This window comes from Chiloscyllium plagiosum, unplaced genomic scaffold, assembly GCF_037043375.1.
Source record: "Chiloscyllium plagiosum isolate Xiang-an unplaced genomic scaffold, Cpla_swu_hap1 HiC_scaffold_3, whole genome shotgun sequence".
Lineage (NCBI taxonomy): Eukaryota > Metazoa > Chordata > Chondrichthyes > Orectolobiformes > Hemiscylliidae > Chiloscyllium > Chiloscyllium plagiosum.
The window spans coordinates 72111854-73230787 of NW_028270141.1; the positions used below are offsets into that span (position 1 = coordinate 72111854).

General features: G+C 40.0%; 7 protein-coding genes and 1 long non-coding RNA gene across 23 annotated transcripts; 5 read left to right on the top strand and 3 right to left on the bottom strand.

Moving 5' to 3' along the window:
- Positions 1 to 135297: 135297 nt before the first annotated feature.
- On the top strand, positions 135298 to 721476 carry ptprk (protein tyrosine phosphatase receptor type K). Of its 10 annotated transcripts, none has more exons than XM_043683662.2 (33): positions 135298 to 135473; positions 233156 to 233278; positions 284740 to 285011; positions 352349 to 352430; positions 355081 to 355196; positions 361974 to 362148; positions 417962 to 418255; positions 534570 to 534869; positions 556721 to 556830; positions 560347 to 560548; positions 562913 to 563012; positions 578801 to 579074; positions 584665 to 584701; positions 615282 to 615420; positions 635953 to 635982; positions 639994 to 640154; positions 646463 to 646498; positions 651263 to 651447; positions 654913 to 655000; positions 656257 to 656333; positions 656502 to 656519; positions 659309 to 659345; positions 666595 to 666692; positions 677191 to 677307; positions 678686 to 678840; positions 679679 to 679814; positions 682219 to 682368; positions 684749 to 684922; positions 686755 to 686886; positions 691515 to 691640; positions 708077 to 708240; positions 713243 to 713378; positions 720257 to 721476. In XM_043683662.2, exons 1-33 carry the CDS (start codon positions 135398 to 135400, stop codon positions 720308 to 720310), a joined length of 4374 nt encoding a protein of 1457 aa, XP_043539597.1. In that variant the 5' UTR covers positions 135298 to 135397; the 3' UTR covers positions 720311 to 721476. The 10 variants fall into 10 exon arrangements, with proteins under 10 accessions (XP_043539597.1, XP_087836568.1, XP_043539614.1 ...); XM_087980442.1 differs by having other exon boundaries at positions 615285 to 615420; XM_043683679.2 differs by lacking the exon at positions 656502 to 656519.
- Positions 721477 to 749031: 27555 nt separating this feature from the next.
- Positions 749032 to 797999, top strand: themis (thymocyte selection associated). The gene is made up of 7 exons (XM_043683711.2): positions 749032 to 749336; positions 774062 to 774220; positions 777531 to 777986; positions 781440 to 782488; positions 788511 to 788673; positions 792049 to 792195; positions 797380 to 797999. Exons 1-7 carry the CDS (start codon positions 749246 to 749248, stop codon positions 797388 to 797390), a joined length of 2076 nt encoding a protein of 691 aa, XP_043539646.2. The 5' UTR covers positions 749032 to 749245; the 3' UTR covers positions 797391 to 797999.
- Positions 798000 to 822753: 24754 nt separating this feature from the next.
- leg1.1 (liver-enriched gene 1, tandem duplicate 1) lies at positions 822754 to 854135 on the bottom strand. The gene is made up of 6 exons (XM_043675037.2): positions 853801 to 854135; positions 845124 to 845210; positions 836771 to 836955; positions 829225 to 829361; positions 826226 to 826464; positions 822754 to 822987 (listed from the first exon to the last, which is right to left on the bottom strand). Exons 1-6 carry the CDS (start codon positions 854126 to 854128, stop codon positions 822815 to 822817), a joined length of 1149 nt encoding a protein of 382 aa, XP_043530972.2. The 5' UTR covers positions 854129 to 854135; the 3' UTR covers positions 822754 to 822814.
- A 21191-nt stretch (positions 854136 to 875326) lies between these two features.
- On the top strand, positions 875327 to 927872 carry mtcl3 (MTCL family member 3). Its single transcript, XM_087980475.1, has 7 exons — positions 875327 to 875952; positions 880376 to 881152; positions 881519 to 881743; positions 881908 to 882066; positions 918142 to 918213; positions 925887 to 927101; positions 927619 to 927872. Exons 2-7 carry the CDS (start codon positions 880484 to 880486, stop codon positions 927727 to 927729), a joined length of 2451 nt encoding a protein of 816 aa, XP_087836601.1. The 5' UTR covers positions 875327 to 875952; positions 880376 to 880483; the 3' UTR covers positions 927730 to 927872.
- A 31245-nt stretch (positions 927873 to 959117) lies between these two features.
- Positions 959118 to 962695, bottom strand: LOC148150603 (uncharacterized). The gene is made up of 2 exons (XR_015753464.1): positions 962559 to 962695; positions 959118 to 959474 (listed from the first exon to the last, which is right to left on the bottom strand). It is a non-coding gene; the product is annotated as an uncharacterized LOC148150603 (long non-coding RNA).
- On the top strand, positions 959468 to 996068 carry LOC122544481 (uncharacterized protein KIAA0408-like). Of its 3 annotated transcripts, XM_087980468.1 has the most exons (9): positions 959468 to 959981; positions 961881 to 961953; positions 963100 to 963215; positions 971280 to 971447; positions 977608 to 977859; positions 983168 to 983512; positions 983610 to 983689; positions 988232 to 989651; positions 995219 to 996068. In XM_087980468.1, the coding sequence occupies exons 5-9, from the start codon at positions 977725 to 977727 to the stop codon at positions 995399 to 995401; spliced, it is 2163 nt and encodes a 720-aa protein (XP_087836594.1). In that variant the 5' UTR covers positions 959468 to 959981; positions 961881 to 961953; positions 963100 to 963215; positions 971280 to 971447; positions 977608 to 977724; the 3' UTR covers positions 995402 to 996068. The 3 variants fall into 3 exon arrangements, with proteins under 3 accessions (XP_087836594.1, XP_087836598.1, XP_043539654.2); XM_087980472.1 differs by lacking the exons at positions 959468 to 959981; positions 961881 to 961953 and having other exon boundaries at positions 962922 to 963215; XM_043683719.2 differs by lacking the exons at positions 959468 to 959981; positions 961881 to 961953; positions 963100 to 963215 and adding an exon at positions 964261 to 964567.
- A 42385-nt stretch (positions 996069 to 1038453) lies between these two features.
- echdc1 (enoyl CoA hydratase domain containing 1) lies at positions 1038454 to 1056250 on the top strand. Of its 2 annotated transcripts, none has more exons than XM_043683845.2 (6): positions 1038454 to 1038596; positions 1040180 to 1040414; positions 1041257 to 1041399; positions 1046176 to 1046228; positions 1049697 to 1049777; positions 1055399 to 1056250. In XM_043683845.2, the coding sequence occupies exons 2-6, from the start codon at positions 1040192 to 1040194 to the stop codon at positions 1055802 to 1055804; spliced, it is 906 nt and encodes a 301-aa protein (XP_043539780.1). In that variant the 5' UTR covers positions 1038454 to 1038596; positions 1040180 to 1040191; the 3' UTR covers positions 1055805 to 1056250. The 2 variants fall into 2 exon arrangements, with proteins under 2 accessions (XP_043539780.1, XP_043539771.1); XM_043683836.2 differs by lacking the exon at positions 1038454 to 1038596 and adding an exon at positions 1038604 to 1038978.
- Positions 1056251 to 1057164: 914 nt separating this feature from the next.
- Positions 1057165 to 1069736, bottom strand: rnf146 (ring finger protein 146). Of its 4 annotated transcripts, none has more exons than XM_043683821.2 (3): positions 1069713 to 1069736; positions 1064294 to 1064397; positions 1057165 to 1060943 (listed from the first exon to the last, which is right to left on the bottom strand). In XM_043683821.2, exon 3 carries the CDS (start codon positions 1060940 to 1060942, stop codon positions 1059860 to 1059862), a length of 1083 nt encoding a protein of 360 aa, XP_043539756.1. In that variant the 5' UTR covers position 1060943; positions 1064294 to 1064397; positions 1069713 to 1069736; the 3' UTR covers positions 1057165 to 1059859. The 4 variants fall into 4 exon arrangements, with proteins under 4 accessions (XP_043539756.1, XP_043539738.1, XP_043539748.1 ...); XM_043683803.2 differs by lacking the exon at positions 1069713 to 1069736 and adding an exon at positions 1069199 to 1069666; XM_043683813.2 differs by lacking the exon at positions 1069713 to 1069736 and adding an exon at positions 1069517 to 1069643 and having other exon boundaries at positions 1064290 to 1064397.
- Positions 1069737 to 1118934: the final 49198 nt, after the last annotated feature.

Consider the following 1118934-nt stretch of genomic DNA (forward strand, 5'->3'; position numbering starts at 1 on the left):
TATCCCTTTTGTTCACGTATTCTGCTGAGTAATCCATAAAGAGCACAATTGAACCAGATAGTTCTTTGCCTTTTTGGTTCGTCAGTTTTCTAATCACTACGTGGTAAAACACATTGCAGTTTGCAAAAGCTGTCGCTACAAATAAATCAAAACTGCCTTTGTCTTCCTTGCAGCTGATGTAAATGAGGTAAGATGTAAGTTACGAAAAGAAATTGGCACTGTAACTTGTCTTGATCATGCCATGCCTGCTGCTGGTCACTAGCGAGTCCTTGATAAACAGAGCTTCAATGCAGTAGCTACTTTGATTGCTACTGAGACAGTGATACTTATAGCTAAGTGTATCTCTATGTCTAATTCTAAAAGTGGCACATATTCCCAGCCTATTTTTTAAACTTGGTTGGAGACTGCTTTAGCACTGGTTCTGTGACAGCTCTAGATAACAGATCCAGGAACTTTACAGTCGATAATAGTAATAGGGATGTGTGCTGAGTTTTCGCCAATACCTACTACTATCCACTCCACCCTCTCCTCCCTGACCTATCACCTTCATCCCCTCCCCCACTCACCTATTGTACTCTATGCTACTTTCTCCCCACCCCCACCCTCCTCTAGCTTATCTCTCCACGCTTCAGGCTCTCTGCCTTTATTCCTGATGAAAGGCTTTTGCCCGAAACGTCGATTTCGCTGCTCCTTGGATGCTGCCTGAACTGCTGTGCTCTTCCAGCACCACTAATCCAGAATCTGGTTTCCAGCATCTGCAGTCATTGTTTTTACCTCTACAATCTGGAGTTGTCAACTTCTCTTGATTTCCTAATACTTCAGTATTATTGGTGCTGATTGTCCCATCTTGCTGATGTGGACAATTTAAATTAAAAACCTGTTTTAGAAATTGAGTTGATGCTGAGCATTCCTATTTTCAAGAGCTAACTCTTCAGAAAGAAATGTTTTAAAATATAACCAGTGTGCGGCTGCTGGATTTGGCAAATGGTCTTTGCACAGACATTTTACAATGAAAGCAGGGCAAAGGTGATAAAAAAGCAACTTCAACAGCTTTGGGAGTGAGACTGTAAAAGGATAAATCATTGCCACTAGATCACATTACTCACTGCTAACACATAAACAATTGCTGTCTCATGTAACAGAGTGATTTCTCCTCAAATGTTGATTTTGATACAATGTGAATAAATTGACTTATTGTCCCCAATTAAAATCTTCTTGATTAAGATCGTTTAGGTATTTGATTTATTATGTTGTGTTTAATTTAGCCATAGCATCTCATTGAAATGCCAATGTTATCTTGAAATCATAGTATGGTGAAATGATACAGCAAATAAAAGGTAAAGAAAACACATCATGCCTGTGGGATTCTAATTCTTTGGAAGAGCCATACGATTATGCCTCTGTTCTTTCTTCATACCGATAAATCTTCCTATTTCAACAATTTGCCAATTTCCTTGGAAAATGATTATTGAATCTTCCATCAGATCGTTTTTAGGCAGTACATTTCAAATCACAACAACTCACGGTGTGAAAATATGTTTCCCCATGTTACGTCTCATTTGTATGCTTGTATCTTTTCACTATTGTGCTTCTGCCACTGGATACAAGACTATGCACGTCAGTGGGGAGGCACAAAGTGGGAAATCCAGCTTGGTATAGAGAGAGCCCCTAATTCACACAAAGCTTTACCCCCCATCCCCCCCAATCGAATTCACTGAAAAATCAGTCCCCTCTCTCATCGACCTACCCTCCCACTGACTGCATTAGGGCATGTGGTATATTCTTGACGCCATTGGCTTCCTAACAAGATTAATTGCCCAGTAAGGATTTTTTTAAAAATGGCAGGGGAGCTGTCTATTTCCATGTCTAACCCGCCTAACCTATAATGAAAAACTGACAGGTTAAGTGCAGGTTTGTAACTTGATGTCATCATGCCGAATTTTACACATTCAGCTTTGCAAACACAAAATCCCAAGCTATATAATTATTTAAAAGTACAGAACAGAGGGAGGCCATTTGGCCCATTAAATCTGCACTTACTTTTCAAAATGTAGTCCCATTAGTCTCAATTTCTCAAACATTTCAAATATCGCTGGAATGTTTTGTCTGTGTCTAATACCCTTTTGAAAGCTACCACTGAAGCTACATTCACCATTCTATCAGCAAGTACATTCCAAATTCTGAAGTTCATTTGCCAATCAATCTGTGGTCTTCAATTCAAGCGCAGGAAACTGTTTCTCTTGATTTAGTCTATATAAGCATCTTAAGATTTTTAAAACAACTTCTTTCATGTTCACTTTTAGCCTTCTGTGCTGTAGGCAGAACTATTCCAGTTTTTCCAGTCTATCCATATAACTGTAATCCATTCTATTAAATCTCTCCTGTATCCTCTTGAAAGACTTCAAGTCCTTCCTAAATTTTGGCACCTAGAATATGACACAATGTTTCAGCTGAGGGCAAAGAAATACATATTCAACATAACTTACTGGTTTTGATATGCTATGGCTATTATTTGAGTGAGTAATATGAAGTATAATCTGACATATTCTCTCATAGGTATTATAGAGGCTTTATAATGGGGAACTTCAATCACTTACAATTAACCTGGAAATAGAATTAAGGGCAGAAGGGGCAAATGTTCTTAGATTGTGTTCAAAAGAATTTTTGACAACACTATGTATCCAGGAAAAAGTGAGGTCTGCAGATGCTGGAGACCAGAGTCGAGAATGTGTTGCTGGAAAAGCACAGCCGGTCAGGCAGCATCCAAGGTGCAGGAGAATCGACATTTTGGGCCAGAGTCCTTCATTCCTGAAACGTTGATTCTCTTGCTTCTCAAGCACTATGTATCCAGTTCAACCAGAAAGGAGGTACTGCTTGACCTTGTTCTTATAATAGCTAATGTATATCTATAATATAATCTTCTAATATTTTGAAATATCCCTTTAAATGTTTATCATTGCATCTCTATTCATTTATCCTGCAATCCAATTTCCCAGTTTGGTTTAGCAAGCTCTGCTTTCACGCCATCTTAATTGCTCTCATGAAAAGTTTAAAACTTTGGTCTTGGATCTAATCTTCTCTCCCTGAAACTGAATGTAAAATTCAATTGTATTATGATCGCTGCTACCTAGGGGTGCCTCCATTATGATGTCTTGTTGCAGCATGTCAGGTCCAGTCCAGCCTGCTCTTTGTTGGCCCGAGAATGTGCTTTGCTCAGAGACTACCCTGAAAGCATTCTATGAACTCTTCAACCAGACTACCATTGCCCACGTGTTTTTTAAATCTATATGTAAATTTTAAAAACCCATGATTATTATCAGACCTTTCTGACAAGCGCTCATTTGCCTTCCCTTATTTCCATCCTACAGTTAGGTGACTTTTTTACATCATTCCCACGAGTGATATCTTGTCATTTCTGTCCAAATTTCTTCAACATCCTTGTTTCTTGAATTTAGGTGCTCCCTCTCTATTGTCCTAATGTTATTATAATTAACAAAGGCATTTCTCCCTATTGTCCACGATTCCAACACTGGAATGGCATGTGCTAATCTATATCATCCTGCAACCATGATTCTGTAATGGCTATCAGATGAAGAAATTGTGGAAAGACCTATCACATTTCAGGCTAAAGCCTTTACATTGGATCTAGTAAGAAAAGTGGAAGAAGCGGTGTGGGATAGAAACAGCTTAAAGACCAGTTACATTCATCAGTTACAGATTTAATCGGGAGATGTAGACCAGTGAGAGCATTTCAAGTAAAAAATTCCACTAGGAAGTAATTGTGTCAGAACACCATGACTGAAGTTAAAAATCCCTGTTGGGTAATGGAAAAAAAAATTTAAATTAATGACATGAAAAGCAGAATGAGAAGGCTAGAGGTAAGAAAAAATAAATACTTATAATCTCAGATTATATGTCAGCTTCTTCAAAAGAAAGAAGCCTACTTTATCCCTTTTCTTCTGAAGAAAGCTCTGCCTTTTTTTAAATTAAATGCTAGCTATAAACAAAGGGACCCATGGGACACAGCTTTCCATTTTAATTGAAGCAGAGGGTGCTCATGGTGGAAATGGAGTGTATCAGATGGAACACAGTATGCATATTTTGCTTCCAGAGACAGGTAAGCAGTCACCCAAAATATATTGGTGACAGTGGCTCAAACAAGCTGATCCCAGTGTGGGATAATGAGAATGCATATGTTAAAAATATGACGCTGCATGTGATAATGTAAGTCTGACCTCAATTGTCACACGCTATCGAGACTCTCGGGGAAATCTGTGTTAAACATTTGCAGCTCAAAGAACATTGGATCCAAGTTGAGGAACTGGAGTCTGAGCTGCAGCAATTGCGCCACATCAGGGAGAGGGAGAGTTAGCTGGATACTTAGCTCCAGCAGGTGATCACACCCCTAGGTCATTCAGTTTGATCTATGATCAGGGATGAGAGGGTAGGACTGAAGGTGAGGCAGGTATAGGGACGCAGAGCATAGGATGAGATGAGCTTCATTCTTTACAATTATTCTACAGTTACACGACTCTTGTAAACTATATGCAAATGAGTGGGAACTGCAGGGAGGATGATTACAGGGGACCAAATGAGGAGAGCCATTAAGAATGTAATAGTGGTAGGTGACAGAATAATTAGGGAGGTAGATGCTGTTCTCTACAGTTGGGAGTGTGAGTCCTGCAGGCAGTATGGTCTTCCTAGTGCTAGGGTTAAGGACATCTCCTCAGGGCCAGGGAGGAACTTGGAATGAAGGGGAGGTTCCCAGGTGTTGTCATCCACTTTGGTACAAATGGATTTGATAGGACTAGAAAGAATGTTCGGCTGGAATATTTTGAAGTTAAGAATTGAAAAGCAATTCTTTAGATTACTACCTGACCCAAAAGCAAAATGGCAGAGGCCAAGTAAAGTCACGGAATTAACTGTATGGCTTAAAGATTGATGTGATTGGAATATGTTTCAGTTCATGAGACACTGACACAAGTACAGAGTTGGAAGGGAGGGGCTTCACTTGACCACACTGAAAGCAGTGACCTTATGAATCAAACAACTGAGGCTCTAGCGAGGGATTTAAACTAAATGGAGGGGAGGGAGAAGTGTTGGGGAGATGAGAAATATAAGTTTAGAAAGCTGAAGGATGAAGCAGCATTGCAGGCCAGCTATTTTGATAATGATATCCGGAATGGAATAGGAATGAGAATAGTTTACACACACAGCAGGAAATTGAGTCATAGAGGTGAACAGCATGGAAACAGACCCTTCGGTCCAACCAGTCCATGCCAACCAGATATCCCAACCCAATCTAGTCCCACCTGCCAGCACCCGGCCCATATCCCACCAAACCCCTCCTATTCATATACCCATCCAAATGCCCCTTAAGTATTGCATTTGTACCAGCCTCCACCACATCCTCTGACAGCTCATTCCATACATGTACCACCCTCTGTGTGAAAAAGTTGCCCCTTAGGTCTCTTTTACATCTTTCCCCTCTCACCCTAAACCAAGTCCTCTAGTTCTGGACTCCCCAACCCCAGGGAAAGAAAAGTTGTAAGGAGGAAAAAGTAATGGCACTTTGCATAAGTACACTTAGTATTCAGAATAGAAAAGTGAATTAACAGCACAAATACAGGATATGATATGTGTGATAATACAGCCGTTGCAGACACACAGCTACAAGAAGCAAAACTATACAAGACACGAGTCAGACCACATCTAGATTTTGTCCCTTAACTTAAAGAAAGATACATGGCATTGGAGGTGATCCAGAACAGCTTCACTTGGTTGATGCCTGGTATAAAATTATTTTCTTATGAGGACACATGGATTAGATTGAGCCTGGAAAATGAGAGACAACCTCACTGAAACAAAAATGATTCTTAGGCAGCTTGATAGGGTAAATGCTGTGAGATATTTTGCTTTGTTGGAGTCGAGGACCAGAGGACCTTATCTCAGAGTAAGGAGTCACCTAATTGGGACACAGAAAAGATGTTCTCAATGACTCAGGAGTCCTGAACCAGGAGTCACAACATAAGGATACATTGCCATTTAGGACTGAGATAAAGCAAAATTACTTCACTGACACAATGGTGAACTTGTGGAATTTCCAGCGCCTCACTGTTTGACTCTGATCTCCAGCATCTGCAGTCCTCAATTTCTCCTTGTGGAATTCTCTGGCATGCAAAGTGGTTGAGGCCAATATAATAAATGTTTTTAAGAAGGACTTAGACCTTCAGGCTAAAGGGATCAAACGGTATGGAGAGAAAGCAGGAAATGGGTACTGAGAAGAATGATCAACCTTGATCATATAGAATGGTAGATCAGGGTCAAAGGAACAAATGGCCACTTTTCCATGTAAAGTATACCAATTCACAGTGGCAGTACAAACTACACACAATCTATTCTAGGAGGTGTAAATAAGTGCATTTTTTCTATCTCTGACTCTTTATTTGAGTACATTAATCATTCATTGTAGCACTAGGTTTCCACTTTTGATTGTTCATCAAGCCTAATGCAAATTAATGAATAAAATAAAATTTCTCATGGAAGGGGAACTTTATTGTTTGACATTGTTTTGAGTCTTAACAGATAACAGATTAGAAGATGACATGTTTATCAAAGGTTATGTATATCTCCCAGAATATTTTTTTGATTGGCAGCAAACTGGCTATTCATAAACCAAAAAAAGGTGTGAAAATGATGAGTAGGAAAAGACCATCTGGTCTGTCAAGCCATGCCTGAAGTTACTTCCAGTAAATTCTGCTATCTATCCTCTTGTCCTGTAATAGAGTAGAACTGGTAGCACAGAAGGTAAGAATTCATTATTAGGCTTTTGAAAATAAGTTATAAACATGTTTATTTTGAAGATTTAAAAATCAAACAGCTAAAGGTGTGGTGTAGCAAACATTTCAAAGATACAACTCTGATCTTAGTGTGATTGGCGCAAAGGTATTCTATGTTAAAGAATCTTCAATGTTTGATGGAGAAGGATATCGAGGGACATAAAACAGCCAGAGGTGAATGAAATGGAAGTACAGAAGCAAAGCAGCATTGACATTATTGGCTGTGAGGTGCTTGCTTCCAATCATTCAAAATGGCAACAACCCTTGTCCGTCAAGCCGCCTCATGCTTTGAATCCAAAAGCCTTTATGATAGATCAGAGCGATGGCAGAGACAGAAAGAAAACCCTGCACTCCAGATCTGACTGCCTCATGGGATACCTGTCTCATGTGACCAAAGATTTGCAGGTTCAGAATCAATCTGTTCAGTCACGTGAAGACATGGAGCAGAAACTCCAATATTGTTTAGACATTATTCCCAAATTGATGGACTGCTGATGTAAATCAGTAATGACCTAATTCAATAAAGGGATGGGCTCTGAGGGCTGAATGGTTTGGGACTGTTTGAGTGTCCCTTTTTACTGTTCCAGACGCAGACTCCTCCATTATCCTATTCATTCACTTTATGCTCTCCCAGGAACATACTTGTATTTCTCATACAGACACAAGCTTAAATATCTGGGAGTTGTATTCATTCCTTGTAACATCATAACTTCCAACTCATCACGAGTTACACAATGACAGATGTGACTTAGTTCTGTATTAAAAATCTTGCCTCCAGGTCTGTCAAAGTGTCACATTTTCCATTTCTGAAAATATTACTCGTGCTAACTATATATGATAATCAGAAACAAGTCACTGCCCAACAAGTAGGAAGCTTCCTAGAAAGGGGTAGTGATAGAGTAGGTATAGAGAAAATGTATCGACTTGTGGTGTGTCCAAATTATGTATACACCATAAACACAAGGTGCTCACAAATGAATCCAAAATAAAATGATAATGTATGGAAAAGTGGAACCAGGTTTTCGAGATAAATGAGGAGCTGATCAGGATGGCACGGAGACAATATTCATTCAAAAAGGGGTGTAAATGATGTTAGTATTAAACTGGAGGTGATGAAATTGGCCTCACTGAGTGTGGCGACTGTTGTGCTGAAAGGTCAGGACAAGCAGACCCTATTATGATTCTGGGATGGAAGGCTAGGGGTCACAGCAAAAGACAGAAAATGGAACAGTCAGAATCTTGTCAAGTGTGATAGAGAGGAAGCCTTAGCCAAGAGAAAAGGTAATATATTTAAAACTGTTGCACAAAGAGGCACAATCAGAACAAATACAACAGAAAACTGAGGTAATCCTTACAAGAAAGAGGGTCAGAGGATGTTTATGCAAGGTGGCCAGTGGATTAATTAAGAATATTAGTTAGGAGCCTCAGTCCAAACATGAAAACATGAAGAATGAGGTGACAGAATGATAGAAAAGACAGAGGTGAATTATGTCAAAGTGAGGGAAGGGTGTAATTGATAGATGATTGCATTTCTTCTCCAGTCAAATTACATTTTGTGGCCACAAAGAAGCTGAGTTAATTAAATATAGATTTGTCTGATGTCTGTGCTTTGGACAATTGAACCAGTTTACATATGAAAACCATTTTACCCAAGTGCTCTGGTCGGTGAGGCGGACAAAGGGACACAGAATTTGATTAATGGTTCAATTTGATTTTATTAATGAAATATTTCTTATTAAAAACATTATGTGAGCATTTCTTAAATTCCCACAATATTTACCTTCCATTTAGCTCTATCGGTCTAGGGAAGGACATTACCCGCAATGATCCATGAGTTTGAGCTAGGCATTGGAAACTCCTTTTTCTTGGATGTAGGGCTGGCTCTCTTCCAAGAAGGTGGATCTTGCCTAGGGCAGGGTGGATCTTTTCTATCCCTATCCCTATCCCCCTTGCTCCCTCTCCCCCCCCCACTCTCTCTCTCTCTCTCCCTCTCCCACTCCCTCTCTGTCCAGGTGGTCAGAGCCCTGCTGCTGGGTCAAATCATTAATAGTCTAGGTCAAATCATTGTTGTGTGTCTTTGCTGAGGGACGTAGGGCCAGGGCCAGGTGGGGTGGGGGGAAGAGGGTGGGGGTGTTCTTATACCCCTCATTCCTGGAGCTTCTGGAATGTTCTACAGCTTTTGGCCAATGGGGTCATGAGCTGAGTTCAAAGCATCCAATGGGGGCCACGCCAATACCCTTCACTTGCTCTGCTAGATAGGTTAAAGTGTACGGGCTCACACAATACCTCTAAGTCAAGGTACCTGGAAATCTAATCTAGGTTTCTCCAACACGCTATCCTCAGGCTGGTTATAACTGGTTCCCCCAAACCTTTGTGACTTCTTTAATCTTGGTTTCCACTGTTCTCTATAGCTGCTGTTTAAATCACGTTGGCCAGTTCTCCGACAGTCTCGATTTCTCTGTTTAATTTTGACCTGTGGTCGCTTGACCACACTTGCAAGTAGAAAAGTGATGGCATCATGGCAGTCCCTTCTTTCCTGTTAAGAAAATGATAGAAAGGCATAGCTACTCCTCTAATCAATATACAATAAGAGATTGTGAACTGCACGATTAATGCTCTTGATACTGTATCTTCCAACTTATAATAAGTAATGCCTTAATAAATTTTGTACTATTTTAAAAAGAACTCTGTAAATGTAAGACTGTTGTGGGAGTAAATTCATAGCTGCATTTTTCCATAGCATTCTCCTTTAAGTTTGCACATGTTTCCTTTACACCAAAGAGAATGGTGCTGAAAATTATGCATTAATGAATCTTAACAACAATAAATCAAAATGTCATGTTTCAAATCAAATCTGCATGACTGTATTGTTATTCACATCACGTTGGGATTATTTTTGGCTGATTTCCAAAACCTTTGTTGTCAGCATTATTATGGAGGGATTTTTGTGAGCACTGCTCACTTATCTAGTTTAATATGTGTTTCTATTCATATTAAGATAATTTGTTTCTGTTGGAACAATACAATGATGAAAATCTGTACTCTTTCAATGTGAGATAAGAGTATCTATTTTGTTACAGTATAAACTATATTTAGTGCTGTTTTGCTTGGATTTGGGTAAAATGAGTATTATTTTAGCACTCTGTACAGTCAGTTACCATGCCCCACAACATGAATAGTCCTGCTGATGAGATTAGGGACAACTGGATCCCTATGGCACCAAGATTGAATTTATATTTGACAATCTGCTAATATCTCCAGAATCTAGTGTTATGCTTTATTTTTTCCTCAAAAATATCTATTCTGTTCAATAACTCCAGAATCTTGTGTCTATTCCTGCGATGGTCCATATTTAATTAATAATCAAAAATATCCCAGAGATTCTAGATTATTTTCTCCCATTTTTAACACTGTTCAGACAGCAGGAATGGGGAGTACGATGAGCCGAAAATGTCAGTTGAGTGCTGACAATTGAGTTTTTAATGTATTTCACCGCCTGATATCTTAATGGCAAAACACTTGGAGACAGTTATTGATTCCTATGTTTTTAACTAGTTTCACTCATGGGTGTCTTAGATGTAACACATACCATTCCACCAGCAGTCTTGCTCCCTGTCCCATAAAAGCAATGTAATTATCTTTCCCTCTCTATCCATTTTGAAACTGTTAGGGGAGTGCATGATGCATGCTCTGACCAATTCCCTCCTAAAAAAAATGACAAAGAGGTACGATGTATATAATAGAGCCTTTTTTTAATGTATTGAGGAGCTTCCTACCTGAAGCAAGGAGTCGCTAGGCTCAAAACTTAACTTGGCTTTCTCTCCACAGATACTGCCAGATTTGCTGAATTTATCCATCAATATCTGTTTTTGCTTCACTTCCTGTAAGTGACTGCAAACTGATTATCAGCATGAAAGTAGTAGTAAATCCAATAACTCCATTTTGAGTCTTTTAACAGGCCACACCTTTTGATTTTGGCAAGTTGAAGTTGATTGAAGTTTTCTGTTGAACCAAAAACAGTTGTCTGAATTTCAAAGACAACTGATAATCTCAGTTATGATTTGTGAACCAGCAGAGAAACCAAATGCTCTAATTGGTTACAACTGTCAAACATTGATGCTGCTAAAAACTATTGAGAAGGGCGAACATGGGTAATTTGAATTGTCAAATAAAATACACTTAGAGACATAGAGTCATAGAATCATACAGCACAGGAACAGACCGTTCAGTCCAACCAATTATTGCCAGCCATACACCTAAACTACACGAGTCCCATCCGCCTCTGCTTGGCCCATATCCTTCTAAACCTTTCTTATTCATGCACTTATCCAAATAACTCTTAAATGTTGTAACCTATACTCCATTGAAAAATGTCCCAGCCTGACAAGGCTCTATATCTCAAAGCTTCCATTCCCAGCAACATCTTGGTAAATCTTTTCTGAACCCTACCCAGCTTGATACTATCCTACCTATAACTGGGTAACCAGAACTGAGCATAGTACTCCAGAAGAGCCTCACTAATGTCCTGTATAACCTCAACATGATGTCCCAACTCCTACTCAAAGGCCTGAGCAATGAAGACATGTCTTCTTAAAATGTCTTCTTAACCACCCTGTCCACATGTGATGCAAACTTCAAAGAATTATGTACCTGAACCCTGTCTCTCTATTGTCCAAGCCTGTACCTGTCTCTCTGTTGTCCAACACTACTCAAACCCCTACTTTTAATTGTATTAGTCCTGCCCTTGTTAGTTTTACCAAAATGCAATGCCTTGCATTTATCAAAATTAAACTCCATCTGCTATTCCTCAGCCCATTGACGTAATTGATAAAGATCTCTTCATAATCTTAGATATCCTTCTTCACTGCCGACAGTACAACCAATTTAGGTTTCATCTGCAAATGTACTAACCATGCCTTCTATATTCTCATCTAAATCATTTATGTAAATGATGAACAAAAGCAAACCTAGCATCAATGCTTGTGGAACACTGATGGTAATGGCCCTCCATTCCGAGAAACAACACTCCATAACCACTCCATATCTCCTGCAGTTAAGTCAATTTTTTATCCAATTGGCAAACACACCTTGAATGCCATGTAATCCAATTTTACTAATTACTCTACCATGCAGAAGTTCGTCAAAGGCTTTACTAAAGTTCAAGTAAACAACATTTACAGCTCTGCCATCATCAATTAGTACTTCCAAAGTAACTGAAATACCAATGAGCGAGCAACTCATCTTTTACCAGTGGACTGGTTAAATATTTGTACTAATTGGTCTTGGATGTATCCTTATCTGGTATGCTTCTGTCATTTTCTCTTCCACATGCTCCTGTTTGAACTTTGCTTTAAGGATGTATTGGTGAATATGTTTTCTGCACTCTGTGACCACGGGATGAGAAACAAGTCTCTGTTGTCTGAAATTACTGAAAAGCAAAATTGAAGGAATGCAGAGATCTTATGACAGGTGCGGAGAGGGGTGGATGGTTGAATCAAAGCCATGTTACAAAGGAGAGGGGGGCAAGGCCATAGAGACATTTGAACATGAGGATAGGAATCTTTAATTTTATGCATTAATACACTGAGTCATAATGTTGGTCAAATGGGTAGATGAAACTTGCTGTAAGGGACAGAAAATAAGAGATACATTATTAGATTTTGAAGGGATATGGGGAGGAAGTGGGAGCATGAATTTGAGATGGAGGATAAGCCATGACCATATTGAATTGCAGAGCAGGTTCAAAAGACCAATCAACCTACTCCTGTAATGAGTTACTCTGCAAGCACAGATACAGAACTTGATTTGCTGACAGATTGAAATCGAACCAGTAGAGAACTGGAATAATCAAATCTATAGATGATGAAAGACGAGGTGGGCAAAAGTTGGAGTGAGGCAGGCCGTTATTTTTAGTCATGAGCATACGGTAAGTCTAATCTTTGAATCCCTCATGCCTTCATTCCTCATAATTTAACTATAAAGTTAGGATGAATTATTCATAATAACACCCCTAGTTATAAAAGTTGCTCAGCGCTAGAACAATGATACAAAGTAGAATGACCTGCAACTGAAGTCTGGAAGAAGGCAAGAGGAAGCTGGAATAATCCTGGAATCATGACAAATCAAGTAAGGAAGATACAATAGAACTTAGACATTTATTGTCACTGTTCTTTGTTTAGATTCTTGGGTAACCACAAAAAATGTTTGGCTTCAGTACATTCTCACTTGATTTGATATTGGACAGATTCATAAATTCATACATGAGGCATCTGGATGTCCAAACCTGTCGTGAAAATATTTCAGTTGTAGTAAAAATACTAAAAATATTTCAGCGATTGCTAGGAATATACAAAATTATAATTTCAAATTTCTGTGCGAAGTCTGAGAGTCTCAGTATCGTTCACAGATTTTGGAGAAGTCTTTTTAGTAGAGATTGTTTTATTTTCCCTCAGAGATTACTCCTCTCCAGAGTTGTCCAAGTAGAAGACTGCATTGGATAGCATCTGGTTTATTTTACAGTTTTGTATAACTTAGTCAACAGCAAGTATCTCATTGTCATTTCTTAAAGTTTATTTGAACCACATTTTTTTTTGTTTGAGATGACTACAAGTTGAAACATTCCCTCTCTCTTGTATTTGGTCCCATCTCTTGCTTTTCTTCATTTTTAATGGAGAGATTATGCTTTCCACCTTTAAAATTGTGGTCAACTTCCAACTCGTGATAACTAACTTGATCAAATAAACAGCGTTATGGGGTTCAGGTGGATGAGAGGGACTGAATTCCAATTTTAGGGACAATGATGGAAAGGAGATTCCTGAGTGAAGCATAGAGCATCGGCACTGACCACTACCCCAGACCCTGTAATACTCCTCACATCAGCTCCTGTGAAGCTGGGTGCAAAATTACCAATGCCATGCAGCTAATTTCTGTAAGCTGCACTCTTATTCATTCAGTTGTAATTATTAAACCTGGGTGCACTATCATGTTTCTCAACAACTGGACTGTTTAAAAATAGTGCAATTTAATTAATTTAATTTGCATTCTTTGATAAACTACTGCATAAGGTAAAAACTATCATACTAGCCAATAAAGATTTTGCTTCAGTGTTTGTAATAATTTTAAAATCATCCTTTTAAAGAAAATAGATTGCAAATATGCAAATCTTATTATCTGAAGGCAAAACATTTTGTCTATTTTGCATTTTACTTAGTTTTCAGCCTTTTGCACAGGCAGTACTGCAGTGCAGTAAATAAGGATCAGTGAATTTAAAGATTAAAAGAAAGGTCAGTAATTATGGAAAAGCAATTGCAAAAAGGCAAGAATGACATTTGGGTGGATCGGACCTCACCACCTTCGCTCAACAAACATTTCTGAGACATTGCTTCCCATTTTCAATTCAGTCTTGGACCAACTTGCCACGCCTTTAAAACTCTATTTTCCTTTAAAAATATAATTTCTGTTCAATATTTCTTTAAACGGGTACATTGGCTAGACATGTTCTGAAACAGAGTTACCAGCAAATTCATTGGACAGCAAACTGTGGGTTAGTAAACGTTTTTCTGAGACCTAAGAGCAGAAGTAGGCCATTGGATCCTTGGTGTCTGCTCTATCTTCCATCAAGTAAACTCCACTTTCCTGGCTTTTCCCCATAATCCTTGATTCTCTTCCTTAAAAATCTATCTCAGTCTCAAAAATACTTAAGAACAAACCAGGATAGCCCTCTACCAGAGAGAATTCCACAGATTTACTACCCTTTGAGAAAAAAGATTCTCCTCTTCTCGTGTTAAATGTGTCATCCCTTACTCTGATACTACACACTTTCCAACAATGGGAAACAACCTCTCTTCATCTATTCTGTCAAGTCCCTGAATGATCATACATGTTTCAATAAGATTCTCTCTCCTTTTAAATTCCAATAAATACAGGATCTGTCTAATTAACCTCTCTTCAGAAGAAAACCTTTCATGCCCAGTGATCAACCTTCTCCAAATTGCCTCCAATGGCAAAATATTTTTCCTCAGATAATGGGCCCAAAAGCTGTGCACAGTATTCTAGATGTGGTTTGACTTAATGTTTAAATATTTTTATATTCCATTCCCTTTGCAACAAAGGCTAGCATTCCATTTGTCTTCCCTATTTTCTGCTGAACATGAATGCTAGTTTTATGTGATTCATAAGAGGATTCCCAAATTCCTTGCCCCAGAACATTCTCCACCTAAATAATATTTAACTTATCTACTCCTGCCAAAGTACATTATTCCATCTATTCAGTTTTGGCCCATTCAGTTAGCTTGACTATATTCCTCCCAAGACTGGCATACAGTCATAGAGCTGTACAGCATGGAAACAGATACTATGGTCCAACTTGTCCACGATGACCTGATACCCTAAACTAATCTAGACCCATTAACCAGCTTTTGGCCCACATCCCTCCAAATTCTTCCTATTCATATACCCATCCAGATGACTTTTAAACATTGTAATTGTATCAGCCTCCACCATTTCCTCTGGCAGCTCATTTCATACACGCATCATCCTCTGCGTGAAAACGTTGCCCCTTAGCTCCCTTTTAATTCTTTCCTCTCTCACCCTACACATAGATTTGGACTCCAAAAGACCCTGGCTATTCAACCTATGTATACTCCTCATTGTTTTATAAACTTCTATAAGCTTACCCCTCAGCTTCCGATGCTCCAAGGAAAACAGCCCCAGCCTATGCAGGTTCTCTCTGTATAGCTCAACCTTTCACTTGGATTACATAAATGCATTCAATATTGTGTTCATTGCTTCCCCTTTGTCTATCCTGCTGATTACTTCTTCAAAGGGTTCTAATAAATTTGTCAGGCATGATTTCTCCTTTCATGAAGCCATGCTGACTCTGTTTATTGTGTGTTTCTGAATACTCTCTTTTTACATTCTTTATAATAGACTCTAACATTTTTCTAATAGCAGATGTTAATGTAGCCAGTTAATAGTTACCTATTTCTTTTTGTCTCCATCTCTTTTTGCATAGGGATGTTACATCGGCATTGTCCCATCCTCCGGCACTTTTCCAGAATCTAAGGATCCTTGGCAGATTACTGCCAATGCATCCAATATTTCGGTAGGTACTTCCTTTAATATCCTGGAATACATCCCATAAGATCCCGCTGACATATCAGTATTTAGCCTCCTTTTCATTTCCTAGTACTTTTTTTCTCTGTTCTATGTATTTATTTCCTCTCCTCTTTTTGTCCCTTGACTATTTAGTATTTTTGGAGTGTTTTTAGTGTCTTTTACCATGAAGACTGATGCAAAGTATTTTCTGGTAGCCCATTATTATTTCCCGGCCTCAATATCTAAGGGGCCTTGATTCACTTTTGTGCTTCTCTTCCTTTTTATAGTTAAGAGGAGCTTTTACATTCATCTTCACATTACTTGCAAGTTTACCCTCAAGTTTACCTTCTCTCTGTTTATTATGCTTTTGGTCATCTTTGGCTTTTAAACCTTCTGCAAACCTTTAGCTGACCATTAATCTTTACCACTTTGCATTTTTTTCTCTCAGTTTGATACTATTCTTAATTTCCTTCGTTAAACACGGTTGACCCATCTTCTTCCTAGAATCCTTCTTTCTCAGTGAGATACATCTTTGTTGTGAGTCATGAACTATGTTCTTAAATGTCTGCCCCTGTTCCTTAACTACCTTTGCTGCTACCTTGCCCAGTTCACTCCAGCTAGCTTTCCCCACAGTCTTATTTAGGTTTAGCACAATAGTTTCCAACCCAATTCTTCCCTCTCACACTGAATGCTGAGTTCTACCATGTTATGGACACTTTTTTTTTAAATCTAGGGGATCAATTTTCACTGAGATCATTTATTAAATGTTCTTAATTATGCATCATATTCAAAATAGCCTGGGTCTTTTCCTACAGGATTTACTCATTAATGCCATTTTTGAGCCTGTGGTCTACAAAAACAGGGAGTCTTGCCCCATACATGTGAGTCATTGATGGTAAAATAGAACGTATGCAGCAGACTGATATCAGGGCTTAAAGGATTAAATAGTGATGGCATGTTTCATAAGTGTTGTTTGCGTTTCCTTTTATGTAGAAAGATGGTAGGTGTGATGGTTAAGATGTGTAAATAAGTATTAATAAGGTAGATACATAGAGGTTGTATTTCTAATGGGGATTCCAAAACAAGGTAGTGTTTGAAGTAAAGCTAAGCTATTTTGGACTGAAATGCTGAAATATTTGTCCTGTTGAAGGCTTGTGAAAATTTGATCTTGCTCTGCCATTGCTCCAATCAATACTGAGCAAGTTGAAATTTTCAAGTCTATAATGATGTATTCTTGACAGCTAACATGCATTAAGAAAACTGGATCAAAGGTAGGTTCATTGAACTTGAATGGGTGAGGTGGATTTCAATCAAACAGAATGGTGGAATAGACATGAAAATCGAAATAGCCAACTTCCATCCTCATGGGAAGGAAGCAGCACAAACAGTATCACTAAACAGGTTATTGGATGATTTATCTAATTTCTGTGAGTGGAATTTTTCTGTGTAAAATATCTGCTATGTTTCCCATGTTTAAAACATGATTGTAATTCCTGATTACTTTATTGGTTGGTTGTGAAACACTTGGGATGTCATTAGGTGAAGGAAATGTTTTCAAATTTAGTGACTTTGACAGAACTGTAAGCACATCCGATATAAGTCACTGTAAGTCATAAATGTGCATGGCCCCAAACCCAAAGATATCTGATGTTCCAGGTATAGGAACAGGTACCAACACTTCATCATTTTCAATGTGATTGACACACTTGCTCTGCCTGGCATTTCACGTGTTTAAAATCCCAGAGTCCTGCCTGAAACATTGACTCTCCTACTCTTCTGATGCTGTTTACCTGCTGTATTTTATTCAGCTCCACATTTCACCATCTGCAGTCCTCAGTATCTCCAACACTTTTCTCGTACAAACATCAAAAAAATTTGGATTCCATGCAATACAATGGAAGTGTAAAGTGTTAAGAGAACAAACTGTCCTGTTTCTAACATACCAGTAGCAGTCACCAGTCAACTTCTTACATAGATTAAAGCAAAACACGGAAGATGCTGGAAAGTAATCCAGATGCAGTGTTATCAAGTTGAAACTCTATATTCACTGATATACCCCAAGGGACTGAGTTTTCACCTTTTTTTTGTACGTTTGCATGTCACAGCTGAAGGAAGAACACCTCACCTTCCACCTTGGGAACTTACTACCTTATGACAACAACACAGAATTCAACAGCTTCCGAATCTCCCTATCCCAGGTCCAGGCCCTCCCCCTCCACCCTCCATCCCACCCTTGACCTGACCTAATCTGTCCTTCTTCCTTCCCACCTATCGGTTCCAACTCTTACCTGCATCCACCTATCACCATCCCAACAACCTTTCCGCCAGCCTCACCTCCCTGACCCCTATTTATTTCTCAGTCCCCTTCTCTCTCCCCATATCTGATAAAGGGTCCTGCCCATAACGTCGCGCTCCTGCTTGCCCTGCTACGCTTCTTCCAGCTTCACATTTTATCAACTAGAAAAATATTGTTTGAGTGCACTTTCCTTTAAAATGTTAACACTGAATATTTAGCTGAGTGACCAGAATCTGAAGGAATAATATTAAACGGATAAATATGCGTTGGGTTACTCTTTGAATTCCTCAACTCTCCTTTTAATATTGCATAGGACTTTTTTTTGTTGATGTGTAAGAGGGCAGCTGGAGCTGCAACTTAACATCGTTTTTAAATGGTGGTCCATTGAACAATACAGCAGTCAGTCTAGCCTGAGACTTCAGTACTTTCTCTTCAAGACACAGAATCGCAGACACAGACGCAGTATATCTACACAGGCTCTTAAAAGAGCGTCATTACCTTCTGCCAAGCTCCTGCTTTTCCCCAGTCCATTGCACACTGTTTCTATCCAAATAATCATCCAACGCTCTCTTGAATACCTCACTTGGAACAGGACTTCAATCTTCTGACTCAGCAGACACAGATGAAGAACAAAGCTTACTTCATGGTGGTTTAACTAGCTGCACAAGTAAAGCTTCTGATGTTTTAAATCTGGAAAAATCAGCAGTTCAGCAGAATTGCATCACGCTCTCAATTGTCATCGATTAGTGGCAAAAGTGAAGAAATCACAGGTCCTCCCTGAGTTTGTAATCTTGACCAAAAGCAACAACTTGCATTTATTTAGCTGCTTTAACCTAGTGGAAGGTTTCATGGCATGTCACAGCAGTGTTATCGACAAAACAATTGCACCAGGACTGATACTAAAAAACGTGGTCAAAGACCTTTTTAAGCATTGCTATAAAGAAGCAATGATAGAGCTAGAGAGGCAGAGAGTTGGTGAGGGAATTGCAGATCTTCCTTCCTAGGAAACTACAGACATTGCTGAAACTAGTGGAATTGTGAATTTTGTAGGTGTGCAAAGAACCAGAATTTGATATGTATAGAGGTTTGGAGGGTAATAGGGCTGGCAGACTTTAGAGTTAGGGAGGAGAAAGGACTTACTGTTATTCAGCAAATAGGAAATATTTAAAATTTAGGCATTTACTTCCCGTTTGATTGAGGTGATCAATGAATGACAATTGAATTGAATTGAATTGGAATAGTAGGTATCAATGTTTTGAATCATAACATCATTTTTGAAGTTACACATTGGACGGCTGGCCAAGTGAATCTTCAAATAATTATGTCTGGAGCTCGCAAATGAATGGATGATACAGGTACACAATCCTTTATCCAAAATTCTAAAATCTGAAAAGCTCCAAAATCCAAAATTCTTTTCACGGAGTGTGGAGCGTCATTTTGGTGTGCAAACAGATGACCCAACTCCACACCCACTCAAACCATATTACTCAGATGTGACGTGACAGTATGGCCCAGCACTAGCAGGAGTCAATTCTGTCTCAGTGCTTGTACTATTCACACATGCGTCTGCTGTTAGGTAATTTTTTTATTTCACTGTGAAAATGTAATTTATTCTGAAATCCCAAAAATTCCAAATTCTGAAAAACAACTGGCCCCAAGGATTTCAGATAAAGGTTTGTGTGCCTGTAGTTTCTGCAGCAGATGTGCTGGGACAAGGGACAGAGACTAGTGATGTTTTGCATGTGGAATTATGTGCTTTTGATGATCAAGTAAACATAGAGCTGCAACTTCACCTCAGGATCACATTTGATGTCACATTTGCATGCACTGTGCTTTACTTGCAGGCAGTAGCAAGGAAGAGGTGTGAAGTTATTAGCTAGCAAAATGACTTTGACACAGGGTTGATGGTTTTGATCTTGCCTATATGTCATTTGGAAGATGTTTTTGCTCATTCAATGTAGACTTTTTGACAATTGGAGAAAGAAAACAATGGTGTTAATGTAGAGATAGGAATGATCATTAATGCGGTATACAGTGTTTTGTGATGTTGCTGAGATTTTAAGGGCTTCACAGTCACACTAGCTTCTCAATGTGCCCTCTGAAACACAGCCTTCCCGCTGCTCTAGAAAAGCTGGACAGTGCTGGTAATAGTAGCCAAAAAGCTGGGGTTTCATTCCATCGCACTCCACTTGTTTTGCCAGTCTTCCAAAGCTATCACTCCAGGGTCAGTAAAATTTAGCCTTGACTACAGTGTTATTTAAGTTCAGAGATAGCCCACCCCTGTACTGACTATTTCTTCAGTAATCACTTCAGTGGTACAGGAACCGTGATTGGAATCCGTGTCGTAGCCAGAAATGTGGAAACTGAACAAATTAATCAGACTTCTGAACTAGTCTATCTGGTGATATGATTGCAGAAGTCGAGAGTGTGGTGCTGGAAAAGCACAGCAGGTCAGGCAGCATCCGAGGAGCAGGAGAATCGACGTTTCAAGCATAAGCCCTTCATCCGGAATGCATTTGAATGCATAAGCATTCATTTGTTTATTTATTAACCTTTGTATGAATTTTGCTGGGTTGGTAAAAGCTACACTATACTCCTGACATTTTGTCTCTTCCATCAACTGCCTTTAGCCTGCTGCTTTATATTGGCACCAATTTCCAGACCATTAACTACAAATGGTTGGTTGGAATTGAATAAAATGTATAATATTGAAACTTCACAAGCTCAAAACGGGGAAAATTAATAATGTATAGTAGTATTCTATTTTGAGCACATTTATGTACATCCATTAATGTAAATGGCTAACAGTGAAATTGAAGCAAATTATTGGTTAATCAGTAAGAAATCGCAAGTATCACTTCCTGGTGTCAGTTTGTAATAGACACGGCAGGCTACCCAACTACATATGAAAAATATCATATTGACAGATCAATCTGTGAGACTGATGATCGGAGACATGTCAGGCTCTTTCGAAAGAAATTCTAAAGAAAGCTGCTGCTTCGAGTACATAGTTCTTCACCAATGCTATTGTGGCAGAAATGAAACAATGACTTCTGTCTACTAGAAGTGATCGTGAGAGATCACTGATGAATTAGACTGAAGCAATCATTGCATGTTGTGAAACATATCAATATTTGTTTTCCACCCTGATGCTTGAATCATTAGTTTCAAGGTCTATGGGAATTCAATTAGGCTTAAATAAGACTGTGTTCATGATACACAATGAACCAGCTCGGATTGCTCCTGATGCAGGGGCACACCACCTTCTCATCCACTTGATTGCGTTCTGCACCAGGCTGCAAATTTCTGTGAGGCCAGTGTGACTTTCAGCTAGCCTGTACTGCTTAGAGCTAATCTTTACCCCTTAAATGAGAGGTACATTTTGGCTGGACGTGGGTGCTGGAAGCAGTCAGGGAGATCTGTATGACTTGCATGAATACTGCCTGTGGTACAACAGGGCAGCCTACAGGTTTCATAATGTTCCCTGCCTGAGCAATTGGGGAGGGGAAGCCTGTTGGGGGAAGCAGACAGGGCGATAAAAGGTTCTCTGCAAACATGAGGGAACATAGCTTTCAGATTCAATGCCAGCAGCGTAGCCCTTCTTCACGGATGTTGGGCTGCAAGAAATTCAACAACCTCACACCATATTCTACTAACTGTACCATGAGGAGAAAATGAGGACTGCAGATACTGGAGATCAGAGTCGAAAGTGTTGTGCTGGAAAAGCACAGCAGGTCAGACAGCATCTGAAGAACAGGAGAATTGATGTTTCAGGCATAAGCCTTTCATCAGGAATGCAGCCCTCATTCCTGATGAAGGTCTTATGCCCAAAACATCGATTCTCCTACTCCTCGGATGCTGCCTGATCTGCTGTGCTTTTCCAGCCCCATCGTCTCAATTGTGCCACTTGCCCCATAGTGCTTCATACTACAATAAATAACTAACAGTAAATATCTGGAATTAGGAGTCTAATGATGACCATGAAATCATTGTCGATTGTTGGAAAATCTCATCTGGTTCACTAATGTCCTTTAGGGAAGGAAACTGCTGTCCTCACCTGGTTTGGATTACATGTGACTCCAGACTCACAACAATGTGGTTGACACTTAACTGCTCTCTGGGCAATTAGGGATGGGCAATAAATGCTGGCTTGGCCAGTGATGCCCACATCATTGAATAAATGAATAATGAATAAAAACAAAATACATACCATCACTTCACAAAAATCTCCACTCAAATCGCTCATACCTCACATTCATGGCCACATCTCCCCATCACAGCAACTATATTTAAAAGTGGTTGATCATGTCTTTAAACAGTGTCCTAAAAGAGGTTCTTTCAACTACTTAACACATGCTGAGCTATGCATGATTCTGAAACGATGTTGGTTGGAGTACAGAGTTTGAAAGTAGCCCTGTTAGAGTTAAATGAGCGTTCCACATTGACTGAATGGATGACTACTCAGCATAGCTGCCCAACTCTCACGTCAACATCTATTTCACAAAGTCCATGCGGCTAGTGCAACTTTTGAGTCAAAACTGTACTTGTACTGCCCAAAGTACATAAACTCCCAAATAATGTTTCAGCCTTTACATCTGAAGATCAGGACCCACATGGCTGTTGACTTTTGATCAATTGCTCCTTAGGAACTTGACAGCGTGCACTTTATAAGAACAGTAGGACCAACAAACAATCATGAATATTCATCCAATATACAAGGACACATCTGTGGTTTGACTCCCATTCAAGAGCAGGGATGAAGATAGCTAAAGATAGCAACATCTCCAGAAATTTATTTAACTTCCATTTGAATTAATTGATGGGGAGGAATCGGTCAGTCTGGGATGATGATGCTTTCTTTCCTTCAAATTGCAGTGATTCACCTTTGTCCTATCCATTCCTCTTGCATCAGGCTGCTATTGGATAAATCCTGGGTAATAGTATTAGGAGTATTTAGCTTGAAATTCAACTCACTTAACTGATCCAGCTCCTTCTCTCTTTCCATTAAAAATACATTTTCATTCATGCTGATGTAGGTGATAGATTACTACATGGACCAATAAAAAGACCAGAATTGAACTGTTCCATACTGTTACGAACACAGACATTTTATATCAGTAAGTTGCAATTATACTTCTTCAATTCTGTCATCCAATTTGAATGGTGTTAGAAACATACACCTCTTCTAATACCTAGCGCCTTATACAAACATATTATAATTCCCAATAATCTTCACATCCATGAACAACTGGCATGTAGATATGCCAGGTCACTTATTTACTCTTTGCTTTCTCAGATTGTTGCTAACTTAAGGGTTACACAGGGGCTCAGCTAAGACAATATATTTTTATGACTCTTTTAAACCATCTACAGACATGTGATCTTGATGGCTTCTCTTCTCTCCCTGGTAAAGAATGTTTGTTGCATTATGCTTTTGTGGGAAAATTGGCACTCATATTTTCACAAGCAATCTGAGGGTCATTTTGAAGAAATTGCTCCGATACCTTCCTTAGATTAGCATTACAGCTGGCAGTTTGTTAGCTGTCAATGTTCTGACATAAATCCAATAATGTCAACATGTAACAGCAATCAAGACTATAATTTGAGCATGAAGCTTTTGTTCAATATTCAGTATTTTAATTGAATTTCATGTTTAGTCCCACTGCTGGTAATTCTGAAAAACCGTTTAGCTGAAAAACCAAAAACATATGATTTAGCCACATTTTTATTTATAATGTTTAGTTTAGATATTAGATTAAACCACCCTTTTAAATCCCTAAAGTTTGCAACAATCTGAGAATGTAAAGAGTAAATAAATGCCAGTTGTTCATTGATGTGAAGATTATTGGGAATTACAATATGTTTATATAAGGTGACAGATATTAAAAGAGCTGAATATTTCTAACACCATTCAAACTGGACTACAGAATTGTAGAAGTTTATTTGCAAATTACTGATATGTGATCCCCACAGAGAGGGATGCACTTGAACTTGCAGTAGCTGCCTGAGAAGATCACACAATATTTTGAGTTTTAAGCCTTTTACTGTAACAAGTGTGAACCACCATTGTTGAAGCACTGAAATAAAAGCAGAAAGTGCAGGAGAAACTCATTAGCTCTGGCCGGAGCTGTGGAGAAAAGAACAGTGTTAATTTGAGTCCAACATGACTCTTCTGCTTTTAGATCAGATTTCCATCATCAGGAGCACTTCACTTTTATTGTCTAAGCATTCTTCAGTGGGCAACTTATACTTGAAATAACAGGCAAGAATTTTTCAACTAACTTCTAGCATGACAGTCAATCTCCCACTACAGTATATGTTACACATGTCTTAAGTGGACACTTCATTCCAAAATCAAACTTCCAATCTAAGCTTATTTTTAGTTCTGAATAGTTTGCTTCCTTTATCCTTTCCCTAGTTGAATAACTTCTAATCCCAGAACTGACTTTCACTGAGGATTACATTGAACACTGACTTGTATTTGTGAATTTCAGCACAGTTTGTAAACACTCTAACCTGATATTACAATCGCTAGCTAGGAACATTGTTTACAATTCATTGGCAGCATATAATATCGCTTTCTAAGCTACCATTTATTGTCCATCCCTCATTGCCCTGGAAAAAATAGTGGTGAGCTGTCTTATTGAATCACAGGGTTCCCTGGGAGGAAGTTGTGGGAATTTGACCCAGTGATAGTGAAGGAATGACAACATAGTTGCAAGTTAGGATTGTGTGCAACCAGGAGGGAAACCTGCAGGATAAAATGCTCCTATGCATCTACCGCCCCTTCTACATGGCAGATGTTTTGGTTTTGGAGCTGTTGAAGTAGTCTTGATGAGTTACTACAGTACATCTTATAGATGGTACATCCTGCTGCAACTATGCATCAGTAGTGAAGGGCTGAATGTTGAAGCTGGTTTATTGGCTGCTAATCAAGTGGGATGCTTTGTCCTGGATGATGTCAAGATTCTTGACTGTTTTGGATCTGCACAAATCCAGGTGGATGGAGAATATTCCATCATGCTCCTGATTTGGTGAACAGACAGGAGGTGAGTCACTCACCACAGAATTTCTGATTTCTGACCTGCTCCCATAGCCACAGTACTTACACTGCTGGTCTCATTCAATTTCTAGTCAATGGTAATCACCAGGATATTTATAGTGAGGAATGCAACAATAATAATGCCATTGAACTGATCTTCTTATGTCTTCAATGTCAACATGAATCACATGCATCATGTATTCAGCTAGAAATGCTAATTATCTTTCTTCTGGACCCCAAATTCCACTTTATCTTGGAATGAAATAAATCACTTAAAATGTAATCATTTATTAAGCCTAAAATTTCCAATACCTCCCTTGAGACTTGGAGACTGCCTACCCACAGTGAGCACAATTGTACTTTCTGCTTCTATCGGTGAGAAAGCCAAGTGCCTTCTTCTCAGTAAATCAACTTGTACCTCTTCTGGCCTTTAACCATCAAGCCAAGCAGGCTTGTCTTCAGAAATAACATAGGGCACATAATGCCTTCACTTCTCCAGTTTACCTTAAAGAGACAGTCCCAAAGCATACCACTTACAAATATGCAGTTTATAAAATTATTTATAACTTTGTTAAAGGTGACTATTCTGCAGTTACCTTTCAAAGCTAGAAATATTTATTCAAACTTGGCTAATAATTTGTCTTTGCATTATCGGGCAGAATGTTACTATTTTCTGTCAGTGGATTTGCAGCCAGGGGCCTTGCAAAATTCAAAAGTGGTCTTCCCTCCTGTCCCTGACCTGTTCATGATTTTATGTGGATTGTGAGTTATTGGCTGACCTACTAATTTTGCCTGAATTGAGGCCTTTACATGGTTAAGTCGTGGTTTAGTAACAGCAGATTTTTTTTGACAAACTCGTTGATTTTAAAAAACTTGATACATTAAAAATACTTCACTAAACTCTAATAAAAACAATAGATTGTGTTCTACAACCAATTAAAACTGCCAGTCAAACTGTCCATTTAACAGGCACCCCATATGATAAGGTTAGATGGCAAAATTGGTCATACAACACAAATCTTACGATTGTAACCCTCAGACTCTTTTCAAAGATAGAGAGAAACAGCAAAAAGTTGTCTATATAAAACAAAATATCTACAAACTGTATTTTAAAATTTAAAGCCCAGAGTGTTCAGCCACTTGATAGCCTTGGCAGTTCACTGAAAGGTTTGACAATTGCTGAACAATTTTATAGTTTGGTAGATCTATTAGACATATGCACTTTTTTATGTATATTTATGCATAATCTACAATATCACAAAGGAATCCTGAATTCCAATCCACCCCCAGCTCAAATATGACCTCTCAAACCCCAAAGACATATGGGCACCATATGCAAATGGTATTTTATGTCTCCAAATGATTACCTGGGCCATCCAACCGATCTATAAAGTTTAGACCTGCTTTTAGCAGATTTGTTCACTTCAGGCTGTTACGTGCTATTGTAATATCTCATTGGTATATCTTGCTGAAAATCAATCCCAGTATACCCAGAGCTAACATAAAAGGCAAAGATTTTGGAAAGTAAACAGAATTCCCAATTTTAGACCTAGGTTGACAGAAGGCACCAACCAGGTTTCTCTACTAAACAAGAAAGAATATTTATTACAAATAAATAGACTCTAGCTACAGGTAAACAAATATGGAACATTGGCATATAACTCCATTAGTTAAAATTCTAACCTCTTATAAAATCCCCCTACACAATGAGACAGACAGACAGACAGATAGATGAGGTAAAAAAAAAACAAATATGGGTGCTATGTGTAAAAAGAAAGACTGGAAAGGCAGGTCATTGACTCCTGATCGCAGGGTTTGCTGAGATGATTCTTGTGCTGATCAGAATGCTGTTTCACGTTCTTTCTTCTCAGCAAGCTTTCACTTGTTTATGAAATAACTCCACCTTGGACAGTATCCCATCATCGAGTTACCCTTTATTTACACGTGCATAATACTTGACACTGGTCTGACATCCTCAGAGCCAGCTCTGAGTGAATAGAACTCCTGACACTCCTGTTCATATCTGTCAGCCAGGGCTCCCTGATTGGACCAGGTTGGCAGCCCCAATCAGGGAACTCATATTCTATGAGGTCCACCTGGCTGACCTCGTTTCAATCATTACAATTTATAGGAGGCACAGGGTGACCAGTTAACACTTATGAAAGCCCCTGACCTGTCATTTAAAAATCGCAGCTTACAGCAACTACTGAATAAAAAAAATCTGCCTTTCTTTAGGCTAAAAGTTTTTGTTACTGTAGAGAACAGAAACAGTTCTTGAACCTGCAGAGATCTGATAGTCTGTACGTATCTTGTCCACAGCCCCAAGCTGCTCAGCTACCTGCAAACAAAGCAAGTAGTTATTGGTAGGCAGAAGGCCTTTGTCATTGATAACTAGTTAGTAGTCTAGAGACTTATCAACTATTTTCAGCTGAATCTCTATTTGTAGACAATCCTTGGCTCTCTTCTGTCTGCAAACCGTATATAGTTCGAAGACAATACTCACGGTGAGTGTCAGGTTACCAACTTCCCAAAAAAATGCAGTAATCTCTCAATAATAATTTGTTTTAAACTAGTTCTTTCCCCATTTCAAAATACAGAGAAAATAAAAAAGATATTGTCATTACACTACAGGGATGTTAAAATGTACTTCATTGGAAGCAGGTGATGATTTAAATAATCGGATGCCTCTATAAATTGCATATGTGCAGAACCTGAACTGACACTAATCTTAACTCTGTGAATATGAGAAGTGCAGTGTACATAGAAATTATTAATAAGAATTGGCTTTTCAGCATGTTAAGCCTTCTCCTTTATTCATTATGATCAAGGCTAATCCTCTATTCCTCTCTCTACCCATACTCCTTAATGCCTTCAAAATCTATAGAAAATCTATCTATTTTTAATATAATTTAGTGATCACACAGTCTTCTGTGATTGAGGATTCCATAAGTTCACCACCTTTTGAGTGGATAAGTTTCCATATCGCAATCCTAAATGCTCAATCCAATTTCCAGAGATTGTGCTCCCTGGTTCTAGACTCCCCACCAAGGGAAAACATCCTCCCTGCATTTAATCTGTCCAGTCCTGTTCAAATGCTATATGTTTCAATCAGACCCCCCTCACCCTTCTAGACTCTAATGAATACAGGCCCATTCAAACCAATCTCTCCTCATAGGTTAGGCCTGCCATCCCCAATGACACCATGCTGAATCTCTGCTGAATTCTGCCTATGGCTGCTATATCCATTCTGAGGTAGGGAGATAAAACTGCTTATAATACTCCAGGTATGGCCTCACCAAGGCCCTATGTAACTGCAGTGAAACACCTCTACTTCTGAACTCAGAGCCTCTTACAATGAAGGCCAATATGTCACTTGACTTTCTAATTGCTTGCTGCATCTGCCTATATACTTTTATTGAATGGTGTATCAAGACACATATTGTATGACAACATTTGCCAATATATCATCATTTAAGTAATACAGTCTTCCTGTTTTTCACACTAAAGTGTATGTCTTCGTATTTAATCATGTTGTGCTAAAGGTGTTTTGCATCGTCGTCGAAACTCACAATCCTGCCCGGTTTTGTATCATCAGCAAACCTGAAATGCTGCATTTGGTTGCCTCACTCATGTATTTATAAATATCATGTATGTTGGGGCCCAACCACTGATCTTTGCAGTGCCTCATACACATTTAATTCAGGTGGATTGGCCATCCAAACTTACCCCATTCTGTCTAGGATTAGCCATGGTAAATGTGGAGCTATACAGATAGGTTATGAGTGGGTCTAGGTGGGATGCTCTTCAAAGGGTTTGTGTAGACCTGTTGGGCCGAATGGCCTCTTTCTACACTGTCGGGAGTCTACAATTCTATGAATCCTGCCTGTCACTTGGCAGAAGACCAGTTTAATCCCATTTCCTGTTTCCTATCTGTAAACAAATTGCAATCCATGCCAATTATTCCCTGTCCTATATGCAATAACTTTGTCCATTAAGTTCTAATGAGGGACCTTCTTGAAAGCCATGAGAAAATCCATTGACACATATTCACCATTTCTCCCTTATCTGTTGTACTAATTACATTGTCAAAAAAAACTGAAGTAGATTTATTAAGGACGATTTCCATTTAATAAATCCATGCTGTCTCTGTCTTGTCCCATTAATGCTTTACAAAGGTTCTGTTCTCATGATTCTTATCATAGATTCAAGCATTTTTTCCATGACTGGTGTTAAGCTAGCTGTCCATAATTTCCTTTTTTTTCCCTTTTTTGCAAATTTTTAAATAGTGGGGTTATACTTGCCACCATCCAATCTGTAGAAACTACTGCAGTTCAGGAGCAGGAGTTCTAAGTTTGGCCACTTGCATAATTTTCACTGGACAGAAAGGCTCCCTGTTGTGGCAACGTCTGGGTTTTATTTTCTCTGAAAGCTGGGAAGGTCAATTTCCTTCCTAAGCTTCCCTTTTAAGTTACTTTTCCAATTACAATCTGCATTTTAAAAATAAAACAAGCTTTGAAACCACTGATTCATTTCATTTTATGACTCTAGAAACACAGAGGAATGTATCGATGACTAGACAGCTTCACTTTTAATCAAATTTGTAAATTTACCACTTTTAGAGAATGTGGTCCAATGTGACAAAAGGTCAATCAATTTTTCATGGTGCAATAGAACCTTCTACTTTTAATAAATGAAACCTTGTTATAATAAACAGAGAAAATAATGAGCTTGCAGAACAATTTTTAGAGTTAGAAGATGAAAAACCATTAAAGCTTTGTAACGTTTTTTAAAAGCACTAGATGCTCTCAATTTATGAGTAAAGGTATAAGCTGAATGTTGAATTCGACTAATTTCATTTTACAATTAATCTTGTAGCTCAGGCTCCCTTTAAGAATCATGTGCTCTTTTTGCAATGTGATTACAAAGCCCAAAAAATCTATATTTCAGCTCAACAGATGACAATATTCTTTTTGTTATATAACTACAGCAATTACATGAGAAATTAATCAGAATTCTAAATAAACAATTTAAATTAACCTTTGCATAAAGTTTTCACAATTGTAATATTTTTAACAAGTCTTTTTAAAATATGTAAATTAATAATTGTTGTAGCTTTTATAAAACTGCATACTAAAGAATTGCTTTTGTTTCACAGTAAATTTGTATTCAGAGTATCTATTTAGCAGACTAATTAGGCAGCTTACAGGTTACTTCATAAAAATTCTTACAGGTGCAGAACTATCACGAGATGTTACAGAACAAGATCATTCATAATTTCAGAATATGTTTGAGACACTGCACTTCAGTAGTTCTTGTGGTAGATTTTAGTCCATCTGTCAGTTCTTTATTTTTGCTGGATCTTTACAGTTTTTGCCACACTTCCAAAAATTGAATGGACTGTGTTTGACTTCAACAGTTTATGCAATATACAAACATAAGGTTGAACATTCAAGCCTCCCGCACAGTGGAACTAAGATGGTAAGGCCCACAACTCACAGTGAAAGATTTACTGTCCCGTCAATAGTAATGACAGTGCCTTTTTTCCCCAAGGATCTCAAGTTAGACAGTCTAAACCCACACACTTTTGACAATACTAATTACTATGACAATATTAAACAGAATTATGCTAACAGTAAAGAAACATTAGGTGAAGTGCTGGCTGAATTGACTCTTTGCCTCAGGGGAATTCAGTGGGAAGAGGAGAAATGGAAATGATTCAATAACCCAAATTATAGGCAGAAGAGATAAAACAGCAATAGGAGCAGCAAAGGCAGCATGCTGGAGTTGCACTAGGCCTCATCAAGACACCACATTGAAGGGGGAGCAATCCTACTTGGATATTCGACTTGAGGACTACCTACCATCAAATGATTGGGAACTTGGAAAATGCCACCACTGCTCAGAAAACCACTGAGTTATTGCCTGCATCATAGAATCCCTCAGTCTGGAAACAGACTATTCAGTCCATATCAATCATCTGTTGAGCATCCCATCCCTGTTACCCTGCATTCCCAAGACCAATCCATCTAGCCTGCAAATCTCTGGACACTTTGGGTAATTTAGCATGGCCAATCTAGCTAACCTGCACATCTTTGAACTGTGGGAGCCTATGATTTTAACCCAGGGTTCCTCTGCACTTTAAGATCAAGATTTTCACTATGATAGAGAGCATCTCTGCTATTGTGAAAATGTCAGAAGTTGAGAATCCCAAGTATTGTCCTCTAACCCAGGGATTTTCATTTTAGCAAGGGTTTGGATTGCTATACACTTAGAAGATAAACATTTCTGAACAGTCCAAGTCCATTTTTTAAAGAGATCTTTCTTTTAGTTAACCACATTCCATAAATCTCAGATCCCACTGCTTATTAGCTCCCTGCATATGCAATTAATTCTCACCCAATCAACCCTTAATATATGCAATATTTGTTCCATCAAGTCTTGAGACTCAGACTTTAATAGATGATAACATGTGGGCTTGGGGGAGGTTCATGGTTAACACCTGCACAGTTCCAAGAAATCAGAGTTCGAAGTCTCCATAATGCGTATATTAAATTAGGTTAGAGCAGGTCTGTTCTCCATGTATTTCTATTGAATAGTTAGGGTGCCCTGAGAAGTATGGTACCTCTTTGCATCTGGTATTAGAACACCAATGCAAAGGCTAACTTGCCCTTTGGAGTTGAGAAAACTAAGCATTCTTGTGTAAGTACTTGCTGAACTGATAAATACATTCTATAGATAAGTACAGAAACTTAGATTTTTATATTTGTTGATGGGATGTAGGCATCAGTGGCTAGCCTAGCATTTATTATCTGTCAATAATGGTCCTGGAGAAGATAGTGGCAAGTTTTGTTCCTGAACTGCTGCCATCCCCTGGGTGTAGGGATATCCATTGTGCTGTTGGGAAAGGAGTTCCAGGATTAGTGCTTGGTGAAGATGAAGGAATAGCAATGCAATGGACCTGACCAAAGCCCCTCAAAATAATCAGAAGGATTCCCACCCTCTGACATACTCTTATAGCCATAGTATTTAAAAGTCTGCTCCAATTAAGTTTCTGATCAATGGCAACCTCCAAGTTGTTAATAGTGGGTGATTCGGTATTGGTAATGCAGCTTCAGTACCACTGGTTAGATTTTCTCTTGTTTGACATAGTCATTGCATAGAATCCCAACAGTACAGAAGCAGGCTATTTGGCCTATTGAGTCCACACCAACCCTCTGAAGAGTATCCCAACTAGACTCCGCTCCTCTACTCTATCCCCATAACCCTGCATTAACCAGGGCTAACCCACATATCCATAGACACTATAGGTAATTTAGCACGGCCAATCCATCTAACATGCATAGCTTTGGACTGTGGGAAGAAACTCACGCTGACACGGGGAGAACATACAAACTCCCCACAGATAGTCACTCAGGGGTGGAATTGAACCCGGGTCACTGGCACTGCAAGGTAGCAGTGCTAACCACTGAGCCACTGTGCTGCCCAAGTGTCATTTCCTGACACTAGTGTGTTCAAATGTTACTTTCAGTTATTAGCTCAAACCTGGGTGTTGACCAGGTTGTGCTGCATCTGAACATGCACTGCTTCAGTATCTCAAGAACTGTGAATGGTATAACCATCAGCGAACATCCCCACTTCTGACTTCATGATGAACCAGCTAAACATGGTTGAGTCTCGGACACTACTCTAAGGAACCCCAGCAGTGATGTCCTGCAACTGAAATGACTGACCTCCAGCAATCACAATTATGTTCCTTTACGCAAGGTATGACTCTAACCAGTGCTGAATTTTTATTTGATTCCCTTTGACTCCAGTTTTGCAGGGATCCTTGATGCCACACTTCTTCAAATGCGGCCATGATGTTGAGAGCAGTTACTCTCACTCAACTTTGGAGTTCAGCTCTTTTATCCATGTTTAGACCAGGGTTAGGTATCTCTGGTGGAATATAACTAAGCATCAGTGAGCAGATTATTGCTGAATAAATGTTGCGGAGGAGCATTGTTCATGACCCCTTCCATCATTTTGCTGATGACTAGAATGATGATTGGGACTGCCAAAGCTGTCAAGGAACTGTCAAACAAATATGTGGAGTTAAAGCAAAAATACAACACTCGGTATTTCAGTGTTCCAGTTGACATACGCCTATTTTCAGATTTATGTTGTACGACTGATTTCATAGAAGTATGGAAGCAGGCCATTCAGCCCATCAAGTACACACCAAACTTCAGAAAACTTTCCATTCAGACCCATCCCCCCTACCCAATCCCTGTAACCCTGCATTTCCTATGGCTAACCCATCTACTTGCACATCCTTAAACAATTTGGGAATTTAGCATGGCCAATCCACTTAACCTCACATCTTTGGACTGTGGGAGGAAACTGTAGCATCCAGAGGAAGCCCACACAGAGACCGGGAGAATGTGCAAACTCCATATAGACAGCCACCTAAGGCTTGAATCGAACCTGGATTGCTAGTGAATTGGCAGTGCTAACCACTGCGCCACCGTGTCATCCAAGCTATAGCTTTTGATGACAAGCTCCTTATAGTAAGGCTTTCCAAACTATGGGTCCTGACCCACAATGGGATCAGAAGCTCAAAAGTAGCGAGCATAGCTGTGGAACATTGAATGTTATCAGCTGAATGGTCTCTTTAATTCATCAGAGCTTTGTTTTTAATGGTGAACTAGATTTCCAATCTTATCCTGAATAATCTAATGGAGAGATTGGTTGTTTTATCATTACAATTAAATACCTTGACACCTCCACAACTGCTGCTCACAAATGTCTTTGAGTTCCTCCCCGTATAACTCTCCTCAGCACAGTTTGGTCAACTACCATTATACCGCCACAACCTCCTGGCTCTTTCCCCACAACCTCACAGCTCCGCCTACCTTAGCACCAACCACTCTTATAGTTCTAGGATCTCAGCAACTTGAAGCACCAAAACAGGACTGCAATATGAAAACAGTTGGGAAGATCTAGCCTCCAGAAGTTCTAGATTTTGTTTTGGAAGAAATCAATCTGTCTGGATGTGTTTTCATGCATCTTGCCATCATATCCTGACATAACACTAGGAACCAGACCTTCTAGTTTCTGCACCACAAGACTCTATTGGAATAGAAATCTGTGCTTACATAGGGATTGAGCACTTCAGTGAAATGTTAGCTTTTATAAGGGATTAGTTGAAGAATTTTCAATGTATTGAATTTTTGTATCAATGAGTGCCTTTTTTTCAGTAGTGACATTTTTAATAGACAGAGTTTTCTATCAACATGTCTCCTGAGATAGACTCCTGATGGATACCAGATGGCATGGAGAGGCAAGTGCAAAGGGTAGATCGTGCAGAGAAATGCAATGACACTGAGATGACATGGAGTTATAAAATGACGCAGGAGTGATTGAGTGCATGGGTGGATGAAGGGTCATGGGGGCTGGGTTGATGTGCATAGAGCTTACAGGCTGGCATGAAGGATGGTTACAAGTGCATAGGTTGGTATGAAGGGTGCGATGACCATGAAGGGTCTGCGGTGTGTAGGTGGCATGGATGAATTGTGGAGAGGGATTGAGAGCAAGAACAATGCTTTATACTTTAAATCTTTATTCCAACTTTGAATACAGTGCTGGAGTCCTCAAACTATATTTCCACACAGTCTGCCTCAAGAACTACCATCCTCCCCACTCTTCCTGAGTGAACTTGCCTGGCTCCTCCAGCAGTTCACCACTCTTGTCCCACGGACCAAAGTGGAAAGTGTGGACATCCATCTTTTGAAATTGAGTTTGTGAAGCTGGAATTTCTCCTACCTCTGTACGCCTGACCAAGGATTGAAAATCTGGGATCATGTACTCCAAAAGTAAATTATGAGTAATGTCACACGACAGCAACATTTAAGCTAGGAGCTAGAAAATTACACATTTCAGTTGGAGTAAGTGTTACATTAAGTGAATCAATCATAAGAAACTTGGAACAGAGTGGGTGTTGAGGCATTAATTAACATTCATGGCTTAAACGAAATACTAATTATTTTGTGAGAAATGGAATTGAGATACTTTTTCTTAGATCACAGATGGCAGAGTGAGACCAGTTGTTTGCAATTCCTGCGCTACATAGGAACTTTGGGCACTTCTTGAAGAACTACACACGTAATAAACATCTCTGGACTCCTGAGCTTGAGCACTGGATTTTTAAGCTTGAGGGTTAACTGGAGTCAGTTATTATTTTTACCCCTAATGTAGGTGCATCTCCTCCTTAAAAAGAGCATTGGGGAGATGACAACTCCCTGGATCTCTCATTCAAAGAGATAGCCAGCTCCACAGCAGTGAGAGGTCAATATAATAAATCGGCGGCCATTAAGAAGAAGCAGGAAGTACTGGAATCTTCAGGGTATGCGCCATTTTCATTAGAGATGGCCGCAAGTGACAACACCAGTTCAGACCATGGGACAATAGGAAAAGGATTGTACTGGAGGAAACAGCAAAATGCTGAAATATGGTTATTTGGAGAGACTCCAACATTAGAGGGACAGACAGGCAATCTGACAACTATCATCAGGAATGTCATATATAATTTTCCTGATACCCAAGTCAATGATATTGTAGAAAGGGTGCAGAATATTCTGTTGGGAGAAGGGTCTGAATCACAAATTATGGTTCATAACAGTTTCAACAACTGTACATGCCTTCTGGTCCTGCAGTCTGATTTCAGGAGCTAGGACAAATTTATAAAGTAGGACTACCAATGTCATGGACAGGCAAGAGTGAAAATAGATAGATGGAGAGAATCAATGCGTGGCTTGTGGAATAATATCGGAGGGAGGATATTAGATTGCACTGGGATCACTTCTCTGACACCTATTCAAAAGAATTAAATGACACCTCAAAGGATAGGGTCAATTTTCTTTTATTTGTCAATGGGATGAGGATGTTGCTGGCCAGGCCAGCATTTATTGCTCTTTCCTAATTACCCAGAGGGTATTTTTTTAAGAGTCAACCACCTTGCTGTGGGTCTGGAGTCACATATAGGCCAGACCAGTTAAGAATGACAGTTTCCTTCCCTGAAGGACATTAGTCAACCAGATCAGTTTTTCCTACAATTGGCTACGATTTCAAGGTCATCATCAGATTTTGGATTTTTAGATTTAGATTTTATTGTCGCATGTACTCAATTACAGAAGTATAGGAGTACAAAGTGTATAATGTGGCCACACATTGCACCATCTTAGGTACCAAGGTACCCAAGTACAAAAAAAAGTACAAAGTAGTAAGAGAAATGAGAGTTAAAAAGTTAAGTATTACTTCATAGAATAGTAGAAAAATAAAGAAGTAGGTAATACAGTCAGTTCTGCTATAATGTAATTGTTCTATTCTGGTGCAATCCTGTGTCACAAGAAAATCGCATAATAGCAGCACCATTTAAACTAATGAAGCTGGAATTGCATTATCACTAATACACACTTTAAAAGTTTGCGCTATAGAAACAGTGTCCCCAATTCATCAATGGCATTATAGCAACATTACCTGGGTCTCTGGATTAATAGTCTAATGGTAATACCTCTAGACCATCATCTCTCCTGCACTGGTTTCACTGGGGAAAGTTTAAACTAAATTGGAAGGGGGTGGGCACCAGCATGTAAAAGTTGAAAAGGCAATTCAGGTACATTGTGAGATTGTTGGACAGTAATTGAAAAGGGAAAAGTTCCATATGAGATAAAAACAAATCAAGGAGAGCTTCAAAAATTCTGTCACATGCAGGTTGCTGAGCTACAAATAGCCATAAAGAAATATGGTGTTGTGGCAAATGTGGCTTAAAAATGGTGAAGATTGGGTGCTCAAAATGCAAAAGCATAATACTGTTAGATAAAACATAGCAATGTTGGAAAGAACAGATGTCCTGAGGGAACAAGGTTAATAGCCATTTGGTTAGATTTGAGAAGCAAAAACCCTATAATAGCGACACTGGGATCTGTGGATTTACAAATAATGGGAGAGAGAAATGGAGAAGCAAATCTGCAGAGAAATTTCAGGCATTTAATTATTATCCAAACATCAATTGCATTAGTGTTAAAGTAGGGGGCACAGAAGGTAATGGAATTTCTGAAATGCATTGATGAGAACCTCATTGGGTATGTTCTTAATTCAATTAGAAAAGAAGTATTGCTGGATCTGATGCTGGGAAGCGAGGTGAATCAAATGGAGCAAATGGTTGCGTGACAGCTCTTGAATGAGTGAGTTCATTGTATCACAAGTTGCTGAATTTGATGTGTCCCTGCCTATTGTGTTTCTGACAGGGTGGAACATGAAACAAATCAAGTGTCAAACTCACCGTATTCCTAACTACCCAAACGTTCACCCCCACAGAACTCCAGGATGCTGTAATTGGCAGTCAACTGGCTATCTTCAAAGGAGCAATTAAAGATCTATGAGACTTTGCTAACAAGCCTATTGACCTGAACAGTGTACGGTCTACATTAAATTACCGTTGGTCTTGGCAGGGCTGCAACTGTGGATCAGCATTTTTCCATGAGCTATATGAAAAAATATGGAAAGGAATGCAGCACAATGTTTGCTTTGTGTGTACTGGAGTCACCTCCAAAGGTGTGAAGCATGTTTTCTTGGCACGAGTTGAGTTATGGTCGACTTTCCTTCAGGGGACCTGGAGTGCTCAACCACCACCTACAACACAACATTAGTAATGCAGAAAAGCAAGGAACAGTTTAGCGAGAACTCAATTATTTAAAGAAAAGGGCTATTTTTAATTGATGAGAATGGACCTAGCCATAGTTAACTGAATTGAGCAACTGCAGAAAAAGATCGCAACAAACAGTGGATGATTTTTAAGGAGGAGATGCACCTATATTTGGGGTAAAAATAGTGGAACCAAAACTACGACTCTGGGTGATACAGCAGATAGAGAATATGATGAAATAAAAGTGTGCATATTGTTCAGGTCAGGAGAATAGGTTCAAATATATTAGTTTGAGAGGGGAAGTGGAGAGGAAAATAAGACTGGAAAAGGTGGAACATGAAAATCGACATAAAAAGGAATGATAAATCTTTGTATCAACACGTAAACAGAAAGCAGGCAGTCAGCCTTACAGCAAGTCCCATTACGGACAAAGAACCTGATATGTTTTTTTGAAGTATGGGCAAGGTTAGACCAAGTAATTACTTTTTTGCGTTGGTACGTACCAAGAAAGAGGAATCTGACAAAAGCTGGGAGAAACAGAGATGGTAGAAATATTTGATAAATGAAACTTGAGAGACAGGGTGTACTGGAAAGACTGGCTAAATATAGAGTTAATAAATCATTTGTTCAGGGTAACTTGGATCCCAGTTGCGAAAGGAAGTAGGGATAGAGATTGTGAAAAGGCTGATTATAATCTTCTGATCTTCCCTAGACAAAGAGAAGGTACCAGAGAATTAGAAAATAGCAAATGTGAAATTTTTTTTTCAAGACAGCGTGTAAAGATAATCCTGGCTACTACCGGTCAGTCCATTTAATGTCAGTACTGGGTAAGGCTTCAGCAACAATAATCAAGAATAAAATCAACAAATCCATAGAAACGAGTCGAAAGGTGTCGTACTAGAAAAGCACAGCAGATCAGGCAGTATCTGAGGAGCAGGAGAGTTAATGTTTCGGGCATAAGCCCTTCATCAGGCTTTTCCAGTGCCACACTTTTCAACTCTGATCTCCAGCAGCTGTAGTCCTCACTTTCTCCTAAACACATGAAGATGTTTGAGTTAATTAAAGTGAGGCCTGGTCAGGCCATCTTAACTAGATTATTGTGTGTAATTCTGTTACCACTATTTAGGAAGGATTAGAGGATCCTTGAGAGTACAAAAACGCGTTACCAGAATGGTTCTAGATTTCAGATTTTAAATATAAGAATTGGTTGGAATAGTTGAGGTTGTTCCCCTTAGAGCAAAGGAGATTGAGGGAAGATATGATGGAGGTGTACACGGGTATGACTAAAGATTGCATCTTTTAATCTTTCTTTATTTTTGTTACCTGATTAAAGGGTTATTAAGCAAAGACTGTAGAAGGAGTTAATGCACCTTTAAAAACTAGTAACTGGAACTCTGAATTATCTTTACACAGCTGCTTTGCAAGCAGTGGTGTGTGTGTGTGTGTGTGTGAGACAGAGAGAAATAAATTCACAATTAGTGCACCAATCATGCAGGACCTCCTGTGAACAATGTAAGGATCTAGAAAGGAGATTGGAGAATAGTATGGCTTGCAAAGCAAAAGGAACAGCTTATTAAATTGTGGTGTGAATAAACTGTTTCCCCGGTAACACCAATGTTCTGTTTATATGTGTGAAGAGGTATTAAGAGGGGTTTAGCATTTCAATTAGTCAAGTTACATGTTGACCATTCATAAAATTGTTTTGCCTGCAGTTTGTACTTATTTATTTGAAATAAATGGTAGTTCATGTCAAGATGTGGAGGTGCAGGTGTTGGACTGAGGTGGACAAAGTGAAAAATCACACAATGTCAGGTTATAGTCCAACAGGTTTATTGGGACGTACAAGTTTTCAGAGTTCTGCTCCTTCATCAGTTCTTGTCAAGTACAGGAACCTGGTAAGTGTTATCTATTATCCTGCATCAATCAGGCAGAAAATTTGAGGACACCTTTTGTGACAACCTCAGGAATGTTAGGGTTCTGATATCAGTGAACATTCCTAAGTAGGTTCTAATAACCAGTTTAGAGAAAGTGGACAAGGTATAAGTGTTCCTGTTAGCTGATAGTATAAGACTAAGTGAAACATATTTAAGAGATGTTGAGGAAGAATCTCAATAGTGATTGATTATGACCTAGAATTTTTGAAGTTCATGAAGCTGTGAAAGCATCAAAAAAGAACAATTTCACAAGGAAATTTGATGCACGCTTGAAATAAATAAACTTGCAGGGCTATGATGGTACAGCATGGAAGTGGAACTTAGTGGATTTCCCCAGAGGATAGCTAATATATATTTGATGAATGGATTGACCTCCTTTGTGCTATAAATGTCTAAAGGACTCTAATAAAGAAAACTTTATGATTAGCTGACCATGTTACAGAGTAAATTTTTCTCATGTTTAGTTACCAGTCATGACCATGCCATCTCAGAGTTACTTCCCAGAGAAGTCACTGCAGTTGCTGCTGTTAATTCATTACCTAATAGATGCAATCATTCAGTGGCAAATAAATAGACCTCAGACGCTGTTTTTTAAGGTTATTTATAAATAACAATTTTTTTTAAATAACAAAAGGAAACCAATTGATGCTCATCATTTTTTTAATATAATGCAATTGACATGCTCAGACATAGTACACGGCACAGGGACAGACATAGTACAGGGACAGAAAATTTCATGATCGCTGAAACCTGATAGTCACAAGGATGAGGTATGTAAGAAAATAAGTCATGATCGCTGCTATATTGTTTTTACTGCAAAAAAAAACACAAGGATGGATGAATTTAGCTGAGCTGAAATATGAATCTTAAAAAATAGCAAGAGTAGAATATTTGGTTGGACATCAGTAATGTTCAGTTCAGTTGGAATAATTTTGATCAAGGATAGTTATAATTTTGCATGACACTGTAATATTTTGCTATAAATTCTGTATCTTATGTCTTCCACAACCTCCTGAAGAAGAGCGGCACTCTGAAAGTAAGTGCTTCCAAATAAACCTGTCGGACTATAATCTGGTTTTGGGCGATTTTTACAATTTCGCAGTTAGACCTAAAAGGATAGGGCTGTCGTTTCTGAGAGAATTTAGTTGGCTCAAAATGATGATTGGCCGGGCAGGGTTGGAATAGTTTACAATGCACTAACAAATGATTTATTTTGTCAATACTAATGCTAATCTTGGCCTACAGAAACAATGACTGCCTGTACTTCTTCAAAATTCAAAATATATAGACCCAAGTCTGTCTATATCTTTGATGTGTGATTGTTCCTTAGCAACCTGCATCTTCTTTCTCAGGACATGTGTTCAAAAAAAAATGCAAAATTCAAGGAAACAGTGAAGATCATTTCCTTACAGGGATGCAATATAGTTAAGAAGTTAAAAATCACACAACACCAAGTTATAGTCCAACAGGTTTAAATGGAAGCACACTAGCTTTCGGAGCGACGCTCCTTCATCAGGTGAAATCTGGAACTGTTTAAGTCAGAAGAATTGTGGCTATAAAAGTTACAGGGTGGAGATTTGCTTGTTCTCTGATTGTCCTCCCATTAATGACTGACTGACTGAAAGGCAGGAGAATAAATTCTCAGTAATATGTATTAAGGAAACATTCCTCACAGCCGCCTGGAAGCTATTTGCCCATATTGGCATTTCAAAAGTCAAGCAAGATACAATCCCATGTGCCTGTGATGTTACAGATTTTGCATTTTGCTGAAGTGAACTAGCCAGTTATGTCTCTTTTTGTTTTGTTTTGATTTATCCCTTAACTGTGTTTTTTTGTCTGCCTTTCTGTGTGTGGGGAGGGAATAGAATCAAAGAAAATTGGTTTTAAGTCATAGACATGAATTAGATTACTTTATCATTTAACTTTTTTTTTGATAAAATTAGAGTGGACAGCATGGTGGCTCAGTGGTTAGCACTGCCCTCCATGGATTGTCACCTTGTCATTGTGGAGAAGCTTGTGTGGTCCTGAGATCTTGTGAGCGATGCCTTCTGGAGCTATGCTCCTGGGAGTGTCACCCATGGCGGTAAGCTCAAGGGTGAGGGCCTTGACAAAGAACAATCCAATGAAGAACTCAACGTGGAACAGGTGGACAAAGTTACCTCAAACTCAACAGCTGTGGATGAAGGCTGCAACAAATCCACCAGCTCCAATCATCGTCATCTCCATGTCAGTGGAATCAATTGGTTGATTTGTGAAGTATCGTGTGCTTCTTGGAGTCCAACATCGAGTACACATTAAACAAATACACGCACAGGCGTCTTTCCTCTGTGGGCTACTTCTTCAAGACTTTCGGCAATCGGGGACGGACAATGTGTGCAGGCAATATGATGGCTGGAAGCTCTGAGTTAAGAACTGGTACAAAAGCGGTGAATACTTGATTCAGTCGCTCAGCTTTTGGATAGAAGCAGGGAAGTTGTTCGGTAGCAGTATTCGTGTCTGAGCAGCCCTATTTAGGATCCACTCTGCTCACCCTGAACTGGGTGGGGCTAGAAAAGGTGCCCTAAAAATAGTCTGCTTCACCCCATCCTGTCTGGAAAGCCGTGTCCAGAGGGATCACTGTTTTACAGTCAAAAAACATCAAGAAGTGAAAGAATGAAATTTGGAACCTGGAATATACGAACTTTGATGGATCACCCAAACTCAGACCAGCCAGAGAGGAGAACTGTCTTTGTTGCCCAACAACTCCAAAAATTCAAATTTGACATCATTTCTCTGAGTGAGACCCGCAGAGCTGGAGAAGGGCAACTAAAGGAAGAGCAAGGTCAATGCACCTTTTTCTGGAAAGGGCTTGATCCTGAACAAACAAGGATCCATAGAGTAGGTTTTGAAATGCTGTGCTACAGGGTGGTTGGGTTGGTTCGTCCGGGTGGCCCAGAGGTGCTCTCTGAATCGCTCCGCAAGTAGGCGGCCTGTCTCCCCAATATAGAGGAGGCCACACCGGCTGCAGCGGATGCAGTAGATGATGTGGGTGGAGGTGCAGGTGAATCTGTGGTGGATATGGAAGTTTCCTTTGGGGCCTTGGAGAGAAGTGAGGGGGGAGGTGTGGGCGCAAGACAGGAGGTGCAACACTTGCGCCCACACCTCCCCCCTCACTTCTCTCCAAGGCCAGGAGGTGCAACACTTGCGCCCACACCTCCCCCCTCACTTCTCTCCAAGGCCAGGAGGTGCAACACTTGCCCCCACACCTCCCCCCTCACTTCTCTCCAAGGCCAGGAGGTGCAACACTTGCGCCCACACCTCCCCCCTCACTTCTCTCCAAGGCCCCAAAGGAAACTTCCATATCCGCCACAGATTCACCTGCACCTCCACCCACATCATCTACTGCATCCGCTGCAGCCGGTGTGGCCTCCTCTATATTGGGGAGACAGGCCGCCTACTTGCGGAGCGATTCAGAGAGCACCTCTGGGCCACCCGGACGAACCAACCCAACCACCCTGTAGCACAGCATTTCAACTCCCCCTCCCACTCCACCGAGGATATGCAGGTCATTGGACTCATCCACCGCCAAACCACAACAACGCGACGGTCGGAGGAGGAGCGTCTTATCTTCCGACTGGGAACTTTCCAACCACAGGGGATGAACTTGGACTTCACCAGTTTCTTCATCCCCCCTCCCCCCACCTTGTCTCAGCCGAATCCCTCCAGCCCGGCACCGCCTTCCTGACCTGCAGTCTTCTTCTTGACCTCTCCGCCTCCATCCTACTCCGACCTATCACCCTCACCTTGACCTCTTTCCACCTATCACATTTCCAACGCCCCTCCTCCAAGTCCCTCCTCCCTACCTTTTATCTTCTCCTGCTGAACACTCTCTGCTCATTCCTGAAGAAGGGCCTGTGCCCGAAACGTCGAATCTCCTGTTCCCTGGATGCTGCCTGACCTGCTGTGCTGTTCCAGCAATAAAGTTTCAACTTTGATCTCCAGCATCTGCAGACCTCACTTTCTCCTCTATGATAATGACAAACTACTCCAACAACTTATCGACAAAAAGAGAAAAGCTTTCATCACCTTACAAAATGGCCACCAACTAGCTACAAAAAGGAAATACTATCAGGAACGCAAGGTGCAGTCCAGAAGAGCACCCAAAACCTGAAAAATGGTGGAGGAAGAAAGCTCAGGAAATCCAACAACTAGCAAATGCCATTGACACTCGAGAGTTCTTCAGCATAACTAAAGCTATTTTTGGCCTAGCAACTCATGGTCAAGCACCTCTCAACCATCCTAAAGATCAATGCTGACATCAATTATAAAAGGAGGGAGCACTTTGAAGATCTTCTTAATTAAACCATCCCATTTGACAGGAATGTGATCAATAACATTCCAAAACAGTCCATTGATGACTCCCTAAGCAAAGTACCAACACTTGCAGAAGTCAAGGAAGCCATCAAAACCTTGAAAAACAACAAGGCCACTGAACTTAATGGAATACCAGCTGAAGTCTACAAAGTTGGAGTTAACATGCTTCATTACCAATTGCATCAACTTCTCATCAAGATCTGGATAACTGAAGGTGTACCAGCAGACTTTAGAGACCCAGCAATTATTAGCATCTACAAAAGGAAAGGCAATCAATCAAATGCGGAAACTATTGTTAAATTTCTCTTAACAACAGCTGGAAAGATCCTTACCCACGTCATGAACAACCGGCTCAAGCCTTTAGTCAAGAAGATCCTTCAAGAGACACAAGCCAGTTTAGATCATCACGTGGAGCAATCGACATGATCTTCATTATGCGAAAAAGTTCGTGAACAACTTCAACCTTTGCATATGGCATTCATTGAATTCACCAAAGCCTTTGACTCAGTATCAAGGGAACTCCTACAGAATGTCCGATCCAACTAAGAATGACCTGAAAAGTACATTTGAATTCTGAGACTCCTCCACGATGGCATGCTTGCTGCAGTTATGGTCAGCAACAGTAACTGCGAGACTTTTCAAGTCAGATCAGGAGTAAAACAGGGATTTGTGATTGCCCCAACTTTGTTCGCCATCTTCACTGTGACAATCATCTTCAGGATCAAGGATGACCTACCCCCAGGAATTGAAATTGTCTATAGAATAGATGGCAGACTTTTTAATCTTACCTGTCTTAAGTCCAAAAACAAGACATCTTTGAGTTCCCCCATTGAGTTCCAATACACAGATGACAACAGTGTTGCAGCTCTCTCAGAAAACCAACTACAACAGATTCTGACTGCCTTCAACCATGCATACACGAAACTTGGACTTATCATCAATTATCAGATCATCTTCAACCGTCATCAACTGAGACAAATCAGGGTGAACCATCAATTCAATTTGGCAAGACAACACTGGAAAACATGGACCACCTTCTGTATCAGCTCTCCTCTAATGTTAACCTTAATGACAAGATCCAACATTGTCTTAAATGTGCTGAAACAGCTTTTGAATGTCTCCAAACAAGAGTCTTTCATGATTGTGACATTCAGACAGGCACCAAAATGTTAGTGTACAAAGCAGTGATGATCCCAACGCTCTTGTATGCATCAGAAACTTGGACAACATACTGACGACATATGAAGGCACTGAAAAGTTTCATCAACGATGCCTTTGAACCAACATCCTGAATATCAGCTGGGAAGATAGAAGAACCTATGTCAGTGTACTGAATGAAGCAAAAACAGCAAGCATTGAAGCCTACGTCATCAAGAGCCAACTAAGATGGAGTGGTCATGATGAAAGATTAATGTCTGCCGAAACAAATCTTCTACTCCCTGGCTTAAAGAAGGCAAAAGTAAAAGAGGCAGATAACAGAAGAGATTCAACAATGTTTTAAAGGCCAACATGAAGAAATGTAACATCGACATCAACAATTGGGAAACCAAAGCCAAGGACAGGAAACTCTGGCAAACCCGTGAAGGAACAGCAACTTTCGAACCCAACAGTTGTGCAGAACTGGAAGAAAAGAGAAGAAAACGGAAAGCGAGGCAGCAATAACCAAAGTCCAGTCTGCCATCTGGAACTGCTTGTTCTGAATACGAAGAAATTTTCAAAGCCAAGATTGGACTCATAAGCCACCTGAGAGCCCATAAATAGATCAACAGAACGAGGACCATCATCCTTGACCTCGAGGGACAGTGCCAGGGACCTGGGTTCAATTCCATCTTTGAGCAACTGCCTGTGTTGAGTTTGCACATTTTCCCGTGACTGCGTGGGTTTTCTCTGGGTGCTCTGGTCTCCTCCCACAATCCAACGATGTGCAGGTTAGGTGAATTCATCATGCAAAATTGCCCATGGTGTTCAGGGATGTGTCGGTTAGATGCATAGGCAAGGGAAAATTGGAGTAATAAGGTGGGCGAATAGGTCTGGGTAGATTACTCTTCAAAGAGTCAGTGTGGACTTGTTGGGCCAAATGGCCTGTTTCAGTACTGTAGGGATCCTATGAAAGCTACAATACTATTAATAAACTGTTAATTTTTTTGTTTAAACTATAGAACTAGTGTCTGCTATCAGTTACTCACAAAGTCTAGTACTGGCTACTCAAAAAGTCTGGTTAGAAAGCATTGGAATTAATTTTGAGGGTTGTTGACTGTTAATTTTACTGTGTTACAAATAGAAGGATAGGGAAGCAGATTTGATTTGCCTGTCTGCCTTCATTCTCCATGTCATAACACTAAACACTCTCCAATTCAAGGAGATATTGCTTACAGATTTCCCGACTCTGTGATGGCCACCTTTTCTGCTGCTGTGTTCACATTCCTGCTGAACCATTGGCATGATACTCAGCCAGGCAGTGAGGAACTATTTTCTTGGCAATAAAAAAATTCTTAGAAGCATACAATGTATTGTTGGGTCAGATTCCAGCCATTTCCAGTTTTGAAGAGAAGATGGAAGTTCCTCCCTCTGGTAGATGAATCCTGACATGCTCAGAGAGAGATGAATAGCCTTTTGTAGACATTTTTAATCAACTTGTTCAGAAATATCATTATACACGTCTTCAGCAGGTGAGACTTGAACCTACTACACTGAAGAAGCCCTCATAATCATTTACATCCCTAATAGATCTTACATGGAATTGATCATGTTAATGCAAGACATGAAGGGGAAGAGCATCATCTCCTGTGAAAGAATTAATATTATTATTTCTCCCCAGGAAAAATGAAACATGTTTACTCATTTGTAATTATTTTATCCATAACAAGGTATAAATAAATATCTAGTACAACTACTTAATTAAATGCACCTATAAACAATTATTAATTTATAATTTGGAGTACAAGCAAAATAAAGTGCAAGCTTTGTTGTCACCTATTTTATCTTTCTTCTGTATTCAACCCTCAGAAGTAAAAACAATGGCATATTACTCAAAGCTTCATAAATTTACCTACCAACTCATTTGGAGAAAGTAACTCAAATATTTATGATCTGAACATACATTTCTGTCATTGATTAATTTCTAAAACACGTTAGTATTATAAAATGCACCATATCACCATTTCATCTTTCTCGAGTTAAAAAAAACCTATTGTTAGTTTAAAGTTTACGCTAAAAAGCTTCTAAAATAGATTCTGCAATTCATAGAATCTCATAATTTTTCGGAGACCATTTCACCCATTTCTGCTTGCTCTGCCTCTCTGAGCATTTTAACTTGGTGTTGACCTCTTGCTTTTCTCCATAATCCTGCAGAATGTTTCTGATTTCTGATATTGCCTTTGATTTTTGCATTATTTTGAAAACAAAGAAGCAAAATAGCAAGTTTGTCTTTTACCAGCTTAAATCTCCATGATTTTCACAATTAAAGCATGATGCATTTTCTCAACTATATACCTGCATAAGATCACAGTGAGGCCTTGCCTTTTATGGGCTAGATTTTTTTTAAAATGACCACGTACCCAAAGACTTGCGGCAGCCCCGTATGTATTTAATATGCTGAGGTGTATTAATTGCTTGGAGATGGGACCTTCATCTGAGCAAAGGACAAAAGTTTAGTGAGACCCCATCTGGAGTATTGTATGAGGTTTTGGCATCCCTACCTAAGAAAAGATATATGTGCCATGGAGGGAGAGCAGACTGATTTCTGGGATGGCAGGATTGTCATTTTAGAAGAAATTGCGTCAACTGAGCCTACATTCACTGGAGATTCAAGGAATAAGAGGGTATACCATTGAAATGATTACATTTCTAACTTGATTGGACAGATTGAATGCAGGAATGCTGTTTCCCATGCTGGGGTAGAGGTGGTGCGGTAAATTTGATTTGATTTATTATTGTCATATATACCAAAATATAGTGAAAAGTATTGTTCTGCATGCTAACCAGACAATCATACCTTACATAAGTATATTAGGGTAATAGAACAGAATGCAGAATATAATGTTCCAGCTACAGAGAAGGTGGAAAAGGTGAACAAGGGTCATGGTCTGGTGACACGGAGTAGACCATTTTGGACTGAGATAAGGAGAAAGTTTTTCTCTCACAGAATGGTGAACTTGAGGAACTCTCTCCCACATTCCTAGAAATTGCAGAGAAGCAGAAGTAGCTCCTAATTGGCAACTTAAGAGCCAATTGGAATCAAGCTGGGCAATTTGCCTTCGATCTTCACTGCCTATGGTAAAATTGTGGACAAGTGGAGGTCAAGCAGGATGGTGTTGGGGAAGCCTCCAAGGGCAATTTAAATCTGCCACCTGCCAATTTACTGGCAGAAACCATAAAATTATGTCAATTTCTCTGGTGACTACAACTGTAGAGCTCGAATATGAATGAATTATCGTGCTGTATAGACTTCAGATGGTTTAGATAAATTTATAAAATATAACATTCAGGTCCATAATAATCTGGAGAATTGAAAATAAAAATCTCAGCATCAGTTTAATAAAGGGAAACTTTTGGTAAAGCGTTTGATCATTATTTTTACTAGTGGTGTGATTTATTAATATTTCATGTCTTGAGTACAAATTCCTTATGGGTATATTAATAAAGGATAAATGGAAGAACACACTATAAGCTAACTTAATGAGTATGAGTCTTGAAGCTACATCTCTGGTTTGCCTCATTAAGTTTGAATTACAGTATTAACAACTATTTATAGATTAAAGCAAAATGACACAGGAAGGTTTGTTTTAAACTTTGATATAATTCATTGATTATTTCTGAAAAAAATCACAAACTTCAAATAGTCTGGAATTTTCCATTTGCATTATTAGAATATAAATATGCTAAGCCTCTGTAGAACATTTCATCCTATTTTTAAATAGAGGTATTAATCCATTTGAAAGAAATAGATTATTTGTCCCATTCATAACCAGGAATGCCACATGGATGTAGTAGCATGTTTGACATCCTTACATGAATGTCATGAGCAATATATTTCAGGCTAATTTCTTTTATACAGCGAGGAGTTGCAGCTAGCTTTGCCTTTGCAGGTACAATCCATAGCTTTTATTGTTTCCTGTCAACTGGCTGCACATAATAACTTCCGATAAATGGGTGCTATTAATTCTACTGCATGAATTTACACAGTATCTTCTTATAACAGACAATGTTGTCTGAATTTTTTTGGTTTTATTTTCAAGGTATTTTTGTCCTGGATTTGTCTTATGCTGTCCTGCACAGTGGATATGTTGGATTCTTTCTCATTTACTCTTATTTGCTGTTATACCAACAAAATTCACATTGCTTGCTTATGTGAGGAAAGTGAAGAAGGCCAACATGTCAGTGAGAATATCATGTGAAGCCATTGTCAATGTCTGCTGCAAGCAACTATTCCTTAAATTAGCAGGGAAAATTGTTAATTAGGAGGGAAAATTGCCCAATTAGTTGAACTAATTATGACCTGTATTTCATATCTGGTGGTAAGTGGAAATCTCATGCTCCACAACTTTCCACAAATGCAAATATCAGAGAGTTTGGTTTGCGAAAGCAGTTGTTATGTTGGTCCCATGTTGTTTTCATACAAAATCTTCAAATTATATTAAGGCTCAGTCTGTTTTGTTCTGTAGTCCATTTTATCGTGATGGTCATTGTGATTACTTATTAGATGACACAAGTGCGCAAATGGTTATAGAAAATATTGCATTTACAATGGATTTTGAAAACATTCTGGTTTCCATTGGCATTATTATTTTCAATTACAGTTCACAAGGTTTCCTGCTATATCTGGAGGGCAGCATGAGAAACAGGGATCATTTTATGTGCATGTTGCCTGGACTCAAAGAACAAAAGAACAAGGAAAATTACAGCACAGGAACAGGCCCTTCAGTCCTCCAAGTCTGCACCGATCCAGATCCTCTATCTAAATCTGTCGCCTATTTTCTAAGAATCTATATCCCTTTGCTCCCTACCCATTCATGTATCTGTCTGAATACATCTTAAATGATGCTATTGTGCCCACCTCTACCACCTCCGCTGGCAACGCGTCCCAAGCACCCACCACCCTCTACGTAAAGATCTTTCCACACATATCTCCCTTAAACTTTCTCCCCCCTCACACTGAACTCATGATCCCTAGTAACTGAGGCCCCACTCTGGGAAAAAACATCTTACCATCCACCCTGTCCATATCTCTCGTGATTTTGCAGACTTCAATCAGGTACCCCTTCAATCTTCGTCTTTCTAATGAAAATAATCCTAATCCACTCAACCTCTCTTCATAGCTCGCATGTTCCATACCAGGCAACATCCTGCTGAACCTCCTCTGCATCCGTCCAAAGCATCTACATCCTTTTGGTAATGTGGTGACCAGAACTGTACCCAGTATTTTAAATGTGTCCAAAACAAAGTCTTATACAACTGTAAAATGACCTGATAACTCATGTACTCAATACCCCATCCGATGAAGGAAAGCATACCGTATGCCTTCTTGACCACTGTATGGGTCAGGCGTGCAATGAAATATTCTTTATTTGTCTGGATGGGTGCAGATCCAACAACACTCAAGCAACTTAAAGCCATTCAGGACAAAGAAGCCTGTTTGATTATACATCCCATCCATCATCTTAAACATTCACTTCCTGTAGAATTAGTGCAGAATTGGTGCAGTGTGTAGTGTCTACAAGATGAACTGCAGCAACTAACCAAGCCTTTTTTAACTGAACCTTCCAAACCTACAACCTAAGCATTAAACATTTGTGAACACTCTACATTGAAGTTCCTCTCCAAACCCCAAGTCATCCTGGCTTGGAACTGCATTACTGCTCCTTGAATTGTTGGGGAATAAAAATCTGCAACTCCCCTCCTAACTGTTAGGGATGTGACTAAACCAGTTGAAACCAGTGCGGAAAATGTGTTGCTGGAAAAGCGCAGCAGGTCAGGCAGCATCCAAGGAACAGGAGAATCGACGTTTCGGGCATAAGCCCTTCCTCATTCCTGAAGAAGGGCTTATGCCCGAAACGTCGATTCTCCTGTTCCTTGGATGCTGCCTGACCTGCTGCGCTTTTCCAGCAACACATTTTCAGCTCTGATCTCCAGCATCTGCAGTCTTCACTTTCTCCCAGTTGAAACCAGTGGTTCATCATCACCTTCTCAAGGGTCAATTAGGAATGAACAACAAATTCTGGCAGAGTCACGTATATCCACACCAAATGAAAGAATAGAAGAATATATTTACTCTAATTGCAGAACAGCTATATTTGCATCATGATAAGAATCTAATTTGCATATAGTTCTGAGATAGGTTAGTCCTTTAACAGCTCAAGGGACTGTCAAAGGGTCTCGGTGCTGTTAGTTAAAGGGAATATTATTTCCGCCTTAGGTTCACTTACACACCTGCACCTTAAAGAATATATGCATTGCCCATTTATACACACTGATTCCAAACTTAATTATTTTTTCTCGTAAATTAAGCAAACTGTCCAAACGTCCCAAAATAATTTGATTTGTTTGGTCACCTCTTCTGAATACCATATTTTGTCAACTTCTCCAACTTACTTCTCCAAGAAAACTATCTTCTCTATGTCTTTACAAGAAATAATATTTATGGATACCATACAATAGGACTGTAATATTTTCAAATTGTAAGTAATACACAGCTCTCAAAGGGTGACTCTACTGTTGCTGAATAATAAATCCTCAATGTTGTCTCTGTGAATTGCAGTGAAATGCAAAGTCCATTAAATTGAAATGATTCTTTGATTTAACAGTTATGAATACAGATAAATCAGTCTTTGTTCTGTTACATTACTTGAGATGTGCACAGTGTAAGGAGCTAACTCTCATTATTCTATCACTTTCTCTGATTATGGTGAAATTGTTCTGCATAACTAGGATCCCTGGCGTTTCTTACAAGATATAATTTTAATCCTGCATGAAATTTCTTAAAAAATACGTCTGTACCACAATTAATTTGAAACAACAGCTTACATCGGTTACATAAGTGCATTGGTGTTTCACATTTGCTTTTGACTGTAGATCTTTGGACATTGTTCCTTTCGTGGGGCAGTTCTGTTCTGTGCTCTTAAATACCTCTCACTGATGTAGAATCCCTACAATGTGGAAACAGGTCTTCATCCCAACCTGACCTACCCCACTCGTAACCACTCCCCTACTATAACCCTGTAACCCTGCATTTACCATGGCCAAAGCACCTAACACACACATCTTTGGACTGTGAGAGGAAACTAGAGCATCCAAAACAAACCGAAGCAACCATGGGGAGAATGTGCAAACTCCACATACAAAGTCACCCAAAGATGAAACTGAAACCAGGTGGTATGAGACAGCAGTGCTAACCATGCCACTCTCAGTTCCTTAAACCACACCTGGCAGCATGTAGATCATTTTGCTACAATGTGCGTTTCATTAACCTGAATTTGCTGAAATACAATTGATGAATTGTGACGCTGTTTCCAAAGTGCGAACTTTTAAATGTGTGTTGGCTACAATGCAATTACATCGCCAACACCTTAAGCGCTGTTTCTAAAGCACAATTTTTGTATAATGTGGGGTTGTACAAGAACCCAACCATTTTGCTACAGAAAAACTACCTAGTTGACACCACGGCAAGGAGGTAAGAAATAGCCTTGCTCTTTTACGGTATTGTTGAATATATCTGTATATTGCATTCATGGAAATCTTTTATTTCTACATTAGTGACGATTAGACATTCTGTATAATGTTGGAAACTATTTGTGAGCTAGTTATAGATTAACGTTAAAGTAGGGATTTGTAATTACATAATTCACTTGCATATTGTTACAATGTATCTGTTTATCTTCATTGCTTGGGAGTTAATCTAGAAGAGCAGATCACCCAAGCATTGTCAAATCTGTCTGTTATCCATCCTTTAACAGAATGAAGATCAGTTGTCTTTGTCACAACACGCTGTTGATTTATTCTCCTAGCATATTTCCCAGCTGTTGACAATAAAAATAATGCCAATGTATATTATTTCAAAGCCTCAACACAGATGTTTATGAGCAGGAATATATACCAAAGCATGTTGTTATTTTACAGTGATGTTCCAAAGCATAATCCTATACTGTACAGATCATTACTTCATTAAAATGTTGGTGGTTTACAAACTTTAAAATATCTCCTGTGCTCCATATATTTTGTGAGTAGGTACCTCAAAGACCTAATGCGTGGTTTGCACACAGGTTCTTAGAAACAAACTTGCCGATACATTGTAGTCTCAAATATGGATTGTTAATTAATCTCTCAGAGCAACAAGACAAATTTGAAAATAGGATTAGAGAGTGTGAATAATAAAAGGAATAGAGAGGAGGAGAAGGAGGAGAAAGAGGCAAACCAATAAAGACAGTGACAGAAAGAAGTCAAATAGATAGAAGATGATTTGGAATAAGAGTCACGGAAGAGAAAGGAGATATTGAAATTAGTGGGATGATAAACAGAAGGGAGAAAGAGTAGAGAAGCGCAGTAGGATGATAGATAAAATTGACTCAGGAGAGAAAGGAAGGAGGAGTGAGGTGGGACAGAGAATAGAGAGGGTATGGGGATGATGAACAGACAGAGGAAGAAGGGCAGAAAAGGGGTAGAACAGAGAGAACAGGGCAAAGGAGAATGAGGAGGGAGGGAATTAGGAGAGGGGAGATAAGGCAAAAAAAGAAGGAAAAGTGAATGGAGAATAGAGGTCAAGTGAAGGAAGGAAGAGATTGGGTGTGAATGGAGCAACAAACAGGAAGGTAAGGGGAAAGAGGAGGAAAGGTGGAGGGATGAAAAAGGCGCAAGAGTAGTGCAGTAAGTGAGAGGAGCAATTGCATAAGTGGTTGGGTGTATCTGTACCTATTTAAGTGGAAAGGGAGAGGGATGCCAATGAATAGAGAAATGAATTGGCAGTCAGTAGGTGGGGAACAACAAGAAATGGAGAGGAAGGCATTTGTAAGGGAAACGAACAAACAGCAATAAACAAATACAATTCTGAGCTAGTGAAGGGTTTGACTGGCAACCAACAACTTATTGCTCTTTCAAGTAGGAATGCAAGATTCCCTCCCAGATGGGGGTTTCAGTCAGAGGGTCAGGAGTGGAGAAAGGGGTCTTATTTATAGCTTGTTTCAATCAGATGCTGGAAACTTCACTATCTCTTCTGGGTTTGAGTATCTAACAATTATTGACTACTTGTGCTCACTGTCTTCCAGCTTATGTTTACCAAGGACCTTTGGTGACACTATTCCCCCCCCACCCACCTCCCTCAGTTTGTATTTTTAAAGAGAATTTTTCTAAGAGGTCAAAACTTGCTCAATAGAGGGGGAGGGGCAATTAATAGATCTGGCTACATGCCAGGATGAGAAAGACGAGATCAAAGTTTGTTCAGCTGGGTTGAGGGTTATGGGAACGGAAACTAAATTGATGCTTCATGGTACAAAATATTTTTGTTGCATTAGTCCTGTGTAACCATATTCAATCTAATTTTTTGTTTTCAAGGCCCTGGTAGCTTTCCACATCAGAACCAGAAATTGCTTTTGTCTCTCATTTGTACCTACACTTTCTTGATTTCTTTTATTAGCAAGACATTTCTTTTGCATCTCATAATCAGTGACCTTTTTAATATTCATTCATTTGATGTACATGCAGCTGGGGAAGGTGGTAGTGAGTTGCATTCTTGAGTCACTGCAGTCTATGGATGTAGGAACACTCACAGTGCAGTTCGGAAAGGAGTTCCTGGATTCTGACACAACAACCATAATATAGTTCTAAGTTAGGATGGTGTGCGGTTTACAGGGGACCTTGCAGGTGATGGTATTTCTATGCATCAGCTACCCTTGTGTTTTCAGATGGTAGTGATTATGGGTTTGGAAGGAAGCTTAATGGGTTGTTGTATTCCACTTACCTCTGTGCATTACTGGTGGAAGGAATGAATATTAAAGATGGTAGATGATGAACCAATCAAGCAGGCTGCTTTGTCCTGGGAGGTATCAAGTTGCTTCAGTGAAGTTAGAACTGCAGTCATCCAGGCAAGTGTAACACCACATTCCTGTCTTGTGCCTTGCAGATGGTGGACAGGCTTTGGAATTCTAGTCTCTGACCTGCTTTTGTAGTTAGGGTATTTATATGACTGGTTCAGTTCAGTTTCTGATCACTGGTGACCCCCAGGATGTGGAAAATGGGGAATTTAGAATCGATAATGCATTTGAATATCAAGGGAAATGATTAGAAGGTTATTTGTTGGGGAGAGTCATTGAGTGGCTCTTGTGAGGCAATGAAGCACTTTGGGAGTCCTTTCTTTTGTCAGATTTTTCAGACACTTTGTGTCTAAGGACAGATATGACAACCCAAGGTCTTTATTGAGAAATCCGCAATTTTGATCCCATACAGACTCTCCCACTAAATCTCTCAATTGCACATTGCAGCTTAGCTCCTTGGTTTTGTCATAATTTCTCTAGGACGAGCCAGAAAAAAAAATATAAAAATTTGAGATCATTTTCAGAACCATAAAGAAAATAACTTAAATGTGTTATAAATAGAATTGCTCAGCATCTCGGCTTGGAAAATATAACAATTTAGCATGCTTCATTACTCAGTTCTTTGAGTATAGGAATTAGGAAGTCATGCTGAGGTTGTACAGGACATTAATGAGGCCTCTTCTGGAGTACTGTGTCCAGTTCTGGTCTCCCAGTTATAGGATGAATATTATTAGGCTAAGGTTCAGAAGAGATTTACCAAGATGTTGCCAGTATGGAAAGTTTGAGTTATGAAGATAAGCTGGATAGGCTGGGACTTTTTTTTAATGGAACAAGGTAGGTTGAGAGGTGAACTTAAAGAAGTTTATAAAATCATGAGGAGTAGGGTTAATGGTAGGTGTCTTTCCCTTCGTCTGGGAGATTTCAAAACGAGGGGACATAATTTTAAGTTGAGAGTAGAAAGTTTTAAAGGAAGACATGAGGGGCAAACTTTTTTACACAGAGTGTGGTTCACATATGGAATGAACTTCCTGAGGAAGTGGCGACTGCAGGTGCAGGTGCAGTTTAATAGACATTTAGATAAGTACATGAATAGGATATGCACCAGCAGCAAGCAGGTGGGATTAGTTTTGTTTGGGATTATATTCAGCATGAACTGGTTGGACCAAAGGGTTTGTTTTCATGCTGCGTGACACTATGACTCTTTCACTATTCACCTTTAACTTCACAAGGCAGGTATTAACTGTATTTTAGACAAAAAAAATGATTTTCTTCTACAAGTTCTTTTATTTCATTACTGTATTTGTGTCAATTCAAGAGTAATCCAACTATTACAGCACAAACAGTCTGAGATGTGTGTTCTTTTGCCAGCCTACTGTTATTTCAACTAAATCTGATTCCAGTAGATGGTCATCCCATAAATATGTCAGTTTGCTACATGCAAAAGAATGAGTGGTTTTACATAATTCTCCAAACTGCACCCCTAAAACATGAAATAAATTGTTTCAAAATAGCATAAACATCTAGCTTGAACAACTATCCACTCGCAATTCTAAAATAATTTACTTGAATACCAGCACGATTCCAACTTAACATCAGTGCGTGTATCGGTGCAGTTTCTTGCACTCGTCTTTACATTGCTGTGTAGATTCAAGACCTGACAGGCAGTGTATCTTCAGGAAGTTACAGGCCATCATTATGTGCACTATTGTGATATAAAGATGCCTTCAATCAGGCTTTCAATGCAATGGGATTAGTCATATGTGTTCAGTTAATAAGTTATGTGTATATCATGAGCAACAACATCAAGAGTTCAGCACCAAAACGCTGTAAAATCTGTGACATGAGAGTAATGTAACCTGCAAGTATTGTTTATAAACTTCAAGATATCTGTCTCAACAAGAACTTCTTTGTGGTACAGCAAACATGTTTTAACTGGTATCTAATGAACTAGAGCTGCCAATAAAGTGGAAAAAACACCTGAAATATCAGAAGTGTACTGTCCTGTATTATTGTAATCGTTGCATGTCCAAGTCATCATTTGAGGGTATGAGTGAAAAGGTTCTCTGCTGGTAAGTTTTATTAATGTGACTCACACTGTAAATAAATTATAACAGTTACGTATATACCCACCTGCATCATGTTTCTACTGTTTCGTGTGTTTTTACACTGATCATGGGGACCTCTTGATTCTCCATAAAATTTGATCAACCCATACTCTCCAGGTCTCATCGGTGCCAGTTAATAAAGAAATTGGTTTATGTGAAAACTGATAAGGTAACTCAAGAATCCATGTCATGATGGCAGCACTCAAAGCTAATAGTGACAGGTAGTTAGTGGTAACCAGTTAGCACCAAAAGATGGGAGCAACAATTGTAGAGTATTTATTTTTCTAGCAATCATTCCTCATCTTCCATTTGAGTTCAAAGCTGAAGTTACAACTAAAACCAAGACCCAAATGTTACTACGTGTACTGAAACAAGGTAACCCCAAAGGAGAAGAAACCTTTCTGAGTAACCTTCCTCTTTCTTTAAAAATGGGGGAGGCCATGTTTAATTTGATTTTTAAAAAGTGAGTTTTGTAAGTACTGAAGTACACCTCCAATCTACCATGCTTGACAGGAATCTTGACATGTCCAACCAATTCTTGTCCTTTCACTCTATTCCTTCTCCTTTCTCCTAGAACCTTAATAAGCATGCTCCCTTCTTCACCATTCATCTGCCTTCACACTCACGACATCATTCTAAATCAATGCAGGCATTTCCAGCATTATACCACCAACAAACTCAGTTCCCCTCCATGTGCTCCAAACTTTTTTCAATATTTGTCACAAAGCTGGTCCCTTTTTCCTCAAAGCTGCTCCTTTTCTCAAGGATGCTGTGTCCTTGATTTTTTTCAGAGGGGTCGTGAAACTCTCCCAGTTCCAATTAGATTGGTTTGGTATGGAGATTAAAGGGTATTGAGAGGCCTTTTGTGTATATATAAACAGATGAGACTTCAGGCCAAAGTGGTCAAGTGTTAGTAATGACCTGTATAATGGAAGGGGAGTGGTTTGCTCTCTAGCTGAGCAGTTCAGTCAGAATTAGTTGGAAGCTCAGCAGTGGACTGTGTGAACAAGCTCTCTCTCTCTTTCTGCCCCTGTAACTTCAACCTGTAAGCATCGGTTCCATTTTTTTAACTGTTTTTTAAGGGGGGGAGTTGCTTATTGCTTATTGGGACTGTTGCATGCATTTGGAACAGCACAATTAAGTCTAGTTTGGATAGACTGAGTTCTATTTGGGTTCTTTATTCTGTTCTTTGTGTTTCATTGTGTAATCTTGTGAATAAATGTTTGTCTGTTTTAAAACCTGGTAGTCAACCTCGCTAACTTACTCTGGGTAATTTTCACTGTACACTTACCGAAACAAATTGCAAAGTTATGGTCTGGGCTGCCTGCTTAAGAATGTTTTGAGTGGTCTGGTCTAGTCCATAACACCATTCTCTCTTCAATATTCTTCTACAGACCTCAATCACACTAAAACCTTTCCTTTTCCAAAGCTTCTTCCTGTTCAAATGAAGAATATGCAAATTTATATCCACTTACACTGCACTTATAAGTTATGTCCAGTCCACTCTGTATCACTTTCTGTACCTCTAAATAGTGAAATAATGATTTACATCCTCAAAGTTATTGTCTTGTCATTAATGCTCATGTTGTGGTCTCTGCAGTGGTGATATCAAAAGCGCATTGGTTGATCCAATGGCTCTACTTAATGCATAAGCATGACCCTAAGTTTCTGGTTGTTTGCTAATTTAAATCTTAGTCTCGCTCTGACACCCTGTCCTTGGACTTCTACATAGTCCAAATGCTAAAAGCATTTCATCTATCTAAGAGGCAATTTATAGACTTTGAACTTTACCAGTGAATTGAGCAATTTTCAATGTTAATTATTGCTTCCATTTTTTTTCAGACAGTATGCATCAATAATGGGAAGATGGCTGCTTTTGAGTTGTTTGGAGTGAATAAAGTGTGGGGCTGGATGTTGGGGGGAGAAACCCCAGTTGGTACATGGGTTGTGAGGTGGATTATTAACATGGGTGCTACCCACCTTTCCTCTATTAGTTCCCAGGCCACACCAAATCTGTTTTGTTGGATTTTTTTGTACTTCACAGATGATTCTCAGTCATTCTGCATCAATCATTTACACCTCATCTGGTCCACTTTTGCTCATGTTTGTCTCATTATCACCACCCATTGCCTTCCAGAATATTGCAGCAATGCCAAAATAGATGACAAACTAGCCACCGGCTCATGCACAGATGGGGCCATTGATGTCACTTCATTGAGACACAGCCTTATTCACCAAGTTGCATTTGTTGATACCACAGACAGTCAATGTGAAGCCAATCCCTTTCCAGTTGTTATTGTAGCAATTGAGATACAGGAGTCTCAGTAAAATCAGGGAGATATTTGTTCACACAAACCAACCTCCTAAGAATTTCTTTTGAAGTTCCAAATTTTGTAAAATGTTCATTACTTTCGGTGAGCTGACAGTCAGGCGTTTGACACAACTCATAGAATCCCTACAGTGTGGAAGCAGGCCATTCAGCCTATCGGCTTCACACTGAACCTCCGAAGAGCATCCCACTCTGACTCCTACCCTATAACCCTGCATTTCTCATGTAAAGGCTAGGTGGATTAGCCATGGGAAAAATGGGATGACATGGGTAGGATAGGGAGGTGAGTCATTCTTCAGAGGGTGGGTGTGGACTCAATGGCTGCTTCCAAACTGTAGGGAGTCTATTTCAGTAGCCTGCCCATCCCTAAACAGGATGGGCAATTTTGATGTGGCAATCCATCTCATGTGCACATCTTTGGACTGTGGGAGGATACTGGATCATCAGAAGGAATCCCATGCAAACATTGGGAGAATATGCAAACTCCACATGGACTGTCACCGATGGTAGAATCAAACCCAAGTCCCTGGTGCTGTGAGGCAGCAGTGCGAACCACTGAGCCACTGTGCCACCCCACATACATTGCAGTGTCATCATGTGGGCATTTTGTTCCACTGCCAAGCAGGGCTTGTACACACGCATTATCACCATTTAGTGCAGTTGTAGAATTTTAGCTTTGTTGCTTAGTAATTCCAGCTAATGAATTTCATTCTTCTCCTGTCTCACTTACCCCTCTGTTCACCTTTAATATCATTTTGTGCTGATGAAAGATAATTTCAGGTCAAATGTTAACTCTCTTTCTCCCTCTATAGATGCTGTCTGATCTGTTGAGTGTTTGTGGCATTTTCTGTTTAATTACAGATTTCCAGCATCCACAGTATTTTGCCATTGTTTGGTCTTTGCATTTTTGATGAGGACTAGCATGTAACCAAAACTATTAAACTTTATTGACCGTTGTAGAGGTTAGATCTCTTTTTTCAGCCATTTGCAAGCAATGCTCATAAAATCTACAGAGATGGCATTTTACCTTCAACACCAATATTGCTGTCTTCTATCTGCAACATCCTGAGAATCGTCACTGACCAGAAGCTGAACTGGACCCATGATCAATAAGAGGACGACAATTTGTGATTGGCGCAATGAGTGGCTCAGTAAAATTGTGCAAAACATAATGGATAATGGCACTTTATCACATTGGGTGTGTTCATTATTCTTTACATTCCGAGTAGTAGTAATTGGGGGAAAGTTAAATCCATTGTTGTGAGACTTGATCTGACTCAGGTAAATTGAAGATAGAGTTGCAGATAAGATCATGGGCTGCCTTTACAGGGGAGATAGTTTTGCTCCTGTTGAGGTAAGCTACTTTTTGGGAAAGGGAGGCCAACCACAGTAAGAGTCTGAAGTGAGACAACTTGAGAAATTTGAGTAAAGTTGATATTTAAATGCATATTCATAGTTTTAGAATAGACAACATGTAGCTAATAGCACCTTTTTTAAGCTTGATGGGATATATATCCAATACTATAGGAACTTAGCTGAGAATGGAAGTTTCTAAAACAACTAAACAAACTTCACCAAGCTGAATAAACACACTAGAGGTGATAAAGGAGTAAGCAGAAGGAGTATGTAGAGCCACTGTGATAAAAATGCATCATTGGATTAATAAGAACATGAAAGGGACATCCACCCACAGCCCTGGTTATTGATAAGAAAATGTGATGTTATTGCTAAAATAGTCAATGACAAATGAACTGTGAAATATTGTAATGAAATATGAGAGTTAAGACTATAAATCATCACACTGTTTTTGTTTCAGGGATGGAATATAGTGAGCTTTTTATCAAGTGTAGTTCCAGCATATGCTTGAATAAAAACTTTAATTAATGTACTGAAGCCTCAAAGTGATTCTTAACTTCCAACAACAATTCCCTGGATCCGGACTGAGGGAAGAGTGAGATGAAGCCGAAAGAGATCTGCACTAACTGTTTATAACAAGAGCCATTCAATCTAATGCCAAGCAGCCGTGGGCAATGCCAGCAGTGGGTCTTCACCTGGAATTCTGACCCTGGAGGCAGAAGTCCTGCCCAGTGAGAACTGCTGGCAATCACAGCCTACCAGTTCTTACACCCAGTGGTTCCATGGAGGAGGCTATGGCTGCTATAAACAGGATATGCAGAACTGTGGAGGTGTAAGGTTGCTGATTTTGTTTTGGTTGGAGGGCAGTTTGTGATTTATGGTTTTGGGGTCACAAAGACAGGAGGCCAGTCGTGTTCACGGGCAATGATACAGTTTAGCTCTCAGCAGACACCCACGCTTCCTTCAATCAGGCACAAAACTCCTTTAACTGAGGGACCCAAATCACATCTGACAGTCTACATGCTGAGCACACTGCATGCTTGACAGGCTGGCTTGCAACAGTGCAATCCCAATGCCAGTGGGCTGAGGCTCTTAATGGTACATTATTGGCATCTCAACAGCCTCACCTGGTGGTGACATGGGCTGTTTGGCCATGGACCCTCCAGTTCTAAAATGAATTCCATTGGAGGAAGGAAGAGAGTCGTGTTCAGGTATGACACCTTACTTAATTAAATGGCCTTCCCACCTCCAAGCTCATCAAATCCGGCAGCACAAGATTCCTCCCAAGATAGATAGCAGGTTGATCATACAAATGAGAATCAATCTGAATATAGAAAGCTCACTGCGAAAGTGAAAAAGAATCAAGCAAAAATGCAAAGTAGAGGTAAAATCTGGCAATGGTGTTAAAAAGGAATAAAAATGTATTCCATGGGCATGAAAGGAATACACGAGTTGGGGAGGTTAAGGATCTAAAAGGAGATTTACATGTTGTAGCAGAGGGAAAATCTAAGGTGCTAGATGAATATTTTGGATATGTCTTTACCGAGAAAAAATTGCCAAATTCAGTGAAAAATTCAGTTGAGACAATTCTGGGATTAAGAATTGGTGAAGAAGACGTATTACATAGTTTGGCTGCAGTTAAAGTTAATCAGTCACCAGGACCAGATGACACGGAGACGATACTGGGAGAAGCAAGGGTGGAAATTGTAATGGCACTGGTCATACTTTTCCAAAGCTCCTTAGATATAGGTGTGAACCAGAGACTGAGAGAATTGCAAATGTTCAAAAAAAAGGATGTAAGGATAAACCCAACTGTTAAAAGTCAGTTAGTTTAATCTCAATAGCGATAAATCTTTTCAAAATGATAACCACATTTAATTAATTCAATTTAGTTTTTATGCATGTTACTTCCAAAAGGCGTCCAACAAGACTCCACATAACAGTACAATAAGCAAATTGAAGCTTATAGAGTAAAAGAGACAGAGGAAATATTAATATGAAGTTGGCAGAATGACAGGTAAAAGAAGATAATGATAAATTGTTGTTTATTCAACTCAATCTCTAGTGGGTGTCTCCAGGGGTCTATATTAGGATATGGTTTTGCATCATGAATTTCAAAATTTGAAGATGACACAAAACTTGAAGTATTACAGGCTGTAAAGGGACAGTAATAGACTTTAAGAGATCACAGACAGTCTGATGAAATATGCAGAAATGTACCAGGTGATGTTTAATACAGAGAAGGTTGGGAGGTAATAAAGGGTACAATTCTAAAAGGGATGCAGGGGCAAAGTTACATTAGAACTGTTGTGGCCATCACTTTTCTTCTTTATTTTTCTCATTTTTGGTTTGAAACAGTGAGCCAAGATTGGGAGTTAAATGCTGGACTCTGATCAGCAGCATTTTTTTCAAAAGAACAAATGAATACTTTTTTATGGGAACTATTCTGAAGAGTTAATTGCAGGTTGATTATTATTCTAAGATTGCTGCAGACATCTCATCACTTGAGATTTTTGTGCTCAAAGATTGACAGCTGCTTGGTCTTCTTATGGCACAGTGGTAGTGTCCCTACTCTTAGATTGAATGGCCTGGGTTCAAGCTTCACCTGCTCTGGAGATAACATCTCTGAGCAGATTGATTAGAAAAATTGTTTAATATAAGAAGAACTTGAAAGTTAAAATAGTCAATTAAAGGTATGCCAGTGTCAACCAGTCAATAAAAAGAGAATGTTATATAAAAAAAACCATAGTTTGAACTGATTTGGACAGAAGGCAGTGTGGCGGTGATAGTTGCTGGACAGCGTTTTGGCTCCTCTCTAGTTGTTCATCTGTTATTGAATAATTGAAAGTTCGGAGAAAGAATCCCAGTCTGTAAGACATAAGTAAGTGTCTCCACTAGTCTGCTGAAGCTATTGTATTGACCTGTGATTTCGGAATTCAAACAAAATACACAGAGCTAGGTACCTGTGAACAACTTAATATCCAAGGATTGCATGACGGTTGAACAACCATCATTTGAAGTTACTTAAATGAACTGGCCTTTATTTTTATTTTCTTTTAATTTATTCCTTAACTCAAAGTTTGTGTGAAGATTTGTAGCTCGGGTGCTCGTTGTTGTGATTCTGTTCGCCGAGCTGGAAGTTTTTGTTGCAAACGTTTCGTCCCCTGGCTAGGCGACATCATCAGTGCTTGGGAGCCTCCTGCGAAGCGCTTCTTTGATGTTTCCTCCGGTGTTTATAGTGGTCTGTCCCTGCCGCTTCCGGTTGTCAGTTTCAGAGGCATGAGGCATGGCATTCATCCACAAATTCCATCAACAAACACATCGACCTGGACCCAATATACCAACCACTACAGCGGACAGCTGAAACTGACAACCGGAAGCGGCAGGGACAGACCACTATAAACACCAGAGGAAACATCAAAGAAGCACTTCGCAGGAGGCTCCCAAGCACTGATGATGTCGCCTAGCCAGGGGCCGAAACGTTTGCAAAAAAAACTTCCAGCTCGGCGAACAGAATTATTCCTTAACTGTATCTGTCTGCCTACATGTATGAATGAAGATTATGATCAAAGAAGAATAGGCTTAAATGGTAGACATTAATTAGATTACCCATATTGTTTAACTTTGCTAAATTTAGCATATTAAGCATAAACTGTAAGTTAATGTTTCAGCTATAAACTTGGTGTCTAATATCTGTTATTCATAAAGCCTGGTTATGAACAATTGGGCAATTTGAGTGTCATTGAATATTTTAATTTCACTATGTTGCAAGTCTGATTTGCAAGCTCATTGGGTTGAATGGTCGATTCTTCTTCCTAAGAAGAAGCTGGTAGGAGACAGAACTGAGCTTAGTGTATTCATAACAGTCCCCCAGCTATGTAGGTCACATTCATGTAATCTACAAATAGGTGCAGTAATGCAATAAACTTCAACTTTTTTACTCAACAAGACTTTTCTAATTAGACAAGAAAGCTGGCTAATGTCATCTGATCCATAGACTCCCCACAGTGTGGAAACAGGCTATTCTGCCCAACAAATCCACACCAACTCCCTGTAGATCATCCCACCCAGTCTCACACCCTTCTATCCGATTCCTGTAACCCTGCATTTCCCATGGCTAATCTTTCAACAGTGGGAGGAAACCTGAGCACCTGGAGGAAACCCACGCAGACACGGGAGAATGTGCAAACTCCACACAGACAGTTGCCCAAGGCTGGAATTGAAGCCAGTCCCTGCCACTGTGAGGCATCAGTGCTAACCACTGAGCCACCGTGCTGCCCCATGCAACATTGGGCTTGAAGGAACCTAATGACACAACACATATGTGGTTAGATCACTGAAGGTAAAAGGGTTGATTGAGAAAGTGGTTATGAAGGCTTACAAGATCCTGGGCTTTATAAATAAATTCATAAAGCACACAAAGCAATGAAGTTATAGCAGACCATTGTATTTGCTCAACTTCAACAGAAGTCTTGTGTTCATGTTTGAACACCACACTTTAAGAAGAATGTGGAGGCACTGATGAGGGTTCAGAAATGGTTTGAGAGTATCAATCCAGGAATGAGACTCTTCAGTTATGTGGATGGATTCAAGAAACTAAGTCCTCAAAAAAAGGTTGAGTGTAATATTCAAAATCAGGTGAGGTATGATCAGAATAGATAAGGAGAAATTGTTTCTTTTGAGGAAGAGCTGAGAACCATAGGACACTGATTTAATGTCATCCAATAAAGAGTCAAAGGTGACATAAGGATTTCTTTTCACACAGTGAGTGGTTAAGATCTGGACTGGAATGTAATGGAGTCAGATTCAATTGTCACTTTAAAAGGGGAATTGATAACTATTTGAACGGAAAAAAGATGCAGGTGTATCGGAAAGTGGTTGAGCAATGTATAGGTTGAGTTTTTGCTTTTACAGAGAGCTTGCATGGGTATGATGGACCACATGGCCTCCTCCTGTGCTGTAACCACTCTGTGATATTCATGAAATTATTCTGTAATTTTAGAAGCAACTTTGATTAAAGTTAGCAGGAAGGAGAGGTTCATTAGCTCTAACAATTAGCACTTTTCTTTGAAAATAAACTGATGGGTAATTTCTCCTTGAACTGTAGAAAATTGCCTCCCAAGACTCAAAAAAGCAATAAAAGGCCAGACTAATTCTAGTATTTCCATATGTTTCACATAAAGTCTCCTGATAGCTAAGAAAACATTTTTGTTTCAATCTAATATCATGGTTATTTATTCTGTTTAGATCTAAAATAATCTAATGCAAGTTTGTCATCTATGTCTTTACAATAACAAGGTCAGAAACAGACCACACAATCATACAGAATTAAGTTCTGCATGTATCTAGAAACAACTTTTGATAAATGATTTTCATTTTAATTTCTTTTCGTTTGATTCTGAGGATGGCATGCACACAATCAGCATCCAATGTATTTTTAGTAATAGGTCATGCTTCCCAATCAACTACAATTCTTTACGAAGCTCACTAAATTAAATGAGCTTTTTTTTTCAGATTTTTCTGAAGTGTTTAACTTCTACTTCATTTTGGAGTCCAAGGGAAAGTATAAAATACTGGTTGTAAAAGGAGAAAAGCTGATGGTGGATCTGAATCAACATCCTTGTTAATCATGTGCTCCATAAACAATGCATTAAGAAAGTGTACTGCTAAAAGCATCATTACGTTTGGGAAATATGCCAATATGAGGCCAGATTTTAAACTAAAGGGAAAAAGATATTATTCAAAGAGAACTAGGCCACTTCAGTGCTGCACAGAGGAACAAGAGAAGTAATGTAATATGGGTAAATACGAAGTTGTGCACATTTCAACAGGAAATACCAGGCATTAATGACAGGGTGTAGAAGAAAGGTGATTATTGAGCATTTGTTTAAATAATTGAGTCAATCTGACTCTGTGAACAACAAGGCTAAAACAAGCATTAAGATTAACCTTAAGGTTAATTTGATCATAATTTGATGTAGAATATTGGTAAGGCATTAAAACAATTTTTATCTTGATGCTATTGAGGTTTTTGCACTGTCAGTTACTGAAGTGGAAGTGTTGTTCAGCTACTGGAATATTAATGTAAATTGGATACATTTGCTGGGACTGCCATCAAATTTACTGCTGAAGCCATAGAATAATTTGTTGAATATCAAAACATCATAGAATGGTTACAGTACAGAAGAGACTTCAGCCTATTACATCCATGCCAGCAGTCTGTAAGAGCAATCCAGCCTATCCAGCCAATCCCACTCCTCTACCTTTGCCATGTGGTCCTGCACATATTTTCTCTTTAAAAAAAAATTCCTCTCCCTTTAAAAGCCACAATCGGAATCTAGCACCATCATACTATGAGTCTGAGCAAAACAAAATGGCACTTTGATGTATTAATACTTTGTGTAGAATGTAATTGATTTTTATTCATTCATGGGATGAGGGCTTCGCTGGCTGTGCCCACATTTATTGCCCATTTCTAACTGGCCAGAAGGCAGTTTAAGAGTCAACCATAGTGCTATGGGTCTCAAGTCACATATAGGCCTGATCATGTAAGGATAGCAGTTCCCTTCCCTAAAGGAAATCAGTGAGCCAGATGGGTTTTTCTTGACAATCGACAGTAAATTCATGGTTATCATTAAAGTTTTAATTCCAGATTGTTATTGAATTCAAATTCCAACATTTGCCATGGCAGGATTTGAACCCAGACCCCCATAACATTATCTGGGTTTCTGGACTGATACAAGACTATGTATAGACTATGACATGTCTAGCTTGATTTCTAATCTAGACTCTAGCTTGATTTCTGCCATGTTTACGCAATCTATAATTTTTTTAATAGATTTTTTATTAGAAATTTAACATTTTTACAAGTTTACAAAAATAAACAAAACTCTCAAGTACAAACATTGATATACAATTAAATCTTAAATATATAATAACCAAAATTTAACAAAAGAAAAATACCGAGAAAAAAAAACAAAACTCAACTAACTACTAATCTAACCTACAACTAACCAGAGTGTATATTTAAGTCTCTTACATTATTCAAATAAGAGAAAGAGAGAAAAAAAAACAGCGGATAACACAGAAATTGGATACTGAGATACATGCTCGGAATGTGTTAACATCAAATGTAACAAAACCCGTATTCGTGCGGGATTCCTCTCCCAAGGGGCCCCGGACAAGCCAAGTTCGTAATCTCAATTAAATAAAAGCCCTTGTTAGGATAGCCGAAATATCTGTATTCATATAATTCAAGAAAGGCTGCCATATTTTATAAAATAATTCAGTCTTTCGGAGCACCATATTTGTAGGGAAGTCAAGGGGAATACATTCCATAATTAATCTGTGCCAATTTAAAAGTCCAGGGGGCCCTCAATCACCCAGTTTACCAAAATGTTTTTCCTTGCACAAAAAGAGAGAATAGAAAATAGTCTCTTCCCATGCATGTCCAGGGAGGATAAGTTTGAAAAGCCCAAAAGGAGAGATACGGGGTCCACTTTAATTTCCGTTCCTAAAATTTCTGTCAGGGCACTTGCTACTTTAGTCCAGTATCTACGGATCTTATGACAGGTCCATAGACAATGTACAAGAGTGCCCACCTCTATTTTACATTTGGGACACATTGGGGATGCCCCTGCCTTAAATTTTGCCAATAGATCCGGTGCTATATGGGCCCTATGAAGTATCTTCAGCTGGATAGCCTGAGTTCTGTTACAGATGGTGATTCTTCTGGCGTTTTCCCAAATGTCATTCCACGTTTCTATAGAGATTTCTAGTCCCAATTCCTGATTCCATCTTTTAAACAGATTGTCCATATCTCCCAATACTTCATCATGTAGTAAATGATAAATAATACTGATGGAGGATACCCCCATTGGTCATAGTACTCTACATTCTCTATCTGATTTATAAAGACTATCTAATAACGTAGTCTTCTTCTGTATATAGTCTCGAATTTGGAAGTACCGATAGAGGTCGCCATTAGGTAATCCGAATTTCTGACGCAGCTGTTCAAAAGACATCAGGACCCCATCTTCAAATAGGTCCCCTAGACATGAGATACCCCTGGATCTCCAGAGTTTAAAAGTGGCATCTGTAAACCCTGGTTGGAATCCCCATGCTCCCACTATCGGTACATAGGGGGATGTTTTATGTGAGTTGCCCTCATTTTGCCGCATTATATTCCAAGCTTTAATTGTATTTAGTATTATAGGGTTTTTACAGTGATCCGTAATAAAAGGTTAATAAGTGGGCATTTTACTTGAGAAGCTTCGATGTCCAGCCAGATTGATTATGGATCAAACAGGACCCAATCAGCTATGTAACTTAATAAGGAACTTAACTGATATTTCCTAAAATCTGGGAAGTCCAATCCTCCCCTTGCCTGTGGAAGCTGTAGCTTCTTCAGCTTAATGAGGGGCCGTCTATGATTCCAGATAAAGGAACCTAACCAGCCATATAATTTACGTAGTGCCAGCCTCAGCAGCATCACCGGAAGCATTCTCATAGGACATAGGAGACAGGGCAGGACATTCATTTTAATTAGTGCTATTCTACCCAGCCAGGAAATTGGAAGGTCTCCCCATCGCTGGAGGTCCTGCCTAATCCTTTCCAGTAAATGCACAAGGTTAGCCTTGTATAACTGACCAAATACTGGGGTAATAAAAATACCTAAATATAAGAAACCCTCCAGGGACCAACGAAAGGGAAAATGGGATCCGTCCACTAAGTGGGGTGTCATAGCTAGGCCAACATTGGCATAGCCTCCAATTTTGAGAAATTAATTTTATAGCCTGAGAATGCGCTAAATGTATTAATAACTTGGATTAAGCGAGGTACAGACATCAGAGGATTACTGAGGAATAGAAGAACATCATCTGCATACAGGGTAATTTTATGTTTACCTGTACCAATCCTCGGGGCCGTTATATTAGGATCAGCCCGTATAGTTTCTGCTAGTGGTTCAATTATTAGCGTAAATAACAATGACGAGAGAGGACATCCCTAACGGCAGCCCCTACCCACACTGAAGCTATCCGAACCTAATCCATTGGTCACCACAACTGCTTTGGGATCACTATACAATGTTGAGACCCATTTGGTAAACACCTTTCCAAAGCCAAACCTCTCCAATGTGTAAAACAAATATGACCATTCAACCCTATCAAATGCCTTTTCCGTGTCTAATGAAACTACTACTCCTGGTATCTTTCCCTGATGGCAGGCTTGAATCATATTCAAAACCCTTCTAATATTACTGGATGATCTTCGGCCCTTAATAAACCCCGTCTGATCCTCCTTTATGATATGTGGCAGTACCCTTTCTAGTCTCAATGCTAACATTTTAGAAAGGATTTTAAAATCTACATTTAGTAAGGATATTGGTCTGTATGACGTACAATCTTCTGGGTCCTTTCCTTTTTTAAGGATAAGAGAGATATTTGCCTCTTTCAGTGAAGGCGGGAGACAGCCCTGACTATATGCATAGTTATACATGTCCATAAGTGGACCAGCCAATATTTCTGTAAATTCTTTATAGAATTCAGCTTGAAAACCATCTGGGCCCGGTGCCTTACCACTCTGAAGTTGCCTGATTGCGTCAAGTATTTCTTGGACTGTGAGGGGAGCATTTAAGACCGATACCTGTTCTGGAGTTAGGCCCGGAAAGGTCAAATTTTTAAAAAATGATTGCATCCTCCTAGTCCTGTCTTCACAATCCTGCGATTTATATAAATCAGAATAAAATTTTCTAAAGATTGCGTTAATCTTTTTATGATCATGAGTCAAAATACCCGTACTTTCCTTGATAGACGTGATAGTTTGAGGGGCCTTTTTTTTCTTTGCAAGAAATGCTAAGTATCTACCCGGTTTGTCGCCAAATTCATATAACCTTTGTTTTGCAAATAGTATTTCCCTCTTAGCCGTTTGGGTAAGCGTAGTGTTTAGAGCTGTCCTAAGGGCCGTAATCCTTTGCAATTTAATAATAGAAGGTCTATCAGCGTATGCAGTTTCAGCTGCTTTTAAGCGAGCTTCGAGCAGACGCTGTTGTTCTCCCTTTAATTTTTTCTGGGTCGCTGAGTAGGAGATGATCAAACCTCGCACGTAAGCTTTGATGGTCTCCCACATCATTGATGGGTTGCTAGCTGTACCTAAATTAATTTCTAAAAAAGTTTTAAATTCTTGAGAGAAGTACTTTACAAATTTACTGTCTTTCATTAGGAAGGGGTCCATACGCCAATGCCGAGGGGATGTCCCATTGTTCCTCGCCTTGGTTTCCATATATACAGCAGCGTGGTCGGAAATTGCTATACTACCTATTTTACAGGATGATATGGAATTTTAAAAAATCGAGGGGGCAAAAAACATATCAATTTTGGTATGGCATTTATGTGGATTGGAGTAAAAAGAAAATTCTCTGCCCTGTGGATGAAGACATCTCCATACATCTACTAATCCTAATTCTTTGTTCAGATCCACCAATTGTCTAGATCTGGGAGATACTCCTGCAGTACTCTTGGGAATCCTATCTATTTCCGGATCCATAATACAATTAAAATATGACGGGCACCAAAAGCCATCAATTTTGAGAAGGCTTCCGTTATATATTTAAAAGGGTGTGCCGGGGGGCAGTACAAATTTAAAATCCCATATTCCTCTCCATTTATAAGGGCTTTAATCAGAATATATCGTCCAGATTCTTCTTTTGTCTGATTTAGGATTTTGAAAGGGAAATTCTTGCGAACAAGAATAACAACTCCCCTACATTTTGAGCTAAAAGAAGAAAAAAAGGCCTGATCAAATCCACCCTGTCATAATTTCAAGTGTTCTTTATCCAACAGATGTGTCTTCTGTAGGAGAGCTATATCAACTCTTTCTTTCTTAAGATTTGATAATATTTTCTTCCTTTTGACTGGCGAATTACTCCCCTTGACATTCCAGGTGCACCACTTAACCGGCTGATCAACCATAATCATCCGGGCAAATCCGAGACCCCTCGGGAGGGGGAACCCTATCCAGAACATCCCGAGCGTAGAGCATATAAAATTTACAAAAATAAAGGCTCTCTAATACACTCACAACAGTATAATAAAAAACTATTTCTAAATAATAAAAAAAAAGTATTTAAATGGAGATTTTCCCCCTTGTTCCCAGGGGGTATCATTTCCTTTCCAAAGGTCCATCGTATCCTCTCCCAACCAATGCCCCACCCTTGACCCAGGCGCTCCTCAACAGGATGAGGAGAATTCAGATATAATACAAAGCTAGAGTTAACAGTGAGCACCCTACCCCCACACACCCTCCCCCCCACCCGAATGCTTCCTCTTTCGGACTAGAGCTAGGGAAAAGTCCTGGAATAACATGATCTTGGATCCTTTATAGATCATGGCTTGGGAATCTTTTCAAAGATTTCTAGAGGCTTCTAGGAGTTTCTGCCTCTCCCTATAGCTCTGCAGCCGGAACAGGACCGGGCGGGGACGCTGGTTCGAGCCGGGCCCGCGTATTGCAACCCGGTAGGCCCATTCTACCCTTACCTGGCCTGATCCAGCTTCCAGATTTAACAGCTGTGGAAACCACTGCTCGAGAAACGCTGTAAACTGGCCTTCCTCTTCCCGTTCGGGAAGGCCCAGCAAATAAATATTTTTTCGGCGACCTCGATTATCGAGGTCATCAATATGATTCTCTAAGGTCCGGACTCACTGTTCGAGAGTCCGGACCCGATCCACGGCCGATTGTGCTGTAGTTTCGAAGGTCGCGGCCTTTAGCTCCGCCCCTCCGACTCGGCGCTCGATTTCTTTAATGTCTCGGTCGTGCTTTTGCAGCGCGGCCGAGAGTGAGTCCCATTGACTTCGGGATTCTTCAATTAAAGCGTCGATCTTTGCATCCAGTTTGGAGATGATCTCCACGAGGCTCGCCACTGTAGGTAAGTCCCCCGGGACGGCTGCGGATGCCTCTGCTACAGCTGGAGAGGGTGGGGGAGGGGTTCCTGTTTGCTGAGAGCTGCGGGCTCCCTTCTCTTTAGTCATTTTTACTAAAGATTAGATTGTTTAAATTTAATACTAAGCAACTAATTAAATTAAACAGCTATTTTAAATGATTTGGTGAGTGTGGTGGGGGTGGGTGGCCCACTTTTCCCAAGTCTTGGGAGGAGCACTATAGACTCAGACTTGCTGGGTCGCCGCCATCTTGGATCCCCACGCAATCTATAATTTAATTGTGTCCTACTATTTTTATCTAATTTTATTAGCACTTCCTCTCACCTCTCACAATATCTTTAATCTCTTCCCTCACAGGTATTCTGTCTGGCCTCCATTCCCCTCATCATGAACCCTTCTCTACTGCCATTCCCCAGATCAATTCTCAATTACTGTAAAGGTCTCATAGCACCAGCATCACTACCATAGCATCTATGGTTTACCTTTTGAAGTTACCACATCTGTCACATCCTTCATAGTCACTGATGTTTTTAACCTTCTTTTTGTCCTATTCGTTTACCTACTAGGATACCAAGTATTTTTCTGTAACATCAACCTGCTTCACAACAGAATTGCAAATGAAACATTGGCCAAGAAACAATTTCCTTGTAGATGTCCATGTTAACATTCTGACTGTAACCAAGATGACACAGACAAATAGTGACTCCTCCCATCAGTGAGACCTTCTTGCCGGCTGCACTTCACACAGGCTACCCTCTGATGCTGAAAAATTTCATGTGATAAAATGGAACCCATCAGCAATGCTCACATTGGCTTCTCTCCCATTATCCTCCTTCATAGCTCTCCAGAAATTGCTGATCATTTAATACTGCTCCCAAAAAATCTGCCTGATATTGCACCAAGGTACTTACTTCCTTCAGCCTCTCCACCAAAGCAGCTGCTGATCTTCCATGGTTTTGATGTTCACTTCAGTTTCCCTTTCCTTTCTATATGTGCTATTCTTCTGTCCTTTCTCACCACTTTTATACTGATTTCTCTAATTCATGGTTAGTCTCCCAATGTGGCCACATTGAGAAATAGTACTGCCTCTGCATCAGAACTTGTTTTTTGTTTAAGGTACCACTCCAGAAACCTCCAGTTCTGAGAGAAGCTCAGCCCAGATTGCTTCATGCAATGGAATTAAATGCAGAACTAAAACAGAAACTGCTGGAAAAGATCAGAAGGTCTGGCAGCATCTGTGGAGAGAAATCAGAGTTAACACTTCTGATCCAGTGACCTCGCCTCAGAAGTTTCTAATTTATAACATCCACTGTTCTTTTGGAATTAAATACAAATGCGGCAGCCTTCAAAAGCAAGCACAGAGCAAATCCCAAACCATCAATCCATTCAAAACTCTATCATGTGTAGCACCCTGACATTTTGCAGCAGAACCTTCTGAGAACAGATTGACCTTAGCAGTCACCCCTCCAACCAAACCAGCCAGGTGATGGAAGTGGTGGCCATCTTCACCTGAATGAACAAAGAAGAAAGAGAAAGACTCAGAAACCCTTTTTGAAAAATTCAAGCCTTTGAGAAGAAAAGCAGAGACGTGACGTTTGAGTCTTCAAGTACAATTCAGCGTAGCAGCAAGATCCTGATAGCAAAGGAATCCAAGGGTCAAATGTGAGAAGAGCATAAAAATTGCAGAACTGGCAAGGTCAGAGCATGGACAATGTGCTGTGTAGCTCAATCAAGTTACTCCCTCATATTAGACAGCACCTCCATAAATTTGAATTAAAACAGAAACGGTTGGAAATAACAAGTGGAGAGAAAAAAGTTCACATTTCATATTATGAATCTTATTGCATAATGATGCAGTTGTATTAAATTCCAACCAATATGATGATGTCATACATTCTGTGGTTGGAAAAGTGACAATCCAACATGAGGTTGACAGATGTGTCCTACCTGGCTCCTGATTAGTCAATCTAATTATATTTAACTAGTCAATGTAGCTAATGACAAGACAAGGCAACAGCTCAGTGGTTTTATCACTGGGCTGTTAATCCAGAGAGGCAATTAAGGGGTTCTGGGGAACTGGGTTCAAAACTCGTGCCACGGCAGATGGTATTTGAATTCAATAAAAGTTTAGAGTTCGGAGTTTAAAGATGACCATGAATTCATTATTAATTTTTTGGAAGACCATCTGATTCCCCTTTAGGGAAGGAAATCCTTACATTGTCTGGCTTGTATGTGACTCAGACCTACAGCAATGTGGTTGATCCTTAACTGTCTCTGGACAATTAGGGATGCATCTCATCCCATGAATGAATAAAGAAAATAAATATTTATCATGGTAGTTGTTGTGTGAAGCTGACAAAGTTATAGATAGGAGAAAGTGAGAACTGCAGATGCTGGAGGTCAGAGTCGAGAGTGTGGTGCTGGAAAAGCACAGCAGGTCAGGCAACATCCAAGGAGCAGGACGTTTTGGGCATAAGCCCTTCCTCAGGAATGAGGCAGTTTCATCACCAATGCATACAGATATGGTTATGTAGCTCACATGTGGATGCACACAGTTAGAAAACATTGACGTAATCAAGCTCCTATGTTACAATATAGATAGATGCTGTGCTGTGACATTATTCACAGACAGCAATGAGAGGTTGACAATGAGGTTTTCACAAATAACAGAAAGTCAAAGGATCAGGGCTCTCAAGTTTAATTCATAATGGAATCAAAGATTAGAGTGAAAAGTCTGGAAAGTGGAGTTGAGAATACTCAGATCAGCCTTAATCTCATTAAATGGCAGAACAGACTTAATGATCTAAATGACCCACTCTTGCTCCTATATTTTATTATCTTAAAGTCCTGCTTGTGGTGATTCTTCCATCTCCTCGAACTTGATGCCACATCACTTCAGGTTTTCCTTCAGCATGCCTTTGTAGTTCTTGTGTGGCTGACGTTGGTTTCTTTTGCCAGACATCATTGCTCCATACCGTAACTGTCTTGGAATGTGATGGACCTCTACTGTCATCACATGCCTTACTCAGCAACGTTGGGTTTTCAGGACCTTTGCCTCAATATGAGGGTCTCAATCGAAGATTTTGAGTTTGGTGATCCGGCCTCGCCAGTTGATGTTGAGGGTAGAGCGAACAACATGCATATAAAGTTGTTCCAACAGCCTTATCTGTTTAGGCCATAACGAGTCCAAGTTTCACAACCATAAAGGAGAAGAGTTTTGACAACAACATTGATATCTGTAGACAGTTTAATGCTGTGGCAGTCTAATACTCTGGTGCAAAGCCTTCCTTGCACTGGCTTACTTTGCTCATCCTAGCTGATATCTGTTATCAAAACATCATCATTGAATTCAAGGCATTTAAAGCTATCAATGTCCTTCAACTTTGTGTCATCAATGGAAATGTATGGTTGAATAGTGCTGGAATTTGGCGGTTCGTGTTCCAAAGAGGAGTAACCAGATCTGAAATGCTAACTTATTTTCTTTCTCCACAGATGCTGCTACACCTGCTGAGTTTCTTCAGCACTTCCTGTTTTTATTTCAGATCTCCAGTATTCATGACTCTTTGTTTTATTTAACCAGTTGGCAGCATTCAAGGAGGCAGCAGTCGGGCAAAAGCTGCATACCAAAAGAAAACCTTCACCTCAGAGCTGGTAAGAGGTACAGGAAAAACAGCGTGGGTTAGGAAGAGATTAAGAACTGGTCATGCTGGGAGGTGTCCGAATCCTCAGAGAACAAGGATCTGTGCATTCTGAAGCAAGGTCACTGCACCTGAAATGTTAACTGATTTCTCTCCACAGATACTGCCAGACCTGATGAGATTTTTGAACAATTTATGTTTCCGTTAAGGCTCTGTGCAAATTATTCTGTGCGTAAACTTTTCCCTATGGGAAAAAGTGAAAAACTCCAAGCTATCAGTACAAATGGAGGATAAGAGCTAAAGAGGAGTCCGTGTTTTTCAAAACAAAAATTGCCAAGAAAAGTTGTGGAAACAGGTTCAATCGTGGCATTGAATAGGGCACTGCATGATTAATTGGATAGAAAGAGTGTGCAAGAGTATGAGGAAAATGCATGAAGTTGAAACTAGAGAAAGATGCTCGTTTAAAGAACTGGTGCAGGCACAATGGGCCAAATGGCCTCCTCCTGCGCCACAACAATTCTGTGATTCTGAGAAAATGTGCATCACCACCATTGTCAGCAGATTACATGAGGTACAGCTGCAAGGACAGAGCAAGCATCAGGCAATAAATTATATCAAGACCAGAGTGCTCGAAAAATGACAATATACATTTAAAGCAACAAAAGGACAATTTAAAAGGTTTTGAAGATAGAAGCTAATGGAAGATAGTTAAGAGAATTTCAAGATTCTGGTTAGACTAGGACATTCATGATTTAAACCACAAAGATTTATTAAAGCATTAGTCAAAAAAGTGTTGCAAAATTGATCAAGGGAGCATGTTTTAGACAATGAAGGGTGGGAAAATATTCATTCTGACTATGAAGGAGCTGGAACTATCCATCTTGGCAGCAGATGGTGAAAAAAACACCAAGAAGGTGGGAACAAACCATTTTGATCAGGAAAAAGGCAGAAAAAATCCCAATAAGCAGTACGTAGATACAATATTGGCATAAAGCAGAATTTAAACATTTATTGGAGGAACATCAGATTGCATCATTATAATAGAGTTCATAAAAGATGCAGACAAAGAAATTTTGCAACATTATATAAAGTTTAAAAATTTAAATCAAGAGAATTAAAAAACTTTGATCTAACACGTATACAGAAAATGCTGGTGAGCCTCAACAAAACTTGATAGCATTTATAAAGAGGGAAACAGATTAATTGTTCATAGTCCAATATGATTCCTCTTCAAACTAAAAGAGGTTGGAAAATAGTGCGTTATGCACCCATTCTATATCTCTCTTTCTCTTTTACCACAATTAGCAACAACAATGTCTTTTGCATTGGGCCTCCACACCATGCATTCCCCTTTTTGCTCCACATCTGCCTGGTGTAAGTGTAAAAACCATCGTTTTCCAAACTCTTTCAGTTCTGAAGTAGTAATACTGGACTCAAAATGTTTCTCTACCAATACAATCAGATCTTCTAAGTTTCTCCATCATTTTCTACCTTTGTTCACGTTCCCAGCATTTTGCTTTTATATAGCCTTCTTTAATGTAAGAGTAAAAACTTTGAAGCCAATTATATCATAGAATCCCTAAAGTGTGGGAGGAGGTAATTAAGCCCATCATGTCCACATCAACGACCTGAACAGCATCCCATCCAGTCCCACCCTGCACACCCTATCCCTCTAACCCTGCATTTCCCACCTAGTCTACACATCTGTGGACACTATGGGGCAATTTAGCATTTGGACTGTGGGAGGAAACCAGAACACCCAGAGGAACCCACGCAGACACAGGGAGAATGTGCAAACTTGAAACAGACAGTTGCTCGAGGCTGGAATTGAACCCAGTCCCTGGTGCTGTGAGGCAGCAGTGCTAACCACTGAGCCACCGTGCAGTTATCATTGCAGACTCATTAAAATTTTGAGGAAATTAAAAGAAATGAAATTGAGATGTTACAGATTTAAAACAGCTTGAAAGTGAGAAGAATACTTCACTATCTTAAAAAGAAACGGCACGAGAAATAATATTACAACAAGAATTAATGTCAGGGAAGGGCTAAACAGAACACAGGATTCGGTATCTTGAATCAAACAGTTCTTAAGATACAGCATTGCTTTAAAATTAAATTCTAAATCTCAAGCTGAACATGTGATAACAGAACTGTATTCAATAAGTCCGACAGCAGACCATAGAATCAGAACTTTACAGGACGGAAGGAGGCCTCAGCCAATCATGTCAATACCAGCTCCAGAAAGAGCTACTCAACTTGTCTCATTCTCCAGCCCTATCTCTGTAGCCCTCAAAGTTGATCACTTTCAAATATACATCTAACTCTCTTTTGAAATCTCCAATGGAATCTAACTCCACCATTCTCCAACAGCACATTCCAAATCCTAACAACTCTCAGTAAAAAAGTTTCTCCTCATTTCACTCCGAGCTCTCTTGCTGACAATCTTGGAATTTGATCCCCATAGATATTGACATACCAACTCATGGAAACACAAATCTTTCTTTGCACTGGCCAAATTGTTCATAGTTTTGAATACTTCAGTAAGGTCACCTCTTAATCTTCTCTGCTCCAAGGGCAATAAGCCCAATTTCTTTAATCTTTCCTTGTATTTAAAGTCCCTCAATTCTAGTACCATTCTAGTAAATCTTCTGTGTAGTTTCTCTGGCACTTTAACACCCTTCATGAAATAAAGTACCCAGATCTGAAAACAAAACTTCAAATGTAGTCTGACCAATGATTGGCAGAAGTGCAGCATTACTTGTTTGCTTTTGTACTCTTTGCCTCTTTTTATAAACACAAAGATTCCATAAGCCGTCTATATAACTGTTTCAGCTTGCATGCTCACCTTAAGAGAAATTGTACATTGAGCTTGTATTTATTGACTCTCTGTGTTTCTTCAATGAACATGCATTACCTGCCCATTTGACCAACTTGTCAATGTCTTTCTGAATTCAATGAAGATGATGTTATAAATTGCCAAAACATAAATCAAGGCATAGATATATTTCATAAAGTTTGAATAGCTTTTGATAATGACTTTAATCCAAGAAAAATCAAAATATTTGAACGGGCAAAATTTAACAGAAGAATTCAACATCCACAATTAATATAGTTGAGAACTTTACAGATTGGTGAAGAACTGTGAAAAACTCATATGAAGCTTTGAAATTAGAATTCAAAAGTGACAGAACTGTTTTCCTTTACATTTGCTCGTAGGATTTGGATATCACCAGCTAGACCAGCATTTACTGCCCATACCTAATTGCCTAAAGAGCAGTTAAGAACAAATCACATTGCTTTGGGTCTGGAGTTGCATGTAGGCCAAACCAGGAAAGGATGGCAAATTTCCGTTTCTAAAAGACATTATTGAACTTGATGAGCTTTTGCACCAATTAACTGCAGTCACATAGTTGCCATTAGAATAGATTGTATTCCAGTTTCTTTTTAATGAATTAAAATTTTACCATCTCCTGTGGTGAAAATTTTGAATTCATGTTCCTTGAAAATAGCCTGAGGTTCTGGATTACTCGTCCAGAGCTAAAATTATTGATGAGCTTGTGTCCAATTTATTACACTCCAAGGAAGATTTGGCTTTGGAGAAAACTATTCAAGTGATACTGGAAGCAGAAACCGGGAAGATTCTCAGACAAGTCCTGAGGGGAGTAGAATAACTTTACTATAGGAGACCAACAGAACACAACCACTTTATAAGATGCAACTGCTCTGCAGATCTAAGTCACAAGTTAACACAAAGAGTAATTGGTAGAAAATATCATTGGGCTTTCCAGATGCATGGCATGACCAAAAATAAGGAAGTATCCACTGAGCTTACCTAACCTGGCAAAGGAGATTTGTTTCTCACTGTCAACAGGAGTGAATTTTCAGATTTTACAAAGAGTTGGGGAAATGTGTCATCCTCTGCTTGTCACCGATGAAACAAATATTAGGAACAAAAATGAGCAGTGCACTCTTCAGCTCATTATTAATCTTTAACTGAAGTCGTTCAAACAGCAAAACAGTCTGTTGCGCAAATAGATACTGGAGATTGAAGTTGATTGTCAGATAATAAGCTGACAAAAGTTCAAAAACAATATTTTATCCTTTGCCTTTCAAAGAAAAGTGATCAGTACCAGAGATAGAAAAAAGGAATGCTTAATAAGTAGCAATCCTCCTGTACAGAGCTGAAGACGTGAAAGTAGCTTTTTTAGATTAGATTACTTACAGTGTGGAAACAGGCCCTTCGGCCCAACTAGTCCACACCCATTCCCTTACACCTAACACTATGGGCAATTTAGCATGGCCAATTCATCTAACCTGTACATTTTTGGACTGTGGGAGGAAACCGGAGCAAACCCAGGGTGAATGTACAAACTCCACACAGTCTGTCGCCTGAGGCAGGGATTGAACCCAGGTCTCTGGCGCTGTGAGGTAGCAGTGCTAACCACTGTGCCACCGTGCCATTTTTACTGGTAAGGCAGAAAGGAAATTAAGATATTCAACCTACTCATCAAGTTAAAGAGCTTGGATACTTTAACAGAGATGTATCAGCAGATTGAAAGTAAAAAATTTGCTCGAACTAAATGTAGATGAGCTGCATATGACCCTATGGAAATGAGATGGATGGCAATAGATTCAGGACATGGCCAATCATTAGGAATGTTCTTGTTTCAATCGAACAACTGTCTTCTATGATCAACATTTATGAGATTAACTCCCTGTCCCAGACCAACTAACTCAAGCTACAGATGATGCTAAGGGATCAATGTTCGGCAACAAGGAAGAGTTCACCTGAAAGTGAATTTAGGAGATTAAAGGCCCTCTCATTTAAGGTACCTGACCAACTACAGTATATGGTTTTGCAGAAGGGACAATCCTCAGACAAAATATCGTCTAGCAGAGAAAAGGTTCACAGTTATGATCAAGATCAATCTGAAGGTTAACTGTCCTCAAGCAAAAGGTCTAGCAATGTTCCAACTTCGAACAAGTTACTGAAATAGGAGTCATATTGTTGAAGCTTTTTTTTTGGCAGAATGCATTCAGGAAGAATTGTGAAACTCTTCAATCAGTCTGAATATGTGAAGCTAGAGATTTGGAGTAGGGAAGAAGGGGTAGAGATAAATACAAAAATAGTAACATAAGTTAATGTTAACTAAATGGGTTTAAGGCTATGGGGAAAAGGGCTTGGGGTGGAAATAGTTCCTAAGTTAATGGTGCTGAAAATTTAAACATTGAAATAGTAGAAAGCTCCTTCAGACCTGAAGATGTCATGAAATAGTTGGGCGGAGAAATGGCAGTCTAATATGGGGTCCTGATGCAGACATTGTGTCATTGCTGGCAGTAAAGCCTGAATGCCACGGATGCTGGAAAAATAAAACAGACACAGAGAATGACAGAAAAGCACAGCAGGCCTTACAGGATCTGTGGAGGAAGAACAGAGTTAATGCTGCAAGTTAGAAATGACTCTTCTTCAGAACCTGGAAGAGACATTACACGAGTCATACCAGACCTGTTGGTCACTTTGATCACTCCCTCAGAGCTTTTATTGAAGGTACAGGGGATGCTTACTCTTGCCTTCTGGTATAAAAGGCAGCATGGGTCAGGTCTGAGGCTCTGAGTCTCCTTCTTACAAAGTGTGGGCAGACACTGGCGTGCCTTCACAGTCAAGCTGTAATTTTTCATCTTCTAATCCTGCAGAGTTAACTTTATGTCAAGCCTCCTCCTAGATGATGAAGTACTGCGTCCATCAGGTACACAGCCTCAATTCAGACATGCAGCTTTATTGCTGCTATCCTTCTCGTTGAAGCGAGAGGTCATATTCTCACAGAGGGTAATATCACACCCAGCCAAGGTAGCATGCTCTCCATGTGATTCTGCATTGCTGTGTAGCTTGAGAGGACATTGCCTTGACCACTACTGTTGGATCACCTCCTTGGCTGACCATTGCCATTCACAGTGATATTAATTCTGACCTCATGCAAGATGACCCAAGAAATGTGATGCAGTTGCAAGGATGCAACCGCTAGCGAACTGTACCAATTCAACTGTCCTCTCTTCCTGCAATACTACCAGAGGAGAGCTCTCCAACTACACTTCATCTCATGTGTGAGGACTTGCAGTCCTAGTGACTACATTTCATTTCCAAATGGGGAAAGTGATGTTTTAAGTGAATGCACCTTTATAATTGCCTCTTGTTAACCTGAGAGATTATGAGATGACAATCAGACCACAATATACATTCACTCTATACGTCATGTGAACAGTTCTGAATCAAATGGGATGAAGTTTAAAAAAAATGTTTTTGTGAATATTTTAAAATACTAAAGCAGCCTATTTAGACGTGTTATAATACAACTCCATGGTCATCATATTCTGAGGTAAGACTTGACTATGATCTTCGGGAGATACACTCCCACTGTGACTAAGACCCTTCTAATCACATTGCCATTGATTGGCCAGACTTCTGCACTGCAGGCAAGAATAATACCACATGATGATACAATGCAAAAATGAATAAATAAGCTATGTTTAATTCATTTATTCATTTTTTGTATAACTGTGCAAGATAACTCATTGCTGGGCTCTGGCTGATGTGATACCAATTAAGTTTCTCGTCACACTTAACTCCAAAATGGACAAGCCAGGCCATTGATAAAATGGGATTATTGGGAGGTAATTCATGGCTGGGAGCAAAACTAATCTTCTCGTGCAGAGCTTTGTGAAGCTGTTCAGTGCAGTACTGGGTTTAGTATTTGTGGTAGACCTCATGTTAATATCTAAGAATAGTTTAGAAAGATAGTGGAAGGCAAGTTGAAGAACGAGAAAACTAAAGCAAGATATGACAAAGATGCTGAGACCCAAAATCAATAGAGAAATTTCTAGCAAGTCTTTGCATGTATGGCAGTATTTTTGGACAGAAAGAGTTAATGTGCTTAATGTTAGTGGCCTGATGTGGTTCTGGGAAGTTGAGTATAAAGTGAGGTCTGCAGACGCTGGAGATCAAAGCTGAAACTTTATTGCTGGAACAGCACTGCAGGTCAGGCAGCATCTAGGGAACAGAAGATTCGACGTTTCGGGCACGTGCCCTTCTTCAGGAATGGGAAGTTGAGTGCCAATTCTCTTGGCTAAGGCTCATTTTACTAATCCACTTTGTCACTGGCAAGGGCAGCTCTCCATCTTGTTCAGACGCTGCTATCTTAATGGAGGCATCCCTACCAACAGTCCTTTTCTCCTCCGATCCTTGATCCCCTGAATTTTGTTTTTGAACTCTAGGCAGTGCGGTGGCTCAGTGATTAGCAGTACTGCCTCACAGTGCCAGGGACATGTGTTCGATTTCACCCTTAGTTGACAGTGTGTTCTCCCTGTGTCTATGTGGGTTTCCTCCTACAATGGGAGAAAGTAAGGACTGCAGATGCTGGAGATCAGAGCTTAAAAATGTGTTGCTGGAAAAGCGCAGCAGGTCAGGTAGCATCTAAGGAACAGGAGAATCGACGTTTCAGGAAGAAGGGCTTATGCCCAAAACGTCGATTCTCCTGTTCCTTTGATGCTGCCTGACCTGCTGCGCTTTTCCAGCAACACATTTTTAAGCTCTTTCCTCCTACAGTTCAAAGATGTGCTGCTTAGGTGGATTGTCCAAGCTAATTTGCCCATAGTGGCCAGGCATGTTCAGGCTAGATGGATTAGACATGGGAAATGCAGGGTTACAGAGATGGGTTGAATCTGGGTGGGATGCTCTATGGAGGGTTGGTGTCGACTTGATGGGCTGAATGGCTCACTTCCACAGTTTAGGGATTTTATGATTTTAACTTACCTGTCGAAAGCTTGAGGTCTGTTACTTGCCTCAGCAGCAGATATCCTTCACAATGGTTTCAGATGTGTTTGGGCAAGGAGCATCAGGAACCTACTGGCTTCGTAACTGGACAGGGAATACATCGGGAGATAATAAGGAAGATGCCTATATTCAAATCATCAAGCTGGTTCTCCCTGGCAATTTTTTTTACCCCACATCCAATACTGAAACCAGCAATAAATTTCAGCTTGTTGACTTCTCCTCAAAACTAGAAGGTGACAAAAGTGACCAGCTTTTTGAAACAAACATAGTGCCAGAGACATAAGTGGTTGGAAAGATTGAAAGGGAAAGCAGTGGTCATCAATCTGAAATGTTGCCACTATTTCTCTTCCACAGATATTGAGTGATCAGCTGAGTATTTCTTGCTTTTAAATCAAAAGGGAATGGTCTGTGATAAATTAGAGATTGAGAGTGATTTATGTAACAAAAGTAACAAACCCACAAGTAATGATGGGTCATGTAATGGAGTAAAAGATGAGTCGAAGTGCAGCATAAACAATAACAATAGAACACTAGGGGTAGGAAATTGTAGCAAAGAGAGGGCTGCTGTTGCTATGGTTGATGAATCTGATGAATCAAAAAAGGTGGACCTCAGGGATGTGCATGACCCATTGATGATTCTAAACATGAGAACAAATTTGTACCTCCTTCATTCCCTGTAACTCTGACATTTCTGACTTCCACTGTCTGCCCTTGCTAATTGAGGGAAAATGACAGTGAAAATCATGTTGGATCTTTGTGCGCCATCAACTCCAATTGCAGTTCATTTCAGTTGAAAGGGCCATCAAGGTGGAACATTGATTCTGTTTCTCCCTCGACAGAAGTGTTAAGCATTTTGTATGCAAAATGAGATATGGACACAGAATGAGAACATCAAATTAGGACTAATGCACACATGGGGAATAAACAGCTAAACAGACTGTGTGGTTGGTACAACTATGAGGTTGGCTAATGTGGCGTCACTATTTAAGAAAGGTGGTAAGGAAAAGCCCGGGAACTATAAACCAGTGAGCCTGACATCGGTGGTGGGCAAGTTGTTGGAGGGAATCGTGAGGGACAGGATTTAGATGCATTTGAAAAGGCATGGATTGATTAGGGATAGTCAACATGGCTTTATGTGAGAAATCATGTCTCATGAACTCGACTGAATTTTTAAAGAAGTAACAAAGAGGATTAATGAGAGCAGAATGGTACATGTGATCTATATGGACTTCAGTAAGGTGTTCGACAAGTTTCTTCATGGGAGACTGTTTAGCAAGGTTAGATTTTATGGAATACAGAAAGAAATATCATTTTGGATATAGAACTGGCTCAAAGGTAGAAGACAGAGGGTGGTGGTGGAGGGTTGCTTTTCAGGCTGGAGGCTTATGACCACCAGTGTGCCACAAAGATTAGTGCTGGGTACACTGCCTTTTGGAATTTATATAAATGATTTGGATGTGAACGTAGGAGGTATAGTTAGTAAGTTTGCAGCTGACACCAAAATTGGAGGTGTAGTGGACAGCGAAGAAGGTTACCTGAGAGTATTAAGATCAGATGGGCCAATGGGCTGAGGAGTGGTGGATGGAATTTAATTTAGATAAATGTGAGGTGCTGTATTTTGGAAAAGCAAATCAGAGCAGGACATATTCACTTAATTTTTAGATTACAAATTAGATTACTTACAGTGTGGAAACATGCCCTTCGGCCCAACAAGTCAACAACAACCCTCCAAAGAGTAACCCACCCAGACCCATTCCCCTACATTTACCCCTTCACCTAATACTATGGGCAATTTAGCATGGCCAATTCACCTAACCTGCATTTTGTTTTGGACTGTGGGAGGAAACTGAAGCACCCGGAAGAAACCCACGCAGACAAGGGGAGAATGTGCAAATTCCACACAGACAGTTGCCTGAGGCAGGAATTGAACCCAGTTCTCTGGCACTGTGAGCCCAGTGGTAAGGTCCTAAGGAATGTTGCTGAATTAAGAGACCTTGGAATGCAGGTTCATAGCTCCTTGAAAGTATAGTCACAGGTAGATAGGATAGTAAAGAAGGCATTGGTATGCTTTCTGTTATTGGCCAGAGCATTGAGTTCAGGTGTTGGGAGGTCATGTTGCAGCTATACAGGACATTGGTTAGGCCACTTTTGGAATATTGCGTGCAATTCTGGTCTCCTTCTTATCGGAAAGATGTTGTGAAACTTGAAAGGGTTCAGAAAAGATTTACAAGGACATTGCCAGGTTTGTAAGATTTGACTTGTAGGGAGAGGCTGAATGGGCAAGGGCTATTTTCCCTGGACTGTCAGAGGCTGAGGAGTGACCTCGTAGAAGTTCATAAAATCATGAGGGGCATGGATAGGATAAATAGACAAGGACTTTTCCCTGGGGTGGGGGAGTCTGGTTTAGGGTGAGAGGGAAAAGATATAAAAGAGATCTAAGGGGCAACTTTTTCCCACTGAGGGTGTTGCGTGTATGGAAAGAGCTGCCAGAGAAAGTAGTGGAGGCTGGTATAATTACAGCATTTAAAGGCATCTGGATGGGTATATAAATAGGAAGGGTTTAGAGGGGTTTGGGCCAAGTGCTGGCAAATGGGACTAGATTAGGTTAGGAAATCTGGTTGGCATGGATGAGTTGGACCAAAGTTCTATTTCATTGCTGAACATCTCAATGACTCTGTGATTCTATGTTACAATTTCTGTATTACGTTATTAATTAGATTCCATGTTTGGAGCAGAAGTAATAAATGCATCAAGCAGTCTCCCATTTTCTGCTAATCTATCATAACTGCTACTGATGTACAAACAGAGACACCTCTCCAGTTGAGGACATTCAGGCCCATGTGCAAACTTTCGATCGTTGCAGAAAATATAGCCGCACTCATTTATAAAATTAACTAATTTTCATACATACAGGCAGTTCCCGGGTTGCAAATGAGTTCCATTCTGAAGTCCATTCACAAATCGATTTGTATGCAAATCTGAAAACAATGCAGACCAACATAACGGAGCCATCGGTAAGTACAGGACTATATATCAGATTGTATATCAAATCTCTAAAATTATCCCCCTGTGTGAGATTGCATTCGTAAGTCAGATATTCATAAATTGGGGACCCCCCTGTACTGCCCCAGTAATATGAAATGATGGATTTGATGTGAATTTCCTGTTTGACACAGTGCTTTCTCACAGTAGAAGTCTGGCACTCGGCACTATGGGCCAAATGTGGTGTACCGTTCTGTAATTTCAAGTAGCAGACCTATTTTCCAAAGCAAAATATAAAGAAACAAAAGCAATAGGGCAGGAGCACAACAGACCAACTTTGTGCATTTTCTATCCATCATGTTTCAAATGTCATATGTTCTTAAAAGAAAAGAACTTTCTAGAACATCACACTTGAGCTGGAATGTCTACAGCCTTTTAATTAACTTCCATATGAACCCATCCACTTATGACGAACAAGACTATGATTTGATAATCATTAGATACATCCTGATATTTTTCTTTTTTTTCATTCAACTCAAACAATGGTTCTGGAATCAAATTTTAGTTTTAATATCTAAAAATTATTTTTCAACATTGTCAAATTTCATATTCAGAAATTGCACCTTTGCAAATATTCAATGCTATTATGGTATATTGGAGTGTTTATCACAAAAGGACACTTTTTAAAATAGAAGTAGCACATTTTAAAGCATTGAACCTAAATTGATCACAATCTTCTTCATATTCACAGTTTACATGTTTTCTGTCAGAGTAATTTGATCAATACAATACATACTATGCACAGATGTATTTACATATTTTAATTTAAAATTATTGCACAGCTGTCATCTTGCTTTGAACATTATTGTTTTGCTTATTTCTCATTCAGGTGTCAGGTTTTCCATGTTCACATAATTTCCTGCAATTTTATTTTCTATGCTGTTTAAACAATTATCAGTCATTTTCAATTTGCATTACAAATGAAATATTTTTTGCAATAAAGCTGGGAAATGTTGATATGGAAATATTGCAAATTCTATGTGCAGTTTATTGTAATAGGCAAGAGAAGAAAAATCAAATGTAAATAAAATGCAGGCAGCTCTCTTCATGGCTAGGACAAAACATCAAAGCATTATTTGTGTGTAATGTCTTCAAAGGTAATGTAACCTTCAATACTTCACAGTGGCGTCACTGTAAGCCGACATCCACTTTCTTCTTCTTAGCCTTTGCGGTATTTCATTCGTACTCTGCAAGTCATTTTACTCACAATTTATTCTGTGTGTGTCAGATGGTTGACTTCAGAGCACTTGATGGACGCACTGCTACAGCCAAACCTTCATCCTTGTGATGGCATTTTATTTGACTTGATGATCGAAAGTCAATTTAAGCAATTCAAGTATAGTCAAACTAAACATTCTGATCATTTTTAAAATAAAATTTACAGTTGTTTGCAAAGTAATTTGTTCATAGATGTGTAATTTTCAAGTTAACACAGCTTTTATTAATGAGATGCAACAAGATGATAGGAAGAACTCTAGAAAATGAAATTAGACACGGCAAAAAGCCAGCACAAACATATTGAGCCAAAACATTTCCTTCTTCACTGTAAGGAACGAGCAGTTCACTTAAATTGAGTATAAATTAATTATTCTAATGATACATATAAAGTTCCTGCAAATCCAAGCTGAAAACACTTGCAAAAGGTGGCAATTGTTCAAATATTGTACTAAAGCATATTGTTGGGCATGAAGCAAAAAGAATTTTGTTTCATGTGGCTCACTAAAGGGTTATTGATAATAACCTTCATTTAGAGCAGTACATTAGATGTTAAGTATTTTCCCTCATATAGTTAAAGGGAAATATTTACTAAATATTTTGGTTACTTAGAAGTGATTCTCTTTTGATTTCTTCAAATGGTAAATAGTTTCTGGTGATTTTTTTTACCGTCCCAGAAACCTTGCACCTTAAAACAACTTAGCACCTTAAAATGAATGTTCTTCACTGTACCTACAGTAACCATGGTAACCCAAGGCAGCAGGCACTGAACTTATAACCCAACATTTATTTAACTGAGTGAATGAAAGAAAAACCTTACAAGCAGAGCATTTACTAAAGAAAAATACAAATCTGTGTCTCTTTTTCTTGTTACAAGGTCAGTTGCTAAGCTAGGTAACACTATACATTATGGCATTTTGTGAGATGGAAACTGTCACAGTTTCTTTCAGAATACCATTTGTACAACTCCAAAGTGAAAATCCAAGCAATAAGCATTTAACCAAATTGACAATACCAGATCTAGCTCTCTTGTTCATTCAAAATCAGATTCATGCATTATATAGCAAATCCAAACCAAGCAAAACATTTGGAATTGAATCACTTTTCACATCTGTTAATTTGAATGAGGATGTAGCTTTGAGTTGAAGTGGTAACAGTAGGATCGGTATAAAATAAGTCCTTTGTCTGGTGGGTGGCACGGTGGCACAGTGGTTAGCACTGCTGCCTCACAGCGCTAGAGAACCGCCTCAGGCGACTGACTGCGTGGAGTTTGCACGTTCTCCCCGTGTCTGTGTGGGTTTACTCCGGGTGCTCCGGTTTCCTCCCACAATCCAAAGATGTGCAGATTAGGTGAATTGGCCACGCTAAATTGCCCGTAGTGTTAGGTAAGGGGTAAATGTAGGGGTATGGGTGGGTTGCGCTTCGGCGGGTCGGTGTGGACTTGTTGGGCCGAAGGGCCTGTTTCCACACTGTAATGTAATATAATCTAGAAAGCTAAGCTGATAATACATCACCAGTCCTTTGTCTTGAATGAACTGTACTAACACAATATGGATACAACTGAAAAGATTAATGACTGTTTCATATTCTCCTTGCTGTAACAAATACGTAAGTTTGCATATTGTCACTTTCAAGCATCACGACAGAGCAAAATAGCTTTCACCAGAAAAAAATGACTTGGGCAATGCATTTTCCTGCAGATACACAATATGCTTTAATGTCAAAAGAATAAGTCATCTGTTGTGAAAATGGAATTTGCACTTTTGCCCCCCTATCCCTGCCTTAATTTTTGTTTTGTTCTTTTTTCACACTTCAAAGTGGCATCATTAAGCTGACAGTCAACTTTGACTCTCCAATCACATCATTGAGACCAATTGTGTTGTGTAATTGTTTGCTGGAGCCTCATTCTTCAGTTTTCCTTGCCTTACTGTCGAAAAGAGCTCTACTTTTGCTGCCAGTCCCAAAAGTTCCACAAAGATTTTAAAGAAGTGTCACAACCGAGAATCATGGTTTTTCTTAATGATTCTTTGTGTACTATCCTCCCCTCTGCACTTACTTCTTTCACCCGACATGAATTTATGTATTCAAGTTTGTGTGTGCTGAATTTGTGCATCTCATTTTTATGTCATTTAGAGAGTAACCATAATTTACTCTTACTAACAAATGTCAGCTTGGCTCAATGGAAAACCTTTCAGTCAGAAGTTTATGGATTTAATTCCCATTGCAGACTCGATTACATATTCTGTACTGTATCAAAGGAGTGCTGTACTGTTAAATTTAAAACCAAATGGTGTTCATGTAGACATTAAAAATTACACTGCGATACTTGAAGATGGACCGGCCACTGCTCTGTTCAATGCTTATTGATAAAAGATTGATGTGTAATTGACTTGCTCTTTGTGGGAAATTGCTGTTGACTTTGCATCTTAAAAAAGCATAATTCTCTCATTGCAATCCATTTGAGGTTTGAAGATTCAATGTGGCGCTAAATAAATGTAAGTTTCCTTTTTTAAATTGCCAGTACATTGCAGGCAAACAGATTTCTATCAGAACACATTAATATGCATACCATTTAAGTTTAGCAAAGTGCTTTGTAGTTTATCAGATTTAATATATTGCTTGTTAAGTTGCTTTAGCTACGCAGAACTAGAAAGTACTGAGACAAAATTACATTGGCCCTGAAAGGTTGCACAGGGCATGTGATGTGCAATTAACCCTTGGCCATTGTCGACAATGCAAGCAGCACCAACTTTGTGCTGCCTGCAAATTTGAGTGATCATTGCATCCAACCACAGAAGGCTTTCTGACTGACGAGTTCCACTCTAAGCTAACGGTGCAGTACTTAAAGGGATGGCTCATTAAAGAGGTGGATTTTAAACACCCATTCTGTCAGATCTGAAAGCATGGTCACATGCAATCAAGTGGTTATCTACTCACCACTCCTTGCTGCACCTGAATAGTCTGAAGTTTCATTGGATTGGGGGAGGCATTAGGAAGCCTGATGGTCTTTGTTCCTATGCATGCCCATTTCAGGGAACCGACCTGCCCCTTTCTGTACTTTCTCCATGAAACAGGAAGGCTCGTGCCAGCTAGGAAGCAAAGTAGCTTTAGCTGTGTAGGTTGGTGTCAGGCAGGACTTCCTTTGCAGATTCCCTAGTCCCACCAGAGGCACTGCCCCTTCCGCCCACCCCCTCCCCAGGACACTTTACCCCTTCCTCTGGCCGATTATACCATCCCAACACATCACCTTCATTGATAATCTTGGCCTCAGATTCTCAATGCAGTAAGACTGCCTGTAGTTCCAGCAGATGCCACTCCTCCTGGGTGGCACGGCATGGATTACAGAGCTTTAAGCTATGTGATTGGTTGGCAGTTCGATAAAATGAGACTTTCTCTTGAGACAGTGTTGAATTACTAGAGGGAAGTCATTAGAATTATGGCTTATGCTTCCCACTTCCTATCGCTGTCCACAACTCATATGTGAGATCACCATAATAATGGGGTGGCACGGTGGCTCAGTGGTTAGCACTACTGCCTCACAGTACCAGAGACCCAGGTTTGATTCCCACCTTGGGTGACTGTCTGTGTGGAGTTTGCACATTCTCCCTGTGTCTGCGTGGGTTTCCTCTGGGTGCTTTGTTTTCCTCCCACAATCCAAAAATGTGCAGCTTAGGTGAATTGGCCATGCTAAATTGCCCATAGTGTTAGGTACGTTAGTCAGGGGTAAATGGGTCTGGGTGGGTTGCTCTTCGGAGGGTCGGTGTGGACTTGTTGGGCCGAAGGGCCTGTTTCCACACTGTAGGGAATCTAATCTAATCTAATATCCTGTAAAACTCAACCTAATGAGCTTAGAATAGGTGAGGTAATTCATGATGGAAGAAAATCTTACTTAGGAATTAGACAGTGGGAGAGAGACTGAGCTCCAAGATTTTCAGACATAACACTGAGTGGAGGAGGTGGAAAGGAAGAGAGATGTTCTCTATTTGGGGGAGATGGGGGAAGGTCCTCCATTACATTGCCAAAAAGTAATGTAGGAGGCAAATGTAGGAGGACAAGCCAAAATGACTTGTGTAATGATTGTAATGAGGTCAGCCATGTGGACCTCTTAGAATATGACTTCCCTGCTTGGGGCTGTTAATCTGATCTAATCAGGGAGCGCTTGCTGACAGAATAAACAGGCGTGTCATGTTTCTCAATCTGAGAGCTGGCTCTGAGGGAGCTGGATCAGTGTCAAGGACTTTCCACATGTAAGTAAAGGGTGATTTTGTGACAGGATACCGACCTCAGGATGCATTGCTACAAGATATTCACTGTTTGCACAAAAGAAACCAAAGTCAGGGAATGGATCTTCAAACTCCGTATCCCAACATCTGCTCAGTAACCATAGGCCAATGCTTAAATCATCCTGCTCCCATCATTCCTTTCCCAAAATTCTCTGTCGATTATGCCTCATATCTAATATTCATATGCCCTCACACTCAGCATCGCTTCAAGCTTCACACACACAGCTTAACTTGCACACACTCCCAGCTATCCATCCATGATAACAACAATACATATGAGAGTGTGCTGCTGGAAAAGCACAGCAGGTCAGGCAGCATCCGAGGAGCAGGAGAACTGATGTTTCAGGCCAGAACCCTTCATCAGGATTCGCCAATTCTCCTAACCTGCTGTGCTTTTCCAGCAACATACTCTCGACTCTGATCTCCAGCATCTGCAGACCTCACTTTCTCCAACTACAAATCATACACCTGTTACATAGTACTCACTGAAACAGTTCCCTATTAATTGCAGACATGGTGGCACACAATAGGAGGCATCATGTTTTAAAAATTCATTATTAGAGTTAGAATTAGAATTCCTCCAGTGTGGAAACAGGCCCTTCGGCCCACACTGAACCTCTGAAGAGTAACTCACCCAGACCCATTCCCCTACCACTGAGCATTTACCTCTGATTAATGCACCTAACATACACATCCCTGAGCACTATGGGCAATTTTAGCATGGCTACTTCACCTAGCCTGCACGGTGGCACAGTGGTTAGCACTGCTGTCTCACAGCGCCAGAGACCTGGGTTCAATTCCCACCTCAGGTGACTGTCTGTGTGGATTTTGCACGTTCTCCCCGTGTCTGCGTGGGTTTCCTCTGGGGGGGCCGGTTTCCTCCCACAATCCAAAGATGTGCAGGTCAGGTGAATTGGCCATGCTAAATTGCCCGTAGTGTTAGGTAAGGGGTAAATGTAGGGGTATGGGTGGGTTGCGCTTCGGCAGGTCGGTGTGGACTTGTTGGGCCGAAAGGCCTGTTTCCACACTGTAATGTAATCTAATCTAATATGTAATCTTTGGATTGTGGAAGCACCCGGAGGAAACCCACACAGACACGGGAAGAATGTGCAAACTCCACACAGACAGTCGCCAAGGCAGGAATCGAACCCGTGTCCCAGGTGAGGTAGCAGTGCTAACCACTGACCCACCATGCCACCCCTTTTTCTGTAATCTCAAATAAAGAAAAATTAGGAAGCAAGCATTGCTAGAAAGACTTGTATTCATTGCCTATTCCCACTGCCATTGAAGTAAATGACTTATCAATAGACCATTCTAGAGGGCATTTATGAGGCAGGAACCAAACTTACTTATTCTCCAGATTTATTAGTTAATTGGATATAAATTCTGCTGTGGTGGGATGTCAATTCATCTCCTCAGAGCATTAGTCCAGGTCTGTAGATTTCTTGTCTAATGCCATTAGCACTGTGCATCCAATCCCATTCTCAAAACATGCTGTATTGTCAGGAGAACCTGCAAGTGCAATTATGTTTGGGAGAAAGAAGTTTATACAGAAGGCTTGAGGTTAGTAAAAAAAACCTTGCAGCACTTTGCTGCTTCACTCCTTATTGAAGTTTGCAACTAGGAGCCATTAGAAAAAGAATCAAACACATTTAACATCAAAGCAACGGCCAGAAGAAATTACTCAGCAGTTAATCTGCAAATAATTGCTGGTCCATTTGAATTGCAAGGCAGGGGTTGTGGGAGCGAGGTGGCAGAGAGATTCCATTCTGCTATTGAATGTGTCTTTGGTTGTGAATACATGAAAAAAGCGGGTGTTTAAAAATCTCATTATCAGCATAAAATCAGTGCTGCTCTATATGTGTTCAGCAAATATTCGATGCATAAATAATGCGGGCAAGAATTTATTTGCATCACTGGCTGCAGACAATATTTTGGATTAAGGGCGGTTATAGTGCCCCACAATTCAGACCAAACTCTCCCTCTGTAAGTTTCAAATCATAGTTGTTCTTTAGCCAGTAGATGGTAGTAGGAACATTAAAATTGGTGTGGTTTAGGAAAGGAAAGTTGATCGGACATACTGTGGCTAGTGGCGAGCCAATATCTGCTACTGGTATTGGGTTAGGGTGAAATAGTATTTGCATCATAATGATCCTACAGTTGAAAATCCTGTTGACACTTTCTGGCTGGGCCAACAGGTCAACAGTTCCAGAAGTATCACAACCAATTCAAAACCAAAGTCTTGGTAAGTGGACATTTGAAAGTGCACCTGTAAATGGCTTGTTGCCATTTTTTTGCAGAAGTGGCTACAGAAGAAAGTGGGTAAAAAGTTAAATATAGGTTGCAAGGAATTAAACTAAATGACCATAGATGACCTTGTCTGTTAATGAGATTATGGGAATAGAGAGAGAGGTCAGGAGAATTGGCAGAGTTGGCACATACAGATCTTTGAGTTGTTACTGAATTACAATTTTTCTTACAATTGATAAACAAGAAAAGAAACCTGCTGTGTTTCCATTTTGTACTTCAGAAATACATAAATTAATTCACTTCTTGGAATCACCTGGCTGAGATCAGAATCTACACTATCTTTTCAAAGTTTCTGTAGCTCTTCTGTCAAAAGTATGACACAACTAGGAAAACATCTGTAGCAATTCATTTTCTCAATGCTGGCACTATGGAAGAAAACCTGTTAAGATTTCAACAAACAACACCTTTTAGAACATATGTACCATGCAGATAGATAACCATGTATACCTGTCAATCAAGAATGACACTGTTGACCTCAAATAATCGTCGTATCTTTCATCTTTCAAAAATGGGTTAAATATTCTATGAGACAGAATCTTTAGTTTCTTTAACAGCTTATGTTTGAAACATAATGCGAAAGATAGTAAAGTGTATTGTGAATATGCAGTCTTTCTCTCTTTAACTGATCCTTCTTATTGCAAAAGAAACATGCTAGTAATGCTTTAAAACATAAAGCAAATACAAAGGTGTTCATTATGCAAGTGTTTGCTGTGCCCGTGGAAGATTTTTTTATTTGTACTAAAAATCTAAAAGGGCTCATGACTACAGTCAATTTAATTCCGTTTTTCATTTGAATTTAAACAGTAACGTTGCAATATCTTGCCTCTCGGATGGTTTTTTGTGCTTATTTTGACATTTTAAGACCCGTTAATCAAAATGTGAATGCTGACCAGTTTCATCTTATTAATTTATAAAACATAAATTCAGCAGCAATAATGACAAGAAACTTATAATTATGCTGCCTTCACATTTCTGAAGCAACTAAATTGCTTGATTAAATCTTTTAAGATTCATTGATTTAGCTATGGATGGAACGACAAATCAATTACAGATTGAAATAGCAGAGTTGGAGTACTTCTATCACATATACAACGAAAGGAATAGTAAAATAACACCATCTGAAATGGATATAGATTGCATAATTTTCAATTCACGCAGGTCATTCTGTTCACCATCAAAATTGATATACAAATAGTATCCTGGGGTTCTGCCGTCATATAATATTGAATAATCAAAAATAGATGGAAACCTTCAATGATGCTGACCTTATAATAACAAAGAGGCTGGAAAGTTCCAAAAAAATCAGTCAAGTTGTGAGTACCTTGTGGACCAGCTCATACCAAATAAATAGTCTGTTGAGCTATTTGGAAAGAAGACAAGTGGTGGAGGCTACGGCAACCAAATACTGGCATTTGGGGTAATGGTCATCAATCAGAGCTGGGGTTGAACTGGAGAGAAAGGTTGCCGTTGTCAGGAATTGGAGCATAGACAGGCCACTACCAGGGGATGGAGGGGAAAGAGGCTGCCATTAGGCAGGCTGGAAGAGAAATGCTGAAAATGGCAGGTGAAGGGCCCAATTTTCCTTTTGCAGCCAGTGAAAGGGCACATTCCTTACTCCAGTAGCTCATATGGAATGATGGATCAGGCATTCAATCTTGAATGTGGTAACTCCTGTCTCCTTTTCACTGCACAGCAACAGTTAATTACAAATTAGGCCCTCAAGTGCACAGTGAAAGCTTGATTATTATATGCTAATTTATGAGTTCTACCACTCCACAGTGACTCATTTGGATGTCCCAACATCCATTGATGAAAGAAAGGCATCAGGCATATTCTTAAGAAACATTTCACAAATTTAAATCTTGAAACCAACCCCATAGTGTCCTACCCTGTGCTCCAAACACCTTTCCTTAGTTGTAAGGTGTTTAATATTAAATCAATCAAGTTTATGAGAGGATCCCCCTGCAATTAGGAATAAGTTACAGAGTTTCCATTCAGATTCTGATTGCCATAACAATTCATTTATTTATTCATAGGCTGCTGACTGGCCAGCATTTATTGCCCATCCCAGTTGCCCTTAAGAAAGTGACAATGAGCTGTCCTCTTGAACTGTTGCAGTCCATTTGGTGTGAATACATCTATAATACCATTAGGGGCAGATTTTAACCTAGCAACACTGAAGGAATGGTGATATATTTTCAAGTCACTATGATGAGTGGCTTGGAAGGAAACTTGCAGCTGGTGGTGTTCCCATGTATCTGTTGCCCTTAACTTTCTAGATAGAAATGGTTGTGGGGTTGGAAAGTGCTGTTTAAGGAGCTCTGTTGAATTTCTGCAGTGCATCTTGTCAAGGGTACTCACTATTACTACTGTGCATCAGTGGTGGAGACAGTAAATGTTTGTGGATGTGTCGCCAATCAAGCAAGCTGTTTTGCTATGAATGGTGTCAAGTTTCTTGAATTTTGTTGCAAGACAATCTAATGTTTTGGTGCAATGTAGATATGAAGGACATAGATTATTCTGGTTATAAACCAAGAAGTCAAGACCATGTTTTCTTTGCAGACGCACATGCAGTAAAAGAAGCAATATCATGTCGGACGACTTGTCATGCTTAACAGGAAAGGGGGTTAAACTAGCTGCCCATCATAAAGTGCTGTATACTACAATGTGAACTGCTCCTGTCTTCTGATGGAGAATGTGAACAACTTGATTGCACTAGTCAGTCATATTGCTGTATGTCTGTCCAGCATTAATGGCAACTGGAATAGCTCACTTAATAAGAAAACATGCAGAAACCCATGGTTGATCAAATACAGTCAGGCAACAGGGAGAAATTTGGAGTCCTCATTCAAACCCACTGGGAGTAATTTTCAACTCCTGGCTGCCATTTCTCATCTGTTTCCAACAGAGATCTGCTTAAGTGCGTGGATCAGGATTTTGTGCTGATTGTAGAAGCCTGAGTGCACATTTCAGGTGGAAACAAGTGGAATTTGTGCCAGTGCATTCCATTTATTTGTATGATGTATTGAGCAGACTGGACTGTGTTAAGACTGCCTTCAGACTGCTAAGAACCAGGTTTATCAATCTTTTATTGGGGCAGAAAGAGTTCACAAGCAGACTGCACCTCCCTGCCAATATTCCCTTTCATCTTTTTTTGAGAGTGTGCCATGATTTGTTTTATGCATATTCTCTTTATTTTATTTTCCACAGCTGCACTTCACACATGCGGTGATTTAAATGGTCTGATTTGAGTATGGCCTGTGGGCACTTTAGGATTGTTATGGAGCTCCTCAGCTTAGTGCAACCATTGATCCCAACCCCAGACTGGATGTGCTTTCCAAATATTCACAAATTGTTCTCCCACATCTGCTGAGCTATAATAGGATGCCTGTAGCTACCTGCCAGCGTTTAAATGTGGCCCAAAGTTGGAAATAATTCAGACTTCCCAACAAAGGAATATAAAGAAAGACAGTAATTTGGTTTAATTGTGTGATTAGGTTTTTCAAAAGGCTATAAAGAGAGTCAGTGCTTCTTTGAGGGGCTCTAAATTAGTTAATTAGTTTAATTGTTTTCACAGAAGTGTATAAAGAAAGATTATTTCCGTCCAACCTGATCCGCAATCAGACAAAATTCCACTTTGGTGGATCCCAGACCTCGTTCAGGAGTCCCATCACCACAAGTTGAGCAAGCCCATGAAAATTCCCTCCGTGTCATTCCATTCGGTGCAGCGAGGTTTCCTGGCCAGGCTGCTTCCGTTGACCCTTGACCTCCTCACCCTCATCCGCTGTCTGGACACACCTTGATATTCCATATGTCCTGCAGTGGCTGAGATGCACGATAGAGGACTGTCTATAGGAGTCCTCCATTTTACCATCAGAGACTAGGCATGTAGTTGTTGCATGCAGCAATGTCATACAACGGGCACTGAAGTGGTTCATAGACTCCCAGGCTGCCTGCATTTTGTGGTCATATCAAGTTTGTGTTCTATGAAGGTCTTTAGGATACAGCCTCTATTTTGCTTTTTGAGCTTCTCAGGTTGCGCCTGCACTTCAGCTCCTGACCTGAGGTCAACCATGCAGAGGGATTTGATTGCCCTTCTGTCTCATGCTCCTGATCCTTTGGCAACCAGTGGGACACGGGCAGGTACAGCAGACAAACCCTCATAGGTCTGGCCAAGGCAGTCATTAACAAGCCAGGGAGTGGGCCCTGGGGTAATTTGTCAGACTCCCCTGCCTACCCCTCTTTAGTAGTTATGTCTGTTCCAGATGAAGAGGGGGCATGAGGAATCCATTGTACACTTGAGGCTTTCTGTGACTTCTTAACACCATGGGGACTGGAGTGCATTCCCTCCTCCCAAATTCAATTTTAATTATTGTTTCCTTTCATGCTTTGAAATTGCTTCTTTAAGTAACTATTCTCTGGTTAAATTGATGAATATGTTGCAATGGGTTAATGAAAAGAATATATCATGAGACTGAAGACTAAGACCTTGGCTAATGATGGGACTTATGCTGTCAAAGCATTGTAGGTTAGTGGTGGATTCCCATCTAAACAACTCCAGTTTGTACAGAATTTCACATTGGCCCCAGCTCCCAAAGCTGCACTTGTAACCTCAGCCTCACAATTTGAGCTATGTCATTGGACAAGTATCCCAGAAACCCAGGCTACTGCTGTTTGGACATGGATTCAAATCCCATTATAGAACGAAACAGAAATGTATTGTAACCTGCACTTTTATCTGAAAAATACAGTGAAAAGTTTTGTAAGTTTCCACACTAATTCTATTCATTTTAAAATAGTGATGGAAAAGGATAGACCAGATCTAAAAGTTGAAGTTCTAATTTAGAGAAAGGCCAATTTTGACGGTAATAGGCAAGAACTTTCGAAAGCTGATTGGAGGCAGATGTTCGCAGGTAAAGGGATGGCTGGAAAATGGGAAGCCTTCAGAAATGACATAACAAGAGCCCAGAGAAAGTATATTCCTGTCAGGGTGAAAGGGAAGGCTAGTAGGTATAGGGAGTACTGGATGACTAAAGAAATTGAGGGTTTGGTTAAGAAAAAGAAGGAAGCATATGTCAGGTATAGACAGGATAGATCGAGTGAATCCTTAGAAGAGTATAAAGAAAGTAGGAGTATACTTAAGAGGAAACTCAGGAGGGCAAAATGGGGACATGAGCTAGCTTTGGCAAATAGAATTAAGGAGAATCCAAAGGGTTTTTACAAATATATTAAGGACAAAAGGGTAACAAGGGAGAGAATAGGGCCCCTCAAAGATCAGCAAGGCGGCCTTTGGGTGGAGCCACAGAAAATGGGGGAGATACTAAATTAATATTTTGCATCAGTATTTACTGTGGAAAAGGATATGGAAGATATAGACTGTAGGGAAATAGATGGTGACATCTTGCAAAATGTCCAAGTTACAGAGGAGGACGTGCTGGATGTCTTGAAATGGTTAAAGGTGGATAAATCCCCAGGACCTGATCAGGTGTAACCGAGAACGCTGTGGGAAGCTAGAGAAGTGATTGCTGGGCCTCTTGCTGAGATATTTGTATCATTGATAGTCACAGGTGAGGTGCCAGAAGACTGGAGGTTGGCAATCGTGGTGCTACTGTTTAAGAAGAGCGGTAAAGACAAACCAGGGAACTATAGACTGGTGAGCCTGACCTCAGTGGTGGGCAAGTTGTTGGAGGGAATCCTGAGGGACAGGATGTACATGTGTTGGAAAGGCAAGGACTGATTCGGGATAATCAATATGGCTTTGTGCTTGGGAAATCATGTCTCACAAACTTGATTGAGTTTTTTGAAGAAGTAACAAAGAAGATTAATGAGGGCAGAGCAGTAGATGTGATTTATATGGACTTCAGTAAGGCGTTCGACAAGGTTCCCCATGGGAGACTGATTAGCAAAGTTAGATCTCATGGAATAAGGGAGAAATAGCCATTTGGATACAGAACTGGCTGTATCCATGCTGTACATCTCTATGACTCTATGACTATGGCACTGATATTATTGCAGATGGAGAAATTTAAATTAAATTTCTGTAGAAGACAGAGAGTGGTGGTGGAGAGTTGTTTTTCAGAATGGAGGCCTGTGACCAGTGGAGTGCCACAAGGATCGGTGCTGGGTCCTCTACTTTTTGTCATTTACATAAATGATTTGGATGGGAGCATAAGAGGCACGGTTAGTAAGTTTGCAGATGACACCAAAATTGGAAGTGTAGTGGACAGCGAAGAGGGTTACCTCAGATTATAACAGGATCTGGACCAGATGGGCCAAAGGGCTGAGAAGTGGCAGATGGAGTTTAATTCAGATAAATGCGAGGTGCTGCATTTTGGGAAAGCAAATCTTAGCAGGATTTATACACTTAATGGTAAGGTCCTAGGGAGTGTTGCTGAACAAAGAGACCTTGGAGTGCAGGTTCATAGCTCCTTGAAAGTGGAGTCGCAGGTAGATAGGATAGTGAAGAAGGTGTTTGGTATGCTTTCCTTTATTGGTCAGAGTATTGAGTACAGGAGTTGGGAAATCATGTTGCGGCTGTACAGGACATTGGTTAGGCCACTGTTGGAATACTGAGTGCAATTCTAGTCTCCTTCCTGTCGGAAAGATTCTGTGAAACTTGAAAGGGTTCAGAAAAGATTTACAACGCTGTTACCAAGGTTGGAGGATCTGATCTACAGGGAGAGGAATAACAGGCTGGAGCTGTTTTCCCTGGAGTGTCGGAGGCTGAGGGGTGACCTTATAGAGGTTTACAAAATTATGAGGTGCATGGATAGGATAAATAGACAAAGTCTTTTCCCTGGGGTCAGGGAGTCCAGAACTAGAGGGTATGGGTTTAGGGTGAGAGGGGAAAGATATAAAAGAGACCTATGGGGCAGCGTTTTCACACAGAGGGTGGTACATATATGGAATGAGCTGCCAGAGGATGTGGTAGAGGCTGGTACAATTGCAACATTTAAGAGGCATTTGAGTGGATATATGAATAGGAAGGGTTTGGAGGGATATGGTCTGGGTGCTGGCAAGTGGGACTAGATTGGGTTGGGATATCTGGTTGGCATGGGCGGGTTGGACCGAAGGGTCTGTTTCCATGCTGTACATCTCTATGACTCTATGACTATGGCACTGATATTATTGCAGATGGAGAAATTTAAATTAAATTTATAAAAATTCCAGAAATTTAACTTTCTCTCAACATTGGTGGCCATGAAATTATAATCAATTGTCATAAAAATCCAATTCCTGGGTGAGATTCCCTAATTTATTCCCCAGATGGGTTACCTCAAACCGTCAACCTCCTGGATGAGGAGGGATGAGCTGGCTCACCTGCTTTATTCACAATCCACTTGCTTAGTTGCAGCAAGGTTAATTCCCTTGCCACTATGCTTTTCCCAGATCAAATGAATTTCTGTTTAAAGGTTTCAATTTACCCAGACTTTCTTCAGCTAAAGGAAAAGTGAGTTGTTTTAGCCACTAAATGTGAAGTGAAGCAGTAATGTTACACAAATACACAAAAATTAGAAATGAGAATTGACTGAAAAGAGATAAAGTTGAAAGATATCCAGATCAGTTGATCATATAGAATAACATTGGAACATTGCATGTTGATAGTTGTGCAGTTGATTTCAAGATTTTCAGCTTTGCAGGCTAACTTTTTACCAAACATTTTTGTACCTGTTTACTTTCAATGATGGGTGGTTTGTTGACCTGTTTCCATTACTCAAAGTGAGAGTTCCTATATGTTTTCCTTTCAGCGTAGGGGTATTTAATGGTTGTCCTTAAGCAAAGCCTTCACAGCGCATTAGTTCATGCCAACACATCAATTTACACACACACCTGAACCTGGAGTTGCAGTCAGCTTTTAACCACAGTTTTGCATACTTTTGGAAAGGTAAGACATAATAATATCATTCGACTCAAGTCCACCATAAGAATATAACCTGCAATAAATGTTTTCCTGCTAAGATCATTAGATTCCCATGCTTCTCTTCTTTTTTGAAGGTTGGAGGACCTTCTCATGGATCTATTAATGGGTCTGGCCCTAGTGACCATTATCAGGTCCAGATAGCATGTCATGTGGAGGGCACAGGGTTATTGAGAGGACCCAATTGTCTGCCTCTCTTTTGTGGTTATGCCCATGCCAGGAAGATCATAGAAAGACACCACATACACTTGAGGCTATCGGAGCCAGTGGGCACTACTGGTGCTGGAGTTTTTCCCTTTGTCTAAGTACTTCATTTTAACCAATATAGAAGTTTCCTTTTAAAGTTGGATTTTGTTACAGCACCTCTTTAAGCAATAGTTTCTCAAATAATTAGTTGATTTAATGGTTTTATTTTCAATAAAAGATTGCCCACAATTATGGGCTCGTGTGACAGGCTGAAAGGTGGGCTTGGGCTGCTGGAATGGAGAGTCAGGGTCAATGAGCCAAATGTCAGCATTAGGTCTGTGCTGTGTCTATGTGAGCGTACAGCCAGTGCAGCCGAAGACATTCGGTGCCTTAAAAACATGGCGCTCAGCCTCAACTGCTTTTATGACAAGTTGCCTTAGTCGTGTGGAGGATACCCATCTAAACTGACCTGAATTCAGATGATATTTCACATTGATCCCAGATCCCAAGATCATCCTTCGCAACACCAGCGCCCAATTTGAGCCATCTCAGAGAAACTCCTTCTGTGTCATTCCGTCCTGCACAGACTGAGCTTCCTGCTTTGACTAATGCTGCAAAGTCTCCACATTCTCCACAAAGTCTGGAGGTAACCAGGCCCCATCCCCATGGGAGGTTGTCCCATGTAACATCTGCAATCTGACACAGAGGGTGGTGCATACAATGATCCTGGCCAACCATATCCTGAATAAGCTCATGGATTCCCAGGCCTCCTATAATGTCTGTGGCCACGTGTAATTTTTGTGGCCTTGAGGAATCTGTATTCCATATTTGTACAGGTTGTGTGAGTTTGCAGCCCCCTACCTTGTTATGTGAACGGGCTCCTCCTCGGGTTGAGACTGTACTTCAGTCTTACACTCCTAAACTTTAGGCACTGATTTCAGAAGGGGGTAGATTGGATGTGGGTCTAGCCAAAGGTGGCAGTGGAATGGGATGTGAGATCCACCTATCTGGCTCTCTTCTGTTATCACGTCCACGTCTCGGTGCCCCTGAAGAGCAGTATACAGTGCCTGGCGATGTGCTTGAGGCCTTGAGCAACCAATGGCCACTGCAGGAGTTGGAATACATCATCAGGCCCGGCGATGATACTTAGAATTGATAAGTTTCTACTGAAGTTTTTGCTTTAGTTACAGTGCCCCTTTAAGATATCATCAATTCATTAATTTACTTCATAATCATTTGTGTACACCTCAAAAATGTTTAAAGAGATTTGATTGCTCTTTTAAAGGGCTGTCAACTTGCTATTGTGTTAATTTGATTATGGTTTTCTCAAAAGACCATGTGTAATGCTGCAATCTATGAATAATCCCATTAACAAGAAATTTACTGAGCTTCACACTTCACTAACTGGTTTGAGATTGAAACAAAATAAGTTACAAGAACCCCCCCCACTGTCCTGCAGTCATATAGAACAGTAGCTGACAAGTGGAAACGCCTTCATGATACAAAAGGCAAGAAGATCTAAGGAAAAGTGCAAACAGAGCCAGTTCTGTGCCAATATCATGACTTACACAAGTGAATTTAAGTGAGATAAAGTGATCTAAGTAATGCACAAGCTCACTGATGAGGAAATTTTGTGGTTAGTCACCCTGCAACAAATGCATATCATTTTAAATTGGACACGAAAGAGTTTATACACAATTAACTAACAGTTCTTCACCCTCAATGTGAGAAGCACATGAAGGAAAGGTGCAGGCAGTTGGCACATAATAAGATTTCACAGATTAGAAGCTTATGGGGTAAGAGCAATCATAAAACATTTTAAGTAAATTGGGCATGTGCAAAAAGTGATCACATGTACCTAAGAGAGCACTGCATACCTAATAAACAACAATAAAATGTTTCCTCAGCACAGGCATTGTGCAAAACATATTTATTCTGAATACATAATTTCATCACTTTCCAGAATATATTGAATAGTAATATGTAAGTATCGCTGTAAGATATAAATTGGTGAACATTATAGCACATAATAGGCCTCATTGAAGGCACTGCACAATTAGAATAATGTGAACTTATTTCCTTGGCGGCTTTTCGAGGCTGATAGTGGTAGCTGTTGCTTACTGGCATCCTTTTTGTCCAACATATTTCTTGGACAAAATGAAGCAAGCAAGTTTAAGTTTTTCCAACATGACAGGCAAATATAAGAATCTCTCTCTTCTCCCTTCATTTTTGATTCTAATATCTGGACCATTTCTTTAAAATGCCCCAGTTTGCTATGAGATCAGTTTGGTTCTCCCAAAGATGTATCTTTGTCTCTGATCCTGCTCAATGCAGAAATTATGCAAATCAGTTACAAGCAAAGTTAGAACCTAATAGCCTATATATCCCAGGAGCTATTCTTTAACATTTTCCTCCTCTGGAAAACACCGTTCATGTTTAATTGCTTCACAAATAAAGAATCATCCGTATTTCATTGGAAACATTCATTAACATGTAGAAACTTGCAACAGCTATCACACACAATTTGCACACTGATGAAATGAAATCCTTTGCAATTGACGCACACATCTTGATTGTGACTGGAAACATGAATTACAATGTGTGCACAATCAATCACCTTTGGCACATTGGGAACCTGGCAACCCTGCAAGTTGCAGTTGTTTCTGCTACTGTTCCCTGCTGAATGTAATGAACCTTTCTGCAAAGGAGCTTCCTGAATGTAGCAGTTCTCTATATAATGATTCATCCATGATAAATTAATCACATAATATTTCAATGCTGTAGTCACCTTGACTTCAATTGACAGTAACAATGGAAAATGTGGTTGGATGAAGTGATACTACTCAGAACCTGCACAAATGGACACCTATGGTTACAGGTGTGAATATTTTTCTGCAGGTTGAGGTCAGTGCATTGGGACCATTCATTTCTCTCCTGGGAATAATTGCTTAATTCCATTGTGCCCCAATTTTACTTCTAATTTTTACAGATGTGTTGTCAATATTGTGTACTTGCAAAGTTTAAACATGAGAAATGCAAGGACACAAAGCTTACAATCTTAATTGCATCTACTTTTATTTAATAATTGGATGGCTTACTTTCAATTTAAAAAACATTGTTTATTTCAACTGATAAACATCTTCTATATAAGGAAACAATGTGGTTAGCAAATAGAAAAGACAGTAAAAATGGATTTGTATTTTGCAAGGCTCCATAAAATGTAACTTTGTAAGAATGACACTGAAAATGCATATAGTGCTGTACTGGTAGAAGCACCCAACAGGTGGTAAATGCAATTGTCATTAAATGCTGCTTGAATCAGAACTTTTTTTTGAAGTTGCTGTTTCTGTGGTCCTGGAAGGTCATCTCTGAAGCTCACTGAGAAGATCATGATGGGAACAACTGACGATCAGTCTTCACCAGCAAAATTTAAAGGGATCCAAACTTATTAATTTAACTATCTACATTCTCATATAAGTATCTTGGGTACTTTTGGGTCAGGTTTCTGATGACTGTACTCAGTATTTGTAAACAGAGATAGGAATTAGGAGGTACCTTAGTTCATATTTTGAAGTAATTTTTGAAGTTTTGTTATGAGCTAATATTCCAAGAAACTTCCTCTCCAATGTTTTCCATACCGTCTGAATGCAGACATCACTGAAAAATTCAACTGCTCAATTGATCGTCATTTATGTCCTGGGTAGGTTGAGGGGCCCTTTCAAATTCTGCCCAGAGCTAAGAGCCAGTCTCAGGTTCACTAAGTCAGTGTCACTGGCAGTATTACTTCATAACATACCTGTTTTTTCTAAAACCTCTGACTCACCACCAGCAATAGCAGGAGTGATCTGCTGTTTAAACAATACACTATAAAAGATTCTGAATCATGCTGATGCTTTGCTTCAGTGTGAAATAGCAAAGAAAAACTCAAGTGAATTATTTAAACCTAACAACACCGAAAATTAAAACATTAGTATTATTTGTTACTGGACAACACAAAGCAATTTAATGCAAATTTGAAATGTGAAACTGGAATGAATTAAAGAGCAATGATATCTGAAAATATATCTTAAATACTTGCAGCAGTAATTGGAACAAGCCGAATGGAAGCCTTTTTCTAGGTACAGAAATGCTGTAACCTTCTTTAAATCAAAAGACAAGGTCATTCCAGTCCTACAGCTCCTCTTTCATTATAGGGGGGTTTAACCTGAGCATCACCTCATGGTGAGGGGAGAAGTTGAATGGGAGAGACTTTCATGGTAAACGCAGCTGATGGAGGAATTAAACTCACTGTGAGCATTACTCTGTAGTGCAAACGAGCTGTCTAACCAACTAAGCTAACCACTCACATCTCCCTTATAAACATTGATATACATAATTTGAAGCAATAAATGACAATTATGCAAATTTTAATTTGGATAAAGTAACAAGCTTTGTCCTGATTTAATCACTGTTAACACATAATATCCCGTAACATCATTTTTCATGCATATATCCTCCAGTTAATAAAGAATGGTGATTTCATTTTAAGTTATAGATGAAAAAAAGACTAAACTAATAAACTAAATATAGGAAAATATCTAGAGTGAAATTTCCTGGCTTTATACACAACATCACTTGGGAATTGCAAATATTACAAAATCTGGGAGGTCATACCACATTTTAATTCATGGAGAATACTTTGGTGGGCTTCTTAATGAGCTCGCACTCTTTGACACACCCCATTTGTATTCCAGTTGATCCAGACCACCAGATGCAGACTGTAGAAACTTGAAAATTTCTGTCATGTTTGCACTTTGCTGCAATAAATACATTCTTGAATTTAGACAAAGTCTCTTCATCTTTCATAACAGTGTTTAATTCCAAAGGAGGGTTGCTCGGCTAATTTCCATTGTTTCACATAATGACTTAATAAAATACAAAACCATATTAGACATAAGCAGGATTAAATTTTTTGTTATATTTTTCATTTGCTAATTTAAACTTTGAATTAGATTTATGGTGCTATGATACTACAACCAGTTTATCTGGGTGTGTGGCATGGAATTTTATCTGAATTTGTCGGTATTTATAATATTATTAAGTACATATGTTGAACATTTGTTCTCCTAAAGTACTTGGACAGAAAATCCACAGGTTAACGTCTCAGCAAATACTTACATACACACCGTACACATATGCATATAAGCAGTCCCCCTGCTGCGAATGGGTTTTGTTGTGGAGTCCATTGCTTTATGTGCAAGTCGGAACACAATTCAAGGCCACGTAAACCAGCCATTCATAAGTACAGGGAATATTTGAATGTCAATCATTAAAATTACACCCCAGCATGGATTGCATTTGTCTCTATGAGAATTCGTAGGTTGGATTTTTATAAGTTGGAGACTCCTGTATTCATAACTCTCCCATGGCATAGCTCACTGTAGTTGTACATTCCTGTGGCTTAATAGCTGATAAACATCTATAATATTATTAGTTGGAATTTGGATTTTAACATAGAAGCAAATGGGTTTTTTTGTTTCAGTTCTGTGATGCTAAGTTTTTTTTAATTGAGGTCAGAAACTAAACAAACCATTTCTAAGAAAGTGGCTGACTTAAGTTAACTACTTAGCAAGATACCTGTAGGATTAATTGATGAAGTGTTTACAATGCTTGACTTTATGACATAGACAAGGTCCATTAGGCCCACTAGTTCAAAGGTATCAAGTGTCAAATCTGAATTACAGTAGCACCTGAGCAGAAGATCATTTTATTTAGCTTGTAGAATCTCTAGGTTATGACAGCATATAGAAGATTTCTGGCTATCAGAACTGAAAATTAATCCAGGCCCTTAGAAGTAGAAATAGGTTTCTATAATATTCGAAACAGAAAGAAGTCTCAAAGCTGTTTCAGCAGTCCAAGAAAAAGGGCTGGAAAGACTCGGCTGAGTATGAAATCTTAAAGTTAATGTAGTAGTAACTCGCTGGGACTCAGTGAACGTAAAAGTTATTGCTGGGAAAGGGGTGAATCTTTATTTTAGCTCTCTAATAAGAATTTTCTAAGTTGTCATATAAATGGTCTGGTACTATTGCTGCACTGAATCAACAGATACAAGTAACTGTAACTAATTATTAACTATTGAGACCAATCAGAGGCAAACTGCCAAATAAAAACAAAATACTGCAGATGTTGGAAATGCAAAATATAAACAGAAAGTGCTGGAAAAACCCAACAAGTCTAGCAGCATCTGTGAAAAGTAAAACAGAGTTAATGTGTAAAGTCCAATAGAATGGCCATAAACTGATACAAAAGCTGTAGCACTGTTGCAATTCCTAAGATCCTGGTGCATCAGGGACAAAATCATCTGGCTACCTCCATGTACAGGTTGGTGGCCACCACAGAAAGCCAACTTAGCAGTCTCAGAATCTGCTGGAAATGTGAATGAACCTGCACTTCATCATCCTCGTCACTGGGTCTCAATACCAATGGCAGGATGACAAGGGGATGAAGGATCTTTACCCCAATGACAAGGAGATAGGGTAGAGCCAGTAGGAACCATACACAAAAGACTTCTCACAGGAGATTCCAGCGGTGGTCATGTCTTCCAAGTCCAGCTTACCACTCTCAGGAGTTCAAGGCAAGGAGTTTGCACTTGCCTCTGGAAAGGACACATTCAGCATGTGTAGGCTGCCTGGACTGAAACACTGCTGACCAGATCACCAAGGTGAGTGGGCACCATTGTAGGGCAAGCTCCCTCAACCCCAGCTATGGGATGTGGGCGTACAGTGAAATGTAATGGTAGGGAAAAGAAAAAGATATTCTGAGGGCACATTGATGGCACGCATGACACATTAATGATATCAGTTGTCTGCATCTTCTTCAGTGCATAAACATTGCATTTGTATTACTGGGATCAGTAAGATTTGGTTGTTAGCCTGTGTGAAATGATCAGGGGGTCCTTAGGGAAAGGAGTTGGACTGTACACAGTTGACTAATGTCATAAGATCATAAGACATAGGAGTGAAAGTAAGGCCATTCGGCCCATCGAGTCCATTCCACCATTCAATCATGGCTGATGGGCATTTCAGCACGACTTACCCGCACTCTCCCCATATCCCTTAATTCCTTGTGAGATTAAGAATTTATCAAGTTCTGACTTGAAGACATTTAACGTCCCAGCCTCCACTGCGCTCTTTGGCAACAAATTCCACAGGCCCACCACTCTTGCAATGTTTATTCACTAAAGAAGATGCAGACTCCTACAATCATTAATGTGTCAATTCATCAATGTCCAAGGGGCACAAAGACTGCTAAGCTCACAGTATGTCTCACCTTCACTGTGCAGGGGTGTGTCTAGTGGTGTTGCCCTTTGAAGGGCCTCACTTTGCTTGAACTTAACCTGGCCACTGCCATTTTCTTTTCCATTGTGCACTTGTGATTTACAGGACCATGGAAAGCAACAGTGGTCACTCCTTGGCCTGTGAGTTCCAGGCTTTGACTCTGTGATAATGAACACTAAAACATAAAGATTGTCTTTCTGGTAGTCCTCCACACCAACCTCATAAGGTTTGCACCTTTCCAATTTGACACTCAACCCCTCTATCTAAGTCTCCATCTGTCCACTTCACAACTCCAGCTACCTCAAGCACATGAGGTAGACACGCTGGGTGTGATAGTACATGTCCTTCCCAGGAAACCAGAATGCAGCTCATATTGATGACCCTATCTCTCGCATGACTCCTTTCCCTTCCATGCAATATCATCTTCTTGCACCTTTCATATTGGCTGCTCCCCGTGAATATTGTTATCCTCTCTGCATCCCAGTAATCTGACTCCAAGCCAAACAATTAAGTTCCCTAGCCTCCCTCCTGCAGCACTGACCCCTTGATAATATTTCTTTCTCTAAAGGATAGCAGTATACAAATGAGTTTTTTACAACAATGGATGGAAGGTTCATTGTCATCATTGCTCAGCTTTCAATTCCAGATTTTGAGAAATAATTTTCAGTGTTATGACGTGCCAAGTGGTAGCCTAGACCTGTGGAGTACTAATCGAGTAACATTATGAAAATGATATTGTCACTATCTGATGGACATATTGTAAATCAAATCTGTTAGGGATGGGGTGGCTTCATATCGTGCACCTTTAGTGATGGCTAATACTCTACCAAGGCATATTGTGCAAAGGAGAAAGTGAGGTCTGCAGATGCTGAAGATCAGAGCTGGAAATGTGTTGCTGGAAAAGCGCAGCAGGTCAGGCAGCATCCAGGGAACAGGAGAATCGACGTTTCGGGCATAAGCCCTTCTCCTGTTCCCTGGATGCTGCCTGACCTGCAGCATATTTCCAGCATATTGTGCAAATGTGCAGCAGAGGGCAGGAGGTATTACATTGTTGTTATATCATGTTGCTATGAAACATTGTGGCAACTGATTGTCCAGCTGATCCATAATGGTCCACAGGTGACGTCACCATTTCCCCCTCTTGTCAGCTCGTGCCTTCTGGTAATCTTTAGAATCTCCATGTTATTCTTACCAGCAGTAAGATTGCAGATGACGCCTAAAATAGAAGTGTAGTGGACAGCCAAGAAGGTTTCCTCAGAGTTCAATAGGACCTTGATCAGATGAGCTGATGGGCCAAGGAGTGGCAGATGGAGTTTATTTTAGGTAAATGTGAGGTGCTGCTTTTTAGAGAAGCAAATCAGGGTAGGACTTATATACTCAATGGTAAGGGAGTGTGACCGAGCAAACAGGCCTTGGAGTGCAGGTTAATGGTTCCTTAAAAGTGAGTCGCAAGTAGTCAGAATAGTGAAGAAGGTGTTTGGTACACTTGCCTTTATTGGTCAGTGAGTTGGGAGGTAATGTTGCAGCTGTACAAAATGTTGGTGAGGTCACGTTTTGGAATACTGTGTTCAATTCTAGTCTCCAGGCTATGTTGTGAAATTTGAAAGAAAAGACTTACAAGCATGATGCCAGGGTTGGAGGGTTGAGTTAAAGGGAGAGGTTGAATAGGCTGGGGCTGTTTTCCCCGAAGCATCGATGGCTGAGGCGTGACCTTATAGAGGTTTATATAATTATGACGGATGTAGATAGGGTGAACAGCCAAGGTCTTTTCCCCAGGGTTGGGGAGTCCAAAAGGTAGAGGGCATAGGGTTAAGGTGAGATGGGAAAGGTATAAAAGGGACCTAAGGGGTAACTATTTCACGCAGAGGGTAGTGCATGTACGGAATGAGTTACCAGAAAAGCGGTAGAGGCTGGTACAATTACAAGATTTAAAAGGCATCTGGATGGGTATATGAATAGGAAAGGTTTCGAAGGATATGGGCCAAATGCTGGCAAATGGGACTAGATTAATTTCGGCTATCTGGTCAACATGGACGAGTTGGACCGAAGGATCAATTTCCGTGCTGTACATCTCTATGACTCTATAACTCTGTGACACTGGTTAAGCAAAGCTTTGGACACCGACTTGTGTAGAAAATCTGTCTGCCTTCCAACTGCAAACGTGCTCAAGTTAGCAGAGTCCTGTCCCTTGATAAATACCAACATTTTTGGGAGATCTCACATTTGAGAAGACACACCAGGCAGAGTTACTCACAGGCTAGTCATCCACCCTGACTTCTCTACTTCCTCATCAAGTAATTTTATGATAAGAATGGTATATTATGATCACAAAAGCACTTCCTATTTAGTTCGCACATACTGGGTAATTTATGCATGCTTGGCAAACAAGAATAAAAGAAAAAACCAAACATGTTTTTGTAATATGGTTGTTTATTTAGACATCTACCCAGTCACAATTGCAGAGGCATCATTTGACCAAGCTTTGGCTCTTCAGTTATTCGTTTCCCTGTGCCTGAGGCAATTGTTCAATATCCAAAATCTCACTCCATTTTTTTCTATTGAAATAAAATTCACAACAGTAATTTAATCCTGAACATCCCTTTTGAGCTAAATATCATTTATGATTCTGCACATCTTCCTAATTTCTAACAGAACTCCTGCTTTAGATACACAAAGTATTAGTTTGGTCACACCTGGAGGCTTTGAGCAGTGCAGCAGTACCATTTAAGAAGTATAAAGGGCAGAGCTTTAGAGGAGATTTGAGGATTTTTTTTCACTCAGAGGGTTATGGCTATCTTGAATTCACTGCCTGAAAGGGTGGTTGGAGTAGAAACCCTCAACAGATGTACGAGAACTTGAAATGCAATAGCATACAAAGTTGTGGGCAAAGTGCTGGAAAATAGAATTAGAATAAATCGATGTCTGATTGCCAGTACAGATGCGGTGGGCTAATGGGCCTCTTTCAGTGTTGTAAGAACTCGCTGATTAAACTTTCAAGATTCAATGCACTCTGGAATAGTTTGTATGGACTGGGGGACAGTGAATGTAATCCTACTATTTAAAAAAGAAAATGGACTTATAGACAGGTTAGCTGAACACTGGAAATAGTGATAAAACTAGAGCATATTATAAAAGCTTTAATAGCATAGCACTTGGAAAATAGTGACAGGATTGATCAGAGTCAGGATAGAGTTACGTGGGGGGCATGGTGGCTCAGTGGTTAACATTGTTGCCTCACAGCTCCAGGGACCTGGGTTTGATTCCACCCTCAGGTGTCTCTCTGACATTCTCCCCTTGTCTGCGTGGGTTTCCTCTGGGTGCTCCAGTTGCCTCAGTACAAAGATACACAGGTCAGGTGGGTTGGCCACGGTAAATGCAGGGTTGCGAGGATGGGTAAGGGGCTGAGTCCGGGTGCGATGCTCTTTGAAGGGTCAGTGGTGACATGTCAGGCCAAATGGCCTCTTTGCACACTGCACAGATTCTATGAGTCAGCATGGATTTACAAAAGGAAAATCATGCTTGACAAATCTATTGGAGTTATTCAAGGATGTAGTTGGTAGAGTTGATAATGTGGAACCAGTAAATGTAGTTTACTTGGATTTACAGGAGGCTTTCTAAAAGATCCCACATAAGAGATTGGCATGTAAATTTAAAGGGCATGGGATTGGGCTGATGTACTGACACAAACAGAGAACTGACTGGCAGTCACAAAACAAAGAATAGGGATAAAGGGGCCATTTTCTGAGTGGCAGCTAGAGACTAGAGGGATACGTCAAGGATCAGAGCTTGGACCAAAGCTATTCATAATATATTGATTATTTAGATGAGAGAATTAAATGAAGTAGCTCCAAGTTTGCAGATGATGCAAAACGAGGTGGCAGGGTAAACTTTGAGGAGGATAGAGAGATGCTTCAGTGTAATTTAGACAAGGTGAGTGAGTGTGCAAATGTATGGCAGATGAAGAATAATGCGGATAAATATTAGGTTGTTCACATTGGTAGAAAAAAACAAAAAAGCAGATTATTATCTTAATGAAAATAGATTGAGAAAGGGGGAGGTGTAATGAAGCCTGGGTGTCCTTGTATACCAGTCACTGAAAACGAAGAACAGGCAGCTGAGGTCTCCCGGAGAGCGAGATGATAGGAGGACTCATCAAAGACTGTTGAACTTTTAATGTATTCCTTTATTTTCCCTGTTTAAACAACAAAAGACTTTAATGTAAACTATTAGCTTATTTCATTATTGTTCTACTATTCTATGAAGTAATGTTTAACTTTTTAGCTGTTGTTTCTCTTACTACTTTGTACCTAAGTTTTTTTGTACCCAGGTACCTTGGTTCCTAAGATGGCACCAAGTGTGGCAACATTATACACATGTCAAGATACTCCTGTATTTCTGTACTTGAGTACACATGACAGTAAAATCTAAAAAACCTAAATCTAAAAAATGGGAAGCGTGCAGGTGTAGTAGGTGATCAAGAAGGCAAATGCTATGTTGCCCTTCATAGTGAAAGGATTTGAATACAGGAGCAGGAGTGTCTTGCTGCCATTGTACAGGGCATTGGTGAAACCACCCTGAAATATTATGTGCAGTTTGGTCTCCTCACATGGGGAGGGATGTTCTGGCTATGGAGGGAGTGCAGTGGAGGTTTATGAGACTGATTCCTGGTATGGCAGGACTGACACAAGCCAAGAAACTGGATCAGTTAGGATAATATTCATTAGAGACTAGAATGAGGGGGGAATCTCAGAATCCTATAAAATTCTAACAGGACGCTACAGGGTAAAGGCAGAAAGGATATTTCTGATGACCATGGAGTTGTGTTCTCAGGTGTCATAGTCTAACAATACAGAATAGGATGTTTAGGATTGCAATGCGGAGAAATTTCTTCACCCAGACAGTGGTGAACCTGTGGAATTCTCTGTGACACAAACCAGTTGAGGCCAATGGATTGAATGTTTTCAAGATAGGGGTGAAAGTCACAACAGCCTTTTGATTTGGATGACCAGCTTTGATCAACTTGAATGTCAAAATAGGCTTGAAAGGCTGAATTGCCGACTCCTGTTCTTAATCTCTCTATTTCTATGACATTTTCTTGGAGAAACTTACCAGATTGGCACTTGGCCTCCAACAAAGATTACCTTAACAGGTTTATATTTTCTGAATTTTAAAAGTTTAAGACCTAATCAGATCAAAGCTGATTTGATTCAATTTTTTAATAATATCTGGAATTAAAATTTAGTCCCAGTAATGGTCCCTATAAAACAATCGTCAATTGTCATAAAATCTGATCCAGTTCACTAACATCTTTCCAGGAAGAACATCTGCTATTTTTAGGCGGTTTGACTTGGATCTGACTCCAAACACACAACAATGACAGGGCTGCCAGAGCTACTCAATTGTACTAAATTGTTTTAAAGTCAAACAGCAATGAAACCAGAAGGATCACCCAGTACTAGCCAGTGGACCCTATAAATTTCTCCTAATTAATTTCTGAGAACTTGTGCCAAAATTGGGAGAGCTGTCTCATAGGCGAGTCAATACAGTCACATCCACAGTATCATACCTTCCAAACAATGTTCCTGAAACCATCACCAACCTCTCCAACCAGTCGGACAGACCTAACAAGGGTAGAGGCACAGTGGTATATAGAGAAAGGAGGAAGTCTAGTCCTATGCAGTTATGCGGCATGACGTCATGCTTTGGCAAAGGAAGCTTCTGTTGATTATCATGTACTGTCTGCATTTTCACTCCTCTCAATTTATGAATCAGTACTACTCCACATTCAGAGCTAATTAGAAGAAACATAGAGAGTGAAAAGGGCAGTGTATGTACTAAAGGTTGGGACGCCAGTGGCTCAAACGAACCACTAATGACAGAACTGGCCAAGTCCTAAAGTCCAAGTCTGAGTACAACTCTGAACAATGGTCAATTAACCACATTGAAGATGATACAACAGGCGATATCTCATGGATGTAGCATATGGGAACTCCTGGATGCCATCTGATCCAGTACAAACATGTCTTTAAAAAGTGTTTGCAGCTTTAGAAGGTTATTCAACTACTTGTATATTTTATTTCAGGAGGTGGTTACACCCCTTGGCACAGCATCTTTTGATTTGGATACTAGTCAGGAAAATATGGGTGTGACTGCAAATGAAGCAGGTAAGGACAAGAGTGCAGGAGCCTCAGTTTTTGCATTTATCCAGCAAGTTTGAAATTCTTTCAATTGGTTTCAATGAGATTGAGACCTGAAGGGTAAATTAGTTAACTGACCATTGCATTGTGGTACAGGAATGCATTCAAGAGCAAAGAGGAATGTAGCAATAATAGAAATAATATATTGTAAGAAATTCACACGGTCTACAGCAAAAAAGAGCAGGAGTCCAGCAGACTGTGTTGCCTAAAATAAAAAAAAACAGAAAATGCTGGAGAAAGCCCAGCCCAGGCAGCATCTGAGGAGAAAAGAACAGAATGAATGTTTCTTGCTGAGTAAGGTGAGGGCCCATGGTCTTTGAGGTGAATTACTGGCATGGATTAAGGAGTGGCTGTCTGACAGAAGGCAGAGAGTTGGGATAAAAGGTTCTTTTTTGGAAAGGCAGCTGGTAACGAGTGGTGTCCCACAGGGTTTAGTGTTGGGGCACAGCTGTTCACTTTATATATAAATGATCTGGATGAAGAACAGGGGGCATTCTGCCGAAGTTCACTGATGATACTAAGTTAGGTGGACAGGCAGGTAGTACTGAATAGGTGGGAGGCTACAGAAAGATTTAGACAATTTAGGAGAATGGTCCAAGAAATGGCTGATGAAATTCAATGTGAGCAAATGTGAGGTCTTGCACTTTGGAAAAAAGAACACAGGCATGGACTATTTTATAAATGGTGAGAAAATTCATAAAGCCAAAGTACAAAGGGATCTGGGAGCGCTAGTACAGGATTCTCTAAAGGTTGTCTTGCAGGTTGAGTCCGTGGTTAAGAAAGCAAATGTAATGTCATTTATTTCAAGAGGGTTGGAATGTAAAAGCAGTGAGGTGCTACTAAGACTTTATAAAGCTTTGGTTAGGCCCCATTTAGAATACTATGTCCAGTTTTGGGCTCCAAATCTCAGGAAGGACATGTCCAGTGGAGATTCACATGGATGAACCCTGGAATGGTAGGCCTAACATACGATCAATGGCTGAGGATCCTGGGATTGTATTCATTAGAGTTCAGAAGGTTGAGGGGAGACCTAATAGAAACTTACAAGATAATGCATGGCTTAGAAAGGGTGGATGCTGGGAAATTGTTTCCGTCAGGCGGGGATACTAGGACTTGTGGGCACAGCCTTAGAACTAGAGGGGGTCAATTTAGACCAGAAATGAGGAGACATTTCTTCAGCCAGAGAGTGTTGGGACTGTGGAATTCACTGCCACAGAGGCAATGGAGGCCGGGACGTTAAATGTCTTCAAGGCAGAGATTGATAAATTCTTAATCTCACAAGGAATTAAGGGATACAGGGAGAGTGCGGATAAGTGGCGCTGAAATGCCCATCAACCATGACTGAATGGCAGATTGAACACGATGGGCCAAATGGCCTTACTTCCACTCCTATTTCTTATGGTTTTGGTGAACATTAGATTAGATTACTTACAGTATGGAAACAGGCCCTTCGGCCCAACAAGTCCACACTGACCCGCCGAAGCGCAACCCACCCATACCCCTACCCCTACATTTACCCCTTCTTACCTAAGACTACGGGCAATTTAGCATGGCCAATTCACCTGACCTGCACATCTTTTGGACTGTGGGAGGAAACCGGAGCACCCGGAGGAAACCCACGCAGACACAGGGAGAACGTGCAAACTCCACAAAGTCAGTCGCCTGAGTCGGGAATTGAACCCGGGTCTCTGGCGCTGTGAGGCAGCAGTGCTAACCACTGTGCCATCGTGCCGCCCTGTGGTTCTGCACAGGCAATATGAAGTATTAGACATCAAATTAAGAAGCAAAGGCACTAATTTATGGATTATTACCAAGGTCATGAGCAAACCGGCAAGAGGTAAATAGGATTGGAGAAATTAATGCATGGCTTACAGAATGGTTTTATGGTCTAAGTCAATTAGATGAGTCTGAGATGCAGTTCTAAGAAGTTATCCAGTAAACATTCCCATAAAAAGAAGTAGACTCATGTTGAATTCAAAGCATTAGCTCTGTTTCGGTCTCCACAGATGCTCCCAGACCTGCTGAGTTTCTCCAGCACTTACTGTTTCATTTCCAATTTCCAACATTTGCAATATTTTCCTTTGCTTTTATTAGACAGTGTTACCTCCTGGTGACCAGGGTTTGGGATATCTAATCAGGAGAGTAACTTTTAGTGGTCCACGTAGGTGCCAAATACATAGGCAGGGCAGGGAAAGAGGTTCTGCACAGGCAATATGAAGTATTAGACTTCAAATTAAGAAGCAAAGGCACTAATTTATGGATTATTACCAAGGTCATGTACAAAACGGCAAGAGGCAAATAGGATTGGAGAAATTAATGCATGGCTTAGAGAATGGTAGGTAGAAGTGGGCACTGGTTTGTGTGGTAATAAAACCAATACTGGGGAAATCGGGACCTCTATCTCTGAGACAGTCTCCATTTGATCAGTGTTCCAGTGAAACAAAAACAGAAATTGCTAGAAATTCTCAGCAGCTCTCTCAAATTTTGATGAGCTACGTAACTACTAATCAATGGGACAGGGATCAAATTAGTGAAGAAATGGTAGGGACAAGGCAAAAGAGAATGTGATCAATGCCTATGAGAAATTGGCCACATGGTGTCTCAAGCCAGGTCCACAATTCAATAAGATCATGACCTTGAATTCCCATTTTCCCCTATTCCTGATAAGCTCTTACTTCCCTGTTTGACAAGAATCTAATTACCTCTGCCTTAAAAAGATTCAAGGACTCTGCTATCAACATCTTTTCAGGAACAGAATTCTGAAGACTAACAATCTTTTGGAGAAAAAAATGCCTTATCTCTGTTTTAAATTGGCCATCTTTAAATAGTTGACCCAAGTTCTTGATTCTTTTATAACCAATCCATTAGGATTTCTCGGGGTCTAATATATTTCAATCAAATGAATAGGAAATAATGTGACAAGAATCTCCTCCCCCATTGTACTCTATGCTACTCTCTCCCCATCCCCACCCTCCCCTAGCTTATCTCTTCACGCTTCAGGCTCACTGCCTTTATTTCTGATGAAGGGCTTTTGCCCGAAACGTCGATTTCAAAGCTCCTTGGATGCTGCCTGAACTGCTGTGCTCTTCCAGCACCACTAATCCAGAATCTGGTTTCCAGCATCTGCAGTCATTGTTTTTACCTACCTGATATACAGACACCTCAAACACTGTAGGATGGAGTATAAAGGAAGAAATAATGGAAGCTTGTCAGAAAGCATATCAATACACAGGGTGTGTATTTTATATATAATATACTTAACATAAGAACTACGAGATGGAGTGGTAGTTCAGTCTCAAGCCTACTCTGCCATTTAATATTACCATGGCTGATCTCATCTTGGCCTTATCTCCGCTTTCCTTCCTGTTCCCAAATCCCTTCCACTTGTTATCTGTCTCTTTCCTCCTTTAACTTTATTCTGTTTCCCTGCATCCACCAGTGAATTCCACAGATTTACAACTCTTTGAGAGAGGTAATTTGTCTTTTTAAAATCTGCCACCCCTTATCTCAAAACTAAGACCAGTTGGTCTTAATACAAGGGGAAACATCCATTCTCTGTCTACTTTGTCAGTCCACTTTCATAGAATCACTACAGAGTGGAATCAGGCCATTCAGCTAATCAAGTCCACACCAAGCCTCCAAACAGCATCCCAATTAGACCCACACCATCCCTATAACTGTGTATTTCCCATGGCTAATCCACCTAATCTATACATCCCTGCACACTATGGGCAATTCAGCAAGGCCAATCCACCAAAATTGCACATCTTTGGACTGCGGGAGGAAACTGGAGTACGTGGAAGAAACTCACACAGGACACAGAGAGAATGTGTAATTTCCACACAAACAGTTACCTGAGACTGGAATCAAACTTAGGACCCTGATGATGTAAGGCAACAGTGTTATCTACTGAACCACTGAGCCACCCCCATTTTAGCATCTGGAAAAGTCAAATGGGCAAGAGTAGCAACATAAAGAGTTCATACAACGTTGGCAGGATAATTTCTTAGAAATGCATGTCTGAAGCCAACCAAGGGGGCAAGCAAAACTAATCCTACGATAGCACCTTGAGATAGGATTAATTAATATCTTCATTATGAAGGTGTTTCCAGGTATCAGCAATCATACAATGATTGAATTATTTTTCTGTTTGAGGGAAAGAAGAGTTGATTCAAAATTTATATTTTAAACTTAAATAGGGCAATCATGAAGGCATGAAAGCAGAGCTGGCTAAAGTGAACCCGCAAATTAGAATTGCAGTGGCAGATATTTAAGAGGACATTTCAAAGTGTGCAGAATAGATACATTTCAAAGAGAAGGAAAAGTTCCAAAGGGATGACTCACCGTCTGTGGAAAACTGTAAAAGTGAAAGATAGTATCACACAAATAAAAAGCATATATTGTGCAAAGATGAGTGACAGATTAGAAGGTTGAACAGAATATAAAAACAGCAAAGAAACTAATAATTCAACAAGGTGAGGGAAATTCAATGGTGAAATTAGAATGCTTGCTACAAATATAAGGTCAAGCTTGGGCTACCAAGCTGGCTCAAGGGTTAGCACAGCTGCCTCACCGTGCAGGGGATTCGGGTTCAATTCCCGACTCAGGCGACTCTCTGTGTGGAGTTTGCATGTTCTCCCCATGTCTGCGTGGGTTTCCTCCCACAGTCCAACGATGTGCAGGTTAGGTGAATTGGCCATGCTAAATTGCCCGTAGTGTTAGGTAAAGGGATAAATGTAGGGGAATGGGTGGGTTGCGCTTCGGTGGGTCGGTGTGGACTTGTTGGGCCGAAGGGCCTGTTTCCACACTGTAAGTAATCTAATCTAATCTAATCAAATACAAGGATTTTGTTAAATATTTAAAAGGACAAGCGAGCAAAATGAGCAATGGTCATGTAGAACATGAGTCTTGGAAATTAGTAAGGACAAATAAGGCGATAGCAGAAGTGAATGGGTATTTTGCATCAGTCTTCACTGTAGGGGATATAAACAACATTTCAGAAATAGCTGTAATCTGGAGATGGAAGGGGAGGAGGAATTCAGGAAGATTATATTAAACTAGAATTAGAATTAGCTTTATTGTCACATGTTCTCAAGTGAGTAGTCATATGAGTATATGTGACAATAAAACTAATTCTGAACTAGGAAGTGGTGCTGAGCAGATTGTCAGAGCTGTAGGCTCCCAGTGCTCGGGTCCTGATGGACATCATCCTAGGGTCTTTACAGAAGATCATGTTAATCAGAGAGAGAAAGAAAGAGAGAGAGAGAGAGAGAGAAAGAGAGGTTTTGTGAACTGGAAGTCATGGTTCATCAACTTATTGGTTTTCTTTTAAGTTACATGTGGTGTGGATAAAGGGGAACTGGTGGATGTACCATCTATACATTTCAAATAGGCAATTAATAAGATGCCACATCAAAAGTTGTGGAAAACTAAATTTCTTGGCGTAGTGTTAATATATTGGCATGGATAGAAGATTAACTAACTAATAGGAAAGAGTGAGTGGACATAAATAAGATCAAATTCTGGTTAGTAAAATGCATCGAGTATTATCATAGGCATCAGTGCTAGGGTCTCAGCATATGAATGACTTGGATGCAGGAACTGAGGTGTGGTTAATTATTTTGCTGATGATACAAAGATAGGTGGGAAAGTATGTTGAGAAGAGGACATAAGGAAGCTATAAAGGAATATAAATTGATTAAGTAAGTGGACAGAGGTAGACAAATCAAGTATAATGTCAGAAACTGTGGAATTGTCCATTTTGACAAGAAGAATAAAAAAAGAAGCATATTATTTAAATGGTGAGAGATTGCAGAGGGCCTTGCATGTTCTAATGCATTAATTGCAAAACAAAAAGGTATGCAGATACAGAAAGAAGTTAAGGAAGTGCATATGTTGTTTTTGACTATAGTGGAGAGAATTCAGTACCAACATAGGGAGGTTATGCTTCAGTTTTAGAACATAGAACATAGAACATAGAAGAATACAGCGCAGTACAGGCCCTTTGGCCCTCGATGTTGCGCCGATCCAAGCCCACCTAACCTACACTAGCCCACTATCCTCCATATGCCTATCCAATGCACGTTTAAATGCCCATAATGAAGGAGAGTCCACCACTGCTACTGGCAGGGCATTCCATGAACTCACGACTCGCTGAGTAAAGAATCTACCCCTAACATCTGTCCTATACCTACCCCCCCTTAATTTAAAGCTATGCCCCCTTGTAATAGCTGACTCCATACGTGGAAAAAGATTCTCACTGTCGACCCTATCTAAACCCCTAATCATCTTGTACACCTCTATCAAGTCACCCCTAAACCTTCTTTTCTCCAATGAAAACAGCCCCAAGTGCCTCAGTCTTTCCTCATACGATCTTCCTACCATACCAGGCAACATCCTGGTAAACCTCCTCTGCACCCGTTCCAGTGCCTCCACTTCCTTCCTATAGTATGGGGACCAAAACTGCACACAATACTCCAGATGCGGCCGCACCAGAGTCTTATACAACTGCAACATTACCTCAGTACTCCGGAACTCAATTCCTCTACCAATAAAAGCCAGTACGCCATATGCCTTCTTCACCGCACTATTTACCTGGGTGGCAACTTTCAAAGATTTGTGTACATGGACACCAAGATCTTTCTGCTCATCCACACTACCAAGTATCCGACCGTTAGCCCAGTACCCCATCTTTTTATTACTCTTACCAAAATGAATCACCTCACACTTAGCTACATTGAACTCCATTTGCCACCTTTCTGCCCAGTTCTGCAGCTTATCAATATCCCGCTGTAACCTGCCACATCCTTCCTCACTGTCTACCACTCCTCCAACTTTCGTATCATCCGCAAACTTGCTCACCCAACCTTCTAACCCCTCCTCCAGGTCATTTATAAAAATGACAAACAGCAATGGTCCCAAAACAGATCCTTGCGGAACACCGCTAGTGACAGCACTCCAAGATGAACCTTTGCCATCAACTACTACCCTCTGTCTTCTTCCAGCCAGCCAACTCCTAATCCAAACCTCCAACTCACCCTCAATGCCATACCTCCGTATTTTTTGCAGTAGTCTACCATGGGGAACCTTATCAAACGCCTTACTAAAATCCATATACACCACATCTTTCCCCTCGTCCACCTCCTTAGTCACCTTCTCAAAGAATTCAATAAGGTTTGTGAGGCACGACCTGCCCTTCACAAAACCATGCTGACTATCCTTGATCACATTATTCCTATCCAGATGTTCATAAATCCTATCCCTTACAATTCTCTCTAAGATTTTACCCACAACAGAAGTGAGACTCACCGGCCTATAGTTACTAGGGTTATCCCTACTCCCCTTCTTAAACAAGGGAACCACATTTGCTAGCCTCCAATCTTCTGGCACTACTCCTGTAGACAACGAGGACATAAAAATTAAGGCCAATGGCTCTGCAATCTCCTCCCTTGCTTCCCAGAGAATCCTAGGATAAATGCCATCAGGCCCAGGGGACTTATCTATTTTCACCCTTTCCAGGATTTCCAACACCTCTTCTCTACATACCTCAAAGCCATCCATTCTACTTAATTGTGACTCGGTACTCACATCGACAACAATGTCCTGTTCCTGAGTGAATACTGACGAAAAGTATTCACTCAGGAACAGGAGGCATTGCTAAGACTACAGCTATAGCACTAACTACAGCGTTAAATAAAAACTGAAAGAACTGCGGATGCTGTAAATCAGAAACAAAAACAGAAATCACTGGAAAAGCTCAGTAGATCTGACAACATCTGTGGAGAGAAATCTGTAAGGAGTAAACAATAGGTGGGGATAGAGCCGAAAGAGAGAGAGATTAACACTTTGGACAGACGAAGGATTGGATAACGATCTGGCAAGGAGGGTGGATAGCTGTGAATGGCAACTATTAGTTGCTAAAAATGGGTTATGTGTAATAGTAGACTATGCGATAGTAAGGCCTGATGTGTGGGGTTTGGGGTAAGGGACAGTCTGCAAAACAGATCCCAAGCTTCCAGTTGCCTGCCACTTTAACACACCACCATGTACCTGTGGACACTGCAGCTTTCTCGACTCAATATTGAGTTCAATAGCTTTAGGGCTTGAGTTCTCCTATGTCCTTACGCCAACCACCCACGTATCAGGCCTTGTTATCACCTGGTCTGTTATCACAGACAACCCATTGTTAGCCACTAACAGTGCCCATTAACAGCTATCCACTCTCCTTGCCAGATTGTTATCCAGTCCTTTGTCGGTCCAACTGTTCTTCTCTCTCTTCTGGCTCTATCCCCACTTATTGTTTACTCCTTATCCCCTCTCCCCACCCTACCTATAAATCAGCATTTTCTCAGCTACCATAAGTTCTGAGAAAGGGTCACTTGACTCAAAACGTTAACTCTGATTTCTCTCCAAACATGCTGCCAGACCTGCTGAGCTTTTCCAGTAATTTCAATTACTGCAGTATTGTTCTCTTTATTCAAGAAGGTTGTAAAAATGTTGGAAACAGTTCAGGGAAGGTTTACTCAACAGATAACCGGAATGGCAGGTTGTCTTATGAGGAAACATTGGACAGGTGAGAGTTTATATCCATTGGAGTTTAGAAGCCTAAGAGGAATGTTGGTTGAAACATACAACATCCCAAGAAATTTTGATAGGGTGGAGATGGAAAAGAAAGCTCCTCTTGTAGGAGTTTAGAACTAGGGCCACTGTCTATAAATAAGAGGCTGCTCATTTAAGACAGCAATGAGGATTTTGTTTCTCAAAGACTGTTGTGAGTCTTTGGAAATTTTCTTCAAAAGACATTTTGGAAGCAGATTTTGAATATGTTTTTCTGAGAGGTAAATAAATTCTTGATAGGCATTGTGAAAGGCAGGGAATCAGAAAGATCTTATCGAGATTGCAGGTGCTAGTAAATGCCTAGCAGTGCCATATGGAAGAATCATAGAATCCCTACAATGTGGAAACAGGCCATTCAGTCCAACAAGTCCACAGTGACCCTCCAAAGACTAACCAATCTAGACCCATTCTCCTACCCTATTACTCTACATCTACTCCTGACTAATGCACCTAACCTACACATTCCTGAACACTATGGACAATTTAGCATGACCAATTTACCTAGCCTACACATCTTTGGATTGTGGGAGGAAACCAATACAGACACAGGGAGAACGTGCAAATTCTACGCAGTCACCCAAGGCTGGAATCAAACACAGGTCCCTAGTGCTGTGAGGCAGCTGTGCTAACCACTGAGCCACTGTGCCGCCCAAAGGAAGGACCGCACGTGTGACAGTCTTACTTTGTGTCTACCTCTACAAACAGTAAATTCAGTCTTTTTTGATTGGTTTCTGATGTATCCCTTTTTGAGAATGTGTGCCTTTTTCTTGGCATTGAGAAAAATATTCTCATCAATGACTATCAAGGAAACACAGGTAATTGATCCTACAAGTTGTATTATCTAAAAAGAAAATTAAGTTGAGGAAGGATGTTGAATGGTATTTTTACCCTACATCTGCAACAATGAAGACAGAAGGTAGGGGAGCAGGCAGGCTGTTTAAGTCATGAAGCCTATCCTCAGATACCTGCTTCTGGTCTTACCCTGGTGAGTTTGGGAGAATCTGAGTTAGCTGCTCTGGATCGGGTCTGCATTTATAATATTGAAATGAGGCACTTTTCGTCACATCTTGGGAACTGTTTGCATTTTGCTGCTGCAGACAAGGTTTTCCTGAGTTAGGAAAACTCAACAGCTAATAGAATTATGGAATCTCTACAGTGTGAAGGCAGGCCATTCGGGCCATCAAGTCCACACCGATCCTCTGAAGAGTATCCCACCCAGACCCAATTCCCCCTACCCTACACCTGTCACCCTGCATTTCCCATGGCTAATTCACCTAGCCTGCCTATCTCCAGACATTATGGGCAATTTAGCATGGCCAATCCACCTAACCTGCACATCGTTGGACTAGGAATAGGATGGGAGAACCACCAGATGCAGCATGTGAGAGTGATTTGAGCAATGTTTGTGAATTAGGAGGCGTGGGAATGCTTTCACTTGGTTCCGCGTAAGGAATATATCCTCTACCCAGCAATTTGTTTTCCTCTTGAATACTTCAATCCATACTACCACAGTACTCTCTTGTCCAGTGGGCTCTATTTAATACATGTGGCCATGGTTGAGGCCTGCCCACTCCCTTTCCCAACTGATCCTTGACAAAAACCTTTTGCTTCAGGGTGTCCCACAAATACAAACATAATTTGACAAAAGCAGCAAAAAACAATGCTCAATAAAATCTTTTAATGCTGTGGTTTAAGTTTTGGAAAGCACTATCTGAGAGTTTGGTGGAAGCACTTGCAATCAAAGCACTAAAGAAGGAATTCCACTGTTATCTCTATGGAAAGAAAGTAGAGGGTTATGCGTGAATGCAGGAGAATGGCACCAAGTGAATTGCTCATTTAGAGAACCAGTGCAGACACGCTGGCTCTTTCTGTAATAAAACAACTCTGTGATTCTGAGATCCTATCATTAAATTTGGCACAATATCTAAGTTGTGGGTTTTGTGCAGGTCACAAAAATGTGCTGGCCCCACCTCCTGATATACTTCAGAGTTATTGTCTCTCTTTCTTTCAAGCTGTCTGACAGCTGTCAGCTTTATGAATGTTTATGTCTCCTGATCTGTCAATCTACATTTGATAACCAGTTTGTTCTAAGTGTGGAGAAAGTGAGGGCTGCAGATGCTGGAGATCAGAGCTAAAAATGTGTTGCTGGAAAAGCGCAGCAGGTCAGGCAGCATCCAAGAAACAGGAGAATCAACATTTCGGGCATAAGCCCTTCTTCAGGAAGTGTGTTCTAAGTGTGGAAAGGTAACAATAATTAGAGGCTACTTGTTTCAAAATTAAACATTTTTCTTGAAATTTAACAAATGGACAATGAGAAAAGACACAGTAATTGAGTTCAATGCACTCTTTTATATTCAGTGGTCTTTTTCCCATCGTTTCTCTCACTTTCTCTAAGAATATCATACCATAAGATGTAAGAGCATAAATGCATAAGAGCATCATGTCTGCTCTGCCATTCAATGAGATCATGACTGATCTGATAATCCTCAACTCTACATTCCTGCCTTTTCCCCATAACCCCTGATTCCTTTACTGATTAAAATTCAGTCTATCCTTTTGAATATTCTTAATGATCCAGCATTGACAGCCTTCTGCAGTAAAGGATCCACAGGTTCATTACCCTTTGAGAGAAGAAATTTCTCATCTCTGTCTTAAATGGGCTACCACTTATTCTGGGATCACACCCTCTGGTCCTATATTCTCACACAAGGTGAAACAATCAACCCTGTTAAGTTCCCTAAAGATCTTATATGTTCCAATAAGGTCACATCTCATTCTTTTAAACTCCAAACTAGTCAATCTTTCCTCATAAAAAACTCTGTTTTTTCCCAGAGTCAACGTAATACAGTATACTTTCTCTGGATTGCTTCCAATGCCTGTATGTTTTTCCTTAGATAAGTAAATCCAGCCTATTTAGTCTTCTTGGTGTTCTCTAACGAGTGTCTTGTACAATTTTAGCAAGACATCTCTTTATTTAATCCTTCATTCCCTTTGAAACAATGACCAACACTTAAATAATATTCAACTCTTCTATTGTTCCTGCCAGCATGTAAAACAGGGTGACACAATGGCTCAGTGGATAGTAATGTTGTCTTACAGTGTTCAATTCCAGCCTTGGGTAACTGTCTATGTGGAGTCTACACATTTTTACTGTGTCTGTGTGGGTTTACTTTGGGTGCTCTGGTTTCCTTCTATAGTCCAAAGATGTGCAGGTCAGGTGAATTGGCCATGCTGAATTGCCCATAGTGTGAGTCAGAGGTCTGGGTGGATTACTCTTTGGAGGTTGGTGTGGACTTGTTGGGCTGAAGGTCCTATTTCCACACAAGAAGAAATCTAATCTATTAACCTCACTCTTTTCAGTGCTAAATTTTTCCACTCATTTAATCCATCTACATCCCTCTGTAGACTTTGTCATTCTCACCTCTTGCCTTCCCACTTACTTTTGTGTACATTCACATCTCTCATCCAAGTTAATACTACACATTGTAAATATTTGCAGTCCCAGCACTAAGCCCTGTGGCATTCCACTAGTTACAAGTTGCCATCCTGAAAATGTCTCCTTTATTCAAAATCTTTATCTTTTATTAGTTAGCCAGTCCTCTATCTTTGCTAAAATACTATGGCAAGCATCACTACCTCTTATCTTGCAAAGTAATCTAAAGTGCAGTATTATATTGCATGTATTTTGGAAATAATAAATAAACTACAGTACATGTACTGGTTCCCCTTTATCTATCCTGATTGTTACCTCCTACAAGGTTCTAATAAGTTTGTCAGGCCTTATTTCCCCTTAATTAAGCCACAATGAATCTACCTTATTACATTATACATGCTAAATGCTTTGCTATTACATCCTTTATAATATTTTATCAATGACAAATGCTAAGATAAATGGTCTATAGTTACCTGTATGTTGTCTCCTTCTCTATTAGTTTCCCTCACACTATTTATGCAGTGATAGTTATTGTATTTATTTCCTGACCTCATTTCTCCCGATTTAGTGTTTTAGAATGCTATTAGTCTCCTCAACCACGAAGATTGATACAAATTAAATATTCAATTCTCTGCTATATCCTGGTTCCCTTTTATTATTATTATGTCAGCATTATTCTCTGAGGAGCCTATGTTAACTTTGGCCTCTCTCTTCCTTTCTTATATATTAAAATCAACTCTTCCTGTCTGTTTATATAATGCAGGGTCGAGAGTGTGCAGCTGGAAAAGCACAGCAGGCCACGTAGCATCTGAGGAGCAGGAGCAGCATAAGCCCTTCATGATTTCTGATACTGCCTGACCTGCTGTGCTTTTCCAGTGGCACACTCGGCTCTGATCTCCACAATCTGCAGTCCTCACTTTCTCCCTGTTTATATAATGCGAGTTTACTGTCATTGTTGGTTTATCTTCTCTTTTAGTATTTTTTGGCCATATTTTGCTGGCTTTTAAACCTTCTCCAATCCTTTGATTTACCACTAATCTTTGCCACTTGATTCTTTTCTTTCAATTTTATATTGCCTTTAACTACCTTGGTTAACAATGATTGGTTTATCCCCTGCCTAGAATCCTTCTCCCTTACCAGGATATAGCAATGCTGTTTTTCATGAACTGCTTTCTTAAACACCTTCCATTGTTCATCAACTGTCTTTTCTGATATATACCCCTTTCTCAGTCGGCCTTCACCCCTATGTGATTGCCCTTATTTGGGGTGGCATGGTGGCTCAGTGGTCAACACTGCTGCCTCATGGTTCTAAGGACCTGGATTCAATTCCAGCCTCAGGCGGCTATATGTGTGAGTTTGCACATTCTTCCTGTGTCTGCATGGGTTTGTTCTGGGTGCTCTGGTTTCCTCGCACAATCCAAAGTTTAGGTGGATTGGCCATGGTAAATTGCCCATAGTATCCAGGGATGTGCAGGTTAGGTGAATTAGCAATAGGAAATATAAGGTTATAGGGAAAAGGTGGGGCTGTGTGGAAGGCTCTTCAGAGGGTTGGTATGGGCTGATGGCTGGATTCCACACTGTAGTGATTCTATGATTTAAATTTTGCAGTTGTTTTGGACCTAAGTTTCTCATTCTCAAACCAAATGCTTGATTCAGCTATGATATGGTCACTATTCCCGAGGGGATCTTTTACTGTGCGATCATTTATTAAATCTGCCTCATTACACAATATCAGATCCAAAATAGCCTGATCACTGGTTCTAGGAAACTCTCTTAAATACACTGCCTGAACTTTTCCCCATGGCTACCTCTGCCAATTTGATTTTCCCAATCTGTATGAATATTAAAGTCACCCATAATTAATGCATCGTGTTTTAAACATGCCCTCTTATTTCTTGATTTATTCTGTTCTAAGTGCTGCTACTGTTACGGGGTCTATAGGCTACACCCATTAGTGTCTTTTTCACTGATTATTTCTTACCTCCACCCACATGGATTCTACATTTTCCAAATCACGATCATTTCTTGCTATGGTACTTATAGAACCTCTTGTATACAAAGTTGCCCCACCACACCTTCCTTCCTGCCCTTTTGAAAGCTCACATATCCCTGAATATTTAGTTTCCAGCTATTATCTCCATGTAGCCATAATGGACCCATTAACTTCTATTTGGCAATTAATTCATTTATTTTGCTCGAAATACTGTGTGCATTAAGAGCCATGCATTTTGTCTTTCTGCCATTTTTCTCCCTTAGATCTTATTTGCTGCATTACAACAATATGCTTTCACATTCTGTCCCTTCCTGTCACATTCTGGATATCATTACAAAACAGCCGCACTGAAAGGTTACCATATTCCTTTGCATTGTGAGCCTATGATTTCCATCTCCTGAACATACCCTCCCTATTTCATTTAAAGCCCACTCAAAGACCTAGTTATTCAATGTGCGAGGGCAATAGTCCCAACATAATTCAAGTGAAGCCCACTCCACCAGAACAGCTTCCTACTACCTCAGTAGTGATTCCAGTGCCCCACAAACTGAAATGCATTTCACCCACACCAAACTTTGAGCCACACATTTAGCTCCTTGTCTTTATTTACGTGATGCTAGTTGGCCAGTGGCACAGGTCATAATCTTGAGATATTCCCTTACAAATTCTGCTTTTTAGTTTAACTCCTAACTATTCAAAATCTTTCAATGTCATTTTTACCAAAATGGACAAGTGGATCCCCGACAAATGCTCACAAGGAGCCCAATAGCCTGCAAATTATTTGCAATAATTTAGGAGATGTGGGCTTCACTGGCTAGCCAAATATTTAATGCCCATTCCTACCTGCCCTTGAGAAGGTGGTGATGAGCTGTCTTTTTGAACTGCTGCGAGGTGGCTCAGTGGCTAGCACTGCTGCCTCACAACACCAGGGACATGGGTTTGATTCTACCTTCGGGCAACTGTCTGTGTGGAGTTTGCACGTTCTTCCCATGTCTCCTTCCCTCTGTTTCCTCCATAGTTCAAAGATGTGCAGGTTAGGTAGATTGGCCAGGCTAAAGTGTCCAGGATGTGCAGGCCAGTGGATTAGGCATGGGAAATGCAGAGATAAGAGAGGAGGGGTGAAGTTGGGTGAAATGCTGTTCAGGGTTAGTGTGGACTTGATGGGCTGAATGGCTCACTTCCACGCTCATGGGATTCTATGCTGCAGTCTATTTGGTGTAGCTCCATATACAATGCAGTTAGGAAGAGTGTTTCATCAGTTTGACTGAGAGATAGTGAAGGAATGGTAATATATTTCCAAGTCAAAATTGTGAATCTCTTGGAGAGGAGCTTGTAAATGTTTCAGCTTTATCTTTTCCACTGATCTGCTGGGCCCCAATCACTGAGGATGGGGATGTTTGTGGACTCTCCTCCCGTCAGTGATTTGTTTATTTGTCCATCGTCATTCACAACTAATATATTGAGAAGTAACTGGAAAATCTCTAATTTTGGATGCATTTAGAAGTTAAAACTTATGAAAAATACAAAGTATGAATGAAGAATATAATTTTGTTTCAAAAGTGTCACAAGTGAGCGACAGATGAAATAGTTAGGAAAATGACAAACTATTCAGGTGAAGTACGAGTAGTCGATCATCGTAATGTTTTTATGTCTATAGGCTTGACACATTTAAACCAGTATGATTCAGCTGCAAGTACCGTCTGTCAAGGAGAGTTTCTTTGATTTCACTTTGTCACCTATTTTCCACTCCTGGCCAATATCATGTGTAAAATGGATGAGTATTTATGATCAAATTATTTGAACTGAAGTCTTAAAAAGTACCAGTTTACTCCATTGTACAAGGGACTAGTATATCTAGTCTAACCAATAACAAAATCGAGAGAGTTAAATGACATGGGCATGGGTGTGTGTGTACGCGTGCATCTATGTGTATCTCACTCCCCTCCCTGCAACATTTGACACACATCATTTGAATATGCTGCCATGCTCTGATAGCATTATTTTTGGGGAGGTTCATAGTTGAAAAAATTACTGCAAATCCAATTTTTCATTTGTTGCTAACGTAGGGAATGAATATGATATATTTTAGTAAGGTGAAAAATACCGGCAATAATTATTGCCTGCCATCTTGTAGTTTAAGCTGGCCTTTAGGAATTGTCCACTCATCTTCTCAAATATATCTCAATGAAAGAGTGGTTCTAAACCCTGCAAATAATAAAGAACAATAGCACTAATGAGTATTTACTTATACCCTCTTGAATTAAAGAAACTCAATATGGTTATGAAATACTGGTCGTTTGGATTTGATAATTTGCCAATAATTCTTCTGTAGAAGCTAAAAAAAAGGTACGGTATAACAAACTGCAAGTTCAACAGGAAATTCCAGCTGGTTCTGTTTATTAGCATGAAATAAAACATCATTCAAGTGCTGAAACTATTGTTTCCATTTTGAGTTTTATTTTCATTTCCGTGCACTATAATTCATGAGATTGCTAACTGGTATGTAAGAAATAGCACGTAAGTGATAATACATGTTCCATATGATTATAATTGCAGTACTGAGACATTTTTAGTCTAATGTTCAGATTTTGCCTTGTGTTCTATTTAACCGTGGCGAACTAAAATACTGTGCTGATGCAAGAATCATCACGTATAGTATTCACCCAAGGTTACATCAAGGCCAGAAATATATTTGAAGGCAACAATGAACCGCCTTGGTACAGTTACTTATAAATAATTATAATTTTTCCTAGTCTCTGGTGCAGTGCAGTGCCCACCATTAAAAAAATGCAGGCTGTAACTTGAATAGCTAGGTTCCATACAGAGCAAAAAAAACCCCTCAGCTTGGGCTTCTTCAAAGTGCTGATGGCCCCAAGTAAAGGTGACAGTTCCCCTGTGGGTCCTAATGATTACAAATCATCTGCTGCAACAGAACGCTTGCCCTACTCATTTGCTTTGTGTGCTTCTGCGCAGCACTTTCCATTACCTCTCTGCTCTATTGCTTCACACCAGTGAGAAACATTTCAAGTCAAAGTCCAGAGCAGCTTAAACCCCCTCCAGACACACAGCCATAGATATTTACAAAAAAACCCTGATATCTTAATGTGAAACAAAATGCTAAAAGGACAAACTGGGGAGGGCTAGTGTACTGGAGGCAAAGAGTGTTTGTGGGGTTTGACAATAAGTTTATTTCTTTCTGCACGTTAGTTTTTCAAATGAGAAAAGCAATGTAGAAGTGATTCCCCAAAATTGGATGTCAATCGAGATGCAGACAACCATTGCCTCGGCGTTACCTGAAGGTGCTGAAAAAAAAACTGATTCAAAAGTGGCAGTACAAATCAAAAGATCCGATTATCAAGCACACAGCAGGCATGACACTTGATGGCGGATGAAATCAGTTCTGAGTTTCATCCATCCTCTCTCCAGTTGCGGGTTTGGCAACGACTGAGTGCATAAAATTGTTTGAGACCAGTTTTAAAAATTCTAACACGTATTTCTTTCTAAGGGGAAAAGAGAATATAAGTAGATGGACAGTTGCATATCACTTTGAAATTTCCGATCAACAGTTTTATAATAATTTGCGAAGCCGACACATTTAATGGGGGAAGTGCACGATAAATAGTTGCGCTTCAATCAATCCAGCAAAAAAACCCACCTAATAAACATCACTCTGACCCCCGCAATACCTGAAATTGATTTTCTTTCACTTTTACTGTCAAACTAATTTACTAATGAGTTGACATCACCACTAATTCCCTACTTTAAACATATTCTGGGTGTAGTTCATATTTAGAAAATATATAGTTCATATATATAGAGTTCATTTATAGACGTTAACGTTGTCGCAAATGGGGCCAGAAAAGTTACCTGCAAGTCGTCACCAGTTACAATTTACCTGATGCCCTTTTCCCAGGCGCTAGTGTGAATATTGCATCAGTTTGGGATGCGTTCCAACTCCCCCCCCCCCCCCTTAATCACAGAAAGGACCTGCAGCACACGGTGCAGCCTCACGGTCAAAACTCTCAGTTATTTCACATTCCAGTTATGAAGGAAAAGCCGTCAGTGTCACGATGAGACGCTGTCCTTTGCACGAGTGCACTGTCGGTCTGGTACTTTCCTGCTGTGAGTGTGCAACATGGGCATTGAGGGAGAGAGAGAGAGACAGACAGACAGACAGACAGAAAGGGGATGATTTGGTGAGTGCGCGGCCAACCAGTAGAGGACGCTCTGGCCTCCCTCCTGCGCTGTGAGTGTGTGTCTGGGTGACGTCAGGGGCTGGCCGGGGGCTCCTCTCGCTGTTACAAAGTATTGAAGTGGAGGGGAATGTATCGGCCAGGCTGTGGGAGCGCTGAGCTGGAGTGAGGAGCCTGAGAGAGAGAGAGAAAAAAAAACACAACCACGAAAACAATCTGCAGAAGTCCGACTCGAACATTATGAATGCAGCGCCCTTAGTGCTTTTGCTGTTGTTGTATGAAACTTGTGGCAGTGCCGCTGTGGAATTCTCCTCGGGTGAGTCTCACCGTTCCAGGGAGTAGCAACTTCCCCCCCCCAGCCCCCAGCCCCGAGCCCCGATCCTCCTCCTCAAGGTGTGTGTGTCCTGGGCTCCTGTGTGCTAGAATTCTTTTTGTAACTGGACTCGGCAACAACAAACAAAAGCTATTGATTCAGCAGCTAATGAGAACAGTTTTCTTTTTATTTAGTTTCTGTTGTTGAGGGAAGGAAGAGGTTTGCTCAGCTGCTGGTAGTTTGTTGAAGGGGTGCCGGTGAGAGCCAGGGGAACGCGGCTTGTTGAATGTGAGCGGTTGGGGCAGTGTGCCGGCGGGGTCGGTGGCTGAGCTTCCAAGTTTGTTTTAAAATTCTCTTTCGTGTCAGGCAGAATGAAGGAACACTTTTTTTTTCCAGTTGTTTAATTGGTGATTTATTTCCATATTGTTCTGTTTGCTGTGGAAATGTGAGGAGTGGGGAGGCTGTTCAAGGTTAGCCACTTGCTGAGAGGTGAGGGGGGCCGTGGCTTTGACTCCGGGTCGAGCGGGCACGTTGTTACAAGCGGCCACTGACTCCTATTTCCTTTTTTAAAAAAATAATGTCGGTAGGTATTTATTTTCTTGACTCCACATCGCAGGATATATGCAGAGATAAATATCTTTCTTTCGCCTAATGTTCATCCCACTTTACAGACTAACATTTAGAGCCGAAGAGGACATAAAGCAACTGGTTACTTTCGAATCTCGTTGTAATTAATCCAACTGTAATTTAGCTGACCTCACTCCCTTGGTAAAATAAGTTTGCATTGAAAAGCGAGGGGGAAGGTGGCGTCTTTCAGGACAATAGGTATGCCCCAGTGGTATGTAATTTAAAATGGAGTACCTTAGTAATGAAAAAGTACAAGCAAGCAACTCATTGATTTCCTGGTAATTTTACACCCAGGGAAAGTTGCTGTCTTTCTGTTCAACAACAGTACAATGCTTTCATTGTAATTCTATAGTTTGTGTGAAAGGTACATCCTTTCCTCTTCGTTCACACACAATAAAATCTAAACTTATATTTCTTAAATGCGGCACCTAACAATTAGTAGCTTAGTGAAGGGAGGGTGGAGGAAGTACTGTAGATGGAAAGAGTGGGAGGTAAGACAAACTGTGTTTCAAGTATTCTTAAATATATTTTTGCAAGTCCAGAGTGATGCTTGAAATCACTCCTTCCTGCATCTGAGTGGGTTAATTAACATTACAGTATGTGTAATGTAATTTATTTTTTCCCTCAAAGCCTATTAGAGTGCCCAATAAAAAAACGACTCTTAACAATTACTGCAAAAGCAGTCTCAAACCTGTTTTGCTATGTGAAATTGAAGACTTTATTCATACCAATCCAGAGCTTGGCCAAATAACTGACAAACGTGTAATATATTGCAATTCTATACAATGAACATTCCGGTTTGTTCAATGATGTATTGTCATTTGGAATGTTGTCAGATCATAAACAGCTCAACAATTCTTGTGTATGATTTCAATTGCAGGTGGATTTAGGCCACCATGTTCTCAAAAAACACAGGGTATGAGGGAGAAGAGTTGAATGTTAAACACAATTTAAAAATGCATGCCACTTTTGAGTACAGTTTTGAAAGGAATAAAGACTGCTTGATGGGTGTCTAAATGATAAATAAATCTATTATCTCAAATACTCGGATTGATATTGGAGGTACAAAGTTTGATCACTGTCAAATAATTTAATGGTTATTGCACGTGAATCCTGTGCTGTGAAAGTCCAAAAAGTATTTTGTCTATTAGAGTTCAAGATTATTTGTTGAATGGTTTCACAGTGCAGCCAATGTGGCAAGATTCACAGGCAAGTTGCAACATTTTTGTTAAGTGAATGAAATATACAAATACGTTAATTGCATTATAAAAGATAAATACTAAGTAGAATTTTTTCCCTAGTAGTGTTACCCCCTCTCATTTGCTGCTGGAGGATGTCAGTTATTTTCCTGTATGTAATAGCATTTCATTGTATGCTTGAAAGAGGAGCAGCAGGCTATTTCACCCCTCCAGCCTGTTGATAAGATCGTGGCTGATCAGATTTTGACCTCAGCTCTTAATTTATTACGCTATAACATAAGATAAGATTCACTTGTCTTAGAGAAATACAGCATGGAAACAGTCACTTTGGTGTAAATCGTCCACGCCAAACAAATATCCTAAATGCTGCATTTGGCTCATGTCCCTCTTAACCCTTCCCATTCACATACCCATCTAGATGCCTTTTAAATGCTGTAATTGTACCAGCCTGCACCACTTGCTCTGACAGCTCATTCCATACACACACCACCCTCTGTGTGAAAAGTTTGCCCTTGGGTTCCTTTTAACTCTTTCCCTTATCACTTTAAATCTATGTCCTGTAATTTTGAACTACCCTACCCTGCCAAAAAGACCTTGTCCATTCACCCTATCCATGCCCCTAAAGTTTTTATAAACCTCTATAAGGTCATGCCTCAGCCTTCGATGCTCCAGCGAAAAAACCCCAGCCTTTTCAATCTCTTGCTACTGCTCAAACCCTCCAACACTGACAACATCCTTGTAAATCCTTTCTGAACCCTTTCAAGTTTAACAACATCTTTCCTATAGCAGTGAGACCAGAACTGCACACAGTATTCCAAAATTGGCCTAGCTAATGACCTGTACAGTTGCAACATGACCTCTCCACTCCTATACTCAAAACACTGACCAATAAAGTGTACCAAATGCCACCTTCACCACCCTATCAACTTACAACTCCACTTTCAAGGAACTACGAACCTGCACCTTTTTGATCGGCAACACTCACCAGGACCTTACCATTAAGTGTATAGTCCTACTAAGATTTGCTTTTCCAAAATGCAGTGTGCATTTATCTTAAATTAAACTCCATCTGCCACTCCTCGGCCCATTAACCCATCTGATCAGAGTCCAGTTGTATTCTGAGGTAAGCCTCTTCTGTCTGTTGCAGCATGAACTTTGTCATCTGTAAACTTGCTAACCATACCACTTGAATTCGCATCCAAATCATTTCCATAAATGACACAAAGCAGTGGACCCACACCAACCCTTGCAGCACACTATTGGTAACAGGCCTCCAGTCTGAAAAGCAACCCTCCACCACCATCCTCTCCCTCCTACTTTCAACCCAATTTTGTCGCCAAATGGCTAGCTAGCTCTGTATTCGATGTGAATGCCTTCCTGAAGTTCTGATATGGAGATGCCAGTGTTGGACTGGGGTGTACAACATTAAAAATCACACCATACCAGGTTATAATCCAACAGTTTTAATTTGAAGCACTAACTGGACAACCACCTGATGAACGAGCAGCGCTCTGAAAGCTAGTGCTTCCAGTTAAACCTGTTGGACTATAACCTGGTGTTGTGTGATTTTTAACTTCCTGAAGTCCATGCAGGTAATGCCCACTGCTTTGCCTTCATCAATCTTCATCAATCTTCATAATTTCTTCAAAAAACTCAATCAACATGTTGACTATTGAAGTTTAGAGGGAGAGGAGGAAAGGCATTGTGTGTTTTTGGTTATTAGAGAAATCAATAGTTAAGGAGACTTCCTTTTGGATGAGATGCATTTGTTTCAAATGATATGTTTTCCACCTGGTACCAGACTGAGGGACAGTGCAGAGCAGCTGAAGGAAAGATATTGGGAGGGTTGGATGGGTGGTGGATGTGGAGAGAGAGAGGTTCCAGTGATTGTGATCCATGTTGGAACTACCAATGAAAATATACAAGAGTTTCCATTTGGAGAATGTCAGCAGTTAAATTAAAGAACAGGATAGTGGCATTGTCTTTATTGATTAATAGGTAAGCCATGTGCAAATTTGCCCAAGAATGGTATCCGTGAACACTAAGAGGTGTGAAGAGCAAGGGGTATTTAAACCAACACTGAGACAGCGAGGAACTGTACTATTGAAACAGGTTCCACCTAAACGCTGTGATCAGGAATCTAGTAAAAATAAAAACAAGGCAGTTATGGGGTTTAATGCCAGTACATTGTTGGCAATAAGAGCAGGCTTCAGATGTAAAATATGACCTAAATATCCATTCCAAAGCAAAAGGAAAGACAGTAATAATTACAGATTGTACATAAAACACAGCAGGTGCAAGAAAACCTGCGGAAAAGAAATGTTTCACCAGGGCACTTGGCCTCTGGCCTTATTATAGCCTTGGCCTGAACATGGGCGATTCATTTACTGAGCTTGGAATGAATGCCATTTTCGTGCAGGTAGCAGTTGACCAATTGTGGCATCGGAAATGTTGAGAATCAGCTGGTAGGGAATCTTCAGTGGTTGGAGTTAGAGTAAGCAACCAAGTAAAATGATCATAATGGTTGGACATCACTATAGGCAGTCTCGGATAGTTATTTGTTTTGACATGTTGTGGCACACGTCTGGGGAAGATGAAACTTGAACATGAACCCTCTGAACCAGAAAGATAAGCACACGACCACTGTGCCACAAGTCTCTATCGCATGAGTTTTATAATATACTCAGCTCAACCATTTTCAATAGCTTCATCAATAGTCTTCCGTCATAAATGCACAAGCAAAGATGTTTGTTGATTATACAGTGTTCAGTCCCATTCATAACTTATTGCACATTCATATGCACCAAGCCCAGGACAATATGCAGCCTTGGGCAGATAAATGGTAAGCAGTATTTACACTACACCCAGGCAGTGACCATCTCCAATGATGGAGAATCTAATCATCTTTCCATGACATTACGTGATATTAGAAATGCTGAAGCCTCCACCATTGACGTTCTTGGAGAAGCTGGTAGAAACTAAACTTATCTGGAACCAGCCATATAAATACTGTGGTTACAAGAGTAGGTCAGGCTTGCAATTTTGTGATGAGTAGCTCACCACTTCACTCCTCAAGGAGTCTACAAGGAGTGTGATGGTATATCCTGTAATGGATAAGACAAAACTCTCTCAAAATATGATGATGGTCTAGACCCTAACTTTTTCTTATTTTAAAGGTAAGTGTAAGGCATTGCATTCCAGATGCAATTTGATAGTTTAAACTATCATCTTCAAAAGAAAAACACATTTCATTTTTCCACTACAGATAAAATAGTCAAAATAGAAATAAAAGAATTGGCGTAATTGTACCTCTACCACAATGCTGAACAAAATAGTATATATTAACTATTAATTAACAGTTCCAATATATTAACGTCCCATAAACACACCCTTAGCAAATGCAAATTTTGTAAAATAGGTTGTCTCACATGCAAACAATACAAAATACTCCTCTTAAAGCTATGGCATCATCGTAATACACTTCATTTGCCTGACTGAGTGCAATTCCAACAACACAAAGCTTGACTCCAGGCAGAAAAAAGCATATCACTTGATTGGCAAACTCCCACCCCCTTCACTGGTCAGTTCTCTGTGACTGAAGTACAGTGGCAGTAGTGCACCTCGTCCAAATGGCAGTGCAATAATTGGCTAATCCTGCATCAGCCCTTTCCAAACATGCAACTTCAACACCGCGAAGGCCAACAGCAGTAGATGTATGGGAACACTATAACCTGCAAGTTCTCCTCCAAGCCAGTTGGCATCCTGACTCACTCTTGCTATGCCTTCATGGCTAATGGAACTCTCTGCCAGCACTATGGATGTACTTCTGCCAGGTGAACTTGAGTGTGGTGCTGGAAATGCACAGCAGGTCAGGCAGCATCTGAGGAGCAGGAGAATCTACGTTTTGGGCATAAGCCCATCATCAGGAATGAGGCGAGTGGGCTGAGGAGTTGAGAGATAAATGCGAGGGTGGTGGGGCTGGGGGGAAGGTAGCTGAGAATATGATAGGTAGATGAAGGTAAGGGAGAAGAGGAGGTTGGAGCGGATAGGTGGGAAAGGTGATGGAGAGGTTAGGAGGGCGGTGCTGAGTTGGAGGCTTGACTGGGATAATGTGGGGGGGAGGAGAAATGAGCAAACTGTTAAAATCCACATTGATCCCATGTGGTTGCATGGTCCCAAGGCAGGATATGAGTCGTTCTTCCTCCAGGCGTTGGGTGGTAAGGGTTTGGCAATGGAGGAGGCCCAGGACCTGCATGTCCTTGGCACAGTACGATGGGGAGTGGAAGTTGGTTGGTGCGAGTGTCCCAGAGATGTTCTCTGAAATGAACCGCAAGTAAGCGTCCTGCCTTCCCAATGTAGAGGAGACCACATCGGGTGCGATGAATACAGTGGATGCCATTGTTGGAGGTACAGGTAAATTTCTGTCAGATGTGGAAGGATCCTCTGGAGCCTTGGACAGAGGTGAGGGGAACGGTGTGGCTGTGGGTTTTGCACTTTCTGCAGCGGCAGGGGAAGGTGTTGGGAGGAAGGTTTGGGCTGTTGGGGGCGTGGACCTGATGAGGGAGTCGTGGAGGGAATGGTCTCTTTGGAACTTTGATAGGGGTGGGGAGGGAAATATATCTCTGGTGTTTGGGTCTGTTTGTAGGTGGTGGAATTAGCGGAGGATGATGCAATGTATGTGCAGGTTGGTGGGATGGAAAGTGAGGACTGGGGTGTTCTGTCCTTGTTGCATTTGGAGGGGTGGTGTTCAAGGGCAGAGGTGTGGAAAGTGGAGGAGATGTGCTGGTGGGCATCATCAACCACATGGGAAGGGAAATTGCGATCTTGGAAGAAGGAGGCCATCTGGGATTTTCTAAGATGGAATTGGTCATCCTCTGAACAGATGTGGTAAAGGCGGAGGCATTGGGAATAAGTGATGGTGTATTTACAGGAGGTAGGGTGAGAGGAGGTATAGTCGAGGTAGTTGTGTGAATCGGTGGGCTTGTAGTAGATGTCCGTGGTTAGTTGGTCGCCAGAGACGGTGATGGAGAGGTCCAGGAAGGAGAGGGAGGTTTCTGAGATGGTTCAGGTAAAGTTGAGGTCAGGGTGAAAGATGTTGGTGAAGTTGATGAACTGTTCAATCTCCTTGTGGGAGCACAACGTCGTGCCGATACAGTCATCGATGTAGTGGAGGAACAGGTGGGGGGTGGTGCCGTTTAATTCCAGAAGATGTACTGTTCCATGTACCCGACAAAGAGGCAGGCATAGCTGGCACTCATGCGGGAGTCCATGGCTACCCCTTTGGTTTGGAGGAAGTGGGAGGATTGAAAGAAGTTGTTGAGGGTGACGACCAGTTCAGCAAGGCAGATGAGGGTGTTGGTGAAAGGGTGCTGGTTGGGACGTTGTGAGAGGCTTGGAGGCCTTTATAGGTGTGGATGGATGTGTACAGGGACTGGATGTCCATGGTGAAAAGGAGACTTTGGGGGCCAGGGAAATGAAAATCTTGGATGTGAAGGGAATGGGTAATGTCCCGAATGTAGCCAGACTGACTCCCACAGTTCAGAAAAACAACTCCTAACCACCTTCAGCCTTGTGCAGATGGGGAGCAAAGATCAGACTTTGCCTTTTATGCTTATGAGCGAATAAATATTCCATGGATTAACAGACATCATAACCAAATGATGGATTAGCACGTGTGGTCCAAATAATTCCAAATAAACTTTTAGTTCAAGGGATAACTTGATTTGTCTGCACAAATTCAGCTTGTAAGGTGTGCCATTGTGGCTAACACTGATACATGGCTGCATTGTCAACACTGGGAGCTAAATATTCCAAATTATAGGATGTACAGGAAGGATAGGGTAATGGTCGACGGAGAGAGTCACTTAAATGATTCAGGCTCAAAACATTTCAATGAGGGGGTACATTGGGGAAGGGAGCAGACAGAAAACATTATTGACTTTAAAATAGAGGTGGATGGGAATTGTACACCTGGTAGTAGTAGGGAAGTGGTAGACTGTATAAATGCAGCAGAGAGGCAGAGGTAGGTAAGGCAGAATGATATTAATGAGGAATGTTACAATTTCTTGAAAGATTGGAATAAGAGTAACTCATGTCAGAGGGAACTTATTGTATTTAGATCAGTTTTCTGCAACAATATTCGTTGTCACTACCACAGAGGCAGGCCAGATCGAGCTAACAACGCACAAACATTTCTCTGACATTGATCATAGCTTGATTGAGTTCATTGCAACTACTCAGATTTTAGACTTGGGTGATGCTGACTTTAACATGATGAGAAAGAGGAAACTGCAAATCTGTTAATGGTTAAAGTGATAAATCATCAGTGGGAGGTGTTCAAGAAAAAAAAAAGTGCTGCAGAACTAGTATATATCTCTGAGGGGCAAAAGTTCTACTTGCCATTTTTAACAGAAAAGGAGTGATTGAAGAGGTAAGGGACAGCGTAAGAAAAGACAAATGCAAATACTTGCACAGATTCTGGTCGCAGGAATAGATACAGAGAACAAGATTGGATGGCAAAACAGCTTGAAAGAGTTACAAAAGCGATCTGTGTTATGAAATTTGAGAGAGAGAGAAAGAGAGAGATATACGTTTTTTACAATTAGATTTAAGGGGTGGGCTCCTTGATGACTGACAGCAATGATAGAGTTATTGAAAGGAAATGCTGGACATATGAAATATTCATTGCATCAGTATTTGCTGTTGAGAAAGAGGATGACATAACCAACACTGTGACAAAAGTAACATTGAATCAAATGCTCAGCAAAATTAAAGGAAGCAAATGAATAAGAATGAAGAAAATATTGGGACTTTTAAAAAATCCCCCATTTTTAATATATACCAGGACCAGATGGTTTCCATCCAATGTTCTAAAGGTGGTAGATAAAAATATTGCAAATGTCCTAAGTATAATCTTAAAAACAATGTGGGATCTTTTCATTTTCTTTCAAAAATTACACTTGTCTTTCTAAGAAAGGTGACAGAGGGAAACTAGGGAATTATAGATCAGTTAGCTTAATATCTGTTGTTTGGAAATTACTAATCTATAATTCAACATAGTGAATTAATGCTGTGATGTTTCAGCTCATTGGGAATAGCAGCGTGATACTGACTGGGAATGTCTGATGTGCCTGACTGTTCACTAGTCACCTCTGCAAAAAAAAAAACCAAGGGATTTCTCTGGATTTTATATATATGAATATTCAGAATACATCTGAAAGCCATGTCATAGCTTCCAAGTTGAAGTTACACCTGTGTTTGTTCAATATGTTCTTCATATTCTTTTATAAAGTTAATTCACCTCAAATTTGGGCATTTGTGGGTCTCTAACTGACACCACCTCAGAAACTGCAATTTAAAGACAGTGTCTTAGAATGTTAAACCATTCTGTCCAAGATAATTTATTCTTTATAGTTTCTGTTTTTGTATGAAGAAAATATATTCAAGCCATAAATTCTAAACATGCAGTTCTACTTTGAAAATCAGTCTCATAGTGACTGAAAGTTCAAGCTGCAGATCATGAAATCGAAGGTCAATTATCGACATGGTTAGGAAATCGGCTGAATGGCAGGAGACAGAATAGGGACAATGGCAGGCAACCCAATTGGCGAAATATGGCTAGTGTTCTTAAAGGGTTAGTGTTGATGACAGAATTATTAACTGAATTCTTAATGACTTGGATACAAAATCATCTCATCCCAGTAGTTAGATACAATTAAAGTCAGTGTAGATAGAAGCATGAAACTGCAAGATATATTAATAGGATAAGTGGGGAAAAAGTGTAAAGATTGGATCAGCATACGATTATAATAATTTGAAACAGTGGAGTTCTGTGTATTGTACAAAGCTGATTAAGATATCAAGAACTGTTGAAGAATATAATTAAAAGTCAATGGAATGCTCACCTATATGTATTGAATAGCTGTTAGAAGTTATACTACTGCAAAATCCCTGCATATATGAAAGAGAGGTTAGAATAAACCTGGGGGCTCGCTGAGAAGTTTTGAGCTCTCTGTACCTCATGAAAGTTACGTTGCACTTGGAGGGAGGAAGTGCAGTATAGATTTTATGAGAACGACTTGACTTCTAAGTGTTATCTTACCTTATAATTTAACATCAGTGGGCTTCTTAAGCACAGATTGATCACCGTCAATCCCAATACTATTTTGACTGGTTGCAGAATTCCAAAGGAACTCAATGGCCATGTATTCTGTGAAATTTAGAAGGTTTGTTGATTTAATCAAGTTTTTTAAAAATAAGGAACTGAAGGTAGATAAAAACTATTTCCACTGGTTGGAAAATCTAGGACAAGATGACATTGTCTAAAAGTTGACACTGCATCAAGTTAGGAGGCATTTCATAAGCAAAAGGTGTTAGAAGTTTGGAACTCTTTTCTGCAAACTGCATTTGCTGCTTGAGCAATTGTATGTTTTATATCTGTGATTGATAGATTTCTGTTAACTAAAGCTCTCAAGGGTTATGGGGCAAAGCCACCTTTGGCACTAGGTCACAAATCAGCCATGATCTCATTGCCTGGCATAATAGCTTCCAGAAGCTAAATGGCATTCTAGTATTCATGGGAACATGGGAAATTGAAGCAGGAGTAGGCCATTTGATGAATTTTTACGTCTTGCCTAGAAGAACTATACTGATGCTACAAATAACTTCAGTTTCTCCAGGCTAGGGAATACAATTACTGTACTTGCATTGAGTTCAGTTGGGAATTCTGCAAACAGTCAAAAGAGTATTGGGATTGATGGTGATCAACCTGTGGTTAAGTACTATTTGCTTGGGTTACAATGGCCATTTAGATACAAAGTGCTTTGACGCTTTTTTTTTGATTCCATTCTAGCAAAAAGATAAAACTTAAAAATGGTTTAGAAGGATTATACTTCAAATTACCATAAACGGGCAAAACATTTTATTTTCTATCCTCTTATTGTAAAGTGAATTTCAGCAATGTATAATTACTGGTGAAAAGTACTGTGTTGTTGTTACGTAGTGAGAGAAGATTAATGCTAATGATTATGTGACATTTCACTCCTGCATGTCTATTACAAACCTTTTAGATACTTCGGGTATGAGTGGTAAAACTGTCGTGATTATTGTTGCAGATAATTTATGTAACATGGGTTTGCTACGGATGTTGAATTTAAAATGGAAAACATTTCCGGGAAGAATATATTTTCTTAATCCAAGTAAAGAGAAACAATGTAAGCAATGCACAACATCATTGGATGTATTCAAACACTTGCTCACTTTCATTGCTGTGGGTGGAATTTTGTTTTGCTTTTATGCCAAACACAGTAAAGGGTGCTATTGGGATATCTTCATTTCAGTCATCTCGGTTCAACATCAAGCACTTCAGATCAAATATTGTTCAGGTAGATGCTGATGCAGATTGCTAGTCAGCCTTGCCCTATGAAATGTACCCCTACTATACCCATGTTGTTTTGTTTTTCATTTATTGATAATGCCAGCAACTTGTAACTTCTCATGTCTGACTGAAATTGCTAAACAGTATTGAATTAAGAGCAGAAATTTGGTCTGTGTCCAAGTCCAGATTAGTACTGGCCCAGTCTGACTCACATGAGACCATTTCAGTTGAAGGGCATTTTTATTCCATATGCTTTGGCTTGGGTTGAACCATTGTTGTTTGGTGATGAGATTATGATGCAGCTGAGCCCCTTCCAACTGTACATTATTAGTTACAGCAGATACCTGCTAATTTATTTATAAGTGAATATGTTAAATGACTCAAGCATTCAGAATTGTATATTCCTGGAAGATTAAACTTTTTCAGTGGAATAGAACAGATTTGGAAAATTACCTGTAGGGTTATTATAACAACAAACTTGATGCCAAACAGCATGGATGCATAAGTCCAAACTAATTTACTGCATTCTTCTGTTTCACTTGAAAATAGTAAAGCTACTTTATGCAAACTGCGTGCAATATGGAAGATAAAATGTGCAAGACAATATTATAATTATATTTATTTATTAAAACTGGCATTGTGCACCTTTGCGTTTAGAAGTATAAATCCTGTCCACAATTTTGACAGGAATTTTACTGTGATTTCTCGAACATCTAATACTAAAGGTTTACAGAGGATGAAATATAATTAATGTTCAAGGTTGTTCAGACTTGGCTTCCTATTGCTGACTATGTCTCATTCACCATTGTTTTACATTAAACTGCATATATGTTTAATGTTATTGCACAGCCCCTCATTTCTGTGTGTTCTGTTGGCAAAACTGAAAAATGCCGAGTTGAACAGCTCACTGGCAGCTCTGAGATGTAGGTAGACATCCTTATTTGAGTTACTGGAAGTGCACAACAATAACATGAAGAAAAGTATGCCAAATAGCGTTGGTGCCAGGGTGTAGCCCTGTTTTACCCTGTTGCTAATCTTGAATGCATTCGATGTCACTCCAAAGTAACTCGTGAAACTGTGCTTGTTCTCGTGGAATGAAATGTAGACAGGAAGTCTATTATCCACTGCAGTTGAAAGAATCTATCTCTGCTGACAAGATCCAAGGTTTTGATGAGATCTTTGGAGACAATGGCATATATCAATGTTGAGGAATTGAGAACGGAGTAACTGAAACTTAACCAAGAATGCAAAGCTACATGTTTTCTTGATTAAAAATCACACACCAGGTTATAGTCCAACAGGTTTAATTGGAAGCACACTAGCTTTTGGAGCGACGCTCCTTCATCAGGTGATAGTCACCTGATGAAGGAGCATTGCTCTGAAAGCTAGTGTGCTTCCAATTAAACCTGTTGGACTATAACCTGGTGTTGTGATTTTTAACTTTGTACACCCCAGTCCAACACCGGTATCTCCAAATCATGTGTTCTTGATAGCTGTGTTTACGGTGGTAAAACATGGATAATTTATGCAAACCAAGAAAAGGAAGCTAAATAGTTCAACCTTCCATTGTCTCCAATATTGGCAATGTCATGCTAAGGCAGAGTGCCGAATATGTAAGTAAAGGGGTCTTACTGTGTTTGTCCATGTTGTTAGCAATGACTTTGTTGGCTGGGTCAGGTCAGCAAAATAAACAATGGCTGCATCTCAAAAGATGTACTGTATAGGTATTTTGTTGGTGCATGTGACCAGCAGATTACCTACATCTGCAATGCAGGGATGTCTGTAAGCAGAACTTGAGGTCAATTTGGCATTACAGTCATTGACTGGAGATAAAAAGCAGGATATGGAAAAGCAAAGATGGAAAAGAGAACCCAGTGGAAGGAACATGCAAGTCAATCTCTGGCCAATGTTGCATGTTCTCTCTGTTGTTCTTCCCCTACCTCTTTCTGCTTTACTCTTTCTCTGCTCACTTCAATCACTCTTGAGCTCCTCTCTACCGACCTCGCTTGCCATTTCCTGATTTTGATTTTAACATGCATATATGATTAGATTAGATTCCCTACAGTGTGGAAACAGACCCTTTGGCCCAACAAGTCCACACATACCCTCTGAAGAGCAACCCACCCAGACCCATTCCCCTGCATTCACCCCTGACTAATGCACCCAACACTATGGGCAATTTGGCCTGGCCAGTTCACCTAACCTGCATATCTTTGGACTGTGGGAGGAAACTGGAGCACCCGGAGGAAACCCACGCAGACGCGGGAAGAATGTGCAAACTCCACACAGACAGTTGCCCGAGTTTAAGAAAAAATATCCAGTCATCTCACATACACTTCCAGCAGAAGTATTTGCCCATTGATCAGGAGTAGAAAACATATGATTTCCTCTTGCTACTTGTGCCACTGTGGCTGCTGATAGCACCCTGTCCATTATCAGCACAATTGAAATTGATAATTGAGCACACATCAGGGATTTAAACTTGGAAACTTCCTGATCTGTATGATGTTAATTGCTTTAGATGTTGGGAAGATGGAAGTCTGATTTTTCTTTCTCTCTTTTTTGATATAAGCACTTGCTAAACATTGCATTAATGCTTTGTATTTCAGTCCCTCCCTCAAACCATGGAAGTTGTGTTTTCCTCATCAATGTTTGTTAAAGTGGCAAAAAGCCTGAGTAATCTGAGTTCAGGTAAATGCATTAAATGTGTAATTTCCCCAGATTGTCTGTGATGTGAAAATTATTAGATGCTGGATTATAGGCTTGGTTGTGAGATTCACAATGTATTTTATATATAGTTAGAAATTATATACTTGCTCTGTAGCTTTTTAAAGGAGTTTAACAGTCAATTGATTTGACTTAGTGTTATCTCTTTCTCTATTAGATTGAATGCAACTTTTTATAAAACAAATTACTGGGCTTCAGTTATTTTGAAGTCTTTTGATCAAATTCGTATTGTATCTGCTGCCTTGAAAATGTCTTCCTTCGGATTAGTTGTTGTCTTTTCCTTAACCTGGAAGTTATAAATTACATTTTATATTGCCTGTCTAGTGCAGAATGTACTGATCTAATAAACAGAATAGTGAATTTTATTACTGAGTAACATATACTTGGCTCATTCATTCAGTTTGGTTTTGAGAGATATTTATGTTTTTCTAAACCTTTTTTAATTTAGATTTCTTCAATGTTTTGTTCAGAGTTGATAAAGCCTTTGAACTCCTAACGTACTGTTTACTATTCTTCAATACTTCAGAATGATCTCATTTGGTTTGAATTGCCAGTATACTTTTCCAATGGAGGTAGGAACATAGGATAAATCATTTTGTGGTTACTTGAATAGTAGATATGTAGGAACAGGATGTGGTCATTCAGTTCATTGAACCTATCCTATCATTCAATAAGATACTGGTTGATCGAACACTTCAATGCATTTTACCCACTATATCCCTATAATCAGGTATGCCTTGGAAAATGGTGGGATGGTGGTGGGGGATGGGAGTGGGGGTAGAAAATGGTCAATTTCTACTTCAAATGTACTCCAAAGACTGAGTTTCTATAGTTGGCTGGGCTGAAGAGTTCCAAAGATTCCTAACCCTCTGATTTTTAAAAAAAATCTTGTCATCTCAGTCCTGCATGGCATCCTTATTTTTAAATTGTATCCCGCCCTTCCTCCCTACTTCTAGAATTCCTAACTAGGGATGCACCTTTATATATTTTTGTAGGTTTCATGCGATTACACCTCATTCTTAAACTCTAGAAAATACAGGCCCAGTTTTCCCAATTTATTTTCATAGGATAGTCTCACCATCCTAGGAACCAATTTGGTGCATGCTGTTGTAGTCTCTGACTGGCAATATTATCTACCCTGAGGTAAGGAGACCCAAACTATTCTTCATATTTCAGATACTGTCTAACCAAGCTGCTAGACAGTTGAAGCAAGACTTCACCTTACCTGTGCTCAAATGCACTTTCAACAGAAGCTAACATTCCATTAGCCTTCCTAATAGCTTACTGCACTTGCATAACAGCCTTCAGTGATTTTTTGATAAGTCCCTTTTCATATCTACACTTTCCAACCTCTTGCCATCTAAGAAATGCTCTGCGTAGCTGTTCTTCCTCCCAAAGTGGACAGCATCCCTCATCTTTGCACGTTATATTCCATCTCCCATGTTCTTGCTGAATCATTAAGTCTGTCCAAATATTCCAGTAAATGTTTTACAACTTCCTCTGCACACTTGTTCCTGTTTAACTTTGTATCATCTGCAAAATTGGAAATATTGTAGTTGGTCCCCAAGTCCAAGTTACTTAATATAAAATCTGAATAGCTGGGGCCTAACTACCAATCCTTGCAGTTCACAGTTAGCAAATCCAAGAATGACCCATGTATTTCTCATTGTTTTCATGCCTGTTAGCTAATCCTTAATCCATTCCAGTACATTACTACTTAACACGTGCGTTAGTGTTGCTAACCAACCTTCTGTAGGGGACCTGATCACAAGCCTTCTGAAAATCCAAATAAACTACATTGAGTCTGCTTAATCAATGTTGTTAGTATCCGCAAAAAGCTCTTGAGTTTTTAAGAGTATGATTTCCCATTTGCAAATCCATGCTGACTATGTCCAATCAGAATTTTTGTCCGAGTGTCATTTATTACATCCTTAATGATAGTGTTTAGTATTTTTTTTGTAAGGTTGACTACTCTGTAATTCCCTGTTTAATTTTTCCTTACTCCTTTCTTAAGTAGTATGGTTGGCATTTGTGAGCTTCCAGTATGCATCAATGATTCCAAAATCAGTTGCATTTTTGAAGAGGATTACCAATGCATTTGCTCTGTCTATAGTCAGTATTTTGTGATGTAGACTATTGGGTCCTGGGAACTTATCAACTTAAGCCCCGTCAATTTCTTCAGTACAAACTTGTTAATAATTCCAACTGGGGCGAGAGAGATGTTCAGGGCAGTCACTTGACTCTAATTCTGGGATATTTCTTATATTGTCGTCTTTAAAAACAGACCCGAAGCAATTGCTGAAGATCTCTGCCATTTCTCTAGTCCCCATTATAAATGTTCCAGACTTGACATTTGGTGCATCCACATTCGTCTTGGCCAAAAGTTTCCTCTTTATGTAGAAGCTTATACAGTTCGTTCCTCTGTTCCCACATACTTCAAATCTGCAAAAGAAGTACTCAAACCTTTTACTTAGGCATTCCGCCCTTGTCTGCTGCAGAGCGGAGATTGACACCAAAACACACAGAGAAGGTTGCCAATCTGATAAAGAAGTGTGACAAATGGTATAACCTACCCCTCAGCTCTCCCCCAGCCCCCCCCCCCCCCCCAATCTGTTATAAAGGAGTGGTAAAATGAAATTGAATCTGTTCACCCACTTTATAATTAACAAGTAACAACTTATTTATCTAACTCCAACAGTGAACAAATTAACTGAACTAACAAACTGAGCAATTCCTCTCTAGCCACCTATTCCCAAGTAAAACAAGATTCTAATAGTATGTTGTTCAAATAAATACAAATCCCACTTGTATAACAAAACAATAAAAATTTTAGAACTTATTCTCTATGAGCTTTGAGTGACTGTGTCTTCCGAAATGCTTGTCGCCCTCTCCACAGATCATCTTTCCAAAATGCCTCTATGTCAAATTCTTGTGACAGGGACTGTTCTCTCCGTGAATTCTGCAGTCTTGAATAGTAGGTAAATATGCTGTGGTACCTTTATGGAACAATGATGCTTTTTTCTGAGAGTTTGAAGTTGTTACCTCTTCAGTTGGTCTCCCCAATTTTCCAAAATGCCCTCATCTTTATAGCCTTGATCTATTAATTTCTTTACAATCCGATTGGTTCAACGTTGGCAAAACCACCAGATTTAAATTTGATAGGGTTTTAGTACCTAAGTTTTAGTATTTAAGTGTTAAGAATTAAATTGGCTAAATTTGAAATGACTTGTTGTATTGGTAAAAATGCTGTCTGGCTGTTTAATATATAATGTTTCGATTTGTGTGCTCTCTGTAGCTGTGCGTCAGACTGCTGTTCAGATATTCTTTTTTTTTCAAATTGCTTTGCTAAGTACAGAAAAAAAAATCTCTTTTAAAGCAACTATGCACTCTTCCACTATTGTGCACTTTTATACATCAACTTCATAACGTGTGTGACAGACAAAAGGCAGGGAACTGACTCAGAGTTTAATTAAACAAACCTTTTTTATTTAACTCTTTCAGCACCAGTACTCAATATGAACAGACATTTTATTGTGACATTTACATCTCATTTCATCTAACCTAACTTGAACTTCAACTCACTTCATTTAACTTTACCTTAGCTTTACTTAATCCACATTTAACTCTAACTATAACTTTATAAGTTTGGCTTTATTCAAGTCGTACCCTAATTTGAATGAAGTGGCCAGCTTTGTTCTCAGTGTAGATCTCACCATAGTTCTTTGTTGTTGCTGAAGCTCACTTCAGAGTATGTGCTTCTGAAATGTGGTTTGGAAGGATTCTCTGAAAATTTCTTTGTTCTGTTAATGTATCTGCTCTTTTCCAGAAAAATCTCTGACACTCAGCCAATGAATTAATCAAATCCTGAACATATTGTTCGATACCAGCTAATGGACCTTGGGCTTTTTTAAAAAACCAGCAAAATATTAAACAGTCACATTCCATGGTCCATGTAAGGTAGAGACACCATGACACCTGTCTTATTTAGTCAACACAGGCAGTTTCAAGTCACAGAGTGTCCTGGCTGTGGTTTTAACTGAGGTCAAAATTCCCAGCATGCTTGATTGTAGCTCTTAACCAGTCTGGTAACTATTTCTGTTGCTGACCACAAGTGTGACCACCTTCGCTACATGATATCCATATACAGAGGAACCTTGATTATCTGAACAAGATGGGCCGGCACTATTTCTTTCGGTAAATTGATAATTTGGTTAATCGATTCAATGCCTCTCCTCTGGGACTCAGAGTTTTCTGTGAAGTCTGCTCCCCAGGAGAGGAGACTGCAGCACACCACGTGCAAGTTCCCCCCCCCCGCCCCAACAACACCCCCCCGCCTATCCCCCCACCCCGTCGAACACCGCCCCCCCCACCTGCCTCCCAACCCCGTCCAACACCGCCCCCCTGCCTGCTCCCCAACACCGTCCAACACCGCCTGCCCCCCAACTCCATCCAACACTGCCCCTCCGCCTGCACCCCCAACCTCGTCCAACACCGCCCCTCCACCTGCCCCCCAACCCCGTCCAACACCACCCCTCCGCCTGCCCCCCCAACGCCAGGCAACAGGAAACAAGGCAGTGGTAAACTGAGGCTTTAGTTTACCATTGCCTTGTTTCCTCTTGTCCGTGCTGTCCCTAGCCCCTATATGTTGCATCTGTTTTGAGCTGAGCTTGCTATTAATTAAACTTCAAGTTCACATACATGTGTCTGTGTTGACCTTCTCAAACATCTTGGTTCCATCTTCAGAAAATTTAACGCTTTGTCTTTAACAAAACCATGATGACTTTTCTAAATTAATCCACATTTGTCTAAATCATATTTAAATTTATATATTCCCATATTATCAATTCCAATTGCTTCCTTGAGTATGATGAAACAATATGACTTAGACACTGGATATGTCCTTAGACCCTTTCTGAAACAAAGGTGCAATGTTACAATCTCCCCATTCTATTTTGCAGCCCAACCAGTATCTCAACTACCTTGTTTGTTTTTGTGACTCTCGGCATCTTCTTTGGTAAAGTCAAATGCTAAGTATGGAGTACAGCTTTAATCACTTCCCTACGTTCACTGTTTGAGTACAGGTCTTGTTTTCAATCCATTTGGCGTACCCATCCTCTGACAGCCTATGATCACGTCTTTCGAGGACCTCTGGCTGTAAATTGTGATTGAAGCAATTGTGTGTAGATCTGAATACTCTGGCACACCATCAAACAACTCTACTCCTGTAATTGAGTAATTAATGGCACAATTGAAGGTGCCTGGCCTGAATATTCTTTCCTGAGACACACTTGCATTAAAATCTTAATGCTGCAGAGTTTGGTCTTTGCTATCAATGATTTGTATCCTTTTGCATCAGGTGTAACCAGCGAGCAAAGTGTCATCCTTTTGGATCAATTTGGCATCAGAAGTTCTGTTGCTTCATGGTGACACAGTTTGGACACACAGAATCTTGGTTTGTCCTTTGACAAGAAGGCTGAAACAAGATGCTGCTGCTTCTGGTGCACTAAGTAAGATACAAGGAATGTGGTTGGTGATACGGTCTATCTTTTTACAGGATAGTTTGGAGGCAGATAGTCAGTAGGTAGGGGCTAATTTTCACTCAAAGTTAAGACTCAACAAAATCATCGCAATAATATCACTTGGAATACAGAACTGGTTCAGAGGTAGAAGGCAGAGGGTGGTGGTGGTGGAGGATTGCTTTTCACACTGGAGGCCTGTGACCAGTGGAGTGCCACAAGGATCAGTGCTAGGTCCATTGCTTTTTGTCATTTGTATAAACAATTTGAATGTGAACATAGGAGGTATTGTTAGTAAGTTTGCAGATGACATAAAAATTAGAGGTGTAGTGGACAGCAAAGAATGTGACTAAAGAGTACAATGGGATCTTGATCAGATGGGTCAATTGACTGAGGAATGGCAGAGGGTGAATGTGAAGTGCTGGAGTTTGGAAAGGCAAATCAGAGCAGGGCTTACACACTCAATGGCAAGGTCCTGGGGAATGTTGCTGAACAAAGAGACCTTGGAATGCAGGTTCCAGTGGAAGTGGAGTCACAAGTAGATAGAATAGTGAAGAAGGTGTTTGGTGTGCTTGCCTTTATTAATCAGTGCATTGAGTATTGGAGTTGGGAGGTCATGGTGTGGCTGTACAAAACATGGTTAGGCTACTGCTGGAATACCGTCTGTAATTCTGGTCTCCCTGATATAGGAAGAATGTTGTGAAACTTGAGAGGGTTCAGAAAAGATTTGCAAGGTTATTGCCAGGGTTGGAGGGTTTGAGCAATAGTGAGAATCTAAATAGGCTAGGGCTGTTTCCTCTGGAGCATCAGGGGCTGATTGGTGACCACATAGAGGAGAAGGGATAGGGTAAAAAGACTAGGTCTTTTCCTGGGACCTGGGAGTCTAAAACTAGAGCATAAAAGTTTAAGGTGGGAGGGGAAAGATTTAAAAGGGAACTAAGGGGCAACGTTTGCACGCAGAAGGTGGTGCGTGTATGGAATGAGCAGCCAGAGGAAGTAGTGGAGGCTGGTGCAATTACAACATTTAAAAGGCATATGGATGGTTATATGAATAGAAAAGGTTTATAGGGATGTAGGCCAAATTCTGGGAAATGGGACGAGATTAATTTAGGATATGTGATTGGCATGGTTGTGTTGGACCAAAGGGTCTGTTTTTAATGTTGTAAATCTCTGACCCTGTGACTTTGTTCAGTGAAGGAGAATGTGGAGAAGAGAAATGGTTTCTGTTTCTTTTGGCAGACTGAATGGCAAAGCAATTAGCGATGTTATTCTTACTGTGAATATTGGACAGGAATTTCAAAAAAAAGGAGAATGAATGAGTGAGTTACTGCTAAAGAATGTGGAGATGGGTGATTGCACATTAGAGAATGCTGAGAGGAAGAGGGGAATTATTGAAAGTTGAATGCATGCCAGGGTCAGAGATAAAGAGGAGGAAGACAAAACAACAGAGCCATAACTATTTTCAAGTGGAGGAGTGGGTTGTGACCCAAAAGGGGAAGGTGTATAGGATGGTACGGCTGAGTGATCAAGAGAGAAAAGAAACTGAGTAATGGGCCTGAATCCAGCAGAGCGATGTACTTTCAATGAACAATGAACAAATCAATCAACTTGTTGCAGTTGAATTATGACACTGACATCTATCCGAATGTGATGGATGAACCAAATATGCCAAGGATCAATTGAAACCTGGCAAAGAACACTTGATTGGCTGAGCAAGGTGATGAAAGCATTCCTCAAAATAATGGCAGAATTACAGTTCGTTGATATCTTTCTCACTAATGCTAAAGTAAAGTTCTCTCAGAACTATTCTGCTCCAGACCCCAATAGCCTCCTGTAGAAAAGGATTAGCTAGGGCTTATGCATCCTCAATATCCAAGCAGCATAAAATGAATGTCACCGAGAAGCATCAGAGTCTGATGCCATTGTGAGCAAAGAGAAAGACTCACCTTTGACTGAGATTATTTCTATTTTGCCTGGTATGAGAGGATGAAACTTAACATTAACAAAGGCCAAATTCTGCAGATTTGAGTTGTTACAAGAGTAACCCAGGATCCCCTGATCCACCTTCAGTTGTTCTGTCAACTGCTCAATCATAATATCAGGGGTGGAGTTGCTTGATGGCTCCAGAACGTTCAGACTTGTACACAACTCTCATAGAAAATACTTAAGAGCTACCCTTCCCTTAACCCCAAACTCCACCCCGGATTTCACCCAAAATATAATTCATTTCTCTGTCACTTGCTACACAAAACAGCTTCTCGTCCACAGTGAGTTCATCTTTCAGCTTTGCTCTCGTGATTACTCCTCATCTGTATTCAAGCCCTCCCGAAACCTTTCCCTCCTTGTAACCAGCATTCTTAGCCATCACCCCCCTGGATATCATTAATCTTGATAACCAGAAGAGCCATGATAATCACTGGCTTTTACTCCACAGCCAATGAGCTCCTGTGTCATTGACTTTGGAATTTGATTTTGTTTGTTCATGGGAGATATCTCAGGAACTATTTATTTGAGGTGACAATAGTGGAGTGTGGACCTTACTCAGGTGAATATTCAACCCAACATTTTGCATTTAATGTATCATGTGAATCTAAGTACTGAGAAAGGAGATGTTTTTCGCAGTGTCAGTGGTATAATATTTGAGATTGGCATTCCTTCCCAGCAGCCATCAAAAAGCCAAGTTATTTTAGGGGTGTGTCATCGTGGTGCACTTCAATCAGTGAGTTGATGCCACCTATCGATGTACTTTTCTGAAACGTCTTGGTCCATTGCAGTTGTCTTGTTTATTCAGAAGTGATTGTGCATACATAGTACACACAAAAGCAATACATGATACTGAATGTTTTTGCAGGTAACTTGTGTGCATTAGGTCACGGCCAGGTGAAATTTTTGAATTAGTCTGGCTTTTGTGTTAAGTGAATACTGTAAATTCTGAAAAAGTTTGAATCTTCAGGGAACGCTTATCTTTGCACTTGTACTTAGCAGGACTTATACACTTAATGGTAAGGTCCTAGGAAGTGTTGCTGAACAAAGAGACCTTGGAGTTCAGGTTCATAACTCCTTGAAAGTGGAGATGCAGGTAGATAGGATAGTGAAGGCGGTGTTTGGTATGCTTTCCTTTATTGGTCAGAGTATTGAGTACAGGAGTTGGGAGGTCATGTTGCGGCTGAACAGGACGCTGGTTAGGTCACTGTTGGGATATTGCGTGCAATTCTGGTTTCCTTCCTATCGGAAGGATGTTGTGAAACTTGAAAGGGTTCAGAAAAGATTTACAAGGATGTTGCCAGGGTTTGGAGGTTTTGAGCTGTAGGGAGAGGCTGAACAGGCTGGGGCTGTTTTTCCTTGAGCGTCGGAGGCTGAAAGGTGACCTTAGAGGTGTACAAACTTATGAGGGGCATAGATAGGGTAAATAGACAAAGTCTTTTCCCTGGAGTCGGGAGTCCAGAGCTAGAGGGCATAGGTTTAGGGTGAGAGGGGAAAGATATAAAAGAGACCTAAGGGGCAACGTTTTCACGCAGAGGATGGTATGTGTATGGAATGAGCTGCCAGAGGAAGTGGTGGAGGCTGGTACAGTTCCAACATTTAAGAGGCATTTGGATGAGTATATGAATAGGAAGGGTTTGGAGGGATATAGGCCGGGTGCTGGCAGGTGGGACTAGACTGGGTTGGGATATCTGGTCGGCATGGATGAGTTGGGCCGAAGGGTTTGTTTCCATGCTGTACATCTCTATGAATCTATGTTAAAGAAAGACTGCACATTTCATGTGTTAAATTGTGCTGAAGTAGTTCATAGAATCACAGTAACCCTACACTGTGGAAAGAGCCCATTTGGTCCATAGAGTCTGCAGTGACCCTCAGAACAGCATCTCATCCAGACCTACATCCACTTTATCCCTGTGATACTGCATTCAACCGTGACACATCCCTGGACGCTATGGGACAATTTAGCATCTTTGGACTGTGAGAGGGGCCCAGAGGAAACTCTCACAGACCCTGGGAGATCGTGCAAGCTCCGTGCAGACCATCACCCAAGGCTGGAATCAGTCCCAGGTCCCTGGCGCTGTGAGGCAGCAGTGTTAACTACTATGCCACCATGCCACCCTCCACATGATTTTGGCTTTGGATTTTATAGCCTGAAACTTGCAGGTGTTTAATTCTTATTTTAAAAAGTTCATTCATGGGGTGAGGGCATCACTGGCCAAGCCAGCATTTATTGCCAATTTGTAATTGCCCAAAGGACAGTTAGGAGTCAACCACATTGCTATGGATGAGGAGTCGTGTTTATGCCAGACCAGGTAAGGGTGGCAGATTCCTTCATTAAAGGACAATAGTGAACCATGTAATGACAGCAAAATTGACAGGACTCACTAACATTACTATGTAAAACTGGCAGGATATTCCAGTATCTGCACATGCACAGTTTCATTGTAAAATGTAGCAGTAACCTTTCTATGGGGTGTGCTGTCATTTTCTTTGCAGATGTAATCAACATGATGACTGAATTGATGTAAACATCAACATTTTTTTCTGCATTCTTTACACTGAAAAGGAATGAAAATGTTAAATCTTTTTTCAGTTGGACTTGACTGAGTGTTTAATACCAGAAACTCCATCTCCACTGGCAGGATTGCACCTCAAGTATTAAAGTCGTGTAAATGGCCTTCCTCTTTCAAAGCTAGTTGTTTTAGGTGTGTCACATTGACTGAATGGACACAACTATTGTGTGCCCAAGATAGTCTTGAACAAAGAGTTGACCAGTGTAACAGAGGGGGCCCATATAAATATTTCAAGGACTGTGGTTTGCGTGTGGATTGAAATTCCTGAAAAAGTGATAGGTATGGGTACAATTACAACGTTTAAAAGACATTTGGATACATATATCAATAGGAAAGGTTTGGAGAGATGTGAGCTAGAAGCAGACAGATGGGACTAGTTTATTTTGGGATTATATTTGGCATGGGCTAATTGGACCGTAGGTTCTGTTTCCATGCTGTCCAGTTCTGACTCTGACTCTTTCAGGTGGTCCCTCTCTAGATGCCACACCGACCATTGTCAGTGGGGAGCCTGGGCTATAAATTATGATGTCTGGGGCAGTGACGTTGGGAGTGCTGCAGATACCTTTGAGACTAAGCATGAAAGAGCAAAGAAAGAGGATAGATACAGTTGCCCCCACAGTGTTGACGCTTTCACTTGCTTTCGCTTTGAGAGATTCTGCCAGTTGCAATGGGCCTGCACGGCGACCAAGAACTAAGTGCAAACTTATTAAAATCTTTAGGTAAAAGTGAGGACTGCAGATGCTGGAGATTAGAGTTAAGAGTGTGGTGCTGGAAAAGCACAGCAGGTCAGGAAGAATCCATGGAGCAGGAAAATAGATGTTTTGGGCAAAATCCCTTCATCAGGAATGAGGCTGGGAGCCTTGGTAGTGGAGAAATCTTTTGTCTATGAAGAAGTGCCAAGAAAAAGAACACAAATAAATGTCAAAACAAGCTAAAATTCTTAGTGAATAGTCTTCTAACTCTGAAAAGCTTTTTTTTTTGGCAAGTGAGGGTATCATATTCATTGAAGAAAATAAGACCTCACTTGTCGTTTTGAAAAAAAATGTTTGTTCAGCTTTGTCTTAATCCAATGTAAAAATCCCAGCTTTTTATTTCCCCTCTTTTTACAATATGGTAAGAACCATATTTATTTATTCCCTGCATTGTTATCTTAGAATTCTTGAAGTTAATTGGCTTACTATTCTGTTTCCCTCATGCATTAGTGTTGAACACCACAAATTCCTTATACATTGTGCCAGGGTATAGGAAAACTATACCTGCGGGCATGTGGACAGCTTTTTCTAAGTCAACAATGAACACTTCCTCCAACTGTTGGGATACAAGATGGATACACGTAAATAATTTGCACACAAATGATAAACTATAAATTGTATATTTTATCCTGATTTTTGATGTGTTATGTGTGTGTGAAATAATACTTAAAGTTGAGTTCAATTAAAATGAATTAGTTTAGATTTCAAAGATTTATTATACAGGTTAAATTAGTTTAGTGAGAAGGACAACATGTAAGCTCTGCAGAAGGCTCTCTGTAAATACTTTGATTTTTTTTCATTGATGAAGGATCTTGATCAGATGAGCCAATGGACTGAGAAGTGGCAGATGGAGTTTAATTCAGATAAATGCGATTTGCTGCATTTTGGGAAAGCAAATCACAGCAGGACTTTTACGCTTAATGGTAAGGTCCTAGGGAGTGTTGCTGAACAAAGAGACCTTGGAGTGCAGGTTCATACTCCATGAAAGTGGAGTCGCAGGTAGATAGGATAGTGAAGAAGATGTTTAGTATGTTTTCCTTTATTGGTCAGAGTATTGAGTACAGGAGTTGGGAGGTCATGTTGCAGCTGTACAGGACGTTGGTTAGGCCACTGTTGGAATATTGCGTGCAATTCTGGTCTCCTTCCTATCGGAAGAATGTTGTGAAACTTGAAAGGGTTCAGAAAAGATTTACAAGGATGTTACCAGAATTGGAGGATTTGAGCTATAGGGAGAGGCTGACCAGGCTGGGGCTGTTTTCCCTGGAACATCGGAGGCTGAGGGGTGACCTTATAGAGGGTTACAAAATCATGAGGGGCATAGATAGGATAAGTAGACAAAGTCTTTTCCTTGAGGGCGGGGAGTCCAGAACTAGAGGGCATAGGTTTAGGGTGAGAGGGGAAAGATATAAGAGACCTAAGAGGCAACATTTTCACACAGAGGGTGGTATGTGTCCGGAATGAGCTGCCAGAGGAAGTGGTGGACGCTGGTACAATTGCAGCATTTAAAAGGATCTCTAAATAGGAAGGGTTTGGAGGGCTATGGGCCAGGTGCTGGCAGATGGGACTAGATTGGGTTGGGATATCTAGTCGGCATGGTTGAGTTGGGTCTGTTTTCGTGCTGTACATCTCTATGACACTATAACAAATGAATTTTAAAATTAAACAGTGTTTGCAGGGCATTCGCTATAGCTGGTTTTTATTTAGCAAAATGCAGTAATTCAGTTTTGTTTATACCTTTAAAGCAGTTGCGTCCCCACAGTGTGCTCAACTTTGTGTTGTCACTGAACATCAGGAATTATTTCCAAGATGGGAAACAAACTGATATGAATACATTTTGAAAGCTGAAGCTTTGCTTCAAGTAAAGCTACAGGCTGCTTTAGGTTTTCATTTCAATTTACAAAGATACAAATTGTAGCAATAAATGAACATTTAATTATTAGCTGCTGCTATGGATTTATAATTGCAGTAGAGGCCTCAGGCAGCAGCCTCAGGTGGATTAAAGACCCCATGGCACCATACGTAGCGCTGTTCAGAGGAGGAGAGTTGTTTTGATGTCCTGGAAAATGGTTTTTTCTTGACCAACATTCATAAAACATTATGTAGTTTTTTTTCTGTTGTTTATAGTGTCTAGTTGTATTTTAATAGAATGTAATTTTCTCTGACATTGTTTTCACATATTTAAACGAAGTTAGAAAATAGATAGCAGAGATGCTATTACAACTTCATAAAAATTAATTAGAAAAAGAAAATGCACCAGAGGAATGGCAGATGATTTGCGTTATTAGTTTATTTTAAGAAGGCAAATAGTCGAGAAAGCTATAGATCAGTTAGCTTAACATTATAAAAGGAAAAATTATTAAGCCTTCAATTGGGTCAAACAGGAGAATTCAAAAGTATGACAACAGCAGGGACTTCAAAAGGGAAGATCCTGCTTGACCAACCTTACTGGCTTCTTTGAAGAAATGCAAAAAAGAGCAGATGAGGTAATGCAATAGCTGCAATATCATTTGGGTTTTTAAATGGCTTTGGATGAGGTTTGATCTTGGTGTGGGGTAAAATGGATAACAAAACTGTCCGTTAAACAGAGAAATGCATTGGTTTAATATAGCTACTGGAGACTTGACCAGTTAAGAAAAGATGTTTCCGAGGGGTTGGTGCAGGGATTACTGCAGTGTGTAATTTATATTAATGATTTGCATTCATATGCAGTTTGAAAATTTGTGAATGACATTTTCTGGATATCTTTAAAGAAAAGTTTGTGACTAAGCACAGGAAGGCATAAATGACTATTTTAACATGGATAAGGAGCCATGTAATATTTGGAGAAAAGAGGAACAAAACGTATGTTGTGATTCAGATACACACACAGTTAAAACAGCAGCATTGATTTAAAGGCTTTTTTTTAAAAGAACATTTCTGCAGAGATAAAATTGACTGGTAGAGAAATTATGTAAAACTTGTACTGAATCTTGTTAGATCGCATGTTGAACTGTGAAAAGCATTGTTCTCTATAATATAACAGTGGTGAAGCCATTGAAGAAGGCACAAAAATGATTTGCAGTGATAAGACAAGAAGTGGGAGGTTTTATCAGAGAAGTCAGAATAGACTTAGAGCGCTTCTGTCAAATGATGTAAAGACTGATTGTGGGGTAACCTGATATAAATCTCGAAACTAATAATATGGCTGAAATGAATAGACATATGGGCTGCCTCCCTCTGAAGCGTGGTGCAATAATTGTCTTTTAATTCTTAATAATTGCTCTTAACAATTAGTGACAAATAGGGCCCTCTTGTGGTGCAGTGGTCATGTCCATACACCTGGACTGAGACCTGGCTTCAAGTCCCACCTGTGCTCCAGAGGTGTGCAATAACAACCCCAGGTTGATTGGAAAAATAGATCAGTGACATATAAGTCCAAGAAGGACTTCAGGAAGAAACCTATAGTACAGTACGGAATAGTTTGGACAGATCATATTGATAAGTATGAAGGAGAAGTAGAAATATACACTAAGGTCAGATGAGGAAGGGATGAAGCAGGTTCGTGGAGCCAAATGCTGGTATAAGTCAGTTCGATCAATCACTGCAGTGATTACAACTTTGGAAGTAAGTGTTTCATTGGCTGCAAGGAACTTTGGGAGCTCCTGAAGTTTTACGAAGCACTATGGTAGGTGAAAGTTCTTTGATGGTTGATTGGTTAAATCTAATATTAATGAGAAATTGTTTTTATTTAAATTGCTTTAATTTTCTAGAGAATTACATTGTTGTATAATTGAGGATTTTTTAAAAAAAAATCTCCACGAAAAGCAGACCCCTGTGGCTATTGAATTTGCAGATTCTAAGACTAATATTTGAGGCCTATTCATAGTTCACATTCAATTTGTGTAAGCAAGTAGATTTTGCACACAACAGTGCAGTCTTCACATGAATTGTACACCTATTGAGCTAAAGATATGTGTAATTTCTTTTATTGGTAGGCTTTTGCAGTTTAGATTTTGAATACCCAGCTTTCCCTTCTTGGATCTATCCTTGCTGAATGTTAGTTTCTCTCCAATGCTTCCAAACTTCTGTTATCTTAAAATGCGTTCCTACCTGTAAATTCAATTTTGTCAAATTCCGCAATGTCATGGAGCAACAAGCTTATGTTTCTTGACTTGTCACTTGAATTTGTTTTTGAAATGCACATAGCATTGAAATCACTCTGGTCAAGCTAACTAATTGCATCCTGTGGAACTGCAACTACATTTCATTCCCTCATCAATCATTTACTGCCTTTAATGCTGCTGACCATTCCATTTTCTGACTCTATTTGATACATTGCACTGCTCTTTTGTAATTCCATCCTTGTCCCCCTCAGTGCAAATCAACGCAATCTCTACTCTGCCGACGTTGTCACAATCACATACTTTGATTGTCCCTGGGTGCTCCGAGTTTTTGAGTTCTTTCCTATATTTTATTAATTTCGCTGACCATCAGTGGACATGAATCCATTTTGTTTGAGACCCTACAATGTTAGTATTGTTGTGATAGAGTGATGACTAACTTTGGAAAATGACTCTTTCTGTGATAGTAGCACTGGAACTTGGACAAATAGCAAATCGTGCATTTCCATTTTCTTCAATTGATGGGAAAATGCTGTTTCTTTGGGTCTTATATTTATGTTAAAAGTTATTCATTGAAAATGTTAAATATACACAGAATAAGACAACAGAAAGCAACCAGCAGTGTCCATAATGGAGAAATGTTTTTTAGATCGGTGTTCAAGAATTTAGAGATTCTCCCAAATTATATTTTGTAAACAGTTCCATAGAGTATAAAACTTCTTAGTATGAAGATCATATCTTTATACAGCAAATGTTTCTCCTGAAATTGAATTGTGGAAATGGCATTTTGAACATGACTTAAACTAAGAAGCCTCCAATTGGTGAGCTGTCATTCATTGGGAGTACTGGACATTAACCTTTTGAAGAAGCCGCAGTTAGTGTATGATATTCATTTGATGTGCTTTATGTAATATCCTATCATTGCTCATTATAATCCAGTAGCTATAATTACTATTTTCTCCTCTTGTATAAAACCAAGACTTATAAAACATGTCCACATTTCTAGACTTGTTATTGTTTTTTTTTCAAGTTAGACACCAACACAACTTGTTTTCCACCATAAATAAGAAACTATCTCTATACCAGGTTTTGTGTTACTTATTTAACTAGAAGCATTATTATTTTCCGAGGATTATCCTTAAACTTAAATTTTTACACCGATTGAAATGCAGAGCTGAAATGTTGACTGAATTTAATGTCTCCTGGAACTTTTCTCAAATTAACAAATATTTATTGAAGATGAACGTGCACAGACCTGAAATATTAGTTCCATTTCTCTCTCCACAGGACCTTATTTCTAGCTTGTTTGATTTCAAATTTCCAAAATCTGCAGCATTTCACTTCACTGTAGATTCCTTCACAGAAAATTAAAATGGAGAGTTTGGGGCCCTGCTACTGTAAATATGTATTTCTTTTGTGCGATACATTGAAGTTAAGAAATCTCATTTTCAAGTTGTTTTTCTTTTCAGTTGTTTAAACTTGTTCTTTATTTTTGACACTATATATTTTATGGGTTCAGGTTTTGGACACTGTCTAAACTTACCAACCCCACTTTAACTCATGGCATTGACTGCTTATCCCAGTGTTTTGGGAATTCAGTGTCAAAACTGGATGTCGTAGAACACGAAACTATCATGTGAGAAGTCCTTTCTCATTGAAACCACATTCACTATCGATGATTGAGAGAATTGTAAATTTGGCTTGCATGCTTTCCCCCTGGCAAATCTAAGTTCAGTAACAGGAATACATTTGGATAAAATTCTAAGATTATTGCCAATAGGTCTATTAAGATAAGATTAAGGCAACTTCAGGACAGTGAAACCAGCCAAGTCTTCCTCTGTAGTATCTGAAGCACCTCTGCCAATGAAACATTCCTTTAGTACAACAAGTCAGCATGTGGCACAAACTATCATCTTTCTGACTGAGGGGACAGTGATAGCACTGACCCTGCAGTTATGCACATGAGGACTGAAGGACACATCTGGAAGTTTGGTTGAGAAGAATTAACTCCTGAAATCTTGCTAACTTTAAGCTCTGACTAGAAATAGCATTGTAGGCAATTTTTTTTCTCCAAAAGTAGTTGTTTGAAATTGAGCACTGAGGCTCCTTGCCAGAAGCAGGGCAGTCAAAAGTTAACCATACTGTATTAAATCAGTAAATGTTAGCCCCGCCGCAAAATGAAAGAAATGTTCCATATATTGTGGCTGACAATTGGGTGAAGAAGTGAACATATCATTCTAATCGAAAAATTGCTTCATAACTGAGTAGTTTTCATTCTTCTCCCTTGGGATGTGAAATAGGTTTACAAAATTGTTTTGGTGTTAGACAACTCTTGTCTAAAATTTTGAAATCACATGACAATTTTACTTTGTAGTTCAGTGTAATATTGGTTATCAATCTGACTCAGATTGTTCCGTTTATTCACTCATCTAGTGGACCCCTAAGGTTATGCAGAGATCAAGGCAGCAATATGATTTTTGACAGGTAAACAGAACTGCTTTTCCTCTCCTCGCTCCTCTTCCCTCCCTCCCCCCACCCCCCCCCAGCAAAAAAAATCCTTAAGTGCTTTGTGAATCTTTTGTGTTGTATCGCTTTCATTACTTGGCAACTTCAGAAGGGTTTGTGCATGATGTTGCCACGGATACAGAATGCTACCTAAAAGTGGTCATGTTGATTAAAAGCCCTAGGTGTCCCTACTAGTATTTGCTGTTTTGAAGAAGGTCATCTTAATTTTTATCTATTTAGTATTAGAAGAGGGTGAAAGAACATTTGATTGAAAAATTCAAGTAACTGGAATATTGCAGTGGTAGGAATACTGTGCAGTCCAAGAATAATGATCTTAAAAATTGCTCATTATTATCTTATTGGGAATGTGCATGCATTTGGCAATTTCATATGTTGTGACAAAAATGAGGAAATTTGTATGGAGTATTCAAACACATTGTTTTCATGTATATTTATGACCAGGAACAAATGCAAATGTTCACTCAATTTCATGTTACAAATGTGTTATGTGTTGTATAAGACTAACCATGGATTTACAGCAAGCAGTCATTACTGAACTAACTTTATTTTCAATCCACAGCAGAAAGGGCAATGTAACAATGTTTAACTATTACAGTATATTGTGGCAACACCTTCAGATTTTGTTCCTTTCCTGGTTCAAAAATACTAGATATTCGGCATTCAGATAGTTTCAAATTAAAATAGATTTTTCTCCCAACTAGAAATTAGGCTGAAGGTTTGATTGGTGAATTGGGGAGGGTGGCGGTTATGCACAACTGTGTTCGGGAAAATTCCAGAAATGTTGCATTGATTCATTTAATCTCTGGTGTACAGCTTTTGTTTATGATTAGAGTGCACTCATGATGTGTGGAGAGGCAGTTGAAAAAGAAATTGAGCTGTGTTTGTCATATTGATTAGAATGATAAGCATCTGTGTTCAGGCGGAATCCATTTATTGCAAACATTCTCAATTACAATTTATCAATAAATATAGCCTGAAAATGTAGAACTCATTTCTGTAGTAGTATTCCTGTACTAGGAATATAATTAGGAATCAATGCATTTCTTTTGAAATTTTAATAAAAGGTGGTGTAAATAAAGCATGAGATTATGAAGTGTTCATGCTGCAAATTCAAAATAAGTATTTGAACTGCTTTTCAAAATATGTTGCTTCATGTCGCTACCCAGTGAGAACAGGTAGATGATTCATGGAGTGCATGCATTTAAAAAAAACTGATGGTACTCTTGTTGCAAGATGAGGAATCCCACTGGTCATTCTGAGTACCATTATGTAACCTCTGAATTCTCATGAGAACTAGACAACTGAAACAACCCAGAATTGATTCACAATTGGCTAAACAGCCTGAGACTAACTTTTCAATATAGCTTTCATCTGTTATGAATTGTAGAGAAGGGAAGAATTTTGGCTCTTGCCTCTTGTTTAACTTCTACCTCCAGCATGTCATGTAAATGCTGAATTAAGTTTGGAGTGAGCTCAATTTGGTAACATTCATTTTCCAAGCATTTGCTGCACAGCTAATGACCATTTGAATGAATACTGACTTGTGCACCTGTGAGTGAGTGGATGTCTTCAGCATGGAAACTTCAGGAGTTCTGCTTGCCTTATTTCAGTTATTTTTAGGGTTTTTGAAATGACTTATGGAATGTAGGCATTGTTGTTTGGACCAGCATTTATTGTCCATTCCTAGTTGCCCTTGAGAAGGTGGCAATGAGCTTCTGTCATGAACCACTTCAGTCCCTGGTTTAAACAATGGATCAAGCAGTTAAAGAGTCATATAAATGTACAACATAAAAACAGACCCTTCTGTTCCAATTCATTCACGCCAACCACATATCCTAAATTAATCTAGTCCCATTGGCCAACATGTGGCCCATATCCCTCTAAATCCTTCCTATTCAAATCCGAAACTGATGTTTTACCAGCTTCCATCACCACCTCTGGCAACTCATACCATACACTCACCATGTTCTGAATGAAAAGTTGCCCCATAAGTCTCTTTAAATCTTTCCCTTCTAACCTTAAACCACTGCCCTGTAGTTTTGGAACTCCCAACCCTGGGGAAAAGAACTTGGCTATTCATCTTATTCATGCCCCTCATGATTTTATAAACCTCTGTAAGATCACCCCTCTGCCTCCGCTCCAAGGAAAATAGCCCCAACCTATTCAGCCTCTCCCTATGTCTCAAATCCTCCAAACCTGGCAACATACTTGTAAATCTTTCCTGAACCCTTTAAGTTTCATCACACCCTTCTTATAGCTGGGAGTCCAGAATTGAATGCAGTATTCCAAAAGTGGCCTATCCAATATCCTGCACAGCCGCAATGTGACTTCCCAACCACTATACTCAATGCTCTGACCAATAAAGTCAAGTGCATCAAAAGCCACCTTCTTTCCCCTGTCTACCTGCGAATCCACTTTCAAGAGACTATGAACCTGTGCTCCAATGTCTCTTTATTCAGAAACACTCCCCAGGACCTTACCATTCAATGTATAAGTCTTGCTCTGATTTGCCTTTCCAAAATGAAGCGGCTTACATTTATCTAAATTAGACTCCATCTGCCATTGCTCAGCCCATTGGCCCATCTGATCAAAGTCCCGTTGTGCTTCTTCAATGTCCACTATGCCACAATTTTAGTGTTATCTGTAAACTTAGTAACTACAACTCTTATGTTCACATCCAAATCATGTATATAAATGATGAAAAACAGTGGACCCAGCACCTATCCTTGCAGCACAGGCCTCCAATCAGAAAAGCAACTCCTCCACCTTTTCAAATTTAAATTGCTGAAGTTACAACCTGGAGCAACTTTGAATCCACAAGTGCCAACTAGTAACTTGATCAATGCAGTCAGCAACTTCTGTCATCTTGGGGATTATTGAGTTTGCTAGAATTTACAAGTTTATGTCTCGAAGCCATTCGACTGAGGGCTTGTTTGATCAGAATGACAGCATCATTTGGTGCTCTTTGCCTATTAGTCAGAGCTTCTCTGACTGAACAGGTATTTACTAAGACTTGACTACGTTCTCTAAGCTTTGTCAGCATGAGAACCTTGTTGGTGTTTGCAGTCCCTATGACTTTCTTGCAACCCATTGCCTGCAGGTTTGGGACATGCACACGCATGGCTGTTACGTGCTACTTCTGGATTAGAGTGAGCTTATATGTCATGAATCGTTTGTTTATCCCATGGAGCTTTGCTGAGATGGTCAGCTGGATTGTTTTTATACTGAAATCAGCCCCATATCTTTGTTGTTGTTTCTCAGCTTTGCCCTTCCAGAAGAAGTTGTATATATCACCATGTATTTTGAGCTGACTTTCCCCTGCTTACTGTCTCTCACCTCAGCACAGTAATGTCAATGTCACCATGCAGGAATTCTCAGCTCTGATAATGTTGTGATACTCACTCTGTCATTGCTGGGGCTGTCCAAGAAGATCATATTTCCAGGTCCTTCATTTTGACAGGGTGCATGGTGCTTATGTAGGTCCTCTTAATAGGAGGTAATTGTTGCACACTGACAGCCACGTGGTTTCTGGTAGGGCAGTGTCCATCAGGGAGATGATAGAAGACCAGGATCTGCACTGGTTGACACAGGTTGCTCAGAACTACTCCCATTAGGAACCCAATGTATCTACTGCACAAGAAAGCTTCATGAAATGCGTAAACTGGGGCCAAGCACGGCTATGTCATTGTACCAAAGCGGACATATCTCCATGACCCCAGACCTCATCTCTGCAGGAGAGAAATGGGATAGGAAACTGTTCAAACGGCATCATTTCCAACCCACTGCCAAGACTGCTGTAACTTATGTTATTCGGCTGCAGTATGCAGACGACACCTGGATATGCATGTATTCAGAGACCACGCTCCAAACCTTGTTGGTATATTCTTGGAAGTGCAGGAGAGAATAGGATTTAACTGAAACTTCTAGAAGACAAAGGTCCTTGACGGACTTACTGCCATGGTATAACTTTGAGAGTCCTTCATATTAACTTCGTGCAAGAGAAAAAAAATTACTTGTAATTTTGATCATTGTTCCTTATTAGGTTGAAATCTTGTATGTCAATTAATACACAAAATAACAATATTAAGTTGGTTTGTGATTCATTCCATTTGTACTTTTGTTTAGTATAGCTGAATTTACGGCAATAGAGGGAAACAATTGAACCTATTAAAGATTCCTCTATAGGCACACAACATTGTCTAAAAGCAATGATACAATGTATTCTGATGGAATTTAGAATGCAGCAGCACTACATAAAGTTGATATATTTTATATGTACATTGGAGTGTGTTCGGAGTTTGGAGCAGAGGGGTCAAAATATCTATTCACAAACTTTATTTATGGACGAGAACTGATCCTGCAGTTTTACCTCCATAATTCGCTCCATTTTCTTTCTCTTCCTTTTGGTTGATCGTTTTCTGTTTCCGACCATGACAGGTTACTGTTTTGCAGTAAGATGAGTTCATAAAATTGTCAGATGTGGTTTTCCTTCGACTCTGTAAAGCCTAGCGACGTGGATACATTTATACAAGTGAAAAATATAAAAGGTGAAAATTTGATTGCTAACTTGAGTGTTCTGCCATAACTGCATTGATAAACATGGGGAATAGGAGAGAAGAGGAGGATGGAGTATAGCTATGATGACATGAAAATATTAAATTGTTGCTCCATGTTTTTGGCTTGTATTATTGCCACGAAACACAGAAGTCGATTTCCTTGTGTATCTCTTGAAAATGAAGAAGTGGTGAAACTGTCAGGTTAAATAAACAGTTTGTGCAACCTCTGAATAAGCCATTTAACCAAATAATTTAAAGGTGTAATTTTATCAATTTGTTGATTGTACTGTGCACAAATTTTAAATAATCAAATATGTCAAAAGCAATTGCCAAGGAAAATGTTTACAATGATGCAAGTAGGTTTCCCCAGGTGATCAAATGTTACCTTTGTTGGGCTCCTAATCAGCTGATCAATCACTATTAAAATAAAGATTTGGTTTCCTACCTTCAAATATATTTTGTGTAAAATGTTTTTCATTAATCAGAAACTAGTTGAATAGATTTGCTTCTATTTAAGCATTTAATTGGTTCAATGTTTCTGCCTGCCAGATTGGTAAAATGATGCAAGGATTCATGAAAATATAACTGAATACGGTTTTTAAAAAATACGTATAAGGCTAGTATTATAGGTTGTGTTCAAAGTACAATCTCATTTTAAAATGGCCAACTTCTGTATTTTTTCATATTTTTAAGACTCATTGCTTTTCTTCTTGTTGCTCATAAGCTATAGCATCTCATCCTAATGTGTGCAGCCACTGGTTAGGTTCCCTTTAACTTGGAGAAACTAATTTTGGTTCTGCTATAAATGAGTACTTTCCAGTTTATGCATTCATCTGGATAATATGGGCGCTCCATGAAACATTGTTGCAAAGTGTTGCTTATCCAGAGCTTTAGTGCATATCAAATAAGTCATCTGTATCCATTATTCACAGTGGAAAGGAAAAGAAAATAACTGCTGTGCTTGTAATATATTCGATTACATTCTGGATAAAACTGGATCTCCTGAAATATATGGAATATTTGTGAAAAGAATTTTCAAAGAACCTTTGTGTTAAAGGTTGAAGTTTTATTGTAATAGGTTTATTTTAAACTTTTTTTTACTGCAGACTGAGGAATTCATTTATTAACTAATATGTGGCAATTATTGCGGGCAAAGGAAAGCTTTCAAATGGGGACTGGTATCTAATTCAAATAAATTTACACTGCGAATGAATTTGCCTTTATGTTACATTTTTTTTTATTGTGCTCAGTATAATCGGGTGTATAGTGTATGTTGAGAGTTTGTTTTACTGTTGCCAGCAAGGTCAGTTTTGGTATTCTACCTCATGGTCCAAATAATTTGCTTATTCTGTTGAGGTATGTTATAGTGAGTGAACTCCATTTTTTTGTGCTCTGCCTGTTCCTGCCCCCTGGAACTTCTCTTCCTAGCCCCGTGACTTGTTTTTTTCCTTCTCCCCTTGTCCAGTCCCTTCCCACTTGCATACGCAATTTGTCTGACGCTTTCTGTCTATTTCAGAGTTTACAAATTGTGAACTCCAGCAGCTGCCTCTTCATGAACGTGCAGTCCCTTTACATGGCCATCCCCCATCAGGATGGTCTCGGGGATCTCTGCTTCTTCTTGGGGAAAGAGGCCTGAACTGCTCCTATTCACCACTAGCCTCCTCAGCCTGGCTGAGCTTGTTCTCACTTTGAACAACTTCTCATTCAATGTATGTCACTTTCGTCATATTGCAGGGGTGGCCATGTTTACCCACATGGGCTCCAGTTATGCCTGTTTCTTTGTGGGGTACGTGGAACATTCCATGTTCCAATCCCACACAAGTCTTTCCTTACAGCTCTTTATCTGATAAATAAATGACATCATCTGTGCTGCTTCCCTCTCTTGTTAGGAATTGAAAATAATTGTCAATTTTGCTTCTAATTTCCATCACGGTCCACTGTCCACTTGCAAATGGTCCATCTCTGACTCCTCCCTTCCTTTCCTTGACATCTCTGGGAATATCCTGGACACAAATATCCACTACAAACCCACTGACTCCCACAGTTAGCTTGATTATACATTCTGTAAGGCTTGCTGTAAGGAATTCATCACATTCTCCCAGTTTCTCTGTCTCTGTCATATCTGTTCCAATGATCTGTTCCTCAACCATAGTTGGTGACAGCTGTGTTGGACCCCTCTCCCACAGTTCAGCCCTCACCCCTTCAATGCCCTCCCACAACAGCGATGGGCCTCACTTTCCACCCCTCAGCATCCAGATCCAGAGGATCATAAGCCTCCATTTCTGCCATCTCCAGTGAGATGCCACCACCAGACACATTCCCCTGCCCTCCCTTGTTGTTAGGTTCCCTTCTTGAGATTCTTACATGCTTGATGCAACTGCAGTATGCCAACTTCTGTGCATAACCACAATTTATTTCAGCAAGTACAAGCTTTTGGAGGATCACTTGCACTCTTTGCAATGCTAGCAGAGTGTTATCAAGCGAGGATGTCTGAACAAGGGAACTATCCTTCCTTTATACCGGGTTTTACATCACAGTCAATCGTGCATGAAAGACATAATCCCCTGCCATTCCCCCATACTCGCATGACACCCAAAAATAATGTAAAATGATTAGATTATTTCCTTAAAACAGTGTGAGATTAGGTTCTACCTTAAACTGCTGCATTTACAGAGTATGTTTAGATTGCCACATCTTGCCTGGAAGACAGAAGAACACCCCACCCCCAAGGACATCCAATTTCTTAAATGTCAGCAGAACAATTAACTCTTTAGCATCTCATTGTCAGCCTTCCACGGGGGCCATTCAGTCTTCCTCCAATCACAACATATCCCTACGGCACCTTCTCCTGCAATAGCAGAAGGTATAACACCTGCCTTTTTACTTTCTCCCTCCCTCCCCCCTCATCACCCCAGGCTTTGGGCACACCTTATAATTGAAGCAGCGATTTACCTGCACTTCATCATTCTTGTCTACTGTATTTGCTGCTCGCAATGTGGTCTCCTCTACATTGGGGAAATGAAACATAGACTGGGTGACTGCTTGCAGAAAACCTTGTGTTCTGTCCATAAAAATGACCCCAAACTTCCAGTTGCCTGTCACTTCAACATAACATTGTGTTCCCTTGCCAGCATCTCTGTCTATCTATGGCTTGTTGCTGTGCTCTAGCGAAGCGCTGTCAAGCTGGAAGAGCAGCATCTCATTTCCGCCTCTGGATCATGTTTAATAAGGTATTTTACCCACCCTCACACCCCAGAATCTGTCATGACCTGAGCTGCTTTCAGCACAACCACCACATTTTCACCTACATATGTTCTCTTTGCAGCTTTCTTTTTAACTCCCTTATATACGATTCCCCATCCCTTTAACCCCTTGACTGTCATTCTTTCTCTGCCAGCTCGATATTCACCTATCTATTCGCTCTGTCCTCCCTTTTCTCTGCTTCTCACAAACCACTACTTCAGTATGTATGCAACCTTTTCCTAGCAGCTATCAGTTCTGAGGAGTCGTCACTGGATTTAAAGTGGTAACCCTAATTTCTCTCCCCAAGTGCAGTCAGACCTGTTGAGTTTCTCCAGCAACTTGTTTTTGTTTCAAATTTCCGGATTTGCAGTTCTTTGTTTTATTCCTTTTTGTGGTATTTAGAGTCATAGAGATGTACAGCATGGAAACAGACCCTTCAGTCCAACCCATCCATGCCGATCAGATATCCCAACCCAATCTAGTCCCACCTGCCAGTACCTGGCCCATATCTCTCCAAATCCTTGCTATGTATTTATTGGGGAATTAACTCTCATGCTTTTCAATAAAACTGTAACTATTGTGCAACATCAGCTTTCTAACCAGGTTTATTGATATTCTGGAAAAAATATGCACTTGTACATTAACGTTATAGCCCATTTGTACATGTTTGATGTGTTTGGTTCAGCATTTTAGATTGTTTGCTTGAAAGAGCAAATATTCAGGAAATAGTGCTTCCTTGTAATATCATTTTGGTATTCCAATACGCAAAGTTCCCACTCCAATCATTGCGCAACCATTTAGAAGCGCAGTCTGTTCTCAGTTATGCTGATAGATAGTGGGAACATTTCGGATGGATATAGTGTGAAACAAAAAGCTCTTATACATCAAACTTTAGACATTAAAATTTTACTGGCAGTACTGCATTTGCACCCTTTAGTGTAGGTATAATGGAGCAGGAGGCATTCAGCATTGCTAGTTCTATGTAGAATAGATAGAAATTGAAGTAAGCTGGCCTCTGCACACTGTTGTTGCAACGTGACTGACAAGAACATTCTGAAGGAAAATATAAGAGAACTAAAGATAGCCACCTGTGACACTTTGTGAATAAATCTTCATGAGCCTAAAAATGACCTGTGCAATCTCGAGCCTGTGTAACTGGAGCTAGCTTGGTTCATTAATTTAGAAGTTCAAAATCACTTAAATGCTCTGAGACAAAATCAATGTCAGTGTCAATTTAAGGTTTAAGATGCAATAAGAAGGATTTTGTAAAAAGTCTTTAACTGTACAAGGAACCAGACTGAAATCAACTTTGAGGTAAATGGCTTGGAGGAGAATTAATTTCCTTCGTTGTTTATGAATGGAGAAATTGGTTTCTGTTACAGTGATCTTGCGAAACCTATTATTTAAATGGATACTGCTGGATACATGTTTGAAGCAGAAGATTCCAATGAAAAGTCTTTTCAGAATACTATTTGCTTCATTTGCTATACTGAAATAGGAATAGGCTTTTTGGTTTATTGCATCATTCGGTAAGGTAGTGACTGACTTAGTGTGGTCTCAACTCTACTTTTCCTGTCTGCTTTGCATATGCCATGACTACCTTGTCTATCAAAAATCTATCCAACACAGCCTTGCAGAAATGCAGTCACCCAGCTTTGACTGCTTTCTGGAGTAGTGAATGTCATTTCCTAGTGATCCTCCATTGAGAAGATACAAAACCTCTCCTCCTGTCCATCTTGTCCTTGAAATGCATCCCCTAGTTCTAGTCTTTCTCTCAAAATGAAAAAGTAATCATAGTGTGGCTGAGTGGTCAAAGGCACTGGATTTATCTCCAATCTCTATCGACTGAGAGTTTGAATCCCACAACAGTTGCTTATGAAGGCACTGGGCAACTTCAAGTTTGCGATGTTTACTTTGGGGCGGCACAATGGTTCAATGATTAGCACTGCTGCCTCTCAGCGCCAGTGACCCAGATTTGATTCCAGCCTCTGGTGTCTGTGTGGCGTTTGCACATTCTCCCAGTGTCTTTGAGTTTCCTCCAGGTACTCTGGTTTCTTCCCACTGTCCAAAGATGTGCAGGTTTGGTGGATTGTCCATCGTGTTCAGGGATGTGTAAATTAGATGATTAACTGTGGAAATGCAGTGTTACATGGATAGGGTAGGGGCGGGTGAGTCTTTGGGATGGTCTTCGGAGAGTTGTTGTGGACTTGTTAGGCCGAATGGCCTGTTTCCATGCTATAGGGATTCTGTGATGTCCCAACGTCCATCCTGTCAAGTTCCCCTAGGATCTTTATTCAAAGATATACGATCATCTCTCATTCTTTTAAAATCCAATGTGTGTCGGCTCAAGTTTTTCTTCATGAAATAATCTTCTCTTTCCAGAGGTAAGTCAAGTGAATTTTCTTTGAACTGCTGCTAACACAGATCGTAATATTGTCTAATCAACCTGTTCAGAGATGTTAATACAGACCTCTGTAGAAGGTGGGACTTGATTCGAGCCTGATGGGAGACTGCTTAAAAAGAAATTGAAGAAATATGGATGCTGGAAATCAGAAACGAAAGCAGCAGTTGCTGGAAGACCTCAGCAGATCTTGCAGCATCTGTGGAGTGAAAGCAGAATGAAGACTTTAAGCAACTAAAGTCATTAGACTCAAAACATTAACTCTGTTTTTTCTCCTCCACAGTACCAGACCTGCTGATTTTCTCCAGTAATTTCTGTTTTTGTTGCAGAGATGCTGCCATTATACCACGATAATACTCAAAGTATCCTTTTTTTAAAAAGATTAAAACTGGACAGTTTTAATTTTCACTTGCATTTCTGAAAACAGCAACTTTGACATAAATTACTTTAAGTGAATCAGTGATTCGTATTGGAATCTGTTAGAAGTCAGAGTTAGGGTCCTTTGAATGTTTTACCCAGAAAAAAGATACTGAAAATGTTGAAATCCTGTACATATATGCATTTCAGGCTGAACAATCAAATACCTCACTAAATATAAAAAAAACACGATTAACTGCATTTTAAATTATTTTTGAGAATGCACTTTATTTTTAGGTTGACCAGGCTCCCCAACTGCTAGAAATTCATTGCAGAAAGCTGTATAGTTCCTACACTGACCAACTTCTGCCACTAAATTTTCAAAGGAGTGACCTAAAGTAAGAACAAAAGGTGTTAATGCTAGAAGGAAACCAGATTGAAGGGACTTCTGTCTGAAAGACAAGCCTGGGTGGGAGGAGAATTTAATACTGTGAAACTGGGTGACTTGAAGTCAAGACTTGCTGTATACTAAGTTCCAGATATATTCTTAATGATGCCCTATTCAATGGTATCTATCTATTTTGTTGCAATGCAAGACAACATTTGATTTCCTAATCACTTACTATACCCGAGTATTAATGTTTGTGTACCAGGACACCTAGATCCCACATACCACAGTTTCTGCCATCTCTCTCCAATTAACTAATGTATTGCTTTTTTAAATCTTCCTACCAAAGTGGAAGGTCCACCTCTTCCAACATTATACTTAAAATTTTTATCCACTTGCCTACTCTCTATACCCCTTTCTGGACTCTTGACAACTTACTTTCAACCTATCTTTGTGTCATCAGCAAATTTAGCAACTATGCGTTCAGGCAGTTAGTCTGTCGTTGATTGAGTTCAGTGTCAATTTCTGTGGTGCCATACCAGTTACAGCAAGAAGTGTTTTGACCATGTTCAAAAATGCTTGCAATTGGCTTACAATCCAAGTGGCAAATGTGTCCTTTAGCCTTGGGGTGATGAACTCTCTTTCTTCATTAAGTTCAGCTGAAGCTTGTGGTTCAGTTTCCACAATCAAGGGCAATGTGAAAGAATCATGGGATAGAGCAACAGGCCGAGCATGGGCAGTACTAGGCCACAAGCTCAATTCTTTTTTTTTTCCAAACTGCAAGGCTGAACTCTTCTACAGCTAACAATCTGACATATCTTTGAAACACAACTATGAGGTTCCAGGGATAAATGGACCACAAATTCATGGACCTTGGAGATGACACTTGGGGGATTCTATCAATAAGTTCAATAATTACACTCTGCAAATCCTGCTTCTGTGTCCCACCTTGCCATTGACCCCAATCTTTCCATATCGATGTTTCCTGAATTTAAATGTATTATTTTCAAACCATGACATTTTGTACTGCATTTTCCCGGAAGTGACAATCTCTCACAGGTTGCCAATCCACCCCCTTTTTTTTTGTTAAATGAATGGAGGTATTACAGCCTGGTAATTCCAGTTAGGGCTCCTTCAGAAATATGGAACCACATTTCCATTCTGACCGTTCGTTCATAGCACAGAGCTGTTCAGGGAAGACGAGCCATTCCCTACTTTGATAGTTGTATTCCAGAATTGAAAGGTTCAGAATCACAGACAGCCACTTTGACAGCTCCTATCTATTGCCAAGTACGTCAGTTAAGTGTGAAGTTGTGATGGTGGTAGAGTAGGGACTATAGTTCCAGCTTGATAGGGGGTAGTGTGCAATGGGGTCAAGGTGTGGAGGTAGTTAGGGCAGTGTGGATCAAATCCAACAGTGAGTGTGAGATTTGGATGCAGGGGGAAAGGCGTGTTGAGCCAGGGTCTAGGGGTGCAAATGATCAGGGAGAGATGAATGAATTAAGTATAGTATCACTTGAATAATCTGGACTTGATTTATTCCAGTGATATCCAGTGATCAATGTAAGCAATTTGGAATGCAAAACCAAAAACCATTAAGTTTGATCTATCCAAACAATGGCCTCATATTGCCACTTGTGATCTGTTGTGGTTCCGTTTGTATTGACATTTTACATTTCAAACCTTTCATTCTCATTTTCAAATTCATCACTGGGCTGGGAAGTGGCAGATGGAGTTTTACTTAGATAAATGCGAGATGCTGCATTTTGGGAAAGCAAATCTTAGCAGGACTTATGCACTTAATGGTAAGGTCCTAGGGAGTGTTGCTGAACAAAGAGACCTTGGAGTGCAGGTTCATAGCTCCTTTAAACTAATGTCACAGGTAGATAGGATAGTGAAGAAGGCGTTTGGTATGCTTTCCTTTATTGGTCAGAGTATTGAGTACAGGAGTTGGGTGGTCATGTTGCGGCTGTACAGGACATTGGTTAGGCCACTGTTGGAATATTGCGTGCAATTCTGGTCTCCTTTCTATCGGAAGGATGTTGTGAAACTTGAAAGGGCTCAGAAAAGATTTACAAGGATGTTGCCAGGGTTGGAGGTTTTGAGCTGTAGGGAGAGGTTGAACAGGCTGGGGCTGTATTCCCTGGAGTGTTAGAGGCTTCGGGGTGACCTTATAGGGGTTTACAAAATTATGAGGTGCATGATTAGGATAAATAGACAAAGTTTTTTCCCTGGGGTGGAGAGTCCAGAGCTAGAGGGCATAGGTTTAGGGTGAGAGGGGAAAGATATAAAAGAGACCTAAGGGGCAACGTTTACATGCAGAGGGTGGTATGTGTCGGGAATGAGCTGCCAGAGGAAGTGGAGGAGGCTGGTACAGTTGCAACATTTAAGAGGCATTTGGATGGGTATATGAATAGGAAGGGTTTGGAGGGATATGGGCCGGGTGCTGGCAGGTGGGACTAGATTGGGTTGGGATATCTGGTCGGCATGGACGGGTTGGACCGAAGGGTCTGTTTCCATGCTGTGCATCTCTATGATTTCATCTGTGACTTAGATCAACTTTAAATTCGTAATTGGCTGCAGCTTTTGGGGAATCTAGGGATGAGACTTTATGTACATCTCTTGCTACTCAAAAGTGCCAGTGTCTTAGACCAATTTGCTTTCTAATCTCCTACATTTCATCACTATTCTTTTTTAAAAAACACCTTGCAAACATGTTCATCATTTTTCTCACTTTTAGTGAGTTACTGTCCATTTCATGAATTAGTTTGTACTTTTTCGGATATTTCGGTGTAAGTTGTTGCAAATGAAAATAAATAGATGTGATTGAAATGATGTAGCAGGAGCTGAACAAGTGTCTGCTGAGATGGTTTTAGATTAGATTACTTAGTGTGGAACCAGGCCCTTCGGCCCAACACGTCCACACCGACCCTCCGAAGAGCAACCCACCCAATCCCATTCCCCTACATTTACTCCTTCACCTAACACTACGGGCAACTTAGCATGGCCAATTCACCTAACTTGGCACATTTTTGGACTGTGGGAGGAAACCGGAGCACCCGGAGGAAACCCACGCAGACACGGGGAAAATGTGCAAACACCACGCAAACAGTCACCTGAGGCGGGCATTGAACCTGGGTCTCTGGCGCTGTGAGGCAGCAGTGCTAACCACTGTGCAACTGTGCCGTGGTGTTCCATATCTTTCTGTCTAGCCTGGATTAGCTCAATTTTGGAAGGTTTGGAAAAGAGACCTGTCTTTAGCTTGAAACAGTCAAGTTTGAAACAGAAATAGAGTATTGAAAGTTTTAAATTAAAAGTGCAAGTAACAACTGATGAAATTGGTACATTTTAATGAAGTCTTAACATGTAATGTGTACAGGAAATGTATATTGAGATGCAGTTATGCTTGTAATGTTGTAAATGTTGTCTACTTGACCAGTATAATAATAGGACTGCTGTCCATTTTTATGATGGGAGTTGCATATGGGTGTTCGGGTGAGAGAAGCTTTTGTTTACTCATTAGCTACTTAAGCTGTGCACTTTGTCAGAACAAATCAATGGATTCAATTAGACTTTGTTGATGGTGATTATTGTTTAACTAATGGCACATTGATAGACTTGCTTTCCTAATTACAGAAATTGGCATATCGTAACTGCTTGTGGCCAGTCAATGAATGAATTAAGAATTATCGAATCGGGGGGGACAAAAAAATGTTTTTTTTTAAACTGCTTGAGCAACTACAAGTTATCAAATTACCACAAAAGCACTGCTGTCCTTGTTTTTTGGAGAAGGAATTAAAAGGCCCAACGTAGGATTTTGGAATCATAGGCATAGAAAATGCTTTGTCAGAACATGCTGACTTACAGTAATGGTATTAAATTGCAAATGTTGGCATCAATTTTTATCTTCCAGTGAGATTCTCTTTGGCCATAATAGCTCGACAAGCTGTTGGGGTAGTTAACTGAGCCAACGTTTGCAAGTAAGCTTTGCTGTTACAAAGGGTTCTTTGTGTTGTCAGTCAGAATTGGAACGCAATCAAAATAAATGATTCAACAACCCTACAGCAGACAAGAAAACAAAATTACTGTGCCACAGTAAGTATTGCTTTGTCCTTCCTATTCGATACAGTATGTGCGAAGCTAAATAAAGATAGAGGTGAATCTGTGATTTTTTAAAAAATTTTGTCTGATGTTGAGTATTTTCTAGGTCTGTCTGTGGGGATTGAAGTTGCACTTATGTGAATGACATGAATGTTCCAGTTGATTTGTGAGATGCTGCATCATGCTTCCAAATTCTGCGATATGGATAAATATTAGACAGTATTAGCTTTCATTTGACCCAAGCCAACCAAGAATGCTTCCAGAATGACAAGCATTGTGCTATTATTTCCTAGAGAATATTTTCTAATCTACCTGTTCAGTTAGATGTCAATACACCCCTCTGGTGCAGGTGGTTATTTGAACCCTGGAACACCTAATTCAGAGGTAGGGGCATGACTACTGCACCACTAAGAGCCTGAAAAAGCTGCATTCAAAACTTCATAATGGGTTTTGGCTGAAACGCATGCCATCCTTGATGAGATGGGGGCAGTGACAATGTTTTTGGATCAGTAATCCAGAGACCTAAGAGAGTGCTCTGGGATATGGGTTCAAATCCCACCATGACAACTGGTAGAACTTAAATTTACTTTAAAAATCTGGAATATAAAACGTTGCTGTCAGTTGTGGTGACGATGGAATCATAGAATCCCTTACAGTATGGAAGCAGGACACTTGGCCCATCAGTCCACATTGACCCTCTGAGGATCAGCCCAGTCGACCCACCCTACCCTATCCCTTGTACAGGACAAATTTAGCACGCCCAATCCATCTAACCTGCACATATTTGGACTGTGGGAGGAAACTGGAGTAACCAGAGGAAACCCATGCAAACTCCATAAAACACAGTTGCCTGAAGCTAGAATCAAACCCTGGTCCCTGGCACAGTGAGGCAGCTGTGCTAACCATGGAGCCAACATGCTGCCCATGAAACCATTGTTATAATAAAACAAAACTGTGGGTGTTGAAGGTCTGAAACTGAAACGAAAACAAAATTGCTGCAGAAAATTAGCAGGTCTGACAACAACTGTGGAAAGAGCCACAGAGATACTATTTTGAGTTCAGTGAAGAAGGGTCCCTGGATTCCATCATAACTCTGCTTTGACTCTTCAGATGCTGCCAGACCTGCTACGTTTCTCCAGCAATTTTGTTTGGGGCGCAGGAGGAGGAGGAATAGAAGACTGCAAGTGGGGTGTGGAAAGGTCTCGTGGTGAAAGGATGGTGTAACAGTGCTGTAGAGCATTTAAAATGGAGTTTGTTTGTTTGTTTGTTTGTTTGTTTGATGGGGTGTGAGGTGAAGAGAAGGAGGCTCCAAGTTGTAAATCTCTTGACAGGAATTTTTGGATAATTGGATTCTAAGACCCATTCCATTAACCGAAGTGATTAATTCCTTGCAAATGAATGAATCCAGGATAGGGTTATAAAGTAACAAAAACCTGTAGATGCTGAAGAACTGAAACTAAAACAGAAATTGCTGGAGAAACTCTACATGACTGGCAACAGCTGTGAGGAGAAAGTACAGTTAATGTTTCAAGTCCGGTACTCTTGGAGTTCTGGCTCAAAATGTTAACTGCCAGCAAATTGTTTTAGTTTCAGGCTCTAAGTTTTAGAGCTATTATATTGGGGAGGGGAGCATGTGGATCATACTATTACGTTAGTGTAAATCCTTAAACTACAATTTATGATTGACATATAGCAAAGTGAGTTGTAATTGCCTGTTTCAGCTTTGTATTTATGTGATAAAAACAACCCGGGTCTCTGGCGCTGTAAGGCAGCAGTGCTAACCACTGTGCCACCGTGGCTTGAGAGAGTAAGCAAAGAAAATTCCCTCTGTCAGTAAGAGGAGAAGATATTGTTACTATGTGACAGCATTGCCTATTAAATAAAAATGTGTGAATGAACGAGTAACCCGAGAGGAACCCCAGAGGAGAAATCATTTGACCACATCCAGTGGTTCAGCCTGTGTTCCAGACACCATCTATACCATCCTTGCTATGGCTTGTCTTGTATAGTCAGAAGAAAGTTGCCCTTGCAGTCCTCTGCGTTGATTCTGAATCTCATGGCCACATGTCAAACATTGGTGAGGAAAGCTCCTGCTGATGACTAATTCTATTCCTTCCCTTTGCAACAACAAAAGTGATGAAACACTTCTCTATGTTGAACACAAACTGAGAGAAACAATATTGGCACAGAATGTTTGGGAACTTGAATGCCCATCACCAAGAGTGGCTTGGTCACTACTGACCAAATAGCCACATACTAAAGGGTACATCTTTGCACTGGTTCTGCAGCAGATGGTGAGGGAACCAATAAGAGGGAAGAAGTACATCACCCCATTTGATTGTCTTCTCATCAATCTCCTTGGAGACGATGCATCCGTCCATGACAGCATTGGTACGAGTGATTGTTGTACAGTTCTTGAGAGGAAATTCTCCCTTTTTGTATTGAGGATATTCTCTTTCCCCAAGATTGTGCTTGTTTTATCAGGACAATGAGGACACTTGCACTTCTTTAGAAGTCTTCACTCCTGTGAACACCACGATATTCTACATTTTTATAGCTTTTTCCTATTTTGACCCAATTACTTTCTTGGTATTGCTATTTCAGTTGATTGTTGTGAAGTATCCATCTGTAATTTATGCCTGTCTCAACTCCAGACTTGACTCTGCCATTGCTTTCCAGGCTGGTCATCTAAACCACTCCCCATTGTAAATCTGAGCTTTTGTCTCATTCCCTTCATTCTAACTTGCATCAGATCCTACATCAAAACTTTGCACAGATTTTAGTTTCAGGTTCACCAACACCTCACTTTAAAACTCTCAATTTATATTTACATCTGTCCAAGCCTTGCTGCTTTCATTCATTAAAATCTCCTGCAGGCATATAAAATGTCTGAGCATTCTTCATGCCTTTTGTACATACTCCATCTGCTTTGCCACACTGTTGGGGACCTGCAAATGTTTGCCCTATCCTCTCAGAATCCTTGCATAAACCTTTCCCTCATGCAAGATGTCCCTCAAAACCAATTCTTTAGCAAGCCCATTCTTAATGTCACCCAGTTTGGTGTGAATTTTTGTTTGTTTTGTCATTTACTGGGATGGTTTATTCATTGAACTGCTAGCCTGAAATCTTGGTGATTGTCGGTTCAAATTCCTTTTCAGCAAGGGAATAACTTGAAGTAAAAAAATGGTATGAGAGGAATTTATGGTAACCCATTGTGTTGTGAAGAGATACAGTGCAAATTCACTGGATGATTAATCCACAGACTAAATCTGGGTGAGTGCAGATACCACCATACAGCTGGTGGAATTTTATATTTAATACGTCTGGAATTAAAAGAATAGTGGTCCTCGTGAAACCATTGCTAATTGTTATACAAAACCTGTATTGTTCACAATTTTATTTTGGGGTTGGTTAGCTCACTTGGCTGGGCAAAGAGAGAGGGGCTCTGATTCATGCCAGCTGCACATGGTTCAATCCAAGTTCTGGCTGAGGTAGTCTTTTTCAATCTCCGTGCAGCTTTTAAAAGAAATCATGTTAGTTTTTGCTGTGGTCAGAAAACTCAGAAATAGGAGAAGATGGAAGTGAAGTTGAAGGCAAAGCTCTGCCATGGTCATGAGAATGGTTCCAGGGATCAGAAACGTTGGTTGCAGTGATACACAAAGATTTACCTGGTGTCTTTGGAGAAAGAAGGCTCAGACGAGATCAAGTAAAAGTTTGCAGAACCATGAGACGTCTGTGTAGAGTAAATAAGGGGAAATTGTTCCCACTCAAAGGTTGAGAATGGGAGGGGACAGATTTAAAACTATGTGCAAAAGTAACAAGTATGATGTGAGAAAAACGCAAGTGATACAGGATTGGATTCAGTGCCTGGATGTAGGGGAGGCAGGTTCAACTGAGGTATTCCAGAGGACATTGTGCTATCTAAATAATCATCTCGTCTGCAGGGGTGCAGGGAAAAAAGGCAGAATTAGGCATTGGAGTGGCTTGGTGGTACAATGGTTAATATTGCTACCTTCCATTAATGTGGATCCGGGTTCAATTCCAGCCCTAAGCAGCTGTCTGTGTGAAGTTTGCACATTTTCCTCATGTTTGCGTGGGTTTCCTCCAGGTGCTCCGGTTTCCTCCCAGCCCAAAGCTGTGCACCTTAGGTGGCTTGGCCATGTCAAGTTGCCCGGTACTGTGCAGGCTAGGTGGATTAGTCATGGTATGTGTGGGGTTCCAAGGGTTGGGTGGGTTTGGGTGGGATGCTGTTCGGAGGATCATGCAGACTCATTGGGTCGAATGGCCCCTCGCTACACTGTAGGAATTTATGATTCTATAGTTCAGAATGCTCATTCAGTGAGCCAATGCAGGGACAATGGGCTGAAGGTCATCCTGCTGCACCCCATTATTTATGATTCCATGAGAGTTATATTGTGCAAGTTGTTAAATCTGCTTCTGACTTGAGTTCTCAAGTGTTTGTCACAGCAGTTTGATTGTCTTGGATCATACTCTGCAGCTATCTCTTCTTTTAAAAGTTCTTCTTAAAAGTTATTTGCATTTTACATTTAGTGGTCACCCTTCTTAATCTCCTTTGGTTATATCAATTTTTTTTATTCCTCTCTGAAATGCCTTGGGTTATATTTCCATGTTAAAGATAGTACAGGAATGTAAATCATTTCTTCTTGTCAGCATGGGAAGGGCAATGGGAAGGATTGTCTTCATACTGTTAGGCCATAGATTGCAATTTAAGCAGTGGGTATATTTCAATTGCAGAATCTTCATATTCATAAGAGAGCAGCAAATTAAAAAATCTCATGTGCAGAGCAAAATAAAACTCATCAAAACTATTCTAAATAGACAATCTGATTCTTTGTGTTTTGCAAAGAGCTTTCTTGTAACATGCTAAATTGAATAAATAGCTTCAAAGGAAAGTCACTAATTACTCATAGACAGCTGAGATCTTTCACTAAGGAATTCTATCATACATTTCTCAATTTTAGACATCCAACGAACAATGCTAAGAAGATGAAAATACAGAAGATCCAACTGTAGAACACCCAGCAAATGCAGTAACTTAGCTTTGGCCTTTGGTGTTGCTATTGTGCAGGAATTTAAATCTTTTTGTCTGTGGAGCTTATTTATTTCAGAGAATTACAAATTACATTAGGCATAAGGTGATTTGTACAAGAATCTAAAAGAATATATGATTGAAATTTCTCTTTGTTAAACATTGAAACTGATTTATCCAAATATTTGTTTTTGCTGATATTTGAGATTCTAAAATACAAGTGTAAATTAGTATAAGGTGTGGTGCAAGGCAAGAGAAATCTAAAATGAGGAGGAAAAATGTTTTCTTTTTTAAGTGTACGGCCTACCTCTATTGAGAAATTTGTTAGTAAGGTTTAAGTTCATTTTTTATGACTGAGCTTTAAAGAGATTTACAAGACTATGATATAATTTTGTTCCCTCAGTAAACATTATTATAATGGTTCAATTATGTGGATGATGAGTTATGCGAGGCAATTGTAACTTGATGGATGTAGAATAAGCTGCTACACAAGCAAATTGCAATGTATTGTTCAATTGCATAGTTAAGATATTGGACAATAGTTTCTCTTAAATAGAAAAACGAGTTTTACAATTGATTTTCTTTAGGAAAATTATTAGTCTACTGAAGTACAGCTTGTCATGAGCTGTGACAGCATATACACTACTTTCGAGAAAATTGGCCACCATTATTTCTAGGCACTCTAAATAGTCTTTTTTTCAGGGGATGTTGATGTCAGCATTTGTTGCCCATCCCTAATTACTCTGGAGAGATTCGTGGTGACAGCCTTGTAGAACTGCTGCAGTCAGTACAGTTTAGGAGTACCTACAGTGCTGTTGTGAAGGGACTCCAGACATTTTTAGCTTATCAGCAGAAAAGGAACTTGTAGTTTGAAGTCAGGATGGTGTGCGGCTTGGAGGGAAATTTGCGGGTGGTGCATCTGCTGCTCTTGTATTTCTAACTGTTAGAAGTCAGGCTTTGGAAAGTGTTGCCGAAGGAAATGCGATGAGTTGCTGCAGTGTATCTTGTAGATGGTGTACACTGGTGCCACTGTCAGTAATGCAGGGAGTGGTGGTAGGAGTGCCAGTCAAGTGGGCTACTTTGTTGTGGGTGCTGTTGAACTGCTTGAATACTTGAGCTGCATTCATCCAGAACATGCCATCCCTATTCTGACTTGTTCCTTGTAGTTAAATATGTTAGTAGCCCACTACAATCTTGTGCCATACCAAACTGATGCTTCTCTGTCTATCTAATTTACTGGAAAAGTAACTTTATTTTCTGCGTATTATGATTTTTTGCATTCTTCTAATATCTATTCCTTTTTTCAAAAAAAAAATCCCACCCTTGGGAGAAACTGCTTTTTTCCTCCTCTTTGCAACACAGATGTACTTTCACAGGTACTGGCTGTCCTCTGTACTGACCTCTGTTGTAAAATGCAGCCTATTGCAAGTGCAATTGGAGTCAGCATCGCGACCACGCTCGTTGCTTCCGAACTTGGCATCCTCACACTTTCCAAGTGGAAACATCTGTGTTTTTCCTCCTTTCATCGCTGACAGATCCAGAGACCAATTTCAGAACTCAATTTGATTCTTCATCAGAATCAATTGATTATGTACAGATCTAGACATTGAACCTACAGGTTTTGATTCAACTTCAATTTTAATTAGGAACAATTCACACATTACTAAGTAATGCTCAGAAGCGTTGCCAATTCCATGGTAATGGTTTGTAATGTCACAAACAAGTTCACCCTTTTTTTTTATATAAAGAGAAATTCCCATTGCCTTTTAAATGTTTCACTGTTTCCTTCCTGCAGCAGTTGGGAAGAGGAACGCTGGGTTTGAGTTCCTGATTTCTTCTCTGATGCCCTGGAGAAGTGACAGTCGGTAAATGGGTTGAGGAATAAGCAAATTGAGTTCTCTGGATTGCATTCTGAGGAGTTATCTCTGAGCTCAGTTGGCCAAGCCTTGAGGATTCTTAAGGCAATTTGAAAAGGTTGTTTTGGGTCCGGTTGCACACTTGTATGTTTTAATCTGTAAAGTGTTCCTTGCATATGACAAACTCTGATCAGTTGACTCTTTGATTATTTCATGTCAGACTGTGACCAAGTGAAAATTTGCCATAGCAACCTTATCGGGCCCTGTGTTGAATGCTGTAATTGACTTAGTTAACTTATCCTGGTTATCCTGTATTTGGGTTAGGAGCCAATTGCTAGTATATCACCAGCACCATATAAATTATGTGTACAGCATGTCAAAGTCATTGCAGATGACTTTCGAGTGAGCAAAAGAATAAAAACTGATCTACATTGGTGGAGTGTTTTTTAGTTAAAAGAATTATTGCAGAAAGCTCCACACAACAACAAGAGCAAAAGACACCTAGCCAAATATGGAAAGGAGTTAGAGTAGGGGAAGCAGATCTGTGTGGTGTTGAAATGAAAATTGTATTGATAGAAATGTTGAAAGGTTTGCAACTTTCTGCTTTAAGGGAGTGTCATAAAGGTTTTAAAATACTTAATAATTATGCATATAACACAACTTTCACTCGGCTGAAGGCTGACCACAAGGGGCATGTCTTCAGCTTATGCTGCCTGTAGGGAGCAGTACTCAACCCTGCTGCAGCCTCTGCTGAGAGAAACGTCCAGGCTATTTAATCTGAAAAAGACAAAATAATCTGTTTCTGTGGTGTTGATTGAGGGCTATTTAATGTGCTGTGCACTAAACCACCTGCTCCTCTTGGTAGTAGTACCATCGTTTTTTTACATTATTTGGGCAGGCATGTGGGATCTTGGCTACACCTCAACAGTGAAATGGTGCCTAGGATATAGAATTAGCCGAGAATTTTGTACTCGAGTCCTCAACCTTGTAACTCAAGTGCAAATGTGACCACAATTGAGCCAAGGTTGTCTAATATTGTGAGTAATCTTTTCTTATGTGGTCTCTATGTATTTAGAAAAAGCGTTTACTATAGTGAAAAATAATACTTCAAGCAAAGCTGAGGTTCCTAGAATAAATGGGCCAATGACAACATGGAAATAACTTGGACTATCTAATGGGCAGCAGAGAAGAATGATGAATACTTTTGTGGCACATGCATGATATGCCTTTATCCCAACATGTGACGTAATAGTATAAAGCTCAATTTTACTGTGCCTAACCTGTTTAGGGAAGGGAGCTGCAGTATAGCTCAATTGCTTAGTTTGTACCCTGACTCGTAAATGCCTGGGATTGTAACGTACTTGGGTAAATACCAAATGCAACAATGAAAATTCATTGATTTCAGTTCTCAGTGAGCTACATCTTGGCTTTGCGTTAAAGAAGCTAATAAAGATATCACAGTGTGATAGTGGCAGATCATCAGTAAATCCTGCTACGTCACATCATGGTGGCATGTAGAGTTATAGAGATGTATTGCACGAAAACATTTTCGATCTAACTTGTCCATGCCGATGAGAAATCCTAAATTTAATCTTGTTCCACCTGCCAGCACTTGACCAATATCCCTGTAAGCTCATCCTTTTCATATACCCATCCAGATGCCTTTTAAATATTGTAATTGAACCAGCCTGCACCACTTCCTCTGGCAACTCATTCTATACATATATCATTCTCTGCACGTTTAGATCCCTTTTAAATCTTTCCCCATCACCTTAAAGCCCTCTAGCAAGTTTTGAGAAAATTTGGTAGCTCAGGTTGAAGTTTGAGATGTAGGTTTGCTCGCTGAGGTGCAAGGTTCATTTCTAGACATTTCGTTACCTTACTAGGTAACATCTTCATTGGGCCTCCGGCGAAGCAATGCTGAACACCCACAAACTAAGCAGCATCAGAACAGACAAAGGAAGTACATGGTGAGGACAGTGCAGGAGAGAGAGAGAGAACCTGCACAGTTACTGCCTTTGCTGTTTTTGAATTCATGTGTCGCTGGACATTGGAGTGCATTTGGAAAAATTAACAAACAGTGAATTTTACAACTAATTTTGGAGAAACCGGTTTGGGCGAAGTTCACAACCCAGAATCAGATAAGTTAGTTGTTGTTTTAAGTCTGCCCAAGAGAAAGGCTGTATTAATGAGTACAGTGGGTTCTTTCTTGATTATATGTTTTTGGAGATAAGTCTCTTGATTAAACTTAAAATATAAGCCATAGCTATTAATTTAACCTGGTGCAGTGTTTTGTCGAGGAATAAGATGATGTTGTTTTCTGGGTCTGTAGATTGCGAAGGAGCACAAAAGGCCTTTGCAGTGATATGTAATTCTTGTCAAATGTGAGAGTTTAAGGGTTACTGTGGGTTATATCTGCTATAAATACTGTTGGATGCGAATCTTATCAGATCGAGTGGATCGGTGGAGAGACAGATAGAAGTGATGAGGAATTTGCAACAGTATGTGATGGATGGCAGTTATAGGAAGGGGGAGGGAACGTCTCAGATACAGTCACATAGATGGGTTAACTCCAGGAAGGGTAAGAGAGATAGACGCCTAGGGCAGGAGTCTTTTGTGGATATACCCATTTCAAACAAGTATTTGGAAAATGTAGGGGGTGATGGATTCTCAGGGGAATGTAGCACAAACAGCCAAGTTTCTGGTATTGAGACTGGCTCTAATGCAACGAGGGGTATGTCGGTTTCCAAGAGATCAATTGTGTTAGGGGATTCTGTAGTCCAAGGTACAGACAGACATTTCTGTGGCCAGCAGAGAAAAAGCAGAATGGTGTGTTGTTTCCCTGGTGCCAGGATCAAGGATGTCTAAGAGAGGGTACAGAATATTCTCACGGGGGAGAGGGGCCAGAAGGAGGTCATTGTCCACATTGGAACCAAAGATATAGGAAGGGAAAAGGTTGAGATTCTGAAGGGAGATGACAGAGTTAGGCAGAAATTTAAAAAGGAGGTCCTCAAGGGTAGTAATATCTGGATTACTCCCAGTGGTACGAGCTAGTGAGGGCAGGAATAGGAGGATAGAGCAGATGAATGCATGGCTGAGGAGCTGGTGTATGGGAGAAGGATTCACATTTGTGGATCATTGGAATCTCTTTTGGGGTAGAAGTGACCTGTACAAGGAGGACGGATTGCACCTATATTGGAAGGGGATTAATATACTGGCAGGGAAATTTGCTAGAACTGCTTGATAGGATTTAAACTAGTAAGGTGGCGCGGTGGGACCCAGGGAGGTAGAGGAAAGAGATCAATCTGAGACTGGTACAGTTGAGAACAGAAGTGAGTCAAACAGACAGGGCAGGCAGGGACAAGGTCGGACTAATAAATTAAACTGCATTTATTTCAATGCAGGGAAGGCAAATGAACTCGGGGCATGGTTAGGAACATCATGGGACTGGGATATCATAGCATTTACAGAAACATGGCTCAGGGATGGGCAGGACTGGCAGCTTAATGTTCCAGGATACAAATGTTACAGGAAGGATAGAAAGGGAGGCAAGAGAGGAGGGGTAGTGGCATTTTTGATAAGGGATAGAATTACAGCTGTGCTGAGGGAGAATATTCCCAGAAATACATCCAGGGAAGTTATTTGAGTGGAACTGAGAAATAAGAAAGGGATGATCACCTTATTGGGATTGTATTACAAACCCCCTAATGGTCAGAGGAAAATTGAGAAACAAACTTGTAAGCAGATCTCAGCTATCTGTAAGAATAATAGGGTAGTTATGGTAGGGCATTTTAACTTTCCAAACATCGACTGGGATTGCCATAATGTTAAAGGTTTAGATGGAGAGGAATTTCTTAAGTGTGTACAAGACAATTTTCTGATTCAGTATGTGGATGTACCTACCAGAGAAGGTGCAAAACTTGACCTACTCTTGGGAAATAAGGCAGGGCAGGTGACTGAGGTGTCAGTGGGGGAGTACTTTGGGGCCAGCGACCATAATTCTATTCGTTTTAAAATAGTAATGGAAAATGATAGACCAGATCTAAACGTTGAAGTTCTAAATTGGAGAAAAGCCAATTTTGACGGTATTAGGCAAGAACTTTCGAAAGCTGATTGGAGGCAGATGTTCGCAGGTAAAGTGGCGGCTGGAAAATGGGAAGCCTTCAGAAATGAGATAACAAGAATCCAGAGAAAGTATATTTTTGTCAGGATGAAAGGGAAGGCTGGTAGATATAGGGAATGTTCGATGACTAAAGAAATTGAGGGTTTGGTTAAGAAAAAGAGGGAAGCATATGTCAGGCATAGACAGGATAGATCGAGTGAATCCTTAGAGTATAAAGGAAGTAGGAGTATACTTAAGAGGGAAATCAGGAGGGCAAAAAGGGGACACAAAATAGCTTTGGTAAATAGAGTTAAGGAGAATCCAAAGGGTTTTTACAAATATATTAAGGACAAAAGGGTAACTTGGGAGAGAATAGGGCCCCTCAAAGATCAGCAAAACGGCCTTTATGTGGAGCCACAGAAAATGGGGGAGATACTAAGTTAATATTTTGCATCAGTATTTACTGCGGAAAAGGGGATATGGAAGATATAGACTGTAGGGAAATAGATGGTGACATCTTGCAAAATGTCCATATTACAAAGGAGGAAGTGCTGGATGTCTTGAAACTATTAAAGGTGGATTAATCCCCAGGACCTGATCAGGTATACCTGAGGACTCTGTGGGAAGCTAGAGAAGTGATTTCTGGGCCTCTTGCTGAGATATTTGTATCATCGATAGTCACAGGTGAGGTGCCGGAAGACTAGAGGTTGGCAAACGTGGTGCCACTGTTTAAGAAGGGCGGTAAAGACAGGTGAGCTATAGACCGGTGAGCCTGACCTTGGTGGTGGGCAAGTTGTTGGAGGGAATCCTGAGAGACAGGATGTGCATGTATTTGGAAAGGCAAGGATTGATTAGGGATAGTCAACATGGCTTTGTGCATGGGAAGTCATGTCTCACAAACTTGATTGAGTTTTTTGAAGAAGTAAAAAAAGATGATTGATGTGGGCAGAGCAGTAGATGTGATCTATATGGACTTCAGTAAGGCATTCGACAAGGTTCCCCATGGGAGACTGATTAGCAAAGTTAGATCTCATGGAATACAGGGAGAACTAGCCATTTGGATACAGAACTGGCTCAAAGTTAGAAGACAGAGGGTGGTGGTAGAGAGTTGTTTTTCAGACTGGAGGCCTGTGACCAGTGGAGTGCCACAAGGATCAGTGCTGGGTCCTCTACTTTTTGTCATTTACATAAATAATTTGGATGCCAGCATATGAGGTACGGTTAGTAAGTTTGCAGATGACACCAAAATTGGAGGTGTAGTAGACAGCGAAGAGGGTTACCTCAGATTACAACAGGACCTGGACCAGATGGGCCAATGGTCTGAGAAGTGGCAGATGGAGTTTAATTCAGATAAATGCGAGATGCTGCATTTTGGGAAAGCAAATCTTAGCAGGATTTATACATTTAATGTTAAGATCCTAGGGAGTGTTGCTGAACAAAGAGACCTTAGAGTACAAGTTCATAGCTCCTTGAAAGTGGAGTCGCAGGTAGATAGGATAGTGAAGAAGGCATTTGGTATGCTTTCCTTTATTGTTCAGAGTATTGAGTACAGGAGTTGGGAGGTCATGTTGCAGCTGTACAGGACATTGGCTAGGCCACTGTTGGAATATTGCGTGCAATTCTGGTCTCCTTTCTATCGGAAGGATGTTGTGAAACTTGAAAGGGTTCAGAAAAGATTTACAAGGATGTTGCCAGGGCTGGAGGTTTTGAGTTATAGGGAGAGGCTGAACAGGCTGGGGCTGTTTTCCCTGGTGTGTTGGAGGCTGAGGGGTGACCTTATAGTGGTTTACAAAATTGAGGTGCATGGATAGGATAAATAGACAGTCTTTTCCCTGGGGTCGGGGAGTCCAGAACTAGAGGGCATAGGTTTAGGGTGAGAGGGGAAAGATATAAAAGAGACCTAAGGGGCAACCTTTTCACGTAGAGGGTGGTACGTGTATGGAATGAGCTGCCAGAGGATGTGGTGGAGGCTGGTACAATTGCAACAATTAAGAGGCATTTGGATGGGTATATGAATAGGAAGGGTTTGGAGGGAAATGGGCTGGGTGCTGGCAGGTGGGACGAGATTGGGTTGGGATATCTGGTCGGCATGGACGGTTTGGACCAAAAGGTCTGTTTCCATGCTGTGCACCTCTATGACTCTATTATTTCAATGAGCCAACACACACTGCAGCACAGAGGGACAACTGCAGAGCAGAGGAAAATCACCTATACCGTGTACTCAAAAATAATGGATATGCAATGAATACAATCCGCCGATTTCTCAGCAAGAAACCCAAACAAGCAGACAAAACACGCCCAGAAACCCTAGCCACTCTTCCCTCCATCAGAGACATCTCTGAAATGACTGCCAGACTATTCAGACCCCTTGACATCATGGTAGTCCACAAACCCGCCAACACACTAAAACAGCCGCTCATGAACTTGAAAGACCCTATACAGACAATGAGCAAAACTAACGTCATTTACAAAATAACATGCAAGGACTGTAACAAACACTACATTGGACAAACAGGCAGAAAACTAGCCACCAGTATACATGAACACCAACTAGCCACAAATAAGACATGACCCCCTCTCACTAGTGTCCTCACATACGGATGAGGAGGGACACCACTTCACTTCAACTGGAACAACACATCCATCCTAGGACATGCCAAACAAAGACACGTGGGAGAATTCCTAGAAGCATGGTGTTCCAACCGGAACTCTATCAACAAACACATCGAGTTAGACCCCATCTACCACCCCCCTGAAAAAGGAACAGGAAGTGACTTCACAGGAAATAACATCACCACAGGAAATGACTTCACCAACCCAAAGAAACCCAAACATATAAATAGAAAGCAGGAATTTTCAGCATTGCTTCATCTGAGGCCCTCTGAAGATGTTACCTCGTAAGGTAATGAAACGTCTGGAAATGAACCTTGCAGTTCAGCGAGCAAACCTACATCCTATGTCCTCTAGTTTTGTATTCCCCTACCCATGGAAATGATGTTGGCTATTCACCCTATCCATGCCCTTCATGATTTTATAAACTTCAATAAGGTCACCCCTCATCCTCCAACGCTCCAGGAAAATTAGCCCCAGCCTTTCCCTTTAGCTCAAATCCTCCAATCTTGGCAATGTCCTTGTAAGTCTTTTCTGAACCCTTTCAAGTTTCTGAACATCGTTCAAATAGCAGGAGACCAGAATTTCTCTCAGAATTCCAAAAGTGGTGTCACAATGTCCTGTCAATGAACAGTTGTTTTTCTTTGGACAGAGGGAAGATATCTAGTGTGAATCTACAGTAAGTATGAGGTATACTGTTGGTAATGACTTAGACTTGAGTAGAATGGCCATAATCTCAAAATTTAGTGATGAAAAAGTAGGTTAAAGTCTTGTGAGCTAATAAGAAGGACAGTTATAGAATGTAAGCTCTGTGGACTGGCTTTGTTATGGGCAGATAGTTTTTAAATGCAGAAGTCTTGATAAGAAGTGAAATGAGGCAGTAGAAAAAGGCTAAAATTCTAAAATGGAGAAAGGTGCAGGATGCGCAAGGCATCTATCCACAGTGTGGATAATTGGGCAGATATGCCCTGTGGGACAAATCCAACCTTGCTGCCAACTGCTCTATTCGTGTACTCTTGATCATCAGCAAAGTGTTGGAAGGGGTCATTGGCTGGCCTATCAAATGGCCCTAAAGGGATAAGCTCACTATGCTCAGTTTGGGTTCCTACAAGCCGAGACAGCTCAGTCCTCATTACAGCCTTAGTTGAAGGAATATGTTGGAATAGCCTTCATTCTTGTTGTATAGATGCATAACAATATTTAGGACGTTCAACACCATCCAGGGTGAAATATCTGATTTGATTGGTACCCGTCCACCACCTTTAACATTCATTCCCTTAACTTCTGACACACTGCATCAGTAGTGTAGACTGCTACAAGATACACTGCAATAGCTCACCAAGTCTCCTTTTAACAATATCTTCCGAACCCACAGCCATTGAGAAGAGCAAGGGCACCACTTGCTCACCACTTGCAACTTCCCATCCAAGTCGCATACTGTCGTAACTTGGAAATATGTCACTGTTCTTTCACTCTTAATGGTTTAGGATCCAGCAACTTGCATCACAAGAACGGCAGTGATTCAAGAGATAGCTTGCCGCTACCTTTTCAAGGCTGTTCAGAATGGGCAGTAAATGCTTGTCCAAGCAGTAAAACCTATATCCAATGAATTGTTTTGTATAGTATGCCTGTGGGTGTTATGTGCACAGATTGTTGAAGGTGGCTGGGCAGGCTTATGGGTAACTGAACTTTATAAATAGAGGCATAAGAGTATACAAACTCGGAGCTTGTGATAAATAATTATAAAACATTGGTTTGGCCTCAACTGAAGCATTGTGTCCAATTCTGGGTTCCACACGCTGGTGAAAATGACCAGGTATTAGAGTGCAGAAAAGATATATGCCATTACTTTTAGTAATGAAGAACAAATTTATGAGGACAAATTGGAGAGCAGTTTAGAGGAGATTTACTAGAAACGTTTAATGAAAAATGAATGGGCTGGTCAGAGTCTATTGGGAGAAACTGTTCTTATCATAAAGGGTCCAGAGCGAAAGGGAATGAGTTTAAAATGATTCGCTAAAGTAGAAAATATGTAAGGAAAATGCGTAATTTATGTACAAATAGTTTTATTTGTATACATATAATTTTCGACAAATAATCTCTCCATTTCAATGCACTAATGAAATAGTTTATTGCTGTTTTCCATTTTTCATATTTTGTGCTATGAGCTGCATTCTATTGAGTCTGTCCTGTATCCTCTCTCGTGACATCTAATTCAATGTTAGTGTGGAGCCCAAAATTGCACACAGGACTCTGGCCATAGTTTAGAAAGGGTTTATTTTAATATTTGTATCATCGATAACCGCTGGTGAGGTGCTGGAAGACTGGAGGTTAGCTAACATGGTGCCACTGTTTATTAAAGGTGGTAAGGAAAACCAGGGAACTATAAACTGGTGAGCCTAACATCGGTGGTGGGCAGGTTATTGGAAGGAATCCTGAGGGACAGGATTTGCATGTATTTGGAAAGGCAAGGACTGATTAGGGATAGTCAACATGACTTTATGCATTGGAAATCGTGTCTCACTAATTTGGTTGAGTTTTTGAAGAAGTATTAAAGAGGATTGTTGAGGGCAGAGCGGTGGACGTGATCCAGTCAGGCATTCAACAAGATTCCTTGTGGTGCACAGATTAGCAAAGTTTGATCACATGGAAAGTAGAGAGATTTAGTCATTTGGATACAGAACTGGCTCGAAGCTAGAAGACCACGTGTAGTGGTGAGGGTTGCTTTACAGGCTGGAGGCTTGTGACCAGTGGTGTGCCTCAAGGATTGGCACTGGGTCTATTGCTTTTTATCATTTATATAAATGACTTGGATGTGGACATAGGACGTATGGTTAGTAAGTTTGCAGATGACACCACAATTGGAGGTGTAGTGGACAGTGAAGAAGATTACCTCCGATTACAACAGGATCTTGATCGGATGAGCCAATGGTCTGAGGAGTGGCACATGGCGTTTAATTTAGATAAATGTGAAGTGTTGCATTTTTGGAAAAGCAAATCGGAGCAGGACAGCGCACACTTAATGGTAAGGTCCTGGGGAGTGTTGCTGAGCAAAGAGACCTTGGAGTGCAGGTTTACAGTACTTTGAAAGTGGAGTCCCAGGTAGATAGAATAACGAAAGTAGTTGGTATGCTTGCCTTTATTGGTCAATGCATTGAGTATATGCTTGGGAGGTTATGTTGTGGACGTACAGGACATTGATTAGGCCATTTTACAACATTTAAAAGGCATCTGGATGGGTATATGAATAGGAAGGGTTCAGAGGCATATAGGCCAATTGCTGGCAAATGGGACGAGGTCAATTGAGGATATCTGGTTGGCATGGATCTGTTTCCATACTTTGCAGCTCTGACTCTAAAACCCAGTTGGTCATAGTTTCGTTATGAATTTGAACCTCAGATTTTCTGATGTTATGCATGCCATCTAATCTTCCAATTAAGGGGAGCAAATCCATTTCTGATATTAAATTCCATCTGCTGCTTTTCTTCTCATAGCATCATTTTACCGTTATCACTTCTGACAGCAGTGCACTGAAGATTGTGCTCGAGTCTCTGGAATGGGAATTGAGTCTTCACGCTCTTGACTCAAGCAAATGTACATCATCAAGCCAAAGCTTCACTTAAAATTGTTATAATGAAAAGAACACTGGTTTCTAATTATTTCAATTTGTTTTAGATTAATGATTAGGCAACATTAATCAAAGTGACACAATACATTCCTGTCAAGTTTTCAAAGAAATATTATTGCACTAGAGAGGGTTTAGGGTTGAGCAGCATATTCAAGTGTTTGGGATTTTATGTTTGGTGAGCTTTGTGATAACTGACACGAATTGATTTGGGTCCTTTTTGCAGCTCATCCCAACCTCTCAAATAACCTCATGATGCTTGTAAGTATCGCACATATATCTTGAGACACCACTTGTACCACTATGCTCTTTGTGGACAGCTACCTGCATTTTGATAATGACATTAACCATTTATCAATGCCATGGGAGTCAATTACAAATTAAAATACATGAAGCACGCAGGCTGCTTCTTGGAGCTGAGCATTTACTGATTTTAAGAACTCTGCTGATTTCAGGCGAATTCAATTATGAAAGCAGCTTTAAACAGCTGTTTGGATTGTTAGTAATTACAGGAGGCAGTTTGCAAGTGGTGACTTCAGGCAGCTTCGACAAGCTGATTGAAGCTGCCTGAAGTCTCCACTTTCTGACTGCCTCCTGTAGTTGTTAACAGTGGAAGTAGTTGATTGAAGCTGTCAAGTAAGTAGGAGTCAGTTCTCCAAACCCTTACGACCTGCAGCTTTATGCTTCACTTTCACGTCTGCCATGATTTCTTGTGTTAAGAATGGCAGTGTTTGGACTAATTACTGCTCTGGGGTTTGTTGCTGCACTCTTCTGTTCTGTCTACAGGTACCTCCATCACAAGCTTAAAAATGTGTTCTAGGTCTTGCATTCTCTGCAAAATGACAATGTAATCAACTGACTGAAGCTGATAACACAGTTACCAATTAAGGAAGGCCGTTGAAAAGTGGGGCCTTTAGGCAGCTTCATTCAGCTGTATCATAGCCGACTCCACAGACTGGGAAAACTGCATTAGCATGAAGAAACCAACTGTATGAGATGGGGTTTGTATCATCTTGGATGAAAGCTCATCTTCCCCATCCTGGTTAACAGCCAGTCAAGCCTGTATATTTTACTTTGGATTTTGGGAGTCAACTCCTGACATTTATTCTGTCATATTTAAGCTTTTCATAGCAGACCTGTTAACCTTGTGTCTATAAAACTGTGGCTGAATACTTAAAGCTAATCAAGTAGCTATATAATTTGCTCTGAGGACCTGAAATATTAACTTTGATTTCTTTGATGCTGCCAGGCCTGCTGAGGTATTCTAGCAATTTGTTCTTTTGAAATATAACAGGATTTGGGCTCATGGGTGCTGACCCTCCAGAATCCAAGCTAAAATAAAATAATACCAGTACTGAATTATTTTGCCCATGTTCAACACCCCTGCATATTTCAGTATCAAGTCCTGTAAAGTGCTGCAAAGGCAGAAAAATGTGATTAATCTCCTTTTGTTTCACTTTGAAATATAAGGAATACTTCAAAAAGGCAAGGTCTGCATCCTAAATGCTAAAGTTGAGCATTAAGGTCCCATTGATTTTTTTTTCAAAAAATGGCTAACATTCTGTATTAAACTATAAAAACAGGACAGATCCAACCCAACCAAAGAGCACTCCATCAGTCTATTCTCTCTCATTAACAGATTGATGGGAGGGTTAATTGACAGTGCTGTCAAGTAGCACTAAATTAGAAATAACTTACTTGTTGCTCAGTTTGGAGGCCAGTTAGCTCCTGACGACATTGCAGCCTTGGTCCAAGCATGGGCAGAAGAGTTGAACTAAAGGTGTGAGATGAGACTGACTGCTCTTCATGTGCATTTCTCTGTGTGGCATAAAGGAGTCCAAGCGAAATAGGAGTCATTCAAAATTGGAGGAAAAATCTCAGTTCCAAAGAACTCAAAACATTAACTCTGTTTTTCTCTCCACAGATGCTGCTGGACGTGCTGAGTTTCTCCAAGAATTTCTGTTTTTGTTTGTTATAAATATCCACATCTGCAGTTCTTTGTCTCATTTTAGGGGCAAAACACTGCAGTTTAGGGTTGTACCTAATGAAAACATTGTGATTATTGGAAGTCAATCATCTCAGTCTCAGTTCACCTCAGGTACTACCTTTCGGAGTTTCCTCGGTGACCTGTCCAACATGATAACATCAGAATTCGGGATGTTTGATGTTTGCACAACGTTCAGCATTATTGTGACTCTACAGCTTTTGTCTGTTAGCAAGACCGAAGCAACATCATACTTGGGTTGGTAAATGGGAAGTACAATTCGTGCCACAAATATGCCAGTTAGTGATCAAGTCTGACAAGAGAATTTTATTATCTTCCCTTAATATGCAATGGCATTAGCATCACTGAATCCCACAATATGCACATAGTGAGGTTATCCGACTGCCTTCGTTTTAGTCTTACTCCCTTTCTTCCAAACACTTTGTTCTACTGCTGCTACTTTTTCTAAATCCCAGGTACCTCCCAGAGGCCATGATGCATTTTCCCTATTTGCTGTCCCTGACAGCCAACATAACTGTTTCTCATAACCTGGATATTTGTTACACATTTCTTCCACTGGGCACCTGCCTGTTGTTTTACCCGGGGTCACACCCATGGTTCTATTTAAATCTTAACCTATTTATACAATCTCAATTCAGGGTTCCCTCAAAGAACATTTCTACCAGTTTTGGGGAAGACTACCTTCAGCAAGCAATGAGAGGGCAACCAAGGTGAAGCTTACCTTGTGGGCCCATTGGTCTCTTTAGGCTGGATTTGGCAGTCTCCTCTTTTCTAGTTTCAGTAGGAAGTCATGTGTTGGAGCCCTGCTCGCAGTGCCAAATTTGTCGAAGCATCCCTGAGAGCTTCAGTGGGAGGACTCCCTATTGGAGTCTACTCCACCTTCCCTGATTCTTTCCCTGAGATCATTCAATTGCCTAGAATAAAACTTTTGCAAGCAGTCCATTAAAGGTTTAGCACATTTATTTAAACACTTACTACAGTATCACAGTGAGAGTAACAATACACCAAGCCCGAGTCTAAGTAGAGGTTCTAAAACCTCAGCAGAGTACCAGTGCCAGCACTTACCAACCGTGTGCTCTCTCAGACTACTCCAAACAAAAATGGCACACTCAATCTTCAGTATTTGTACAGTTTTTGCCCACTAAACACGTCAATCAAACACCTGCTATGAACATGATGTCCTCCCCACATTCCTGCTGTGCTAGTGATGAACTTGTTAGTCTTTTGTTGATCGATCACATGACTAGAATAGCAATAACGAAACTGCCCTTGTACTGACTCAGGTGATGTCATTAAGTGTTGACATCCTCTAAAGTTTGGTCACATTCTCATCACCTCGTGTCCTTGTTTAAACCTGATTATTGACTGTGTCTTTTATGTCTTAAACCCATTCCTCATTGTTTTGCACCTCACATGCTTGGTCAGTAAACTCATTATTCAAGCCCCTATTGTCTTTCCTCGTAGGTACTTTAAGTTTGAATTGATCTGCCAAAGGCTTTTGTTCCTCCTTAATGACTAATTTTTAAGTTTTGTAGCTGCCTAAACTTGTTCTTGTGCAGAGCTGGACTTCCTGCTTTTCCCAGCAAAGCTTGAAACCTTTATTTAAGCTATCTTACTTTAATACTTTTTCCTTTTGCTTTATTTCTAACATTTCTTGGTTTCTTTAATTGTATGCTTTCCCTTCGTGCCCTTTCTCAAACTGGACCAGCCATATAAATACTGTGGCTATAAGAGTACATCAGAGGCTTGGAATTTTGTGACGAATAACTTGGGTCTGAATCTTCAAAGCCTGTCTGTCACTGCCAAGGCAGGCAGTACCATAGAATACTGTCTGCCCTTGAGAGGGTAGATCCAACACTCAAGAAACTTGACCCATCCAGGACAAAGCACACTGCTGATCTGTTCCTGTAATCACTGTATATGGTTGATCCAATTTGGATTCTGGTGAATGGTGACCCCCGAGGTGATGATGGTAAATGCAAGGAGTGTTGGATCCTCTCTTTCAGAGGTCATTGCAGGACAGTTGTATGGCAAGGATGTTATTTGCCACTTAGCAGCCCAAGGCTGAATGTTGTCCAGATCTTGCGGTGTTTGGACATGGATTGCTTCAGTATCTGAGGAGTCATGAGTGGTGCTGAACTTTTGTGCAAGTGTCAATGAATAAGATCACTTCTGACCTTATGATAGATGGAAAGTCATTGAAGCAGCTCAAGATGTTTAGGCCTACGACTTTATGCAGAGGAATTTCTGCAGTGATTTCTCGCAGCTTAGATGATTCACTTCCAACATCCACAGCCTCATTTTCCTTTGTGCTGGATATTATTCCAACCAGTGGAGAGTTTTCCTCTGCACTTAACTTTAGTTTTGTCAATGCTGCTTGATGTCATACTCAGCCAAAACGGGTCTTGATGTCAAGGGAGTCACCTTTACTTCTCTCCTTGTGTTCAGCTGTTTTTCCCACTTTTTAGACCAAGACTGTAATGAGATCAGGAGCTCAGTGAGTCTCTTTGAACCCACATTGATCACTAGTGAGCGGACTATTGTTCAGTGCCGCTTAAAATCACTTCCATCACTTCACTGATGATCCAGAGTAGATTGAGAACAGCAATTAGCTAGGTTGGTTTTGTCCTGCTTTTTGTGGGCAGGTTATATAGGCACTAGTCCACGTTGCCAGTTAATGTCACTTGTTGCAAAGAAAATTCAAACTTCTTAGTCAGAAGAGCAGCAATTTGTGGAGCGCAAGTCTTTGTGATTATTGCTGGAGTATTGTTTGGGGCTTGTAGTCTTTGCAGTATCCAATGCCTTTGGCTGTTCCTTGATATTGCGTGGAATAAATTGAATTGATTGACGATGGGCGTGAATGTTGGGAACCGTGGGAAGAGGCCAAGATGGATCATTCACTCTGCACATCTGGCAGAAAATCCTTGCAAATTGCTACGTTTGTTGCGATCAGCGAATGCAGAGCACCCTTGGACAACGCTTTGACTGTCTAAAGCAGTTCCCAAGTACTTATCAACGAAAGAGCTCTTCATTGAAGCTTGAATTTTCCCTAATAGCTGTGGGCAGAAATAACTATATTTAGCTCTGACTGCAGTGTTTATGTTGTAGTTCATAGCTCCTAGTACTTCTCTCTTCCAGCCTGAACATTCTACATATTACTATTTATAACAGTGCAGAAGTAGTTCATTGAAGGCGGCTTGAATGAGGAGGGACTACGTAGGATATGCTGTGCTCCAGCTTAGTCTCTGCCTCTCGCTCTGCCTCTCGCTCTGCCTCTCGCTCTGCCTCTCGCTCTGCCTCTCGCTCTGCCTCTCGCTCTGCCTCTCGCTCTGCCTCTCCCACTCCCTGGCCCACCGCCCCAGAAATCAATGATTGTATAAGCGCTGACATCCTTTCTGTTACAAGTCAAGTTTGGAACAACTTCCAAAGTTTCATCTCAAAACAGGAATAACAAAGCATTTAGCTCCAATAATACTAAACATGGCAGCAATATCCAAAACCAAAGCATTAGTTTTCATATGGAAGCTGAGGAAACCTGACTCTGTGTCACCGCCACCTGTCTCAATTCGTCCACTGTTGCGAACTTACCAGGCTGCTTTATAGAAGTGAATGAGCAGCAGTTCCCTACATTTAAATATTGGGATGACTGAAGCCATTGTTTTTGGATGCTGCTCCAAATTCCACTCTTCAGCTACAGATTCCATCGCTGTCCCGTGCAAATGTCTAAGACTATCACTACCCTATTCACAATCTTGGTGTCATACTCTACTTCAGCTTTGGTTGTGCGGACAGCAGTGACTTTTCGTCCACGTTCCATTAAGATTTATGCCTGTATACATGCCTAAACTAGGCATGACCCACTAATATTGTAGTGTCGTGATAGTGATAAGATATGGACTATCAATTTTCAAGTTCCGTAATCTCTCTTTGTGGACTAAATTGGATTTGTAAAGTAAGACTCATGGGCCTAAAAATGACTGCAGCAATCACCTGACAAAAGGTTGAAAGAAGTTCAGAAATCACATATAGAGTAAATGAAATTGTTGAACTGACATTACTATTTTATCTCAAGTTTTGGAAACCATTCAGCTGAGTCAGGTCTCAAAAAAAGTCACATTCTCTGCTCGAATTTACAGTTGCAATGTAAATTGCACAGACTGGACATAAAAGATTGTCTACCAATTATCCAGCGTGGAAAGGTAATGAAACCACTCTGGACTATATTTCAGTAGCTTCTTGGCAGGGAAGCAGAGAATGAGAAGATCAGGAAATCAATTGATAACAGCAAGGATTGGAAGTGTCTTCATCGCAAACAACCACCATCACCACCACCACCCCACCCCCTCGAAAGAATGAACAGATGAGGTTCAATTGCAAAATGACATCCGCATCCTCTCGTCAAACCACGTGTTACATAATCAATTAATTACTTTTGAAACATTGCCATTTTTATTATGTGGCCAAAAATGGGGATTGGTTCCACAAAAGTACAACAAGATAAACAGTTAATTTGTTCCCTTTTTAAAAAAAAACACAACTGCCAATGATGGAAATTAGAAACAGTAATTGCTTGAAAAACTCAACCAATCTGGCAACATCTGTGGAGTGAAAACAGAATTAATGTTGTGGGTCCAGTGAATCATCTTCAGAACTGATGCTAGCTAGGAAAAGGTTGCTATCTTTGCTAAAGAAGGAGAGAGGAGGAAGTGATAGCCTTGGATGGAGCCCAGAGAGAGAAACAATTGGGCAGAGAAAGGAATGAGTAAAAGTCAGCCTGGGAGAATGAATAGCTGCTAATCGACATCATTTATGGCTGATAATGGGTTGGTTGTGGTAGCAGTCCAACGTGATGACCAGGCCTGGTGTGTCTGAGTTAGGGGAAGGATATGGGAGAAGGTGCTCAGTCCCTAAAACGATTGAACTCGATACGGAGTGAGGAAGACTGTTGCGTCACCAAGTGAAATATTCCTTCAGTTATATTTACGGAATATGTTACTTACCCCACTAAGGGAGCTCACTGCACTTAGATTAGTGCCATATAATTGTGTGTCTCCATTTGTAGACTGAGGGCAATTTGGATTTGCTAGTTGGTGAAAAAGATCCCATGGCACTATTTTAAAAACAAAGGGAGTTACCCCTGGTGTCCTAGTCAATATTTATCCCCAACTGGCAAAGCAAAAATAACAAATTATCAGGTTCTTATCACTGCTGTTTCTTGCAACTTAGTGTGCAAATTGTGTGCTGCACTCCTTGTCTAGTGATAGTCAAAACTACTTAATTGAGTATAAAGTCCTTTGAGACATCCTGAGGTCATGAAAGGCACTATAGAAATCAAAGTCTGTATTTTGTATCATGAAGAAGTATCTCTATTAATGGAGCAGTCCTTCATGTTGCATTGAAGTATGGCCTGGATTATATGAAGAAGTCTATGGAATGGGACTGAAACCTAGATATTCCGGGCTCGGTCAAGAATACCAACTACTGGCAAACACAAGTAACTGGAAAAACTGATATATTTTTCGGATAGACTTATCCATCTGAGGTTTGTGTTAATTTTTAGGGATTTCTCTTAATGCTTGTGAAATTTGGCTTGCTGCTGGTACAGATGCAGTAAGGTAGAGCCATCGATTGGATTGCTACAACTCACTGTTCAGTTTGAAGTGGAAGCAGGATCCAAGGGTGCGTTCAGTTTTTGAAGTGATGTGATGCGACATAAAATGAGATCATAAAATTGGGCATGTAAGAGAAGGAGAAAGATCAATACATTTTATGTCAGGAGAGAAGCTGCTCTGTCAAGTGCAAACAAAGATGACAAGGTAGAGAGTACAATAGACTTTTAAATTTGTCCAAGCACTCAAGTAACACAATGCGCAAATGTAAGGAATAGATGCAGGAGTCAGCTTTAACTTCCTTTTGAGCCTTAAAATTTTCAATAAGATTGGAGTTGATCATCCACCTACGTTCCATTTATCTTCTGCATCTCCATACCCTTTGAGACTTTGGTGTACAAAAGTCTGTTGAACTGAGTCTTGACTTTACTTGATGGCTCTGTATCTCAATATGCTTAGCATTTATTACAAAGCAAACAGGTTGATAGCACATAAACCCCATCAAACATTGCTCCTGCCACCAACCCGGCTCCCCGCCCACCCCACCACCCCATCCATCACTTCCCCTGACACCACCCCCACCACTGCCCACACCCCAATCCTGTCCAACATCACCCAGTGGCCGCCATGAACCCTATCCAACACTGCTCCTGCCACCAACCCCGCTCCCCGCCCACACCTCCACCCCAACCAACACTGCTCCTACCACCAACCCCGCTCCCCATCCACCCCACCACCCCATCCAACACTGCTCCCCCCCCCACTCCCGTTCGCCCCTACCTCCCCAAACCCTGTCCAATACCACCTCCCCACACCCCGCTCGACCCCTGCCACCTCTCCGGAACAGCCAGACTGGACACCAACAATAAGGCGGCTGCTGCCTTTTGGGGGAGGGGTGGGTGAGTCACCAAATAGCGCGTGCACACAGCCCCACACACAACCTTTTACTGGAACTTTTTGACAGGTTCCACCTTTGCCCTGTACAGAACAATGTTACGGAGATTATCTGGGGAAGGAGGGTTTCGGGTGCACGCCTGTGTAGAACTCCAGGGGAAGTGTGTGGGGAGAGAGAGAGAGGGCAGGAGGTCAGTCATTTGAAGACGGTGCCTGGGCTCCCATTGATGTCCAGGACTCTTCTCGGCAGCATTTTGGTAAACTGAATTCACTTTTAATCTTTGTAAACAAAAGACGTGATCAGTGTTTGAAATACGTCTTTGATGTAATGTTTCCATCGGGACCTTCAGATCTCCTTCGGATAATTGATATTCGGATAATTGAGATTCCTCTGTATTTAAGGGGATATTTTGGAATAAAGTATATTCCCATTTTCAAAACAAGTTCTCATGGAAAGACCTGTCATCTATGATTAAGACTTGGGTAATTAGAAAACATGAATAGAAAACAAGACACTAAAAACATGAGTGGTGAGTCAAGTGATTGGACAGCATGAAAGGTATGGTTCAGAACTACTTCATCGGGAGGAAGAAATTAAAGCTTGAGAGGAAGCTAACTAGGAACAAGCCTTTTGTATTTGGAAAGGAGAAGTGAATGTTAAATGAATCTTGGTTCACTAGAGTGTCAGAATGGAGAGTTAATAGTAGGTAGTAAGGAAATGGCAGAGAAATGAATGAATGTTTGTTTGTTGTTTCTAAACATGACAAAATTATTTCAGTAATAGTTCTATGTAAAGAGGTGGCAGGGAGAGCGGAACTTAATGAAATTAGAATCAAGGCAAAAGTCATACTGAGCAAACTGATGGTGATCAGGGTCCAAATGGAATGCATCCTAGGGTTTTTAAGAGGTTGCATTGATAATGTTTCAAAATTTCCTAAATTCAGGAAAGATTGAACTGGAAAACAACAAATATAACTGCAGTACTTAAAGAGGGAGTGAAACCTATAGGTCAGTTATTCTGTGGTGGGGAACGTAGAGTTGTAGAGGCATACAGTACAGAAGTAGACCCTTAGGTCCACCTTGACCATGCTGACCAGATATCCTAAATTAATGTAGTTCCATTTGCCAGCACTTGGCCCATACCCCTCTAAACCCTTCCTATTCATATACCCATCCAGATGCCTTTTAAATGTTGTAAGCATACCATCTTCCACCACTTCCTCTGGCAGCTCATGCCATGTGAGCACCACCCTCTGCGAGCAAAAGTTGCACCGTAGGTCCCTTTTAAATCTTTTTCCTCAAACCTATGCCTTCTAGTTTTGGACTTTCCCAACCTGAGGAAAATACCTTGTCTATTTACTCTATTCACCCCCCTCGTGGTTTTATGAATCCCTCATAAGGTCACCTCTCCGCCTCTGGTGCTCCAGGGAAATAGCTCCAACTTATTCAGCCTCTCTCTATTGTTCAAACCCTCCAACCCTGGCAACATCCTTGTAAATCTTTTCTGAGCCCTCTCAAGTTTCGTAACATCCTTCTGATAAGAAAGAGACCAGAATTGCATACACTATTCCAAAAGTGGCCTCACCTATGTCTGTACAGTTGCAACATGATCTCCCAACTCCTACTCAATGCTCCTACCAATAAAGGCAAGCATAACAAATTATAGATTTGGACATTAAAGAGATTGTAGCTGCACAGTTAGAAAAACTCTTGGCAATCAGCAAGTGTGGTTTCAGAAAAAGGGCAATTGGGTTTAACCAATCATTTGGTATTTTAATTTTGAAAGAGTAGCAGGAACTGTGAATAAAGGGAAGCCTGTAGATATACTATACGTGTATTAGAGTCATAAAGATATACAGCATGGAAACAGACCCTTCAGTCCAACCTGTCCAAGCCGACCAGATATCCCAACCCAATCTAGTCGCACCTACCAGCACCCGGCCCATATCCCTCCAAACCCTTCCTATTCATATACCCATCCATATGCCTCTTAAATGTTGCAATTGTACCAGCCTCCATCACATCCTCTGGCAGCTCATTCCATGCACGTACCACCCTCTGCATGAAAACGTTGCCCCTTGGGTCTCTTTTATATCTTTCCCCTCTCACCCTAAACCTATGCCCTCTAGTTCTGGACTCCCCGACCCCAGGGAAAAGACTTTGTCTATTTATCCTATCCATGTCCCTCATAATTTTGTAAACCTTTATAAGGTCACCCCTCAGCCTCCGACACTCCAGGGAAAATAGCCCCAGCATGTTCAGCTTCTCCCTGTGGCTCAGATCCTCCAAACCTGGTAATATCCTTGTCAATCTTTTCTGAACCCTTTCAAGTTTCATAACACCTTTCTGATAGAAAGGAGACCAGAATTGCACGCAATATTCCAACAGTGGCCTAACCAATGTCCTGTACAGCCACAACATGACCTCCCAACTCCTGTACTCAATACCCTGACCAATAAAGGAAAGCATACCAAACGCCGCCTTCACTATCCTATCTACCTGCGACTCCACTTTCAAGGAGCTATGAACCTACACTCCAAGGTCTCTTTGTTCAGCAACACTCCCTCGGACCTTACCATTAAGTATATAAGTCCTACTAAGATTTGCTTTCCCAAAATGTAGCATCTCGCATTTATCTGAATTAAACTCCATCTGCCACTTCTCAGCCCATTGGCCCATCTGGTCCAGATCCTGTTGTAATCTGAGGTAATCCTCTTCGCTGTCCACTACACTTCCAATTTTGGTGTCATCTGCAAACTTACTAACCGTACCTCTTATGCTGGCATCCAAATTATTTATGTAAATGACAAAAAGTAGAGGACCCAGCACTGATCCTTGTGGCACTCCACTGATCACAGACCTCCAGTCTGAAAAACAACTCTCTACCACCACCCCCCTCTGTCTTCTAACTTTGAGCCAGTTCTGTATCCAAATGGCTAGTTCTCCCTGTATTCCATGAGATCTAACTTTGCTAATCAGTCTCCCATGGGGAACCTTGTCGAATGCCTTACTGAAGTCCATATAGATCACATCTACTACTCTGCCCTCATCAATCTTCTTTGTTACTTGTTCAAAAAACTCAATCAAGTTTGTGAGACATGATTTCCCACGCACAAAGCCATGTTGACTATCCCTAATCAGTTCTTGCCTTTCCAAATACAAGAAAGGCAAGAATCCTGTCCCTACGGATTCCCTCCAGCAACTTGCCCACCATTGAAGTCAGACTCATCGGTCTATAGTTCCCTGACTTACCTTTACCACCCTTTTTAAACAGTGGCACCACATTTCCCAACCTCCAGTCTTCCGGCACTTCACCTATGACTATCGATGATACAAATATCTCAGCAAAAGGTCCAGCAATCACTTCTCCACCTTCCCAGAAAGTATTTGATAAAATGTAACACCAAAAGTTATCGCAGAAAATAAAATCTTGTGGTGTTGGGGGCAACATATTAGTATCGACTTGAAGATTGGCTGCAGTAGGCAGAGAATCCGTAAATGGGGTTTTTACCTGACTAGCAGGATGTGATGAGTGGGGTCTTTGCAGCCTCAATGTTTTATAATTTGCTATCCTCAAACTCCTTGATGAAAAGGTACAGCAGGTAAATTTACAGATGACACCATGATGAGTAGGAATATATTTCATGAAGACATTAGCAATTTGCAAGTAGACATAACTTGAATGAGTAGGCAAAAAAATCTGGCAGAAGAACTTTAGGGTCAAAAAATATGAATTTGACTCTGTCGGGAAGAATAGGAGAAAGTATGACTTAAATGAAGGGTGACTGCGGAATTCCAAGTTGCAGTAGAATTTGGATATTGTTAGTATGCTGGTACAGAGTGTAATCAAGAAGGCGAATGGCATTCTGTACTTCATTCAGGGTGGCTGTTAACATGAAAGTAAGGAAGTTCCAATTCAGTGAAACATTGCTGAGATCACTCCTTGAAAACTATGTAGTTTTGGTCCCCTTATTTAAGGAAGGATATAAGTGTATTGCAGGTGATTTAGAGGAGATAAATTGCCACCAATAATGAGTGGGTTGTTTTATGAAGCTGCCTTGAACTGGCTGGACTTGTTTCCATTGAGATTAGAAGAGTGAGGAGGGACTTGATTGAAGTGTATTAGATCCTGAATTGACATGGCAGATGTGGAACACTGGTCTGTGTAGGAACTAGGGGGCACTCGTTTAAAATGAGTGATTTCCCTTTCAGGATGACAATGGAGTGAATTTTTTTTTGAGGTTTGTGAGACTTTGGAACTCTGCTTCACAAGGTGGTGGAATTGGGCTCATTGAATGTTTGAAAATAGCAGTGGATGGATTCTTGTTAGGCAGTGGAATTGAAGATTATCAGGTATAGTTGGGAATGTGGAGTTTGAAACAGGAATGGATAAGTCATGATCTTATTAAATGGTCGGAGGGATTGAATGGTGACACCTATTACACATCTTCATTATGATATTTCTTCACCAAAAGTGTGGTGAGCCTGTGGTTGCTGCCTAAACATTGAATTTATTCCAGAGGCGGCTAGATATAACTCTTTGGGGCGAATCGGGTCAAAGGTTATGGGGAGAAAGCAGGATTAGCCTATTGAGCTGGACGATCGGCCATGATCATGATAGAGTCATAGAGATGTACAGCACGGAAACAGACCTTTCGGTCCCACTCATCCATGCCGACTAGATATTCCAACCCAATCTCGCCCCAACTGCCAGCACCTGGCCCATATTCCTCCAAACCCTTCCTATTCATATACCCACTCAGATGGCCTTTTAAATTTGCAATTGTACCAGCCTCCACCACATTCTCTGGCAGCTCATTCCATATACGTACCACCCTCTGTGTGAAAAATTTACCCCTTTGGTCTTTTTGTTTTCTTTCTCCTCTCACCCTCAAGAACTATGTCCTCTAGTTCTGGACTCCCCCCACCCCAGGGAAAAGACTGTCTAATTACCCTATGATTTTATAAACCTCTATAAGGTCACCTCTCAGCCTCCGATGCTCCAGGGAAAACAGCCATAGTATATTCAACCTCTCCCTGTAGCTCAAATCCGCCAACCCTGGCAACATCCTTGTAATTCTTTCCTGAACCCTTCCAAGTTTCACAACATCTTTCCGATAGGAAGGAGACCAGAATTGCACCCGGTAGGCTCAAAGGGCCGTATGGCCGCCTCTTGCTCCTATCTTCTATGTTTCAAAGCGTTGACAGCCCTCTGCACAGAATTCCAAAGATTTGTAATGGGCTGAAAGAAGAAATAACTCCTGAACATCGTCCTAAAAGGCCACCCCTTATTCTGACAGGATAACCTTTAGTTCTAAATGCTGTATTTAAAAGGAAGTAATTTCTCAGCCTTCAACAAGGTATTGCTTCTTAAAAGTGCTGTCTGTGTCAGCTTGTTTACTATTTTTGAATGGCTTTGCCAATATTTCTTTTGTAGATCTTGCATCGGCATACACTTTCCTTGTATATTTCCCAGCCTGTAATTGAATAAGGAGGTGATGAGAAAGCATTGCTTGTTCCCACACTGGTTCCAAGTCTGCTCTTCTTCCATTGTCTTTGTTATTGAAATATTTCACGTCCAAATAAGCTAAACTTTAAGTGGCTAGATATTTCACATTTATCCATTGAATTTCCTTTTGCCACATACAAAGTTTTTTATTTTGATTACTTATCCAAAAGCTTACGCTGAATTTGGGTTGTGCAATTCAAATGCTTACAACGTATACAGTCTCAGTTTGCCTCAGTACCATTTCTGGGAGTTGCATTAGATATTATTCTTCAACCAGGAATTTGTTCACTGTATTCCAAGCTTGTTGAATAATCAAAATTTCAAAATGTTTCTGAGCAGAGAAACTTTAGTTTTTTTTCAGTTTACATTCTGCCCTTCATATTTGTTAATGTTTCACAAACTTGCATTTTGAACCTGACTCATTACTGTGTTTTGAAAGCTATGGATTCATTATACGTTGTCAAATAAAGTTGGGCTTAAAAGGCATCTGGATGGGTATTTGAATAGGAAGCGTTTAGAGGGATATGGGCCAAGTGCTGGCAAATGGGACTAGATTAATTTAGAATATCTGGTCGGCATGGAGGAGTTGGATCAAAGTATCTGTTTCCATGTTGTACATCTCTCTGACTGGATAGCCTCGCACAATGCTTTGTGTGCATAAGCATATTTAAAATACTATTGCTGAGCAGTGTACTTTAAAAATGAATGGGTAGTGAATTTAAACTAGAACATAAGAACTGCTAGATGAAGCAATATCCAGGCCGACCTAGTTTGCCTTATACCATCCTGATAGGTATTTGATCTAATTTTGGTGAGGGTTGACTAATCATGCTTTGAAGTTTTAAATTGTTTCCAGGTTGGTAGACTTAAAAATCAAACTCCTAAAATTGTGTGGAGGAACATTGTGCATTTCTGGCTTGTTGTAGTGGGATGAGGGATGTTTTTGGAATTTTGGATAACACCAAAATACATGGGATTCCATTCCTTGAGGATGCCTTTGTTTGATTAGTAGAATGAATAAAACTCTTCCCCCCCCCCCCCCCCCCTCCAAAAGCATGTGATTATTGAGGAAAATCTGGTGTCTTTCCTGAGTACTCAGAGTTTGGGTCAACATATTCTCATGAGGCCCAAGCAGAAATCACAGCCATTATGAGCAGATGATTTTGAGAAAGCTGGGAAAGTAATTAAATTGCAGACGGAAGCAATTCACTGTGACCTTGTTTTGTGAAGAAAACAAGTCTTTATTTCTTGCCCATCAATTTACTTCCCTGTTTTCTGCTGTTACTTTGAATAGGTATATCCATTACACAGACCTGAACTATTTAAACAATAGTAACTTGCCACAGTTGTACCTGGAAGTTAGGTCTATTATAATTTTGGGTTCATAGTTTAAATCAATCTGCAGTACTAATGCCTTTAAGCCCAGACAGGCAACAAGAAATAGGATTAGTGTAAAGCACTTCAAGCATTTTTTAATGTGGTCAAGACTGATTAAATAATTTGATTTAATAAATCAAATGGATGTTTTTGAAACTGTGCTGGATCCTGCAAGATAAAATCTGTCTGGATCCTGCTTTAGAACAAAAGATGACCTACTATACTACCATGCATATTTCTTCAGGTTGAATGCAAATCGCATTCAATTCTGTATCATTCCAGGAATTATTGCTCAAGGCTATTGGACCCTCCCATGTTGCTTAGCAATTGCATGCTTTGTTTGAACGGCCTGATCATATGAATCACTGTTTATGGAGCAGGCACTCAGGTGGTTTTTCCACATTGCCTGCCAGAAAAATTAAGTTGAACTAGATTTTCTGAGAGAAACTGTGATGGTGGGTGGGGGAGGGGGTGGGAGGGGGGGGGGGGGGGCGGTGGAGGGGGAGAGAGAGAGGGTACACTGGTACATTCTTATGGAAACATTTTGATTTTTTGCTGTCATTATATGGTTTATATTCTACTTGCAGCAGTTTTGAAACAACAACTTTATTGTTTGCCTGTTGGCTATTAAAGACAAATTTAGTTAAAGCTATGTGGTTTGTGCATAATCTATAATACAAATCAGTTGTATGCTTGTGTGAATTTTACTGCTGAATCCCTGTTTCTGTAACTGGCCAATCATTACTGTAACAACCTGTTGAGAATTGGCAAAGCTGAAACGTTTTAAACCTGTTCTTCAAAAAAAAAGCAGGTGACTTTTGTTCATGAGCTTTCATTTACAAGTAACAAAATAGTAGCGATCATAGAGTGGGTTAGTTCTCACTGTCTTGGACAGGTAATGTTAAAGTCTAAATAATCCTAATGGATCATGGGTCTACTCTTGCTAGAGAGAGATGATTGGAGGTGGTTTAAGCTGAGGGGAATTCACTTCTCAGATGAAGGGACAGGTTGAGAAAGAAAGTCCTTCATGGTAACCTCAGCTGGTATGGGAATAGAACCCAGAGTGTTAGCTTTATTGTATTTTCAAAACAACCATTCAGTCAGTTAATTGACTTTCCCAGCGCTATCTATGATAGAAGTCACAGCAAAGCCTGATTCCACGCACTTCCAGAAGAGCCCCTGTGTGGTGTTTAGGAATGGAATCCTTGGCTGAATTTATCATGTCACCTCCCTGGCACCAAATGTAGGATTGTTTAGATTAACAGCTTTCCAACAACTCCACATACTGAGATTAATCACAGATTCTGATTAGGAGGTGCCTTGCATAAGGCTTGTTACAAAGTTCAGGTGTTGGATAAAGGAAAGAATAAGACAGTGGTTTTTGATTGGCATGAGAAAGTGATATTGTCCAGAGGGTGATGCTGGTTTAAAACTTTTTCACCAAAGCTTTGCCAATGGTCACGGAGAAGCAGGTTGGCAAACTGAGGAGGAATGTAAAACAGTTTAGGAGGAGTATGTTCAAAGAAGAGGTGTATTGATGCCATGACATGCTCATTTTGGAATTGTGTATGGTGATGTATTTTGAAGTAAAAGTTAGGAGTAGAATTGTAAACTCAAGAAAAAGGGCATTTAATTCAGCTGCGCATCAAGATGTTGAAATATTGTACAACCTGACAGCGACTATGACAGTAGATAAAACCAAAGCAATACAAGGGCAGATACCAGAGGTGAAAATTTTAGAATTTAACCCTCCCAACACATAGTTGCATCAATGATGCCTAAATCTCTATTATTAGTTTCAATTGCAGTCAATACCACTAAGATGTGGAAGAGAACAGCAAAGGTGTTGTGCAAGTTGAACATCTTTTAGCTGTGTTGCCTCCATAAAATCATGGTTATCACATGGGGAGACAATTTGGATGAAGAAGAACTGCAGAAGACATTGTGATGGAGCGATGACTCTCACCCCCCAGAAACTGGTAGGACATGTTCTAACTCGTGGATGTGGTGCCAGAGTGGCAGTTGAATGGACAACATCCGATGGGATAAGAAGCCTTGACTGGCAAAACACCTGACAAAGTGCATTTCAGGAGGATCTTCAAGATGAAGATACCAACTGAGCTGGTGCAAAAAGTTGCAATGGAATGGGGCCCACTTAGAAGTATTGTTGCCTTTGTTGTGTACAGGCCCAAAGAAATTAAGTTGTTGTTAATGAGAGTTGAGGATACTGCCTGTGGTGGTGGTTGCTGTTATTGAAAAAACCTTGTCAAACTTTGAGCATGTGCAATATTGCTCAAATGGGATAGCTGCAAGTATGAGAGCCTAGAGCTATGAGAAAATAGAAAGATAGTTTCCGTTTAACAGCAGAAGTCTAAGAAGGCGTTAAAAATATTTGTAGTGCATGTAGAGTATGGGAAAACTCTATTTCAGCCTTCAGTGTTCCTAGCCAAAAGCTAACTGTGTTTTATTCTCTCTCAACCTTGCTTGCCACCCAACTCCCATCTCCCATCTCCACCTCCCCCACTCCCCCCAAAACAAAAGCACAAAGCACCTATTAGAAAATACACATTAACCGAGAAAATTTCTCATCTCTGGATGAAAGCAAGTCTTTAATCACCTTTCCAGAGAACCGAGCATCTTTCCCTTTGTGGGATGATCATAGTCCCCCCTTCTTGTCCTAGCCTGTGGAATGTAGGATACCTGCCCATGTTTTGCAGCCCTTCCCAACCAGATTCCTCCCTGTCCTCCAACCAAGGCAATGTGTAATTCTGATTGGCTGACTGAGACATCAGCAATTCCCCCTCTGCACCGTTACCATAACAGGCAGGAGCAGAGGTTGGCCATTCAGCATATTGAGTTTGCTATGCCATTCAATGAGGTCATGGCTCACCTGATAATCCTTAACGTCACTTTCCTGCCCCCCAACCCTCACCCCACACATCTCTTGATTCCCTTACTGATTAAAAATCTGGCTATCTCAGCCTTGAATGTACTAATGACCCAGCCTCCATGGCTCTCTGTGGTAACAAATTTGACAGGTTCACTACCCTTGAAAGTAATCTCTCCTCACCTCTGTCTTAAATGTGCAATTGCATAATTTGGGAGTATGTCCTCTGGTCTTAGATTCTTCTCACAAGGGTAAACTATCTTTCTGCATCTACCCTGTCAAGTCTGCTAAGAACCTTGTATGTTTCAATGAGGTTGTGATGATCTTCTATGTTTTAATGTGACCAGACCCAACCTACTCAACCTGTCTTCACAAAAAAGTACTTCCATTCAGCTTCTGCCGGTTCTCACTTTCTCCTTCCATTCCTGGTGTCAACCCAGTGAACCTTCTTTGGACTGCCTCCGATGCCAGTATACCTTCCTTAAGGGACACAAAGCTGTTCATGGTATTTCAGTTGTCTTAATGTGTGCCTTGTATAGTTTTAGCAAAACCTCCCTAATTTTATTCTCCTTTCCATATGTCTTTGCCATTTCCTGCTGAACGTGGATGCTGGTTTTTGAATCTTAGGTAAGGAGTCCCAAATATCTCTTGTTCCTATCGCTTACTGTAATCGATCTTCATTTCAATAATATTCAGCTCCTCTGCTCTTCCTGTCAAAGTGTGCAATTTTGCACATTGTATTCCATCTGCCAAATATTTGCCCACTCCCTCACCTGTGCTTTTTTTTTTCAGTCAGCAGACTGTGTCATTCTTGCCACTTGCCTTCCCACCATTTTTTTTGTTATCTGCAACTTGATTTTAGTACATTAACTTTCCTCAACCAAATCATTATGTGCTGGTACAATTGTTTGGCTAGGCAGAAAGAAAAATGTCCGATCATGCCTGGAGAGTAAATGCTTGTGCCTCCTGGTCAGATGAAACTCTGGGTTTCCAATACTTGCTGATAAAAAGTTTTTTAGGTATGTTCGTTGTCCACATTACCTAACTGTGCCTCACACATTCCAAGTAGCCTTTTGGAGAGCTAATGTATGTACAGTGGATGGAACGACTTTCTACATATTCCCTTAAGACTTTCTCCTACTTGTTTCTTTTATTGCTTTCAGAAACCGTGTGATGAAAATATCTAGGCACTTAACTATTATCTGGATGTGCAGGAATGGGTGCTCTTGGAGAATCAGGAATGTTGGGTGACAGTTAACAAAACCCAACATTGCTGTGTTTGCATTTCAGAAAACTGTCTACACATTACCATGTAGGAATTGAAACTTGGGGAGAACTGGTGCAGAGTAGAACTTTTTGAAACCTTAGGCTAGCAGGAAAATTAACTATACTGTAAATACATTTGTGATTCACATTTAAAATAGTGATAAAACGTTAATGTTTCTACATTTCACTGTGGTCAAAATCTGCTGGAAACATGTTTAACTTCAAGCACTTCATATTCACAAATGGAGATTATTTTTATTCCATCCTTCTGAGGAAATAATACGATTGAACATTGCATTTGTTATTTTGCATTGTCTGTGTGGTTTTATTCAGCTTCCAGTTTTTGGTAGAGGAGTGATTAAATACATCAAGAAAGTACTCCTCAGTACCCCACTTCCTTAATCCGCTATTAACTGATGTTTCGACTAACATGTGTTACATAACACATTCCCCAAATTTACCTAAGAGCATTCCTGCATTTAAAAGCCTCCAGAAAAATCATCTCCTTGGTTGTGCTTTCAATACAGTTACTTTTTTTCATTTACAAAATTGAATTGGGGATGAAAAATTGAGTGCCTTAAACAAAGGCATTGACAAGACTATGTATAAAGTGTTGGCTAAATTGGACTGGGAAAATAGATTAAAAATGTCAAGGTGTAGAAATGGTAGACATTTAAGGAGATACGTATTTGGTGAAAGATAAGAACTACTCCCATAGTGAGTGAGAAAGAAGGATGGCTAACTAAGGAAGTTAAAAATAGTATCAAGTGAATAGGAAGGGTTTGGAGGGATGTGGGCCGGGTACTGGCAAGGTGGGACTAGATTGGGTTGGGATATCTGGTCAGCATGGGCAGGTTGGACCGAAGGGTTGGTTTCCATGCTGTACATCTCTATGACTCTGACTAGAAATGAAAGAACTAATTTACAATGCTGCAAAGATGAATGATAGCTCAGAGGATTGAGAATGTGTAAGAAACCAGCAAAGAATAACATAAGAACCAAACTTGAAGTATGAATAGCCAGCAAGTAATATAAAAACAGACAGAAAAGTTTCTATTAAAAGGAAGAATGTTATTGAAGTGAGCATTGGCCCATTTGAGGGCAAACCTGGAGAATTAATTATGAGGACATAAAGAAATGTCAGAGTGTTTGAACCAATATTTTGTATTCCTAACAGAAGGTATAAAAATCATCCCGATAACAGTAGAAAATGGGTCAAAAATGAGAGAAAAACTTGGAACACCCACGAATGGAAATACACTGGCTAACGCCTGCTGCGGTGTCCTTATCGATCTCGAGGAACAGCACCTCCTCTTTTATTTAGGAATGTTACAGCTCCAGGACTCAGTAATTTCAGTCTGTAAACTCTCTTCCCAATTTTGATAATGTTGTTTTGCCATGGTCTTGAACTTGTTCTTCATACTTTTTGCTTTCAGACAGAGCTGTTCATTATTGGCCCGTTCACACTTTAGATCAATGTTGTGTTTTTCTACTGCAGCTGTTATCATTCCCTTTGCATTTTTATGCCTTTACTTGTCACAATAACTAATACCTCTGTGCATTCAGCTCTGCTTCTCTCAGACCTTCCCTGTTATTCTCTCACCATCTCCCCGCATTCAATGATATAGAAAGTTCCACCTACTTTCACTTCAAAAGAAGTGCCATATTTTGACTGAGTCGACCCTGATGCTGCACAAATACTGCCTGATCTGCTGAGTATGCAGCTCTTTGTTTTAATTGCTTTTTTGTACTGCTCGAGTGGGCCAGGGCAGAAACCTGAGACTGTGTTAGCTACCTTCCAACTCTGGAGTTTACTGGCATGATATCCTTGACTTTTGAAGTATATGCTCAAACATGATCCTCAATGATTTCCGAAGCTTTCTTTGTTTTCTTTTTCTGTTGCCAATTCTGTGGGTTTTTTTATTCATTTGCGCTATGGGTAATAGCTAACACGTTGTACATTGATCTGTTTTGTTTGGTATTGAAGCTAATAATAAATGTTTTGAGTACTCCGTCCTGTGTGTCAATTGAAAATTCAAGTTTTATATGTCTATCGTATTAAACAGCTGTTGAATACATACGAGTGACTTTAGCCTTTAAAACAATTGCAGCACTTGCAAGCATTAAACTTTGTCTCATGGAACAATTATATCATTGTCTGTGTTGGTGTAAAGTGGTTTTGAGGCCCAGTCGACACTGTGTGTCAACATTGCTATATAAAATGGCATGAATGAATTTGCAGAAATTGAATTGGGTAAGTGATGGAACTTGAGGTCACTGCACATGAGCTTAAGTTACAAACAGGTCATTAGGATGTCTGGAATTTTCTGAAATATGTTTTAGAACTATTTACTGTGAGTGAAATATTTACTATTTTCATGTTCTTCAACCTTAGTTTAAACATTGGATTTTGCTAAGTGGAACTTTATCTGTGTTAGAACAACCCAACAGAACATGGATTCACTCCAGTTTTCTAATGCTTGCAGTTTAACTGTACCCAAAGCATTTTGATTCTCATATGCAAGTTTTGCAAATTTTTGTTCAGGCTTGTGTTCATTTCAGCAGTACAATGAAGATGCTGACTTCTTGAAACCACATCATTATTTCACTTGTTTTGCTGAATCTAAGCAGAATGTATGAATCAAGTCTCAAAGTTTTTATAATACATATTACATGACTTTTTGGAACAGCATTTGCAGAAGCCCTCCATTCCGTTACTTTTGTTTCTGCTTGCTGTTCTTTTTTCCATTTAAAGGCGACCGGTGCACGGCTATGACGAATACCTTTTTAGCGGGTTAGATTTTATTTTATTTATTATTGTCACATGTACCAAGGTACAGTAAAAAGTATTGTTTTGCTTGCTAACCGGACAAACCATACCTTACATAAGTACATCAACATAGAACCAAACACAGAATATAGTGTTTAAATCAACAGAGAAGGTGCAGAGAAAGTTGAACTCTAATGTGAGAGATCCGTTCATAAGTTTGATAACAGTGGGGAAGAAGCTGTTCTTAATCTGTTGGTATGTGTTTTCAAATGTTTGTATCTTCTGACTGATGGAAGAGGGTGGATGAGAGTATAACTGGGGTAGGAAGGGTCTTTGGTTATGTTGGCTGCTTTCCCAATGCAGCGGGAAATGTAGATAGAGTCAATGGAAGCAAGGCTGGTTTTTGCGATTGACTAAACTATGTTCACAACTCTTGGCAATTTCTTGCGAATTTGGGCAGAGCAGTTGCAATACCGAGCTAGGTTGTGTCCGGATAGGCTGCCTTTTATGGTGCATCTACAAACATTGGTTTAGAGTCATTATGGACAGGCTGAATTTCCTTAGCCATCTGAGGAAGTAGAGACTTTGGTGTGCCTTCTTGACTGTAGCGTCGATGTGAATGGACCAGGATAAATTTTTAGTGATTTTTACTCCTAGGCGCTTGAAGCTCTCTACCATCTCCATCTCAATATCATTGGTACAGATAGGTGTGTCTTCCACTTCACTTCCTGAAGTCAGTGACCAGCTCCTTCATTTTGCTGACATTGAGGGAGAGATTGTTGTCTTTATACCAGGCCACTAAGCTGTCTATCTCCTTCCTATACTCTGTCTCATTGTTTGAGATTTGACCCACTACTGTGGTGTCAGCAGCAAATTTGTAAATGGTGTTAGAGCTGAATTTGGCCACATAAAGGGTGATGGGATGGGATTAACTGCTACTATGCTCCTGATGGGCAAGGCTCAGAGAAAGCAACACCAATTCAGAAAGTAATTTCTGGGATTTGTAATGCAGAACTAAATTTATCTGTTTTCTCAGTTTTCTTTGATGTTACAGACCTGAGGTGAGGGACATTAGAGAGTTAAAGGATTGTCAGCCAGGTTTGATTTTTTTTTTCATGCCGAGAGAGATTCTAGAAGCCTAATGTCTACAAACTTGGGTTTCTATTTATTCTGAAAATGTGTTGCTGGAAAAGCGCAGCAGATCAGGCAGCATCCAAATCCCTCGAACTCAGCACCACCTTCCTAACCTGCAATCTTCTTCCTGACCTCCCTGCCCCCACCCCCACCCCCACCCCCACTCCGGCCTATCACCCTCACCTTGACCTTCTTCCACCTATCGCATTTCCAACTCCCCTCCCCCAAGTCCCTCCTCCCTACCTTTTATCTTAGCCTGCTGGACACACTTTCCTCATTCCTGAAGAAAGGCTCATGCCCGAAACATCGGTTCTCCTGCTCCTTGGATGCTGCCTGACCTGCTGCGCTTTTCCAGCACCTGCAGTCCTCACTTTCTCCTTTCTATTTATTCTGTTCAATTTGATTTATTTACACTTGTAACAGAAATATAGACTTGCACAAAAATGATTTACTGGAATGCTGGATTTGTGAAATCCTTGTTGAAAACACCAATGTCAATCTCATGAGCTCTGCCACCTCGAGGTAAAAGGAAGGTAGCAGATGGGAAATCCATCACATTTAAGTCTGATATGGTCCTGACTTGGGTGCCTTGCTATTTTATCGTGTCACTGAGCATGTTTTCCAAATTTAGATTTCCTCCTATGATATCCTTGTATTTGTTTTTCTTGCTGTCTCCTCCATTTTATGTTTTGAGGCCCCATCAATAGTGTGTCAACATTTCTGTGTAAAATGGAAAGAGTGAATTTGCAGCAATTGAATCAGGTAAGGACCTAAGGGGCAACTTTTTCACGCAGAGGGTGGTGCATGTATGGAATGAGCTGCCAGAGGAAGTGATGGAGGCTGATACAATTACAATATTTAAAAGGCATCTGGATGGGTATATGAATAGGAAGGGTTTAGAGGAACATGGGCCAAGTGCTGGAAGATGAGACTAGATTAGATTAGGATATCTGATTGGCATGAACGAGTTGGACCGAAGGGTTTCTTTCTGTGCTGTACGTCTCTATGGCTCTAAATGGTGGAACTTGAGATCATTCCACTTGAGCATAAATAAAATTGCAACCAACCTGTATCAAGAACAGTGCAGATCATTCTAGCGCGCCAAATGTTAATCATTCAAACTGGTTTTGCTGGTGAATGATTGATTGGGTCTACATGTTTATCTAAAACATAAGTAGTTTAGGTGCACGGTTAAGAGAATGCTAATGTTTTATTTCTGAAAGTCATGATTTTTGGTTCTTGAAGCATCATGTTATTCTTGTTTGGTATAACACAACTGAATTGCCGCTCCACTTTATTGTTTAAGATTTTAAACACCTATCCTACTATTAGGTAATTTTTGTTATGATAAGGTTGTTCCTGTTCATGACGGGAAATAAGTGGAGTATCTGATTTGAACTTAACTGAACCACTAACCTACTAGAATCTAATCTCTTAGTGCATCTTTATACACAAAGGTATTTTATGAAAAGCTGATAAAATGTTTTGTTTCCAAAATGTAATACAGATAGCATTGGTATGTGTCTTGGGCTGTGGAGGATCAGTGTTGGTTTCAAATGATCTGTTAATTTTTAAGGCTTTTACAAGCTGTTCTATTTGGGGTTGATACTAAGATTAATAGTTCTACTTGTAGCTGTCTAATCTCCCTTTTTTCAGTTTCAACGTAGGATTTAATTTTTTAATAATAGGAGAAGCAAATGGTGACATTAATTTCCAGCCTCCATTATTGATAGAGAACTCTATTTCCCTGCTCCCACAGTACTATTTGACAAATATGAGTTATGTCTGACATCGTGGCTAACATTTATTGTAAAGTAGGTGGTCTACTCATTTATCATACTGCTGTTGTTGAACCTTGCTGTGCTGAAATTGGTTGCTGCATTTCTGGGATGAAAGCCAAAGCCCTGCTCACCAGTGCAGTACCCCCATCTGTCATCCCCTTGAGGAAACTATGCAAAATGTAAAGGTGGCAGACATGAGGATCTTGGTCAGCAAAAGAAAATTGTTGGTGGGACATTTGCTAGAAGCTCATCTCATGATCGTATTCAACTGCAGAATTTTGAACGGTCTAATTCAGCCTCTCACTTGTCAGGGAGACAGACAGCTCAGAATTGGGATCACATGAACATAGTCCCCAGTACTGAACAATAAAGAGGTATTGGAGATTGGTGTAGTTTACGTTAAAGGCTTCAGAGAGGAGTGGAGAGACTTGTGTACTACGGTCGTCATCAGAAAGAATACAATTTATAACCTCCTTTTGAGGCCATTTTAGTCTGCTGCCAGAAGTGAAACCTGACTGAAGAAGTTTAGATTTGTTGCTGTGAGTAATATGGGTATAAATTTCAGAATTTACATATTCAAGGACTTTGGAAATAGGAGGAAGATTGTTGATGGACTAAAAGTTTACATGATCATCGTTCTTCTGAGGGTGTAACAGTAGTGCTTCTGTAATGAAAAGATCATTTTTGTCTGCCATTTCCAGAGTGCTTCTGCCACCACCAAACCTATCTTTCTGTCTCTTTTTAACATTCTGAAGGGATATAAAGTCTCTTGCACTGGTCCACACCTCAATCATCCATTTCCGATAACCTATTTCTAGACCAGTGCAAGAGACTTTATATCTGCACTTTAGATTCGTGTATGTGGAAAACATGGAAATAGATTTGAGAGAGAGTACATTTGAGGACTTTGAAAGAGAAGGGAGATTGTTAATGCTGATCATTTGCTAGGTCGCAACCTTTCTGAGGGTGCAACCATGGTGTTTTGAAATGGAAACACAACCATTTACAATGTCAACAAATATTTGGAACCACGATCAGAGTTTGGCTGGTTAGTGACAAACTTTTCAAGTGAAAGGGGGACCTGTCTAATGATTGGATTGGAGAGGACATAAAGGAAGATGAGACTGCAATTAGAGAACAGATTGACAGCTTGAGTGTTGAGAAGGATGGAGTTAAAGAGGCTTTGTATCATTTCTTAGATGTGAAATAATGTAAGATATTTCATTTCTGTGGAGCAATGTTGATAGCTAGAACAGCAGCAGAGTTCTTGAGCAGTACCGTTTATTGGAAATATTTTGGGGGTACCAGTCTAATTGTGATTGATTTTTGGCACTAAATGTCATTTGTGGATAAATGACTGGAGTGTCATGTCCTGACAAGCTAGCCAAGGAGGTTTAACAATATATCAGTATATTTACAGACTTTGAGTTTTACCTAGTTGATTAAAGCAAAGCAATGCAATGCATTCCTTATGGACAAACTGTTTGGCATTTGCAAATGCCAATCTGAAGTATTCAAAGCAAAGTTGCTGAATTCAGTTTCTAACATACATTAATTTTAAATGTCTGTTTGCTTATGTCTGGAAAGAAATTTAACTATTGTCAAGGTTTTGAAAAAAAACATGGAGTTTCAAATCTTATCTTCCACATTCATAAAATGCTCCATTTAATTTATACACATACTTTTGAGCGTAACTACTCCAGTGCAATAATAGTGGCAGTGACTATGAAGGGAATTAATTTAGAATAAAAGAGCTCTGCTTGTCCATGTAATGACTTCGCACTCGTACTCTTCTGGGTCCTATAATTGCAAACAGAATCATAATGGCATAATGCACATTATTGCAGTTGTTACAATCTATGATGAAATACATGTTTTTTGACTTAAGTACACATTCTCTTGATAGTCTTTTCAACCTTGGAGGTTTTGGGTAGCCTTCAATCCTGCTTTGTTAATTCTTAGCATCAGTGTTTTGTTCCACTTCTTTTGTGATGCTTGTCTTCACTTTACTATATTGTATATAAGAGAAGTAGAACAAAGAATTCTGCATCTTTTATCGTTTCAACAATGAATAGTAAAATAGGAAACTGTGAAGTGTCTTTTCTGAAAAGACATTTAAGTTTGGGCTTGGAAGGGACAAGAAGAGGAACACCGTTTCAAGTAGGACTGACTTTAAAATTGAGAGAGAGAATTTGGAGTATGCTGTTTACTAATTTCAAGGACAATGGCCAGAGTCACTTTAACAGTTTCTAATTTGTTGGCCTGAACAACCTTTACTAAACATGGACTTCAATCCATGTGCACCTCCAAACTCAGAATGGACTGAGAACTTTCCATTTCCACTGTGAGCTGTCACATTACGCTGTTGTGATCTACTGCTGGTTGATCATCTTTACACATTGAACAGTTGCTTCTTTAACAGCATTCACTTTGCTTTTACCCATACTTGCCTTTAAAGGGATACAAGCCTCCCAGTCCTACTTTGGTCTTCTCTGTCACCTCTTTTTAAAGTTCAGCACCAACAATGGTACTTCTCAAGCTCTGAGTTGGAGAATTTATTTGATTTTGTTTCCATGTTCAAACTTGCCTCAGCATTGCATCATCCATCTCCAGCTCATCATTTTCCTTCCCTGACTTCTCAGCCTAACAGTTCTGCGAAATGAAGATGATCAGCTAACATTCGCTTTAACCAGTGGACACCTGCAGATAGCTTGACTTCACCATCTCTGTGTGTTTCCTGTAAAGATGCCATTCCACTATTCTGTTTCCTCCATCTCGCTATCTTCTGATTAATCTTCCTTGTTCATCAACTAAGGATTACCTTCTCCCTACTGCCCAGCTTCATTGGATGACAAGGCTCTCAATGGTGTCTTCCACATCGCTTGCTTCTGCTGTCAACTATCCTTGCCCTTTCAGAGCCATAATCAGCTTTCCCTATCTTCAAACTTCCAATATTGAACAAATGATTTTTCCACTATTTCCAACATGATGCCATCCACCAAATACATTTTCTCTCCTCCCTTTTAATATTCCAAAAAGACTATTCTCTCTGGTCCATTCTTCAGTCAATGCCAACATTCCCTTTCCTACAGTACTAAGACAAGTGCAAGAAATTCTACATCTACAATTGCATCGTTTTTCAACACTTGAACTTCATGCACTCCGAAGTGAAAGAGCAATAAAGTTGTCCTACTTTCTGTTTAGTGTACTAAATTTTGATCTGTACATTATGGACATCAAGCATTGGTTGACTGCTTTGTGGAACTTCTCTCTTTAGCATCATAAGCACATTCCTGACTCCCTGTCTTCTGTCATTTCAATTCTTCATCTTAGTCAGATGCCAACTGCTTCCATGTTCCACTGAAATGTAACGCAAGCTTGAGGACGCATGCCTCCTGTTTAACTGGACTCTTCATAGTCGAAAAGTGTGGTGCTGGAAAAGCACAGCAGCTCAGCCAGCATCTGAGGAGCAGGAGAGGGCAGGAGCCCTTTATCTTGAATCTGGATCTGCAGTCTTCACTTTCTCTTGGATTTTTCATAACCTTTTGGATTGAAGTATTCAACAATTTTAAATCATGACTTCTGCCCCTATTTAGTTTGTTTTCTTGTTTTGTTTAATGCTAGTTTCTTTCTTAATTCCTTATTCAGACAGCTGTTGACATAATGGCGATAAAACAGACTGATTGATAACTACCCTGAGGAGATGTGCATTAGAAAAGAAGGTGGTTTATTTCAGTGTCAAGCAAACACGTAATTGCATTTATCAGTAGAATTAATGTCTTAGTGAGTGTGACTACTATTGTTCCGAGGCAATATTATTAGACCCCAACCGAGAGATGTTAATTGAGGAGCAGTATAGCATGAAAATTAAAACCGATACCACAGGACACTGTAATTGCTCATTGATTAACTGGGCATTCAAAGTATTTGTGTACATCACAATACCAAAGGCAAATGCAGAGATTGCTGGGCAAACTCAGCAAATCTGGCAGCATTTGTGGAGAAATGAACAGAGTTAACATTTCAAATCCAGTATGATTGTTCTTAACTAGAGACCCATATGAAAATCTTAGTTGGGTAACCTATAGTCCCCAAGGAGACTGCTATCTTTTTAAAAATAGATATGAATTTTCCAGTGACCAGCCTACACTTGGATGAGATTTCACATTTTAAGACTTTTATTGTAATGAACAAACTAAAATCGGCATGACCAGACATCACTGAGTAAACAAATGATTCACTAAATTATTGAAAAGAGGTGTTCTGCATCAATTAAATAACCCATCCAAAAACACATGAGCTTTTAAACTTTACATCACACTCTCAGCAAACATAAAGTCTTTTTTACTGTGATTCCACAGTTGTGCCCACTTTCACATTAGGAAGAGTCTTCTAGTGTCCTTGTTTGAACAAAAATCCCTTCTCTCAATCTCTTTGGTTTTGTCACATTAGCTTCCAGCAGCCATGCAACCTCTGGCAACTCCTTGGCTTTAAAATTGCCACAGGTCCCTTCTCTCCTCTCAGTGCATCTATTCTCAAAAGCATTCTCGTGGGATTCACATGAAAACAGTTTCTCCCTCTCCTTGGCAAAGCAGCCACTGTTTTCAGTTGTCCTCTCAAGGTCTCTGACAGATTCAGAATCTGTGTCCAACAAGACCAGCTGTCTGTCAGTGTCCATGTCTGAAAACTGGCACTCAAGTTTCCTCAAATTTTTAATCTCTGTCCCCATGGCAACTGAATTACATAGGCTTCTCTCAGCCAAATTTCCCCACCTTCCATTCCAGAGCGTAGTTTTACCTCCAGTTTTTAGAAGGCAATTTAATGAGAACCGCTTCATAAAATTCTGATTTATAACAAATGGTATATTGATCCAGTACATCATTTGGTATACTGTTTTCATTATTAATCAATAATCATGATTATTCCATCAAGCAAATTGTAGATATGGGCCTTTTCTGTTGTGGTTATTTTTGTTAGTCCTGTATGTTGGTGCAAAAATGTTTTGAGATCATAATCAACCCTTTGGAATTAGTTTGCACATCTGGTTACAATTATTCTGTAACATTTGGTCTCTGTTTCAATTTAGTTTCTATACATACTAGACTAAAATTTTGCATTTCCTATTTTGGTTAAGGGAAAACTCTTAGTTTTCGGTTATCACTTAAATGTTTCAAAGTTCTCCTGTGGTACTATTGCAGCAGGGAGAAAGAATTGTGATTTATCCACATTATAATCACACCCCTGACGATTATATATGTACTTGAATTCTTAATCTGAACTTTAGCAATTTTTAAATTCACTCAGCCAGGATTTATTGCCCATCCCAAATTACCCTTGAGAAGGTAGTGCTGAGTTGACTTCTTGAACTGCTGCAGTCCATTTGCTGCAGGGAGAGAATACAGTTATGGAGGGAATTCCAAGATTTTGACCCAGTCACAGTGAAAGAACAGTGATAATTTTTTTAAGTCACATGGTGAGTAGTTTGAAGGGAAAATTTGGTATGGTGGTGTTCCCATGTATCTGCTGCCCTTATCCTTCTAGATGGAAGTAGTTGTGGATTTGCAAGGTATTGTCGAAGGATCTTTTGCAAATTTCTGCAATGCAGCTTATAGATGGCACACACTGCTGCTACTGAGCGTCAGTCATGGAGTGACTGAAAGTTGGTGGATGTGGTGTGAATCAGTGGGGCTGCTTTGACCTGGATGGTGTCAAGTTTTGAGTGTATAGTTGGAGCTGAACACATCCAGGTTTACCTTGCTCCGTGACTCAGATTTTGAAATTTATAGCATCACGTTACATTGAAAAGACTGCGACTGTTTCTCTTCAACAGGTGACTGAGATGTGAGAAGTCAACTTCTCCAGGATTGTGAAGGGATTATTTGGGGTATATGATTTAGATTACTTATGGTGTGGAAACAGGCCCTTCGGCCCAACAAGTCCACACCGACCCTCCGAAGAGCAATCCACCCAGGCCTATTCCCCTACATTTACCCCTTCACCTAACACTGCAGGCAATTTAGCATGGTCAATTCACCTAACCTGCACGTTTTTGGACTGTGGGAGGAAATCGGAGCACCCGGAGGAAACCCACGCAGACACTGGGAGAACGTGCAAACTCCGCACAGAGATATGGTGGGGAGATATTTTTCAGTTGTGGGGATTTCGGGAAATGAGACTATAAACATGGTATAGTCATTAATAAATTTAATAAGGATCTTGGAAGAAACCAAATGACTCTGGGGATTAGAAAGTAGCACTTAGTACCATATAGAAGTAGTTGAGGTGCAAAGGATTCATTTGCTTAAGGAGAAGTTTGGTAACTGAGGGAGAAAGGAAAAGAAGGTTATGTCTGTGTAGGATTTCTTTAAAGTGGAAAGAGTATTTTGGAGTGCAGTTACCAGCATTGACCAGATGGACCAAATTGCCTCTGTTGCAAATTCTGTGTATTGCATAGAATTGCACAAAACATAATTGAATTACACAGGATTCACAGCTCAGAAACAGACTGTTTGGTCTGATTCTTGACAAAAATCTTCGACCATTCAGGTTAATTCATCGTAACCTGTATGAAATTTGTCTAACCCTATTTTTTGTTGCAAATACATCAAGCCTCCCCTTAAAGGAGTCAGTGTTGCCTTTTGCAGTCTTGCCGTGTGTCAACTGGTATGATATAAATCTCAGAATAAATTCCTCTTAACAAATATATTATGTGAAGCATAAATCCATAGTATATACACAGAAAGCATTCATACCAGTTGAATTTTATTTTTTGTGTAACAGTGTCTTGTCTATCCATCAGAAATTAAAATTATATTTAAGAAATTAATCATAATCAGATCTGTTAAGCAAATCACGTGAAGACGTTGGGAATTTGAAATGAAAACAGGAAATTCTGGAAATCGATCAGATGACATCTGGGGTGGGGACTATGAAATTGATATGTTTAGGTGCATGCATTTCAAAATAGGGCTTAAATTACTGATGAGCAACACTTAAAAATGCTTTTATTAAAGGGGAGGGGAAACACGAGCATCTGCAGGTGTAGAATTAATCTGTGCAGTGCTTGGGGAGCAAACAGGAAATGGATAAATGGCTTGAGCAACATGAACCTGAGGCAATAGAAAACAACATTAGAGACAGGACAGTGAATAACTGAAGTGATGCGGAGAAAGCAGCAAGAATATTTGAAGACAGAAGTAAAGTGCTATCTCGTGAACTGAGAGAACATTGTAATCTGGGCATTCAGAGAGAATTTGCAAGTCTTTATTATGAAACTTCATTAGTTCTTCACAGTGATGAAGTGTTCATTTGTCTTTCAGAAATTAATAGGAAACTGAGTGCAGGGTGGAAAACAACTGATGCTTCCAGAGGCGTTATATTAGAGTGAGGGAATTGTTCTGAGTAGATGCTCTTGTATTCATTTAGGGCCATTCCTAACTGAAGAATGGGAATTAAAATGAAGATAGCTCAGAAGATATAGATCAGTCAAAGCTCAAGTTTAACAGTAAGCAATGAAAAGTTACAGATGTGGAACTTGAAGTGGTTGGGCAAATGCGATATTTAAAGGATGAAATAGCAAAGGACAAAGTTGAAGTGAGCTGGTGTGCCCAATCTTTTCAGAGCAATAATAAAGCCAATAGAATGTTCAATTGCATGACCAAAGATAGCGTCAAGCTGTGACAAATCTGGTCAGTGTATTTTTGCACTCTGCACCATTCAAATTGTTGCACAAGAACAGGCATCAAAGAACTCAAGGCAGAGAGTCAAACCTCAACTCTAGACGCTAAGGTTTGTATGTCAGTACTGGATAAAATTGGCCATCTCAAGTAACGATCGTTTTTAGGAGAGGATCTTCTATTTTATACTACGATAAAAGACATCTTATGTTGAAGCTTTTCATTTTGCAGTCATCAGGACTGTTCACAAAAATTCAAGAGGCAAGCCAATGTTTGTAATGCATGGGAGGAGTGTGCTAATTGGTTGGCAGGTGGATTAGGGTAGAGGCATTATCTAGGAGAATTAATGTTGATTGACAGTTAACAGCCAGGCTTTGTTTGATTATTTTTTGTAAAAAATAAAACTAGGCAGGTTTACTCTGCTTGGAGTACTGTCTTAAGAAATGAACTGGTGAATGGTTGTTATATGTTTTGATGAATTGAAACTGGTGTAGTGTGTATACATGTTCTTTCTGTCTGTAGAGACTTGTGTATTAATAGAGCCCACTTGTCAAGCAGTCTGCCTCTTCCACTCATACAGAATGAACGTTAATTTTTTTTCCCCTTGAATTTGTATCCTTGCAAAAATATCCTGATTAGTGCAAGATGAAAAGCTTTCATCAAGGTTTTTTTCTGCAGCTTTACTCAAATTCTGTACGACCAAACAGTTGTCTTCTATTTGGTAATTTTATGAATGGAAAAGCTGAGTAGTATTATTACTATAAAGTGACAGTGGGATCAGGGCACATGGTTTCTACCTGATTTCAAGGCAAAGAATGCTATTAGGATATACAGTATCACATAGAGTGACAACTAGTTGGATTTAACTGCAGAGAATGTTTATAGACATCATTGAAGGGAATTGTTGAATCTTGCTGTGTGAATGAATGAATTCTCTTATGAATGGAAAGGTTAATGGATGAGAAGCAGTTAGATGTATCAAGTCAAGTATCAAGATCAACCCATAAGACTTGTAGAAAACTTCTAAATGGAAAATGTAAGATGAACCAGACATTTCTTTGATCTATTACTCCTTTAGCAATTTATTTTATCTCTCGTTTTGGTCACAGGAGGCTGCACTTTCGATGATGGCCTAGAACCGTGTGGATATTGGCAAGATCAGGAAGATGACTTTGATTGGAGGCATGTCAGAACTGAAGATATGTTGCATTTGCAGCATAATGTGCCACAAGGTGAGAAAAGGGCAATTTGTTAACTATTTTGGGGCTTTGCTATTGATTTGTTAGACTCTGTTTCAATTTTATGTAACCGAGAACTCTCAAAAAAAAAAGGCCTGAATTTTCAATGTTAATGCCATGTTGGCAGATGATGACAAGATGCCTGAACCTGAATAAGTAGGTTTATTGCTGGGAATTTATATTTAATGAAAATCATTTGTCAGGTTTTAACCTGATATGACAGAAATTGGTTCAAAGAAATATTGTCGGGCATTAATGTGTTGAACAGCTTTTTGAGGAAGCATTTAAGCAGGCAATAAAGGAAGATTAGATACTGCCAATAGTTTTGGTTGTAGTTCTAAAGTCATACTAAATAACACCAATTTTCTTTGCAATATATTGTCAAGAGAAGATTGAAAAACAGGCTTCACTTTATGGAGCTATTGCCGAGTTTAAGTAACTCAGTTGATGGATTGCAAATCATTGGAAAACTATTGCTAAAATGACCTTGTCATCCTTTCTTTTGTGAACATCTGAATTGACTCTGTGTCGAGTGGGTAAAGAAACTAAATGGAATTTTAGTTTCAATTATGGGACATTTTACAATGAACATAATTAATCTTTCAGTAGTGAGAAGGTTATCTTGATTTAAATGAACTTATACAATTGCCAAAGTGATGTTTAGCACCTTGTGATGTGACCTACAACATTAATTTTTAAAAATTGATTCACCCAAAAGAAAGATTTAAATAGTTGAATTTCAGGGCACCCTGTGTAAATGTTAAGGTGATAGGAGAACCTTGAGGGCTGATACTTCATGACAGTAATCAGTGTCCTGATCATGGACTTTTCAAATGTGTTCACTTGCATGAACTTATTGACGGTAGTTAATCTAATTTAATTTTCATTTTAAACCATGATGACGTTCTCATACATTTTTGGGTGGGGGTGGTGGTGCGGAGGGAGAGATCGAAGTTTACACTGGGACTCATTGTCAGCATTTTTGCTTCTCGTCAAAATAATCAAAATGGAAGAGACCTAGAGTTGTAGGTACATAGCTCTTTGAAAGTGGAGCCGCATGTAGACATGGTGGTGAAGAAGGCGTTTGGCATGCTTGCCTTCATTGGTCCTTGCATTGCGTATAGGAGTTGAGGAGTCATGTTGTGGCTGTACTGGACATTGCTGAGGCCACTTTTGGAGTACTGCATTCAATTCTAGTCTGCCTACCATTGGAAAGATGTTGTTAAACTTGAAAGGGTTCATAAAAGATTTACAGGGATGCTACTGGGGTTGGAAGGTTTGAGCTAAAGGGCGAGGCTGAATGGGCTGGGGCTATTTCCCTGAAGCATCAGAGGCTGGGGAGTGATCTTATAGAGGTTTATAAAGTCATGAAGGGCATGGAATAGCCAAGGTCTTTTCCTCAAGGTAGGGCAGTCCAAGACAAGAGGGTATAGATTTAAGATGAGATGAGAGAGATTTAAAAGGTACCTGAAGGGCAACATTTTCATGCAGAGAGTGGTGTGTGTATGGAATGTGCTGGCAGGAGGAAGTGGTGGAGGCTGGTATAATCACAACATGTAAAAGGCATCTGGATGGGTATATGAATAGCAAAGATTTAGAGGGATATGGGCCAAATGCTGGTAAATGGGATTTGATCAATTTAGGATATCTGGTCGGCGTGAATGAGTTGAATCAAGGGGTCTATTTCTGTGCTGTATAACTTCAACTCTGACACTCCAAGAGTTGATTGCACACTGTGAGCTGTGACTTCATTGCAGTACTGAGAAAGGACTGGATAGTCAAAGCTGTTATTGAGCTGAGATGCCAAATTCTTGCGTACCCTCAGATGGGAGCAGTGTCAATCCCCTAATGATGTCATTAGCAATTGATAGACCATGAATGATGGAAAGTAAGGAGATTTGGATACATGCATCAAAACCACAGGTACAAAAATTAATTAAGAGGGTGATTGCAAAGATGGTCTTTTTGGTTAGGAAGCAAAAGTGGGGAAATGTTTTATTCTACATAACCTTGGTCCACAGTCTGTCTTGAGTGATCAGTTTGGGACACTAAACATAAATTGTCTGACTGCCACTTTGGTATCCAGTATGGGATGAGTACAAGTTTCCTTCAGTTAAGTACTGAAAAAGGTTAGAAGTGTTCAGTCCCTGTCACAGTTTATTTCTTGGCCAAGCCCACCATTCCTCTAATTTGATGCCATTCCTTTCCCTAGCAAGTTTTAGGGGCGGAATCAGGAGGTTTGTGTTTGACAGTAATATATGCTGCTGATGACATCTGCATGATTACTTTTTGATTAACTATACCTGACTAATGTGAATATTACTCTCTCTCGAGATGAGACAGGTCCTATTTATTACATACTGGAAATAGGAAACTACATTGACAAGTTAGGCGTAATCCTGAAGACTACCAGAAGCTGGAGATGACTTGTCTGTGTCAGTCAAGGCCTGAATAATTTTAAGAATGACAAATGGTTACGACTGAAAATATATTGCTGGAAAAGTGCAGCAGGTCAGGCAGCATCCAAGGAGCAGGAGAATCGACGTTTAGGGCATGAGCCCTTCTTCAGGAATGAGGAGAGAGTGCCAAGCAGGCTAAGATAAAAGGTAGGGAGGAGGGACTTGGGGGAGGTGTGTCCTGCTAGTCAAGGATCATTGCTGTGGTGTCAATAATTTACATGAGTTTGATCAAGGAACTGACATGAATGTAGCCACAGATCCAAGAACAGATAGGAAACCAAGTTATGAGGACACTGCAGAGTTTTCTACAAGCTGTAGATAGGTTACATGGATGGGCCAGAATGTGGAAAAATGCGCATTTGTCCATTTTGGTTGGGAGGAGAGAAAAACAGAATATTAATTTTGATGGAGAGTGTGCAGAATGTTGTAGTACAGAGGTATCTTTGTGTTTTTGATGAAATGACTGTGGCACTGCCAAGGCCAGCCTTGTTATCCATCTCTACGTGTCCTTGAACTTGATAGTTTGCTAGCACAATTCAGAGGGCAGTCAAGAATCTGCTGTCACAAGCAGGTCAGGTCTGATAAGGACAGCAGATTTCCTTCCCGACAGGAATAGCAATGTATTTCCAAGTCACTGTGGTATGGGTCTTGGAGGGGAGCTTCCAGGTGGTAGTATTCCTATTTATCTGCTGCCCTTGTCTTTTCTAAATGATAGTGGTCATGATTTTGGAAGGTGTGTCCAAAGTGTTTTGGTGAATTCTGCGGTTTAACTTGTAGGTGGTACACACCGCTGCTGCAGTGTGAGGGTTTGTGTTGGAAGGAGTGAACATCTGGGGATGTATTAATTTTCTAGTGGATTGCTTTGCTCTGGATGCTGTCAAGCTTTTTAAGTATTATCGGAGCTACTATCATCCAAGGAAAATGGGAAATATTCCATCACACTCCTTATTGTTTCCTTGTAGATGGCAAATAGGCTTTGGGAAGTCAGGACATGAGTTACTTGCCTCAGTATTCCTTGCCTCTGAACTACTCTTGTAGCTAGTGTATTTGTATGGCTAGTCCAGTTCAGCAACTGCTCAAAGGTAAGCCTCCAAGATGTTGATAGCAGGATTTTCAGAGATGGGAATGGGTGATGTTTAGAATTTTGCTTGTTGAGATAGTCGTTACTTTTACTTGGGTGGTGCAAGTGTTACTTGCCACTTTTCAGTTCTAATCTGGATACTGTCCAGATCCTGCTATGTTTGGGCATTGACAGTTTCAGTATCTTAAGAGTCAGGAATGATGTTGAGCATTATGCAGTAATCAATGAACACCCACACTTCGGAACTTATAATAGATGGAAGGTCATTGAAGCAGCTGACGATGGTCAAGCCAAGGACACTACCCTAAGGACTTCCAGCAGAGACGTCCTGGAGCTGAGATCACTGACTGTGAACAACCACAACTATTTTCCTGTGTGTTAGTTATGACTCCAACCAGTGGAGGAGTTTCCTTTTGATTTCCCTTATTCTAGTATTGCTCGGGCTCCTTGATGCCATGTTCTGTCTTGATGATAAGGGCTAGAACTCTCTACTCACCTCTGGAATTCAGCTCTGATGCAAAGCTGTAATGAAATCAGGAACTGAGTGGTCCTGGCGAAACCAAAACTGTGCTTTGCTGAGCTGGTGCTGCTTGATAGCACTATTTATGACACCTTCCATTACTTTACTGATGATCAAGCGTCGACTGATGGGACAATAATTGGCCAGTTTGGATTGGCCTGTGTTTTGTCTACAGCGCTTAACTGGGCAATTTTTCACATTATTGTGTAGACACCAGTGTTGTAGCTGTGCAGGAACAGCTTGGCTTGAGACACAGCCAAGTTTTAGAGCACAAGTCTTCAGTACTATTGCCAGAATGTTGTCAGGGCCCATAGCCTTTGCAGTATTCACTTCTTTCAGCCATTTCTTGATATCAAAAGGAGGGATTGAATTGGCTTAATTAATATCTGGACCTCTGGAGGTGGCAGGGATGGATCATTCACTTGGCATTTCTGGCTGAAGATTGCGATGACAGCTTTATCTTTAGCATTGATGTGCTGATCTCCACCATTATTGATGGGGATATTTGTGGAGATGCTCCACTGAGTTGTTTGACTGTTCACCACAATTAATGACTGGATGTGGCGGGACAGCAGATTTTCCTTGTGATTCATTCATTTTAGAAGTCTTTACCCAATCTATCACTTACTTTTTCTGCTATTTGGCACCCGAATACTCCAGCAGTGTCGCTCCAGCTTGATGCCTTGTTTTTAATTATGCCTGGTGGTACTGATCCTGGCATGCCCTCTTCAATGAACCATGATTGGCCCTCGGCTTGATGGTACTTCTGGAGTTGGTAATTTGCCAGACTATCAGTTTGCAGGTTGTGTTTGAGTGCCAATGGATCCCACTTAGCAAGGCTCTGGTGCCACCCACCCGGTTGCGGGGTACTCTCAATGTGAAGATAGATTTTGTCTTAACAAAGATTGCTCTGGTAGTCAGACTGTAATGAGCAGAAATATCTATTGGTTCCCTCTTATTGGTTCCATTACCACCTGCTGCAGACACAGTCTAACAGCTATGTTCTTTAAGACTCCATCAGGTACTGTTGAGCTACTCTTGGTGACCAACATTGAAGTCTGCCTCCCAGAGTATATTCTTTGCCTTTGCTGCACTCATTGCCTTTTCCTGGTGGTACTTAACAGTGAGGAGTCTTTATTCATCAGACAAGCATTGGAGGGTATGAGGTAATCAGCAAGGAGGTTTCCTTGCCCATGTTTAACCCGATGTGACGAGATTCATGGAGTCTGGACTTAATCTTGCAAGCTTCCAGGTTAACTGAATGTATCAGGCTTTTTAGGCAATTTAAGAACATTGTTAAGAATCCATCACATTGTCAGTCTGGAGTCCCATGTAGGTCAGTCCCAGGTGAGCACGGCAAGATTCTTTCCTGAAAGGCTATTTGTGAACCAAATGATTTTTAACAACAAACGCCAGTGGTTTCTTGATTAACATTTGACTTTCAGTTCCAGGTTTGGTACGTTATTTTATCCTACCTGCCATGATGGGATTCAAACCCAGGTGCCCAGAATAGTCCAGTACAATAACACTAAGTCATTGCCTCTGCCTTTTATGAAGGCAGGTTTTATGAGTAGGTTGAGCCCGTATTCGTTGAAGTTTGGAAAAATGAGAGATGATTGCTTTGCAACATGTAAGATTGAGAGTGTGTATGAAAAGATGTTCTACTTTGTGGGCACATATGTTCTACTTGGGGCACAGTTTCTGTATAAGGTAGAGAAACATAAGGTAGTGATCACTCTTCTTTTTCTCAGTTAATGTTGGGTATTTGCTGTCCGAGAGAGCAGTTGGAGGCTGGGTCTTCTACATCTGACAAACAATCTCACATATTCGAAGGGAGTGGAGGGAAGCAAAGGAGCAGAAAAATGCGGGTGAAGCCATACACAGATTAGCCATGATCTTATTGATTGACAGAACAGGCTTGAGAAGCCTAACTGCCTATTTCTTCTCATCCGACTGATCTCCCATTTCTCATTGAAATGTTCTCATTTAAAATTCTGCTTCCACAGCTCTTGTTACTGACCACCCTGTGCTCTCTTCTGTATAAACATTGCCTCATTTTTAACATTGTTCATCTTATTTTCAAATCCCTCCCAAAGCTTTACCCCACTATTTCTTGGTAACTTTCTGAACCTGACAACCCTCCACATATAATATTTGTGCTCTTCTAATTCTTACCTTTTGTGCAGTCCTGAATTTAATCATCCTGGCTTTGACTTTAGCTACTGTCCTTAATCTCCTCCAACCCTCTCCTTTTGACTAAACACAACCTGTGGTAATATCCTCTGGTGCTTTGTGTGTCAAATGAGTTCAACTTTTGCCTTGGTGTGTTTTAATATGTAAAAAGATGTTATATCGTTCTCGAGGATAGGACTCTTGTGGGGCAGTGGCAGTGTCCCCAACACTAGGCAAGAAGGTCTGGGTTCAAGTCCCACCTGCTCTGAAGGTGTCTCAAAAAAATGTCTGAATAGATTTGTTTAAAATAATTTTGTTTTTTGGTATCAGGCCATGGAGGCTGTGGATTGTGGGTTAAGTAGGTTTTAAAATTAAGGCTGATCATTAAGCTATGTATTCAGTTTGCATATGCTTCTCTGGAATAGGTTGAATAGTGATTTAATTTAGATATTTCCATTGGAGAGACTAAATAAGAGCCATAGAACAGAAGATTGAACAAATAATTAATGAAATAAAAGGGAAGGACCCACTACTGAAATTGAGTTAAGTTCTCTGTACAGCCAAGCGAATAGGATATATAATAAAATGAGAACTGGAGGCAATAACATGTTGCAAGGAACTGGTATCATAAGGATTACTAAGGCATTGCTTGTGAATTGTCAGGGCTGGAAGTGAAATATTGTGGAATATCGATATTGAGAAAAGCTAGAGAAGGGAAAAAGGTAAGGTGAACCAGTTGTATTCAGATAATGGCATAGACTGAAAGGTAACGTAACCACCAGTCAGACAAAAATTAAATTAATATGAATAGAAGCACAAGATAATAAAGGATCAAAGGTAGCAGTGAGGTGGGCTGGAGACTAAACTTAACAGAGATGGAGAAAACAGATGCAATAATTTAAGGTCGAGAGTTAAAAAGGGCATAAAATAGTTGAGGATTTTAAATTATGTTGAAATTAATTATCTTAATATTAATTCATAAAGGTGATAAAGGAATGGAGTTGCAAGAATATGTATATGATTCTTTACTCAGTGTGAAAGAGACCCGACAAGGAAGGATTCACTCTTGGAGATATTTTCTAATCAAACTGTTTAGAGGTATTATTACACACCTCTGGAGCAGGTGGGACTTGAACCCAGGCCTTTTGGCTCACAAATAGGGATATTACACTGCACCATGAGGTCCGTTCAGAAACCAGAGCAGAAGAGAGGGGTAAAAGCAGCAAATGTTTTGGCTGTGGTAACCATAATATAACAAAAGTGAAAATAATAACTGAGAAGGAAATAAGCATAACAAAAGGGTAATGGATTGAACAAAAGCTGGTTTTGACTAGCTGTGAATAAAACTTGGCAAAACAAAATGGATAGTGACATGGGCAAATGATAATAAAGACCAGAAAATGGGAAAACATTTGTAGTGACATTCAGTAAAGTGGTATTTTGTCAACAACCAAGAATAAACTAAATATTACCACTGAATAGATGAATAAAGACATGAGGGAAAATGACTGCATGGAAGAGGTTTTTGCAGAATATATAAACAGCAGGGGAGTCCAAGGCAGGAAAGAAGGCTGAGAGATTAGGAGTGAAGTTAAGAAGAATTAAAAGGTTAGAGAGGAACTAATGAAATATTTCAACTTGAAAGAAAAAATATTTTACAGATACATAAATTTGAAATAAAAGAGCTCAAAATGGAAATGAGACCATGAAGGATTGATAAAGTCACAGCAGTAATGGTATTAAGTAATTACTTTGTATTTATTGAGGAGAAAGGTAGCCTGAGAGTGATATTGGAATCTGTGTTCAGAAATGATATAAACACACTTATTTCAGATTTAGAGAAATTTTAAATAAATTGAATATTTTTATTGCTTTGTTCTGAAAAGGATTATGTTGCCATAAATTATCATGGTCAATATTTGCTGAATACTGTTAAGACATTATCCCATTAACTGTCATTGATTCTGTAGATATTGGTGCTCAGAGTATTTGTAGCATGTTTCTGGGTGACTATGAAATTGGTGAACTTTTAAATTATTTTCCAAACCACATCTCCAAGTTTTGAAGAGAGACCTTCAAGGTGAAAATGAAAATATGGTAAAAGCATACTGTTTCAAAATAGCTGCCAGAATAATTGAACACTCCATTGCAAAAGTGACTGACTGAAGATGAAAATTTGCTGTACACCACGGCATTTCCTCTTTCTGTACAATAGTGCAAGCTAAATCTGTTTATCAGCTTCGACCAGTTCTGGAATTCAGCCTATTTTTGTTGAAAATGCAGCATTTTCCCTTTTGTTATGGTGTTCAGATCAGGAGTAGTGTAGTTTAAATAAATTAATGACCACTGTTTTTGATAATTCCTGTCGCTCATAGAACCACAGCAAAGAGGAAATCAATTTTTATCAGATATGCAGACTTCAAGATTCATAACCTTGGAACCTGCAACTTTTTCTAAGTTAACGTATTCAACCTGAAAACAATGATAATTTCCTTTGCACCTTTGTTTATTTCTAAATCATTTTAAGTTTTGCACATTCAGGTGAAGGATGGAAAACAGACTTATGTTCAGATTTGGATAATATGGGTAAATGTGCAACAAATGCTCATGCTTCCCGATTTACATTCAAATCATCTGAGCTTCAGTGGACTGTTCAGTATCAAATTTGCTGCATGGCTTTACTTTTGACTGGAAGGAGTACTGTGTTTGATCAGTTTTGGTGCTGTTTTAGTGAACATAAAAATAAAGGTGAAGATGTGATTGGCAATATTTGGATGTTAGTTTTTGTGCTGAAAAATATAATTCATTACATTCCTGTTGGACATCTCCAAATATATTGCCTTTCTTTTAGAGATTGACAAATTTTGAGATCCCAGGTACTTGAAGAATGAAGCCATTTTATTCCATGGTTTTGAACAAGCGAATAAACTTTACTCTGCCAAATTTACTCTTGTAAAAAGAATTGTATATTGTAATGAATGTACAATTGTACAGAAATTATTGTACAATAATTGTACAGAATGAACCTGAGTGAAATGTGAGTAGAAGGCAAACTTGAGTTGAGCTTCTCTGAGCACATGAAATATTAAATGCAAGCTAGACAGATTCCACAAATTTCTGAGCCGTGCCCCCTCCACCTGACATGGTCACACAAACTCCGGTCATTAAGACGTCGCCTCTTTTAAGCAATTCCAATTCTTCTGAAGACCTAGCTTTGAAACTTCCTTAAAAGATGCTTAGTCACGGACTGCCTCAACTACTCTCCTGCTGTTTCAATCTCATCCTTCTCCAGACCTTTAGTCCCCTGGATTCTTGAGGCTGTACAGTTGCAGCCCATTTCCAAGTAGCCAGTGTCACTATGGCTACACAAACTTTGTTTCTTTGAACTCTAATATTTCTCAGCTGCACCAGGCAAATACTGCTTATTATTTTCCTTCAGCACACACTGAACTAGCTCTGGCTCAATGCTTCCTGCAAGCCTTAACCCTCTGGATATCTTTCTGGGCTTTTCTAAACCATGAACCCAATTCTTGTGGTCAGTAATCAAAGCACATTTACATGTTTGATATCTAGTGTTGGCAAGAGTGCTCATCTTGCAGCATCCAAGGAGTGAGGAGATGACCTGGGGGTTCCAGTGAGAGAGGGAGAGAGAGAGACTCACTGAAATCCTTGTAGAGAACGGAAGAGAGCTTCTCTAAGGTAGGCATCCTTGCAAGAGGATTCGTAGTAAGGTTAAAATCAACTAGGCAAAAATGAGGACTGTAGATGCTGGAGATCAGATTCTAGATTAGAATGGTGCTGGAATAGCACAGCAGGTCAGGCAGCATCTGAGGAGATGTTACCTGACCTGCTGTGCTATTCCAGCACCACTCTAATCTAGAATCTGATCTCCAGCATCTGCATTCCTCACTTTTTCCTAAGAGTGCTCGTCAGCCAATAATATATAAACATTGTGTGAGCAGTGCTGGGAATTGCTTATCCAGTTCAACAAGTGCAAAATACCTCTTCTGAGGTTTGTATTAAAAGTTTGCACTCCACATTTTATGAGTTGGGAAAGCTATGATGTAAGACAATTACCTATGCAATTTGAATGAGTGAAAATATTTAAGTTTTCAGTGAAGCTTCAAGTGGTATCAAGCTAAAAGAGAACTAATTGTTCCTTTCTACACTATAGGACAACACAGAATAGTCTCTTTATTGGGGCCTAATATTGGTGTGATTTCTTTATTTCTTGACTGGGTACCCAATTGGAACTCTGGAAAGAAATGATTTGGTTCTGCTAAGTCAATGCATCATCCTTTTGTGAATTCAAATAAGGATTTTACTTGCTGCTGAACGTTAATGGCTTAAGGTCCATTGGATTCTAATGCAGCTCAAATATTTCTTCTTGTCGTTGCACTAAAGCTTTTCATAATCCAAAAATTGCTTCCAAATAGTGGAGAACTCAAGCAGCCTGTCCACTGTGATGCCTTGTCATGCCTTCAGGGTTTTTGTAGTTGGATTGAAAACCATTTCTATCTTGACCTACATTTTTGCAGTGCCTGGCTTCTTCAGCTTTACTGAGTGCACATTTCTGTTCTGTTTAATTGAATCCATTCTTTACAAATAGAGTATAAACTTGGTGCTGTCCAAATTCAACACTTTCATTTAAGTAACTCTCAAATTAAAGTAACTGAAAACAACGATACATTAGTTTACATCAGCCTCTAATCATCAATTTTTACGTACAGGGACTTAAAGATCAACTGTCTTGTATAATTTTAGTTCCTGTTCTTTCCTCTGTTATTCGTAGGAAATCTATAATGTTTATAGATTCTATCTTACTCATCATTGAGCCAAATGATGTAAAGTACAGTCTCTGATTTATATCTTGTATTCTTATATTGATCATTGTAAAATACTTAATATTTTTGATTTCTTAAAACACATTGGTTAATCATTTAACAGTAGTCTTTAAATTGAGTTAGCATGCTTCCTGTTTCCTATCTGTTAAAATTTAATCCTGGCACCATGGGTTACTTAATTCAAATGAGAGTTTCATTCTTTGATCTGCCTATTGCAGTTCTATTGGAACTGTAGTTAAATCAAATAGCTATCCTTCAAATCTAACCATGGTCTTTAATGTATGGATACGTTGATTAATATGGCATTCCAGCGGGTTTCAGCAATTTTTAAGTCACACCAGTTCCCAATACCCTGGTGCTCACTGGCTTATATTGGTATTTAGTGCTGCACTGCCTTGATTTTACAATTCTATTCTATGTTTTCAATCTCTTATGTCACCTTGCTTCACCTCTCTTCCCAGTATCCTTCTGATAGTTGGGCCTTCAGTTATGAAGGATATGAATTCTGACATTCCCTCCATAAACTGCTCTTCCTTTCCACTCTTTTAAGATGCTCTTTAAAACCTATCTTTTTGACAAGTCATTATCTCTGTATGTGGCTTGGTGTCCAGTCTTGCTTCATGATGCTTCTGTGAGGCACTGTAGCATTTTGTAAGATATTAAAGGTGCTTTAAGTGCAAGTTGTTGGCCATGTTAGTTGTTTAAACTGGGTTTAGCTGGATTGCTGTGCTGCAGATTCTTATATATCCTTGGTCCATATGTAGGAATTTCAGAGGTGAGGTGACAGTGAGTTCCAATGATAACAAGACAGAGTTTCTCTGTGCCACCATGGATCCTCAGAAAAACAGAAATCTAATCTGATGGGGGCTAAGAACTGTTGGGGACAAAGGGTAATTTTCAATATAGAAAGAAAATAGATTTGTGAGGCCAATCATCTCAGCGCTTGAATTTCCTTGTAGTGGAGATTATGCATTGTTGCTCGGTGAAAATCTTGGATTCTTCTACTTAATTGTAATATACCTGGTCTGTATTACCAAAGAACATTAGAGTCAGCTTAGGTAAAGAAATCTTAATTTTATATTTGAGAAATGTGTTTATTGTGCTTTTATCTTGCCACAAGGCTGCAAGAGAAAGCAAGATCATGTGATGTTATACCACAGGAAATGATGCATTTTGCCTTATTAGCATACCATAGCCAAATTGACCTCTAAAACTAGCAACAACAATATGAGAGTGTAATCTTCATGTCAAATTGAGCGGAATGGTTACCATTAAAACCCACACTCCAGGAATAAACAAAGTAAATTCTTGTACTACTTCTCCATAATTTTCTTTTACTTCTAATCTTTGCATTCAAAATCAGATTTTGTTTAGGACAATCAAAGTATCTAAAATATGATCAGTTATTTAAGATTGTATATGTGATTGAATTCACACCTGTTTTATCTCTGACTGCCTTCTGCTAGAATTCTCGGATCATTTATTTTTAAATATGCAATTTGTAACATGATGTTGGAGCTTCACCTTAATTAGGACAAGTGACTGTTTTGTCCAATGCTTTTTATTGTAAAGCTTTGGAAGTAGGCTGTGTCCTCCATTCAGAATACCCTGAAAATAGATTTGACAAACATTACTATTTTACACTCTCTTCCCTACCTATTAACATTTTTCTTTAACACCAGAAGTTTTCAGTCAATAATGAAGTTGAATGCCAATTTTATGATTTGCTGATGTTGTCTCTCATGACTCCTTGATGTGTCAGTGCATGCTGCTGTATCATTTCTTCCCCTGAATCACTTAAAAGATGTTATGGGATAAAAAAAAAAGTGTTTTATTTTCCTCAGCTGAATTTCTAATGTTCAAAATAAAGGTTTAAACCATCAAAAACAAAACCATATTTCACCACAGCCTGTCTTAACTAGCCATTGAACTGCCTCTTGTGTCTTTTAAAGTCTCAGCCTCTCCCAAGAACCTGAGCTTGTATTTGATATTTCTGCTCTGAGCTTTGAATCAGAGCTGAATATAGAATGTGCAGTCTGAGCCTGTGTGATGCAACAGAAGCATGTAGTCAGCTGAGTTTTGCATAAATATGTAGCAGATTTTCAAAAGTATTTGAGGAGAACCTTGAGGACAAATTTCACAAAGTTTATTCAGGTACATGGTTTTTTAAAAAAAGCAGCAATTTGAGCATGAAAAATGACGAAAATTGCTGATGCTAGAAAATGCTGCCATATTTGTTTGATGTCCTCTAAATTTCAGCAAACCATCCCCAATGGAGTATATGCAACGTGCATCGTGTAGAGGCTCTGCTTCCTGCAAATCTTCCCCTCACATTGCTCCTGAAAACAAAAGATAAAAGCAGAAGACTGCAAAACAAGCATATAAAACTGTGACAATGCAAAAGATGTGAGGCAGAGAAATAGCAAGGAGGAGATAACTTGGTTTGTAGAGGGAACATATTTTCTGAATTACCTGTTACCATGCCAGGAAAGATCCATGAGGATATTATATTAAGAATCTTGAAATTCAAACGTCTTACTACCCATGACTGGCCTTCACAAACATGAGCACACAGAAAACTGTGCTGCTAGATGTAGCTTGTTCCATTCAGCCAGCATCCCTACACTTACTGACCAATATTGGCTCCCAGTCTGACAACTCGAGCTTTAAAATTCTAATCCCTGTTGTCATGCTGAGCTGCCTGTGCTATTTTTCTGACCTGCTCCAGCTTTACACCGTGCTGAGCTGCCTGTGCTCTTTCAATTTGGATATTTGCACGCTTCCATTCTCATTACTCTGCCATTAGTGGTCATGGCTTCAGTTGTCTTAATCATACTTTCCTGGAATTCCCTACTAAATCATTTGCTCACCTCTCTCTTTCCTTTTAGGCGGTCTTAAATTGATTTTTTAAGCAATATTTTTGGTCACCTGTCTTTGTATCTCAACATGTGAATTTGTGTTAAATTTCAATGTTCCTAAGGAGTGCCTTCATGTTTTTCTATTTTAAATGCACAATGCAAATTTAAGTTCTTGCATGCATTTCCTGTTTACAAATCTATCTCTCTGCAATTTCTAGTCGCATTTTTTAACCAACTTTTCCCATTGTACACTCCTTTTTATATATTATACACATAATTTTCCTTTATCATCTTTCACTATTGTGTTCATTGAACCAATATAAAAAACAAAAGCAAATGTCAGCAGGTCTGGTCGCTTTTGGGATGAAAGCAGGTAACATTTTGAGTTTGGTGACTCCTCTTCACACATGATAGCAGCCAGGAAAAGTGGTTCCCTGAACAAACAGTCACTATGCAGAGGAACAAAGGAGGGGAAGGAAAATGTCGCATTCTGCGAGAGGTGGTGGAAATGACTCCTTATAATCCTTTGAATCTGGAGGTTGGTGGGGAGGCAAATGAGGATCGGGGGGCACTATTGTTGTGTGAGGGTAGAAGTGAGAGATGGGTAGTGTGACATGAGCCCAAGATCACGGTTGAGGCCATCTTCATGGTTACGGATGTCATGCTATATGTGACTCCAACATACTGTTCTGTGAAATCTTCCTTACTGTCTTGTTTTGACACTACCACTGTGATAACTTGTTAGGATCGCTCTACCTTAATTAGTTTATACAGGTTTAGGTTCCTTATTAGGGGAGAAAGTGAGGACTGCAGATGCTGGAGATCAGAGCTGAAAATGTGTTGCTGGAAAAGCGCAGCAGGTCAGGCAGCATCCAAGGAACACGAGAATTGACGTTTCAGACATTTGGTTTGTCTCCAGCACCACCTTATTTTAATTTTTTTGTAATTACCTCACTGCCTCAATTAATCAGATTATAGGTCATCCCTTCACTTGTTATTCAGCTGTTGACACTTTACTCTCACCGTCTGACACTCGTGATCATCTGCAGACACCTATTATTTGGCTTGTCAACACTCCACTCACTTCATTTGTATGATCATTATAAACAGAAATCAAAAGTTTGTTTTTGGGTGCTCTCTTCACTTCACCTGACAAAGGGGCAGTACTCAGGGAGCCAGTGATTTCAAATAAATTTGTTGAACTATTACCTGGATCGTGTGACTTTTGACCTTGTCTATCCCAGCCCAACATTGGCACTTTCACATCTAGGACTCTATATCGAGCTCAATAACTTTAAAACCTGATTCAGTTCTTCCATTTTTTTAGCCCACACCCACATCCTGGTCCTGTCATGACATGCATTGCTGTCAGCACAGCCTACGCATTCACTGTTACTGTCAGTTCTCATGATCACTTACTCAGCTTCTCTTCTGTCTTGGCTTACTATCAATAATACCCTTGTTTATCTATCCATTTCCTGTCTTTTGCTGTTTCTTGCTGTCTCTCTGCGCTTTGTCTCCACTTGCCCACTTATCTCTCAGTAAGATCACTCCCGTGTCCAGGGTGCAGATATGTCTGCACGTCTCTATTGAGTACAATTTAATTAGTCATTCATCACTAAATCTGCTGATCTTTGCTCAGTTCTCTGAGGTGCTGGGCACTCGGTTTTGACTGTTTTTCAGCAGCTGGATTAAACAATTAGTTGAATTGAGAACTGCTATCACAAAGGTGGTTGATTTTATTTCATTGCTTAGTTTAACTGCGTAATTGTGATCACAAGTCTGATAAATATGCCATTTTATAGAATGACCTATGCATGCTGTTATCACCTATGCCAGTGCTGCACAAATGTTCCTTGCCAACAGGTGTTTTGTGAAGTATTAGTTGATGGAAATACATGCCTTTTAAACAATGCAGCATGAGTATAAAAAGAAAGGAGAGGAAAGAGCTTTTTGCAATCTGAAAGCATCCCAACGTTTTACAGTGGTTCAGTGGTTAGCACTGCTGCTTCACAACACCAGGGACCTGGATTTGATTCCATCCTCTGTTTGGATTTTGCATGTTCTTCCCGTATTTCCGTGGGTTTCCTCTGGGTGCTCTGGTTTCCTCTGACAGTTGAAAGGTGTGTAGGTTAGGCCATGCTAAATTGCCTATAGTGTCCACGGATGTGTTGGTTACGTGGATTAGCAATGGGAAATGCAGGCCAACAGCGATAGGATTGGGGATTGAGTCTGGATGGTATGCTCTTCAGAGAGTTTGTATGGACTTTTTAGGCTGAATGGACTGCTTCCACACCGTGGGAATTTTAAGATCAAAATTATCTTTTGGAGGGTACACAGTGTTGCATTGTCAAGGCATCATGGTATAGAGTTTGTGCATGATGGACCAGATCATTTGTTTTAGTGATGTTGATTGAGAGAGAAATATTGAATCTCTGCACATTCCAGTATCTCATTTCCTAGTGTACTCATCTATCATGGCAAACTCTGTTTGTATTGAAAACCAAGGTACAAATATCTCATTTTAGTAGGTGTGAATTGCTACTGTGCAGGCAGTCATTCCTTCGATGTTTTGCTGAAGCAGTGTTTGCTCATTAAATCATCAAATGTTTGGCTTTCTCAGAGTGTGATTTACAGATTTAATGGATAATTTTATTAAGATCAAAATCTTAATGAAATGAAATATGTTTTCAATTTTGTCTTCCTAATTGTGAAATAATATTGACTGAGCTAAGCATTTTAACAACGCAATTTCTTTTTTACCTTCACAAGGCATTTTAAGTGCAGTAAGTGTTCGTGTGGTGAAGTTTAAAATGTACGAATAGTTGGAATAAAATGGAAGATGCATTTTTTTAATAATCTCATCAGGATTGAAATGCAAGGAAATAAACTGTGGGAAAGGAACAATAATTTTATGAGAAGAGGTTGCTGAGAGGTTGGCATTGAAGTGCAGCAGGAACTATAAACTGTCCATGGTATTTAATAGATTAAATTCAAACTGGGCAAGTTCACTCTGGTTCTGGTCAGGCCAGATCGTTGCTGTGCTGCAGCAGGGATTGGCTGTCTTCATTAACCTTTGCTTATTCAAGGTGTCATGTGTGGACACATTCCTTGTGCCTACAAAGGACAGAGCCCATTGTGTGAATAAATGGGCTCAGGAATGAGTTCAGAAAAGTACCCAATCAATCATTCTGGAGGGAGAAGGCATCTCTAAAATTTGAGCATCATGTAAAGCATATAATCTCTCCAGCAGGACATTGCTACCAAGCCAAAACCATGTCTCAAATTATGATGTGATGAATTTCAGTATTAATGATGCCAGGTTTGGAGGCCATAAGTCCCAATGACTTGGAGTGATAGAGTTGTACAGTATGGAAACAACTCCGTTCAGTCCAACTTGTCCATTCTGACCAGATATCCGAAATTAATCCAGTCCCATTTGCCAGTATTTGGCCCATATCCCTCTCAACCCTTCCTATTCATGTACCCAGATGCTTTTTAAATGTTGTAATTGTACCAACCTCCACCAATTCCTGTGGCAGCTCATTCCATACATCATGTCAAAGAACACATTCCTTTGACTTTCTGCAGTGGAGATGTTGAGGATTATGAGGAGATGTCGTTTTTAAAAGCATGTATGGATTATGGTTTGATGGCTCCAGGAGCCAGGCCTCAGGGTTAACTCAGTTATACCATGTGCACAGTTTGAAATTGATGCAAGGATTTAATGCCGTGTTGTATCTGTGTCGTAGCCATTGCTGTTTTGAAGCTTGTGACCACAAGATTTATATTTGGGATTGCTACCCCCACTTTAGGAAGTCTCGAATTAAGGGCAGTAGGGATGGTAACAGTATCTTGGTGCAAGTTGTTGCTTAATCAAGATAAACAATGCATCCAATGCAATTTAGAATGGTGCAGACAGGAAGTGAAACAATGAAGTTCTTTCCCTCCAAATTGAATTAAATTTCAAGTCATCGTTTTAAAATTGTGTGCTTGTATTATGTTGTTCACTTTCCTCAGGTTTTTGCCTTTTCCCACAGGTTCAACTTTTCTGATTCTGGCATTCAACCTCTGCACTGATTTCTGAAATTTCCTCCCTTTGCTTTGATGCCACTTTTAAAACTCCTTCAAAATCCACCTCGCGCTCCAACTATCTGTTCAGGTGTGAAACGCCAGTTGTGCAAGGCCAGATGGGTTCTGAGGACTTTAGCCTCTGGGAGTGATTAGAATACAAATACGGATGTTTTCTTTTGGTTTAAAATTAATTTGCTTCCTTTTAGTTGCTCAGTGTTGGTAACTGATTAAACCTCTGGGACACCCGCACCAACCAACCCAACCGCCCCGTGGCTGAACACTTTAACTCCCCCTCCCACTCCACCAAGGACATGCAGGTCCTTGGCTGCCTCCATCACCAGACCATAGCAACACGATGCCTGGAGGAAGAGCGCCTCATCTTCCACCTAGGAACCCTCCAACCACAAGGGATGAATGCAGATTTCTCCAGCTTTCTCATTTCCCCTCCCCCCACCTTTTTTCAGTCCCAACCCTCAGACTCAGCACTGCCTTCTTGACCTGCAATCTTCTTCCCGACCTCTCCATCCCCACCCTCTCTCCGGCCTATCATCCTCACCTTAACCTCCTTCCACCTATCGTATTCCCAATGCCCCTCCCCCCCCAAGTCCCTCCTCCCTACCTTTTATCTTAGCCTGCTTGGCATACGCTCCTCATTCCTGAAGAAGGGCTTATGCCCGAAACGTCGTTTCTCCTGCTCCTGGGATGCTGCCTGACCTGCTGCGCTTTTCCAGCAACACATTTTTAAGCACTAATTAAACCTGTTTGGTAACTTGGCTGAGTTGAAGCCATTGTTAGGTTCTTTTCCCAAGGTTTCACACATGAGATGCAACTCGCATACACCAACGTCTGCAAACAGTTAAAGTTTGTTCAAGCTTGTACAAGCTAGGTGGCCCCCTTTGACCCTTCTTGCAGGCGTGTGAGGTGGAGTCAAAGTGAGGCCCTAAACAAAGAAAACACATCCCCTTTTTACACAGGTCAGTTGACCATGCTTACAGATACTCTGGCCACTCCACCATAGTCACATGCCACTCAAGACAACCCTGAGTCACTTCCTCACAGTCACATGTTACCCCAGGTACAATGGTGGGATGAGATCATCCTCAGGGATAATGTAAATGTAAATGCCCGAATCCTGGGGAAATGTTATGCAAATAATTTCCTAATTCAGTGATTTCCCCAAGAAAATGCAGGTGTGACATACCTAGCTTCAGAGGATGGCTAGAAAGCATTTCTGAATGGAAGCATTTGAATTATAGTTTAATTTGGTAATAATAGGAGAGAGATAGCAAATGACTGTCTAATCAGAGTGGGGGTCATTTGCGCTCTTGCCTGACTATCATCCCCACCCACTTCCAGAATGTTCAGCTTTGCAGTCTAACTCTTTAATATTTCATTAATGTCCAGAGAGATATTCCCATTTTAACATAATACCATAATATTTAAGTCATCAGGCTGACAGTATAAGTGTGCTAGATTTTTTTGCCTTTGTATTTGTCTCTTGACTGAATTAAGTTAATGTCCCAAATGAGAAATGAGAGGAGACTGCAATATGCTTGGAAAAGGCCAAAGCATCGTGAATGTTAGTTTTAGCAGGAATTCAGCATTATGAGGTATTTGCACTTGTATTTTATTTCCGTGAAGTAAGTGAAATTTATTCTTGAAGTTCAGAATAATAGGAAAAATTAAAATTTAGCAATAGACCATTTGGCCCTGAAGCCTGCTACACCAGTAAATAAGATCATGCTACTCTAACATGACCTTAACTCCACTTTTCTGCCTGTTCCTAATAATTCTTGATTCCCTTGTCAATCAAAAATTCTACCGAACACAACTATTGAATAAAGCTGTGACGCAACCCCTACTACTTCCTGGGGAGTATTTCCCAAGGTCATCAACCCTCTGAGAGAAGAAATGTTTCTGCATTATCTTTTTATCGATGAGGCAAAATTAGATATAAAATTAAGTGAAAGCCAGAAAAGGAAATAAGAGCTATAATTGCATGTTCATGGCGGTAGAATAAACTAACATATGTGAATGCACAAAACATTGAAAATAAAGTTAAAAAATTAATGTTTTACTTATAATGGAAGAATATAATTTTGGGGTGCTGCTTGGATTGTAGAAGGGCAGGAGATTTTAAATAATGGTTAGTACTTTATAGGCGGCACGGTGACACAGTGGTTAGCACTGCTGCCTCACAGCGCCAGAGACCCGGGTTCAATTCCCGCATTGGGCAATTGTGTGGAGTTTGCACATTCTCCCCATGTCAGCGTAGGTTTCCTCCGGTTTCCTCCCACAGCACCAAAGATGTGCAGGTTAGGTGAATTGGCCATGCTAAATTGCCTGTAGTGTTAGGTGAAGGGTCTGGGTCGGTTGCTCTTCAGAGGGTCGGTGTGGACTTGTTGGGCTGAAGGGCCTATTTCCACACTCTTAAAGTTGAACTGAGGGGACACTATCTATTACCTTTCTTTGTGACTAGCAGGCAGCAAAATGGATTGTAAAAAGCTTTGGGAGGTATAGACATGGGTTAGCTGAACTAGTAAATAGCTGGTAAATGTGAAATGGCATTCACCATTTTGAGAGAAGAAGCATAGTCAATAGACTGACAGATTGATGGTGGTATTATTTTAAAACTGTATCGCAATTTTAAAATGTAAGGATTCTCCAGGTTAAGAATCCATTTAGAAGTAGCCACAACATGGGGAATTCTGAATGCATACTATAGATTACTAAACGGTAGATATTGGGAGATACCTGCAGATATTTGAGAGAGATATGCAAAATGTAAGATAAAATTTGAGTGTTTTTAATTATCCCAATGAAGCAGGTGGCTGCATAGGACAATTTCTATTTTAACTGATTAGAAAAACAAAAGCTAGCAGATAAAGCACCTTTTTGGGTATTTAAAAAGTAGAGGAATAATGAACCGGAAGGTGGGGAGACCCTAGGATGAAGGAATCGTTCACATCCTAAAGTGTTCTTTGTGTTTTCAGTTCTGTAAATAGGCTCTCACTACCTTATTGTCCCTTGAATAAAGGTTTAACCCAGGGTGGAATGATACATGAGATCTGGACCAGATGTGTGTATTTGGCATGTGTATGTCTTCAGTCTCTGAAGGCAGACTGAATTAATATTAGATCAAGCACAGTTTGGCTATGTAAGGTGAAATGTGCAGTGGTGGGTTTAATCAAAGTCACCTAATGTAGGTACAACTTGGCTTCATACAACATACAAAGAGTAAATTTAGGGGACTATTCTACTTTTTGGTTACCTTTAATTCACATAAAAGGGCACGCCTGCATACCGACCTACAGGCTAGGGCAGAGCCTCATCTCTCTGCGGTATACTGGATTTTCAACTTCCTAACACTTTGTCTGACTGACATTGTGCTGTCTGTTTCTATTTAACAGCCAGTCTGCAATTCTTATTTTGCCAGAACTACACTTCAACCTATGTTGACAATGACCCTTTTGATTTCAAAAGGATAGGAACTGTTGTAATGTTACACCTGAGTACGTACAAGAAATGTTGTAGAAATACCTGTTCATGGAAGTTCAAAAGACATTTAATAAGAGGTATTGAAAGGCTTGCCAGTAAAATTTGAATGCAAGGTAATGCAGCTGCATTGAAAGAAAATTATCTGGCAGAAAAAAAGCAAGTAGATTATTGCTGCTTTATTTGTGGAAAGGCAGGATGTATTATGTACTAGTTAGGCTAAATCCACCTTTGTACTTGGTGCAAATAGGTCTTTGAATTTGGAGAGAAAAGAGACTGTTCTTCCTGATTCACCTATCTTCATGGCACCAGCAAACAACAAGGTAAATTATAAAAGGCTTTTGTACACATAAACATACATTAGTAGAATAGGGAAACAAGTAGCAGATGTAAGGTTGTATTGTGCGAGGTCATACATTTTGGGAGAAGATGCATTGTCAATCTATACTAAAGCATTTAGACAGCAGAAACCTATTTGTGCCCATGTACATTCCTTGAAAGTTTATGTACAAGTAGAGAATCCTATGGCCAAGTGTTATTGTCTTTGGTTTCTTAAGTCAACACTGAGTCTAAAGAATTGAGTGAATATACTCAGGGTAAGTTTATCATTTAAATTAAAGTATGTAGTAATGAATCAAAAAATTCTGCCCTAAAGAAGGGTCACTGGACCCACAGTTAACTTTTCTTTCTTTCTCCGCATGGATCATGTCAGGCCTGATGAATTTTCAAGTCATTTATATTTTTGTATCTAATAATTAATTTGCTTGGATTTTATGATTCTTCTCAAGTTAACTGTTTGAGAGTAAATGTTGTGAATAAAAATTACTAACCTTTCACCCAGAGGATATTTTAAATTTGGAACTTGCTACCTGTAAGCGTATTAGAGTTGGAAACATTTAAGAAGTCTTTGGATGTGCACTTGAAGTACCAAGGTCTACAAGGCGAAGGGTGATGTGCTGGAAAATGGGACAGAAATAGTTAAATACTTATGACTGGTATAACTTAAAGGGCTTTATTCTTTGCTGTAGATCCATATTACGTTATCTACGTACCACTTTTCTTGATTCATTTCACATTTGGTTGCCTGCAGTACAAAAGATCTTTTGTAAAGAGCAACGTTATAGGAACAAAGCTATTATGATGTGATCTTTGTGTGTGTGCTTTTTCAGAGTTTGGTGTGGAGACCAAAGCAGAAAATGCCTGTTGCATTGTTGATAAATGCACCCGGCAATCTTGTAATCGGTAAGCCATTGTAAGTCAGTTTAGAATAGCTGTCTACAAAATACTTGCTTTCACAAGTTGATCCAGATGTCAATTGAATGAAACTAAAATATTGATAGGAATATATTTGTAAAGATGTCGTAGTTTATCTTTGTATTAATGCTTGTTTGCTTCTTACCTTGTTATGTACTGTGCAGTTTAGGTTGTTCCTGTATCACATCCTTTGATGAAAAAGAACTGACACTAATTAGAATGTTTCTCGGCTGTGATTCTAGATGGTAGCTGTGGGAGTAACATGATTATGTTGTGCACCTAACCTAAGTCTGGCATTCTGTTTTTCTGACACTTATGGACAGGGTTTGGCTGATATAGCTACAAGGTCAAGTACGAGCCAATATTCCACCCTTTTTCAATTCCACCTTGCCCAATGTGTGCACGTGAGCACGTATGTTTAAGATTTTGGGATTCTTTTTAGTTGTAAGACTTGTGTCAATTAAATTGTAGACTGAGCTTGATAGAGCCAATCTAAAGTTTACTCGTCCAAATTGATAACAAGACTCATTCCAGATACAAGCTTATTTTTGAAAGGTCTACAGAATTTAAGTTTATTACAACAAGTGCAAAAGTGATGATAAAAACAGTGGGTTTTGTTTTGGTGTAACCACTCAGGATGTCAGTTGACAAAAGCTGCTTGACTGGGCACTGGTCACTTTTTCTGTTCTTTGGTCTTTCTTAATGTGTACTGAACATAGCCTTAACTGGGCCCAAAGGGCGGGCTGTAACCATCCACGTATTAATCCTTCTTGGTTGCTACTCTGTCTGCATGAACAGGGGCAGCCTTAACTCTAATTGGGTTATTAATACATGAACAGTTCATGGTCAATCTTGGATTGGTTAGGTACTGTCTGTTGAATTTGATTTGGTTTCTTTAAAAATAATAGTATCCGAATGGCATTGCTACCATTTGTCTTCTGATTAGTTCCCTTGGATGTCAGTTAATTATGGTACAATTCTCTTTTCATAGTTAGCTTTTTTTTTAAATGATTGCTGACTGACATAATAGAAAATTTTACAGTACCTTTGTTAGTTCAGGCGAGAAGGTGTTTGTTGTTGTGTCCTGGTGATAGATGTCCTGAACTCAAGGTCTTAGATTTACTTAGTTCACTGATCTGCTCATCCTTAACTCAACCTTCCTGCCTTTTCCAGACAACACTTGATTCACTTACAGATGAAAAATCTGTCGATCAGATTCACTACCCTCTGACAGAAGAAATTCCTTCTCATCTCTGTTTTAAACATCTGACCCCTTATTGTGAGGTTATGCCCTCTGGTCGAAGGGCTTATGCCCGAAACGTCGATTCTCCTGTTCCCTGGATGCTGCCTGACCTGCTGCGCTTTTCCAGCAACACATTTCCAGCTATGCCCTCTGGTCCTAGATTTGTATCTTTCAATAAAGTCAACTCTGATCTAAGTTTCAAGGACCAGTGTACAATGGCAATCAGAACATTCAGTTCATACCTAGTCTTGAATAATGCAAGTTAAAAAGTTCATAAAACTAATTGAACCCAGGTCTCTGGCGCTGTGAGGCAGTAGTGCTAACCACTGTGCCACCGTGCCTCCCAAATTAGGTGAATTGACTATGCTAAATTGCCCGTAGTGTAAGGGGCAGGGGAAAAATGTAGGGGAATGGGTCTGGGTGGGTCGTGTGTCGGTGTGGACTTGTTGGGCCGAAGGGCCTGTTCACACGCTGTAAGTAATCTAATCTAATCACACACCAATATTGGATTTAACACACTCTAACATAACTTTAGTAAAATGTGATCGCTTCACGCTCTAAAAATGAAAACAAGCTTAATGTAGGGTACAGGTGTTAATTTCTTCTCTTCCCCTCCAACTGCACACAATCCCTTGTAAAGCTTTATCTTGACATAGAATCACAGAAAATAGGTGCACTCGGTCCTTTTGAGTGTGCATGAACATTCAATATGATTGTGGCTGTTCGTGCAATCTCAGTATCCTATTCTCATTTCCTGTCCATACCCCTTAATCTCTTTCCTGCAAGGGCCATGTCCAGCTTACTCTTGAATATATCTAACTAACAGCTCTCTGTGGGAAAGAATTATGCAGGTTCACAATGCTGAGTGAAGAAATTCTTCATCTCAATCCTGAATGGTTTACCCCTTCTTAGATTGTGACGACTAGTTCTGTACTTCCCTAACATCGGGAACATTTTTCCCACCTCTAGCCTGTTCAGTCCCATCTGGATTCTATATGTTTCTCTGAGATACCCCTCATTCTTCTAAATTCCAGCGAGTACAAGCCCAGTTGATCCAGTCTGTCTCCAAATATCAGTTCATCCATCCAGGGAATCAATCTGGTGAATCTTTGCTGGACTCCCTCAGTAGCAAGAATGTCCTTCCTCAGACACACACAAACTGAAAAACTGCACATAATACACAAGGTGTGGCCTGATTAAGGCCCTGTAAAACTGTAGCAAGACATCCTTACTCCAATACTCAAATCCTCCCAATATGAAGGCATACCATTAGCTTTCCTGCTCCTGCACGCCTACCTTCAGTGACTGTTCCACCACAACACCCAGATCTTGTTGCACCTCACTTTTTCCTAAACTGTGGCCATTTAAATAATAATCTGCCTCCTTATTTTTGTGATCAAAGTAGATAACCTCTCATTTATCCACATTATATTTCATTTGCCCCCTCAGCCAGTCTGTCCAATTCACCCTGCAACCTCTTAGTATTCTCCTCACAGCACACAATGCTACCCAGCTGAGTCCCATTTGCAAATTTGGAGTTATTACATTCAATCCCTTTGTCCAAATCATTGATGTGGGCAGCAAGGTCGCAGCACTGAGCCCTGCTGCACCTCACTTGCCACTGTCTGCCACTCTGAAAAGGACCTGTTTATTCCAACACTCTGCTTCCTATCTGCCAACCAGTTCTCTATCCATGTCAACATTACCTCCAACACCATCAGCTTTAATTTTCATGACTAATTTCTTGTGTGGAACCTTGTAAAAAGCCTTTTGAACATCCAGATACACAACATGTACTGCTTCACCCTTATCCACTCTACTGGTCACATCCTCAAAAAATCCCAGAAGATTTGTCAAACAAGATTTCCCTTGAGTCAATCCATGCTGACTAGGACTGATTCTGTCCTACTTTTCAAACGCTCAGTTATTACATCCTTAATACTTGACTCCAGCATTTTCCTCACCATCGATGTCAGGTTAACCGGCCTATAATTCCTCATTTTCTCTCTCCCTCCTTTTTTTAAAGACTGGGATTACATTAGCTACCCTCCAGTCATCTGGAACTCTTCCAGAATTTACAGAATGCTAGAAAATGGTGACCAATGAATGCATCTGCTATTCCTAGGGCTGCTTAAGTGCTCTGAGATTCAGACCATCAAGCCCTGGGGACGTATTGGGCTTTATTCCCTGTTTCCTTAACCCCGTTTCCTGACTAATAAGGATTTCCTTCAGTTTCTCCTTCGTGCTTGACCCTCTGTTCCTAACATTTATAGAGTCATAGAGATGTGCAGCACAGAAACCGACCCCTCGGTCCAACTCGTCCATGCTAACCATATATCCCAATCCAATTTAGTCTCACCTACCAGCAACTGGTCCATATCCCTCCAAACCCTTCCTATTCATACACCCATCCAGATGCCTTTTAAATGTTGCAATTGTACCAGCCTCCACCACTTCCTATGACAGCTCATTCCACCCTCTTCAGTGAAAAAGTTGCCCCTTAGGTCTCTGTTATATCTTTCCCGTCTCACCCTAAACCTATGTCCTCTAGTTCTGGACTCCCCCACCCCAGGGAAAAGACCTTCTATTTATCCTATCCATACCCTTCATGATTTTATAAACCCTTATAAGGTCACCCCTCAGTCTCCGACGCTCCAGGGAAAACAGCCCCAGCCTGTTCAACCTCTTGCTATAGCTCAAATCCTCCAACCCGAGCAACATCCTTGTTAATCTCTTCTGAACCCTTTCATGTTTCACAACATCGTTCCGATAGGAAGGAGACCAGAATTGCAGGCAATATTCCATCAGTGGCCTAACCAATGTCCTGTACAGCTGCAACATAACCTCCCAACTCCTGTACTCAATACTCTGACCGATAAAGGAAAGCATACCAAATGCCGCCTTCACAACCTGCGACTCTAATTCAAGGAGCCATGAACCTGCACTCCAAGGTCTCTTTGTTCAGCAACACTCCCTAGGACTTTACCAAAATGCAGCACCTCACGTTTATTGAAATCCACCTGCCACTTCTCAGCCCATTGGCCCATCTGATCAACATAACATTGTTATCCGAGGTAACCTCCGCTGTCCATTACACCTCCAATTTTGGTGTCATCAGCAAACTTACTAACTATACCTCTTATGCTCACATCCAAATCATTTATATAAATGATGAAAAGTAGTGGACACAGCACTGATCCTTGAGGCACTCCACTGGTCACAGGCCTCCAGTCTGAAAAACAACACTTCACAATTGTATCCAAATGGCGAGTTCTCCATATATTCCATGAGATCTAATCTTGCTCACCAGTCTCCCATAGGGAACCTTGTCGAACGTCTTACTGAAGTCCATATAATTACATCTACTGCCCTGCCCTCATCAATCAAGTTTGTGAGACATGAGTTCCGACACACAAAGCCTTGTTGACTATCCCTGATCAGTCTTTCCCTTTCCAAATACATGTACATCCTATCCCTCAGGATTCCCTTCAACAACTTGCCCACCACCGACATCAGGCTCACTGGTCTGTGGATCCTTGACAGTGTCACCATGTTAGTCAAGCTCCAGTCTTCCAGCACCTCACCTGTGACTATCGCTGATACAAATATCTCACAAAGAGACCAACAAACACTTCCCTAGCTTCCCACAGAGTTCTAGGGTACACCTGATCAGGTACTGAGCAGTTATCCACTTTTATGCATTTCAAAACATCCAGCACCCCCTCCTCTGTAATATAGACATTTTTCAAGATGTCAGTATCCATTTCCCTACATTGTATAACTTCCATGTCCTTTTCCACAGTAAATACTGATGCAAAATACTCGTTTAGTATCTGCCCCATCTCCTGCGGCTCCACACAAAAGCCGCCTTGCTGATCTTTAAGGGGCCCTATTCTCTCCCTAGTTACCCTTTTGTCCTTAATGTATTTGTAAAAAGCCTTTGGATTCTCCTTAACTCTATTTGCCAAAGTTATCTCATGTCCCCTCTTTGCCCTCCTGATTTCCCTCTTAAGTATACTCCTACTTCCTTTATACTCTTCTAAGGATTCACCTGATCTATCCTGTCTGTACCTGACATATGCTTCCTTTTTCTGAACCAAACACTCCATTTCTTTAGTCATCCAGTATTCGCTATACCTACCAGCCTTCCCTTTCACCCTGACAGGAATGTACTGTCTCTCGATTCTTGTTGTCTCATTTTTGAAGGCTTCCCATTTTCCAGCCATCCCTTTACCTGCGAACACCTGTGCCCAATCAGCTTTTGAATGTACTTGGCAAATACCGTCAATATTGGCCTTCCTCCAATTTAGAACTTCAACTTTTAGATCTGGTCTATCCTTTTCTATCATTATTTTAAAACGAATAGAATTATGGTCGCTGGCCCCAAATTGCTCCCCCACTGACATCTCAGTCACCTGCCCTGCCTTATTTCCCAAGAGTAGGTCAAGTTTTGCACCTTCTCTAATAGGTACATCCACATACTGAATCAGAAAATTTTCTTGTACACACTTAAGAAATTCCTCTCCATCTAAATCTTTAACGCAATGGCAGTCCCAGTCGATGTTTGGAAAGTTAAAATCCCCTATCATAACCACCCAATTATTCTTGCAGAAAGCTGAGATCTCCTTATAAGTTTGTTTCTCAATTTCCCTCTGACTATTGGGGGGGTCTATAATACAATCCCAGCAAGGTGATCATCCCTTTCTTATTTCTCAGTTCGACCCAAATAACTTCCCTGGACGTATTTCCGGGAATATCCTCCCTCAGTCCAGCTGTAATGCTATCCCTTATCAAAAATGCCACTCCCCCCCTCCTCTCTTGCCTCCCTTTCTATCCTTCCTGTAACATTTGTATCCTGGAACATTAAGCTTCCAGTCCTGCCCATCCCTGAGCCATGTTTCTGTAGTTGCTATGATATCCCAGTCCCAGTTCCTAACCATGCCCTGAGTTCATCTGCCTTCCCTGTTAGGCCTCTTGCATTGAAATAAATGCAGTTTAATTTATCTGTCCTAACTTGTTCTCTGCTTTGTACCTGCCTGCCCTGACTGTTTGACTCACCTTTGTTCTCAACTGTATCAGTCTCTGATTGAAATCTTTCCTCACTATATCCCTGGGTCCCTGCCCACTCCACCACCACCTTAAATTCTCCCGAGCAGCTCTAGCAAATCTCCCTGCCAGTATTAGTCCCCGACCAATTTAGATGCAATACGTCCTTCTTGTACATGTCACTTCTACCCCAGCTTCCAATAATCCAAAAATGTGAATCCTTCTTCCGTACACCAGCTCCTCAGCCATGCGTTCATCTGCTCTATCTTCCTATTCCTGCCCTCACTAGCTCGTAGCACCAGGAGTAATGTAGATATGACTACAATTGAGGACCTCCTTTTTAAATTCCTGCCTAACTCTCTAATCTCCCTTCAGAATTTCAACCTTTTCCCTTCCTATGTCATTGCTTCCAATGTGTGCAATGACCTCCTGCTGGCCCCTCTCCCCCTTGAGAATATTTTGCACCCTTTCTGAGACATCCTTGATCCTGGCACGTTTCCTGCAAGTTCTTTGTGTCCTCCTTAGTGAAGACAAATCCAAAGTACTTGTTCAACTAATCTGCCATGTCTTCGTTGTCCATTATGAATTCTCCTGTTTCTAACTGCAAAGGACCTGACATTTGGCTTCACCAGTCTTTTTCTCTTCGCATATGTATAGAAGCTTTTGCAGTTAGTTTTTGTTTTCTGCAAACTTAGTTTCATATTCTATTTTCCCCGTCCAAACTGAACCTTTTGTCCTCTGAATTTTAAATTTCTCCCAGTCCTCAGGTTTGCTGCTCTTTCTGGCAAATTTATGTACCTCCTCTTTGGCTTTAACACTACCCCTGATTTTCCTTTTTAGTCATGGCGGAGCCACCTTCCCTGGTTCACTCATACACCAGAAAGGGTTGTACAATTATTGAACTCCATCCATGTGTTTTTGAAACGTCTGCCATTGCTTATCCACTGTCAACCCCTTAATTATCCTTGGCCAGCTTATCCTAGCCAGCACATGCCTCATACGATCTTAAAAGAAAGTTAGTTTTCTTTTATTTCAGGACCCTAGTTTCAGATTTGATTGTATCACTCTCCAGCTTAATGAAGAATTCTACCAAATCATGGTCACTCTTCCCCGAAGGTTCTTGCACCACAACATTACTAATGAATCCTCTTTCATTACACAGTACCCAGTCTAGGATGGCTTGCTCTTCAGTTGGTTCCTCGACATGTTGGTCAAAGAAACCATCCCCCATATGTTCCAGGAAATCCTCCTCGATTACAATTTCATTAGTCCCATCAGTATGTAGATTGAAATCACCCATAATAACTGCTGTACTCTTACTGCGTGCATCTTTAATTTCCTGTTTGATGCAATCCCCAACCTCTCGACCATTGTTTGGTTATTTGTACACAACTCCCACAAACGTCTGTTTCCCTTTGATGTTTTACAGCTCCACCCATACAGATTCCACATAGTCCAGGCTGATATCATCCGTTACTATTGTTTAATCTTCTCTTTAACCAGCACGCTACCCCACCTCCCTTTCCTTCATCTTTCCTGACAATTAAATAACCCTGGATGTTGAGTTCCCATCCTTGGCCTCCCTGGAGCGAGGTCTTCATGATCCCAATTATATTGTATCCATTAATAACTGTCTGTACAGTTAATTCATCCACCTAAAAACGAATGAGATACAGAGCCTCCACGTTCATTTTTTTTAAAAACCTTTATTGCACTTTAAGAATCATGGTGTAATGTGATCTTTTTTAATTTTTGTCTTCAGTTTCTCTGCCTTCCACTTTCACTTTTCCCCTTGTTACCACATGGCGGTAAGCCCTTCTGCTAATTAAACCAAACACACTCACCTCACCTCATAATCTGTTAAAGTATGAGTGACAGAGAACTACCCAAATTCCATTATTTAAAGAAAAAAAATTAATTCTTTAACTCCAAAAGTGAATATTAAACAACAAGTATTTACGACTTTAAGTCTCCTTTCTCTTAAAGGTTTGTTATCTGCCTCCCATTCTATGACAATCTACTGATGCAATGAAGCCCCTATTAAATTTACAATAAATGAATGTTTTCAAAATTAGGCAGCGGTTGTTGTCTCCGTTGTTAATCTTCCTGTGTTTGTACATCTCCCTGGCTTGTCTTCGGCTGCAAAGATGTTTCATCTGAGAAAGGTACCTTTGACAGTGTGTTTTTTCAGGCAGTCTGACTGACAATGGCAGGTGGTGCTCTTTTCTCCTTGATAACTGTCCAAAATGCCTGCTTTTTATACCCTAAACATCAGACTGTCGCACTGATTTGATGTTGTCAAAAATAGTAAAATTCAAATTCTAGTATCTTGGAACATAATTTAAACTGGTTAAATTCGAACTGCTGCGAAAACAACTGGTATCTCATGAGTAGTTTTTATTTTTCATTTCGACCATATACAACAGTAAAAACGAGACAGCGTTTGTCCAGGACCAAGGGTGCTACATGGACAGCACAAACGGTGCAATCATACATGGCCTAGAACATTACAAAGTAGTAGAGGCCGTTCGGCCCTCGATGTTGCGCCGACCTGTGCTGTGGAACTGATCTGAAGTCTATCTGTCCTCCACTGTTTCATTTTCATCCATATATCTATCCAATGATCATTTAAATGCCCTTGAAGTTGGCGAGTCTACTACAGTTGCAGGCAGTGCATTCTATGCCCCTACTACTGAGTAAAGAAACCACCTCTGATATCTGTCCTATATCTGTTTGCCCCCTCCATTTAAAGCTATGTCCCCTCATGCTAGCCATCACCATCCGAGGAAAAAGGCTCTTACTGTCCAACCTATTTAACCCTCTGACTATCTTTTTATGTCTCAATTAAGTCACCTCTCAATCTTCTTCTCTCTAATGAAAGCAGTCTCAAGTCCTTCAGCTTTCCCTCCATACCAGGCAACATCCTAGTAAATCACTTTTGAACTGTTTTCAAAGCTTCCACATCCTTTCTATAATGCAGTGACCAAGTGTGGCCGCACCAGATCTTTGTATAGTTGCAACATGACCTCCTAGCTCTGAAATGCAGTCCCTCTACCAATAAAAGCTAACATACCGTATGCCTTCTTAATAACCCTATCAACCTGGATGGCAACTTCCAGAGATCTGTGTATGTGAACACCAAGGTCGTTCTGCTCATCTACATTGCCAAGAACCTTAATGTTAGCCCAATACTCTCTATTCCTGTTCCTCCTTCCAAAGTGAATCGCCTCACATTTTTCCCACATTAAACACCACTTGCACCTCTCAGCTCAGCTTTGCAGCTTGTCTATGTCTCTCTGTAACCTGCAAAATCGTTCGGTGCTGTCCACAATCCATCAATCTTAGTGTCATCTGCAAATTTACTAATGCCCTCATCTAGGTCATTTATAAAAATAACAAACAGCAGTGGATGCAAAACAGTGGGCGGCACGGTGGCCCAGTGGTTAGCACTGCTACCTCACAGCGCCAGAGACTCGGGTTCAATTCCCGCCGCAGGCGACTGACTGTGTGGAGTTTGCACGTTCTCCCCGTGTCTGCGTGGGTTTCCTCCGGGTGCTCCGGTTTCCTCCCACAGTCCGAAGATGTGCAGGTCAGGTGAATTGGCCATGCTAAATTGCCCGTAGTGTTAGGTAAGGGGTAAACGTAGGGGTATGGGTGGGTTGCACTTCGGCGGGTCGGTGTGGACTTGTTGGGCCGAAGGGCCTGTTTCCACACTGTAATGTAATGTAATCTAATCTAATCTAGATCCTTGTGCATACAATGCATAAGAAGTGCAAAACGCAGGTAATGGTGTAGCAGAAGAATGATAAATAATAGACATTTTTCTAGCAGCAATTCAAAGTCATGCAAAGAATCTCAAATGGGAAAGAGTCCGATCATGCACTGTTAAGGAACCTGATGGCTTGGGTGAAGAAACTGTTGCACGGTCTTGCTGTGAGAGACTGAATACTCTGGTATCTTCTGCTAGATGGCAGGAAGGAGAAGAGTTTGAGTGAGGGGATTTGTACAGTCTTCCACAATGCTTTTTGGATGCAACAAGTGGTGTAAATGTCTGTAATGGTGGGAAGAAAGACCCCGATGATCTTCTCTGATCTCACTATCTGTTTAGGGTCTTATGATGCAAGATGGTGCAATTTCCAAACCAGGCAGCTCAGGATACTCTCTGTGCACCCTCTGTAGAATGTGGGTGGGTGGGGGGGCTGCGGTAGGTGGGAGGTGGGCTTTCCTCAGCCTGTGCAGAAAGTAGAGACACTGCTGGGCTTGCTTGGCCATGGAGCTGGTGTTGAGGGTCCAGGTGAGATTCTCCGCAAGGTGTATGTCAAGAAATGTGTTGCTCTTCACGATCTCCACTGGGGAGCTGTCGCTATCCAGCGGAGAGTGGTCGCTTTGTGCCCTCCTGAAGTCAACAACCATCTCTTTTGTCTTGTCCATGTTCAGAGACAGGTTGTTGGCTCTTCAACAGTTTGTTAGCGGCTACGTTACAGCCAAATGTTATATCTTTCAATTTTCCAGCACGCTGTGTGACATGACAGGTGCTTGTCAGCTTTCACTCACTCTTCAAGGTACAGTACACACCTTCAATTTCATAACACTCTTACTGTCTTTTGATTCTACCCCCACTTTACTTCCCTCCGTCTTCCTGCATTGGTTCCCATATTAGTTTAAATCCTCCCCAAAAGCATGAGCAAACACTCCACCTTGGCCATTAGTTCCAGTTCGGCCCAGGTGCAGTGTGTACTGGTCACTTCTCCCCCAGAACTGATTCCAACATCCCAGAAATTTGAATCCCTCCCTCTTGTACAGTCCTTCTAGCCATATACTCACCTTAACTATCCTGCTATTCCTACTCTGATCAGTACGTGGCAATGGTAGCAATCCGGAGATTCTTAACTTTTGAGGTCCTACTTTTTAGTTGAACTCCTACCTCCCTAAATTCAACTTGTTGGACTGCGTCCCATTTTTTACCTGTACCATTGGTACTTATATGCACTGACAGCTGGCTGTTCATCCTCCTCATTCAGAATGTCCTGCAGCCACTCTGAGATATCCTTGACCTTGGCAGCAAAGAGGCAACATATCATTCTGGACTCTCATTTGTGGCTGAAGAAATACCTATCGATTTCCCCTTGTAGTTGAATCCCCTATCACTAAAGCTCTATCACTCTTTTTCCTGTGTAGCAGAGCCAGCAACAGTGCCATGAGCCTGGCTGCTGCTGCCTTCCCTGGTGGGTCATCTCCCCCAACAGTTTCTAAAATGGTATACCTGTTTTGGAGGGAGATGACAGCATCTACCTTCCTATTCTTCCTCTGTCTGTCAGTCACCCATTTCCTATCTTCCTCATTAATTTTTATCTGCAGTGTGACCAACTTACTGAACATGTTATCCACGAATTCCTCAGTCTTGCGCATTCTCCGAAATGAATCCCGCTGCAGCTCCAGAGCTGCTAAGTGGTCAGACAGGAGCTGCAGCTGGACACATGAAGGAGCCAGGGCATCGGAATGATTCCTGAATTCCAAAATCGCGCAGGAGGAGCATCACTGCTTAAGTTAACAATAGTAGCAAAGGGAAGAGAAAATAAAAGAAAAAATACTCACGAGTCACCAGCCACACATTCACCTGCTGTCTGTGACTTCATGGTTAAACTTTCTTTTACTTCACCTTCACCCGACACCAGGTATTTGGTAAAGATTTAATAGTGTAAGCTTGCTCAGTCAACCTTGAAAGGCTGCAAATTCTCAGTCTGTGATGGGAAACAGTGTGGCGAGCTGTTCCTGGTGAAATCAAGTTGAGTCAGTTACATGGTGCAGAAATGCCTGCGTAGACTACAATTAACCAGAACAAGATTAATTTTTCACTTTCTTAGCCAAATCAAAATTGTTAAACTCGAACTTAATAAAGTAAAGTTAAATTATTAAACATTGACTTGCCTGAATGCACACTTGAATTTACATACTGGTTTAGTACTAAATTTGCAACAAATTGCTCTGTCCACTGCTCATTGTATAGACAAATTGAGCCACTTTTGCACAAATGCTTCCATAGCCTTAGATAAGATAAATAGTGTGATATTGCATTAGATGGCATAAGATAAGACAAGAACAAGGATCAGAGAACAAATTTCTTATTCTTATAACAGTTTGGTTAGATTTTTGGCAGAAGTATTTGGTGAGAATTAGTTTTAATTGCCAGATATTGTAAACTTTGAAAAATGATAAAAGCTGACTAATGTCTTCAGAAAAGCTGATTTAGCTCCTAAAATAAAGAAGATCTGGTTTTGTATATAAGCCTCACACACATGAAAAGTCTAAAGTGCTTCAATATGCATGTAGATATAGATCTTTAATTGAAACTAATCGTATATTCTCCACCCCTCTCAATCATACTAGAGGGGAAACAAAATAGATCAAAATTCAATGAGGGAACATAAAGTTGACATAAAATGCATAATCGAAGGAAATTTGTGAAATTCGTTTGCCATCTCTCCCAACCCCGATCCTCATCACTTGCCACTCCAGTAACTCTCAATATTTTGCACCATATTTGGTGAGATTATTTTACATTGCCTAAAAATCTAGATATCTGGGTACTTATTTCACTTAACAATGGTTCAGAAAAGATTTACAAGGATGTTGCCAGGGTTGGAGGATTTGAGCTATAGGGAGAGGCTGAACAGGCTGGGGCTATTTTCCCTGGAGCATTGGAGGCTAAGGGGTGACCTTATAGAGGTTTACAAAATTGAGGGGCATGGTTAGGGTAAATAGGCAAAGTCTTTTCCCTGGGGTGGGAGAATCCAGAATAGAGGACATAGGTTTAGGGTGAGAGGGGAAAGATATAAAAGAGACCTAAGGGGCAACTTTTTCACGCAGAGGGTGGTACATGCATGGAATGATCTGCCAGAGGAAATGGTGGAGGCTGGTACAATTGCAACATTTAAAAGGCATTTGGATGAGTATATGAATAAGAAGGGTTTGGAGGGATATGGGCCAGGTGCTGGCAGGTGGGACCACGTTGGGTTGGGATATCTGGTCGACTTGGACAAGTTGGACTGAAGGGTCTGTTTCCATGCTGTACATCTCTGACTCTATGACCATTCCTGAGATTATTCTTGTGAGCCTCCTCTGAACCCCTCCAAGGCCAGCATGTTCTTTCTTTGATACAGGGTCCAAAGCCTCTCCCAATATTCCAAATGCAGTATGATCACAGACTTATAGAGCCTCAGCAGTTCCTCTCTGCTGTTGTATTCCTTTTGAAATGAATGCTAACAGTGCACTTGGCTTTCGAACCGTGAGGTGAACTTGCATGTTAACCTTAAAACAATCCTGACCTAAGACTACTAAGTCCTTTGTGCTTTAGATTTCTGAAAGCTTTCCCCATTCTCCTATGTTCTTCTAACCAAAGTACATAACCTTATACTCTACCATATGGTATTCCATTTGCCAGTTCTTTGATCACTCTCCTCGCTTGTCCAAGTCCTCTTGTCGCCTCCTTGCATCCTCACACCACCCATCCATGTAACTAACTTAGTGTCATCTTCAAATGCACTCTGTTCGAGATCATTAATGTATTACGTGAATAGTTGTCCAAACACTGATACCACTAGTATCTGGCTGTCATCCTAAAAAGACCCCTTTATCTCTACTCTCTGCCTCTGTCAGTCAGTGGATCCTCTATCCGTGCCTCTACCTTGCTGCTAGTGCCACCTGTTACCTTACGAAGTAGCTTCTTATGCAGGACTTTGTCAAAGGCCTTCTGGAAATCTAAATACAAGTCTAAAACAAAGTCTTGCAATCTTTTTTTTCATATTATGAAAAGCTTACTCTCCTATTTCATGTTCTCTCCCCATATTAATTTTTTGATTCTTTGCTGGTTTTAAAGACATCCCAATCCTCTGGTTTTTCTCTAATCTTGAACATATTGCATGCTTTTTCACTTAGTTTTAGGCTTTTGGTTTTATGCATAGCGAGAGGATTTGAGTATAGCAGTTGGGATATTTTGCTGCAGTTATACAGGGCCTTGGTGAGGCCGCATCTCGAGTATTGTGTGCAGTTTTGGCCTGATCTGCGGAAGGACGTGCTTGCTATTGAGGGAGTCAAGCAAAGGTTCTTCAGACTGATTTCTGAGATGTGAGGACTGACATATGAAGAGAGACTAGATCAACTGGACTTGTAATCACTGGAATTTTAGAAGCATATAAAATTCTGATGGTACTGTACAGACTAGATATGGGAAGAATGTTCCCGATGTTGGGGAAGCCCAGAACTAGGGGTCACAGTCTAAGAATAAGGGATAAACCATTGAGCACTGAGATGAGGAACTTTCTCACTCAGCATTGTGAAGCTATGGAATTCTGTACTGCAGAAAACTGTTGGGGCCATTTTGTTAGATATGTTCAAGATGTAGTTAGATATGGCCCTTGCTGCTAAAGGGATCACGGAGTATGGAGAGAAAGCAGGAGCAGGAAACTGCATGGTCAACCATGATCATCTTGAATGGTGGTGCAGGTTCAAAGGGCCGAATGGTCTACTCCTGCATCCATTTTCTATGTTTCTATGCTATCATTGACTTTCCCTTGTCCATCATGGTTGCCTCACCCTCCCCTTAGTATCTCTTCTACCTTGGATGAATTTCTGCTATGCCTTCTGAATTATCCCCAGAAATTTGTGCCATTGCTGCTTCACTGTCTTCCCAGCTAGGCCTCCCTTCCAATCAACTCTGGCTAGCTCCTCCCTCATGTCTTTGCAGTTATCTTTATTCAATGGTAATGTCTAATTCCGGCTTCTGTCTTGAACTACAGGGTGAATTCATCATATTATAATCACTGCCCCCTTGGCATTCCTTCACCTTAAGCTCCCTAATCAAGTCTACCTCATTATGTATCACCACATCCACAATTAGTCACCAGGTAGAAAATTGAGTTACAATATACAGGTCATCCTTATGATGGCAGGCAGAGACTCATGGTGTACTTGAAGGGTCAGTATTTGGACCCTGAATATTTCTCAATAATCTGAATGGGGCTAAACGTAACTTTTGCAAATTCACTGTCGATACAAAAGGGGAAGATGTGTTGTGAAGATGTGAAAGATGTCAGGAACACTGGGACAAGCTTACTGAGTGGGTAAGAACATATTAGATGGAATATATTGTGTAAAAATGAGGTTATCCACTTTGGTCTTTTAATTTTGCCTGCCAGTGTGTTTCTCATGGGGGACTTTATCAGAAGCATCTGGAAAATCCAAGGGCACCAAGTCCACCATCAATTCTGTTCGTAACATTCTCGAAAAAACAACTCCCATGCTCATCAAACACAGTTTCCCATTTGCAATCCATGCTGACTCTGCTCAGTCAGATCATTATAAACCAAGAGTCTATTGATCACACTTTGGCACAACATTGAGAGAATTCTGGATTGCTGGAAGTTGTTTGCATTTGAATGATGTGTTAAACTGAATCTATATTCCTGCTGGAGTGAACACAAAATATTTCATGGCATTATTCAAAGGAGAGCAGAAAGTTCCAAGCAGCAGGTTTCCCTTCACAAAAATCGCCAAAACAATTCATATTACTTAATGTTTATGGGACCTTGAAGTACATATGATCTGATCCATTTCTTTCCCTTTATGTCATCAATAACGTGCCTTCAATATTGAATATATTTCAAAGATAATTTATTGTCTGTGAAATGTTTGAGAGATTCTCAAGATGAGGAAAATAGCATAGAATAGTAAATAAGTGAATTCAGGCTATGGTTCTCAGATTATTCCAATCAGATCGTAAAATTGGAATTGTCTCTACTCTTTCCATTATCGGACATTTTTCACCACCACTTTATGGTATTCTGGGTCCTGCAGAGCCTGATTCAATCTGCGTTATCACGGTTTGGCTTGAACCAGTATTGAAGACAGGCTGATTTGGCCAACTCTGTAAAAACCTCCCCATTATGACAAATGCAAAGGTTTTGTATGTAATGATTTGTTCGCACCCTAGTGGCCGTGCCTGCTTCTATTCTAGGCAAGAAGTGCTTTGCCACAGGTTGTAATTTTCAGTAAGTTCTCCTGGACCTGGAATTTTTCTGTCTGGAGGCACGAGGATGACAGGTGTGTGGGAACACCTCCAAGGTAGCTCTTAAAGTTTCATATTTTGGATTTCCGTACCTCAGCACTGGTGTAGAAGCTGCTTCACCATGTAGACTCTAGTGTCTGTTAAAGAAAACCTATCTCCATTTTTTTTCTGAAGACATGAAATATGAGTAATTACTACTGACCCCATGAACAACAGCTCAGTTCCAAGTATGATAAGAGAAAAATGAAACTGTTGATATGCTACATTGAGTACTTGCACATTTTGTTAAGCAGCAAGTCCAAATTTAGTTAGGTTAATTATTTCAAAATGATCCAGTTTTGGGATTTTCTACTTCTGAATTCAGTTCAGCTTTCTCCTTTAGTGCTGTACCTACAAAATTGTATGATGCCAAGTTTTGAGGAGGTACTGCATGTTGAGTGCAAGGAAGAGGAGCTCAGTTGTGTGGTGTACCTCTTATGCTTTCTAACAGCCATGAAGAACTGCTTGGTTTAGCTGGCATTGGTTAGAAAGTCCGGACATTCGGTTAATTGGGAAGGAAGTGTACTTTTGCTTTTCTGAATCTGTTTGCAATGCACCATTTCAGTTGCTCCGAGCCAGTGCAGGTGATTCAGTTTGGATAATTAACCATGAAAAACAAGAATAATGTCGACGGCTTGTTGGCCAGTAAGTGCTCAGCATGAGACAATCTATAAATAGCAAATGCAGAATGCTGGAGAAAACTCAGCAAGCCTGGCAGCATCTGTGGAAAGAACAAATTACATTTTGAATCTGGTATGATGCTTCTTCAGAAACTTTAACTGTTTCTTTCTGTACAGATGCTACCAGACCTGCTGAGTTTCTCCAGGATTCTGTGGTTATTTTAAATGTCCGAGCATCCACAACATTTTGCCTTTGTTTGTAGTGTATAAGTACACAAGTCAGGGAAGGACGACTAAAGCATTAAGTTGGATACTCTGGGTCGTTACTTGTTTAAGAAAGAGGTTTGCGTCTTTCAATTATAAGTGGTTACAGCATTTAAAGGATGCATTATCATGCATTGCGTCTACAAACTGTGGGTAAGAATTGCAATTAATTTTACACGACTGATTAAGTTCATAATTTACATATAACTCATCATGCAGCGATGAGACAGACATTGTGTTGCGACTGTAGAATGAGAGAGCTTCTGGAAGTGATCCAGGGTAAACGTAAATGCACCAAATAACTCCTTACTCTGAGATTAAGCCTTCTCGACTTCTTCTTTCCCACAAGGGAAACAATCTGTCCGCACCTTGGAGGAAGTGAGGACTGAAAGTCAGAGTCGATAAAATGTGGAGCTGGAAAAAGCACAGCAGGTCCGGCAACGTCAGAAGAGCAGGAGAGTTAATGTTTTAGGCAGGACCCTTCATCAGAATGCAGGAGAAAACTCAGCAGCCCTGGCAGCATCTTTGTCGAAAGGATGGCACTGAAAAAGCACAGCAGGTCAGGTAGCATCTGAGAATCAGCCCTATATCAGGAATGCCTGACCTGTGGTTTTCCAGTGCCACCCTTTTCGACTCTGACTCGCCCACATCTGCAGTGCTCTCTCTCCTTGCAGATCTGTGGAGAAAGTTACGATTTGAATCTGGTGTAATGCTTCTTCATAAACATTAACTGTTTCTTTCTGCACGGATGCTGCCAGACCTACTGAGTTTTTCCAACATTGTGTTTGTTGATTCTCCTGCTCTTCTGATGCTAATTGACTTGCTTTGCTTTTGCCATCTCCACACTTTATCGACTTAACCTCTCCAGATCCAGCCTGTCAAGTCCTTTCAGAATTTTGTATGTTTCAATAAGGTCACCCCTCATTCCTCTACACAGGCCCAACCTCTCCTCATGCTGACAGTACCTTTGTAGCCTAGTTAACTTTCTCTGGACTGTATCCAATGCCAGTATATTTTTCCTTTGATATGGGGCCCAGAACTGTTCATATTCCACCAGTGGTCTGACCAGTGACTTGTATAGTTTTAGCAAGACTTACCTCTTTTGTATCCCTTTTGAAATAAAGGCTAACACTTAATTAATCTTACTGATTACCTGCTGAAGGGCGGCACAGTGGCTCAGTGGTTAGCACTGCTGCCACACAGCACCAGGGTTCCAGGTTCAATTCCAGCCTTGGATGACTGTCTGTGTGGAGTTTGCACATTCTCTCTGTGTCTGCGTGGGTTTCCTCCGGGTGCTCCGGTTTCCTCCCACAGTCCAAAGGTGTGCCGGTCAGGTGAATTGGCCATGCTAAATTGCCCGTAGTGTTAGGTGCATTAATCAGAGAGTGGGTTTGGGTGGGTTACTTTTCGGAGGGTCGGTGTGGACTTGTTGGGCTGAAGGGCCTGTTTCCACACTGTAGGAAATCTTAAAAATAAACTAATATGCAAATTACTTTTTGGCTTATGTACAAGGATCCCCAAATCCCATTGAGCTGTGACTTTCTGCATTTAGATGATTTTCTCTATTTAAATGATATTCAGCTCCTTTATTCTTGCTGCCAAACCTTACATTTTCCACATTGTCTTTCATCTGCCCATTTTTTTGTCCACTCCCTTAACCTGTCTGTTTTTCTTTGTCGACACTATTTATCATCCTTTCAACTTATTTTTGGTTAATCCTTAAAATTGGCTGTTATACAAGCTAAGTCTCTCACCTTTTGCTAGTTACACACATGACCTCTTGATAGAGGATAAGCTTTGGGGATTCGGGAGATGATTTACTTGCTGCAAGATGCCTTGTTTCCGATGGGGTGATAGTTAGATTCCCGTTAGTTGGCGATCATTGCTTAGCACTTGAGGCATGAATGTTAGTTACCACTTGTCAGCTCAAACCTAGACTTGATAATCTAGATCTGGCTGCATTTAAACATGGGACTGCTTCAATTTCTGAGGAATCACAAATCCATATCAATTTCTGATGGGTGATGTACTTTGAAGTTGAGAACTTATCCAAGTGCGGAATTGCATCTACTGTTGTACGTTTTGCAAGCATGGACTGTTTGGGTGTGGTCAGTACCTTGTTTGTTCAGAGCAGTCAAAGGGATATGCTGTTGGATGAGATCCCCCAGACTTGTATCTATGTATCTGGCATTGTACAAGCATTGAAATTCATATAGTTGAAACTTTATTGCTGGAACAGCACAGCAGGTCAGGCAGCATCCAGGGAACAGGAGATTCGACGTTTCGGGCACAGGCCCTTCTTCAGGCCCTTCTTCGGCCTGTGCCCGAAACGTCGAATCTCCTGTTCCCTGGATGCTGCCTGACCTGCTGTGCTGTTCCAGCAATAAAGTTTCAACTTTGATCTCCAGCATCTGCAGACCTCACTTTCTCCTTGAAATTCATATACCATATTACTCATTTGTGTGATAGGGCAGAATGTTTTTTTGACTTGGTGGCAGCATCCTGCTCCTGCTGAATCCCACTTGTGTTTCTACTACAAAGTAGTATGCTTCAGTAAAATGTGTCCGCTTTCAGTGGCATTTGATGTTAATTTTCTTCAGTTTGTCACTGTCGCTGGTCTCTTGGAATTGGATTACTTCTGGGTGATTTCTTGTACTTTCTTCATTGGCGACAGCTTAAAATGATTTATCTATTGTTCCGTTTTTCTACTTTCCAATATAAATTCTCCTGTCTCTGTATGCAACGGTTGCTAATTTAGACTTTGATAATTTTGTCCTTATTGTATATCTGTCGAAGCTCTTACTGCCAGTTTTCATATTTTTTTGCTAGTTAACATTCGTATTTTCTGAACAGGTCAGACATCATTGTTGCAATCCCTGTAGATGACTTGCATGCACGCAACACCCCCATGTGCATCCGTGCACACCCTAACATGTACGCACGCCCCCACATGCTGCACAGACACCCCCATCTCATATCCCCACACTCTTTAAGAAGCTGCCCAAGAGCAGGAATCACATGTTGGGATGGGTCATTGAAATGATTATTCCCCATGTTTTTGTTTATTCTTTCAAAAATGTCTGGATATATGTGTTTTGTTTGCAGAGGACAGATTCGTACCCCCGGCCAATGCTCACCTGCTCTTTTCCTGAATTTATGGATGGAAATGATTGGACCTTTGGCAGGTGATTCATTCCAACTGTAAAAGTGGCTTGTGACAGACTTAACACAAATGAATAGCTTTACTTTATTCGGTTGTGTTCCTCAGAAGCACTCACATCAGAGCATGCTACCGATAATATACAAATGGTGGCTAAAGTCCATGTAATCAGACAAAGTTTGGATTGCTGCATTTCACACATTGAAGTGGATGTACAGGTTTCTATTAAACAAATGAGTTAAATGGACCCGCCATTATGAAACCCAGTAGAGTTTACTGAATATGATTAGCCCAGGATTTTTTCTGTGACCTTACTCCGTGTCTCTTTTCTGTGTGCTGCCTTTACGAACTTTGTTTGAGATTTTGATTTCATTTTAAAATGTTTACAATGTCATTCTAAGTATGGTTAAATTACACCATGACAGTTAGTGCCATCATTGGTCTGAGCCATTGCAGCCATTACCAACATTGAATGCATTTTGGTTGTCATCAGTCATGTGTGGTTTTTCCAAGGTTGTTTCTTTTAGTTGTACTAGCTGCTCATCTAATTTTAATCAGCTTCTGTGATTTATATTGGACTCCTTTTTAATAAATCTGGGTTTAAGATGTAAAGTCATCCTCCTTGGTGACTTTAATCATGATTGGCGTAGTGCTTAACACTTGAGCTCAAAATTTGTGTTATGCATGACAAGTTTAGCAATGTGACTTGCTCTCCCAATATTACCAGGCGCTCATATAAACTGGAGAGATTGAATTTTTGCTTTTCATTACTGCGTGGAATTGGTGTTTTTTTTCCATCATAAAAGTGATTAAATGTATCTGCAAAGGCATAATAAATTAGATCATGTACAATATTCTTAGGAATTTCTGTGCAAAATTGGATATTCACAATTTTATTTTTGAATCTATAGGGAAGTATAAATCCATAAATGACATACACACTTGATTTAATCAAATATGAAAGCATGCTCAACTGTTTTGAGTTTATTGCATTTGTTAGCATGTTTGTGTTCTAAAAAATACAACTAAATTATTTGAGAGTCAAACAGTGTAATTTTATGCTTCTAATATAATTTATAAACTTTAAATATATTGAGGAAAATAGAGTTGGAAGCCTGAAATGTTTTTTGGATATTAAATGTACTCAAACTATAAATTTTTTCATCGAAAAGTAATATCCATGGTCCCTTCCTGTTAGCTGACCTTTTCCTGCTGGTTTTGAATTTGGAAAATAAACCAATCCGAAATCTGAATAATTTTTCTTCCTGATCTTTGTGCATTTTGGTCATTCTTGGATGTGCTACTAATATTATCACTTTTTCAGGCAGATGCCTGTGCAGGTAGAAGGTGAGATCATAATGGATTGGAGTCCATGTAAGATATACGTTCATTTGAACCTGCTCTGACATTCAGTATGATCATAGCTGGTCTTTGGTTTCAACTTCACCTTACTGCACATGTTCTATATTCCTTCAGCAAGTGAAAGGCCAAACATCTCTCTTTCAGCCTTAAATATGCTCAGTATTGAACCATCCAGGACACCCTGAGGTAGATGATTCAACAGATTTACAATACTTTGAGTGAAGGAATGTTTCTTATTTCAGTTTGAACTGGCTATATGCTTATCCAGAGACTCTCCTCTTGTTAGTTTCCAGATCCTGAAATCCAGTTGCACAAATTATAGTATGATTAGTATGCAATTTACATATTGATCTCTGTTATGAGGTGGGCAATACTCCTCCTCTTTGAATCTGAAATTACTTTGAAGGTTAATGCTTTCAAGTGATTTGTTTTGTCTCTGCTCATTGCGTCTAACCGGTGATACAGCAGAGATTAGGGATTCTCCATGTGAAGAATGCCACCTAAATGGATAATTGGTAATTGAATAAGCAGTTGATATTGCAGGCATACAGCTTGAACAGCTCATGGTTGTCAGTGTAACTTTCAGTATTCTGACAGTTTGAGCCATCACCAATGCATAAACCATTGGCTAGCATCTTATTCCTGGTTAAGCATGCTGTGGGTAATTTAAAAGTATGTCACTGCATTGAATATACAATCTTGTATGTAATTTCCACTTAACATGCAGATCTTTCTATCCTGAGTAGTATCCATATTCCATGAATGCAATTTCAAATCTTCATTTGTAATGAGATAGCCATTGTCTGCTGCAGTTTACACTGTCTCCATGATGATTTTAGTTTTTTAAGTTACATGTGCCTAGGGAGAGCAGTGTGTTGTTCAAAATAATCTTCTTTCCAAACAATCTTTCTTGGAGGAATCCACTGCTCAGTTATGGACTGGCAGTGTTATGGACCAACCGTAAAAATTGATGATCTGAAAAATGTTGGAAAATAGGTTTGGGCAGTCAGTGATGGAGGGCTTTGAATTCATTCAGTGAGTGGTGTGAGGGTGAAACATTCATGAGACTAAAAGGAAAATATTGTAGATTCAGGAAATCTGAAACAAAAACAGATAATACTGGAGAAACTCAAAAGGGTTGGTAGCAATCTGTGCAGGTCATAAAGTTGGCATCTGAAGTCCAAAATGACTCTGGATCTGGACATTGAGTTCACCGATTTCAGAGTATAACTCTTCTGACTTCTATTTTAATTACAAATCCCTTCCCATCCATATCTTATTGGCTTTGCTGTCAGTAGAGCCCTAATTTTGTCCTTTTCACACACATAATTTCCACCTAATTTATATCTCAATACTTCCTTGTATAAAAACACCATTTTCCAGTCTCTTTCAGTTCTGTCGAGGAGTTGTATTGGACTCTAAACATTAATTTTATTTGTCTTCCTGCAGGCATTGCCAGACCTCTAGAGGTTCTCCAGCATTTTCTGTTTTATTTCCAACATGACTTTTTTTTCCCCAGAATTGAAGAGAGAGGTGACAAAGTGGAGATGAAGTTGGGGGAACAGCAAGTATAACAGAAGGGTAAAGTTGAAGTGTCATGGGGATCTGGACGACTGATGTCACTGATTTAAAAGACAAAAGGAGTGGTAATGGTTGTAGAGAAGAGAGAGAATTACAGAGTAGGTGTTAATCGTAGACATGAGTAATTAATGACAGAGTATAGATCGGATATAATGAAAGCAAAACAAAGAAAATCAGAGGCTGCCCTCGCCCTTTAACATTACTTTGCCTCTCCTTCTGGTCCATATGCTTAACCTCACATTTTCTTCCAGTGCAAAAGAATCATTTTTCCACTTTTCTTTTCAGTGTTGATTAATTGCCACATTGGAATGAAAACTTTCATACTTTCTGTCTCCAATCATGTGTGACTCGTGAGAAAAGTATCCACATTCAAGTCCGTGGAGCTAAGGTTATAAATTCTGCTAGTTTTCATGTTGTATTCCTGTTGAGGACAAAAATAGATATGTTATCAAATAAGTATTTATAATTTATTATTTTGTCTGTTTTTAGTGCTACTAGATATTTCAGCATGTTTTCATTTTTGCTTAAAGGCAATATTAGGTCCCTCATATCAAATGGAAACATATTTCAGCAATGTTAACTGGACTTGCTTTCAATGTTGAAAACCTAAAATAAAAACATATAATACTGGAAATGTCTTTGATCAGTAACAAGATTACTATTTTGGTTGTAATTTGGAGTTCAGATGCTAATCTGTGCATTTCCAGCAATTAGAAGCTGTTTTAGTTTTTACTTGGCATGCTATAGACCTAAGTCTTGAGCCTTACTGTGTAACTGATTAGCAGATAACCATACACAAAAATCTATTCAACCAATCTACACACTTCCATTTTATGAATCCTCCTTGAATGGTGGCACTGATTAATTAGCTTGCTGGCTACCACTGACAGTTACCAGTCCTAAAAGTACAATTGCTGAAGACGTTGGTTTACTTGTCCGCTTATAGCCAGCTTTGCTTCCAATTCGGTTTATTAAAGCTATTTTATGCCTTTGTTATGGACTACTAACCAAGGGAAAAAATGTGTCTAATTTTAACTTGACAGAGAATGGCTAATTGGTTAGCACTGCTGCCTCACAGTGCCAGGGACCCGGGTTCAATTCCAGCCTCTGGCGACTGTCTGTGTGGAGTGTGCATATTTTCCCCTTGTCTGCGTGGGTTTCCTCCAAGTGTTCTGGTTCCTCCCACAATCCAAAGATGTGCAGGTTAGGTACATTGCCTACACAGTTCAGGGATGTGTAGGTTAGATGCATTAGTCAGGGGTAAATGTAGGGGAATGGGTCTTCGGAGGGTCGGTGTGGACTTGTTGGGCAGAAGGACCTCCTTCCGCACTGTAGGGATTCTATGATTGTATGATTCTAACAGTATCAAGCCAGTCTAGTTGTGGAAATGGTAAACCCATATCTCTGAAATAGATGTTCACATGTGGCTGTTGATGTTCACTTGATTAGAGGTTGAAATGCTGAAAGATTAATGGCATTATAATTTTGATGCAAATGCTATCTGGCATTTGCCTGATGTTATAACTTGAGAACTATCAGATTGTAGAAAATAAATGCTAACTTTTTCAATACATAAGATTATGTTAAAAACCAACTTGGTCATGCTTAAAGTTTATTTACTGACTCCTTTACTTTAAAGTGCCTGATTAAGTAGTCTATCTTTGACTCATACTGTACAGTTATCACGTTGTGTTTAAATTGCTTGGCGGTATTCTAATCTTTTGTTTTCATTGATAAACATAACTGTTTAATTTAGAATATGTAGTGTAGCAAGATAGTGTTGAATTGTAAGCGGCAAATGTCCCAGTGCTGCTTACAGCATGCATTCCATTTTTACAGTAAGCTTTGTTTGTTTGCTCTGTATGAAATTGAATAATGACAATATTGTTTGAATGTTTTAATAATATGAACATAAGCTTCATCAAGCTCTCTTTGTGTCTTCGTTGTAAGTATCCTTTGGTATAAAGGATCTGCTGCAGTTTGAATGGTCTATTGATCAAAAAATATACTGTGGACTGTCTGCTCAATATATTTTGGAGGTATAAAACAAACCAAAATAGATGTTAAAATTATTCTTGTGGATGCAGGAGTGTTCTTCTGGATCCTGAAGAATAATTGGGAGTGATTATGGATCTGGGCTTGATGCTGCATCATTATGCCAGCTGGGTCAGTCTCTGGGCTACCTGATATTGTGCTGGCACAGAGAAGCGCAGTGCCTCTCTGGTGTGTGCACAGCCTAGCAGTGAGGTCCTGCTCACTGGGATGGGGTTTCCAATTGCAGATTAAGCTGACTTGTCTGTGGACTTTTCTGACAACCTTGGATGGCATTTTCCTCCTTTCCTAATTGACATCATATCAAAGTTGTATGACAAATGCATTAGTGTATTCAACTTGCTTTTCATGTGTTTGATTCCGCTGAGTTAGGTTGAAAGAATCTGAGTCTGGCTGTAACATACTCATTACCTATTTCACTTATGCTCATAGTTCAAATGTGCTTCCAACTTCTAAACCTATTTGTTTTCTGTCAGAAAAGCCACAGGGTTGTTTGTCTGCCAGGAATGGGAAATGCTACTCTGGTGTTGTAAACCTTTCTTAGGTGTAATTATTGGCCCAGAGCACTGAGAGTTTTGCTCTGCAATTAACTGGACTACTCTGCAATTAACTGGGCTATAGCTGAGTCAAGTGCTTCATTCTTCGGCTACAGGTCAAATTTTTACCCTAGATACCTAGTAGGAATTTGGCAAGCAAGTAATTAAAATGTCTTACTAATGTGCCCAACTTAATTTTCTGTGAGCCCTCAGGTGACTAATATTATTTGCTTTAACCAAGAGAATCTTTAAGCAGGAGACTCTTTTGAAAAGTGCCAACTAGTCCTTTAAAATATGCAATTGACATCACTGGGTTCTGAATGTAATTTAAACCTGAGATTTGTGAGGAAGCCATTAAGATCGCCTTGCTGGAATGATTCACAAGAACATGAGAAAGGAGTAGGAAAAGGTCATTTAGCCTCTTAAGTGTGCTCAATTATATGATAACAATATGGCTGATATGTTTGAGGCTTTATTCCACTTTACTATCTCTCCCTCTATCACCGTTCCAAACCACTTGTAGCAATCTCACGACCAGCAATTGATTAAATTCATTAATGACCCTGACTGCACTGCTCTCTAGCAGAAGAAAATTCCGCAGAGCAGCAACCTATTAAAGAAACAAGAGAATACAGCACAGGAACAGGCCCTTTGGCCTTTAATGCCTATGCCGACACATTTTGCCCTTCCATAATAAAACTACCTTCACTTTCAGGATCTATTGAGAGAAAAATATTCTCCTTGTCACATTTTAACTGACAATCTCATCATTCTAGAATATCCCACAAGTGAAAATATCCACTTGGCATCTAAAGAACGGGATCCCCTCAGTACCTTATAAATTGCAATAAGATCGCTTTCATTCTTTTAAATTCTAATTACAGTCTGCCTGACCTATTCAACCCTTTGTTCATGCGATAGCGACTTCATCTTGTAAATCTGAGGGCTAATATTTGAATATGTATATGATGGAAAGACTTTGAAGAGAGATGCTGTTTGTGTCACATCGAGAGTTGTAAATAGATCACAAGTCCTCTAGCAACCTCTCTCACGTTATGTAGAGCACAATCTCCATTGAGGCTACCACATAAATAACAAAAATCAGTCTGGTGAATCTTTTTGAACTAATGCAATAATTGCCTGGGATGTTCTGAGCCCACTTAGATTTGATGGTTTTTAATGATAATCCTCCCACCATCCCCCTCAATCCCAAACATTCCAAGCTCCAACTGAATTGTTGAAGACTATGTAATCCAGTTTCCTATTGTTGCTATCCTGAAGATCTAACTTCTACTGACCAATTCAAACTCAACACTGGAGATACTTTAATTTCCAGGCCTCATCTCTCGGTATATTAGCTTGACAATGTAGCAGGCTGTGCAGTTCGCCTTCTCTTTCCTTCACTCCACTTGCAAAGCTTCCACTTTCAATTCTTTGCATTGAACCTCTGCAGTTTCTCAGCCTCTCCCAGTCCCTCTTAAAATCTCAATAATTGGAATTACAGAATGACCTCGGTTATCCAAACATCAATTATCTGAATTTCAGATTATCCGAACAAGATCTCAAGATCCCGTAAATTGTTATGAACTCTGTATAACATCTATGAGATAGATGCTCACCCACAATCTCTCTCAAGACATCCACAAGGACAAAAACTCTTCCTTTTTTGAACACCCTGACACGCACGGGAAGTGAGAAGGAACAAACTGCAGTGTATTTAAGATTGCGCATTAACAACACCACCAAACAACACACAACAAAAACTGAGCTGCAACCTGAATTTCCAGTTCTTCGGGAATCTTAAGAATTGGGAATGATGTCCCGATCCGTAACACCACATGGACTTATGTTGGATCCACCCCCCCCCCGGCCAGGTTGCTTGTGCTGTCCACGCTCTTGCTTGCTCGCTCGCTCTCTCTCCTGGTCATTTTCACCAGGAGACTGGGGCCGGGGCTGAAATTCGCTCATTGCACCTGACAGCAGTTGCTTCACCCTCGCTAGCAGAACCCACTCACTTTGTCCTCTACGTCTGTGCACGCACACATGCGCACGCATAACTGCATCAATGAGTTAATTAACCTTTAGCTTGCTCTTGTCCCAATTCAAAATGTTGAGAGGGTGAAAGACATCAGACATGAGTCGTTGCTCAGGAGTTGGCATAGACACGGGATGCTCCTGTTCAGTATGGCTTCCTTTGTATACGATCAGATCGGTGATCAGTTATCTGAACAATCAGTTATCCGAACCAAATACTCCCCACCCATCTCATTTGGATAATTGAGGTTGGTCTGTATATCAGTTTGACACAATGAGGCTTCACTGCTGTTGAAAGGTATGGTCAATATTTGTGAATTGCTTCTGGGTAACAGTTAATCTCTGTTCAAGCATAAATAATGCTTTTATCACTTTGGCTGCACCCTCTGTTTTGGGAGGTGTGTAGCATTAGTTTTGAGACCTTCACGGCTGAAATTTGCTTGGACAGTGTCTCTGAAGGAAATGAATTCTAGTTTCCTATTGAGAGTATTCTACATTCTTGGGAGAACGAGTACTTAAGCATTCTCCGAAATCTTATAAAAGAACAGATTAATTTAACAATTAGCTACATATATTTGGCATATAAACTGAAGACTAGTTACGCTAACTAGTCCATCCGGTACATGCAATATTTTGAATATTTTGTGATGCTGTATCACATGTATAACAGTCTGCTTTTTTTTATGTTTTTTCAACAGGATCCTTCTTGATGGCTGAGTCTTCTCAACATATGCCAGGAGATAAAGCACGACTCTTGCTTCCATTAATGAAAGAAAATGACACTCACTGCATAGATTTCAGTTACTGGTTATACAGCAAAGATTACTTGAACCCAGGAACACTGAACATTTTTGTCCGAGTGAACATGGGAGCCTTAGCAAATCCTATTTGGAATGTGACGGGATCTCAGGGAGCCGAATGGCATCGGGCCGAGCTGGCAGTGAGCACCTTTTGGCCAAATGAGTATCAGGTAATGATGGTTGTCTTCACTGTAGAGTCAAGAATTTGAGCAGTTAGCAATGAAAGGATAAAAGGGCATCTACAGTATGAATAATGTTGAAATCACTAATGGAGAAGCTATTAACATGCAGTTTCTTGTGCATTTGTTTCGAAAATGTTCAATCAAAGCACAGTACAAATCAACAAATAATTGTCTAGTGAACCTAGTAGAAAGCACAGTGGAGGTCACTGTGATCGAACTGTACATTGCATTGTTAGATTGCTCCTTAGGTAGTGTGTCCAGTTTAATGACATAAACAAAAGGAAGACATTCCCGCTTTAGAGTTTGCAGACAAAGGAGCTGTCAGGATCTTCAGTCTTGGAGGACCCAATTAGGAGGAAAATTCCAGAGAATATTGAGTTTTTCAACCTCCTAGGAGGATGTGAAACATAGAAAATGAGAACAGAAATAGGCCGTTCAGCTTTTTGAGCCTGCTGCACTGTTCCATATGATCATGGCTGATCATCCAACTCCGTCTGTTCCTGCTTTCTCCCAAACCCTTTGGTCCCTTCTGCTCTAAGACTACATCTAATAACTTCTTGAAAGCATTCATTGTTTGGGCCTGAATCACATTGTGAGCATAGGCTCACCACTCTGGGTGAAGAAATTTCACCTCAGCTCAGTTCTAAGTGGCCTACTCCATATCTAAGGAGACTGTAATTCCTCATTCTGGACTCCCTGACCATTGGGAATATCCTTCCTGCATTTACGCTGTTCAGTCCATTTAGGATTTGATAGATCTGTATGGTTGCCCCCCCTCATTCTCCTAAACTCAAGTAAATGTCCTAACCAACCCAGTTTCTTGTCAGTCCAGCCATTGCAGGACTCAGTCTGGTAAATCTTTGTTACACCCCGTTCCATAGTTAGAACATCTATCCTCTGATCAGGAGATGAAAATATAGTACTCCAGATTTGGTCTCATCATAAAGGGGAAAAACCATTTGCTGCCTTTACCACCTGCTCTACCTGCATGTTTGCTTTCAGCGATTGGTATGCAAGGACTCCCCGGTGTTGTTGCACTTGCCCTTTCCCAATCTATTGCCATTCAGATAATACCTTGCCAACTTGTTTTTGTGACCAAAACGGAGAGCATCATTTTTATCCACATTATATTTCATCTGCCATGTATCTGCCCATTCACTCAACTTGTCCATAGCAGTAGTGACCTTATACTCATGCTATAAATGGGGGAAAAAAAAGCTAAACCTGGAAAAAGAAATTAATCTGAGTGGGATGTAAGCAACAAATTCTTCACACAGAGCAATCCGCACACAGAAGCATCTCCTGGCTGGAGTGAAAGTGCTGAAGTCTCATCCAGCTTTGATTGAATGTAATTCTCAGTTTTTACTAATAATGTCATGTGACAAGACTGGTAGAAGGCTTCTTTGGAGTTTAGGTTTTGGCGGTACTGTTTGCTTAATTTGCAGAATGCAGCAATATACAAATCAAAATAGTATATCGGGGGAATATGAAATTGTCCATTTTGGTAGGAAGAATTAAAAACATTAGCACATCCATCTAAATGATGAGAGAATGTAGAGCAACGACATGCGGAGGGATTTGGATGTCCTAATGCATGGATCACCGGAGGTTAGTATGCAGATAAAGCAATTAATTAGGGAAGCTAATGGGATATTATAATTTATTGTGAGTGGAACTGAATACAAAACTGGAGAGGGTAAGGCTTCAGTTATGCAGGGTACTGGTGAGTTCTGTGAAGAGTGTTGGTCACCTTTTTTAAGGAAAGATGTAAATTTATTGGAAGCAGTTCTGAGAAAGTGTAGCAAACTAATGCCAGGAATGAGCTGGTTGTGTTCATGAGAAAGGTTGGATAGGATAGTTGTTTACAAGATTGAAACATGGATGACTCTTGGGAACTTTCTGTCAGAGAATCCAGAGCTAACCCTTTAAAAAGGAGCAGTCACTGAACTAAAACAGATGAGGTAAAATTTATTCTGTCAGCAGATCATGAGACAGCGGTAGATAGATTCTTGTTGAACAAGAGTGTGAAATTTTAACCAGTGGAGGCAGGAATGTGATTTTGACACTCCAGTCAGATGACTCATGACCTTATTGAATGTTGTGCCCTGAAGAGGAGTGCTCCAGAATTAACCATGTCCCTGGCCAGGCTGTTGCAGTACAAATATGAAATTAGTATTTTCATGACAATGTGTAAAATTGCCTAGGTTTGTCTGTTCCACAAAAAGCAAGTCATACCTGGCTATTTACCGTCCTATAAGTCTACTCTAGATCCCGCAAACTGATGGAAGAGGTCATCAGCAGTGTTATCAGGCAACACTTTCACAGGAACAACCTGCTCTCTGATTCTTGGTTATACTTATGAAACGCCCACTCGGCTCTTAACTTCGTCGCAGCCGTGGTCCAAACATGGACAGGAGAGCTGTACTCCAAAGGGGAAATTCAGGAGTCTTACCTTGATGTCAAAGCAACTCTTGACTGAGTCTGGCATCACGAAGCCCTAGCAAAACTAGAGTGAACTGAGATTGACAGCTTTTTAAGTGGGACACAAAAAATAGTTGTTGTGAATCTGTCATCTTAGTCCATGGATATCACTGCAGGCTTTCCTCAGGTTAGTGTTCCAAGTCCAACCATCTTGAGCTTCTTAATTATTTACCATCGCTTCATCATAAAGCCGAAAGTTGGCAGGTTCACAATATTGTGATGATGGCACAATATTTAGCATTACTCGAATACTGTAGCAGTCCAAGACCATGTATGACAAAACTTGGACAACATCCAGGCTTGGACCAATAAGGGGCAAGTAATTTTAATGGCGCACACATGCTGGGAAATGCCCATCTCCAACAAGAGAAAATCTAACCATCATCTGTTTGACATTCAGTTGTGTCACTATTTCTGACTCCTCAATTATCAACATCTTTGGGGTTACCATAGAAATTGAACTAGACCATACTGTGGCTACAAGAACAGCTCAGCCTTTGAATTCTGCAGTGCGTACATTATCACGTGTCTTCCCAAGGCCTGCCTACCATCAAGGCATAAGTCAGGAGTGTGATGGAATATTCCCCATTTGCTGAGGGCACAGTTCCAACAACAATCAAGAAGTTTGACACCATCCAGAAACAAGGAGCCCACTTGATTGGCATGTTATCCATTTCTTTCAATATTCTTCCCTTTCAATTCACATACACAGCATCTATAAAATGCATTTCAGTAACTCATCAAGACCAGGTAGAGAGAATCTAGATAAATGTGAGGTGCTGCATTTTGGAAAGGCAAATCAGAGTGGGGCTTATACAGTTAATGGTAAGGTCCTGAGGACTTTTGCTGAACAAAGAGATCTTGCAGTGCAGGTGCATAGTTCGTTGAAAGTGGAGTCTCCGGTAGATCGGATAGTGAAGGAGGTGTTTGGTCTGCTTTCCTTTGTTGGGTAGAGCATAGAGTATAGGAGTTGGGAGGTCGTGTGGCTGTACGGGACATTGGTTAGGCCACTTTTGGAATATTATGTGCACTCTGGCCTCCCTCCTATCAGAAAGATGTTGTGGAACTTGAAAGGGTTCAGGGAAGATTTAATAAGGATGTTGCGAGGGTTGGACGGTTTGAGCAAAAGGGAGAGGCTGAATAGGCTGGGGCAGTTTTCCCTGGAGTGTTGGAGCCCGAGGAGTGACCTTATAGAAGTTTATAAAATAATGAGGGGCATAGATAGGATAAATAGACAAGGTCTTTTCCAGGATGGGTGTAGGTTTGAAGTGAGAAGGGAAAGATTTAAAAGGGATCTAAAGGGTAACCATTTTGTGCAAGCGTGGTGTGTGTATGTGGAATAAGCTGCCAGAGGAATTGGTGGAAGCTGGTACAGCTACAACATTTAAAAGGCTTCTGGATGGGTAAACGAATAGGAAAAGTTTATAGGGATATGGGCCAAGTGCTTGGAAATGGGATTAGATCAGTTTAGGATATCTGGTCGGCAGGGTGAGTTGGACCGAAGGGTCTACTTCCATGCTGTCATTCTCTATGACTCTATTACCTGGATGGTTAGATGCACCAGGTACATGGGCATATCACTAACTACAATTCCTTCTGCCTTATCGTTGTTCCTTCTCTGTCGTGAGGTTAAAATCCTGGAACATCCTTCTTAATAGCATTGTGTAGGTGTTCCAGAACTCCAAGGACTGCAACAGTTAAAGAAGGAAGCTATCTCATCATCTCCAGGGCAATTTAGTGTCGCAGTTAAATGCTGGCCCAACCAGTGACATCCACATCCCAGAAATTAATTTAAACATAACTGTTAATGGTACCTTCAAGGATAGTTACAGCTATATCTTGTGAATTATTTTGACAGACCATCCAGATTTTACTTGTAGCAGTGAGTCACAAACTCCTTCAACTTTGTGTTTCCCCAGAAGATGTTCTGTTTATCTTCTTCAGAAATCTGGTTGCTACTATTTATTTGATAGTTCCTCCAGCACAGCTATGCTCTATTGCAGCTTCTACCTGCAAGTAGTTGTCAAGCCAAAGTGATTAATCTCAGAATATCTTGACTATTGTTTACTGTCCAGCCACTCACTCACTACTTTTGACACTGTCACATTTGGTTGGCTAGGCTATGTTCCAGCATCTATTCACTGGCATAATCCCAGCTCTCTCTCTCTCACTCTGACCCAACAATGGCTGCTCCCTGTCTTCTGTCCGTGCCCCAGCTACACTGGGGAGCCTGCTCACCCAGAAGCTCCTCCGTATGGCCAAGCTTTCATACTGTGCAACAGCTCATACAGTTGCATCCTCACATTGCACACTGTGCAAGTGCAGTGCTGATTCATGCCCTTCCAAGCCTTTAACCAGGGCTCAGACTCAAACACAGACATTCCAATTTACAAATTAGATTCCCTCAATTGTATAAAATAACTGTATGTGAATGGTCCCCTCTCTGATATAAAGCTTAATTTTTATAATTGGAAGATTTGGATGACGCACTGTTTAGGATGTTCAGTAGTGGATGTCGATCTATCCATTTGATACCAATGAATTTTTCAAAGATGGTTGCTTTCGGCAGCTTGTCTTAAAGGTTAAATTTATGAATATTGAAAATGCCTTTTCTCAAGAAGAGGTAGATTCTACTATCTTATTAAAAATCAAAACCTGAAGGCAGAAGTGAAGTTGCGGACAGGAGTGATTTTTCTCCAGCACAAGTCATAAATGAAAAGGGATTTTCAGCAGCTGCCAAGATGGTGCTGGAGGGTAATCATGCCTCATTTCCATTGAGCTAGAGAATTAAAAGAATTCCCATCCTCTTGTCAATGAGATATGTGCACAATGTTAAGCATTTTCTATTCAAGTTTCCTTGCCATCAATCTGTGTGCATACATTATACTCTTTTGACTGTCTTTACAAACTACTTTGAAGTTTGTGTTGTAATCAGAAGGCTGCAAGTACCCCCAGTCAGCTTCTAAAATGAAAATAAATTGTATCCAGTTATATACCTTCAAGATGTTTGGGTAAGGAATGAGTTCACCAAATATTAAGACATCCTAAACAAAATAAAAACAACAGCAGATGTTCGAAATCTGAAACAAAAGCAGCAGCGATTTTCTCAGCAATTTGTGTTTTCAACTGAGACATCCTCTTGGGTGCCAGCAAAACACCTCAAGAAATCAAAAAGTGAGTCTTAATAAATCAGCTTTTGAGTAGTTTGGAATCAAAGGAGCCAGCTACATCACCAACAACAGAAATTGTTGGGAAAACTCAACAGGACCGGCAGCGTCTGTCGAGAGTTAACGTTTAGGGTCCAGTGAAGCACCTTCAAAGCTTGTTATTTGTCTAACCAGCTAAACTAGTTCTCTTTCCTATTCTCCACTGATAATCTGATTTCTTTACCAGGAAATTGGAAGGAGAATGTAATAAGCGACATTGTCATTTATTTGCAATATGAGACCTTGTATTTCAAAGACCTTTATTTGTTTCGTTACCCAAATCTCATGAATAACTAAGATTAAAGATATTGGCACCTTGCCCCTTGTTGCTTTTATCCCCAGTAACTGAGGAATGGTACAATTTAATCTGCCCAGAGAAAACAATAATATAAATTTATTTGACTGTCTTCTGCTAGCCTTTATCATTGATGTCTGTCAAATTAGTAAGTTTGATCTCCTTCATAATCCTCAAAAGTAACTTTTATCTCTTGTACTTGCACTTTTTAGTAAGCATTTCATGTTTGAAGAACTCTTTTGAATTATGATTACTGTTGCTTTCATTTACTACATGTCTGGAGTGTTGAGACAGTAGCTGAAATGAGTCTTTCTATTTGGGTGCATGGAGTTTCCTGCTTGTTACGTGTAGAGAGTTTCAACATTTCAGATTGCTGGGAAAAGATGGTCAATCAATAAAACTGCCTTGTACTAGCATCGATGTTGGTGAAATGCCATGAACATGCAAGACCTAAATTACTTCAGAGGGGTGGCACAGTGGCTCAGTCGTCAGCACTGCTGCCTCACAGGACCAGGGATCTGGATTTGATTCCAGACTTGCGTGACTGTCTGTGTGGAGTTTGCATGTTTTCCTGTGTCTGTGTGGGTTTCCTCCCACAATCCAAAGATGTGCAGGTTAGGTTGATTAGCCATGCTAAATTTGTCCATGGATGTGCAGGGTAGGTATGTTAGCCATTGTTAATGCAGAGTTATGGAATAGATTGGGGACTGGGTTTGGGTGGGATGCCCTCTGCAGACTCAATGGGCCAAATGGCGTCTTCCTGCGCTGTAGTGATTCTATGATTTTAAATGCAAGATAGACGCCCGATAGGAACATGCTAAACTTGTGTCTGATTTTAGTCATCGAAGACAATGGAACATAAAATTGGACATCACACGTGGATCAGACTAAAACCCGCTTTGTTCCTGCACAGTGTGTGTTAACAGAAAATGTTGTCTTCACTTTTTCATACTTGAACTTGGAGAATTTGAGCTATGTCTTTTTTATCACTAGTTGCACATGATCTTGCTGTGATTCTCCCCAGCCACATCCCTGCCAATTCCTATCCATATTGAGATAAATTATAGTTCTAAACAAACTCTTCAAGTGGATTAAAGGGTAGAGAAGACATTAAGAATCCTACTGCCGTTCTTTATTTTCTCTTTTTTTAAAAGTTGTTCACAGTATGTAGGTACCACTGACTAGGCTAGCATTTATTGTCAATCACCAATTGCCTTTGAGATGGTGTTGTTGAGGTACCACCTTGAACTGCTGCAGTCAGTGAGGTGGAGGGGAACTGGCAGAGTATGGTCCATCATTGAATGCGCAGAGGAGGGAAAGCAGAGATGAGGTCTCAGAATAATATGATTGAGCAATGAAGAATGCACAGAGGACAATGGTCACAGTGATAGATGTTGTAATTTATGACTGGTTAGATAAAGTCAGAAAAGATATTTCTTTTAGTTTAGAAATAGTGACTGATTTGGTTCACTTCTGGTTGGAGAGTAGGAATTCTACCAGTCAGGTAACCAGATCTTCAAATCTTAATGACAGATATTGTTGCTGGAAAATGGACAATTAGAGTACAGCAGATAATTGTATGGTTCTATATTCAGAACTAAGATGTGATTTTGGTCTAATTGCTAGTTACAGTTGAAGGCAGACTTTCGACTAAAATGTACAGAACATGGTGCTCCAGTTGTTACCTTGTGAGCTGTTGATTGAAACTTACATATACCTAATTTAAATGCAGCACTGGGGGGAGCAAAACAATGCCTATATTAATTGGAGGTTTGTGTTGCCTTAAGGTAAATTGGAGGAGGTGGGTGGAGAATGGAGCAGTAATTGTGTTCCTTGCAGTAAATTTAACATTACAAATGATTGCATTTTGAGTTGGTGAAAGAAGCAAAACGTTTTCAATATTTTAAAGTTCAGTTTAATACTAGGAGTGCATTCTTCAATTGCCTATATGAAATAGGGTGAATAGTCTCAAGGTTTTGTTGGTGCTGTAAATGTATTGTAAGGCCTAACCTATCAGCTCCTGTGCGACATTTAAACTTCTGCTTTGGTTCTTTTGGAGAGAGGGAAAACTGCAGACCTTGTAAGTCATGATTATCTGCAAAAGCCATTTTCTTGTCTCATCTGAGTTTAAGTTGAAACAACCTCACGATTTTGGAGTAAAGCTAAGAAATGTGTGGATGAGGTTAATGAAAACATTATAAACTTGTGCACACAGAGTGGAAAGCAACTCTCCACTTTGAACTGTGGCTCAGAAACAAAGCTTGCATTCACCTTTCTTGCCAAGATAGATTATATAGCCACCTATCTGACTGAAGTGAAATACTGTCCCCAGCAGAACTAAAATTGACTTATTGCCAGCTTTCGATATTAGTGCACAAACTTAACTTGTTAAGAAGGCTCAACAAATAGGTCTTAAATGGGAATACTATTGGCTACCCCCTCAAAAAAATATTAAAATATGTTTAACACACACAATCTTCTATATTCATGTTTGCTCCTTTCTCTCTGCTTTCATATATTTTCTCCTCCCGATTCTTTGTCCAATTTATTGCTCTCTCCGGTTTTCTTCACTCTGTCTTGTTCCCATCACTCTTACCATTGTGCTATGAAAAATAATTGCCTCAGCTCATTGTTTTACGGTTGTCCTTTGATCTCCTTGTTTTTGCCCCTCTGTCTTGTTGATCCCAAACTCTATCCCCTTTTTACTACTTCCCCAACCTTGGCCCAGTTATTCCACTGTTTTATAACCTGCTTGTACTAAATCTAGACTTAATCTTGATTGCTCAAATGATTACAGTGGGAGATTGACTATTGATGATGCCTATTTGTTTTAATTTTTGTGCCAAACTTTATATACCCATAAGTAATAGATGTTTTGAATCAGTTATTCAGTTTATATCCTTTCTATAATAGTTAACTTTAAGCTCTCCAAACTGTTTAAGGTAGCACAGATTGGGGTTAACAGTTAAAATTTTGTTGGAGGAATTCCAAAATTTTTATTCATGGGATGCTCGCATACAGTCTTTTTTTTAACCCCCAACCTCCCTGCTCACTTCATGTTTCCAGCCAGGCCCTTTCTTAACCTCTCGTTAGTCTGCATGCTTGTGCATTGCTTTCACTAATTCATTCTGGCCTCTGGCATCTGTCTTCATTGTCTTTTCCATTTTGACTGCCTCACCAAGCAAGTCTTCACTCTTCCAACCTCTGTTTTCTTCCTCACTTTTTTTCCTGCCAGATCTTTGGATTTTCTGGCCTTAACTACACTATTCTCCTCTTTGCTTTCTCAGCATTGATTTGTTAGTTTTTAGTTTTTAATTGTTGTTGCTGAGAAAATAATTTTTCTGGACCTTGTGTAGATGCAGGTGATTGTGGGGATTGGTATTCAGAAGTGGCTCCATACTAGAGGTGTGGGGTTTGACAGTACCGCATGAGGAAGCCCCCAGTTTTGGGTTTGTTATTGAATAATTCGTCGGATGGTTGCATGCAGGAGCATTCCCAATTTCTTGATACTCAGACAAGCTTCAGTAAGTCATTTGAATGGAAGCCTCATGTGGAGTGTCACAAAAGAGTACAAATCATAGAATTAGACTTGTTGGTGTTGAGTAAGGCCATTTGGCCCATTGTGCCTGAACCAGCTCTCTGAACATTTGATTTCGTGCCAAAATAGACTGCATGTTATTTCTATTCAAATAGTCATCCAATGCCTTACCGAATACTTCATTTGAACTGACCACTGTATTTCCAGGCAATGCAAACCAAACCTGGACCACTCAATGTGTGACATCTAGAACTATGCACAAAACTCCAGCTGAGATCTAACCAGTGTCCTATAGAAGTTCATCGCAACTTCCCTGCTGTAGTGTTCTGTGCCCCTGAATTCTATACTGTTGGAGATACTTGTAATTTACTTCATACTTGCTGTGATGTATCTCTGGAGCAGGTGGGACTTGAAATTGGGCCTTCTGAACCCACAAGAGTGCTAGCCTAGAATATGTATCCTTTATTAACAATTGCCTCCTGTAATGAATTATGAGCATGTATACCCTGGTCTCTCTTCACCACCACACCATTTTAGATGGGTATCTTTTATGCTATTCCTTCATGTTCTGTGTAACAAAATGCATTATCTCTCACTACTTTGCAGTGAGCTTCATCTGCTGCTTCTCGGCCTACTTCACCACCTTATCTTTTTAAAGTTTATACGTTGTCCTCTAGTTTACATTTCTTCCATATTTTGTGCCATCCTCAAGGACTGAAGTTGTCATCCTCACCAGGATCTAGATAATTTTTATATGTACAGGATAAACAAGGACCCCTGGGAAGCTTCAGAACAAGCCTTCAGCTAGCCCCAGCAATTTCCCCATTGAGTTTATTAAAGCATTAGGTAAGTTCCCTTATGGTAGGCTGGTCCAGAAGATTAAGTCACATAGTGAGTTGATCTGTTGGATACAAAATTGGCTTGACTATAGAAGACAGGATAACTGTGGAGACGCATTTTTCTGACCTGAGGTCTATGACACGTCGTGTTCTGTAAGAATCCGCACTGAACATGATGATTTGGATGAAAATGTAAGTGGTCTGATTAGTAAGTTTGCAGATGACGTTGGCAAAGAATGCAGACCAGCTGTAAATTTGGCCAGAGAAGTGTTAGATGGACTTTAATCTGGACAGGTGAGTTGGTGTATTCTTGTAAGTTAAATACGGGAGGAAAGTATACAGGAAATAGCAGGGCCCTGAGGAGCATTGATATACAGAGGGATCCTGGTGTACAAGTCCGTAACTCCCTGTGTGTAGCAATATAAATGGCCTTCATTGGTTGTGACCTTGAGTATGAATTTGGAAAGTCATGTTACAGCTGTGTAAAACTTTAGTTAGGCCACACATGGAGTTTTCTATGCGGTCCTGGTCGCAACACTATAGGAAGGATGTGGAGGCTTTGGAAACGGTGCAGAAGAGGTTTACTAGGATGCTACCTGCATTGGAGCATATTAGCTATAAGGAGAGGTTGGACAAAATGAATTGTTTTCACAAGAACATTGGAGGCTGATGGGTGATCTGATAGAAGCATATAAAATTGAGAGGCATGGATAGTGTGAATAGTCAGTTTTTTTTCTCAGGGTTGAAATGTCAAATACTAGGGGCATAGATTTAAGGTTAGAGGGAGAAAGTTTAAAGACGATATGTGATGAAGAATTTTTTTTGAACTGAGGGTGATAGGTGCCTGGAACACGCTGTCAGGGGAGGTGGTGGAAGAAGATACAATAACAATGTTTAAGAGGCATTTAGACAGATACATGAACAGACAGAAAAACAGACAGAAAATAGCGGGGTATGGTCCATGTGCAGGCAGATGGGGTTAGTTTAGACTGGTGTCATGGTTCGAGCTACAGTGGTAGGCTGAAGGGCCTGTTCCTGTTTTGTATTGTTCTATAGTCTGTTAACTCTCGCTTTTCTATCACCCAGCCAATTTGATGTAATTAATCATACAAGGAGCCAACCTTTGAGATAAATCAATAATATGTGTGAACAGTAGTTAAGCGCTACTTGATTGAATCTCCATGAATCGTTAAACCAGAGTTAACAGTGCAAGTCATGGAATCGAACCAAAGAAGAAAGTGGCCCTTGTGTCCCAATGCAATTTGACTTGCTCTCCACAGATTACCGCTCAAACTTGGGACTTTATATGGTTCAAGTTGACTAGGGCAGATCTAATGGTGAGGTATGTTTTAAATTAGGTTATTTTGCTTATGCATGGTATTTGATTTTACTTTGGTGTGCTAAAACAATTTGTATGCATTTGATTTAGCATGTGAGAGCAGGAATCCAAACAGCTTTTGCTGTTACCTCATTTTGAGGCTCAAGTTCTTAGACTGTTGGCAGAGCCCTAAATCCTACATCAGGTAATTTCCGCTTACTCAGCCCAAACCTTGAACTTTGCAGCATTAAGCTAAACCAGTAAATTTCTCATTGCCTTCAATTACTAAGCTTATGTGGGCTTCTTTGGAGTGTCTGGACCTTTCTTCCTTAAAAAAAAACTTGCAAGATTGCCAACACCAGAAATATCATAAACAACCTGATAATACCGTCTGAAGGGCTTTTACCATACTCTACATAGAAATGTAATTCATTGGTAAGCATTTAGCTCTTCCTCTCCGTTAAAACAAAAGACCTAACAAGCTATAAATTTGTCTTCATATATTGAAAACAAGTGTAGATTTGTGAAAGTAGTTGACAGCATGATCAATTGAGATTAATGCAGCAAACCTAATTTCCCCAGTGCTTTGTCTGAGAGCAGTATTCTGTAACCCTTTCCCTCATTGCAAATTTAATCTGGAATGGAGTTACTTCCCCTCAACAGTATTTCTGAATGGTTTGAGATGTGCCAGAAATTTAATAAAACTGGGAGTTCAATTGATAAATTAGAAACAAACCTATTGGAACGTTGCTGTGTATTTGATGAGCACTAACTGTGGCAGATTGTCTTTTGAAGTACTACGGAGGGGAAAGAAAGTGCTGTAAAAATCACCTCTAACAGTTGTCAAATTAAGCTTATATAAGGTCAAGAAATGTAAATCAGATATTTGCTTTTGATTTCTGAAATATTGAAGGGTAGTTGAAGTGGAAGTGTGTTCAGTTTAGTGCATTTTCTCCAGTAGCTCTGACTACAATATTCCTTTATTTCACTGTGATATTTGATGTTCAGTATGATGCTCCATAGAGCCTTACAATCTGTTATCCAGGTGCAGCTGGGTTAATGGCCTGGTTTGCCAATCCAGCTGAGGAAAAGTATTTGTTCGGGAATGTGTGTTTAATTTTTCAAAATACTGTGGTGAACATAATCTGGAATTAATATATAAATCAAAAGGCAAGTTCGAGTTCCTGTCTAACAGTATATAAAGAAAGGCTCATTAGGTGCTCCGGTTTCCACCACAATCCAAAGATGTGTAGGTTAGGTGAATTGGCCATGCTAAATTGCCCATAGTGTTCAGGGATGTGTAGGCGAGGTACATTACTCTACATTTACCCCTGACTAATTAGGGGTAATGGGTCTGGGTGGATTACTCTTTGGAGGGTCATTGTGGACTTGTTGGGCCGAATGGCCTGTTTCCTCACAGTAGGGCTTCTATGATTCTACTTGTGACCTTTATACTTTAGGATAATTGTTCATCTATTCACTCTTAATCATAACAAATAAACATTCCAGGCATGCTGTCCTCATTGCTAACGTGGATTAATTTTAAAAGATTTGTTTGCTTTAAAGCTTTCTGGAAATTGCTGGGAATCTTACAGTTGAGAAAGGAACAGAAATGTACAAAACATGGAAAACAGCTTCAAAATGGGAGGAAATGTAAAGGAATATGAATTGAAAGATCCAGCCAGTTAGGGTGGAGATTCACCGCTAAACTAGTCTAATCAATGCAGATATTTACTAACAGATCCTGCTGAACTACACTGTCAAAACAATTAAGCAGAAGTGACGAGATCTTATAGTTTTCAAGTTAGATCTCAGTTGCAATTATTTTTCATAGCACATGGATAAAAGTGAAAAAAGGCAAATCTAAACATTATTTCATAATAAAATAAAGAGGATAGAAAGGCAAAGCAGTAGAACAGTAAATGAAGAATTTTAAATTGATGTAACATTCTTTATCTATGATCAATGCTTGGAATGACCTCCCAGTTAATGTAAGAATAGCAAAATCTTGGAGATATTTGAAGAAATATTTAAATATACAAGGGTTAAGGGAAAACTACAGAAGACTTGTTATAAAGAAATTAATTAGAGATTAATATCATCTAAAGGTTGTTTGTGAAAAGAATATTACAATGTTTTCAAACTGTCTGAAATTGAATATTCAGAATTGTATTTTGTTCGGGGAATGTTAATTGTATGTTGATTGTGTTTAATTATAGGCAGATATTGGGTATTAACTGGTAATTCGGTTCTTCCCCTATTAACAAACACAGGCTGAAACATCTTGGGTTAAAATGTACGTGTTGTAATCTGTAATCGTGTGATTAATTCCTTATATAAAACTGTATGAAGATTGGCTGAAGTTATACGCTTCAACTGACTTTCTAGACGAGAACCAAAAATATTAAAATTGCGACATTGTTTGAAGATGACACCAAGAACCTTGAGAGGAAAAAATTGCACTGGATTCTTCCTGAAATTGTAGTTTGATTTCACTTGAAGTAATTCCTTCCTGAGGTTTGGTTGTTTTTCTTGGTAACTGGAGATAATAATTCTCAAGCTGTTGAGTAATTCTATACTTTGATATTAGCCGTCTTTGGTTGTGTGGTATATGTGAATGCAGAATTGGGGCTTCCTGTGTACTTTTGTTTAAAGTATGATCAGTTATCTATGAAGACTGGAGAAATGTCTGCTGTCTCCCTGCTTGGTCCAGTTAACTCTGCTGATATGAAACTGAACAATGATGGGAGGAAGATCTTGATTCAATTTTGGTGCTCGATTTGCCAGTTGTAATATCACACTTGAGTCATCTTCTGCAAACACTTTTTTTAAAGGATACTGTCTCTGGTCATTTGTTGGTATTTTCTGTAAAAATGAGAACTGTTGCATGAGTGGACCTCTTTGTACGTAGCTTGTTCTCAGTTGTTGGCCAGGCACCTGAAGAATGGTCATCTACAGGGCATTGGTATCTCAAGTGGAAAATAGAATGATTAGAGGATCCCTACAGCATGGAAACAGGTCATTCGTCCCATTGAGTCCACACTGATCCTCTGAAGAGCATCTGACCCAGACCCAGTCCCCCACCTCATTCCAGTAACCCTACAGTTCTCAAGGATAATCCATCTAGCCTGCACATCCCTGGATATTATGGGAAATTTAACATGGCCAATCCACCTAACCTGCACACCTTTGGGCTGTGGGAGGAAACCAGAGCAGACACTGGGCGAATGTGCAAACTCCAAACATTGACCTACAGCTGGAATTGAACCCAGGTCCCTGAGAGTCAGTAGTGCTAGCCACTGTGCTGCCCCTAGGCCCAAGGGCTAATGAAAAACATTTGCTGCCTTAGCACAAGCAGTCATTTTTTTCTGCATCCACTGGAGCCATTCTGTCTTCCATTTATGATGTTTACCCCATTTGTGATTAAATATTAAAAATCAATATCACTGTATGATCCTGTTGGGAGTGGAGTGTTAAGAGGTATGTGGGCAAAACTTTTTTTTGGTAGCATTTGCCAGTATCATGGCCAAGTGAGAAAGATGAAATGAAGTGTTTGTGGTGTTGTCCTTTCATGTTCATAATGGGGGTCTCTTATAAATTTTTTTTTTCTCTTTTTGAAAATAGGTGTATATTGTAAGCTTGGGTTTTTGGTTTTTGAATTGGTAACATGTGGATGTTCTGAATATCTGAAATTAATGTTCAGTGCTTAAGCATTTCTCCAGCTATGGTGATTCCTTTTAAAACAGACTTTGAGGCCTAGCTTTAGAATGAATGAGTTTTTGTGTACATTGGTAGAATTTCACAACTGAATAAAGATAAACAAGTTCCAGGTTAGAAGATCATGAGAAATTTGCTTTAGCTTCAGGGAAACATTCATAAGCATCTTTTGGAATATTGTGTTCAGTTCTGGTCACTCAGTTACGTTTTCAGCTGGAGAGAGTTCAGAAGAGATTTCCCAGGATGTTGCTGTGTGTGGAAGGTTTGAGTTATAAAGAAAGGCTGAGACTTTTTTTCACTGGAACTTAGGAGGTTGAGAGGCAAACTTGCAGAGGCTTATAAAATAATGAATGCAGATAGAGTTAATGGCAGTTTTGCCAAGGATAGGGATTGAAAAGGGGTCACTTTTTTTTTAGATGAGAGGAGAGGGATTTAAAAAAAGACGAGGGGCAAATATTTTACGCACGGTGGTTTGCATGTGAAATGAATTTCCTGAGGAAGTAGTGGATGTGGATCCAATTGCAATATTTAATAGACATTTGGTTAAGTACACGAATAGGAAAGGTTTGCAGGGATATGGGCCAAGGCTGGCAGGTGGGATTGGTTTAGTTTGGGATTATGTTCGGCATGGACTGGTTGGACCAAAGGGTCTGATTGCTTGCTGTATGATTCTATAAATAGCGAGATGGAGACTTGTTTCTTAAATTTACTTGAAGTTTGGGCAGTCCATGAAGCCCTTCTATGAAGATGGCTTTACTCATCAGGTTTCCTAGACTGGAAGGATATAGTTAAAATAGATTAGCTTCAAGTAAAGAGTTGCATTAATTCCAGACTAGAAATGTGATAGAACCGTGAAGAGGCTTCTTGAAGCCAAGTACATTTAGATTCAGGTGTGTGATGGCTCCAGGAAGAATCTGTTGGTGATCCCAGTCTATATGTGAAGTCATGAATGCTGTAAACCTTCTGAGATGTGAGTACTGTGGATTGTGTTTTTTTGGATGCTTTGCTGGATATGTTTCAGGTACTAGATGAGAACTAATGATTTTCTTTTCAATATATAAAGGAGTTTTTTCAGATTAAAGGGATTATACTTTTATGTTTACATTTAAAAATATTTTCATTTGTATTCTGAGTAGATAGTCAAGTTTATTCTATGTTAGCTTCATTTCTTGTGTTGGTAAATGTATGTTTTATTGTAAAAGCATAATCTGCAGCATTGTGTGCTTATGATTCAACAGGAGAACCACTTTATTACAAACAAAAGAAAAGCAAATAGGATCTGTCAAGCCAGGTTTCAGTCTGGGATCTGACTTGTCCAGTAATAAATAACATCAGCTGGAATCATAACAAGTTTAATTGAGCAAACTCTTTCAAATGGAAACCAAAACAGAGTTTAATACTGCTTTCAAAATTTGGAGATAGATCATGACACACATTCACACTTCGCAAAAGGAAAATAAATTGCAATTGCAAGTATTATTATAATGTTTTCAGGATTAGTTCATGTGAATTAGGGATTAAATCACTGTCCAGCTGAGGTTCTTTCAGTTGTCTGTTCTCTAATCACTTTCAAAGAAACACTGGTGCAGTTGAATTGCTGTTGAAGGTGTAGTATGTAAACTGGGATTTTGGTTCATTTTGCAGTCGAAACACAGTTTGTTTCCAGAAGCTGGACTTTTGTAAGATATTCAGATCAGAATCAGGCATTTAGGTATGTTTGGAACTGCTTGCTATGATTCCACCAGAAGCCACTGTGGTTTGAGACAGAAGGCTGTGGAATTATTGGCCTCAGCTTGGAACACAATGGACTTTGATGGTTTCCTTTGTTCAAAAATGGCTGAGGTGGACGCTTTATTGCCTAGCCCTTCATGTTGGCCTGCAGAGATGTTCATACAGAGAAGTAAGTGTTACATTCCAGAAAGCTGAAGTAAGCTTTTGTTGTCTGGTTACTACTGGTCGGAACTTTGCAGAATGGTGATTAACTGGTATCTTCGAATCAGTGGCATCCGTATTGGAAGTCCAGCAGTGTGTCCATATTTTAAGAAAATTTAAGCAAGGGAATATAGTTTAAAGTTGAGAATTTAGAATGTCTTTCTTTCTGCCCTCTGGGCGTTATGCAACTTTTTCATTAATGGTAGAATTTTGCAGCAGCCCATTGAATCAGTTCCTTGAAGGACCTGTTAATTCGCTTAAATTTTTATCAACTTGACCTTTCTGTCCCAAATTTATTTTGCAAACTTTGATCTAGCTCTGCTTTTGAAAAGAAATGTATAAAACATTTTGCTTGCATTGGTGCTTTTGCTGGGTTAGTTGGATATTGTTTGATATTGTAATCTTCTGTGTTAAGAGGAAAGTTAATACATTTTTCACCATACTCCCTTTTTTTCTTGTTAAATTCGTATCCTTCAACTTTCAATTCACTGACCAGTAGAAATAGTGTCTTTTATACACTTGTCAAAATCTGACTGTTGCATTTTCTGACACCCTGATTTATTTGGTTTTTTTTCCTTGTTGAACTTTCATGTAGGCTTTGCTTTGCTTTGCTTCTCCCTTTTTTATCTTGTTTATCCTTTCCCCTCCTCATACCAGGCAAAGTGCTTTTTCCTTCCAAGAAATTTTGACAATTGTCATGGCCAAATATACAAGTGGGTGTGAAGAAACAAAATGCCCCATGACTGGAAATAATAAAAACTATTCCGTTCCCATAAAAGAGAATTGAGCAGTGCACAGTAAAAATGTCATTGTTGCAGACACACAGAACAGCCATGGGTCGCAAATTTGCATCCCAATATTTTCATGCACAGATTTGAACAAGACTTCTTTACATAGGACCTCCAACCAACACTGTACACTAGGTATATTGATGACATTTTCTTCCTCTGGACCCATGGTGAGGAGTCACTGAAAAAACTACACACAGCGAGTTTCACCCCACCATCAAACACACGCATCTCCATCAAGGATGGGCACCTCAGCACCTCACTCTACCGCACACCCATGGATATTCTCACGATGCTATACTTCTCCAGCTTCCACCCAAAATGTATTAAAACAGCCATCCCCTACAGACAAGACCTCTGCATACACAGGATCTGTTCAGATGAGGAGGAGTGTGATGGGCACTTGGAAGTACTCAAGGGTGCCCTCATAAGAACGGGGTACGATGCTCAACTCATTGACTGCTAGTTCTGATGTGCCACAGGGAGAAACCGGAATGACCACCTCAGGAGACAGACAGGAGCTGCAACCAATAGGAAATCCTTCATTGTCCAGTGCTTCAATGGAGGCCAAAACCTACGCTATGATCTTCTCAGCCTGCAACACATTATCAATGAGGATGAGCACCTCACCAAGACGTTCCCCACGCTGCCACCTTTTGCCTTTAAACAACCACCAAACCTCAAACAGATCATTGTTTGCAGCAAACTGCCCAGCTTTCAGGACAACCCCATACACCCCTGTCACAGCGGACGCTGCAAGATGTGTCAGAGTGTCGACACGGATACCACCAGTATACGTGGGGACACCTCCCACCATGTACGTGGCAGGCACTCATGTGACTTGACCAATGTTGTCTATCTCATACGCTGCAGGCAAGGATACCTGAGGCATGGCACATTGGTGAGACCGAGCAGAGGCTATGACAATGGATAAATGGACACTGCACAACAATCACCAGCCAGGAGTGTTCCCTCCCAATTGGAGAACACTTCAGCAGTCCGGGACATTTGACCTCGGACCTTCAGGTGACCATCCTCCAAGGCAGACTTCGGGACAGATAACAACGAAAAGTGACCGAGCAGTGGCTAATAGCCAAGTTCGGTACCTATGAAGATGGTTTCAACCGAGACCTTGGGTTCATCTCACAATACAGGTGTCCCCACTGCACTAAACTTTCTCTCACTTTCTCCCTCTCCCCATTCTTTCCTCCCTCCCCCCCCCACCCCCCCCAGTCTCTCTCTCTTTCTCCCTCCCCCCACTCTCGTGCTCTCTCTCCTCTCACTCTTGCGCTCTATCTCTCCTCTCTCCTCACATTCTCTCTCCACACTCACTCATTCTGCAGACCTCTACACTCTCGCAAACCCTCTCTCGTACACAACCTCTCTCTCACACGCTCATACACACACACTCATGCCCACACACACTCATGCCCACACACACTCATGCCCACACACACCCTCTCTCAGACTTATACCCTTTTACCCTGTCACTCACAAACACACATACATACACTCTCACAGACGCTCATAGCTTCCCCTACATGCGTACACAAGTTTGTGGGGTGAATTTTACTTGCCAAAACTGCATGAATCCATGTAAGATTCTGTAAATCCTTTTTAGAAATAGAATCAGTGTGAACATTGGAACACAGACCATAAGACCATTAGACATAGGAACGGAAGTAAGGCCATTCGGCCCATTGAGTCCACTCCGCCATTCAATCATGGCTGTTGGGCATTTCAACTCCACTTACCCGCATTCTCCCCGTAGCCCTTAATTCGTTGTGACATCAAGAATTTATCAATCTCTGCCTTGAAGACATTTAGCGTCTCGGCCTCCACTTCACTCTGCGGCAATTAATTCCACAGGCCCACCACTCTCACAGGCAGACAGTCTCACACAGGGCACCTCACATCTTCCAAAACATTATCTGAGCTGACCTGGCACCTATTGTTAAAGTTCACTTGAGAATATAACTTTAAAAAAAGGTTCTGGGATTGATTTATGAAAGAACTGAAAACCAACATGGTCATTCTAAAAGATGAGATACTTAACAAACAATCCAGGTCTTTTTCAATATATCATTTCAGTTGCATCACACTTTACGTTTTTGCTATAAGGAATACGATCTTATACTCCACAACCATCTGATGAAGGAGCAGTGCCCAAAAGCTAGTGCATCCACATATAGTGTTGGACTATAACCTGGTGTTGTGTAATTTTTAATATTGTTGCAAGAAGCATTTGTAGATGGTTCGTTTGCATGGTAATCAATGAGTATTGCGTAAACCACCTGAGAATAAAACATGGTCCAATGTACAGAAAATGAAATGGAGCAGTCAGTGGATCAAGTTATATATCTGGGCACCTATTGTTGATTTTTCATTTGCTTTTGTTCCCCCTTGTGTGCTGAAATGTAAAATGAAATAAACTGAGTAATGCTGACAAGCCAATAACTGTTGGGTACTGTTGAGCTGGGTGCACTATAGATTTCTCAGTTGCATGAGAAAGTTTGAATTAGATTCTTGTATCATATTTGGTTCTGATGCATGTTATACAACTCCCAAGCTTGCTTCAAAAATTGTGGTGCTGGAAAAGCACAGCTGGTCAGGCAGCATCCGAGGAGCAGGAGTGTCGACGCTTCGAACATAAGCTCCTCTTCATAATTTAACAGGCAAACCGTTTTTTACCAGCATGATATGTTTTTGGCGTAGGTCGAAGTTAAGGCAAGTAGCTTTAATCCTCTTAAATGAAATCTTGATACATGCACACACGACAATGGAATGAAGCTTATGTTAATAAGATTGAATGAAAAGATGTGTGATGGTGTTTGTCAGCACCAGGGGTCTGTTTCCGTCCTGTGGATTCTAATATTGGAGCATTGTTCAGACATTAATGGCACTATTTTCTAATAAACTTGGTTTTGAACAGGCAGATGATGATCTTAGCCAATTTTGTTTGCATATCTAACCAATTTTATTTCAGTCTGCATGGGTTAGTGCAACTAAGTGGAAGGGAATATAACTTTTATATTCCAATTATAAATATTATACCATTTTTATTTAAATATGTGACCTATGTTCATATGAAGTAAATAATGTAGCAAATTTAACTAAAGTCCACAACAAAGTTGATACTTATTGGGGGAATTGGAGGACAATTTTTCCAAGTTTTTTTTAATCATTTATTGTTTAAACCATTGTCATCATAGCAACTGAGTATTCACACTTCATGGCATTAAGAGCCCTAGAGAATTGTAAACAAATACAAAGGAGTGTACTCAATGGCAGACAATATTTCAGAGTCATAGTCATACAGCACAGAAGCAGACCCTTGTATCCAACTCGTCCATGCCGAACAAGATCCCAAGCTAAACTAGTCCTACTTTCCTGTGTTTGTCCCAAATCCTTCTAAATCTTTCTTATTCATATACCTATCCTATGTCTTTTAAATGTTGTAACTGTACCCGCAATTACCACTTCCTCTGGCAGTTCATTACATGTACAAACCACTCTCTCTGTCACAACCACCTGATGAAGGAGCAGCACTCCAAAAGCTAGTGTTTCCAATTAAACCTCTTGGACTATAACCTGGTGTTGTGTGATTTGTAACTTTGTATCTCTGTGAAAAGGTTGCCTCTCAAGTTCTTTATAAATCTTTCTTCTCTCGCCCTAAAAATATGCTCCTGAGTTGTGAACTCCCCCACCCTAGGGAAAAGGTCTTTGCTATTCACCTTATCTATGCCTCTCATGATTTTAAAAGCCTCTATAAGGTCACCTCTCAACCTGCCACATTCCGGTGAAAAAGTCCCTGCCTCTGCTTTTCACTCAGATCCTCCAGTCCTGGCAACATCCTGGTAAATCTTTTCTGAACTGTTTCAATAACGTCCTTCCTATAACAGGGCAATCAGAACTATACACTACCTCAAAAGTGACCTCACCAATGTTCTGTGTCATCTCAACATGACGTCCCAACTCCTATATTCAATGGTCTGAGTAATGAAGGCGAGCATGTTAAAAGCAAAGCATTAACCACTCTGTCTACCTGTGATGCAACGTTCAAAGAACTATGTACCTAAACCTCTACTTCTTTTTGTTCGACAACACTACCCAGGGCTCTACCATTAACTGTACAAGTCTTACCATTTGTTTGTTTTACCAAAATGCAATACCTTATATTTATCCAAATTACACTCCATCCTCTAATCCCCAGTCCACTGACATAATTGCTCAAGATCCCTTTGTAATCATAGATAGCCACCTTCCCTGTGGACTGTAGACCAATTTTAGTGTCAGCTGAAAACTTAGTAACCATATTTCCGACATTCGCAACCAAATCATTTATGTAAATTACAAACAAAAGTGGACCCAGCACCGATCTGTGTAATACCGCTGGTCACAGGCCTCCAGTCCGAAAAACAACCCTTCTCTACCGTCCTTTATTATCCAACTGTCAATTTTGTATCCAAGTGGCAACCTCTCTCTGAATCCCATGTGATCTAACTTTACTAATACTGTTCAGCAGGTTTTTCTAAAGTCAATGTAGTCAACATCTACATGTCTGCCCTCCTAAATCTTTTTGGTTCTATCCTCAAACAAAATCAAGTTTGTGAGACACGAGTTCTCATACACAAAGCCATGCTGACTATCTCTAACCAGACCTTGCCTCTCCAAATCCATGTAAATCCTATCTCTCAGAATTATCTCCAACAACCTACCCCTCACTGATATCAAACTTGTGCGTCTGTAGTTCCCAGGCTTCTCCTTACACCCTTTCTTAAATAAAGGCACAACATTTGCCAACTTCCAGTCCTCTGGCACCTAACCTGATGCTTGTAGATGATACAAGTTTCTCTGCCAGGTGCCTCACAATTTCTTCCCTAACTTCCCACAACATCCTGGGAGGAACTTGATCATGTCCTAGAGGTTTTTTTTCAAGACCTCCACTCCCTCTTCTGTAATGTGGACTGTTTTCAAAACATCGGTATTAATTTCTGAGTTCCCTAACCTCCATTTCATTCTCCATGGTAAAAACTGATGTGAAATAATCTTTTACTTTCTCTCCCATTTCCTGCAGTTCCACACATAGACGACCTTGTTAATCATTGAAGAACCCTATGTCTCTCTAGTTCCTATGTCTCTCTAGTTCCTATGTTGCTCTTAATGTACTTGTCTAATCTCTTTGGATTATCCTTAACCTTATCTGCCAAAGCTACCTCATATCCCCTTTTTGTCCTCCTAATTTCGCTCTTAATGCCCTTGTACTTGTCAAGAGATTGATTAGATCCCAGTTGCTTATACCTAATATGTAACTTATTATTCTTGACCAGACCCTCCCAAATCTTTTTTCATCTGTTGTTCCCTTGCGCCTTACCTTTTCACTGTAACAGGAACATAAGGCTCCTCAAATCATTATCTCACTTCTGAAAGCCTTCCACTTGTCTGTTGTCCCTTTTCCTGCAAACAGTCTACTCAATCAACTTTTGAATATTTCTGTCTCGTACCAACAAAATTTGCATTACTCCAATTAAGAATTTTAACTTCTATACAAGATCAATCATTTTCCATAACTATATTAAAACTAGTAGAATTATGATCACTGTTCCCAGAGTGCTCCTCCATTAACACTTCACTCACTTATCCTGCCTTATGTCGCAAGAGAAAGTCAGGTTTGGCACCTTTTCTAGTAGGTGCATCTTCTTATTCGGATTGTAACTTTTCATAATATAACTTCAAGTTTGGTGAACTGACTGCAACATCAACCTGACAAGTATTTGATCCACAAATTTGCCTCTTAGTTAATTCTTCCAGTTTGAATTAAGCAAATTCTTGGCACACCTCTGTGTTTCTCTGTCAGGTTCTCTCTTGTTGTACAGCTGGAAACTGGCTCCTGGCACCAAGTGTGCAAGTAACACAATAAACCAGCAGTTATGTGACAATACTAAAGTAAATTTCTGATGTTTTCAACATCAGATCTCTTTTTACTTTGCATTTGATTTCTTTCCATTATGATCTTTAATTTTATGCAAACAAATGTGTGCTAAGTGGAATCTTAGTTTAATATTCTAAGCACGTGTAAAGATCTCGCATCAATGGACAGTGAGCCAAAATTATCTGTTGTAATGCCTAAGCAGGAGTGTTACCATGTTGATGCTACATCAAGTTGACACCAATGGGAACATCCAGATGGTTACAAAATGTTTATTTTCCTTTCATCTAAGATTTATTTTCATTAAGCTAGATACCTTGATGTTTCTGTGTACTAATGTACCTATAAGCCTGCATTAATAGTGTAAAATGTCTAAAAGCAGTTATAGGCTAATGGATGCCTTGAATATTTGACTTAGGAGAGACCTTTGGATTGAATTATAACCTGTTAGGTGTATTCTTACATAGTAATTTTCCAAAGTTCCTTCTATTCTTTTGTAATTTGCCAGCAAAATCCCCAGGACAGGAAAGTTTAATCATTATGATTATTATCCTTAACAGTTTTGAAAGAAGAAGAAATTAGCTCATTCCAAAAACACTTGCAATTTTAACAGAATAATAACTTCCATTCTATTCATGAAACATGAAGTTTGGCTGAATGGGTAGTGTTCTGCTCCCATAATCTCCGAAAGCTAGTGTGCTTCCAATTAAACCTGTTGGACTATAACCTGGTGTTGTGTGATTTTTAACTTTGTACACCCCAGTCCAACACCGGCATCTCCGAATCATGGCTCCCATAACAAGAAGGGAATGCTCTTGACTCAAGATGGCAGCTTGATTCCAGCAGTAGAAATTGAGCGCCTCAGTAGCGAGTGGAAAGACAATTGGAGAGTGAACTTCACTCTTATTCTTTTTCTTTAATGAGGGTGTCTGCCACATTTTGGTCTAAATTCGTAAAACGATTCGAGGAAATTAGCTTTCGAATTAACAACTTGGAGATGCAGTATTTCCTAGCTGAGATATGAACATGTGTTCTCTGTCTTATTAGTGCCAGCGAGCTCTTGGTTTCTTAGCCTATTAATTAAACTTGGTCTATTAGCCACCTTGATTATTTTCCAAGGAACATGGAGCAATAGCTATATTACACTCAGTGACAGTGTTAGCTCATTCATGTTGAAATATAACCATGCTTATCAGTCCATTTTCCAAAAATATAAGAGAAATGTACAAGATAGCACATGTGACATTGTACCATTGACTGCTCTTGTAACAAACAGGGTCACGGGAGACTAAAGCGCAATAAAAGTGCACTTCAAATTTTAGTGAATTTGAATTCTGCAAAGTTATTGGTGATGCTATGCCTTAAGAATATTGATAATGTTAGCTGTTTTAGCAAAATTAGGAGTTGTATTAAGCCACTTCCTGCAGTACAGAAGAGGCACTTTGGCCCTTTGTGTCTGCACTGACAAAACTATTCTAATTCTACACTAGTCCCACTATCCAGCACTTGCCCAGAGCTTTGAATGCTAACATTGAATCCCTACCATGTGGAAACAGGCCATTCAGTCCATCAAGTCCGCACCAACCCTCTAAAGAGCATCCCACCTCGACCCACCTCCATACTGGAGGAGGCGATGGCCTCATGGTATTATAACAGGACTGTTAATCCAGAGACCCAGGTAATGTTCTGGGGACCCGAGTTTGTATCTCACCATGGCAAAAGGTGGAATTTGAATTCAATAAATATCTGGATTTAAGAATCTAATGACTACTATAAATGCAATGCCAATTGTCGGAAAAACCCATCTGGTTCACTAACATCCTTCAGGGAAGGAAATCTTACAATGCAGGTTCATAGCTCCTTGAAAGTAGAGTCGTAGGTAGATAGGATAGCGAAGAAGGCCCAAAGTTTCGAGCATAAGCTCTTTGTCCGGAATTAAGCTAGTGGCGCAAAGGGGCTGAGAGATAAATGGGAGGGGAGTGGGGCTGGGGGGGAAGATGGTTGGGAATGCAATAGGTAGATGAAGGTGGGGATGAAGGTGATAGTTTGGAAGAAAGGTTGAAGCGGAGAGGTGGGAAGGCAGACAGACAGGTAGAACAGTTCAACAGGGCAGTACCAAGTTGTAAGGTTGGATCTGGGCTAAGGTGGGGGATGGGGAAATGAGGAAATTGGTGAAAACACGGACATCTATTATAAACTCACTGACTCCCATAGCTCCCTGGATTATACCTTCTCCCACCCTGCCTCCTGTAAAGACATTATCCCTTTTTCCCAATTCCGTTATACTTTAACTCCTCCTCTCACTCAGCCAAGGACATGCAAGTTCTGGGCCGCCTCCACTGCCAAACCCTAACCACCCGAAGCCTGGAGCAAGCACACCTCACCTTCCACCTTGGGGTCCTCCAACCACATGGGATCAATGTGGATTTCACCAATTTCCTCATTTCATCTCCCCCCACCTTATCCCAGATCCAACCTTACAACCCGACGCCGCCCACTTGAACTGACCTACCTGTCCATCTTCCTTCTCACCTATCCACTTCACTTCCTCTCTGATCTATCACCTTCACCCCACCATCATCTACCTATCACTTTCCCAGCTACCTTCATCCCAGCCCACTCCCCCCTCCCCCCCCCCCCCCCCCCCCCCCCCCCCCCTCCCTTCCCATTTATCTCTCAGCCCTCTTGCGCCACTAGCTTAATTCCGGACAAAGGGCTTATGCTCGAAACTTTGGGCCTTCTTCGCTATCCTATCTACCTTTGACTCTACTTTCAAGGAGCTATGAACTTGCATTGTAAGGTCTCTTTGTTCAGCGACATGCCCTAGGACCTTACCATTAAGTGTATAAGTCCTGCTATGATTTGCTTTTCCAAAATGCAGCACCTCACATTTATCTAAATTAAACTCCATCTGCCGCTCCTCATCCCACTGGCCCATCTGCTCAAGATCCTGTTGTACCCTGAGGTAACCTTTGCTGTCCACTACACCTCCAATTTTGGTGTCATCTGCAAACATGCTAACTATACCTCCTATGTTGCATGTAAATATAGCTAGTTTATGCAAAGCGCAAGTCAAATGAGATAAGTAATGGGTTATTTAGAGGAATTGGGGTGGCAAGGGCAATGTAAGAATGTCCTATAATTTTTTCAAAAATGCAAGGGTTGGTTGTATTTCATTCACAGGTAGGAGTAATCTGTTTAAAGCCTGAACATGTGAAATTATAGAGTGCAGACTATTTGGCCACTCGAGCCTACTCTGCCATTCAGTGTGATCATAGCTGATCTGTTTTTTTAAATTCCTCAATGCCTTCTATCCTGATAAACTTTGATTCCCTTGCCGAGCAAAAATGTAACTTGCTCTGCCTTAAATGAAATGTCTCAAGTGAAAGACTACACCTCCAAAAATGTAGCATTTCTGGACCTGAAAATTTTAGTAATGAGTTTTAAATCCAGGAAAGAGTTGTTCAAGCAAGAATACTGTCCTTGAGAAAGCTGCCATCTATGACTATAAAAAAAATAAAAACCAAACACACTATTTCATCATGAACCATGAGCAACACAGAGCAGGTAACATTGCAAAAGGTAGGTTTAGGACTAATGCCAGGAAGTACTGAGTGGCAAGTAAATTTTGTTCCATTAGCCTACTTTTACTTTCCTGAAAAGAATGGCTCATGTACGGCCATAAGGCTCTCCAGTTCCCAATTAGTTGCCTATTTTGTTTAAACATGAATATCATCCATCCCTTTTCAGTTCAATAGCTTTACTAACTGTGCAGGCCTGGCGATTACTTTAGCAAAGGCAGAATCCAGTTGGCAAATTACAGCAGCATTTTGTCTGATATGTCAGTGGCACTAACCCCCACTTTGTTTTCTGTTCTCCACTTCCTCTTGTTCTGTTCGGTTGATACTGGCCACTTGTCAGTACCTCCCCTGAGTGACCATTCCTGTTTATAACCTCCCATAATGAAGAAAGCTGGGTGTTCCGTTGCCTGAGGCAGCAGACTGAAATCTAACCTATCCTCAGTAATTGCAGAAATCCATTCTGGAATATTCGCATAGCTGCTTCTGCCAAACTTGAAAAAGAAATCCTCATTTATCAGTCCGTTTAGTTTGTAATGAAAATGTGCTTTATCCCCTTGCAATTTTTGCTTAAGTATTTGAATAGCATTTTAATATCGACTGCTCAGTTGGAAATTGGTATCTTTTCTCTGTTTAAATGATATTAGATAGGCCGATTAAAGAAGTATGCTGTATTTATGTGGAAACTTCAAACAGCACTGCCTTCTCAATTTGTATTAACATGTACAAAATGTTCTATCTAGCAAATGAAATAGCATTGCAGCTGAAACATTTTGGAGTGACATTAAAGTGCAGTAAATGGAGGTGAGTAAGATTGATTTGAAATTAATATATCTGAGCTGGCATGTGACTAATGTGTTCATTGGTATGTCTGCAATACTAAGTTAGAAAGCCATGCACCTTCAGAATTCGGATAACTTGAAATGGGAGGGACAATATAGTAACTCATTAGTAGAGGGAAGTGCTGTGGATATGATTGAGCTATCTATCATTTTACAAAATTCTGGAAAGATTGCTAGAAATAAATTGCATATAGCCCCAGCATTGTCATTGAATTTATTGTTCATGAATCATTTTGCTTTAAGTTTGAACTGTATTGCTTAACATCAAAACTGCTTAATATTATATGGAGTTACAGCTTTTAAAGAAATAATGTTGTGGTGGATTGCAGATGCTCTTTGAGTTTTGACTGAGTTTAGATGCCATAATGAAGAATAGCATTTTTTAAAGCTTCGTAAAGCTTGCAGATCTCCTGGAACGTTCATTCTTATGAGTTGGAGGTCATATAAGAAATGTTATGTCAAAGATCACCTAAGAAAGACCTGAATTCTGGGAGTCTTGGATTAGGAGGGAACAGAATTGGATCGTGCAGTATTTTAAAAGGAGAGGACCAGTCACAGTATATGAATTCTGAAAAGTTTTCTGGTACTATTGGATAGGGAAGCAGTGGGAGCACTGTGCAAAGCACAAGATGTGGATCATTGGAAAGGAACCTGGAAATTGGGAGGATTGATAAAGATGGCCTCAGAGTCTTGGAATGCGAATGCTTGCAAGATTCATGTTAATGGCTTAGGAGATGTAACTGTCTAATGTGCTCCGTGTTTGTGATTTTTTTTGTTCGAAAGAAACACTTTAACTGCATAGTTACTAAGTTAATTAAGTTGTGGGTATTGAGGTGAGGGGAAAGGAATCATCAAGTACGTTCAACCTTAGCCCAACCTAGGTATGATGTTGAAGGAATCATACCACTATTTGGACACCAAAAACAAAAATAAAACTTGTTGGAGAAACTCAGTAGATCGGGCAGCATTTGTGGCAATAAAGCATGTCCAGTGACCCTCCTTCGGAGCAATTAGAATGGGTAGCAGCTTACAGTGGGGAGCTCAGTAAACTGGACTTGTACTGCCAGTAAACAAATAGCTTCAGGGCGAATCAACCTGCAAGAAAACAGTCCTTCTCCATGTCTCTGAAATATATCCCTAAACATTTTTAGCTCTCTTCATAGAATCATTGAATCCCTACTGTGTAGAAGCAGGCCATTTGGCCCATTGGGGCAGAATGGTACTCAGTGGTTCGCACTGCTGCCTCACAGCACCAGGGACCCAGGTTCAATTCCTGCCTCAGGTGACTCTCTGAGTGGAGCTTGCACATTCTCCCCTTGTCTTTGCTCTGGGTGCTCCGGTTTCCTCCCCCCAATCCAAAGATGTGTAGGTTAGGTGAATTGGCCATGTTAAATTGTCCACAATTTACAGCAGTGTATAGGTTGGGTGCATAAGTTAAGGGTTAAATATAGGGGGGTGGGTTGCTCTTTGGAGGGTTCGTGTGAACTTGTTGGGCTGAAGAGCCTGTTTCCACACTGTAGGGATTCTATGACCCTACAATTCTACACTGACCCTCCAAACAGCATCCTACACAGACCCTCTCCCCTATCCTATCCCTGCAACCCTGCATTTCCCATGGATAATCCATGTAGCCTGCACATCCCTGGACACTGGGCAATTACCCATGGCCAATCCATCTATCCTGCACATCTTTGAATTGTGGGAGGAAACCTGAGCACCCGGAGGAAACCCACACTGATATGGGGAGAATGTGTGAATTCCACTCAAACAGTTGCCTGAGGCGGGAATTGAACCTGGGTCTCTGGCACTGAGAGTATGCAGCACTAACCACTGATTGCCCTTCTGGGCCAATCTTCAATAGTCTTGCTTTCTCCATTTGTGTCTGAATATTGCCATAAAGCAAACAAATTCTCAAGTGCTGTCAAAAACTTTAGTCCTGAAATTTCATCTGCAAGACTGAGTTTATGTTTCAGTCACCACCAGATGCAAGATGTTACTGTTGAGGGCACAAGTCCCAAAGTTGTGGAATGGTCACTGGATATGAGACCCACTCATTAAGGCAGCAATTATTGCCCATCAGTAATGATGAGCTGTCTTCCTGAATCACTGCAGATCTTGTGGTTGAGGGACATTGTGTATACTGGTAATTTCATTCTGATTTACTTATTAATGAAAGTTCTTCCTTGGCCAGCTCTGTGCAGCGTGGCATTAAAGTTGAGACTAAATTCTCTGACCAGACCATTAACCTTATCATAGGAAATCTGGGTCTGCTTTCAAAGCCACATAAATGCTCTGGAATGCTGCCATCAAAGACAACTGAAGCTTGTCATGAGATTTCAATGGTAGGACAAAGTCACAAATGACAAAGGTCTGAATGACACTGGGCTCATTAGCATGCAGTCTACATTCCAGAAACATCAACTTGAATATCTCCCTTGTGATGACTGCAGATTTCCCCAGCAGATCTCCTATGGATCCTCAATGATGAAATCATCAAGATGACAAATAAAATAATATTGGGACACACTTAAAAAGAGCTTATAAATGGCTGCATTCTAGGCTCACATCTCTTGAGAAAACATTGCTGAGTGACCAATGTGGGGGTGAGCACTGAAATTTGCTGAATGCTGTGTTTGCCACAGGTCAGGGAATGTAGCCTATGGTGATCTGATTCATTGGAGGGGTAGAGATGCTGGTGGAGAGGAGAGAGCCATGGAAGGAGATGGTGGGGTTTGGGCCCAACTCTTGGGCCCTCAGTGTAGCCCCAAGCCTTCCTCATCAACTCTCTGCCATCTCCCACCCCAAACCTCCTTAGCCCTTTTGTCTCCCCCATCATCCCCAGCTTCAAGGCGCTCCTCACTCCAGAGGCTTCTTTCTCCTTCCCTGTCCATTCTCCACTGCTGAATCCCATTGCAAAAGTGTGAATGTAGGAACAAATTCCTGCAGATGCTGGAATCTGTACAGAAAACAACAAATGCTGGAGATCACAGTGGGTCAGACAGCATCCATAAAGAGAGAGAGAGAGAGCAAGCTAACATTTTGAATCTAGATGACTCTTCAACAGAGCTGAAGTGTAGTGCAGAGGGGACAGCATTTATGTTATAACTTGGGACGGGTGGGGGTAGTTGGTGTAGGGTACTGTTGGAGAAAAGATGTTGATAGTTCAGATTAAGTGATCAGAATGAGAATGGCAGAACAAAGGTGTGTCTTCTGCCAGACTTGAAAGGACAGTAAGTGAAATGGGGAGAGGGGAGAACATGATAAGCTGAAAGAAAGGGGACAAATGGGAGTTGGTTCACTATTTGCAAGTATTGAACTGACTGTTAAGTCCAGAAGGTTGTAAAGTGCCTTGTCTGAAGATGAGATGTTCCTCCAGTTTGCACTGTGATTCATTGGAATGTTGCAGCTGCAGCATGCCGAAGACAGGCATGGGCATGCAAGCAGCACACTGGGTTAAAATGATCAGCTACAGGAAGGTCAGGGTCCTGCCTGACCCGCTCATACCAGAATACCAACTGCCACTTCCATGCCAGCCTTGCAATAGTTTTCATTCACAAAAGAACCTGTTGAGGACAATGCGGTCTCTTCGAGTTTTGGTACACTGTAGCAGTTTGTCTCAAACTGAAGCTAGAAAAGATGGTAAATGACTTGTAAGAATCAAACTTGTATATTTGCAGAGCCTGGTGCATGTTGACTTGCCTGAAAATAGTGTGCGACAGTTAATGGAGTTAAAATTTACAGCACGAGGTTATAGTCCAACAGGTCTATTTGGAAGCACGAGCTTTTGGAACATTGCTCCTTCACCCACAACCACCTGATGAAGGAGCAGCGCTTTGTAAGCTAGTGCTTCCAAATAAACCTGTTACTAAACTTGGAGATCCCCTCCCCATTTTCAAGCTGCTGACCACCCATTTTTCTGGCGAAAACTATGAGCAACAGTTGAAAATTGTCTCCGTGATATTTCATAAATTTTCTACAAGCAAAGAATAACTAAATGAAATGCTCAAAATTGCAATTGCTAAATTCAACTGAGTTTTCACAGAAAATACCTGAGAACAGTTGAACGGTCACAAGCATGTTGTTTTCTTTTCCAATTGTTAACAAAGGACTTGCAAGTAGAACGAGGTGGCTGAACAGCCCATAATGCTCTGCTAGCATGAAATTGAATGGGCGATTTATTTCAAAATCTTAACAACCACGTTTAGCACCATCTATGTTAGACAAATGGCATTAACATTTTGCAATTACCATAGGACCGTATCATAAAGTAGCTGTTCAAACAGTGCTAAGTTTATTAGAGTCATAGAGGTATACAGCACGGAAACAAACCCTTCCGTTCAACTTGTCCATACTAGCCAGATATCCTAAATTAATCGAGTCCCATTTTCCAGCATTTGGCCCATACACCTTTAAATCCTTCCTATTTATATACCCATCCAGATGCCTTTTAAATATTATAATTGTACCAGCCTCTACCACTTCCTCTGGCAGCTCATTCCATATACACATCATCCTCAGTGTGAAAAAGTTGGCCTTTCGGTCCCTTTTAAATCTTTGTCTTCTCACCCAAAACCTTTGACTGACTATTTTGAGCAGTTCACATGTGGTTTCAACCAGAGCTCGTTTTCAGAGCTGCTTCATTAAGCTGCTGCCATTTTGTTAATCCATTGTGTTGTTTTTCTAAACAATTTGAAAGGTTGCACCGATTTCAAACAAGCTCTGGTGCTTTGGCAGTTTCAGTTTCAACTAAATGTTCACATCTTGTTAAAATGTGATTGCCTAGGTGCAACTGCTTGCAATTCAAGTGTAACAATACCCAGCTTTCAGCAACATGTTTAGTTTCTAGTCCAAAGTGCTGTTTCTTATAAATATCAATTGAACTGCTCAGGGCATCATGTGAGCAATCCCTATATTGTCTTTCATTGTGGGTCATTGGAACTGTATGACTTTGAGCTCAAATCACGGAATTGTTCGGCCCATTGTATCTGCTTTGACTCTTTGAGCAAGTCTCGTTACCTAGTGCCAATCCCTGCTGTTTCCCCATAACCTTGCACAATCGTTCTTTCCATTGCTATAAAAGGTTTAAAACTGTAGCTCATATCAAGTATAAGTTTTTTTGACATGTGAAACATCTTGCCCCAAAACTGTCCTGTGCAGCCTTTCCTTCTGTATAAGGGACACTGTAAGTGTACATAGGAACAGAACGAGGCTATTCAGTTTCCTAAATCAGTTCCACCTTTGTTTTTACTGCTGGTTTCTTGACTGAAATGTCTGGCTGTAATGTTCAGACTAATCCCACCACGATAGTTTTCATAACCATCATAATAACCATCATACATAATTTATTCCTGCACCTTACGAGTTTCCCTTCATTGCCTGAAAACTTCAATCAAGGATCATTCCCTGTTAAAATTCCAGTGATTGAAGCACTGCTTTGTGTAATAAGACATAGGAGCTGAATTAAACTGGCCTATTGCGTCTCCTCCATCATTTGATCATGGCCCATGAGTTTTTGAATGCCTTTCTCCTGCCTTCTCTCTGTAACCCTTGATCCCTTTGCCAGTTTAGAAATTATTGTCTTAAATGCACTGAATGACTTGGTCTTCATAGCCCTCTATGGCAATGATTACAAGCCGTCTGGGTGAAACAGTTCCTCTTTATCTTAGTTTCATAGGGTTGTCCCTTCACTCTGAGGCTGCATCCTCAGATCCCAGTCTCTCCTATTGGGCATCTTCTCCACATTCCACTCAACCCAAGCCACTCAGTACTCTGTATGCTTCAATGACGTCACCCCTCAATCTTCCTAACTACACTGAGTACAGACCCAGAGACCCCAACCATTTCTCATATGGCAAGATTTTCATTCCTGGGATCATTCTTGTTAAACCTGTTTTAGACCTCGTCCAACCAAAGGGAATGGAGTTGTCACTCATTTGCATTCTGGGAGTGGACTTAACAGTAAGCATGGGCGTCAAGGGTATTGTGGAAGAACCTACTGTTAAGGAACCATTACCCCCAAAACATTACATGACTGTAGTGTTTCCATCCCTGCTTCCTCTAACCAAAATAAAAAGGAGGCGAAGCAACAATGTCCTCTGGTCCTTTGTCCAGATCATTACTGTATAATGTGAGTACTTGTGGTCCCAACATGCAGAACTCCACTAGTCATAGAAATGCCATTCTGAAAAAGATCCCTTAATCTCCATTTTCTGCCTTCTGCCAGTCAGTGAATCCTCTATCCATTGCCAGTACCTTGCCCCTAACATATTGGACTCATCTTATTTCGCAGCCTCGTGTACAGCACTTTGTCAGTGGCCTTCTGGAAATCCAAATCCATCTCGTCCACTGGTTCTCCTTTGTTTAACTTACCTTCTCAAAGATTTCTAATTGATTTGTCAGGCATGACCTCCCCTTGCTGAATCTGTGCTGACTCATCCCTATTTTACCATTGACTTCCAACTACTCCACAATCCCATCCTTAATGCACTCTTACCAATGACTCTTACCAATCTTACCAATGACTAAAGTTAGGCTAACCTGCCCATAGCTTCCTGTCACAAACAAAAACAGAAATTGCTGGAAAAATGCAGCAGGTCTGGCAGCATTTGTAGAGAGAAATCACATTTCAGGGCCAGTGACCCCTCTTCAGAACTAAATATGCCCTGTTTCTTTTCTTTATGGATTCTTACATTTGCGTACAATGAAATTCATTTTTATCATTTTTGTCAATTCATATAAATAGCTTCTTTAATTTTGTGTTTTCAACTGTACTGCTTCATTCTGTTATCTAATGTCTTTGGCAGATTTGGATATGTGGTTTACTGTCTGATCATTGAACAGGTGCTGAATAGTATGACTTTCAGGATGACACTCATCTAGCCAGTTTGAATATTTGCACATTTTTTTTAAAAGGTCTTCAGCTTGCTGCAGGATATAACTATAAGAGCTACTGAGGGTAGTTTCCTTGGCCCTAACGTGCTCACGTGCTAGATCAATTATCTTCTCTCCTTCTTTAAAGTCTGAAATAGGGATGCTAGCTAATGTCTGAACAATATTCAGCATTATTCATCGCTCTTCAGATAGTGAACAAGTCCACATCCAAATGCAGCAAGATCTGGAAAGCATTTTGCCTTGCGTGGGTGACAAGTAATATTAGCACCAGTTGATGACCACCTCCAATAAAGGAGTATCTCACCAATTATTCCTTGAGCTTGGTAGTATTACCATAACTGCATCTCCTGCTATCAACATTTGCAGAGTTACCATTGACCAGAAACTTAACTAACCGAGGCATACAAATGCTCTGACTCGAAGAACTAGTTACAGACTGGGAATTCACTATTCATTAACTCACCATTTGTCTCCTCAATGCCTGCCCACCAAGGCACAAGTCAGGAGAGTGTTAGAATATTTTGCATTTGCCCAACAACACTTGAAAAGCTTCCTGCCATCCATGACAATGTAGCCTGCTTGATTGGTGAATTCATTTGCACAGTGGCAGAAGTGTATGCTATCTGTAAGTTGTGCAGCAATGACTCACCAGGCCACTTTGACAGCACATTTTTATTTGGAACGACGGAGGAACCTCGATTTTTCCGAACGAGATGGGTGGCCACTATTTTTGTTTGGATAATTGCTTATTGGGTAATTGATTTACAGTAATGCCTCTCCTCTGGGGCTTGGAATTTTCTGAAGTATCCTTCTTGGTCGCTTTGCCTGCCTTGGTCCCCCTCTCTGCCTCAGGATTGGTTTCTGAACAGAGAGAGACTTGTGTGTAAGGGACCTGCAGCATTGTTGAAGCCCCCAACCCCCCCACCCCCCCAAACCTCTTAAATCTGTCGAATGGGACTGACCGAGCAAGTACTTGCTAAGTCTGCTCCCTGTTCAGGAGACTAGGCAGCAGCATACTGCGCATGAGCCCCCGACCACACCCGGCGCGCAATTCAAGGAGGCAGCTCCCCACCACCTTCTCCAGGGGTTTTTTCTTGGCTAGACTCACCAGCGATGCTCACATCCTTTGAATGAATTTAAAACAAAAACTAAATGCTGGGTACTGATGATTATATCATGTTTATGAACAGGGATTTCGCTAATCTGTAATGTTCTTTGCATTTAGTCCTGATCTGTTTGTATGATGTTCTGTTCTTTGTATTAGCTTTTCCTTTTCTTGGTAATTTAGCAGAGTTTTCATTGAGGAAAAAGCACTATTTTGAACCATGATGAGAACAGAGTGAAATTTTGTATATTCTAATGTGCGTAATAAGCTATAAATTGTGCCGATCCTATGTTCTTCAAATAATAAGGTTTATTGCAGTGAAGGAGATATATTGAACTGTTGATGCTAAACTAATATAAATGTTAGCCTGATTTGTTGTCTGGCTTCTGAAATTGAATATCAAATACAACATATAATATGATTTATGGTAACAATTGACTGGACTCCAGCTGCCTTCGATTTGGTGCTGCAGAATAAAATATGACTCATTATTCCATGACCAGGTCAGTACTTTGGTCATTTATCGAAGTTCTGTTTTCTATCGTGAGATTACAGTTGCATCTTATTTGCTGTCATGTGAAAAAAAAGTAACTTTAATATTCCTTTATTTCAGTCAAAGCAGTATTTTAATTGCGTTACCATGTTTTAAAATTCAGGTTATCATTCCATATGTTTCGCAGAGCTACTGATGTTTATTTGCTTGCATTACAGTATTGTTTACATTATTGTTTAAAACTGCAGTGGTGCATTTCAATATCTCTTTGTTAACAAAAATCGATTTGATTGTTGCTGAAAAGAGATGTGTTGCTGAAGCTTTCTGTCTTGCACTCACCAGGACATGTGCAAGAATGGCAATTTCAAATGGTCATAATATTACAGGAAAAGAGGGTTCTGATTGGCTTGTTTTCACTTGGAAAGGCCACACAGGATTGTACACAGATAGCTACTCTCCACCAATAATAGGAATGCTGTTGAACTTCACTTTCTTCGAATTTCTCGAAAACTTAAGACTTTCTCCACTATCAATCACAGTCAACTTGTCAACCAGTCAGGACCCTTTCTCCTGAGGTACAAATTCTTGTGAGCATTTGACAGTCTTTGGAAAAATGTCTGTCTTTTCAGCAAGTATTAGTGAGCCACAGCTATTAATTTAACCTGGGGCAGTGTTTTGTAGGGCAATAAGACAGTGTTATTTTCTGGGTCAGTAGATTGTGAAGGAGCAGAAATGGCCATTGCAGTGATATGTACTGCTTGTCAAATGTGGGAGTCTAAAGACAGTTTATGGGTTACTGTGGATTATATCTGCCATAAATGCCGTTGGATATGAATCTTATCAGATCGAGTGGATTGGTTGGAGAGACTGATAGAAGTGATATGGAATCTGCAACAGCAACAGTATGTGATGGAAATCAGTTATGGTGGGGGGGGGTGGGGGGGGAGTCTCAGATACAGTCACATAGATGGGTTAACTCCAGGAAGGGTAACAGAGTTAGGCACCGAGGGCAGGAGTCTTTTGTGGATATACCCATTTCAGACAGGTATGCTGTTTTGGAAAATGTAGGGGGTGGTGGATTCTCAGGGGAACAGCCAAGTTTTTGGTATTGAGACTGGCTCTAATGGAACGAGGGGTACGTCAGCTTCTAAGAGATCAATTGTGTTAGGGGATTCTGTAGTCAGAGGTACAGACAGATGTTTCTGTGGCCAGCAGAGAAAAAGCAGAATGGTGTGTTGTTTCCCTGGTGCCAGGATCAAGGATGTCTCAGAGGGTGCAGAATGTTCTCACGGGGGAGAAGGGCCAGCAAGAGGTCATTGTCCACATTGGAACCAACGATATAGGAAGGGAAAAGGTTGAGATCCTGAAGGGAGATTACAGAGAGTTAGGCAGGTATTTAAAAAGGAGGTTTACTCCCAGTGCTACGAGCTAGTGAGGGCAGGAATAGGAGGATAGAGCAGATGAATGCATGGCTGAGGAGCTGGTGTATGGGAGAAGGATTCACATTTGTGGATCATTGAATCTCTTTTGGGATAGAAGTGACCTGTACAAGAAGGACGGATTGCACCTAAATTGGAAGGGGATTAATATACTGGCAGGGAAATTTGCTAGAACTGCTTGGTAGGATTTAAACTAGTAGGGTGGTGGGGGGGACCCAGGGAGAGAGTGAGGAAAGAGATCAATCTGAGACTGGTCCAGTTGAGAACAGAAGTGAGTCAAACAGTCAGGGACAAGGTAGGACTAATAAATTAAACTGCATTTATTTCAATGCAAGGGGCCTAACAGGGAAGGCAGATGAACTCAGGGCATGGTTAGGAACATGGGACTGGGATATCATAGCAATTACAGAAACATGGCTCAGGGATGGGCAGGACTGGCAAGTAAATGTTCCAGGATACAAATGCTACAGGAAGGATAGAAAGGGAGGCAAGAGAGGAGGGGGAGTGGTGTTTTTGATAAGGGATAGCATTACAGCTGGACTGCGGGAGAATATTCCCGGAAATACATCCAGGGAAGTTATTTGGATGGAACTGAGAAATAAGAAAGGGATGATCACCTTATTGGGATTGTATCATAGACCCCCTAATAGAGGGAAATTGAGAAACAAACTTGTAAGCAGATTTCAGCTATCTGTAAGAATAATAGGGTGGTTATGGTAGGGCATTTTAACTTTCCAAACATCGACTGGGATTGCCATAATGTTAAAGGTTTAGATGGAGAGGAATATCTTAAGTGCGTACAAGACAATTTTCTGATTCAGTATGTGAATGTACCTACTAGAGAAGGTGAAAAACTTGACCTACTGTTGGGAAATAAGGCAGGGCAGGTGACTGAGGTGTCAGTGGGGGAGTACCATAATTCTATTCATTTTAAAATAGTGATGGAAAAGGATAGACCAGATCTAAAAGTTGAAGTTCTAAATTGGAGAAAGGCCAATTTTGACGGTATTAGGCAAGAACTTTCGAAAGCTGATTGGAGGCAAATGTTCACAGGTAAAGGGATGGCTGGAAAATGGGAAGCCTTCAGAAATGAGATAACAAGAATCCAGAGAAAGTATATTCCTGTCAGGGTGAAAGGGAAGGCTGATAGGTATAGGGAATGCTGGATGACCTAAAGAAATTGAGGGTTTGGTTAAGAAAAAGAAGGAAGCATATGTCAGGTATAAACAGGATAGATTGAGTGAATCCTTAGAAGAGTATAAAGGAAGTAGGAGTATAATTAAGAGGGAAATCAGGAGGGCAAAAAGGGGGAATGAGACAACTTTGGCAAATAGAGTTAAGGAGAATCCAAAGGGTTTTTACGAATATATTAAGGACAAAAGGGTAACTAGGGAGAGAATAGGGCCCCTTAAAGATCAGCAAGGCGGCCTTTGTGTGGAGCCACAGAAAATGGGGGAGGTACTAAATGAATATTTTGCATCAGTATTTACTGTGGAAAAGGATATGGAAGATATAGACTGTAGGGAAATAGATGGTTACATCTTGCAAAATGCCTATATTACAGAGGAGGAAGTGCTGGACGTCTTGAAACTGTTAAAGGTGGATTAATCCCCAGGACCTGATCAGGTGTACCCGAGGACTCTGTGGGAAGCTAGAGAAGTGATTTCTGGGCCTCTTGCTGAGATATTTGTATCATCGATAGTCACAGGTGAGGTGCCGGAAGACTGGAGGTTGGCAAACGTGGTGCCACTGTTTAAGGGCGGTAAAGACAAACCAGGAAACTATAGACCGGTGAGCCTGACCTCAGTGGTGGGCAAGTTGTTGAAGGGAATCCTGAGGGACAGGATGTGCATGTATTTGGAAAGGCAAGGATTGATTAGGGATAGTCAACATGGCTTTGTGCGTGGGAAGTCATGTCTCACAAACTTGATTGAGTTTTTTGAAGACGTAACAAAGAAGGTTGATGAGGGCAGAGCAGTAGATGTGATTTATATGGACTTCAGTAAGGCATTCGACAAGGTTCCCCATGGTAGAATGATTAGCAAGGTTAGATCTCATGGAATACGGGGAGAACTAGCCATTTGGATACAGAACTGGATCAAAGGTAGAAGACAGAGGGTGGTGGTGGAGGGTTGTTTTTCAGAATGGAGGCCTGTGACCAGTGGAGTGCCACAAGGATCGGTGCTGGGTCCTCTACCTTTTGTCATTTACATAAATGATTTGGATGCAAACATAAGAGGTACGGTTAGTAAGTTTGCAGATGACATCAAAATTGGAGGTGTAGTGGACAGCGAAGAGGGTTACCTCAGATTATAATAGGATCTGGACCAGATGGGCCAATGGGCTGAGAAGTGGCAGATGGAGTTTAATTCAGATAAATACGAGGTGCTGTATTTTGGGAAAGCAAATCTTAGCGGGACTTTTCCACTTAATGGTAAGGTCCGAGGGAGTGTTGCTGAACAAAGAGACCTTGGAATGCAGGTTCATAGCTCCTTGAAAGTGGAATCACAGGTAGATAGGATAGTGAAGAAGGCATTTGGTATCCTTTCCTTTATTGGTCAGAGTATTGAGTACAGGAGTTGGAAGGTCATGTTGCGGCTGTACAGGACATTGGTTAGGCCACTGTTGGAATATTGCGTGCAATTCAGGTCTCCTTCCTGTCGGAAAGATTCTGTGAAACTTTGAAGGGTTCAGAAAAGATTTACAAGGATGTTGCCAGGGTTGGAGGATTTGAGCTATAGGGAGAGTCTGAACAGGCTGGGGATGTTTTCCCTGGAGTATCGGAGGCTGAGGGGTGACCTTATAGAGGTTTACAAAATTATGAGGGGCATGGATAGGCTGAATGGACAAAGTCTTTTCCCTGGGGTGGGGGAGTCCACAACTAGAGGGCATAGGTTTAGGATGAGAGGGGAAAGATATAAAAGAGACCTAAGGGGCAACTTTTTCATGCAGAGGGTGGTATGTGTATGGAATGAGCTGTCAGAGGATGTAGTGGAGCCTGGTACAATTACAACATTTAAGAGGCATTTGGATGGGTATATGAATAGGAAGGGTTTGGAGAGATATGGGCTGGGTGCTGGCAGATGGGACTAGATTGGGTTGGGATATCTGGTCGGCATGGACGGGTTGGACCGAAGGGTCTGTTTCTGTGCTGTACATCTCTATGACTGTGTGACATTTATCTTTGTTCATATTTTTTCATATCTGGAGTCATTTAGCTTCTTTTGGTTCTCTTGGAAAAATCCTTGTAAAGTTGTATGTTCTGTCTTAAATACCACGCTTTTTAATGCAAATGTCCAATAAAATACCAAAAACTTGAACAAAGCAAAATACTGTGGATGCTAGAAATGTGAAATAACAATGAAAAGTAGTTTGGCAGTGTGTGAGATCAGGATTAGACAGCATGTTTTGTGGTCAATATCACTCCACCTAAATATAATCAAGAGCCATGTTCAACAGGGAACAGTTCCCCTATCTCTCTCCAAAGTTGCTACCATACCTGAGTTTTTGGAATATAATTTTTGTTATAACACTTCAAAATTCCTCACATTTCAGAGAAATGTAAAGTACTCCAGATGCTGGAAAGCTAAATTTAAAAAGTCGAAGTGCTAGAAAAAAAGAGTTTATGGTTCAAATCCAGTGCTTCTTCTTTGGAAGAGTTTAGTAGTTATCTCCTTAAAGTTGTTAAATGGCCCTGTATTTGTAGGTATTAAGAGTTCTAATGGATTATGCTATGGAATTTTAGGATGCTGAATTTTGTCCTACGATTGTTCTTCTCACAAGTTTTTAAATGCTGTCTTGTCAGCCGAAAGAATTGACTAATGCATTGTCTGAGCTGAGATGTCACTTTTTTAATAAAACCTAAAGTTATCTTTGACTTGTAAGAGTTCTGTGATTTTGGATGTCGGTTTGCTCGCTGAGCTGGAAGGTTTGTTTTCAGACATTTTGTCACCATACACGGTAATATCTTCAGTGAGCCTTCGGATGAAGCACTGGTGGTGTAGCCTGCTTTGTATTTTTAGAATAGAATAGAATAAATGGGCTACGCCACTAGTGTTTCATGCTCACTGAAGATGTTACCGAGTATAGTCAGAAAACATCTGCAAACGAACCTTCCAGCTCAGCAAACAAATCTCCATCCAGAACCTCAACATGAGCTCCAGATCTTCTCGTCGGCATGGATGAGTTGGACGGAAGGGTCTGTTTCTATGCTGTACATCTCTATGACCCTAGTTCTGTGATTTATATATTAATTGAAACTTGCATCCCCATTCTAAGTGATTAAAAACTTGACAGCGATCTCGGTTTGTTCAATGCATTGTATCAATTGTATGACACATTGATGTTTTACTATAAATTCTGTGTCCTATGATCCTGCTCTACAGCTACCTGACAAAGGAGCAGTGCTCCGAAAGCTTGTACTTCAATTAAATCTGTTGGATTATAACATGTTGTGTGATTTTAAACCTTGATTAAAGAGAAATTTCAGGCCAGTTGCCCATGCCATACTCTGCATTTTTTAAACTGATCAATGGGTGTAATGCTGTTCTTTGCCGCTTTGTATGTCAACTTGGAGAAAGTGAGGACTGCAGAAGCTGGAGATCAGAATCGAAAGTGCAGTGCTGGAAAAGCACAGCAGGTTAGGCAGCATCCAAGGAGCAGGAGAATCGGCGTTTCGGGCATAAGCCCTTCATCAGGGATCCTGATGAAGCCTTGTACGTCAAGTTATACATCAAGTAATAATGGCTGTTAAAAGATAAATTGTTACAAGAAGAACAGGTCAAACATTAGTGGTACAAAATTTATGTGCCATTTTGCTTCGTTGTTCCCAGAGTATCCTGTTCTAACCAATGCAGAAATAGGGACAAGTGGAAGCAAAATTAGACAGTGATTGCAGAGCATTGGCAAGCCAAGTCATCTCAAGGAAATCTAAAGCATTTTTTTGTAGTTTACTTTCTCTTTGAAAAAAAAGCTGTAGAAATAATTTGTCATTTACAAATGTGTGCAGATTTTATTTTTAGGAATGTTTGTGTGTCACTGAATGCATAATTCTTGAAATAACAACAGAATCCTTATTCCACTGGAGTTGGTTTTCACCTGCGAGTTGCAAATTTGAATGTAACTTGAACCTTTGTACAGTCAACACAGTATCCCTGTGTACATAATCAATGTGTGTAACACATTATCAGTAGATAATTAACTGTCACAACTTCTCAATTTTAATGAGCCCTTTTGTTTCACGATTGGATGTAAGACTGAGAAGACACATGCATTTTCAAATAAAGCTCAAGTTGCAAAGAGCACCATGTTGCCTCGTGGGAATTAATGGTTAGCAGTTTAGACAATTTAGTTACATTGGAGTGTAAATTATTGTTACATGACAGATAATCCATTTGCATTATTTGAATTTGTAGCTGGTTACTCTTGCCTTGCCTGATCTTGTAAGAATATCAAACTTGGTTGGCATGTGTGGCTGTGGACCACCTATCCTCATATGCCTTGTGATGCCCTAGTTGGGTCCACTCGTTTTAAGAATGGCTACCTCTGATTGTAAATGATATTTCTATCAAGGAATCTGTGCTGTCTGTGAATTGTTGCAGATTTCTTGCCATCAATGCAGTGAATTCAATGAAAATTCCTTCTGATGAGTACTACCGCTTTTAAGGTCCAGCAGAAATTTAAAGCTAGGCAAACAAGTTTTGCGAGAATGTGTGCTTATGGTTATTTTGCGAGAGGGTTCCTTCCTTGTGTCAGCTGGGGACACGATGGTCAGAGTTGAGCTTCATGTGCCGTGATGATCTGCAGATATCTCCATCGACATTTTACTGCTAATGGTTGCTCAGGCCGCAGTGTTCTAAATCTCCGTGATTTGGGAATATTGCAGGTTTTCATTGAAGGCGTAAACCAATCAACTGTGTGTAGATGTATTGAACAAATTACTTGAACAAGCAATTTCATTTTCTCCTTGGAGAGCTACCAACATTAGGACAGGACATAGTACATACAAGGCTGAGTGAATACATTTCACAAGTCTTGACTTCAGTTTAGATCATGTATTCAAGAGACTTTGACACCTATTCAGAATGAATTGAGTTAAAGTAAAAATCTTTTTGACTGGCTTGTTATAATAGTCAGATTGCAATTAGTAAGCCAAGTTCGAAAAGTCTCCATTGTTGGGTTTGCTCTATTTGTAATAATTTAAGAGTTGCTTTCAGCTATCTGTAGTACATTCATTACAATTTATTTGCTATTAAATGACATGATTATGGATTCATGAAATTTCCCACTGGGGGTGAACTTCTAGCTTGTTCCACCTGTTAGCCTGTACATGTCATTTCTTCTTGATTGAATCGAAGTAGATTTTTAAACTATTTTTAATGTATTACATGGGAAACCTTGCTTACCCAAATTAGTCAGTATGAATTAAACAAAACCCTGGGGAGGATTCAGATAAGTGAAAGATATGTCACTACTCGTGGTTGGCAGCTGATTTATAGATATTTATACTATGTAACTGGTAAGGGAAAAAAATTCTGCTGTTGTACTGCTGAGAATAGCATGCTTTCTGATTTTTACAGAAGTGATAAAATTTGAGTGTTTTCTAGTAGTCTTTTATCTTCTCAAAAGAATTCTTTACACTTTTCCAATTTGGTATTGTTTCAAGGTAAAGATTCAACGACCTGAAAAATTCTTTTAAAATCATCAAGCTCTTACGTTATTTCTGAAGAGAAAAGTTTTCAAATGTTTAGTATACTTTCGGCATGGTAAAGTATGCAGGATCTAGAGCAAAGATTATAAATTTGCGTTAATGACCGAATAATGCAATTAATTTTCGAAGGTGCTTAGACTAATAATAAGGCCATTTAGATTTAGGTGTGGCATTTGGTCCTTTGTTTGTTGCATGAGCCTTTACCCACAAAGGAAGCTCTTCGTAAAAAAAACTGAAAATGCTGATAGCTGTGCTTCAGAAGAAAGTTTATTTTGCCATTTTTCTGCATTTTCTTCAGCATACTTTTACTTCTGACTTTTATGCTACACAGTAGAGGAGCATGCAATGCATAATGTACAGTTGAGGGTTTGAGAAATGCAAGTCTAATGAGTTCATCAGGCAGGTAAACGCCTGCAGATAACTATCGTCAAATGTGCATCTGGATGTATCCAAGAAGCTGTGACCTTGTTTCAAGTTACACATCCCAGAGATTTGTGCTATCTGGTACGCAGTGATCGGCGCATATTATCTGATGGCCTTTTCCATTCAACTGAATGTTTCCAGATAATGAATATTTCACAATATTGCATCCCATCGTTCCGTCTGAGGGGAGAAAAACCTAACACCTGAAGCAGTATGTGGTTGACATGTATTAGGTAAATGACAGCCAGGCCGTTTATAAGGAGGAAACCTTTATTCCTTCTACTGTGGGAAGATTGACACTTTCATTGAGTCATAAAACTCCTTCAGTGCTAAACTGTGATAATGGTACTTGTGGAGATCTAGATGTTTCACAGTAGCTTCTCGAGCTGAATGAGAAGAAATTATTTTTAATGAATCCTCTATTGGGAATGTTACCACAGAAACAACATTTGCACATTAGTGTTTGAGAGTTTCTCAGTCAATATATTGCCTTCGTTGTTCAGCACAGTTCAGAGTCTGGGTTGTTTGAAAGAACATGAAAAAAAAAATGTGGCAACATTTTGGTGAAAAGTATTGTCTTTAATGTGTACTGTTGTCAACTCCACATCAGAGCAGCACATAAAAGAAATTTGCCATGCCTTTCAGGCAAAAGGAAAGTATAACCTTCCCTGCACTTTCTGAATCAGGACTTCCCACTCTTTTGCATAAAAGGCAATGGTGTTTCCCATCCATCTCTATCATCCCATTCTGATAAACCTTAATCTGCCATTCACTCTGTTGCCATTGTCAATTACTTGATGGGTTTGCTGCTTCCAGGCAGTGTGTTATAGGGTTTGTCAACTAACTTTCCCTCCTGTATGAGGACAGAGTGGGAATATTCGATGATGATTGCACAGTGTTTAGTTTTCTTCACAATTCGTGGAGAACGAAGCAGTCTGTAGTAGCTTGCTAGAAGAGTTAAACAATATTGCAGTGTGGACCGAATAGTGACAAGTAATATTTGTGCCATACAAATGCAAAACAATGACCGCCTCTAAAAGAAAAGAATCTAACCATCTCCCCATTGCAGTCATGACATTAATCAGTGGTGACGCTTTTGATAATGATAAAAATTTGACAAATCTAGCATATTAAAACTCCGGCTGCAAGTTCAGGTTGGAGTCTAGGAATTGTGTGATGAGTGACCCATCTCCTGACTCTGCGATCAATTTCTACCATCTACAAGATGACAAAACAGTTCAAGACAACTCTCTCAGCATTCAAAGTTTTATGGAAAAGCTGGCTTTTCATTGACTTGATCTGACCTGACCCAGTCAATCCTGGCACCACTCCATTTCTAACCCAACTTCAGAGGATCAGACATCAATGAGCCCCTTTAATTCACTGCCACTGAAAGTTGTGGAGGCCAGGTCATTGACTATATTTAAGTTAGAGATAAATAAGTTCTTGATTGTAAAGAGCATCAGGGGTTACAGAGCGAAAGTGGGAGAATAGGGTTGAGAAACTTATCGTTGTGATTGAATGGCGGAGAAAACTCGATGGGCTGAATGGTCTAATTTCTGCTCCTGTGTCTTATGGCCTTATGGTCTTTTCCAGCAATGCACAGCGAGGATTATTGTTGGTTAAATCTGTTCTAACTGTACTCTGAATTTCTGGACCAATAACACTGGTCTTGCCATTGTTAGTCTGAAGAAGTTGTGGTTATTCCAAGTTGAGATGTCAGACAAACAGTCTGATCACATGGGGTTGATGTAATGCTTGAGGAATGATTGATTGTTCAATTTGAGTCATCACTGATTTCGTTGGAGTTAATCCCCATATTTTCAAATATTATCCAGATTAAATGCAGATTGGCTGCATAAATACAATGCATATATACAATGTTATGTACAGAGCATCTCCAGATGTAATGGGGAGGAAGAAATACCATTGCTGTGGTAAAGTTGAGCAGTTAGGTCTGCCAAACAAATGAGATCATTCATTGTGGGAAGTCTTTTGAAATGGGTCGAATACAGCAGACAGCTCAAGAGGAACAAGAAAATAAAAATGCACATTGGCCGTGGTGTAATTTCTGACTTTGTTCAGGGCTGTTGGAGTGTCCTTAGCTCTTTAACTCAGTTTTTACAATATCTTAAATGGTCCATAAGTTACCAGATTTAGACTTCAATGTGAATATCTTTGGATTAATAGTCTGCTACTAAAAATGCTACACTCTAATACTTGGGTGCAAATGGAAGTTAACAGATAATACTTTCAGATCTGTTCAAATTTATTTTTAATTGCTTGCAATGCTGCATGTTTAAAGTGGAGAGAGATTATAAAATGAAGGATACTATTCTAAAGCATGTGCAGGAGCAGAGTGATCTGGGTGTACATGTGCTTAAGTCATTAAAGTTGGCGGAGCAGGTTTGAAAAAAATGCTACAGTATTTTAGGCTTTATTAGCTGGGGCAGGAAAGCAATGTAAAGGCTGTGCTGTCACTGCTTAGATCTCAGTTGGAATTTTAGGTGCAGTTCACAGGAAGGATATGAACATATTGGAGATGACAGAAGAGGTTTAAGGGACTGGTTCCAGGAAAGATTCACTTTAGTTAAGAAGATAGTCTGGAGCATTTGGAACAGTATTCTCTAGAGAGGGGAAGGTTGAGATGAGGTTTGATATAAGTTTTCAAAATAACGAGCAGTCTGGATATAGTATTTAGGGAGAAGCTGTTCTGATTATAAGGATGGAGAAGTTTTGAAATGTTTTGCACAAGAAGCAAATTGTGAGGTGAAAATAAACCTTTTCAAAAGCAAGTGGTTCTGAATTGGAAAGCACTGCCTGGAAGTGATGAAGAAGTGCAGCATTTTCAAATAAAGCATTCAAGAGGGCATTGGAAAATGATTTCTATTTAAGTAATGTGCAGTGCGCTGGGGAAGAGACCAGAATTGAACACTAACTCAAAATGCACAGCAAGTCAGTGCAGACAAGGTCAGTCGAATGGCCGCCTCCTGCACCATAACAATGCTGTGTAAATGTAAAGCAGGACAGTTTCTTGTTCTAAATTGTTTTTCAGCAGTCCGAACCTGGACCCTTGGGATAGCTTAATATTTCCTAGGTTAAGAGGCTGGCAAGTTTTTACTTGTTTCCCACTGATAGCAATCCTGCACGTTAGGCAAGGTCAGGGTCATTCTGGTTATGCTTTTGGAGCCTTGTTTGGATGCAACCTCTGTCTCCCCAGCCCACTGTTCCCTGTGTGAAGTGGCATAGTCTGGAGGAGAGGGCACCCAGTTTGGCCCCAGTCTGGGATCCATCAGGCAGCACAAATTGCCAATTGAAAGACAATTTTGTCTGACAGTACTCCAATGATATCCTTGTGAGCATTTTACTATCTAAAGACATAAAGTAAATGTGCGTTCGTTTCTGGAACTTTCTAATTGCCTGAATTTCTTATCTGAGCAGGGTGACAAAACTGTGAGGGGACTTTGGGAGTGCTTCACAGGAGCATTATGAGACAAAATTTGGCAGCCACGCAAATGAAATATTGGAATAGCCAATAAAAGCAATTGTGTTGAGAAGTAGATTTTAATCAATATCTTGCTGGCAATTAGATGTAGCCCATTGAACTTTCAACTGTAGGTATTTAAATGCATGGCCTCTAGTGATTGGCCATAGGGCATCCATTAATCTAGGGGAATGATAAAGTAAATAAGTAATCTTGCCTAATAACAAAGGGGTGATGGAGCATCTTACTTTTGAGTCACAGTATTGAATCCAACACTTGAAATGTTATCTAACATTTCAATTGGATACTGAAACATGTAGCTGAGATTTGGATCCATTTTTCAACTGAAAGCCAGTTCTGAAAATATAAATTCTTCTCATTGTGTACACATTTAGAAAATGCTAACAATTTTGTTTGTGGCTTCAAAGAAATGAGCCAAACAACTTTGCAGTTGTGTGAAAATGCTGAACTGGTTTGTATGTGGCAGGTTGATTGCAATCCAAACCCACTACATAATGGCTTAATCAACATAGAACATACAGTACAGGCCCACCGGCCCTCAATGTTGTGCCAGCCTTTTATCCTACTCTAAGATCAGACTAACCTACATACCCTTCATTGTACTCTTCCATGTGTGTGTCCAAGAGTTGCTTAAATGCCCCTAATGTGTCTGACTCTACTACCATCGCTGGCAGTGCATTCCATGCACCCACCACGCTCTTTGTAAAGAACCTACCTCTGACATCTCCCCAAAACCTTCCTCCAATTACTTTCAAATTATGTCTCCTCATGATTGACATTTCCACATGGGAAAAACTCTCTGGCTATCCACTCTATTTATGCCCCTCAACGTCTTGTACACCTCTGTCAAGTCAGTTCTCATCCTTATTCACTCCACTGAGAAGAGCCCTAAATCCCTCAGCATTTCTTCATAAGTCATGCCCTCCAGACCAGACAGCAAGCTGATAAATCTCCTCTGCAATCTCTCTAGAGCTTCCATGACTTTCCTATATTGAGGCAACCAGAACTGAACACAATATTCCAAGTGTGGTCTAACCAGGACTCGATAGAGCTGCAGCATGATCTCACGGCTCTTAACTTAATCCCCCTTACTAATGAAAGCAAACACACCATATGCTTTCTTAACAATCCTATCAACCTGGATGCAACTTTGAGGGATCTATGGGCATGGACCCCAAGATCCCTCTATTCCTCCTCCACACTGCCAAGAATCCTGCCTTTAACCCTGTATTCTGCATTCAAATTCGACCTTCCAAAGTGAATCACTTCACATTTTTCCAGTCTTAGGTCATTGGTGGGCAAAGTATTGGAGAGGATTCTAAGAGACAGGATTTATGACTACTTGGAAAACCATAGTTTGATTAGAGATAGTCAGCATGGTTTTGTGAGGGGCAGATCATGCCTTACAAACCTTACTGAATTCTTTGTGGATGTGACGAAACACATTGATGAAGATAGAGAAGTGGATGTGGTGTACACAATTAAGAAATACATTTGCCAATAACTTATTAGTTTTACTGAACAGATTATTGATATAAATTTGTGTAAGTATACTTTAGCTCATTCAATGATTTGCTGTTTCTAAATTTATTAAGAATAATTAAAAGTTTTACTGTTCGAGAAAGGGAGAGCCAGGTGCCTTAAGATCTAACTATAAGAATACCTGCAGTATCTTGTGTTTTGATGTATTTAATTGTAGTCCTTTTAAGTTTAGAGTCAAATTAAAGCTAGGGATTAGGAAAGTGGAAAAGTTTCACTGCGTTTAGAGAAAAACTTTGAAACAAGAAAATGGAACATCTCATATTTTACATTTCCAATACCGAATGCAGCAATAAAATCTTTTTTTTGAGATTTGCAGAAATCAGTTTTTAATTCTCTTCAATGACTAGTCTTCAAAAGTACTTAATTTTCAGTGATGTGTATTGGGACCATAAGAAATCGGAACAGGAGCAGGCTGTTCTGCCTCTTGAGGCTGATCTGCTGTTCCTCACATCCTGAGCATGTGAGCAGCACTGAACAAATGCAAATTAAATATTTTACTTAAACTCTCGTCCAAACAAATCTTCAAAAAGAATGAGTTAAAAATAGTGTCATTTTGGTCCTGAAAATGATATTATTTTAATCTAATTTTATATTATGGAACTTCCAGTCTGTGCTTTCCTATCTCCCTTTCTCTGTCAATAACAATGACATCATAAAAAGACAATTTCTAGCAGTAAGTATCCCTTGATGAAAAGATAAATTGCAGTCATTTTCTTTATATTAAATTATGAATAGTCTCCAATAGTTAGGTCTTACAGCATAGTTTTTTTCACATTCTCTCAGACACTATGCAGAAAACAGTAAAATAAAGTAGCTTTTAAAGGTTTACATAGTAGAACAAAGTAAAAGTTGAGACAGAAGCTTCTGTCTTCACCCACATCTAAGTTAGAGACTGGAATAATGTTCAATGACTCCAGGATTAGGAACTAATCTGTATATTTGGAACCTTCCACATCCATCAAAGGAGTCTTCCAAATGCATCAAAAATTTACTTGCACGTCCACACATGTCAGTTACTGTATCCGTTACTCCTGATGCGGTCTCCTCTACACTGGGGAGACAGGGCGCCTACTCACAGAGCGCTTCAGAGAACATCTCCGGGACACCCGCACCAACAAACCTCACCGCTCCGTGGTCAAACACTTCAACGCCCCTTCCCAGTCTGCTAAGGACATGCAGGTCCTGGGCCGCCTCCACCCGCCGCTCCCTTACCACCTGCTGCCTGGATGAAGAGCGCCTCATCTTCCGTCTGAGGATCCTCCAACCCCAATGCATCAATGTGGATTTCACCAGTTTCCTCATTCCCCTTCCCCCACTTTATCCCAATTCCAACGTTCCAACTCGGTACCGCCCTCATGACCTGTCCTACCACTCCATTTTCCTTTCCCCCCCCCCCCCAATCTGCTCCACCCTCCTCTCTGACCTATCACCATTACATTACCCCCACCTACATCTACCCATCGCACTCTCAGCTACCTCCCCACCCCCCCTCCCATTTATCTCACCACCTCCTTGGCTCACAGCCTCATTCCTGATGAAAGGTTTTTGCCTGAAATGTTGATTTGCCTGCTCCTCGGATGCTGCTGGACCTACTGTGCTTTTCCAGCCCCCCATTCACGACTGTAGTCTCAATCGTCTGCAATCCTGATTTTCAACTAATCTGCACATACCAAACAAGAGGCTAATGATTTTGAATGCTGACAATCAACTGTTAATCCCCCTCGTCCCAAATCTGACCTGTTACCTTCAGCGCTATTCCCATACCTCAGCTCCTTTTCCTCGCCATATTCTTCCATACTCCTCAGCTGTTTGATTTCCTTTTCCCTCCTGTTTCACTTCCACATTGTTATCTTGCAAGTGAGTTTTTACTTGTACTGAGTGACTGCAATGTGAGGTTAGGGCGCTATACCTAATTTTTTTTTTTACAACTACAGATAAAACATGCTTAAGATTCAGAGAAGATTTAAGATTTGGGCAGATTGGACATGATCTTGTTGAATGGTGGGGTTGGCTTGAGGGTCCATATGACCTACTCCTGCTCCTGTTTCTTATTGATTTCTGTTCTTAGGTCCATTCATACCACTGTAGGCTGTCATACCTTCAGCTGTTTTGGCTTCCACTTCTAATTTGTATCTTTCAAACAACTTGGCCATCATTGTCCTCAAAAAGTCATATTAAACTCAATGCTTTAATTCTTTTTCTCTCTGTGGCCAGAGCTGCTGGAATTTTCCAAGGCTTTTTGTATTGTATTGACATTACTGTATATTTCCTGATCTTGCTGGAAGAACAGACCCCGCAATTGTGTGGATTGATGAGGTAATGGCACTAGATGTGTTAACATTGACTCTGATTCTGATCCTCATGAAGTTTCATGACTTGGACAAGAAATCTTCCAGCTGATTCCTACTTATGACCCTTCCTTGGCATAAGAATTGTTGCTTTTCCATGTTGAATGCCAATTTTAACAAGTACTGAGAGTAGCAAAGGCACAATATATTCCAGGTAGGAAACTTCAATGAACACCACCAAGAGTGGCTAAGAAGCCCCAGGACTAATGGATCTGGTTGAACCCTTTGAAATTTACTACCCAATTGGGTTTTTTGCAGGTAATGAGAGAAGGAATACGAGAGAAAAACCTATTTGGTCTTGCCCTCACTAATCTGCATTTCACAACTGTCCAGTTATGGTAAGAATAACCACTGCATGTTCTTTGTGAAGACAACGTTCGTTTTCACACTTAACATACTGTCCATCCTGTGTAAGCATGCACTATATTTAAATGAGATAATTTAGAACATCTCTGACAGCTCCCAATATGCCACCTATGAAGTGCTGCGGGCCAACAGCAGCACTCAAATTATATTCCACCACAACCTCATTGCTTAACCACCTCCTCATGCTACCATTACCATCAATCCAATACCCAAACCCTGATTTGCTGAAGATATAGAAAAACGTGCTCAGAATAACATGAATGGTGTACTTAGAATGAACTGCCAAGTTTACAGGATTCTGAAGGGGGAGGGTGAGCAGCAGAAATCGTGGTACATTTTGGCACCAGTGATATCGTCAGGAAAGGGATTGAGCATATGAAAAGTGACTACAGACAGTAAGGTTGGAAGCTGAAGAGCAGGATGAGTAGAGTAGTCATCTCAGGTTTGCCATGAGACAGTGAGGTGAGGAGCAGTCAGCGAGTGCAGCTAAACACGTGGCTGTGAGGCTGGTGCAGGAGGGAGGGCTTCAGATACTTAGACCATTGGGATACCTTCTGGGGAAGGTGGGACCTGTACATGAACAAGGGTTGCACCTGAACTGGAGGGGCACAAATGTCAATAGACAATAGGTGCAGGAGTAGGCCATTCAGCCCTTCGAGCCTGCACCGCCATTCAATATAATCATGGCTGATCATTCCTAATCAGTATCCTGTTCCTGCCTTATCTCCATAACCCTTGATTCCACTATCTTTGAGAGCTCTATCCAACTCCTTAAATGAATCCAGAGAGTGGGCCTCCATTGCCCTCTGGGGCAGAGCATTCCACACAGCCACCACTCTCTGGGTGAAGTAGTTTCTCCTGAGCTCTGTCCTAAATGGTCTACCCCGTATTTTTAAGCTGTGTCCTCTGGTTCGGCACTCACCCATCAGTAGAAATATGTTTCCTACTGCCAGAGTGTCCAATCCTTTCATAATCTTATACGTCTCAATTAGATCCCCTCTCAATCTTTGAAACTCAAGGGTATACAAGCCCAGTCGCTTCAGTCTTTCAGTGTAAGGTAATCCTGCCATTCCAGGAATTGACGTCGTGAACCTACGCTGCACTCCCTCAATAGCCAGAATGTCTTTTCTCAAATTTGGAGACCAGAACTACACACAGTACTCCAGGTGTGGTCTCACCAGGGCCCTGTACAGCTGCAGAAGCACCTCTTTGCTTCTGTACTCAATTCCTCTTGTTATGAAGGCCAGCATGCTATTAGCCTTCTTCACTACCTGCTGTACCTGCATGCTTGCCTTCATTGACTGGTGTACAAGAACACCCAGATCTCTCTGTACTGCCCCTTTACATAAATTGATTCCATTGAGGTAGTAGTCTGCCTTCCTGTTCTTGCTACCAAAGTGGATAACCATACATTTATCCACATTAAACTGCATCTGCCATGCATCTGCCCACTCGCCTAACTTGTCCAGGTCACCCTGTAATCTCCTAACATCCTCATCACATTTCACCCTGCCACCCAGCTTTGTATCATCAGCAAATTTGCTAATGTTATTGCTGATCTTCGATATCATTAACATATATTGTAAAAAGCTGCGATCCCAGCACGGATCCCTGCGGTACCCCACTGGTCACTGCCTGCCATTCCGAAATGGAGCCGTTTATCACTACCCTTTGTTTCCTATTAGCCAACCAATTTTCAATCCAATCTAGTACTTTGCCCCCAATACTATGCGCCCTAATTTTACTCACTAACCTCCTGTGTGGGACTTTATCAAAAGCTTTCTGAAAGTCCAGGTACACTACATCTACTGGATTTCCCTCGTCCAACTTCATAGTTACATCCTCAAAAAATTCAAGAAGATTAGTCAAGCATGATTTCCCCTTCATAAATCCATGCTGACTCTGTCCTATTCTGTTACTACTATCCAGATGTGCAGTAATTTCATCCTTTATAATAGACTCCAGCATCTTTCCCACCACTGAGGTCAGACTAACTGGTCTATAATTTCCTGCTTTCTCTCGCCCACCTTTCTTAAAAAGTGGTATAACATTAGCCACCCTCCAATCCTCAGGAACCGACCCCGAATCTATTGAACTCTGGAAAATAATCACCAACGCATCCACGATTTCCCGAGCCACCTCCTTCAGTACCCTGGGATGCAGACCGTCAGGCCCCGGAGACTTATCAACTTTCAGACCTAACAGTCTCTCCAACACCAAATCTTGGCAAATATAAATTCCCTTAAGTTCAGGTCCTTCAGCCACTGTTACCTCAGGAAGATTGCTTGTGTCTTCCCCAGTGAACACAGATCTGAAGTACCCATTTAATTCCTCTGCCATTTCTTTGTTCCTAGTAATATATTCCCCTGTTTCTGTCTTCAAGGGCCCAATTTTTGTCCTAACCATTTTTTTGCCTTGCACATACCTAAAAAAGCTTTTACTATCCTCCTTAATATTCTTGGCCAGTTTACCTTCGTACCTCATTTTTCCTCTGCGTATTTCCTTCTTAGTAATCCTCTGTTGCTCTTTAAAAGCTTCCCAGTCCTCAGTTTTCCCACTTATCTTAGCTATGTTATACTTTTTCTCTTTTAATTTTATATGTTTCTTTACTTCCCTCGTCAGCCACGGCTGCCCATGCCTCCTCCTGGGATCTTTCTTCCTTTTAGGAATGAACTGATCCTGCAACTTCTGCTTTATACACAGAAATATCCGCCATTGTTCCTCCATGGTCATCCCTGCTAAGGTATTGCACCATTGAACTTTGGCCAGCTCCTCCCTCATAGCTCCATAGTTCCCTTTATTCAACAGAAGTACTGCATGGGAGATTTGTTCGTGTGGTTGGGGAGTGTTTAAACTAGTTTGACAAGGGTATGGGAAACAGTGGGGGGCAGTTGTAGATGAGGCAGTGACAGGACATAGTGAATCTATTGGCAAGGTTTTTCACATGATGAAACAAAGGGAACGGTTAAAAGTGTGTCTGCTTGAAGGCACGGAGTGTCAGAAATAAGAGTTATGAATGTAGAGCATGGATCACTACTTGGGACTATGATGTTTCACAGGGGCAGGAATGATTGCTAGATGTTCCAGGGTTTAGAACGTTTAAAAAGAACAGGGAAGGTGGAAAAAGTGGAAGGGATATAGCATTGCTAATCAGAGAATGCATCACAGCTATAGAAATGGAGGTTATTGAGGAAGGTTTGTCTACTGAGTCAGTATATGTGGAAGTTAGGAACAGCAAGAGAGCAGTCACCTCATTGGGGGTTTTCTACAGCCCCTCTCATAGCAGCAGGGAGATTGAAGAACTCATAGGCCGGCAGATTTTGCAAAAATATAGATGTAGCAGGCTTGTTGTTATGGGTGATTTCAACTTTCCCAATATTGGTTGGAACCTCCTTAGTGCAGATGGTTTGGACCAAACCGTTTTTGTTAGGTGTGTTCAGGAGGGTTTCCTTATTCAGTTTGTAGACAGGTTGACGAGGGGAGAGGCCATTTTGGATTTGGTGCTCGGCAATGAGCCAGGACAGGTGTCAGATCTCGTGGTGGGAGAATACTTTGGTGACAGTGACCACAAGTGCCTCACATTTACCATAGCCTTGGAGAGGGAAAGGAGCAGTTACCAAGGGAAGATATTTAATTGGGGAAAAGGAAATTATGACGCTATCAAACAGGAGTTGGGAAATACAGACTGGGAGCAATTGTTCCACAGAAATGGCACAGCAGACATGTGGAGATTGTTTAAGGAGCAGTTGCGAGTGATGCACAAATTTATTCCTGAGACAGCAAGAAGGGGTAAGATTAAGGAGCCTTGCATGACGAGAACAGAGGAGCTTCTCCTCAAAAGGAAGAAAGCAGCTTACGTAAGGTGGAGGAAGCAAGGATCTAGCACAGCTTTAGAGGATTACAGGCTTACTAGAAAGGAGCTCAGAAATGGACTGAGGAGAGCCAGGAAGGGGCACGAAAAAGGCTTGGCAGGAAGAACTGGGGACAACCCAAAGGCATTTTACTCGTATGTGAGGAATGACGCTATCAAACGGGAGTTGGGAAATATAGACTGGGAGCAATTGTTCCACAGAAATGGCACAGATCGGGGAAGGTAGAACATAGAACAATACAGCATAGAACAGGCCCTTCGGCCCACGATGTTGTGCCGAACATTTGTCTTAGCTTAAGCACCTATCCATGTACCTATCCAATTGCCGCTTAAAGGTCACCAATGATTCTGACTCTACCACTCCCACAGGCAGCGCATTCCATGCCCCCACCACTCTCTGGGTAAAGAACCTACTCCTGACATCCCCCCTATACCTTCCAGCCTTCACCTTAAATTTATGTCCCCTTGTAACACTCTGTTGTACCTGGGGAAAAAGTTTCTGACTGTCTACTCTATCTATTCCTCTGATCATCTTATAAACCTCTATCAAGTCACCCCTCATCCTTCGCCGTTCCAATAAGAAAAGGCCTAGCATTCTCAACCTATCCTCGTACGACCTATTCTCCATTCCAGGCAACATCCTGGTAAATCTCCTCTGCATCCTCTCCAAAGCATCCACATCTTTCCTAAAGTGAGGCGACCAGAACTGCACACAGTACTCCAAATGTGGTCTAACCAAGGTCCTGTACAGCTGCAACATCACCTCATGACTCTTGAATTCAATCCCTCTGCTAATGAACGCTAATACACCATAGACCTTCTTACAAGCTCTATCCACCTGAGTGGCAACTTTCAAAGAGCTATGAACATAGATCCCCAAGATCCCTCTGCTCCTCCACCTCACTAAGAATCCTACCGTTAACCCTGTATTCCGCATTCTTATTTGTCCTTCCAAAATGGACAACCTCACACTTGACAGGGTTGAACTCCATCTGCCACTCCTCTGCCCAGCTCTGCATCATATCTAAGTCCCTTTGCAGCCAACAACAGCCTTCCTCACTATCCACAACTCCACCAATCTTCGTATCATCTGCAAATTTACTGACCCACCCTTCGACTTCCTCTTCCAAGTCATTAATAAAAATTACAAACAGCAGAGGACCCAGAACTGATCCCTGCGGAACTCCACTTGTAACTGAGCTCCAGGCTGAATATTTACCATCTACCACCACTCTCTGACTTCGATCGATTAGCCAGTTTTCTATCCAACTGGCCAAATTTCCCTCTATCCCATGCCTCCTGACTTTCCGCATAAGCCTACCATGGGGAACCTTATCAAATGCCTTACTAAAATCCATGTACACTATATCCACTGCTGTACCCTCATCCACATGCTTGGTCACCTCCTCAAAGAATTCAATAAGACTTGTAAGGCAAGACCTACCCCTCACAAATCCATGCTGGCTGTCCCTAATCAAGCAGTGTCTTTCCACATAATCATAAATCCTACCTTTTGCATTACTTTGCCTACCACCGAAGTAAGACTAACTGGCCTGTAATTCCTGGGATTAAACTTGATCCCCCTGTTAATGAAAGCCAAAACACATGTGCTTTCTTAATGACCCTATCCACTTGGGTGGCAACTTTGAGGGATCTATGCACTTGAACACCCAAGTTCCTCCAAACTGCCAAGAATTCTGTCTTTAATCCTATACTCAGCATTCAAGTTCGACCTTCCAAAATGCATCACTTTGTATTTATCCAGGTTGAACTCCATCTGGCCTTTCTCAGCCCAGCTCTGCATCCTGTCCATGTGCTGCAGTCTGCAATAGCCCTCGATACTATCAACTGCACCTCCAATCTTTGTGTCATCTTAGACCGCCAAACTTAAATACCTGCTGGGAAGGACAGATGCTGGATATTTAATGGCAAGAAGCTCCCTATCTGAGTCTAAAAGGATTTCTGCTCTCTGCAAGGCACAAGTCAATGTGTGATGAAAAGTATTCTCTACTTAGTTGAATGAGTATAACTTCAACATTCAAGAAGCTCAACAACATACAAGCCAGAGTTTGAATATTCACTCCCTCCAGTCCATGTCTACCAAGATGTCTGCAGCACCTCAGCAATGTTTCATGGACAACACTTGTACAACCTGTACTACAGGGAAAGATGAAGCACCCGGTGCCACTATTCTGACATTAAAAATATATAGTACCTTCTTTGTCCTTGGGTCAATATCTCAGGTATTTTACTCCTTATTAGCACTGTGGTGTACCTGCAACACGCTGTCCAGAGCGGTTGTAGAAGACACTCAGTTCCATCTTCGAAGGGGCTATCGGAGACAATAAATTCTGGCCTTGCTGGTGTCACCGACATCCATGAAATAAATAGGTATGAAAATAAATAAAATCTTCTGTGATTTCATTTGCTTTAAGACTCTCTTTTGAAGCATACCTGTTTGACCAATATTTCTCTGCTTGGGTCTGGTCTCCTTTTTTGCTGTTGTATTTCTTATGTTAAAATGTTAATGCTTGTCTGTGTGATACTCTTTTTGTTAATTAAAATGAGTAAAGGGATTCATTGCTTTTTAAAGGCAGTCATCACTCCTTTCCCCATATTGTTATAATTCCATTTAATTCCATCATCCCTTTTAATTTCAGATACTACTTCGAACAACAAAGAACTGTGTTGTTTTGATCTGTAATAATTGCCTCTGGGTGTAGCTGGATTTGTGATGAAACTTGCAACTGAGCTGACTCAAGAAGTTTGAATACTAATGGCAAGTTGTTATTTGCCAGGACCAGCATCACTTTAAGTTTATTAAATATTGCTGCCATCATATATTATAAAATGGGCCAGTTCCTGATATCTTTAAAGAAAGAAAATCTTTATACGCCTCTGGTAATTGCAGGCTGTCTGATAAAGCACCACAAGTCTTTCAGAGGGACAGCTTGAGGATGAAACATGGGATGGGTCTCAGGATCGATCATTGGGAGATCTGGATGATTTTCCGGTGATGATTGAAAAAATAAGAATAGAACCCAGCTTATGGTGAAGAGTCATCGAGGATTTTGCTGTGGTCAACTGTGCTACAGAGGCTGCAGATGGGCTGTGTAGGGAAAGGGGGACAGATTTCTTAGGATAGGATGCCTTTATCTCATCATGAAATATGGTTCAGTAATTTCTTTTAGACAGCTACAAATGCAAATATAGCAATGCACAGTACCTTTACTCTGCAATCTTCACTAACCCCAGAAGTGGTGTTTATAGAGTTCTCACCAATTTTTTAGATAAATGGATCAAAAACATAAAGTTTGGAAGAAACTCAGCAGGTCTGCAGCATCTCGAGAGAGAGAAAAACAGAGTTAACGTTTCGAGTCCAGTGATCTTTCATCCAAAAGGATCTAAAACATTAATTCTGTTTTTCACTCAACCTGCTGAGTTTTTCCAACACTTTGTTTAATTTTAGATTTCCAACATCAGCAATTCTGTGTTTTTGTTACTTGGGATGCATGATTCATCACTTAACTTTGTTACCTCTACACAACTGGCAGTCAGAGTTATGTGAGCTGCTGAAGGATACTCAAACCAACTTTGCAACAGGAGCAGCACTTCCCTTGGAAGTGAAAGCTACAACAATAGACAGCTTTTGTGTTCCTGGATCTTTTCCAATCATCCCTTCCTCAAATTGCAAAGAACTTTCCCACTTAGGATGTCATTGATAAGCAAACAGGAAATGATCCTCTCGTGTTCAGGATGTATAAAATCATAGAAACATCATTATGCATATCCTAAGTGTCTAGAAAGCAGTTAGGGTACCTTGATTATACATTAGTCCGTGGTGCTAACGTCATTCAGATGTTTCCTATGAGATCCCAACATCAGTAACTCTCAGCCACCACTGCTAGTTGCAAGGGAGCTATGCTGTGTACCTTTGACTGCTAACATACATTACTTTGCATAAGTATAGAAAAATTTTACATCATTCTTCACAGTAGAAGCTACTAATAGTATTCTAAATTTAATAAATGATCAAGGAACAAAAGGAGGAGAGGAATTAAATACAACAATAAAAATAGAAAAAAGTGGGAGTAAACTAATGAGGCTAAAAACTGATAATCCCCTTAACCTGGTTGTAGGATATTAAAAGTAGTAGCTGAAGATAGTGGATGCACTATTAGTAATCTTCCAATAGTCCTTAAGCTTCTGGAGAAGTTGCAGAGAACTGGAAAGCTGTCAAACAGCCTTATTTAAAAAGGGAAGGAATGAAAAAACAGGTAACTATAGGCCAGTTAACTTAACCTCTGTTATTGGGAAGATGTTAGAGTCTACTACATAGCAGAACATTTGGAAATACTTGGTTTGATCAAGCAGAGTCATAATGGCTTCATGAAGGGAAAAATCATGCCTGACAAATTTACTAGAATTCTCAGGTGGTAACAAACAGAATATTAAAGGAGAGGCAGTGGATGTAATACATTTGGATTTTCAGTAAGCGTTTGATAAGGTCCCACACATTAGACTATTTAATAACGTAAGAGTCTATAGCATTGGAGATAGTATATTAGTATAGTTAGAAGATTAGCAAACTGATAGAAGACAGGTGGGATTTTCTTTACGGCAATCTTTAACTAGTGGCGTACTGCAGGGATCAGTGCTGGGGCCAGAGTTATTTACGATGTAGATTAATAACTTGGATGAGGAAAGTGAATGTACTCTTGTCAGTTGGGGGGGAAAGAGAGTGTTGAGGATGCCATAGTCAGCAGAGAGACAAAGACAGATGAAGCAAGTGGGCAAAAACTTGACGAATTGCTATAGTGTGTGAAAATGTGAGGTAAGAAAAATAGAGGAGCTAAATATTTAAGTGGAGAAAAGCTACAGAAAACTATAGTACAGAGGGATTTGTGAGCTTTCACTCATAAGTCACAAGATGCTGGCAACGAATTTCAACAAATAATAGGGAAGACCAATGAAATGTTGCCCTTTATCCCAAAGGGATTGGAGTATGAAACTCGGGAGGATTTGCTGAAACAATACAAAGCACTAGTTTGATCCTAGATTTGGAGGGACTGTCTTAGGAGCAGAGTTTGAGTAGCTTGGGCCTGTATTCTTTGGAGTTTCGCAGAAATAGGAGCAACTTTATTGAAACAAGATTCTCAAGGGACTTGACAGGGTATATGCAGAGAGGTTAGTCTCTGAACTGCCTCCAATGAACCAATATCTTTCCTTAAATAAAAGGACCAAAACTGCTCATAGTAGCCGAGATTGTCTCACCAGCACCTTGTACATTTGTAGCAAGACTTTCCTACTCTTATATTTCAACCCCTTTGAAATAAGATCCATATTCCATTTGCCTTCTTGATGACCAGCTGCACCTGTGTGCTACTATGTGTTTCATACACAAGTAACCCAAATTCCCTTTGTGTTCCAGCTTTTCTCCATTTATATAATCATCTTTACTTTTGTTCTCTCTTCTAAATTAACCACTTCATATTTTCCAACATTATATTACCTTTGCCATCTTTTATCCCACTCACTTAACCTATCACTATCTTTGTGTAAACTGTTTCTATTCCCTTTACAACTTGTCTTTCTACCTATTTTTGTATCAACTGCAAATTTGGCTGCAGTACATTCACCTCCTCCCCACGAACATATATTGTAGGCAGTTGCAGTGCTAGCCCTGATCCCTATGGAACCCCACTGGTTACAGGTTGCCAATCTGAAAAGGTATGCCCATTCCCACTTTTGTTTTTATGCCCATGAGCCAAATCTCCATTCATGTCAGTGTACTGCCTCAAATACGATCAACTCTTATGATTAACCTTGCTCCTCTTTTTGTTCTTTAATTGTCCATTGCAATCTCCTTTTGCCTTGCAGCATCAACCTTTTTTGTCATTAATGTCTCTTGCCTTACGCTTCATAAATGACCTTTACATTTTTCTTGACCATCTCCATCATTCCCCACATCTACTTAATTAAAACACCTTTCAGCGTCTCCACTTTTTTTCAGATCTAATGATTGGTCACCAACCTGAAAGGTTAATGCTGTTTCTTTGTCTGTAGATGCTGACATACATGCTGAATATTTCAGCATTTTCCATTTTTCTTTCAGACTTGTCAAATCTGAACCTTATTTTCACTTCACCACTTCTTTGTGGTTCTAACTCTTCAGATAAAAGAGTGCAGTGTTGCAGAAATGTCTAGCTTGTGCCATTGTGCACAATGAGTACTTTGAGTTTCTTATGACTTTTTTTCCCTTCAATGGCAGGTCACACCCCTTTGAGAGCTGCAGGCTCGTGTATTTTACAAGCCTCTGCATACCCAACCAAATGAGTTATAGGTGAGCTGTCTGACAGCGGTTTTATGTGGTGAGACTGAGAAGTTTGCAATTTATTGATAGACTGTTGTATTCTCTATAGTAGTAGTTACGGTATTTTACTATTGTTGGCATTGTTAGCATATTATGCCACCTACAGGTTACCTTGCCATTTAAAACCAAACCTTAAAAGTATGTTCTATGTGATGAAGACAATTCACAGATGAAGAGGCATGCAGTACAACAAATTTCGTCCATCTTGTATGTTAACTCACTTGGGGCATTGTTTCCATATTGAATAATTCTAATTTGTTTATATTTGTAAATGTTTTTCACATTGTATAGGTATCAAAGTATATTCAATTTAGTTTTCACAAATTTTCCACTTAATTTTCATAAATACCACTGTATTTGTTGTTTTCTTTTCTGACAAATGATAGCAGTTTATTTTGTGTTCATAATTGCCTTGCAGGATTGTTTGAACGTTGAGGTGACCTTTTCTCTTACCAGTTTGTCATTAAAGGACACTACGAATTCACTTTCAATTACTGGTTACTTTTGTGCCACAATTTTCTTTTAATAGTGTGAATTGATTTACAGTATTTCAACAGAGGAGACATGCATTGTAATAAGGTTTACAGTGAAAGAAGTACATAGTGTGCAAAACTAAATAGCATTTGTACTGATTAGCAAAGATGGCTCTAATTGTGCCTTGCAGTGAACTTTAATAAAACTGTCAATTTACTGACTTATTTTACTTATTGGATAAGCCAGTGTCAAAACTACATAGTTAAATTTGCCTAGTGTTTAATTGTTCTGTAAATAGTATAAATAAGTGTATAATTTTATTTCCTTTCATTTTGATTTCTTTGAAGGATTACATCAGGGCTCTCCAATTTATCTCAATGACGACATTGATATCTGTTTCCACTTTACAGAAACTTTATTGGTCGCTTGTTACCAGTTAATGACCCTTTTGGGATATTAGCTGATCTTAGCCATAGTCCCTGGGTCATACTCATTCAGAAGGTATTCAGTGTCCTAGAAATATGGTGATGGGGCATTGTTGGGACCTTTTCTTTTGTGTAGTAGTAGAAGGGAGGTTAAGTTTCAACCTGATTTTGTTTGGGGCATGGTTTTGGTCAAATTGCAATCAGACTGTCTGGCGTTTCCAGTATTCCATTTTGTCATTCAGCACTATTTTAGATTCTCATCTGTCCCATGGATGCTCCGTGTGTTTATAAGAGGAAGCGTTCTTGAAATGAGAATGTGTTGTTCTCATTAGTTGGCTACCCAAGCAAATAGAAATGGGCTGAGATGGTGATGTAGTAGTAATGTCACTTTATTAGTAAACTGCATGCCCAGTCTCATGCTTTGGGGGCATGGTTCAAATCTCACCACGGCAACTGGTGAAAATTACGTACAATTAATAAATCTAGCATGTGAAGCCGTATCTGTAATTTTGACCTTGACAACCATCATTGATTGTCATAAAAGCCCATCCATTTCACTGATGTCTTTTGGGGACATTCTCATCTGTCTGGCTTTTGTGTGACTCCAAATCCTCTTAACTCTCATCTGATGTGGACCTGCAAGCTAGTTGCTCACTGGCATCAGGAATGGACATCAAATGCTGGCTTTGTCAGTAACAGTCAACCATGAGCAAATTTTTTTTAAAAAGTTGGCTCTTGTGTAATGTAATAGTTTCCTACTTTGACTAGGCTTTTGGGAAAAGGCTAAAAATAACCATTATATTCATGGGTGGGGTCGGAGGGGTAGTATGCTTTAATGGAGGAATTGGATGATTGATAGCTGCAGGATGCTAAAATAAAATCAGACAACAAGTGGTTATATTTTCTATTCCCAATTACCTGTTGGTAATGCAAATCTGACCACTAACCTTTAATAGAAGCTATTTTACTGTTTTTCCGATTAAGAGAACTATCCTGCTTGCTTCTCACTTCAGAGCGAAAGAAGGTAGTCCAGTCATGAAACCCCGATTTTACATTCATCTAAATAACTGTACGTTTTAAAATTTTAAATTATTTTAATTTTGCCATTCATTGCCTTCAAATTTGTTGCATTTGTTCAAGGTCCATAATTACACATTGATGTAAAGAATGTTGAAATTTTTCATTTAGAGAGTTTCGATTGTACCTGGATCCACAATTTCATTGTGCTGTTTGTATGGTTCTGCAACCTGCTCAGAATATGTGAATACAGACAAATTTCTACTTCAAAGGATTGCAGTAATAGAAGTGTGTTATGGCCTGATTTGAAAGACCAGCTGATATAGATAGGCGTTTTCGCGAGTTGGGAAAGCAGACACCAAATACTTTACATTGAGCAGGAAGCAAAGTACAGTACAAGGGCATTGTGCTATCAGTATGTACTCGTGCGCTCCCTAACCCACAAGTTCAAAAGCAAAAAATTGAACATGTCATTTTATTTAAAATTTAATCTTATTAAATCTATTTTTTCAGTCTGTGGAGATCCAGCACTTCAGTTAGTTTTGTCAACCACATGAAACCAGTGATATCTTTATTCCCAGTGTACAGAATACTGAAATTGGCCTCTGAACTCATCAAGGTTATGGGTACTTCCAAAAGTACTACTGTCTGGAGAGATTCACAATGAGGAGTCTCTATAGGGCTAAGACATAAGCAAAAGAAATATTATGAAAATATTGCATTTCTTGCCTCCAGTGGTGAAACTGTTTCATTAAAAGCTAACAAACCATCATCCTTGCTTTTTACTTCTATTATGCAACAGAATAAGTCTTCTAGTAAATAGTAATATTTTCTGATTCTTTAACCTGAATGATATTTAATGATGATATTTTCTTTCCTTTTCTCCTGCTTGTCTAATGGAAAGTAAATTATGCTTAGCTACCATTGAAAAGATGTGATTTAATCTGAGTTTGGAAGACCTCAACCAGATGTTTGTCAGTTAAACACAGATTGGTCTTGCTTTTGTACTATAAATAATTTTGGGTAGCTTATCGTTACCAGAATTTGCTTGTGTTGACAGTATTTAATACGCAGGATGCCGACCATGCTGCATCATTGCTGATAGTGTTCTTGGAAAGAACGTGATATCAGAACACCTTCACTGAGAAAATACATTTTCTGTTAATTATAATGATTAATTGATTAATATTTGCAGTTATATGATTTGAGCAAGTATCCACTTTTTTTGAACTCTAGAAAGCAATCAAATTTCCTGATAAAATTCTCTTGGCATTATATTGAAATAAAGAACATTGAGAGTCTTATGTGGGAACATTACTGTTACCCAAGAGTCAGGCTAACAAAAGCAATATTTTTTGTTAGCTAGATGCTTTGCTTAAGAGTTAAAGTAACAGCAGGGTGTCTTTTACAAGTTACTCCTATTTTGTAAAACTTTTCCTTTAGCTGTGAGGTATGTCCACATTTTTGTGATGGGGGTAAAATTCAATTTGGAAGCTTAATGTGGGAATTAATGGAAAGGAGAATTGAACACAGATTAAATTATTAGCTATCCAAATTCGCTGGCAAGACAAATAAGACCGTAAGAAGTTGAAGCCAGAATAGGAGCAAAGGTTTTACCAAGGTCTCTGCAGCAGACTATCATATCGTGAGTTCTACGATAGTTGGGAATATTGGGTGAAGATGGAAGATGCTCTCATGTTTGAGTTGGTTTTCATTGCTCAGCTTTGGCTCCTGCATACATATCCACCACTGGATAAGGGTCATTGAATCGTTTGCGAGACCACTTTCAGGAAAGGAAGTCGGGAGGAGGATTTTTAAAAAAGATAACAAGTACTCGGAAAAGACTAGTAAGTTAACAGTTTTCAATATTATTGTTTGCAGGTGATTTTTGAAGCAGATGTATCTCTTGAGCAAGCTGGATATATTGCCATTGATGACATTCAGGTTTTGAGTTACCCATGTGGTAAGTGCTCATGAATTAAATTATGTTTCTTGTTTAAAGCACAGAAGTGTGAGGACTGAATTTTGATAGGTTTTTGCAAACTAGTGAAAAACTAGTTTGTATTTAAAATAAGCCTTTTGTAGGTTATATCAGTACTTAGTTGCCAAATAACCAATTTCAAACTTGATGTGAAATTGTTGTTGCTAGCCTCTCTATCCCACAATGATTTACATCCATGCGTAAATACCAAAGGGGAGCTAATTTTTTCTTCCCGAATTTGTTCACTGATTATCCCATAGTTTCAAGAGTAAACAGTGAATGAACTTTGCCAGCTTTTCTCTTTGCTTTTGAGTGAGGTACTCTTGCACAAAACTTTCTTGCAGTCTAAGTCAAGCCTTTGTTATTTATGTAGGTCAGACAGGAATGATGTCTGCTTTCAACTTCATTCCTTTGAAGAAGTGAACTTGTTCCATTGTAAGCCCTCTTGAGATTAATTTCTGGTTTATAAATTGCAAGATTAATAATTATTATGATTGATGTCAACAGCAACAATAATCAAAATACAAATATTAAAAATGTTTGCATTGAGTGCCTGTATAATTTAACTCTATTATTCTGTTATATATCAACCTAAATTTAGATAACTTATTTTCATAACTTAAGGCATCTGAGAACTTTCAACCGTATGAAGAGAAGGACATTTTGTGAAGCAGCTGAAGATGGTTGTACCTAGAACACAACTGCTGGGACTCAGATGATTAACTTCCAACTATGCCCAAATTTCTTTACGCTAGCTCTGACTCTCCAGTCAATTGGGAGTTTTACCCTGCTTCCACTTTGCGAGGATATAATGATGTCCCACTTTGTTACATGCCACCTTGCCCTCGTGCAACTTGAATGCAGCTCGTATGCTCATGTCTGCACCAAGGCTGTAATGACTAACAATGATGGAACCCAAGCTTTCTGTCAGTGAGCAGGTGTTGGCTCAACAAATGCTGCTTTATAAAGCTGTCAGTGAGTTCTTCCATCACTTTGCTGATGATTGAAGGAGACTGACAGGGCCAAAACCAGCTAAATTGGATTTGTCCTGTTTTTGTCAGGATCATATATCTGCCCTATTTGCAACATTGTCTTGTAGTAAGGTGTTGTCAATTTACTGGAAATGTTGGTTACAGGTTTAGCTCGAGCAAGTTTTTTTTAAAAAATGACTGCTGAGATACTAGCAGGACTATAACCTTAGCTGGAATAAATGCACTCTCCTATCTCTTAATCGCAGATGGAGTGGCCGAATTGACTTGAAGGTTGTGTAATGACCAAACTGGAAACAGTGCACTGATATAATCGTACCCTGATGTTCAACAAGCCATTGCAACAAACATTTAAAATTTCAATTGCACTGCCATAACAAGAGGGAGAAATATTAGGTTGAAATTGGGCAGTTTTTAAGGGGAACTTCGGACAAGGAAATTTCCCCAGCTATTCATTACTGATATTTTGAATAAGCCATAAAAAAGATGCACGTGGGAGTAGCTAAGGATAATTTCATTTTGGATTACAAAGGGTGGCTTAAATTGTCTCTCCCAAGTTCTTTGGTTTTTAGCACAGATGATTTTCTGTTTTCTGTAAAGCAATGGATATTGTTCACTTCTATAGCTGATCCACTGAATCCTTGTCTGTTCTTGTTAGAATTCTTGATTTTAAACTTTGTTGGGTTTCTTGTCTTTTCACTCACACAGGCAAAGAGAATGGGTAGGAGGATGAGAGAGATGTTTTCATGAGCTGGCTCTGGATGCCTCTGGCTACCTTGCACCTACAGATTTGCAACAAACTGCAGTTCTGCCAATCCAAGGACTGGCAGCAGGCAGTCATTTCTTAACTCAAAAGATTTTGGATGCCACTCTGTCTCAAAGTATCTCTCTCACGAATTTGAAAAACATTACTGTTTTGCACAGCTAAAAATATGCACCACTTGATGTTTCAAAGGGTCAAAACTCTACTGGTATTTCAACTACGCAGCAATCTGACTTGCATTTCATTTTCTGGTTCAACAAGAAAAATATATTACTGGCACCTATAACGTTGGAGACCTCAGGAAGACACTGCAACAGCCGTGGCACTTGCTGAAGATGAATATATTTAGGCCTTATTATTTGTACTGATGTGTTGGACTACCACTGAAGATGATGATAATAGGACCTCTTTCTCTGACGAATGCATTCATGGCCAACCATTAGTCATAACTGACAAATGTTTTATTCGGAAAACCTGCATGAACAAATTAGAAAGACTGTAATAAGCTTAAAAAAGTTAAACATTGTCAAACCAAGTATTTGCAATCTTTTCTGGTGGGAACAGGGGATGTTTATAGTAATGGATCTGGTACAGACTGATGAAGGCTGAAGTCACTTTATAAAAGGTTATCTGCAACTTTGGCATATGCACTCCGTGCCACAGTCCACATGTTGCAAGATTGGGTTTTTGTTCTTCCAGAAAAGAGTTGCATGTGATTGTGCTTGAGTTGGTTTGATGGAAAAATAAGGATAATGTTCAAGCAACTTAAAGAATACACATTAGATTTATCTTGCAGGATTGCTATTGATAATGTCATCCGTATGTTGATACAAATTCAAGTAAAACGTCACAAACTTGTCAAAATATTAATGTTTTACAGATAAATCACCTCACTTTCTGCGACTCGGAGATGTGGAAGTAAATGCAGGACAAAATGCTACATTTCAGTGCATTGCAACAGGCAGGGATACTGCGAATAACAAACTATGGCTTCAGGTGAGATCTGGCAATACAGTATTCCTGTCTCTCTCTAACTCATTGTGTCAAAAATGGAAAGAGTTGTCATGATTTCTGCATTATGCTCACTTTATCAATCAATAAATCAACTGTGGTTAGCACTGCTGCCTCGCAGCGCCAGGGACCCGGGTTCGATTCCACCCTCTGGCGACTGTCTGTGTGGATTTGCACATTGTCTCCTCCAGGTGCTCCGGTTTCCTCCCACAATCCAAAGATGTGCAGGTCAGGTGAATTGGTCATCCTGAATTGCCCACAGTATTCAGGGATATGTAAGTTAGGTACGTTAGTTAGAGGTATATATAGGATAATAAGGTAGGGGAGTGGGCCTGGGTGGGTTACTCTTTGGAGGGTCGGTGTGGACTTGTTAGGCCGAAAGATCCTATGATTCAGAACATGTTGTGATTATATTTTCACTTGGAAATTTTTTGTGGCTTAAGAGTTTCAATGTATTGTCTCCTGTTGCTGTTTCTTATTTGTATGCGAACACCAGCAGAATCTGCAATCTGGGATGTTGTTTAATAGACACAGCAAGTCACACTCGGAACATTACTCGAGAGAAACATTGTTTCACATTTTATAATGAGACTCAAATGACTGTTAGCTTCAGAAATCTAGGAGCAGAATCAATCATTGCTTTTGCAAATTACAACTGGGGGTGTGGTCATTGTCAAAGCTATCTAAAAAGCAATTGATAAAAACAATGGAACATATAATAGATGAAAATGTCACATCGATGTGCAACATGCAGACAACTGATGCACGATTCATATGAGTGATTTAAAATGTGGGAAGTGTTTTTTTTGTTTTATGTAAAGTAGTAGGGATTGCTGTGATCTTGATATTTGAGCATGTTTAGAAAACAGTCGAAAGTAAGAAAATTGGTACTAATTCAAAATACTGAGAGAGCCAGACGTGATGCAAACACGAAGAGCCGACAGGGCTCCTTGTACAACCTGTGATTCTGGATGCACATGTGAGGGAGAGGGTTCGAAGGATGTTTATCCAACTCTTGCCTGAAATAAGCAGGATGTCATGTGAGGATAGATTGAGCTTGTTTTCACTGGAGTTCCTGAGTGAGGATGACTCAGTTGAAGTGTGTAAGATACTGAATGGTCTTGACAAGGTGGATGTGGAAAGGATGTTCCCTCAGTCCAGAAAAAGGGGCAGTGTTTGAAAATTAAAGGTTGCTCTTGTATGACAGAGGTGAGCAATCTTTTCCAAGGGTCATATGAATTTAGAAATCTCTGCAACAAAAGCAGGGTTATTGAATATTTTTTAAGACAGGTGGACAGGTTTTTATTTGGAGGGAATCAAAGGTTATTGAGAATAGGTGGAAGTGAAAAATTTGGAAAGCAGACATACAGACATTACAAACATATGTTGAACAACAGAGCATACTGCTCCTATTCTGTGTGCTCATATCAAGAGTTCGACAGGATTGAGGGAAGAAATAAATCCCATGATTGCTTTCAAATGGCACTATTTTGACATGGCGCTTGATGGAGTACAATTGGTTTTATTTTTCCTGATCCCATTAGGTGAATTGGCCATGCTAAATTGCCCCATTGTGTTCAGGGATGTATGGGTGAAATACATTAGTCAGAATAGACATAGGATAATATGGTCAGGGAATGTGTCTGGGTGGGTTACTCTTCGGAGGGTCAGTATGAATTGTTGGGCTAAAGGGCCTACTTTCACACTGTGAGGATTCTATGATTCTCAGGAAAACAATATTCAACCCATAGGATCAGGAAAAATAAAACCAATTGTACTCCATCAAGCGCCATGTCAAATTAGTGCCATGGGATCAGGACCGTCAGTTGAGAAGAGAGGTTGAATATTGTTTTCCTGAGAATCATAGAATCCTCACAGTGTGAAAGTAGGCCCTTTAGCCCAACAATTCATACTGACCCTCCGAAGAGTAACCCACCCAGACACATTCCCTGACCATATTATCCTATGTCTATTCTGACTAATGCATTTCACCCATACATCCCTGAACACAATGGGGCAATTTAGCATGGCCAATTCACCTAACCTGCACATCTTTAGATTGTGGGAGGAAACTGGAGTACCCGGAGGAAACCCACGCAGACACGAGGAGAATGTGCAACTCCACACAGACAGTCGCCCGAGGCTGGAATCGAACCCGGGTCCTTGGTGCTGTGATGCAGCAGTGCTAACCAATGAACTACCTAGAGTGAAAGGCTTAGAGGTGATTTGATTGATATTAGATTAGATTAGATTAAATTACATTACAGTGTGGAAACAGGCCCTTCGGCCCAACAAGTCCACACCGACCCGCCGAAGCGTAACCCACCCATACCCCTACATTTACCCCTTACCTAACACTACGGGCAATTTAGCATGGCCAATTCACCTGACCTGCACATCTTTGGACTGTGGGAGGAAACCGGAGCACCCGGAGGAAACCCACGCAGACACGAGGAGAACATGCAAACTCCACACAGTCAGTCGCCTGAGGTGGGATTTGAACCTGGATCTCTGGCACTGTGAGGCAGCAGTGCTAACCACTGTGCCACCGTGCCACCCACAAAGGTCTCTAGATAGGCTAGAGCAGTAGAAACTGTTCACACTTGTGAAAAAAAATCAAGAACAAGAGATCGCAAGTAAAAGAAGCAAAGGCGACATGAGAAAAACCTTTGTCATCTACTTAAAGGTCTGGAAGGCCACTGCCTGAGTATGTGGTAGAGGCAGGTTCAATTGAAGCATTCAAAACGTATTTAGACTATTATTAACACTAGATAATATTCAGGGTTATGTACCAAGGTGGGAGAATGGCACCAATAAGTTGTTCATGCAGAGAACCAGTGCAGACACACGGGGCCAAATGATGGCCTCCTCTGCTGGAACAATTCTGAAATTATGTCTAATGAAAGCACTTGGTACGATGGTATTTATTAGATTACTGATTTGAAAACATGATAACCTATAAATTGTTCAGTGATAGAACTCTCAGGAAAAATGTTTGCACTTTACAGAAATGATTATGTCAGTAAATAGAAAAATTAAGCCAACTAACTTTTCATGCTTTTATTTTAATGTTGATAAATCTTGACTGTCTGAACTAATGTATATTAAATAATGTGCATTCACTCCCTACCCCACCAATGCTGAAAAGCGTGAGTGTGTACCATTGCAAGCTGCACTGCAGCAGCTCACCAACGCTCCTTTGGCACATTCCAAACATGTAATCTCCAGTACCTAGAGAACAAGAGCAGGGAATGCATGGAAACAACATAATCTGTGAACATCCCTCCAAGCCATAGACAATTCTGACTTGAAATTATATCACCATTCCTTCACTGTCTCTGGGAGCAGTCCTGGAAATCCTTCCCTGACAGAACTGTGGGTGTACCTACTCCCCAGGGACTGCAGCAGTTCAAGAAGGCAGCTTAGCACCATTTTTTTGAGATGTTTAGGGTCAATTAGGGCTGACCTACAAATGCTTATGGAACCAGTGACACCCACATCCCATGAGCAAATAATTTTTTAAAAAGTTTGAAAAGGTGCTTACTCATTCAAGGTTTGTGTAAAGCCGGTTGCCGTGGTTGTGGGTATTTTTGCTGAGCTGCGAAGTCGATTTGCAGACGTTTCGTCTCGTGTCTAGGTGACATCTTCAGTGCTTTGGAGCCTCTTGTGAAGTGCTGTCGTATTGTGTCTTCTGGGATTTATTTGGTTCCGTTCCTGCTCCTTCCGGTTGCTGGTTGTGGTTGTTCGTTGTAGTGGCCAGTATGTTGGGTCTAGGTCATTGTGCTCGATGATAGAGTCCGTGGATTAGTGCCATGCTTTAAGGAATTCTCTGGCTGTCCTTTGTTTGGCTTGTCCTATGATTGTTGTGTTGTCCCAAAAGAATTTGTGGTCCTTGTCATCTGTGTGTATGGCTACTCTGGACAGCCGGTTGTGGCATTTAATGGCTAGTTGGTGTTCATGGATTCGGATTCTTAGTTGTCTGCCTGTTGCCCTATAGAGTGTTTTGTGCAGCAAAAGCTGATTTTAATATGTCATTCTGTATTCTCAACTTCATAAATGGAGTCACTGAGCGCAAGAGCATGGAGGTTAGATTCAACTTACTTTGGATATTGGTTATACCACAACTGGGTGTATTGCATACAGTTTTGGGTGTCACACTTACAGGAGGGCTGTGAATGTATTGGATACAATACAAAAGCAGTTTGCAAGAATGGTTCCAGAGGTTAGACATGAGGAAAGATTGGAGAAGTGGGACTGTTGTCCTTGGGAAGAGGAAGCTAAGAGGAGATTTATATTTTTCCAAGATCATGATGGGATAAATAGTTTGGGAGAAATAGTTCCTGTTCTCAAATGGGTTGAAAACCAGAGGGGACATTCTTAAAGTGCTTTTCTAAAGAAACAAATCAGGTGAGAAAAAGATCTTCCTTTCACACAGCAACTAGTTATGGTATGGAGTGTCCTAACTGGTAGTGAGTGATGATGTCAAGGTGTCACTGTTGAGCTGGGATGGACAAAGTCAGAAGGCACACAAATACGAAATTATAGTCCAACAGGTTTACTTGAAATTGCAAGCTTTCAGAGCACAGCTCTGCTGTCAGGTCAGTTGACCGAAAGCTTGTGATTTTAAATAAACCTGTTGGACTATAATCTGGTGTCGTGTGATTTCTGACTTTGGAAGTGAGTAGAGGCAGGTTCAATTGAGATACTCAAAAGGGTATTAGATAATTGTATCTATTGAAATAAAGTGCAGAATTATCTGGAAAAGGCAGGACATTGGTACCGAGTTAAAATAGACAGTGAGCTGGTTCACACATAATGAGTCGAGTAGTAAATTTCTGTACTGTACCCAATTTCTCAGCATAGCAGCAGGTTCCTGATGTAACAAACTTGTATTAAGGCCTGTGATGATTTCTGATAGCTGTGCTTGAGATGCTACGCCAGGAGCAATGTTAACTTTATTGACTATTGAAAAGACTGTTGCAGATGCCTATGATGTTAAAGGTATGCCTTCTCTGGTGTATTTGATGGAATGTATTCTCGCACCACAATGTTGAGGAAATAGATTAAGATATGGTCTACAATAAGATCGGCTGTCAAAAAGTAAAATATAACTGGGAACCTAATGACTAACTTTAGGCAGTATTAAAAAAAACTGTTCTCATCTGTTTCTTAATATAAATGTCAATTCAATAATTGAATTGCAACTTGTGTGCAGTTACAGCAGCTCAAGGGTGAAAGGATTTGTCTTTTGAACCTGCCTAGTAGGGTGTAAGTATTGCCAGGAGCTGTGTATTACTATAGTGGCTGAACTGATTGTGAACTCTTGGCGAGGGATGGTATTAATTCATTGCTTGTGGTTGAATTAGCAGATGCTGTTTCAGATATCTTGATCTCCTTGTTCATTGTTTCGATTTTCAGAGTAAATTCTGACATACTAATATCCTCTGCAAATTGTGTCTTAATGGTAATGTTGCATTAAAACTTTCAGCCAATTGGTTGTGACACACTCTACAGTCTTTATCTGGCATTCACAATTCGGAATCAAAAACATTGAGGTGCCAGAGATACGGTTGGATTTATAAGAAAAACACAAACTCATTCGGTCAACAGCATCTGTGAAGACAGAAACTCTTAACCTTTTTAAGTCCAGTATGACTTTAGTTTATGGAAGAAGACTGTCAAAGTACTTTGCATATATTTGAAGATTGGATTTCTCATATTTTATGCAGTTGGACCCTATTTGGGCACTGTTGGGTAGATGACCAGTGTTATACTTTCAGAATAGCTTGGCTATTCAACCAGCTAACTCTGGTATACATCTTTTCTGTCATAAAACTAGGGGTGTTGTCAGGATCATCAACTTTGCAATGTCTTTTACTTTGTGTTTTGTTTTTGGAATGTGCTAAATTGGCTGAACACTGACATGTGACTTCAGACCAACAGACATTTAGCTGACTCTTAATTGCCCTCACTCAGTTCATCAGTAATTACGGATAAGCTTTTTAATGTTGTCCTTGCGAGCACTATTGACCTCCCATAGGTAGGGAATAAAGAAAATGGAAAATAAATCACTACAAACTGCCTAAAGTGGCACGGATCCCCTGGCAAACTCGAGAGAATACAAAAACATGAGAGCTTCACGATGTGGTGACATTTTCTGTGGAAAAACTAAAGTCCACTCATTGGAAGATGGCCTAATGGAAGCAGAAGTAATCCAACAGTCCTCTTAGAGAGGCACCTCACCTAAAATGGTGTGTTTTTAAAAAAAATTCCCCAAGCTGTCAATAACTGCATGTAATATCAATTTTAAATTTTTGGACAGATTTGGCATTTTGTATTATCTCTCATCATTCTACTTTGGCTGAAATGATTGTTCTGCAAAGTACTTAAAACCAAACTAACGCAATTTTATATTGGTCTAAATGTAGTCACTTGGACTGATTGTCAAAAGATTGGAACAAAATTTCATTTATGACCTGTATTCATTTTCTTTTAAAGTGGAAATGTCATGTAAACTTTGCAGTCATCGATACAATGATTGGATCATATTGTGAGCGGGAACCAAATGAAAAATAACTGGGTATTTTTGCACCAAATAAAAAAAAATTGGGGTGGGAAAGAAATAAAATATTATTTTCAGTTTCTTGCATGTGATGTTTATAAAATGTATTAAATAAACTTAGTAATGTGTCAACTGAATCTCCAATTATGTCCTAGGATATATTAAGATATAGTCACATTTTCACTTTTTGTACCTATCAGAGACGGAATGGGGAAGACATACCAGTAACCCAGACAAAGAATATTAATCACCGGCGGTTTGCAGCGTCTTTCAAATTGAAAGAAGTCCAACGGAATGATCAAGATTTGTACCGTTGTGTGACACAGTCTGAAAGAGGCTCTGGTGTATCGAATTTTGCCAAGCTTATTGTTCGAGGTATTGTAACTTCAACTTTAAATTATCCCATGTGATGCACATCTTTGCTTCCTTTGTGAATTATTTTCTTTTGAAAAGTGTCATGTCGCAGGTTTTGTGGGTGATGTTTCTCAATTTCAGAAACTTACCAGCCATGGTGGGTCTCGATGGCTTTGCCAGTTAAACATTGGGCAGCCAGTGGAACCCAAAGTCAAATATGTAGGACTGGCTGTCGAAAGTTGTTTTTTTTTTCAATTGGGAATTTCTCAATGTCCTTGAATGTTTGGTGTGCTGACAAGTCTTTCTTTGACTATTTGGGGAAGAAAATGATGGGTCTGGTAATATGCTGGACATGGATTGGGCACTTGCATCGAGTAAGATGAGGTGTATGTGGGCTGAACTGATGGAATCTAGGCCTGGAGAACATTTTCGATCTCAAAGACAAGTATGCTTATTCCCAGAAAAGTATCAATTCCTGTGGAACTCGATCATCCTTTTCTCTGACTGCAGTGATTAGGTCTCCATATTTTAAGGTGTAGAGAACTGAGCAGGTGAAGTTCCCTCCCATTTGTCTATCTGTATCCAACTTGGTCCAAACTGGAGGACATCTATGTCTGTATTTCCAGCACTTGCCATAGGCTTTTTGTTAGCTTCTCCTCTGACTCCCCTGACAGCCCTCACCTCTGACTTCCTACTCAGCCCATAGCACGAAGTCAGCTATTTCTTAACTTTGCTCAGCAAAACAAATTTTAAACAAAATAGGAAGAAGTACTGCAAACAGATGACATAAGAAATACGGGAAGACAAAACAGCATGTTTATCCCGCTCTGCCATTCAGTGAGACCATGTTGGTCGTGGACTTCCACTTCCCAATCCAAACCTCCCATTCATTGATGACCAAAAAATCATCCATCTTTATTCAATTGTAAAAATTACTGGAAATTCCTAAAAGGTGAACCATGCTGCTGAAGCTTTTCATCCTGCACTGATCAGAATAAATAGAAGGATACCTGTTTTTGAGCAGTTGTAACAATTTATATCTGAGTGCATTGAGGAAAACTTCACAACAGACCTTGGAGGAACCTGTGTGGGAGAGCTCACAGCACAGGAACAGACAAGTGCGCAGTTTTTAAGTGTAGCCTTGCTGTAAACCTACAATAGTGAGTAAAGTGGATTCTTTTTTGATTATATGTTTTATTGAGCTCTGTCTCTTGATCAAAGTTTTTAAAAAAATATATAAGCCATAACTATTAAGTTAGCCTGGAGCTGTGTTTTTTTTAACAGCAATAAGATGGTGCAATTTTCTGGGTCTGCAAATTGTGAAGGAGCAAAGATGGCCTTTGGTAGAATGTTATGCTGTTCTTGTTGGATGTAGGGGTCCAGGGAGCGTTGACATGTTGCTGAGGATTATGTCTGCAGGAAATGTCTTTGTCTGTGATTTCTGTTGAATGGATTGTTTGGAATGACAGTTAGAGTGAGTGAGAAATTTACAAGAGCTTAGGGGGTGGTGGGGGGCGCGGGAGCGGGGGGGCGGTGATGGAAGGGAGAAAAGCCGCAGATACAGTCAGGTAGGTGGGTTAATCCAGGGAAGGTAGGAGAGGTACACAGTTCAGGAGTCTTTTGTGGCAATCACCATTTCAAAGAGATATGCTGTTTTGGAAAACGTAGGGGGTAATGGACTCTCAGGGGAATGTAGCACAAACAGCCAAGTTTCTGGTATCTGAACAGGCTGTAATGCAATGAGGGCTATGTTGGGTTCCAAGTGATCAATTGTGATTGGGGGCTGTCTAATCAGAGGCACAAACAGACATTTCTGTGGCAAGCAGTGAAAAAGCAGAATGGTGTGTTGCCTCCCTGGTGCCAAGATCAAGGATGTCTCAGAGAGAGTGCAGAATGTTCTCAAAGGGGAGAGGGATCAGCAGGAGGTAATTGTACACATTGGAATCAACGAAATAGGAAGGGAAAAGGATGAGATTCTGAAGGGAGAATATAGAAAGTTAGGCAGGAATTTAAAAAGGAGGTCCTCAAGGTAGTAACATCTGGATTATTCCCGATGCTACAAGCTAGTGAGGGTAGGAATAGGAGGATAGAGCAGATGAATGCATGGCTGAGGATCTGGTGCCATGGGAGAAGGGTTCATGTTTTTGGATAATTGCAATTTCTTCTGGGGTGGAAGTGATCTGTACAAGGTTGGGGGAGGAATGGGAGTGCAGGCGTGGGCGGGGTAGGACCCAGGGACATAGTGAGGAAAGCGATTAATCTGAGACTCGTACAGTTGGGAAAAGGAGAGTCAAACTGTCAGTGCGGCAGGAACAAACAGAGGAAGATAGAACTGATAAATTAAACTACATTTACTTCATTACAAGAAGCCTAACAGGGATTGCAGGTGAACTCGGACATGGGACTGTGATATCATAGCAATTACAGAAACATGGCTCAGGGATGGGCAGGACTGGCAGCTTAATGTTCTAGGATGCAAATGCTACAGGAAGGATAGAAAGGAAGGCAAGGGAGGAGGGGGAGTGGCATTTTTGATAAGGGATAGCATTACTGCTGTACTTAGGGAGGATTTTCCTGGGAATACATCCAGCGATTTTATACAGGTGGAACTGAGAAATAAGGGATGATCACCTCATTGGGATTGTATTATAGATCAGCGGGAAATTGAGAAATAATTTGAGGAGATCTCCGCTATCTAAAAAATAATAGGGTGATTATGGTAGGGAATTTTAACTTTCCAAACATAAACTGGGACTGCCATAGGGTTAAGGGTTTAGATGGCGAGGAATTTGTTAAGTTTGTACAAGAAAATTTTCTGATTCAGTACATGGATGTACCTACTAGAGAAGGTGCAAAACCTGACCTACTCATGGGAAATAAGGCAGGGCAAGTGACTGAGGTGTCAGTGGGGGGAGCACTTTGGGGCCAGTGACCATAATGCTATTTGTTTTAAAATAGTGATGGAAAGGCTGGTAGGTGTAGGGAATGCTAGATGACTAAAGAAATTGAGAATTTGGTTAAGAAAAGAAGGAAGCATATGACAGGTATAGACAGGAGAGATCAGGGGAATCCTCAGAAGAGTAGAAAGGCAGTAGAAGTATACTTCAGAGGGAAATTAGAAGGGCAAAGAAGGGACATAGTTTTGGCAAATAAGGTGAAGGAGAATCAAGTGTTTTTACAAATACATTAAGGACAAAAGATCAATTAGGGAGACAATAGGGCCCCTCAAAGATCAGCAAGGCAACCTAAGTGTGGAGCTGCAGGAGGTGGGGGGGTTACTAAACAAATATTTTGCATCAGTAATTACTGTGGAGAAGGACGTAGAAGATACAAAATGTGTGAAAATAGATAGTGACATCTTGAAAATGTCCATATTACAGAGGAAGAGGTGCTGGATGTCTTGAAACACATAAAGGTGGGTAAATCCCCAGGACCTGATAAGGTGTACTCTCGAACTCTGTGGGACGCTGGGGGAGTGATTGCTGGGCCTCTTGCTGAGGTATTTGTATCATTGAGGTGCCGGAAGACTGGAGGTTGGCTAATGTGGTGCCACTATTTAAGAAGGATGTAAAGGAAAACCAGAGAACAATAGACTATCGGTGGTGGGCAGATTGTTGGAGGGAATCCTGAAGGATAGGATTTACATGTGTTTGGAAAAGCAAGGTCTGATTAAGGATAGTTAACATAACTTTGTGCATGGGAGATCATGTCTCACGAGCTTGAGTTTTTTGAAGAAGTAACAAAGGGTTGATGAGGGCAGAGCAAGGTGATGAAGGTGTTTGACAAGGTTTCTCATGGGGGACTGGTTAGAAAGGTTAGATCTCATGGAATACAGGGAGAACTAGCCATTTGGATGCAGAACTGGCTCGAAGGCAGAGGGTGATGGTGGAGGGTTGTTTTTCCATACTGGAGGTCTGTATGGAATGCCACAAGGATTGATGCTGGGTCCACCACTTTTTGTCATTTATATAAATGATTTGGATGTGAGCATAAGAGGTATAGTTAGTAAGTTTGCAGATGACACCAAAATTGGAGGTGTAATGGACAGTGAAGAAGGTTACCTCGGAGTAGAACGAGATCTTGATCAGATGGGCCAATGGGCTGAGGAGTGGCAGGTGGTGTTTAATTTAGATAAATGCAAGGTGTTGCATTTTGGGAATGCAAATCACAGCAGGACTTATGCACTTAATGGTAAGGTCCTAAGGAGTGTTGCTGAACAAAGAGACCTTGGAGTGCAGGTTCATAGCTCCTTGAAAGTGGAGTCGCATGTAGATAGGGTAGTGAAGAAGGCATTTGCTTTGCTTTCCTTTTTTGGTCAGAGAATTGACTGTAGGAGTTGGGGGGTCATGTTGCGGTTGTATAGGTCGTTAGTTAGGCCACTTATGGAATATTGCGTGCAATTCTGGTCTCCTTCCTATTGGAAGGAAGTTGTGATAATTGAAAGTGTTCCAAAAAAATTTACAAGGATGTTGCCAGAGTTGGAGGATTTGAGCTCTCGGGAGAGACTGATTAGGCTGGCGCTGTTTTCCCTGGAGTGGCTGAGATTGTGGGGTGATCTTATAGTGGTTTACAAAATTATGAGGGGCATGGATAGGATAAATAGACAGTCTTCTCCCTGGAGTGGGGGAGTCCAGAACTAGAGGGCATAGGCTTAGGGTGAGAGGGAAAATTATAAAAGAGATGTAAGGAGTAACTTTTTTGTGCAGAGGCTGGTGAGTGTATAGAATGAGCTGCCGGAGGAGGTGGTGGAGTGTGGTACAATTGTGGCATTTAAAAGGCATCTGTATGGGTATATGAATAGAAAGGGTTTAGAAGGATATTGGACTAGATTAGGTTGAGATATCTGGTTGGCATGGACAAGTTGGACCGCAGGATTCATTTTCTGGGCTGTACAACTCTATGACTCTTGGAGATAGTGTGCTGATTGGCTGAGTTTTTGCCATGGAAAAAACAGTGGGGAGATATAAGCCCTTCTGGCTAATTGAGAATTTATACGATTTGAACGTATTTCTTTTATTTGTAGAGAACAGATTCTTGTGTATGAATGTATGGTATTTCTAGCAAGTATAAGTTAACGACTTTGAACTCAAGTGATTTTCTTAAATTGTTCATTAATATGGCTATTTATGCACTCAGTTTTGCTATCCCGTCACTTAACATAGAAACATGCTCTTCAGTCCACATCATCCATGCTGACAAGGTTTCCCAAACTGAACTAGTCCTATTTGCCTGTGTTTGGCCCATATCTCTCTCAACTGTTCCTATTCATGTACCTGTCCAAATAGCTTTTAAATGTTGTAATTGTAACTGCCTGTACCACTTCCATTAGCAACTCATTCCACACACACAACACAGTTTGTGTGAAAACGTTATCCCTCGGGTCTCTCTTAAATCTTTCCCTTCTCACTTCAAACCTATGCCACCTAGTTTTGGACTCTCCCACCCTGGGGAAAAAAATCTTGGCGATTCACCTTAACTATTTTATAAATCTCTAAAAGATTCATTCATCTCCAACTCTCCAGGGAAATAGATCCAGCCTATCAAGCCTCCCCATATAACTCAAACTCTCCATCCCAGCAACAACTTTGTAATTTTTTTCCTGTACTCTTTCTAATTTAACAACATTCTTCCATATAATGGCGACCAGAACTGTATGCAATATTCTAAACCTGGCCTCATCAATGTCTTGTTCAGCTGAAATATAATGTTCAAATTCCTATACTTAATGCTCTGTTAATTAAGGTAAGCGTGCCAAACACTGCCTTCATCATCCTGCCTACCTGCAAAGCCACTTTCAGGGAGCTATGAACCTGCATCCCTCGGTCCCTTTGTTGAACAACTCTCCCCAGGGCCCTACCATTGACTAGCAATTGAGAAGATTTGTAGCTCAGGTTGATGATATGTATGTCAGTTAGCTCGCTGAACTGGAAAGTTTGTTTTCAGACATTTCCTCACCATACATGGTAACATCATCAGTGAAAGTTTCTGGTGAAGCGCTAGTGGTGTGTTGTCTTACCAAAATGAAAATCTTGTGTTTATCTAAACTCCATCTGCCACTTCTCATCCATTGTCCCATCTCGTACACTTAAAAACCACCTTTACTGTCCACTATACCACCAATATTGGTGTCATCCTCAAACGTACTCATATACTCATAACCATATGCTCATCCAAATCATTGATATAAATGATGAATAACATAGGGCCCAGAACCAATTCTTGCGGGACACCACTGGTTACAGGCCTCCAGTCCCAATAAAAACCTTCTACCATAACAATTGTTTCTCTTACTGTTAAACCAGTTTTATACCCCTTTGGCTGGCTCTCCCTGGATGCCATGTGATCTAATTTTACTAACCAGTCATGGGATTGCATCTAATCGTAGGCAGTACATTTGGATTTTGCAAGCAGGGGATTGATGACTGGTCTGTGTTCTGCCTGTTGTAATAAAAATGGAAGGACCAGAATATTTGGTTTACTTGGCTAATGGCTGGGATGTGTGACCTGTGAACCTGTTTTCTCACTGGCACTGAAATTAAATTGTGATATTGTGTGGTCTTTTTGCACTGACAGACCATGCTCTTTGTTTTCAAACTGAACCCTATCTGTTGTGTTCAGGTCAGTTTTTGAAGACTTGAAGAATTTTAATGAGCCAGTCAGTGGAGAAATAAGTGTGAAGTGAGTTGTTGGGGGGATTTGGTGGAGAGGGTTGGAGATTATACTGTGTGGACGGGATTGAAGTGGGTGGGATGGTAAGTTTAGCTTTGCTCGAAATATTGACATGCGCCAGAAATTAACTGGGGACAGCAGAAGAGTTGAGTGTTAGGTGACTGTTGCAAAGCCATAAATTCACTATTTTTGGGAGGGGTTTGGGCACTGCAAATCTGCCTGTCTGAGAATTCTGTGTTCTGGGCAATTACTTTGCATTTCTGTGGGTAAGAATTTCTAAAGGTTCCTGATGCACAGTAGTGGTGGACATCAGGATCCACTGCTGTTGGCACTGAATGATCCAGTCGATATTGTCAAGTTGTTTATGATATCTTTTTAAAATATTGTTTCTGATAGTTCCACTATGGGTTCTCTCCAGTGCTAATTTTTTTTTGTTCAGTTTGGATGTTGCTAATCATATACCTAATTAAATTTATTACTGCAGTGATGCAAGTTCAAAGATTTTGTAAGATGTAGAAATTGATATTACATGCAGAACTGCCTATCTGCATTGCATCAAACATCTGTGTTTATGCATGTGTTGTGTACCAATTATCAAATAAATTGGATTTATGCCAGCTGTTTTGAAGATGCCGAATATTCAGAAAAATAAATTAATCCTACAAAATAAACTTGTTTCTTTTGTTACAAGAAATGCTAACACAACTGTAGTCAGAAATTGTTTTATAATGCTTGCAAAATGACACATTCACTTAAAACATAGCTTTGGGTAATCCAAGATTGCATCCTAGACAACAAGCAATCATTGAGGTTGTCTTGTGAGCAACTATAGAAGCAATTTATTTGCAGTTTTATTATGTCTGTTTCCCATGTCAGTAACATCTACCTTGGGGCATGGGGAGGCAACTTGCTTTTTGTCTTGGGGAAACCTAGTGAAATTATACAGAGGACTACCCAGATTATATGATGCAATGAACTAATTTAAGTCTTTTAGACATAAAGTTGTTAATTCTGCAACAAATGTTGGAAAATGCTGCATAATCAAGTTTTTTTTTAATTGTGTCTTGGTTGGTTTCCAACTGCACAGCTATATTAGTGTTCCTTGCTGATCTCAATAACTGTAAAATAAATCCTGTTAGTGTAGTGAAAAATAGCCTATGGCTAAGAAACCCTGGTGTTGAGACTAAGTTGAAAATTAACTGCACTGACAGGTCCGATATCTCAGTGGTGCTATAAAAGTGACATTCTGCTATACAGAGACAGAAGATGATAATTTTAAAAGAAATTTGGTTCCACTGATATGGATTGCATTTAATAAGAGGTGGCATAGTGTTGCCCATTGTCAAAGATGACCGAAGGGTAGTCCTTTATTAGCGACTTTTCCTCCTAACAGACAGTGACAGGACATGCTTAAAGCAATTTTGCTTTTGTCTGTAACAAACAAAAAAAAATTGCAGTGACTCCCTGAATTCTGGAGCATTGATCTTGAATGCTTGCTGCTGGAGGAAATGAAGACGAGATCAGGCGCAGTATACTTAGCCATAAATTTTCTACTGAAAGCATATCATGTTGCGTTATGAAACCGTCTTGCTTTTGCTAAGTCTTGTTGCTATTAAAGTGTCTTTCAGGGCACACAACATTTTAGAAGTAATGTTTATGCTATCTTCCTTGCAGCTAGAGCAGTTGCATTCCACGATGCAATTGTACATCTTTAAATACAGATTGCCACCTTTTTGCAGTTGCTTACAGCAAAGCAAATTTTAATATCTTTACAAATGGGCACTAACGGCCAAAACGGAAGCCAGAAGCAGTTAAACCAAATAGATGGAGCATTTGTTGCCGGCGATATTCTGTTAAGGATCGTACGAGAGAAGGAGACTACTTGCTCATGTCAAGTTCACACTGGTTCTTTCAAAGAACACTCCAATTAATCCCACTCCTCTCTCTTTCTCCATATTTCTTTTTACTTTAAGTCTTTAATAATTTCCTAATGTTGGTTGCAAATACTATCCTATCAATCAAAATATATTCCAAATGCGAACCACTCCGGTTGTCTTAGTCCTTCCTCGTGTTAGCTCTGGTTTTTTAACCAGCACATGCCCTTGGTTATGTACCCTTCAGCCATTGGAACCCTTTGCACTTCATTTACTTTATCTAAACCATTTATGATTTTAAATACTTCTGTCAAATCTCCCCCTCTTAGTTTTATCTGCTCAAAGGAGTACAACTGCAGCTTTTCTATTCTATCCACATAACCATAGTCTCTTATAAATATCCCTCTTTAAAGCTTGGTCTTCCTAAAACATGTGTGCAGAATTGGCCACACTACTCCCCAATTTCCTGGGTTTTTTTGTAGTCTGAGCCCCCACTTATCAAGCCCAGGATTGTGTACACTTGAGTAACTGCATTATTAATATGGAATGGCCTGACATCTGTATTCTTAAACCCCATTTCAAATTCTACAATTTAACGTGTATTATCTCCCCATATTCTTTCTACTAAAATGTATCACCTGTCCCTTTGATGCTTTGAATTTCATCTGGCATGTGGTCACCCATTCCATCAGTCAATCTGTGTCTTGTTGATGTTTATTGCTCTCTTACCCTCTATTATTATGCTTTCAAATTTTGTGTACTCTGCAAGTTAGAGAATTGTGCTTGTACCCGCCATGTCCAAATTATCAAGATGCACCAGAAATAGAAGTGATTCCCCTCATGAACTCTTAAATGTTCTTTGGTATGCTTCCCAAAAAAGATGATCTCTTCCATAAGAGCAAGGAGCAGGATTAGGCAATTCAGCCCCTCTTGTCTACTCTGCCATTTAATATGGTCATGGCTAATCTCATCACTGTCTCAACTCCACTTTCATGCCCACTTTTCATAACCCTTTAACCCATTACTAATTAATAAATCTGTCTATCGCCTCCTTAAATTTACTCGATGTCCTAGCATCTACCACAATCTGGGGTGGTGGATTCCACAGACGCACAACCCTTTGAGAAAAGTAATTTCTCCTCATATCTGTTTTAGATCTGCTACTCCTTAACTGTTTCTTCTGTGTTTTGGATGTTATCACTCTATGGCACCATGCTCTTTTAAGTGTTTGAGGACAAGTTTTAAAAAAATGTAGAGAGCAAAATTATGGCACCCAAAGTCAATCCAAGGAGGTGGGAGGAAAGGAAAAGATGAAGCAAAACATGATACAATGCTATGAAGTAGAGTGTGTAACTTGCAGAAAAGAAAAGAGTCAATTAGAGCACTGAGGGAGGGAGAGAGCAAACCAGGAAAATAGTGCAGGAATGAATCACAGAAAAGCACAGAAAAGTGAGAAAGGAATTGGAAAAGTAGAAATAAAGGAAAGTTGAAGAGTTAAAGGAGAAGGCGAGAGACCAATTAAGGGATGACAAGGAAGTAAATAAGATAAATAGGATGGAACCAATTTTCGTACATATTCTAAGTTGAGGGAGCTTTGTTTACAAATATCCCATATGAGCTCCTGTAGTATAAAGCAAGGGCGGAAGAAAAAACAATTGGTGTGAGTGGTGCTAGAAACTGGAAGTGTTACAGTTCGTCAAATGACAAGTTTCCTTGATTAAATAAAATAGATGAGATTTGGGAACAGTTTGCTACAGTGGAAACACAACTTTAGAACTTCATGCAGACTGCAAGTAATGCCCTATTTTTCGTGTTTTGGACTAGACCCCCTCTAAAATATTTTTAACGTAACCTAAATATAACTTTCCTTATTTTAAAGGTAGATGTGAAATGCTGTGTTCCAGATGCGATGTGACTGGTCAACCTACTCGACATTAAGCAAAACACAATTTATTGAAGTGCTATAATTCACGTACAAACAAAAGGTAGAGGAATTCAGAGTAACAACAATTGGAAAATTTAACTTAATGATACAGTAACTGCTACTAATTGTTCCAATATAGTAACATCCCATAAACACACGCTTGACAAAAGGGCAAATTCAGACAGATTCTCACATGCAGTTCTCCAATCCAGAAGGAAAAAAAAACGAGAAAATTCAGAGAAAATAGCAGCCAAGAGACATTGACTGCAGCTCCCAATACTTTTGAGACCCCAAAACCTTCTGCTTAAAGCTAAACCTAAAAATGTTTTTAAAAGCTAGAAAGTCTGAGAGAGCTGGCCACCCCCAGGCTGCTTCCGTTGTTTCAACTTTTTTTAAAAGTTCCAAAGCCCCTCTAATTGTTTATTTGCTTACAGATAACTTGGCACCGTTGTATTACAACCCCTCTTCAAAAGAAAGGAACAAATAGCATCTTAAAGTGACAGCATCGTCACAGCAGCATGCTGAAATGTCAGGAGGCTGTATTTGTTTGAATAAAGGACCCTCTATGTCATTGGTCATTTAAAATTGCTGTGCACCTAATTTGATGAATGTATTGAACCTTGTCAAGCAAGACACTTGTAAAAGTGATCAATTTTTCATTCTGTTACAAAGGAACTCAACTGGGTAAGATCCAAGATGAAGACTGAATTATACACTAACTCGTACACCCCTGAACCTTTTTGATTTCATGGAATGTAACATTTTTTGGCTTTGAAAACAACTCTATTGCTAATTTTCATCAGCTGAGATTGAGCTGCAGTGATAGTTTCTGATCATCCATTATCTGATACAGGATGAAAGAAACACTTGGATCACATCCATTACAGGGTGGTGTCAGATTACAGTCCACCTAGACAATCACATAGACTGTCTGAGGTTAAACTGGAATGAAAGTTTCATTGTGAAAATATAGAAGGCATTAATCTCCAGTTGAAATTAAGTATTTAATTAAAACTGCATCAAACAGATATATTTGTTGGGTTAAACTGAAGAAGCAATTTGTCAGTGTAAGGTTGTGGCTTGTTAAGAACCAGTGTCCATCATGTGGATGAGCTTTAAAGAAGTTGCATTACATGGAAGTTTGTTTAGTGTCTAACCAACTATTAGACTCAGGATTGAGTGAATTTATAGCAATGTTTCTACAATCCATCTACTCCTTGATGAGACACTGGTGACAATTTATTGGTAAGAATGAAAACAGTATCTTCCATTTTAATTTAAGGATCCACAACCCCAAGGCATCTCCAAGTATTCCATAGCTAACTAATTGTTATAATGTACAGTAGTTTCCCTCCACCTCTGTAGCCGTGGGGGATACATTCCAAGGCCTACCACGGAAACCCCAAACTGGATTGTCATGAACTCATTGATTTAAATGGGAAATTTGCCTTCACAAGCAGCTCCCGATCTCTGGCCCTGGACCGTTCCCTGTAATATGTTCGGGCTGCGGTAAACCATGGGTAACTGAAACTGTGGTAAATGCACCCACTGGTATGGCAGTTGGCCTTTAGTCACTATTGTTAGATAAATAGGGATAACAATTGCTTTGTATGTAACGTGGCTGGCAATCAAGTGTACGATAAATGATCACGTGAAAAGTCAACATTGATAACAATGGCAAAACTATTTTTGTGTTTCAAATATTTTGCATCTCTGGAGTTCTGTTTAATGAGTAAGACAGCACCTCCAACTGAATTTTTCTCTGAGCTGCAATTAACTGGAGAATTAAATCATACCTCCCTCTCTTTAACAATAATAGAAATTGCTGGAAAAGCTCAGCAATTCTGTCAACATCTGTGGAGAGAAATCAGAATTGATGTTTCTGGTCGTGACTTTTCCTCAGAACTTTAGTTATATTCTTGCCGGTCATCAATCACCAGATATTTCAAAGGCTGTCATTGTTTTAAAAGATGTTCAAAGACCTCAATGTGTGAATTCTGCAAGAAAACTAAAAAAAAGTGGGAATATTTAGCTATTCAACATGAACTGAATAACCTGGATCATTAACTCTGTTATTCTCCATAGGTGCTGCCCGAGCTCATGAGTGTTCCCGGCCTTTTCTGCTTTCTTATAGAATTTCAGCCTTTTCTGTCTGTCTCTGAGGCTTCCAGCTTTCATATTCTTGACTGTTAATATAACGGGATTCATTGGCAATGGTCACTTTATAGATGAGCATAGGGAATGGCTGGATTTTATCATTTTGATTGTGTATATATTGTGATTTCCCATGGGTCCGATCAGTGAATTAGTGAGTATGCTAATTCTTTGACATATATTATCCATAGAGGAACTTGCAGAAAGCACTACCAGATTTTTAGTTGGATGCTGAGCCCGATTTTCTTCCCATCAATTTTAACAAAGCTTGTGAATTGAGGACAGCTGGTAAATCTGAAATGAAAATCCCATTATTGATGGCTTTGCTAAATTGTGAGAGGGGGATTCAAACTCCACTAAAGCAATTGTGGAATTTGAATTGAATGTAAGTCTACAATAAAAAGCTAGCCAAATGATGACCATGTAACCACACTCAATTATCTCTAAAACCCAGCTGTTTCCCTACCCTCTATTAGGGATGGAAATCTGCCATCCTCTCTCAGTCTGACCTACATGTGACTCCAGACAAATAGCAGTTTGATTGATTCCTGACTTTGGGGTGATGAGAGATGGTAAATAAATGTTGGTCCATTCAGCAACACCTACATGTCCCGAATGAATTTTTAAAAAATCTTGAAAAATTCAACATTAAATAAATATAAAATCAGTTTTTCTGGGACAGTGGAATTAGTCAGCAGCAATGATGAACTTTGTAATTCATTTAAAATCCATTTACATTTATTGAGCAAAATGTAACTTTTTTTGGTTTGTTTTTTCAGCAAATAAAAGAGCAATGTTTAACCAGTTTTAGTATGTTATACTAGATTTAATTGGGCTGAGGTGGGGGAGGGAGTGGAGGTTGGGGCAGCTTCATCAGTTCAGTAATGCCTAGGGGGGCTAATGGGAAAATAAGAACATAATTTAACAGACTGCCTGCTTTGGGGAAGAGACATACTGAAACGATGCATCACAGGATGCAAGCCTGTAATTAAAAATTGGACCAGAGTTATGTCTTACAGTATAATGGCTTAACTTATAGTGAAAATCATAGAGAACACCAAACTCATTTGTAATGCATTCTTGACTAATCATTGTCATTGGACACTTGTATTTTATGACCTTATTTAAAGTTCAGGGTGTCTCAAATTATTATTCCCTCAATTATAGTATAACTGACATGCAGCCATTATTGACACTGGACACACCAGCTAAAAACTGGTCTGATAACCATTATGGATTCGTGGCTTCAGGATGACAAAGATTGGTCCTGAATATGGGTATTCGTTTATAACATTCATGAAAATTAAGAAGCTATGTAGAAGTGGAAGAGTATCACTGTTCATCAAGAATGGTATTTGTGCAATAGTCAGAGATGACCTTAGTTGAGATGAGGATGTGGAATCAGTTTTGGATGGACAGGAAGAATAGTACAGTAAAGAAGTCACTCCATATCCAGCCCAGCCTTGTCTAAATGTTTCTTAAATGATGAAATTGTACTCGCTTCCACCATTACCTCAGGCACTCACCACCCTCTGTGTGAAAAAAATTGTCCTTCTGGACTGTTTTGTTTGTATCTCTCCCCTCTCACCTTAATTAAACCTGTGCTTTCTAGTTTTAGTTGGAATGGTCTATTGATTTCCTAATAACAAACACAATATGGGACAAAGTATACAAGTAGTAGTATTTGGTGCTTGTAAGAATGAGGCAGCAATGATCATAGATGTCTCTAATCTGTAAATAAACTGAAAAACTCAGCTTGACAGTAGTAGCCTGGATGAAGCATATATAGAAAGCTTTTGAGAGAGTTACTTAGAGAAACAAATATTGGAATCAGCCAGAGAGCAGTTTATATTTTAGTTAGTGTTGACTAATGTGGCAGGATGAATTAATGACTTGTGAGTTCTTAGTAAAGAAATTGAAGGTTATGGTGAGAGGGCTGGTAAATCGAGCTGAGATCACAAAAAAAAATCAGCCATGATCTTATTGAATGGCAGAATGGACTCGAAGGGCCAGATGGCTTGCTCCCATTTCTTATGTTTTTGTAGTTAAGGCACCCGAGGTGATCGAAGTTTACATCCAGACTGAACTGGAGAAGACTGGGACTAAGACAAGTCTTTTAAAACCAAAGAAGGGTGCCTATGTGAGCATGAAAACTGAGTTGGATGAAGTGAACTGGCATACTGAGCTAGGGGGAATTGATCATGAAGATGCAATGACAGAATGGCTAACCAACTTTAAGGGCATTTAAATGGTCATTGGGTAGGCATATGGACGAGAATGGAATAGTACAGTTTGGATGGGCTTCGGATTGGTTTCCCAAGTTGGCGCAACATGGAGGATCAAAGGTCCTGTACTGCGCTGTAATGTTCTATGTTCTTTCGAGGACTACAGCACGGAAACAGGCCCTTTGGCCCAACTTCGCCATTCTGCCCATTTTTCCCAATTTAAACTAGTCCCATTTGCCTGTGTTTGGTCCATGTCCCTCCATACCCAGCCCGTCCGTGTACCTGTCTAAATGTTTCATAAATGGTGAAATTGTATTCACTTCCACCAGTACCTCTGGCAGCTTGTTCTAGACACTCACCACCCTCTGTGTGAAATAAATGCCCTTCTGGACTGTACGCCTCTCACCTTAAAACCTGTACTCTCCAGTTTTAGACTCCCCTGGCATAGGGAAAAGCTGTCAGCTATCTACCTTATCTATGCCTCATGATTTTACATACCCCTATAGATTCACCCATCAGTCTTTGATATTCATGGGGAAAAAACTGCCAACGTATCCAACCTTTCCTTATAACCCAAACCTTCCAGTCTAAATAGCATCCTGGTAAATCTTTTCTTCACTCTTTCTAGTTTAATAATATCCTTGCTTTGTAGGGTGACCAGAACTGCATTCAGTACTCCAAATGTGGCCTTACCAATGTCTTGTACAGCTGCAGCAAGACGACCCAATTCCTACACTCAGTGCTCTGACCGATAAAAGCTAGCATGCTAAAAGCTGTCTTCACCACCCTGTCACTCCACTTTCAAGGAGCTATGAACCTGTACCCCTCGATCTTTGTTCTATAACACTCCCCCGGACCCTACCATTGACTGTGCAAGTCCTATTCTGGTTTGCCTTATCAAACTGCAACACCATGCATTTACCTAAATGAAACTCCACCTGCCGTTCCTCAGCTCAAGATCTCACTGAATTCATAGATAAATGTCTTCACTGTCCACTATGCTACCAATTTTGGTGTCATCCACAAACATACTAACTATACCTTCTAAATTCTTATCCAAATCATTTATATAAATGATGAATAACAGTGGACCCAACACTGATCCCTATGGCACATCACTGGTTGCAGGCCTCTAGTCTGAAAAACAACCCCTGTTTTCTACCCTCTGACTTCTACTGTCAATTAGCTAGCTTTATCTGGATCCCTTGAGATTTAAACTTACTCAGTAATCTACCATGCTGTATCTTGTCAAAGGCCTGTAAACTGTCTACCGTACTGTCTTCATCTATTTTCTTGGTCACCCTTTCCAAAAAAAAACTCAAAACAAATTCATGTGACATGATTTCCCATGCACAAAATCATGCTGACTATCTCAAATGAGTCCTTGCCTCTCCAAATGGCAGTAGATACCGTTGCCCAGAATCCCATCCAATGGCTTACCCATCACTGACATTAGGCTCGCTAGTCTGTAGTTCCCAAATAAATAATAGCAAAACAATAACCACCCTCTAATCTTCGGGCACTTTACCTGTGGCTGTTGATGATACAAATTTCTCTGCTAGGGGCCTTGCATTTTCCTCCCGAGCTTCCCACAAAGTCCTAGGATACACTTCACCTTTTCTGGGGGTTTATCCACCTTAATGCATTTTAAGAACTCCAGTACGGTCTTCTATAGTGTGGGGTGAAAGGAAAGAAAAGGAGTAAATGAAGTGACTGTTCATCCTTTCGAGAGTGAGAATAGGGAGTTAAGTTCCATTGGACTGACAAGTAGCAAATATAGCCTCTATTAACCAGCGTGGTTTCATCAAAAGGGGATTATGTTCAATGAATTTATTGGAGCTCTTTGAAGAAGTAATATGGTATCTGTATAAAGGGAAACCTATGGACTACTCTATTTCAATTTCCAAGATCCCTGTGGCACTCAACTAGTTACAGGTTGCCATGCTCAAATGCCCACGTTATCTCAACTCGCTCTCTCCTATTAGTTAGCCAACTGTCTAATTGTACTAATAAACTACCTCTAAAACCACAAACTCTCTTCTGAGTAGGCTAAGGTGTGATAGCTTGTCAAATCCTCCAAAAATCCAAATACGTTATAAACGTTGCTTCCCTTTTATCTATCCTGCTTGCTATTATCTCAAATAATACTCGTAAATTTGTCAGACATGCCTTCACCTTTAAGGAGCCATGCTGATACTACTTGATCATATTATGCTTTTCTAAATGCTCTGTTATCACATCCTTTATAATAGGCTCAAGACTTGAGCATTTTCTCAATGACAGCTGTTAAACTAACTGTCCACTACTTAGTTGTTCTTTCTCTCCTTCCCTTTTTTAAATAATAGTGTTACGTCAGCAGTCTTCCAATTCTCTGGGATTTTTTCAGAGTTAAGGACTCTGGCAGATTACTACCAATGCATGCACTATCTCTGTAGTGACTTCCTTCTGTATCTTAAGATGCATCCCATCAGGCCCAGGGGACTTCACAGCCTATTAATTTTCCTAGCATTTTTCTCGAGTGATTGTTGTACTGTATTGTTGTTTATTTCCTCTTGATTATTTAGTAATTTTGGAATGCTATCTTTATGTTCAACTGTGAAGGCTGATGCAATATATTTACTCAACAACTCTTGCCGTTTCCTGGTTCCCCGTTCTGATCTCTTCCCCCTCCCCCCCCCAGTTTGATATCTCCGGTTTGGCTTCTTATTTCCTATGTTTAAATATGTGAAGAAGCTCTGGACATCATCTTGATATTACTTGCCCATTTACCCTCAGAGTTAACTTCCCCCTTTTTAAAATTTTTTGGTCATCTTTTGGTGGTTTTGAAAATGTTCCCAAACCTCTGGCCTACCATCAATCTCTACTAGATCAATCATGCTAACCAGGTGAGCCCTGGTTGGATTACCCCCTTCCGAGATTCTTTCTTTAATCACTGAGATATATCTTTACTGAGAGCCATGCATTGTTTTCTTAACTATCTGCCATTATTCCTCAACTGTCTTTGCTGCTAAAGACCTTTCCCAGTCCACTCTAACCCATTCTGCCTGCATTTCTTTTCAAACTCACCCATATTGAAGCTTAGAACAGTAGTTTCTGATGCAATTTCCTTTTCCTCAAAGTGAGTGCTAAATTCTCCCGAGTTATGGTTGCTGTTTTCTCGGGGATCTTTTACTCTGACATATTTTATTAAAGTTACATCGGCATACGTCACCAGATCCAAAACAGTCTGAGGGCTGGTTTGATCCACAACAAATTGTTCTTGGAAATTGTCCTGAATGCACTCTATGAATTATTACTCAAAGCTACCTCAACCAATGCGACTGTCAATCATCATGCAGATCAGTCATCTTTGATCAATGTACTGCCTTTGTTAGATGCCGTCATTATATCTTGATTTATTCTCTGTCTCATTGTGTAGCTACTGTTAAGTGGCCTCCTCCAACCAATGTCGTCTTTCCCTTTGAATTTCTTACCTTGCCCATATGGATTCACTGTCTTCCGATCCAAGCTAATTTCTTGTTGTACTTATTCCAACCCATACGGACAATGTCACTACACCACCCTTTCCTTCCTGTCTATTGTTTTGAAAAATCCCAAATCTTAAATATTTAGTTCCCAGCTTTGACCTACTTGAAAGCACGTCTCAGTATTTGCTACAAGTTCATACCCATTAGCTTGTATTTGTGTCGTTAATGAATTTTGTTCTCAATACTATACACATTCAAGTAAAGAAACATATAAATAGAAAGCAGGAGACAACAGCTTCGCTCCACTTGGAGGTTGCCACTGATGATGTTACCTCGCCAGGTAATGAAACATCTGAATATCAAACCTACAGCTCAGCGAGCAAAGCTACACCCTAAACCTCAACCTGAGCTACAAACCTTGCAAAAACCTATGGGCGCAACATGCTACAACTTGCCCGAAGATGGGAAAGGAATGCTATCCGAGAGCGTTCCACCCGCGAACAACTGTACTTCCTGCATGAATGTTTGAGAAAACAGGTACTGCCAAAATGTCTCCAATACAAACCGCCGATAAAAACACCTAAAGCCAGAAGTTTAACAGAATGAAATGGCTGCAGAATGCTCTGAGAACTAATCAATGATGCCCACCACAGACTCCGAAAATACAACAGGGAAATTGCGTGCCAAGAACCGTTATTCAAACAAGCAACAAATCAAGAATGGACAGATGTGGTAGAACAAGCCATAAACACCAAACAACGACAAACACAGATAAAGAAAAATCGGGACCTGAAGAAAAACTTGACAAACTCACAAACAAAGACAAAACCGATAACACAGGGGCATGAAGAAAGAACTTATCAGACACAGAAAAAGCGGCACTAGTAAAAGGACTAAATTTCAATTACCAAGATGCTGACAAGAAGGATTTCCTAGTGGCATTGGAAACCACATTGAAGGACAACAAACTCTGGGAAGAAACACAACAAACGATCAGACAGACAGTTGCACCTACTCTGAGCCGAAAGAGGGAAGGAAACAAACTGAACACACAAGAAAAGAAAGCCCTAGAAAACCTCAAAAAAGACAAAAACATTGTTATATTACCTGCAGACAAAGGTCGGCTCATCATCATCCTGAACAGAAGGGACTACCTCGAGAAAGCCAATGCACTACTCGCAGACGCCAACACCTACCAACAGGTGGTGCTAGACCCAACCCCATAACGAGGAAACAAAATTGCATATCTCCTAAGGAAATTACACAGTTCCGGACAATTAAACAAGACGGAATTCTAAAAAATGCAACCAGACGGGCCCAACACCCCACGATTCTACGGACTATCAAAAATCCATAAACCAGGAGCCCCCCTCAGACCTATAGTCTCACTACCCGGAACACTAACCTACAGACTGGCCAAAGAACTACACGCAAGACTGAAATCCCTAGTAGAAGAATCACAGCACTTCACCCACTCCACCCAGGAATTCCTGAAAATCATCAAAAACACCAAAATAGAGGAAGACAAAACAATGATCTCATTCGATGTAACAGCACTGTTCACCTCCATCAACATCGACCTGGCAAAGGAAACACTTACCACACTTCTTTAGAAGAGAACATCACACACCTACCCCAACCACCATCAATCACATTAGCAACGAAAACATCATGAAGCTAGTGGACCTGTGCCTCACCACCCACTTCACCTTCAACAACATAATCTACAAACCAACGGTACACCCATGAGATCTCCACTATCAGGATTCATAGCAGAAGTGGTAATGCAAAGACTAGAACAAACAGCCCTACCAACCATCCAACCAAAAATCTGGGTCCGCTATGTAGATGACACCTTTGTCATCACAAAACGAAACAAGATAGAAGAGACATTTAACATCATCAACAACACCCCCTCAGGCATAAAGTTCACCAAGGAGGAAGAAACCGACAACAAACTTGCATTCCTGGACATCACAGTCAAAAGAGAGGGCAACTGAGAACTACAAACATGCGTATACAGAAAACCGACAAACACTGACCAAATACTTAACTACACCAGCAACCTTCCCAACACACAAACGAAGCTGTATCAGAACACTATTCCAACGAGCCACCACACACTGCAGCACAGACGAACTTCGGAAAACAGAGGAGAACCACCTATACATCGTATTCAAGAAGAATGGATACTCAACAAATACAATCCGCAGATTCCTCAAGAACAAACCATGACAAGCAGACCAAACAGCCAGAAACCCTAACCACCTTACCGTACATCGAAGAAGTTTCAGAAATGACAGCCAGACTACTAAGACCCCTTGGAATCCTAGTAGCACACAAACCCACCAACACTCTCAAACAAAAAACTAACAAATTTAAAAGACCCAGTACAACTCATGGACAAAACCAACGTCATCCACAAAATTCCATGCAAGGACTGCCACAAACACTATGTAGGACAAACAGGAAGAAAGTTATCCACCAGGATACATGAACACCAGCTAGCCACAAAAAGACATGACCCTCTCTCCCTCATAGCCCTACACATGGATGAAAAAAATCACCATTTTGACTGGGACAACACATCTATCCTGGGACAGGCTAAGCAAAGACATGCCAGAGAATTCCTAGAGGCCTGGCACTCCAACCGCAATGCCATAAACACAAACACAGATCTAGATACCATCTATCAACCCCTCAGAAGTCGAACAGGAAATGACATCACCAGGAACCCCATCCAGGACAAACATATAAATAGAAAGCAGGAGACAACAGCTTTGCTTCACTTGGAGGTCGCCACTGATTATGTTACCTAGCCAGATAATGAAACGTCTGGATATCAAACCTACAGCTCAGCGAGCAAACCTGCACCCTAAACCTCCTTTCTAGTTCAACCACTGTCATTGATGCAAAACTATTATATTGCTCCTCTCCCTCTCCAAGTTCTTCTCCAGCCCCAAGGGGGATGTCTTTAACCCTTGTACCGGGAGTGCAGCACAGCCTTTGGGACTCATGCTCATGGCTGCAGAGAATAACATCCGTCCCTCTAATTTGATTTTAACAAGTCGATTGTGATTATATTTGGAAATTTTATTCAAGAATTTACAAGGTGCAATTTCTGATGTGAATTCTATTCCTTGATGAGTGTAGTTAGATATCGCATCACTTCATTCAGACATGCACCCTTCGCTTTCAGAGATAAAGGTTTGATCAATTTATCAAATACAAAGTCCAGGGAAATCTGAGCTTCAGTACTGTTAGAATATAATGATCTGTTTGTTCTTGTTTCACGTTATCAAAGGATTGTGTTATTCCTTCATTGAATTTGCTTTCAAAAATAGAGGTTTTTTACCTAAAAAGTTTTGGCTAAAGGAAATTTGTTGAACAAAGTAATACAAATGCAAATTAATTTTGATTGTACATTGAATGAACAGCTGTTTTTTTTGAGATGATGAATTTGGCACATGTTATTTTATCTGACATTGCACTGACAAAGCATTGAACTAAATCATTGGCTTTTCTTGTCCCTAAACTACAGGAATAATTCAAGAAAAAAGGAAGGTTGAATTGTATTCTAATTACTACTCTAGTTTTGAAGCATTTATGAATAGATTATAATCATTTAACAATCTTCCTTTGTTCACCTGCTTTGAGTCTCTTAGTCTAAATCTGTTGGAAGTCTGCCAGTAATGGAATCTGTTCATCAATAATCTCAATGTTTGATTTGTGAACTGACTCCTTTCTGATATTTCAAGGCATTCCTTGTTTGTCCAATTTTTCCCCAGCAGCCTCATTTTTTTCTTTCTTCTAACATCATGGTTATGCTGATTTGTGCTTCTCTAAGTGCAGAAATCTTTTCATGTATTCTGAGGATCTGGGTTTGATGTGCACAGCAGGACAAACAACCACCTTGAATGTGTTGCTCCTTTGTGCTTAAGCATGTTCTCTCTATGCAAAAGCAAGTTTTAGATGTTTGATGGTCAGTTTTAACCTGCTGTTAGCAGTCTGGGTTCTGAGTTAGAAGGCTAGTGACCCAGTCATGCTAAGACTTGAGTATGAAATCATGGTTGATCGGCTAATATATTGCTGAAGGATGGTGCTACACTGTCTGAGATGACCCATAAAGCTAATGCTGGTCTCTCCTCTCGGGTAGATGTCAGAAGCCCCATGGTCAAGGAAGTCCTTTTGGTTTCCTAATCATTATCTCATCCTTCTGAAATTCCACTGAAAAGAACCATCATTGACATCTATGTGATTTTGATGTACACCAATTGACTGCTCAGTTTTCCTGTATTCTAGTGTTGGTAAAATACAAATATATGGAATTGGATTATGAATTGTGTTGTGTTTGAATGCTTTAGGTATTTTTAACTGACTTGTTCAGACATATAATGACACTCCTTTGGAGCAGGTGGGACTTGAACCAGGGGCAGGTACGTGACCATGACATCAGAAGAGCCTGTGAAAAGCAATATATATTTGCTGGCTCTTTAATTTCAGAAAAGACTTTGTTACCATTGTCAGAGACGATAGTCAAGTGTAGAAATCCATTTTCATTCTTCAATCATAGCCAAAAATAAAATGAGATTGAGAATCTTGTCCTACACAGAACTCCTGTAAGGCTGACGCACTGCATTATTGACAAGCTCCAGTCAGCTTACAAAAATCAACTCTGCATACCAACAGGAGTTCAGTGGTGGAATGGATTGGCTCCTAAAACTTAGTTTCTCTTCTTTTATCAACAATTTTTAGGAGGAGTAGGAGAGTGAGTTCTCAAGGATGACATTTCATTAAATCACAGTCATAAAGTTGTACAACATGAAAACAGACCCTTTGGTCCAACTCATCCATGTGGACCAGATATCCTAAATTAATTTAATCCATTTTATAGTATTTGGCCCATATCCCTCTAACCTTTTCTATTCATATACCCATTGAGCTACCTTTTAAATGCTGTAATTGTACCAGCCTCCATCACTTCACCTGGCAGCTCACTCCATGCACCCATCACCCTCTGCATGAGAAAGTTGCCCCTTAGGTCCCTTTTATATCTTTCCCCTCTCACCTTAAACCTCTGTCCTCTAGTTTTGGACTCCTCTACCATTGGGAAAAGACCCTGTCTGTTTATCCTGTCCATAACCCTCATGATTTTATAAACTTCTGTAAGGTCACCCCTCAGTCTCTGACACTCCAGAGAAAACCAGTCCCAGCCTGTTCAGCCTCGAGTTCAAATCCTGACAACACCTTTGTAAATCGTTCTGAACCATTTCAAGTTTCACAACATTCTTCCTATAGCAGGAGACCAGAATTGAATTCCGTATTCCAAAAGTGACCTGACTAATGTATAGCCACAACATGACCTCAGAACTCTTATACTCAATGCACTGACCAATAAAGGCAAGTATACCAAATGCCGCCTTCACTATCCTGTTTACCTGCGACTCCACTTTCAAGGAACTATGAACCTGCATTCCAAGGTCTGTTTGTTTAGCCACACTCCCCAGGTCCTTGCCATTAAGTTCATTCCTGAAGAAGGGCATGTGCCCGAAACGTCGAATCTTCTGTCCCCTAGATGCTGCCTGACCTGCTGTGCTGTTCCAGCAATAAAGTTTCAGCCTTGCCATTAAGTGTATAGATCCTGCTCTGACTTGCCTTTCCAAAATGCAACATCTCATATTAATCTAAATTAAATTTAATCTGCCATTCTTCAGCCCATTGGCCCATCTGATCAAAATCCTGTTGTACTCTGAGCTAACTTTCTTTGACGTCACTACACCAGCAATATCGATGTTATTGGAAAATGTACGAACCATACCTCCTATGTTTGCATCCATGTTTAAAGTAACACTATTCTTTTTGGTGTGAATGCAACACTGTGATAACCTTTCTGTTTAGGAAAGAAATGGGTTGTTTTTGTTTAGGTTTGTCATCGTTTCATTGTTCTTACATATGCAACTAAAATTTCAGATTTGAATCAATGAAATATGTATTCTGAGCCTTTGATCTTTCTGAAATTTCCTGAATTTTCCTAAAAATTCTGAACCTCCCTTTTCAATGCTGCTAGTTCCTGATGCTATCAAAATGATATTCAATTCTGAGATTGTATTGTAGCACTGGTGGAACATGGTATGCTTGTGGGTTTCAGAGAGAACCCCACCCCCAGAGCAGCAATATTACCAGTGAAATTGATCTATCATATCCTTGCTCCTATAAAACTTGCAATTTATAAAGTGTATCATAATGAAAATAAGCAAATGTATCAAATAAAGGCTGATAGTTTACAATTTGTGTGATGAAGAGCAAAGTAATGGAATTTGATGTCCAAACTTGCAGTAAAAATCCTTGAACACTATTTGATATTGGTTTTTCTTTACTCAACGCTCCATAAAGCAGTGGCACTGATGTTCTTTCCTCTTAATAGTCAATACAAAGGATGATCAGTTTGTTTTTAAAGATAATTTCTAACTGGCAGCTCTAGTCACATTCATTGAAGTTATGTGTATTTCTTTCAGCCAACCACTCGTTGATTTGTGCCTGGCATGTTATGCTTATCAATGTTGCTTTGATAATGTTTACTGATCTTTAACTCTATTGATGTGATTTTAATTTAGATGGTGATTTGGGCTGTTTGCTAAATTACACACTGGAACAGTAGCAAACCTATTCACATGTAAAGGCTAGGAGATTTTATCATTGTTGAAATATCTTAACAGAGCCTGGTACCCCATCATCAATTCTTTATTTATACATGAACTGAGCTTCATTATAGTACTGTCTCATACAGAGTCAGGCACCAGAATCTCTTTGTATCAGCCAGGGCTCCCTGATTGGGCTGTTAATCTGGTCCAATCCGGGAGCTCATATTCTATGACACCTAGCTGGCTGACCTTGTTACAATGACTACAATACTGTCTAAGCCTTTAAAACGCCTCGAGCACTGCAAAATATTTTCATATTTCTCCAGAATGTGTTTCATTTCTAAAACTTATCATTGATTATACAATTACAACAATTAAATGTTTTAAAATTCCTATTTACTGTTGAATCCAGTGCTTGACTTCGGGAAGTGATGGTTTAGTGGTATACCCATTCAAGGATCCTGGTAATGTTCTGGAGATTGGGGTTCAACCCATCAAGGGCACCAGCAGTTTGAATTCAGTAATAAAAGTCTGGAATTAAAAATCAAATGATGGCCAAGTTTATTGTCTGAAAATCCAATGTGTCTCCAGACTGTCAACAATATGATTTGACTCTTATTTGCCCTCTACAATGGTCTAAAAAGTGATTTAAGTTTTAACAATCACTAGAATGTCTCCAAAAAATGAAAAAAAATCCATCAAACCATCTGAACCAGGCACCGGTAAAGATTAAGGCAAACCAATCTGGTTTGCCTGACAAAGTCCTCCTTTCTAATGTCTGGGGGCTAGTGCCAAAATTGGGAGAACTGAGTCTCAAGTTCATCAGGCAAACAGCTAGATTCATACCTTACAGCCCATGTCCCAGATACCACTATCATCATCCCTGGATATGTCCTGTCTCACTGCACGACAGGCCAGAAATGAGAAGTCTGATGGAATGCTCCCCAGTTTCCTGGATGAATGCAGCTTCAGCAGCACTCAAGAAGGTTATGACTCTAAGACAAAGCAGATTGGCATAACGTCTTCAAATATCCACTCCCTGCACCACTGATGCTGCACAGGAGCAGTGTGTACCATTTGTAAGGTACATTGTAGAAATACCCATAAATGAATGAAATAACAAGTTCCATGATTACTAAGCCCTTGAGCAGGTATTCTGTTTGGGTTACTTGTGCTTTTTATTGAGAAACTAATGTTAAAATTGACCAAGAAGCTTAGCCTGGTGAAAAGTGACTAAAACAGGCCCCTTAGAAAGCATCTTCCAAAAATGCTCATTTTTATCTCTAAGAACAAGAGCTGCAGATCCATGAGAATACCAACCCCTGCAAGTCACCTTCCAAGCCACCCACCATCCTGACTTGGAAATATATCATTGTGCTTTAATGCTGCTGGGTCAAAAACCTGCACCTCCCTCTCCCATGGTGTTGTGGATCATAATGCATGGACTGCAGCGGCTTGAGAGCCATTGAAGGGCAGTTGGGATGGGCAGTATATGCTGGCCTAGCCAGCGACTACTCTGCCTCATAAATGTATAAAAGTACTCACATTCTATGATTAATAAGCCCTTGAGTAGGTATTCTGTTTGGGTTGTTTGTCCTTTTGGTTAAGGAACTAATGTTAAAATTGAATTTTAAATATTATTTATCACAAATGAGTCATAACCAAGAAACTTAGCCTGGCAACAAGTGACTGAAACAGACTCTTTGGATTGAATCTGCCATTAAAGTGCTATAATGGTATTCTCATTAGGAAGTCATGCTGAGAAACTATGAATGTGGGGCAATGAATTTTTTTTGGCGCTCTCATCGCACATTTCTGTGTTGTGAACTTGCTATTAATGTCTTTCACCCCTGAGATGCAGAATTAGTCCTTAATTTCCAGTTTTGCTTACTGCTTGAGGGATTTTGTTGCTATTATGGCAATCAAAATCTCTCTACAGATAAATTGCCTGCATAATTTCACGGGGGATATGAAGTTTCAGTGCCTGGTTTTAAATAATCTATAACAGTAAACCTTAGGGGGAAATCTTTAATGTAACAATCACACTTATAATTTATCGCATTGTATATGTAATTTATTTCTACTGATAAAGGAGTTGTGCTGCAGCATGATTTATTTGCAAGCAAATCTGCAAGTACAGTAATTTGCTTCACCTATCTTCTCAGAATTATTCTTTGGCAGTTTTATGCATCAATATCAAACCTCTAATGAAATTAAAATGTATTTTATTAGTTATCCCCTTTTGTTGTTAATCCTTCTAGAATCCCATGTGTGATCTCTCCTCCCTCTCTCACCCAGCTAAGGAGAAATGCTATGTGAGGCCAGGCACTTCCATAGGGATATTGCTACCCGTTTCTGTAGTCAGGTTGAATGTCAAAGCATGGAGTAGTTGAACTCAGTTTGCTGTAGATAATGTGTTATCTAAAAAGATTGACTGGATACAAGAGAGGGGAGAAATTGAAGAAGAGAATGTGTTGGTGCACTTTCTTTCAAGACATGACTGGTATTAACAAAAAATTTCTTACAGTGAGATGAAGTATACTTGATTGCTATTAGTAATTGCTCGAAGAGCATAAGATTTGACATGCTACCTGCAGTGAAGGATAGCTAAAAAGACCTGAGCTGATGGATTTGGATTGGTTAAAGCATACCAGTGATTGAAGTGAAATCATTTGAAATTCACAGTTGATGATAGAAAATACGAGATGTCAGAGAAGCCATCTATTAAAGGGAATTTGAATTGGAAACTGAATTCCCTCCTGCTACTTGGGCATTTTGATCACTTTGATTTATTAAACATTTATAACCACGTTCAGATGAAGTGGAATTAAAGTATTTAGTCTCTTGATGGTTATCGTACAGAAACCTGCATCTTATATGAACCCATGTAGCACCATGAATGCTGTAGTTTAAATTGGGTGTGTGATGACTAGGTTTACGCGCAAACCACACCAAGTGTCAATCTTAATAATTAGAGGATGAATCTTTTGGTAAGGAAATAAGTTGCCATGTTCGATGTACATTCTCTTAGTACTAAGATGTCCATTAATTTTAAGAAGAGGTTCCTTTCTACTAATTATTGGATACATTACATTTCAACAAAACCTTATATGAACAGTCTTATTTTAAATTGCAGGATTTAAACTGCAATGCATAAATGAAATACCTATGTGGCAGTGTTTTTGATTGTTCTATGTGCAGGCAGACTAAGCCGAATGTTTAAGTTTCTTTTCCAATTGATTGCGATTAGATCATCAACGTTAAAGTCGGTACAGCTTGACACTCTTTTGAAGTAGCATGATACTTAACAGAAAATCTCAAATGATGCAAAAGATGGATGAGACAGAGTTCAAGGAGCAGTAATGTGAGGGTCCAGACCATCATTTCAAGCTGTCTCAGCTGGATGATGGATGTGTTGGTGGCAAGAAGCAATAACACTAGATGATGAAAGATTCATCTTTAACCCTTCATCCTATTGCATTCTATCACCTGTGTGTGCTCTACTGGCATAATGATTCCTGATTAGTTCAGATCAGAATTGCTGTATTTAAGCAGCAAGACAAGGGACAGCGATGAGCAGAGCTCTGCTGCCACAGGCTGCTGTAGGCACCTGTTATGTGGGCAGGTAGCTCAGTACTTGTATATTTAATTACCTAATATATTTATTCAATATCTTGTAAGCTGTGCTAATAGAATACACACCTTGTTACTTTCTGAAGATGTCTGTGCAGGCTAGTAGGATTTTGATGCAGGAAGAAGCGCAGCACTATTCACAAAATTTGAAGGTGAAACACAAATATGCATATAACTCATTGACCTACAGACTTTTAAACAGTTTCTGTTGTATTGTAAACATAACTTAAAAGATATCACAATTTATTCATGCAACACATCAGAACGTTTCATATATCTCATTGTATTTGTATCAAAGCAATCCTGGGATGCTCACTTTTACAGATATGTGTATGCAGTTACTTTGAAGTTAATTTTGCCCATTCTGCATGTTTTCCTAAGGTAATGTCAGGGTGCAAATCCTAAGCAGGAAACTATCCTATATATACCAAAATGGTTTCCAGTTAGCAAATTGTTATATTTAAACTTCTAATCGTCCCTATTTTTCAAGCTTCCACTAATCCAACAAAATTTGTATCTGAACTCCCATGTATCTAACCTCTTCAGCATTGATTTGAATTGCTGTACCATTGATTAGCCATACATTTCCACTTTGAACTTATCCATCTCTCCAATTAAGACACTCCTTAAAAGATACCAGTTTTAACCAGCTTTTTATCATCAGCCAAATATTTGCTTAAGTGACTGTGTTAAATTTTGACAGATAATACTTTTTGTGAAGCAAATTTCGGTATTCATGATCAGTTTTGGTGAAAGGCAGAGGACAATAATGTAAAGATAAATTTAATCAATCTTGAGATATGTGGCATGAAGAAACTATATGTTTGAAAGCTGAATTGTTGCTTGCTCTGTTGGGACTTGTATCGATTCAGGTCTAAAATAAACATGGTGAAGGGCACTCTTTTTGTGGGTCGAAAATGTATGCCTAATTTGAAAGTATCCAGATCAACCTGTCATCAGTGTTTTGAAAACATTGTTTTGCTAAAATGGTTTCGCTTTTTTTCCTGAATATTAAACTGTATCTGAGGGTCATTCCTCAATTGCCATGAGCCCTCTCTGACCTTACAAAATGGTTCAGTCTTATGTTCCTCTGTAAAATGTTTGTTTGCAGGAGTTTGAGCGTAAGGCGAGCATGTTTCAGTGTGAACGCTGAACTGTTGCAGAATTCAAGATTGAGGAAGTGCTGGAAATCAAAACAATTAGCACTTCAAATCTATGACCTCCAGACGGATGTTGGAGAAGTTAGAAATGCATTAGGTTTTAAGGAACAACATGGCAGGTGGGTAAAGAACAGAAGGAAAGGTCTGCAGTAAAGTTTAAGATGAGAGAAAGGGAGACAAATGGCAAAAGATTGTGGAGCAGAGCTAAATTTAATGAGAATGGGACAAATAAAGAAAGGCCAGATGTATCATGAGGTGATGTAAATGGCTGCTGCCTGAAAGCAAAAGCAAAAGATCAAATTAATACCAGAAGCAAATCAAAGGAAAAATAACTAGGACATATCTTAAGGTTTGAAATGATTCAGTTCATCAAGCTGCAAAATGTCTCATCCACAATTGAAGTGCTGTTCCTTGAACAGTCTTTATTTCATTGAAATGCTTCAATAGGTGAGGGAGAGATGTCATGAGAACAAGGAACCAACCTATTTCAGTCAGGAGTGTAGAAGGTGTAACACCACAAGTTAACTTGATGAACCTACAGCATACACAGATTAGATAGCAGAAACAACATGCAATAGATGGAGCTTTATTGATCCCAGAACCAAGTTATTAGGCAAGTCCTTTGCAGTTTTGTCGCATCCAGTACTCAGTGGTGGTGGGCAACAACTGACTCGAGCAGGAGGCTCCATTTATATCTCCAGCCTCAATAAAGATGGCAGAAGTGAAGTGTTTATAGCCATCTTTGGCCAGAAATGCTAAACAGTCAATCAATCTTAGCCTCCTCCTGTGGCTCCAGCATCAGACTTTTCAGCCAATTCAACTCAAGTCATACGATATCAAAAAACATTGTGTACATGAGATACAGCGAAGGTAATGGCCCGAGCAATGTCCTATCTATTTTGCAGCCGAAAATATTTTTCTGTACAGTTACAAATGTGATCATCTTGGTAAAGTGAAAATTTTTCAATATGATCCACAAAAAAGCAAGATAAATCCAATTTCATCAGTCTACTCGCAATCATTAGCAAGGAAATGGAAGATGTGTTGTCAACGATGCTGTTAAGTGACACCTTATCAGCAATAATCTCAATTGATGCTAAGTTTGGATTCTGTAGAGACCACTTGACTCCTGACTTCATACAGCCTTGATGCAAATATGAACCCAAGAGCTCAATTACAGACATGAGCTAAGAAAAAGTGCCCTTGCCTTCAAAGCAACATTTGACAGAGTGGCATTAAGGGACACTAACAAAAGTGAGTGGGAATTGGGGAAATCTCTTCACTAGTTGAAGTCATACCTAGCCTAAAGGCTGTGAATATTGGACGCAAATCATTTCCTATAATATTGCTGTAGGGGTCTTTGTTTCGTGTCCTTGGTCCAAACATCTGTGATTGGTTCATCAATAACCTTTCCTCAACCTTAAAGTCCAAGCTGGGATAGGTCATGGGTAGAGGTCAGTCCTATTCATTGGTGCCTGAAAGCAGCAGCCAACATTTGGGTTTGGATTGAAAAGTGGTGAGTAATATTCACAATAGATAAATGTCAGCTACAAGCGATCTTCACTTGGATAGACCGTAACCAAGGTCAAATTGTCATTCATTGGCATAATCATTGCTGAAACACCCCAACCACCAACATCGTAGGGAATTACTGTGTACATCGAACTGGAACAACTGTGTAACTGCTGTGATGACAAGAACAGGAAAGGCACAGGAAATTACACACTGAGTAATTCATCTACTGACTTCCCAAAGCTCGTCTACCTTCTACAAGACACCAGTCAAATATATAAAGGAATACACACCACTTGCTTGGGCAACTCCCCAGTCAGGGTAAGTATCTTCCCAACATCTACTCTTTTTTAGGTTTCTAAGAATTCTTTATTACAGTTGTAAAGTAGAATTATGTTGGACACGCAATGTTTTCTGTGTCCACCTACTGAGCTTCTCCGCCACTTCTGATTTTTATTTTAGTTTGATGAACCACTTTGCACCAAAAGCTTATTTTCCAGTGACACATGATCATAATTATTTGAGCAAAAGTTAAGCCACCTGAAACATTCCATTTTAAACTGATTTTAAAATCCACTGTTTATTTTAGTGAGTTTATGATCACAGTCACCTGACATAGAGAGTTGACAATTGCAGCAATTTGCGATAGCTTGAATTTGTTGCGCAGCAGTTTTATTAGATTAGATTCCCTACAGTGTGGAAACAAGCCCTTCGGCCCAACAAGTCCACACCGACTCTCTGAAGAGTAATCCATCCAGACCCATTCCCTCATTTACCCCTGACTAATGCAGCTAACACTACGGGCAATTTAGCATCGCCAATTCATCTGACCTGCCCATCTTTGGACTGTAGGAGGAAACTGGAGCATCCGGAGGAAATCCACACAGACACGGAGAATGTGCAAACTCCACACAGACAGTCGCCCGAGGTGGGAATCAAACAACTGAAATGATTCAGAGAGCTCATGGCTGTGAGGCAACCATACTAATCCGTTTTGTATGTAATGGAGTAGAATTAGTCCACTCCCATGTGTCAGATGCTTTGCAATCTTTTGTGGTAGTTCTTTGTGGCAGCAACCTTTGTTCTTCTATCAAGTAGTTGTGGAGGACCTCCTTGTCTTCCTTCATGAAGATGGTGGCTTTTCTCCTCACTCTTGTACTCCTCTCTTCCTATCTGTCCCTATTGATATATGTTATTTTGGGGCTAACCATCTCTGGTATGTCAATTACCTATGAAAATCCTTGTGGCCAGTGACAGCTGCCTCATGATAGTGGATGACTGTTGTCCACTTATCCATCTTCACCTGAGGATTTGTTTGCCATTCTTTCTCCGAGCAAATATTACTTATTTTCAAAATTAGCAACCTGATAAATTATTGATACCACTTCCAATGGATATCATGGCCTTTTTTTTTATAATGCTTCTCTTTTGTTTATTAAATGCTATATAGTAGTTTTGAGAAGTTAATTACTGCTGTTATAGCTGTTAAATGCAATCTCATGCTATACAGTAAATACTAGGAAAATTCCATTTTCAAGCGAAGCTAATTTCCAACAGTGAGTACGTGAATAAACTGTTTGGCAGAAATGGTGTTTCCATATTCAACATTTTGGAAGAAAAGATCTTCATTAGATTTTCAAGCATTGCAGTTAAAATTAGTTGTTTTGTTTATCTTTATGTAATAGGATTGTTAACTTTCATGTATTGAAGTCATCTTTGAAAAATATCGAAATTAAAACATTTTGAAACATCCTTGAATTTGCAACTATTTTCTCACTAGAAGTCAATTAAACCTAGAGTTTTGCAGTCCTTCATTTTGTTTAACTGTTCCTTGAGATTTAATTGATATCTGATAAGATATGGCTGCAAATTGAAAGAGGATTGTAAATGTTTGACCTGCAAGCTTTCATGCAAGATTTAATGCGTGCTGGATGCTTTTAGACAAACCTCATAAGATGCAGCACTTTCTTATATGTCTCAATAAATAGAGGCTTTTCAAATGTGGATGCTATGACAAAACATTTAGCTAAAATTTCCATATGCAGACCATAGGGCAAATGAAGAGGTATTTAAGACTGTAAAAGCCAAAAGAGCTCTTTAAAAAGTGACATCTAGAAACAGAGATGTCAGAATTTCAGCCACTTGAACAGAAATGAAAGCCACAAAGATCTGTTGGAGAAGGCCTAGTGCAGGGCAGCAGAAAGAGGGGCTGAATTTAAGTGTCATTGGATAAGATCACAGAGCAGTTGTAGATGAGATGAAGGGAATGTGGCGTGACACTAGGCAGATGAGCATGAAACACAAAAACTCCAGATAAGTGAGCAGGACTAGTGACAAGCAGCAGTAGGCGCATAAAAATTGCATGGGTGATCTGAGGGGCATGGAGGATAGAAAGGGATAGAGATATCATGTGGGTATGTTGGGAGTGAGGGATGAGATGTATGGGGCCATTATACATTGTTGAAAGTTAAAATACAGTACTGATAAATTGAAGCAGGCTTTCTTACTGGCCTGCTTCCCCACACCTTCCAGCAAACGGCACTGCCAGCAAGAGCATGAATATAAAAGCAAAACCAACTTGTGAAGTCACACATGGGTCGGGGTACATTTTGCAAGCTGCTGAAGTGCCAAGGTCAGGGTTTCCTGTGAACAAAGGAAGATTCCGTTTCATGTCTCCAAGACCGAGTCTAATGTGCATGCTGTTAAATGCCCTGCATCAGCAAGTTATAGCCCATGACATTTACATGTTTATTTTCTGAGGAGGGACTGCTATCCTTTTCAATTTTTAAAAACTATAAGTTTATACTTTGACAGCATATATCACTGCATGATCAGAAGCAAAGCCAGTATTCTGGGCAATTATTTTGTGTGTGGCAGAATTTTCAACTAAGTTATTTTTTTCAGAACTGTGCTAGCTTTGAATCATGAAAGATAAGGTTCTGCAATGTAGGATCTGACACTTTATTCTGTATGCAGGGGTTTGCTTACACTTCCTATGTGAAAGTCATACCTTCCTTTCATTCCTTCACCCTAATGGGACTCGTGATGTCTTTAAGATTAAATGCTTTAGGCTGTGCAAAATGTATACAGTTTGGCTCTTGCTGTATGAACTGAGTTTATTCCTGTCATCTTGCATTTGTGTAGAGAAATAATTTCTCTGAGCTCAATTCTGACTTATTATCTTGGGACCATTTTGAAGAGATTTAAATTAATAATTAAAGCGCATGACTTTGAGAGATATAGCTGCACATATTTGGCTACGTGCATGTCTATTGTGTTAACTCATGAAAGATGGTTTTAATAGTGTTCCACAGTCATCAAGTGTTTGTACCAAATTGTTACATTATTATTTAGTTTCAGTGGAATTATTGTCAACATGTAGTGTATTTTACTATTCCCTGCAGGATTGAGAAGCAGAATTTGTCTCTTCCCAGGGTATCTCACTATTGCATTGAAATTTGCTAAGAGGACGTTTAAGATGAAATTATCTGGCTGTTGTATCCCAGAAGAGTTTTATTATTATTCACGGGGCTATTGAACATTACCTATTTTATGAGAGGATGATACTTGAAGAAATTAAACTTATTATTTAAAAGCATGTTTCATTGAACATTGCCAACATTGCACATGTTGGGTAGATTTTCAGAATTTCAATGACTTCTCTCAAATCAGCTTTGACTGTTGTGGATGCGCTAATGAGAGGACTAACCCTGAATGCACCTATTTGATGACTTTTGACTCAATGAGATGGTTTGATAAGTGACCTTTGCATAGCAGCCTGATTTTGCAACCTAGCATGTTTAAATATGTTCATATGTAATCTGACAGAATTAGTATGCCTTTATGGTGTATTATCTGTTCACTTTTATTTGACTATCCAGTTTCAAAATTTCTATCAAAGATGGCTTTGCAACTTATAAAATCCCACATGTCAATGGCTTGCCTTGGTCAGCTTGACTTTTTTCTGATTTATTCATGGGATGTAAATACAACTAGCGAGGCCAGTATTTAAGGCATATCCTTGGTTGCTGCCACAAGGATGGGGTGAGGTGCCTCCATGAACTTTTGCAGTTTTTGGAGTGTAGGGGCATCTACAGTGGTGTTTGGAAAGTAATTCCACAACTTCATTGCAACGGCAGTATAGGAACAGCAATATAGTTCCAAATCAAGATGTTGTATGGATTAGAAGGGAACTCATAGGTGTAGTATTCCAATGTGTATCCTTGTGTTGGCAATGGAGGTCATGGATTTGGAAGCTTTCAGAAGAGACTTGGTGAGTTACTGCAGTGCATCTTAAAAAGTGGACACACTTCTGTCACTCTGTGTTGCTGCTGAAGATGATGGATGGGGTTGGGCTGCTTTGCTCTGGATTGTGTGAAACCTCCTACGTTGTTGTAGCTACACTCATCCAGACAAGTGAGAAAATTCCATCACATTCCTGACTTGTGGTATTAGCTGGTGGGAAGGCAGGAGGTGACTTAATCATCACAGAATTCCTGGCCTCTCATCTGCCCTTGCAGCCACAGCATTTATATACTTAAATCCTGTCTCATTGGAAACATTACGAAGAACTGTCCAGAAGCAACTATTGGCGAGGTAGGCAGAAAGCTATTGTTTTTTCAGAAATAATCAGTTATCGATAATTTGGCTTGTCTGTCGCATTCTTGAAATGTTAGCACGTGTTTGCAAACTCTCATTGGAGTTTTTTTCCTTGTGACTGCATGCCCAGAGAAACTGACTTTGAGCTGCTTTCAACAAATGAAATATCTGTTTGTTCAGAAATGATGCTGACTCCTCAAGCTTTCAGAAATCTTCCCGTTAGAGACCCAGAAAAGATATACAGAGGAACCTTGATTATCTGGCATTTGATTATCCAAATTTCAGATTATCTGGACAAGATCGCAAGAACCCGATGCTTGGCTGAACTGTGTTATCCGGCATTCGATTGTCCGAATATTCGATTATCCGAAAAAAGTGCTCCCCGCCCGTGTCATTTGGAAAATTGAGCTTCCTCTGTATACCACTTATGGATTGATTCCTGCTTTCCATTTTCTGTTTTCATTGCATTATACATTTGATTGAGGTGATGAAAGAATGCATGGTGCTACTTGTCAATGCGATATTGAATCAAAAACATCAATTGAAATGTTAACCAAGATTCAATCCCCTATCATTTCAGAAAGAGTTTATATTGGAGGAAGTGTTGTACTGTAGGGTTCTTGCATTTATATTTCGATAAAATTAAATGAATTGTGGAAAAATCACTGCTGGTGTTAGCCTGAACATACAACCTGACAGTGTGTGCAATTCTCTCTACCCTCACCAACATTCCATTTTAAAACCAATCCAAAAATGTGATGAGGAGATCATCAAAATGTCCAGTGTATTACACTAAGCAAAATAAAACTCTGCTGATCTTAGTCAATGGGGCCTGTTTCCAGAAATTATTACTTTAATGTGAGCAACAGTATAGTGTTGAGAGAAGATTATGACAGAATTCAGGCTGGATTTGAATCCTAGAAATCAAAATTTGTTGAAGTCAGTAGAAAATATCAACTGAACATAATTAGTTCCAACTGGAATTGACAGGCCACAACTAGTTTTAGCTACAACTTGGCTAAGTGGCAATCATGGTTGGACATGAGGTAATATTCCCTGTTGTTCAGTTGATTGTAGCTGGAGCCATTTGAATTGAACTAGAACTTAGTGACTGTTATAACTAGATATTTGTGGAATAACTGGGCATATTTGATATATATTAATGATTTTGGCTGACAGAAGTGAATGTACTATTGCCAGACTTGCTGATGAAGCAGAAATAAGTGGGCAAGCAAGGATGACACAAGGAGTCTACAGAAGGATGTAGATAGCTTAAGTCAATGTTCAAAACTTGGCAGATGATGTATAATGTTGGAAAATAAGATTTTATCCAATTTAGCAGGAAGAATAGACAGGCTAATTATGTAATACAGAAAGGTACAGTGCAGAGTTTTAGGGGTGCTACTGCATAAGTCACAAATAGTCTGCTTCCACCTTCAAAGGGTAATAGAGAAAGCAAATATAATATAGGCTTTCATTTTAAAGGGAATGGAATAAAGGGAGAGCTTGCTAACACTACGTAAAACACTGGTCACACTACACTTGGAATATTGTGAATGGTTTTGGCTGTCTTATCTAAGATAGGAAATACTGGCATTGGAGGCAGCCCAGAGAATGTTCACTAGGCTGACATGGTATGGAGGGATTTGTTTATGAGGAGAGGGTGAGTAGGGGTTAGGCTTTTAAAATAGGAGTTAGAGAGGAGACTTTCTTGAAACATACGAGTATCTTAGGGTGGCTTGACAGCGTAGATGTGGTGAGTTTGTTTACTCTTGTGAGAGAGTCTAGGACCAGAGTCCTATTTAAGACTGAGATGAGGAATTTCTTCTCTTGGGGTAGTCAATCTGTGGAGCTCTTTTTCACAGAAGGTTGTCGAGGCTGAGTCGTTAAGTGTATTCAAGGCTGAAATAGGCATAATTTTAATTGGTAAAGGATTCGAGGGTTATGGGGATTAGGCAGGAAAGTCGAATTGAGGGTTATCAGATCAGTAAGATCTCATTGAATGATAGAGTAGACTCGATTGCACAAATGGCCTACTTCTGCCCCTCTGTGTTATGGTCTTTGGTCTCAATCAGTTGTTAACCTTGTTTGTTCTATCAAACAAAAAAAAACTCAGCAAAATAAAACACCCCAAGGTATTTGATAGGAGCATTGTTAAATAAAATGTCTCAAAATTATGCAAGGACGTATTGGAATGGATTACCAAAAGCTTGGCCACAATAATAAGTTTGAGGAAAATTATGTGGAGAGGGTTAGAAAGGGAATTGTGGAATTTATGGCCTCAGCAGCTGAAGACATTGCCACAAATAGGGGCACAGTTAAAATCAAGAATTCTGAAGATGCTGGAAGTAGATAAGCACAGATATCTGTCGTGGGGCTGGAGGCGATTATAGAGCTTGGCTGGTGAAATAACATAGAAGGATTTGAAAAACAGAATGAGAATATTAAAATCAAGACATTGGCTCCTGGTTCAGCAATGTCAATGAGCAAACACATGGATGGTGAGTGAATGGGAATTGGTGCAAGACAGGAACAGCAGAGCTTTGGACAACCTTCAGGTTTCAGAAGGTAGAATGTGGGACACTATGTTGGGAAAGTAGAGTCCAGAGGCAACAATGGCATGAAATGAGAGTTTTGGGAGCAGATCAATTGAGACGGGCACAGTATCAAACAATGCTATGTCTTAGGGATGACTTGAATATAGAAACAGAAGGTGACCATTCAGCCCATTTGAGCGTGCTCCACAACTAAATATAATCATGACTGATTTGACATATCCGTGCCGTTTACCCACATTCTCCCCATAACCCTTGATGCCACAGATCAAAAAATTATCAAGCTCTGCTGTAAGTATACTCAAAGATTGAGCTTCCACAGTCATCTTTGGTATTGAATTCCAACAATTCACTACCCTATGACTGAAAGCAAATTTTTATCATCTCAGTCCTCATTGGCATCCCCCTTTAATTTTAAATTGAGATCCCTGGTTTGAGATTCTCCCTATGTGGTTGGAAACTTGTCTTGGGGTCAAAAGTGACATCAGAATTGCAAACAGTCTGTCTTGGTTGATTGCCAGGGAGAGGATGAATTCGGAAAGTAGGGAATATAGTTTAGAGCAGTTTAAAACAATGTCTTCCTCAATTTAATTAGAAACTGTTTCTGTTCATCCATACTGGATATAGGGTAAGCAATCTGGTGATACAGCAGCAGTGGAAAAGTTGAGAGAGTTGCTGGTGTGTAGGTGTCTTCAGCATACATGCGAAAACAAAATCTTTATTTTTGAACTGTGTCCCGTTCATTGAAAAGCATCATGGACTTTGGCCAGTGACACATCCTTGAGAAATTCTGGTGGTAATGATACTGAAACAGGAAGAAAAACCATTGAGAGTGATTATTTGGCTATGATTTAATAGATAAGAATGGAGAGCAGTCCAACCAACTGGACAACAGTGGAGAGGTAATGGAGCACGATGGTGTGACTATGTCAGAAACTGCCATTAGATTGAGGTGGGTACGTTTGGCTTTGTCACAATCACTTGGAGAACATCAAGACTTTGCTAAGAGGAGTTTTGACAACGAGACACAAGAAGAAGGACTGGAGGGAGTCAAATATACAGTTGTTGACAAAATGAATATTTGAAGTTGGATGAAGCGTCAATAATTTATTAGACAGTTTCCCAATGTTTCCATTCATTTAATTATCAAATAGAGGAACACTGTGTGTGATGTCTTTTGAAATTTTCACACTATTCTTGATCAGCTCTATCATCGGGCGCAATAAAAAAAAATCACAAGTCTGTTAATGGGACTTATTTCATTAAGATTAATCCAGCTGAGTGATAATAAAAGCTCTATAAACTGGATGAATGCCCTGCTGAAAGAAAAAAATATCAATATCTAATTATTATTGTTTGTTTTTGAAGCACATCTTAAAATTACAGCAAGTCCCTACCATGAAATTGTTCCAGTGAGAACATATCTTACACTTCAGTTGACTTGAGGAAGTGATCCATTTCTTAAAATTCAGACTGACTTATTGAATTGTCTTGCATGAATGATTGACGAAAAATGGCCTGTAGCCTTTGGTGGTTAATGCTCTTGCCGACTAATGGACATGGATGATCTTTTGTAAATTGATCAAGGAAGTCTGAAGTCACACCTAATCATAAGCAATTTAATTATATTAAATGCTATGAAGGATTACTGTCTGGCATTCTGAGAGTTTAAACCCTGAATATCACTATGTAAAAGAGGCTTAGGATAACACAGAAGCTGTGACCATAAATAGCTAATTAAGGTATGCTGTGAAATGAGGGATTAAGACTTGTTATGCATGAGCTAGGTATCTGTGCAAATCAAAAAAATAGCTAGCTGAAAAGTTTAATGTGATGTATTGAAGTTGCACTTGTGTAAGTGAATATTTTGATTTACATTGGAATCTTCCCTTGAGCTACATGACAAAATTATAGTAAATAAATTAACCACTCAGAGTTGGAAGGCTGTACTCAAAGGCAGTGCAAGTCACAGATAAGGCTACAGCATCTCAGTTACAATTTATTGACCCATGTTCAAAAGGATCACTGAGTTTGAAATAATATGTCCAGTATTTTGTGGCATAAGCATTTTTCTCTTTTAGTTTATTTGATTAAATATTAACAGATTTAAATGAAAATGCTGTATTTTAGTCAGAAATTAATATTTAGCAGTTGATCCAGTGTACTGACACTATTTAGACGTCCAAATAAAAGCCAAATAGAATTTTCAAAATAATTCTTCTTGCTATTATCTGCAGTAAGCATATTTACTATATATGTAGGTTCTGACTGTTCCATTCAGCCACCCATAAATGAGAAAAGGCTTGGATGTATGGCAACGAGAAGGAAGTACATGACCAGACATGCATCAAGATAAATGGTCCATATTCAAATGTATCTATTTCAGTGGCCAGCATTCAACAGACTTATTTTTCTAATCCATTTCTTGATATAAAATCTTGTCTTGAATGTGTCTTAGTGTTTTAATCAAATTTTCTCCTTTTCTTTGAGAAGAATGACGCTTAGAATTTGTCCATATGAATTTCTTTGCTTTCTGTTCTGTAATCTGTCTTAAACCCATGCATGCTGTGGTAGGAAGCATAACTATCAGGTGTTTTGTGTCCTGATGGACCTGTGACACTATTTGAAAGACACTATAAGAGTTATCTGATTGAATTGGTCAACAATTGTTCCTCATTCAAAAGGACCAGAAAATCTTAATCTGAGCAGTTATTCATAGAGTTCCTTCACTATCACAGGGTCAGAATCATAATTCTCGAATCTTAACTGCATTTTGGGAGTACTTTCACCACTTGAACTCTCAGGATTGAAGAAAAAGGCTCACTACCACTATTTCAAAGGCAATTAGAGATGGTTAATCAATGCTTACCTCCCTCAGAGTAGAGTTTTAACAATACATAATTTATATGACTGAAAGCTCATTGTATAAATTAGCTGTGGATTCCTAGTGCACCGTAGTTTTACCATGAGTCTGAGAGTGAAGTTTTAAACCTTTTACATGACACATGAAACAACCACAATTTTTGCTGACACAGTATGTGTTTAGACTTTCACTTGCTGTAAAAGTCAACTGCCCTCCTACCCCGCCCCATTTTTCAGCTCATTAGTGCATGTTTCAGACAATACCTTCATTGGGTGTTGGCCTCAATCTTTTTTTGACTCAAAAATACAGGCTAAAGGTTATACTTGTTTAATAAGTCAGTGCACAGGATCGTGCTGTGTTGCCAAGACGATGTATGGGCATTTAGACTTGTCCATATACAACAATCCATGCATGGGGAATGGCAAGTAAGAGATGATGTAAAGCTAAAAAGTTTGTCATGTGCTCACTCATTACATTACTGCTGCAGCAAGGAAATTCACTGTGGAAGAACATCTGATGTAAGAATGGAAGGCGGAGGGATCAAGATCAAATGTGTCGTAAAGTCAGGAAACTGCTACTGGCCAGATCTTGTAAAATATGTTTCAGAATGGGTGCACAACAATCATCAGAATGGTTTCTTTTGTCACCGGAAGTGTATTGTGTATAGAAACATAAGTAACATATTGAGCTATGCTTCCAGCAAATATGAACTTGGTTGATTAGATTACCTACAGCGTGGCCCAACAAGTCCACACCGACCCTATATTTACCCCTGACTAATCCACCTGACACGACTGGCAATTTAGCATGGCCAATTCACCTAACCTACGACTGTGGGAGGAAAACGGAGCACCCGGAGGAAACCCACGCAGACACTGGAGAATGTGCAAACTCCACACAGTTAGTTGCCTGAGGCAGGAATTGAACCCGTGTCCCTGGCGTTGTGAGGCAGCAGTGCTAACCATTGAGCCACCATGCCACTTCTGTTCTGTAGTTGCTTAAACCCCTGCATGTCTGGTTGGAAGGGTTAATATCAGATATCTTGTGTCTTGATGGTCAACTGCTAACTTGTCTGAATTAAAATGTTAGTGGTTGCAGCAGAAGACCAAGATGACTAGCAGACTACAAAAATTCCTCTAAAAATGTTATCAGCAATTCTTTTTCATGCAGCAGCAAAAACATGAATATCAGTTGTGCCATGTGGGTACCATGAATGAAATGCCCATATATTTTGATGTGCTGAGTAGCTAAACTGTGGAGTGAAAAGGTTTAAAAAGAATTCCACTGAAAACAGGAGATTAAAAGATAAGATTTACAGTGTACTCGCCTGTATGGCCATTGGAACAAACAAACTATGTCGCAACATATAAGCGTGCTGATTATCCATGTTCTGTTGAGTTTTTGTCTCTGAAACAGGTTGAATGCATGAGATTGGAATGTCTTTGCAGATCAGTTGAATCAACATCTTGGTGGCCAATGAAAAGAATGCCGAAAAATGTGGTGCTGGAAAAGCGCAGCAGGTCAGGCAGCATCCAAGGAGCAGGAGAATCGATGTTTCGGGCATAAGCCCTCCTTCAGGCATGAGGAAGGTGTGCCAAGCAGGCTAAGATAAAAGGTAGGGATGAGGGACTTGGGGGGCATTGGGAATGCGATAGGTGGTAGGAGGTTAAGGTGAGGGTGATAGGCTGGAGAGGGGGTGGGGGCGGAGAGGTCTGGAAGAAAATTGCAGGTCAAGAAGGCGGTGCTGAGTCCGAGGGTTGGGACTGAGATAAGGTGGGGGGTGGGGGGGGGGGGGAGGAAATGAGGAAGCTGGAGAAATCTGCATTCATCCCTCGTGGTTGGAAGGTTCCTAGGCGGAAGATGAGGCGCTCTTCCTCCAGGTGTCGTGTTGCCGTGGTCTGGCAATGGAGGCGGCCAAGGACCTGCATGTCCTTGGCGGAGTGGGAGGGGGAGTTAAAGTGTTCAGCCACGGGACGGTTGTGTTGTTTGGTGCGGGTGTCCCAGAGGTGTTCTCTGAAACGTTCCGCAAGTAGGCGGCCTACCTCCCCAATGTAGAGGAGGCCACATCGGGTGCAGCGGATGCAGTAAATGATGTGTGTGGAGGTGCAGATGAATTTGTGGCGGATATGGACGGATCCCTTGGAGCCTTGGAGGGAAGTGAGGGGGGAGGTGTGGGCGCAAGTTTTGCATTTCTTGCGGTTGCAGGGGAAGGTGCCAGGAGTGGAGGCTGAAACGTTCCGGAAAGACCACACCCTCCGCGACTCCCTCGTCAGGTCCACACCCCCCTCCAACCCAACCTCCACTCCCGGCACCTTCCCCTGCAACCGCAAGAAATGCAAAACTTGCACCCAAAACTCCCCCCTCACTTCCCTCCAAGGCTCCAAGGGATCCTTCCATATCCGTCACAAATTCACCTGCACTTCCACACACATCATTTACTGCATCCGCTGCACCCGATGTGGCCTCCTATACAGTGGGGAGACAGGCCGCCTACTTGCGGAACGTTTCAGAGAACACCTCTGGGACACCCGCACCAAACAACCCAACCGCCCTGTGGCTAAATACTTTAACTCCCCCTCCCACTCCGCCAAGGACATGCAGGTCCTTGGCCTCCTCCATCGCCAGATCATGGCAACACGACACCTGGAGGAAGCGCGCCTCATCTTCCGCCTAGGAACCTTCCAACCACGAGGGATGAATGCAGATTTCTCCAGCTTCCTCATTTTCCCCCCCCCCCCACCTTATCTCAGTCCCAACCCTCTGACTCAGCACCGCCTTCTTGACCTGCAATCTTCTTCCCGACCTCTCCGCCCCCACCCTGTCTCCGGCCTATCACCCTCACCTTAACCTCCTTCCACCTATCGCATTCCCAACGCCCCTCCCCCAAGTCCCTCATCCCTACCTTTTATCTTAGCCTGCTTGGCACACCTTCCTCATGCCTGAAGAAGGGCTTATGCCCGAAATGTCGATTCTCCTGCTCCTTGGATGCTGCCTGATGTGCTGCGCTTTTCCAGCAACACATTTTTCAGCTCTGATCTCCAGCATCTGCAGTCCTTACTTTCTCCTATGAAAAGAAGATGTCTTATTCATACAGGGCATGCTTAGATCCATATAATTGATGAAATGAAATGTAACTCGTAAAGAATTGATGCTCAATTTCTAGTTCTCCTGGGCGATTCTAATGCCCATCATGCAATCTTTGGTTATGTGCCTCAACAAGGCACTTGAGGGTCATGTTTGTGCTGAATGACAGTTGACAAAGGTGAAAAAATGTGAATGCTGTCCATTTCTGGCACAGTTTCATCACCCAACCTGGCATGCTATTAATGCACACATTGTGATTAGATTGTTCAAAATATGTGGCATATTCAGTTCAACAGTTGGCGAAGAAGGTGTTTTTGGTTCTGCAGGGATAATTATAAAACTGAAAATACCAGATCTGATCCAGAGTGGGATCTTTATGATGATGCCATTGCCAAAGTGAGTGGGGATGAATTCAGTGACTGCTTTGTGATGGATGCTGAAGGCAACAAAATTGACTGTTTTTAAAACATTCTGACTGTCGTACAAACTATCCTTGCAGAATTAGTTCATGAAATAAAATGTAACAAATTTAATTTAAATTACTTGTGTAATTTTTTTCACGTTTTTAAAATAATGGTCACCCCCATCAACACTTTTTATGATCAAAATATAAATTGGACCCCATTTTGGAAGGATCTTTCAAAGCTTTAGAGTTTGATTTATACATTGCACCTTGTCCATTTCCAATTATTGCTGTTTACATTTAAAATGAAACTTAAATTGCTGTTTATGCCTAATATTGAGAGAAAAGCTTCTGAGAACTTAACCTGCATATCAGTTGACTCCCTCTGTGTCTAGGAAGTGATCCATTTCTTCGCATTGAGACTCGGTGGTACGTTGTATTTCATAGAATATTAATATTGCAGCAGAACAATTGTATGCTTGTTTTCTAGCTCATTTAAATTCAAGTGTTCTGCTAAAATCTGATGAAGCTGTTAATACTTATGAATTTCAAGAGAGACTTGAATGCTGATATCTATTCCTGGGTTTCTAAGGTGTCCACTAAATACTGTGGTAAATCCATTCATAATTACAGTTATGGATTACCAATGCTGTATTTGCATTTCTAAAAGCTTATGCAAAGTCATGAATGGCAGTCACTTTGCAGTAGAAATGTTGTTTCTCACTAACTGAGTGCAATTGATAAAACAGGCAATGTTTCATGCATTAATGTTGGAACTGTCAAATAAAGGTTATTTGAATGTTTTATGTAAATGTCTTTTGTCTTTGCTCATTGATTGAAATTACTTGGATTACATGCAGTACATGGTATTTGGCATTCCCTCCACAAATGATAATGTTTGTTTAAAAGGAATATTTGATTAAATCCTCAGCATGTTACAAAGCATTTGATTTACTCTGATTTGGGTTATTTCAATTAATTTCCTGTCTGGCCTCATGTCACCCATTAAATTTCAACTTTTCTAACACAGTGTAGCCATCGGCTGCCTTACCAGAAGTCATGTTCTGCATTTGTCATCAGCCCTACAGGTTCACCAACTATAAATGTACATGAAGATGATAATCGTAACAAAAAAAAATTGGAGAAAAAACGATGCTCAGAATAGGAATTGGCAAAATAAAACTGACAATAATATTGTTTGCCAATGATATACAAAAGCAATATTACACCTTGGAGAGTGTGTTCAACAGATTTGGGAAAAATAAGAGCAAAGTTACCATAGTCCCAGGGGACTGTCATTAGAGAGATGACCGGTTCAACCCAAGGGTCACCACACCTCAGGCAAGGGAAGAGGTTGAGAAGATGAAACCTTCATGGTGACCTCATTTGATGTGGAAATTGAACCTAGTGTGTGATTTGCGACACAGTGGCACCAACAGTATAGGTTCAATTCCTGCATCGACTGAGACTACCGCGAAGGTCCCACCTTCTCAACCTCGCCACTCACCTGAGGTGTGGGGATCCTTCAGTTAAATTCACCACCAGTCATCTCTTGCTAATGAGTGAACAACTCTGCGGCCCTGTGGATGAGTAAAGGGACCTTTTGAGATGAAGGAAAGTGGCATATACTAATTATGTACACAGTAAGAGAGCATGATGAGGAAGAATACAGAAAGACAAGCAGAGAAGTCAGTAAATTAATTTGAGTTCCAGTATTTGAGAATACAAATCGTTGAGAAAAGAATGGAAAGCCAGAACTTTAACATGACCATCAAGAGATGGTCAAGACAAAATTATTGCTAATGACTTGACAGGCAAATTAACTAATTACTTTCCTTTTATTGTTTACCAAGAACATAGACCAGGTGAGCATGACATTGGACTTGGAGATCAGAAATGATACAACTGTATTTAAATTAGAAAAATTGAGATGAAATAAACTAATCCCTCATGAGGATAAAATTTCTTGTCCCGAGGAGTGACATTCAAGAACTACCTATGAAACACATGTATGCGCGCACATACGCGTTTATTCAAAAAACTGTGTAGAGCTGGATTGGTGGATAGAAATATTGTGTCATAATTTTAAAAAGGATCTAAATAGATGGGAATTTATGCACCAGGTCAGATTCAGAAATGATTAAAAATGGATTCCCTAATAAAGTACAAATTGAGTAGAAAAGCCTTTATTGTCACATATGCTCGGAGTATAGTAAATGATTTATACGCCAAGAGAAAGAAAAATCTAGAAACCAAAATATAATAATGAATATTGAGAATGAATATTGAGAATGAAATGCAGTGCAAACACACTTTGCTTCATACCCTTGTTGAATTCTTTAAGGAGTTGGTGGAGTAGTTGATTGTAATTTGGCAGATTTAAAAAAAAATCTAGGTTTACAAAAGGTTTACAATTGGCAACTTGCAATAGATGAGCATGTTGAGTCAGGATATGAAGCAGAATTGATAGCTTGCTGACTGCAAACTCGGAAAAATAAGAGATGAGAGGAGCTAGACAGTGGTGAGAATGTTGAATTTGCTACAATTTGAGTCAATTAAAATTAGGTTTATTTTCATATGTACTCACATGAGTAGAGTCATTAAGATATACTGCACAGAACAGACCATTTGGTCTAACTCGCCCATGCTGACCAGATATCCTCTATAATTTTAGTCCCATTTGCTAGCATTTGACCGATATCCCTCTGAAGCCCTCTTATTCATATACCCATGCAGCTGCGTTTTAAATGTTGTAGTTGTACCAGCCTCCTCCTCTTCATCTGACAGCTCATTCCATCCATGCACTGCCCTCTATGTGAAAAGGTTGTTCCTTAGGTCCCTTTTTCCCCTCTCATCTTAACCCATGCCTTCTAGTTTTGGACTCTCTCACTCCAGGGGAAAGACCTTGCCTATTTACCCTATCCATGCTCCTCATGATTTTATAGACCTCTGAGGTCACCCATCAGCCTCCGTTAGCCCAAGTTTATTCAGCCTGTCCCTTGCTCAAGCTCTCCAACCTCAGCCACATCGTTCTAAACCTTTCCTGAACTCTTTCGAGTTTCACAATATCCTTCCTATAGGAGGGAGGCCAGAATTGCCCGCACTAATCCAAAAGTGGCCAAACTAATGTCCTGTACACGCGCAACATAACCTCCCAACTCCTGAAGAAGGGCTTATGCCCGAAACGTCGATTCTCCTTCTCCTTTGATGCTGCCTGACCTGCTGCGCTTTTCCAGCAACACATTTTTAATCTCCGATATTCAGTGCACTGATCAGTAAAGGCAAGAATACCAAATGCCGCCTTCACTACCTATCTACCTGCGACTCCACTTTCAAGACAGAGGGTGGTGGTGGAGGGGTTAGTTTTCAGACTGGAGGCCTGTGACCAGCAGTGTGCCACAAGAATCGCTATTGGATCCAATGCTTTTTGTCATTTATGCAAATGATTTGGATATGAAAATAGGAGGTATGGTTAGTAAGTTTTCAGATGACTAAAATTGGAGGTGTGATAGCGAAGAATGTTACCTCATAGTGCACTGTGATCTTAATCACATGGGCCAGTGGGCTATGGAGTGGAAGATGGAATTTAATTTAGATTAATATGAGGTGCAGCATTTTGGTATGGCAAATCAGGACAGGACTTATAAAGTAGATGGTAAGGTCTTGGGGAGTGTTGCTGAACAAAGAGACCTTGGAGTGCAGTGAATAGTTTACAAAGTCACCACTTATGATGCCTTGTTAGGTACAAAGCTACCTAGGTACAGGTGTTTACAAATAAATTAGAAAAGTAAGTAGATAAAAAATCCAGAATTACGTCTTTTGAAGCAGAGAAGACCGAGCAGATGAATCTGTGCTGGGTTTCACCTGAGCCTCCTGAGGTCAGAAGTCCAGCTGGCTTCACCTCAAGGCCAGGTCTATCATTGACTTCACTTGAGGCCAGGAATCTATGTAACCTGGACAAAAAAAATGATTTTCATTTTAATTTTCCACCCAACTGCACAGCAGTGATGATCTGGGTATGATTCATCTAAATTGAGGTTGACCAAGCTTACAAAGGAAAATGAAGTTAAGAGTCAAACTGATAGACTTAGATGGCATGAGACTAACCAACAGTAAAATGGGATTTGCTAGGTGGCTGTTTGTTGACCAAATGAGACATGTCAGGCCAAATGACCACCTTCCATATTCCATGTTCTGAGAGGAAGCTGGAGTGGGGTGTAAATAGGAGAATGGACCAGTTGAACCAACTTGCTGCTTTCGGAGTTTTTTTTTTAGATTACATTACAGTGTGGAAACAGGCCCTTGGGCCCAACAAGTCCACACCGACCCGCCGAAGCGCAACCCACCCATAGCCCTACATTTACTCCTTACCTAACACTACGGGCAATTTAACATGGCCAATTCACCTGACCTGCACATCTTTGGACCTGGAGGAAACCCACGCAGACACAGGGAGAACGTGCAAACTCCACACAGTCAGTTGCCTGAGGCGGCAATTGAACCTGGGTCTCCGGCGCTGTGAGGCAGCAGTGCGAACCACCGTGCCGCCCCGTTGTGGTTTCAGTGTTATTCTGTAGCTTTTGCTTCCTCTTACTCTGAGCTGTAAAATAAATAATGGAAGGAAAGATTTATGAGAGAGGAGATTTGGGAATTTAAAGGTAAAGGACAGGGAAAAAATTGCAGTTTGGGAATGAACAAAAGCTGCTGTTAGTTATCCTTTGTTTCCTATGATGTGGAGGTGCCGGTGTTGGACTGGGGGGACGAAGTTAACAATCTCCCAACACCAGGTTATATCCAACAGATTTATTTGGAAGCATAGCTTTTTGGAGCACTGCTCCTTCATCAGGTGGTTGTGGAACAGGATCATAATGCACAGAATTTATAGCAAAAGATTACAGTGTCATGCAGCTGAAATGATATGTCCTGTTCCACAGCGTGCTGGCAAAGGAGCAGCGCTCCAAAAGCTAGTCCTTTCAAAGAAACCTGTTGAACTATAACCTGGTGTTGTGTGAATTTTAACTTTAATTCCTATCACTGAGGCAAGTTTGATCCATTTGCCATGTTCCCCTGTATCTCATGGACTTTACGCTTTCTGACCAGTCCACTATTTGGGACCTTGTAAGATGCCTTATTAAAATCCATGTGGACACCGTCCACTATGCCACCCTACTAATTCTCCTTGTTAATTACTGAAAAGAAATTAAGTTATGAAGACATGGCCTTCCCTTAATAAAAAATAAATGAACATCCCTGATCAATCTGTGACTCTCAAAATGGCAGTTTAATATTGATTCAAGTAATTTGCCCATCACTAGTCCTATGATTATATTGCTGACGCACACTCTTTGTGAATAATGACAATGTTTGCAGACTGCTAAACTACTTGGTGAGTGAGTTAATAAAGATAATCTAAAACACAATAACACACATTTTCAAGGATAGACTCCCCTTATGGTAGAGTTTCAGTGATTGAGTAAAAGCAAAATACTGCTGATGCTTTCGCTTTTTAGTGAGCAGAAGAAAATGCTGGAGAAACTCAGCAGGTCTGGCACGTGTGGAGGAAGAAACCGAGTTCACCTTTCGAGTTCATGTTTCAAGTCCACGATGATGATTCTTTGGAGCTCTTCTACTCTGAACAAGCATCATATTGAACTCTGAAAATTAACTCTGGCTACAGGTGCTGTCAACCTGCTGAGTTTCTCCAGTATTTTCTTTGCTGGCTTAAGAGATTGTGAGTGGTCAGTGCAGTGTGGGCAATAACATGGAAGTCATCTGCAAACTATAGATCTCGTATGGCTGTGATGGGAAGTATAGACATTACGTGGAAGGAACTGAGAGAGATGAGGATTTGGACATAGACACCAGCACTTCAGAGAGAGAGAGAGACACACAGAGACACAAAGCGAGACACACACACACACACACACACACACACACACACAGGAGTTATGTGAATAAAATAGCATGAGAGGAGAGATAAGTATGGCATTGATATTACAGGCAATATCAGTTTATTTGTTGAGAAGCTGCTTTTAGTCAATACGTTTCAACGTCTGAGATTTTGGAGAAAAATAAATTTCCAAACTAGAGCAGGGAGAAAGATTGATGAAAGAGGGAGCTAATTTGTGAGTAAGGATGTTGAATTTCTACTTGCTGCTATGCTCCAGATTTTTGTTAATAGTACAAGAATAAAGTTCAAATAAATTCAGGGAACTCCAGTTACAGTAAATAAGATATAAAAATTTGTATTAATGATGTGGCAGGGCAGATCGGCCAAGTGAATGAGGTGCATCCTAAGATATTAAGGAAAGTGAGAGTGGAAGCGGCAGAAGTGCTGGCATTCTTTCAGCATTCCCTGGATTTGGGGATGGTTTCAGAGGACAAGAGAATTGCAAACATTGCAAAAAAGTAGGCTTAAAAGAAAAGGTTATAAAGATATGCTCAGTGATTACTGACCATAATTTTAACTTCGGTGATGGAAAATCATCCAGAAATAGTTAATTGGAATAGAATTGATTGTCACATAGCAAAATATGGGTTGATTCAGAAGACTCAGGAGGATCTTTGAAGGGACAGTTGCGTCCAACTTGCTGGAGTTTTTTTGAAGGAGTAAGGTTTTGTTGAGGGCAAGCTGTTACTGTTAGACTGAGATTTGTGAAGACAGTGATAAATCATGGAATATCAGGGACAAAAACAATATAGATACAAAATTAAGTAATATGAAATGGAGAGCAATAGCTAATGGGTGGTTCTGAGCTGGACAATTTTTTTTTAAGTGGAGATATTGGTATTGGTATCCTTGATTTTTCTGATAAACATAAATTATATGGAATTTGTTTTGCAGGGGATAGTTTCCAAGTTTGTGGTGGCATCAAATTTGGAGAAGTTGTAAGCTATGAGGAGGACGGTGTAGAACTTAAAACATACATTATCCTGTTGTTGAAATGGGCTGATAAAATTCAATGTTGAGAAGTGTGAGGCGATGCACTTTGGTGCAAAGATGATGGATGGACAGTATAAAATCCAAGGTAGTGAGATCCGGGTATACATGTACAGAAGGAATAAGTGGCAGGGAAGGTAGCGAGATATGTTAATAAAGCATACAATATTCTGGACTGCAAGATGAAGGAGGTTATGCTGAACCTCTATCAGACCCTGGTTAGACTTTGTCTAGTATTGAATATAGTTCTGGGCCCCTGCTGTACAGGAAAGATGTGCATGTATTGGAGAAAGTGGGATAAAAGTTTGAGAATGATTCCAGGGATAAGACATCTCAGATAACTGAAGAAAAATGGGAGAAGTTGAGACTGTTTATTTTTAAGAGGAGAAAGAGATTTGATAGAATTTTTAAACATCATGAAGCCTGTACAGAATTGATAGGGAGAAACGTCCCATTCATTAACAAGGATTTGAAAATCAAAGGGCACAGTTTTACAGTATTTTGGTAAATAAACATGCAAGGTGAAAAAGACAGTTTCATGCCGCAGGTGGTTTGGTTTGAAATGCATTACGTGAAAGTCTGGTGGAAGCAGATTCAGTTGGGGGAATCGAGGGAATTTGACGATTATTTAATTGGAACTGCATGCAGAGTTAATGCATAAGGATGGAATTTAGTACCAAGTTAAAATGCCCAAAGATTCGATGCAGATAAGATGAGCTGAACAGCCCCTTGCTGCAACATAGAAATTTTGTGATTCTTGAAGCTGTGATTAGAATGATATTTAACACTGGCACGAGAGGACAGTTGACCTTTTGAGGTGAATAACCATTATCAGGAACACTTTAAATAGTGCATGGGCTACCAGGCATGCCTGATTGACACTGGTCTGGATTTTGAAGGTGAACATTTCAGCTCTCTCAGTTGAGAGTTGTATTCATTTCATCTTGAAGCACTTGCTGATTGTAATGAATCTTCTTGGCCATCCACATCTTTGGAGCTCAGTCCACAGATTCACTTTGTCACATATATTTGGTCATATCAATGAATACAGTAGGAGTTAAGGGACAAATAAACATTGCCACATTGCTAATGGTCTGGAGTCACATGTAGGCCAGGCCAGGTAAGGATAACAGATTTCCTTTCTGAAAGGACACATGTGCATGAACTAGATGGGTATTATGATAGTTTGGTGGTTGCCATGAGGCTAGAATATTAAGTGCTGATTTTTTTAAAAAAAAATGAATTTCTTTATTTTTCACGGTGGAATTCAAACAAGTTCTCAGAATACAGTTAAAAATCACACAACACCAGGTTATAATCCAACAGGTTTAGTTGGAAGCACTAGCTTTTAAAAAACAATGTTCTGGGATTTACATATGAAAGAACTGAAACCACAACATGGTCATTCTAAAAGATGAGATACTTAACAAACAATCCAGGTCTTTTTCAATGTATAATTACACTGTTATATTTTGCTATAAATTCTGTGTCTTATGATCTTATACTCCATGACCACCTGATGAAGAAGCAGCGCTCTGAAAGCTAGTGCTTCCAAATAGACCTGGTGTTGTGATTTTTAACCTGTACACCCCAGTCCAACACTGGCACCACCAAATCACAGAATATAGGCCTTCTGTTTTGGATTACTGTTCCAGTTGCATTACCACTTCACCTCTGCCTCCCCTTTAATGAAGAAAGGTACTCTATATGTCATCTTAACTATCTTATCAGCCTGTACTGCTAACATCAGGGATCTGTTGACATTCACTTCAAGGTTTGTCAAATTTTCTGTATCTCGTTAATTGTGTATTCCTTTGTCGAGTTTGACCTCCCCAGATACATCACCTCACATTGAGCTCCAGTTGCTACTTATCAGTTTACCAGATGTCTTGTTGATATCTTTCTGCAATCTAGAGCTATTTTCCTCAAGATCAACCATGCAGCCATTTTATTGTGTCATCTGCAAACTTCTTGATAAGGGCCTTCGCATATGCAGGTCGTTCTGGTATAATGCGCATTTCATAAATGCAAATGAGTTATAATGCAATTAATAAATTGTGAACACTGTTTGTTAACGCAAACTGTCTGCTGAATGGATATAGTGATCTTCGACTGTGATTTCCCATGGCAGTTTTTCATAGTGCAATTTTCTATAGCATGATGTTGCAGAGGAATGCAACTGTCATGTTATACCAGAACACACTGTATATTGTATTCATTAATATATCCCACAGAAAGCATGGTCCTAATACCAAGAGCACAAAGGGGCGCCACTGAAAGCAACCTTCCAGTTGCAGTTGTTCACTGCCACTTGGCCAATGCTTTATCAAGCTTGCTATATTTCCCTGGACCCTTGATGTTTTCCAATCAAACAGATGTGTGGGACCTTGTCACAAGGCTTGTTAGCTTCCACATAACCATATCAACTGTCCTACCCTGTAAATTCACTTTGTTAATTCATCATTTAATCAAGTTCATTCTTCCCTTAACAAATTCATACTGACTATACTTGATAAATCTGTGACTTTCTAACTGATGGATTACCCCATATCTCCAAATTGGTTCCAATGATTTGCCTACTTCTGAGGGCAGACTGCCTACCCTATAGTTGGTTAGTCATATCTAATTCCCCTTTTAAAGGAATTTAACAATCCTCTAATCCTTCAATATTATGCATATTTCCAGTGAGAATTGAAAAATAATGGAGAGACTTTGTACTATTTATCACACAGCTTCTTTCAAGAGCTTGTGGTGTATTTCATGCTGTCCTTGTAATTTGTCCACTTTAAAGGATACTAATCTCATTAATTTTCTTCTCCTCCTTATGTTTAAGGTATCCAATATCTCCTGGCCCTTATTAGTTATGATCTGTGTCTTTCCCTCTTTGCTCTGTCAAACAATACATATTCATTAAGAACTATATCAACATCTTCAACATCTGTACATAAGGTGCCTTTTTGGTATTTTAGGAGCTCTACTGTTTCCTTTAGTTATCCTCTTGTCCTAACAAAGAGAAATTGCAAGTTTGCTTTGATTTTGTGTGCTAATATTCCCCTTGCCATCTGTTATCCAAATTTTTCTAATGATTTCACCCCTTCTATATTCCTCTTTATTTTTGTAGTGTGGATAACAGTTTGTAATAAGATTAAATATTTCTTGAGTTAATTCTTGTATAGTGAATTTAAAAGCTTTGTGGCATAATTAGCTAGAATAAAATACTCAGTGATGAGTCATCTGAAGTGGTTTGTGAATATGGCATTTGTCAGTATACTTTAATTAAAAATATCAAAATTGCAGACATTAATTCATAACTATTTGCTTCAAACTGATAATGATACATTACTTGGTGCTGTTTTAGGAATAATGCTACAAAATGTGTGTATCTGGTTTAGAAATTAATGCAAATTTATTTTGGCTTATTTACAGCTCTCTCCAAACAGATGCAATACATGACTGATATGTAATCTGGAATTAATATTCATAAATCTATTAAAGATTTTGGAAATAGGCTATTATAAGAAAATAAACTAATATCAGTGTTCAAAAAAGCTGTTCCCTTTGTCAAAGCTTTTGACATAACGTATTGTACCAACATGTGAATGAGTTTAACCATATCTGTTGGTATTTGTGGTTCAGCCTAGACCTTATAACTAAAAAAAAAGCTCTGTCACAATACTCCCTTTGATTTGCAATGATCAATCTATGGTGTTTGTGCAATTCAAGTGGATAAATTGCAAAACTAGTGACAAAGATTCAGAACATGTATGAGGTTGGACAACCATTGGATTTTTATTGATGCCAGGCGAGGTGGGTGCTGACAGGAATATTGTGAAGTGAAAACAAGCAGCTAAATTGTTCTGTTTGAACTTTGTGGCTTGTGTAACTTAGGTGGAATTCTGAGAAATTTAAATCTATATGGCTAAAGTGCGGCTATAAATAGTAAAGGTTGGCATCTGCATTGTGTTGAATCTTTGAAAGTTGTGATGAATTTGTATAATTAATACATTGACTTCGGTTGACTGTACCAAAAACACGTGTTTTTTTAAATATTGATTTTCAAGAACAATTGCTTGTTTGGCTGATGATAAATTGAAGTTGAATAGTAATGAATTTTGTTTCTTACCTTTATAGAACCACCTATGCCAATTGCACCACCTCAGTTACTTGGTGTTGGTCCGACATATTTGCTGATCCAACTCAATGCAAATTCAATTATTGGCGATGGTCCGATTATTCTGAAAGAAGTGGAGTATGGTATGACCAGTGGATCTTGGACAGAAATCCATGCTGTAAATGCAGCAACCTACAAGCTGTGGCATTTGGATCCAGATACGGAGTATGAAATCAGAGTTTTGCTGACCAGGCCGGGTGAAGGAGGAACAGGGTTACCCGGCCCCCCACTCATTACCAGAACAAAGTGTGCAGGTTAGTCCAATTCAGCTTCAAACCATAGTATTAAATGTGTAGTTTTGTTATTGCAAAATTGACAGCAGCATGAAATATAGGCTTCACAAATTTGAACGTGAGGTGAATGTGTGTATTGTTGACATTATATTTAGAATACATCTGCTGATAAGTTGATAATCCTGCATCAGTGTTAATGCCAGTGCAGAACTGTGATATAATTAGTAAAACTATCGAAGTCATGAATTTCTCAATAATAGAAGCATTAATGACTGGTAATAAATCAAAATATTGGAAAAGTTGAGTCAACAAACATTTATATCAATATCTTAAAGGTTTCTATGGAAAAAGTCAAGTACAAAATAATTTATACATTTAATGTCTTTAAATGATTAGATGATGTGTAATCCTAGCCATTTCCAGAAAGTAGAATTCTGTCCCCTCCGCATGGTATTGCTTTGCTAATATACTATCCATGAATTTACAACTTTTCGCATTTAATATCTCTCTCTCATCAAATTGGAGCACTGTGTTTTGTAGCATTTTACTTTTCTATGTAGATCTATTTTTCTGACTGGCAAATAAAACAAAGGGTTTTACAGGCAGACAAGAAGAGGCCAAAATCAGATCAACCATGATCTAGACTTATAATTGGGTTTCTTGTCACATGTATTCACCTGATTGCAGTGAAAAGTTTATAAAGTTGCCAGTAACTGTGACATCAAAGGAACAAAGGTACCTTGGAAGAGATTCCTATGAAAGAATCAGAAAAATCAAAAAATAAAAAGTCCAACATTACAGACCTTCATGCAATAGAATCCCGACAGTATGGAAGCAGGCCATTTGGCCCATCGAGTCCAAACCGACCACTGAAGAGCATTGTGCCCAGAGCTCCACTCCCATGCCCTATCTCCTGCATTTCCCATGGCTAACCCACCTAGCACTGTGGGCAATTTAGTATGGTCAAACTTTGGACTGGGGGAGGAATGTGGAGCACCGACACAGACAATTGCCCAAGGCTGGAATTCAACATGGGTCCTTGGTGTTGTGAAATAGCAGTGCTAACCACTGAGCCATCTTGCCATCTTAGGTACAAAAAGTATCTAGGTACAAAAGCTTAGGAATTATTTGGAAGAATAAAAGGTTCAGAATTACAGTCCTTCCAAGCAGAGGGGACAGAGCAGACAATCCTGCACTGGGACTTGCCTTGAGACTCCACCAGGCCTTGCTTCCAGTCCTTCATCTTGATGGCTTCACCATGAGGCTCTGGAGGCCGGGAGTCCACCTTGGCTTTGCCTGGAGGCCGGGAGTCCGCCCTGGCTTTGCCTGGAGGCCGGGGGTCCACCCTGGCTTTGCCTGGAGGCCCTCAAATGTCAGAGTAGGCTTAAGGGCCTGAATGACCTATTCCTCCCAATTCATATGTTTATATGCTCTCTGCTGATTTTGTGTTTACCCAGTGTTGTAGTGGTAAGGCCATAAGAATTTGGAATGGAAGAAAGCTATTTGGCCCCTTGGGCCCGCTCTGCTGTTCGATAGAATCGTGGCTGATCCGACATTCCACATGTCCACTTTCCTGCCTTTGAACTAAACTAAAGTTTAAAATGTTCACATTTTTTATTTGATTTGTTTTCCAATTTTCTCTCCTCAACAAGAGGTGATACCTTGGCCTGTGTCTCTTAATAATTTAAACACAACCTTAAGTGCTATGCTTGGGATTTATTTTTGAAATAACTACAAAAAATTGAGTTGTTCAATTCCAATAAAAAGCCAGTTGTAATCCAGGTAGAATTACTTTACATCTAGCATTCAATTATTCCTACTCCACATGGAGTATACTTGTAATTTTTTTTGGTAAAGCACCTTAATTGTAAACATTAGTTCTTGAACAAAATGCCAAATTGAGCATTTTTGTGTTTTACTGCTACTTTTGCTCTGAATTCCTGAACTTTTGTTCACCCACTCGTCGTCCAAACCATATTATTAACCAGAATTGTCAGGATTGGAGAATTGTTTTGCTACAATTCAGAGAGGGCGCATAACTTAAGAAATTTAATGCATATATGTTGTTATGATTGTGGTAAAATTTGGTTTGCCAATTCTTTGACTTCCATTATTGGACTTCAATCGCTGAGTCCTTCATTGACTATGAAATGATTTCGAAAAAGGAAAGTCAGTGACTTAAAAGGTTGTAGCAGTCAGCTATTTAGAGGTTGAGCTGAGTTTTAAAAAAATTAATAAGAAAGAGCCAGTCTGCGCTCAAATTAATGTAATTATCACAACACATTGAAACAGGAAATCTGTGTCTCCTGGTTGACTTTCATGTTCATGGATAGGTTTCACTTAATAAACTGTTCACAAGTTTATTCAGCTTGGAAACCCAATGAAGCCAGGCATGGAAATGCTCAGGGGTTCTGGGTATTTCTAGCAACTGATTTGGTAGATCAGAGAGAAAAAAAATGGATTTGTAACTGCCGAAACGGAAGATTCCCATTTTCTCTTGACCTCAAAAGACAATGGCCAGTGACAAAGCAAACTGAAGAAGCATCCGTTCAGTGACAACTCAAAACATCTATAATTTGTGCTACCTGTTGAGGTGCATCACCATCGTTCCCTCTAAACAGCATGGTTGCACTATCCATTGGAGAGTCTGTGCTTCATACGAGTGCAGATGCTTGACTCGTGGTTTAGGGACCTTAGGGGCTTGTCTCGCAAATGAAAGGATTAGACTGGGAAAAAGAAATTGTTCCTTTACAAGTTGTTTTAATATCAATACAAGATGTTTGTATCTGATACAAATGCTTTCTTGATCAGGACATGGTCACTGACAAAATAGAGTTAAAGGGATTGTCCTGGAAAGAATTAGTCATACAGTCACAGATGTACAGCATGGAACAAACCCTTTGGTCCAACTCATCCATGCCGATCAGATATCCCACCCAGCACTTGCTCATATCCCTCCAAACCCTTCCTGTTCCTATACCCATCCAGATGCCTTTTAAATGACGCAGTGGTATAAAAACGATACCGAGACACCTACAGAGGCTGAATTCTGTATGAATCGCAGAACAACAAATTGCAAAATGGATGACAAAATATCTAGAGGTGTAAATTGAGTGAACTGAAACAGATAAAATCAGAACAGCTATGATTCAAACTGGAATTCCAGCACAAAACAGAGAAAGAGATTCCCTAGAACAAAGACAAGGGGGAGAGAGAGGGAGGATGATATTAGAATGAGAGAAGGGGAAGGAATGAGAATGTGGGAGAGAGAGAAGCAAGAACAAGTATTGGGGGGGTGGGAGATGGAAAGAAGAGAGAGAAGTTTGGGAAGGAGAAAGAGAGTGTAAGTTGAGACAACTTCAGTGTGAAAGGAGAATTCCATTTGATGAGACAATCGCACCTGACTCTCAAACATAAGGGCTGAAATATTCACATTTATTCATTTAAAACTAACTCCAAGAAAGGCATTGACAACTTTTTCACTTTTATTTTGAAATGGTCGTTGACACAGCAATTGATGTGGTCAGCCCAACAGTGAATATTGCTGTTGCAGATCTAGCAGGAAGCTCTCAAAGTTTACTCCCTTTTGTCTGAGGAGAGTGCACCTGACCATGAGGCAGAAGAAAGGGCTACTTGAAGTATGAACTAGTCAAATTATGTCAAAAATTCAACATTCCTGGAATTTGAATGGCTTTAACAACTCCCAAGACGACTGGGGACAGGCACTCAAAAGTATGGCCATATGTCTTTGTGAAGTAACGCTCCTTGAGTTCAAAACTGAAATAATGTTATCTAATATTGACTGGAGTCGTGGAACAGTGGGTAACAGGCCCCAGTTGGCTTTTCTGGCTGATGGCCAAGATTTGGCACACAGACCCATAAACCCAATTAGCTTTACATCTAGAAAGTAAAACAGTATCAGGGAGTGATAAAGGTGAGGCAAATACCACCAGACAAGTTGTAGAAAAGAATATTCAAGTAGAGAAAATAGGGCTATCCATAATTGTCAAAGAAGGTATCTCAATGGAATACAGGTGGAAACTCCCCACAAGTGTTGCCACTGTGGGAACCCAAGGCACACAAAGCAGAATTGTTGGTTCTGGCATCCTCTCGAAACACAAGTTGTTGAATTCAAGGTGTTCAATATCTGCTCAGGTATAACTGTTGATTAGGATAGCTATCATGAGTTTATGTCCAAAGCAACAATGACTACTGGATTGTTTTATGCATCCAAGCAGAAAATCGAGCTTTCTCCAAGTCAGTGGATGCTTACAGAGCTTTCTGTCTGAGAAAGTGAAAAAATTTCCATCTTGAAGCAAGTTAAATTCCAACGCTCTGATAAAAGGGCTCATGAGAAACAGTATGACGATGCTACTGGTTAACTCAGAAAGCAGACATGTTATAGGCCTTGTAACAGTGGGTGTAGTTCCAAGCTTGCTAATGGCAGCAATAGGACATTTACTGGAAAGACATTGGCCTGAAACAGAAAACAGCTGTCTGGTTTAATTAGAAATGCTGGGGAAAACCAGCAGCCAGCAGCTGAAAGATCAAGAACTGAGAAAGTTGCAGAAGTCCTAAAACAGGTATTTAGAACATAAGTGGGTCCAGAAAGGTCGCTTCAATGAAATGAACAGGAAGCAGTTGAGAGGCTAAGACCCAAGAAAGTATTGAAGGGCTTTTGCCCGAAACGACGATTTTCCTGCTCCTTGGATGCTGCCTGACCATGGTGTGCTTTTCCAGCACCACTCTAATCCAGGCCCAAGAAAGCATCGAAAGCCCAGCAGGGGGCAGTAGAACCCATGAGGTTTGAAGTAACTCAAGATGGGTGACCAGAATTAAAAAGGTTAAAATCCAGCCTGCGGTTGTCAGGAAGGGTTAGGGCAGAACACATGGAGTTCAAAGGGCCAGATTTGTCCAGTAAATAAAACAAAACATAAATAAACCAAGAGAAGGTGACAAAAGATGACAGGGAAGACCCAGAGATACAGTTGATAGACACCATTATGGTCAGTTTACAGGGGAACCAGTGGATTTTTCAGGTCAGGTAAATGTGAAGATGAAGCCTCACTTAATGGAGGAGGCCCAGGAGGGTACAGCAGAAGCCTGAACGTCCATCTGAGGGCATTTGTGTTCAAAGAAAAGTGGGAGTGATCAGGGGAAGACCCACTCTGCCCCACAGCAGATGACACTGATGGGGACCACCAGGATACTAGTGAGCTAAAACCTGGGTAGACCACTGATCAAAGAAACAGAACAAGTTTTTAAACCTCAACCAATCTATTTGAATTGGTGTAAAATTCAGTGAGACCAAAGTGCAGGATGCAAGTTCAGAAACCTGATGAGAGGCAAGCAAGCAACTACCACCAAATAACCTCTGTGAAAGAAAATAAGTAAAAATGGCTGAATCTAGTATGTTGATTATGAAACTTGGGCTGTTGAAAATCAGACATGTGTTCCCAAAAAGGGGTTTTGAGCCCACGTTCGGATGAAGAGAGTGAATACGGAATGTGTGCGCTTGTTGTCTGTTTTTGTAACGTTACTTCGCACATCTCTTGTAGCAGAATGCTCCCTCCAAAGCAGACAGGAGAAATATTGTTCATGTACTTTTAGGGTGGGGAAGTATTATGATAGTGATAAAATATGAGCCATCAGTGATTCAACTGATCATTTGCTTTCAATACCTCGGGTTTTCACAGGTTGAAACGGTTTTAGAAAAGGATCACACCAAATAGCTGCAGTCCTCAGTTGGTAACCGGTTGTGCACCTCATGAAACCTCCCCTGGTAAACATGTCCCAGTCTGAGCTGAACTTAATCTCATTGTCAAAACACGTTAAAACTTGCTTATCTTCTGTTTGATTTGCACTTTAATGGATAACTTTTACATGCTGGGTGAGAAAAACAGTGTTTAAAAGGAATGGAGCTGACTCACTCACCCCCTCCCAACATGGTTGTAACAATTTATCTACTACTTCAAGGTGATCTCCCTCTGATTTTACACCAGCAATCTTGTTTTGAACTTTGCTATTGATTAGTTTATTCATTCCATTAATATTTCCTGCATTTTAAAGCACAATGCTGTTTTGTTTAAAACCGTGAGATTTTGAGAGTCGCTGAACTCTGTAGAGTTTTCTGTTCAGCAGAGTTTGAGTTTTATATCAGTTAACACTTCATGCTAGCCTATATAATACCCTTCTTGATAAGCAATTTGTTATGATTTTAAAATTCACATTCAGTGCCATGGTATTTCCCAGTAATGCAATCATATAACACCTAGTTTTGCACTCTCCCTTTTTGCATAATTTTGAAGTTTGAAGTCCCAAGTTGGTATAAATTTTTTACACAAATGATTAATTTCCTGAAAGATGACCTTGATTACAGGAATGCGAATAGTGAGGATGAGTAAGGGCTAGTCTGTTCACTGTACCTATCCCTTGGGTGCAGTAATTTTTCCAGCCTAGCACATTATTACATTTTCTACAGGTTCAAGGTCTGCTTCTTAACTGCCCTGCTTTGCAGGCTATTCCTGCCATTTATCAGTATTCAACTGAATAAATTATTTCTGATGCTATCTGATTTAAAGTAACTCCTCATTTTTATGCTTACGGTCTCTAATCCTGCTTCCTTCAGGCAATATATTTCTGGATTTCTCTTGTCTTTGGAAAGGTCCGGTCAATCCATACTGGATGTGCTATAGTTTTCATACACTAACGGCTGCCTGCTTACTCTAAGGAGAGCTAAACCATAAACAGCCTCAATGGTCTGTTTGATTCCATGTTGATCCTCAGTACTCTGTATGCAGTTAGTATTCTGTTAAGTATCAACATTTATTTATTCCAGGATCAGCCTTATTTTCTTCTACAGCTGCTAAGTTAACTATATTTTGTGGCTTTCTGACTTAACTTTTATGGCTTTTCTCTCAGTCCACCAACTTCTACCTTACCTAGATTGCAACTTGCTCAAGACTCCACCCAAATCCTCTTTCATGTCATACTTTCTTTATCCATTGTCCTACCTTTATTGGGTTCCTGTTTTTCAGTACCTGTGCTTTTTCAGTATCCTGTCACATTTCACTTGTCTCCCCATATGTTTGTCATATAGTAACCATACCAAGGTTACCATTAGCATTCAGACCAAGAAAAATAATCTCACTTATATCTTGTCTTCCATCACCCATTTACATTATCCAGTGAAAACAGAATAGTAAGGCTTGTATCCAGTTCAGATATGCCACTAGGCTTTGTTGAAACTCAGTGGATGATTTAAATAGAGAACTGCACTCTTAAATTTCTGAGTTTCTCTCTGAAAATCGGGAGAGTTATTTTTCCTGTAGAAAGGATTTTGGGTAATCCAAGATGGAGGGTAAAAAAAAAATTCTAGCTCTTAACAGGCTGCACCTTTTTTGAGGCATTTCAAATGTTGGAGGTGATTTCTTCGAATTCCAGAAGCAGCAATTATTGTGTTATATGCTGTTGCAATTGTTTTGGAACTTTGAAAAGAAATGTCAAAACAACAGCACTTTTAAAAGGGAGACCGAAAGACAAAGGCAGCAAGCACCTTGTCTGGAAGGGAGAGAGAGAAAGAAACCCACACTGCAAACTGACACTGCAGTGAATCTGACAAAGTGAAATTCACAACTGATCTTGGAGGAACCTGTTTGGGAGAGGTCACAGTACAAACAGATGAGTAAATAGTTTTAAGTACAGCATTGCTGTAAGTCTACAATAGTGAGTAGAGTAGGTTCTTTCGAACAGTTGAAGATCTAAATTGGAGGAAGGCTAATTTTGACAGTATTAGGCAAGAACTAAGCTGACTGGGGGCAGATGCTCACAGGTAAAGGGACAGCTGGAAAGTGGGAAGCTTTCAGAAATTAGATAGTGAGAATCCAGAGACAGTATATTCCTGTTGGGGTGAAAGGAAGGGCTGGTAGGTATAGGGAATGCTGGATAATGAGAAATTGAGAGTTTGGTTAAGAACAAGAAGGAAGCATATGTAAGGTATAGACAGGATAGATTGAGTGAACCCGTAGAAGAGTATTAAGGCAGTGGGAGTATACTTAAGAGGGAAATCAGGAGAACAAAAACGGGACATGAGGTAGCTTTGACACATAGAGTTAAGGAGAATCCAAAGGGATTTTACAAATACATTAAGAACAAAAGGGAAACTAGGGAGAGAATAGGGCCCCTCAGAGATCAACAAGGCAGTCTTTGTGTGGAGTCGCAGGAGATGGGGGAGATACTAAATGAGTATTTTGCATCAGTGTTTACTGTGGAGAAGGACATGGAAGATGGATGTACTTTCAGAGGGGTGGCAGTGAAGGCAGTGCAATGTTCCTCTTGCAACATGTTTGAGGGAGGGATGCCGTGGACGTCCCTGCTGATTACACTTGCAGGAAGTGCACCCATCTCCAGCTCCTCCAAGACCGTGTTAGGGAACTGGAGCTGGAGTTGGATGAACTTAGGATCATTCGGGAGGCAGAGGGGGTCATAGATCGGATCTTTAGGGAAGTAGTAACTCCAAAGATGGCAGATAGATGGGTGACAGTGAGGGGGATTGGGAGGAAGCAGCCAGTGCAGGGACCCCCTGCGGCCGTTCCCCTCAAGAACAAGTATACCGTTTTGGATACTTGTGTGGGGGACGACTTACCAGGGGCAAGTAACGGGGCTCAGGCCTCTGGTACGGAGCCTGTCCCCGTTACTCAGAAGGGAAGGGTGGAGAAGAGCAGAGCAATAGTAATTGGGGACTCGATAGTTCGGGGCACAGATAGGAGGTTTTGTGGGAACGAGAGAGACTCACGTTTGGTATGTTGCCTCCCAGGTGCAAGGGTACGTGATGTCTCTGATCGTGTTTTCCGGGTCCTTAAGGGGGAGGGGGAGCAGCCCGAAGTCGTGGTCCACATTGGCACCAATGACATCGGTAGGAGGAGCGCTGAGGATGTTAGGCAGGCTTTCAGGGAGCTAGGTTGGAAGCTCAGAGTTAGAACGAACAGAGTTGTTGTCTCTGGTTTGTTACCCGTGCCACGTGATAGAGAGTCGAGGAATAGGGAGAGAGAATAGTTAAATGCGTGGCTACAGGGATGGTGCAGGAGGGAGGGATTCCGGTATTTGGATAACTGGGGTTCTTTCTGGGGAAGGTGGGACCTCTATAAACAGGATGGTCTACACCTGAACCTGAGGGGCACCAGTATCCTTGGTGGGAGGTTTGCTAGTGCACTTGGGGGGGGTTTAAACTAACTCTGCAGGGGCATGGGAACCCAGACTGTAGCTTTAGGGTGCAGGACCTGGAATGTAGGGAGGTTAGGAACATGGCATCAATTTCAAAGGAGGGTACCTGTAAACAGGAAAGTGGTTTGAAGTGTGTATACTTCAATGCAAGAAGTATACGAAATAAGGTAGGTGAACTTGCAGCGTGGGTTGGTACCTGGGACTTCGATGTTGTGGCTATTACAGAGACATGGGTAGAACAGGGACAGGATTGGCTGTTGCAGGTTCCAGGGTTTAAATGTTTTAGTAGGGTCAGAGGTGGGGGTAAAAGAGGGGGAGGTGTGGCATTGCTTGTCAAAGATAGTATTACAGCTGTGGAAAGGACGATGGATGAAGACTCGCCATCTGAGGTAGTTTGGGCTGAGGTTAGGAATAGGAAAGGTGAGCTTACCCTGTTAGGAGTTTTTTACAGGCCTCCTAATAGTCCTAGAAACGTAGAAGAAAGGATTGCGAGGATGATTCAAGAGAAGAGTGAAAGTAATAGGGTGGTTGTTATGGGGGACTTTAACTTTCTTGATATTAATTGGGAAAGCTATAGCTCAAGTTCGTTAGATGGGTCAGTTTTTGTCCAATGTGTGCAGGAGGGTTTCCTGACACAATATGTAGATAGGCCAACAAGAGGTGAGGCCATAGTGGATTTGGTTCTGGGTAACGAACCAGGCCAGGTGTTAGAATTAGAGATAGGTGAGCACTTTGGGGACAGTGACCACAATTCGGTGACCTTTACTCTAGTGATGGAGAGGGATAAGTGTGCACTACAGGGCAAGAGTTATAGATGGGGGCAGGGAAATTATGATGCTGTGAGGCATGACTTAGGATGTGTGGCCTGGAAAAGTAAGCTTCAAGGCAAGGGTGTAATTGATATGTGGAGCTTGTTCAAGGAGCAACTATTGAATGTCCTTGATAAGTATGTGCCCATCAGGCAGGGAGGAAAGGGTCGTGTGAGGGAGCCGTGGTTTAATAAGGAATTGGAATCCCTTGTTAAATGGAAGAGGGCGGCCTATGTAAAGATGAGGCGTGAAGGTTCAATTGGGGCGATTGAGAGTTATAAGGTAGCCAGGAAGGACCTGAAGAGAGAGCTAAGAGCAGCAAGGAGGGGACATGAAAGGTCCTTAGTTGGTAGGATTAGGGAAAACCCTAAGGCTTTCTATAGGTATGTCAGGAATAAAAGAATGACTAGGGTAGGAATAGGTCCAGTCAAGGATAGTAGTGGGAAGTTGCGTGTGGAGGCTGAAGAGATTGGGGAGACACTGAATGAATACTTTTCGTCAGTATTCAATCAGGAACAGGACATTGTTGTCAATGTGAGTACTGAGTCACAATTAAGTAGAATGGATGGCTTTGAGGTATGTAGAGAAGAGGTGTTGGAAATTCTGGAAAGGATGAAAATAGATAAGTCCCCTGGGCCTGATGGCATTTATCCTAGGATTCTCTGGGAAGCAAGGGAAGAGATTGCAGAGCCATTGGCCTTGATTTTTATGTCCTCGTTGTCTACAGGAGTAGTGCCAGAAGATTGGAGGATAGCAAATGTGGTTCCCTTGTTCAAGAAGGGGAGTAGGGATAACCCTAGTAACTATAGGCCGGTGAGTCTCACTTCTGTTGTGGGCAAAATCTTAGAGAGAATTGTAAGGGATAGGATTTATGAACATCTGGATAGGAATAATGTGATCAAGGATAGTCAGCATGGTTTTGTGAAGGGCAGGTCGTGCTTCACAAACCTTATTGAATTCTTTGAGAAGGTGACTGAGGAGGTGGACGAGGGGAAAGCAGTAGATGTGGTGTATATGGATTTTAGTAAGGCGTTTGATAAAGTTCCCCATGGTAGACTACTGCAAAAAATACGGAGGTATGGCATTGAGGGTGAGTTGGAGGTTTGGATTAGGAGTTGGCTAGCTGGAAGAAGACAGAGGGTAGTAGTTGATGGCAAATGTTCATCTTGGAGTGCCGTCACTAGTGGTGTTCCGCAAGGATCTGTTTTGGGACCATTGCTGTTTGTCATTTTTATAAATGACCTGGAGGAGGGGTTAGAAGGTTGGGTGAGTAAGTTTGCGGATGATACAAAAGTCGGAGGAGTTGTAGACAGTGAGGAAGGATGTGGCAGGTTACAGCGGGATATAGATAAGCTGCAGAACTGGGCAGAAAGGTGGCAAATGGAGTTCAATGTAGCTAAGTGTGAGGTGATTCACTTTGGTAAGTGTAATAAAAAGATGGGGTACTGGGCTAACGGTCGGATACTTGGTAGTGTGGATGAGCAGAGGGATCTTGGTGTCCATGTACACAAATCTTTGAAAGTTGCCACCCAGGTAAATAGTGCGGTGAAGAAGGCATATGGCGTTCTGGCTTTTATTGGTAGAGGAATTGAGTTCCGGAGTACTGAGGTCATGTTGCAGTTGTATAGGACTCTGGTGCGGCCACATCTGGAGTATTGTGTGCAGTTTTGGTCGCCATACTATAGGAAGGATGTGGAGGCACTGGAACGGGTGCAGAGAAAGTTTACCAGGATGTTGCCTGGTATGGTAGGAAGATCGTATGAGGAAAGGCTGAGGCACTTGGGGTTGTTTTCATTAGAGAAAAGAAGGTTTAGGGGTGACTTGATAGAGGTGTATAAGATGATTAGGGGTTTAGATAGGGTCGACAGTGAGAATCTTTTTCCACGTATGGAGTCAGCTATTACAAGGGGGCATAGCTTTAAATTAAGGGGGGGTAGGTATAGGACAGATGTTAGGGGTAGGTTCTTTACTCAGCGAGTCGTGAGTTCATGGAATGCCCTGCCAGTAGCAGTGGTGGACTCTCCCTCATTATGGGCATTTAAGCGGGCATTGGATAGGCATATGGAGGATAGTGGGCTAGTGTAGGTTAGGTGGACTTGGATCGGCGCAACATCGAGGGCCGAAGGGCCTGTACTGCGTTGTATTCTTCTATGTTCTATGATACAGAATATAGGGAAATAGATAGTGACATCTTTGAAAATGTCCATATTACAGAGGAGGAAGTGCTGGCTATCTTGAAACTCATAAAGATGGATAAATCCCCAGGACCTGATCCGGTGTGCCCTAGAATTCTGTGGGAAGCTAGGGAAGTGATTGCTGGGCCCTTGCTGAGATATTTGTATCATCGATAGTCACAGGTTAGGTGCTAGAAGATTGGAGGTTGACTAACGTGATGCCATTATTTAAGAAAGGTGATAAGGACAAGACAAGGAACTATAGACTGGTGAGCCTGATGTCTGTGGTGGGCAAGTTGTTGGAAGGAATCCTGATGGACAGGATTTACACATATTTGGAAAGGCAAGGGATAGTTAACATGGCTTTGTGCGTGCGAAATCACATCTCACAAAGTATATTGAGTCATTTGAAAAAGTAACAAAGAGGATTGATGAGGGCAGAGCGGTGGGCGAGATGTGTTTGGACTTCAGTTAGGCGGTTAACAAGGTTCCCCATGGGTGACTGGTTAGCAAGGTTAGATCTCATAGAATGGAGGCAGAACTCACCTCCATTTGTGGATACAGAACTGACTTGAAGATAGAAGACAGAGAACTGTGATGGATGGTTGCTTTTCAGACTGGAGGCCTGTGACCAATGGGGTGCCATAAGGATTGGTGCTGGGCCACTTTTCGTCTTTGATATAAATGATTTGGATAGGAACATAGGAGGTATAGTTGGTAAGTTTACAGATGACACCAAAATTGGAGGTGTCGTGGACAGCAAAGAAGTTTACCTCCGATTACAACAGGATCTTGATCAGGTGGGCTAATGGGCTGAGGAGTGGCAGATGGAGTTTAGTTTAGATTAATGTGAGGTGCTGCATTTTGGGAAAACAAATCTTAGCAGGACTTATACGCTTAATGGTAAGATTTGAGGGAGTGTTGCTGAACAAAGAGGCCTTGGAATACAGATTCATAACCCCTTGAAAGTAGGGTTGCAGGTAGATAGGATAGTGAAGGCGGCATTTGGTATGCTTTCCTTTATTGGTCAGAGTATTGAGTACAGGAGTTGAGAGGTCATTTTGCGGCTGTACAGGACATTGGTTAGGCCACTGTTGGAATATTGCGTGCAGTTCTGGTCTCCTTCCTATCGGAAAGATGTTGTGAAACTTGAAATGGTTCAGAAAAGATTTACAAAGAGGATGCCAGAATTGGAGGATTTGAGTTATAGGGAGAATAGGCTGTGGGGCTGTTTTCCCTGGCGTTTTGGAGGCTGAGGGGTGACCTTGAGGTTTATAAAATCATGAGGGGCATGAATAGGATTAATGGCAAAGTCTTTTCCCTGGGGTGTGGGGGTCCAGAACTAGAGGGCATAGGTTTAGGGTGAGAGGGGAAAGATATAAAAGAGACCCAAGGGGCAACATTTTCACTCAGAGGGTGGTGCGTGTATGGAATGAGCTGCCAGAGGAAGTGGTGGAGGCTGGTACAATTGCAACATTTAAGAGGCATTTGGATGGGTATGTGAATAGGAAGGGTTTAGAAGGAAGTGGGCCAAGTGCTGGCAAATGGGACCAGATTAGGTTGGGATATCTGGTCGGCATGGGCGAGTTGGACCAAAGGGTCTGTTTCCGTGCTGTACATCTCTATGACTCTGACTCTATCTGTGTGTGAGGAAAGGACATCATAAAAGATGTTTGGTTTTATTGATGTTTGTAGGGGATAAGTAATGAGCAATATTTTCAAAATGTTATACATTTTCAAACATTGCAAGTTTTGATGCATCTTGAAGTTGCATGGATTGAGATTTGTTTTTTTTAAAATAGTTTTCAGTGTAATTAAGCAGAACCCACTAACTTGCACCATTGTCTATTCAGATTTAACATTACTATTATATGTGTATGTACATACAACAGATGCAGAAAACACAAGTGGAGATGGGATCAAAGAATATATTTAGAGCTGCTAAGTCAGTAAATGACAGGTGTAATGAAAAAACTGCAGTACCAGGCTTTATAGGTAGTGAGCCAGATCATTGCCTGCAGTCCCAACGCCAGCGCACTGAAATTATCATACATTCTAACTCTGCTCCCAGATTCAAATGTTTCAACAGGTCGACCAAAGTAGTGGCCTTTCTAAAGCTTCTGCTGACTGTAATTTCCATGGAATTTCCAGAGAGATTGAATAGTGGAATTAGAAATTTTTGTAAAGCTTTGAAATTCAACTCTCCAGGATAATCAGGTTAAATCAGCACATTATGTTTACTGGCAAGCAACTGTTCCTGACTTTGCAGACCTCACCTGATGGTGCATGCTTGAAAAGCCTGTATCTGTGCATTACTTTGACTCTTGCTATTCTGTGCCAAGCACTGTCAATAGCTCAAGGAATGTATCCTGGCGATGCTAGACCGGGCGTAATGCCAGCTGTGCTGCTCTTGTTCAGTGTCACATCAGTTAATGGACTTGGAATAGGAGGGAGAGCATGGCTGTAGCTCGAGCGCTGATCAAAAGTGGAAAATGGCAGATAATTTGCTCTTCACCCTTGCATTATTGAGTCTTACAAGCAAAGCTCCTGACTATTAGAAGCTGCTTTGCCATTCCCTGTCCAATCAGTTTAATAAAAGCAAAGCCGTGCAAGTGCTGGATATCTGAAATAAAACAGCAGAAGGTGATTTGGGTTCTCCGTAGGTATGGTAGCATTTGTGGAGGCAGAATTAACGTTTCAAATTTGTTCTTCAGAACTGAGTTCAGTGTGATATGTCATCAAAAGCTCATCATTCAACTGGATATCACACCAAGATTGCAAACTGTCTGGTTCAGACTTTTGCTGGGAAGATGTCTTTATGCTTCCCAGTACTTAATCTAGAATATGACTGTTGAAGGTGAGTTTGCAGGTTGGTGCTGGTTTGTAGATCTGGATGCAAAATTATATAATTGTGGAAAATGTATCAGTCAGCAATGTTGTGGAAACATGCTAAACCACAGAGCAAGACCCATCTACCTTATTTACCTTGTGAATAGATAGAGCTTGGGTAATTTTCTATTCATTCAAAGATGAGGGCATTGCTTTGTGGACTTGTAAAACTTTGTCCTTGATATTTAAAAATTGTTGACAAGGCCAGCATTTACTACCCATCCCAAATTTCCCTTTAGAGGGTTTTGGTGTGTGGTAACCTTGAACCCCACTTGTGATGTAGATGACATTCACAGTGATGTTGGGATGAGAGTTCCAAGATCTTCCTTTAGTATTCACAGGGTATCAGCAATGTAGATCTAAGTCAGAGTGGCATGTGACTTGGAGTGGAACCTGCATTTGGTGATGTTGCCATGCTCATTGCCCTTTCCCCTGCCATTTTCAGCGATAGAGGTTACTGGTTTGGAAGGTATTGTCAGAGGAGCCTTGGTGAATTGCTTGAATGATCTTGTATATGATAGACATCTTGACCATAATGCCAGTAGATGGAGGGAGAGAATATTGAAGGTACTGAATGGGGTAACAGTCTAGTGAGGGGGAATTTGAGCTTTTTGAGTGTTAAAGCTGTACCTCATCCAATGGGAAGCATTCCATCATCTTTGTGACTTGTGCTTTGTAGATGGTAGACAGACCTTAGAGAAAGTGAAGACTGCAGATGCTGGAGTTCAGAGTCAAGAGTGGGGTGCTGGAAAAGCACAGCAAGTAAGGCAGCATTCGAGGAGCAGGAGAATTGAAGTTTCAGGCAAGAGAAAAGATATGATTCCACCTCCGTTTGTTTATAGTCCTCCTCTAATGCAGTTTTCCCATGAGCCATTGGTTATATCTGAGCTTGGGCTAGTTTCTGCAGAGTTCCTGCTCTCCGACCTGTTCTTGGTGTCAGTGTTTAACTTTAAACGTCTTGATTTTTGGTGACCTCCAGTTAGTGGGAGGATCAATAACACTGATACCATTGAATCTCAAAGTGAAATAGTTAGGTCCTCTTTCTTTGGAGTTGGTCATTTCCTAACACTTGTTTGATCTGAATGCTCCTTGTCACTTATCAGCCCAAGCCTGAAAGTTTTTTGCTGCTTTTGGCACTGACTGCGTCATTATCAGAAAGGTGGCAAATTGCACTGAACACTGCATGACCATCTTTCAACATCCTCACTTCTGACACTACTGTGAAGACAAGTCATTGATGGAGCAATAGAAGATGGCTGGGCTGAGGTACTGCTATGAGAAACTTGTGCACCTGTTTCTCTGAAGAGGAGCAGAATGACAACAATCTGGGTCTGATATGGAAATCACTTCTGAGAAAGAAGTAACCATGCATGGTTATACTGTTAAACGTTGGAGCAGAACCTTTGATTTCCACCAAAGTTTGACATGGAACTTGCCTATTTAAACATTTTTTCATATTATTCTTTCATTTGCTGTGCCTTGAATATTCAGTGTGTTGGAGGTAATTAGCTGAATTTTGGCTTCATAACAAATATCTTGGATTGATTGCATTGCCTTAGCCTTCACAAAGTATACAGAAGTTGCAGGAATGTAAATTTAAAACCTCCGATTTCTGTCCACTAATATTGAGGAGGATATGAATTCGGATGAGATTTATGAACTTGAAAGCTCTAAAGTAAAATCTTTCTTGATGATCAAGGTTTGTGTAATGATTTGTAGCTTGGGTGCTGGTTGCCATAGTTGTGGGTATGTTTGCTGAGCTGGGAGGTTGATTTGCAGACACTTTGTCCCCTGTCTTGGTGACATCTTCAGTACTTTGGAGCCTCCTGTGAAGAGCTGCTGTATTGTGTTTTCTGGAATTTATTTAATTCTGTTTCTGCTGCTTCTGTTTGCTGGTTCCGGTTGTTCGTTGTAGTGGCTGGAATATTGGGTGCAGGTCAATGTGCTTGTTGATAGATTCCTCGGGTGAGGGCCACACTTCTAGGAATTCACTGGCTGTCCTCTGTTTGGCTTGTCTTATGATCGTTGTGTTGGCCCAGTCAAAATTGCGGTCCCTTTCATTTGTGTGTATGGCTACTCAGGACAGCTGGTCATGGCCTTTACTGCCGAGTTGGTGTTTGTGGATGCGGATTGCTAGTTGTCTGCCTGTTTCCCCTATATTGTGTTTCATGCAGTCTTTGCAAGGAATCTTGTAAATTACATGAGTAATTTATTGACATCTGTGTGAATTCCAAATAAAGTAAGGAACCATTTTAAAAAGAAAAGGCTCAATGACAACATATTGAGCCATCATTGGGATCCAAGTCTTTGTTTTTCCACCAGGGCATCCAGAATAGAAGAAACTTCAAGATGGAGTAATGGATTCAGTGTAAATAAAATGACATGCTAAATTTTTTGCATTTCCAGGCAAAGTTGACCAGATTTAATATACAATTTATTTCTAATATTTGAACTGACTCCACATATTTGTTGGAAACTGCATTTCTGTTACCAAGATGCACCGTTGTTCCAGTTGGAGTGAATTTTGGATTTTCCCCAATTCTCCTTGCTCTTAGAAGGAATAATCAGGATTAAATGTAAATTGCGTTTCTCATCAATCGTGTGTTTTACATTATGCATATTTTGTACATCATGCAATATGTGGTATACTGCTATAAGCAATATCCATTCAATCTTGGGATTATATTTTAATCGAAAGTTAGTTCCTTGTGATCTGATGCCCAAGTAACTTGACTTGTTTTTAATTAAAGTTGGTAAGAATGAATTCTAACTATCTGTCAACAATTTACTGATTTTATGTTGTTTTCATTAGTGCATTGTAATGTAGTAACGTGTATTCTGTGTTGCTCTGAAAGAATTATGTTTTTTTTAATTGTTGATTTTCAAGTGTTTGATGAATGCCAATAGTTTTGAGAAGACTGTCACATTTGTGATTTTCTGCTTCCATGGGAGGCCCAGATTGTATTGCAAACAAAGGTGTCTCCTGATAACTGTATATCATGTGTTTTACAGCCATTTAACAAGGTGCTGAGAGCACTGCCTCATAACCCTGCATCTTTGTCCAAAGAATCTGCTTGATGTTATTCTAAATGTATTTTGAGAGCTCGCCGAAAGTGGTAGCTGCTTTGACAATATGGGTAACAGGTTCTGCATCAAGAGACGGATTCTATGACCACAGACCCACGATATAAGAATTTGCTAATGATTTCCAGTGGTGTGTTAATATGATCAGGACTGGAGATGTAACTCCCTCTCCTTGGGACATAGTTTGTTTGACGCATACACTTGAGGATAAATTATAGGTCTGGGAGAAATCACACAACATCTGGTTATAGTCCAACAGATTTATTTGGAAGTATCCACCACCACCTGATGAAGGAGCAGCGCTCGAAAAGCTAGTGCTTCCACATAAACCTGTTGGACTATAACCTGGTGTTGTGAGACTTTTAACTTTTTACACCCCAGTCCAACACTGGCACCTCCAAATCTTTGTAGCTGTGTGATTGAGAAGTTCAGCATCCTCAGTAAAGGGGAGTTGTCTGTTCATTGCCGTTTATAGAGTTTGTCATTTGATCAAGAATCCAGGTAAACCTCTTATTTCTGGGCAAAACAATGGCCAGGAGTTTGGAGAGAAAAAAAAACTAATGAAGTGGAGGAGGACAGAGTCCAATTTCCTATATTGTTCACCCTCAAACATGCATCTCTGTGGCAATCCAATCGTTGTTTCTAAAAGAAAATGGAACAAAAAGTAATTGGAATAATCCATTTCATTTCCATGTTTCTGTGTGCCCCACTGGGAACACAGGTGTGATTATGAGAATTTGTTCATGAGCCTTGGATTACAGAATTCACCTGAATTCCACAAAGCACACCTTCCTTCGCTTAACCTTTTGCTTCTTGTCAGATTCTCTAAAATGATAATTGAAATTGGACATGTTTAAAAATGGTGTGTGAGTCATTACTGTTTGCTTCAGAAAGATGCAGAGAGTAGAGGAAAACCAGCAGATCAAAAATTGGCAGCAAAGTGATGAGAGGGTTGGTGGAAGAGTCATCTTAGACAGTTGCAATAAACAGAGATGAGATTAAAAGGAGGGTGCTGATTTGGTGTACTTACTTATATGGATTTTATGGGAAAAGTAACAGTTTGGAGAAAAGTTGTGATGTAATTAGTTTTGTTGTATTTTTCATTGTATTGTGATAATGGTTAGTCACAAAAATATAATTATAAAATGGAATTATGGTCGTCCTCTAATGGGAATTTTCCCTGGGCCATTGGTTCCATCTGTGTTTGTGCTGCTTTAATTTGCTTTTGTAGTTGTATTAATGTCCTAATATGTTCTTGATGAAATGGTAGTTATATGTGTTGAAGGTACTACTTTTTCTCCAGATCGGTCATTGTGGTTTGTCACTTTTTATATTGGCTTTTGAATCTATTATTTCTGTGACGTTGTTGTTTGTTTGGTGCACACAGTGAAGCAGCAAAGTTACTGCTATCTCCAATCAATTTGATTTAAGTTTCCAACATTGGCTGACTGCAATTGATAACCAATCAGCATCAGTAACCGTTCCAGTAAGATTAAATCTGCACTCCTGCTTGTTTCAAGTTTATGTAAAATATCACATAAAAATGATTCGCAGAACCATTGGTACTTTTACACTTAGTTCAGCATGGAAGATTTTGACCCATTTAAAAACATGTTCTGAATCCACTTATAGAAGTCATACAGCTCGAACTTCAAGCCATGATTATGTTTTCGGAACTTACTGAGAGAGTTGTTTTGAATACTTGCTGAAGTTAACGACTGCAAATGAAATATGAAGTACTTGAAATATCAGTCTTAACATTAAATATGTAAAAATAAGGTTGTGCATCTATGTTGAATTTCCTATTCAGTTTCTACTGACAATATATTAAATAATTTTAAAAATTACTACATATTTTTTCAACAAGTAAAACTCGACCCTTTAAACCAGGAGGTTGGCATTTATAACTGAGTCATTTTGAATAAGGTTGAAGTACTGCTGGGTCCACTGCATTTTATCGTTTCTATAAATGATTTGGATGTGAATATAGGAGGAATTGTTACTAAGTTTTCAGATGACACCAAAATTGGTGGTGTAGTGCACAGTGAAGATGATTACCTCAGTACAACAGGACCTTGATCAGATGGGCCAGAGTGCCACAAAGTGGCAGATTTAATTCAGACAAATGTGAAGTGTTGCATTTTTGTAAGGCAAATCAGGGCAGGACTTAGACACTTTGTGGTAGGGTCTTGGGAAGTGGAGGTTCATGTTTCCTTGAAAATGGAATCGCAGGTAGACTGGATAGTGAAGAAGGCATTTCGTCTGTTTACCTTTATTGGTCAGTGCATTGAGAGTAGGGGTTGGGAGGTCATGTTGCAGCTGGACAGGACATTGGCTAGGCCAGTTTAGGAATACTGTGTTCAGTTCTGGTCTCCCTGCTATATTGTTAAACTTGAAAGGGTTCGGAAAAGACTTACAAGGATGTTGCCGGGGTTGGAGGGTTTGAGCTATAGTGAGAGGCTGAATAGGCTGGGGCTGTTTTCCCTAGAGCATTGGAAGCTGAGGGGTGACCTTATAGAGGTTTATCAAGTCATGAGTGACATGGATAAAGTGAATGGCCAAGGTCTTTTCCCCAGGGTAGCGGAGACCAAAACTACCAGGCATAGGTTTAAGCTGAGAGGGAAAAAGCCCAAGGGCGACTTTTTCACACAGAGGGTGGCATATTTGAACTGAGTGGCCAGAGGGAAATGATGGAGGCTGGTACAATTACAACATTTTAAAGGCATCTGGATGGATGCATGAATAGGAAGAGTTTAGAGATATATGGACCAAATGTCATAAAAACATTTGCTTTACTTTAAGCTTTTGCTTCCTTGCTGATAGTTAGCAGTGTTAATACATTTTTTGTAGTTTTCATAATTTAAGATAATGTTACCTGTGCTCTACATTTCATGAGCAGCTCAAAAGGAAGGTGTGATTTTGTTTCCAAAATGTTAATACCTTGGTTCTGTATTTTTCTTTCACATTTCGCTATTTTTTTGGTGCGTGCACTCGTTCTTCTGCTGACAGGGAAGGTAAACTGACATGTTGCCAGGCTTTTGTCAGACATCTCTGGATTGAGCCACAAGAAAATTCCTGGAAGTATCGAGGGAATTATGTTGAATTTCTTCTCTCTCTGAATGGAGAATTGTCTTGACTGAGATTGGTACCACCTATTCATGGCATAGTCTTAGGAAATTGAAAAGGAAACTATTACCAAGTTAATAATTTTTTATTGGAAGCATTGTTAGTTTAAGTGGTGCTTTGGATAAATGTGGAGTTGATTAAGTGTGAAGCTGGAAAAAGCAGAGTGAGTCAGGCAGCATCAGAAGAGCAGGGGAGTCAACGTTTCAGGTCAGAACCTCTCATCACGATAAACGTAAACAAACCAAAAGCATGTAGCCAGACTCAGCATCTAAAGCTGACCTGGTGAAGAGGATTGTGTCAATCCATTCTCTATTGAATTATTTGATTTCATGAAGGAGAGAAAGATACAAAATCACCACTATTTGTATCTGAATAACAAATGAGATTATAAGTGTCAAGTGCAGACCAGAATGACCTTGCAGACTGTTGATTGCTGAATGCTCTTGTATTTTGTGGATTTATATTAACTGCCTTGCTTGGCTATGCCATCAGCAGCAACTGCTGTAAGGAAGCTTAAAGTCTTCTAGCAATAGATATGCTCTCACCTACCCAATACTGAGGTAATAATCTTTTTTTTTATTCACTTGCGGAATGTGGCTGTTCAGATGGACTTCAGATGCTGGAGATCAGAGTTGAGTGTGTGGTGCTGGAAGAGCACAGCAGGTCAGACAGCACCCGAGGGGCAGGAGAATGGGAATTTGGGAATAAGCTCTTCCTGATGAAGGGCTTATGCTGCCTGACCTGCTGTGCTTTTCCAACACCACACTCTCAACTCATGTAAATGATGGACAGACTTTGGAGAGTCAGGCAGTGGGTTACTTACCATAATATTGCTAGCCTCTGACCAGTGTTTATGTGGGAGTCCAGTTGAGTTTCCAGTCAATGGTAACCCCAAGAATGTTGATAGTGGGGGATTCAGTGATGGTATCACCATTGAATGTCAATAGGCAGTGGTTAGATTGTCTCCTATTGGAGATGATCATGTGCTAGCATTTATGTGGCGCAAATGTTACTTGCCACTTGTCAGCGCAAGCTGAGATATTTCCCAGATCCTGTTGCGTTTGAACGTGTATTGCTTCAGTTTCTGAGGAGTTGTGAATGTGCGAAGCATTGTGCAAGCATCAGGGAGCATCCCCACTTCCAAATTAACGTGGAGGGATCTACCTGATAAAGCAGTTGAAGGTGGTTGGATCTAGGCCACGACCCTAAGGATCTCCTGTGGAAATGTCATAGAACGGAGATAACTGAATGCCTACAACCACAAATACCAGGTATGACTCCAACCAGCAAACAGTTTGCCTCTGATTCCCATTGAGTCCACTTTTGCCAGGACTCCTTGATGCCACACTCCGATGACATCAAGAACTGTCAGACTCGCCTCACTTCTGGAGTTCAGCACTTTTGTCCGTGTTAGAACCAAGGCTATGTTGAGGTCAGGAGCTGAGTAGCCCTGGCGGAACCTAAACTGGGCATTGCTGAGCAGGGGTGCTGCTCGAGAGCACCTTTGATGACATCTTCCATGATCTGATGATTGAGAATAGCTTGATGGGGAAATAGTTAGCTATGTTAGATTTGTATTACTTTTTATGTACAGGACATACAAGGGCAATTTTCCATGTTGTTGGGTAGATGCCAGTGTTGTAACTGTACTGGAAGAGCTGGTGAGAGGAGTTATAAGTTCAGGTGCAGAAGTCTTCAGTATAATTACTACAGTGTTATCGGGGCCCAAAGTCTTTGCAGTACCCAGTGCCCCCAACCGTTTCTTATCATCACGTGGAGTGAATTGAATTGGCTGAAGACTTGTATCTGAGATGCTGGGGATCACTGGAGGAGGCCAAAGTAGATCATCCAATTGGCACTTCTGGCTGAAGATTGCTGTGAAAGCTTCAGTCTTGTCTTTTGCACTGATGTGCTCGGCTCTTCATCATTGAAGATAGGGACATTTGTAGAACAGCCTCCCCTAATGAATTGTTGAGTTATCCACCACCATTCACAACTGGATGTGGCAGGATTGCAGAGCTTAGATGTGATCCATTAGTTGTGGGATCGCTTAGCTCTGTCTATCACTTGCTGCTTATGCTATTTGGCATGCAAGTAGTCTTATTTGGTAGCTTCATCAGGTTGACACCGCATTTTCAGGTATGCCTGGTGCTGCTTCTGTCATGTCCTACTGCACTCTCCTTTGAACCCGGGTTGACCCCTTGGCTTGATGATAATGGGGATTAAGTGGGAAATCTGGTGGATCTTAAGGTTGCAGATTGGACTGGAGTATAATTCTGCTTCTGTCCATGGCCCACAGTGCCTCATGAATACCCAGCCTCGAGTTGCATTTAACGTGTTGATAATGCTATACAACATTATGGAGGGTATTCTCAACATGAAAGCTGGACTAGTCTCCAGAAGGACTGTGCTGTGGTCACCCTTACTGATACAGTCATGGACAGATGCATCTGCAGCCAGCAGATTGGAAAGGATGAGGTGTATGTGTTTTTTCCTCTTTTTGGTTCCCTCACCACCTACTACATACCCATTCTAGCAGCTGTGTCATTTGGGACCTGACCAGCATGAAAGGTAGTGTTGCTGGTGAGCCATTCTTGATGGTGGATATCAAGATCTCCATCCCAGAATACATTTTGCACCTTTGCCACCCTCAGTGCTTTTTCCAAGAGTTGCTCAACGTGGAGGAGTACTGATTCATCAGCTGTGGTATATGGAATCAGCAGGAGGTTTCCTTTCCCCTGTTTGACCTGAAGCCATGAGACTTTGTGGAGTCTGGAGTCACTGTTGAGGACTCTCAGAACAAAACCCTTTTGACTGTATCAAACTGTTCTGCCATCTCTGCTGGATCTGTTCGATCTGCAGGACAGGACATGTTGAGGGATGGTGGTGGTGGTGTCTGGGACATAGTCTGTAAGGTACGATTGCATGAGTATAACTATGTCAGACTGTTGCCTGATTAGTCTGTGAGATAACTCTCCCACTTTTGGTACTAGCCCATAGATGTTAATAAGGAGGATTTTACAAGGTCAACAGGGTTGTTTCTGCCACTGTCTTTTCCAGTGTCTAGGTTGAGACCAGATGGTTCATCTGGTTTCCTTTCTTTGTTCAGACTTGGTAGTAATTGACACAACTTGCTCAGCCATTTCAGAGAGCAGTTGAGAGTCATCCACTTGCTGTGGGTTTGCAGACTCACATTGACCAGGCTAGGCGAGGCTAGGCCAGGTCAAGTGTAGGTGGCAAATATCCTTCTCTTAAGGACAATAATGAGCCAGATGGCATTTCCTAACAACTGACAATGGTTTCATGGTCATCAGTAGAATCTTAATGGATATAAATACCAAATTCAATCCATTGACTAGAAAACATTTGATCCCATTCCCCAATTTAATGGAACACTGGCATTTGGAGTCACCATGTGATTCTGCTTGTCTTTTCATATAGATTGGGTAACATTGATTCTTTTAAATGTTGTGGGAAAACCAAGCATTCTGACTGAAGAACATATTTGCTACTGTAAGCTTTACCTTCCTTTTGAGATATCACAATAGAAATGATACTTATGAACTTCGTGTTAATGTGCATTCACTTTTGAAAACCGAATGTTTATATCATTTGTAGTTAAACTTAACGACTCGTCTCAATGCCAGTCTCAAATGCATGCTTATTTTAAATATAATTTCAAACTCAAGAATGTGCATTGAAGAAAACCACAGTTTGTTTCCTGGATTAAATTATTATTTTTCATTGAACTGCACTTAAATGGTCATTTTTTATGTTCTCCATTTCATCAGACGAAGCTCTCTTCTGTTTGACAGAAACCAAAATTGTTTTCAGTCTACTGGACTGAACTGAATATTTGGTCACGTGCAGAATCGAGGAACAGGAACCAGCATTAGCCCATTTTGCATAGTTGTGAACCAAAACAAAGCAACAGAATAGTAATTTGCAGTAGTCTTAGAAATATAAAAACTGAATGGGAACTACTTAACATTCTTGACAGTCTTGTAACTATAGCAAGTGGTAAAAAATAACTACCCAGTAGAGATGTTGGGAATCTGAAACAAAAAGAATGAACGTTAGCAACATCCAGTATGTCAGGCAACCACATAAAAGGACTTTAGGCATCAAATGATGTTCAGATGGAGCTGTGTCTAATAATATTCTGTTTCTTTACACAAGGTCCCTGACTTTGCTAAATGTTGCGACAGTTTCTATTTTTTAACCTACAAATAATGTTGGATTTTTTTTCTGAAAATATGTTTTGAAGACTACTTAATGCAAGGTTAGGTTTTAACAGTTGAATGGTGACGTAGGTATAACGAGCTATCCATTTCTCAGGAGGGGCAGAGGTACAATTCAGCATGCTCAGATGAAATTAGCTTGAGGTAGGAAATATCTTCAAGAGTTCAGTATAAAATCGATTTATTTTGATGTTATTGACGTATAATCTCCAGTAGAGTTAAAATAGAGCATTTATTTGATAGCCCAAATCTTTACTCACTGCATAGAGTTGAAATTATTTAAGATTTTTGTAAAATTTGGTTTACACTTAAATTCTGCATGGTTGTGTATTAAATTAATAAGTGCAAATTTAAATGTATTTTATAACTTTTCTGTAATGCGACCTTAAAATGACCTCCTGTAAATTTGCCTTGGGTTAAATTGAGTTATGAGACAATAATTATTCCTTCATTGTTGTCTTGCATTGAGGCTGAATACAAAATGACCTAAAGTTAAATACATTTTGACCTTGATTCGCCAAATTAATTCTCATGTTCTGTTTTATTCAGTGTTCATCTATGTCTCAAGTATTTTTGCACAGCTGCTGTTTGTGGTGACAAAGTTATTAGCTGTGTTGTTGCCTTGAGGCCATCCACATGAGCTAGTGAAAGCCATGGTTTTACCAGAGAAAATTAAAATCCCTGTTTCCTTCACCCCTGAGATGATGAAATCTGTAACAACCTGTAGTCAAGGATTGATATACTCTTGTCGGGTCTCTTTAGGTTTCACGCATTTTCTAATTTTCTAAAGTTTAAATTAAAGATAATAGTACTAACAAGGGGCAAATAGTGGTTGAGGGGTTTGAACTAAACAACTTTCAATCATCATTAAAACAAATGACTTTCTAGCAGTGAATGTCAGTGAACATTAGATTACTTTCTTTACCCCAGGCATTTTAAGCCTTCTCTAGTGGTAAAACTGATATTGTTCTTTTGCACATGTATTGCAGTGTAATTGGAGTCTGGTAATTTTGACTTCAGCTGATGGAAATAAATCATGCAAAAGCTACCAGAATTTGCATTGGTAATTCATAGAGAGTTAGTGGAAATATGTACTTTTCCCAAAGTGCCATCGAAATTCCTGAAGGTAGCTCAACAAAATTCTTTTTCTTAATTAAAGTTGATATGCTCGATATTTTGTGACAGATCTTCCTCCTAAAACCATGCTTTTCTAATCTACTGGTAACTATGACTTCCTCAGCTTAAATAGGTACAATAAATCTATGAAATACGATGCTGTGGTGAACATCATTTTATTTGATTACTTCAGAAAGGGCAGTGAGATGACCTTAAACTTCTGTGACCTGTATTTTGAGTTAACCTGTGAGATCATCAGAAATAAGAGGTAGGACATTTAGTGTATTCTGCCTGTCCCACCATTCAATAAGGTCGTGGTTGATCTGATTGTGAACTTCAACTCATTTTCTTGCCTGAGCCTTTTGATTCCTCTGTGGATTAAAGATTACCCCTTTCCACTTTGAATATGTTCAAGGACACAGCCTCTATTCCAAAGAGTAACAACTCCAAGAGAATAATAATTTGTCTTTGACTGTTTTATTGGCAACTTTTTTTTTAAGTTTTGCACCTCAGTTTTCACCAATGAGGGAAAACATCCTGTCACAAACTATCCTGTGCACTCCTATCAGAAACTTAATTGTTTGATTAAGATTCCCACTCGTTCTTCTAAATTCCAGCCAGTACAGACTTAGCCACACAAACATATCATGGCACAACCACGTCATCTCACCTCACTTCATCTTCAACTGAACTGCTTCCATGAAATTATGGACCAGAACAGTTCATGATGCTTTGTGCAGGTTGCTGTTAGATTTTCCTACTTTTTGATTCCGCTTCATTACAGTAAAGGTCAACATTTCATTTGCCTTTCTTAATTACTTACTCTATCCGCATACTCACTTTTTGTAATTCATCTACCAGAAGACCCACATCTCTGTTTAACAGAATTCTGCAACCCCTCATCATTTAAATTGTGTATTTCTTATCTTGTCTTCCTGCCAAAGTAGCTAATCTCACATTTCCTACATTATATTCCATCTGCCAAACTTTTGTCCACTAACTTAATCTATCTAATTTTCTTTTGCAGACTCTCTATATCCTTGTCACTGCTGGCTTCCTTATCGATCTTTGCAGAAACATACAGTTTGGCTATGATACATCAGTCCCTACTTCCACATTGAAGCATAAGTATAGAACGTAAACAATGAAGGCACCAATGACTGTTGTGCTCTAGTAGTTAGTTAACTAAACTGAAAATGAATCTATTTGACAGATCTTTGCTATTCATTTAAGCGATTTATGTCTCTTTGCAGCCGGCTTATGTCCTAACTTTCCTACCAAGCTTAGTGTCACCAGTAAATTTGGCATCTGTATTATTTGCCCCTTCACCGAAGTTGCTGATATAAGTTGTAAACAATTGAGGTCCCAGTAATGATCTCTGTGACATACTACTTGTTCCACCTTTTCGATGTGCAAAAAGACCCATTTATGCCTACTGTGTTTTGTAAACCTGCCAATCTTCTATCCATGTCAATATGCTACTCCTAAACCGAGCACGTTTATTTTGTGCAATAATTATTGTTGCAGCAATTATCACACATCTTCTGGAAATTGAAAACAGTACATCTGCTAGTTCCCATAACATTTTCGCAATTACAGATGTAAAGCTAACTGAACTATAGTTTCTTCTATCTGTTTCCCTGCTTCCTTGAATAAAAGGAGTTAGATTTGAGATCTTCCAAGATAATGAGATGTGGCATGACTGCAGAACTTAGATTTCATTTACAGAGTCATAGAGATGTACAACATGGAAAAACACCCTTTGGTCCAACCCGTCCATGCCGACCAGATATCCCAACCCAATCTAGTCCCACCTGCCAGCACCCGGCCCATATCCCTCCAAACTCTTCCTATTCATATACCCATCCAAATGCCTTTTAAATGTTGCAATTGTACCAGCCCTCCACCACTTCCTCTGGCAGCTCATTCCATGCACGTACCACCCTCTGCGTGAAATCATTGCCCCTGAGGTCTCTCTTATATCTTTCCCCTCTCACCCTAAACCTATGTCCTCTAGTTCTGGACTCCACGACCCCAGGGAAAAGACTTTGTCTATTTATCCTATTCATGCCCCTCATAATTTTGTCAACCTCTATAAGGTCACCCCTCAGCCTCCGACACTCCAGGTAAAACAGCCCCAACCTGTTCAGCCTCTCCCTATAGCTCAAATCCTCCAACTCTGGCAACATCCTTGTAAATTATTTCTGAACCCTTTCAAGTTTCACAACATCTTTCGGATAGGAAGAAGACCAGAAATGTACACAATATTCCAACAGTGGCCTAACCAATGTCCTGTGCAGCTGCAACATGACCTCCCAACTCATGTACTCCATATTCTGACCAATAAAGGAAAGCATACCAAATGCCGCCTTCACTATCCTATCTACCTGCAACTCTACTTTCAAGGAGCTATGAACCTGCACTCCAAGGTCTCTTTGTTCAGCAATACTCCTAGGACCTCACCATTAAGTGTATAAGTCCTGCTAAGATTTGCTTTCCCAAAATGCAGCACCTCGTATTAATCTAAATTAAACTCCATCTGCCACTTCTCAGACCATTGGCCCATCTGGTCCAGATCCTGTTGTAATCTGAGGTAATCTTCGCTGTCCACTACACCTCCAATTTTGGTGTCATCTGCAAACTTACTAATTATAACTCTTATGTTACCATCCAAATCATTTATATGAATGACAAAAAGTAGAGGACCCAGCACCGATCTTTGTGGCACTCCACTGATCACAGGCCTCCAATCTGAAAAGCAACACTCCACCACCACCACCATCTGTCTTCTACTTTTGAGCCAGTTCTGTATCCAAATGGCTAGTTCTCCCTGTATTCCATGAGATCTAACCTTGATAACCAGTTTCCTATGGGGAACTTTGTCGAACGCCGTACTGAAGTCCACATAAATCACATCTACCACTCTGCCCTCATCAATCCACTTTATTACTTCTTCAAAAAACTCAATCAAGTTTGTGAGACATGATTTCCCATGCACAAAGCCATGTTGACTATCCCTAATCAGTCCTTGCCTTTCCAAATACATGTACATCCTATCCCTCAGGATTCTCACGAATGACGTCAGGCTCACTGGTCTATAGTTCCCTGGCTTGTCCGTACCACCGTTCTTAAACAGTGGCACCACGTTAGCCAACCTCCAGTCTTCCAGCACCTCACCTGTGACTATCGATGATGCAAATATCTCAGCAAGAGGCTCAGCAATCACTTCCTTAGCTTCCCACAGAGTTCTAGGATACACCTGTTCAGGTCCTGGGGATTTATCCACTCTTATGCATTTCAAGACATCCAGCACTTCCTCCTCTGTAGCATGGGCATTTTACAAGATGTCACCATCTATTTCCCCACACTCCGTATCTTCCATATCCTCTTCCGCAGTAAATACTGACGCAAAATACTTGTTTCGTATCTCCCCCATTTTCTACAACTCCACACAAAGGCCGCCTTGCTGATCTTTCAGGGGCTCTATTTTCTCCCTACTTACCCTTTTGTCCTGACTGTATTTGTAAAAACCCTTTGGATTCTCCTTAATTATATTTGCTAAAGCTATCTCGTGTCCCCTTTTTACCCTCCTGATTTTTCCTCTTAAGTATACTCCTACTGCCTTTATACTCTTCTAAGGATCCACTCGATCTGTCCCGTCTGTACCTGACATGCTTCCTTCTTTTTCTTAACCAAACCCTCAATTTCTTTAGTCAAGCAGCATTCCCTATACTTACCAGCCTTCCCATTCACCCTAACAGGAATATACTTCTCTGGATTCTCGTTATCTCATTTCTGAAGGCTTCCCATTTTCCAGCCGTCCCTTTACCTGAGAACACCTGCGCCTAATCACCTTTCGAAAGATATTGCCTAATACCGTCAAAATTGGCCTTCCTCCAATTTCGAACTTCAACTTTTAGATCTGGTCTATCCTTTTCCATCACGATTTTAAAACGAATAGAATTATGGTCGCTGGCCCCAATGTGCTCCCCCATTGACACCTCAGCCACCTGCCCTGCCTTATTTCCCAAGAGTAGGTACGTCCACATACTGAATCAGAAAATTGTCTTGTACAGCCTTGACAAATTCCTCTCCATCTAAACCCTTAACACTATGGCAGTCCCAGTCGATATTTGGAAAGTTAAAATCCCCGACCATTACCACCCTATTATTCTTACACATAGCTGAGATCTCCTTACAAGTTTGTTTCTCAATTTCCCTCTATTAGGGGGTCTATAATACAATCCCAATAAGGTGATCATCCCTTTCTTATTTCTCAGTTCCACCCAAATAACTTCCCTGGATGTATTTCCGGGAATATCCTCCCTCAGTACAGCTGTAATGCTATCCCTATCAAAAACGCCACTCCCCCCTCCTCTCTTGCCTTCCTTTCTATCCTTCCTGCAGCATTTGTATGCTGGAACATTAAACTGCCAGTCCTGCCCATCCCTGAGCCATGTTTCTGTAATTTGTTGGTTGTGGAATCACATAATCTGTCACTTGTTGCTGCACAACAAACCCTGTGTTTTGTTTTCAGCATGTCAGTGCCTCATATTTAGTTATGCCTGCTGCTGCTCCTGGCGTGTCCACTGCAGTTTTTAATTGAGCCAGTGTTGATCCCCTCGATGGAGGGAAGTAATGGAAGGAAGGATATGCTGGGCCACAATGTTGCAGATTATGTTGGAGTATAGTTCTGCTGCTGCTACAGGACCTCGGAATTGCTCAGTTTTGGGTCGCGAGATCTATTGCGAATCTATCCCATTTAGCACAGTGATAGTGTCATACAACATGATGGTGAGCATACAAAATAGAAGCAGGCCATTTGGCCCCTCAAGCCTGTCCCATCATTTAACATGATCATGTCGATGTGCACCAGGCTTCAACTCTTTTTTTTGCCAGCTATTCATATCCCTCAACTGATATTTCAAAACAAAAACCTCGACCTTCTCTTTAAAATTAAAAATCACACAACATCAGGTTATAGTGCAACAGGTTTATTTGGAAGCACTAGCTTTCAGATACTGCTCTTTCATCAACTGTACCCATTGTACACCCCAGTCCATCACCATTACCTCCAAATCATTCTCTTTAAATCCTTTTATTTCATCTACCATCTACAACCCTGTGGTGTAAGAAATCCCAGGCGTGCCCAGTCATACAGTGGTACAAGTTTCTTTGCATCTCAGTTTTCAGTGAGTGTCCCCTTATTTCGTAACTATGTCCTTTAGTTTGAAATTTTGCCTCTGGTAGCAACATCTTGTCAACATCCACTGTACTAAACACACTCTGAATCTTTCAGCGAGATCACTTCTCATTCTTATTCACCTGAGTGAATAACGTCCTAATCTGTTTAGCTATTCGTAATAAGTCAATCCCCGTCATCCCTGGAATCAGTGCAGTGTATCTCTTGAACTGCCTCCTGGACCAGTACTTCCTTAAATACAGAGGCCAAAACTACACAGTACTCAAGGTGCACTCTTACCCAACATCTTGAACAATTTTGACACAACTTTATTACATGAAAACTCCACCGCCCACCCCCCCACCCCCTGCCATATCAATAGAGGAAAAGATCAATTTGCTCCCTTAATTACAACATGCTAACTTTTTGTGCATGAAACCCAGATCCCTTTATGCTACTTTTTTGGAGTTTCTCTTCAGTTAAATAATAGCCTGCCCTTTGATTCTTCCAACCCAAGTGTGTGACCTCACATTTTCCTACATCAAACTCATCTACTAAATTTTAGCCCACTCACTCAACATAATTAAATCCTGTTGCAGATTTCTTATGTGCTCATTGTAACATCACTGTCTGAAAGTTCCCCTCCAAGCTATTCACCAAACCTAACTTGGAAATATCACCGTTTCTTCATTGTTCCTCAGTCGAAATCCTGCTTTTCTGCTCTAACAGCTTTCTACCTACTACACATGGCCTGCAGCAACTCTGAAAAGCTGCTTGCCACTATCTTTTAAAGGACAACTAGAGATGGATAGTAAATGCTGTCCAATGAGCAGCATCCATGTCCAATGGGTAAATAAAAAAGGGTGCCCCTTCACTTTTTTTTGCCTGCAAATTTGAATACATGACACTCTACCCCCTCCTCCAGGTCATTGATGTGGATAGTAAATAATTGATGCACTGCTCATTCAGTGATTTTTACCCATAGTCTATTTTTCTCGCCCATCTTGGGTAAACCTTTCTTCATCTCTTTGTAATTTCCCTTATTTAGATAGAGGATTGAGATCTGAATTGCTCTCCCTATCATATTGTGGCTATTGAGGGAGTGCAGCGTAGGTTCACAAGGTCAATTCCAGTGTAAGGATTACCTTACACTGAAAGACTGAAGCTACTGGGCTTGTATACCCTTGAGTTTCGAAGATTGAGAGGGGATCTGATTGAGATGTATAAGGTTATGAAAGGATTGGACACACTGGCAGTAGAAAACATATTTCCACTGATGGGTGAGTGCCGAACCAGAGGACACAGCTTAAAAATACGGGGTAGACCATTTAGGACAGAACTCAGGAGAAACTTCTTCACCCAGAGAGTGGTGGCTGTGTGGAATGCTCTGCCCCAGAGGGCAGTGGAGGCCCACTCTCTGGATTCATTTAAGAAGGAGTTGGATGGAGCTCTCAAAGATAGTGGAATCAAGGGTTATGGAGATAAGGCAGGAACAGGATACTGATTAGGAATGATCAGCCATGATTATATTGAATGGCGGTGCAGGCTCGAAGGGCTGAATGGCCTACTCCTGCACCTATTGTCTATTGTCTATTGTCTTGTCCTTGCCACCCTGGGAGTTTGCTGAACTATGAGATATTAATACAAGCATTACAAGTTATTGGATCTCAAATAACGTGTTCTCTGATGGGTTTAGCAATGTACTGCTCTACAATCCCTGATACACGCTATAAATTGGTGCTTTATGTTATCCTTGCCCATCTGATTTGTTCAGTCAGTGTGCAGATTAAAGTCACCCATCACAATTATGGTGCCTTTCTCATGTCCTCTATTTTTCCTGCTTTGTACTTTGTCCTTCAGTGAGACACTTTTTGGGGGCCTAAAGATGGCTCTCACTTGTATCTTTTGCTATCCCTTGTTTCCACTTGAACTGACTCCACATCACGATTTATTGTACCAAAATCACTATTCATGACTGCACTGATATTATCACCTTCATTATCAAAGCCATTCCACCTCCTTTTCCTTTTTGATTGCATCCTCTTGTAATTAACTACCCTTGAATATTGAATTCTCAATCTTGATCGCATTGCAACCATATCTCTAACACCTGTCAAGTCATTTTCACTCCGTTCAGTTTATGCTATCATGTTACAAATGCTCTGTGAATTCAGAAAAACTGCCTTAAGATTTGACTTTATTTGTTCTTATTCTAATTTCTTCTCCTTTCTGTTACGTTTTGATTATTATTTCATTGTGAAAGATCCATTACCTTAGTGCCATGTAGATAACATACCATCCTGGATTCATGTTGCCATGGGCTGAAATACCTGTCTGACCCCTAACTATGAAATCCCCAATCATTGTTGCTTTTCCATTCTTCTTCCTTCTCTTGTCACCAGCAAACGTCAACTTCACATATTATAGAACCAATGCAGATCTCAATGCCGACAAAGCAACACTGAGGGATTTGTCTTGATTTTTACTTCCCACAAGCAGCTGATTTCTGCTTCAAAAAGAAACGTTTAACCAACCACTAATTTGCGAGCTGTAGCTTCTCTCAGAGCTCGTCAACCCCTGAATTAAAACTGCAATGCAACTTAACAATACATTAAATTAAGCTCTGTTTAGTTAATTGCTAAATTAAATGAATATGAAAGTTCAGATAACAATTAGGTCTCAGTATTCTCTGTCTTTTCAGTTTCCAGTGAATCCTGGAGCAAAGACCACAACCAGCTCAGTCATGATCTAATGGAATGGTACAGCAGGCTGGAAAGGCCACACTGCTTAATCCTCCTCCTCAGTTCTGTGTTCTGCGTTTTGCTTATTGTTGCCTGTACAGTATTACTGCCTCCAATTATACTCTCCTTTCTTGTTAACCTTCCAAATCACTGCTCACTCGAGCACACTGTAGAATTATCCATTTTAAAGCCCATTTTGCAGTTCCTGTTATACAATTTGCCAGTGCACTCGTTCCAGCACAGATTGTGAAGGCTGATGCAACGATACATCTCCATCTTTCACAGTACGTGTAGCAGTTCCACACGAATTGAAGCCTATTTCTCCCAAGCACACTTCTCTGAACCATGTGTACAATCTCTGATCTTATTTATCCTTTTCGAATTTATTTGTGATTTAGGTAGTAACTGGGAGACTATTATCTTTGTGGCTTTGCTTTTAATTTTATCCTGAGCTGTTTATACTTCCTCAGCAGAATTTTTGTTAGGTTTATCCATGGCATTGCTACCCATATGGATGATGACAAGTGAATCCTACCCCTCCCACTCTTAAGTTCCTAAGTTAATTGTGTATGCCCCTCCTAAGTATTCTGTACTGTACAATTGCTGCATTTTCTTTTTCAATGCGCCATAACAAATAGGAACGGGAGTGGGCTGTTCAGCATCTCGAGCCTGCTCCACCATTCAATAGGATCAAGACCGATCCAACCTTCCTTACATCTGCTTTCCTGCCTTTTTGATGTAACCCTTGATTCACCTACTGATCAAGATTCTATCCATCTCAGTCTTAAATATACACAAGGACTCTGCCCTCACAGGTCTTAGTGGCAAGGGGTTCAACTCTCAACTCAAGCCTTTTAACTCTCTGAGAAGCAATTCCTCCTTATCTCAATCTTAAATTGGTGCCCCTTTATTCGGAGACTATGCCCTCTGATCCTAGACTCTCCCATGAGGCGAAACATCCTCTCCACATGGCTCTTCTAAACTAAACGCCTTTTGCCTCTCTGCGGTCTGTATCACTATGGTCCCTCCCGATTTATATATCTGTCTGGATGCCTTTTAAATATTGCTATTATATCCAACACCACCACCTCCTCTGGCAGTGCATTCTGGGCACTTACCACCCACTGTGTAAAAATGTTTACCTTTCACCTCCTTTAAATTTATCCACCTTTTTACTTTAACCCCCTGTCCCCAAGTCAGTGACATTTCAATTCTGGGAATAAGACTGTGACTGTCCATACTGTGCATGCTTCTCTTTGTAAACTTCTAACAGGTTGCCCCCCTCATCCTTCCATGTTCAAGTTAAAAACAAACCAAGTTTAGCTAATCTCTCTTCATAGCTAATACCCTCCAAACCTCGTAAACCATTTCTGTACCCTCTGCAAAGCCTCCAAATCCTCCTTTAGTGTGGCGACCAGCATTGTACGCAATATTCCAAGTGGGGCCTAATTAAAGTTCAATAAAGCTGCAACATGACTTGCCAATTTTTATATTCTATGCCTTATTTGATGAAGGCAAACATTCTATATGCCTCCTTGACCACCCTATCCACTTGTACTGTCATTTTCAGAGAACTGTGGGACCTGTTCACCTCGATCCTTCTGTATATTGAATCTACTAAGGGTTCTGCAGTTTATTGTATATTTCCCTCCTGCTATATCCTTCCAAAATACATAATCTCACATTTGTCTGGATTAAACTCAGTCTGCCATTTCTCTGCCCAAGTCTGCAGCCTATCTATATCCGGCTGTATCCTCTGGCAATCATTCTCAGTAGCTGCAGTTTCCCTGATTTTTATGTGGTCTGCAAACTCATTTGTCAGACACCTGCATTGTCCTCCAAATCATTTATGTACATGATAAGCAACAGGGGTCCAGGATCAATGGTCGTAGATCTCCAGCCAGACCTCCTACCACTACTCTGTCTTCCATGACTCAGCCAGTTCTGTATTCAGCTTATCAGCTCACTGCGGATCCCATGTGCCTTCACCTTTTGTATCATCCTGCCATGTGGTTCAATCAGTTAGATTTTGTTTTATATTCATTCATAGGACTTGACTCCAGTGAGGGGAGTCCCAATCTATTTAGCCTTTGCTCACTAGACAATCCCTCCATACCAGGACCATCGCAGTGAAACTTGTCTGAACTGCCTTAAATGGAATAATATCCCTCCTTCTATAAGAGATCCAAAACAGCTCTCAGTGCTCCAGATGTGGTCTCACCAGCAGCTTGTGCATTGGCAGTAAGACTTCCCTCCTATTATATTCCAACCCCTCCCTTGAAATAGGGGCCAGCTTTTTATTAGCCTTCCTGATTACCTACTGCACTTGTGTGCTAGCTTTTTGTGTTTTGTGGAAAGGTACCCCCAAGTCCCTTTTCTGTTGCAGCTTTCTGCAGTTTTTCTCCATTTAAATAATACATTTCTTTTGTTCTCCTTCCAAAATTCAGGGCATCACCTTTTCCCAGATGTTACTCCATTTACCGACTTTTTGTCCACTTACTCAACCGATCGCTATCTCTCTATAAACTGCTTGTATCCCCTTCACAACAGGTCTTTCCCAATTTTTGTGTCATCTGTAAATGTGACTACATTCACTTCCTTCCTCCATGTCATTAATATATATTTTAAATAATGGTCACAGCACTGATCCCTGGGGAAATCCACTAGTTACAGGTTATCAAACTGAAAAGCCCCTTATCCCCATTCACTGTTTCCTACCTATTAGACAATTCTCTGTTAAAGAGAGTATATTACCTCCAACAACATGGGCTCTTATGACTTAACCTTCTGTGAGGTACCTTTGTCAAACACCATCTGCAAGTCCAAATGCAGCACATCTATTGGTGTCCCTCTATCAACTATGGAAAGATTTAATAAATTAATCAGATATGACTTTGCTTTCATTGTGCCATGCTATGCTTGCTGTACCTGATGAGATTATGATTTTCCAAATGTGCTGTTATTGCTTCCTTAGTAATTGAATCCAGCATTTTTCCAACAATAGATGTTAGATTAATTGGCCTATGTTTCCTCACCTTTTGTCTCCCTCTCCTTTTAGAATAGGGCATTGTGCTGGCAGTTTTTCAATCCTCTGGTACTTCTCCAGAATCTAAGGATTTTTGGAAAATTACAACAAATGCGTCCACTGTCTCTGTAGCTATCTCTTCTAGAATCAGCCACAATAATAGCCACAGACAGCACAATACTATGGTCATTGCTCATTTACCCTGCAGCATATTCTCTGTAATGTTCTGGTTGCAAGAACCTTGAGCATTTCAGAAATGTGCACGAACTCCACTGCCAACATCTCCATAACTGCTTCGATAGAACATTGAACATAACAGTGCAGTACAGGGCCTTCAGCTCTTGATGTTGCACCAACCTGCAGACCATTTAACCTAACTATTCCATTATCATCCATATGTTTATCCAATAACCATTTAATGTGCTTAAAGACATGCATTCCATGCCCTTACCACTCTGAGTAAAGAACCTACCTCTGACATCTGTCCGATATCTATCACCCCACAGTTTAAAACTGTCCCCTCGTGCTAGCCATCACCATCAGAGGAAAAAGGCTGTCACTGTCCACCCTATCTAATCCTCTGATCATCTTGTATGTCTCTATTAACCTCCTTCTCTGTAACAAAAACAACCTCAAGCCCCTCTGCCTTTCCTCGTCAGACCATCCCTTCATACTAGGCAACATCCTGATAAATCTCCTCTGCAACCTTTCCAACGCTTCCACATCCTTCCTGTAATGCGGTGACCAGAACTGTATGTAATACTTGAAATGTGGCCACACCAGAGTTTTGTACAGCTGCAACATGACCTCATGGCTCCGAAACTCAATCCTTTTACCAATAAAAGCTAATACATTGTACACCTTAACAACCTTATCAACCTGGGTGGCAACTTTCAGAGATCTATGTACATGGACATAGAGATCTCTCTGCTCATCTACGCTACCAAGAATCTTACAGTTAACCCAGTACTCTTTATTCCTGTTGCTCCTTCCAAAGTAAATCACCTCACACTTTTCCACATTAACCTCCATTTGCAACTTCTCAGTCTAGCTCTGCAGCTTATCTATGTCTCTCTGTAACCTGCAACATCCCTTGGCACTATCCACAGCTCCACCGACCTTAGTGTCCTCTGCAAATTTACTAACCCATCCTTCTATGCCCTCATCTAGGTCATTTATAAAAATTACAAACAACAGTGGCCCCAAAACAGATCCTTGCGGTACACCACTAGTAACTGAACTCCAGGATGAACATTTCCCTCTGTCTTCTTTCAGCTAGCCAATTACTGATCCAAACGCAAAATCACCCTTAATCCCGTGCCTTCATATTTTCTGCAATAGCCTACCATGGGGAACCTTATAAACACATTACTGAAATCCATTTTTGCCACATCAACTGCTTTACCCTCACCTACCTGTTTGGTCACCTTCTCAAAGAACTCAATAAGATTTGTGAGGCACAACCTACCCTTCACAAAACTTTGTGACTATGCCTAATCCTTTCTTGATTATTATAACTGCTATCTCTTACAACATTTTCCAACATTTTACCCACAACCAAAGTAAGGCTCACTGGTCTATAATTACCAGGGTTATCTCTACTCCCTTTTTTGGACAAGGGGACAACATTAGCTATCCTCCAGTCTTCTGACCCTATTCCTGTAGACAATGACGACATAAAGATCAAAGCTGAAGGTTCTGCAGTCTCTTGCCTTGCTTCCCAGAGAACCCTAGGATCAATCCTATCTGTTCCTAGGGATTATCTATTTTCGCACTTCACAGAATTGCGACCTCCTTATGAACCTCCATCCCCTCTACTCTAACAGCCTTTATCTCAGTATTCTCCTTGAAAACATTGTCTTTTTTCAGTTTGAATACTGATGAAAAATATTCATTTAGCGTCTCTCCTATCTCCTTGGACTCAACGCACAACTTCCCACTACTGTCCTTGACTGGCCTTACTCCTACTCTAGTCATTCTTTTATTCCTGAGATACCTATAGAAAGCTTTTGGTCTTTTCTTGATTCTACCTGCCAAAGACTTTTGTCCCCTCGTGGCTCCTCTTAACTCTCTCTTTTGGTCTTTCCTGGCTAACTTGTAACTCTCAAGTGACCAAACTAAGCCTTCACTTCTCATCTTTACATAAGCCGCCTTCTTTCTCTTGTCGAGAGATTCAACTTCTTTAGTAAACCACGCTTCCCTCACTCGACCACTTCCTCCCAATCTGACAGGTTCACACTTCTCAAGGACACTCAGTAGCTGTTCCTTGAACAGCTCCACATTTCAATTATGCCCGTCCCCTGCAATTGTGCCCATCCCATCCTATGCATCCTAAATCTTGCCTATTGCATCATAATTGCCTTTCCCTCAGCTATAACTCTTGCCCTGCGGTATGTACCTATCCCTTTCCATTGCTAAAGTAAATATAACCGAATGTGGTCACTATCACCAAAGTGCTCACCAACCTTCAAATCTAACACTTGGCCATGTTCATTACCCAGTACCAAATCTAATGTGGCCCCGCCCTTTGTTGGCCCAACTGCATACTGTGTCAGCAAATCCTCCTGCACACATTGGGCAAAAGCTGATCCATCTAAAGTGCTTGAACTACAGTGTTTCCGGTAAATAGTTAGAAAGTTGAAATCCCCATAACAACTACCCTGTTACTTTTGCTCCCATCCAGAATCATCATTGCAATTCTTTCCTCTACATCTCTGGAACTTTGCGGAGGCATATAGAAACCTCCCAACAGGGTGACCTCTCCTTTTCTGCTTCTAATGTCAACCTATTCTGCCTCAGTAGACGAGTCCTCATCAAATGACCTTTCTGCCACCGTAATACTGTCCTTGACTAACAATGCCACACTTGCCTTCTTTTACCACCTTCCCTGATCTGACTGAAACATCTAAACCCCGGAACCTGCAACAACCATTCCTGTCCCTGCTCTATCCAGGTCTCCAAAATGGCCACAACATTGAAGTGCCAGGTACCAATCCATGCTTCAAGTTTACCCACCTTATTCTGGATTCTCCTGGCGTTGAAATAGACATAGTTCAAACCATTTTCCTGCCTGCTGGTACACTCTTGCGATCTTGAAATCTTACTTATGACCGCATTACTCTCAACCTCCTGTACACGAACTACAATTCAGGTTCCCATCCACCTGCTGAATTATTTTAAACCCTCCCAAAGAGCATTACCAAACCTCCTCTACCATGATATTGGTACTCTTCTGGTTCAGGTGTAGACCATCCCATTTGTAGAAGTCCTACTTTCCCCAGAATGAGCCCCAATTATCCAGGTATCTGAATTCCTCCCTCCTGTGATCACTTCTTCCAGTTCCTGACTACTGGCCAAGTTTGAAGTACCTACCCTATGAGTTGTTACTGTTTTTGGGAGAGAAGTGTTAAGATTCTCCCTCCCTATTACATTGCAGGGTTGCAGTTTGGACTTGAGGTGATTCATTCTTGGGCCAAGTTTCTCATTTGCTGTCCATGTGGTTGCTATTAATCACTCTGGTATCCATTAGCTCCCACATGCTGCTTCTGCAACACATCATTAACCATGTCACCTTTGAAGAACTTTTTCTGCGTAATTAGAGTTTAAAGTTTAAAAATATCACTAAGTAACCTGAAGTAGTTTTATTTATTGTGTTATAAATTTAAACAGAAGCTGTATCATCCACCCCCCCAGTACCAGTTTTTGCTGTGGTCCCAGTATAGAGAACACAAACCGGTAATTGTGACCAATCAATCACCTGCTTACCCCATGTGTCCCTGTGGATCCTTGCTGTTGTGCTCAGTGCTCCCTCTTTCAGACCATGCCTTGGTCTGTAAAAGAACAGTACCATTTCCCTCAATGTTTGGAATGCTCTGCCAAAGCTGTTTTCTATTCAGGTGCTAGCAAAAATCTCCAGTATCTCACTCCTCCAGCTGGAATTCCATTGACACAAGTCCAGCCATGTTAACTTGGAAACTATTTTGCATTAGTCACTTAATTAATAGTATGGCTTCAACGCCAAGCCCCTTGTTTTCCACTGACCTAGGCAGACAGAAACTACATGTTACTCATAAAATCAAGTTAAAAGAGAAATGCAGCACTTGACTAAAGAGTGAGATTAGCTCTTGAAACACTTAGTTCCCTCATTCCTATGAGATCATCATGCTGCAAATCTGGATGATGATTGGGTTCTGTTGAGTTTTAAGATTAACGTTATAGAAATTTTCAAATGTGGAAGAGCCGTGAGTAAAAAGGCTCTGTGGGTACAATGGCTTTGTGTTTCTTTACGCTGGGACCACAGTAAAAACTGGTACTGGGGGTGGAAGATATAGCTACTGTTTAAATTTGTCTTGAAATCTGGAGATCTGAGGTCAGCTGAAAACTGTTGGCAAATTTAAAATCATTTATTTAAATGCATCTAGAAAAAAAAAGAAACCAGCATCAGTAATGATAACTGAAACAACTGGCTTCTTTTTTGTGTATTAGTGTCGTTAATTGTCTCTGTTGTCCTTCCTGGTTTTACCTTTGTGATTCAGATGCACAGCAATATGGCTGACCCTTAATTACTCTCTGAAAATGGTTCAATAGGTCTCTCATTTGTCTCAAGGAAGTTGCGGATAGGGAAGAGATGCTTGGCCTTTCCTGTGACATCCTACAAATGAACCAACCTACATGCTTTTAATCTTCACAAGAAAACAATGATGGAAGTGCTGTCAGACACTGCTCAACACTTTGTCAAATTTGCACCTTCATTAGTGGGATCCCTTCAGTCACTCATACATACTTTCATTCCTTTATAACTTAAGGGATGCTTTATGCACCTCCAGTTTATATTTCAAAGCCCATACAAGATGGTAATTTCACATGTTATGGGCTGTAACTGTGATTGTTCCTGAATTGACAGCTTTTTAAAGGCTTTGTCAGCTCTTTACTAGTCTCCAAGAATTGCATGTATACCAGCAGGTCTCATATCCCTCACTGTTTTTCCCTGGCAGACTGTGAGGCTAATTTCCTCCTTCTATGTGGCCCCAAATGGAGACATCTAAATTATAGGCATTGTCAAACTAAAGCAATTGCACTGACATTTTCTTTGACTGCAGTTTTAACTTCATGCAGAGAAATAGAAGCACCAACAAAACCCAAATTTTAATGCAACTGGAAGAAAAATACTGAACAAAGCCATGAAACCTGCAAGATTGAAAACTCCAGGTATAGTTTTAACAAGAAAGATAACTGAATAGTAATGAGATGTGAAATATGTGACGTTTCCTTCTGTGACTAAAATGCTTCCATTTTATTTGTTGTGGGATGACCAGTGTTCTTGGGTGAACAGGTGAACTGTCCAATATTTACCTGATGTTCCTCCAAGTGAGAATTAATTTTAACCCTTGACACAACCTCTACTTGTTTTCTCAGCACTGTTGTTGAAATAATTGGACTGTAATTGCCATTTATTGTCCTGTGTGCATTATGGTGGACTAAAATGGGAAAAGGACTGTTTCAAAAGAAAAAGATTTCTGCATATTTTAAACGCAAACAACCTGACACACATTGTAAATGCTGTTTACACAGTTGACACAGTAGTGGGAGTCTGGTCCAGCTGAGCTGAAGCCAGGGAGCTCTACACAAATGAAGAATTGGCTGTCAATAAAAAGCTATTTGGCCTGTGGATTGGTAACCAAGGCAAACAACTGTTTTGGGATCCCGGGTAGCTGGATAACTTGGAGTATGAAAAATTGGAAGAAGCCACTGGATCTCTGCAAAGGATATGAGCTGTCTCTTTTCTCTGGACTAAAAACAAAACTTAAGCCCAAAGAAGGTCAGGTTATTTTTTCTTTAGTTGCTGTAAGCTTTGGCTCTTCAGAGTTAGTGCGAGCCAGCTACCCTGCACCTTCTGAAAACAGGTGAAAGTATCTGGAGAAGCAGGATCAATGAGCAGCCTGCTCCGACAAGCCAAAAAGATCAGCTCAATGAACAGGGGCCAATGAACTGCCTTCCCAGTCTTTGCCTCCATTCTTCACAATCATGTAATTATTTCTTGGCAGTGTCTGTCTGTATGTGCGTGTAGGAGGGGTGGTTATTAGTGGTTTAGAGTTTTAACTGGTAGAGTTAAATATCAGCTGTTCAGAATTGTTTATCTCTGATTTGAATCTATTTATTTGTAATTGATGTTGATTTTTGTTTAGTACAAAAACCTGGTCCTTACTATCAACCTGGGTTTAAAGGACCGATAAGTTGGTGAATTCTCCATACCATATAAAACCTTTAAAATTTTGTGACAACTCTGGGAATAGCAGCACTTGATTTCCAGTATATTACCCCAGTAAGACATAGCACAGATTCTTTCTGCCAATGCATCCCTTTTCATTTACCCCTTGCAAATGTATATTCTGCACTTGACCCTTGTATTTAATCTCTCCCAGCCCAGTTTTATTTTAACCTCAATTTAGTTTCCTATTCAGGAAGCTGAAACTTTTGATGGCCCGTCTTTGCTTATTATTACATTTGGCTGACTTAGTACACACATTGTTACCTTTAAGGATCTGTGATGAATGTTGTCCTGGTCAGTCTCTGTTTCTTGTCCTATTAAGCTCGATCCTCTCTTTAGACACTGGCTCAGGCTCTGCCTCAAACTCTCTACTGCAATGTCTGTGCCCCTATTGGGTACTTGGCACAATGACTAGACTGCCATTGTGTTAAGTAGAGAGTACTTTTGTTCCAGGTTGACCAACCTCATTTGTTTTAATCTTTTCATTGAGGTTCAGTGGAGCGCTATATTGTAGCAGTCTCAATGTTCATGAGAATGCAAGAAAACAAGGTTTCTGCTGTAATGCAAAATGTAACAGCTGGCTGGGGGCTGCTGCCTGCTCCAAAGCTGCCTAAATGCTGTCAGATCCACACATCTGACCTGAGCATGTGGTTTGTGGACTCCCCTGCACTTATCGCCATGTTGAAGCTGCTGGACGCATCAACTGAGGTTAGCAGTAATCATTCATTCTCTGAAAGCATTAATTTGTACAAAGTTTGGCCAAGGTGAATACCGTCCAGCCTGGATACAGTTGTTTGTGGTGGCTCATGACATTTAGTTACATCTGACATCATCTTTGTCTGTCCCATTTTTGTATTTTTAAAATGTTGATATGTTTGACATATAATGCATGCAGCCAAACACAGCAACAAGAAAAGTTTGCTAAATGATACCTGAAAGAAATGTTTACTGTTTATTTCACAGGTACTTTGTTTATAATGATAACTGAAGTTTTCAATTCTGTCGCATCATAATAAGAGTGATGTTTTGATGAGGTAGTTAAAATCTTGTAGACCTGTAAATCAGTGAGCTTTAATTATGGCTGATGGTACTATCGTCTCACCATTGATCCTAACTAAATCCCCAACTACAATATCTCTGCATTTGAATTCAATTGCTGGAGATTTAGTAGCTTTTGCTTGCGCAAGAAAAGTTGACGTAATCCAGTTGTGACTTTCAAAACAGGGACTGTCTGTTCCTGGATAAATCTTGCAACTGATCGAATTAATGATAAGTTTGCCAATACAATGTATTTAGAGACAAGTTCCTGAATGCAACTTTGACCCCAGTCAGTGTTAATATCTCCAAGACATTTTGCTGAGCTGCTCCTGTTTTGAAATGGCTACCAAGCTGATTTGATTCTCCTTCTTAGACCTGCAGCAGAATCGGTATTGTCACTCCAATATTGTTTTGAAATTGAGATAGTCACTGTCAGTTAACAAGCAGACTTCCTAACTGTGGCCAAAAGTTTGTACCTGCCATGATGTGTGGACATGATGCAATGCCTGATGAGATGCTTAAATCAAAACCTTGCCTGCCTTTTCCAACTGATAGAAAACAAATTTTAGTTCTGTCAAAGTCCTCGATGATTTTCTATCAATGTACATCAGAAAAGTAATTGAAGATATTTCATGATCACATTTCCTGTTTCTCGATCTGTGCTGCATATAAGTGGTTGCTTCAAAAATTACAGAAAATGTGAGTACAATTAAAAACTTAAGTGTCTTGTGGCATCCTGAAGACAAATGGCATTGCATAAAGAGAAATCTATTCCAAACTACTGTCTTCTCCCTCTCCCTCCCTCTTCTCCCTCTGTCTGTCTGTCTGCCTCTTTCTCCCCCTCTCTCCCCCCCCCTCTCTCTTTCTCTTTTGTTCTGTCTCTCTCATCCTCTCATCTGCATAACCCCTTTGCCCTCAATTCCCCTGTCTCTCAACGAATTTCTTTTATCATCATCTAGGGTCTGACAGGGATGCATGAGACTTAGTGGAACTGGACTTGGTGATAGTTCTTTGTTCAGTTAGGGGTACTTGGATGAAAACTGTGGATATAGATTTAACATATAAATATGTGTTGAGTTTTGTGGTTTGAAAGTCTTGTAAAAATTTAGGCCTGGACTCTGCCTAACCAATATTTAACATCTGGTGCCTATTAATGGTAGCAAAGGATAGTTAGGTGTTTGTAAATCAAAAAATAATTTGTGGAAACTTCAGAGTAACGGTTGAATCAAAATCTAATGTTTTGGCTATAATGATGCACTTCTCCATCCCTCTTTTCTGAAAATGAGTCTCATGACCAGTGAAACCACGTGGACCAACTTTGCTTCTTTATCAAAGAATTTTAAGATACAGCCTTGACTGTTTTGCTAATTCAAAAGTAGGATAAGTAAAGTTTCATTTTTAAGAATTGGAGAATAATGACTTGGACATAAATGATGAAATTATTAGCCTCCATGGATAAAATTTGTCAAAAGATGATTTACCAGCTGTTATGACACCAGGGATAGCAAGCAAGACCAAATCAGCCTCAGTAACACTGGAGCCACAATTCCGTAAAATTAAAACATTCAGTGACCTGCAACATTCTCAATTGTTCTGAACCAGATTTTTACAAACAGGCCTTGGACACCAAGTTTATAATGTAAACAAAAATTAACAATTTATTAGATCTAGAAATTTACCAGAAAACAAAGGAACTACAAAGCAGCCTAATTCATATATTCAATCTAAGCTCGATCTTCTTTGATAACCAATCCCCATTCACACCAGATAGGCACAGTTATGAGATAAATTTAAAAAAAGAATCAGTTTGTCAATCTGATAACCATTTCAGTGATGCAGCCCAAGCTTGAAGGAAATCCGATGGATTGTATTACAGGCACATAGGCTTATATCTTGCTTGAATTCTGGAGATAATAGTTAATGCAAACAGCTCCCGCCAATCTCCGGAAACTTTTCTTATTTATTCTGGATGTGATTCTTTTCTCAAAACTTCAATGAGTTGGTAACTGGAGCAGGCAAAACCAACACCAATCAGCCCTGCAGTTTTCAAAGCTATACTGCCCCTGCCCAAAAAAAAACTCAGTTCACCCTTTGGTTTCTTTTTCTTTTCCAGAGTTCTCTGTGGTTGGCTGTGGCCAGCACTGGTCCTTCCTTGATTGACCAGTTCAACATCCAGCCAGCTACCAGGTGCTGAGCATTGTGGCATGTCTATGCTGGTTTATCTGTATGAATGAGTTGGACAGAAGGGTTTGTTACCGTGCTGTACATCTCTATGACTCTAGTGTTCTTCATTACCTGCATTGTATTTCCAGGCTGGTTTCCAACAATAAACATCAGCCTTTTGTTCCGTGCTTTTGTATTTTTTTAAAAAAAACCAAGCTGCTGTTTCAAGCCCAACTCTCATCTGCAACTCGATTCCACGCCAGAAAATTAATGATCGTCTCAACATACTTGATTCTGTCGTGTAGCAAGATTGTGACAAACTCAGGGAATGTGAGGTTAACTCCAAACAAGAGTACACCATAGAATGCAGTGGAATGTAAGCAAACCTGCAGAAATGCTAACTCGCGATTACTCAATTTGTGCCAGCTGTGCTGATGTGTTGACTTTAAACAGCTTTGTAATTTTTGTGGGATTGAAATTTACAGATAAACACACACTGCTCGGAAAATGTTGGAAGTGCTGGAAAGCACCTCGGAACAGGTTGCAGGTAGCAGATTGACATTAATTTTTTACAAAGAGAAACAAGGACAGAAATGCTTTTGGCAAGTTTGAGAAGAGAATTTGAGACTTGGAAAGAAGAATGAACTTGAAAATTGATCAGGGTGTGATTGATTAATGTTTGAGATGTAATTCAAAATTTTATTCTGTCATGAACTGTTCCAAATAGTATTTGAAACTAAACATGAATTGGAATATTTAGAATATGGAGATGGATATTTGGATTAAAAAGGGCATTGCATCAGTCGCAAAATTGATAAAACCAATGTTGAATATGTTGGTCACAAAGTCTTTCAATTGTGCAGTATTAGTGAGTTTTGAGAAGATTTGTAGCTCAGGTTGAAGTTTTAGATGTAGGTTTGCTCGCTGAGCTGGAAGATTCATTTCCAGACGTTTCGTTACCTTACTAGGTAACATCTTCAGTGTGCAGTATGAGACAGTGAATGTATATCTACAGTGTTGGGCACAGATTGGCTCAATGCTACTTAGACTCTAAATAATTAAAATTGGAACAAAGTCGAGGAATTGGAAAGTTCTTCCCATATCAGGTTTGAGGCAGATAACACGCTAAAATGTTTGAGAGATGCCATTCCTTGTAAAATGAGTGAAATTGATCATTTTATTAACAAAGACGTACTGTCCAGTGAAATAATATTGTTAAAGAGTAGCCAAATATTTTTTAAAAGCACCCCAAATGAGGCGATGTGAAAAAATGCCAATGTTATTGTGTTTGGAAAATGTGCAAATTTAAATTCACACAATTGGGTCAATATTGTGATTCTTAAATGAACCATAACCACTCCACTCAAGAAATTAGAATCATAGAATTCTAAATTAAAGTGGTGTTATTAGCTTTGGGGCAGAACATTAGCTGAAAGAAAGTTAATTGTGTTGCAATGGCAATTTTTCAATCTATCCAAATGGTTTTTGCCACTAATAGGATGCTGCTGTGGAACCAAAAAGATATTTTACCATTGACACAAATGATTAATTTGTGGTATAACAGTTTGAGTACTTGTGTGATGCCTGATTTGTGTGTTGTACATCCCAAAGACTGATGGATCATATCAAAAAATATTTCCCTTCAGATGTTCACACAATTAAGGTCTGCAACCATTCTGCATGTGTAAAACTCAACGTAGGATCTAACATAAGATACAATTCTGCAATTCAATACTATTTGCAGAATAATCCTGAATATACAAGGAATTTTGACCAGAGTCCGAGCGAATGGCATTACTTAGGGCTGTAGACAGGGCTTTAAACTAAATGAGGTGGTGGGGGGAGCAAGGGCTTGGTTATCGGGGAAATTAGAAAACCCGAATTAAAGGCGGAGGAAAGAGTGCAGAACTCAGGAGAGATTATTAAAATCTTCAGCACAGACACAAATAGGATAGAGTGTATGGAAAAGGTTAGCAATCAAACTTGAGGACACTGGATAAATAAACAACAATGAGAAGAGGGTCAGTTAATACAGGACTGAATATGTTATATCTGAATGCACACAGTATAAGAAATAGGGAAATGAACTTGTGGCGCAGATCAAAATTGGCAGCTATGACATGGTGGGCATCACAGAGATCTGGCCGCAAGGGGATCACTTTCCACCAGCATGCAGACCCTAGTTCCACTTAATAAATTTGTGACTCCTTCCCACCACTGTGCTCATGTTGGACGGAATCCTGAGGGTCAGGATGTACACGTATTTGAAAAGGTGAGGACCGATTAGGGATTGTCAGCATGGTTTTGTGCATAGGAAATCATGTCTCACAAACTTGATTGAGTTTTTTGAAGAAGTAACAGAGGACTGATTAGGGCAGAGCGGTGGACGTGATCTGTATGGATTTCAGTAAGGCTTTCGACAAGGTTTCCCATGGTAGACTGGTTAGCATGGTTAGATTTCATGGAATACAGGGACAACTAGCCATTTGGATACAGAACTTGCTCAAAGGTAGAAGACAGAGGGTGTTGGTGGAGGGTTGCATTTCAGACCGGGGGGGGCCTGTGAATAGTGGAGTGCCATAAGGATCGGTGCTGGGTGTACTACTTTTCATCATTTGTATAAATGATTTGGATGTGAACATAGGAGTGATAGTAAGTAAGTTTGCAGATGACACCAAAATTGGAAGTGTAGTGGACAGCAAAGAAGGTTACCTCAGAATACAATGGGATCTTGATCAGTTGGGTCAATGGGCTGAGGAGTGGCAGATGGAGTTTAATTTAGATAATTGTGAGGTGCTGCATTTTGGAAAAGGAAATCAAAGCAGGACTTACACACCTAATGGTAAGGTCCAAGTGACCTTGGAGTGCAAGTTCATAGCTCCTTGAAAGTGGAGTCGCAGATAGATAGGATAGTGAGGTTGTGTTTGGTATGCTTTCCTTTAATAGTCAGAGTAGGGCTGTGCAGGACGTTGGTTAGGCCACTGTTGGAATATTGTGTGCAATTCTGGTCTCTGAAGGATGTTGTGAAACTTGAAAGGATGTTGCCAGAGTTGGAGGATTTGCGCTATAGGGAGAGGCTGAATTGACTGGGGCTGTTTTCCCTGGAGCGTCGGAGGCAGAGGGGTGACCTTATAGAGGTTGGGATGGGCATGGATAGGATAAATAGACAAAGTCTTTTCACCAGGTGGAGGAGTTCAGAATTAGAGGGCATAGGTTTAGGGTGAGAGGGGAAAGATACAAAAGAGACCTATGGGGCAAACTTTTCATACAGAGGGTGGTGAGTGTATGGAATGAGCTGTCAGAGGAGGCGGTTATACAATTGCAACATTTAAAAGACATCTGGATAAGTATACAAATAGGAAGGGTTTAGAGCGAAACATGCCAAATGCTGGCAAATGGGACTAGGTTAGATTAGGATATCTGGTCGGTATGGATGAGTTGGACCAAAGTGTCTATTTTTGTGCTGTACATCTCTATGACTCTAAGTAATGAGTCGGTTAGACCAATGAGAGTCAATGGATGTATTTAACTGGACTTCAAGAAGGCCTTTGACAAGGTGCCACACAGGACTCTACTGAGTAAGATAAGGGCCCATGGTATCAGAGGCAAGGTGCTCGCATGGATAGAAGCTTGGCTGTCTGGCAGAAAGCTGAGAATGTGGTTAGAAGGGACCTTCTCAGGATGGTAGCCCATGTCAAATAGTGTTCCACAAGGCTCAGTTTTGGGAGACAGCTTTTCACTTTATGCATTAATGAACTAGGTGAAGGAACTGGGGGCACTCTGACTAAGTTTGCAGATGATACAAAGATAGGTAAAGGAACAGATGGCATGGAGGAGGCGGGGAGGATACGGAAGGATTTGGACAGTTTAGGAGAGTGAGCAAAGAAGTGGCAGATGGATTACAACGTGGCAAATTGTGAGCTCATGCACTTTGGCCGGAAGAATAGCACAAACTATTTTCTAAAAGGGGAGAAAATTCAGAAGTCTGAAGTGCAAAGAGGCTTGGAATTGTAGTCCAGGATTCTGTCAAGGTATACTTGCATGTTGAGTCTGTAGTTAGGAAATTAATTGCAATGATGGCATTTATTTTGAGAAGACTTGGATATAAAAGCAGGGGTGTACATCTGAAGCTGTATAAGGCTCTGATCAGACCACATTTGGAGAATTGTCTGCAGTTTTGGGTCCCATATCTCAGGAAAGATGTACTGGTCCTGAAGCATGTTCAGAGGAGGTTCACAAGAATGGTCCCAGGAATGAAAAGCTTAATATATGAAAAATGTTTGAGGATTCTGGGTTTATACTCGATGGAGTTTAGAAGGATGAGTGGGGATCTAATTGAAACATACAGAGTCGACATTGAGAAGATTTAGAACAAAGATAAGGAGAAATGTCTTCAGCCAGAGAGTGGTGAATCTATGGAATTCATTGCCACAGAAGGCTGTTGAGGTCAGGTCATTGAGTATATTTAAGACTGAGCTCGATAGGTTATTGAGTGTCAAGGAGATTATTGGTTACGGGGAGAATGGGGTTGAGAAACTGAAGAATCCTGAAGAAGGGCTCATGCCCGAAACGTCGATTCTCCTGCTCCTTGGATGCTGCCTGACCTGCTGCGCTTTTTGAGCAACACGTTTTCAGCTCTGATCTCCAGCATCTGCAGTCCTCACTTTCTCCTGAGAAACCTATCAGCCATGATTGAATGGCAGAACAGACTGAATGGACTGAAATGCCTAATTTCTGCTCCTATGTCTTATGATCTTGTCCTGCCAGCCAACTTTGGAAGGTATTTTTCTAATTAACCAGTTTAGAGATTGAATGGCAGAACAGACTGAATGGACTGAAATGCCTAATTTCTGCTCCTATGTCTTATGATCTTGTCCTGCCAGCCAACTTTGGAAGGTATTTTTCTAATTAACCAGTTTAGAGATGCTGTTACCATCTCTGGAACAGGTAACATTTGAATCCAGGTTTCCTGCCTCACAGATAAAGATATACAACTGTGCCACTGGACCCCTTCCCAATTTAGGTTGGTCAGTTGGACTCACAATATGATGCACCTGCGAACACTGGAAGTTCTGTATATTAATGCACAAGGCCTTGTTGAATTTCTGTACTTTGCAGATATAAAGAACACAAAAACCCTGCATTTGTTTGAACTGAATAAAATAGGTGACAGCCATTTGTTGGTTCATTTCTAAGAGGAACACTGTGACCGATCAGAGTCAACTTGCTTGATTTAAAATTTAAATCTTAGCTGTTTGTTGTCAATCAGCATTAATGGGTGTATCCTGAATAGTAAAACCTCTAACAATCACAGTTCATTCGTCAACCAATTAGCACACACTTTCGTGGCGTGTGAGTGTAGGTTTTTTTGCTTGAATTTATAGTTTCTTTTAATCAACATATTCAAAGATATTATGATACACTTCTAGAGCAGGTGGGACTTGAACCCAGGCCTTCTAAACCAGAGGTAGCAACATTATTGCTACACAATGTGAGATATCTCTCAAATTTGTATTCCTCTGAAATGTTCTGATCAGTGCAAGACAAATAGCTTTGACACTGTCTTTCTCAGCCATGTGAAAGGATAACTGCTAATAGGTGGGAATGAAAGAGTAACAGATCACAAAAAGATAGAAGGCAATGTAAAGGGCATAACAAGGTAAAAAGATATAATGCAGACTAAACATGTCATCAGAAGACTAAGCCAGTGTGATCACAAAATCTTAGTGGTTGCAAATTAACTAGGCAACAAGTTAATTCTTGTTAGTTTGCAGCTTTTATTACAAAGCTGGAAGTAATTTGAGGTGTAGACTGCTTTGTGTGAGAGGGAACAGCCAGCACTATTACATAGGCACAGAAAAGGCATCTCTTCATGGGTCTTAAAAGGCTTTTGAAGACACAAACCAAAAAGGATCTGAGTAGATTCACCTATGGCAAGAAAAAACATTTTTTGAAGCTTTGTTTTTGCATTGTTAGCAACAAATACTTGAAATACTGCAAAAGAAACATTGAATCCAGTAGGAGCAGACTGGATGTTAAAGATGCATAAGGTCTAAATGATGCCTCTAGAGCTTGGCACTTCTTTATAAGATCTGTAGTCTTCAAATTGGACTATCTCCAGTTGAAAGTAGACTTCATTATGTTTTATTGGCATTGTGGGGGCCAGCTAACAAGCATCATCATGATGCGTATGAATGTTTCTTTGGGGTACAAAGAGTATATTCTAAAAAGTCATAAATACGCCTAGATCAAAATTGGAGTATGTTTCTGGGATTTCCAAGTACATTGAATTGGATTTTGGGAAAAATGGCTTGAATCTGCCTTTGCCATCACTAACATTGTAATTTATCAAAATAAGGCCACATGGAATGATGCAGCAGCTTCCAAAACTCAAACAGAAGGATAATGAAGACTAATTGGACAGCTTAAATGCTTCAATACCCCAAAAAGGCTAAGTGCTAGTTTTGACGTCTTATAAATTTCAACCAAATCACCCCTTGCTTTTCTTAAGGCTAATGAAAACAAACCCAACCTGCCCAATCTTCCCATGAGACAACCTGCTCATTACACAGTTCTCAATCTCATAAACTTCCTCTGATTGTGCAGTTTTAAAACAGATTATGGAGAATGGAGAAATCTCCAGTTTGAAGTATGTGGATAGCAGCCGTCAGCTATCTGGTTGTTTCCTGAAGAAAGGAACAAACTGTAACAAACTATTATAAATTATTATGATTATGAAGGACATTTGAAACTGTAATGTGCACTTGAAGAAGCCGGAATATAATACTTTGACATTGTGCGCAATGTCTTTTACTATTTTGTTTTCTTATAATGTGTACTTTATAAAGTAAAAGGGATAAAGGACAATCATTTAGCATCTGGCAGCGATGCTTGGGTTCAAATGGTACTCAGTGGGAAGTGATGGCTGTATCTTAATTGAGGAATAATTAGATGAAACTGGATGTGTTATAAATATGTAAGTACCAAAGTGTTGAATTTTGTGATACATGATTGAACCAAACTCTGACTACGAGATGAGTAGATCTGGGCACTAGCGAAACCATGTTTTAACCTCTTGCCCTCACTAACCCATCATCTTTCACGTATACACATGCACTTGACCTAACTCAATCCAACCTGTCTCCTGATAGCTGACATTGACATGTAATGAAAGGTTCTAAAATAATTTAGTTACATTGTTCAAAAGACATTTCTTCTCTTAAAGATTATCATGGAAACAGCTGAGGTGCTTTATAAGGTGTCTTCAATTTATCTTTGTTCCCATCTGAAAACCTCAGAACCTGTATTTTTGAAGGGCTATTAGAAAGCAGCTGTGTAGCACAAGATAGCAAAGAAAAAGACTTGTAATTTGATGGTGTAGAGAGGGGGAAATCAATAAATTAGGAATCTATGTTTATTTTTGTTTGGTGTTATAAAAGTTGGGTTTGTTTGTCACAACATAATTGTTTTATTTCAGACTGAATTCGCTGCATTTTGAGGTACCAGCGGGCAAATGACGAAATATTTCTTTGGCAATCTAGTCAGCATTGGCTCAGCTTTGATGTGGAAAATCTTAACATATTGAGCTTTTTTTCATGCTGCTTGTTCTACTAATATTGCGTGATGCCCTTTAAGCCTTGAATTTATTAATTGAGCTTTAAACATAAAAACCTGTACATTTGGCATACTGGTTTACCTCTGAAAGGTGAAAATATTAAAATTTCCAGATGCCTGGAGAGTTGACCTTATTTCAGTTGTTGTGATGGTGCCATCGTTATTAATTGTTTTTTTGAGGATTTGTATTTTAAGGATCTGAAATTTATTTGTTTGAAAGACTGAAGGGGTACAAATGTGTTTTTTTTTCAAGATAATTTATAAGCCACCTGGGAATTTTTGAAAGCTGCTTCCTGGATGACAAGTCACAAGTTTTTAAGTGAGCTGCTTGAACTTGTTTAATGGATTTTAATTGAGACATGGCTGTCAGGGGTTGTAGCTACTTGATATTGTTCAGACATCAGTTGATGTCTAACGTGTTGAGGGAAGTAATCCAACTCATCCTCCCCCATCTTTCTGTGTTGGCCAAGTGTTCATAGCATTGTCGCTTTTTAATCCTTTAATGTCGGCTCTTAGAATCATAGAGATGGAAGCAGACCCTTCAGTCCAACTCGTCCACGCCGACCAGATATCCCAACCCAATCTAGTTTGACCTGCCAGCACCTGGTCCATATCCCTCCAAACCCTTCCGATTCACATACCCATTCAGATGCCTTTTAAATGTTGCAAGTGTACCAGCCTCCACCACTTCCTCTGGCAGCTCATTCCATACACGTACCACCCTCTGCGTGAAAAAGTTGCCCCTTAGGTCTCTTTTATATCTTTTCCCTCTCACCCTACACCTATGCCCTCTAGTTCTAGTGAAGCAGAATTTACCAAGCATTGGATTGTTCGTCACTAATAGGGAACGTGAGCTGTATTTAGACTGTCGTGAGATAGGTTATTTCTATCCTACTGATGATGCGTTGTTTCAATAGCAGTCTTGCTTAGTATGAGAGGAACCGCAGATTCAGACACTTGGTGTATGTGCACATCTGAGGAGCCAATAATGCGAAGCTACCATCTGTGGGATTATGACTGCAAGCCTCTAAGTCAGAATCGCACCTAAACGTAACAGTACCTAGCGCCGTGAATCAGTGTTTGGGCTGGGGTAACCGACTGTGGTCAGTGTGTAACGCTGCTCAAGAGCATGGGTATAGCCCCTCTGCTGTAAATGCGCAGCATGTTCATGGGGCATCTGGTGCAAAATCATTTGTAGATGATCTGATTCTGACTCAGGATTTTGTAAGCTGTAGAGCAGATACCTCGCTGCAATCTATTTTAGTAATTGCTTGAGCCAAAAAAAAACTAGGGAGGCATATGGCACAGTGGTTAGCACTGCTGCCTCAGCACCAGGGATCTGGGTTCACTTCCACCCTCAGGAGACTGTCTGTGTGATTTTTTGACATTCTCAATGTGTCCACATGGGTTTCCTCCGGATGCTGCAGTTCCCCCCCAATAGTCCAAAGAAGACAGGTTGGACCCAAGGGTCTGTTTCCATGCTGTACATCTCTATAACTCTATGTGCAGTTTAGCCAAAGGTAATGCAGGACTACAGGGATAGGATAGTGGGATGGCTCTTTGTGGGATGCTATCTGGAGGGTCAGTGAGTCTCAGTGGGCTGAATGGCCTGCTTACACATAGTCGTGATTCTATTATTCTATGAATTCTCAGGAGACATTTCACTTTAAGAACTGAAAACTGATGTAGCTACTTTCCTGAGAAGCTTCTCGAACACTTGTTCTTGATATCCCCTGAATAAACTGGCAGCATGATGGTTCAATGGTTAGCACTGCTGCATCACAGTGACAGGGACCCAGGTTCAATTCCACCCTTGGGCGACTGTCAGTATGGAGTTTGTACATTCTCCCATAGTCTAAAGACATACATAGTCTAAAAATGCAGAGTCTGGGAGGGCTGTTGTTCCGAGGATCAGTGTGGATGCGATGGGCGAAATGGCCTATTTCCACACTGTAAGGATTCTGTTCTATTAATTGCTTCTGAAATGATCCCAATGACAGTTCCACATGTCTAGTTACACACATCCATGTGAACCAGGAATGCAAATTGTTAGACATATGAAAAGTTTAATATGTAATCCTTTACTTTTTGTGAACTCACTTTGACGAAATTAGGTTTTTTATGGTTGATCTCTGCAGAGAAAATCTATTCATTTTCCTCAAACGTTGTATTTTTGCATGTTGGGTTATTTGGAAGGGTGTATTTATATTATCATATTCCAAATCTTTATTGCATCTTTATTGAATAAATCCTGTTTTATAATAAATCAATAGTTTATTACTTAAATGTGTTTGACAGATTTGCTTTCTGAAATTAGTGGATAAATATATAAAAGGCCATGTTGATAACTGGGTAAAACATTTTTAACACGTTGTTACTAGAAGAATAGTGGGGCTTCAGACAGACCATGCATTCCTCCAAGCTCAGTCTCAGCAACATATAGTGATCCTTGTTTTAGCCAGACCGCTTCACAGCAAATTTATTGAACAGTGTATTTCAAGCGAACACAATTTCTAGATGATGACTGAAGGAGTACTCCGGTATTGCTTCAAAGAGCATTATAGCATTCATTACTTTGTAAATCTTGCCAGACAGATTCCACATTTGACTCTTCCTTTCTCCAATGCATTTTAATGTTGCTGTATGGAAATCATATAAAAGATTTATAAGTTATTAGTCCCACAGTTTGCAGTATTGAAGTTTTACAACAATCCTTTCCCATTTGTTATCCCCTGCAGCATTTGTTCATAGCTTGTTTTCTTATTTCTTCTTGGGATTTGTCTTGTGATAAGGTGATACCATAAATTCACGCTTTTATCTATCGTGAAGACATTTTAAAGCTTTGTGGAAGCACATGCACAGGGTACAGCATGGTCAAGGTGTCATGCAAAATTTGTAGGAATATTGAGGTAAAATCTGCACTATATTAACTCGGCATACACCATTCTGCTTGCAGACTTGGTTATTGAATTCCATGAGATTAAGTTTTTGAAAGTCATGCAATTTTTATGCTTATGCAGTAATTAGTATATGTGGAGTTGATTGTTGATACTTGAATTGAATTTCTTGATCAAAAGATTGGCCTTCCACATTTTCAAACAAAAAAGTCAAAGCAAATTTTGGTCAATATAGTTGATGTGCACTTGAGTTGCATTTACTTGCCTTTGGTCAAGGCCCATATTTCTTAATTAGATTAGATTACAGTGTGGAAACAGGCCCTTGGGCCCAACAAGTCCACACTGACCTGCCGAAGCGAAACCCACCTATACCCCTACATTTACCCCTTACTTAACACTGCGGGCAATTTAGCATGGCCAATTCACCTGACCTGCACATCTTTGGACTGTGGGAGGAAACCGGAGTACCCGGAGGAAACCCACGCAGACACGGGGAGAACGTGCAAACTCCACACAGTCAGTCGCCTGAGGCGGGAATTGAACCCGGGTCTCCGGCGCTGTGAGGCAGCAGTGCTAACCACTGGGCCACCGTGCCACCCACATGTTCTCAGCTAACCCTATTTATCTATCAAGAACATTAGAAGATTCAATTGAACCAGCATTTGGAGACTCAATTCCAGATTTCCAACACCATCTAATGTTGAAGGTGTTGGTTGCATCCAGGTAAATTTGCATATTAAACTCAAGGGCAGTGCATCCTGACTAAGGTCTGGGGTGCAAACTGAATGAGTATTCGAGATGGTGTCTAATTAAATCTCTGTGCTATTTTTAACAAAAAGAAATAAGCTAGCAAAAGCTCGTAATCACCAGGTTATTCTTAGAGTACTGTATTGTGTGTAAAAAATAGGAGGATAGAGGAGATCAGTAAATTGCTGTCAAACTTTTCTGGTGCTCATACATTGCAAAGAACCTTGACCTGAAATTTTGCTGATTTGATTTATTTTTGAAGTGTGCTTTTTTTCCCCACATCTATTGTCTTCTCGTGCTGGGAAGCTATGTTCTTGCAGTTGAGCAGATTGTTGGCAAAACTGGTTATGGTTGACATATTGTAATCTTCTGTTGTCTTGGCTATAAACTCAGGTACCAAAATTTGATTGACCATATTTCACAACAGTGGTAAAAGAGAAGCATGTAGTTCAGGAGATAGGACTTGAGGTTTCTGGGGCGTTGAATCCTGTTCTTTAGGAAGATAAATCTGTACAAGTTGAGCATTTTACATCTCAACAGTGTCCACAACCAATACCTTTGAGGGGTGATGAGTTGTTCTTGCTATTTGAGATAATTTAAAAATCTTATCAGTTGGCAAATGGGATGTAATATGAGAGAACAAAAGCAATGTGTACAAAAAAGAAATTGGGAAACACATAACGTGCAAGAGTAAGAAATAAGAATGTATTGGATGAGATCAAAGTTAGAGGCAATGAGGTCTAAATTATATATCCAGTGCTTGCATAGGAAGATAGAGCATGTGATAACTTAGGTTGCAGAGCTATAAGTGCAATAACCAGTTGGAATCTGATGTAACAGAGACCTAACTCAGAACAGCAGCACTGGGTATCAAATTCTCCTGGATAGATGATGGTCAAGAAAGATTGGCAAAGAAAGAAAGGAAGATCAGTAGCAATATTGATTAAAGGAAAATGTGAAGCAAGCAATGGTTCTAAAAGTATTAGGGACAAAATCAATCTTATTGTGAAATAATAGAGGCACTACTCCCTTTCGAGGCTTATTCTAGAAACCACCAAATGAGAGTATCATAATAGTGGGAGAAAAATGAACTTTTTTTTAAAAAAAGCCGTCATCTGTTTTTAATACCTGGGAACATCATGGTGATAGAAAGCAAAGACACCCTGATTTTAAATGGCTGTAGGAACCAGCAAACCTCGTAGATTAACCATGTTTTGTAAAACCAACATGGAGTAAACAAAATTACCTGAACAGAAATTAACTTTTTAATCCAAAGACACTGAAGAAAGCTCCTATTTTGCTTTACATCTGGATAATAAGTTCCACATATTAATGGTGAAATATAACATCAACAATTATCAAGATTGGAAGGAAGGAACACACGTTTGAACTCACCAATCAGCGGTAATTCAGGGATTTGCCTTTCATAGGAAAGATGGATTTGTGACTGGAATCAGCTGGAGCAATCTCTCTCTTTCCTTTTCTGTCTCTCTCTCTCTCTCTCTCTCTCTCTCAATGGACAAAGCAGCTGGTGACGACAAACTGGAGAGAAACATCTGGACATCATGAACTTGGAGATTTGCAATATGTACTATTGCGGAGTGTACATCAACTTAGCAATAATAATCTCAAGTTAAAATCTTACATATCATGGAGATACTAGACACACTTCAAGCTGGATATTCCCCTCATCGCCCTTTTGAACTGGATGTTATTCCTTTTTGTTTCACACCTGAATGCATGTATGTTTGACATTGCAGCTTTTTTTTGTCAGAATTAACAAAGTAAAATTTGTTTGTTCTTTCATCTGAGGAAACCTTCTAATTGCCTTTTACTGCTGTTATAGTCATAGGGTAACTGTTTTTATTAGACAGAGGTATAGCTAAAAAGATGTAAGGAATTTGAAAAGAGGAGCCATTTCCAACCTGGTTGTAACAAGGAACAAATGTCCAAGAAAGTCAGACAGATACAAAATCTATAGATTAATTGTAATAGGGAGTATCAACTATTCTAATATAGACCGGAATGGCAATAACGTACAGGGAATAGTCAAAATCTTTTTCGAAGTATGTTCAGGAGCATCTTCTAGATCATAGCTGCAGTGATGGCACATTTGTCGCTTCATTTGGGAAACAAATTAACAATTTTTACTTTCATGTTTGTGTTGTGGGTATGCCAACCAAGCCACATTTCTTGCCTGTTCTTACTTGCTTTAGGTATTTATAGAGTCATGCAGCATGGACAACAGGCCCTTTGGTCTAACTTGTACATGCCGACCATGTTTCCCAAACTAAACTAGTCCCCTTTGCCTGCGTTTGGCATATATCCCTCTGAACCTTTCCTTTTTATGGACATGTCCAGATTTCTTTTAACCAATTCAGAGAGCATTAGCATTAACCTGTGGAACTGGAGTCCATATTGACTTATCTTGCCTGGAGATTGTACGTTGGTTCAGGCTGCGTTTTTAATGACGAATTTATTTAGTCATCTTTCATATGTTGATTGATGTATTGCCAGACTAATTGAATTCTTTTTCAATTTTAAGTCTTGTTCTCTGGGTTGCAGGAACAGTTAGACTGCTGTAACCTGATATTGTACTCAAAATCTTGTGGCCCTACACACTTTAGTTCAATATTTTATTTTATTTTATTTTATACTTTCTAACATCCATATTTATAACAGAGGGTGAATATGGAAACTTGTCATACAATGGTTCCACAGCATGGTGGCTCAGTAGTTAGCACTGCTGGCTCTCAGTGCTAGGGATTAGGGTTCGAATCCAGCCTCGAGCAATTGGCCAATTGGAGTTTGCACTTTGTCCCTGTTTTTGTGTGTTTCCTCTGAATGCTCCAGTTTCCTCCCACTGTTCAAAGATGTGCAGGTTAGATGGATTGGCCATGCTAAATTGTCCATAATGTCTAGGAATGAGCAGGCTAGGTGGATTAGCCATGGGAAATGCAGGGTTACAAGAGTAGGGTAGGGTGGAGGGGGAAGTGGTGGTTGTGCTGGTCAGTGGACTTGGGCAAAATGGCCTCCTTCTGCACTGTAGGGATTCTGTGATTTTTGCCAATGGTGATGCTGTAGTGCCTTCAATTTGGCCATTTCTATCTCCACGTCATATGTTGTTGATAAAATTCTATATTTGTACCCTCTGCAATTGGCACTTTTGTTTGTTTGTTTTGAATATTATTTGATTTAGGGTGTAGGTTTGCTCGCTGAGCTGTAGGTTTGATATCCAGACGTTTCATCATCAGTGGCAACCTCCAAGTGAAGCGAAGCTGTTGTCTCCTGCTTTCTATTTATAGGTTTGTCCTGGATGGAGTTCCTGCGGTTTGTGATGATGTCATTTCCTGTCCATCTTCTGAGGGGTTGATAGATGGTATCTAGATCTATGTGTTTGTTTATGGCGTTGTGGTTGGAGTGTCAGGCCTCTCGGAATTTTCTGGCATGTCTTTGCTTAGCCTGTCCCAGGTTAGATGTGTTGTCCCAGTCGAACTGGTGGTTTTTTTTCATCCGTGTGTAGGGCTACGAGGGAGAGAGGGTCGTGTCTTTTTGTGGCTAGCTGGTGTTCGTGTATCCTGGTGGCTAACTTTCTTCCTGTTTGTCCTGCGTAGTGTTTGTGGCAGTCCTTGCATGGAATTTTGTAGACGATGTTGGTTTTGTCCATGGGTTGTACTGGGTCTTTTAAGTTTGTTAGTTTTTTGTTTGAAAGTGTTGGTGGGTTTGTGTTCTCCTAGGATTCCAAGGGGTCTTAGTAGTCTGGCTGTCATTTCTGAAACTTCTTTGATGTATGGTAAGGTGGTTAGGGTTTCTGGCTGTGTTTGGTCTGCTTGTCGTGGCTTGTTCTTGAGGAATCTGCGCACTGTATTTTTTTGAGTATCAGTTCTTCTTGAATACGTTGTATAGGTGGTTCTCCTCTGTTTTCCAAAGTTCATCTGTGCTGCAGTGTGTAGTGGCTCATTGGAATAGTGTTCTGATACAGCTTCGTTTGTGTGTGTTGGAATGGTTGCTGGTGTAGTTAAGTATTTGATCAGTGTTTGTCGGTTTTCTGTATACGCAGGTTTGTAGTTCTCCGTTGCCCTTTCTTTCAACTGTGACGTCCAGGAATGCGAGTTTGTTGTCGGTTTCTTCCTCCTTCACTTTGTTTCTTATATGCTCCCTCTGAATTTAGCAATGAAAATAAATCTCACTCTTCTGATACTTTTAAGCTATATCTACTCCTATGAGAGAGAGTAAAAATACTTTGAGCAGTAGAGTGCTTTTCCTGATTGTAATTTGTTCTCGTGAAATTAATTTTGAAAGCAAGAACAGATGAAGTTAGAGGAAGAGCAGAATCTGAAGTTGTTGAGGAGCCTTGGATCTTTCACATTGTCTTTGAGTGGGATGGGTGTTGATAAAGGATTGAAGGTGACCTAAGTGAAACAAAATTGAGGAGACGAGCATAAGACAGAACTTGAATTGGTAGTTGGAACAGTGATAGAATGGAGTATTTTGGGAAGCCTTTACCATATGTTTTGATGTTACGCTATGTGTTGGAGTTCAAGACAGAGGAGTTGAGGTGAAGGTAAAGTCGAGAACTCTTCAGGCTTAACTTCAAAGTAATGCTATTTTTTATATATTAATGCTACACATGGTCATTGTGGCTGTATCAGGCTCTTGGTGTTATATTAGATTAGGATTATTCTGCCTTCTGTGTGTTCGTGTTTTATGTGTTCTCAATCTTTATAGTTCAGAACAGTCCAAGCTAGTGTCTAATAGTATGGTCTAAGTTCGCTAACACTGTGCAACTTAGACTAAGTGATATGCAGCTCTGTGACATCATTACAAGTTTGCTCCAGTCTCTTGGATCCTTTACACAACAGGAAGGGAAGAGGCAGGAGTAATTGGGAAGTGAATATGGAAGGGCAATGATAGGGCAAAATCTGTGGATATGCATGAATAACTGGAGACAGAAGTAAATTAATGGATCGATTAAGGGACACATTCTCCATATAAACGCTGAAAGATATAATTGCCAGCAATGTGTGAGCTACATACTTCAATGCCTCTCTGATAAAAGACAAAACTTTAAAAAAACAATAAATTGGGAGTGGGATATAATAAGAATTGAGATCTCAGAAGTTGGACGAAGGAGAAAAAGAAGTAGGACAGGCCAAAAAAGGCTCAACAGGATAATGTTAAAATAAACTGACTGTCAGGAAGCTGACTGGATCAGACCGACTGCCAGATTTTATTTTCCATGGAAGTGAATTAGCGTTACTTGATAAAGTTTGTAATGGATGCAGATTCAAGATATTCCAGTTGACCTCTACTGAAATTGAATTGTGCTCCCAAAGTGAAGTATGTTGGGACCATAAAACAAATTGTTGATATTTGCCATCTACTTGGTGTCCTCGGTGTCGAGTGGCAGTGGAGTAACAATGCTGCATGCAGGTTCTTGGACTGGGTCACATCTGTCCCATCCGCTTTCCTTCTTTGTTTTATTTTAACTTCTGCTCTTTTCTTTCGCTTTCTTTTCTTTTTTGTTTGTTTTTCCTTCTTGTTTTCTGTGGTGGGTTGGCCAACAAACCAACGAATCAATGTGGTTTATCCTGATGATCGGAGCCAGCAAGGTCATTCTCCTGGTGTCAGGGCCAGTGGCAGCAGCAGCAAAGCTCCTCCAGTGCTAGGGGTCAATGGCACCAGCAACAGCGGACTCTGCAAGATGGCAATGCCAGCAAGGTGACATTTGCAGCCAAAGCAGAATTTGTGGCCTGGTGGTGGTTGGTTGGGGGGGCGAATGTGGATTTAGCGGCAAGAGTGAAGTGGGCCCAGTGGTAAAGAGATGATGCCTAAAATGGGGTCATTCTTATATTGGTGGGTCCGCACAGGTGGCAGCGAGGCAGTTGAGGTTTCCCTTGAGGCTAGGTGCCAGCATGGACTGGATTGGAAAGACTTATATTCTGAAATGTTTTTACTTTATTTTTCTTATTTATTCCTATGATCCATAGTGCTGGACTATTTTGTTTTATTTTTCTAAATTTTTTTGTTTCCTAAGAATCTTCAGTATCTGTACCTAGATATTTTTGTACCTAGGATGGCGCTGTAATGCGGCAAATGTAAACTTTTTGCTGTACTCATTTGAGTACACGTGATAATAATGCTAATTCAATTCAATTAAGTCAGTGGTAGGTCATCTAACATGGTCTTTCCTTCAAGTGTAGAACCTTTCGCATTAGCTACTTTTCTGCAGGGTGGATCTTGAAGCTGCAACTAAGTTGTTGCATCCATAGACTTGGGTACTTCAAGGCAGTTCATTGTTATTACAGACATGGTACAAAGTTGAGGACAAACACAAAGTAGAAGCAGCCCTTCAAACAAATATTGCAAGAGTTAACATATCTACTTCAACACCCCTGCAACCCCTAGGCTCTCCAGATTCTCCTCAAAGTAGAAAAATAGAGGTCAGCATGGAATAGGTAACATATCATTGTGCAGGCAGAGAATAGCTCAATTGGCATATGTTTGAGGTGTATGACACTTAATTTCTCCTCCCCACCCTATAAGCTACCCATGCTTTCAAAGGTGCTGTTCATACAATACTGTTAACCATTCATTCGGAATTCTTCTCAAATTTTCAAATTATAACAGATTTTTACCAATGTGGTAACTATTCCATGTATTTACTAGCTATTTTCCAAATGGTGAAATGCTGCAGGTCTATGAAGTTCTAAACTTGATATATACGTTTAACAGAATGAAACTTGTTATAGGGGGTAAATTAATCGGTAATTATCACATTGGATAGAGGGAAAAATTAAATTGTTAAAGTTTGAGTCATCCTTTGATCTTTGCTTAAAGAAATGAAACTAATGTCAGCAAGATTTTGTTGCCAAGCATGTAAAGTATTTCTGACATCTTTATTAGCTAAGTGATGTGTTGAGCTTAAACGGTTTTCCATTATCTGTTCGAGATTATGTAAAAAAAATCTTCAAAATTATTTTCTGCACTTGCAACTGAATTTAGGAGGAACATTAAACCAGTTCTTCTGTCACCAGCATTATAGTTAAAGCCTTTTCTTTTAGCTGAAAGGTACTTGCTTCAATGAATACCCTTTATTAAATTTCTGATTCACTTTTTAAACTTGCTTAGGCACTGCATTGTTTTCCTCCCAGTGCACTGTGAAAAATGTGCGCAAACTGTTATTACTTATGTTATTTGATTCATTACACAAAATCCACCTGTGCTAGTTAGTAGGGTGTAAGCTGACTCATTTTTCCACTTTACTGCACCACTTATCAGCTTCTTCACGCGCTGCTTAATTTGAATTTCAAAACTGAAGCGGAATGCGTTCTGCCAGCTGCTGAAGTTCCATGCTATGTTCCTTCTGTGCTACAGTGTGATACCAGGAGCACTGTGATGAAGTTTCAGTGACGTTATTTACAGCTTCTGCTCACAGGTGGAATCTGATTCATTGAGATTGATTAGCATTACCACTGCAGTGGCACATCATTTTATGCATTTCTATGTACAAGCACATTATATCATGAAAAACATTTTTTTCATATTCCTCATGGTGTTCCCTTGTAGAAGAGACTTCTGTTCAAATCATGTTTTGTACGTTTTGCTGCATGAGAAGCAAACTATTAATAATCTCAATAATTATATTAGATGGACAGGTCATAGGTCGGTCTATCGTATATTTTTAAAAACTAAAGAGCGATTTTTAATCTAACCATACTCTTACTGACTGGAATAATTCCTATTTATTAATAGTTTAATCTGCATTTGCTCCATTGAAGGACATTTCATTGGCATTGTTCCATAAAGAATAAAACACTTGAATTTATTTTCCCTGCATATAAATGAGTTATCACTATTTTGCCAAATTTGCCCAAAGCTTGCCCAATCTCTCCAAATAGATTGCAAGTTTATGTGTAAATGGTGAATCTCCCATGATGGTGTTGCTAATGTATCGGAGGATGTGCTGTTTTATCATGTGGTAGTAAGGCATGTTATATATATATATGGCATAATTGATGGCAGTTTATAGTGACCAAGAAAGACAACTAATTGTTTTGCATGATATTTTTGGGATGTTTATTGGTGTTGCTAGGAACCAATTATCTCAAACTAGTTGTGTATGTTTTAATTGACATCATCAATCTCATTGTTGCAAGTAGTAAATCGGCATACTGCCTGAAAATAAACATTTTCTCAAACATTATCAAAAATCTGCTTTTATATTGCATGCTCTTTTAGATACACAAATAAATGATTGAACTGCACCAATAGCTAGCACCATAACTGTGTAAGGAATGCAAAATTATAAAAGCTCATTTGTTGCACCTTCAGCTAACATAAGAGTTCAGAATAGAAAGTATTGAGGCAAAGACCTTGCTTAGAAAATTTCTAACATGAAGTATTCTGACACAATACCAAACCTGTTGCTAAAGATTTTATTATCTTGACATGCCTGTTTTATGATACAATCCTGAGGTCACCTTTTTAGCCCAGTTGATTTCTTGTTTCTGCTGTTACTGGAGTGGGGAAAATCCATAGCACATGCATGCAAGTCTTAACCACTCCAATGCTTTTTAAGCTTAATTCTGGAGAAACCTATGCAATAGCCAACTGCGATTCCCTTTGCAAATGGGAAAAGATGAATTTTTAAAAATCTAAACATATTTTCTAACTGTTGAGATTCAGGTGTCCAGTAGCAGTAAAACTAACGTGGCAGTGAAATTAGACAGTGATAACCTTACCGTGTGTTGTACTAACGCAGACAGATTTTCACTATAACTGTAAGACTTTATGAATTCATTCACAGTCAACCTGGGAGCTTGAATATTTCAGCACTGTATATTCACCCAGGTATGTTATTTTCCCTTCTCTCTGGAATAATGCTTGCTGTTAGTTTTATGTTTCCCTATGTTGTCTCTGAACGATGGCCCATCTTTTCCACTGCATATGTAACTGTTTTTTAAAAAAATCGCCAATGCTCTGACACAACAGTGGTACTTGAAAAATTTCTGCTGTTTGTTACCTCTGATTGGAGCACTGACTTGATGTGATATTGCCCTTTGTTGACTTTATTGTGCAGTGAGGAACGCTGTAAGTTTAATGATCTTAAAAAGCAAGAATAGGGTTCTACTCCATTAGTTCACTTTAATGGCTATTAATTCACTTTTTAAATGGATAGAATATCTTTCATCTTTTCTTTTTAATAAAGAGTAGATTTCATAATTTTTCACAATCTGAAAATAGTAATTTGATGTGACAGTGCAAGGTGAATAGCTGCATACAAAATATTAGTCTCTCCCCTTGATTTCCCAATAATACAAAAATATAAGTACTGTCCTAAGAAAGATTCATCCTGAGCAGCTGCTTTTCAATACAGGATTTAGAAGGCTGCAAGGGGAGTCTGTGGCCTGAAGCATTACTCTACATATATAGTGGCATGTCATTTCCAGTTTCCCATTTGGCAAATTGTGAAGCTTGCCTGAGGCAGCAAAGGGGAAGACTAGAGAGAAAAATCCAAGGCTAGGCTTTTGTCAGCGAGAGGGAAGGATGGAAGTCTGAAGCTGGGACAAGCTAGCCAATTGTACACTGTCTTGTCGTCTCTACAAAAATCCCAGACTGAATTTGAGAAACTGCCTTTTCTTTGTGTTGCAAGCAAATTCTCAAGAAAAGGAATACTGGCAAAATATCTGTTTCTGCAGTAGGACCTATCAAAAATAAATGTTTTTTTTTCCTAGAAATATTTTCTGTAATTCAATGTACAATGCATGTATAAAAGAATAGGCTTATTTTGTAATGGTATAATTGCTAAATAAGTTTTGTTTTTGAAATAGTAAGTATCCATACGCTCCAATTCCTCCATAAATTTGAAAGTTGTGCATTTATTGTAATTATAGTAGGATTGTGTTGGTGTTTCCTGATATGTGGTGGAAAATTAGGGGATCTATGAACTTTAAGTAAACAACACAAAAATCTGATCTGTATTGTCCCTTCTCCACTTAGGTGAAAGAAACACAGCTCTCATATATAAATTAATGGAAAAAAAGATGCATGTTAAACACTACTAAAACTGGCAGAAAAGCTGTTTTGTACAACCCTTGAAAGACAAATTGATGTATCTCTAGTAGATGGGAATGAAAAATGACAGTTTGTAGGATGAAACCCCAAGTGAATTGCATAATGAAGTGTAAACAATACATATTCTGCTGAAAGAATAAGCTTATGAAACTTAAACCACTGTTGACATTTTCTGTTATGTAAACTTCAGCTGCTGTGAAGTAAATGGGCCAACTTTTGCTGTAGCGGGAGTTTTAATGATGTTTGCCATTAGTCAGATTTGCTTCAGCACTCTTCAGCTTAGTTTCCTTTTGCCTGTTAAGTCACAGAAGTTCAAGCAGGATAACTAACGTACTGGAGGATTGCAAAGTAAACTGTTAGAGGGCTAGGAATTGGTGTTAGTTACAGGGGTTGAAGCCAATGTCAAACCAGATAGAGAAAGAGAAATAAAAAGTCTAAAAGAATGATTGGATGATGAGTTTTTTAAAAAAAGACAGATAATTAAGCAATTGAAATTTGTTACTTTACATTATCCTCATGCAATTTGACAACCTGAAGGAATGAGGCTTCGTTCTGAAAGCTAATGTTTGCTGCCAGAAAGTTTGATATTCATTAACACTTACCAGCTCATGAAAGGAGTGTTTATGTATTACACATCTACAGAGAGTATCATTTTCATCTCCTAGGCAAATGCAGAAGTATCACAACATTCAATGCATATTGGTGTGGCAACCTTCAAAACCTCAAATGGTGCAGCAGCACACCTTGCATACCAGCAAGATGTTTTTAGCCTGTGTTAATTATGGTACATTCATGTTACGCAAAGATGCTTCAATAGGATGATTTTAAATTTGATATACTCTTTGTACCAGATACCATATTCTGTAATTACAGATCTGTTTAAGAAATATGCTCCTAATATTTGCAAAACACTTATTCATTTATGAGTAAGGCAAATCCCTGAGCAAGTATTCTGTCAGTCTTCTGTGTCTTTGGGAGCCAGAGTTTTGATCTCTAATTTGTTCTTGATTCTTTATTTAATCATCTGTGCAGATTTCAACTTGTTAGTGATTTTTTTTTACAAAGAAAAACCACATTAACACAAAATGTTTAACATCCAGCTGACACTCTATTAGTTCTGGTCTTTTATTGATTGAGATAGAAATATCAAATCATAAATTGGGTGAAGGAAATTAAATTGCCTTTTTTGTCAAGTAATTGTTCTAAAATTATAAAGTGGAAAAAAATCTACATGTTTTCAATGCTATCTTGCTTTCACTGTGACGGGTTGAAATTTGTGAAATTACTGTCCTATTGTTTGTTTCATCCTGTAGTGTTTCTACCGCCTGATCACCCTGACTAAAATTCCTTCTCATTACTATGGGAATTGTCCTTTGTTGAAATTACTTTTCTTACTGTCTCATTTCAGAATCTCTGTGCCCTGTATAATGATCCTACAACCTAGAATGTTTATCATAAAATTATAAAAACACATTGCCAGATTAAGTGACAGACAAAACCGATGAGTTTCAAAAAGGATAAGTCTAAGATCATCCAATTTGCAACTAAAGAAGTTTATTTTTAAAGAGGAAGTAAACTAGGAATATTGATATTCTGAACAGGTTTAGGGACTATGTAACCAAATCACTTAAATGTAGCTGTCCTCTTGAAGAAAATAAGCAAAATGGTGAAAATGGAATATCAGCTTTTATAACTAACAGATTCGAATATGCCGGGAAGGTGGTTTTACGTTAAGAGGTAATGAGGTATGTAAGAGCAATGTCATAGAAGTAATCTCTTTACATTTTCAAAGATCTCCTAAAGGAAGTTGATTAAAATCAAAACAGGTTGGGAGTCGAGTAGCTGCAGAAAGAATATAGGGGTAAAAGGTATTTATGCAGACTGGTAAAATGTAGGCAGTGGTATTCCACAAAGATCAATGTTGGGCTACTGATGTTTACCATACAAGTAACTGATTTTGAATTAAAAGGCAATTTCAAAATTTGTAGACAGCAGCAAACTGCGAGATTATGAAATGCAGAAGAGAACTGCACCAACATGCATAAACTTGCAAAATGCAATTTTCAAGTTAATTTCAATATAGGGAATTATAAGGTGCTAGAGGAATAAAGGCACCTGCAGAGAGCAGGCACATAAACACTTCAGATGACACAGTTTTGATCTCGATACTATAAAATAAATAGAGAAACATAGCAGGCATTGCAAACTGGTTTTCTTTGGGCAATGCCAGAGCTGAGAGGTCTTGAACATAATGATCAACACCCCAAGCTATGGAATCCCAAAAACCTGCCACATTCAGAACAAAGAAATTCCTCCTCATCTTGATCCAGATGGTTAATCCCTTTTGCTATGATTGAGATCCTAATTCTAGACACCCAGCCATGATTTTAAAAAAACTTTAGCAACTGCATTTTCAAAAAAATCTTCATGTAAATACACATGTACTAAGTAATTCTATAAGAGTTTTTATAAATCAAGAAACAACAACATTGGAAATTGACATTGTCTTCATTTCCTACTTATGCCAGACACTCTTTACATATGTTTGAAACGAAGAGAGGGTTTGATAACTGAACAGAACCTCACTATACTTTGAAAGAAAGAGTTTAAATAACTATCTTTCCTTGGCAGCAGCTGTCCCAAGCTTTCGTGCTTCTTTCAACATGTAGCCTTGGACCTTGGAATGTGTCAGTTTGCAACACTTGGTCAAGACTGACTCTTTGCACTGGAAGACCAACACATTTTGGGTAGATCAATGTGTCTTTCACTAAGTTGATGAGCTTCAAGGCGCAGTTGATATTTGTCTCTGTAAATGTCATGGGAAACAGATCATAGAGCACAGAGTCCTCCATCACAGAGCTGCTTTGGATGAACTTTGACAAAGATCAAAAGAATGTGCAATAAAACTAGTTCATTATCTACCACTCAAGTAAGAGAATTTCGTTCTGTTGAATCCTTTTGAATGAGGAACCAACAGGACACATTTTCGCAAAACAACTCAGGCAACCACTTTTAAATTTCTGCATTTTACTAACAACTGCACTTTGTGTGCAACTGCATCAGAAATAACATTAAATGCCATTGGCTTTATCATAACAGTAAAGCCTGGCAAGAAATGGCTGATGGTTTTTTTTTACAGGAATCTGTCAGATTCTCAGCCTAACATTGTGACAAAGACTGTGCATTGCAGTGAAAAACCCGCATCAGAGGCTGTCGTGTGGTTTTGGGTCAGTCAAAACCATTAAAAAGCCTCTGAAAACAAGAAAAAAGTTAGAAATAAGACCAGTGAGTGGCGAATGTCATTCAACTGAGTATGGGATAGATGAGCTGACAGCTGATGCAGGGAAATAACTGCTTGCACGACCTGATAATCTCATCATCCAACCCGGTTTGCAAGCCTCCATTCCTGAAATTCCTTTGCATGGATTAATTTATGATAATATGCCATAAATTTACAAATCTAAGTTAGTGATTTTAGTTTACATTCTATAAGATATATTCGCATTGTCTTTACAGTCTGATAGGTTAAGTTGTTTCTCACCAGATTCTAACGTATGTCAACATATTTTATAAAAGATCTGAAATTTCATACACTGCCGAGAAATAAAAGCCCAAAATCAAAAGAACATTTCAGGCAACCTATTTATCAATGTCACATCACTGTTGGAATTTATATTCTTCTGGCACACAAAAATCTTTTTGACTCCAGTACTCACTTAACAGTGACAACTTTTTAATGGCACTTCATTGTTTTTTTTATGAAAGGCAATATTATACTTTAAATTGTATCAGGAGTCAGATTTGATACATTTAGCACATTCAAGTGTTTAAATTATCTACTAGTGATGTACCTTATCCCCATAAACATCTTTGATTTTTCTGTCCCAGTTTGCTAGGTAGTGAATAGTTGGGATGCAAATCATGGTATGTTGCAGGATTTATTACAAGATTAGCAAGATAAAATATACAAGATGCAGGAAATGTATGGTAAGTGCACACGTACTTTGACTAGACACTGCATTCAACATGCATAAAAATACAGATTTTGCATGTTATGATAGTACAAGCACTGATGATTGTTACTGTTGTTCAGTTTTGAGGTTAATAAAATTAATTCAAATCTGGATACTTGTCGCCTTAGCTTTAATCATAGTATTTGATTTGGTCTGAGCGCAACTGTGAAGTCTAACATTCACCTGATACAGGGAAATCTCAAGGCTGATGTTTTTGTGATATTTATCGTGGTATCCATCTTTGTTCATAGATTCTTATTTATTTTACTGCAAATACTTAATGTGCACCTGAGATTTGTATGACACCAACAGTGAATGGATTCATACATATTGACAGACGAGAGAGAATGGAAGGCAGAACGTCGTTGGCACTTCTTCTGATTTATAATCTCAATCTTGAAGAGGAACCACTCGCTTACTCTATTCTACCAGTGCGACTGAGAGTTGAGAACACTGATAATTCTTGACCACAGGTTAAAGAAGCCCAAGAGGGTGAAAAGGAGGTGCAAGGCCTCCGGTGTTTTTACTGTAATGGAATGGGACACACAAAATTACAGTGGTGGCGGTTCAGGAAGGGCATTAGGAAAAGTAATTGCAAAACAGTAATTACAGACTTCATTTTGGTAGATTTTTCGGTAATTTGGTTTGAAAATGGTTGAAGGACTTCTGCACATGCCAGTTATCCAAGAAAAAAAACTAAATCGTCATGGAAGCACAGAAAAGAAAACTGCATAATAAAGACAATTTAATTGTTAGAAGGTATTTTATCTGGATTGGAGTTTTAGGTGGCGGTGGTGGAAAACAAATGTAGAGTATGACAGAAACTTGTGTACGTGCTATTTATGATGTCCACTGTGGTTTCCTTAAAATTGGAAAATTAGCTACAGATTATATGGTCACTTTAGTGAATAACTCCATTTGTTTGTGGCACTGCTTAGTCCACACTCAATTTGATTCCCTTTCTGAGCACATGATATTGTTGCATCTTAGCTTCACTTTGGGCCAGATTGTCTGAGGAGTGACAATCTCATGCAGGTTATTATTATATCCCATTTTTTTATGAAAGTTCAGAACTTTGCAGTTCTGATGGGAGGTACCAATCAGTATTCCTTTAGAAAAGCTGAGCCTACTTCCATTCTTTGCGTTCTCTTGTTATGCAGAATTGTCGGGGGAAAGCAAATCGCATTCCCTTTTCAAAGCAGACCACCATCATGTTCGGAAACTTAAAGATCCGAGTCACAGCCACTTTGACAGCCGCTGTCAAATAGTAAGTATGTAATGAAAGTGAGAGGTTAGAATGATGGGAAGGTAGAATGCAAGACAAATGGTTAATGTGGGTACAGGATAGGGTGCCAGGAGATCAGAGACAAAGTGGCATAGGGGCTCGGTACAGGATAGGTTGAGATTGGGGGTATTTTGGGCCTGTTGCAGAGTGAGGGAGATGCAAGTGGAGGCGAGTATGGGTAGTGGGCTGGGCTGGGCTGAGTTAGGTCTGAGAGAGGGTGTTGACTGGGTCATATTGGGTATAAAGACCAATGGGATTGTGAGCTATGGAAGGAGGTCAGCAGGTCCAGAGTAGGTAATGTATGGAGTTTTGCATTGGGGGAGGTGCAGGTCCTGGGTAGGGGGAAGGTTCCAGAATGGGCCAGTAGGAGTCAGGTCCAGAGCGGGGTAAGAGAAGATTGGTCCGGAACATGGTCCTGGTCCAGAATGGGTGTAAGGCAAGGTCATTGGTCTGGAAGCAGAATACAAGGTATTGTCTGGTCTTTGGTGAGCAGAGAGGGGGTTCAATCAGATCAGAGTTTTAGCTGTGTAAATGGTCACCTGAGCAGTTACTCAGAAGTGAGGCTTGATTTGATGGTTTAACATGCTCTTGCTATCTCTTTACTTCAGTAGAGCCTTGCCAATTCTCTTATTTAAATGCATACTTTCTGAGGGTTCTAGATGTAGAGGAATCTTCTAGTGGAATCTTCAGATTTCTGGGTAGTCCCTTTGGAGTTTGCTGGGATGGGAATTCCATAGGGTGCCCCCATGCACAACTCCCATTTTCACTGGAACAATAACTGTCTGACCATGGAAAGTTCAGACCCTTCTACTTTGGTATTCTACAGCCCTTGTCTCTAAATATGTACTTCAGTAACTTGGAATTTTGGTTGTGTTTTCCATTTTCATCTATTTGGCTGTCAGTGTCACTCTTGATGTAGACTCATCATTAGAATGGAGTATTAGGGGAGAACTTACTCAGGGGTCCAAGGTGTGTTTTGTTCTGATGATTTGAGCTCATCTTCTAACTACATCCACCTTTTCTTACTAAATCTCCATTTGCGCTTATTTTTCTTTGTCACATTCATATCATGCAATAGATTGCTGCTTAGTATTGAGCTGTATATAGGTGATTCAACAAAAGGACGTGATCTTGACTTTGAGAATTGATTCTCATTTCTCCAAACTAGCCTCCCATTTTCACACCAGAAACAGTCTTTTTTCTCTCTGTTTTCAGCCATAATAAAGGTTCAGTTGAAACACTGGGGATGTGATAGCCAAGTGGTATTATCGCTGGACTCTTAATCCAGAGACCCAGATAACATTCTGGAGACCCAGGTTGAATCCCACCATGGCGAATAATGGAATTTGAATATAATAATTCTTCTTGGAATTAAAAGTCTACTGATGACCAAAAAACCATTGTCGATTGTTGGAAAAGCTCATCCGGCTCACTAACATCCTTTAGGGAAGGAAACCACCTGGTCTGCCCTACGTGTGACTCCAGAACCACTGCAATGTGGTTGACTGTTAATTGCCCTCTGGGCAATTAGGGTTGTGGAATAAATGCACTTGTCCTGAATAAATACACTCATGTTTGCCAGATCCTTGCAAGCTTCTCCAATTTCAGTTAATAGTTAAGAAAATAATTGCATATTTAATTGATTTCATGTCTAACAGTTTGCAAGTACAAGGTTACTTTGTGATTTGCCTTTTTTAGGCACCTGACAAGAGTTTTGCTTGCAAAACAGCTTGTAAATCTGTGAAGAATGCATTATGTTGGCGCAGACCAACTACTGAATGGGACATTTTCCAAAAAGAAAACAGCTGTCACTATGTATTGCAGGACTGAACATCTTCCCAATATCCATATTGACTTGTATTTGCTTTGACTTAACTGCTGGATAATTGCTGAGGTTAGTTATTGCTACTAATTCATTGTCAGAGATTTTCTGCAAAAAGTGATACCTTCAGAGCTTGATACACCTTCAGTACTGACTTTGCTTCTTTGGTTTGACCAGTCATGTACTTATATATTTATGTTCATTCATGGCATGAGAGCATCTTTGGCTGCTCCAGTGTTTATTACCCATCCCTAATTACCCAGAGGGCATCAACCACATTGTAGTGGGTCTGGGGTCACACGTAGGCCGGACCAGATAATAATGGCAGTTTCCTTCACGAAAGGACATTAGTGAATCAGATGCATTCTTTTTTCTGACACACACTCTCTTAATTCCAGATTTTTATTGATTTCAAATTCTATCAGCTTCCGTGGTGGATTTCGAACCGAGATCCCCAGAATATTACCTGGGTCTCTGGATTAACAGTCCAGTGATTAATACCACTAGGCCATTGCCTACCCATCTGTTTGCTCTTTGGAATGAGACTACTTCAGATCAGCATGCAGAGTATTATTAAATATACCAGTCTTTTCAGTGGCCCATTGATGGTTACATAATGTAGGAATAAGACAAGGAATCGGCCATTCGACCACTCAGGTCTGCCATGCCTTCCAATAAGTTCAAGTAGGATCTGCACCAGACCTCAACTCCACTTTTTGTCAGCTCCTCATCACCCTCTCAACCCCATCCCGTTTTCCCCCTCCCAACAGATTCAAAAATCTGTCGTCCTTCTCTGTAAGTGCTAAGTTAATTACAAAACATAGATTAGTAGTGGGTACTTGAGGTTCTTAGGACAACTAGCTGACAGGTGAGAAGCAAATTCAAAGAAACGAACATCAAAACTGGTCTGAAGCTTTAGAAATAGCAGGCAAAGCGAGTGGATCAAATAATGCATGTGTAGGAAAACACTTTGCATTGCATTTAACTATGCTGTAAGGCTGTGCTATGGTACAGAGCTGGATCAATCCTAACGAGTCTAGTGCATGAGTACCATGTCTTGCAATGCTCAAAGTTTAGAAGTGACATGTTAGAGTTATGATCAAGAGGACAAGTTAAATCACTTCATATTGTGTCCAGGTATATCTGAATGCTTAGGCATCTGAATGATGATTTCTTCATCCAATTGGAGATGGTTATCAATCTCTCTATTTTCACACTTTCTCCACTTGGTCATCTCCCCTAATCGCTTGTTCATCTCCCCTAATCACTTGATCACTCTTCTGTATTAAATTGAGTACACTTATTGGGTCGCTGGAAGTTGATTTACTAGTGCAGTATACTTAGGGCTGCAAATGTTCTCAAGTTGTATGGCATGTAAGGTCTGATGGAAGTTTCTCTTTAATGATTTCATACCTTGGTTCTTTGTGCTCAAGAACACCATAGTTGATATTTATAAATACTTTTGCATCTTGCAATCCTCTCCCTGTACTTGGATGTTTATGGGCTTTACCATTTTCTTACTGTGAGCCTTTGTTTCAATTGCTACCTCAAGGACTGCCTTCTCACCATTCATAATGCATGGAACTTCTGCAATAGTCTAACTCCTACATACATACAACCTGAATTTACTTCCCTATCTCGTATCATTTGGGGTTTAAATAAATAAAACATATTATAAGAGCTACCTTCGCTCTTTTTAGTTTATAAGTACGTACAACACCTGTATTGCAGACAGATTTTGTTTTAATTAATTATCATACCAAAAGCTAAGTTTATTGTGCATCGAATATCATAAATTCTAATACAATGACAATGAGTGTTGCTGCAGGCAGTTGGTTGGTAAACACTCTTGCAATCCTGTCGGTAACCATTAATGTTTAAAGAAGAAATCCAAGTGCCTGGTAATTAAAAGTCAAAGCTGATCCATGAGATTTTGCATTTTTAAACAAAAGCAAAATTTTATTGTCTGACAAAAAAGACTGAAACAAAATGCTGTTAACACTCTAGCTTATAAAGTATTATGTTATCACTCAGTTATACTCTGCATTTCCCCGGAACTCTATTAACTCTCAAAACTTTGTAGGATCATTCGCTAAGACCAAATCAAAAGTTATCTAATTGGTCTCTGGACTTCACTCTGATTTCTCTTCTGTATTCCAGCTATTTTCCAAGACATAGGATCCCTTGGGGATTTTTTCATTTCCTTTTTGACTCAGCGGGCCTCCAGTTTCTTCACTGACCTTATGATTTTGAATTCTACAACTGAAGTATGGGCCTTGCTGTACTTCCTGTGCACTAGCTTTAGAACACCCTTGGTTTCCAGTAGCCTACAACTATGTTTTCAAACTGCCAAAAGTTATTTCGAGAGCTCTAATTGCCTTCTCATGGGAATTACTGTAAGTTTTGTTCTTTAGCTCTTCAAGTCTTTTTCCCCCTTTCTTAGACTGAATACCTGCTCTGAATTGTAGGCTACATCACTGACAATAGATTCACTCTACTTCACATGTAGCTCTGGGATTATCTGCCAGTTTCCAAGGAGCTGCAATCTATTTAAGATTCGAAGATGACGCAGTCTCTTAGCTGCTTTTGTGAACATTAACCAGTCTTACCTGTTTTTGATACTCTGAATTCACAGAAATACAATCAGAACAAAAACGTCTCACTTAAATCCTCCCATCTCCATATAATTCCTATGTAGAAATGCACCTTTTCATTCCAAATCTTTCCTGAATTCTGGGAAGCCGCAGAAATAATCTATATCTTGAATGGAATGATGCAGAGGAATATCTCCACCTGCTAGTTTTTGATTATATTTCTACGTGTTGACCTCTTAAATTAGCATGACCCAACCTTTCAAGTGTAATGAACTCTGAGCTTGTTTGAATTCCATTTACATCAGAGTTACTAAATTGGTGGCAATCTTGTTAAGTTTTTAAATCTTAAAGCTAAAATTATAGTCTAAAACATCTGGATTATGGGTGGGATGTTTGCTACAAAGCCTACATTTGTGTGCCTATATTTTGGCATATCTTGATTTTAAAATTCTTAATCTTGTTCTGAAAGTTTACCATGTACTTGCCTCTCTATGACTCTTAATTTCTTAAAACTATGAGAGATTTATGGATTCCTTCAACTGTGTCATTTTGAGCATCCCCAGTTTTTATTGCTCCACTGTTGTCACTCAACCTTCAAATGCATAGAATTTAAATTCTGAAATGTTGTTAAAATGCTCTGCAAATACAAATTGTCTGGTTGGGCTGCAATGCTCCCACCATGTTTACAGCTGCTTGCTGAAGCAATTCATTATCAAAGTTCATGAGAATAAATGAGTTTTGTATAAGAAGTGACCAAATATGCTTCTAAACAAAATAGAAAACATTGGTAATTGTTGTGGTTCTGTTCGCCGAGCTGGGAATTTGTGTTGCAGACGTTTCGTCCCCTGTCTAGGTGACATCCTCAGTGCTTGGGAGCCTCCTGTGAAGTGCTTCTGTGATCTTTCCTCCGGCATTTGTAGTGGTTTGAATCTGCCGCTTCCGGTTGTCCGTTCCAGCTGTCCGCTGCAGTGGCCAGTATATTGGGTCCAGGTCGATGTGCTTGTTGATTGAATCAGTGGATGAATGCCATGCCTCTAGGAATTCCCTGGCTGTTCTGTGTTTGGCTTGTCCTATAATAGTAGTGTTGTCCCAGTCAAACTCATATTGCTTGTCATCTGCATGTGTGGCTATTAGGAATAGCTGGTCGTGTCGTTTCGTGGCTGGTTGGTGTTCATGGGTGCGGATCGTTAGCTGTTTTCCTGTTTGTCCTATGTAATGTTTTGTGCAGTCCTTGCATGGGATTTTGTATACTACGAAATGTCTGCAACACAAATTCCCAGCTCGGCGAACAGAACCACAACAACGAGCACCTGAGCTACAAATCTTCGCACAAACCTGGAAAACACTCAGAATTAACATATCAGATTGTTTAGTTTTCCAACAAAATTGTAACTTATGTATTTTGCATTATTTCAAACCAAGTTAAAATGATAGAATTCTGCAAGTCAATAAGTGAGTGATTTAAGTACATAATGTTGAATTATCACGAGAAATTAAGGTTGTTTCTTTATAAGTAGGATTGTTTACCTTTGGATCGCTGTATTGGAAATAATGATAGAAGCAGATCCAGAGTACCTTTCAAAAGGAAAGTCCTATGTCGTGGTTTGAAAAAGGATGTAATACTGCGTGAGAGAATCTGATTCATATAATCTTCACAGGTGTGATAAGCCAAATGGTCACCACTTGCTGTAAAATTCCATAACTGTATATAACTTTGGATTTTTCTCTTTGAAGACAGCTTGGTTTGCTTTTACTCAGCGTTCATAGATCAGTGTTTGGAATCTGACTGAAGAAGATGAAAGGGAGCTAGTCGCCTAGTTGAATTAGTTATTAAAAGTTAACATGTGGATGCAAAATATAATCAAAAAGATTTTGGAATGTTGAAATTAATCAAAAGATGTGTAAATATAAATTTGGGAAGAGTGTTGCCGTGATTAGAGGGTTTGAACTATAGGGAGAGGCTGAATAGGCTGGGGCTATTTTCCCTGGAGCATCGGACACTGAGTGTTGATGTTAGAGAGGTTTATAAAATCATCAACGGCATGGATAAGGTGAACAGTCAAGCTCTTTTGTCCCAGGGTGGGGGGAGTCTAAAACTAGAGAGCATAGGTTTATGGTGAAAGGGGAAAGATTTAAAAGGTACCTGAGGGAGTCTTTTTCATGCAGAGAATAATGCACGTGTGGAATGAGCTGCCAGAGAATTGGTGGAGGCTGGTACAATTACAACTTTAAAAGGCATCAGGATGGGGCCATGAATAGGAGGGCCTTGGAGGGATATTGGCCAGATGCTGGCAAATGGGAGTAGATTAATTTAGGACATCTGGTCAGCATGGACGAGTTGGACTGAAAGATCTGTTTCTGTGCTGTACAGCTCTATGACTCGAGCTATTCAGATCTTATTTGGAATCTTGTTTGTTTTGAGATCTTAAGTTTGGAAGGATGTTTTTGGCTTGGGAAGATGACACCTGCATTGTATGATATTAGCTAAATATGAACCTTTCTCAATTTGTTATATTCACTGGAGTACAGAATACTTGAGATACAGAATGAAATTAAGAAAATATGACCTAAATGGCTACAGTTGAAAAAACAGATCTACAGTGGCATAATTGGTCTCAAACCCAAATTGTTGAAAGAATGCAACTTAAGCTAAAAATTTAAGAGTCAAAAAGTATGGTGCTGGGAAAGCACAGCTGGTCAGGCAGCATCTGAAGAGCAGGATAGTCCCATTTCGAGCATAAGCTCTTCATCAGGATTGAGGGGGTGGCCCAAGGGGGCTGCGAGACAAATGGAGTGGAAGGTTGAGGCTGGGGGGAATGTAGCTGGGAATGGTCGAAACGTCACCTCTCCTGCTCCTCGGATGCTGCCTGACCGGCTGTGTCTTTCCAGTACCATACTGTTCGAATCTGATTTCCAGCATCTGCAGTCCTGACTTTCTCTGAGAAATTTAAGAAGCAACATTAATTTATTGATTCTTTTAATTGTTCTTTTTACCCTACGACATTGGTATTGATATGCTGTAGGTTATGTTTTGACAGGAATATGTCAAAGTAAGCAAATTTGTAAACTCAGACTTTTTCGTAATTTATATTTTGGCCAATACTTTTCCAAGAATGAAGGTGACTGTGAAACTTTAGGTTACAACTGCAGCTGGTCTGTTCTGAACAGTCTATTCAGGCTAATAGGCATGAAAGGCCTGTAAGAACCAGCTCAGTTTCTGAGCAAGAGTTTGATTCATACTTTGGAGAGTGTGCCAGCTTGAAAACTTATGTGCATTTATATTGTGCCCTTGGTCATTTCTTCCAGCAACCATCAAAGAAAATATGTCCGGGAAAGAATTTCAAGTTCATGAGCGGAATAATATTGGACTTGAAAAAATAACTTTATTTTTACCTTTCCACAGATTCTGCCATACCTGCTGAGTTTCTCTAGCATTTTCTGTGTTAAGGATTGCAATAGTTTTGAATAGCTTTAAGACTACCCTTCAATTATCTGACTAGAAGGGAGAAAAGGAGGATTTGAGCTATAGGGAGAGGCTGAACAGGCTGGGGCTGTTTTCTCTGGAGCGTCGGAGGCTGAGGGGTGACCTTACAGAGGTTTACAAAATGATGAGGGGCATGGATAGAGTAAATAGCTAAAGTCTTTTCCCTGCGGTCGGGGAGTCCAGAACCAGAGGGCAAAGGTTTAGGGTGAGAGGGGAAAGATATACAAGAGACCTAAGGGCCAGCTTTTTCACACATGTATGGAATGAGCTGCCAGAGGAAGTGGTGGAGGCTGGTACAATTGCAACATTTAAGAGGCATTTGGATGGGTATATGAATAGGAAGGGTTTGGAGGGATATGGGCTGAGTGCTGGCAGGTGGGACTAGATTGGATTGGCATATCTGGTCATCATGGACATGTTGGACCGAAGGGTCTGTTTCCATGCTGTACATCTCTGACTCTATGACGAAGAACTAAATTCCAAAATATCTGATAGCCAGAGACTGAGTGTAGATACAGAAATAAGTGGCATGAAAGTTATCCATATTTTTTTTATTTCAAAATATACTTTATTCATAGAAATAAATCTTTTGTACTTGTACAATTTGTCATGTCGTTCATAGATATATACATTGCATGACTTAACATTACAAAGAACAGATTGAATTACTCGAATTTACAGTTATCCCATTTCCAGTTCCCTTTATAAACCATCCAGTGACTCATTATTTAGCTGTGGCTTCAGCAGAACCCACCTACTGAGTGGGTGCCCTGTTATACTATAGCAAATGAACCTTTTTTAACCCCCAGTTTATGGGGTTACCATTATCCATTTGACTGTCCTGTCTCTGGGGTAGCTGACTGCATCCCCATGGTGAGCACGAACTGCTGGACCCTCGCTGGGCTGAGGTAACTATCCAGGCTCTCACTATGGTCATTTACCTGCTCTGGAGTCATTGAGCCAAGGCAAGGGTCCGCACCGTCCAGTTCTGTGTCTGACAATGGGACTGTCAGAGGATCGCAGCTCTCAGTTGTCTGTATTTGTGGGGCAGTGGGTGGAGGGTGGACTTCGGGAGGTCCGTTGTTTCCTGGTTGGGAGGAAATGCCCTCCTCTTTATCTACGGCGCTCTGTCTCTTCTTCTGGTGGTGATGACATTCTGTGCGCCCGTCTTCCCCATCCGAAGAGCTGGCCGTCCCTCCCTCGTGCAGCTGTCTTTTCCCCCTTTGCTGAGAGGCTTTGGGGGCCTGGCCGGATTTTCTCTTCCTGTTTTTAACAGGTACCCACTCCTCTGTCTGCTCGATTACCTTCTCCTCCATTGCTTCCATCTGTCCAGCTAGAGCTAGGATCAGCTGCTGTGTCTCTCCGCTGGCTGCCACCTCCTCCACTCCAGCCTGTTCTTCTTTCTGGGTGCCACCAGACTCTGTTTCCCTGCTGTCTGGGTGCACATTACTGGTCTTTGGGGGTCCACGGCTCACATTGCCACCTCCAGCCATCTATGCATAAGTGGTGCCCCCCCCGTCTTGGGCAGGTCTTGTACATGTGGCCCGCCTCTCCGCACAGGTTGCAGCTCTTTGCTTCCTGACAGTCCTTAGTCAGGTGACCCTCCTGTTTGCAGTTCCTGCAGATGGTCACCTTGTAATCCGCCACCACGTGTCCCGACTTCCCGCAGGTTCGGCACACTTTCGGCTGCCCTGCATACATCAGGTAGCCTCTGCTCCCTCCAATTGCAAAGCTCGAGGGTGGGTGGAGAATGTTCCCATTGTCATTGACCCTCAGAGTTACCCTGACCTGCCGCTTACTGGTCCAGATCCCAAAGGGATCGATCGTATCGTTGGCTTCTCCCTCAACTTGGGCGTACCTTCCCAGGAAGGTCAGGACATCAGCCGCTGGAACATAGGGGTTGTACATATGGATTGTAACAACCTGATTCCTCTGCGCAGGAAGCACATACAATGGGATCGTCGACAAGATGGAGAACAGCGGCTCCCCTTCCTTCTCCTTGAAGACCTTCAGGAGCTGTTCGCACTGCTTCACACTTCTGAAAGTCACATCAAAGTAGCCTGCCCCAGGGAAATCCTGCAGGCAGTACACGTCCTTTTTATTTATTTCAAAAATATACTTTATTCATAAAATAATTTGATGGTCTGTACAGTTGGTCATGCCATATATATGTAAACATGTACATACAGAGATCAGAATTTATCATTTTTATACAGGTCTGTACATTTTTCAATCATATGCCCATATAATTAGCTGAGGCATCAGCAGAGCCCAACTGACTGCGTGGGCCTCCTGTTCTTCGTTAGGCAGGCAGACTTTACACAGTGGTCTTTACCCACCGCGCCTTGGCGGCAGCTGCCCCAAGCTTCAGCGCGTCCCCCAACACATAGTCCTGGACCGTGGAATGTGCCAGTCTGCAACACTCAGTCGGGGTCAACTCCTTCAGCTGGAAGATCAGCAGGTTTCGGACCGCCCAGAGAGCGTCCTTCACTGAGTTGATGATCCTCCAGGCACAGTTGATGTTCGTCTCGGTGTGCGTCCCGGGGAACAGACCGTAGAGCACGGAGTCCCGCGTCACGGTGCTGCTCGGGACGAACCTCGACAAACACCACTGCATTCCTCTCCAGACTTCCTCTGCATAGGCACATTCCAGAAGGAGGTGTGTGACAGTCTCGTCCCCCCCGCAGCCGCTTCGAGGGCAGCGTGCGGTGCGGCTGAGAGCCCGGGCGTGCATAAAGGATCTCACAGGCAGAGCCCTTCTCACCACCAGCCAAGCCATGTCTTGGTGCTTGTTGGAAAGTTCTGGCGATGAGGCATTCTGCCAAATGGCTTTGACAGTCTGCTCAGGGAACCGCTCGATAGGATCCGCCCTCTCCTTTTCCCGAAGGGTCTCAAGGACACTACGTGCTGACCACTTCCTGATGGACTTATGGTCAAAGGTGTTTTTCTTTATAAACTTCTCCACGAAGGACAGGTGATACAGAACGGTCCAACTACTCGGAGCGTTCCGCGGCAGCGAGGCCAGGCCCATCCTTCGCAACACCAGGGACAGGTAGAACCTCAGTACGTAGTGACACTTGGTGTTTGTGTACCGAGGATCCACACACAGCTTGATGCAGCCACACACAAAGGTGGCCATCAGGGTGAGGGTGGCATTGGGTGTATTTTTTCCTCTGTTGCCCTGATCTTTATACAGTGAGTCCCTTCGGACCCGGTCCATCTTTGACCTCCATATAAACTGGAAGATGGCCCGGGTGACTGCAGCGGCACAGGTTCTGGGAATAGGCCAGACCTGTGCCACGTATAATAGCAATGACAGTGCCTCACACCTGATTACCAGGTTTTTTCCCGCGATGGAGAGCGACCGTAGCTTCCATCTGCCCAGTTTCTGCCTCACTTTGCTGATACGCTCCTCCCAAGACTTGGGTCACGCCCCAGCCCCTCCGAACCAAATGCCCAGCACCTTCAGGTGGTCAGTCCTGATGGTGAAGGGGATCGAGGATTGGTCGGCCCAGTTCCCGAAGAGCATGGCCTCGCTCTTGCCTCGGTTTACCTTGGCCCCCGAGGCCCGTTCGAACTGGTCACAAATGCACATGAGTCTGCGCACAGACAGCGGATCCGAGCAGAAAACGGCGACGTCATCCATGTACAGGGTGGCTTAACCTGCAGGCCCCCGCTGCCAGGAATAGTCACCCCTCTCAGGCTCGCATCCTTCCTGATGGACTCGGCAAATGGCTCAATGCTGCACACAAACAAGGCAGGAGAGAGAGGGCAGCCCTGCCTGACTCCAGATCTGACTGGGAAGCTATCTGATTCCCACCCGTTGATTGAGACTGCACTGACAATGTTAGTGTAGAGCAGTCTGATGCAATTGCAGATTCCCTCCCCAAAGCCCATTTTGGAGAGAACATCTCTCATATACCTGTGTGATATCCTGTCAAAGGCTTTCTCCTGGTCCAGGCTGATCAGGGAGGTGTCAAACCCTCTGTCCTGCACGTAGGCGATCGTATCCTTGAGGAGCGCGAGACTCTCGGCGATCTTCCTGCCCGGCACAGCACAGGTTTGGTCAGGGTGAATCACCGACCCTAGAGCAGACCTGACCCGGTTGGCGATTACCTTTGACAGAATTTTGTAATCTGCATTCAACAGTGAGATTGGTCTCCAATTTTTGAGTGCCTCCCTCTCCCCCTTCCGCTTATAGATGAGGGTGATGATGCCTTTCCTCATGGATTCACTCATGGTACCTGCCCGAAGCATACTGACATACACCTCCAGCAGGTCCTGGCCAATCAAGTCCCACAGAGCGGAATAGAGCTCGACCGGTAAGCTGTCGCTTCCGGGAGTTTTATTCTTTTCGAAGGACTCGAGGGCCTTGGTCAGCTCGTCCAGAGATAGCGGCTGGTCCAGCCTCTCCCGTGTTCTGTCGTCTAAGATCTCCGTGATAGAGGACAGGAACGACTGGGAGGCCGCGCTGTCGGTCGGCTTCGCATCAGACAGACTGGCATAGAAGGATTTACTGATCCTCATGACGTCAGCCTGAGATGACGTTAGCGAGCCATCTTCTTCCTTCAGGCTGCTGAGCACAGAGCTCTCTTTGTGCACCTTCTGGAAGAAGAAACATGAGCACGTCTCGTCCTGCTCCACCGAGCGGACCCTGGACCGGAAGATTATCTTGGAGGCCTCCGAAGCAAAGAGCGAGGCTTGCTGGCCCTTCACCTCCTTGAGGTCCTCCGTGACATCCACCCCAATCGTCTGCAGCAGGAGCAGGTTCTGCATACTTTCCTGGAGCTGGGACAGTTTTCCCCACCTCTCTCTCGCCTCCTGAACACCTTTGAGGATGAAGAACCTCTTGATGTTCCCTTTTACTGTTTCCCACCAGTCCGCTGGGGACTCAAAGAGGGAATTCACGGTTCTCCAACCTGCGTAGTCCCTCTTGAGCTCCTCAATGTTTCCCGGAGTCAACAGCTTGGTGTTCAGCTTCCACGTTCCCTTACCAGCCCGCTGCTCGTACTGTAGGTGACAGTCAGCCAGCAGGAGGCAGTGGTCAGAGAAGAACACCGACTTGACGTCGGTGGATCTGACCGAGAGCGTTCGGGACACAAACAGGTAATCTATCCTTGAGCGGATAGACCCGTCTGCCCCTGACCAGGTGTATCTCCGCTGCGCTCCGTCTGCAGGGGTGCTGAAGACGTCGTGCAGCTTGGCATCTTTTACCGTGTCCATCAGGGCTCTGGACGTGGCGTCCAGTTTACTGTCCCCCCCCGCTGGATCATCCATCTGCATCAATGATACAGTTGAAGTCTCCGGCCAGAATGACCGGTCTGGACGTAGCCAGCAACAGTGGAAGCTGCTGCAGGACGGCCAACCGTTCACTCTTACCCACTGGGGCATACACATTAATCAGTCTCAGGGGAACATTCCTGTACATGATGTCGGCGACGAGGAGGCGCCCGCCCACCACCTCCTTAACCTCGGAGATGGTGAAGTTGCCTCCTCTCAACAGGATACCCAGGCTGGAGGCGCGGCTATCGTTGCCCCCCGACCAAACTGACGGCCCATGGGCCCATAGGCTCGACCATCTCCTGTAGCTGCTGAGGTGCGGTATCCCACACTCCTGCAGGAACAGGACGTCGGCTTTAACATTGGCCAGGAAGGCCATCGTAGAAACACATCGCGTAGCCTATTTGATGCTACGCACATTGATGCTGGCAACTCTTATCCCCATTTTAACAGTTTACAAGGTTAACAATGTCCATTTGCTGCTGGTCTTGCCCCTCTGGGGTAGCTGTGTGCATTCCCGTGGTGACGGCAAACTGCTGGACCATCCCAGGGCTGAGGTAGCTGTCCGGCTCCACGCTGGAGCCATTTCCCCACTCTGGTGTCTTCGGGTCGGGCCCAAGGTCCGCATGGTCCAGTTCTCCATCTGACAGCGGGGCTGTCACAGGACCGCTGCTCCCAGTTACCTGGAGCTGTGGGCCGGTGGGTACCTCTTGGTTCTCACCGGGTGGGGGGAGGGCTTTACCCGTCCCCTCAGAGGGATCGTCTTTTCCTGCTTGGGCGGTGCTGCCCTCCTTTTTCTCCACGGCGCTCTGTCTCTTCCTCTGGTGACGACCCTCCTTGCGCCCATCCTCACCGTCGGAAGAGCTGCATGTGTCCTCGTCGCGTAGGTGTCGCTTCCCCCCTCGCTGGGTGGCTTTGGGAGGTTTCCTCTTCCTGCTTTTTACAGTAATCCAATCCTCTGCTTCCTTTGGTCCCTTCTCTTCCATTTCCTCCATCTGTCCTGAAGGAGCTTGGATCAGCTGCTGCACCTCCCCGCTGTCTGCCGTCTGCTCCACTACAGCCCGCCCTTTCTTCTGGTTGCCTCCAGACACCGTTCCCGTGCTGTTTTGTGGTACCTTGCTGGTCTTGGGCGGCCCACGGCTCGTGCCGCCACCTCCGGCCATCTGTTCATAGGTGGCGGCCCCTCGTCTTGGGCAGGCCTTGTACATGTGGCCCGCCTCTCCGCACAGATTACAGTTCTTGGCCTCCTTACATTCCTTGGTCGGGTGGCCTTCCTGCTTGCAGTTTCGGCAGACGGTCACCTTGCAATCCGCCACCATGTGGCCTGACCTCCCGCAGGTTTGGCACACCTTTGGCTGCCCTGCGTATGTCAGGTAACCTCTGCTTCCTCCAATGGCAAAGCTGGAGGGTGGGTGGAGGATGTTCCCACTGGCATCGACCCTCAGGGTTACCCTGACCTGTCGTTTGCTGGTCCAGATCCCGAAAGGATCGATCACATCGGTACTCTCCCTCGACCTGGACGTATCTCCTCAAGAAGGTCAGGACATCTGCTGCTGGGACGTGAGGGTTGTACTTCTGGATTGTTACAACCCGACGACTCTGCGCAGGAAGCACACACAGCGGGACCGCCGACAAGATGGAGAACAGAGGTTCCCCTTCCTTCTCCTTGAAGACCTTCAGGAGCTGCTCGCATTTATTCACACTCCTGAAGGTCACATCGAAATAGCCTGCTGCAGGGAAATCCTGCAGGCAGTACACGTCCGCTGCTTCGAACCCGCAGCACTCCAGCAAAATCTTCTTCACAAACACCGTCCGATCGACCGGTGTGCGCTCCTCCACCTTCTTCACAGTCACCCTGACTGTGTTGCGAATGCCCTGGCCAGGGCTGCGAGCGGCTGCTGAGGCCATAGCTCAGAGGTTGGCTGGTACCTGAATTGGCGTTAGGCCGAAGCCAGCATAAAGATCCACCAAGAGCAGGTCAGCACAACCAAACGATCCTCCAACGTCCAATCACGATCCAGCGATGATCTCCACTTGCTCTGATGACTCGCAACTCGACCCCTGTCCCTGATAAGAACAGACACTTGATCTTAGCCAAAAGGCCGAGAAGCGAAGTTATCCATATACTGTATTTTGAATTCCATGTCTTAAACTGCATGGAGAACAAACTGCAGTAAATGATCAGAGGCAGTTATATCAAAGGCTCAACTTTTTAAATAATGGTGATGATAATTGTAGTGGATGCACAAACATAATTATCGCCAATGGTTCTTGCCTAAATGTAATGCTGTTGAACTGCACGATTAAACTTCAACTGCCAATATTTCATTTTCAGCAGGAAATTACAGGAGTAGTCAGAAAATAAAATGTGTGCAGATGGCTAGAGGTAGGGGTTCATTGGTTTGCTCAGCTGTAGAAAAACTGAAAGGGATCAAATTAAATCTCTAAATGGCTGCTTGTTTGTTCAAAATGCTAATTTTGTGTTCACTCCTCTTTCCAAATTTTTGGTTTTGTTTGTCCTTAAGAGAGTGCAAATGCTCTACAGATAAGTGACCAGTGTGCTTTGGAGGGTAAACATACACAGATGATTACGATAACAAATGGTAATCGAGAACTAACCACAACTTTTAACTGATCTCGTGGCCAACCAATAGTAGCAGTTCTGTCAGTTTGAATAGAACTGTCAACGTTGACTGATTTGAGTTCATAAAACATTTGACAGCCCTCGGTTTAAGATTTTCAGTTAGCTGTACATCTAAAGTACACACTCATCAAAAAGATAACTCTTATTTAAATCTGTATTTGTATTGTGGGTCCAAAGGGACTGTCAAGTGACAGCGTATTCTCTCTCCATTGTCTTTTTCTTAATTTATCCATTTTGTCTATAGTTTGCATTTTGTTTTTGCTATCTTGTGTCTGATCACCATCCCTGAAACCAATAAGGAAGGACTAAGTTGAAAGGCTTGAATTATAAATGGCAGCCTGGTTATGGTCAAGTAAAGCAACTTGCATAGGGATGCAGAGGTCATGATAAGGTCGTAAGTGAATGTTTTGCAACTGGCTTTATCAAAGAACAAAATTTTGAGCAGGTCAAGTTGAAAGAAGAACAAGTTCAAACACTTGATAGGTTTAAAGTTGATCAGAAGGAATATTGGGTAGGTTGTCTATATTTGATAAGGCAACCAGGACCAGATGAGATCTATCCAAGGATACTAAGAAAAATTAGAGTATAAATTGCAGATGCATAGGTCACAACTTTCCAGGTTTCCTTATATTTGGGATGCTGCCACACGTCTGAAGAATTACTTACGTTATAAAATTGAAGACATGTACTGTACCTTTAAAAGAGAGTGAACGCTGATCAGAACTGAGAGCTTAAAAGCACCTGTATGATATGACTAGATGGCAGTCTCAGTGTATACTGGAAAATTGAAAATATGTAGCATTTGGCTGTTTAATAGATATCTAAGTTGGTTGCTGTTTTGACAACAATTATAATTTGGCCAGTCAGTCCAAATTATGCCTCAGGATACTAAAACCTACTCAAGTTTGAATTTATTATTTTGCCAATATTGAGCCAATGAGATGATCCAACATTGGGGTTATAAAAATGCATGCATTTTGAAAATTGGACAGAGCAACAGCCATCAAGACTGGTCCAAGAAATTAGGAAGCACTGTCTATCAAAGGTACCTTTTCATATAAAATATATTCACAGTAAAAAGAAAGATGATGACCCAGGGAGATCCTCAGCCAGAAGAAGACAGCCACGTGTGGTTTTGAAATTAAGTTGATGTAATTTTAGTAAGTGTCTTATTGGGATTGCATATTGTTGAAGAGTTGGAGATAGATAATCAGTTAAGTGAAGGGGGGGGGTGGTTTAGAGTTGTGAACAGTTGTTTAATGTTCACTTTTTGAGCTAAAAAAAAATTGATGTTATTAAATAGTGGAATTTGGGAGTTCTCTTATCACACATATTTAACAGATTACAAGGCGAGGTGAGCTTTTCTGGGGCTTTGGTTTAATTACCAGAAGGGCTCACCGCCATGTCGGTGCAAACATGGCTGTAAAGAAAAGCCCAGCAAATACAGATCAGTCAGTTCCAACTCCATGATGGAGAAACATGTAGAAATGACAATTTGGAACAAAATGTCACTTTGGAAGATATGGGTAAATTAAGTCAACTGACACAGATTTATTGGAGGCAAATTACATTTAACTAATTGTTGGATTTCTTTCAAGAGGTCCTGGAAAAGGTTGATGACTGCAATGCAGTTGATGGTGTGTCGATGAATTTCCAGAAAGCATTTAACAAAGTGTTGTACACCAGATGTTTGGACAAAATTATAGCTCATTAAATAAAAGGGACAGAAGCAACATAGTTACAAACTTTTGAGAACGACTGAAAACAGAGGGTAGTGGTGCATGGATGTTCTTCAGGCTGGAGAAATATTTGTTGTGGTGATCTTCAGCAGATCAGATTTGAGACCTTGCTTTTCCTGAAATGTATTATGACTTTGGTATTGGGGCACAGAACACTATTAAAATTTGGTGGGCATGCAAACTTGAAAACAGAAACAACGGAGAACAGTAGTTTTGAATTTCAAAGGGCATTGTTCATGGCACAGGTGGGCAACTGACAGATGAAATTCAAATTGATAAGTGTGAAGTGATTAATGTTGCGAGGAAGTATGCAGAGATACCATGCAAAACAAAGGCTACAATTCCAAATCAGATAAAGGAGCAGAGAGACTTGGGCTCAGTGAAGTAAGCATTGGTTTTAGTTTTCAGGCATAATTATTTCAGCAACTAGGAAAGTTATAATTGTAAATACTTGTCTGAGAGCCTTTATAAACTTTGAATGCAAGTTGTTGACTGATTTCAAGATGAATGTTTTCAGATTATCTGTGTCTTTATATTCTGTGTCTGTGTATTATCCTGCCTTCACGTCGACGATACTTTGTATTATGTTGTGATACCATCACTGTGCTGAATGGGACAGAATTTGAATAGATGCAGCATCCATCGCTTGACATCCATGAGGCACTGTGCGCCATCTGCAACAGCGCAATTGCATTCAGTCACAATCTCATGGTCCAGTGTATCCTTCACTTTACCATAACCACTGAACCAAAGGATAAACCTTGGCTTAATGAAGAGTGCCAGAAGTGTTTGTCAAGAGCAGCACCAGCCTCATCCTTGTGAAGTTCCAAAACAGGATGACATGCACACCAAGAAACTGATAATAGGTGGAGCTAAGACCAGCACAACCAGAAGATCATGTCTGCAATCCTACTGCATCAGTTTTAGATTAGATTAGATTCTCTGCAGTATGGAAACAGTTCATTTGGCCTAAGAAGTCCACACCGACCCTCCAAAGAGTAACCACCCAGACCCATTCCCCTACCTTTATCTCTGACTAATGCACCTAACACTATGGGCAATTTAGCATAGCCAAATCACCTGACCTGGACATCTTTAGATTGTGGGAGGAAACTGGAGCACCCGGAGGAAACCCACGCAGACACGGGGAGAATGTGCAAATTTCACACAGACAAGTAGCCTGAGGTGGGAATTGAACCTGGGTCTCTGGTGCTGTGAAGCAGCAGTGCTAATTTGTGAATGGTGTTGGACAAATAAACAACTCACTAGAGGAGGAGGCTCCGCAAGCATTACCAACCTCAATGATGGCCCAGAATATCAGCAAAAAGATAAAGCTTTGAAGTATTTGGTTTCAACCGGAAGTACCAAGTGGATGGTCCATCTCTGGCTATTCTTGAGGTCCCCAGCACCACAGATGTCAGTCTTCAGCCAAATCAGTTCACCTCATGTGATATCAAGCAATGGCTAAAGTGCTGGATACTGCCAAGGCTGAGCCATGGCATCATTCTGGCAATAATACTGAAGATCTGTGTCCCAAAACTACCGTGCCTCTAGCCAAGCTGTTCCAGTTCAGTTGGAACATTGACATTGAATCTCAGAATAAAAACGCTGCTAGTTGAAGTAAAACCTCACTCAAAGAAAATGATTACAGTTACTGGAGGTTTATCACAACAACCCCTATTTGGAAATTTATTTAGATTGTTAATTATGGAATCTGGGTCTTCTTATTCAATTACTCTTCTGTATTCATTGTCACCAGTTGTTTTAATTAGTGATAAAATTGGGTTTTGTGACTAATCATGAGATATCAAAAGTGTGGGTCAGAGAATCACAGGGGTTTACAATGTTCAGTATCATGAGAGTTGGAGGCAGAGTGGTGATAGGTAACTTTGATGTAGTTTATCCTTAAGACAGTAGTCAATAATGTGATTTGTACCTTTTTATGCCTTCTTTAATCTGTGACTACTGTATTGAGAGATTTACTTAGAATAGCAATTCGCATTCACTTTTTTTCTGTCACAGCTGACTTTTTTATTTTAAGATGACACTTGACACATCAAATTACATTTTGAAATCTTATCATGGGTTTCATTCATCTCGTGATGCAAATTAAAAGAGGTCATACCACATAATCTCACTGCTGTTCCTTCTCCTTGCAGACCATATATCTCATTTTAATTTAAACTCTGATAAATGTATCAAGGATTTCAGGCTCTAAGCTTTTAAAATCAGGTAAATTTATTATAGAGGGATCCCTCTATCTAATCTGTGGAGGCATTGCTGGCCTTCACAGTTATTGATTCTATGTGACAGACACGCAAACTGTTAATCCAACATAGAACAAACACAATAAATAATACTGCTCAGCATTTAAAGACAGAATAGGTAATTCTATCGCACTCTGGGCTGCTGATTGGTATCTTGCCACAACACCAACCAACATCCAGCGCCTGACAGTTTAATGCGAAACATTAATATATCAGTGATAAAAGTATCAGCATCCAGTTAACTGAATTAATGAAATGCGCTGTTGCATCAAAGTATCATTTCATCAGTTATTTTTTTCTGCAAAGGTATTGTGAATTTTTGTTTAACTATCATTAAACCTCTGCAATTTCTTTTTGTAAAACATGCCAGTGCATCCTACATGTTTTATATATATTTGTAAGAGCTTGAAGTTAAAACCTGTCTTATCATGGATTGCAAGCTTCATATTTAAACGTATGCAATCGATCAAATTCTATGACCATATATTCTTCCTACTGACAATGATTTCTTCTTCCCTGCTGGCTTCTGCATTTGTAATTAGGATGAACTAAGGCTGAAGAGTGGACCTTAGGAGCAATGTTGAAATAGGTCACCGGAAACTTTGCTTACTGGTTAATGAAATAACATTACTGAAAAAAAAACTTTTTTTTAAGTCATGAGTATTTTTCTTGATATCAATTCTAAATGCAACATGTTCATGGACCACTGTCATACTAATCCCAGACACCACTACCGGATAGGTTCATTAGCAAATAAAGATTTGTTGCATTGAAGGTTCTGGAGTTATCTTATATTTTTCTCTTTTCAGAATAAGACACTAAAATGATACCATTAATTATTGAATAATTTTACTTACTTTGTGTGGGAATCAAAGGTTGCCCAAGTGTCATGTTAAATATCTATTTGCATTTGATTTTGGCTGTACGATTCACAGTCATAAACACAAGCAATTTGTTAACTTGCCTCTGCTCTCCCACCTATACTGCTGCGATCAGTTTACACTCAATTGTTTTGCTTAGATATGTTGTGCCTCTGTTTAGAGCTTTGCATAGCAATATTTGTAGCATTTTGAGACTTGTAACTAATTAAAATGCACATATAGTGTATGATTGTATGCTAGGTGTTTCATGATGTACACTAACTCATTGAGTTTTCAAAATCAGACCAGTTCCAAAAATAATTCTGTGAATACAGAATACTGAGTGATGATCAATCTTAAGCAGTAATCTTGTCAAGGCAATACTAAAGGAGCAGCAAATGCATACATGTTCTTGGGTCTGTCACTAAACAAATATTATTTATAATGCTAATTACTTTGTGTTTCATATGTACAATTATTGTTGTTATTATAATAATCCTAGAAAGATTTTATAGAAGGAAATGTATAGCAAGCATACAAAATTCAAAGTGAGAGCCATAAATAGAAATGATATGATATGCAACCACATTTGAGGAGCCTTCATTGGTGTGATTTAAATCAATATATGTAGCCACTTTTCATATGTTTTTATGATTATCAAAGGGTTTACTGTAATAGATTCCTTTACAAAATTGGGTGCATCTGGAATATTAAGTAATTTGGTAAAGATATTGTTATCAGAATAAAATACCTATGATAAAAAAGGACCCTGTGTGTTGACTAAATTGAAACCAGTCTGCCAATTGTTAAAAAACATAAGATTGCACTCTGTGGTCTGTTTGTTACTTTCTGCTAAATTCAGGTCCTGTCAGTTTCAAGGCAGATGGACTACAGTTAAATTACCACTGCACATTTAAACATACAAAATGAATCAGAAAAAAAATGTGTAATCAATTTCCTAACCAACTATAGTGAGTGCTGTACCATTAGGCAGGCTAGGAGAATTGTTTTTCAGTTAGTTTAACAATCTGAATGGACAATATATATGCACTAATGATAGAATTGAAAAGTAGTCTATTGCTATCCAAATCTGAAGGACAAAGTTCAGTTTTTCAGCTGTGTTATTTTGTTTGATGAAAGTTAATTAAGTTGCTCTAACATGTAGTTTTGGAACTGTAGAATAAGTCATTAAGATAATAGTCCGTAGTCCTATCCTTCTTAGTCAATAAACTCACTCATGTGAAAGAAATAGCCCACAGTTATCTCCATTTCATTATTGTCTTTTTACCTAATGTTCAGTAACACAACTTTGTATCAGCCAAGTTTTTTGTTTAATGTAGCCTGACTTATGCTTTGAATGAAATAAGAATGTTATTGCTTACTTTAATTATAATTAATGTTTTGGAAATAACAAAAAAGGATATATGACTCAAATGTGCATGAATTGGCCCTTGGTGCAGACTTGTCTATTCTGCAAACATGACTGCACTGTCCAGAATTGTGTGAATGCAGACTCTTTGCTTATTTGAACAGGCTTCTGGAATATTAAATGCCGAAAGCCAGGGGAGTTTGGCATTTGGCTGGAGAGTGGAAAACCTGGTGAGGCAGCAGGCCTTAAAAGCCAAATTAAAACAAAGATTGGCTGAAGCATAATTACATACAGTCATTAGATAAAATAGCAAAAATGAAAGCAAGATTACTTGTCATTAAATTACAAGTTGTGGTGACAGAGTTAACTCATTGATTATTGTGGAAGAGGCATTGGACAGAGTTGTTGCCTTTTTGATGCTGAGGGCTTGGAGTCTAACTGCAAGAGAAACAATAGGAAAGGTTGACTGGAGAGGAACTCCCAATTAAAAGATGCCTCATCCACATAGTGCAGATTGCAACTCTGGTGTCAGTAAGTGAAGATCTGATAGCACCCTGCAGTACAACCATCAAGAGCCAAGTTGAAAGGAGGCAGGCTGATATTTGTTACAGGTTTCAGGATCTCTCAGCTACTATTAAACAAGCTATCCTGTAAGGACTCAGAGAAATCATAAAACTCCAAGGAGCAGGTTTGAGAATGATAAGCATCTGATCTTCCTTTTTCTCTCCTATTCTCCCTTTAGTCTTATTGTTTTTGTCTATCATAGCAACAGGAAAAAATGAGGTATGTCAAGACTGGATGAGGATCATTTTGTTGCAATTAAACAAAGATCAGTATGAAATCAACTGGATGCCTTGATCACAGTGCAGGAGACAATACAGCATTAAACCATTGCACCTTGAAATTCAGTGACCTAGCCCCTACATCCACAGTCTCATTCTGTTCTTTTTATATCTCACCTGTAACCAGTTCTATTTATAGCAGCACAAATGAATTTCAAATTCATGTGCACCATCTGCATATAATTAAACATACTTATTACTGAGCAGCTATATTCATGATATTTCCATGGAACAAAAGACATTGCCCTTTAATTTGGGGAGGCAAGTAAAGAAAATGTTCCATAAGGCACTCAAGTTGATGAAAAATTGGCTGTTTTGAAAGTAAGGGATAGCGTATTTGTCAAATATTTGACTGAAATTCAATACAATGGGCATACAGCAGAGGTGCATCTATTGGATGTCATAGCATCATTATATATGAAAGGAGATTGTAAGCGTCATAAAGTCAATGTTTTGTTTTCTGTATAGAGCAATCTAACCAGTCCCATTTCCCTGATTTGTTCCTGTATCCCTGTAAGCTTACTTCCCTGTTGTTCCTATCCAGTTTCATGATTCATCACCGGCTTCCACCATCTTTAAATTTAGTTGTGCACTTGCAAGACCAAGGCATACAAGGCCATTGGCTACATATGGAATATGTGATTAGAATATCAGGTGAATTTTTTTTGACCAGCACACACTTAATAGGACAAAGGGCCTTTTTCTGTGCCTTTAAACCATTATGACTCTGTGACTCTATCCTCATAGGTTACAAATTCCAAGTCATTACTATTCAACATGTTAAAATGAAGTTGTCCCCTCATCATGTAAAGTTGTTTCCTTTAGTCCTTGATACATCAACTACTGCAAAGAGTTTTTGTTTTTGACTATCCTATACACACCTGTAATTGTCTTGTATTCTTCCATCAAATCTTCCCTTGATCTCCTTTGAGCTTCTCTAAACAAACCCTGTAGCTAAAATTCTCTCATCTTGGGAAACATTCTGGTGAATCTGCTCTGCACCCCCTCAAGAGCCCATACTTCTGACAATGCAGTGACTAGAACTGGGTGTAGTGCGTTGTGGCTTGAGCAGAATATTTTGAAGGTTCAGCAAAATGTCTCTAGTTTTGAACTCAATATCTCTATATATGAAGTTAACTATTCTCAATATGTGTCTTCCATCTTAAAAGATTGATGCCCCTGAAGCATCAAACTCCTTTGTCCTTGTACACTCTTCAAAACTGTACATTATCACTCTTATGGCTTCTTCTAAATTGCATAACTTCCCACTTCTTTATATTAAAGTGCATCAATCTCTTGAGTGCTGTTCTTCTAGCCTGTCAGTGCCCTGGTGTAGATTATTGGTATCACACCTACTACGCTCTCTATTTCCAAGTTTTGTATTTAGTGGCAGTTTTTGAACTTTTACTCTAAGATGTAAAATCATATTCATATATTTATATTTATAATAAAGCAGTGGTCATAACTCTGACTTTATGGACCACCACTGTGTACCCTCTTCCAGTCAAAGTGATATTAACTCTCCATTCTATAAACCCCAGTTTTATTAACCACCCTTTAGTGTGGTACTTTATCAAAGACATTATTAAAATACATATGGATGACATCCATTGTCTTTCCTTTATAAACGTTCTGTTACTTCATCAGAATTTTAGTTTGGTCAAGCATAATTGACATTTACACGTCTACATTGGCTCCCCCTAAATCACACTAATCTTTCCCAAAATGCCGTTGATTTTTTCCCCAATTATTCTTTTTCATATTTCATTCATGTTGAAGTTAACTGAAATCGAAAACAGAGATTACTGAAGAAACTCAGCAGGTCTGACATCATCTGCCGAGAGAAATCAAAGTTAGCATTTCAAGTTCAGTGACCCATCTTCGGATTGTCAGTGCTCAAGGAGCATCACTGGACTTGAAACACTAATTTCTGCCTACAGATGATGCCAGACCTGCAGAATTTCTCCAGAAATTTCTGTTTTTGTTCCAGATTTCCAGAATCCACAGTTGTTTCTTTTATTCTGATGGTAACTGCATTGGCCTGTTGTTACTGGGAATGTCCCCTTGTCTTTTCTCAAATGGGGGTGTCACATTTGCCATTCCCTCATGCTCCTACAATTCCTCTATATCTTGAGATTAAGTGATGATGACAAGCCTTGCAGTTGTTTCCACTCCCACTTGCTTTCACACCCTGAGATGCAAGCCAGTAGCACTAGGTGATTTATCCACTATGAGCAAATTCAACATTTCAGTACCTCCATTATTTGTACCATTCTGACTGATATTTTTTACCACTTCATCTTGCTCAGTCAGTACCATTATAGAGCACTATACATCAAGTATACTCACTAAGTATTCTAATCCTACCCTGACCCTCCCAGACTATATCACCTTCCATGTCCCTAACAGGCCGCAATGCACTTCTTGTCCTGTTTGCATAATATTTATGTATTGTACTGATTCTCTTTTGTTGACTGCTGTTTGAGTTGATTTGATTTATTGTCATGTGTACCTAAGTACAGTGAAAAACTTTGTTTGTGAGCAGTACAGGCAGGTCATAGTAAGCAAGGACAAACAGAGCATAGGGTGTTTGGACAGAGTGAGGCATACAGTTACACTGCACAGGAGGTGCACAAAGCAAGATCAATATTAACAAGATCAGGATTATTTGAAATTAAGCGAGTTCATTCATCAGTCTAACAACTGTAGAAAAAAAGCTGTCCTTGAACCTGTTAGGGCGTGTGTTCAAGCTTCTGTATCTTTTGCCTGATGGAATAGATTGTAGGAAAGCATTAGCAGGGTGGGAAGGGCCTTTGCTGTTGATGGCAGCATTTGCACAGCAATGAGAAGTGAAAGTGGAGTCCATGGATGGGAGATTGGCATCCTTGATGGTCTGGGCTGTGCACACCACCTTCTGTAGTTTCCTACAACCAATTGCTGGACCAGGGCATTAGGCACGTGGATAGTATGCTTTCTATGGTGCATCTGTGAAAGTTGGTGAGGGTCCTTACTGGGCATGCTGAATTTTCTAAGTCACCTGGTCTGCCTTCTTGACCATCGCATCTACATGGGAAGGTTCTCGGTTATCGTCACTCCTAGGAAGTTGACGCCCTCAACTTTCTCAACCTCAGCTCTGTTGATGTCGATGAGGGGTGTGTTCTCTTCCTTTCTTCCTGAATTTGATGATCAGTTTTGTTTTGTCGATGTTGGGAGAGAGTAATTATCATTGCACCACGACACCAAGCCCTCTATTTCCTTTCTGTACTTTGACTCATCTTTGTTTGATATCTGTCCTATTACAATGGTGTCGTTAGCAGACTTGTAGATGGCGTACATTCGCAATTTGGCTACACAGTCGTGGCTGTATGGGAAGTACAGTGAGGGGTTGAGAATGCATCCTAAAGGGGCTCCAGTGTTGAGGGTTATCTTGGGGGAGGTGTATATCTTTATTGATTGTGGTCTGTGGGTCTGGAAGCTGAGGATCCAGTTGCAAAGGGATAATGGTGTTGACTACAGCTCTGCCTTCAATGAGCAGGGGTCTGTCCTTGTATGTCTAGATGTCCCAGGGTTGAGTGCAGGGCTCGAGAAATGGTATTCACTGTGGACCTGTGACATGAGTAGGCAAATTGCAGGCGATTGAGGCAGGCTGGGAGGCTCGAGTTGATGTAGACCATGACCAGCATCTCGAAGCACTTCGTGATTACGGAGTTCAGAGCCACTAAGCGGTACTCATTAAGGCACATTGCATGTGTTTTCTTAGATGCTGGGATGATGCTGGTGGTCTTGAAGTAGTTGGGACCTTTGGTTTGTAGGAGGTAGAGGTTGATGATGTCAGTGAATACTTTAGCCAGCTGGTCTGTAGAGGATCTAAGTGCACGACAGGGGATTCTGCTTTCCTTTGGTTGACTCTCATTCGTGTATACTGTCTTTTCAGGTCACAGTTTGCTCTTCACTTCTCCTCTCAACTTATTAGATTTGTCAAGTTCTTTTACTGGAAGATTCACTTGACGTGCATTTCATATCCTCTTTTAATTTCTCCATCTATCTATCAATCAAAGAGCCCTGGCTTTGATTTCCTTACCTTTCAACTTTTTTGAAATATGCCTAACCTGTGCCTGTAACATCTCACCTTAAAGATCAGCTATTGTTCTGTTACAGTTTCTCCTTGTCAATCTTTGGTTCAATTTTAACCTGACTAGATTGCCTTTCATCAAAGTGAACTTAGCCTTGTTCCAATTTTAAAGTTCTGCTTTAAGATTGTTAGACATACGCTTTGTCCCAAAGGAAATGAATTACTTGTAATGGGGTTGAAGCAATGACCTTTGCATGATGCGTACTACGCTCTGTCTAACTGTGCTAATAGGCTATAATGTAAATGATCGTTTATTGTGGTATAATTACATTCTATTAAAATTGTGAGTGAGAAAACATCGTGGATTGACCTTTCTGTCTTGAAACAAATGCTGAATAGAAATAAATTTTGAATTGTTTTACAAAAAGAAATACATGTATAAAAATAATTGTTTGGGATTCTGGAGAGTGGATGCTCCAGTGCAATAGAATATTCATTTAGAATATGAAGATCTTGGATTTAATTTGTTTTGATATTTTGGTTGTGCATAAAAACTTTTTCTCATCAAACAAAAAGGAAATCTGCTAAGGAATGGCATAGAAGTTGGAATTTGAAGAAATATCAGATACAGAGGAATCTCGATTATCCAAACGACACGAGTGGGGAGTGTTTTGTATGGATAATCGAATGTTTAGATAACACTGTTTAGTCAAGTATCCGGACCTTGCTGTTTTGTTTGGAAAATCTGAAATTCGGATAGTCGACGTTTGGATAATCGAAGTTCCTCTGTACATTTATGTGATGTGGGCATCACTGGCTAAGCCATTTATTACTCGTCCCAAATTGCCATCATGAAGGTGGTATTGAGTTGCTGCCTTGAACTGCAACAGTCCATGTGCTGCAGATAGAATCACCACACTTCTAGGGAGGGAATTCCAGAAATTTGTCCTAGTAACATCTCAAGAATGCCAATACAATTGAAGTCAAGATGGTGAGTGGCCCATTTCTGAAGATTTGGAGAAGCTGCTTCCTTTCTCGAACTGCAGATAGGGCTTGCTTTTCTTTCTCTTCACTTTCAATCTTCATCTGTTTCCTCTTCCTCTATTTCTATTATCCTCTGTTTTTCTTCCAACTCAATGAAGTTCATCTCTAACTGTTTCTTAGCCAGTTCAAACTGACAGCTCACTTTCAGTGTATCTTTCTTCTATCTCTCAATGTTGAATGATTACTTGGAGTATCTCATGCTTACAAGAACCTGCTTTTACGTTTGCCTTCAATTTCCCTGCTAACTCTGTTTGGTTTGAGTCAAATATTTCAAATAATCCAGTTAAATAAAAGCAAGATACTGTGGATGCTGGAAATCTGAAGTGAAAACAGAAAGGGCTGTGGAAATTCATCAGCTCTGGGAGAGAGAAGAAGAATCATATCAGACTGGAAATGTTAACTGTTTCTGCTGTTAAGATGTAAAATCATATTCATATATTTACTGAGTTCTCCACTTCAGTTTCCATTTCAAATAATTCCCTGGTTTCTCTTACATGTCCTGAAAATGCTTTATAATATTTAAAACCATCATCAAATTCCATGCAATTATCTTGACCCTCAGTGCAGTCATTATATGTGCAGAACCACCACATTGCCATTACTTTAAAGAGAAAAATGTAGATCCCCATCAGATCCAATGAATGCAAATCCCACAAGATCTTTGATTGTTATAGTCCCAGCGGTTCTTATTTTTGGGCAAGTCATAGATTCCATAGAATGAAATCTGGCTCAATGGATCATGTTTTTGTTTTATTTCCCATGAGATGGTCTTTCACTGAAACACAAATGCAATATTTTAACAATATAACTAGTTCAATACACAAAAGGTAAGATAGTAAAATAGAATCAACCAGACTATATTAAAAAAATTGACACATCCCGCAGTAGTTACTACTGTCTCTGTGTCAGGGACCCAGGTTTGATTGTAGCCTTGGGCGATTGTGTGTGAAGTTTGCATGCTCCGCCATGTTTGCATGGGTTTATGCCGAGAGCTCTGGTTTCTTCCCACAGTCCAAAAAATGTTTATTCCTGGTTGAGTATGTTAGCCATGGTACAAATTTCAAGAGGAGTTACTGGGATAGGGTGGGGAGGCATGCGTTTAAGCAGCATGCAGTTCTGAGGGCTGCTACAGACTTGTTGGGCCAAATGGCCTCATTCTGCACTGTAGAGATTTTATGATGCTATGAATTAAAGAATTTTGAAATAAGCAGTAACAATAACATCCTACTTACCCCAACACCGTCACTTTACAGGAGCATAACACCAGGGTTCACCTCACTATCACATTCGGGATTGAACTTAACTGTTACTTTGAGAGTTTTTTCTGAGTTTGGTAGCCCCATGCTTTATTAGTCACACAACTGAGCTTAGGGTTTTGCAAATTGGAATATCCCTATGCTGGAGTCTAACCAAATTCTTTGGTTATGAAACTTGCAAAAATGAAGTCCTCATGCTGTTTCCGAGCAGATCTAATCTGTCTCCAGGAGAAAATGTTTCATAACATTTAATTTCCACCTAACCTCTGAAAAATGAAAGCTTTCCAAGCCAAGGATGCTTTCTCTAAGCAAGATGATAAAACTCTATTCATGCTTAACAGAAAGCAAGCAAATGTTCTGTATGTTTACTCTGTCAATTTCTAAAACTCTCTTAATGCAGTCAAGTCTTAAATATCACTCCAGGGTGTCTCTCTCTCTCCTACTGTTTTTTTAGAAAAGCCTCCAGAAATACTGTTAAGTTAATAATTAAATCCTTCATGTACACAGACCAAACCCACATGCCAAAAGTTGAAAATCCAAACTCTGAAATAAATGATATTAAATTATATATAAATCACACCCGCAAATGACAGCAGAATCATACTCAAAAATTTAAAATTAGGTGGATTTTGCTTCTCAGTCTGCTTGTTCCAAGTGTGAGAGACGTTTGTAGAAACATTCCTTGCATGTGACATGATACTGTGGAGTGGGACTGCAGTTCAATGGCAGTGCTAAAAAGTATCTTGTAAGTGATAGTGCAAAAATGTGATGGCTTGAGACAATGATGAAGTAACTGTAGTTCTGACAGAGTTGTAGGAATTATTCTTATTTGTTAGTTTTTAGGCTTGTTTGCTGAAACGTTACATTTTGATGGCATTGGCAGAAATCATTGAGTTAGCTTCCATGTGTCAACTGCTGTCATCCTATTCTGTCAATTTTTCTCCCCATCTGTTGAAGAACTATTGTTACATTTTACAACTGCCTCTTACAAGCAGACCGGAATAAGCCAAGGAAATCCCCATTGCAAAGTTGTCAAACTTGAAGCCAGGACTAAGTTGTCTGTGCTCTTGACCCTGTGAACTGTAATCTGCCACCTGAGCCTAACAGGAATTATAGAACCATAACCAGCTGTTGAAGCTTAAACTCTTACACCATATCACAGATCTGCTTTCTTCCAATTCTGTAATCGTGCCAACTTTGACCTTTAAACTTCATGCTCCCTACCCCTTTCCCCCACAATCCATTCACCCCAACCCATAATCTTTCTCATCTTATTCACCATGCTGAAATCACTTTGATATTCAGATTTTCTACCACCTTCCTAATTAGCCTTCCTACTGTAAACTTTCACTTGCTCTACTTCAACTCATTCAAATTGCTACTGTCCATGTCATTATGTGATACCTTAAATATCCTTTGGATATGTTTTTCATGCGACCTTCTTTACATGAAAAGGTAGAGATATGAGATTTGATTCAATCGTCCAGAATTCTCAATATAGAATTGCAAGGGGCAAATCTCAGGGAATAAATTATGTGCATTTGATTTTGTGTCCATGGTTACAATGCAATCCAAGTTTATTTATAATTAAAGTAGAATGCCAAAATATCGAGTCACAATGCAAGTAATACATATCACAACCATCAACCTTTCAAAAATGTACCCCGCTTGACTGGTTTAAAAACGAGTGAAATTTTTCAAGAGGAAATTCTCTGGGATGCCTATGATTATTGTTTTTATTATTTGTTCATCAGATGTGGGTGTTGCTGGTTGGGCCAACATTTATTGCCCGTCCCTAGTTGCCTTGGAGAAGGTGATGGGGTGCTACAACCTTGAACTGCTGTAGCCTGCTGTAGGTTCCCTCATAATGCCAGTCGGTGGCAAATTCCTGAATTTTGATCCAATAACACTCAAGGAATGGTGATATATTTCCAAGTCAGAATGGTGAGTGGCTTAGAGCGGAATTTGTTGGGTGGAATTCCCATGTATCCATTGCCCTGGTCCTATGATATAGAAGTAGTTGTGGGGTTTAGAAGCTGCTGTTGAAGGAGCTTGGGAGAATTGTGGCAGTGCATCATGTAGGATGGCATAATATATCTACTGAGCATTGGTGATGGAGGGAATGGATGTTTGTGCCAGTAAAGTGATCCACTTTGTACTGGATGGTGTCAAGCTTCTGGAGTGCTGTTGGAGCTGCACTCATCCAGGCAAATAGGGAAAATTCCATTCTACTCCTTTCTTGTGCTTTGTAGATGTGGGTCAGCTTTGGAGGATCAGGAGGTGGATTACTCACTGCAGCAGTCAAACGTCTGCCTAACTATTAACCACGGTATTTATTTGGTTAGTTCAGTTCAGTTTCTGGTCAACAATAACTCTTAAGAATGTTGATAGTGTGAAATTCAGTATGGTGAAACCATTAAATATCAATGAATGGTAAGATTCTCTCTCATTTTAGATGGTGATTATTTGGAAACAAATGTTTCCTGTCACTTTTCAGCTGAAGTCTGTTTATTATCTTGTTCTTGCTGCATGTAGACATGGGCTACTTCAGTCTCTGGGGAGTTGCAAGTGATGCTGAACGTTGTGTCATGACTTTGCGAACATCTCCACTTTGTCATTGACAAAGCAGCTGAAGATGGTCAGGTTTCAGACACTACATGAGGAGCTCCTGCAGGAATGTCTTGGAATTGAGATGATTTACCTCCAATAACCGCAACTATCTTAATTTGTTCTCTGTGTGACAGCAACCATCGGAGAGTTTTCCCCTTTGATTTCTGCAGGGCTTCGATCTCATCAGTTAGTTATGGAATCGATCTGCAGCAGATAGATTGATGAAAGTCAAGTGCAATATTCCCTCTTGTTGCTTAAGGGATATATAACCAATGGAAAATTTACTTGCCCGTTTTTGACCTGATGCCCTGAGAATTAATGTTGAGGGTGCCCAGGGCAAGTCTGTCCTGAGTATAATACTACTGTGCTGCCACCTCTGGCATTTCTGTCCTATTGGTGGGACCGGATAGTCTGAGAATATCGCGGAAACTGTACATAAGATACGTTTCCATGTGTATGACTATATTAGGCTGTTGCTTGACTAGTTTGAGATGACAACTCCTCTGCGAGTATTTAGATGCTCATAAGGTCAAATTTGTAAGACCAACAGGGCTGAGTTTTCTGTTGTCATTTCCAGTGGTCTGTCCAGTTTCATTTATTTTGTTTTGAGACCTTTAGCAGTTTGACCCAACTGAGTTCACTTTGCACTCACATGTATGTGAGGACTGCAGTTTTCATTTTCTAAAGGGCCTTAATGAACCTGATGGGATTTCACTTGGCTGACTTGTCCATCAATAATATCATTGCACCATGACTTTCCCCAGTCAGTTGATGTTTATGTAATTTTGTCTATCTCCTGAGATGTAGAGTGAAAGGTATAAGAACTAGGGGTAGCAGTAGGCAATTCAGCATCTCAGGCCTGCTCTGCTATTTAGTACAATCAAGGCTGATCTCAATCACTTTCCTGCTCCTCTTCTTAACTCTTCATCTCATGGCTAATTAAAAATATATGCCCTCTTTAAATTTATGGAATATCCCAGCATTTACTCTGGGATAGTGAATTCCACAGATTCAGAACCCTTTGAGAGAAGTAATTTCTACTCATTTCCTGTTTAAATTCTGCTATCCCTTATCCTAAAACTGTGAACTCAGTCTAGATAGCCTCTTAAGAAGAAATATCCGCTCTACATCTACTTTGTCAATCCTCTTTACATCTTATATACTTCAGTATAACTCAATTCTTCTTCTTCTGCTAAACTCAACTGAGTACAGGTATAGGTAAAAACAATGACTGCAGATGCTGGAAACCAGATTCTGGATCAGTGGTGCTGGAAGAGCACAGCAATTCAGGCAGCATCCGAGGACAGGCAAAATCGACATTTCGGGCAAAAGCCCTTCATCAGGAAACATCATTGTTTTTACATGAGTACAGGTATAAGCTGCTCAATCTCTCTTCATAAGACAAACCCTTCATGTCTAGAATCAATCTCTTGAACTTCCTCTGAACTGCTTCCAGTGCTTCTACTTTCCCACTCAAAGGAATCAAAACTGTATGTAATACTTCAGGTGCATTCTGAGTTATGCCTTTCACTTTTGCAACAACACTTTCCTACTTTATACTCTCTTTAGTAATAAATGCGAACACACCATTTACATTCCTTATTACTTGCCGTACCTGCAGTACTAGTTTTTTGCAACTCATACATGAGGACATCCAAATCCCTCTGTACTGAAGCACTGTGAAGTTCCTCTCCATTAAGATAATAAGTTGCCTTTCTATTCTTCTGACCAAATTTGTCCACATTAAGCTCCATCTGCTAAATTTTGGCTGATTCGCCAAACTTATCCATATTCATTTGTAAATTGCTTATTTCTTTATTTAAAACTATTTTCCTGCCTATTTTACTGTCATCTGCAAATTTGGCTATAATAATTCTGTTCCTGCATCTAGCTCATGAATATCGATGGCAAATAGTTGGGGCTGAGGACCAAACCCAGTGACACCCCATTAGTTGCCAACCTGAAAAAGGTCCATTTACCCAGCACACTGCTTTCTGTTGATTAGCCAGTCCTCTATCTGAAACAGTAAATTATCCTAACCTGGTGTGATCTTACCATGTGAATTAACTTTATGGTTTGCACTTTTTGAAAGGCCTCTGCAAGTCCTGGTATACGATTTCTGAAGTATCCCCATTATCCACTTTGCTTGTTATATCATTGAAGAGCTCTAGCAAATTAGTCAAACATGATTTACCTTTCATAAAATCAGGCTGACTCTGATGGATTATATTCTTACTTTCCAAATATTTGTTGTTAGAATTTCTTTAATAATGGATTTTAACTTTTTCTCATTGACCGAAATGAAGCTAACTCATCTATAGTTTTGACTTTTTCCTCCCACCCTTTTGAATAACGGCATTGTATTAGCATTTTCTAATCCACTGGAACCTTTGCTGCATTCAGGGAATTTTGGAATGTTGATATTGAATGGAAAATGAAAAATCCTGCAAGTTCTGACAGTAGGGTTCCTTTAATGAAGAAGTCTCTTTGAAGACACTAACTGAACAGGCTAGCTTTCAGTAAACATGAAGGATGGCTGTAATAGAAAGTATATCCACTAACACTTCTTAATATATTTACCTCCTGTTTCACAGTGGTTTTTATAACATTCCCTAGCATACCAATGTATACTCCAGCAGGACTCATTAGCTGTGTAAGGGGAAGAAATCAGATTGATAGCACCATCGATGTTAAATATTTTGAAACTGCTGACAGACGCCAAAGACTTAGCATGAGGCCACCACAGCTGTTGCGTATGACATGTTCAAAACTGCTAAATTACCCTATACATCATACTAGAAGAGAGTCAACAAAATCTGGATTGTGATCTATCATGCCAGCTCGCCATACTGGGTACTAATTACACTAATTGTACAACTTAACAGCCACTTAGAAAACTGACGCAAATTATTAATTATTGTTTATCATTTTCATTACACTGCTATTCTTCTCCATAAAGGCTTGAACGTATGTAGCATCACTTTGACATATTTGCATTAAAAAGTCATCCATTTTCCCCTGAATTACAGGCAGATGCAGATTTTTAGTTGACATCACAGTATTAGCTGACATCTGGTGATCACCATGCTAGCAGGATGCAACTGTGTTTACAAGCATCTAAAATCAGCTGGCATACATGGACTATTCCCAAACCTGCTGCTAATCTTCCGAATGATATGCATCTTCATTTCAGCAAAACAATGTCCTGCAGCCTGAGTTGAACTGAAACTTCATATTTTTCATGGGCTGTATTCTTATTAAATTTGCTTAAGGAGTGAAAGTAAACCAAGAAGTGTAGCCTATATACTTGTTAATTCTGGCAATCTCTCATGCAGAAAAATAACTGCATTGACCCACTTCAGCTTTTAAGAGACCATGTTGTTTTAAGTTTCTAATACTCGGAATAAAGACGTAGGGGGCTTTTGGCTTTTGACAGCCTCACAAGACTCGGTAACATGTAAAATAGTCACTCTGACTCATGACATAACAAAGTGGCACATATGCATTACTTGCTTACCAGCCCATGAGTTTGAGGTGGGGGTGAAGATGCTTGGCACGGCCGCACCTCCTAAATTTATGTATTGGCTATGCAGCAGACAAAGAAAGATAACCTTTCAGCTAAGTGAGACCTTCACAGCTATCAGCGAAGGTGCACCAAATGAAGCCATCCCATCTGAATGGATTTCTTGCTATGAGTCCATCATCTGTTGTAAATGGAAATATGTTAACACCATTACAAGCTGTCCAATGATTTTATAGCGGCAGAAGTGACAACAGAATGAAGAGCAAATTCTAATTCTTTCCAGAAATCAATTGTACACAATCAAATTAATTGGTAACCTGGTAGGCAATTCCACAGCCAGCAATGAATAGAGAAGCAGTTTTCAGCTCATAAGAGATGCTGTCGGGAAACCATTTGAAAAGCAGCAGGCACTAGGGGAGGATGCATGAATGATTTAGAATCTCTTGATGTTGAATTCCTAATTTCCAACTCCTGGTTCTGAGGAAAGCATTAAACTCGGATCATAATTCTCAGATTACAGTGGTTGAATGTTGATAGGAAAATCATTTGTAAAGCACATTTTCAACATTCTTAATTGGCAATTTGAAGCTACTTTAATATGAGAGCATGTTTACCATGACTAGATCAATGCATGACCTGTGCGCCACTTTTCAGCATACCAGCTAAATAGTGGAATCTCCACCTCCTAAGGTGCTTTACCAACACCATTCCAACACTTACCAGATAAGCACTGTCAGCCAGTTCCATGAATTTCAGACGGGAGTAATTGAAATTTGAGCAAAGATGTTTGCTCTCTGTTTAGTTTGTAGGGGGTGTGCAGTGCTTGCACTGTTGGTGCCTTCACAGTAGGCTGGCGTTACTGTGGAATTGAATGGAAGATGTCAAATAACGTCAGGATCATTTGGTTAATGAGACATACCCACATTATTAAACTGTTATTTTCAAAACTAATGTTGAGTTGATCTTTGAGAGTTCATTTTTAAAATAAAAATCATGAAATTTGAGCATCACAGACAAGGCAACTTTCATTGCCCAACCCAAATGCCTCTTTTGAAAGATGATGGTCTTGCAGTGACCCAGCTTTTTGAATTGTCCATGTAATCTGGTGACATATGCAATGCTTTAGGAAGGAAGTTCCAGTATTTTGACTGAGTGATAACGAAGGAGCAATGATTTAGCTTCATGACAAGTTGTGTAGTGTGGAGGGAAGCTTGCAGGTGATGTTCACATGCTTTTGTTTGCCTGCTTCTAGGTAGTAGTGCGAATGCGTTTTCAATCTGCAGTTAAGGAACAGTTTGTGAGTTATCATACAATCATAGAATCCCTGCAGTGTGGAAACAGGCCCTTTGGCTCAACTGACCCTCCAAAGAGTAACCCTCCAGACCCATTCCCTCCATTTAACCCCTGACTAATGCACCCAACCTACACATCCTTGAACACTGTAGACAATTCAGCATAGCCAATTCACCTAACCTGTGCATTTTTGGATTAGATTAGATTAGATTCCCTATAAACTGGCATTCATCCACAAACTCCATCAACAAACACATCGACCTGGACCCAATACACCGGCTACTACAGCGGACAGCTGAAACTGACACCCGGAAGCGGCAGGGACAGGCCACTATAAATGCCGGAGGAAACACCACAGAAGCGCTTCACAGGAGGCTCCCAAACACTGAGGATGTCACCTAGACAGGGACGAAACATTTGCAACAAAAATTTCCAGCTCGGCGAACAGAACCACAACAACATAGATTCCCTATAGTGTGGAAACAGGCCCTTCGGCCCAACCAGTCCACACCGACCTACTGAAGAGTAACCCACCCAGATACGATTCCCTCTAACTAATGCACCTTACACTATGGGCAATTTAGCATGGCCAATACACCTGACCTGCACATCTTTGGACTGTGGGAGGAAAATGGAGCACCCGGAGGAAACTCATGCAGACACGAGGAGAATGTGCAAACTCCAAACAGACAGTCACCTGAGGTTGGAATCGAACCTGGGACATTGGTGCTGTGAGGCAGCAGTGCTAACCACTGAGCCACTGTGCCGCCCCAATAAGTCTACATTGACCCTCCAAAGAGCAACCCACCCCCCTCTGACTAATGCACCTAACACTATGGGCAATTTAACATGGCCAATTCACCTGACCTGCTCATCTTTGGACTGTGGGAGGAAACTGGAGCACCTGGAGGAAACCCACGCAGACATGGGGAGAATGTGCAAACTCCACACAGACAGTTGCCCAAGGATGGAATTGAATCTAGGACCTTGGTGCTGTGAGGCAGCAGTGCTAACCACTAAGCCACTGTGATTGTGGGAGGAAACCCACACAGACATGGGGAGAACGTGCAAACTCCACACAAAAACAGTCACCCGAGGCTCGAATCGAACATGGATCCCTGGCGCTGTAAAGCAGAAAGTGCTAACCACTGTGCCACCCCCATCATGACTATAAGCTCTTAACATGGTCTTTACTGTCTGATGGCACCTTTCCGACCCTCTCTGCGATTCTGGATGGCAGGCAGTAGATGTGAATAGTTTTATTCCTAAGCTATCCATAGCCGCCTCGAATTATTTTGATGGAAAGTTTGACACTTGATCTGATTGTTTTTCTGTGGGTAGTCCATATCTAGTGAAAAATTTGACTAACTCTTGCATTTTGTAGATAGACACTGCTGCCACTGTATCAGTGGTGGAGAGAATGATTGTTTAAGGTGATGGGTGGGGTGCAAATCAAGAAGCAGGCTGCTTTATCCTGGATAGTGTGTTGCTGGAAAAGCACAGCAGGTCAGGCATCATCTGAGGAGCAGGAGAATTCATGTTTCATACAAAAGCTCTTCATCAGGATGAAGGGCTTTTACCCAAAATGTCAATTCTCCTGTTCCTCGGATGTTGCCTGACCTGCTGTGCTTTTCCAGCACCATTTTCTCAACTCTGATCTCCAGCATCTGTAGTCCTCACTTTCACTTATCCTAGATAGTGTTGAGCTTCTTGAGAGTTGTTGGAGTGCACTCATCTAGGCAAATAGAGATTATACCAGTATGTTACTGACTTGTGCCTTGTGCTTTGTGAAGTTAGCAGCTGAATTAATGGCCACACACTTGCCCTTCTGTTATATTCATTATATTTATTTGGATTGCCCAGCTAAGTTCCGGGTCAGTGGTAATCCCCAAAATGTTTGTGTGTTAAAGGCTTGCCTTCAATAATGGAAATGCCACTAAATGTCAGAGAAATCATTAGACTTTTGTGGATGATAGTCATTGCCTAGCACTTGTGTGATATACATGTTAATTGTCATTTTCAGTCCAAGACTGAATTGCATCAGCGTGTAAGCTCAGTATCTGAGCACAGCGCGATCCCTATATCTGTGGGTCCTGTTACCGCGGTTTCAGTTACATGCGGTTTACCGTGCCTGAACATATTACAGGGAACATTTCAGAACCAGGAGGCTGTCAGGAAGGGAAATTTCCCAATGAATGGTTTAGCTCCTATCTGCGGTTTTGTGCTTCCATGGTAGGACTTGGAACACATCCCCCCCGCGAGTCTGGAGGAGGGGGTTGGTGGGGTGGGGGGGACTACTGTAATTACAAACAGTACTGATATCATTGGTGGACATTCCTACTTCTGACATTGTGATGGAGCAAAATTCATTGATGAAGTAGCTGAAAATGATTAGGTCTGAGTCCTTACGAGTAACATGAGAAATTCCTGTTACAGTGTTCTAAATTGGCCTCCTGCAACTGCAACCAAATTCCTTTATGTTAAGTATGCCTCCAATATGATATTAAATTAACGTCAGTATAGAGAAAACTAAATTGGCACAAGGGGAAGCAGTTGCACTCAAGTAACACTGACTGGCCGATCGAGCAAACACAGTAAAGAGATTCATGAGCATTTCTTGTAGGAATTTTATCATTTCGACTCCCATTTTGTAACAATCTTTTTGTAAAGTAAGCATTATTTTTCAGTGGACCGAGCAAATTTAAGGAATTTCATCTTACTGTATTGTGATAACTTAAGATGACATGAACTTACAGCAAAGTAGATAGTCAATGCCTTGAGACTGCAACACCATTTAATAAGATCATGGCTGAATTGATATGCCTGAAATGTACTACCCTGTCTGTTTCTCCATTACCCTTTGATGACTTTTCGATCAAAAGTCTTTTCCAGATCAGCCTTGAAAATACTCAATGACCCAACTTTCACTATGGTATGAGGATGAACATTTTATAGACAAATGAAGCCCTGAGAGAAGATTTCTCATTAGTTAAGTCTTTATTGGGATCCCCATAATTTTTAAAGTTAAAAATCACACAACACCAGGTTATAGTCCAACAGGGTTATTTGGAAGCACACTAGCTTTTGGAGCACTGCTCCTTCATCAGGTGATTGTGGACAACCACCTGATGAAGGAGCAGTGCTCTGAAAGCTAGTGCTTCCAAATGAACCAGTTGTACTATAGCCTGATGTTGTGTAAGTTTTAACTTTGTACATTCCAGTCCAACACTGGGGTCTCCAAATCATAATTTTTAAACTGTGCCTTTTTTTCTACATTCCCCAGAAGAAGGGAAAGAAAACTTTCCCCACATATCTGCCTTAAATTTTTCCCTTGTTAAGTTAAACCTGTGCCCCCCAGTGTTTGACATTTCTATCCAAGCCTCTCGTAATTTTATACACTTCTATCATGTTGCCCTTGAGCCTGCAATGCACCAGTGAAAGCAATCCAAGTTTGTCCAACCTTTCCTTATAGTTAATACACTTCAATCCGTCAAAATCCTAATCAACATCTTCTGCACTCTTTCCAAAGCTTCCACATCCATCTGATAGTGCATACAGTACTCCAAATGAGGCCGAACTAAAGATTTATGCAGATGCAACTGACTTGCCAGCTTTTGTACTTAGTGTTCCAACTGATGAAGGCAAGCATGTTGTATGCCTTCTTTATCATCTTATTTGCTTCTATTGCCACTTTGAGGGAACTGTGACCTTGCACATCAAGATCCTTCTGTACATCAATGTTCCTTCGGGTCCTGTCAGTTACTGTATACTTCCTCAGGCATCTGACCTTTCAAAGAGCATCGGCTCACACTTGTCTAGATTAAACCCTATATATGACAAACAACAGAAGTCCCAGCACTGATCCTTGCAGAATACCAATGGTCAAAGACCTTCAGTCAGAAAAACACCCCTTTGTCTCCTATGACCAAACCAATTTTGAATCCAGTTTGCCAACTTAGTTTGGCTCTCAAGTGACTTAATCTTCTAGACCAGCCTACCATGAAGAAACTTGTTAAATGGTTCAGTAAAGTCCATGTAAACAACATCAACTGCTCTACCCTCATCAATTGTCTTTGTCATTTGCTCAAAAGCTCAATCAAGTTTGTGAGACAAGACCCCACTCCCCCTGTAAAAAAGCCATGCCGACCATTCCTAATAAGTCCATTCTTTTCCAAATGCAGTAAGCTCTGTGTCTTAGAATCTTCTCCAATAATTTCTCTACCACTGATGTAAGGCTCACTAGCATACATTTATCCTGAAACATCCCTATTGTCCTTCTTAGACTTAAGAACAATATTGGCTATTCTCTAGTTTTCTAGAACCTTGCCTGTGGTGAAAGAAGATAAAAAGATTTCTGTTAAGGCCCCAGCAATTTCCTCCTCAATTCCATCAGACCCTGGGAACCTATCTACCTTAGTGTTGCGTGTTTTGAAAAACATCACCTCTTCCTTAATATCCTTCCGACATGCCCTAAAATATGAATACTCCTCCCTAATCTTACAATCATCCATGTCCTTCTCCTTAATGAGCACTTTGCATGTATGCACTAAGGACTTCATCTGACCCCACACATAAATGTCCTCCTATGAAAATGAGTGAATCTGCCCTTCCCCTCGTTACCCTCTTGCACCTAATGTTTGCATAAAACACATTGGGATTCTCCTTAATCCTACCTGCCAACTCAAATAAATCTACTGCACATTTGCAGTGTGCACTCTTCTAATCTGCTGTGACTTTTTCAGGATCATGAGAATTTTGGAAGATTAGAATCAATATGACCACTGTTTGTGCAGCCTCTTCTTTCTCAGACCCTCGGATGCAGACCATTACATCTGGAAGCTTGTCCACTTAATTCCCATTATTTTTTTCTCCAGTGACAGTAATTATTCCAAGATCCTTCCTCCCTTTTGGTTCTTGGTTTTCTGTTGCTCTTGGGGTGCCTCATACATCTTCTTTTTTGAAGACAGATATAAAATTCTTGTTCAAAGTCGCAACCATCTTGGAGTTTCCATTATTAGTTCCCCAGATGCACTATTTAAAAGAACAATGTTTAGTTTAACATTCATTTCCTTTGTATGTACCTGTAGAAGCTTTTTTTCTGATTTAAAGTTCTTTCTAGTTTTCTCTCTCACTCCAATTTCTAACTCATCTACTTCATAATTCATGCAGTTTTTAAACATTCTGGAGTTCTGTTTGTGCAATTTTCACTTGTTTCTGTATTAATAGATTGGAGCAAGATGTGTGCATATCTGAATTGGGAGTTGGAGAAAATGTTCTTCACTCTTTGCCCCTAGAATGCTTTTTGTGACCCTGAGGTTTATTGCAATTGTTGTATGATAGCAGAAGATTGGAGGAAGAAGATAAATAAAAGTTTTAAGAATAAATGCTCAATGTAAGGTTATTTTATTGAACCATAATAAATAGAATAGTTCTGCCTAATTGTTCGTTGACCGTGTTATGTTACAATGAGGTTGCATTAATGCAAGTTTTCTAGTCTGATCTTTGAGTTCATCCTATCTCGCACCTGCAGTGTTTCAGATTTCAAATTCACTGAATTTTGTTAATGTGGTATTGAAGTGCAGTAACAGTCATTATTTGATCAGCAGTCCAATGCAGACTGACATTCTCAGGAAGCCCAAATGGACAAGGTACTCTTTGTGGGCTGCAAAGGCCAGGATGAAGAATTGTCTCTGTTACTTGCACATTTCCCCACAGTTAAATTAGTATCTGATATTTTCCTATTTTTGTTAAGGGCTTAAGTTGCTGAGATTCTTAAGATACTAGTTTCCTCATATCTAAAAGTACTTTACAATCATGCTTTTTTTTTAACAAGCTTCACACAGTATTTTTCATTATGTAAATGTTGAAGTGGTGAAAACAAAAATATCTAAAATGTTTTAACTTTTGTTTTTGTATTCTGAGCAGAACCCATGAGGTCACCAAAAAGCCTGAAAATTGCGGAGATATATGCTAGACATCTGACTGTTGAATTGGAGTCTCTGGGCTACAATGTCACGCGGTGTCACACATTCAATGTCACTGTGTGCTACCATTACTTTGGTCACAACAAAAGCCAAGCTGACTGCATGGAAATGGATCAAAAATCACCCCGACATATTATTGAACACCTGCCACCTTATACAAACATCAGTATCAAAATGATTCTGACGAATCCAGAAGGAAGAAAGGAGAGTGAAGAGGTTGTCATCCAGACAGATGAAGATGGTAATTATTACTTTTTCATTACCATAATTACTGTGAATTTTTTTAACTTTATGCAATTTTTCCATTTTATTCAATGAGTTTGAAAATGCATTAATTTTCTGGGGCAGTTTTTGCAGCCCTCTGAAGAGTGTGCCTTGCATGAAAAATGATAACATCTTTAGGTTAAATTTATGGAGATTTCACTAATTGTGGGCAAGTTCATTCAAATTAGTTAGATTGCTAAGGACACAAGTAAGGTTATTGGTGCAAATCACACTGGCTGCATTTAAAAATATATCTGTGCTGAAGTGTAGCCATATTTCATCTTTTAATAGAATTAAAGAAAATATATTTTGTGGCACTTCACAATTGCATATATTAAAAAAAATAGATTTTGAGCAATATGTAAACGGTGGGGGATGAGGTATTGGCCACAGGGGTATTGGAGTTGGTGATACTAAAGGTGATGCAAAGGTGTGGAAATATACTTCAACTTAAAAATCAAGTTTATATAGAAATGGGCAAAATTATGGAGGTAACATTGCAATAGGATACGTCCAGTGACTGAGAAAGCTTGGAGTTGATGGCCAGTGTACAGAAATAGTTCTGATTTTCCCAAACTTCTCCTGAAGAGAATTACAATTTTTCTTTCAAGATGAAATGTCAAACAATCAGACTGACAGCAGGTAAGCAGTGGTTGAGCACGTACTGCAGTAATCAGGCAGTTGAATGAAACAGGGCATGGACCATTATACTTAGTTACCCAACAGAGGAGGTACCTTGGAATGGAACTGAGGTATCAATTTTGGCAAAACAAACAAAGAAATGGAGGAGAAATTATCAGACACATACTTAATGTCATTTGTAATGTATGTTAGGGTTATTTCGTACTGTGGGTGGGAATGAAAATTTATTGCAAGGATTTGAATATGGAAATAAGGAAGAGATAGATACAGAACTAGGAAGGTGACCTCATGTTCAAGAACCTGGAAAACAAACCTGTAGAGAAGTGGTAGTAGTTTGCAAGGTCAGGTGGGTGCAGCATATTTTTTCATTGCACTAAAAATGATCTCGATAGGAGGAGAACAATATTTGAGGTGCACTCAATATTTGCATGAAATATCTTTACAGTTGTAGTTCAAGTTTCAATTAATGATGTAGTTTGTTTTAACGTAATTTCCAAGCGTGGGATATTCATTGGTAGAGAGCACTTAATAGCATTCCAAAAATACTAACTCCCTTAAGGGGTTGGGGGGTGGGAGGGGATGAGGTGGATAAACACAAGAGTATCACTAATGGGACTGAAGGCGGACGGATCCCTGGATCTGATGGCTAGCATCCGTGCATTTTAAAGGATGTGGGTGCAGAAGTAGTAATCTTCTAAGAATCCTTAGATGTTGGAACAGTCCCAAAGAGCTGGAAAGTTGCTAATTTAATATGCTCATTAAAAATGGAGGGAGAAAAATAAACCGGTAACTCTCGGCCAGTTAGCTTAACATCTGTTATTGGGAAAATGTAAATTCATTCAAAAGGATGTCATAACACAGCATTTGGAAATACATAATATAATCAAGCAGAGTCAGCATGGCTTCATGAAGGGGATGTAATCTCTGCCAAAATTATGAAAATACTTTGAGAAGGTAACAAGCAGGATAAATAAAGGGGAACCAGAGATGTAATAAATTTTGATTATCAAAATGTGTTCAATATGGTGCCACAGGTTAGGCTGATGAGGTCATATGTTATCATAGCTAGAGGATTGGCAACCTGGAACTGGTAGAGTGCCACAGGCATCAGTGCTGGATCTGCAATTATTTACATTACTTATTAATGACTCAGGTGAGGAAAGTGAATACAGTTGGAAAACTTACAGGTGATACAAAAGTAGTGTGAATTAAAGTGGTGAAGTTGACGTGAGGAGTCTATAGAACAATAGACAGGTCAAGCAGTGGGCAAAAACTTGGCAGATGGAATATAATATGGGAAAGTGTGAAGTTAGGCACTTTGAAAAGAAGAATAAAGGAGCTGAATGTTACTTAAATGGAGAAAAACTGCAGAAAGCTGTAGCACAGAGGGACTTGGAAGTCCTCATGCATGAATCACAAAAGCTAGGGCTTGTGTCTAGCAGGTAATGGGGGGACTATTTTTATGTAAGAATGTTAACCTTTTAGTTGAGTAAAGTATAAAAATGGAGAAGTCTTGGTAAAAGTACACAAGGCAGTAGCTGCAACCATGAACATTATTTGGTCCTTTATCTAAGGGAAGATATACTGGCAATAGAGACAATGTAGAGGAGGTTCCCTTGGCTGATCCAGGGGATAGAGGGATTTTCTTAGGAGAAAAGGTTGAGTCTGTTGAGTTTATACTCATTTGAGTTGAGATGAATGAGACACCACTTCTTGGAAAAAAACGTTTGAGGGGCTTAATAGGATATAAATTGCAAGGTAATTTACCCTAAGGGAAGCATAGTCTTAGAGTGAGGTGTTGACCATTTAATAAGAGGTGAGGAGGAAGTTTTTTCTCAAGATAGTAAATCTGGGGAGTTCTGTAATGCAGCAGACTGCTGAGGCTGTGCCATTAAGTATATTTAAGACTGAGATAGACAGATTACCAATCAATAAGGGAATCAAGGGTTATGGGGAAAAGTCAGGATTACCAGATCAGCCATGATCTAATTGTGTGGTCGAGGAGACTTAATGGGATAGGAGACCTACTTCTGATCCTATATTTCTTGGTCTGAGGGCAGCCAATCCAGTTTGGAGGTTCACCTTAGTAATCTGGGCTTTCATTATTTTAGAACCCTGGCCACATCCATTTTAAATGAATAAGGTGTACAATTTGGCATTTATTTTAGGCTCTCAAACTGTAACAGTCCACTGGCCAATGTCTGCACAAGCCCACTAATATCTGAGGTGTTGTTGGCTCTACAATGTTCCAGGAATAATTTTCACTTTCATCTTTGCTTGTATTGCAAGTTGACTGACTGAATTCTTCACCTACTGTTGTAATGTAAAACCTGTTACACTGTGAGACTCCATAATGCTTACCCTGTCTGCCTTATATTTGACCAGTGCAGAACTGTGGAACATTGGCATCAAGTTTTACACTATAATAACAGATTAATGACCCAAATTTTACAGTCCACAAATTGACAGTGCTTGTTCCTGACACCAAATTCTGCCTTCAAAGATCTATCTCTGTGACATCGACTTCACTTTATGCAATGCTAATTTCATTCTAGTCTGTTGTTGAAAATCTTTGGAATGATCATGCAGCTAATCATGTTCAACAATTCTAACTTTTAAAAAAAACAAGGTGTTGAAATCCTATTCTATTTTGAATCGATCATGTAATTAATTAATATGACAAAAAGTTTCTTCATTTTTGCATGGTTCCTTTATTTGTGTGGTTCCTCTATTCAAACAATGAATGGCTCAGGGAGTCATTTCTCATTCCCCTAAAGAGAATGCTGATTTCTCGGGTCTTGCTGAAAGATACTTAAATATCAGGAATTTGTTGCAATTATGTACCTCTTCTTAGGAATATGATTTCTCTTTACACGTTTGGAATAAATTGTACAAAATTTGAAGTGAGACGGTTGATATGTTGAATCAAAATGTGAACTGATTTCCAATTTAGGAGGTACAATGCAATCTAATTACTGCAAGAGGATAGAGTAGCTATCTGCAACAGTGTATATCTTACTGAATTGGGCAAATTCTACCTCAAACATCAATTATTGTAGGTTAGTATCTATGCACATGTAATAAAACTATATTCCACTATAACCAGTTAATCTAAAGAAGCTAGATGTGGCCCTGATCATTTTGCCAGACTCCACCATCAACAAAAATACAAATGCAGATTGAGAGATGAAATCTTAGTTCTATTGTTGCACGCCAAGTGTTAACCCCTCAAATCTTTCTCTCTCGCTTTTCATTTCATTTCTGTGGTGTAGGTCATCTGTATAAACTTCACTTTCAATGTATTTGTAAAACCTAATCAAAATAAAACAAATGTTCCAATATTATCCTGGTATAATTTTGGATTATTCAGGATTTGCTTGCCACATCTTGAGCTCCTGACATCCCAAACTTCGAGCTTTTCCAGAATGATTTAGTGTCTAATAATCTGATTATTGTCCACCCCACTACTAAAGTGAGTGGGTCTAAAAGAAGCCACATACAGCTATGGCAGCTGGTTAGTTCTTCTAATGACAGGTTTTCAATTTGATGGGCAGAGATTAAGTATCCGATCAGATCATTAAACCTTCACATTTCATTTGACTCTGAGCTAAACTTCAGAATCCCCATCTTCCCTATTATAAAGACTGCCAACTTTCACATTCATAACATCACCCATTTCCAATCTGCTTTACCCAATCCTCTGAAAATCACCGTTCCAGCCTTTGTCTCCCCCTATCCCTCCATAACTCTATATAATTCTCCAATCCTATACCTTCAAGGCCTCTGTGTTCCTTCACCTCTGGTTGTTTGCATATCTCAAAAGGCTTTTGCCCTACCATTTGCAGCCATACACAAAGCAGGTTATGCCACAAGGTCTGGAAATTCATCTCTTAGTATCTATGCATGTCCATCTCTCACTGCACTTTGTCCCCTTCTTAACCCACACTTTTTGACCCGGCTTTCAGCCTGCTTACAATCTATATCTTTGTTATTTAAACACAAGTTTTTCTTCAACATTGTCTTGTGCTAAATGATCATGTAGGACTGAAAAGTGAAATACCTGTTTATAATCTATAATGATATTTCCTGTTACAATTATTAGCAAACTTTACCCTCATGAATTAGCCTGCATTGACTCAATCAGTGTTTTCTGACTCTTAAATTTAGTCTTTGGCCCTAATTCAATACATGTAGAATTCGTTCAATTCAAATTTATATTTTTTTGTAGTTTTAGTGTTTCATTGAGAGTAATGGAGCACTGGTTAGTGAAACTTATGAACCTCTTTTTAAAAAAAATTGATTCAGGCACCTGAAATCAGTTCTTACTGCCTTGAGTCAGATATTTTTTCTATCAGTCACATCAGTTATACATTATGCCATCAGTGAATTAAAAACAAAATGCCCCATTTCTACTTTTTGATTATTTGTGTTTGGAAAAAGACCCTTGATTAGATTTAGTATATTCTTATTTGTTTTCCCTGCTGCATATTATGTTTTCATAAATTTCTTTTCAAGAAAGTTCTGAAGTAGCACAAGGTGCAACAGGCCTGAAGAACCCTGGGGGTTAAATAGCACAATTCAGTACTAGTAATAAACACTTCTGTGGTTTGACACAAAATTTCTTAGCTGTATTTAGCAGAATGGTTTGCCTGCCTATTTTAAGGGATTCAATATCTATGTTAAAATAGCAGACAAAAGAATTTTATGCAAATATACTAATGAGTTTGAGATTATAAATGGGCCCTGGGGCACCAGCAGTCAAACAAAACTTGCTTCATCCTCTGTTAACATTCATTCTCATGATGAAGCAAATCTAGTAGTTTGGACAAATCTAACAAAGACCTAGTATTTGTCATTCAGATATTTTTTTCAAAATCTGCAGCTGTTGCTTTGTGTTCTGTATCATTGGGAGGAATGTACTCTCTGAACTAATTATTCTATGTTGCGTACCAACCTGTGACAAGATGAGAACGCTATTTGACTCCTCAATGCTGCTCTGCCATTCAACAAGAATTGTTTCTGTTTCAAATTCCATCTTTCCATCTACCTCTGTTAACCTCTGATTCCTTTGCCTAAAAGGGATCTGTGCACCTCTGCCTTAATAAAAGAGTCAATGGACCGCCTTCTGATGCAGAGTGCGCCAAAGTTGTACAACTGTCAGAAAAATGTCTCCTCATCTGTATTGAAATAGCAACTATTGATTTTAAAACAGTGCCCCCTAGTTCTGGACTCACCAGTACCATCTTTTTCATGTACACAGTATCAAGACCATTACATGGTTGAAACTTTACTCTTCTGCACTCCAGTAAACAAACAAACTCAGCCTGTCCACTCTATTGTCATAAGGCAAGCTGCTCATTCTAGTTTCAATCTAATAAACCTCCTCCACCTTCAGTGCATTTACATCCTTTCTTAAATTAGAATCCAAATTTGCACAGTGTTGGAGATATGGTCTCGCCAATGCCCTGTGTAACTGTAGAATACCATTCTTTTATGTTCAATTCCACTCATAATAAAGGATAGCATCCCATTAGGGATCTTAATTACATACTGTGCATTCATTCCAATTTCTTGTGACTCATACATGGGAACAGCTAAAGCATGCTGTGCCTTTGAAATCTGCTGTCGTTCTTCATTTAAGTAATACTTTTTTTTGTTCTTCCTGCTGTAGTGAATAATCTCACAATTTCTCACATTTTACTTCATCTGCCAGATTTTTGCATATTCTCTCAACCTACCTATAGCCATCTGTAAAATCCTAATGTCATCTTCAACTATCTTTCTGTTTTCTGTGAACTTAGCTACTATTCCTTCACCCCCCTCATCTAAACCTTTGATGTAAATTGTAAAAAGGTCCAGCACACTGCTGCATGTCAGCACTCATTACATCTTGCCATTATTCTTTTATCAATATGAACTTCCGCAAAGAATGGATGGAAACTAGACAGGTTGAAAGTGTAAAATCCATAAATGGGCCCTAGATGGATTGTAGAATCAAAGTTTGCAGAGCAAAACGTTTTCCTTCTGATCATTCTATTTATTCTAAATGCATCTGACTGTTGGCTGAGAACAGGCTATTGAATTAATCTTACATTACATAGCAAAACCTTTATTAAATATATTAAATGTCTTAACCTTTGCACACATATCGAAGTGACTTTTGTTTTGTAAGCCTTAAATTTATAATTAAAACTACCCATATACAGTAGTTCTTTAATACTAGAATCAACTCTGCCAGCAGTATTACACATCGTAAGATGTTTCAGGGTCAGGCAATGAATTTCAGATGGGGAGACATTTGGAGTAGTTGTACTTGGACAATTTATTAAGCCACAATCGTTATACTCCACATTTACTTTGATCTTGATTTTCTGTTTGTTAGTGTCTACTCAGGAACACAAAACCTTCAGCAATTGGACATATTATCATTAACACTTTCCGAGATAACCATTTGCTGGAATTATCAACCTTCCTTAATCAACCGTACTTAATTATAGCTCCAATTCATTGACCTATACATTTCCAAACACAGTCATTGATCACAGTGTGTAATCTAATTTGAATATCTGTCCTTACTCACTATTTGCTATTCATGTTACATCTTCAATTATGGTTACTATTCAAGCTACAAAGGGCATATTTGCAGTTGGACAAAGCTGAATTCTAGTGGTGAGGTGAAAGTGATGGTCATTGACATCATGGTCACATTTGACCAATTGTAACATCTAGGGGCCCTAGCAAAACTGGAATCAATTGGAATCAGAAGGAAAACCTTCCAGTGGTTATAGTCATCCTTGGCATATAGGATTGGTGGCGATCAGCCATCTCAGCTACAGGACATCTCTGCAGGAGTTCTTCATGGTAGGGGTCTAAGAAAAACCATCTTCAGTTGCTTCAACAATCACCCTACCTCCATTGTAGGAGCAGAAGTGGAGGTGTTTGCTGATGATTACATAATGTTCAGCACCATTTGCGATTATTCGGATACTGAAGCGGTCATGTTCAAATGCAACAAGATATGGACTATATCCAGCTTGGGCTGAAAAGTGGCAAATAACATTGTGCCTGTCAGGCAATGACTACCTCTCGTAAGAGACAATCTATCCGCTGCCCCTTGTCATTCACTGATGTTACTACATCTGAAACCACCACTATAACATCCTGGGGATTGCTGTTCAGCAAAAACTAATTGGACTAGCTATAAATAAAATGGTTACAAGAGCAAGCCAGAGGTTAAGAATCCTACAGCAAGAAACTCTCATTCTGACTCTCCAAAGCCTGTCAACTATCTACAAGGCACAAGCCAGGATTGTATGGAATACTCCTTATTTGTCTGGATGAGTTCAAATCCAACAACACTCAAGAAGCTTGGTGCCATCCAGGACAAAGCAGCCCACTTGATTGGCACTACATCCAAGCATCAATTCCTTCCAACACAAATATTCATTAGCATCAGTGTGTGCTATCTACAAATGCACTACAGAAATTCACCAAAGATCCTGAGACAATACTTCCCAAACCCAAGACACTACTGTCCAGAAGGCCAAAAGCAGTAGGTACATGGGAACACCACCATGTGAAAGATCCCCGCCAAGCCACTCACCATGACTTGAAAATATATCACTCCTTCTTCCATCTCATTCAGTCAAAATCCTGGAATTCCCTTCCTATTTCATTATGGTCTACCTGGACCTGTAGCAGTTCAAGAAGGCCACCCAAGAGCTACCATCTAGAAAGACAAGGCAACCGATCCATGAGAACACCACCACCTGCAAGTTCCCTTCCAAGCCGCTCACCGTTTTGACTTTGAAATATTCCTATTCCGATTCAACTATTCCTTCCATGTTGTTAGGTTAAAATCCTGGAATTCCCTTCCCTTTGGCACTGTAGTCTGACTATAGCAAGTGGACTACAGGAGTTCACCACCATCTTCTCAAGGACAACTAGGGATTGACCAGTCAATGACGCCCACATTCCATGAGTGAATGAAATACTTTCAAACTAGATGATTAGAATTAATACTCCATCTAACCGGGGAAACATGAAAAATGCACATCAAGAGGGAATCATTGCACAAAGCTCAGAGGTTCACATTTCCTATATATTTTCATGTCTCTGATTTGTATGTTATGAATCTTTCATCTGTATTGCCAAGAAATGTTTGAAACTATACCAGCTCTTTTTGATTTCCAACTTGCCAGAGATTTTGAGCAGAGGATGGAATGTATAAATTAAAGTAGCAATTAAGTTGTGCTCTCTCAGCCTGGTACAATTATACTGCAATCCTTAAACACTTTGTCTACTTTTGGTCTTCATTTCAGTGCAATTGCTGGAAAAGTTGGTTTGTCACAGAAGTTAGTATTAAGTGCTGTTCCACCATCTACAAGGCTCAAGTCAGGAATGTCATTGAATACTTGTCTGAATGAGTGCAACACTAATAATGCTCAGGAAGCTTGACATCATCTGGGACAAAGCAGCCTACTTTATTAGCGCCACATTCACAAGCATTCATTCCATCCACCACTGACACTCAGTAGCAGCAGTACGTACTATTTACAAGATGCAATGCAGAAACTCCCCAAAGTCCTTCAGACAGCACCTTTCAAACCCATGACCACTTCCATCTAGAAGGACAAGGGCAGCAGATACATGGAAACACCATCACCTGCAAGTTCCCCTTCAACCAATCGACATCCTGACTTGGAAATATATCGCCATTCCTTCACTGTCACTGTGTGAACATCCTGGAGTTCCCTCCGTTATGGCAATGTGGGTCTACCAACAGTACATGGTCTATAATGGTTCAAGAAGGCATTCACTGCCAACTTCTCAAGGACAACTAGGTTTGGGCATTAAATGCTGGACAGTCCAAATCCCACAAGAGAATTAAAAATTTGTCTTTATTGAGTACAGCATCTGAAGTTTCCACATATGACAATTTCAGGTCTCCCTGACTTGATGCAGTAAAGAAAATTATTCACTGAGGAACAAATTTCATTTGACTTGGGTAGTCTTGTATGCACTCACTGCATTTTTAATTAATAACTGCAGCCAAAGTCAATTTTTTGATTTAAAGTAATTAATTCATTTTTTAAAAACAAAGTGTGATATAACTAATGCTGAAAGATATCTGACCAATATGGTTATATATTCCCAATTGGAAAAATTGACATTTTTAAGAAAGAAATGTTATTAACTTTTTATATAGTCTGTGTATTCATGAAACAACAGAAGAACAATGTATGCTGCAAATGATGAATACCCTTAATAAAGAAAGTCTTGCAGAAGCTAGACATCTCAAAGCACTTTCAGCCTATAATGAGCAAATAAAATAAGTGCACAATATTTGCTTTGTTTTATCCCTCTTCATGGCTGAGGGTGGGATGGGATTTAGATTCATTTGTGGTGCTTCCACAGCTATAACTATTGTGGATATATATTCAGGAGTGGAAGATGGGTTAAAAACTGAAGGGCTTTTTGCTGCTGATATATTTTTCATTCAGCTGCTGTTATGTTGCATGCAGTATTTAATTTCTGCTCAATTTCTAGTTGGTCAAATGTTGAATTGCATCGGTAACAGCGTCTTATTTGGGGGATGTGAACTTGTGCAGAAATGATACTTGCATTAAAACATTTCTCGTTCCTGTTGCTGAAGAGCACAGCAGTTGACACGTAAGATCTGTGCTTAGAAGTTTATGATTGCTGAGGATAAGGATGGACTGGTTAAACAGTATCATTTTGGATGTTCAGAAGGAAAGAATGATTTATTATTAAAAAATGGGTAGAGAAATAAAAGATATAACTACTTCTGTGGTTTTTTTTCTTAGCCGTCGTTGTTACAGGAAATCCTTGGGAGATTGAAATTAGGAGCAGAAGTAGGCTATTCAGCCCCTGGAGCCTGCTTCACCATTCGATATGATCGCGATTGATCATCCAACTCAGGAGCTTGTTCCTGCTGTCTTCCCATACCCTTTGATCCATAATAACGAGATCTAACTCCTCCTGGAAAGCATTCAATATTTTAGCCTAACTGCTTTCTATGGCAGAGACTTTCACAGGCTTACCATGCTCTAGGTAAAGAAATTATTCTTCTCTAACCTCAATGGACTGCACTCCTTCATAGCTGGAACATCCTTCCTCAAATAGTCAGACCAGAATTGCTGACAGTATTCCAGGTTTGGCCTCACTAAAGCCCTGTACATTCATAGCAAGAAATCCCTACTCAAATCCTCTCGTTACAAAAATCGAACAAATTTACTGCCTCCTGCACCTACATTGCTTATTTTCAGTAACTGGAGAACAAGGTCACCAAGTCTCATTGCAACTTCCCCTTTCCCAATCTATTGCCATTCAGATAATAATCTGCTTTCCTGTTTTTTGTTTTTCATATTTATCCACATTATACTTCATTGGCCACGTGTTTGCACACTCAGTCAACTTATCCAAATCACACTGAAGCACCTCTACAAGCTCCTCATGGTTTATTCTCCCACCCTGCTTTGTGCCACCTGAAAACTTGGAGTTATTGCATTTCGTTCCCTCATGTAAATCATTAATATATCTTGTGAATAGCTGGGGACCAAGCAGTGATCTCTGAAGTACCCCACTTGTCAATGGTTGCTACTCACATAATGACTATTTTACTCCTACTCTTTGTTTCCTTTCTGTGAACCAGTTCTGTATCTATTTCGGTAGACTGGGTGGATACAAAGGCATCCAGACAGTTATGTTTAGACATAATATACAATATTGTTCTGAAGGAGCTGATGCTCTTAGCATATTGGCATCACATTGTTAGAATGCCATGAATTTTTCCAGCAACTTAAAGCAATGTTGGTCATTAAATTTTAGTATGGCCAGTGTCTTCAAAAAAAACTCTTCATGAGCAGCAACTGCTTACAATTCTTTCAAACTGCAGCTGAAGCTGTGAGCAAATTGGCGCCAAAAACAGCAAAGCTGCAAATAGAATAAAAGCTGGAAATGCTCAGAATCTGAGAGGAATGAAGTTGATTGTTAGCTCAAAACTCTTTCAACAGAACAGGATGTTTACTTAAATGCCTGCCATTACCCAGCTATACATTCTTTGTTATAGAATTGTTAAGTTTCCTTTCATATAGCACCAATTATTTTCTGTACTATTACAAAATGTTGTAAGTTCAGAAACTCCAGTGTGCTTAGGTTTTCTGATATAAAGAAAATTTGGCATTTTTCCATCATTTCATGATTCTACTGCCTTCTGGAATGTTTCTGTCAGCTCAGCAAGGACATTAAATATTTTAAGTCTAAATTTGGAAGACTCTTAATTAACAAAAGAGTCAGAGATTTTTGGGGAGATGGGAAAGTTGTTGAGGCCAAAGTCAGATTAGCCATGATCCTTCTGAGTGATGGAACAGGCTCAAAGGGCTAAATGACATCATCCTGCTCCTAATTTGTATGAATATAGCATTTCCACATCAGGTCATTGATATGAGTTCTCAAAATTACTGCAGAGAAACTGGGAGATGAGCTCGTCTTACCCTCCCAAGCCAAGATGAGCTACAGCAGGAGCGGAAATCAGCTAGTAACATGACTTATGTCAAATAACAAATTGTTGGAAGCTCAGCAGGTCTGGCAGCATCTGTGGAGCAAATCGCAGTTAGCATTTTGGATCCAATTCTTCAGAACTGGTTATGTCTTTTGTTCAGCTCATATTGCTGGCTGCCTTCCATGGTAGACAAGCAGGAGGCTGGAAGAAAACAACCAGTCATGTAGCCTCAGGAGGTCAGCTGAGGAGTGGCAGATGGAATTTAATTTAGATAAATGTAAAGTATTGCATTTTGGAAAGGCAAATCAGGGCCTTACCTGTAAAGTACTGGGGTGTGTTGCTGAATAAAGAGACCTTGCAGTGCAGTTCAGAATTCCTTGAAAGTGGAGTTAAAGGTAGATATGATAATGAAGAAGGCGTTTGGTATGCTTTCCTTTATTTGTCAGAGCATTGAGTATAGGAGTTGGAAGGTCATGTTGCAGCTGTGTAGGTCATTGGTTAGACCACTTATGGAATATTGTGTGCAATTCTGATCTCCCTCCTATCGGAAGGATGGTGTGAGACTTGAAAGGATTTAGAAAAGATTTACAAAGATGTTGCTATCGTTGCAGGGTTTGAGGCTACAGAGGGAGGCTGGATAGGCTGGGGCTGTTTTCCCTAGAGTGTTGGAGGCTGAGAGGTTTAAAAATTCATGAGAGGCATGGATAGGATAAATAGACAAGGTCTTTTTCCCTGTGGTGGGGGAGTCTAGAACTAGAGGACATAGATTAGATTACTTAGTGTGGAAACAGGCCCTTCGGCCCAACAAGTCCGCACCGACCCTACATTCACCCCTTCACCTAACACTATGGGCAATTTAGCATGGCCAATTCACCTGACCTGCACATTTTTGGACTGTGGGAGGAAACCAGCCACCCGGAGGAAACCAACGCAGACACTGGGAGAATGTGCAAACTCCACACAGACAGTTGCCTGAGGTGGGAATTGAACCCAGGTCTCTGGCGCTGTGAGGCAACAGTGCTAGCCACCGTGCCGCCCTGTGAATTTAGGGTAAAAGGGGAAAGATATGAAAGGGACCAAAGGAGCAACCTTTTCATGCAGTGGATAGTGCGTGTATGGAATGAGCTGCCAGAGAAGTGGTGGAGGCTGGTACAATTGCAACATTTAAAAGGCATCTGGATGGGTATATGAATAGGAAAAGTTTAGAGGGATATGGGCCAAGTACTGGCAAATGGGCCTAGAGTAAGTTAGGATATCTGGTCGGCATAGATGGGACCAAAGTGTCTGTTTCCATGCTGTACATCTCTGTGACTCGAAGTCAACGTTTTGGGTATAACCCTTCTTCAGGAGTGAAGAATTATACTTGAAACGTTGACTTCTCCACCCCTAATGCTGCCTGGCTTGCTGTCTTCTTCCAGCCTTCTGCTTTCTACTTTGGATTCTGCCATCTGCAGTTTTTTTTAAAGCTCTACCTGCTTTTCATGAGCGAGCATGTATGAAAATAACAGTTGGGAATCATTGACAGGTTCACCCTCAGTTGTCAATCTCCAGAATCCCCAATACACTTCTGACAGAGTGAGAGGATTCCAGCTGGGAGCTGTCCATATTCTTTTCTCTCTCACTCCCTCCGTCCCTATGCTCTCTCCCCATGCCACGACTCAGGAACTGTACATTCCATTGTTGCCCAGTCTCGGAGCTTGAACTCAGCAAGGAAGTAAACGAGAACAAATTTTCTTTGCTGCTCAGACACTGCATGGATAGGTTTACCAGCTGACTAATCAAAGTTACCCTCCTATGTCTGGAATTGTTTCATTATCAGATGAAATAGCTACCTCATATTTTCCAATGATTTGCCGTGAAGATTGCACTTTGCATGTTTCGACCTGAAGAACAGATCATTATTTTTTAGATCTCTATTAACCTCCTTGTATGCAATGTTGCTTTCAATCCTACATTTTTTTGAGAGGCTGCATCTTCTGGTCCATTTCATTAAAACACATCTCAACATGCTACTTAATCGTGTGCTCGTGCCTCTACTCTTGTGCCAGAGTTCTAGCCCTCAATTGTAGTGTTCACTCTTAAATGCAGCAAAAACTGTTATCAAAAGTCAGCTCATTCATTTGGTGAATGATGCAATTAACTGATAGAGCTGTGTGCATGATAAAGGTGATTGAATATATTGACACCTCTCACCCTGTGACAGGAGTAGCAGGACTTGGTTGTGGATGAAAGGAATTATTCAAGATCGTACAGATCAATTGATTTCTAACTAGAAAACAGTGTCAATGTCCAGGTGCACGAGGAAAGTGGAAACAATCAAAATATAATGAGCCTATAATTATAATTTAATATGTACTGCAGAATAATTACACATTTTTGGTAACTATAGATTATCACTCAATAAACTTGAAGTGATTAGATTACAGTTAACGATCCTTCACCTTTTTCACTTTTTTCCTGCCTGCCATCTGTTGGCAATAAAATAAAATTACTAAAGCTATTTCTACTTGCATCTTAAGGTTCAATAAAATTATCGGAGTTATTGCAAGACCACATTTGTTACAAAACTATACAGAGTTTTAGTTTTTATCTGTTTAAGCTTTACCTTGTAGTCTTTCATTACATTTGGCCTAGTCTGTTAAACTCCTGTTCATATGTACATACATACACTCCTGCACAAAAGTGAAAAATAAATCAGTTGCATCAACTATGTCTGTAAATGCCTTTGCACCTTTTAAGTAGCCTTTAAATGTATTAATGTAACTAGGTCAAAAATGAAAATCTGCAAACAACTATTTTGGTGATTGCTTTGTTTAACTCTCTTCAATATACTGTCAGTCTGGTTTGTGTCCTACTGCGAGGAATAGAAACAACTATAGCAGAGCTTTTAATGAGTTTACGTTTCTGTAAAGCCTGATATATCCTCAAGACACCCAGATAATTCTTTTTCAATGATAACCATTACTACGTGAGCAAATGTGGCAGCCATGTTTGCATAGCCAGGTCCCACAGACATTAAATATGGCAAATAGCAATTAACATAATCGTCGATTGTTGTGTCTTGACTCTTCTGACAGTGATGATGGTTTAGTGAAAACAATGAAGTAAGCACAGATGTATTTTCCCTTCCCTGTGCTTCTCTTTTAGCTGGCAAATGGGAAGCTCATGTCTGTTCTCTGAACCTGCACACAAAACACACATTGCTTTGAGATTCAGTTAGTCTGCAAGAAAATGGAATTTTTTTAGCCATGAACCTGGGGAAGGCATTTGCAGTGTTGCAAAGACGTGAGATGCCCCTGTGAATTGCCTCTACTGTCATTTTCTTTTGCCTGATGTGATGATTTTTGTCTCTTCTTTGGCCTGTGGAACGGATTCTACTTTCCAACAGCAGCAGACAATTTAGGAGGAGGACCAAGTTGTCCTTTGAGTCTGTCATGCATCAATATCATTGTTGATTTTGTTGTGGTCTCAATTACACTTATCTGACTGCACCCATAACAATTGCTTCCCATCTCCATTAAAAATATAATTCAGCCTTGAATAAATTAAATGAATCACCCTTCCCTGTTTTCTGGGCAAGAGAATTCCAAACCCCCTTCCCAATTTTCTGGGCAAGAGAATTCCAAACTGTCAATCCTCTGAAGTATTTCTCCTCATTGCTGTCTGAAAAGTGAGATCTCTTGCCCTTAAATTGTCCCTTAGTTCTGGTTTCTCCTGCAAACATAAACCACCTCTCAGAAACCACCCCCAACCCCAACCCTGCTATGTCCCCTCTGCTGGCAGCATCTGTGAAGAGTTGACCTTTCGAAGAGAAGTCATATTGAGCTTATTATGTTCGCCTTCCTGGTCACTTGCCATTCTAGCAAGTAAACATTTTGGGATTCTTGCTGAAGGGCACTCAGATCCCTCTATACGACCGAGTTCTGCAATCTCTCTCCTCTTAAATAGTGTGTGTGTTTTTTTTATTATGCTTGCCACGTGGACCACATTGAACTCCCATTTTCCAAATTTTTGCCCACTCACTGAACCTATCTGTATCCCTTTTCAGACTCTCTACTCCATTCTTACAGCTTACTCTGTCAGCTATCTTTGTATTATCGAGAAATTTAACTATTATACTTTCAACCCCTACATCCAGGTTGTTAATATTGATTGGAAATGATTCAGTCCACTCCACTGATCTCAATGGGACTCCATTAGTTCAAGCTTGCTAGCCCAAAAAGACTGACTCATCAACTCCTAGCTTTGTATTAACTAACCACTTATTTATCCGAGTTAAAATAATTGAGTTCTTGCGTCATGATCATTGACATCCTATCAAGTGCCTTTTTGAAACCAAGAACACCGATTAGATGAGGAATGTTTTTCACTCAAAGGATAGTGAATAAATGAAATGCTTTGCTGCAGGAGATTTGGAGGCCAGGTTATTGAATATATTCAAGGAAGAGATTGATAGAATATTAAAGACATCCAGGCAAATAGAAAGAAAGCAAATGTTGGAATAAAGGATTGGTCATGATCATATTAAATAGTGGAGCATTTTCTAAGAGCTGAATAGCCTACTGCTGTGTCTCATTTCTACCACGTTTTTATGGTCCTCTTTGTTCATCTTGCTTCTTTATTCCTCACAAAAGATCTGATAGATTAATTCAGCAGAATTTTCCTTTCATGGTCACATTCATGAGTTTCTAAATGATGTTGCTTAAAAATGGATTCTAAAAGTTTTCTTTGTGATAGTTGGTACACTAACTCTAGTTTCCCATCTCCCTAGTTCCCCAGTCATCATGGAATCTTGCAGAATATAAAGAATCATGGAAGTCTATAATTGATGTTGTTGCTGACTTTACAGACACTTTACGATCTGAAGATGCATGCCATCTGGTCCTGGGGATTTGTCAGACTAGTAGTTTTCCCAGCACTCGCTTTCTTTAAAGTCTCATTCACACTGTGTGGCACAATGTCACCATGTTATACCTTACTGTCACCAATAAGGTATTCTCCATGTAAAAATGAGACTTCATTCCCACAATGACAATGTGGTGGTCACTCCTAATATTGTCACGGATGGGTGGATCTACAGTGTCCAGACTTTTCAAAATAAAATCAAGTATGTATTCTCCTCTTTTTACTTGCCTCACCATCTGCCACAGACCTAGTCTAGCAACTATGACATTTTCGGACTTGACTAGCTTGGTCAGTTGAGTCAGTCTTGATGATAAGCATTTAAGTCCCCAATGAGAGTACATTTGTACCCTCTTCCTCCATGTGGTGTTCAAGATAGGGTGGGGATAATGTGCTCACCAGCAGTAGGTTTCCTTGCCCGCATTTGACCTGATGTCAATGTTGAAGACTCTTTGAGTAATTCCATCCTAACTGTGCCAGCACCTCTGCTAGGTCTGGCTTGCCAGTGGGACAGGACATATCTAGGGATGGTGATGGTGTTGTCTGGGACATGGCTTGTAAGGTTTGATTCATGAGTATGACTGCATCAGGCTTAATGAATTTCTGAGGCACTTTTCCCAATTTTCTGACGAGCCCCCAGATGTTAATAAGGAGGACTTTGTCACGTCAACAGGGCTGAGCTTTTCATTGTCATTTCTAATGTCTAGATCAATTCCAGGTAACCTGTCTGGTTTCTTTCTTCTGAGACTGTTTAGCAAATTTTACTATCAGATAGCTTCCTATGTCTTCTCACGGAACAGCTAAGAGTCAACTGCATTGCTGGAATTGCATATAGGCCACCAGCTAAGGCTGACAGACTTTCTTTTCTGATTGACATTAGTGATTCCTGTGATCCTTTTATTAAGGCATAACATAATTTGAGCAGGCCCAGGTGAGTTTAAACTGGGGACATAGCACTTGAAAGAGATTTTCTTTTCTTTTCTAAAAGTTAAACAAAGACAAAGTCAAGGTCCAGCAAGGACAGCAGGAGAAGGTTAATTTGCTTTAGAGTTTGGAGAGGACCAAAAATATGCCATTTAACTTGATGTATATTAAGCAAATGTTCACAATTTTCTTCCAGTGCGCATGGATCTAGAAATGCCTAGGGGAAATTGCCCATCATCTGATTAATGTAATTCAGTAGGATTATGTATAAATATGGATGAAACCATTTTAATGTAGATTCTTTTTTTCTCTCAATGCAGTTAATGACTGGCTTGACGAGCTTGGAAATCTTCAGCTATTATTTATAGCATTAACCTTAAATCATTTGTTGCTTTCTTTTAATAAGTAAAGCCTGTGTATTTTACTTTAAATGATAGTTTGGAGCCAAATCTTGTTCCCTCAGAGAGGAGGATTCTGTGGGAGCAATTTGGTGTGGTGGTTCCCATGACATTCTAAGATATACTGAAGTGCCCTTTGCCTTCGTAGTTCTGATGGAAAATATTTTGGAAAAAAATAATAGAGTTATTATTGGAATAAAATAAACACCTGACTAATGAAATAATGATTTTATTAAATCAGTGAATAGTTGATGTTATTTTAGCCATAAATAGCAGCAGTCACTCATTCGTGGAAGAAGGGAACTGCAAAACTTCGATTGACACAATTGAGACATTATGTTTTTGCCTCTATGATTAATAAATGAAAAAGCAGTAAAGTTTACGTAAGACGCAGTCAACTCCACTCACCTTGTGTACCTCAAAATGGAGCTCCATTGCATCGAGTCTGTTCACATCCAAGATTTGTTTGTTTCTCTTACCTCTGAATACATTGTATTATTTGCATAGTTAGTACAAGGATCAGCATTGGATCTCATGGACCCATTCCTAATCTAAATAGCAACCTGTGCTTGGTACAGATTAATTAGAATGTGGGGAGGAAATGTCTGTTCTGGTTAAGCCGAAAGAAGAGAAATTAGATGAAGAGATATCATTTGCCAAAGAAGGATGGTACTTGGGCACAGTAAATAATCTATTAACATCATATTTTATACAATCAGTTTATCAGCATAGTTCCAGGAATAGGAAACAATTCATGCACCAGCTCTGATGAAACATTGGCAGGTCATTTGGTGGTTGAGCAGCTACTGTTCAGGATTATATTTCAACTCCAGTAATTTTGAAAAATGCTAATTTCAGAACTCGAACAGGCAAAGTAAGAATGTGCAGGCGTAGGCGAGGGAGTTGATTTGTTAGTAAGGGCAAGAATTTCTGCTTTGTAATAGTCTAATTCCCAGTTTATAGTTAATTTTTTTTTAAAAAAAGATGTTAAGTGAATTCCAGTAGGGAAAATTACTTAAAATTACAGGTTTTTTAAATTGGATATGGTCTTACAATCAGAATTTAGATATCTCTAATGTAATAATCTCCAGATTGTTCCCACTGTCCTGTGCAGATAAGTCCAGAACTAGTAAGGGAAGAAAAATAAATGTATGGCTGGAAAGATGGGTTAGGAGAAAGGGCTTTAGATTCTTGGAATACTGGGCTGCCCGTGGGGAAAATGGCTCCTGTACTGGTCAGACAGTTTGACTAGTCCAGAACTGAGCATCTTGCTGGAGGTCTTGCAAATGCTATTGCAGGGAGTTTAAAGCTAAAACAGGGGTGTAGGAACCAGGTGAGAATGTTTGAAAGTAACACAAGGATATACAAAATACTGCCAGAGGCAGAAAGCACTAGAATAGTAAATGTTGAGTTAATGGTCAGAGTCAGAGTAAGTGAGAAAGTAATGCAGTCTAAACAGAGTTTCTGCTGCATGTATGCAAATACATCAGGTATAGCCAATATGATTGGAGAGTTAGAGGCGCAGCTTTGTGGAATTATGATGCTGTAGCCTTTACAGAGAAAAGGCAGTTATGGGTGTTAAAATTCCTTTTACAAGATATTCAGACAAAATAGGAAAGGAAAACATAGGAGGAGAGGTGGCAGTTTTGGTTCAGAGCAGCATTGAGCTACTGAAGAACAGTGCATGTCCCAGAGTGTTCAAAATCAGAAACAATTTGAATAGAACCAAGGAACAAGGATACAATTACTTTGCTTGGTGTAGTATATGGACCGCCAACTACTGGGAATAATATAGAGCAATAAACTTGGAAAGGAATTACAGCGAGGTGTTAAAGGTAAAGGGGCCATTAGTCCGAAGAGGACTGTCTGGCTCTTGTTGCAACAATGTGCCTCAAGCAAGGGATGAGGTTGAGGAAAGGTGGAACCTTTATGATAACCTCAGCTGGCGTAGGAATTGAGTTCCATGTAGTTGGTATCGCTCTGCATCACTGAGGATGAAAAGTCATCAGAGGTACAGGGAGTGTGGATTTGTGGTTACCATGAGATCAGTCATAATGTTATTAAAAGGTGAAGTAGATTTAGATTTAAGGGAATGTATGACCTGCTTCTGTTCCTAATTCATACGTTTGCATATCCCTGATTCAGGGCCTGTCTTGATTTTAAAATTCTCAGCCATGTTTTCAAATCCCTGTTTGGCCTTGCTCTCTCTCTCACTCTCTGCAAATTCCTTCAATGCCACAACCTCAAGATATTTGTGCTTCTCTAATTCTGCCCTTCTCTTCACTCCTAGTTCGATTTATTTTTATCACTGACTAGGTCGGCATTTATTACCCATCACTAAATATGTAAGGGGCTGTTGAGCATCAGATGCATTGCTGTGGGTCTGGAGTCACATGTAGGACAGACCAGGTGAGAATGGTAGGTTTCCTTCTCTACAGGATGGGTATTTCCAACAATTGATAGTTGGCAACAGTTTCATGGATGCCATTAGACTCTAATTCAAGACTTTTTAAAGTTGAATTCAAAAGCCACCATCTGCCATGGAGAGGTTTGAACCTGGATCCCCAGAACATTGCCTATGTCTCTGGATTAATGGTCTAGTGATAATTCCACAAGGCCATCACTGTTCCTGCAAGCGTTGGTGGCCAAGCTTTCAGTTGTCTAGGCCCCACGCTCTGGAATTTCATTCCTTCTCCTCTCTGCCTGTATGCCTTGTTTTCTTCCTTTAAAGTCATTTGTTAAAACCTATCTCTTTGACTAAGCACTTAGTCATATAGCATATTATCTCCTTATGCAGCTCAGTGTCAGATTTCAATTTTTAAATCTCCCATTGAATACCTTAGGAATGATTCACTTTGTGAAAGGCAAAATAAATCCAGGTTGTTGCTCAGTAACTAGAATGATGTTGATGCAGACGATACTCTTGGGCGGTGTTGAATGTTTTGAGTTTTGTGTGGCTGGATGTTGCACTGATGACTTGTGACTTTTGCAACTAGCTATTCCTTGTGTCTTGTATCTAATCATGAAACATTGAAGGGCCAGAAAGTGAGCCATTCATCACTGAGTCACCAGTCTCTGTCCAGCTTTGTGTGCATACAGTCAGACCATAGTAAAATGACAGAAGGACCACGACTTTTTATAGTCAGTTGGAGATTTTGGATTGCCATTAGTATTTTAACATGTACAAAGGAAATGTTAATCTATTTGCCTCACAGGCAACTGCCAAATGTTGTGTAATTAAATAAACGTTAGCAAGTATATAATTTAATTTTGAACATAACAGGATATTTCAAATTCAATGGAGATTTTTAAAAATGGAATGACATGTTCTAGAGAAAGGAATACCATGCAAAATATTTTCTGTTTCATTGGTATTTTATGTTTGTTCATTACATAAAGGCAGATTAGAAAATGATATTTATGTTTCTTGAATTCTAGTACCTGGCCCTATACCGAGTGATTCATTAAAAGGAACACCATTTGAGGACAAAATCTTTCTGCAGTGGAAAGAGCCTGTGGAAGCAAATGGTGTCATCACACAATATGAGGTAATAGATTTGATTACTCAAGACTTTTGCACCCTTTGCTCACATTTACATTTTGTAATGTGCATATCCAAAACTGACCAAATCTCAGCTTCCAAACTTTGCAGACAAATTCCTTACATATTCTGTCCATACGCCTCAGAGTAGTTGTCCATCAGAGCAGCTGGAATCTACAGAAGGGTGGTTTGTGGTACCATACGTGTTTTGGAATACAAGTGTAATTAGAGAGCTGCAGCTCCATGACTTACTGCTAGCCTTAGGACCTTCTGGCTTATGATAGTGCGACAGCAGCCTAAAGCCTCAAGGCAATAAGATCATTGAGAGAAACTGGAATGGAGGATTTCACTTACCAACTGAGGCCCTTCTTGCCTTGCCACCTGACTTCTTTAGTACCACTGTGTTGAAGTCTAAGTGTAAGCTGCTTTGGGAAAATATCAAAAACTGTGACATTTATGTCTCAAAGAAAAAAGACTGGATCAGCAGTGTGTGGGAGACCTAATTCCACTGTCTTACATTCCTGGCTCTCCATGTTCTGCACCCATTGTATCTGGAATTCAAGTTCAGATGTGAGGCTATCAGATGTTACAGTATGGCATAATGTGAATCTATTGTAAATGGTTTATCTCCAGTGTGTCCACAGTACCTGAAATTGTCCTTCGATACTGCAGCTGTGACCATTTGGATATGAATTGATCATTATAATTTTCAGCAAATAATGAATCTGAATTGTTTTGATTAATTCTCCTGGATTTACTGGTTGTGCACGTTTTTTAAAAACATGATTTTTTTTGTAACAATAACCATTTCAGAATAAACATTAGTTTGGCTATGACTGTGCCAGGAGAGCTCAAAATAAATTGTTTAAATAGTAATGGAGATGTACAGCATGGACAAGACCTTTCAGTCCACTCATCCATGATGACCAGATATCTCAACATAAACTAGTCCCACTTGCCATACTTGGTCCATATCCCTCTAAACCCTTCCTATTCATATACCCATCCAGATGCCTTTTAAATGTTGTAATTGTACCAGCCTCCACCACTTCCTGTGGCAGCTCATTCCATACATGCACCACCCACTGCGTGAAAAAGTTGCCCCTTAGGTCCCTTTTATATCTTTCCTCTCTCTCCCTAAAGCTGTGCCCTCTAGTTCTGGACTCCCCCCACCCTATGGAAAAGACCTCGTCTATTTATCCTTTCCATACTCCTCATGATTTTACATACTCTATAAGGTCACCCCTCAGCCTCCGATGTTCCAGGGAATACGATCTCAGCCTATTCAACCTATCCCTGTAGCTCAAACCCTCCAACCCTGGCAACACCCTTGTAAATTTTTTCTGAACCCTTTCAAGTTTCACAACATCCTTCCTAAAGAAGGGAGACCTGAATTGCAAACAATATTACAAAAATAGCTTAGCCAATGTCCTGTGCAGCTGCAGCATGACCTCCCAACTCCTGTACTCAATATTCTGACCAATAAAGGAAAGCATACCAAATGCCGCCTTCACTATCCTATCTACCTGCACCTCCACTTTTAAGGAGCTATGAACCTGCACGCCAAGGTCACTTTGTTCAGCAACACTCCCCATGACCTTACCATAAAGTGTATTTGCTCCTGCCCTGATTTTCCTTTCCAAAATGCAGCACCTCACATTTCTCTAAATTAAACTCCATCTGCCAATCCTTGACGCATTGACCCATCTGATCAAGATCCCATTGTAGTCTGAGGTAACCTTCTTCACTGACCAATGCATCTCCAATTTTGATGTCATCTGCAAACTTACTAATTATCCCTACTATGTTCACATCCAAAACATTTATATAAATTATGAAATATTAGATGAAAGCAGGAAAACATTCAATTTGGAAAAAAAAATCTTTCCTTGATGGGATGTCACTGGCTAGGCCAACATTTATTGCCTTTTCCTAATTGCCTTGAGAAGATGTGATGAACTAACGCTAAAGACCAGCTTGTGCTGCAGGTGCTGTTACAGTACGTGCCTAGGAATTTGGTCTAGTAACTGTGAAAGATTGACTGTATAGTCCCATTTAAATTGCACAATTCCCAAGTTCTTGTTTGCTCAGTCACCCATTACTTAGAATACAGGAAATTTTATCATGCCATAAACAAAATGTTTACTTTATTTGTGCTATCATTTTTATTTTGTCTCTTTAAGTTTTGAGAATGATTCCACTTTCTGTGCCATTATAAAAGTTCTCTGCTAACATATCATATTATTTTCTCTGTCTCGGAGTTTTTGTTACAGTTCAATGCGTCATCTTAATTTGCCTGATTAACCACGCCCAGAATATTTCAAAATTAACGTTTTTGTGAAATATTGGTACTCTTGATCCCCAATGCAGCATTGTTTAGCTGCTTGTTTTATATAGAGAAACTGAATGGAATCTGTATCCTAATAAATTTGATATATAGCGAGGTATCCTATATGCAAAGGAGGAAAACAGCTTGTATTCTCAATGTGTGCCGGGGCAAGGCAGGCAATGATCAGCCCCAAAAATTTGCATTAACCATACAGTGCTGTTGATCTCCCACCTGGTCTAGCCCTCTTTGGGATAATTTTTGTCTTCAGTGATAGACAGAGTGGGTTACTCCTTGTTGCACCGTCTTTGTCAGTTTTATTCCAACCTTTTCAATGGAATCACAAGCATGTGAATGATCTCTCACCTCAGCAGTGAAGATCAAAGTTTAACCCCATAGGATTTTTAATCTGTTCACAATTAGAGGGTCTGTATTTTCTTTATTTCATTTTTCTCAAACTTGGTCTCTATGCTGCTTCCTCCAATGAAAGGGTGAGGGCAAGACTTAGAAGAAAATGTATACTTGAAAATGTGAGGGAGAATTAGTTCAAACAATTCATTTACAACATTTCTGAATGCTTCCACTTAAAGTCATATAACCTAAGATTTTTATAACAAGGCTATATTTCTATTCCAGATTTGTTCTTCCAAAATACAACAATTGGCATGCACTTTTTCTGTATTAAATTTCATCTGCCTTAGAATTCTAAGGCCTCCTAACATCTGGTACTATTCTGCTCATGGTTGCCTACTTTCCTCAGTTTTGTCTCTGATGAAAATGTCAAAATTATGCCCTTTGTGCCCATGTTTATGTGGTTATTATGTCTCAAAAGGAGCAGAAGTCCTATTACCAACTCCAGGAATTCTGAAAATCACTGCAATACTGCTTTCTTTGTGTCTAAATCAGGTTCCTTTCCATGTTGCTGCTGTCCTTTTAACCTTTACAAATTTTAATTTGCTAACGACTTTATTGTACCTCACTTTGTGTATATGGACTTTGAGAACTCAGTTCACAATGCCAATCATGTTAACAGCATGAATCCATTTTACTGCTTCAACAAATAACTTAACCTTTTCACAAATTAGATCAATTTAAAAATGTTAAAGATTGGTAAGAGCATATTGCAATTTCTTATTTTAGATTTAGCAGGGAGGAAAACTACCTGGTTTTATTTTTTGGTTTCTTCATGTTTGGCAGATCAGTTACAGCAGCATCAAGTCTTTTGACCCAGCTGTTCAAGTGGCTGGACCTGTTCGGACAGTGCCAAAAATGTGGAACAGTACACACCATGTTTTCTCACATTTGAATCCTGGAACTACCTACCAGTTCTTAATTAAAGCTAGTACAGTGAAGGGATTTGGTCCAGCTACTATTGTCAATATCACCACAAATATATCTGGTAAGGACACCATTTATTAATGAAAACTGAAACAAAAGTAACAGTGCTTGCTATAAGTTGATTTGAGTAGAACATTTTGCATATGATTAATTGTAGTGTCTAGAAATAAAGTCCAAGCTAAGCATGCGCACAATATTTACATTACATATTTAGGCTACTTTATCATCTTGAGAATGTTTTCAATCTAAAAAAATGTCATATCTGGAATAAAATTAGTTATATTAACTGCTGAAGAACTTAGTTTAAATCAACAATATTTTTGTAATTTGATACTTTCTATCATTACATTGTGTGATAAAATGATACCTGTAGAGATCAATAACTTTTAAAAACGTACTTGAATTTTGTGATTTACTAAAAAGATCATATATCACATTTTAAGGTTTTTACTGTAACAAGCTAAAAGCAACGTTGGCTAAATGCTATTTCAAGTGGCAACGTATTATTTGAACTACCGACAAAGTTCATACTTAACCTTTGAGATGACCATTATATTCCACCACTGTTATACTTTAATCTGTCCCTTAAACCAGAATTTCATCCATCAGGAACAAGTTTAAATATATGGTCAGCTTTAGATTGCATGTTCCATTTCGTTCTCCAGCCAGATAATTTTCACTTCCCAAAATGACTTTCTCCCTCAAGCCAATTTTTACGCCCTCCTCTAAATCCTTAAAACTTGTTCAGCTTCATCTGATATGAACCCCAACCAGCACAAATATTGTTGGTATTGTCGTTACTCTCTCTCTCTCCCTGTCCTCTTTGTAATATGAATCACTTGGGCCTTGTATCCAGTCATAAATACTGATTAACTGTCTTCCACACTGACCCCATAAAACTCCATTCTATTTTGAAATTAAGTGGATTGTTTAGTACTATCTTCATTGCAAGATCCAAGTTTAACAATCAGACAACGGCTTTTGCCCGAAACGTCGATTTTGTCTGTCCTCGGATGCTGCCTGAATTGCTGTGCTCTTCCAGCACCACTGATCCAGAACCCAGTCTTAATGTTGAGCAGGATTCAGCACAGGTCATGTGACCTTCTCCCTTCCTCCATCTTACCCTAAAGTAAAAAGGCAGCTCCAAAACACATTAATCGTGAAAAGTTTTGCATTTTTAACGCATCTCAAAGATTATTCAATTCATTCCTTAAAATAGGGCATTTTACTGTATCTATTGTTTTGCTTTTACGATTAAAATATATCACATCTAGATTTATCTTAAGCATTAGATTGCTGTTAATGCATTGTTTTGTCGAGTTATTTCACATTCCGAACATGCAAGATTAAAACTGCTACATTAGAATTTAAAATTATGTCACAAACAAAGTTTGTCATTTTCAAACAATTCGGAAACATTAGTGAAGACCAAATTAACTCATCTGTTTAAGTATGAGGTTGAGGCATGCTACATTTGTAAAAGGAAATTGCACAATGCCCTTTGTGAAGCTGATGTGTTGATCAAAAGAAACCAAAGTTCTTGATTGCACTGTCAACTGCCAAATTACAAATTTCAAACTATAAAAGCAATCCTTTTGAATAAAACATTGATACTTTCAATTAATTCAAGGTGGGTTACAGCCCTTCAAAGACACAATTACTGTGTGCTTATCTTTAAAAGATGCCTGGGGCAAAAGAAACATTTAACAGTTGTAAAATTATTTCCTATTCATCTGCTTCCATTTCTTTTATATAATTTGAAACAGGGTAGAACAGAAATGTTACTTTTCTGTGACTCATTTTATGAGCTGCATTCTGACATGTCAAAACAATTAGTATCTTTTGTTCATTAAATTTGATTACCTCTAAATGGTAAGACAAAGAATACTTTAAAAAGTAGGAAGATTTATGGATGGCAGTTTACATTGGATTCTTTGAAAATGCATCATTATGTGAACACTTAAATGAATTGTACACATTTTCTTACAATAATTTGAGATGAAACAATTTTTACCCTGTCTCTACAAAATCGATTAAATACCAACTTAATATTTTACTTTAATCTGTTGTAAAGTAAAATGATGTACCAATGGCATGTCATGATTCCGGAATGTGACAAGTTCCTGCTGTCTGTTGTGTTTGGGTTATGCACCGAATAAAGGCACATTTTCCCACTGGGAAGAGCACTGCAGATATTTTCTCAAGCAGCTTTTATGTTCCTACACAGCTGTTTAATGATAGACTGTAAGGGTGATTTTTTTTGCCTCCATTCCCTAGAGAAAATGAATGCTTGCAATATTAAAAACTAGATTTCATTTTTTTTTCATCTACAAGGACTTTGAATAGAACCGTTGAAATTTGCAATAGGGTTAGATTTGTTTTATTTGTCCTATATTTTTAATTTCTTTTGATTAAATCTTAACAGCTCCTATTTTACCTGACTATGAAGATGCAATTCTCAATGAAACAGCAACCACAATAACTGTCATGCTGAGACCTGCACAGGCTAAAGGTGCTCCAATCAGGTAAATTTATTAGCAGCAAACTGTTTCTTCTTAAGATTCCCAGGCTGCTGTCTGCTAATGTTCTTCATTTTCAAGTGATATTTTCAGTTGACATTGCTGTCAGGAGGTTTGTTTACTCTGTTTAACATAGTGCCCAAAATTAGCCTGTAGTTAATGAGACTATTATCTTCAGGGATCTTATAAATTGCGAGGCCTTTACTGTTTCACATAGAGTCATACATCACGATAATAGAGCCTTTGGTCCAATCCGTCCATGCCGACCATAATCCCAAGCTAAACTCTTCCCACCCGCCTGTGTTTGGCTCATAACTCTCAAAACTGTCTGCTGTACTTGAGTAACTTTTCTTTCAGAATACTGTTATTTTTATTCTTCTGATCATATTGAAGTAATAAATTTGCAGATGTTTCTTAAAATTAATTAAAATCTAACTTAGGTCTGCAAAAACTTGAATCAGCAATCATACAAATTATAGAGGTGCTAGAGAGACCAGAATATTAGTGAGGAAAGAATTTTGATGAATTAAATCCATGTGACCTCACCTCATGTAAGTACACTACTAAAATGTCATGTAGTATGTATTAAGTTTCCCCTGCGCTGTCATGATGTTTACTCTTATATTCTATGTAATGCTAATTTTTAGTGTAACAGCTTTTCATCAGACCAAAGAACTGATAAGAAATAATTTGTTGACTTCAGTTTCTTTCATGCAGCTATTAATATGGTCTGAATACTCCACTTTGTAGATGCAGTTCTTGATTTTTAACTGCCTGCTTATTAAATGTCATGTTGCCAGTGTTGATTCAACTGCAATTTTCTTTTAAAAAAAGCTTTATTATCTGTAGTGCAAAATTCATCTTGCAGTCAGAAACCATACTTTTTGATTTTGACTGACAATCATCTAAACCCTTATTCATAGTGACAGGACAGTTCTCCCCCACCGCACCATATTCTCCAGGGGTAATGTTAGTGTTTTTCCAGGATTGATTAGTAAACCTTCCAGAGGGTCATTTATATCTCATGGAAGTCACATTTAGGGGAAAGTGGCAGTCAAGTTGTTTATAAACTTAAGCCTTCACTACAGAATTATGCAGGTGAATTATCTTCTACTAAATTGATAGGAGGAGTGGACTTGTATGTTTTATGGACAGTTGCTCCTCTATCATGTCATTTGAGGGGAGTTTTATATTACCTGCCATTGGCTTAGAATGGGTTCAGTGTTTTTAGTCACTTGTTCCTTCAGTTTATTTGACTGAATATTTTGAAATTGTTTTGCTTTGAAAACATGGTCAGAGGCTCATGAAAAAGGGACTAGAAGAATGATTTAACTGTGTTTCCTTGCTGGAACAGGCAATAGACCATCTGCTTCAGTAATTTGCGATGGTTCATCATTTAGAACCATATAGCAGTGAGATGGTCTATTTTAGTGGACTGGACAGATTTCAGTCCATCTGTGCCCATGTTACGCTATGTCACTTATATTTTAGATCTGGATAGCTCCAAGCAAAGATAGATGCAATGTCAAGGTCATAAGATGTATATGTGTCTCAGTGCATTCTGTCTCCAGTTAGATGACAACTGTAGATAAGCAGTAATTATCCTGCACGATGTGCCAGTGAATCTTACGGAGGAATTTTTGAACAGAATTTTCATGTTCAACCTGCATGAGAAAAGGTATTAACAGTAGAAGTACAAAAAAATTGCCGTTGGTATATACTTGGAAGGAAATTAAAAATTAAATGTATGCAGAAGACCCAGACTAATGTCATAAATATTTGACTGTAATTGTGTTGTATATAAGATGGGACATTACTTGCACCCACTGGTGTGGTTTGGGAGGGGTGTGTAATTTAGGGAAGGTATCCAGCCTATTTCTACCAACTCTCTACCATAATAGATCCAAAAATGAAATCATAACTCAAAATTGAAATAAATAATTCAAGATTAAATAAGCTTGATTGTAAGTTTGGTTGACTCCAGTATTACACTGCCCACACCATAAAATGGTTGGCATAGGCAGCCTTTTGTTTTTAGTGCGTTTAAAATGACAGCATGGCAGGGGAGAGTGCCATCATTGAAGAGCGTTGTTTACTAATCGAGCACACACACTTCCTACCCATCCATAATATGAAACCCAGTTCCTCCCAAAGGTACCAAACTCCACCCGAAGCCCTTGCATCTGGAATCTATTGGTCTTCCTGCATGAGCCTGCCTTCAGTCAACACAATGGAGTTCTGTGCTGGCAGGACCGCTGGCGATGCCATTCAGTCCGATTGTCTGGCAGCTCCTGGGGAATAAGACCTCCTCTCAGTCAGGGATGAAAGCCCCACAAGGAGCACATTGAACCCACTTGTCGTGCTTTATGTCTGTGAGGTGGATTTCTCGTTCGCCAGTCAGAGTGGTGAACCATCTGTCCATTTGCCACCAGAAACATTTCCAGCCCACGGTTTAATTTTGTGCATTCATTTTCAAAATGATTAACCATTTCTCACTCAGAAAATGCAAAATAATTACCATATACACAGATGGTATTTTCCACAGATTATACACATTATTTTCCCCATTCAGCAATTAGCAGAAGTCTGAATTTCTTTTAAAACATCTCAGTCCCTGTAGGGGCTGTCACAGACTGAACCTAGTGGTTGAAATCAGTTTTCAACAAATGATTTCACTGTTTTGTTAAAACAAAACACATTGCACCGAAATAACATTTTTCTGGTCATTCTCTGTTTCTTGCTCACATGTTCATTGTTGGTGTAGAATCTTATATTAGCCCCATTATTATATCCAACTGGCTAAATTTCCTTTGTTCCCTTTACGTCCTAAAACAATGTCTTTTTATTATTCTCAGCTTTCCCATTGTTATCCCTTCTCCAATGATCTCCAAAAATAGCACCCTCCCTTGCTGCCATTTTAAACACACTGAGAAACAAAAGGAATGCCAATGCCAACCATTTTATGGTGTGGGCAGCATAATACTGGAGTCAGTTGAACTTTCCCGCTGCCCACCCTGGCTCGCATTCAACAAGAACATTCTTTGTGCCTACAACTGTAGCACATCAACCTTCTTTGACATCCGTCCGGAATTTGGCACCATGAACTGTTCTGGTTGTTGTCTGACATTGCCATGAGTTGTTGCAAATTTTCCTTAGCTTGGCATTAGGAGGACTTGTTACATTTAATGAGGTTTTAGGATTGTTATATTTTGCAACAGTCCCTTTCACATAAGGTAAGCATGAGAGTTATCATATGACTCAAAGTCTGTTTCATCACAAATCTGGAATGGTCAAGATCACCAGGAGGTCCAGGTCGTGTTACTGGGGCAATGATGTAAAGTGTTCATAGTAGGAACTAGCAGCAGCATCCTCTACCTTCCCAATAATCTCCCAAAGTTCCAGAAAATTGTTGAAAGTAAGGTAGTAAATGGTTATGCTGAAAGCTGTCCACTAAATTATTAGTTTTGAAGAGAGTTGAGGTCAAGAACACCTAATCTGCACTTTCAATTGGATGTGCTTTTGCATTGCATGGAGAAGAGTACAGAAGTAGCCATTTTTGCATTCAGGTTACAGGCTTCCCTACAAAGCAGGCAGTATCACTGGCAGATACCAGTTGATGTAGTTAGCAGTGAGATGAGGCTGCTGCTTGGTAAGCTACTGAGCCAGATGTGGGAGAGAGACAGTTTCCAGTGGAAGACTCCATTCTGCAGCCATCTAAGCAATCTGGGAGGTTCATCCAGGCATGGCCAGAGTAAGAAGAATCAGTGGAGTGGACTGTACTGCCTGTAGTAGATTTAGAAACTTTTTGAAAACTGAGGGGAGAACTTGGCAATAGCCAAACTCACCACTTTGTAAAATGGGGAATTGTGAACTAATTCGAAGCTGGAACCAACTAAGTTCTTTGCTGGAAGGACTGTAATTCTGTGCTAAGCAGAGGACAGGAATGTTGCTTTCTGTCGTTTCAAATACCAGTTGTCTTCCAAAAAAAAAGGTGCAATCGCTAGTCATTTATTATAGTAAAAAGGTTCAAAGTGTCATCCATTTCAGTAATTAACTGAAAGACTAAATCTCTTTTTAAACATCATCAGTCTGTACAGGGATTGTAACAGACTGAACCTAGCTCCATTCATCTGCCACTGCAAGTGCTGATTTAATAAGAACATGAGAACATAAGAAGTAGGAGCAGCGGTAGGCAGTTTGGTCCCTTGTGTCTGCTCTACAGTTGACAAAGTCATAGCTGGTCTGATGTAGCCTTCACAACACACTTGTCTGCCTGTTTACCCCCCCCCCCCCCCCCCCCCAGTCCAAACTCCCTTGTCAATCACAAGTATGTGCAACAGAAATTTGAATATGTTCAATGACTCAGACTCAATTCCTGAAATGAAAGAGATTTCTAAACACTAAATTTTCTCAAAGAGAAGTTTCCTCTCTCGCTCCATCAAAGTTGGGAAAACGTCTTTATTTGAAGTTGTGCCCCTAAATCTAGATTCTTCCAGGAGGGGAAACATCCTTTTAACATCTATCTGTTAAGCCCCTTTCTATGACTAATCTCCAATGAATATTCGTCCAACAAACGACCTTGCTGACCTTGAAAGACATTCACAGCAATTGGCCCAGTGATTCTTCTCTGAAGCAACCCCAAAGTAAGTATGTACCTCCAAATGCAAGATGATCAAAACTACATTCTCTTCAATGTTCTCAGTTTCATCACACCCATGGCCTCAAAGCTGCTGCAAGATTTCAGTACTTGTACGCACCCACCCATTTGCAATAAAGGGGCAATGCCCCAGTAAAGAAGCTCTTCATTACTTGATGTATCCACATCCTAAATTTTTGTGATTCCCCTGCAAGGGCACCCATATCCCTCTGTACCTCAGAATTCTAAATTATCTCTCCAAGTATCTAATACTCTGCTTTCCTATTCTTCAGACCAATGTGGACATATTTTCCTGCATTATACTCTGTTGTCCAAATTTCATCCACACACTTAACCTATCTGTATCCCTTTACATATTGTTATACCACATATTGTTATACCCTCCTCGTAACTTACTTTCCTATCTGTTGTCTTGTTAGCAAATTTTGTTTTCATACAATGCACTTCGTTTATAAAACTCTTTGAAATGGGTCATAAATAGTGGAAATGTCCAGGTCTGATCACTGTGACACTTCACTAATTAGTTTGCTGACCTGAAAATGGTCCATCTATCATCATCGAGAATGTGGTGCTGGAAAAGCTCAGCAAGTCAGGCAGCATTGAGGAGCAGGCAATTCAACATTTCAGTCAGAAGCCTTTCATCCGGAATGAGACTTCCATTTCCTGACTCACTGTTTCATTTTGTAACCCAATCCTGTAAGCATGCTAATATATCTCCCCCTACACAGTTTTGTAGTGAAGTAACCTTTAGGTGACATCTCATCAAGTTTGGAAATGCAAATACACTACATCTGCTAGTTCCCCTTTAATTTCTTTGTTTTTGTTACATTCCCAAATAAGTTGTAAATTAGTCAAACATTATTTTCCCTTCAAAAATCTCTGCCTGACTATATTAAGATTTTTCAAAATATCTTGCTGCAATCAATTTAGAAATGGATTCCTACAATTGTTCAAAGACACATTAGACAAACTAAACTACATTTTCCTGCTTTGTGTGTCAGGTTAGTTGGCTCAATGGTTGATTTGTGATGCAGAGTAAAGCCAAGAGCGTGGGAGTTCAATTCCCACATGGGCTGAAGTTACTATGAAGGACTCTGCTTTTCAGCCTCTCCCCTTGCCTGAGACATGGTGACCTTCAGGTTAAAGCACCACTGGTCATTTCTGTCTAGTGAGAGAGCGCTCTGTGGTCAAGTAAGACTATTGCAACTTTACCATTAAGTTTCTTTAACCTTCACAGTTTTTCTTTCTGTTTGAAACCACCCCTAACTTCCTTTGTTGGATAGTACACCTGCTTTTCAATTCAGCCCCGAGGTGTTCATGTTCCTTTTTTTTTTAAAAAAAGGCTGTTTCTTAGTCTTTCCTATATTGTTGTTACCCATCTGGACGATGACAACTGGATCCTTTCTGTTCCATGCCATGTTCTTCTCCATTCTAAAGGAGATGTCCTTAAACTTGGCCTGGGGCAGTTGTAGGATCTTTTTAGAAACACACTCTTTGCTGCAGAGAATGATGTTTGTCCCCTAACTATATTGTCTCTGACTACAAATACATTCTTTTTAACTACTCAACTTTAAATATCCTCTTGGACTATGGTGCTGTGATTGATATATTCATCCTCCCTTCAGTTTCTATTCTTGCCCACACAAGCTGCAAGAACTCCAACTCTGCTGCACAATTCTAAATGCTTCTCCAGTGCTACTTTCTAGAACCTTATATTTGCCTCATTCACAGCCATCCCCCTGACTACAAACTAATTTCATAGTAACCCGTATGTAAATATGTTTGCGAACAAATTCTCTACATAACTCGCTCATCCTTGATGCATTGCAGCAACGAAAGCTCAATCTTCAGTTCAAAGATGAGCAAGAGTTCCTCAAACTACAGCTGCTTACTGCTCATGTGGTTGCTGTGGGTCACAAACATTCTGCAGCTCTTATCTGCTACAGCTGCAAAGCATCACTTGACCTGCCTTCTTTATCATTTACTTTTGATTCAACGAATTGCAGTTGGAAATGTCACTCAATTATCTGTAGTTACATCAAGTAATTCACCACTTAAGTTATAAATTTAATTCAATACTTGTGTTGCCACAGTGCCAGTTTAAACTACTGCCCCACCTAGAAAGGAGATAAATATAACATTCACCGACATTCACCTAACAAATACCTCCAAGTTTCAGTTCCCACATTCTATCACTGATCTTTGACTCCCTCCCTTGACTCTCTCTTCCTATGTAAAAGCACCTCAGAAAAGCACTGAATTATTTCACTGACCAAATTCCCAACTTCTCATTGTCTCGAACTGCATTCAGTGATGGCCTGCTATCTTGTGCACTTAGTGAGAGCACCTGTGTTTATATGAATTGAAATTATAAAGAGAATCTGAATCGGATTATTGCAATCTCGGTTTCCAATATGTTGTCCCAGTCACTACCAAGCTGAATTTTATACTCCATAACTTCTTTATTTCCACCTACAGACATTTCCAATCTAACTAAAATCCATCTCCTTGACAAATCTGCTCCAGACATTCACTACAGCACGATGTCTTACCCATGCGCTTACCTCTTGGAGGAACAGAGGGATCTGGGTGTGAAAGTACATAGATCCCTCACAGTTGACACCCAAGTGGATAGGGTTGTTAAGAAAGCATATGGTGTTTTGGCTTTCATTAACAGGGGAATTGAGTTTAAGAGCTGAGAGGTTTTGCTACAGCTCTACAAGTCCCTGGTGAGACTACAATTGGAATATTGTGTCCAGTTTTGGTCGCCCTACTATAGGAAAGATACAGGGACTTTGAGGAGGGTGCAAAGAAGATTTACCAGGATGCTGCCTAGACTGGAGGGCTTGCCGTATGAAGAAAGGTTGAATAAGCTTGGACTTTTCTGTCTGCAGAGGAGGAAGAGAGGTGACCTGATCGAGGTATACAAGATAATGAGTGGAATAGATAGAGTTAATAGCCAGAGACCTTTCCCCAGGGCAGGATTGACTGGTACGAGGAGTCATAGTTTAAAGATATTAGGAGAAAGGTATAGAGGAGACATCAGAGGTAGGTTCTTTACACAGAAAGTTGTGAATGTATGGAATGCGTGCCCAGCTTTGGTGGTGGAAGTAGACTCATTAGGGACATTTAAGCGACTGCTGGACATGCACATGGATAGCAGTGAGTTGAGGGGTGCATAGGTTAAGTTATTATATTTACATTAGGATTAAACCTTGGCACAACATCGTGGGCCAAAGGGCCTGTTCTGTGCTGTACTTTTCCTCACCATACTGAATTAAAAATCCTCATCATTATTTGCAAACGATTGTATGGTTTCAAAATTTCCTGCTTCTGCTATGTTTTCCATATAATGTTCCAATCTGTATACCCACTTGTCTTCTGAATCCAGTTTTCTGTACAACTCACCCTTACTTTTGTTGCACCACAAGTGATTCAGTTTTCGATTAGCACAATGTTTACACTGCAATGCAGCCCTAAACCTCTCTGACTCACCGTAATTGTCCCTTTTTATGAGCACATAAAGACCATTTCTTCTATGAGAGTTTGATGTTCAGTCCTCCTTGATGAGAATACTTTATCATATCAAAGGCATTGTATGAGTGCAAGATGTTTAATCCCCTTTTGGTATTTATCTGGCGTGATGGCCATAGCTGAGGGATTGGCCAGTTTCCACCATGGTGCCACTGATGTTGGCTGACTGCAGGACCTAGCTAGACATATTTTTATATTGGATATGGCTTACTTTGTACAAGATCATCATTCCTTGCAAGACCTATGGGAAGGGGCATGGAATGGCACTGTTGACAGATCTTTAGAAGATAAGACACTGCGATCACTATTGCAGAGGATTTAGATGTAGGCAGATTATCATATACCAGGAGTTCTGGATTTCCTGGACAAACCACTAATCAGCTTGCCCTTGTGTCAATATATGATGATATTCAGTTCCAACTTCTGTGTCAAAGCTCCAACTCCTGCAACGCATTTGTTACTGATGCATAGACATTTGGCTGAGACTGTATTGACCTTGCTGAGAAGTTACAGTCTGCAAGCGAAACCTCAAGGTTCACAGCAGTTTTCGAGTCGCCCTCCACAGAACCTGAAGTACCTTCAACAGAGAACTGACACAGAATACGTTAAAGATGATTGTGGCAGTAAACAGTGCAATGTACCACAGAGGTGATGGGATAAAGGTAACACCTCCAGTTGAGTAATCCAAAACCCCAGACTTATGCTGTGGAATGTGAGTTCAAAACTCTCTGCAATAGCTGTTACAATTTAAATTCAATTATTAAATAGATCTGGATATGAAAGTTAATCTTGGTTACAGTTGTAAAACCCTACCTAAATCACACATGCCCTGTCAGGAAATAAATCTGCTTTCTTTGTCTGGTGTACACATGATTTGAGACCCATTGATAGATGTGATTGATTGCCACCTGCAATGGTACGGGGGGCTACTCAGTTCAAAGGCAATTAGGGATAAGTAACAGGTGCTTGCCAGTGGTGTTCACATCCCATGAAGCACTGAAGAAAATGTGTCTGGCATCACAACTGTAAAGCTGTACAAAAAGATGCTACATTGATGATGGGGAAGTTGGAAGGGATTGTGGGTAGTCTGCAGGCTGGGGAAGGCTGCCATGGCGGCAAAGCCCAATATAATGTTGTCGTAACTCACTCTGTCCATGGGAAAGAGCTATCATAGAATCCCTACAGTGCACAACCAGGCAATTCAACACATCGAGTCCACACCAACCCTTTGAAAAGAATCCCACCCTCCTACCATATCCCTGTAACTCTGCATTTTTCGTGGTTAATCCACCTAGCCAGCACATCTCTGGGCTGTTTAGCATGGCCAATCCAACTAACCTGCACATTTTTGGATTATGGGAGGAAACCAGAGCACCCGGAGGTAACCCACACAGACGCAGGGAGAATGTGCAAACTTCACAGACAGTCGCCCAAGGCTGGAATCGAACTTGGATCCCTAGAGCTGTGAAGCAGCCGTGCTAACCACTGAGTCACTGTGTTACCCTGGTATAGAAAAGCTCTGAGTGCATTAAATTATTACGGCATCAGACTGCAAACTTTGAGATGTCATTGATGATATATACTGCATTCTGGAGGAAGCTGATTACATTAAAACGAAAGGGTCAAACTGGTATGAACAGCCATAGCCAGTGCTGTCCTTGCGCTACTATGAGGTGCAGGTTTTGGCTGCCATCTTGGTGGTCATCTCCTTTGTGAAGCCTCTGAGGCATTGCTTATCAGTGAATAGTCAACCTAATGAGGGTGGCGGTGGGTAGGGGTGTGGGGGGGCTGCAAGGGGCAGTGGGGGTGGTGGTGGAGGTGGAGGGGTGGGTCACTGTCGCTATAGTTTCTTGCAAAGTTCTGTGTTCCTCCCACTTCTGCAAGCTGTTTCTGTCTTAATCCTCCTGCTTTTGCTCCTCTGCTTTGTTCTCCTGCTCAAAAGGAGGCCTTTATGAGAAGGTGATAAAACTGTTTAGCAGGCTGCAAAGGCAGTGAAGCACAAACGAAAGCCAACTCTTAGTTCAGTCAGAAGTTTTTTCAGACCGAAAGCAGGTTTAAAAAAATACTGCTTTCAAGCACCAGCCTCAAATGACAAGGCAATTAAGTTGTGTGTAATCAATGAGCCTTTTAAATAATGCTGCTGTAGGGTTTTCCTTGTCTATGTGAACCATGAATTGCTGGGCAGGTTAGTTACGTGGCTGATTGGGCACTGAGGAATCCAAGTGTGGCAAAACCTTATATCAATATTTTAATCATCAAGCTTCTGATGAATGCCTGCAGAATGACTGAATCCTAAATGATGGATAGCACACATGTAGGATGTACCAAGCTCACCCACCTGGTGCCTTCCCCTCCATCACCACTGCCACCAGCAGAATGTGTTGTTTTGAGCATAATAAATGCCCATTTAATGCTTGGAGAAAGGAGTGCACCCCATCAGATTTCCAGGTCCTTTTGAGGTAGCAATATCATTTAATTTTCACATTGTTATTTGTATTCTTGAACCATACTGAGGTCACTGTGCATTCTGGCAATGAAGAAAATAGAGTTGGAAAACCACTGACAGTGTAAGAAGAAAAATTGCACAGTATGCAGTGAACCCTTTAAAACTGACTGTCTGAGGTGATTCTCTGCTCAGTAGCAAAAGTAAATTGGAACCAGGATTGCTTCTTAGTAGGTGGCTCGAGGGCAGCATTGATCTTGAAGCCATTGCCTGCCTATCTATCCTCTTGTTCACAGGCAGTGATTGTTCCTGAGAGACTGGGAAACGAAGGGAGAAAATTATATGAAATGCAAAGGGTATAGTACTTACCTTCACAACAATGAAATATATTGATGAACCAGAATAATAAATATTTTGTTTGCTAAATTCTGTTTCAAACATTGAATTCTAATCTCAGAACTGATGTGAGCTTATGCTGCTGTCAATGTAGTAAAACTGAAAGCACTCTAGAAATCTTTCTTAATTTAAATCAGTTCAGATACCTTTAAAAATTTCAGTTCAGTAGTGGGAAGAATGTTTGAACAAAATGGATATCTTTAAAATTGGCTGAATTGTTGAAAATAAATGCATCAAATCAAAAGCTAAATTTAAACTATGTGCTGTTCATACTCAACGAGGTCAATAAACTCTTCAGATGATACAAAAGATGTCATAGATACTGAGGTAAAGCTCCTGTTATGAGGATCTTTTCTGCATAAGTGTAATTAAAATAATTTTTTTCTGATTTGAGCTCCGTTTATTTGGTGTCAAGCATAATTTTCACTTTTATTTGATAAATAAGCTTTTGAACTCGAGCAATTGAATATCAGTACTGAACAAACCATTTTTAATGTTTGTAAAAGCTTTGCTACTTGCTACAGTCTTAGATTGAAATGTCAGTAAGAAATTGATAAAGAATTAAGAAATTGTATCGGCACTCACTAAGTTAGCAAGAGGTGGGGTACATACGTGAATAGACAAATCAGTTGGTCTATATTTATGGATTAGAAGTAACTTAGAGGACCCACGTCAGTATGAACAACATTAATATTAGCGGCCACCCAAAATTGCTAATAATAGAGTTTGCAGAGGCTTCATGTAATTATTTCAAGTTGTCATGCCACGACATGCATAGCGATGCTAATGCGCAATGAATCTTAAATCTGCCATGAACTTCCAAACTGCTGACCTGGTAGATTGGTAGACTGGAGGACAAGAATATGGGGGAAAAAAAGGTGAATAAGCTGATGGAAAAAAGCACCAGAATTTTTAAAACATGAATTTAAAAACCTCTAGGAGATGCGGTGTTGCAAATAGGCACTACCATACATAATCGAGTACTGGTCGATCTCCCGTAAAGGTCGACCCCCTATTTTTTTGCCAAAAAATCTGGAATTTTCCTTGTATCTCATGCAAACATTGACCCTAGTTCTTCACAGATAACAGATTCGCATTTATGAGTCAATGTGCTGGCTGTCACACTCCGCTCCAGCTTTCCAATCCGCTGGCTGTAATGCTCCGCTCTGGGTCTTCAGAATTACCATAACTCATTTTGTTTTCTCTTTATTAATTTTGAAATCAGGCTTCTGCTACTGATACTGTATGAATTTTAATGCTCATGAATTTCAGCCACTCAAAAGTAGTATTCATTTAATAGTCAACCTCATAAATTTAACCTTAAAATGTAGTCAAAAAATTTGACTATTAGTTGAGTATGTACGGTAATTTATTTAATCACATGGATCAAGGAAATGAACTAGTGAGCAGGATAATGGCATACTTAGCGTTAGAATTACCTTAAGAGTTAAAAGGGATATCTGGCATGATATGTCATTGTGGCTCATGAATTAATGGCAATAAAAAATGGAAAGGCATACTCTCGTAAGGCTATTAATATTTTCTAGATTGTATATTGGTAGGCATAAATGCCACCAGTTTATATTTCATACACACTCAACATTATGGACACCTGGTCAATGTTGTCAGTATTTACTGACAATCACTGCGGTGGTCTCCTCTCCTCTTCGTGTCAAAGCAATTAGAGTTCAGCTGCTCATAGACAGATGAAGCTCCTCTTTCCTCAGTCTACTCCCATTCAGATGACAATGCTTCCCATCTCTCTGGACTGGAACCACTACTACTTACAAAGTAGTAAGGAGGGCTTAAGCGATATTCTAAGCATCATGTTTGTCGATAACATGAAAAAAAAACTTCCTGAATGAATGTAAAGGAAAAACTCAATGGACTTTCATTTTTTAAATCTTTTCCTTTAATGCTCAAAGCAAAAATCGGTGTAGGCAAGAATCAACAGGCAAATTGAATTCTGTAGAAATAGTAAATTATACCTTGAATAGCTGGCACAGCAGCAGTGTGTTTTGCAGATTTCCCAGGATGTTCACTCGTGATATCACAGCCTCAGATCTCAAATCCTGTCTTTTTGATGAAGAATTCTACTTCTTCCTCTTTCAGGATTTTAGCCAGATCCTGATCCTGATAGCAGTGCACAGCCAGCCTGACTTCCTTACCACAGTCTCCAACATGGCACACTTTTGGGTGAGCCCTGCTTACACGGTGTGGTTCAGCCAATTTTACAGTCAAGTTGCAGAGACAGCAGGAGTAACTGTGGATTTCCTATTCCCAGCTCCTGGATCCAGCCTCCATCCTCAGCCTGTCTACTCTGCACCACTCAGCCAACTAAGCCTGGAAGGCCCTCTGACTTGGAATGGTTTCAACCTGTTGCAATGTCCTGAGATATTTGCACTTTTGCATCCATTCCAGTTCGAGTTGGGTCAAAAAAAAAAGATTCTGATAACACAGTTAGTGCAACAGTTTGCAAGCGATAAAATATGTCACAGGTGTTGAAGTAAGTTATTGGTAATGAATGAGAAAATAATTGATGAATTGGAGTTGGAAGGGTTAAATAATGGATCAAAGAAGGGAAGATAGGAAAACCAATGGAAATAGAAAGGAGATGGAACTCCATGGAGTTAAAGGTAGCAGAAACTAAGAGTGACACAGAAAGATGTCTCAATGAATTGAGGAATGCCAAGTATATAAGCCGAAATTAAAAGTGTTGAAAAGTCAGCATGAGCAGAGGAGAAAACAAAATTGATGTTGAAGTTAGAAGGAGAATTTAAAATGTCCTTGAACTGAACTGGAGGAGTTTAAGGCACGAGTGGTAGACAAAATTAAGGTGGAGGGAGAGCACCACCAGTTTTACCTCTATGAACTGTGAGGGTTGAAGAAAGCAAAAATGTTTTCTGGAAAATGTCATGAGCTGGCTGGGCGACAATTTTGAGAACTCTTACTGTGAAGTGTGCAAGAGTTTGGAAGTGAGAACATAATTGTTGAAGCAACTTTGGGTGCTGATGGTCTGGTGGGTGTATTGAAAATCTCACTATTACTTGGAAATATAGAAGTGGTTAAAATGAACTGATATTTATAATATCTAATATAAATTAAATAAAATAAAATCTTGCTTGGCTACTTTTAGAAACATGCCATCAATTTTTGAATTTGTTTTTAATGTTTCCCTGCACTGCACAATACAAGTCGGAAAATTTGGACAAAGTATTAAAACCAATTACAACTGCATGTCTGTTTTTTTGAGACCTTTAGCCATTGTATGTATATAAGTATATATATGAGCACATGGAGAAATGTGTGTGTGGATGTATTTATATTTCTGTAATTACAATTTGTGAATAACAATTTGCATATCAAATGTGGGAGGTAACACCTAAGGGAAAAGATTGGAAATGTGCATTGAAATCTAACTGTCCAATTTTAATAAGACTCAGCCTGTTTTGACTAACACTTAAGGTGTTATAATTTGGCACATGCAAGGACTCTATAAACTGATTAGTTAAATTTCAAAATATAAAAATAATTTTGAATTGATCAAAGATCATCCACATTATTCCAGTCATTAAACTTCCTGCATAAAAAGCATATGTTCATGGGAATTTGCTGTCACCAATTGGCTGTTGTGTTGCCAACATGACAACAATGATTACACTACAAAAGTATTTTGGCTATACATCACTTTTGGATGTCAGTGGGCATGAAAATTGCTGCATAAATGCAAGTTTGTCTTTTCTTTCTTTATAATACGTCTTCGACCCAAACAAATGCCAATGCTACAGTCTGTTCAAAGTTTGGGAGAAGATTTGTAGCTCTGGTGCTCGTTGTTGTGGTTCTGTTCGCCGAGCTGGGATCTTGTGTTGCAGACGTTTCGTCCCCTGTCTAGGTGACATCCTCAATGCTTGGGAGCCTCCTGTGAAGCGCTTCTGTGATGTTTCCTCCGGCATTTATAGTGATTTGTACCTGCCGCTTCCGGTTGTCAGTTCCAGCTGTCCGCTGCAGTGGCCGGTATATTGGGTCCAGGTCGATGTGCTTATCGATTGAATCTGTGGATTAGTGCCATGCCTCTAGGAATTCCCTGGCTGTTCTCTGTTTGGCTTGTCCTATAATAGTAGTGTTGTCCCAGTCGAACTCATGTTGCTTGTCATGTAGTGTAGTATACAAAATCCCATGCAAGGACTGCACAAAATACTACATAGGACAAACAGGAAGACAACTAACGGCCCGCATCCATGAACACCAACTAGCCACAAAACGCCAGGACCAGCTATCCTTAGTACCACACACTCAGATGTTAAGTAACATGAGTTTGGTGAGTGATACGTGGTGAAAGCACCACGAGTGATATGTGGTGAAAGGTAAAAACAGTTGGATTTGGGTAAGGGCAGAATTGGATGTAACTATCTTCCTTCCCTGGGTTGAATTGTTTAAGTCCCATGCTTGTTGTTACTGTAGCTGAGTTGGTACCTTGGAGTGGAGACTAAAAGAGCCTTATGTGGTCATCATGATTGAATATTTTTACCTTTGTTTTTAATTGCGGAAATTCCTTTTGAAAATATGAAGATATTTCTCATGGATTTTCTTTTTAAATAAGTTAGGTATTCTACTTTCTTTTTGACCAAATCTTGCTTTACATCCAGAAAATTGTGGTTTTGATCTGTTGATGCAAGCTGTTAGATATTTATATCGTGTAACATGCACAATAATAGATAAACTGTACACATTATTGAGTTAAATGTTATGTTTGTTTTCTCAAAGTGCCTACCAGGTTGTTGTTGAAGAAGTGAATTCGCACAGATCAAAGAGGGAGGCCAGCACAGCAGAGTGCTTCCATATTCCTGTCATCTACCAATCTGCTGCGGCTCGAGGGTCACCATACTATTACGCGGCAGAACTTGCTCCAAGTGGAATTTCTGAACAAACTCCTTTTACAGTTGGTGACAATAAAACCTACAATGGGTTTTGGAATCCTCCTTTGACCCCCAGGAAAGGATATCACATACACTTCCAAGCTGTCAGCAGTGTTGAACAAGTAAGCATTCGTAACTAAACAATTTTGTCTGATCTGATTCTTTGCTGTATTTATGGGTTAATTTTGTCTACACACAATACCCTACAATTTATGACAAACATCTAAATGATGCTAAGTGTGAAAATCCTTGGACATGTTCTGAGTGTACTGAGATCTTGTGCGGACCAGCTGGCAGGGGCATTTGTAGACATCTTAAACCTTTCCATATTATGATCTGAAGTCCCCACCTGCTTTGAGAAAGCCACCGCCATCCCAGTGCCAAATAAAAATGATACACTCTGTCTCAATGACTATTACCCGGTGGCTCTCACCTCCATAATTCTGAAGTGCTTCAAGAAGTTAGTCATGGCTCACATCAGCACCAGCCTACCAGATTGACTTGATCCTCTGCGATTTGCCAACCCGTGCAACAGGTCCACAACAGACACTATATCCCTGGCCCTGCACTGATCCCTAAAAAATTGGGATAACAAGGATCCTACTTATTGACTACAGTTTCACCTTCAACAACATATTTCCAAACAAACTCATCTCTACACTCTGAGACCTGGGTTTTGGCTCCCCACTCTAGCTGGATCCTTGACTTAGAGTCATAGAGATGTAAAGCATGGAAACAGACCCTTTGGTCCAACCTGTCCATGCCGACCAGATATCCCAACCCAATCTCGTCCCACCTGCCAGCACATGGCCCATATCCCTCCAAACCCTTCCTACTCATATACCCATCCAAATGCCTCTTAAATGTTGCAATTGTACCAGCCTCCACCACGTCCTCTGGCAGCTCATTCCATACACGTACCACCCTCTGCGTGAAAAAGTTGCCCCTTAGGTCTCTTTTATATCTTTCCCCTCTCACCCTAAACCTATGTCCTGTAGTTCTGGACTCCCCAACCCCAGGGAAAAGACTTTGTCTATTTATCTTATCCATGCCCCTCATAATTTTGTAAACCTCTATAAGGTCACCCCTCAGCCTCTGACACTCCAGGGAAAGCAGCCCCAGCCTGTTCAGCCCCTCCCCGTAGCTCAGATCTCCAACCCTGGCAACACCCTTGTAAATCTTTTCTGAACACTTTCTAGTTTCACAACATCTTTCCGATAGGAAGGAGACCAGAATTGCAGCAATATTCCAGCAGTGACCTAACCAATGTCCTGTACAGCCACAACATGACCTCCCAACTCCTGTACTCAATACTCTGACCAATAAAGGAAAGCATACCAAACACCGCCTTCACTATCCTATCTACCTGCGACTCCACTTTCAAGGAGCTATGAACCTGCACTGACTTCCTGACCCACAGGCCGCAATTAGTAAGAATGGGCGACAACATCTCCTCGACCATAATCCTCAACACCGGTTCCCTGCAAGGCTACATACACAGTCCTCACAGCCGTGTGGCCAAATTCCACCCCAACTCCATTTACAGGTTTGCCGATGACACCATCATTGTAGGTTGGATCTCAAACAACAACAAAAGGAATACAGGAAGGAGATTGAGTGCTTAGCGGCATGATGTTAAAACAACAATCCCTCCCTCAATGTCAGCAAAATGATAGAGCTGGTCATAGACTCAAGGAAGCAGAGTGCCCCCCCTGTCTGTATCTGTGGTGCTGAGGTGGAAATGATCGAGAGTGTCAAGTTCATGGGAGTGATGATCACCAACAATCTATCCTTGTCCACGATGACACAATTGTCAAGAAAGAATAACAGCATCTCTACTTCCTCAGGAGGCCAAGGAAATTCGCCATGACCACAAAATCACTTCACAATTTTTTACCAACTCTTACCAAGCATTCTATCTTGGAGCCATCACAGCGTGATATGGCAACTGCTCTTTCCACAGCCACAAGAAATTACAGAGAGTCATGAACATAGCCCAGTCCATCATGCACACCTTCCATCCATTGACTCCATCTATACTTCCTGCAGCCTCAGGAAAGCAACCAACATAATTAAACACCCTCTTCTACCTTCTTCTGTCAGACAGAGAATATATAAGTTTGTATACGTGTATGAATAGATTCAAGAAGTTTCTTCCTTTTATCAAACTTTTGAATAGACCTCTCAAATGTTAAAGTTGATCTATTTCTCTGCATCTTTTCTGCAGCTATAACACTATTATGCATTCTGTTCAGATATTCTGATGCCTTTTGTATGGTATGATCTGCCTGTATAGCATGCAAGACAACACTTTGCACTGTATCATGGGACAGGTAGCAACAATAAATCAATCAATCCACATTTAAATACATAAATGCTGAAATATTTAGGCCATCTATCCTTTACTTGGTAATGTAGAACCAATAAAATTGTAATTACTTACAGATTATGTCATTGTTACATAATATTCATGATATATCTTCTATTTCAGAAATAATAAGCTCCTCTGAATGTTTATAAAATCAACTTTTTATTGGTTCAGAGACCAGACAGATTTTGGATTTGATGCAGTAGTATTGGGTCAATTTATTAAATGGCAAAAGTTATACTTAAAGACCATTTTATCATAATTCAGATGGTTTTTGTATCCCACTATCTTCGTACCTCAAAAAACAATGACTTCTTTTCTCTCCCTATGTCTTCTTGAAATTTGTGTGATGAACCTGTGTTCTCTCTGTTTTATCCTTGATGGTTAGGGCCTCTTACTATGACCTGATGTTGCTATCCTATTTTGATCTTGTTATCCCATCAGTCATTTCACAACTTGTCGTCACAACCAGAAGAGGATGTTCTTAACACGTAAATAGTTCATCATCAACATTTTAGTTCATATAACCACTTAACAGATTTAATGACTCCTACACTTATTTAATTCTAGCCCTAAAGTTCATTGATCTATAAATTTGAAAGCATATCCTTATTCACAACAGATACTATCACTCAGGCACCTGTCCTGTATTTCCTGTTTCCTCTTCATGTTATTAGCCATTAATTCCTGTTTCAGTGTCAGTGTGATTTAACCCAAGTCACGCGTGCAATGTTTCCTTATCTGTGTAGTGTTAACATTTTATCATCTGTAAGCCCATATAAAATACACACAAGAATTCATCCCATATATCATGTAAAAAAAATTCACATTTCATACAATTCTCATTATCCAAAGAGTTTTGAACAATAGAGTGGCATGAGATTTATTCTTGACTGTAAAACATTGTGTAAAAATATTTAAGAAATTGCTCATTGCTTAAAGTTTCTTTCCTCAATAAGTTTCATTTTAATTAAATGGGTTCTTTGATCCAGCTTTGAATATTTTGATGCAGAAAAAAACATTTTGGGACAGACATAGATGGATTGAATTCAACTGATAGATTTATGGCATTTTTACTTTACTTTTCCTTATCCCACAAGTGAATCAGCAATGAGGTGACCATTAATTGCAACATTTTTGGTGAATTTGAATCTTTCTTGTTTTGACTATCATTCTTATAAACAAACTGCAAACTACTTTTTAATAAAAAGGCAAGAGCCAAAGTGGTGAGTGATTCGGCTGTGGATGGGTAAACTGGTTCTATGAGGAACAGAAAAGACTCATTATGGCAGTAATTTGTTTTATTCATCACTGGGGTTAAGCAGGAATTTGCTTGGAAATGCTCCTGTTCTGTCACTACAATTTCATTGGGTATTAACAAAGATTGGGTAAATTGGGTTTCTGCCAGCAATACAAAAGCCTTTTGGCAGACTCCCAAGGAAGTACAACTGGCTAAAATTGATGCTTTGCTGTGCGAGTAAAACGTTTGGTATAGTTTTTCATATAATGCTCAATCTTCATTTCTGAAACACCACTGAGCTGTAATTATGTATTTAATTCCTAACCTCAAAACTCACCCTCACTTCCGGGGCACCAGGATAAAGTCAGGTATTGGTTTATTTTGTGCAATAAAGTAAAGGGCTTAATTTCTTTTTGTGCAGACAGAATGTCTGAATGCTAAAGGCCAGGTGGAGTATCTTGAAATGAGCATGATGGTGGATTTTTGCTTGCACGTTAAGCACAATGATTGTGCCTCAGCGGCATGGTGAATCATTTGTTTTCATTTGTTTCTATGATACGGGTTCCTCCTGACATTATTTGCCAGTAGCATTGGCTTTGTAAATCCTCATTTCTGGATTGGAGTGAATGTCATCTTTAGAGGAACTAACCTTGATTAAGCGAACTCTGGTTGGATATTTAGCCAGATTGTAATTGGTCTTTCATGGAATATTGGTGTGAGTTCCATCCCAGTTAAAGCTTAACATGTACTCTTGAAAAGTCTCCGGGACAGGTTACACATAGTTCCCACAAGTAGCTTCCAGTATCCTGCATGCTAGTTTATGACAAATCAGCTATGGCAATATCTAATTTTAAAAGGCTCTAGTTATTAAACTTAAATTCACAATATTTCAGTCACCTTAAATTTTTGTTTGTTTGTTTTACTGAGTTTTCAGCCAATATTGGGCTTTTTTTTTGGTAATTCCTTTGCTCCACCACTAGTACTGGTACCCTTTCTAAGTTGCTTGGAAGAACGTGAAGGAAACAATGGAAAAAATGCCAGAGAAAGCAGTCATCACAATAAATACTTTTTGTTCACCTAAGAATTCCTTTCCATCAAATTAATGGAGGGATGTGGCTGGACTTCAGTTTTAAAGACAATGATAAGCAGCCATCCCTCCTCCCAAAAAAATAGCTGGAACAAAAGATCTCATATGACAATGAATAAACATTGAATAGACAGTTGAATGACTGTCTGACAAATAAGGTGGATGTTTCCATAAATTATCCCAAAACAAGTTGTTCTTCCACTGACAATGTATTAAAGAAGGCGTGCAAGGGAGATAGAGGTTGGCACTGATCTTAGAGAATTCTCTTCACATTTCCCAGATTTATGCAAAACCAGTTGCAGCATTGTGCTTGCTCTGCAGGGATATCGACAGTATTACATCGGACTGAAACACTAAGTGATTGTAATTATGGCTTGAAAATCTACTGTACTTACCTGCTGCAGTACTGTTTAGTTGGTTAACGATATGAAGTAATACTGAGAAGCAATGTTCTTCCGCCTTACGTTTTGTACTTTCATGAGTGTGACCTCCAAGGCAGGCATTTATTATCTGCCTGTAATTGCCATTGAGGTGGTGGGGGTTTGCAGATGTATAATCATTTCAGCAGGTGTAAAATATGGATTGGGCACTGGTTTGCTCCATGGCTTTCCATCCCTTCAATTTTTCCTATCACTCATTCTTGCTTCACAGCCATTCGCTTCCTACTCCCTCAGCTTCAGTAGAGATATTCATAATTAGAAATTAATGTTGAGGTTTCCAAGAATTATTCAAGTTTTCATTCAGGCATTAGGATAGTCCCACTTAACTGATTCTAACCCATTAAATTTTAAATAGAGCAAGTCTGCCACTGGTGTATTCTCGATATCCACACAGATATGTACCTGAAATTATATAAATTTAGAATGACTTGGGAAAATTGGGTTTTACATACTTTGTAGTGAAGCAATAGTAAATCCTTGTGTTGTGACTGTTTTTTATTTCCTATTTTTTTCCTGGAATTTTCTTCTTTTTATAAATAATAAATATACTAAAGAATTGTTGTATTTGCATTTACAGGAGACAAAGATACAGTGTGTGAGGATTGCAACAAAAGGTAGGAACAGCGGATTTGTAAAAGGAAGTTTTTTAAAAAACTCCCCACCCTCCTTGAAATTGATAGATTTATAAGAATATATTTGACTACTTGTGCTAGTAGAACTTCCAGAAAATTATTGCAACTCATTTATACTCATCTTTTAATGGGAGTGTGTTTTGATTCTGTATAAACCTATAAGGGAGAGATTGTGTATTGGCAATCTGGATTTTAGCAGACATTAAGAGCCGATTATTTTCTGTTATTTGCACTATGGACCAGTTTATGTCACTGAACAGCTGGAGTATTAATGTTGAAAAGCAGATTGAAGGATTTATTGTAAAAGCTCCCATTCATATTTGACATTTATCTAGTGTATGCAATAAATGAAGGTAGATTTTGTTGGAGTCATTAATGACTAAAACTTAGATTTAGTGTGTATGTGATAGTTATCCCGAGAAAGGCTTTTAAATCTTAATGAGATTTAACTTTATATTTGCTGCTGCTTTCATGTACTTATTTATCAAAAGCCATGAAATTGCTTTCTGATGTAAGCTGGTTTTAATGTATAGCCAAATATTTACTTTTTTTAAAAAAAAGTCACTTTAACGAATTGAAACTAACATATTCTGAACATGCCAATACAAAATTAGGAAAATTTGCAATCTCAGCAACTTTATTCACTGCTTCTAATGGAAGAAAATAAATAATTAACGTTATGCAATTGAGTTATCGATGATATGGGTCTGGTCCCTCGAAGTCCTGATTTCCATTTTGTTTTAGTTTTGACCTTGAGAACAACTTGTCCCTTTGCATAATTTTACTATTTATTCTTCAATGCAAATCTCATAAAGTGTTAAAGAAAATTATGCACACCAATATAAATGCATCAGTGCCTATCACTCACCCTGGCAATCTGGGAACATTTGTTCTCCAAACTTCAAGTATTGCGATTACTGGACAAGTAGTTACAAATACCCATTATATTTTACTTTTGGCATTAACTGGGGTATTGTGGTCTTCCAAGCAGGTCATCTCTATTTGTAACTTGGGACATGGAATGACTTAAAATGACATCACTTAAACAAAAAGGTTAAATGTAAAGATGAAATTTTCCTTAAATTAATGTCTTGATTTCTTTTTACGATTGTAGACCATAATGAATTTATTTTGTGTAGACTGCTCTTGCCAGTGCAGGAATTATGTGTATCTCAGAAGTATTCATCAAATCATCGATATCTCGCTCAGAGTCTGTGGAAGTTTTAATTTCGAAGTTGTTGTTAAATATCAGGGGTTTTCAAATATTTTTGATTGGTTTTTCCCCTCCTTCCTGTATTAGTGATGCATCCCCCAATGTTGTTGGGTCAGTTATTAATCGCTAAAATACTTCAGTCAAAAAGGTAATCATCATTGAACAGAAATTGGATGACAGATTCATTAAAGTTTAAGGCAAAAGAGAGAAAGTCTTTTGCCTTAAAGACTTTCAGCCTCTGAAAATGTGTAATAACTTTGGAAGAAAAACATGTTATTCATTGAAATTCAAAAAAACCAAAATATTTTCACTTTGAGTCATAGAGATGTACAGCATGGAAACAGACCCTTCGGTCCAACCTGTCCATGCCGACCAGATATTCCAACCCAATCTAATCCCACCTGACAGCACCCGGCCCATATCCCTCCAAACCCTTCCTATGCATATACCCATCCAAATGCCTCTTAAATGTTGCAATTGTACCAGCCTCCACCACATCCTCTGGCAGCTCATTCCATACACGTACCACCCTCTGTGTGAAAAAGTTGCCCCTTAGGTCTCTTTTATATCTTTCCCCTCTCACCCTAAACCTATGCCCTCTAGTTCTGGACTCCCCAACCCCAGAGAAAAGACTTTGTCAATTTATCCTATCTATGCCCCTCATAATTTTGTAAACCTCTATAAGGTCACCCCTCAGCCTCCGACACTCTTGTTAGATGAAAAGCAGCAGTAATGATCCCACAGACAAAAGAAACCATGAACAATATAGAATAATTACTAGCAATTGAGATTCTGTTATTGGGTGCAATTGGGAAATAGATACCAAAATCTATTTGAAATACTGTTGTTTAGGTTCCACTTCAGGTTTATGCTAAAATTCATTTGCATAATCATAAAATAATGTCTGCATTTTTCAGTCAACCTCAAATAAGCAACATCTACCATTCACTGCATTGAGACTCACCTACAGACCCACTGTTGGCTTTGTGACTTGCAGTAATAAAAGCAGCAAATAGTATATCCAACTCTATAAGGAGATGGGTGACCTGGGTGAACAGGTAAAGCACTGTTGTTTTTCCAGACCTGAATAGATTTTACTGTGAAATACCAAGCCTGAACAGGGAAGTGGAAGTTAAAAAAGTTAATTGAATGTGAAGTGATGTATTGCAAGTGAAATAGGGAGGAAAGGAAAGGATGAAGACCCTACAGAAAGGAAAAGTAAAACAAATTTCAATTTCTAAAATCTCTAACAATATTTAAAATTTGATGGAATGACACTCCCCACTATTAGAGAGTTGGAGTTGGAGAGACACCAACTTCACATGAAAGAGTAAAGAAAAAAAACTTTTGTAAGTAAATTTTACACCATTTAAGAATTTACTTGCATTTAAATGGGCAAGTCTTAACATTTTGCAGTATCTTCAATGGGCATCTAGTGCATAAGTGTTCAAATTTTGTTGATTGCATATGTTTAAATATCATATCTCTCAAAGTGCGCATATGAGCAAGTTTCTAGAGGAGAAGGCAATCCAGGTAGAAACTTACACAGTTAAAGCATGAAACTTGGTTATGTGTAGATGGCAGAAGTTGCTATCTGATTAACTCCTATATGACGGTGAGTATCAGTAGCCTCACTTTTATTCCTACTGCAATGTCTAGGCCAAAAGCTCTTGAGAGCCAATGAAATCAGGTAGTGTAATAGAATGTCACTATTCTCGTTCCTTATTTATGTTTAAAAGGCAAGTGTTTCTTGATGTATTGAAGTATGGCATTAACATACAACTGAAAATGAGTTCCCAAAAAAAAACTAATTTTAACATGTATCTCATCCTCTCTTTTTGAGTCATCTGCTTTGAAACCATTGAAAGTGACTTACTGAGCTTTTATCCTGAACTCTGCTCTAAATTTAAAAGCACTAGTTATCATTATTAGTGGGAGGGACAGGAGGGAGGACAGCCCAGTTCTTTGGTGTACGCTTGTCAGTTACCAAATATTCAAATTATTTATGGTGTTAAATAAAATGTACCACCTCTAAGAAAATCAGAATTTAGACAGCTTTTCCACATTAGCACAATTAATGCAATCCAGCATTTCCAAACAAAGGATATAAAAAGTTTTGAGTGCAAGACTTAATTCACAATCTGAATCTTGGAACTGTGTAAAATTCTCAGAGTGAGAAGTAGTTGGGAGTCTAACAGACACTGATTTAAAACTTCTCAATAATTTGTTTTAATTTGACTGATTTCACCTGGATCGCACTGATTTAACTAACAGAAATGAGTGGAAACCGGACACCGAGATATTGATTTTGAATTGACAGGAAAGTATTATTATACTTCATGCTCCTTGATGCACTCTATTTAACATCAGTGAATCTTATTATGGATGATTTCTAATGTAAGCTTTAATTTAATTTGGAAATGTTGTAAATTGAAGTATTTTTGAGTCTAATTTTTTTTGAGAACGTGCAACATTCAAACTGTCAACAAACCACAGTTGTTTAACAAGTGCTTCATGACGCATGGATTAATGTTGCATTGATTCAAATCCATATAAGAACAACTTAATCTTTTTTTAAAAAAACATTTAAAAACAACTAAAATATTTGTAGTTCAAGAGTAGTTTGGTCATTTCATTTGTGATTTTTGAGTTCTGTATGTTTGTTGTATTATGTCAGTCTCAATTTATGTAGGACATGACTGGGTAAGTTGCTAAGTACTGAATTTGATTATTCATTGGTGACTCGTACTTTGACAATCACACTGTTTGGAATTGGAAGATTTTTTAAAATGCTTATTTAGAAAAGGTATTGTTAGTTTCTGCTTGTTCTCCTATTAAAATGTTAGGGTTAAACTTTTGGGTTTCTCCAAACACACTAAACTTATGCTATTAAATCTAAAATCATATTAAAATTAATGCATAGTATCCAAAAGTTAATTGGTAATTCTAGATAAGACTAAAGTCAATTTCAAATGAATTGCTTGAAATGCTGATGTTTAAAGATGGAAGTGGAAAATGTTTAAATTATTTTCATGTTGAGTATTAATATCAAAGCTGTGCATTAAGCATTACTGATTAAATTTCCCTGCCTAGTGCATATTATTCATTGCAAAATATTTTTCAGTTTGGGTAAAGAGGACTTGAATGTTGCACATGACAAAGCTTGAACCCTGAATGGGGTCAGTTTTCAGAGTCATCAGTCAATCCATACTCAATTTTGTATCCAAATCTGTGGGGGTGCACAGTTTTTAAACTCAGAAGATGGGAAGGTTGAGAGAGGACACAAATAAACTTTGTCTTCCTTCTGTGATTCTGTATCAATATGCAATTCTATTATGTCCATAATAATGCCTCTCCTATGAAGTTCATGACTCAGTTTGAGAGCCACTGCTATAAATTAACCTTGATCAATGTAATTAAGGCATCAGAAGAAGGGAACTTGTTCTCTTATGCATGCTATCTCCCTTTGCCTAGCTGCACTGTTAGTGACTCAGCTTACAGCTCCATATATAATCACCGCCCAAACTCCTGCTAGTAAAGATGTTGGCGAAGATCAACTAACAGGTCAGAGGTCAAAAGCTAAACATCCTCTTTCCACCTGAAATTCCCATATCTCCCCTTTTCATTTAGTGCATTCTTGTTTTCTTTCATCAAGCTACTTCTATACAATAGTATGCATGCATTAATTTATTTTGCCTTGGCTATGTGTAGATCACAGAATTCATCTTCCATTTTCATAGCCAAGTGAACTTAAGCTCTGCATGTGTTGTAGTTTTTCAGCAAAGATATGTCTATATGTACTTGAAGATATATTGGGCTTGACCTGTAACAATTTCCACTGCTTCGTTTGATGTCTCTTATCTAGTTAGCCTTTGTGTCTAAAGGTTTCAGTAATACTGTTGCATCCTGCAGACTGAGAACAAAGCAAATTTTACTTTTGCAAAACAAAAAAAATCTTGTTGTGCTTGTTGAATATATGTAGGGTACATATAAGGTAACGATGCATACTGCTCAGAATATCTTAGTGAGCAGTTTAAACTTTATAAGTTAAATTTCCAATGACTGCAACCTAACATTTAAACAATCATCCATTGCCAAGCCAGTCTTACATTGTTTCTTTAAACAAAAACACTTAACGTGTTTGAACTAATCGCCTTCAGATGTTCTCTTCTGCAATGGATACATTTTTAATGTATTTTTGACACATAAACTCAATCATCAAATTGGCTGAATTTCCAGGTAATTTTTGAACAAGTTTGTTCGAAATTTTGTGTTGGAATGTGTAACAGGCATATGCGACATGACACTTCATCACATTAAATGTCTAAACATTTGACAGAGATAAGTGCTTTTAAAATGCAGTGACTGTTGTAATCATAGTTGTAATTTAATCTGTTGGAATGAGCAGAATAGCATAACTGCTTTCAAAAGTGATAAAGCTTTTGATGTGTGTGCTTAAACCTTTCTAATTTGAGCTTTAGATTTTATAATAGGAATTATTTTCGGTGCATTTTTTAAAGAAACAATTTGTAACTATTCCAGAATGTTTTGGTGTATAGGACACTGAAATACTTGAAGTGGAATGATGATTATTAATATCATCATTATTTTTAATAAACTGGCAATGCAGAGTTAATGAAAATATAACACAGCACATTTGATTCATTTCCCTCTACTTGCAAATCATTTGCAATTTTCTTGGTTACAAATTTCAGGCTGTTGAAATCAATTGATGATCGTAGTTATGAGAGGATACTTTTCTCTCAGAACTTAAATTCATGCAGTAAGTAATATCATTTGTATCAGATACAGATCGGATTGTAGAGGAAGTATCGATGAATACGGTGATGTGATATGCTTAGCTGTCTTTGCAATCTGTGAATTAAATTTATGATTTCCCAATTTTTTCAATTAATCTTTTCGTAGTATTATTTCAGTTTAAGTATGCCTATCCAGTTACTAGTGGTGTGCCACAAGGATCTGTTTTGGGACCATTGCTGTTTGTCATTTTTATAAATGACTTGGGTGCAGGCATAAGTGGATGGGTTAGTAGGTTTGCAGATGATACTAAAACCGGTGGAATGGTGGACAGTGTGGAAGAATGTTGCAGGGAGACTTGGATAAACTGCAGAACTGGGCTGAAAGGTGGCAAATGGAGTTCAATGCAGTTAAATGTGAGGTGATTCACTTTGGGAAGAATAACAGGAAGGCAGAATACTGGGTCAATGGAAATATTCTTGGTAGTGTGGATGTGCAGAGGGATCTTGTTGTCCATGTACAGAGATCCCTGAAAGTTGCTATCCAGGTTGATAATGCTGTTAAGAAGGCATACAGTGTGTTAGGCTTTATTAGTGGAGGGACTGAGTTCTGGAACTGTGATGTCATACTGCAACTGTACAAAACACTAGTGCGGCCTCACTTGGAGTACTGTGTGCAATTCAGGTCATCCCATCCTAGGAAGGATTGGGAAAGGTGTAGAGGAGATTTACCAGGATGTTGCTTGGTCTGAAGCGAAGGTCTTAGGAGGAAAGGCTGAGGGACTTGGATCTGTTCTCATTGGAGAGAAGAAGGCTAAGAGGCCATTTAATAGAGACATGAAAGATGATCAGAGGATTAGATAGGATGGACAGTGAAAGTCTTTTTCCTAGGATGATGACATCTGCTTGTATGAGGGGGTATAACTCGAGATTGAGGGGTGATGGATTTAAGACCGATGTTAGAAGCCGGTTCATCACTCAGTGATAAGGACGTGGAATGTCCTGCTTGCCAATGTAGTTAACACAGCCACAGGGCATTTACACAGTTTTTGGATAAGAATATAGATGATGATGGGCTACAGGGTGATAGGCTTAGATTAGTTCACAGGTCGGCATAACATCGAGGGCCGAATGGCTTGTTCTGCGCTATATTGTTCTATATTCTATCTGATGCCAATTTAAATTAGACTTGATGACCCTTCCCTGAGTACTGGATTATGATCTGGCTTGACCCGTTACCAAATCTTTCACCTGGAAACCAGCTGTGATTCTGAAAGATAGAGAGATAAAAAGAAATTAACAGAAGTAGAGTCGAGCAGACCATGAGTGACAACTGGCAGATGCATGAAGTCAGGCAACTTGCAGAAATGAGCCCTCACTACTGAACAAAGGAAAAATGATGGAAGAAGAAGTTAATTAGGGAAAAATAAAATATTAAACTTTTCCTCAAAGTAAATTAACAGCACAGAAATTACAATGAAAAAATTGAAACAAAATTGAGAATCTAATGTAGTCCAGAATCGTCCAACTCTAAACAATATGGCCAGAAGTCATTAACTTCCACAGAAAGACTGTTGAATGTTAGAAAAAGAAAAGGCATTGAATAGAAAAAAAATGCAATAGCGGTAGCTGCAGATGGGGCTTTTACAAAAAAATGACAAAACACTTGAGACAACTCAAAGGTTCGAGGAAAGCCATAGAAAGAGAATTGAGATGTGAGCTTTGTCAAAGATGTGTGTTTCATAGAAGGCAGTGAGGTAGGAGGAAAACTCAGAATTCATTTTAGATCTGGACACACAGCTGCCAATGGTGGGGCAAAAGATATGGAAATGTGCAAAATGTGATGTAGTAAGAAGAGGAGACAGGATATTAAAGATAACAGTGGTAGTGAAGATTAGAATTGGGTACTCTCAAGGCAATGCAAGGATTCAAACATAAGGATGAGTTTATTGGAATTGAAGTGTTGGGAAATGAGGAGTTAGTGTAAGTCAGACTGGATGGTAAATTAGCAGTAGAGGCTTAATGCAATGAATTTAATGGAAAGTACAGAATGGAATACCTGCCAGGACAGCTTCAGAATAATTGAGTGATGAGGTGGAAAAAAGCTTCAGCAGTAGATAAGCGGAGGTAAAAAGACAATTTGAAAGGGATGACAGTGAGCAGGTAATAACGTCCCTTTGCTTTGCAGCAAGTGATCCTGGACCTAGAGTATCACTTGCTTGAAAGCAGTAATACATTGTGTAGCAGGAACTTCTGGCATTGTTTTAGAGATGCAAACAGTCAAAGCATTGAGAGGTATGCAGAAGATGTCTCTCGAGTGTATGTGTATTATTGAAGGCCTAATAATTTCAAAAGTCTCAAATTGTTTTCAACAAAATTTGCTGAAAGCAAAAGGAATAAATGATTGACTTTTGATAATTTAGAAATCGATTAATTTAATTTACAACATCAGGGAGATGATGTGAACCCCAAATATGTTGGGGTCATTCATAGTTTGTTAATTTATAATCACCCGAATTAAGCACAGAAAGAGATAACTGTGTCCATGACTTTCCCTCGTATTTATATGTCACTTTTTTCCATTATTTATTCACTTATTCGTTCCTTTGCAAATGATAGCAGAATTGTGAGGTCAAGAAAATCAGGAAAGACTTGAACAAACTGCTGTTCTTTTCTGTCAAGGAAGTTTGAAGTATAATGTAAAAGAGATCATTTATGTGGGTAAAGCAGTTTGATTGGATAATTATGGCTGTTTCATTTATGAGGTAGTCCAAAATTAGGGTTCATAAATACAAAATAGTAACTAATAAATCCAGTGAGGAATACAGAAATGTTTCTTTATTATGAAATAGTTGAAGTGAATAGTGTACATGCATATATGGGGAAACTTGATAAACTGACGAGATGGAAAGGAATAAGCACATATGCTGTTAGGGTTAGATTAGGGCACAGGGTGAGGTGGGGTGGTGGTGGTGGTGGTGGTGGCGGCGGGCAGGGTGCAACTGTAACATGGTGGTCTATCAGGACTTTGGGACTCAGGACACTAGGAAGTTTCATGTGCTCAGGTTGGAGGCAGGGCTGGTGTCTGGGGTCCTGGGGCTGAGGAACTGGAGGGGGGGGGGGGGGGGCTTGTGCTTGGGTCAAGGCTTTAAGAAGGGCTTAGCCCTCAATTAGGTGAAGTACTGATCACTCAGTAAGGGCCAGGATAAACCAGTTAGATAGTTCTGGTAAAGTGCTTCAAATTCTAACAATTATTAGCATGAAATATAGTGCTCCTATGTTCCCCATACACTTTCCTAGTAGTTATCCTGAATCTCTGCCATATTGACATGACTTGCTTACTGCTGAAAACCTGCAACAAATTACCCCCTTCAAAACTGCTCAATCCTCCAATCCATCTATCTTTTCATTCCGAATATTATTTAGTGTATCTTCTGTATCCTCTATGTACAGTTCTTAGATCTGCATACTGCAGCTAGTAAATGTCTCATGTAATTCAAAACCAGCTCCTTGTTTTTGCATTGAAGGGGTGGAAATTTCCAGGCCTATTTTAAGCTTTTAGGAGGACAGGATGCAGTTTCCAGACAGTGAGTTAAGGTTTTGCTGTTACATTCACAGAATCTTTCAGGCAGGTCGGCCTTCCCAAACTTTGTGATTGCGAACTTGATTTACATTCAGTAGTAGGTCATGAATAATCTCTGACACTTCAATTCACTCGAATTGCATTCATAGGCATAATGTTGTTAGCCAGTAAAGGGGACATCTACTGTCATAAACCCAGCAAACCTGGTGGGACAGAATTCTTCAACCAGTCTGTGATGGGTACAATGTCTTCAGTACTTGGCTCCTTCATAAACAAGCCTCTTCTCTGCGCAAGCACTTAGTGTTAGTGGTGAAGCTTCTCCATGCTGATCAGCTCTTCGGAAGTCTCAGTCATAGCAGCCTGCCTTGTAGTGTTAAAAACTTGCATTGTTAGGGGTCACGCCTGACCAGGTCAACAAGCCCACCCAAGTGAGGCAGCCAGCAACCTGATTGGGCAGGGAGGTGAGGCTTAACTCCGAGCAGGACTCAACTCCAAAGGTCAACTTTCAAAACTGTATCCTTGTCCATATAGGCTTTTAAAGAAGCGCTATCAGATGTATCTATTCTCCGAGTTATGATGAAAGGTCAGGGACCTGATGATACGTATGGTAGCTCCTTTCGTATTTTAAGTATGAATGCTGGCAGTTTGTACGAGGCAATGCAACTCTATAGCCAGTAGTGCTACATTAGTAGCTGTAATAAAGTAAATAAATACATCATTCTTTGTGCATGAACATGGGAGCAGGAGTAGGCCATTTACCCCACAGCTGATCTGTGGCCTGACACCATTTACCTGCCTGAATTCTAAACATCTACCACCATTTATATGTAGAAATGCTCCCTAATATCGCTTCTGAATGATCAATCCCTGATTTTTCAGATGATGCCCCTCGTTCCCTTTATCTGCCCTGTCTTTTCTTGTTAATATTTTTAAGACTTCATTCAGATTATCCCTTAACTATATTTTACTACATACGTTCTACCAGTTCCACACACTCACTAGGCCCTTGGATCTTAATAATTTCAGAGTGACTGTTTGTGTTTTCCTCTGTAAAGTAGTCAATTAATGCCCACTGATAACCAGGCCAGTGAGAAAAGTGACCGCTTTCCTAATTGGGAACCTGGGGAAGTCTGCCTGCTAGGGTAGAGGGTGGGGTGGGGGGATGTGTGCACTTGCCTAATTTGGAGTGCTGATGGGGGGCAGGAGGTGGGTGCTTAAAGCCACTGCTGGCCCTTGCTTGAGACCACCTAACCATACTTACTCAAAAATAACACTTAGTCATACAGGGTTGCAATTTGGCCCATCATATTCACACTGATCTGACCACAATGGGCCTACTTTTCACCTGTTTGTCCCTTGCTTGGGAGGCTTTCGCAATGCAGGTGAGCGTCTTAAAAACTGCTGAGATGTTTTGAGAGTACCTGACTCAACCACACATTCAGACTGACTTTGACTCCGACCATCCTCAGAATGAAAAGAATTTCTGCTCAACTCTTCTCTTAGCCTTCCACCTATTATCTTAAATCTATATCTAGTCCTTTTGTATCCATCCCATTTACGGTCCTTACAATTCTATCCAGCTCTGTCCACTCTCAACCTTTCCGCTGATGGGGTTCTTCATAGCCACACAGCCTGTGGCTCCATTGATGCTGTTCAGTTGCTTGTAGTTGCTGGCCTCTAACTGGTAGATCTGCAAGACGAGCTTCACTGGCAAAGCGGAGATGTCTGCTGGTCACTACTCCAGTGCTTGGTTGGTGCTTTGCCTGGTGGGAGCAATGTGGGGTGGGGTCACTTGGCATTGGAGAAGCCCACTCCTACACTTAGAACAAAGAAATGTTTCACATTTCTCGGGTATTGATGAACTTTCTGGGAAATCCTGAACCATTAACATAGAGGACAACCTGGACCACACTAACATGACTCAATTTTAAGGGGGATTGAATTGATTATTGGGAGAGAAGGGCCTGGAAATAATTTGTAACATGAGGGTCATGATACAGAGGTTGAGTGGCAGGCAAGACACAGAACCAAAGATGTTGGAGTTAGGTAAGAATGTACCAGATTTTGCAATTTGGAATAAAACAACAGTGCTTGCTGCTGATCTCTAAGAAAGGTCTCCTGTGAAGATCAAGCAGCTTTTGTGGCCTAAATCACCTCTATCCTAAGTTGGGTCAAGGGAGTTTCAAAACCAGTTGCTTTGAATCGGTCGTGCTGACAGCAAACCTGTGAATAAAACTGCTGAGTTTTCACATTTAGTTAAGATTTAACAGTCAAATAAATGATTCTTATCATTTTGTAAATCAATGTCACACTAAACATATTGTGAAAAATATGTTGTGTTCTACAAAGAAATTTGACATTCTACAATATTTAATTAGCTTTTCAAGGATAATAGGAGATTTTGACAGTAATTATGAAGTTAGCACACCATTAAAAACTTAGATCAACAGGTTTAACTCTTTCATGGCATTTTACAGAGAGGCTTCCTGTATTAAAATGGAACTTCTCAGATGAGATTGATTGCAGAACCGGGTACCTCAATGGTACACCCTTTAGGAAAGTGCAGAATAACTTATGACAACATTTGTATTTCCTTGAAATTCACAAAACAAAATAAAATTAAGAAGAAGATAAATGAATGTTGAAGATTATACACCACAAGGAGACTTGTGAGATGCTTAAAGGAATTACATTGGGAACTAGAAGCAATAATTGCAGTCAAAGAAATGTGACATCCTTGCTCATCAGGGAAAACACAAAACTATACTTTGGTCTGAGAACTGATAGTAAATCAATAAAAATCAAGTGGAGCGTGTCATTGTTTATTAAATAATAGGGGCTGTTTGCTTATGCTGCAACTGCAGAAAATGTAATTCCCAGAAATGCAATGTCAGTGCCTACAATGTCATAAACAGATATGCTCCAGGCATCTGACAACAACAAAGATGTTGTGATCACCCTATTCTCTGCACGTTGCCTGCAATACGTTGCTTCCTCTCAGTTCCCAATTTCCTTGTCACAATCATCTGCTTCCTGAGTTGTCCACCTCCTGCTACTGTTCCTTTCCTGACTCCCTCCCACTAGTAGATGGCAATGGGAAATCATAGATACTGATGAGGAGAGCGGAGGGAAACCTAAGCAAGTTAAGTCAGAGCAAACAGGAAGTGGTAGAATGGATGACAGCAAGCAATGGGGTAGCAGCTAGCAGGATGTGTTGGTGCAGATAACAGGGAGCAGCAAAGAGATTGGGCAGCAGGTACACAATATTGATGGCAGTACTGCTGGGTGAAGTGGAGTCTTGTTTCTGGTAGGTGGCAGGAGGTATAGTGTAAGTAGTATATTTCAGGATTTGCAAGGAAAGGTATTGCAAGTTTTATTAAAAGACTAATATCTAAGTTGATGTAAGGTGTGATACATATTGAGGGACCATTTACAGGCCACAAAGTAGAATAGGAAATCTTTGGAAAAATTGAATGGGGATATGTAATGATAGAGCAGGATAACACAACAGAGGAGGATTGTTAAATTCAGAAGTATTACTGTTTTGTGATTGTTTGTGGGTCTGTATACAGCAAAGTGAGATACAATCCCGTGCTTGGTTCTTTTTCGTGGATTGGATAAGTTCGTAAACAACCTGTCATGTTTTCTGGAATGACATTATGCTAAAACACACTTGCATTTTTCTGGGGATGGGGCCACCTTTCTAGTATTTAAAGCAAAATAAAAGATTTTGTGATCAGTAGCAAAGTGCCACCTTGCACGGCTGACCTCAAAGGAAACTACCCATATGTGCAAGAACTTGCTGTCAGTTTCACGGTTGTACTGACTGCACATACTGACAGTTTTATCATCATCACATTTGCCCTATAGCTAAACATGGGACAAGTTCAGGAGAAAATTGATGGAAAGATTTGTGGCATTCTACACAAATCTTGAAACCAAATAATTGCACATCATAGTGACCACAAATCTATGCCAATCACGGTCAAATCAGTCAAAAATGGCCTTGAGCGTGCAGTTCACAATGACATTGATCAACCACAGACCAAAACTACTCAGTTTGACTCCACATACAAGGAAAGTGAAGAAAATGAATTTATTTTCACTGAGTCTTGGGAAAACTTTAAGCCATAGGTGGGGGCAGGGTACTTAAAGATACTGTTCTTATGTATCATGTGAGATGAGACATTATTCTCAGTGTCTCAAGGGGAACAAAATGCCTGTTTTGAAAGGGAGGCTGTGATGAATATAGCTGGGGAGAGGTCAGTTCATGCCAGAGGGGAATCTATTGTCTGGGAACTATTTCTGATTTTTCGTTCCCATTGGATTGAGGTCATTTTTAACTAAAGGCAAAGGTTCAAAGATTATTTCTTTAAATGGTGAGATGTGATGCTGCAATTTAAATAATATTTTTAAAATCCACTGTAAAACTGCAGCTGTGGATTATATTGAAAAGATAACAGTAATTCGATATGAGACAATCAACAATGAAGTTGTTTTTATTCTTGCAAGAAAGCCGATTTAGATTTGAAGTTAATTACTTAGGTTTTGCAATTACTTCTGCATCTTCAAGCATATTCACAGCACAAAGGGTGCACTGTGCCTTAAATGTTGATGGTTCACACATCAAAAAATAAATTCTCTGTAATTAGTCTAAACAAATTAGAAATGTTTTAAAGTTCAGTTCTCAACTTCGAGATAATTTATAATTTACTATAGTTGCGTGATAGCCTTATCTTTGTAGGACTGGATAACTTACCTCACTATTTGTGTACCACATGACTTTTTTCACATTTAAAGACACTGATCTGAAAGTTGTCTGAGCATAAAATATTCAGCATGTGCTGTTGCAGAGTTTGGATGTGTTCTGTAATTGTGAAAACGAGCATATTTGTTGTGGTTTATGCTCATTTAAGATCTCACATACTTGTACGAAACAGATGACAGTTGTGCTGTTTGCCTGGGACACTCAATTAATTAACTTGGTAAAAACAAGGACTGCAGATGCTGGAAAGTAGAGTCTCGATTAGAGTGGTGCTGGAAAATCACAGCAGGTCAGGCAGCATCCGAGGAGCAGGAAAATCGACGTTTCGGGAAAAAGCCCTTCATCAGGAATAGAGGCAGGAATCCTGCAGGATGGAGAGATAAATGAGAGGGGGGTGGGATGGGGAGAAAGTAGCATGGAGTACAATAGGTGAATTGGGGTGGGGATGGAGGTGATAGGTCAGAGAAGAGGATGGGGGAAGGTAGCGAAGAGTAGAATGGGTGAATGGGGGTGGGGATGAAGGTGATAGGTCAGAGAGGAGGGTGGAGTGGATAGGTGGAAAGGAAGGTAAGCAGGTAGGACAAGTCATGGGGACAGTGCTGAGCTGGAAGGCTGGAGCTGGGGTGAGATGGGGGGGGAAGGGGAAATGAGGAAACTGATGAAATCCACATTGATGCCATGGGGTTGAAGTATTCCGAGGCGGAAGATGAGGCGTTCTTCCTCCAGATGTCAAGTGGTGAGGGAACAGCGGTGGAGGAGGCCCAGGACCTCCATGTCCTCAGCAGAGTGGGAGGGGGGGGGGAGAGTTGAAATGCTGGGCCACAGGGCGGTGGGGTTGATTGGTGCGGGTGTCCTGAAGATGTTCCCTAAAGCGTTCTGCTAGGAGGCGTCCAGTCTCCCCAATGTAGAGGAGACTGCATCGGGAGCAACGGATACAATAAATGATATTGGTGGATGTGCAGGTAAAACTTTGGACGTGGAAGGCTCCTTTGGGGCCTTGGATGGAGGTGAGGAAGGAGGTATGAGCGCAGGTTTTGCAATTTCTGTGGTGGCAGGGGAGGGTGCCAGGATGGGAGGGTGGGTTGTTGGGGGGGCGTGGACCTGACCAGGTAGTCACAGAGGGAATGGTCTTTGCAGAAAGCGGAAAGGGGTGGGGAGGGAAATATATCCCTGGTGGAGGGATTCGTTTGGAGGTGGCAGAAATGTCGGCGGATGATGTGGTTTATGCGAAGGTTGATAGGGTGGAAGGTGAGCACCAGGGGGGTTCTGTCCTTGTTAAGGTTGGAAGGGTGGGGTTTGAGGGCAGAGGGGCAGGATGTGAATGAGATGCGTTGGAGGGCATCTTTAACAAAGTGGGAAGGAAAATTGTGGTCTTTAAAGAAGGAAGCCATCTGGTGTGTTCTGTGTTGGAACTGGTCCTCCTGGGACCAGATGCGGCGGAGGTGAAGGAATTGGGAATATGGGATGGCATTTTTGCAGGAGGTAGGGTGGGAAGAGGTATAGTCCAGGTAGCTGTGGGAGTCGGTGGGTTTGTAAAAAAAAAAGTCAGTGTCAAGTCGGTCGTCATTAATGGAGATGGAGAGGTCCAGGAATGGGAGGGAGGTGTCAGAGATGGTCCAGGTAAATTTAAGGTCGGGGTGGAATGTGTTGGTGAAGTTGATGAATTGCTCAACCTCCTCGCGGGAGCACGAGGTGGCACCAATGCAGTCATTAATGTAGCGGAGGAAGAGGTGGGGAGTGGTGCCATGTAACTACGGGAGATAGACTGTTCTACGTAGCCAACAAAGAGACAGGCATGGCTGGGCCCCATACGAGCACCCATGGCTACCACTTGTCCATTGAATGCATACAGCAAAACAAGAACCCTGCACTTGTATCACCAGACTGAATTTCCAAACGTGGCAAGGAATTATTGAGGGGATGCGAATGGATATATAGGCATCAATCATGTATTTAGTATAATTTTAGACAATTGTCTTTGCACTTTGAGTAATGTTGGAGAGGTGGTAGAAGAATTCCCAGGCTGTTTTTTTACCCCATTGAAAATGCAAACTCACATAGGAGTCAGGATGAGAAGTTGGAACCTCAAGCCTGCTCTGCTATTTGATAAGATGATAGCTGGCCTGTCTGCTTTGAACTCCATATTCCCATCTCCAATGACCTTAGATTTCTTTTAGACAAATGAATCAATCTACCTGCGCCTTAAAAGTATTTAATGACTTGCCTCCACTGTCTTTTGAGGCAGAGTTCCAAAGTCGCACAGCCCTCTGAGAGAAATAAAATTCTCTTAATCACTGGCCTAAAACAATTACGCCTTAATTTTAAAACAATACCCCCTAGTTTTTGACTCGCCCACAAGAGGAAATATCCTTTCTGCATCCATCTTTTCAAGACCATCTAGGATCTTATACACATCAATCATGTCCTCCCTCACTGTTTTAAACTAGAGTGGAAACAATTTCAGGTTACAGTCTAGTAAATCTTCTCTGCATCGCCTTTGACAAATAAGGAGATCAAAGCTGCAGGCTCTTTTCGAGATGTGATCTCAACCGTGTCCTGTATACAGTAACTGAAAGTTAACATACATACTTCTAGGTTCAATTACTCTTGTAATAAAGGATAATCACTAGCTACATTATTATACTAATTCTTTGTGACTCGTGCAGTAGGACACCTAGATCCCTTTGCATTTTGGAACTCTGCAGTCATCTCCATTTAAGTACTCTGCTGTTTTTATTCTTCTTGTAGAAGTGTACAAATTTAAATTTTCCCACATAATACTCCATCTCCCAGATTTTTGCCCACACACTCGATCTATCAATACCTGCAACCCTTTATGCCCTCATCGCAACATGTCTTCCAATTATTTTTGTGCTATCAGCAAATTTAGCTATTGTGTCTTGGCTCCTACAACTAAGTCATTCATATATATTTTACAAAGTTAAAGCCTCAACAAATATCTCTGCAGGCACCACTCATCATATCCTCTGTTTTCTACTACCCAGACAATGTTCTATCCATGCTATAAATCTTGAGCTCTTACTTTGTGCAATATCCATTTATGTGGCACTTTGTCAAATGCCTTCTGGACATCTATATGTTCACCTTTAACCACAGGGCATATTACTCCTTCAAAGTGCTTCAATAAATTGGTAAAACTTGACTTTCCTTTCACTAAACCATGCTTGATGTTCCAATTTATCTTGAGCTTTCGCCTCCATAATGATCAACGCTTACCCCACAGCAGATGGCAAGCTAATTGGCCTATAGTTCTGTTTTCTGCCTCCATTCTTCTTGAATCAAGCAATGCCATTAGCTAGTTTCTGGCCTGATGCAACCTTTCCAGAGTACAGCACATTTTGGAAAATTAATACCAACATATCTGTTACCTAATTAGTCACCTCCCATTAGGCCCTTAGGTGAGGCCTATCAGGACCTGAAGCTTGTCATTCCATACCTCCTCTAGTTTTCTCATTCCCAAATGATTGTTTTTTTTTAAACAAGTTCCTCTCTTCCTTCTACCTGCTCTACAGCAGTGAAGGAATCTTGAGCAGTGAAGACAGAAACAAAATGGTTGTACATGTCATCTGCCATTTCTTTCTTATCTAGCGTCCTCTTTTTTTTTGATTGTCATAGACCCCTCTGTGATCAGAACCTAATTTTTGTTTCCATACAGCCATGTCTCTGACACAGTCAACAATCATTTTTATTTATTTCTGTGTGTTATCAGTTTATTTGCTTTGTGAATACTATGCACATTCAGATGCTGAGCCTTTAGTCTTGTCATCTTATTAGCCTAGTAACAACTAATCTTGACTGTTGCTGTATCTTTTAATTTCTTCTCTCTGGCGCTTGCTGCCAATCTCCGATCTTCATTTCCCATGCTAACGTTTTGCTCTCATGCCTTGATATGGACTTAATCTTGCTCCTGACCAGCCTTTTTTAGTTTTAGCCCTGTCTACTCACTTAGTCACACAATTTGCTAGAACACTAGCCAAGCAAACCTTCAGGTGCAAGCCACCCCAATTGTACAGCTCCCACTTTCCCTAATATTGATGCCAGTGTACTGTAAATCACAACCAATTTGATTCATTCCACATAAAAACAAGAATTGCTGAATGGGCTGGATATTGCAAAGGATAGGGATGTTGATAATATTCCATCTATAGTACTGAAGATATGTGTTTCAGGACTGGACATGCCCTTAGAAAAGCTCTTCCATTACAGTTACAACCCTGGCATCTGCCTAACTATGTGGAAGGCTGCTCAGCCATGTCTTGTACACACACAGCATGGCAAATCCAACCTGGCCAATTACTGCCTCATCAGTCTGCTCTCGGTCATTCAACCAAGTAATGGGAAAAAATCAAGTGGCACTTGTAGAGGAATAATCTGCTGAATTGGAACTCAGTTTGGGTTCTGTCAAGTCCACTGAGCTTCTGACCTCATTACAACCCTTGGACACCAGATTTGAACTCTGGAGGTGAGGTGAGGGTGACTACTCTTGACGCCAATGAAGCATTTGACCAAATGTGAGATCAAAGAATCCTGGCAAAATTGGAGTCAGTGGTAATTGGAGAAAACCTTTCAGCTGGATGGAATCGTATAGACAGAGCGGAATGTAGTTGTGATTGTGGAGGTTAATCATGTCAGTCCTGGAACATTATTGTGAGAGTATCTCAGAAGAGTGTACTAGTCATAAAACATCTTTAGCTGCCTCATTGGTGACCTTCCCTGCACCATAATGTCCGAAGCAGGAATGTTTGCTGACAATTGCCCCGTTATCACCAACCTATATGATTCCTTAGATACTGTATTTGAATGGACAACATTCAAGTTGCAGTGATAGTGGCAGATAATATTTGCATCAGCGAAATGCCAAACAGTGATGATCTCCAACACGACAGAAAACGACTATTGTCCCTTCACTTTCAGGGCCACTCCATTATTGATGTCCCCACTGTCAACATCCTAAGTATTATAAATTGACCAGCAATACAACCAGCCATATAAATAAATTGGTCACAAGAGCAGGTCAAAGGCTGGGAGCTCTCCAGTGAATGTCTCTCTCCTGACTCCTCAGTGCTTGTCCATCATACTGACATTGGAAGCAATCCAGAAAGGTTCATTGGGTGGATCCTCTGTATGAGGGAGTGTCTTTTGGGGAGAGCTCATGTAGCTTGGAGTTAACCTTGTAAACCTTGAAGTTTAGAAGAATGGGAGGTAACTTATGGAAACATGGAAGATTCTCAGGGGGTTTAACAAGGCAGATGCAGCAAAATATTTCCCTTGTGATAGTGTCTAGGACCAGAGGGCATAATTTCAGAACAAGGGATCACCCATTTCAGACTGATGATAAAGAAATTCTTTGAATGTGTGGAAATTTTTACTGAGGAAGGTATTAGAGACTGGATGATTAAGCATATCCAAGGCTGAGATATACAGGTTTTTAAATCAGTAAGGGAGTTGAGGGTTATGAGGAGAGGGTGGGAAAGTGCAGTTGAAGATTATCAGTTGAGCCATGATTCTATTGAAGAGAAGAACAGACTTGATAGGTTCAACGGCCTATTTCTACATCTTATGTTTTTTGGTATTACCTACAAAACACAAGTCGGGAATGTGATGGAGTAATCTCCATGCATCTGGATAGATCCGGTAGGTTTCTAGAAGCCCAACGCTATTCAGGGTTAAGTGTCATCTAGATTGACAAGCCCACCACTACCTTCAATGTACATTCTTGTCCCCACCGATGAGCAGCACCAACCACAGTCGATAAGCTGAATTGATTGGATAGCTGGTTAGTGATGCAGAGTGACACCAGTAGTGTGGGTCTAACTCTGTACCAGCAGAGGTCATTATGAGGTTGCCTTCTCCACCTCATGCCTTGCAGAAGGTGTGGTGACCCTCTGATTAATCTCACCACCACTCGTACCTCTCTCATGAGAGGTCCTCAGGGACTATGGCAGCTTTCGCTTTTGCCATCTAAAAAAAGTCATTAGCAGCAGCTCTCAAATCTCCTCCAACAGCACGATTAAGACTTGTAAAAAAATAAGGGCAACAGATACATGGTGTTATGGACCAAGCCAAAGCCCCTCAAAATATATTAGGAAGATAAACCTAGAACCTAACTTTTTCTTACTTTTAAAGGCAAGGGTAAGGTTTTGTGTTCTGGATGCAATTTGATTGGTCAAGTTAGTAGGCTTGAAGCAAAACACACTTTATTCTCACACTATAGTTAAAATGCAAAATGAGAATCTAAAAAAAATTAGCTTAAGTGTAACTCTATCAAAATACTTAACAAGATAACATATATATTAACTACCACTGATTAGCTGTTCCAAGATAGTAACATGCTATAAACACACCTTGGCAGAGGCAAATTCAATAAAATTGACTGTCTCACATGCAACGTTTGTCCAGTCTAGGAAAAAAGAACATGAAGAGAAAGCTCTGCGTGTCTGAGAGAGGGAACTTAAGTGGTTTGCACTAACAGGGAGCGATGTATAGCAGCTTCCAAACCCCAACAGCTACAGCAAGTTAAACTAAAATCCTGGTTCTGTGGGAGCTTGACCCCATCTCTTCATTCTGCTGTTGTTGCAATATTTTAAAAAAAAAACAAGGTCTCACAAGCTGTATCCTTATTGGCTTACAACAGACAGCTTAGTACCTCTCTCCTTCTATAAAAAAGGACAAAATGCACATCTGAAAGCCATAGTATCATCATGATGGGCACATCACATCATGACCTATCATCTCCAGACCACAACCAGCTCTGACTTCAAATTTAAATCCATTCCTCTACTGTCACTGCATCAAAATCCTGGGCTCCCTTTTGAACAGCATTGTGGGTGTACTTTACACCAGATAAGAACATAAGAACTAGGCCATCTGGCACTTCGGGCCTGCTCTGCCATTCAATAAGATCATGGCTGATTTCTTTGTGGCCTCAGCTCCACTTACCTGTCCCCTCACCATAACCAGTCTACTCAGTCTCTCCTCATAAGCTAACCCCCTCCAGAATCAACCTAGTGAACCTCCTCTGCATTCCTTCCAGTGAACTGCAGTAATTCAGAAAGATGGCTTGTTAGAACCTTCTTGAGGGACAAATAAGGATGAGCAATAGATGTTGACTTCACTATTTATATTTGTAATATAGTGTAAGAAAAAGATACAAACCAAAAAGAAATGAGAGGAGGGATAGTGCTGACAGAAGAGATTATTACAGTTCTGGAGTAGAGTTAAGAGACAACTAAGATACGGTACACAAGTACATTTTTTCCCAGGCCATCAACTAATGGGAAAGATAAATAGGAAAATTACAGTGAAGTGCAAAAACTATAGGTTAAATGGAAATTTCAAGTATCCTAATGTAGACTGGGATCATCATGGTGTATATAGCAGACAGGGTAAAAAGCTTCCAAAGTGATCAGGCGAATGTTTCTCACCCAGTGAGGAAGGAGGCATCAATTTCTGGAGAATGAGGTGGTTGCATAGCTCATTGGTTCATATTTTAGGAATGCTAATCAAAAGCATCATAAGGTTGCAGATATGTACAGAAAAGGATAAGGTGTAACCTTGAGTTTAAGTAAGTTGAATGAGGGTTAATTTCAATTGGTATCAAAGATGAACAGGCAAAACTATAATGGAAGTATGGATCCTCTTTAAAGAGGGAATAGTTTAGATATATCTGTGGCACATTTCCATGAGGGGAAAATGTAAGATTAGCAATGCTAGAACTCCCAAGAAAACAGAGTAAAATGGAGTAGAAAGAGTATATGTGTGACAGTAATGATAACATGATAGATTTTCACATTCAGCTTGAGAGTGAGTAATTTGGTCACAAATAACTGTGCTACATTTAAATAAGGGTAAATACAAAGGAATGAGGACTGAGTTGTCTAAAGTAGGCTGAGAAAAGGGTTTTGTAGAAAAGATGTTTGATGAGCAATGACACTAAGAAACTAGGTCATTACATTGCAAAGATATATCCCTGTGAGGAAGAAGGATTCTGGGAAGGGGATAAGCCAACCGAGGTTAACGAGGGAAGTTAAGGATAACTCAAATTGAAAGAAAAAGCATACGCCGTGCAATGTGGTTTACAAAGTAAGCCAAAGCATTTGCAAGATTTTAAAAATCAATAAAAGATGAACAAAAAATAACAAAATCAGAGAAAATAAACTTTGAGACTAAATTTGTAAGTGATATCGAGACAGAAAGAAAGACTCCTTGAAACTTTAGAAGAAAGAGGGAAAGAAGCTGAAGTGAACATAGGTTGCTTAACGAATGAGGCTGGGGAAATAAGAGTAGGGAACCAGAAAATAGCAGAATCGTTTAATAAATACTTTGTATCAGATTCATGGTGCAGGACATGAAGAGCATTCCAGCAATACTAAATCAAGAACAAAAGGTAGGGAGGAAATAAATATAATGAAGAAAGTACAAGAGAAACAATCAGACTAAAGATTGATAGGTCTTCTGGATTTGAGAGATTGCACCTTCGGATACGAGAGGAAATAGTGACAGAAATAGTGGGTGTAATCTTCTAAGAATCCTTAGATTTGGGAAAGTCCCAGAGGATTGGAAAACTGCCAGTGTAACCACTTTATTCAAAAAGGGATGAAGTTTAAAAAAGTGTAATATAAGCCAGTTAGCTCAACATTAGGAAAATGGCAGTGTATTTAGAAATACATAATCTAATTGAGCAGAGTTACGTGTGATAAATGAGAATTCTTTGAGGAGATAATGCACGTAATAAATTCAGTCAGTTCTATAACGCAGTAGTTCCATTCTTGTGCAATCCTGTGTTATAAGAAAATCGTGTAATAGCAGCACCATTTAAACTAATGGGGCTGGAATTGTATTGTAACCTATACACGCTTTAAAACTTTGTGCTTTAGAAATAGTATCCCCAATTTGTCAATTGCATTATCGTGAATTCACATTAATCAAACGTGCCTGATAGCAGAATGACCTAAAAATGGAAACCAGTAATATATTTGGTTTTCCCAAAGGCCTTTAATAAGGTACATGAAGCTACTAAATAAGATAAAAGCCCATGGTGTTGCGAGTTGAATGCTAGCATGGATTGAGGGTTGATTAACTAATAGAAATGAAAGAGTTGGGATAAAGAGAGCATTTTCAGGATGGCAACCTGGAGCTAGTGAAGTACCACAGGGATCAGTCCTGGGATCACAATTTACAATGCATATTAATAGCTGGAGAAGGGAAGTGAATGGACTATCATCAAATTCGGTAATGACACAAAAGTAGGTGCGAAGGCAATTAGTGAAGTTAACACAGTGTTAGAGACAGATTAAGTGAATGGGCAAAAACTTGCACATGCAATGTAATGTGGGAAAACACGAGGTAATGTATTTCAGCAGGAAGAATAGTGATGAATATTATTTAAATAGAAAAAGACTCCACATCACTGAGGCAGAGACGGATTTGGGGATTCTCAAACCGAGATAATGATGACACCAAATGGAATGTTTACCTTTATTCAACAGGGAACAGACTATAAAAATAAGGAAGCCTTGCTTTGACCACACCTAGAAAACTTGGACCAGTTTCCTTTCCTCTTTGCTTCAGTGATCTACAGATTTTCCCCATTTAAATAATATTCACCTGTTTTCTGTTTTAAGTGCATAACCTCATGTTTTTGATCTCCTAATCTAAGGAAAGATATTCTGGCATTGGAGGCAGTTCAGAGATATTTCACTGAGTTTATCTAGGGTATGGAGGAATCTTCTTGGCAGTGATTAAGTGGTTTGCCTGTAATCTTTGGAATCATTACAGTGAGAGGCAACTTCATTAGGTCCTTCAGAATTTTAACGGAATAGGTGTGGAGAGGTGGTTTCCCCACATGGGAGAGCCTATTCCTTCTCTGAGGGTAGTGATTTTGTGGAATTCTTTACCATAGAGAACTGTTGAGAAAGAGTTTTGACGAATATTCAAAGCTGATACAAACGTTTTTAATCAATACGGGGACAATAAGAGGAGAAAAGGTAAAGTGGAGTTGAGGGTTATCAAATCAGCCAGGATCATTTTGAAGGGCAGGGCAGATTCAATAAGCCACATGGCTCCTATGTCTTTTGTTCTGATGGTCTTATTTTCTCTTTTAATGCACAAGAAAGGAGTTGAAATAGGAGACTGACAAATATCCTGTTCCATCCTAAGCAGGGGTTACTGTGCCCTTGCTTCTTTGAATATTATCCCCGCAACTGATTAAACTTTCTAATGAATAAAACTGCTTGAAGCTGACACACTTGCCTTGTATAAAGAGAATATTTGATGATTTTGAAATGTAACTTGATTTTGCTTTGCAGAAGTCTTTAAGAATCCATTAAGATGAGAAAATGGTAACAAAAATTCAAAAATGACTTGGAAGGAGGTAAATGGTACATGGCGGTAGTTTTCAGACAGACCAACCTCACTGAAATCAAGGGGCAAAGATTTAACAGTCAAGACATTTGATATGAAAATCTCAAATTATTTTCTTTTTCAAACACGGTCACCAATTTTTAGAAGCACTTTGTATCTAGGTAACTATACAGGTTTAACAAAAAATGATCACTTTTCTCTGAACACAGCTCAATCAGTCCTCAGGCAGTGTTGATGCCGAGACACTTCATGGTAGATGTCTCTGCAGACTAAAGGAGAGCTCTTGGTGGATACAGAGCAAGAGCCAGCTGAACAGTGCATTGGGCAGAGCTGGGGGCAGCATTAGTGGAATATGAATGCTCATTTGATGAGTCTTGTCTGTGTAACACATGAAGCTGTCTCTCACCTGCAACTCCTGTATCTTGATCTCAAAAGATCTCTGTGGGGGTCCCAGTGTTTTAAGAATGGCTGCACTTGTGAATCAATCCTCTTGCCAACCTACTGTCAAGTTTCACTGTCGGAAACCTTATATTCTCCATTATTTTCCAAGGGTAAAAATATACCTGTCCTGTTATTACAATTACTAATTTCTGAGACATTTGCCTCCACATATTCTAGCAGCAGATAACTCCAGGAGGTATGATGAGGATTGACATTACACCAGGCCGTTTATTAGAAAAATTAGTGAGTTTTGCAAGTCCTGTTGTAAGTGGGGCAAAACTTTCTTTGCATATCACATCTCACAATAAATACACAAGAGTTGGCAGTAATGAGTTTGTCTCATAAAAACCTCGAAAAAACTTAAATGACATTTATCCAAACTTATGTAGGTTTATCCTAATATCCAGGAAAAATATAACCTGTACATGTTTACGAATGAACTCACGTTTAAAAATTGATTAGCATGATAATATATGACTCTCAGCAATAACATTGTAGTGTGTATGGTCAAGACTCAATTCCAATAAAAGCTGTCTGTTTAGTTATTTGGGAATGGCATCAGCCCATGACCAAATGTCACTATTATATCTTTGTGGTAAAAGTTCACAATTTTTAAGTTAATAAATAATATTTATTCCACAAAGCACTCATACTAGTGTCTGGCATTGTGATTGATTTGGATGCTCATATTAGAATACTCACATTAGAATCTTAACCAATCTGTAAATTTTGATGGATCATTGTTTTAAAAGGAAATCACTGGGTTTCATCAAATTTTTGACACAAAGTTCCCTTCCAGTATCTAGTATAATTGATATGGTTCTGGTTGCAAAATAGAATTTTGTGTGTGGCACTTGCTGTGAAAAGCCATTTACAGCTTCAGCAAGATAGTTAATACGTTTCTGTCAAGAGACAATGTTGTACTGCTGGGTAATATGCATTTGGGAACTAAATATCAACAGTGATCTATTTTAGTCAACTAAATTCATTTTTATTCATGATCAAACAAAAGAGGAATTTGTTCAGTTTCCTTCTGTTTGAATTGACAGAGAAAACTAGCAGATGAAATTTATTGGGTTTATCAAATTTCGGTCATTTTGATATTATAACCTGGCAGCAAATGCTTCTAAGGATCATGACAAAGCAAATTATCTCTTTTTCCCAGTAAGCAGAAACTTGTTTCTGTTTAGCACTGAAAAGACAAAGTAGGACAATTTTCCATTTAATTTATCAGCACCTCAGAATTTTCTTTCACATAGATTTAATAATGTTCCTCAAATTAAGTAATGATTTAGGGGATATCTTAAATATAAATTCTGATGCAGTGATGGACTATTATGACCACTATCTCTCTGAACTGGATTGTTTTGTCGAATTCAGAAGATTGTTGAGATAGAGTTCAGTAGGGTATTGTGCAGAACAGTAGGGTATTGTGCATTACTAGACATGTGCAGCGGTTAAAATTGGTCTTTGTTTTCATAATTCTGAACCAGATATAATAAAATTCTTACATTCAATATAAGATTTAACAACGAGGATAAGTTGCCATTTCTGTAATTCGGACTTAAAAGCTGAGAATGCTGGAACCACTTAGAAAATCAGATAATAACTGCGGAGAGAGAAGAACTAGGCTAATATTTCGGGCTGTTGACCTTTCATCAATTTTTATCGACTATTTAATTTTGATTTTTCAGCTGGTTGCAACATCATCGTCAAGTTTGGCTTTCATATAAGTTATGGTCAGTTCGCTAATGTTTTAAAAGTTAATATATTGAGAACCAAACACTAACCTGTTTTGTCAAATTGACACACTTGAAATGTAATTTTAGAAGTCTGTCTTAAAGTTACACATCTGTGATAATGGGTTACTCCACATAATTTACAGTACTCCTAGACATGGGTGAAGTGGAATAGCAATAATAAGTGGAGAGGCTTTGCTACCCCCTACAGGACTGATTATGACTAACTTGTTAATAGGATTTGCACTTCAAAGATTAATGAAGTCGTTTTTCCTTTGCATTTTGGATTTAACCATACAACTTTTGTAATTTAGTGAAATTATCTGATTGATAGAATAAACTTGCACAACACTTGCCACTGAACAAAGAGCATTTGTTTGCACAGCATAATGACCACACACATTCCTAGAACATGATTTGGAGATGCCGGTGTTGGACTGGGGTGGACAAAGTTAAAAATCACACAACACCAGGTTATAGTCCAACAGGTTTAATTGGAAGCACACTAGCTTTCGGAGTGACGCTCCTTCATCAGGTGACAATCACCTGATGAAGGAGCATCGTTCCGAAAGCTAGTGTGCTTCCAATTAAACCTGTTGGACTATAACCTGGTGTTGTGTGATTTTTAAATTCCTAGAACAAGTAGCAGTGTTATCAAAGAACATGCAAGCTCTTCCATTCATGGCTACACATCTCTGCAATGTATCCATAACCATGTCAACTATGTTGGGAATTTTAAAATAAAATGCACCTGAATTGCTGGTCACTTTTTTTAGAGAGTTTTCAATTTTCATATTTCCCTTTTTTTTTACCAGTTCCATTAAATTTGTATTTTAAATGGTACTTGTTTAACAAGAGTAAAATTAGAACAAAAGTAACTGTAAAACAAATGGAAGTTTTTTTTCCTTTTTTCAGTTATTGGGCAGACAAGTTATGAATAAACATGTACAGAGCAGGACCACCTACCTGCCCTAATCATATTTACTTCTAAAAACAAAAATAGACTTGCGTAGAGGATTGATGGTTCATCTCTTATGGAGTAGTATTAGAATTATAGACAAAATTTGTGTCTTTAGATGAGCAAAGAAACAAATTAATTTCAGAAACCAATATTGTTCTTATAAATTTAGCATACAGACCTTCAGTATGCCACTAAGTCTCTTGTTTCACAGTTGCTTTGCAGAGAGGAATTTATGATCGTTACACTTTGTAAAGTTTTTTGCATTTGTATTTGAGATTCTACATTTGAAAGTTCAACGCAGAATGGATTAGGCTTGAACTATGGAGAAAAACAGTATCTGCATTAAAATCAATCACTTTTTTTTTAAAGAATGGATTCAAGCATCTTTTTGCAAAGTTAGTAACAGCATTTGCAAGGTGAGAGAGGTTACGTTTCAGCAATATTTTGCCATTCACTCGTCACCCTTTGAAAGTGTAGACGTAATTGTTGTAATTGAATCTGTGCCTGTTTTAGTGGCCAAGAAAAATTTATTTATTGATTAAACGTGATTTTCAATTCGAGACTTTTTATGCACAGTGAAACATGTTGACTTCCTAACTCTCTCTACCTTTTGGGCTGAAGTTGGATGGCACCACAGAGGTGAGACTCAGCAAAGGATGCACTAGCTTGTTGACTAGTCTCATTCATGATTCCCAGTGATCTTGCATATTGGGCAAGAGATGTCATTGCAAAGAAGATCTTTCCAACAGAGACTGAGCTTGGAATTGAAAAGGAGATGGACTCCTAGTGGCATGCTGGGGAAACAATGGCACCTTTTCACTAACATCCCAGCACTGTCTTACTGGGAAGCGATAGGATTTTTCTTTACCATTTTAAAATTCAACAGAGAACAACTCCATTCTGGTATGCCCTTGAGGACTGCGTCCTTGCCTTAGCACAGTCCATCTGCCCTGGTGGGGCAACAAGCCAGTTGTCACAGTAGACCCTTTGATTGGACTCCTTACTTCACTGGCCCACCCATCATCCTTAATTTACAGAGGCAGGAGAAAGTGAGGACTGCAACTGCTGGAGATTCAGGGTCAAAAGAAAAGCACAGCACGTGAGGCAGCATCCAAGGAGCAGGAGAATCAACATTTCAGGCATAAGGAATGCTAGGGAAATAATGGCACCTTTTCACTAATATCCCAGCACAGACCTACTGGGAAGTGATAGGAATTTTTTAACCATTTTAAAATCCAACAAATAACAACTAAGTCGCATGATAGTCACTTTGACATCCCAACAATCTCTGCAAAAATCAGCCCTTTGTTTTACTGTGTACTATGCTGAAGTGTCTGAGTCATAGACTTAGATGCCATTCATTAAGTATCAACAAAGGTGATAAAGAGTGTAAAGAAAAATGCACGTTTGAATCAAATGCTGTTATTTTATAATGGTTCAGGTGGATCATCAATGTTATAAAATTGGTTTGAATGTGCTTAGGATTCTTTTTAATAAATGCTTCTAAAATCTGTGCTTGGTTTTGCTCAATACATCTTGGTACAAGATCAAGGTCACAGAGCAAATTAGGAAGGCTTTGCCCAAATTTCTACGGTAGAGTTAGTGTATTTAATTACTCGGTATTAGAGAAGCAAATTATACTAACAAAAGTAGAAAACATTGAAAGTGCACTTACTTGCTGAACATCTCACAGGCAGAAAAGTTAGCTACTTGGGTAGTCCATTTTATTTTGTGATAAGTGCTTAGTTTCCTTATTTCTGGTTGTGTAACAATTGATCAGTATTGAGCAAAATGAATGGGATGTTCATGGCAGTATAGATTATGACAAAAATAATTTGTGTACCATATTACTGAATAAGTTGTCCTGCAAATTCATCCTAAATATCTTACACTTCTGAGATCCAGCATCCAAACCAATCTTATGTAATTTTTTTTATGAGTGGTGATGTACCGTTTTAATATTTTAATTTTTTCTTGCTTATTAAGAATACATTTAATCTATCATTTACCTCTCCAGACTTCAATTAAAGTTTCTTTGCATGAATATCTTTCACTGCTTACAGTTTGAAATGATAATGCAGTGGCAGGGTTGCTTTAAATTTTATTTTTTTAAAAACTGATTAAAGTGTAATTTAGAATTTGCATATAGATTTTGCTGTGGAAATATTTTTTGACCAGTGCCTGAATCTGTAATATCACCAGCTTATGAAAACTTAATGTTGCTAAACAGTAGTACTTGAAATTGTTATTTATCTTTTTGGCTACCTTTTTTAAAAAAAAAATCTGATAAATGAGTATCTCAACTATTTTCATTGGTTTTTGAGACTTGAATAAGAATGATATCTCAGTATGTAAAACTGTACTGATATAATGCATAACTTCTCAAATTTAAATTGACCGAATTGTGTTACTTTCAAAATAGGTGTACTAAAAATTTTAATTCCATTTATGTTAATTGTATTAATATGTCTATTTTTAAATTCATCATCCTTGTTCTTTAATGTTAAAATTAATACAAACTTCCATAAGTTGAAAGTATAGTTTGCATCGCTGAAAATTTAGCATGGCAAAATCTAATAATCTCATAATGTGGGATGCAATATTTTATGAATTGTTACCTGCGTATTTTAAGTGTACTTTAGGAACATGACATTCAAGATTATTTTCCTGTCAGAAATGATTACATACTTTCATACAAAGACTTCTTCTGACTAATTCAGCAGCCACAACTGAAGAACCTGAGGTGGTCCCTGATCCTGTCAAGCAAACTGATCGGGTAGTGAAAATCGCTGGAATCAGTGCTGGAGTTCTGGCTTTCATCCTCCTCCTCCTGGTTGTGGTAATGATCGTCAAGAAAAGGTACTGTACTGTTTGTATTTCTAGAATGAATGCAACTACTAATTGACTTATTGCACAGAATCCATCATGCATTTCTAAAGCAGTTTTAGGTAGTTTGATTATAATTGCACTTTGTAACAGTGTTTGTCTCTTTTAACAAAATATCTAATTACTTTATATAGTAATACCATGATATTTCATATAACCAAGAAAAAACTAACAAGAATGCATACTGCTTGCACATTTTATTTAAGGAAAGAGTGACCAATGCTCATTTCAAAACTGCAAGAGGAAGTAGACTTGATCAGTTCTTAACATCTAAATTACGAGTGACATGAACCTGGTAAATTTTTTGATCCCAAGTTTTGTAATGAGTTTCACCTCGAACGTTTGTGCCTGTTTTCTAACCAGCCATGGTTTATCTAAAATGTAAAAAGCCCAATGATTACTCAAGTTTTCACGCACCGTAATTTTTTTGACATTATTACTGCTGATGAGAAACTCTGCCTAGAATTATGAAATTTTCTAACCTGAGACACTAACTGGATCTATAATAATCCCTCTGGTTGGTAAAACCGCCCAGCAGAAGGCCACAGTCAGAAGTTAGTACTGCAGCTTGTTGAAATTGAAACTTTCCTGTGAAATCTGAAAGGAAACATCAATGGACCTTCCTTAATTTATGATTGAGGTACCCAGCATTTTTGCCTTTGTAAGCTGCAGAAATGTCATGAGGAAAAGACTGATTTTTCTGAAAACTAAATGACTCGATGAAATATTTTGAGTTTAAGCAGAGAAGGAGAAATAATAGAGCTGCTGGTTTGACTTGACAAATGGGGATGTGACTGAATGACATGAATGTAGGAGGAAGCTTTATCAAGTGGACTAGAAAGGCAGCATGGTGGATATATTATGTAGTAGAAAAGGAGAAGAGTCAGAGGAAGGTGAAGGCCACTTAAAGACATAGTGAACTCTGAGGTGTGTTACATAGGCAAAGTCAAGTTGACAAAGTGGGTGGAATAGTGGCAGATGAATTTCAAAGTAGAGAACTATGCAGTGATTCATAATGGTAGATCAAACGTAGAGTAACACTACAAAAGTAAAACACATTCTGAAGCAGAGGAATTTGTGTGTATATATGCATAAGTCATTTGAGGGTGTTGGTGCAAATGAGATGCAGCAGTATATAAAGCATAAATAAAGTAATAAAGCTTTACTTAATAGCTTTTCATTAATAGAATGTAAGAGCAATGGGGTTATGCTGAAGTTGTAAACAACACCGGTTCAGTGTCAACTTCAGTGTCACCTCTAGGTCTGGGCACCTCACTTTACAATGAGTGTCAAGGCATCATTGGAGAAGGTGCAGTGAAGATGCACGAGGATGAATCAGGGATGAGAAACGTAAATTACATAGATTGAAGAATCTGAGATTGTTTTCTTTGGAGAAGAAAAGCTTGAGAAGAGATTTGACAGAGGTACGCAAAATCATTTGAGGAATCATTTATGGGGTCTGGAGCAATCAGGCCAAGGAAAGTTATTCTCACGAATGAAAGGATCAAGTACACAAGGGAACAGATTTAAGGTAATTGAAAAAGAAGCAATGAAGACAAAGGGAGAAATATTTTCTTGCAGCAGAATGTAAGAATCTGGAATAAAACATAGAGCATTGCAGCACAGTACAGGCCCTTTGGCCCTTGAAGTTGCACTGCCCTGTAAAACCAATCTGTAGTCCGTCTAACCTGTACTATTCCATTCTCACCCATATGCCTATCCAGTGACCGTTTAAATACCCTTAAAGTTGGCAAGTCTCCTACTGTTACAGGTAGTGCGTTCCACGCCCCTACTACTCTGAGTAAAGAAACTACCTCTGACATCTGTGCAACATCTATCACCCCTCAATTTGAAGCTATGTTCCCTCGTGCTATCCGCCACCATCTGAGGAAAAAGGCTCTCACTGTCCACCCAGTCTAACTCTCTGATTATTTTATATGTCTCAATTAAGTCACCTTTCAATCTTTTTCTCTCCAATGAAAACAGCCTCAAGTCCCTGAAACTTTTCTCAGAAGACCTTCTCTCCATTCCAGTCAACATCCTAGTAAATCTCCTCAGAACCCTTTCCAAACCTTCCACATCCTTCCTATAATGCAGTGACCAGAACTGCATGCAATACTCCAATTGTTATGTACAGAGTTATGTACAGCTGCAGCATGACCTCATGGTTCCGAAACTTAATCACCCTACTAATAAAAGCTAACACGCCATATGCTGCCTTAGCAGCCCTATCAACCTGGGTGGCAACTTTGAGGGATCTGTGTACATGGACACCAAGATCTCTCTACACATCTACACTACCAAAAATCCTACCATTATCCCAGTGCTCTGTATTCCTGTTACTCTTTCCAAAGTGAATCACATCACACTTTTCTACATTCAACTCCATTTGCGACCTCTCAGCCCGGCTCTGCAGCGTATCTATGTCCCTCTGTAACCTACAACATCCTTCGGCACTGTCCACAACTCCACCGAACTTAGTGTCATGCACAAATTTGCTAACCCATCCTTCTACACCTTCCTCCAGGTCATTTATAAAAATGACAAACGGCAGTGGACCCAAAACAGATCCTTGCGGTACACCACTAGTAACTGAACTCCAGGATGAACATTTCCCATCAACCACCACCTTGTCTTCTGTCAACTAGCCAATTTCTGATCCAAACCGCTAAATCAACCTCAATCCCATGCCAGTATATTTTGTGCTGCCTACCATGAGGAACCTTATCAAACACCTTACTGAAATCCATATACAGAGGAACTTCGATTATCGGAACGAGATAGGCAGACACTGTCTCGTTCAGATAATTGTTATTTGATTAATTGATTCAATGCCTTTCCTCTGGGGCTCAGAGTTTTCTGTTTAGTCTGCTCCCCGTTCAGGAGACTAAGCAGCAGCACACCATGCATGAGCCCCTGCCCCCGCCCCCCCTCCTGATCCCAAACTCGTCCAACCCTGTGTAACACCGCCAACACCGTCTCACCGTCAGCCCCCCCATCCGCCCCCGCCCGTCCGTGCTCCCCTCTCCAGGGCGGCCAGACTGGACACCAGCATCAAGACTGCGACTGCCTTTTGTGGGGGGAGGTTAGTTTACAAATAGCGAGCACCCGACACACACACAGCCACACGCGCGCGCGCACACAACTTTTTACTGCAACGTTTTGACAAGTTCCACCTTTGCCCTGTACAGAACAATGTTAGAGAGATTATCTGGGTAAAGGGGTTTAGGGTACACCCCTGTGTGGAACTCCAGGCAAAGTGTGTGGGGAGAGAGAGAGGGGGCAGGAGGTCAGTCATTTGGAAATGGTGCCTGGGCTCCCATCAGTCCAGAACTGTTGTCGGCAGCATTTCTGTAAGCCAAGTTCACTTTTAATCATTGTAAACAAAGACGCAATCAGTGTTGGAAACACGTCTTTGATATAATGTTTCTATCAGGACCTCAAGATCTCCCTTGGATAATCTGATATTCTGATAATTGATATTCGGATAATCGAGGTTCCTCTGTATACCACATCAATCGCTTTACCCTCATCCACCTGTTTGGTCACCTTCTCAAAGAACTCAATAAGGTTTGTGAGGTATGTCCTACTCTTGTCAAAATCCTGTTGACTATCCCTAATCAACTTACTCCTATCGAGGTGATTATAAATCCTATCTCTTATAACATTTTCCAACGCTTTACCCACAACCGAAGTAAGGCTCACTGGTCTATAATTACCAGGGTTGTCTCTCCGCCCCTTCTTGTACAAGGGGACAACATTTGCTATCCTCCAGTATTCTGGTACTGTTCCTGTAGACAATGGCTAGATAAAGCTCAAAGCCAAAGGCGAAGCAATCTCCTCCCTGGCTTTCCAGAGAATCCGAAGAAAAATTCCATCCGGTCCACGGGATTTATCTATTTTCACACTTTCCAGAATTTCTAACACCACCTCCTTGTGAACCTCAATCCTATCTAGGTGGTAAAAACAATGACTGCAGATGCTGGAAACCAGATTCCGGCATCACTAATCCTCAATCCTATCTAGTCTCGTAGCCTGTTTTTTCAGTATTCTCTTTGACAACATTGTCTTTGTCCAGTGTGAATACTGACGAAAAATATTCACTTAACACTTTCCCTATCTCCTCTGATTCCACACACAACTTCCCACTACTGTCCTTGAATGGCCCTAATCTTACTCTCGTCATTCTTTTATCCCTTATCTACCTATCGAAAGCTTTAGGGTTTTCCTTGATCTTATCCGCAAACAACTTCTCATGTCCCCTCCTTGCTCGTCTTAGCTCTCTCTTTAGGTCTTCCCTGGCTAACTTGTATCTCTCAATCGCCCTAAATGAGCCTTCACATCTCATCCTAACATAAGCCGCCGCCTTCCTCTTGACAAGTGATTCAACTTCTTTAGTAAACCACGGTTCCTGCGCTTGAAAACTTCCTCCCTGTCTGACAGGCACATACTTATTACATACACACAGTAGCAGTTCCTTGTATAAACTCCGCATTTCTATTGTGCTCATTTCCTGCAGTTTCCTTCCCCATCTTATGCATCCTAAATCTTGTCTAATCGCATCGTAATTGCCTTTCCCCTAGCTGTAGTTCTTGCCCTCCGGTGTATACCTATCCCTTTCCATCACTAAAGTAAACATAACTGAATTATGGTCACTCTCACCAAAGTGCGCACCTATCTCCAAACCTAACACTTGGCCGGGGTCATCACCCTAATGTGACCTCTCCCCTTGTTGGCTTGTCTACATGCTGTGTCAGAAAACCCTCCTGCACACAATGGACGAAAATGGACCCATCTAAAGTACTTGAACTATTGTATTTTCAGGCAATATTTGGAAAGTTAAAGTCCCGCATAACAACTACCCTGTCACTCTTGCTCCTACCCAGAATTATCTTTGCTATCCTTTCCTCTACATCTCTGGAACTATTCGAAGGCCAATAAAAAAACTCCCAACAGGGTGACCTCTCCTTTCCTGTTTCTAATCTCAGCCCATACAACCTCAGTTGACGAGTTCTCAAATGTCCTTTATGCAGCCATAATGTATCCTTGACTAACAATGCCACACCTCCCCCTGTTTTACCATCTTCTCTGTTCTTACTGAAACATCTAAATCCTGGAACTTGCAACAACCATTCCTGTCCCTGCTTTGCTCATGTCTCTGAAATGGCCACAACATTGAAGTCCTGAGGTAACGACCCATGCTGTAAGTTCACCTACTGTATTCCGGATGCTCCTGGCGTTGAAATATACACGTTTCACACCAACTTCTTGCTTGCTGGTGCCCTCTTGCAACCCTGAAACCTTATTTCGGAGCTCCCTACTCTCAACCTCCTCTATACTTGAGCTACAATTTAGATTCCCATCTTCCTGCTGAACTAGTTTTAAACCCATCCAAAGAGCATTAGCAAATTCCCCCCCAAAGATATTTGTGCCCCTCTGGCTCAGGTGAAGACTATCCTGTTTGTAGAGATCCCACCAACCCAGAAATACCCAAAATTATCGAAGAATCCAAAATTCCTCCTTCCTGCATCATCCCTGTAGCCACATGTTCAGCTCCTCTCCCTCTCTCTCTCTCTATTCCTCACCTTGCTGGCACCTGGCATGGGTAACAAACCAGAGATAACAACTATTTGCCCTAGCTCTTAGCTTCCACCCTAGTTCCCTGAATTTCTGCTTTAAGTTCCCATCCCTCTTCCTACCTATGTTATTGGTCCCTATGTGGAGCATGACTTGGGGTCGCTCCCCCTTCCCCGCAAGGATCCTGAAAACACAATCCAAGACATCACGAACCCTGGCACCTGGGAGGCAACACACCAACCGTGAGTTCTCTCTCATTCCCACATTCTCTCTGTCCCCCTAACTTTGGAGTCCCCAGTGATTAATGCTCTGCTCCTCTTCCCCCTTCCCTTCTGAGCAACAGGGACAGACTCTGTGCCAGAGACCTATGCTCCATTGCTTACACCTGGTAAGTCATCTCCTCCTCTCTCCCCCACCCCGCCCCCGCCAACAGTATCCAAAATGATATATACTTGTTGTTGAGGGGAACGGCCACAGGGGATCCCTGCACTGCCTGCCTTTTCTCTTTCCATCCCCTAACGGTAACCCATCTACCTTCTTTTACCTGAAGTGTGACTACCTCCCTGTAACATCTCTCAATAACCCCCTCCACCTCCCGAATGATCAAAGTTCATCCAGCTCCAGCTCCTGGAGTTGAGTACCTATGAGTGTGATGGAGATAGGTTCAGTTGAGGCATTTAAAAGGGTATTAGGTAACTGTCTGCAAAGGAATAATATGCAGAGTTAAAGGAAAAGTCCAGAAACCATAAGGAAATAGCTAATTTAAAGAACTGGAGTAGACATGTTGGGCTGAATTTGTTTTTTTCTGTGCTGTAGCAAATCTGTGAGAATGTTAGGTGAAATGGGAAATGGTCAGGATGCAAATGGAAAATGGTTGTGGAGAGCAGTTTGCAGAGTGGGGCGTGGTAACACAACAACGAGAGGGGCTAAAATGGATGTAGAAGCAATCATGAAGAGGTTACATTATTCAAAGAGGATGTTTTAAATCTTGTGACACACGTGGAAAGGGAAGAGTGTGAACGGTCATTCCTCTCCTTGCCAACAAAATTGAATGTTGAAAAGCATAGTATTTGTCCTTATGATCGTGTTTCCTGACAAACAGTGGGTTGTTTGGTGTCTAACATAAATTGCAAGAAGAGAGGCAAAATGCTGCTGAATTCAAGTGCAAAATAGGCTATGTAATATTGGGCAGTTAGATTCCAGAGAGGAGCAGGACCATGCAATGTTAAAATATCAGAGTTGAAAAATCTACAAACCTGCATTGCAACATCTGAACTATTGTAAACCATAGATGTGAAACGGACCCTGTCAGAGATCCTAGGAGCAGCAATCTGAATGTGTAACTAACAAGAAATGCCACACAGGAACATAGGAGCAGGTGTCAGTCATTTAGCCATTTAGGTCTGTTCTGCTATATATTAAGGTCAGGTCTGATCTGCAAGCTAACTGTATATATCTGTCTCTGCACTTTGTATGCCTTAATATCTTTGGTTGGCAAAAACATATCAATCTCCAATTGAAAGCAAATATGTTGCCTAGCATCAGATGCTAAACTGTAACCATACTTTCGGTGTTTACTTATTTCCCTGGTGAAAAGTTGGCTAAGTTTTTAGACTACTCCCCTAGTTCTCATCTTGCCAAAAAGGAGAAATAGCTCCTTCTGTCTGGTTTATCAGTTTACCTTAACATCTTGAAAGTAAATTGATCCTAATCTCTTAATTTTTAAGAGAACTTTCTACACAGACTGAACACAATCTAGCACCTTGCAAATGATCTGCAAAGAAGTTTAAAGGCCCCACACATTTAAATAAATAGGCTGTGCATAATAAAAATATTAAATAATTTTTGAATGCAACCCTAGTTTGTGTAGTCTCTCCCTTTAATTTAATTGCAGAATATGTATATTTCTGGTAAATATACACTAAGCTCTCTACAGTGCCATGACTTCTATCACCTTGTACATTAATCCTCTTGATGTAAAAGTAAGAATTTCATTAGCATTTGCTGGTATATTTTTTGCATCTGTTATGACCCGGTGAGGAGCAGTGATCAGCCCCTTTTAGTCAACTGCAACAAAAAATTTTTTTTCAGCAAGTGGTTATCATTTTCCAATTAACTTAGTTAACCAGATCAAAAATTAAGGAGAGCCCATTCCAAGGAATGTTTATTCAATGAAAGAGTTTTATTACATTTTGAATCCAAGAAATGTAAGAAATATGACATCAAATGCCCACATAAACAAAAGAAGATAATGTTTACCAATAAAGAGGGTTAGGAAAAAGATGTCTAGTACAGGTAGGGTAATAAAAGCAAATGTAGATCTTAAGAGTACCTTGAGTTTCAAGAAAAAAGAAATCTTGAGTCCAACTGCTTAGCTGTAGCCCTATTTCACCAGGAGTGGCCACTCTTGCAGATCACCTTGATTTCCCTATGAATGGCTCTCCAAGTTACTTTTTCACCAACACTGGTTTTTGAGCTTGAGAGAGGGACAAAGAGCAAAAAGCTGAAAATGTGTTGCTGGAAAAGCGCAGCAGGTCAGGCAGCATCCAAGGGGCAGGAGAATCAACGTTTCGGGCATAAGCCCTTCTTCAGGAAAGCCCTTCCTGAAGAAGGGCTTATGCCCGAAACGTTGATTCTCCTGCTCCTTGGATGGTGCCTGACCTGCTGCGCTTTTCCAGCAACACATTTTCAGCTCTGATCTCCAGCATCTGCAGTCCTCACTTTCTCCACAAAGAGCAAAAAGCCTTTTGACATCTTAATGTTAATTGTTAATGTTGCTTTTTCTGTCCTTGTTTTAAGCAAGCCACTGAATTTTGGTCAGTTTATATCTTTCAAGTCTAGATCATTGGTTTTTCAAACTGAACACTCAACAGGTAACCTTTCATCTCCATTATGTGCAAGTGTGAGTAAGATGAGAAACAAATTTCTTCACACATCATTGGGATTTCAGTGTCTCCTAATTAAGATGGTTGTTCTGTTGCAGCCAGTTTTGTGAGTTGCCTATCCTTGTTAGGTGATGACACCAGCTATTTTGGGTCAATGCTGTCCTTTATTAAAATTGTTTTTAGTCCATGAAATTCTTGGGTATTCAAATTAAATGATTAACAGGTAAGTACAGAGAAGCTATCTCCTGGAGTGTGGCAAGTCCGTGACAAGCAAACGAAGAATTAGAGCAATGGCAACAGGAACAAAGCCAAAAACATTTCTTCGCATAATGGGTAGTGGAAGTCTTGAATTCTCTTTTGAAAAGTTGTTGATAGATCTTTGTTGGGCAAGGTTTTTAGATTAGATTAGGTTACTTACAGTGTGGAAACAGTCCCTTCAGCCCAACAAGTCCACACCGCCCCGCCGAAGCGCAACCCACCCACACCTCTACATTTACCCCTTACCTAACACTACGGGCAATTTAGCATGGCCAATTCACCTGACCTGCACATCTTTGGACTGTGGGAGGAAACCGGAGCACCCGGAGGAAACCCACGCAGACACGGGGAGAACGTGCAAACTCCACACAGTCAGTCGCCTGAGGCGTGAATTGAACCTGGGTCTCTGGCGCTGTGAGGCAGCTAACCACTGTGCCACCGTGCCGCCCAGGGGTTTTAAGGATTCCTGACATTCTGAAGAGGAGTCCTGAGCAGACTCAAAACATAACTCTATTTCTTCTCCACAGCCCTGCTGAGTTTCTCCAGCATCCTCTGTGTTTGATCACTTGGCCTTTATCACTTTGAAGCAAGCTCTGGCTATGAATTAACCACAGTCCTGTGAAAGAACAGAATGGGACAGTGAAGGGATACAATGAGTCAGTGATTTCAATCAGATCACTTCCATATTTATTTTGTATGAATTGAAGGCTGGAGAGCAGAACATTTTACATTTCAAGAATCCAATGTCAGTTTTCATTCAAGAAGATGTAATGAAATTAGAATTAAGATAACGCTCCTTCAGTAATACACCCAAGTCTCAATTCCAGAAAAGCTGCTCCCACTATAGTTAAGTGGCATTTGCCCCATTTCTATTACGATCTATCATTGGATGCTTGTAAATAATATAGTATTTAGTAAAAGAAGCTAATTTTATGCTCAGGTACTAGGATAACTAGGAACAGATTGGAGCCAACCTAACTTGTGTACCATCAGTAGAAAAGATCAGGACACCTTCATGTTTTCACATTCTCAGGATGTCGTCCATATATACACAGAGTCAGTAAAAAGATTGTCATGCCACCTTGTCATAGGGTTTTATAAGATGCCTGCAATCAGGTCACGATATTCACATGGAGGTACAATGGTATTTGGAAACCGTACATACTGGTGTAATTTATCCTATGACCACCTATGATTTGTCACAGCCTCGCAATCTGTAAGCTGAAAGAGCTGATTGAATGGTTGGTTAAATTGATCTCACGTATAAACAAGCAATTTCTATTAATAATGAATAAATATGAACAAAGCAAAGGCAAATGTTTATGCTCTGAAGGCCAAACTTGTATGTGACTAGTTTCTCCTTTTGTGCAAATTCTTGGTCCCCGGAAGCCATGTTGTGTTGTTGAGTATTTTGAAATCAAGGTACAGTGTGGATGAATGATGTGTGAATAATCATTGGTCGTCTGTAATTGTAGTGTTTGTCATTGATGTAGGTCTTGTGGTGGAGCGGCATATAAAACTTTTCACTGTATTTTTCATGTAAAAGTACATGACAGTAAATTTCTATTCTATTCTGTTGTTATCAATAAGGTGATAGGCTTGTGAACAAAAGAATAAATGAACCTTCATTTGTGACAATATAATTTGCTGACTTTTTTTATTGGTAATTCAAACTGTCATTATCTAAAACATAACAATACAGAAATGGAGTGTACAATTTTTGTTTGGTTAGCCTCGTGTCTGTTACTTGCAGAAGGTTATTGTATAAACCAAGTTACAGAGAAATCCAAGTATGTAGGGTTTCTGTTTGCCTGATGTGCAACTTTACACTTTCCTCAAAACGAGTTCTGTCTTTCTCTTTTATCTGACGGAGTTTGAACATCAGGCTTTGCAACAGTAGTGGACTCACATCATTAAGGGCATTTAAATGGTCATTGAATAGCATATGTACGATATTGTCATGATTTGGAGATGCAGGTGTTGGACTGGGGTGTACAAAGTTAAAAATCACACAATACCAGGTTGTAGTCCAACAGGTTTAATTGGAAGCACACTAGCGTTTAGAGCGACGCTCCTTCACCTGACTACAATCTGGTGTTGTGTGATTTTTAGCATGATATTGTAATAGTGTAGGTTAGATGGGCTTTAGATTGGTTTCACAGGTCGGCACAACATCGAGGGCTGAAGGCTATAATGTTCAATGTTCTATCTACACTGCATACTATATTACCTGTCTTTGAGGCATTAACAAATTTGAATACGTGGGGCTTTCTGTCCATCATCTAAGTTGCTAAACACTGTAAATAGTTGAGGCCCAAACACAGACTTTTTCAAGCCACCGCTAGTTACATCTTTAGGACACCTGCCCATTATCCTTAAGCACTATCTCTTATCACTCAGCCAAATCCTAAACAGGTCAATAATTTGGTTTATAATCAATGAGCTTTAGTTTTACTTAACCACTTCTTATCACGATTTATGAAATGCCTTCTAAGAGTCCATATAAATAACACCCATAGGCATGTTGAAATAATTCAGTTTGAGTCACCATTTGTGACTCTCCTTTACAAATCCATTCAGGTGCTCTTTGATGAATTCAAAATATTCAAGGTATTCAGCCATCCAATTCTTAATTATAGACTCGAACAATTTCCTGACTGTAAATGTTAGGCTAATCGCTCTGTAAATTCTCTGGTGGTCTTCCCCACCTTCCTGAAATAGCAGAAGGATAGATATAATTTTCCAGTCGAAAATACAGGTTCCTGAATATAGAGAATTTTGGGGATTGTGGTCAGTACATCTACGATGTTTCTTCTCTTCCTTTAAATTCTTTAGACGGGACGCATCTGGTCCTGAGAATGTATCACTTGTTAGTTACTTTCTTAATTGCATTTTCTTCATTAAACTAATTTTGATTTGATTTGTCTCTGATTTCGTATTAGTGTTTTTGGGAAGTCTGGTATTTTGACCTCTTTCTCTGGACTTGCTAATACAAAGTGACTACTCAGCATGCTTGCCATTACCTTCCCTTCATTGAATTCTTAACGAATAGTGATATATTTGTGTATATTTTGATATGCTTTGCAAGTTTCTTTTCAGACTTCCGTTTTGTAGCTCACTCGATGTGTTTGCCATGCTTTATTGCTCTTTATCTCTGGATCAGTTTTTTTTTGCATCTTTATATAAATTTATTTTTTAGTCTCTTATCTCTTTAATCATCCAAAGAAAATGGAGCTCTTGCACCTCAGACAAGATTAGGTTTTGAACATCTCCCACTGATCTTAAATATTTTACTCATCATCAAATTCGTGCAGTGCTCTGTGCAGGTCTCTGTCTCTTATTGAATTCAGACTTAACTGAGTCTAGAATCGGAGCAACTGTTTTACATATCTTATCTTTAAAGAATATGTTAAACTTGACTATATTACAACCTCCCTTTGATAAATGTTCATGCACTGTTCGGTCACTAACTAAATCAGGCTCATTACTCATTACTAAATTTGATGTGACATGCCCTCTATTTGGTTGTAGGACATATTGCTGCAGTAAACTATTCTGAAACAACTTAAGAATGTCTCCTAAATAAAAACTGAAAGGATTGCAAATGCTGTAAATCAGACGCAAAAATAGAAATAGTAAGAAAAGCTCAGCAGGCCATGCAGCGACTGCAGAGAGAAATCAGAGTTAATATTTTGGGTTGAGTGGACCTTTGCTGATTTCATTCCACAGATGCTGCCAGACCTGCAGAGCTTTTCCAGCAATTTCTATTTTTGTCAAGAATCTTTCTCTCTGTCTCCGCTTGCCCCTGACTTTTACTGCCTGGTTTTCCAATTCCTGCATTTAGAGGAATGCCTACTTGCATCTGCCTCTGTTAGTGGGAATCGATACATCTCCCCACTAATGTCTGAAATCCCTTGTTGCTTTTTCTTAATTCAACCCATCATCTATCTATAACCGATTATTTGGCATTATATCCTGTTTGACCATTTGTGTGATTTTGTTCTTATTTACTAAGGCTAATTCTTCCCCTTCAGTCTTTCCTGTTAGTCTTTAATTTTGTGCGTAATTTCCAATTCGAGCCATTTTGTAGCCATCTCTCAGTGATGGTTGTGATATTGGTGTCTTCTAATTAAAATTTCACCTTCAATTCATTCAATTTGTTTCTACTACCCAATGTGTTTGTATAAGGAGAATCCATATGGTCTTGATATTGTAACTCTTCTGTCAGTTTCTATTATTTCACTCAGATGTTTCTGATTTCTCTCCTAGCTTTGCATGTTCTAATTTTCCCTCTTTCCTCCAAAGCTCAATTTCTATTACTCTCTCTCTTTTCATTTATTTTCAATCTGTTTTCTATGCTATCTTTTGAAACCCTTTGTCCCTAACTCAAAGTTTAAAGTGCCTGTCTACTCCCTATTTATCCCTTTTCATTCTTTGCCACAAGGAGTCTGATCCCAGCTTGGTTTAAGGGAAGTGTGTGTCTTATGAACATGGAGCGGGAGCAGGCCATTCAATAAGTTCACGATTAATTTGTTTATTACTAATTTTATAATAATTAATCTGTCACCTCTAGTCTAGAATTCCACCTATCCCTAATAGCTTTTCAATCCCTTGCCTAACTAGAATCTACCTACCTCTACCTTAAAATATTTAAGGCCTCTGCTTCTGTTTATACATTGCATCTTCTTTTCAGTAAAGCTACCTAATCTAAACCTTCATTTCATTGCTAACATTCAAATTACCCTGACGCCAGACTCACTGCAGTACAGGTTGCCTATCCCTCTTCATTTATTAGAAAACGTAAAGCTCTGGTTCAGAAATATATTGACCCAATAAATGTCATTGTGGCACGATTCTCTTCTCTCAGCTAGGTTCATATCATTATATATGTAATTGGCCGCACCAGCTCGATTCTGCGCTTGCATTTTTCTGAAGTGTTGCCAAAATCTTGTATAAATTTTTCAGATGCTGATCTCCCTCCTTATGGATCAGTGTGTCTCCAATTTGTACTCAATCACAGTGACCAAGTCAGAGAGAGAGAGATTCAATATGTACAGATAACATTTTGCGATTTATGCACCAGGACCCCGAAATTCTGCAGCCTTTCTTCTTTTCAATAATATGCACCACTTCTATTCTTCCTGAAAAAAATCCATACCTCTGATTTCCCCACATTACATTCCATCTGCCAAATTTTGCCCACTTAATCTTTCTGTATCCCTCTGCAGTTTCATTATCTCATTTTCACCATTTGATTTTCCATCTGTTTTTGTGCAATAGTGCATTCACTTCCTTCATCGAAGTCATTAATAAATTACTGTCACTCCAGCACTGTGACATTTCACCAGTTATAGCTTGCCATCTTAAAAATTTCCCTTTGATTAGCCATTCTCCATCCATGTTACCATACTGTCCTCAACACCTTGGGCTCTTAGTAAAGTATTCATCACATTGATTCTTCGCATGTTCAGTCTGGGTGTTACAACCTTCAACACTGGTATGTTATTTGTATTATTGTTGTAACTTGTACATCAGAGTCTCAATGTTTGTTTAAAACCATGGGATCTTGTGCTGATATTCTCTTAAACACTTAGATGTGACTTTTTGTCTACTTTAAAAATGAGTTCCACAAAAGATCATAGCATAAATTAGTGGTCTGGTCTAGGATCTTAACTCTGTGTATGTCGTGGGGGGGGGGGGGGGGGAGGAGGGGGAAGCAGAGCATCTGCTCTTTTGACTACATACAACTGTAAGACATTGCATGTGGAATGATACACACACTCGTGTGAGGTCTCGTTAAATTACACAAATTCCATAAGTTACCTCTAAGGTTTTTCTGCATCTTCGAGACAGATTCAAAACTACCACAACCACACAATTTAAAGTGAGTTATAAAAAGATTGCTTGTGAACAGTACGCTAATCTGTTGCAAAAGATAATCGTACAATCAATCACTGACAGATGGTCAGTCCTTGTTGGTAGTAAGATCTTCAGACACAAATTCAAATCATCTCCTTCCTGCAACCTCTCTCAAAGTTATGCTTAGAGAGTTATACAGATGATCACTAAAGTAAAAGAGTTATTTTCAAGATGATTAGCTAATACCTCTATTCATACTGCAGTAAACCATGTAGAGTTACGGAGTCATACAGCATAGAAACAGACCCTTCAGATCAACTAGTCCATTCTGAACATAATCCCAAATTAAACCAGTTCCACCTGCCTGTGCTTGATCTATCGCTTTCCAAACATTTCTTGTTAATATACTTATCTAAATATCTTTTCAACGTTGTAACTGTACCTGCTTGCACTACTTCCTCTGGAAGTTCGTTCCCCACACGAACCACTCTGTTTAAAAAGAAAGTCCCTTTTTTAAAAATCTTTCTCCTCTCACGTCTAGTCTTGAATTCCCTACACTAGGGAAAAGACGCCTGCCATTCACCTTATCTATACCCTTTATGATTTTATAGATCTCCATAAGGTCATCCTCAGCCTCTTATGCTTCAGTGAAAAAAGTCCCAACCTATCCAGCCTCTCCTTATAATGCAAACCTTTTTGAAATACTTTTTTTGAAATGCTATGTCTTTTCCTCTATAAGTTCTCCATCTCCTTTGGAGTGCTGAATTTTTTTTGTTAAAACCCACCATTAGCTGAATGAAAAATATTTCCCAGCTCTGCCCTAACAGGCCGAGGCACGATAACAGCTTCTGCAAAACTGTTTTTCCTAGCAGCATATGCCCCTTATTCAAGGTTTTTGCTTATCTGTGAAGAGGCAGCTTAGAACCTACAGCAACTTGTTTCATTTTTTTAAAAGCCTCTGGCCTCATAAGGTATGCTCTTTAGAACTTTGGACAACTTTCAAATTTCATCAGATATTAAATCTGTATAATCTGAAAGAGATGTAGGCGATTCTTCAGTTTTCATTTTCCTTTCATGGAACTTGGATAACCCTGAAGAAGGGTCATGCCCAAAACTTTGACTAACTTGCTCCTTGGAGGCTGCCTGACCTGCTGTGCTTTTTCCAGTGCCAAGCTTTATCAAAACTGGATTTTTTTTCTGTATGCGCTCTTCCCTTCAAAGGAGGAATTGGCTGCTAGAGATCCAAATGTTCTGCTTCAGACATTATCAGTTTGAGAGATAAGCCAACTCGCTTTTCCTATGAAAACCAGAGTTTTCATAGACTCATAATTGAAAAGTATTTTCTTTTTATTTCAATCATTTAAATCATCATTCAGTGCATTTTCAGAAAATAGTATAAAAGTATGGAACCTGTAAAGACTTGATTCTGTTTCACCTGCTACAAAAACAAATGAATGTAAGAATTAGGAGCCGCCCATTAGGTCATTCAGCTCATCAAGCCTGCTCCACCATTCCTGATCCATTAGTAAGATTGTGGCTGATCTATCTAATAATTAATTGGATTGACTATAATAGTTGCATGCCCTCCATCAGTGTTTCCCAGATTTTTTTCCCATTGTGATTCTGTTTTAAGAATTCGAAGTTGTTGCTACACATCTGAGCACCAAGAATCTGGGGTAGGAGGTTGAAAGACTTCTGAAAGCGGAGGGCAGGATTCAAAACATCTGTAAATGGTCAGGGGGATGAGGAACAGAACTGCACACAGGTCACTGATGCTTCTGAGCTCACTAACCCAAAGTTTCAGTTTGTAACACAGCTTAAAGTACTGGCCCCAACCTCAGGAAACCCCGCCTAACATGTTTTCTATCCCTTGCATTTAGTTAAATTTAAATTACCTGCTTACCTTCTATAACTGAGATCAAATTCTAGAGTGTGACTCGATCCCAAATACATTGACAAGATTATTTGGATCTATGAGTTTTTGCCAATCTTGAAAATGTAAATGGAGCCTTAATTTAACACACACATCTTGTGTTTCTTAGTCACCAGATTAAAACAGATTAAACTCTTTGCTGAACCTAACCTATACAGGGTACTTGGTGTCAATTTTGCATTATTTTTCTGCAATGCCTGGATGTGCATGCTATAGTACAGTGATGAAGATTGTAATAGAGTGGTAAATTAATAAACCATCTCTGTATGGCCTCCAATACATAGTCCTTCTTCCATAAATAAGGATGGCCAGCACTGTGGGCAGTACTCCAGACTTAGTCTGACTACTGTGCTGTATAATTGAAGCACAACTTTGATTTTAATCTTCAATTCCTTCCAATGAGTGATAGCACCGCTATTTTGCTAAGTACTTGATGTCCTGCATACTAACCTTTTGTGATTCATGCACGAGAGCACCCACGTCCCCCTGCATCCCAGAGCTCTTCAATTTCTCATCATTTCAATAAAATGCTTTTTTTCTTAGTGCCAAAATGGACAATTGCACATTGTTCTACGTTTTACTCTATTTGCCGTATCTTTTGCCCACTCACTTAACTTACCCTTATCATTTTGTAACTTCTTTGTATCCTTCTTAAGCAGGCTTGCTAATTTTTGATAAAGGAAAGTGAGAGAAACTTGTTTGCTGCCGTCTGTTTGAATCCTTGACATTCCACGAATTTTCTGATGTATCCCATTCATACCTGAAGATGTATCACCATTAATCCAGTTTTTCATAGTCCATGCAATCTTGTGTTTTTGTCTGCGTATGTGATTAGTCTCTGTCATTAGTTACATTCCAAAGAGAGAGGCTGACATGTTATATGTTGTCCTTATAGAAATTGGTTTAGATATGAAGTACAGACTGACATTATCAGTACATTTAACTATAGCACTTTATAATTCATAAAATCAGATTTTTGTTTCACAAGTATATCACATAAACAGTGGAATTTGATTAACAGGATGCTACTACAGAAAACACACTTTAATTGCTTCATTAATGTGCTTGAATGTTGTACTTGGGTAACAAAAGCCTTTGTGCTGTTGTTGCATGTGTTATGAACATAGTAAGTTGTTAATTCATGAAAATGGTTGGCACAAACCATCCTTATATGTTGGATATTAGGTTTGTCTTCCACTCTCTACTGCTATTAAAATGTTAGTTCTCGTTCTATTTTATGTGAAGTAGATAGTCCCAGTCCAGTATGAGCATTGTATCACCCCAATTTAAATTACATAATGTTGGTTGCTTTTTTTTTGATAATACCTGAACTCATTGATTGGGTTGCACATTCATCAGCCATTATTCTAATTGATTGATGGAGAGGCTTAGGAAAATGAATGAGCTACCACTGCTCAAATTTGTTCCAATGTATTTTCCTTTCTGTATTTTCTTTCATATTGGCTTGAAATTTGTGATGCTAGGGTTGGAAAACTAAGTAATTTCTGTCATAACTCTGTTGGGACTTGACAGCAAGTTGAGGAGTCTACATGAATGCAAAATAAGTGAATCCATGCTCCTTCAGTGCTGTCCTGTTAAGATTCCTCTAGTATGCAATCCCAAAGCAATCAGTGAATTGATAATACTTCACTTTGACTCTTTAAATCTTCCAAATGAAAACCCTCTCAATATTTTTGACATCTTGAATGAGATATAATTGGATTTTCAAAATGAATTAGGAGGAGTAGGCTATTTGTTTTCTTCAGCCTTCTTCATAAATGGAGTGCTAGCTTCATCATTACTGCTAAATCCTTTCAATGGCCCTGTAAATGTAATTTTATAATCGTCGACTTTTGACTTTCCATGTTATAACAAAAAAAATCCATTACTTGTTAATATCAAAATATTAGTTTCTATCTTAATCAAATCGCGGTTTATCTTGTTACCTAAAAATTGAAATAAAATGGTGTGCTACTTTGAACTTTTTGGTGGGAATTGGCTAATTGGTGACGTTGTTGTTGCATGACTGGAGATCGTTTGATTTGGTTCAAATTTAAACTGCTATAAGGAAAGGGGAACCGAATGCCACAGAGACTGTACTGGGAAACTTTCTTCAAGTCAGGGGCAAGTGTATTTGATTCACTCTTGATTGAAAAAATTGAGCCCATAAATATGGGAGCTTCCTGATAGCCTCCTTTTCTTGATCTGATTCTGTGATTTCAAAGTAAGATTGCTGTGTCACCAGAGTTATGTAATACAAATTGCATCATTAAAACACTTCAAGTTGGCATTTGATTTTCATCATTTAAAGACATTCACCTTATGCTGCTTACTATGTTAATTAATGCTTAATTAAGTAAATTTTACTTATCAATATTAATTTCATTGATTATTGAACTAAAATGTTTATGTTGAAAATCAGTTAGTTTTATAATCTTTTATCATAGAACCCTATAGTTTAGAGCATAGAAAGAAGCCATTTCACTCATTGTGGCAGTGGCATTGCTTGCTGAAATGTCTACTGAAATTCCATGTTCTTCCTTTATTTCTGCTCCTTGTGTAGTTGTCCATTCCAGACAACTACCTAAGTCTTCTGTAAATGACTCTTTTGACTCTGTTGTCATATAAAGTTTTTCACTCTACAATATCCTAGTTGTTTTAGAAAATATGAAAAGGTTTCTCCGTTTCCCCAATGACTTTGCTGCTTCTAGTTATATACTGAATTTCATCACCTGGTTATCCAACTAGCAATCAATGGCCACAATCATTTGCTACTTCCCCTCATAAGATATTCAAACCAATGAAAATCCAGTTAAAAAATATCCAACTTTTGAATGCAAAAGGCATTTATCTATTTATATCCTTCTTGTCACTAGACCATCTGCCTTTCTATGTGGCTGTACTGGCTTACATAAATATCTTTTATTTTAAGAAAAGCCAATATGTATGTTAAGTTGCATAAACAATAACTATTTTATACTCTATCCAACTTATGCAAGAAATTCCATTTGGAAAGTATGGCTGTCTGTCTTCTCACCATATGTATCAATCCAATGCATGTAGTTGATTTTTAAAAATCAATTTCTGTCAAACTCATTTTTAGAATATATGCATACAAATCCTGATGACCATATTGAACTTTCCCATAACAACTAGGGAATATACCAATGTGCTACAATTAGTTAAAGACTAACATAAATTAGTATTAGAAATTAGGGGGAGAAATAGCTAAGAATTTTGTCGTTCACTGTTCAAGAATTTGTTATATATTGGCAAAATCGACAGAAAGAAATGATAATTATTTTTGGTGGTATTTAAATGCATCAATACAGTTGCAAGGTTAATTAAGAAGTAAAAGATTGTTCATTTAGAAAATGTCAGCTGAGTCAAAATCGTTAGAACGTTGTTTTAGTCAGTGACTAATTTCAAGCTAATCAACTGATCATCAATATTGACCTTTTGTCTGACATGATCATCCATAGGACATTGCTATAATTGATGTGGCTTAAGTGGCTTTGTTATTTTTAATATCTAGAATGCCCATTATTTCATTGACACAAATATTTCTGTGCAAAACAGCTTACTTGAATCTTAAGTTATTCTGCTCAAATGTGCATTGTTTTTCTTATATGTGGATGTATTTTTAATTTTTCTCTTGTTGAGATGGATTCATAGCAAAGACAAATGAGTAATTCTGATGCATTATATGGTGCATGTAAGAAATGTGTAATCAATTTTTTATTCATTTACTTTAATGATTGATATCTGGAACATAATTATCCACTTTCATGCTGTACCCATTATTTCTATTTTATTTGCAAGCACTTAATTGCATGAAATGTAAGATTAATTTTTGCATGATTTGTTTGCAGTAAAATGCTAACCAAAGATGATCATTATCAAAAACAGCTAGCATTTGCTTTGTTGATTGTAACTGATTCCACACTTCTATTCACCAATAATTCTTTCTTCACTGTCTGATTTGCTTGCCAGGAGGAGCTACTATTCTTATTCTTATTACCTGTAAGTAGCCAATAGAAGCAAGTCTATTGTTATTTTAAACTTAATGGGGTATTTGGGTACAAATGGTAAGTTTTGACACAAATGATCCTGTTCTAAATCCAATTGGCTGTTAAGAAATATTATATACAGAAAAGAGGTCCTATTTTATTAAATATGTAGTTTAATTTAAAAGTGAAGACCCCAAAATATTTTTAGCAAGTTCAATAAGTATCAGTCGTTGACAAATAATTTGGATTTTTTAGAGTTGAAATTTAACTTGAAACATCAATTTTACGTTATTTCAGTCCAAAATGTCAAAATGATCCACTCATTGATCATTTAATTAGAATCAGTCTCATAACTGCTCTGTTTCAGCTGCAATCAACATTTAATGTCAATGTGTATAAAATGGCAGGGTCGCCACTTGTACCTCATTAAGAACTGTTAACTTTACTGAATGACATTTTTATGACAACAAACTCTAATAAATGCGATGACTTACTCTTGTCAGCGCACAGTGTAATGCTTAATTATACATGGTGCGCATAAATACTTTTAAAGTAATGGAAGCAATTTACAAGTCAATGACAGTGGGGAATTTCCTCATGAAATATGGTCATTCTGAGTGTTCAAACGTAGACTCAGTAGTGACCTTCCAACAGGCTAATGTTTAAAATAGAATGGGAAAAGAGAACTAAAGATTTATTGGGGAATTATAAAATTATGCTGTCCTCAACATCAAGAATTTTACAAGTTAGCAAAACACTGCACAAGCAAAATAAAGATTCAATAGGTTCCATCAAACAAATACTGCTCAAAAATCTTTATCAATAGCAGCCTTCCATCTCAGAGGCTGAGGGTTTGTATCCCAGTGGTGGCGTCTTTGCTGCTGAGGAAGAAACTAGGCTAAGAAGATGCATGATTTGTTGACCTCTGTTTCCTCTGGGCTCGATTAATGACCATCTGCCCTTTTTTATTTCTGCTCTGTTCTTTAGACATACTTCCAACTAGTCAGTTTCTAGAGATCAAGGCCATCAACAACTGTAGTTGTCTTTGTAGTGAAGGTAAGGTTGTCAAGTAGATTGTGACACCCATGGCCAATTCAGTATAGAGAATTCTTTAGATATATGGTCATCATACATTCAGAGAATGTGGTCAAGTGAGTGCAGACATCATAGCTGAGCAACAAGTATGTACTAATGGAACTGGCACATTCTGGTACCTCTAAGTTTGTGGTATTCTTCTGATAAGAGATGTCATGGATACATCTGAGACAGCAGGGAGAGAAATGATTTGTTCTGGAAGGAAGTATCAGCTACACAAAACTTGTGGTGATACCAAAGCTCAAGTAATATCTGCCCATTCTCATTTTTTTCCAGACGAGGTTGCTTGAGACAGAAGGTCTTAAGGTCACTCTTATATTGAAATCTCCCAGTAGGTAAAGATGTTCTGACTGAAGGTTTCAGCTGATGGCATCCAGATTCTCTATGAAGTGAACTTTGAGCTTCTATAACAGATTGAGCATGGGACATGAGGTTAACTGCTCCCGTTTGAGTTGAGATCCAAATTGGAGTGTACCATTATCGAAAGTAGAAATTTTGTAAAAGCCACGAGGAATCTGTTTTCCATTGTGGTCATGAGGATGCACAGCTCAAGACCAGTTGGTGGACAGGTTGTGTACTGACAGGGAGACTTAGGCACTTGGTTCTTCTTCAAACTGCTCCAAGCTGGGGACTGGACTAAGAATGAGAAGCAAAGTAGCACATCAAATCAGAAAACATGTGAACTCTCTTCACATATGTCACATTGACCTGATACAACCTTTTATTAATTATAAAACTTAAGGTTCTTCTCAGCAAAGCATGTTTGGTTTCACAATATCATCTGCATCATGATTTTCTTTCTCTATCCCCTCTGTAGTGCTTGCACCACTGCTTTGTGTATGTTCCTCAGCTTTTCCATTTAAGAGTTTTGTTTTGTTAAATAATAAAAACTGGCTGCTTTCATTCAATCTCAAATAGATACTAAATTGTTTTGTTTTGTCTGGGGAGAGGATGCATAGGAAGTACTTGGCTGGAAACAAAACAGTGCAATTGAAATATGCCACATGTTCTCTGGAGTCCTGCAGAGAGATTGTCAGTAGTTTGAACAGAGAATTGAATTACTGAAAATAAATTTTCATTTGAAATCTTGACATGCATATAGATATCATTGTATTGTCTTTTGGTTTTTGTGTCAAAGCTTATGAATTTGGCCTCTTACCCTTGACATCTGTTATTTTAGTGTATGCTAAGTGTGAAGTGCAAAAATCAATGAAAGATCTGAGGAACTGTTATTTATTTTAGTTTGAACAATGTACATTGATGTAATCTGAGTGTCTTATTGTGAATAATGCCCTCTACAACACTTTGTAAAGTTTCCATTATCCCACACATAATGTTTGATTGCTTGAATGATAGTTTACAAAAATAGCTGATCAGTTTGTAAAATGGTAAAGAAATGCATGAAGAAGTCATACTTTTAAGCTGATAGTTACAATTGTAAAATTATTCTGTTCAAGCCCTGTCATTATCCAAAATAATCTTGTGGATCCATACAAATGATACCAATTGTATGTTAGCTTAGCAGACTCATCATCTCCAAGGGAGTTAACTTGTTTATAGAATCACATTTATCATTCATTAATCAAATCACTCACTCCATTAATTAGATCACTGATGGGCACTGTCAAACAGCAACCAGCATCAACATAAAATTTCCTACTGCCCACAAATGAAATCACAACCAGCATTGGAAGCTGTCAAAATTACAGAAATTATATTCCACACATTTTTCATATTAAAGTAAAATCTGATAATTTGTTGAAAAAGAAACAGATTTCATTTGAAATAATTTCATGAAACTAAAATTTAGATATCTATTTATTGCATGGCAGAAATTTAAGATCTAATGGTGGTCTTTGGGCGGTCTTTGCTCAATTTAGCTCAAAATCAAAGATCTTTAAAACATAAACGAACTGGACAATAAGTGGCCACACCATTCCCAATTCTAATAACCAGATGTAACTGACTCCTGTCTTTCCATTTGTGCAAAGGACTTGTTGACCTAGATGCCTACCGAAGTTGAGATTGATACGTTTTTGTTTGTTGAAATTATGAAGGGATATATAATAAATGCGGAGTGTTGAGGTGCAGATCAACCATGATGTAATGAAACAGCAGTACTGCCTTGAGAGGCTAAATGGACTAATCATGCTGCTATGTAAATTAACCCTTTAGATATGCAATTTTGGAGTTGTGGTTTTGTATCATTTGCAAAAAGATTACGCTCACCAGTGCTAATGCTGTGAAATTTGTGAAAATTCACATGCTGTGAAATTTGGCAAAACAAGTTACTTTGTTGATAAGTAATTCACTGTGTAAAACAACTGAGCAGTAATTGAATTCTTTTATCATGCAATTGAAAAATAAATGCAGACTAGTATTTAAACAGTTCCTTCCATTGTTAGCTGTGGCTCAATGGGTAACATTTTGCTCTCTCGAGTCAGAAGGTTAAGGGTTCAAGCCCCAGTCCAGCATGTTAACTCAAAATATGTCTAAAACTCCAATGATATACTGAGAGAGCGTTGCACAATCAGAAGTGCTGTCTTTCACGAGATGTTAGAGAGCTCAGGTCCACCCTCAGGTAGAGTAAATGACCCTGTCACACTATTTTCTTAAAAAAGGGAAGTATCCTCTCGTCTTATGGCCAATGTGTATCCCTTAATCACAGAAACATATCAATTGAATATAATCATATTTCTGCAAAAGATATATGCAAGTCTTTTTCTTATGACCGCAGAACATCGAAAACACTTGGCAACTAATTAGATAGATAGTCATTGGACTTTGCTGTTTTTTTTTAAATGTAGTTTCCTCTATAAAAGTTTCTTTATCTCACAAAGTATATCAAGTCTTTGTGTTAAACCTAAATATTTACCATACTGAAACTGTGCATAAAAGCTGTTTAATTATTTGCTTTTGTGGATTGCAGTAAGCTTGCAAAGAAACGTAAGGACGCAGTAGGGAATGCTCGCCAAGAGATGACTCATATGGTGAATGCAATGGACAGGAGCTACGCTGATCAAAGCACACTTCATGCTGATGAGCCGCTGTCGATCAATTTTATGGACTCTCACAACTTCAGTCCTAGATGTAAGTATTATATGTTTCACTATTATTGTTGTAAAACACATCTTTGAAAAGTTAGATGGAGATCACCTCAGGGCATTTAAAACGATAAAAGGTATAGACATGTATTTTTTAAGAAGCACAAAAAACAACATTAATGTTCAGTTAGCAAAAGACTAGACGAGCACTCATGAATTCTCAAAAAATATAGTTACGTCGGCTGAAAAGTGAGGCCAATTACATTAGGTATCTTACCAATCTGGCAAATTCAGAAAATCGAGTGGAATCAAATCAAGGGGTCAGATTTCAGGCAACCTTCCCAGGTCATGATTCTGATGTGTAGACCAGGATTGCGTATTCCAGCACCGACCCAGCAATTGGCAGGATGGGAGTACTTTTACATGTGATTTACCACCATGTTACGGGATTAAAGGGTTTGAGTTCCGTGGAGAGGCTGGATAGGCTTGAACCTTTTTCACAGGGGCATTGGAGGCTGAGGGGTAACCTTATAGAGATTTATATGATCATGAGGAGCATGGGGAAAGTGAATGACAAAGGTCTTTTCCCTAGGATGAGGGAGTTCAAAACCAGGGGGCATTTTTTAAGGTGAGAGGAGAAAGATTTAAAAGGGACATATAGAGGGTGGTTTGTATGTGGGATGAACTGCCAGAGGAATTGGTAGATGCAGGTACAATTACAATATTTAAAAGGCATTTGGATAAGTACGTGAATAGGAAAGGCTTAGATGGATATGGGCCAAATGGAGACAAGGGGGATTAGTCTAGTTTGGGAAAAGTGGTTGGTGTGAACAAGTAGGATGAAAGGTTCTGTTTCCGTGCTGTATGACTGTAAGCACAGGTAAAATTAAGTTCCGATGTCTGATGCCCAATTGCTGCAACAACCAGAAAGTCAAAAGCCTGTTTGCCATGGACAGTGGGTGTCTAGGACCCCCAAATTCCCATTGAAGCTGACCAGTATATACTCCTTATGCTTCAAAGGTCCAACAACCTACCTTCCCTGAGCACATAACCCCAAGCCCCCCCTGCAGTCTACCAATTTCCAACTCAATTCACTGGTGAGCCAGTGGGAAGTGAGAACTCCAGCAAAGGAAATCCCATTACTTGTACTATGTGAAGTTAGCGACTTTCATTTCCTCGTTTGCTGACTTCTGTTGATGCCGTGAATGATGTCTAGTCTATTTTCGGAGTTACTAAATGCTACACAAATACGTTGTCCCTATTACTATGACATCTTATCTGACAGAGAGTGAAAAAATGTGATAAATTAGATTTACCTTTCTTCTTTTCTGGTTGGACATGAGAAAAAAATTTGTATTCATATGCCTAGGATATCCTGAAGGCCTAAAAAGCCAATGGATTTCACTTTAAAGAGCAGTGGAAGCTGATGCATCACCTAATTTGTACACAATAAGATCTTAAAAACAGCATTGAGGAGCTTTATTTGTACTTCAATGGATGTAGCTGAAACCATACCATCTTTTGCATCTAGTTGAAATGGCACATCTGAAAGACAGAAATTGTGGAGTGTGCCTCACTCATGTCAGGTGGTCCGTTTGGTTTTATTTATGCCTTTGAGGATTTTTAGTGGTTAGGTGCAACTGAGGGGCTTGCTAGGCCATTTCAGAGGGCAGTCAGGAATCAACGTTTCTGTGGGAGCCCAATCAGCTAATTGGGCCATTTGACCTATCTCGTCTGGATTGGCTGTCCAAATGAGCCCCATGAATTAATGCCTTCTCTTGCTTTTTTTTTCCCCCACATACCTTTGCACGTTGGATGATTTGATTTAAAAATAAAAACAGTTGACTCAAAAAAACTCTAATAAATTAGTTGGACAGTATTTTTTCCTGGAGCATCAGAGGCTGAGGGGTGACCTTATAAAAGTTTATAAAATCACTAGGGGCACAGATGGGTTGAATAACCAAGGTCTTTCCCCAGGGTAGTGGAGTCCAAAACTAGAGGCCATAGGTTTAAGGTGAGAGAAGAAAGATTTGAAAGGGACCTAATGGGCAACTTTTTCACGCACCAAGTGATGCGTGTATGGAATGAGCAGCCAGATGAAGTGGTGGAGGTTGGTACAATTACAATATTTAAAAGGCATCTCGATTGGCATATGGATCGAAAGGGTTTAGAGGGATATGGGCCAAATGCTGGCAAATGGGATTAGATTAATTTAGGATGTCTGGTCAGCATGGATGGGTTGGACTCAAGGGTCTGTTTCTGTGCTGTACAACTATATGACTCTATGACACGAGTTCCCTTTCATGAAGCCACGCTGACTCTGCTTGATTAGATTACGATTTTCCAAATGTTCTGCAATTACTTTCTTAATATTCACTTCAGTACTGGAAGGATGCTGTGCTTTCGGAATGCTATCCTGGTGATCAGATATAAAATTGCAGTAAAGTACCACAGGTAGATATTTAGAATCACATGCAGAATTCATCCAATGTATGAGATCGTGCTCTGTGCAAACTGGCAGTCACATTCAGTATCAAAGGGACAGACCCTTTGACCCAACAAGACTGCACTGACCTACAAAGCCTTTCTAAACTAAAAACCTTGTACTTCTATGCAATTCCTATCCCTGTATTCTCTGCCTATTCATGTGTCTATCAAGATGCCTCTTAAACATTTCTATTTTATCCACCTCCAGCACCACCTCTGGCATCTCATTCCAGGCACTTAACATCTCTGTGTAAAAAAAACACACATGACTCTCACATCTCCTTTAACACACAACCCTCCTGCCGCCACCCCCTCGCTTGCCTTTTACCTTGAGGCTATGTTCCACAGAAATTGAGATTTCTACCCTAGCGAAACACTCCGATTCTTTTTGTGCTTCTCATAGATTTGTTAACCTCTATCATGTCGCCCCTTTTCCTTCAAGGTTTAAGTGAAAGCAAACCAAGTTTGGCCAGTCTCTCCTCATAGCTAATATCGTACAAACCAGGCAAAAATCCTTAAAAAAACATTTCTGTAGCCTCTCAAAAGCCTCCGTACCCTACTGGTAGTATGGTGTACACAATATTCTAACTGTTGCCCTACTAAAGTTCTATACATCTGCAACATGACTTGTCAATTTTTGTACTGTCTGCCCTGACTAATGGAGACAAACATGCCATATGCCGCCTTGATGATCTTATCCATTGTGTTGCCACTTTCAGGAAACTGTGAAACTATATGCCTCAATCCTCTAAGTTGATGCTAGCCAGGGTTCTGCCATTTGATGTATTCTTCCCTCCTGCATTAGAGCTCTCAAAATACATCACCTTGCATTAGTCTGGATTAAATTCCATCTTCTATTTCACTGCTCAAATCTCAAACCTATTTGTATTTTCTGTCAATCCACTTCAATATCCACAGCTCCCCTAATCTTTGTGTTGTCTGCAAATGTACTAATCAGGGCATCTACAGTCTGCTCCAAATCAATTTATTACAAACAACGGGGGCCTCAGCACTGATCCCTTCAGAACACTCCTGGTCATAGACCTTCAGTCAGAACCTTTCCACTGCTGCTGTCTGTTTTCGATAACTAAGTTAGTTCTGAATTCATCTTACCAGCTCACCGTGGATCTCATGTGATTCAAATTTTGTATTAGCACGTTTTGTGTAATAAACGTTTCATTTTAGTTAAAAGTAAATTTGCAACTTTGTGTGAATGTACTCAGTATCTGACCACCACAGTAACCAAATTGCAAAAATAAAATACATGGACATTCACACTCTGGATTCTGCCTTGACCAGGATTATCATCAGCTGAATCATAATACAATCTCAGAAACTGTGTTGCATTTGACTCTGTGGTTAGAGCACAGGGACCTTCTCAAAGGCCTTGATTTTGCATTTCGAGTGTGAGGTGGTTGTGCAACTGGCAATAACTGGTTTGTCCTAAAGGTGCTAGAGTCAGGAACAAAATGTACTGGTGCACATAAAGGTTAAATGATGTTGCTCACCCTGTCAATTTAATTTCTTCATACTATTTCAAGCTAGGAGAGCAATAACCAACTCACGACAAGTTTTTAAAAAATCCACACACAAATGAAAGTTCTGCAGCCCAGCTGCTACTTGTACCCAAAGCCACATTTAAAGTCCCAGTTCCATGTCAAATTGTTAATCTTAGTAAACATAGAAGTTGAGAAGCTAAACTTTCTAAAGTGCCTTTGAATTAATGAGATGTGTGCTACTGATCCCTTCAAACTACAAAAATGGTGTGCTTATGTAAATGTTAGGTGAGAATAGAATCAAGTTTTGTTGAGATGTCACCTGGTGTTGAATAGTCTATCTGTCCACTGTGAAGGTACAAATAAGAAGAGTTGCTATTTGATTGAGATACAAAACTCCTGTTGGTGCCTTCACAATAGCCCATACCTTCAGAGAAAAGGACACCAAATTGAGTAATGGGGAAGAAAAATTCAAGTTAAAGTACTAAAAATTGCATTTTCTTATTCCATTGTCTTTTAAATCATCTTCTCTTACTCTTTGAAATTAATTTGAATATGTTACTCCTACATAGTTCTTTTCCCACCTCCCTGCCAACTTTCTGTTCAATAGTGGAAAAATAAGTGTACAAGTCATTGAAAGGAGAGAGGTTCTATAAATGCTCTTACCCCATAGTTAAATGCAACACAGTTTCTGAGACTGTGTTATGACTCAACTGATGATAATCCTGGTCAAGGTAGAATCCAGAGTGGTATTGTCCATGTATTTTATCTTTTGCAATTTGGTTACTGTGGTGGTCAGATACTGAGTATGTTCACACAAAGCTGCAAATATACTTTTAACAAAAGATGAAGCGTTTATTACACAAAAGAAACAAAAACAAAACTATATATTTATGTGAAAATTTAGAAAGATCTTTGAAGAAACAACAAACAGAATCAACACTTCTTTTTCCTCAGCAATATCCTTTGCAGATATTCAATCTTGGTGAAGTGTCACTCTTCACTCTTAAATATTTTCCTCAACTGCTGAGGTCACAAGCATTTCCTTTCTGCATATCCATCAGACCTGATTCTCTCAGTCTCTTCCCAAGTCACACGCAGGTTGATTCACTGAAATTCCACTGCCTTGGCCTACTTTGAGACTGCTGAACTGCACATCTGCCGGTAGAGGTCTTCTGAACTGAGTCTGCATCTGACCACTCCATCTGTGTTTTAAAAGCTCAACTTAGGAAACACTTCAGCTATCTCACCACCTAATGTATCTCGTCATTTTACTTGAGTCACATAATTTTGACCCACTGTTTAAAAAATGCTTTCTGATCATTAAAAGTAAAGTTATCTTCATAGAACTGAAATGAAAATCCATTTACCTCTATTTTAGAACCCAAGAGTCCAAATAATATATTATAAATCTCAATCACAATTATATTATATGTTCTTTCCATCATTAATAAAAATGTATAAAATGAGAATGAGTCTTCTATCATTCTTGTTTGCAATTAAAACTGCATTTAATGATTGAGGAATGCATTAGTCTGCCTTGTATTTTGAAAGGGATCTATTTGATTGACATTTGCTTGTTTTTACTAACAAGTTCCATTACTGATGTTTTGTCCCATGATTAGATGATATGGGTGGTTGCATTAAGTATCTAGCTTAATTATAGGAATATTGGACAATGACACTTGCTTGCTATATCTCACTATTCAGACACTATGGTTGTTTCTGTAATTACAGAAAAGTAAATTGTAATTAATGGTGCTTCATGTAGATGAGAATCTCGCAGCTTCATATTATCGAACGGAATATTTATTGTGGTTTAATCTGATCTCTTTAAATGATTACATGATATTACAAATCAATTACTCAACAAGACAACAATTAAAGATAACAATGTAATTAATTTATTAGCATCAATATTAAAACAAAAATGTGGAATCCTTGAAATTAAAGTGAGTTTTCTCACTTCTGTCACTTTCTTCAAGCAATTAAAACAAAACCTGAAACCGAAAGTTGGTTATGCTACTGCAGCCATAATAATTCTTTAGCAAATCTGTCTGGCAGTGCATACCTGTCTAGATCATCCAGGTAATTGACAATCTATCTGAATCCCATTAAAAGTCTGCATTTATTTTTGTGCTACTGCTTTTTAATAGAAACAGCATATTAGCAGTGAGCAATTCTTAATGTGATCAATGGATGCAAGCAGCTGAGAACCTGGTCTATTTTTATTAGCTAACATGAATATCTAAGATGATTGACCTGTGGGTTTTCATACTAAATTTCAGCAATTTGAAGTAATATAATGCTTATATCTTAAAAATATAACTGATGCAGATCTGTATGCTTCATGCGATATGTTTTCCTACAGTGCCTAATGATCCGCTTGTTCCGACTGCTGTGTTAGGTGAGGACTGAACCCTATATCCTCAACTGATGCATGACTTAGTTTGTTTTGCATGTTTAATAGCTATGTAAGCATGTGGCTGTATGAATGTTTAATGGAGTAGAGAAGGAGATCTGCTGTTTTTCAGTAGGAAATAATGGATTGATAATGGAGAAAGTAAAAGGAAAAAAAGTAACAGCAGACAAAAAGAAAGCAATACTTGTGCCAATTATAAATTTTGATCAGGCAGTAGATTTTAGAAGCACCTATGGGTACTTTAGGAATTCAACCAAAGTTATCTTTTTTCAAAGGCGTAAACTTGTTTTAAAATCAAGTTTCGACAAACTTTTAATTTCTTCTTGAACATTTTCTTCTCTGTGGACTTACAGCAAACCTCAGGGTGATCTTATCCCAATTTTTAAAATTTACTTTTAGTACCCTTTCCAAACAACTATAATGTCTCTGAGTACTATTTCCTGACTTTGTACAAGCTCGTATAGTGTAAATCCTGCTCTAAACATTTGCAAAGCTTTGTCTCAATCAGATTGTTTGCTCTAAAGATCTCCAGTGCCTTACTGGATATTTTCTGTCTTGCTCGAGTTGAAAGTACATATCTTGGTAGAATTGACACTTCATGTGTATTCACAATTAAGTTTTGATATACTGAAATAAACCTTAAGGTGAAGGATAACTCCCACTGAATATTAACAACCTCAGTTTAATGCATTCCAACTCTTTATCCACCATTCTTCCCTCTTTGTGCAATAACTGAGATCATCCAAGAAATTTCAGTTGACCAGAATCTTGCTTTAAGATGTGATGGGTTAGAAAGAATTCTAATTGAAATTGAGCCTGTTTTTATACAGTTTCTTGCTATCTGTCAAATTTTAGCTTGTGCATAAACTAAAGGAAGTTGCCTTTGCAAAGCCAACTCCTATTTCATTTTCAAGAAAATAAATGAGAACCATTAAAATGAAACAAAGAACCATGGATGCTGGAAATCTGAAACAAAAGCAGAAATTGCTGGAGACACTCATCAGCTCTGGCAGCATCTGTGAAGAGCAAACAAAGCTAAGATTTCAAATCCAATGACTCTTCATCAGAGTGAAGAGATTTTGATCACATTCCTGACTTATGCCTTTTACAGTCTACGAGGAGTCAAGAGTTGAATTACCCATTTGGGAATCCCCAGCTTCTTACCAGCTCTTGCCACCTCAGTATTCATGTGGCTGCTTTGGTTCAGTAGAAAGATATATTATGCTATATTCTATGACCCATATCAACCAGTGTGAAATAGTTTCAATCCAATGTTGCTGTAAATTGGTTGGCAAGAAGAATGAGAGGATGCTGTGATTTTGAGGTTCCCTCACAGATGAGCAAACTTTTTTTTTTCTCAGCCAATACTGAACAAACCAGTTCTGGAATTGATTTTACTGCCAGTGCCCCTGCCTTCGGCCAATTGGCCTCTGGCTTCAAATCCCCTTCTCACTCTGCTAAGGAAATGCAGGTCCTCCTCCACTTCCACTCCTTACATCTGACATCTGGAGGAAGAACACTTCAACTTCCGCCTCGGGACCCTCTGACCTCAAAGCATCAATGTGAATTTCACCAGTTTCCTCATTTCCCCTCCCCCCACCTTATCCCAGTTCCAACCTTCCAACTCGGCACCAGCCTCATAACCTGTGTTACCTGTCCATCTTCCTTCCCACCTACCTGCTCCACCCTCCTCTCCTATCACCTTTACCCCAACCTTCATCTACCCATTGCACTCTCAACCACATTCCCCCCGGCCCCACTCCCTCCCATTTATCTCACCACCCCCTTGGCGCACAGCCTCATTCCCGATGAAGGGCTTTTGCTCGAAACGTCAATTCTCCTGCTCCTCGAATGCTGCCTGACCTGCTGTGGTTTTCCAGCACCACACTCTCGACTCTTAGTCTCCAAAATCTGTAGTCCTGAATTTCATCCAATTAACCTCTGGCACTAATGACCCCAGCCTTTTGGGAGGCTGCCTGTTCGCATGCTGCCTGGCTTGCTGTGTTCTTCCAGCCTCCTGTCTGTCTACTTTGGATTCGAGCATCAACAGTTCCATCCTGCTAACAGTCAGCTTCAAGGGCCCTTATTTATTTAAGTACCTTCCTCGGCCTGAGACAGGCAGCCACTGCAGTTGCAATCATACCACTGGCCAAATTGCCCAGCAGCAAGATTCCACCAGGAAGCCATTCCAACTTAGTTTCATGGCATTTTATTTACTCGCTCAGAACAGCTCCACCTACAATTCCACCTGGAGACTGGGTGATCTGTCTGTCCATCAATAATATTCCACTGTATGAAATCATGAAGACTAGCTTTCAAAGCTCCCTTAAAGTAAATAAATTAAGAAAAGTAGGCAGTACATTTGCCACTAAATATCTGGACTCCCTAGACATGTAGAAATTTCTCTTTATTAACATGAGTAATCTGGTGAGCCCTTGCAGATCTGTAAACATGTTAATTTTACAAGTGCACAACTCCATTAATACTGAAAAATAAATATATTTAAGCACATGGATGTGATGTGCTTCTAAATCATTTTTACTGACCTATTTTTCCAGGTTAATGATGAGAATTGTGGAATCTTTTTCTCCTTGTAAGAGAAGTTAATTTCCTGATATTATTTTTCACTCCAAAAGTCTCAAATTCCAGAAGGAATCAGTTTACTTTTTCTGTAGCTGGACATTAATAATTTTAAGGTGTGCTCCAAAATAGATGATGATAATTTGATTGTGTAGCAATAATGGCAAAAAACATCAAAGCAACCTTGTGATTGATCATATTATAATGTGTGTGGTCTTGTTAGGCCTAATGGCTTCCTGCATTGATGTGCTTTTGACTGTATTACACTTATTCAGCCCTCTGTTGAATTGAACAGCAAAATAATTTGTGCAGTTAATCCTTACTTGAATAATGGTTTGAAAAATTATTATTTTTTCTGTCAAACTATCTTAAGATTTTATCTTAATGTTTTGCAAATGTTTTGCAGTTCCATTTAATGTGCATTGTTGTGTGAGGTGCACAAGCTGTGTCTATGTTGAGCATGGCAAAAATTGTAATTGGTTTTATTTGTGTGGCTCTGCTTTGACCTCCCTAGTGTTGTCATTTTGTGGTTGCATATTGCACATTTTCTGTTGGTGACACACAATGCAGAAAGTAAAATTAGGATTATATTTGAACAGTAAATGCAAAAGGAAATGGGATGCAACTGAATTCAGGGCAAGATCTTAATCATATTAGAAGATTTTTTTAAAAAACAAAAATGCTTGACTTGTCATAGTCTAAATTCCCCTCACTCTAACAGAGTAAAGCAGTTCTAATAATATAATGTGATTCTGGAGATAGTTTATTTTACTTGTAACTTGGCATTTGTCCTTTCAGAAACTAACTGCTGAACCAAACAAATCTCGATCAGGTTTGGAATAAATTTGGGGTTTTGGGACATGAAAATGTTTTAAACATGTCAAGCAACAAGTATGGTGCATGTTAGAATTACGTGTTAATTTCAATCTGTATATTTTGATGCATTTAAGCTTTTTCAAAATATATGTATTTAAATGTTAATCGTGTCTTTTCTCCTTGCTGCTCAATTCCACAAAGTACCCATTGCTGGTGAGTGTTTTGTTTTGCAGTTATAGTTTACGCAGGATATATACTGTGATATAGGCAAATGTATGTTTGTCAATGAGTTCTGTTTTCAAAGGTGGGATTGTCAACCCATGGATGGCATGTGCAAGCACAGTATCTGAAGAAAACTGTTTGGAATAATCATTTTGGTCGATATTCAGATAGACATATTAGGAAAGAGAATCTTGAATTCACAGCATTAGTTTGTTGGAAATGTTATATAATTTTTGTGTTTAATGATTACGTTGAACCACAATTTCTTTTAACAGAAATAGAAATGAATTGAATGAAACATGCCAATAGTGAAAATACACATTTTCATATTCAACCCTTGTTCATTTGCCAAGAGTACATGAATTCTAACTTCTAGTATGTTGAAAAATGTTAATATGTCAATATAATAGAACTCATTGTAAAGCCAATATAATAGAACTCATTGAGGCATTTTGTTCATCTGGGCATTGACCTCTTCCAGCCAAGAGTCTATGGTATCACCTGATTGCCTCCTCATGGTATCAACACCTATGCAAATATATGGTTCTGAGTAAGGTTGTTTGAGCTTGTTAGCTGTCACCAATCCGTTGTCTCGAGCCGATCTAATGACCAGTTGTAGAGGATGTATTACAGCAGAGTCTTCACAGAAGAGACACTGTTTTTAGTTAGCAAGATGGTTTATTACATGGTAGCAATACATAACAATGATATTTCTAGTCAGGTACAATTACTACGATTCTTGGGAGCTTTACAGAATACATCTGCTCCCGACAAAGGTGAGTGTAGAGTTTATCTCTGCCACAGACTATGTGTGACATTAGCAAATTGGGTGGAGCTGAATGTGACATGCAAGTTAATTCCTTCAGAACTTTACATTATAAAATAAGGTTAGGAAGTTGGGTTCTGGATTAATTGACTTACAACGTTACAACTGTCAAATTTTGCACATGAAGGAGTCAAGTGAATTAAGACTTAAAATGTTTCCATCTGAAACTAACTTGTATTTCAGAAAGGTGTTTTCCTTTGTGTCATACAACAAATGGGCATGTTTCAAATTGCACAATACATCTTGAGTATTGGATCTTGTATATAGAGAAGTTGTGTATTTAAAAATTATCCTTGTTTCCACAGATGAAAACCACACTGTCTCAGCGGAATCGAGCAGGTTATTAGATGTTCCCCGTTATCACTGTGAACCCACAGAGTCTCCATACCAAACTGGCCAGCTCCATCCAGCTATTCGTGTTGCAGACTTGCTACAGCATATTAACTTGATGAAAACATCAGAGGGCTATGGTTTCAAAGAGGAATATGAGGTAAGAGAATTAGAAAATAATCATAAATGTCTGCATTGTGAGATGATGTGCAACTTGAAACTGAGATTCTCTTATGAAACAGGCACTAGCAAGATCAGAACCCAGTATGTAACGATACCTAACTCCAAAATTACTATTTATTCACATTGAAAACTAAATTATCCAATTTTAATTTCACAATACTGAAACATCTGTTAATGATTTGGGGTTTGGCTTGATATCTTTTCAAGTTCCGTGGAGTTAATTAAACTTGTAAGTGATCTGAAGACCTTAATATTCTGGAAGTTGAACTACATTGCCTGTAACTTGCTTCTTCCGAACAAAAAAGCTGACATGCAACAATCGCTTGTTGTGGTCCATATAAGATATGTCTTTTCAGGTTTTAGTTTTCAGTTTTCCTGAAGGTGAACTAGATTCCCAGTGGTTTGGATCTTTGGGCAACTTTATTCCGATAGCTCAGACCTATGGATTTCATCAGATTCGACTAGTTTACTTTATTAACACCTACCTCCACGTACTGAGAAGCAAACATTAAAAATAGAGACATGAGTGTTCAGTCCTTCAAGTCTGGTCCGCATATCAGTCAAATCACAAGTAAGATCCTAGCCAAATTGGGATTTGTATCCTGAAGAAACATTTCTGTGATTCCTCACCCTCCCTCTGTGTCCATAAGCTGTGAATATTTAAGGAGATGGAGTGTAATTAGGAGGGGAGTATAAGCGGCTTAACAATATCAGATGCTCTGGTGGCGTGAGGTTGACCACCATCTTGTCAGGCTTTTACTGTTGCTCCTGACTGCAGATGAATACTGGAAATCAAGTCCTGCTATTTCCAGAATTGTCAAAAAATGAAATACTTTGTAAAATTCCCCAATTTACATGTCCTTTAGACCCAAATTAACGGACTGAAAGGGTTCAGAAAAGATTCGTCAGGATGTTGTCAGGGTTGGAGGGTTTGAGCTGTTGGGAGAGACTGCATAGGCTGTGGCTATTTTCTCTGGAGCATCGGGGGCTGAGGATTACCTTATAGAAGTTTACAAAATCATGAGGGGATATGGATAGGGTAAATAGACAAAGGTTTTTCTTTGGGATGGGGGAGTCCAAAACTAGTGGGTGTGGGTTTGAGGTTAGAGGGGAAAGATTTAAAAGAGACCTATGGGGAAACATTTTCGCACAGAGGGTGGTGAATGTATGGAATGAGCTGCCAGAGGAAGTGGTGGAGGCTGGTACAATTACAACATTTAAAAAGCATCTGGATGGGTATATGAATAGGAAGGATTTAGAGGAATATGGGCGAAATGCTGGCAAATGGGACTAGATTAATTTAGGATATCTGGTCAACATGGACAAGTTGGACCAAAAAGTCTGTTTCTGTGCTGTACGTCTCCAAAACTCTATGACTCCAAAGCATGATCCAATTCCATACTTTACAATAACTCTTTACTACAAGTAAATACAGATAAACAATTATGAACTGCTAATATGTGCTACTAGTGAAAGTTCTAATCTCCTTGCAAAAGCCCCTCTCTACACCCCTGCAGACTGACACAGACAGGGAAAACAAGTGGGTATTACAGGCAGAGCATAGACCACAAATTGGTCCCTGATCACAAGATTTGTTGAGATGATTCTTGTGCTGATCAGAATGCTGTTTTTTGGATCTTGCTTCTCCATATATGGATACTTGTTTGCAAGAGTCACAGAGTGACTGTTTCCAACCTGTGAAGGCTTTTTGATTAATTCATTAAAAGTAATAGCTGATAACAACTCAAAGGGGAGGTATTAACTCACTATATTCAGGCATGAGGCGATCTTTTACTACATAGCTCCCTCTCTTCCAGAGTTCCAATGGTCTCTGCAAATATATTCACACACCAAGCTGTTCAGCTACCTGAGAGTCTGTTACCCTGTTGGAAAACAGGAGGCCTTTGTCATCAATAATTGGTCACTAATCAACCGACCAATGAGCTACTTATTACCAGCCAAAGCTCCACAATCAAGCTACAGAAAACACTAGGCCATCCTGTCAGCCTGACCCATTATGGTAAATGTCTTCTTTGGTTCTTATTGGATATTGGACTGTCCTGTGAAGGGAGAAATTTGCCCCATTGGTTTCTCATATAAGCTTACAGTATATTGAGAGGCCTGGGTAGAGTGGACATGAAGAAAATGTTTCCACTAGTAGGAGAGACTAGGACCCGAGTGCACACTCTGAGGTTGGAGGTATGAACCTTTTGAACTGCAATGAGTTTCTTCCTCCAGAGGATGTTTAATCTGTGAAACTAATTGCTTCAGAAGGCTGTGAAGGCCAGGTCACTGGGTGTAATGTGAGACAGAGGTAAATAACTTCTTGATTTGTATGGGGATCAAGGGTTACGGGGAGAAGGCAGGAAAATTGGGCTGAGAATCATATCAACCATAATCAAATGGAAGATAGACGTGATGGGCCGAGTGGCCTGATTGCATTTTTATATCTTATTGTCTTATCCCTTCAGACAATGTGTTAGGTTTATGACTCATTCAACAACAAATTAGCAAACATATTGTGTAATTATGCTCTTTTGCACCAGGATGTTTAGGATTCATGAGAAGTGAAATGAAGTATGCTGAGAGTAGATTTAAATATAGCAATTGACATTTATTTTTTCCTAGAAAAGCAATGTATTCGTTAGCTATAACACCAGGCATCAGTATAAATTCTGCTCTATTGTTTTTCATGTTCTTTTTATGAATTTATTGCTTAATTGTTAGCTTTTTGTCATCTTAACAAGTCAAACTTCAAGGTTATGTTACTGAAAACAATGCAGATAGTTCTAACCATTAAGCCAGTAGTTGTGGTTTTGCTGGCAACGTTTCCTGTAGAAATTTGTTTGTGTGCATCTTCCTGTATGCATTTTATTGTGAGCTAGAAAAATAGAGATGAGGCCATACAGTGGGCCATTATATTTATGGCAGTTGAGTTCCACAGAAAAAAAATTGAACTATGACTTTTAAATAATTTATTTTCTTAAATTGTCTGGTAATATTTCATAAAATGTATGATCTTTAAATCTTGAGCATTTAGAGACATAAAAGCCTCCTTAGATTAAAGAAGGCTACTCAGCACATTGTATCTGTGCATCCAGAAAGAGAGTGATCCAGCCTAATGCTCCTTTCTACTACTTGATCCATAGCCCTGAAGGTTACAGAAGATAATCTGAACTTCCAGATATCTTTTTGAATTCAAAAAAGGGCACCCCATGTTATTTTCATTCAAAATATTTGTAGATGGGTGTAAATATAACAAATTGTCTCTGCTCATTATGTGTAAACTTTCAGATTATTCTCACTAGGTTAAAATAACGAAGCTATTACAGTGAATTTCAGTTGATAAGACATTAATAAGATGGACTTATTAAATTTTGATCAGTTGACTTTAATAAAAACAAAGATAATTGCTCAACAAAAAATGCCTGTTCTTTTGCAGAGTTTCTTTGAGGGGCAGTCTGCTTCCTGGGACATTGCCAAGAAGGACCAGAACAGAACTAAAAATCGTTATGGAAATATTATAGCTTGTGAGTTGTTCTATAAGCAGCTATGGCCAACATTTTGTTTTATTGCAGTCTTATTCGTGAAGTGTAACTTTTCATCTAAATTTCGTCAGGTTATTCTATAGAAGGGCAACATGTCTAACATTCAACAATCTTTTGAATGTTTCAAAGTCAAGCTTGTTTTTTTTCTAGCTATGTTCTATTTATTTTACTACCCTTATTTTATTATCAAGTGCCTTGATTTTTGCAACATCTTTTTATGAAGCATCTTATCAAGCAATGCATGAGAATCTGTGTCTATGATGTCCACCGTTCACTGTAACATGTGTTCGTCTCTTAAAAAATAATTGGTCAGTATAAATAGAGCTGTCCATTATAAAGCCATGCTAACTGCCTCTGGTTTTACCAGTAATTAATTGTTCATTAATTCTGTGTTATGGGTGCCAGAGATTAACTCACACTGTGAAAAGACTGAAAAATTTTGAGAAGAGTTTGTGATCTCACGCTCCCAGTTTAAAACTTTGTTCGTGATTGAGAGAGGAGCAGATCAGGGATTCTGATTTGGAGCCTTACCACTGTCCTGAGTTCCCTTTGAATCCTGGAGCATGATATCGTATTCTTTCTGTACTTAAACAAGGATATAAAATTTGCTGTGTGTCAGAGATTTAAAATTCTTCCCCCTTGCCAATTTCTTTGTGAAGTTGTTTGGGTGATAGTTGAATGTATGAATATCTGGCAGAAGTGACCAATGAGCCAAATGAGCAAAGTATTTTTACTGCATAATTTAATTATATGTTAGCATTAATACTGATATAAAATTGTAATTACTTTTTGAACTACTCTTTCTAGTTTTCACTAATAATCAATCAGAACTGTAGCATATAATAAGATTCTCCAAGGAGCAAAATTTTCAGTGAAATCTTCTCTAGTTCCTGATGTTCAGCAATTTGTAGCGCTCTTGTAGCATGTATAATATTGAAAATCCAGAGTTTCAAGGAGTCCTGTATTGTTGTATCCATGCAGGGAAGGAAAATTATTAGTTGAAACAATCCTTGCTATGAAATATAATTTTTTTTTTGTGAAGATACTGTTCAGTTTTTACATTTTGTCATGTTTCTGAAAATAAAATTAGAGCACCCAGCTGCATTTCGAAAATTTGATGTCCTCACCAAGATCACTTTCACATATTGTCAGTTTTTGAATAAATTAATTTATGATTTTGTATTGTGTATTAATAACTGAAATGACAATAAATTGTGTGTTTATTCTGTTTCCCATAGATGACCACTCCAGAGTCATTTTGCAGCCCCTGGAGGATGATTCAACATCAGATTACATTAATGCAAATTATATTGACGTAAGTTATATTTCCCAGCTCTACAATATCTTAACATTTGATTTTTTTTCCTGTGTTCTGTCTAAAGATTGCTGCTGGTGCAAATTTGCACCTTGTATATTAAATTTGTTGGCACTCACTGACACTGTTGTGCTTTTCTTTCACATCTGGCTTTGGTTTGGGCTGTAGATATGGCTGTACAGGGATGTAAGTATCACACTGAAAAAGCTAGATTGTCTTCATTTTAATACCAATTCATTTAATATATCAACATGTTACTAAAGTAAGCAGTACATAGCTGAGCAAACCCATTTGATTCTCTTCATAAAATACGTTCTGATTTTTAAAACATCTTCTGTAATTTCGAGTAGTAATAGCATTTATCCATGACATTATTGTCTGCTATTTTGAAGAAACCATCATGTAAAATACATAATAATCTTACTGATTTAAACCAATTTGGTCTATATTGTGAGTTAGCTTATGATGGGGAAAATCAGCTTTTGAAGTACATTACATGGAAATAAACAAAATAACTGTTCACTAGTGGCTGCACTTTAAGCAGCAGCTTTATTTGATTATTAAAATTCTAAGAGCTAAAGTTGAAAGTTGTTTCAACTGCAAGACACTAAAGAAACGCTGCCTAAAAGCATACACTGTGAAGAGAACAAACAGGTGAACTCCTGCATGTCAGTTAGTCATCATTATATATATTTTATGGTTATCTGATCTCTTTAGAACTTTGTTTAGTGCTCATGTTTGAGGTGAAATTACTAGCTGTATGTTTATAAAACTGTATAAGGTGGCTAAAATTTTAGGATCTGTGATATTTCAAAATTTACCAAATTTCTTAATTTGACAAATAGAACATATTAGAAACTGTTGTTTTCTTTCATGGTCATTGTGTAAATGTAAATTTGTGTATAATTGGCTTGAAATGCCCAGATTCTCAGTCTACCTCAAGTTCTCAAATATCTACACTTATTATTGCCCTGAAGACCAAACACACACACATCTAAGAAATAGGCTACTGAGTAAAGCATTCTGCCTCTTTTTTTAAAAAAAGAAACAGTACCGTGCCATCTTAAGGTCTAAGAATATAGAGGGATGTAAAAACAAAAACTACGTCAATACAAAATATTGCAATGTACTCCTGAACATTTCTTCATCTCCCTTGTACTTTAATGTACATATTAATTTTGAAATCATAATTGTTATCTGGACAACTGGTTAAAACAGAATTAATACTGTTAACTCATTTCAGTGCCACAGTTTTTCCACTGGCCACTGATCATAAATATGAATCTAATCTAAATTAACACTGCATTTTGTCACTTAAATAAACTTGCACCAAGATTTTTTAGTAACAATAGAATTCCAAATTTAAGTCCATTTATAAAAAAAAGAATGTAATCGAAGTGCAATTTTAATTGCATTCTCTAATACCTCCTCGCTGCTTGTAAAGAAAGACCTTTTGTTTCCTGTGAACATTATCTTGTCGACTTTCATTGCGGCTCCTTTTTGTTTCTGTATCCCATAATTTAATAATTACAAAAGCATTTTAATAGATTTCCATGAAACTTTCAAAGTTTTCCTACGTGGGTATGATTTATGCTTACACATACAACTTGTCAATGAAATACTTACTGTGTAGATTGTTTTCAGCACAGATGTTGTTAATAATTTGAGTCACCATGATATTCTCTGCAGTAATCTAAATAGAAACGAATTTGAAATATCAAAATAAGCAAGATATCATGACCACGTTAACTAGATGTTTCAACGTTATCCCTTCTAAAAATAAGAATGCCATTGTTCAAAAAAAATCTACAGCTGTTAATGCCCTAAAACAGATCCCACATTCAACTTACATTTAAATTTCATGTTTAGGCAATTTCAGAAAAGTATTTTTCTTAGTATATTCTTTTGCTCTTCTATTACTTCCATTCCCTGTATCAAACAAAAATTAACAGCTACAGTTCTGAGATTCATGACTGTGGCATAGATTTCAGCCAGAGATGACTGCTTTAAGATCCCTAACCAGAATACAATAGAGTTAAAATCAAACAAAATACTTAAAGAATGTAGACAAGAGCTTGTCTGCTCATAACTATTTGTGCTGAAGTCGGATATATTTGAAAAAATGTTTCCAGGATCCAAGAGAATTTTTAAAATGTGGTTAAGTCTCACCCTGCCAGCAACCGTTCAATGCTACGTCTGCCTGACTCTAAATTAATATTACAGCACTCCTTTTGCTGTAAAATCAAACTACTTCATGGCAATCCTGAAGGTGCACCTTTTTGAAGATTATTGTAGTTTTATTATTTGCAAACATCTCTTGTGCTTTGATTCATTTTATGTTAATTACAGTATTTTCTTCCTTTCTTCACTTGATTTATTTGTGCATTTTAATCACCTTTTTAATGAGGGGATTAAATTCTGATAAATCACATTATACATGATGACAAACATGCTGTTTCAATATAAACATACCATTGTTGTGTTTAATCAGTCATTTCTGTTGTGTATAATAAGCCATACATATATGTGTTACGAGAAAAATGTTCACAAGTACCATACTGTATAAGGTCACTGAACTGCTGTTAACCTGCGCTATTATAAGAAGTTGAGCAAAAAAAGATACAAGTGTCAACCTGACTATTATTTTGCAACACTATCATTGCAGTTCAGTTTTATCCTGCTTCAAATCCAAATAATTCTTTCAATACAAATCTGTTTGTGATCAATTACAGCAAATGTTTAAATTCTGATTCCTAAATTGGCTTCAGTCTTTATAACTTGCTGAAATTCACTTCAACACACTGACCTTTAACATTTTGGTGCTTTTAGGCATGGTAGTGAAGTTACTGTTAATTCATTAAATCATTGTCAATGACAGATTTTGATATTGTACATTTTTTTAAGTAGGACTCGTAGAGACCAGATCAATCCTCTTTCTTGCTGATGTAAATTTATGATACTTTTTTCCTTTGTAGGGGTATCACAGACCAAGTCATTATATAGCCACACAAGGTAAGAATCTTGCATGAAGTAATAGATTGTAACTTAAGTACAATTTAGAATTTAATGACGAAATAATGAGAACAGTCTTGTGATCTAATGTTGCAGCCCTAAGTTTGTTCTAGAAACTGTAGTTAATGCACGAATCCTGGAAATTATAAACTTCAAATTGTAAATGAGGGATAGAGGCCTGGATGAAATACAAACATGTGTAATGACAAACTCCAGTGCACTCATAATCCGTGGTAGTTTTATAGAAACTGCAGCCCGTTCACATTTGTAACAACATTTAGAAAGGAATATCTGGAAGGATGGGGAGGGGGAAGGTTCCAAGCAAAAGAAGGAAAGTAACAAGGGGTATCCAAAGTCTAAAACAAAAGGATGAAAATTCAGGGGAGTCAGGGAGAAAAGTGGTTCAGAGGCAAATTTTGGGATCAAATTTCAGGGAATAGCATCTGGGAAAGAGGAACATATAGGAGACAGAGGAGAGGATGATAATTTAATCAGAATTTTTAATTAGAATCCCTACAGTGTGGAAGCAGGCCATTCAGCCCAACAAGTCTACACCGACACTCTGAAGAGTAACTCACCCAGACCCTTTCCCGTACCTTATTACTCTACATTTTTCTCTAATCTATACGTCCCTAAACACTATGGGCAATTTAGCATGGCCATTTCACCTAAGCTGCACATCTTTGGACTGTGGGGGGAAACCAGAGCACCGGAGGAAACCCACACAGACACAAGGAGAACTTGCAAACTCCACGCAGACAGTCTCCCGAGACTGGAATCGAACCTGAGTCCCTGGCGAGGTGAGTAGCAGGGCTAACCACTGAGCCACCTTGCCAATCTTAGTAAGGTTGGAACACACCTAGAGTATTGTGTGCAGATTTGGTTTCCTCATTTGAGAAAACAAAATTGCACTGGAGGCAGCTCAGAGAAGATTCACAGGATTGGTTCGTGAGATGAAGAGTTTACCTTTTAATGAATGGTTTAGAATCCTCAAAAAGGTTTAGAATAATAATGAGTGATGTTATTGAAACATAAAGTTCTGACAAGACTAGGCAGGGTACATGCTGGCAGCGTGTATGCTGAAAGGATATTTCCCCAAGTGGAGAACCTGATCTAGAAGACAGTTTAAAAATAAACACTCTTCTATTTAAGACTGAAATGAGAAGGAATTTCTTCTCTGAAGATCATCAATCTTTGGAATTCTCTATCCCAGGAGCAATGGAAACTGATTCCTTGAATATATTTATGTCTGTATTCGACCCATTGTTGCACTATAAGAGTGTTTTAGGCTATATAGACTACGCAAGAAAGTGTTGGCAAGACTACAGTCAGGTCAGTTGTGATCTTATTGAATGTTGAGCAGGTTTGAGGGTCCAAGCTGCTCCATTCTTATGTGAAAACTCGTGGGAGCAATAACATCAAAGGGATTCAAACATTAGGCTGAAGAATTTCAAAAGAGAGACATTAAGTTTGGATGATTCTGTGAGGACAGGAATAAATGTGAAACACATTTGATTCAGGATAGAATGTGTGCATGAACTAAAGCTTACAGAGAATATATAATAGTAAGTTGACGAGGTGAGATTTTGAATTGTTGACTCTAGAAGTGACAAAGATGATCTGAAATTGGATATTAAAAGACAACCTTTTGGAAGTGGAAGTAAGTTATCTTTTTGATGAAGAGGATCTGTTATTGGTTGTTCATTTTAAGATTAATGGAATATCTGATGCAAAGTGGAAGGATGGCATATTCGGCATTATTCTGGGAACTAGGTGTGAATGGCCCTTAGTTTATCATCTATGGTATTATAAACAGTCATATATTAAGTACAGCAACTTTAAAATTTGAGGAATGTCAGAACCCAAGAGGCAGCCCATTCTGTATTGTAATGAATGTAATTTGCTCTGGCGCTGACATTTTCATCTTTTAACTGCATTGGAGGACTTGGCATTTTGGATGAGTTACTTTTATATTCATGCAATCAAAAGTAGTGATTGTTGCACATGCCCTGCTTTGCAAGTTTAAATAAAATTTGCTTCTCTAGATTCAGATAGTTTTGTCAAAACGAAATCTTACTTAACCAATGTATTAGAGATTTTTGAATTAATCATATGTGCTGTGGATAAAGGGAAGCCTGTGGACGTAATGTAGTTGACTTTCCAGAAGGCACTTGAGAAGGTTATTGCAGAAATAAACATTTGTGGTGTCAAGGGTAGGAGGTTAACATAGATTGCAAATTGACTGACCAGTGGAAAACACACTATATGTAAATGGATTTCTATCTTGATTGGCAGAATATGATGAGTGGACCCTTGCTTACGGCCTGAAATTCTTACAATTTACATCCATGATTTAGGGGAGTAAAGGCATGCTACCTAAAGTCTCAGACAATACCCTGAGATGTGAATAATATGTTATCAAAAATAAATGAGGTTGTCATGGATGAATAGAGAGAGGTTGAATGAGTGAGCAAAAGTTTAGCAGGAAGAAAAAGAGTATTGCTTAAATGGAGCATGAATGTCGAGTTCCATGGTTTGCGGAGGGATTTAGGTGTTCTACTGCATGAATCTCATTCTGTGAGTATGCAGGCCCAGCACGTAATCAAGAAGGCGAATGCAAAGCTATCTTTTATTGCAAAAGGACCTGAACATAAAAATAAGGATGTTCCACTTCAGTTTTACAGGACATTATTGAGACCGCATCTCAAATACTACGTGCAGTTTTGGTCACCTTATTAAAGGAAGGGTGTAAGTGTATTGGAGGAAGTTCAGAGGAAGCTTATCACATTAATAGCTGCAGTAAGTTCGCTATCTTATGAAGAAGGGTTACGAAGACAGGCTGGGCTGGTTTGCACTGAAGATTAGAAGAGTGAGGGGTGATTAATTGACATGTATAAGATTCTGAATATTCTTGACAAGGTGGTTGTGGAAAGGATGTTTCCGCTTGTGGGGCAGTCAAGAACAAGGGCAATGTTTTGAAATTTGGTGTCGCCCTCTGATGACAAAATTGACGAGAATTATTTTTCTCTGATGTTTGGGGACTCGGCCTCAGAATGCAATGAAGCCAGGTGTCGGAACATTTTTAAGACAGAGGTGGATGGATCTTCAGTCAGGAAATTAAAATATAGAATTCGAAACAAAATCATGTCAGCCATGAGCTTATTGGATGGTGATGCAGATTCCAGAGGTTGAATGGTCTACTTCTGCTCCTATTTCATATGTTCATGTCCAATAACAATTTTAATGTACTTTGTGCACATCGCAGCAGCAGAATTTCCAGGTTTAATATTCTTAGAATGTTCTGTTGATGTTCTCCACATTTCTGAGTGGTTTAACACAAACAATTGCTCTAACTGGTTTTATCAATGAAGACTACTTTCTGGCAAGTTTCCAAAGCAGGTTTTTAGATGAACTTGCAGTCACCTCCTCGAGTGTTTTTTTTTATGGAACAAAGATTGTTTCTAGTAGCTGATTGTAATGGATTTAAATTGACGAGACAAAGTGTGGTATTATCTCTGAAAGTGTGAAATATTGACCTGTCTAGTTTATGCTCATGTGAGCAATCTATTCATTAAGTGCACATTTTCTAATAAAACCAAAACCTATTTCTATCTAGTGTGCCAAAACCCATCTTTATATTTCATATCCTTCACATCTTTCCATTGTATATTCCCAGTGTAGAGAAGCTACTGAATATGATTTAATTTATGTTGTCTTCAAAAGATCCACATGAATTTTGTGTTGGTTTTTAAACTTGTCACTTTTGAAAAAAAATGCTACTGCATCCAAGCGAACCTTTCTTTTCTAATGCTTTCAATTATAAGTTTTTGATCTATGGTAACTCAGTGCATCACATCGAGTCAGCTAAAGTCAAGTCCAGCAGTTTGTCATCAAATTCGACAGGTTTATTAGTAATGCCAATCGAAAGACCATTTTGGGATTTCACTAGGTGATAATAATTGATAAAGCAACCTGAATGGAGCACTCGTAAAATTACTTCAATAATTCTTCAATCTGTTTTCAGTTTGAAATGCTGTCTCTGATAGTTTCCAACAAATGTTAGAAATGGACAGAAACATTAATAGAAATTCCATGTTTAAGTAGAATTTGGTTGAAACAAGTTTCATCATTAAAAATACTTCAAAGATTTATTAATAGATACAAGAGGTGGAATTTTCCCAGCCCCTGATTGACATGGACAGTGACCAATCATGGAAGATATAACAAGATCAGAAAAATGAGATTCTCAATATCATGGGGGGAAAAGTGTGATTTTCCACTCAGCACTTGAATGATGAGACAAGGTCCTTCACGTCCCTGTTAGCAAGGCTGGGTGTCAACTTGACTGTTGGCTATCTCTGAGAGGATTCTTCACACATTACAACTGTGAAGGAATATTCCTAGCTGTCAGTGGTCTGATGCAAAACTGAGGCAGAAATATCCTGCCAACAAGCCCCAGCAGTGGTGAATACTTCAGATGAGCACGAAATAGCACAAGAGCAACACCATGGTGACATTGTGCATACATAATGAGGTGAGCTGCATAGAATTGTGTGAGAGAACAGCTGCACTTTGTTTCTGAGTTCACACGTTTTGGAGGATTTGCATATTATTTTCGTTAGGAGGTCAAATTCAAAACTGTTCAGTCCCAGAATGTTGTCAGCAGGGTATGAATATGTTGTACTCGTGTATTTGTGAAGTTGTCATATAGTCACGTTGGGCTGAATTGAGTAGGGATCTGCACTGTGTGGGCTTTGGTGGGAAATCTGGGCACATTGCATGGGAAGTCCAACAAGGCCTTTTTCAAATTTGGAAGCAACTAACTGCATTTCTCAGACATTGAGATGACATTCTCATTACTATCTTCATGAACAAAGATGTGCAGCTTAGGTGGATTGGCCAAGCTAAGTGTCCAGGGATGTGCAGGTTAGGTGGGTTAGCCATGGGAAATGCAGGTTTACAGAGGGTGGAAAAGTGAGGTGCTTTTTTGAGGGTCGGTGTGGACTTGGGCCATTTGGCCCACTTCCACATTGTGGGGATTCTACCTACCAACACTGAATCTTACCTCATCAGTATGCAGCTTCCTAACCTACCATTCCACAACCAGGAAACTAGATATCAACAATTCCTGACATAAAAATCAGAGCTGGTCCCTAGCAACTCTAACAACACTTGCACCACCAGGCCACCATCTTGGAGACCGGGCAACAAATGCCTCACGGCATGGTGCAGGGCATCAGCCAGATGCATCCCTCATCCATGGCTATTAGCATCCAAATACTTGCCAGCCTCTCCGATCCATCATGGTATCTCCCTGATCCACTTAGATGATGTTTCTGCACCTTGGAACACTCCTCCAACATGCATGGCAATGCTGCTGTCAGGACATTTTGCTTGCAGCGATAGGCCTGTTTTCTCATTGACTTTGAGCTAGCTCGCTTTGACCTGCTCACAGGATGGTCAGGATCTTCTCCTTATCAGGCATGAAGCAGAAGATGGGGCAGCTTGTCTTGAAATTTTCTGGCCTATTGTGCATTGTTTCTCTTGAAATGACCAAAAGGGGTGTCGGGGGAAATTGAAGAAGGTGGAAGTGGTTGGCACAACTGTTCATGCTGGTGCAGATTGGAAAAAGTAACGTGTTGTTCTGAGTGAGTGAGTAGGCAGCACAGAGGGCATGTGCAGGATTGGTGATGTCGGTTATTGAAGTGTAGGAGCATGAGTGAGGAAAAATGTTACATGTTGTAGTAAGTGTGGTAAAGTATGCGCCTTGGTGAAAGGTGCTTGCAGTGGCTCTTTGGTAAAGTGGAGAAGGTAAATGACCTCCTTCTACACTGGGCATTCCTTGACAGAGCTGAGACCGCACTGACCTGGGTAGCAACCTCAGGTCTCTGTCCACAAAGCAGGTGCTAATTTCCCTGCCATGTCTCAGGCAAATGTTAGTCACCTTGCAGACCAGCTTCAATCTGACAGTGGTCATCTGGGTGCACAATAGCTTTTAAAATTGGAATTAGTACGAGGGAGGCAGGTCTATTCCGGGATATCCTGGTAGTGGCGAAATGTTCTGGGCTGATGAATGATAGAATCCGGCTAATATTAGAAGACAGCGAGGCAGAGTAGATAGTTAATGAGGCAAGTTTGAAATGATGTAATGAGAAGCTTTGCTGGGGCTTGCAAAGTTGAAACCCTCTGTAAAATACACCAAAATTGACATTTATCCAAAATAGAAGATTAAGCCCATTGTAGTTTCTCCTGAAGTGTAAAGATGCTTATGCAATATTTTTATAGTATCGCACCACATGGTTACAGAGTTTGGCCCTTACAAACATTGGTGGTGTCTTCAGAGAACGTTTCGAGATGAATAACATTGACGTGAAACTCTGATGATGGTAATGCTAGGTTGTTTTGACATAGGAAATTGATGATGATAAGATGTGTTGACATGGCGTTAAAATATATAAAGGGAAATGAATTTTGTAGTGTGTTGATACCAAATGCTAAATGTCAATTCTAAAGATTCTATATTCCATGGCAATAGACAGAGGAATAGTATTAAACAAGGATGAGGAGTGCTCATCACAGCAAATTAATAAGCTTCTGCAAGATAAAAGAAAGATTTCAAGTACCAGAGTGGAATGAATTGAGCGTGTGAAGACTAGCAAAATTTAAAAAATACATGAGGGTAGTTTGGAAAGGATATAGCAGATAGACTTGTAAGTCAGGAATGCTGATCACAGTTAGTTTTTAACATTATCCACCAATAATCATCACCACCCAAAAGCAATGCAAGGACCATTGAAACCATTAATTGCCTCTTTGATACAATTGAGTATTGAATTCTGTCAATTGTTCCATTCGGTTGGGTATTACATTACATTTATCATCTGGTTTCCCATCATGATGTGGGGATAACCTGCCTTTTCCCTTTCCAGGTAACCTCAGAGCTTTATTCTTGGCATTTTCTGTTTCAGTTGGTGATTTCCAAAATTTCATTTCCTTATGTTTCAACAATGGTGCTGATTTTCTGGATGCACCATCTTAAAATAAGGCTTCACCCGTTGTTTGCATTTCTGTGACTTTTTTAGTATATACTCCTGCTGGTGAAAGTCTGTATCAGAATTGTGCATTCAAAAAAATTTACTTGGATAACAGTGAAGTAGAACGTTAATGTTTTAGTAAAATGTGAATGAATGTCATGTATAATCAATCATTTTTGGCATTATTTAATCATTATGGTATCATAACCTCCTAGGACCAGTTCATGAAACTGTTTATGATTTCTGGAGAATGGTTTGGCAAGAGCAATCGGTTTGTATCGTCATGGTCACAAATCTGGTGGAAGTTGGAAGAGTAAGTCTGCTTTTAATAGTAAAACAAATGTTTTTGGTGTGAATTTTAAAGTATGAAGAAAAATCTAATTTTAAAAATTTGTTGATGGGATGACAGCATTACTGACCAGTCCAGTCTTTATTACCCATCCCTAGTTAATCTTTGAGTGGATGTCGAGCCATTTCTTTTACTGCTGCAGTCCATATAGTGTATGTACAACAACTGCTATTAGGGACGTCCAGGTCTTTGACCATGTCCATTAAGGAATGTGATATATTTCCAAATTCAGAATGGTTTTGGCTTGGAGAGGAACTTGCAGGTGGTGGTGTTCCTTTGTGTCTGTCTCTCTAGTTCTTAGATATTATTAGAAAGATGGCACATGCGAAGGCGCCCTTGCTATTTGCTGCAGTTTAACTTTTACATGTATTTAACACTCCTGCGTTTTGGAAGTAGAAGGGTCCTGATGAAAACTTTATTTTGCTACATGATGTTGAGCTTCTGAAGTATTATTGGAATTAGAGAAAAGGATGAAATTCTGTGGAGAGACTGTAGGGAGTTAGACAAATTTAAAAATTAGGTCCTCAAGAGTAGTAATATCTAGATTATTCCCAGTGCCACAAGCTAGTGAGAGTAGAAATAGGATAGAGCAGATGAATGTGTAGTTGAGGAGCTGGTACAGGAGAGAAGGATTCATATCTTTGGATCATTGGAATGTCTTCTGGGGTAGAAGTAACACGTATAAGAAGGGGGGATTGTACCTGAATTTGAAAGGGGCTAATATTCCAGTGGGGAGATTTGCTGCAGCTGCTTGGGAAGATTTAAACTACTAAGATGGGTGGGGGGAGAAAACCCAGTGAGATAGTGAGGATACAGATTAGTCTGAGTGTGTACAGTTGGGAAAAGGAGTAAGTCAAACAGACAGAGCAGGCAAAAACAAAGTAGAGAGTGAGGTGGGACTGATTATTAAACTGCATTTATTTCAATGCAGTCGCCCAATAGGGAAGGCAGATGAACTCGGGGCATGGTTAAGAACATGGGCCTGGAATTTCATGGCAATTACAGAGACATGGCTCAGGAATGGACAGGACTGGCAATTTAATGTTCCAGGGTATTGATGTTATAGGAAGGATTGAAAGGGGGGAAAAGAGAGGAGTGAGAGTGGCGTTTCTGATTAGGAATAACATTATAGCTGTATCTAGGGAGGATATTCTTGAAATATGTCCAAGGAAGTTACTTGGGTGAAGTTATTGGGATTGTGCTATAGACCCCCCACGAGTCAGCAGGAAATTAAGAAACAAATTTGTAACGAGATCTCAGTTATTTGTAAGAATAATAAGGTAGTAATGGTAGGGGGTTTAAACTTGCCAAACATACACTGGGACTATTATAGTGTTAAGGACTTGGATGGAGAGAAATTTGTTAAGTGTGTACAAGAAAATTTTCTGATTCAGTATGTAGATATACCTACTAGAGAAGGTGCAAAACTTGACCTACTCTTGGGAAATAAGGCAGGGCAAGTGACTGAGGTGTCGGTGGAAGAGCACTTTGGGGACAGTAACCGTAATTCTATTAGTTTTTAAATAGTGATAAAAAAGTATAGACTGGATCTAAAAATTGAAATTAAAATTTGGAGGAAGTCCAATTTTAACGGTATTAGGCAAGAACTTTCAAAAGTTGATTGAGGGCAGATGTTCGCAAGTAAAGAGACAGATGGAAAATGGGAAGCCTTCAGAAGGGAGATAACAAGAAACCAGAGACAGTATATTCCTGTTAGGGTGAAAGGAAAGTCTGGTAGGTATAGGGAATGCTGGATGACTAGGGAAATTGAGTTTTTGGTCAAGAAAAAGAAGGAAATATATGTCAGGTATCGACAGCAGAGATCAAGTGATTCCCTAGAAGCGTATAAAGGCAATAGGAGTATATGTGAGGGAAATCAGGAAGGTAGAATGGGGACATGAGAGAGCTTTGGCAAATTGAGTTAAGGAGAATCCAAAGGGATTATACAAATATGTTAAGGATAGGAGAGAAGCAAGGCCACCTATGTGTGGAACTGCAGGAGATGGGGAGATACTAAATGAGTATTTTGCATCAGTGTTTACTGTGGAGAAGGATATTGAAGGTAGACAGCATGGCAAAATAAATAACAACCTCTTGAAAAATGTCCATATTACAGAGGAGGTGGTTCTAGACATCTTAAAACATATAAAGGTGGATAAATCCCCAGGACCTGATCAGGTGTACCCTTGAACTCTGGGAAGCTCGGGAAGTGATTGCAAGGCCCTTTGCTGTGATATTTGTTTCATGGATAGTTGCAGGTGAGGTGCCAGAAGACAGGAGGCTCCCTAACATGATGCCACTATTTTAAAAAGGTGATAAGGAAGCATCAGGGAACTATAGACCAGTGAGCCTGGCGTCGGTGGTGGGCAAGTTGTTGGAGGGAATCCTGACGGCAGGATTTACATGTATTCGGAAAAGTAAGGACAGATTAGGGATATCAACTTGGCTTTGTGTGTAGGAAATCATGTCTCACTAACTTGATTGAGGTTTTGAAGAAGTAACAAAGAGGATTGATGAAGGCACAGCAGCGGATGTGATCAAAGTGGACTTCAGTAAGGCATTCAGCAAGATTCCCCATGTGAGATTGGTTAGCAAGGTTAGATCACACATAATACAGGGAGAACTAACCATTCGGAAGCTGAACTGGGACAAAGGTAGATCTTAGAAGGTGTGGTGGAGGGTTGCTTTTCAGACTGGAGGCCTGTGATCAGTTCAGTGCTATAAGGATCGGTGCTGGTCCACTGCTTTTCATCATGTATATGAATGATTTGGATGTGAATATAGGAGATATGGTTAGTAAGTTGGAGGTGTAGTGGACAGTGATGAAGGTTACCTCAGAGTACAACAGGATGTTAATCAGGTGGGCAAATGAGCCGAGGAGTGGCAGATGGAGTTTAATTCAGATAAATGTGATGTGCTGCATTTTGTAAAGGTAAATCAATGCAGGACTTATACACTTAATGAAGATCCTAAGGAGTGTTGCTGAACAAAGAGACCTTGGCGTGCAGGCTCATAGTTCCTTGAAAGTGAAGTCTCGGTTAGATAGGATAGTGAAGAAGGCGTTTAGTATGCTATCCTTTATTGGTCAGAGTATTGAGTACAGGAGTTGAGAGGTCATGTTGCGGCTTTACAGAATATTGGTTAGGCCATTTTTGGAATATTGCGTGCGATCCTGGTCTCCCTCCTTTAGGAAGAATGATGTGAAACTTGAAATGTTCAGAAAACATTTACAAGGGTGTTGGCAGGGTTGGAGGGTTTAAGCTATCGGGAAAGGTTGAATAGACTGGGGCTAATTTCCCTGGAGCATCGGAGGCTCAGGGTGACCTTTTAGAGATTTATAAAATCATAAGGGACACGGATAGGCTGAATAGACAAGGGCTTTTCTCTGGGGTGGGGAGTCCAAAACGATAGGGCATAGGTTTAAGGTGAGGGAGGAAAGATTTAAAAGGGACCAAAGGGGCAACTTTTTCAGGCAGAGGGTGGTGCTGCCAGAGGATGTGGTGGAGGCTGGTACAATTACAACAGTTAAAAGGCATCTGGATGGGTATATGAATAGGAAGGATCTAGAGGGATATGGACCAAATGCTGGCAAATGGGACTAGATTCATTTAGGATATCTGGTCCACATTAGACAAGTTGGTTCGAAGGGTCTGTTTCTGTGCTGTATATCTCTATGACTCTGTGAGTTGCATTAATCCAGACAATTTGAAAGTATTTCTGACTTGCACCTTGTAGATTGTAACCATGTTTAGGAAAAAGGAAAATGAGTTAATCGCTGCAAAATTTCCAGCTTGTGAACTACTCTTCCCGAAACGTCGATTCTCCTGTTCCCTAGATGCTGCCTGACCTGCTGCGCTTCTCCAGCAACACATTTCCATCTCTGATCTCCAGCATCTGCAGACCTCATTTTCTCTTCAACTACTCTTCTAGCCAATGTACCTCGGTGTTCTGTATTTAACTTCTCAGAGGTCGGGATCCCATCACCAAGTCACTCTTTATTTGCACACGGAGAGTCATTGACACTGATCCAGCTCCTTCAGAGTCAGCTTTCAGAGTGAACAAGATGTTTACACTCCTGTTTAGATCTGGCAGTCATGACTCCATGATTAGACCACATTAACAGCCCCAATGTGGGAGTCCTGGCTGACAGATCTAAGCAGGAGGTCCACTTGGCTGACCTCGTTTACGGTCACTACATCCCTCCCCCTCTGAATCCGAGGGCATAGGCCGGTTCTTTTTTGTATTGTAGTTCCTCCTTTGTAGCATTTTAGCATCAGGTCAGGTTTCTCCAATAGTGAACAACCACCTGATGAAGGAGCAGTGCTCCGAAAGCTAGTGCTTTCAATTAAATCTGTTGGACTATAATCTGGTGTTGTGTGATTTCTAACTCCAATGATAAGATATGTAACACACAGTAGCTCACTTCTTGTGCCCAGAGTGGGTCAGAAGAGATTCATTCCCTTCTTCATGGCAAAAAATATCATATCCATCTCAGATTCTGAGTTACCTTCAACGCTTGGTGGAAAGGGAGAACCCTTGGGTTCTGGAACGGGAGGAAAGGCTGTCGAGGAGCCTGGCACATTTTACTCCCACACCGTGAACATGTTTGCAGCTTTCATGTGGTCCACGTACTTGGTCAGGACCGTCAAACCTATCTGAACTTTACATGTCACTGGATCTGACCTTGTGTTGACCATGCTTCTTACTCATGTAAGGCAATTCCAGTGGTTCCTACACCAAACTTCGACACCTGACATAAACTCTCTCTCTCACTTAGCAGAGTCTTGTGTCTGACACTGATGTTCCTGATGCTGCCCTCCCCATAATAATGTGCTGTCCTCTACTGTGATCATGTCTCTCCTGCTCCAAAAAGGTTTCAGTTCTTGTTGTGGCAGCTCTTTGGTTTTCCCCCCCATCACCACCAGCTGTTTCAGTTTTGCCAGGACCAGATCTTTCGGCATCCAAAGTCTAATATTGTCACTGTGGTTCTGTTCGCCGAGCTGGAAGTTTTTGTTGCAAATGTTTCGTCCCCTGTCTAGGTGACATCCTCAGTGCTTGGGAGCCTCCTGTGAAGCACTTCTGTGGTGTTTCCTCCGGCATTTATAGTGGCCTGTCCCTGCCGCTTCCGGTTGTCAGTTTCAGCTGTCCGCTGTAGTGGCCGGTATATTGGGTCCAGGTCGATGTGTTTGTTGATGGAGTTTGTGGATGAGTGCCATGCTTCTAGGAATTCCCTGGCTGTTCTTTGTTTGGCTTGCCCTATTTTGGTAGTGTTGTCCCAGTCGAATTCATGTTGCTTGTCGTCTGCGTGTGGCTACTAGGGATAGCTGGTCATGTCGTGACGACACACGCAGACGACAAGCAACATGAAACACCACAGAAGCGCTTCACAGGAGGCTCCCAAGCACTGAGGATGTCACCTAGACAGGGGACGAAACGTTTGCAACAAAAACTTCCAGCTCGGCGAACAGAACCACAGCAACAAGCACCCGAGCTACAAATCTTCTCACAAACTTTGATCTAATATTGTCAGCTGTGACTGCAAGCGTGTCCAGAAGATTTATAGCTGTTACGGACTCTTCCAGTGGCAGTGCCACCGGTGATGTATCTGACAGTGGGAGGCGGCTCAATGCATGCATATTTGCTACTTGGCCACCTGAACAGTGTCGAGAATGTGGTGTTGGAAAAGCACAGTAGGTCAGGCAGCAGCTGAGGAGCAGGTGAGCAGGAGAATTCCCATCTGAACGGTATTCCAACTTATAATTATATACTCTTAGTATTAGAGCTTACCGCTGAATTTGGCCTGAAGCTATGGTGGCACTGCCTCATCCTCTTTAAGTAGGCCTAACAGGGCTTTGTGCTCCATTGTTATTACAAATTTACATCCCAAGAAAGGTGTTGGTGGAACGTTCTGACTCTAAATGTGACCACCAAGCCTTCCTTCTCTCTCTCTCTCTCTCTCTGGGCATATTTACGCTCTGCATCAGCTGCAGTTCTGGATGTATATACTATTGGGTGTTCCCCTCCATTGGGCCACCTATGAGCTAATACTACCCCAATGCTGTGTGGGGAGATATTGCTTATCAATGCCAGATCTTGCTTTGGATCATAACGTGTCAACACCTTAGAAGATGATAGCTTTGACTTCACTTTCCTGAAAGCTATGGATTGACAATGCAACCATTTCCCAGGCTGACCATTTAAGAGTTGATGCAAAGATGCCAGAATGGAGGCCAGGTTATGTTGGCACTTTCCATAATGATTTGCCAACCTAAGGAAAGACCTAAGCTCTGATACAGATGTGTGAGCCAGGGCACCTTTGATCACCCTCATTTTATCTTCCAGTGAGTGTGACCTCATCTTGTTGACTCTAGCCCAAGTAGATCACTTTGGGATCCTGGAACACAAAAACCTCTGCCTAGGAGATGCTCCTCATTAGTTTTCTCTGTTATGAGCACATCATCTAGACAAATGGTGACCCAGGGTAGACCTTGTAAAATGTTCTCCATTGTCTACTGAAACATTACACAAGCTGACGCTACTCCAAATGGCAGTTTCATATATTGGTACAAACCCTTATGGGTATTAATTGTATCATACTTCTGGGAATCCTCTTTTAGCCGAATTGCAAATACACATGACTTGTGTCCAGCTTCGTGAAAGACAGCCATCCTGCCAGTTTTGTGCATAAATCCTCTGTGAGAGAGTGGATATTTATCCAGCTGCAAAAAGTGGTTTGCTGTTTGTTTAAATCCCCACAAATGCAAATTGACCCGTCGGGCTTCACAATTGGTATAGTCAGTGCTGCCCATTCTGCAAACTGTCACTTTCCAGCCTTCTGATTCTGCCTCTACTTTTTCACATATGCAGATTCATTGAATTGCTTCCTGGTCAACAAGGTGGCATTGTCTTATTTCATAGTCCTTCCAGGAAAAACTTTCGAGTATTTGATTAAGACTTCACTCAGGCAGCCATTATCTAATCGAAAAATGTTGAGCCAATCGAATCAAATCTTTCTAAACTAATTTCACCCCATCAAGCTTGTGCCCAAGCCTTTTACTACAATAAGTGGTAACTGAACCTGTTGCTTATCGTAAGAGACCAGGACTGAAATTGTATCCTTAATCTCTGGGGTTTCCCTAGTATAGGTTCTCATCCTAGCCAAGGTCTTATGCAAACCTAAGGGTTGGAGTCAGAGTAAATTTTGGTAAAGACTGGTTCTGTATTGTGTGATATAGCCACGTCGGCTTCGACCTCCATTAGAACTGAGTGACCATCTGAGCAGATGTTTATTTTGAGTGTTGCTCAGCAATTTAACTGTTCCAAATTGGACTTCCGAGGGTGTGCACTCTCCTGGATCCTGGCCTAAGAGTTATCTTACTCAGTTTAGGTCTAATGGGACTCTTTTGCTGTCTCGAGTCACGTACCGGTAATGACTACATGGCTTGCCTGCTCAAATCCTGAAGAAAATTTTAATCATTTGGTAGAGGCTTGGCTTTGCTTTGTGTTTTGCTGTGGGCTGATCTGGAGTCCCTCTGTTCACGATAAGTCTTGAGTGAAGTTTTATTATTATCTTCACTAAACTGGTGTTCCACATGCTCAGTCAGACGGCTGGGGGTGTTCTCTTGCAACAGAATACCCTGCAATTCATATATGCTCCACTTGCTACATTTTCCATTGATAAAGCCTGTTGTAGTACCTGTTTAAAGTCCAGTTGGGCTTCAGCTAGTCAGCGCTTTCGCATTGTTACATCATGAATTCCAGATCCCAAACAGTCTCTCAGCATCTCATTAAGAGTTAGACCAAAGTCATATGCTTCTGCCAATTGTCATAACCTCGTCAAAAATCCCAAAATGGATTCCCCGGTTCTCGAATTGCCAAGTAAAACCACTAGTGTGTCAGAAATAAAGGAGGCTTGGAGTCGCAATATTCCTGAACTAAATCCATCAACTCTTAAAATGTTTTAGTATCTGGTGCCTCAGGGAAAGTTAGGCTCCTCATAACCAAACATACTGCAGGTCCACAAATTGTCAGGAAAATCACTTTTCATCTGCCCTAATATCATTTGCTCGGATAAAATAGTGCATTCTTTCCACATACTGGGCCCAGTCTTCAATGGCAGGATCAAACAAGACAAGCTTCCCAACTAATGGGACATGATGCCAGAAATGCCAACTAAAAGACTAATGTTGTGAGCAAATTTCTCTGGACCGTGCTTGTCTGTGGTTGCCACCGAAATAACTCCACAAAGGCCAGAATCCTATCACCAAGTCACCCTTTATTCACACATGGAGAGTCCTTGACAATAATTCATCATCCTCACAGCCAGCTCGCAGATGAACAGAACCTCTGACACTCCTGTTTCTGTCTGTCAGCTAGGAATACCTGGCTGAACCAGATTAACAGCCGCTCAGGGAACTCATATTCTATGAGGTCCACTTGGTTGACCTCTTTAGAATCACGACATTCTGATGAATGGTTTCTGGATTCAAAGTGTTAACTCTGTTTTTTCTCCACAGATGCTGAGTTTCTCCAATAATTTCTGGTTCTATTTCTGTTAAATGGGAGTATCTAGATAGTTGATCATCGGAGATTCAGTCATGGTAATGCAATTGAATGTCCAGGGAAAAGGTTAGATTCTGTCTTTTTGGAAAAGCTTATTAGATTAGATTAGATTACTTACAGTGTGGAAACAGGCCCTTCGGCCCAACAAGTCCACACCGACCCGCCGAAGCGAAACCCACCCATACCCCTACATTTACCCCCTACCTAACACTATGGGCAATTTAGCATGGCCAATTCACCTGACCTGCACATTGTTGGACTGTGGGAGGAAACCGGAGCACCCGGAGGAAACCCACACAGACACGGGGAGAACGTGCAAACTCCACACAGTCAGTCGCCTGAGGCGGGAATTGAACCCGGGTCTCTGGCGCTGTGAGGCAGCAGTGCTAACCACTGTGCCACCGTGCCGCCCATTAGCTAGTGATCTGTCGGAGAACAGGATTTCACTTTGGAAGGAGACATTGCAGGGATGACTACATTGTGTATGATTCATTACAATCTGTTGTGTGGTATATTTTGAACTAAACTAACAAAATGCTGTTAAGCACATTTTTAATATAAACTATTTTAGCATATATTCACACTGGATGTAGTCAGTAATCTTTATGAAATGATACTGGATTCATACTGACACACAGCTTGCAACTTGAGTTCAAGTGGAGTGAAATCTTCTGCAGGAAATGGTCTTGCAGCCTGGATTTGATATCCTATGAACTTGATATGTATTGCGTTATCAAACATAGAAATGGTCAGGATCCATTGGACTCTCTGGGGCTTTTATAAAGCTGTGATCTCAATTGGAATGGTTAGAAAGCAAGGATTTTCTTACACAACACCAGGTTATAGTCCAACAGGTTTAATTGGAAGCACACTAGCTTTCGGAGCACTGCTCCTTCATCAGGTGATAGTGGAGGGCTCAATCCTAACAGAATTTATAGCAAAGATTTACAGTGTGATGTAACTGAGATTATACATTGAAAAATTGATTGTCTGTTAAGACTTTCATCTGTTAGAATACAGTGATAGTTTCACTTCTTTCATGTGTAAATCACAAAACCTTTTTTTAAAAAAAGTTGCATTCTTGGGTTAGCTGTTAACAATGGTGATAGCTAGACAATATGTTGAAGGTGTTAGCCCCCTGTGTTCTCTGTCTATGCCATGATGTTTAGATTGATTCTAATTAAAAAGTGAGATAACGGGGTTTTACATAAATTCGTGCAGTTTTTGAGCTCAGATAACTCCGTTATCTCGCTTTTTAGATTAGAATCAGTCTAAACATCATGGCATAGACAGAGAACACAGGGGGCCAACACCTTCAACATATTGTCTAGCTAGCACCATTGTTAACAGCTAACCCGAGAATGCAACTTTTTTAAAAAAAGGATTTGTAATTTACACATGAAAGAAGTGAAACTATCACTGTATTCTAACAGATGAAAGGCTTAACAGACAATCAATTTTTCAATGTATAATTTCAGTTACATCACACTGTAAATGTTTGCTATAAATTCTGTGTGTTAGGATTGAGCCCTCCACTATCACCTGATGAAGGAGCAGTGCTCCGAAAGCTAATGTGCTTCCAATTAAACCTGGTGGACTACAACCTGGTGTTGTGTGATTTTTAACTTTGTACACCCCAGTCCAACACCGGCATCTCCAAATCATAAGGATTTTCTTGTCATCATTTAAGCATTTGAAATGTATAACTGTTGGGGGAGAAAATATGTAAATGTTTAAACGTAGATGGAACTTGCTCTGAGCAACTCTGTTTGCATTCCAGCTCAGCTTCTGCAAAGCAATGTGATCATACTATTTATACTTCAGCTACCATGCTAAAACTGGGGCTTGTAATATAAATTACTTTTTACTATTCTCAATCATTTTTATTTTGAAATTTAAGGTAAAGTGCTACAAATATTGGCCAGATGATTCTGAGGTTTATGCAGATTTTAAAGTTACATTCATGGAAGAGGAACCGTTGGCAGAATATGTAGTTCGAACATTTACATTAGAAAGGGTAAGCTGATTTTTTTAACTTTTTTGTGAATTCCCTCTTTAGTATTTATAGAATGTTTAATTTAATAATACGCAGTAAAGTGAAATTCTGATAAGTTGATACTTCAAATTATCTTTCACCTGAATTGCCTGAAACACTCAAATGAGAATTATCTGCAGTGAAGGGCCAGAAAAGAAAATTGATCAGCAAAGACCTGACAATGGTAAATAAAATCTTGCTAATACATGCCCCAGTGCCATATAGTACACCTGATTAGATTATATTAGATTCCCTACAGTGTGGAAACAGGCTTTTTGGCCCCACAAGTCCACACCGACCCTCCAAAGAGTAACCCACCCTAACCCATTTCCCTCTAACTAATGCACCTAACACTACGGGCAATTTAGCATGGCCAATTCACCTGACCGGCACATCTTTGGACTGTGGGAGGAACCCGGAGCACCCGGAGGAAACCCACACAGACACTGGGAGAATGTGCAAACTGCACACAGACAGTCACCCAAGGCTGGATTTAAACCTGGGTCCCTGGTGCTGTGAGGCAACTGAGCCACCGTGCCACCCCTGATCTGTAGCCTCAACACAACCAGCAGCAAATATGCATTAAAACCTTTTGGGCACCTATTGAATTGTGTATTTCACTAACAATTTAAGACTGCTAAATATGCAGTTTCCAAAAAACGAATAAGCTAAGCTAAAATCTATCGGATTTTAGAGTCTAGAATTGAAAATAATATAACTTTAAATGGTGATGATGTCCAGAAGAAGGAGAAGAAGAGAAATGCTAGACAAAATTTGGTACAATATTCAAATATTTAACATCCAGGTTTGGGACAAAAGAGAATTTGTTTTGCAAATCTTCAGTGGTAGAATTGTGTCAATTTATTTGTCATCAACTGACTCACTAAGGCTTGGATTATGGATAGGCAAGTGGGTGAAAGTTGAAACAATCCTAAGTAAGAAATGGTAGCTGTCTGTTGCGCTTTCAAGAGGCGCGGAAGAAAGTGTCTTTAAGTAATTGAAATCAATAAGATTTAAGCTCCTTTTCGAAGGAAGTACAGGTGATCTTGCAATTCATCTATTAAACTGAGAGTTGAATCTTGTAAGCGTTCATTGCATAGGATTTGAAAAAACATTAATTTGCTGATTGAAAGAGATATTGGACATGAAGAACAAGAATAGTGGAAGAGCATACGGGCAATATGAAACACTAAGCTAAAAGACTACAATAAATGTCTATAATAATTTGAAATGAATCTAAAGGATTATGAAAATAGGCCACAATATGTTTAGAAGATTATACACATATGTCGTGTGTTAATTTGGAAAGGAGTATATTCTGTTGCTCCTATTTTCATTTTTTCCTTTTGTCCCTTCCCAGAGAGGTTTCGATGAAATACGTGAGGTTAAACAGTTTCATTTTACTGGTTGGCCTGACCATGGTGTTCCTTATCACGCAACTGGTTTACTGGCATTTATCCGTCGTGTGAAAATTTCGAATCCCCCCGGAGCAGGACCAGTAGTTGTACATTGCAGGTTAGCAGTGCTTATTGTATAAATTGCTGTGATAGTGTTAAACCTCTTTGTGATGTCAACATTATTTTATCTATATCTGTAACTGACCGTGACATTAACATCACTAGATTTCAGGTATATCTGTATTCCAGGTAATTTCAGTGAAACCTTAACTGAGGAGTTTGTAGAAACAGATAGTTGGCCCAGCTAATGAGTATTCTTATGATCCATCTCAACATTACATTACATTCTCTCTGTATTATTGACTTCTTTACCTCTTCAGAAACAGTGCTAATTGCCTCCTAAAACTATTGCTTGAATGAATTTCTCGTGTAAGGTATTTACCATTTCTATTATACTTTGCATGGAAAAGTTTCCATGTGAATTCTCTTCTCATTCTTAATGTTCGGTATTGTTGAATATGTTCTACATTTATGCTCAATATTTGAACCCTTTAATATATGAAGCAATTCGACTGGGTCAACTTTATCAGTCCATTTTACTTGGAATTAGAGAGCAGTTTTTCTCAGTTTTGGGGATTATAATTTGCAATATATTGTTTTTAACTAAAGTATGTTTTTAATCTGTATTTATGTTGATGCGGACAAAGTTAAAAATCTCACAACACCAGGTTATGGTCCAACAGGTTTATTTGGAAGTACTAGCTTTCAGAGCGCTGCTTGTATTGTATGAGTTTTAACTTTGTCCACCCCAGTCCAACACTAGCACCTCCAATACATGTTAAAGTGATTTGTAAAGATCTGTGTATACTCTTAATAGTATGTTTTTGTCAAGTGAACGTTGTAACCAAAAATTAAGACTTGTTATGAAATTCTCATTCCTGTTTGTATATTTTCAGTGCTGGAGCTGGAAGAACTGGCTGCTATATAGTTATAGATATTATGTTAGACATGGCAGAGCGAGAAGGAGTTGTTGATATCTATAACTGTGTTAAAGCATTACGATCAAGGCGCATCAATATGGTTCAGACAGAGGTAAGATTCAAATCAATATAATCAAAGGTCACAAAACTTAATCTTGAGCATTTGTGGCAAAACAATATTCTAGTGTGGAAGTGCCATTATTTTGTCTCTGACACTAAGAGAATGTTATCAAAAATTTTCAGTGCCAAAGGAAACACTTTGGCTCACCATGGTCATGTCAGACAGGAAAAAGCTATCCAGCCTAATCTTTCTTTCTAGTTTTTGGTCTGTAACTGTGTAGTTACAACACTGGTTTTGAAAGATGTATACTTTGTATGTGACTTGCATTTCTGCTTTTATCCTTCTACCCTCCAGATAAAATTGATCCTCCAGCACCCTTATATTCTTTTTGCTGATTATTTTAATCCGACCCACCCCCATGCACAAGGATCACTGCCCTTTTTGCTAAGAGAAATGAGCCCTTCCTATTCACCATACTTAGACTCCTCAAAACTTTGTAAACCTCAGTTAAATCTCCCCTCAGCCGTCTCTGTTGCAAAGAAAATGATCCAACTCTATTCAATAATTCCTTGTGGTCAAAATTCACCATTTCTCATAGCACCCTTGTAAATATGCTCTGTACCATTCCCAGAAAGATCACATCTTGGTGTAGTTTAGTAATCGAGAAATGTACATAGTACTCGAGCTGTGGCATAAACCTGTTTTATTCAGTTCTAGCGGGATCTCTCTTTTGTTTAGTATCACTGGGGTTTATTCTGTCTTTGGCCACCGTGAAGACAAAGGCAAAACATGTGTTGGTTTCATCTGCTATTTGCTGTCAATTTCCCATTTGCTCCCTCGAGAGAGAGAGCCAAAACTGACTTTGCTTACTCCTTTTAAGCAATTGTAGAAACTCTTGCTGTCTGTTCTTGCATTTCTAGCTAACTTCCTCTCATAATCTTAATTTCTTCCTCATGATGGGCCTTTACTCATTGTTTCCGTTCTTTGAGTTCTGACCAATTGTCTGACCTGTCACTCTTTGCCCAGTTAAATACCTTTTCCTCAAGTTTGATGCTTTACCTAACTTTTTTAGTTAACTATAGAGCATGGGTCCTCCTTATGTTTTTTTTTTCTTTACTGCAGCTATATACTTATCCTGAAATATCCCTTCAATGTCTGCCACTGCATCTCATTTGATACATCCATTAGTTCATTATAACAATTAATTTTACTTAACTGTTAGACTGAAACAAATACTTCTTTTATCATATTAAAATTTCACATATATCCAGATCAGTGGAATATTAAGCACAAAGTTAAATAATTTTGATTTTTAAAAATAAACAATTTATTCTGCTTGTTATCAAAATTTGTTCTTTTCCTTTATCATTTCATGATCCAAATTTCATATTTTTTCTTTTGTTTAATTTAATCATTCCTGTTGTTTATTTCTCAGAAGAAAGGGAAGGTAACTTGGGACTGAATCTTACAGGCCACCCATCAGTTGGAGAACAGGCGGGGAGACATGTAACTCAGCAGCTTACCGACCTTCCATCACCTGCCCCTTCACCTCAAGAAATTTACAGGCAGCAAAGGATCCATTCCATGGATCACCTGCGCAGGACCCATTTCAGACCCTTCCTCTTGTGGGAAATTACTTACCCATTAAAGGCTTCATCTTACTGCCAGTCTGATTACAATGGGTCACATGAGAGACTAGCACCAAATGCATCATCTCTCAGCCTTAATTCTGCAGGCTGCTGGTTAGTGAAATGGTGACATACATCCTTCCCAGCCCACTTCACTCAACTGGGGGTTGCCCACCCATGACTTTGCCTGTCAAATCCTTTATCCTCTCGATCCTCGCTGTGGGCCTGTCAGTCTGTCCTAATACTTACATGAATGTCTGCTCAGCACCACCTTGACCTACCTGCACTGCCAATAACCATCACTCTTGCTGGCCCATGTTAGGCTCCAATAGGTTGGCTGTGGTGCAGTGAGCCCATTTTCAGAATTATTTTGCAATTGCAATTCTTCCACCTGGGCCTTTGGCATCCTATTTGGAAATAAATGCATTATCAATTACATGAAAATTTATTTTGTCACTCAAAGTCAAATTGTGAAAAATCATGGGTGTGAGCTCCAGTGTAATATAAAACAATGTTATTTACTTTAACCTTTATTTGCTGACTTTTCTGCTTTTCCTATGTACATGTGGAAAATGAGAATTGCACTGTAACCAACAACTTTAGTTGAGTCTTTACAAAATATAAATGATGGCTTCAGACTTTAAAACTTGTTTCTTCTTTAGTTGAATTGTAAAAATATAGATTATGTCAGAAGCTTGGTCTCTGAGGGCATGTGTTTTGTTTTAACTCCCCCCTCCAGTGAACTAGATCCTATTTCCTCATATCCAATTAACTTGTTAATAACTGCAACTTGAAAGATGGTACTAATTAGATGTATTATTTTTAAGGAACAATATATTTTCATTCACGATGCCATTCTAGAGGCTTGTCTCTGTGGGGACACCTCAATACCAACATGTGAGGTCAAACCAACGTATTATGAAATGACAAGAGTTGATTCACAGAGTAACTCCTCACAACTTAAAGATGAATTTCAAGTAAGTAAGCTTCAGCTATAAGTTGTCAAGTATTTCACATTCTAATTCAATTCAAACCCGCTCTATATTCACATTGTTAAGGAAGGATGGTTTTCTTCATTTAACTTATGGTGATAAGTTTGTGTCCGTCAAGTTTGTAGTTTGGGGAAAGCTCATATCAAGTGATGTAGCAATGTGTGTATTTGGCCTGACCAATTAGAATTCACTTATTAAAGATATGAAACTGTGCAACACCTTATATTATTGGTGTGCACATAGGTTTGTTTCATTTAATTACAGTACTTAAATTGCATCTATATAGATGTATCAGAATGGATGTTAGACCTAACCTTTTCACATTTTAAAACTACTTCTATCAATTGTTGGTTGCTACAGCCTTCATTCAAACTCATCTTCCACTTGCAAAAAAAACACAGTTATCTGGATGCTGGCTAGAGATTTTGTGTAATTGGGAGAAAGGGTGAGGTGGATGGGGGTGGAGGGAAGAAAGGAGATGAGGAGGAGGGAAGAGGAGCAGGGAGGAAGGGGGGACTGCTAAAGTTAACCAGACACAAAATTTGTTGTAGCCGGCAAGGTTACCAAAATGTACAGACTGTTGAAGGTGACAATCACATACTATATTGACCATTAAGCTGATTGTAGGAAACCATGTTGAGCAGGCCCTGGAACTTAAATCATACAATAGAATACTCATTGTACTGATTGGGTGCTCTGCTGCTCAGTCATTTGACCACAGCATTTCCATATTCCTCCATTATGCTTGACTATCAATGCAAGACCAGAATGGCGGTGCACACTTTGGCTCAGCGTTAAACTACTTCTACAACATATAATAGTGTGCAAGCAGCTGAATATATTTTGAAAACTTTGCATTAGCAACCAGCTATTCCCTGCACAGATTTTACCAGGACTGGGTAATCAAGGGCATGTCCTTTGCTCTGCTTCTTGAAGTCAATAACTAATTCCTTCATTTTGCTAACATTGAGCAAGGGAATGTTGTGTATACACCATCCAACTGTCTCTTTCTTGTCTAAAAACAGAAATTGTTGGAAAGTCTCAGGTCTGGCAGCATCAGTGGAGAGAAATCAAAGTTTAACATTTCAGGTCCAGTAACCCTTCTTCAAAACTGATGGTAGCTAGGAAAAGGATGGTCTTTATGAAGAAGAGTGAGAGAGTCAGCTACTAATTGTCTCCATTAGCAGCTTTACATTCCCCAAACAGATCTTGGACCACTCCTTTGTCGTTCAACTGTTTTTCTGTCTGTTTTGGCTCCATCCCCACCTACCAATCAACTTGTTATGGGGGTATCATCAGCAAATTTGTAATGGAGTTAGACCTGAATTTAGCTACATAGTCATGAGTATATAAGGAGTACAGTAAGGGGCTGAGTATGCAGCCTTGCAAGGCGCTGGTGTTGAGGATTATTATGGAGAAGGTATTGTTGCCTATCTTTACTGATGGTGGTCTGCGGGTCAGGAAGTCAAGGGTCCAGTTGCAGTGGGGGAAGCAGAGTCCAAGGTCTTAGAGTTTGGAGGTGAGTTTGGAATTATGTTATTGAAGCCAGAGCTAAATGCACGCAAAATGTACAGGATCCAGGAATGTACAGACGTCGGAATCTACAAATATACAAGCCGTTAACACGATTATGTCATGCTTGAAGTGACACTCCATGTGTTCAGTAAGCACAGTCATATTCCTATCTGATTATGCTTGGTGGATTAAGTAAGATTTGCTTCTTTTACTTCTCCTATTCTGGGGATGTCATGGTAGTTCTGTGGTTAGCACTGCTGTCTCAAAGCGCCAGAACCCGTGTTCAATTCCAATCTTGGATGACTGTCAGTGTGATATTTGCACATTCTTCCTGTGTCTGCATGGTTTTCCTCCGGGTGCTCCAGTTTCCTCCCATAGTCTGAGATGTGTCAGTTAGGTGGATTGGCCATGATAAATGCCTATAGTGGCCAGGGACGTGCAGGCTAGGTGAATTAGCTAGTGGAAATGCAGGGTTACAAGGATAGGTCAGGGGAGTGGGTCTGGGTGAGATATTTTGTGGAGGGTTGGTATGGATTTGATGGGCTGAATGGCCTGTTTCTACACTGTAGGGATTCTCTGGTTCTGTGATCAAGTTCGGTCTCATATAGTCTTCAGTAGCTGATCAGGTAGTGAAATGATGAAACTGAAACTTTAATATAACAGTTCAAATATCAACTAACCTGCTGACTCAATTGGTACTGCCTGTTCTCCAAAGCATGTCATAATACTTTGGTATTTACAGAGTATGCTCTTGATGAAGCCAACATCTTAATATATTACTCATTAATTGAAAAATATCAATTTTTGCAATGGCTATTAGTAAAATGTGTTTCCTTCTCTTACTACATAGACACTGAATTCTGTTTCTTCTCAACTGCAACCCGAAGACTGTAGCATAGCTCTTCTTCCCAGGAATCACGAGAAAAATCGATACATGGATGCACTGCCACCAGACAGATGCCTGCCTTTCTTAATTACCATAGATGGTGAAAGCAGCAACTACATCAATGCTGCCCTTATGGATGTATGTGTTTCATTTTAACACTAGATTTTTTTTCAAAAGCACTGCATATGTTTTTGGAGATTGTCAGTTTGATTCAATACTGCAATATATTCTTCACAGTAAAGGTTCAAGTTTGATTTCTCCTGTCCCCTCCAACCAAGGAGATTGCAATTCCAGCTGCACCTGGAGCCAATGGAAATAAGCCAATTGAAAATTGAAGAGCAACTTTTCATTAGCATGGTTTCTGGAGTTATGTTGTTAATTGTGATAACAAAAACACTGAAACTGGGTTCCTACTAAGAATTAGTATCAGAAGACTTATTCATAGAGCAACTGAATACATTACAAATGTATCACAGACTTCAGTATAGTCCAGGCTCAAGCTGGCTGACTAATGAACTTTTCCTGATGATTACCGTGTACAGCAGTAGCTAGTCAAGACAGAGCTGATGCTTTCATGCAAAAGTATCAGGCGACATGATGCCAAACTGATGTAATTGCTTGACTCTCTCAAAGGTACATGTTTGCTTGATGCAATGTCACACCAATGGAAAACTGCTTATGCGTATACTTGGCACACTAAAACATAGAGTGTTGCTGGAAAGACGCAGCAAGTCAGGCAGCATCCAAGGAACAGGAGAAGCGACGTTTCAGCATGAGCCCTTCCTCTGGAATGAGGAAAGTGTGTCCAGCAGGCTAAGATAAAAGGTAGGGAGGAGGGACTTGGGGGAGGGGCGTTGGAAATGCGCTAGGTGGAAGGAGGTCAAGGTGAGGGTAATAGGCCGGAGTGGGGTGGGGGCGGAGAGGTCAGGAAGAAGATTGCAGGTTAGGAAGGTGGTGCTGAGTTCGAGGGTTGGGACTGAGACAAGGTGGGGGGGACGGGAAATGAGGAAACTGGAGAAATCTGAGTTCATCCCTTGTGGTTGGAGGGTTCCTAGGCGGAAGATGAGGCGTTCTTCCTCCAACTGTCAGGTTGCTATGGTCTGGCGATGGAGGAGACCAAGGACCTGCATGTCCTTGGTGGAATGGGAGGGGGAGTTGAAGTGTTGAGCCACGGGGTGGTTGGGTTGGTTGATCCGGGTGTCCCAGAGGTGTTCTCTGAAACGTTCCGCAAGTAGATGGCCTGCCTCCCCAATATAGAGGAGGCCACATTGGGTGCAGCGGATGCAATAGATGATGTGTGGTGTCCCACTCCACCAAGGACATGCAGGTCCTTGGACTCCTCCATTGCCAGACCATAGCAACACGACGGTTGGAGGAAGAGCGCCTCATCTTCCGCCTGGGAACCCTCCAACCACAAGGGATGAACTCAGATTTCTCCAGTTTCCTCATTTCCCGTCCCCCCACCTTGTCTCTGTCAAATCCCTCGAACTCAGCACCGCCTTCCTAACCTGCAATCTTCTTCCTGACCTCTCCGCCCCCACCCCACTCCGGCCTATCACCCTCACCTTGACCTCCTTCCACCTATTGCATTTCCAATGCCCCTCCCCCAAGTCCCTCCTCCCTACCTTTTATCTTAGCCTGCTGGACAACTTTCCTCATTCCTGAAGAAGGACTTATGCCCGAAACGTCGATTCTCCTGTTCCTTGGATGCTGCCTGACCTGCTGCGCTTTTCCAGCAACACGTTTTCAGCTCTGATCTCCAGCATCTGCAGTCCTCACTTTCTCCACTAAAACATAGAGTGAAACATTTGAGTGATTTCCTTAACTGCCCTTAATTTCACATAGTTCAAAAATCGATTGAACCAACCCTCAAATTGTTGTTAACTAATTTTTGCTTGCTAGCTATAACTTTAACAAAATGCTGCTTTCTCTGTGTGTAATGTAAGTTTTTGTTTTTCATTTCCTTGCAGAGTTACAGACAGCCAGCTGCCTTCATCGTCACTCAGCATCCATTGCCAAACACAGTCAAAGACTTCTGGAGGCTAGTGTATGACTATGGCTGCACTTCCATAGTCATGCTCAATGAATTGGACCTTGTGCAGGTAGTTATAGTGACCTTAAAACTGTGGGAAAATGTTCCAAAGTTTGAACAATTTTAAAGTTTTTGCTTACTGAAACAATTCTCTTGTGTGATTTAGTCATCTTAGCCACATAAGTGGACAGACTGACTATTGCTGTTGATAAAATAATTTTTAAAATGCTCCAGTAATATTACTTTGTAGTATTGACTATTAGTGTAAAACTAGAGCTTTTAAGTTCTGTTCCCATTTCTAGTTTTTTTTTGTGTATTTGGTCAATCAACTTAAAAAGATTTCTTGTACACTTGGGGTGTTTTGCATTTTATTGATAGCCAGTCTGAGGAGGTTTTTTTGCCACATTTCAATAAGATTTTACTTGAATACACCATCAAAAATCATTCACTGATCCATTCACGGTGGCTCAGTGGTTAGCTGCCTCACAGCGCCAGGGACCAGGGTTCGATTCCAAAGTTGGGTGACTGTCTGTGTGGAGTTTGCACATTCTCCCCATGTCTGCGTGGGTTTCCTCCCACAATCCAAAGATGTGCAGGTTAGTTGAATTGACCGTGCTAAATTGCCCGTAGTGTACAGGGATGTGTGCGTTAGGTGCATTAGTCAGGGTTAAATTTAGGATAATAGGATACGAGAATGGGTCTGGGTGGGTTACTCTTCAGAGGATCAGTGTGGACTTGTTGGGCCAAATGGTTTGTTTCCACACTGTAGGGATTCTACGATTCAAATGTCGATTGAATATTCAAAATGTATTATGTATTAGCATGCTCATCATCAGAATTTTTTTTAACTTTGATTTTTGAGACAAACTTCTAAAACGCCACCATATTGCCCATTGTACTTTATTTGCATGTTTCAGAATAAGTGGATTCATGTGGTCCCTGCTCAGGATCAAATTATCTTCAAAGCATTTCCACAAATTTGCTAGCTTAGCATGAATTTGTTTGTATTTGGAGTATTTTTATTAATTTTGCTCTCTTTCCAACAGCCTATATTTGTTTTTCCAGCAGTGGTACTCACAATTATGTAGTGAACCTGATCATCCAGTTGATTCATTCTAAAAGTCTGACCAACTTGGCAAGCATTTGGATGAATCAGCCAGCATTGGGCTAAAGTATTCACAACTCAGGAGCAATGCACTTTCTAAGATGTCATATGTGAGATGTGAGGGAGTACGCAAGTGAGAAGATAGATGGTGAGGGATAGGAGAAGTGGGAGGAACATGGGGTGTGTGTGTGAGGGGTGGTAGGATTGGTTGGGGGAATAAAAAAGGAAGGGCAATCCAGTTTTGGATATGAGATCAGTGGGGAATAGGAGTATGAGGAGAGGGATGATGGGAGCGTATGAGAAGAGAGGGTAGGCAGGTTTGTGTGTAAGACGAAGGAGGGAAATGGACAGTGAAAGAGAGGAGGTGAGATCGGATGGGACAATACGTGATAGGAAGGAGAGTTGGAGGATGTGAAGGGAAGGGAGAATACAAGCTGGTGGGAGGACAGGTGGGTGTTTGTCGGGAGGGAGAATGGTGTTCTGTGTGGAAAAAAAAGGGAACAGGGGACTGTGACGAGAAAGAAAAATGTGGCGATGTAAGCTGGGAGGGAAGCACAGGAGGATTTAGAAGATGAGGGGAAGGAGGAACATCAATGAGTAGTTGTAACCAAGTTGACCCTGGCGAAGCAGCATTTATTGGTGACCGTTTATTGCCAAGAGAGTGGCCAGCGCTTGAACCACATCTGACATTTGACAATGATGAAAAGAATTTGGGAATGATAGGTTTTCCATGATCTAGTTATTGTGGGTATTGAGGTTCTGGGTGTAAGCCTGGTGAATTGGTTCAACATGCTCTCTGGTGAGTAATTGGGAAGGGCTGAATTTAGTTCTCTTATTACTACAGTTTGGCCTAGATGTTAGACCCATCCAGTGAACTGGTGACTGTTCCATTAAATTCATAGGTTCAACTTAGTAAAAATTGGAGAAATACATTGAGAGTCAGGTGGAGAGCCACTCTGCCTTGCTACTGTTCCATAATGTTCATTTGATTTAACCAGGTAAGCTTTGTAAAAATTACTTTACATGATGTGGACACCAGTGTCAAACCCAGTGTCTATTTCTCATCTCTAACTACCCTTGATAAGCTGCCTACTTGACCCTCTCCACTCCTTTAGCTGTATTACCCCACACTGCGATGGAGTGGAGTTTTCAAGGATGTTGGGAGCCCATTACTATGAAGGAATTGTAATGTCTTTCCAAGTCAGATGGTCAATAGCTTCGAGGGAAACTTGGAGATTTGTTTGTTCCCAGGTATCTACTGCCCTTAACTTTCTTGGTGATACAGACCTTTAAGGATTCGGCAAATGCTGAGGAAGCAGTGTTGGTGAGTTTTTGCAATGTACCTTGTAGATGGTGCACACACTACTGCAGTGATGTTGAAGGTGATGGTCGTGGTGCTAACTAAAGGAGGCTGCTTTGTCCTTGATGATGTCAAGCTGTTTGGGTGTTGTTGGAGTTGCACTGATTAAAGCAAGTCGGGAATATTTCATTACAGTCCTGATGACGGGCATTGGGGAGATAGGTGAGCTACTTGGTGCAGAATTCAAAGTCTCTGACTGATCTTTGCAATTTTGCACATTGCTAGCTGGATGCTAGTATTTGAACAGTTTGGTTGGTTGTGCAGCAGGTTCCCAATGACAGGTCTTAAGTACTGTTGCCAGATTGTTGTCAGGGCCTGTAATTATTTGCATTATCCAGTGCCTTCAGTCCTTTCCCACTATCATCTAGAAGGGAGTGGCAGAAAATTGGCATCAATGATACTGGGTTTCCTGAAGGAGGCCACTTGGCACTTCTAACTGAACATGGTTGCAAATGCTTCAACCTGCCTTTTGCACTAGTGTGCTGGGCTCCCCATTATTGAGGATGGCAATATTTGTGGAGCCTTTTTGTCTGGTTATTATTTAATTTCGTGCCACCAATCATGATTGTTTGCATTAATAATACAGAACTTTGGTCTGATCTGTTAATTGTGGGATGACCTAGTTCTGTATATCATGGGTTGCTTCCACTGTTTGGCATGCAAGTATTCCTGAGTTGCAGCTTCAGCAGGTTCATACCTTATGTTTAGGTATGCCTGGTGCTGTTCCTGACATGCTGTCCGTGATGAGTAATGGTAAAGGGAAGGATCTGCTGGGCAATAAGGTTAGTTTGTGGTTGAATACAGTCCAATTACTGCTGATAGCCCACATTGTCTCACGATACATAGTTTTCATTATAAAATTCTAACAGGATCGGAAAGGGTAAACACAGGAAAGATGTTCTCTGACTGGGGAGGCTCGAACCAGGGATCACAGCCTAACAATACAAGGGAGGCCATTTAAGACTGCGATGAAGAGAAATTTCTTCACTCAGAGTGGTGAACCCATGGAATTCTCTGCCACAGAAAGTTGTTCACGCCAGTATGTTCATTTATGTCAAAAAAATGTTGCTATTATTCTTAGGGCTAAAGGGATCAAAGGATACGGGGAGAAAGAGTGAAAAGAATACATATTTTGATGATCAGTCGTTATGACATTGAATGGTGGAACAGGCTTGAAGGGCCAAATGGCCTACTTCTATTCCTATTTTCTCTGTCTTGAGTTGGCGCGGCGCATCTGTTCAAAATCTATCTCATGTAACACAATGACAGTGCACTGTGACAGGATAGAATGACTCCTCAATGTGAAGTTGCACTTTCATCTCCACAAGGACTTGTGGCATGGTCACACTTACAGGCATGTCATTGGAGATAGATCAGTATCAGCTGGATTGGTGAAGCAGGTTTTTCCTTTTTAGTGATTGCCTCGGCATCTGCTACAGTCCGAATCCACATTCTTTCAGACCAGCGGAGTCAGTTTTAGTGCTACCAACGCAGTCGTGGTGATGGACATTGGTGTGCCCACCAAGCATGCAGCACCCAATTTCAGTGCATTTTCCATTGGTGTTCAACATGGGGGAATACTGCTGTCAGCTGAGATGAGACGTGCTGGCAGTAAGACAAGACGCACCTAGTGATTATGTGGTGTCTAATATAATGCCTGTATGATACAGTGGTGTGTTTGACTGTTAGCTTTATGCTTGACTGGTCTGGCACAGCTCTCTAATGTTAGAAAAGTGATCGTTGGTGACCTATTTATGGTGATGGTAGAGGACAGTGATTGTAATAACAATGTTGGTTAGGCTTTTTTGTGTGATGTTTACTGATATTTTTATGGCAGATGTGTTACCTGCTACTTAGTTGTCAATTCGTGGAGGCTGGCCCATTCCTAGTGGTGATTGGCTCATCGTGTGAGTTTTGAATGGCTTTTCTCTCAATAAATCCTCAACTGCACTTTTGTGCAGAATTGTTAGAGGAACCAACACTTTGTACAGATGCATGTGTTTTATAAAATGTAGAAAATAATTTGGTGTTTTATATGCTGAAACATTCAGTATAGCTACCTCATAATTGCAGTTTGACCTGAAATAACATTGGTGAATCCTTTCCCATGACATATAATTAAGCTGACAAGTAATTCAGCAGATCCAGGGTTCATAGCTATTTTAATCATTGTATGGATTTGTTGCTTTATGGCTCATGTAACCTGAAGTACAAATTTGTTTTTGTATATTAGGGATGCCCACAGTACTGGCCAGAAGAGGGGACACTTCGATACGGGCCAATTCAAGTCGAATGTATTTCTTGTTCAATGGACTGTGATTTAGTAAGTCGAATCTTCAGGATATGCAATCTTACCAGGGTAAGTGTAAATGGCACATATTTCTATCACAGGAACCATGGATAAGAAAGTACCTTTGTAATTTTTATTATACTCAAAAGTTTCCATTTGTTCAAGCTAATAATATTCTCATCTTCCTTTCCAATATTTCAAAACTTCAAAACAAAAGTGAGCAGCCTGTTTAACTGATACAATAATGATTTGGAAACGTTCGCTTGTACAATGAAAAGCCTCGCACATGATCTGGAAACTTATTTGAAGAAAAGAAGATGCAATGCAGGAGTATAATTTTTTAATTTATTCATTCATGAGGTGTGGACTTCATTAGTTGAGTCAGCATTTATTGTCCTCTCTAGCTACCCTTTAGGTGGTATTGAGCTACCCTCTTGAACCACTGTAGTCCATTTGCTGTAGGTACATCCATAATCCTGTTAAGGACAGAGTTCCAGGATTTTGACCCAGCGACCCCAAAGGAATGGTGGTATATTTCCAAGCCACAAGGTTAAGTGACTTTTAGGGGAATGTTTAAGTGATGGTTTGCCAATTGTCTGCTCCTTGTCCTCTGAGATAGTAGTGATCATGGAGCTTTGGTGAATTTCTGCAGTGCATTTTCTGGATTGTGCAAACAAATGTATGTGGATTTGGTACCAATCAAGCAGGCTGCTTTGTCCTGGATGGTGTCAAGCTTCTTAACTGATGTTGGAGTTTAACTCAACCAGGTAAGTCGGAAGTATTCCATCACACTCTTAAACTGTGCTTTGGTGTGGTCAGGCTTTGGAGAGTTCGGTAATGAGTTACTCATTACAGGATTAATCTAGCTTTTGACCAGTTGGTGTAGCTTCAGTATTTATATGGCATGTTAAATTCATTTTATGGTCAATGGTAACCCCTGGGCTGTTGATTGTGGAGGATCTAGGGATGGCAAGGTGAAGGGACAGTCATTAAATTTTCTCATGTTGGAACTTTCATTGTCTGACATTTGTGTGATGTGAATGTTACTTACCAGTTATTAGCCCGAATCTGAACATTGTCCAGGTCTTGTCATGTTTGTACATAGACTGCTTCAGTATCTGAGGATTGCAAATTTTGTTGAACATTGTGCAATCATCAGTGAGTATCCTCATTCCTAAAATAAAATAAATCCTCAATTTAAGGTGACATTTTGTACCATCTTTGTATTCATTTGGGTGGTAACAGTTATTGATAGAGTGACAACTTACAACTAATAATGCAATTTGGCCTCATTCAATTGAACACCCACTTTTTAAATGTGTTTGTCTATAAATCATCTGGCAATTTCCAAACATCATGATGATGCACTGCTGAATGATTTGGTGAGATTCTATTGTCTTGTTTTCACATGGTTGTTCCATTTCTTTTTGTTCCAAAATTATTTTACTTTGGCTCCTAGAGTAGCACTAGGGTAAAAGGAAGGTATAATCATTAAATAAGTTGTGCATTTAGAATAAGTTAGAATCACCCACCCAACTGTGTCACTTTATGAATTTAACCTGTAAATTATTTATAGAACAATTAACTTCTCACTGCAGGTAATTCTTCTGAAATATTGTCACACGGGTTTTTCAATCTACATTTTCTATCTACATATACACCACATCAATAACTTCAATAATTCACATGGAACAGATGTGAACATTTTACTTTACAGATCAATCACAATTTTTAATATAAACTGTAGCCACAATTCTAGGTCAATACGTATAATTTAATATTTTAAATGAGCTTGATTGTATAAGAGTATGCCAGTTATAATTTATGGAATAGTGCAGCATACAAAATATCAAATCTTTGCACTGGTAACATGCAGTTTTGCTTCTCCAGTATCCACTTAATATTAATTCATATCCATTGTGGGTGGCATAGTAGCTAGCACTGCTGCCTCACAGCGCCAAGGACTCCGATTCGATTCCAGCCTTGGGCAACCATCATACTGGAATTTGCAGAATTGTGCAGGTTAGGTGGATTATCCATGCTAAATGTGAGGTTATGGGGATAGCGGGATGCTGGGTCTTCAGAGGGTTGGTGCAGACTCTAAGGGCCAAATGGCCTCTTTCTGCACTGTAGGGTTTCTATGTCCAAGGTAACACTGTCCCTGATTCTGAAATTGCCCCATGTGGAAGAAGGGTATTTTAGAGGGTCAGTCACCCATTGTCAATCTTATTTATTTTCTGATACCTGTAGAGTAACCTTGGTAGAGTTGGTTATATAGTCTGTTCTTTTAGTTGGTCAGCACTAAATTTGGAGATATGTCAAATGTTCAAATCTTTTTTTTGTATTGTCTTGTAAAAAGATGTAGAAACATAAAAATGACTGTCATAACTGACTGTGTTTTCCAACACTTTTTCATTTCTATGTGAATTAGTTGGGCAAGCAGAAATTTATGGATGAGACACTGTTTTAAGTTTGAGAAGGTAGGAGACTGACACATAATGTTAGTTCGATTCTATCTCTCAACACTGCCAGGGAACAAATTACTTTTTCAATTGTACATCAGTTTTCTGCCATGAAAATGCCTGATTGTGTGGGCTATGTGATGAGCGAAACATGAATTTTGGCAGAGACATAAACTCCAGTGTCACAAAATATTTTACACATTTGAACTTTTTACAGTAATTCATATATGTTTTGGTTGCTTCTCAATGCCTTCCTTTCCATGTTTTATTCCCCATTTTCTTACCTGGAAGAGTTTCAACCTTGCAATACTATCCTGTGGAATTATTTAATGTCTGGGACTCCAGACATTCTCTGCCTCCTCTGCTGCATTCAAATCCCTTCGGAAACCTTTTCTGTTCAACATTCATTCACGGGTACGGTTTGTTTCTGCTGCCAGTTCTTCTCTGTCTGTCCATAACCCAGCACTTCAATTAGTTGTATTTTTTTTTAAATGATATGAATGTATAGGTGGCCATGACAAATTTGTATTTATAGTTCATCCCTCATTGTGCTGGACACACCTTGAGTTAATTGAAGATGAACAGTTTTCATGTACTCTTCCTCTGCGTGAAATTCAATTCGCACATTGAATTAATTAAAATATCTGTTCCTCAGTAAGTGTAATATTGCAGGTTAATCTCAAGAATTGAGCGAGATTAGGGGCAGTTATTTTAGGAGTAAGTGAGGACTGCAGATGCTGGAGATCAGAGTAGAGCGTGTGGTGCTGGAAAAGCACAGCAGGTCAGGCAGCATCCGAAGAGCCGGAGAATCGACGTTTCGGGCATAAGCCCTTCATCATTTTAGCCAGATGGATCAAATTTGCTTAACACAATCAAAAAAATTAATTTCTTCATATTTTGCTGAATGGATTCAATTTTATAATTCGTTTCTTAATGAATGAGATCCAGTTGATTTGTTTTATCATTTGTGATTCACTAATTTGAATGCAGAGAATTAATTCAATTATGTTACTAACTCTGATCAAACAAATACATTTTGCTTTACTGAAGTGCTCAGCAAATTGGTGCAATCCTATGTTGTTGAACCAGGGAAATCGTAGAACTAAAATGCATGCTTGGAACCTATTCTGTTTGGAATTTAGTCCTGGATTTAGATTGCAGTCTGATCAGTTTTTGTAAATGAATATATTCAAATTGAAGGCCACAACATCTTTATAGTCTATAGTACTCTAACATAAGGTATCTGCGAAAAAAATAACACACATATAAACAAAGCTGGCAATGCTGCTGAAAAGAGAGTGTCTTAAAGGCATTTTAGAAATCCTGTAATTTACTTTAATACATTCTTGTTGCTAATTAATTTTGTAAAGCTAAATTAAAATGTTTAATTGACACAATTGAGCTATAATTTGTTAATCAAATATAAAATACAATGGTAATTAACAATCTTCAGTTATTCTATAAATTTTATGACTCCTCTGTGGCGCTAATCTGTTTTACAAATTGCTCCATTGAAGATAAGGGGAAAGAAAGTGAACAAAAAAACTTGTATTGAAATTTTTTAAAAAGTGAGAAACATCCTATACAATTTTTTTCAATAAAAAAGGTACGACCATTGGTTTGATAAATTGGTATAGCAAGAGTAATTTTGAGGCTAAAACTGTTTTAGATCAGACTGGCAAGTCAAGGCAGCATGCTGAGCTGAAGAGTTGGACCTGAAATATTGTTTTTACTCTGAAGCGGAGGATGAAAAAGTTATTCTTGTATGAAACGTGACAGTATAAAAGGTAGCAGTCTCAATGGAATAGAGAGACAAGAAAAAGAAAATAAACCATTGATACATGAGAGCTATTGGGATGCATGATTTTTGACAGATACAATCACTCTTTATTGATTATGCAAGTCCTAAACCGCAAGTCAGCTTCCATAGAATTTTTCACAAGCAAAATCCAGATGCTGGAAGTCTGAAGTAAAACACAGAAAATACAACGAAAGCACAGTGCTATTTATATTTTGACAAGATAGATATAGCACACAGACCATTAAGTGAAGGCATTTTTCCAGATTACCAACACTTGAATTTCCACTTGAGGATGATAAATATTGATTGCAAGCCAGTTTTTAAAAAGAATGTGCGGAAGAAAAAAAATACAATGCAGTAATGTTGGATCAGAGAGGCTCCTTTTCAGATTGTTTTAAGTGAACTCGGTGCCCAAGTAATGACATCACAAAGAAGTGAAGATGATTTTAAAATGTACATAAAGATATGATCCAGGCAATAGCTTGTTGTTTTTTCCCCGGGCAGTGGTGGGGTCATTTAAGGCCGTTACTGATTATTTGATTGCAGTTTAAAGCCACATTATACAGTTGAATTACGTGTATTGTATGGTGTACTGTTTAGATATTCAAATGAGAGAAAGTGGTTTGGCTAATTGGGAAATTTCAGCAGCAAAAGAGGGTTTGTGTGAAACTTACAATAGGACAATTGCCATGGGACTACAGTTTCTGTAAGTTTTTACTCCACTTGAAGCAGCAAACTTTGGATGGAGAATAAATTTCAGAAGTCAGATATGACCATCCGATATCTCCTAATTGCAAGTGGCAGTTCAGTGTCTCCACATTGACTCTGCAGTGGTCACGTCTCCTGATAATATCACAGACACGTACAGACAGATATGTCCTAGATTTGGTAGTGATGCTGAGATCAAGCAGACTTTACCCCTTTTTCACAGCCTGACTCAGTCTGTGTGGATCGACTGGACTTGTACTACTTAGAATTCAGAAGAATGAGGGCGGACCTCATAGAGACATATCAAAATCCTGATTGGACTGCACAGGCTAGATGTGGGGAGAATGTTCCCGATGTTGGGGAAATCCAGAACTAGGGGTCACAGTCTAAGAATAAGAAGTAAGGACTGAGATGAGGAAGAGTTTCTTCACTCAGAGAATTGTGAACCTGTGGAATTTTCTACAACAGAAAGCTGTTGGGGTCAGTTCATTATATATATTCCAGAGGGAGCTGGACATGGCCATTGTGGCTAAAGGAGTATGGAGAGAAAGCGGGAATGGGACACTGCAATTATATGATCATCATACTGAATGGTGCTGCAGTCTTGAAGGGCCGAAGAGTGTACTCCTGCACTTATTTTCTCTGTTCTATCAGCTTTATTCTTCAGGATTCAGCCAGCTTGGTCAGTAATGGTGCAACCAAGCTACTCTTAGTGATGCATTTTGAAGTCCCCTATCCAGGTTACATTTGTATCCTTGCCACCCTTGGTATGTCCTCCAAGGGATGTTCAGCGTAAACAAGAACTGATTCATCAGAGAAAGTCAGTAGGCAGTAATCAGCATGAGGTTTGCTTGAAGGTTTGGTTAAGAAAAAGAGGTAGGCATATGTCAGGTAGAGACAGGATAGATCGAGCAAATCCTTAGAAGAGTATAAAGGCAGCAGGAGTATACTTAAGAGGGAAGTCATGAGAGCGAAAAAGGGGACATAAGGTAGATTTGGCAAATAGGGTAAGGATAATCCAAAGGGTTTTTATAAATACATAAGGAAAAAAGGGTAACTATAGAGAGGATAGGGCCCTTCAAAGATCAGCAAGGCAGCCTTTGTGTGGAGCCACAAGAGATGGGGAAGATACTAAATCAGTATTTTGCATCAGTGTTTACTGTGGAAAAAGACATGGAAGATATATAATGTAGGGAAATAGATGCTGACATCTTGAAAAATGTCCATATTACAGAGGAGGAAGTGCTGGATGTATTAAAATGCATAAAAGTGGAAAGATCCACAGGACCTGATCAGGTGTACCCTCGAACTCTGTGGGAAGCTAGGGAAGTGACTGTTGGGCCTCTTGCTGAGATATTTGTATCATTGATAGTCACAGGTGAGGTGTCGGAAGACAAACGTGGTGTCACTATTTAAGAAAGTTGGTAAGGACAAGCCAGGGAACTAAAGCCTGGTGAGCCTGAGGTTGTGGAGGGCAAGTTTTTGGAGGGAATCCTGAGGGACAGGATGTACATGTATTTGGAAAGGCAAGGACTGATTAGTGACAGTCAGCATGGCTTTGTGCATGGGAAATCATGTCTCACAAACTTGATTGAGTTTTTTGAAGAAGTAACTAAAGAGGATTGATGAGGGCAGGGCATTCGACGTGATCTTTATAGACTTTAGTAAGGTGTTCAACAAGGTTCTCCATGGGCAATTGGTTAGCAAGGTTAGATCTCATGGAATGCAGGGAGAACTAGCCATTTGGATTCAGAACTGGCTCAAAGGTAGAAGACAGAGAGAGAATTGTTGGAGAATTGTTTTTCAAACTGGAGGCCACAAGGGGTGCCACAAGGATCAGTGCTGGGTCCACTATTTTTCATCATTTTTATATAAATGATTTGGATGTGAGCATAGGATGTATAGTTAGTAAGTTTGGAGGTGTAGTGAACAGCAACAAAGGTTACCTCAGATTACAATGGATCTTGATCAGATGGGCCAGTGGGCTGAGAAGTGGCAGATGGAGTTTAATTTAGATAAATGTGAGGTTCTGCATTTTGGGAAAGCAAATCTTAGCAGGATTATACACTTAATGGTAAGGTGCTAGGGAGTGTTGCTGAATAAAGAGACCTTGGAGTGCAGGTTCATAGTTCCTTGAAAGTAGAGTTACAGGTAGATAGGATAATGAAGAAGGCGTTTAGTATGTTTTCCTTTGCTGGTCAGAGTATTGGAGTTGGGAGGTCATGCTGCGGCCTAAAGGACATTGGTTAGGCCACTCATGTAATATTGTGTGCAGTTCTGGTCTCCTTCCTATCGGAAGGATGTTGTGAAACATGAAAGGGTCCAGAAAAGAACTACAAGGATGTTGCCAGGTTTAGAGGATTTGAGCTATAGGGAGATGTTGAATAGGCTATGGCTGTTTTCCCTGGAGCGTTGGAGGCTGAGGGGTGACCTTATAGATGTTTATGAAATCATGAGGAGCATGGCTAAGATAAATAGGCAAGGACTTTTCCTTGGGGTGGGGAATCTAGAACTGGACGGCATAAGCTTAGGTTGAGCAGGCAAAGATATAAAAGAGACCTAAGGGGAACTTTTTCACGCAGAGGGTGGTGCGTGAATGGAATGAGTTGCTGGAGGAAGTGGTGGAGGCTAGTAGAATTGCAACATTTAAAAGGCATCTGGATGGGAAAATGAATAGAAAGAGTTTGGAGGGAAATGGGCCGGGTGCTGACAGGTGGGACTAGATTGGGTTGGGATATCTGGTCGGCATGGATGAGGTGGAACGAAGGGTCTGTTTCCATGCTGTACATCTCTGTGACTATAACTCTATGAACATGTTTGACCTGACATTTGATGCTATGAGACATCATGGAGCTCAAATTGAGGCGCATCTTCTTCCCAACTGTATGCTACATTGCTGCCACATGTGATCAGTCTGTCCTGCTAGTCGAACAGCATATATTTAGGGTCGGTGACAAAAGTGTCTGTGATGTTGTCAATGTTTACAAAAGGTATAATCCCATTCAATATGACACTGTCAGGCTGTTGCTTGGCTTCTCTGTGAGGCAGGTTCTTCCAATTTCAGCACAAACCCCCAGATGTTACATAGGAGGACTTTGCAGTTGTCTTTTGAAATGCCAATGTTGATGACAAATAGTCTATCCAGTTTCATGCCTCACTTTAAGCTTTGCAGCATTTCGAAATAACTGGATTGCTAAGTAATTTGAGAGCAGTTTACAGAGTCAACCATATTTCTGAGAGTTTGAAATGACCATGCAAACTAGACGAGGTAATTGATGTTTCTTTCCCTAATGGACATTTGCTAACATGATAATCTTTGAATTTTAGTTTTTTTTATTCAGTTCAAATGTCACCATCTGTTGTGATGGTATTCAAGCACATGTCCCCAGAGCATTAGCCTGGGCCTCTGGATTACTAATCCAGTGATTTTAGCATTATGCCACCAACTCCCCAAAAGGATTTACTGTTGCCCCTTTATGGGTTATACTTTTATAGTAAATATACTTTAATAACGTATTGGTGATTACAGTTTCATGCACAGTAAATCACATGGTGACTCCTGTTAACTGATTACACCAGATATTCAATTGTCCGCTATTGATATTTTGTATTTCGTGCAATCCAGTGAACAGTTATTCCACACAGCTCAATATTACTTTATAAACTCTGTGACCTAAACCATTACTTATGAGACACTTAAGCTGTATCCAGCAAGGGAATTGTTCACTGTGATTAGAAAATACACTATGAGTAGTTTCTTCCCCTGATTGAAATTAGGAATCCAAAGCCACTTTATAAATTGACGTGAAATTAATTTGGATAAATTACCATTGTCCGGCTCAAAGTGCCGAAAAGGCTAATTTCAAAGACATATATGGCTTGGAGCCTGGTATGTATGCTAAATAAATCCTTGACGTGTGTCAAGTTATCAATTTTCAGCTTTCCAAAAAAAAGCATCTATTTGAAATTGACTAAGTGACTTCATGATTGTTACATTAGAAGGAACATTAGCAGTTTTGCCTACTTCACCCCGAAAGTGAGAATCACTTACAAATGTAATGAAGTGATAAGTAATTTCAATTTGCTATTTGAGAAGTTATGTTTGTAAAATTATCAAATGTCAAGGAGCTTTCTTCATTCCATTTGATTGTATTTGATTTTTAATAAAGCAATATGTGTTAAACTAACTAGATTGGAAAACTAACGCACAATTTTTCTACTGTTTATGATTTAAACCTGCTGTTAGAAGTAGAAAGCAGGCGCATCTTTCTGAAGCTTGCTTCTTTAAATATATAATTTGGGATCTTATGATTTTTTTTTGGCCCCAAGTGCAATTTTATCTTAGATAAATGGCAGGAAGCGTAATAGCTCTCAAAAGAAAACAATGAGAGGGGTAGGACCAGAAGATGCACAAACAGGAAAGTTTCAACCTCCTGTGCTCTGGGCTTCATGACTAACTTGGCTTTGGTGCAGGCTGATGGCTTTCTGTCTCTCCCAGTTACTTCCTGTTACCATTTTGAATTGATATCTGACCCAGCATGTGCTGATTCAGCCTGAATGTTAAAATCATCTGAGCCCTAACACTGCTGTTAATGGCTATATTTGGCATTTGTCCAGCCCTGTACTCAGTTAAAATTTCCTCCAATGTAAGTAGTGAAGAAATGATACATTGAAAGATTTAATTATTGTGCATGTTATTGGGACCTGACCTATTCTTCTAAAACACTTAAAATTTTAGTCTTGCCAATGAGTAGTGCCCTGGAAGAAAGTTTTGGGAAAAGAAAATCATAGTAATATTTTTGCAACCCATGAATACTTCATTATGTTAAGTACAATGTTTAGACCAAAAAAATTTATTTTACAACTCTTAGTTTAGCTTGGATGAGAACAGGAATGTAAGTTTGCTCGCTGAGATGGAAGATTCGTTTTCAGACGTTTTGTCACCAAACTAGATGAAATCATCATAAGCATCCGGTGAAGCACAAGTGTTAGTGACCTGCTTTCTGCTTATGTGTTTAGGTTTCCTTTGTTTGGTGATGTTATTTCTGTTCTTTTTCTCAGAAGGTAGTAAATGGGGTCCAAGTCAATGTGTTTGTTGATAGAGTTCCGGTTGGAATGCCATGCTTCTAGGAATTCTCATGCGTGTCTCTTTTTGGCTTGTCCTAGGATGGATGTGTTGTCCCAAAGTGGATGAGAACATTTTGCTTACTTTCAAATAAGCAGACATTTTTTAAGGAAGACCCTTCTATTTGGCATAGCAAGGTCCATTTTTCCTAATCCCACATATTCTGGATTTGGCAATAAGAAGTGAAGTTCCTGTGACTTGGTGTAATATCCACCAGCTGAATGTTTATCTGATGCATAAATGCTTATGCATCCCTATATAAGAAACAAGATGTAAATATTGTAGTATTCAGAAATCCAGTAGATATTTTATTCCATCTACCCATCATGTGCAATCATTATATTCACAAGCACATAGTGTCTGAACTAACAATGAGCTGTTAGATTAGATCAGAGCAGAATGACAGAAGCAATGTAAGACAACAGACAGTGATGAAGGAAATGGGAGGAACGACTTCTGTGTTCATAGGCATGTTTTCTGAATTCCTCTAAGTATTTCTCAACCCAATTAACATTATTTGAAAGTTAGGAAAGAGCTTCTTATTTATAGAGTCATACAGCACAGTAACAAATCCTTCAGTCCAACTCTTCCATGCCAACCTGGTATCCTTAACTGAAGTAATCCCATTTGCCTTAGTATGGCCTATATCCCCCAACCCTTTCCTATTCATGTACCTGTCTATATTTTTTTAAAAAGTTGTTGTACCCACCTCCATCACTTCCTCGAACAGCTCGTTCCATACATGCACCAGCCTCTGTATGGAAAAAGTTATCCTTCAGATCCTTTTCAAATCTTTGCCCTCTCACCTTAAACCTATGCCCTCTAGTTTTGAACTACCCTACCCTAGGGAGTAAAAAAATCTTGGCTATTCATCTTATCTATACCCCCTCATGATTTCATAAACCTCTAAGGTCACCCCTCAGCCTCTGACGCTCCAGTTCTAGTCGCCACATTACCAAAACGATGTGGATGCTTTGAGAGGGTGCAGAGAAGGTTTATGAGGATGTTGCCTGGTATGGAAGGTGCTAGCTTTGAAGAGAGGTTGAGTAGGTTAGGTTTATTTTCATTAGAAAAAAGGAGATTGAGGGGGAACCTGATTGAGGTTTACGAAATCATGAAAGGTATAGATAGGGCGGATAGAGACTAGCTTTTTCCCAGGGTGAAGGATTCCATATTGAGAGGTCACGCTTTCAAGGTGAGAGGTGGAAAGTTTAAGGGGGATACATGTGGCAAGCACTTTACACAGAGGGTGGTGGGCATCTGGAATGAGTTGCCAGCAGAAGTGGTAGAGGCAGGCACGACAGATTCATTTAAGATGCGTCTGGACAGATGCATGAGTAGGTGGGGAGGAGAGGGATATATATGTTTAGGAATTGGGCAAAAGGTTTAGACAGTACATTTGGATCGGCTCAGGCTTGGAGGGCCGAAGGGCCTGTTCCTCGGCTGTAAATTTTCCTTGTTCTTTGTTCTTCTTTGAATAAAAATCCCAGCCTATCCAGTCTGTCCTTATAACTCAAACCTTCCAGTCCTGGCAACATGTAAAGTTTTTCTGTACATTTGCTAGTTTAGCAACATCCTTCCTACAGTAGGGTGACCAGAACTGTATGCATGATTCCAAAATGGTCTGTACAGCCCTAACATGATGTCCCAACTCCTGTGCTCCATGCTCAGACCAATGAAGGAAAGCATACCGAACACCTTTTTCATCACCTTGTGTAAATTATTCTAACACCGCTATACATCTTATTAGTGTCAGTAACACCTGACCTGGAACTTGCATACATCAGGTTAAGAAATACTTCAAAAGAAATTCAGAAAATGTGCTTATTAGTGAGCAGCAAAGACCGTTCTTCTCACTTCCTTCATCATTAACATAATGTCTTACATTGCTTCTGTCATTCTCTAGTGGGTGTCTAGATTTTTTTTAAGATAATACAATATAGTCTAGATTGAATTTATTAATATTTGGGAATATTGGTTTAATAAAATTGTGAATACATTGCATCTGCTACAACATTGGAAGAACGATCATAAAGTACCACATTGTTATCATGATAATATTGACAGCTACTGTCGCACAATCATAAAGTAAAATCATCAGCCAGCAATAGGAAAATCTAATCTGATCAAGTCAAAATGTTAGTATGGCACCCACGCTTTGCTGTTGCAGGCTTTGTGGTGATTGTATTCTCTTCTTTAGATTCTGCATCTATTATTCTATTAGCCCATTGTCATGTAAGATTATCAACAATCTAAAGATGGTGGTGCAGAATTAGTGTCACAAGATTAGTAATACCTCACGTCTAGGCTAACAATTTAAAGATAGGAGTTCACATCCCACCATAGCAGCTGATGGAATTTCAATTCAAATAATAAATCGGGCATTGAAAGCTTATCACAGCTAGGATGACTACCAAATTGTCCTTGATTGCCTTAACAACCTAGATGGCTCATCAAGCAAATTGGCTGTTCTTTCCTGGTTTGGTGACTCTGGACCAGTCTAATGTAGTTCACTCTTAATGGCCATCTGAAATGGCTCAGCAATCCAATCATTTAAGAACAATTATAGATGGATAACAAATGCGGACTTTTCCAGTGACGCACATCCAATTAAAATCATTTTTAAAAACCACAAAATGAATTTAAGTATTTTTCTTTCAATTCTTGATGGGTCTAGATATTGGTTTGATCCTAAATTCAACCACGAATGGAAAACACAAACCACCATGGTAAATCTAATGCATAAGGTGCCTAACAAAAATTGGCCCTCTGGCATCATGACACCAGAACAAGTAGGAGCAGAAGTGGGCCATTCGCCCCATCAAGTCTGCTCTACCCTTAAATGAGAATATGACTGATCTAATAACCCTCCACTCCATTTTCCCCATAGGCTTGATTCCCTTACTAAATAAAAATCTGTCATCCTTGAATATGCTTAACCACCCAGCCTCTACAGCCTTCCAGCAGGAAAAATCTCCACCAATTCACTGTCCTCTGGTCCTAGACTCTCCCACAAATGGCAGCAACCTCTCTACACTTACCCTATCAAGCCCATCACAGAATCTTGTATGTTTCAATAAAGTTGCTTGTAATTCTTCTAAACTGCACTGAGTTCAGGCCCAACCTACTGAACCTGTCTTTAGATGAAAATCTCTCCATATCCAAGATCATCTTTGTGAAACTTGTTTGGAATGTCTCCAACACCTGTATATCTTTCCTTAGATAAGGAGACCAAATCTGTTCTCGACCAATTTTAGGTGTGGTCCAACTATTGCTGCCAGAGCATACAGCAGGGTGTGGACAAGTTGAAGACTTGGGCAGAGAAATGGCAGATGCAGTTTAATGCAGGCAAATGCGAGGTGATGCATTTTGGAATATCTAAATCAGGAGGGAAGTATACAAATGGAAGTAAGACAGAACCCTTAGTAGCATCAATATACAAAGGGATCAAGGTGTACAAGTTCACACTTTCCTGAAAGTGGAAATACAAGTGGATAAGGTGGTCAAGAAGTCATTAAGCATGCTTGCCTTCATCGGTCAAGGCATACAGTATAAAAATTGGCAAGTCATGTTGCAGCTGTATAGAACTTTAGCTAGGCCACACTTGGAATGTTGTGTTGAGTTCTGTTGCCCCACTGCTAGAAGGATCTGGAAGTCTTGGACACAATACAGAAACTGTTTACCAGGATGCTGCCTTGTTTGGAGAGTCTTAGCTACAAAGAGAAATTGGGTATACTTGGTTTGTTTTCTTTAAAGATTGAACGATGAGAGGTGATCTGATAGAGGTTTTGCAAAATTATGAGAGGTATAGATAGAATAGATAGTCAGGTTCTTCTTCCCAGATTACGGTGGTACATAGTTGTACAATAAAAAAAGGTATAATAACATTAAAGAAGATATGAGAGGCAAGTTTTTTACACAGTGGGCGGGAAGTGCTTGGAATGTGCTGCCAGAGGAGGCGATGGAGGCAGATAAAATAGCAATGTTTACAAAGCATCTTGACAGATAAATGAATAGGCAGAGAATACAGGGCTACAGACCACATAGAGGCAAAAGGTTTTTAGTTTAGAATGGTATCATGTGTCAGTGCTGTCTTGGTGGGGCAAAGGACCTGCTCCTGCGCTTTACTGTTCATCGTTCTTTATTCTTTGGGTTCTATAGGTTTAGCAAAACTTCCCTGTTTTCATAATCCATTCTCTTTGAAATAATGCCAAACTTCCCGACTGCTCCCTAAACTTGGATGCTAGCTTTTGTGATTTAAGCACGAAGGCTCCCACATCCCACTGTGCTTAGCTTTCTGCAATCCTTCACTATTTAAATAATAAACTTCACTTATTTTTCTTACAAAAGCAAATACCCTCACATTTCTTCACATCATATGCCATCTGCTAAGTTTTTACCTCCTCGCTTAACTCGCATACATTCCTCTCCAGAATATTTTAAAAGCTCTTTCTGTCCATTTTCGCACTACATATACATTTACCCTCCATGGTTATTTTTCTCCCTTTTCTGTGGCAATCTTTAGTTGGGTTTTAAAACTTCCCATCCTCAGGCTTACCTCAGGCAATCTTTTCCACATTGTACGTGTTGTTTTCTCTTTCAATTTGTTGCTGGCATGCCAAGCATTGGGAAAGAGGCTGGCTCTGCACCGGTTAGGAAGAAGCAGACAGCCAGGTAAGATGCCAGCTGAGGTCCAGAAGAGAGTCAGGATTGGTTGGATGGCCAAGATGAAAGGAAGATGATTAAGAGGGGAGAAAGCAGGGGCTAAAAATGGATTGTGTTTAAATGTGCTAGGAAGAGCAACTTATTCAAGAACATGTTTAATGGAGGAAAAAAAAAACTTATTTTGCCTGCATTTTGCTGGTACCCTTTAGTAGACCTTTTATGGATAATAGGAAATGCTGGGGAAACTCAGCATGTCCGGTAATATTTGTGGAGAAAGAAACAGTTAATGTTTTGAGTTCAATATGACTGTTCTTTAGTACAGTCTGTTTATAGATCACTGATTGTGCTGCTGTTCTACTTTGAAAACAGATAACATAATCACACATGAAGGAACTTGTAAATGGAGTAAAGTAGCACATATGCACATGCAATGGGCCACCAACATACTGTGACTTTAACAACAGGTCAAAGACTCGGAACCATCTGCTAAGTACTTGACCTCCTGCTTCCCCAGGGTCTATCCACCGTCTACAAGATGCAAGTTAGGAGTGTGATGGAATACACCCCACTTACTTGGATTTGTGCAGCTCTAACAACATTCAAAAGCTGAAGCAGACATGTGCCTCCTACATCCCATCCGTCACCATAAACATTTGCTCCCTCCACTAATGATGCACTGTGCACTGCTATTTATCTGTGAAATACACAGCTGCAACTCACTCAGCTTTCTCAGACAGAATCTTCCAGAACCATAATCTCTCCTGCCAATACTGTGTTTTCAGCAGGAACATGGGAACTACAACTCTGCAAGCGCAACCCACTATGATAATGTCATATGGACTTGTGGAACATTCAGGTTAGGATCTCAAAGGAGTGAGATCTAATAACCAGGATCGCCACCTCAACTCTGTAATAATGTCTCACGTAACTTTATAAATTGTCTCTATATGCTCACATTCAATAGACAACTACGTGTTCAATTCAAGAGTCTTTTCTTGTTCAACCAGAAAGGGGCTTTCCTTTTCTACAACAGGCCAAGCAGATCCCGTAGATCCCTAAAGGTGATTGTGGCAGTAAATCTACTTTAGGATGACGAGCAGATGAGGTTAGGGTCTATCCATCTGTGCATACTATGAAAGGTATGGTTTATGTTCAGAGGCTTGTCATAATGATCCAGAGGCATAAGTTCAAAGCATAAATGATAGTTGGGAAGTTTATTCAAGTTCATTCTGGAATAAAAATCTGGAGTAAAGGGTAATGGTGAACTTGAAACTACCATATTATCTAATTTTTTTTGATTCACCAACACTCTTAAAATAAAATGATAAGCCCAAATAGCCAGTTGTGAATTCCAGCCCACGCAAGGTGGTTGATTTTAACCACCTTTAGACATGGCCAAGTAAGCCACTCGATTACACCAAACCACAAAGACAATGTGCAATCAGCACACGGACTGCAGACCAATCAAGAGATTGGTCGCAAGACAATTTCAAAATACTTGGAGTTGGATACTAAATGCGGGCCTTGCTATCAATTTCATTATTCAACTTTTTAAAAGAAACTTCTGTGAGACATTATTCCACTAACAAAAACTGCAACAAAAGAATGATTTATTGGAATGATATGTACAGGAATGTAGTTTGTTACTCTCACAAGCAAAACTAGACTTGTTGATAACAGCCGGTTATTAGTTTTTTATATTGAAGTCAGTATGTCAATGTCTGTTCTTTGTTTAATCCTTCAGCCACAAGAAGGTTATCTCATGGTGCAACAATTCCAGTACTTAGGATGGGCTGCTCACAGGGAAGTACCTGCCTCAAAGCGATCATTTCTGAAGTTAATTCTTCAAGTTGATAAGTGGCAAGAAGAATGTGATGAAGGAGAAGGGCGCACTATTATTCACTGTCTGTGAGTAATGTAATTAAGATACCCATGGATGTGGGTCCCTTATGTTTACAGTATATATAGCTGCTATTGACAATGCACTTGTTCACACTAATTCTTCCTGTTTGTATTTATAAGGTGCCTTTAACTCAATTTGAATGTCATGATACCTTACTTTCCTTCTAGATTAAGTGTGGGGGCCTGAGATAAGTTGTCAGCAGTGTACAGGCACAAAAGCACCTTATCAGTGTCTCTTCTGTGAAAGAGACATTTATTGAAAGAATGATTTTAACGCTTTATTCCCTCTTTAGACCAGGTGATATTTGGGTTTCTTTGTTTAAATGTTTATTCATATATGCATGGGATTTGTGCATAACAAAAGATAGCAGACAACTCAAGCCTTATTACTAAAGCAAAGGTATTATGCTATTTCTGCTGGTAGCAAGGTTCAAGTCAGCTAGTTCTGTCAATAATTATCAATCAAAATGTTTACCCACTCAAATCTCTACGTAAGAGTGTTCTCACAGTCCTAGTAGAGTCATAGAGTTGTACAGAACGGAAACCGACCCTTTAGTCCAACTCATTGTTGTCGACCAGATATCCTAAATTAATCTAGTCCTATTTGCCAGCATTTGGCCCGTATTCCTCTAAATCCTTCCTATTCACATACCCATCCAGATGCCTTTTAAATGTTGTAATTGTACCAGCTCCCACCATTTCCTCTGGCAGCTCCACATACAACACCCTGTATGTGGAAAAGGTTGCCCCTTGGGTACCTTTTAAATCCTTCCCCCCTCACCTTAAACCTATGCCCTCTGGTTTTGGACTCCTCTGTCCTGGGAAGAATTTGGCGATTCACCTTATTCATATCCTTCATGATTTTATAAGTCTCCAAAAGGTCACCCCTCAGCCTCCAACGCACCAGGGACTGTCATGCCTTACTAGATGCTGCTCCTTGTTGTTGGCAATAGTCCCTCGGTTTGAGGATAATGTCTATCTACTTAGCTTCATGAGTCAGTGCAGTGACTGAACAGATCCCCAGCTCAGTAGATACATGAGGCAGGATGTTAGTGCATGAGGTGGTGTGACGCAGAGTGCAGGAATTGCTTCCTTCTCTCTCCTCCTCTGTTATGGCTCTGCCTCAGCATTGTGACCTTGGGACTGAAAGCCTGAAGCAGTTTTGATGGACAAGTTGCTCTCATTGTGACATGACAAAAATTAACAACTCCCAAACCATTGTCCCCTTATAAAATGGCCATGTTTACATCATCTAGCAGCAGGTATGTACATATGATTTATTGGAACACCTGTACTCTCCCCTTTTATCTTGCACTTATTGAAAATAGCTTTAGCAAAGTTGGATTAGGAGTTATAATCGCTAGTATAGTGAAAAAGAAAAATAAGCCTTCAGATGTAAAATTTCATTGTAACTGTGGACAGAATCTTGCAGGGATCTGAGCAATGTGGCCAGATTTGTGACAGAATCAGATGAGAAATCCAGTGAGACCTGGCTTGACATCAGAAGCAACTGGTATTTTTTAAGCTTTTCACAAACGGCATGGTGAAATTCGACTCACCACTTGCCTTCAACAACCCACATCTCGGACATTGGGCAGGAAAATATTTAGGGCGTGATGCCCAGATACCAGCCACATGGATCTTTTGTCCAGGAACATCAGCATCTGGTGTCTGCCAACCTGTCATGGCCATCAAAGCACCTCACTGATCCACAGGCAGACAGCTTTGGAAGTGTAGACTTGCATTGTGGGGCACCACAGCAACTAGCTTTGAGAAAGCTACAGCAGGGGATGCTTTGACAGGGACAGCGCAGCGATTTGGCCAGGCTGCATCTCAAGGCTGTACATTTGCTCTCAGTCCATGAGTAATTAGCAGCTACCTAGATGTTTGTACCACCCATGCCATGCCAGTCCTGTTAACATGTTGGCACTTCAGCCAGAACCAAAGACTTTCATACTACCATTTTGAGGTGCTCCTTCGCGCAGGAACACAGGCAGGTTGCATATCTTAAGGGATCAGGCTGGGAGACTCTGTGCGTGTGGTGGTGGGGAGAATTTTGGGTGAACAGTACATCAATCTCACATCTACAGTGCGCACCAGCTGCCTGCGTGGCAAACACATATATGTATATCCAACCATGTCGGAAACACTGCTCAGGGCTAATCGCCAGTCTAAGTTGAGAGAAGGGGGTTCTGGCACTATAAGTTACAGGCACAGTGCACACACAGACCAGGGACTTTGTCACTGTCAAGGGATCTGTCCCAATGCATTTCAAGGGCTGTTCAGTGGTCAGTTGCATCTTGTCAATCAGTGAGCTGTCAAGACTGCAGTTATGGGTCTGCTCAGATATATCTAGGGGTTGTTCATTGAAGTCAATCAGACATTTGTGGCAAATACAGTCCTGGGTGTCAATCCGGTTGATCTTTTGGGAGGATTCAGGGATGGGGGGAACTGTAACGATCGATGCGAGACAAGGCAAGAGGGGAATCAATGTTGGGGTGAGGAAGTAGAGGCTTTAGAAGAAGTGTAGGAAAGGGCTTGACCAAGGTGGGATGGGGGTGTGGGGGGGGAGCAAGTTGGGAAGATACGCAGAACATTATTGGAGGGCATGGTTCGCTTTGGGAGAGGGGTGTGTTTCTTGACTCTGACCACTGTGCCCTTGACAGGGGCAGTGTGAAGGAGAAGTGGGTGTATCATCGAGGTGGAAAGACAGGTTTTGCGGAGGACAGTTTTAGGCAAATTTCAATGGGACATGTGAAAATGGGCTGTCAGGTTATTGAGGTAAAAGACTTTGGATGCTTTGGGGGAATGTGGTGGGGGTGTTACCTGCAATGCAAGGTGGGATCTGGGGGTTAAGTGTTCACCATGAGCTGCATTTCCAATGTGTAGACACAGGGTGCTGCTGCAAAATGGCTGGAACATTGCCCAGTGTGGCAGAGTAAGTGTTAACTTGATGGGCAAAAGTGCAGGACCAATTTTCTGGATGCCATGACTTGATAATAATCAATACATGAAGCAGCCATTTGGAAAGTGCAGTTCCATGTAATTTGCATAAAGTTTATTGCTCAGTTTCCTATGCCTGCAGAGTGCAGGTGTTTAGGGATCAGATGCTGGTCAAAGGTGATTTGTATCACACTGTTGGTGATTTCTTATTAAATTTGGGCATCACGATAATGAGGAAGTGAATAGAACTGATTGTACAAAGCACCAGTGCTGGCAGAAGGAGAACCAGTCCAACTTCCAAAGATTCCATGTGTGAGAGCCACATGACATTGATGTTTCTTCTTTTAGTTAAATGAATAGTAGTCTGTGCTCAATGCATTGCGAAATTGAGTGTTTGATATGGGTCTGGGTTAGGTAGGATTGGAGTGCTGTAAACACTCCCTCCTCAATGACTCACCCAGCACAGTTTCCTACACCACATTGCTGCACAGGATGACCCCGAATGTGGGTGGATGATGGGGTCATTTCCCTCATTACCAGGGTGCAGCGTGCCTCACTGTGTAGAGTAGGATCGTTGGGTCTCATCTGTCGGACATGCTATCGATAATTGTTCTGAGGTTTAAGAAATTCTTTTTCCTCCTTCTGTTCTCAATTTAAGTCAATTCCACAGAGGGTAGTGGGCCCTGCTGCTGTTGTGTTGGCCTCTGGCTGTCTGCCTGAGTTGGAGAAGCAGGAGGCCAGCACCGAGTGTGACAAGCACCCAGCTCAGAGAGGTCATGGCCACAGGGTCCTTCAGGATGTGTGCGGTGCTCAGGAGACCCAGAGTTTTCAGACCCCAACCCCTTATCTTGGGGATGAATGAGACACTGTGCTGATGTCAGCTGCATATACCCGGGGACACGGTGATGGAACTGTGCCAAATGCTGAATCGGAACCTGAGGGCTCTCCAAGTGGCTGTGAACTGTATCCTAAGCAGAACCTCCATGCAGCTGGCTCCTTCCAGGGAGCGACCGGTGACTTGTGTGGGATCTTTCACTCGTGCATCCCAAAAATACATCAGGACAGTGCCGTGTGCCATCTGTACCAGGTCACACAGGTTCATTTTGTTCCTCATTGGCAAGGTCACTGCTGCAGCCCAGGCACTGGTATTCAGGAGCATAACTGAGTTTACCAGTTGCAGAGTGCCATTGACTGCACATAGATGGCACTGAGAGGGCCGTATCACAAAGTTGCAGAATGCATCAACAGGAAGGGCTTCCACTCCATGAATGTTCTGGTGATATGTGATCACTATAACCACTTCTTGGAGATGTGTGCCCGCTATTCTTGCCGCTGCCATGATTCCTATATCCTAGAGCATTGTCATGTACATGGTGATTTTGAGGGTCCAAGCAGTTTACAAGGCTGGCTACTGGGGAGCAAGAGCTACCCACAATGACCAGGACTCATAACACCATTGCACAACATCTTGACTGATGCAAGGGGCAGATACAATGCTGCCCAGACCTCGACCAGGGGCGCAGTAGAACAGGGAATGGAGCTGCCGATGATGCAGTTCTGCTGCTTGGACTGGTCTGGGGATGGCATTAGGCAGAGTATGCCACAATATCTTGGCATGCAGTACCCTACACAATTGGAGCAGGCAACTAGGCGATGTACTTGATGCTGAAGAACTGGGAGAATGGGAGTTGTTTCTGGGAGAGGTGGATGCTAAGTTGGGGTGGAAGTTGGAAGTGATAGGTAGTTAATTATAAGAATTTGGCAAGATAGAGGAAAACAATCTGTTTACCCTCCAAAAACTTTCCATAATTCAGCCTTCACCAAAACAAATCTAAGATTCAGCTCAAAGTAAATTGTTAAAATAATTAAACATCCATCCATTAAATATTATTCAAATTTGATATATATTTGTTTTGTTTCACTAAGAGGTGTCATTCTTTAGAAACACTTTAAACATTTAAAGAACATATTTTTTGGGAAATCAAAAATGATGTATTCATGAAACAAGACAAAAGAAAAAATGATAATTTGATTTTTTAAAAATTTGACTTTCAACTGATTTCAGAAATGGAGGAGGTCGGAGTGGGATGTTCTGTGCGATTAATATCATATGTGAAATGATCAAAAGACAAAATGTGGTTGATGTTTTCCACGGAGTAAAGACACTTCGGAACAACAAACCAAATATGGTGGAAACCCTGGTGAGAAATTGTTTGAATAAGATAAAGTTTCCTTTATATTCTCCTCTCTGTTAACAAAATAGGTGAACTAAACATGCAAGGCAAATGTTAAGCTTTCATTCATTTGTAGTCACAATAAAGTGTAAATTTTAATGCTGTTGAAGTTGAACATAGGTATGCGGTCTTAATTTCCCTCAGTTCAGCCTGAAGAATGCTTTGTCAGTGTGTCAAAAGAAAAGATCCTATGTGTGCACTTAGGCAACGTAAATACCTATTTAAGGAACCTGACCTTTGCATTGTAATTGCAAGCTAAGGTAGACAGCAAAGTGGAATAATTGGTGATTTTTTTTTAAAATTTCATGCCATTTTGGTCATTTTAGTATCTTGCCATTTTGCACATTGTCATAAATCACAAGTGTTGTTTAAAGCAGAGTGGCAATTAAGTGCTGTTGAAGGGTGGCAAGGAAGTGCTGTTTCAAAGGTCAGTTCTTTGGTGCATTGTCCCAGTTGTTTTGTTAAATATTTTGACACTTAATTACCAACCTTCCCAAACAGAAGCACACACTTCCCATGCCCCATCCATGCCAAATCATTGTACCATTCATCTAGTGTGCACTCTGTATTGAACAAAACAATGAAATATGTTAAACCACCTAAAAGAAGGGACATTCCTAACTTTCTTGGAGAAAAAAAAACACGTGCAACAATCTAATAAAAGTTAATCAATTAAACCTTAAAGTACTGGTAATGAAAACTAGAGGTATTTGGAACCTCTTTATCTTGCATAAATAAACATTGAGCCAGTGACAAAATAAGGCATCAATCAAGGCAAAAAAGACATAAATCAAAAACATTCTCCCACCCATACACCTGTTCAACAAAGGGAAGCCTTTGTGGACATTTGGGCTCTAGGGTGAATCTGCATGAAAGTGCAATGAGTTCATGTGGAATGTATAAGGGGCCATTGAGAATGGCAACAGTCGTGCATTGTCATGGAGATTTTGAGGGCCCTTGGCATGGATGATGGGGGGGAGAGGGGAAGAGATTGTGAGTTGTCTTGAGAGTATGAGTAACACCTTTTGAAGTTGACTTTCAAAAGATTCCTCCGAACTAGAATATAGTTCACAACTCCAGGATTCTTGTGAAATTGGCCTGACTCCATGAAAATTACTGAGAGTTGGGAAATGCCAATCTTCTTAAAGGAGATGGCCAGATCAGGAATTTCTCCTCCATCAGTAAAAAGTGAAAGACACTGGGTATGGGGGCAGGAACTTTGTCCACCTTTTCTAAGGTTTGCAGGGTCTCTACGACTCTAAAATAATCAATTCTGTGGTCTCTGATTTTATGCGTTTCCCAGAATTCATGTCAAATAAAAATTTGACGATGAATGGTTTTGCAGACACTTCATCATATGCAGCTGCAAACCATGGTCAGTATTTAATGGAAGGAACCGCAATATTTCACATCTGGTTTGCAGCTTGAATAGAGCAGCAAATGAGGGTTCAGGATAAGTGATAGATAAGTCACCAATCTACAGTTTAAAAAGAGATGCAGAGAGATATAAATATGTTTCTCATTATGCTATTGAAAATGCTTATTGAAGTATACTGCAGTTTATTTAGTAATTATGGAAGAGTCACAATGCTGTATTATGAACACATGTAACACTTGTCCATGACCTGACAGCTAGCACATTCTGTTCAGTTCATAAATTAACTGTTCTTCAGTTTGGTTTTACATTGTGCATTGCAACCTCATGTGAGTTCAGTAAAATGAGAACAGCCCATTGCCGAGTTGCTATGGAATTAAAACCATTGTGGTATTTCTGCTGCTGTAGTGTATGTGGAGATAATCAGATAGCACAAATGTGTGCAATTAGCCCCAGAGGTTCTCCCCAACCACATCCTTTCCAGAAAGCTTCGCATCAACTAAAACAAAATGTTAGACGTTAGCTCAGCTATGTTAGAATTTTGGTTACCTTTATACTCTGATAACTACAACAAGAGTTCAGTGTTACTTACTACTTGTTAAACTGTTTTTAAGCCAGTGTGCAATAATGTTTAAAAAACATGTTTTGTTTCTAAATATTTTTTAAAGTATGACCTAATTGAAAGCTGTGTTTTGCCCATGCCTGACATACAATTTGATGGCACTTTTCACTTTCATTTTAAGTTGATTTTATGGATAGATTTTTCTTTTTATCTCCGGCTGTGTATGTTTTACAGGAAACATTCACAATTGATTGTTTTCATCTGTAATACAAAAAGGAAATTATGCCATGTGGAGAAAATAAAAAGTACAATAGCAGTATAGAGGTGAATTTGACTGGGTGACTGGAGACAGCGTGTACTTGGTCAACAGCGGTTTCTCAGACTGAAGCAAGGAATGCACCCGGGCATCTGTGTCAGGATCACCAGTTTTCATCATCTAGGTTAATGTCCGATACTTGGGTGCCTTGGGAGCAATTACAAAACCTGCTGGTGCCAAATTTGGAAGTTTTGTGAGGCTAATGGTTGAATTCGAGGGCACATAGACTGGTGAAATGGACCAATATTGGCAGATTAAATTAAATGCAGAGATGTGTCATCAAGTCTGAAATTTCATAGCACAGGAAGAGGCCGTCAGCCATCGTCTCCGTGTCAGTCAGCAAATATCCATTAATTGGAATCCCAATTTACAGGCGTTGACCCTTCTTAGCTATGGCATTTCAAGTGCTCATCTAAATAGACCTGAAATATCTCGAGGATACTTGTTTCTATCTCCCGTTTCAACAAGGAGCTCCAGATTCTCAACACTCTCTAGGTGAAAAGAATTTCCTCAAATCACCTCTAAACATCCTGTTCCTTCCTTTAAAATGCTACCCCCTTGTATTGACCCCTCTGCTAAGGAAAATGTGGTACTGCAGGTGCTGGAGATTAGAGTTAAGATTAGAGTAGTGCTGGAAAAGCACAGCAGGTCAGGCAGCATCTGAGGAGCAGGAAAGTTGACGTTTCGGGCAAAAGTCCTTCATCAGGAAAGGCAGTACCCACTTTCGCCTAGCTGATTTTAACCCTACTGTGAATCCTCTTCCAAAGATGCCTCCCTTGAAGTTCTCCTCCTCCCTCTACATGGATCTCAGTGAGTATCTCTCTCACTGCAACCTCCAGGTCATCACTTCTGCTATTCCTGATGAAAGGCTTTTGTCCAAAACGTCAATTTTCCTGCCCTTCTACTAAGGGGTAAAGTTTCTTCCTAGCTACCCTGTCCATTCCACCCTCAGCCTTCTCTGTTTCAAGGAAACCAGTCCCAGCCTATCTCATCTTTTCATAGTGGATTCACTCCAGCCCAGATGACAAACCGGTGAATCTCCTCTGCACCTTCTCTAGTACAGTCACGTCCCTCCTATAGTGTGGTGAACAAAACTGCAAACAGGCTTAATTAATATTAAGTACAGTTCCACCATAACCACCTTGCTCTTTTATTCAATAAGGGCAAGTATCCCTTTTGCTGCTTTAACCAACTTATCTGCTTGTCTTGCTGCCTTCAATGATCTATATGGACATGCACACCAAAGTCCGTTGGCACTCTGTGTTTCCTCAGTCCTCCCATTCAGTGTGTACTCTCTTGCCTTGTTAGTCCTCCCAAAGTTTATCACCTTATATTTTTCAGATTAAATTCCATTTGCCACTGTTCTACCTTTTTGATCAGACTTCTGTATCCTCCTGTAGTTTAAGGCTTTCCTCCTCACAATTTAGCACACTGCCAATTTGCATGTCATTTGTGAATTTACTCAGCGTACCTCCCATATCAAATTTAGATAATGTACAATGTAATGCAACTTGACGCAAAATTCCAATCACAAAAACACATTTAACCATCACCCTTGGCTTCCTACTATTAACACAATTTTAGATCCAATTTGCCAAATTGTTCGGGAACCCAGACTGTCATGCAAGACCTTGTGAAAAATCTTACTGAGTCTACAGATGTGGACCAGTGCAAAATTATACCTTTTTATAGGGAGGGGTATCATAAAATAAAGGGTGCAATACTAAAAGATGTGCAGGAGTTCATGTTGTGCAAATGGATCTGGGTTTGCAAAAGGGATACAGGGAAGTATTGTTTAACCTTTACAAAACATTGGCTTGGCCAAAGTTTGAGTGTTACCGAATTCTAGCTCTCACATTTTAAAAAGAATGTGAAGGTACCGGAAGGCGTACAGAAACGGGTGTAACTCAAGGGATGAGAAATTTCAATTACATGGATAAACATGGGGGAACCTGATTTAAAGTGATTGGCAAAAGAATGGGTGTGACATGAGGAAAAAGTATATTTTTTTAATGCCGTAAATGGTTAGGATCTGGAGTTCACTATCTGAGAGTGTGATGATTTGACAGATTTAGTTGTGGCTTGAGAGCTCTCTGATTCTTTCTTGAACAGAGGCCCAAACAGTCTCATCCATTACTATCTCCTTCTGCCTGTCTAAAATTGTTCTCTCGGTGAATAATTTCTCCTTTAACTTGTCTCACCTTCCTCACATAAAAGGTTTGCTGTGGTTGCCTGGGATAAGCCCTAGTTATGGCTGTCTTTTTAGTTTACGGAACTTTCCACTGTTTCCAATGCTACTCCGGTATCCTCCCATAACTCTGTCTGGTACAGTGTGACTGTGTTGGTGCAGCTTTCTGCTCTCAACCAGAACTGGAAATAATGTCAATTTTGCTCCCAATTTCTACCTTTCTCTCGCTTTCACCGATTCATCTCATTCTTCCTGTCCCTGACATCTCTGTCTCCATTTCCCCAGATAGGATGTCTACTCACAACCACTGACTCCCACAGCCATCTCAACCACATTTCCTCGCACCTTGCTTCCTGTAAGGACTCCATCCTATTCTCTCAGTTTCTCTCTCACTCTCCTCAACACATCAGTTCTGATGATGTAACGTTTTACAACATATCTTGCATTTTCCTCACCTGAGGATTCCCACCTGCTGTGGTAGACACCGCTCTCCCACACTTCTGCCCTCCTCTGTTTTTTGTCTAAATACATCATCCCTTCTCCATTAGCATTCTAAAGGAATGGTTACACCCATGTCACAATGGTCCACTTCTCTATCACCCTGAACAGCATATTCCTCTTCCACGGTATCTTCCTACAGCGTGTAGCACTTTCATCTTTTTCCCTCCACATGTCCAAGGTCTGAAACTGGTGAAGCAGTGATTTGCATGTACAACCCTCAATCTAGTTTGCTGAGTTAACTGTTCAAAATGTGGAGATCTCTCCATTGCAATGACCAAATACGGATTCAGTGACTGGTTTGTGGAACACCTCTGCTGCACGCCTGACTCCAACCTTCCAATCACCACTTCAATACGCCATCTTGCTGTCATGTTCCTGTTTCCACCATAGGACGGCTGCTGTCTTCCAGTGAGGCCCAGCCCAATTTAGGAAACAAAAACACCTAATTTTCTGTTTAGGCGCTTTGCAGTGTAAGTACTCAATACTGAATTCAGCAAATTTAGTCAATAAATTCTGCATTTCACTTTGCTTCTCCTGCCTTACAACATGCATGCACACTCTCTCCCCCACTGATACTTTTTCACATTCAGTAGATATGACCTATATTCTGTAATTATAACCAAATATTAGCACCTTCTCTGAACTTTTCATGCTTCTGTACAACCACTTCCACTTCCTTTGCCTTTTCTTCTGTGATGACTGTTATCTCTAACCTTCTCCTGATTATGCCTTCTGTTTCACTTGCTCCTTCCCATCTTTGACAGAATAAACTCCATAAATTTTTCAACTTGCTCTTCAGTTTGGAGGACTCATTATTAGACTGGAAATGCTGATACATTTTCTTTTTCCATCAGATACTGGCAGATTTATTGAGTTTCTCTAGCATTTTATTTGTTTATTCCAGATTTCCAGTATCTGCAGTATTTTGCTTTTGCCTCTCGTATTGATTTGGTTGGAATTAAAAAGAGTCCTGTCACCAGAATATTGTAATAAATGACCATTAGTTTTTGAAGAGGACTTTGTCCTTTTAAAACTCCACTTTTATCTGTCCACTTTCTTGCCTTTTTCTCCCTTCTTTACTATTCACTCAATCAGGAACATTACTGTTTTAGCTTTTCTTTTTTGCATTATTTCTTGATTTACTGTTTTCAACTTAAATCTGACCAATTTTGCTGTCACTTAGCACCTTCCCCATTTTGGAGAAGAGACCCAAGTCTGTAAAATCTGGCCCTGATTGGTTGAAAACCGCTTTCAATAACCAGTTATGAAATGGAGCATTGAAGTTCAATCCAATTGCACTATTGTAGTGACTGAAAAAGGTTCCTTTTTTTTGGATGGGAGGTGAGGTAAATAAAAATGCGCCCAAGATTAATGAGCACTTTGAAGTGGTTTCTGAGTGACTGACTCAACAATTAAAGATTATTGTGTGATCATATATTGCCTTAACATTGCTGCAGCTGAAGTGTATTGTATAGACATAGTTTGATTAAAAAATAAATTACAATATTTTAATCAACATGATTTCTTAGAGGATATGTTCAACAAATTGTTAAATATGTACTTTTCAGCTCATAGTTATAAAATTGCATGTTTATAATTCTGCTGAAATTAAATTTTTTTGCAATTTAGAACATCACCACTTATAGCTCTCATAAGTGTTGACAATGCTGTCTGCTTTATTCATTATGTGTGAAATAAACATACAGCTCAGACCAGCAAATGCGATTGAAGATTATCAAGCTCTTAGCAGTAAGGCAGCTACCTGTTGCTGGTTAGAAATTTTTAAACACAAATGTAACCGAAACAAGTGTACTTTCTATTGATTTTATTTATTATGTTTAAGTTTTAAAAATTGAGAAATCTGACTGTATACCTTTTTTCTCTTCCCTCCAACCTCTTCCAGGAACAATATCGATTCTGTTATGATGTTGCTTTGGAATATCTTGAATCTTCATAGTGACTGCAGTTACATCTTTGAAATATTGTGCATTTTTTTAAAAAAGTAAATTGTCACTGAACCTGTGCATGATGAGTATATATTAAAATGAGGGGATTGGTTTTCACTCTCTCTTAAATATTCTGCTTCTGTTTTAACACAACATGTATCCAAACTATTAACCAGAAAGCATTCAATGCCATCATAACAATGTGATCTGGCACAGATTTCATTGTTCAGTAAGATGTTAAAAATTTTTCAGTGTTAGTCAACAAACGTTTTGTATTTTTTAAAAATACTACCAATCTCTTGGGTTGCACGCACAGATTTGTACACATTGACGCTACAATCGGTTTAAAATTGAGTTTTTTGAAAGGTAGAAATGCGTGCAGCAATGTAAAACTGCTATTGCATTCTACCACAGTAAATGTGCAGATATTTGGACTGGCTTATTAAAGTTTAAAGTGTAACTTGCTGGATCACACCAGATGATTTGAAGTGTAACTTTTATTATAAGCCAAAGACGAGTGTAAATATGTCTATATGAAGAATGCACATTGTATTTATTGTTTGCTTGTAATTCTGTTGACAGCTGAACAATCATTTTTTTTTTCAGAATTGTTTTTTGGCCGGAGCTTTTACATTCAGATGTTTTTAAGTAGTTTACTTTTGTATGTAATGGTCAGTGTAGGTCACCGATTCTTTTTAAAAGTAAGGATTAGTAATGTTTACGTATGCAAATTAGTTAATTGCACCCATTGAATAATAGAACATTGATATATTTGGGAAGTATATAAATTGGGACCAAATACAGTTTTTTAATGCTACATGGGACATTCTAAAGTTTCCTTCAACAAATGTTAGTAAACTAGTCTAAATAAAGCTTTGTGATTTCTTGTATCTAGTTTAAATGATAACTTACCACTGCTGATAGCTGAAGCAGTACTAGCAATGATGTAATTTCAGAGATGACTATTTTAAGGTTACAATGTGTTCTGAGTTTGTCTAAGGGTAATCTGGCAGGGCAATCAACAAAAGAATAGTCTTTCAGTTTTGGAAGAATGGTATAGTAAATTAGTTACTGTGATGTATTTTCTGTGCCATTTAAATGTTTAAAATAAATCAAGCTGACTTTGGGTCAAGCAAAACAAGTGATTGAATAAAGACATCATGTGATCTGAAGTGTTGATGAATACTTATGAACGTTTTTTTTAGTTATCTTTATATGTTGCAGCATGTCCCACAACATAACTCCCTTCTTTATTAATAGACCAGGCTGGAAGTTTCCTTCTCTCTGTAATCAAGTGATGAGAAATGCATAAAAGCATCAGAGTGACTAAATTCTAATGCTTCTGTCCATTATAGTCAAAGGTTATGCCTTTTACACACTGCTGTTTTTCCCAACTTAGTGTGTAAACCTTCGCGTAGTTAACATTCCTTAAATTAGAATCCTCACAAAGCTTTGTCAATGTGGAAGAGTGTGTAAGTTATGAATTTTCTTGTGATGACCAATGCAGATTTTGTAGAAGTCACTGCAGATGAGAATTGGGAGAGATTCCTAATGAGCAGCTGAATTACTATTGCAACTTCCCTTCCAAGCCCCACACCATAGTGATTTAGAATTATACTGTATAATTGTTCTTCATGGTCACTCAGTCAAAGGTCTGGAACTGCCTTTCTGACAGCACTGAGAGTATGTTTGAAATGGATGAAATAAGAAGACAGCTCACCACCGCTTTTTCCAAAGGGAATTCGGGATGGGATGGCTAAATCAGGGATGCTCATATCCCGTTGAAAGAATAACAAACAACAAACCAGAGTCAAAGTCATCCAAACATTTGATGAACTAAAGGGCTTTCTTTGTCAGGGCAGAGTCTGTTTGAAAGCTGAGTTTGGTTAGAATATTTTACAAAATAGTCTCAGGAACCTTGAGGTACAGGTCAATGATTATTTATGGAGCCAGTGACGGGAAAATAAACCCCAAAAAAGATTTCAAGGTAGCACTGTAACTCAATGAAGGTTCATCAAATAATTATACATTGTAAGTCAAGTAGAAAGTAAATTATTCAAATTCTGAAGCTATCTATTTTAGACAAACACCTCGCTTTTCACAAATTTTAAAAGTGGTAGGGCACCTGTTACCTCTGATCCCACTATTCCTATTTTCCCAGGTGCAGTCTCCTCTCCAAAGCCTGTGCTTCATTACCATCCTTAACTAAATCCTTTAAAAAAAACATTGCTTTACCTTTCTTGGTGTGGGTCATCCTGTGAATCCATTTCCATGTAAGGTCTCAGGGCAGTGCTGCTTATACTCTGTTTGCCATGTCAGCATCCTGACTGAGCCTGCTTGTATGAGATTATTTTTCTTTTTAACCTGCCTACTTTCCTTATATACGAACAAATGAGAAATAATTTTAAATGATTTATGTGATTATTTCTTATGAGGTTTACTAAAATTCTGTACCTCATTCAAATCCCAGCTGGAAATTCATGTGGATTTATAGGTTAACTCCTGGCACACCTAAATTTCCCCCTAACAGCTGCACATAGCACTGATTCATGGCAGTATGCTCATTGATGTGCACTTCTTCCTGTTGCACTTACAAAACATGTAATTCCTGTTCATTGAGAGGTCAGGGAACCTAGGACTTTATTTACATCCAGTGCAGTTTAGGAATTAATGGGAGTCTGATAGTACCATAGGGTAGCAATCAATGATTGGTTGATCAGAGACGCTGAAGGTTAGAAGTATAGGAATAAGGCAGTGTTGCAGAGGTGAGAGTCCGGGAGAGAGAGGGAGAAAAACAAATCTGTGTCATCAGCACATGGAAATGATTTGTGCATAGTGTCAGAAGTCTTTAATAAACCTTTATGAAAGTATCTGCTGATGCCAATGGTACAACGATAAATTCCAAATGGGAAGCATGATATAAGGCTGATTTTTAAAACAAAAATATTGTATTTTGTTTAAGCTTTTTTCATATATTTTTCTTTCTTTTCACATTTTGTGTGTTTAATATTTTTTAAATGCTCTTTATTTTAATTCAGAGTTGTCTCTGCTACTATACTTGTTTCAGTGTGTGTCAGCAAGCACAGCCTTACTTAATTTCTGTTCTGTTTATTTAACATCCCTGCCAAATCTGTAATAAACTCAGTCCAAGATTACATATATCCTGTTCCATGTGGAAACTTGAAGAAACGTCGCCTATTTTGGACACCCACATATGTAAGAAAAGTCATCAGATGGATGTAACATTCTAAAGGGTTGCAAGAATAGAGAGACCTCAAGTGGGAGTGAGTATGTGCACAAATCATTTAAGGTGGGAGGTCTGGTTGACCAACTGATTAGAAGGAATTCTGGACTTTATAAATGGAGGCTTAGCTTGCAAACGCAAACATAAATAAACCTCTTTATTCACTTCAGTTGGAGGCTGAAGGACTGCTGGGTATCTTACTTTAGGAATGACATGAAAGATTTGCAGTATGTTGTAAAAATGGACCAGAAATTTTCTGGGGATGAGGGACGTGAGTTACATGGATCAATTTGAGCAGCTGGTAGTGTTCTCTTTAGAGAAAAGAAGGTTGACAGGAGATTTGACAGAAATGCTCAAAATCATGAGGAAGCTGTTCCCACTAGCAAATTGATGTAGAACCAACAGATATCTATTTAAATTGATTGGCAAAAGAATTAGCGACTACATGAGGAAAAAAATACTTTAATGCAGTGAGTAGTTTTATCAGGTACACACTGTTTGAGACATGCAGTTAGAACTTTCAAAAGAGGACTGCATTAGCATTTAAGGAATGCTAGGAAAATGCAGCAGAATGGGATTGGTTGAGCTAAACTTGTGTGGGGATGATGGACCAAATGGCCTCCTGTGATTGCTTACTTGAAGCCAAGTAGCTAGCAACAATGCAGACTTATGTATCAAACCAAAGGGAAAGGTCGGTGCATCTTAGTAATTTCATCCAGTAAAGATCCTGTGCCATTCATTTTTGCAGTGTTGCTGAAAGTACATCATACTGTAACTGGAAAAGTGGGGGGGGGGGGTGTCTAAGGACGCATTGAAAATAGTTGAGCATTGATACATTTCAATATAGCTATTGTGTGTTGCGCTTTGAAACAAGGGATATTGCATGCAACATTTGTCAAAGTTGATAGATTCACTTCTGTTAGTAGTAGATGTGACTGTCTGGTCTCTAATAAGCATTAAAAAAGCATTTCCTTTGCAATTGACATAACTGTGAGATCTCAGTTGGTTGTCACCTTCTTCCAATTGGGACAAGTAGGAGGATTCCAATTAGATAGACCAATAGTGCAACTGAGAGCTATCTGAAGGAAGAAAAAAACACCAGAACAATTGTTCCAATATGTCTGAAAATCTGAGTGGCAGTAGAAAAATAAATGAGGAGCTTTTGTGTAATGGTTGAAACATACCTACCTCAAGGTCTGATATTTCTTTTCAGTCTCTTCATTGTACCTAATTATCACCAGGATTATTGGATGCTGCTTTCACATGGCAGAAAATAACATGCACACTCTCCTATCTTATTCTACACACTGAGGACATGAATGGCATTAGGTTGTAGAGTGGGCAGGGATTTCTACCTTTTTATTTTTTCTCTAGTATCCAGTTGTATTTTGTAGCAAGAATCCAAGAATGGCCCATCTCAGTCTGTTTGGGAATGAGATTTAGGTGGTGTCAATTGGGAAAAAAAAAATCAGATGCAATGTGGTGAACATAGTCCTATGCCGCAGTTGTGTGACTTTATGGTGTCTGAACCAAGGTATGGTTTTGATTAATTACCCATTAATTATACAATCATCTTTTGCCCAGGATACATATTAAATTTAAAGATTTATTTTCTGGGGTCTGTTATTTAGATCTCAATTGTAAACCAAAACCTTTTGTGTTCAGTACTCACATTTCTCTTAGTCTTTAATTGGAAGAGTAAACAATGGTCTTTGTCCATGTTTCCCTCCCCCAGTGAGACAAGGATGTCTGCCCACAGTAATCATGTTTGCTTATTTTGCTATATATTAGAATACCTTTAGCCATTTTATCATGTTAAGAGCACTGGGCATCACGTATATTATTATCATTGGTAAATATAAATGATTCATTTAATATTGTATTTATACTCAATGGAAATCCTAGTTTCTGATCAGAGCTTTCTATAGAAGCTCGAAGAAAGAACGTTAGAAGCAGTCAGCCATGTGTATCAATTGCAACAAGCATTGCATTGAAACGAATAGTCTCATTAACGGCTTAGAGCTAGGGGAATGCGCTTTGAACACAATCAATTGTTGCAGCATGCTTATACTCCTCTGCTGAGCCAATGAAAATGGACATTATTCTTCTATGCCTGACTCATGAGTTTATGGTTTTGCACAGCAAGTTGTTATTTTCTGGAATGCACTGCATGAAAGAGTGGTGGAACTGTATTGCTGCAGGAGCTTCCAAATGGGAATTGAATATGTGAAAATATGTGTTTCAGGGCTGTGGAAAAATTCAGGAGAGTGGAAATAATTAGAAAGATCTCTCAAAACTATCACAGATACAACTAACTGAATGGCCGCCTTATGTGCTGTAATAGACATTTAATTCCTTGAACAGCTGCTCTGTGCTTTCAAAGTCTTTGCAAACTTTTAAAAATAAAGCTCGATGATTCAACCCACGTTGTGCCCAGTGTGGTGATGCCAAATATGGCTCACACGCAAAGTATCAATTACTAATAAAAAATAATTCTAATTAGCATCACAGGTGAAATCTGTGCTATACAAAACATAGTGACAGGAAATGCTGAGAATTTGGACAAAAAATGTAAGTTAATTAATTCATATGTGAAATCTTGAGCCTGCGAAAGTCTGTTTCAGTTCCTGGTATGTGTCCCTTGTGAGTGAAATGCCACCACAGGAGTGCAAATTTATAAAATAAATCCAGTATTCTACGGCTGCTTACTTTACAATGAATACAACTTTAATGTTTTAAATAATTTCATAATGTCGAAATTTGGTAATAGAATCTGATCGGAAAAGCACCACGATTTAATGTTGCTCAGCAGGATGTTGTCTTGGAAATGATTCCAAAGGTGACACAAGTATATTCAGCAAACTAAAGAATTTGCACTAAAATAATCGTAAAGCTTAAAAATATGCAAGGACTTAATGTGAAGGTTCTGAAAATTCTTTGAGGAAGTTTTCTACTATCTATCTTTTAAAATCCCTTGTGGCTGAGATTTCATTATGTTTGGTTTATTCAGCAAGTGGTCTTGATCGTGACCATCATGGTTTTTAAAAAGATAGGTCACAATGTAATGGTTTTGTTCATTTTTAACAGAAAATTTGCATCAGATTTATCAAATTGTCATACAAGTGTTTCATATTTTGGTGAGATTGACAAACACAGGATTTTGTAGCTCTCGTTTCTGACTTGTTAGAATATATAGACATTGAATCATAAAGGAGAGTCATAATAATTACAGACATATGACATTTATTTTCCTCTGGTTAAAACATGTGTGATAGAAAGTCCTTTAGAAATACTTATACCAGTTACATGAATATGGCGCTCATTCTGTAATTGGCTGAGAGTAATGAGGTGTATTATGATTAAATAATAAATCATTCAGAATTCCATTTAATAGAACATATTTAATGTCTGAGCATTAGAAACTATATAATGGAGTATTCCCTGTGGCTACATATTATAGCACTCTTGCTGTTTGTTACGCTTTATGGTATTCAATTGAGTCCTTAGAAGGAGTTTCTCATTATTATTTCCTTACTCAAAATTCTGTTCGATGTTTTTGATATTATTTACTTTCCATGCACTGAGATGCATCCAGATGAACATAGGCATTAAACTATATTAAGTTGTAATTTGCATTACAACAGTAATTTTCCCTCAGTCATTAAATGCACTTCCAGAATTGATGATGGAGACTTTAAAAGAGATGATTTGTTGCAATGTATTAATGCTAAAATAATAAAACTGTATTACGTACTGCCTATTGTAGTGCTGTATTTTTCATTAATTTTTGTACAAGTTTTTTTTGTCCAAGACATTTGTAAGACCACATCACCTCAAACTTCAAATATAGTCTTCTGGAGCCAAAGTGAGGCAGCAATGATTAACACAGACTACAGACAATAAGGAGCCAAGGAATTTATAGAGCAAAAGAGACAACACAGGAAACAGCATTCAACTCAAAATGAAAGTTGGGGCAATTATTTCAAATTGATTCCCGATTTCAAAATGATATTAGACTTGTATCTGCTATAAGAGAACATAGAATAGGACAGCACAGAACAGGCCCTTCAGCCCACAATGTTGTGCCAACCATTGATCCTCATGTATGCACCCTCAAAGTTCTGTGACCATATGCATGTCCAGTAGTCTCTTAAATGTCCCCAATGACTTTGCTTCCAGAACTGCTGCTGGCAACGCATTCCATGCTCTCACAACTCTGTGTAAAGAACCCACCTCTGACATCCCCTCTATACTTTCCTCCAACCAGCTTAAAACTATATTACCCCTTGTGTTTGTCATTTCTGTCCTGGGAAATAGTCTCTGGCTATCGACTCTAACTATGCCTCTCATTATCTTGTATACCTCAATTAGGTCCCCTCTCCTCCTCCTTTTCTCCAATGAAAAAAGTCTGAGGTCAGTCAACCTCTCTTCATAAGATAAGTCCTCCAGTTCAGGCAGCATCCTGGTAAACTTCCTCTGAACCCTCTCCAAAGCATCCACATCTTTCCTATAATAGGGCGACCAGAACTGGACGCAGTATTCCAAGTGCAGTCTAACCAAAGTTTTATAGAGGTGCAACAAGATCTCACGACTCTTAAACTCAATCCCCCTGTTAATGAAAGCCAAAACACCATGTGCTTTCTAAACAATCCTGTCCACTTGGGTGGCCATTTTAAGGGATCTATGTACCTGCACACCAAGATCCCTCTGTTCTTCCACACTGCCAAGAATCCTATCCTTAATCCTGTACTCAGCTTTCAAATTTGACTTTCCAAAATGCATCACCTCGCATTTATCCAGGTTGGACTCCATCTACCACCTCTCAGCCCATCTCTGCATCCTGTCAATGTCCCGCTGTAGCCTACAACAGCCCTCTATACTGTCAACGACACCTCTAACCTTTGTGTTGTCTGAAAACTTGCTAACCCATCCTTCAATCCCCTCATCCAAGTCATTAATAAAAATTACAAACAGTAGAGGCCCAAGGACAGAGCCTTGTGGAACACCACTCACCACAGACTTCCAGGCAGAATATTTTCCTTCTACGACCGCTCGCTGTCTTCTGTTGGCCAGCCAATTCTGTATCCAGACAGCTAAGTTCCCCTGTATCCCATTCCTCCTGACCTTCTGAATGAGCCTACCATGGGGAACCTTATCAAATGCCTTGCTGAAGTCCATATACACCACATCCACAGCTCGACCCTCATCAACTTTTCTAGTCACATCCTCAAAGAACTCGATAAGGTTTGTGAGGCATAACCTGCCCCTCACAAAGCCGTGTTGACTGCATTTAATCAAGCCATGCTCTTCCAGATGGTCATAAATCCCATCCCTCAGAATCCTTTTTAACACCTTGCAGACGACAGACATGAGACTTACTGGTCTGTAATTGCCGGGGATTTCCCTATTTCCTTTCTTGAAGAGAGGAATTACATTTGCCTCTCTCCAGTCCTCAGGTACGACTCCAGTAGAGAGCGAGGATGCAAAGATCTTCGCAAGTGGCGAAGCAATTGCATTTCTCGTTTCCCAAAGCAGCCGAGGACAAATCTGGTCCAGGCCTGGTGATTTGTCAATCTTAATGTTTGACTAAACTTTCAGCACATCAGCTTCCTCTATCTCTATCCATTCCAGCATGCACACCTGCTCTTCAAAGGTTTCATTCACTACAAAGTTTGTTTCTTTCGTGAAGACAGAAGCAAAAAACTCATTTAGGGTTTCCCCTACCTCCTCAGACTCCACACACAAATTCTCAATGCTATCCCTGATCGGCCCTACACTTTCTTTGACCATTCTCTTATTCCTCACATAAGTGTAAAATGCCTTTTGTGTTCTCCCTAATCCGTTCTGCCAAGCCTTTCTCGTGCCCCCTCCTGGCTCTCCTCAGACCATTTTTGAGCTCCTTCCTCGCTTGCCTGTAATCCTCTAGAGCTGAGCTTGACCCTAGCTTCCTCCATCTTACCTAAGCTACCTTTTTCCTTTTGACGAGAAGCTCCACCGCTCTCGTCATCCAAGGTTCCTTTATCTTACCACTTCTCAGAGGGACATATTTATTCATCACTTAGATAAGATGCACTTGGGGGAGGGTTTGGGGTGGTTGGGAGTGTTGTTGTTTTGGGGGTTAGACAAAAGAATGCAGCAGAGCTAATTGAATGATGGTCTCAGAAGACAAAAAAAAAAATCCGTGGCCATTGAACAATTGTCCTTAGAAATGAGGGTGGAATGGCAAGGGCAAAATTGATTAAACAGGTTATCGTGGATAAAAGCAGTTAGGGTTACATTTTCTAATCAATCCATTCAGACAGATTATTACACACTTTTGGAGTAGGTGGGACTTGAATCTGGGTCCCTGGCTCAGAGTTAGGGACGCTACCACTGCAGTATGAAATCCCTCGGCAGCTAAGGTTACCTTGATTTTCAAATGATAAACATCTGAAAGCAAATGCAACCATGTACTTTAATGATTTTGGTGGCTCACCTTTTATAATTATCAGGGTATTTTTAAACTGGAAAAAACTGACCAGTTGCAATGCTAACATTTATTTTGCTTATTTGTTTTTTTGTATTATACCTACTGAGAGAATCCACCACTCACTGATTTGTCCACTTTCAAGTAAATAAATACTGTGGAAAATTCATTTCAACGAATTGCTTATTTTTATATTACTAATAAGTGTGGTTTTAAGTGTAACCAGTCAGTTCTCCTATAATGCGGTAGTTTCATTCTTGTGCAATCCCGTGTTATAAGAAAATCACAGAATAGCAGCACCATTTAAACTAATGTGGCCAGAATTGCGTTCGAACTAATACATGCTTTAAAACTTGCACTTTAGAAACAGTGTCCATAATTCGTCAATCAATATGCAGTGAATTTGTGTTAATGAAATGTGCATTATAGCAGAACACAATAAAACCACAGAGTTTTTTGTTGTTGTTGGTTTCTTTGCAGTAAGGAGGAGTTTTATTTTGAAGTTCTTTAAAAAAAGAAAATAAAATCACAGATTGAAAGTTAGGATATGTTAGATATACACTAATTACAAGATTTTATAGATTTATTGCTGAAGATACTATTATGTTTAAAATTCCATACATAATGATTTTCAATATTCATTGGTAAAATGTTTTTCTTGCATCAAATAGTGCTTCATCTCAGTTTTTAAGCCTGCAGACTCATTATTCTGTGGGAGTCAGGATAATGGAATGTCTGGGTAGTGCACATACGATGGAGGTTCTGTTCAGTAGCTTTAATGAAACTTCAGAAGGTGCCTGAAAGTATAAGTGTTATAATTATTTGTGGGTGTAAAGGGAAGCAAAAATTCCCCTCTGGGCTTCCCTGCCCCCACTAACCTCAGGTATTCCTCTGAACTGCACTCATACAAGGCTATCGACAGCAGGAGGCCCATTCAGGATGTACAGCTCACTGGAGTTTGTTAAGGATGATAGAGTAACAAAGATGTACAGCATGGAAACAGATCCTTCAGTCCTGTCCCCACTTAAGTGATGGAGCAACCTGTCTCTGACAGCCAGATACCAAATTGCACCACAGCTACGTAAGGAAACTTATCTTGTACTGCTCTAACAATAATTATTTTCCATGTTCTAAAATATTTCTTTAAATTTTATTACAAGTTTTGCTTTTAGTTTAGCAATGCTCTTCATAAATAGGTCCAACATTTTAGTCTTTGCTCCACAAATTTTAAATCATGTTTATAGTTATAACCTTGTAATAAATCTTTTTATTACCTTTATTTAGGTTTATATTTTAAGAATTATTTCTGAACTTTATTGTAAAAATTTCCTCTGTTTCACTTCACTACATTCATTAAAATTTGCTTGCAAATGTATGTGTTTTTATCTTCGTCTCAATTTGTAAGGATAGAAAACAGTCATGTGTTTATCATGCCTATTACATTGTATATCTTGAATAAGTTGTTCAATTAATTGATTTATTGAATTCTGCATCTCACTATGTTGAAGAAATTGTACAATGTATTCGTTGTTTATCAAGTGTGTTCTTTTAACAGATGAATCATAAAGATTTTATTTAAGAGCAGTGTTGATACAGATAAATGTTATCATTTGTCTCCATTAATTTACAGAGTTGATTGTAAACTCTGAACTACTAACAAGGAGTTTTCACCAAAAGCGTTAAATGATAGGTAAAACGAATTCTGTTTTATTTCGACTAGGAGATGTATTTGCCTGACACAAAAAGCTCCTAATTTGTTGCGTGCCATAACACTGAACTGTAGCAGAAGGCATATAACTGGATTTACAGGCCTTAAAAATCAAAATGAATATGTAGTTTATGCATTGGTTTATAATAATTCAAGCTGTTTAGCAGGTTGCTCTCACTGTAAAACTAAATGGAATTTGAAAAAGAAAACAATTTTATATCAGAAATCAACATATGACTTTCTGCATTCGTTTCACTGAAGCATGATTTCTAATGCTGATAATTTTGACCACAAAACAATCATAAGAATGGAGAAGATGGGAAAAAGGGAGTTTGTTAAAGTTCAGCTGAATTATCTAGTTCATCATGTAGGCATTTTAAATTGTGAAGCTGGTCTGGCCATTTTCTTTTGCCTGAGGAAGCATTTTGTCTCTACTTGATGTATCACTAGTGATGGAGCTGAAATCAAGAACTTAATGATGTGTTTAAATGTAGTCACAAATTGCCATTCTGATAATTGCTGCACAGGCTGCATGGTATTATTTTGTGTTAAAATGAAAGGTTAAATTTCACTATTTATGTAATACAATGCAAAAGAAAATAATGTAACAAGTAAAAATTCCAGGTAAGGTAGATACCACACCATCAGTAGTATTATATGTAACTAACAGATGGTCTAGTGAGGTAGGGTAGAGGTTTGCTCATTGAAGCTATTGGAGGGAATTCTTAGGGATAGTTTTAACACACATTTGGAAAAGCAACCTAATTAGGGACAGTAAGCATGACTTTAAACAGGGCTCCTCATGCCTTACTATCGTGATTGAACTTTTCAAGGAGATGACAAAGGTAATCAATGAGTATAGAGCAGTGGATGTTGTCTACATGGATTCTAGTAAGGTTTTGACAAGATCCCTCATTGTAGGCCCATCCAGAAGATTAAGAAGCATGGAATCCATGGTGACTTGGCCACTTGGATTCAGAATGGACTTGCCCATAGAAGACAGACGATAGTGGCTAGAAGTATATGTTCCACAGGGATATGTACTTGGACCTCTGCTGTTTATGATTTATATCATACAACACTAGTTTATAGACAAACAGGTTTATTCGGAAGCACTAGCCTTTAGAGTGCTGCTTCTTCAGTTAGTTGTGAAGCAGGACCCAGCACCTGATGAAGGAGCAGCGCTTCAAAAGCTAGTGCTTCCAAATAAATCTGTTGGACTCCTGGTTTTATGTGACTTCTAACTTTGTCCACTCAGGTCCAACATCGGCTCCTCCACATTCTGATTTATATAAATGACTTGAATGAAAATATATATGTGGGTGGATTAGTTAGTTTGCAGACAAACACAAAGAATGGTGGAGTTGTGGATAGCATAGAAGGTTGTCAAAGGATACAGTGGGATATAGATCAGTTGCAGATATGGGCAGAGAAATAGCAGATGGAGTTTAATATGGGCAAGAATGAGGTGCTGCACTTTGCGAGATCAAATGTTAAGGAAATGTATAGATTTAATGGTAGGACCCTGAACAGCCTGAATGTACTGAGGAATCTTGGGGTTCAAGTGCATAGCTCCCTGAAACAGGCCACACAAGTAGCAAAGGTGGAAAAGAAAGCATGCTTGCCTTTATTGGTCGTGGATGGAAATGTGTTGCTGGAAAAGCGCAGCAGGTAAGGCAGCATCTAGGGAACAGGAGAATCGACGTTTCGGGCATTAGCCCTTCTTCAGGAATGAGGAAAGTTGGTCCAGCAGGCTAAGATAAAAGATAGGGAGGAGGGACTTGGGGGAGGGGTGTCGGAAATGTGATAGGTGGAAAGAGGTCAAGATGAGGGTGATAGGTCAGACTGGGGTGGGGGCGGAGAGGTCGGGAAGAAGATTGCAGGTTAGGAAGGCGGTGCTGAATTTGATGGATTTGACTAAGACAGGCTGGGGGGAGGGGAAATGAGGAAACTGGTGAAATACGAGTTCATCCCTTGTGGTTGGAGGGTTCCTAGCCGGAAGATGAGGCGTTCTTCCTCCAACCGTCGTTTCGCTGTGGTCTGACGATGGAGGAGTCCAAAGACTTGCATATCATTGGTGGAGTGGGAGGGGGAATTGAAATGTTGAGCTACAGGGTGGTTGGGTTGGTTGGTCCGGGTGTCCCAGAGGTGTTCTCTGAAACGCTCCGCAAGTAGGCGGCCTGTCTCCCCAATATAGAGGAGGCCACATCGGGTGCAAAGGATGCAATAGATGATATGTGTGGAGGTACAGGTGAATCTGTGGCGGATATGGAAGTTTCCTTTGGGGCCTTGGAGGGAGGTGAGGGGGGAGGTGTGAGCGCAAGTCTTGCACCTCCTGCGGTTGCAGGGGAAGGTGCCGGGAGTGGAGGTTGGGTTGGTAGGGGGTGTGGATCTGACGAGGGAGTCACGGAGGGAGTGGTCTTTACGGAATGCTGATAGGGGAGGGGAGGGAAATATATCCTTGGTGGTGGGGTCCGTTTGGAGGTGGCGGAAATGGCGGCGGATGATGCGCTGTACATGGAGGTTAGTGGGGTGGTAGGTGAGGACCAGTGGGGTTCTGTCCTGGTGGTGATTGGAGGGGCGGGAAGTGGAAGAGATGCGGTGGAGGGCATCGTCGACCACGTCGGGGGGGAAATTGCGGTCCTTGAAGAAGGAGGCCATCTGGGATGTGCGTTTTTGGAACTGGTCCTCCTGGGAGCAGATGCGGCGGAGTCGAAGGAATTGGGAGAATGGGATGGCGTTTTTACAGGGGGCAGGATGGGAGGAGGTGTAGTCCAGGTAGCTGTGGGAGTCGGTTGGTTTGTAGTAGATGTCCGTGTTGATTCGGTCGCCTGAGATAGAAATAGAAAGGTCGAGGAAGGGGAGGGAGGAATCTGAGACTGTCCAGGTGAATTTGAGGTCGGGGTGGAAGGTGTTGGTGAAGTGGATGAACTGTTCAACCTCCTCGTGGGAGCACGAGGCGGCGCCGATACAGTCATCGATGTAGCGGAGGAAAAGGTGGGGGGTGGGGCCAGTGTAGTTGCGGAAGATGGATTGTTCCACATATCCTACGAAGAGGCAGGCATAGCTGGGGCCCATGCGGGTGCCCATGGCTACTCCTTTCGTTTGGAGGAAGTGGGAGGATTGGAAAGAGAAGTTGTTCAGGGTGAGGACCAGTTCAGTCAGTCGAAGGAGAGTGTCTGTGGAAGGGTACTGGTCGGTACGGCGGGAAAGAAAGAAGCGGAGGGCTTTGAGTCCTTCGTGATGGGGGATGGAGGTGTACAGGGACTGGATGTCCATGGTGAAAATAAGGCGTTGGGGACCGGGGAAGCGAAAATCATGGAGCAGGTGGAGGGCATGGGTGGTGTCCCGAACGTAGGTGGGGAGTTCTTGGACTAAGGGGGACAGGGCGGTGTCAAGGTATGCGGAGATGAGTTCGGTGGGGCAGGAGCAGGCGGAGACAATGGGTCGGCCGGGGCAGTCAGGTTTGTGGATTTTGGGCAGGAGGTAGAAGCGGGAGGTGCGGGGTTGTGGGACTATGAGGTTGGAGGCGGTGGATGGGAGATCCCCTGAGGTGATGAGGTTATGGATGGTCTGGGAGATGATGGTTTGGTGGTGGGGGGTGGGGTCATGGTCAAGGGGGCAGTAGGAGGAGGTATCTGCGAGCTGGCGTTTGGCCTCAGCGGTGTAGAGGTTGGTGCGCCAAACTACTACCGCGCCTCCCTTGTCTGCTGGTTTGATAGTGAGGGTGGGGTTGCAACGGAGTGAGTGGAGGGCTGCGCGTTCCGAGGGTGAGAGGTTGGAGTGGGTGAGAGGGGTGGGGGAGTTCAGGTGGCGGTTAATATCGCGGCGGCAGTTGGCTATGCAGAGGTCGAGGGCAGGTAGGAGGCCAGCACGGGGTGTCCAGGTGGATGGGGTGTGTTGGAGGCGGGAGAAGGGGTCGTCAGAGGGTGGGCAGGAGTCTTGGTTTATTGGTTGTGGCATGAGTACAAGAGTCAAGGTATCATGTTGCAGCTTTATAAGACTTTGGTTAGGCCACACTTAAGAGTGTTGCATTCAGTTCTGTTTGCCACATTACAAGAAGGATGTGGAGGCTTTGGAGAGGGTGCAGAAAAGGTTTACCACGATGTGGCCTGGATTAGAGGGTAGGAGTTAAAAGGAGAGGCTAGAAAAACTCGGGTTGTTTTCTCTGGCGTGGCAGAGGTCAGGGAGGGGAGACTTGATAGAAGTCGATTAAGTTATGAGATGCAAAGATAGAGTTGACAGTCAGAATCTTTTCCCCAGAGTTGAACTGTTTAAAGCTAGGGAGCATGCATTTAAGGTGAGAGGGGGTAAGTTCAGAGATGTGAGGAGCAAGTTTTTACACTGAGTGTTGTAGGAGTGTGGAACATGCTGCTGGGATGGTGTTGAAGCCATTTACTGTAGGGGCATTTAAAAGATTTTTAGATAAGCACATGAAGATGCAAGGAATGGAGGGAGATGGACCAAAGGCAGGCAGAAGGCATTAGTTTAATTTGGCGACATGTTTGGGCACAACATCGTGGGCTAATGGCCATTCCTGTTCTGTGTTTTATATGTGCCTGTTATATGCATCGAAAGAAAGTCTAGGGAACAGAAACAGAACTGTGTGGCTAAGCGTAAAGCCATTTCATTTGAAAATAACTTTATGCTAGCCTGAGGCCATCAATCAGTAATAAACCTATGAATGTGCTTTTCACCTAAGCCATTGGTAAAACTCACTGAACAGAAAAGTGTAATGACAAAGGCTGTTTGTTGGGACATAATTAACCACAATTAAAGAAAACTAATAATAACATTTTTCTTCCTCCTTCATTATGCATGGGCGACACGGTGGATCAGTGGTTAGCACTGCTGCCTCACAGCTCCAGGGGCCCAGGTTCGATTCCGGCCTTTGGCAACTGTCTGGGTGGAGTTTGCACATTCTCCCCGTGACTGAGTGGGTTTCCTCCCACAGTCTAAAGATGTGCAAGTCAGGTGAATTGGCCATGTTAAATTGCCCATAGTGTTAGGTGCATTAGTCAGAGGGAAATGGGTCTAGGTGGGTTATTCTTCAGAGGGTCAGTATGGGCTTGTTGGGTCAAAGGGCCTGTTTACACAATGTAGGGGAATCTAATCTAAAAATTACACATTATTATTCAACTAAAAGTTGTGTTGGACAAACTCAGTCCCACAATGGAGAGCTGTGTGTTTTCTTCTCAGCTGCCTTGCTTCCAAAGTGTGATTTCATAATTATGGGAGGATATGGACACGAAACTCTCCCCAATCAAAATAGAAACTCCGTTTTGCTGTGGCATATATCCCTATATCATTAATGAGTGCAGCATTAATTTTGTTACACTTTCCTCAACTTGTAAATTTTGCATATCCTTTTCCTATGTTATGAGCACATTTGACCACAATGCGACCAGAGAAGGAAAGAAAACAAATCATCCAGAGGTTCTGCCTTCGCTGACTATCAAATGATGTCTACTGAAAGTGATGGACCTTTTTGGGTGACAGCCAAACAGTGGGCTCAGACAAAATATCGCCGAGGCAAGTGACTAGAGGAATTCAAGCCAAACACGACTCACTATATGCATATCAAATCAATGAACTGAAAATCATGAGTGACGTGCTAAATTTTCAATGCACACTTCTGATGTTTGAAGCTGTGTGCTGGGAACACTGAAGATGAAAAATAACCTCAGAGAATGTTGTGGAAATCATGACAGTGTCTCTGCTTGTAACATTTTTTGATTATGTGTCAACATTAAATGAGAATACTTCCCATCTTAGTCACTTGCCTTTAGCAAAAAGCTTTTGGGTCATTTGTGCAGTAGTACTGTTTCATGACACATATAAGGTCTCACTTTCAGAAAGGACACATGGATAAAGTTGATTCCCTTCAGGATACTTTCAATAACTCCATGGATCATATTGTCTGTCTTGCACTGAGTACCCTTATGAGTCAAAGGTTTAATAAACTAGTCTGAGAGTGCTCACATTGCAAAAGTACTGACTTTCTAATCTCTGGAAGTTTTCTAATCGCAGGGCCTTTTCAAAGGCCCCAAGGTTGGAAAAGGTAAACAGCATGTTAAATTGGGGCTTCAGTCAGGCTTTTTGTCAAAGGACAAGGCACACTGTCCTCCATAGAAGATGGGTAGTGTTTCCTCGAGAAAAGATCACCTTCCATAACTTCCCATTAATGCTGAAGTCATGGGTAATTAGACAGCAAATGTCCTTCACTTGTCTGATAACAATGCATTCTTCACTAATCCTTCTATAATTGATTATCTTAACAAATATGAAAATTCATAATGGAGAAAAAGCAGTAAATTAATATTAATTTAATCATTACAAATGGATCTTTTCTTACAAAGTGTCCTGCTTCTTCTTCTTCTTTTTTGCACCTTATAAACAATTAATGCAATTCTGTTTGTCAATCCAGCCGACCTGAAAACTGAGGGAGATTAACAGTTATTCATTGTTATTGCAGGGGATTTACAGGAAAAAAAAAGTCTTGCCATCAAGTATTAGGAAAACTTCAAATCCAATATTTTCAAACATTGATTAAATTAATCAAGTTATTATACAATAGGACTTTTCTGAAGAAGACATTTTGTTGAAGTTTCTTCCCTTTCACTAATCAGGACTAATTTGTAAGAAATACAATGTAAAGGGAAAGCAATATTTTATGCTGCATGAGAAGAGTGCTGATTGGTTGGTAAATGGACTCTGACTGGTGTTCTGAGAATTATGAGTTGAAAAGTGTGGTGCTGGAAAAGCAAAGCAAGTCAGGCAGCATCTGAGGAGTAGGAGAATCAACGTTTTGGGCATAAGCCCTTCAGGGATGTGGGGGCAGGCAGAAGGGGCTGAGAGATAAATAGAAAGGTGGGGCTTGGGGGAAGGTAGCTGGGAAGGCGATGGGTAGATACAGGTAGGGTGTGATAGTAATAAGTCAGAGGAGGGGGTGGAGCGGATAGATGAGAAGTAAGATGGACAGGTAGGACAATTCAAGAGGGCGGTGCCAAGTTGGAGGGTTAGATCTGGGATGAGGTAGGGGGAGGGGGGATGAGGAAATGAGTGAAATCAACGTTGATGCTGTGTGGTTGGAGGGTCTCAGGGTGGAAGATGAGGCATCAGGTGGTTGGATTTGGCAGTGGAGGAGGCCCAGGACTTGCATATCCTTGGTGAAGTGGGAAGGGAAGTTGAAGCGGTCGGCTACAGGCTGGTGGGGTTGTTTGGTGCATGTGTCCCAGAGATGTTCTCTGAAATGTTTCATGAGTTGGTGTCCTGTCTCCCTTATCAACTCTACCAATCAGAGTCTATATGCACTATCTCCCCATAAAGCATAAAATGTGCATAAGATAAAAACCTTTGACAAAATGTTCCTTTTTTGAGCAATCTTCAAGGTTTGTGTTACCAAACGAGATTTTATTTCATAGGTATCTGCCAGAGGAAGTGGTGGAGGCTAGTACAATTGCAACATTTAAAAGGCATCTGGATGAGTATATGAATAGGAAGGGTTTGGAGGGATATGGGTCGGGTGCTGGCAGGTGGGACTAGATTGGGTTGGGATGTCTGGTTGGCATGGACGGGTTGGACCGAAGGGTCTGTTTCCATGCTGTACATCTCTATGATTCTACGACTCTATAGAATAAGTATCTTTCCAGACAAGTGTACCCTTCTGAGGGACATTCCTAGCAATGTTGATATTTGTCAACAGATTTTAGTCCTGATTTTATACAGTTGTTAAACTGGGGTTGGGCTTGCAGCTTACAAGCCAGGCTGTGATCGATTTTGCATTTGGAATCCATCCTCTGACATTCTCGGCATTCCAAAAGGTTTACTTTTCAAATGAGAGCATTGTTGCCAGCTAATCTACACACCAAATGATCATTGAATAAATTATTTTGGGTGGCATAGTTAAGTAGCAAATGTTAACCTGGAAGATATTTGGTCCAATCAGTAGCAAAACAAAGGCTGGTATGTTCCTCACTTCTGCATGCAATTCATAGGTTGGTAGTGGCTGCCCACCTCAACAAAAATCGAAGTTGGGAACTACTGTACATTCCCTGATAATGCCATTTAAAGCATTATTGAGAACTATTGCCCATTTGTGGACTAAACAACTTAATAACGGTTGTTCAAATGTAACCATGGGAAAATCCAGTACAAGTAAAGCTGCTACAATACTCACAAAAGATAAAAGTAAAGATAGGCTTGGATGGACGTTGTGAAAGCTATATGTAATTACTAAATCCACAGAGAACCCCATTTCTCATAGAGGCTCAGTGGCTTTTCCCTTGCACAACTGTTTCACCAAAGTCAAGCAGGTCTTGGACTTGCAATGCGATTGAAAACAAAATAACACTAGAAATGCTTATTACAGTAGCAAGCATTTGGGGAGGAAGAAACAGTTGACATTTCAAGAAGGTGAACTTTAGTGAGAACTGAAAAATGTTTAGAAAATGGTAGGGGGGAACACAAAGAAAAGATTGCAATAGGATGGAAAGCAGAAGAGAGCAAATAGAAGAGATGCAAGGGAAATAAAGCAACAGAAATGGAACAAGAGGAAATTCTAAATGAAAGAATTATTGCCCACAGATTCTCAAGAGTTTGAAGATTATAAAGTGTCTTAATGGATAAGGTGCTGTAAGCCACATTGGAGCAATCGAGGAAAAGAGGGCAGTGAGGTCATGGTGACAGTGAAACTAGGAACTAAAATGACAGGCAACCAGAGGCTTTGCCTCACACTTGTGGATGAATAGAGATGATCCAAAATTGATTGACTCTGGTTTGACAAACATAGAGAATGCCAAATTGTGAGCAACAAATACTGCATGCTAAATTAAAAGATGTATAACCTAGTCCATTCTCTTGCTTGCATAGGAAGGTGTCGTGAAAAGATTTTGAGAGTGATTGAACAGTGAAGCAGAAGGTGAGGAGTGCATGGTCTCTTCTGCTTGAAGAGGAAGTAAGGAAAATATGTGTCTCGAACAAGAGGGAATCTAACCATTGACATTCTACAGGGTTACCACCACCAAAAGTAGCACTATTCACAACCAACTGTAACTGGAGCACCACTATCCACAGGTTCTCCTGTAAGGCGCACAAAATTCTGATCTTGAACTGTACCACTGTCACTGGGTCAAAATCGTGAAACTCCTCCAAAACAGAGTTCCACAGGGGTCAGTGTTGGGACCAAAACTATTCACCTTATACATTAACAATCTGGATGAATGAATGAGGGTATTCTTGCTAAGTTTGCAGATGACACAAAGATAGGAGGATCAGATAATGTTCAGGAAGTAGGGAGGCTGCAGAAGGACTTGGACAAATGAGGAGAGTGGGCACAGAAGTGGTTGATGGAATACAATGTGGGAAAGTGCAGAATATTTTCTAAATGGGAAAAGGCTTCAGAAATATGAAGCACAAAGAGACTTAGGAGTCTGAGTTCAAGATTCTCTTAAGGTTACCATGTAGGTTCGGTTAGAAGTTAGGAAGGCCAATGCAATGTTAGCATTCATTTCATGTGAGCTAGAGCACAAGATTAGGGGCATACGGCTGAGGCTGTGTAATCCTCTAGCAAGACCACATTTGAATTATTGAGAGTAGTTTTGGGTCCCAAATCTAACAAAGGACCTGAAGAGGTTCACAAGAATGATCCTGCAAATATATAGAAAGAGTGGTTGAAGACTCTGGGTATGTACTCATTGCACTTAAGAAGGATGACAGGTGATCTCATTGAAACATATAGAATACTGAAAGGTCTGGATAGAGTGGATGTGGACAAGATGTTTCCATGAGTAGGACAGACCAGGGACCAAGGGCACAGCCTCAGAGTGAAAGGATGATGTTTTAGAACTGAGATGAAGAGGAATTTCTTTAGCCAGAGGGTGGTAAATCTGTGGAACTCATTGCTGCAGAAGGCTGTGGAGGCCAAGACATTAAGTGTATTTAGGACAGTGATAGATAGGTTCTTGTTCGTAAAGAGATCAAAGATTACGGGAGGAGGCAGGAGATTGGGGGTAGTCATGATCAAATCACTGGGCACATTTGTTCACCTAATAGCCTTATTCTGTTCCTGAATCTGAGAAGATGGGGTGGAGGGACCCTTCTCACATGGTTCTAGATGGGAAATGGAATCATACCCTTGAACTCAGTTACCCTTCAAGTAACAGGAAACTATATCAATATCATCGGTGTGGCAAGAGGTACCATCAAATGTAATGATTGGAGTTCCTACAGCAATTGAGTGGTAGGCAGTGTTGTCAAGGTAGCTGTGCATGGCAGTAGCTATTAATCAACAGTCTGTTCACAGAAATGAAGGCAAATAAGTTGAAGACATCAGAGGACGGGCTGAGAGAAGAGCAGAAATTGGACAGCAAGCTGGGGAAAATTGCTGTTCAGGAATGAATAAGAAACAATCATCTAAGAGTTGTAAAAAAAAAGTGAGGAAGGAGACTCGGGTAGGATTGGAACAAGCAAAGTTTCACTTGCCACCTCCAAGATAGGAGCAGTTCAGACCCAAAAACAGAAATTGTTGGAAAAGCTTAGCAGGTCTGGCAGCATCTGTAGGGAGAAATCAGACTTAATGTTTCGAGTCACGTGATGGTAGCTAGGAAAATGTCAGTTAATTTGCAGAAGATAGGGTGGAGGGAGGAAGGAGTAAACAATAGGTGGGGATAGAGCCCAAAGAGAGAACAGTTGGACAAAGGAGTGGATAATGGATAACATTTTGTGCGGAAGATAGAGTGGGGGTAATGGGAAAGGCGTAAAGGATGGGTGGGAGGAGGGGGTAGAGAGTAAAACGACAGTTCAGACCCATTTGGGTTCCTGTAGCAACAGCTTTCATTTGTAGCATGTGAGTGCAATCAAAGAAGAAATTGCACAATGTGAGACAAAATTTAGTTTTGTAGAAGAGGGTAGAAGAAGCAGATAGCTCTCAAGCTGACCGGTTGGCGGATCCAGGTGTAAAAGATTGAATCAAGATTAGAGTGGTGCTGGAAAAGCCCAGCAGGTCAGGCAGCATCTGAGGAGCAGGAAAATCAACAAAAGCCCTTCGTCAGGAATGAGGCAGAGCGCCTCCGGGGTGGAGAGATAAGTGGGAGGGGAGTGCGTCTGGGGAGAAGGTAGCCAAGAGTACAATAGTGGATGGAGGTGGGGATGAATTTTATATGTCTGTGGGGAGGGTGGAGCGTTTAGGTGGGAAGGAAGATTGGCAGGTGGGAGGGGTCATGAGGATGGTGCTGAGCTCGCAGGTTGGAACTGGGATAAGGTGGGGGGAGGGGGAATGAGGAAACTGGTGAAGTCCACATTGATGCCGTGGGGTTGAAGTGTTCCGAGGCGGAAGATGAGGCGTTCTTCCTCCCAATGTCGGGTGGTGACGGAGTGGCGATGGAGGAGGCCCAGGACATGCATGTCCTCGGCAGAGTGGGAGGGAGAGTTGAAATGTTTGGCCACGGGGCGGTGGGTTGATTGATGCGGGTGTCCTGGCGATGTTCCCTAAAGCGGTCTGCAAGAAGGCGTCCAGTCTCCCCAGTGTAAAGGCGACACATCGGGAGCAATGGATACAATAAATGACATTGGTGGATGTGCAGGTGAAACTTTGGATCTGGAATCCTCCCACTTCCTCTAGATGAAAGGCGTAGCCATGGGCTGAAATGATGTGTGTAAGTAGGAGAAACTGTTGTGCATCTAGTGAATCAGGTAGAAATCAACTTTGTGAAGTTGCGAGTCGCTGAGTTTGGAAGTTATGGAAGAAAGATTTCGAGACAAGATGAGGTCAATCACAGTCTTATGGATATACAAAATAGGAACAGGAGAAGGATATCTCAATGGTTAGAACCTGCTCCTTTGCTTAGTAAGATCAAGGCTGATCTTAGTTACCTTTCCACACACTCTCCATATCACTGGGTAGTATCCAGAAACATATCAGTCTTTGAATTGAATATATTCAAAACCTGAGCATTTATGGATCTACAGAATATAGAAATCCAAAAGATGATAATATTTTGAATGAAGATCAATCTCTCATCTCAGTCCTAAATAACTGACTCCTTATTGAACCAGGGTGGCAAAGCTCTTTCCAATATCTACCCAGTCAAACCTCTTAGGTATTTTATGTTTCAATTGCACTGTCGCTCATCCTTCTAAATTGTAGGGAATATTGACCTCTTCTACCAATCTCTATGATTAGAACAGTTCTTCATCCCACAATTCAGTCTGTTGAACATTTTTAGTATTTTCTCTCAGGTAAGGAAGCAAAAACTGTACACAGTATACAGGTTTGGTCTCAGCCATGCCCTGCATAACTGCAATAAGACTAGCTAACTCATACTTCACTCCCTTTGCTGTGAATACTGACTTTTTATTTCCTTAATCGTTTGGTGAGTTATAAGTGCATAAATCTTTGTATATAAGGACTCGGGTTCCTTTAAGTATTCACATTTGCCAGTCTCTTATCATTTAAAGAAATTCAATTTTTCCGACCAAAATGGTTAATTTCACATTTCTTCAGATGGCACGTCATTTACCACTCCCAGTTTTGGCAATTCATTTAAATTGTCCATGTCATTTTGCAGCCTTTTGTGAGTTCTTCTCACAGGTTACATTCCGACTGAACACTTTAGTATCAGCAAACTTGGATACATGACACTCAGTTCCCCACCCAAGCAACTGACATGGATTGCAAATGAGTCAAGTGACTGATCCTTGTGCTCCCCCAATAGTTTCAGCTTGTCAACTGACAAGGGTGAACCCATTTGATCCTATTCTGCTTTCTCTTAACTAATTCTCAATACAGTACTACCTAAAATACTATCCTGGATCCAATAAACCCTGCTTTTGTGAGGTAACACATTGTCACCACCTGATTGAGCAATGAATATCAAATGTTCAGTATTCCCCCATACCCACCTTGCTAGTCACAGCCTCATACTTTCTTTGCAGATGAGCCAATCACTACTTATTTTCCATAGATCTTTGAGAAAGTGAGGACTGAAAATGTTGGAGATCAGAGTCGAAAAGTGTGATGCTGGAAAAGTACAGCCGGTCAGACAGCATCTGAGGAGTAGGAGAGTCAATGTTTTGGGCATAATTCATTCCTGATGAAGGGCTTATGCCCGAAACATCGACTCTCCTGCTCCTTGGATGCTGCCTGACCTGCTGTGCTTTTCCAACGCCATACTTTTTGACTTCCATAGATCTTTGTTGACTGCACCTAATCATTATTTTCTCAGTGCTTTATTATCTTAACTTTTAACATTTCTCCAATACTGATATCAAGTTAACATACCTGGACTTCCTGCCCATCTTTTCCTGAATACAGTGGCTGACTTCCAATCATAGAATCCTGGAGTCATATAGCACGGAAACAAATCCTTCGGTCCAACCAGTTCATGCTATGTTGCTAAACTAAACTGATCCCTCCTGCATGGATTTGACACATACCCCTCCAAATGTTTCCTGTTCATGAACTTACTTAAATGTCTCTTAAACATTGGAATTGTACTGCAAGTACCACTTCCTCTGCCAGTTCATTCACACATTAACCACTCTCTATGTAAAAACAAATTGCCTCTCATATCCTTTTTAAATCTTTCTCCTCTCACCTTAAAAATATGCCCCCCAGCTTTGAAACCCCTCCCCACCATCCTTGGGATAAGACTTTTGCTATTCACCTTATCTGTGCCCTGCTTAATTTTATAAACATTTATAAGATCACCCCTCAAACTCCTATACTCCTGCCTATCCAAACTATTTTTATAACTCAAACACTCCTTTCTCAGCAACATTGTGGTAAATCTTTTCTGAACCTTTTCTACTTTAACAGTTTCCTTCCTACCACAGAGTAACCAGAACTGCAGACGGTACTCTAGAAGAGGCCTCATCAACGTCCTGCACAACCTCAACATGACATCCCAACTCCTGCACTCAAAGGGTTGAGCAATGAAGGCAATTGTGCTAAATGCCTTAATAACTACACTGTCTACTTGTGACTGAAAATTCAAAGAATTATGTACCTGAAACCCTCGCTGTCTATAACACTACTCAGGGCCCTATTGTATAAGTGTTGTTCTTATTTGTTTTACCACAATGCAATCCATTTATCCAACCCATTGAGATAATCTAGAATCTTAGGAATTTTGCCAATTCAAAATCAGTGCATCCACTCTCAGTAGCCCCTTCTTTCCAAACTCTCAAGTGTAATATATTAGGTCAGGGGATTTGTTTGCAATTTGCCAAATTAACGTATGGACTCACAGACATTTAGAACATAGAATGAGGCCATTCTACCAGTCAGCAAAGATCTGACTACACTAATTCCATTTCTTGGCTAATAGTCCTGAAGGCTATGGAAGTGTAAATGGATGTCTAATTACTGATTAAATAATCCAAGAGTTTCTGACTCAACCATTCATTCAAGCACTGAGTTCCAGACTCCCACCGTTTTTTGAGTTCTCCCAATCTCTCCTCTTCACCTTTTAAATTTCACCTTACATCAGTGTCTCCCACTTTTTAATTTAAGTGCAATTTAAGATCAATTTTGAATGTAAGTGCAACCCTGGCTCTACCACCAAGAAAATGGAGAACAAACAGTTATTTCAGTGCTGAAAAAATCTGAAAAGAAGTAGATCTAATTTTTAATTTTGTCCTCTATTCACCAAGTCTCATTGTGACATCTGACTGCATAATATCTGCCAGTGCCTTAAAGTCTGGGTTGTACTTTGACAATGCTTGTCAGATACATTGCATCAAATGGGTATCTGTAAGGGGTGCGATACTTGAACTTGATTACCTTAATCTGAGGGAACACTATTTTACAGAAGTATGTGGACTCAATGTAAACCCTAACTTTAAAAGCACAAGATGATAGGTGTGGGCATTTTCCTTTGTACAAGTCACTAAAAATCACGATCCGTTGTCCTGACTTTCAGCTCAATATAATTTCTCATATTAGTTATCTCCATATCAACTCTACTGCTGTAAATCAAACACCTTAGAATTTGGTGGCCATTCCACTAATGCCTACTTGAAGGAATGGATTTGAGTCAAGCACATCAATTTGTTCAATAACATCTAATCTCTAAAATCACCTATTGAATTCCTCTGCTACTTTTGGGTTTTTTTTCTCTGTCACAACCAGTAAAAAAATTATTTGTCTTTGTACTAGGCCTCTGGACCATCTGACCCCTTGATCTTCCTCCGCCTTTGTCGTAAGGACTGAAAAATCATTTTCCAATACCTTTAGTTCCAAAGAAGAGTCATATCAGACTTGAAGAGTCAAATCTGTGTCTCTCTCCACAGATGCTGCAAAACCTGCTGAGTTTCTCTAGCATTTTCTGTTTGTTTTGGAAGTTATAAATTTTTGTTTCGATATTTTGATGGTCCAGATTTATCACTTACCATTATTGTTCATTTTGTACTTTTTGATGTCAGTCTGCCATTGGTTACACTGCAGGTAGGCCCATAAAATTGAAATGTTGATCTATTTAGAATTATTTAGTTTTAGAAGTATCTGTTCACTGTTTCAATCAACTGAATGCATTCTCTCATTCATTTGTATATAAAACAAACATATTCTGATTAACAGTGAGGAAAGAGGGTGAAGGGGTAAATAGTTTTCTTTCATGCCAGATGGTCTTTTTACAGGCCTCTAAATTTCCCAAATCCAGATTAAATTGGATTTTTATAAAATCTCTTTCTTAATCTGTTAGTCTCTGCAAAATCCCTACTATTTTGAGAGAGATTAGCAATTCGGTGAATTTAGATTCAGGGATGTACAACAATTTCTCTTTTCAACAAGCTAACATTGCAAGCTAATACTGTGTACCACTGGGAATGATCTTTACCCTTTCTAAAGTTAATGTAAGAGGTGGTCTACGGTGCAGATATGTATTTAATATCTAGTTTTTGCATTAGAGTATAACTTCTAATTTAGTGTTTCAAGTATTAAATGTAAACTAAATGAAAGTCCTGATATTTTGTAATAATATTGAAGTAAATGCAATTTAAACAAACTTGGAGTTCAACACTTAAAATAGGGCCACATTAATTTAGAGATTAACAGCTCGCAAGATAGAATCATAAAACAGAAGGTGGGCTCACTTAAGACATGCCACTTTCAGTTATTACAGTAAAGGATGAGTTATTCACATGGTTCCCTCAGAAAAATCTTGGAATTGAAAGGTAGATAACTTGCATTTTTAACCTGGGTGTGATGTATGTGCCATAATGCCATGAAATTCTTATTCTTTGAGTTTATCTCTGTGCATTCAATTTGGGTATAAGACTGGTTGAGAGAAACAGTTAACAGACTGTGTCAGCTACGGAAACCAAAGTCATATAAAGATTGGATAGTTGCTAAACCACTGCTTAATGGAAAGACACCTATAAAATCTTGTAACTTGGTGAATAGCCAGAACGCTTTAGAGAAACTGAAGTGAATTCAGGAAAGGGATGATGTGCATTTTGAATTGATCCAGGAAAAGTTAAGCTTTTCTGAGAGAAGGGAAAGTGGCAAAGTGGCAAGAGTAGTGCACGCCATAGAGAAAACGCACTTAAATATCAGTCTGCTGTTTTTTAAGACGTATGGTGGGTGCATAAATCACGCATTTCCCATAACTGAGCAGATGTTTTAGGAATGCCAGTTCACCACACGGTATTTGCATTTCTGGCTGAGGGTACGTCAACACACTTCTGCCAACCTGCACTATGCATATAGGGTACTTTGACCCGCAGACTCTGGCAGAAAGGAGACCGTCTGTGAGAGTTTTGATGGATGAAACGGTGTGGTTCTGCAATGTGTGGGATCCATGTTTGCACAAAAGTGAAACCCCACCTGCACCTCCACCTTCCTGCTAATTCAAGTTGTCAAACACCTCCTGAATTTCCGTTAACACATCTTAGTCACGGTTCTTACACTGAACTCTGCGCACCCAACACCTTGGTTCCAAGTGTTTTGACCCAGGTTGAGGATATGTCAGGACAGGTCGAACTCTTTCCCCGTTTCCCGATGACTTTTTAAATGAAGACTTCCATCATTCTGACATTTTTAAAACGAAGTATTTAACATCTGTTTGGAAATAGAAATCCTTAGAAATAACAAATAATATAAAAGCTAAACAAGTCTGAGAATGAATGCAAATGTCACGGCCACACTACCTCTTTAAGAGTGAGAGAAAAAACAACCTTTTGAGGAAGGTTGCAAACGTTGACAATGTGCGAGTTTGCCGATTGAGTTTCCGGGGTTGCCGCCCACCATTGTTCTGCATTTTGCACATTTCGGGTGTCGTGGTGATGAACTGACTCATTTGTTGAGATTTGGAAAACATTCTCTGATGCTAGAACATTTTGCGAAACCACTCTCAGAGTGTGAGTGGGAGTAGAATGGGACACTGACTTGTTGTGTCTCACCTTGCACCGGCGGGGAAGACTGCCCTGTCTTCCATTGGACAAGGCAGACTGACCAAGGAGCACCTTGAAAGATGGACTGCAGTCTTCGACGCTAATACTCTGCAGCTTCGTGAGGGAATTTTAACACAATGGCGCAAACTCTGGAGAGTTTCATCGACTCGCTTGATCCCACCACTCTTCCGAGGATAATACAGATCCAGTCTGGGATTTACTTTCAAGGTAAAGGTTGGATTTTACACGGTGCGATTTTCCAGTCAATTCGATTCTGTTGTCAACCTTTATTTTATAACCCCCATTTGCTTAATGCATAATTTCAGCCTTTAACTGAATAAAGCATTAGACTTTTCAGCGCAACAAACTTCAGGACACTGGAGTTTTGCGGTTTTCAGATATTTTGCAGCACCTTCAGTTATTTCAAACCACGTTTCATTTGAATCCTGTTAATATTGCTTTTTTTATTGCTCCATTTCGCTATCAAATGCAGTTAGCCAGGGAAACCCCCCTCAGTTTGACTAAAATGTTGCAGTACTCAACAATACGTAAAGACATTGGATGGTTTGTACTTTCTTTAAACTGTTTGACTTTTCGCATCGTTTAGGTGCATTGCTTAATTCAAATCCACGTTGTTTCAAACAAAAACAAACTTCCGTCTGAAAGGTGAACATAAAATAAGTACTAAAAATTCTGTGGAAGTTGACTCGAGTTTATTTGAGATTTAATTTGCTGAAGAATTGGGAATAGGGCTACCATTATGTTTTAACATTTATTATTTGAATAAAGTAAATCCAGTAATTTCAGTCAATATTTAGAAGATGGTGATTGTAACATTTTCGGAAACCACATTCACTGGGAGTTTGTATGTAAATACGGTCAGTACCGGTTTAAACAACGCCATTGTTGAGCGCGCAGATCGATTCCGGAAATCATTCTCATTAAAAACCAATTCATTTCACTAATATCACATTTCATTTCAGTTACTCGAAGCCCTGTCCTGAGAGATGTTTCTACATGAAGGATTGCCTCAATGTGTAACAAAATTAGTAGTTTATTTCGTACAATCACTGAAGTGTTACAGCTCAGAAAGGTCTCTTCAAACGAGTACAGTTACCCAGTGCAAATCTCCTGCTTTCCCCCATAGCCTTTCGCACTGTTTATATCCAATGTCCTCATGTATGTCTCAATTGAAACTGCCATTTACACGCAGTGCATTTCACAGCCTAATTACTGAGCACAAAAGTGTTTTTTACCTCTTACATCACCCTTGCTTCTTTTGCACATCACTTTAAATCCAAGCTTTAAATCAAATCTTCTTCTCGTTTCTTGAATAGTGACAACTTCTCTCTATCAGCTGTATCCAGACTGCTCATGATTTATGAAAATCTCCATCAAATGTCCTCTTAGTCTTCTTCTCTCCATGGAGAACTGTCCCACCTTTTTAACTGAAGTTCCTCATACCTGGAACCATTCTTATAAACCGCTTCTGCACTCTATCCAATGTATTTGCATCCTTCCGATAATGTGGCACTCACAACTGTATTCCAGCTGAGGTATGCTTTATTTACTGTGCACATATACAGCTCCCTATGCTCCTGCACCCTCTTTTGAATTGTACCCACTATTTTATGTTCTTGTAGAGTCATACAGCATGGAAACAGACCCTTTGGTCCAACCAGTCCATGCCAACCATGTTCCCGAACTAAACTAGTTCCACCTGCCTGCGCTTGGCCCATAATCCTCCAATGGTATCGTATACATGAACTTTGCCAAATCTCTTTTAAATATTATAACTGTACCTGCATCCACCACTTTCTCTGGTAGTTTATTCCACATAAGACCCATTCTCCTTTTTAAATTTTTCTCCTCTCACTTTAAAAATTTGCTCCTGAGTTTTGAACTGCCCTACCCAAAGGAGAAGACCTTTGTATTCACCTCATCTTTACCCCTCATGATTTTATAAACCTTAATAAAGGTCAACCCTCAACCTCTACACAGTGAAAAAATTCACAACGTTTCCAGCCTATTTTTATAATTCAAACCTTCCACTCCTGGCAACATTCTGGTAAATATTTGTGAATCCTCTCCAATTTAATAATACCATTCTTATACAGGTTAACCAGAACTGCACACAGTACTACAGAAGTGGCCTCACAAAAATCCTGCACATGACATCCCATCTCTCATACTCAAAGGTCTGAGCCATGAAAGCAAACATGCTAAATGCTTTCTTAACCACCTTGTCTACCTGTGACACAAATTTCACAGAATTATGTACTTGAACCCTTAGGTCTCTCTGCTTTACAACACTACCCAGTGTCCTACCATTAATTGTTAAAGTCCTGACCTTGTTTGTTTTACCAAAAAGCAATACCTCACATTTATCCAAATTAAACTCCATCTGCCATTTCTTAGCCCATTGACTAAATTGATCAAAATCTCTTTGTAATCTTAGATAATCTTACTCACTGTCCACTCTACCACCAATTTTGGTGTCATCTGTAACCTTTTTAACCATGTCTCCTATATTCTCATCCAAATCATTTACATTACTGACAAACGAAAGTAGACCTTGTACCGATCCCTGAGGAATACCTCTGGTCACAGGCATCCAGTCCGATAAACAACCCTTTACCCTCACCCTCTTACCATAAAGCCAATTTTGTGTATCCAGTTGGCAAGCTCACTGAATCCCATGTGATCTACCTTTACTGATCAGTCTAACTTGTGGAACTGTGACAAAGACTTGATTAAAGTCCAAGGAAACAATGTCTACCACTCTGCCCTCATCGGCTGTTTTGTTTACTTCATTAAAAAACTCAATCAAGTTGCAAGACACTATTTCCCTTGCACAAAACATGTTGAATATCCCTAACCAATCCTTGCTTGTCACAAACATGCTTTATATCCCTAATCAATCTTCTCCCAGTGCATATACTGTCAAATGTGTCTCAACTATGGTCAACCGCTCAGCAATCATTGCATTTCCAAAACTGCCGTTTTGCAATTGAAATAGAGTTCATTGATGGTGCCTGAATCCTTGCTGTTCAAGTTCTATGTGCTATCCTAGGATCTAATATTTCCATGGAGCATGTTCTCAGCCTCTTTAGGATTCTCCAAACTACCCTTACATTTTGTAATGGCTGAGCTCCAAGCTTCTGATCTAACCCTATTTTCTGACTTGCCAGTATTTTTTGCAACTCATTTTCCAGGTACAGCACCCAAAGTTCAAGTGCAGCCAGCTTCCATTATTTCAACACATGTTGAGATTTTTTCATGTTTTTCTGTGACCTTCCTCTATACAGCTCCCTAATGTTTCAAAATAATCTGTTCACCAGCTATCCAGTACAGTCGTATTGTGCATGCAACCTCCTGTCTGCTGTTTCTCAGCAAAGTGTCCTCTTGATTCTCTGCTTTTCATTTGAGTGTTAATCTGAGACAACTACAAGCTTAACATTACCAGACACAGAATATTTATACTGAAAATTGTCTAGTTAAGGAAACCATAATCCTCAAATAATGTGATTTTGTGAAGAGGATTTCATAATAAACTTAAAAGGTGATAGAGCAGAGAATGCGACTGATTAAATTGCTTTATAAAGCATGGATTTGATGGCCAATGGTTCCTGTACTATTTTGGCTGACTATACTTCAATAATTTCCTTCAGTTTCAGTAGTTCAATCTGCTATTTCAACAGACTTTGTCTTGTAAATTCTGTCCTGGTTTATTGTCTACGTTTACAATTATTATGTATGTTTAGAAAAAAATAATTTGGTCTTTATGTGATGATATTCCTCTAATTACCACTTACAGAATATAAGGTATTTACTTAAACAGATGTGAATTTTAAAAACAATCAACTATTAAGGAGCAATATTATATGGGCGCAGAATGAAAGACAGTTCTGAATTGTTTTGCTGTTGAAAATATTATAACATCAACTTCCTTTAAAAAGATTTGTTGCAGTGCAGAAGGAGACCATTTGGCTCATTGCATGTCTCTCTCAGCATTTAATTTTGTGCCACTCTCGTTGCTAATTTTCTGCAATTCTGAACACTGTTTCTACTTAAATAATCATGCAATGTCCTCTTAAATGTTTCAATTGAACCTTTGTCAGTCACAGTTCCAGGCAGTGCATTTCAGACTAACTACTCAGTTGTGGGGAAAGAAAACTTTTTCTGTCATTACACTTACTTCTTTTGAAGAACAAACTGTGGCCTCTGTTTTTTTGATCCATTTACAAGTTACTCCCTATGCACTGTTATCAGACCCCTCTGTCGTGACCTTCTCTCCAAGGAAAACAGCCCCAACATCGCCAACCTTGTCATAACAAAAGTTTCTCGTCCCTAGAACCATTTTGTAAACCTCTTCTGCACTCTGTCCAACATATTTACATCCATATCAATGTTAGTTTTCAGATTATTAGCAATGATATTTTATTGTTATGCAGTAAATATATGTTGGAAGGTAGTTTCCGTGCAAATGAATTGAAAGAGGTAAATTTTATAGTTTAATGTAGAGCAAACTTGCTCAAGAATTGTTGTTGCTTTTCCATTGGGCTCTATCTTTAAGTTTCCTCTTCCACAACATTTGAGTGAAAAACAGTAAATCAACAAGAAAATCAAGAAATAAATTTCCCTTCCCCACCCACATAACTATTTTATGTTTCTGCATTGAATTTTAAATACATTTCTTTATCTTATATATCGATAAAGTCCAATTCAATGATTTATTTCTTCATGCTTCATAGTGGAAAAATAAATGTTCAGTTGTGCTTGAAGTGATAGTTTTACTGAACTACGCTACATACTATATCACATTTGGAACTATTTTCAGAAGTTGTAAAGCGCAAATGTTATATGTAAATCTTATCTCAAGCATTTATGCACCTGAAACCTAAACTGTGAGCAAACTGCCATGTGGTGTGTGGCCAGAAGCTAGGCCATATGATAACTGAATCTTTGCAGTTGTTTGTCCCTTAATGCAAGCAGCTGATTCTACTGGGATTCAGAGGTGGATGTTGTGCTGTTCTTACCCCTGAGCTGGAAGACCTGGGTTCAATTTCTACCTGCCTCAGGCATGTTTCGATCGTTTATTTAAAATATTTACTGAAATCTGCTAATTCACCACCGCCTGAAGTTTGAATGAGGGACCTTCCAGGCATGCATAGCTCAAGTATGCATTGCATAAACATGCTGAGCATTGTTTACTCTTTTGCAAAACTTGCATTTGTGGAAAATATCATGTATTTATTAGATTGGACTTTGCGCACTTGTGCCCTCATCATGGAGTCTCAGGCACTCAGACTACATACCAGGAATTGGGGCACACAAATCAGCAGGTACCATAGAACTCTTTTTTTTTAAGTCTGCTCAAGACCCCCTGTGTGACAAACACTGAAGTCTCATGTTTGTGGTTCAAGATCATTTGACAACTGCCTTGAGAACTGAACATACTTCAATAAATGATCATGAGATAGTCATTTTGGAATTTCTTCTTTAAGTATAAAATAAAAGCAATTCCTATAAATTTTTATTGTTATGCCAGCAATGTCTACAATTTATTCATAAATTTACAAGTACTTTGTATGTTTGGCAAACCTGATACTGTTTTAGGATATTACCAGCACAGTCAGACTGATGTATATGAGTTTTCAGAAGGTTTTTGATCAAGTGTCATTCAGTGGTTTAGTAAATAAAATTAAAGCACACAAACTTAGAGGTAATACACTAGAATGTATTGACAATTGGTTAACAGGCAGAATGTAGGCCATAGGAATAAATGGGTCATTCTCAGGTGAGCAGGCTGTGACTAGTGGAGTACCACAAGGATAAGTGTTTGGATTTCAGCTTAGAATACATTTTGATGATTTTGGATGTGGGAGTGCTGATGTGCAGATGATGTATGATTTCATGGAGTTGTGAGGAGGATGGAAAGAAGCTTTAAGGGGGTTTTAATAGGCTGACTGTGTGGGAAAGAGCACATAGATGGAATGTAATATGGATAGATGTGAGGTTATCTGCTTGGGTGAGAGGAACAAAGGTGCAGCGTACTTCTTAAATGGTAAAAGATTGGAAAGCTCACCAGACTGATTCATGGGATAATCGGATAATCTATGAGGACAGATTGAGGACTCTTGTGCCTGGAGTTTAGAAGAAAGTGAGGTTATCTCACAGTATCTTAAAACATTCTTTAAAGAGATAGAGTAGATCTAGAGAACTGGGGAACACAGTCTTAGACTGAAAGAAAAATCACTTAGGACTGAAAGGAGGAGAAACTCTGAGAGCACTGAACTTTTGGAATTCTGTACCCCAGAGGATGTGGAAGCTCACTTAATAATAAGTTCAAGACAAAAAAGTTGATATGTTTCCAGTTGTTAATGAAAACAAGACATATTGCATTGTGGTAAATGATAAGCCATGAACTGTAATGGTGGAGAAAGTTCTGGGGGGAATGAATAACCTATTTCAGCTGTTATGTTCCTATGAATGTTTCTTTCTCTATACAATATAGCTTTTAGTTTCAAAATGTTCTGTTGTTAACTTCACTCATTACATCTACTCTCCCATAACAAGAAACTATCACTGCTCCAGCAGTTGACTTCTGCTTGTTATTTTTTTTCCATATTCAATCATTCTAACTTTTGCACCATTGAGACATACCGTTTCTTTGGTTAAACAGCAAACTCCCCCATGAGAGCTTTTGAACTGATACTAGAAAATGCATGGTTGCAACTTCAAGATCATAGCCTTTTCTGTACTTGATAATCTTCACTGAAAATTGACATTCTGTAATAAAACCGTACTGTAACTCTTGTGCTTATATGGTGCATTGCCCATTACCCAAATAGATTGGATCATAAAGTTCTTGATGCAGATGCTCTCAGAAAATTAATTTTGAGCTGGATGTAATCTGTGCTTGACACCCCTCCATGCTTTGCATTGGTTTGGCAGATTTTGTTGGGATTGCATTTAAAAGCCAATGGAACATGGTAGAAACATTTTCTCTTAAACTGTGTTCATTCTTTTGTGTACAATACTATAATATCAGTTAAAATCTGTAGTACGGTTCAGTTCTCAGGAACATAGAAGCAGGAATAAGCCATTCAGCTCACTGAGCCCGCTCTGGCATTTAATATGATCACTGTGGTTTGTCATTTAGAGCAATGATTTGGATGAGAATATAAAAAGCATGGTTAGTAAGTTTGCGGAAGGTATAGTGGACAGTCAAAAAGGTTACCTCAGAGTACAATGTGATCTTAATCAGCTGAGCCAAAAATTCTAACCTATTCAATAAAAAAACTGAACTAAGAAACAAAATGATTAACTGTAAATGGAAACAAAGTAAAATACTGATTTTAAAAATTGAAAAGCTTATACAGCCTTTGTCCACATCTCCAAAAATCTAGGTAACCAAAAAAAAAGTGTCTACGGGTCAGTTTGTGTCCGTACAGGCATTTTAAGGGAAAACAAAATCTTTGCTTTTAGTTCTATTCGGGTCCATTCAGGTTAAGCAAAGTTTTTCTTCAGAGTGCCCGTTGGTGGACTTAATCTATCCAAAAACCAAAAATATCCTTTAACCTGAAAAACAGTTGGCCCTGAGGTTTTTGGATAAAGGATACCCAACCTATATTTTTTAAAAAAAGTAAGACTCCAGGGTGGAATGATATGGAATATGAAGGAAAATACATCTTTCTAATGGAATAGATAATGAACAGTGTGGAGATTACAGTTTGTGATATGAGCAGAATAATGCTCAATTGACAGGTGAATGTCATATGAATACATTAGACACTTACCTGCTAATGTGCCAACTGATATTTCTCGCCTCCTATTTCAATAAATAACTGCAGAAAGGATTTATGTATTTTAAATCATTAGCAAGAAATCTGAGCAAGTTTGTCATAGTAAAGATAACCATCCTTTATCTGAAATTCTATTTAACCAATTTAAATTGGAGCCTTATTTAGAAAATGATTTTGCAAAGTTGATGAGACAGCTTTAAATGTTGTGTAAAAGTTGACAAAATATTTACATTGTAATTGGTATTTGTCACAACTTTTTACCTAATTTAGCCAAGTGAACAACTTCTTGCACAGAACTTGCCATATTCTAACAATCCTCTGGCTGGGAAACAAAGGAATAATATTCTGGTCCATTCATCCTGCGGACTGGACAGCTTCTTGGGTCCAAATATTAGGAAAAAAGTGCAGAGACCCCTTTCTGCTCTCACTTTGGTGATCAAGCTTAGCTCACACCCATGGTCTGACAGATTTACTGAAAAGAGACTGACAAGTCTTTCACCTCAATCTGCCATCTGATTATTGGCCAAAAACCCAGAGGAAGGTTATCCAGGGAACATGATATTAAATAATTTGCTCCCACAAACTGGAGGGTCTGAGGAATTCCTGATAACAACGTTGGACTAGTTTAAAAAGCATAAATTCCATGGTCAACGATGAAAAGCCTCCTAATTTTCCTCTGCGCTCACCAGCATGAGTCCTTGCTTATGAATTGACCTGGACTGGAGCTACTGTCCATGCCTTTTAAATAATTCAGACCATTTAAAAATTTCTGTGATTCTGAAGCTCATCAGGAGCAGTGTACTTTGAAACTGCTTCTATCTAACACTGGCTGAGGCTGCAATGGAACAAAATTGAACTTAAAAACTGATTACTTTTACATAAAAACAAATATATATTATTCATATGAATAGTACCAAATTACATACATCTTGCATTTTAAAGATAAGATGCCTGCTGCAACTATTGTTAAGTTGCATATGTTTGTAAAAACAATTCTTTAATGATAAGATATTTAAAACCCTGAGATTAGCTATGTAGAGGATTCCAAAAAATCATTTGCCATGACTGCTTTCAAGAAAGGAAAAGCCTTTTGACAAAAAAGCATTGCCATGCAGAGCTTCTACAACACCTTAGTAGAATACAATGGCTGTGGGCGTCTGCTGGGAGGAATGTTTGGAAAATTAGCTATGTAGTTTTGTGAAGTAATATGTTCATATATATCTTTAGTATTGCTTTAAAAAAAGCAACATGCAGTCAAAGTTCATCAAATTGCACTGATCAGGACAGGCACAAGAATGGCACATTTACAAGGAGGAATCATTTTACTACGTGAAGAAAAGATGCTGATTGGGCAGCAAGTCTTGACTCTGATCAAGGTCTTGCATAGAATACATCAAAAAATTACTGACTTTCATACCTTTACTTAATTTTTAAAAGAAGATCCAATTCCTTGGTATGTTTTTTTCCCTGAAAGTTACAGACCTTCATACACAGGGAGCTGTTTTTCCCTGAAAAAAACAGCTCCCTGTCTATGAAGGTCTGTAACTTTTTTTAGCAAACACAAGTGAGGCACATTGTGTGCCTTACTGATGGCCTTAAGTTGGTTGTTCATTTAATTCTTGGCACAATTGGAGTTGTTCAGCAAGTGTGATGAAAGCACAGTATCACACCCAACATTAGAAAATAATGTTACTATATTTTTCTTTTTACCAATCAGATATTTTTGTGAAGATTAATATTAGCATAGATTACTTTTACTTCTTTGTTTTAACATTTTTTGTGTCTTACTGCTGACAGTACCATTAAGGAACCCTGGCAAACTTAAAGTCAATGAGATTCGGGGGGGAAACCCAGCACTCTTTGGAATCTTGGCTAGCATACTTGTGGCTGTTGGAGGCCTATCATCACAGCCCAGGGTGTCATCACTGAAGTTCAAGTTAGTGTCCAGGGTCCAACTATCCACAACTGTTTTGTCTCCAAAAGCAAATAGAAGTATAAACACAGTGAAGGGGAAGTAGAAGATTTATAAGAAAATATCAGTGTTACCTGAAAGGAGTACTTCAGTTTTCTCCCAGGTGTTCTTCCTTTGTGTGACAGACAAAGGACAGGGAAATAATTCAGAATTTAGTTAAACAACCCCTTCTTTAAACTCTATAAGATTGGGGTCGTATTTGTTTGAAACCAAAATGAGCAAAGCAGCCAACTCTTGGTGTACATCTTGTGTCGTGTTTCTTTGTCTCTCTGAAGATAACTTCAAGGCACGTACTCCATAGATGACAGTCTTGAGTGCTCGTTTCTCAAAATCCTTTGTGCTGTTGACATTTATCTCAAAGTATACTCTCTTCTCCAGAAGCTTCTCTGGCACTCAGTCAATGAATTGACCAAACCCGACTGCAATGTTCAATCCTGCCAATGGAGTTTACTGGTGAACAGCTCCGCAATATTTATCCTGAGTTGCAAACAGCTATATACCATGCTCCATACAAGATAATAGTGGCCTAACAGACCACTATGACACCTACCTTACTTGGTCAACATACAAAACTACAGGTCGCAGCTGACAGGACAAGTCAAAAAATGTCCTGGCCCCAGTTTTAACCTGGGACAGAGCTTAAACTAGTTGGCCAAATTTTCTGGCATGCTGGATTGTAGCTCTTAACCAATCTTGTAGCCATTTTTGCTGCTAACCACCTGACACATCAGAAATGCATGGTTATGCATATTAGGAAAGAGTTGACTCTGTGCTCTTGAGAAAAAGGTGCTGAGGAGTGATCTTAAGAAACTTCAAATTATGAGGGGTTTTAATAGCATTGTACAGAGAAAATGGTTTCTCCTGTGGGGAGGTTCATAATCAGAGATCATCTATATACGATAATCACCATGAAATCCAATGAGAAATTCTTTATCCAAAGTATGGTGAAAATGTGGAACTTGGTACTACTGAAAAGCTTAAAGCTAATAATGTAGATGCACTTAAGGGGATTCTGGGCATTGTTTGAGGGAAATAGGAATTGATAGTTACAATAATAGAGTTAGATGGGAACAGCAATACCCAAGTGAAGCGTAGGCACTTGCATTGCTTGGTTGAGCCAATTAGACTGTGATGTATATTATACGCAAAAAGAACACTAAGAACATAAAAGTTCCACGGTCATGTTTTGGGCACAAGATGGTAATGTATGATTGCACAGTGCAATTCAAAATGATGTCCCTTTTCTTTGAAGGGACGGTACATTCCGCTGCAACAGATGATGAAGTGCCTCCAAAAGTATTTCTAAAAAGAACTCAAAACAACAAATGGAGCAGCAGACCAGAAACAGAGGCTCGCATGAGTTCTCTGACGCAGCACTCAGGCCTTAGTACAGAAAATGTAAAGGAGAGACATATTTCCATAGGGGTCAGGAAGGCCTTGATGTATACACTACAAAAGGGAACGGAGTAGATTGTCATCAAGGTCAGTGTGAGACATTTGGCATCAAGGCTGTGGACAGCAGTACTCTAAGAAGTTTGCTGACCTCACCTGACTGGCCAAATCAGTGACTGGAACTACAGCCTTATGTGTTAATCAATGTACTTCATTCTTAATAACTGTCTGCAGCAATCAGAGTGCATGTATAAAATTCTATATGCTCCCACATTTGCCAATGCTGACTCATACCCATATCTCTCATTTCCCACCTACTCTCAAAAACTGGTGTGTCACCCAAACATATTAGACAGGGTTTTTAGATGGTGAGGTATCAATTTGTTCATTGTGGTTTGTTGTCAGATCTTTTTTGTTAATGCCTCTGCAAATGAGTTTGGGACATTTTACACATTAAGGGTAGTAGATTAATGTTTTTAATTGTTGTTCTTCTGGTACATTTAAATTATAGGTGTGGTGTTGGGTTTAAGGCAAAACAATTACAGAAGCCTTGGGGAAAAAATACTCTGCAGCTTCACCTGCTTTGTCGTATTATTCCGTGTGATGTTCTCTGTTTTCAGTGGGGAAATCTAACGGGAATTTGGTTCCTGGAGTCCAACAACAAAATAATGGCAGCAAACAGCTCTCATGAAAGTTTGTCAAACTGTAATGTTAACTCTTTCTACAGAAGCAGCCTGACCTTCTGAATAATTCCAATACTTTTTGTTCTTATTTCAGATTTCCAGTGTACTACCTTGATTTTGTACTACTCTGTTGGGGATGGAATGACCAAATTAATCACTTGACACCTAGGTCCACTTCTATCATTAATGAGTTTATTATTTTACACTGGTGGGGAGAAAACCTCTATGCAATCCAGGGACTTCTCCAGTGAATAGAGGGAAACATACACTACTTATACATTTGCTATTAGCCCGCTTTTGACTGTTACAAACCAATCATGTTATTAATTTATTACTTACACATCCAATCAAGTTAATCATGTGAATACATGATCAGCGCATGACAGCTGTCTTCCAACCCATGATCTCATGATGTTTACCAGATCCTCTAATAACTTTCCTTGGCCTTCACAGTAAATCTTACTCAACCACATTCCATGCTTTAGCTCCCTTACAGATAACAGGGACTCTCTTCAATCTGTCTTAGGTTGAACTTCCACTGGAATACACTTATAATGGCTATATATTTAAAATGCCATTTTAATGTTTGATAAATGGCTACAATTTATGTTATTTCGCTATAGAATGAATGGCTATGCCATGCTGCATCACACAATATGTTACAATATAAGTAGCTCCACTATGGTTTTCTATACAAGCATCTGCATCTGTTTCTCTGTAATGGAGCCCATAGTATTTTATCTTTATCTAGTTATTTTGGATTTATTCCCTCAATGAAGGCATCTAATTACTCTGTCCTATAGCTTGACTTGGAACAGCAGACTGCTCAAGCTGCTGTTTCAGCTAAGATCTTCCCCAGCCATTTATATCAACTGAGAACCACTTTCAGCCATTTTGTGCTTTTTCAATCATGGGAAACCCTAATAATTGCAGTATTTATTACTTTTGCTAAAAGTTTAGTTTTGCTGCATGCTTAGTCTCTCCATTGAAAGACAAACGTTTTTGCTTTGATATTACATTTTTCATTCCCACTGGGCATAGAGAAGTACGTTACAGTCAATGACTTTGTTTTTTTGTAATTGTAGTCACTGTTTTAATCACACAGCAAACTTCCACAAACACCAATCTGATAATGACAAAACCTCTTCTTGAGATGTTGATTAATAGATATTAGTCAGGACACTGGATATAAGTTGGTTGCTTTTAGTCGTGCCATGGTATCTTTTACATTCACTCTAAGAGCCAGTTCCAGCCTTTGGTTAGTTGTTTAAACAAAACATAGCACCTGGAGCAGGGCAATATTCTTTTAGTACTGCACTAGGCTTTTTTTTTAAGTTATTCACAGGATGTGGACATCATTGGCCAGGTAAGTATTTATTGTCCATCCCTAATGGCCCAGAGGGCAGTTGAGAGTCAACCATATTGCTGTGAATCTGTAGTTACGTATAGACCAAACTGGGTAAGGATAGCAAATGTCCTTCCCTTAGGGACATTAGGAAACCAAATGTGGTTTTCCTGACAATTGGCAATTTTTCCATGGTCATCTTCAGACTCTTAAGTCCCAGATTTTTATTAAATTCAAATTCCGCCATCTGCCATGACAGGATTTGAATCTGAGTCCCCAGGACACTACCTGGGTCTCAGGGTTAATAGTCTAGTGATAATACCACTATGCCATCACGGCTCCTCAAAGCTGTTAGCCTTGACACTAAAAATGCTTTTTGCTTAAATCCAGACTAGGAATTCAACCCAGAACCTTGTGACTCAAGGAGTGCTACCAATTAAGGCTCAATCAACAAGGGATAGAATCCCACTGTGGCAAATGGTGAAATTTCAATAAATCTGATTGGTCCTAGCGAGCTGTTCAATTGTATCAGAATGCTACAAAGTCTAAGAAACCAGAAGGGCCACTTGGTGTCAACCTAGGCACCACAACAATACATCCCTGTTGACCCTGAAAAATCCCGCTTACCAACATTTGGAGTTTGTGCCACAATTGGGAGAGCTGTCACACCGACTAGTCAAGCAACTTTCTCATACTTTCTGTAACCTGTGCTTCAGCGATTAGCACTATCAAGCAGCACTTGCAAAATAATAAACTGCTCACTGGTAGCCAGTTTTGGTACTGTCAGGGCCATTAGCACCTGACCTCATTATAGCCTTGGTTCAAAAATGGTGAAAAGAGCCGAACTCCAGATGAGAATCACTGCCTTTGACATCAAGTATTTGAACAAGTGTGGCATTAAGGACCGTCAGTGAAACTCAGGGGAGATCCCTACCGGTTAGAGTCCTGTATGGCACAAAGGAAAATATTTGTGGTTTTTGGAAGTTAATCTTCATAGTTCCAGGACATCTCTGCAGGAGTTCCTCAGGACCAATCATCTTCAGCTGCTTCATCAATGACCTTCCCTCCATCATAAAGTCAAAGTGGGGATAATCACTGATGACTGCACAGTATTCAGCACCATTTATGACTCCTCAGATACTGAAGCTGTCCATGTCCATGTGCAGTGAGACCTAGACAGCATCCAGATTTAGGCTGGCAGGTGGCAGTTAACATCTGTACCACATAAGCGACAAGCAATGACCGTCTCCACAAGAGAGAATCGCTTGCAATTCAATGGCATTATGACTGCTGATTCCCTCATTGTCAACATGTGGAGAATTACCGTTGACCAGAAATGTTTGCCTTTTATGTAACCCCTATGTTTCTTGTATCGGATCAAAATAAGAAAAATGAATAAAGGCAAAATTGGAACAAGAACTAGCAATTTAAAAGATAGCAAAAGCAGATGGGGAAAGGCATATTCAGGGCTCATTGATTCTAATTGCTGAGCAATTTTTTTTTGTAGCAAGGGCTGCATGTAAGGGCGACAATTCAAGTAATTTAAAAACCACTGCAAAGAACTATTTTATCTTCATTTGGGGTTTGGTTCATGGAAGATGCTTTACAATTGTTAATTAAACTTTCAGATTCAATGTACAATATGAAGGCAATGTGATGGTGCTCCTGTGTGCTTTGCTAGCAGTTAATTGTATGTGAATCGATTCCTACAGCTTCTCACAATGATTTGCTGACCTTCCATGACTTGGCTGTTAACTTTAGCTGAACGGTACTTGCCTTACTTCTCAGTCAGAACTTTGTGGTTTTAGGTCATGTATAATCCAGCTGATGTATCATACCCATACTGAGGTGCCATCTTTCCATTGAGCTATTAAACCAAATCCTTGCCTGTCAGTTGTGAGACGTGAGGAATCCCATTGCATAAATCAAAGAACATTGTCACTGCTATATACCCTTTTACCAACACTCATTAAAACATTTTTTTTCAGTTGATTATTGTGTGGCTGTTTGTGAAATCTTACTACTTGCAAATTGCTTGCTGCCTTGCCCTGCTAGACAGTATTGACTACCTTTAAGATTGCTGCTGGTGTTCCTTCTGCCCCACTTTGAAATAAAACAACATCTCTGCAAATCTTCCAGAAGATATCACAACATCGCACTTCTGTCCTTATCTGAGTGTGCTAATCATCACCTGAGGGCAGATGTCAGCTCTGTTTCCTGTATGAATCCAACCTCCATCAATAAAGTGTTGCGTGCGTGCATTTTTTGTAGTAATAATGCTATGAACCTACTATCTCTTAACACTGTACTTTCCCCACATATATGTACAGACCTTTCTTTTATCTACAGCTTCCTTTGTGTTGTGGTCTCTTTGTGCTCTTCAAAAGTGCAATGGAATCTTGCTTCTGAGTAGCCTGATCGTGCCTTCCATGTGTCACCCTGCTGTAAGAGGGAAGGCCAGAGGCCAACAGTGTGCTGTCTCCAGAGGAACAGTTGAGATTTCTGGACAGACTTGTCCTCATTATTTTCTCCTCCTCATAACTTCCAACAGCTATGAGGAAGAAATCCCTTTTTGGCTAATTTTGCTGTTCATTTTCACTACCTTCCATGATCTCCTGTTGCAAGGTGCATATACAAAAAAAAAGTTGCTATGAATGGATGGGCATTACTTCTTTGGGGGTAAAGAAAGCACAATGGGGTTATAGTCGAATGTTGTTTCATAGGGTGACTTACTGACCACCTGGGAATTCAGTCACCAGTTCACCACTGTTGGTCAATTGGGGACATGGTCATCTCCCTTTGAAAGAGCTAAGCACCTCTGCAAAAAATCCGTGACCACCTTCTGAAGAGGGTTGAGGAGCCAAATACTGAAAATCTCCTCTTCACTTGGCTTCTTCTGGTTGACATGTGCACTAGTTTGTCCCCCAACAAATAGCGTTCATGAGGAGAATGTTGGCACTTAACTGTGTGTCATGTTTTGTTGGAAAGGTGAGCCTCTATTAGCATTTTAAAGTGGTGGAAGAAATTGATACGGTTAAATGTGTAAGTTTAGCCATTAAGGGTACTGTTTAACCATGATACAAGGTGGTGCTCGAGAATGTTTTTAACTAGCATGCACTATGAAGCATATTTGTCTTTAGAGTGCACAGCACAAAGTGGTATCCAGGGTTGACGAGGAAGAAAACCAAGGCCATCCATTTTCTCTTATTCCCTCATGGGATGTAGGCATCACTGCATTGTTGCTCACTTTTTAATTGCCCTTAAACTGAGAGAATTGCTAGACTGTTACAGAAGGCAGTTAAGTGTCATGTCACATTGCTATAACATGCTGTCACATGTTAGCCAAACTGAGTAAGATGACAGACTGCCTTCCCTGAAGGACATTAGCAAATCAGTTAGATTTTCTACAGTAATGGTCAATGGTTTCATGTTCACCCTTACTAATGGACCAGGCCAGACACACCTCAAAATATTTTAAGAAGGTAGCCCAGACCCTAAAGTTTTCTTATTTTAAAGGCAGATGTGAAATGGATATTTCAGGAGTGATGCAGCTGGTCAAATCACTCGACTTTAAGCAAACAAAATGTATTTAACCCTACAGTTGAACCATGAACAAAAGAAAACAGAATTTAGAATAACTTAAATATTTGAAAACCCAATTGACTCAATGTAGCAACCTAACTAAGGAGCTGTTCCAATTCCCGTAACACCCCTTGGCAAAATGTAAATTCAAACTCAGGTTCTTATAGGCAAGATTTCAGAAAGAAGGCCAGTCAGGAACCATCTGCTGAAGCTTGGAATCTTTCTCTGGACTGCAGCAGCTTCTCACTGTTACAATTAACCGAAACTTGAAAAAAAAACTGAACTGGGAGAACTACCATTGTAAACTAGGTTCTTGCCCAGACATTTTGGCACCTCTGCCTTTGCCATCTCCCTTGGGGGAAAACAATGACCTTTTTAAAGTGATAGCATCATCACACTAAGATGAGCTTTTACTTCCACATTTTGTTAATTGAATTTAAATTCCATTAGAGTCATAGAGTCACACAGCATGGAAACAGACCCTTCAGTCGAACCAGTCCATGCAGCCAGTAATCCCAAACTAAACTCGTCCCACCTGCCTGTGCTTGGCCCATGTCCCTCCAAACATTTCTTATTCGTGTACATATCTAAATGTCTTTTGAATGTTATAACTCTACCAGCATCCACTACTTCCTTTTGAAGTTCATTCCACACACGAAAACCTCTATAAAAAAGAAGTCCCTCGTGTATTATTTAAATCTTTTCTTCCTCTCACCTTAAAATTATGCCTTCTAATCTTGAAGTCCGTCCCCCAGGGAAAAAACACCTGCTATTCATCTTATCTATATCCCTCATGATTTTATAAACCTTTATAAGATCATGTCTCGACTTCCAGTGCTCCAGTGAAAAATGTTCCAACCTCTCCTTATAATCAGATGTCCGCAGCAGGACTATGAATGTATGTTCTCATGACATTTGTCATGTACTCTGGATTTCTAGTCCAGATGTTACAGTGACACCATCTGCTCCTCTAATTGCCTCCTTATCTGGGTGAGGTCCTTGAATATTACCTGTTTCTTGTCGGAGACACGAGTGAATTTCCTGGATGACCTATTGATGCCCACACCTGGTGTCTTCACTAGAATTCAGCCACCTCAACATGGGCATGGTAATTTGAACCACTGAAGTTCTGTTTTTTTTCTTTGCTTTTGAGCTAAACCTTGTTGCATGTTTGGTGTTTATGTTGTCATAATTATAAATATTTTGTGAGTCATGCAATTAACTTATCGGAAAGGTGAATTAGCCAAGCATTGTTCCTTTGCTCGTTATCCCTTTGCTGAAGTGTGGAGATTGATCTATGCTTATATTTGTTTCACGTGGGATTTATGCCAATTACTATTCCAGGGGTTATGCAAATGACCTGACTCAGGGAACTGTTATGTAAATACCTCCTTGAGCCACCAGCGAGTACAACAACTAACATTGGAGTGAAATTTGTGCAACATTCTGCCTTTTAATTTGGGGTCATTATCTTGTTCCATGCTTTTCTCTATAAAAGCAAAGACAATGCTGAGATTTAATCATTCAAGACTGAAAATAACCTAAAAGCAAAATATTGGGAAAATAGACTGAATATTTTAAAAACTTAAAGCAATAGGTATGCTGGGCTGTAAACGTTTGTTGAACAAAAGCAAAAAAAAAACAAATCTGAGGACGATTATTAAAATAAAAAATGTTGGTAAATGTAACTTGACATTTCATAGATAATTTATGAACTGGGCTGTAATCAATTGCATAAATTGGAGATTTTGTAAAACCACTGAAAAGAAATATATTTCTGACTTAGTAGAAAGTAAAACATTTACATAATCAGCAATGACACAATGAAGATTATCTGTGTTGCGTAGTCATGTTACGACCCTTTTTTTAGCTGTTTAAATTTGACGTTACTAAATTAATCTATCCTGTGAAAAGAAACCTGATTTTTTTTGGCTGATGTCTAAAATTGATAGCATTTTGATATAAAATTAAGATCAGATGTCTTGTAGAAAATAATTTCTACTTTTACATGTTTCTTTAAGTCAGATTGACAATAACTAGTATTCAAATTTCATATGTAAAATGTAAATAAAAATAAACTTAGCTGAGGAATTCAGTACACAAATAGTTAAAAATAAAAAGCACAAAACTGAAATGTAGAGAGGGATTACAGAATAGAAATTAGAACATCCTTTGTTTTTGAATGCTAGAAGTCTGTATCAGAAAATCAAAGGAACACTTGAGCTCAAATGAATTATTAACCAAGTAAGTGGTGTAATTGAAAATCTTTATAATGATAGATGGGCTGTGCTAGGAAAGAGTAAACACTAATGAGTAAATTAGACAAGAAATCCTTTTAGAACAACATTCATCGCTAAATATATAGGAATGAAAAAATGTATCAGCTCAAAAACATGTTTCAACATCAAATTCCTGTGTTAAGAACCAGTTTAACTATATGTTAACATTTTGATATTCATAATTACATACCTGTACTTCACATTGGTCAGAGTCAGTATTTCATGCACTAGGTAGACATTTAGTATTGTATTATTTTTATTCATTATACGGATCTAAGCTTTGCTGAGAAGGCTAGCATTTGTTGACCTTTCCTAGTGAGAATTATAGAAGCCATCAGCAAAACTGAAGCTCTTTGACTTGTCGTGGCTGTGCTGGATTTGAAAGAACTGTTCTATTTAATCCCAAACCCTTGCAATTTGCCACTCTTCCAGTCTTTTCAAAGTTTCAAAGATCCCCTCATTCTTTCAAGCAGTGTATTCCAAATGTCAGAAATCTTTTCTGTGAAGGAATATCTCCTTGTTTTCACTTTAGACTTAAAACAAAATGACAAAGTAATGATGCCTCTGGTTATCAGAAGAAGTTTCCTGTTTCTGGCACTTCCAAAGCTCATCATAATTTTGAAAACCACTTTTGAAAGGAGAGCAGTCCTTATACAGAGAAGTTTAAGGGGATACCAAGAAGCTATCCTTGATATGGTGCTGGACCAGTTTATTAGACTACTGTGATGCTTAAATGGTGAAAGTGCAGTAGATTAGATTCCCTACAGTGTGGAAACAGACCCTTCGGCCCAACCAGTCCACACCGACCCTCCGAAGAATAACCCACCCAGACCCATTTTCCTCTGACTAATGCACCTAACACTCTGGGCAATTTAGCATGGCCAATTCAACTGACCTGCACATCTTTGGACTGTGGGAGGAAACCGAAGCACCCAGAGGAAACCCACGCAGACACAGGGAGAATGTGCAAACTCCACATGGTCAGGCACCTGAGACTGGAATTGAACCCAAGATCCTGGTGCGGTAATCCAGTGCTAACCACTGAGCCACTGTGCTGTCCCCCTCCCCCAAGAGTTCTAGGATTTTCATACAGTGACGTGAGAGGAGGTCACAGTATATTCAAGGCATGGCAGTGTAAACCTTAGAAGGGGAAAATGGAAACAATGTTGTGCTCCTGCAACTGCTATCTCCACTTTGAACAATCATTTGGAAAAATAATAATAAAAGCTATTTTTTTCAGTGCATGTTTCTTCCAATTCATACATAGATTAAAATGCATAAAGAAATAAATGTCTTAGCAAAGTGAAGAGAAACTCAACAAGGACAAAAACATATAATTTGTAATGTGTGTAGCCACATAATTAATCTTGCTTGTGTCTGAATGTCTTCATTAACATTTTTACCTATTGACCCCAGCTCCATTTGTAATGTCTGGGGAATCAATTGATATTCTTTGCAGAAGCTATCACTGCAGCTACACCTGTATATACAATTCTCAAAGGCCTGAGTAAGTGCGCTGTGGAGAATTTAAATCATCAGTAAGCAAGCTGCACCATGATAAGTTATGACAAGAAAACCATATATTTGTAGTTACCTATAATTTGCAGGAGGAGGTTGAGTGAGACAAAAGTTTTGCATGAAGATTGAGAGCGCGGCAAATAAAATCAGACTTGTAACCTCATTTGAAAAGCTAGCAACAAGTATGAAGATAATGGGCTAAGGATATGCTTCATAGCTTTTTATTATTGTTGTGATCTGTAATGAGGAAGTTGCTTTGAGCTACATTTATGTTGCGTCCATAACTTGCAATCCATTTTATCCAAAGTTTCTGCTGCACTTCCAGCAAAGTTAATAGTGGCTCCTACAAGGTTACAATCTATCATCAAAATAATGATGAGGCTATGGCATTCATCATTGTTTATACACTAATATTAGAGCAGGCAAAAGATAGTGGTGGGCTTAAATACAGAAATCCTGAAGTTACTCCCTAATACATCTGCTAGTAGTTTTATGAAAATATCATCTTGCTGTCTGAATGGGGTAGCATTGAAGCATTTCCACAGCAGATCCAAGCTCAACTTGCCACAGAAGGTTCAATCTTGTTTGTTTCAATCTAAGTGCCTTTTTAACATTAAATGTGTTACTTGCAGCCAGTCAAATTTTCTGGCACTGAAATGTAGTGATTATAAAAGTATAGTTTAATTCTTTCTGGTTTTTAATTGTTAGTAGAGATGATAAAAGTATGATGTTTTCACTTAGTGCAACATTATCAACTCCCACTTTTAAACAAATTATAGTGCAAAATTTCAACATAATTGGACAAATGAGAATCAGACAAAGTGAATCAGGCTAAAGGTAAATAATGTTTGCAGCATTTCTACTGCAATTTATACCCCTTTACTTAGTCATTTAGAACATAGAACAATAAGCACAGCACAGGCCCTTCGGCCCACGATTTCTTTATGAGGTTATATATTCTTTTAAAGTCTATAAAATTTATACCCCTTTACTTAGTCATTTAGAACATAGAACATATGAGGTTATATATTCTTTTAAAGTCTATAAAATTTATACCCCTTTACTTAGTCATTTAGAACATAGAACAATAAGCACAGCACAGGCCCTTCGGCCCACGATTTCTTTATGAGGTTATATATTCTTTTAAAGTCTATAAAATATATGTTTGAAGTTTAACTAATTGCGTCGTGCCTTATTTCACTTTCTTGTTTAAGTAATTATGTGAAACTACAGAAAACTTTCTGGATTTCCTATTGATGACTTGTACACAAAAGTAAATTGCCTGTGGTACATGACTGCAGAAAATACCTTGTATAATTTATAAGCTTTTTAGTAAAGATCTTTGTACGAGCTAACAAATATTATTAAGTACATTGTGCAGTTGTCAACAGTTTCGCAGTATATCCTGTGTGCCTCATCAAAAGTAAGATAGTTTGCCTTGAATTATTACCACCAAGTAATAACTGTTGTAACAACAAATGTAAAATGGATGCAAAAATTCAAGAGTAGCTCAAATCACTTTTAATTATCCAATTCTTGTGGGAAGGAGTTTGTAAGTGTTTTTAACCAAAAATGTGAAAAAGATCAACTGTGCTTTATGTATTCTTTAGATGTTGCTTACATCTAATTGTGTACACCAAAATGATTTGTTATTGAAATGGCACTTTATTTGGTAAACTTACATATAGAGACATAGAGATGTACAGCTTGGAAACAGACCCTTCGGTGCAACTCATTCATGCCGACCAGATATCCTAAACCAATCTAGTCCCACGTGCCAGCATCTGGCCCATATCCCTCCAAACCCTTCCTATTCATATACCCATCCAGATGCCTTTTAAATTTGTAATTGTACTAGCCTCCACCACTTCCTCTGGCAGCTCACTCCAGACATATACCACCCTCTGCATGAAACAATTGTCCCTTAGGTCTCTTATACTCTCTCACCCTAAACCTATGCCCTCTAGTTCTGGGCTCCTCCACCCAAGGGTAGAGACTTTATCTATTTATCCTATCCATGCTCTTTGTGATTTTATAAACCTCTATAAGGTCACCCCTCAGCCTCTGAAGATCCATGGAAAACAGCCCTAGCTGATTCAACCTCTCCCTATAGCTCAGATCCTCCAACCCTGGCAACATACTTGTAAATCTTTTCTGAACCCTTTCAAGTTTCACAACATTTTTCCGATAGGAAGGAGACCAGAATTGCACACAATATTCCAACAGTCGTTTAACCAATGTCCAGGACCTCCCAACTCCTGTACTCAATACTCTGACCAGTAAAGGAAAGCATACTCCTTCACTACCTGCGACTCCACTTTCAAGGAACCATGAACCTGCACTCCAAGGTCTCTTTGTTTAGCAACACTCCCTAGAAACCTTACCATTAAGTGTATCATATTTACTTTCCCAAAATGCAGCACCCCACATTTATCTAAATTAAACACTTCTCAGCCCTTTGGCCCATCTGATCAAGATCCCGTTGTAATCTGAGGTAACCTTCTTCGCTGTGCACTGCACCTCCAATTTTGGTGTCATCTGCTAACTTACTAACTATAGCTCTAGTGTTGAGATGAAACAAACAGATCATTGAGAAGATTTAAGACTTAGCTGCTTTCTCTTCTGTTACCATACAACATACCAAGGAGACTTTCTACGAGGTACAGAAACACAACTGTAAAACCATTTGTAAGGTATTTGAGAGCAATGTAAGATCACTCCTAATCACCTTTCATTTTAGGCAAATGTTTAGTCTTGTTGAGCAATCTTTCCTCCATCATGGCATAACTATAATGATAATTATAGTGACCCCTAACATTCTTGAGGCTATGCTGGCTTTATAATCCTGATGTTGTTTACAAATCTGTTTCTTGCTTTCAGGTATGTAGGGCATTATTAATGATGTATGTTGAGAACGCTCACTATATAGTCAATAGGGCAAAGAATTTTCCTAAGTGACAAAATATTATAAATTAAGAGTTTTCATTGGAGTAATGGAGGTGAAACCCTGCAATTACTTAGCAATAAATTGATCTGTAGTGGGAGGAGTTTGAAGCCAGTCAAGATGGATGATTAAATGGACTTTTTATAATTACCATGCCACACAAGTAAAATTTCTCAAGATAACTTAAAAACAAGCAATTCTTTTTTAAAAGACAAAGAGAAGCTGAAAGGTACTGAAAAACCAAAATCTTTTCTTAAAATCACAACTGCTCCTTTATGAAGTTCAATATAAATTAAACGGCCCTTTGCGTTTAACTGTGTGCACAGAATGCACAACATAATTTAGTCATAAATGAATGGTAAACCGTTCTGTATCTTAGCTCAAATTCAGTTTGATATTTAAATGAAACTGGTGTTTTTTCGCTCCAGGGTTGCCTGGATGCAATGGAAGAAATAAGATGGATGCAATGGAAGAAATTCCAGTTTGAATCACCACCCCTTGCCTTTGCACATTCTGTGCATTTCATTACAGTCTGCCTTGGAACATTAAATAAAATTATTCTTGAAATATGGCCCAAATCTGACCCTGGATATATTTTTTAATAAAGGTACTTTTGGAGGGTCAGGACTGTTCAGGTGCGTGTGAGCTTAGTAGGGAGTGTCTAAGTAAGAATTTTCAGGGCGCGGTGTCGGGGTTCAGGGTGGTGGTTAGGTATCCATGTAGGATTGGGGGATATCATTGGAGAGTTAATTGGGTGTGGGATGGGAGGGATCAAATTAATCATTAGCCACATATGGACAAGTTTTAATTGTCTTACCTTTTGTGGGTTGCGATTACCTTTACTCAGTTGGAGCCTTATGAAATATACAACTCTAACATCCCTACGAGAATTTTTCTAGAAAGTTCCAGCCCCTTAGTAATACCTGAAAGTCAGCTGCATCAGGATTTCTGACCTTCCTAGTACAAGACCTGACTCAAAATGATTTTTACTAGAATTATTATGATACATTATGTTTAGAATATCAGTATTTCTGCACTTTATTTCTGGAGATAAAGTCATCTTTGCACAAATAAAAAAACTAAAATTAGGTTTTGGAGAAAATATAATTTATTCTGTCATAATATACATGAATCATATTTATTAGGGGTGTAAAACTGCAATGTAATGGGCTATTTGCAGTATAAAAGTTTAGACTGATATTATAAACTTTCAAATTGTTAGCCAGAGATATTATTTCCTCATCATTAATGTCAGCATTTTGTTGTATTCAAAAATGTTGATATGTATATGATGTCCATTTCCTACTTTTGTACTGATTCAGAATCTTTAAACAACAAATTCAATCCAATTTCTTCCATTTTCATGATTCTGTAAGCACATTTTAATGACTTAAAAGTTTTAAAAATAATTCTGGAAAATGTTTTTATAGGTTCTGTGTATGAAATGCATGGCCACGAATGTTGCCTGGCTACAGGAGAAGTAATTAAAGTCATTGGTTTCAAAATTGCAAAAATTAAAGTCGAAAATTGTGATGGTACTGAAAACAATGATTTCGCAAATAACGTGGAACTACCACTGGACTACCCAGGTATTTTTATATTTTGCTTGTATATTTTATGGTCACCACCATTAATTCTGTGGGTGGAATTTTCCCCTTCCTGGTGTGGTATGAGCAAAATTGAGAAAGTTGGGAATAACAAAAATCAGTATCTTAGCATTGAGAAACTTCTTGCGGTTTCCTCCTCAAGCCTTAAATGGAAGTGCATTATGTTATTACTTTCTGAGTGAAAAAGATTTTTCTCATATCATCTTTGCTTCTTTTGCACACCATTTCAAATGTATGCCTCCTTGTTCTTGTTCCTTTTACAAGCAGAAACCGCTTCATCCAACTACTCTGTCCAGCCTGCTCATAAATATGGAAATGTCATGCAGATCTGCTCTTGGTCTTTTGCTCTTCTGGAAGAACTGCCCCAATTTCATCAATCTGTCCTCATAAAGTGATGTTTCTCACACATGAAACCATTCCACTAAGTTGCTTCTGCACTCTCCAGTGGATTCATACCTTTTCTTTAATTTGGCACCCACAACTGTACTCTATACTCCAGATGAGTTCTAACAAGTGTCTTGTACAAGTTCAACATCACCTCCTTGCTCTTATACTCTATGCTGCTATTAGTGAAGCTAAGAACACTGTATGCCTTACTCACTGCTGTCTTCACCTGTCCTCTCACCTTCAATGATCTGTGCTAATAAACATCCGGATCCCTCTGCTGCTGCACCCCATTTAGAATTGTACCCACTATTCTAGTCTCTTTCTGTATTTTGACTACTTCTTTTTGATTTATTTCACTTATTTTATTTTTCACTTTTATTTACATTTCTCCGCATTGTACCTCATCTGCCACCTATCCACCATTTACGAACTTGCCAAATGTCCTTTTTTGGAGTTGACCCTGGTCAACTCCACTACAAATCTTCCTTCAGCCCAAAAACAAAGCATTGACCACTACTCTCGGTTTCCTATCTCACAGCCAAGTGTGTATCTATCTTGCTACTGTCCCTTTTTATACCATGACCTATAACAGTCATTGAGTCTTTTGCGTGGCAGTGTATCGCATGCCTTCTGGAAACCCATGTATATTGCATCAACAGCTTTACCCTCATTCATTACCTCTTCAAAAATATCCAGCAAGTTAGTTAAACACAATTTCTTCTTTAGATATCCATGCTACCTCTTCCTAACCAACCTACTCTTTTCTCATGTGATTACTAATTCTCTAACTAATAATTGTTTCTGGAAAATTCCCCATCAAAGTTAAACTAACTAGTCTGTGATTGCTGGAGTTATCCTTACAACCTTTCCTGAGCTAGGCTTTAATGTTCTCCAGTTTTCTGGTACCTTCTCTGAGTTCAGAGAAAACGGAAAGATAATGGTCACTGCCCTGGAATTTCTACCTTCACTTCCTTTCAAATCCTTGAATGCATCTTATCCAGTCCCTAGTGCCTTGTCAATATTAGATGCCAATATTCTATCCAAAGCTTCTTCCTTATTACTTTTGAACTCCTATAGCGAGAGACTTCCTTCATCTGACACCATGGTCTGGGTAGCATCCTCCTCTTTTATTTTTATATATAGACAGCTGTAAAGCATTCATTTAAAATGTCAGCTGTACCCCCTTTATTTGTAAATTCCCTTTTTGGTCTCTGATCATCCCTACTCCTCCTTCAGCCACTCTTTAATTGCCTATGTACCTATAGAAGACTTTGGAATTTCCCTTTGTGTTAGCTGCTTGTCCTTTCTCATAGTTACTCTTTGCTTTTCCTAAATGCTTTTTCATACCTCTATTCCCCCCAAAAATGATTGGCATTCTTGTGGAGTTCCAATTGTATTTTTTGCCTTTCACTTGTCAAAGGTACATCTTTCTAATGTTAATTTCTACCTTCTCTGTCATCTGGGAAGCGCTGGATTTCTTTGTCCTACCTTTTCCGTGACAGGGAATATACCTCAAATGTACCTGGATCATCTGCTCTTTGAAGGTGGCCCATCATTCTGTTCCTCTTTCTTATGCCAACCTCTTGTTTCAGTAAATCCTATTCTTCAGTCAGTTCTGTTTTTACCTCCTAAAGTCAGCTCTCTGCCAATTGATTTTTCTTACTCAGGAATGTTGCATGTTATTCTTCAACACCATTCCAAAACTTATGATACAATGTCACTGTTTCCTAAATGTTAACCCCTAAGAACTGGAGCAGACTAGGCACCAAAAATCCCAATTGACGCAAAATTTTGACATTCCACTCCATTGCCCATACACTAAATTGCACCTAGCCCTTTTCACTCATCACCCTTTGTATCCCGGCAAACGTCAACTCTGGGCTGGCAAGACTTCAATTTTAATGTTCTTATTTTCCCAATCCCTACATTAGCCTAAGCCCTCCTTCCTTGGTGACCTCTTTCAACTCTGCAACATTATGATATACCTGCAATGTTTCAATTAGGACCTCTGTTCCTTCCCAGGTTTAATCATTTAACCAATCACACCTCTTTCTGGTCTTAAGATGCTTCTAGTTAAGTATTAAGTCATTTTTCCTTTTGTCACTGGGTGTAAATTATTGTTTGTTAAAACCTCAAGGAAGCATTTTGGGATGTTTTACCACATGATATTTGCTGTATACATTAGAGCTGTAAGGTAAATATGTTGATAAATAATTTGATGTAATTTGCACATGTATATGAGCAAGTACATCACATTTTAGGCACAGAAATGTCAGTATTCAGTATGCTATTACATCCCTAATTGTTTCCAGGAAAAAGGAAGTGATAATGAAACATTTCTAAAATCATTTCTGCTCTAACTGTGAGAAAAATGTTAGCAAATATAGTTTGTTGAGTGAAGTGCAATTTGCACTGCAAAAACTTGAATTCAATTGCACTGATTTTGTGATGAGATGTATAGCATGCAGAATCGTAAAATTGCTATCAAAGGCTGCATTTGGACCGTTGTGCAAATATTTCGGCATGAAACAATATTTTAGTGTGACGTAATCGGTAATTTGGTTTACACAATGTCTTAAAAACGTTTTGGCAGTAATCTATAATTGGTGAACAACAAAAGCAATAAGTTCAAAATGGGCATGTTTAATATAGAAATAATTTATGCATAACATAAGTGGTTTAAATTTTGCTTCAGAATCTAATTGATACCCATGACATTGATCTGATCTGGGTCTACATGGAAATTCAAGCAAAGTTGCATCAATATGTGAAACCATCTGTATGTATTTGCTGCAACAACCAATGCATGTAAAGGAAATAAATTGATATAGCATTTAAGCTATACCATGTGTTTGGATATAGAAGTTAACATCTGACATTTAACTTTGAATGATTCTTGCATCAGGTTTCTTCAAGATTATTGCTGATCCAAGCCCCTACACTAGTGTTGGTGACATTACAAAGTCAGTACAAATTGGGCACAATCGTTTGGGCCAGCCTCACTTTTTCAGTGATGTGGATATTCAGGTGGGTGACATCTTAATAACAGAACACGAACACATAGTGCTAAACTCGCTGGCCGAAGTGGATGGAGAGCAGTATGTGAATTGTACTGTTAACAGAGGAGATAAAAATGAGACATTGAGGCTTCCACTGTCCTATGAAGGAACATTTTGCGAATGTGAAGATGACCAGTTTTATACACTGAAGGAGATTATAGAATGGAAGATGCCTAAACACCGAAGGAGAGTTGTGAAGCTTGCAAAAACATTGACTGCTTGGGATCCAAATCCTTATAATGAGTATCTTCAAAATGACCTGAGCCTGGTGCCTGTGTATGAAATACAGGCAGTGATGAAATGTAAGCAAAACATTGCATTTTTTGTCAATTGTATTCTACTTTTTAAGCTAAACAAATAGTTTGAGATTTTCTGCTTTTGCACCTGCCCACCCACAACTTGGGAACCAACTTAACGATAGATAGAATGTGTGGGTTAAGAATAAGAGAGTAAAATACTTGCCAATTTGTCAGCGGTTTATCACAGTCATTCTGTTACAAAATCATAAATTAACACTTGCTATAACAAAGGTCAGTTGTAAAGTAGAACAGAGTGTCAAAACAAAGTCTGCTCTATATAAAAGGAGCATACAAGTGTAGACATTCATAATTCGCAAAGTTAATAGAATCTATACGGTTTTCATTCTCAGTTTAAAAGAAAATAATTGCTAGTTAGGCGAGCATTAAAAATTTGTAAAATTTCAGAAGTGTTTTGCTGAGATGCTTGCCCCACATATAGATTTTGGATTATCTAACAATCACAACTTAATAAATTAAACAAATTTAAAGGGCATCATAGTTAAAATGGCACATAGCTCATTCTGGTCAGTTATACAAGTCTTGATTTATCCAAACCTGTTTTCAGACAAACATACAACCTATGCATGAGCTTGCTGGAGCTTACCTAACATTTGAATCTTCAGTAATTCCCAGGTACTGGTTCATTTGTGATTGGGTAACTGTTTTCTGTCCTTTGTACATTACCCACCAGGGGCAGAAGTTCAGGAATATGCTCACAGACATGCCCTAGCCTTTTAACTGATAGAAATATAGGAGCAATTTCTGAGGTTCCCATAGGCAAACCTACATCCTTGTGTTTGCTCAAAGATGCAGACATTGAGAGTTCAATAAATGCATATTTGATGTTTAGATCTGTGTAGTTATTTATGTAAAGATGAGTCAAAAGATATAAAATTAGTGTTGCAATGCTTCTCCCGCACCGCCCGTTTCTACCTCCTGCCCAAAATCCACAAACCTGACTGCCCCGGACGACCCATCGTCTCAGCCTGCTCCTGCCCAACCGAACTCATCTCGGCATACCTCGACACGGTCCTGTCCCCATTAGTCCAAGAACTCCCCACCTACGTTCGTGACACCACCCACGCCCTCCACCTCCTCCAGGATTTCCGCTTCCCCGGTCCCCAACGCCTCATCTTCACCATGGACATCCAGTCCCTGTACACCTCCATCCCCCATCACGAAGGACTCAAAGCACTCCGCTTCTTCCTTTCCCGCCGTACCACCCAGTACCCTTCCACCGACACCCTCCTTCGACTGACCGAACTGGTCCTCACCCTGAACAACTTTTCTTTCCAATCCTCCCACTTTCTCCAAACAAAAGGAGTAGCCATGGGCACCCGCATGGGCCCCAGCTATGCCTGCCTCTTCGTAGGGTATGTGGAACAATCCATCTTCCGCAACTACACTGGCCCCACCCCCCATCTTTTCCTTCGCTACATTGATGACTGTATCGGCGCTACCTCGTGCTCCCACGAGGAGGTTGAACAGTTCATCCACTACACTAACACCTTCCACCCCGACCTTAAATTCACCTGGACAGTCTCGGACTCCTCCCTCCCCTTCCTAGACCTTTCTGTTTCTATCTCAGGCGACCGAATCAACACGGACATCTACTACAAACCAACCGACTCCCACAGCTACCTGGACTACACCTCCTCCCATCCTGCCCCCTGTAAAAACGCCATCCCATTCTCCCAATTCCTTCGACTCCGCCGCATCTGCTCCCAGGAGGACCAGTTCAAAATACGTACAACACAGATGGCCTCCTTCTTCAAGGACCGCAATTTCCCCCCCGACGTGGTCGACGGTGCCCTCCACCGCATCTCCTCCACTTCCCGCTCCTCCGCCCTTGAGCCCCGCCCCTCTAACCGCCACCACGACAGAACCCCACTGGTACTCACCTACCACCCCACCAATCTCCATGTACAGCGCATCATCCGCTGTCACTTCCGCCACCTCCAAACAGACCCCAGCACCAAGGATATATTTCCCTCCCCTCCCCTATCAGCTTTCCGTAGAGACCACTCCCTCCGCGACTCCCTTGTCAGATCCACACCCCCCACCGACCCAACCTCCACTCCCGGCACCTTCCCTTGCAACCGCAGGAGGTGCAACACTTGCGCCCACACCTCCCCCCTCACTTCTCTCCAAGGCCCCAAAGGAAACTTCCATATCCGCCACAGATTCACCTGCACCTCCACCCACATCATCTACTGCATCCGCTGCAGCCGGTGTGGCCTCCTCTATATTGGGGAGACAGGCCGCCTACTTGCGGAGCGATTCAGAGAGCACCTCTGGGCCACCCGGACGAACCAACCCAACCACCCTGTAGCACAGCATTTCAACTCCCCCTCCCACTCCACCGAGGATATGCAGGTCATTGGACTCCTCCACCGGCAAACCACAACAACGCGACGGTCGGAGGAGGAGCGTCTTATCTTCCGACTGGGAACCCTCCAACCACAGGGGATGAACTTGGACTTTACCAGTTTCTTCATCCCCCCTCCCCCCACCTTGTCTCAGCCGAATCCCTCCAGCCCGGCACCGCCTTCCTGACCTGCAGTCTTCTTCTTGACCTCTCTGCCTCCATCCTACTCCGACCTATCCCCCTCACCTTGACCTCTTTCCACCTATCACATTTCCAACGCCCCTCCTCCAAGTCCCTCCTCCCTACCTTTTATCTTCTCCTGCTGAACACTCTCTGCTCATTCCTGAAGAAGGGCCTGTGCCCGAAACGTCGAATCTCCTGTTCCCTGGATGCTGCCTGACCTGCTGTGCTGTTCCAGCAATAAAGTTTCAACTTTGATCTCCAGCATCTGCAGAACTCACTTTCTCCTTCTTCCTTTAGAGACAATCGAAAAGCAGGAAATTTGCAAGAAGAAATTGTGTAGTTTCCACAGAGCAGCTATGTAGAATTTAATAAGTTGTTCTATATGTGACCATTTTGTTTTAAGATCATATATTTCTCACCAGTGTCAGGGCACAAATATTCCATTTTATTCACCATTTTATCTTATGATTCGCACCTTTGTCACTTGCCCCCATAAAAGATTTTCAGCAGTTGTAGAAACTATGTGTAGGAAGAAAGAAAAAATAAACATTTACTACAGAGAAGTATCAACATTTTGTAGTGGCAGTGCTCAAGTCCAATCCCTATGGTTCTGTTTTTACTCTGGTAGTTCTATTTTAAAGATGGTGAGGAGTGAGGTGTGTGGTTGGCATGGGGAGCATTCCTTTGGAAACCTTTGCATTATTGCATCTGCCAGCATGAACAGTTATTCATTTGGTTTCTTCTGCACGTTTCAGAGGAAGAACAGTAAGGAGGTGTTAGGAAGGGTGGAATTAAAATGTGACGTTTCGAAAGCATCTCTTGACTCCAAACTGTGACAAATAATTTTGTGTGTTTCAGTGAAGAAAAGCAACTGATTTTATTTTCTCTCTTAATTATTTCTTCAGTCCGAAAGGATATTGTATACATACCATCTAACCTTGATGTAGAGGTTATAGACGTGACAGAGCTTTATGACATTAACTCCTTTGTACAGCCTCTGACATTAATTGATGTTTTTAAAAGACCGGATGAAGACTTCCCCATATTGGCTGAAATAATTGAGTGCCCTGACCACCAGCACATTTACAATTCCCTGAGAGCAGAACGAATAATAGTTATTCACGAGAAGCACTTTGCCAAGAAAGCGATTGCATCGGAGAACAGAAGCGATTTAAATAAAAAGCACTTTTTAATTCCCAAAACCTACAAAGGACGATTCAAAAGAAGACCGAGAGAGTTCCCAACAGTGTATGATCTGAAGCTGGCAATAAACAACAATGACCACTTGCACGTCATTGCAACAAAGATGTTTGAATCCGAGTATGCAGAGTTTTCGTCTGTAGAGGTGGGTGACCAGTTTCTTGTTCATCAATGTCAGAGCACTGAAGTCAGCTGGGAAGGAGATAAACGGATAGTTGAAGCACTGGCTTGTGAAAAAATTGTGGGAAAAGACTATGAACAAGTCCTCCTTCCTACATATATGGAAGGAAGCTTTGTTGAAGTTATTCATGATAAAAAGCAGTACAATATTTCTGACATTTGTGAACATTTTAGCCTTCCCTTTAATGTTAAAGTATCCGTAAGAGATTTGTCAATCAATGACAATTTAGCAGCCTTGCCTTCATTACGAATTGAGGAAGAAATTACAGATCCATGCTTGCTCGTGAGCATGCTGGACAGTCCTTCAGAATGTTTCAAAATTCCAGTTCAGCGAGTCAACTTGTCCGTTCAAATGTTACAGAGGCCAGCAGTAAATGTTCCATGTTCTACTCCAAAAACCATTGTAGAGGAGATCAGCGAAGATGTGTACTACATGCTGCGGAGATATGAAAATTCCACATTGCATCCTCCTCCCCGTCCTCCAAAAAAACCTCAATCACCGATATCATCAACAAAAATATTGAGACTGTACCCACCTCAACCTCGAAAACGGACTCCCCATAAGTCTCCAAAGGTAAGGCAATACTTTATATCAAAGAGGGACAGCAATACTGAGGATTTAGAATTGTTTACACGAAGCAGTTACTTTTATTTAAAAGCAAAAGCAATGAAAATTCAAACCTTTAAAGTGACTAGAGTGGAGTACATCAGAAGGATATTAGAAGAAACAGCTTGGTTCAAAGTCTGTTAACTATTTAGTTGAGATGTACAGAGTAGGAAGATCCCAAGTACTAAATCAGATTATCCCGGGCAGAATGACAATGAGAGCATGACAATTAGCCTGAGAGTCTTGTTTCTCAGAAGAGAAGAAAAGTTCAATAATTATTCTGGGTTGCTACTCAGAAAAATGAATCTGGAAATGTATTTGGCCAGCTATGGAGCAAGGAGGGTTTTTACTGTCTCATCTCGCCCAGCTGTTAAGTAGTTTTATCTCATTGAAAGGTGTAAAATTCACAGAGGAGTTGACAGGATAGATATGAGAGGATAGTTCCCCAGACTTTAGAGTTTGGAAGTAGGGATCATAGTCTCTGGGTAAGGAGGAGGTAATTCAGGACTGATATGAAGATTTTTTTCAATCAGCATGGTGCAAATCTTTGGATTTCTCTACCCTAGGGATGTCTGGAAACTTGATTAAAGAGTATATTCAGATTGGGATTGATTGATTGATTTTTTTTGGACAATAAGGGAAGTGCAGGACACAAGGATAGAGCAGGAGAGTTCAGCCATCGTGTTATTGAATGGTGAACAGGCTAGGGGAACCATCTGGCCGATGGCTGCTAAGAGTTTCTGTGTTGTTGCAGAAGTTAATGCTTGAATAATTGTTCATAGAATAATACAGCACAGAACAGGCCCTTCGGCCCACGATGTTGTGCCGAACATTTGTCCTAGCTTAAGCACCAATCCATGTACCTATCCAATTGCCGCTTAAAGGTCGCCAATGATTCTGAGTCTGCCACTCCCACAGGCAGTGCATTCCATGTCCCCACCACACTCTGGGTAAAGAACCTACCCCTGACATCCCCTCCTATACCTTCCACTCTTCACCTTAAATTTATGTCCCCTTGTAACACTCTGTTGTACCTGGGGAAAAAGTTTCTGACTGTCTACTCTATCTATTCCTCTGATCATCTTATAAAGTCACCTCTATCAAGTCACCCCACATCCTTCGCCGTTCCAATGAGAAAAGGCCTAACACTCTCAACCTATCCTCGTACGACCTATTCTCCATTCCAGGCAACATCCTGGTAAATCTTCTCTGCACCCTCTCCAAAGCTTCCACATCTTTCCTAAAGTGAGGCGACCAGAACTGCACACAATACTCCAAATGTGGCCTAACCAAGGTCCTGTACAGCTGCAACATCACTTCACGACTCTTGAATTCAATCCCTTTGCTCATGAACGCTAATACACCATAGGCCTTCTTACAAGCTCTATCCACCTGAGTGGCAACTTTCAAAGATTTATGAACATAGACCCCAAGATCCCTCTGCTCCTCCACCTTACCAAGAACCCTACCGTTAACCTTGTATTCCGTATTCTTATTTGTCCTTCCAAAATGGACAACCTCACACTTGACAGGGTTGAACTCCATCTGTCACTCTTCAGCCCAGCTCTGCATCATATCTAAGTCCCTTTGCAGCCGACAACAGCCCTCCTCACTATCCACAACTCCACCAATCTTCGTATCGTCTGCAAATTTACTGACCCACCCTTCGACTCCCTCTCCCAAGTCATTAATAAAAATTACAAACAGCAGAGGACCCAGAACTGATCCCTGCGGAATTCCACTTGTAACTGGGCTCCAGGCTGAATATTTACCATCTACCACCACTCTCTGACTTCTACCGGTTAGCCAGTTTTCTATCCAACTGTCCAAATTTCCCTCCATCCCATGCCTCCTGACTTTCCGCATAAGCCTACCATAGGGAACCTTATCAAATGCCTTACTAAAATCCATGTACACTACATCCACTGCTCTACCCTCATCCACATGCTTGGTCACCTCCTCAAAGAATTCAATAAGACTTGTAAGGCAAGACCTACCGTTCACAAATCCGTGCTGGCTATCCCTAATCAAGCAGTGTCTTTCCAGATACTCATAAATCCTATCCCTCAGTACCCTTTCCATTACTTTGCCTACCACCGAAGTAAGACTAACTGGCCTGTAATTCCCGGGGTTATCCCTATTCCCTTTTTTGAACAGGGGCACAACATTCGCCACTCTCCAGTCCTCTGGTACCACCCCCGTTGACAGTGAAGACGAAAAGATCATTGGTTCTGCAATTTCCTCTCTTGCTTCCCACATAATCCTAGGATATATCCCGTTAGGCCCGGGGGACTTGTCTATCCTCAAGCTGTTCAAAATGTCCAACACATCTTCCTTCCTAACAAGTATCTCCTCTAGCTTACCAGTCTGTTTCACACTCTCCTCTTCAACAATACGGTCCGTCTCAACAATACGGTTCACTTTGGTAAAGTAGGGGAGGGTAACCAATGTTTGTGAAACAAACCCATGAATGTATTCAGTAGGGAAGGAGGACAATTTAGGTTTGTGGGGAGGGTAGTTGAAATCATAACTCAAACACAAGCCTGTCTTTGGAAAGCTTAGAAAACACGTATGTAATCAAAAGTGTCATACAGCAGATGTTTGGTTTTTTTCTTTAGTTCAAGAGGCTAGAAATAAAAATGTTTCAGTATGACAATGTTTTATATTGCAGTTACTGTATTTAAAAATATTTAAGATAATTCTAGAGATGTAGAGGAAAGATGATTATGGATAAGAGCGAGAGTAACAGGGTAATTGTTACGGGGGACTTTAACTTTCCAAATAGTGACTGGAAATGCTACAGTTATAGTACTTTCGATGGGTCAGTATTTGTCCAAGCTTGCAGGAGGGTTTCCTGACACAGTATGTAGACAAGCCAACAAGGGGCGAGGCCACATTGGATTTGGTACTGGGTAATGAACCCGGCCAGGTGTTAGATTTGGAGATGGGTGAACACTATGGGGATAGTGACCACAATTCGGATATGTTTACTTTAGCAATGGAAAGGAATAAGTATATACCGCAGGGCAAGAGTTATAGCTGGTGGAAAGGCAATTATTGATGCGATTAGGCAAGATTTAGGCTGCATAGGATAGGGAAGGAAACTGCAGGGGACGGGCACAATTGAAATGTGGAGCTTATTCAAGGAACAGCTACTGCGTATCCTTGATAAGTGTGTACCTGTCAGGCAGGGAGGAAGTGGTTGAGCGAGGGAGCCATGGTTGACTAAAGAAGTTGAATCTCTTGTCAAGAGGAAGAAGAAGGCTTATGTCCAAATGAGAGGTGAAAGTTCAGTTAGAGCGCTTGAGAGTTACAAGTTAGCCAGAAAGGACCGAAAGAGAGAGCTAAGAAGAGACAGGAGGGGACATGAGAAGTCGTTGGCAGTTAGGATCAAGGGAAACCCTAAAGCTTTCTATAGGTTTATCAGGAATAAATGAATGACTAGAGAATGATTAGGGCCAATCAAGGATAGTAGTGGGACGTTGTGTGTGGAGTCCAAGGAGATAAGGGAAGCACTAAATGACTATTTTTTGTCAGTATTCACACAGAAGAAAGATGATGTTGTCAAGGAGAATATTGAGATACAGGCTACTAGAGGTTCACAAGGAGGAGGTGTTAGCAATTCTGGAAAGGAATTTCACTTTGGAAACCCTGGTGTAAGGTGGCAGAAGCCAGCAGTGCTATATTATCTACAACACTACCAGGAGCAGTGCCCACTGCTAGTATTACAATTCAGCAGGTAACAAGGTGTTTGCAGAGGATGCATCAGGATCCAAAAGGGAGGTTTAATTGAGAGAAGTGAGTTCATTTTTATTCATTGGATGTGGGCATGCTGGCTGACCAGCATTTTTTGCCTGTCATTAATTGCCTCTGAGAAGGTGGTGGTGAGGGGGTAGGAAGGAGAAGTTTACCTCCAGGTTCCTCTATTCCTGCCTCTAATGGAACTGGGTGTTCCTACGACCCCATCCCAGAGTTCAATGGCCGCAGTTGGCCTCCAGGTGGGAAGGCATTATCAAGTTTTCCTACCTAGGACTAAGTCAGAGCACCGTCAGGCATTGGGGTCTCCAGTCACCTTACATCCTGGTCACTGCACTTCCACCCCATTCAGACTCATTTATAGAATCATTAAATCATACAGTATGGAAAATGCCAAGGTCCCATTGAGTCTGCATTGACAAAACACTAATGTAAATCCACACTAGTCTCACTTTCCAGCACTTGACCTTGAATGTCACAATGTTTCAAGTGGTCATCCAAGTACTTTTAAAGTTGGGAGCATTCCCCCCCTCAATTGCCTTCCCACCAGTGCATTCCAGATTCCCACCACCCTCTGGATGAAAACATTTTTCTGCAAATCCCTCTAAGCGTCCTGCCTTTCACCTGAAAGCATGGTCCCTTGTTATTGACCCTCATCAACTAACTAAATCTCAACTGAAAATAAGTATGCATTTTTGTTGAAATGTTTGATGAAAGTTGAGGAATCGTAGCACTTTTGAAGATTTTTGCATTTAACATTAGGCCCTATCAATCCTACGTTGGGTAAAACATAATCAAATATGTGGTAACAGTGCACCTACTACTCCCCAACAAACAGATTAAAGTATTGCTATCCGATGTAATGTAATTAATAATTTTATTTATAATTGTTTATCTGGCATTTTAATAATCAGATTATGCGTCATTTCCAAAAAAATCTAATAGAAACTTGGAGCTTGTTATAAATTGTGTAGCCTGTGATTTGTTTTAAGTCACTTCGCAAAATTCCAACTGTTAATGAAACCTCTTAGCCTGGCAATTTGTGCTGAAATATGGCAGTTTTATATTCTGTTCACATGCTCTTTGAGTAACTGGATTCATGACACAAATGTATTTCACACAACTGTCAGACAAAAAGAAAAATAATAAGACTATAATCTTTCAGTCCTGTCTGGGTTTAAATCTCTATCTCACACTGTCTAAAACCTTTAATCCAGCTTCCTAAAATGAGATTTTTTGACTCACCAAGGCGTGAATGAGATATGAAGATTCAGTGCACTTGTAAAGACAAAGTTAAGTAATAATACTTGCAAGCTTTACTCTACAAAACCAAAACGATTGCTTGTTAATGGATTAAAGAAAGGAGAGAATTACATTAGACATGAATGGAGTTTTACAAATGTGTTCATTCATGGGATGCAGCCTTTACTGGTTAGGTTACCATCCATTGGCCATCCGTAATTACTGTTGAGAAATAAGTGAGTTGCGCTCTTGAACTGCTACAGGTCTAGGGACATGTAGACATGCTAGGGTGGGAGTTCCAAGACTTTGTCCCTGCAGCAGTGAAAGAATGACAGTCTCGTTCCAAGTCACTAACTAGATGTGAGTTTGGGGGGGAACTTACAGGATATGATGTGTTTCCATGCATTTGCCTGCCCTTTTGCTTCTAGATGATAAGATTTGTGAGCTTATAGGTGCTGTTCAATGATCCTTGATGAATTGCTGTTTGATCTTTGTTGGATGTATGTAGAACCATCATTCAAAAATATCTTTTGAGGTAGTTTTTAAAGGAGAGAGAATGAAGGTAGAGGTTTTTTGAGTGTTCTCCAAGTGATTGGTTGAGACAGCATAGTTTGTTCCATTACTGATTAAGTGAAGGACAAGAATGCAGAGAATGCCCTACTTGGTTGGAGTACACAGGCTTGAGATATGAAGGTTCAGTATATTGCAAAGGTAGAGTAGGGAAACATCATGCGGGGATTTGTAAATGAGGGAAGCATTTTTAAGTTGATGCTTTAGGGAACAGGGAGCTTAGTAAAGTTTACTGAGAACAGTAGTAATGGAAAAATCAAGTTGCTGTTGGATGAAGGTAGAGGAACTCAAAAGGGTGCAACTGAAAGACATAATTTAACTAGGTTTCAAACCATTACTTATAGGTTACATGATTATTCAGTGTTAGAATATTCTGTGGTTTTTTTTGATACTACTTACCACTGTCTTTTTTTTAAATTAGAATTCACCAATGGAAATGCCAAGATGCAAACCAAGATCTCAGAAATACATCCCTGACATTGCTGCAAAACCAGAAAATATTCTTCATAGTGTAACAATTACAGACCACATGAAAGAAAGTTCAGACTACGTTTTACCAGTACCCAATGTGATGCTGCTGAAAGGTATGTAATACATGAATTGCAGCAGCACTTTCAAGAGTCAAAAGTCAGAATGCATTGGTATAATTTGTAGGGATGCACACTAGTAGATGAATTCACATTCAGTGTTTGGATTTGGTTTTAGGTTTCCTTACAAAGCAATTGATTTTCTTTCAAGACAGGGCCACAGTTTTAAATTTAAACCACATTTACTAAACTGCAGTTACCAGCTGTAGCCAGTTTGGGTTAGATGAATTTGAAGACAAATCAGAAGTTCCCAAATTCATTGTCAGAAAGAATAAACTCTGTGAACTACTGATTCTGTGAACAGTGAATTTCGCATTTATTTTGTCCATAAAGTGAAAATATGCCTTATAATGGTAAAGGAGATCACTCAAGTTCATCCAACATTTTGAGTTATAATAGTTAAGGTATTCAGTTGATTTTGTGAGAGAGACATTGATTTCTGATAAAAATTTTACAAAGCTATTTGTGTATCTTTGCATATGTACATACTGTGTGTAACAATGAGGACTCTCACAAAACATTATTTTTCAATTATTTAGTTAAAGTTTGAAGCTGCCGTGGTTCATATGATCAACATATTGAGATTGTTGCATTACGCATCCTATAATTGTGCAGTCCTTCTTTGTAGCAATATAATAATGTGTGCTGCAAGTCTGCTAAACATGATGTTAACACTTCTCTGTGTCATTATTACTTGTAATTGTTCCCTAGTATGACCCTGTCACAGTGGTTGTGTACTATGTTGTACTGTTTGTTCTCCAGAAGCAAGTGGTATGATGCTCATTAGCTGGGGCTTTCAATGCTAGTGATTGGCAAAACATACAATGGACCCCACAGTTCTGTTGGGAATCATGTCTAGGTGGGAAATGCTGAGATCAAATGAGATAAACTTGCCTGAATATTGGCCTTGGTTCAATGCTGATTCCAGAAGCAAGTAAACTTAGATTTTCTAAAAGCTGACTCCCTTACCCAGATAGAAAGCTAATAAATCAATGAAATACTGAATTATCAATTTTGACTCACCAAATCTAAATGAATGAAGCAGTATTGAAGCAGCTAGAAATATAAACAGAAATTTGAGGCAGGAATTTCTTCTGAAACCCCCTCAGTAAGTATGTGCGAAACGTGCATGCACTGTCAGTGACGTCTCTCCGTTCCATTCATATTTATTGGCTTATTTGGGCGTCACCATATTTTTACTGGCAGGACGTTTAACGAAGTGTGCATGTGCAGAACTTTCCACATGCTCAATGTGAACCTTTCACGGGTGTCAGGAGGCACAGTCTTTCTTGAACCATTTAGGTGGTCAGGTAGCATCAGTGGGGTATTGACATTTTGAGTTATAATGATAGGTCACGGATTGAAGCATTAACTCTTCTTGTCTCTCCAAATATGCTTCCTGGTCACTTAGGTATTTTCAGCATTTTCTGTCTTTATTTTAGATTTCCAGCATCCAGCAGATTTTGCCTTTGTAGAAGAAACCAAAGCCAGACTTTCAGTAACAGCAGTGTCAGGAGAAATGGTTGTAACTTTCAGCTCGTCTGCTACTGGAGTGTGGAGCAATTATCTATATCTCTGGCCAGTTGATGATGAGCTCTGTAATGTACATGGCTTGTATTTCTTCAACAAATTGACAAAAATACAGCATTGCATTGATTTTCAAAGTTTGTGATCCATTTTTATAAATTCACAAGTTAAAGGAATATACTGGATTTTGAGTGACTAACATCAAATAAATTTATAAGTTATCAATAAATTTAAATAAATCACAAAAATATGCAGTGGTTAGTAAAATAAGAAATCTCTTATCTCGGACCACTAAATAGGAACTGAGACCTAGTTGACAATAATTTGTAAAACAGTGTGTGCTCATCTGTTTTGCAAACTTACACTTAGACTCCAATTTTCCCTTCTGCAAAATTTTGAAGTTCCACTTTTTGTGTGCTTTGTGTTCTTCACTTTCCATTAGCTCCATAAATGAGCTGTCATTTGCTGGATTACTCAGTTTCCACAGACTGCTAGATTCTGCACTCTGACATCCTTCACTGTCCTGGTCTCCTCCCTGAACCTCATTGACAGCCTTGTACTATTCACCATTGTAGTTTCCAATCCAACAAAAGCCAAAAGGTTGGGGGAAAAGGGGAAGTGAAAAGAAGCGAAGGCATAGGATGAGAATAAATATGTAACAGGAGCTGAGAAAAGATATGAAATAGTTGAGATTTAGCAATTAATAGGGAAAGGAAGTGGAATGTTAGCCTTCATTTCAAAGTGGATGGAGTATAAAAGTAGGGAGTTTCGTTAAAACTACACAAGACATTAGTCAGATCACAGTTGGAATACTGTGAACGATTTTGTAAGGAAGGGGGCAGTCCAGAAAAAGTTCACTCAGCTGATACCAGGGTGGAGGGACTGTCTTATGAGGAAAGGTTGAGTAGGTTTGGCCTGTACTCATTGGAATGTAGAAAAATGTGAGGTGACCTTTTTGAAACGTACAAGATTCTTAGATGATTTGACAGGGTAGATGCATAGAAGTTGGTTCCCCTTGGAGCAGAGTCTAGGACCTGAGGGCGTTATTAGTGATCACACATTTAAGACAGAGATGAGGAGGAACTTCTTCTGTCAGAGGGTAGTGAAGCTATGTAATTCTTTATCACAGAGGGCTGTTGAGGCTGGGTCATTAAGTATATTCAAGGTTGAGGGAGATGGATTATTAATCAAAAAGGAAATCAATAGTAATTGGGAAAAGGTGGATAGGTGGAGTTGAGGATTATCAGATCAACCATGAGCCCATTGAATGATGGCGTGGCCTTAATAGACTGAAAAGCCTAGTTTCTGCTCCTGGTTTTATGGGCTTATACAAAGATAGGAATTAAAATAAGAACATGAATAAGCCATTCAACCAATTAGCCTCATAACCCATTCAGGCAAACTCTTACTAATCTCTATCTCAACTTGATTTAACTACCCATGATATCTATTTTTAGAAGAAAACATAAACTAAATAGTAAACAGATAAACAGAAGTGGAATGGCAGCAAAAGAAAAACAGAACTAGAGGCAAGGAAGAAAGAGGAGTGTGAGAGAGTGAGAGATAGTAACATTTCTTCTCTCTACAGACTTAGCAGAGTAGAGAGTTCAAATATATACTATTGGTGGTGGTTTAGGATGGAGTTAGGGAGTGAGGTGCTGCTGAAAAAAGTTTGAGAATCATTGCTATTGAATTGCATGGTGATGGCTGCATTAAAAGAAAATTGCTAGTCAACTCCATAATTATCAAATGGTAATATTTGTGAATTTCTCAATTACTAACATGTGATACGTGGCTTTATTGTAATTTGTTTCTGTAAACCATCCCTTTAAATCTTTTCTTTAGCCAAAAGCCTTCCTTTGGATATTGATAACTTGGATTTGTCTGACAAACATGACTATGAATATATTGATGACAGTAAAGTCGAAGACTTAAGGAAGCAATTAAATGAAAATGACCATCAAAACAGGAAAAACTGCAAGAAAAAAAGAGGTGAGGTTAACTTCTCAACTTCAAACTAAATTAATAGTTTGATCTTTGAAACAGAAATATCATTTGTGTTAGCTTGCAAATGAATTATGTTCAGTGGAAAGAAATATGTAAGCCAGAATTTGCTGTCCGTTTAATAGTGAAGCTAATGATGCTTACTATTACGTGTAAATAGTACAGCAGCATCAGGCAAGGGATTGTAAAGCATGAAAGTCCATAAGTTGCTGTCCAAGATTCATCACCACACATTTAGCTTCAAAAAATGATATTTTGCCCTGCATTGGAAAAAGAATTCTTGTCATTTCAAACATAGCTACCATTTTAATATCATGTTAAATGCTCATTATTGCCAGTCACACCCTTAAGCTCTAAAACTAGTGTGTTACAAGCATGCATCCAATTGCATCAATTTTCATTTTTCTTAGCAATGTTAAAATGTACACAGATTCTTGTTCTGTTTTTTTTTCAGAACCCAATGGCTCTGTTTTGCTCACCTTGACATTTTCAACTTGTACTTTCAACAAAATGCAGAGCATAATATTCTAAAACCCTAATGTACATAATCATGCTAACATTAGACCTGTTGAGGAACCCTAATAAAGAAAATTATGCCCAATGTCTTAGAATCACATCTATTAGATTAGAAGCTGAGTGGCAGATAGTTCTGTAAAGTTTAGAGGATTTTATTTATTTTAACATGTGGCGGATTGACCTGGATGGGCAGTTATTCAGGTTGAGCAATCATGTAACATCATGGGCTGCAGTTGTTGCAGTCAGTGGCTAAAAGCATCCCATCCTGTCTGCTGTCAGGGACTGAGATCATGCTGTGGCAAATTAGTAACAAACACATTAATGGACTCATTAAAGTCCACTTCAGCGTAGACATGTACCAGCTGGGTCTTTTTGTTATGAATGTTGCACAGCATGGGTTCAACCTTGTGCATCAGTGCAAGCATTTTATGAGAAGGGAATGTACAAGGTACTTAATAAGTAACTATAGTCACAATTTGGAAATCAGCCCAAAAATAGAAATGACAGAGGTGACTGTTTTGGATACTTGGTTTTGAAAAGGAGCCTTTACGATAATCCAAAGAGATTCTACAAGTACATTAGGAGCAAAAGAGCAACTAAAGAGAGAATAGGGTCCCTTGAAGGGATCAATGAGGGGCCTCTTAAAGAGGTCATAGACTCAACGAGTCATCCATATGTTGAACCACAGGAGATGGAAGAGATACTAAATAAATACTTCTCATCGTTTTTTTTACTGTGGAGAAAGGAATGGAGGCGAGAGAACTCAGGGTCATTAATATTGATGTTTTGAAGCAGTTCACATTACAGAAGAGGAAATGCTGGAGGCCTTAGAAAACATAGGGGCGGCACGGTGGCTCAGTGGTTGGCATTGCTGCCTCACAGCACCAGGGACCTGGGTTCGATTTCAGCCTCGGGCAACTGTGTGGAATTTGCACATTCTCCCCGTGTCTGTGTGGGATTCCTCCGGGTGCTCTGGTTTCCTCCCACAGTCCAAAGATGTACAAGTTAGGTGAATCGGCCATTCTAAATTGCCCAGAGTGTTCAGGGCTGTGTAGGTTAGGTGCATTAGTCAGAAGTAAATATAGGTTAGGGGGAATGGGTCTGAGTGGGTTACTCTTCAGAGGGTTGGTGTGGTCTTGTTAGTCTGTTTCCATATTGTAGGGATTCTGTGATAAGATGAATAAATCTCTGGGACCTGATCAAGTCTATCCCAGGGCATTGTGGAAAGTTAGGGAGGAAATTGTGGAATCCCTTGTAGAAATGTTTGTATCATCATTAACCCGAGGTGAGGTACCGGAGATATGAAGTTTGGCTAATGTTAGGCCTTTTAAGAAAGGCTGTAAGGAGAAGCTTGGGAACGGAAGATCCGTGAGCCTGACATCAGTGGTGGGTAAGTTGTTGGAGGGGATCCTGAAAGATAGGATTTATGCGCATTTGGAGAGACAAGGAATGATTAGAGATAATCAGCATGGCTTTATGTAAAGGAGATCATGTCTCACAAACCTTGATTGAGTTTTTTTGAGGAAGTAACCAAAAAGATTGATGAGAGCAGAGTGGTAGTCGTTGTTTACGTGGACTTTAGTAAAACCTTTGACAAAGTTCTGCATGGTAAACTAATCAGCAAACTTAGATCACATGGGATTCAGGGAGACCTTACCAATTGCATACAAAATTCACTTTATAGTAGGAAATAATGGATGATGGTAGAGCACTTTTTTGGACTGGAGGCCTCTGACTAGTGGTGTTCCACAGGAATTGATACTGGATCCCCTTTTGTTTGTCATTTATATAGACAATTTGAATGAAAATAAAGGAGACAAGGTTAGTAAGTTTGTGGGTGACACCAGAATTGATGGTATAGTGGACAGTGAGGAAGGTTATCTAAGATTACAGAGATCTTGATCAATTAGGTCAATGAACTAAGGAGTGGCAAATGGAGTTTAATTTGGATAAATGCGAGGTATTGTATTTTCATAAAACAAAAAAAGGCAGGACTTATACAATTAATAGTGGGGAACTGGGTCATGTAATAGAACCTCGGGTTCAGGTTTATAATTCTTTGAAATTTGTATGACGTAGACAGAGTGGTTAAGAAGGTGTTTAGCACGCTTGCCTTAATCGCTCAGATCTTTGAGTATAGGAGTTAGGATGTTCATGTTGAGGTTGTACAGAATGTTGGTGAGGACTCTTCTGGAGTACTATATGCATTTCTGCTACAGGAAGGACATTGTTAAATTGGAGAAGGGTTCAGAAAAGCTTTACCAGGATGTTGCCAGGAATGGAAGGTTTGAGTTATAGGGAGATTCTGGATGGGCTGGAACTTTTTTCACTGAAGCGTAGAAATTTATGGGGTGACCTTATCGATGTTTATAAAATCTTGAGAGGCATAGATATTATGAATAGCAAGTGTCTTTTCCCTAGGGTGGAAGTAGTTCAAAACTAGAGAGCATATTTTTGAGGTGAGAGGATAAAGTTTTAAAAAGGACATGAGGGGCAACTTCTTTTACACAGTGTGTTTAGTGTGTGTGCAATGAACTACCAGAGGAAGTGGTGGATGCAGGTACAGTTACAACAGTTAAAAGACATTTGGATAAGTATGTGAATCGGAAAATTTGGAGGAGAATGGGCCAAACACAGGTAAGTAGGACTAGTTTAGTTTGGGAACATGGTTGGCATGGGCTAGTCTGTTTCTATGCTGTAGTACTCCATATAATGACAGAGAATAAGCCAGTGAGGGGCTGCTGACACAGAGAATGATTAGGAAAGCTAAGGACCTAGATTTCTGCTATATTTAATAGCAGGAGCTTATTTTAAAAAGAGGTTTTTGACCCTCCTGGCAGCTGGACAAAGTTATGGACCAGTTACTGGGCAGAGAAATAACAGGAATCACAGATGGAGATTGTTGGTCCCCAGCAATCAGGAAAGGGAGAAAGCAGCAGATGAGGGCTTAGGGAAAGAGGAGATGTTAGCGTCACAGAGTCAGTTATTAGTACTTGAATAAGAATTAAGGCCAAAGGCTTCCTTATGATACTGGAGGAGCATTTCTGCCTCCTGCGGCCCTCCGTGTCCAGCAAAAGGTAGTTCCTTTCATGAGCAGGAATTGTTTCCCTTTCACTGGCAAGTGTCTGAAAGTTCGAGAAAACCTGGCTAGCAGCATTTAAGGTAAATTGCTCCCTGGGAACCTGTCTTAAATAAGCCTTTCCAAGACATGGTTCCTTGCATGGTTCAAAACACACAGTTGCAGTAATGATTTTGGGCACATATGCAGAATGATGTGTTGTATTCACTACCTTTTAGGGTTTCACCCTCCCATCCCCGTCCTCCTCCTGTCGTAGGAGACTGCAAGAAGGATGGAATGCAGGAGAAAGGTCATGAACAAACAGCTTTAAGCCAATGCAGAAAAATGGGGTTGCAAAGCAGTTTTATTTATTGGTATCATTATACAAAGGGAAGTTGTGTTGATAGAAAGAAATGAATTTGCTTCTCACTTGTTCTCTGTGATCTCGATTAGAAAACAGCTTAACAATTTATTCTAAGTCTTCTGAGTTCAGATCATTAGGGAATGCAGTTATTACATTCCTGGGTTCTGCTCTTGTGTGGCAATTACCGTAAAGGTGCAACACTCAGTCCGAAAAACAACCCTCCACCATCACCCTCTAGAATTAGATCAAAATGTTTTGTGCACTTCCACTTAAAGTAACAGGTAAGTAAATCACTGTTGATTATGTCAGGTTAAAATTGCTACAAGAATATTATCATTCGGCCCATTATGTCAGGAGACATCTTCACTCCAAAGACACAGCTTTCAGATGCAAAGATAATAACCTTGCCATTTTCTGATAGCTGCCTTTAAAACTACATCAACTACAGTGCAGCCTCTTGCTTGATATAATGCATACACTCTGGGTAACAGTGTCAAAATTGTTGCATTGTTGTAATTGGCTCCTAATTAGTTTGATTAAATTCTTACTGCAGTAGGGCTTCTGTCATCACCTTCATGTGCTCACCTCAACGAGGCGGTAGCACGTCAGGTAGCCAGATTATTTTGATTAATTTTCCCGGTTTCCCCCTACTGCACTATCATGAGCCCAACTGTCGACTTCCGATATCTCCTGGCCGATAAATTCTCTTGACAGAGAAGTCATTCAGGTTTGGTTCCAGATGAGGAACCTGCCTAGAAATCAAAGTCAAACACTACCTTCAAACAGCACATCATGGGGCAAATTGGATTACAGAATTTCCCAAACAAACCACTACAACCTTCAATCTCAAAATCCACACAAGTTTATGGTTGGTGCCATTGCATTAAAATGGCTGCTTTAAACTCTCTGACAGAAATTGGGTAGTGACAAACAGGGAAGTGTCGGATCTGCCCTACTGGTTGTTATACATTAAACAGCAGCTGCTGCCAACTTGTAAAGATATATGTTAGTAATGACCTTTCTAAAGAAAACTTCCCTACATAGCCATGAGAAATAGCAGTTCCTCAACCTTCCTTGGGTTTAAGCCCTGATAGTTCTCTCCACTGCTACAATGTTCGCTGCTACAATTCTTGCCTATGTCTTGCAGTCAGACCAAAAATGGGTTGAGGTAAATATCTATCACAACATGTACAATTTGTACTGATTTAATCTCCTATTTGTGTCTCAATTTTAGACAACCATTAAGAAGAATGAACATGAAAAATGTCTTCAAGAACACAATCAGGCATAATGTTTACATTATTTCTTCCCTCCAGAACACAAATTTGTAAAGTTTGATTAAATTTTTGTTAAACTTAGAACCACTGAATCTGCCTGGAACAAATATTTTAATTCACCAGTTTAACATCAGATAATGGTGCCCCCATCGATTGTGATTTGGAAATGAAGTGTTGCTCTACCTTACTTAGAGGAATAGATTTATTAAGATTTTTGCTGTGTATTTTTTTGATTCTCAGAATTTTTATACTTTTTACAATCCAGAAGCGTTGCAAGTAATTGAAATTCTATGATGCAATTTTTCCAAATAATATTGGTTGCAATGGTGTTTATATATCTCGGGATTAATTTATTCACTTCTACTTAGCAATGCTGTAGTATTTATTTTGCTTGTATAAACGTGACCTAAAAATAAGAACCAACATTGAGTTGTAACAGATTTTGTATTTCGTATTAAGTTTAAACATTATCAGTGTTTGCAGATGAATGAATAATGTTAGTAATAATTTTGTTAACATAATTAAATTTAAACCATTATTATAACTTTAAACCAGTTACAAACAAAAGGTTGTGTGTGTTCCATAATATAGCATCCTTGATGACTGTGGATTTTATCCATTGTTGTTGAGTCAATGGTGTTACCAAGGTAATTGATTGGTAAAGCGCATGTTATTTTCTTTAGTTTTTTCTGTCTGTCCTATTCCCAGGCGTTAACCCTATGCCATTCTCCTGCAGCTCTCTCCTCTGCTCCAGCATCTGCACATTGGTGCCTCAGCTGTCTCAACCTGACATCTCAGTCTAACACCAATCCTCCAAATGTTATCATAGAGTCATAGGGATGTACAGCATGGAAACAGACCCTTCGGTCCAACCTGTCCATGCCGACCAGATATCCCAACCCAATCTAGTCCCACCTGACAGCACCTGGCCCATATCCCTCCAAACCCTTCCTATTCATATACCCGTCCAAATGCCCCTTAAATGTTGCAATTGTACCAGCCTCCACCACATCCTCTGGCAGCTCATTCCATACACGTATCACCCTCTGCGTGAAAAAGTTGCCCGTTAGGTCTCTTTTATATCTTTCCCCTCTCACCCTAAACCTATGCCCTCTAGTTCTGGACTCCCCGACCCCAGGGAAAAAAAACTTTGTCAATTTATCCTATCCATGCCCCTCATAATTTTGTAAACCTCTATAAGGTCACCCCTCAGCCTCCGACGCTCCAGGGAAAGCAGCCCCAGCCTGTTCAGCCTCTCTCTATAGCTCAAATCCTCCAACCCTAGCAACATCCTTGTAAATCTTTTCTGAATCCTTTCAAGTTTCACAACAACTTTCTGATAGGAAGGAGACCAGAATTGCATGCAATATTCCAACAGTGGCCTAACCAATGTCCTGTACAGCTGCAACATGACCTCCCAACTCCTGTACTCAATACTCTGACCAATAAAGGAAAGCATACCAAACGCCTTCTTCACTATCCTACCTGTGACTCCACTTTCAAGGAGCTATGAACTTGCACTCTAAGGTCTCTTTGTTCAGCAACACTCCCGCGGACCTTACCATTAAGTGTATAAGTCCTGCTAAGATTTGCTTTCCCAAAATGCAGCACCTCGCATTTATCTGAATTAAACTCCATCTGCCATTTTCTCAACCCATTGGCCCATCTGGTTCAGATCCTGTTGTAATCTGAGGTAACCCTCTTCGCTGTCCACTACATCTCCAATTTTGGTGTCATCTGCAAACCGTGGGCGGCACGGTGTCACCGTGGGCGGCACGGTGGCACAGTGGTTAGCACTGCTGCCTCACAGCGCCAGAGACCCGGGTTCAATTCCCGACTCAGGCGACTGACTGTGTGGAGTTTGCACGTTCTCCCTGTGTCTGCGTGGGTTTCCTCCGGGTGCTCCGGTTTCCTCCCACAGTCCAAAGATGTGCAGGTTAGGTGAATTGGCCATGCTAAATTGCCCTTAGTGTTAGGTAATAAGGGGTAAATATAGGGGTATGGGTGGGTTGCGCTTCGGCGGGTCAGTGTGGACTTGTTGGGCCGAAGGGCCTGTTTCCACACTGTAAGTAATCTAATCTAATCTAATCTAAAATCTAATCTAATCTAATCCAATCTAATCTAATCTAATCTTACTAACTGTACCTTTTATGCTCGCATCCAAATCATTTATGTAAATGACAAAAAGTAGAGGGCTCAGCACCGATACTTGTGGCACTCCACTGGTCACAGGCCTCCAGTCTGAAAAACAACCTTCCACCACCACCCTCTGTCTTCTACTTTTGAGCCAGTTCTGTATGCTAGTTCTGTATGCCTGACCTGCTGCGCTTTTCCAGCAACACATTTTCAGCTCTGATCTCCAGCATCTGCAGACCTCACTTTCTCCTCCTGTATGCTAGTTCTCCCTGTATTCCATGAGATCTAACCTTGCTAATCAGTCTCCCATGGGGAACCTTGTCGAACGCCTTACTGAAGTCCATATAGATCACATCTACTGCTCTGCCCACATCAATCTTCTTTGTTACTTCTTCAAAAAACTCAATCAAGTTTGTGAGACATGATTTCCCACGCACAAAGCCATGTTGACTATCCCTAATCAGTCCTTGTCTTTCCAAATACATGTACATCCTGATCCTCAGGATTCCCTCCAACAACTTCACCACCACTGAGGTCAGACTCACCGGTCTATAGCTCACCTGTCTTTACCGCCCTTCTTAAACAGTGGCACCACGTTTGCCAACCTCCAGTCTTCCGGCACCTCACCTGTGACTATCGATGATACAAATATCTCAGCAAGAGAACCAACAATCACTTCTCTAGCTTCCCACAGAGTTCTCGGATACACCTGATCAGGTTCTGGGGATTTATCCACCTTTAACCGTTTCAAGACATCCAGCACTTATTCCTCTGTAATATGGACATTTTGAAAGATGTCACCATCTATTTCCGTACAATCTATATCTTCCATATCCTTTTCCACAGTAAATACTGATGCAAAATATCCATTTAGTATCTCCCCCATTTTCTGTGGCTCCACACAAAGGCCGCCTTGCTGATCTTTGAGGGGCCCTATTCTCTCCCTAGTTACCCTTTTGTCCTTAAAATATTTGTAAAAACCCTTTGGATTCTCCTTAACTCTATTTACCAAAGCTATTTTGTGTCCCCTTTTTGCCCTCCTGATTTCCCTCTTAAGTATACTCCTACTTCCTTTATACTCTTCTAAGGATTCACTCGATTTATCCTGTTTATACCTGACATATGCTTCCTTCTTTTTATTAACCAAACCCTCAATTTATTTAGGTTGAAACTTTATTGCTGGAACAGCACAGCAGGTCAGGCAGCATCCAGGGAACAGGAGATTCGACGTTTCGGGCACAGGCCCTTCTTCAGGAATGAGCAGAGAGTGTTCAGCAGGAGAAGATAAAAGGTAGGGAGGAGGGACTTGGAGGAGGGGAGTTGGAAATGTGATAGGTGGAAAGAGGTCAAGGTGAGGGTGATAGGTCGGAGTAGGGTGGAGGCGGAGAGGTCAAGAAGAAGACTGCAGGTCAGGAAGGCGGTGCCGGGCTGGAAGGATCCGGCTGAGACAAGGTGGGGGGAGGGGGGATGAAGAAACTGGTGAAGTCCAAGTTCATCCCCTGCGGTTGGAGGGTTCCCAGTTGGAAGATAAGACGCTCCTCCTCCGACCGTCGGGTTGTTGTGGTTTGGCGGTGGATGAGTCCAATGACCTGCATATCCTCGGTGGAGTGGGAGGGGGAGTTGAAATGCTGTGCCACAGGTTGGTTGGGTTGGTTCGTCCGGGTGGCCCAGAGGTGCTCCCTGAATCGCTCCGCAAGTAGGCGGCCTGTCTCCCCAATATAGAGGAGGCCACACCGGCTGCAGCGGATGCAGTAGATGATGTGGGTGGAGGTGCAGGTGAATCTGTGGCGGATATGGAAGTTTCCCTTGGGACCTTGGAGAGAAGTGAGGGGGGAGGTGTGGGCGCAAGTGTTGCACCTCCTGCGGTTGCAAGGGAAGGTGCCGGGAGTGGTGGTTGGGTCGGTGGGGGGTGTGGATCTGACAAGGGAGTCGCGGAGCGAGTGGTCTCTACGGAAAGCTGATAGGGGAGGGGAGGGAAATATATCCTTGGTGCTGGGGTCTGTTTGGAGGTGGCGGAAGTGACGGCGGATGATGCGCTGTACATGGAGATTGGTGGGGTGGTAGGTGAGGACCAGTGGGGTTCTGTCCTGGTGGCGGTTGGAGGGGCGGGGCTCAAGGGCGGAGGAGCGGGAAGTGGAGGAGATGCGGTGGAGGGCACCGTCGACCACGTCGGGGGGGAAAATTGCGGTCCTTGAAGAAGGAGGCCATCTGTGTTGTACGTATTTTGAACTGGTCCTCCTGGGAGCAGATGCGGCGGAGACGAAGGAATTGGGAGAATGGGATGGCGTTTTTACAGGGGGCAGGATGGGAGGAGGTGTAGTCCAGGTAGCTGTGGGAGTCGGTAGGTTTGTAGTAGATGTCCGTGTTGATTCGGTCGCCTGAGATAGAAACAGAAAGGTCTAGGAAGGGGAGGGAGGAGTCCGAGACTGTCCAGGTGAATTTGAGGTCGGGGTGGAAGGTGTTGGTGTAGTGGATGAACTGTTCAACCTCCTCGTGGGAGCACGAGGTAGCGCCGATACAGTCATCAATGTAGCGAAGAAAAAGATGGGGGGTGGGGCCAGTGTAGTTGCGGAAGATGGATTGTTCCACATACCCTACGAAGAGGCAGGCATAGCTGGGGCCCATGCGGGTGCCCATGGCTACTCCTTTTGTTTGGAGAAAGTGGGATGATGACTGTATCGGCGCTACCTCGTGCTCCCACGAGGAGGTTGAACAGTTCATCCACTACACCAACACCTTCCACCCCGACCTCAAATTCACCTGGACAGTCTCGGACTCCTCCCTCCCCTTCCTAGACCTTTCTGTTTCTATCTCAGGCGACCGAATCAACACGGACATCTACTACAAACCTACCGACTCCCACAGCTACCTGGACTACACCTCCTCCCATCCTGCCCCCTGTAAAAACGCCATCCCATTCTCCCAATTCCTTCGTCTCCGCCGCATCTGCTCCCAGGAGGACCAGTTCAAAATACGTACAACACAGATGGCCTCCTTCTTCAAGGACCGCAATTTCCCCCCCGACGTGGTCGACGGTGCCCTCCACCGCATCTCCTCCACTTCCCGCTCCTCCGCCCTTGAGCCCCGCCCCTCCAACCGCCACCAGGACAGAACCCCACTGGTCCTCACCTACCACCCCACCAATCTCCATGTACAGCGCATCATCCGCCGTCACTTCCGCCACCTCCAAACAGACCCCAGCACCAAGGATATATTTCCCTCCCCTCCCCTATCAGCTTTCCGTAGAGACCACTCCCTCCGCGACTCCCTTGTCAGATCCACACCCCCCACCGACCCAACCACCACTCCCGGCACCTTCCCTTGCAACCGCAGGAGGTGCAACACTTGCGCCCACACCTCCCCCCTCACTTCTCTCCAAGGCCCCAAGGGAAACTTCCATATCCGCCACAGATTCACCTGCACCTCCACCCACATCATCTACTGCATCCGCTGCAGCCGGTGTGGCCTCCTCTATATTGGGGAGACAGGCCGCCTACTTGCAGAGCGATTCAGGGAGCACCTCTGGGCCACCCGGACGAACCAACCCAACCAACCTGTGGCACAGCATTTCAACTCCCCCTCCCACTCCACCGAGGATATGCAGGTCATTGGACTCATCCACCGCCAAACCACAACAACCCGACGGTCGGAGGAGGAGCGTCTTATCTTCCGACTGGGAACCCTCCAACCGCAGGGGATGAACTTGGACTTCACCAGTTTCTTCATCCCCCCTCCCCCCACCTTGTCTCAGCCGGATCCTTCCAGCCCGGCACCGCCTTCCTGACCTGCAGTCTTCTTCTTGACCTCTCCGCCTCCACCCTACTCCGACCTATCACCCTCACCTTGACCTCTTTCCACCTATCACATTTCCAACTCCCCTCCTCCAAGTCCCTCCTCCCTACCTTTTATCTTCTCCTGCTGAACACTCTCTGCTCATTCCTGAAGAAGGGCCTGTGCCCGAAACGTCGAATCTCCTGTTCCCTGGATGCTGCCTGACCTGCTGTGCTGTTCCAGCAATAAAGTTTCAACTTTGATCTCCAGCATCTGCAGACCTCACTTTCTCCTCAATTTATTTAGTCATCCAGCATTCCCTATACGTACCGGCCTTCTCTTTCACCCTGACAGGAATATACTTTCTCTGGATTCTTTTTATCTCACTTCTGAAGGCTTCCCATTTTCCAGCCATCTCTTTACCTGCGAACATTTGCCTCCAATCAGCTTTCGAAAGTTCTTGCCTAATACCGTCAAAATTGGCCTTTCTCCAATTTAGAACTTCAACGTTTAGATCTGGTCTATCCTTTTCCATCACTATTTTAAAACGAATAGAATTATGGTCGCTAGTCCCAAAGTGCTCCCCCATTGACACCTCAGTCACCTGCCCTGCCTTATTTCCCAAGAGTAGGTCAAGTTTTGCACCTTCTCTAGTAGATACGTCCACATACTGAATCAGAAAATTGTCTTGTACACACTTAAGAACTTCCTTTCCATCTAAACCTTTAACACTATGGCAGTCCCAGTCGATGTTTGGAAAGTTAAAATCCCCTACCATAACTACCCTATTATTCTTACAGATAGCTGAGATCTCCTTACAAGTTTGTTTCTCAATTTCCCTCTGACTATTAGGGGGTCTATAATACAAGCTCTCCACTGCATCTCCTCCACTTCCCGCTCCTCCGCCCTTGAGCCCCACCCCTCCAATCGCCACCAGGAGAGAACCCCACTGGTCCTCACCTACCACCCAACTAACCTCCAGATACATCGTATCATCCTTCGTCATTTCCGCTACCTCCAAACAGACCCCACCACCAAGGATATATTTCCCTCCCCTCCCCTATCAGCGTTCCGGAAAGGCCACTCCCTCCGTGACTCCCTCGTCAGGTCCACTCCCGGCACCTTCCCCTGCAACCACAAGAAATGCAAAACTTGCGCCCACACCTCCCCCCTCACTTCCCTCCAAGGCCCCAAGGGATCATTCGATATCCGTCACAAATTCACCTGCACCTCCACACACATCATTAACTGCATCCGCTGCACCCGATATGGCCTCCTCTACATTGGGGAGACAGGCTGCCTACTTGCGGAATGTTTCAGAGAACACCTCTGGGACACCCGCACCAACCAACCCAACCACCCCATGACTGAACACTTTAACTCCCCCACCCACTCCGCCAATGGCCTCCTCCATTGCTAGACCATGGCAACATGACGCCTGGAGGAAGAGCGCCTCATCTTCTGCCCAGGAACCCTCCAACCACAAGGGATGAATGCAGATTTCTCCAGCTTCCTCATTTCCTCTCCCCCCACCTTATCTCAACCCTCAGACTCAGCACCGCCTTCTTGACATGCAATCTTCTTCCCGACCTCTCCGCTCCCAACCCCTCTCTGGCCTATCACCCTCACCTTAACCTCCTTCCACCTATCGCATTCCCAACGCCCCTCCTCCAAGTCCCTCCTCCTTACCTTTTATCTTAGCCTGCTTGGCACACCCTCCTCATTCCTGAAGAAGCGCTTATGCCCGAAACGTCAATTCTCCTGCTTCTTGGATGCTGCCTGACCTGCTGCGCTTTTCCAGCAACACATTTTTCAGGTCTATAATACAATCCCACTAAGGTGATCATCCCTTTCTTATTTCTCAGTTCCACCCAAATAACTTCCCTGGATGTATTTCCAGGAATATCCTCCCTCAGCACAGCTATAATGCTATCCCTTATCAAAAATGCCACTCCCCCTCCTCGCTTGCCTCTCTTCCTATCCTTCCTGTAGCATTTGTATCCTGGAACATTAAGCTGCCAGTCCTGCCCACCCCTGAGCCCTGTTTCTGTAATTGCTATGATATCCCAGGCCCATGTTCCTAACCATGCCCTGAGTTCATCTGCCTTCCCTGTTAGGCCCCTTGCATTGAAATAAATGCAGTTTAATTTATTAGTCCTACCTTATCCCTGCCTGCCCCGACTGTTTGACTCATTTCTGTTCTCAACTGTACCAGTCTCAGATTGATCTCTTTCCTCACTATCTCCCTGGGTCCCCCCCCCCCCCCCCCCCCCCCCACCTTACTAGTTTAAATCCTACCAAGCAGTTCTAGCAAATTTCCTTGCCAGTATATTAGTCCCCTTCCAATTTAGGTGCAATCCATCCTTCTTGTACAGGTCACTTCTACCCCAAAAGAGATTCCAATGATCCACAATTGTGAATCCTTCTCCCATACACCAGCTCCTCAGCCATGCATTCATCTGCTCTATCCTCCTATTCCTGCCCTCACTAGCTCATACCACTGGGAGTAATCCAGATAATATTTCCCTTGAGGACCTCCATTTTAAATTTCTGCCTAACTCTCTGTAATCTCCCTTCAGGATCTCAACCTTTTCCCTTCCTATATCGTTGGTTCCAATGTGGACAATGACCTCTTGCTGGCCCCTCTCCCCCGTGAGAACATTCTGTACCCTTAGACATTCTTGATCCTGGCACCAGGGAAACAACACACCATTCTGCTTTTTCTCTGCTGGCCACAGAAACGTCTGTCTGTACTTCTGACTACAGAATCCCCTAACACAATTGATCTCTTGGAAGCCGACCTACGCATCATTGCATTAGAGCCAGTCTCAATACCAGAAACTTAGCTGTTCGAGCTATGTTCCCTTGAGAATCCATCACACCCTATATTTTCGAAAACAGCATACCTGTTTGAAATGGGTATATCCACAAAAGACTCCTGCCCTAGGTGCCTACCTCACTTATCCTTCCTGGAGTTAACCCATCTATGTGACTGTACCTGAGACTTTCCCCCCTCCCTATAACTGCCATCCATCACATACATTTGCTGTTGCAAATTCCTCATCGCTTCTATCTGTCTCTCCAACCGATCCACTCAATCTGATAAGATTCGCAGGCCCTGACTAGTTGAGCTTCTTTGCCTCACAATCAAACTCACTGGATACCTTCCCTCAATCTTTAGCATAGCATGAAGACAGGACCGGATTCAGATAACTAAACCTGAAGAGAAATGTGAAACAGAAGCAGATTTCAAACGATAATATGGAGTGAGAGCCAAAGAAGAATGGAACAAAACTAAGTGAATTGAAAATATACAAAATATAGAAAGGAAGAGTTTGCATAGTCCATTTCACATCCTCAGTTCATTGCAAAATAATTCAGGACCAATGAAGTGCAATCATTTTGTGTTTTGCAGGCAACTGTATGCTCTAGTTTGCAGAAATACAGCACTGACATAAATTACCAGTTATTTCAGAGATAAAGGTGGCCATTGTTCTGGGAGAGCTCTGTGCTCATATTCAAGTGGTACCATGGTAACTTTTACAGAACTGAGTTTGATATCTAAACTGACAGATGATATCTTTATGCCAGGTTTTCCCACAACTCTGTGCTTACACACTATGGGAACACATTCTGAGACCCTTGCTAAGTATTATTGGTCTGATTCCCATGGAGTCTACTAACATCAAAGAATTCAATGTCCCAAATGACCCCAAATGAAAAACCCAATGAGCCTGAGTTTACTTTTTAAAACTTTTCTCCTCACAGTCTAACCCAAAATAAATGTAAATTAACCACGAATTAACAGGCAAAATGTGGTTGATACAAAGAATGAATTAACTGTTGAGCAGAAGATACCGATTTCGCTGATTTGCTTGATACGCCCCTCAGCCTACATGGCACTGTTTTCACCTACAAAGACCTTAAAAGCTGTGAATGTTCTCTGCTTACTGCACCTACACCTTTTCTTTGAAGATTTAGATGATCAGCAACACCCAACAAACAACTCAGGTTTCACAAGCATTGTGTTCACCAAAATGGCACATGCTATACAGTTCCTCAATTTTTGATGGTAATGTTATCTGCATTAACAGAAACAAATACAGCAACTGTGTTTCTCTATACCAGTTCCTGCATCCAGCCTCCATCTTCTCAGTCTGCATGTGCAATATTTCTTTTTCAGTTTTAATCTTTGTACAAACGTGATTCAGTTTCTCTTTTAGTTTGCTAATGTTTGCATTAAGAGACCACATCAACAAATACCACCTTTGAAACCATGGTCATTTATATCAACAACTTGCAAACTATGGATTTTAAACATATCAGGCAGCTTACCAGAAAATGCAGGATGCATGCCCATACGTTTTCATCTGTGAGGTGGCAACATTGCCTCTGAGGAAGAAATTGATTCAGATCTCAGTCTGAAACAGTCATATTGGACTTGAAAAGTTTATTTCTCCCCAGGTGCTGCTGGATCTGCTGAGTTTCTCAAGCATTTTCTATTCTTTTCAATATCCGCAGCAGGTTGCTTTTAGTTTCAGCAGTATACACTGCTGGTGTGGTAATATATTTCAATATTCTGTTTGATTTTGTAATTGCTGCTCTGCAATGACTGGGTATTGTCAATGCTGAGACTGTTATCATTCCAAGTTTCCTTTTCAAGCTCAACACATTCAGTGAGTATGTCCCCTATTTTCCCCTCAAATCACCTTTAAAGTTAGCTGTATTTAACATCATTTGATATGGATCTTTATTAAGGTAAAATAGTTGTAATCAAGGATTATTTGTCAAAGTAGATACTTTGCAACTGTCAACTCAACAACAATTTGCATTTATAAATCACTGTTTACAGGTTTATAAATCAAGTTGTAAAACATCCTATACATTTCACAGAAGCATTATCAAACACAATTTGACGCTCTGCTATGTACAGATTAGGACTGGCAAAAAGTTTTGTCAATGTGTCTTAAAGTAGGAGCAGGAGGTGAAGAATATGACGTGACTTTCTTGACTGACTTAAGAAATCCTGGGATGAAACCAAGTGAGTTGAAAGGTCAAAGAGTACTGAAGGGCTTGCTAGGATTTGTGAGGACAGAGTGGTAAAATGGGTACTTTGGAAGAAGTTATGATGACAGGAGAAGAGGAAGTAAAAGTGAATAGTTTTGGCTTTTGTTGTTTAGGAGTATGCTTTTAAAATTAATGCTATATGCGGTTAAAAAATTCTATTTTTCTGTCTTGTGCATTGACACATTGCAACTTCCAAATGGAACAAGTAAATTTTAAATTGTATCTTTTGCTAAATGTCATTAAGTGCACACAGTGAATCACATTCATTGACAGTGTGTCATTTTATAACCTGTTATCTGTTTATAAATTCTCATCTAATTTTCAGTAACAGCCTTTCAGTTTCTCTAGATGTCCTATGCAATATTTTCACTGCTGGATCCCAATTATCATTTTAACAGCCATTTCCTATGCTCATGCACTGTATGCAATTTTCTCACCACTTCAGGATAACTACAATTATGTACCTGACAGTTTTCAGAATTTTAAAGGAAGTTCCACTGAAACAATTTTAAGTGTTAGTTTAAATATAAACCAAACTGTAATCTTATGATTTGTAAAGAAGAAACCGAGATAATAGATTATTTAAATACCAACAAGCTAAACTTTGATATTTCTCAATAGACTAAGTAATAAGCTGTTTGTTAGCCTCTTTCAATTATTGATTTAAAAAAAAGTCACTATTGCTTTGAGAAGTTTATCATTATCTCACTGAGCAGGGAGAGACTTTTTAAAAGTGGCAGATTGGTAGTTAAGTGCAGCAAATTCAGTCAGATCTTCAAATGGCAAGTCTTTGAACAAGCTGAGAACTGCACAGAGGCAAGTGGTTAGGAATTTTTTTTATATGTGACAAGTCACTGAAATGGGTTTGATGGAGGGGAAAAAACTTTACCTGCACATTCACATCATCTGAAATAAAGTGGCTTAAATATTGGCCTCATCAAATATTTTCTTAGTCCACCTTTGAAGAGGTTAAAGAAGTATGTCCTAACATTAAAGATTAGCTACCGACAGTGTGACGAATTGCTCATGTACCCAACGTCACATAATAAGGCAATTATTATTGTGTGGAAAGAGGCTCTTTCACAATTGTGTCTGCACCAGCTCTCCAAATGAGTAACACATCTAATTCCATTCATCTATGTTCTCTCCATAAACCTGTACATTCTTCCTTTTCAGATAGCATGATCTGTTACCATACATTTTTTCCATTCATTCATATGGGTGCCATTGATAATTACAGTAGTTATTTTCCATGTCTTGAAAACATGAAGCATTTTCTCGAGCTTCTACAGTTCATGAGGTGAAATTGCTCGCACAATTCTACCAGGATTTTGACACACTTGTAATGAAGGAATAGCAATATGTATCCAAATTGGGACTGCGTTTGGTCGAAGACAGATTTGTAGGCGATAGTATTCCCATGCATGTGCTTCTTTTGTACTTCTAGCCAGTAGAAGTCACAGGTTTGGAAAGTATTATTAAAGGGATTAGTGGTGTTGCAGTGCATCTTGTAGATGGTTTACATTGCAATAGTGGAGGAGGGAGTGAATGTTTAAATTGGTGGATTGGATGCCAATGGTTTTGTCCTGAATGGTGTTGAATTTCTCAAGTGTTTTGTAAATGTCACAAAGGTATTGATGAGCAAGGAGGTAAATTAATCATAACGGATTACCCGTTCTGGCAACAGAATTGATTTGTTTGAGCTTCTGCTCAATAACTAAGTGGTTATTGTTGGGATTTACAATGGAAGTTCTGCTGTTGAATGTCATAAGAAGATGTTTAGATTGAAAATGACCATTGCTCGGCACTTGTTACTTGCAACTTAACAGCTGAAGTCTGGATGCTGCAATCAGGCATGGATTGCTTGATTACCTAAGGGGTTGCTATGGCAACTAAATACTGTGCACTCTTCAGTGAACATCCTCACTTGTGACCTAATAGTGCAGGGAAGGTTGATGAAATCATTGAAAATCATTAAGCCTAGGACATTACCCTGAGCAACCCCTGTGGTGCATCCAAGGTGATGGTCGGAAAATTGTACAGGACACAATCCACTAATTGAAAGTTGGTGGAATAGAACTCTCATCCATCTACAGGCTTATCTGCTGACTCAGTCCAACTAAGAGATGGAATCACTTAAATGGTCAGGGCAACTTCAAGACCTAATTTGATAGGGTGATGTGACCCACAATTGCTTCATCTATTAATTATGTTTCCCAGATAAAAGTTGGCTGGGGTAGTCACAGCTCCAAAATAAGTAATTGCAGCTGATCGCCATCAGAATTGACTACTTCAGTCTCACAATGATATGTGGTCTTCTGAAAGGAATTGGGTTGGTGGGCATTGACTATATGTGCCCACTGCTTCCTCTAAATAGCAAGTCCCATCATTTCTTTATTCTGAGTCAGAAGCACCATTAACAGATGCCTAGTGGCAGAAAAAATGGTAGCCTGCAGGAGAGGTGAAGAGTGACAAACTAAAATACTGTAATTTTACTACACAAAATCAAAATTGCAAACCTTCCATACCAATCTGATGCTGCTACAGAGACCTATAATTTTATTTAGTGCGCTATATGGAAATGAGAACTTCTTTGTGTTGTCATTTTTGCTTCTGTATTTCTGAGATGTGAATGTTTATTATAGATGTAGATGGTAAAATATTAGGCCACTTAATTATACAGAATTCTTATATCATCTGTTTCTAAAATAGTATAAGCAAATGCAGACTCTTAGGGGTCTAGACATTCAGTTTTTGTCCTTGAGCAAGTCGTAAACATGTAAGCACTGCAACACTTAATATTGCACATGGCTGAGGTCAGTGCTTAGAATGTCACAGAGGGCATCAAGTTCTACTGATGGATCTGTCAGACAGATTGTATTGTATTCTACCCTATCATTTATAAGAGACATATAATTTAGTACCCAATTATGTAACCATAAGAAAATGCAATGTAAAATGTAGCATTAGATTTAAAAGGGGAAAAAATGCCTTTTTAATATTTCTTCAAGGATAGAACTTGGAATTTGATCACAGGCCATAAGAGTGAATGTAGGCACCTCAAAATAGCCGAACATTTCCTCGTGTTACATGCCCATTTGCTGCAGTTAGTATGTGGTATTGGGGCCCGAAAAAAGGTGTGCAAGTGACAGAAAGATCCAACAGAATTAGGACAAAAATGGCATGAGTGTAGCACAGTTGGAGACTGGCTCTTGACTAAGTCAAATAAATATAAAACATGGACAATACTCCCATTTATTATAACAGACAATAGTATCCAACTTACTGAGAGGAATTATTTATAAACACCATTATTTCAGAGCAATTTTAGTTACAGATTGTTAGAGTTCTTGGCAGTTACTCCAGATCCAGAATTCTTGTGATTCTGGGCAGCCTCTGCATGTGAGTCAGAAGCTAATGGTCAAGTAGGAGTGTTCATAACATGGTCAAAAATGTTGATTATTTACCATCACTATCCTTAACTCAAGGTCACAGTATGCATGTTGTCACAGCAACGTACAATGCCTAAGTGTTCTGGAGCATGCACATACACTCCATATTTAATCTTGAACTTCTGTCCAAAAGCATAGAAAAATGACAACAAACTTTAGCAGCCTGAATACACAGTCCCAGAAACAGTTAGTATCTGAGTGGAAAATTTCTAATAAGAGGGAAAAAAACTCAGATAAACAAATTATGTATTTGAAATATGGAAACAAATGATTGAGAGCCCTAACCAGCTGAGTCAACCTTTAGTTGAGATTTGTGAGCTGCCTTGGCAAAATGAGATTGTTATTGCTTAATTATTTCAATGCTCATCGGACCAAGGGTTCTCACGGTTAGAATTCACAGGAGAGATGGATATTTTTAATTAACTTGTTCAGACACCTCTGGATCAAGTGGGACTTGAACCTGGTCCTTCTGGTTCAGCAGTAGGAAAGAATACCATTGCACCACAAGGGTGCCTAACACTGAAATAGAAAGGATTGTCCATTTACCGGCATCAGATGATGTTCTAGTACCATTTTAAACAGGCACATAAAGTGCAAAATGCATTCCCTCTGACTTTGAATGCTGTGATTGTAATGTGTGGTATGTCCATGTTAGTTGGAAACAGGTGGAAATTTTGTTTACCCACTGATTCCTTAGGTTGCTGTAACAGATCAGAATTGTATGCAACAGGTAGAATGACTTTCTCCTGCTCTGTAACCATTTAATGATTCGATGATTTTTTAAACAGGAATGAGCAGCATTAGCAAGAAACCATGTCTCCTTATATCACAGTGTTGTCCCTTTAAAAGGGAAGCAGCAACAATACTGAAATAACTCACCCAAGGCATCCTTTATCGAGAGCCAGCCCCTAGAGTGAAGAGAATCCCTGACACTCTTGTTTATATCGGTCAGCCAGGACTCCCTGATTGCCCAGGTTAACAGCCCCAATCAGGGATATCCTACTCAGTGAGATCCATCTTGCCAATCTCATTCCAATCACTATAAACACATTGCAAGCTGCTGGATAATAGCATCTTCTTCCTTTGATCGACAAGGTGTGACATTACAAAGAAAACATACAGGTTAGGGGGTTGGTCATGCTAAATTGCCCATAGTGTCCAGGGATGTGCCATGGGAAATGCAAGATTACAAGGATATAGTAAGGGGGTGGGGATTGTGTGTGTGTGTGTGTGGGATTGTCTTCGGAGGGTTGGTATCGACTCAGCTGGCTGAATTCCACACTGTAGAGATTCTATGATGCTGTGACAGTCTGTGGAGGCGAATGTTACAGTTGGTATTTAAACAAGAAATGGCAATACAACACACAATGATTATAACGACAATAATAACCAGCCAATGCAGCAAATAAGATGCCCAGTAGCCACCCTAGCCGCACCCCTCTCTAAACCCTTGACTATGCAGTTGGTCAGGATGCCCCCTAAGGAACACTCCTCCCCTGATATGGAGCCCCAGGCCTTTCTGCCCTCGAGATCCTCCACTACAGAGCTCAAGGCTTATTTTTATGATTCTGAACCCTCACCAACAGACAACCCACTGGGCTCTGGTTATGTTCCCCCATTTGTGGAACCTCCTGACCTGCTTTTCTGAGTTACTCATTTGATCTTATGATCAAAGAGGATGGATTGTGGAGGAGAATTTGGGCCCCCTAGAATTAACAACCATTTTGTCACATAAACTGGTTTTACAGGACCAAACTATAACTGCTGACATGCCTGCTCAGAGAAGTGCTGCCTTAGCTGTTTTCAAAAGATAACCTTGTGATGACTTGAGAATCAGTGTTTTCCCTGAATTCCAGTCTAGTTCTGCTTTCATAACGATGTATGCCTCATTGTGTCACTTACCTTCCTGATTTCTGATGCTTGTGTCGCTAGTCTTCCTGATTCTTGCAGGATCTGGTGCAAACACTGAGTGTTTGTTATCCCTCCAGCCCTGCTTGATAAGGAAACATCTGTGACCACAACCTGTGCTGACTGGTGACATCAACAACCCCATGACTTTGTGACTAACGATCAGTCCCTGCTTAAGATACTATATAAGCTGTAACATTCTCTCGCTGTGAGGCATGACATTTTCCCCATGGCCATGTAATAAAGTCTGTTAATGCTCAAGGTCTGACTACCGAGAATTTGTTCAATAGACTCAATGTCCCAATTTCATGGTGTACCGTGAAGAACTTGAGGCCAGGAGGGAGCTCAAGTTTCTGGCAAGGATGAGGGATCAGGGTGAGGTGGTGGTGCTGGGGTGGGTTTAGTAAGTGCAGGAAATCTTCAAGAACAATCCCTGCATATGTGAGGATCAGAACACAGAGCATGGCTCCACAAACCTGGCTGCAGGGATAAAAGTTAAGTATTTTTTAAATGATATCACTCATACATGTGGTCATGCTGAGTAGTGTCAGTGGCATGTCATTCTCAACAGTACAACTGGAAGTGTGCACTATGTCTGACCTTCTGTCCTTTCCCATTTTCTGCATGATTACAATTAAAATTATAGGTGAGATATTATTAAGCAAGGGAGGGATCAGAAGCGATTTACCAGGATGTTGCCAAGTATGGAAGGTTTGAATCATCAAGAAAGGCTGGGACTTTTTTCATTGGAACATAGGAGGTTGAGAGATTACATTATAGCTGTTTATAAACTAATGAGAGGCAAAGATAAGGTGAAAGGTAGGTGTCTTTTCCCTAGGTTGGGATATTTCAAGGCTAGGGCATATTTTTAAGGTAAGAGGAAAGAGGTTTAAAAAAGACGGGCAACTTTTTTTACACAGAGGTTTGCATGTGGGATGATCTTCCTAAGGAAGTGATGGATTTGGGCACAACTACAACATTTAAAAGACAATTTTAGCTAAGTATGTGAACAGGGAAGTCTTGGAGGAAAAAGAGCCAGGAGCAAGTAGGTGGGACCAATTTGGGATTATGTTCAGCATTGACTAGTTGGACCAAAGAATCTGTTTCTATGCTGTATGACTCTGGGAAGGGTTAGCAGTTTGCATGGGAAATAATTGCTGTTTCAAACACATGGATTTCTGTGGAGGGGAAGCTTTTCGCAGGAGAAAGCTGCCACTAGCTGACAATGCAGCAGCTATGAGTGGGCTATTAATGATCCTGCTGCTGTAGGAAGGTTGTGCATCACTGCTAGGACACTGCAGATGAAAAGATTTTTCCGCGCGGAGATTCCCAATCATATGTCAAGCATTTACATTGAGCTGTCCCATGGTTCAGAGATGTCTTTTACAGAACTTCCTAAAGGGAATCAGGGAAAGCTGCTCTTTGATTGTATCAGAAAGTTCTCCCAGCTGGCTATTGTGGCCTGGATAATGATCTCTGAGGACCATTAAGTACCACTAAGTACAAATATCGCACTTCCCAACAAGAATCTCTCCTGGGGTCATCAGTAATGTGTTGGTGTGAGTGCGTAGCTGCACCAGAAGAGTGTTTGCATGTGATTATCCTTATTCCCACATGCAATTGATGCCAAAGCATTTGGAAATTTGGTTTTATTGGGTGCTTGGATGTGATTTGTGACTAACCAGTCCACGTGTGTACTGGGTATGAAAACAGACAATATCACTTGATGCGTCACTAATTGTGCACTTTATCATGCGAGACAAGCAGACCAGACCAAACCCTTCAAAATATATTAAGAAGATAGCCTAGACCCCAACTTTTTCTTGTTTCTAAAGGCAAGTATAACACATTGTGTTCCATGTGTAATTCAATTTGTCAAACTACCAGGCTTGAAGCAAAACACCCTTTGTTCTTACACCTACAATAAAAATACAAACAAAAGAAATAAGAATTGGAACAACAGCTCTACTGGAAAACTTAACGGAATAGTAGATTATTTAACTAGTAAACAGCAACTGTTCCAATATAGTAACATTCCATAAACACATTTTTGGCAAAAGCAAATTCAGTAAAAATAAATTGTCTCACATGCAATTTTCCAGTCCCAGAGGAAAGAACATCAAGAGAAAACTCAGAGAGAGAACTCAAGTGTTTTGCTGTCGCAGGGAAAGATGTATAGCAGCTTCCAAACCTCAACAATTCCTGAAGGTTTAAGTAAAATCTTGTTTCTGTGGTAGCTTGACCTGACCCCTATCCATTGCAGGGTTACAATGGAGATCTTATGGTGGGATACTTTATTGGTTGAACCTTTATAGATCAGATTGTCCTGGCTTCCAATGAAGGTTCATTTGTATTCAATACCTCCTCCTCAAGCCCCAAAAATGATTGTCATCTGAGGAGTGTTGATGTTCCTTGTACTATGTGTCCATGCCACAGTCAAATTTATTCATGACATCCTCTCGACTGCTTATGACAAAGTTCTTTCAGACTAGCCAAAGCACAAGAAGCCCTTTTCTAAAAGGTTAATGTGCTCAACAATGGCTCTGGTGGATACATGTGCTCACCTGCAGCATTTGTCCGTCTCACTGGAGTCAGTGTAGGGGAGACAGCCCTCATCATTGTCACTGGCCTGCAGCTTTGGAAATCTCTGAGAGCTGGAGGTGAGCAAAGATGCATGTATTACAACAGCTCCCTTGGGGATGAGCGCATACCTGCAATATTCTAAGCCTGTAGTTGCATGCCAGTTCGATATCCAAGGAGTGAAAGCCTTTGTGAATCACAAAAACACTTGTTGTTTCTGAGAAGCTCTTAAGGGCCACAGGAATGCAGTTGATAACCTCTTTCACTCATGGAACCAAGCGCTAGCACTGAACGTGGCTGATACTGCTGCCAACTGTCTTCCTCAATGGAAACATGGATGATGCATGTGACGCAACAAAATAGAGCATTGGTCACCTCCGTTATATGCCAATGTATGACAGCCTGTGAGAAGTCACCTGCATACCACAGCTGTGGGTAAGAATTAAGCTACACAGTAATCTTACGAGATACCAGCATGGGGTTCTCCCAAATTCGTGAGGCAGCAGGTCTTAATGGACAATCTGACATTGCTCGGTTAATACTCCCAGGACCTAATCAGTCATCGATGGCATCAACTCTTTGACATCTCTGGAGATAGTTGGTTCTTGTCCTCAGGATGTGTTGACAGGACTATGTCCTTCTTAGAAAAGATCTATCCTGGATGACTGCATCCAGCTCTACCTCCTCTTCTAGTGATACCTGCTGTTGCCATTGCACTCTGTTGTTAATAGACAAGAGCTCTTCTTCCTCTCATCCTTTGCGGCTCACATTGATGCAGGAATATTGAGTGAATGAGACTGATAGTTGCAAAGTGTTAAAGAGGGTAGACATAGGGATGAGGGAATGCATGCCCATGGTTTTCTTCCATAGAAATAATGATCAGGGAGTCTGACGATTCTTTTCACACCCAGAACTGCACATCAAATGTCCTTCTGTTGTGTTATGAGAACTATGAATACCCAATGCTGGATTTCCTCACTGCTGGATCCAACTCCCCCCCCCCCCCCCCCCCCCCCCCATGATTGTTCCATCTACCACAAAGTGCCCTCAAAGGGAACCAAACAGCCCTTACATTGACAGCACCAGACTCACCAATTAGGTCTCTCATTCACCGTCTCTGCCTGGAAGTACTCACCCCACATACAACCACCACACCTGGGCCTTCCATCCTCCTGCCAGCACCTGAACACATTCCTCTGTCCTCCATCCCTTGTCTCGTTTGCCTACTCTGAACTAAATGCCAAACTTGTCACACATTCCATCCCCTCCACCCCCAAACGCCTCTTGTGCCACAGAGTTCAATATAGACAACTGCTCATCTCAGAAACAACAGCACAAATTTGAGTGGTGAACTGGGTTGCATGAGATACTGATGTGTCAATGCTATTAACTTCGAGGTAGAACCTAATTTAACAAAATAAAAATTAAAAGCCTAATTTATTACACTAATGAATATTCATGGTAGCAAATGTATTAGAACATTTAATCTATCATAGGAAGGTGTGAGGCTAAACCTGTGACACACACACTGTTGACATAATTCCTGTCTTTGGGAAATTCATTCAGCAGTTCCTGATAGTCAACACTTAGCTTGTATATTCTGACACTACATCTCACCTTCACATATCAATCATACAGGTCAACCACAGAACCCACCTGCCATAGCTCTGCATGCTTCCAGCTATTCAGTTATAGCAGGTCAATTATCAAAATACCCCATCACTGGCATTTTGCCTTTGTGCTTGCAGAAGGCAACTCACACGAGGTAGTGAGGCAGTTGGTAAAGTCTCTGTAGCCTTAACAGTCCTTGGGCTACTCTCTCAGAAAGAGAGAAAGACGATGATTTAACCTGAGAGGCACCATGCCTCAGGCGAGGGTAGAGGTTGAGAAGGAGAGTCCTTGATAGTCGATGCAGGAATTGAACTCATACTGTTGATATCATGCTGCATTGTAAGCCTGCCATCCAGCCAACTGAGTAACTGACCCCCAGTACTTGAGTAAGATGACACACAGAGGAACTACAATCCATATCCTGAGTGTTCCTCAGGTCACGGGTAACAATGCAATAAATTGAGTAAAGGAAAAACAATTTTACCGTACCTGTGTACAGAAGCAAATAACCCATAAACCTGTATGCCTCCTGTGTCTCACCCACAGCAGGCATTTTTGAAACTCCAGAAGTTTGCATCAACTAACTTAATACAGAGAGGAACAGCCTTGGTTTCTCGTTTGCAAATAAAAACCTTTGGATACTGTACAGGTCTTTCCCATCAAAATTTTTGTTTTACAACATCAACATTGCTTTGATTGCAAACAACTTTCTCCCATCAGGATTAATATTACTGTCATGACTCTGATGTACAATGATGCATAATTAAGGATAGTGAACATGTGATGACGAGCAGCAAGGTGGCTCAATGGTTAGCACTGCTGCCTCTCAGTGCCAGGGACAGAGTTCGATTCCATCCTCAGGGGACTGTCTCTGTGGGGTTTGCATGTTCTCCTGTGTCTGCGTGGATTTCCTCTGGGTTCTCTGATTTCCTCCCACAGTCCAGTTTCGGCGGATTGGCCTTGCTAAATTGTCCAATGTGTCCAGGGATATATAGGCTAGGTAGATGAGCCATGGGAAATGTGGGGTTCCAGGGATAAGGTAGGGGGCTGGCTGCATAGGGACATGACACGCAATGATGTGTATACGTCATACATTATGATAAAGTGTAACATGGACAATAACTGAAATGATACTAAAACAAGTGGAAATTTTATTTGTAGAAATAGGTCCTGAAAACAAAATAATATTAAGTCAAAACATCAGCGCAACAATGTAAAGTGGGGACCTCGTGCAGTGTGGTTAGTGTCCGCTACAAACCAAAGTGAAAGCAGGTTACAGCAGAGGTCAAGGCCAGATGCCCACAGCAATCCAAAAGTACACCTGCATAAATGTAACACTTCAAACAGAGAGTATGCACCAAAGAATACTGAACATGAAATGTAAATATGCGGTGTAAATATAATCTGTAATGGCAAGTGAGGTGCTTTTGCACTGTATTGAAGGAAAATAATCTGCATTGCACTTTATTGAATGTTAAATTTGAAAAGTTATGTAATGTATCTTTATAAATGTTATGAACAAAATACATTTTTCAAAAAAAAATTAATAGCTTTGATTTGTTTTCCCATGAAAAGACGCTGAGGGGCAGAGATGTCAATAAAATTATGATACAATGTGGGTGTTTCCACTTTTGAAGAAGCTCGAAGTATCAATGTAAATTATTTACTAATTAAACAAATAGGAATTTATGAAGAAATGTCTACCCAGCATGTTCTGAGAACAGGCAGTAGTTGGCATGAATGGTATAGGCACATTAATGGAGAAACTAGATAATCATTTGAGGGAGAAAGAAATAAAGTGTTAGGTTAATATAGCTAGTTGAGGAAAGCTTGAATAAACAATAAATGCAGATAGGGACTGCTGAGTCGAACCACTTGTTTCTGGAACCTTTATATCATTCCCATAGATTTTGAGAGTTTTGTACTGCAGCGCCCTCTACAGAGGAGCAGGGAACTGTGTGATCAAGATAAAGTGCATTTCCATTATGACAGCTTGTGACCAAATGTGTATTTGCACACTCAAGCCATGTCAATAAACAGGCAACTGCTGCTGGGCTACTCTGTTGCTGTTTGGGTTCTGGGTATAATAATGTGAGATTTACATTCGAGTGAATGAAAACAAACAGATTTTTGTGCATGTAACTATATCAGAGGATGATAAAGAAAGGATATCTTACATAGATCCTGCAGACCAAGGCTCCAACTTCATGTGATCTGACAACACGATGACATGGCTCCTTTGATACATGTTCACTATAGTCAGAGTAAAAGTATAATTTCCCATACTCTACACTGAAGACAGCTAGGAGGACGAAGAGAGTGTCTTGCTGCTGCTGTTACTTCCCTCAATATGCCCTGTTTATAACCACCCTGGGTTCTGCACAGGTGAACCTGAGAGTGAAGGTGGTTGATTTCCTGGTCACTTTCTCCTACACCTGGGTTCCCTATGGTAAGGATCTGCATTGAGGTTCCAAGCATTAATTAAAGGCTATAGTTGAATATTAAACATAATAAATGCAGTGGCTTTAGATAAAGCCAATTGTTGGAGATGACACATAGTATATCAAACAGATTGGTATGTGTGCTATATCATTAAAACAAGAACTGCAGCTCTAATATGTGGGAAATGTGCCCTCTGCAGTGTGTGCCAGACCAAATGCAGCCATTTCCTTAATAGATGGGCGAATGGGCTGAGGAGTGGCAGATGGAGTTTAATTTAGATAAATGTGAGGTGCTGCATTTTGGGAAAACAAATCTTGGAAGGACTTATACACTTAATGGTAACATGCTAAGGAGTTTTGCTGAACAGAGAGACCTTAGAGTGCAAGTTCATAGCTCTTGAAAGCGGAGTCACAGGTAGATAGGATAGTGAAGAAGGCATTTGGTTTGCTTTCCTGTGTTGTCAGATCATTGAGTATAGGAGTTGGGAAGTCATGTTGCAGCTGTACAGGAAGTTGGTTAGGCCACTTTTGGAATATTGTGTGCAATTCTGGTTTCCTTCCTATCAGAAGGACGTTGTGAAACTTGAAAGGATTCAGAAAAGATTTACAAGGAATGTTGCCAGGGTTGGAGGATCTGAGTTATAGGGAAGGCTGAATAGGCTGGCATTGTTTTCCCTGGAGCGTCGGAAGCTGAAGGGTGACCTTATAGAGGTTTATAAAATCCTGAGGGGCATGGATAGGGTAAATAGACAAAGTTTTTTCCCTGAGGTCGGGGAGTCCAGAACTAGAGGGCATAGGTTTAGGGTGAGAGGGCAAAGATATAAAAGGGACCTAAGGGGCAACCTTTTCACGCAGAGGGTGGTGCGTATATGGAATGAGCTGCCAGAGGAAGTGGTGGAGGCTGGCAACATTTAAAAGGCATCTGGATGGGTATATGAATAGGAAGGGTTTGGAGGGATATGGGCCAAGTGCTGGAAAATGGGACTAGATTAGGTTGGGATATCTGGTTGGCATGGACGCGTTGGACCGAAGGATCTGTTTCTGTGCTGTACATCTCTATGACTCTAAAACTGTTTAGAATACTACCTGAAGTGAACCCAATAGTTAAGGTTAGTGCAAATGAACATCTGAGATCTCTGAACCCAAATTTCTTGTACTAGCTTGTTGGCCAGAGGTTGCTCACACATAAAAACAGCGGCTTGTGAACTGAAGTTACCCAAGCCCCAGCCGCTGGTTCAACTCAGAGGAATGACATAAGGTGTAAATCCTTATTTGATGGAATACTGAGGTAATCCTCACATTGTCCTCAAAACAGAATTAGTGTTGTCTGTCTTAAAAAGGATTGGTTTCCATTGGCAGCAAAGGTCTGTTTCTTGTCCTCTGGATAAAAGAAGGGTTGGCCTGCAACTGCCCTTGCTGCAGAAAGTTGTTAATCTTCGAGACTTAAAGACATGCAAATCTCAAGGGCAGGGAAAAGACTGTCAAGTCTGTTTCACACTGATGCTGGTGATCATCATGAATAATTTCCTCTCTGCCCTGGTGGCCATGGATCTCCTGGGATAGGCAAACAAAACTGAAAAATCAAAGACTAAGAAAGGGAAAGAAAACCCGCAAAATGTCTCTGAAACACTGAGCCAGGTGATCAAAACCAGGCCATCTCATTTTATGAAGGCCATGTTTAACACCAAGCTCCTCATCCCATCCTTTTGTGATTATTGTTTATAGAAATGCAAATGAGGAAAAATAACAATCAAATCCTTTTTAACCCTTCCTGAGATGATTGCCCTTGACCCTAAATACCTGGTTCACTGTCACACAGTAGGAACCCTCCATACTCTAACCAGGTACCTATACCATTTCACTTGGGAGAAAGAGAATATCTAGTGCTCTCTTCCTATTCCTGTTAGACCCTTTTACACACCAAGCTGTCTTTCCTATTCTCCCACCTACCGCTTAATACCACAATGCCAACCTGCTGCCTGTTCATGGGATATTGCTGCCATGATAGCACAGCACAGCAGCACTAATTAACAATGTATTTACAAGGGATACAGATTTGACCACTAATTAACACTCCTCATTAGATGGTCTGTGAATAGAAATTCTACCCCAATTTCCTGCCCAAAAGTTGTTGATCCCTTTAAAGCAGCTTTATCATATACACTTTTTCCTTTCTTAAAGGGTGCAGCCAATACTGTTAAGCGTGGCATATGACACAACCCTATTGCAATTAAGGCAAAGTCACTGAGGTCTGGGTGTCATTTGAGTTCATTGAAGAATTAGCCTGAGAGGTTTCTCTTTAATTTTAGGTTTGAGTAAAAGTTTCTTGTCAATTAAATATTTTGAAATCCTGATTGCAAAAAAATTCTGTTATAACATATTTGCTCTTTATTGCAAGTTTCATCTCCACAAAGAATCAAACAAGCTTAAGCATCAGTTATAGAACAGTTATAATTCTTAATAAACTCCACAAGAATTTTACGTATTCCAGGTAAAATGAGGTCAGGGTTTGAAACAATATTTTCCAACAAATTTCGACCTTCCTCTCTCCCTCTTTCTGAGCACATTGCTCTCCTCCAGAACTTCAATAATCTGCCATCTGAATAGAAAGAACATGTTTAACTTTTAAAACTTAATTTTATATAAAGAAAGCAATGAAATGCAATCTTACTAAGACAAAAATAATAGTTTAATATAAATGTTAATTACATATCAAGCAGTACAATATCATCTAAAGATAGTCATTAGTTTTACCCAACAGAAAGAAATCTATATAGTGCCTCATTGAAATATTGCTCTAATTGTAGGACTTCATGAAACTCTTTCCTCTTTGTCACTTCTAAGCATTCTTTGCAAATTAATTTTCATCTCAGCCCTGAGTGTGACTGACTGAATTGCAGAAACACCCACAATTAAAATATGGATGATCCTGAAGAGTATGGATAGTTTGAATACTGAAAGAATATATCCACTTATAATAGACACTAATAAAAAGGGAATGCAGCTGATAAATTGGAGGTCTTCTTTTAAGATGGAGATGGGTTTTTTTTTCTCTGTCGGCCAGTTGTTTGTCTGTGGAATTCCCTTGCCAAGAGAACAGTGGAAACAGGATCATTTTGATATTTTTAATACTGAGTCAGATAGCTCCTTGACTGATAAATGATTCAAAGGTTACAGTGGTGTATAGGAAAGCAGCTACCAACTCTTAAAATGGTGGAGTAGGCTTCAGGGGCCAATTGGCCTACTCCTGCTCCTAATTCATATGATCATAATTTAGCCTGGCATTTGCTGAGAGACTATAAAGATACTGCTAGAAGAATTTTCAAAAATCACGTAGTTTCAGTAGTTGGTACTCTTCTGAATTTGGAACTAAAGGATCAAATGCATTGGTAAATATGTGTTGTCAACTATTTCAGAAAGAGATTGGGTGTTGATGGCTCCAGAAATAAAACCGACAAAACATTCTAACAAGTTATTATAATGTTGTGTAAAACTCAACTGTAAGGAGTCCTACTGTACTGTAAGTAATTTGTGTACATTGGAAGTTAATGTTTGAGGAGTAGATACATTTTCATTTTGCAGTTGATGCTAAATGGGTGAAAATTGGTCCTGTCATAAAACTGAATTTTTAATGTAAGCTGTCAGAATGCAAACGCTGTGGATCTCAAAGAACTAAGAATGAATACGTATCACAAATATGCAAAGTAAAAAATTGATCCATTCTCGGCACTGATGTTGATTCAGTTGAATGAAGGAACACAAAAATATCTCTACGAGTTTAATTGGAAGAATTGATTGTGTTCTTTAGTATGTTGTAATAAGTATAACATGAATTAAAATGTGTTTTGGATTCTTTGTTAACAACTGTCCTGAATTAATTCAAAGGTAATAGAGGATGGTATGTGTGAAGTAAAGCACAACATTAAACAGTGCTTCCTGTAATTAAAAGATTTGGGAGAAGAGGCTCCATGATGGGCAGTCAGCATCATTGTGAAGACCAGGCCCTGTGACAAAGCAGAAAGAGCAGAATTCGAGGCCATAAAACCAGCGGGAGTAAATGTGAGATAGTGAACTAGTCAGAGCAGCAGCTAATCCCAATAGGAAGCTGAACAGTACTTGTAAAAACTGATGGTAGTTACATCAATATAAAGTAGAAGGCTAATTGCTAGTTAATGAGTAAGTTGATTTTTCTCTCTCCTTTTGAAAACATTTTGGTGCTAGGCACTTTATAATATGCAAGTACACAGTGGCATCTGTATACAATTCTGGTCATCACACAATCAGAAGGATGCGACTGCACTCGAGAGGATGTAGAGGAGATTCACCAGGAGATTGTCTGGGCCAGAGCAATCTATAGGCTCGTGTTGTTTTCCTTAGAGTAGAGAAGGCTGAGAGGGGACCTGATTAAGGTGTACAAAATTATGACAGGTGTACTTAGAAACTTTTCCTGTTATTAAAGGGGTCAATAAGCAGGGACAGAATTTTAAGAGAATGGGCAAGGAGTTTAGAGGGGATTTGAGGTTTTTCACCCAGATAGTTGGTGGTTTCTGTAAGGATTATAGCGGCAAGAACATGCACAAAAATTTGAGAAGTGTTCAGATGAGCACTTGACACATCACAGCATGCAGGGCCACAGGTCCAGTGCTGGAAAATGGGACTACTTGATGATCAGAATGAACTTAGTGGGCCAAAGGAGCTCTTTCCATGCTATGTTTAGTTGATATGGATCAAATATGACAATGAATCAAACATAGTTATTCAGCATTTTGATAGTTTTTAAGATGTTGTGAACATAAGAAGAAAGGAACAATTGAGTACTGAAAAGCAGCAAGTTCATTTAGAAGCCAGCTTCATTTCTTTATTCCGATTCAAATGACCACTGAGGGGCACTACAACACTAGAAGAAGCCATTTGAAGTTTCAGCTGCATAACTTTCACAATGATTTTGAGGATCTAATTTGTCCAAGAAACAAATTGTTATTTATTCTTTATTATTTATTCAAATTATTATTTTTTGAAAATGTGATTGTAATGTTTTTCTCTATCAACATATAAAATAAACAAAATATCATTTTGGACTTTGTGTAAAGTCAATTATACAACGTTTCTTGAACAAAGACTGCAGATTGCAAACTTAAAACAGTGTCTGAACCTGGGAGAAGAGTTGATATTTCACAAATCACTAGATTGCCTGAAATGAAAATGGAGGAGAAAAGAACTGCCTTATTATTCTTTACCAGTGCTTTAAAGATGTAATCTCTTATGTTTCTTCTTAAAACTGTCATTTTCTAGAATGTAACTTCATTTTCATATAGATTTTTTAAAAAATGGTGGAATATTAAATCATTAGGACCATCCACGCTTGGCTGTATTCTGTCTGGTCAAGCAATAGTTACAAAAATGTTATAAAGAATTATTTAAAATTTTTCAATAAATGTATTAATAACGATGATTTTTCATTCTGCACAATGAAAAGACTAAGTCTATGTGTCACTAGTGAGTCCGATTTCTCAATACACCAAGCAACTTTCAGCAATTCATTCAGATCTTCAGATCAATTACATTGTTTTACGTTGTCTGCAGCAGGGATTTTCTGACTTTCAGTTCTAAATGCATATTAGGATTGGTGCTTCATTTACAGCTTTAAAAAATCATTGAACCATTTTAATCAGATTATCTACTGTTATTTCTCCTGAAACATATTCATGTATTTTAACAAAATTTGACGCAGCCTATACTAACTTACATCTGTTTGTACAAGATGTATTCACAAAAAAGTTCAGTAAAGGAAAATATATTTAATGTTGCTTTGAGCACAGCAAAACTGGATCACCCACCTGTCATTTTGTTTCCTTCATATAGGATGTCAAGTGCAACCAAGGCCCAGTTTTCCTTTTTACTCAGGTCAGGAATAGATGGTGCTTTATCGTGTGCCAATAGCATTCGCTGAGGAAGGTACACTTGGAAGACATTAGTTTGATTAAAGTTTGTGGGAAAATGAGCAGCAGCAATAAATTCTACTGCACTGCCCCAGCTGACACCAAATTGTGCTTCAGGAGCTGAAATGTATGTTAATCTATCAATGAAAATAAAGCAAGACAGGCAAAGTTAAATTCATTATGTTTACATCACAATTGCTCTCTGTTTCTTACAATGAAGTACTTTTTAGAAAATGTAAAGGATTAAATGGTGGAGCAAGATAGAAATATTGATCTTCAAAAATCTTTGTAAATTATCAAGGTGCAAGTTGAGGAAGAGTTCACAAGTACCATCAAAGGCTGGGGCTGTTGTACAAGGTGTGGTTCTGCAGTAACCGAGGATTTACACTTTCAGGCCTGATTAGGAAATAGGCAGAAATTTCAGAGATTTGAAAGGCTGGGGGGGTTACAGTAATACAGGCACGGTCTTAAGGAAGTTTAAAAATGAGAATTTTAAACAAACTCATGAAAAACTGAAGAAACTTAACAGGTCTGCCAGCATTCGTAGAGACACAAATAGTGTTTCGAGTCCAATGTGACTCTTCTTTAGAACTGAAAGGGGTCAGAAATAGAAATGTAAAATAGGTACAAATTAAGGTATGGGAGGGTGAAGATGAGTTAAGTCAGCTGAGAGCAAAGTAAATAAGATATAAACCAGAAATGTCTGAGAAGGGAAGCTTGTGGAGATAAAAATGGAGGAACTGTCAATGAGATCAGGCTGTGAAGCTGTGGAATTAAATACCTGGAGGCTAAAAAAAGTGCCTCCACAGAAAATGAGATGTCATTTCTCTTGCTAGTGTTGTGTTTCATTGAAACATTGCAGCAATCCTGGGACAGAAATGCTAGCTGGAGAATAAGGTGGTTTATTCAAATGGAAAGCAACTGGAAGGTTGGGAGCATTCCTACAGACAGGAAGAGAGGTGTTTTGCAAAGTGGTCACCCTGTTTGGTCTCACCAATGTAAATGAAAATGCATTATGAACAGTGAATACAATAGATTGAACAGAGATAAAACACTGCTTCACCTGGAAGGTGTGAGTGGGGTCTTAGACAATGAGGGGGAGAAGATGAATGAGCAAGTGTTTCTGCATTTGAATGGGAAGGTGCCGGGGGTGGGGGGGGGGAGGGATTGTGTGGAAGTGTTAGGAATGATATGGGAGAAGTGGGCCATAGTGTCACGGAATGAACAGCTACTGCAGAATGCTGAGAGTGGAGGGGATGAAAAGATGTGGTTGGTCATGGCATCCTGCTAGAGATGGTGGAAATTGCAGATAGCAGTCATAGAGTCATAGAGATGTACAGCATGGAAACAGACCCTTTGGTCCAACCCGTCCATGCCAACCAGATATCCCAACCCAATCTAGTCCCACCTGCCAGCACCCAGCCCATATCCCTCCAAACCTTCCTATTCATATACCCATCCAAATGCCTCTTAAATGTTGCAATTGTACCAGCCTCCACCACATCCTCTGGCAGCTCATTCCACAAACACACCACCCTCTGCGTGAAAAAATTGCCCCTGAGGTCTCTTGCCCCTCTCACCCTAAACCTATGCCCTCTAGTTCTGAATTCCCCGACCCCAGAGAAAGGTCTTTGTCAATTTATCCTATCCATGCCCCTCATTATTTTGTAAACCTCTATAAGGTCACCCCTCAGTCTCCAACGCTCCAGGGAAAACAGCCCCAGCCTGTTCAACCTCTCCCTGTAGCTCAGATCCTCCAACCCTGACAACATCCTTGTAAATCTTTTCTGAACCCTTTCAAGTTTCACAACATCTTTCTGATAGGAAGGAGACCTGAATTGCACGCAATATTCCAACAGTGGCCTAGCTAATGTCCTATACAGCCGCAACATGACCTCTCAACTCCTGTACTCAATACACTACAATAAAGGAAAGCATACCAAACGCCTTCTTCACTATCCTATCTACCTGCGACTCCACTTTCAAGGAACTATGAACCTGCACTCCAAGGTCTCTTTGTTCAGCAACACTCCCTAGAACCTGACCATTAAGTATATAAGTCCTGCTATGATTTGCTTTCCCAAAATGCAGCACCTCGCATTTATCTGAATTAAACTCCATTTGCCACTTCTCAGCCCATTGGCCCATCTGGTCCAGATCCTGTTGTAATCTGAGGTAACCCTCTTCGCTGTCCGCTACACCTCCAATTTTGGTGTCACCTGCAAACTTACTAACTGTGCCTCTTATGCTCGCATCCAAATCATTTATGTAAATGACAAAAAGTAGAGGGCCCAGCACCAATCCTTGTGGCACTCCACTGGTCACAGGCCTCCAGTCTGAAAAACAACCCTCCACCACCACCCTCTGTCTTCTACCTTTGAGCCAGTTCTGTATGCAAATGGCTAGTTCTCCCTGTATTCCTTGAGATCTAACCTTGCTAACCAGTCTCCCATGGGGAACCTTGTCGAATGCCTTACTGAAGTCCATATAGATCACGTCAGTCCTTTGAATGTGTGGCAGGTGAGGACAAGGAAAACTCCAAGGTGTTCTGGGAAGTATGGGAAGGAGTGAGGGCAAAAGTTATTGGAAATGGGTCAGACACAGTTGAGTGTTCTGTAAAACAACGGGATGGTGGAGTCTTCAGTTGAGGTCAAAGAAGAATTTTAATTTGAATGACAAATTTGGAGAATTTTAAAATAGGTTCCTGGTTAAGCAATGTGTCAATGTAGATCCGTGAGCACAGGGGTGTGGGTGAACAGAACTTGATATGAATTAGGAAATGAGGAGAAAAAAAGACAATTAATTTAATCTGTAAAAAAGCCATCTGGTTCATTGGCCAAAAACAGTAGAATCAGCAAAATAAACTGAAACAAATAATTAAAACATGCAAATTAAACCTTTCAGAAAATTTTGGAAGTGCAGCTTCAATTGAAGATACGTGTGCTATCCAGATATGACGCCAAACATTATCCTCCTCTGGGGAGATACTAGGTAACAGCCGGCTTTGGGAAATATCCCGTGTTTTTTTCAAAAGCTGTTGAAAAATGTGTTGTAAGTAAATGTCAAGTGTCAATCTACTTGAGCAATTTATTCTCACCCACCAATTCAACCCACCATTTCCTCTCATCATTACTCTTCTATTTTTCTCAATTTCTCTCTGCCCACATTCATGGTGATCTGGGCAGGTTAGGCAGCATCCAAGGAGCAGGAAACTGAAGAAAGGCTCATGCCCGAAACGTCGATTCTCCTGCTCCTTGGATGCTGCCTGACCTGCTGCGCTTTTCCAGCAACACATTTTCAGCTCTGATCTCCAGCATCTGCAGTCCTCACTTTCTCCTTCATGGTGATCTCCTCAACCTTACCATTTCACATGGCCTATTTTTCCAATTTTATTTCACATCTTGACATTTTCCCTGTACAACCTTAAGCCTTTCTTCCCTAAGAAGTGTATTCAAGAAACATAGACTTGGATCCTTATGGCAGATAATTGGCTTTACATTCCTCAGCATAGCTGGCTCTGCCGGGTTCTGCTGTCATCAGCCAAAACTGCTGACTATTCCAGGATCTAACAATGGCTTCCCTTTGCACAGCCTTCTCAAGTCCTTTCCCCAACTTCTCCATGAACAGGTTGAAGGATATTATAGACTTCTCCCAAACGATTGAGACCATTTGTTCAGCTACCTCTGCTGCTTCCCCTGCCCAGGACTTTTAAAAAATGTGTTCATGGTGGACAGTTGGCAATTGTTGCCCATCCCTAATTGCTCTGGAGAAGATGGTGGTAAGATGACTTCAAGAAGCATTGCAGTTGTTGAGGTATAGAGACACCATTGTGATGTTGGGAAGGGAATTCCAGGATTTTTGAACCAGTGACAGTGAAGAAATGGTGGTACATTTCCAAGCTGCCTTGGTATCTGGCTTGAAGGGAAACCTGCATTTGGTAGTGTTTTCATGTATCTGATGTCCTTGTCCTTTTATGTGGTAAATGTCATGAGGAAACATGGTAAGCTACTACAGTGCATCTTGTACTTGTGTCACTAGTCAAGGGAGTGAATACTGAAGGTAGTGATGGGGAGCCAATCAAGTATTGTTAATAAAAGAAAGTACCAGTGCAGTTGTGAGTAGTGAAATAGTTGCAATGAATTATTATGTAGAATCAATAGGGTGTAAATAAGGAATAGCAAGTGAAAGAAGTGACAGCTGGGAGTTGTCTATAGGTCCCCAAAGAGCTGCCTCTCTCCAGGAGAAAACATAAATCAGGAAATGTGGAAGTGTGAATGAAGGGTACTACAATTCTTCTCGATGATCGTAATCTGTAGTATGACTGGACTAATCAGATGGGCAAGGGTAATATGGAAGACAATTTTTTAGAGTGCATCAAGGATTCTTTATTAAAGCAGTGTTGTTGCAGAACCTGCCAAGGAACAAACTATTTCCGATCCCGTCATGTATAAATGATGTCAGGTTAATAAGGGCGGAATGGTGGCACAGTGGATGGCACTGCTGCCTCACAGCGCCAGCATCCCAGGTGTGGAGTTTGCACATTCTCCTCATGTCTGCGTGTGTTTACTCTGGGTACTCTGGTTTCTTCCCACAGTCCAAAGATGTGCAGGCCAGGTGAATTGGCCATGTTAAATTGCCCATAGTGTTAAGGAGATGGGTCTGGGTGGGTTGCTCTTCGGAGGGTCGGTGTGGGCTGGTTGAGCCGGAGGGCCTGTTTCCACACTGTGGGAAATTTAATCTAATCTAAAAACATTGTAGAATTTCAGCTTCAGTTTGATGGAGAGGAACAGTATCCTCAATTTAAATAAAGGCAATTCCAGAACTCTAAGAAAGGAACTTTCTTGAGTGAGATGGGAAATTAGACCATTAGATGCGTAGTGTCAGACATTTAAGCAGATAAACAGAGAGACTTGGGGTGCAGGTTCATAGATCCTTGAAAGTGGAGTCACAAATAGACAGGACAGTGAAGGCGGTGCTTTGGTCACAGCTTTGAGGATAGGAGTGGAATGTCATGTTGTGGGTGTACAAGACATTGAGGCCAGTTTTAGAATACTACTTATAATTCTACTCACTCTGCTATAGAAAGGGTACATAAACATGTACGAGGATATTGCCAGGACTGGAGGGTTTGAGTTATAAGGAGAGGTGGATATGCTGGGATGTTTTTCCCTGGAGTGTCAGAAGCTAAGGGGTGACCTTATTGAGGTTTATAAAATCCAGAAAGGCATAGATAAGGTGAATAGCCAAGGTCTTTTTCCAAGGATAGGAGAGTCCAAAACTAGAGGGGAAAGATTTAAAAGGGACCTGAGAGTAACTTGTTCACACACACACGCACGTGTGGAATGAGCTTCCAGAGGAAGTGGTAGAGGTGGGTACAATTACAATATTTTAAAGACATTTGGACAGGTACATGAAAGGTTTTGAGGGATACAATGGGACTAGTTCAGTTTAGGATATCTGATTGGCATGGACAAGTTGGACCAAAGGGTCTGTTTCCATGCTGTGTGTCTTGTAACATGCAGCAAAAAACAATTCCAATCAAAAAGAAGGACTCATTGAGAAGCATGAACCACCCCTGTTTAACAAGTCAAGGAGACTGTTCAATAAAAATCACAGACACACAAAGCAGTGAAAGTTGTTGGTAGGTCAGAGAATTGTGAATTTTTTAGGAACCATAGAGTCATAGAGATGTACAGCATGGAAACAGACCCTTCGGTCCAACCCGTCCATGCCGACCAGATATCTCAACTCAATCTAGTCCCACCTGCCAGCACTCGGCCCATATCCCTCCAAACCCTTCCCATTCATATACCCATCCAAATGCCTCTTAAATGTTGCAATTGTACCAGCCTCCATCACTTCCTCTGGCAGCTCATTCCATACATGCAGCACCCTCTGCATGAAAAAATTGCCCCTTACATCTTTTTTATATCTTTCCCTTCTGACCCTGAATCTATGCCCTCTAGTTCTGGCCTCTGCCCTCTCCAGGGAAAGGACCTTGTCTGTTTATCTCATCCATGCCCCTCATGATTTTTATAAACAGTATTTGACAAATTAATGGGACTGAAAGGAGACAAGTCACTCAGACGTGATGGCCTGCATCCAAGTGTGTTACAGATAGTGGCTGCAGAGATAGTTGAGGGATTGCTCAAAATATTCCAGAATTCACTGGATTCTGGAGGGTTTCAGCAGATTGGAAAACCATTAATGTGATGCCCCTGTTCACAAAGGGTGGGAAAAAGAAAGCTGCAAAAGAAAGTTGCCTACCAATTGAAAAATTAGCCTAACAAAGGAAAAATTCTAAAGTCCATTATTAAGGAAGAAATAGCAAGACATTTAGAAAATTTAATGTAATGAAACAGTGTGAATATGATTTATAAAAGGGTAATCATATTTGACAAATGTGCTAGCATCCTTTGAGGGCATAACAAGCAGAGCTGGTAAAGAGGAACCTAGAGATGTAGTTTATTTGGATTTCCAGAAGGCATTTGATAAAGTGCCCCATTAAAAACAATGCACAGATAAAAGCTTGTGGTATTGAGTTTAGTGCATTAGCATGGATTGAGAATGAATAAATACACAGCAGAGAGAGAAACAGGATTAATGGGTGTTTTTTCAGGTTAGAAATTTGTAACAAGTGGAGTGCAAAAAGGATCAGTCCTTGTTCCTCAATTATTTACAGTTCATATTTGTAACTTGAATGAGTAGGCAGAGTGTAATGTTTCCAAATTTGCTGTTATAAAAATTAGGTGGGAGGGCATGCTACAATGAGGGCAACAGTAATCAGCAAGGGGCTATAAATAGGTTCTCAGTGAGTTGGCAAAAATTTAGCAGATGGAGTTTAATGTAGGAAAATATGAGGTTGTTCACTTTGGTAGGAAGAATCAAAAGGCATACTATTATTTAATGGAGAGAACCCTCAAAGAAAGTGCAACAGAGATTGATATCAATGTTCTTGTGTTTGAAATACAAAAGGTTATCATGCAGTTGCTGCAAATAATTTGAAAGCAAATGGCATTTTGGCCTTTATTGCTAGAATGTTGAAGTTTAAAAATGGGGAAGTCTTGTTATGACCATATAGAGTCTTGACAAAGCTGCATCTGAAGTATGTGTACAGTTTTGGTCCCCATTTTTAAGAAATGATAGACCAGCATTGGAGGAATTTCAAAATTGATTCACGAGGCTGATTCTGGGATGAAGGGATTGACATGAAGAACGGCTAAACAAGTCAGGCATTCATTCATAGAACAAGCAAATTACTGCAGATGCTGGCAAATTACTAGCATAAATGCTGTCTTCTCCACACTTCACTTCAGCTCTGATGAAGAGTCACCTGGACCTGAAATGTTAACTTGCCTTCTGATGCTGTCTGACCTGCTGTGATCTCCAGCATTTATTGTTTTCAGTCATTCATTCATAGAGTTTAGGAGAACGATGGGTTATCTTATTGAAACATACATGATTTTCTGGGGGGTTAAAACATTAGGTGTTGAGAGCGTGTTTCCATAAGTCGGGAATCTCAAACTAAGGGACATAGTTACAGAATAAAGGGACACTCATTTAAAACTGAGATATGAAGAAAATTTCTTCATTCAGAGGGTAGTGAATGTTTGGAATTTTCTACGCCAGAGGGTTATGGAGGCTATTTCGCTGAAAGTATTTAAAAGGGAGGCAGATAGAATTGTGTAATATAAAGAAGTTGGGCCAAGAGAAACTGGCACAAAATAAGAGTTGAGGCCTGGAAAACATCAACCATGATCTTGCAGGGCATTTCAAAATGGATTCACGAGGCAGATTCTGGGATGAAAGGATTGACATGAAGAACGGCTGAACAAGGCAGGCATTCATTCATAGAAGGAGCAAATTACCGCAGATGCTGGCAAATTACTAACATAAATGCTGTCCCCTCCACGCTTCACTTCAGCTCTGCAGGGCAAGCTTAAGGGACTGAATGGCCATGCCTGCTCCTATTCTTACATTCTTAATTTGGTGTTCTGCTTTGCCCTGGTTGGTATTGAATTTCTTGACTGCTGTTGGAGCTGCATCTATCCAGGCAACTGGAGATTATTCCAACACACTTCTGACTTGTATCTTCTGGATTGTGGACAGGTATTGAAAAGACAGGAATTGAGTTATTTGCCACAAAAAATTCCCAGCCTGTAACCCGATCTTCCAGACACAGGATTATAGGGCTGGTACAGTCCAGCTTTTAATCAACAGTAATCTCTAGGATTTTGATAGTGATGGATACAGCCATAGTAATATCAGTTAGCTTCAAAGTGTAACATTTGGAATCAATTACCAAACTTGTCTGTTTTTTCCCTTGCCCTATACCTGAGCTCACCTCTTTCTCTATCTTCTTTGAGCTCACCTTATCTAAACAATCCACCTCCTGCTCCCATTGCCTGATTCCCATCTTATTTCCCTTTCTGGTCCCCGTGTTAACTAATATTTTAAGCAGTTCTTTTACATTAGGTTCTTACCATTCTCCTTTGAGTCTGTCACTGTCACTCCTCTCCCCAGAAAATCTTGTTCTTGTTACTTCTTACTCTTGTTCTCTGTGAGCTCACAAATCATTTCAACCTCCTCATCTCCAAAGTATTGAATGTCTTCTTGTTTTCTAAATCTGTGCCCATCTTTTCAGCAAATCCATATTTGAACGTTTTCAGTCGCGTTTCCATTGCAGCACAGAAAAAAAAACCCTTATCAAAGTCACATATACCATCCTATGTGACTGTGACTGAAAAACAATCCTTCTACAACCTGTCTCTGACCATTGGCACCCTTTTCCAATGTTTTTCTCTGTCATCCAGCTAGTTAGGATTGTTCTTTGGTTCCATTGCTACATATTCAGTAATAGTGAGATAATAATTTGCAAAGATCTCTTCTATTTCAGGACTGTTACTTTTGGAGTCCATTAAGTCCTGTTTTTCATCTGTGTGTGAGCTCCTCAACATCATCGTCCAAAAGCACCATATTAAATTTCCACATGTTTACCCTGATTTGCTTTGCCACCACTAGCATTACATGTTGAAGTTTCTTAACACATCCTACAATCGCATATTTCTATGTGATGCATCTTATATTTCTATAGGCACCTCGTCCAATATGACGAGGCAGGTGAAAGTGAGGACTGCAGATGCTGGAGATTAGAGTCGAGAGTGTGGTGCTAGAAAAGCACAGCAGGTCAAGCAGCATCCGAGGAGCAGGAAAATCGACATTTCGGGCAAAAGTCCTTAATCGGGAATGAGGGTGTAAACTGAAGAGATGGTGAGATAAATGGGAGGGGGGCGGGGCTGGAGGGAAGGTAGCTGAGAGTGCTAGATGGAGTTGGGGGTAATAGTGATAGGTTGTGCTCCCGCAAGGAGGCTGAACAGTTCATTAACTTCATCAACACATTCCACCCCGATCTTAAGGTCACCTGGACCATCTCATATACCTCCCTCCCCTTCCTAGATCTATCCATCTCAATCAATGGTGCCAACCCATCCTCCCCTCCCGACACCTTCCCCTGCCACCGTAGGAATTACACGTGGCACACCTCCCACCTCCCACCTCACTTCTGTCCATGGCCCCAAAGGAGGCTTCCACATCCATCAGATTTTACTTGCACTTCGACATGTCATTAATTGTATTCGTTGCTCCTGGTGCGGTCTCCTCCACATTGGGCAGACAGGATGCCTACTTGCACAGCGCTCAGAGAACATCTCTGGGATATCTGCACCAACCAACCCCATCGTCCCGTGGCCGAATACTTCAACCCCCCCTTCCACTCTGCCAAGGACAAGCAGGTCCTGGGCCTCCTCCACCACCAAACCATTAACACCCAATGCCTGGAGGAAGAACGCTTCATCTTCTGCCTCAGGACCCTCCCACTACATGGCATCAATGTGGATTTCACCAGTTTCCTCATTTCCCCTCCCCCCCACCTTATCCCAATTCCAACCTTCCAACTCGACACTGCCATTCTACCTGTCCCTCTTCCTTCCCACCCATCCGCTCCATTTGCCTCTCCGAGCTATCACCATTACCCTCATCTCCATCTACCTATCATACTCTCAGCCACCTTCCCCCAGCCCCACCCCCCTCCCATTTATCGCACCACTCCCTTGACTCACAGACTCATTCCCGATGAAGAACTTTTGCCTGAAATTTTGATTCTCCTGCTCCTCAGATGCTGCCTGACCTGCTGTGCTTTACCAGCACCACAATATGATGAGGCATACTATTTTGGTTTAGTACAGGCATGACTGCATCTCTTACTGTACTATACATGTTCACACCAATTTAATGCTTGAGAAACTAAGAAGATGTGAAACAATTAGTACACCATGATTTTTCTTCTTGGTTTCCATGCTGAATCAACCATTATCTGTCTCCATTTTTTTTAGATGCATGATAAATAAATGTGCAATATTCCAATAACTTGAAAGAGCAACATACCTGAAAAAAATGTGTCCACTTAGCCATTGTATCAGGAATGAGTACATGACAGTCTCTGGTGTTGTAACAAAAATCATCCACATGTTCTTCAGGAGGTGAGATTTCTATCTCAAAAGGCCATTCATCAAAGAAGCCTGCTTCAACTGCACCCAGAAATGGTATAGTGGCCAGATAGTAATTCATGCCTAAAACAGGAATGGATACAAAACTTGTGAGAAGGCCATAAGATCATCTTGTTCCTCAGATCTCCAGACATGTCAGTAGGCAGCATCTAAATCCTCTCAAACTCTCATGATTGGACATATATGAAAGTAATGGAATACTTGGCAATTTGTATATATCCCAGATTCCAGCAGACAGCAAAATTCAGTGAAACCTCCCAGTTTGAGTGTGGAGAAGTGAAGATATTCCTCTATAGAGATGATCAATTAATTACATATTAGTCAGATGACCTAATCTTTCACCTCTGCCTTTGAACACATTCACACCTTTAGTCAGAACATGATTTTCACAGCAGATTTACAGAAAGCAATTGATTTTTTTAAAGTTACTCAGATGTTCTTGTGCAACTTCCATTCCAACAGCCTCAAAGGTCTTTTCCGAAACGACTGGAGATCCCAATACCTATTCCCCGGCAATTCATTTCTTAAGTAAAAATCAATTCCTCAACATGTAAACTAGGAGTTACATGTAAACAGGATCAGAAACTAAATTCACATTTTACATTAACCTTATCCAAGAGAAACCTTGGATCAATGCATTTTTAATTCAGTTAATATTTTGGAAACCGTAAGACAAAGGAGAAGAAGTAACTTATTTGGCCTACTTTTCGAGTACTCTGCACAGTTCTGGTTGCCCTGCTATAGGAAAGGGTTCAGAAAACATTTACAAGGATCTTGCTAGAACTAAAGGGTTTGAGTTATGAGGAAAGGCTAGATAGCCTGGGACATTTTTCACTGGAGCATATGAAGTTGAGTGGTGACTTTATAGAGGTTTATAAAATCATGAGGGGCATAGAGGTGGTGAATAGCAAGGGTCTTTTTCTTAGGGTAAGGAGTTCAAAACTAGTGGACATATTTTTAAGGTGAGAGAATGATTTTAAAGGGGTCTGAGGGATAACCTTTTCACACAGAGGATGGTTCATATGTAGAAAGAACTGCCAGAGGAATGGTGGATGCAGGTACAGTTACAACATTTAAAATACATTGAATAGGTACATAAAAAGGAAAGATGTAGACGGATATGGGTCAAATGCATTTGGTCAGCATGGATGAGTTAGACCAAAGGGTCTGTTTTTGTGCTGTATGACTTTATGACTCAATGAGATTGTGGTTGATATCATAATATCCATCTCCATTTTTCTGCCTTTTCCCCTTAACCGTTGATTATCTTACTAATTAAAAATCAGTCTATTTCAGCCTTGACTATACTTAATGACCCATCCCTACAGCCCTTTGTGTTAAAGAATCCCACAAATCCACTGCACTCTGAGAGAAGAAATTTCTTCTCATCTCTGTCTTAAATGGGTGATTCCTTATTCTGAGATAATAGCCTATGGCTCTAGACACTTCTGCACGAGAAACAACTGTCATTACTGTTAATCTCCAAGACATCTCTAGTTCTTCGAATCTCCAATGAGTACAAGACCAACCTGATCAATGTCTTGTTGTAAGGAAATCCTTCCAATGCAGTTGGATCAACTGAGTAAAGCTTTGGACTGACTCCAGTGCCAGCGTATATTTCCTTAGATAAGGGAACCAAACATTATTCTAGGCATGGCCTAGCTAGTATCTTGTAAAGGTTTAGAAAAATGGATATCAACATTCCATCTATTAATGCCGAATTTCAATGTTAGGCTCCAAAATTGATTCCAAAATCCTTCTGTGCTTCAGCTTCCTGCAGTCTTTCTCCACCTAAATATTACTCAGCTCTTCTATTCCATTCTGCCAAAGCACATAACCCATGTTTTTCCATACCAAACTCCATCCAGCAAGTTTTTACCCACTCAATTAACCAAACTTTAACCTCTACTTAATTTGTGAACACAGGAACCAATTGATTTGTACTACATTTGGACAGTATTCTCTGGAAATACGTTATAACTTTACTAGTTTTGTTTATTCCAATTCCAATATTCAGCCTTCACTTGTGAAAAGAATAACCTGCCAGTTTCCTTGAATCATAATCCATTTACAGGACACTTCTGAAGTTCAATCTTATAAGTCGGAGTGGACGGGTAGCTCTCATTGTAATATTGCTCATGTACACTTTGCTTCCAGGGACAAGCACCCATCTCATGGATTGGGTCAGGATGCATCTCAGGTCTCTTCACTCACATTCTTAGTACTCATTCACTATGTTCCTACTTTGATGCTTACAACAATCCTGCTTTGGCTTGCCATTCAACACTTTGCTCCCTCAGCTGCTTTGAAGATTCACAATGCTTCTGTTTTTCTGAGTTGCTTAGTGCAGATGCAAAACCAGGTAGCGGGTCATGTTTGTCAGCATCCTTAGCCAAATGGGTCAAACTACAAATGGAAAAAGGCTACAACCACATCCAGAATGTGCAGAGTCAATGTTTTACTTTTCTGTCCCAATGTGCGGCTCTTTCTAGGGGACGGGAGGCCCTTCAAGGAGCAGGTTCATGAATCATGCTCTTGTACAACACAGGTTGCAGTCATTTGCAATCATGTCATTGTGTTCTGTCCAACTGTGTGAGGTGCAAATGTTGATCACAAGCAACTTTGACCATGTTATTCATCATTGCAGAGTGAAGATAATTATTTCGGTGAAGCAGAAGCAGGCAACCTTAGAAGTTACATGTATGGGCCACAAACTGCAAAGCTAATGCAAGACCGTGTGGGCGGCACTGTGGCACAGTGGTTAGCACTGCTGCCTCACAGCGCCTGAGACCCGGGTTCAATTCCCGCCTCAGGCGACTGACTGTGTGGAGTTTGCACGTTCTCCCCCCGTGTCTGCGTGGGTTTCCTCCGGGTGCTCCGGTTTCCTCCCACAGTCCAAAAGATGTGCAGGGTCAGGTGAATTGGCCATGCTAAATTGCCCGTAGTGTTAGGTAAGGGGTAAATGTAGGGGTAAGGGTGGGTTTCGCTTCGGCGGGTCGGTGTGGACTTGTTGGGCCGAAGGGCCTGTTTCCACACTGTAATCTAATCTGTAATCTAATCTAATCTAATCTGTAATCTGATCTAATCTAAAAAAACCTCATAGGCTACACAGGGATAGGAAAGGATTTGTTCTCATTTGAAGTGTAATGTAAGATGCTTTTATGCGCAATGATATTCTCCATGGGTTTTGGTGGATTGGGAGGAGAAAGGTTTCATATTCATGAAGCACTTAATCTTCTACTGTGTCTTTGAAACATGACTGGACCTTATTCTGATGAATGCACTATTGTCAAAGCATCATGCAGGGACATTTTATGGCCCTCTTTCTCAGAGTTTCCCATATCCTACTGTATCAAGGAATGATGCCAATACTAACAGCTCATATTACTGAGAACCTGCTCTGGTTCTTACATTCCCCAAACAGATTCATTATGAGCATGACCTTTGGATGCAACCACAGCAGGAGTTATCCCTGTTGTTGCGCAGAGAAATGGAGGAGAACGGGATGCGCCAAAAAGTTATGTACCAGCAGCAACCTCCAACAGTTGCTAAACAGCTTCCATATGTAGCAGTTGAAGCTAAGGGTCCCTTCAAGAGGTAGAGGATGGCCAGAGTATTTTTATTGTTGATATCTTTTCCTCCAGATGATCAAGGCACAGTGTTGACTCAGGCTGGGGATGTCCCAGGGCACTATGATTGACTGTGCCAATTGGTAGAGCAGGATCTGTGACCTGAGGGAGAGGGTGGCAATCCTATACCAGTAACTGTCAAGCTGACAGCTGCTTTGAACATTTATGTGGGATCTCTCAATTGTCAACTCAGAAATATATCAAGCCTGTTACTGATGCCAATTATGGCAGGTCCCATCACTTTATCCTGTTTCCCTGTGATGAGGTCAGTTCTGCAACTTGGGAAATAGGATTCAGGACCAAGCTGGCTTCCTGCAGGTGCAGGATACTATAGGCTGTGTACATACTGCACCATTTCAAAATTCCATTGAATTCATCAATAGAAAGGTATTCTACTCCTTCAATGTACTAGTGACCTGTGATCATCAGTACCATTCCTTGGAAGTGTGCGCTGATACCCTGAGAGCTACCGTGATGCCCATATCCTTGAGACTCTTATGTTCCTGCCGTGTATGAGCTGGCCAGATGCCTTACTAAGTTGTTACTGGGGACAAGAGCTTGCAGCCCTAGTATTCTCCCATAACAGGAAATAGCCTTTCCACTTCATCCATGTCAAAACCCCTCAGGATGTTATGTATTTCAATGAAGCTGCAGTAGTACTGTGGCTGGATTGGGTTTATCTGGTTACGCTTCTCTTCTCCAGGGGTTGAAATTCTAGCCCATCCAACCTTTCCTCACAAGACAATCTTCCCATTCCAGGTATTAGTTTAGTGAACCTTCTTTAAATAGCCTCCAATATATTTACATTGCTTCTCAAATATGGTGACTAATACATTGCACAGTACACTCAGTGTGGCCTCACCAGTGCTCTGTAAACTAAAGCGTAACCTGCCAACTCTCTGCTTATAATAAGTGATGATATTCCATTAGCTTTCCTAGTTACTTGTTCCCAAGAACCAGGTCTAGCAGTTCCTCCTTTCTTACTGGACTGGACACATACTGCTGTAGAAAATTCTCCTAGACATTATCTAAGAATGCATGCTCCTCTCTTCCCTTAGCATTGCCATTATCTACTAAGTCCTCTTCTATTAAGTAATAAGTTCTACATTATAATTAGTCTATAATTCTTGCACCGCCTTGTAATTTATTTGCAGATTTGTCCCTCTACATTCTTTGCATGAGTTGGTGGTCTATAAACTGCATTCTTCTTGTTCGTCAGTTCTAGTGTAATTAATTCAGCCCTTAAGCCCTCTGAGACGTCCTCTTTGCCCAGTACTACAATGCTTTCCTTAAGCAAGACTGCCACTCTGCCTGAAATCTTCCTTTCCTATCTTACCTGAACATCTTGCAATCAGGAATATTTAACACTGAGGAACCATTGCTCTTTACAGTATCCAGAATGGAACACCATTCTTGAGTGGGACATTGGCAACTCTTGCACTAGCTGTCTGGTTGTCTTGACTGTCTAGTAGTCATCCATTTCCTATCTACCTACATGTAATAAACCTAGAAAGTGACCACTTTCTGGATGTGCAATCCATCCAACTCAGACTTTTGGTGCACCACAATGACATCAGCCACAATTTGAGTTCAAAAACCAAGAGGTCAGGCTCCTATATCCAGAAGTAGCTCCTGCTCATATATTCATATTGGTCACATGAAGTGACCACAATTCCCAAATACCAAATGAGAGGCACTCTACATGACCTAGTTACTAAATGTGTGCAACATTAGCAACAATATGGATGAATTGATGCCACTTATAAAAATAAAGCTTAACTGCCATTATGAAGATGTGGCTGCAGTGTGCCACACGCTGGACTGAATGTGTAAAAGGTATTCAACATTTAGGAGCATTAAACAAAAAATGAAAATGAGGTGGGGTAGTGCTCTCCCAGGAAATTATCCTGAACTTCACATCTAGGCTACCTTTGCCCATTTGATTGTTCCAGTCTATATGTAGATAATACGTCCCCATGATTATTGCATTAGCTTCTTGACAGGCTCCCATTATTTCTTCCTTTATATTTCATCCTACCATGTAGTTACTGTTAAGGAGCATGAACATCACTCCTACAAGTTACTCCTTGCCCTTATCATTTCTCATCTCTACCTAAGTTACTTCTACAACCTAGTTGCTTGAACTTAGATAGTTCCTCATTAATTTGCTCATGCCATGACTAAATAACAGAGTTATTCCTCTACTTTTTCCTAGCTTGTATCCTTCCCAAATATCTTGTAACATTCAATGTTCAGGTCTGAATCTATCTTACCTTGCAGCCATGTCTCAGTAAAGGCTTTCAGATCATTCTTATTTGCTTCTATTTGTGCAAGTGGTCCATATTGTTTTGAATATTATATGCATGTTATATGAATGTAATATAAAAGAGTCTTAAATGTTGTCCTTTATTATTTTGTAACCTCTAATCTTATCAGATGATGTACTCTATTTCTTCTTGGCCATTTGTCATTTTGCACATAAATACTTTCTCTCCTCCCCTATCTTTACTCTTGGATTTACTACATCTCCCCAAATTTGATCTCTTGCCCCTTCCGTTTAGTTTTCTTTCTACATTCCTAATGATGTAGCTCAATAGAACAATGGTCCCAGCACAACCCAGATGTACATCCTTCTAATGTTACTGGCATTTATTTTTCCAGTAATGGTGTCAGGGCCCAATGCACCAGAACCTACTTCTCCACACTAATCTTTGAGCCATACTGTCATTTCTTGAATCTTATTTGCCTGATGTCAATTCATTAACAATCTGGAAATTACTACCGCTGAGGTGTAGCTCTTTGATCTTGTGCTGAGCCCCTCATACCACCTATGCAGAACCTTTTCCTTGTCCTGTCATTGGTACCATCTGGACCATAACAACTGGATCGTCTCCTTCCTATGGTAATTTCCTCTCCAGTCCTGTGCAGATTTCCTTAACTCTGGCATGTTGCAGGCAATACCAAACTCTCGGTCTTTTCCACTGGGAAATGTCAATCTCTGATTGTCCCTGCTACCACTAGATCCCTTTTTGCTGCCTCCACTTGAATGGCTTTCTGCACTATGGCACCATTGTTAGTTAATATATACACCCCACTCTCATCCAAGCAAGCCAAAACTACTTCAGATGGGTTGGACAATTGCAAAGGCTGAGGTTTCTCCACCTCCTCTGTTCCCATATGTGCCTCACACACAGTCACATTTTTCTATCCCTGATCAGTGACAAGCAGAAAGCCATATGCTAAGGGGTCTTACTGCTTCCTAGGATAAGGTGTCCATCTAATTTCCACACCTCCTAACGTTTCAGTGAGTTTTCAGTCCAGCCTACAGTTCATAAACTCTGGGCCATCACTACTTGGGGTGCAAACACCTACTGCAGATATGTTTGCCATGGATTACATTGGAATCCAGACGTTCCCACTTGCTGCACACGTGACACATCATCTTTCCTAAAAGCCATAATTCATTTTAATAAACTATTTAATTACTTTATTCAATCTTTAGATTCCTGTATTTTTATTTACTTCCTTTACCTTAGCTCTAGTATTCTTTTAAGTCTTTGGAGTAAAATATACCTTAATCAATTACCAGATACTTGCCAAACAGCCAAGTTCCATGATCCAAGGTGGCGGTGGTACCAGAGTTCGTCCCCTCCATCCATTTATTTTCTTTTTTTTCTCTTTTGTGCTTTTTTCCTTCTTTCTTCTTGGCAATGTCATGAACTCCCAGCCTCAATGCAGACTCGGACTCTTGGCCTCAGCGTGGAAGCGGCACAGTGGTCTTTCAGCCCAGCGTGATGTGGCGGTCTCTCAGCAGCCCAACATGGCAGTCTCTTGGTGGCCCATAATGGCAGTCCCTCAACAGCTTGGAATGGCCTCAGTGTCGACTTCTGGTCTCAGAATGATTGCAGAGTGGTCTCTCTCTGCCTCAAAAGCCTCAAAGTAGTACCTGGCAAAGTCTGGAATCAAGGCCCAGCACAGCCTAAACGGTAGATGCTGGTGTAGACTGGGTTGGAAGGACTGTTATTTCTTTATTTTTCTAATTTATCCTATGATCTATAATGCTAGACTTTTTATTTATTTGCTTTTGTAATATTTTTCCCCTAAGAAATTGTACTTAAGAATCTGTACCTAGGTATCTTTGTATCTAAGATGGTGCCATAAGTGGCAACTTGTAAACTCTTCACTGTACTCATTTGATTATATGTGACAATAAAACTAATTCTATCCTATTCTAACCAGTCACCTACCTGCTTCCGTGTGATTTCATATTAGATTTTTCCACTGGGCAGGGATATGAGAGAAATAGGTCAAGTAGTACAAGACAGCTTCTCCCCGCTCTTTTTAAATTTGCTGCTGCCTTCTCCTCCTCTCAGTTCTGTCTTTGCAATGAAACATCTCACCTTATTGGGTTATTGTAAACATTCAACAAATTGGCACTGCAAAGAGCGAACTACTTTGACCAGTTTATGAATTAACTTTAGCTGGTTCTTAATTGATTCCTGCAGTGCAGTTAGTTTGAATTATATTTGAAAAATATAGTCGAGGAGTGTGATAAAAACAATTTTATACACTTTCGTTAATTCAAGAAATGTTACTACTCACAGGACCACCAACTTGTTGTTGAAATACATAGTGGGTCACCAGTTTGCTGACCACAAGACGTTGCATCAGATGGATCTGCTAATCTACCTAGAATAACAAGACAACTAGTTATGCTCACCAATATACTATTATCCAATTCTACATCTCAGTTAATATTATTGGGGTCATTGCAACAAAATGATATTCAAAACCTCTCAGAAATCAAATGAATGTTTTTACAAACTGATTGCAATGATAATAAGAACATATTCCCACATTTGTGAGTTTTTGCTTTTAATTGCTGTTTTCTTGTTCATATTCCCTTTGCAACATTTTATACAAAGGCTGACAAACTCTTCTTAAGTCTGTCATTCCTGCTTTGAAACTATTTGTTACAAGATATATGAGAACCCCTGAGATTGTTCACTGACAAAATTCCCTCTCTTCTCCCTATCAATAAGTCTTTTGACCTGATTTGTTGTTACTCAGATTCCATTGGGAATTCAGCATGTGAAGAATTCTGAGCACCATTTCTCATCCTACCTGTCTATGTTAACACTTAAGAGGAATATATCACTATGCTATGTTGTTCCTTTGTAATTTTTATTTGGTGTTCAGTGAACCTCTGTTGCAGCGGTTCTGTGGTTAGATTAGATTTATCTAAATACTTTCCTACAAGTACTTTGTGTTGCGATGAATGTTTTCATATTTTCATTGGCAGACCAAACAAATTTAGTAAATTAAAGCAAAAAACTGTGGATGCTGGAAATCTGAAACAGTCACAGAAAAATCTCAGTAGATCTGGCTACATCTGCAGAGGGAGAGATAGACACTTAAAGTTTTGAGTCCAGTATGACTCTTCTTCAGACTCTTCTATTCTGCTGAGATTTTCTAGCAAATTTTGTGTTTGTTTCAAATTTAGTAAATATTACTCCAATTGCTAAGTTGCAAAGGAGGTCTGAATGATTCAAAGTGTTGCTATGTAATTAGAAAAAAAACCCTATTATTTAATAGCTTTTTGAAATCAACATCATTCTTGTTAAATAGTTTGTGCTGACATTTGTATGTGTAACACGTAAATGCTCTAACTTGGATGAAGTTGGACCATAAAGGAATAGCATCGCGTTGACCTTCAGTTTGTCCACAACATTTTTAGGAAACTAACCAGACAAACCCACCTTGCCACAGAAATATAGTGAACACCAAATAAAAATAACAAACGAGAAACATAGCATGCTAATATGTTGCCTTAAGTGTTAATATACAGACAGGTAGAATGAGAAATGGTGATCAATATTCTTCACATGCTGGATTCCTGATGGAATTTGGGTAGCACAAATCAGGGCAAAAGATTTATTCAGAGGGAGGAGAGAGAGAATTTTATTAGTGAACAATTTCAGGGATTCTCATAAATCTTAGGTTTGTTGATCTGAGACACCAGAGTTTATGCTACATTTAGGATCATTAAAAAACAAAAAGAAAGCAGAAATCTCACAGATATTTTTAATCAATCTGTTCAGATGTATTATGTCACACCTTTGTTGTAGATGGGGCACAAGACGTAGGCCTTCTGTTCCAGAGGTAAGGACAGTGCTACTGTATTGCAAGAGTCTCCATTTAGAAATATCACATACATTTATTTGGTATTTTTATTTTTGATGAAGTATGTGTGCATTTGCTTATCTATTTGATCATTGGAAAGGACAAGAATGGTGCCTTTAGTGAATCCAGACACCCCGCTAATTAGACTTCTAACACTTCAAAATGTAAGCCTTTCATAAAGCAAGAAAAAAAGTAGCTTGCTAACAAAGACAGAGAGTAACAAAGGAGTACCTGTAACATGAAGAAGAGGTGGTGAGTAGACATGGCAAAGGAAATGTTACATCATGCTTACATGAATGATATCTGTGGCACCTTTACTGCTACAAAGATCATTTATGGTCTGAGCACTCCAGGTTCATCTCTTCTGAGATCTAAGGATGTGGGAAATCAGATCATGGAAAAGCAAAATGTCAACACGTATTGCAGAGAGCTTTTTAAGACCTTTTTGATCAAGAATTCAGTGTTGATGAAAGTATTTTCAATTGCAACCCTCAGCACTCAGTTAGAGATGAGCTCAGATCTTAACAACTGCCTAATGGGGTGATGAAAGCCATCAGATAAATGAAGAACAACAAAGCGCCTGAGGCAATGGAATCCTTGGGAAAATATTTAAATACAGAGTGAGGAACTAACATTACATAGCCGTGCTCTCATCCTACAAATTTGGAATGAAGAAGATGTTCTGAACAATGTTCAAAGTTGTAATAATCTTCAAGAAAGACAACAAATCCCTCTATGAAAAATTACAGACAACTTCCTGCTCTTCATTGCAGGAAATATCATTATATAGACTGAGGATTGTAACGGCACAAAATGTACTCTGCTTGGGGGATTTCAATGTCCATCACCATGAGTGGCTCAGCAGCAGCATTACTGATTGAGCTGGTAGAGACCTTAAAGATAAAGCTGCTCAACAGAGTCTGCAGCAGGTGGTGAGGGAACTAGCAAGAGGGAAAAACAACTTTACCTCAGCTTCACCAAACTGCCAGCTGAAGATTAATCTATCCATGACAGTATCTGTAAGAATGACTACTGCACAGTCATGTGGAGATGAAGTCCTGCTTTCATGATATTCCACATGGTAGCTCAGTGGTTAGCAATGCTGCCTCACAGAGCTAGGGACCTGGGTTCAATTCCAGCCTCAGGTGACTGTCTGTATGCAATTTCACATTATCTTTGTATTTGCTTGGGTTTCCTCCAGGTGCTCCAGTTTACCCCCACGGGCCAAAGATGTGCATGGTCATGCTAAATTGCTCATCGCTGGGCGTCCATGAGGTGCTGTGGGCCATCTGTAGCAGCAGAATTGTAGTTTAGCATAATCTGTAACCACATGGTCAAGCCATGGGATCAATCCTGGTTCAATAGAGAGTACAGGGGGGCATGCAGGTGCAGCACCAAGCATACCTGAAAATGAAGTGTCAACCTGGTGAAGCTATGAAACAGAATTACTTGCATGCCAGACATCATAAGCAGCAAATGCTAGAGCTAAGTGATCTCACAACCAACAGATAAGATCTAAGCTCTGCAGTCCTGCCACATCTATTTGTGAGTGGTGGTGGACAATCAAACAACTCACTGGAGGAGGAGACTGCACAAATCATAGAATCATAGCATCCCTACAGCGTGGAAGCAGGCCGTTTGGTTCATCAATTGTCCCCATCTTCAATGATGGAAGAGCCCGGCACATCAGCACAAAATATAAGGCAGAAACATTTGCAGCAATCTTCAGCTAGAAGTGTTGAGTGATGAGCCACCTCAGCTTACTCCAGTGGTTCCTAGCATTATAGATACCAGTATTCAGTCAATTCATTTTACTCCACATGATATCAAGAAATGTTTGGGGACACTGGATACTGGAAATGGTATCAGCTCTGACAACATTCCGGCAAAAGTGCTGAAGACTTTTGCTCCAGAACTTGCCACTCCCCTACCCAAGCTCTTCCGGTACAGTTACAACACTGGCATCTATCCAATAGTATGGAATACTGCCCAGGTACATCCTGTACATAAAAAGCAGGACAAATCCAACCCAGACAATTACTGCATCATCAGTCTGCTCTTGATCATCAGTAAAGTGATATAAGGTGTCATCAACTGTGCAATCAAGCAGCACCTGCTCAGTGACGCCCATTTTGGGTTCCACCAGGACCACTCAGTTCCTGACCTCATTAAACTGTTGGTTCAAACATGGACAAAAGAGCTGAATTTCAGAGGTGAGGTGAGAGTGACAGCCCTTGGCATCAAGGCTGCATTTGAACAACTATGGCATTAAGGAGCCCTCGCAAAACTGGAATCAATAGGTGTCAGTTGCCAAACTCTCCACTGGTTGGAATCATACCTAGCACATAGGAAGATGGTCATGGTTGTTGGAGGTCAGTCATTTCAGCTCCAGGACATCTCTGCAGGAGATCCTCAGCGTAGTGTGCAGGGCCCAAACATCTTCAATTACTTCTTCAATAACCTTCCCACCATCGTAAGGTCAGAATTTAGAATGATCATTGATGATTCCACAATCTTCAGCACCAATCATGACTCCTCAGATACTGAAGTAGTCAATGTTCAAATGCAACAAGATCTGGACAATATCCAGGTTTGGGCTGACAAGTGGCACATAACATTCATGCCACACAAATGCCAAATTATGACCATCACCAATAAGCGACAAATTAACCACCATTGCTTGTGAATCAATGGTGTTACCATCACTGAATTCCTCACTGTCAACATCCTTGGGGTTACAATTGACCAGTGCTCACTGGTGACACCACAGCAGCTACAGGAGGCTAGGAATACTGCGGGAAGTAACTCATCTCCCAACTCCCCAAAACCTGTCCATCATTGACAAAACACAAGTCAGGAGTGTAATGGAATATTTGTCTGGATGAGTGCAGTTCCAACAACACTCAAGAATCTTAACACCATCCAAGACAAAACAGCCTGCTTGATTGGCACCACATCCACAAACATCCACTCCCTCTACCACTGATGCTCAGTAGTAGTAGTGTGTACTATTTACAAGATGTACTGCTGCACAAATTCACCAAACATCCTCAGACAGCACCTTCCAAACCTACGACCACTTCCATCTAGAATGACAAGGACAGAACATATATGAGAACACTATCACATTCAAGTTTCCCTCCAAGCCACTCACCATCCTAACTTGGAAATGTATCAGTGTTCCTTCATTGTCGCTGGGTCAAAATCCTGGAATTCCTTCCCTAAGCACATTATGTGTTGACAAGAAGGCAACTCATCACCACCCTCTCAAGGGCAACTGGGGACTGGCAATAAATGCTGGCCAGCCAGTGATGCCCACATCCCACAAATGATTTAAAAAGTCTTCTGAACAGACTCATTACACGTACTGAACAGCAACCCTCTAAATCTCAAGATGGGTTCACGCTATCAATGGTCACAGCAAACATGATTTTCACATCTTGCCAATGACACAAAAATCTTGCAGACAACATTAAATTCTTTATGTGTTTTTTTTTCAACTTGAGCAAGGCCTTTAAATCTGTAAATTATGAGGCACTCCAGCAAGTTCTACTCATTTATGGGAGTACTCCAAAATTCGTCACCATTCTTTGTGACTTGCACCCTGGTGGACTGCAACTCTATTTATCAAACAGTATCAAGCTGGGGGGTGTTCAGAAATGTTATCAGAATGTTGTTGGGATGGTAGATTTGAGTTATAAAGAAAGGCTGGATAAGCTGGGGCTTTTTTTTCACTAGAGTGTAGGAGGTTGAAAGGCGACCTACTAGAAATTTATAAAATAAGGAGAGGTAAAGATAACACTATGGTAGTTGTCTTTTCCCTAGGATGGGGAATTTCAAGAGTAGGAGGCACATTTTTATGGTGAGAGAAGAGAGATTTTAAAAAGACATTAGAGGCAATTTTTTTTACACAGACGGTGGTTCACTTGTGGAATGAACTTCTTGAGGAAGTGATGGATATGGGTATAATTACAATGTTTAAAAGACATTTGGATAGATACTCGAATAGGAAAGGTTTGGAGCGGTATTGGCCAGGAGCAGGCAGGTGGGGCTAGTTTAGGTTGGGATTATATTTGGCATGGACTGGTTGGACCAAAGGGTCCATTTTCATGCTAAATGACTCTATGACTCTGATTACTCCAATTAAAGTAATCACAGTAAAACCATCTGACTTCAGTCAATGATCTCCAAAAAAGTGATGATTCACCAGTAATATAGGGACTTCTGATAGTGGTGGTGAGCAGTCTACTTGAACTACTGCAGTCTATTTGGCGTAGGTACACCCACAATATTGTTGGGGAGGAATTTCCAGGATTTTGACTCAGTGATGGTGAAAGAATGGTGATTTATTTTCAAGTCTGGATGGCACATTGTCGAGAAGGGAACTTGCAGGTGGTGATGTTCATTTATATCAATTCTCTTGTCCTTCAAGATGTAAGTGGTAATGGGTATGGAAGGTGCTGGCTAATGGTGAATTCCTGCAGTGCATCTTGTGAATGATACATACTGCTGCTGTTGAGCATTAGTGACGCAGGTAGTGGATGAGGTGTAATATTGGATGAGGTGCCAGTTAAGTGGCTGCTTTCTCTTGCATGGTCTAAGCTTATTGACTGTTGTTGGAGCTGCACTCATCCAGGCAAATGGGGAGGATTCCATCAGACTTATGATTTGTTCCTTGTAGATGATGGACAGGATTTGGGGAGTCAGTGGATGGGTTACTTGCTGCAGGATTCCTAGCCCCTGATCTGCACTTCTAGTCACATTATTTATCAGGCAAGTCCATTTTGTTCCTCATCAACAACAGTGCCCAGGATTTTGACAGTACAGAATTCAGTGATAGAAATACCCAAGGTCAGTGGATAGAATCTCTCTTATTGGAATTGATCTTTGTCTGACATCTGTGCTATAAATGTTATTTTCCACTTATGAGTCCAGGGCATACTGCATTTTAACATAGACTGATTCAGTATCTGCAACATTGCAAATGGCACTGAACACTGTGTCATCAGCAGCAGAAACTTCTACTTTTCACATTATGATGGGGGGGAAGGCCATTGATGAAGCATCTGAAGACGGTTAGACCTAGGACACCATCCTGAGGGACTCCTGCAGAGATGTCTTGGGTTTGAGCTGACTGAACTCCAACAACCACAACCATCATCCTTTGTAATGGGTATGATTCCAACTAGAGGACAGTTCTCTATCTCCTGCAATTCCCATTGTCCTTTGTTTTACTTGGGCTTCTAGGTGCCTCATTAGGTCAAATGTGGTCTTGAAGTCAAGGATATTGAATCTCACCTCACCTTTTGAGTTCAGGCCTTTTTATTCACATTTTTGGGTAGATACCAGTGTTGTAGCTATATTGGAATGGCTTGCCTAGGGACATAGAATGTTGTGGAGCATGCCTTCAGTACTTTTGCTGACATGCATTGCTTTCAGGTGTTTACTGATAAGACATGGAATGGACCAAATTGGCTAAAAGTCTGTAATGCTTAGACCTCCAGAGGATGCCAAGATGGAATATACACTTGGGACTTCTGAACAAAGATTATTGCAAATGCTTCAGCCTTATCGCTTGTACTGATGAGCTGGGCTTTCCCATCATGGTAATATTTGCCTCCTTTTCCTCCAGCGAATTGTTTAATTGTCCACAATCATTCATGACTAAATGTAGCAGGACTGCAGGGCTTAGACCTCATTTGTGGGTTGTAGAATTTCTTAGCACGATGTATCACTTGCTCCATATGCTGTTTGTCACACAAAGGGTCCTGTGTTGTAGCTTCACTAGGTTGACGCCTCATTTTTAGGGACTCCTGATATTGCTGCTGGCATGTCATGCTGCACTCTTCTTTTGAACCAGGTTGTCCCTGGGCTTGATGGTCAGTGATGTGTTGGAGCTGATCTCCAGAAAATAATCGCCATATATGCTGAGGCATATGTGAAGATGGGGCACATATTCAACATTCAGAAAACCAAAGTCTTCCATCAACAAATTCAAATGATTGTTAGATTTGTTAGATTTCATAATTAATGCTTGGAAAGTGCGGAACTCTTCCAATAACTTGATAATTACCTTTCTCAGAAAGTGAACATTGACAAAGAAATTTAGGATTACCTGAAATTTGCTAAGGCAATCTTTAGCCACATGTGAAAGGGTGTTTGGAGATCACAACTACAAAATTGAAACAAAGGTCATGATTTATCACAAGCTCATGGTCTCTTCCTTACATTACAGGGCTGAAACATTGTCAGTGCACAGGAGGCACCTCAAAATACTGGAGTCTTACCACCATTGCTGCTTGTAGAAAATCTAAAATATCAAGTGAAAGGACAGATGCACCAATAGCATTGAATTCTCATAAGCAGGTTCCGCAAATGCCGAGACTATGCACTTCTGATATCAACTTTTTTAGTTTGGCCATACAATTTGGAAGCCAGATTTCAGCCTCCCAAATCAGAATGTCTTCATCCACCTCAGTCAGGGCAGATGCATGAGAAACAGGAGGCAGAAGTGGATAGATTCATGTTAAGTGAGGGAATCAAATATTGGATTTATTGACTGCCAGAGTAGGTTTGAGGCAGTACTTTTGTTCTTATTTTGTATGTGCATGAGTTCTAGGACATGCAGAAAAACAACATTTAAAAAATGCAACATTGTCAACATCTCCTGGGCCTGGACCAAACTAAATCCACTCAGTGTCTGTGGAAAATCTCAATAACAATATAAAGATGAGGAAAAGGATGAGTGGCAAAAAGCACAAGACATTTTTCAAATGCATAATACAAATCCAGACATCCCTCAGGACAAAAGGATGTCCTACACAAAGCCTCAAGATCCCAAATCATCCTTATGAGCTTTTTCAGAACCACGGAAAAAATGATTCCTGCTGGTGATGGATAGTAGTCAATAGTACTTCAAACTGTAAGCGTGGACAGTATGCAAATTGCATTTAGATTTAAGACTATTATCCTGGTATTATTATGTTTATATATAATTGTACTTTTGAATAACATTTGTTCCTGTACAGTCCATTTGCAGTACTCAGAATGACATGAATTTTGCACATATCATGAACACATTTAATTAATCTCATACCTGTGTTAAACTGCCATCCATGTTGCAGTGGCAAACCCCACAACACATTTCCTGTATTCCTGGGTCCAAAACTTTCCATGTACTTAGCTGTGACACTCAGAAGTATTTTATACATTCCCATTCGTTCCAGATAATTCCAAGGATTAATAACCGTTTTGTTATGGATGGTAACAAAACCAGCCAGTGAGTCTGGAACATTATCCCATAGTGGTGGATAATTTTCAGCTTCTCTCATGCTGTCATGTCCGTTTACATTTGAACAAATTATCAGTAATGCAGAAAGGAATGCAGTGGCAGGTGCTTTGCAAACTGGAATAGGCCACGCCATTTTGAATGACTTCAAAAAAATGTTCAATTCTCTTTTTATATGCTCCATGGTCTCCTCTGTATGTTTGCTATGAATTATCATGAATTTCACAAGTGTTTCTTTTCCCAGTGTCATTAATGAGTTTCAACCTCACTCATGTGACAACTGAATTAACAACAAATCAATACAATTGGATAATGAGCTATGACTTCTTAACAAGACAGTACATGCTGGGGGTAAAGCTTAGAATGACAATGGATTAAGTTATGATCATATTACTCAGAGTCAAATTCTGAGAAATACAAGTTAGCCATCATCATTCATCCAGTTAAAATTTTCTTTAACATCATCAAAGAGTAATTCTTAGCAGCAGTATGTTGCTCAAATATCCGTCCAAGCTTTTTTAATATTCATGTTGCCTTTTGCATTCTGCACACCTTTACCTTGTAAAACAATTATAACTGACTAAGAGGTAAGGAACGGAACTTCCATAAGTCGAGAGGCCGCTTCATTGGAGGTTCTTCAAAATAAGAAGAGCTTTATACCACGTTTAATTTTTATATTAGATCTATATTAGATCTTTCCTTCATGCTCCAAGTGAAAAAGTACTTTACTCCCTATACAGATACCCTCACTTTAAAGTGCTCAAAAATTCAAAAAGTGGAAGAATGTCTTAGTTAATTTCTTTATTTGTCATTAAATATATTCTACAAGGCTATAGCCAGATATCCTTCAGTAATGTCAAGATTTTATTCAGAAATGCGCTAAAGATAGGGACACATACTTACAAAATCCACGTTTTTCGGTTATGTATTATGAAATGCATAAAGTATTATGAAATGGTGTACATCAAATATTTCTAAACTCTTCTACATTCTTAAGTGACTCTTTTATGAACTGCTGAAATAATTTCATTTTATGAAAAAATAATCAAAGTTCCTACATATGAGAGAGGAGATTGAGTAACAAGTGTAATGTAAAGACAAATTGACCAATTATTCATTAGAGCTGTTTTGTACATGTGGAGGTGTTCTCTTTCTATTGGTTGTGAAGTAAATCTTTCCTTAAGGTAATTTATCTTATTTGTAATTTTCTTGCTATCACTCTAAGTGACCTTCATCTCTCCCTTTCTCACAATTTAGACTAGTTCACTGTTATAAGTGAGGTAGTTTAAGGTGGTGTCTGAAATCAAACAGCTGCTATTTCTCCCATTGTCAATGACTTAAATTTAACTCCATGGGGTTTGTTTCAAGGGCAACAACTGAATTGCTTAGTGAATTAATAACTAATATTATTTAATCAATTTATTACATGTTGGAAGAAAATTCTTCATGGCCAACTGAGTTTTGCATTTAAATTCTCCACGTACATGGTAATGCAAATTCACAATGTTTAACTTCACATTTACTTATTTTACAAATGTCTTACCGATACAAATTACGCCGTTATCATTTCATTTGCATTACTCAGGCCAATATACAGCATACCAATCATTCATGAAGATGTAAAACAATTTCTCTCATCTCTCCTCATAACTAACATCTTTAATTCCTGGTATCATTCAAATAAATAACCTCTGCCTGCTTTAATTCACAGCTTTTTCCAAATATGGTGTTCAGCTTTGAACACAACACATAGACTAAATGATGCCATGCCCAGTGATACACATGTACCATGAATGAATATAAACAAAAAACAACATAGAAACATGTTTCTAATCGGGTGTCATGCTTCACAAGATCTGAGTTAAGATGGACCAACATTCATAGAGTCATAGAGATGTACTGCATTGAAACGGCCTCTTTGGTCCAATTCATCCATGCTGATCAGATCTCTTAGATCTTTAGGAAACATTCTGGTCACATGATATAATACATCGATGATGTCATAAGCATGTCTCTTACACTAACAATGAGATGTAACACATCATACCCTTTTTGAAAAGTTTAAAATTTATGCTATGATTGTATATGTTATCAAATTGATAAATATATAAACATCTAAAATATAGTTGACAAAATCAGTATTTCAAACTTGAGTATGACATTTCGGAGGTTTGACATTTTGTTAAGTTTTTATAATCATATAACTGTCTGGAGAGGTAGACAGTGTTGTCTGTTGAACTTGCTTGAAAACCTGACTGTCTCACTGCTGATTCCTGTCACTCTGCATAACTGCATAATCATCAAAATTAGAGTGTTCTTCCTCACATTCTTTGGTCCAAGATGGTTTTTGTTCCTTAGCAATGTAACACCAGTATCAGGAATTACTTTCTGTGATCATGGCTGGATACACATTCTGGAATCCTTTGTTGCTTTCCAATTATTTGCATTTCTAATTTGCAACTTTTGCCGAAAGTCCAATTTTAATTGTTCTCTAACTACATGCATATTGTACACCTCTTTGAGTGTCCTCTCTCTTTAAGAGAATGTCCTATGTATCAAACTGATTAGATAATTGCTTACTGCCTCTGAGCATAAGTAGTTCTGGGGATAAAAATCCCTTCTCCACTGATGTCGCTCAAGAATGCAGTAACACAAATTAAAAATCTTGTTCTGTTGCTTAAGACTTTGTTATCATTGATTTGACATGCACCATATTGTCTGTTATGCAGTCTGAACATAGATAGTGGGGATGATAACATACTATAAGTTGATTCGCCACTTAGTCCATATCTCTTTGAATAGTTACCAGTGAACTGTTGCACTTTGTGATCAAAGATACTGAGTAAACTGAAAATAACACTCATCATGCCAACGATAGTGACTAGGGAGGTAATGCCATGGCAAGTAATCAAATTTAAATCATAAGTATCTGGAATTAATGGCAACTAGGGTCAGGTAATAAATGCTGGTCCAGGCAGTGATGTCCACAGTCCATGAGTAAATCAAAACAAAACAGAGATACTCATCATGTTGCTAAGTGATTGAACAATGGGAAATTTAGAGAAAATTATCTGTCATAAGGATGTAATCTTTGCTGAGCACTGTGAGTGCATCTGTCACTATTTTCTTCCAAGGTACGGATGTAAATACCCCTTCCAATGCGGTGTGATACACTTGGCCAGCCTTATGTGCATTCTTGATCTGTTGAATATCCTAATTTTCCTTGACCCACACATAGGTTTACATGCTACTAACCGTGTGTATTCAATACCCATGTGTTCTTGATGTAGCCCAGCATGATATCTTGGCATAATCCTTTGGGAATTAGGATGTATTTCCCCTTGAAAATGGCTTGACATGAGAGAACAAATATGAATCTGTATGGCCAAAAATGAAGAAACTCTTTCAGGTACTTCTTCAAATGCAGTCAGACCGTCCCTGGGCAATGATCCTTTGCAAGGAAGTCTGGAGAGTGAAGTTTTCTCAAGGTTTGTTCCGAACAGCTCTGTGACTCAGGACTCCATGCTCTACAGTCTGCTCCCTGGGATGCATAGCAAGACAAACATCAACTGCACAAGGAGGACCATCAGCTCGGTGAAAAACGCTCTTTGGTCATTATTGGTCTTCCAGAGCAAGGAGTTGACCTCGATCGAATGTGGCAGACTGACACATTCTAAGGTGCAGGACTACGTGCTGAGGGAAGCATTAAAGCTTGGGGCAGCTGCTACTAAGGCATAGTGGGGAAAGACCACCATCTAGTGTCTTTCGGCCAAAGTACAATAAGAGTCTGTCCAGTTATTGGACCCTCTCGGTGCTTCAAATGTATGTAAATATAGTCTAATATAAGTAAAAATTGCCTTGGGTTTGCTTTATTCTCCATATGTAAAGACTGTATGGAACTGAACTGCCATAGTGACTATGTATGTATATAAAAATTTTTATGAATAAAATATTTTTTGAAATTTAAAAAAACCCTTTGTAACACTTTATTCATGTTCAGCAGTTGTCGATTGCATCTGCTCACATTGGCTAAAGTGTAACAGGGGGCGGCACGGTGGCTCAGTGTTTAGCACTGCTGCCTCAGAGCGCCAGGGACCTGGGTTCGATTCTAGCCTCGGGCAATTGTCTGTGTAGAATTTGCACATTCTCCCTGTGTCCGCATGGGTTTCCTCCCACAATTCAAAGATGTGTAGGTTAGGTGGATTGGCCATGCTAAATTTTCCATAATGTTCAGGGCTGTGTGAATTTGGTGCATTGTTCAAAGTTAAATATAGGAGAATGGGTCTGGGTGGGTTACTCTTTGGAGATTCATTGTGGACTAGTTGGGCCGAAGGCCTGTTTCCCACACTACAGGGATTCTATGAAAATTCATCAGATCAATAAAATAAAACAAAGAACTGTGGATGCTGAAAATCTGAAACTTAGCAAATGTGACATTATCTGTGGAAAGAAAGCAGCATTAATGATGGGACACATCTGAAGAAGAATCATTGGACTTGAAATGTTAATTCTGATATCTGTTGATAGATGCTGCCAATCCTACTGATTTTCTCTGGCATTTTCTGTTTTTGTAACTGATCAACCTTGTGTAAACCTTCATAGTCGAGAGCATCAATATGTAGAGCAAGTATTTGTGAGGTTGAGGTCAGCTATTTAATGCTTTAGATCCTGGTACCTATATTTCTTACTTCAAAGTCCTTGACCCTTGATAAGTTAATGCTTATGACATGCATCAACCATGAATTTGTTGCTAAATAAGCACATGTGATTCCAAATAACAGAGCCAACATTTTCACATTATGTTTTGAAATAATTGGCTTGTGCAGATAATAATATTTTCAAGTCAAACGCAATAGAGTTAGTATCTTCCAAAAGACATGTGCCTCGTGCCTTATTGCGATGCATTCAGTTTGGAAACTATGACTCTCCTGGACTGCAGTATTACAATAAGCAAGACTTTGATGACAAACTTGCTTGAGACAATCAAAGACACATCATGTTGGATATGTCATTTTGCCAAACCAGGAAATGTCCATCTTGAACAAACCTCTCAGGCAGAGATACACTTCTGAGAAGTTAAAAATATATGGTGAGATTAAATTGTAAAATCTCATGCAACTTTGCAAATCCTCTTTATCTTAAGGGGGTCAGCATTTGTTTAACATTCTCAATACTACTTGGATCAGAATAAACTTCATGGGCAGACTAAATGGATTCAAAGAACTTTATCTGAAAGGGTTGACCTGGCACTTTGTGCTGTCAAATACAATTCCTTGTTGTGTTGCAGTCATCAGAAGGTGAAGGTTGTGGTCATGCTTTACCTCTTCACAAAAGACCACAATATTGTCAACTATGCAAATATAGCATGGTGTGTTCATGATAATCCTATTCATGTGCTGCTGAAGAATATCTTAACTAACTTATAGCCCAAATAGTAACTGTCAGAAACAATAGCATCAAAAAGGCATGCAAATTCTAAATGTAGTGAGCTCTTGGGATTCTTCCTTTAAATGGACAGACCAATATGCTTGCCCTATATCTTGGTTAGAAAAGAATATTGTCCTGGAAAATTTAAGATTCCAACAGAACTATTTTGTGTGGACACATTTTAAGTGAAAGATTAAGGTGCCTTTGATCTAAGCATTCGGTTATTCTGCCACATGTATAGATGAGAAGTGAAATGACCAGGGGCTTGTTCTGGATGCCTCTCCAGTGGGGGGAGTACAAATGTGGTGGTAGTATATGATAGCATAGTGAGCCGGTTAGCAACTTTCTGTACAGCCAAGGGTGTGACACCAGAAGATTTTGATGCTTTGCTGGGTTTCAGAACATTTGCTTAGTGTGGGTTGGAACTTAGAATGAGAGGTGAAGGATCATAACTAGGAAAGAGATTCTGTTTTGACAGTATGAGAATCTGGGAACTAAACTGAAATGCAGAACCTCAAGGATAATATTTCTGGATTAATACAAGAACCAAATTGGTAGAAAGCACATAAGATGTTTGGAATACGTAGCTCAATGACTGTTGTGAAAAAAATGGGTTCTGCCTTGTGTGGCATTGGCACCAGTACTGGGAAAATGGGAACCATATCATTGGTAGGATGTGTACAAGAACCTTGCTGGGATTAGCGTTCCAGGGAGCCATCTGGGGAAGTACATAAGGGCTAAAACTAAACAATGAGTGTAAGCAATCAATGTGGGTACATGCAGTACATCAAGGCAGCAAAACAATAATACAGGAAATGGGGGGGTAGGGGGGTCAGAGGATGGCAGGAAGGGACAGAGAAAATAAACCTTAGAACAAAAATAAATCAAAACTAAATACTACAAAGTTAACAAAAAGATAAAACTAAATACTTTATATCCAAGTGTGAAAAGCAGATATAACAAAATAAATTAATTGATAATACGCATTGAAGTAAATAAATACCATCTAATATTCATTATAGAGAATGTTGCTTTATGGTGACAGCAATTGGATTATATGTATTGAAAGGTATGTGACATTCAAGAGGAATTTTGAAGCTAAGTAGAGGAGGAGCACTGTTAATCAAAGATAGTGTTGGTGCAATAGCTAGAGATGACCTTACATCTGGAGATAAGGATTGAGTATTTATTTAATTGAGTGAAGATGAGGAATAGTAGGAGAAAAAAATCACAAGTGAAAGTCATTGACATGCTGCCTCACAGTAATTACAAGAATGTTACCTCAGAGTACAATGGGCTCTTGATCAGATAGGCCAATGGGCTAAGGAGTGACAGAAGGAGTTTAATTCAGATAAGTGCGAGGTGCTGTATTTTGGAAAAGCAAGTCACAGTGGGACTTATACACTTAATGGTAAGGTCCTGGGGACTTTTGCTGAACAAAGAGACCTTGGAGTGCAGGTTCATAGTTCATTGAAAGTAGAGTCACATGTAGATAGGATAGTGAAGAAGGCATTTGGTATGCTTTCCTTTATTGGTCAGAGTATTGCATACAGGAGTTGGGAAGTCATGTTGCACCTGTACAGGACATTGGTCAGGCCACTTTTGGAATATTGCATGCTGTTCTGGTCACCTTCCTATTGGAAGGATGTTGTGAAACTTGAAGGGTTCAGTAAAGATTTACAAGGATGTTGCCAGGGTTGGAGGATTTGATGTATAGGGAGAGGCTGAATAGGTTGGGGCTGTTTTCCCTGGAGTGTCAGAGGCTGAGGAGTGACCTTATAGAGGTTTATAAAATCATGAGGGACATGGATAGGATAAATAAACAAGGTCTTTCCCTGGGGTGGGGAAGTCCCGAACTAGAGGGTGTAGGTTTAGGGTGAGCAGGGATAGATATAAAAGGGACCTAAGGGCCAACTTTTTCATACAGAGGGTGGTGTATGCATGGAATGAGCTGCCAGAGGAAGTGGTGGAGGCTGGTACAATTACAGCATTGAAATGATATCTGCGTGAGTATATGTATAGGAAGGGTTTAGAGGGATATAGGCCAAATACTTGCAAATGGGACAAGATTACATTAGGATATTTGGTTGGCATGGATGAGTTGGACCAAAGGGTCTGTTTCCGTGCTGTACATCTCTATGATTCTATGACCCTATGACACTTTAACACAAAGTATACAAGAAAGAATACTATGTGCTTGTTAATAAAATATGGCATATGAATTGGAAGTTCAGATCGACACGTCTGGAAGAAGAATACTTTTGAAATAATTTAATAGAATAGCACATTCTGGAATAGATTAGACAGCAGGTTATACTGCATTTGGTATTGTGTAACATGTCAGGTTTAATTAATGATCTCAAAGTGAAGGGATCCCTCAGTAGCAGGGACCATAACATGATTGAATTTTATATAAATTATGAAAGGGAGAAGATGTAAGGGAATGTTTTAAACTGAAGTAAGAACCAATTATGTGGGCATTGAAACTGTAGCTCGCTGAAGTGTTCTGGGATACTAAGCTACACGATAGATCAATTAAGAAGCGATATTGGAAATTTACAGGGATATATTGGAATACTCAGAATAAGTATATTCCTATTACAAAGAAAGTCTCTAAGATGGGAATCTATCATAAGAAAATGAGAGAAAGAACAGGATCAGCACAATCAACCCATCAAGCCTGCTCTACCTTTTATTAAGATCGCGTCATTGAGTTGAACAGCATGGAGACAGACCCTTTGGTCCAAGCTATCCATATCATAAATTAATCTAGTCCCATTTGCCAGCATTTGGCCCATATCCCTTTACACCCTTCCTATTCATATACCCGTACAGATGCCTTTTAAATGCTGTAATTGTGCCAGCATCCACCACTTCCTCTGACAGCTCATTCCATACATGCAACAGCTTCTACATGAAAACATTGCCCCTTAGGTCACTTTTAAGTCTTTCATCTCTCAACTTAAATCTATTCCATCTAGTTTTGGACTCCCATACCCTGGGAAAAAGAACTTGGCTATTCATGCCCCTCATGATTTTATAAACCTCTATCAGATCATCTCGCAGCCTCTGGTGCTCTACAGGAAATAGCCCCAACCTACTTAGTCTCTCCCTATTGCTCAAACCCTCCAGCCTCAGCAACATCCTTGTAAATCTTTTCTGCGTCCATTCAAGTTTAACAACATCTTTCCTATAGCAAGGAGAACAGAATTGAAGACAATATTCCAACACAAGGTATCATCTCTTTTGTGTCAGCTCCTCATAGCCCTCAATTCCCAGACATTTCTAAAATCCATCTACGTCTTCTTTAATTCCTTCAGTGATTGGGTCTCCACAATTCTCTAGGGTAAAGAATTCAAGACATTCACTATCCTTCTAGGCGAAGAACTTCCTTTGCATCTTAGTTTTAAGGGAATGTTCCATTATTCTGTTACTATGTTTCCTAGTTTGAGGCACCCATGAATGGAAATATCTTGTCAATGTCTACACAGTCAAGACCCTTCAGATTCTTCTGTGTTCAAAATGATCACCCCTCTTTCTTCTAATTTTAAATGAATAAAGGCCCAACCTGTTTAACTGTTCTTGATGAGTTGACTCCTGTATTTCAGGAATCAGCCTGGTGAATCTCTTTTGAACTGCCTGCAATGCCAGTGTATCCTTTCTTAAATACAGGGACCAAAACAACATACAGGGCTCAAAGTGTGGCCTCACCAATACCCTGTTCAGTTGCAACAAGACTTCCCTATTTTTAATCTCCAACCCTCGCAGGAAAGATAAAATGCCATTTGCTTACATAATTAATTGCACATTCATGGTTAACTATTAAAGTCAGGAAAAGCATAAAAGCATATAATTCCACATTGTTCATAAATTAGTAATTAAATATACCCATAGTTGTTATTGAATTGTACTTTTAAATAAAAACCATTTGTTTTACAAAAATATTTCACAAAAATATTTAAAGATTACTGGTACAGACTGAGATCTTTATATTTTGATCAGAAATTTGAAATAACTGTCAGGTACTGTTGCTATTTGAATGGTGGATGATGGGGACTCTGCATAAACAGAAAATACATGATTGTAACAGAAATAAAATCACCAAAATGCCATATGAAGTAATTCATAGCAACATTTTGTCAAACAAAACAGGAAATACGAAAGAAAAACAAATAATTGCCTCAATGCTAATCTATTATCTAGATGTCTGAACAACCTCCATTGCAGCCCAATTACCACTATTGCCTCCCACTACTCCCTATCAAACGGAGTTGAAATGATGCACAATTTGATATACAAACAGGTCATCCATCATCTTATAGATGGCAGAGCAGGGTCAAGGGGCTAAATGGCCTACTTCTTCTCCTATTTTGTATGGATGTACTTTGGCTGTTCAATAGAGTCCATCAGTTCTGTAGTCTTTTTCATTTCAGATAAAATATTACAATTATTAACCTGTATTGAAAATCAAATTAATAAGTGCTCAAACAAGTTTATATATAAGCTGCCTTAATTCATCATTAAAATGTTATTTACTTCTGCACTTTGTTGGTGGGGAGTAGTGGGAAGCAATATTCAATGACCTCGAATTCACTATCTTTTAAAGGAGAGTTCCAGAGTCATACAACCCTCTGGGAGAAAACAAATTCTCCTCATCAGTTTCCTGAAAGGGTGATCCCTAATGTAAACCGTGTCTCCTCGTTCTTGAGTCACCAAATGATAAAATAACCGTTCCACTTCCACGTTGTCAAAAACATCAGGATCTTGTACACCGCAATCAAGTCACTCTTCACCCTTCACTCTTCTAAACTTCAAGTGGAAACAAATTCAACCTGTCCAACACATTCTTATAAGCCAATCCACTCACTCAATGTTTCAATCTTATAAACTTCCTCTGAACTTCCAGTAATGCATTGATATCATTCCTTAAATAAGGAGACCAAAATTGCACACAGTACTCAGGATGTAGTCTCACTAATGTCTTGCATAACTAATGATAACATGCTTATTTTTATGTTCAATTCCTCTTACAATGAAGTTAGTTATCCTATTAGCCTTCTTGATACATGTTGTATCTGGTGGTGAATTTCCTGTCAGTCATTCACCTAAATTCCTCTTCATATCGGATGTCTACAATCATTCTCCATTTGTCATACTCTGTGTTTTTCATTCTTCCTGAAATAAAAAAAGTTATAATTTCCCACATTATATTTCATCTGTCAGATTTTTGCCCAAACACTCAACCAATCTGATTGCAACTTCTGCCCATCTGAATAGGCTCCGCAGGTGAGAAGACCATACAGAATACTCAAGGCTGTTGGCAATTGGCATTGAGTAACTGAGATGGGCATTGCCAATCTGAGTAGGAGATCATGAAGGCTCATTGCGGTGGAGGCTTCTTTTGATGAGTTCATAAAAGGAATAAGAATGGGTAATAAATACTGGTCAAGTCAGTGATGCTGACATCCAAGAACAGATTTTTTGGAATGGTATAACTGCTTGTAGCCAGACCTTCCAGGATATTAGAAACAAAAACAGAGGTTGCTGCAAAAGCTCATCAGATCTGGCAGCATCTGTGCAGAGAAATCAGAGTGAACATTTCGGGTCCGGTGATCCTTCCTCGTGACCCGAAACGTTAACTCTGATTACTCTTCACAGATTCTGTCAGACGTGCTGAGCTTTTCCAGCAGCTTCTGTTTTTGTTTCTGATTTACAGCATCCTCAGTTCTTTCAGCTCCCAGGATATTATTGCAGAATAGAAACTCCTCCAAACAAACAGCTACTCCCTATGGCACCCACAGTATCTGAAGGAGAGGGAGGAGAATTAAAGGAGGCCTTTCTGGCCTCTGCAGAGACCCTGACTCGCTGTGAGGAAAGTACTGGCAGCAATACTAATTGATCTGTAGGTTGACAGTTAATTGACACTAATTACAACATTCTCAATGGTCAACCACTGATGCCAAGCAAGTCAATCATGTCAGTCTGACCTTACCCAGCAAGAATACTCAGAGGCAGAGTAATCAGCTCAACAACTTGATGGGTAATTTTCTAAAATTCCTCCCCTCCTTTTTTCAAACTACGTAATAAGATTCTACCCTATTGTTAATGGCAAACATACCTAGGTCAGGATCACATAACCCGATCCCTTGATTATTCCCAACACACAGATGAAGAACTCTCACCATGCCTTGCTTTTAGCTTCCAATGACATTCTCCAAGCAAATTCGCCTGAGGTTTCCTATGTATCCAATTGTCAAAACAAAAATCAGCTTTAAATGCTTTTATTTTTTACATTAGAAAATATAGTGAAAAAGAAAAAGGTGGCATTCATTTATTTTTCTAACTTCATATGTCCAATTGGTTTCCATTCCTTTTCCTTAGAATGATTCTTTGACTCTATTTATAAAGGACACAGACAAGGCTGACTCAACTACAAAATTGTTGTTTATTAAAATATACATCCTGACACACTGATATAAAACCTCTAAACTGCTTTAAACGACACATCTTAATCAGTTCATCCAATTTAAATCCTTCCATGATTCAACCTCAGCTTTAAAACTAAAACACATAAAGTTAACATGATTTATTAGCAAAAATACTTTTGCCAAGAAACCTCAGACAAAACCGATGTTTTTGCCCCAAACTGTACTTAATTCAGACTCAAACCCACTGAATTTGATTGTCACCTCGAAATTACCCTAATATCTCAGCCCCATTATCTTTTGGATTTGGCTGATAACTTACAAACCTGCATGCGGTTAGTCCTTCAGGTGGGAACTACTGGCTGATCAATTCTGAAGCTCCATCTTGAAAGCAGTGCCAAACCCTTTACTCTTGTCCTTCTTATGATGGTCACTACTAAAATGTCATAAACATGCTTCCTGAGGCCATTCTGCCAATGGTCACTGTTTAACACTCTCTTTGATTCTTCTACACAGACATATACAGTGCCGATGTTATTTCCACAACTTGAAAGCAATGAATTCCTTCAAGATGAGGTATCCTTGTTCCAAAGTTGATCTGTATTCAAAATGATTCTCTCTTTCAAATTGAGTGACATTTATTTTTCAGTCATTTTTTTTTATTATTAGATTCCCTACAGCACAGAAACAGGCCCTTTGGGTCAACACCAACCCTCCAAAGAGTAACCCATCCAGACCTATTCCCCTACTTGTACACCTATCTCACTATGGGCAATTTGGCATGGCCAATTCACCTGACTTGCACATCTTTGGACTGTGGGAGGAAACTGGAGCACCCAGCAGAATGTGAAAACTCCACGCAGTCACCCGAGGCTGGAAGTGAACCTGGGTCCCCAGCACTGCGAGGCAGCAGTGCTAACCACTGAGCCACCGTGCTGCAATGGCTTCCTCCATTTCTTAGTTTCATTATATGATGATCGTTATCTTGTGTCATTGTTGTGAGGATGTCTCAAATCCTATTCTGTTTTAATATAATCAGTTTTGTTGTGATATTTGCATGCCTGAGATTAACACTCTCACCCTTCCCTAACCCACTTCCCCTCACCATGTGGGCAGCCTCTGCACATTTTGAATTAAGAGTTGGTTTATTTACAGCACTCGCATCCATTAGGCTTTGGAATTTTCCATCATATTTAATAAATTGGTGGGGGTGCCAATCCCACATACTGTCGAGTAGTTTGGCTGATTCACTTCTTTAATTTTATTTACTGATAACTTCTATTGATTGATCATTTGTGATGAGTTACTTTCACAACTCCCATTTAGCTCTTTCTCTTTATCAGTTTTCCAGTTGGTTATGTACCTTTTGGAAAAATGCTTCAGGGTATTAAGCAATCCTGAACAGTAAAATTTTCAGGAGCTGGAACTTATAAACAAAGAAGTCCATTACTACTTACATTTCATTTACAGGCATAGAATTGTAGAGATGTACAGCACGAAACAGACTCTTCAATCCAACTTGTCCATGCTGACCAGATAACCTAAATTAATCCAGTTCCATTTGTCAGCACTTGGCCCATATCCCTCTAAACCCTTCCTATTCATATACCAATCGTATGCCTTTTAAGTGTTGCAATTGTACCAATCTCCACAACTTCCTCTGGCAGCTCATTCCATAGGCGCACCACCCTCCACATGAAAATGTTGGCCCTTAGGTCCCTTTTGTATCTTTCCCCTCTCACCCTAAACCTATGTCCTCTATTTCTGGACTTCCCCACCCCAGGGAAAAGACTTTGTCTATTTATCCTATCCCTGTCTCTCATGATTTTATAAACCTCTATAAGGTCACCCCTCAGTCTTCGACATTCCAGGGAAAACAGCCCAAGCCTATTCAGCCTCTCCCTATAGCTCAAATCCTCCAACCCTGGCAACATCCTTGTAAATCTTTTCTGAACCCTTTCAAGTTTCACAACATTTTTCCGATAGGAAGGAGACCAGAATTGCACGCAATATTCCAACAGTGGCCTAACCAATGTCCTGTACAGTCACAACATGACCTTTCAACTCCTGTACTCAATGCTCTGACCAATAAAGGAAAGTATCCTAAATGCCTTCTTTACTATCCTATCTACCTGTGACTCCACTTTCAGGGAACTATGAACTTGTAGTCCAAGGTCTCTTTGTTCAGCAATACTCCCTAGGACCTTACTACTAGGTGTATAAGTAATGCTCTAATTTGATTTTCCAAAATGTAGCACCTCGCATTTATTTAAATTAAACTCCATCTGCCACTCCTCAGCCCATTGGCCCAGCTGATTAAGATCTCGTTGTACTCTGAGGTAACCTTCTTTGCTGTCCATGACACCACCAATTTTGGGACCATCTGCAAACTTACTAATTATTATCTCCATGTTCACATTCAAATCATTTATGTAACTGATGAAAAGTAGCGGACCCAGCACCGATCCTTGTGGCACTCCACTGGTCGCAGGCCTAGAATCTGAAAAACAACACTCCACCACCACCCTCTGTCTTCTACCTTCGTGCCAGTTCAGTATCTAAATGGCTACTTCTCCCTGTATTCCATGAGATCTTACCTTGCTAACCAATCTCTCATGGGGAACCTTGTCAAAAGCCTTACTGAAATCCATATAGATCACATCCACTGTTCTGCCCTCTTCACTCCTCTGTGTTACCTCTTCAAAAAACTCAATCAAGTTAGTGAGATATGATCTCCCAAACACAAAGCCATGTTGACTATCCTAATCAGTCCTTGCCTTTCCAAATACATGTAAATCCTGTCCCTCAGGATTCACTCCAAAAACTTGTCCACCACCGATGTCAGGCTCACCGGTCTATAGTTCCCTGACTTTTCCTTACCACCTTTCTTAAATAGTGGCACCACGTTAGCCAACCTCCAGTCTTTCTGCACCTCATCTGTGACGATCAATGATACAAATATTTCAGTAAGAAGCCCAGCAATCACTTCCCTAGCTTCCCACAGAGTTCTAGGATATACCTGATCAGATCCTGGGGAATTATCCACTTTTATGCGTTTTAAGGCATCCAGCATTTCCTCCTCTGTAATATAGATATTTTTCAAAATGTCACCATCTATTTTCCCACATTCTATATCTTCCATGTCCTTCTCCACAGTAAACACTGATGCAAAATACTTATTTAGTATCTCCCCCATCTCCTGCAGTTCTACACATAGTTTGCCTAGCTTATCTAACACGATTTAACACGATATACTTTGACAAAAGGTTTTTCAGGAGAGATGTTAGTCTAATTCAGCTTATTATAGTTGAGCTTTAGTACCTTAAAGTTGCTCATTCTTCCATAGAGACAGTACCTTCCATGACTACTTATATCTTAAAGGGCAAGGGCAGCAGATACATGGGAACACCACTTCAAGTACTCTTCAAAGCCGCTCATCATTTTGACTTGGAAATACATTACAGTTCCTTCACTGCTGACGGGTCAAAGTTCTGCCCTAAGGGCATTGTGGGTCTACCTACAGGACACGGATTGTGGCAGTTCAAAAAAGCAGCACTTTCTCAAAGAAAATAGAGGTGAGCATTAAATGCTGGTAAGCCAGTGATGCTCATGTCCCATGAGTGAAAAGAAAAAAAGGACATATGAAAACTATAACATGACCTCTAAATTGCTATTCCTCGAGATACTGCTTTCTCTGTTGTGAATTTGATAATAATCACCAAAATGGAAAAAGGCTATTCAGCTCAACCAGGTTATATAATATAGCACTATTATATTTGTCAGTTTTCTTCCCATATGTTTCAATGCCTGTCTTGTTTTAGCTTTCAACCTTCTTGAAATGATGTCTGTTTCAATCAGGAAAAGGCATTTTGCAAACGATTGCGAGTGTGTAAAAGATAATTTCTTTTTCTCTGTGCATGAAATGTCTTGTACAGTCACAATTTTTCAAGCCTGCCTCAGTATCATCTTATTAAATCCACAGTGGTTCTTTACTGTTGCATATTTGTCCTATAATGTAGAGCCTAGAATTGCACACAGTACACTGAAAATAACATTATTGTTGTTTTATATGAATTCACCATTACAAAATCACAGAATTGTTATGGAAGGAAGCCATTTGGCCCATCAAGTCTGTTCTCTGAATGAGCATCATGTGTTAGTGTTTTTTCCTGATAACCCAACACACAGTTTTGATTCAAATAATCACCTAATGCCATCTTGAATACCTCAGTTAAACCTATCTTTACCACAGTGAATCATAACTTTTATATTTAGTATTACATAAACTTTTTCTTTTATTATGGTTTTAGTCAATTAAAATGCAACTACACCCCCAAATCTCTTTTCCTTTCAAAGGATTCTAACTTCTGCATTCGACTAAAATAGAAGAGCACTTCGGATGTCCAGTTGTAGGCTGTCTTTGATTAACAACCAGATCATCAGCAGTGTAACTATGGCGATAAGCTTACCGACATTATTTTAAGGCTGTTATAGTCCAATTAATTTCAGGCTTGATACTTGGAAATAATTCCTTTATCTTTGTCTTTTAATTGTATTTAATATTTCTCCACATGCATGCTACAAGCATTGCTTAGTTTCAAAACTGAGGGAACTTACTATTTAATTGGTGTTTGAAAGGAAGCTGATGTGATGATAATTGGCTCTGTTCAATTTATGGATAAATGATAATCCACATTGTTTGGTGGCCTTCACTTACTTAGGGTTGGCTAGTAAAATAGATAGTTTTGCATAAGTTTTAATACTGCAGCTGGGACGTTATTAAGGCCTTTATGCTGTACTCTTCTCTTTTATAATGCCGCATAAAGTGAATTAAGTTTACTGGGCATTTCCAACTATGATGCTGAAGTCATCAAAACAACCCATGTGGATGTTGAGTGATAAAAATAGATGGAGACGCCTATATGGACTGGTGCAATGATAAAATTTTAAAGGATTGGTACATGAACAGGAAGGGTTAGAGGGATATGGCCAAATGCTGGCAAATGGGACTAGATCAACTTGGGATATCTGGTCAGCATGGACGGGTTGAACCTAAGACTCTGTTTCCATGCTGTGCAGCTCTATGACTGCTGTAAGGGCAGATTGTGGGCATGTGCCTCTTCCTAAAGCTAGAAGAAAGCCAGATAGTTTTTCCCACCAGTTCCTGTAAGCTATTTCCTTTAACCAGTAACTAACAGACTTAGTAATTGAAATGCAAATTGCCCTATGATTCTATAAAGATATGAAAGAACCTGGAGAGAAGAGATTGAAGAACATAAAGTCCTGGCAAGCCAAAAGGCACATATCAAAGAAGCCTGTGAATTGGTGCTAATGAACTTTGTTTCCCAATTTTGTTTTCCCCTTCATCCATAAGACCAGCATATTTTCTTTGTTTATCTGTGTCTATCTATATCTGTCATTTTAAAAGAGTTTAGAATTTTAGTTAGTAGATCTATATGTTGATAGTTCATAACTGTTTGGTTCGTATTAAGTACAGGAACCTGGTCAGTGTTTTCAGTTAACGTGATTTCAACTGACAAGTAAATGGAGGTCTTTGCATGCTTTCACTGAATCATTAATACACACCTATGATTAACAGGATAAAAGCAAATTACTGCGGATGCTGGAATCTGAAACCAAAAGAGAAAATGCTGGAAAATCTCAGCAGGTCTGGCAGCATCTGTAAGGAGAGAAAAGAGCTGACGTTTCAAGTCTAACTGACCCTTTGTCAAAGCTGCTTTGACAAAGGGTCAGTTAGACTTGAAACGTCAACTCTTTTCTCTCCTTACAGATGCTGCCAGACCTGCTGAGATTTTCCAGCATTTTCTCTTTTGGTTTTATGATTAACGGGACTTGAGGATGAACATGCTTTTTCAAATAAGTCACAACAGCCTTCGTCCTGGATGCCTGCATCAGTCTTGATCTTCCTGAATTCTCTAGGTTCTTGAGTTGTCCCTATGAGTTGGGCAGTAGCAAACGTAACTGTGATATATAAGAGGGGAAGAAAGAAAAAGCAAACTATACCACAGTTAGTCCTAATATCAGTAGTAGCGAAAATGTTAGAATCTGTTATAAGGGAAGTGACAACAGGGTACTGTACTTAAAAGATCATAGTATGGTTAGATAGAGTTCGTGCTGTTTTATAATTAATCATAAACACACATAGCTTGGGGAGTGAAAATGCTTTATTTAGAATTTTTGACTGAAGTTGGATGTGTTAAGCAGTTACTCACGAAAATGTCAGAAGATTGTTTAGAATTGTTAAAAGGTTATCTCAGTATAAGGAATTTAGTAAAAGTTCCAGACCAGAATTGTTTTTAGTAAAACCATAAAGGGTTTTATTTAAAGCAGAGAAAGACCAACCTCAGTTATACAAAGGTTCCTAGAAGAGCCTATCAGTTTCTCAAAACTGGCAGTTGAAGCCACAGTCCTGTAGAGAAGACAGAGAAGGGAATTCTCTCTAGTCTGAGTACTATAAAGGGATTCTTTTGAGAAGATAGTTTTTTCCACATGTTTTAAAACTGTTAAATTTGTGTTATATGAAAATGGTTTGAGTTATTATGGGTTATTATATTTTATCTTCATTTCTTTTGTGTAATTAAGTTCAGTTTTAATGTTGAAACAAAATCTTCAGCATTGCATGTTTATATTTCAGTAACAGACCACATCATTAAAATTAAACAAAAACAAAATATGATCAATCAAGTCAAATTTCAGTCAGGGATCTGATTTGTCCAATGAAAATACTGAGATCATAACAATTCCAAGAAATGTCACCCAGGGATTAAATGCCAGAAGGAAGCCTAGGACTCATGGGTCTGGGAGTAATATATTAAAAATGGATTGTAAGATATAACTCAAAAGATTGTTGCATGGATCAGTGCATAGGCCAAAGCTATTTACATTTGATAATTATCTTCACTTTGAGGATACACTCCATCATATTGTGTAACTCCATCCCTTGTTAAGTACAAGAGAATTTGAACAAATCTTACGACTCAAGACTGTGCATTCATAAGATGCTGCCAACCATTGGTAACAGTAGAATTGTATTCATCTTCTATCTGTAACCTCATGGCCTGGGATATTCCCTGCTCTACTATTACCATTAAGTCAGGGTATCAACATCAATGTTCAAAATCACATCACATACGGAAGTAATCTGTGTCCAAATGTAGCAGGAGTTGGGTGACATCCAAGTGGCAAGTAACATTCATACCACACAATTAACAGGCAATAACTTTCTCAAACAAGAAAGAATCTAACTATCTCCCCTTGACATTCAGTGGGACTAACATCACCAGTTTACCATCTATCAACACCCTGCAGGTTACTATTGACCAGAAACTGAACTGGACCAGCCATATAAATACTTTGGCTACAAGAACAAAATAAGTCTAGAAACTCTGTGGCAAGAAGCTCACCTACTCCCAAATGCTTGTTCCCATCTGCAAGGCACAAGTCAGCAGTGTGATGGAATACTCTCTACTTATTTGGATGAATGCAGCTCCAACTTTGCTCAAGGTGTTTTAAGCTATTGAGGTCAAATCAGCTCACTTGATTGGCATCCCGACCACCAACTACAACATTGACTCCATCCACCATCAGTGCGCAGTGCAGCAGTGTGTAACTTTCGCAGGATGAACTGCAATGACTTACAAAGATTCTTCAACAGAACCTTTCAAACCTCCTACCTTTACCATTTAGTAGCAGATACATGGGGACACCACAATCTGCAATTTCCTCTCCAAGTCACACACCATCTTGACTTGAAATTATTGTCACTGAGTCAAAATTCTGGAATTCTCTTTCCAACAGCACTGAGGGTGTACTTTAACCTCAGAAACTGCAACAGTTCAGGAAGGGAGCTCATGACCATCTCCTCGAAGCTGATTAAAATGAGCAATAAATGCTGGCCTGAACAGTGACCCCACATCCTGTCAAAAAAAAAATGGTTGAGATGTGAATGTATACAATTGGCCAATGTTAAAAAGCTGGACAGGGAAGTAAGCAGTGGAGAAAACATTCACTTTCTCCACCATCAATACACAATGTCATTTGTGTGTACCATCTGTTCACCAAGGCTCCTTTGATTTGATTTATTTATTATCATGTATATCTTAAAAAATATAGATAAAACTGTTGAAGTGTCGCCAGTCTCCAGTCCCATCCTAAAACATAGAAAAATAAACAAAATGTAGAATATAAATGCTGAAAAATGAAGAAATAAAGAAAGTTTCCAACTTTACAGTCCATCTTAAGTGCTCCATCATGGATCATTGGTCTGGTGGCCGGGCACAAGTCCCCTTCACTGCACTGCTGCTGATGGAACAAAAGTTGCCACTCTTTGGTGTCATCTCACCACCACTGACGCCCTCGCCACTATGGGTTCTCACTGGACTGCACCATTGCAAATATCACCAATGCAGCAGGATACTATACTGGCCCCAAACCAACTCCACCACTGCCTTCAGTGCACTTTGGGCCCACCTCATCGACGCAGTGATGCCACTGGATCTTGTGCTGGGCCCAAACCCATCTCTGCTACCACCTCCATGAATCTGTGTCCATCTCAATAATGGAGGCAGACACCACCAGGATCCTAAACTCACCTCTGTAGTAGCAGCCATGAGTCCGTGCTGGGACTGCCTCACTGATGCAGAAGCCGCTGGGCACTCAAAAGCTCCTCTGATAATGCCATCATGTATCCACGCTGGGTCTGACATGCTGACAACATGCTGACAACATGTTTGAAATCTGTGCCTTTCACCGCTTGGAAGGATGAGTGTAGCCAATGCATGTGAACATCATCAAGTGAAAGATCATTCCTCTAGCCATACAGTATCCTGAGTTGGAGAAAGTAAGTACTGCAGATGCTGGAGATCATAATCGAAAAGTGTGGTGCTGGGAAAGCACAGCAGGTCAGGCAGCATCCGACCAGCAGGAGAATCATTATTTCGGGCTATCGCACTCCGTCGGGAATGTTGGGGTGTAAGGGGGTTGAGATATAAATACAAGGGTGTGGGTGGGGCTGGGGTGAAGGTTGCTAGGAAGGCATAGGTAGATGCAGGTGGCTGGAGACCATAGGGGAGGGTAGAGTGGATTCTCCTTTGTAATATAATTGCTTATTGTTCGCCCAGATATTGATATGTGCCCAGTGAATGCAATGTTCGCATGTAATTATTAGCTGCGTTAAAGGTCTGTTCGATTCTCCTGTTCAATTACTAATTTCTGAGGTAACATAAGCACTGCCGCATCAGGTAAAGTACAGCTGGACGCACAGCTACATTAAAAATAAGAATCAAAGAAATACGCCTTTACAATCGGCCAATGCCCCTTTAAGTCACGCTGGCAATCTCAAAGAAGGGAAAGTGACGAGGTTCTAGAAACAAAGACACTTCCCCATGTTGTACAATAGTGTCACTTCCTGTAAGGTCGCAGCAATTGTCGGGAACACCGGTGATTCAGCTGATCCAAAAGTGGCGTCTTCAGGACCGCCTCAACAGCGAGTCTATGATAAGTCCCTCCCTCTCTGGATATCTTATCTATCTATCTATCAGGTCAATAGTCTGTAGGGGAGTGTAGATGCAAGTAAAGCAGCAAGTCGAATTCAGCCATGGTAGCTCTTCGAGCAACACTAGCCGAACATGGTGAGTCCCTTCTTCCTAAGACCTTCCGCTTGCCAAGCCAGGAGGCTCATTTACTAAACTCACTGGTACATCTTCGCAAAGAGAACAAAAAAAAAGTATCTTCGAATTTTGCCAATAAAACTTCTGCTTTAGATTTAATGATGTTAATGAAGAATCATTTGTTCACTTTCTACAACTGAGTTTTTTTTTCACTGATATGACTTTGTTAAATTATCCGCGCTCGTTGTTTCCTAGCTTTTTTTGCGGGCTCTCTTGGCTGTTGAAATATGCCTGTCACAGCACTTTGCACAATAGCGGCTGCAGGGATGTCGCTTCATGTTCCCGGTTACTGGAGGATGCCAAAGAAGTAATCATTTCCGTTCCTGTAGGAAATGGAGGACTTAGAAATTTTCCAGCAGATTTTTATTCTAGTTAATGGTGTACCAGCAGGAACAGTTAAAATATTCGCGTAATCTAAGGTATACTTTCTATTATTCTTGGTATCGAAATATTAGATCCTGTATCTCCGCCCACTGAGCCGCGCCCATGGAACAAGATGGTTACGAGTACATTTCATGTTACATTGTGTTCTGAAGAGCAATCTCACAATTCATTAAAAGATATTCCTGAGAAAATGGGTAACCTCTTTTATATTTTGAGAATAAGGTATTTCATGTCATTTAAACTGTAACACACCAAATATCCACCCACTATACTTTAAATAACGTGATTGTTTGGGGAGATTTGATGTCTTCGGGATATTCCTTTTAAAAAAGCTGCATTGGCCAATTACTTAGTGAATCCTGGGCCAGGCTGGTTAGTAGTCTCTCTTGATAGCTGCATGTTTTATAATTCATTTATACTGGGCGGCCGAAAGGAAATTGCTTTTGTAGGGGTTTGACACTCTGTGGTTTAACGAACTGACAGTAATGGATTTTTGCAAGGTATGGGATAAGTAGGTAAGAATACATATCACAGCAATAATACTGTGTAGAGGTAGGCCAGGAAGAGGAGGGGTGGAATTTGGCTTGTGGTATTGAAAGAGCAAAGGCTGTACACAGAGATAATGGATGTGTCTGGGAATAGGGACACTAATAATGAAATTTATTACTTCTGGTTTCTAAATGTGTGGGGACCCATCATGCCTGCCCCTGCCACTCTATCTAAGAATGCATCCCACTTACATCAATGCCTTTAGGCATGGCTAGATTAGCTGAACCAAAGACTTGGAGAATTCATATGTCACTAGAATATGGAAATGCTGCTTGAATTTAGACAATGCGGGTGGCTAGTAAAGACTATCAGTATTACTCCTTTTTGTTTTTCATCATATATTCTGCATAATTAAGAGATTGCTTGTAAGGTTCTGGAACTGAATGGTCAGTATCCCAACCTTCAGTAACTACCTTTCCAATTCCAATAAGTGAGCTAGGCTGGATAGACAGTGCCCAGGGCTGCCTTGGCATACTGTGGACAAACCTGATGTAAATATCAGGTTGGCAGTTCTATCACTAATGGTTTACTTGGTTTTGGTTTTAGTTCCCAGGTGTGTTCTGGAAGAGAGCTGAACTACAAAAAGAATGGCCTTTGCCTCTTCTATCCTCAGGTTAATAGTCTTTGGTCATTAGGCAAAACATTGATTTGAGCTCTCCCAAAATAGATAATGGGTACAAAGAATGAGCAGTACCCCTTGCCTAAAAATGTATGCATTTATTCCAACTGACCTTTCTGAGCATGAAAAATGCTCCATTATATCATGGATTTACCAGTTGGAGGTGCAGAGCTTGAGTATCTACTTGTCCTTTTGCAGCATTAGAATGGTAGGTATGATTTTTTTTCATACAATGCACACATTTTCAATATCGTCCCACTATTGGAAACTGTCAATAGTATTAATTCCAAGTCTCTTGAGTTTGTCATGAACAACATGATACATGTCCACTTACAAGATAATGGCAGGACCTCTGCAGAATATGTTTGATGTTACAGACATTTGTAATCTATTAACTAAATATAATATATGCAGGTATTGAATAATGCTTACCACTTAACTGGTTAACATTAATGGAGGTCAAGATTTAGAGAAATCTCATGATTGCTGTATTGCATAAAAGTTTTAAATGTAATTAATAATATTTGTGACTCACCCAAAGATGATCCTATAAGCATAATCGTAAACTGCAAAAATAGTGTACCAATTAGTCAGACCAAATTAGAATATAGGCTGAGAGAATTAGAATGTTGATTCACCCTTAAATATAAAATTGATATTTTTAAGTTGCATTAGTCCACATAGGGAGTGAATTTTGTGGCATTTTAAGTTATAAAATGGATTTTCATTAGTTGTATTGACCTATGATAAGGAGAAAAGTACACTGAATCACATTAACAAATTTACTTCGATTTGAAACATGATCGTGAGAATTGTTTTAAAACTTCAACTTAGCTTGATAGATGATTCATAAAATAGGTTCATCCAAGATACTGTGCAGGAGTAGTGTTCTGAAGCACAAAGTCTATGAAATAAATTTATTTCTTAAGTTATTCTGCAGGGAAATTACCACTCCTGCATTCCATGTGAGGCACTGTGCTGAAAGGAATTTTGCCAGAGATGGGTCTCCAATGCTGATGTGCTTATTCTATCTAATCCATTGTCCCTTTCAGCATGTCTTTGCAATGAACCATTATATTGGTGACTTTACCCTAAATTCTTCAGTTGTTCCAAGACATACATTGTTAAACTCCTTGCATGTTATCACTACAAAACTGACTATGCTTTAAGTTCTTCAGTGATTGGGACATCCTCAGGACTTAGACATTGATACATAAATACCATTTTATTCTTTTTAAGGACAGGCTAAATAATTTAAATATTGCATAATATATGATTAGATTTTACTGTTCCATTAATAAATTGAATTTGTCAATATTTCCTTTTGCTTTAATGTATTCCCTATTGGTCATGCTTGCATCTTCAGTAGGACGGGTAAAAGCAATGAATGGAAATCAGATTCTGGATTAGAGTGGTGCTGGAAAAGCACAGCAGTTCAGGCAGCATCCAAGGAGCAGTAACTGCTCCTCAGATGCTGCCTGAACTGCTGTGCTTTTCCAGCACCACTCTAATCCAGAATCTTCAGTAAGACATCAGGTAGCCTGCTTCAAAAGATTACAGATTGAGCTCTTTACCCAGTCAATAGAGTTGTATTTTACAGATCTACACTTCTTTTAAATTCAGCCGTGTATAGGGAGAATATCTCATCTTCTCAGACCTCATATATAATTAAATATACACCAACAATACATTATTTTACAAATAATGTAAGGAAAAATACTTATTTGCTGTATACAGTCTTTAGCACTGTACACAAGCATACTGGCACATAAACATAGAATCCACTTTAAGACTTGTTAAATGAATTTGTCGGGAAAAAAAGTCATAACAACAGTTGTAAAAACAGTTACTTTTACCACTGAAAGCAGAATGATTCTTTATCATACAGGAATCTGTCTTGAGGTAGGATAATTATACAGTAGGTGTATTTGTGAAATATACATTATTACAATGAAGAAATAATGAAATATGTACCTCTCTAATGAAGTGGGGAACCTAGCTGTAGAAGAAGAAAATATGGCAAAAAGTCTACATACACCAAATGGAATGATACTAAAAGCAAATGTGAGAGCAAGTAGATTGAAAAGTTTAAAACAGACTTTATAAGCAGGCACATTGAGTACATGGGCAAAGAGGGTATGATAATTTTGCATATAATGATGATTAAATTAGAATTACGTATCTCCAATATTGGGGGGCAAAAATGGCCAACCAGTTTTGGAATAAAGTTGCTGATTAAATATAGAAGATAAGCATGAAGGTAAGCTAATGCAACCAACTTCTGTGTTGCAGGAAATTACCTTCACAGAAAGTATAAACAAACTCACAGAAATCTTCTGCAACTATTGACACATTTTCTGGCAATCCTCTACAAATATGAAAATGCTAGTTGCAATTCCTTCTAATATTAAGCATTGCTGGTATCCTTTGAAAACAGCAGCATGCTCTGTGGTCACTGGCAGTTGTTTTTTTTCCAAATTTCATTAGAGTTGTGGGAATAAAAAAAATGCACTTTTTGGGTGAGTGGCAAATACTAAAGCCAATGTTATTGCTAAATAATGACATGAATACTGTGAAAGTTAGTGAACAGATTTGATAGTTGATGGGGGAAAATGACCTCAAGGAACCACTAGGTTAGGAATTCCAATTTGAAAATGTAAGATATACAGAATTTAACTTTGTAATTTCGAGATTTGGAAATATAAACTAAAAGTGATAAACAACTTCCCCTAGTTAGCAATTCTTGCAAGAAACCGGACATAGTATAAGGCATCAGTTTAACTTGCACTCGAAGTAAGATTTACATCTTTACAGACTTTAACAAGCTTTAATGGGTTATTTTCCGAAAAGAAAATCTTCTGTTTATTTTTGCAATTTGATTCAAACAGCTATATTATCTTTTATATTGTTTGTATGTTATTAATTTAATATTTATACGTCTATTGTCACTAAAAATAACAGGCATTATAATATCACAAAATTATGCAGAATTAATTGGGTTTCCACATTACTCCTAGCTATGGTGCGCCGATGAAGTAGTGAAGATAGATGATATAATGCCTTATTTATAAAATGATTTCTGATGTCCAACATTATGGTGCAGACTTTACGTTAGGAACGTATTTATTAACTGGCCTGTTGTAACCACCGCCAATATTCCCATCTTGAAAATAAATCCAGTTTGCGTTGACTTATGTCTGCCTGCCTACATTTTCTTTTGAAACAGTTTGCATGAAATACAGTCACACGTAATGGTAAAGTAAGCTTTCTTGTTGTTTTGTAATTTACAGGGGTCTGTTTTGTTGTAAATTGAAATTTTCTGCAGCCCGGAAGTGAATAACTATCTAAGTGGTATGCATGGAGCCGGCTGAGAATCGCGTTTAGATGACAGTAGCACCATGAACCCAGCCAGTGGCGCTGCTGAAAACCGACAGCATTCTGACAATAAGAAACAGCAGCGAGCCGCTTCACCCGCCAGGTTCCGCGATATTAACTCCAGATCCTCCATCAAGACATCGTTCGGTGCCAAATCGACTGCACTGAAACAGGGTTACCACCCGAGCCGGGTTCCCAACCAGGGCACTGCAAACGCCAAGGAGAAAGGGAGCCGAGCCGCGGCTGCTGTCCGTCCAGCTGGTGCTGAAAAGGAGATCGCCGCCGCGCCCGAGGACCTCAGAAAGGTGGAAGGGGAGAGCTGCCACTTCACCCAGAGCAAGAACTCGGAGTTGACCCTCGCTCAGAGCGGCCGTGCCGGGGCCATTCCGGATAGAACAACGAGGGGGAAGTCCGGGGAGCAGCAGCCCCCAGGAGGAGGGGGAGAGGTGGCAGACAGAGGGGAGCAGGAAGGTGTCGGGGGCGGTACCGGGGTCGGCCTTCAGACGGACAGTGCGGGCTCGGCGGCGCCGCCGCCCAATGCTGCGATAATGCACATGAAGAACGCGACGGCGGAGGCGGCCGTGCCCGACAAGGCGGCGGGCGGCGGCTCCAACATGGAGGCGATGACCGAGCAGGAAAAGAGCCTGCAAGATGAGGTCGAGAAACTGCGCTCGGAAAATCTGGGCCTCAAGGTAGGGACGGCATCAGGCGCATTGCAAAGAGAGATAGGGGGAGGGGAGTGGGTGCTCTCTGCTTGAGGACACTAATGGACAGAATCCAACAATATCAACTCACACACACATAGAAAAACAAAACATCAGAGGATTTGTGGAGGAGAGGCACCATTCCCTCTGGGTCGGGAAACTGCAATGTTGGCCCTTGGGGGTGATGTTGATAATTTGCTTGATGGCCATTGTATTGGGAAACGCCTGCCGCAGATTTGGAACAGGTTTTGTTTTGTTTGTTTTTTTTTGGTTGTTATTTTATTTTGATTTTATTGTTGCGTTGATACGTTTTTCTTTGTTTTAAAAAAAACAAGAAAATGTTTGTCGTGGCAGAGCGAGATCGAGGAGATGCGGAACGAAATGGACGAAATGAGGGACAGTTTCTACGAGGAAGACGCTTGCCAGCTGCAGGACCTCCGGCGGGAGCTCGAGCGCGCCAACAAAAACTGCCGGATCCTGCAGTACCGCCTGCGGAAGACCGAGAGGAAAAGGATGCGATTCGCCCAAACCGGCGAGATGGACAATGAGCTACTGAGAAGTCTCGAGCAGGACCTCAAGGTCAACTCACTTTCAATGCGTTGGGTGTTATAGGGTTCTTTCAGTCATGAATGATAAATAATTTCCGCGGCTTTGAGACTTCTAAGTTATTTGCATCCTCTTTCTCTTGTTTTATTTTCGGCGAGGAGAAGGATGATGCTATTTATTGTTGTCCTCGCTTTCAGGTTGCCAAAGACGTGTCTGTCAGACTGCACCACGAATTGGAAAACGTGGAAGAAAAACGCACCAAAACAGAGGAGGAAAATGAAAGCTTACGTCAGCAGTTGATAGAAGCTGAGATCACCAAGCAAGCTTTACAGAATGAACTGGACAAGATAAAAGAGGTAAGTATAATATTGGTGACCGTTTCACGGTCAAGAATAGAATAGGACAGATTACAAACTCAGGAATCGTCTTCGATGATGTTAGTGCAAGAACATATTCGCCTGACATTGCTTCATTACATTAAACAAGGTTTAGGGCCCGTTAAAAGTTGCTCCATAAGGGAGTTCAGTGTTCAGTCAGAAATAATGCCAACTCTTAATTAAAGCATATGCCAGTCTTATTAGGCTTTTATGTTCATTCCAAAATGTTATTGCCAGTGGAATTTAAAATCTTAAGAATACTTGGTACTTCTCTGGGGCTATTTTGTTTTTGCAGTTTTCTAAAAATGTCGAGAAGCTAGGGGAGTTTCTTTGGTGTGTGCACTCCTTATTTCAATTTCAAACCAACCCCCCCATGCTTTTAATGCTTGGCAGCTTCTGTGAAGTGTTTTCACATTGTGCTTTGGGTCCTAGAGAACAGAACAGTGCAGTTCAGAGGAAGCCATTTAGCCAGTGTTGTTTCTTTTTGAGAGAAATCCAATCATTCCTACAACCTCTCCCACCTATGCTTCCCTATGTATTTTGCTCCAAGATTATTCAATTTCATTGGAAATATTAATCAGTGTCCTCTATAGTATCATGTGGGGATACATTCTAAATCCTCATCACTGTGTGTGTATGTGTAAAAGCCTTTCAAGTGTTGCCTCTGGTTATTTTGCCAAACAGCTGAAATTAAGTTGAATCTGTGTAATGGCACTGACAGACAGCCAAATCCAATCAGCCTCCCTGTCCCTCTATTCACAACACAGTAAAGTTTAAAATATTCAATGACCCTCAAAATTGACACGAATCGTTCCTAACCAAACTTGTTGAATAACCAGTAGCATACTTTGCAAATAATTATAATACACAGGTCTATATCTTTAACAAAAGATTTAACAATTATTAATATAGTAGCTTTAGCAGAACAAAGTTAAACCTCAAGCAATCTACTTCATGTCTATTATTTAAAACCATTTTTCTTTGATTCTAGCCCCCCACTCTCCTAAAGACAGATGAACAAACAGACACCATCAAAGGATAAACCAAAAAGAAAAATTAAATACAACTGGCAGGTTAACTTAAGCAGATTCCACAATCCATAACCTTAAAGGCACACGGGATTGTATGTTGCTTGGTTTTTGAAGACACTAAAGCATACAACTAGCTTCTTGTAATCCTTGGGGAATATTCATTTTATACAAACAACTGAGATTCTATTCTCTGAACTTTTAATAAGTTGATAACATGGTTCAAACTTTGGTTTCTCTTTGTTCGACTTGTTGCTTCTCTGTGAGGCCTTTGTTAACTTTTAAATGTTTGCCATCCATTTGAGTGTATTGCATCTCCAGAACTGAAATATCAAGAGTGTCCTTTGAAGAAGAATCAACCTGCAGTTAACTTCCAGGCCTGGTCTCATAAGCAAATTTCAGTTTGTTTGTTCTCCATTTTTTTTTAAAGTTGCCATTCATTCCAGAGGTCTCCTTCATTCTCAGCTCAGAATTCACTGCAGTTGTTTCTGTTGCCTAGATCAGTGCAGTGAAGTGTGTCCAATATCCAGTTTAATTCCTTTTTTAAAGACTTTTTGGTGGTCTGGTACAACTGAGTAGCTTGCATGGTCTTTTCTAATAATAACTAGAAGTTGACTATGTTGGTATGGGTCTTGATTCAAAAGTAGGCTAGACCAGGTAAAGAGGGCTGTTTTTCCTCCCTAAAGGACATTAATACATCAGATGGGTTTCCCCAATAGTTAACAATGATTTCAGGCTCATCATTAGACTTAATTTTTATTTTGTTTTGTTTAAACTGGAATTCTGTACATGGAGGGCTGACATGAACTTGTTTGATTACTACATTTGGTTCTACATGTAGGCAGACATCTTTGTAAAGGCCTGCTATATTATGGCACAGTGATGGATATTTTTGAAACTGAATCCAACAGTGTCTCTCATGAATGTGCAGCATGCTAGAAAGACTGATGCCACCTCAGATATTTCCTGCTGCTACTCCAGAATTATCCTCTTTGGTGGTGTCCTCCAAGGCTCAGTATCCACATCAGTTCAGAGAATAGAATCTCAGTTGTTTGTATAAAATGAATATTCCCCAGGGCTTACAAGAAGCTAGTTGTATGCATTGGTGTCTTCAAAAACCAAGCAACATACAATCCCATGTGCCTCTAAGGTTATGGATTGTAGAATCTGCTTAAGTTAATCTGCCAGTTGTATTTAATTTTTCTTTTTGGTTTATCCCTTGATGGTGTCTGTTAATTCTGGATGATCCAAAGTGCTGCACTGCTGTCTCTGTCTTCATTTGCTTTTCTTCACTGTTGATGTGAGACATGACCTGAGAACGCATTGTTTGCCTGAGAGGTTCCACTGAGGTGTGTGCATCTGAGCTAATAGCTTCTTTGTATGAATGCTGTGATGGTGCATCCTTAGAGTGAGTTATTTCCTCTGAGTAATCATTATTTTCCTCATCGTGCAACACCTGGGAGGTGCTCGATTGGCCTGTGGGAGATTAAAATTGCTAACTTTTTTTTGAGAAGATTTGTAGCTAAGGTTGATAAGTATCTAAGTTAGCTCGCTGAGATGGAAGGTTTGTTTTCAGATGTATTGTCACCATACTAGGTAATGTCATTAGTGAGAGTCTCCAGAGAAGCGCTGGTGGTATGTCTCGCCTCTGGTGGTGATGTCATTTCTGGTTCTTTGATTGGGACAACACATACATCTTAGGACATGCACGAAACAAAGACATGCATGAGAATTCTTTGAAGCATGGCATTCTAACCAGAACACCACCAATAAACACATCGATTTAGATCCTATCTACCTTCTCTTGGGGAAAATAAAGAACGGTAAATGTCATCACCCTCCTTTATTAACCAAGACCTATAAATAGAGAGGTAGGACATACCACCAGCGCTTCACCAGAGACTCTCACTGATGGCGTTACCTAGTATGGTGACAAAACATCTGAAAACAAACCTTCCAGCTCAGTGAGCTAACTTACGTACTTATAACAATATTTAATTTAGAACTGTGGGCGGCACAGTGGCACAGTGGTTAGCACTGCTGCCTCACAGCGCCTGAGACCCGGGTTCAATTCCCGCCTCAGGTGACTGACTGTGTGGAGTTTGCACGTTCTCCCCGTGTCTGCGTGGGTTTCCTCCGGGTGCTCCGGTTTCCTTCCACAGTCCAAAGATGTGCAGGTCAGGTGAATTGGCCATGCTAAATTGCCCGTAGTGTTAGGTAAGCGGTAAATGTGGGGGTGTGGGTGGGTTGCGCTTCGGCGGGTCGGTGTGGACTTGTTGGGCCGAAGGGCCTGTTTCCACACTGTAATGTAATCTAATCTAAAAAAAACTGTCAAGGTAGGAAGGTGTTAAGACTTCATTGTGCATTTGATCATATTTTACTGGTTCATGATATCAGCATAAGTAAAAGCTATATACCAAGACTACATTGTATCTAATTCTGTTACCAGGCAATTGAGAGACTCTGATTTCTCTATTGCTAAAGATCAGCTGTGATGAAAGTCATTTTATTTCCAAAGCCTCTGTCCCTGGCTTCCTCTTGCAAGGAGAAAGAGAGTAGACCTATGAGTGAGGATAATGAGTGGATGATTGGACATTTGATGAGGGTCATTGTGAGTGCTAAGTGTGCATTAAGATGTACATGATGGTCATACAAGCATCTTCCAGTTGGTCTCATATCCACCTCAGCAGAGATGGACATCACCCTGTGAGCTCTTATGACACAGCTACATCTTTGGAGGGACATCAGTGAAGCTCAGTTCTGTCATACAATACTATGAGTGCATTGTCACAATTTCTTCCTCTGCTGAAACACCTGGACAATCTTTAAATTTCAAACTATTACTTTAAATATTTCATCTGAAATAAGCTCGTGAGTTTTCATTATGGCTGCTTGCCTTAATTAGTCAGCAAACCTGAAACCAGGCATTAATGCAGTCTGATGGGAGAAACCTTTCCAATGATGCCAAGCAGGGAAATGCCTTAATATGTATTACAGTTGATGTGGTTGCTGTTGTTTTGGTACAGGGTTACAGTTATTGCATCATGCATATTTTGTGGCATTAATTCCAATAGTGTGAGAGGCAGTGAAGTTTGTACAGATGCTAGTGTAGCAGTCCTGATTACAAATGCTTGATAAGTTCAGGCAATATCAGATCAATTTCTGAGGCTTTTCCCAAGGATGAAGGTCAAAGCTTTGCACTATCTAACTGGTTTCAATATCTAACTTTGCCATAACAAGTAGCTTCATCTGGTGTTAAGAGTTTCCTCAGCGACAGTGTCCTCCCTGGTGTGTGACTCAGGGTAATGTTCCACCTATCAAAGGTACAGCAAAAGTGAGCCAAGTCCTTTATCAGAGTTGCTGTTTGCTGGCAGTGCCACACAAGCGTTCCAAACTGATGAATACTTGCACCAGTAAATGGACAGACGCTATCATGCCTGGAAAAAGTTTAATTTGACCATCTGTATCAGGAAGGCAAAAATCATAATTCAGGAAGCTGTAATTATACCATTTATTGGCATTGAAAAATCTGATACTAGAAGTTGTTGATAGCTTCACATAATAGGCTGCACAAACCTCAGTGACGTCAGTTGGTGCTGAAATCAACATGTATATTGCAAAGATTATAGCTAGTACTCAAGACTTATGTTCATCTTCTGTGCTTTATTAAATATGCTTGACTGTTTACTCTATAGTACATAAATGTTTTTAAAAATTGATTGTAAGCTCACCTATTGCTGTTCCTTGTGCTGGCTGAATAATATTTTAGATTGTCAAGCATCAATAAAACTGAAAATTCAGTTCAATTTCAGTTTATTGACCATATTGAAATTTAATTTTGTATACATTATTCATTAAGTAAAAACATTCCTGTTAAAAGTTTTTTAAGGAGGGTACAAATAAGTTTGAGAGCAGATTATTCTGCATCTGAGGGATTGTAGCCTTTTCCCTGAATGTATTCCAATAGCATTACTGAGACATAGGATGGTTTTCATTGTTCACAATAGTACATTTATCAAAATTCTTTGAGCAATTTTCATTGAGAAAGATCTGCTCAATAAATATTCTTCCTGTCTATTTCAATAATCTCTTTACCTTAAAGGAATCTACTTTCCTGAGGCACAGCACTAGGAGAGATATCCAAACTGTAATTACTCATAACTATGTTTGGAAGAATCTCATGATTGTTGGATCTACTCAGTTTTCTGAGGTAGTAAAATTGTATATGTTACTTGGTCACCAATCAAACTATGGTTCCCTAAAATTTCAATTAATCATCACACTGATACCTAGTTATGTGATTAGCTCATTTCATTTTCTTGTACGTCCATTGCTTAGTATTCGTTTTGGACACTTATATATTATAAGTATGAGTATGGTTGGGGAAATCCCTTCAGTTAATCCGTATATTTAAATAATAAACAACAACATTTGAGTAAAATTGATATTTACTGCAATTCTGTACAATAATAAAATGTAGGTCTTCTGGCATGTACTGGCAATGATGGTAAACCAAGGAGTGCACATTAATAGGGAGTTTCTCATGAGAAACTAATAACTAAGAATAGAATGTGTGTACGGCCAATGTTAAAGTTCTGGTTATTTCTGACCAAGATTAATATTGATGCGTGGAATGATTTGAAAACATAAGACCAAACTGCTATCTTCCTTTTCTCAAAAGAATATTTGTTAGTATCGATGATAGTTACTTGAGGTGACTGGCTTTTTAAAAACAAGTAATGTTGGAAATTCTGGTTACTGGAGATTCATGGTTGCTACAATGTGTCCAACTTTGACTGTAAATATATTTTACTCTCAGGTTAATTCATTACACACATTAATGATCCCTTCAAAATGGATAATTGTGAGGTTGTCCACTTTGGTAACAAACACAAGAAGTAAGATTATTATCTGAATGGCAACGGATTTGGTTAAGGGAGAGGTGGAATGAGACCTGGATATCTTTTTACACCAGATGCTGAAAGTAAGGGAAATGTTATATTGACCTTCACAGTGAGAGGATTCAAGTACAGGAGCAGAGGCCTTCCTGAAATTTTACAGCACCTTGGTAAGATCACGTCTGCAGTATTGTGTGCAGTTTTGGTCTCTTAATCTGAGGAAGGATGTTCTGTCTATGGAGAGAATGCAAAAAAGTTTACCAGACTGACATATGAAAAGAGACTGGATTGGTCAGGACTACAGTGTGTTCACTGGAGCTTAGAAGAATGGGGGTTGATCTCGTAGAAATCCACAAAATTCTAACTGAACAAAACAAGGTAAATGTGGGAAGGGTGTTCCTGTCAATCAGGGAATCCAGAACCAGGGATCACCACTTAGGACTGTATTCCTGTCAACTAGGGATCATCATTTAAGGATATAGGGTCGCCATTTAGGACTGAGATAAGGAGAGTTTTTTTTCCACCCAGAGAGTGGAGAGACTGTGAATTCTCTGCCACAGGAAGCGATTGACGTCAAAATGTTGAATATTTTCAAGAAGGAATTAGATATAGTTCTGCAGGGTAAAAAGATCAAAGGGTATGGGGAGAACCTGTTGCTGATTGATTATTCTAATCATGATCATACTGAATGGCAGAACAGGTTTGAAAGTCCTATTCCTGTCCTTATTTTCTAAGTTTCTATATTTCCTTTTCAAGTTTATACTAATGTTAGCCATCATAACTAAGACATTTGCTCATGAATTGCACATCATTAACCTCATCTTGCCTTTGACTGATTTGCCTTTTTGGACTCGTTCGAGAAATATGTTTCAGTTCAGCTGTTATGGCGTTCTGCAGTGTTGTGATGCATACTTAGAGAAAGAATTCTTTGCTGAAAAAGTGTGTAAAATGTAAGAGATGAGCATACCTCGTTCTGTTAAAGCAAAATAGTGAAACCTGAGAGAAAAATAGTTTGTTGTTTTCTTATTTTTGAGGCCCATCTTTGCTTGCAAAAAAAAGTACATATTCTTGATTATGTTAACAAAAAACTATCTAGTTTAATATTTCTCAAACATTTTAAGACGGATGTTCAATTAAAATCTGGGAGAATCTTCCAAATCTCCTGTCATCCATGGAAAGACTGCTCCTTTTTGCTAACAAACAATATGTTTAGAACTCTTTTCTTAGGATCATCAATTGCTTGGTCTATAAAATAGAACTTGATACGTTGTTTGACCAGTTGTAATCCATTAAAGGTGTCACTAGATGTCCAGTCTGAAATTGCATTTCTGATATCTAAAATTCTGTATTAAAAAGCCTGAAGTCCCTGACTTTGTATCAGCCATAAATTAATCTGCACCTTCAATGACTTAAGCACATATACACCCAACATTGATTGAGGGCAAGTTGCACAATCATGGTTTTCTTTTCATAAATGCATTGTCCTGTTGTTTTCTTCGCCAGTTTAGGTAGTCATGGGCAAGTGCTTTCCATGAGTTTGTAGTCACTTGCCATACTAGAACTCAGAGAGCTCATTTTGGAAGCCTTGTGTTAGACGTGCAGATACCGTGGCTTGCCCAATGCAGCTGACTCAATACTGCATCACCCAGTTCTTAAACATACTTAATTTAAAGAATATGATTACGTTGGTAGTAATAACCAGGACAGCAAGACAATCTATTAAGATGAATATAAATTTTGGTTTTGATGAAGCATTCCAGCAGAGATGGCAGCAAACAGAAGAGATTTTAGAATTTGTGGAGATACTCAAAAAGAGGATGCTCTATGAGTTAGCCAGGGATCTGCCTTTTCTTATTGTGCTGTTTTAAACGCGCCGCTTGGGAGCACTGTGCCAAAAGTAGAACAGAAATGGCCTACATAGGTCAAGTTCCAAATTTACATACATTGTAGGGCGAGTACCCAGCTGATTTTGAGAGTTAAGTTGTGTTTTGTGGTGAGGCCATTTCTCATCCTATAATGGCTGTACTTGCATTCCAGTAGGATCTGTTACATTGGATACTTGCTTTTGTCAATTTTGTTATGAATTCATTAGCATGTATTCTACTGAGATTCACCAACATTGACAGGTCTAAAATGTAGCCCAACAGAATATGCATAACTACTGATAAGATCTAGAAAATCCACTGTCTCTTAAAATTAGTTTATAATCCTGGATGTGCTTTGTAGCCTAGGGGATCTATGAGAGGTGTTCACTAGAACTGTAGAATTTAGAATGTTTTGATTTTGCTTTCACTTGGTTGGTTGAGACAACTACCGAGGTTCCTTGATAAGGCTTCAGGAGCTGTTTAATTTCTGTTGAGAATATAACCTGCACAGTGGTAACTTGCTGTTTTCCCTGTCTAACCTTTGCAGTTCATAAAAGCTTGATATATCTAGGCATGCACTTTCAGCTGCTTTAAAGGTACAAGTTCCTGGAATGGAGCATCATAAATAAAGATGCTTGAAGGAATTAACAATTTACCAATGACATTATTTGGCTGGTTAATATGAACTGAATGTGAACTGCTCCTTAATTTCTGCTACCTTTTTACATAAATTCCAATTCCATTAACAGAATTCCAGGAAGCTTTGGTATAATTATTTTCTCTCTCTAAGCTTCTCCATGGTGAATAAATAACATTTTATTTTATTGTGTCAGCCATAGTTCAGTTAGTAACACCACTGCCTCCGAGTCAAAACCTTAAGCTGCATTCAAGAAGCTTGAGCAAAAACTCTAGGTAATTCTGAGAATGAACTGATCATTATCATGTTACTTATGGGGTCTTGTTCTGGACAAATTGGCTGCTGTCTTTCTTTCACTGATTACTCTTTGAAAGTCCATAATTGACTTTTAAAGTGCATTGATCATCCCAAGATTGTGGAAAGTGCTAATTAATTGCAAATTTTTCTGTTATTTGAATTCATCAGGGGCAACCTATATTTAGTGTGATACTTAATTCTGTTGATTAAAATGACCCAATGTCTCATTGTGTCCTCCTCCTGAGAGAGAAAGTGAACTGCTGCTAACAGCAATAACTGAGCATCATCCTGCATAATCTGGAGTCACTGTCCTTCCGATTCGTATGTTTTGCATTTCTCTCATGTACGTTCCTTGCTTATGATCCATATTTTAAAATTTAATTTGGAGCATTTTTCTCTTGCTGTTTTATTTACTTCTCACCTGGATCCATGTTCTCACTTATTGACAATTAAAACTAAGCTTCATTTAACTTCCTGTGACTAGCTTGATCCTTTTTCAAAAGGTTGATGCATACATAACTCTAAATATAAGATTACCAGAAGAAAGTTTCATTGAAGCCCTGACTACAACATCTTCGCATAGTGACTGTGCAGTAAATATTATGCTGTGAAAGTTATCCTATGCTCAGAAATTGCAGTTGTTTTTACTTTTATATTGATATTTTTGTTACGTATCTGCTTCCTACCTATACTTTTCTCATTAACGCATGTGATATTTGATATGTGTATTTGCATGTTGTTAACTGAATACCAGATTCCTCTCTGGTGGATGTAAGTGCATTCTTGCAAATACACTTCAAGGTGTCTTTGGCATTGCTTTCTCTTTTGTTATTCTTTAACAGAATACCCTAGAGAGTCTGGAAATCAAATAAGTAGCTAGTTGTTACCGTACTCTTTCAAGGCTGCATTTTCTGTTCCCAGGGTTGGATGTTAAAGTTGGGAGACAACCTGGCAAGGTGAACTTGACCTTTAAAAATGGCCACCACATATCTGCTATGTTTAAATTCTGAATAAGTGACATTGCTTGGGAGTTAGGTTTTTCCCAAGTCTCCCAGCCGAAGAGCAGCAGTTCGCCAGGCCAGCTGGGCAGAAAGAATGCCTTGAAGCTCCTGCACTTGCTCAAATTTCAAACCTAATGATTAAAAAAAAGAAATGGTCACTTTCCCTCAGCTTCACTTCCTACACCCATGCCACCCTCTGCTTCTCTACCCTTTTCTGTTACTCCTCATACTGTCTGTCCTAGCCTGTGCTCAATTACCTGCCTCCCATAGTCTTTTATACCTCTGTGATGAATGATGGCATAGGCTGGTACAATGTTCATTTACAATCCCTATGCTGCAAATCCTCTGTATCTGTGAGTTTATGACTCACTAATTCATCTATCTGAGGCAAAAAGTAAGTTGCAATAAAATTCAACATTCCCAGGCAAACTCTCTTACCTGCAATTTTTAACCTATTTTGAAAAGGCTCTGCACTTTTGAAGTTCATCATTCGCAGGAGTTCTCAGAAACAGAACCCATGTGAATATGGAGGAATGACTATACCAACTCTTACTCCCTACTCACCAGCCTTTGCTCTACCCTTTCCATCTCACCGCACCTAGAAAACCATGGAAAAATCTCAAGAGGTGTGCTGACAGTGTCTAGTGGTGATGTAAATGTTGGACACAAAATTATAATCGATAACAAAAACTAATCCCTTTGGCAAACTAACATTTTACTTCAGTGCTTAATTCTAAGTGTTTAACCCCTAATGGCGACAAATGTTTCCATTCATTAAGCTATCAAAATGATTACTTAGTAGGCATGCCATTGTATAATTGATAGACTGGGAAATCAGTTATACAGCACAAATCCTGGCAACAAAATAACTTTTTTTTAAACTTTGTAGCTTTTCTTCAGACAATCTCTTGAAAGTGTTGGCAATCCCAATGAGTTTATGCAAACTTTGTGCACATACATGCCTTGTAGAATCCCAAGCCTACGTTACTTCCACCAAAGGGCACCTTATCTCCCAGGACTAGATCCAAAGAGATACGTGGTTTATCCAAACGGGAAGACACATAAACATTCCTCCATCATTTGCACACTCCATCACATCCCTTCACCACATGTCCTAATTAAGCCCAAGACATGCAGCCTAATGCCCTTCATGCATTTCCATAGTTCTGTATGACCCTCTGCCAACTTAGAGCCTGTTTCCACCCACCATGCAATCCCTTCACCTATTGTGACAACTTGTTAATTATCCACTCATGTTAATGCAAATACTAGAAGCAGTATATTTATTTCTGGTATGTTATGGACCAGACCAAACCACCTCATAATATGTCAAGGAGATAGCCTAGACCCTAACATATTTTTATTTTAAAGGCAAGTGCCAGACATTGCATACTGGATGCAATCTGATCAGTCAAACTATCGGGCTTGAAGCAACATGGACTTTTTTCACACAAATGTAGGGCGTGATGGACTCACGGGGAAATGTCGCGCCAACATCCATTGTGTTGGTGCCAAGACTGGCTCTACTGTAACAGGGGGTCTGTCAGGTTCCAAGTGATCGAATGTGATAGGGGACTCTTTAGTCAGAGGCACAGATTGGCATTTCTACAGCCAACAGCAAGATATCAGAATGGTCTGTTGCCTCCTTGGTGCCGAGGGTAAAGGATGTCTTAGATAGGGTGCAAAATATTCTCAAAGGGGAGAGTGGTCAGCAGGAAGTTGTTGTACATGTTGGTACCAATGACATAGGAAGAGAAAAGGATGGGGTTCTGAGGAGAGAATGTATGAAATTAGGCAAGAGGTTAAAAAGTAATTCCTTGAAGGTGGTAATATCTGGATTACTCCAGGTGCCATGTGCTAACGAGACTAGGATTATGACGATAGAGTGGATGTTTTTGTGACTGAGGAGCTGGTGCAGGGGAGAAGGATATACACTTTTGGATTATTTGGAATCTTCCAGGGTAGTTGTAACTTGTATAAGAAGGACAGATTGCACCTGAATCGGAAGGGGGACTAATATACTGTGGGGAGATTGGCTGGACCTACTCGGATTTAAACTAGTGGGGGTCTCAGAGATTGAGAAGAGAGATCAGTCTGAGGCAGGTGCAGTTGGGAAAAGGAGCAAGTCAAATGGTCAAAGCAGGTAGGAGCAAGGCAGAGAATGCGGTAGGACTGAGAAATCAAACTGCGTTTATTTCAATGCAAGAGGTCTAAAAAGTAAGATAGATGAACTCAAGGCATGGTTGGGAATATGGGAATGAGACATCATAATCATTACAGAGACATGGCTCAGGTATGGACAAGATTGGCAGCATAAAGTTCCAGTGTATAGATGCTATAGGAAGGCTGAAAGGGGGAGGGGGGGGGCAAGAGAGGAAAGGAAGTGGTGTTTTTGGTTAGGGAGAACATACGGCTCGACTTCGGGAGGATATTCCGGGAGTGCATCCAGTGAAGTTATTTAGGTAGAACTGAGAAATAAAAAAGGAATGATCATCTTATTGGGATTGCATTATAGACTCCCCAGTAGTCAGCAGGAAATTGAGAAGCAAATTTGTAAGAGGCTCTTTTATCTTAAGAATAATAAGGTGGTAATGGTAGGGGCTATTAATGGTCTAAACATAGAAGGGGACTGCGATAGTGTTAAGGGCTTGGATGAAGAGGAATTTAAGTGTGTACAAGAAAATTTTCTTATTAATTACGTGGACGTAACTACTAGAGAAGAAGCAAAACTTGACCTAATCTTGAGGAAATAAGGCAGGATAGGTGTCTGAGGTGTCAGTGGAGGAGCATTTTGGGGCCAGTGATTATAATTCTATTAGTTTTAAAATAGTGATGGAAAAGGATAGACCTGTTCAAAATATTCAAAGTTTAACTTGGAGTAAGACCAATTTTTTTTTGGTATTAGGCAAGAACTTTCAAAGGTTGTTTGGGAGCGGACATTCCAGGTAAAGGGACTGCTGGAAAGTGGGAAGCCTTCAAAAATGCGATATCGAGCAGTCAGAGACAATATGGTCCTTATAGTGTGAAGAGAATGCTGGATGACTACAGAAATTGAGGTTCTCTTCAAGACAAAGTAGGAAGTATATATCAATTATAGATAACAGGAATCGAGTGAATCCCTAGAAGAGTATAAGCGCAGTAGGAGTATACTCAAGGAGGGAAATCAGCAGGGCAAAAAGGGGACATAAGATAGTTTTGGCAAGTAGGATTAAGGAGAATCCAAAGAGGTTTTACAATACGTTAAGGACAAAAGAGCGACTAGGGAGAGAATAGAGCCCCTTAAAGATCAGCAAGGCCATCTATGTGTGAAACTACAGCAGAGGGTGATACTAAACAAATATTCTGTATTAGCGTTTACTGTGGCGAAGGATATGAAAGCTAGAGGAGTTGGGGAAATAAATAGTGATATCTTGAAAAGTGCCCATTTTACAGAGAAGTTGGTGCTAGATATTGTAAAATGTATAAAGGTGGATAAATCCCCGGTACCTGATTAAGTGTATCCCAGAACTTTGTCAGAAGGTAGGCAAGTGATTGCTGGGCCACTTGCTGAGATATTTCTATCACCAACGACGATGGTTGAGGTGTTAGAGAACTGGAGCATGGCTAACATGGTGCCACTATTTAAGAACGTTGGTAAGGAAATGCCAAGGAACTTTAGACAGTGAGCCTGACATTAGTGGTGGGTAAGTTGTTGGAGGAGATTCTGAGGGACAGGATTTACATGTATTTGGAAGGTATGGACTGATCAGAGTGATAACGTAGCTTTGTTCGTGGGAAATCATGTCTCACTAATTTGATTGAGGTTTTTGAACAAGTGATGAATAAAATTGCAGGCAGAGCAGTGAACGTTGTCTGTATGGACTTCAATAAGGCGTTCAAAGGTTCTGCGTGGTAGACTGGTTAGCAAGGTTAGATCACATGGAATACAGGGAGAATTAGTCATTTGGATACAAATTGTCTCAGATAGGAGAAAATGAGGACTGCAAATGCTGGAGATCAGAGTCAAGAGTGTGCTACTGGAAAAGCTCAGCATGTCAGGCAGTGTCCGAGGAGCAGGAGAATCGATGTTTCAGGCAAAAGCCTTTCATCAGGAATGAGGCCTGTGGGCCAGGGGGCTGAGAGATAAATAGGAGGGGGGGGATGGGGCTGTGGGGAAGGTAGCTGGAATGTGATAGGTAGATGAAGGTTGGAGGGAAGAGTGGAGAGGTCAGAGAGGAGTGTAGAACAGATAGGTGGGAAGATAGATGGACAGGTCAAAGGGCAGTGCTGAGTTGGAGGCTTGGGACTTGGATAATGTTGGAGAGGGGAAATGTGCAAACTGGTGAAAGCCACGTTGATCCCATGTGGTTGTAGGGTCCCAAGGCGGAAGATGTGGTATTCTTCCTCCAGGCATTGGGTGGTTAGGGATTGGCAATGGAGGAGGCCCAGGACCTGCGTGTCCTTGGTGGAGTGGGAGGGGGAGTTAAAGTGTTCGGTGATTTTCCAACTCCTTGGTTGCTGTCTGACTGCTGTGCTTTTCCAGCACCACACACTTGACTCAAAGATAGGAGACAGAGAGTGGTGATGGAGGGTTACTGTTTGGACTGGAGGCCTGTGACCAGCATTGTGCCCCAAGGATCATTGCTGGGTCCACTGTTTTTTGTCATTTATATAAATGATTTAGATGTGAAGAGAGGAGGTATGGTTAGTAAGTTTGCAAATGACACCAAAATTGGTGGTGTATTGGACAGTGAAAAAGGTTATGCCAGTATACAGCAGGACCTTGATCAGATGGGCAAATGTGCCAAGGAGTGGCAGATGGAGTTTAATTTAAATAAACGTAAGGTACTACATTTTGGAAAGGCAAATCAGGGCAGGACTTATACACTTAATAGTATGGTCCAGGGAGTGTTAACAAGGGTTAACAAAGTGACATTGGCTGCAGGTTCATAGTTCCTTGAAAATAGAGTCGTAGGTAGGCAGAATGGTGAAGAAGGCGTTTGGTACGCATGCCTTTATTGGTCAGTGCAGTGAGTATAGGAGTTGAAAGGTCCTGTTGCAGCTATACAGGACATTGGTAGGCCACTTTTGGAATGCTGCATTCAATTCTGGTCTTCCTAGGAAAGAGGAAATGTTGTGAAACTTGAAAGGGCTCAGAAAAGATTTACAAGGATGTTGCCAGGGTTATAGGGTTTGAGCTATAGGGAGAGGCTGAATAGCCTGGCCTATTGTTCCTGAGGGTTGACCTTATAGAGGTTTATAACATTGAGGGGAATAGATGAAGAGTCACAGTCTTTTCCCTACGATAGGGGAGTCCAAAACTAGAGGCCATAGGTTTAAGGTGAGAGGGAAAATATTTAAAAGTGATTGAAGAGACAGCTTTTCCATGCAGAGATTTGTGTAGAGGAATGAGATGCTGGAGGAGGTGGAGGAGGCTGGTACAAATTACAGCATTTAAAAGGCATCTGGATGGGACATGAATAGGAAGGGTTTAAAGGGATATGGGCTTCATGCTGGCAAATGGGACTAGATTTATTTCGGATATCTGGTTGGCATGGATGAGTTGGACCAAAAGGTCTGTTTCCATGCTGTACATCTCTATGACTCTATAGTTAAAATACAGACAAAATGAAAAGAAAAGAATTGGCTTAACTATAACTCTATTGAACTACTGAACAAAATAGCAAATTACTCATTAACTGTTCCAATATAGTCACGTCCCATAAGCACATGCAAAGGCAAAAGGAGCATAGATTGTCACACATACATTTCTAGCACCAGTAAGAGAACCCAAGTGTTTTGCTGTTGGGAAGATGGAGAGAGATGTCGTAGCTTTCACAACCCCACCAGCTACTGAAAGTTAAGATTAAAATCCTGGTTCTGTGGAAGCTTGGCCCCAACCATTCAGGCTGCTTCTATTGTTCTAACTTGTTTAATAAAAAACCAAAGCGTCACAAGCTGTTTACTTTATTGGCTTGAAGCAGACTGCTTTATAGCTCTGTCTCAATCTCTCTCTTATTTAAAAAAAAAGAAATACACTTCTTAAAGCCATGATACTTTCCCCTCCCCCTCCTTTTTGAAACCGTCAATATATAAAGATGACTTCATTTTTAAAAACCTTCCGCCTAATGCTGTTAGTAGACTACAATACACTACATTGATTCTTAAGCATGCAAGCGTTCACCGATACTGTCCGTTTCAGTCTGTTTTCTTCCCACCACCAAATGCGTCCATCTTCCTTCATCAAAGTCATGCCAATGTGTTGGCAACATGTCCTGCCACATGTATAATTTTCAAATTGAATGGCTGCAATAATAAGCTCCATCTAAATAGTCTGGAATTTTTACCTTTTTTTTCCAAAAACTTTAGGTGGTTATGATCAGTATATACAGTTTTCTCAGACATGTTACTGTCAATATAAATGTTGAAATATTGTAATGTCAACACCAAACTCAAGGTCTCCTTCCAAATTATGTAATATTTCTGTTGATGATTACTCAACTTTCTGGAAAAACGTCCAATCAGTCCTTCTATCTTCTTATCGTCTTGCCAGAGTATACCACTGACACCTACATCACATGCATCGATAGTCACTTTGAATGGCTTTGTGTAATTAGGTGTGGCTAGCATTGTTGCAGTGGTTTCAAGGCTGTCAAATGCCTCCTGACATTCGTGAAACTTTCTGCGCTTCTTCAACAAATAAGTCAGTGGAGCAACCATGGTGCCAAACTTCCAGTAATAACCACACTGTGCCAGGAATAGTAGTAATTCCCTCTTCGTCAATGATATGGAAAAACTCCTAATAATCTCTGTTTTCACATACCATGGGGCAATTTGGTTCATGTACTGAACGTGAGTTTTTGCAAACTCACTCTTAGCCAGGTTTATCAGCAATCCCACTTCCCGAAGTCTATCAAACAATTCCAACAGATGTTCCAAATATTTCTTTCATGTGTGACTAAAAATAACCAGATTGTTTATGTACACCTCACAATTGGGTAATCTCAAAATAACCTTATTAATTCATCTTTAAAATGTGGTTGACACAGTTTTCATACCAAATGGCATGACTCTAAACTTGTGCAGTCCATTCAGTATCACAAAAACTGAAATTTCCTTCACTGCTTTGGATAAAAATAAGCCAATATCCTCTGGCTAAGTGCAACTTTAAATGTAAGTTGCTTGTCCCTCCTCAATATGCCTTCCAAGGATGGAATAAGGTAGGAGTCAGATTTTGTAACTGCATTGACTGATAATCCACACATAATCATTAATTGAGCTCCATTCTCTGAAACTCACTTTGATTATGTTGTCTTTGAGCATGCATTCAATCTCGCTTAGAGCTTGTGCCAACTTTAGATGGCTAAGCCATAAGGATATTGCTTATTTGAAACCATATTTCCTATATCTACATCATGCATAATTAGATTAGTACGACACAGCTTATTCCCACACATCTCCCCATGTGATTGTAATAATTCTTTCAGGTCATTTTGATTTTCCTCTGGAAGGTAACTCAATAATTTGTCCCAATTTTGGAGAATTGCCCAATCTAATTTGAGGAATGTCCAATACAAAATCATTTGAACTTGCTTCTTCACCCTGTTGTAACCAGTAACACATTCTCCTTTTACTTTTCTTCACTGTCAACATACCTGCTGAACGTATTCACATGACACACTTTGTGAGATTTCTATCTGGCATTTTCTAATCAAATAATTAATCTCACTCAATTTCCTTTCAATTTGATAAACCCCATAAAGGTGTAAAGGTTCATTTACCACTGGTAGAAGCACTAACATTTTATCTCTTTATCAAAACTACAAATTTTTGATATCTTGTCTACTACCTGTTTCATCACATACCATGCTACTTTTAAAATATTGTCCAGCCAACTCACCCGTTCTAGATTAGATTAGATTACTTTAGATTAGATTACTTACAGTGTGGAAACAGGCCCTTCGGCCCAACAAGTCCACACCGACCCGCCGAAGCGTAACCCACCCATTCCCCTACATTTACCCCACACTACAGGCAATTTAGCATGGCCAATTCACCTGACGTGCACATCTTTGGACTGTGGGAGGAAACCGGAGCACCCGGAGGAAACCCACGCAGACACGGGGAGAATGTGCAAACTCCACACAGTCAGTCGCCTGAGTCGGGAATTGAACCCGGGTCTCTGGCGCTGTGAGGCAGCAGTGCTAACCACTGTGCCACCGTGCCGCCCACAAATCTTATATTTAATCTTCTATTTAATCTTCTCTTAAAATTTGACAAATAGTCCAAATGTGTGGTCTCTGAACTTGACTCACCAAATTAACTTCAGTGGTCCTCTCACCTGATGCCCCAAAACTAATTTAGATGGGCTGAATTTAGTTGATTTATTAGGTGCATACCTAACAGCAAAAAAATACAAATAGAATTCTTTTATCTAAATTCTCTGGATATTCTTGATTATAAACCCTCAACATTGTCTTTCAAGTTTGATGTCACTGTTCTAATGTTTTGTGAGATTCTGGATGGTATGCAGTGAATTTTAATTGTTTTACTCCTAAGTTATCCATAACTTCCTTGAAAAAGTTTGATGTGAAATTTAACCCTTCATCTGATTCTATGTTTGTGGGTAATCTGTATCTGGGGGATAAAAAAAATGCGTAACTCTTCAACAATCCTTTTAGTTGTGATACCGCAAAATGGAATGGTCTCTGGAAATCTATTAGACATATCGATTATGGTCAACAAATACTGATTCCCAGTTTTTGTTTTAGGTAGGGGTCCTATGCAATTAATTAAGACAGTTGTAAAAGGTTCCTCAGGTGTGGGAATGGGCATTAAGGGTGCTGGTTTTATCATTGCCTGACATTTTCCAATTACCTGACAGGTAAGACCTATTCAATCACATCCTTATGTAGTTTTGGCCAATAACATTAGTTTTGTATTTTGGCTTGCATTTTCCTTACTCCCAAATGACCACCTACTGGTGTTACGACACGGGGTAAACTCTCCCGCTTAATTTAAAACCAGCAACACAGAAAAGATTTATCCCATGCAGTAATCTGTAAAAATTTGAGTGACCAAGAACTATTTAAAGTAAAAAATAATAACTTTATTTCTTCAGGTATAACAGAGAATAATTAACTAACAACTATGTCCAAGTCCTTACTCTAAGTTATCTTTTAGCTTCCCTTCTATAATACTAGTCCAATAAAACGCCCGATTACGATTTATAAAACAACACTTCTTATCTCAAAACCCGGCAACTTTTGGTTCTTCTATTTCGTCTTTTCTTCTTCTTAGGGATTCTGCATCACAGGTTACTGATCAAAAAGGTACTTTTCAAGAGAGCTATTTTTCAAGCAGTCTTTTACTGGCTGTGGCTTGTCAGTTCTCCCATCTGTCTAATTATTCCCCGGTCTTATACCCCAGAACATCGGATTGTGTCACTGGTTTTAAGATTGTCAATGTACTCAATTCAAACTTGGTTTGAAATTGGCATTTTTTTTGGGAATAATTTAAATTTACTGGCCTAATTCAAATCTGTTTTTTGTCGTTTCCAGGAAACCAGCTACTCCAATAGCTGGAGCACATGTTACATTGTGTTTTATTGAGAACACTTGGTGCTGACAGTGCTAGCTTTTAACTCCCTTAAAAGGTATAGTTCACCCACATTTTCTCAACACTGGTAATTCATGTGCTACCCCTTCCTATAACCCACTGATAATACAACTTGATGAGCTTCTGCCCAATTCTCATCCGCCTGAATATGTGATGGTCTCCATTTCCTCATCAAGACTTCATTATTAAGAAAGTAACATTCTGGAATACACAGATTCATCTCCTGTCTATGCCTTTTGATACAACTGCTTTAGTTTATCATGATCTTGTTGTTATTCAGTTACTTTCTCTGAACTAAAAATATCTACTTTGTCCTCCACCTGTTGTTGTATTTTCTCAGTCATTTGATCAAATATAGTCACTTATAATTGTACTTCAACTTCCTTATTTTGATTTCTCCTCCAATTTCAACCTGTGTTATGACCTTGTTACTGCAAAGAAAGATAAAGTCCCAGGATATACTGCTTGTAACACTTCAGTTGCCTAATTTTCCATAGCCTTTTCAACCACAGTAGTCATTGCTACCAGCTGTGATCCAGCTATATCATTATAAATGATAAATCATATTTCTGGGGTACCGAGAAATTCCCTATTACTCCTACCACTTTTTTACTAGACTCTCCAACCTCACTTTACTTCTTAGAACACTGCTCTTCTCACCATGAATTCTACGTATTACCACTTGTTTCGGGCAATATTACTTTTGAATTACATATCTGCTTATTGACCTTTAAAAATTGATTTGCTCCTGTATCTCTTAAAATTTGTAAATTTTTTACCTACTCCTCCTGGTACACATGGGTAAATCTTACCGACGCAAGTAAATTCCTCAAAGATATACAGTCAGTCATGCAGCATGGAAACAGACCCCTGAGTCCAATAAATCCAAGCTGACCATAATCCGAAACAAAACTAGTCCCACCTACCTGCTCTTGGCCCATATCCCTCCAAACCTTTCCTATTCACGTGGCCATCCAAATGTCTTTTAAAAGTTGTAATTGTACCAGCATCCTTCATCATCTCAGGAAGTTCATTCCACATGTGAACCATCTTCTGTGTAATAAAAAAGCCTCTCATGTCTTTTTCAAATCTCTGTCCTCTCACCTTAAAAATGTGCCTTCTAGTCTTGAACTCCCCTATCTTAGGGTAAAAAACAACAACCATTGACTCTATCTGTAACCCTCATTATTTTATAAACTTCTGTCAGGTCATCGCTCAATCTCCTACAATCCAGTGAAAAAAGTCTCAGCATATCGAGACTTTCTTTTTAGCTCAAATCTTCCGTGCCTGGTAACATCCTAGTAAATCTCTTTTGAATCCTCTCCAACTTAATAATCTCTTTCCTTTAACTGGGTGACCAGAATTCGACACAGTATTCCAGAAGAGGAATCACCAATGTCCTGTGCAACCTCAAAAATGACTTCCCAGCTCCTATACTCAAAGGACTGAGCAATGAAGGCAAGCGTACCAAGTGCCTTTTTAACCACCCTGTCTATATGTACTGCAAATTTCGAAGAATTATGTACCTGCACCCCTAAATCTGTCTGTTCTACAACAATGCCCTAGGCTCTACCATTGATTATGTAAGCCCGACCCTTTTGTTTGTATCAAAATGCATTACTTTGCATTTATCCAGATTGAACTCTATCTGCCATTTTTCAGCTCATTGACCCATTTGATCAAGATCAGTTTGTAATCTTACAAAACTTTCTTCACTGTCCATTATGTCACCAATTTGGGTGTCATCCACAAACTTACAAACCATTCCTTTTATATTTTCAGTCAAATCATTTATACAAATCACAAACAAAAGAAAGCTGATCCCTGTGGAACACCGCTGATGACAAGCCTCCAGCCTGAAAGCAACCCTCCACTGTCACTCTGACTCCTGCTTAATTATGTATCAAATTGGCAAGCTCACCCTGAATCCCATGTGACCTAACTTTACTAATTAGTCTACCAGTTGGAATCTTGTCAAAGGCTTTACTAAAATTCAAATAAACAACATCTAATGATCTGCCATCATCAATTTTTTGATTACTTCTCAAAAAACTGTATCAAGTTTGTGTGACATGACTTTACTCACACAAAATCCTGCTGACTATCCTTAATTAGTTTTTTCCTCTCTAAATGTCCATAAATCCTATCTTTTATAATCACTTCCAGCAATTTACCCACAACCAAAGTCAGACTCACATATCTATAGTTCCCTGGTTTCTCCTTACAACCTTTCTTAAGCAAAGGTATAACATTAGCCACCCTCCAGTCATCATGCATCTCACTCGTAGTTGTAAATGATGCAAATATTTCTGCAAGGAGTCTCACAATTTCCTCCCTTACTTCCCACAACATTCTGGGATATATTAGATCAGATCCCAGAGATTTATCCACCTTTTATATTCTCTAAGACCTCCCAAACTTCCTTTTCTGAAGTGTGAACTGTTTTTAAAACATCAAAGTTTATTTCTTTGCATTCTTTAGACAGCATTTCTTTTTGCACAGTAAAACTGACATGAAATATTCATTTAATGTCTCTCCCATCTCCTGGGGTTCAACACAAAGACAACCTCCTTGAACTTCAAAAGGCTCAGCTCTCTCTAGTTACCCTTGTGCTCTTCATGTATTTATAAAATCTCTTTTGATTATCATTAATCTTATCTGCCATTGCTATCTCATGTTCCCTCTTTGCCTTCCTGATTTCTTTCTTTATATTGATTAAGAGATTTAATTGAACCAAGTTGTCTACATCTAAAATAAGATTCTCTTTTATTCATGACTGGAACATCAATATCTTTATTCATCCATTGTTCCTTAATCTTACCAACGTTGCCCATCACTCTAACAGGAACATAATGCCTCTGCTCTCTCGCCATCAGACTCTTGAATGCCTGCCACTTGTCAGACATCTTTTACCTGTGAACCATCTAATCAACTTTTGAAATTTCTTGAATCATACCATTAAAATTTGCCTTACTTCAATTGAAAACGTTAACTTTTATGGAAGGTTTATCCTTTTCCATAACCTTTTTGAAACTAATAGAGTTATGATTGCTCAACCCAAAGTGTTCTTCCACTTTTACTTCAATCATCTGCCCTGCCTTATTGCTGAAAAGAAGGTCTAGTTTTGTTCTTTCTCTAGTAGGAGCATCCAAGTGTATTCAATTACAATGGTACAATTACAACATTTAAATCTGGATGGCGATATGAATAAGAAGGGTTTAGAGGGATATGGGCCAAGTGCTGGCAAATGGGACTAGATTAGGTTAGGATATCTAGTCAGCATGGATAAGTTGGACTGAAGGGTCTGTTTCCATGCTGTACGTTTCTGTGACTGAATGATTGACAAATTCTTTACCATCGAAACCTTTAACAGTATGGTAGCCTTAATCAATATTTAGCAAGTTGAACCCCCCCACATTATTACAACCTTATTATGCTTACATATGTCTAAGGTCTCCTTACATATTTGTTTCTAAATTTCCCTCTTACTACTGGGGCTGGGGGTTATAGTGCAATCCCATCAAAGTGATCTTTCCTTTCTCTACCCATATATTTTCACTGGACAATTTATCAGAAATATCTTCTTTAATTACAGCAGAGATGTATTTCTTAATCAAAAACATTGTCCCCTTGCCTCCTTTCCTATCCTTCCTATAGCATCTAAAACACAGGACATTGAGCTATCAGTCTTCTCCAACTCTCTGCCAAGTTTCTGTAATACCTATGACGTTCCAATGCCATGTTCTTAAACATGCCCTGAGTTCATCAGCCTTACCTGTAAGACCCCTTGCATTGAAATAAATGCAATAAAGAGTTACTGCATACTCTGACACTCTTTTGACTTTCTTATCTAATTGACATACTCTCTTCACGTTCAGAAGCTTTCCCATCAATCCTTCTATTTACACTGCTACTTAGAATTTCTCCACTCCCCCCCATGTAAAATTTCTCTTAATGGAACAAACAAATCTGACTGCTAAAATATTGGTCCCTTTCCAGTTCAGGATGACCCACCCTTTTTGAACAGGTTTTTTTCTATCCCAAAAGACATTCCAATTGTCCAAAAACCTGAATCCCTGAACAATACACCAGCCCCTCTGTCTTTGATTTATCTCCTTTATCCTTTTGTTCCTTCCCTCATTTGAGTTTGGCATAGGCAGTAAATCAGAAATGACTAATTTTAAGGTTCTATTTTTAGTCTTCTACCTAACCTTTAAATTCACTAAGTACTGCTTTAAACTTTTTCCCTAAAAATGTTATTCCTACCAATGTGTACAATAATTTCTGGCTTCTCAATCTCACCTTTAACAATATGCTTGTAATGTTTAGTGCTTCATTCCTAGCACCAGGAAAGCAACAAACCATCCTAAATCTACACTCACTGCTGCAGAATCTCCTGTTTGTGTCTTTGATAGCAAAGTCCCCAATAACAATAAATCTATTAAATTTTGGCAAATGTTACTTAACATAAGGATCATTCCAAGTGTCCAATCGCTGACTTCCATTTGCCTTGGAGAGACTATCCCTTTTAACAGTTCCAAAAACTGAAGATCTATTTGATTGACAAATAGCCACCGGAGACCTTTGAATTATATTCTTACCTTTCCTGACAGTAACCCATCTATCTGAATGATCCTGCTGTGTAATCACTTTTCTAAATCTATTAGCAATCTCACTCTGTACATGCCCTTTAATAACATTAAGCCTAAAAAAGAACTTTTAATAATACCTGATATATGAAATATATCAAAAATATATAAAAGCTTACATTACTTATGGAAAATAATGTTAAAAAAGGAAAAAAAACAAAAAAACCCACTTAAAACTTAAATAAAATCAGCCACTTATCTAATTAATTGAATAAAAATGATTCCTCTTCAATAAATTGCTCAAAGAAAAATAATCTTCTCCAGAGCTGCCCATTTATAGGATTCCCTGAAACGAAAACACAACTCCCTACTTAAAAAAAATTATGAAAGTTTGGTTTTTAAAAAAAAATGTAAAAAAACTTCCTTTTAAAACACACAGCCTTTTTAAATTTCTGAATTCAGAATAAAAACAATCTCCGCCATTCACTGTAGACTCTGAAAGGCTTGTTTTTAAGAAAAAGTCAATTTGAAAAAGAAATCACAATTTTTTTTGTGGGCTTTTTGTTTTTATTTTAACGTTAATGAAACAATGAATAAAAGTTTTATTAATGAAATACAATAAGTAAAAAAATTAATAAATCTTTAATTAAGCCCCTTGAGTAGCGACACAGTGGCTCAGTGGTTAGCACTGCTGCCTCACAGCACCAGGCTCCTAGGTTCGATTCCAGCCTCGGGCAACTGTCTACGTGGAGTTTGCACATTCTCCCTGCTTCTGCGCAGGTTTCCTCCGGGTGCTCTGGTTTCCTCCAACAGTCCAAAGATGTGCAGGTCAGGTGAATTGGCCATGCTAAATTGCACATAGTGTAGGTGCATTAGTCAGAGGGAAATGGGTCTGGCTGGGTTACTCTCTTCGGAGGGTCGGTGTGGACTTGTTGGGCTGAAGGGCCTGTTTCCACACTTAGGGAATCTAATCTGAATTGTTTAAGAAAAAAATTTGGAGGTAGCACGGTGGCTCAATGGTTAGCACTGCTGTCTCACAGCACCAGGGACTCTGGTTCAATTCTAGCCTCAGACGGCTGCATGTGTGGAGTTTGCGCATTCTCCCCATATCTGCATGGGTCTCCTCTGGATGTTCTGGTTTCTGCCCAGAGTCCAAAGATGTGCAGTTAGGTGAATTGGCCATGCTAAATTACCCATAGTGTTCAGGGTTTTGTAGGTTAGGTGCATGAGTCAGGGGTAAATGTAGGGTAGGGGAATGGGTCTGGGTGGTTTAGTCTTCAGAGGGTCGGTGTGGACTTGTTGGCCAACGGACCTGTTTCCATACTGTAAGGATTCTATGAAGCCTGCGATCCCAGGAGCAACTGCAAATCCATGCTGCTTCCAAAGGAAGTTTTCTATCGTGTACACACCCAAATCGGGTTTACCTTCTTTTGCAGCTTTTTAGCTTCCACTGTGCTTTCCTTTACCACTTCAACAAATCACACCGTCCGATCTTGTTTTCCCACATCCATCTTCCCGTTGCTTTTTCTAAGCCACCAATATGGAGACTTCATGAGGCCTACTTCATTACTGTGAAAACGCCTGAGCTTTTTCACTTCTCTTTCCCCCTCGTGGGTTTCCTTTCTACCCTGTGGTAAACCATCTAGCCATCTTCAATGAGATTTCCTTTTCCCTTACCATTTGAGTCATGTAGTCATACAGCATGGAAACAGACCGTTTGTTCCAACTAGCCCATGCCAACCATGTTCCCAAACTTAAGTAGTCTGACTTACCTGTGGCTCATTTTCCTCCAAATGTTCCTATTCATATACTTATCCAAATATCTTTTAAATGTTGTAACTGTACGTGCATCCACCACTTCCTCTGGTAGTTCATTCCACACACAAAACACTGTCTGTATCAAATAAGTTGTCCTAGTTTGTGCGAAGATTTGTAGCTCGGGTGCTCCTTGTTGTGGTTCTGTTCGCCGAGCTGGAAGTTTTTGTTGCAAACGTTTCGTCCCCGGCTAGGCGACATCATCAGTGCTTGGGAGCCTCCTGCGAAGCGCTTCTTTGATGTTTCCTCCGGTGTTTATAGTGGTCTGTCCCTGCCGCTTCCGGTTGTCAGTTTCAGCTGTCCGCTGTAGTGGTTGGTATATTGGGTCCAGGTCGATGTGTTTGTTGATGGAGTTTGTGGATGAATGCCATGCCTCTAGGAATTCCCTGGCTGTTCTCTGTCTGGCTTGCCCTATGATAGTAGTGTTGTCCCAGTCGAATTCATGTTGCTTGTTGTCTGCGTGTGTGGCTACTAAGGATAGCTGGTCGTGTTGTTTCGTGGCTAGTTGATGTTCATGTATGCGGATTGTTAGCTGTCTTCCTGTTTGTCCTATATAGTGTTTAGTGCAGTCCTTGCATGGTATTTTGTACACTACATTCGTCTTGCTCATGTTGGGTATCGGGTCCTTCGTTCTGGTGAGTTGTTGTCTGAGCGTGGCTGTTGGTTTGTGTGCCGTTATGAGTCCTAGGGGTCGCAGTAGTCTGGCAGTCAGTTCCGAGATGCTCCTGATGTATGGTAGTGTGGCTAGTCCTTTTGGTTGTGGTATGTCCTCGTTCCGTGGTCTTTCTCTTAGGCATCTGCTGATGAAGTTGCGCGGGTATCCGTTTTTGGCGAATACCTTGTATAGGTGTTCCTCTTCTTCTTTTTGCAGTCCTGGTGTGCTGCAGTGTGTTGTGGCCCTTTTGAATAGTGTCCTGATGCAGCTTCGTTTGTGTGTGTTGGGGTGGTTACTTTCATAGTTTAGGACTTGGTCTGTGTGTGTGGCTTTCCTGTATACTCTTGTAGTGAATTCTCCGTCTGGTGTTCTCTGTACCATCACGTCTAGGAATGGGAGTTGGCTATCCTTTTCTTCTTCTCTCGTGAATCGGATTCCTGTGAGTGTGGCGTTGATGATCCGGTGTGTTTTTTCTATTTCCGTGTTTTTAATGATTACAAACGTGTCATTGACATATCTGACCCAGAGTTTGGGTTGAATTTGTGGTAGGACTGTTTGTTCTAACCTTTGCATAACTGCCTCTGCTATGAGTCCCGAGGTTGGTGATCCCATGGGTGTTCCGTTGATTTGTTCGTAAATCTGGTTGTTGAATGTGAAGTGTGTTGTGAGGCACAAGCCCAGTAGTTTAAGTATGCCGTCTTTGTTGATAGGTTCAGCGTCCTGTTTTCTGTTCTGTATGTCCAGTAGGTTGGCTATTGTTTCTCTGGCTAGGGTTTTGTCAATCGAAGTGAACAGTGCCGTCACGTCGAATGATATCATGGTTACTTCTTTGTCTATGTGTATATTTCTGATGATGTCCAAGAATTCCTGTGTTGATTGTATTGAGTGTTTGGATCCGCTGACCAGGTGTTTCAGTTTCTGTTGTAGTTCTTTGGCCAGTTTGTATGATGGTGTCCCTGGTAGTGATACTATGGGTCTGAGTGGGATGTCTGGTTTGTGTACTTTAGGTAATCCATAGAATCTGGGGGTGTTGTTGCTTTCCGGTTTCATTCTTTGTAGGTCAGCTCTGGTTATCTGTCCGTTTCATAAGAGAAGAAGAAAAGGATAGCCAACTCCCATTCCTAGACGTGATGGTACAGAGAACACCAGACGGAGAATTCACTACAAGAGTATACAGGAAAGCCACACACACAGACCAAGTCCTAAACTATGAAAGTAACCACCCCAACACACACAAACGAAGCTGCATCAGGACACTATTCAAAAGGGCCACAACACACTGCAGCACACCAGGACTGCAAAAAGAAGAAGAGGAACACCTATACAAGGTATTCGCCAAAAACGGATACCCGCGCAACTTCATCAGCAGATGCCTAAGAGAAAGACCACGGAACGAGGACATACCACAACCAAAAGGACTAGCCACACTACCATACATCAGGAGCATCTCGGAACTGACTGCCAGACTACTGCGACCCCTAGGACTCATAACGGCACACAAACCAACAGCCACGCTCAGACAACAACTCACCAGAACGAAGGACCCGATACCCAACATGAGCAAGACGAATGTAGTGTACAAAATACCATGCAAGGACTGCACTAAACACTATATAGGACAAACAGGAAGACAGCTAACAATCCGCATACATGAACATCAACTAGCCACGAAACAACACGACCAGCTATCCTTAGTAGCCACACACGCAGACAACAAGCAACATGAATTCGACTGGGACAACACTACTATCATAGGGCAAGCCAGACAGAGAACAGCCAGGGAATTCCTAGAGGCATGGCATTCATCCACAAACTCCATCAACAAACACATCGACCTGGACCCAATATACCAACCACTACAGCGGACAGCTGAAACTGACAACCGGAAGCGGCAGGGACAGACCACTATAAACACCGGAGGAAACATCAAAGAAGCGCTTCGCAGGAGGCTCCCAAGCACTGATGATGTCGCCTAGCCAGGGGACGAAATGTTTGCAACAAAAACTTCCAGCTCGGCGAACAGAACCACAACAATAAGTTGTCCTTCCTGTTCTCCTCAAATGTTCCTCTCCTTACCTTAAAAGATATGCCCCCTAGTATTGAACTCCCTCACCCTATGGGAAAAAAAACCTTGCCTGTTACGATTTTATAATGGTCACCCTTCAATCCCCTATGCTGCAGTGAAAAAAGACCCCAGCCTATCCAGTGTATTTATATAACTCAGACCTTCCATTCCTGGCAATATGTTGGTAAATCTGTTCTGAACCCTCTTTGCTAATATCCTTGCTATAGCAGGGCAACCAGAACTGCACATAGCACTTCAAAAGAGCTCTTACCAGCATCCTGTACAACCTGAACATAGTGTCCCAACTCCTTTACTGAGGTCTGTACAATGAAGGCAAGCATGTTAAACATGTTCACCCTGTCTACCTGTGATACAAATGTAAAAGAATTATGCATCCGAGATCTCTCTGTTCTACAATACCATCCAGGGCCCTACCATTAGTTGTACAAGTCCTACTTCATTTGTTTTACCAAAATGCAATATCTCACATTTATGCAAATTAGACTTCATCTGCCACTCCCTTTGCCCATTGACACAATTGATCAAGATCTTCTTGCAATCTTAGATAACCTCTTTTACTGTCCATTATACTACCAATTTTAATGTCATACACACAATTGTTAACCATGTCTCCTATATTCTCATCCAAATTATTTATGTAACTGACAACAAAAGTGGATGCCATACTGATCCCTGTGGGGTAGTGGTGGTGGGTTGTTTTTCAGACTGGTGGCCTGTGACCTCCAGTCTGAAAAACAACCCACCACCATCACCCTCTTTCTCCTACCATAAAACCAATTTTGTAACCAATTGGAAAGCTTACCCTGAATCCCAGGTGACTTAACTTTACAAATTAATCTACCAAAGGGGACCTTGTCTACTCAATGCTTTACTCAAGTCCATATAAACAATGTTTGCCATTCTGCCCTCATCCATCTTTTTGGTTACTTTCTCAAAAACCTCAAACAAGTTTGAGACACACTATTTCCCTTGCACAAAGCTACACTGACTATCCTTAATCAGATCCTGTCTCTTAAAATCCTATCTTTTAGATTCATCTCCAACAACTTACCCACCAGCGATGTCAGGCTCACAGGTCTATAGTTTCCAAGCTTCTCTTAAATAAAGGCACAACATTGGCAACCTTCCAGTCCTCCGGCACCTCACCCGTGGTTATAGATCATGCAAATACTTCTGCTTGGGGCCGTGCAATTTCTTCCCTAACTCCTTACAACATCCTGGGATACACTTAATCAGGTCCCGGAGATTTATCCACCTTTACGGTTTCCAGCACTTCCTCTTCTGCCATGTGAACTGTTTTCAAAACATCAGTATTTATCTCCCTGAGTTCTCTGACCTCAATTTCTTTCTACACAATAAAAACTGACACAATCTGCATACTCCAGGTTTAAAGAGAGCAGGAATCTCTAACATCTGAGTTAGATTGAGGGAGCTGGTCATTTAAGTGATCAGCTGCCACCAGGAATTGTGCGTATGCTAACTATATTGTTCCTCCCATCTTATTTCTGTGAAAATGAAAGATGTTAGGTTTAGTTGCCATTTCTTGGGTTTCCCACCTTCTTTTGGCATTTTTGCTGCAATGAAGCCATTCTTTGACATAGCAAAAATCTAGTTCTGAGTGTTTATTCTAAAATAACATTGACTAATTATTTTTTTAAAGAATACTCTTGTCATATTTAAGCATGTACAGCATTAAAATGGGAATAATTCCCCCAGCAAATAGGTAACATAAGATTCTATTTCTTTTTCACATACATTGCTTTAAAATGGCAAATTTCCAAATGCTGCGTATGTTTCCTTAGATCTTTACAGAGAGCACAGCAATTGTCAAGAAGCTGACACCATCCAGGATAAAGTAGTCCTCTTGATGGGCACCACATTCACAAACATTCACTCCTTTCTCTAGTAAAGTTTCAGTAGCAGCAGTGTGTACCATCTACAAAACGCACTGCAGAATTCCTGAAAGATCCTTGGACAGCACCTTCCTAACTCTTACCCACTACCACCTTGAAGGACAAAAGACAGCAGATAAATGCACCTGCAAGTTCCCCTCCAAGCCATTCACCCTCCTGACTTGGAAATATATTGGTGTTCCTTCATTGTTGTTGGATCAACCTCCTGGAACTCCATCCCTAACAGCATTATTGGTCTCATTGCACCAAATGGTCTGCAGTGGTTCAAAAAAGCAGACCCTACCACCTTCTCTATGGTAACTAGGGATGGGCAATAAATGCAGGCCCAGCCAGCAACATCCACACTGCATGAATGAATAAACAAAAATTGCAGAAAAATCGTGATCCAGAACTTAGTGGTTCTTAAGTTTCTTCATCACTTTGGTTTTATTTACTAGATTTCTTTTTATTTTTACTAAATTATCAGATTTTAAGCTTTAGACTGCAGCCAGTTTTCCTGAGGCAGGCTACTTTCTAACGATTTAGCTCACAGTGAATCTAAAACAAATAATATTACAATTAGATTTAGATAAATAAGCAAAAGGATCAAGATCAAGTTTACCAATCACTTGTTGAACATCTTGAGTCAAAGTGATTACTAGAAGCAAGTGCTAATATGATTGATACTCTTATTTTACTAAGTAAGAAACATTTGGGTTCAAGCTCCACTCCAAGACTTGAGCACAGAAATCTGGCTGATATTTCAGAATAAGTGTAAGAAAGTCCACACTTTATATTATAAACCTTTATCACAATGTGTAATTTATATTATTATCACTACTATTATTTGGGAACTTGAGTTCTAGAGATTAGTGGATTTTTGGTTTTTAGTTCTATAAAGAGTGCTTTTAAGGGTCTGAAATGTTTTTTTAGCAGTGGGTCTAAATAGCAGTTCCAAAAAATCATGTGACTTAGCTAAATGATTAGACAAGCTACCTGATGAGATAATTGCTGTCTACTTGAGAATCAATATAGTCCAACATTTAAGGATAGCTAAATTCATCCAACAGCTAGTATGTGGATTCAAATAAATATCTTTGAAATGTTATCTAGGTTTTTACTGCTGGCATAACTAGACAACACAAATTCACGAACTTAAATTTTTACTTTCAACTTGCGTGAATATTCACTTCAGTTTTGTAATTGAGTTACGAATTGTGTTGATCTAAAATGTGCTTATGAAGTGTATGGTATTAGCTGAAGTATAAAATTTGTCATCATGTAAAAATAAGGTTTATTTCGACTGAATTGGAAACAAGATCATTGTATACATAGAAAACTTGCATTTTTATAATGTCTTGTCTAATGAACATCACAAGGGGATGACAGCAAATTAAATACTAATGAAATGGAGAAATTATCATGTAGAAAATGTTACAGCCAATTTGTGTACAGCACACTTCCATAAACAGCATTAAGGTAAGGACCAGATGTTCATTTTTTTGTGATGTTGTTTGTTGGATAAATACTGGCCAAGACATCAGAGTTAAGACCCGTAAAATTCTTTGAAATAGTGTCATCAATTGTCTTACGTCCACCTAAGAGAGCAAATGAGGTTTTGGTAAAGCATCTTAGCCAAAACACACCACCTCTAATACACAGGAATGTCAAACTTGATTTCTGTGATCACATCTTAGAGTGAAATTTAGAACCCATAAACATTTGACTCCAAGACAAAACTGTGCATCAAGTTAGGCTCAATTTGGAATAATATACAAGAAACATATATACAATTTTTTCTTAATCAGGTTTCCTACTTCAATATGGCATTGCATGAGTATTTCAATATAAATTTTGCCTTGTCATATTAGGATTTTTCCATTCAAAAGCAAAATATTGCAAATACTGGAAATCTGTTGGTTTCAGCAGATCAGGCAGCATTTGTGGAGGGTGCGACATACTTAAGATGTAAGGTCTATGATCGTTCATCAGATTATCTTCACAGCCGCTGTCAGACCTGCGTAGTATTTTCAGCATTTCCTATTAGTGTGATAGTCTATGACTCTGTAGTCCCTGTTGTGATCACTAGGTGGTACCAGGAACAGATTCTTCCTTGGAAGACTTTTTAGTTGTTTCTCATTAATTGTAATTCCCAGATTTCACATGAAGGATTCAAACACAGTTTTTTAAAAAATTAAGAGTAAAAAATTAAAAAATGAAAAGTATATTTTTCTTTTTATCTTTTAATGTTTCATTTTTATATGAAGATGACAGTCATTTCCTAAGGGCTGAGCTTCAGCTAATTTTTTTTATCCCATTGTGTTTTTCAATCATGTGCATTCCAAGCACGCACAGCACTTTTGTTGGGAGTACAAGGTTAAATATCTGTAGGAGCTTTCTTTACCCTATGATGATCTAAGTTTCCTTGTCTTTTTCCAAAAACATGAATTCTCTATCTCTGATGTGCTTTAACAATCAGTGCTTTCAGCTTTTGTCTCTGATGTACATTGTGGATGACTATCGTGATTTTCTGAAGCCACAGATAAAGTAAAGCAATACATGTGAACAGAAACACCTGTTTGGTGATTAGAGAAGTAAATAGAAATTGCTGATAGAGAATTATTTTTAATCCATTATCAGTTTTGACCATACAAATGAAAAAAAAAACTCCTAACTTATTTTTGAGGTTGAACAAGTTTTTGTCAAAAATTAGTAATAATATTGAATTTTTCAGCATTCTGAAGAAGTCATATCAAACTTGAATCATTAAATCTGTTTCTTTCTGCATAGATGCTGCCAAGTTTCTCCAGTATTCTGTTTGTTTTTATAGAACAAATTTGGAAACTGCATCATTACTACCCTTTATTTTCAAAATTGAATTATTTTAGTAATGGAAACTTCTGTTTATTAAAGATTGCATAAGTCAGCAAGTTTACCAATAACATACTCCTGGTTCACATCAGGATGCATGTCAGAATGTTGTACATCCCCAAACCATGATTTTGTGTTTAAATGAGCATAACATTTATGCTTACATGTTGAATGCCAGAACATAATCATGGGAACTGATTTCTGTTGGCACAGTAATGATGTGCAGTATCAAACGGGGGTGAGAATTCACTGGTCCTAAAAAAAAAGGCCGTGGCAATTTACATTGCTATTCTCCAAGAATAACTTTCTCCAAAATGATGTGAAATCTTGTTCGTTTTCCCAATATTGCCATATCCCAATAACCTCAAATTCTTCAAAATTTCATGGAGTCCTGTTGATGTTTTCATTAGTTTACTCCTTTCAAGGCTAGATTTTGTCATTTCTTGTCCATTTTAAACCCTGTCTAGAGACCGGTCCTATAGTGCTCTTTAATCCCCAACTGCTTCTTATATTTTCAATACAGCAGAATTTAATCCTGGCAACTCATAAATATTAGGATCACTCTTGTTGCAGATCCTAGCCTGCTGTCATGTTACCAGGGCTTAATAATGTTCGAGGAATCTAAGGAAGAGTTGTGTCCTTTCAGCAGTTCAATGCGCTATTACATCCTGAGACTATTTTGCAGTTCTATAATCATTGTCCTATGTTATATTTGAGCATTACCCTAGGAGATCTAATATATGATGTTCCATTATCGCCCTTGCAATTCAGAGAATATGGTGATTCTCATACTTATGTCTTCATGTAGTTTTTCTTTTCTCTGCCTCTTGATATTGTGTTGCACCTTTCTATCATTGTCCTAATAATTATAAATCACTGCTGTATCTTATTTCTGTGGGTGCCTTTCCTTTTATAAGATGGTTGGGCAGTATGGCTTGATTGGATGGGGAAAAAACCCTAACTCTATTTTCATTGGGAGCTTTGGCAATCAAAGGTCCTTCCAATTGCATATACATTTCAGCCCCATTCTTCTCTCCTTTTTATCCAATATAACTTTCTTCTCTTCTATCTCTTTATCCACTCTTCCCTTTACTGGGTTAGTCCCAAAAGAATGTGTAAAAGTCCTCACTCTCAAATAGTTTCCCTTTTCCCCTACTCACTTCCTATTCTATTTCTGTATTTGTTTCACTCAAAAGTTTGCTTCAAAATTCAACTTAATAATAAAAATCAAATGTGTTTCTTTGTATTTGCACCTTTTTTGTTTGTATCTTTATTGTAAATTTTACTTCGTCTTGTTTTTAAAACCACAGACTGAAATGCAGAAAAACGTTTTAAACTAGGAAATTACAAGGATTGGCTACATGGTTTGGAAGTAAGGAATTTAATATGTATTGTCAGCTCTGTTTTTGTAGCTGTGAATTCCGGCAGAAGCGCAGATGAACTGGAGCTGAGGAGTTATTTCCAAGTTAGTTGATCATTCGTCCCTAGTTCTCAAACCTGCCAACAGCAAAATGTTCGGTTATCAGTTAGCTGAACAGCTTGGGCTGTGAGTGACACAGAGTAGCTCTGTTGGATCAAAGAGAAAGCAGCAGGCCTGCAGCAACCAAAACACTTTCTCTTTTAGTTCTTTGCAGTAACCACTTTAAACCTAAAGAAAACCAGTTTATTTTTCCATCAGCAGAAGTTGCAAATTGTGACTTTGAATTGGATATATCAGAGACCTTTCATAGGTGAATGAGCCACTCTATGCCTCTTCCAAACCTTTGTGCAATTCTTCATGTATGCTCTGCATCACTGGCACATGAAGCTTGGCAATAAAAACATTCTGGGCCTGAAATATGGTACAGACCGAAACCTAAATCAACTTAAGTCAACCTCTTTGTTACTAAGGCAAAAAGATGCTGGCCTAAAACAATTTCTGAAGATAGTTGAATGATTCTTGTAAAACTGTCAGGCAGCTGTCTGTTATGCATAATGTACTGTTAAGTATAAAATAGCAGCTGTCGCCTATCACACATCTCTAATGTTGAAAAATACAGGTCGTTCAGCTATAACACGCATTTCATTAATGTGAATTTGCAAAAATTCCATTGGGGACATGGTGGCAAACTTTAAGGCATATATTGGTTATAATGCAATTCTGGCCCCATTAGTTTAAATGGTGCCTCTATTATATGGTTTTCTTATGACATGGAGTTGCACAAGAATGGAACAACTGTGTAGCAATTCCTACAAAACACTGGTTATTGAAAATACTTGCAATACATTTACAATGCAAGTCTTGCATATTGGATGTGACATATAATACAGATGGCTAAGTTTTATGAAGGGTGACTAAGAATTTTGTATCGTGCAAGTAATTTTAAAGTCTTGTTTGTACAAATTAAACAGTTTTATTATAAGACACAGCAGCTACATAAAAATTAAAACTATTTTAAAATAATGAATTTATCTAAAAACATTAGCATATGTAGCATTTGAGGTTGGGATGCAAATTGCACAATTTGGTACCAAAATATTTTAAATTGTGTGTTTGGTCTTGCTCAGTGTAGTTCATTAAAACTGAGTTGAATATGAACAAAGATTACCTGCTAACCAGGTTGTGTGCTGATTTTTGATTTGCTAATTTGTTGCTTAAGATCTATGCAATACATTAAAATTAAATAAAGTATAAGAAATGAACACTGAGTATAGTACTTGGTAAGGATATTGCAAAGGATTTTTCATGAATATATTATTTGACTTGTTAATAGTAATTAATATTTTTCCAGTCATTAATGATTGTCTTATAACTTGTGATATCTGATTTCTTTTTCTTTCTAGTCTTCATTAAAGCGACGAGGAAGTAAAGACTTCCAAAAATCTGAAAAGAAGTCACAACAGATCACTCATGAGGTATTGTGATTATGTATCAACATTAAACAAATTTGCACTTAACAGAAATTTAACTTAATTACTTTGTATAGTACAAACAATCTTTATTGGTGATAGAAAACATTATTTGTAAAATTAAATAATTTCACTTTGTATCAATTTGTTGACAGAGTGAGATTGATTTAAGTGAGAATATGTGAAATGGTCATTAGCAATGTGAAGAATAATGTTTAATACATGATCCCTGATAAAGGGCTTATGGCCGAAACTTCGGTTCTCTTGCTCCTCGGATGTTGCCTGACCTGCTGTGCTTTTCCAGCAACATACTCTCGACAACATGATTGGTAGTATGACATCAAATTTTTGATGAGCTTTTGAAGACTAATGCTGGTTACAGATACCATTTTTAATAGATATTAATACATACATTATTTTAGGATTAATTGTTCACATGGAGGTTAATTTCCCATTGAGCAGGAACAGGGCAGAAGCTCTAAAAGAATTATATTTTTGATCATATTGCCTCATCCTCGTCTCTGTGATCGATAGTAGTTCCAGCTGGCCTTGGATGTGGTCATCCAGAATACCTGTGTGTTTCAAGCTGACCCTTCATTTAGTCAGGCCTGTAGAAGCATCTAAAATCTATTGGTTTCTTAATGCATTTTTTCCCAGAGCCTATGGATAGAATGTTTGCTGAGTAAGATCTACCCACTGGGATGAGCTTAGAGTAATCTATCCATCAGTGCTTAAAGGGATCACAGTGGACAATTTAAAAAAAATGATCTGGTTGAGTATTAAAGATATTTGTTGAGTCAAAAGAGCATTAAATCACATATAAATCTTTTGATTGATGAATGATCCTTTATATACTGTCAAAGTTGAAACTTTATTGCTGGAACAGCACAGCAGGTCAGGCAGCATCCAGGGAACAGGAGATTCGACGTTTCGGGCACAGGCCCTTCTTCGGCCTGTGCCCGAAACGTCGAATCTCCTGTTCCCTGGATGCTGCCTGACCTGCTGTGCTGATCCAGCAATAAAGTTTCAACTTTGATCTCCAGCATCTGCAGACCTCACTTTCTCCTTTATATACTGTCAGCCTTGTCTCCCCATTCACGTGATTGCCTCTGCTGTTCTCTTGTACTTTGCAGCACAACTCATTTCGGAAGCCACCAAATTTCGTGTGCTTCTATAGTTTTGCTAAGCTGTTCTTTTGAAGGTTGATCTAACTATCACACCTCCCTATTTCCATGCATCACTGACCAACCAGAGAGCCAACAGCACCACCAGGAATGATGGCAACTTCTGAGATTCAGCATCTCAGGCCCCAGATGAGGACAACAATTGAGTGACACAGTCACTGGCAATCATACATCTGAAGTCTTTCGAAATAATAAAAGCTATAAGTTTACACACTGTCCCCAATTTGTGAATGAGTTCTGTTCTTTAATACATTCGTAAGTCAATTTGTATGCAATTGGGACACAATGCAGGATAATATAAAATAACCATTCAAAGTATGAGAAAATGTTTGAATGTCAGATCTTTAACACTAAGATTAATACACCTGTGTATGGAATCTCATTTGTAAGTCAGACATTCATAAGTTGGGAACTGTGTCCAAGTGGTGAAAAGAGGTAGGCAGGTGGGGACATTGGTGTGCATGTTATCTTGTCATTCTCCCACCATTGGGGAAGGTAGAAGATGGCCCTCCTGCCCTCATATCAGTTGACCACTTGCTTGGTCAGTTAGAGACCTTTGCAAACTGGCATTTGACTAGCACCAGGTAGGCTGTTCACCAAATAGGAAGACTAACATTTGAATCCTGAACTTGTGATGGAGCACAATTTCCTCCTGATTGAGCATCCTGTGGCCCATAATGGGATGATCTGGCTACATTGGTTATCCATCCTACCTAACCCGTCCTCAACATACTCATCTATCCTTACCAAATTCCTAATGAGCCTTTCGGGGGCCTTCCTGACTGATGCCAGTGACCTCAGACTCCACTTACTTTCTTGTGAGAATGATGTCTATTGTTGTGTCCTCTCAGATGCAGTCCCATGAGTGGCCATCTCAGCTTTGGTGCTGCTGGGACTAAAGAGCTGCGGCCCATCTGTTTGTCCACTATCTTTCTCCTTTAAAGGGATAGAAGCCCCAAGGGTGGGTTATTAGTGATGGGTTGTTTGAAAAAACAGTCGGGATGCCCACAAATAACTGATGTGATGCTCCCTCCAAACAAGATTCCTCATTCATCTCAACCTGTCTGACTGCACATCCTTGTCTATGCCAGTTATCCAGTGTGTTGTAACTCCCATCTGGTTTTGTTCTTATTTCTCTAATGATTACCAGATAATCACATGCAATGATTCCTTTTCCTGTTTCAGCACATTACTTCCCAAGGGTATATCCTCGGTTTTATCCTACTTCTCAGCCACATGGTGTCCCTTGTTGACATCATCCAATAGCGCAACATTAATTTTTACATGTACACTCCTTCCGTTGTGCAATGCAAATTCAAATGTGTTTTCATGCATCTCCCTGAAGCTGGCTTTGTTTTAGCACTGAACATTTAGATTGAGCTCTAATTTCTGGAACTCGTTACTTAAAGCTTTTCAGCGTTCTATCTGGTGCACACTCCTTTTCCTCCAGGAACTTCACTTCGTTCTTAGAAACTAAGAAGTTGAAGACTGAGATATGCTTTTGCCAATTCTATGCCGCTTTTATTTGTGGACTTCTCACACATTTCTCTTTGGACTATTTTTCTTCTCTTGCACTGATTGTCACCATTGTTTAGCTGCAGTCTTGCTCTCTGGTCTCTCTGCTTCTCATCAACTACTTTTACTTGTTTGCTTGTTGCATTCTTTTTCCCTTTGTAGCAAGGGCAATAAACAGGGGACATACCTTTAACATAATTGACAGTAGAATTTATGGGGTGTTGTGGAGAAATTGTTTAATGTAAGGGATGTAAGAGATGTGGAAGTTGCTGTCTGAAAGGGCTGTATAGGCAGAAACTCTATCTAAAAGGTGCTTGAATATGTTGTGTCCTACAAATCTTTGGACCTAGACTTGGACAGTAGGATTTGGCAAAACAGCTGTTTCTTGGATACATAGACCAGATGGCTTCCAGTGCCTTAAATTTCTATGATTCAGTGATTAAAGCCAACGTTTAAACTCTAAGGTGGAATTTCAAATTTCACTAATTATCGAGGTTATTGTACACTGACAAGATGGCACAGATTATTATTATTTTTCTAATCAAATTTTGTTAAGGATATATATTAATTTGGTCATAGCTAATTGATTATCTATATGGACTGCTCCTGTTTCTGTCTCCCTTTTTAAATACATGTGTGACCTGGGCATAACTTTTCATAGTGACCCTTGGCTGTCCTTGGGCATAGTCTTTATATGTAAATACCGAAAAGAAGTGCTGTAAGAAGATGCCACCCCGGCCCCGAACCCAAAATTTGGGGTGAGAATCATTTTCAACTAATGATGGGTCATCAACATGAATCTTTAACAATTTCTGTCTCCAAACATGCTGAGTATTTGCTGAGTATTTTCAACATGTACTGCTTTCATTTTAGATTACCAACATCCACAGTATTTTATCTATCCACTCATCCACTCAGAGCTCAGTCTTGCGGACAGGTTTTCTGTGCTGTAGATTGTAATTTTTGGGTTACTGCATGCTGTAGAGATTTGACTCCACAGGGTGCATATTATTTTTCTCTATAGAAGGATCACTGACTGGAGGTCAACCTATTGGATGGACTTGGTTTCTATTTGGGCACAGAAAACCTCAGAACAGATTTGTATTCCCAGTAAGGAATCTCCAGCAGCTAGTAGGAATGGGCCAAGTACTTGTGAGTCTGATCTCCGGTGGGTGTGGGGTTTGTTCAGTGAATTCAGTTCTCCATTGAGAATGGACTGTGTGTGGTGGGGCTGTATTGGACAGTTTGGGTAGCTTTGTATCAGGATGGGCTTTGCCCTAATGAAAGGGAAGCTGGTTGGTTTGATCTGGGAGGAAACACTACTTTTTCACATGGCCCACCAGAGGTGATGTAAAGGCACTTAATCTCGGGCATTCATGAGATGCTCTATTTCCTGATGCATGGGCAGTCTGGTTGACCAGGTTTAACCTAAAAAACACGTTAAGTGTGAGGTTGTCATTCTTTTTAAAATAATTAGGGGGAAAATGTCATAGTGACATTGACTCTCAACTGATAAATCAGGTAATGTTCTGGGCAGCCAAGTTTGAATATAACAAATAGGTGATACAATTTGAAATCAAAAATAATTTTGAGTCAGAAATTTACTGGTGACCATGAATCCAATGACAATTGTGGCACAAAACTCAACTGATTCGCTAATGCCTTTTAGGGAAGGAAAACTGCCTTCCTTACCTGGTCTGGCCTTCATTCGATCCTAGACCCACAGCTTGAGTCTTGGTTAAGCAAGTCATTTGATTGTATCAACTGCTTAAATAGTCTCAGGGGAAAAACACAGACAGCCAACCTAGCTTTCAGTAAGGCATTAGAAATTACGATGGCAAACTCAGCCCTGTTATTCCTGCAAAGTCCCCCTTTGACAGAATTGAGAAAGCAGTCTCACAGATTAATCGAGCAATAGCCTAACATAGTCGTACCTTTGGAATCATACAATTCAGAAAATGTCCCAGATATAACGATCACCATTCCTGGGTATGTCTTGTCCCACAGCAGGACAGAGCAAATAGATGGTGGATAGTGGTATACATTTGGAAGGGAGTATCCCTGGGAGTCCTTAAATTGACTCTGGACTCCATGAAGTCTCATTACACCAGATCCACTGATGATTAACTGATTCCACGCTCCCTTGGCTGATTACTCCTACATGTTGAGCAACATGATAGTGCAGAATTTGCTCTAGGTGGATGACTTCATTGTCCATCTTGAATCATAGCTCAGTAGCAGCATGACTATTTCTTCAGTGTGACTGGGTCAAAATCCTGGAACTCCCTTCCAAATGGAATTGTGGGTCTATTTACAACAAGTGGATTGTGACATTTGAAGAAGGTAGTTCATAGCCACCATATCAGTGGCAACATGTTGTGGACAACAAATGCTGCAGCCATCAACACCCAGATCCCCAAATTAATTTTTTTTAAATGACCAACCAAGTCCCCAGAAGTGGTTCGCCTATCCACTGCCAGTCACACCTTTGTTAAACATGGCAGAATGTGGATTGGATTCAGGTGAACTGTTCAAATATTAAAATCTTGATCTGACCCTAACACATCTATTTTGTCATGAAAATTCACCCCAGCTGTTTATTTCCATGCATTTATTAGAAAGTGAGATATTAAAACAAACTAGCCATGCAATGTAAGCTGTGGAATAAATGAAATATAGTCTGAAGTGACTTTAAAGCGTACAATGTACAGGTACTTTTATATTCCAGAGTTCTATTTTGGTTTTGAAACCGACTTTAGAAGATCTCACCTTAAACCATAAGATGTAGGTGCAGAAATAAGCCATTCAGTCCATTGAGTCTGCTCCGTCATTCAATGAGATCACGGCTGATCTGAACTCTCCACTCCACTTTTCTGCCTTTTCCCTATAAACCTGATTCCCTTACTGATTAAAAATCTGTCTGTTTCATACTTGAATATCCTAACAACCCAGCCTCAACAACCCTGTGCAGCAAGGAATCCCATGGATTGACTACCATCAGGGAAAAAAATCCTCCTTATTCCTGGCTTAAATGCATGACCCCTGATCCTGAGATAATGCCCTCTGGTCCCAGACTCTCCCACATGAGGAAACAACCTTTCTGCGCTACCCTGTAAAGTCCTCTAAGAATCTTGTAGATTTTAATAAGGACGCCTCTCAGCCTTCTAAATTCTAATGAGCAGGTCAAGCCTAGTTAACCTTTCCTCATTAGAGAATGCTTTCTTATCCATATCAGCCTAATGTATCTTCTTGGACTGCCTGCAGTGCCAGTATACCTTTCCTTAGATAAGGGACTCAAAAGTTTTTGCAATATGCCAGCTGTAGCATGATTAGTGACTTGAATAGGTTTAGCAAAACCTCTCTTTCTTTTGTGTTCCACTTCCTTTGAAATAAAGGCCAACTTTCCATGTGCTGTCCCTATTACCCACTGAAATTAGATGCTAGCTTCTTATGATTCAAGAATGAGGACCCTCAAATCCCTCTGTTCTGTAGGTACCTGCAGTCTCTCTCCGTACAAATAATATTCAGCTCCTCTGTTCTTCATACCAGAAATCTCATGTTTTCCCACATTATATTTCATCTACCAAATTTTTGCCTACTCATGTAACATGCCTATAACCAAGTGCAGTTTCTTTGTCAACCTCTCCTCCTATTTTAGTGTGATCTGCAAACATGGCTATAATACATTAATTTTCCTCATCCAAGTCATTCATATATATTGTAAATAATTGTGGCTGCAGAACTGATCTCAGTGGCCCTCCATTAGTTGCAAGCTGCCATCCTGATGATGTCTCACTTATCCCGACTCTGTCTTCTATTAGTTATCTCATCCTCTGTCCTTGCTAGTATATTACCTCTAACAGCCTGGGCTCTCATATTATTAAATAGCCACTGGTTCTAAGAAACTTTGAACTATTCCTTTATGAACCTTTTTGACCTGACTGCCAGAGATTAGCTGTTTGTTTCAGATGAATTTATTGCAATAAGTGGCAGTGTTGACATCTGAGAACAATCAGCTATATGTGCCTGTCTTTCAATCTGTTCAATTTAACCTCTTAAAAATTGTAAAAATCCATCTGTAGAAGTAATTTGTGTTTAACGAAATTTACTTCCAATTTTGATATTATGCAAATTGTCATCAGATTAACGTAAATATAGTAAACCCCAAAAATCTGAGTATAGCTTGCCCTTAAACAAATACATGAGCTGGAAGCATGGAGCATCCTTCCTCCTAAATCTGAATCTGGATCAGCTGATTAATGACATAATCTTTAACAAAGTAATGCTGTCAATACATTTTGATGTATTTCAAGGAATTGAGATGGATTTTAATTTGAAAAGTGCATTTCTATGATCCATTTCTAATGGACTTTACCTGTCACCCCTGAGTTTTCTCCTGGTTAAGTAACACCAATTCTCATTCTTGTTTCCAAATCCCTCCATGGGCTCACCCCACTGTTTCTCTGTAATCTCCTCCAAAGCTGTGTGATGTCTATGCTGTAATTCTCACATCTTAAGCATTTCCCATTTTAATTGTTTCAACATTAAGGGTTGCGTCTTTAACCCTAAGCCCTGGTATTCCCTCCTTAAACCATTCTTTCCATGTCCACAGCTCCAGTTCTCATTCCTCCCTTAAGATAATCCTCTAAAAGCCCATCTCTTTGAGCAAGCTTCTGGCATCTTGTGTAGCTTTGGCACCATATGTAGCTCAGAGTTAAATTTTGACTGTTCTAAAGAACTTGGCATGTTTGCTTATGTAAATAGGGCTATGCAGGTATAGATTTTTTGTTTTGAACTGCTCACAGGCTACTGTCTGAGATTATTTATTCAACTAAAATCTCTGAAGCATGAGAAGAAACCATTGTACCGATTCATTGATTCTCAGTTTTATAAAATCACATTTGTTTGTTTGTCATGCTTCATTGATATTTGTTACTTCAAATTGTAGACATAAGTTTTTTTTATTAATTATGCCCCAAGGAGGACAACGATGACATAAAATGCCAGCTACAGTTTGTCAAAGAAGAAGCTATTTTAATGCGTAAGAAAATGGCAAAAATTGACAAAGAAAAAGATAGACTTGAATGCGAGCTGCAGAAGTACAGATCCTTTTATGGGGATCTGGATAGTCCTTTGCCAAAAGGTGAAGCAGGAGGGCCTCCTACAACCAGAGAAGCTGAACTCAAACTTCGTCTCCGACTGGTGGAAGAAGAAGCCAATATCCTAGGGAGAAAGATAGTTGAGCTTGAGGTTGAAAATAGAGGATTGAAGGCTGAGTTAGATGATATAAGGAGCCACTATGAAAAAGAAGGAGCAAGTGGTGAAGATTATGTTGGAGTTGGTGCTTCTGCTTTTCGGGATCAAAGTGAAGCTGTGTCCGAACTAAGACAGAACCTGCAGCTTGTTGAAGATGAAGCTGAATTGCTAAGACGAAACCTGGCTGACTTGGAAGACCAAAATAAACGACTTTCCGCTGAAGTCAGTAAATACAAGTATAAAACGGGAAGCATGCAGGATGCTTCCCGGAATAGTGATAATTCCAAAGTAACAGAAGTTCTTCAAGAAGAACTAAAGGCAGCCAGAATGCAAATCAATGAACTCAGTGGCAAAGTCATGCAACTACAGTATGAAAATCGTGTGCTGATGTCCAATATGCAGCGCTATGACCTGGCTTCCCATTTGGGTATCCGTGGCAGCCCCCGAGATAGTGATGCAGAAAGTGACCCAGGAAAAAAAGAAAGTGATGATGATTCTCGACCTCCTCATAGGAAAAGAGAGGGTCCCATTGGTGGGGAAAGTGACTCAGAAGAAGTTCGCAATATCAGGTGTTTACAGACTCCGCCTAGGTCTTTATTTTCTACAGATGGCAGATTGCTTCAAAAAAACCTGAAGGACAGACAACAGATGTCAGACATACGGCTGGAGGCAGAACGACTGAGTAGAACTATAGATCGATTGATTACAGACACAAGCACAATTATAACTGAAGCAAGAATTTATGTTGCAAATGGTGACCTATTTGGCAGAATGGAAGAAGAAGATGACAGCAGCAGGATTAGAGAACATGAACTTCTCTACAGAATAAATGCTCAGATGAAAGCATTTAGGAAGGAGCTGCAGACCTTCATAGACAGACTAGAGGTTCCAAAAACAACAGATGAAAAAAATACAGAGGAACCTTTGTCTGTCAGTCAGGTGAGCAAATCCAGTGTCCCATGTTAAATATAGTTAAATGTTGTCAACTCCATTCTATGATTTACGTTTCTGTATCATACATCTTAAACTTTAGGTGGGTACATTATTGATTATTATATTGTAAGTAACTGCACATTTAGCACAAAGGGCCAGTTCACTATATTTTGAGTAGCATTTGAGATAGCAGATGACTGACATACACAATAATATTCTGGTAGATTCCCAAGTAACACATGATGTAATATTTCATAGATTTAGTTTAATGTTATCTTTCAATTCCAAGAAACTGTGGATAAGGTCAGGGTGTGCATTGTAAGCTTTATCTGTCATGACATGTAAAGTTCAGCAAGTCATTAGTTTTGTGTACAGAAATTGTTTAATGTGTTATCTGCAGTAATATATTCATGAGACTATACTGTGATATTTATATATTTACTGAAAAATCGTTTTGCTACTGTTGATACATGTATGACTGTTATTTAATGGTAATTCTTGCTTTTTGTATTTGCCTGTCCAGATGTTTCAACCTATTATTTTGCTTATACTCATCCTTGTATTATTTTCATCATTGTCCTACGCTACCATATTCAAATTGGTTTTTCTTTTCACGCTTTTCTTTGTTCTGTAGAATCTCCATCTACTTGAGTATACCATCTTTTTAGTTTGTTTATTTGTTTTAATATTTCATCAAGACTTCTACAAACACAAAATAACAGTGTTCAAGACATTTTGGAATTACTATATGCAAAGCTTTGTAAAATATTGGAGACTACCAATTTTCAAGATGACCTTTTATATGAAGCCATTGGGTGAGTGATCTTCTGAATTATTTCTCTTTTTGTTAGTGTTGGATGATATGAGCTGTTATAATAGTTGCTGTACTTGACTTGTATGTATGTTCCTTATAAATGTAACAAATTCTTATCACAAAGGTAGAGATAGAAAATGAAAATAAGTGCTATTTTATTTGACTGTGACATCACAGTAATGGTCTCAGTTCAAATTTGAAGTATATATTGTTCAATTCTGAAATAATTCAGACAAAAAGGAACCATGTCACAAATACATTTGGTGGCCATTTCTCTTGAGGTCCACAACATTTCTTTCGCCAGCATGAAAAACACTCAAGACTACAAGGATGCTGTATTTTGATGTAAGCTTCTGTGCAGTGAAGAGTTAATTTTTAATCCATTGTCTTTTTAAGACCAAAACCAAGAAATTACTATGCAAAATACTAGTTGGTGACTGTTCAACAGATTTGTGTAACATCGTTCTGTCCAACATTTTAAGATATTTTCTAATCAACTTGTTCAAGAAAGTTATAACACACCTCTGGAGCAGGTGTCTCTTCTGATCCAGAGACAGTGGTACTACCACTGTGCCACTACAGCCCTTGTCCAGCATTCTAACAGAATATTTAACAACTTAAAAACATTATGTCCACATTGCTAAATAAGTGATTGGAGGTATGTCATGTGATCTAATTAAGGACCCATTCATTAACATCACCAGTAAATTCCAGACTCAAAATGGACAGTGATAGATTAAGAAACATTTCAAAATAAATAAAAATCAAGAAATAAATGGATTACAGGTATTTTACTAATAATGGATTAGCAATACATCTATGATTAACTATTTTCATCTAATTATGTAATAATACGGCAGGAATGGTAGCATTATGCTGACGTTAATGCATTAGTAATCCAGAGGCTTGATCCACTGTAATAGAGACGTGGAGATACGGAGACGTCAGCAGCTGGATAATTCAAATTCAGTCAATTAAATAAATTTCTGTAATGGTTGCCATGAAACAATCAGATTGTCCCAATACGTTTTAGAATCATAGAATCCCTACAGTATGGAAACAAGACATTCAGCCCAACAAGTCCACTCTGATCCTCTAAAGAGTATCCCACCCAGACCCATTCCCCTACCCTATTACTCTACATTTTCCAGTACTAATGCACCTAACCTACACATCCCCAAACGCTACAGGCAATTTATCTTGGACAATTTATCTAAACTGCACATCTTTGGACTGTGGGAGGAAACCTGCACACACACTGGGAGAATGTGCAAACTCCACACAGACAGTTGCCAGAGTCTGGAATCGAACCCGGGTCCCTAAGCATTGTGGGGCAGCAGTGCTAACCACTGAGCCATTGTGCTGCCCTGCAGTCACTGTGCTGCCCTTTCCTTCCCTGTTTTGGGGAAGGAAATTTATTATCCATACCTGAACTGGTCTCTATGTGGGCAAAACTAGAGTGTACTGCTTTAAAAATTAAAGGTCAACCTTTCATGACAGAGATGAGATTTTTTTTGTCTCAGAGGATTGTGTGACAATTTTAAAATTCATTTCTGTGAAATGTGGCTAGCTGGGCCAGTATTTACTGCCTATCCTTAGTTGCCATTTAGAAGGCAATACCTGTAGTGAGCTGTCCTTTTGAACTGTTGCAGTCCTGGTGTTGTAGGTGGACAACAATGCCTTCAGGAAGGGGATTCCAGGATTTTGACCAAGTGACAGTGAAGAAACAGTGATTATATTTCCAAATCACGATTACGAGTGCCTTGGAAAAAAACTTGCAAATGCCCTTTCCTTGCTAAATTTAAGTGGCCATGAGTTTGGAATATGCTGTTTAAGGAGCTTTGACGTTTTGCACTGCACATTGTAGATGGTACACACTGCTGCTGTTGAGCATCAGTGATGGAGGAAGTGAATGTTTGTGGTAACAATCAAGTGGGCCACTTTGTCAGAGATGGTGTTGAGCTTCTTGAATGATGATGAAGCTGCACCCATTCAGGTATGTTGACTGCATTCCATCATACTATTGACTTGTGCCTTGTAGATGATGGACAGGCTTTGGGGAATCTAGACATAAATTACTCATTGCACAATTCCTTGCCTCTAACCTACTCTTATGACCACTTTTTATATGGCTAGTCCAATCCAGGTTCTGGTTAATAGTAACCCCAGGATTCAGGATTCAAAAGCCATTAAATTTCACAGCTTCAGTGACAGATGAAAAGTGTGAGGTGATGCATTGTGGAAAAAGTAACAAGGCAAGGAAATAGTCAATGAATGGCAGGACGTGAGGAAACTGAGGAAAGGGGGAATTGTGGGGTTCTTGTCCACAGCTGGAGTAGACGTAAGGTTACCCAGTCCCATAGGGCTGCTGTCTCAGAGAGAGAAAACTGGTGGCAGTTTAACTTGAAAGACACCACACATCAGGTGAATGGTGAAGCTAAGAAGTCAAGTGCATTATGGTAACCTCAGCCGGTATGGGAATTGAACCCATGCTGTTGGCATCACTCTGCATCTCAAACAAGCCATGCAGTCACCTGATCTAACCAACCCTAGCCAGAGTGCTATATACACTTCTGGTTATCCCACTATTGGAATGCGGTTTTGGAGGGGATACTGAGGAGATTCAGTAGAGTGTTCCCTGCTCTGAAGACATTTAGCTATGAAGAGACCAAAAAACTGCAGATGCTGGAATCCAAGGTAGACAAGCAGGAGGCTAAAAGAACACAGCGAACCAGCCAGCATCAGGAGGTGGCGAAGTCAATGTTTCGGGTGTAATCCTTCTTCAGGACTGGGGGTGGGTGAAATGGGAGCTGCAGATAAGAAAGCAGTGGGGTTGAGGTAGGGATAGGTAAACACAGGTAGAGGGTATGACCTGGTTGGTCGATGGGAGGTTAGAATCTGGTTGGTAGCTGGAAGGGAGGGTTGATGAGAGGAGTGGAAGGAAGGAGGAGGGACCATAAAGGGAGTCGGAAGACGGCAAGGGAGGTTATTTGAAATTGGAGAACTCAGTGTTGAGGCCTATAGGCTGTAGCTGAGATGTTGTTCTTCCAATTTGTGGTCTGATCGGTAGTGGCAATGGAGAAGGCCAAAGATGATCATGTCAGAAAGGGATTGGGATGGAAAATTTAAAACGGGCAGTGACTAGGGAGGTCAGGTCGGCACTTGCGGGCCCAGCTGAGATACTTGGCGAATCGTTCCCTAAGTTTATGTTTGGTCTCCCCGATGTAGAGAAGACCAAACGTAAACTTGGGGCATGTTTCACCACGCATCTCAGCCAGGCCTGACCTCCCCAGTCACTGCCCATTTTACTTCTCCTTCCCAATACCCTTCTGACATGACCATCCTTGGCCTCCTCCATTGCCACAACGAATCAGAACACAAATTGGAGGAACAACCGCTCATCTTCTGCCTGGGCAGTCTACAGCCTGCAGGACTCAACATTGAGTTCCCCAATTTAAAACAACCTCCCTTGTCATCCTCAGACTCCCTTTCCAGCACCTCCGCCTCCCCTCCATTCCCCTAATCGACCCTTCCTTCCAACTGCCAAATGGATTCTATCCTCCCATTGACCAACCAGCTCATATCATCTACTTGTGTCCACCTATCCCTACCTCACCACTCCTTCCCCACCCTTTATCTGCAGCTCCATCTATGCCCACCCCCAGTCCCTGAAGAAGGGTTACACCCGAAATGTTGACTTCTCTACCTTCTGATGCTGCCTAGTTTGCTGTGTTCTTCCAGCCTCCTGCTTGTCCAGCTATGAAGAGGGGTTGGATAAGCTTGGGTTGCTTCCTTTGGAGTAGAGAAGGTTGAGATGGGACCTGATTGAGGTGTATATGATTATGAGCGAATAGACAAGGTGAATAGTTACTCCCGTTAGTTGAAAAGTCAGTTACAAGGGGCATAAACGTAAGGTGGAAAGCAGGAGGTTGAGAGAGGATTTGAGGAAAAGTGTTTTTTGATCCAGTGTGTGATGGGAATCTGGAATGCACTGCTGCAAAGGTAATTGAGGTGGGAAACCTCATTACCTTTTAAAAAGTACTTTTTAAATCTCATAACATTCAAACCTTTGGGCCAAGTGCTGAAAAATGGGATTGATTTAGATTTACGTAGTTTTACTGGTGCAGACTCAATAGGCTGAATTTAGACAAGTTGAGTGGGCAAATGCATGGCAGATGCTGTATAATGAAGATAAATGTGAAGTCAATCACTTCAGTCAGAAAAACAGAATGGCAGGGTATTTTCCAAATGATAATAGTTTGGAAAATGTTAACCAGTCACTGAAAGCAAGCATGCAGTTGCGTCAGGTTAGAAAGGCATCTGGTATGTTGGCCTTCATTGTAGGATCATGTAAGTCTTACTGAAACTGTATAGACTCTTGTTGATCACAGTTGGAGTATTATGTGCAGTTTTGGTCTCCTTACTCAGGAAGTTATATACTTGCCATAGAAAAATTGCAGACAAGGCTTCACCAGCTTAAAATTAATAAATGACGGGTGAGGGGCCAGTACTTTGGTTTAACTACTTTGGTATAAAACACAGGTTTGCTCACCAAAGAGAAGAGTTGAAGTATTTAATCCTTTCCGGGGAGATTACCATTTGAAACTGAAGCAGAGAGAAGCTATGGAAGAGAGCATAACAGTGAGATTAGTTTCAGATTCCTCATATAAGGACCAGCACATACTCAATAGGCTGAAGACTGTCTCTTGCACTGTAAACTTGCTGTTGCTACTTTTTTGTCAGATTGTAAACATAGCCCAAAGGTTTTCTATGCTCATAACTTCTCTCTCTCTCTCTCTCTCTCTCTCTCTCTCTCTCTCTGTCTCTCACACATGCTCTGGAACTGTTACAAATGTCATGTTTGGATATTAATAATTAAACCAGCTAACTTGCCAGTGATGGAGTTATTCTGGTATAGTGAGTAGTATCCTTACTTCTGAGCCAGATGGGCTAGGTTTTAGTCTCACTTAGAAATTTATGGGCATTGTTGCGTTCATGATGTGACCAAGCAGATTGATTATCCACCATAAATCCTTCCAGTAGCCTATGGCAGGTAGTAAGAAAAGGAGAGTCTCCTGTAGGAGATACGGTGCAATTACCAGTGCTCTGGATATCAATTCCAAATACCAGAACACTGGTCTCATACTACAATGCTATTTTTTTCCCCCTGCTGGGTAGTAAACCATACTGGACATAGATGGGCGGCACGGTGGCACAGTGGTTAGCACTGTTGCCTCACAGCGCCTGAGACCCGGGTTCAATTCCCGGGTCTCAGGCGTTGGAGTTTGTGGAGTTTGCACATTCTCCTTGTGTCTGCGTGGGTTTCCTCCGGGTGCTCCGGTTTCCTCCCACAGTCCAAAGATGTGCAGGTCAGGTAAATTGGCCATGCTAAATTGCCCGTAGTGTTAGGTAAGGGGTAAATGTAGGGGCATGGGTGGGTTGCGCTTCGGCGGGTCGGTGTGGACTTGTTGGGCCGAAGGGCCTGTTTCCACGCTGTAATGTAATGTAATCTAATCTAATCTAAAAATCTAGATTGGTGGCCCTCATGCTATGGCTCAGGTGACAGCTGGAAACTATTTCCAGGAAAATCTGGCCATGGAAACAGACATTAGCACGTTATTTTGTTTGCAATATGTACCACTCAGACATAGAAAAGTTTTGAAGTTCTATTTAACAATCGGGAAGTGAATATACTGAGTAATGGTTTGAGCAAATATCACCTTGCTCAAGCTAACTTCTGTTCCTCTATGAAAACTTGAGAGATTGTTATGGTTTCCCAGTAAAGTTGCATTTATTTGGACCAGCTGAATCAGATAAGTGCCTACTTTGGGATTGGCAAAGTTCAGTCTTTGACTAGACAAAAAATACATTATACCCCTCCTGTGTTATTCAGCAGATTTTGCTAACCATAAACCTTTTTTCTTTGTTGTGTGTCCATAGGAAATTGAGGAATAACCTTCAACTAGTGTTCTGTTTGCAGATTAGTCAGAAGTTCCAACTGAGCCAGCTACCACTACCGACTGGATGGAAATTTCTGTCAATCAACTCCTCCTGCATCTATACAGAATTTAGTCCTTCCCAATACTTCAGTTGTAATTGTTGATCAGAAGTGTTTGAACCTATTTTCCCATTTTATTAATCATAACAATTCAGCAGTTGGCTTTTAGGGGAACTCGTAAGCATACAAACTCATATCGCTGTTCCAATATGGCCATCTTTTGTATGTAATACTGTTGAAAGCTAGAATTAATGTGGAAGTAACGTATTTATTCAAGTTACTTCAACAGTCCTTCTGTGTCAAAATGATTGGACATTTATAATGCAACTAGCAACTACCTTGATACTTCTGAAGAGTGGATGTGTGTCCTGGCAAGAGGTGAAGAGGAGCTTGAAAATACCCCCTCTATTTCCAGGTGATTTCTTGACTTAAATTTATTTTGCAACAGGTTCAGTCAATGTCAATTTTATTTGCAGAAATCTATTTGCAGAAGTAATCTTGTCATATTTCTGGCCAATTTAATGAGAATGGTAAAATGTTATCAGTACCAATTATTTTCAGAAATCAAAATCTTACAGAATTTTGAATCATTACTACTATATAAAATAAACAAAAATACCTGAGGTCCATTAAGTAATACTCAATTGTGGTTAAGTGTTCTTGAAGGCAGCTCAAGACTGAACTATACTGAGAAAGTATAAGTACGTCATTCATTTCCTCATTCTTTAAGTCTGGCCAGATATTTGAGTTTTAACAACAGATTTTTCACTACATAGGTATCACACTTCACAACCCAGGAAGAAACCTGACTTTTCTTGATAGCTACATACATATCATGTGCCAACTTTTACTCTGCACAGCATAATCTGTGTTGCCTTCTACCATCATCTGAATTAGAAATGTTCAAATGGAAATTAAAAATGGCTGGTACCACAGTGTTTTTTGGGTCTGAACATGAGATCAAACTCTACTTGTGACCAATGTTTCTTCCTTTAAGAGGAAGTTGCTTTATCAGGTACTTACACAATGCAAGTTAAAGTTCTCTGAAATTATAGAATCCTCCATCAGAAACATACTTGATGAGCAAATGTGTGGGATACAAATCCTGGCCACAAATAATCTTAACTATATCATTGGTAACTACAGATTTGAGATAGTCATATTTATGAAGCAGAATTACAGTTGATCTTAAAAGTGTCACCTACAAAATTCACAAAGACAATCCAAAATCCCATAGGCTGCACCAAGGGACGGAATTGATTTCCTCACACTGTGATTTAAGTATTCAGTGACATGCTCTTAAATGCAATGTTTTCATTCTTGTTGATATGGGGACCATGAAATAGAATCCCTACAATGTGGAAGCAAGCCACTTGGCCCATCAGGTCCACAGTGACCCTCTGACCCCCCCCCCCCCCCCCCCCCCCCACACCCCCCCCCCCTATTCCTGTAACTCTCTGTTTTCCATAGCTAATCCACCTAATCTGCCCATCCCTGGACACTATGGGCAATTTGGCATGGGCAATTTAGCGCCTCCAATCCAGCTATCGTGCATATCTTTGGACCGTGGGAGAAAAACTGAGCACCCAGTGTTAACCCACGCATACACAGAGAATGTACAAACTCCACACAGACAGTCGTTTGAGCATGGAATCAAACACAGGCCCCTGGCACTGTGAGGCAGCAGTGCTAACCTCTGAGTCACTGTGCCACCCTTGGAGAGCACGTGCAATCAATGACTGACTGTATTTGCATGACATAGCTTGTGTTGTATTCATCAGAATGAGGCCCCTATGTCAAAGTAGCAGCATTCCATGATCTTAACAGACTCGTTCCATGGAATCTGTGTCACACTGTATGAATGAGTATACTAAACGTTTGTGTGAGATAAGAATCCTGACTTCGCACAATACCAAGGATCTGTTCTGCCTCTGATAGACCCACACAATTTCACTGGAAGTATGACTGATGGATCCAGCCACAGCAGGGATGACTTTTATTCTGGCTGCAGTACCAAAAAAGCACAGAGAAACTGAAAAACAGGATCAAGTCCAGGACCAGCTGCTACTGAATAGCTTGTGCTGTACACATCAGAATAAGGCCTACTTTGTTGTGGACGTCCTTGTCAGACTCTTCCAGAGAGACAGCGAGCTTTTATTTGTCATTTCTACCATATACAACTGATACAGTAAAGATGAGACAGTATTCATCCAGGACTGAGGATGCTACACGGACAGCACAAACTACACAATCGTACACGACATAAGGTGCATAAGAAGTGCAAAACATGCAAGTTACAGTGTAATAGAAGGTTGCTTGCTATATCAAGGACCATGCCAAACTATCATATGTGTGAGATGCAAATAATAACCATTCACAATACAGAACACTGTTTATGATATTCCCCCAGGTATGCTCATTAGAACTGTGACCTGTGGATCTGGCCACAGCAGGGGTCATCACCACTGTGCTCTCAGTGCAGCAAAGGCACAGAGAGATTGAGGAACGGATGCATCAGTGAGTCCAGGACCAGCAACAACCTCTTGATGCTGTCAAGCAGCCTCCATGTGAAGAGGTGAAGGTTTTCTCAGGATGCAGAGTACCGGATGTCCAAAATATTGTCTCCAGTGTAATCCCTCCAGATGAGTGAGAAACAATGCGGCCGCAGATTGAGGATGTTCTAGGATACCATCACAGAACTTTACTCTGCACTGGAGGAGTGAATGGTCATTTTATATGTCAGCAGTCAAGACAACAGCTGAGGTAAGTTATTGTACAACTAACTGCTTCCAAGGATCCACTGTGGCCCTATGTGAGATCTCTCAATCTTCAATCCACAAATCTATCATGGCTGGTAATGATGCAATTTATATCACGTCATAATCGCTTTATCTTGTTTCCTTGATGATGTCAGTGCTGCAGCCTGGGAGGTGGGTTTTGGCAACATAGTTGGCTTCCACTTGGTGCACAGTGCTACTAGCTACACACTCATTGCATTGAGAGTACCATTTCAGTATAGGTAGAGGAATGTCTTTTTTAAATTATGTAACAGCTGTTTTGGGACACTAAAAGAAACTTTGGCCAACTGAATGGGGGGAGTCTGTTGTGAAAACTGGCCAACTGAGCAATGTGTTAGGAATTCGATCAGACCAGACAGACATGCGGACTGGTTGATTTATATTGAATAGGTCTTAATGAGACAGTAGAACTAAGATATAAAGTGAGTAAGCTTACAGCATTCACTATCAAATTAAATCAAGCCAGATATGCAAGCCATTCGCCTTAAATGATTAATGAATGGGTTGTTGATGAGACAATGTTGCAAGGTTTTGGGTGGAACACTAAATCTGAGTTTCGATTTAACTGTTTTTGACACATTACAGCCCCCTAAGGTCAACTCAATCAATAGGGGAAATTACAGTATCCAATACTGTCTTTGCAGTACCTTTCCTGATACAGAAATCCAATTTACATTGAGTAATTAAATCATGCTAATTAAATTGCAATATCAAACTGCCGCTAAGCCACTACTAGGAAATGATCTAGATAACTAGCTAAAGGAAATCAGAGGTGTCACTCTCCACTCCAGAGAACATCAGGACCAAGAAGTAAGAAGTTTGGCAACAAGAAGAAAGGCCTCAACTCCAGTTTGACAAGCTGCAATCGAGGTATAATGCTTCTAACATCTTGCACTCTCAAAGCCAATTTTAAACTAGTGTGTGGGCATAGACATTTAAGAACTGTAAGGTTACTTGGGATATTAGAGGGAAAGATGTAAAATTGTACATTTAAAACTATGTTGTGTTTCAGCAATAATAAACTATGACTCATAGTAAACCATGCCTCATTATTAGAGTAAAATTAAGTAAGTAGATCAGACCGTATGAAAACTAAGCTTACATCATATTGTGGCTAAGATCACCAACAGTAAAGATATCTATTCCAATTATGTACAAGTCATCTGTAATCATAGGTTTCACATCATAAAAGTCTGCATCAGGTATTCAGGAAGTTGCCATGATGTCTATATCTTTAAACTGTCTCAGGTTCCTTCCTCATTTTAAAGGCTGGATGCCTTGCTGGGAGACAAAAGTCTACTGTCTACATCCATGGCTGATAATGTAACTCCCGACTGAGGACGTGTGTCAATACAATGCTGACCATTCATCCACCAAGGCTGTGGTGAAGCAAATGAGAGGCCACTTGAAAGTGAGGCTCCAATGCTTGGATCAATCTAGTGGGGTAACGCAGTAGTGGACAGTGTGTCACATAATCCTTCCATGCTGTGTTCTGCACAATTGGAGCAAGCAAAGAGAGTTGTGCTGAATTTTAAAGAGCTAGGAGAGTGGCAGCAACATTCTGAGGGGGAGAATGAGGACAATGATCAAGAGGAGCTTCACTGTAATAGCAATATACACCATTGGGTGCAACAAGCCACCAAGACTTAACTGATACCCACTTCCAACATATGAATTGGATTAAATCATTGTGTAAATTTGTTGCAGCTCAAAAAACGAGCAGCCTTCTGTTAATTCCCAGAAGCATATACTGCTTTTGATTTCTCCTCTTCACTCTCCCTGTTGTCAGTAACAGTTAATGTTATCAACTATTTGGAGGTTTTCCAGCATTGAGTCATACCGCACGGAAACAGACCCTTCAGTCCAGCTCATCTGTGCGGACTAAGTTTCCCAAAGTAAACAAGTCCCACTTGGCTGCTTTTGTCCACATCCCTCTAAACCTTTCCTATTCATGTATCTGTCCAAATGTCTTTGTAACTGTACTTGCATCTATCACTTCTTCTGGCAGTTTGTTCCACATATGAACCACCCTCTGTGTGAAAACATTGCTCCTCAGGTCCCTATTAAATCTTCTCCTCTCAACTTAAAAATATTCCTGCTAGTTTTGGACTCAAAGTTTGTGAGAAGATTTGTAGCTCGGGTGCTCGTTGTTGTGGTTCTGTTCGCCAAGCTGGGAATTTGCGTTACAGATGTTTCGTCCTCTGTCTAGGTGATATCCTCAGTGCTTGGGAGCCGCCTGTGAAGCGCTTCTGTGTTGTTTCCTCCAGCATTTATAGTGGTTTGTCTCTGTCGCTTCCGGTTGTCAGTTCCAGCTGTCTGCTGCAGTGGTCGGTATATTGGGTCCAGGTCGAAGTGTTTGTTGATATAGAATCTGTGGTTGAGTGCCATGACTCTAGGAATTCCCTGGCTGTTTTGTGTTTGGCTTGTCCTATAATAGTAGTGTTGTCCCAATCGAACTCATGTTGCTTGTCATCTGTCCCAGCCTATCCAGCCTATGTTTCTAACTCAAACTCTCCATTCCTGGCAACATCCTGGTAAATCCTTTCTGAACCCTTTCCAAATTAATGATAACCTTCATATATCAGGTCAACATCTATATAATGATGAAGAAAATTATCTTTAACGTATTTGACAAATTCCTCCCCATCCAAGCCCCTAACACTATAGCAATCCCATTCTGTGTTTGGAAAGTTAAAATCCCCTTCTTTACAACCCTATTATTATTACACATATCTGAGACCTCTGCATATTTGCTCCTCAGTTTTCCACTGACTATTGAGAGGCCTATAGTGTAATCCCATTAAGGTGAGTAACCCTTATTTCTGAGTTCCACCCATATAGCTTCATTGGACAATCCCTGAAGAATCTCCTCTCTAACTACACAGCAGTAATGTTTTCTCTAATTAAAAACATCACTCTCTCCTCCTCACTTTGTATCCTTCTTCAAGCATTTGAATCCCAGAACATACAGTCGTTAACTATAGTACAGCCTCATACAGAGTAAGGCACCAGAGTGTTAGTACCTCTGATATTCACCCTTTTTTCTTTTGCCAGTGATAAGCAGTGCCGTTCTTGAGAGAGGGCAATGTTGCATGATCAAGAAGTGAAGGCGAGGGCAGGGATTAAATCAAACTAATATTGGGGGGGGTGGGAGTTTACCCTTTTTATATACCAACCAGATCTCCCTGATTGGACCAGACTAACAGTCGCAATCAGAGAAATCATATTCTATGAGGCTGACATCATTGCAATCAGTATGCTATCAGGGTTGGAAGAGGTGGTGACACGATTGGTGAAATGATTTAGGGTCAGATTGCTTGGGTGAAGAAGTCCTGTGGCTCAGTGAGTAGACACGCACAGACATATGCTTTCACATTGTTTCCCTCTGGGCCTCTGAGAAATAATGTGTGCAAGTAGTTTTTTTTTTAAAATCATACAATAGTTTGATAAGGCAAATCGTGTCAGAGTGTAATTGGTGGTGGAATAGTTTGCTGAAGGTGGTGGTGAGGTTTGGATAGGGTGACAGTATTTGGAAGCAGGTGTTTAGAATGGAGTATCCTTGCAGTGCAGGACATGTCTGTACAAGAATGAACAGACACTGGTAACCTACACCCACCATCACCTCATCCTCTACTTAGACAGTCTCCTGTAGTAGGCAATCTCAGGATGATGTTAGTAAAATCCCTGGGAACTTCTTCTCCCTTCTAAGACAAGCAGACAATCTCCAGGAGACCACAGTCACTGATCTCACTTGTCCCCACATCCTACTTACCTGCTCCTGCTTGAGATGTCTCTCCTCGGGCCATTTTAAATGGGTAGTTAATCCACACTCACTGTACAGACTAGCATCTTATGCAAAAGATCACAACTGAGTTCTTCTAGGCTATTGTAAATTAATCTTTACAACTCATTCTGCTGTATTCTAGTTCTAACAGCCGTAGCTAATTGTAGAAGCTAATCCCTCATCATCTCAATTAAATCCCAGAGTAGTAAGTTTGCTCACTGAGCTGGAAGGTTCGCTTTCAGATGTTTCATCACCATGCTAGGTAACATCATCAGTGAGCCTCCACTGAAGCACTGGTGTTTTGTCCCACTTTTTCTATTTATGTGTCTTGGTTTCTTAGGATGGGTGATATCATTTCCGGTTCTTTTTCTTAGAGGATGGTAGGTGGGGTCCAAATTGATGTGTTTATTGATGGAGTTTCAGTTAGAATGCCGTGCTTCAAGGAATTCCCGTGCATGTCTTTGTTTAGCCTGTTCTAGAATGGATGTGTTGTCCCAGTTGAAGTGATATACAGGCAAAGAAGGACATAAGGATACTAGGGAGAGTGGGTCATGACTTTTTGTAGCAAGTTGATGTTCATGTATCCTGGTGGCTAGTTTTCTTCCTGTTTGTCCAATGCAGTGTTTGTTACAGTCCTTGCATGGCATTTTGTAAATTACATTTGTTTTGCTGGTTGTATGTATAGGACCTTTTAGGTTCATTAGCTGCTGTTTAAGTTTGTTGGTAGGTTTGTGGGCTACCATGATGCCAAGAGGCCTGAGAAGTCTGGAAGTCGAGAGAATGGTGCTGGAAAAGCACAGCATGTCAGGCAGCATCCGAGGAGCAGGAGAATCAATGTTTTGGGTATTAGCCCTTCATCAGTAATCTGGAAGTCATTTCAGAGATACCTTTGATGTCGGGTAACGTGGCTAGAGTTTCTGGGCGTGTTGTGTCTGCTTGTTTGGGTTTGTTGTTGAGAAATTATCAGACTGCGTTTATTGGGTATCTGTTCTCTTTGAATACACTGTGCAGACATTTTTCTTTGTAGTTTCTGGGTGCTGCAGTGTGTTATGGCTCGTTGAAATAATGTCCTGATGCAGCTCCATTTGTGGATGTTGGGATGATTGCTTCTGTAGTTGAGTATTTGGTCCATGTGTGTTGTTTTCCTGTAGATGCTGATTTAAGGTTCCCTATTCATTTTGCTCTACTGTGACATTGAGGAATGGGAGTCTGTTGTCATTCTCCTCTTTTGTGAATTTTATGCCAGTAAGGATATTGTTGATGGTGTTGTAGGTTTCCTCTAATTTGTTCTGTTTTCTGATGACAAAGGTGTGCCATGTAGCAGACCCAAAGTTTGGGTTGAATAGGTGGGAGGGCTGTTGCTCAGGTCTTGACATTATTGCTTCTGCTAGGAACCCTGATATTGGTGATATCAGTCAATGAGGAACTTCAAACGAGTGCATACAGGAAAACAGCACACACACAAAATACTTAACTACAGAAGCAATCATCCCAATAACCACAAACAGAGCTGCATCATAACATTATTTTGGTGAGGCACAACACACTGCTGCATCCAGGAACTATGAAGAGTAGAAGAAAAATACCCATAAAGCATATTCAAAAAGAACGGATACCCGATAAATACAGTCCACCGATTTCTCAACAACAAGCCTAAATAAGCAGACACGCCCAGAAACTCTAGCCATATTGCCTTACATCAAAGACATCTCTGAAATGACTTCCAAACTACTCAGAACTCTTAGCATCATGGTAGCCCACACACCTAACAACACACTTAAACAGCATCTAAAGCACCTAAAAGTCTCTATACATACAATCAGCAAAACAAATGTCATTTACAAAATGACTGTACAAGCACTACATCGGACAAACAGGCAGAAAACTAGTCACCTGGATATATAAACATCAAATTGCCACAAAAAGACATGACCCACTCTCACTAGTATTCTTACATATAGACGAAGAAGGACACCACTTTGACTGTGACAATACATCCATCCTAGGACAGGCTAAACAGAGACACGCACGGGGATTTCTAGAAGCATGGCATTCTACCCGAACTCCATCAAAAGACTCATTGATTTGGACCCCATCTACCATCCTCTGAGAAAAAGAACTGGAAATGATATCACCCACCTTAAGAGACCAAGCACATAAATAGAAAGTGGGACAAAACACCAGCACTTGACGACCGAAAGCTTACTGATGATGTTACCTACCATGGTGACAAAACGTCTGAAAATAAACCTTGCAGCTCAGTCTTATATCCAGAACCTCAACGTGAACTACAAATCTTCTCAAAAATAGCCACATGCATGTTCAATATGGGAGTATCGCAATGACAAGATGTGATGCAATGTGGGGTTAAGGGAGAAGTAGCATTTCCTTAGATGGGGTTCTAAGATGAGGTGACTCTAAGGACTGGTAGTCTGTGCAGATTAATTGTTATTGGTTTTGGTAGCTGCAATTACAATCAGATAGGAATGATAAAGTCTGGCGGTGGCGCAGTGGTCAGCACTGCTGCCTCACAGTGCAAGGGACTAGAGTTCGATTTCAGCCTCAGGTGACTGTGTGGAGTTTGTACATTCTCCCCATGTATGCATAGGTTTACTCCGGGTGTTCCGGTTTCCTCCCACAGTCCAAACATATGCAGGTTAGGTGGATTGGCGATACTAAATTGCCCGTAGTGTCCAGGGATGTGCAGGCTAGGTGGAGTAGTCATGAGAAATGCAGGATCAAAGAGAGAGGGTATGGGGATTGGACTGGGTGGGAGTGTCGATGTGGACTCAATGGGCCGAATAGCCTGCTTCCACATTGTAGGGATTCTATGATTAAATGAATATGAGCTTCCGTTTCCTTCTCACTATGAGCTTTGTGAGTGGTTATGTGTGTTTGGCAACATTTGACCTGGTGTACAACTAGGATTTAAATATACCGACTGTTACAGGAATTCCAGTAGGTCACAGCAGTAATAAGTATTTCTGCTGTTGGTATACACGTGATAGTACAAGTGCAACACTATAAATGCATGGTGCAAACATAATGATGATAACAGCAGAGGATTGAGAGGGGTAACTCACTAGTTTTAAATGGGTGCCTTGTTATTTTTAACCAATGCTCCATGTTCTCCCACAAATGGAACCTCTCCACATTCATCAGAGGATCATGAGTTTTTGGCATTGTTTTTGTGAAAGAGTGGTGGAAGCAGAGTCCTTGAATATTTTTATAGCAAAGTTTTTCTAACTTTTGATTTTTGATTAGCAATGAAGCGAAAAGGGTCTTGGGGTCAGTGGGAATATGGAGTAATTTGATTAGCCTTAACTCATTGAATGGCAGAGGAATCTTCAAGGTCTAAGTGGTGTGCTTCTACTTGTAATTTGAGTGCGTGTTCAGATGTACAGAGAAAGCAATTTAGTTGTTACGTCGAGTGAAATCTTTCATAAGAAATTAATAGGGAAGACATTAATAGGAGAGATCAATTCACAAGGTGAACAAGTAAAGATCATCAGGATGTGTTTTCAATTTTTTAATAACAGTGGCAAGCTCATTTGCTTTCTTGGTGCAGAACCGCCATTTGAAAGAATTGGACACAAATGGAAAGATTATTACATACTGTATAGCCATTAATTATACTTGCTGCTGCACCCTTCTGCACAAAAAGCTTTTACCCTATTATAGCTAAAAGTCAGAGTTAAGCACAACAGGGAAACAGGCAATTAGGACCTGTAACCTTAACCAATGACATTTGAAGATAGGGAAATAAACATTAATGCTAATGAAAAGTGAGGTTAAGGTTGGTGAGCTCGCTTTCAATTCAGGCATGAAAACTAAGTAGAGGGAAAGAATGATTAGATTAACAGAGAGAATAAATAGTTCTAAGGAGAAACAAGACATCTTTGGAATCTGAAAAATTTAACATCTAAAGAAATGAAAAATGACACTTCTTCATTAATCATTAACTTCCTTTGCCAGCGGGGTTTCTTAACAATAATTAACAGTTATATTGTTAAAAAGGCACTTGTATTATAAGCTGAAATGCCTCTGAGTGATTTATTTCATATCTAACGTACAAGTATATCAACTAAATCAAATGCATTTCATGTTATTGATCAGGCAGATCACAGAATATTGTATCATGAAACTAACAGGAAGGCATAAGCTGATCATACATTTTGAATATTGATGTTGTAGCATGAATCTGCTCCTCACTGAATTGCTTACTACTTATCTACCTGCCCTATCACCCTATGAACTTTTTATGGTATGATTTTCCTGTACTGGACACAAAACAAACTTTTCACTGTATCTAAATACACGTGACCATAATAAATCAGATCAAAAATTTAAAACGTCAAAACATGTCTATTCTTCAATTTATCTGAAAACTTTACTTAACGCTAAGAGGGGAATCATAACTGTAGAAAATGGATGGGTTGGGTTCAGGAAATGGGTCACTTTATTACAATTAAAATCCCAATCCAAACTCTCCCTCAAAATGCTTAAATGGAGGTGAAAAGGTGAATGGCAACTAGCTTGTTCCAGGGAAGCAAATTAATGCTTTAAATATTATGAGGCTACAAGTTAATTTTTATTCAGGGTTTTGAATTTAAGCAGCAATCAACACCCAACCCCCCACCCCCCACACACACATTTAATGGACCTGACATTAAATATATTACAATACTGTGGACACTTTTTAGTATGGGAGATTTTCCTGAACACAAGCTATGAATGCTTACCCCTCACTGTCCCTTACACTACCACAAGCCCAGTTGAAATATGGATTATTAAAGATCCCATTATAACTATTCTATGATCTTTACATCTCTAATTTCTTTGTGCATTAATTCCTCTACAAGTTTCTCACTAATTGGTAACCCATAAATTACACTGAGCAATATTATTATGGTCTTCTTATACCAAATTGATTTTGTCCTTCAAGTCTTTGAAACACCCAAGTACTGCAATGCTCTTCCAAACTAAAAACACAACTGTTTCTTCTTTTCTCCTTTCCTGTTTTTGTTTCTGAATACCTTGTAACCAGGAATATTAAACCCAGCTTTGTCCTTCCTTGAGCCAAGTCTCTGTTACTGCCACATCCAGCAGATTCTGAATCTTGACAATACCCTGTGCATACATATATATGTAATGTCACCCTAATTTAGACTTCATTGCTTTCTCAGTTATTCCAATTCCATCCATTTACTTGCTATTCTATATTCTACTGCTAGCTGCTTATCCAAGCAACTAGCTTCATCTCTGAAAAATGCTGCATTTTGTTTGCTTGAAGGCCTTGCCAGAATTTTTGGAATGGTTGATTGCTGAACATTAACAAATGACTTTTAAAATATAATGGAGGTTACTTAATCTGTTTACTAATTCTGTTAGGCTGAGCACAGATAATTGCAAAGTTTTTTTGAATTCCAGTATTTTGATGTAAACCATTGAGTAGGATTTGATTAATACATAACTCTGATTCATGTATTTATCTTTATGCAATTAGAATTTTTTAACAATACAAAAGCTGGATGGAATTTAAACTGTGATGAGTATGCAAAGTAGCTGCAGATAATTATATACAGGTTAAGTGACTTGACAACATGATGCCAGATGGAAAATAACATTGAAAGTGTCAAGTAATCCACTTTGGTAGAACAGAAAAATAAAATGAGCTGGAATTTCCCATTTTTAAGCTGTTGGTCTTGGGGAGGTTCATGCAGATGTTCCATCATGGCTCACAGTGACTTTTCTTATGATATTGAACCATGCTTTTCCCTTGCATGGAAACAGACCGCTCGGCCCAACTCGTCCACGCCGACCAAATATCCTAAATTAGTCTAGTCCCATTTGCCAGCATTTGGCCCATATCCCTCCATACCTTCCTATTCATGTACTCAACCAGATGTCTTTTAAATCATAGAATCCCTTCAGTCTGAAAATAGCCATTTGGCCCAACAAGTCCACACCAAACCTCAGAAGAGTAACTCACCCAGACCCATTCCCCTACCCTATTACTCTACATTTATCCCTGACTAATGCACCTAACCTATATATCCCTAAACACTATAGGCAATTTAGCATTGCCAATTCATCTAATGTGCACATCTTTGGATTCTGGGAGGAAACCGGAGCATCCAGAGGGAACCCATGCAGACACGGCGTGAACGTGCAAACTCCACACAGACAGTCGCCTGAGGCTAGAATCAATCCTGGGTCTTTGGCGCTGTGGGGCAGCAGTGCTAACCACTGAGCCCTTGTGTTGCAAATGTTGTAATTTTATCATCCTCCTCCACTTCCTCTGGCAGTTCATTCCATACCTGCACCATACTCTGTGTGAAAAGGTTGCCCCTTTGGTCCATTTAAAATTTTTCCTTTTCACCTTTAAACACGTGCCTTCTAGTTTTGAACTCCTCTGTCCTGTAGAGAAGACCTTGACTATTCACATTATCCATGCCCTTCATGATTTCATAAATTTCTGTAAGGTTACCCCTCAGACTCCTATGCTCCAGGCACAGTAGACCCAGTCTATTCAGCCTCTCCCGATAATTCAACTCCTACATAATCTGCTCCTTACCTCATTAAGTCTGCAACCACGCTCATTGGCAACCTTCTTATTCAATCGTGTGGTGGGGAGGGTATGTTCCCACTGCTGCCAGAATATTCCGATGTATAAGTGGTTGATGCCATATTTAAAACTCAGCTGCACACTGCTTCAGATGCTGCAAACCAGGCAATATCTCACACTCTGTCATGTTAGGAAACCAAATTCTCTCCAAAATGGAAACTGGCAACCTACTTTCCAGATTGTAACATAGAACATTACAGCGCAGTACAGGTCCTTCGGTACTCGATGTTGTGCCGACCTGCGGAATCAATCTGAAGTCCATCTAACCTACACTATTCCATTCTTGTCCATATGCCTATCCAATGCCCATTTAAATGGCTTTAAAGTTGGTGGATCTACTACTGTTGCAGGTAGTGCGTTCCACGCCCCTACTACTCTGAGTAAAGAAACTACCTCTAACAACTGTCCTATATCTATCACTCTCAATATAAAGCTATGTCCCCTCATGCTAGCCATCGCCATCCGAGGAAAAAGGCTCTCGCTGTCCTACTTATTTAACCCTCCGATTATCTTATATGTGTCAATTAAGTCATCTTTCAGCTGCTTTCTCTCTAATGCAAACACCCTCAAGTCCCTCTGCCTTTCCTCATAAGACCTTTCCTCCATACCAGCCAACATCCTAGTAAATCTCCTCTGAACCCTTTCTAAAGCTTCCATATTCTTCCTATAATGCGGTGACCAGAACTGTACACACTACTCCAAATGTGGCCACACCAGAGTTTTGAACAACTGCAGCATAATCTCATGGTTCTGAAACTCAATCCCACTCGCAATAAAAGCTAACACACCACATACCTTCTTAACAACCCTATCAACCTGGGTGGCAACTTTCAAGGATATATGTACCTGGACACTGAGATCTCTCTGCTCATCTACATTACCAAGGATCTTATTATTAACCCAGTATTCTGCATTCCTGTTACTCCTTCCAAATTGAATTACCTCACACTTCCCCACATTAAACTCCATTTGCCACCTCTCAGCCTAGCTCTGTATCTTATCTATGTCTCTCTGTAACCTACAACATCCTTCGTCGCTATCCACAATTCTTCCGACCTTAGTGTCATTTGCAAATTTACTAACCCATCCTTTTATGCCTTTATCCAGATCATCTATAAAAATGACAAATACCAGTGGACCCAAAACAGATCCTTGCAGTACCCTACGAGTAACTGAACTCCAGGATGAACATTTCCCATCAACCAACACCTTCTGTCTTCTTTCAGCTAGCCAATTTCTGATCTAAACTGCTAAATCACCCTCAATCCCATGCCTTCGTATTTTGTGTAATAGCCTACTGTGGGGAACCTTATCAAGCGCCTTACAGAAATCTATATACACCACATCAAACACTTTACCCTCATCCACCTGTTTGGTCACCTTCTGAAATAACTCAGTAAGGTTTGTGAGGCATGACCTACCCTTGATAAAACGGTGTTGACTATCCCTCATTAGCTTATTCCTTTCTGGATGATTATAAATCCTATCTCTTATAACCCTTTTGAACAATTCACCCACAACCGAAGTAAGACCCACTAGTCTATAATTTCCAGAGTTGTCTCTACTCCCCTTCTTGAACAAGGGAACAATGTTTGCTATCTTCCAGTCTTCTGGCACTATTCCTATAGACAATGACGACATAAGCCAAAGGCTCAGCAATCTCCTCTCTGGCTTCCCAGAGAATCCTAGGATAAATCCCATTCAGCCCAGGGGATTTATCTATTTCACACTTTCTAGAATTGCTAACCCCTCCTCCTTGTGAACCTCAATCCCATCCAGTCTAGTAGCCTGTACCTCAGTATTCTCCTTAACCACATTGTCTTTTTCTAGTGCGAATACTGACGAAAAGTATTCATTTAACACTTTCCCAATCTCCTCTGACTCCATGCACAACTTCCCAATACTATGCTTGACTGGCCCTACTCTTACTCTAGTCATTCTTTTATTCCTGATATACCTATAGAAAGCCTTAGGATTTTCCTTGATCCTGTCCACCAATGACTTCTCATATCCCCTCCTGGCTCTTAGTTCTCTCTTTCAGTCTTTTCTGGCTAACTTGTAACTCTCAAGTGCCTTAACTGAGCCATCACAACTCTTCCTAACATAAGCCTCCTTCTTCCTACTGTCAAGACATTCAACTTCCTTAGTAACTTGGAGTCTTAGTGGATAGGGTGGTCAAGAGGAGGCCCACCCTTTACCTGACAGACTGCTAAAGGACATTAAGGAATCAAATACAGAGGCCTTGTCCAGTGCTGACTCCAATGTCAGACAGAATATACAGTGTTGTCAGATGATCTCCTGCACTCCACACTGCATACCAAACCTTATTGACATTCATGGACGACCAACCTCACTCCACAACCATTCTTGCTCATCCCATCCTCAATAACTACTGACCCTTCCTGCTCTTTGACCAAAATATTTTTTCAATCTAGAGAGATTAGCTACCTCCAAATGAGTGCTAAGTAAGTAAACTCAGACATAAGATGCATTTTCTGTAGATGTATAAGATGCCAGTATGCCTTGATTATGTAAAACAACCTAGCAAGAGCATTCGATTAGATTCGATTCCCTACAGAATGGAAACAGGCCCTTCGGCCCAACAAGTCCACACCGACCCACCAAAAAGCAACCCACTCAGACCCATTCCCTTACATTCACTCCGGATTAATCCACCTAACACTACACACAATTTAGCACGGCCAATTCACCTAACCTGCACATCTTTGGACTGTGGAAAGAAACCAGAGCACCCGGAGGAAACCCACGCAGACACAGGGAAAATGTGCAAACTCCACACAGACAGTTGCCCGAGGCTGGAATTGAACCCGGGTCCCTGGTGCTGTGAGGCAGCAGTGCTAACCACTGAGCCACTGTGCCGCAAGACAAAGATGTCGCTGAACTCTAAAGTCTCCTGAAGGGCTGAAGTCGATTTTGAGTTAGTACAAGATCAGTTGTGACAGTGTGATGCTGATGATTTCTTGATGCCAGCATTAGTGAATGAAGGGTTGAGAAAGATGCCATCTGGGAACAGTCAAGAATGCGCTGGTGAAGTGACATTAAAATGGACGTATTTGAGAAGCAAGTGGTGACTTTTTGACTTTCAATTCAGGAACTATCACCATCAGATTAATTACAAAGAGAGAAAAATTGCAAGCTACACAAAACTGAGATGAGTTTATTAGTAACGAATTGCAAATTAATGGAAATAACGTAGTCACCACTTACCACTGAGAATCTGACCTCGCCTTTGGAGGTTTAAGGCGAAAATTAGAATTTTTTTCTCAACAAATGAGATGTGTCCATGTGCTCATTTGAAATAGCTGTTCTCTGCTGTACTACTCAAAATGGCCAAGGACATCTGCACTACAACATTATATCAAATGATTTAGGCTACCACCACCATTGCATGAATTAGTATTCATTGAACTTAGGAACTCAGCAACTTGTGGAGTTGAGTTTCAGTGGCTCGTTTTATGCCAAGTAGATTATATTGCCATGGGATCACCACTAGGCCCAGCTCTCGCAAATGCCTACACTGAATTCCAAGAAAAACATATCTTCATTTCTACCCTTTGCATATTTCTGATTTGTAGGTGACATATTTGAATCCGCAGTTGCATGTAAGAATTTCCTTATATTTCTGAATGGATCCATCATGCATACAAATTCACTTTGGAAATGGAACATCAAACCAGCTCAGTTTCCTCAATACCCTCATTGAGAAATCAGTTGGGGCTTCTTTCTTTCACTTGTCAGTACACACATTGGGATTCCTGCAGATCCACACATTGTAAGATTAGTCTTATTAGCAACCTACCTTCAACACAAATAAGTATTGGGTATATGAATTTCACTCCTGGTGTGATGCCAGATATGTAGGCCATACATCTTAAAAACTGGAAGGTCAGGTCAAACAGCATGTCAGCTGTTTGCAAGCAAACTACTAACCATACTAATTAGCCTATGCTTTCAAAACATGAAATGGTGTTCACCATTAGATGTGATTCCATTTTAACTAGAAAAGGACAATCTTTTCCAGTTAATCCTGAATCACACTGGTGTTCAGTTTAGGGTTGTCAGTCAGGCTTACAGTGTATCACAACTTCTGTATACTGGAAGCTACATGCATTAACACACAGTGCCTTTTTCTTTGCAGGCGGAAGGATCAATCCTGCATACACCATACCTGTTTCAACTCAATAAAACATGAGACTGTTCACTTGTTAATTTCTCAGGACAGTGCCCTGACCAGTCAGTCAACCTGGCTGGTCTAAAATGCAAACAGTTAATGGATGGATTCTCTATGGAAACTTGCCAACCAATTAGTCTGTCCTCTCATGCTATGTAAGTGTTGAATTAGCATTCTTGCAAATTGTTCTCAGGAGTTGTAAGACAAGACGTTTTAACAAAATGTGCCTTTTTTTCATTCTCACCATATTTTCCCACATTTCTTGCTTTGCCGTGTTGTTCAAGGCATGGGAAATGTCATTTTATATTTTCAAAAGGCATGCAATTCCTAAAAGTTGATGTTCAGAGGGACTTGTGCATAGGAACATCATAAGTTAGAATTCATGTACAGCATGAAGATAAAAAGATAAACAACATGTTGATCCTTATTGAAAAGAGATTGAAGTAGAAGAATAAGTAATTCTTGTAACAGTTGTACGGGGGTTTAGCAATGCTGGGTGCTCTTTTGGTGTCCATATCTTAGGATAGATGCACTTACAGTGAAAGTGGTACAGTGAAGGTTCATTGGATTCATTCTTAGGATGAAAATGTTGCCTGATGAGAGGCAGAGTAAATTGAAATGTACTCTTTGTAGTTCAGAAGAATGAAAAGATTTTGCATTGAAACAAAAGGTTTTGAAGGGGCGTGAACAGGGTAAATGGTGTGAGGTTATTTCCCCTACCTGGAGAAACTATAATATAAAGCTGCAGTCTCAGAATAAGAAGTCCATCATTTAGTATTGAGTTGAGGCGAAAACCCTTCACTCAAAGATATGTAAATATTTGAATTTCTCTACCTAGAGTTTTGTGAATGCTCTGTTATTAAATACATTTAAGGCTAAAAGAGACAGATTTTTGGTTTCTCAGGAAATCAAGGCATATGGGAAGGGGACCTCAAAGTAGCTTGAGACAGAATATGAGCCATGATCTTGTTGAATGATAGAATAGGTTCATGGACTGTATGATCTACTTCTGCTCCTATTTTCTGTGCCCTTATATTCTTGTGTTTAATTACATAATGTGTTGTAATGCTGATGAGGTGTTTCTTTTCAAATCTGATACATCAATTGTTTAGTTTCCTGCACATATGTTTTACATGAAGTTTTGACATAGACCAATATTGATTGAATTCTGGCATAGCAGTCTTTAAATTTGCTTTTTTTATGTTGATTACTTGTAGTGAGTGTACTTTTCATTTGATTTAAAATTGGGTGATTCAGTTTGTTAATATAGGATTTTAGAGCAGCTTTTTCTGGGTTATACAAACCATTTTTCTGGGGTTTTACACCCTAGCCAGGGCATAGTGACATCTTCCTTTCACCAGTATTATAGCTCATCTGAGTGGGAATATCCACCTCCATATATATATTGAGAACTTTAATGGCCAGAGTAGCTGGAAATCCCAGCGTTCGCAGTTGTTTTTGGATTACTTATAGTATGGAAACAGGCCCTTTGGCCCAACAAGTCCACATCGACCTGCCGAAGCGCAACCCACCCAGACCCCTACATTTACCCCTTTACCTATCACTACGGGCAATTTAGCATGGCCAATTCACCTGGCTTGCACATCTTTGGACTGTGGGAGGAAACCGGAGGAAACCCACGCAGACACGGGGAGAAAGTGCAAACTCCACACAGTCAGTCGCCTGAGGTGAAAATTGAATCCGGGTCTCTGGTGCTGTGAGGCAGCAGTGCTAGCCACTGTGCACCCCTGTTACTGCCCTTTCTCATGCAAATGACTTTGTAATGGTTGGGAAGATACTCTGCTGCTTGCAAAAGTCCCAGGTTTAGCCTGATTCAGCCAGGGTTGAGGTGTTTCAGCAGATTTCACCAGATTTATGACAGATGTTCTCCAGAGTAACAAAGAAATTTGATCCCTCCAATAAGGTCAGCAGTGTGTAATAGTGATTTGATGCTTTGCCAACATTATTTCTGGCAATGTATAAAGACATGGCGGTGTTTAAGCAGTGAAAATGTTTGACCATATAAGTAGTACTACGTGTTTTTGATGATGGGTGATTAATGCTAATTTCTGCATGCCACGTGGAAAACCTTTGCTGTGAAATATAGCTGAATTAAATGTAAACATTTGTTTCTGCCACTTTCATGGTTTCTCATTTACTTTTGCTTAGTAAGTACAAGGAAAACGGTCAGTTATTAATTTTGTTTACAGAAGGAATTTTCTTAATGTGCTTAAGATCAGTGCAGATTTCCGTGTTAATTGTACTGACTGGAGACAATCTCATGTAAGATAATGTAACCTTGAAAAGCTAGGTTACACTGTGAAGTAGGAAACATATATGGGCATTAACAGAAGTAAGTTAACAGTCAAAATGCCAGAAAGTCTGAAACTAACGTTAGCGGCTTGAAACATAACTTAAAGAATGTGTGTTGTTATATATTAATTTTGAAATTATTAAAGAAGTAGATATACCACCAAACCATTAATTGGAGTTATTTATCATGACAATCAGGGAAAACCTATTTTTGGGTTGAAGATTCAGATGACGTGGAATAATGCTTAACTTAACCTCTAGACTCTAGCTTGCATGCTGTATAGAGACTCTGAATGTCATACTGATAGAAGAAAAATTTGAGATTGTGGTTTGAGATACTTTGGAAGTGGAAGTGTAACAGAGGTTTGCATGTGCAACTGCTATGCCAGATAGCAGAGGAATTCTGGCATAGCAGAGGAATTCACCTTCTTGCTGGATATAGAGTAAATGATTTTTGAAACAATTTGCATTTGTGTGAACTTAAAGAACATCTGAGCAGGGAAGAAAATCTTATTGTCTTTTTTTTGTCTTAGTTTAGATGTTCTACACATGATTAACAGAATTGTTTTTGTATTTGAGTAACTGATGTTTATGTGAAACCCAGCAAAATTATTTTAGTACACAGAGTCTATAAGTAAAGGGAAGGTGATATTACAAATAGGCAGTGTGTCAAGCATATTGGCTGGGAGTTCCTTTGTCCTGATGCAGCATGAAGTCTAACACAGCTTGTCCCTACAGAAATTTGGGAGCAGGCATTCACTAATTTATTGTGTGCTGGCACTGCCAGCAGAGAATCCAGTGTACTGAGAAGTCTGCAAAATTCAGGAGGTGGTAACACATGGTGTAACTGTCCTATTTAAATGTACCATGCAATTAAAGACCAAAGCAAACCTTATTCTGCTAAAGAAGAGAAAGGGTGAGCATCTAAATTCCAAGAGATTGATGTAGCCGTTTTACTGATTCAAATTAGGTAAAGGAGGGACATGATAGTACAATCTAAGAAGCCAGCTCATAGGGCCATTCCACTGAAATTATTTGTTGCTATAAGTATCCCTCTACAATCTCAAGGCTTCCCTTATAGTGTCAGAATAAGTTTTATGACTTCATTAGATCAACAAAAGTAAGAGAATCTTCATATGAGTAGGTAAACATGAGTGTTTGCCCTTTGCAACATGGCATTGTGTTGTTGTCTTTGCTGCAGAGGCAAAATAAATTGACCACAGACATCCTGTAATTCATGCTCTCAAGTATCAACTTGCGTTCTTGTTCTCTGACACTTACAATTGCTAAATCCATTAATGTGGGCTGATTGTGACTGTAGAATTTGGTGATTAAACAGTCAATTAAATACTATAGTTGGAATCTTCGGTTCCTGGAGATGGTAGGCTTGGAGGCAGGAGGGCACTTAATTAGGTTTGATATATCCAAACCCCACCTTTTTACCAAGCAGAGTGAGACTGTCACTGACTCTCCAGCCATCTGATGTACCACCAGTTTACAAAGTTCCACCCATGGCACACACCACCTGGTCATTAATATTGCACCGCGACCATATTACAACATCCAGGTAAGTCAGTGTATAGGCAGGGAGTAGTCAATTTGAGTGGTAGTCAGGTCAGGTGGATTATACGATTGAATGTAGTTGGGTCAGATTGACAGAGTAGTTGATGCTGTCAAGGTAAGGGATTAGTTATAGTCAAGGCGTCATCACCACAGGTTATTTAGATAATTGCTGTTGTTTGGATGGATAGTCAGAAGGTGGTGGGTCATGTGGGTAGTCAGGTTCAGAGGGTTAGCAGGGGTAGAGGTGTAATCAGATCTGTGTGGTAATTAGGGTTAGGGTTAATTGGGTCCTGTAATAGTCAGGTCAGGAATCGGGAAAGATCAGTTGTGATGTTCACATTAATTACTCAAGCTGGTCCCTGAGCTACACCAGAGATTACACTTTGTAACATTTTACATTTTAACATTTTCGGGTATGGTGCACATTATCTAACCAAAGTGGGAGTTTAATTTGTTGAGATCAAAGATGTCCTTTGTGCTGCTAAATTCACCAATTTTTGTTCATAAAAGCTTAATTTAAGCAAATGAAATCTGTGCAATAAGAAGTAATAATTCACCAACAGTTAGAATGGTGCTTTACAACAGCATCAAATTTCAGTTATAAGAGAGAATGACCTTTTTTAATTCTTATTTCTCGGAGCATAATTATTTGAAATTTGTGTCACATGTATACAGGGTGGTCAAGAAGGTGTTTAGCATATTTGCCTTCATTGTTCAGACTTTTGAGTCTAGGAGTTGGAATGTCATGTTGAGCTTGTACAGGACATCAGTGAGGCCTCTTCTAGAGTAGTGTGTGCAGTTCTGATCTCAGAAGGATAATATTAAATTGGAGGGTTCAGAAAAGATTTACCAGGATGTTGTTGGGAATGGATAGTATAAAGATAGGCTGGAACTTTTTTCATTGGAGCATAGGAAGTCAAGGGGTAGCCTTATAGAGGTGTGTAAAATTATGCGGGGCATAGATAAAGTGAGTAGCAAGGGTCTTTACCAAAAGGTAGGGAAGTTCAAAAGCAGGGGGCATATTTTTAAGGTGAGATGAGCTGCACCTTTTTTACAGAAAGTGGTTTGTATGAAGAATGAACTGCCAGAGGAAGTGGTGGATGCAGGTAGTTACAATATTTGAAAGATATTTGGATACGTACATGAATAGGAAAAGTTTGGAGGGATATGGGCCAAATGCGGGCAAGTGGAACTAGTTTGGTTTGGGAACATGATCAGGTTAGGTTACTTGGACTAAAGGGTCTGTTTCCATGCTGTATGACTCTAATTTTCAGAACTCCTCTGATTTGATCTGATCCGTCAGGGAAAGGTGCTGACCTAGTGGTGTAAAGGGCTGCAAAGGGCAAATGTTCCTAGACTGAATTCTGCAGAGTCCTTTACAGAAGAATGTGTTCATTCCAACAAGATAAGATACACTATTAGACCTGGTTTTGGAAATGAGCTTGTATAACTACAGCTCTGCCTTCAATACTAGGGCAGCACGGTGGCTCAGTGGTTAGGGCAGCATAGTGGCTCAGTGGTTAGCACTGCTGTCTCACAGCGCCAGGGTTCAATTCGAGCCTCAGGCAACTGTCTGTGTGGAGTTTTCACATTCTCCCTGTGTCTGCACAGAATTTCTCCCGGTGCTCCAGTTTCCTCCCACAGTCCAAAGACGTGCAGGTCAGGTGAATTGGCCATGCTAACTTGTCCATCGTGTTAGGTGCATTAGTCAGAGGGAAATGGGTCAGGGTTGGTTACTCTTTGGAGGGTCGGTGTGGATTTGTTGGGCCGAAGGGTCTGTATCCACACTGTAGGGAATCTAATCTAATCTAATAAGTGGATCAACTGTCCAGTAGGAGACACTGATCATTGTATTGTCAGGTTCAGGATGATGGTAAGATTTATAGAGAGACTTCACTGGAGCAAGGACAGACTTGGGCAGGATAGACTGAACTGAGAGATTACAAAAAAAAAACTAACTGAACAGTGGGCTTTAAAAATGAGATGGTTTGTAACAGTTGTGGTATATTCCCTCAAATGGGAAAGGTGGGACAAACAACTCCAGATCTCCCTGGATGATAGAGGAAATAAAAATGAAGATGGAAAAGAAAAAGGGTGCTTCTAACGAAGGTCACTGGACCCAAAATGTTAACTCTGATTTCTCTCCACAGATGCAGCTGGGCCTGCTGAGCTTTTCCAGCAATTTCTGTTTTTTTTCTTCTGACGTGTGTCAGGGAGATAGTACAGTTGAGAACCAAGAGGAATATAAAAGGTTTAGAGGGGGGATGAAAAACCAGATAACAGAAGCAAAGAGAAATATTAGGAAAAGACTGGTAGCCAGCATAATGGGAAGTTCCAACTCCTCTATAGACATATCAATAGTAAAATAATGGTAAAAGGAGTAGGGCCGATTAGGGACCAAAAGGGGGATTTCCCACACAACAGAAGGCATGGCTGAGATGTTAAGTAAGCTCTGTAGCTGGCTTCATCAAAGAGAAAGATGCTACCATGCCATTGTGACAGAGAGAAAACTCTGTCACTACCAGAGTTCAAAGTTGATAAGGAAGAAGTGTTAGATAGACTGTTGGTATTTCAACTAGGACAAAGTGAGAAGGGCTTTTGCCCCAAATGTCGATTTCGAAGCTCCTTGGATGCTGCCTGAACTGCTGTGCTCTTCCAGCACCACTAATCCAAAGTGAGGATTGCAGATCCTGGCAATCGGACTCAATAAGTGCAGCACTGGAAAAACACAGCTAGTCAGGCAACATCCGAGCAGCAGGAGAGTCGAGGTCTCGAGCATAAGTTCTTCATTCCTGATGTTTCTTCACTCCTTGAAACATCGACTCTCCTGCTGCTTGGATGCTGCCTGACCGGCTGTGCTTTTCTAGTGCCACACGTTTTGACACTGTTGGTATTTAAAGTTGACAAGGATCCAGGACCTGATGAGTTGCATCAAGAGGAGTAAAGGAATTGTGAGTGAAAAATTCAATTTTCCCTAGATTCAAAGAAGTTGCCAGAAGACTGGTGAATTGCAAAAATTACAGCCTTGTTCAAGAAAGATTGTAAAGATAAGCCCAGCATTGACAAGTGAGTTTAACTTCAGTAGTGGAGAAATTCCTTGAAACAATTATTCAGGATAGAATGAATAGTTACATGGAAAAAGATGGGTTTACCAATAAAAGCTAACACATTGTATGCCTTTTGACAGGCAGGTTCAATTAAGGCATTCGAGAAGGCATTGGATAATTATTTGGCTAGAAATTACAATAAGGAGAAAGCAGGATAAAGATGCTCATTTGAAGTGTGATGGCCAAACACATTGCTCCTATATCATAAACTTCTGTGATTCTGTGGAGTCTAATAGTATCAGGACAAACATAGACAGGTTACAACAGCTTGTTAATTACCACTCACTGATGCCATCTTCCCCCCAGTTGCGCTCCATTGTGCTGTGTGGCATTACCATTCTCTTAAATGGAATTGATTTTGAATAGATCTAGAAACTCAAATCATCCATGAAGTTCTGTGGGCCATCAACAGCAGCAGAATTGTATTCAATCACAGTCTGTGATCTTATGGCTTGGCAAATCCCTCACTGTGTCATTACCATCAATCTGAGGGATCAACATTAGTTCATTGAAAGGTGCAGTAAGATGTACCAGGAGCAGCAGTGAACATATGTGAAAATGAGGTGACCACTTGCCAAGCTACAAGTTAAGCAACAGTTAGTAAGCGAGTGATGAATAGAGCTAAGCAATTCCATGACAATAGATCAAATCTAGGTTCTGTAATCCTGTCACATCTAGGCATGAATGGTGGTGGAAAATTAGATAATTAATTGAAGGAGCAGGCTTCAAAAATATAGTGGTAGTGAGGACTGCAGATGCTGGAGAAGTCAGTCAATAAAGTGTGACACTGGAAAAAGCACAGACAGCACCTGAGGACCAAGAGAGTCAAGGTTTCATGCTTAATCCTTTATTATTGGTGAATGATCCATCTTGATCTCCACCTGTCACCCCCACCTTCATAGATGCCAGTCTTCAAACAATTAACGTGATACAGCTGAAGATACAGAATTTTGCATGTGCATTACAGTTTATTGAGTCAGGTGTGTTCAGTGAGTTCTTTCAGTTGGCTGGTCAGGCAGTGTTCCTTTTCATCGAAGCTCAGGTGCAGGTGAGGCAGCTGAAGTGCAGCAGTATGTTTCTTGTCAACTGGGAATTTGTTCACTTCTCTGGCAAAATAGAAGTTTCTTTCTTGAAATCAGACAAGGTTAAGACCAGGCATGGAGCTGTTTTGCTGTTTTCTGTCTTTATGAGGAAAATAGATCAAGGAAAGACATTAAAAATGTATAATTGAAGCTATTCAAAACTATAAGTGTCAGTCACATGACTGGGTCTCCAGATGATGGCTTTGGTGCATCTATGCGCTTAAAAGATAAACTGTGGGGTCATCTATAGCATCTCAGGAATAATGGGTTTTGATGGTTTTCTTTCAAACCAAACTCGATTATGATGATGCATTATCTGGGTTCTTTTGTGTTCATTTCACTGGAATGTCTACATGATGTAAAGGTTTGATATTTTGGAAAGATGACAATTCCACAGTAGGTTTCTACATAACTTCCTGTATTTGCTAGCTGCTATCTTAAGACCGGAACGTATCAATATTTGTGAAGAATTTAAGCAAGAGGATATTTGTTTTCTTAAATAATTTGGATATCTCTCTTCATGCATTCTGGATGCAAAAGCTTGACAAGAGCCTCATTATAGTGTGGAAAGCTCTTTCTCAGCTTTCCATACCTACTACAGTGTCAGGTAATGGGTTTCACCACTGAAAATCTTCCTATACAATGTGATCATATATTTGCTGTCTACATCACTTATACTTTTAATATTAGTTTTAGTTGTAATTATCAGTAACCAACAACAAGCACAGCACTGATGAGGTACCCACTTCCTGTTTTGCTGCTGGGGACAGCAGCCACAATTAAAATCCACCCTTTACATGAGTTCAGCACAACAAAATTTGTGAAACAAATTCTAAGGATGCTTACCACATGCGCAGCATAATTTGATGATTTTTTTATAAAGCCAGTATAGTTTTTGCAAACTCCTGTTCACCTATTTTGTGGACTTTGGAACTGTATAAAACTGTTTTAACAATTCAGAACAGTGACAGCATCTTACCAATTCTTCAATTCCCTTTAGCTAATTGCAGTAAAGTCAGAGACAGTGTTGGTAAACAAAATAAATAATAAGTAGCATAATGGATGATGGCCAAGTTTACTATTCCTAAGCGAGTTAGTGAAGTGTTGGTGCTTTTTCTTTGATTCAGAGGGAATACAAGTCAAATAAATAGAGAACTGTAAATGCTGGAGATTGAAATAAAATGTAAAGTGCTAGAGAACTCAACCAGTCTGGCAACATCCCTGAAGACAGAAAGCCCCTTAAAGCCCCAATGCCAGCTGTGCACTGATGATTAAAGAAAGTTGTCACCTGCAGAGTAAAAGTGTTGCTATTATCTTACACGTGTTTAATTTATAAGATACATCTTCGCCATGTATAAGTGAGCAACAATCCAGTCATTTTAAAGAAAGTTATTATCCTCAGCTTATCTGGATTAACTTCAAGAGCAATATTTGTTCATGTGATCTTTGCTTTTGTTATATCTCTGAATATACATATTTTTGCCCTTCTGACAGAAGCTGTTATTCTCCATTCCCTTTCCCATTAGCTCATGTGTTTGTCCTTTCAGTGCTTGCTTATGCATCAATGATATAACTGAGTGGATTGAGTGGGTTAAGTCACTATTTTTAACATGAGTTCACTCTGAGTTCACTAAAATCTCTTGATTACAGAAGCTAAATCTGATTACAGAGACACACAGCAGAAAAAAAGCTATACTTCTCAAGATATTGCTAGTAGATTAACAGTCTCAAAATGATTTTTAGGAATCAAATCTTCAAAAAGAACACATAATCCACAATTGGGAATGAAATTACCACAGTGTTTCAAATGTTGAAGAAATAAAGTGTTTTCCTCCATAACTCATTTCTATTTAATATGACCCAAGATTTTGACAGTGAGCAGCTGGAAGGTATATCACAAATGTCTATTATTTTAGATACTGGAAATTTGAAATACATGTGTGCTGGATAATTATCAGAAGAGAATTTTGGCTACAGTGGGGTTAGGACTAGCTGAGTTGCAGTTGCAGAGAACCAGTAGAGAGACAGTGGACCAAATGGCTTCTGTTTGTGCTGTATGCTTTGTTCTGTGCAATAGGAGCTGAACATTCTGGAAATATATATAGATCTGTCAGTAGCAGTGGATGGAGAAACAAAGTGAGATTTTCTGGTAGATTACCTTTAATTAGAGCTGAAGTTGGCCCATTATTCCTCCCTTTTATTGTGCACTGTTATGGCTTTTGTTAATTAGTCACTTCTGCCTTCTATCCTATTTATCGACCTTTACCTTTGTTCTTTCCTATTTTACCTCCACTCTCCAATCCTATCACGATTGCTTGAAAAGCTATTCACCATGAGCATTTTTCCAGCTTTGATGTGAAAAGAAACATGAAACGATTCTTTTCCCACAGATGCAGCTGACTGATCGGTTGCATATTTTCAATATTTAAACTTATTTGTGCATAATCATTATTTTGATATGATTGGTGGAAGGATACATAAACAATTCTATTTCATTTATTTGCAGAATAAAGGCTCCTACCAATGGTCAAAGAAGGAAAAGAAAGTGGAAAAATGAGACTAGGGTGATCCTGTGAAAGGTGAGTCAGCAGGTAAAGGTCAAACCTGCGTTATAAATTTAGCTTCATGATTGACTTACGACTTGGTGGCACTCACTCACTCTGAGTCAAAAGGTTCAGCTTCAAGTCCAACCTCAAGAATCAAGTCTGACTCTCCAGTGCAGAACCAAGTGTTGCCCTTTTAGGGATGCCATTTTTAAAGATGAAACCTGTAATCAACCTCAAGTGCCCTTTGAATGACACTATTTCAAAAGGAAAAGAGATGATATCTCCAACGTGCTGGCTGTATTTATCCTTCAAGCATTGTAACTTAGAACAGACAAGATCATTTGTTCATTGTTGCTTTGTCATTTGTGCGGGGCGGGTTTTGTTTTTAATCCAAACTGGCTGTCACAGTGACTGTACTTCAAAATTACTTTCCTTTTTGTAAAGCAAGACATGAGTTTGCGAAGGGCGCTATATAAGTGCAAGTATTTTTAACGTAACAGATCTGCACAATGTGATGGCATAAAATAGTTAAATTCATCACAAACTGTTTGGTTTCTTAAGACATCGTCAATGACGCAAGTTCATTAAGAGCACCTCAAAGCTGGGTCATTCGGGTCCCTCAGTGTAACACTTGTTACCTGATATTTAGGTTGTGATCTTTCGCCACAGATTTCACTTGTAAACATCCGGTTACGTTCCGTGTGTCATTCACGACCAGTAATGACAAAAACAAAGATAGGGCACAGATTTCTGTTCCATACCAAGGAGAACCTGCATATGTTCACATCCGTTTTAGACGGGATAAGCGGCGAGTTTATGTTACCATAATATTCCACCAACCACAATATGTAGTTGATCAGACGCTCCTACATGTCACAAAGTCCTAGCACCTATTTTTGCTTGGATTCTGGCGGTTGTGCCCATGAAGGGGTTGTGACCTCTGGATTAACGCGCTAAACGGAATGTGACATTCAGTCTGGGTTTGTCTCATTTGACATCACCACTAAAAGTGGCCCCGATCTGGGAGTAGACGGGGAAGGGTCAAATTTCCTGTGGTAAACCTCGGCTTGTACAAGCAGGCTGGAAAGTGTCTTTACAATCACATGTTCTGAAGTGGGCTGCCTTTGGGCTGGTGGAGAAAGTGGAACAATGTTTCTGACGTCTCTTTGCCTTTCTCAGAGGTTACAGGAGCCGCGTCAACTCTCTGCATCCAGTATCCCGCACTCTTCTGGACCAGCCCTTTCAGCCTATTCCGAAAGGGACAAGACTGGGGCTAACTGTAAGGAGGAAGCCAGGTGAGAGACAACAACTTTTCTTTTTGACAGCTGTACTTGCTGACAGATGCTCTGATATTGCTGTTAGCATTTAAACTAGATTTGGTGAATGGTAAAATGCATTTATTTTTATGTTAAACAGCACACACCACCAGGTTGTAGTCCAACTGGTTTATCTTTATGAGCTGATGCATTGAAAAATGCATTTATTCAGTGAATTCCTGTTGTCCAGTGAAAGCAGTTAAGTAGCCGGGCTTCTGCCAATTTTCGTTTCTGTCTAGAATATAGCCAGCTGCTGTCTTCTGGAGGAACGGCCCGTCAACGGCCCGACAGTGAATGGCGTTTTGTTTACTCATCCTACAACCGAGCATGAAATGCAGAGCAGTGGAAGCTTTGAAAGTGTGTGGAACAGCTGGAGGGAGAACAGCTCACTCCGTTTTCCGAGCTGCGAGAGGTGCCGTCTTGCATCACCAACTATATTTAGGAACCTGGACGCTGGGAGCATTGAAGTGGTAGTTTTGCGAAGTGTTGTTTAGAGTGGGTGTAGAGAGTTGCATTTATGTAGCGCCTGTAAAGATAATTTTCTCGAGGCGCGAAACGGCAAGGGTGGTGTGAAATAAACTGGACACAAGCGAGTATAGGGATCTTTGAGGAGAAAGTGAGGTCTGCAGATGCTGGAGATCAGAGCTGAAAATGTGTTGCTGGAAAAGCGCAGCAGGTCAGGCAGCATCCAGGGAACAGGAGAATCGACGTTTCGGGCATAAGCCCTTCTTCAGGAATGTGTAGGGATCTGCAGAGTTAGATGGGGCGACCTTGTGGTGTTCCCGACTTGACCTTGCGAGCAGGCGACCTGTGTAACCGATGCTGCTGACCCATATTAGCAACGCCGAGAGGCGAGGATTCCCGGAGCCAGGGCTGGTTTTAGATGGAGCGGCTGTCCACTCCTTTTCTGGATGATTTGCTCGGGGGGGGGGGGGGGGTGAAGCTGATGGCGAGACAAACAGCACTTTCCCTGCTGGCTCGAACGCCGGCGGTGTGGGATGAGGTTGGACGCTGTGCAGAGACTTCTGGCGGGAGACTGTGCGAGCGAAGCTCTCAGCTCGAGTCGTGCAGGCAGCTCCGGGAGAAAGGGAGCGAGAGGAGGCACACTACCGCCCGGAAACATGTCAACTTCAGGCGGCTCTGAGGAGCCGAGACGACAGGGAGCTGTGCAAACGATCGACTGCGAAACGCAACCTGATAAATACGAACTCCAGTATCAGCTCTTCAAACTCGGGAGGAAATTCGAGGAAGCTAAGAAACGCTACAGACAAGAGAAAGAAGCCTGGCTGAAAGAAAAGGAGATGTTATTGAGGGAACTCGCTGAGATCCAAGTAAATACAGAGCAGCAGTGTCTACTCACTGGACAGTGTCAGCGAAGTCCAGGGGAGGGGTAAAGTTATTTGGGGAACACTTCATTCGTTTCTTTATCAGTGTTCTCACCATTAACGTCATTCGCGAGTCAGATCGTATAAAAATAAAGTCCCTTGTATTTTACAGTCCTATGTTGGATTAAAGAAGCAGTTTACAGTTGTTCACGTTGAGTTCTAAATTTACCGTTAAATAAGTTGATAGCTTTCTGTTTGAGCGCAACTGCTCGGTATACTGCCCCATTTTAAAATTAGCAAAGATAGTACTTTATGAAGAGCTACATTGCACGGGAAAGGTTAACTCTATTTCTCTCGCCACAGATGCTGCCAGACCTGCTGAGTTTCTCCAGCATTTTCTGTTTTATTACTTTATGTGAAATTTATCAACATAAAAAGTTGGAGCTCAAAGTTAAATAATCAAACGTTTCTCTCGTTCGGATGGTGCATAACAACTCTTTACACTTTTAACTATTCTATATGTTGCTTCCTTAAGTACCCTCGCTCCCAAAACGTCACAGTGTTGAAGATTGCTGTGTTGTGAATGCGGACAATGACATTGACTTTCAAAACAATACTTAAATAATCTGATTTAAATACCAAGTTGTTATCTATTTTTCTGCGGGTGCCTTTTGAGTAGTTACATAAGAAGGCACTTAGCGAACTACAAATAATACTTTACATGCTCTACTTACTGAGTGACAACTGTAATTATATTTCCATGCTGGTTTAAAGAACTGTGCGTGAATATGAGGAGTAAAAAAAAGAATGGAACTGGCATTCAGGACTTTCCACAACTTTTAACAGCCAAGGTTTTACTTTTGAAGTGCAATCATTGTTGTAATATGGGAAAACACATCAGCGAGTTTGCGTACAGCAGTGTTGCATAAGCATGAATGAAATAAATGACTAAATAATCTCTTTGCAGCTTCTCTGTGTCCTTACAGCTTATGTTTCCACCTAGTTTTGTAATGTCAGCAGACCCATTTATTCTTACATTTTGTTTCTTGTCCATTAACTAAAATTCAATCTATGCTAATACATTATCTCCAACTTCATGAATCCTTATTTTGCCTATTAATCTTTGTGTGGCATCTTATTGAATGCCTTCTGGAAATCCAAGTTACTACATTTGCCAGTTTGCCAGTAGTGAAGAAAGCTAATAGCATGCTGGCCTTCATAACAAGAGGGATTGAGTATAGAAGCAAAGAGGTTCTTCTGCATCTGTACAGGGCCCTGGTGAGACCACACCTGAAATATTGTGTGCAGTTCTGGTCTCCAAATTTGAGGAAAGACATTCTGGCAAGTGAGGGAGTGCAGCGTAGGTTCACAAGGTCAATTCCTGGAATGGCGGGACTATCTTATGTTGGAAGATTGGAGTGACTGGGCTTGTATACCCTGGAGTTTAGAAGACTGAGAGGGGATCTGATTGAGACGTATAAGATTATTAAAGGATTGGACACTCTGGAGGCAGGAAACAGGTTTCCGCTGATGGGTGAGTGCCGAACCAGAGGACACAGCTTAAAAATAAGGGGTAGGCCATTTAGGACAGAGATGAGGAGAAACTTCTTCACCTAGAGAGTGGTGGGTGTGTGGAATGCTCTGCCCCAGAAGGCAGTGGAAGCCCAGTCTCTGGATTCGTTTAAGAAAGAGTTGGATAGAGCTCTCAAGGATAGTGGAATCAAAGGTTATGGAGATAAGGCAGGAACAGGATACTGATTGAGGATGATCAGCCATGATCATAATGAATGTTGGTGCAGGCTCAAAGGGCAGAATGGTCTACTCCTGCACCTATTGTCTATTGTTTGCCTACTTTTACCAAAGTAGTTGCACCCCCAGAATAGCCTCTAATAAATATATCAGACGATTTCTTATTCAAAAAGCTTTATTGGCTTTGATCATACTGTTAGTTTCTAAGTGCTTTGTTAAACTTCCTTCAAAAAAAATCTATACTAATTCAACAAGGCTCCTTCAACAATATCTTCCAAATCCACGACCTGTACCAGAAGCAGATGTATAGGAATACCACCACTTCAGTTGCATATCGTCCTGACTTGGGACTACAACACCATTCCTTCATTGTTGCTGGACCAAAATCACAAACCCACTTCTTAACAAAGAGTCATAGAGATGTACAGCACAGAAACAGACCCTTCGGTTAAACTTGTCCATGCCATACAGATATTCTCAATAAATCTGGTCCCATTTGCCAGAATCTGGTCCATATCCCTCTAAACCCTTCCTATTCATGTACCTTTTAAATGTTGTAATTGTAGCAGCTTACACCACTCTCTGGCAGCTCATTCCATACAGACACCCCCTCTGCATGAAAATGTTGCCCCTTAGTTCACTTTTAAATCTTTTCCCTCTCACCTTAAACCTATGCCCTATAATTTTGGACTCCGCTATCTTGGGGAAAGTACCTTGTCTATTTGCCATATCCATGCCTCTCGTGATTTTATAAACCTCTATAAGGTGACCCTTCAGCCTCCAACACTCCAGGGAAAGTAACCTATTCAGCCTTTCCCTATACCTCACAGTATTGAGGGCCCCCATATCCCAAAGACTTCAGTAGTTCAGAAGGCATCTCACCAACATCCTCTCCAGTCCAATTAAGGATGGTAATAAATGCTGGCCTAGCCAGTGATGCCCACATCTCATGAACAAATAAAATTAAAATTTTGGACTGAAACCTGTCACAGTTTGGCGATGTCAATTTGCTTGAATTTCATGGAGGGTTTCACTCCGATACCTATTGAGATTTCTTGCCATATTGTCCCAAACTTGCCTACTCTGCCCCCATAACGATTATTTCTTGTTTGATGCTAGCTTGATTCTCCCCACCGCCATAACCTGAAGAACCTGCCACCATTTAGGTAACCTGAAATAGACAATCCTCCTTGTGCTGGCACCGTCTTTAAAAAGATATTATGCACGTGGAGAAGCATGGTCAGGTCCAGAGTTGCCTTTACAGTGACTGGCACTTGTCCTGAACACAGCAGAAGAGGGGAAACTGTTGTCTCACCTCTATGGACCTAGAGCTTCTGGTGGATGAGGTGATGCAGTGGGGGGGGGGCTGTTGTTTTCCCAAAGGACCAGCAGTGGAGGCCAGGATAGCACACTCGGTGAGCCTGTCCGAGGTTGCCACCCCTGTCAGTGCAATCTCAGCTATCTGAAGGAGTACCCAACAGTACAGGAAGATGATCAATAATCTTTCATTCCACCAGGGTAAGAGCTACCATCTTATCTCTGGTAATGCACACGCTTGGTAGGTATCACCCTCACTATTGCCTGCAACATCTTCACTTATTCTCACCCATCAACATCTGACCCCACTAATCATTTATGCCCTCTGCACTGCCTCCTCATGCATTTGGGGTAATTTACCAATTTTCTCTGACCTGCACCAACATTAACAGCTGTGACACCAATTTTCATGTCATTCAACCTGTACCTTTCTCTCATTCCAGGAGAAAATCCCTGTATTGGGACAGAAATAACCAAGTTAGGTGGTGGGCTGCCTGAAATTTGGGTCCTTACCCTATATTAGCAGAAGATGCTGACGCTGACTGAATGGCTGACTGACTTTGCCTCTGGTCTGGAATTGGAAATTATCTTTGACTTAGGTACTGAGGGCCCACTGACTGAAGTTCTATCACCTTTCACTGATTGAGACTGGTGACAATCATGACTTTCCTGGTTTTGTCGGCACTAAGTGGCAAGGCAGAAGTAATGTGAGCTTGGTAACCCTTGTCAGGTGGTGTTGAGGGGGAGAGGATTAGAGGCAAAGTACACAAAGGACAAGGCAGAGATGCTGTGAGCTCAAGGTGAGCAAAGACAGCAAGTAAGCAGCCCTTCTGAGATGCAGCCTAGTCCACTCAATGAACTGGCTGCCTGACCTCGCACACAATGTCCTTGGAGCAATTTTTCAGTGCTAGCTTCTGGTGCATCCTGAAGTTCAGCTTTAAGGTGTAGAAGTGCTCTGCAAGTGAATTGAGACTGTGAGCTAGCATCAGATACCAGTGAAAAACCTGCACCCACACCTCCTCCCTCACCTCCATCCAAGGCCCCAAAGGTGCCTTCCACATTCATCAAAGTTTCACCTGCACATCCACCAATATCATTTAGAACATAGATAGAACATAGAACATAGAAGAATACAGCGCAGTACAGGCCCTTTGGCCCTCGATGTTGCGCCGATCCAAGCCCACCTAACCTACACTAGCCCATTATCCTCCATATGCCTATCCAATAACCGCTTAAATGCCCATAAAGAGGGAGAGTCCACCACTGCTACTGGCAGGGCATTCCATGAACTCACGACTCGCTGAGTAAAGAACCTACCCCTAACATCTGTCCTATACCTACCACCCCTTAATTTAAAGCTATGCCCCCTCGTAATAGCTGACTCCATACGTGGAAAAAGGTTCTCACGGTCAACCCTATCTAAACCCCTACTCATCTTGTACACCTCTATCAAGTCACCCCTAAACCTTCTTTTCTCCAATGAAAACAACCCCAAGTGCCTCAGCCTTTCCTCATACGATCTTCCTACCATACCAGGCAACATCCTGGTAAACCTCCTCTGCACCCGTTCCAGTGCCTCCACATCCTTCCCATAGTATGGCGACCAAAACTGCACACAATACTCCAGATGCGGCCGCACCAGAGTCTTATACAACTGCAACATGACCTCAGGACTCCAGAACTCAATTCCTCTACTAATAAAAGCCAGTACGCCATATGCCTTCTTCACCGCACTATTTACTTGGGTGGCAACTTTCAGAGATCTATGTACATGGACACCAAGATCCCTCTGCTCATCCACACTACCAAGTATCCGACCATTAGCCCAGTACCCCATCTTTTTGTTACTCTTACCAAAGTGAATCACCTCACACTTAGCTACATTGAACTCCATTTGCCACCTTTCTGCCCAGTTCTGCAGCTTATCTATATCCCGCTGTAACCTGAAATGACGACGATTGTATCCGTTGCTCCCGATGTGGTCTCCTCTACATTAGGGAGACTGGACACCTCCTAGCAGAGTGCTTTAGGGAACATCTTCGGGACATTCGCACCAATCAACCCCACCGCCCTGTGGCCCAACATTTCAACTCCCCTTCCCACTCTGCTGAGGACATGCAGGTCCGGGGCCTCCTCCACCGCCGTTCCTTCACCACCTGACACCTGGAGGAAGAACGCCTCATCTTCCACCTCGGAACACTTTAACCCCGGGGCAGCAATGTGTATTTTACCAGTTTCCTCATTTCCCTTTCCCCCACCTCACCCCAGCTCCAGCCTTCCAGCTCAGCACTGTCCCCATGGCTTGTCCTACCTGCCTATCTTCCTTTCCACCTATCTACTCCACCCTCCTCTCTGACCTATCACCTTCATCCCCACCCCCATTCACCCATTGTACTCTTTGCTACCTTCCCCCACCCTCCTCTCTGACCTACCACCTCCATTCCCACCCCCATTCACCTGTGGTACTCTATGCTACTTTCTCCCCACCCCCACCCCATCTCATTTATCTCTCCACCTTGCAGGCTCCCTGCCTCTATTCCTGATGAAGGGCTTTTGCCTGAAATGTCAATTTTCCTGCTCCTTAGATGCTGCCTGACCTGCTGTCCTTTTCCAGCACCACTCTAATCTAGACACAGATACCAGTGTCCAAGGATGGGTAGGGGGAGTGGTGTGGTTGAGTGTGACTGGTGTCCTGGAGAGTTCCCTGACATTTTGTTGCTGGATGTGCACGATGATGGTCTGAAGTAATAACCAGCAAACTGAAGTCGCCAAGTACCCGCTCTGACTTTCATGATGGGAAGTGTTGATGTCGACTTGCCTCACAGTAAATAGTACACTAAGAAGCTGCGCATTAGAGATAGTTAATGAAGCCGTAACAATAATAATGCCTATTCGTAGGCATCATGCTGCTATCCAGTCAGAATTTTGTCCTGAGGTATGTTTGAAAATGCAACAAGTTTTTCTTGACATTGAGAAAGACTTCACTTTTCCCGTGATTATCCCAGATTTCCTATGAAAGTCCACATTGCTCAGAGCCTGTTTCCATGATACTAGTCAAAAGCTGAATGTTTGGCCAGGACAAAGGTAAGAAACATCCTTTAAACAGTACCATGGGATACAGACATTGTGACTGTTTATTAAACAGAATCCCTTATTTTGATGTCCAGTTTAACAATTCTTTGATTTGTGGAAATAATTAGATTGAATATGCCATTAACCAGATTAAAACAGCTCCAGAAATGCAACATTTGATCTAGTTCCATTCCCAGCCTTCCTGAAATACTGACCCATGTATACCAGTTTCAGCAACACTTAACAATGGCATCCCATGGAAAGTGATTTTTTGGTAATTTTGGTGAGGCTTGAATGCTGACCAAATAGTGCTATGAGCACTTAGCATCTATCAGAACATATAGAGAGAGCCTTGGTGTAATGACTAACCTTCTAAGCCATTTAGTTTCAGTTTTATACTGCAGTGGCATCCTACATTATGTGCTTAGAATTTTCTTATGGAACATAACAACTCAAAACAGCAAAATTTGGCACAGGAGTGAGAGTGCTGTTCTTCACCCATGCTGATACATAACGAACAAAGTATATATTTAATTTGGTTTTCAAATATATATCTAAAGTGTTGTAACTTTTATTCTAGGCTGCTGAAAACAGAAGAATTTTGTTTGATCTTAAGTCGGTTTTGGAAGGTGTTCAGCTTAAGGTTAAAGAGGAGGAAGATCAAAGAGCAGAACTGCAACAACAGTACTCAAGTGACAAATATGCTTGGGAACTAGAGAGAGCAGAACTGAAGTGTCGTATTGAACAGGTAAACTTTTCCATGGAAAAATTGCTACATGATTGCAAGACTAACAATTACTAACCACTACTCTTTATGTATGATCAGAGATATCCTAAGTTCTAATTGACCTGTTAGTTTGTGAACAATCTCAGATAAACTGTTTAGCCAATGTACCCAAATCCAGATTGATTTCTTTAACAGTAAAAGTAATCAGAGTAGCATCGCTTCCGGTTTTCTCCTGATTGGTTCCATAAGATGACTATTGTCACAAGACCATTCTTTTCTTGCACTTCATTTCCTTTATTTGATGATTTCTCACCAAGATAGCAGGACATTTTACATATCTTCTTCAGTTCAGGATAGAAGATGTGTGTTGTCTTATCCTCATGACTCATCTCAGACTTAATTAACGAGCATTCCTCAATCAATCAAACATGATCAGTTACTATTCATTTTGAAGGATGTTCTGTTTGAATTTGTGTCTTACATGTGGCTGTTGGTACTTAAAAGATTAGCTTTTATTATAAATTCTAAAATTGTATGTAATGTTGAAACTACACAATTTACAGCTCATACAGAAGACTACAAAAGTCATACATAAATTTAAATTTTAGAGTATATATAAAATGTATAACAACAGTAAGTGTCCACATTCAGTTGATAGAGACTTGAGTAGTAAAAGACAAAACTTCTCTTTTTCAAAGGCAACGTGTTAAAATTAGTCCAAAGTAGAATGCAGATGTTATTTCACTTACCCCTCTTCACAAAATATACCTCTCAACTTTCTTTTATAATGGCAATGCCAGGTCCTTTAGAGGATATCATGTTGTGAAAGGATGTAAGCTTGTCCATGTGACAATGAAAGGCTTCACGTTCTTGTTCTGTGATATAAAACTAAATGGAGCAGGGCTTCCACTCTCTCAAATAAAGTAGGGTTAGAGCTGAGTCAGTCAAACAGTACTTAGGTGTTCTACATTGACTCGTATAAAACAGGGTATAATGTAGTTCCTCGCTTAATCCAGTAATGATGATTAATTATTGAAAAATAATTCAATTCTACTTGGATTCCAAAAAAAGTTTACTTTCTGGCAGCACACTGTAACAATCTAATGGGATATTTACACTGTATTTTAAGGTATTACAAATTTAAAGAAATCATTAATTGACAATAAAAAATGCAGCTGACCTAAGCAGCATTTCACAGCAAGGATGAGTGATGATCGGATCTGCCTGTAGTTGGAGGATTTGAGAAGCCAACTCATTAATTATGATTCATAACAATCATAACTAAGATGACAATTGAAGCAGGGTCTCTCACCTCTCCCAGCTCCCAGGACCCAACTAATCCTCATTAACCAAAACAAAACAAGTTGTGTACAAGAAATGCAAAACTTGCACCCACACCTCCCCCCTCACTTCCCTCCAAAGCCCCAAGGGATCCTTCCATATCCATCACAAATTCACCTGCACCTCCACACACATCATTTACTGAATCCGCTGCACCCGATGTGGCCTCCTCTACATTGGGGAGACAGGCCGCCTACTTGTGGAACATTTCAAGAACACCCACACCAACCAACCCAACCGCCCCGTGGCTGAACACTTTACTCCCCCACCCACTCCGCCAAGGACATGCAGGTCCTTGGCCTCCTCCATCACCAGACCATGGCAACACGGCGCCTGGAGGAAGAGCGCCTCATCTTCCGTCTAGGAACCCTCCAGCCACAAGGGATGAATGCAGATTTCTCCAGCTTTCTCATTTCCCCTCCCCACACTTTATCTCAGTCCCAACCCTCGGACTCAGCACCGCCTTCTCGACCTGCAATCTTCTTCCCGATCTCTCCGACCCCCCCCACCCCCTCTCCGGCCTATCACCCTCACCTTAACCTCCTTCCACCTATCGCATTCCCAACGCTCCTCCCCTAAGTCCCTCCTCCCTACCTTTTGTCTTCGCCTGCTTGGCACACCCTCCTCATTCCTGAAGAAGGGCTTATGCCCGAAACATCGATTCTCCTGCTCCTTGTATGCTGCCTGACCTGCTGCGCTTTTCCAGCAACACATTTTTCAGCTACAATCCTTGACCCACATTGCTTCCAAATAAGCACAAGTCATACTGAGAAACCTGGTTGTACACACAAATTCCGCATGTTTAGAAACATGAAATCAAAATCACAACATCCTTAGATCTATCTTTAAAAAATTAATAACCAGTTTCCTGATATACTTCATTCCAGTGATTTGTAGCTGCACAACTTCTACTACTTAGTGTCTGAACTCAACACAAAGAATAATAACAAATGTGCAGTATACATGTGTTTTATTATCTTTGAACATCAAATTTAAATTGTATTTGTAATGAACATTTTTTTGTGTGTTCCAAAAACAATTTCACCCCATAATCAAGAGAGTGTCTGGTAATGGTCCATGATGTACTGTTGTGTGCAGAGCATGGTGACAATCATTTGTTTGGTTTACGTCTTGATACTTGACCTTTACCTTGATAATTGAGTACTAAGTCTTAAGTTTTATAATTTAGGTAACTTCCATCAATCTTCAGGAAGCATATTAAAGTAGTTTTTTTTTGTCTTGAGCATAACTGAATTGAAAACATAAATCTTTTTAAATAGATTTAACTTGTATACAACAGATAGAATAGTCAATAAATTTTAATCCCTTATTGTTTTAATTAATTGTGTAATAAACAGTGCTCTTTTGGTCTGAGAGTAAAATTTCATTGTGGCATTATCCAATTGAAATGAATGCTGTAAATGCTAGTGAAGAGCACTGCTGACATTTGTGGTGAGAAGTCACTCAGTTTAATGAGTTCTAACTGCAAATCAAAAACTTAATAATAGGTACAGTGTTAGCTAATTAGTTACATTTGTACATATTCACTAAATGACAATATGCTCATTTTTCACTTATTCAAAATTAAAATGTCAAAATAAAGTGAAGTTCTTGCAAATCAAGCAATATCTATCATGAATGCATTTCTTGAGATCACCTTTCCCAGTTTTAATCCAAATATCTGTTGCATTTTTTTAAACAATTTTCCAGCATAGCTAAAAATTCCTTACCAAAATATCCACAGAAGATAAACTACACAGACTTCTAACTATAGAGTAGTGACTAATGGATGATCCAAAGTACTGCTGTTGACATGGGGTGAAGATGAGATCACATTGCATCACGCTATTTTGCTTCATTTTCTCATCCTGTTCCTTCTCAAGGTTGCCCAGCTCACACTCCATTAAGTGCTAAAGAACTGGTATCTAATGTTTTCATGTTAAATTTCACTATCAGAGTCTCAAGTCTGATAATTAGAGGCCTATTTGACCAAGTTTCAAAAGACCCTGGGATAGCAGAAAGCCATCAAAATGCACAGGAATTTTCAAACTGGGGGCAATCAATTGGTGGCAAAGTGCCCCCCATAATAGAATGGGCAGAATCTCTGAGGAACTGTTCCTCTGATCACAGGCCATTTCTCCCACATTTGCTGCTCATGGGCTCATTAGGTGAAGGGTGATTCCAACATGGAGATTAATGCTGCTCATGAAGAAAAAAGGGAAATGAATGGGACTGGGGAGAAGGGGATTTTAGAGTGGTTGGGAGAAAGAGATAGCAAAGAAAAGGGGATGGTTTAAACAAGAAATAAAGAACTGTGGAGAGAAAGCAGAAGTAACGTTTTGGGCCCAATGACTCTCTTTCAGAACTCTGATTTGCTCCAACTCCTGTTTGATAACTGTCAATAAAGGAATACTCAGCTAACTTGGAGTTAGAGACACTTAAATCACTGAGTTAATACATTCCTTGAAAATTAATGTGGAGTTTCTAGTTTAAAGTTGTATATGTTCAAGAGGTACTATACGGGATCAATTTTAGTCAATTCTGTTGTAATGAACACTTGTCAGTTATTAAATTTAAATCTGGGACTGAGATCAGAGATGCAGTGAGTCAGGTACTAACTACCTGGTTAAAACATTCCAGTTTTGTACATATGCCTTTGAAATGCCTTAGCTGTGACCTCACCAGTTTGAAGATGGTGTGATAAAGTGATGTGTATTTTTTTTTGTCAGAAGTGTATGTCAGTTATTTTGAAAAGTACACATTTGTTGTTAAATTATGCCTATTGTCTTGTGCCAGCTTAAGTACTACAATTTCTCAAACAAATGATGCTTTCCTTATATGCTGTTGCTTTAATTTTAATGAAGGGTTGATAATTAAATTCTTCTAATCCTGTTTTTGTGAAAGTCAAATTCCTTATGTTAAACAAATAGAGTAAGCATTGTAATAGAGCAAGCATTGAATTACCTCATAAATTAATTGGTAAAAATAATAATGAGCATTTAAAAATCAAAATGTAGCCCCAAAATTGAAAGTATCACACTTGAGTAATGTGCTGTGGATGGGGGTGCATTCTCCTATTTTATTACAGAAAGAAACTGAGATTCACTTTACTAGACATGTATACCAAATACTGTATGTTAGAGATATTTTCCTAACCAATCTGTTCAGAGATGCTGATATGTAATACTGTATATTAATACTCGTGGAGCAGGTCATACTTGGAATCTGGCTCTCCTGGCCCTGGTGTAGGGATAATACCACATAGTACAAGAGCCTCCCTCCCACTACCACCAGCATCATAACCTTTGAAATTTTTCAGCAACCCTGGAGAGCTGGTTACAATTGAATTATCACGTTGACCAGCTTCAAAATGCCTCACAGGACCTGGATGCTCCTTACTAATATTAAGAAAATCTTCTCATCTATTTACAACAGAAATTTTCAGTACCCTGTCTAAGCCTATGCATAAATTTGTATAGGCTCAAAATTAAATGACAGTCAGGCAGAACTGACCCTCACCCTATTTTACAATCCAGTACTACTTGCTTGTGCTCAAACAGCTTTAGTTAAGACACAGTGACTCAGTGGTTACCACTGTTGCCTCATAACGCCAGGGGCCTGGGTTCAATTCCATTTTGTCTGTGTGGACTTTACACATTCTCCTCATGTCTGCGTGGGTTTCCACTGAGTGTTCTGGTTTCCTCCCACAGTCCAAAGATGTGCAGGTTAGTTGGATTGGCCATGCTAAATTGCCATAGTGTTCAGAGATGCGCAGGCTAGGTGGATTAGCCATGGAAAATGCAGGGTGACAGGGATACAATAAGGGGGATGGATCTGGGTGGCAGTCTCTTCAGAGGGTTAATGTAGACTCGATGGATAGAATGGTCTGCTTCCATACTGTAGGGATTCTGTGATTCTGTATCAGACACTTAGAGCAGCTCCCACTAACAGTTACTGCAAAATGATAAATTTTGTATAAATGAAGTGTGCCTTCAGGAAAATAATTCAAAGGTACAGTGCTTTTTTGACCTTTTACAGCAATCTATTGAAAAAAAGGTTAATTCTGTTAATGGTTCTGTGTAGAATTGATTTGGATATAGATTGTATTGTTATTATGTCTCTATTTTCTATATATTTATCTCAGAATTCTGCTGAATGAATGAATGTTGGTGTCTTAATATTTAAAAAATTTGCATGAAATTTCTATTTACATAGACACAGATTATTTTCTCTGTGAAAACAATAAAAAGATCAATATTAATGCAGCAATGAAATGTAGACTAATAAGTTCATGGCATGATTTTAAGGTCATTGCTTCCACAGCTTTTTGCCAATTGCCTTTGTAACATTCTTCAAATTCCATGAATTTTGCTGTTAAATCTATTTTCTACGGTCTTGCAGCAAATATGTAGAACCGGATAAAACTGGATAAAACCTGGCCATCAGGCCATAGAAGTTGATTTAGAAATATGGATGTTGGCAGCCAGTATAAGAATCTAACCAGATAAAAGCAAATGCCATAAAATCCGATGACATTTGTAATTAAAACAAGACCATTTAACTATTTGGGAGTTTTTGTGCGTGTGTGTTTTGTGTGTGTGTATATATATATATGTGTATGTATGTATACATAAACTGAGTATATTTAGTAACTGTCTAACTGTCAACATTTTAATTACTTCGGGGAAATATGAGTCATTTTATGGCCTAGTTTTAGTGGTTACCTCTTTCACAAATAGTACATGGCACAGTATTGAAAACCTTGAACACATTACTTATAAATTTGTAATTCTTAGGTATGAAATACTTAAAAATAACTTTGTTACTTGTATCCATATAGCTGGAAGTAAAGGCAGAAAAACAGGACGTGGAAAAAACAACTCAAGAAACAAGAGAAGTGTTTGGATCGGAAGGGAAAGAGCAGAAGCAGCTGTTGGCAAATATCCACTCAGCAGCCATGGACCTGAGGAAACAGCTGGAGACCAGTGAGAGAAACTGGAGCAGAGAGAAGATGGAGTTACTTGAACAATTTGATCATGAAAGAAAGGAATGGGAAAGTCAACTAAAGGACATGCAGAGGAAGATAGAGCAGGTGCTGTATTTAGCATATGTAAAATGTCATGCAGAAACACTTTAGAAAGATGTTAAAATGTTACTGCAAATAGGTTTTTTAAAATAATTTTTATTAACCAATTTGAATGTCACCGTATATGGTCACAATTATGAACATCACAGATTGTTTTGTCATGAATCTGAAGTCTAATTTGATTCTCTAAGGAAAAAAATTTTTTAAAAAACATCCATTGCTCTAGATCATAATTCTATGTTGCCTCAATTGTTTTCAATCCACAGGGAAATATTTCATCTGTCTAAAAAAAAAACTTAATATGTTTTATTTATTTCTGCTGGCGTCCCACAGTATATTTCAGACGTTCAACAAAGCAGTAAAAGAAAACCAAAAATACCTAATTTTGACAAAGCTTTTCCTCTTGCTTTTAGGGCAATTAGCAATAATACCAATGTAAAAGGAAAATCAACATAAATTAACATAAATTATGTTGATTTTCCTTTTACATTGGTATTATTGCTAATTGCCCTAAAATCAAGAGGAAAAGCTTTGTCAAAATTCGGTACTTTTGGTTTTCTTTTACTGCTTTGTTGAACTTCTGTAATATACTGTGGGACGCCAGCAGAAATAAATAAAACATATTAATTTTTTTTAGACAGATGAAATATTTCCCTGTGGATTGAAAACAATTGAGGCAACATAGAATTATGATCTAGAGCAATGGATGTTTTTTTAAAAATAATTTTTTCCTTAGAGAATCAAATTAAACTTCAGATTCATGACAAAACAATCTGTGATGTTCATAAGAGTGCTGATTAATTGGCAGGTGGACTCTGGTAGACTCATGGCCACTGAGAATGTACCAGTTAAATGCTGACTGACAGTCAACTGTCAGTTAATTTTTAAACCAGGTCAGGTGACTCTGGTCAAGACAATTACACTGAGATATGAAGTAGAAAATGTCTGTCAAATCTTAGAGTTCAACCAAGCTAGTGCATACACATGTTCCTTCTGTCATAGAGTCATAGAGATGTGTAACACGGAAACAGCAGCTTTTGGTCCATTCATGCAGACCAGATATCCTAACCTAATCTAGTCCCATTTGCCAGCGCTTGGCCCATATCCCTCTAAACGCTTCCTATTTATATACCCATCCAGATGCCTATTAAATGTTGTAATTGTAGCAGCCTCTTCCACTTCCATTGGCAGCTCATTCCATATACGTACCAATCTCTGTGTGAAACATTTGCCCCTTAGGTCCCTTTTATATCTTTCCCCTCTCACCCTCAACCTATGCCCTTTAGTTCTGGACTCCTGCAACCCAGGGAAAAGACCTTGTCTATTTACCCTATCCATGCCCCCCATGATATTATCAACCTCTATAAGGTTACACCTCAGCCTCCAACACTTCAGGGAAAACAGCCAGTCCCTATAACCCAAAACCTCAAATGCTGGCAACATCCTTACAAATCTTTTCTGAACCCTTTTCAAGTTACCCAGCATCTTTTTGATAGTCATGATTTGGAGATTCCGGTGTTGGACTGGCGTGTACAAAGTTAAAAATCACACAACACCAGGTTATAGTCCAACAGGTTTATTTGGAAGCACTAGCTTTCGGAGCACCACTCCTTTATCAGGTGGTTGTCAACCACCTGATGAAGGAGCAGTGTTCTGAAGGCCAGTGCTTCCAAATAAACTTGTTGGACTATAACCTGGTGTTGTGTGATTTTTAACTCTTTCCTATAGCAGGGAGACCAGAAATATTCCAAAAGTGGCCTAATCAATGTACTGTACAGCCGCAGCATGACCTCCCAACTCCTATACTCAATGTTCTGACCAATAAAGGAAAGCATACCAAACACTGCCTTCACTATCCTATCGACTTGTGACTCTACTTCCAAGGAGCTATGAATCTGCACTCCAAGGTCCCTCTGTTTAGCCACACTCTCCAGGATCTTACAATTAAGTGTATAAGTCCTGCTCTGATTTGCTTTTCCAAATGCAGCACCTTGCATTTATCTGAATTAAACTCCATCTGCCACTTCTCAGCCCATTGGCCCATCTGATCAAGATCTTATTGTACTCTGAGGTAACCTTCTTTGCTTTCCACTACACCTTCAATTTTGTTGTCAACTGTAAACCTACTAACTATACCTCCTATGTTAAATCCAAATTATGTATATGAATAATGAAAAGCAGTGAACCCAGCACTGATCCTTGTGGCACATAACTGGTCACAGGCCTCCAATCTGAAAAGCAACCCTCCTCCACCACCCTCTGTCTTCTACCTTCAAGCCAGTTCTGTATCCAAATGGCTAGTTCTTCCTGTATTCCATGAGCTCTAACCTTGCTAAACAGTCTCCCATGAGGAACCTTGTTGAACACCTTACTGAAGTCCATATAGAGCACGTCTGCCGCTCTGCCCTCATCAATCCTCTTTGTTTTGTCTTTAAAAAAACTCAATCATGTTCATGAAACATGATTTCCCATGCAGAAAGCCATGTTGATATTCCTAATCAGTCCTTTCCTTTCCAAATATATGTAAATCTTGTCCCTCAGGATTCCCTCCAACAACGTGCCCACCACCGATGTCAGGCTCACTGGTCTATCGTTCCCTGGCTTTTCTTTACTACCTTTCTTAAACAGTGGCACCACATTAGACAACCTCCAGTCTTCCAGCACCTCACCTTTGACTATCGATGATACAAATTTCTCAGCAAAGGCCCCAGCAATCACTTGCCTAGCTTCCCACAGAGTTGCCATTCAAAAAAAAAAAAATGAGACAAAGAAATTGGGGCATAGAACTATTACGCAGTGTCTCCATTCTATTGGTATTTGATTCAGAGATTAGCTTTCAGATCCACCAAAACATGCTGGTCTGTATTAATAATATGTGCTCTGCATATGTGATCCACAGACTCAACATTTCATGTAGCTGGAAATCAGAAGTTTCCTCTGAGAGAGACAGCAGTCACAAGAGCACTTAAAGGGCCACAAAAAGCTTATTTTTTGCTCTTTAAGAATATTTCTCATCCATCTTTTATCATTAGTGTTCAAGTCAAACAAGGTGTTGCATGTCTTGGTGCCAGAATAATGAATGAGTTTTCCAATGGGAACACCCAAGTCAGGTATTAGAAGAAATGGAATAACTTTGAGGGAATGGCATGTTGGATGGAACGCATTAAAAGTCCTCAGTGTATAACTAGCAGTATCTACATACCTGTATCCACACAGAGGTTGCAAAGCCTCACTTTGACAAGCAATTGGGAAAGATCGAAGCTCCAGTTCTCAATGTGAGTATGAAACCAGGCTCCTGACCATAGATATATCAAGAAGGTCTAACAAATTACTGTGTTACTTGGTTTTTTGGAAGCACCCCAAAATATAGCATGCCTTGATTTATTTAATGCTACACAAATAAATGATGTCAGTGCAGCCTGAATAATCACACTTGTTAAGATATGAGCAAACATACTAGCAGGCACTGTTATATTCACCAGTCAGTGGCTGTGAGGAACTGATTTTGTAGGGTTCAGTTCATCAGAGAGGCAGAAGCTGAACTGTATTATCTGATGCAAACACAGATTCTGCGAAGATGCAACATGTACGTGGCACTGTCAGTATTAGAACTGCCAGAGTTGCAGTTTGCAGATTGGGCTTCCTTTGTTTTCAATTTGTCACTTCATAGTCCTCTACCCTAAAAGTCTTAGTAAAGGCTAATAATCGGTGAATGTACTGCTTGAAATTAGCTACTAGACGTTTGATCCCACCATCCACTTTAATTATCTCCATTCTTTAAAATTCACTTGTAAACAAATTCCTTGGAGCATGAATATGCTACCTAATCTTGATTCAGGCTGCAAATGAATTCATAAATAAAGGAGCAACTGTGCTCATCCAAGAAATTTGAATAATGACGGCATGGTGGCACAGTGGTTAGCACTGTTGCCTCACAGCACCAGAGACCTGGGTTCAATTCCCACCTCTGGCAACTGTCTGTGTGGAGTTTGCGCATTCTCCCTGTGTCTGCGTGGGTTTCCTCCAGGTGCTCTGGTTTCCTCCCACAATCCAAAGAATGTGCAGGTTAGTTGAATTGGCCATGCTAATTTTCCCATAGTGTTAGGTGAAGGGGTAAATTTAAGGGAATGGGTCTGGGTGGGTTGCTCTTTGGAGGGTCGGTGTGGACTTGTTGGACCGAAGGGCCTGTTTCCACACTGAACGTAATCTAATCTAATGACTATTTAGAAGAAATTAACTTCAGTTTTAACTATTTTTGACTGTGAAGAGAAATCAGAATTAATATTTCAGGTCAGCTGACCCTTCCTCAGAACCTCTGACAATTCTGAGGAAGGATCACTGGACCTGAAACATTACCTCTGATTTCTCTTCACAGATGCAGCCAGACCTGCTGAGCTTTTCAAGCATTTTCTGTTTTTGTTTCCGATTTACAGCATCTGCAGTTCTTTCGGTTTTTTTGAATATCTTCAACATCATTTTGACAAAATGGGGAAAAATCATTCTCCATATGAGTGGTGAATTTAATAAGCTATTTTCATTTTTTTACAGGATAGTACAGGATAAAGATAATGATTTAAGGAAGTTGCAGCATTATTATGACCGAAAGGGGGAAAAACTTATTTGTGTGATGCTGCTTCTAGCATATGTCAATTCCCCAGGGCCAGGCAATGCATGAGTCACACAACAAGCAGTTTGCATTGGTATCAATGAAGAACACGCCACAACTTGTGACCCACAGTACTGCCTGTGCCTGTGATATCAACATTGTCAGTGCAAGACCATTGAAAGCACCACGTGAATTAATTTCTTCTTCAATAGCTTTAGGAAAAGGTCGAAGTGGGAACACTTCAGGCTCATTTTTAAATCTATAAACGAAATGATGTTCTGGATCAGATTTTATGGTAATGATGGCAGAATGGCATGTCATAACTGCCCTGAAACTGACTTGTTCCTTGTACTTGATGGACAGGCTTTGCAGGTATGGAAGGTGAGCTACTTGTGGAAGATTTTCCAGGTTCCGACCTACCCTTATAGTCACTGTATTTTTGTGATGGTTCAAATAGGTTTTTGGTAAACATTGCTTTGAATTTGGTTTTTGATTCACTCTGATGTCAACTTCAGATTCTGAAAGTGACATTATGGCAACCAATCACATCACCTAATCCATAATGGTGAATGAACTGACATTAAGGAGGGTACCAGTGATCATTTGTTCCACTTCAGAATTAATAAATCATAAATATATTTGTTAGCTAATTATTGAAACAATGCAGTTTGTATCAGCATAATAAATCATTTTTTTCTGAATCTGCAGATTTATTGGGATGTCAAATCAAGTCAAAAGTATAAATTGAATGAACAGAAAACTGAGCGGAGACAAGAAAAACTCACAAGAGATGATTGTGCATTGTTTAATTTACATGAATGCAATCAGTCACATGATGAAAAAGACCAACATTACACAAATGGTGCAAGGGCCCCTGGTGCAGAAATGGAAGATATTGCTTTGCATGATACAGATCGAGGCATCAAAAAGAGTGGAAGTGATCTATTGTTTATTGAGGAATCATCACTTGAACACATTGAGGATGGTGGTAGCATTCAAAATTTTGGAAATATCCAGAATGATAAAAATAAATTCTCCAGTGTTTTGAATGCAGTAAGTAGTATATTTCCCTAAATGATAATGTATCAAAGACTGTACCATGTTGCTAATATTTGGGCACATGCATCTTTACAATTTGTCATTTTCACAGGCTTTACAAGAGTTGGCAAAAGTAAGTGAAGAGCTGTGCAGTTACCAAGAGGACGTCAAGAAAAAAGTGAGCCATGGAAGGTATTAATAGATCAGCAATATTTTAAGCTGGAATTCTTATGTCTTTGTTTCGTGCAGATTGAAATATCAGAAAGGGGAAAGATAGGCAAGAATATTTCACGGATAGCTTCTCAGTAGGACTTCGTGACAAGGTGCATTGCTTTGAGAATGGAATGGCACGTGGTACGTAAAGTTGATTCAAGCAATAGCTGTGTTTTGAAGGAATAGTTAGACTGTTAAGCCAGCATAGTAATCACATCACATTTTCATCCAAGTATAGAGTAAGGAGTGAAATTTCACAGCTGTCAGACTGAGAAATTGTACAAGGACTCTGGAGATTGGATTTCACTGAAATAACAAACAAGTACAGTAGTGCAGTTTCATAGCTGATGTGGGAGGTCAAATATCCAGCTTCAGGTGCAGCTGCAGAGGTATCAGTGAGTTTTTAAAAAATCACTTCCTAAAACTACAGGAGAAGAGGATGACCTTTGGTTTTTGAGCCTGGTCAGCTAAGTGTTTGAATTTAAGATTTATCAAACTTCTAAATCTTATTTTTTTTGTTGTATATCTATAATAATGAGGAAGGTAAAATTATGTTTATAAACAGATCTGTTTCTTGACTGACTTTTAATATTGAGAATTGGTATTAAGTTATCACAGAGCAGTGTTTATGAGCATGGATCAGACTGCATGGATTAGAGCAGCAGTTACAGGTATGAGGAGTTTACAAGACCAAGGGGGTGTGATGGACAGCATAGACTCATAGAAATGTACAGCACAGAAACAGACCCTTCGGTCCAACTCGTCTGTGCAATTTCAGGAAGATGGAGAGACAAGAGATACAGTCAGGTAGATGGTTCATAGAAACTCTACAGTGTGGAAGCAGTCCATTTGGCCTATCAAGTTCACACCAACCCTCACAAGAGCATCCCACCAACCCTCAGGAGCATCCCACCCAGACCCACCCTCATCCCTGTAACACAGCATTTCCCGTGACTAATTCACTTAACTTGCACATCGCAGGACACTGGGCAATTTAGCACAGCCAATCCACCTAACCTGCACATCTTCGGACTGTGAGAGGAAACCAGAGCACCCAGAGGAAACCTACACGGATACTGGGAGTATGTGCAAACACTACACTGACAGTCACCTGAGGCTGGAATCAAACCTGGGTCTTTGGCACTGTGAGGCAGCAGTACTAACCACTGAGCTGTCGTGCTGCCCCAGGCTGACCAATAGCAATAGTAGGAGAGGTAGCCAGGTAGTGCAGGAGTCTAGTGTGGCTATCCCCATCTCAATCAAGTATGTCACTTTGGATTCTGAGGAAGGGGTGGCCTCTCAGGGAGTATAGCACTGACAGCAAAGTTTCTGGTACCGTGACTGGCTAAATTTTAATGAGGGGTACATCAGGTTCCAAGCGATCAATTGTAATCGGGTCTCTCTAGTCAGGGACACAGACAGACGTTTCTGCAGCCGGAGAGTGTGTTGCCTCCCTGGTGCCAGGGTCAAGGATGTCTCAGAGTGTTTAATATTCTGAAAGGGGAGAGTGACCAGCAGGACGGTGTTGTACATGTTGGTACCTGCAATGTGGGTAGAGAAAGGGCTGAGGTTCTGTAGAGGGAATATAAGAACCTAGGCAGAAGGTTAAAAAGTAAGTTTTTGAGGGTAGTAATATTTGGACTCCTACTGGTGCCATGTGCCAGTGAGAGTAGGAATTTGAGCATAGAGCAGATGAATGTGTGGCTGAGGAGCTGATGCAAGGAGCAAGGATTCACACTTCTGGACAGTTGGGATCTCTTTGGGCTAGAAATGACCTGTTCTTGAGGGATAAGTTCCACCAGAATTGGAAGGGGACCAATATACTTGAGAGATTTGCTAGTGCTACTCAGGAGGCTTTAAACTCATGTTTTTGTTGGGGATGGAGTAGAGAGAAGGCTGAGGGTGGTACAGTAGATAAGGGGAGCAAGTCAAATAGTCACGGCAGACAAGAGCTTGGCAGAGAACAAGGTAAGACTGATAAATTAAACTGCATTTACTTCGATACAAGAGGCCTGACAGGTCAGGCAGATGAACTTAGGGCATGGTCAGGAATATGAGACTGGGATATCATAGCTATTACAGAAATGTGGCTCAGGGATGGACAGAACTGGCAGCGTAATACTCCAGGGGATAGATGCTATAGGAAGGATAGAAAGGTAGGCAGGAATGGAGGGGGAGTGGTGTTTTTGATTAGGGATAACATTACTGCTGTACTTATGGAGGATATTCCTGGGAGATGGTCCAGTGAAGTTACATGGATGGAACTGAGAAATAAGAAAGGGATAATCAACTTGTTGGGATTACATTATAGGCCCTTCAATAATCAGTGGGAGAATAAGAAGCAAATATGTAAGAAGATCTCAGTTATCTGTAAGAATAATTGGATTGTAATGGTAGGGGGTTTTAAGTTTTGAAGCATAGACTGGGACTGACATAGTATTAAAGGCTTAAATGGTGAGGAATTTAAGTGTATACAAGAAAATTTTCTTATTGAATATGTGGATGTGCCAACTATAGAAGGAACAATACTTGACCTTTTGAGAAATCAAGCAGGCAAGTGACTGAGGTGTCAGCAGGGAGCACTTTAGGACAAATGATCATTAATTTTGTTAGTTTTAAAATCGTTATGGAAAAGGATAGAACTGCTCAAAAAGTTAAAGTTCTAAATTGGATTAAGGTCTATAAAATATGTAGTGATGCCCAGAAAAGCGTTCTTCTTAAAGAAGAGGAGGTGCTGGAGGTCTTGAAATGCAAAAAGGCCACTAAATCCCCAGCTGATCAGGTGTTTCCCAGAATTTTGTGCGAGGCTAGGGAAGGGATTATTTGGCCCCTTGCTGAGAGACTTGTATCATCAACAGTCATGGGTGAGGTACCAGAAGACCAGAGGTTGGCTAATGTGGTACTACTATTTAAGAAAGTCTGTGAGGAAAAGCCAGGGAACTACAGACCAGTGAGCCTTGCATCAGTGGTGGGTAAGTTGTTGGAGAGGATTCTGATGGACAGGATTGATGGGTATTTGGAAAAGCAAGGAGTGACTAGGGATAATCAGCATGGGAAATTGGGTCTCGCAAACTTGACTGACATTATTAAAGAGCTGACAAACAAGATTTATGAAGGCTGAGCAGTAGATGACTATATGGACTTCAGCAAAGTATTCGACAAGGTTCCGCATGATAGACTGGTTAGTTAGGTATATCACATGGGATGTAGGGGAAACCAGCCAATCCAATACAAAACTGGTTTGAGAGTAGGAGAAAGAGGATAGTGGTAGAGAGTTGCTTTTCAGATTGGAGGCCAGTGAACAATGGTGTGCCATAAGGAGCTGTGCTGGGTTCATTCCTTTTTGTCATTTATATAAATGATGATTTGGATGTGAATATAGGAGGATTGATTAGTAAGTTTGCAGATGACACCAAAATAGGCAGTGTAACAGACAGCGAAGAAGATTATCTCAGAGTACAATGGGATCTTGATCAGATGGGCCAATAAGCTAGGAGTGGCAGATGGAGTTTAATTTAGATAAATGTGAGGTGTTGCATTTTGGTAAGGCAAACCAGGGCAGGACTTAAACAGTTACTGATAGGGCCCTGGGGAATGTTGCTGAATGAAGAGACCTAGAGGTGCAGGTGTATAGTTCCTGCAAAGTGGAATCGCAGGTCGACAGGGTAGTGAAGAAGGCAAGTTTGTCACGCTTGCCTTCATTGGTCAAAACACTGAATATAGGAGTTGGGAAGTCATTTTGCAGCTGTACAGGACATTGGTGAGGCCTATTTTAGAATACTGTGTTCAGTTCTGGTTACCCTTCTATAAGAAGGATGTTGTTTAACTTGAGAGGGTGCAGAAACGATAACCATTACACTGCATTAGATCAGTGCAGGGGTTTCCACGTGTGGTCTGATCGGCCTTGCAAGCTGCTGAATGCCTGCACCGGTCTCCCGTCCAACATCCCTCTCCACTCCATTGCAGTCCTCAGCTGCTCTGCTTCGGGCGTCTAGCCTACTCTACTCCAACTCTCAGTCATTCTGCTCTGGCCTTGAGCAACTCCATTCCATCCTTCCAGCCTGTTGTGCTCCGACATTCAGCTGCTCTGCTCTGCGTCTCAGCCGCTCCACTCCATGCTTCCAGCCCACTATGCTGCTGCTCTGACCAACATCTGCATAGGCTGCCATCAGTGTTCTTTAAAATCTGGGGTAGGTATTGTTGCCAGGGGCTCAAAGGAATGAGTCCAGTGCTTGACTAAATTTTAATTGAGGAAGGCAACACAGTTAAGGAGGAAGGTGACAGTAGCCTTAGCCTTTTTAAAAATAGGACTTAGAAAAATATTTCTGTGCTCCAGACTCCAAACAAAATAAACAAAACCACTTATCTATTTGGATCGCCTCCCACCGAAACTCTTCTCCCATCAGATTGCACCTGCAGGCAAGCCACAATGGCTTACCAAACTCAGTCATTAAGAGAAGAATAAATGTCATTAGTAATTTTATCATTATCAATCACCGTTTTTTTTTATTTTTGGCACAGAGCAAGATCAGTTTCACAGGTGCAAGAAAGTAAAGAGAAGCAAAATGAAAATATACTTGTGAGAAATGAAACCTCTTCAGAAGAGAGTAGCAGCACACCAGATGATAAGGCATTAAGCCCTACTCTTTCAGAGTTTAAAAAATCTTCTGAAAGGCTCCACAATGAGAAAAACTGGAATCACTCCAAGAAGAATGGGCATGGGGATTTTCCTGGATTTCCAGGAGGAGATGACATAAATGATGTATCTGTCTCAAGCAAAAGAGCTCCACCAGTTCCACCAAGGACATCGTCTTGGTACCTTGCCAGTTTAATGTTTCCAATCGATCTTGGAGATTTGCTGAAGGAAGGTACCAGTAACTACACAACACAAAATTGTATTGTAGAAAAAAGTTGCAGTAGTCCTTGTGTTATGAGAAAATTTCAACCCTCCTTGCAGGAAAGTGAACAGAAATCGTTCACAGGTGGAAGGCCTTTCAAGACTTTAGCACCGCAAATTCAATGTGATGAGAGATCTGAAAACAATAAGAACAATAAATATAGCAGGTGGTCATGCAATGCAACTAAACTTGGCTTTGGATCTGGAAACAAGTGCTTTGGTTCAGCAGTAAAGACATTTGATTCAGATAAGAATGTTTTGCCATCTCAGGAGCAGAGCCTGGGTAAAAATTTCAACACTGGCCTTAGACAAACAAAACCTCAATTTCCCAAAAGTAATTTGTCAGAGTCTAACTTTTCATGCTCTACATTAACAACAGGGGTTTGCAGTACCAGCAGTGTGTTTATGCAGTCTGCAATAAGTGCATCTTCAAAACAACCTGATAATTTCAGAAAAACAGCTTTAAAAACTGAAAGCTGTGATCCTGTTTCTGGAAAATCTGTGGAATTAGCACAGAATGAGACAACTGCCTATCCAGGATCCAGCTTTCCACTTCACTCTGCAGAGAATGTCCATCCCACCAAACAGTTTCAGTTAAAGTACACTGGTTCAGCTTTTAGACCTTACACTTCACATTACATCAGCACCACCAAGATAGTAGGACCAGACAAGCATAGCAGTGGATTTCCTATTTGGATTACTGATAATGACAAGAGCCACTTGTTTGATAAGGTTGACTTGATTCCTAAACATTTTTCAAGTCCAACAGTACCATGTACAAGATCGGATATTGATCTTGTCCAAACAGTGTTGAGAAACGGTGAAAGATCAGTAAGTCCTTCCCTTCTTGTGAAGAAAAATATTGCCAATCTTACTGATGGCAGAACAAAGCAACAGGCATCTCGTTCAGAATCTTTGCACGATAATCCAAATAAGATCAGCCACGTTTTTCAAATGCTTCACCTAAATCAAGAAAAACAAGAGGAAAGGAAGAAGTCAAGACCATCCCAATGTGTCACAGGTCAACGAACATCATTACCTGTGGTAAGTGAAACTTCTGTTGTGTAAATAAAGTTTGACAACGGTACATAACAACAAAGGCTTCTTATTGTAATCCTCTGAAAATCGTTGTCAATATTGCCTCTCTACTTTTAAAACTGTTTTCTATCTGATCTCATGGGATGCATATGTCTGTTCCCAAGCTTGTCAAGACATCCTTTTAGAGATACATTGCCGTTTGCATGAATATTACTGATGTTGATTAATCTTCTGTTTTCTTTATTTTCCACCTAACATTTACTACATATTTCTCTCAGCATTATGTCTAATACTGACAATCATAAGCTGATGAAAATGATTGTGTAATGTTAAAGGCCTTCAGACCAGTCAACTCCTTCCCATTAATGTTGATCTTACCTACCAAATCTGTCAGAGTACAATTCAGTTTTTCCTCTCCCAGATGTAGAGGCAGGTACCTGTCTTACTTATTTACACCATTTGCTTTACTTGCTCTTTCTTACAGAAGTCTGTTTTTGGTCTGAAACAATGCTTTACTAGAATTGTATTGTTATTTTAACTTGTCATCCTGTAATTGAAGATCTTGTTACAGTGAAAGATCTGACATCAGTCTCCTTCATAGCTTGAAACGTTTGAAGGAACAGAAGATTCCTGAGGTCTGGAACAATAAGGACTTTTGCCAAAGCATGGTTGTGAGGAAATAATTGGTCCCAGCCTTTTAATTTGTATTCCCTTTGTATTATATCAATTTCCCGTTTTCAATATGTGTGAACACTATTATGGGTCAGAAATTCAGCTTTGGCTGCAAACAACAATCCAGTTGCAAATTGTGCCTCAATTTCTGCTCAAACCCATTTGCTCCGCATTGAGGGGAAAATCTGTCACGTGCCAGTCCAGTCTGGCAGTGTTTCATAAAACAATTCCAAAACTAAATTGTTTCAAGAAATATTGAGAGTGATAATGTGCAACAATTTTAGCAATATAGCTGAAGGTCATTTAAAAAAAAGCATTTTTATTCAGTGATCAGTCCTCCACATTTGACTAACCCAACTTTAAAGAACTTAAAATGATCTTTTTTAAGAAAACTGCAGTGAACCATTTGCTAGTTATACTTGTGGACACTAGTCAATTTGTCAGTAAATGAATAGCAACATTGAAAACCATTTTAAAATGTTTACTGTTGCCCTTGCATTCAAAACGAAAGCTTAACTTTAAGTAGCTCCTCTAAGCTATAAGGATCACAGAAACTCTTTTTGCACTAGATTTATTTGGTTTGGAAATTCCAGTTATCCTTTGTTTTTGCTGACATGTGGGAGATTGCAATGAGAAAAGCAATGCAACTGTATGGAACGTTCATATGCTCAATTTAATAAAAGTGTATTAAAATCCATATTTTCTGCTCAACATGCTGTAGGCTATATTTTATTAGTTTCTAAGGATGGAATATCATGGGATTTTCAAATGGTGAGAGAAGTTGAAGGTACCTGTCATCTTCCAGCTGCCATGGCTTTTTATTAGCAGTTGAGTTAGACTGCAGTGCAGGTGGCTCTACAATTAGCTGGCACCTCTTAGAGATGGGCAGCAATCATTTAAAGGAGCATGTGATTAGTTGCCAGACATCAGGAAAATGTGATTCGTAATCCCGCAAATGGTCAAAATGTATTGACCCTGGGTTTGAAACCTGGCATCTGCCCCTAATCCGTTTCCATCGCACAAGCACACACACCTAATGCTCATCTAATTTCATTCTGTTTGTTTGATCTTTTTAACACCAATTCCATTTATTGATGTTTTTTTCCCTTCCTAAGCAGTCAGCTACTCGCCCAGATATCAAAGATACTTTTGTTTTTGCACTGCTGATCATTTTTGTGCTATTTTGGAATCATCTAAAAACTTTGTTTACAATGCACTTGTCTAAGTTGTAACCACAGAATATATGCACTATTCTACAGGAGTATATATATTTTAACTTTACGTTGTTTCATTCTAAATTGAATAAATATGCATTGACTACAAGTGTTGGTTGAAGTAACAATATTTTGACTCGGACATTCCGATTTCTGGATTGTTGGAGACTGGTTATACCATCCAAGATATGCATTGGAGTCCCTCACAAGTCCTGACACAGTGACTGTATGGGAACAACTTAGAAGTTTAAACTTGCCATGGGCAATTTTCCAGCTGTACAGAATCCTCTGTGAATATCTCTAACTTTGGATTTGAGTTGGAAGCTTGGAACAAATCCATTCTTTTTAGTGGATTGGTTATCCAGGAAACATTTGATGGATTAAAACCCTGGACGTCTGACTCCCCCACCCCATGACCACTTAACACCCAACCCTCCCCCTCTCCCAAACCCTTAGACTGTCCAAATCTTCCAAATGCCCCCAATCTATAGACTTCTGTCTCTCTGATCCTTCAACCACACTTACCCTTTGTCTACTGATCATCAAGCCCTCTAGCATCCTTGACCCTTCACCCTGATTCTCCAACTCCTTCTCATAATCTCCAAATCCCCTCATCCCTCTGACTTCACCCCTCCACAAGATGTTTCAAAAACATTTAACTCCTCCCTACCTGATCTCGCACCTGCCACCCTTCCCAGCTTTACTACATTACTGCCCTACCTTGCAATGCCCTACTCTCTGTGCCACTTTGTATGGCATTCTGTTATACAATTCCTTCACTATTTCTGGGTCATAGTCCAGAACCTTCTTCCCTAAAAATATTGTGGTCGTCCTACCCCAAAAGGAGTAGTTCATGAAGACAGCTTACCATTACCTTCTGAAGGACATCTCGGGATGGGTAACAAAATGGTGGCTCAGCCAGTAGTGCTCGCATTTCATAAATTAATTTTAAAAAAAACATTTACCTCACTGACACTCATTCACTAATGTGGTGAAAAACTTTCAAATGAAGACTTATCAGAATGCAACAGTTAGCTCTATAAAAAGAGATTATGTTGTCTGCTCCCCCACCCTCGCTGCCTGAAGATCATGTACTCAATATTAGGCGCTCTGCCCAATCAGGGACACACCATCGCCCTGTCCTTATTCCAACCCCAGCACTCCCCCTTTCCCGCAATCCCTATTTCATCCTTACCAGTGCAGAATTCCAATAATGATTTCTGGTGAAGTTTCTGGAGAATTACTGGAGCAGTAACTGCTTCTGAAGGCATGGCCAGCAATGGAAAACTGACTCTGATTGGTCAGCAGCTCTTAAAATGTGGATTTCTGCCATTTAAAACTCTAAATTCTGACTGACATTTCATTTGATTGGGCCTTGCCAACAGAGATTTCCAACTGTTCTCCAATTGTCAGACAGAAGCTTTAAAGCAGAAAATACACTAGAAATAATTGACTTTTTAAGTACAAATATGTCTGTACAGACTTGCCATAGTTTTGCAAGATCTAAATGGTAGACTTTGTGCTCACAGGCATAGGAAGTGTTAATATGCAATAGGAGAAAGTGAGGTCTGCAGATGCTGGAGATCAAAGTTGAAACTTTATTGCTGGAACAGCACAGCAGGTCAGGCAGCATCCAGGGAACAGGAGATTCGACGTTTCGGGCACAGGCCCCCATTCCTGAAGAAGGGCCTGTGCCCGAAACGTCGAATCTCCTGTTCCCTGGATGCTGCCTGACCTGCTGTGCTGTTCCAGCAATAAAGTTTCAACCTTAATATGCAATATACCTATTGGACTTCTTAAAATATGTGAATTTTGAGATTTGTTGGTTTGCTAAGTATTACCAGTTCAATTTGTGTACTTTATCAGCAATAATACAACAATGTGGATTTTGTTTGTATGTGTAACATGAAATGTCACAAAGAGTTTCAACACATTTGGGTAAGAATTATGGATGCATTAGAAGGGAGAGATTAACAAAAGTGACCGAGCATTTTGTTCAAGTTTGCTGTTGAGGAGGCTTTCAAAGATGCAAAGCAAATTGATGGACTTGATCTTCCCATCGCCAGAGGAAATTTTGATTTGTCAAGGAATTAATAGCGCCAGAGACCCGGGTTCAAATCCCACCTCTGGCAACTGTCTGTGTGGAGTTTGCACATTCTCCCCGTGGCTGCGTGGGTTTTCTCTGCGTGCTCCGGTTTCCTCCCACAGTCTAAAGATGTGCAGGTTAGGTGAATTGGCCATGCTAAATTGCCCGAAGTGTTAGGTGAAGGGGTAAATGTAGGAGAATGGGTCTGGGTGGGTTGCTCTTCGGAGGGTCGGTGTGGACTTGTTGGGCCGAAGGGCCTGTTCCCACACTGTAAGTAATCAAATATCATGGATGTGGTGAAGAAATGTGGAAGAAACAGAAAGCCGGATAATCCAGAATAACCATGAAAGCAGTTCCTGTGACTGTAGAACTTGTTGCCGAGAGGGCATATGGTTTTTGAAAAAAGCAGCACTAGGGATTTATCCCTGGGTGATCCCCCAGAGGTGGTGATGTGCTAGTCAAGTGAGTAACTGAAGGTGTGCAATCTATTTGGACAGATGCATGAAACCCTTTCAGGGTAATCCCACAAACCTGGATGATGAAATAGGGTATTTTGCAGTATTGTAAGATGTTAAGAATTTTAAGAGATGTTATGCAGGGTTATTTTTCAAGGGAACCTTTCTGATTGTGTTCATTTCAAAGCTATACCAGACAAAACCACAAAAGGTTACTTCTGAAAGAAAACCCCTTCAACGCAATGTGTCATTGCTGGTTGTTTGCAAGGGTGATCTGAAATTAATCTCACTGCTCTGTGTCTGTCATGCTCCTTTATTTTACTCTGCTTCAAATACTAATCTACTTTCCCCATAAAACGTAGAATACTGTGTATCTCAATCAGTCCCGATGGCAATGTATTCCAAGCTCCAACAATCCTCCGTGTAAAGATGTACTTTCTAATCTTTATTTTCACCCTGTGACAAATATGGATGCATAGCCTTTTTGCTGACACCTGAATCAAAAAAAAACTTTGTCTACATGCTCTATGAATCCCCTTCATAATTTTATGAACCTTTGATTTTCTAAGCCTTCTGTTTCAGAGAACTTTTCCACCATCTCAAGTCTCTCTTAACTGTAGCTTTCCTTACCATGTACCTATAGTGTATTGGTACTGTATGCTGGCGCTTCCAAAAGTGATAGTTGTAAATCTGTCTGTCTCTATCTCACTCTCACTCTCTCTCTCTCTCTCTCTCTGTTATCCTCTTTCTTTCTCTGGCTCTCATATCACATCCCACCACCAATGCCTCTACCATCAGTCTGGAAGTCTTCTGGTCCCCCTACTTGCTCTCCTAAGTGTTACCACCCACCACCCCACTGTCAGTTATTACAAAAGAGTTGCAATCATTTTCCAGCCATGAAAAGATACCACACTGGGAAACAGTTTAAGCAGCACTGCTAGCATGCATTCTACAGTTTAAATGCCCTTTCTAAAAGGAAAGTCTCTAAAGCTACAAACATAAAAATAAATAGCATTTGATAAATGTTTTATGAATTTTCCATTATATGCTATGTTAATTTTAATATTATAGTGTTATATCAGATTTTAAAAGGGTTCAGATTTTTACTGGATTTAATAATGCCTTCCAAAAACCTCTCTCTATTAGACCTTGCCACCTGAGACAATGAGATTGAATGGGATGAGCTTTCCACGTCCTGCACGACCACAGAACCGCCGTTTACCGTCACGATGGGCAAGAAAACCTCTATCTGCAGGTGCTGTACATGACCGAGCTCCACAGAAACAAAGTCAACATTTCTTATTTGATATAAAAACTTCGATCATATAACATTTTGAAGCGCACTGTGCAGGTTAGCAAGTGCATTCCCTGTATATTGACTTTCTTAAATGCTACTACATTTTAATCCTCTGTCACATTATATAGCAAGCATCCCTTTCCATAAACATGGCTCAGATGGAAAAGTTTGTTGAAGTTTTATAATTGGTAGTCTCCAGTACCTATATTGACTTTGAATCCACACACTTTGCATATCCATAACAAATTAATTCCCATTACAAATTTATTATTTTATGATTTATTTATCAGTTAATGTGAATGTTTATTTTACAAAATTTATGTATTCTTCTGTATTTTGTTGTAAAGTTGTATATCAGCTCTATTCTATTAAGAGCAGAAAGCTCAATTATTTGCATGCTAATGTGTTTGTATATGCATGTGTAGTTGAAACTTGCAGCCATGTTTTGGGTATTTAGGTAACATGACATCTATATTACCTGTTTATGATCAGGAGCAAGTTTCCTTTGAAGTAAGGTTTTTTTTGTAATTATATGGTGGAGGTATAAAAGAGAGTGGCCTCATTTCAGTTTCAAGGTGTCTTCTCATTATTATTCATTTAAGGCACTTTGAAGAACAAAATGTTGTACTTAGTTAAGCTTTTGCTCAATGTAAAAAAAAGCAAATGTACAATATTCAAATAAAACTGACTGTTCAGGTATTTCAGATTTTATACTGTAATTCTGCAGTTGAATTTTACACATCCTGTAACAGTTCTCATGGTTTCATGAGAAGCACTTATTACTGGGAGCCACACATATTAACATTGAACTTCTAATGCTGATGGCAAATTATCTAAAGCCAGGAATGTGAAATTTGATTAAAAGCAGTGAAGGTAATCAAGTAGAGTCAGTCATGGCTCAAAACATTCACACTTGCTTCTTTCTCACTTGGGAAAGCTTTCAAAAACTAACAAAGGAGACCACAAAAGTTAAGAAAAAGGAAGAAGAACATTGAAGGTAAATGAGTTAAGTAATGTCTAGATGTACAAAGCAAGCTTTTAAATATATAAGAAGGAAGCAAGAAGGCAAAGTGAACGCAGGCAACTTAGAAAATTGGGCTGGGGAAGTAATAGTGAGGAAACAAGAAATGACATGGGTTGTGAATAAATACTTTGCAACAGTCTTCACAGTAGAACACAGTACTAGCATTCCCAAATTAATCAAGATGGCAAAAGGAGGGGAAGAAGTAAATACAATAACTGTCACTAGAGAAAAAATGCTACAGAAGCAAATGGACCGAAAAACCAATATGTCTTCTGGAGCTGATGGAATGTATGCTAGGATGTTAGAGGAAATAGCTAGAGAGATAGTAAAAGACTGATAGTAATCTTTCAAGAACCCTTAGATTCTGGAAAGGTCTGAGAGCTTGGAAAGCTGTCAATAGTGTACCTTTATTTGAAAAGCAAAAGGAGACAAAACAGGTAACTGTAGACCAGTGAGCACCTTTGGGAAGGTGTTCAAGTCTGTTATAAAAGATATAATAGAATTTAGAAATACCATTGAAGAAGCAGAATCAGCAATGACTTCATGAATGAGAAACCATGCCTGACAACTTACTAGAATCCTTTGAGGATATAACAAGCAAAGTAGATAAAGGGGAACCAGTGGATCTAATATATTTGGATTTTAATTACTTTACATTAATTTGTTTTAACCAGGTGCCATATATTACGATAGTGAATAAGATAAAAGTCCATGATGTTAGAGGTAGTATATTTGAAAATGTGTTGCTGGAAAAGCGCAGCACGTCAGGCAGCATCCAAGGAACAGGAGAATCAACGTTTCGGGCATAAGCCCTTCTTCAGGAATGAGGAAAGTGTATCCAGCAGGCTAAGATAAAAGGTAGGGAGGAGGGACTTGGGGGAGGGGATTTGGAAATGCGATAGGTGGAGGGAGGTCAAGGTGAGGGTGATAGGCCGGAGGGCGGTGGGGGCGGAGAGGTCAGGAAGATGATTGCAGGTTAGGAAGGCGGTGCTGAGTTCGATGGATTTGACTGAGACAAGGTGGGGGGAGGGGAAATTAGGAAACTGGAGAAGTCTGAGTTCATCCCTTGTGGTTGGAGGGTTCCCAGGCAGAAGATGAGGCGCTCTTCCTCCAACCGTCGTGGTCTGGCGATGGAGGAGTCCAAGGACCTGCATGTCCTTGGTAGAGTGGGAGGGAGAGTTAAAGTGTTGGGCTACGGGGTGGTTGGGTTGGTTGGTCCGGGTGTCCCAGAGGTGTTCTCTGAAACGTTTCGCAAGTAGGCGGCCTGTCTCCCCAATATAGAGGAGGCCGCAGCGGATGCAATAGATGATGTGTGTGGAGGTGCAGGTGAATTTGTGGCGGATATGGACGCAGATGAATTTGTGGCGGCTATGGATGCAGGTGAATTTGTGGTGTTTCAGCGAACACCTCTGGGACACCCAGACCAACCAACCCAACCACCCCGTAGCCCAACACTTTAATTCCCCCTCCCACTCCACCAAGGACATGCAGGTCCTTGGACTCCTCCATCGCCATACCATGGCAACACGACGGTTGGAGGAAGAGCGCCTCATCTTCTGCCTGGGAACCCTCCAACCACAAGGGATGAACTCAGACTTCTCCAGTTTCCTAATTTCCCCTCCCCCCACCTTGTCTCAGTCAAATCCATCGAACTCAGCACCGCCTTCCTAACCTGCAATCATCTTCCTGATCTCTCCGCCTCCACCCCACTCCGGCCTATCAACCTCACCTTGACCTCCCTCCACCTATTGCATTTCCAAAGCCCCTCCCCCAAGTCCCTCCTCCCTACCTTTTACCTTAGCCTGCTGGACACACTTTCCTCATTCCTGAAGAAGGGCTTATGCCCGAAACGTTGATTCTCCTGTTCCTTGGATGCTGCCTGACCTGCTGCGCTTTTCCAGCAACACGTTTTCAGCTCTGATCTCCAGCATCTGCAGCCCTCACTTTTTCTCAGAGGTAGTATATTTGCATGGATAGAGGATTGGCTAACTAATAGAAGACCCAGTTAGGATAAGGTGGGAATTTTCAGGATGATAATTAATGGATTGCCACAGGGATCATTGCTAGGGACACAATTATTTCCAATATATGTTAATAACTTTAATGAGGAAAGTGAAGGTACTGTAGCCAAGTTAGCAAATGACACAAAACTAGGCGGGAAGGCAAATTGTGACACAGATTCTGCTGAAGGATATGGACGTGTTAAGCTAACAGATAGAAGCTTGGCAGATGGAAAATGTAACGTTCCTGCACTTCGTCAGGAAGGATAGAAGAGCTGAACATTAATTAAATGAAGACAGACAGCAGAAAGCTTCAGAACAGTGGGATTTGAGAGTCCTCATGCATGAATCACAAAATGCTAGCAACCAAGTTCAGCAAGTATTGGGAAAGAAATGGAATGTTGGCCTTTATTTCAAAGGACATGGAACATAAAAGTCGGAAGGTTTTGCTAAAATTGTACACTAGTCTGACCACAGCTGGTCAAGAGTGTGGTGCTGGAAAAGTGCAGCAGGTCAGGCAGCATCTGAGGAGCAGGAGAATCTCCAGCATCTGCAAATCCTCACTTTCTCCTAGTCTGACCACAACTGGTATATTGTGAGCAATATTTGGCCACTTATTGAAGGAAAAATATAATAGCATTGGAGGCAGTCCAAAGAAATTTCACTAAACTGATACCAAGTATGGAGAACCTGTCTTGTGAGGAGAGGTATGCATGTGCTCATTAGAATTTGGAAGAGTGAGAGACAATCTTATTGAAATCCAAGATTCTAGGGGATTTGACAGGGTAGATATGGAAAGCTTTGCTCCCTAATGGAAGAGTCTAGGATCAGAGGGTATCATCTCAGAATAAAGTGTTCCACACTTAGGACAGATGAAGATAAATTTCTTCTGTTAAAATGTAGTGAATCTCTGGACAATTTTACAATTGAGGCCAAGCTGTTGAGTATTTTCGAAGCTGAGATAACTAGATTTTTAACTTGTAAGGGAATCAAGGATTATGGGGAAAAGGCAGGAAAGTGGAGTTGAGAATTGTCAGATTAGTCATGATCTCATTGAATGGTGGTGCAGACATGATGGGCTGATTGGCCTATTTCCACTCCTATGGTCTTATGATCTTGGAGTACATTAAAGACTTCAATCGCAAGTTACAACCCATGGCCAAATATGTCTATAGCTATGATTTTCCACTGTCTGAAAGTTAATATTTTCACATTTATGAAGGTCATAGAGCTATACGTCATGGAAATAGACCCTTCATTCGGACTCGTCCATGCCAACCAGATATTATAAATAAGTCTAATCCCACTCGCTACCATTTGGCCCATATCCTATTCATATACCCATTCAGATGCCTTTTAAATGTTTTAATTGTACCAGCCTATACACACACTACCCTTTGTGTGAAAAAGTTACCCTTAAGTCCCTTATAAATCCTTCCCTTCTCACCTTAAAGCTATGGCCTCTAGTTTTGGACTCTGATACCTTGGGGGAAAAACCTTGGCTATTCACCCTATCCATGCCCCTCATGATTTTATAAACTTTTGTAAGTTCACCCTTAGCCTCTGATGCAGTAGGGAAGATAGCCCCGGTTTATTCAGCCTCTCCCAATAGCTCAAACCCTCCAACCCTAGCAACATGCTTGTAAATCTTTTCTGAACCCTTTCACATTTCACAACAATCCCTCCTATAGCAGGGAACAGTTGCATTGCATTTAAAAATATGCTTTGATGGTCATTTTTAAAACAGACTAAATCAGGAGTCATAAGAGTATTGTCTGAAATGGTTGCATTGATGTCTGATACAGTTTTACAATTTAGAATTGGAGACAATTTGTAATAAATTGTAAGTGTTTTGTTGATTAAGAGGAAGAGCAAGCTCTTCTATAGATGCTTATAATTTGAACTTCAGCGCTAATATTGTACGTCTAATATTATCAGTCGAGAATCTGTAATGATGTAATCTTGCAGTTATCTGTCAGTCAGCATCATTGGATATGATGTTGGCAGCATGGTTACTTTCATTGGCCCCACCAGGATTAGCATACTAATCATCAGCTAATTCTGGCACATAGGTTACATTCAGTGAATCAAGTCAATGGAAAATAAAGTCAAGCAGAGCTTCATAGAGGTGAGTTTTTCTCTCCAAGTTTATACTTTGTTAATTAAATTTGCAACAGTGCATGACAAGACATTGAACATTACAGGATTTGCAATAAAATTCAACTTGTCTCCATGCAGTATTTCCATACTTGGACACCTCAAGATGACTGCATTGGTCTTAAATTTACAACTATGCCAGGCAAACAGCCTGTGTGTGAAATATTTCAAATTAAATGTTATAAAGTACAATAAAAAAAGAATTCTTCTTATTCGCCCTCTCTACCTGCTTTAAGAAATCAGATGTGCATCATGTTTCCTTTTATTTATTTCAACTGGGAACTTGTGTTATAAACCGCGAATACTAAAGTAGTAAAAGGGATAATATTATGACTCTATTTAGGGAGGATATTCTTGGGAATACATCCAGGAAAATTCCTTGGGTGGAACTGAGAAATAAGAGAGGGATGATCATCTTATTGGAATTGTACTATAGACCCCCTCCCCCAAAAAAAAGTCAGCGGGAAATTGACAAATTTGTAAGGAGATCTCAGTTATCTGTAAGAATAAAGGGTGGTAATGGTAGGGGATTTTAAATTTGCAAACATAGACTTGCACTGCCATAGTGCTGGGGTTTAGTTGGAGATGAAATTGTTAGATGTGTACAAGAAAACATTCTAATTCAGTATGTGGATTTACCGACTAGAGAAGGTGCAAAACTTGATCTACTGTTTGGAAATAAGGCAGGGCAGGTGACTGAGGCGTCAGTGGAGAGCAATTGGGGCCAGTGACCATAATTCTATTAATTTTAAAATTGTGATGAAAAAGGATAGACCGGATCTAAAAGTTAAAGTTCTGAATGGCCAATTTTGATGGTATTAGGCAAAAACTTTCAAAACTTGATGAGGGGCCAGATGTTCACAGGTAAAGGGACGGCTGGAAAATGGGAAGCCTTCAAAAATAAGGTTACAAGAATCCAGAGACAGTGTATTTCCATTAGGGTGAAAGGCAAGACTGGTAGGTGTAGGGAATGCTGGATGACGAGAGAAATTGAGGTTTTGGTCAAGAAAAAGAAGGAAGCATATATCTGGTATAGACGGCAGAGACTGAGTGAATCCTTAGAAGAATAGAAAGGCAATAGGAAGGGGGAAATCAAGAGGGCAAAAAGGGAACATGAGATCACTTTGGCAAATAGGGTTAAGAAGAATCCGAAGGAAGTTTATGCATGCATTAAGGAGAAAAGGGTAACTAGGGAGAGAGTAGACCCCTCAAAGATCAACAAGGCACTTTTTGTGTGGAACCACAGGAGATAGGGGAGATAATAATTGGGTGTTTTGCATCAGTGTTTACTGTGGAGAAGGATATGGAAGATATAGAATGTGAAGAAATAGATGGTGACATCTTGAAAAATGTCCATATTACAGAGGAGGAGGTGCTGAATGTCTTAAAACACGTAAAGGTGGTTAAATCCCCAAGACCTGATCAGGTGTACCCTACAACTCTGCAGGATGCTAGGGAAGAGATTGCTGGGCCCCTTGCTGAGATATTTGTATCATCCATAGTCACAGATGAGGTGCTGGAAGACTGGAGGCTGGCTAACGCGGTGCCATTATTTAAGAAAGGTGGTAAGGACAAGCCAGGGAACTATAGGATGGTGAGCCTGACATCAGTGATGGGCAAGTTGTTGGAGGGAATCCTGAGGGACAGGATTTACATGTATTTGGAAAGGCAAGGATTGATTAGGGGTCATCAACATGGTTTTGTGTGTGGGAAATCATGTCTCACAAACTTGATTGAGTTTTTCGAAGAAGTAACAAAGAGGATAGATGAGGGCAGAGCAGTGGATGTGACCTACATGGATTTTAGCAAGGCCTTTAATTTGGATGTGAACATAGGAGATATAGTTAGTAAGTTTGCAGGTGACACCAAAATTGGAAGTGTAGTGGACCTCCAAGTGAAGAAGGTTATGTCAGAGTACAATCGGATCTTGATCAGATGGACCAATGGGTCAAAGAATGGCAGATGGCGTTTAATTTAGATAAATTTGAGGTGCTGCATTTTGGAAAGGCAAATCAGGGCAGAACTTATACACTTAACGATAACGTTCTGGGGAGTTGTTGCTGAACAAAAAGACCTTGGAGTGTAGGTTCATAGTTCCTTGAATGTGGAGTTGCAGATAGATAAGATAGTGAAGAAGACTTTTGGTATGCTTTCCTTTATTGGTCAGAGCATTAGGTATAGGAGTTGAGAGGTCATGTTGTGGCTGTACAGGACATTGGTTAGGCCACTTTTGGAATATTGTGTGTAATTCTAGTCTCCCTCCTATCGGAAGAATGTTGTGAAACTTGAAAGGGTTCAGAAAATACTTACAAGGGTGTTACCAGGATTAAAGGGTTTGAGCTACAGGGAGAGGATGAATAGACTGGGACTGTTTTCCCTGGAGCATCGGGGATTGAGAGGTGACCTTATTAAGGTTTATAAAATCATGAATAGGGTAAATAGACAAGATCTTTTCGCTGGGGTGGGTGAGTCCAGAACTAGAGGACATTAGTTTAGGATGAGAGGGCAAAATTTAAAAGGGACCTAACGGACAACTTTGTCACCCATAGGGTGGTGCGTGTATGGAATGAGCTGCCAGAGGAAGTGGTGGAGGCTGGTACAATTACAACATTTAAAAAGGCATGTGGATGGGTATGAGAGTTGGAAGGATTCAGAGGGATACGGGCCAAGTTCTGTCAAATGGGACTGGATTAGTTTAGGATATCTGGTTGGCATGAATGAGTTGGAGCTGGAAATGTGTTGCTGGAAAAGCGCAGCAGGTCAGGCAGCATCCAGGGAACAGGGAAGAAGGGCTTATGCCCAAAACGTCGATTCTCCTGTTCCCTGGATGCTGCCTGACCTGCTGCGCTTTTCCAGCAACACATTTCCAGCTCTGATCTCCAGCATCTGCAGACCTCACTTTCTCCCCATGAATGAGTTGGACCAAAGGGTATATTTCTGTGCTGTACTTCTCTATGACTTTAACTTCGATATCAATGTTTGAAACTTCCAGACAGGTGTGAAATAAGCAGGAAACAGATTTGAGTTCCAATGCCTTTTATACAAGTTAATTTTAGTTCAGATTGATTACTGATTATCAAGGTTTTCCTGATCTAGACTCAATCTGGTCAGGAGATTACAGCAGGCATCATTTTCTTTTCCCTTTTTAAAACCATTTTCGTCTTTGAAGGTCCCAGGCATTCAAATCAGATGATGGAAGTAGGAAATGGATAATTCATGTTTACACTGTTGTAAAAGTTCTTTATTTTAGTTGTCAGTTCATGTTCTTCCTATTAAAATAAATCACTTTACACTTTTCTACATTAATTGTCATCTCATTCTGGTCATGTCTGCCCATTCCACCAATTAGTCTCAGACTTTTTGAAGTTAAATATTATGCTCCCCACAGTTCAGTTTTTTGTTGTTCACAAAGTATAAAATTGTGTATTGTACAGCAAAGTTTAGGTCATCAACATATATATCCGGAAGAACAGAGTTCTGACCACAGCTGGGGTCTGAGGAACTGCTTTATGATCTTTCATCCAGGCTGATAAAGAACTATCTACCATTACTCTCTCTTTCCTGTCATTCAGAAAGTCTAACAGCCTTTCCTGAAATTGATATCTTATTGAATTATTCAATCGTCTTACATATTGTCAACATTGTATAATTTTACAACAGTTAAATATAGGTGTTGTTTCCAATGTGGAAATAAACAAGCATTTGACTGCTATTTTATTCTGTATTTCTTTGGCTACTCATTATTTTAAAGGTAAGCAGAAATCTGAGCTTTGTTTCTGTTTGGTTTTTTTGGATTGTAGTATGAAATAAACAGTTACTACATGATAAACTGACAAAAAAAGCATTAGCTTTTAGGAAGTTATGCCATGGAACAAAAACCTCTGTGACTGATACAACTATTTATTAGATCTTTTAATGTGAACTGATATTGATCTATGTGGTTATATTACACTGAAAATATACTGGTAAGTTTCCAGTCTGTTAAATGATACTTCAACCATGAATGAAGTGATAGAGGTCAACTTTAATCGGGGGTTGTGTTTGCTTCTTCTGTCTGAACCAGTCTAAGTGTCCACGCCTTTTTTCCAATTTCACTGTAAAATCACTCAGGACAAAGTTGGAGCCACAATACATACAACGGAGGATTGTAAAGCTGTCTAAATTGTATAATATTACCCACTGGTATGAAGATTAGACTGGATCAACATGATTGTCTTCCACAGCTTCAGATACACATTTAGTGTCTTGGCTTTTCATAGCTATTACAAATCTGTGTTTGATCCATCTCTTTAGTATAAGAAGCTTGAGAAACATTTGAAATTCATATTAATCCCCTTAATTTAGACTTGGATAGGGCACAATTTTTTTTTGCAAATGATACAAAACAATGATATAATGAACTGTGAGAAGGATAGACATAGACATCAGCAGACTTAGGCCAGCAGAATGTGCAGACACACAACAGATGCAATTTAACACAGAGAAATGTGAAGTGATACATTTTGTTGGGAACAAAATGGAAAAGCAATATAAATTAAATGATACCATTTTGAAAGTGCATAAACAAAGGTATCTGGGTTGATATCAACATAAATTGTAGATATCAGGGTAGGTTGAGAAAGCAGTTAAAAAGATATATGGGAATATTTGAGAACTTGGGCCAGATTGTTGTGGATACTCTGAGGAATTTTAAAAACAGTGTTTGTGTCTCAGGTGTGGAATTGCCACGTCTATTTCCGATTGATCCTATTTTCACTAGCAGGAGAAAGGGGTGGAGCCATTTGAGCTCAAATATAGATCCCATTTTCAATGTAGCAAGAGCATTAACTCAGAATGTGGAGGTCATTACTTTTTAGTTAAGACATAAAATCTTGAAGGGCGGATAAGATCTGTTGAACTGTTTTGATATGAAGCGATTTAAATCCTCAGCCCTTTAAAATTTTAAAAGAGAACAGGCTACACAGTCTGTGAGAATTGAAAATCTCTATTTGAAAACAGATACAGTATCTTGTTGACATTTCTCCAAGGGCTGTCATTATGTAATGCATTATGACTGCTTGGTTGCTTTCCACAGTTATAATTATTTGACAGCTCAATTAGATGTTTAAGGATTAGCTTTATTTTATGTGTAGTTACGAATAATAGTATCTTTTAATTTTTATGGAGTTAAGCATGTGAGGGGATTTTAAATGGTTAAGTGTGTCTTAATGAATGGATGCTATTTAAATTTAGTTAAGGCTATGATAAATATTTAGACTTTCATTTTATTTCAATTCAACATGACCCCTGAGATCTGCACTTGATTGGCATTGGGTGAGTTAGCACGGAAAATATGATGGGTGGTTTGGTGTGAGTTGGCAATAACATGGTGTAGGACTATAATGTTCCAGGCTTAAGTTGCCATTAATGCCATGAAAGTCCATTGAGGGTGGAATGGTGAGTGGATAGAGGTGATTGGATATGAGATTGATGGCTAAATTTAATGAAAGGATTGGGGCAAAATCTCAGAGAACCACGTCAGGTCTTTTAACCAGCTCACTTTGGCATTCAGAAGCCTGTGGAAACCTTTGATATACATCCAGTGGTAAAAGGTCTGATCCTATCCTTCCCTATCCCCAGAGTTAGAAATTTTCCAAGATAAGTTACCCATCAAATAGCAAAGATCCAACCCATAGAGTACAAAAATCAACAGATTTGGACACAATATTTTAGTTGAGGCCAAAACAAGTCTGTACACCATACTTTTAAATTATACAAAGACTTTAGAGAGGATGCAGAAAAGTATCAAACAAATGGTTCGGGAGATAAGGGACTTCAGTTACATGAATAGTTCAAAGAAGCTGGGGTTGATCTCTTTCAGAAATAGAAGAGATTTAATGGAATTATTCAAAATAGTGCAGACTAGAGACAGAGATAGAATGATACAGAAACTGTCCCATTGGCAGAAGGATTAAGAAACAGACATTACAGATTTAAAGTCTATAGCAAATGAACCAAAGGAAAATGATTTTTACTCAATGAGAGTTTACTACCTGGAATACACTGCCTGAGAATGAGCTGAAATTTAAGTATGATTTTCAAGAGAGAATGAGAAAAGAATAAATTTGCAAGTCTACAGAAATAGGGCTGGGAACTGAAATGAGTTAAATTGCTCTTCCAGAGAGTCAGCAATGTCTCAACATCTCAATGGTCTCCTTCTGTGCTTACTTTTGCTTAGGTCCTTCGAACCACAAGCCAATCAGGCAGTGGAGAGGTCAATATTGGGGCTTTTAGTGGATGCTGGGCAAAGGTCTCACTTATCAAGAGCTGCTGACCAATCAGAGGCCAGCAGTTGTTCTGCCTAGCAACACCACTAAAGAGGTGATGCCTGCTACCCAAATGATAGACACTGAGGTTACATGATGGAGGAGAAAGTGAGGTCTGCAGATGCTGGAGATCAGAGCTGAAAATGTGTTGCTGGAAAAGCGCAGCTGGTCAGGCAGCATCCAGGGAACAGGAGAATCGACGTTTCGGGCATAAGACAGTTTCCTGAAGAAGGGCTTATGCCCGAAACATCGATTCTCCTGTTCCCTGGATGCTGCCTGACCAGCTGCGCTTTTCCAGCAACACATTTTCAGTACATGATGGAGGACCAATCCATGTCACAATTAGGCAATATCCAACAAGGTTTTACAGAATTGGGGTCATAAGGAATTGGGTGGATAGAAGGTCAGCTGAAAGGGCTAGGGTAAGTCTCAGTGGGCATCTCCTTCCCAGTGTCAAATTCTTCTGTTAGCCACTGAATGCCTTTGATCTAGAAATGCCCCCACTCATTCAATCCCCACCATGGAAGATGATAAGTTGCTATTACCTACCTATCCACCAGCTGTGTTCTCAAATGGTCAACAGGCTGGCCATCACTGGGTTAATCCAGGCAGCAGCACATGAGGACTTACACGGTCATTAGTAGGCAGTGACAGGAATGTCAGAGTTAGGAAGGCAGCAGAGTTCAGGTGCTTCACCATCCTGGCTAATTAAATACCCTTCCACATCTAAACCTACTGCAATAGAGGGTCAAAGGCTGTGCTCGGGATGGAAAACTTATGGGATCTGTGAACTGGTAACTTCACAGCCTACCTATTATTACTCAATAATTTCAATGTAGGTTCAAATCAGATGGATTAAAAAAAAGTACACCTGATTGCAATTTCCCAACAGGCAACTAAGATTAAAATTGTCCCTATTGGTCAGGATGTATGATCTGTGTTTCACGTGATCCCATGGGTTTACCCACTCAATAGATTATGAAAAATCACCCTATTGATTGACTTTTCTAGTTTTTCCTCTGACAGTTCAACTTTAGCAGTTGGGTCAATAGGTATCCTCTCCTTGCAATTGTGTGATCACCAAGGATAGACTTTCTAAATTAACATTCTGGAGCTCTTGTCATTCACTCATGTCTAGTGTTGTTATGGTGGAGAAAATAGGACTGTTTAATCATTTGTAATTGGAGAATTTACTCACTCAATCATTCACAGTATGATCACTAGCACAGGTAAGGTATGATACCACAGACAACATGCCCATGTTGTATTATGAGGCCTGACTGCAATCAATTTCTTGACTTACTTCAGGAAGGATTACTCCAATCTTAACAATATGAAGCCAAGCAAATTTTGTCTCCTGGGCTTCAATCAATGCTCTACTGCTGGGTATCTGCTTAAATCCAGTTGCAAGAGGTATGCAAACATACAGTTAAGTTTCATGGAAGGGATTTCGGAAAGATCTTATGATCACATTTAGGGCAGATGTCCTAAAGTATCCTTATGGGGATTTTGATCAAGGAAAGCCTCATGTCACGTCTTGCCCAATCCTCACCAAGAGAGGTGACAAGCTAAACTTGATTCTATCCTTCCATGTATTTATATCCACCCCACGCCATGTTATGACATGGTTTGCTTTTATCACAGTCACCCATTACCATGTGTTCCTAGGTCCCTCATCACAAACTAGAGGGCATTGGTTGAAGGTGAGAGGGGAAGTATTTAGAAGGGACCTGAGAGGCAACTTTTTTCATGCAGAGGGTGGTGTGTGTATGGAATGAGCTGCCACAGGAAGTGATGGAGGCTGGTACAATTACAGCATTTAAAAGGCATCTATCTGGATGGGTATATGAATAGGAAGGTTTTAGAGGGATATGGGCCAAATGCTGGCAAATAGGACTAAATTAATTTAGGATATCTGGTCTATCTGATTTATGAGTTGGACCAAAGGGTCTGTTTCCATGCTGTACAGCGCTATGGCTCTATATGGGTTGCATTCAGCATAGCCACCCATTTTCTCATCTACTCATTCTGGTGAAGAGATTGATCTGCCTTCCTCATTGAGGTGCACAAAATAATGAGGTATATAGATGGAGGGAACAAACCTATTTCCCCTTGAAGAGAGTCTAGTTACCAAGGGCAGAGATTTGAGATGATTGGTATAAGGTTAGAGGGGGTCATGAGGTTTAACATTTTCACCTTGAGGATGGTGGGTGTCTAGAATTCACTGTCCAGTTTGACAGTGGAGTCAGAATCCATCAACTTGTTTAAACAGAGCCAAAACCTTCATCTGAAATATGATAACCTGCAGGACTGTGGAGCAGATGCTGGAGGGTGAAATTCAGGCAGGCAGCTAGCTTTTAATTTTTTTTGGAGAACACAGACACGATGGATGAATGGCCTCTTTCTGAGCCATAATATTTCATTGTTGCTCAAAATTTAAACACTTTTTTTTCCAATGCTTTTGTGGTTTCATTTCACTCAGTCTTTAATTGATTGAAGGCAGGAACGGAATAATTGAAGATTTAAGTTATCTGTGTCTTCTTGGGAATCCAGTCTAACTTTAATATTTAATTGTAAACATGAAAAAATACTATGATGCAGAAACCCATGATGCATTGTATTATACTCCTTACAAAAGCAGCGAATGCTTTTGAAAAGATAATTAGCAAGCACATTTATAACTAATAAATACTGAAAATTAACAGATTAATAAATGTTTACAAAGACCAAAAGAATTACGGATCCTGTAAATCAGAAACAAAAACAGAAGTTGCTGTAAAAGCTCAGTAGGTCTGGCAGCATATCTAAAGAGAAATCAGAACGTTTCGGGTCCGGTGACCCTTCCTCAGAAGGGTAATAAATGTTGGTAATACATGTTTACAATTTGAGAATACTATGTGGCATTTCTTTTCTAATTTCTCATGTTATTACCTTCTATATCCTGTATACTACTCAAAATTGTCTCTCACAAGAGGTTTCTTCAACATTATTTATTAATATAAAGGGCAAACAATTAGTTACATTTGAAAGGAACTGAAAATGACTGTGAATTACAATGTTGTTGAAAGCTCTCACATACTAAAGGTCAAATCCTATTCTTCACTCTAGAGCAGTGCAAGGACTGTCTTTCAAGCTGGCAAGGTGCCTAGACTTCTCTGCTATGTTCTCATTGTTCTCCAGAAAAGCTCTCCAGAACAGAACACTAATAAACAGAAACAAATAAGCTGATCAGTGGAGACATGTACATTCTCACACAATTTAAAGGACAGAGTATTTTTTATTCTCTTACTTATAAATTTGTATTTCTTCTGATTTGACTTGTTTTAATAGCTAACCATTAAATGGTTATGTTGCGATATTTTTGTTTCCATCAATTTTGCAATGTTTTAGCTGATTCAAATAACAAATGCAATGATATAAAGCGTTTAGGTTAAAGACACTGTGAAAACAAAATAGAACTTTTGTAATAATTTATCAGATGTTTTCCCTTCTGGGTGTTTCCTCAGCCTGAAAGAGCAGTTCCCACAGTAATGCCAGCTGTCAGATAGTAAATGAGAGGAACCTGGGAAACTGTTACATAATTATGGAAATAATAAGGTTTGTCCACCTGACATTGTCCTCAAACATCAGATTGCATTCTAGAGTGAGCATGCAGGATTGGAGGCACAGACTGCCTACACCATTTATTACAGTCAGTACAGATATTGAATGCTGCATAATGATTCCTATGATTCATGTGTGGATTCAATGTTGTTCATTAGTTGTACGCCTACAGGGATATCTAGTGAGGGGGAGTGAAGCAATATCAGGAATCCAGCAGTGAATATCATTTAAAGGGCAAGTGTATTTTATTTGCAGTGACTGTGTAAACAATATAATCAATAAATATGTGAAGGAGGAAGCGAAAAACACCAATGGTGTACTGGAAACCTTAGTGCACCCAGTGGAAGTTTTATCTCTTGGGTTCAAGGAACTCTCCAAGCATTGTCTCAGGAGATATTGGGAAGAGATTGCTGAGGGTATGAAAGCAAGAAGAAAGGCACCAAGAACACCAATGCAAACTGGAAAAAAAAATTGAATAACCAGAGCTGTTAAGGTAGGTAGATAGCTTAAGTTACTTCTCATCATAGCCGCATCATTCCCAAACTATACTTACGTCTCATGGCACGCTAAAGAAATGCCCTGCCACCGCCATTCTACACTGTCCTACAATCACTGTATTACACTTCAATAAAACCTACTTCTTACACTCATACACTCTAAATGGTTGTAATCCCCATTTACCTACAATTTGTCTTTCACAGACAAGCTAACCTAAGATTACAGCTACATTTTCCAAACACCTTACAAGATTCTCAATGGCACAGATGGTTTCTCGTGAGAGAAGGTTGTTCACAACATCAGGCTAACCTTGGAGGAAGAAGAGCTTGCCTGTACACCTTCCAGTCCCTTGAAGTGAGCATTGTGACAATGGGAATGAGAAGACTAGCAACTGGTAAGATGAAAAAATAGAATGAGAGAATTGTTACATTTGGCTCATTATGCCTGAATGACCTTTCCAAATGAGCATCTCGATTAGTTCTATTCTCCTGTAGCTTCCCACAGCCCTGCATGCTCTTTTTTTTAAAATAACAGTCTGTCTCTGCCTCCACCATACTCTCAGGCAGTGCTTTCCTGAACCTAACTGCTGTCTATGTAAAAAAAAAAGTTTCCTCATACAATTTTTTGCTTTTTTACTGATTGCTTTAAATCTGTGCTCTTTGCTCCCCCTCTTTTCTTCCAATTTACTCTGTCCAGGCTTCTCATGATTTTGAGTGCTTCACTAAGATCTCTTCTCAGCTTGCTCTTCCCCAAGGACAACAAGGCTGCTTGGCTCCTGACCTCATTTCAACTTTGGTTCGAGCTTGAACGAAAGCACTAAACTCAAGAGAGGAGGTGATAGTTACTGCCCTTAATGTAGTGGTAACAAATAGCTTTGTGTACCATCAAGGAGCCTGAGTAATGTCGTGGAGAAAATGTAGAGAATCACCAGGAGACGCAGAGAATTCTTCAAGAAGTAGGTCTTTTATTTGCAAACAAAAAACCATGACACTGAGAAAGCAGATTCTCAAATGTCCAGGAACCTTAAGGTCCATGTTTTTTTTTCATCATGTTTCTGTTAGCTTATCAGCATGTCTGTTAGTTCCATCATCTCTTCAGTTGTACATTCTACTTAATGTTATTCTAATATCACGGTTAGATATTTAGTATCGACTTTTGTAACAATGGTCTTTCATTCCAGACCCTACTTAATATTTTCCTAATGTCATGTCTCAAATATTTATGGTCCCAATCCTATCATAATGATACTTAACAGGGATACTAACTTTACTAAATGTTATCTCATCTCGCCATAGTGACCTTTCAGCCTCAACTTTATTCTGCTAATTGGTGTAAGAGCATTCCAATATTCTTATCCCATCCTGCCTTCCACAGACCCCTTGCAACAGATTGCCAGTGGTTTTCATGCTTTCACCCTTCCCTTGCTTTCATGCGCTTTATTTTCCATAGTTAAAAACTAAACTCAATGGGAATCTGGGAAAAATTCTCCACTGGTTGATGTCATATCTGTGGCTTTAAGAGTTGGTCAGAGAATTGTGTCTGAGGTCCTGACTGCTGTGATAGAACATCTTCTGCTGTACTTACTGGATAAGTGCACCTGCAACAACAGTCAAGAAGCTTGACACCAGGGAAAAGCGGCAGCATGTTTGATTTATAATCTTGAACATATAATGCTCTTTTACAGGATGCTATGCAGTAACTGATTAATGCTTTAACAGCATCTTCCAAACCATGACTTCTGCAAACTAGGAGGCTAAAGGTTGTAAATGGAAATCCATTGCTGTTCTTTCACTATTACTAGGCCAAATGTACGGAACTCTCTACCAAGACTATAATTATTCTTTCAAATAGTCCACTAATACCTTGTCAGTTAGAATTGGTAACAAAGACATTCATGTAATAAAATCATTACTTAACAGGTTTGGAGCAAGTTAAATTCATGATAAAATAAAAGTGCATATGATTTTGATAAATAATATAGAATCATTTATCAGCCAGACTTCAGTTTAGAATTTCTTTCATGTTTTCATCAAAATACACCAATCAATTTTCAAACTCTTGTATGCTGAAAACTGTGTTGCTATTAAACTTTGAACTGTGGTTTCTTTCTATTTTAGGCTTTATATCTCAGACAAATAGAGAAATAAACAAGAAGTATAGAATACAAAAATTACAACAGGAAATGCAGACACCATAAACATGGTGTTTATCACAAATTATTCAATAATTGTACTCTGCAGCATTGTTTCCCTGAAAAGGAAAGCGGCGGTACATAATTTATTTGAAAGAAAGAAATCATTCATCTATTTCTAAACAAGCTGAGCCTCATTTTCATGAAAGGCCTTGAAACAAAATGTGCTTTACTTCAAGCTTTGCTGGACACTATTGTCAACTATAGATAGACTCTGTTGTAGTCCAAAACAAATCACAAAGGCAATTATGCCCTGAGAAGAATGGTTCATAGAATAATTCTGTTCACTAAGGAGATCCAATCCCTCCAAATCTCATTACCACAACACCACTCTACTCAGGACATGATTTGGAGATGCCGGTGTTGGACTGGGGTGTACAAAGTTAAAAATCACACAACACTAGGTTATAGTCCAACAGGTTTAATTGGAAACACACTAGCTTTCGGAGCGACGCTCCTTCATCAGGTGATAGTCTTAGGACAGTTTGAGAACTCTCTGCTTCTACCTGAAATGAAGGGCCAATTGATTTCCAACATTCTCTTTCAAACCAAACGTCTCATTGAAACAATCTTTTCAGTTCAATGCATTTCCCTCAAATAGGTTGTGTTTCTATTGGTACCCATATGGGTCCTGCTAAATCTCATGTTTTGTTCCAGTCTGCTCAGGTGTCTTTGCCCACCTCTTTATTCAGCTGCATTGATAACTGTATCAGTGCTATTTCCTGGTCTCGTGCTGAGCTGGAAAATTCTTTACCTGCGCTGTCAATGTAATTTTTACTCTTCCTTCTATTCACTTTTCTGGGCATAGTTAATTCAGTAGTATGGGCGGCACGGTGGCACAGTGGTTAGCAGTGCTGCCTCACAGCGTCAGAGACCCAGGTTCAGTTCCCGCTTCAGGCGACTCTTGGTGTGGAGTTTGCACATTCTCCCTGTGTCTGCGTGGATTTCCTTCGGGTGCTCCGGTTTCCTCCCACAGTCCAAAAATGTGCCGGTTAGGTGAATTGGCCATGCTAAATTGCCCGTAGTGTTAAGTGAAGGGGTAAATGTAGGGGAATGGGTCTGGGTGTGTTGCGCTTCGATGGGTTGGTATGGACTTAAGGGCCTGTTCCCACACTGTAAGTAATCTAATCTAAATATAGTTTCAAGCCCTCGAATTCCCACAGTTACTTTGTTGATATTTACTTCTGCCATATTTACTGCACTCTTCCGGTTTCTCTGTCTCTGTTGCATTTCCTTTCAATTATTCACCCATCATTCTAGTGCTTCTGACGTGGCTTCCTTTTGGTCTCAAGCAAGGTTTCTGTCTGGGCTTCATCCCCGGTGGAGAAGGAGCGTCGTTTATCAATTTATCCCCAGCAGGGGAATTAATTGTCCCCACTTGGATAGCAATTGCTGACAGGATGGTAGCAAGTGCTAGTCAGATGCCTCCTCCAGCAAGACTCTTAGATGTAGGAACATGCCCTATTGTAAGAAGCTATCATTTTGTTCCTGGTCCTGTCCTAACCTTTCTGTGTAGAACCCCATCTTTCAAGTAAACAGCACAATAAACCAAATAAAAATTCTGAATGTGGAAAAATTCTGTTTTTTGCTATAAATTCTGTGTTGCGATCGAGCCCTCCACAATCACCTGTTGAAGGAGCGTCGCTCCGAAAGCTAGTGTGCTTCCAATTAAACCTGTTGGACTATAACCTGGTGTTGTGTGATTTTTAACTTTGTACACCCCAGTCCAACACTGGCATCTCCAAATCATCACATGAATCAGGTTACAAAGTAAGATATAAAGTAAAACAGAAGACAAAATGCAAACAAAAAGAGAGAGAATGGGTAGAAAGAAAACTAGGGCCCCATAAAGGACCAGCAATATAGCAGCAAATAGATCCTTTATGTTTATATGATATTTGTCTTTTTGTTATTTTAATAAAGGGGTTAATCTGTTCAGCAGACAAGACAATGGCATGTTAACATGTTAAAAATTCAAGCCCACAATTTACTAGATAAATCCAAACCAGTTGAATAGAAGTAAAATATTTCTTAAAATACATTTATAATTTCTTGTTTTGTTTAGTTATGTGACGTTAGTAGAGTGGAGCTAAAGCTAGTCTTGACAGCTGAATACTTTTTTTAATGAAGAACAAAGAATATTACAGCACAGGAACAGGCCCATTGGCTCTCCAAGCCTGCACCGATCCAGACCCTCTATCTAAACCTGTTGCTTATTTTCCAAGGATCTGTACTCCTCTGCTCCCTGCCCATTCATGCATCTGTCCAGATACATCTTAAGTGATGCTATCATGCCTGCCTCTACCAACTCTGCTGGCAACGAGTTCCAGGCACCCACCACCCTCTGCATAAAGATCTTTCCACAGAAATCACCCTTAAACTTTTCCCCTCTCACTTTGAACTCATGACCCGTAGTAATTCAGTCCCCCACTCTGGGAAAAAGCTTCTTGCTATCCACCCTGTTTATACCTCTCATGATTTTACAGACCTCAACCAGATCTCCCTCAACCTCTGTCTTTATAATAAAAATAATCCTAATATACTCAACCTCTCTTCATAGCTAGCACCCTCCAAATCAGGCAACATCCTAGTGAACCTCCTCTGTACACTCTCCAAAACATTCACATCCTTCTAGTAATGTGGCGGCCAGAACTGTACACAGTATTCCAAATGTGGCTAAACAAAAGTCTTATACCACTCTAACGTGACCCGACAACTCTTGCACTAAATACCCCATCCGATGAAGGAAAGCATACTGTATGCCTTATTGACCACTCTATTGACCTGTGTTGTCACCGTCAGCGAACAGTGGACCTGATCACCCAGATCTCTCTGTACATCAATTTTCCCCAGGACTTTTCCATTTACTCTATAGTTCGCTGTTGAATTGGATCTTCCAAAATGCATCATCTCGCATTTGTCCAGATTGAACTCCATCTACCATTTCTCTGCCGAACTCGCCAATCTATTTAAATTCTGCTGTATTCTCTGACAATCCCCTTCACTTTCTGCTCCTCCACCAGCCTTAGTGTCATCTGCAAACTTGCTAATCAGACCACCTATACCTTCTTCCAAATCATTTATGTATAACACAAACAACAGTGGTCCCAGCACAGATCTCTTTAGTTTTATCTGAATACTTGTATTGTTAACATTGGTATCAGTTTCTCTGAGTCTGTTAGTACGATTGTTAACGGAGAGTTACTTTTGCTCCCCTGACTTGTTACATGTTAGAAAAATGGCAGAATGCTTTTATTTAATTGTGATATCAATCACTAGAGCACTCTGAACACCACTGATACACTCACTTTAGCCAAGTAATGCATAGGCTCTTGAAACTGTCTCCAGAGTAGCACATTTTTAAAGCCATCAATAATTACTTACAATTTAATTCTGTGTTGTTTTCTTCTGACTATTGTTATGATTCTAATAGTGTTTGATGTTTCCATAGTTCTTTCAATTTGTAGAAGTCAATACGAATAAAGTGACAAATATTGAAGCAGTTTTGCCAATTTCCAGGCTTCGGCACAAATGTTTTGCTTCCAGACAAGATGTTCTGTTTCCACTTGGAATACAACATGACTGGGAAAATGAGAAGAGACCATGCAAAGTTTGGCGAGCTTCTTAGAAGAAGGAAGACAAGGGCACTTGGCCAGGAGCCATATCTGGCTCATTGTGTTAAAGCAGCAATTCTATCTGAACCTAAGGAGGAGTAATGTTTGAAACATTTATGTTTCAATAAGTACATCCTCACTGAAATTTAACATCCGTTGCAGCTACAACTGCAATCTTTGCCATTGCCATTACCAAGGTTCTACCCTCAGCCCTGTGCAGAAAGTTCACAGTTTTTAGCTCAAAACAGAATGTCAGTTTTCACATGTACACTGACAAAAGGTAACTCTACCAGGCCAACCATCTCTCACTACTCTTGCACTGTCTGTAAATTGTCAGGCTGCTTTTTTCAACATTAATTATGGAATGAGCTGAAATTTTCTCAAAATAACTATTGGGAAAACCATTAAATTCTCCACTCCATAGCCATCAGCTCTGCCAGTGTCCGCTGCAGGTCTCTGTGATTGAATAGATTCTTCACAACCTTGGTGTCATATCCAGGATGTTTCATAACAGGTTCATTTCTGCTTATTTGCATCTGCAGTTTTTTTTTGTCTCTAATTAGGTTTGTATCACTGCGGAATCTCTTCAAAGGATGCTCACTTTGAAACAGTTCTCTGACTCCCTCAGTCATGGACTCAGTGAGTCCCTTTCTCACTGCCACATCGCTGTGACCTCTTCAGCCTTTCAATTCCTTGACCACACCATGAAATGAACCCGCTACTACAGCCACGTGACCTTCCTCAGCTCCTATCTTCCCAACCATTTCATTCCTCACGGCCTACAGATACATTATAAATCCTCAAAATTCGGCCACCTATTATGACCTACCACTACCCGAAACTTTGCCTTCTCCACTTCCTGATATTGCCAGACTTGCTGTATTCTTCCAGCCTCCTGCTTGTCAACTTTAAATTCCAGCATCTACAGTTATTTTGTCTCTATTTTTCTCCAGTAGCATTCACTTTCCCTTGTCCTGCCTCACTTCATCTGCTGCTGTATTCCTAATTCATCCCTTTGTTACTATAAATTTGACTATTGTGACTTCTGGGTAGCCCCTCATGTTCCATTCTCCATAAACCCCTTAAAGTCATCTGAACTTCTGATGCCTCAGTCCTAAATATCAGCACAGACATTGGATTCCACATGGGTTAGGCAGAACTGTCCAACAAAACATTATAGCCATTGATAATAGTGATAGAGTGAACACAGGTAGCATTTCACCAGAGGGCAAGATCTTCTCCCAATTTTGATTAGTAACACAAAGGTGTAAACATCAGGGGGCGAGTCTGTCTGCTTGTCTAAAGCAAGCAATTGTATCAGTATTGGAAGGCACTGCAAGGTATTTCGACCCAATGACTGAAAATATGGAAGAACCAGTTAGGCACAAATGGGGCATGAATACTGTTCATGAATGCTATTGGCTCTGGGACTCTGATAGCAAAAGAGCAAAGCCAACTGTTACTGTAAATCTCAACATTGAAGAGTTGGGCCCAACAGTGAGAGATGTGGCTCTGACATTGGTTGGTCCGGAGCAGCTGGTGGTGGGTAGAGGGGAATCGGCCCAGCGGTGAGAGTTGGCACCTGAAGAGTGGCAACTTTGACTTTGGTTGGACCCGGTGTGGATGGAAGCGAGGTGGTGGAGGAGAGATGACAGCACAGGTGTTGTTGCTGATGAGCTGGCTCAGGACTAATGCCCTCTCTTTAAGTCTTTTTTTTAATTTTTAAAACTATTCAAAAAGATTGTGGCAACAGTGAAAAAGCTTTACACTGTATTTCACTTTTTCTCACGTGACAATAAAATCATTCATTCAAATCTCTGTGATCCTTGTGTGAACTGTCAAGGTCAATGAGGAAGATGATGGTCTGGTTACCTGGTTAGTCCTGACTTAATAATCATCTTTGGCTTCAATTATATCTCCATTGCTCAGGTTTGGTGGGGTGCAGAGGAGTATCATGAGACCCTTGTCCCTGAGCAATTATTTTGCAATATTCAGAGTGAATATGTGGGGTGATAGAAGAATAAATGAAGGGAATGAATCCATTGTGATTCCCTTTGACATGTGCAGAAACCAATGTAACAACTTGCATCAATCCTGTTTCTAGGCTTTGTCATTAGCTGAATACTATTAGATATGTTGTCTTTTCCATTGAGAAATACAGCTGTTCAGATACCCTGTTTTTAATCACACAAGCAGTTAATGCCACCCGGCACATGAGGGAAGTTAATTACTGATGCAAGTCTTCTAATCTTCTTGTAGTGATAGCTGAATTAAAGAGAGAAAGGCTTGTTTTTATGTGGCACTGTTTATACAATCACAGAATCACAGAGGTGTTACAATGTAGGTGGAGGCCTACATTGGTTTAATTGCATAGTGCCAATCTCTTGTCTTTTCCCCATAACCTTGCACACCATTTCTTTCCAAATAATCATCCAGTATCTTTTTGAATCCCTCAATGGAATTTTCTTCCACCATAGGTAGTGCATTCTATACCCTAACTATCTGCAGAGAAAGTTTTCTGTCACATCACCCTTCTGTGATTTACATATCACTTTAAATATCTAACCTCTCGCTCTTTTATCTAATACAAGTGGAATAAGCTTCCCCCTACCTACTCTGTCCAGCTCAGTCATGATTTTGGAACTCCACCAAACCTCCTCTCAGCCACAACTACTTTATAGCCAATGAAGTACTTTTTGAAATGTCACTGCTGACTTAGGAAATGCCTCAGCCAATTGCTGAGAGAATTTCCCACAAGGAGCAATATGACAATGACCGAATAGTCTTCTTTTGTGATGCTGTTTGAGGGTTATATATTGGCAAGAATACCAGGGAGGACTCTCCTGTTCTTCTTTGGAAAAATGCCATGGAACCTTTACATTCACCAGATGAGTCTTTGACATCTCAGTCAAAAAATGACCAACCTATTACTACAGTACTTCTTGGTACTGCATTGGAATGTCAACTTTGGATTTTTGCTCTGAAGCCATGGAGTCAGACTTGAACCTAGAACGGGTGACTCAAAAACAAGACTGTTACCAATTAAGTTCAATTGGAATGATGATGTTTGGTGAGACCTGTGAGACTTGGCAAACAGAGCAAAATGCACTTGTGAACTGGAGACTGAAATATGTTCCCTATTGCAGACTGGAAATATCCAATGGCAAAGAAGTTAAGGGCTGTGCCAGCGCTAAGAAAATAAAGATGTACAGAGCACAATGGGAATGTATCAGGAAATGTATGGCTGTTATTTTAATCTTGATTTTAAAAATTTTGAGAGATTTTCAAGCGGCTGAGAAAATGGATATTGACAAAAATTAAAATACTGTACCAGCAGGCTTCAAATTAAATTATATAAAATCTGCTATAGCTGTTAGAAACTAACTGGTTGGGAGGATTTTGGGTAATCCAAGATGGAGGATGGAAAAACAATTGTGGCTTTAGGAGCTGTTGCTTTTCTAAGATATTTACAGTGTTGGAGCTGCTTTCCTCAAATTCTAAAAGAAGTAATTATTGTTTTATAAGCTGTTACATTGCTTTAGAATTTCAGGAAAAAAGATGGCACTTTAAAAAGGAGGAAGATGGACATAGCAGGGACCATGTAGGAAGTGAAAACAACAGAGCAGTAAACCTGCACAGCTGTCTGACTAGGCAGTCAACCTTCAATGCTGACTGCTTCTGCTGTTTCGTTTCAAGCATGTCTGGACATCAGAGTTTGTTCAAAGAAAAACAAACAAATGGTGAAAAATAAACAAACAGCTGACCTTGGAGAAACCTGTGTGGGGGAGCTCACAGAAGGGGAGCTAAAAATACAAAAGATAGGTATTACATTATCTTGGAGCAGTGTTTTTAGAGCAGTAAGTCTGTGCTCCAGGTCGTTCTACAATAACATACATTTCAAGAGCATGAATTGGCCATAATGCGATTGATGAATTGTGGACATTGTTTGGATAATATGAACTTTCTGCTGAACGGATGTAGTGATTTGTTAATAGTGAATTCTACAGCACAATTTTCTATAGCAGTTTTCAATAGCGCGTGATTGTAGAGGAAGACAACTGTTGCGTTATAGCAGAACACCCTGTGTTTTCAGGGTCTGTAGATTGTGAAGGAGTAAAGATGGCCTTTAGTAGGGTGATGTGCTTTTCCTGTTGGATGTGGGAGATTAGTGAGAGTTTCCATGTTACTGATGATTATGATAGGAAGTGTGGTTGCAAATCCTATCGGATTGCATGGATCAGTTGGAGCAACAGTTTGAGGCAATGAGGAATTTACAGAGGCTGGGGGTGTGATAGATGGCAATTGCAGGAAGGAAGAAAAATTGCAGATGCAATCAGGTAGATGGGTTATTTTCAGAAAAGGTAAGAGGAGTAGGCAAGTAATGCACGAGTCTCCTGTGGCTATACCCATCTCGAACAAGTCTGCTGTTTTGGAAAATGTATTGGGTGAGGAACTCTCAAGGGAATGTAGCACTGACAGCCTGGCTTCTGGTACCGAGACTGACTCTAATGTAATGAGGGGTTCCAAGCGATTGATTGTGATAGGAATCTCTCTAGTCAGAGGCACAGACAAATGTTTCTGAAGTCGACAATGAGACATTAGAATGGTGAGTTGCCTCCCTTGTGCCAGGATCAAGGATATCTTGGAGAGTGCAGAATGTTCTCAAAGGCATGAGGGACCACCAGGAGGTCATGGTGCACCAGGAGGTCATGGTCTCACGACATAGGAAGAGAAAAGGATGAAATTCTGAAAACAAAATACAAAGGGTTAGCCAGAAATTTAAAAAGTAGGTCCTTGAGGGTAATAATTCCCCCAAGGGATTGTATGGATGAATTACTCCCACTGTCACAATCTAGTGAGGGTAGGAATGCAAAGATAGAGCCAATAAATGTGTGGCTGAGGAGCTGGTGCAGGGGAGAAGGATTCACATTTTTGGATCATTGGAATCTTTTCTATGGTCAAAATGATCTATATAGAAAGGATGAATTCCATATGAATTGCAAAGGGTGGTGGGAGATATGCTAGAAGATTTAAACTAATAAAGGGGGTGGGGAGGGACGAGGCAGATATTGAGAAAAGAGGCTGGTGCAGTTGAAAAAAGCAAATCAAACAGTCAGGGCAGACAAGAACAAAGCAGGACTGATAAATTAAACAGCATTTATTTCAACTACAAGAGGCCTAACAAGTAAGGCAGATGAACTCAGGGCACAGTTAGGAACATGGGACTGGGAAATTATAGTAACTACTGAGATGTGGTTCAGGGATGGACAGGACTAGCAGCTTAATGTTCCCGGTATAATTGCCAAAGGAAGGATAAAAAGGAGGGACAAAGAGGAGAGAGAGTGGCTTTTCTGGTCAGGGATAACAATATAACTGTATTTAGGGAGGATATTCTTGGGAGTATGGGCCAGGGAAGTTATTTGGGTGGAACTGAGAAATAAAAAAGGGATGATCACTTTCTTGGGGTAATATCGACACCACAATAGTCAACAGGAAATTGAGAAACAAACTTGTAAGGAGGTCTTAGTTATCTGTAAGAATAAAAGGGTGGTAATGATAGGGGATTTTAACTTTCCAAACAGAGACCAAAAGTGTTAAGGGCTTGGATGGAGAGGAATTTGTTAAGTATGAGAAAATTTCCTTTATCGATATATGGATTTACCTACTAGAGAAGGAGCAAAATTTGGCTTACTCTTGGGAAATAAGGCAGGGCAGGTGACTGAGGTGTCAGTGGGAGAGCACTTTGGGGCCAGTGACCATAATTCCATTGGTTTTAAAATAGTGATGGAAAAGGATAGACTGTGTGTAAAAGTTAAAGTTCTAAATTCATTAAGGACAAAAGAGTAACTAGGAAAAGAGTAAGGCCCCTTAAAGATCAACAACGTTGCCTCCATATGGAATGCAGGAGATAGGTGAGATACAAAACAAATATTTTTTTGTCCGTGTTTACTGTGGAGAAGGATATGGAATATGAGGTTGGCTAACGTGGTGCCACTATTTAAGAAAGGTGGTAAGGAAATGCCAGAGAACTATAGACCAGTGAGCCTGATATCAGTGGTGGGCAAGTTGTTGAGGGGATCCTGTGAAACAGGATTAACATTTATCTGGAAAGGGAAGGACTAATTAGGGAGAGTCAACACAGCTTTGTGTGTGGGAAATGGTGTCTCACTAACTTGAGTGAGTTTTTTGAAGAAGTAACGAAGAGGATTGATGAGAGCAGAGTGTGGATTTGATCTAAATAGACTTCAGTCAGGTGATTGACAAGATTCCTCATTGTAGGGTGGTTAGCAAGGTTGGATGACATGGAATACGGGAAGAACTAGCCATTTGGACACAGAACTGCTTCAAAGAGGGTGGTGGTGTAGGGTTGCTTTTCAGACTGGAGGCCTGTGATCAGAGATATGCCATTCGATTCGATGCTTGATCCATTGCTTTATGACATTTATATAAATTATTTGGATATGAACAAAGGAGATATAGATAGTAAGTTTGTAAATGACACCAAAATTGAAGGTGTAGTGGACAGTGAAGAAGTTTACCTCAGAGTACAACAAGATCTTGATCAGATGGTCGAATGGGTTGAGAGTGTGGTGCTGGAAAATCAAAGCAGGTCAGGCAGGATCTGAGAAGCAGGAAAATCAATGTTTTGGGCATTAGCCCTTCATCAGGAAGCAATTATCCAGTGAACATGAATCGAATGGTCTAATATCAAAATAATTTTTCTAGTCAAGTTGCTATATACAAGAGCTCAATAACAATTCATAATGATGAATTTTAATTTGTTTTCTGGGTATAAAACTGGCATCGCTGATTAGAAATATAGTGATAGAGATAGGGAAGTAGTGGTGCAGTGGTAATATCACTGCTGTGTTTTTCCAGCACCACACGCTTGACTCTGATCTCCAGCATCTGCAGTCCTCACTTTCTCCTATATGGGCCAAAGGGCCAAGAATTAGCAGATGGAGTCTAATTTAGATAAATGTGAGGTGCTGAATTTTGGAAAGGCAAATCAGGACAAGACTTATACACGTAATGGTAAGGTCCTGGGGAGTGTTGTTGAACAAAGACACCTTGGAGTGCAGGTGTGTAGTTCTTTGAAAGTAGAATCACAGTTAAATATGATAGTGAAGAAGGCATTTGCTATGCTTGCCTTTATTGGTTAATCCATTTAGTATAGGAGTTGGGAGGCTATGCTGCAGCTGTACAGGGCATTGATTAGGTCACTTTTGAAATATTGCAATCAATTCTGGTCTCCCTGCCATAGGAAAGATGTTGCGAAACTTGAAAAATTTCAGAAAAAAATTCACAAGGATGTTCCTAGGATTGGAGGGGTTGAACTATAGGGAGAGGCTATAGGGGCTGTTTTCCTGGAACATCAGAGGCTGAGGGTTGATCTTTGAGAGGTTTATAAAATGAGAGGCATGGATAGGGTAAATAGACAAGGTCTTCTTAGGGTGGGGCAGACCAAAACTAGAGGGCGTGGATTTGAGGTGAGAAGGGAAAGATTTAAAAGGAAGTATGGGGCAACTTTTTCACACAGAGGGTGTTGGGTGTGTGGAATAGGCTGCCAGAGGAGTGGTGGAGGTACAATTACAACATTGAAAAGACAACTGGATGGGTGTATGAATAGGAAGAGTTTAGAGCAAAATGGGCCAAGTGCTGGTAAATATGACTAGATTAGTTAATTTAGAATATCTGATCAGGACCGACAAATTGGATCGAAGAGTCTGTTTCCGTTTGTACGGCTCTGTGACTCTATGGTTGACAATACATGTCACATTTGAGTGTGATAGCTAGAACAGCCAGGCAGAATGTGCATTGCAGTTCCAACTTGAAACATCAGACTTTTTCACACATTGAAACTTGCAGGGTCTCCAAAAGCTCTATTGAGACCAAAGAGGAGGAGAGAATCAGAGGAATAATATCTATTTCCTTGCCCAAACCCGATTGTTGAAAACTCGCTGGAAAAGTGTGAAAGCTTTTCATAATAGATGTACCACACTGTTTATACCCAAATTATATCTGAATAGATTGAACTATATCAGGGCGCATCTTTGGAATGCAGAAAATGTTAGGTTGATGTTTCAGGTCCAAGATTCTCACTTGAACTGTGGATTGAAATCTGCCATGGCGTTACACTATCTTGCTAATAGAATGCTTTACAGTGAAGATAGCAGTCTCCACTCATCAGCAGGTAAGACACACACTAGAAACTGCAAAAGACACTTGAGGCAGAAGCTTTTAATTTGTTCTTGAAAGTTAATTCTTTTACTTATAAAAACGTCAGAGTAAGGTTAGGAAGGGTACCTTGGGGAGGATCAATTTGATTGATACAAGAGTTAGAGAGCAATTTAAAGATTTGCTGAAAAATGTGAAAAAATCTTTGGAACAATTATCCAGTGAACGTGAATCGAATGGTCTAATATCAAAATCATTTTTATAGTCAAGTTGCTATACACAAGCTCAGTAAACAATTCATGATAATGAATTTTATTTGTTTTCTGGGTGTAAAACTGGCATGAAGGGCTTTTGCCCGAAACGTCGATTTTGCAGATCCTCGGATGCTGCCTGAACTGCTGTGCTCTTCCAGCACCACTAATCCAAAATTGCTGATTAGAAACACAGTGATAGAGACAGGGAGGTAGTGGTGCAGTGGTAATATCACTGGGCTAGTAATCTAGAGACTCAGACTCATGCTCTGGGGAAAAGAGTTTGACTCTCATCATGGCAGATAGTGAAACTTGAATTCAATTTGTTAGTAAAGCCAGCAGTTAAAAACTAGCCTAATGGTGAGTACGTGATCACTGTTGATTGTTATAAAAGCCATCCGGTTCACTACCGGCCGACACACTACTAGCCTACATGTGACTCCATCCTCACAACAAAGTGGTAGACTCTTAACTGATCTCTGGGCAATCAGGAATGGGCAATAAATACTGGACAAACCAATGACATCCATATCCAATGAATAAAAAAAACCCTGGAGTTTAATGAGATGCGATCTAATACAAACACAAGGTTCTTAAAGGTCTTGGCAGGGTAAATGCTGAGAAAATTATTCTTTTGGCTTGAACATGGCTTCACATTTTCAGAATAAGATATTTATTAATTTATGACAGAACTTAGATCAGATATCTTCATGCATTTAGAATTCTCTTTCCTGGCTTGATTTCAAGATAGGGGATTTACAGTTTAATTGGACACTTTATAAATTTAAGAGAGAGTTCTGGTAAGTGCTGTTGAGGTAGAAGATCAGCTATGATCTTGTTGTATGGCAGAACTTACTCAAGAGTCCAAATTGTGCAGTCCAGCTCCTATTTCTAATGTTCTCATGTTCAGAAAAAATAATTCTTTTTTCTGAAAATACTATAATTCGTGTTCTTGTTAGAATGTGTCATATTTGACTGCAGCGGTTTAAGAAGGCAGGCTCCCCACCACCGCCTTCTCAAGGGCAACTAAGGACGTGCAATAAATGCTGGCCCAGTCAGCAATACACACACAACCCACGAGTGAATTAAAAATGAAATTGAACTTTACTTTGTCTTGAGTTGATTTACTTGATCTACTTTTTAAAAATTCATTCATTTTGATGTGGACATCGATGGCTGGGCCAACATTTATTGCTCATCTCTAGCTTCCCTTGAGAAGGTGTTGGTAAGACTCTGTCTTGTACTACTGCAGCCCGTTTGCTGTAGGTACACCCTCAATGATGTTAGGGAGGAAGTTTTGGGATTTCATGTTGGTGAGTGACTTGGCGGGGAACTTCTAAGAGGCAGGGTTTCCAAGTATTTTCTGTCCTTTCTCATTTGGATGGTAGTGGTTGTAGTTTTGGAAGTTGTGTCTAGAGAGTCTTGATGAATTTATGCCTTGCAACTTGTAGATGGTATATACTATTGCTTTTGGATGCTAGTGGTGGAGGGAGTGACTGGCATCATATGCAGAAACAACCAAGTAGACTGCTTTGTTCTGGATAGTGTCAAACTTCTTCACTATTGATGGAGCTGCACGCATTCAAGAAAATTGGAAGTAAACCTTCACACTGCTGACTTTTGCCTTGTAGATGGTGGATAGGCTTTTGGGGAGTCAGGAGGTGAATTAATTGCTGCAGGATACTGAGCCTCTGATGTGTTCTTGTAGCTATAGTATTTATATGGTAGTCCAGTTGGGTTTCTGGTCAATGGTAACCACAGGATGTTGATAGTTCAGTGATGCTGATGCCATTGAATGTAAAAGAGCAATGATTAGATTCTCTCTTGTTGGATGTGGTTATCACCTGGCATTCATGTAATGTGAAAATTACTTGCCACTTGTTTGCCCGAGCCTGAATTTTGTCCAAGTCTTGCTGCATTTTGATGTGGACTGTTTCAGTATCTGAGGGGTAATAAATGGTGGTGAACATTGTGCAATCATTGGTGAACATCTCCACATTTGATAGAGGGAACGTCAGTGAAGAATCAGCTGAATACGGTTGGGTCGAGGACACTACCCTGAGGAACTCCTGCAGAGATGTTCTGGAGCTAAGATAACTAACCCTCAGTTCCTGACAACCATCTTCCTTTTTACCAGGTATGACTCCACCCAGTGGAGACCTCACTCCCTTGATGCTGCACTGGTCAAATACAGCCTTTGTGTCGAGAGAAGACACTCTTACATTACCTCCGGAACTCAGTTCTTTTGTCCATGTTTGAACCAAGGCTGTAATGAGGTCAGAAGTTGAGTGTACCCAAGCTGGATGCTTCTGAGCAGGTTATCGCTAAGCCGAATGAAGAATGACAGCAACAACACCGACAAAACCCTTTGTTCTGCTTTGAATAGTGCCATGGACCATGGGATCTTTAATGTCTACCTGCATCACCGGGAGCAGGTAAATGCAAGTTTGGTTTAATATCTCATTTGCAGTAATGTAACTTATGTTCTAGTTCGGTTACTGAGCCATGAATTTGGCATGTTCTGCATTCTAATTTGCTAAGACTGAATTGTGCCAGGTTTTACTAAATGAAAATTATAAACATCCAAGAGGCTGCTGTTTGTGGATTACGCCCTCTAGTGTTTGTGTTCTCATTTATTCTGTTTAAATTGTGGTTGATTTATCTTAATATGTTGTGTCTCCATTCTGCTCCCTGGATATCAAAAGTGGTAGCACTAGAAAACTATGGCACAATATTCTATACACTAAACAGAGTAACCGATAATTTTTCAATATGGCTCTGCTTACAGCAATGTGACAAGCTAAATTTATAAAGAGAAACAAAAAGGAGATGAAATGCCAGATCACTTCAGCCTCTGTCTCTCCCTAATGTTTCTCATCTCTTAAAGATGTGCACAACTACAAATAATTATCGCCATGACTTGTATTGTAATGCACCTCACAGCAGATGGCTTGAAGTGATCTAACTTGCAGGGGAAGAAAATTGAGCTTCCGGGATAAAAACGAAAACAGAGAATCTAAGGATAGCCACAGAGAAAATTTAGGTTTTGAGAGTAGGAGACAAAGAATATGATTGAAGGATCTCGGGCAAAAACACGCTTAGTGGCAAGAGAGTATTGGAATAGTTATGTATGGAATTAACATGTACATAGTTAAGATTTTCAGCATCAGATGAGCTGAGAAAGTAGCAGAAAAGTATCATATGAGGGCATAAATATTGTTTACCTTTTACTTTGGTATTTCTTGTGAATTTTTCTGATGAGTATAAGACAAAACAATGTCACAAAATGTGCCTTTTCCAACAATTTATTATGTAATAATTTGTGTTTGGACAGAGTCAACAACAGTCCCAAAGTTACCAGAAATAATTGATTTTCCAGGATCCCGTCTAACACCAATATGTTAAATGGTCTTTTCAACAGGAAAAGATCCATGTGGGACCTTAAGGTAACAGGAACAGCTTAGCCAAGAATTGATGCTGTTCCTTTGCTTTGAAAAACAATTTGTGTCACTGTAGGAATAATCCATAAACACCCACTCCTGGCTTTGAGTTTAGTCATAGTGAACTACACTTTCTGGGTGTTAATGGTACCTTGGTGCATATGTATATTGCTGAAATGACCCTGACTTTAGTATTTGTGTTAACTTGTTACTATTCTATATCGTGTGAGTTTGAGATTAGAATTCTTTGAAGGTAGCCCATTGCTCAGCCACAGTTGTTTTCCACCAAACTTTGTCAGTTTATCCAGCTGATTTCTTCTCTTGCCCCATTGATATCAGCTCCTTCTAGTTTACCCTTTTGTCATTCTCTACCTTCATCCTAATCTTTTCGATGGAACAATCCCTGCTCTCTCACTGTCAAGTGTTTTACTTAGCCCACCTCATTTCCAAGAATCAGGTCTGGTGGGGATCCTTTTTTTTAGCGGTTTGGACAGATATGGTAGTAAAAGATTACCCTGAACTAAATCTAGGAATGTTTGCCACTTTCTGATCTTTACATTACTTCTATCCCAGTCTATATTCAGGTAATTAAAGACCTCAATAACTACTGAATGATGTTCACATCTCTCTGTAATGCTCCCTGCTACCTATGCTTTGAACTTACATTTTTGTATGGTTAATTGTCTATCTCCTTCCTTCAGGCCGTCTCTGAGCTCATTTTGCCCTTGAATTGACCTCCTCCCCCCTCAATCCTATCCCACTAAACTGCTGATCTCCTAACTTCCTTTCCTGCTCCCTTTTGTAGCTGTCAACATTCCACTCCTCAAAAGTCAACACTTGACCTCACCTTCCTAGAAAATATCATCCTACCTTTTAACATGAATCTACACTGGGCCCCAGTCAAGCAACGGCTTGATTTAAATTTAGTTTTCATATCACTGATCCCCTTGTTAAGAATGAATTGTACCTTGACTCCAAGAGTAGCTATTTAGCACATATGAAAAATGCTGTGACATGGTACCCCAGGTAGACAATCTCTTTTGAATGTTTTGTAATAGTTATGTTTAATGAAATCTGTTAATATTCACTCATAAGAATGTGTATTTTACATTACTATTCCCCACCCCCATCCCAAGGCTGTGAGATACCTGCATTCCTCTCATCTTGGCTTCTTGTACATTCCTAATTTGAATTATTCCACTATAGTGCTGCAGCTACATGACCGCATATTCTGGAATAACCTGATACACCTCTCTTTCTTCCTGTCTTGCTGACATAACTCAACAGAAGCCAGTATCCCATCACCAAGTCAGCCTTTATTTACATATGCACAGTACATAGACTCTGACCAACTAGCTCAGAGCCAGTCCTGAGAGTGAGGAGAATCCCTGAGATTCCTGTTTATTTGTTTCTAATGAGCAGAACCTCTGACACTCCCGTTTATTTATTTTTTCTTTTTTTCTTCTTGTGAGCAGAACCTCTGTTTATTATTATTATTATTATTATTATTATTACTACTCCTGTTTATTATTATTATTATTATTTCTTTTCTTCTTTTACACTACCACCTAACAGCTTACTTTGCCCCAGCACCCATGCTGAGTATATGCAGGTGTCGGACACCGTGAAAAACAACCAAATGTGCAAATCTTTATTTATATTCCACCACTAGGAAGAAAGGAAAACACCTGAATGGCCAGTGACAAGCATTGCCCTTCTCAAAGGCCAATGCTACGTGATTAAACAGTGAAGGGGAGAGCAGAGATTAAATCAAAATAGAGTTGGAGGGGGAAATGATACACTCCACTCCCTGCGGCGCCCACCTTTCCCTGAAAATCTCAAGGGTGTTGGTGGACACCTCGTGTTCTTTCTCCAGGGACACCTGGGCTCTGACATAACCGTGGAAGAGGGGCAGGCAATCGTCCCTAATGACCCCCTCCACAGCCCGCTGCCTGAACCTGTTTATGGCCAATTTAGCCAGGCCTAGGAGCAGACCCACGAGGAGGTCCTCTGACCTAACCTCCCTCCTCTGTACCGGGCGACCGAAGATCAGGAGCATGGGACTGAAGTGCAGCCAGCAACAGAGAAGAAAGTTTTTAAGGAAATCAAAAAGGGAGTGCAAGCACCCACACCTAATACATACATGGTCCACAGACTCCACAGCACCACGGAACAAGCATCAATGGCCAACCTCGTTCCAATCACAACACTTGCATTAAGACAAATCTTAAGCTAACTCTTTGTGGTCACCCGAACAAAAATCTATTTGTGTGGGTTGATGTCATAAATTGGATTTTTTTGGTTATTATAAAACAGTCAAGGTTAGAAACCTATTTCCTTGCCTGACCAAACTAAAAAAAAACACACTTTCTTTCTGATTAATTTTGCCCTGGAATTTCCTTGATTGGAGCCTCCTGTTAGAAAACTGCAGAGAACAATCCACAAACATCGCAGCCAACAATGGAGAAAATCAGTTTGGAAACCATGCCCCTTTTTACACTGGGTGCTGTACTCTATAGTTTAATGTCCAGCAGTCACATTGACAGCTACTGTGAAGTATGTAAGGTATGTTTTGAGGGGTAAGGTGCTTGGTGTTTGACCAAGAGTGTCAGAGGTAGGATAGCAATGAGTGAGGGGTTGGGATGTAACATGGGGGACAGTGGTAGTGCATCGCAGGTTGTCATGTGGATTAGGGGTTAGAGTGCCAGGTAGTTGAGGAGCTAGGATATAAAGAGGGACTAAGCGTGTCAAGCAAATTCATACTTTGCTTCTGTCCTCACAGAGGAGGACATGAGTAATTTGCTAGAAATGATGGGTAACTTAATGTTAGAGAGGAACTGAAGCAAATCTGAGTGGAGAAATGGCATTGGAGAAATTGATGGGATTGAAGGCTGATAAATCCTAGGGCCTGGTCATTTACATGCCAGAGGGCTTAAGGAAGTGCTTAAGAAATACTGAGATGTGCTGGTTGTCATCTTCCAAGGTTCTTTAGACTCAGGAACAGCTATTACAGATTGGAGGATAGGTTGATGTAACCCCATTATTTAAAAGGGAGGTACAGACAAACAGGGAATTACAGACCAGTGAATCTGATGCCAATTGTGGAGAAGATGCCAGAGTCTATTATCCAGGATTATATATTAGAGCATTTCGAAAACAATGGTAGAATCTGACACAGTCAGGATGGATTTACAAAAAGGAAATCATGGTTGACAAATCTACTGGAGTTTTTCAAGGATCTAACTGGTAAAGTTGATCAGGAGAGCCAGTGGGTGTGTTTATTTGGACTTTCAGAAGGCTTTTGACAAAGTCCCACTTAAGAGATTAATGTGTAAAATTAAAGTACATGGAATTGGGGGGTAGTGTAGTAAGATGGATAGAAAATTGTTAGCAGACAGGAAACAAAGAATAGAAATAACTGGGTCTTTTTCTGATTGGCAGGCAGTGACTAGTGGGACACTGTGAAGATCAGTAAATGTACCCAGCCATTCACCGTATGTTACTATTTTAGTTGAGAGAATATCTCAAGATTTGTGGATGACACAAGGCTGGGCAGGTGAACTGTGAGGAGGATGCAGTGCTATTTGAATAGGTTGAATGAGTGGGCACATGCATGACAGCTTAATGTGGATAAACGTGAGGGGAATGTTCAACAAGATTCTGGTATCCTCGTGCACCAGTCACTGCAAGTAACAGGCAGGTACAGCAAGCAATAAGAAGGCAAACGAGTACAGGATCAAGGATATCTTGCTGACGTTATACAGGGCATTGGCGAGGCCAAATCTAAAATATAGTGTGCAGTTTTGGTCTCCTTATAGAGACATACAGATGTATGGCACGGATTCTTCAGTCCAACTTGTCCATGCTGACCGGATATCCTAAATGAATCTTGTCCCATTTGCCAGCACTTGGCCCATATCCGTCTAAACCCTTTGAACTCCTTTTAAATGTTGGAATGGTACCAGCCTTCACCACTTTCTCTAACAGCTCAGGAATACAGCAAAGTTTAAGTGAGTCAGAACTTTCTGAAACTTCCAATGCTGAAGGATTTTTTTGAAGGTTCCAAATGCAGAGTAATTGCCCCAAGGAAATACCAATTTCTTGGTCAATTAGGATTTCTACACAGTCCTGGTGCCCACAACCCCTATCTATCCTACTGACATCTGAGCAGGAATTTCTGAATCAGTTTTCCTGTGAAGTGCCTTCAGGGATCTCATTATGTTAGTGATCATATTCAAGTTATCATTTCCGAGGGTTGATTTTACCTTGAAATTGTCTCTATCCAATGTGGTATCATGCTGTTTCATGCAGTTTGAGAAGGAATTGTGTGGCATGTGAATGTTTGGCACTACTTTCCCAAACACTACCAATTAGAGAACTGTTAGCTGTACGAAACACATAACCACCACTTGGCTAAACTAGGTGTATTGCATGACTATCTATACCAGTCATTTAAAAAGTGGTTTGATGTCTGGAATAAGATCAAGAAATGTTGGAAACAATCTCATGAACTTGATTGAAATTTTTGAAGAAGTAACGAAGAGGATTGGTGAGGGCAGAGCAGTGAACCGTGATCTATATGGACGTCAGTAAGGCATTTGACAAGGTTCCCCATGGAAGACTGGTTAGAGTCATAGAGAGTCATAGAGAGTCATAGAGATGTACAGCACGGAACAGACCCTTCGGTCCAACTTGTCCATGCTGACCAGACATCCCAACCCAATCTAGTCCCACCTGCCAGCACCTGGCCCATATCCTTCCAAACCTCCTATTCATATAACCATCCAGATGCCTTTTAAATGTTGCAATTCAACTAGCCTCCATCACTTCCTCTGGCAGCTCATTCCATACACGTACCACTCTGAGTGAAAAAGTTGCCCCTTAAGTCTCTGTTATATCTTTCCCCTCCCACCCTAAACTTATGCCCTCTAGTTCTGGACACCCCCACCCCAGGGAAAAGACTTTGTCTATTTATCCTATCCATAGTTAAAAATCTCACAACACCAGGTTATAGTCCAACAGGTTTAATTGGAAGCATTAGCTTTTGGAGCGCCGCTCCATCAGAACAACCAACAAGGAGTGGCGCTCTGAAAGCTGGTGTTTCCAATTAATCCTGTTGGACTTTAACCTGGTATTGTGTGATTTTTAACTTTGTACACACCAGTTCAACACCGGCATCTCTGAATCATATCCTATCCATGTCCCTCGTGATTTTTTAAACCTCTATAAGGTCACCCCTCAGCCTCTGATGCTCCAGGGAAAACAGACCTAGCCTATTCTCCAACTCCCTATAGCTTAAATCCTCCAACCCTGGCAACATCCTTGTAAATCTTTTCTGAATGCTTTCAAGTTTCACAACATCTTTCCGATAGGAAGGAGACCAGAGTTACATGCAATATTCCAACAGTGGCCTAACCAATGTCTTGTACAGGTGCAACATGACCTCCCAATTCCTGTACTCAATACTCTTACCAATAAAGGAAAGCATACCAAATGCCTTCTTCACTATCCTATCTACCTGCATCTCTACTTTCAAGGAGCTATGAACATGCAATCCAAGATCTCTTTGTTCAGCAACACTCCCTAGGACCTTATCATTAAGTGCATAAGTCCTGCTAAGATTTGCTATCCCAAAATACAGCACCTCGCATTTATCTAAATTGCCACTTCTCAGCCCATTGGCCCATCTGATCAAGATCCCATTGTAATCTGAAGTAAACGTCTTCGCTGTCCACTACATCTCCAATTTTGGTGTTATCTGCAAACTTACTAACTATACCTCTTATGCTCACATCCAAATCACTTATATAGATGACGAAAAGTAGTGGACCCAGGACCGATCCTTGTGGCACTCCACTGGTCACAGGCCTCCAGTCTGAAAAACAACCCTCGACCACCACTCTCTGTCATCTACCTTTGAGCCAGTTCTATATCCAAATGGCTAGTTCTCCATGTATTCCCTGTTTCCCTCTTAAGTATACTCCTACTGCCTTTATACTCTAAGGATTCACTCGATCTATCCTGTCTGTACCTGACATATGCTTCCTTCTTTTTCTTAACCAAACCCTCAATAAGAACAGCAATGTTTTTCAAAGGGAATGCTGAACATCTACTTTTGCTTGGCTCCCGACTTGAGACGAAGGTTTCCTTATGGTTTATGACTTTTTCATATGTTGTAAAGCACTTTGAACAAATTAACTTGATTTTATCAAAATTACATGAGATTTGAAATGCTTGTACCAACAATAGAACCTGTCAGGGCAAGAATGCTGCATATAGGCATGTATCTGCATTCTTTTGTCACAATATTTGCTCTGTGGTATAAGGGAATAGGGCAAGACTCTTAGATTCAGATCCAGCTCACCATTTTGAAAGATCTTTTAGCTGCACCCAACTCAAGACAGAGGCATGAAAACACAGAACTTTGCATCTGTCAGCATTAAAACAATAAGTTTTGAAACCATTACGCAATCTGCATCTACTCCATTGTTTCCGCAAAATTTGAATTTAATTGAAACTAGCATTAGTTAACCAGTCTCACTCAGAACTTTATTCGTGTAATTAATGCAAACTGATGAAGATTCTTTGACCATGTATCTGATTAGGAATGCCAGCAAAGAAACAAATCCTACTCCTCATCGTTGTTCTCCTTATCATTAAGACATCCCAATGCTCCTTACTTATTTAATCATGCATAGCAAATCCAAATATTCCACCCTGTTTACCAACTGTCAACATAATACATTAACAAAGACAAGTTTGGAAATGCTTTAAGTCTAAAATAAAGAACATAGAACAATACAGCACAGAACAGGCCCTTCGGCCCACGATGTTGTGCCGAACATTTGTCCTAGCTTAAGCACCCATCCATGTACCTATCCAATTGCCACTTAAAGGTCACCAATGATTCTGACTCTACCACTCCCACAGGCAGTGCATTCCATGCCCCCACCACTCTCTGGGTAAAGAACCCACCCCTGACATCTCCCCTATACCTTCCACCCTTCACCTTAAATTTATGTCCCCTGTAACACTCTGTTGTACCTGGGGAAAAAGTTTCTGACTGTCTACTCTATCTATTCCTCTGATCATCTTATAAACCTCTATCAAGTCACCCCTCATCCTTCGCCGTTCCAACGAGAAAAGGCCTAGCACTCTCAACCTACCCTCGTACGACCTATTCTCCATTCCAGGCAACATCCTGGTAAATCTTCTCTGCACCCTCTCCAAAGCTTCCACATCTTTCCTAAAGTGAGGCGACCAGAACTGCACACAGTACTCCAAATGTGGCCTAACCAAAGTCCTGTACAGCTGCAACATCACTTCACGACTCTTGAATTCAATCCCTCTGCTAATGAACGCTAATACACCATAGGCCTTCTTACAAGCTCTATCCACCTGAGTGGCAACTTTCAAAGATCTATGAACATAGACCCCAAGATCCCTCTGTTCTTCCACCTTACTAAGAACCCTACCATTAACCCTGTATTCCGCATTCTTATTTGTCTTTCCAAAATGGACAACCTCACACTTGGCAGGGTTGAACTCTGAGAAAGTAGAGAAAGTATACAGCAGGCTTACATCTAAAATCAAAATCTTAATACTTCAGTTGGAAACACTTTCAAAACCTTAAGTGTGAAGAGATTAAATTATGAATGTCAAACTTCACTTTTTCAAAAACTGACAGACCTCTGCGTATTTCCAGCTTTTTTTGCTTTTGTATTAGATGGATATAAAGTAACCTTAGAAGCAGTGCTATTCTGCATTTAAGTATAAAAACACAAAAATAACAAGTAAAAATGAAGAGAAAAGAAAATAAATTACACACAGTTTTCTGGTTTTGTGCCCAATGCTTCCATCACTGCCATGTTGTGAACTATGATGCCATGGCGATACTCAGACCATGCCGTCGGTTTAACATCTACGATTATGATTCACCGTAGTTTCGGAACATTAATTAGGATTTCCTTTAACTTTGTTTGCAGTAGTAAGGTTAGACCTCTTGGAATACAGGAAGAAGTAGCCATTTGGATACAGAACTGGCTCAAAGGTAGAAGACAGAGGGTGTGGAGGAGAGTTGCTTTTTAGACCAGAGGCCTGTGACCAGTGGAGTGCCACAAGGATTGGTGCGAGGTCTCCTACATTTCTTCATTTATATAAATGATTTGGATGTGAGCATAACAGGTATAGTTAGTAAGTTTGCAGATGACACCAAAATTGAAGGTGTAGTGGACAGCGAAGAAGGTTTTTCAGAGTACAATGGGATCTTGATCAGATGGGCCAATGGGCTGAGGAGTGGCAGATGGTGTTTAATTTAGATAAATACGAGATGCTCATTTTGGAAAAACAAATCAAAGCAGGACTTATACACTTAATGGTAAGGTCCTGGGGAGTGTTGTTGAACAAAGAGACCTTGGAGTGCAGGTTCATAGCTCCTTGAAAGTGGAGTCACAGGTAGATAGGATAGTGAAGATAGTATGCTTTCTTTTATTGGTCAGAGCATTGAGTTTAGGAGTTGGTAGGTCATGTTGCGACTGTACAGGATGTTTATTTGGCCTCTTTTGGAATATTGCATGCAATTCTTGTCTTCCTCCTATCGGAAGCATGTTGTGAAACTTGTAAGGTTTCAGAAAAGATTTACAAGGATTTTGGCAGAGTTGGACGATTTCAGCTATAGGGAGAGGCTGAATAGGCTGAGGCATTTTCCCCTGGAGCATCGAAGGTGACCTTATAGAGGTTTATAAAATCATGAGGGGCATGGATAGGATAAATAAACAAGATCTTTCCCTGGGGTGGGGGAGTCCAGAACTAGAGGGCATAGGTTTAGGGTGAGAGGGGAAAGATATAAAAGGGAACTAAGAGGCAATCTTTTCATGCAGAGGGTGGTCTGTGTGTGGAATGAGTTGTCAGAGGAAGTGGTGGCGCCTGATACAATTGCAGCATTTAAAAGGCATCTAGATAGGAATATGAATAGGAGGTTTAGAGGGATATGGGCCAAGTACTGGCAAATGGTACTAAATTAGGTTAGGATATCTGGTCAGCATGGACGAGTTGGATTGAAGGAAGGGTCTGTTTCCGTGCTGTATTTCTCTATGACTTAATTTCTAGTGATTCATGGAAAGAGACAGAGTGAATGATTCTAGTCAATAATCTTTGAACAGAACTAGAAGAAATTAGAAATAAAAGCTGATATTGCGAGAGAAACTCACACTTCCTGAAGCATCTGTGGAGATGTTAAGTTTGCTCCTTTCTCCAAAAATATTGCCTACCTGTTGAGACTTTTCCAGCACTTTCACTTCTTATTTCAGATTTCCAGCATTCACGGTATTTTGCTTGTATTTGAAATTAGAAATGTTAATGCTTAAAATAAGACGGATTGCAGAAAGAGTAGAATTTGAAGGGACAAAGGAGAAAGGCTTGTTCGGATGAAAAGCAGGTTCAATTAAATAAGAAACGGGATGACAACGTAAAGCACAGGGGCAAGGGCGATTAATGGTAAATGGATAATAAAAGCTTGTGTGGAGACCTGCAACTATTTTCAACAGAATCAGCAGCAGCTGTCCCACAAAATAGCGATGGTGGACAGGATCTGAACACAACGTAGAGTCCGAGGATCTGGTATTTCTGATATGATGATGTTTGGAGAATGTCAATGTGTCAGGGCTAATGCCAGTCTCTGATTCACAGTTCAGTGAGCCTGAGAAAGAAAGCAGAGGAACATAACTGGCTTTGAGGCGTCACAATGGCATTGTCCTTCGCATTCCAGAGAGCGGAACGTTATTCCGAGGGACATTCGATCAGCGCGTGTGCTTCTTCCGGGTCACTGTTGTGTGTGGGAGACTGGAGCTGCTGTTAAGTGCAAATATTAGCATTGGGAAGGAAAGCTCAATAAATGAGCGTTTAGATTGCGAAGGGATTGCACTAAAATTGTACTTTTATAGAGTGCGGTACTTCGTCAGGAAGAAGGTGATGTTTATACGGAACAACCTCTGTTGAGCATTTGCAGCAGTACTCTTGCCAGTATAACAACGCGTGAAAGAAAGCAGGCCTCTCATGTTATTTTGAACCTTTAGCATTGCTGGACAGATGAGAATGTAGTATATCGTAACAGTTTATACTGCACCTTTAAAGAGTTGTTTCTACCTTTTTATTGGGTGTTGAAACTTTCCCATATTGACTAAAGGTCCATAACATATTTCGTAATTAGTGTTACATTCGTTCTAAAGCTCCTGGAATCTCGAATGAGCGTGTTTACATTGGTTGGCTGGATTTCCAGGCATTAATATCAAGAATTCTGAAACGGCAAATATATAGTTTTCGCTTAGCAGTTGCATTTTGAATATTCGCAGTATGTAGACTGTTTTCATTCTTACTAAACGTTGATGTATTTTAATTAAGCTTATTAAAAAAAACTCAGTTCTTTAAACTGTTTCCAAACTGAACTGTTGTTGAATGACTTCGCGTAATTTTTCTGGTTGAGTTACACGAGCGTTGTTTCAAAGCTTTGAGATATGACCATGAAATAAATTCGGATATGTGCTTATTTAAATATCATTTGACAATTTTCTACTTGCATAAAAATAGTTTGCATTTAATGCCTTCAAGAGTCTTTGTATGATATGTTAACCTTTTATTCTGGATTAAGGTAATTGCAGCCAGTTTAAACCGTGTCCTCGCCGAACTTGTGCGCACTTCTTTCCTAGTAGGGGTCCTTTAGTAGCAGCCAAGAATAAGGGTTCTAGGCCAATTGCAATGTCTGTTCTCTGCAAAATGAATGCAAATTAAAACCGGGCAAGTGCTCCAAAATACTCCTGCATATCGAATATAGCTATCCTACAAATAGGAAATGAGGGAAATAAATTGGGGAGACTAGTGATTACTGTTACTTAAGACAGCTGCCCTTATTACTCGTGAAGTTGTTTCATGTCTTTGCAAACAATGAAAGCTTTGAACCGTCGATGACAAAATCTTATATGCACATTTTTTCTAACTGTTCCATGTGAGCCCACTTGTTCGCTTCTCCAAATTCTGGAGGCATTTCTCTGGTTTTTCTTTTAACAGATGCAGGCCTAGGTTCCGTAGTGCTTGATAAGTTGTAGTAGGTACAACCTTTGTTTCCTCCTGTTCTTTGAAGGCAAATGTTGTCCGAAGTGGTTTTTTCATGCAGAATTGGTAATACTTACTGGTGATTAGTGTTCAGTTCCATTCACAATTCCACAGATAGTAATGCAAGCTTGTACCTTTTGCACATTCGTTCCTGAGCTGATGAGTGGCAAATAATATTTGTGCTACATAAATGCTGTATAAGGACTATTTTCAACAAGAAAGCATCACTGCCTCCTCTTGAAATTCAGTAACATCATCATTGCCCAAAACTTCCCATACTGGCTACAAGTTTAGACTTTTTTGTATTTAATATTGAATTTGTTCTGTAGCACCTTGCAAACCCCTAATCTCTTAGGAATGTAAATTCAATAAATATGGGTTATGAAAAATAGCTAGAGGTAATGTTTTAAAATAAATCTGACATTTTAAAAACTTACTTTCAGTGTCGAGTGCAAATGGCGATGTTCTGCATCCACAAATGTCTGAAATGTGGTTTAAGGAATCAAACATTGAAACAAAGAGGTCTATCTGTGTACACGTCCGTTTATAGAGTGAATGAAGATGACATAAAGGAAAAACTTCAACAACATCCTGGTGGATCCATTGATTTGCAGAAAGATCAAAATGGAATTGCTAACCTGATTATTAACAACCCTGAACGAAAGAATGCATTTTCTGGTATGGTTATCTGCTAATCAGCACAGATTCAGTAAAAGGTCCAGTTAATATATTCTTTGGCACTTATTTTTCCAGGGGAAAAAAAAGTTCCCATGAGTTTTTTTTATCATAAGAATGCTTTTTGTATAATATTGAATGAGTTACTGAACAAATGACCTATATCAAATGAAAGTCAAAATCCAGTAGTTGAATTAATTAGATGTTAATTGGTTGTCTTAATTAAAAACATAATTTATTGGCTTCTGTTAGCTTTGGACTTGGCACAGATTCACAACACATTGAAAAGACCTTTGAGACTCATGCATCTAGATTTCTCTCCAAAATTTCATGATTAGCATTTCTTTCCCTATTTAATTTATTTAAGAAATGGTTTGAAGTTTGGTCAAAACTTGCATAAGGTTATGGAATGTCATTGGCATGATATTACTAGATTAATTCATGAACAATGCACTGCCATATCCAATCTTTTCATCTGAGATTTCACCCTATTCAATTTAGACTTGCCGGTTTGGTGGCTAATAATTATTCCATAAAGATACTCCTGATTAGATAAATATAGTGAATTATGATGAAACCTGGACCAACTGATGCTAAGTGGAAAATTGAAGTTAAATTCCAAATATAAATTAGAATTCTGTTCAGCATTTAGTTGTGTACAATATTGCCTTGAGGTTACCTGATTCTGTTTTATCACTTTTTTGATAAGATCAATTTAATAATTGATAGAGAAAATACTGACTATGTTTGAATACTGACCATGTTTGGTAATCATTAGTGACACATTTTTGATGCACAAAATCCCTTTTCCTTTTACAATTTTTTTTCTCTTTCTCTTTTATAAGGAACAATGATGTTAGATTTCCGGGATAGGGTGGAGGAGCTAGAACACTGGACTAATGGAAAAGGTCTTATAGTGAGAGGTGCAGAGAATACATTCTGCTCGGGCTCTGATCTAAGAGCAGTTAAAGCAATGTCAAACCCTGAGGTAGGTAAACAAATGAGGGAATGACTCGTGGTTTGTTTCATTTCTGATAAGTTTTAGTTGGGGATGGGGAGCTTTTACTAAAAATATGTTTTGAATATATAAACTCCTCATGCTTCACTCTATTGGGAGTTTTATACCTTTTTCAGGGTAGATTTTCAGTTTCTGTTTTTCCATATTTATTTGCTGTATGCAGATCTGCTTTGACGGGATTGTTGTAATTCTCAGAATTTATTGTGAAACTGTAGTCTAATGACCCTCTGCCACTTACAGTACAAATAATATAAAAAGTACTGATTGGAACATAGTTTGTTCTAAATTTGATTTTAATATTGCCAATGGATTTGAAATGTAATACAGTCACTACTTTGGATGGATTCTGTTATGATAATAGTTTCTGAAGAGTTTTATTCCACTTTTGGAATATTGTGTGCAAATCTGGTCTCCCTCCTATTGGAAGGATGTTGTAAAACTTTCAAAGGGTTCCAAAAAGATTTACAAAGATGTTGCTAGGGTTGGAGGCTTGGAATTATAGGGAGTCTGAATAGGCTGGGGCTGGGTGGGGGAGTCCAGAACTAGGGGGCATAGATTTAGGGTGAGGGTGGGAAAAATTTAAAGGGACCTAAGGGCTCACTTTTTCACACAGGGTGGTGCGTATATGGAATGAGCTGTCGGAGGAAGTTGTGGATGCTGGCGCAATTACAATATTTAAGAGGCAACTGTGTGGGTATATCAACAGGAAGAGTTTAGAGGGATATTGGCCAAGTGCTAGCAACATCTGGCAAATGCTTTCCATTTTCAACACTATTTTGCATGTTCTAATCCAAACAGATTTGTACTGATTATTGTCTGCATAACACTGAACTTCCTTTAGTTTTAATTTGGACAATTTTGAGAAATGATGTGAAACAAAGGTGTGGTCCCTCCTATCTTGCCTTTTGGAAAACCAAGTTTTCTGGATATTTTTATAAATTGCCAAACATTGGGTCATTTTAATTAAGTGCCTATTCAACTAATTATTAGCTCTTCCTGCAGTGGTCATCCTGTGTTATGGGTGCTCCCAGTAAGCCTTGACCCACTTGACCTAACTTGCATTGAGTGTCAACTGATCAGTCAACATGGAGAAAGAAGTGTGTGGCGCTAGAAAAGCACAGCAGGTCAGGCAGCATCCGAGGAGCAGAGAATCCTGCTGCTGAAAGGCTTATGCCAGAAATGTCGATTCTCCTGCTCCCCTGTTGCTGCCTGACCGGCTGTGCTTTTCCAGCACTACAAACTTCGACTCTGATCTCTAACATCCACAGCCCTCATCTTTCTCCTCCCTGAACATGGAGAAAGTTGTGAAGTTTCAGTTGGTTCCACAGCATGTATATGAATGAACTGAGTGTAGTTAATAAGATAGGTGCAGATTTCCATGTGGCAACAATGGTGACATGGCTAGAGGAACAGCAGGACTAAGTGTTAAATATTCCTGTTACAAGTATTTCAGAAAACAGAAGAAAGATGAGGGGTGATTTTGGCTAAGGACAGCATTGCAATATTGGAGAAAGAGGGTGTCCTAGATGATAGGATTTATGTAGGGAGAAGTAAGGAACAAAATTGCATTGTTTGCTGTAAGCTGTAGACGACACCAATGCAGAAGGTAGAGGAACAAACCTGCAAAATGTAGAGATGTGTAAACATAATCATATCAGAGGACTTTAATTACCTAACTTTGTACCGGGATAGTGGTAGTGAGGGACAAACATTCCTTGATTGTGTTCAGGAGAATTTCTGTCAGCCATATGCGTCCAGTCCAGCTAGAAATGAGGCATTATTAGACCTGGTTCTTGGGAATGAAGTGGACCAAGTGCATAGAGTCACAGTCAGGGAACATTTAAGGGACAAATCATTGTATCATAGAATTAAGAACATTGGTGGAAGATGGCATGAATAACATAAGAGTAAAAATAATCGATTGGTAGAGATCTGATTTCAATGGGGAAAGAACTAAGCTGAGTCAGACTGGAACAAGAGGTCGGCAAGAGAAGCTGTTAAGCAATGTTCTACATTCAAAGAAGAGAAGACTCGGGCATAATTGAAATATATTGCCACAAAAAGGAAAAGGTAGGGAAAACAAATCCAGAGCTCCGTGGATGACGAAGGAGTTTCCCTAGGGGTCAGTATTGGGACCTTTGCTCTTCCTGACATGATCTTGATCTCAGGGTGCAGGGTAAAATGTCAAAATTTCCACACAATGCAAAACTTGGGAGTAATGTAAACTGGGGAGAACAGTGTATGGCCTCCAAAAAGGCATTGATAAGTTGAAGTGGGAGGTTGGTTACATTTTGATACAAAAACATGGAGCAACAGTATGAAATAAATGGTACTGTTCTAATGGATGTGCAGGTGCAGAAAGATCTAGCTGTGTATGTGTATAAGTTGCTAAAGATTGCACGACAAGGAGAAAGTTGTTAATCAAGCCTATAGTATTCTTGGTTCATGAGTAGGGTAAGAGTATCAGAGCAGGGAAGTTAATGCCAAACATGTATAGACCACTAGACAGACCTCATCTGGAGTACTGTGTACAATTCTGATAAAGAACTGGCAGCTAATATAAAGTAGAATCACAAAGTCTTCGATAGGCACGTAAGTTGTAAAAGAATGGTGAAAGAAGTAGTAGACTAATTAGGAGCCAAGTAGGAAACTTGCAACTGGAGTTGGGTGCATGGTTGAGGTATATTTTGCATCTGATTTTACCAAAGGAAGGAAATATTATCCAGGCCATGACAGAGCAGGAAATTTTGTTTTTGGAGGGTTCAAAATTGACAAGGAAGGATTGGATAAGCCATTAGTACCTCAAGTTGATGAGGGATCTGTATCAGATGAGATGATCCAAGGATATTGAAGTAAGTAAGTTGCAGAGGCACTGACAATCTTTCAATCTTCCTTGAGGACTGGAGAATTGCAAACATCGTTAGAAAAAAACATTTTTAAGGATAAACCCAGTAATTGCAGATTAGCCAGTTAGACTTCGGTGATGGGGAAGACTCTTGAAGCAATAACCTGTTCTCGAATTAAGTCATGTCGACAAATATGGGTTAACTAAGAACAGTCAGTATGGATTTCTTTAGGAAAAATTATGTTTAATTCATTTACTGGAGTTCTTTGAAGGAGGAAGAGAGAGGGCCGATATAGGTTATGCTGCTGATACAGTGCACATAGACCTGCAAAAGGCATTCACCACAAAAGATTTGAGAAGCTCATGAAGACTCTATTGACTGGCCTTGAACTCAATGGAATTTAGAGGTGGGGTTCTCATAGAAATGTATAAATTCCTGATGGGACTGGACAGGTTAGATGTAGGAAGAATGTTGCTGATATTGGGGATGTCCAGAACTTGGGGTTACAGTATAAGGAGCAAGCCATTCAGGAATGAGATGAGGAAGAAGTTCTTCACTCAGAGTTGTGAACCTGTGGAATTCTTTACTATAGAAGCTATTGGGGCAAGAGGGAGCTGGGCATGGCCCTTGCTTCTAAAGGGATCAAGGAGCATGGAGAGAAAGGAGTGGGATACTGAAATTGCATGATCAGCCAATATCATGTTGAATGATGGTGCAGGCTTGAGGGCCAAATGGCCGACTCCTGTACCAATTTTCTGTTTTCTATGAATGAAAGGAACTTTAGAAACATTGTAACAAAATTTGCCGAGTGAAAGAAAACCGAAGGAAACTTATTTTTTGGGCTCGCGGCATGTTTGTCAATGTTCCACAGTGGTCACTTGCTTTTTCTGAAATGTTCTAGATCTTGGAATGCAGGGGACAATTTTAAAGTTTGTGCATGATACAAAACTTGGAACAGTGTAAAGGAGGTAGACAGTGTGGAATTTCATAAAGACATCAATAAGTTGGGAGAACAGGTTGAGAGATGGCAGATGAAGTTCAATAGAGGACTGAGGTGAAACCATTGTGGTAGAAAAACAAGGAGAGGCGATATCAAATAATAGTTACTACTGTAAAGGGTGTGCAAGAGCAGAGGAACTTGATGCAGCTATGCATAAGTCACTAAGGATGGCAGGATAGCTAGAAGTAGCAATTAATAAAGTATATTATATTCTTGGTTTTATTAATAGGGGCACAGAGTAAGGAGCAAGGAAGGTTCTGTCAAACCTGCATCCTGGTTAGACCACACTAGAGTATTGTAAACATCTGGTCACCACATAATGGGAAGGATGTGAATCATAGGTGCAGAAAAGATTTACAAGAATGGTTCCAGGTATGGTAAACTTCAGTTATGAAGCTTGATTGGAGAAGATTAGGAGAAACTGTCCTTGCTCATAAAAGATTCAAAGATGTGACAGCACCAATTTTTTAAAGTGATTTGCAAATGAAGTAATTGCAACATGAGAATAAAACTTCCACACTGCAAGTGGTCTTTCTCTGAAGGAGGAAGATGGAGGAATGTTTAATCAAGTTGTTCAACAGGGCATTAGATAATTATTCAAATAGAAAAAATGTGCAGGGTTCTGGACAAAGTGTCATTCTTCCATACCAAGTCACAATGGTTGGTGCAGACATGATGAACTGAATTGCCTCTTACTACCCTTTTATGACTACTCCATTTTGTTTAAAAAAAACTGGAAGATCCAAAATCTGGGGCAGGCTATTCCAAGGTTTGAGACACTATACTCATGCTGTGGAATTTTTCACAAAATAGTTAAATAAGCATCAGTGGAATGAGCAGGAATCTTGCTGCTAAAAGATAATAACAATTAGAAATTAAATCTTCTGCATTTCTTTTTAGGATGGGTTGAGAATTTGTATGTTTATGCAGAACACCCTGACAAGACTTCTGAGGTACTGATATATAATTAAAATGTGATACAATGTCTCTATTAATAGAAATCAGAACAAATAAGAAAATACTGGAAGCACACAGATCAGTCAGCATTCTGCAGAGTGAACAAGTCAATGAATAATGTGTCCTTCATTAGGACTGATCAATCCTTATGAAGGGATGTATTCTTGAAACATTAGCTGTTCTCCTCAGACTGATTTTTTTTAATATGAATGTTTAACAATTATAGATTTCTATAGAACTAACTGTGAAGTCATTCCAGTTTTTGGTGTTTATAACAATTTGATTTCATTTGAAATTAGCTATATTTTTATATTTGAAACTCTTGAACTTTTTAAAATTGGAAAGATCATAACGTAGCTTCACATTGGAAGTATGTTTTGAAATATGTATATTTGAATGGAGAACCAGACTGCTGCTTTTACCTTCACTTTCATCTGATATAGAAAATAAGTACAGCTAAATTGTTTTCCTTTTTGGTTGATTTTAGAGTTTTCCTTCACATAGATATACCTTTTTAAACATGTGTTGCAATACAGATTGCTTTGTATTCATAAAAAATAAACTGAAAGCTGCAATCTTCACAACCCTCTGGATTTAGTTATGGTAAAAAAATAAATTGCAGCACCACTGTATATATCCTCTGTGTTCTGCAAGGTGCTAATAAGTCAATTTCTGCCATCTAGTGACAGTTGGAGGCTATTTTGTTTTTAAATTGCAGGGGAAAAAGTGTTGTCCCTTATTTTCTAATGCCCATTGAATTAACTCTCTGCCATTCGATAATGGCTGATCTATTTCTCAAACCCATTCTCCTGCCTTCTCCTCAAAACCCTTGATCCCTTGACTAATCAAGTGCCTATCTATCTCGGTCTTGAAGACACTCAATGTCTTAGCCTCCACAGCATTCTGCAGCAATGAGTTGCACAGACTCACCAGCCTGACTCTTCATCTCAGTTCTAAAGGGTCTCTTCACTGAGATTGTGCTCTTTGGTCTAGTCTCTCCAACTAGTAGAAACATTTTCACATTCACTCTATTCAGGCCCCCTCAGTGATCTATGTTTCAATGATAGGCCCCATCCAATCCACCTAAACTTTATTAGAGTACAGACCAGGCCTCCTCCACCGTTCCTTATATGACAAGCCCTTTGTTACAGAGATGATTCTTGTGAACCTCCTCTAAGGCTAGCATATCGTTCTGTGCATTCTATATATGAACCATATATAGCCTCTACAGTCCAGCCCTGCTTTTGAATTCTCGTCCTCGTGAAATGAATGCCACCATTTCATTTGTCTTCCTGTCAACTGAACCTGCATGTTTAGCTTAGAATCCTGACCTAGAACACTTCAGTCCCTTTGTGTTTCAGATTTCTGAAGTTTTTCCAAATTTAGAGAATAGTCTGCACTTCTAATCTTCCTATCAAAGTGAATAATCTCACACTTTCCCACATTGTATTCCATCTGCTATTTCTCTCCTCCCCATCAACCGCCACTTAGGCTGTCCAATTTCCACTGCAGCCTCTCTGCTTCCTCAAACTCCTGTTCCTCCTGCTAGCTTAGCCACAATACCCTCAATGCCTTCATTCAGATCATTAATGTACAATGTGAATAGTTATAATCCCCTGCAGAACTTCTAGTCACTGACTACTATTGTGAAAAAGATCTCTTTATCCCCACTCTCTGCCTTCTGCCAGTCAATCTTCTATCTCTGCCAGTACCTTGCCCTAAATGTCAGGGGCTCTTTATTTAGCAGCTTCCTGTGCTGTACAGCACCTTGTCAAAAGGCCGTCCAGAAATCCAAATAGATCACGTCCACTGGCTTTCCTTTGTCTAACTTGCTCATTACCACCTCAAAGAATTCTAACAGGAACACCCCTGTGCAGACTCAGCCCTATATCAACATGCACTTTTAAGTACTTTGAAATCTCCTCTTTAATAGTGAACTCTAAAATCTTAATGACCAAGGTCAGGCAAACCAGTCTATAGTTTCCTGTCTTCTGCCTCCCTCCCTTCTTAGCCATTTTCCTGTTCTCCAGGGCTTTCCCTGACTACAGTGATTCCTGGAAGATCACCACCAATGCCCGTGCAATCTCTTTCAGATGCCTGGCATGCAATCCATCTGGTCTGGCTGATTTCTCCACCTTTTAGCTTCTTCTCCTTAGTAATGGCCATACTAACTTATGCCCCCTGATTCTCCAAGTTCTGGTATGCTGCCGACGTCTTCCAACATGAAGACTGATGCAAAGAATCTATTTCTGTTCTTTTGTGATTGTTCATTATTTCTCCAGCCTTATTTTCCAGTGGTCTATTGTCCACTCTTATCTCTCTCTCTCACCTTTTTATATATACCTAAAAAAAACTTGTGCAGTCTTATTCTGTTACTGGTTACAGTAAAGCAAAACTGCCAAATCCTTTTGGTTTTTAAATTCTTCTGCTACCTTTCAAAGTTAAATCATAGAATCGCTACAACAGTGTAGATGCAGGCCATTCGGCCTTCTGAGTCCACACCTATTCTCTGAAGAGCATCCATCCCAAATCCCTGTAACCCTACATTTCCCATGGCTAATCCACCTAGCCTGTAAACACTGGACATTATGGGCAATTTAGCATGGCCAATCCACCTAAACTGCACATTTTTGAACTGTGGAAGTAAACCAGAGCACCCAGAGGAAATCCAGCAGAATTGGGGAGAATGCGTGCTAACTCCATACAAACAGTCACCCGAAGCTGAAATCAAACCCAGATCCTTGACATTGTAAAGCAACAGTGCTAGCTGCTGTGCTGCATTAATGTCTGTATCTACAAGTTTTTGTTGATTGCCAAAGTCTTAGTAACTTTTTTTAAAATCTCAGGATACTGTCAAAGATTTGTTTTATAACCTGAAATATTTTTCTTTGAGTAGTTTCAGTAAATCATTGTACTATGGATAAGGGGAAAGAGACAATTATCTTAAACTAGCAAACACAAGGGGAGGCTATTGGTATTGTTGCTGGACTATTAACCCAGCAATTCAGATAATGTTCTCAGGACCAGGTTCGAATCACACCAAGACAGTTTGTAGAATTGAATGCATTAAAAATCTGGAACAAAACCTTTAATCGGGACACAGTTGCTGGGGAACAATCTATCTGGGTCACTAATGTCCTTATCTGGTCTGGCCTTCATGTATCTCCAGACCCACACCAATGTGGTTGTCTCTCAACTGGACAATAATGATGGCCAAGACAGGGATGGCCACATTCCTGTGAATGAATTTTTAAAAAAACGTTATGCTTGATTTTTGATCTCTTAAATGAGGAACTTAATTTTTGACTATTTTGTGGGTTGCATTGTATTCCATTCAAACTGTTCTTCTGTTAGAGATGTTGAATTACAAGTGAAATTATTGCACTGACGTGATTAATTGTAATTGACTTTGAATACTAAATGCGTCAGACATCTATTAACCTTTTCTGAAATTCCTAGTGCAGACTACCTCTGATTAGTGTAGCATTAGTCCAGGGGAAGGCACTAGGAGGAGGAGCAGAACTTACTACAGCCTGCGATTTCCGGTAAGTTGTTAAGCGAATTCTTTTTAATTTTTAGCTTAAGCAACATGAAGTACCAATTGATTTACAATGTTATACTAATTTCTTTAAGTAAAAGTTAGTCTAGTCTAGTCTAACTTTTAGAATTTGTTTAACTGTGTAGTCAAGGACATTTTTGTTTCACGATTTGGTTAACTGCTTTTCGATTCTGTTCTCTTGAATGAGAGCATAGGCTAAGTAAATAGCGATTTTAATTCTATTTACAAGGCAAAACATTAATTTATGAAGTTTCTTTAATTTATAATGTTGTTTTTCAGCATTTGCTGATTTTGAAAGTCCATTTTAGCAATTATTTAAAAATAGAGACCTTCTAAAATGGTGTAGACATTTAGGAATAATTGTGTGTTTGGTACTGAGATTATGTAGAAAATACTGGTTTCACATTCTAATATTTCAATCTGAATGAGAATTTGTGTAGAGTGGTACTTCCTCCTTTTGCATCAAGCATAAATTTTCCTTTGAAATCTTTTTGATACACGAGATATACAAAATGCTGGGGAGGAAGTTAATTTTTATATTGTGGTGATTTGTCACTTGTATGATTTTTAAATATAGGATAATGGATAGGTAGGAAGAAATTGACTCTAAAAGTTAGCAGAATTGTCAGGAGGGAGGGAGTACTGATGTCTGTCACAGCTGTAGCTAATTTCTGGCTTTGATTAGGACATGTTTTGTGGCAGGGTCACAAAGTAGATTGGAAACGTTCAAGCATCAGGTGTCTGGAAAGATGGGCATGGATTTACTTGGGAGGTTATATGTGCGAGGAGCTGAAATATGGCACAATTAATTTACAGGGTCAAATGCGTTGTGTGGGATTTCTGACTATGGGTATGAGTCAAGTTAATGACTGCAAATCATATAATCCATACAAGGTAGAAACAGGCCATTGCTCATCAAGTTCACACTAATCCTCCGTATCCCACCCAGAGCCACCAAGCCCCACCCTATCCCAGTAACCCAGCATTGCCTATGGCTAACCCACTTAGCTTGCACATTGCTGAACACTGGGCAATTCAGCATTGCCCATCTACCTAAACTGTACATTTTTGGACTATGTGGAGGAAATCTGAGTACCCAACAGAAACCCAAGCAGACACTGGGAGCATGTGCAAACTCCTCACAGACAATCACCTGAGGATGGAATTGAATCCAGGTTCCTGGTGCTGTGAGGCAGCAGTGCTAACCACTGAGCCATTGTACTGCAAATAGTAAGCAAGTGTTCTTGATTATCTCCTCAGCATCCTTTATAAGCAAAGGGAGGAAAGCACTTAAATGATTTTTGTTTACAACCCCTTTTACAGTGGATCTTGTGTCTTTGCAAATGACAAACAATGGATAATGTAAGCACTTACAAGTACAGACTACTACCTGTTAAAACATCAGGTAATCAGTCTCCGTTTCAGGCTTCTTTGTTCCATTGCTGGGTCCCTGACCCAGGACTTCTTTCATGACTGTTGGTCCTAGGTTCTTGCCACCAATCAGCTTTTTTGGTTGGGGGGGTGGTTAAGTGCTGTTTCCAAATCCACTCCCAATGCTTAATCATCATCAGATGGCATATTCTCATCCAGTTCTGCTGCCATCACTTCCAGATGTTTCCAAGGCCTGCTTCTGTTGTTTGGTGATATCTTCATTTTACAGTATCTGTACGTTCCATTCTTGGAGCCCACTTCTCTCTTCCTGCAGGCTCGGTAGTTCACATGGGTTGACTATTTTACCCAGTTGTTTTTATATATGTGGTCAAGTTGTTGAAGTCTCTCATTGTTAGTATAATGATAAAAGACATTCACAAAACTGAACATCGTTTTAGTATCTCAAAAGGAGAAAGGAAGAATGAGGTATAAATTAACAGATTACAAACATTATATATTGAATAAGCTCAAAATATAATGTGACAACTACCTGTAGGGACAGAATCTGCTCTACTGTCTAAATAGGAGAAAGTGAGGTCTGCAGATGCTGGAGATCAAAGTTGAAACTTTATTGCTGGAACAGCACAGCAGGTCAGGCAGCATCCAGGGAACAGGAGATTCGACGTTTCGGGCACAGGCCCTTCTTCAGGAATGAGCAGAGAGTGTTCAGCAGGAGAAGATAAAAGGTAGGGAGGAGGGATTTGGAGGAGGGGCGTTGGAAATGTGATAGGTGGAAAGAGGTCAAGGTGAGGGTGATGGGTCGGAGTAGGATGGAGGCGGAGAGGTCAAGAAGAAGACTGCAGGTCAGGAAGGCGGTGCCGGGCTGGAGGGATTCGGCTGAGACAAGGTGGGGGGAGGGGGGATGAAGAAACTGGTGAAGTCCAAGTTCATCCCCTGTGGTTGGAGGGTTCCCAGTCGGAAGATAAGACGCTCCTCCTCCGACCGTCGCGTTGTTGTGGTTTGGCGGTGGATGAGTCCAATGACCTGCATATCTCGGTGGAGTGGGAGGGGAAGTTGAAATGCTGTGCTACAGGGTGGTTGGGTTGGTTCGTCCGGGTGGCCCAGAGGTGCTCTCTGAATCGCTCCGCAAGTAGGCGGCCTGTCTCCCCAATATAGAGGAGGCCACACCGGCTGCAGCGGATGCAGTAGATGATGTGGGTGGGGGTGCAGGTGAATCTGTGGCGGATATGGAAGTTTCCTTTGGGGCCTTGGAGAGAAGTGAGGGGGGAGGTGTGGGCGCAAGTGTTGCACCTCCTGCGGTTGCAAGGGAAGGTGCCGGGAGTGGAGGTTGGGTCGGTGGGGGGTGTGGATCTGACAAGGGAGTAGCAGAGGGAGTGGTCTCTACGGAAAGCTGATAGGGGAGGGGAGGGAAATATATCCTTGGTGCTGGGGTCTGTTTGGAGGTGGCGGAAGTGACGGCGGATGATGCGCTGTACATGGAGATTGGTGGGGTGGTAGGTGAGGACCAGTGGGGTTCTGTCGGAACGCGCAGCCCTCCACTCCCTCCGTTCCAACCCCAACCTCACCATCAAACCAGCTGACAAGGGAGGCGCAGTAGTAGTTTGGCGCACTGACCTTTACACCGCTGAGGCCAAACGCCAGCTCGCAGATACCTCCTCCTACCGTCCCCTTGACCATGACCCCACCCCCCACCACCAAACCATCATCTCCCAGACCATCCATAACCTCATCACCTCAGGGGACCTCCCATCCACCGCCTCCAACCTCATAGTCCCACAACCCCGCACCGCCCGTTTCTACCTCCTGCCCAAAATCCACAAACCTGACTGCCCCGGACGACCCATCGTCTCAGCCTGCTCCTGCCCAACCGAACTCATCTCGGCATACCTCGACACGGTCCTGTCCCCATTAGTCCAAGAACTCCCCACCTACGTTCGTGACACCACCCACGCCCTCCACCTCCTCCAGGATTTCCGCTTCCCCGGTCCCCAACGCCTCATCTTCACCATGGACATCCAGTCCCTGTACACCTCCATCCCCCATCACGAAGGACTCAAAGCACTCTGCTTCTTCCTTTCCCGCCGTACCACCCGGTACCCTTCCACCGACACCCTCCTTCGACTGACCGAACTGGTCCTCACCCTGAACAACTTTTCTTTCCAATCCTCCCACTTTCTCCAAACAAAAGGAGTAGCCATGGGCACCCGCATGGGCCCCAGCTATGCCTGCCTCTTCGTAGGGTATGTGGAACAATCCATCTTCCGCAACTACACTGGCCCCACCCCCCATCTTTTCCTTCGCTACATTGATGACTGTATCGGCGCTACCTCGTGCTCCCACGAGGAGGTTGAACAGTTCATCTACTACACTAACACCTTCCACCCCGACCTCAAATTCACCTGGACAGTCTCGGACTCCTCCCTCCCCTTCCTAGACCTTTCTGTTTCTATCTCAGGCGACCGAATCAACACGGACATCTACTACAAACCAACCGACTCCCACAGCTACCTGGACTACACCTCCTCCCATCCTGCCCCCTGTAAAAACGCCATCCCATTCTCCCAATTCCTTCGTCTCCGCCGCATCTGCTCCCAGGAGGACCAGTTCAAAATACGTACAACACAGATGGCCTCCTTCTTCAAGGACCGCAATTTCCCCCCCGAGGTGGTCGACGGTGCCCTCCACCGCATCTCCTCCACTTCCCGCTCCTCCGCCCTTGAGCCCCCCTCCTCCAACCGCCACCAGGACAGAACCCCACTGGTCCTCACTTACCACCCCACCAATCTCCATGTACAGCGCATCATCCGCCGTCACTTCCGCCACCTCCAAACTGACGCCAGCACCAAGGATATATTTCCCTCCCCTCCCCTATCAGCTTTCCGTAGAGACCACTCCCTCCGCGACTCCCTTGTCAGATCCACACCCCCCACCGACCCAACCTCCACTCCCGGCACCTTCCCTTGCAACCGCAGGAGGTGCAACACTTGCGCCCACACCTCCCCCCTCACTTCTCTCCAAGGCCCCAAAGGAAACTTCCATATTCGCCACAGATTCACCTGCACCCCCACCCACATCATCTACTGCATCTGCTGCAGCCGGTGTGGCCTCCTCTATATTGGGGAGTCAGGCCGCCTACTTGCGGAGCGATTCAGAGAGCACCTCTGGGCCACCCGGACGAACCAACCCAACCACCCTGTAGCATAGCATTTCAACTCCCCCTCCCACTCCACCGAGGATATGCAGGTAATTGGACTCATCCACCGCCAAACCACAACAACCCGACGGTCGGAGGAGGAGCGTCTTATCTTCCGACTGGGAACCCTCCAACCACAGGGGATGAACTTGGACTTCACCAGTTTCTTCATCCCCCCTCCCCCCACCTTGTCTCAGCCGAATCCCTCCAGCCCGGCACCGCCTTCCTGACCTGCAGTCTTCTTCTTGACCTCTCCGCCTCCATCCTACTCCGACCTATCACCCTCACCTTGACCTCTTTCCACCTATCACATTTCCAAAGTCCCTCCTCCCTACCTTTTATCTTCTCCTGCTGAACACTCTCTGCTCATTCCTGAAGAAGGGCCTGTGCCCGAAACGTCGAATCTCCTGTTCCCTGGATGCTGCCTGACCTGCTGTGCTGTTCCAGCAATAAAGTTTCAACTCTACTGTCTAAATATAAAGTGGAAGACTACAAGTGACTATCAACTGCTGGCAAGTTGTAGAAGTGGTGTATTTTGTCCTTTTTTATTATTTTTGGAGAGGCTTTAAGACACAAGTAAACAGCTTGTGCGACCCACGTTTTTATTATATAGAAGTTAGAACAAGAGAAGCAGCATAAATGGGTGGAACCAGGCTCCGACTGAACCAGGTTTTAGTTCAGTTTTCAGTTGTTGGGGTTTGAATCTGGTTGTGGAAGCTGCCATTTCTATTTTATTCAATTTGCCTTTGCCAAAGGTGTGTTTGTGGGGATGTTATTATATTGGAACAGTTACATCAATTCTTCTTTATTTTGTTTATTCTTATACCCTGTTAAAGTACAAAGTGTCTTTTGTTTAAAGCCTAGTAGCGTGACCAATTGAATTACATCTGGCCACAGTACCTTAGCCTAGACCTTACACTTGCCTTTTTAATAAGACAAAAATTATCTCTTTGATATATCTAAAGAGGGTTTGGTCTGGTCAGTAACCATATACTCATTGACTTGTTTGCTCATTTTACCAGGCTCATGACTTCAGGAAGTGAGATTCGCTTTGTTCACAAACACATGGGATTGGTACCAGGTTGGGGTGGAGCAACCAGACTGATTAAATTGATTGGCTATCGGAATGCTCTTAAACTACTGAGCAGTGCCCAACATGTGAACCCTGCAACTGGTCTGAAGATTGGTCTTGTTGATGAAATTTTATCATCCACTGATGAGGATAGCTGCCTTGAAGAGGCAGAAAACTGGCTGAATCAATACACAGGTGGATCTTCACAAGTCATTAGAGCCATTAAGAATGTTGTGGTTTCAGGGAGAGAACTGTCACAAGAAGAATCACTAAAGAATGAAAAGAGTATATTTGGTACTCTCTGGGGCTCTCATGCCAATCTGAAAGCTTTGGATCAAAATATCAAACATAATTAGTGTCAATCCAATATACAATGGCCTCAATTAGCCTCCACTGTTGTTTCAAATTCAACTTGATGTGGAAGTAAGCATGTTTTGTATGAGCAAGAGCTGAAGACAAAATATAATGTTTCCACCTAGGATGAAATGGCATTTTAATTTAAAATGTCTTGTATGTATGATAAGTCAAAATATGCCTAAAACTATAGTTCAAGAATTACTTCAGATTATAAAGTACTGAGATGTCCACAGGATGTATAAAACACTGTAAAATGGTTTTGTTTCTTTTGATCAAGTCTAAGCATGAAACCCATTGTATAATGCATTTGTGTCTAAATCATGGAGTAAATTCAATTTCTATAGCAATAATCAGTACTAGTAATATGTCTATTATTTATAATTGTCTTCCAGCTCCAAGTTGAAGTTCTCATTGACAAATGGAATAAAATACATAATCTACACTCCATTAAGCCACATGCATTTGGAAAAAATACTTGAATATGCAGTCCCAATTTTTGTTTTTGCTTATTTGAGCATGAGAATCTCATTCTACATTTGTAGGAGTAGGTCCAGCCAATTAAATTCCCTGAAACAGCTGTTAACATTGAAGTTCTAGATACAAAAATTGCCTCTCAAAGAACTATATCACTTGGATATTGAGAAGGTTTGACAGGGTAGAAGCTGAAAATACTTTCTCCTAGCTTTCATCTAGCACTAGATGCCCAAAGATGTTTTTCAGTCACTTGAACTGAAATATGGAAGCTTCCTCAGCAGAAGGATTATGAATCTATTGATCACAAAGAATGAGTAGTCATTGAATATATTCAAAGTTTGATTTCAGTACAGTTTGGGCACTAATGGAATGTGGAAACAAGGAGTTACTGTACTGATCATATTTATGCAGGCAAGTGTCTTAAATACTACTAATTTTAGTAATGTTTTCCTTTAATTTTTAGAACAATTAATAAACTAGTTTGACATAACTGTGTAGAAATTTAATTTCTGTAGAAAAGTTTTCACTGTACATTTATCAGGAATGACTGAACAAGATATGGTTCTTTCTCCTAAAAAGGAGAGAATGAGATTTTTTTTTTTACAATTATGAAGGGGTTTTGCAGGACAGATATGGTAAAGGAAGGAAGAGTGACTACAGCTAAGGGCCATAATATCGTCACCAATTAAATCCAACTTGGAATTCAAGAGAAACATCTTTGCAAGAGTGGTTTGAAATTGGAACTCTACCATGTGAAATTCAAGTGAATATTTTGATGTATTTGAAGGAGAATTAGATAAAAAGCACAGAAAAGAACAGGTTATACTGAGGATATTAGATGAAGAGTGGAAATAGGACCTGATGGAACATATACTGGCACAAAAAAGGAGTACAAGTACTGTTTTACTATAAATTTACAATTTTCAAACTAGAACTTAATACCTTCACTTGCAAACACAATCATAGCATATGCAAGATAACTGCAAGCAAAGATCATATACATTATTTTATTAACGACTTAGATAATAGGATAGAAAGTCAGCCATCCAAAGTTGCTGAACACAATTTGGTGGCACAGCAGATAATGTAAATGACAGCATAAAATTGCAAAGGAATATTGACACTTGGAGAAGCAAAACTGACAGATGGACTTTAAAGTATGAAGTTATCCATTTTGGGTTTAAAAAAGTATAAATCAGCATATCTTCTAGATGCTATGAAGTTAAGTGCATGGATCTCTGAAATGCCAAAAACAAATGAAGACAATAATCAAGAAAACTCTAGAGGACAGGAGTACAAGAAGTCAAAGTCAAAACTGTGATTAGACCCCAGTTGGATTACTGTCAGATTAACTTTAAATCTGAAATGGATAACTTTTTGATAAGCACAGGTACCAAAGGAAGGTTTGGACCACAGATCAGCAAAGGTATAATAGGCTCAATGGCCATTCACGTTCCTATATCAGACAATAAACTGGTGTCTTAATCCTTTCAGGCAGTCCTGTGGTATTAAGTGAAAGTTTTGTGTAAATTACACATGTACTGAAACTTCAATGATCTGTGCAAGTTACACCAATATCAGACACATCGTACCAAAGCAAAACTGACGGAATGGAATCTCCTAAAATCTTATGAATTACTATAACAAAAAACACTGCAGTACACTGAACATTCAAAATAACTCACTTATTAGTTTGGGAATTATCCTAATGTCTTCACTCAGAGGAATGAGAAAATATTCAGATACATGTACTCATCAGCACTTTGACTCAACTATCTGATACATCTGAAAGAGAAATGTAAGCCCATTAGTGAGCAGAAAGAATTGCATTGCCGCATTAATTCTAAAAGAATCTTTGCTCCAAACGATGTTAATGTTTAAGTTTTTCTGTTAATATGCCATGTGATTTCAAAGTCGGCATGTGTTAATTCAGCAATGATTTGGTACAGACAGTTTTCATGGTCGTGATTTTTTTATATTATATACACCCGCACACACAATACTGTTTAGGAGGAGTTTGGTTCAAGTTTATATTAAAGTCTGAAATTGAAAAATACAAATTTAGAATCCAATGTTACCATCATGGTTAGCTTATAATGGGGCAGGATGTGCCAATGACAATTGAAACATGCAGGTAGAAACTTCAATCTAATTATTTAAAAAAATTTATTCATATAATGTGAACACTGGTGAGGCCAATAATTGTTGCTTCATCTCTAACTGCCTTCAAGAAAGCAGTGCTGAATCACTTTCTTGAACTGCTGGAGTTTACAACTGTAGTTTCGATACAACCGAGTAGCAAGAAGAGGGCACTCAAATCAGTCGCATTATAGTGGGTCAGGAAGCACACAGACCAGGTAAAGTGGTAAGATTTCCTTGCCTCGAAGGCATCAATTAACTAGATTCTTTTTACACCAGTAATGCTGGTTTACTTAATTAATTGAATATAAATTCTCAATTTGTGGTGCATTAGTTGTCTAAAACACAAGTTAGTTGCGTTCAAAGTAGTATATACAGGAAGATTTGGAATGACAATTTCTTGTTCCAGATGGACATGAATATGGAATTGTTCATGACACTTACAGTTTCAAGGCTAAACCCAAAATATATCAAAGTATTAGACTGCAGGATGGAGAATACACCATTTACAAAAAAAACCTGATTAGCTCAACGACTTAAGTTTAGTATTTGCATTTTAAGAAAAAGTGATTATTTAACAATTTTAAAGCTTTGTAACAAAATAACTTACTGGGAAGTCTGAGCAGTCACAAATTGCAAAAACCGATCTTTTGCTCAAATTACATCAGTTTGTTGAACAGAAGTCATGTTATCCATTGTTGCTAAACTCACTGTTAGAAGTTGGCTTTTGTAAATAATTGGTTTGCAATGCAGAGAACCAATGTGACAACAACTTTTAACAAAATGTTTAAGCTTTATTTTGACCATTGCTATAGTCAGAATAATGTAAAATTGAAGTTAACTAATTGTTTCTGCTAGTCTAACACTTCACTGAATGTCAACTATGTAGGCAATGTTACTTGTACAGCTATTACCAGCCTCAATTACAATGATACAATAGGGTGATGTACTTAATAAAAGGGAGAAAAGGAAAACAATGATTCTTAATTTGGCTATACAAAGCAAAAGGTCTAGTCAAACACTTGCCAGACAGAACCAGATAATTCTACATGGATGTAATTTAAAAAAAAAATCACAAAAGGCATCTGTACAATACCAAGGAGAATGAAAAGCCTTCAGCACAATTGGTGCTTGCAAGGAGTTCAGATTTCACATTTTATAACATGCACAAAGGGTGAGTCATTCTGAAATTCAACACTAAAATATTTTAAAGCAATGAAAATAAAGTTAATATAACCACAATAAATATCGTGCAATTCCTACATTAAAGAAACTTACAAATTGCAAAAATGGCAATCACGCCAAGATGAAGTAAAGCAATTAAAAGTTAGTTCTAGCTTTAATTGAGTGCAATTCTGGTTGAGAAATTCTACATTCCTCAGTTGCCCTTAATCTTGCAAGCGTTAACATTTGTTCCTTTTAGAAGTGAGAACTGTCAGATCTAGACTTCTGTTACAGTGCATTGTCCATCAGGTTGCTGCTCCCTGCCTCTGATGCTGCTGCTCGGCCCTTCTGCTGGAGATGGCTCCTCTCCTGGTATCTCATTATTCAGATAAGCAAGTCTTTGCCTGTTGTGGTTGGAAGTTGGAGACTCATGATGCTGACTGGTGTTCTCATCCTCTGTATCAGAACTTGTTGCAGACTCAGTGTTATCATAAGACATACTGGCTGCATGCTGTGCAGTTGAAACTCTACTTACAGAAGCTACATATTGCTCTTCGCCTTCTCCCCTATGACTCCTGGTCAAGTTTTGGCCACTTATTTGCAACTGTGCAAGGGAGTTCACAAGCAAAACATTTGCATCTGGTGAAGGAGTTATTGGACTTACTGGCTGATCAACTAATGAAGTTGCTTGTCTAACTGTCGGCCTCATAATGGGAGCAGTAGGCTGTATGGATACAGATCCAGCATTAGCAAGACTAACTGCTCCATCTGCTGAATTATCTCTTTCTGAAGTTAATCCACTAGAATCGCAGTCTAAACGAAGACCCGCCACTCCCTTCTTGGGAATATCTGCTATGTCTCGTTTCATCTTTCTGCGGCGACCATGCTCATTACGTCTAAACTGAATCATGTTCTCCAGGTCCGCAACATACAAATACCCAGCAATGAGCATTTCAATTGTCTTTTTGCCTTTCAAATGAGCATCTTCCAGCTCTATACTTGTGCGTTCATCGTATTGCCACCAGCCATTTGTGCCTTCATAGTACCAAGCATACTCCCCATTTCCTCGGCTTGCTGCTTTGAGCTCTTCAGGGGACAGCAAAGCTGGTTTGTCTAGAAACTCCTCAGGAATTTCCTGACGACACAGTGCACACCGTCTGCTTTGCCAAGATGCTCCTTTCACACACAAGAAACAAAAGATATGTTTGCATGGCAGTTTAACAGGATGAACACAAGTCTGAAGACAGATAGCACATTCCGGTACAGTCAGAGAAGGTGCTATGTTTGAGCAAGACTCATTTAACTTCCTTCCTCCTGGAATCATGTTTGATGCATGATCGACATCCCCACAGCCAGCCATTCTAAGAAGGAGAATAAAGATTTTGTATCAGCAATGTTAATATAAAACAAACACAGAAGGGAAAGGGCTTCCTCTGTCAGCTAAGTCAAAAAGCGCATACAGTACTCCAAACAGTTTGCAGAAAGTCTTGCCAAAACTAGAGAAGACCATAGGAGGAATAGTGAAAACAGTTTTGGGCCCCTTATCTAAGGAAAGATATAATGGTATTGGAGGCAGTTTAAAGAAGGTTCACGAGGTTAATCGCAGGTATGGTGGGACGGTCTTAAAAGGAGAGGTTGAGCAGATCAGACTTGTACTCATTGGAGTTTAGAAATAGGAGTGCAATGTTATTGAAATATAGATTTTTTAGGAACTTGACAGGGTACATGTTGCCACCACCTCAGAGGGCTGTAGAGGCTATTAAGTATTTTCAATTCCAGACTGAAGAATGTCACATTTAAAGTTTAAGTGCATTTTCATTAATATTCCCAATAGCAGTCTCACATTCATTACATTTCAGCTACAGATATTATCGCTTTCATACGAAGGCTTTGGGAACAAAACATTGAAGCTTGTCTCCATACTTTAACTTGCTGCATAACAGTAATAGTATTACTATAATAGTACATTTACTTTTGTGGTAAACAGGTCTCTCATCTTTCAAACCTCAAGTTTCAAATAGTTCCTTCCATCATATTGGTCCTGTGAACTTCACTTCCAATACAGTTCATAAAGATGCAAGCTGAAATTGGTCAGTAAAGTGTGTGTCAACAGGACTCAAATAAAAAAAATTTAAAACATACTCGATAGTCTTCTAAGGCATGTCGATGTGAGCATTCCAATCCATGACTTTTAAAAGAATCTTCTTGTTACTGAGGATAGAGGTGATAGTTTCTTGATAGATAGTTGCATTAGCTACAACTTGTTTCAAGCTTCAGTTGTCTGGGAAGTACAGCCCAGTTTCAGATGCAGTCTTGCAACTTTTTAAATCTTAACATTTCAGCACAGGGAATGGATCAATTATTTACTTACAAAAAATATTTTTTGATCAAGGAAAATAGGAAAAATTGCTTTAAAAATGTTTATAATATTCATGAACGATCGCCAGTTCATATATACCTAAATCACTGTACTATTTTGCTTTTAACAGAACATTTACTAAAATGAAAAAGACAAGCTGGCAATTCATCAAGGAGTTCTTTTTGAACTGTGTTAACAATGAGAGCACACACTGAAAATTCCAGCAAACTGCACATCTTTTTTCCTAAAATGCATTCATTGGATATGGACTTTGTTGGTTGGGCCAATATTTACTGTGGAGAAAGTGAGGACTGCAGATTCTGGAGATCAGAATCAAAGAGAGTGGTGCTGGAGACGTACAGACTGTCTGGCAGCATCCGAGGAGCAGCAGAGTCAACATTTCAAGCATAAGCTCTTCATCAGGAATTTTCCTGATGAAGAGCTTAGGCTAAAACGTTGACTCTGCTGCTCCTCAGATGCTACTTGACCAAACGTGCTTTTCCAGCACCACACATTTTGAACCCCATTATTTATTGCTATCTCTATTTATTTTCAACAAGTGGTAATGAGTTGCTTTCTTCAACTGCTGCATTATAGGTTGGTAGAGCCACACTGCTATTATGGAGAGAGTTCCAAGATTTTGACCCAACAACAGTGAAGGAACAGTTGCCAAGTCAGTATGGGAGGGGAACTTGCAGGTAGTGGTGTTTCCATATATCTGTTGTCCTTGACTTTTGGGATGGTAGTGGTCATGGTTTCAGAAGGTGCTGTTTATGCAGCTTCTGAACTTTTGCAGTGCATCTTCAGTGTTGTTGAAACTGCACTCATCCAGGGCAAGTGGGGACTATTTAATCACACTCCTACTTGTACCTTGTAGAGGTGGATTAATTTGGGGAGTCAAGGACCAAGATACTGCAAGAATCCTAGCCTCTAACCTGTTCTTCCATCCATAGCATTTATATGGCTAGTCCTGTTCAGTTTCTGGTCAATGATAATGTCAATAGTTTTCCATCCATCATTTTAAATGGTCAGAAGTTATGTATATTGAAAAGCAAAATTTATTACTTGGTGCACGAGGTCCGTGAGGCTAATACCAGGGATGAAAAAAATTCTCATCGAAGCTTTCATTAAACATAGATCAAAATTCTTTTAGTAAAAAGAAATCGATTAAAATATATACAATATTCCCCATTAGATTAGATTAGATTACTTACAGTGTGGAAACAGGCCCTTCGGCCCAACAAGTCCACACCGACCTGCAACCCACCCAGACCCATTCCCCTACACCTAACACTATGGGCAATTTAGCGTGGCCAATTCACCTAACCATCTTGCATTGCATTCATAACATACATTGTAGTCCCAAAATTATGCTTTGGGATCCCAGGTACAATTTTGTATCAGTTCATCAGAAACTATTCTCTTTGTTACATTAACTGAGACATTGCCTATATTAAAATAAATAAGTAAATTCCACCAATAGAATAGAAGTGGAGTTTGGATGAATGCATTGGGTATTACGCTGGTATCCACAACAATTTTTGTATCTAGAATTTCTTTCACGGAATAAATATTTTTAAAATAATATTCAAATTCTTCATTCTAATGTTTCTTTTGGAAAACACAATTTAAATCTCTTTCCCATAACTTCTGCATTAAAGACAATTTTGTAACGACTTAAGGATGACTCAGCAAATTAATTGAACGCATTATGGATATAAAAGGACAAATAAATTACTTATGTTACACTGAATGAAGAAATTCAAGAACGAGTTGGGTTTTTTGATGAAGGAAGCAATCAAGCGTTATGACAGGCAGACTACAGCACTACCTTCCTTGCTGGATGTAATAATTTATGCTTCAATCTTATAGATTCTTGCACTTCATCACAGAACACAGGAGATCATTCAGCCCAGTGCGCCAATGCTGGCTCTCTGGACAACTTTTTGTTTTCAAACAACGACCTAATCCCCTTTGAGAAGTCTCAATGGACCTTGCCTTCACCACACTCTTAGGTACTCAAGATCCTAACCACTTGATGGTTGAAAAGGTTTGTCCTTATATTATTGCTTCTTTTACCAATTATCTTAGATTTGTGTGCACTGGTTTTCAAGTTTCCACCAGTGGGAACAACTTCTCCAAAGTCCACATTGTTTAAGACCCTCATGATTTTGGATCTTTTATAAAATCTCCTCTCCAAGGAGGATCACCTCAACCTTTCTAATCTTTCAACATAACTAAAGTTCCCCAACCCTGAGACCAGGATAGAATATTTAGTACCAGACTCAAATATCAATTTGTCATACCAGTGGGAACAGAATTCAATGTACAAAAATATTTAAACATACTAACAGAACTGTGGATCCAGTTACAGATTCTTGCTGCAAGTTCCTGCAGAGATCAATGGCATCAAAGATGTTGCTAAACCTCCCCAAACGTCTGACTCCGCAGACTCTCTAAAAATATGAAAAAAAAAAGGCAAGTTAGAAGAAAATCATATAATTTAATGTAACAAAGATATTTACAGACTATTTTGTTTGTTATTATACACCTGGAACAGATAGCTGCTATGACGATTGACTTTATCATTAACTCAAAAAAAAGTGCAAGAGAACTTGATTATAAAGGAGAAACCTACTGAGAAAAAAGGCAATTTGGCTAAGGTGCTGTAACTTACATATGGTTAAAAGTTCTAGTTTTCGTCACATCAAATTCCAATTGCCATCGCTCTGTCCTCTCTAATTTCTAGTCATTTCCATCATATATACCCAAACACAGGCATTTATAACAAAGACCATATCCGAGGAAGATTGCTCAGAGTTCAGACAGAGAGAAAAAATACACCAATACTTCTCATCCTTTTCATCAAATCCCTGTACATCTTAAACTCCTCTCTATCATTTCACAGTCCTATTACCACATCCCTAGTTTCCCCCCAATCTTCATGACTACTATCAATCCCTTCTTGCCATTTTCTTACCTTTGGCACCCACCTGGGCCTTCAGCTGCTCATGGGGATTTGCTCTTTCAACCTGTCTATTTTCTTTGGCCCCTTTAATAACCTTTTTAAAATTCACCTCTTTGACTAAAAGCCTTCAGCTTCTCTGGTTAATCATCTGGCTTTTCTTCACACCTGTGAAGCACCTTTCATAACTTTTGATGTTTTTAATATATAACGCAGGTAAGTAAACAATAAAACTATAAAAAGTAATATAACTTCTCATTAGAAGGGAAGTGAATGCTTTAAGTCACTTAGCATTTTAGGTCTAATTTAGTTAGCATACAACAAGTATATTAGGATTGGCTCTAGATTCTAGCCCAATGTATCAAGAGTCACATTGGTCAGTATCTCATACGTTTTATTAAGGCTTGAGTTATAACATGCAATTCTGCTTTTAGCGTGCTATTATTAGGGACAACCTGAAAGAAAGGTTGTACACGAATCCTGTTTTATATAAAATTAACTGTCATCACGTTCTGATCAGTCAGTTGCACCAGTTTACTACTTTACATACATATAATTTTTCAATTGACATTTCTTAAAACCTAAAAGCCAAAATTTCTCCAGTCTTTCTTCATCACTGACTCAGTCCTCCATTACTATGAATCAGCCATGCAGCTCTTCTCTACGTATTCTGGCATCTGAAGTTCTTTACACCTCAGTGACCAGGTATATGTAGTATTCAAAGTATGATCTGCTCAGTCTAATAGATAGTTCAAGCATGGCATCCTCTGCCTTTTAAGCTATTGTTTTGGCAGTATAATTCAGTAATGTATTAGCATTTTCTGTAGAAAGAACTCTCAGTGCCACATTTCAATAATCTTTATTCATGTTCTCAATACTTTCTTCAGACGTTTACACGTCAGAAATTGCTATCGGCAAACCATAAAGGTGAACAATTAATCTATTTATCTTTGAAGCAAGCATCATAAATATTAGACAAAAACAACACCAGGTTAAATAGGTGTTGCTCACACTGGAAAACTATTTGATTGTGGTGTTTTCCAGCAGTCAGTGCTCTTCCTTGTTTATTCTCCATAGTTACAGTGTATACAGACCTAGAACATGGGTAACAAATTCATAAAATGTATTGAGGGCAGAAAAAGAGAAAGTTTGACAATCAATGAGGAGTACTGAAAACAACTTCAGAAAAACAGTAGAATTATCAGATAGGTAAGGATAATGTAGGTAAGTGTGACATTTTAGGGGAAGAACAAGTACAGGTAGCCCCTGCCATCCGAAAGTAGAGCGTTCCCAGGAAACTTTTCACAAGCTGAAAATGGCATAAGGCGAAGCTGCATGATTCATACGGGAACAGTATTGCCGTTTTCGTAAAAGCAAAAATCCTCTTCGGATTCGCAAAAACAGGCACTAATGTAGATCTTTCGTAAAAGCAAAATTGCATAAAGCGACTGTTCGAAAAGCAGGGGGTACCTGTAAAGGACGAAAAGACAACTAAAGATCTGCATGACCAAGAGTTCAAATTGAACAGGTTACAGAGATCAGGGACTTAACTCTATTTAACCTGGAATGTGATGGAATACTCTACACTTATTTGGAAATGTACACCTGTAAAATCACTTAAGAAGCTCAACACCACCCAGAACAAAGCAGTTTTCTTGATCTGCAGCTGATTAACCATGTAAAACATTTATTCCCTCCACTGAGTGAACAGAACAACGACGGTTTGTAAGCTTGACACCCTCGAAGGAAAAGGACAACAGATACAATGCAAACACTACTTCTAAGGCTCCCTAAGCAAAGCTACAAAATCATGCAAGAGGACATATCCTTCAAAATATAGGCAGATTATAGTAATTATGGTATATCATTAATTCACAAGGCACTGAATGAAACACACAAAATGTAAGAATAATACTGATATACAGATGGGTGTAAATTTACTGTGAACGCAAAATCAGCCTGTGGAGTCTATACCATGATGTCCTTCAAAGGAAATCAATGCTAGCAAACAAATCTCAGCGCTGCCAATTCAGGAAAATATCTCAAATGCAAATCCATTACATGCAATGTTGCAACCAAAAATATGGTTATCTAGTCACATTTCCTTTTATGCCTACAGTCACAAGAAAAAAATGCTTAAAGTTGAAAGAACGTCCTCACAGGATTTCATAAAGAAAAATAATTATTTTGTTTTGATAATTTTTGGTGTGACCTCTACAGATGGAAACAAGAACAATCAAATGATGTGTGGAAGAAAGCAGTGGCACACCATCATTTGTTCACACAACTCTCTGTAAGAAATATACCTGATCCTGCATCTAGTAAAAAGACTGAAACAGACAGATCCCCATTAGGGAGGGAATAATTAACAATTCATATATTTCTATCTTTAATTATATATCTTATATCTAGTGCATCAGGTTTCCCATGTGTTTTAGGAGAAAGTGAGGACTGCAGATGCTGGAGATCAGAGCTGGAAATGTGTTGCTGGAAAAGCACAGCAGGTCAGGCAGCATCCAAGGAGCAGGAGAATCGACGTTTCCTGAAGAAGGGCTCATGCCCGAAACGTCGATTCTCCTTCTCCTTGGATGCTGCCTGACCTGCTGCGCTTTTCCAGCAACACATTTTCAGCTTCCCGTGTGTTTTATCTGGATAATATGTAGAAATACTTAATGATAGGTTCAGATTGCAATTCTCAGCATAGCAACAAGTTGCACTTATAGCATCACAAAATGCTCAACTATATTATAAACCTCCCAAGACTAACCAGCACTGCAGGGTCATCTTCAGTATATGGCTAAAAATATAATTTTTTTTTAAAACCCACTAAGTCATCCAAATTAACTTAATTTTAACATTTTGATCTTAAATTTTTTCTTTGTTCTTTCGGAGCCCTGATTTTAAGAAATTCAGAACTAGTTTGCTCACACTCCCTTTGGATATTTGCTACCCAATTTTAGCCTACAACTGCCTTAATCTTTTGTTTCCTCTGCCCATCACCAGAAAATACAAATCTGAGCAGCTCATTCCCAACAATAGCATGTACTCTGCAAAGAAAAACAATTAGAAAAAGACAAAAAAAAACAAGAGGAGAACAATGAGAATAAAAACAGAACAAAGATCAAGATTAAAATAAAATCTAAAATTTAGTCTCGTGCGTTTTGTCCTCTATTTTTACAGCTATGGTCAGATATATGCTTGTTGCTGTGCCTTCCACATTCCTGCTTACTGCTTTCCCATTTTCTAAGGCAGTCATTTAGGTAGCCTTAAGTGCCAGCTTGCGTGTAGCAAGGTACATGCACATCAAACCACAAAGGGAACATGATCGTTACTATTTTTCCATTATTTCTGCAAAATGAACACTGGAGGGGGGAAAGAAATGCCTTGTTAGTTTGTAACATTTAATATTCAAAAATTCTGCAAGGAAAAATCCAGAAACCTTTTCTTCAAGTATGTACTGTACTTCTCCCACATGCACAAAAAAGTTTTAAACATCAATTTGCAACATTTCTTTATAATAGCAGATTTCTGTGGCTTACAACGACCAGATCCAAGATCCTAATAGGACACATCACTTTTAAATGCTATTTAGGGCCAGAAGGAGTTTCAATTGGGACATCTTGGGATGGGAAAGAAAGGGAGTTTTGTTCCATCTGAATGGCAGATTCCCAATCAGAAAACTCACACTTCAGATGTTGGACTCTAAAGTTCCTTAATTAGGAGTGATCTGAACAGGTGGGAACATACTGCGGAGTTTACATTACAGCATTTTGAGGAGAAACTATATTTAGCTCCACAAAAAAGGGCTGGCAAGTGACAATCTCAATCAAGTATGAAGTTTTGTTTAATCTCAAAACATTTTATGCTCCCTAAAACCTTGCTCCCTAATCCCTAATCAAAGGATTAATACATTTTCAACATAATTCTTTTCTAATACGCATCTTGTTTTCCAGTTAAACAAATAGAGGGAAAAGAGAAAAAAAAGCAGATTTCAAATTTTTCACCCCAATTCTTCAGTCAAGCTCTATTGACTTTGTGGACTCATGCTGTAAAAATACTACACAACGAGAATTTTTTTTAGGAAAGGCCTGTACATAGCAACGAAATCGAAATTCGTGCAAGGCCCAAAGTGGGAGCTGAATATAGTAGTAAGGAGCAAGCAGTTTGAAAGCCTGCAGATACACAGGACCAAACAGGCCTGCAGGGAACAGAACGGAGATTTCATTTTATTCCTATGAAGTTATTCACAATAATAAGACAAGAATGCAAATTAACGGGGAAAGTTTACTCACCAACAACCATACCCCGTCAACGAAAAAAAAATCTAGCGTTTCATAAATAAACCTGACGAGGACAACGAAATACATTTGCAGAATACGGACATTTTTTTTACTAAGCCGAAACACATGCTTATTATTTTTGGTTGAAGAAGATCCGACGACGAAACCAAGGCGAACCGCTGGTAAGAGGAAAAGTGCAAGGTTGGGGTTGGGGTTGGGGTTGGGGTTGGGGAGCTTTCAGTGGAGAGAGGGGATTGCACAGGGAAGGGTGACGGTCTCTCCGCAAACAGCAGCCCGATTGCCCACGCGCACCAAACGGGAACACTGTACCGCCGTTCGAGTGGAACGCGGGGCCCGAGCGACACAATCAGCACCGAACGCAGCCGTCACCACAGCGCCCGAGCGAGGCCGATTGTTCCTTTGTCAGGCAACAAACCCACGGGGTTCGGAGGCCAATGTCTGGGGGTTCCAGGTCACCAAAGGTTCCTGCCTTTACCCGCCTAACCGCTGTCACCAAAACACTCACCAAAACGCCAGGGGGGGGCGGAGGGATTAAAAAAAAACAAAAACAAATACAGTTTCTCAGGCCCCAGCTGAGCTCAGCGTCTCCACCGCCGTCGCCGCGCACCTCGACACGCGCAACTTCCAAACGTCAGCTCGACGGAGCGTGTTGACGCCAGGCCGCGCAGTCACCCGAAGGAGCAGCTGCCCCAGGCACCTGGAGCTGGAGCTGGAGCTTGGGCTGGGGGGCGGCGCCCGACTGTCAATCGGCTGCACAGCTGGATCCTGGCCGCAGATGTGTCGTAGGTCTTATTTTGGAAGGCAAATCACGAAACTCAAGTTTGCTCATGTTTTGTTGTTGATGAGAGTAACCTTGTTCATGCCGCTTACGTGGACTTCCAAGGCATTTTTTTTAACTTGATAAAATGCGGCACCAGATTTGTGAGCAAAGTTATAGTGAGCTCGTAATAAAAGTGACAGTAACAATATGGATACATGATTGGCTAGGTAACAAAAACATGTCTTGGCCAATGGTCTCCTAAGTGTACTGCCTGAGAGTTTGGTGGAGTCAGTATTAATCGGTGAATTCATCAGGGAATTAGACTGTAATTTGCAAGAATTAATATGTTGGGTTGTCTCGAAAGGCAGGAAAATGGTACTAAGTGCTCATTCAATGAGATAGTGCCTCTTTTTTGCATTGAATAATCCTGAGGTTCTGTTGTAGCCTCTGGTACTCAATCTTTCCATGGACGCGAACAGTTTTGGAAGGGTGCAGAAAAGATCGATAAGGATGTTGACGGGATTGGAGGGTTTGAGCGAGAGGGACAGGCTGAATAAATTGGGGCTAGTTTTCCTGGAGCTCAAGAGATTGAGCTGCTGACCTTATAGAGGTTTATAAAATTGTGAGGGTCACGGATAGAGTGAACAGCCAAATTCTTTTTCCCAGGGCAAGGGAGTCCAAGACTAGAGGACTTGGATTTAAGGTAAGAAGGGAAAAATGGAAAGGGGACTGAAGAGGCAACTTTTTTTTTACAGTGAAGGTGGTATGTGTGTGGAATGAGCTTCTAGAGAAAGTTTTGGAGGCTTGTGCAATTACAACGTTTAAAAGACATCTGGATGGTTATATGAATAGGAAGGGTTTAGAGGGATATGGGCCAAATGCTGGCTAATGGGACTAGATTAATTTAGGATACCTGATTGGCATGGACAAGTTGCATTAAAGTGTCTGTTTCTGTGCTGTACAATTCGATGGGTTTCTGGTTTATATAATAAAAGCATATGCTAGAAATCTGAAACAAACAGAAAATGCTGGAGAAACTCAGCAGGTCTGGCAGCATCTGTGGAGGAAGACACAGAGTTCGATTTCAAATCTGATATGAATGTTTTTTATTGTCACATTTATTTGGGAAAATACAGTGAAAAGTTTTGTTGCCACAGACTGGCACCATTTTGGATTACAAAATGAGTGAAAAGAAATTACTTAAATAGAACTTCATCTTCTGTTCAATTGGTAGAAAAATAAGAAATAATATTCAACTTTAAAGTCGACCTTGTCAAGCATGGCTCTGGTTTTCTTATTGTCTCCAGGGTTTTTATAAGGTGTTCCAGTCTCCAGGCCACAAGGAGTCCTCATTCCGGGTCCAGCCATTGCTTCTCACAGTCCTCCAACTGTGGCCTAATCAAAGAACAGCTCCAACATTACCTCCCTGCTTTCATAATTTATGTTACAAATGTATTGAATTGTCGCACAAAGCTAGCCATATTGTTGTGTTTGAGTTTTTTTTAGTCTCAAAAATATACTTAATTTATAAAATACATACGTGTATACATAGTCACAAATACTGTTCAGTTCTGTACAATAGCATACCAAGGAAACAAAAACACAGAACATAGAAAAGCACAGCACAGAACAGGCCCTATGGCCCACGATGTTGTGCTGCGATTTAAACTTAATGTCAAATATAGTAACTTAACCTACGCACCCCTCAATTCACTGCTATCCATGTGCATGTCCAGCAGTCGCTTAAATGTCCCCAATGACTCTGCTTCCACCACCGCAGCTGGCAATGCATTCCAGGCATTCACAACTCTTTGCGCAAAGAACCTACCTCTGACGTCTCCTTTATACCCTCCTCCTAATATCTTCAAACTGTGACTTCTCGTACCAGTCAATCCTGCTCTGGGGAAAAGTCTCTGGCTTTTGATTCTATCTATTCCTCTCATTATTTTGTACACCTCGATCAGGTCTCCTCTCTTCGTCCTTCTCTCCAGAGAGAAAAGTCCGAGCTTATGCAATCTTTCTTCATAAGGCAAGCCCTCCAGTCCAGGCAGCAAACTCCAAACCTTGGAGTTTGATTTTATCCAACAAGCAGAGGCATCTCTTACTTGAACCAGACTGTATCTAAATGCATTTGAGGCACCAGGATACTTGGGTAGGATCTCTGGCAAATCTTTGCTCATCCAGAATCCATGTCCATTCTGATTTCAGCAGATGAACCCGTGGTGTGAGGGTCCTCCACCAGAGCCCACAGTTTGCTGAAAAATGCCTGTACAGGTACCGACTGCTTCATCCTCATAGCAGCCAGGTGCTGCCCGTGTGACTGCAGGGAGTTTCTCCCTAGTTACTCAACCAGGACCCATCATAAATTTGAATATGTCCACTGGATCATAGCTTTTATGTATGATGATTCCTCACTTCTGCCTGCTTCCTGAAAATTGTGACTTTACATGATGACTAATTAATCATGGATCTTGGGTTTCTGTGGGAATCACAGTTAAACTAATTTCAGTTAAAGCACTCTGCACCCATAGCTAAAATAACTAGAAAAGTAAATTACATCACAAAATATAAAAACAATACAATATGAAATATCATCTATAAATAAATGTATTATAGGGGGTCCCTGATTTACAAACATTCAACTTATGAATGCGATCCCGTCCAGGGATGCAAAGACCCAACATATGAAAATTTCCAGGACTGACAACGTTAAAAATCACACAACAGCAGGTTATAGTCCAAAAGGTCTATTTGGAGGCACTAGCTTTCGAGGGACTGCCTTTTCATCAGGTAGTTGTGGAACATGACCATATGACACAGACTTTAGTTTAGCAATTTTAGTTAAAAATCATACAACCACCAGGTTATAGTCATAAATCTAAATCAAATCTAAATCTGTTTAAGAACTATAACCTGGTATTGTGTGAGTTTTAACTAAACTTGTTTAATATATCATTACAGCTCCATGACACTGTAAGCCTTTTGCTATAAATTCTGTGTCGTATGCTCACGTTCCATCAACACCTGATGAAGGGGCAGTGCCTCAAAAGCTATTGCTTCCAAATAAACCTGTTAGACTATATCCTGGTGTGTGATTTTTAACTTTGTCCATCCCAGTCCAACACGGCTCCTCCAAATCAGGTACTTAGAATAACTGCTTTACATGGTCCTGCATAATATTTTGACTTGTATACAAATTGACTTGCAAGTGGATCCCGGAACGACCTAAGGACTGCGTGGATGCTGCTTTTGGATTCACGAGAGCCATCTAGTGTCGGATTTTGGTTGGTATAGATAGTTGATGAAATCCCAGCGCTATCCGCACCAATCAGATTCTGCCACTAGATGGAGCCAAGGACTCCAGTGCATATTCAGAATACAGTATCAAACTCTGGATCGGGCACATTCACATCATCCAAAAATGGAGACTAAAACTGCAAACAGACGTGGTGTCACTAGTACCCTGTATAAATGAAACATAATATAAATACTTTTCTGTTATAATAAAAAATAGAATTCCATCAGCCTTCGTATTATTTGCTGTACCTCTATAATTTTTGTAAGTGGTACACTGGAAGACTTAAATCTGTCTGCACCTCTGAAGTCTGCAGTTGCTCTCCATTTAAGTAATACTCTGCATGTTTATTATTCTTGCCAAGGTAACATTTCCCCACATTATATTCCATCTGCCAGATTTTTGTCCACAAGCTTAACCTGTGTAAAATTGCTTTGCATCCTTTTTTCTTGTTTTCAGAACGTACTTTCCAGCCTTTTTTTGTGTCTTCCACAAATTTAATTACAACACCTTTGATTCTCTCGTCTAAGTCATTGAAATAAATTGTAAAAAGCTATGGCCCAGTTCAAATCTTTGGGAGATTTCAGTAATCACAGCCTGACAATCAGAAAAAGACCATATTGTGCACATCCTCTGTTTTTGACCAGCCAGCCAATCCTCTTTCCATGCTAATATGTTAGTTTCTGTACCATGGGTTTCTACTATATGGAAGACCTTTACGTAGCACCTTGTTGAATACTTTCTGGAAATCAAAATACATGTCAATGGGTTCTCCACATCCATAGTGCACATGATTTCTTCAAAGAACTCACAAGGAGTTTGTTATAATTGCTTTCCATTTCACAAAATAATGCTCCTTTCAATTACCATGATTTTTAAAGTGGCCAACAATAAGCTCCTTAATAGGATTGTGAAGAAGGGTCACTGGTCCAGAAACATTAGCTCTGCTTTCTCTCCACAGATGTTGCCAGATCTGAGTTTTCCTATCAATTTCTGTTTTTGATCCTGATTTCCAGCACCTGCAGTTCTTTTCTTTGATATATTCCTTAGGATCAATTCTAACATATTCCACATGAAAAACAAGTTAACTAACCTATAGCTTCCTGCTTTTTACCTCCTATTCTTCTTAAGTAAAGGAGTTACATTTGTTCTTGCCAGTTTGATGGAATTTTCCAGTATCTTGTGGAATTTGGAAAGTCAACACCAATGCATCTATTACCTTCTGTGGATAGAAAGCAGAGTTAATGTTTCAAGTCCAGTGGCTCTTCAGAACTGATTGTAGCGAAGAAAATTAGATTACATTACAGTGTGGAAACAGGCCCTTCGGCCCAACAAGTCCACACCGACCCGCCGAAGCGCAACCCACCCCTACATTTACCCCTTACCGAACACCACGGGCAATTTAGCATGGCCAATCCACCTAACCTGCACATCTTTGGACTGTGGGAGGAAACCGGAGCACCCGGAGGAAACCCACGCAGACACGGGGAGAATGTGCAAACTCCACACAGTCATTCACCTGAGGTGGTATAAATGCTGAAAAAGGGTGGTAGGAGGGGGAAGAATAAACATTAGGTGGAGATAGAGTCCAGAGAGAGAGAGAGAGAGAGAAAAGCAACTGGCAGATGAGGAATGGGTAATGGTCAGTCTGGGAGAATCAGTGGCTGCTAATGGGGACCATTAGTAGCTGAAAGCTGGTTGGTTGTGGTAGCAGCCCATGTGATGACAAGTGTGTGTGGGTTGGGGGAAGGACATGGAAGAAGGTGCTCAGGCCCTCAAAATATTGAACTTGATATTGGGTCCTGAAGGCTATATGGTTCCCAAGTGGAAAATGAGATGATGCAATCTCTCATTCCAGCTATGTCATTGGTATCAATGTGCACCATCACAATTGACCCTCCCCATCCCATTGTGAGGTTTTCTGCATTCAAATGGGCAGGTATACAGCTATCTGGACTCACAGTGAGTGAAAATAGTGTTAATTCTCTCATACTGTCCCTTATTACCCTACGTTCATTTTTACTTCCCCCACTTAAATGGCTTCATGTACAATGTTACTTTTGCCAGTTAACTCATCCACCCTGCAGCTCCCTGTCTAATCCAAATAAGCTGAAAAACTTCATATGTAATGGACAATTATGAAGTCTGAGATTCCTGCTCTCCCACCCTCTGGGTTCCCTTACCTGCCACATTTGTAGTCACATTCTCCTGCCCCTGACCACTGACAAAATCAGAAGACAGCATCCTCAGAACTGTGGCCTCCTCCTGGAATATAGTGACCAGGTCACTTTTACTCCCTGATGTGCTGCAGTCTCTGAAGTTTACCTTCTAGCTCAATAACGCGGAGCTGAAAACCCTCAAGCTGATGTGTGTGCCCTGGATCACACTGGCATCTAGAAACTTCCACAACCTGCAATCGCAGCACAATATCTGTTTTGACCTCTCTTTAATCTGTTTTAATTAACTACTCAGTTATTTTATCCAATTATTTGTAGTTTGCTAAAGTTACAACCTGTTCCTAAGACTTTAAATCAATGGGAATAAATTCTAACGATTTCACATCCACTGAAGTGAATTGAGTAAGTGAACCATACTCTTTTTAAACTAGCTGCTTCTTTTCTCTCAGCTTTGTATTTAGAAAGATGCCTCTAGCTATTGTCTTTTTTTTTGTAAATAGTTTTATTAGAAACTTTTTCAAATCTTTTACAGAACATCTATATACAAAAAAGAACAATACAAAAATACAGAAAGATAAAGGCAGTACAACAATGTCATATCACGACACTACTAATAATGAACTACCTACTATTCTACCAGAACAAACGTATCTACTTAAATGAAACTACAAACAAATTAAATAAAAGTTAAATTAAACTGAATTCAAATTAGCTTAAATTGAATTATATCACATCACTTTATTCTATTTCATTCACTATATCTCCACTGAGGCTCCTGTCATTGTACCCATATTCTTTTCCCCTAGTCTCCCCCTCCCAGGGCCCCACGGGCGTCCAGACCAATTCCCACAGCTATACCACGGCCCTAATTAATATTGCTGATAAGTCTGCATCAATATAATTTAGAAAGGGCCGCCACGTCTTATAAAACTGCTCCATTTTGTGGAGCACCATATGTGTGAGGAGGTCTTGGGGGAAATGCTCCTTCACCAGCCTGCGCCACCTCCTAAGACCTGGGGGTTTTCCAATGTTCAATTCATTAAAATGTTCTTCCTCGCACGGTGGGTAAGAATGTTACACAATGTCTTCCCGTGTTCCCTCAGAGAGAGCAAATTTGGCAACCCCAGAAGAAGAAATACCAGATCCACATTAATTTCAATTCCCAGGATGTCCTTTAGCTCCCTTACTATAGCACTCCAGTATCTCTGGGTCTTACAACATGACCAGTTGTAGTGTGTGAGGTGCCTATATTAATATTGCATTTGGGACATCCTGGTGACGCACCTGTCTTGAACTTAGCTAACCTCGCTGGCACCATATGAGCCCTGTGTAAAATCTTCAATTGCATGGCCTGCGCTTTGTTACAAATTGAAATTGTGGAGAGAAATCAGAATTAACATTTTGGGTCAAGTCACCCTTCCTCAGAACTTAGAAAATATAAGGATATGGACCACACAAAAGCAGATGGGATTAGTTTAGAATGGCATCATGATTGACACAGCGATGGTGAGCCGAAGGGTCTGTTCCTGTGCTGTACTGTTCTATGTTTTATGATACAAGACCATATGCCCTCCTCTTGGTACAGCTGAGGAACCTCTTGGACTCCAGGTAAAACCCCATGAAACTTAACAAATACATATGCAACCCCTCTGCCTGCTGTCTTGCACAAGCTGCAGGTCCATATTTGTGTGACAGAGTATCCCTGAGGTTGTAGGAACAGACATGGGCTATTCAAACCCTTGGGCCTGTTCCACCATTCTAGGAGATCATGATGATCTGTGGCTAGCTCCATTTATCTTGCTTTGGCCAACATCCCTTAATACCTTTGCATAACAAAACAAAATCTATCTTATGTTGAAAATTAGCAGCTGGAAAGTCTGGTGACCTTTAGCTATAGGTCAATAATTTCAACCTCAGGAAGTTGCTTCAGAAAACCCTGTTGTACGTGTCCACCACACCATCAAGATGGCTGCACTTAGTATACAGCTTACTCTATCTATTGTCAAGTGATATCAAGGAGGCCTCCATGCCTCCTCTTAAACAGTTAAGACTCTTAAGCATTTTTTAAAAATCCTGCATGGGATGTGCGGCAGACAAACATGAATATTTCCAACTAATTTGGTTCCCTTTTTGTGATATTAAGAAAAGAATGTGTGCACTGGACAAATTCTCTATGCTTTAGTGATGTTCCCAGCTTGTACCCCTTTGCATCAGAACTGGTGTCTGTTTTCAGCAGACTGTTCCAGCACAGTAATGATAGCTGTCCAGATATATGGAAGATTTCACAAGAAATGTGCTATCCACAAATAAAAATGACTAAATGCTACCTTATTAGCCCTATCCTTTCATTGGTAAGGTAATGAAATGAATTTTTAGTTATATTATGCTTTAAAATGACATTTACTCATCAATAGCCTGAGCACTGATCCTCAACTCAGATTCTGACAGAAAGAAGATCAGCTCCAAACATCATCACAGCCTTGATTCCAAAATAATTAAGGAGGTGAATACTAGAAGAGAATTTTAAGTCGCTGTCCTTGATTTTAATGCTGTATTCAATCAATATTGGACCAAACAGCCCTGGTGAAACTGAAGACACTTGTCGGTTGTCCCTCAATTCAAGAATGACATCTGCCATTCAGATGTTAAGTTTCTGTTGGAACCCTATTGACTTTTCGTTACTTTCATTTTATTCTTTTATCAATTTTGAATTATGTCTAATGGACTTTGGGACAGCTTGGCTTAAAAAGAAAAGAACAGACCAGGCAAGCTTCATTCAGTTGTGAGGCCAAGCCTGGAGGTTAGTGCAAGTTGAGTTGTGATTAAAATGTTGTAATAGACACAGCAACCCTCCAGGAAAACCATTGTGTTCAAGCAGATAGCAGAAGCTGGTTGTGAGGGAAGTCAGTACCTGGGAGTTGGTGCTGATAAGTCTGAAGGAGACACTACATTCAAACAAATGGCTGTTGTAAAATGGCGACAGAAGCATTGGGGAGGGTGGATTCAGTCAATCAGGCTGAGCCAGAATTAAAGTTATTTTTTCGAACAGTGTTTTCTGAGAGATGGTTCTGGGCTACTGCCGAGACAGCATGAGGGTTTATAAGCTCCCTGCCTAATCTGAGACACCAGCTTCTGGACACCCAAAGAGAGGAAAGCTATGTTAGACATTTTGCTGCCTTTACCTGGGTGAATTGAGAAGGTGACCCTGATCAGGAAAGTTAAAAAAAAGAACAGCCAAGGAATCCACAATACCTGTAATAATCCGTCATGAAAGATATCTAAGTAATCTGCCCAGTTTTGTTGTTATTTATCCCTTAACTGTGTTTGTTTGCTTATCTGGCTTTTGTCTGAATGGGGCTGAAAGCAAATATTTCAGGTTTAAATTACAGATTTTAATCAGTTTCCCGTGCTGTTATATTTTCTCTCTGCTAATGTTGGTTGTAGTTAATAAATTGTTAAGTCTTCAGTTTCAGATTCAAAATTGATGTCTGGAAATTAATTATTCATAAAGTCTGGGCTTGGTTATTCAAAAGTATGGTCAGTAACCACCAGGGTAACTATTTCAGGGTCTTCAACAGACTCATTTAACTGTGCTGCGAATACAGAGGTAGAAAGGCTGCTTTAGTTCAGCTGTCTCTCTCCATGTCGTAACACTTCACGTAACTGTAAAGGCTGTTTCTGATCTGCAAATATTTGGACATATGGGGAATGCAGGGCTTGTTTCCCTTTTCCTTATGTGTGGTTGTTTTGTCTCATAGTAAGATACTGGGGACTTGAAACTTGTTACATCTTACATTGCCATCCTGAGCAGTTAGTAGCCAGCTCTTTCCATTTAATAAGGTGCTGTGCTTAAGAAGGGCTTCAAAGTGCCTGTGAAAATGTTTCATTGTCCTACCCAGAGCATTAGCCATTTTAAAATTGATGGAACAAGACTTAACTTTCAGTCAAGTGGTCACAGTGGCCAGTTTGCCAAAACTGATTGTACAGAAATATTGTCTGAATACTGATGGAGTATCCAAGAATGTGTCAAGAAGGACATTTACATTTGGTCATCAGGCCTCCCATTAAATTCAGAGTATGTGGCAGAGACAGTGATGATGGAATTTCTCAAGTATTTTTACATGTTGCTGCTACTTAGTTCACGTCTCACTATAGGATAGGACTGTGGTGATGACAACTTCTCTGTACACTAGGATTTGACATGTGGAGGTCTTTGATGTGAAGCAGTCACTGCTGTATTTTGTAGAAGGGTGAACCATTGCAGCTGATTGGATCTCCTCATCTATAGTAATCTTTAAAGAGAATGATTATATAGAAAGTACTGAATATATACCAGAGTCTCTCTTTCAACATATATAGAAGGTGGATTATTTGACTGAACAGAGGTAAATTGATATAGGTTTTGTTTTGATAAATTCAATGAGAGGCTTGTATACAGAATCAAAGAGATTAAGAATGGCTTGAAAACCAGGTGCAGATGGCATTTAAATACTGACTCAAGCTTGCTTTCCACTGGCTTCCCCTTGTTTTCAGTATTCAATGTTTGATTCTTTAAACATAACCTTGAACTCTATTATATAGTGCTGGGTTAGAATTCTGGAACTCTGTAAATTAAACCACTTTTGAAATATCAACACCACATGGACCACGGAGATGCCAATTGCTCAGCAGCGCCATCTGAAGAGCAATTAAGGACATGCAATAAATATCTGGCTCACCTGGATGGCCTACATGCCATGAATGTGCATAGAAAAATAACTGTACACAATATTTCTAAAGAGCTTTATCGAAGGGTAGATATGAGTTCAGTATAAGCTTCTACATCTTAATGTAATCCCTCTGGGAATAAGCTCTAATGCTTAGTTTGTATTTTTTTACAAACTTATTAATGTGATGATTTGGAGATGCCGGTGTTGGACTGGGGTGTACAAAGTTAAAAATCACGCAACACCAGGTTATAATCCAACAGGTTTATTTGGAATCACTTGCTTTCGGAGCGCTGCTCCTTCATCAGGTGATTGTGGAGAATGAAATTGTAAGACACAGAATTTATAGCAAAAGTTTACAGTGTGATGTAACTGAAATTATATATTGAAAAAGACCCGGATTGTTTGTTAAGGCTCTCATCTTTTAGAATGACTATGTTGGTTTCAGTTCTTTCATATGTAAATTACAAAACCTTTTTAAGAAGTTACATTCTCAAGGGCACTTTAACAATTGTCATGTCTGCCCAGATAAAGTATTGAAGGTGTTAACTCCCTGTGAGGCTATCTGTGCCACAATGGTCAGACTGATTCTAATCTAAAAAACTGAGTAATAGAATCTGACGTGGATTCATGCAGTTTTTGAGCAAAGTAAAATGTAATTTTGCAAGTACAAATTCACCCCACAAACTTTTATGTGTATGTGTGCATTTTTGTGTGCGTGTGTTGGGGGGGGGGGGGGGGGCGGAGGGCTGTGGGGGGTGATGAGTGTCTGTGAGAGGGGGTGTGTATGTGTGTGAGAGTGAATATAAAGGGGTTTAAGTCTGTGAGAGGGTGTGTGTGGGAGTGTATGTGTGAGTGTATGACACCAATTGTTATAGGGCACTTGAGAATGTAACTTTTATAAAAAGTGTTGCAATTTACATATGGAAGAACTGAAACTAACATGGTCATTCTAAAAGATGAGAGACTTAACAAACAATCTGGGTTTTTTTCAATATATAATTTCAGTTTTGCTATAAATTCTGTGTTTTGCTATAAATTCTGTGTTTTACAATCTTATTCTCCACAACCACCTGATGGAGGAGCAGCGCTCCGAAAGCTAGTGTGCTTTCAAATAAACCTGTTGGACTATAACCTGGTGTTGTGTGATTTTAACTTTATTAATGTGAGTCAATATTTCAATGGTTTGTGTATCTATACTCCTAAATCTCATCACCCATTTACCTGATTTTTTTCAAGTAACATATTTTATTTTATGAACAAAGTGTAATCCACCTTAAGTATCAGTGTTGGAATGCATTTAGCAGTTTATAATGCTTGTTGGCATCATTTTAGAGCATAGAATATAAGAATTGGCAAGTCATGTTGCAGCTGTATAGAACTTTAGTTAGGCCACATTAGAATATTATGTATGGTTCTGGTTGCCATGCCACCAGAAGGGCATGGCAGCTTTGGAGATCAGGATATTGTCTGTTAAGAGGGTATTAGCTATGAGGAGAGATTGGATAAACTCGGTTTGTTTTCATTTAAACATCCAAGGATGAAGGGTAGGTCGTGCCTCACCAAACAGGTGGATGAGGGAAAAGCAGTTGATGTGGTGTATATAGATTTCAATAAGGCGTTTGATAAGTTTCCCCACAGTAGACTATTGCACAAAATACGGAGGCATAGGATTGAGGGTGATTTAGCAGTTTGGGTCAGAAATTGGCTATCTGAAAGAAGACAGAGGGTAGTGGTTGATGGGAAATATTCAGCCTGGAGTTCAGTTAATAGTAGGGTCCCTCAAGGATCTGTTTTGGGTCCACTGCTGTTTGTCATTTATATAAATGATCTGGATGAAGGCCTAGAAGAATGGGTTAGTAAATTTGCGGATGACAATAAGGTTGGTAGAGTTGTGAATAGTGATGAAGGACATTGTAGGTTACAGGGAGACATAGATAAGCTGCAGAGATGGGCCGAGAGGGGGCAAATGGAGTTTAATGTGGAAAAGTGTGAGGTGATTCACTTTGGAAGGAGCAACAGGAATGCAGTGTACTGGGTTAATGGTAAGATTCTTGGTAGTGTAAATGAGCAGAGAGATCTCGGAGTCCAGGTACATAGATCCTTAAAGGTTACCACCCAGGTTGATAGGGTTGTTAAGAAGGTATACAGTGTGTTAGCTTTTATTGGTGGAGAGATTGAGTTTCAGAACTATGAGATCAAACTGCAGCTGTGCAAATCTCTGGTGTGGCCACTTTGGAGTATTGCGTACAGTTCTGGTCACCGCATTATAGGAAGGATGTGAAAGCTTTAGAAAGGGTTCAGAGGTGATTTACTCGGATCCCTGCACTACCTGCCGGTTCCCTTTCTGTCTCCTGTTGGTTGCCTATCTATCTTTTTCTTTTACCTGAGGTGTGACTACCTCCCTGTAACTCCCCTCAATAACCCCCTCCGCCTTCCGAATGATCCGAAATTCATCCAGCTCCAGCTCCAGTTCCCGAATGCTGAAATTGGGTGTGCTTCCCACAGCTGCAGTCAGCAGGGACATTAGTGGTGACCCTTACCTCCCCTATTCTGCAGGAGCAACATTCAACTGCCCTAACCTCCATTTCCACTATTCTAAATTCCCAACGAGACTATTGAAAAGCTAATAAAAGAAACAAGTCAACTTACCAATTGGCACACAGAACTTTTTTTTGGTTAGAGGAGGAGGACGGTTCGGAAACATGACCCGAGTAGTGTTTTGGGTAAAGCAACCACCCAAATATAAAGCCTCACTTACTTTGTCTGCTCCTGCTCAGTGTGCGCTCAGTCTATACACAAGGTAAGCTTTTATATCTTTTAAAATTTACCTTCCTGTCAGGCCTCTGGTCCTTGCCAGCACTCCTCCTACTCCAACTGCCGCCATAAGAAAGTGAAGATTCTTCTCGGATCCTACGGTATCTTGTGAGGTTTTCTTTTCACAAAAGTGTCATCAAAATATGCAATGGCTGAAAATGTAAAAGAAAAGAGTTGATTTATTTAGTACCTGTCACAGCTGAACCTAATGAACTATGTTTGAATTATAGTCCTTCCTATGATATGGGAAATTGTGGCAGCCAATTTTCATAAGACAAAGTCTATCAAACAGAAATGAAATAGATGACCATAGTGAGGTTGGTTGAGGAATAAATAAAGGACAGAAGTGCAATGGAATCCTTTACAACCACCTAAAAAAAAAGCAACCAAGGTCTTACTTTAATGTCACAATGAAGTGGAAACTCCAACAGTGTAACATTCCCTCAGTACTATATTGTACGGTTTGCCTGGATTATTTCCTCATGTAATTGAAGTGGGCCTTAAACCCAAGCCCCTCAGTTAGAGATGAGAAACCATTGAGCAGAAATTTAAGACAAGAGCTATAGAACTGATTGTTTTCATGCTGTGACGTGGACACCTCCCAATCACCCTAAACCCAAGCTCCAGACATCAGTGATAACATCTCTGCTTAGTCAGGGAGGTCTCACACTTCTTAAGAAAGTAAAAGATGTGAAAGTGAAAATGAAGATGTGACTGGTTAGACCAGCTTTTATTGCTCATCCCTATTTGCCGTTGTAAAAGTGATGGTGGACTGTGTTCTTGAACCACTGTAGTCCAAATCATGTAGGTACATCTACAGTGCTGTTAGGGAAGGGAGTTCCAGGATTTTGTCCCAGTGTCAATGAAAGAATGGTGGGTTTTTTTATTCATTCACAGTATGTGGGCATCATGGTTGACCAGCACTTATTGCACCTTCTTAGTTGCCCTTGAGAAAGTCCAAGCCAGGATGGTGAGTGACTTAGAGGGGAACATGCAGATGCTGGTATTCCCATGTCTCCAATTCCCTTGTGATAGAATTGGAAATTGGCAGTGGTTGTGTTTAACAAGTACTGTCTAAGGATTTTTGGTGAACTTCTGAAGTGCATCTTGTAGATGGTACATACTGCTGCTACTGAGTGACAGTGGTGGAGAGAGTGGACGCTTGTGAATGTGAAGCCAATCAAGCAAGCTGCTTTGTCCTGGATGGTGTCAAGCTTATTGAGTGTTGTTGGAGCTGCACTCACGCAGGCAAATGGGGAGTATTCCATCACACTCCTGACTTGTACTTTGTAGATAGTTGAAACTTTGAAACAGACTATTAGTGATTTCAGAAACCCATTTGAGCTTATCTTCCAACATCTATGTCCTCAGCATCATCTTATGACCAAGTTCACATTCTACATTCCTGACTCTAGATAGCCAATCACCTCACCTGCCGAGGCTATTGCTATTGTACCCCATTTCTGGAACATACTTGCAAAATCAAATCATCTTATTACTTTTTCCAATAGCTTCAAAAAATATCTTTAAAATATCTCTCTTTGATCTGGTCTGTAGCCTCACTATTCCTAAAGCTCATATCACCCCATTTGACATAAATAGTAAGAAGATTAAGGGATCCATACATAAATGCAAGAAACATTATAAATTGTTAGTTATTTTTATTTATAGGACAACTTTATGTAATTCATTTACACAGAAATCTGTTCAGTAAAATACAAAATTTGTTCCAAGTCAGGATGGTGAACGATTGGAGGTGACCTTGTAGTTGGTTCTCTGTTTCTGCTGCTATAGCTTTGTGAGGTGTTGTCTAACGAGTCTTGGTGAGTTACTGCAGTCAATCTAGTAGATGGTATGCACTGTTGTCACTGTGCATTACTGATAGAGGGAGGGAATGCTGAGGGTGTTAGTTGAGGTGCCAATAAGCAGGCTTTTGTCTTGGATGGTGTTGAGTTTTTTGAGTGTTGTTGGAGCTTCACTCAAACAGGTAAGTGAACACACCTGGATGGGGCCTTGCACATAATCAACATGATTTAGAGTATCAAGAGCAGAGTTACCTGGCACAAAATTCCTAGTCTTTGAGCTGCTTTTGTAGTCACAGCATGCATATAGCTAGTCCAGTTCAGTTTCTGATCAATGAAATCCCACTCTCCCCATTCCCTCACCCCTCAAACTTTCCCTGATATTAATAGTGAAGGATTCAGTTTTGCTAATACTATTGAATGTCAAGGAGTGATTGTTGAATTCTCTTTTGTTGGAGATGGTCTATGCCTGACACTTTGTGCAACATGAATATTAATTGCTATTTACAATAATAGCCCAAGACAGAATGTCATCCTGATCTTGCTGTACTTGCATACAGACTGCTTCAGTGTCTGCAACGGCCATAAATAATGCTGAACTTTGCGCAATCATCAGTGAATGTCCTCACCTTTGAGTTTAGAATGAGGGAAGATCATTGTTGAAACATTTGAAGTCGGTTGCACTATCGCTGACACCATTAATTGTGGCCACTTTGAACAACTGATGTGGTGTAGAAGTGACACCTTGTGATTTTAATGGAAAAGAAAGAGCCCGATTAAATAATGAAAAAAATACATCTTTTCCAGGCTTGATTATCGTTCCCTTGGTTTAGCATCTATTTTGAGACCATAGCTTCATTCGTATCCCAACTATTTCATTCTGGCCCAGGGAGTCACAAAGAGCAGGATTCCTGTTGAAGCCCATAAATTCTTTTCTTGATTTGGGAAGACAGGCAGAAGATTAATTTGTAGCTTCCCCTCGTCAAAAATAGTATCTCTTAAAATAAATGATCAGAATGCTGAAAAAAACTGAATTCTGACTAGTTTTTGGTGCTTCTCGGGTTATTCAGTTCAATAACATCCAGGGCTTGTTTGAAATTTTAGAGCCTGTGCACTTTTTAAAGACTGTATTTCAGCCCTGGATATTGATATTTGATCTTTGGAGTCACCCATATTTAATTGGCTTGCTGACTCCCTCAGCCACAGCTCACCCTGAGCACCTGTGAAATATACCTCAGCAGCGACACCACTTTCAGAAAAAGACAATTAATAAAATTATTGCAGAAATGGTGAAACCCAAAGAAATAATCAAGAAACAATTCTATGCAATTCCCACATTCTTTGAATAATACAATTCATATTTATTGTCTTATGGTTAATTTGTTTCAAATTATTTTAACATTTGGACATTTTAATAATAGTCATGTCAAATGATCAAACTGGAACAGATGACATTAATAGTCCCTACTATTTGAATCAACATTTTTTTTAGACAAAGGAACATTCCTCTTTAATATCACTAATATCATGAAAGTACTATATTGTTCTTGTTATTTTATCTTAGGCTAAGATTGTAGGTTTCATATGAACAATATTCTTGTATGTGATTAACTTATATTACTTGATGGTCAAAAGTAATTTGTAACATTCCTTCTACTTCAGCAAGAAGACACAAAAGCAACATAGAATTCTTACCTTTTGAAATAGACTTAATACTTTATAAGTATATATCTTTCAAAATAAATTGCCCACAGTTCTGATGAAAGTATTTTGCATAATTCAGCATAGATCTGATAAGACTGGAGTACAGTAATTATGTAATCACTAGTTTACTGGGAATATATAGTTAATAGAGTCCTATTATTAAAATGATAACATAATCGTAGGTTTGCTAAATGATGGTAAGACTGAATAACTCTAGTATTATATTGTTTTAATTATATTTTTCTGTGCTAGATATGTTCACAACAGTGCTCAAAGCAATATGTGTAAAAATGGCAATAACAATGAAACTTGCATGAGATAAAACTATTGACAGTGTATTATTTTCAAGGGTTGATGGAAATATATTTAATTACCAGTAAAGCTCACGTCATGATTACGCATCAGCAACTAATTGATGTGCTTTGTTCTGGGACTTCAATTTAAACTACAGAAAAAAAATACTTAAGGTGAATAAGTGTTTAGGGCTCTGTTGTTTTACACTCAATAAATTAAGATTCTTCTTATTTTTGTTCAATTAACAATAATAGTTGATGATGTACATACTAGCTAGGAAAATGCTGAAGTGATATGGAATCAATACTTACAAACTGCAGACTGATGCATTGAATTCTGTGTTCCCAAGAAAGCCAATGTGTTATCTCAGTATTATTAACGAATCACAGTATTCAGTGTCTGCAAACTGAAAATTGTTTCAGTTTTGTTTTGTTGTAGTTAAACTAAAGTTTCCTGCCAGAAAGAGACTCCAGGGAAATCAAAACTTTCTGAAACAGTGACTCAGTTGTGGTCATTTTCCATTTGTGAATCTAAGCAGTAAATACAAACAAGAATGCCTCCACGGGAGCAGCAGCAGTGCCCTAAAACCCACCAATCCTATCCACACTTTTTGCATCAGAATTTTAATTTCATCCTGTGCGATACACTATTACCTCCTTTAGAGAGAAGATATAAACCACACCACTTTCATGAGTCTGTTCTAAATACAAAATGAAAACAAAAGTGAGAAAGAGTTAAAATAGAAAAACTTCATGGGAAGGTGCCATTAATTTTGAAAAGTAATTGTGTGGAACACTTATACAATTAGTGTGAATAAGCTCTAAGATCAGTGTGACACTGCATGTTCAAGAATCTAAACAATGTTCTGAGCACATTACAAAGAACATTACAGCACAGGAACAGCCTCTTCGGCCCTCAAAGCCTGCGCTGATCCAGATCCTCTATCTAAATCTGCTGCCTATTTTCTAAGGATCTGTATCCCTTTGCTTCCTGCCCATTCATGTATCTGTCACTAATCACTCCCAACTCTACCACCTCCGCTGGCAGTGCACTTCAGGCACCCACCACCCTCTGCATGAAGAACTTTCCATGTATATCTCCCCTAAACTTTTCCCTTCTCACTTTGAACTCATGACCCCTAGTAATTGAGTCCTCCACTCTGGAGAAAAATGTATTGCTATCCACTCTGTCTATACCTCGTATGATTTTGCAGGCTTCAATCAGGTCCCCTCAACCTTTTCTTTCCAATGAAAATAATCCTAATCTACTCAACCTCTCCTCATAGCTAGCACCCTCCATACCAGGCAACATCCTGGTGAACCTCCTCTGCACCCTCTCCAAAGCATCCACATCCTGTTGGTTATCAGAACTGTATGCAGTATTCCAAATGTGGCCGAACCAAAATCTTATACAACCGTAACATGACCTGCCAACTCTTATACTCAATAACCCGTCCAATGAAGGAAAGCATGCCATATGCCTTCTTGACCACTTTATTGACCTGTGTTGCCACCTTCAGGGAACAATGGACCTGAACACTCATACGTCTCTGGACATCAATTTTCACCAGGACTTTACCATTTCCTGTATAGTTCGCTTTGGAATTGCATCTTCCAAAGTGCATTACTGCGCATTTCTCTAGATTGAATTCCATCTGCCATTTCTCTACCCAACTCTCCAATCTATCTATATTCAGCTGTATTCTCTGACAGGCCCCTTCACTATCTGCTACTCCACCAATCTTAGTGTCATCTGCAAACTTGCTAATGAGACAACCTACACCTTCCTCCAAATCATTTATGTATATCACAAACAACAGTGGTCCCAGCATGGATCGTGTGAGGCACCATTGGTCCCAGGTCTCCAGATGAAAGGAGAAGCTCTCTTCCACTACTACTCTCCGTCTCCTGTTGCCCAACCAGTTCTCTATCCATCTAGCTAGAACACCCTGGACCCCATGCAACTTCACCTTCTTCATTAGACTACCATGGGGAACCTTATCAAATGCCTTACTAAAGTCCATGTATGTGACATCTACATCCTTTCCCTCATCAATCAATTTTGTTACGTCTTCAAATAATTCTATTAGGTTTGTAAGACATGACCTTCTTTGCACAAAATCAGGCTGTCGATGACTGATAAGCCCATTCTCTTTCAAATGGGCATATATCCTATTCTATAGTATTTTCTCCAGTAGCTTCCCTACTACTGAGTCAGGCTCACATGTCTGTAATTACCTGGATTATCCCTGCTACCCATCTTAAACAAGGGACAACATTAGCAACTCTTCAGTCTTCTGAGACCTCCCCTGTTTTCAAGGATGCTGTAAAGATATCTGTTAAATCCCCAGCTATTTCCTCTCTTGCTTCCCTCAGTAACCTAGGATAGATCCCATTTGGTCCTGGGGACCTGTCCACCTTAGTGGCTTTTAGAATACATAACACTTCCTCCCTCCTTATGCCGACTTGACCTAGAGTATTCAAAGATCTATTCCTAACCTCAACATCTGCCATATCCCTCTCCTCGGTGAATACCAATACAAAGGAATCATTAAGAATCTCAGCCATTTTCTCTGACTCCACGCATACCTTTCCCCCTTTGTCCTTGAGCGGGCCAACCCTTTCCCTAGTTACCCTCTTGCTCCTTATATATGAATAAAAGGCTTTGGGGTTTTCCTTAACCCTGCTCGCTAAGGATACTTCATGACTCCATGTAGCCCTCTTAACTCCTCGTTTCAGATTGGTCCTACATTCCTGATATTCTTCCAAAGCTTCGTCTGTCATTGGTTGCCTAGACCTTATGTATGAATTCTTTTTCCTCTCAGCTAGTCTCACTATTTTACCTATCATCCATTGTTCCCTAATCTTGCCATTTCTATCCCTCATTTTCACAGGAACATATGTCTCCTGAATTCTAATCAACCTCTCTTTAAAAGCCTCCCACATATTGAATGTGGATTTCCCTTCAAACAGCTGCTTCCTGGTAAATGATAATGACAGAAGTGTGATGTTGATACACTTTGTTGTGATGAAACATGAATCTCCTAACCCATATTAAACAGGATATTCAAGTCATTGTAAGTTCTGATGGAGATCCCAAATGTGGCATTAGTCAACATAAAGTGATATTCTCATCAATTATCTGGACACCGTTCGTTCCAAACTCTGTTTCCAATGTGAATGAATCAGAACAATTAAAAACCAGGTCAATCTGCATCCAATCACAGTCCACACTGACACTACTTTGGGCAATCATGTATTGATCCACCTAAAATACTATTTTCAGTAAACTAAGATTTCTTTCACTGTAATTTGCTTTGCAATCTTGTGACATAATGATAAATAATATGTGTTGTCAGTAAAATATTACCGTTCTGAGATCGATAGTGGATTAAACATAGAGTTTATTGACAAAATCTTTTGGGAGAAGTCAAGTCCTCAAAGGGATGCCCGGACTTCTTATCGAATACAGCTTGGTATTGTTTATTTGTGCAATTTTGTGAATCTACAAGTTACGTGTACATTTCACAAGAAACTGCCTTTGTTCCCGATTGCTGTTGTCAGCAGATGTTCCACCTTGATAGGCTTTGTCCTCCTTGATTTGGTTTGTACACCAGGTGATAATTGCTGTATTCACGAGCTCTTCCACAAATGCCTCCTTACCCTTGGTCTTCCTTGACTTGATTTACTGTACTTCCATTCACAAGGTCGTTACAAGTTTGATGCTCATTTTGTGACTCAGTAACATTATTACAAATAACTATGGAGTCTCCCTGAGGTAGTTCTATGTGTTAATTACTTTGTTACAAGATCTTAAATATTAACTCTCTCCTCTCCACCTTCAATGTTGAATGTCCTAAAACTCACATCAATCTGGGTCATGTAACCATTAAGCTTTATCCACTTGCAGTTTCCAAATCTCTGCCATTCACATGCCTCCCTTTCATGAATTCTCCCTCCATGTAATGCTTATGTATACTTATTCACCTACTGCAATTCCAATTTGCCCTGACCTACAGTTTAGAGGTCTATTTTGCTGTGTCAATCCTCCTGATCCATCTGAAATGACTTGGGTAGATTAAAGGTGACCAATGATTCTTGCTGGCATCCAGACTAACCTTCTGATACCAAGTGGGGAAAGATGCCCACACAATACCTTAGACAGTTAAAAGCTTGATTTTGACAAAGAAATAGGCTTAGTACATATTAATTAATAGTTAATTGCATTATGTCTGAGATAAATGATGATCTGTTGTGAGATTAAGAGTAGGTTCATGGACAGCGAAGAGGTTTACCTCAGATTACAACAGGATCTGGACCAGATGGGCCAATGGGCTGAGAAGTGGCAGATGGAGTTTAATTCAGATAAATGTGAGGTGCTGCATTTTGGGAATGAAAATCTCAGCAGGACTTATACACTTAATGGCAAGGTCCTAGGGAGTATTGCTGAACAAAGAGACCTTGGAGTGCAGGTTCACAGCTCCTTGAAAGTGGAGTCACAGGTAGATAGGATAGTGAAGAATGCGTTTGGTATGCTTTCCTCTATTGGTCAGAGTATTGAGTACAGGAGTTGGGAGGTCATGTTTCAGCTGTACAGAACATTGGTTAGGCCACTGTTGGAATATTGTATGCAATTCTGGTCTCCTTCCTATCGGAAAGATGTTGTGAAACTTGAAAGGGTTCAGAAAAGATTTACAAGGATGTTGCCAGGATTGGAGGATTTGAGCTATGGAGAGAGTCTGAACAGGCTGGGGCTGTTCTCCCTGGAGTGTCGGATGCTGAGGGGTGACCTTATAGAGGTTTACAAAATTATGAGGGGCATGGATATGGTAAATAGACAAAGTCTTTTCCCTGGGCTGGGGGAGTCCAGAACTAGAGGGCATAGGTTTAGGGTGAGAGGGAAAAGATATAAAAGAGACCTAAGGGGCAAATGTTTTACACAGAGGGTGGTACATGTATGGAATGAGCTGTCTGAGGATGTGGTGGAGGCTGGTACAATTGCAACATTTAAGAGGCATTTGGATGGGTATACGCATAGGAAGGGTTTGGAGGGATATGGGCTGCGTGCTGTCGGGTGGGACTAGATTGGATTGGGATATCTGGACGGCATGGACGGGTTGGACCAAAGGGTCTATTTCCTTACTGTACATTTCTATGACTCTATGACTACTGCTGCTAAAACATTCTGGTGCTTTCAACACACTGCACCAGACACTTGTAAAAAACACAGGTGACTCCTTAGAAACTTTGGTTATCTCATCCCTGGAAAGCCCTTATATTCTGATGAGCAAAACCCACATAATGAAGTCAGTTAACTCTTTTAGGTATTAACTGTCTATTACAAGTAAGGCGTTCATTGCACATTCATTGCACAAATACAGTCAGCCATTTTCAACAACATTCTCTAAGAGTGCATCCTCTGTGACTGTAAGGGCTTTACTCAAAGATAAATCTAAAAGGAACTTACCTTTCTCTTCGACTAATGTTTTCGCTCTGAAACATTAACTCTGTTTATCTCCACAGATGCTGCTTTATTGGCTCAGACTTTCCACTTCATTTTCTTCTTTTGTCACATTTCCAGGGTCCACAGGATTTTGCTTTTTAAAAAAAAAAATCCTGTTTGTCTGGATCTGTCGAAGAAAATAGTATAAATTGCTGAAGAGCAATGTAGTCTGCTGGACTGACAAGAAACCTGTAATTTTGACTAAATAGTCTTTCATTTTGTAACAAGGTCAATTTATGGTTCAGATTGTGTTTCTGCACTGACTGAGCAATCACTATCATTTACGCCATAGCCTTTAATGAGATTCTGTAAAAAAATGCAAGATTGCAGTTGCCTCTTTCAAATAGTCACTTTCCAGTCATTTTCACAAATTGAAAACCAACCAACCATAACTTATTTTTATGCACTGCATTGATAAGGAATAAAATCAAAGTGAAAGATTGGGCCCTTCTAAAGGTATGGTATGTACACAACCTGCTTTTGTAAGATATCACGGACAAATTTTACCCTGAAACACAACTCAAAACTGAAGTTGGCATAATGGAGCATAAAACTGGGAAGAAATCAATTGGAACTCTAGTGTATTTTTGAGCATATTGCAAGGGAGCATCCAAACTAAAACAAGCTGGGTGATCAACCCTGCTTCAAAGAAGAGTGCAGATGAAGGCATTCTTAAAATATGGAATATGGAGGAGATTCAAGATGGCGGCGACCCAGTAGGTCTGAGTCTGCAGAGCTCTGCCCAAGACTCAGGCAAAGCCCACTTTCACCTCACCTGTTAAATCACTCAAAATAGCTTTTGCCCACCACTCTTGTCCATTTTGCATCAAACTTTAATAGTTTGATGTTTGTTTAAAATGACTAAGAGCAAAACTCTCACAGTTCGCAACAGGCAGGGACTCTCCCCGCAGCATCAGAGACATCTGCAGCCTGCAGAGGCGAGCCTGATCTCGGAGATTGTCAAACTTCGGGAGAAAATCGATGGGTCCATCGAGGAGACCTGGTCCAGGTGGGAGTCAATCTTGGTCATGCTGCAGAAGCATGACCTGGAGATTGAGAAACTTGGGCAGCATGTCGGAGGGGTGGAGCAACGGGCCATGGCCTCAGAGACTGCTGCCGAGTCATCCGTGGGTCAGGTCCGGGCTCTGGAGTGGCGAGTCTGGACCCTGGAGGAGCACATCAAAAATTGAGGTCATCGGAAAAATATTAGGTTGCTGGGTCTTCCCGAATGGGAGGAGGAAGGCCAGCATATGGATTTCCTGGAGCAATGGCTCCCATAACTACTGAAATTGGAGTTGGAGCTGGGCCGGGTGTGGGTGGAGCGGGCCCACTAGGTTGCTGTGCGCAGGCCTGGGTTGGACCAGCGCCCCCGTCCAGTCCTAGTTCGATTTCAATGTTACAGGGAAAAACAAGTGTTGCTGGAGGCCTCCAGAGTCTTGGGGAAGGATCCCCATGCCATGATGTACAAGGGCTCCATGATAATGGTTTTTCAGGACTTTTCTCCAGTTGTGGTCTGCAAGACGAGGGCATTCGATGAGGCGAAGAAGCGTCTGAGGGACTTAAATATTCAATATTCCATGCGATATCCCGCAACACTGCGCTTCAGTCATGAAGGATCCATATATAACTTTGGATCACTGTAGAAAGTAAAAAAATTCCTGGACGTTCTCAAATAGACTGTGGGACTTGAACTGCATGGATAATGACTTTATTTTCCCCCCGCTTTGTTTATCCTTTTCTCTTTCTCCAACTTTCTTTTGTCTATCTTTCCCTGTGGGTGGAGCGTCCTGTTCTTTATTCTTTCTTTAGTCTCTTAGCTCGTGCGGTTTATTTGATTTTTGGGGGATGTTTCTGAGTGGGGTTTTCTTTTTTTTTATTTAGCTGCCTAATACTTTCGTAATGTAATATATTTCTATCTTGTGTTGTATTATTAAGCATATCTAGGTGATAATGTGGGGGGGTGCGGGGGGGGGGGGGGGTAGATGGGTCACCCACTTTTAACTCCTGTTTTATGAGATACTGGAATTTATTTATTCTATTTTGTAATGTCTGGGCCGAGGGCAGGGCCCTGGCTGGGAAAGGTTATGATGGGGTTATTGGAAGGGAGTAGTGCCCCTTGTGAGCAAGGGGGAAAGTCTCCTTTTAAGTATGCTCTATGTTATTTTTACTTAAGAGTAGTTCTTAATTATGTTGATTTAACTTTGTTAAAAAAAATTTTAATATGTGATTTTTCTTGGTCTTTATTCAATGTCTTTTGGGTGGGGTTCTTCCTCCTGGGGGGGTTCGGGCCTTGCCTGGACAATCATGGCTGGCCATTCGCTTAGGTGGTGCATGTGGAATGTCAAGGGGAGCCATTCGCCAATCAAAAGGAAAAAGATATTATCAAGTCTTCAAAAAGAAAGGATTGATGTAGCTCTCTTACAGGAGACACATCTACTTGACATCTACTTGATAAGGAATACTCAAAGCTGCAACAGGGCAGGTTTGGCCAGGTGTTCTTTTCAAACTTCAGCTCCAAAAGGAGGGGAGTAGCCATGCTTATTTGGGAGAGTCTTCCCTTCCAAATGCTAAGCCAGATAAAAGATGAGTCTGGATGGTATATATTGATTAAAGCCCTAATATATGGAGAAGAATATGGGATTTTGAATCTTTATTGCCCCCCAGCATACCCTTTTAAATTTGTAACGGAAGCGTTCTCTAAGTTGATGGCTCTTGGAGTCTGCCATACAGTTATAGGGGGAGATTTTAATTGTATTATTGACCCAGAGATGGACAGGATACCTAGGAACTCTGCGAGCATATCTCTGAGATCTAGGCAACTGGCGGATCTGAACAGGGAGCTGGGACTGATAGATGTGTGGAGGTGTCTCCACCCCCAGGGTAGAGACTTTACTTCCTATTCTAACCCACACAAGTGCCTTACCAGAATCGATATGTTTTTTGTCCCCTCGACCCTTTTGAATTCGATACTGTCTTGTGAAATAGGTAATATAACTATTTCTGATCATACCGCAGTATACATGGAAGTTAAGACTTGTGATGATGGGATAGGTCCCCGACATTGGCATATGGACCCTTTCTTATTGAAGGATAGCAATTCATAAAGTATTTTTTGCAGGAATTTAAAACCTTCTCGGATATCAATCCAGGCATGCCCAGTAACCGTTCGACGATGTGGGAGACTGCTAAGGCATACACGTGAAGCTTGGTTATCACATATTCTGTGACCCGGAAAAGACAAAAGGGAGAGCAACAGTGCCTGCTCGAGGCTCACCTGAAGGTAGCTGAGACAGCATATGTTGATACGCCCTCCATTATTAAGCTACAGAGGATCACAGCCCTTAGGGCAGCCTTGAATACCGCATTTACTCAAACAGCAAAGAGGGAGATATTATTCGCGAAGCAGAGATTATTTGAATATGGTGACAAGCCTGGTAGGTATCTAGCGTAGCTTGCCAGAAAGAAAAATGCTCCCCAAGCCATTACGTCTATTAGAGAGAGTGCTGGTACCCTGACTTGTAATCGTAAAAAGATCAATACAGCCTTTAGAAAGTTCTATTTTGAATTGTATAAGGACTGTGAGGATAGAACTAGGAAGATGGAGTCTTTCTTTAAAAATCTGTCCCTCTTGGGCCTAACCTTGGAGTAGGTGTAGCTCTGAATGCCCCCCTGGCAACCCAGGAAGTACAGGAGGCGATAAGGCAGCTTCAGAGTGGCAAAGCTCCTGGACCAGACGGATTCCAGACTGAATTCTATAAAGAATTTATAGGAGAACTGGCCGGGCCACTTATAAATACGTATTACTATTCACATAGTCAGGGTTGACTCCTGTCTTCGTTGAGAGAAGAAAATATTTCTCTCATTCTTAAGAAGGGAAAGGCCCCAGAAAATTGCTCTTCATATAGACCCATAACCTTGTTAAATGGGGATTTTAAAATTCTCTCAAAAATGTTAACATTAAGACTGGAGAGGGTTTTACCATTCATTATAAAAGAGGACCAGACTCTGTTTATAAAGGGTCGCAGGTTAACTAATAACATTAGAAGGGTCTTAAATATGATACAAGCCATATTTAGTTGTCTCCCTAGATGCAGCAAAGGCATTCGATCGGGTAGAATGGCCAAATCTTTTTTTTATACGCTGGAACGATTCGGTGTTGGAGAGGTCTTTACTAAATGGGTTTCAGTATTATATAATGGTCACAAAGCAGCGGTGACACCAATGGTTTAAGTTTAGATAACTTTAGTGTTGGCAGAGGCTGTCGCCAGGGATGTCCTCTCTCACCATTATTATTTACCCTAGTGATTGAACCACTAGTGGAAGCTATACGAAGTGACCCTCACAGAATGGCTCTGGAAGTTGGATCAGGCAAGCACAAAATTACTCTCTATGTGGATGATGTCCTTCTTTTCCAAAGTGATCCTTTGACATCTGTGCTTGCTTAATTCATGTGGTCAATTTATATGCTTTCAGTTACAAAATCAATTTTGTGAAATCGGAGGCCATGCCATTGGGAATCCTTGCCAGTATATCCAATTTTCTGGACGGATCTTGTTTTCCCTTGTGGTGGTCACTAGAAGGTTTTCTGTACTTAGGTATTTTTATTACTCTGGTATTTGATGAGCCATATAAAGCCAATTATACACACTTACTAGAGAAAATAAGGCAGGACCTTCAACTTTGGGAAGATCTCCCAATATCCTGGCTAGACAGAGTAGCCTTAGTTAGGATGAATATTATACCTCATCTTTTATACCCTATGAGAATATTCCCCTTGATGCTGCCAAGACAGGCATTCCGTAAGCTTCATGGTTGACTTGGCTCCTTTATTTGGAATCATAGATGGCCCCTTATCAAATTAGAAAAGCTGCAGTTTCCACAAGTAAGGGGAGGACTGGACTTTCTGGATTTCAGGAGGTACCAATTGAGCTCCCTATTATCTTATGTAGCTGATTGGGTCTCTTGTGACCCACAATCAATCTGGTTAGATATTGAGACTTCCCAAGCAAACTGTCCCCTCATCAATCTATTATTTATGGACAAGATGAGAGTTATTACGGGCTATTGTAAAAACTCTATTTTTCTAAATACAATTAAAGCCTGGAGAATAACGCGACAAGATGAGGGTAGCCTGCAAAAAACCTTCTCTTATACCCTTATAGTGGGAACATTGGGATTCCAGCCAGGGCTGACTGATGCTACATTCAAAATTTGGGAGTCCAGAGGTATCTCCTGTTTGGGAGACCTATTCAAGGGGGAGGTCATGACGTCTTTTGAGCAGCTGTGCCAGAAGTTTGGATTGCCCAGCAAGGACCTCTTTCGGTATTTCCAAACACGAGACTTTATACAAAAGAAGACCACACTAATAGTCAATCCTTATAAATCGATAGGGAAAGGAGAGTCTTATGGCCGATGGGGCTACCCTCGGTCAGTACTCTCTACCACTCACTATGCAATAAGGCATCGCAGGACATGGAACGGTTATATGAAACCTGGAATCAAGAATTAGAGTTGGAAATCTCTTTAGAAATGTGGGAGGACATCTGGGAAAATGCCAGGAAGATCTCTATCTGTACCAGAACTCAGGCTACTCAATTGAAGATACTCCACAGGGCCCACATGGCACCTGAACAACTCGCGAAGTTCAAGGCAGGAGCATCCCCAATGTGTCCTAAATGCAAAATCGAAGTTGATATTCTCACGTATTGTTTGTGGACATGCTGTAAGGTTCGCAGGTATTGGGACAGAGTAGCAAATGCTTTGACAAAGATTTTGGGTACAGAGATTGGTTTGGATCCAGTGTCCCTACTTTTAAGCTCCCCACATTTTCCCTCTCTGGACGTATTCAGGAGGAAATTATTTACTATCCTTTCCTTTTATGCAAGGAAAAATATTTTAGTGAATTGGATATCCGAAGGTCCCCCAGGACTTTTAAATTGGCACAGGATAGTCATGGAATATATCCCCCTTGACTTCCTTACGAATATGGTGCACTAAAAAACGGAATTATTTTACAGAACATGGCAGCCCTTTTTGAACTACACCAACACAGATATCTCGGCCATATTGTCCAGGGCTTTTGCTTAGCCATGGTTTCGACTGGTTTGGGGGCCCCTGGCAGGAGGAATCCCGTATAAATACGGGTTTTGTGATTACTTGATATAAATCTATTTTCAGCATGTATCTAGTTGTTGTGGGTTCTGTTCGCCGAGCTGGGAATTTGCGTTGCAGATATTTCGTCCCCTGTCTGGGTGACATCCTCAGTGCTTGGGAGCCTCCTGTGAAGCGCTTCTATGATGTTTCCTCCGGCATTTATAGTGGTTTGTCTCTGCCGCTTCCGGTTGTCAGTTCCAGCTGTCCGCTGCAGTGGCTGGTATATTGGGTCCAGGTCGATGTGCTTATTGATTGAATCTGTCGATGAATGCCATGCCTCTAAGAATTCCCTGGCTGTTCTCTGTTTGGCTTGTCCTATAATAGTAGTGTTGTCCCAGTCGAACTCATGTTGCTTGTCATCTGAGTGTGTGGCTACTAAGGATAGCTGGTCGTGCCATTTCATGGCTAGTTGGTGTTCATGGATGTGGATCATTAGCTGTCTTCCTGTTTGTCCTATTTAGTGTTTTGTGCAGTCCTTGCATGGGATTTTGTACACTACATTGGTTTTGCTCATGCTAGGTATCGGGTCCTTCGTCCTGGTGAGTTGTTGTCTGAGAGTGGCTGTTGGTTTGTGTGCTGTTATGAGTCCTAGTGGTCGCAGTAGTCTGGCTGTCAGTCCGGAAATGCTCTTGATGTATGGTAGTGTGGCTAGTCCTTTGGGTTGCGGCATGTCCTCGTTCCATTGTCTTTCCCTTAGGCATCTGTTGATGAAATTGTGCAGGTGTCCGTTTTTGGCGAATACATTGTATAGGTGTTCTTCTTCCTCGTTTTGCAATTCTGGTGTGCTGCAGTGTATTGTGGCCCTTTTGAATAGTGTCTTGATGCAACTTCTTTTGTGTGTGTTGGGGTGGTTGCTTTCGTAGTTCAGGACTTGGTCTGTGTATGTGGCTTTCCTGTATACCTTTGTGGTGAATTCTCCGTTAGGTCTTCTCTGTACCATCACATCTAGGAATGGGAGTTGGTTGTCCTTTTCTTCCTCTCTAGTGAATCGGATTCCTGTCAGTGTGGCCTTGATGAACACCTACCAAAAGAGGGAGTTTGACCCCACCCCACAGCTCACCAATAGGATAAACAACACACTGAGGAACCTACAAAAAAACGGACAGATAACCAGGTTTGACCTACAAAGAATGAAACCTGAAAGCAACAACACCCCCAGATTCTCTGGACCACCTAAAGTGCACAAACCAGACATCCCACTCAGACCCATAGTATCACTACCAGGGACACCATCACACAAACTGGTTAAAGAACTACAGCAGAAACTGAAACACCTGATCAGCGGATCCAGACATTCTATACAATCAACACAGGAATTCTTGGACATCATCAGAAATATACACATAGACAAGGAAGAAACCATGGTCTCATTCGATGTAACGGCACTGTTCACCTCTATCGACAAAACCCTATCCAGAGAAACAATAGCCAATCTGCTGGACATACAGAACAGACAACAGGACGTTGAACCTATCAACAAAGACGGCATACTCAAACTACTGGACTTGTGCCTCACAACACACTTCACATTCAACAACCAAATATATGAACAAATCAACGGCGCACCCATCGGCTCACCCATCTCTGGACTCATAGCAGAAGCGGTAATGCAAAGATTAGAACAAACAGTCTTACCGCTAATTCAACCCAAACTCTGGGTCAGATATGTGGATGACACCTTTGTAATCATTAAAAACTTGGAAATAGAGAACACACACAGGATCATCAACGCCACACTCACAGGAATCAGATTCACTAAAGAGGAAGAAAAGGACAACTAACTCCCATTCCTAGATGTGATGGTACAGAGAACACCGAACGGAGAATTCACCACAAAGGTATACAGGAAAGCCACACACACAGACCAAGTCCTGAACTACGAAAGCAACCACCCCAACACACACAAAAGAAGTTGCATCAAGACACTATTCAAAAGGGCCACAATACACTGCAGTACACCAGAACTGCAAAAAGAGGAAGAAGAACACCTCTACAATGTATTCGCCAAAAACGGACACCTGCACAATTTCATCAACAGATGCCTAAGGGAAAGACAATGGAACGAGGACATGCCGCAACCCAAAGGACTAGCCACACTACCATACATCAAGAGCATTTCTGAACTGACAGCCAGATTACTGCGACCACTAGGACTCATAACAGCACACAAACAAACAGCCACTCTCAGACAGCAACTCACCAGGACGAAGGACCCGATACCAGCATGAGCAAAACCAATGTAGTGTACAAAATCCCATGCAAGGACTGCACAAAACACTACATAGGACAAACAGGACGACAGCTAATGATCCACATCCATGAACACCAACTAGCCACGAAATGACACGACCAGCTATCCTTAGTAGCCACACACTCAGATGACAAGCAACATGAGTTCGACTGGGACAACACTACTATTATAGGACAAGCCAAACAGAGAACAGCCAGGGAATTCCTAGAGGCATGGCATTCATCGACAGATTCAATCAATAAGCACATCGACCTGGACCCAATATACCGGCCACTGCAGCGGATAGCTGGAACTGACAACCGGAAGCAGCAGATACAAACCACTATAAATGCCGGAGGAAACATCACAGAAGCGCTTCACAGGAGGCTCCCAATCACTGAGGATGTCACCTAGACAGGGGATGAAACGTCTGCAACGCAAATTCCCAGCTCGGCGAACAGAACCACAGCAACGAGCACCCGAGCTACAAATCTTCTCACAAACTTTGATGTATCTAGTTATTTATCTATCTTTTTGTTTCTTGTTAGTAATGTATGATATCCTATTTTATGTTTTGGTCATTTGTGGAATGGATTAATAGTTAGACTTTTAAAAAAATTTTATATTGGTGTTGTTATTATATTGTAAAGTGGAATACACTAGTTTGTATTATTTTTGTAATTTAAAAAAAAATTTAAAAACCTTCTTTCTTAATAAAAAATATCTATTAAAAAAAAGGAATGTATACAATTAACCAACTATCCAGGACAGTGCTTCCAATTAAACCTGTTGGACTATAACCTGGTGTTGTGTGAATTTTAACTTTGCACACTCCAGTCCAACACTGGCATCTCCAAATCACGACTACTACACCTGCAGCTTATGCCAGCAGTTTACTTGGCAAGCAAATGGCTGTCTGTGAGAGTCAATGGGTAACAGCTGTTAATGGAATCAAGGATGATGACAGGTAGTCAGGGGACATTGCCCTGTCAATCAAGCGACTCTCTAATTCTGTATCAGGGGTTTGACATCTGTCAGTCAAGTACTACCAGAAGATATGTGTTCTTGCAATCTGGGAATTTGGCAATGGTCAGTCCCATTGATCAAATATGAGCAATCTAGGGATTGCAGGTAAGTCATCTGGGGTGCTTTGGAACCATTAGTCTGGCAGCGGAGAGGGAGTTGAGACTTTTCTGCAATAAAAAGAGGTGGAGGTGGAAGAATTGAGTGTAATGAAAGTGAACCCAAGAGCATTGATTGTGAGCATAAACAACAGAGAGCAGGAAGGGTTAAAAGTTTGGGAGGATGTGGTGGGTGAGAGCAGGTTAGTGGACATGGTGCATGCAATAGTGAGAGTTGTGGTCCATGAGCCTTGGTGAGAGGTGTGTGTCGTGGCAGAATTGGTGAGTGTCCTCTGAGTGTGAGATAACAGAGGAATGGATGTAGGCTTGTTCGCTGAGCTGGAAGGTTCATTTTCAGATGTTTCTTCACCATACTAGATAACATTTTCAGTGAGCCTCCGGATGAAGCACTGGCGGTGTAGCCCGCATTCTATTTATATGTTTGAGTTTCCTAGAGTTGGTGATATCATTTTCTGTGGTGACATCATTTTGTATTGTGATGTAATTTCCTGTTCATTTTCTCAGGGGGTGGTAAGTGGGATCCAAATAAATGTGTTTGTTGATAGAGTTCCGGTTCCAACCAGAACTCTATCAACAACCCTAGGAAACTCAAACATACAAATAGAACGTGGACTACACCACCAGTGCTTCATTCGAAGGCTCATTGAAGATGTTACGAAATGGTGACGAAATGTCTGAAAACAAACCTTCCAGCTCAGCGAGCAAACCTACATCCAGAACCTCAACCTGAGGTACAAATCTTCTCAAACCTCGATAATAGAGGAAAGATGGAAGTACTTACCTTTGCAGAGCACAGAAAACCATTGACCTTCTTCCAGTCCTATTAGCCGTCCTGTTCCACCTGGGACACAGCACTGACCCAAGCAGCAATCTGGGTCCAGGCTTACTGGATCTGGTGGTGTGGTCTCCTGCAGGAAGAAGAACCATCACCACATCCATCAGGTCCCTGTTCACTAAATTGGAAGCAAGCTTTATTTTCCTTTTAGCATGTCCTCGGTGATAATGGTCAAGCATCCCAGGGTGAGGGCCAGTTTCTGGCTTGCAGGGTCTGAAATACTGGACTTTAACATGGCACATCAGTGAGAAGCACTTCCTCCACCCTGGCCCTGCAATTTTCCAAGAAAGGCAGCCAAGAGCCCCATTGTATTATCCATTCAGTACAACACCATGAATCTCACTTGTCAAAACACTTTCATGAAAATGGGAAAATTACACGTCATGTCTCAAAAATCAGGCATTCCAGTGTAGGCTGCAACTGAGAATCAAGAGGCACGTAACTTAAAGGTCAGCCATACAATTTTATTTTGATCTTTCTTGACAACTTGATCATTTCTACCCTATTTCGGCTGGCCATTGTGCTTTCATAAGCCTTCATACTCCTTTGAGTCTTTGTGTCAGTTTTTTATTGCTACTTCATTACCACTCCTGGCTCAAATGGGATTCCCAATAGGAGGAAATGAGAAGAAAAGGAGGAGTTGAAGGGCTGCCAGACAAGAACAGCTGCTTTGTGCAGACTCAATAGCCGTATACCAGCCTCTGCAGGCAGACATTAAAATAACTGACTTTGGTAGGCAGTTAGAGAATCTGATGGCTGTCATTCTCAACAGAAACTGGGATGGCAGAGCTACTTGAATACTTAATTGATATCTCACGTGTTTATTGGCACTGCATTTAAGACGATGCCACAATGATCAATAGTCAGCATTGCCTGGTTTTTTTGCACTGGGCCAAATGTTGTCAGCAGTTCCTGCAGGACCTGGTACATCAAGTTATCAATAACTATGTGTCAAACAAAAAAGTGTTTGGATCAATACTGAACCAGAGGCAGAGGAGTGCCATTTGAATTTAATCTTTTTTTTTGCCTTACAGGATTATGGCACAAGGGGTTTTCCCAAATACATTTTCCAGGAAATGGTGGAAGAAGGTGAATGGCTTGAAGAGATATTCCTAAGTAAGGTCAGCAGTGTTTCACTACACCAAATAGTTGGGTGAATCATGCATTAACATGATTTTCCTTCACACAATGGAGGTAGGTAACACCTTTAGCAAGTAGGTCAGACCACAGGTTAGGGAAACACAGACAGAAATTTGTTGGGTGACCACCAGGAAGTCTAGTAAGTGTGGGCATACAGTGCAGGAATCTCCTGTGGACAACCCCTTCTCAAACAGATATATCATGATGGATACTGTTGGCTTGGAGACCTCTCAGGGGAAATCAGCAACACCAAGTTTGTGTTCCACAGTTGGTTCTGCTGTACAGCAAGGGAGGAACAAGACTGTGAAAGCTTCAATGGTAGGGCCCTTAATTGTAAAGGGAACTGACAGGCAGCAAACAAGACTGTTGATGGTATGTTGCCTCCTAGGTGCCAGGGATGTATCAGAGCAGCTGCAGGGTATTCTGAAGGGGGAAGGTGAACAGCCGACAGTTGTAATATATATCAGTACCAATAACATGGGTTAAAAAAAAAGAGGTAATGCAGTAGGAATTTAGAGATCTAGTAGTAGATGAAAAAGAAATCTATGACAGTTGTAATTTCTGGATTACTTCCAATGCAACACTCCACTAAGTATTGGAATAAGAACATGGGTCAGATGAATGCATGGCTAAAGGAATGGTGTAGGAGGGAGGACTTTAGATTTTTGGATCATTGGGACAGTTTCTGGGATAGGTGCAGTCCATACAAACTGGACGGGTTGCATCTGAAGTGGAATGGATCTGTTATTCTTGCTGGGCGTTTGTTCATGCTGTTGAGGAACATTTAAACTAATTCGCAGGGGAATGGGACACAGAATAGATGTAATGTTAGGAGCAAGGTCCAATCAGATATCGAAGGTATGCTAAGATAGTTCAGTAATGGAGAGGACATGGGCAGGATATGGCAAATATGAGGTCCAGAAAGCTAAATTGTATCTGTTCTAATGCAAGGAGTTTGACGGGTAGGGTGGATGAATTCAGAGCAATTGTCAAACATGTAGGAATATAATGTTATAATCACTGAGACGTGGTTGAAGGAAGGACAGGAGTGGCAACTAAACATTTCAGGGTATAGACGTTTCAGGCTTGATTGGTAGGGAATAAGAGAGTTGGGAGCATTGCACTGTTTATAAAGTAAACCACTTTTGCAGTAATGATGGAGGACATCACAGAGGGATCTTTAAATGACGCCATCAGGCTACAGCTTAGAAATAAAAAAAGGGCAATTGCTTTGCTGGGATTAGAGTAGAGGTGCCCAATGGTCAGAGGGAGATAGAGGAGCAGATATGCAAGACAGCATTCGAGGAGCAGGAGAATCGACATTTTGAGCATAAGCCTTCCTGACCTGCTGTGCTTTTCCAGCACCACACTCTTGACTCTGATCTCCAACATCTGCAGTCCTTACTTTCTCCGAGCAGATGTGTAAGCAAATTACAGAAAAGTGTGAGAGAACCAGGGTTCTTGTTATAGAGGACTTCAATTTTGCTAACATGAACTGGGATCACCTTAGTGTGAAAGGATTAGCTGCAGTGGAATTTGTAAAGTGCACCCAGGAGAGTTCTTTTGTGCTTGCATGTTGATGGTCCTACTAGAGAGATGGACCTAATCCTAGGGAAAGACATGGGTCAAGTGGTTGAAGTTTTAGTGGGTAAAATGTTTGGGATAGTGGCCATAATTATAGGTTTCAATGTCATTGTGGAATGGGATAAGAATAGGGCAGAATTTGTGTCTAAATTGGAGATAGGCTAATTTCAATATCATTAGACAGAATCCGGCAATCAGATTGGAGCTGGTAAGTCTACATTTGGAAAGTGGGTGTCTTTTAAAAGTAGTGTAGTGAGAATTTAGTGTCAACTTGGCTCCTCTAAGTGTGAAATGCAAGAGCAGCAGGTTCAGGGAACCTTGGATGTCAAGGGATATGGAGAGTTTGATAACGAAAAGGAAAGAAGCATATATTAGGTACAACGGAGGGAGCCCTTCTAAAGTATAAATACTGTAGGAAATTGCTTAACAAGGAAATTAGGACTGCAAAGAAGGACCATGAAATATCTTTGTCAGATAGGATCAAAGAAAACCCCCAAGGCTTTGTGTGAGTATGTATTAAGAATAAGAGGATTATCAGGGAAAGGGTGGGATCTATCAGGGACCAAAGGGTCAACCTGTATGTGGAGCCAGTGGATGTGGGTCAGGTCTTAAATGAATACTTCTCATCTGTATTCACTGAGGAGTTGGGAATTTCAGCTGGGTTGGTGATGTTCTAGAACATGTTAGGATTAATAAGAGTAGGTATTAGATGTTTCACTCAGCATAGAGATGCATAGAGGTCTGATGAGATATGTCACTGACTGCTATGGGAGGAGGTTATTGGGCTCCTAACAGGTTTTTAATTCTTCTCTGGCCACAGTGGAAGAGCCAGATGACTGGATGACAGCCAATCTGGTTCCTTTTTTCAGGAAAGGCAGCATGGACAGGCCAAGTAGTTACAGACCAGTGGGTCTAGCATCAATGATCACAAAATTATTGGAAAAGTTCTGAAACACAGGATTAATTAATACTTGAAAAGGCAAGGGTTGATCGGGGATCAGCAAAGATTTGTTGGAGAGAGATCCTGTCTGACTAATTTAATTGAGTTTTTTGAAATGGTGAGTAAATATATTGATGAGAAGTATTGCAGTTGGACTCCAGTAAAACCTTTCTCAAGGGCCCACATGGAAGGCTGCTACACAAGGTAAGAGCCCATAGAATTCAAGGCGTGATCCAAAATTGGCTCACAAATAGGAGGCCAAGGGTGAAGTTGGAGGGTTGTTTTCGAAATTGGAAGCCTGTGAAATTGAAAACAGTGAACTACAGGGATTGATGCTGGGACTCTTTGTGCTTGGTATGTGTATTAATCACTTGGATGTGATTGTATAAGATATAAGTTGCAGATGACATGAAAATTAGTGGTATTGTTGATGGTGAGAAGGATGGTCTCAGGCTACAGTCCGATATTAACCAGCTGGTAAATTGGGCAGAGCAATGGGAGATAGAATTTAGTCCAGATAAATGCAAGGTGAAGCATTTTAGAATCATAGAATCATTGAATTCCTAGTGAGTGAAAAGAGGGCAAATGACTGAGGTGTCAATGGGGGAACTTTTTGGGGCCAGTGATCATCATGATATTAGTTTTAAAATAATTTTGGAGAAGGATAGACCTGATCAAAACGTTAATGTTCTAAATTGGAGCAAGGCCAATTTTGACAGTATAAGGCAAAAACTGTAAAAAACTGATTGGGAGAGGTTATTTGTAGGTAAAGGGGTGGTTGGAACATGGCAGGCCTTCAAAGATGAAATAACAAGAGTCCAAAGACAGTATATTCCTATAAGTGTGAAGGACAAGGCTGATAGGTGTAGAGAATGCTGAATCACTAGAGAAAGTGAGGTTTTGGTCAAGATAAAGGAGGCATGTAGCAAGTATAGATAGCTGGGATTGAATGAATCCCTAGGACAGTATAAGGGCAGAAAGAGTATACTCAAGAGGGAAATCAAGACAACAAAAAGGCAACATGAGCTAGCTTTAGCAAATAAGGTTAAGGAGAATCCAAAAAAAATCTGCAAATACATTAAGGGAAAAAGAGTAACTAGAGAGAGAATATAGTTCCTTAGAGATCAACAAGGCTGTCTATATGTGGAACTGCAGGAGATGAGTGAGATACTAAACAAGAACTCTCACATCAGTGTTTACTCTATAGAAGGATATGGAAGCAAGGGAACTTGGAGAAATAAGTAGTGATATCTTGTAAAATGTCCATGTTACAGAGAAGAAGGCGCTGTATAACCTTTTTCCCTGGAGCTTCGGAGCCTGATGGGTGACCTTATCGAGGTTTATAAACTCAAGGGGGGCACATATAAAATAGATAGCCAAGGTCTTTTCCCCAGGGTAGGGGAGTCCAAAACTAGAAGGCGTAGGTTTAAGATGAGAGGGGAATGATTTAAAAGGGACCTGAGTGACAACCTTTTCACACAGAGGGTGTGCATATGGAATGAGCTGCCAAAGAGAGTGGTAGAGGTATTTACAATTACAACATTTAAAAGACATTTGGACAGATAGTTGAATAGGAAAGATTCCAAAGAATATGGACCAAATGCAGACAAATGGGACTAATTCAATGTAGGATACCTGATTAGCATGAATGAGTTGGACTGAAGAGTCTGTTTCTGTGCTGTATGACTTGTTGACTCTCTGACTAGTCAGCATAGACATGATGGGCCGAAGGGCCTATTTCTATGCTGATGACTCTGACTCTCTGACGACTTAATTATTCCTGAAGATCCATTGGAATCCTCAGAAATCTGCTGGTTAAACTGGTATTTTTGTTATTGCTTTGTTTTCCTAGAAGGTGGTATTGGTCCTTCTTCCTGTAGATGAGCAGTGTGTGGAAGCATGGAAACCTGTGGCTTCTTTTAAGGGATCACCTTTTGGTTCAAATCCTAACTTCAAGTAATCACATGGAGGTTCTATAGCTGAACTGCTGTCCAGCAAGGCAACCTGCTACGGAAACTCATGACAGAGGAAGTAGAGTCATGAGAGTGTTGGTAGGACAGACCATCACACAGTCTTTGTGGAGATGAGGAGCACTGTCTTCACATTGGGGATGCTCTGTAAAGTGTTCTGCTAGATGTGATAGATTTAAAACAGATCTAACAATTCAAAACTGGACACCCATGAGGTGATGTCATTAACAGTATTAAAATTGTAATCAATCTCAATTTGTAACCTCATGGCTCAGCACACCCACCACTCGAGAATACCATCAAACTCAGTGATGAACTCTATTTCAAAGATGTACAGAACTACATGCCAGGAGCAACACCAGGCATTCCTAAAAATGAGGTGTCAACCTGGTGAAACTACTTGTCCATTACACAAACCAAACAGTATGCAATAGGCAGAGCCAAACAGCCTCAGAACAATGGATCAGTTCAACAGTCTTGCCATAGCCAGTTGCAAATTATGGTGGACAACTAAACAACTAACCCAAGGAGGAGATGGTTCCACAAATATTCCTATTGTCAATAATGGGGGAGCTCAGCACATCTGTGACAAAAGGTAAACCTGAAATATTTGAAAATACTTCCAGCCAAAAGGGCCAAGTGGATGATCCACCTCAGCCTCCTCCGGTGGTTCCAGCATCACTGCTGCCAGTATTCAGCCAATTTGATTCACATCACATGATATTGACAAAAGAAGGCACTGCAAAGGCTATGGGGCCTGATAACACTTGGTAAGAGTATTTAACACTTGTATTACCGAATTGTTCACACCGCTATCTCATCTGTTCCAGTGCAGCTACAATGCAGGCATTACCTGGCAATGTGCAAAATTAGCTAGGAGTGCCCTGTCTGCAAAACTGGGAAGGCATTGTGTTCAATGCTGTGAAGCAGTACTTGCTCAGTCTGGGTTCTGCTACACAGCTCCTGACTTTTTAAGGCCTTAGTCAAAGCATGGATAAAAGAGCTGAACAGAAGAAATGAGTTGAGAGTGACTGCCTTTGACAGCTTTTGATTGAGTGCTGTATCAAGGAGGCCTGACAAAACTGAAGTCAGTGGGATCAAGGAAAAATATTGCTTCACAGGTTAGAGTCATCATTGGACATCAGTCATCTCAATCTATGAACATCACTGCAGGAATTCCCCAGGGAAGTGTACTAAGCCCATTGATCGATCAATGACCTTTCCTCTATCATAAAGAGTGGAAGTAGAGGTGTTCCTTAATGAATATATAATGTTCAGCACCATTTACTACTCCTGAGATACTCAAGCAGTCTGTGTCCACATAGAGAAAGTTCTGGAAAACATTTTGACTTGGCTTGATAACTGGCAAGTAATACTTGCACCATATAAATGATTATTACCAACAAGAGAGAATCCAATCATCTCCCTATGACTTCAATTGCATAAACATGCAATGTACTATTCAAAGAATATTAGAATTACAAAGACTTGGAACTTGTTCATTTCTTTATTTTTCACCTTTCTCTCCAACTTCTTAAAATTCTTTTTTCTGAAAGGGTTGACTCTGCTAAGATGCGTTTTAGAGGAACTGAGCGTGACTATTGGTTGAGGGAGTCAGTAAGCCATTTAACTGCAGGTATTTGCAAGGACTGACTGGATCAAATGTGAAAATCTCAAGATGAAATACATGGAGGATTCTTAAAGGGGCCAGAATGATGTCAGCTATGGTGAGATTTGTGGCAGAATTGTATGAGAGGTCTATTGAGCCTAGCTCAACACTGGAAGCAACTTGCTGCATCTTTTATGCATTTGCTGAGTGGTGAGGCAAGTTTCTTATTAAGCAGTGATGAATTGCCAGATAAAGGGAATTATTGCTTGATAAACACTTAATTACTTGCATATTTCACTTCATTTATATGTATTTTTCCAAATCCGCTGAAGAGACTGGACTCAAGAATTTGCAACATGGCTGCCTGTGACATCAGCTGGCTGCAAAGAGTCTCTGTGTCGCTTATCACCAAGCAGCATGGGCACCAGCCGCATGCCCTCCCTTATTCATGGACATCGGCCTCTGAGATTTCCAATTCCTCACAAACCTCATGGTGCTTCTCTGATCCACATGTAGAATGATTAAGAAACAGACCTGCATCACGGGGCACTCCAGCAACTATCATTGCAATGCTACTGCAAGAACTGCTTGTCAGCAGGGACAGGCAACCAGCTCATGGGTTGGACATGTCTGCATCTCAGGGCTGTTTGCTTGCTCACTTAGCACCTAACTGAATGCTTGCAGCATTCATACCTTGCCTACCTTTATCATGCCTTTATCATGCCTGGTAGTGCATTGGTGCTATTACCAGAGGAGAAAGTGAGGACTGCAGATGCTGGAGATCAGAGCTGAAAATGTGTTGCTGGAAAAGCGCAGCAGGTCAGGCAGCATCCAAGGAACAGGAGAATCAACGTTTCGGGCATAAGCCCTTCTTCAGGAAAGGTGAAGAAGGGCTTATGCCCGAAACGTCGATTCTCCTGTTCCTTGGATGCTGCCTGACCTGCTGCGCTTTTCCAGCAACACATTTTCAGCTGCTATTACCAGAGCCCAACTGTGGTATTGAAAGCTCTTTAGTGCAGACACCTATCCCAAGGCTGCTTAAGGATCTGCCAAGGGTGGCAGGATTTGGGGAAGGGGCCATTGATGGTGCTCAGGAACATCTTACTGTACAACAAACCATGAGGTCAATTGAAAACCTATACCAACTGCCTGCATGGCAGAAAATTACATGTATTTAAACAAATGGCCATGTTGAAACATGGATGGGTGTTCTCTGTTCAGTCAGGGGAGCAGCGGTTGAGCAGGCAACATCAGTCATAGGCCCAGTTGGCCTGGCCACTGTCAGTCAGCTGCTAAGGCCGATCATGGTCCAACTACTATCCTGAGTTTAGGCAATGGTCAGTCAGGAGAATCACGTATCATCAGTCAAAGAGCTGTAAAGGCAGTGCTCAGAGTTCTGGCCAGTCATGTAATGGAGCTGCTCATTGAAGCTTGTTAGAGATTTAGAGCAAATATAGTCTTGGGGTCTATGCATTGATCATTGAGGAAGGTGCAAAGGAAGACTGTAGGGACAGCTAGGTAACACTGCTAAAAGGGTTGGGTGAATCAATGCTGGGTGAGGAAATGCAGAGGCAAGTGTTGAGGTGGGAACAAGGACAATAATGAAGGGCAAGTCAGGTTATCAAAGACATTGAAGACTTGAAGACGTGAATCATGCATTTCCAAACTCCTTCTACATTTCATTAACAACCATTTCCTTGCCCATTTGCAATGCATGCAGAGTGAACGCACTTTGGACTACAATGTTGGTGAAAAGTGTTTTGTATGCTCCATTGGTGTTTGGGAATTTATCATTGGCACCTCAATGATGCAGAAGCCAGTGTCAATGACTTAAAAAGAGGCATATGCTGGTCAACAGTGTCCCAGCACTCGTGAAACTTCCAAGGATACTGTGAGAGAAGGGGAACATTGCTCCATCACATACAGTGATTTATGTGGGTCTGTGATGGCAAAGGAGTGGAGTACATTAGGCTTGTGCACTTACTGTGCATGGAGTTGTGGTGAAACAAAAGACAGGGCTCCTGAATTTGGATAGGGTGAAGTAACCCAACATAGACTGGGGTATCATCCTGGTGTGCTTTCCTGTGCACAACTAGAATTGGCAGTGAAACAATGTACTGGATACTGAGGAACTGAAAGATGACATTGGGAGGAGAAATTGCTTCTTATGTGTGACAGAGCTCCGCTCCATCTGGTGCTACAAGGTAGGCAGGACCAGATTAACATCTGATTTCTGTAGCTGAGAACTGGGTGCAGCAGACCATCATTGGCTATTAGGCTGGCATTGGTCATTTGGTTTGCATTGTGGGGCCAAACTGCATTCTCAATTCATTTTATTTATGTTTGTTTTTGCTGACTGTAAATTGGTAAAAGTAAAGTCACCATAGTGTCAGAGGACCCTGGAGAGAGCTGCCTGGTGGTGAGTTTAACTTGAGGGTCAAGGTTGAGAAAGCAGGACTTTCATAGTAAGCTCAGTTGGTGTAGCAATTGAACCCACACTGCTAACATGACACTACATTGCAAACCAGCCATCCAGCCAACTAATCTAAGTGACCCCAAACTATGAAAAAAGCTCATGTTTGGAATTGACTAGTTACTTGCCTGTACGTGATGCTCCCCTTGTAGATGATGACAAGATGTGAATCTACAATGAGCACTGGAGTTAGAAAAATGGTGTCTAGAGAGGATGTTAAAAATGATATGGAGCTAAGGACAGGTAAACAGTGTGGCAGTAGGTAGTTCAACAGGAACCAATGTGGGAAAATGGTATTGTATGTGCAAGGGAGTGTTAGCTATACATGCTGTGAGCAGCATGGTGTTGTGGTTGCTGTTTCATTATGTTGCTGGTGTGGGTCAATGTTAAATTGCCGTTGCGTGTCTGGGTGCTCAATAGCCTTTTAAAGATGGCATAAGTGCCAGGGATGCTGGTCTTTAAACAGATATTCACTGAAAGGCGAGTTGTTCTTGGAACGGCAGTGCTAAAATAGGACCAGATTCTCATGGATGGGATGCCTTTGGGACAGGTAGGTAGTTGATATGGTGAAGTTGGTAAAATATAGTGAGAAAGATGCAAATGAAATTTTATCAAAACAAAAGTACAGATCCTAAACTTTCAAAGAGGCTTGGGATATAAGTGGAATGGATTGCACCAGGATCACAAAAAAAGACAGAATCTAGTTCCTTCAGAAATCTGCTCAATATTTTAAGTTACACCATTTTCTCCCCAGGAAAAAAGTCTTCCCACATCAAGAAAATGCACCTTAAGAAGTTGCTAGTATAAGATAAGAATGCATGGCGTTATGGGTAGAGTGTGAGCATGGATAGAGGATTGGTTAACTAACAGGCTAGAAAGAGTGGGGTTAAATGAGTGCTATTCTATGTTCTATGTGAAATTTTGGAGAGGAACGTACATATTTTAAATAAGTGGGCAAAGGTCTGGCAGATGGAATAAATGTTAATAAATACGAAGTCATCCATTTGGTAGGAGTAACAGTAAAAAGGCCTATTATTGAATGGTAAAAAGTTGCAGCATGCTGCTATGCAGAGGGACCTGGGTGTCCTTGTGCATGAATCACAGAATGCTGGTCTGTAGGTACAACAAGTAATTAGGAAGACAAATGGGATGTTGTCTTTCATTTCTAAAGGGATTGAGTTTAAAAGAAGGGAGGTTATGATGCAGCTGTTTAAAGTGCTGGTGAGGCCACACCTGGAATAGTGCATGTAATTTTGGTCTCCATCCTGAGAAAGGATGTATTGCCACTAGAGAGGGTACAGAGAAGAGGGGGTTGGCTTATGAGGGAGACTGAGTAGACTGGGGTCACATTTAATGGAATTTAGAAGAATGAGGAGGGACATAATAAAAATATATAAAATTATTAAAGAGAATAGATAAGATAGATGTAGAGAGGATGTTTCCACTGGCTGGTGAAACTAGTACAAGAGGACATAACCTCAAAATTAGGGGGAGCAGATTTAGGACTGAATTGAGAAGGAATTTCTTCACCCAGAGGATTGTGAATCTATGGAATTCTTTGCCCGTGAAGTGGTTGAAGCTACTTCAGTAAATGTTTTTAAAACTAAGATAGATTTTGTTTTGAACAATGAAGGAATTAAGGGTTTCGATAAGAGGGCAGGTAAGTGGAGCTGAGTCCACGAAAAAATCAGCCATGATCTTACTGAATGGGGGAGCAGGCTCAAAGGGCCAGGGTGGCCTACTCCTGCTCCTAGTTCTTATGTTCTTATATTCACTGGGAACCATGTCCTTTGAGTTCTGTCTGCTATGGATTGTGAACAAATGTGAAATCATTCCTAGGGAAAGGTAATCAAACCTGGTGAAGAGATGTTGCTTCCCAATCTTATGAAGACTCTTCTTTACCATTAAACCCTAAGGGCATCAGATTAACACTCAATCAGCTGTTCAAAGAGACTGCAGTTGACGTCTCTGTTGGTGTTAGTGGCAGTTCTATGAAGTAGCACATGCGTAAAACTGACCTGCTCACCAACTCTCAACTGAGCTCCTGACCCCATTACAGCCTTGACTCAAACCTGGACTTTATAGCTTGACTCAAGAGGCAAGTGAAATTGACTGCCCTAAACATCAATGCTGTGCATTGAGGAGTCCTATTGAAACATAAGTCAAGGGGAATCAGGGGAATAACTCTCCAGTGGTTGCATTCATACCTGGGAAAAAAACTTTTTGGAGGTCAGTCATCTCAGTCCATCACTGCAGGAATTTCCCAGGATTCCAAAGATCTAACTATCTTCAGTTACTTCATCAATGTCCTTCTCCCATCATATGATCAGAAGTGGAAATGTTTACTAATTATTGCACAATGTAAACCCCAAACATTACTCTGCAAATAATAAAGCAGATAACAAAGCCATCTATGTCCAAATGCACCAAAACCTGGACAACATTCCAGCTTGGGCTGACTAGTGGCAACAGGCATTCACACCACAAAAATGCCAGGCAATGACTATCTCCAAAAGGACAAAATCCAACCATCACCATCATTAAATTCCCCCACAATCATTATCACCTAAATTCCCAACTGTTATCATTGACCAGAAATTGGATCAACTGATAAAAACTGTGGCTAAAAGAGCAGTCCTAGTCTGTGAATTCTGGATTGAACAAAAACAGAAATTGCTGGAGAAATCAGCAGGTCTGGCAGCATCTGTGGAGAGAAACAGAGTCATTGTTTCAAGGCCAGTGACCCTTCTTCAGAACCGAAAGCACCTCAGAAAAAATAGTGTTAATGCTGATGATGGGAGTGGGGAAAAGGAATAGATAGGTGGAAGTGGAGATCAGAGAGTCAGAAAAAAAGTACAGGCAGATGTTGTCTCCAACACAGGGATTGTTGATAGTTCACTGAGGAATGAGATATAGCTGTGGAAGCGAGTTTTAGAAAATACCTTGTCAAACACTAAGAGAAAAAAATAAAAGAATGATGGCAAACAAAGATTCCAGTCGGAGAGAGGAGCAGAACTTCTTTAAGGTGGGCATAACTGGAAGAGATGTGGCAGCGAATTAAAAAGTAAAATTTTGTGATGATAACCCATTTCCTCAAATCATGTCCATATTCCTGGATGGATGCAGCTACAAATACATTGAAGAAGATTGTTACCATTTAGGACAAAGCAGCCTACTTGAATGCCAACCCCATCCATCACCTTCCACCACTGACACACACTGTGTATCATATACAAGATGCATGGTAGAAACTCATCAAGCCTCTTTGACGGTACGTTCCAAATTCTTGGCCATACCGCCTAGAAGGATAAAGACAGCAAATGCATGGGAATACCATCACTTGGCACACATAACTGTGACTTGCAACTTTACCACTACTCCTTCACTATCACTTGGACAAATCCTAAAACTCTCTTCCAAACAGCACTGTGTGTGTACCTACACCACATATAGTGGTTCAAGATGGGAATACACCACCAACTTCTCAAGCACAATTAGGAGTGGGAAATAAATGCTGGCCCAGCCAACAAAGCCAACATCTTATGACTTTTTTTTAACATGTGGAATTAACGTGTTTTGAGAAGATTTGTAGCTCAGGTTGAGGTTCTGGATGTAGGTTTGCTCGCTGAGCTGGAAGGTTCATTTCCAGACGTTTCATCACTCTACTAGGTAATATCTCCAATGGGCTTCGCCTGGAGGCCCACTGAAGATGTTACCTAGTAGTGTGACGAAACGTCTAGAAATGAACCTTCCAGCTCAGCGAGCAAACCTACATCCAGAACATGTGGAATATACAAACCCCAACAGAAATGAAATTCAGACACTTAAACCTGTTTCAATGCCTGACTTCACTGCACTCAAGATTTATTTCACAAAACAGAGAGGAAAAATTTATCTCAAGTAAATCTGAACTCAGTTTCCAAGTGTGAAAGGAGAGTTTGCTAGTCCATTGCACTGTGCAATCCTTTGTTAAGACTGGCCTCTCTTCTCCTCAATGGAAGATGTTTCCTGGAAGGAATGACAGCCTAAAATAGCCACAAATTTCCTCTGAATAAAAAATGTTAACAGTGACTATTGATTGAACTGTTTTCAAAATTGTTGATCCCTTTTTTACCATATGCTCAATGACTCATTAAGGAAATTAATATCTTATTTTTGTCAGTGTCTGACATTAACTTAGAATTATGTGCATGACATTAAAGAAAAAATGTATTTGGCTCTGTACCAACTTTATGTAACTTTAGACAAATAACATGCAAATTTGTTTTATACTTCTGGCATGGGTCATGTTTCCTCCATTACGACAGTAAAACACCAACAAGTAATGATTGTGCAACACTTAACCACTTCACCCTTCAATTTCTTCGTTTTGTCTGGAGTTTATTATATTATTAGCTCAGATTATGGTACTATACAAACGCTAACATACTGAGGATAGTTGTCTAGAGAGAACTGCTTTATGACTACTAAGTCAATAATGATCAGTTGAAATAGTTTTAATAAGTTTAAGAATGAGAACACATTTAAGCAAAATCATTATGTTCAATTACAGCATGAACATCTAATAATTGTTTTTCAAATTCATCTATCAATATTTTAAATAAACCATTAGCAGTATTTCGTGAAACCCCTAACCCCATCCCCACCCCCCTCTCCAGTACTGCATATGGGTCTTATCCTCTAGTATTCAAACAGTAGTGAACCTTTCATCAAGGTGGGGAGGTAGGTGCCTAGTGGGGAGATGGATTTGCTAGCGGCCTACAGGGTGGTAGTGGATGAAGTGGGGAGGTGGGTGGCATTACTGATGTAGGCCATACTGATCAGCTGGCAGTTCATGGAGGGGGAAATTTGATCTTGCTGGGGTTTAGGTCATGATATCTGTCGATACCAATTCAACATTGCCTGGTTGGTTACTGCAAATTGTTACAATATTCCAGTTGATGCTAACCATAATTTATAAATGTTAACTATTACTTAACAGCTTACATAATTTAAACTTCTATTTATAAACCCTCTGTTTATAAATTCTCTATTTATAAAGTATTTTATCACTCTATCGATATGTATGCCACTTTTTGTAGATGTCGGCTGCAAGGTTTCCCTGCTCATCTGTCTTGATCAAGATCATGCCGCTTAGTTTGTTTTTATCCTGGTTTTCGCATAACTTCAGTGTATAACTTCACACTTTCCTGTAGTGAACACCAAAGTGTTCCTGCGATGATCATAAACCTCCTTAATTTTAATTTATTTTGGCTTCTATTTTATTTGCCATGCAGGGTACATATCTTTGGATCCTCTCCCCTACTAAGGATGATGTTTAATTTACTACGGATGGGCAATAAAATGCTGGGCAGCCAGCAATATCCACATCCCATGTGTGAATTAAAATAAAACCTGAATTATTTCTTCCTGGAATGTACTTTATGTCTCTATTACTGCTTTAGCTTGCAATTATCTTTTCCTTCCTGAAGAAGGGCTTATGCCCGAAACGTCGATTCTCCTGTTCCTTGGATGCTGCCTGACCTGCTGCGCTTTTCCAGCAACACATTTTCAGCTCTTTTCCAATCTACCTGTACTCAGTTGCTTTTTAAATCATGAAAATGTTCTCCTTCCCATTTGAGTAATTTTGCCTTCTTACCTTTTGTATTTTCTCTGTTCACACTGATTTCTTATTTTCCTATACATTTTACGTTTAAATTTATATATTTCATTATCTTCCTTACTTATTCCTTTATAACTATTGACACGATCTGTGTTTGCTTTACATATTTTATGTATGTGTCTTTAGTGGCTCAAATGCTAATATCAAATTTAATATTATGTATTTACTCTTGCCGTACTGTCAGTTTGTATTACTCTTTCTCTTATATCTTTTTTTTTAATGTAGTGTGACTGATATCCATACTTGCTATAACCAAAAACAAACAAAATAATTTCCCTTTCTCCCACTCTTGCAACTGTGGAGCTACAAGCAATGGAAACAAACATTGGTTTGACTAAATAAGATCCAGCCTCATATGACTTTTGTAAACTATTGTAAAGGCAGAAGATTTAGTTGATGTGATGCAACCAGACAACATCAAGTCTACTTTGCCATTCAATGAGATCATGACTGATCTGATAATCCTCAACTCTACTTTCCTGCCTTTTCCCCATAACCCTTGACTCGGTTACCGATTAAAAATCTAACTCACTCTTGTGCAGACTCTATATCTCTGCAGTAAAGAATTTCACAGATTCACTACTCTCTGAGAGAAGAAATTCCTCCTCATCATTGTCTTAAATGGATGACTCCTTATTCTGAAATTATGCTCTCTGGTCCTAGATTCTGCCACAAGGGAAAACAACCTCTCAATTTTTACCATGTGAAGACCCCTAAGAATATTATGTTTCATTAAGGTTTTGTCTCATTCTGTTAAAGTCCAATAAGTATACTTTCAACCTCTCTTCATAACAAAATCCCGAAGATCAACTTCTCTGGACTGCCTCCAATGTGAGTATATCTTTCCTTAGATAAGGGGATCAAAATCTTTCGAGGGTTCTCGGTGTGTTCTAACTAGTGCCTTGTATAAATTTAGCAAAACTTCCCTACTT

Bases quoted from the DNA above. Each gene is read 5' to 3' on its own strand.
- ptprk (XM_043683662.2), top strand. From the start codon at position 135,398: ATGAATGCAGCGCCCTTAGTGCTTTTGCTGTTGTTGTATGAAACTTGT. The intron at 534,870-556,720 runs GTAATTATTACT...CTTGAATTCTAG, and splicing joins CATCCAGACAGATGAAGATG to TACCTGGCCCTATACCGAGT. The intron at 556,831-560,346 runs GTAATAGATTTG...CATGTTTGGCAG, and splicing joins GTGTCATCACACAATATGAG to ATCAGTTACAGCAGCATCAA.
- themis (XM_043683711.2), top strand. From the start codon at position 749,246: ATGGCGCAAACTCTGGAGAGTTTCATCGACTCGCTTGATCCCACCACT. The intron at 774,221-777,530 runs GTATTTTTATAT...TTCTTGCATCAG, and splicing joins ACTACCACTGGACTACCCAG to GTTTCTTCAAGATTATTGCT. The intron at 788,674-792,048 runs GTATGTAATACA...TCTTTTCTTTAG, and splicing joins CAATGTGATGCTGCTGAAAG to CCAAAAGCCTTCCTTTGGAT.
- leg1.1 (XM_043675037.2), bottom strand. From the start codon at position 854,128: ATGGCGTGGCCTATTCCAGTTTGCAAAGCACCTGCCACTGCATTCCTT. The intron at 836,956-845,123 runs GTGAGTAGTAAC...TTCCTGTTTTAG, and splicing joins AACAACAAGTTGGTGGTCCT to GCATGAATTACTATCTGGCC. The intron at 822,988-826,225 runs GTGGGTGATCCA...CTTTCTATTCAG, and splicing joins TGAAGGAAACAAAATGACAG to ATGGCAGATTATTGAAGTTC.
- mtcl3 (XM_087980475.1), top strand. From the start codon at position 880,484: ATGAACCCAGCCAGTGGCGCTGCTGAAAACCGACAGCATTCTGACAAT. The intron at 881,153-881,518 runs GTAGGGACGGCA...TTGTCGTGGCAG, and splicing joins CGGAAAATCTGGGCCTCAAG to AGCGAGATCGAGGAGATGCG. The intron at 881,744-881,907 runs GTCAACTCACTT...CCTCGCTTTCAG, and splicing joins GTCTCGAGCAGGACCTCAAG to GTTGCCAAAGACGTGTCTGT.
- LOC122544481 (XM_043683719.2), top strand. From the start codon at position 964,358: ATGTCAACTTCAGGCGGCTCTGAGGAGCCGAGACGACAGGGAGCTGTG. The intron at 971,448-977,607 runs GTAAACTTTTCC...GTATCCATATAG, and splicing joins TGAAGTGTCGTATTGAACAG to CTGGAAGTAAAGGCAGAAAA. The intron at 983,690-988,231 runs GTATTAATAGAT...TTTTTGGCACAG, and splicing joins AAAAAAGTGAGCCATGGAAG to AGCAAGATCAGTTTCACAGG.
- echdc1 (XM_043683845.2), top strand. From the start codon at position 1,040,192: ATGGCGATGTTCTGCATCCACAAATGTCTGAAATGTGGTTTAAGGAAT. The intron at 1,041,400-1,046,175 runs GTAGGTAAACAA...ATTTCTTTTTAG, and splicing joins AAGCAATGTCAAACCCTGAG to GATGGGTTGAGAATTTGTAT. The intron at 1,049,778-1,055,398 runs GTAAGTTGTTAA...TCATTTTACCAG, and splicing joins ACTACAGCCTGCGATTTCCG to GCTCATGACTTCAGGAAGTG.
- rnf146 (XM_043683803.2), bottom strand. From the start codon at position 1,069,273: ATGTATTTCGTTGTCCTCGTCAGGTTTATTTATGAAACGCTAGATTTT. The intron at 1,064,398-1,069,198 runs GTGAGTAAACTT...TCATATTTTTAG, and splicing joins TTGACGGGGTATGGTTGTTG to AGAGTCTGCGGAGTCAGACG. The intron at 1,060,944-1,064,293 runs GTTAGTATGTTT...TCTCCTTCTTAG, and splicing joins GTAACTGGATCCACAGTTCT to AATGGCTGGCTGTGGGGATG.